Here is a 1,042,917-nt window from a genome sequence, read left to right on the forward strand (position 1 = left end):
AGACAGGGCATCCCCCCTGTGTGTGTGATTGGAAAATGGGGGGGGGAACAGTCTAAGCATTCCACCTCACCCCCTAAGGATACCCCAGCATATTACATGTATATATATTATGGTCCTAAAACCTGCAGATATTTAGACAACTGGAATCTTTACACGCATGAAAATCCATCTAAACAATGCCCACTAGAAGATACCTTCAGTCTAGATCAGATCATACATCTCAGAGGAGCTTTTAATCACCAAAAAAGCCTCTGACACAGTGTGAGCAATTTGTCTATTGAGGAAAGGAAAGGGTTAATTTGAAATTCGGCTTGGCCCAGATATAAAGAGAAAGTTGCTCTGCATTTAAGGTCAAGAATCAATGCAGACCATGCTAAGTACAAAGAAAAACTGCTTTTGGCCCCAGCTGGCTGTAGAAAAATATAGACAGAAGCAAACCAAAGGCAATACAAGTTACAGGACTGAGATTACATTTGCAAAGCTTAACTGTCCAGTGAAATCCAACAGTGTGCCGTTGCGACCCTGTCTTAAACAGATAGTTAAGGGTTAATGTCTCTTTTACCTGTAAAGGGTTAACAAACAGTGAACCTGAAACACTTGATCAGAGGACCAATCAGGAAACAAGGTACTTTCAAATCTCGGTGGAGGGAAGCCTTTGTTTGTGTTTTTTGGGTTTTGCTTTGTTCTCTCTGGGTCCTGAAAGGGACCAGATGTGCAACCAGGTTTCTTGTCAATCTCCCAGCTACAGTCTCTTATATATTCAGAATAGTCAGTATTAAGTAGAAAAGGCGGTTATAGTCTTTTGATTGTTTTCTGTATTTGCAAATGTGTATTCTGCTGGACGGCTTTTGATTGGTATTTGTGCTGGGGGAGATTTCTTTCTAGTGTTTGTAAGCTGAAAGACCCTGTAATATTCCATCTTGATTTTACAGAGATTTCTTACTTTTTTCTTTCTTTTATTAAAAGCTTTTCTTTTTAAAAGACCAGATTAATTTTTCCCTTGTTAAGGCTCAAAGGAACTGAGTCTGTGCTCACCAGGGAATTGGTGGGAGAAGGGAAGGAGGAGTGGGGGAGGAAAGGTGAATTTCCTCTGTGTTTTAGATTCACGGAGCTTGAATCTGTCTCTCTCTCCAGGATAGCCCAGGGAGGGAAAGCCGAGAACGGGGAGAAAAACCCTGATTTCTCTGTGTTGTGATTCAAGGAGTTGAATCACGGTGATCTCCTAGTGTACCCAGGGCGGGAAAGATCTGGGAGGAAGAAAGGAGGGGGAGGGGAAATGGTTTATTCCCCTTTGTTGTGAGACTCAAGGAATTTGGGTCTCGGGGTTCCCAGGGAAGGTTTTTGAGGGGACCAGAGTGCCCCAAAACGCTATATTTTTGGGTGGTGGCAGCCTATCAGATCTAAGCTGGTATTTAAGCTTAGAGGAATTCATGCTGGTACCCCATCTTTTGGACTCTAAGGTTCAGATTGGGGAATTATACCATGACAGACCCTGGAGCCGGTGTGGCTTGGTGACACTGAAGAAGCCACAGGCAGCTGACCTGGACTGGAATCTCTGAAAGAGAGGCCGCAGGAGATTCCAGGGTGTAAAAGAACAGCCCTCCCAAGGCGGAAGCATGTTGGAAATTCTGGAAAAGCTGTCTACAGGATAATCTCCCGTCCACCTCTCCCCCTTCTCTGAACGTTATACACAGATCTGGTCAGTCTGGACGTATGTGTGTGAGTTTGAAAGTGGCTTAGGGCATTAATGTTTTCCTGAGTGATGTGGGAGCGTTCCCAACACTCTCCGTTGTTGTTTTCAGTCATATGGTGTGTTTTCTTTATCTTCCCGCAGTGATCCTGCAGTGTCAGCCTGATCATCTGACACGAGGGATAGATTGGTAACAAAAATTTGTTATAGCTTGGTGGACAATTGAGAAGGGGGGAGCCCTGCAGAATTTACACCATCTATTTGTTTTGCCCTTGTTATTTTTATAGACTCATAGACTTTAAGGTCAGAAGGGACCATTATGATCATCTAATCTGACCTCCTGCGCAACGCAGCCCACAGAATCTCACCCACCCACTTCTATAACAAACCCTAACCTATGTCTGAACTACTGAAGTCCTCAAATCGTGGTTTGAAGACCTCAAGGTGCAGAGAATCCTCCAGCAAGTGACCTGTGCCCCATGCTGCAGAGGAAGGTGAAAAACCTCCAGGGCCTCTGCCAATCTGCCCTGGAGGAAAATTCCTTCCCGACCCCAAATATGGTGATCAGTTAAATCCTGAGCATGTGGGCAAGACTCACCAGCCTGCACCCAGGAAAGAATTCTCTGTAGTAACTCAGATCCCACCCCATCTAACATCCCATCACAAGCCATTGAGCATATTTACCGTAATAGTCAAAGATCAATTAATTGCCAGAATTAGGCTATCCCATCATACCATCCCCTCCATAAACTTATCAAGCTTACTCTTAAAGCCAGATATGTCTTTTTCCCCCACTGCTCCCCTTGGAAGGCTGTTCCAGAACTTCACTCCTCTGATGGTTAGAAACCTTCATTTAATTTCAAGTCTAAACTTCCTGATGGCCAGTTTATATCCATTTGTTCTTGTGTCCACATTGGTACTAAGCTTAAATAATTCCTCTCCCTCCCTAATATTTATCCCTCTGATATATTTATAAAGAGCAATCATATCTCCCCGCAGCCTTCTTTTGGTTCGGCTAAACAAGCCGAGCTCTTTGAGTCTCCTTTCATAAGACAGGGTTTCCATTCCTCGGATCATCCTAGTAGCCCGTCTCTGAACCTGTTCCAGTTTGAATTCATCCTTCTTAAACATGGGAGACCAGAACTGCACACAGTATTCCAGATGAGGTCTCACCAGTGCCTTGTGTAACGGTACTAACACCTCCTTATCTTTGCTGGAAATACCTCGCCTGATGCATCCTAAAACCGCATTAGCTTTTTTAATGGCCATATCACATTGGCGGCTCATAATCATCCTGTGATCAACCAATACGCCGAGGTCCGTCTCCTCCTCTGTTACTTCCAACTGATGCGTCCCCAGCTTATAACTAAAATTCTTGTTATTAATCCCTAAATGCATGACCTTGCACTTTTCACTATTAAATTTCATCCTATTACTATTACTCCAGTTTACAAAGTCATCCAGTTCTTCCAGTATGATATCCGGGTCCTTCTCTGTGTTAGCAATACCCCCCAGCTTTGTGTCATCCGCAAACTTTATTAGCACGTTCCCATTTTTTGTGCCAAGGTCAGTAATAAAAAAATTAAATAAGATTGGTCCCAAAACCAATCCCTGAGGAACTCCACTAGTAACCTCCCTCCAGCCTGACAGTTCACCTTTCAGTATGACCCGTTGTAGTCTCCCCTTATTCACCTTTCAATTTTCATATTCATCTCCATCTTTTCCAATTTAGCTAATAATTCCCCATGTGGAACCATATCAAATTCCTTACTGAAATCAAGGTAAATTAGATCCACTGTGTTTCCTTTGTCTAAAAAATCTGTCACCTTCCCAAAGAAGGAGATCAGGTTGGTTTGGCACGATCTACCTTTTGTAAAACCATGTTGTATTTTGTCCAAATTACCATTGCCCTCAATGTCTTTAACTACTTTCTCCTTCAAAAATTTTTCCAAGACCTTACATACTACAGATGTCAAACTAACAGGCCTATAGTTACTCGGATCACATTTTTTCCCTTTCTTAAAGATAGGAACTATGTTAGCAATTCTCCAGTCGTGCGGTACAACCCCTGAGTTTACTGATTCATTAAAAATTCTTGCTAATGGGCTTGCAATTTCATGCGCCAGTTCCTGTAAAATTCTTGGATGAAGATTATCTGGGCCCTCCGATTTTGTCCCATTAAGTTGTTCGAGTTTGGCTTCTACCTCGGATGTGGTAATATCTATCTCCATATCCTCATTCCCATATGTCATCCTACCATTATCCTTAAGCCTCATTAGCCTTATTAAAGACTGAGGCAAAGTATTTGTTTAGATATTGGGCCATGCCTAGGTTATCCTTAACCTCCACTCCATCCTCAGTGTTTAGTGGTCCCACTTCTTCTTTCTTTGTTTTCTTCTTATTTATCTGGCTATAGAACCTTTTACTGTTGGTTTTAATTCCCTTTGCAAGGTTCAACTCTACTTGGCTTTTAGCCTTTCTCACTTTATCCCTACATGTTCTGACCTCAATAAGGTAGCTTTCCTTGCTGATCACTCTCATCTTCCACTCCGTTATGTTTGTTTTGCTTGGTACTGTTGGTGTTACATGTTGAGGATTGCATAATTAAATGTGTGCCCACTCTCAGCCACAGTAAGTCTGAAAACTGGAGAGGGGTTTAGCATTCGTCTCTCCACCCCAGTTGATCGGGAAGGGTGGCACGTGGATCTACTCCCAGTCGTAGCAGAACTGGACAATAAAAAAGTTAAAGACAAGAAAAAAAATGTGTACTTAATAACTAAAATTAAGCAATTAAGAGCATAGATCATGAATCAGGCAGCAACTCAAACCTACACCCAGGGCAAGTTGCAGGCCTTGAGACAGGACTTCCAGGCAGAAAAGGAAGCACTGGCTAAGCAAGTACCGGTCCTTCAGGGACTTATCAAGATTTAACCAGTTGTGCTCAGCATACACCATAACAGCAGTGTGTTTGCCACAAGAGGAAATTGAATAGTTAAACGCCAAAGGGCCATGAGTTTTTGCCCAGGTGGCAAGCCTCACGAGGAAGGACTCGGGTAGCCTTGTGAGTAAGAATGTTTAAAGGGAAGAGACCAGGAAGGCTGGGGGCTAGTTGAGAAGCCCACCCTCCTAGCTAAACTGATAGTGGAACAAAGCTGGTGCCCATGGAAGGGACGGTTCAGCGAGAAAAGCAGGATCGGGCCCAAGCAGGCAGGCAACAGATTGAACGATTGGAAAACAGGTTAAAAAGTTTAAGGACACGGCAAAAAAAAAGTCAGTAAGTGTAAGCATGGGGATTTCAAATACCCAGGACAACACTGAAATGGTGATTTGAGTTGATAAAAGTGCTGTACAATAAGTAGTAATGTTTTCTTTCAATGTTTGAAAGCAAAAATTAGCAGTAAAAGGCAATCAAAATTCTGGGAAAGTAAATTGTGTCCCTTTTTAAGTAAAAATCTTTAAGCTGTGAATAGCTTTGGATCCAGAAGCAAGCCAGACAGCATCTGTATTAATGCAAATTATCTAACTGATAAGGTAGGAGCCACTGAAACCTGGGCTGCCTATGAAACAAATACAAGAAAATATGGGGTGATTCCTCTGTTTTGCATGAAATCAACAAGGGTATTTGTATATTTTAAGCAATAATTAACTGCCCCAAAGGGTAGACTTCTGTTTTTTGTCTTTCAAATAATAATAATAATAAAAAATTGATGCCAGCTTAATAACAACGTACCATGCATTTACTGGCACAATAGGAATTACGTGCTGTGTTCTATGTTCTGTCTTGTGATGTTTGTCTTGTGGCCAGAACTGCTGTGTTTAATATTTTCATAAAATAGTCTAGTTTAAAATCAAACAGAAGGGTTAAAAGAATGTAATATACTAAAGTCTAATACATTTGCTTAAGTAAGAAAAAGAAACTTCATTGGCCAGATTGTTAATTAAAAAATCAGAAAAAACCCAGAACTGTAATTAATACTACACTAGGGACTGGAGCACTTGTGGCACCTTAGAGACTAAGAAATTTATTTGAGCATAAGCTTTCGTGGGCTACAACCCAAAGTTACATTGCCCTTATCTAGTTTCCAAATCACCTCTACATACCCAAATTGCTCACAAAGGGCTGCCATTAGATTAGCACAGCAAAGGGCCTGGGTTATTTCCTATGGGAAAAAAAGGACTTGACCGAATCCCTGTGGGATGGGGCCAATAGTGCTGCAGCCATTTAAAATATTCTTAAAAGCCAAAAACATAATAAAAAATTAGGGCAACTAGAAAAGGCCCCTAGCCTTATCTCTAGGGCTCAGCTAAGCCAAGAACAGGCTGGAAGTGGTGAGTTACGTGTCATTCCCGCTCTTAGTTCTATGATCCAGAAGTTACTGACAGAGATGGTATTGAATATCTCTGAGGCTGGGAAGGCATTGCAGTGGGATCTAGCATGTTCAAAAATTCAGGATTTCCTGAATGACCAGCTGATGGCCATTCGGAGTGATCTTGAGCACCAGGCTTGGCCCACTGCCCTTACAGACACATCAGGAGTACCATCTGATCTGTGGTCATGGAGACATACTGGAGACTTTCTGGGTGGAAGTGTGGACATTCACAGTGCTCCTTCCAAGCTTTTGGACCGGTTGGGGGCGGGGTGTGGGCTCCCACATACCAAATCCTGCAAACTTCATAAAAAAAATGCATGTAAAACTAAATTATTCACCATGACATCTAAAAAATTAGACCACCTGGTATGCCTAGCCAATTTATAGTCCATGCCCCTAAAATAACACCCAACATTTAAATAAAAATAAAAAAAGTAAAAAACCAAAAATCTACCCTAACAAAATACCTACTTTTTCAAGCTAACAATAGCTGTGTGAATGTTAAAACCAGTAGCCCTTAGGTTCCAAATACCCTTTAACTGAACTAAAGTAATGCCTAATTAATTTCAAAATTTGCTTTCATTATTACCAAAGGTTCCAAAAATCTCTCAAGTACAAGGGCAAATTCATACGCTTCAAAATATATCTCAATTTTAAAAAAATGCTTTCCATACAGCTTATAAAGTGTCTGCTTTATGTAGTAAGTATAATGTATTGTGCTTTGTCACTAAAACTGTACAACAACCCCTTTATATTATTATTATAAAAATGTTATTTTTTGTATTGTTATTTAGTTTAAAATTATGTTGTTGTAATAAAAAATGTAATAACAGTAATACCTTTCATGTCCAGGCTAATCATACATTGTCATTACATCCAATCTAAACCTCTAAGCTTAAAACCTCTAATGTAAAATCTAAAATCCATGGCTTAGCGCATGGAGGATTAGAGATGTTAGGTGTACTAGAAATACAAAACGCGGGGGTGGGGGTGTGTGGAAGTAGAGCAAGAACTGACAGGGATTTCAATGCATGACAGTCTCTGTTAGCAAGAGTCAGGCTAGCCGTAACCCTACTAACACGAGATTTGTAGACACGAGGATTGTGAGGCGAGTGGGAAAGAACTGTGGGAGAAGTTGTTGAGACCTTGTGTCAATAATGAGGAATGTGGACTAGCGTATAAATAGAAGCGAGAAAAATAAGATATCTAGATGGCCTCTGTATAAACAAAATGCAGCTGTTGCTCATTATTGTCTATAACAAAAGGTATAAATGCTGCTGGAATTGTTTACCTGGAGAGAGATCTGCCTGGGACTGGGGCAACCCTGTATTCTAGGACACTCCCTCCCTTTATACAATTGTAAAGAGAAAATAAAGTATCTGACTCTGCTGCACCCAACCAAAAAGTGAGAACTGAGTTTTTCTCCAACAATTCTATCAAGGCTGCTACTCTGAAACCTGTCAGCTATTAGCAAGTCTTTCTCCCCCAGTCAGTCAGGTAATTTGCATCAATACAAACACTAGCTTTTAAATTCTCAGCTGCTACCAATTTCAAGGCTGGACACTCATTTTTCCCTTCTGCAGGATTGGGTTCTCTCCCCACACACCCATTTTTCTAGAAGGTTGAAAACGGAAACTTCCTGCTCACAAGGATTCCTTCGCTGGCTAGCAGCAAAGAATCCTGTGGCACCTTATAGACTAACAGACGTTTTGGAGCATGAGCTTTCGTGGGTGAATACCCACTTCTTCAGATGCATGTGGTGGAAATTTCCAGGGGCAGGTATATATATGCTAGCAAGCAAGCTAGAGATAACGAGGTCAGTTCAGTCAGGGAGGATGAGGCCCTGTTCTAGCAGTTGAGGTGTGAAAACCAAGAGAGGAGAAACTGGTTCTGTAGTTGGCAAGCCATTCACAGTCTTTGTTCAATCCTGAGCTAACAAGGCTACCACTCTGATACTTCGCTGGCTAGGTGTGTTTACCAGCTGCAGACCCTCTGTACTTTGAACATCTATACAGATACTCTCCTGCATGCTTGCTTGTTAATCTACCACCCCCAGCAATTTAGAGACTGGACTCTGTTTTAAAGCAATACCAAAGCAATTCAAAGTACCTAAGGGTGAGAGTTTGCTTGCTCTGCCCTGCATCCTTGAGCATTCAGCCATAAAAATGTTCTGCTCTGAAACACCAGTAACCAAATCTGTCCTCAGACTCTGAAGCACAGACTGCTCACTTACAGAATCAGCATGGAGACATTCCTGTCCCAACACCATTGTCTTCCCAACAAGCTGGCGACACACAGACATTTGGTCATAGGGCTGTTCAAATTCCTTAACAGCTTTTACTCCATCTGAGACCTTGTCAGAGCTCCCCACGCTGGATCTTTCAAAAGGAAAGTCAGTGGATCCATTCACAACAGAAAATTTCTGGCTGTTAGGAACTGAAACTTCCTTGATTAAATCACTTTCACACCCTTTAGCTGCAGTAAACTGCTTGCACAAGTTACCATGAGGATTCCTTTCCCCAGGAACTTCTTTAAGCAACTGTTCACCCCTCACAGAAATTCTGCCTTTACCCTCTTCATCTAGGGCTTGCTCTAAAGGACATTTTCCTGAGCAACCACAGACTCCTTCTGAGTCTTATGTACATTCAGGATCACCTTGGGCTCAGCAGGTGGATTCCTACACAATCCCCTTTCAAGCAAACTCCTAGATTTCATTAGTCAAAAAGTCAGAAGCCTTTTCCTTCCCTTTGCCTCACACAAGCTCAGGAATCTTTTCCTTCTTGCTACAAATTTCCACACTGTTAGAAAGTAACACCTGTATGCTCCCCTTGTGCCCTGGCTAGGGTATCACCCTGATCAGACAGAGACGCTACATCATTTTCCAGCCACACATTAGCAATAGGTAAAATACAAGCACCAGAATTGTCTGGTCTCTGGGATTTTGCTATGACACTAACTGGATGCAACCTAATCACGGTGCCATTCTCCCCAGCAGACACAAACTTAGGACCATTCCCTTCCTGGGCTTTAGTTGAATCCAGAACCAACTCTGAGACACCTGCACTATTCTCCACCATCACAGGCTGAAAGGCACCTTCTGTCTGCTCCACAGACACAGAAGAGCCGAAGACACATTCTCCTTCACCAGACACACAGCTTAGGATCTCAGGCCATGTCTACATCTAAAATTTTGCAGCGCTGGTTGTTACAGCTGTATTAGTACAGCTGTATAGGGCCAGCGCTGCAGAGTGGCCACACTTACAGCAACCAGCGCTGCAAGTGGTGTTAGATGTGGCCACACTGCAGCGCTGTTGGGCGGCTTCAAGGGGGGTTCCGGGAACGCGAGAGCAAACCGGGAAAGGAGACCCGCTTCGCCGCGGTTTGCTCTCGCGTTCCCGGAGCCACCCAGCAAACCGCAGGGAAGGAGACCTGCTTGCTCGGGGTTCCGGGAACGAGAGAGCAAACCGGGAAAGGAGACCAGCTTCGCCACGGTTTGCTCTCGCGTTCCCGGAGCCACCCTGCAAACCGCAGGGAAGGAGACCTGCTTGCTCGGGGGTTCGGGGAACAAGAGAGCAAACCGGGAAAGGAGACCAGCTTCGCCGCAGTTTGCTCTCGCGTTCCCGGAACCACCCAGCAAACCGCAGGGAAGGAGACCTGCTTGCTCGGGGTTCCGGGAACGAGAGAGCAAACCGGGAAAGGAGACCCGCTTCGCCGCGGTTTGCTCTCGCGTTCCCGGAGCCACCCAGCAAACCGCAGGGAAGGAGACCTGCTTGCTCGGGGTTCCGGGAACGAGAGAGCAAACCGGGAAAGGAGACCAGCTTCGCCGCGGTTTGCTCTCGCGTTCCCGGAGCCACCCTGCAAACCGCAGGGAAGGAGACCTGCTTGCTCGGGGTTCCGGGAACGAAAGAGCAAACCGGGAAAGGAGACCAGCTTCGCCGCGGTTTGCTCTCGCGTTCCCGGAGCCACCCTGCAAACCGCAGGGAAGGAGACCTGCTTGCTCGGGATTCCGGGAATGCGAGAGCAAGCCGGGGAAGGAGACCGGCTTGATTACCAGAGGCTTCCTCCTTCCACGGAGGTCAAGAAAAGCGCTGGTAAGTGTCTACATTGGATTACCAGCGCTGGATCACCAGCGCTGGATCCTCTACACCCGAGACAAAACGGGAGTACGGCCAGCGCTGCAAACAGGGAGTTGCAGCGCTGGTGATGCCCTGCAGATGTGTACACCTTCAAAGTTGCAGCGCTGTAACTCCCTCACCAGCGCTGCAACTTTCTGATGTAGACAAGCCCTCACTTCCCTTGTCCCAGCACACAGAGCTGTTCAGACAACTGCTTGGAGACCGAGGTAGCTCCCTCCATAGGCAAGTCAACACCCCTGACAGACACAGGCACATTCCCTTCTCTGTCACATTTCTCCACACAGGAAACAGGTAAGGGATAGTGTCATGGTACAATCCCCCACTCTGAACCTTAGCATCCAAAAGATGGGGTACCAGCATGAATTCCTCTAAGCTCAGTCACCAGCTTAGAACCTGTAGCACTGCCACCAACCAGGAATTCCAGTGCCTGGTACACTCTGGTCCCCCCAAAACCTTGCCCGGGGACCCCCAAGACCCAGTCCCTCTGGATCTTAACACAAGGAAAGTAAACCCTTTCCCTCACCGTTGCCTCTCCCAGGCTTCCCCTTCCTGGGTTACCCTGGAAGATCACTGTGATTCAAACTCCTTGAATCTTAAAACAGAGAGGAAAATTCACCTTCCCCCCTCCTTCTCCCTTCCCCTCCCAGACTCTCTCTGAGAGAGAAAGTAATCCTAACACAGAGAGAAAATAACCTTTCTCTCCCCCTTCCCTCCTTTCTAACCACCAATTGCCTGGTGGATCCAGACCCAGTCCCCTGGGGTCTCACCAGAATAAAAAAACAATCAGGTTCTTAAACAAGAAAAGCTCTTAATTAAAGAAGGAAAAACAGTAAAAATTATCTTTGTAAATTTAAGATGGAATATGTTACAGGGTCTTTCAGCTATAGACACTGGGAATACCCTCCCAGCCTAAGTATACAAGTACAAAGTAAAATCCTTTCAGCAAAATACACATTTGAACTCCTTCCAGCCAAAAATACATTTGCAAATAAAGAAAACAAACATAAGCCTAACTCGCCTTATCTACCTATTACTTACTATTCTGGACATATAGGAGACTGTATCAGAGAGATTGGAGAGAAACCTGGTTGCACATCTGGTCCCTCTGAGCCCCCAGAGTGAACAACCACCAAAAACTAACAGCGCACACAAAGACTTCCCTCCCTCAAGATTGAAAGTATCCTGTCCCCTGATCGGTCCTCTGGTCAGGTGACAGCCAGGCTCACAGATCTTGTTAACGCTTTACAGGAAAAAGAGATATGAAGTACTTCTGTTCTATTAACTCTTACTTATCTGTTTATGACAGATAGGGACACTCATCTTCCACTATCCCTGTCTTCCCAAACTGCTGACTAGACAAAGTCATCGGCTCACAAGGCTGCCTAGTGTGAAAGTAGAATGAATTATATTGTAAGAATAGAAGGGATTAAAGAAATGCTGTCTGTACCTTTAAGCAAAATTGTTGGAATGTTGCAATCCAGGTGTCAGGAATACAGACATTAACATAGAACAATTGCACCGTTTAAGGGCAATTGGTGAAGTATTAGCCTTAGATTGATAACAATTAGTAAGGAAGTAGGATATGCATGCTGTGCCCCAGGTGAATCTTACAGTTTTGCTTTCTTTGTCCCTTTGTCTAATTCCCGCTCTTTTATCTGTATGTAAGCAGAGTCAGGATGAGCTCTACCCTGACATCTGGTGGAAAGAATTTCAGAGAGTGTATTTGCATAGGCACGCCTACCCCATCCCAGGCTGCCGAGCTGTGGGACTGCTTTGTGACAGAAATGACTCAACCTCAGTTGGGTGGTACTTGCTAGACAAGGGACATGGGTTCCAAAACCCAGTGAATTGAGAGGGGCTGGGGACAGGTATCTGTTCTGGGTGGTGCAGTCTCCTTGTGGAGCCAGAAGCACCAGTTCCACTCCCTCCTCTCTCCACTGTGTAATGTCAGAGTTGATTTTTTTATTCCCTCAAGAATCTAAATACAGGTTACTGAGCTGAACTCACTTTGGGCTAATGATGCACTAGCACTGGGGCTCCCCCACTAAGAGCTGAGATCACTAAGAGTTGAAATCACTAGAGAGCTGAAATTACTGAGCTGAGAGCACTGAGTACTGTGCTAACTAGTGGGAGAGCCTGAAGCTATACTGTGGAACAGAGCAGCTGGCGGAGTGGAGCAGTTGTGGGGATGGCTGGAGCGGATCACAGGACAGCTGGTGGAGCAGAGCGGCTGGCAGAGCAGAGTAGCTGTGGGACGGCTGGAGCGGCCCACAGAGCGAGCGGAGCCGAGCAGTTTGCAGGCAGAACTGGAGCAGCTCATGGAGCAGAGCAGCTGGTGGAGTGGAGCAGTTCCTGAGGAGGACTGGAGGAGCAGAGTGGAGCAGCTGGTAAAGCGGAGCAGTTCGTGGAGAAGGCAGAATCAGAACCCACGGAGAGGCAGGGCAGTTGGCCCCAGACCATGTAAGGTGCCCCTTTCTACCCAGGCTGGGGGGAGAGACCTCTACAGATAAACTCTCGAACTCTGGGGTGGCATTGACCAGAGACTTTTGGGTTGTTGGACTTTGGGGTGATTGGACTTAAAACCCTAAGGGGAAAAAGGACAGTGCCAAACGTACTTGGAGGTGGGCTTTTGTTTATGGTTTGTGTTATAACCCTGTTTGTGGTGTTTCTCCAATGGGATGCCGCATTGATTCCTTCCTTTATTAAAAAGATTTTGCTACATTCAGACTCCATGCTTGTGAGAGGGGAAGTATTGCCTCCTAGAGGCGCCCAGGGGGGTGTGGTATGTAAGTGTCCCAGGTCACTGGGTGGGGGCTCAAGCTGGTTTTGCATTGTGTTACCGAAACGGAACCCCTGGATACTGAACCCGGCCCTTGTTGCTGCCAACTCAGAGGGGCAGAAGGGTTACAAGTATACATAAGACTGTTTGGGCCTTGCATGGCCACTCATATTCTGAGTGTTACTGGCGGAGCGCTGCGCTAATAAACAGAGTGGTCTGACAAATTGTGAGTCCTGATTCTAACTTTGACAATTTGGAGGTTCCACCGAGATGGCAACCGTCTTCACTGGGGCTGTGTGATTCCTGACCATTTTTGTAGGACGACCATGGCAGCCGGCACCTGGGCACTTGGCCCAAGCGGTCCTCCACTAGAACGGAAAGGCGCACGACCACAGTGAAGTCTACGCCATCAAACCTGTTGGTTCCCACTCTGTTCTGGTAGGGAACCCGGGATCTGACGTCAGGAATCTGGTCAGGTAATTATTTCTGTGTTCTCTCCGGACTGAGGACTGTCCTGTCTCTGTGTCTAGCCGTCCTCCCTGTGGAGTGTTTGAGTCTGGGTGCTGTGTCCTTCCGGGGATTGGCCGACCAAGGGGTTCCTGTCCTCGCGGTCTGAGTGAGTGGAATCTGCACAATAGCAGCTGCACCGCACTTTGGGTAAAACCCCTGGTGTGAAAGCAAGGGCGATTGAGGCAGTAGCCTGTGGGCTCCTTTTGTGTGTTGCACTGGGCATCGCTCTGACGAACCCGAATTTCCTTCTTGTGTGATTGGTGTGTGAAGTCCTCCTGTATGGGTAACCAGATGTCTAAGCCGGGGCAGTTCCCTAAAGGAACTCCGGCTCATTTTATGTATTTTAGAAAGGGTCTGGACTCCTGTAAGTTTCTTGAAAAATGATCTAGGCTAACTCAGGGAGATCCCAAAACTCAGTGGCCACTGTTAGGATCTTGGGACAAGGATCGAGTAGATGTCTTAAAAGACAAACTTGGCCAATCTAAAACTAAATTGGCAAAAGGAGAGGTCGATTGTTTCATGCAATGGTGGGAAGAGGCAAATCGTAGATGGACAGAATCGAAACTCGCCTTTCTCAAAGATTCAAATGATAAGTTAAAAGCTTTATTGGAAACCTCCTCTCCCACCACTAGACCGAGAGCTCCCCTTTACTCTGTTCTCCAAGCAGACCCCCCTTCATACTCCTGTCTTGGGGTGGGAAAAGACGAAGAAAACCCCTTGCTAGATTCCGGGGACGAGGATGAAGAAGACGCATTAATTGGCCTGGCAGCCTTGCGTCGAATCAATAGACGGCCACCCACGCCCCCAGCTCAGGAACAACAGTCACCAGATCTCTCAGCTCAGGAACAATTCCCAGAGATCTCCAGTTCGGACCCGTCTGGACCATCCGGTACTGCCGAGGCCCATTCCTCTGGACTCACTCTGCCTCGTAAAAGCTCACACTTGGGCCTTAAAAATATCCAGGCTCCCCTTCAAATCCCGCATACTGGGGGCCAGGACGGGGGTCCCACTTGGAGCTATAAACCCTGGACTCACACTGAGCTCCTTTCAATTGTAAAAGGCTTTCCAAAGCCCCGAGAAAATCCTACCAAATTTACAGAGGAATTTTTGTTAGTGTGTGATACCTGTGAACCCTCCGAGGCAGACCTCCTGCAGCTGTGCAAGCTACTTGTAACAGCCCCTAGTGAGCATGAAAAATGGCTCACAGCAGCAGATTGGCCCGCTGCTGACCGCCACTCTACTTTGCCAGACACTGGTCCTACTGCTGAATACCGAAAAAAGTGTAAGGAACGAGCTAAAAATCTATTTGAAGCCATCCCTCTGGTATGGACTCCTAAAACCAACTGGACGGCCATAAATGGCTGTAAGCAATGACGGAGAAAACCCGGGCGACTATCGCACCCGGCTAACTGACATTTTTCTGCAACATTCTGGTATACAGCAACCAGATACAAATGGACAGGGCGCCCTGGCTAGTGCATTTGTTAATGGCCTCCTGCCTGCTGTTGGCAATCTGCTAAAACGAATAAGTGTTGGATGGGAGACCGAAACCATGGACAAATTGCAAACAGTGGCAGAGCACTGCCAACGTACTTTAAAAGGAAAGGAAGAACAATCAGCTCAGCAGTTAATGGCCTTGCAAATACAGCATTATTCAGGGCACGGCAAAGAGTACCGGGGATGGGGAAAATACCAGGGATGGGGACGTGGTCGTGAGAGGGGACAGGGAACTGGATTTTCGGGTTATGGGGATGTTTGTAATTACTGTAAACAACCGGGACATTGGAAGAATGAGTGTCCAAGCCGGTCTGGTAATTCTGTGAACAACCAGTTAACCCCCCCTGCCAGCACAGCCAGTCAGCCCCCAGCCTTACTTTGCCCCACAACGACGGGACACCGGGGAACCTCAGGAAATTTTAGCCCCTTTACTACCTCTCACTCCCACGTGTGAGTGTGTGTTAACTATCAGTGATCTTTCTCTCCCTTTCCTTGTTGACACGGGAGTTTGGCTCTCTGCAGTTCGTACTGCCGACCTGCCTGAGGTTCCCCGCTCCGGAAAAACCGTGTCCACTGTGGGCATTACAGGTGTCCCAACCCCTTATCCCCTTTCAAAACCTCTACCGGTCCAGGTTGGTCCCCTTTCTGCGGATCATGCCTTCCTTCTCTCTGATTCCACTCCGGTAAACCTTTTGGGTCGGGATCTGTTATGTAAGCTTGGCTGCACCATATACTTTTCCCCGGATGGGGTCTATTTACAAATTCCCCAGTCTTCCCTGAGTGATTCTCTAGCCTCCCTGCTGTTTGAAATGTCCCTTTCTACTCCAGTCCCTTGTTGCCCACTGGTCCCGTCCCTTGAGCACCTAATTTCGCAGGTCCCATCCTCTCTGTGGCCAACCCATCCCTCTGAGGTGGGCCACTTAAATACTGATCCTGTCTGCATTACTGTTGACTCTTCCAAACCCCTGCCTCCCCTATCCCAGTACCCTTTAAACCCTGAGGAAGAGGCTGGCATTGCTCCGGTCATAACTGCCCTGCAGGAGCAAGGCATTATTGTTCCCTGTTCCAGTCTCTGTAACACTCCTATCCTCTCCGTTTGAAAAGCTGATGGCAAATCTTGGTGATTTGTTCAGGACCTTCGATCCATTAATCTTATTGTCATACCCGTTTTTCCTGTTGTCCCAAACCCAGCAACGATCCTGGCTTCTATCCCACCAGCTGCAACCCATTTTACTGTTGTTGATTTGTGTTTTGCTTTCTTTTCTGTTCCGGTTCACCCTGACTCCCAGTACCTCTTTGCCTTTTCCTACAAGGGACAGCAATATACATGGACCACGCTCCCTCAGGGGTATACAGAAAGTCCATCTTATTTCTCCCAGACATTAGCCCGAGTCCTAGCTGACCTTGTTTTCCCATCCGGGTCCACTCTAGTCCAATATGTAGATGATCTGCTCCTCTGTTCCCCCTTGTTATCTGCCTCAGAAACTGATTCTTTAGTGCTCCTTACTGCCCTAGCAAACAAAGGTCACAAGGCTTCTCGCTCTAAACTACAGCTCTGTCAAACCTCTGTCACATACCTTGGTTTTCTCCTCTCCCAGGGTTCCCGTACGCTTTCTCCCACCCGCGTCCAGGCTATTCTTAGCTTTCCCTGACCCTGCACTCCATGCCAGGTCCGAAAATTTTTGGGCATGGCTCGATTTTGCAGGCAATGGATTCCCCAATATGCCTCCCTTGAAAAACCTCTGCAGGAACTCACTCGACTCTCTGTGCCTAATCCCATGCCATGGCCACCTGAAGCAGACTCTGCCTTTGTTTCCCTCAAACAAGGTTTGGCTTCTGCCCCAGCTTTAGGGCTGCCAGACTATTCTAAGCCTTTTACCCTTTTCTGCCGTGAACAATCTGGATGTGCACTTGGAGTTCTCACTCAGGTGCATGGAGGCAAGAACCGCCCAGTAGCTTATTTCTCTGCCACTTAGGACCCTGTGGCCCAAGGCCTGCCCCCCTGCCTGCGTGCTGTGGCTGCTGCAGCATGCTTAGTCGAAATGTCTGAATCCCTTGTCCTTCACTCCCCCCTTACTCTCATGGTCCCTCACTCTGTAGAAACTCTGCTGTTACAACGCAATACAAGCCACCTCTCCTCCGCTCGCCTTACCAGGTATGAACTTCTACTGCTGTCGGCCTCATGTATCACTATAAAGCGCTGTTCTCAGTTAAATCCTGCCACTTCCCTTCCCTTGTCTAATGACGGTGATCCTCACGACTGCCTTGCCACTGTCTCTGCTATCACCGTCCCGCGCTCTGACATTTCTGATGTCCCTCTCCCTAACTCTGACCTCGTTTTGTTTACTGATGGGTCCTGTTTTCGAGACAACCAAGGTCGTCTCCTTGCAGGATACGCTGTAGTGTCACTCTCTGAAGCTGCGCCTAGAAGCTGCGCCTTTACCTTCTGTAACCTCAGCACAAGTTGCTAAATTAGTTGCCCTCACCCGTGCCTGCTTTTTGGTGGAGGGACGCTCCGCCACCATTTACACTGACTCCCGCTATGCTTTTGGGATTGTACATGACTTTGGTACCCTCTGGCAAGCTCGGGGTTTCCTTACATCTGCCGGTACCCCTATTAAGAACGGCCCCTATATCGCTGCTCTCCTGTATGCAGTTTTACTTCCCTCTGCCCTGGCTATTGTTAAGTGCCCTGGCCACTCGATGGCAGACACTGATGTTGCTAAGGGTAACGCATTTGCTGATGCCTCTGCTAAACATGCTGCTGCCATAGAACCTTCCCCAGATGCATTTCTAGGTTCCCTCTCTGTTTCTATACCACCACCGCCCCTCACTGACCTCACCCTGCTCCAGGACTCTGCCCCAGAAACCGAAAAAGACTCCTGGGTTGCCCAGGGTTGCTCTCAACATCCTGATTCCCTTTGGCATTCGCCCACTGGTGCCTTTGTAGCCCCCTTTTCATTCTACCCATCGCTGGCCGCCCTGCTACACGGTGTTTCGCATGTCGGAAAGGAGGGAATGGTCTCTGCTCTAACTAAGGCAGAATGGTGGGCTCGCCATTTCAGCTCTTTTGCAGCCTGCCACTGTGCTGCCTGCACCACTTGCCAAAGCCACAATATTGGTAAACCTGTAAAAGTGGCTCAGGGATTCCGGGGCTTGCCCCAAGCACCCTTCTTGCATTGGCAACTTGATTTTGTACAAATGCCTAAGTGTCAACGATCTGAATTTATTCTGGTTATGGTATGTTTATTTTCTGGTTGGATTGAAGCCTTTCCTTGTCGCAAGGCTGACTCGCTGTCCGTTGCTAAATGTTTGTTAAACCATATTCTGCCTGCCAAGGGAATTCCTGCCACTCTGTCCAGTGACCGGGGTACACACTTTACCGGACAAATTGTCCAACACCTGGAGCATATATTACGTGTCACACACCTGCTGCACTGTCCCTACCACCCACAAAGTGCAGGTGCTGTGGAAAGGCGAAATGGTGTATTTAAGAATAAACTTGCTAAGATTTGTGACTCCACAGGGTTAAGCTGGCCAGCAGCTTTACCACTAGCCCTTATGGAAATGCGATCCACTCCATCCCAAAGGCATAAACTGAGTCCTTTTGAAATCGTTATGGGACGCCCTATGCGAACTATGGCTACCATTACTCCAGTCCCAGACTTGAACTTGACTCTCAGTACGCTCCTTCAATATTGCAAGGGCTTAATGCAAGCTGTAAGTCACTTTCATTCACAGGTTCGAGCCGTCTGGCTGACAGAACCCACCTCTGACACCTGCCACAATCTTGAGCCAGGTGACTGGGTCTACGTACGGCATCACCATCGAAACCACACCTTGGAACCTCGGTGGAAGGGTCCTCATCAGGTACTGCTTACTACCCAGACAGCTGTTAAGCTATCTGGCATCGCAGAGTGGATACATGCTTCACAGTGTAAGAAGACACCCTCCCTGGCGAACCAATCAACACCTCAGGACTGCGCAGAGTCAGTTTTGACTCCAGAAGAAGACGTAGAGGAACAGCCTGCAATACCTTACAATCTATGCTCTCGTAAGGGTTGCCAGAAGCAGACGACTACATAAAGCAAGGCCCAAGAAGCAGTAGTGAGCCTAGCGCCTGCTGCCTGGTGGACATAAAACTGTGACTGCGGTTCCCTCAGTTGAGGTTGTCAGAACCAGAAGGGCCCTGCCTCCAACATGCACCTCTGGTGGTGCCTGTTCCTCGGCTGCTGGTATCTTAAGGTCTGGGGAGCCCACAATGACAATTCTTTTATCCAGCAGCAAGTGTGGATAGCTCAGACCCTTAATATTTCTAAATGCTGGGTCTGCAGCCACATCCCAGCCCACTCTCAAACTGGTGTTCCTGTCCTGGCAATCCCACTGAATTCCCCAGACCTCACTTGAGGACCTCGTCCATTTCACAAAACATGGAACAGCAATGACACTTGGGAAGCAGTGGGAATAAATGTATCTAAATGGATAAGTGTGGTGGGGGGGAAAGGTCATTGGTGTTGGGTGTGTAATGGGACAGGGCTGGATCTGGGAAAAAGCCGTTGCCTTCAGCATATTGTGGCCAATGGTGTATGGGATTATTCAAACAAAACTAAAGAGTGGCGAGCTGGGTATGGGGATATGAATTTTTTCTCAACGTGAGATCAAACAGAAAAATCAATCTCATGTTCCCCCTACAGTAATCTTAGTAAAAATAATACAATCTTCCAATGCCATACAAACACTACCACTCCTCGTAAGGAGGATTACCCTGTGCCCTTTGGAGGATATTACTCCTCATTTGCAGATACCTATGTAACAAATGGATGCAATCGACCCTTCCTGGCCTTAATAGGCCATCATCGGGTTTGTGGAACCAAAGCTTATACTGTATTACCAGCTAACTGGTCAGGTATCTGTTATCCCGCCTAACTCTTCCCACAATTCTGAGTACTAGAGTCCCTCCCACGAGAACGCCTCTGTAATTTCAGGTGAAAAAGAAGGGACTTACCAGATGCTCAATCGTATATACATAACATAAGCCCCTTAACTTGGGAAGAGGCCATTGGCACTTCCTTTATCCCACTTGGGGGAGTAATACACCATGCAAAAAGACTCCTAAGGTTACAAGCAGTGGTTGAAATAATGGCAAATGAAAGTTTAAATAAAGTTAAATGAAAGTTTAAAAACCCTGGCCAAAGAAACAGGGGTGATCCGACAGGTGGCCCTCCAAAACCGTCAAGCATTAGACATAGTCCTGGCGGCCAAAGGAGGGACCTGTGCTCTCATTGGAAAAGAATGTTGTGTGTTTATACCTGACAATACCAATGAGATAATAGATCGCGCTAGCCACTTAGAACAAATCGCATATCTTCCTCATGAAGAGCCAAGTTCTTTATGGAAGTGGCTAAGTAACCTGTTCAATCTCTCTGGCACAGGAGACTGGTTGTTTCAGGGATTCCTAACTATCCTATTTGGAATCTTAGCGATTTTTGGATGCTTTCAGTTAATCTCCTGTTATATCCAGAACTGTGTCACCCAGATGACTGCCCCAAAACAGAGTGCTAATATGATGATTTTGAATATCACTGATGAACAAAGAGATAAGGAACAGTTAATTTGTGGAACCCAGTAATGGTTGGTCATGGTGGACGCCTGACCAAAAGGACAGATTGTGAAAGTAGAATGAATTATATTGTGAAAATAGAAAGGATTAAAGAAATGCTGTCTGTACCTTTAAGCAAAATTGTTGGAATGTTGCAATCCAGGTGTCAGGAATACAGACATTAACATAGAACAATTGCACCGTTTAAGGGCAATTGGTGAAGTAGTAGCCTTAGATGGATAAGAGTTAGTAAGGAAGTAGGATATGCATGCTGTGCCCCAGCTGAATTTTACTGTTTTGCTTTCTTTGTCCCTTTGTCTAATTCCCGCTCTTTCATCTGGATAAATAAGACTGTTTGGGCCTTGCATTGCCACTCACATATTCTGAATGTTATTGGCTGAGCGCTGCACTAATAAACAGAGTGGTCTGACAAATTGTGAGTCCTGATTCTAACTTTGACACGAGGCTCCTCCAAACTTCCCCTATCAGGCACATTGCCACTCCCAACAGATAAACTGCTGCTCTTCTCACTTGACTGAGATACTTCCAGAAAATCACAGTTACTCTTTTCAGGTTCACTTTTACAAGCTGTACTAGCCAACACTCCATCAATAAATGGACACAAATCAGACATCAAGAATTATAACATTCAAAAACCAGTTGGAGAACACTTCAATCTCTCTGCACACTCAGTTACAGTCCTAAAAGAGGCAATTCTTCAACAAAAAAACAGACTCCAAGGAGAAACTGCTGAATTGAAATTAATTTGCAAACTGGACACCATTAAATTAGGCTTGAATAAAGACTGGGAGTGGATGAGTCATTACACAAAGTAGAACTAGTCCCCCTACTGTTACTCACACCTTCTTGTCAGCTGTTTGAAATGGGCCATCCTGATTATTGCTACAAAAGTTTTTTTTCTCCTACTGACAATAGCTCATCTTAAATGATTACACTCGTTAAAGCTGGCATAGTAACACCCATTTTTTCATGTTCTCTGTGTATATAACTATCTATCTTCCTACTGTATTTTCCACTGTATGCATCCGATGAAGTGGGCTGTAGCCCACGAAAGCTTATGCTCAAATAAATTTGTTATTCTCTAAGGTGCAACAAGTACTCCTCGTTCTTCTTCCTCAGTTAGGGCTTTAACCTGATCCTCCAATTTAATCTGCTCCTGAGCAACGTTTTCCTGACTAACAAGATCTTTCTGTGCTTCATCTCATTCCAGATTCACTTCTGAGACAATAGACAGACATTCAGAAACTTGATGCCCAGACAAACAGCTATTTCCCACCAGGTTAGAGTCCTCCTCCCCCTGGTCATAGCGTAATGGGTTAAATACCAAAAACTGCTCAGAGTAATACCACATACCAACATTGTTATAAACAGGACTTTCAAGATGATAATTTCTGCTGTTCTTCCCTTGCTTTTTTGACTTGGAGCCTAAGTCTGGCACTCCTCTCCTCAGCAGCCAGCAGTTCCAAATGCCCCCTACAAGCCCCTTCCTCTCTTTTTCCAATTCAGCCATTCTTTCTTTAGCTTTTCTCCATCTTTCAGCAGCTTCCTTCTCCAAGTCAGCATTCCTTACCTGTGCTTCTTTTCCCAGCTGGGCCAAGGCTTGCCCCTCTCTCATTAACATTTCTGCCAGATTTGATTATGTTCAAATTGTAGGCTCTCTCCCATGGCTCGCAGTTTCATAGCTTCTGCTGATGCTTTCTGGTTCATTGTCACTGATCTCTAACCAACAAAACTCTCAGTAGAAAAATTCAAATTTGGATAGCGTGGGGTTCTGATCCAAAGCTTAATTGACCTGGTTCTGTGGATCCTAGCACAACTATGCCACTGTGACGGTGCTCATTCTGGCAGGACACAACTGAGAGTATCAATTCAGGACAATTTTCAGTGTGGTAACCGTGTCAGTCTGTATCAGCAAAAACAACGAGGAATCCTTGTGGCATCTTAGGGTACGTCCAGACTACCCACCTTATCGGCGGGTAGCGATCGACTTCTCGGGGATCGATATATCGCGTCTCATCTAGACGCTATATAGCAGTTCCCAAACGCGCTCCCCATCGACTCCAGAACTCCACCAGCGTGAACGGTGGTAATGGAGTCGATGTGGGGAGCCGCGGATGTCGATCCCAAGATAAATCAATCTGAGATACTTCAACTTCAGCTACGCTATTCACATATCTTAGATCGATACCCCCTCAGTGTAGACCATCCCTTAGAGTAACAAATTCATGGGCTAAAACCCACTTCATCAGATGCATGGAGTGGAAAATGAAGCAGAGAAGTATAAATACACGGTGTATGAAAAGATGCGATTTGCCTTACCAAGTGGGGGTCAGTGCTAGCAAGCCAGTTCAATTAAGGTGGAAGTGCGCTATTGTCAACCGTTGACAAGAAGGGAGTAAAAATCACTTTTGTAGTGCTAATAAGTTCAATGTAATCAAGGTGAAAAATTGCTTAAAGCAGGGCAGTTACAGCCCAAGACTGGGGTTCCTTTGCACACCAAGGCAAACCAAACCAGCCAGACAGAGAAGACTTCGATTTGACGCACTGGCTAATCACAAGTCATATAAGCTTAGAATCATAGAATATCAGGGTTGGAAGGGACCTCAGAAGGTATCTAGTCCAACCCCCTGCTCAAAGCAGGACCAACACCAACTAAATCATCCCAGCCAGGGCTTTGTCAAGCTGGGCCTTAAAACCTCTAAGGAAGGAGATCCACCACCTCCCTAGGGAACCCATTCTAGTGCTTCACCACCCTCCTAGTGAAAGTTTTTCCTACTCCCCTCCCCTCCCCCCCAACTACTGGCCACTTGTAATCTATTAAGGGGGGTCAGCCAGCTTTCACATTACCAAAATATCGGGTCTGCCTAGCTGAGCGCCAATAACAGCCTGACAGGGATAAGGAAAAATGCTTTATTCTGCAGAAAAAAGGAGAGCCTTGTACCTTGGTACAAAAAACTCCACTCAATACAAAAATCAAGAATCTTTTATACACACTCACACACAGGCTTCGGTCGGGCTAGCATTCGACTGGTGGTGAACAAACCCTGCACTTCTGCAATCTGCTCAGCAAAAACCAGTTAAGAACCAGCTTCAACTGCCTCAAAACTGACAAGGAGAGACAGTTCAAAAGTTCAGGGTACTGTGTCCGTGAGACTTCTGCTTCTCCCTACTGGCTGCTTGTAAGCTGTTAAGGAGGGCTACCAGTGACTTTCACAGTCCCCCCTTCGGGCCTGACAATCTGGCCCAGATTGTCAGGCCCATTACGTAATTTACGATCAAGCTGAAGAGACAGGTACTGGGTTTTCTTACGGACAGGAGAGCCTTTGGTTAGAGTATGACACAGACATTTTGCACATTGCATTACTACCCAAACAATACATAGGAAAAACAGAAAGAAAATAATCCATTTAACAATTGTACGGAAGAGGCCAGTAAACCATGAGCCAAGGTCTGGGAGGAGGTCCTCAAAACTAAAGGTGTGATCAAGAGACACAGCATGGAAAACAACAGCAGCATTCTTAATAGCTTGTAAATCTTCAATTAAACCAGAGTGATTAACATAAAAACAGCATTTTTCCCCGATGCGAGCACAAGCCCCCCCTAATTCAGCATTCATGGCATCTAGTACATGTCTATTTTGCAAAGTCACTTCTGCTACTTCATCAATCTCTTGTTACAACTTTTGGAAAGCGTCTATTGATGCATTAGCTGTTTTCTTAAGCTCTGCAGAAATATTTACAACTGCTCTCTTGAGCTTAGCCACCCCCATCCCAGGAACGAGTGCATGGACAAAACAGTGGAATCCTGTTTGTCTGACAACCAAGGGATTGGGGCACTGACTATAAATCAGGTATACCAGGTGGTCTAATTTCCCAAATGTCTTGGTGAATAATCCAGTCCCACATGCATCCTGCCCATGGACCCATCAGGATTCGGTATGTGGGAGCCTACACCCCCCTAACCGGTCCAAATGCTTGGAAGGAGCACTGTGAATGTCCACACTTCCACTCAGAAAGTGTCCAAGTATGTCTCCATGACCACAGATCAGATGGTACTCCTGATGTGTCTGTAAGGGCAGTGGGCCAAGTCTGGTGCTCAAGATCACTCCGAATGGCCATCAGCTGGTCATTCAGGAAATCCTGAATTTCTAAACATACTAGATCACACTGCAATGGCTTCCCAGCCTCAGTGATATTCAATACCATCTTTCCTTGGTGTAGTACTATATTATATCTGTTATTTAACTATCCTCAATATTTTCAAAAGGCATTAACATTAATAGCCTAGGTGGGGGTGTTTTACAGGGTAATGGGGGAGATGGCAGGGGCAACAAGGTGCCTTTGGTATCTGTCATTTAAAATCCAGTTAGGGAAAGCAGTACATGCTGAAGGATTTACCCAGAACACAGGGCGCAGCCTGTAGAACAAACCCCAAAATCCAATCAATACCACATTCCCAAGCATGGGTCCCACAAATTTCTTCCTGCCAGTGTATAATTCTTTGTTTCTTCACCAGGATCAGTTCTTAATATCCTTTCTAGTCAGGAATTCCTGGACTTTGGCAATTTCAGTGGAGTGAGTTTTCCTTCTTCTTCCCCGAAACAGTCGTGGTTCAGCATCCTACAGGGGAGAGGTTACCAGCACATCACCCTGCAATGGTTTTGATTCTTCTAGAAAAATTCAAAGGCACAGTAGATCTGTCAGTGGACAAGGGAGAGGTTACTAGCACTTCACCTTGTACTTTTTCCCTGCTGTCCAGAAGGCACAGCGGAGCTAGAAGGCGAAATAGGCTAATCATCAGTAGGAGAATCCTCCCGATGTGGAGGGGTCTTTTTGCAATGAGAATCTTGGGTCCAAGCAGTCAGTCTTTGGCACTTCACAGCGGTGTTGGTAGTCACCAGGACTTAATAAGGGCCTTTGCAGCATGGAGCCAGAGCAGTCTCTCATTGGTGGACCTTTACATAGATCCAGTCTCCTGATTCCAAGGAGTGGCAGGGCTGCTAGGGTCTTTGGGTAGCACTTCTTTACCTGTGAGAAAAGAAACCTAACACATTTCATTAGTGCCTGGCAGTGTTTTGCAGATCTCATAGCTGCTTGGGCACATTCAAGCCTCCCACCCCCTTTTTTTGGCTGTCAGCCAAGTCTTAGCTGCGAGGCGTGTCCTTGAATGGGGCCAGTCTTATCTTTAGTCTAAGCATGCTAGCTATTTCTTCCAGTTAAGTCATTCTGTTCTTTTTCCTTCTTCCCTTCTCGGCTTCTTTTAACCTACAAAGGAAACTTCCAGTCTTTACTGTATGACAGGCCCAGGCCAGTGGGGTGCAGGAGTCTGGTCGAGGGCAAATATACTGGTCACTGGGTGCGTAGTTTTCTGTTCCCTGAGTGACTAGAGCAGGGGCTGCACTAGAGTAGTCAGGAACTTGCTAGAACCAATTAAGCAGACAGGCTGATTAGAACACCTGCAGCCAATCAAGGCAGGCTAATCAGGGTTTAAAAGGAGCTCTCTCCAGTCAGATGGGGAGGAGCCAGAGGAGAGGAAGTGCGTGTGAGGAGCTGGGAGCAAGAGGCACAAGGAGCTGAGACTGAGAGGCTGTGCTGCTGGAGGACTAAGGATTACAAATGTTATCAGACACCAGGAGGAACGTCCTGTGGTGAGGATAAAGAAGGTGTTTGGAGGAGGCCTTGGGGAAGTAGCCCAGGGAAATGTAGCTGTCACACAGCTGTTACAAGAGGCACTATAGGCAGCTGCAAATCCACAGGGCCCTGGGCTGGAACCCGGAGTAGAGGGTGGGCATGGGTTCCCCCCAAACCTCCCAACTCCTGATCAGACAAAGGAGGAGTTGATCCAGACTGTGGGGGAGATCACTGAGGTGAGCAAATCTGCCAATAAGTGCAGGACCCACCAAGGTAGAGGAGGAACTTTGTCACAACTGATACACATTTTTTTCCCAACAATGAACACATAAACATTGCCATTATACAGTACATTAGTCTTATTATTTAATGTATGCCATATATACCCTTCCACTAAAATAACTTTTTACAGAGCTTTGGAGCAACAAGCCAGGACAAGCACACCCACTTTGAGGAGTTCACTCAATACAACCTCTAGTCCAATAGCTTCCCACCATCCCCAGCCCTCTGGCTAGAAATCTGAGGTAGCCAGAAGGATCCCATGTACAATATGGGGAGTGGGTTAACTTTTTATGTCCTTGCTTCCAAAGACTGTTGGTATGCAAATTTTAATAACAATTTTTTTCAGTTAAAAGATTTGGCCAATGAAGTTTCTTTTTCTTACTTAAGCAAATGTGTTAGTGTTTAGTATATAACATTGTCCTGATTTATCCAAACACTTTGTATTCCAAGTTGAACAAAACAAGTATCTGCATTTAACCCTTCTGTTTGATTTTAAATTAGACTATCCTATGAAAATATTAAACACAACAATTTTGGCCACGAGACAAACACCACAAAACAGAACATAGAACACAGAACATAATTCCTATTGTGCCAGTAAATGCATGGTACGTTAAATGCTGTTCAGCTGACATCAGTTTTCTCTGATTATCTGAAAGACAAAAAACCAGAGGTCTGCCCTTCTGGGCAGTCAATCATCGCTTAAAATAGACAAATACCCTTGTTGATTTCAGGCAAAACAGAGGAATTACCCCATATTTTCTTGTATTTGTTTCATAGGCAGCCCAGGTTTCAGTGGCTTCCGCCTTATCAGTTAGATAATTTGCATTAATACAGATGCTTTCTGGCTTGCTTTTGGATCCAGAGCTATCCACAGCTTAAAGATTCTTACCTTAAAAGGGACATAATTAACTTTACCAGAATTTTGATTGCTTTTTACTTTTAACTCCTGCTTTCAAACACTGAAAGAAAACATCACTACTTATAGTGCCCATTAGAGCCTAATAGGATTTCAATTACATAGCACTTTATACATTCTTTAGCTAATTCAACTAAATTGTTCATAGCCAAATGATTGCAATCTAATAATTTCTTTGCCTGAATTTATTTACAAACATTTCAAAGACACCAAGAACTTTCCTTTTTGGCATTTTTACGAAGTTCAACTGCTGCTCCCTCCAGCAACTACAGAGTTAACTTCTCACTCTTCCTTAAATCACTTGCTTGTCTCCCAACAGCCACTTTTATCAACTCAAATCACCATTTCAAGTATTGTCCTGGGTATTTGAAATCCCCATGCTTACATTTACTTACTCCTTCCTTCCACTATACCCTCAAAAATTTCCAACCTGTTTTTCAATCTCTGTCTGTTGCCTGCCTGCCTGGGCCCGATCCTGCTTTTCTTGCTGAACCGTCCCTTCCATGGGCACCAACTTGTTCCACTACCAGTTTAGCTAGGAGGGTGGGCTTCTCAACTAGCCCCCACCCTTCCTGGTCTCTTCCCTTAAACATTCCTACTCACAAGACTACCTGAGTCCTCCCTTGTGAGGCTTGCCACCTGGACAAACACACATGGCCCACTGACGTTTAACTATTCAATTTCCTCTTGACATTCCTTTCTGAACACCGAGTAAAGGCCATTTACTTAACATATAATCCAAAGGACTATTCTTAGAGGATTTATCCAGAGACCCACCCATCTGTCTTCTGACACTCAAAAAGAGAATTACACAGAGAGCAGAGGGAATTACGGTCTAATCCAGGTTTTTCTATTTCTATACACTGACCGCTACAGGGGACGGGACAGAAGGATCTCAATTCTACCTCAGAGATTCATCACACGCAATGGCTTCCACCTTGAGGAATTACGAACGAGAGGTTCAGTTCTGCCCACACACCTAACGCCCAAATGAACAGAGCAGAAAAACAACAGTAACTGGTTAAACAGAACAGAACCAGATAGCAAGCCAGAGTCAGACAGTGTTTCCTTATCCTATTAGGGCTCAGTTTATTGGAGCACGAACCCCAGGGGCTGCGGTGAAGTGAGGAAGGGGGACTAAACACCCCAGTGGCACTGCTTCTAGTTCGCCGCAGCCGTCCAGAGTCCGATGTCCGAGCTAGGAGAGTCCCGTCTGGAGTCGCCAGAAACTGTTACCGAAATATCGGGTCTGCCTAGCTGAGAGCCTGATAGGAATAAGGAAAAATGCTTTATTCTGCAGAAAAAAGGAGAGCCTTGTACCTTGGTACAAAAAACTCCACTCAGTACAAAAATCAAGAATCTTTTATACACACTCACACAAAGGCTTTGGTCGTGCTAGCAATCAATTGGTGGTTAACAAACCCTGCACTTCTGCAATCTGCTCAGCAAAAAGCCCGCTAAGAACCAGCTTCAACTACCTCAAAACTGACAAGGGGAGACAGTTCAAACGTTCAGGGTACTGTGTCAGTGAGGTTTCTGCTTCTCCCTACTGGCTGCTTGTAAGCTGTTAAGGGGGGGCTACCAGTGACTTTCACACTAATATCCAACCTAAACCTTCCCCACTGCAACTTGAGACCATGGCTTCTTGTTCTGTCATCGCCACCACTGAGAACAGTCTAGATCCATCCTCTTTGGAACCCCCTTTCAGGTAGTTGAAAGCAGCTATCAAATCCCCCCTCATTCTTCTCTTCTGCAGACTAAACAATCCCAGTTCCCTCAGCCTCTCCTCGTAAGTCATGTTCCCCAGCCCTCTAATCATTTTTGTTGCCCTCCGCTGGACTCTTTCCAATTTTTCCACATCCTTCTTGTGCGGGGCCCAAAACTGGACACAGTTCTCCAGATGGGGCCTCACCAATGTCGAATAGAGGGGAATGATCACATCCCTCGATCTGCTGGCAATGCCCCTACTTCTACAGCCCAAAATGCTGTTAGCCTTCTTGGCAACAAGGTCACACTGTTGACTCATATTCAGCTTCTCGCCCACTGTAACCCCTAGGTCCTTTTCTGAAGAACTGCTGCCTAGCCAGTTCCCTTAGATACTCCAGTTTCCCAATAACACCACCAGTGCCACTCGTTATGGGGACTAATGGTTGTGAAAACCAACACCCCAGTAAAAGAAAAAGGTTCTCCTGATCCCAAAGGACCAAGCCCCAGACCCAGGTCAATATACAAGTCAGATCTTACCCATAAATCACGCTGTTGCCAATCCTTTAGAATTTAAAATCTAAAGGTTTATTCATAAAAAGAAATATAAATGAGAACTAAAATTGGTTAAATGGAATCAATTACATACAGTAATGGCAAAGTTCTTGGTTTACACTTGTAGCAGTGATGGCATAAACTGCAGGTTCAAATCAAGTCTCTGGAACATCTCCAGCTGGGATGGGTCATTCAGTCCTTTGTTCAGAGCCTCAGTTTGTAGCAAGCTTCCTCCAGAGGTAAGAAGCAGGATTGAGGACAAGATGAAGAGGTTCCCAGGGTCTTTTATATTCTCTGCCTGTGGAAGGACCCTTCGTTCTTACTGTGGAAAATCACAGCAGCAAGATGGAGTCTGGAGTCACATAGGCAAGTCACATGTCCATGCATGACTCAGTTTGCAGGCCCATTGCTTACATGTTAGTTTGAATGTTCCCAGGAAAGCTCAGATGTGGATTGGAGTCTCCCAAAGTTAAGTGTTTCTTGGTTGGGCGCTTACGGAGAATAGCCCCTTCTCAAGCCAACCAAATGCTTCATTGAGGCTACTTAGACTCAGAACACATTGAGATACAAGTACAGAGCCAATATGCATAACGTCAACTGCAAAAATGATACCCACCTACAGGCAGCATAATCATCACCAGCACATCATAACCTTTCCATAGACACCTCCACAGTGGTTGCAACAATGACCTATACGATCACAGTTTATGTTAATAACGACACAGCAGCTGAGGAACACCCAGCTTCAAGGCACTTCGCCTGTCCTCCCACCAACCACCAGGCCCCGCAGGATTAGCTGGGGCAGTGGCCAGAGCTGGGCACATGAAGCCAGAGCCTAGGACTTGCTTGGGCTGAGTGTGTGGGCAGGAGAGCGTCGGGCAGTTCTGTACAGCTGCTGAACTGCGTGTTCATGTGCAAATGGCCCAGCCCCCGCCTGCCCTTCTCCCCAGGCCAGGCCTGGCCTTGCTGGCCCAGCCCCCTCCTGCCCATGCAGCTATCTCACCAGGGCTCCAATCACATCCCCGTGCATTGCCCCTCCACAAGCCTGTGCCAGGCCCCAGCACTGGGGCAGGGTGGGGGGCACCAGGCCCCGGATCCCTGGCAGATGCCTCGCCCCAGTGGGAGCCCCACCAGGCCCTGCCAGTTGCCCTCTGTGCTAGGGGCTGGGCCAGCATCAGAGCTGCTAACGGCCTCCTCTGGGAGCTGCCTGCATCTGGCCTTGGTGCAGCCCAGCTGGCTGCCCCTTGTCCCCAGGGCGCTCACTGGAGACCAAGTCCCAGAGAAGCTGGAGTCTGTCCGGCTCTGGGTGCAATGGACAGGAGCCACCAGCCCCCCGAGCAGTGTATTGGCTGCACAGACTCAGGGGCTGGGGGAGGAGCTGAGGGGCTGGGCTGGGGCATATCTAGTGGAGGGGCTGAGGGGCTCTCAGGGCTAGGGGAGGGACTGAGGGGCTGAGGAGTATTTGGGGGAGGGGCTGAGGGGCTGGGGAAGGGGCTGAGGGGCTCTCGGGCCTGGGGGAGGGGCAGAGAGGTATCTGGGAGAGGGGCTGAGGGATATTTGGGGGAGGAGCTCAGGGGCTCTCAGGGCTGATGGGTATCTGGGGGAGGGGCTGAGGGATATTTAGGGGAGGAGCTGAGGGGCTCTCAGGGCTGGGGGATGGGGTGAGGGGCTTTGGGGTATCTGATGAAGGGGCTGAGGGGCTATGGGGCTGGGGGAGGGCCTGGGGGTATGTGAGAGAGGAGCTGAGGGTCTCTCAGGGCTGGGGGAGGGGATGAGGGGCTGGGAGGTATCTGGGAGAGGGGCTATGGGGCTGGGGGAGGGCCTGGGGGTGTCTGGGGGAGGAGCTGAGGGCCTGGGTTGTATCTGGGGGAGGGGCTGAGGGGCTCTCAGAGCTGGGGGAGGGGGTGAGGGGCTGGGAGGTATCTGGGAGAGGGGCTATGGGGCTGGGGGAGGGCCTGGGGGTGTCTGGGGGAGGAGCTGAGGGGCTCTCAGGGCTGGGGGAGGGGCTGAGGGGCTTTGGGGTATCTGATGAAGGGGCTGAGGGACTCTTGGGGCTGGGGGAGGGCCTGGGGGTATCTGGGAGAGGAGCTGAGGGGCTCTTGGAGCTGGGGGAGGAGCTGAGGGCCTGGGTTGTATCTGGGGGAGGGGCTGAGGGGCTCTTGGAGCTGGGGGAGAGGGTGAGGGGCTAGGAGGTATCTGGGAGAGGGGCTGAGGGGCTGGGGGAGAGCCTGGGGGTATCTGAGAGAGGAGCTGAGGGGCTCTAGGAGCTGGGGGAGGAGCTGAGGGCCTGGGTTGTATCTGGGGGAGGGGCTGAGGGTCTCTCAGGGCTGGGGGAGGGGGTGAGGGGCTGGGAGGTATCTGGGAGAGGGGCTGAGGGGCTCTCGGAGCTGGGGGAGGGGGTGAGGGGCTGGGAGGTATCTGGGAGAGGGGCTGAGGGGCTCTCGGAGCTGGGGGAGGGGGTGAGGGACTGGGAGGTATCTGGGAGAGGGGCTATGGGGCTGGGGGAGGGCCTGGGAGTGTCTGGGAGAGGAGCTGAGGGGCTCTTGGAGCTGGGGGAGGAGCTGAGGGCCTGGGTTGTATTTGGGGGAGGGGCTGAGGGGCTCTCAGAGCTGGGGGAGAGCCTGGGGGTATCTTGGAGAGGAGCTGAGGGGCTCTTGGAGCTGGGGGAGGAGCTGAGGGCCTGGGTTGTATCTGGGGGAGGGGCTGAGGGGCTCTCAGAGCTGGGGGAGGGGGTGAGGGGCTGGGAGGTATCTGGGAGAGGGGCTATGGGGCTGGGGGAGGGCCTGGGGGTATCTTGGAGAGGAGCTGAGGGGCGCTCAGGAGCTGGGGAAGGGGCTGAGGGCCTGGGGGTATCTGGGGGAGGACCTGAGGGGCTCTCAGGGGCTCGGGGTGTCACAGAGTCGCAGGCTGGGTGTGCGGGAACCGCCCTGAGTGAAGTCAGGCTTGGCACACGTCCCTGGGGGGCAGAGGGTCTGGCATTACGCTGCCCACTGTCCTGCCCACGCATCCTGGTCGTGCCCCTGCAACAAGGCAGTATACGGGCGCTGCAAGGGGAAGCAGGCACATGCAGGGGTGTAGCAGCTAAAAGACGCTAATTCGGTGCTTCCAGAGCAGGACACACAACCCAGCCACGGCTGGGACCCTCCTCTCGACACATGGGAAGCGCTGGCACAGGAGCTAATTCTGGGGAAGCCTGGGACCAGGAGGCTGCAGCTCTCTGGCTTGGAGCTGGAGGGTCAGTGGGGCTATGGGCTCAGCAGGGAGCTGGGTGCTGAGCGGCAGCTCTTGGCCCTGCGCTGAAGCTGGGATTGGGGGCAGGGTACAGCAGCGGCAAGTGGTGACACAGTCCAAGGACGCTGGTCCCTGCCGAGCCCAGCTCCGGGGCTGGGAGGCGTTGGCTGGGGCACGCACTGGGGAGAAGATCCCAGGCAGTCCGGGAGTGCTCGGGCTGGGGGTTACGAAGAGCAGAGCATCTTTAGGGAGAAATGGAGCCTCAAGTGAGAGCAAGGGGCGGGGACAGGGGAGGCACTAGGACTCCTGGGTTCTACCACTAACCCACTATGAGACTTTGGATAAATTACTTCCCCTCAATGCCTCAGCATCGCCTCTGTAAAATGGGGCCAAAGCACAAGCCCAAGAGTGGGGGCAGGAGGGTGAGCGCATCGATGGGTGGAGCATGGGGCACGCCCTGGATGGAAAGTACTGGAGGTGGGCTGTGGGTGTGAGCTCAAGGCTGGGTAGGGCTGGAAGCTTGTTAATTACTGTTTTGTTACAATGTATCAGTTCTGTAACAACTGTCTCCACTGGCAAACAGAGCAGATCCCAGCCCGGGAGCTCAATGCAAATAATATTTCCAAACTCATAGGTGACAGGAGAGGTCCTGCAAGACTGGACAAGGACTAATGTGGTGCCCATCTTTAAAAGGGGCGGGGAGGAGGAGCCGGGGAACTATAGACCAGTCAGCCTGACCTCGATACCTGGGAGCTGCTAGAGCAGTGGATAAAACATTCCCTTTGTGAATACCTGGAGGATGGAGGGGTAAATCGCTAGCAGCCAGCATGGATTTACCAGGAAAAAATCATGCCAAACCAGCTTGATTTCCTTCGTTGGCAGGGTAACTGCTTTAGTGGATGGGGGAACACAGGGGACATCATAAACCTGGACGTTAGCCAGGCTCTTCGCACAGTCCCACGTGATATTCTGATAAGTCAGCTGGAGAAATGTGGCTTGGCAGAACTACCATAAAGTGGATACAGAACCGCAAAGAAAGAGGAGCTGTTAATGGAATGATGTCAGATTGGAGGGAGGTCTCAAGTGGGGTTCCACAGGGATCTGTTCTGGGTCCGGTGTTATTTAACATCTGTATTAATGACTTGGATGTAGGACTAGAGAACATCCTGATCAAGTTTACAGATGACACAAAGCAAGGGGGGCTGACAACACTTTGGAGGATAGACCTAAAATTCAGAGAGATCTTGATAAATTGGAGAACTGGACTAGACAACAGAATGAAATTCAACAGACACTGCTGAGGAGGATCTGGGAGTTGTGGTGGATCACAACCTCAACATGAGTCAGCAATGTGAGGCTGTTACAAAAAAAGCAGATGGTATTTCAGGTTGCATTAACAGAGTCACAGCATGCAAGTCCCAGGAGGTGATAGGGCCGCTCTACTCAGCGCTGGTTAGGCCTCAGCTGGAGAACAGTGTCCAGTTTTGGTCACCAAGGTATAGAGATGATATAGAAAGTGGAAAGGATCCAGAGGCGAGTGACAAAGATGATCAGAGGGCTGGAATGCAGCCATACGAGCAAAGGCTGAAGGACCTGGGTATGTCTAGTTTGGAAAAGAGGAGATTGGGGGACATGATCGGGGTCTTCAGATACTTGAAAGGCTGCCATCAAAATGGAGAAAAGTTGTCTCTGGCCCTAGAGGGCAGGTGTAGTGAGGCGGTGTGGCTCCCCGCCGTCCCGGAGGGGGAAGAGCCCATCCAGAGGCCGGAGTGGGTGGAGCTAGGGAGCTCTGAGCCCACCCCACAGAGGGTCAGGCAGCGACCCTCAGAGCTCAATAGAAGCCCAGTCGCCAGAGAGAGTGGACGTCCCTAGCAGAGCCTGCGATTGGGAAACGCCTGTGGCCCAGGGCGGTCGCCTAGACTGTCCGGGTCGCCCCGTCCCCGCTCCCCGGAGGAGCTGCCGGACCTGCCCCGGCCCCGCTATCCGGAGGAGCTGCCGGACCTGCCCCGGCCCCGCTATCCGGAGGAACTGCCGGACCTGCCCCGGCCCCGCTATCCGGAGGAGCTGCCGGACCTGCCCCGCCCCCGCATTCCGGAGGAGCTGCCGGACCTGCCCCATCCCCGCTATCCAGAGGAGCTGCCGGACCTGCCCCGCCCCCGCTATCTGGAGGAGCTGCCGGACCTGCCCCGCCCCCGCTATCCGGAGGAGCTGCCAGACCTGCCCCATCCCAGCTCCCCGGAGGAGCTGCCGGACCTGTCCCGCCCCCGCTATCCGGAGGAACTGCCGGACCTGCCCCGGCCCCGCTATCCGGAGGAGCTGCCGGACCTGCCCCGCCCCCGCTATCCAGAGGAGCTGCCGGACCTGTCCCGCCCCCGCTATCTGGAGGAGCTGCCGGACCTGCCCCGCCCCCGCTATCCGGAGGAGCTGCCAGACCTGCCCCATCCCAGCTCCCCGGAGGAGCTGCCGGACCTGTCCCGCCCCCGCTATCTGGAGGAACTGCCGGACCTGCCCCGCCCCCGCTATCCGGAGGAGCTGCCGGACCTGCCCCGGCCCCGCTATCCGGAGGAGCTGCCGGACCTGCCCCGCCCCCGCTATCCAGAGGAGCTGCCGGACCTGTCCCGCCCCCGCTATCCGGAGGAGCTGCCGGACCTGTCCCGCCCCCGCTATCCGGAGGAGCTGCCGGACCTGCCCCGCCCCCGCTATCCGGAGGAGCTGCCGGACCTGCCCCGCCCCCGCTATCCGGAGGAGCTGCCGGACCTGCCCCGCCCCCGCTATCCAGAGGAGCTGCCGGACCTGCCCCGTCCCCGCACCCCGGAGGAGCTGCCAGACCTGCCCCGCCCCCGCTCCCCGGAGGAGCTGCCGGACCTGCCCCGCCCCCGCTATCCGGAGGCGCTGCCGGACCTGCCCCGCCCCTGCTCTCCGGAGGAGCTGCCGGACCTGCCCCGCCCCCGCTATCCGGAGGAGCTGCCGGACCTGCCCCGCCCCCGCTCCCCAGAGGAGCTGCCGGACCTGCCCCGCCCCCGCTCCCCGGAGGAGCTGCCGGACCTGCCCCGCCCCCGCTATCCGGAGGAGCTGCCGGACCTGCCCCGCCCCCGCTATCCGGAGGAGCTGCCGGACCTGCCCCGCCCCCGCTCCCCGGAGGCGCTGCCGGACCTGCCCCGCCCCCGCTATCCGGAGGAGCTGCCGGACCTGCCCCGCCCTCGCTATCCGGAGGAGCTTCCAGGACCTGCCCCGCCCCCGCTATCTGGAGGAGCTGCCGGACCTGCCCCGCCCCCGCTCCCCGGAGGAGCTGCCGGACCTGCCCCACGCCCGCTCCCCAGAGGAGCTGCCGGACCTGCCCCATCCCAACTCCCCAGAGGAGCTGCCGGATCTGCCCCGCCCCCGATCCCCAGAGGAGCTGCCAGACCTGCCCCATCCCAGCTCCCCGGAGGAGCTGCCAGACCTGCCCCATTCCCGCTCTCCAGAGGAGCTGCCAGACCTGCCCCATCCCAGCTCCCCGGAGGAGCTGCCAGACCTGCCCCATTCCCGCTCCCCAGAGGAGCTGCCAGACCTGCCCCATTCCCGCTCCCCAGAGGAGCTGCCAGACCTGCCCCATTCCCGCTCCCCAGAGGAGCTGCCGGACCTGCCCCATCCCAACTCCCCAGAGGAGCTGCTGGATCTGCCCCGCCCCCGATCCCCAGAGGAGCTGCCAGACCTGCCCCATCCCAGCTCCCCGGAGGAGCTGCCAGACCTGCCCCATCCCAGCTCCCCGGAGGAGCTGCCAGACCTGCCCCGCCCCCGCTCCCCGGAGGAGCTGCCAGACGTGCCCCATTCCTGCTCCCCGGAGGAGCTGCCGGACCTGCCCCATTCCCGCTCCCCGGAGGAGCTGCCAGACCTGCCCCATTCCCGCTCCCCGGAGGAGCTGCCAGACCTGCCCCATTCCCGCTCCCCGGAGGAGCTGCCAGACCTGCCCCATTCCCGCTCCCCGGAGGAGCTGCCGGACCTGCCCCATCCCAGCTCCCCAGAGGAGCTGCCAGACCTGCCCCATTCCCGCTCCCTGGAGGAGCTGCCGGACCTGCCCCATTCCCGCTCCCCAGAGGAGCTGCCAGACCTGCCCCATTCCCGCTCCCCAGAGGAGCTGCCGGACCTGCCCCATCCCAACTCCCCAGAGGAGCTGCTGGATCTGCCCCGCCCCCGATCCCCAGAGGAGCTGCCAGACCTGCCCCATCCCAGCTCCCCGGAGGAGCTGCCAGACCTGCCCCATCCCAGCTCCCCGGAGGAGCTGCCAGACCTGCCCCGCCCCCGCTCCCCGGAGGAGCTGCCAGACGTGCCCCATTCCTGCTCCCCGGAGGAGCTGCCAGACGTGCCCCATTCCTGCTCCCCGGAGGAGCTGCCGGACCTGCCCCATTCCCGCTCCCCGGAGGAGCTGCCAGACCTGCCCCATTCCCGCTCCCCGGAGGAGCTGCCAGACCTGCCCCATTCCCGCTCCCCGGAGGAGCTGCCAGACCTGCCCCATTCCCGCTCCCCGGAGGAGCTGCCGGACCTGCCCCATCCCAGCTCCCCAGAGGAGCTGCCAGACCTGCCCCATTCCCGCTCCCTGGAGGAGCTGCCGGACCTGCCCCATTCCCGCTCCCCAGAGGAGCTGCCAGACCTGCCCCATTCCCGCTCCCCAGAGGAGCTGCCGGACCTGCCCCATCCCAACTCCCCAGAGGAGCTGCTGGATCTGCCCCGCCCCCGATCCCCAGAGGAGCTGCCAGACCTGCCCCATCCCAGCTCCCCGGAGGAGCTGCCAGACCTGCCCCATCCCAGCTCCCCGGAGGAGCTGCCAGACCTGCCCCGCCCCCGCTCCCCGGAGGAGCTGCCAGACGTGCCCCATTCCTGCTCCCCGGAGGAGCTGCCGGACCTGCCCCATTCCCGCTCCCCGGAGGAGCTGCCAGACCTGCCCCATTCCTGCTCCCCGGAGGAGCTGCCAGACCTGCCCCATTCCCGCTCCCCGGAGGAGCTGCCAGACCTGCCCCATTCCCGCTCCCCGGAGGAGCTGCCGGACCTGCCCCATCCCAGCTCCCCAGAGGAGCTGCCAGACCTGCCCCATTCCCGCTCCCTGGAGGAGCTGCCGGACCTGCCCCATTCCCGCTCCCCGGAGGAGCTGCCGGGCCTGCTGATCGCACCCTGCCCCGACGAACCTGTGGTCTTGGATCCCCCAGAGGCCAAGCCCAGGACCGAGGTAGGGCCCGAGGGGGAGTGTGGAAGGAGCCCGGGGGCAGCTGACCCCCATCTGGCTGCAGCACTGCCAGAGCCCATGTCAGTGTGTTGTGGCCGGGATCCCCACTGACTGAGCAGCGGATCCTCAGCCACTCCTAGGGCCCCGGGCTGGGACGCAGCGGAGTGGGAGGGCCTGCGCCCCCCTGCCACCCAACTCTTGGGTGACGGACTCCCCCTCGCCCCGGCCTGAGGAGGCTGGAGCTTATCGCTATTGCTCAGCGAGGGCCTGAGCCCCTGACTCAGCGTTTGCTGCCCCGCCCTGAGCCAGGGCCGGGCTAACCGCATTTCGGCCGGCTACAGCAAGGGCTACCGAGGGGAGACCCCCTGGCCGGACTAATTCCCCGGAACCCGGGGTGTAGTGAGCCGGTGTGGCTCCCCACCGCCCCAAAGGGTCAAGCCCCAGCGCACTCTTGTACAGCAGGACAAGAGGCGATGGGGTCAAACTCCAGCAGAGCAGATTTAGATTAAATCTCAGGAAAAACTTCCTACCTGTAAGAACAGTCGGACAATGGGACAGAGCAGGGGCCTGGGGAGGTTGTGGCAGCTCCTTCACCGGAGGTTTCTGAAGGAGGCTGGAGCCGTCTGTCTGGGATGGTTTAGACACAACCAATCCTGCATCGTGGCGGGGGCAGTGGGAACCCAGGGGATCTGGCCCGTCCGTTTTTTGCTGGGGCAGACCCTGCCCCCTTCCCCATCTCACCACAGCTGCCGTGTGGCTCCCCCCAACCCAGCTCTGGCTGGGGGTGAGGGGCCTCGAAGCAGTGGTCCAGCCATGGTAAGAGCTGCACCGCGGGCACAGGGGTGGGGACATGGGCAGGGGGCTGCTCTCGGCGCCTCCCCACCCCCTCCGGTCCATGGATCCCCAGAGCTGCCCACACAGCTCTTATCACGGCCGGGCTGCGGCTCTGAGTCCCCCTCTCACCAGCCGGAGCTGGGTCAGGGTAAGAGCCATGTGGGCAGCTTGGGGGAGCCTGCGTTCCTCCACCTGCCATGGGTGAGGGGTCCCGGGGGGTGGGGACATGGGCAGGGGGCTCCCCAGCCCCACCCTGGCTTCCAGCTTGGAGGGTGGGGAGAAGAGAAGAGAAGAGCAAGGGCTGGGAAAAGGCCTGAAAGGGAGAGGCTCAAAGAGCTCATCTATCCAGTGTATGGAAAAGCAAATTCAGAGGGGCCTTTGTTACAGTGTGTAAGATGTTGCCCATGAGTCACTGCAGCCTGCCGGAGTTTGTATGTGGCAGGGTCTACAGTATGTGGGCCGCCTGCCTCCCAGACCAGCCTTGGCTCCTGCCAGACGAGTGCTGGGGGTAACACGCCTTCCATTCCCCTCAGAGCCCTGGAGGGTGTTATGCACAAGCTACTAAAGTTGGACATCTTTAAATCAGCAGGTCCAGCTAACTTTCATCCAAGAGTTTAAAAGAGCTGGCTGAGGCACTTGTGGGACCGCTGCTGTTGGAGCACCAGGGAACATCCAGAAGGCTGGGACAAAGTGAATGTTGGGCCAATATTGACAAAGGGTAAATGGGATGACCTGGGTAAGTATAGGCCTGTCAGTCTGACATCGATTCCCAGGCTAGATAATGAAGCATCTGACATGGGACTTGATTAATAAAGAACTAAAGGAGGGAATATAATTAATATCAATCAGAATACGTGTCACAGATTGCCAGGCTGGGTGCTCTGGAACTGCTAAAAGAGTCAGGCAGGAGTCTGGTGCAGCGTCTCCCCTCAGGGCGCACTCACCAGGGCAAGAATCTTCCTCAGCTTCAGCACTTTGTGGGTCTGACCTTGGAGCGTTCAGCCCCTGTTCACCCCGTGAGCTCCCTGCAGCAAGTCCCCCTGGGTGGGACACCTGGCGAAGCCTCAAACACCCCCAAAGGGCCCTGCCCCCCACACCACAGGCAGCAGTGACTCTTAGCCCCCGTGTAACACAGAAGGGTTATTAGTCGACAGGAATACAGGGTAGGACAGAGCTTGTTAGCGCAGAAATCAGGACCATTCAGCAAAGTTCATCTTTGAGGGGGAGGGGGGATCCATAGACTCATAGACTGAAAGGTCAGAAGGGACCATTATGATCATCTAGTCTGACCTCCTGCACAATGCAGGCCACAGAATCTCACCCACCCACTCCTGTAACAAAGTGACCTGTGCCCCATGCTGCAGAGGAAGGTGAAAAACCTCCAGGGCCTCTGCCAATCTGCCCTGGAGGAAAATTCCTTCTCGACCCCAAATATGGTGATCAGTTAAATCCTGAGCATGTGGGCAAGACTCACCAGCCAGCACCCAGGAAAGAATTCTCTGTAGTAACTCAGATCTCACCCCATCTAACATCCCATCACCGACCATTGGGCATACTTACCTGCTGATAATCAAATTCATCCTTCTTAAACATGGGAGACCAGAACTGCACACAATATTCCAGATGAGGTCTCACCAGTGCCTTGTATAACAGTACTAACACCTCCTCATCTTTGCTGGAAATACCTCGCGTGATGCATCCTAAAACCGCATTAGCTTTTTTAATGGCCATATCACATTGGCGGCTCATAATCATCCTGTGATCAACCGATACTCCGAGGTCCTTCTCCTCCTCTGTTATTTCCAACTGACGTGTCCCCAATTTATAACTAAAATTCTTGTTATTAATCCCTAAACTCATGACTTTGCACTTTTCACTATTAAATTTCATCCTATTATTATTACTCCAGTTTACATGGTCATCCAGATCTTTCTGTATGATATCCTATGTAGAACTGATAAATGAAATTGTTTTTAATTGTTCAGTTTATTAATGTAACTTCTGTTCACCATTCACTACACTTGCCTACACTGTAACTTCTGTTCCATATTGTAATTCAAACCCCATTTTAAAACACTCACTCCATTTTGTAAAAGCTTCCTCCAACCTTCATTTTTGCAAACCCTGCTGTAATCTTATTAGTTTAGTTTAGATGTGTGAATGAGGTATGTATGAATGATGGAATCAACCTCCAGCCCCAGCCTGTCCTGATGAGATAAAGTTCAAATACCAACGGCTGAAGACCTAGACAACAGCCCTAAACAAAGTAAGAAGCATCCACCCTAAAAAGAAAAGGACAACAGAACAACAGAAGGAAGATCAAAGCCAGGTTCAAGGCTGAAAGTCACGCCTGCAATTAATGGGCGATCAATCTAAACCCAGAGGCATCGTGACACAGCAAGACCTATAGACTTTGAATCCAAACTAAAAGCCTATAAAAAAGAAGGGTGAGATGAGAAACTCTGGGTAACATTCTGCTGCCAACATGGAAGAACATCGGTGCCTGCCCAACAGAGATCCAGCTCAGCCTTGTGCCCAGCTTTCCTGGCCAGTTAGCTGCCAGAAGCTACGAACCCAAGCTGCAAAATCAAGCCATGAACTTAAGCTATCTTCAGGACTGGTAACTATGCAGCAGCTGCAGAACACCTGATGAATGTGGGTGTGTGTGTGTGAATGTGTGTATGTGTGTGTGTATGGGTATTAGGTATAATGTGAATGTGTGTGTGTGTGTGTACAGGTATTAGGTATAATGTGTGTGTATAAGAATTAAGATATTAGTTATTAGTCATAAATTGTTATCATAATAAATGTGGCATCTTTGCTTTGTCCCCTTTAATAAGATCCTGCTGGTTTTTACTGGTCTAATATAATTGGTACAACATTTTGGTGGAGAATAGCGAAAGGGGGATTATTGGTATTTTTGCCTCACTTATTGTAAACCAATCTGTGTGCACACAACCAGCTCTACAGAGCATGGTTCTATTCTTGGTTAACCAAAACCTGCTGACCCCCGTGTGGGTAGCAAGAAAATAAAGAGTTCTTAAAATTGTTAACAAAACCTGCTGGCCTCCGCGTAGGTAGCAGAAAACTTAAAACTCATCTCACCCTTCTTTTTTATAGGCTTTTAGTTTGGATTCAAAGTCTATAGGTCTTGCTGTGTCACGCTGCCTCTGGGTTTAGATTGATCACCCATTAATTGCTCTGTGTTAGCAATACCTCCCAGCTTTGTGTCATCCGCAAACTTTATCAGCACATAAGAACATAAGAACGGCTGTACTGGGTCAAACCAAAGGTCCATCTAGCCCAGTATCTGTCTACCGACAATGGCCAATGCCAGGTGCCCCAGAGGGAGTGAAGCTAACAGACAATGATCAAGTGATCTCTCTCCTGCCATCCATCTCCATCCTCTGATGAACAGAGGCTAGGGACACCATTCCTTACCCATCCTGGCTAACAGCCATTTATGGACTTAGCCACCATGAATTTATCCAGTTCCCTTTTAAACATTGTTATAGTCCCAGCCTTCACAACCTCCTCAGGTAAGGAGTTCCACAAGTTGACTGTGCGCTGCGTGAAGAATAACTTCCTTTTATTTGTTTTAAACCTGCTGCCTATTAATTTCATTTGGTGGCCCCTAGTTCTTGTATTATAGGAATAAGGAAATAACTTTTCTTTATCCACTTTCTCCACATCACTCATGATTTTATATACTTCTATCATATCCCCCCTTAGTCTCCTCTTTTCCAAACTGAAGAGGCCTAGCCTCTTTAATCTTTCCTCTTATGGGACCCTCATTTTAGTTGCTTTTCTGAACCTTTTCTAGTGCTAGAATATCTTTTTTGAGGTGAGGAGACCACATCTGAACACAGTATTTGAGATGTGGGCATACCATGGATTTATATAAGGGCAATAATATATTCTCAGTCTTATTCTCTATCCCCTTTTTAATGATTCCTAACATCTGTTAGTGCCTATGTTAGTGCTGCAGCTTTAAGCAGCTTTTGCCCTGGCCTCCATGTTCAGGAAACGAGCCTGCACGTACTCAAGCGAGAAACATTTCCGAAAGTTTCCGTTGAGGCTAGGCAAATTTTGTGGTCAGCCATTTCCAGGAACCACCCCCCCTCCCTGAGGGTGGTAACGAGGCACCTGTAAATCTCCTAATTAGGAGAAACCTGGCCAAAAAATTGGACACGTCATTACCCTTATAAATTGCCCACCGTGTAAGCAGTGGACAGGGAGAGACGCAGAAAGCTGTTCCCGAAACCGAGCCTGATCAACTCGAGGACTCCCTCGGCCGCGTGTTTTAAGGAGCCTATCCGTTTGCCGGTGATAATGTAACTTTTGTGGTTTGTGTGTGTGAGTATGCCTAGCTACTGATTTTGCTATTTTTTTTTGTTAGCTAACTGAATCTGTGATCGTGTTGTAAGCCGGAGTCTCACGGCAAGCTTTAGTTGTCTTATTGCATTTTGCTTTTATTTAGACAAGTAATTGCATTTATGCTTAATAATAGCACCAACAGCACCCTTACTAACCCTTGGAAGGACCTGAATAACTACTGGGACCTAGAGAGGTACCAGGGTCAGCTTCTGTTTGTAATTGCAGTATTTTTATTATTTGTTCTGGTATTATATTGTAAGCCCAAGTTGTAACTAGTATTGAGTTGTTCCTTATCCTCACCTGTGACCCATTTAATAAACCCTCAATTTTAACCCCACGACTGATTGTTTGCGTTATCCCCATTGCTACCTTCGGGGCACTTGTCACCCCTCCCGAGGACATCCAGTGATCGAGCCTCCACCCTATCCCAACGCTCATTACCCGGTAGATAACGGGCACCTTGTGACCATATTGGTGGAGCGAGGGGCGAGAGTAATCAGTAATCAACATGGCGTCACGAACAGGATGCCTTCGGGAGGGTCAGTGCCCGTGGCGTAGTGGGGACCGTGAACAGTCTGAGCTTGAGCAATTTCAACACCTACAATTTCACCAAGTGGCCAGCAGACAATCTGAGAGGCCCACCCTAGATTGGGTTTGCGTTATAGAGTCAGGGTCAGGGTCAAAAAGCTATACGACCTTGTTAACCCTGACCGCCGTAGGGTGTCTCCTCCATTGCCATCCCACGTTTAAATGTCAGCCGGCCGATAGTTCCCTGCAACCCCAGTGCACGGGGGTTGCGGATACTAGTCGGACCGAGACACCGTCCGGCATTTGGAAGGAGTGTAGCCGTATCGTTAAAAAATCCGGGGCCACCGTTTCTAAACTCATACCCCCACCCCGGGTACAGCCGGGTGACCCAGCCCACGGGTTACTAACCCAATTAATGGAGGAATTGGAACAGACCAAGCGGTCAAAGAAACTTAGACCGGACGAGTATAAGTCGGAAGACGTGTCCACGGTCTTGTTCAGCGCACTAAACAAAGCGCTGGACCTCTGTGCGGTCCTTCATGGAAGCACTATGTTTGCCGCTAAACAGGCCGCGGCGAACGGCACCGAGAGAGCAGAAAGCGAGATGACTGACAAGGAGGAGGAGGACGGGAGTCAGGCTGGCAGAAACCCACCCCCCTATGAAGCCCCCCCTCCCCCTTCGATCTATCCTGCTCTCCCTTCAGCCCCACCTGCGCCTGAGAAGGAGATGCGGATGGAGGCAATGCCTGTTGCTATTACAAAAAGCAAGGTGGACTCTAATACAGGCCAAATTACTACTACCACCGAATATCGTACCCGCACTAAGGCAGAATTGAAGGAGTTTATGGTAGACACTAGGCGTGGGGAGAGCGAGCCCGCCCTCGTTTGGCTGGGCCGTCTGGCCCTGGATCACGGGGCAGAGATAGTGGACAGGGAGGAGGCTAGTCTCTTGGCCAAAACGTCCACCTGGTCGGGAGGATTTTCAGGCCATCACCTCTTAAGAAATGGGGTCTGGCCACTTACTACACCAGCCACAGCCTCTTTAGCCATGAAGGACAGTTTTAAGGGCACGTATATACCTCCCGGCAGCATAAAGACGCCCCATGAGATCATATGGGCTATTGCCGGGGCATCCATCGTAATGTGGGACCCACAGACGGTGCCCTTGAACTTGAATCCGCAGCAAACCCAATCCAACACGCCGCTCATTTATGTCGGGGACCCCACCCAAATCCCGGTCAACAGGGATGCAGTGGACTTAGCCATAGACGGCGCCCCACCGATTGACACAGGGGGAACCCTACTACTGCATGGTTGGGTTGGGCAACCTCTTATTACTTTATATGAGGCCATGTCCTGTCTTCGAATGCCACAAGCCCCTAAGAGCCCCATCTCAGCCCTTCCAGCTGAGAACCCTGTTAATAAGGGTCAACCTAAGCACCCTGAACGTACCAAGGCTGAAAGGGCGCTTTTTGGGTTCCTATTACATAAGGGGATGCCCAAGGAAGCACTGCGGAAGATGTCTAACTCCCAACAACAAGACCTGGGGAAACAGTTAGGATGGAAGGACTGGGACGATTATTTGAGAACAAAAAATGAGTAGAGGCCGGGTGCGCCCCGGCCTCCACGGAGACATGGGATGAGCGACCATATTACACCCTATTGGTAGCCGGTCCCAAACCCCTTCACACCCCTATATCTTTCCTGTTGGACACCGGAGCTCAAATCTCCGTTATTAAACCCGATGTACCGCATGTACCCACAAGTTCTACTATGTTTATTCAGGGTCTTAACAGCATTGAAGAAAAACCCGTAGTCTGCTTTACTCTGATTCACAAAGGGTATAAGCGGAAAGTTAAGGCTTTGTTGGGAGGAACAAATTTGCTGGGGGTTGGGGATATAAAACAACTACGATTACAAAAACAGGCCCTTGGAAGGCCCTGCCTGTCACCCTGTCGCCCGATGCCCCCCCCCTTATAGCCCCGAGCTTGTTAATAACAGTTCATGGAAATTTTGCCCTATTCCCACGAAGCCTGAAGGCATCCCCCTCATTAAGCAATTGCTCAACCAATTATTAAAGGAGGGACGGATAGTGCAGGCAACCGCGTCAAACTATCTATCGCCCGGCTGGGGTATCCCCAAGCCTGGCAACCCCTCTGAATTTCGATTGGTCATCAACTATAGACAAGCAAACAGTCGAGTCCGACACCTTCCATTTGCAGGCCCAGCCACCATTCCAGAAATACGGCAGCAGCTAAGCTATGCCAGTGGGAGGTGGGCCTGCACCCTGGATTTAAAGGATATGTTTTATCAAATCCCGTTAGAGGACAAACCCCAAATTCTAAACTTCGCGTTCCAGGGCGCACAGTACCAGTGGAAGGTGTGCCCTCAAGGGTTCTGTAATTCCCCCGCCTTGGCCACGTCCGCTCTTGCAAAAACCTTAAAAGGGGTAGAAGCCACTGGGGGCACCACCATTTTAGCCTATGTGGACGACATAATCATAATTGGGCCCAACGAACACATAGTCCAACACGTAACTAACACCGTGGTAGCCGAACTAAAGGCCAACGGGTGGCGAATTAATGAAACAAAAAGCCACCTCGTGCCCTCTCAAAGCTTTTCCTTTTTAGGCCAACATTATGACCCCTACAATTGTGGCCAACCCACCTCGGGAATTCTAGACCCTTGGGTAAAAGACCCGCCCGAAAATAAAAAGCAACTACAGAGACTTTTAGGCCTAATTAATTATCACCGACACTTCATCCCGGATAAACACCTCGTAGACCTTGAAACGATCCAGGAACCCCTCTCGTTCAAATGGAAGCGGGAAATATGGAGTCCTGAGGCCCAAAAGAGCCTGGAACGAATAGCCGCCTGGTTTGCCTCTAACCCACGGCTGGCGCGATATAAAAGGGACTCACCTTTTACCATCACCCTTTTCTTTACACAACATCACTATGGGTACTCAGTATCACAAGACGGGCAACCGGTCTATAACTGGGCCCGACGGCTCAAGGGCCCTCAGTATCGATATGGACCCATAGGACTTATGTTGCTAGCCGCAGGCGAGGCACGTATTTGGGCTCCGCTATCTAGTAAAGGAGCCCTGATCGGCCCAGAGGTACACCTCATTCCTTGGCTCACGCGGCTGCCCCCCACCCCCAGTTTTCACGGGACCAGCCTAACTTGGCAACAGCTGTGTTATTTGGGGGAAATCACGTGGCAGGAATAGACGCTTAAATCGCTGCCAAACGATGTCCGATTCCCAGCAGCCTCGGAGCCCTTGTGTATAGAAACAAAATATGACCCCTGGATTGTGTCCGACGGGGGCACTTCCCCGACCCCCCGGGCAGGAGTCCTCTCTGCTAAATGCGACCACTTCCAGGTTGATCTCCTTCCCCCGGGTTCATCGGCCCAGCATAGCGAAGTCCATGTGGTCCTTCTCGCTGCCCAGCACGTTACCCAGGCCCATTCCGTTTCTATTCAAGTCGTGTTGGGCATAGACTCACAATTTTGTCTCAGCATTCTCACGGGAGAGGCTAACCCCACAGCATTTACGCCCCTGTGGGACACTATTTTCAACCTGGTACGTAAGTTCTCCCGGCCCTGGTTTATAACTCATTGCCCGTCGCATCGTCCTGATTCTAACCCCCTCCACTCCAAATTGGACCAAAAAATAAGGGAAATTCAAGCGCCCCAAGTGTGCCTGGGGCAACAGCTCCAGCTCAAAATCGATCCATTCCTCCGATGGCTTCATGAGGATTGGGGGCATTTGCCTAGTGGCCGCCTATACAATCAGTTAGCCCTAGGTGCTCAGGGAAAACCCGAGGTATGGCGGCAGGACTGCGAAAGAATAGTGCAGTCCTGCCTTAAGTGTGCACAAATCAAGTCCCAAAACTGCCCGCGTTACGAGCGGTGGGCGTACGCTGCTGAGTACTTTCCTCCCAGTGCGGTGTGGCAAATAGATTTAATGAGACCCCTACCCGGAGCCCGTCGCCACCCAAAGGCCCTCGTAGTGGTGGATTTGGGCTCCCGTCAAACTCACTGCATCCCCCTGAATACCACCACGGCTGCGGCTGTGGCTGGGGCGCTGCAACAGGTGGCCGCGGCATGGGGTGTGCCCTCCGAAGTTCAAGCAGATGGGGGACCCCCTTTTACCAGCAAGCGTTTTGAAGCATTGGTGTTGGGATGGGGTGCTTCCCTCCATATTCACTTAAAATATCACCCCGAAAGTAATGGCGTTGTAGAGCGGAAAATCGGGGTTCTGAAAACCATGATACGTTCAGTCAATCCCAACGTTGACTATAAGGGTTGGAGTGCGCTATTACCACAGGTTCTTATCTCCCTCAATGCAAACTATTCTCGTTGGCCTGAAATCAGCCCCAGGCCTAGAGGCCCCTGGACTCCCGTATATCACCCTGGATGGCTGAGCCACAGGCCTCAGGTCACCGAGAACCCTACGCTGCACAAATTGTAACTGCAGGTAAATATCCCAATACCTATACGGTTGTAGATGTCCAGGGCAACCACACCTTGGTCCACCATAACTGGATAAGCAAACGTTCTGAATCAGGAGCGAACTAATGGGGGCCAATAAGGCCGCCTTCTGCTTTGTCTTGCAGCTCGCCATAGCGGCGGGAAGCTGGGACGACAACCAGGAGGGCCCAGATTTGCTGAACCTAAGACATCCGTATCCCGTGGGCGAAAATACCCATCAGCTTATGTTCGCAGCCTATAGGATCCAGAAAGTCCTGGGAGGAAACATCGACTTATCCTCACTGACCCCTGATAACTGCCTTGCATGTTCCAATAGGCTGTCTGTAATTAGGCCTTTGTTTGATTTATTGCCTTTAGTGTTTAATTTTAGTAGCATTAATGGTCCCCTTAATTGCTCTTCCCCCTTTGCTCAGTGGCTCCCCACCGTACAATGGACAGGTTGCACAAACGATCTTTTCGACCCCATTTCCCCCCTTGTTTTTTCTATTTTTAATGAAACTAGGGTACGTCGTATGGGCCCACTCCCCTTGTCACCTGGGGAAAGGCCCATGGCATCCCACTGTTGGGCCTTTTTGGGAAATAATCAAACAGAAACCATTTGGGTTGGGGCCTACCCCAATTGTTCCCATTGGCAGCTTGTAGACGGAAATGAGACGGCCAGCAGCCCTATTTTCAATCGTACGTCCCCACCCCCCGTTTTATGCGGTAGCCGTGGCCGGAAAATTGGGTCCGGCGGCATCACTTATAGCAGCAAAAAATTTCATCAGCCCCTTAAACACACATATCTATCCCACAGCCACATTAAGAAGTTAGTTTTTAAGGGAGGCTCGGCATGTCAGAACTCTGCCTTTTCCCCTTGGTCCCCCAGACCCGGTCACTTTTGGCTGTGTGGCGAGGCAGCCTATACGGCGCTCCCCCCTAACCCTAGAGGTATATGTACCATTGGCTCTATCCTGATAAAAGGGGGTGGTATTTATGTTAAGACCTGGCATCCCAACTCAGCCGGACGGGTTCGACGTTCCTGGGGTTGGTGGGAGAAGGCAAAGGATGCGCTGTCCTCTGTAGTGTCTTCAGTGGTCTCGTTTAACCCCGTTGGATATATGTTATTACGTGAGCAAGTGTTAGTCCAATCACTGGCTATTGAAACGCTGGCAAATACCACTGCAAAAGGTTTTAATTTAGTTAATCAGCAGCTAACGGAATTATCAGATTATTCTTTTCAGAACCGATTAATGATACAATTTCTGTTGCAATCACGGGATTTTTGTGAGACCCTCATATCTATGTACCCACAGTTTAAGGATAAGTATTGTGTCTCTGTTTCTTCTGTATCTGGAAATTTAATGGAAGTAATTAATAACCTCAGGGCTTTAGGAACCGCCGTGCGTGAGTCCAGGGAGACCTTCCGATTTTGGTCCTGGCTCGATTGGTTGGGTCTCGGAGCCTACAAGGCTTATTTCCAATCTCTCCTTATCTCCCTCCTGGTCGGGGGTATCCTGCTCTGTCTTGGCTGTGCCTGCTTAAAAGCCTGCATCCATCGTGTTATCGGGTCGGCCTACATTGCCTCTTCCCCCGACACACACCCTCTTGTAGAAGGGGACGGCGAGTCGGACGAGGAATCTGAGGTATAGGCATAACGTTCACATGGAGCCCAGGGCACGGGGGCATGTTAGTGCCTATGTTAGTGCTGCAGCTTTAAGCAGCTTTTGCCCTGGCCTTCATGTTCAGGAAACGAGCCTGCACGTACTCAAGCGAGAAACATTTCCGAAAGTTTCCTTTGGGGCTAGGCAAATTTTGTGGTCAGCCATTTCCAGGAACCCCCCCCCACCCCCCCGAGGGTGGTAACGAGGCACCTGTAAATCTCCTAATTAGGAGAAACCTGGCCAAAAAATTGGACACGTCATTACCCTTATAAATTGCCCACTGTGTAAGCAGTGGACAGGGAGAGACGCAGAAAGCTGTTCCCGAAACCGAGCCTGATCAACTCGAGGACTCCCTCGGCCGCGTGTTTTAAGGAGCCTATCCGTTTGCCGGTGATAATGAAACTTTTGTGGTTTGTGTGTGTGAGTATGCCTAGCTACTGATTTTGCTATTTTTTTTTGTTAGCTAACTGAATCTGTGATCGTGTTGTAAGCCGGAGTCTCACGGCAAGCTTTAGTTGTCTTATTGCATTTTGCTTTTATTTAGACGAGTAATTGCATTTATGCTTAATAATAGCACCAACAGCAACCTTACTAACCCTTGGAAGGACCTGAATAACTACTGGGACCTAGAGAGGTACCAGGGTCAGCTTCTGTTTGTAATTGCAGTATTTTTATTATTTGTTCTGGTATTATATTGTAAGCCCAAGTTGTAACTAGTATTGAGTTGTTCCTTATCCTCACCTGTGACCCATTTAATAAACCCTCAATTTTAACCCCACGACTGATTGTTTGCGTTATCCCCATTGCTACCTTCGGGGCACTTGTCACCCCTCCCGAGGACATCCAGTGATCGAGCCTCTGCCTTATCCCAACGCTCATTACCCGGTAGATAACGGGCACCTTGTGACCATATTGGTGGAGCGAGGGGCGAGAGTAATCAGTAATCAACAACATCCTGTTTGCTTTTTTGACTGCCTCTGCGCACTGCGTGGACATCTTCAGAGAACTATCCACGATGATGCCAAGATCCTTTTCCTGACTCATTGTAGCTAAATTAGCCCCCATCATATTGTATGTATAGTTGGGGTTATTTTTTCTAATGTGCATTACTTTACATTTATTCACATTAAATTTCATTTGCCTTTTTGTTGCCCAGTTACTTAGTTTTGTGAGATCTTTTTGAAGTTCTTCACAATCTGCTTTGGTCTTAACTATCTTGAGTAGTTTAGTATCATCTGCAAACTTTGCCACCTCATTGTTTACCCCTTTCTCCAGATCATTTATGAATAAATTGAATAGGATTGGTCCGAGGACTGACCCTTGGGGAACACCACTAGTTAGCCCTCTCCATTCTGAGAATTTACCATTTATTCCTACCCTTTGTTCACTGTCTTTTAACCAGTTCTCATTCCATGAAAGGACTTTCCCTTTTATCCCATGACAGCTTAATTTACGTAAGAGCCTTTGGTGAGGGACCTTGTCAAAGGCTTTCTGGAAATCTAAGTACACTATATCCACTGGATCCCCCTTGTCCACATGTTTGTTGACCCCTTCAAAGAACTGTAATAGATTAGTAAGACACGATTTCCCTTTACAGAAACCATGTTGACTATTGCTCAACAGTTTGTTTTTCTATGTGTCTGACAATTTTATTCTTAACTATTGTTTCGACTAATTTGCCTGGTACAGACGTTAGACTTACCGGTCTGTAGTTGCCGGGATCATCTCTAGAGCCCTTTTTAAATATTGGCATTACATTAGCTAACTTTCAGTCATTGGGTACCGAAGCCGATTTAAAGGACAGATTACAAACCTTAGTTAATAGTTCTGCAACTTCACATTTGAGTTCTTTCAGAACTCTTGGGTGAATGCTGTCTGGTCCCGGTGACTTGTTAATGTTGAGTTTATCAATTAATTCCAAAACCTCCTCTAGTGACACTTCAATCTGTGACAGTTCCTCAGATTTGTCACCTACAAAAGCCAGTTCAGGTTTGGGAATCTCCCTAACATCCTCAGCTGTGAAGACTGAAGCAAAGAATCCATTTAGTTTCTCCGCAATGACTTTATCGTCTTTAAGTGCTCCTTTTGTATTTTGATCGTCAAGGGGCCCCGCCGGTTGTTTAGCAGGCTTCCTGCTTCTGATGTACTTAAAAAACATTTTGTTATTACCTTTGGAGTTTTTGGCTAGCCGTTCTTCAAACTCCTCCTTGGCTTTTCTTATTACACTCTTGCACTTAAGCTGGCAGTGTTTGTGCTCCTTTCTATTTGCCTCACTAGGGTTTGACTTCCACTTTTTAAAGGAAGTCTTTTTATCTCTCACTGCTTCTTTTACATGGTTGTTAAGCCATGGTGGCTCTTTTTTAGTTCTTTTACTATGTTTCTTAATTTGGGGTATACATTGAAGTTGGGCTTCTATTATGGTGTCTTTGAAAAGGGCCCATACAACTTGCAGGGATTTCACTTTAGTCACTGTACCTTTTAACTTTTGTTTAACTAACCCCCTCATTTTTGTATAGTTCCCTCTTTTGGAATTAAATGCCAGAGTGTTGGGCTGTTGAGGTGTTCTTCCCCCCACTGGAATATTTAATGCTATTGTATTATGGTCACTATTTCCAAGCGGTCCTGCTATAGTTACCTCTTGGACCAGTTCCTGCGCTCCACTCAGGATTAACTCTAGAGTTGCCTCTCCCCTTGTGGGTTCCTGTACCAGCTGCTCCATGAAGCAGTCCTTTAACACTCCCACTTTTTGTGCCAAGGTCAGTAATAAAAAGGTTAAATAAGATTGGTCCCAAAACCGATCCCTGAGGAACTCCACTAGTAACCTCCTTCCAGCCTGACAGTTCACCCTTCAGTACGACCCGTTGTAGTCTCCCCTTTAACCAGTTCCTTATCCACCTTTCAATTTTCATATTGATCACCATCTTTTCTAATTTAACTAATAATTCCCCATGTGGAAACGTGTCAAATGCCTTACTGAAATCGAGGTAAATTAGATCCACTGCGTTTCCTTTGTCTAAAAACTCTCTTACCTTCTCAAAGAAGGAGATCAGGTTGGTTTGGCACAATCTACCTTTTGTAAAACCATGTTGTATTTTGTCCCAATTACCATTGACCTCAATGTCTTTAACTACTTTCTCCTTCAAAAATTTTTCCAAGACCTTACATACTACAGATGTCAAACTAACAGGCCTATAGTTACTCGGATCACTTTTTTCTCCTCTCTTAATAATAGGAACTATGTTAGGAATTCTCCAGTCGTACGGTACAACCCGAGTTTACTGATTCATGAAAAATTCTTGCTAATGGTCTTGCAATTTCATGTGCCAGTTCCTGTAATATTCTTGGATGAAGATTATCTGGGCCCTCTGATTTTGTCCCATTAAGTTGTTCGAGTTTGGCTTCTACCTTGGATGTGATAATATCTACCTCCATTTCCTCATTCCTATTTGTCATCCTACCATTATCCTTAAGCCCCATTAGCCTTATTAAAGACTGAGGCAAAGTATTTAGGAATCTTTTACTATTGGTTTTAATTCCCTTTGCAAGGTCCAACTCTACATGGCTTTTGGCCTTTCTCACTTCATCCCTACATGTTCTGACCTCAATAAGGTAGCTTTCCTTGCTAATTCCTCCCATCTTCCACTCCTTGTAGGCTTTCTGCTTTTTCTTAATCACCTGTCTGAGATGCTTGCTCATCCATCTTGGTCTACAACTCCTGCCTATGATTTTTTCCCCCTTTCTTGGGATGCAGGATTCTGATAGTTTCTGCAGCTTTGACTTTAAGTAACTCCAGGCCTCCTCCGCATTTAGATCCACAAGTTCTTCAGTCCAATCCACTTCCCTAACTAATTTCCTTAATTCTTTAAGGTTAGCCCTTTTGAAATCAAAAACCCTAGTCCCAGATCTATTTTTGTTTATCCTTCCATTTAGTTTGAACTGAATTAGCTCATGATCACTCGAACCAAGGTTGTCCCCTACAACCATTTCTTCTATGAGGTCCTCACTACTCACCAAAATCAAATCTAAAATGGCATCCCCTCTTGTCGGTTCTTCAACTACTTGGTGAAGAAATCCATCAGCTATCACATCTAGAATAATCTGAGCCCTATTATTGTTACTAGCACTTGTCCTCCAGCCTATATCTGGGAAGTTAATGTCTCCCATGTTCACACAATTCCCATTAGTGTTTACTTCATTAAAAACATTAAAGAGGTCTCTATCCATATCCAAATCAGATCTCGGCGGTCTGTAGCACACCCCAAGCACTATCTCAGGGGAGGCTCTAGTAGCCTTCTTTCCCAATGTGATTTTTGCCCAGACAGACTCTGTTTTATCCATTCCATCACTTCTTATTTCTTTACAGTCTGCCTCATCCTTGACATACGATGCTACTCCACCATCTTTGCCTTTATTTCTGTCTTTCCTAAACAGCACATAGCCTTTAATACCTGTACTCCAGTCATGACTACTATTGCACCATGTTTCTGTGATCCTTATAATATCTGATTTCACTTCCTGCACCAGTAGCTCTAGTTCCTCCATTTTGTTACCTAGGCTCCTTGCATTAGTGTACAGACATCTTAATTTTTGCCGTTTGGCTTCACTAACATTCTTTACCCGGTTAGGCACAGACATTCTACCACCAGTATCACCTATTAGACTGGTATCTGCACTACCCTTCCTCCTTATGTCCATTCTTCTGCCCACGGCTGTATCCTCTCTTACTTTGTTTTCTTCCCCTGTCAATGTTAAATTCCAGCGTGGAGATTACCTGGACATCTCCCAACCATCTCCCCCAAATTCCTAGTTTAAAGCTCTCTTAATCAGTTGTGCCAGCCTCCATCCTAGAAGTCTATTTCCCTCCTTACTCAGGTGAAGTCCATCCTGAGAGAGCAGTCCTCTGTCAATGAATGCTTCCCAGTGGCCTGGGCTTTCTCCCTGAGTCCTAAACCAGGAGACTAATCCCTTCCAGAGGCCACCCAGTCTACGTCATGCCCTGCTGCCTCTTCTCCATGCTTTGACTCTCTCCTGGGCAAACAGGTCACCTGGTCTGCACCTCTCTGTTTGTTCTCCAACACCTCTGGCTGGCTCCTTGTAGAGGACAGCCTCTGGCCATCAGTTGCCAGGATACCAAGTATCAGCCATTCTGTACACAGGCAGCCAGGCAGCAGTCATACCTGCCCTCCAGGAGTCTCTGCCATGATCACACACCCTTATCCCATCACCTAGATACTTGAGTAACACATATGGGAAACTGAGGCACGCACACACATTAGTCAGAGAAAACATTAAACATGTTCCCACCCTATCACATCTGTGACTCCGTGGCAAAGGGTTTATGGAAAATAGATCCTGTCACACTAACGGTGTCTTTTTTTGATGATATTACAAGTGTGGCTGATACAGATAATAGTATTGACATCACAGATTTCTGTACACATTTAACTTGGTAACACATGACACTTTGATTAAAAAACTAGCACGATATCAAATGGCCCACATTAAATGGATTAAGGACTGGCTAACTGACAGGTCTCAAACTGTAACTGTACAGGGGAATCGTCATCCAATAGGTGTGTTTCAGGGTTAGGGTTTATCTCGGTGTATCAGAGGCCCGGTGTGAGGCCTGAGGCCTGAGCTAAAGTAATCAGCAAGACTTTGCTCACATAAAGCAAAGTGAAGCTGTGAGTCAGAGGCAGACCCTGCTCACAGAAGCTGGCAAGGAAAAGGCTGATGTTGCAAAAACACATACCAAAAATATACAGGACACCAGTTATATAAATATGTGCCAGGATGATATCAAGAACACTCAGATACTTGCACATTCCACATAGATAACAAGGAACAGGCAGACCCATCATAAAGATGAGGGCAGGAGGGTAATATGATGGCTAGAGTTGTTTTGTTCAAACCAGCATGTACAAGGTGAGAGGCAGCACCTTGCTATGTAGAGGGATTGCACCTGAGTATGTCAGGAGTGATGTGTAACTTGTTTATACCTGTGTATAAGAATGCATCTCTGGGGAGTTGTCTTGGTCCAGCCTAGGGGGCAGTGGAGAATCTCACCACTGACTGAGCTGGTCCATTGTCAGGGAGCACATATGTACTAGCAGAACTGTAGACATCTGATCTGGGGAGCTGGAGACTATGTTTCGTTTGGCAATAAATCTGTCCGAGTGCCTTTGTACCTTATCAGAGTCTATGGTCATTGGATGGTTTGCTCAAGATCTGCAGAGCCGGGGCAGCACACAGAGGGAACACAACCAACCAACTATTATCAACATTGAACAGAGCAGAGCACCGCACCACACCAGTGACATTTGACGACACCTACAAGGGGAACAAAGATTTGATATTGGGCCGTTCAGTCTAGCAGAGGAAGGTCTAACAAGATCCAATGGCTTGGAAGTTGAATCATAGAATCATAGAATCTCAGGGTTGGAAGGGCCCTCAGGAGGTCATCTAGTCCAACCCCTGCTCAAAGCAGGACCAATTCCCAACTAAATCATCCCAGCCAGGGCTTTGTCAAGCCGGGCCTAAAAACCTCTAAGGATGGAGATTTCACCACCTCCCTAGATAACCCATTCCAGTGCTTCACCACCCTCCTAGTGAAAAAGTTTTTCCTAATATCCAACCTAGACCTTCCCCACAGCAATTTGAAACCATTGCTCCTTGTTCTGTCAGCTGTTACCACTGAGAATAGCTGAGCTCCATCATCTTTGAAACCCCCCCTTCGGGTAGTTGAAAGCAGCTATCAAATCCCCCCTCATTCTTCTCTTCTGCAGACTAAACAATCCAGTTCCCTCAGCCTCTCCTCATAAGTCATGTGTCCCAGCCCCCTAATCATTTTTGTTGACCTCTGCTGGACTTTCTCCAATCTGTCCACATCCCTTCTGTAGTGGGGGGCCCAAAACTGGACGCAGTACTCCAGATGTGGGCTCACCAGTGCCGAATGGAGGGGAATAATCACTTCCATCAGTCTGCTGGCAGTGCTACTACTAATATAGCCCAATATGCCGTTAGTCTTCTTGGCAACAAGGGCACACTGTCTACTCATATACAGCTTCTTGTCCACTGGAATCCCCAGGTCCTTTCCTGCAGAACTGATGCTTAGCTAATCGGCCCCCAGCCTGTAGCAGTGCATGGGATTCTTCTGTCCTAAGTGCAGGACTCGCATTTATCCTTGTTGAACCTCATCAGATTTCTTTTGGCCCAATCCTCCAATTTGTCTAGGTCACTCTGGACCCTGTCCTGACCCTCCAGCATATCCAGCTCTGCCCCAGCTTAGTGTCAGCTGCGAACTTGCTGAGGGAGCAGTCTATCCCATCATCCAGATCATTAATGAAGATGTTGAACAAAACCGACCCCAGGACCGACCCTTGGGGCACTCCGCTTGATACCAGATGTCAACTAGACATTGAGCTGTTGATCACTACCCATTGAGCCCAACCATCTAGCCATCTTTCTATCCACCTTATAGTCCATTCATCCAGTTCATATTTTTTTAACTTGCTGGCAAGAATACTGTGGGAGACCATATCAAAAGCTTTGCTAAAGTCAAGATATATCACATCCACTGCTTTCCCATATCCACAGAGCCAGTTATCTCATCATAGAAGGCAATCAGGTTCATCAGGCATGACTTGCCCTTGTTGCTTGTTGCCATGCTGACTGTTCCTGATCACCTTCCTCTCCTCCAAGTGCTTCAAAATGGATTCCTTGAGGACCTGCTCCGTGATTTTGCCAGGGACTGAGGTGAAGCTGACCGGTCTGTAGTTCCCTGTATCCTGCTTCTTCCCTTTTTTAAAGATGGGCACTACAGTAGCCTTTTTCCAGTCATCCAGGACCTCCCTCGATTGCCATGAGTTTTCAAAGATAATGGCCAATGGTTCTGCCATCACATTCACCAACTCCTTTAGCACCCTCGGATGCAGCAGATCTGGCCCCATGGACTTGTGCTCGTCCAGCTTTTCTAAATAGTCCCGAATCACTTCTTTCTCCACAGAGGGCTGGTCACCTTCTCCCCATACTGTGCTGCCCAGTGTAGCAGTCTGGGAGCTGACCTTGTTCGTGAAGACAGAGGCAAAAAAATCATAAAAAGCAGCAAAGAATCCTGTGGTGCCTTATAGACTAACAGACGTTTTGGAGCATGAGCTTTCGTGGGTGAGTACCCCCTTCTTCGGATGCATGTATTCACCCACGAAAGCTCATGCTCCGAAACATCTGTTAGTCTATAAGGTGCCACAGGATTCTTTGCTGCTTTTACAGATCCAGACTAACACGGCTACCCTCTGATACAAAAATCACTGAGTACATTAGCTTTTCCCACATCCTCTGTCACTAAGTTGCCTCCCTCATTCAGTAAGGGGTCCACACTTTCCTTGACCTATTTCTTGTTGCCAACATACATGAAGAAACCCTTCTTGTTACCCTTCAGATCCTTTCCTAGCTGCAACTCCAAGTGTGCTTTGGCCTTCCTGATTACACCCCTGCATGCTTGAGCAATATTTTTACACTCTTCCCTAGTCATCTGTCCAAGTTTCCACTTCTTGTAAGCTTCCTTTTTGTGTTTGTTTAAGCTCTTAAGCCAGGCTTGTCACCTGGCATATTTGCTATTCTTTCTGCACATCGGGATGGTTTATTCTTGTTCCTCCAATAAGACTTCTTTAAAATACAAGCTAGACAAGTTCAGACTGGAAATAAGGCGTGAATTTTGAACAGTGAGAGTAAATCCTTCCTTGTCAAATTCAGACGGGCTGGTTTTCCCCAGAGTCTGCTCTAGGGTGATCAGCCTGTGCCATGGGGAGGTCAGAGCAGATGATCCCAAAGTCAGTTCTGGCTCTGGAATCTAGAACCTACTTCAATGATATACCCTGATTCCACTCATCTCAGCCTCACAGTGTCCAGGATCCATGCCCAGCTAACTGGCCTGTACTTGTCCGTTTCATCCCATTTATCCTGGTTAAACAATGGTACTGAACGGTTTTTCCCCAGGGAGGCAGCTTTGTGTCCTTGGTGAAAAGACAGGAGCTGCCAGGGAATCTCTGCTGACGGGAGCAAGTTCACAGAATTTTCCAAAGTGCCCTGGAAAGGGTGAAGTGGAGCAACCACTGTGCCCCCAGGGCAGGGCAGGGTGTCAAGAGTCATCAGAGAACCTACACTGCACCCACCCCCCAGGCCTGGGCCGGATCCTTCCCTACAGACACTTTTCCAGGGCGCTGACAGGCTGGTGCTGAACATCCTCAGCAATGCCGCTCCCACGCCTTCCCCCAGGGATGATCCCCCAGCCAGAGCCATTGTCTTGCTGGTCACACCTTGTTCTCCCTACTGAGCCTGTCACACCATAGCTCCCCTCCCCTGAGTAACACCCCCATGCCCAAGTCAGTGCCCAGCCCAGTGACCCAGGTTTGAGTCTTTCTGTCTTTTCCCTGCAGCACCCCTCCCACCGGGCCAAGCTGGCTGGGCAGCTCCTTGGCTGGGGAGCATGGCATGAACACGGCAGTGTCTGCTGGGAGGGCGGGCATGGGGCACCTCCCACCTGACACATTTTCCACCACCTGACTATTCACGTCCCAGCAGTGTGCTCAGCTTGGGTGCCTGGCAGGGCACTGCTCACTGGGAGGCACCATGTGCCTCTCCAGAGTGACCCGAAGAACTCACGGCCCTAGCTCAGTCCCCAGCTGCCCCAGAGAGCCTCTGTAGGGAGGGAAGCCCCACCTTGGTGGTGTTGTGCTCAGACTGGTGCAGCCTGGACCATCAGCTAGCTGGCCAGGGAATCCAGGGCAGGGGGCGGGCAGCAGAGTGGCTCTGGAATCGTCTCTTGGAGCCAGGGGGTAATGGTGAATTTGTTCCCCTGTCTGTCAGTGACCGTCCATCTGCGCCTCTCCCCCAGCATCGCTTGCAGCTCACAGCATGGCTCACGTGCTCTGTATTCCAGCTGCACCGCTGCAGGGGGTGAGCTCACAGCTATTCTCCCTGCATGTGGGGCTGAGGGTAGAGATAGCAGCTCTGGCAGGGGGCCTGCAAAGTCCAGAGACCTCAACCTGCCCAAGCGAAGCTACACACCAGCCCCCAAGCACAAGGGTGGGACACGCCCCCCCAAAATTCAGGGCACCTGCCCCGTAGGGATGGCTCCCTGGATGCCAGGATCAGAGTCCTGCAGAGGGGCTGCTGGGACACCCAGGTGCCCATGCCGGGGTGCTGCACCCAGAGGAGCTGGTTCCATTTTCTGTGCCCCCTCCAGCAGTGTTTTCCCCAGGAATTGAAATTAGGGAGGTGTTCGAATTTACAGGTGTGTGTGTGTCAGGGCTGATGAGGGGTGAGACTGTGATGGTGAAGGTGGGCTGTATGGCACCATAGTAAAAACTGAAAAATGTTTCATGACCATTTTATTAGATTTAACTCATGTTTTGAAAGCATCAGTCAAATTAAAGTTGGCTACTCAAGCCTTCTGTGAAGCACGACATCTACATCCTTCTTGGGTTCTCGTTATAATTTTGCACAGCTCTGTTAGTGAAGTTCTTGAATGCAATGTGTTCATCTTTGGTGGCTTCTCATGTGTCCGGTACTTCCCTTCCTTCAGCTGATATGCTCATTAGTTCAGTCACATGAACAGCAGAAGGCGACTTCATTCAGAACACAAAACTCTATTCAATGATGAAAAAGAACGCTCAGCTGTAGCTGTTGTGACTGGGAGTAGCAAGAGATGAATTCCTGCTTCTTTCAGCCCAGGAAACAGAACACAAAGATCGGGTCGAGCCACTAGTGATGATAAAAAAGAAGTTGAAGTCCAATCTTCATTCATTCATTGTATGATATTCCACTCTGTGTTCAAATTCTCTGTTTCAGGGGTAGGCAGCCTATGGCACGGTTGCCGAAGGCGGCATGTGAGCTGATTTTCAGTGGCACTCACACTGCCCAGGTCCTGGCCACCAGTCTGGGGGGCTTTGCATTTTAATCTAATTTTAAATGAAGCTTCTTAAACATTTTAAAACCTTATTTACTTGACATACAACAACAGTTTAGTTATATATTATAGACTTATAGAAAGAGACCTTCTAAAAACATTAAAATGTGTTACTGGCATGCGGAACCTTAAATTAGAGTGAATAAATGAAGACTCAGCACAGCACTTCTGAAAGGTTGCCGACCCCTGCTCTATTCTGTCCTGGTCACATGGCAGCCCCATTGCTGGCAGTGCCCCATTCCACTCAACTGTCAGTGTTTTATAGGACAGGCATCTGTAAAAGCTACGTCGAGGTTGAGCAGAATCTAGAAGTCGCTGTTGTAGAATTTTAAGAATCAAGTCTGTGTACTTGTTCAGTTGTCTTAACAAACACTTCTTGTCCTCTTCACGTAAGGAATTAGTATAAATGCCTTCATTAGTCAACTTCTGGACTGAAGTCTTTGCTTCTTCTAGTATGTTTTCAATGGATAGCTCTCTGCTTGATCCAAATGTAGCTTCTATTGCTGGACAAAGATCTACTACTGTTGTAGCAGATGCCTGGATGGCATCGTTTAATGACCCAAGTGGTTTCAACAATAGACTTACAAGAGAGAGAATGGCAATAGTCTTCTCTGAACATAGTAGCAAAAGTCATCCACCAGCCTCGCTACTTAGATCCACCCATCTTGGTAGATACTTTCCAAAGCCACTAATAATGGCTGGAGTAATTTTAAGACAACAGCCAAAGGTCACTCATGAGAAAGCCAGCGGGTTTTCCCAGGTTGGACTAATCTGAACTTCAGTCCCAGTGAATCTTCTATATTTTCCAAGATATTCAGTCTTTTTGGACGCTTGCAGAAAAAAGAATATAATGAAGACATTAAATGTATAGCCTTTTAAATGTCTTTTGAAGAGTCTGCAGCTCGTGCTAGCACTAGTTGGAGTAGATGGCCTCTGCAGTGTGTATAGGAGAGATTAGGGTTACACTTTTCTCTGAGCAAAGCTTGTATTCAACCATGTCTTCCAGAGAAGTTTTCAGCTCCATCAAATGCACAAGCAGCCATCTGTTTGGGATCCAATTGACAAGCATTTAACTCTTCTAAGATGTAGGTTGTCACAGATGCAGCCGATGTGTCTTCTATAACGTGAACATCTAGAAAAGCACCTGCTGGCCTATCCCTGACATCAAGATAACGTGCACAATGACTTAATACTTGATGCCTATTTGCATAGGTGCATTCATCAGCCATGTATGCAAATTTTTTGACTGTGGTGAGAGAGTTCTTCACTTTTTCTGTTGAGTCTTTCACTGTTGCACCAGTCCTTGTGTTGGAGCAACTTCTTGAGGGCAGCGGGGAGCGGGGGGGGGGGGCAGACCTCAGCCCCCTCTGCTCTGGGTTGCAGCTCAGGGCCCCTTCTTCAGCAGCTACATCTGGTCCTTCAGATGCACTGCTGCTTGCCCGGGCCCCATCCTGCTTTCCTGCAGCCTGTGCTTGACGCAAGAGCTCCTCTGGTTCCCAGCCGCTGGCTTCGCCCTGGGTCCTCCCAACTCCATGTTCCTAGAATGATCTGGGGGAAGTTCTCTAGCCTGTGTGATATGGAGGTCAGACCAGACGACTAAAGTAATAGCGAAAGGGGAGGCTAGAATGAGGGAAGATCTGAGCACTCAGCACAAAATCAAGATGTTGAGAACAAAATTAATCCAGAAACCAAAGAACATGAAGAGAAGAAATTCTCGAATTGCCTGAACGCCAGTGCTAGGAGCCTGGGTAACAAACAAGAGGAACTGGAACTGCTCATTTATGAGCATAAATTCAATCTAGCTCATATTACTGAAACCTGGCGGGCTGAGTCGCACAACTGGAATGTTAACGTCAATGATTATAACCTATTTTGGAAGAATTAGATTGGGAAAAGGGGGCGGGGAGGGGCACTCTACGTCATATACTTCCTTTTGTTTGATTTAAACCTGCTGCCTGTTAATGTCATTGGTTGACTCCTAGTTCTTGTGTTATGAGGGGTAAATAACTCTTCCTTATTTACTTTCTCCACACCAGTCATGATTTATAGACCTCTAGCATATCCCCCCTTTCTGGAGTGGTAAGAGCTAATTTAGACCCCATCATTTTATATGGATAGTTGGCATTATGTTTTCCAATGTTCATTACTTTGCATTTATCAACATTGAATTTCATCTGCCATTTTGTTGCCCAGTCACCCAGTTTTGTGAGATCCCTTTGTAGCTCTTCACAGTCTGCTTTGGACTTAACTATCTTGAGTAGTTCTGTATCATCTGCAAATTTTGCCACCTCTCTGTTTACCCCTTTTTCCAGATCGTTTATGAATATGTTGAACAGCACTGGGCCCAGTACAGACCCTTGGGGGACACCACTATTGACCTCTCTCCATTCTGAAAACTGACTATTTATTCCTAATCTTTGTTTCATTCTTTTTTAACCAATTACAATCTATGAGAGGACCTTCCCTCTTATCCTTCTGTCACGGACTCACAGGTCATACCCACTCTTGGCCCCATGGGGGCAACTCCCTGCAGTGTGACAGCCCTTCTCAGAGGTCCACTCTCTCTCGGGGTCAGGCCCCTCCATCTCCTGGAGCTGCACCTCTCTGAGCCTTAGCACGTCTGTCTCTGCCATGGGCCCCCCCAGGGAGTCCACACACTCTGGACCCCCAGGAGGCCTCCACTCCCAGAGGGAATAATGCAACCCTGTTCTCTAGACTGGACACAGCATAGGAAACTCTCAGAGTCCTCAGGCCTGGCATCCCTCAGCACAGTACATCTAAATCTCTCCTGCATCCAGGTGGGCTCTGCCTGCTCCCCCTCTCCAACCCTGAGCCCCCTGCTTCCCAGCTGGACATCTGATATCCCTGGCCCCAAGTCCTGCCTCTGTCCTTTGTCTTCTATCTAGGTAAACAGGGTCACTGGGGCTTCATCTCCTCTCACCTGTCCTTTGCACCCCTCTGGCTGGAACCAGCTGGTCAGGTCACCAGGGTCCTCTCCCTGCAGCCCATTGTCCTCCCACTGGGCAGAACCGGCTGTGACTCCCAAGCTGGGCCTCCCGGTCAACAGTCACTGGGGTCTCCATTCTCCAGTCCATTGCTGGGGTCCCAAGTTCACTCGCTGGTCCTCTGTACCAACAAATTCCCTCTCCCCTCACCCCATTAAACATTAACACCCAGGGAAACTGAGTCTCACCCCCTCTGCATGCAAACCATTGAAAAAAACAGCAAAAACCCCCCAAGAAAACTCCTCACTTTGTCATACGCTCTTATTCCAGGACACCCCACTAGGGAACAGGAGAAGTGCTGCTTTATGCACCTAACTTCAATGTGTACAAATAAAAGCTGCGTGATCATGGGGGATGTCAGTTTGACTATGTGCTGGAGGGCTCATGTTAAAACATACTAAAACATCCCTGGAATTGCTACACATAATAGATGAGAATTTCCTAACTTGGAAAGTGCTGCAGCCAATCATAGAATATCAGGGCTGGAAGGGAGCTCAGGAGATCATCTAGTCCAACTCCCTGCTCAAAGCAGGACCCATCCCCAGACAGATTTTTGCCCCAGAGCCTTAAATTGCCCCTTCAGGGATTAAACTCACAACTCTGGGTTTACCAAGCCAATGCTCAAAACACTGAACTATTCCTCTCCCCAAACAACATGGAGGAATCCTGTATGAGACCTTGTTCTAACAGACAGAGAGGAGTTGATCACAGAATTAAAAAGTAATGGTAGCTTAGGTACAAGTGATCATGACTCAGTCAGATTTATCATGTGCATGCAGAACAAAGTCCTGGCCAGTAATATAGAAACTTGGTGTTTTAACAAGGCCAGTTTCACAAAGCTGAAAATAATTATGAGCCATATCTGCTGTGAGGAAGCATTTAATCAGAAAAATGTCAATGATAATTGGGAATCATTTAAGATGATATTATTAAAGGCCCAAAAAGGCACAGTCCTACAATCAAGGAAGAAGGCTGTGTTGGTTAAAATTTAGTTTAGAAAGGCAGGCAACAGTAAAAAAAACAACTATATAAATTGATAATCATGAATATAAATCAATTAGGAACTGTAGAAAATTGATAAGGGAAGCCAAGAGACACAAGGTGAGGTCTATGGCCAGCAAAATTAAGGACAGTTGGAGTATTTTTAATATATTAGGAACAAAAGTAATCCTGACAATGATTTTGGTCCATTACTAGATGGAAATGGTAGAATTATCAATAATAATGCAAAAATAAAGAAGTTCAATAAATATTTCTGTTCTGTATATGGGAGAAAACAGCTTATATAGTCTCCTCATATAGCGATGATAACACTCTTTCTATTCCATTAGTATCTCTGGAGGATGTTATAGAGAAGCTACTAAAGTTAGACATTTTTTAATCAGCAGGTCCAGATAACTTTCATCCAAGAGTTTAAAAGAGCTGGCTGAGGCACTCGTGGGACGATTACTGTTGATTTTTACTAAGTCTTGGAGCACCAAGGAACATCCAGAAGACTGGGAGAAAGTGAATATTGGGCCAATATTTACAAAGGGTAAAAAGGATGACCTGGGTAATTATAGGCAAAATAATGGAGCAGCTGACAGGGCATTTGAGTAATAAAGAACTAAAGATGGGTAATATAATGAAAGCAAATCAACATGGGTTTATGGAAAATAGGTCCTGTCACACTAACAATATCTTTTTTTTGTTGCAATTACACGTTGGTTGATAAAGATAATCGTGTTGATATAATATATTTAGACTTCTGTAAGGTGTTTGACTTGGTACCCCATGACATTTTGATTAAAAATCTAGCATGATATCAAATTACCACGGCACACATTAAATGGATTAAAAATTGGCTGCCTGACAGGCCTCAAAATATAACTGTAAATGGGGAATTGTCATAGAGAGGGTCTGTTCCAGTAGGGTCCCACTGAGACTGCTTCTTGGCCTGATGCTATTTAACATCTTTATAAATGACCTGGAAGAAAACATAAAATAATCACCAATAAAGTTTGCAGATTACGCAAAATTGAGAGACTGGTAAATAATGGAGAGAACAGAGCACTGATTCAGGACGATCTGGATTGCTTGGTAAATTGAATGCAAGCGAACAAGATGTGTTTTAATACAGATAAATGTAAATATATCCATCTGGAACAAGGAATATTGGTTGTAGGGGACTCTATCTTGGGACGCGATGACTCTGAAAAGGACTCAGGGTCGTGGTGGATAATCAGCTGAATGTGAGCTCCCAGCCAAAAGAACCAATGTGGTTCTTATATATATTAACAGGGAATCCCTGAGTGGGAGCAGAGAGGTTATTTGACCTCTGTATTTGGCACTGGTGTGACCACTGCTGGAATCCTGTGTCCAGTTTTGGTGCCCACGACTCGAGATGAACGTTGGTAATTTGGAGACGTTCGGAGAAGAGCCACAAGAATGATCACAGGATTAGAAAGCCTGCCTGACAGTGTTAGATTCAAGGAGCTCAGTCTATGTAGCTTAACAAAGAAATGGTTAAGGGATGACTTGTGTAACCCTTCTGCCAGGTGCAGTTGGCAGCAACAAGGGCCAGGTTCAATGTCGAGGGGTTTCTGTTAACAACATAAAATAGAACTGACTTGAATTCCCACCCAGTAATCTGGGAAACTAAACACCACCGCTGGTCACCTCTACCAGGCAATACTTCCCCTCTCACAAGCACTGACTCTGTGCACAACAAATAAAACTTTGATTAAAGGGACAAAGGGACCCAACACTAATTTGAGAAAATATCACATCCACAGTTCAGTTGTATGCAACTATAAGCAAACCCATAGGCACTGACTCTGTGGGTGCTCTGGGGCTGGAGCACCCACACAAAAAAATAGTGGGTGCTTAGCACCCAGCAGCAGCCCTGCGGATCAACTCCCCCCTACCTCCCAGTGCCTCCTGTCCACCGCGATCAGCTGTTCAGAGGCATTCAAGAGGCACTGGGGTGGAGTGGGAGGAGTGGGGGCAGGAAGAAGTGGGGGAGCAATGGGGTGGTGGTTTCGGGGAAGGGGTGGAGTGGGGGCAGGGTCTGAGTGGAATGGGGGTCTGGCACCCATGAAGAAATCACACAGTTGGCGCCTCTGAGAAAAGCTGCCCCACAGTTTTTTGGGCAGTGTCCATTGCCTCAGTTTCCCAGCTTGCAGTGGGAAAGTCCAACCAGCAAATGTCCCTCAACGCAACACTTCCCTCTCCCTCTGCTGCGCCCCATTCACAGCTAGCTGGCCTTGGTCAGAGAAGACCCAGAGTTCAGAAGCACCTTCATGGGGTTCAACTCCCACCCCTGGGGTGGGGAAGGCACTGATCAATGCCTCTCCTGCGGCCACCTCTGCAGCTGGTTCACAGCAGCTGCTCGCTCTCTGCCATCACTGGGCACCACGCTTTCTCTGCCACCAATTTCTGCACCCACTGTCCCGCTGCCTGTACCTCTCTGCCGCCTCTACTGCGACCTCATCATCTCCTCAGGCTCCGTCACTGAACCCCTCTCAGTGAGTGTGGCAGACAGTGGGGACCCTCACTGCCAGGCCGTTTGTGTGTTGTCTGTCACTGTACCCACACCGTGTCTAAGGTTTAGCCCCTAGACCCACTCAGGCCAGCCCTAGCAACCCCAGCTGGAAACAGGGACTCTTAATCGAGTCTCCTCAGCTCTGCTATTGAACACTGATCAGCACCTACGACACTTTGAGCAGCAACCACACCACAAAGGCGAAACACCTGCCCCCCCGTGACGTTATTGACTTGAATGGGAGCCGTATAGAACATGGTTGCAACTGAGGTCCTGTAGTGGCACCAAATCCTGTATAAAGGGGGTCAAACGAGGTGTCTATGGAAAGGTTATACTTTGCTGGTTATGACTATGCTGTCTGTATGTCTGTATCATTTTTGTGGTTGAAGTTATGAGTATTGGCTCTATCCTGTCTGTATTTCACACTTGTGCTGTGCTTCTGGGAGACACCCCAGACAAGTTGGTGTCAGCTCTGTCTGGCCTGCTTGATGGCCCATTAAGGACCATCAGCTACACAACTGACCCTTTGAGAGAAGGCAGATACGCCTTGTAATTCAGCAAGGCAGGGCTAGGCCTATGGACACAGCGGGTAGCAATCAACCTATTGAGGATCGATTTATCGCGTGCAGTGTAGACCTGGTAAATCGATCCCCGATCACTCTGCCGTCGACTGCTGAACTCCAGCAGTGCGAGAGGCTGAAGCAAAGTCAATGGGGGAGCCGCGGCCGTCGATCCTGCGCCACGAGGACGCGAAGTGAATAATTGTAATTCGATCTAAAATACGTTGTCTTCAGCTACACTATTCTCATAGCTAAAGCTGTGTATCTGAGCTCAATTCCCCCCAGTGTAGACCAGGCCTAAGGTTTTTTCTTGCCATGTGTCTGAGTGCTTGTCTTTGGGGAATAGGAAGAGAGGCCACATGACAAGAGACTATAAAAGGCTGCTGCAGCTCCTCCATCTTTTTCTTCAATCCTGCTTCTTACCTCTGGAGGGACTTTGCTGCAAACTGAAACTCTGAACAAAGGACTGAATGACCCATCCCAGCGGGGGATGTTCCAGAGACTTGATTTGAACCTGCAGTTTATTCTATCACTGCTACAAGCCTGAACTAAGAACTGTATGTAACTGATTCCATGCAACCACTTCTAGCTCCCATCTGTATCTTTTTCCTTTTATGAATAAACCTTTAGATTTTAGATGCTAAAGGATTGGCAACAGCGTGATTTGTGGGTAAGATCTGATGCGTATATTGACCTGGGTCTGGGGCTTGGTCCTTTGGGATCGAGAGAACCTTTTTCTTTTACTGGGGTGTTGGTTTTCATAACCATTCATCCCAGGACGGGTGGCACTGGTGGTGACACTGGGAGACTGGAGTGTCTAAGGGAATTGCTTGTGTGATTGTGGTTAGCCAGTGGGGTGAGACCAAAGTCCTCTCTGGCTGGCTGGTTGGTTTGCCTTGGTGTGCAGAGAAACCCCAGCCTGGGGCTGTGACTGCCCTGCTTGAGCAATTTGTCCTGAATTGATTCTCTCAGTTGGGTCCCGCCAGAACCAGCCTCGTTATGACTATGTCACTGTAACTGTGTGAACTCGGCTGCTCCTGAAGTCCTCCTGCATCTTGTCACTAGGCCTCAGGAGAGAGCCCACTCGCACCCTGCTGTGCTATCCGCACCTGTGTGGGGAACCAAGCTTTACCACGGGGCACAGGAAGGGCTGACACCACCCAGCAGCTGGACGTTGGAGCAGGATCATTTCAGGCAGGAAATCGGTGGTAGGTTTTTAACAGCAGGTAACGAAGCGGTGGAACAGCATCCCCAGAGTGGTGGGGGAGTCTCCAGCACTGACAACGTGTGACTACAGAAGTTTCCATGCTCTGCTCCAGGAGATCCTGTGGGGCAGGGCTCTGGTCCATGTGACACAGGGGGTCAGACTGATGTGGTTCCTACTGGCCTGAGATCTAGAAACCATCCCCAAGCCCTCCCCTGCATACACCCCCCACGTGCCCTGCACAAGTCACTCCCTCATGCGCCCTACGCCCTCCCTCCCCCATGTCCTCTCCATACCTCCCTCCCCAACATCCTCTCTCCTCCCCCCTCCCCCATGACCCCAGCCCTCCTGCCTTCCCCATGTCCCCTACACACCTCCTGTCACAGAATGCCCGGGCGCTGCTCTGGAACTGCTCCCCACAAAGCCAGGCAGGACTTTGGGGAGCCTCCTCTGCCTTGGAGCAGACTTGTTCAGGGCAAGAAGCTCACACGGCTTCACCTCCTGGGTCTCTCCTTGGAGCATTCAGCCTCCTCTGCCCCTCCGTGCGTTTCCCACAGCGAGCCTGTCCCAGCAGGGTCCTGAGGAAGCCACAGGGTCCTGCACCCCCACTTTGCAGTCAGACGTGACTCTCAGCCAGCCAGTAACACAGAGGTTTATTCAATGACAGGAACAGGGTCTAAACCAGAGTTTGTAGGTACAGAGAACAGGACCCCTCGGCTGGGTCCATTCTCGGGGGCAGGGAGTCCAGACTCTGGGTCTGGGCCTCCCTCTTTCCCCAGCCAGCTCCAAACTGAAACTCTCCAGCCCCTCCTCCTCTGGCCTTGGTCTCTTTCCCAGGAGAGGAGGGCACCTGACCTCTTTGCTCTCCAACACCTTCAGCTGGAACCTTTGCAGAGGAGGGGCCCAGGCCATCAGTTGCCAGGAGACAGAGTGTCAGCCATTCTCTGTGCAGACAGCATCACAGGGGCCCTCTTGGGCTCTGCAGCAAAACCCTGATCCCCCCACCTAGATACTTAAGAACTGCATAGGGGAAACTGAGGCACCAATACAGTATTCAGAGAAAACATTGAGAACATTCCCACTTTGTCACACCTCCCTTCCCCATGTCCCCTGCACACCTTCCTCCCACACATCCTCTGCCCTCCTCCCTTCCCCATGCACCCTACACAGTCCCTCCTCCACACCCTCTGCCCTATCTCCCTCCCCCCAACCCCAACCCTCCTCCACATCCTGCCCTCCTCCCTCCCCCATACTCCTGAGCACTTCCTTCCCCCACACCCTTTGCACACCTCCCTCCCCCATGTCCCCTGCACACCTCCTTGGTGCTCTGCTTTGCTGGGAAGCTGGTCAGCCAAGGGGCTGGCTGGCTGGGGTACTGCACCAAGGCATAGGAAGAGCTGGTGTCTGACCTGACGGAGCGAGGCTGCATCCCTCGCTGTGTTAGCACGGGGCCCCGAGGCCTGCACGTGGCAGGAGAGCTCTCCCAGTGCAGCCCAGGGTGGGAGCGGGTGGCCAGCTACTGCTGGTCCCTGGGCTGCGAAAGGGGCCATTGGGTTTGGCTGGTGTTACCAGGGAAGCGGTTTAAGCTGCATTGAGCACAGCCCTCCTATCCCCGACCGGGGCTGGGCTGGGCTAGCAGCCCCCATCACTTGGTGCTGCTCACACTTCCCTGGAGACCTCTGGGGCAGAGCTGGGGACTGTCCCCAGCCCTAAGCCAGACCCAGCAGGCCTGCTCCCAGCCCAGCCCTGGAGAGGCTCCCGGTGTCCCTGTCTGGCCCCAGGGAGATGGGGAAATGGCCAAGGCTTGGGGCAGGGAGGAGCAGTCCAGGTGTGCCAGGTGCACAGGAGGCCCCTGTGCTGCAGTAGGGCTGGTTGAGGCAGCTTAGGGGGCGGGGCGCGGGGGAAGCTGTGTGCCTTGCTAGCAATGGGGCCGGGCTGATGTGTCATCCCCAGGGGCGGGGAAGGGAAGGGTTTAAATCAGGCTCCTGGCCCAGGGGCTCAGCCTGGTGCAGCGGCAGGCCGGAGAGCAGCTCACCCAGCCCAGCAGGTAGGACAGAGCCGGGCGGAACGAGGGAGGAGGGCACCACGCTCACAGTGTGGCTGCAGCTCTGGGGCGTTGGTGTAGCAATCAGAGCTTTGCTGCGGCCTCTGGCAGGGCTGCACCTGGGTAGGGGGCGGGAGGGGACCCACAGGTGCCTGAGGCTGGCTCCTGCCAGGGCCAAATGTTCGGGAGGAACCAGCTGGGGCAGTGCTGGGCTCTGACCCCAAAGGGGCCTGAGGTGGAAACTCCTAGGCCATGGGTCTGGAAGGGCCCTGGTGGGTGAGCACGTCCCACCCTGCTATCGCAGGCAGCCCTGTCATTTCACCCTGCTCTGAACCGGCTTGTCAGCCCCGCACCCCGGGGGAGGCATCGGGCCTGGGGCGGGGGCGGGGGGGTCTAGCCATGGCTGTACGAACCCCTGTAAACCAAGAGACATCTGTGGAGTGGGGCTCAGAGCCGCAGGCAGGTCTGACTGGGGCAGCCGGGGCTCAGAGCCAGAGGTCAGGCTCCAGGGCGCAGTGCAGAGGCCCCAGGCTCCCCCATGCCCTTGGGAGCTTGCCCCATAGGGAATAGGCTCATTTGCTTAGCACGGCTGCCTGAACCTGCAACTCCTGTGCCCAGGCTGCTCTGCTCCCGCTGGCAGGGTCACAGGCCTGCTGCTGTTCCCTTACAGCACACCTTGCTGCCTGCTGCTCCCGCCAAACAGACCCGGAGCCAGATAATGCTCCTCCCGACTGCCCTGTGCCCTTGCTGCTCACTCCCCTGTGCCCCGTGCTCCTGCTGCTCACTGCCCTGTGCCCCGTGCTCCTGCTGCTCACTCCCCCGTGCCCTGTGCTCCTGCTGCTCGCTCCCTTGTGCCCGTGCTCCTGCTGCTCACAGCCCCGTGCCCCGTGCTCCTGCTGCTCACTGCCCTGTGCCCCGTGCTCCTGCTGCTCACTCCCCCGTGCCCTGTGCTCCTGCTGCTCGCTCCCTTGTGCCCGTGCTCCTGCTGCTCACAGCCCCGTGCCCCGTGCTCCTGCTGCTCACTGCCCTGTGCCCCGTGCTCCTGCTGCTCACTCCCTTGTGCCCCTGATGCTTGCTCCCCTGTGCCCCGTGCTCCTGCTGCTCACTCCCCCGTGCCCCGTGCTCCTGCTGCTCACTCCCTTGTGCCCCTGCTGCTCACTCCCCCGTGCCCCGTGCTCCTGCTGCTCACTCCCTTGTGCTCCTGCTGCTCACTCCCCCGTGTCCCGTGCCCCTGCTGCTCACTCCCCCATGCCCCGTGCTCCTGCTGCTCACTCCCTTGTGCCCCTGCTGCTCACTGCCCCGTGCCCCATGCTCCTGCTGCTCACTGCCCCGTGCCCCGTGCTCCTGCTGCTCACTCCCTTGTGCCCCTGCTGCTCACTCCCCCGTGCCACTGCTGCTCACTGCCCTGTGCCCCGTGCTCCTGCTGCTCGCTCCCTTGTGCCCCTGTTGCTCGCTCCCCTGTGCCCCGTGCTCCTGCTGCTCACTCCCCCGTGCCCGTGCTCCTGCTGCTCACTCCCTTGTGCCCCTGCTGCTCACTCCCCTGTGCCCCGTGCTCCTGCTGCTCACTCCCTTGTGCCCCTGCTGCTCACTCCCCTTTGCCCCGTGCCCCTGCTGCTCACTCCCCCATGCCCCGTGCCCCTGCTGCTCACTCCCTTGTGCCCCTGCTGCTCACTCCCCCGTGCCCCGTGCTCCTGCTGCTCACTCCCTTGTGCCCCTGCTGCTCACTCCCCCATGTGCCTGTAGCTCACTCCCCTCCATGCCACATGCCCTGTGCTGCTCGCTCCTCCTGCCCCGTGCTACTCACTCCCCCTGCTCCATGCCCCGTGCTGCTCACTCCCCCGGCTCTATGCCCCATGCTGCTCGCTCCCCCGGCTGCGTGCCCCATGCTGCTTGCTCCCCCTCACTCCCCCGGCTCCATGCCCCGTGCTGCTCGCTCCCCCGGCTCCGTGCCCCATGCTGCTCACTCCCCCAGCTACATGCCCCGTGCTGCTCACCCCCCCGGCTCCGTGCCCCGTGCTGCTCACCCCCCCGGCTCCGTGCCCCGTGCTGCTCGCTCCCCCGGCTCCGTGCCCCGTGCTGCTCGCTCCCCCGGCTCCGTGCCCCGTGCTGCTCACTCCCCCTGTATTGCTGCTGCTCACTCCCCCGGCTCCGTGCCCCGTGCTGCTCACTCCCCCGGCTCCGTGCCCCGTGCTGCTCACTCCCCCGGCTCTGTGCCCGTGCTGCTCGCTCCCCCGGCTCCGTGCCCCGTGCTGCTCGCTCCCCCGGCTCGGTGCCCCGTGCTGCTCGCTCCCCCTGTATTGCTGCTGCTCACTCCCCCGGCTACATGCCCCGTGCTGCTCGCTCCCCCGGCTCCATGCCCCGTGCTGCTCGCTCCCCCGGCTCCGTGCCCCGTGCTGCTCGCTCCCCCAGCTACATGCCCCGTGCTGCTCACCCCCCCGGCTCCGTGCCCCGTGCTGCTCACTCCCCCGGCTCCGTGCCCCGTGCTGCTCGCTCCCCCGGCTCCGTGCCCCGTGCTGCTCGCTCCCCCGGCTCCATGCCCCGTGCTGCTCACTCCCCCTGTATTGCTGCTGCTCACTCCCTCGGCTCCATGCCCCGTGCTGCTCACTCCCCCGGCTCCGTGCCCCGTGCTGCTCACTCCCCCGGCTCTGTGCCCCGTGCTGCTCGCTCCCCCGTCTGCGTGCCCCGTGCTGCTTGCTCCCCCTCACTCCCCCGGCTCCGTGCCCCGTGCTGCTCGCTCCCCCGGCTCCGTGCCCCGTGCTGCTCACTCCCCCGGCTACATGCCCCGTGCTGCTCGCTCCCCCGGCTCCGTGCCCCGTGCTGCTCACTCCCCCGGCTCCGTGCCCCGTGCTGCTTGCTCCCCCTCACTCCCCCGGCTCCGTGCCCCGTGCTGCTCGCTCCCCCGGCTCCGTGCCCCGTGCTGCTCACTCCCCCGGCTCCATGCCCCGTGCTGCTCGCTCCCCCGGCTCCGTGCCCCGTGCTGCTCACTCCCCCGGCTACATGCCCCGTGCTGCTCACTCCCCCGGCTCTGTGCCCCGTGCTGCTCACTCCCCCGTCTGCGTGCCCCGTGCTGCTTGCTCCCCCTCACTCCCCCGGCTCCGTGCCCCATGCTGCTCGCTCCCCCTGTATTGCTGCTGCTCACTCCCTCGGCTCCATGCCCCGTGCTGCTCACTCCCCCGGCTCCGTGCCCCGTGCTGCTCGCTCCCCCGGCTCCGTGCCCCGTGCTGCTCGCTCCCCCTGTATTGCTGCTGCTCACTCCCTCGGCTCCATGCCCCGTGCTGCTCACTCCCCCGTCTGCGTGCCCCGTGCTGCTCACTCCCCCACTCCAAACAGAATGTCAGCGTGCTGCCCCCTGGCTGTTGGCTGGCGTGTGTGCACGGGCTCTCTGGCTGCGCTGTGCAGGTGGCGGGTGCCACAGTCCTCGCCAGCACTACCCCATTGGTGAAGTGCTGAAGGCTGGAATGGCGTCTGAGTAACGGCCTCCCGGAGCTGGGCTTGGAGCTCTGATGTTATCACTGTTACCAGCGGATACGGCAGCTGGCTCATTCAGCAGCCAGACAGACCCCAGGCACGGTTCAGTGACAAAGGCACCCAGCCAGGCTTGTTCCCCCTAGGCAGTCCCAGCGCCCTGTCTCTGTGGTCACTGGCACGCTGACACACCAGCACTTAGTCGCAAGGAGTGGCTCAGTCAGCAGCGGGAATTTCTGCATCCCTGTTCATTCCTCGGTTAAACCGTCGTCTCTTGTACCAGACTGGGATGGGACTGTACTCACAGGAATAGCTTTATGGAAATATCTGCTGCCTAGATATCAGCCAGCTTCATGTACTGGGAAGTGAACCTCTGAGCATCTGCTTTCATCCAGGGCTTGACTTTGGTTCTCAGCCTCTGGTTCAACCTCAGGCCTTGCACCAGGCTCAGTGCTCCAGGCTCACTCTCCCTACTACACCTCTGTGGATGTGTCAAGCTGCGAGCTTCCCGCCAGCAGTGACCAGCCCTGGCTGCGAGCTTCCCACCAGCAGTGACCAGCCCTGGCTGCTCCCACCCCCCAGCAGGGCCCAGCCCTGGCTGCGAGCTTCCCCCCACTGGCAGGGCCCAGCCCTGGCTGTGAGCTTCCTGCCAGCAGTGACCAGCCCTGGCTGCGAGCTTCCCCCCACTGGCAGGGCCCAGCCCTGGCTGCGAGCTTCCCGCCAGCAGTGACCAGCCCTGGCTGTGAGCTTCCCGCCAGCAGTGACCAACCCTGGCTGTGAGCTTCCCCCCAGCAGTGACCAGCCCTGGCTGCTCCCACCCCCCAGCAGTTCCATAGACAGCGTGAGGCTGCGAGGCAGCAGGGCAGGAAAGGCAGGTGGGGCTGTCCCAGGCTGAGGGGCCCTTTCCCATGTGACAGCAGCCAGCACAGTCTGTTGTTTCCTACTGGGGTGTTCCGTCTGCTCCAGACTCTGCCACGCCTCCATCCGTGTGTGACCCCTGCACAGACCATGGGGGCAGCAGGTCACTGCATGAGCCTGAGACTAGCACATCAACAGGCACAGCCAGCCAGGGGTCAGGGCCCCCAAGAAACATGCCCCACCCCTCCTCCACCCAGCATCACCCCCATATCCCATCTCCCTTGCCCCTCCCCGATCCATCATCAGCCCCCTCTGCAGCCCCTCCCCCCCACAGCATCACCTCCCCTCCCACATCCAGCATCAGCCCCCCCTCCTCTGCCCCTCATCCCCTTCTCTGAGTTCCCCCCACATCACAGCTCCTCCCCTGCCCCTCCCCCATCCAACATCAGCCCTCTGCTGCTAAGCTTCCTGCCCCCCACCCTTTCTCACCAATGGTCTTAAATTGCAGCAAGGGCGGGTTAGGTTGGACATTAGGAAAAGCTTCCTGTCAGGGTAGCTAAGCGCTGGAATAAATTACCCAGGGAGGTTGTGGAATCTCCATGACGGAGATGTCTGCGGGTTGGCTACACTCGAAACTCCAAAGTGTGCTCGCAGCGCCAGGGCTGGGAGAGAGCTCTCCCAGCGCTGCGCGAACTCCACCTCCCCACGGGGATTAGCTCCCAGCGCTGCGCGTACTCCACCTCCCCGTGGGGATTAGCTCCCAGCGCTGCGCGTACTCCACCTCCCCACGGGGATTAGCTCCCAGCGCTGCGCGTACTCCACCTCCCCACGGGGATTAGCTCCCAGCGCTGCGCGTACTCCACCTCCCCACGGGGATTAGCTCCCAGCGCTGCGCGTACTCCACCTCCCCACGGGGATTAGCTCCCAGCGCTGCGCGTACTCCACCTCCCCACGGGGATTAGCTCCCAGCGCTGCGCGTACTCCACCTCCCCACGGGGATTAGCTCCCAGCGCTGCGCGTACTCCACCTCCCCGTGGGGATTAGCTCCCAGCGCTGCGCGTACTCCACCTCCCCACGGGGATTAGCTCCCAGCGCTGCGCGTACTCCACCTCCCCGTGGGGATTAGCTCCCAGCGCTGCGCGTACTCCACCTCCCCGTGGGGATTAGCTCCCAGCGCTGCGCGTACTCCACCTCCCCACGGGGATTAGCTCCCAGCGCTGCGCGTACTCCACCTCCCCACGGGGATTAGCTCCCAGCGCTGCGCGTACTCCACCTCCCCGTGGGGATTAGCTCCCAGCGCTGCGCGTACTCCACCTCCCCACGGGGATTAGCTCCCAGCGCTGCGCGTACTCCACCTCCCCGTGGGGATTAGCTCCCAGCGCTGCGCGTACTCCACCTCCCCACGGGGATTAGCTCCCAGCGCTGCGCGTACTCCACCTCCCCACGGGGATTAGCTCCCAGCGCTGCGCGTACTCCACCTCCCCACGGGGATTAGCTCCCAGCGCTGCGCGTACTCCACCTCCCCGTGGGGATTAGCTCCCAGCGCTGCGCGTACTCCACCTCCCCGCGGGGATTAGCTCCCAGCGCTGCGCGTACTCCACCTCCCCACGGGGATTAGCTCCCAGCGCTGCGCGTACTCCACCTCCCCACGGGGATTAGCTCCCAGCGCTGCGCGAACTCCACCTCCCCGTGGGGATTAGCTCCCAGCGCTGCGCGTACTCCACCTCCCCGTGGCGATTAGCTCCCAGCGCTGCGCGAACTCCACCTCCCCACGGGGATTAGCTCCCAGCGCTGCGCGTACTCCACCTCCCCGTGGGGATTAGCTCCCAGCGCTGCGCGAACTCCACCTCCCCACGGGGATTAGCTCCCAGCGCTGCGCGTACTCCACCCTCCCGTGGGGATTAGCTCCCAGCGCTGCGTGAACTCCACCTCCCCGTGGGGATTAGCTCCCAGCGCTGCGCGTACTCCACCTCCCCGTGGGGATTAGCTCCCAGCGCTGCGCGAACTCCACCTCCCCACGGGGATTAGCTCCCAGCGCTGCACGTACTCCACCTCCCCACGGGGATTAGCTCCCAGCGCTGCGCGTACTCCACCTCCCCACGGGGATTAGCTCCCAGCGCTGCGCGTACTTCACCTCCCCGTGGGGATTAGCTCCCAGCGCTGCGCGTACTCCACCTCCCCACGGGGATTAGCTCCCAGCGCTGCGCGTACTCCACCTCCCCGTGGGGATTAGCTCCCAGCGCTGCGCGTACTCCACCTCCCCGTGGGGATTAGCTCCCAGCGCTGCGCGTACTCCACCTCCCCGTGGGGATTAGCTCCCAGCGCTGCGCGTACTCCACCTCCCCACGGGGATTAGCTCCCAGCGCTGCGCGTACTCCACCCTCCCGTGGGGATTAGCTCCCAGCGCTGCGCGTACTCCACCTCCCCGTGGTGATTAGCTCCCAGCGCTGCGCGTACTCCACCTCCCCGTGGGGATTAGCTCCCAGCGCTGCGCGTACTCCACCTCCCCGTGGGGATTAGCTCCCAGCGCTGCGCGTACTCCACCTCCCCATGGGGATTAGCTCCCAGCACTGCGCGTACTCCACCTCCCCACGGGGATTAGCTCCCAGCGCTGCGCGTACTCCACCTCCCCACGGGGATTAGCTCCCAGCGCTGCTCGTACTCCACCTCCCCGTGGGGATTAGCACCCAGCGCTGCGCGTACTCCACCTCCCCACGGGGATTAGCTCCCAGCGCTGCGCGTACTCCACCTCCCCACGGGGATTAGCTCCCAGCGCTGCTCGTACTCCACCTCCCCGTGGGGATTAGCTCCCAGCGCTGCGCGTACTCCACCTCCCCGTGGGGATTAGCTCCCAGCGCTGCGCGTACTCCACCTCCCCACGGGGATTAGCTCCCAGCGCTGTGCGTACTCCAACTCCCCGTGGGGATTAGCTCCCAGCGCTGCGCGTACTCCACCTCCCCATGGGGATTAGCTCCCAGCGCTGCGCGTACTCCACCTCCCCACGGGGATTAGCTCCCAGCGCTGCGCGTACTCCACCTCCCCGTGGGGATTAGCTCCCAGCGCTGCGCGAACTCCACCTCCCCACGGCGATTAGCTCCCAGCGCTGCGCGAACTCCACCTCCCCACGGCGATTAGCTCCCAGCGCTGCGCGAACTCCACCTCCCCGTGGGGATTAGCTCCCAGCGCTGCGCGTACTCCACCTCCCCACGGGGATTAGCTCCCAGCGCTGCGCGTACTCCACCTCCCCACGGGGATTAGCTCCCAGCGCTGCGCGTACTCCACCTCCCCACGGGGATTAGCTCCCAACGCTGCGCGTACTCCACCTCCCCACGGGGATTAGCTCCCAGCGCTTCGCGTACTCCGCCTCCCCGTGGGGATTAGCTCCCAGCACTGCGCGTACTCCACCCTCCCGTGGGGATTAGCTCCCAGCGCTGCGCGTACTGCACCTCCCCGTGGGGATTAGCTCCCAGCGCTGCGCGTACTGCACCTCCCCGTGGGAATTAGCTCCCAGCGCTGCGCGTACTCCACCTCCTCGTGGGGATTAGCTCCCAGCGCTGCGCGTACTCCACCTCCCCACGGGGATCAGCTCCCAACGCTGCGCGTACTCCACCTCCCCACGGGGATTAGCTCCCAGCGCTTCGCGTACTCCGCCTCCCCGTGGGGATTAGCTCCCAGCACTGCGCGTACTCCACCCTCCCGTGGGGATTAGCTCCCAGCGCTGCGCGTACTGCACCTCCCCGTGGGGATTAGCTCCCAGCGCTGCGCGTACTGCACCTCCCCGTGGGAATTAGCTCCCAGCGCTGCGCGTACTCCACCTCCTCGTGGGGATTAGCTCCCAGCGCTGCGCGTACTCCACCTCCCCACGGGGATCAGCTCCCAGTGCTGCGCGTACTCCACCTCCCCGTGGGGATTAGCTCCCAGTGCTGCGCGTACTCCACCTCCCCGTGGGGATTAGCTCCCAGCGCTGCGCGTACTCCACCTCCCCGTGGGGATTAGCTCCCAGCGCTGCGCGTACTCCACCTCCCCGTGGGGATTAGCTCCCAGCGCTGCGCGTACTCCACCCTCCCGTGGGGATTAGCTCCCAGCGCTGCGCGTACTCCACCTCCCCACGGGGATTAGCTCCCAGCGCTGCGCGTACTCCACCTCCCCACGGTGATTAGCTCCCAGCGCTGCGCGTACTCCACCTCCCCGTGGGGATTAGCTCCCAGCGCTGCGCGTACTCCACCTCCCCACGGGGATTAGCTCCCAGCGCTGCTCGTACTCCACCTCCCCGTGGGGATTAGCTCCCAGCGCTGCGCGTACTCCACCTCCCCGTGGGGATTAGCTCCCAGCGCTGCGCGTACTCCCCCTCCCCACGGGGATTAGCTCCCAGCGCTGCGCGTACTCCACCTCCCCGTGGGGATTAGCTCCCAGCGCTGCGCGTACTCCACCTCCCCACGGGGATTAGCTCCCAGTGCTGCGCGAACTCCACCTCCCCACGGGGATTAGCTCCCAGCGCTGCGCGTACTCCACCTCCCCACGGGGATTAGCTCCCAGCGCTGCGCGTACTCCACCTCCCCACGGGGATTAGCTTGCCGCGCTCCCAGCGCTGCGGCACTGTTTACACTGGTGCTTTACAGCGCTGTATCTTGCAGCGCTCGGGGGTGTTTTTTTCACACCCCTGAGCGAGGAAGTTGCAGCGCTGTAAAGTGCCAGTGTAGCCAAGGCCTAAGAGCAGGTTAGACAAACACCTGTCAGGGATGGGCTAGATCGGGGTCAGCAACCTTTGAGACGCGCGGTGCCGAGTCTTCATTTAGTTACTGTAATTTAAGGTTTCTTGTGCCAGTAACACATTTTACATTTACGGGGCCGGCGGACAGAACCCCAGACCAGCAGTGGGCTAAGCCACTCATCCCGCTGCCAGGCTGGGGTCCCAGCTGCCGGCCCTGCTCGGCCTGCTGCCAGCCCGGGGTTCTGTCCATCCTGGCTGGCAGCAGGCTGAGGGGGACTGGCAGCGGGGACCGTGGCTGGTGGCAGCATGACACTGAAAATCAGCTGACATGCTGCAGGTTGCTGACCCCTGGTCTAGACAATACTTCATCCTGCCTTGAGTGCAGGGGCCTGGACTAGAGACCTCGTGTCCCTGCCAGTCCTACGGTTCCACGAGTCTCTATGGCTGCCCATGCAGAAGCCCCAGGTGCACGAGGTGTTACGGGGGCAGGGCTGTGGTGGGTGCTGCACTGGCTGCCAAAGCAGATCCCCCAACGGGCCCGTCTGGCCTGAGCCTGGGAACAAGCCGGGCCCACATGTCCCATCCTGGGAGGAGCTGGGGTGAGTCTGCCCTGAGCCCTGCACCTGAGGGAGTGGCAGGTGCTGGCAGCCTTTGAAGCCCAGCCAGGAAATTCCCTCATTTGCTAGGAAAAGTCAATTATTAAAAGTTTCCACAGGACCAACACCCTTGGAGAGCGCTGAGAAGCATCCGCCCCGCACCCTGCTCCTCCCTATTGCCCTCACCCCCATCGCCTGGGACTTGGCACGCAGCCTGCTCTGCAGTGTGGCAACCGAGAGCAGGCCTGAACCCATGTGCCATCCCCAGCCCTTGCTGCTGGGCCTGGGGGGAAATCCTGGCAGGCAGATCCCTCTGCTGGGAGAGGCCAGGGCGGAGTAACCGGGAGCTGCCCCTCTGCCCCACTCCTATCCACAGCGCCCCCTGCTGGGAACCCCCGCCACCCATATTGCTGCCCTGCCCCCCCAGCGCCCCCTGCTGCTACCCCCCACCCCCCACACTGCTGCCCTGCCCCCCACAGCGCCCCCTGCTGGGAACCCCCGCCACCCATACTGCTGCCCTGCCCCCCACAGCGCCCCTGCTGCTACCCCCCACCCCCCACACTGCTGCCCTGCCCCCACGGTGCCCCCTGCTGGGACCCCCCCGCCACCCGTACTGCTGCCCTGCCCCCCATGATGCCCCCTGCTGGGACCCCCCACCACTCATACTGCTGCCCTGCCCCCCACGGCGCCCCCTGCTGGAACCCACCCCCCCACACACTGCTGCCCTGTCCCTCCACAGCGCCCCCTGCTGGGAACCCCCGCCACTCATACTGCTGCCCTGCCCCCCACGGCGCCCCCTGCTGGGACCCCCCGCCACCCATATTGCTGCCCTGCCCGCCCACGGCGCCCCCTGCTGGGAGCCCCCGCCCCCACGGCACTTCCTGCTGAGTTCTGAGGTCTCACATTGCCCCTACCTGACCTCACCTCTCTGTGTGGCTAGGAACAGGGGCAGGGTTAGCTCACAGAAGTCCCCACGGTCCTAGTGCAGCAGCAGGAAGAGCCCGTAGCTGGCCCTGCCCCCTGAGCAGCAGCAGGCAAAGCCTCCCTGGCCCAGCACGGCCCTTGTGGCATCCAGCCCTGGTGACTGGGGCGGGCGCCATGCACAGGCAGGGCCATGCCCAGCCCAGAAGCTGGCAGGCCTGTTGGGCATTGAGCCTGGCCTGCGTCCGGCAGAGGAAGTGTCACATCTTTTAAGCCGCAGTCCATGGGACAGAGGGAGGCCCCTGACCAATTTCAAGTCTGCCCTCTCCCTGCCCAGCGTTTGTCCCGTCCCTGCATGGCGTCGGGCTGGCGGGGGGAGTGGGGTTCCCTGAGACGGACTGACACTATGGTGGTGCGCTGGGCTGGTGACACAGAATGCTGCAGCCAGGCCTGGTGCTCCCAGGACTCGCTTATGGTCTTGTGCATGTAGCTGGGTGTGCCAGTGCCAGCCATGTCTGCACAGGGCAATTTACACAGCACACGCTGGGCTCAATCAGACTGGCAGCAGCCGACGGCACCGCCCATCGGACACGGAGCCAGGCCACAGCCCTGTGCAAGAGCGGCCATTCCCACCCCGGGGATCCTGGAGCACAGAGACCAGGGATTCACACCACACCACAGTCGGAAACAGTCCTGGCACCCATCCCCGCTGCCAGGGCCGGCTCTACCATTTTAGCCACCCCAAGCAAAAAAAAAACCAAAAAAGGCCACCTGGACTGTGCCGCCCGAAGAATGGCCGGAATGCCACTCCATAACATGTGCCGCCCCAGGCATGTGCTTCCTCCGCTGGTGCTTGGGGCCAGCCCTGCCCACTGCTCTAGCTATTAGACCCCACTCCCTTCCCAGAGCTCGGGCTAGAACCCAGGAGTCCTGGCTCCCAGCTCCCTACAGAGCCTGTCGGCTGCAGGCTGGTCAGCCAGGCTTTCGTGCAGTCTCCCGGGCAGGCGCATGCATGGAGACACTTGTAAATATTCTCTGTGATCTGCACAGGGCAAACCCAAGCACGTTCTGGCCAGGCAACTTCCTGCCGTGAATGGGCATGCACAGGATTGTGGGGCTCATATCGCTGGGGGTTGCCAGAGCCCCCCCCGCCCCTGGGGAGCTTCCCCAGAGAGATCCAGGGCTTCCCCATTTACTGGCGGGGAGGGCAGGGAAAAGGAGCTAGAGTCAGAGTGAGAGAACAACAGGGCCCCTGGGCGGGGAGGAGGGTTGCCAACTTTCTACTAGCACAAAACTGAACACCCTTGCACCGCCCCTACCCCGCCCCTCCTCTGAGGCCCCCACCCCCACTCACTCCATCCACCCCTCCCTCTGTTGCTCGCTGTCCCCATCCTCACTCACTTGCTCATTTTCAGGGGGCTGGCTCAGTGGGCTGGGGTGCAGGAGGGGGTGAGGGCTTCAGCTGGGGGTGTGGGATCTGGGATAGGGCCAGGGATGAGGGGTTAGGGGTGCAGGAGGGGGAGCGAGGCTGGGGGGGCGGGGTGGAGCTGAGGGGTTCGGCATATGGGAGGGGTCTCCAGGCTGAGGCTGGGGGTTGGGGTGTGGGTGGAGGTACAGGCTCTGGGCTGGGGGTGAGGGTTCCAGGGTGGGGCCAGAAATGAGGGGTTCAGGGTGCAGGAGAGGGCTTTGGGCTGTGTAGGGGGCTGGGCTGCAGGGTGGGCGGAGGAGGGCTCTGGCTGGGGGTGCAGACTCTGGGGTGGGGCTGGGGATGAGGGTTTTGGGGTGCAGGGGAGTGCTCTGGGCTGAGATTGAGGGGTTCAGAGGGGGAGAGGGGGATCAGGGCTGGGGCAGGGGATTGGGATGCAGGGGGGGGCCTCAGGGATGCAGGCTGTGGGTGGCACTTACCTCAAGCAGCTCCCAGAAGCAGCAGCATGTCCCTTCTCCAGCTCTTATGTGGAGGCATGGCCAGGCGCTTCTGTACGCTGCCCCATCAGCAGGTTCCACCCCTGCAGCTCCCATTGGCCGCAGTTCCTGCCCAATGGGAGCTGTGGGGGTGGTGCTGGGGGCAGGGCAGCACGCAGAGCCCCCTGGCTGTCCCTGTGTCTAGGAGCTGGAGAGGAAATACGCCAGCTGCTTCCCGGGAGCCGCACAGCTCGGAGGCACTGCCAGCCGGACAGTCAACGGCCGGGTCAATGGGAGCTGCAGGGACAGCATTTGCAGGCAGCGCACAGAGCCCCCCCCCGGCCTCCTACACCTGGACCAGGGCGGGGCCAGCCTCTCTGTACAATTCAGGGCATCCTAAGCTCAGTTACTGCGACGAACGTATGGTCCCTGCTGGGGAGATCAGCCCCCCCCCCCAACTCTGACAAGTTCCAAAGCCAGACCCCGCCTCAGAGAATCCCGATCTAGGGTCAGGCAGGACCCAGCAGGTGGCACACAGCTGGGAGGGGGTGACGGCAGTTCTGGGTGCCTCGATGCGGGGGGGGAAGGACCTGTGCACAGCTCTGGGTGCAACCTCACTGGCTCGGAGCAGAGCGACCTCCATGCTGCTGCGAGAGCTGAGCCGGGAGAGCAACACCCCTTTGGCTTGGTGCAGGGGGGATGGGCTTGGAGAAACGGGCGCTGCTTTCAGGGCGGTGGCTCCGGCTGGGCACATCTCCCCCCCAAGGGGCATGGCAGGAGGGGCAGGGACTCAGCGGTGCCCCAGAGAGGCCAGCGGGAACTATCCTGCCCTGGAGCCCAGCTGGCTGGTGCCCTGTCGCCAGCCCTGGTAGCGCCTAAGACCCTGCAGCTTGTCCAGCTTGGGCCCTGCCCGCAGGCCTAGAGGGGCCAGTTCTCAGCAGGCGCCACGACACAATCACAGTCGTTACCAAACATGAATCTGTAATTCCTGGGGCTGGGGACAGCCCTGAGTGTTGGCATGCGAGGAGGCAGCCGTGCTGGCTCTGCGCTGCAGAGCAGGAAGCCAGCAGACAGTGATGACCCATGTCCCTTTGCCGGGGGACACGCAGGTCAGCTAACGGCAGCTGCCTAAGGCGGTGCCCGGCGTCTCTTTCAAGTCCCATGGGTGGCTACATGACACTGCTTGGGGGCATCTCCCCCCTTCCTCAACACTCTCTGTGCCGGGGGGGGGTCACCATGCTCCCTGTGTGGGGGTGGGTCGCCAGGTCCCCTGCACTGGGAGGGGGTGGGGGTCACTTGGTCCCCTGCATGGGGGGGGTCACCAGGTCCCCTGTGCCAGGGCAGATCACCAGGCTCCCTGAGCGGGGCAGATAGCCGGGCTCCCTATGTGTGTGGGGTCGCCAGGTCCCCTGTGCCAGGGGGATTGCCAGGCTCCCTGCGCGGGGGGGGTCACTAGGTCCCCTGTGCCGGGGCAGAGCGCCAGGCTCCCTGCGCGGGGGGGTTGCTGGGTTCCCTGCGCTGGGCAGATCACCGATCTCCCTGTGTTGGGGGGGGGGGGAATCGCTGGGTTCCCTGTGCTGGGTAGATCACCGATCTCCCTGCATGGGGTGGGTGGAATTGCCGGGTTCCCTGCGCTAGGCAGATCACCGATCTCCCTGAGTGGGAAGGGGGATCGTCGATCTCCCTGTGTTGGGGGGGGGAATAGCTGGGTTCCCTGTGCTGGGTAGATCACCGATCTCCCTGCATGGGGTGGGGGGAATTGCCGGGTTCCCTGCGCTAGGCAGATCACCGATCTCCCTGAGTGGGGAGGGGGATCGCCGCTCTCCCTGCGTTGCAGGGGGCGAGAATCACCGGGTTCCCTGCGCTGGGTAGATCACCGATCTCTCTGAGTTGGGGGGGATCGCTGGGTTCCCTGCGTGCAGGGCTGGATTAACCTTTTCTGGGCCTAGCACCAAACATATTTGTGGGCCCCATGGGTGCAAAGGAGCATGGTGTCGGGAGGTCAGTCCCTGGAGAGGGGGGCCAGCCAGAAGCAATGAGGCAAAGCATGGTGGGGCCAGCCCCACCCCACCCCGTGCGAGGGCACTAGTTACAAACTGGCAGTTGCCAGACGCATAGTGACCTGCCCGGTCCTATGCTGCCAGCCTGTCCCTTCTCCTCGGGGGCAGGTCTATGCCACAACACACAGCCCCCCCCCCCGCCCAACACCCCCTGACTCCCTATGCCCAGCGCCCCCCCAGCCCCCTCCACAGAAGTGCACAGCGCCCTGCACACCATTCCTGCCCAGCACTCCCCTGCCCACAACCCCACAACTGCCCAGCACCCCACACAGATCTTCCCTGCCCCCTCACAGCCCAGCACCCCCCTGGATCCTCCAGAGACCCACTCCCCCAAGCCCTGCCTCCCGGTCGCACTCACCAGCCCAGCTGGGAGGCGACTGTCTGCCGGGCTGAGCCGGCAGCGTAACCAGGGCTGGTTCCGGGGTGGGGAATCGCTCCAGCCCCTCGGGAGCGGTGGGATCAGCCAGGCCAGGGCCTGCCCCAGCAGGGCTCCCTGAGCACCCACTTGCCTGGAGAGGCCCCGCCAAGGCCCCTCTCCTCCCCCTACTGTTGTCCCCCGTCACCGGCTGAAACCTGAGACTGGCCAAGCTTCTGCACCATCCTAGGCGGCTCAGCTCCAGGGAGACCCACAGGTGGTGGGAAGCAGAGACTGCCCAGAGCTGGAGGTGCACTGGGGTCCAGCCAGGAGGCAGAGAGGAGCCGGGGGGAGTGGGTGGGACGGGGACAGAGAGGAGCCCTCGGCCAGTCAGCGGGCAGGCTAAGCGCAGCAAGTGGTGGGTGGGGGAGCTTGTGGGGTCTCGGGGCACAGTGGAAGCGGAGCAGGTCGGGCATGGGCCCGGCTCCATGGTGCCATTGTAAAACCGGCACTGCCTGAGCGGGGCAGATCACCGGGTCCCCTGCGTGGGGGGAGATCACTGGATTCCCTGCATGAGGGGGGAATCGCCGGGTCCCGTGTGTCTGTGTGTGTGGGGATCACCGGGTTCCCTGCATGGGGCGAATCGCCAGGTCCCTGGATGGGGCAGGGGTCGCCAGGCTCCCTGTGTGGGGTGAGTTGCCGGGTCCCCTGCATGGGGCAGCTTGCCGGGTCCCCTGTGTGTGTGGGGGGGATCGCTGGGTCCCCTGCATGGGGCAAATTGCTGGGTCCCTGCATGTGTGTGGGGGGGGTTGCCAGGCTCCCTGTGTAGGGTGGGTTACCGGGTCCCCTGTGTGGGGCAGATCACTGGGATCCTTGCGTGGGGGGGTGGAACAGCAGGTTCCCTGCATGGGTGAGATTTCGGGTTCTTGCACGAGTGAGATCGCTGGGTACCCTGCGCCGGGGGGGGGAGGGAGGAGGATTGCCGGACTCCCTGCATAGGGGGAGGGGAATCGCTGGGTTCCCTGCGTGTCTGCCAGGAGCGGGGTGGATCCTTATGCTGGGCGGCTGAGCCTCTCCCCGCCACTCCTCATTCCAGGCCTCTGTGCACACAGTTTTGCTCCTTGTGACGCAGACAGTGGGGGGCTGGGAGAGACCGGGATTCCACCCCCCCCCACCCCTGCCAGCTTTTGGCAAACAGCAGCCCACAAATGGGGTGGAAGCAGCAGAGGGGAGGGGAGCTGGACCCACCTCTCAGCCTGTGCTGAGCCTGCGGCTCTCTGGGCCGGGGCTGTCGTGACCTCTGAGTGCAGCACTTGGCCCTCACTGCTCCCCCAGAGACCGGGCCCAGACAGCTCCCTGCTCCTGCCCCCCCCCCGGGAGGGTAGCTCTCAGGGGTGTGGGGGGGGGGCCTGTGTCAGGGCCCGAGTGAAACAATTCCCCAAGGAGGCAGGGGCCTGAGAGTCGGGCCAAGTGGCTGGAGGCGGCGCAGGATGGCCAGGGGCGGCTGGAGACTCCTGGCTGCAGTTGGGTGAATTTCAGGTTTTCTCCTTTCTAAGGAGAGCTGGGACACACCAACCCCAGGAAGTGCTCATGTAAGCGGGGGAACGATCCTGCTATTGTGGGGAACTTTCCTGGCTCCTGCACTACCCCAGTGAAGTGAGCTAGCGAAAGGATCTGAGTCCTCTCTCCCACTTCCTCCACCCAGAGGCCTCCCTGCGCTCGAGGGCTCCCCTGCCACTCGCCTGCCTGGCAGAGTCCTCCTAACCGCAAAAAAGGCTGGGCCCAGGATTCCCGCGGGGCTCGATCCCCAACCCTGCTGCGGTCACCCAAGACAGGGGCTAGGGTGTCCCCACTCCGGGGTACCATCTCTGCACGGGGCACCTCCCTGACCCACTGATCATTTCATACGATTTAATGCAATACAGTTTATTTAATTAACAATTACTTTAAAAAGGAATAAAGAAACATGGGAAAGGTTCAATGAAACACATCACCCTGCTCTGTGGCAGGGACCATCACAAACAGTGTCTCTGGAACATCAGGGCACTTCACAGTCCGTTCCTCGTAGGTCCCAGGTCTCCTCAGGCCCTGGCTGTGCTGCAGGTTGGACACTTGCAATGGTGGTGGCCACACACCTCAGGGCTTTGGGTGGTGGGACCCTTCTTCCCAGCGTCAGCCCCCATCAGATTAAGAACCCCCTCCCAGTCTAGCCTGCAAGGACCCTTGGCTGGGGGTGTCTTTCTGCACTGGGCCCTTTGCCCAGGGTTCCCCTTGGCTGGCCCCAGTTGCTCACCACACCTGGCGGCTCTATGGCTGCAGCTCTGCTCCCAGCACAGGATCTGCTCTCCCTGGGCTGCCCCTGGCTCTGCTCCCAGCTCTGACCTGCTCCTCCGGCTCTTCTCCCAGCACAGGATCTGCTCCCCCTGGGCTGAGTCTCTGGCTCTGTGGCTGCAGCACTGGATCTGCTCTCCCTGGGTCGTGTCTCTGGCTCTGTGGCTGCAGCTCTGTTCCCGCAGCTCTGCTCCCAGCACAGGATCTGCTCCCCCTGGGCTGAGTCTCTGGCTCTGTGGCTGCAGCACTGGATCTGCTCTCCCTGGGTCGTGTCTCTGGCTCTGTGGCTGCAGCTCTGTTCCCGCAGCTCTGCTCCCAGCACAGGATCTGCTCTCCCTGGGCTGCCCCTGGCTCTGCTCCCAGCTCTGACCTGCTCCTCCGGCTCTTCTCCCAGCACAGGATCTGCTCCCCCTGGGTCGTGTCTCTGGCTCTGTGGCTGCAGCTCTGTTCCCGCAGCTCTGTTCCCAGCACAGGATCTGCTCTCCCTGGGCTGAGTCTCTGGCTCTGTGGCTGCAGCTCTGCTCCCAGCACTGGATCTGCTCTCCCTGAGCTGCTTCTGTGACTTTGCTCCCAACTCTGACCTGTTTCTCTGGCCTGGCTCTGCTCCCAGCTCAGCTTGGGCCCCTGCTCTCTCCTTAGCTCGGCCCCACCCTATCTGACCCAGGTAATTCCAGCTCACACAGAGGATGGGACCTCCACCCCTGTCTCCCTTATTAGCCTGCCCATCCTGTCAATCAGGCTGAGCTGGAGCATTGGCCTCTCCCCATTGTTCCTGGGGACTGTCAGTCTCAGGGTCCTGATTTCCCATCGACCCTCCCCCTTTTAGTGCTGGGAGCTAGCAACCAAACACCCCCACTGAATGTTAGTAAGGGGGCAACAGTCCCCTTATACCCAGATAAAACCCTGCCCGGGCTGGCAAGGGGCTGCCCTGACTCTGTCCCCATGAACGTGTGCGCTGACCTTGCCCTGCTCTTTCAGAGCCTCCTCCCCTTCCGCCCCCACCCCACAGGGCATCTGCCTTTCTCTGCCCGCATGTGCATGTGTAGTCCATCTGCCAGGTGGTGTTGGCAGTATTGTGCGCTGGGTTCAATATCTGGGGGTCCACTTAACATTACAGAACAGAACCGGCTCGAGCCCCGAGCCAGAGACCTAGCAACCAAGCCCCGTGCATCCCTCAGAGGCAACGCTGGGTCTGCGGGTAACAGAGGAACTGTTACTAAAAGGAGAGGGAACTCGGCATTCGTTTGGGCAAACACCAACAATGCCAAAGTACGGAAACCCCATAAACGCCCGCCCCCTGGTGTCACAGGCAGTGTCTTTTGCCTCAGTTTCCCACCCCGCTGGGTGACAGCCCAACAGCCAAATGTCCCTTCGACACACCACTCCCCTTTCCCACTGCGGCAGCCACACAGCATTGGTTGGCTGAAGTCCCAGGATCCAGGGGGCGGGCGGTCCCGGAGGGTACCTCTTTCCCCTGAGGGGGCTGGTGGTTGAGCGGTGCCTCCACTGTGGCTGCAGGCTCTGCCCACAGCACTGTTGCTGCACCGTCACTGCTGCGTCTAACTGCGATGCCACGGGCTGGCTGTCCATCGCCTCGTCTACCTTGTCTGTCCCCCAGCCCAGGTCTCGGGTCACCCCTCCGCCCTATGCCTCAGCCAGCTGAGCAGTGGGTCCAGCTCTGGCCATCCAAGAAAGCCCCAGGATTCTCAGGTGGTGCTGGTCAGTCGGCATGGCCCCAGCCAGGAACCAGCCCGACCGCTCTGTCTGTCCCTCGGCTTCGGCATCACTTCCCGCTTACTGCGTGCGGTTCACCCGGGTGACCCCGCCTTGGGGGCCCAGTCGGTGCAGTTCTGCTGCCCGTAGTGGCCACCCAGGAAAATAACTGCATTGCTCCTGGGCTAAAGGGAAGCTTAAACTCAAACCGGGCACTTTGGGCTGCTGGTCACCTCACCACAGTAGGGCACCCATGCAAATATTGGGGTTCCTGAGGTTTCCTCCCACAAGTCATCACTGGATGGCAGAGGAGAGCTCGTTCAGACCCCCAGCTTAGAGACTGGACCCCCATCTCGTGGGCTGCCCGTCCCCCAGCAGGACCAGCTCCCGCTGCTTGCCCCTCGTCCACTGAGCAGCAGCTGCCAGGAGGCACAGCTGGAGCTGGTGCTGCTGGGCACAGAGGAGAGGTAGCAGGGGCTGCTGCTGGGAGAAGCTGCTTCTGCTGCCCCAGCGCTGTCCCCAGGACACTGGCCAGGACGCCAGCCTCCCAGGGATGCCCCCTTTCAAAGCTCAGCTCCGTACACAGCGCCACACTAACCCTGGGCCGGCTGCTGCTCAGCTGCAAATCCCCCAGACTCGGCACTGGCTCCTGCAAACAAGGCAGCCACTGCCCCAGGGCCAACGGGGAGAGCGCAAATGCCTAGTGCAGCGACCTGAGCCTGCAGGTACAGCTGTGATGGAGTAGGGACTATCTGTGTGGGGGATGGGAGAGCTGGGGGTGTCCTTAGGTGAGGGACAGGATCTGAGCCTGTAACCTGAGCTAGGTAGGCGGGAGGGGGGTCAGCACCTTTGCCCAGGAAGCTGGACAAAGGAAGGGGCCGGCTGGAGGGAGTTAGTTCAGTTTCAGTTTTGGGCTGGGTGGCTGGAATTCAGGGAATCCCAAGCTGGGATCCAAGCACCCTGAAAGCCCAGAAGGACTCGGTGGAGGGGTCCTGACTGTGCCTGCAAGCTCTGCTGTAACCGGTGTTCCTGTTGTCCAATAAACCTTCTGTTTTACTGGCTGGCTGAGAGTCACTGTGGGTCCCAGGAAGAGGGGTGCAGGGCCGGAATCCCCACACTCCGTGATAACAGCCCAGGCTGGAATGTCACTGAGCCGCCAGCATCCCGGCCCTGCCCTGATTCTGCACACTCATGGGAACCCGTCCCGGCCCATTCTCTCGCCTAGAACCCTCCCCCAGCCACCTCAAATCACGCAGCCTCCAGCACTCCCCGCTCCAGGGGGTTTCCAGCTGGCTTCCCCCGTGCTGCTGTACTCTCCATCCCCACCCTCCCATCAGGGAGAGAGGGTTGGAGTCTCAGCCTGAGGCTGCTGCTTGTACAGGGCAAAGGGGGTCAGTGAGCCCCTTCCCACTCATGTCTGACACCTCTGGGCCGCTCCGTGTCACTTCTCTGGCCATGCTGGTGGCTACACAGGAGCAGGGCTTGCGGAGAACGGGTGCCTCCACACAGGCAATGGCCTTGTGGTCGCACGGACACTCCCAGCAGGCTCCTCGCACGGCAGGCACATGTCAGTGCACTGGGCCAACATGTGCCATGTGAGGGTGGGGGCTCAGGGGGAAGGGGTGGCACAAGAGAAGGGCCTCGGGGAGGGGGTGTGGCCTCAGGGGAAGGGGCGGGGCTTGAGGGGAAGGGGCAGGGCTTCAGGGGGAAGGGGTGGCCCCGCCATGTTTAGAGACCTTCTGCTGCTAATCCAGCCCACGGGAGGGGACGGGGGGAGTCTTGCCTCTGGCATTTCTCACCTCACTCTCACTGTTGCCTGGATGCCCCCAGCCAAGGGGCCTGCACTGGCTTCGCTCCCTGCCTCTAGTCCAGTTCCTGGCATTGTGTCTGCGGAGATGCTTCTCTTGTCCTCATGTACCATGTCTTATGGAGCCTCTTTTCTCTTCGCAGAGACGCAGGCGCTGCCCCAGGAGGTGAGCAAGGCCCCACCGGAGCAGGGCAGAGCGCAGTAGGGCAGCCGGCATGGCGCACGAGCAGGCAGTGAATGGACATGCCACCCCCACAGCTCACCCAGAAGACATCCCAGGAGGAAGTCACTTCCATCAGGTCATGCAGCCTGGCAAGCAGGGACAGACGGGTGTGGAGCCACACAGTGTCAGAGGGCCCCAGTCAGGGACTGGGACCATTGCTGGGGTGTATGTGGAGGCTTCCAAGAAGACAATGAGTTTTTATGATGCCACCAGAGAGCACTTCCTGATGTCTGAGCCAGCACTTGCTCTTCTGGAGGCTCAGGCAGCCACAGGCTTCCTCATTGACCCAGTGGGGAACAAGCGGCTCTCCGTGGCAGAGGCTGTGAGACTCGGGCTGGTAGGCCTGGAGCTGAAAGAAAAGCTGCTGTCTGCAGAGAGAGCAGCAGCTGGCTTCACGGACCCCTACACGGATGAGAAGATCTCGCTCTATCAAGCCATCCAAAAAGAGCTGCTCGGACGGGAGCAGGGTGCCCGTCTGCTGGAGGTCCAGATCGCCACAGGGGGCCTTGTGGATCCAGCCACCAGCCACCGCGTCCCCATGGAGGTTATCTACGAACAGGAACACTTTGGTGACGAGATGAGCCAGCTTCTCTCTGACCCCAGCTCTGCTGCTGCCAGAGGGTTTCTTGACCCAAACACCAGCGAGAGGGTCACCTATCAGGAGCTTAAGAAACGGTGCATCATCGATCCGACCACAGGGCTCCTCCTCTTGCCTCTGAAAATCACCTTCCCGGGGCTGAGAGGGAGAGTGAGCAGCAGTGAGCTGCTCAGCTCCAGCATCATCGACATGGAAACGTTCAGGGCCCTCCAGGAAGGCCGGGTCTCCGTCCAGGAGGTAGCAGAGATGGACCATGTTCAGCAGTACCTGGAGGGCACAGGAAGCATTGCAGGTGTCGCTGTCCTACCTACCGGTGAGAGGAAGAGTCTGTACCAGGCACTGACAGAGCACCTCCTCATGCCAGGCACAGCACTGGCCCTCCTGCAGGCCCAGGCTGCCACCGCCTGCCTGACCGAGCCCACCAAGACCCAGAGACTCTCCGTTGATGATGCTGTCAAGGCTGGTGTGGTTGGGCCGGAGCTCTATGAGAAGCTGTCATCCGCTGAGAGAGCCGCCACTGGGTACCGAGACCCCTGCACTGGGGAGCTGCTCTCTCTGTTTCAAGCCATGAGTAAGGGGCTCGTTGCCAGGGACCAGGGGACTTACCTACTGGAGGCCCAGCTGGCCACTGGTGGCCTCATCGATCCAGTCCACAATCACCGTGTCCCAGTGGAGATGGCCTGCCAGCGGGGCTACCTTGATGAAGACATGAAACGGCTCCTCTTCCATCCCACCCATGACATCAAAGGGTTCTTCGACCCCAACACGAAGGAGACCCTGACGTACGCAGAGTTATTGGAGAGGTGCGTCACTGACCCAGACACCGGTCTCCGCCTGCTGCCACTCTTCGGAGATGATGGGGAAGGGTCTGGGGGTGTGCAGTCCTTCATTGACCACAGGACCCGAATGGCTTTGGAAAACACAACCGTACCTGTGGCCTGTGGCAAATTCAAGGGGAAGTCGGTGTCGCTCTGGAAACTCCTGTTCTCAGACTACTTCACAAGTGTGCAAAGGGCCACACTTACCCAGCAGTGCCGCACCGCGACTCTCTCCATGCAGGAACTGGCTAAAACCGTCAGCACTGCTGTTCAGCAAATGGCTTCCACTGCCAATATCACCTTTGAAGGCCTAAGGCACAAGGTGACCCCTAGCCAGCTCCTGAGTGCTGAAATCATCAACAGGGATTTGTTTGAGAAGCTGAGCCAAGGGGAGACATCAGCCAGAGAAGTTGTCGGCATGGACACAGTCAGGAATTACCTGGAAGGGACAGGCAGTATCAGTGGGCTGCTGCTGCCCGATTCCCAGGAGAAAATCAGCATCTACCAAGCAAAGAGGAAAGGCCTTCTAATGCCAGGGACGTCCCTCATCCTCCTCGAGGCACAGGCTGCCACTGGATTCATCATCGACCCAGCTGCAAACAAGAAATATTCTGTGGAGGAGGCTCTACGAGCCAACATCATCGGCCCAGATATTTACAACAAGCTGCTGGCAGCAGAGAAAGCAGTCACTGGCTACAAAGACCCCTACACCGGCAACAAGATCTCCCTCTTCCAAGCCATGAAGAGAGACCTGATAGTCAAAGACCACGGCATCCGCCTGCTGGAGGCCCAGATCGCCACCGGTGGCATCATCGACCCCATTCACAGCCACCGAATCCCTGTGGAGGTGGCTTACAAGCGGGGCTACTTCGACAAGAAGATGAACCTGATCCTCTCTGACCCCAGCGATGACACCAAGGGCTTCTTCGACCCCAACACGCACGAGAACCTCACGTACTTGCAGCTGAAGGAGAAGTGCATCACAGAGCCCTCCACCGGGCTCTGCCTCCTTCCTCTGAACAGCAAGAAGCGCCAGTTCATCGACGCCACCACCAAAGAAGCCTTCAGGAGCACCTGGCTCCTCGTGAAGTACGGGAGGTTCCGAGGAGAAAGGGTCTCTGTGTGGGACCTATTGAACTCTGAGTATTTCAGTGAGGGAAAGCGGCGGGAGATATTTAATCACTACCAGCTGCGGAAGCTCACTCTGGAGCAGATCAGACTCATGTTGGAGGAAGAGATGAAAAAATGGGCCCACATCAAATTCCCAGCCATGAGAGGCAGTGTCACGGCCTACCACCTGCTAGAAACTGGCATCATAGACAAGGCCCTGTTTGAGAGGGTGCTGGAGGGAGTCGTGAGCCCGGAGGACGTCCTGCGCATGGATTCTGTCCGTAAATACCTCTATGGCTCTGGCAGCATCGGGGGGATTGTGCTCCAGCCATCAAACCAGAGAATGAGCATCTATGAAGCCATGAAGCAGAAGATTGTGATGCCAGGGGTGGCTCTCCCACTGCTCGAGGCCCAGGCTGCTACTGGTTTCATCATTGACCCAGTGAACAACCAGAAGCTGTGCGTTAATGAAGCTGTAAAGGAAGGGGTTATCGGGCCAGAACTCCATGAGAAACTGCAGCACGCGGAAGGAGCCGTAATGGGCTATAAAGACCCTTTCACTGGGGAAAAGATCTCCCTCTTCCAAGCCATGAAGAAGGGCCTCATCACCGACAAACAGGCTATTCAGCTCATGGAAGCCCAAATTGCCACAGGAGGCATCATTGACCCCCACCATGGCCACTATGTCCCTGTGGAATTTGCCCAGAAACGAGGCTTCTTGGATGAGGACATGAGCAAAACCCTCTCTAGTGCCTCTGACAATACCAGGGTCTACTGCGTCCCCAACACCAAGGAGCCTGTGACCTACGCTCAGCTCATCGCGCGCTGCCAGAAGGACAAAAACTCTGGCCTCCACTTGCTGCCTTTGCCACAGACAGCGGTGCCTGTCCGCACAGATGAGCAGATCCAGCAGCTATTCAAGGAGACCATGGTGAAGGAGAAAGGGGTCTCCCTCTGGGAGCTGATCCACTCTGGCTACTTCACTGAGGAGCAGAGAAATGACTTTGTGGAGAAGTACCGGTCTGAGGACATGTCTATCTGGCAGCTGGTCACTCTTGTCCTGAAGCTTGTTGAGGAAATAGAGATGAAAGCCCATACCCACATCACCTTCGAAGGCCTCAGGGGCAGTGTGCCTGCAGTCTGGCTGCTCGATGCTGGCATCATTACCGAGAAGACGTTCGAGGATCTGGCTCAGGGAACACGAACAGCCAGAGAAGTAGGCAAGATGGAGAGTGTGAAGAGATACTTACAGGGTACGGGGAGCATTGCTGGGATTTTCATACAGGCCTCCAAGAAGAGGATGAGCATTTACCAAGCAATGAAAAACAATCTCCTCCTGCCAGGGACAGGGGTATTGTTGCTAGAGGCTCAAGCAGCTACAGGAGCTGTTATAGACCCAGTAACAAACCAGAAACTTGGTGTGGAGGAGGCAATCAAAGCAGGCATTGTCGGTGAGGAACTCATGGAGAAGCTGCTTCTAGCAGAGAGAGCAGTGACCGGTTACACAGACCCATACACAGGGAATTCAATCTCAGTCTGTCAAGCAATCAGGAAAGGCCTCATTCCCATGAGTGATGGTGTTCGCTTAATAGAGGCCCAACTGGCTACAGGAGGGGTCATCGATCCCATCCACCATCATCATCTTCCTCTTCCTGCTGCCTACATGCATGGCTTTTATGATGAAGAAATGAATCAGGCCCTATCCCAGCCCACTGCCAACTCCAAAGTCTTCTTTGATCCAAACACAAAGGAAAACTTGACCTACCAGCAGCTGAAAGACAGGTGTGTCCCTGATGCTGGGACAGGCCTCTGGCTACTACCTCTGTCTCAAACTGCAGCATTCTATGTGGACAAACAAACCATGGAGGTGCTGAAATCTGTGACAGTCTGTGTCGCAGTAGGACGGTTCAAAGGGCAGACAGTTTCAGTCTGGGACCTTCTCAACTCTGAGTACATCACAGACTGCAAGCAGAGAGAGCTGGTGGAACTATACAAACAGGAGAATGCTGTGGCCCTGCAAGAAATCATCACCACTGTTACCACAATCATTGAAGAAACTGAGAAGCAAGGCAAGAGGTTCACGTTCAAGGGCCTGCGGAAGCAGGTGTCTGCCAGCGACCTCTTCCAGTCTCAGCTGATAGACAAGAAAACCCTGGATGAACTCAAGCAGGGACATAAAACTGTCAAAGAAGTCACAGAGATGGACTCCGTCCGGAGATACCTGGAGGGGGGTAACTTCATAGCTGGAGTGCTAGTACAGCCAGCCAATGAGAAGATGAGCATCTACCAGGCTATGATGAGAGGAATGCTGAGGCCGGGCACCGCGCTGGTGCTGCTGGAGGCACAGGCTGCCACTGGGTTTGTTATTGACCCGGTGAAGAACAAGAGGCTGTCAGTGGAGGAGGCACTCGCTGCTGGGCTCATTGGACAACAGGTCTATGAGAAGCTGTTGTCAGCAGAGAGAGCAGTGACCGGATACACTGACCCCTGCACAAAAGGCCAAATCTCCCTCTTCGAAGCCATGAACCAGGGACTAATCCTCAAGAGCCACGGCATCCGCCTGCTGGAGGCCCAGATCGCCACCGGCGGCATCATCGACCCCGTGCACAGTCACCGCCTCCCCGTGGAGGTGGCTTACAAGCGGGGCTACTTCGACGAAGAGATGAACCAGATCCTCTCTGACCCCAGCGACGACACCAAGGGCTTCTTCGACCCCAACACGCACGAGAACCTCACCTACATGCAGCTCCTGGAGAGATGTGTGCAAGACCCTGAGACTGGGCTGTACATGCTCCAAATAGTAAAGCATGGAGGGACATACTTCTATATCGATGAGTCAATGAAACAATTTTTACGCTCAAAACCCATTAAAATGCAAGTTGGGAAGTTCAAAGGCCAAACTGTGTCCCTCTGGGACCTGCTCTGCTCTCAGTACATCTCAGAACAAAAAAGAAAAGAACTAGTGAAGCAATATAAATGTGAAACCCTGACAATAGAACAGCTCATCACAGTTATCACCACCATCATTGAGGAAATGGAACTCAGAACCCAAGCCCTTAAGGTTAAAGGACTCAGAGGACATGTGTCTGTGTCAGAGTTATTCAACGCTGAGATCATTGACAAGACAACACTGGACAATCTGCAGAAAGGAACTCTCACAGTCCATAAACTGACACAAATGGACTCTGTCAAGAGGTATCTGGAAGGAACTGGCAGCATTGCTGGAGTTCTGCTGTCAGCCAAGAAAGAGAAGATGAGCATCTACCACGCTCTAGAGAGGGGTCTCCTAACACCAGAATCAGCGCTGGTGCTGCTGGAGGCACAGGCTGCCAGCGGCTTTATCACTGACCCGCTGAAGAACGAGAAGCTGTCCGTCGATGAAGCCGTCTCCGCCGGCCTGGTGGGCCGTGAGATTCACGAGAAGCTGCTCTCTGCAGAGAGAGCAGTGACCGGATACAATGACCCCTACACGGGCAACAAGATCTCCCTCTTCCAGGCCATGAAGAGAGACCTGATAGTCAAAGACCACGGCATACACCTGCTGGAGGCCCAGATCGCCACCGGCGGCATCATCGACCCCGTGCACAGTCACCGCCTCCCCGTGGAGGTGGCTTACAAGCGGGGATATTTGGACGATGACACATTTCTTCTTCTTTCTGATCCACAACATGGCAGCAAAAGATTTATGGATCCTAACACGCAAGAAAAACTCAGTTATGCCCAGCTCCTGCAGAGATGTAGCAAAGACCCAGACACAGGACTGTGCCTGCTCCAGATAACAGAAAAGAAGGAAGATTATTTCTACATTGATGAGCAAACAAAAAATACAATGTTATTAACCATAGTTCAAGTACCGGTAGGGAAATACAAAGGACATGCTCCATCTCTGTGGGAACTCCTCTACTCTGACTATATCAGTGAGGAACAAAGGAACGAATTAGTAAAACAATACAAAAAAGACTCCACAGCTATCCTACAAAAGATCACTGATAAAATATTAACCATTATATATGAAAAAGAGAAGAGCAGAAAAGATATATGGTTCCAGGGATTAAGACAACAAATCACTGCATCAGAACTATTCAATGCACAGATAATAAACAAAGACACAATGGTGAAGCTAGAGGAAGGAAAACAGACTGCAAAAGATATAGCGAAGATGGATTCCATAAAGAGATACCTCGAAGGAACTAGCTGCATCGCCGGAGTCCTTGTGCCGTCCAAGGCGGACCCGTCCAAGACAGAGAAGATGAGCATCTACCAGGCCATGGGGAAGGGGATTCTGAGGCCGGGCACCGCGCTGGTGCTGCTGGAGGCGCAGGCTGCCAGCGGCTTTATCACTGACCCGCTGAAGAACGAAAAGCTGTCCGTCGATGAAGCCGTCTCCGCCGGCCTGGTGGGCCGTGAGATTCACGAGAAGCTGCTCTCTGCAGAGAGAGCAGTGACCGGATACACTGACCCCTACACGGGCAACAAGATCTCCCTCTTCCAGGCCATGAAGAGAGACCTGATAGTCAAAGACCACGGCATCCGCCTGCTGGAGGCCCAGATCGCCACCGGCGGCATCATCGACCCCGTGCACAGTCACCGCCTCCCCGTGGAGGTGGCTTACAAGCGGGGCTACTTCGACGAAGAGATGAACCGGATCCTCTCTGACCCCAGCGACGACACCAAGGGCTTCTTCGACCCCAACACGCACGAGAACCTCACCTACATGCAGCTCCTCAGCAGATGCGTCCCAGACCCAGACACGGGGCTCCTGATGCTTCAGCTGATGCACAAAGGCTCCGTGCTCTTCCAGCTAGATGAAAAAACACGGATCTCCTTACAGTCTGCCCCTGCCACTGTCAGCGTGGGACTCTTCCAGGGGCAGAACGTGACCGTGTGGGAGCTTCTCTTCTCCAGATACGTCCCTGACCAAAAAAGGCAGGAGCTTCTGAAGAAGTACAAAGCGGGGACGCTAACCATTCAGGAAATGACAACCATCATCACCACCCTCATCACCGAGGCCGAGCAAAAGAGCAGCAGAGAGCCCGGGCATGTGAAAAGTCCGAGCACGCAACGGGCAACGTCACAGAACGCCGAGGCTGCCCGTGCGCAGAGAGATGAAAAAGGGGAGAAGGCCTTGAAGACTACGACAGTCGACGGCCCGGGGGGCGAGTTCGAAGGGCGAAAGGTCTCTGTGTGGGATCTGCTCTTCTCCAGATACGTCCCTGAAGAGAAAAGACAAGAGCTTCTAAAGAAGTACAAAGCAGGGACGCTCACCATTCAAGAAATGATAACCGTCATCACCACCATCATCACCGAGACAGAGGAAAAGAGCGGCAAACAGCCCGGAGGCGTGGAAGGCTCCTGCCGAGAGGAGAGACCATCCGGGAGAGCTGCCAGCGCCCCTTCGCCACAGGACCAACAAGCGGAAAAGGCTCTCCGGCTCGCGACCGTCGATGTATCGGTCGGCGAGTTCCAAGGGCGAAAGGTCTCCGTGTGGGAACTTCTCTTCTCCAAATACCTCCCGGAAGAGAAAAGGCAGGAGCTCCTGGAGCAGTACCGAGCAGGGACGGTGACTCTGGAGGAGCTGGTCAGAATCCTCACCACCATGGTTGAGGAGACCGAAGAGAGAAGCAGCAAAGTGAAGTTCTCAGGCCTCAGGAGGCAGGTGACTGCCTCAGAGCTGTTCAGCTCTGACATTATTGACCAGAACACGCTGACTGAACTCACCCAGGGCACCAAGACGGTGCAGGAGATCACGGAAATGGAGTCCGTAAAGAGATACCTCGAAGGAACTAGCTGCATCGCCGGAGTCCTTGTGCCGTCCAAGGCGGACCCGTCCAAGACAGAGAAGATGAGCATCTACCAGGCCATGGGGAAGGGGATTCTGAGGCCGGGCACCGCGCTGGTGCTGCTGGAGGCGCAGGCTGCCAGCGGCTTTATCACTGACCCGCTGAAGAACGAGAAGCTGTCCGTCGATGAAGCCGTCTCCGCCGGCCTGGTGGGCCGTGAGATTCACGAGAAGCTGCTCTCTGCAGAGAGAGCAGTGACCGGATACACTGACCCCTACACGGGCAACAAGATCTCCCTCTTCCAGGCCATGAAGAGAGACCTGATAGTCAAAGACCACGGCATCCGCCTGCTGGAGGCCCAGATCGCCACCGGCGGCATCATCGACCCCGTGCACAGTCACCGCCTCCCCGTGGAGGTGGCTTACAAGCGGGGCTACTTCGACGAAGAGATGAACCGGATCCTCTCTGACCCCAGCGACGACACCAAGGGCTTCTTCGACCCCAACACGCACGAGAACCTCACCTACATGCAGCTCCTCAGCAGATGCGTCCCAGACCCAGACACGGGGCTCCTGATGCTTCAGCTGATGCACAAAGGCTCCGTGCTCTTCCAGCTAGATGAAAAAACACGGATCTCCTTACAGTCTGCCCCTGCCACCGTCAGCATGGGACTCTTCCAGGGGCAGAACGTGACCGTGTGGGAGCTTCTCTTCTCCAGATACGTCCCTGACCAAAAAAGGCAGGAGCTTCTGAAGAAGTACAAAGCGGGGACGCTAACCATTCAGGAAATGACAACCATCATCACCACCCTCATCACCGAGGCCGAGCAAAAGAGCAGCAGAGAGCCCGGGCACGTGAAAAGTCCGAGCACGCAACGGGCAACGTCACAGAACGCCGAGGCTGCCCGTGCGCAGAGAGATGAAAAAGGGGAGAAGGCCTTGAAGACTACGACAGTCGACGGCCCGGGGGGCGAGTTCGAAGGGCGAAAGGTCTCTGTGTGGGATCTGCTCTTCTCCAGATACGTCCCTGAAGAGAAAAGACAAGAGCTTCTAAAGAAGTACAAAGCAGGGACGCTCACCATTCAAGAAATGATAACCGTCATCACCACCATCATCACCGAGACAGAGGAAAAGAGCGGCAAACAGCCCGGAGGCGTGGAAGGCTCCTGCCGAGAGGAGAGACCATCCGGGAGAGCTGCCAGCGCCCCTTCGCCACAGGACCAACAAGCGGAAAAGGCTCTCCGGCTCGCGACCGTCGATGTATCGGTCGGCGAGTTCCAAGGGCGAAAGGTCTCCGTGTGGGAACTTCTCTTCTCCAAATACCTCCCGGAAGAGAAAAGGCAGGAGCTCCTGGAGCAGTACCGAGCAGGGACGGTGACTCTGGAGGAGCTGGTCAGAATCCTCACCACCATGGTTGAGGAGACCGAAGAGAGAAACAGCAAAGTGAAGTTCTCAGGCCTCAGGAGGCAGGTGACTGCCTCAGAGCTGTTCAGCTCTGACATTATTGACCAGAACACGCTGACTGAACTCACCCAGGGCACCAAGACGGTGCAGGAGATCACGGAAATGGAGTCCGTAAAGAGATACCTCGAAGGAACTAGCTGCATCGCCGGAGTCCTTGTGCCGTCCAAGGCGGACCCGTCCAAGACAGAGAAGATGAGCATCTACCAGGCCATGGGGAAGGGGATTCTGAGGCCGGGCACCGCGCTGGTGCTGCTGGAGGCGCAGGCTGCCAGCGGCTTTATCACTGACCCGCTGAAGAACGAGAAGCTGTCCGTCGATGAAGCCGTCTCCGCCGGCCTGGTGGGCCGTGAGATTCACGAGAAGCTGCTCTCTGCAGAGAGAGCAGTGACCGGATACACTGACCCCTACACGGGCAACAAGATCTCCCTCTTCCAGGCTATGAAGAGAGACCTGATAGTCAAAGACCACGGCATCCGCCTGCTGGAGGCCCAGATCGCCACCGGCGGCATCATCGACCCCGTGCACAGTCACCGCCTCCCCGTGGAGGTGGCTTACAAGCGGGGCTACTTCGACGAAGAGATGAACCGGATCCTCTCTGACCCCAGCGACGACACCAAGGGCTTCTTCGACCCCAACACGCACGAGAACCTCACCTACATGCAGCTCCTCAGCAGATGCGTCCCAGACCCAGACACGGGGCTCCTGATGCTTCAGCTGATGCACAAAGGCTCCGTGCTCTTCCAGCTAGATGAAAAAACACGGATCTCCTTACAGTCTGCCCCTGCCACCGTCAGCGTGGGACTCTTCCAGGGGCAGAACGTGACCGTGTGGGAGCTTCTCTTCTCCAGATACGTCCCTGACCAAAAAAGGCAGGAGCTTCTGAAGAAGTACAAAGCGGGGACGCTAACCATTCAGGAAATGACAACCATCATCACCACCCTCATCACCGAGGCCGAGCAAAAGAGCAGCAGAGAGCCCGGGCACGTGAAAAGTCCGAGCACGCAACGGGCAACGTCACAGAACGCCGAGGCTGCCCGTGCGCAGAGAGATGAAAAAGGGGAGAAGGCCTTGAAGACTACGACAGTCGACGGCCCGGGGGGCGAGTTCGAAGGGCGAAAGGTCTCTGTGTGGGATCTGCTCTTCTCCAGATACGTCCCTGAAGAGAAAAGACAAGAGCTTCTAAAGAAGTACAAAGCAGGGACGCTCACCATTCAAGAAATGATAACCGTCATCACCACCATCATCACCGAGACAGAGGAAAAGAGCGGCAAACAGCCCGGAGGCGTGGAAGGCTCCTGCCGAGAGGAGAGACCATCCGGGAGAGCTGCCAGCGCCCCTTCGCCACAGGACCAACAAGCGGAAAAGGCTCTCCGGCTCGCGACCGTCGATGTATCGGTCGGCGAGTTCCAAGGGCGAAAGGTCTCCGTGTGGGAACTTCTCTTCTCCAAATACCTCCCGGAAGAGAAAAGGCAGGAGCTCCTGGAGCAGTACCGAGCAGGGACGGTGACTCTGGAGGAGCTGGTCAGAATCCTCACCACCATGGTTGAGGAGACCGAAGAGAGAAGCAGCAAAGTGAAGTTCTCAGGCCTCAGGAGGCAGGTGACTGCCTCAGAGCTGTTCAGCTCTGACATTATTGACCAGAACACGCTGACTGAACTCACCCAGGGCACCAAGACGGTGCAGGAGATCACGGAAATGGAGTCCGTAAAGAGATACCTCGAAGGAACTAGCTGCATCGCCGGAGTCCTTGTGCCGTCCAAGGCGGACCCGTCCAAGACAGAGAAGATGAGCATCTACCAGGCCATGGGGAAGGGGATTCTGAGGCCGGGCACCGCGCTGGTGCTGCTGGAGGCGCAGGCTGCCAGCGGCTTTATCACTGACCCGCTGAAGAACGAGAAGCTGTCCGTCGATGAAGCCGTCTCCGCCGGCCTGGTGGGCCGTGAGATTCACGAGAAGCTGCTCTCTGCAGAGAGAGCAGTGACCGGATACACTGACCCCTACACGGGCAACAAGATCTCCCTCTTCCAGGCCATGAAGAGAGACCTGATAGTCAAAGACCACGGCATCCGCCTGCTGGAGGCCCAGATCGCCACCGGCGGCATCATCGACCCCGTGCACAGTCACCGCCTCCCCGTGGAGGTGGCTTACAAGCGGGGCTACTTCGACGAAGAGATGAACCGGATCCTCTCTGACCCCAGCGACGACACCAAGGGCTTCTTCGACCCCAACACGCACGAGAACCTCACCTACATGCAGCTCCTCAGCAGATGCGTCCCAGACCCAGACACGGGGCTCCTGATGCTTCAGCTGATGCACAAAGGCTCCGTGCTCTTCCAGCTAGATGAAAAAACACGGATCTCCTTACAGTCTGCCCCTGCCACCGTCAGCGTGGGACTCTTCCAGGGGCAGAACGTGACCGTGTGGGAGCTTCTCTTCTCCAGATACGTCCCTGACCAAAAAAGGCAGGAGCTTCTGAAGAAGTACAAAGCGGGGACGCTAACCATTCAGGAAATGACAACCATCATCACCACCCTCATCACCGAGGCCGAGCAAAAGAGCAGCAGAGAGCCCGGGCACGTGAAAAGTCCGAGCACGCAACGGGCAACGTCACAGAACGCCGAGGCTGCCCGTGCGCAGAGAGATGAAAAAGGGGAGAAGGCCTTGAAGACTACGACAGTCGACGGCCCGGGGGGCGAGTTCGAAGGGCGAAAGGTCTCTGTGTGGGATCTGCTCTTCTCCAGATACGTCCCTGAAGAGAAAAGACAAGAGCTTCTAAAGAAGTACAAAGCAGGGACGCTCACCATTCAAGAAATGATAACCGTCATCACCACCATCATCACCGAGACAGAGGAAAAGAGCGGCAAACAGCCCGGAGGCGTGGAAGGCTCCTGCCGAGAGGAGAGACCATCCGGGAGAGCTGCCAGCGCCCCTTCGCCACAGGACCAACAAGCGGAAAAGGCTCTCCGGCTCGCGACCGTCGATGTATCGGTCGGCGAGTTCCAAGGGCGAAAGGTCTCCGTGTGGGAACTTCTCTTCTCCAAATACCTCCCGGAAGAGAAAAGGCAGGAGCTCCTGGAGCAGTACCGAGCAGGGACGGTGACTCTGGAGGAGCTGGTCAGAATCCTCACCACCATGGTTGAGGAGACCGAAGAGAGAAGCAGCAAAGTGAAGTTCTCAGGCCTCAGGAGGCAGGTGACTGCCTCAGAGCTGTTCAGCTCTGACATTATTGACCAGAACACGCTGACTGAACTCACCCAGGGCACCAAGACGGTGCAGGAGATCACGGAAATGGAGTCCGTAAAGAGATACCTCGAAGGAACTAGCTGCATCGCCGGAGTCCTTGTGCCGTCCAAGGCGGACCCGTCCAAGACAGAGAAGATGAGCATCTACCAGGCCATGGGGAAGGGGATTCTGAGGCCGGGCACCGCGCTGGTGCTGCTGGAGGCGCAGGCTGCCAGCGGCTTTATCACTGACCCGCTGAAGAACGAGAAGCTGTCCGTCGATGAAGCCGTCTCCGCCGGCCTGGTGGGCCGTGAGATTCACGAGAAGCTGCTCTCTGCAGAGAGAGCAGTGACCGGATACACTGACCCCTACACGGGCAACAAGATCTCCCTCTTCCAGGCCATGAAGAGAGACCTGATAGTCAAAGACCACGGCATCCGCCTGCTGGAGGCCCAGATCGCCACCGGCGGCATCATCGACCCCGTGCACAGTCACCGCCTCCCCGTGGAGGTGGCTTACAAGCGGGGCTACTTCGACGAAGAGATGAACCGGATCCTCTCTGACCCCAGCGACGACACCAAGGGCTTCTTCGACCCCAACACGCACGAGAACCTCACCTACATGCAGCTCCTCAGCAGATGCGTCCCAGACCCAGACACGGGGCTCCTGATGCTTCAGCTGATGCACAAAGGCTCCGTGCTCTTCCAGCTAGATGAAAAAACACGGATCTCCTTACAGTCTGCCCCTGCCACCGTCAGCGTGGGACTCTTCCAGGGGCAGAACGTGACCGTGTGGGAGCTTCTCTTCTCCAGATACGTCCCTGACCAAAAAAGGCAGGAGCTTCTGAAGAAGTACAAAGCGGGGACGCTAACCATTCAGGAAATGACAACCATCATCACCACCCTCATCACCGAGGCCGAGCAAAAGAGCAGCAGAGAGCCCGGGCACGTGAAAAGTCCGAGCACGCAACGGGCAACGTCACAGAACGCCGAGGCTGCCCGTGCGCAGAGAGATGAAAAAGGGGAGAAGGCCTTGAAGACTACGACAGTCGACGGCCCGGGGGGCGAGTTCGAAGGGCGAAAGGTCTCTGTGTGGGATCTGCTCTTCTCCAGATACGTCCCTGAAGAGAAAAGACAAGAGCTTCTAAAGAAGTACAAAGCAGGGACGCTCACCATTCAAGAAATGATAACCGTCATCACCACCATCATCACCGAGACAGAGGAAAAGAGCGGCAAACAGCCCGGAGGCGTGGAAGGCTCCTGCCGAGAGGAGAGACCATCCGGGAGAGCTGCCAGCGCCCCTTCGCCACAGGACCAACAAGCGGAAAAGGCTCTCCGGCTCGCGACCGTCGATGTATCGGTCGGCGAGTTCCAAGGGCGAAAGGTCTCCGTGTGGGAACTTCTCTTCTCCAAATACCTCCCGGAAGAGAAAAGGCAGGAGCTCCTGGAGCAGTACCGAGCAGGGACGGTGACTCTGGAGGAGCTGGTCAGAATCCTCACCACCATGGTTGAGGAGACCGAAGAGAGAAGCAGCAAAGTGAAGTTCTCAGGCCTCAGGAGGCAGGTGACTGCCTCAGAGCTGTTCAGCTCTGACATTATTGACCAGAACACGCTGACTGAACTCACCCAGGGCACCAAGACGGTGCAGGAGATCACGGAAATGGAGTCCGTAAAGAGATACCTCGAAGGAACTAGCTGCATCGCCGGAGTCCTTGTGCCGTCCAAGGCGGACCCGTCCAAGACAGAGAAGATGAGCATCTACCAGGCCATGGGGAAGGGGATTCTGAGGCCGGGCACCGCGCTGGTGCTGCTGGAGGCGCAGGCTGCCAGCGGCTTTATCACTGACCCGCTGAAGAACGAGAAGCTGTCCGTCGATGAAGCCGTCTCCGCCGGCCTGGTGGGCCGTGAGATTCACGAGAAGCTGCTCTCTGCAGAGAGAGCAGTGACCGGATACACTGACCCCTACACGGGCAACAAGATCTCCCTCTTCCAGGCCATGAAGAGAGACCTGATAGTCAAAGACCACGGCATCCGCCTGCTGGAGGCCCAGATCGCCACCGGCGGCATCATCGACCCCGTGCACAGTCACCGCCTCCCCGTGGAGGTGGCTTACAAGCGGGGCTACTTCGACGAAGAGATGAACCGGATCCTCTCTGACCCCAGCGACGACACCAAGGGCTTCTTCGACCCCAACACGCACGAGAACCTCACCTACATGCAGCTCCTCAGCAGATGCGTCCCAGACCCAGACACGGGGCTCCTGATGCTTCAGCTGATGCACAAAGGCTCCGTGCTCTTCCAGCTAGATGAAAAAACACGGATCTCCTTACAGTCTGCCCCTGCCACCGTCAGCGTGGGACTCTTCCAGGGGCAGAACGTGACCGTGTGGGAGCTTCTCTTCTCCAGATACGTCCCTGACCAAAAAAGGCAGGAGCTTCTGAAGAAGTACAAAGCGGGGACGCTAACCATTCAGGAAATGACAACCATCATCACCACCCTCATCACCGAGGCCGAGCAAAAGAGCAGCAGAGAGCCCGGGCACGTGAAAAGTCCGAGCACGCAACGGGCAACGTCACAGAACGCCGAGGCTGCCCGTGCGCAGAGAGATGAAAAAGGGGAGAAGGCCTTGAAGACTATGACAGTCGACGGCCCGGGGGGCGAGTTCGAAGGGCGAAAGGTCTCTGTGTGGGATCTGCTCTTCTCCAGATACGTCCCTGAAGAGAAAAGACAAGAGCTTCTAAAGAAGTACAAAGCAGGGACGCTCACCATTCAAGAAATGATAACCGTCATCACCACCATCATCACCGAGACAGAGGAAAAGAGCGGCAAACAGCCCGGAGGCGTGGAAGGCTCCTGCCGAGAGGAGAGACCATCCGGGAGAGCTGCCAGCGCCCCTTCGCCACAGGACCAACAAGCGGAAAAGGCTCTCCGGCTCGCGACCGTCGATGTATCGGTCGGCGAGTTCCAAGGGCGAAAGGTCTCCGTGTGGGAACTTCTCTTCTCCAAATACCTCCCGGAAGAGAAAAGGCAGGAGCTCCTGGAGCAGTACCGAGCAGGGACGGTGACTCTGGAGGAGCTGGTCAGAATCCTCACCACCATGGTTGAGGAGACCGAAGAGAGAAGCAGCAAAGTGAAGTTCTCAGGCCTCAGGAGGCAGGTGACTGCCTCAGAGCTGTTCAGCTCTGACATTATTGACCAGAACACGCTGACTGAACTCACCCAGGGCACCAAGACGGTGCAGGAGATCACGGAAATGGAGTCCGTAAAGAGATACCTCGAAGGAACTAGCTGCATCGCCGGAGTCCTTGTGCCGTCCAAGGCGGACCCGTCCAAGACAGAGAAGATGAGCATCTACCAGGCCATGGGGAAGGGGATTCTGAGGCCGGGCACCGCGCTGGTGCTGCTGGAGGCGCAGGCTGCCAGCGGCTTTATCACTGACCCGCTGAAGAACGAGAAGCTGTCCGTCGATGAAGCCGTCTCCGCCGGCCTGGTGGGCCGTGAGATTCACGAGAAGCTGCTCTCTGCAGAGAGAGCAGTGACCGGATACACTGACCCCTACACGGGCAACAAGATCTCCCTCTTCCAGGCTATGAAGAGAGACCTGATAGTCAAAGACCACGGCATCCGCCTGCTGGAGGCCCAGATCGCCACCGGCGGCATCATCGACCCCGTGCACAGTCACCGCCTCCCCGTGGAGGTGGCTTACAAGCGGGGCTACTTCGACGAAGAGATGAACCGGATCCTCTCTGACCCCAGCGACGACACCAAGGGCTTCTTCGACCCCAACACGCACGAGAACCTCACCTACATGCAGCTCCTCAGCAGATGCGTCCCAGACCCAGACACGGGGCTCCTGATGCTTCAGCTGATGCACAAAGGCTCCATGCTCTTCCAGCTAGATGAAAAAACACGGATCTCCTTACAGTCTGCCCCTGCCACCGTCAGCGTGGGACTCTTCCAGGGGCAGAACGTGACCGTGTGGGAGCTTCTCTTCTCCAGATACGTCCCTGACCAAAAAAGGCAGGAGCTTCTGAAGAAGTACAAAGCGGGGACGCTAACCATTCAGGAAATGACAACCATCATCACCACCCTCATCACCGAGGCCGAGCAAAAGAGCAGCAGAGAGCCCGGGCACGTGAAAAGTCCGAGCACGCAACGGGCAACGTCACAGAACGCCGAGGCTGCCCGTGCGCAGAGAGATGAAAAAGGGGAGAAGGCCTTGAAGACTACGACAGTCGACGGCCCGGGGGGCGAGTTCGAAGGGCGAAAGGTCTCTGTGTGGGATCTGCTCTTCTCCAGATACGTCCCTGAAGAGAAAAGACAAGAGCTTCTAAAGAAGTACAAAGCAGGGACGCTCACCATTCAAGAAATGATAACCGTCATCACCACCATCATCACCGAGACAGAGGAAAAGAGCGGCAAACAGCCCGGAGGCGTGGAAGGCTCCTGCCGAGAGGAGAGACCATCCGGGAGAGCTGCCAGCGCCCCTTCGCCACAGGACCAACAAGCGGAAAAGGCTCTCCGGCTCGCGACCGTCGATGTATCGGTCGGCGAGTTCCAAGGGCGAAAGGTCTCCGTGTGGGAACTTCTCTTCTCCAAATACCTCCCGGAAGAGAAAAGGCAGGAGCTCCTGGAGCAGTACCGAGCAGGGACGGTGACTCTGGAGGAGCTGGTCAGAATCCTCACCACCATGGTTGAGGAGACCGAAGAGAGAAGCAGCAAAGTGAAGTTCTCAGGCCTCAGGAGGCAGGTGACTGCCTCAGAGCTGTTCAGCTCTGACATTATTGACCAGAACACGCTGACTGAACTCACCCAGGGCACCAAGACGGTGCAGGAGATCACGGAAATGGAGTCCGTAAAGAGATACCTCGAAGGAACTAGCTGCATCGCCGGAGTCCTTGTGCCGTCCAAGGCGGACCCGTCCAAGACAGAGAAGATGAGCATCTACCAGGCCATGGGGAAGGGGATTCTGAGGCCGGGCACCGCGCTGGTGCTGCTGGAGGCGCAGGCTGCCAGCGGCTTTATCACTGACCCGCTGAAGAACGAGAAGCTGTCCGTCGATGAAGCCGTCTCCGCCGGCCTGGTGGGCCGTGAGATTCACGAGAAGCTGCTCTCTGCAGAGAGAGCAGTGACCGGATACACTGACCCCTACACGGGCAACAAGATCTCCCTCTTCCAGGCCATGAAGAGAGACCTGATAGTCAAAGACCACGGCATCCGCCTGCTGGAGGCCCAGATCGCCACCGGCGGCATCATCGACCCCGTGCACAGTCACCGCCTCCCCGTGGAGGTGGCTTACAAGCGGGGCTACTTCGACGAAGAGATGAACCGGATCCTCTCTGACCCCAGCGACGACACCAAGGGCTTCTTCGACCCCAACACGCACGAGAACCTCACCTACATGCAGCTCCTCAGCAGATGCGTCCCAGACCCAGACACGGGGCTCCTGATGCTTCAGCTGATGCACAAAGGCTCCGTGCTCTTCCAGCTAGATGAAAAAACACGGATCTCCTTACAGTCTGCCCCTGCCACCGTCAGCGTGGGACTCTTCCAGGGGCAGAACGTGACCGTGTGGGAGCTTCTCTTCTCCAGATACGTCCCTGACCAAAAAAGGCAGGAGCTTCTGAAGAAGTACAAAGCGGGGACGCTAACCATTCAGGAAATGACAACCATCATCACCACCCTCATCACCGAGGCCGAGCAAAAGAGCAGCAGAGAGCCCGGGCACGTGAAAAGTCCGAGCACGCAACGGGCAACGTCACAGAACGCCGAGGCTGCCCGTGCGCAGAGAGATGAAAAAGGGGAGAAGGCCTTGAAGACTACGACAGTCGACGGCCCGGGGGGCGAGTTCGAAGGGCGAAAGGTCTCTGTGTGGGATCTGCTCTTCTCCAGATACGTCCCTGAAGAGAAAAGACAAGAGCTTCTAAAGAAGTACAAAGCAGGGACGCTCACCATTCAAGAAATGATAACCGTCATCACCACCATCATCACCGAGACAGAGGAAAAGAGCGGCAAACAGCCCGGAGGCGTGGAAGGCTCCTGCCGAGAGGAGAGACCATCCGGGAGAGCTGCCAGCGCCCCTTCGCCACAGGACCAACAAGCGGAAAAGGCTCTCCGGCTCGCGACCGTCGATGTATCGGTCGGCGAGTTCCAAGGGCGAAAGGTCTCCGTGTGGGAACTTCTCTTCTCCAAATACCTCCCGGAAGAGAAAAGGCAGGAGCTCCTGGAGCAGTACCGAGCAGGGACGGTGACTCTGGAGGAGCTGGTCAGAATCCTCACCACCATGGTTGAGGAGACCGAAGAGAGAAGCAGCAAAGTGAAGTTCTCAGGCCTCAGGAGGCAGGTGACTGCCTCAGAGCTGTTCAGCTCTGACATTATTGACCAGAACACGCTGACTGAACTCACCCAGGGCACCAAGACGGTGCAGGAGATCACGGAAATGGAGTCCGTAAAGAGATACCTCGAAGGAACTAGCTGCATCGCCGGAGTCCTTGTGCCGTCCAAGGCGGACCCGTCCAAGACAGAGAAGATGAGCATCTACCAGGCCATGGGGAAGGGGATTCTGAGGCCGGGCACCGCGCTGGTGCTGCTGGAGGCGCAGGCTGCCAGCGGCTTTATCACTGACCCGCTGAAGAACGAGAAGCTGTCCGTCGATGAAGCCGTCTCCGCCGGCCTGGTGGGCCGTGAGATTCACGAGAAGCTGCTCTCTGCAGAGAGAGCAGTGACCGGATACACTGACCCCTACACGGGCAACAAGATCTCCCTCTTCCAGGCCATGAAGAGAGACCTGATAGTCAAAGACCACGGCATCCGCCTGCTGGAGGCCCAGATCGCCACCGGCGGCATCATCGACCCCGTGCACAGTCACCGCCTCCCCGTGGAGGTGGCTTACAAGCGGGGCTACTTCGACGAAGAGATGAACCGGATCCTCTCTGACCCCAGCGACGACACCAAGGGCTTCTTCGACCCCAACACGCACGAGAACCTCACCTACATGCAGCTCCTCAGCAGATGCATCCCAGACCCAGACACGGGGCTCCTGATGCTTCAGCTGATGCACAAAGGCTCCGTGCTCTTCCAGCTAGATGAAAAAACACGGATCTCCTTACAGTCTGCCCCTGCCACCGTCAGCGTGGGACTCTTCCAGGGGCAGAACGTGACCGTGTGGGAGCTTCTCTTCTCCAGATACGTCCCTGACCAAAAAAGGCAGGAGCTTCTGAAGAAGTACAAAGCGGGGACGCTAACCATTCAGGAAATGACAACCATCATCACCACCCTCATCACCGAGGCCGAGCAAAAGAGCAGCAGAGAGCCCGGGCACGTGAAAAGTCCGAGCACGCAACGGGCAACGTCACAGAACGCCGAGGCTGCCCGTGCGCAGAGAGATGAAAAAGGGGAGAAGGCCTTGAAGACTACGACAGTCGACGGCCCGGGGGGCGAGTTCGAAGGGCGAAAGGTCTCTGTGTGGGATCTGCTCTTCTCCAGATACGTCCCTGAAGAGAAAAGACAAGAGCTTCTAAAGAAGTACAAAGCAGGGACGCTCACCATTCAAGAAATGATAACCGTCATCACCACCATCATCACCGAGACAGAGGAAAAGAGCGGCAAACAGCCCGGAGGCGTGGAAGGCTCCTGCCGAGAGGAGAGACCATCCGGGAGAGCTGCCAGCGCCCCTTCGCCACAGGACCAACAAGCGGAAAAGGCTCTCCGGCTCGCGACCGTCGATGTATCGGTCGGCGAGTTCCAAGGGCGAAAGGTCTCCGTGTGGGAACTTCTCTTCTCCAAATACCTCCCGGAAGAGAAAAGGCAGGAGCTCCTGGAGCAGTACCGAGCAGGGACGGTGACTCTGGAGGAGCTGGTCAGAATCCTCACCACCATGGTTGAGGAGACCGAAGAGAGAAGCAGCAAAGTGAAGTTCTCAGGCCTCAGGAGGCAGGTGACTGCCTCAGAGCTGTTCAGCTCTGACATTATTGACCAGAACACGCTGACTGAACTCACCCAGGGCACCAAGACGGTGCAGGAGATCACGGAAATGGAGTCCGTAAAGAGATACCTCGAAGGAACTAGCTGCATCGCCGGAGTCCTTGTGCCGTCCAAGGCGGACCCGTCCAAGACAGAGAAGATGAGCATCTACCAGGCCATGGGGAAGGGGATTCTGAGGCCGGGCACCGCGCTGGTGCTGCTGGAGGCGCAGGCTGCCAGCGGCTTTATCACTGACCCGCTGAAGAACGAGAAGCTGTCCGTCGATGAAGCCGTCTCCGCCGGCCTGGTGGGCCGTGAGATTCACGAGAAGCTGCTCTCTGCAGAGAGAGCAGTGACCGGATACACTGACCCCTACACGGGCAACAAGATCTCCCTCTTCCAGGCCATGAAGAGAGACCTGATAGTCAAAGACCACGGCATCCGCCTGCTGGAGGCCCAGATCGCCACCGGCGGCATCATCGACCCCGTGCACAGTCACCGCCTCCCCGTGGAGGTGGCTTACAAGCGGGGCTACTTCGACGAAGAGATGAACCGGATCCTCTCTGACCCCAGCGACGACACCAAGGGCTTCTTCGACCCCAACACGCACGAGAACCTCACCTACATGCAGCTCCTCAGCAGATGCGTCCCAGACCCAGACACGGGGCTCCTGATGCTTCAGCTGATGCACAAAGGCTCCGTGCTCTTCCAGCTAGATGAAAAAACACGGATCTCCTTACAGTCTGCCCCTGCCACCGTCAGCGTGGGACTCTTCCAGGGGCAGAACGTGACCGTGTGGGAGCTTCTCTTCTCCAGATACGTCCCTGACCAAAAAAGGCAGGAGCTTCTGAAGAAGTACAAAGCGGGGACGCTAACCATTCAGGAAATGACAACCATCATCACCACCCTCATCACCGAGGCCGAGCAAAAGAGCAGCAGAGAGCCCGGGCACGTGAAAAGTCCGAGCACGCAACGGGCAACGTCACAGAACGCCGAGGCTGCCCGTGCGCAGAGAGATGAAAAAGGGGAGAAGGCCTTGAAGACTACGACAGTCGACGGCCCGGGGGGCGAGTTCGAAGGGCGAAAGGTCTCTGTGTGGGATCTGCTCTTCTCCAGATACGTCCCTGAAGAGAAAAGACAAGAGCTTCTAAAGAAGTACAAAGCAGGGACGCTCACCATTCAAGAAATGATAACCGTCATCACCACCATCATCACCGAGACAGAGGAAAAGAGCGGCAAACAGCCCGGAGGCGTGGAAGGCTCCTGCCGAGAGGAGAGACCATCCGGGAGAGCTGCCAGCGCCCCTTCGCCACAGGACCAACAAGCGGAAAAGGCTCTCCGGCTCGCGACCGTCGATGTATCGGTCGGCGAGTTCCAAGGGCGAAAGGTCTCCGTGTGGGAACTTCTCTTCTCCAAATACCTCCCGGAAGAGAAAAGGCAGGAGCTCCTGGAGCAGTACCGAGCAGGGACGGTGACTCTGGAGGAGCTGGTCAGAATCCTCACCACCATGGTTGAGGAGACCGAAGAGAGAAGCAGCAAAGTGAAGTTCTCAGGCCTCAGGAGGCAGGTGACTGCCTCAGAGCTGTTCAGCTCTGACATTATTGACCAGAACATGCTGACTGAACTCACCCAGGGCACCAAGACGGTGCAGGAGATCACGGAAATGGAGTCCGTAAAGAGATACCTCGAAGGAACTAGCTGCATCGCCGGAGTCCTTGTGCCGTCCAAGGCGGACCCGTCCAAGACAGAGAAGATGAGCATCTACCAGGCCATGGGGAAGGGGATTCTGAGGCCGGGCACCGCGCTGGTGCTGCTGGAGGCGCAGGCTGCCAGCGGCTTTATCACTGACCCGCTGAAGAACGAGAAGCTGTCCGTCGATGAAGCCGTCTCCGCCGGCCTGGTGGGCCGTGAGATTCACGAGAAGCTGCTCTCTGCAGAGAGAGCAGTGACCGGATACACTGACCCCTACACGGGCAACAAGATCTCCCTCTTCCAGGCCATGAAGAGAGACCTGATAGTCAAAGACCACGGCATCCGCCTGCTGGAGGCCCAGATCGCCACCGGCGGCATCATCGACCCCGTGCACAGTCACCGCCTCCCCGTGGAGGTGGCTTACAAGCGGGGCTACTTCGACGAAGAGATGAACCGGATCCTCTCTGACCCCAGCGACGACACCAAGGGCTTCTTCGACCCCAACACGCACGAGAACCTCACCTACATGCAGCTCCTCAGCAGATGCGTCCCAGACCCAGACACGGGGCTCCTGATGCTTCAGCTGATGCACAAAGGCTCCGTGCTCTTCCAGCTAGATGAAAAAACACGGATCTCCTTACAGTCTGCCCCTGCCACCGTCAGCGTGGGACTCTTCCAGGGGCAGAACGTGACCGTGTGGGAGCTTCTCTTCTCCAGATACGTCCCTGACCAAAAAAGGCAGGAGCTTCTGAAGAAGTACAAAGCGGGGACGCTAACCATTCAGGAAATGACAACCATCATCACCACCCTCATCACCGAGGCCGAGCAAAAGAGCAGCAGAGAGCCCGGGCACGTGAAAAGTCCGAGCACGCAACGGGCAACGTCACAGAACGCCGAGGCTGCCCGTGCGCAGAGAGATGAAAAAGGGGAGAAGGCCTTGAAGACTACGACAGTCGACGGCCCGGGGGGCGAGTTCGAAGGGCGAAAGGTCTCTGTGTGGGATCTGCTCTTCTCCAGATACGTCCCTGAAGAGAAAAGACAAGAGCTTCTAAAGAAGTACAAAGCAGGGACGCTCACCATTCAAGAAATGATAACCGTCATCACCACCATCATCACCGAGACAGAGGAAAAGAGCGGCAAACAGCCCGGAGGCGTGGAAGGCTCCTGCCGAGAGGAGAGACCATCCGGGAGAGCTGCCAGCGCCCCTTCGCCACAGGACCAACAAGCGGAAAAGGCTCTCCGGCTCGCGACCGTCGATGTATCGGTCGGCGAGTTCCAAGGGCGAAAGGTCTCCGTGTGGGAACTTCTCTTCTCCAAATACCTCCCGGAAGAGAAAAGGCAGGAGCTCCTGGAGCAGTACCGAGCAGGGACGGTGACTCTGGAGGAGCTGGTCAGAATCCTCACCACCATGGTTGAGGAGACCGAAGAGAGAAGCAGCAAAGTGAAGTTCTCAGGCCTCAGGAGGCAGGTGACTGCCTCAGAGCTGTTCAGCTCTGACATTATTGACCAGAACACGCTGACTGAACTCACCCAGGGCACCAAGACGGTGCAGGAGATCACGGAAATGGAGTCCGTAAAGAGATACCTCGAAGGAACTAGCTGCATCGCCGGAGTCCTTGTGCCGTCCAAGGCGGACCCGTCCAAGACAGAGAAGATGAGCATCTACCAGGCCATGGGGAAGGGGATTCTGAGGCCGGGCACCGCGCTGGTGCTGCTGGAGGCGCAGGCTGCCAGCGGCTTTATCACTGACCCGCTGAAGAACGAGAAGCTGTCCGTCGATGAAGCCGTCTCCGCCGGCCTGGTGGGCCGTGAGATTCACGAGAAGCTGCTCTCTGCAGAGAGAGCAGTGACCGGATACACTGACCCCTACACGGGCAACAAGATCTCCCTCTTCCAGGCCATGAAGAGAGACCTGATAGTCAAAGACCACGGCATCCGCCTGCTGGAGGCCCAGATCGCCACCGGCGGCATCATCGACCCCGTGCACAGTCACCGCCTCCCCGTGGAGGTGGCTTACAAGCGGGGCTACTTCGACGAAGAGATGAACCGGATCCTCTCTGACCCCAGCGACGACACCAAGGGCTTCTTCGACCCCAACACGCACGAGAACCTCACCTACATGCAGCTCCTCAGCAGATGTGTCCGAGATCCGGGTACAGGGCTCTGTTTGCTGAAGGTGGCGATGGACTAATTATATTTCAATTTATCACTCTGATCCCAGTTTCGTTTTGTTTTGCAAATAGCACTTTTCACCCGTTTGTCTCCTCTCATTCTCTCTCTGTGAGCACTGGAATTCTGTCCCTCTGATAGTGTGGTGAAGTTCCCAGTATGCTTTGCAGGGCAAAAGTCTTAGTGATTCTTCTCTTTATTATCACCCTCTTTTACCCAAGTCTGTCCCCTAGCTGCGTGCTGTGGAATATCATGTTATTTGTCTCCCAGGTTGTCCGGGATATTGGGTCCCTGATTTGTACAGTGCTCTGGGTCATGCGGGAATCGTACAGAATAACTTTAGGTCATCTCAGGGTAACGTTCAATCCCTGTGATGCTCCTGGACCAAACAACGCATTGTCACTGCTGTGGGAAGGAAAAGCGCTCAGCGTACGCTAGGGTAAGGGAGGAAGTGGCTGGGTCTTCTCTTTACAGTTTCTGCTCAGGATCGTTGTAGAACCGGAACTCCAAAGTTTATGCAGGTGAGAGTTGAGGTGTAGGAGCTGAGCCATGGGTGGGCTAGCCCTGGACTGGAGTAGCTGGGGGAGACTGTGGATCTGCATTCAGCAGTAGCAGCAGAGCTGGGTGGAAGCCAGAACTGGAAGACCATGGGGACTTGGGGGGAATGTGGTGCATTTTCAGAGTTGAGCGGCAGAGTGGTGCACAGCATTGGCCTGAACTAGTCTAGTCGATTAGATTTAGTTTCTCCAGGTGTAATCCTCTGTGAGCAATCCAATCCTATGTGAGTCTGTAGCTAGAATATTGTGTCCCTCCCGTTACAAGCACTAGACTCACTCACAAACACAGTAGTATGTTGTTTTCAAAGTCCTCTTCCTGCCTGACAGCTGCCCTTGAGCTGAGGTCTGTGGAATCTAGTCAGGAGCTGAGGAATCACGAGGCATTTTTTAATAAAAGTTTGTTTATTCAAACTTGGGTTTGCAACATGCACTTTTCAGTGGAGCAGCCAGAAGTAAAGGGGCCTTTCCCCTGTGACAGGGCATTTCCAGACATCTTGACCCCAGCCTCAGCTTCTCTGCTCCTTCCAACTCCTGAGCTCGCTTTGCCAATGTTCTACGCCTGCTTGGGGCCTCCATGGGGCAAGGTCTATGTGCTGCCCATGCCGCATTCACCCAGAAGAAATGTTTCCTGCACTGGGGTTTGTCACAGGGGTGCCCAGGCGCTGACTAGCTCTCCTGACTCAATAAAGGGAGTCTTTCAAAACCTGCAGAGGATGACAAGAGTAGAATGGATCTTTGTCTTAATTAACCCATCCAGAGCGGCCTCTGTAGCTGTATTATGGAAAATGGATTCAACCCCAGGACTTCTACAGCTGACACTGGATAAAGGGCAGAGCTCCAGTGCTCAGATCCAGATCAAGCCCAGAGCCAGGGGGAGAGCAGAGATCTTAGCAGAAGGGGAGGCAGCTCTCCCTATTCCAGACCCTGAGCCCCTCGGAAGCCAATGCTGTGCCTTGTCTGTGGAGGAACCCAGAGAGATCTGGGGAGGAGGGAACAGGCCCAGAGTTGCCCTGTTCCAGAGACAGCAGCAGGGTGCAGCACTAGGAGTATGGAAGGCACTTCACGGGTTAACTACCTCCCTCCACATGAGGCAGGTCATTCCCTGTCCCCATCCCCATCCCCATCCCAGGGATAAGGACTCGAGGCACAGAGCGGAGGTGACTCTCCCATAGCATCAGTGTAAAAATCAGGACTGGTACCTGGAGGTCCTGGAGCCCAGGAGGCTAAACCACACCTGTCTGTGCTGGGATTAAGGCCGGCCAGCCTTTGCAGCCCTCGCCTGTGGCAGGGCAGTGCCATCTGCAGGAAGCCGCAATTCCTGAGCTCGTGCAACCTGACAGCTTTGAAACATCCCTCCAGATTGCTGGGAACTCTGCACTTCTCCCATCCCTGGGGATGGAGATAACCCAGAAGGAAGACACCCTTACAGCCTGTGTGCAGAGACCCCTAAACTGCAAGAGGTTACCAGGCTTTCCTCCTGAGTGAGCCCACATGTAAAATTATTGCAGCTGCTCAGGGCTGGAGCACACCAAACTCCAAGGGGCCAGCAGCATGCCAGGTGCAACCGGACTCAGAGACAGCACTACAGGCACTTCAGCAGCTCGGGCTTGTAGGTCCTAGCCCTGGTGGGTGCCAATAACCACTCAAAGCCACGGCTGAGGAAAAGGTTTGTACTAGGCTGGCAGGCAGGGGAAAGGCTGCAGAAGCACAGACAGTCACAGTTCGTGGTGAGGCTGTTTGAGGCTGGTCCCACGGAGAGTCAGGGCTTCTCAGGTCTAGGGTCTGGGCTGCCCTTTCCAGGTCTGTGTATATTCAGGCCTGCTGGAGCTGGTGGTTTCCAGGCCAGGCTCAGTTCGTGTCTCAGCGAGTACCGCACCGGTTCCCTCAACTGCACCCCCACCCCCAACCTGAATTATGGAGCCCTACAGGCAGACCTGCCCCAGCTGTAATGGCCGGCGCTCCCCGCCCATCCCAGGCATGGCTCTGTGCACCGTCCCAGGAGACCCACTCTGCAGCTCCTGGCCAGCCAGGGTGTGGCTGCTGTGGCCCACAGGCCCAGGTGTTCTGGGCTCGAAGTCCTTCCTCCTGCCTGACCAGGGCAATGGAAAGCGCCCTGGGGAGGAGGCTGCTGGGAATCGTAGTGCCCTGGCCAGAAGCGCCTGGACAGGTCCTGGGCCGGGGGGGAGAGGGCTGATGGGAATCAGGCTTCTGCCGAGCAGGTTCATTGTCACTGTCTCTCTGAAATCCCCGGGCCGGGCTGGGGACACATGGGTGGCTTGCTGGTGATCCGGAAGCACACCCCATCTGGTTCCTGGGGCCTTGAAAGCACAGCCCATGGAGAGCAGCTCTTTGCCCTATTCCCATAGACCAGGCTGTGTGCCGAGGCCTCGCACCGTCCCTGGGGCTCCTGGGGCACTGCCACACCTGTGCAATTCTCCCGCGCACCATGGTGTGCCCAGAGCACCAGCCAGGGTGCGTGCCAGGGCTGGACATGGCACTGCACAGCAATTGGTACCATCACAACATGCCATGAAACTGCTTGGCCTGGGGGTCTAGGTCCAGTGCCAACTTCCCGATTTCGCCGATCTTTCACAGGGCAGAGAGCTGGGGAAACTCCAGAAAAATCAACCCACAGAGCCCCCACGCCACAGCCTGACCCTCCCACCCCCAGCCATGGGGCCCGATTCCCACAGAGTCGACAGCCCCACAGCGTGAACCCCCATCCCAAGCTACAGGCCTGATCCTACAGAGCCCCCACCCCACAGCCTGAACCCCCCACCCCCAGCCATGGGGCCTGATCCCCCAGACTGCCCCCCCCCAGCCATGGGGCATGATCCCACAAAGCCAATAGCCCCACAGCCTGAACCCCCCACCCCAAGCCATGGTGCCTGAGCCCACAGAGACACCAGCCCCACAGCCTGACACCGTGGGGCCTGGCCCCACAGAGCCGACAGCCCCTTGTGAGGTCAGAGGTGTGAGTATGTGGTGGGGTGTCCACAGGGAGCTGGCGACGTCCCTTCGCAGGGGGCAAAGACTGTGCAGCTGGATATGGGGCAGAGCTGGCTGTGCTGAGCAGTGGCCATGTGTGCGGTGAAGTCCCCCCTGTGGACACTGCTGCGGATCTGTCCCCCGGCTCGGGTCAGAAGGGGACGTGCCAGCAGGAGCCGACTGCACGGCAGTGAGAAGGGGAGTGTGTCAAGGGGCGGGGGGGGGGGTTTGCTGTGGGCCATTGGGACGTGTCACCAGGGCAGGCTTTGGGGGTGGGATTGTGGACATCCCTGGGGGCTGTGGCAGAGCGGAGAGCTGGAGGCAGTTGGATGAGGGGTCCCAGCACCCCCATGTATTGCACTTTGAGACTGGCTTCCCCTTGCACAGGCAGAGTGCACTGTGCACACCTCACTAGCAAACAGCTGTGGGTCCCCCATCTGGCTGGGGGAGGCTGTGCTAACTCACAGCGGGGCCTGGCTTGACAAGGGGAGACACTGCCTGAACAGAGGAGCCACGAGCCCGAGCCGCCACCGGCTAATGCAGCGCGTGCTCCTCACCGGGACACCGCAGGGCAGGAACATGTCCAAGCAGCAGAGCCTGGGGAGTGACTCCAAGAAGCATCAGCAACTGCAAGGCAGTCGAGACACGCAGGAGACCGACTCTGGACTGTCCCACTGCATCTGCATGGGAGGCAAGTCAGGATTCAGGCCAGATGGGCCCAGCAGATCTGCCAGTGTGGACGGGGCTGGGTCATTGGGGAGGCAATGGTTTTCATACACACTCCCCAGGCTCCAAAGAAAAAATGGGGGAAAGTTAAACCGAGATGCACTCACAGAGCGATGCCTGCACACTGCTAGTGTAACCCACTGACAACCAATGTGCTGTGCCAGGCGTTGCTCTCTCCTGGCTGGAGGGTAAGGGTCTGGCGTGGTGTGCTACAGTGCTGAAGGGGTCAGGTTCTGCTTCTGGAGTATGGCACGAAACTCTATCCTTCCCTAGTGAACCGGGACCCGTGCACCCAGCTGCCTAAGGTAACAACAGACCAGTTTGGCCTGTTACATACAACCATTAGGAAAGTCAGCACCCACTGGAGATAAGCCAGATGGATTAACTGGGCCAGGGCCCTCAAAGTCCCAGGATGAGGTTTCCACCCCTTTTGAGACATTGGTTACGTGGGGATCATTGGAAGAGCCCATGTCTGGTGGGCCAGGGCGGTAGGGACAGGCCATCCCCTCCTGTGGGTTGGTGTGTTGGGGTGGGAGAGACAAGCAGACAGGAGTGGTAGGGATGGGCCATCCCCTCTCATGGGCTGAGGTTACAAACAGGTTGGGGCAGGAGGGATATGCAACTCCCGCTCCTGGTGCCAGCAGGGTAGGAGTGGGAGAGACGGGCAGCCAGCAGCGGGAGGGACCAGGCAGGGCGAGGGCAGGAGGGATGGGCGGCCCCCTCCTGGGACAGGAGTTAAAGAGAAGCTGGGATGGGAGGATGGGTGCAGCCAAGGGGAAGAAGGATGGGTGCAGGGCTGGACATGCTGTGCTGCTGGCTACAACCCTGCCCTCCAGGCACTGGGTGGGAAGGGGGACAGCTGCCCACAGCCTCCTTCCCATGGTCCCAGCACCTTCTGCTGTGTCCTGCCTTCTAACTGGCTGCTGGGATTGCTCTCTCCTCTCCTCCCCTTGATTGAGGGAGGATTGCCAGGGAGACTTGTGGGGGGCGGGGTCATGTACCCCTCCCCTTCCCCAGCACTGGCCGGGCAACGGCTCTCATGGGGCCCCCAGGGGTGTCTCTTGGGGCACCGCCCCCTTGCATGGGGTGGGGGCAACCCCCAGAATTGCTGGGCACCTGCCTGTCTGCAGACTATAGCTCTGAGTGCCCAGCCACTGGCGTGAGCATGCCAGGGATGCCCATTGCCCTCTGTTGTCTGGTTCTTGCTGAGTGCACCCCAAAGAGCTCTGCCCTGCCAGGCCAAGCCAGGAACGAGAGCAGGGTTTTAAGGAAAGGCTGAAGATGAGGAGGCAGCTCTGTTCCAGGCCAAGTGGAGGAAGCAGCCTCAGGCAGTGTGATGGGTTCGGTCTCAGAGACCACCTTGGGACCGTCACCTGATGTCCAGGAATTACTTCTGAGCCCATTTTCCCTGCCAGCTTGGGACTCCAGAACCCTGCCTTGTTGAGCAAGGCACGCAAGCCTGCTGCAACACATGCAAAGTTTCCCAAATGCAAAGTTTTCCTTCTCCTCCTGCCTTGAAGAGACAGTTTAATCTCTTACAAGCGTAGCAGGAACAACATCTTTTAATAGAGTGCTTTGGATTGGTAAGGTCCCCTCGGTCACCCCATTCTCTGTTCCCAAAAGGTCAGCTGGGAGGACTCTCCCTTCCAAGATATCTGACCCCCAGTCTTTCTTTAAAACTTGATCCACAGGTGAGGGGCCTGGCATTTCAGATGCAGATCCTTCACCCACCTCCTGGGGAAAAGCCTTCCTACAAAAGGTGGACAGGCTCTCCTGTCCCCCCTCCCCTTCCGTCTGGACTTCCCTCTCCGGGCTCCCCTCTGGAGTAGACACTCCAGTGTCCTCCAAAAGGGAAGGTGACCCTGATCCAGCTGTGGGCTCACAGCTACCAGCCATGACAGATCCTTCATTGGCCAGCAAAATCCCCTGCTTTAACTCAGGTTGGGCTGGCACCCAGCTACAGAGTTCTTGGGGTCTGTTCCCACCGCAGCGGTCACCAGGATCCCAACTTCCATCTCTTGGATACATGTTTCTGTGCACCCCAGGGCAGGACCTTTCCCCGGCTGACCTGCAACTTTCTGGCAGTCAGCAGCTGGGAAGACCTCCCTGTTATGAGGTGGAACATCCCCCTCCACCAGGGAGATGATCACAGGACAGGAGCTGGCTTTATCCAGCCCCTCCTGTAGGGACTTGCCTTGAGCCCCGGGGCTACAAGAACTAGTTACGACCATCCCTTCTGCTATGGAGGAATTAAAGAGACACTCTTCTATTTCCCCAGCAGCACTTGTGATTTTACCCTCCCTCTGGAGCTTTCAGCACAAGATTCCTTCTTGGTGCTAACAAACCCTGGGACAGATTCTGCCACATTAAAGAAATCATTCCCCAGTAGAAACGGTGCAAAATTATGTGCCACCACTGCAACAGTCAGTTCAGCCTGCTGATCACCAGTGTCCATGTGTACGTTAGCTAAAGGTGCAAGGACTTTGTAACCTCCCACCAGTTCTAATTCTGCCATTTTTCCTGGTAACAGAGCCTTCTCCTGGATCAGGTCTCTCCTCTGCACCAGTGTCTCTTAAACCTTGGAGCACTTTGCCATTAAGCTTAACAGCATGCACATGCTCACTGCTTGGCTGTGTAGAAGCAACCTGTACAAATCCTGCATGGAAAGAGGCAATAGCCTGGGATACCCTTGCGCTCTGAGAAACAGCAGCTTCGTGTGTTGCCTGGTGCCTGTTTCCACTCGGCCAAGAACATTTATTCCTTGGGTGCTCAGTGGACTTACGACAGCATTTTGGGCTCCAATTTGTACAGGAGACTTGGGATGAGTGACAGGGGAAGGGGGAGGTGAATGTCCAGCCTCCTTTTTCCCAGGGGTAAAATGGTGATTCTGCTTTCCCCCAACCCTGTGCCCCTCTGCCAGTAGTTTCTGTTTAATTGCAGCTTGTGCTTGCTTGAAAGAGTCTGCAAGCCCAGCTAATTTACCCGCTGCAGCCACCGTTCTGTCCCCCAAGTGCTGTTTGCATCGTCACTGCGCATATTCAGGAACTGTTCCTAGCAAACCAAATCACACATTTGTTGAAAGCTTGTAATGCCTTTGCTCCTCACTCACTTTTCTACCAAATCTCTCATCTCATTTACATAGGCCACATGTCACAACGGTGACCTGGCCCGGCACAGAAGAATGCTGGGATTAGGGTGTGGTGATGTGGCCCGGCACAGGGAATGCTGGTGTCAGGGACTCTAACCCCGACGGCAAAGTTCGTTGTCTGACCGCGAGAGAGACAGGCAGCACCAGCAAGGTCCGATCAAAAGCTCTTTATTGACAAGTGCACGCATCAATAGAGAGCAGCTCGTCTCCAGAGAGAACCAGCCCCCTTTTACATCTTAGTATAAGCCTATATAGACAGTTCCGTCGCGTCATAAATTATTCACTGGAGCAACCCACCCCCTTCTTCTAACAACTAGAAACTAGACACCTTTAGTATACAGGCATGCCTAAAGTTAGAGATGTAGGGGAGTTAAAAACAAACAAAGAACAAAACCAGGGAGTGAAAACAAGGAGGCTGCGAAACTAGGACTCTTATCAGTTCTTTGAAGGAGCTGCCCGAACACAGCACATCTGGTACTATGCCAGGAATGCAGCTTCTCTCTTATCTCACTTTTTCCCAGCGCTTGTGAGACATGCTGCTGCTTCTCAGTGTTTTCCACTCAGGGATTACCCACAAACCTCTGTTAGCCTGACTTTGGTCAGGTTGGCATACCTGGTTTTGTCTGCTATATCTTTATTCAGGCCTAACAATCCCCCCTTTGTCCCTAGAGGACCATAATGGGACTCTTGGGACACATATTCATTTAACAATTGTACGGGGGAGGCTAGTAAACCATGACCCAAGGTCTGAGTGGAGGTCTTTAAAACTAAAAGTGTGATCAAGAGATATAGCATGGAAAACAACAGCAACATTCTTAATAGCTTGTAAATCCTTGTCAGTTAAGCCAGAGTGATTAACAGAAAAGCAACATTTTTCCCCGATGCGAGCACAAGCTTCTCCCTAATTTAGCATTCATAGCATTTAGCACACGTTTATTTTGCAAAGTTACTTTTGCTACTTCATCAGTCTTTCGTTGCAACTTTTGGAAAGCGTCTATTAATGCATTAGCTGTTTTTTTAAGCTTTGCAGAAATATTTACAACTGCTCTCTTGAGCTTAGCCACCCACAATCCAGGAATGAGTGCACGGACAAAAGAGTAGAATTCTGTTTGTCTGACAACTAAGGGATTGGGCACTGACTATAAATCAGTTAGGTACACCAAGTGGTCTAATTTCCCAGATGTTTCGGTGAATAATCCAGTTTCATGTGCATCCTCCCCATGGACCCGTCAGGATTCGGTATGTGGAAGCCCACACCCCCCGGTCCAAATGCTTGGAAGGAGCACTGTAAATGTTTACACTTCCACCCAGAAAGTTTTTAGTATATTTTCATGACCACAGATCAGATGGTACTTCTGATGTTTCTGTAAGGGCAGTGGGCCAAGTTTGGTACTCAAGATTACTTCGAATGGCCATTAGCTGGTCATTCAGGAAATTCTGAATCTCCAAACATACTAGATCCCACTGCAATGCCTTCCCAGCCTCAGTGATATTTAATACCATCTCTCCTTGGTGTAGTACTATATTACATTTGTTATTTAACTATTTTAGGTACTTTTAAAAGGCATTGACATTAATAGCATAGGAGGGGGTTACATTATTAGTCACTGGAATGGTTTCAATACAGATAAAATTTCCAGTGGCAGAACAAACTTTTTGGGTACTTGTTATTTAAAATTCAATACATGCTGAAGAATTTATCCAGAACACAGGGCACAGCCTGTAGAATAAACCCCAAAATCCAATCAATACCACATTCCCAAGCATGGGTCCCACAAATTTTTTCTGCCAGTGTACAATTCTTTGTTTCTTCACCAGGGTCAGTTCTTAATGTCCTTTCTAGTCAGGAATTCCTGGACTTTGGCAATTTCAGTGGAGTGAGTGTTTCTTCTTCTTTCCCAAAACAGTCGTGGTGCAGCATCATATAGGGCAGAGGTTACTAGCACATAACCCTGTAATGGCTTTGCTTTTTGTAGAAAAATTTAAAGGCACAATAGATCTGTCGGTGGACAAGGGAGAGGTTACTAGCACGTCACTTTGTACTTTTTCCCTACTGTCCAGAAGACAGTGGAGCTAGAAGGAGAAATAGGCTAATCATCAATAGGAGAATTCTCCCGAGTTGGAGGGGTCTTTTTGCAGTGAGAATCATGAGTCCAAACAGTCAGTCTTTGGCACTTCACAGCGGTGTTGGTAGTCATCAGGACTTAAGGGCCTTTCCAGCATGGAGCCAAGGCAGTCTTTCGTTGGTGGACCTTTACATCAATCTCGTCTCCTGGTTGTAAGGAGTGGCAGGGCTGCTAGGGTCTTTGGGTAGCGCTTCCTTACCTGTGAGAAAAGAAACTTAACACATTTCATTAGTGCCTGGCAGTGTTTTTCAGATCTCATAGCTGCATGGGCAAATTCAAGCTCTCCTTTTCCTGGTTGTTAACCAAGTCTTAACTGTGAGCAGTGTCCTTGAATGGAGTCAGTGTCTTATCTATAGCCTGAGCTTGCTATTTTATTTTATTTTATTTTTTCAGTCAATTTATTCTGTTTTTTGTCCTTCTTTCCTTTTTGGCTTCTTTTAACCTGCAAAGGAAACTTTCACTTTTTACTTATACACATTTTTCCCAACAATGAATACCTACACACTGTCATTATACAGTACATTAGTCTTATTATTTAATGTATGCCACATATACCCTTTCACTAAAATAACTTTATTACAGAACTTTGGAGCAACAGGCCAGGACAAGCACACCCACTTTGAGGAGTTCACTTAATACAACCTCTAGTCCAATAGCTTCCCACCATCCCCAGCTCTCTGGCTAGAAATCTGAGGTAGCCAGAAGGATCCCATGTACAATATGGGGAGTGGGTTAACTTTTCATGTCTTTGCTTTCAAAGACTGTTGGTATGCAAATTTTAACAACAATTTTTGCAATTAACAATTTGGCCAATGAAGTTTCTTTTTCTTACTTAAGGAAATGCATTAGACTTTAATATATCACATTGTCCTGATTTATTTAAACACTTTGTATTCCAAGTTGAACAAAACAAGTATGTGCATTTTAATTTAACCTTTTTTGCCTGATTCCAAACCATACCATCCCATGAAAACACTAAACACAACAATTCCAGCCACAAGACAAACACCATAAGACAGAACATAGAACACAAAACATAATTTCTATTGTGCCAGTAAATGCATGGTACGTTGAATGCTGTTCAGCTGGCATCAGTTTTCTCTGATTATCTGAAAGACAAAAAAAACAGAGGTCTACCCCTTCTGGGCAGTCAATCATTGCTTAAAATAGACAAATACCCTTGTTGATTTCAGGAAAAACAGAGGATTTATCCCATATTTTATGTGTTTCATAGGCAGCCCAGGTTTCAATGGCTCCTACCTTATCAGTTAGATAATTTGCATTAATACAGATGCTTTCTGGCTTGCTTTTTACTTTTAACTGTTGCTTTCAAACACTGAAAGAAAACATCACTACTTATAGTGCCCTTACAGCCTAATAAAATTTCAATTACATAGCACTATATACATTCTTCAGCTAATTTAACTAAATTTTAAATGATTGCAATTAACAATTTCTTTGCCTCAATTTATTTACAAACATTTCAAAGACACCAAGAACTTTCCTCTTTAGCATTTTTACAAAGTTCAACTGCTGTTTTCTCCAGCAACTGCAGAGTTAACTTCTCACTCTCCCTTAAATCACTTGCTTGTCTCCCAACAGCCACTTTTATCAACTCAAATCACCATTCCAAGTAAGTCCTGGGTATCTGAAATCCCCAGGCTTACACTTACTTACTCCTTCCTTCCACTACACCCTCAACATTTTCCAACCTGTTTTCCAATCTCTCTGTCTGTTGCCTGCCCGCCTGGGCCCAATCCTGCTTTTCTCACTGAACCGTCCCTTCCATAGGCACCAACTTATTCCACTACCAGTTTAGCTAGGAGGGTGGGCTTCTCAACTAGCCCCCACCCCTCCTGGTCTCTTGCCTTAGACATTCTTACTTACAAAACTACCCGAGTCCTCCTTCATGAGGCTTGCCACCTGGACGAAGACACATGGCCCATTGGGCAAAGGCCATTTACTTAACATATAAGTTAAAGGACTATTCTTAGAGGGTTTACCCAGAGACTCATTCATCTGTTTGACACTTAAACAGAAAAGAGAATTACACAGAGAGCAGAGGGAATTACAGTCTAAGCCAGACTTTCCCACTTCTATACACTGACCGCTACAGGGGACAGGACAGAAGGATCTCAATTCCACCTCAGAGCTCTCTCGCACACATGGCTTCCACTCCGAGGAATTATGAACGAGAGGTTCAGTTCCGCCCACACTCCTAACACCCAAATGAACAGAGCAAAAAAAAAACAACAGTAACTGGTTAGATAGAACAGAACCAGAACCAGAACCAGATAGTGTTTCCTTATCCTATTAGGACTCACTTTTACTCATGCAGTTCTCAGCATATAACACCAACAGTACCAAGCAAAGCAAACACAAAATAACAAGGGTAAAACAAATAGATGGTGTAAATTCTGCAGGGCTCCCCTCTTCTTAACTGCTCACCAAACTGTGACAAATTTCTGTTACCAATCTATCCCTCGTGTCAGGTGATCAGGCTGACACTAAAGGATCGTTGGGGGAAGATAAAGAAAACACACCATATAACTGTATTTTAAAGCTTCATTAATAAAATAATAAAACAACAACGGAGAGTGTTGGGAACGCTCCCACATCACTCAGGAAAATATTAATGCCCCAAGCCCGAAGCTCCTTTCATACTCACACACGTACGTTCAGACTGGCCACTTCAGTGTATAATGTTCAGAGAGGGGGGAGAGGTGGATAGGAGATTATCCTGTTTACAGCTTGTCCAGAATTTCCAATATGCTTCTGCTTTTGGGAGGGCTGTTCTCTTACACCCTGGAATCTCCTGCGGCGTCTCTTTCAGAGATTCCAGTCCAGGTCGGCTGCCTGTGGCTTCTTTGGTGTCACCAAGCCACACCGACTCCAGGGTCACAAAGGCACTCTGTTGGATCTTACTGGACAGTTAAGCTTTGCAAATGTAATTTTAGTTCTGTAACTTGTATTTCCTTTGCTTCGCCTCTGTCTATATTTTTTCCTTCACAGCCAGCTGGGGCCGAAAGCAGCCCCTCCCTGCACCAAGCACAGTCCGCGCCGATTCCTGACCCTGAACGCAGAGCAACCCCCTCCTTCCATCCCGGGACCAAGATGATTTTTAAATTAACCCGTTCCTTATGTCTTTTTCTTTCTTTTTCTCTTTCCCATTAAACATTCTAGTAGCAATGCTAACTACTTCAGACAAACTTTTCCCTTGCGTACCATCTGGATGCTCTCTAAATCTCTTTGCAATATTCTTTGCACATTGTGACATGAAAACCATTTTAACCATCTCCTTTCCATGATCAGTTTCAGGATTTAAATTCCCATGCTTTTTAACTTCACAAATCAGTCGAGCACAAAAGTCAGAGAGGTGCTTATCTGGATGCTGAACACAAGCAGTCACCTTGCTCCAAATTGGAGTAGCCTCCCCTGCATCTCTAATACCATTCAAAACAGCTTTTAAAAATCCATCCAACTGTGTCTTTTGAGCTGGATTATTGGGATTCCAGTTAGGGTCAGTAATTAGCCAAGGTGCATTCAAATGAGCTGCAGATTTTTCTTTTACTTTTTGTCTTTCATCTTTTGTCATGAGAGTATCTAATAACTGCTTTACATTTGCCCAAGTGGGCACATGAGTGAAAAAGATTGTGCAGAACATTCTTTCCACTGCCTCAGGATTGTCTCATAAGTGAGGCATAGTGCACTGCCAGTTAAACAAATTTGAAGTTGCAAACAGGGTATGGGTAAAACCATCTCATGTTCCCCAGCAACCAGTAGAAACAGATAAGTTCTCAACGAGGCTTGTCATATCAGGGGTGTCTCAGAAACATTCTCCCCCATGGAGTTAAGTAACCTAGTGGGGGTCCACAAGGGCAAGGACGAGGGCTGCTGTAATATTGGGGGTGTTTGAAAAGCAGTCCCTGACCAAGTTTGCAAAAGGCTGGCTGGAGGCTGCACAGAGGGGGTGAGGCTGCCTGATTCTTCTGAAGATGAGGGACCATCACTCTGAGCTCCCCCTTGATTCTCCTCTGTCCCTGAACTGTCCCTAACCTGCTTTTGAATCTTTGCACTCCATCAGGTGGGGAAAAACAGGAACAAAATTGTCCTCCTCCCGGTGCAGCTCTGGGGCATATGGTGGGGGATTTTTTTTACAAGAGCTCTCCATACAAACAGCTTCAAAAGCTATCCATCCCTCCATGGGTTCATAATTATACCATACAAACAAGTAATCCATTTGTCCCGGCCTAAGATCAACCAAAATATCCCTTAAGGAGTTCATCCTATCTGTGGAAAAGGTTTCACCCTCCGGCCAGTCTCTAGTCGGGGACAAATGAAAGGTAAATGACGGCCATTGGATCCACCACAGATTTCTCATCTTAAATTTAATTAGAACAGCTGTCTCAGAAATCTCTTTCCAATCTCTAAGTATCAGAGACAACGGGGCGTCCCCCGGGCACTTATTGCCAACTTGTCCCATTTTAGTGAAGGGACTCTAACCCCTCTTCCTGAAGGGACTCTAACCCCTCTTTCCCGGGTCGAGGTAAAGGGACTCTAACCCCCACCTCCCAGCGTCGAGCGCTCGCTTACCTCTCCAGGGACTTGAACACCTGGACTGGGACTCAAACCCAGACAACTTGGATCCTGCGCAAACCTGGACTGGGACTCTAACCCAGACCCGGACTGGGACTCTAACCCAGACCTAAGTTGTCAGGGACTCTAACCCCGACAACCTGGACCCTACTCAAAGGGTAGGTGGACGTTGCTGGATTTCTACGAGCTTCAGCTGGTTCACAGAACACGCCTTATCGCCAACGCAGAGATCAGATCACCAGGCAAGGTTCCTCTAAACTGGAGGATGCGCGCTGCGTTGCCTCAGGGTCCGATCCCCCGCCGGAGAGTCAGACGGGTCCCGGCGGAGTCGCCAAAGATGTCAGGGACTCTAACCCCGACGGCAAAGTTCGTTGTCTGACCGCGAGAGAGACAGGCAACACCAGCAAGGTCCGATCAAAAGCTCTTTATTGACAAGTGCACGCATCAATAGAGAGCAGCTCGTCTCCAGAGAGAACCAGCCCCCTCTTACATCTTAGTATAAGCCTATATAGACAGTTCCGTCGCGTCATAAATTATTCACTGGAGCAACCCACCCCCTTCTTCTAACAACTAGAAACTAGACACCTTTAGTATACAGGCATGCCTAAAGTTAGAGATGTAGGGGAGTTAAAAACAAACAAAGAACAAAACCAGGGAGTGAAAACAAGGAGGCTGCGAAACTAGGACTCTTATCAGTTCTTTGAAGGAGCTGCCCGAACACAGCACATCTGGTACTATGCCAGGAATGCAGCTTCTCTCTTATCTCACTTTTTCCCAGCGCTTGTGAGACATGCTGCTGCTTCTCAGTGTTTTCCACTCAGGGATTACCCACAAACCTCTGTTAGCCTGACTTTGGTCAGGTTGGCATACCTGGTTTTGTCTGCTATATCTTTATTCAGGCCTAACACTGGGATTGGTGCACAGGGTGGGGCATGGCGCAGGAAATGCTGGGATTGGTGCACAGGGCGGGGCCTAGCGTAGGCAATGCTGGGATTGGTGCACAGGGCGGGGCCTGGCACAGGGAATGCTGGGATTGGGGTGTGGTGACAGGGCCCAGCACAGGGAATGCTGGGATTAGGGTGTGGTGATGTGGCCCGGCACAGGGAATGCTGGGATTGGTGCACAGGGCGGGGCCTAGCGTAGGCAATGCTGGGATTGGTGCACAGGGCGGGGCCTGGCACAGGGAATGCTGGGATTGGGGTGTGGTGACAGGGCCCAGCACAGGGAATGCTGGGATTGGTGCACAGGGCGGGGCCTGGCACAGGAAATGCTGGGATTGGTGCACAGGACAGGGCCTGGCACAGGGAATGCTGGGATTGGGGTGTGGTGACGTGGGCTGGCACAGAGAATGCTGGGATTGGTGCACAGGGTGCGGCCTGGCACAGGGAATGCTGGGATTGGTGCACAGGACGGGGCCTGGCACAGGGAATGCTGGGATTGTTGCACAGGGCGGGGCCTGGCACAGGGAATGCTGGGATTGGTGCACAGGACGGGGCCTGGCACAGGAAATACTGGGATTGGGGTGTGGTGAGAGGGCCCAGCACAGGGAATGCTGGGATTGGTGCACAGGGTGGGGCATGGCGCAGGAAATGCTGGGATTGGTGCACAGGGCGGGGCCTGGCACAGGAAATGTTGGGATTGGGGTGTGGTGACAGGGCCCAGCACAGGGAATGCTAGGATTGGTGCACAGGGCGGGGCCTGGCACAGGAAATGCTGGGATTGGTGCACAGGACAGGGCCTGGCACAGGGAATGCTGGGATTGGGGTGTGGTGACGTGGCCTGGCACAGAGAATGCTGGGATTGGTGCACAGGGTGGGGCCTGGCACAGGGAATGCTGGGATTAGGGTGTGGTGATGTGGCCCGGCACAGGGAATGCTGGGATTGGTGCACAGGGTGGGGAATGGCGCAGGAAATGCTGGGATTGGGGTGTGGTGACAGGGCCCAGCACAAGGAATGCTGGGATTGGTGCACAGGGCGGGGCCTGGCACAGGGAATGCTGGGATTGGTGCACAGGGCAGGGCCTGGCACAGGAAATGCTGGGATTGGGGTGTGGTGACAGGGCCCAGCACAGGGAATGCTGGGATTGGTGCACAGGACAGGGCCTGGCACAGGGAATGCTGGGATTGGTGCACAGGGCGGGGCCTGGCACAGGGAATGCTGGGATTGGTGCACAGGACAGGGCCTGGCACAGGGAATGCTGGGATTGGTGCACAGGGCGGGGCCTGGCACAGGGAATGCTGGGATTGGTGCACAGGGCAGGGCCTGGCACAGGAAATGCTGGGATTGGGGTGTGGTGACAGGGCCCAGCACAGGGAATGCTGGGATTGGTGCACAGGACAGGGCCTGGCACAGGGAATGCTGGGATTGGTGCACAGGGCGGGGCCTGGCACAGGGAATGCTGGGATTGGTGCACAGGACAGGGCCTGGCACAGGGAATGCTGGGATTGGGGTGTGGTGACAGGGCCCAGCACAGGGAATGCTGGGATTGGTGCACAGGGCGGGGCCTGGCACAGGGAATGCTGGGATTGGTGCACAGGGCAGGGCCTGGCACAGGAAATGCTGGGATTGGGGTGTGGTGACAGGGCCCAGCACAGGGAATGCTGGGATTGGTGCACAGGACAGGGCCTGGCACAGGGAATGCTGGGATTGGGGTGTGGTGACGTGGCCTGGCACAGGGAATGCTGGGATTGGTGCACAGGACAGGGCCTGGCACAGGAAATGCTGGAGTTGGCGTGTGGTGACATGGCCTGGCACAGGGGATACGGGGATTGGGGTTATCACATGCTGGATACCCACTGTGATGATCTGCATATCGTTCCCCTGAAAGGTGTGCTCTTACCTCTGACAGCTGTTGTCTGAGCCTTGGGGCAGAAGGACCCGCCCTGCCCGTGGGCCGTGTGTGCCAGCTCTTCAGCTGCAGAAATTGCCCTTGGAGCTGGAGTTTGTCCTGGTCGCTCATGAGCCTTTTGCCCACGATTAGCTGCACGAGGCCCAGGCCCCACTGCCTGAAAATGCAGGGACACGTTTGCATCTGAATTTCAGACAGGGGCAGCTGGACTCTGTAACTAGCTGTGAGAAGCAGGCCTGGTGGGAGTGATTGCTAACACAGAGAAGGACCGGGATATCATACAGGAAGATCTGGATGACTTTGTAAACTGGAGTAATAGTAATAGGATGAAATTTAATAGTGAAAAGTGCAAGGTCATGCATTTAGGGATTAATGACAGGAATTTTAGTTATAAATTGGGGATACATCAGTTGGAAGTAACAGAGGAGGAGAAGAACCTCGGCTTTTTGGTTGATCACAGGATGACTATGAGCCGCCAATGTGATATGGCCATTAAAAAAGCTAATGCAGTTTTAGGATGCATCAGACTAGGTATTTCCAGTAAAGATAAGGAGATGTTTGTACCATTGTACAAGGCACTGGTGAGACCTCATCTGGAATACTGTGTGCAGTTCTGGTCTCCAATGTTTAAGAAGGATGAATTCAAACTGGAACAGGTTCAGAGACGGGCTACTAGGATGATCCAAGGAATGGAAAACCTGCCTTATGAAAGGAGACTCAAAGAGCTTGGCTTGTTTAGCCTAACCAAAAGAAGGTTGAGGAGTGATATCATTGCTCTTTACTCATAGACTCATAGACTTTAGGGTCAGAAGGGACCAATATGATCATCTAGTCTGACCTCCTGCACAAAGCAGGCCACAGAACCCTACCCATCCACTTCTATAACAAACCCCTAATCTATGTCTGAGTTATTGAAGTCTTCAAATTGTGGTTTGAAGACATCAAGCTACAGACAATCCACCAGCAAGTGTCCCATACCCCACGCTGCATAGGAAGGCGAAAAAACCTTCAGGGCGTTGTCACGGAGTGTGGGGGAGTCTGGCCCTGCACCCCTCTTCCTGGGACCCACAGTGACTCTTAGCCAGCCAGTAAAACAGAAGGTTTATTGGACAACAGGAACACAGGTTACAGCAGGGCTTGCAGGCACAGTCAGGACCCCTCCACCGAGTCCTTCTGGGCTTTCAGGGTGCTTGGATCCTAGCTAGGATACCCTGAATCCACCCACACAGCCCCAAGCCCAAACTCAAACTGCTTCCCTCCTGCCACTCCCTTCCTTTGTTCCCCTTCCCGGGCAAAGGTGTTGACCTTTCCCCTCCCTTACCTAGCTCAGGTTACAGGCTCTGGCATCGTCCATCCCCTAAAGTCCTCCCCTGCTCTCCCACTCCCCACCCAGACAGTCCCTACTGCATCACATCTCTCCCCCCTTCGAGACTGAACTGAGCGGGGTCACTCTGCCCAGTGACCTGGGGAAGTTCAGGGTCCCCTCTCCGGGACAACGCATCCGCTGTCAGGTTGGCACTTCCCTTCACATGGACCACGTCCATGTCATAGTCCTGCAGGAGCAGGCTCCACCTCAGGAGCTTGGCATTGGCTCCTTTCATCTGGTGCAGCCAGGTTAGGGGAGAGTGGTCGGTGTACACGGTGAAGTGTCGCCCAAAGAGATATGGCTCTAGTTTCTTAAGGGCCCACACCATGGCCAGGCATTCCTTCTCGATGGCCACGTAGCTTTGTTCCCGGGGTAGCAGCTTCTTACTCAGGTACACGATGGGGTGTCTCTCCCCCTTTTCATCCTCCTGCATTAACACTGCCCCCAGTCCCGTGTCTGAGGCATCAGTGAACACCATAAAGGGTTTGTCAAAATCTGGGTTTGCCAGAACTGGGCCACTAACCAGAGCCTCCTTCAGCACCCGGAAAGCCTCCTGGCACTGCTCAGTCCAGATCACCTTGTCTGGCTTCCCCTTTTTGCACAGTTCAGTGATGGGGCCGGCTATGGCACTAAAGTGGGGCACGAACCTTCGATAGTACCCCGCCATCCCAATAAAGGCCTGGACCTGCTTTTTGGTTTGGGGAGCAGGCCAGTCTCTGATCACCTTCACCTTAGCTGGTTCCGGCTTCAGGCAGCCGCTCCCCACCCGATGGCCCAGGTAAGATACTTCAGCCATCCCCACCTTGCACTTCTCAGCCTTTACTGTTAACCCAGCCCTTCGGAGTCGGTCTAGGACTTGTTTAACATGGGACATGTGGTCCTCCCAGGTCTGGCTGAAGACGCAGATGTCGTCAATATACGCCACGACAAAACTCTCCATCCCCCTCAGTAGCTGATCCACCAGGCGCTGGAAGGTGGCCGGCACTCCCTTGAGGCCGAAGGGCAGGGTCAGAAACTCATAGAGCCCCAGAGGGGTGATAAAGGCCGATTTCAGCCTGGCATCTGCGTCCCGCGGCACTTGCCAGTAGCCTTTGGTAAGATCCATAGTGGTGAGGTACCGAGCACCTCCCAGCTTGTCTAGGAGCTCGTCAGGCCTGGGCATAGGGTAGGCATCAGATACGGTGATGGCATTGAGCTTTCGATAGTCCACACAGAACCGGATTGACCCATCCTTCTTGGGGACTAGCACCACTGGCGAGGCCCAAGGGCTGGAAGACGGCTGGATCACCCCCAAATCCAGCATGTCCCTGACCTCTCTTTCAAGATCCCGGGCAGTTTTACCAGTGACCCGAAAAGGGGAGCATCTTATAGGGGCATGTGACCCGGTCTCCACCCTGTGGACAGTCAAATTAGTGCATCCAGGCTGGTTGGAAAACAGCTGTTGGTACAGATGCAGCACCCCTCTGATCTCAGCGTGCTGGCCCGGGGTCAGTTGCTCAGAGAGGGGAATCGCCTCCAGGGGGGAACCAGCTTTTGTCTCAGGGAACAGATCCACTAAGGGGTCATCTCCCTGCCCCTCCCAATGTCCACACATGGCCAACACCACATTCCCCCTGTCATAGTATGGTTTCATCATGTTCACATGGTACACCCGACGGTGATGTGCCCGGTTTGGCAGCTCCACCACATAGTTTACCTCATTCAGTTGCTTGATAACCTTGAAGGGCCCTTCCCAGGCGGCCTGGAGTTTGTTTCTCCTCACGGGGATAAGAACCATCACCTGATCCCCGGTGGCGAAGGCACGGGCTCGTGCTGGGCGGTCATACCAGACCTTCTGCCTCCTCTGGGCTCGGGCCAGATTCTCCCTGGCCAGGCCCATGAGCTCGGCCAGTCTTTCCCGGAAGGTCAGGACATACTCCACCACTGACTCTCCCTCGGGAGCGGCCTTCCCCTCCCATTCGTCCCTCATCAGGTCTAGAGGCCCCCTCACCCGCCTTCCATACAACAGTTCGAAAGGTGAAAACCCGGTAGATTCCTGGGGTACCTCCCTGTACGCAAACAGCAGGTGAGGTAAGTACTTGTCCCAATCTTGCGGATGCTGGTTCATAAATGTTTTTAGCATCATCTTCAGCGTCCCGTTGAACCTTTCTACCAGCCCGTTGGACTGGGGGTGATACGCTGAGGCCCAGTTGTGCTGGACCCCACATTTCTGCCATAAGGCCCGGAGCAGGGCCGACATGAAGTTGGACCCCTGGTCCGTTAAGACCTCCTTGGGGAACCCCACCCGGCTGAAAATTGTCAGCAGCGCATCTGCCACTGTGTCGGCTTCAATAGAGGACAAGGCCACCGCCTCGGGGTAGCGAGTGGCAAAATCCACCACCACCAGGATGTATTTCTTCCCTGACCGGGTCGTCTTGCTGAGGGGTCCCACTATGTCCATGGCCACCTTCTGGAAAGGTTCTTCTATGATGGGTAAAGGCCTCAAAGCCGCTTTCCCCTTGTCCCGGGCCTTCCCCACCCTCTGGCAGGGGTCACAGGATTGGCAGTACTGTCGGACATGGGTAAAGACCCCAGGCCAGTAAAAGTTCTGTAGCAGCCACTGCCTGGTGCGCCGGATTCCCTGGTGCCCTGCGAGAGGGATGTCATGGGCCAGGTACAACAGCTTGTGACAAAACTTCTGGGGAACCACCAGCTGCCTCCTGATCCCCCATGACTCTACTTCCCCTGGGGGAGCCCATTCTCGGTACAGGAACCCCTTCTCCCACAGGAACCTCTCCTTGCAACCTCTCCTCATGGTCTGTACCGAACTAAGGTCAGCCCGGTCCCTGTGCTTCCGCAAGGAGGGATCTTTCTGCAACTCGGCCTGGAACTCAGCAGCTGGGACAGGAATGGGGACCGGCTCTCTCTTGCGGGCTGGGTCTGAGGCCGCAGCCTCTCTGCACCGTGCCCCTGGGCGTTCCCCGCTCCCTGAGTTAGGGTCCTGCACCTCAGGTCGAGTACCTTCCCCGTTGTCGGGGAACAGTGCCATTTGCCGACTCTGACTACGAGTCACGACCAGGGCACTCTGGGTGTTACTAGGCCAGTCCTCAAGGTCCCCTCCCACTCACCGCAGCAGGAGCCTCACTGCTCCTCAGCCGGGCCAGGTCCAGCTCATGTTTACGCTGTTTCTCCTTCTCCTCCCGCTCATGTTTACGCTGGTTCTCCTCATGTTCACGCTGTTTCGCCTTCTCCTCCAGCTCTCGCCTCTTTAACTCGAGCTCTTCCCGTCTCAGCTCCCTTTCATATTCCAGCCGCCTCCGCTCCACGGATGCCGAGCGTTGCCGGGAGGATCCCCTGCTGGGGGGTGAGCTTCGCCGGGACGATCCCCTGCAGGCCGGGGGTGTCACGGTGCCCTCGGTATACACTGGGCTCCTCCCCGCCCTTCCCCTACGCCTAGGGAGGGGGGGGTCTCAGGAAGCCCTCGTCTGCCAGCTGACCACTCCCAGCGGGGACAGACACTGGTGCCTGCGCTGCATCTGCCCAGCTGCTTCCCTCAGAGACAGGGCTCCGTTCATTCAACCGATCTTCCTCCTCCAGCCGGGCAATCAGCTGGTCCTTGCTGAGCCTCCCTGGGTGCAGCCCCCTCTGTTTGCACAGCTCCACCAGGTCACACTTGCGCCGCTTGGCATACATCTTCCTGCTGGCCACTCACAGGCCAGGGTGCTCGCCGCTCCCCACGGTTTTCAGGGGGACCCCTAGTGCACCAGCCCTTCGTGAGGTCACCACCTCTCTGCCAGGGTCGAGCTGCAGACTCCTTCGCCCCTGGGACCGCTCGCTGCAATTCCCCAGGGGACCCTGTTACTGCAAAGTCCTTCTCACTGGGCACACACTCCCAGGGGTTAATCACCCCTTCGTTTTACTGCTCCCCAGTCACTTACTGCAGGAAGCGCCGTCCACGGGGTGCAGTATCTCCCGCCGCTGCCACCAGCTGTCACGGAGTGTGGGGGAGTCCGGCCCTGCACCCCTCTTCCTGGGACCCACAGTGACTCTCAGCCAGCCAGTAAAACAGAAGGTTTATTGGACAACAGGAACACCGGTTACAGCAGAGCTTGCAGGCACAGTCAGGACCCCTCCACCGAGTCCTTCTGGGCTTTCAGGGTGCTTGGATCCTAGCTAGGATACCCTGAATCCACCCACACAGCCCCAAGCCCAAACTCAAACTGCTTCCCTCCTGCCACTCCCTTCCTTTGTTCCCCTTCCCGGGCAAAGGTGTTGACCTTTCCCCTCTCTTACCTAGCTCAGGTTACAGGCTCTGGCATCGTCCATCCCCTAAAGTCCTCCCCTGCTCTCCCACTCCCCACACAGACAGTCCCTACTGCATCACAGGCTTCTACCAATCTGCCCCGGAGGAAAATTCCTTCTCGACCCCAAATATGACGATCAGCTAAACCCTGAGTATGTGGGCAAGACTCACCAGCCAGCACTCAGGAAAGAATTCTCTGCAGTAACTCAGATCCCATCCCATCCAACATCCCATCACAGACCACTGGGCATACTTATCTGCTGATAATCAAAGATCAATTGCCAAAATTAAGCTATCCCATCATACCATCCCTTCCATAAACTTATCAAGCTTAGTCTTAAAGCCAGATATGTCTTTTGTCCCCACTACTCCCCTTGGAAGGCTGTTCCAGAACTTCACTCCTCTAATGGTTAGAAACCTTCGTCTAATTTCAAGTCTAAACTTCCTAGTGTCCAGTTTATACCCATTTGTTCTTGTATCTACATTGGTACTAAGCTTAAATAATTCCTCTCCCTCCCTAATATTAATCCCTCTGATATATTTATAAAGAGCAATCATATCCCCCCTCAGCCTCCTTTTGGCTAGGCTAAACAAGCCGAGCTCTTTGAGTCTCCTTTCATAAGGCAGGTTTTCCATTCCTCGGATCATCCTAGTAGCCCGTCTCTGAACCTGTTCCAGTTTGAATTCATCCTTCTTAAACATGGGAGACCAGAACTGCACACAGTATTCCAGATGAGGTCTCACCAGTGCCTTGTACAATGGTACAAACACCTCCTTATCTTTGCTGGAAATACCTCGCCTGATGCATCCTAAAACTGCATTAGCTTTTTTAACGGCCATATCACATTGGCGGCTCATAGTCATCCTGTGATCAACCAATACTCCAAGATCCTTCTCCTCCTCTGTTGCTTCCAACTGATGTGTCCCCAATGTATATCTAAAATTCTTATTATTAATCCCTAAGTGCATTACCTTGCACTTTTCACTATTAAATTTCATCCTATTACTATTACTCCAGTTTACAAGGTCATCCAGATCTTCCTGTATGATATCCCTGTTCTTCTCTGTGTTAGCAATACCTCCCAGCTTTGTGTCATACGCAAACTTTATTAGCACATTCCCGCTTTTTGTGCCAAGGTCAGTAATAAAAAGGTTAAATAAGATTGGTCCCAAAACTGATCCTTGAGGAACTCCACTAGTAACCTCCTTCCAGCCTGACAGTTCACCCTTCAGTAAATATATATGTAAGCAGAGTCAGGATAAGCTCTACCCTGACATCTGGTGGAAAGAATTTCAGAGAGTGTATTTGCATAGGCACGCCTACCCCATCCCAGGCTGCCGAGCTGTGGGACTGCTTGGTGACAAATGACTCACCTTCAGTTGGATGGTACTTGCTAGACAAGCGACATGGTTTCCAAAACCCAGTGAATTGAGAGGGGCTGGGGACAGGTATCTGTTCTGGGTGGTGCAGTCTCCTTGTGGAGCCAGAAGCACCAGTTCCACCCCCTCCTCTCTCCACTGTGTAATGTCAGAGTTGATTTTTTTATTCCCTCAAGAATCTAAATACAGGTTACTGAGCTGAACTCACTTTGGGCTAATGATGCACTAGCACTGGGGCCCCCCTACTAAGAGCTGAGATCACTAAGAGTTGAAACCACTAGAGAGCTGAAATTACTGAGCTGAGAGCACTGAGTACTGTGCTAACTAGTGGGGAGCCTGAAGCTATACTGTGGAACAGAGCAGCTGGCGGAGTGGAGCAGTTGTGGGGATGGCTGGAGCGGATCACGGGACAGCTGGTGGCAGCGGAGCGGCTGGCAGAGCGGAGTAGCTGTGGGACGGCTGGAGCGGCCCACAGAGCGAGCGGAGCCGAGCAGTTTGCAGGGAGAACTGGAGCAGCTCATGGAGCAGAGCAGCTGGTGGAGCGGAGCAGTTTCTGAGGACGGCTGGAGGAGCAGAGTGGAGCGGCTGGTAAAGCGGAGCAGTTCGTGGAGAAGGCAGAAGCAGAACCCACGGAGAGGCAGGGCAGTTGGCCCCGGACCACGTAAGGTGCCCCTTTCTACCCAGGCTGGGGGGAGGGACCTCTACAGATAAACTCTCGAACTCTGGGGTGGCATTGACCAGAGACTTTTGGGTTGTTGGACTTTGGGGTGATTGGACTTAAAACCCTAAGGGGAAAAAGGACAGTGCCAAACATACTTGGAGGTGGGTTTTTGTTTATGGCTTGTGTTATAACCCTCTTTGTGGTGTTTCTCCAATGGGATGCCGCATTGATTCCTTCCTTTATTAAAAAGATTTTGCTACACTCAGACTCCGTGCTTGCGAGAGGGGAAGTATTGCCTCCTAGAGGCGCCCACGGGGGTGTGGTATGTAGGTGTCCCAGGTCACTGGGTGAGGGCTTGAGCCGGTTATGCATTGTGTTACTGAAACAGAACCCCTGGATACTGAACCCGGCCCTTGTTGCTGCCAACTCAGAGGGGCAGAAGGGTTACATATTGGGGGGCTCGTCTGGGATCCCTGGGTCAGTACCCCTCGCAAGCACCTGTTGAGTGTTCCACTGTATTGGGAAATAATTGTGTTTATATTTTGAGGAAACTACTGTCTGTATAATGGCTAATATGTCGGGTTTGTTGGGCCCCAGTCCTGCAGCCTCTAGCTCAGGGGTGGCAGACTCAGCCTATGATTGGGCAAAAGCACTGGGGCATATATTGGAAAAGATTGTGTTGGCCTATGCTACGTCGAACTCTTGTCGTAAGTTAAGGTTATTTGATGGGGAAGAGGAGTTTGAACTCTGGTCGGAGCATACTACTGAAATGCTGCGGGAGTGGGCTGTACCCGATGTAGAAAAGCGACGATGTCTAACAGAGAGCCTTAGTGGCCCAGCATTAGATGTATTTTGCACCCTGAAGCTCATTGACCCTGAGGTCAGTGTGAAGGACTGCCTAGAGGCCCTTGATAATACCTTTGGGAGCGTAGAGGGCCCTGAGGACAGTTACTGTAAATTCATTAATTCCCAACAGCAAAGGGGTGAGAAAATTTCAGCCTATATACAGAGGCTGGAGAGACTGCTTCAGAGAGCTGTTATGAGGGGAGCAGTGACTGCTGAGCAGATGGATCAGACCAGACTGGCTCAAGTTCAAAGAGGGACTCAGTATCGGAACCCGATCCTACTTCATCTCCGACTAAGAGAACGGCAGGAACATCCCCCAAGTTACTCCCAGCTGATAAAGGAGGTCAGGGAAGAAGAAGAAAGGCAGGCAGCCAGCGAGTGTTGGGAAGCCCAAACATTGGAACCAGCCAGCACGACGCCACCGCCAATGGCCAGTGTACTGATGGTGAGCACCACAGAGGAACTTGCCCAACAAATGCAGGTCCTGACAGAACGGATAGCTGAGCTGCAAAGCATCATTGACCGAGCTAAGATTTCCAGGAATAAGGAGCCTCAGACTGTGATGATAGAGAAGTCAGTATCTAGAGTCACCGTCCCACCTCGCCGAATGGGGAAAGGACAATTCTTTTGCTACCGGTGTGGTCAGGATGGGCACAGTGCTGCTAACTGCCATAAGGAAGAGAACCCCTCCTTAGTGTATGAAAAGCTGAGGATTAGTTGGGAGAGATCCAGTAGCTGCCAGAAGGTCCGGGGACAGAGACCACCTAGGCCTAGAGGATTTGAAGATTCCCCCAGAAGAGACCATCCAGCTGGGATCCCTGCAGGACTGATAGGGCCTCGAGCAGAGGTCATGGTGAGGATTGAAGGGGCGGAGTGTAAAGCCGTGCTTGACACTGGATCTCAAGTGACTATTACATTTCAGTCATTCTACCAACAGATGCTTAGGCACCTGCCCATACAGCCACTGACTGGCATTGGTCTGTATGGCCTCAGCATGGATGAATACCCCTATCAAGGGTATGTCATAGTGCACCTGGAATTCCCAGAGGAGGTTGCTGGGGTAAAGCAAGAGGTAGACACTGCTGCCTTAATATGCCCTGACCCGAAAGGGACCTCTGATGTGTCTGTGCTGATAGGGACCAACTCCAGCCTCTTCAAGGTGCTTGCGGATTACTGCAGACAACGGGCTGGGGACCAGTACCTGAGTACCCTGATGATCCATACGCTTTGTGCTGAAGCCTATAGGAAGATTGAGAGTGCCAAGAAGGAGACATCTGAGCTACTGATTGGGGCACTGAAGTACATGGGCACAACCCCCTTAGTAGCGCCTGCAAGGACGGAGCAAGAAGTACTTATCATGAGTACCAGGCTGAAAGGCAGTAAAGGGGCATTAGCAATGATAGAGCAGCCGGCTGAAGGAGAGCTCCCGGAAGGAGTGCTGGTCCCCAGTGGAGTCATAACCCTACCTGCTGAAGCCCAGGAAAAGGTGACTATACTGATTACTAATGAAACAAGTAAAGATGTTGTTGTGAGACAAGGACAAAAGATAGCAGACCTCTTTGAGCCTGAATCAATTGTAAAACTCCAGTGTGAGACTCAAGTGCCAACAATAGACCCAGCAAAGTTTGACTTTGGAGATTCACAATTGTCCGAGGAGTGGAAAGATCGCCTAAGAAGGAAACTTTGTGAAAGATCCAAGGTGTTCTCATTGCATGAGTGGGATGTGGGATGTGCAAAAGGAGTAGAGCACAACATCAGACTACATGACCCTCGACCTTTCAGAGAGAGATCTAGGAGGCTTGCTCTCTCCGAGATGGAAGATGTGCGACAACATCTTCAAGAGCTGGCTGCAAATGGCATCATTACAGAATCCCGCAGCTCATACGCCTCACCCATTGTAGTGGTCCGTAAAAAGAATGGGAAAATCCGGATGTGTATTGACTACCGTACCCTAAACCGCCGTACTGTGGTTGACCAGTACACAATGCCTCGAGTTCAAGATGCCTTAGACTGTTTGCTGGGAAGCCAGTGGTTCTCTGTGTTGGATCTTCGGAGTGGATACTACCAGATCCCTCTGGGTGAAGAAGATAAGGAGAAGACAGCCTTCATCTGCCCATTAGGATTTTATCAGTTCGAACGCATGCCCCAAGGGATTTCTGGAGCATCTGCCACATTTCAACGTCTTATGGAGAAAGTTGTGGGAGACATGAATTTACTGCAAGTGTTAGTTTATTTGGATGACCTGATTGTGTTTGGAAGAACTTTGGAGGAGCATGAAGAAAGACTTCTTAAAGTGCTTGATAAGCTGGAGGATTATGGTTTGAAGCTTTCAATTGACAAATGCCAGTTCTGCAGGACCTCGGTGAAGTATGTGGGGCACATCGTGTCCCAAGAGGGTGTGAGTACTGGTCCTGATAAAATAGAAGCACTCACTACATGGCCACGTCCAAGCAACTACAGAGAACTCAAGACCTTCCTTGGGTTTACTGGTTATTACCGCAGATTTGTGAAAAACTATGCTACAATTGTAAAACCCCTCAATGATCTTACCAGGGGATATCAGTCCAGCAAGGACAAATCTAAGACCAAGAATAAAGGGCCTTCTGTGCAGAGACACTATGGCCCCTTTGAACCCTTTGGGCCACGGTGGGATGAGAGATGTGAAAGGGCTTTTCAAGAAATCATTACTTGCCTAACTCATGCCCCAGTTCTAGTATTTGCTGACCCAAGCAAGCCATTTATCCTGCATACTGATGCCAGTTTGGAGTGTCTGGGGGCTGTACTGTACCAGGAGGTGGAAGGTAAGCGTAAACCTGTAGCCTTTGCCAGCCGAGGACTGTCTGATAGTGAAACCCGCTATCCCACCCACAAGCTGGATTTCTTGGCCTTGAAATGGGCCATCACTGAGAAATTTCGAGACTACTTGTATGGGGCTCAGTTCCAGGTCTGGACAGACAACAACCCACTGACTTATGTGTTAACAAGTGCTAAACTGGATGCTACAGGGCAAAGATGGGTGGCCGCTTTGGCTAGCTATGACTTTAGCATTCAATACCGATCAGGGAGAAGCAATGTAGATGCAGATGTATTGTCCAGGCGTCCGCAGGCACCAGAAGTTGCTATGATACCCATGGATGGAGTGAGAGCTATTTGCAGTGTGAGTCGCCGAGAGCCGGAGGCCCATGAGAACCTTCATGGATGTGTTGCTGAAACTTTGGGCCTACCCCCTGAATGCGAGCCTTCTGCTTCAGTAAACTATATTGTTTTGGACCAATCTCCCTTGCCCATGCTCAATGCGGCTGACTGGCAGGAAGCCCAGCTGCAAGATATTGACATTCGTGATACACTACTTGCCAAAAGAGAGGGGCGAGGCCCAGCTGAGGTTGTCCCACCTACCCCAGAGGGCAAACTACTATTGAGAGAATGGACCAAACTGAAACTGATTCAGGGAGTGCTACACCAGATGACCACAGACCCTCTACTAAAGCAACGGAATCAACTAGTGCTGCCAAAAGATTACAGAGCCCTGGCCATGAGGGTCCTGCATGATGACTTTGGACATTTAGGGATGGAGAGGACCCTGGAACTTATCCACAGTAGATTCTATTGACCACGGATGGCTGAAGATGTTCGCAGGAAATGTGAGACCTGCGCGCGATGTGTTCAAAGGAAAACTCTGCCCACGAGGGCTGCATATCTGAAGAACATCACCAGCAACAAACCTCTGGAGCTGGTCTGCACTGATTTCTTGTCTTTAGAAGTGGACAAGAGGAATATTGGGAACATCCTAGTAGTGACCGACCATTACATGCGATATGCGCAGGCATATCCCACACGTGCTCAGAGGGCCACCACTGTCGCTCGAGTACTGTGGGAAAAATATTTCTCAGTTTATGGATTCCTAGCCCGGATACACTCGGATCAGGGATGAGATTTTGAGAGTCACCTTCTGAAGGAGGTGCTGAGGATAGCAGGTATTAAAAAGTCGAGGACAACGCCTTACCACCCGCAAGGTGGCCCTCAGCCAGAGAGGTTCAGCTGAACCCTATTGGATATGTTAGGAACTTTGCGACCAGAGCAGAAGGCAACCTGGAGCCAACATATTGCATTTCTGGTGCACGCCTACAATGCCACAAAGAACGATGCTACGGGGGTCACCCCATATCTCTTGATGTTTGGGCGAGAACAAAGACTACCCATAGATCTGTGCTTTGGTGTATCAGAGGATGGCGATAGCTATGAAACCCATCAGCAATATGTATCCTGACTACGAGAAAAGCTACGGGTTGCTTATCACTTAGCTACGTCTGCAGCTCAGAAGAATGCAGACCGCAACAAACAGCGATATGATGCTAGGGTGCGTCTGCAAGAGCTCCAGCCAGGGGACAGAGTCCTGCTGCGAAATTTGGGTATTGCTGGCAAACACAAGATAGCTGACAGATGGAAGGCAATACCTTACTTAGTGATGGAAAAGCTAGGAGACCTGCCGATCTACAAGATCAAACCTGAAGAGGGTCCAGGGCAGACCAAAACCGTGCATAGAAACCTTTTGCTCCCTGTGGGAGAATTGGTAGGCAGCCCTTATGAGATGGGCCACAACAGGGCAACCGGGCAGAACGAAGGTGCTGTACCAAAGCCGCCTTCCAATGTGGACAGACGGCCCCCTGCAGCTAAGTTACCCCTACTCAGCACATCTGACAGTGAGTCTGAGGAGGAAGACACAACCAGGGTGTATCCTGGGATGAAAACAAGATTCCAGTCTCAATCAGCTGAATCAAAAGAGAGCACCTCCCCTTCTGCCCTAAACCCTTTGGCAGAAGTATTTAGGCCCATTCCTGACACTCCTGAACCACTGGTGGAACCCACGTGTGATGACATACACAGGTTCTTGGACAGTGGTGACACACAGATGGAAGATAACCTGAGCACCTTCAACCTAGAAATGCAGGGGCCTATGCCAGTATCCGAGGGGAACTCACAGGAAACCTCCCTATCCGTCACTCAACAGGATGTCCCCCCTATCACAGCAACAGAGATTCTCAATAGACGAGACAGGATAATAAAGCCAGTGAAACAGTTAACATACGATGCACCTGGGGTGATTAGTGAGGAGCCTATACATTTAGCACACAGGTTTGTGGAAGCTAAAGTAGGCTATCTGAGGCCCTTTGGAGGGGACCAATGAGTTGGTATAGTAGGGAATGTGATTTGTCGGGACGACAAATTCTCGGCTAGGGGGAGGATGTAAGCAGAGTCAGGATGAGCTCTACCCTGACATCTGGTGGAAAGAATTTCAGAGAGTGTATTTGCATAGGCACGCCTACCCCATCCCAGGCTGCCGAGCTGTGGGACTGCTTGGTGACAAATGACTCACCCTCAGTTGGGTGGTACTTGCTAGACAAGGGACATGGGTTCCAGAACCCAGTGAATTGAGAGGGGCTGGGGACAGGTATCTGTGCTGGGTGGTGCAGGTGCCTTGTGGAGCCAGAAGCACCAGTTCCACCCCCTCCTCTCTCCAGTGTGGAATGTCAGAGTTGATTTTTTTATTCCCTCAAGAATCTAAATACAGGTTACTGAGCTGAACTCACTTGGGCTAATGGTGCACTAGCACTGGGGCTCCCCCACTAAGAGCTGAGATCACTAAGAGTTGAAATCACTAGAGAGCTGAAATTACTGAGCTGAGAGCACTGAGTACTGTGCTAACTAGTGGGGAGCCTGAAGCTATACTGTGGAACAGAGCAGCTGGCGGAGTGGAGCAGTTGTGGGGACGGCTGGAGCGGATCACAGGACAGCTGGTGGCAGTGGAGCGGCTGGCAGAGCAGAGTAGCTGTGGGACGGCTGGAGCGGCCCACAGAGCGAGCGGAGCCGAGCAGTTTGCAGGGAGAACTGGAGCAGCTCATGGAGCGGAGCAGCTGGTGGAGCGGAGCAGTTTCTGAGGACGGCTGGAGGAGCAGAGTGGAGCGGCTGGTAAAGCGGAGCAGTTCGTGGAAAAGGCAGAAGCAGAACCCATGGAGAGGCAGGGCAGTTGGCCCCAGACCACGTAAGGTGCCCCTTTCTATCCAGGCTGGGGGGAGAGACCTCTACAGATAAACTCTCGAACTCTGGGGTGGCATTGACCAGAGACTTTTGGGTTGTTGGACTTTGGGGTGATTGGACTTAAAACCCTAAGGGGAAAAAGGACAGTGCCAAACGTACTTGGAGGTGGGCTTTTGTTTATGGTTTGTGTTATAACCCTGTTTGTGGTGTTTCTCCAACGGGATGCCGCATTGATTCCTTCCTTTATTAAAAAGATTTTGCTACACTCAGACTCCGTGCTTGCGAGAGGGGAAGTATTGCCTCCTAGAGGCGCCCAGGGGGGTGTGGTATGTGAGTGTCCCAGGTCACTGGGTGGGGGCTCGAGCCGGTTTTGCATTGTGTTACTGAAACAGAACCCCTGGATACTGAACCCGGCCCTTGTTGCTGCCAACTCAGAGGGGCAGAAGGGTTACATGTAAATATATCAGAGGGATTAATATCAGGGAGGGAGAGGAATTATTTAAGCTTAGTACCAATGTGGACACAAGAACAAATGGATATAAACTGGACACTGGGAAGTTTAGACTTGAAATTAGATGAAGGTTTCTAACCATTAGAGGAGTGAAGTTCTGGAACAGCCTTCCAAGGGGAGCAGTGGGGGCAAAAGACATATCTGGCTTTAAGAATAAGCTTGATAAGTTTATGGAGGGAATGGTATGATGGAATAGCCTAATTTTGGCAATTAATTTAGCAATTGATCTTTGATTATCAGCAGGTAAGTATGCCCAGTGGTCTGTGATGGGATGTTAGATGGGATGGGATCTGAGTTACTACAGAGAATTCTTTCCTGGGTGCTGGCTGGTGAGTCTTGCCCACATGCTCAGGATTTAACTGATCACCATATTTGGGGTCAGGAAGGAATTTTCCTCCAGGGCAAATTGGCAAAGGCCTTGGAGGTTTTTCGCCTTCCTCTGCAGCATGGGGCATGGGTCACTTGCTGGAGGATTCTCTGCACCTTGAGGTCTTCAAACTACAATTTGAGGATTTCAATAACTCAGACATAGGTTAAGGGTTTGTTATAGAAGTGGGTGGGTGAGATTGTGTGGCCTGCTTTGTGCAGGAGGTCAGACTAGAGGATCATAATGGTCCCTTCTGACCTTAAAGTCTATGAGTCTATGACAGGGGCACAGAAAGGACGGGGGGGGGGGGGTGTTACTATGATTTCTTAGTCTGCAGTCCCTCTGAGTAGCTAGTCAGGACAGGCCCTGCTGTCCTGGGAGCCCACCCACCTGTATGAGAGACAGTGGCTATTTTATCAATACCTAGTGGCTTTGTCTGCGCAGCTCCATGGCCACTGCTGCTGCTGATGCCTCGGGTCTAGGGGGCTGCAAAGAGGAACATTCTCTTCTGCCGGGAACCTGGGAAAGCAAATTTAGAGCATTTTCCAAACAGCATGGAAAGGGTGAAATGGAGCTGCTACTGCTGGGCAGAGTGCTGAAGACCCTGCAGAACAGAATAGCGACAAGTCGGTTGGGTCCCTCCCCTCCCAGGTGAGAGAGGCAGCCAGGCCCCAGTTCTCAGGAATCCCATGCAGAGGGTGGGGTGTTCTGTTTCCCTTAGAGTTCAGAGTTGTGAAATCTTTTTCCTGGAGCCAGGGAGTGACAGGAGTTTGCTCTCTGTCTGCCCACGCCTCTCCCGAGCCCCTCAACTGAGTCCTAGACCCTGCTGGAGGAGGAAAAAGGGGGTTGGGTTTCTTTTGGGGGGTGTAAAAAAGCATGTGATTGCACTTAATTAAGTGGGGTTGAAACTGGAAAGCAGCAAGTGCACACACACACAGACTTTAACAGCTTTACCTGCTAAAGCTGCCTGATGCCAGCCCCCCTTTCCAAGGCTTTGTCTACACCGGAACTTCAGCAGCAAAACGTCTGTCGTTCAGGGGTGTTAAACACACACACACACACACGCGCACACACACACACACACACATTCAGGGGTGTTAGACACACACACACACACACATACACACGACATCAGTGCTGTGAATAGCACTTTCTCGCTCCTGCTGACAAAGCTGCTACTGCTTGTGGGGGTGGAAGTTTTTTGTCAGCAGAAGAGCGTTCTGCTGCCGACAAATGGGGGCTACATTGCGTCTTTTAGCGGCACAACCATGTCACTAAAAGCTGCGAGGTCTAGACAAAGCCTAACAGTGTTAAACCCACGCTGCACGAGAGACCCGACTTCTCAAAACGTCAGCACACAGAGCACTGAGCTCTCCTGAGCGTCCGGCCAGGCACGGCCCAGCGGGGGCGGGGGGCTGCCGAGCGTCCGGCCAGGCACGGCCCAGCGGGGGCGGGGGGCTGCAGAGCGTCCGGCCAGGCACGGCCTAGCGGGGGCGGGGGGCTGCCGAGCGTCCGGCCAGGCACGGCCCAGCGGGGGCGGGGGGCTGCCGAGCGTCCGGCCAGGCACGGCCCAGCGGGGGCGGGGGGCTGCCGAGCGTCCGGCCAGGCACGGCCCAGCGGGGGCGGGGGGCTGCCGAGCGTCCGGCCAGGCACGGCCCAGCGGGGGCGGGGGGCTGCCGAGCGTCCGGCCAGGCACGGCCCAGCGGGGGCGGGGGGCTGCCGAGCGTCCGGCCAGGCACGGCCCAGCGGGGGTGGGGGGCTGCCGAGCGTCCGGCCAGGCACGGCCCAGCGGGGGTGGGGGGCTGTCGAGCGTCCGGCCAGGCACGGCCCAGCGGGGGTGGGGGGCTGCCGAGCGTCCGGCCAGGCACAGCTCAGCGGGGAGCTGCTGAACGTCTGGAGAGACATGTAACCCTTCTGCCCCTCTGAGTTGGCAGCAACAAGGGCCGGGTTCAGTATCCAGGGGTTCTGTTTCAATAACACAACGCATAACCGGCTCGAGACCCCACCCAGTGACCTGGGACACTCACATACCACACCCCCCTGGGCACCTCTAGGAGGCAATACTTCCCCTCTCGCAAGCACAGACTCTGAGTGTAGCAAAATCCTTTTAATAAAGGAGGGAAACAATGCAGCATTACGTTGGGAAAACACCACAAACAGGATTCATAACACAAACCATGAGCAAAAGACCCACCCCCAAGTAAGCTTAGTATTATCCTTTTCCCCTCATACCCAGCAACCCAAAAGATCACCCAAAGTCCTAAAAGTCCAACACCCATTAGTCTCTTGAGTCCAGCAACCCAAAAACCACCCAAAAGTCCAACAACCCAAAAGTCTGTCCCTGGTCAGTGCAGCCCTAGAGTTCAAAAGTTTATCTGCAGAGTTTTACTTCCCAGGCTGAGGGGTGGGGGAGGGGGGCGCAGTGGTGTTAAGGGGCACCTGACATGGTCCAAGGCCAACCGCCCTGCCTCTCCATGGGATTGTGCTGCAGCCTTCACCACGAGCTGCTCCACTTCACAGCCGCTCCACCAGCCGTCCCGTGAGCCGCTCCAGCCATTTCACAAACTGCTCTGCTCCTCCAGCTGTCCCGTGAGCCTCTCCAGCTGTCCCACAACCTACTCTGCTCTGCCAGCAGCTCAGCAACATAGCTTCAGGTCCCCCAACAGCACTCAGGGATTTCAGCTTGCAGTAGGGGAGCATCAGCACTGGTACACCATTGGCCCAAGTCAGCTCAGCACCCTGTAACTAGACTCCTAATGGAAGTAAAATTAGCTCTTAAACTCTACATTTGGGTTTCTGTATACCCTACCTGCCCCTGCCCCTGCCCCCCCCCCCTCTCTCTCAATTCACTAGGTTTTGGAACCCATGTCCCTTATCTAGCGAGTGCTATTTAGTTGATGGCAAGTCCCTCTGTCATAAAACAGTTTCATTGCCCTTGATTCACATAATCAGTGTATCAGAGGGTAGCCGTGTTAGTCTGGATCTGTAAAAGCAGCAAAGAATCCTGTGGCACCTTATAGACTAACAGACGTTTTGGAGCATGAGCTTTCGTGGGTGAATACCCACTTCCTCAGATGCATATAAGGTGCCACAGGATTCTTTGCTGCTATAATCAGTGTAACAACCCTTTATTCTTCCTGCCCCAGTAACAGAGAAACTGGGGATCCCACAGCAGCCATTTGGGCTGCTGTGGGTTCATGCTAGGTGGAGTGGTTGTGCCTATGCAAACAAGATCAGCCCCTGAAGTTCTTTTCCAAACTCACCACAATTCACCACCAGATGTCAGGGTAGAGCTCAGCCTGACTCTGCTTACAGACATGTCCTAATGGGAGGGGGCAGGGGGTTGCTGAACATCCTACCAGACACATCCCAACATGGGGAAGGGGGTGCTGAATGTCTGTCCATAAACATCCACCTGTCCATCTGGCTCTGAGCACCCTGGCAAATCTAGGTCCAGGAGGGAGCAGGTTTTTAAACACCACATAATGAAAATGCATTGAGTGTCACCCCAAGCATTCAAGAACCCTGAATCCGGCCCCAAAATTCATTAAATTGGCTTTAAAATGATGAGGTTTTAAATATTAATAAATGGGGGGTCTTCCAGTTTCTGAGTCAGAAGAATGTAGAGCTGGCAGGGACCTCCAGGAGCAGAGGCCAGTCTCAGCCATCCCAGGCAGCCCCATCAGATCATCCCCTTTGTAAACTCATCAGGCTCCAGCTCGAAGCCAGTTGGTTGTTTGCTGCGGCTCCGAAGGGGAGGCTGCTCCAGCACCTCACTCCTCCAATGGTTAGAAATACTATTTTCTAGCCTGCTCCTGGCTCCTGGCTCCTGGCTCCAGCCTCATCCTTTAACTTCAGTGGCTCCTCCCCATCCCTGCTGTTAACCCCCACCCCCAATGTAGTTTTAAGGAGCAATACAATCCCCAGGCCCCTGCAGTTTAGGCTAAACAGGCTGTGACTAAGTTGGGGGGAGATTCTTGTTTTTTTCAGTGCTTTGCAAGCAGAGAGTGTGGGATTCAGTCTCCCTGGGTGTTACTTGTTTAAAGAGGTGGTGTGAGAGGGCATTTGTTGTTGCAGAAGAGCAGCAGTGACCTCGCCTAGCAGTTGGGACCCCAGACAACAGCCAGGAGATGGGGGACCCTAGTGACTGCTGACCAAGAGGCCCAGCCCAGCTTGGAAGTCAGCCGGTTCCAGCCAGTGGGGGAATAAAGGACAAAAGAGAGAGAGCCCCAGAAGCCTGTTTACCTGGGACAGAAGACAACGGACAGAGCAGGGGCTCGGGGGAAGGTGATATAGGGTGGTTGGCTGGAAGGAGGAGGCTGCTGGAATGGGGAGAGATAGCAGCTGAAGCCCACCTGGATGCAGGAGAGAACGAGATGTCCTGTGATGAGGGATACCAGGCCCAGGGGTCCTGATAACCTCCTATGGTGGGTTCAGATGCTCAATAAACCCTCCTGTTTTATGTAGGCTGAGAGTCGCTCCAGTCTAGAGATCGGGTTGCATTGTTCTCTTCGGGGTGGAGGCCCCAGGGACCTAGAGTGATGGACTCCCTGAGGGTGTTGACTGGTTAGTAAGACTGACAGAGAATCACTGTAAAGGAACATCCTCCTACCCGCATCTATCATCGGGGTTTGCTGTCAGCCCCTAAGAAAACAAGTAAACCAACTGGGATGTGTGGGTGTCAGCAACCAAGGTATTTATTAGACCATCAACAGTTCTAAACAAGGTGACCCAGAGGTGACCCAAATGACACGGAACACAGGTACAGCACGGCCCCCCACAACAGGAGCTATAAGGTAAGTAAAGGCCCAGCCATGTGCTGAGTGTGACTGGGGGCAAGCTCCCTCCCCTAGGACGAGCCCAGGTAAGAGGCTGGAGGATCACGACCCTGTCTGAAGCTCTGAGGCCCCTCGTGACGCCAGGACAGCACCGGACTCAGCCAGGTGGGTGGAACCGACAAGGCTGGCGGAACCTCTGGGTCAGGTGATGCCCGCCCGGCCCCAGCACTGACTCTGCTTGTGTGCCCCATGCAGCATCGTGGGGGGCGTTTGTCCTCAGTGAACAAGTGGCAGCTGGTGACACTCTGCATGCAAGTGAGAATCACCCTCCCGCAGCCAGACGAACCCATGCGGTGCTCAGCGTACTCCTCCGTGGCAACTGAGAGAGCTGAGATGTCTGCTCTGCTCTCCAACGATTGCAGCAGCATCTCCAGACTCTGCCCCTCCGAAGGGCAGAGTCTTCCCTCGGCTGTGCTGGCCCTGATAGGCTCTGCGGTTACTGGCAGATCACAGGTCACATGGTTGCTTGGTTCCCGCCTTTTGGTAGACAGGGCAGGAAACTGCACCTGAGGAGGGGGAAGAAGAGCAGCCAAGGTGGATTCCCAATTGTTGTTTGGGCATTCCAAGATGGCGCACCTATGATGTTAAGCACCAAAGTTTTTCCCCTACAAAGGGGCCCACAGCAGAGACTGGGGGGCCGACGGCTCAGAGCAATGTGGTTCCAGGAGGCAGAAGCTTGACCCTGAGAGAGAGTGGACCCCCAAGCAGGGCTGTCGCACTGAAGGGGGTTCCTCCTGGAGACCATACAGAGCCGAGAGAGAGCACGAGTCCTATGAGTCCATGACACAAGCCACACTCGCCCAGTCTCTGCTCAGCAGGCAGGCTTTCCATTGCTCTCCTCAGCCTCACAGCCCTGCTTTGCATCTGCCCTGGGGGCTTCCTGCCAGCTCTGGCGCACGGGCGGATTCTCAGCACCCTTGCAGTGAGACGGATAGTTATCAAAGGTTTCACACTCAGCAGACATGCACGGGGCTTTGCCACCTGGCAATGAAGCTGCACCAGGCGCCCAGAGAGGCACAGAGATAAGGGACGTATGTCACCACCTCAGCTCTAGGGAAGGAGGTTTCCCAACTCAGGTACCCAAGAAGGACACACCCAAGACAGCCCTATGCCACAGACAGCTTGAGAAACCAGAGTCTCTGCACAGTTCTCTCTCATGTTGTTCCAGGCTCCTGCAGCCTGGGGCATTCTCAGCAGCACCTCCATCCTGCGTGACTCACCCATCCCACTGCATACATGCTGCAAACAGGGCCTTCCCTGCCCTGCTTGCTGAGGCCTCAAAAGGGAGCCAGCAACTGACACTAGAGATTTACCAAGCACTGTGAAGAGGCCCTGGTCTGGATTAATGTGCCCACAAAGCAGGGTCCGGCTACACCAAATTGAGATGTAAAGTGCACCTCGGCCATGCTCCCAGAGCAGCCGGGCACCAGCCGCAGCACTCCCCTGCCTCCTCGCATCCACCTTTCGTTGCCATGTTAAACCTCCTGCATCCTTCAGCTTTGACCCCCTTTAACTTTCTCTACTTGAATGTGACCTCTGAGAGCAAACTTGCCTCCAGAACTGCTGAGTACAGGACTCCAGTCCCGCAACCGCACAGCAGAGCCAAAGCACTAGCCCAGCTAACACACTGGACTAGTTGCTCCCATACAACAAGCCTCTGCAGAGAGCTGCCACGTGCTCACGTCGTTCACTCTGTCTCGTCACTCTGTGGTTGGTGTTACAGGGCAGTGTCTGCACAGCATCCAAGTGCCAACCACTGCCCTGGAGAAGCCAGGGTCAGTTACAAGTATTCAAGCTTTTGAGCTACACAACACAGAGTTCTCCTTCAGGGCCATCAGCACTAAATACAAGGGGACGGATTGTTTAGCATAGGTGGTTAACACAGGCTCTACCAGTTTATGCTAAGCAATCTGTTGCCCCTTGAATTTACTGGTGAGACACTGGGTTCCTTTCCTAGGCCCGGAGAAGAGCTATGTGTAGCTTGAAAGCTTGTCTCTCTCACCAACAGAAATGGGTCCAATAAATGATATTCCCTCACCCACCTGGTCTCTCTAATATCCTGGGACCAATAAGGCTACAACAATGCAAACAACAACCCGGAGGTTGATCAGGGATGTGGTTCTAGACTGAGATCCCCATCAAGCACTGACCTTCAGTGATGGAGGGAGTCAACAAGCAAGTGGACAGGGGGATCCAGTGGATATAGTGTACTTAGATTTCCAAAAAGCCTTTGACAAGGTCCCTCACCAGAGGGTCTTAAGCAAAGTAATCTGCCACGGGATAAGAGAGAAGGTGCTTCCATGGATTGGTAACTAGTTAAAAGATAGAAAACAAAGGGTAGGAATAAATGAGCAGTTTTCAGACTGGAGCGAGGTAAATAGTGGTGTCCCCCAGGTGTCTGTACTGGGCCCAGTCCTATTCAACGTATTCATAAATGATCTGGGAAAAGGGGTAAACAGTGAGGTGGCAAAACTTGCAGACGATACAAAATTACTCAGAATAGTTAAGTCCAAAGCTGACTGCAAAGAGCTACAAAGGGATCTCATAAAACTGGTAACAAAATGGCAGATGAAATTCAGTGTTGATAAATGCAAAGTAATGCACATGGAAAAACGTAATCCCAACTATATATATAAAATGATGAGGTCTGAATTAGCTGTTACCACTCAAGAAAGATTTTGGAGTCATTGTGGATAAATCTCTGAAAACATCCATTCAATGTGCAGCAGCAGCCAAAATAAGTGAACAGAATGTTGGGAATCATTAAGAAAGGGATAGATAATAAGTGAGAAAAGATCATATTGTCTCTATATAAATCCATGGTATGACCACAACTTGAATACTGTGTGCAGATGTGGTTGCCCCATCTCAAAAAATATATACTGGAATTGGAAAAGGTACAGAAAAGGGCAACAAAAATTATTAGGGGTGTGGAACGGCTGCCATGTGAGGAGAGATTAGTAAGACTGGGACTTTTTAGCTTGGAAAAGAGACGACTAAGGGGGGGATATGATAGAGGTCTATAAAATCATGACTGGTGTTGAGAAAGTAAATAAGGAAATTCTTATAGATAAGCTAGGAAAGTACAATTTAGATGGGGCTACTATAAGGTGGGTGCATAAATGGCTGGATAACTGTACTCAGAGAGTAGTTATTAATGGCTCCCAATCCTGCTGGAAAGGTATAACAAGTGGGGTTCCGCAGGGGTCTGTTTTGGGACCGGCTCTGTTCAATATCTTCATCAACGATTTAGATGTTGGCATAGAAAGTACGCTTATTAAGTTTGTGGTCGATACCAAACTGGGAGGGATTGCAACTGCTTTGGAGGACAGGGTCAAAATTCAAAATGATCTGGACAAATTGGAGAAATGGTCTGAGGTAAACAGGATGAAGTTCAATAAAGACAAATGCAAAGTGCTCCACTTAGGAAGGAACAATCAGTTTCACACATACAGAATGGGAAGAGACTGTCTAGGAAGGAGTATGGCAGAAAGAGATCTAGGGGTCATAGTGGACCACAAGCTTAATATGAGTGAACAGTGTGATACTGTTGCAAAAAAAGCAAACGTGATTCTGGGATGCATTAATAGGTGTGTTGTAAACAAGACATGAGAAGTCATTCTTCCGCTTTACTCTGCGCTGGTTAGGCCTCAACTGGAGTATTGTGTCCAGTTCTGGGCACTGCATTTCAAGAAAGATGTGGAGAAATTGGAGAGGGTCCAGAGAAGAGCAACAAGAATGATTAAAGGTCTTGAGAACATGACCTATGAAGGAAGGCTGAAGGAACTGGGTTTGTTTAGTTTGGAAAAGAGAAGACTGAGAGGGGACATGATAGCAGTTTTCAGGTATCTAAAAGGGTGTCATCAGGAGGAGGGAGAAAACTTGTTCACCTTAGCCTCCAATGATAGAACAAGAAGCAATGGGCTTAAACTGCAGCAAGGGAGATTTAGGTTGGACATTAGGAAAAAGTTCCTAACTGTCAGGGTAGTTAAACACTGGAACAGATTGCCTAGGGAAGTTGTGGAATCTCCATCTCTGGAGATATTTAAGAGTAGGTTAGACAGTATTTGGTCCTGCCATGAGGGCAGGAGACTGGACTTGATGACCTCTCGAGGTCCCTTCCAGTCGTAGAGTCTATGAGTCTATAAATGTTATTTACTCCGCCTCGTAACACAAGAATTAGGAGTCACCAAATGAAATGAATAGGCAGCAGATTTAAAGCAAACAAAACGGAGTATTTCTTCACACAATGCACAGTCAACCTGTGGAACTCTTTGCCAGAGGATGTTGTGAAGGCCAAGACTATAACCGGGTTCAGAGAAGAACTAGATAAGTTCATGGAGGATAGGTTACAAGTTGCAGCCTTCATGAAGGACATTTCAGTCTGCAGCCCAATCCTACTACACAAAACACAACTCCCTCTGTCCCCAACACTGGCTACAGAGAAATCCTAGACCATGGACAAATAAACCCCAAGCAGAACACAGCATCTCCGTGACACAGAGCCGCACTCGTCCTGGGAGTAAATTTGTCCAGTGATCCCTGGCCTGCACGCTCAGCAACAGCCCTAATACAGAACATGCCGCTGCTGCAGATGCTGGCTGTGCCCCCTGGCTGAGAACAGTCCCACACATCTAATCATGGCAGCAGAGACTGACCTGGGCCGAGCCCCATGCCCTTCCCAGGGGACATGCACCAGGGTGGTGGATGTTTGGAGACAGCCCAGCTCACTGCAATAACCAACACAGCAATGGCAGTTGCTGGATCTGTGCAAAGGTCCGGTGCATAAGCTGGTGCAATCAGGGCCAGCTTTAGGCCGATTACCCTGAATTGGGCCCCATGCCTAAGAGGACCCCGCACCCAGTGGTGAGCTGGAGCCAGTTCCCAAGCTCCGGCAGCTGTCCCCCTGCCCCCGGCCCCAGCTCACCTCCCCCTCCTCCCCTGAATGCTCCACCCACTTCTCCTCCCCCTCCCCTGCTTCCCGCGAATTAGATGTTTGCGCGGGAAGCCTGGAAACAAGCAGCGGCAGATAAGCTGGGGCGAGGGGGCGCGAAGAGGGCTCCAGGGAGGCGCGGCACAGCCCAGTGCGGCTCCGGCCTGGCTCCAGCTGGGCGGCTCCCTCCGGCTCCAGCTGAGCGTCCCGGCTCTGGCTCCGCGGCTCCAGCCTGGCCCTGGCCCCGACTCTGGCCAGGCGGCACAGCTCCGGCCCAGGCTCCGGCGGGGGTAAGCAGCATGGTAAGAGACTGAGGCTGTGGGGGAGATAAGGCAGAGGCAGGGAGTCCCGGGGACAGGAAGCGAGTTGAGGGCGGTTGGATCAGGAGGAGGTTCTTCAGGGGATGGGGAAGAGGTGGGTTGGGTAGGTTTGGGAGTTCCGGGGGTCTGTCAGGGTGGTGGTGGATGGGGTCGTGGCAGTCAGGGGACAGGGAGCAGGTGGGGGGGGTTGGATTGGACAGAGGTTCTGGGGGGGCAGTCAGGGGATGGGGAAGAGGGGGATTGAGTAGGCGTGGGAGTTCTGGAGGTCTGTAAGGGTGGTGGTGGATGGGATCGGGGCAGTCAGGGGACAGGGAGCAGGGCTAGTTGGGTAGGGGGTGGGGAAGTCTCGGGAGGGGGTGGTCAGGAGACAAGGAGTAGGGAGGTTGATGGATTGCGGTTTCTGAGGGGGGTAGTCAGGGGCAGGACATGGGTGGGGGTTGGATGGGGCAGGGGGATGTACTCACTAGGCGGTTCCCTACCGGGTCTTCGGCGGCGGGTCCTTCAGTGCCACGGAAGACCCGGAGCACCGCCGGGTGAGTCATCCCTGCTGGGGCCCCATCGAATCAGGCCCCACACTTCCTAAAGCCGGCCCTGGGTGCAATCCACCCTCTGGGCTTCGAGCAGCAAGAGTTCACCTGGAGAGAGGTGAGCCTTGTAAATCACCAGCAGCCCCCACAAAAACCGGGGGTGTGGCTTGATCTGCCTGGTGCAAACCACAGAGTGGACAGTGCTGGCTCAGGAGGGGGCAGAGCCAGACTAGCAGAGGAGGTGGCAATTCATTGCCTCTTCTGAGCAGCTGCTGTGGAGCCCTGGTCAGATTATAAACTGCCTTCCCTTGGTGGCACTGCTGCTATCTCCTGCCCCTGTACGTCTGGGGTGTGTGTGCTTCACATACACATGTGCACATGCGCACACACACACTCTGAATCAAGTCCTCAAGGGCTACAGCGAGACCTCAACTGCAGGAGAAGAACAGGGCTGGATACCTGGGGTCACGTCATAAGAACATGAGAAGATAAGAGCGGCCAGACTGGGTGAGATCAAAGGTCCATCCAGCCCCGTGTCCTGTCTTCCAACAGTGGCCAATGCCAGGTGCTCCAGAGGGAATGAACAGAACAGGGAATCATCACCATTCCTGCTCATTCTGGCTACTCAACATTGATGGACCTATCCGCCATGAACTTATCTAGTTCTTTTTTTAACCCTGTTACAGTCTTGGCCTTCACAACATCCTCTGGCAAAGAGTTCCACAGGTTGATTGTGCAAAGAAATACTTCCTTTTATTTGTTTTAAACTTGCTGCCTATTAATTTAATTTGGTGACCCCTAGTTCTTGTGTTATGAGAAGGAGTAAACAACGCTTTCTCTACACCAGTCATGATTTTATAGCCCTCGATCATATCCTCCTTAGTTGTCTCTTTTCCAAGGTGAAAAGTCCCAGTCTTATTAATGTCTCCTCATATGGAACCTCTTCCATACCCCTAATCATTTTTGTTGCCCTTTTTGGAACCTTTTCCAATTCCAGTATATCTTTTTTGAGATGGGGTGACCACATCTGCACACAGTATTCAAGCTGTGGGCATACCATAGCTTTATATAGAGGCAACCTGATATTTTCTGTCCGTTATCTATCCCTTTTCTAATTATTCCCAGCATTCTGTTAGTTTTTTGGCAGCCGCTGCACGTTGAGTGGATGTTTTCAGAGAACTCTCCACAATGACTCCAAGATCTCTTTCTTGAGTGGTAACAGCTAATTTAGACCCCATCATTTTATATGTAGAGTTGGGATTATGTTTTCCAATATGCATTACTTTGCATTTATCAGCATTGAATTTCATCTGCCATTTTGTTGCCCAGTCACCCAGTTTTGAGAGATCTTTTTGTAACTCTTCACAGTCTGCCTGGGACTTAACTATCTTTAGTAATTTTGTATCATCTGCAAATTTTTTCCAGATCATTTATGAATATGTTAAATAGGACTGGGCCCAGAACAGACCTTTGGGGGGCACTACTATTTACCTCTCTTCATTCTGAAAACTGACCATTTATTCCTACCCTTTGTTTTCTGTCTTTTAACCAGTTACCGATCCATGAGAGAACCTTCCCTCTTATACCGTGGCAGCTTACTGTGTGCAAGCGCTTCTGGTGAGGGACCTTGTCAAGGCTTTCTGGAAATCTAAGAACCCTCCGTCCACTGGATCCCCCTGTCCACATGCTTCTTGAACCCCTGTCACATTCTTGACTTGAACCAGGACCATACAGAACATGGTTGCAACCAAGGTCCTGTCGTGGCATCAAATCTTGTGTAAAGGGGGTCAAATAAGGTGTCTAGGAGCAGGTGATGGGTTGCTGGTTATGATTATGCTGTCTGTACGTCTGTATCATTTTGTAGTTGAAGTTATGAGTATTGGCTCTGTACTGTCTGTGTTTCAAACTTATGCTGTGCTTCTGGGAAAGATCTCAGACAAGTTGGTGTTAGCTCTGTTTAGCCTGCTTGATGGCCCATTAAGGACCATCAGCTACACAACTGACCCATTGAGAGTTTGTGTGTTAGATGGGTGGGAGGGTGTCTAGAAACCACTGTCCTATAGTTTCTTTTCTCTGGTTTCCTTTAGAAAATCTGAAGCAGGGAGCAAAAGCCATTGCCTTCTGTGAGGCTTGAACTCAGGACCTTCACATTATAAGAGTGATGTACTACCAACTGCACAGAGAAGGCAGGTACACCTTGTAACTCAGCAAAATATGCAGAGACTTGCCCATGTGACTCCAGACTCCATTTTGCTGTAATTTTCCACAGTAAGAACAAAGAGATTCTTACACCTTGAAAAGACTATAAAGGGCTGATGCCTAATCTCCAACTTGTCTTCAATCCTGCTTCCTACCTCTGGAGGGACTTGGCTACAAACAGAAGCTCTACACAAAGGACTGACCCATCCCAGTGGGGGATGTTCCAGAGACTTGATTTGAACCTGCAGTTTATTCTATCACAGCTACAAGCCTGAACTAAGAACTTTGCCATTACTGGATGTAATTGATTCCATTTAACCAATTCTAGCTCTCAGCTCTACCTTTTTCCTTTTATGAATAAACCTTTAGCTTTTAGATTCTAAAGGATTGGCAACAGCGTGATTTGTGGGTAAGATCTGATTTGTATATTGACCTGGGTCTGGGGCTTGGTCCTTTATGAGAGAACCTTTTTTTCCTTTACTGGGGTGTTGGTTTTCATAACCATTCATCCCCGTAACAAGTTTCACTGGCAGTGATACTAGGAAACTGGAGTATCTAAGGGAATTGCTTGTGTGACTTGTGGTTAGCCAGTGGGGTGAGACCGAAGTCCTCTTTGTCTGGGTGGTTGGGTTTGCCTTGGTGTGCAGAGAAACCCCAGCCTGGGGCTGTGACTGCCCTGCTCTGAGTAATTTGGCCTGAATTGACTCTCTCAGTTGAGTCCTGCCGGAACTGCATTGTTACAAAAGGGAAGAACTGTTATTCCAAAAATTTGCAAGTTCTCTACTCACCCCTCGACTTTATTTTTTGATTTACAGCAGGGGTATCTAAGATACCCACTTTTACACCTTAAAAAAATCAAATCAATAAGTAAACAGATGTTTAATTTAGCAAGACAAGGGAAATTAATGCTCCAAAATCAATATTATCCCTCTCCATGCCAGCTCTTATGCAACAGAAATCATGTGCTGTATCTCCATTTGAGTGATGCCCCCTCATAAGAAATGCTTCACTTGACACTCAAAGGTATCTTAAAATATTGTGTAGCCAATGGTTTTTTGAGATGTGTGTCCCTATGGGTGCTCCCTTGTAGGTGTGTCTCTGGCCCGGCGCTGCTGATTGGGGAACTTGGGTAGCCAACTGTCCCACCCACGCATGCGCTGCTCCTCACCTACCACAGGCTAACCAGCAAGCACAGGCAATCCCGCCTCAGTTCCTTCCCTACTGCAGAGTCAACTATTCGAACTCTGAAGTAAAGGGGAGGTGGGTGGGTCACCACAGGGACACACAGTGAGTGGGCCAATGTACCAACCTGTGTATAAAACCCGCACCCGGAACAGCCGCTTTCAGCCCCTTGTCTACAGCCCCTTTCATCCTCCAGAATAAAACAGCTCAACTGTTTCCATGTGTGAACCAGGGTGTCACAGGCCGAAGGCGACTGTTAGATCACCTGGTCAGACCCCCTGTATGGCACACACCAGAGACTCACCCCCGACACTGAACCGAGCCCAGTCACTTCTGCTTGGCCAGAGCGTTTTCCAGCCAGGCAGAAAACAGCCAGAGACAGCGCCACCCTCACCCCACCTTGGGCATTTGCGCCACTGGTTAATCACCCTCCCTGCTGGAAATTTACTTCTGATTTTAATGGGTCTGGCTTCAGCTTCCAGCCACTGGAGCTTGTTCTGCTTGGCTTGACTAGATCACAGAGCTGTTTGGTAAGCGGGGTGTGCTCCCTTGGACGCGACCTAGATACTGCAGTGACGACTCCCCTCAGTCTGCGTTCTAACAAGCTAACAGCTTGAGCTCCTTACGCTGCTCACTGTCAGCCATTTTCTCCAGCCCTCCAGTCATTTCTGTGGCTCTTCTCTGCCCCTCTCCAATTTTCAAACAGTCTTTTAAAATGTGGACACATCAACTGTAGCCAGGTCCTTAACCAGGGCCTCTCCCCTGCCCTGGGGTCTACTGCAGGAACCTAGTGACTTTCTGTGCATCTGGCTCCCCTAGCACTCTGCCTAGGCATTACCGGGGCGCCATTTCTGGGGGAGAAGGGAGGACTCTGCCTTCTCCCCCTGGAGTTTCATACAGGAGGTGTGCTCCCAAGTGGAATGTGAGGTCTGTAGAGGAGAGGTCCTGCTCCCAGCTTGTGCTCTGGGGCAGGGAGTCAGTGTTTTGTTTACAAATAGAGGCAGAGTGATTAAGATAAGAAAGGGCTTCTAATTAAATTAAGGATCTTGAAGTCCTTAGATGAGCCTGTAAAACAGGAATCCTCTGTGGGGTGTATATTTATGGAGCACATGTTAATATCTGTGAGTGGAGGCGCTGATGGCAATGGAAGTTTACTGGATTAAGGGCTAGAAGATTTGACTCTCCAACTTTCTTTCAAGAGGAAAAGCTGCCCTGAGCTTCCATGCCTGTTTATTTCCTTTCCTGCCTGCAGTGACCCTAATAAACCTCATAAGTCTCAATTTTTTTCTCAGCTTTAAAATGTGGAAGTTTCTTGGTGTTTGGTTTTAAATATTCTCCTGTGAGACTGCAACTCAGTCATTGTAGTGTTGTCTTTAGGAGCCTTCTGGGAAGTAACAGAAGGGAAAGCAGTGTTGCCAACTCATGATTTTGTCATGAGTCTCATGGTAACTATTGTTTTGCTTAAAGCCCCAACTCCTGGAGGCAAGTGATGATTTCAGCCTCCGTTCTTAAAGAAAAAGTCAGTTTCTAGCCCTTGTGGTTGTGGAGAAAGCTTCAAAATGGAACCCCAGTGCACCCGAAAGGCTCAAAAAGCAGAAGGCAAATAAAAAGAATCACAAATCTGTTATTTTTATATTGTGATGTTGCACTCTATATTTTTATAAAAATATGTTTATAAGTGGATATGATGTAACTGGAATATGCTTTTTGCAAAAGGTCTCTTGTAAGGTATCATTACAAAGCTTATAATCTACTGAATGTGGTCATCCTAATTGTATGACTGTATCATTCTTGTATCTGAAACTAGGAATATGAAATATAACTCTGAGGTCCTATTGTAATTATGTAAAGTGTGGGCCATTAATGGTGGTTTGGAGTCTTGATGGCTCCCATTATCCAGGACAATTGATTATAAATGACTCTGTTTACTTGTAAGACTTCCTGTATACTTGTGCCAGCCAGTGAGTAATGAAGTCTTACAGGAAATGTGATCATGTCTCCTGAACTGGAATCCATCTTTAATCTGGTGCTTTTCCATTTAAAAGAAGGGGTGGTAACCCAGAGAGAAAGAAAAGATTCCCACTTTGTGCCAAAGCTGGATGGTCCCAGTCACGTGGAATCCCCTGCTTTTCACCTAAGATGCCTGCTGGAACTAACAAGGTCTGTACCAGGGGAAAGGATTGGGCCCAGACTAGGAAGGAGTTTAGTCTGTGAAAGAAGCTTATTGGAACATCTCTGAGGGTGAGATTTACCTGCATGTAGTTTCATAATGTATTAGACTTAGACTCGCATGTTTTGTTTTATTTTGTTTGGTAACTTCCTTTGTTCTGTCTGTTATTACTTGAAACCACTTAAATCCTACTTTTTATACTTAATAAAATCACTTTTGTTTATTAACTAACCCAGAGTAAGTGATTAATACCCTGGGGGAGCAAACAGTTGTGCGTATCTCTCTGTCAGTGTTATAGAGGGTGGACAATTTATGAGTTTACCCTGTATAAGCTTTATACAGGGGAAAACGGATTTATTTGGGGTTTGGATCCCATTGGGAGCTGAGTGTCTGGGTGCTGAAGACAGGAGCACTTTCTGAGCTGTTTGCAGTTTACTCTGCGGCTGGCATGTGGTTCAGACCTGGGTCTGTGTTGCAGCAGGCTAGCGTGTCTGCTCAAAAAGGCAGGGTTCTGGAGGCCCAAAATGGCAGAGAAAAAGGGCTCAAAGGTATTCTCAGCACATCAGGTGAAAGTACCAAGGGGGTCTCTGTGACCGAACCCGTCACAATAAATAATCTCTTGATTTTAAAGCCAGTCTCATGATTTTTGGTGACTCATCATTTTTGAACATTTGGGGTTGTCAATACTATGAAAGTGACTTGAAAGTGCCAGTTTCACTTGTGTTTAAAGTCAATTTCTGCTGTATTATTTGTAGTGGGAGTAACACCCCTAGAGCCCCCAGGCAGGTGCAGTATAACCTCACGGGTCCTTGCCCTAGTAGGATGTTTCCTAAAGTTAAATGATCTATTCCAAGCTTGGCGAAGTGCAAAAAAGTGATGGGAAGTAATCAAGATTTTTCTACAATTGTTTTAATTGTTGTATTCAAGAGTTAGTAACGAAGTAAGAATATCCATTAAAATTTTAAACCTAAACAGCATCCCTTACGTGACTTGACAGAAGATGTCAGAACAAGTTAGTATTGGAGCTGAGTGGGTTTAATATTTATTTAATTTTCTTTCTAGAGGAATTAGATGCAGTGCTCCTGCCAGCTAACTGCTAAATTATTATCTTCAAAATAAAAATAATAATTAAAAGAAGAGTTTTCAGGTGCCCCAGTAGCCACTGGAATGATGGTTAAAGTCCCCCCACCCCAATGGTGCCCCGAGGCATTCATAGAATCATAGAATCTCAGGGTTGGAAGGGACCTCAGGAGATCATCTAGTCCAACCCCCTGCTCAAAGCAGAACCAAACCCAAACAGATTTTTGTCCCAGATCCCTAAATGGCCTCTGTCATGGAGCGTGAGGGAGACAAGGCCCTGCACCCCCAGCTTCCTGCTATTCACTGTGACTCTCAGTCAGGCAGTAACACAGAAGGTTTATTTAGATGACAGGAGCACAGTCCAAAACAGGTCTTGTCGGTACAGACAACAGGACCCCTCAGTTAGGTCCATCTGGGGCCCCCAGGGAGTCCATAGGCCTGTTGGGAAGCCCAAGCCTCATCAGGGCGCCCCTCTCCATTTCCCAGCCAGCTTCAAACTGAAACTCCCTCCAGCCTCTCATTCAACCTCCCCCCGGCTCCTCCTCCAGCCTTTGTGTCCTTTGTCCAGTGTCCTGGGCAGAGGTGTTACCTGGCCTCCAACCCCCCTCCTGGGTTCTCAGATATGCTCCCTTCCCCACTGCAGCCAGTCCCAGCAAAACTCCGCTGCAACCTTCCCAGGTCAATACTCCCCATGCGGGATTCACAGAACACAGCCAGAACATTCCCACTTCGCCACAGCCCCCTCAAGGGCTCAGCTCACAACCCTGGGTTTAGTAGGCTAATACTAAACCACTGAGCTGTCCCTCCCCCTGACAGTCTCTCTGCAGACTGGCTCCCTGCAGCCTGTCCTACCCACCATCTGTGAGAGATCTCTCTGCTCCCTCCTCTGCCCTGCCCTTTACATCCCCCGGTCTGGTTCCGAGTCACAGCCTTCTACCATTTGACCTCGGGCCTTGCCCCTTCCCCTGGGAAGGTGGGTTGAGCCTGGCCCAGGGTACCACTGGGCCCCAGTGCTGCTACAGGGCCAGTCCGCCTGTGGAGAGTGGTGATGCAGTCAGTTATTGGTGGCAGAGCCCAGAGCCCTGGAAGGCAGGCAGAGGGGGTGGGACGTGCATTTGGATGAGGGGCTTTTGTGATCTACTTAACAGCTCACAAGGAGAGTAGCTGGTAGGGAGGGACAGATGTTGTCATGGCAGGCACAAGCTTGAGTCTGGAGTCTTGTCCCGGTAGCCCTGGGCCCGTCGTGGGGCTGGACAGTGAGACAGGTGAAGGTGCTGCTTCTGAAGGTCCTGCACGCACCTGCCTGGCCCTGGCCCACGGTGGTCATGGCTGCCCCCCCGGGGGAGCATGCCCAAAGGCGGGAGGCGAGCGCAGCTGCTGCAGCTCCTGCCAGAGGAGACAGATGAATCAGGAGTCACAGAGACACATCTGCCTGACTGCCCCATCCACACAGGGCCTCTGGAGCCCACGGCATCAGCAGTGGCTAAAGCAGAGTATGGCTGACATCATTGTATTCAGCCAGGACGGGCAAGGTAATATCATCTATTGGACCAGTTCTGCTGGTGAAAGTCGAGTCCCTGAAGTCCCCCCAGCCAGCCCTTGTTGTTCTCAACTGTGATGACTATGTCAACAAGGCCCACCGACAACTTCCTAACACTGCTGACGATAAAGACCCCCACACCACACCTCACCCAGGAATTTTAGGGTATCATCAAAGTCTTCCCCAAAGAACTCCAAGAGAAACTCTGTGACCTCGTCCCCCATAAACCACCCCAGGGAACTTCTACCCACTTCCCAAAATACACAAACAAGGGAACCCAGGCAGACGCATCATATCTGGCCATGGCATTGTTACTGAAGGAACATCAGAATGCATGGAAACCATCCTCACACTACTCACCCCACAAAAGGCTGCTTCCTCCAGATCACAACCAGCTTCCTCCACAAACACCACAACATTATCCACCTCCCTTGGAACGCCGGCCTTGCCACCATGGATCACCGCCCGTTACACCCACATCCCTCACAATGGCGGCACTTCTGCCTGCCTGAAACATCTACAGGACAATGGACAACACCTCGGTATCCACTCCAAACACATCGCCAAACTCACCTATAACAATTTTACATTCAACAAACACCTTCCCCAAACCACGGGAACAGCCCTGGATGCTAGGACGGCTCCCCGATATGCCAGCCTCATAATAGGCCACCTGGAAGATGAATTTCTGGACAAATGCAGCACAGAAATGATGAAACATTGATGATATTTTCATTCTCTTGACAGATGACTTAAACTCCCTCACCGATTTCCACCACAACTTCAGCAAGCACCACCCGTCCACCAAAGTCTCTCTAGAACCATCCCACACCAGCATCGACTTCCCGGGCACCATGATCAGCTACAACAGTGGAACCCTACACAAAACCATATACCAGAACCTGCGGAACACCACACTTACCTGCACAGATCCAGTAACCACACCAAAAAAAGTCTGTCATCTGCCTCCAGGCTCTCAGACACCACAGAATATGCCCTGAGGAGAAAGTCCAGGATATACTGTTTAAAAACACTTAAAACGGCCTTCACCAAACAAGGCCCTTCTCCATGATGTGATCTACAAGAAAACAAACAAAAAGTCTCCGACCGCACACCCCAATAGTTACCCACCACCCCACACTGGAACCATACAGGGAATCATCAAAGAATTGCAACCCATACTTGAAGGAGACCACAGCCTGAAAGAAATCTTTCCCAACCCACTCTTCTGGCCTTCACACAATGCCCCAATCTCATCAAGCTCATCATCAGAAGCAACCTCCCTACAGACCCACAAACAAACTCAGTGCCCCCAGATCCTGAAGGAACAACAGATGCAAAAACCCTGCAGACATATCTCCATTGATACAATCATAGAATATCAGGGTTGGAAGGGACCTCAGGAGGTATCTAGTCCAAACCCCTGCTCAAAGCAGGACCAATTCCCAACTAAATCATCCCAACCAGGGCTTTATCAAGCCTGACCTTAAAAACATCTAAGGAAGGAGATTCCACCACCTCCCTAGGGAACCCATTCCAGTGCTTCACCACCCTCCTAGTGAAATAGTGTTTCCTAATATCCAGCCTAAACCTCCCCCACTGCAACTTGAGACCATTACTCCTTGTTCTGTCATCTGCCACCACTGAGAACAGTCTAGATCCATCTTCTTTGGAGCCCCCTTTCAGGTAGCTGAAAGCAGCTATCAAATCCCCCCTCACTCTTCTCTTCTGCAGACTAAACAATCCCAGTTTCCTCAGCCTCGCCTCATAAGTTATGTGCTCCAGCCCCCTAATCATTTTTGTTGCCCTCCACTGGACTCTTTCCAATTTTTCCACATCCTTCTTGTAGTGCAGGGCCCAAAACTGGACACAGTACTCCAGATGAGGCCTCACCAATGTAGAATAGAGGGGAAAGATCACGTCCCTACTTATACAGCCTAAAATGCCGATAGCCTTCTTGGCAACAAGGGCACTCTGTTGACTCATATCCAGCTTCTCATCCACTGTAACCCCTAGGTCCTTTTCTGCAGAACTGCTGCCTAGCCATTCAGTGCATGGTATTCTTCCATCATAAGTGCAGGACTCTGCACTTGTCCTGATTGAACCTCATCAGCTTTCTTTTGGCCCAGTTCTCTAATTTGTCTGGGTCCCTCTGTATCCTATCCCTACCCTCCAACGTATCTACCACTCCTCCCAGTTTAGTGTCATCTGCAAACTTGCTGAGAGTGCAGTCCACGCCATCCTCCAGATCATTAATGATCAACCCCTTCACATGCAACATGCTTTCAAGATCCATGGATCCTGCACATACCTCTCACATGTAGTGTACCTCATCCAGTGCCTTCAATACCCCAGCAACAACCATGCAATTGAAACCAGACAATCACGATGCTCTTGAATGAACCTATACAGAAAAATGATAAAAGACAAAAACACCCTGTCACCGGCTGGTGAGCACACTTCACAAAGTGATCGCTCCAGTCTGACCTTTCCATCCTTAACCTCAAAGGGAACCTGAGCACCTTCCAAATACGAGCCAGGGAACTTAAATTCAGACTTTGCTAAGCACCAAAATCATGGGCTTAATAAAGACACTGGCTTAATGTCTCATTACAATAATCCACTAACCCATTAACCCCCCTTTTTTGCCATCTGACTCGAAGGGTGTTAATGGGCCACTTCCCTTCAGTTACAACAAGGAGTCCGGTGGCACCTTAAAGACGAACAGATTTATTTGGGCATAAGCTTTCGTGGGTAAAAACCCCACTTCTTCAGATGCATGGAGTGAAAGTGACAGATGCAGGCATTCTATACTGACACATGAAGAGAAGGGAGTTACCTAACAAGTGGAGAACCAGTGTTGACAGGGCTAATTTGATCTGGGTGGATGTGGTCGACTCCCAGTAATAGGTGAGGAGGTGTCAATTCCAGGAGAGGCAAAGCTGCGTTTGTAATGAGCCAGCCACTCCTAGTCCCTGTTCAAGCCCAAATTAATGGTATTTAATTTGCAAATGAATTTTAGTTCTGCTGTTTCTCTTTGATGTCTGTTTCTGAAGTTTTTTTGTTCAAGAATAGTTACTTTTAATCTGTTATAGAATGTCCAGGGAGATTGAAGTGTTCACCTACTGGCTTTTGTATGTTACCATTCCTGGTGTCCAATTTGTGTCCATTTATTCTTTTACGTAGAGACTGTCCAGTTTAACCAATGTACATGCAGTGGGGCATTGCTGGCATGGGATGGCATATATCACATTAGTAGATGTGCAGGTGAATGAGCCCCTGATGGTGTGGCTAATGTGATTGGGTCCTCTGATGGTGTCGCTAGAATAGATATGGGAGCAGAGTAGGCAACGGGGTTTGTTACAGGAACTGGTTCCTGGGTTAGTGTTCTGTGGTGTGGTGTGTAGTTGCTGGTGAGTATTTGGTTCAAGTTGGAAGGCTGTCTGTAAGCAAGGACTGGCCCGTCTCCCAAGGTCTGTGAGAGTGAGGGGCTGTTTTGCAGGATAGGTTGTAGATCATTGATAATGCGCTGGAGAGGTTTTAGCTGAGGGCTGTATGTGATGGCCAGTGGTGTTATTTTCCTTGTTGGGCCTGTCCTGTAGTAGGTGACCTCTGGGTAACTGTTTCACTCTGTCAGTCTGTTTCCTCACTTCCCCAGGTGCGTACTGTAGTTTTAAGAATGCTTGATAAAGATCTTGTAGGTGTTTGTCTCTGTCTGAAGGATTGGAGCACATTTGGTTGTATCTTAGGGCTTGGCTGTAAACAATGGATCTTGTGATGTGTCCTGGATGGAGGCTGGAGGTGTGTTGGTAAGTATAGTGGTCAGTAGGTTTCTGGTATAGGGTGATGTTTATGTGGCCATCACTTATTTGCACTGTAGTGTCCGGGAAGTGGAGCTCTTGTGAGGACTGGTCCAGCCTGAGGTTCATGGTGTGGTGGAAATTGTTGAAATCCAGGTGAAATTCCTCAAGGGCCTTCTTCCCGTGGGTCCATATGATGAAGATGTCATCAGTGTAGCGCAAATAGAGGAGGGATGCTAGGGGACAAGAGCTGAGGAAGCATTGTTGTAAATCAGCCATAAAAATGTTGGCATACTGTGGGGCCAGGCGGGTACCCATAGCAGTGCCACTGACTTGAAGGTATAAGTTGTCCTCAAATCTGAAATGGTTGTGGGTGAGAACAAAGTCACAAAGCTTGAAATTTGGGCTTGAATAGGAAGTGGGAGTGGCTGGCTCATTACAAAAGCAGCTTTGCCTCTCCTGGAATTGACACCTCCTCATCAGTTATTGGGAGTGGATCACATCCACCCTGATCGAATTGGCCTTGTCAGCACTGGTTCTCCACTTATAGGGTAACTCCCTTCTCTTCCTGTGTCAGTATCGAATGCCTGCATCTGTAACTTTCACTCCATGCATCTGAAGAAGTGAGGTTTTTTACCCATGAAAGCTTATGCCCAAATAAATTTGTTAGTGTCTAAGGTGCCACAAGGACTCCTTGTTGTTTTTGTGGATACAGACTAACACGGCTACCACCTGATACTCTTCACCTTCAATTGTCTCTTACAATGTATATTAATTACATATGCAAACAATCTATTCCACCGTGTATTGAGCTGGGACACTCCGAGTACCTTCCCCAGGCTGAAGAAGAGCTCTCTGTAGCTTGAAAGGTCCTGTCTCTCACCAACAGATGCTGGGTCAGTAAAAGATATTACTGCCCCCACCCTGTCGTTCTATAATCCTGGCACCAACACCGCTACAACAACACTGCAAATCATACATGTTATTCAGCCTTTCTAAAGGTCTCTGCCAGGGTCCTGCACAAAAGGCTAGTAGAAAAGCTACGTTGTCATGGGGTGAGAGGCAAAGTATCTGGCAAGGAGACAGAAAACACAGAGTTGGGATAAATGGGGCACTTTTCTCCTGGCCAGATGCTAACAGTGGAGCCATAGGATTCCCTCCTAGATCTCGATGTATGAAGGAGCTGGGAACAGGAGGTGCACCGAGTTAGCAAAACTCCGCAGCTGGCACACAGCTGTGTAAGTTAGGGTATGTCAATGCAGATGCATCGCTGCAGTGCTTCAGTGCAGACACTGCCTGTGCCAATGGAGGAATTCTCCTCTCGGCACAGATGTGCCACCACCCCGGCTGGATGCAAGAATTCTTCTGTCGATCTAGCTCTGTCTACACCAGGGGCTAGCTTGGTAGCTACAACTCAGGTTTTTCACACCAGAGAGACATAGCTGTGCCTGGTGTAGACAGGAGCAGAGAGGGCTGATACATTCAAAGTCATGCCCACGGTGGGGGACAGATGAATTACTCATGAATTCCACTGCATGCATCCAACGAAGTGGGTTCTAGCCCACGAAAGCTTATGCTAAAATAAATGTGTTAGTCTCAAAGGTGCCACAAGGACTCCTGTTCTTTCAGCCCCTTAAAGTTCTCAATTAACTGCATCAGCTCAAGAAGGGACGTGGGCAACGCTATGGAAGCTGAATGGAGACCTCGGCTCAATGTGCAGCCAGGGTCAGAAAGGTAACGAAATGTGAGCAGGCGTAAGGAATGGGACAGAGATGCTACAGAGCACAGTGAAATGCCTGGTGCAGCCCCATCGGGACCCTAGGCAGTACTGGTCACCCAGAACGGCCATCACTTAACTAGAGGGGGTCAACACAGGACAACCAGGAAGATCCGTTGCTGGAAAAGCTCCCATTTGAAGAGGCTGTAAAGCCTGGGATTGTTCCCTTACAGAGAGAGACCGATACGAGGAGACATGATAAAAGTCTACAAAGTGATGACTGGCCTAGAGAAGGACGAATGGTCTGGCTGAAGAACATCTGTTCTCTTTGTCTCAGAACACAAGAACAAGGCACAGTCTAGCACATTAAAGGTGGGAAATTCAAAACCAGTGTCAGGAATTACTTCACATAGTGCGTGACTGGCCTATGAAACTCGCTGTCACACAGACTCAGTGAGGCCAAGATTTTAGCAAGGGATTGGACATCTTTGTGCACAGCATGAATTAAAATGGTGCTGACCCAGATTTTGGAAGGGATATTCAACCTCCTGCTTCCCAGTGCCAGGCTGCCAGCCTGTCTATACGAGAAGCAATAGGGTGTGGGATACAGATCATGGCACCACTGTTACTGCAGGGTTCTTCATACCTTGTTCTGAAGCACCTGGCACTGGACTGCATCAGAAAGAGGAGGCTGAGCTGCTCTGATCCAGCCTGGCTCTTCCTGTGTTCCTATGAGCCACGAAGGCCTGGCCTGCATAGGGATCAGAATGCAGCGTAATAAATGTCATAGTAATAGACAGGATCATCACGACCAACTAGTCTGGCTTCCCACGTGGCACAAGACAGAGGACCTCGCCCAGCAAGTCCTGCATGAAGCTTCTGTCTCCAGGCCTCAGGGTCTGGCCCTCGGACAGCTTTTGACTCAGTCGGAATCTGGACTGAACCTTAAATTGCAATAAAGTGCACTTAGTAGAACAACATATGAGGCCATTAAACCTCTGCCCCAACCCATCAATTGCAGAATATAAATAAACTGCAGGCAAAGAGAGGCTTCAGGGATGGATCACTTGAAATCACCCTCTTCTGTTCATTCCCTTTGGAGCGTCTGGTGCTGGCGACTGTCTGCCATGGGTCTGCCCCATGGGTCTGCCCCAGAGTGGCCGTTGTGATAAGCATCAGCGTGACCTTCTGCACCAGAAACATCAGTGACCTTCCAGCCCTGCAGTCCCAATTGCTAACCAATCCGACGACATGCCTGCCATGTGCCGGAATCTGGTCACGCGGTCGCCCTCACAGGGTGGAGGGTTCACCTGCTAGAAAAGCTCCTGCAGGGTGGGTCCTATAAGTCACCTGGGAAAAGACAAACATCAGGAGACACAAGGTGCGGGAGGTAGCAGCTTTTGTTGGACCACCTTCAAAAGGGCTAACTTTAAAGAATTAAGGAAATTAGTTAGGTAAATGGATTGGACTGAAGAACTTGGGGATCTAAAGGTGGAGGAGGCCTGGAATTACTTCAAATCAAAGCTGCAGAAACTATCAGAAGCCTGCATCCCAAGAAAGGGGGAAAAAAATCATAGGCAGGAGTTGTAGACCAAGCTGGATGAGCAAACATCTCAGAGAGGAGATTAAGAAAAAGCAGAAAGCCTACAAGGAGTGGAAGATGGGAGGGATTAGCAAGGAAAGCTACCTTAGTGAGGTCAGAACATGTAGGGATAAAGTGAGAAAGGCTAAAAGCCAAGCAGAATTGAACCTTGCAAAGGGAATTAAAACCAATAGGTTCTATAGCCATATAAATAAGAAGAAAACAAAGAAAGAAGAAGTGGGATCACTAAATACTGAGGATGGAATGGAGGTTAAGGATAATCTAGGCATGGCCCAATAGCTAAACAAATATTTTGCCTCAGTCTTTAATGAGGCTAATGAGGAGCTTAGGGATAATGGTAGGATGACCGATAGGAATAAGGATATGGAGGTAGATATTACCACATCCGAGGCAGAAACCAAACTCGAACAGCTTAATGGGACAAAATAGGAGGGCCCAGATCATCTTCATTCAAGAATATTAAAGGAACTGGCACATGAAATTGCAAGCCCATTAGCAAGAATTTTTAATGAATCTGTAAACTCAGGCGTTGTACTGTATGACTGGAGAATTTCTAACATAGTTCCTATTTTTAAGAAAGGGGAAAATAAGTGATCCGAGTAACTATAGGCCTGTTAGTTTGACATCTGTAGTATGCAAGGTCTTGGGAAAAAAATTTTGAAGGAGAAAGTAGTTAAGAACATTGAGGTCAATTGTCATTGGGATAAAATACAACAGGTAGATCATCCCAAATCAACCTGATCTCCTTCTTTGAGAAAGTAACAGATTTTTTAGACAAAGGAAACACAGTGGATCTAATTTACCTTGATTTCAGTAAGGCATTTGATACGGTCCCACATGGGGAATTCTTAGTTAAATTGGAAAAGATGGGGATGAATATGAAAATTGAAAGGTGGATAAGGAACTGGTTAAAGGGGAGACTACAACACGTTGTACTGAAAGGTGAACTGTCAGGCTGGAGGGAGGTTACTAGTGGAGTTCCTCAGGTATCAGTTTTGGGACCAATCTTATTTAATTTTTTTATTACTGACCTTGGCACAAAAAGTGGAAATGTGCTAATAAAGTTTGTGGATGACACAAAGCTGGGATTGGTTGCCAATACAGAAAAGGACCAGGATATCATACAGGAAGATCTGGATGACCTTGTAAACTGGAGTAATAGTAATAGGATGAAATTTAATAGTGAAAAGTGCAAGGTCATGCATTTAGGGATCAATAACAAGAATTTTAGTTATAAACTGGGGATACATTAGTTGAAAGTAACAGAGGAGGAGAAGGACCTCTGAGTTTTGGTTGATCACAGGATGACTATGAGCCACCAATGTGATATGGCTGTGAAAAAAGCTAATGTGGTTTTAGGATGCATCAGGCGAGGTATTTCCAGCAAAGATAAGGAGGTGTTAGTACCGTTAAACAAGGCACTGGTGAGACCTCATCTGGAATACTGTGTGCAGTTCTGGTCTCCCATGTTTAAGAAGGATGAATTCAAACTGGAACAGGTTCAGAGACAGGCTACTAGGATGATCCGAGGAACGGAAACCCTGTCTTATGAAAGGAGACTCAAAGAGCTCGGCTTGTTTAGCCTAACCAAAAGAAGGCTGAGGGGAGATATGATTGCTCTTTATAAATATATCAGAGGGATAAATATCAGGGAGGGAGAGTATCAGAGGGTAGCTGTGTTAGTCTGGATCTGTAAAAGCAGCAAAGAATCCTGTGGCACCTTATAGACTAACAGACGTTTTGGAGCATGAGCTTTCGTGGGTGAATACCCACTTCGTCAGATGCATCAGGGAGGGAGAGGAATTATTTAAGCTTAGTACCAATATAGACACAAGAACAAATGGATATAAACTGGACACCAGGAAGTTTAGACTTGAAATTAGACAAAGGTTTTTAACCATTAGAGGAGTGAAGTTCTGGAACAGCTTTCCAAGGGAAGTAGTGGGGGCAAAAGACATATCTGGTTTCAATACTAAGCTTGATAAGTTTATGGAGGGGATGGTATGATAGGAAAGCTTAATTTTGGCAATGAAGTGATCTTTGACTATTAGTGGTAAATATGCCCAATGGCCTGTGATAGGATGTTAGATGGGGTGGGATCTGAGTTACCACAGAGAATTCTTTTCTGGGTGCTGGCTGGTGAGTCTTGCCCACATGCTCAGGGTTTAGCTGATCGCCATATTTCGGGTTGGGAAGGAATTGTCCTCCAGGGCAGATTGGCAGAGGTCCTGGAGGTTTTTCACCTTCCTCTGCAGCGTGGGGCACGGGTCACTTCCTGGAGGATTCTCTGCACCTTAAGGTCTTCAAACCATGATTTGAGGACTTCAATAGGTCAGACATAGGTTAGGGGGTTGTTATAGAAGTGGATGGGTGAGATTCTGTGGCCTGCATTGTGCAGGATGTCAGACTAGATGATCCATAATGGTCCCTTCTGACCTTAATGTCTGAGAGTCTATAGCAGCTAAATGAAAGCCCAGTTCACTCCTGTGCAGCATCCCTCTTTGGTCGCAATGACTCCTCCAGCCTCCTGAGCGGCAGGGTGAAACATCCCACTCCAAGCCAGACGGGAGAACAACACCTACAGTGTCAACCCACCAGTCACGGGCACAGGCCAATCAAAGACAATAAGCTGGCTGGCTCCAGCTACCCGCCCAGAACCAGCACACAGGCAGAGCTGTCACCAGTAACATTTGCACAGCTGCAGCTGCCTCAGGCACAGATTCCATGTGGGAAGTGGGAGCCACAAATCCAGAACCAGGCTGAGCTGTGCCTGACATGTGGGGCGGGCAAGCGTCAGGTGGAGGCTGCTCACCCCACACGAGGGAAGGAAATGTCCGGTCCTGGGGGGTGAGGCTGGAGGAAAGGCCCTGAGACTGGCCGGGAGGAGGCCAGCGCAGACTTTAGTGAGAGCAGTGCCACTGGAGCGTGGGCAGAGAGCAGGGATCCGGCACGGGAGGCAGTGCTTGGAGAGGCCTTGTGCCATGAGGTTGGAGGAGTGGGTGAGGTCTCACAGAGACCCAGGCTGGCTTGCACTGAGAGGCAGGAGCCAGAGGGAAGGACGAGAGTCAGAGAGAGGACCAGGGAGTGGGCCACAGGCAGGACACCAGCGTCAGTGACAGCAACATCAGGCATCGGCCAGGTAAGAGACATTGAGTACCCTCCTGGGGGGTTTCTGGAAACCCCCTCACGGTTCTCCGCCGCTACCCTGCCCATGGGGGAGAACCCACGTCTTCATTAGCCCAAGAGCCACCAGACTTTGCACAGGACTCACCTGACCTCCGTCCTTTATGGGCTTAGCACTCCCATCCTGCCAGCCCAATCCTCCACATAGCCTGACCCCTCCCAGCGGACCAGGCTGGGAGCTCCCTGGGCACAGCCGGATCGGGCTGTTTGCTTTGCAAAGAGCCCAGCACACACTGGCTGCTGGCACAGCCCCACTCGTTAGCCCAGCAGCGCAGCTCGTCAGGGCATCTGGATTTAGAATTGTGTGCAGGGCTCGGGCTGGGCTGATGTGTCATCCCCGGGGTGGGGACGGGATGGGTTTAAATTAGGCTCTGTCCCAGTGGCTCAGCCTGGCAGAGACGCAGCAGCAGCAGGACCGAGAGCATCTCCGCGCACTGGCAGGTAGGAGTGGGGGCACAAGGGGCTGGGGCAGGGTATGTGGGGAGTTATGGGGGCAGGTGAAGAAGCAGGCCTTGACCTCACCCTGCTGCCTCTTCCCCTAAACCTTGCAGTGGGAGGGAGAAGACTGACAAGGCCAAGAGGATTGGGAGAACAGAGCTTCTGCCATTTCCCCTTGTGCCATGGGGGTCTCACATACACATCCCCCAGGGCAGGGATGGGGGGGTCTGCTTCATGAGATGGTACCTTTCCTCGGGAGATGCTATCATGCGCTCTGGAATCTCGGCTTTCATTAAAAAGTTACATCTCTGATATTTATGGAAGTGAAGAAACCTTCAGACTGTTCACCCCAAGTGTAAGCGATGTCATGGTGTCTGGTGTCTACCTGAGTCTGTAGGGAGCCTGAAACAGCTCAGGAAGAACATTTCTGTGGGACGTTAGCTCTGACTCCTAATGGGGACAAATTAAATGGCCACATAACAATTTCCAAACAAAAGGGAGGGTCATACTGTGACGATCGGCACAATCGCCTGGGAGTGTCAGCTCCTCATTGAGCTGGGAGTGGGTGGAGCCAAGCTAGTCCCACCAGTTCCTTTTCTAGTCGATCCTGTGGATGGAGGTTCTGAGAACTCTCCCATCAGTGCTTTGGGCAGGACCAGATACACTCACTAGTCAAATGCTGAGGTGAAAGGAAGAGAGCCTGTAGAGATGGGGAGCAGGTTTCAGAGACGGGGGCAGGGAAGGAGCTGGGGAGGCGGGGGCAGGGCTGGAGGAGGAATTAGGGAGCAGGTTTCAGAGACGGGGGCAGGGAAGGAGCTGGGGAGGCGGGGGCAGGGCTGGAGGAGGAATTAGGGAGCAGGTTTCAGAGATGAGGGCAGGGAAGGAGCTGGGGAGGCAGTGGCAGGGCTGGAGGAGGAATTAGGGAGCAGATTGCAGAGATGAGGGCAGGGAAGGAGCTGGGGAGGCAGTGGCAGGGCTGGAGGAGGAATTAGGGAGCAGATTGCAGAGATGAGGGCAGGGAAGGAGCTGGGGAGGAGGCGGCAGGGCTGGAGGAGGAATTAGGGAGCAGGTTGCAGAGATGGGCTGGGGAGGGAGCTGGGGAGGCAGTGGCAGGGCTGGAGGAGGAATTAGGGAGCAGGTTGCAGAGATGGGCTGGGGAGGGAGCTGGGGAGGCAGTGGCAGGGCTGGAGGAGGAATTAGGGAGCAGATTGCAGAGATGAGGGCAGGGAAGGAGCTGGGGAGGCAGTGGCAGGGCTGGAGGAGGAATTAGGGAGCAGATTGCAGAGATGAGGGCAGGGAAGGAGCTGGGGAGGAGACGGCAGGGCTGGAGGAGGAATTAGGAGCAGGTTGCAGAGATGGGCTGGGGAGGGAGCTGGGGAGGAGGCGGCAGGTCTGGAGGAGGAATTAGGGAGCAGGTTGCAGAGATGGGCTGGGGAGGGAGCTGGGGAGGCAGTGGCAGGGCTGGAGGAGGAATTAGGGAGCAGATTGCAGAGATGAGGGCAGGGAAGGAGCTGGGGAGGAGGCGGCAGGGCTGGAGGAGGAATTAGGAGCAGGTTGCAGAGATGAGGGCAGGGAAGGAGCTGGGGAGGCAGTGGCAGGGCTGGAGGAGGAATTAGGAGCAGGTTGCAGAGATGGGCTGGGGAGGGAGCTGGGGAGGCAGTGGCAGGGCTGGAGGAGGAATTAGGGAGCAGGTTGCAGAGATGGGGGCAGGGAAGGAGCTGGGGAGGCGGGGGCAGGGCTGGAGGAGGAATTAGGGAGCAGGTTGCAGAGATGGGGGCAGGGAAGGAGCTGGGGAGGCAGTGGCAGGGCTGGAGGAGGAATTAGGGAGCAGGTTGCAGAGATGGGGGCAGGGAAGGAGATGGGGAGGCGGGGGCAGGGCTGGAGGAGGAATTAGGGAGCAGGTTGCAGAGATGGGGGCGGGGAGGGAGCTGGGAAGGAGGCGGCAGGGCTGGAGGAGGAATTAGGAGCAGGTTGCAGAGATGGGCTGGGGAGGGAGCTGGGGAGAAGGCGGCAGGTCTGGAGGAGCAGGAGCTGTGGTTAGGCTCCTCCATAAATCTGGCCTGACTCTCAGAGGCGCTGAGGCCCTGCAGCTCCCACTGCATGCAATGGAAACAGAGCTCTCAGCCCCTAGAAAACACAGACCACTTCTCTCTCAGGGCCCATGTCAAGGTTCCTTCCCCACTCTGAACTTTAGGGTACAGATGTGGGGACCTGCATGGACACTTTCTAAGCTTAATTACTAGCTTAGATCTGGTACACTGCCACCATCCAGAATTCCAGTGTCTGGAGCATTCTCTGTCCCCCCAAAACTTTTCCCTCCCTGGGTTGCCTAGAGGGACTTCACCAATTCCCTGGTGAACACAGATCCAAATCCCTTGGATCATAAAACAAGGAGAAATTAACCATCCCCCACTCCTTTCCCCTCCACCAATCCCTGGTGAGTCCAGATCCAATCCCTTTGGCTCTTAAAACAAGAAAAATCAATCAGGTTCTTAAAAAGAAAGCTTTTAATTAAAGGAAGAAAAGTAAAAATCATCTCTGTAAAATCAGGATGGAAAATACTTTACAGGGTAATCAGATTCATATAGCCCAGAGGAACCCCTCTAGCCTTAGGCTCAAAGTTACAGCAAACAGAGGTAAAATCCTCTCAGCAAAAAAGGAACATTTACAAGTTGAGAAAACAAAAATAAGACTAACACGCCTTGCCTGGCTGTTACTTACAAGTTTGAAACATGAGTTTGTGTCCAGTTCTGGGCACCGCATTTCAAGAAAGATGTGGAGAAATTGGAGAGGGTCCAGAGAAGAGCAACAAGAATGATTAAAGGTCTTGAGAACATGACCTATGAAGGAAGGCTGAAGGAATTGGGTTTGTTTAGTTTGGAAAAGAGAAGACTGAGAGGGGACATGATAGCAGTTTTCAGGTATCTAAAAGGGTGTCATCAGGAGGAGGGAGAAAACTTGTTCACCTTAGCCTCCAATGATAGAACAAGAAGCAATGGGCTTAAACTGCAGCAAGGGAGATTTAGGTTGGACATTAGGAAAAAGTTCCTAACTGTCAGGGTAGTTAAACACTGGAATAGATTGCCTAGGGAAGTTGTGGAATCTCCATCTCTGGAGATATTTAAGAGTAGGTTAGATAAATGTCTATCAGGGATGGTCTAGACAGTATTTGGTCCTGCCATGAGGGCAGGGGACTGGACTCGATGACCTCTCGAGGTCCCTTCCAGTCCTAGAGTCTATGAGTCTATGAGAGACTGGTTCAGAAAGATTTGGAGAGCCTGGACTGATGCCTGGTCCCTCTTAGTCCCAAGAGTGAACAACCCCCAAAACAAAGAGCACAAACAAAAGACTTCCCTCCACCAAGATTTGAAAGTATCTTGTCCCCCCATTGGTCCTCTGGTCAGGTATCAGCCAGGTTTACTGAGCTTCTTAACCCTTTACAGGTAAAATAGACATTAACCCTTAACCATCTGTTTATGACAGGCCCCCTCTGGCTATGTGGCGGTGAACGCTAGGCCTGCAGGTTTCAGATACTGGTGTGCGTTTGCTAGGTGGGCACAAGCCACGGTTCCTGCACGTTCCGCTCTGAAGCTGATTTGACACTTTCCTCCATTGGAACTCCAGACTGCGGCTATCTGGGTAGGGCCTGTCTGGGTCACTGAGCAGGCCCCCAGTGCTCTCCCAACACATGCAGTGATGAAAAGGGACTTCCCCAAGGCCTCAGGCGAAGTCTGTGGCAGAGCTGGGAACAGGCCCCTTGTCTGTGATAGGACAGACTCACATCTCCTCTGCGAGACTTCAGTGCCTCGCAGCACCACCATCTCACATGCCCCTGACACACACCTGGCGACAATGCAGCCCAGCGGACTGTGTGTGCCAGGCCCCACTTCCCATCAGCCAGCTCCAAACATTCAACAATCAAGAGCCAGGTACAAAAGTCCCTCGATGCTACAGAATATGCAGGGTGACTGCATCACACCCCTGGCCACGGGGCCTTTGCCGGAACGCCCCTCGTTTGTGTGTGTGTTACCGAGAGCTCCCCACATTCACACCATACACACTACTGCAATGATCCTTGTACAAAATACGCCTTGTGAGGCATCATTTGAAACTAAGAACTCGCTGGTCAGTACTAACACGGCAGAAAGTGGGCAGCCGCACTAGCCATAGTGGTGAAATCCCCCGGCCCTTTGTAATGTTCGAACCCAGACAGCCCTGCCCTGGCACACGGAGCCGAAACCGAGAAATGGGGGCTTATCTCCGTTTACATATGCGTAGTAAGCAGGGTCCGTGGGGCAGCAGGGGAGGAGATGGCAGAAGACAAAGCAAATTTGCATTTCAGCAACTGCGGGTGAGAAGAGAGACCACGGAGCGTCCTTTACCAGCAGCCTCCAGGTCACCTTCATTAGCGCTGAAGTAAACTTTGCTTTGAGGGGACGAATCCATCTCAGAGCTTCACCGGACTATAAAAGAAAGGGACAGGAAACCCCAGCTCACTCTCTCACCTAAGACGACAAAGGAACCAGGCCTTTGACTTTGGAGGCAGAGCCTGACCTGAGAATTTAGTCAGCCTTGTTGCTGGGAACCTGTGCCACTTTACCCTGACCCACATCTGGCTGGTAAAGTTTTAGCTCAGGAATCTCAAACTCAAATCACTACGAGGGCCACACTAGGACTAGTACATTGGCCTGACACCTTAGATATGTTATAATAGCCCCACAGAATAGAAATTCTGGGGCAGATCCTCAGCTGGTGTAAATTGCCATAGCTCCACTGACTTCCACTGAACTCTGACAATTTAAACCAGCTGATAATGTGCCCAGCTGTATGCAGTGTTCATGTTTAGCCCTAAGGTCTAAAATTGCCTCTCTCGCTCACTTGAGGCCTTGTTGGATATGGCCCTTAGAATCAGAGCACAGGATTTGAAAGTAAGTGACTGGAAGAGTAACCAAAAAGCAGAATGAAAGTGACTGGGAGAATGGGAAGAGACAGAATGAGGGAAACTCACTAACATGGGGGAAGAAAAGAATTGAGCCATACATAAAGAAGAAAGCGCCTGTCCTGTTCCACAGAACAGACGGATTTAAAGTAACTAACATCATTCACAGAAAGAGTCCATTTACCTCCTTCATACCGCTGCCCCAAGAATCTCCTCCCACAATGAGTAGCTCAAAGACAACAGTGCAAATTATATTCTTTATGGCCTCCACTAAATTATTGCTGAAGAAACTCTAGATGTAGCTGTGCTGCAAGAATCCATTAATTTATATTTTACCTCTCTTCCCCTTCCCCGCCCCCTTTCCAATCCCTTCCCCAAAGTCCCCACCTCAACTCCACTCCCTCCCTATACCTATTCCAACCCCTTCCCCAAATCCCCGCCCCGCCTCTTCCCCACCTCCTCCCCTGAGCACATCGCATCCCTGCTCCTTCCCCTTCCTCCTGGAAAGTGCCAAGCGCCGCCAAACAGCTCTTTGTGCTGGGAAGTAGGTAGAGGAGCGGGGACACAGCGCGCTGGGGGGCAGGGGAGGATGAGGTGGGGTGGGGAGTGAGGGGAGCTTGGCTGCCAGTGGCTGCAGAGCACCCACTCCTTGGGCTGGAGCACCCACAGAGTCAGCTCCTATGGCGGGCCGAAGGAAATAACTTCAGGCTCATGTTTGAGACCCCTGTTTTAGCTCCTAGAAAGCACTTTCTCTTCATTGCCCATGTAACCATTTCTGACTTTAGTACCAGATACTTCAAGTCTATTATTATCTTCTCTTGTTAAGAAACTGGTTTTATTTTTTAATCTGAACCAATGCAAAGTTGGGTTTATACTGAGCTGTTTGGAAGCTGCAATCAAAGGAGCAAACTGCTGCATATTGTCCCCTTACAGGGCAATGGACCTTTAATATCTGGGCTGGCCAGGAGAGGCTGGCCAGGGAAGAGCACATGTTTTTGGGGAAAGCCGGGATGGGGAGTGTGCTGGGGTCACCCTGTAGGCAATAACCCAGGCTGGCAGGAGCCAGAGCATGGCTGGTGCTTCCCAAGGAACTGCAGGGTCAGAGCTGCTGGCCTAGGGCTGTGGCTACACACAGACACTCAGGGTGTGACTGGCTGGCTGGGAGCTGCCCAGGCTGGGAGCTACAATAGCAAAGCCTTGGGAGGCCCCCAGGGTTACGGGGTAGGTGGTGACACAGTCCTTCACCAGTCTGGGTTGTACCCTAAAATGTGACAGTGCGATCATCTCCCTCTCCTTCACTGGTTTGCTCCTCCCTCCTGCCCACAGTCCAGCTCTCTCTTTGTCTGTCTTCAGCTCGTCAGGGCGGGCCTCGGGCCTCTCATCTACTGGGAAAGTTGTGGTGTTTAGATGCTGCTTGTGGTTATTAGAACTGGGAGCCCTGGCTGTTGGGAGTCTGAAAGGATAGGAAACAGGAAGGAGAGGGAAGGAGTTGAGGAGGCAGAGTGAGACTTACAGAGGGTGCAGCAGCAGCTTGGTAAAGAGGTTTCCATTGTAAAATTAAAGTCCTGTTGAAGATTGTTAGCACCTTGCCTGCTTGATACAACATTTTGGCGATGAGAACAGATCTTCTGCCTCTGAACCCACCTGCTCCCTTTCTGCAAAGCCCAGGTGAGCCTCCAGTTGCTTTTACTGTCTGGATCCATATGTCTGAGACTCATCTGCTTGCAATCAGTGCTACAGAGATTTCTGAAGTAAGAAAGCGAGCTCTGCTCATCCACTGCCTTGGAGCAGAAAGGCAGCGTATATTTTACACGTTTCCCCTTGCAGATGATAAATATGAGACTGCACTCACTGCATTAAAGAACGTTTTTGTGCCAAAAGTGAACATAGTAGCTAATTGCTACAGATTTCGCCAGCGTGAGCAGAAACCAGGGGAGACTATAATGCAGTATATTGCTTCCCTGAGGAGTCTGATTGTAACTTGTGACTTTGGGAATATGGGCGATGAGATGATTAGAGACCAGCTCATTGAGAAAACAACCATGCATCGTGTAAGAGAACGCTTACTTCTAGAACCACAACTTACACTAGAAAATGCCATAACCATTGCTACTCATATTGAGTCAGGTACAGCTGAAGCCAAAATAATGAGCAGAGATGCAAAAAGCACTGTCAAGGCTGGAAATGGGCCATTTTCATTACCACTACAAACAGTTTTTTTCTGTCCTGCTGACAACAGCTCACCTTAACTGATCACTCTCCTTATAGTGTGTATGGTAACACCCATTGTTTCATGTTCTCTGTGTATATATACGTCTTCCTACTGGATTTTCCGCTACATGCATCCGATGAAGTGGGCTGTAGCCCATGACAGCTTATGTTCAAATAAATTTGTTAGTCTCTAAGGTGCCACAAGCTCCTGTTCCTTTAGTCAAGGCTGTGCCTCCTTTGCAGAAAAGTTCACTATCGCTGCAGACAAACAATTGCAAGAGGAAAACTAATAAAAAGCCACTGAATCAGCAAATGCAAAATACAGTAAACGCATGTTTTCTCTGTGGATCCCCACAACACCTTGCAAGCTCCACAGGATGTCCAGCAAAAGTAGCTCAGTGCAATCATTGCAAAAAGATTGGGCATTTTGCTAAAGTATGTCGCAGTAGCCAGCTCAATCAACAGGTGCACACAGTTACAATACCAGACGCTCCTGTGCCGACTGTAGATCAAACCAGTACCGCACATATTCCAGAACAGCTAAAGTGCGCTGTAAATGTTTCCACCATACCCTCAGGCAAATCCCACTCTATTCAGTTAATGTTGGACACTGACTCAGCAGTGTCTATGCTACCTGATTCCATCTATTTGCATTACTTTAAAGAGGTGCCTCTTACTGAACCCAAACTTCAGTTGCTGTGCTATTTGAAAAACCCTATTCCAGTACATGGCTGCGTGCCAGCAATAGTTACTTTTGGTGATTGCTGTGTAACTGCAGAGTTCTACATTGTCCACAAAGGCACTCCTATCCTTGGCAGAGATTTATTGGCTGCTTTAAATCTCAGGGTAGTTAATGGATGAATTGATCTTCCTCAGCAAAGCACTCTTGTGGTACACACCAGTTTCAGCTGGGACCCAACACCAGGTTGAGGAGAAACTTGGCTGTGCTTATGGGTTTCTGTATAAAGTTAAAATGCAGAATAATGTGATGCCTGTACGACAGAAATTACGGCCAGGGATGGACTCTCAAACTGAAGCACTCCTGTGTCACTTGCCAAAAGCATGATAAGACAGCAGTGATATGTACCCCTCTGTTACAGCCTGTTCCTCTTCCTGAATCTGCATGGGAAAAAGTGGCAATTGACATTGTAGGACCCTTTGATACTGCTCCAATTGACCGTCATTATGCCATCACTTTAATAGACTATTTCAGTAAATGGCCTGAGATAGCATTTACATCGCAAATTTCTTCTGCTACAGTAATTAAGTTCCTCTCTTCAGTTTTTAGCAGGGAAGGTAACCCCAAAGAACTGATTTCCAATAATGGTAGTCAATTTACTTCCCTGGCATTTGAAACTTTTCTAGCAGAGAGGAACATTTTACACAGAACATCATCCCTATATTACCCTCAAGCCAATGGGGAAATGGAACGGTTTAACAGAAGTTTGAAAGAGAGTTTGCAAACAGCTAAACTGGAAGGGCGATTGTGGATACCCTTCACTACTGCTCTTTTGCAAGCATACTGGGCTACATGACATGCCACAATGCAAAAATCACCCACAGAGTTACTGCATGGGAAACAGATGAACTTAGATCATATTTTCACCCCTCTAGCCATTAGGGCGAGAAGTGAACTGAAGATTGCTGGATTGTTAAAGGCACAACCTGATGCCCCGAACAAGGATGATCTGAGAAAAACAGTTGAACAGAACCAAGCAAAGAACATAAGAACGGCCGTATTGGGTCAGACCAAAGGTCCATCTAGCCCAGTATCTGTCTACTGACAGTGGCCAATGCCAGGTGCCCCAGAGGGAGTGAACCTAACAAGTAATGATCAAGTGATCTCTCTCCTACCATCCATCTCCATCCTCTGATGAACAGAGACTAGGGACACCATTCCTTACCCATCGTGGCTAATAGCCATTAATAGACAATCTCCATGAATTTGTCCAGTTCTCTTTTAAACGCTGTTATAGTCCTAACCTTCACAACCTCCTCAGGTAAGGAGTTCCACAAGTTGACTGTGCGCTGTGTGAAGAAGAACTACCTTTTATTTGTTTTAAACCTGCTGCCCATTAATTTCATTTGGTGATCCCTAGTTCTTGTATTATGGGAATAAGTAAATAATTTTTCCTTATCTACTTTCTCCACATCACTCATGATTTTATATACCTCTATCATATCCCTCCTTAGTCTCCTCTTTTCCAAGCTGAAGAAGCCTAGCCTCTTTAATCTCTCCTCATATGGGACCGTCTCCAAACCCCTAATCATTTTAGTTGCCCTTCTCTGGTGCCAGTATATCTTTTTTGAGATGAGTCGACCACATCTGTACGCAGTAGTCAAGATGTGGGTGTTCCATTGATTTATATAAGGGCAATAATATATTCCCCATCTTATTCTCTATCCCTTTTAATGATTCCTAACATCCTGTTTGCTTTTTTGACCGCCTCTGCACACTGCGTGGACATCTTCAGAGAACTATCCACAATTACTCCAAGATCTTTTTCCTGATTTGTTGTAGCTAAATTAGCCCCCATCATATTGTATGTATAGTTGGGGGTATTTTTTCCAATGTGCTTTACTTTACATTTATCTATATTAAATTTCATTTGCCATTTTGTTGCCCAATCACTTAGTTTTGTGAAATCTTTTTGAATTTCTTCACAGTCTGCTTTGGTCTTAACTATCTTGAGCAGTTTAGTATCATCTGCAAACTTTGTCACCTCACTGCTTACCCCTTTCTCCAGATCATTTATGAATAAGTTGAATAGGATTGGTCCGAGGACTGACCCTTGGGGAACACCACTAGTTACCCCTCTCCATTCTGAGAATTTACCATTAATTCCTACCCTTTGTTCCCTGTCTTTTAACCAGTTCTCAATCCATGAAAGGACCTTCCCTTTTATCCCATGACAGCTTAATTTACATAAGAGCCTTTGGTTAGGGACCTTGTCAAAGGCTTTCTGGAAATCTAAGTACACTATGTCCACTGGATCCCCCTTGTCCATATGTTTATTGACTCCTTCAAAGAACTCTAAAAGATTAGTAAGACACGATTTTCCTTTAGAGAAACCATGTTGACTTTTGCCCAACAGTTAATGTTTTTCTATGTGTCTGACAATTTTATTCTTTACTATTGTTTCGACTAATTTGCCCGGTACCAACATTAGACTTACAGGTCTGTAATTGCCGGGATCACCTCTAGAGCCCTTTTTAAATATTGGTGTTACATTAGCTGTATTCCAGTTGTTGGTTACAGATGCCTATTTAAAGGACAGGTTACAAACCCTAGTTAATAGTTCTGCAACTTCACCTTTGAGTTCTTTCAGAACTCTTGGGTGAATGCCATCTGGTCCCGGTGACTTGTTAATGTTGAGTTTATCAATTAATTCCAAAAGCTCCTCTAGTGACACTTCAATCTGTGACAGTTCCTCAGATTTGTCACCTACAAAAGCCAGTTCAGGTTTGGGAATCTCCCTAACATCCTCAGCCGTGAAGACTGAAGCAAAGAATTCATTTAGTTTCTCCACAAAGACTTCATCGTCTTTAAGGGCTCCTTTTATATCTCTATCATAGAGGGGCCCCATCGGTTGTTTAGCAGGCTTCCTGCATCTGATCTATTTAAAAAACATTTTGTTATTACCTTTGGAGTTTTTGGCTAGCCGTTCTTCAAACTCCTCTTTGGCTTTTCTTACTACACTCTTGCACTTAAGCTGGCAGTGTTTGTGCTCCTTTCTATTTGCCTCACTAGGATTTGACTTCTACTTTTTAAAGGAAGTCTTTTTATCTCTCACTGCTTCTTTTACATGGTTGTTAAGCCACGGTGGCACTTTTTTAGTTCTTTTACTGTGTTTCTTGATTTGGGGTATACATTGAAGTTGGGCCTCTTTTTTGGTGTCTTTAAAAAGCGCCCATGCAGGTTGCAGGGATTTCACTTTAGTCACTGTACCTTTTAATTTCTGTTTAACTAACCCCTCATTTTTGCATAGTTTACCCTTTTGCAATTAAATGCCACAGTGTTGGGCTGTTGAGGTGTTCTTCCCACCACAGGAATGTTAAATGTTATTATATTATGGTCACTATTTCCAAGCGGTCCTGTTATTACTTCTTGGACCAGCTCCTGCGCTCCAATCAGGACTAAATCTAGAGTTGCCTCTCCCCTTGTGGGTTCTGGTACCAGCTGCTCCAAGAAGCAGTTATTTAAAGTATCCAGAAATTTTGTCTCTGCATTTCGTCCTGAAGTGAAATGTTCCCAGTCAATATGGGGATAATTGAAATCCCCCACTATTATTGGGTTCTTAATTTTGATAGCCTCTCTAATGTCCCTTAGCATTTCATCATCACTATTACTGACCTGGTCAGGTGGTCGATAATAGATCCCTAATGTTATATTCTTATTAGAGCATGAAATTTCTATCCATAGAGCTTCTATGGAACATGTGGATTCACTTAAGATTTTTACTTCATTTGAATCTACATTTTCTTTCACATATAGTGCCACTCCCCCCCGGCACAACCTGTTCTGTCCTTCCGATATATTTTGTACCCCAGAATGATAGTATCCCATTGATTGTCCTCAGTCCACCAGGTTTCTGTGATGCCTATTATATCGATATCCTCCTTTATCACAAGGCACTCTAGTTCACCCATCTTATTATTTAGACTTCTAGCATTTGTGTACAAGCACTTTAAAAATTTGTCACTGTTTAATTGCCTGTATAAGGCTTTCACAGACAAATGACAGGGTGCTAAGGAACCAAAGTTTGAATGTGGTTCCTTCGTTAGAATACGAAAACCTGGAATCTTATGCAAAGGGAACCATAAATTCACAGCTCCTCTTAAAATCATAGAGAAGAAGGGACCTTACACCTATCGACTTTCTGATGGGCGGGTCTGGAATGCTTCTTATCTTGCACCTGCCTGTACACCAAGAGGAGATTATGCCAACACCCAGTCTGCATTGGATGACTTCACTGTAGAACCAACACAACAAGACACTGCACTGGAATCGGGACCTGAGAGACAGCCTGTCAGACCCAGGCGACCACCTGCCTGGACTAGAGACTATGTTATGTAGTATCGACAGTGTTTTCAGGGTAATAACAGCAAAGAATCCTGTGGCACCTTATAGACTAACAGACGTTTTGGAGCATGAGCTTTCGTGGGTGAATACCCACTTCGTCAGATGCATGTGGTGGAAATTTCCAGGGGCAGGTGTATATATGCAAGTAAGCTAAAGATAATGAGGTTAGTTCAGTCAGGGAGGATGAGGCCCTGTTCTAGAAGTTGAGGTGTGAAAACCAAGGAAGAAGAAACTGGTTTTGTAGTTGGCAAGCCATTCACAGTCTTTGTTCAATCCTGAGCTGATGGTGTCAAATTTGCAGATGAACTGAAGCTCAGCAGTTTCTCTTTGAAGTCTGGTCCTGAAGTTTTTTTGCTGCAGGATGGCCACCTTAAGGTCTGCAATAGTGTGGCCAGGGAGGTTGAAGTGCTCTCCTACAGGTTTTTGTATATTGCCATTCCTAATATCTGATTTGTGTCCGTTTATCCTTTTCCATAGAGACTGTCCAGTTTGGCCGATGTACATAGCAGAGGGGCATTGTTGGCATATGATGGCGTATATTACATTGGTGGATGTGCAGGTGAATGAACCAGTGATGGTGTGGCTGATCTGGTTAGGTCCTGTGATGGTGTCACTGGTGTAGATATGTGGTCAGAGTTGGCATCGAGGTTTGTTGCATGGATTGGTTCCTGAGCTAGAGTTAGTATGGTGCGATGTGCAGTTACTGGTGAGAATATGTTTCAGGTTGGCAGGTTGCCTGTGGGCGAGGACTGGCCTGCCACCCAAGGCCTGTGAAAGTGTGGGACCATTGTCCAGGATGGGTTGTAGATGCCTGATGATGCGTTGGAGAGGTTTTAGCTGGGGACTGTATGTGATAATATTTCTGCCAACGGTATGGTGTCTTTTTTCCTATTTGTTCCTGTGGTTAGAACAACAATGTTTATTCTAATTGGGAGAATTTCCTAAGAGAGGAGGGAATGTGGTGTTTAAATGCGGCTTGTGATTAGAAGTGGGAGCACTGGCTGTTGGGAGTCTGAAAGGACAGGAAACAGGAAGGGGGGGAGGAGTTAAAAGAGCCCCCTGCACTACCAGGAACAAACCCACAATAACTACAGCCCTGGCGACGCTCTGACACCTTTGGACATTTCTTTGCAAAGCTACAGCCCTATGGGAATGTCAGTAACCCGCTGTGCCGCTGGGAGGAGCCGACAGCACTGCACAGGGGGCCAAGTGCCCTGCCATCTCCCTCTGCTATTGCCTTGGGGTTAGAGTGGTGTCTGGGCTGCAGCGCTACCACCTGCTCCCAGTGGAAGAGAGCCCTAGCTGTGCCTACCAGGGGACGCTCTCCTCAAACACCAGGTGCTGCCATGGGTGACAAGTTTGTAGAAATTTTGGTGGTGCCCAGAACCCGCCCCCCAACTCCACCCCCACTTGCCTAAGGCTCTGGGAGGGGTTTCGGGGGGGGAAGGTCTGGGGTGCAGGCCCTGGGTTGGGGATTGGGGTGCAGGCTTTGGGCTAGGGGAGGGGGTGTAGGAAGGGGTGAGGGGTGCAGGCTTTGGGATGGAGTTTGGGTGCAGGCTCTGGGATGGGGGTGGGGGTGGTGCATGCTCTAGGAGGGAGTTTGGAGATAGGAAGGAGTGCAGGGGTGAAGGTTGTGGGGCTGAGGATGAAGGTTTCATGATGGGGAGGGCTCAGGGCTAGGGAAGAGGGTTGGTCTGTTGGGTGAGGGCTGTGGGGATGAGGATGAGCGGTTCATGCCACAGGGGGGTTCAGGGCTGGGGCAGGGGATCAGGGTGCGGCGGGATGAGGGTTGCGGCTGAGGATGAGGGGTTCATGCCACAGGAGGTTCAGGTCTGGGGCAGAGGATCAGGGTGCGGAGGGATGAGGGTTGCGGCTGAGGATGAGGGGTTCATGCTGCAGGGGGTTCAGGTCTGGGGCAGAGGATGAGGGTGCGGAGGGATGAGGGTTGGGGCTGAGGATGAGGGGTTCATGCTGCAGGGGGGCAGGGTCAGGGCTGGGGCAGAGGATGAGGGTGTGGCGGGATGAGGGTTGGGGCTGAGGATGAGGGGTTCATGCTGCAGGGGGTGCTCAGGGCTGGGGCAGAGGATCAGGGTGTGGAGGGATGAGGTTTGGGGCTGAGGATGAGGGGTTCATGCTGTGGGGGGGGGCGCTCAGGGCGGGGGCAGAGGATCAGGGTGTGGAGGAATGAGGGTTGGGGCTGAGGATGAGGGGTTCATGCTGTGGGGCGGGCGCTCAGGGCTGAGGCAGAGGATCAGGGTGTGGAGGTGTGATGCAGTAGGGACTGTCTGTGTGGGGAGTGGGAGAGCAGGGGAGGACTTTAGGGGATGGACGATACCGGAGCCTGTAACCTGAGCTAGGTAAGGGAGGGGAAAGGTCAACACCTTTACCCGGGAAGGGGGAAAAGGAAGGGAGTGGCAGGAGGGAAGCAGTTTGAGTTTGGGCTTGGGGCTGGATGGGCGGAATTCTGGGTATCCTAGCTAGGATCCAAGCACCCTGAAAGCCCAGAAGGACTCGGTGGAGGGGTCCTGACTGTGCCTGCAAGCTCTGCTGTAACCTGTGTTCCTGTTGTCCAATAAACCTTCTGTTTTACTGGCTGGCTGAGAGTCACTGTGGGTCCCCAGAAGAGGGGTGCAGGGCCGGACTCCCCCACACTCCGTGACAACTGGTGGCAGCGGTGGGATATACTGCACCCCGTGGACGGCGCTTCCTGCAGTAAGTGACTGGGGAGCAGTAAAACGAAGGGGTGATTAACCCCTGGGAGTGTGTGCCCAGTGAGAAGGACTTTGCAGTAACAGGGTCCCCCGGGGGATTGCAGCGAGCGGTCCCAGGGGCGGAGGAGTCGGCAGCTCGACCCTGGCAGAGAGGTGGTGACCTCAAGAAGGGCTGGTGCAGTAGGGGTCCCCCTGGAAACCGTGGGGAGCGGCGAGCACCCTGGCCTGTGAGTGCCCAGCAGGAAGATGTATGCCAAGCGGCGCAAGTGTGACCTGCTGGAGCTGTGCAAGCAGAGGGGGCTGCGCCCGGGGAGGCTCAGCAAGGACCAGCTGATTGCCCAGCTGGAGCAGGGAGACCGCATGAATGAACAGAGCCCTGTCTCTGAGGGAAGCAGCCGAGCAGATGCAGCGCAGGCACCAGTGTCTGTCCCCGCTGGGAGTGGTCAGCCGGCGGACGAGGGCTTCCCGAGACCCCCCCTTCCTAGGCCTAGGGGAAGGGCAAGGAGGAGACCAGTGTATACCGAGGGCACCGTGACCCCCCCCCCCCGGCCAGCAGGGGATCCTCCCGGCGAAGCTCACCCCCCAGCAGGGGATCCTCCCGGCAACAGTCGGCATCCGTGGAGTGGAGGCGGCTGGAATATGAAAGGGAGAAGCTCGAGTTAAAGAGGCAAAAGCTGGAGGAGAAGGAGAAACAGCGTAAACATGAGGAGAACCAGCGCCAGCGTGAGCGGGAGGAGAAGGAGAAACAGCGTAAACATGAGCTGGACCTGGCCCAGCTGAGGAGCAGTGAGGCCCCGGCTGCGGTGAGTGAGGGGGGACCCAAGCCTACAAAGAGCTTTGATAAGCACTTGCTGCCCCGGCGTAAGGAGGGGGAGGACATAGATACCTTCCTGACGGCCTCTGAGAATGCCTGCAAGCTGCACAGGGTTGACCCTGCAGACAGGATCGCAGTTCTCACCCCCTTACTGGACTCCACAGCCGTGGAGGTGTACAGCCGACTGAAAGGGGCGGAGGCAGGGGACTACGAACTGTTCAAACAGGCCCTGCTCCGCGAGTTTGGGCTGACTCCTGAGATGTACCGGAAAAAGTTCCGGAGCCAGCGTGAAACCTGTGAGGTCACATACCTACAACTGGTCAACCGGGCGCAGGGGTATGCCCGCAAGTGGACAGCTGGGGCCCAAACTAAAGAGGACCTGCTTGACCTATTCATACTGGAGCACCTGTACGAGCAGTGCCCGTCCGACTTGAGGCTGTGGTTGATGGACCAGAAGCCGGAGAACCCACAGCACGCAGGCCAGCTGGCCGACCAATTTGTGGACAGTCGGGCAGGGGATGGCAGGGAGCAAGCCTGCCTCAACGCAGAGAGAGAGTCATCATGGGACCTCCCAAAGGGGGCCTATGGAGAACCCCCCCAAAAGGGGAACATCCAGCAGCAGATCCCTCCGACCCACTCAAGGGGACCCACGAGACATGGACTGCTATCGCTGTGGCCAACGAGGTCACATACAGGCCCAGTGCCCCAAGCTCAGGGACAGACCAAGCAGACCCAACCCGCAGAGGGTGGACTGGGTAAAAACCCAGTCGGAGGAGGGGCTACATTCCCAGGAAAGGGGGGCTGGCAACATACCACCTGTGGATGCTCCAGGCTCCGGGTTTTTGGTTTACTGGATGGGTGCGGGGCTGCCCCTCCGGAAGGAGTGCATTGTTTCCCTGGAGGTAGACGGGAGGAAGGTCACTGGGTACTGGGACACAGGCGCAGAGGTGACGCTGGCCCGGCCCAAGGCGGTGGCCTCAGATCGGATGGTGCCCGACACCTACCTGACCCTGATGGGCGTGGGCGGGACCCCATGCAAGGTACCCGTGGCAAGGGTACACCTGAAATGGGGGGCCAAGGAGGGCCCCAAGGATGTCGGGGTACACCAATATATGCCCACTGATGTGTTAATGGGAGGGGACCTCGAGGACTGGCCTAGTAACACCCAGAGTGCCCTGGTCGTGACTCGTAGTCAGAGTCGGCAAAGGGCACTGCACCCCGACAACGGGGAAGGTACTCGACCCGAGATGCAGGACCCTAACCCAGGGAGCGGAGAACGCCCAGGGCCACGGTTCAGAGAAGGCTGCGGCCTCAGACCCAGCCAGCAAGAGAGAGCCGGTCCCCATCCCTGTCCCAGCTGCTGAGTTCCAGGCCGAGTTGCAGAAAGATCCCTCCTTGCCGAAGCACAGGGACTGGGCTGACCTTGGTGCGGTGCAGACCATGAGGAGAGGTTGCAAGGAGAGGTTCCTGTGGGAGAAGGGGTTCCTGTACCGAGAATGGGCTCCCCCAGGGGAAGTAGAGTCGTGGGGGATCAGGAGCAGCTGGTTGTTCCCCAGAAGTTTCGTCACAAGCTGCTGTACCTGGCCCATGACATCCCTCTCGCAGGGCACCAGGGAATCCGGCGCACCAGGCAGAGGCTGCTACAGAACTTTTACTGGCCTGGGGTCTTTACCCAGGTCCGACAGCACTGCCAATCCTGTGACCTGACCCTGCTCTTCGGCCTCAAGGGAGCACCAACCACCTTCCAGCGCCTGGTGGATCAGCTACTGAAGGGAATGGAGAGTTTTGCCATGGCGTATATTGATGACATCTGCGTCTTCAGCCAGACCTGGGAGGACCACATGTCCCAGGTTAAACAAATCCTGGACTGACTCCAAAAGGCTGGGTTAACAGTAAAGGCTGAGAAGTGCAAGGTGGGGATGGCTGAAGTATCTTACCTGAGCCATCGGGTGGGGAGCGGCTGCCTGAAGCCGGAACCAGCCAAGGTGGAGGTGATCATAGACTGGCCTACTCCCCAAACCAAAAAGCAGGTCCAGGCCTTTATTGGGATGGCGGGGTACTATCGAAGGTTCGTGCCCCACTTTAGTGCCATAGCCGGCCCCATCACTGAACTGTGCAAAAAGGGGAAGCCAGACAAGGTGATCTGGACTGAGCAGTGCCAGGAGGCTTTCCGGGCGCTGAAGGAGGCTCTGGTTAGCCGCCCAGTTCTGGCAAACCCAGATTTTGACAAACCCTTTATGGTGTTCACCGATGCCTCAGACACGGGACTGGGGGCGTTGTTAATGCAGGAGGATGAAAAGGGGGAGAGACACCCCATCGTGTACCTGAGTAAGAAGATGCTACCCCGGGAGCAAAACTACGCGGCCATCGAGAAGGAATGCCTGGCCATGGTGTGGGCCCTTAAGAAGCTAGAGCCATATCTCTTTGGGCGACACTTCACCGTGTACATCGACCACTCTCCCCTGACCTGGCTGCACCAGATGAAAGGAGCCAACGCCAAGCTCCTGAGGTGGAGCCTGCTCCTGCAGGACTATGACATGGACGTGGTCCATGTGAAGGGAAGTCCCAACCTGACAGCGGACGCGTTGTCCCGGAGAGGGGACCCTGAACTTCCCCAGGTCACTGGGCAGAGTGACCCCGCTCAGTTCAGTCTCGAAGGGGGGAGAGATGTGATGCAGTAGGGACTGTCTGTGTGGGGAGTGGGAGAGCAGCGGAGGACTTTAGGGGATGGACGATGCCAGGGCCTGTAACCTGAGCTAGGTAAGGGAGGGGAAAGGTCAACACCTTTGCCCGGGAAGGAGGACAAAGGAAGGGAGTGGCAGGAGGGAAGCAGTTTGAGTTTGGGCTTGGGGCTGGATGGGCGGAATTCAGGGTATCCTAGCTAGGATCCAAGCACCCTGAAAGCCCAGAAGGACTCGGTGGAAGGGTCCTGACTGTGCCTGCAAGCTCTGCTGTAACCGGTGTTCCTGTTGTCCAATAAACCTTCTGTTTTACTGACTGGCTGAGAGTCACTGTGGGTCCCAGGAAGAGGGGTGCAGGGCCAGACTCCCCCACACTCCGTGACAGGAGGAATGAGGGTTGGGGCTGAGGATGAGGGGTTCATGCTGCAGGGGGGTTCATGGCTGGGGCAGAGGATCAGGGTGCGGAGGGATGAAGGTTGGGGCTGAGAATGAGGGGTTCATGCCACAGGGGGGTTCAGGGCTGGGGCAGGGGATCAGGGTGCGGCGGGATGAGGGTTGCGGCTGAGGATGAGGGGTTCATGCCACAGGAGGTTCAGGTCTGGGGCAGAGGATCAGGGTGCGGAGGGATGAGGGTTGGGGCTGAGGATGAGGGGTTCATGCTGCAGGGGGGCAGGGTCAGGGCTGGGGCAGAAGATGAGGGTGCGGAGGGATGAGGGTTGGGGCTGAGGATGAGGGGTTCATGCTGCAGGGGGGTCAGGGCTGGGGCAGAGGATCAGAGTGCGGAGGGATGAGGGTTGGGGATGAGGATGAGGGGTTCATGCTGCGGGGGAGGGCTCAGGGCTGCCGCAGAGGATTCAGGTGTGGGGGGGATGAGGGCTGGGGATGAGGGTTTGGAGCATTGGAAGGGCTCAGGTCTAGGGCGGAAGGGCAGGGTAAGGGCAGCCTACCCTGTCATTAGTAGCTGGCAGGCACTAGGACCCTGGAGCAGCAGACAGCAGTTCTGCCGGGAGCCCTTCCACCAGGGCAGCACAAGCAGGGGGGACACGCAGGGGGAGGGGTGGCAGGCGGAGGCCAGGACCCGCTCCAGGCAGGGACGCGGCAGTGCGGGGGGGAGACCCGCAGGGGCCAGGGCCCGATCCAGGCAGGGCCGGGGGAGAGACCCAGCTCCAAATATTGCTGGAGCAGGGCCCCCAGCCCTAAATATTCCTGGTTCTCGGGCACTGCAAATGTATATAACCTGCCGCCTATGGGTGCTGCCAACACCAGCGCTGTGCTCTGACCCCACAAGCCCTACTCTTCCCCTCTGCAGGCTGGTGATTTACATACCCCACTTTGTTACGTTCAGGTTCCCAGCCCTTCCTTCTGGATTCCTGCAGCACACACTTATCTCCTGCCTCTGGGAGGCAGGGCTCTCCCTGTCAGTGGCTGCACCTCAGTGTCACACGCTTGCTAGCACAAGGCACTTAGACATATCTCTAGTAAAAGCAACCTGATGTTGATTTAACAGGCTTGAGATAAGGACTCAAACTAAAGGCAAGTAAAAAGATTTGAAAACATAATATTAGAAGTGAAAGACAAACCGAAGATGCGCTCAATGGCCTCTACACATTAACAAGTACCTTTCCTTTCCTGTCTCATTTGCTATATCTACCCCAAATGCTCTCATGGACTGATGATCTCATGGATCAGTTACTGGTTAAAAGATAGGAAATAAAGGGTAGGAATAAATGGTCAGTTTTCAGAAAGGAGAGAGATAAATAGTGGTGTTCCCCAGGGTTCTCTACTGGGCTCAGTCCTATTCAACATATTCATAAATGATCTGGAAAAGGGGTAAACAGTGAAGTGGAAAAATTGGTCGATGGTACAAAACTACTCAAGATAGTTAACTCCAAAGTAGACTGTGAAGAGCTACAAAGGGATCTCACAAAACTGGGTGATGGGGCAACAAAATGGCAGATGAAATTCAGTGTTGATAAATGCAAAATAATGCACATTGGAAAACATCATCCCAGCTATACATATAAAATGATGGAGTCTAAATTAGCTCTTACCAGTCAAGAAAGAGATCTTGAAGTCAGTGTGGATAGTTCTCTGAAAACATCCACTCGATGTGCAGCGGCAGTCAAAAAAGCAAACAGAATGCTGGGAATAATTAAGAAAGGGATAGATAATAGGACAGAAAATAACATAACACCTCTATATAAATCCATGGTACACCCACATCTTGAATACTGCGTGCATATGTAGTCACCCCATCTCATAAAAGATATATTGGAATTGGAAAAGTTTCCAAAAATGGCAGCAAAAATGATTAGGGGTATGGAATGGCTTCCACATGAGGAGAGATTAATAAGACTGGGACTTTTCAGCTTGGAAAAGAGGCAACTAAGGGGAGATATGATTGAGGTCTATAAAATCATGACTAGTGTAGAGAAAGTAGATAAGGAAGTGTTGTTTACTACGTCTCATAACACAAGAACTAGGGGTCACCAAATGAAATTAATAGGGAGCAGGTTTATAACAAACAAAAGGCAGTTTTTCTTCACACAACTTACAGTCAACCTGTGGAACTCTGCCAGAGGATGTAGTGAAGGCCAAGACCATAACAGGATTCAAAATAGAATTAGATAAATTCATGGAGGATAGATCCATCGATGGCTACACTGCTCTACAGCCAAAATGCTTCTGAAATAAATGTAGTCCAACTTTACTAATTCTGGGTCACTGAGAACGAAAATGATGCTTAAAATTGTTGATTGGCTCTAGTTTTCAAGGTATGCTATTGGGTCAGTATATACGACCCTTGACTTGGAATGGCGGAGGATAAGTGAGTTATAAAGGGAAGGGAACTCACTTTAAACCAGAAATGACTAAAATACATCTTTGACTGGATCTATGAATAAATCTATGACTGGGTTTGGACAGTACTTGCTTTTTAGGCAAAACAATGAATGATGCAATCTGAAGCTGGTATTGCGTCATACGTGATATGAATTGCATCATGTTATTCCTAGAAGTCATGGATGATGCAATCATAACGAAGCTTTCTTCACTCTGCTGAACAAATTGCCTTATATCAGCCCTAGAAATCATACAGTGTCGTGCTCTCTTATTTGTCAGTGTTTGATTTTGCAAAGGGACACATTTCTGTTTAGCCAAAGTGAGCAGAGATGCCTCGTACTTGTGTGAACAGTGCAGATAACTTCTGCTATGTTTGTGGTGAAGTGACTTTTGCATCACAAAAGCGCAGTATAACCACTATGGTTAAGAGAGCCTATCACCTTTATTTTGGCTGCAAAATTGGAGATCAGGACAAGAGGTGGGCCCCACACATATGCTGCAACATTTGTGCAACAAATCTTAGCCAGTGGTTGAACAGGAAAAGGAAATCTATGCCTTTTGCAGTGCCAGTGATTTGGAGAGAGCCAACAGATCATACCAGCAATTGTTACTTCTGCATTGTGCCTCCAGTTGGGAAAGGTGTGTCAAAGAAGAAAAAATGGACTGTGCATTATCCAAACATTCCATCAGCTGTATGCCCAGTACCCCACGGAGAAGGACTGCCGGTTCCTGATGCACCAGAATCATTCTCACTTGAGTCAGACGAGGAAGAGGAAGAGGATGAAACTTCTGGTCCTGAACCATCAATGTCACAGGACCCACATTTTCTCCCATCCTCCTCCTCTGAACCACACCTCATAACACAAAGTGAACTGAATGACCTTGTCAGGGATTTGGAACTACCCAAGAGCAAGGCAGAGCTGTTGGGCTCCAGACTACAGCAGTGGAATCTCCTGGCAGGCTATCAGGGCAAATGGAGCCCATCAATGCTTGCAGACTATTCCTGGACAGTGACAAGAGATGCTCCATTTAATGAATACAAGAGACAAGCCAAGAAGCGCCGAGTAGACACTGAATAGGACTAAACTATGTACAGAATAGCTTTTTGCCTTTTGTTTCATAATAAATTTTATTTATATAACCCTTTTGCTGATTTTTAAAGTGTGACATAAACAGGATAGGTGAAATATTATCATGTAAAGCAACCATAAACACATGAAAAGACCTAGGTTTACAATTTATGATTAAAACTCTACTATCTACACAATATACATAGACATAAAATGTAAAAACTTAAATATCTTAGAAACAGTAGCCAATTAGTTGTTTAATTGTCATATTTGAATTCAGCACATCAAAATACATAATAAATATCACATTTTATCTCTGAAGCAGACGACTTCTCAAAAATTGTAGACCAGTGCTATTAGCCAGGATGGGCAGGGATGGAGTCCCTAGCCTCTGTTTGTCAGAAGCTGGGAATGGGCAATGGGGGATGGATCACTTGATGGTTACCTGTTCTGTTCATTCCCTCTGGGGCACCTGGCACTGTTGGAAGGCAGGATACTGGGCTAGATGGACTTTTAGTCTGACCCAGTAGGGCCGTTCTTATTTATTATGTAAATCAGTTCTACACAGCTGGTCCCATCCGGCAATTGGGCTCCCCCTGCCAGAGGACAGCCCCCGCTGGCAAAGTTACTCCTTTGTAATGAATGCCTCCTAGTTTACTCCTCGGGGAATTCTGCACCACTGATCAATGCAGAATTTTGCAGAAATTAATGTTGGGAGCGCAGAATTTCCTTTTCCTCCATAGATATAGGCTGCAGAGATGTTTGCTGCCAGTAGGGGCTGCTGGACTCGGCGGAGCGCAGCTCGCAAATAGAAGACAAGGCCAGGGGGAGGGAAAGGGAATCGGAGGGTTTCCAGCAGCTGCAGTTTCCCACATGCCCTGAAGGAGGTGGCGGCATGCAGGAAACTTCATGCAAGCCTGGGAGCTAGCATCAGGCTTGGGCTCTGGGGGGGTTAGAGTCTGTGAGTGCCTGGGCTGGGGGTGGGCACAGCTTGGCTCTGGGGGTTAGGGTCTGTGAATGCCTGGGCCGTGGGGTGCAGCTGGGCTCTGGAGGGTTAGGGTCTGTGAGTGCCTGGGTGAGGGGGGGCAGCTGGGCTTTGGGGGGTTAGGGTCTGTGAGTGCCTGGGTGAGGGGGGGCAGCTGGGCTCTGGGGGTTAGGGTCTGTGAATGCCTGGGCCAGGACGGGTGGGGTGCAGCTGGGCTCTGGAGGGTTAGGGTCTATGAGTGCCTGGATGAGGGGGGGCAGCTGGGCTCTGGGGGGTCAGGGTCTGTGAGTCCCTGGGCCGGGGGGTGCAGCTGGGCTCTGGAGTGTTAGGGTCTGTGAGTGCCTGGGTGAGGGGGGTGCAGCTGGGCTCTGGGGGGTTAGGGTCTGTGAGTGCCTGGGTGGGGGGGGGCAGCTGGGCTCTGGGGTGTTAGGGTCTGTGAATATCTGGGCCAGAGGGGTGCAGCTGGGCTTGGGGGGTTAGAGTCTGTGAGTGTCTGGGTTGGGGGGGCACAGCTTGGCTCTAGGGGGTTAGGGTCTTTGAATGCCTAGGCTGGGGGGGCAGCTGGGCTCTGGGGGTTAGGGTCTGTGAGTGCCTGGGCCAGGATGGATGGGGGGCTGTCATAAACAGATAGTTAAGGGTTAATGTCTCTTTCACCTGGAAAGGAGTAACCTGAAACACCTGACCAGAGGACCAATCAGGAAACAAGACTTTTTCAAATCTGGGTGAAGGGAAGTTTGTGTGTGAATCCTTTGTTCTTGGTCTTGTGCCTGTCTCTCTCTCGGCTATGAGAGGATCTCTATTTCCTGCCTTTCTAATCTTCTGTTTCCAAGTTGTGAATACAAAGATCATAAAACAATAGGGGTTTATTGTTTTTTTTCTTTTATATTTACATGTGTGTAGTTGCTGGAGTGCTTTGAATTGTATTCTTTTTGAATAAGGCTGTTTATTCATAATTCTTTTAAGCGATTGACCCTGTATTTGTCTTTAATACAGAGAGACCATTTTTATGTATTTTTCTTTCTTTTTATATAAAGCTTTCTTTTTAAGACCTGTTGGAGTTTTCTTTAGTGGGGGCTCCAGGGAATTGAGTCTGCAACTCACCAGAGAATTGGTGGGAGGAAGAAGTCAGGGGGAAAAATCTCTGTGTGTTAGATTTACGAGCCTGACTTTGCATTCCCTCTGGGTGAAGGGGGGGGTGGAAGAGAGATTAGCTATCTCGGTGCTTGTGGTTTCCAGGACTGGAGACAGGGAGGGTGGAGTCTCTCTGTTTAGATTCACGGAGCTTGCTTCTGTGTATCTCTCCAGGAACCCAGGGAGGGAACACCTGGAAGGAGGAGGGGGAAGGGAAATGGTTTATTCCCCTTTGTTGTAAGACTCAAGGAATTTGGGTCTTGGGGTCCCCAGGGAAGGTTTTTGGGGGGACCAGAGTGCCCCAAAACATTCTAATTCTTTTGGTGGTGGCAGCTTTACCAGGTCCAAGCTGGTAACTAAGCTTGGAGGTTTTCATGCTAACACCCATATTTTGGATGCTAAGGTCCAAATCTGGGAATATGTTATGACAGGGGCAGCAGGGCTCTGAGGGGGTTAGGGTCTGTGAGTGCCTGGGCCGGGGGGGGGCAGCTGGGCTCTGGGGAGTAGGGATAAGGGGTGTGTGAGTGTCTGGATGGGGGATACAGTTGGGCTCTGGGGTGAGTGTCTGGCCCCCTGACTGGGCTCTGAGGGGGAGGGGGTGTGTCTGGGATGGGGGGGGCATGGCTGTGCTCTGGGAAGGGGGTTGGGGTGTGAGTGTCTGGGCTCTAGGGGGTGGAGGTGAGAGTGTCTGGCCCCTCCCGGTGGGTTCAGGGGTGGGGGAGGAGGTGAGATAGTGTCTGGTCTGCAGGGGCCATGGCTGGGCTCTGGGGGGAGGGGGCAGAGGAGCAGGAACTGGGTTGTCGTAGGAGTTTCTGTAACTCTCTGCTCCTGGGGAAATTTTTGTCTCTGTATTGCTGATGGGTATTTTGAAATAAATTACCAACATAGACTCTCATAGACTCTAGGACTGGAAGGGACCTCGAGAGGTCATCGAGTCCAGTCCCCAAATTAACATAATTGAAACTGGTGTGATTGTACAGTGTTATTTTGACAAATAAAATTTGCAGAATTTTAAAATATGGTGCATGGAATTTTTAATTGTTGGGTGCAGAATTCCCCCAGGAGTATCCAGTTCCCTTGCTTACAAACTATTGTCCCACGACAACCCAGACGTCCCTGGGGCAGAGGCATTTATTGGAGGTCTTTGGGTTTGTCTATCAGGGATGGTCTAGACAGTATTTGGTCCTGCCATGAGGGCAGAGGACTGGACTCGATGACCCCTTGAGTTCCCTTCCAGTCCTAGAATCTATGATTCTATAAATGCTGAAGCCTGCATGTGGCCCAGGCTGGAAACACAAACTGGCTCAGTCAAGGGACATCCATTGTTCTGATGTCGATTGGGTCAGCTCTCCCAACACATTTAAAACATGATACTCTACACGTTACAGAGCTCTAAAACTGGTTCCCCTACAAACACCTCACAATAACCATGACAATCAGCCAATTCTTAGCTTTTGACAGGAATCCCACGTGCCTCCTTTGGTGAAATATCGAGTCAATGTCGGCCAGAGGGCGGGTAATAAATCTGCCTGAGCCTGGCTGTGTCCCATTGTCTGAGGAGCGCAGAGGCAGGTGTGCCCAGGTGACACTCCTGCAGAAGGCACTGGCGGAGGAGGGGGTTTGGCAGGTGCATGTTCTTCAGAGAAAGCTGATCACAGAAGGGGCAGCAGTGTGCGGCTCCCTGTCTCTATCTGAATTTGCTGTCATGTCTGGGCAGATATTTCTCTTTTCCACTTTGTACCAATGCCTCTGTCTCATGGAGCCTTCTCTCTCCCTGCAGAGCCGCGTGCTGCCCCAGGAGATAGGAGAAGATCTGCCCACTACAAGCAACAAAGCGTGAGGGGACAACTTCCCAAACGGTGAACCCTGAGCAACTAGACAGACAGATGGAGAGCTGGCAGGCAGCGACTGCCTATGGAGAAATGGGTCTGGAAGGGATTAATGCCATCGCTGGAGTCCTTGTTCAGTCCAGCAAAGAGAAGATGAGCATCTACCAGGCCATGATGAGAGGCGTTCTCACACCGGGGACCGCGCTGGTGCTGCTGGAGGCACAGGCTGCCACAGGGTTCATCATCGACCCAGTGAAGAACAAGAAGGTTCCGGTGAGAGACGCACTCGCTGCTGGACTGACAGGTAGAGATTATCACGGGAAGCTGCTCTCTGCAGAGAGAGCAGTGACCGGATACACTGACCCCTACACGGGCAACAAGATCTCCCTCTTCCAGGCCATGAAGAGAGACCTGATAGTCAAAGACCACGGCATCCGCCTGCTGGAGGCTCAGATCGCCACCGGCGGCATCATCGACCCCGTGCACAGTCACCGCCTCCCCGTGGAGGTGGCTTACAAGCGGGGCTACTTCGACCAAGAGTTGAACCGGTTACTTTCTGACCCCCAAAATCACAGCAGAAGCTGTTTCGACCCCAACACGCACGAGAACCTCACCTACATGCAGCTCCTCAGCAGATGCGTCCCAGACCCAGACACGGGGCTCCTGATGCTTCAGCTGATGCACAAAGGCTCCGTGCTCTTCCAGCTAGATGAAAAAACACGGATCTCCTTACAGTCTGCCCCTGCCACCGTCAGCGTGGGACTCTTCCAGGGGCAGAACGTGACCGTGTGGGAGCTTCTCTTCTCCAGATACGTCCCTGACCAAAAAAGGCAGGAGCTTCTGAAGAAGTACAAAGCGGGGACGCTAACCATTCAGGAAATGACAACCATCATCACCACCCTCATCACCGAGGCCGAGCAAAAGAGCAGCAGAGAGCCCGGGCACGTGAAAAGTCCGAGCACGCAACGGGCAACGTCACAGAACGCCGAGGCTGCCCGTGCGCAGAGAGATGAAAAAGGGGAGAAGGCCTTGAAGACTACGACAGTCGACGGCCCGGGGGGCGAGTTCGAAGGGCGAAAGGTCTCTGTGTGGGATCTGCTCTTCTCCAGATACGTCCCTGAAGAGAAAAGACAAGAGCTTCTAAAGAAGTACAAAGCAGGGACGCTCACCATTCAAGAAATGATAACCGTCATCACCACCATCATCACCGAGACAGAGGAAAAGAGCGGCAAACAGCCCAGAGGCGTGGAAGGCTCCTGCCGAGAGGAGAGACCATCCGGGACAGCTGCCAGCGCCCCTTCGCCACAGGACCAACAAGCGGAAAAGGCTCTCCGGCTCGCGACCGTCGATGTATCGGTCGGCGAGTTCCAAGGGCGAAAGGTCTCCGTGTGGGAACTTCTCTTCTCCAAATACCTCCCGGAAGAGAAAAGGCAGGAGCTCCTGGAGCAGTACCGAGCAGGGACGGTGACTCTGGAGGAGCTGGTCAGAATCCTCACCACCATGGTTGAGGAGACCGAAGAGAGAAGCAGCAAAGTGAAGTTCTCAGGCCTCAGGAGGCAGGTGACTGCCTCAGAGCTGTTCAGCTCTGACATTATTGACCAGAACACGCTGACTGAACTCACCCAGGGCACCAAGACGGTGCAGGAGATCACGGAAATGGAGTCCGTAAAGAGATACCTCGAAGGAACTAGCTGCATCGCCGGAGTCCTTGTGCCGTCCAAGGCGGACCCGTCCAAGACAGAGAAGATGAGCATCTACCAGGCCATGGGGAAGGGGATTCTGAGGCCGGGCACCGCGCTGGTGCTGCTGGAGGCGCAGGCTGCCAGCGGCTTTATCACTGACCCGCTGAAGAACGAGAAGCTGTCCGTCGATGAAGCCGTCTCCGCCGGCCTGGTGGGCCGTGAGATTCACGAGAAGCTGCTCTCTGCAGAGAGAGCAGTGACCGGATACACTGACCCCTACACGGGCAACAAGATCTCCCTCTTCCAGGCCATGAAGAGAGACCTGATAGTCAAAGACCACGGCATCCGCCTGCTGGAGGCCCAGATCGCCACCGGCGGCATCATCGACCCCGTGCACAGTCACCGCCTCCCCGTGGAGGTGGCTTACAAGCGGGGCTACTTCGACGAAGAGATGAACCGGATCCTCTCTGACCCCAGCGACGACACCAAGGGCTTCTTCGACCCCAACACGCACGAGAACCTCACCTACATGCAGCTCCTCAGCAGATGCGTCCCAGACCCAGACACGGGGCTCCTGATGCTTCAGCTGATGCACAAAGGCTCCGTGCTCTTCCAGCTAGATGAAAAAACACGGATCTCCTTACAGTCTGCCCCAGCCACCGTCAGCGTGGGACTCTTCCAGGGGCAGAACGTGACCGTGTGGGAGCTTCTCTTCTCCAGATACGTCCCTGACCAAAAAAGGCAGGAGCTTCTGAAGAAGTACAAAGCGGGGACGCTAACCATTCAGGAAATGACAACCATCATCACCACCCTCATCACCGAGGCCGAGCAAAAGAGCAGCAGAGAGCCCGGGCACGTGAAAAGTCCGAGCACGCAACGGGCAACGTCACAGAACGCCGAGGCTGCCCGTGCGCAGAGAGATGAAAAAGGGGAGAAGGCCTTGAAGACTACGACAGTCGACGGCCCGGGGGGCGAGTTCCAAGGGCGAAAGGTCTCTGTGTGGGATCTGCTCTTCTCCAGCTACGTCCCTGAAGAGAAAAGACAAGAGCTTCTAAAGAAGTACAAAGCAGGGACGCTAACCATTCAAGAAATGATAACCATCCTCACCACCATCATCACCGAGATTGAAGGGAAAAGCAGAAAACTCCCCACAACAAAGGAAACCCCTTGCAAAGAGACAAGGACACCACCTGAGAAAGACAAAGATGTCCCCTCCTTTGAAGAACAACAAACGGAAAAGGTCTTAAAGTCCACCCTGGTGGAGGTGCCGGCAGGCGAGTTCCATGGCCGAAAAGTCTCTGTGTGGGATCTGCTCTTCTCCAAATACATCCCCGAAGAGAAGAGGAAGGAGCTCCTGCAGTTGCACAGAGCTGGGATATTAACCACGCAGCAAATGAAAACCATCGTCACCACCATTGTAAGCAAAACAGAGGAGAAAAGTCACCGTCTACCAGGACATGGGGAAGGTCCCAGTGTGGAGACAACAACATCAGAGGAAGCTGAGACTCCTGCCTCACTATGCAAGAAACATTTGGAAAACGCTTTGCGGTCAGAGACTGTCGACGTTCCTGTCGGGGAATTCAAATGGCAGGAGGTTTCCCTGTGGGAGCTTCTCTTCTCTAGCTACATCTCTGAAACCAAAAGACAGGAGCTTCTGAAGAAGTACAGAGCAGGGACGCTAACCATTCAAGAAATGATAACCATCCTCACCACCAGCATTACTGAGGCCGAAGGGAAAAGCAGAAAACTCCCCACAACAAAGGAAACCCCTTGCAAAGAGACAAGGACATCATCTGAGAAAGACAAAGATGTCCCCTCCTTTGAAGAGCAACAAACGGAAAAGGCCTTAAAGTCCACCCTGGTGGAGGTGCCGGTAGGCGAGTTCCATGGCCGAAAAGTCTCTGTGTGGGATCTGCTCTTCTCCAAATACATCCCCGAAGAGAAGAGGAAGGAGCTCCTGCAGTTGCACAGAGCTGGGATATTAACCACGGAGCAAATGAAAACCATTGTCACCACCATCGTAAGCAAAACAGAGGAGAAAAGTCACCGTCCACCAGGACATGGGGAAAGTCCCAGTGTGGAGACAACAACATCAGAGAAAGCTGAGACTCCCGACTCACCGTGCGACAAACATTTGGAAAACATTTTGCGGTCAGAGACTGTCGACGTTCCTGTCGGGGAATTCAAATGGCAGGAGGTTTCCCTGTGGGAGCTTCTCTTCTCTAGCTACATCTCTGAAACCAAAAGACAGGAGCTTCAGAAAAAGTACAGAGCAGGGACGCTAACAATTCAAGAAATGATAACCATCCTCACCACCAGCGTTACTGAGGCCAAAGGGAAAAGCAGAAAACTCCCCACAACTAGGAAAAACCCCAGCAAAGAGACAAGGACACCACCTGAGAAAGACAAAGATGTCCCCTCCTTTGAAGAACAACAAACGGAAAAGGTCTTAAAGTCCACCCTGGTGGAGGTGCCGGCAGGCGAGTTCCATGGCCGAAAAGTCTCTGTGTGGGATCTGCTCTTCTCCAAATACATCCCCGAAGAGAAGAGGAAGGAGCTCCTGCAGTTGCACAGAGCTGGGATATTAACCACGCAGCAAATGAAAACCATCGTCACCACCATTGTAAGCAAAACAGAGAAGAAAAGTCACCGTCTACCAGGACATGGGGAAGGTCCCAGTGTGGAGACAACAACATCAGAGGAAGCTGAGACTCCTGCCTCACTATGCAAGAAACATTTGGAAAACGCTTTGCGGTCAGAGACTGTCGACGTTCCTGTCGGGAAATTCAAATGGCAGGAGGTTTCCCTGTGGGAGCTTCTCTTCTCTAGCTACATCTCTGAAACCAAAAGACAGGAACTTCTGAAAAAGTACAGAGCAGGGACACTAACCATTCAAGAAATGATAACCATCCTCACCACCAGCGTTACTGAGGCCGAAGGGAAAAGCAGAAAACTCCCCAGAACAAAGGAAACCCCTTGCAAAGAGACAAGGACATCATCTGAGAAAGACAAAGATGTCCCCTCCTTTGAAGAGCAACAAACGGAAAAGGCCTTAAAGTCCACCCTGGTGGAGGTGCCGGTAGGCGAGTTCCATGGCCGAAAAGTCTCTGTGTGGGATCTGCTCTTCTCCAAATACATCCCCGAAGAGAAGAGGAAGGAGCTCCTGCAGTTGCACAGAGCTGGGATATTAACCACGGAGCAAATGAAAACCATCGTCACCAACATCGTAAGCAAAACAGAGGAGAAAAGTCACCGTCCACCAGGACATGGGGAAAGTCCCAGTGTGGAGACAACAACATCAGAGAAAGCTGAGACTCCCGACTCACCGTGCGACAAACATTTGGAAAACACTTTGCGGTCAGAGACTGTCGACGTTCCTGTCGGGGAATTCAAATGGCAGGAGGTTTCCCTGTGGGAGCTTCTCTTCTCTAGCTACATCTCTGAAACCAAAAGACAGGAGCTTCTGAAAAAGTACAGAGCAGGGACACTAACCATTCAAGAAATGATAACCATCCTCACCACCAGCGTTACTGAGGCCGAAGGGAAAAGCAGAAAACTCCCCACAACAAAGGAAACCCCTTGCAAAGAGACAAGGACATCATCTGAGAAAGACAAAGATGTCCCCTCCTTTGAAGAGCAACAAACGGAAAAGGCCTTAAAGTCCACCCTGGTGGAGGTGCCGGTAGGCAAGTTCCATGGCCGAAAAGTCTCTGTGTGGGATCTGCTCTTCTCCAAATACATCCCCGAAGAGAAGAGGAAGGAGCTCCTGCAGTTGCACAGAGCTGGGATATTAACCACGGAGCAAATGAAAACCATTGTCACCACCATCGTAAGCAAAACAGAGGAGAAAAGTCACCGTCCACCAGGACATGGGGAAAGTCCCAGTGTGGAGACAACAACATCAGAGAAAGCTGAGACTCCCGACTCACCGTGCGACAAACATTTGGAAAACACTTTGCGGTCAGAGACTGTCGACGTTCCTGTCGGGGAATTCAAATGGCAGGAGGTTTCCCTGTGGGAGCTTCTCTTCTCTAGCTACATCTCTGAAACCAAAAGACAGGAGCTTCTGAAAAAGTACAGAGCAGGGACGCTAACCATTCAAGAAATGATAACCATCCTCACCACCAGCGTTACTGAGGCCGAAGGGAAAAGCAGAAAACTCCCCAGAACAAAGGAAACCCCTTGCAAAGAGACAAGGACATCATCTGAGAAAGACAAAGATGTCCCCTCCTTTGAAGAGCAACAAACGGAAAAGGCCTTAAAGTCCACCCTGGTGGAGGTGCCGGTAGGCGAGTTCCATGGCCGAAAAGTCTCTGTGTGGGATCTGCTCTTCTCCAAATACATCCCCGAAGAGAAGATGAAGGAGCTCCTGCAGTTGCACAGAGCTGGGATATTAACCACGGAGCAAATGAAAACCATCGTCACCACCATCATAAGCAAAACAGAGGAGAAAAGTCACCGTCCACCAGGACATGGGGAAAGTCCCAGTGTGGAGACAACAACATCAGAGAAAGCTGAGACTCCCGACTCACCGTGCGACAAACATTTGGAAAACATTTTGCGGTCAGAGACTGTCGACGTTCCTGTCGGGGAATTCAAATGGCAGGAGGTTTCCCTGTGGGAGCTTCTCTTCTCTATCTACATCTCTGAAACCAAAAGACAGGAGCTTCTGAAAAAGTACAGAGCAGGGACGCTAACCATTCAAGAAATGATAACCATCCTCATCACCAGCATTACTGAGGCCGAAGGGAAAAGCAGAAAACTCCCCACAACTAGGAAAAACCCCAGCAAAGAGACAAGGACACCACCTGAGAAAGACAAAGATGTCCCCTCCTTTGAAGAACAACAAACGGAAAAGGTCTTAAAGTCCACCCTGGTGGAGGTGCCGGCAGGCGAGTTCCATGGCCGAAAAGTCTCTGTGTGGGATCTGCTCTTCTCCAAATACATCCCCGAAGAGAAGAGGAAGGAGCTCCTGCAGTTGCACAGAGCTGGGATATTAACCACGCAGCAAATGAAAACCATCGTCACCACCATTGTAAGCAAAACAGAGGAGAAAAGTCACCGTCTACCAGGACATGGGGAAGGTCCCAGTGTGGAGACAACAACATCAGAGGAAGCTGAGACTCCTGCCTCACTATGCAAGAAACATTTGGAAAACGCTTTGCGGTCAGAGACTGTCGACGTTCCTGTCGGGGAATTCAAATGGCAGGAGGTTTCCCTGTGGGAGCTTCTCTTCTCTAGCTACATCTCTGAAACCAAAAGACAGGAGCTTCTGAAGAAGTACAGAGCAGGGACGCTAACCATTCAAGAAATGATAACCATCCTCACCACCAGCGTTACTGAGGCCGAAGGGAAAAGCAGAAAACTCCCCACAACAAAGAAAACCCCTTGCAAAGAGACAAGGACATCCTCTGAGAAAGACAAAGATGTCCCCTCCTTTGAAGAGCAACAAACGGAAAAGGCCTTAAAGTCCACCCTGGTGGAGGTGCCGGCAGGCGAGTTCCATGGCCGAAAAGTCTCTGTGTGGGATCTGCTCTTCTCCAAATACATCCCCGAAGAGAAGAGGAAGGAGCTCCTGCAGTTGCACAGAGCTGGGATATTAACCACGGAGCAAATGAAAACCATCGTCACCACCATCGTAAGCAAAACAGAGGAGAAAAGTCACCGTCCACCAGGACATGGGGAAAGTCCCAGTGTGGAGACAACAACATCAGAGAAAGCTGAGACTCCCGACTCACCGTGCGACAAACATTTGGAAAACATTTTGCGGTCAGAGACTGTCGACGTTCCTGTCGGGGAATTCAAATGGCAGGAGGTTACCCTGTGGGAGCTTCTCTTCTCTAGCTACATCTCTGAAACCAAAAGACAGGAGCTTCTGAAAAAGTACAGAGCAGGGACACTAACCATTCAAGAAATGATAACCATCCTCATCACCAGCGTTACCGAGGTGGAAAAAGGGATCTGCAATCTATGTATAAACACAGAAGTTCCCAGTAAAGTGGAGGTAACATCAAACAAGGCTGAGGATGCCCATTCACAAGAGAAACACTTGAGAAAGTCCTTAAAGCATGTGACCATCTATGTAAATACTGGTGAGTTCCAAGGGCAAAATGTTTCCTTGTTAGATCTTCTCTTCTCTAAATACATTCCTCAAGAGAAGAGGCAGGATCTCCTGGCGTTGTATAGAGCAAGGGTTTTAACCATTGAACAGATGATATCCATCATCACTAGCATCATAACAACAACAGAAGATACAAGTAGGCAATTCATGACAAGCGTTAAAAGTCCAACCAGAGAGGAGATAACTTTGCAGGAAGCTATAGTTGCCCATTCTCCACAAGATACACAAATGGACAGCATCTTAAAAGCTGCAACCATAGATGGACCTGTCAGTGAATTCCAAGGTCGAAAGGTCTCAGTGTGGGACCTGCTCTTCTCTAATTACATCCCTGAAGAGAAGAGACAGGAGCTCCTGGAGCTGCACAGAGCTGGGATATTAACCACAGACCAGGTGATAACCGTGGTCACCACCTTCATTAGGAAAAAAGAAGCTACAAGCAGGAAATTTGTGATTAATGTGAAAACTCCCAGCAAAGACACGATGACCTTAGAGAAAGCTGAGGATGTTGACTTGCATGAAGAGAAAAAACTGGAAAAGGCCTTAAAGTCTACCATGGTTGATGTGCCGGCTGGTAAGTTCCATGAGCAAAAGGTCTCAGTGTGGGACCTGCTCTTCTCTAACTACATCCCTGAAGAGAAGAGACAGGAACTCCTGGAGCTGTACAGAGCACGGATATTAACCATGGACCAGGTGATAACTGTTGTCACCAGCATTGTAACCAAAATAGGAACAACAAGGAGAAAACTAGCAACAAATGTGCACAGTCCAAGTGCAGAGAGGGCCCCATCGCAAGAAGCTGATGCTGCCTATTCAGAGAGAAATGAAAATCAGGAAATGGCCTTAAAGTCCATGATAGTTGGGCCAGTGGGCGAGTTCCAAGGGCCAAAGGTCTCTGTGTGGGATCTGCTCTTCTCCAAATACGTCCCTAAGGAAACAAGACAAGAGCTGCTAGAGAAACACAGAGCAGGGACCCTCACCACTGAGAAAATGATAACCAGCCTCACCAGCATCGTCTCACATGCTCTGGAGGAGGATCTCTCTCCAGATAACCAACAAATATTGAATCTCCTACAATCTGAGGCATCCTATGTGACAGTTGGCCAGTTCCAGGATCAAAGAGTTTCTGTCTGGGAACTTCTCTCCTCTAAATGTGTCTCCCAGTACAATCGAGAGGTGCACTTGGATACATACAATGCAGGGAGGTTAGCTGTTAATGAGATTACAATCACCACCACGGTCATTACAGGATCAGAGGGTAAGAAAGGGGCTGCCAGGAACTGTGAACAGCCCTAGCCAGGAAGTGGCATAAGCCCGGGGCTGCACCCTCCCAGAAGGACACAGGATGGACACCTGCAAAGAGCTTAGCGGACTCTTCCCATCTTCTACCGTTAGCAGCAGGGAATAGGAGAGCAGGAAGTCTTAACCCAGCAGAGGTGTGTAGAGAATGGGAGTCAGTGTCCCATCCTGGTCCCCACACATGGTTACCATACTGAGCATTATAGTTTGTGGTTTAACAGGGGCAGCACAGCGGTTCCACTCGTCTTGTTTACTAAACATATCTGGCCCTTTACAGACACCTCCAAATGCCACTGTCTGTGCCCTAGAGAGCCGACAAGCCGCGGCACCAACCTGCAGCACAACGCTAAGCAGTGATCCCCCGTTCGGTGGCTCTGGTGGCTGGAAGCTGGGGACTAGAGTCATTGGAAATGAAAAGCGGAAACGGGGCACGTGGATTACACAAAGCACCAGTAGTTGGATCAGCACCAAGAGCTGATCTGAAAACAGCGCCCCAGGGCAGGAGAGGGACCATCGCCTGCAAAGGCACCCAATGACCCTGTATCTCCAAAAGGAGGGACTAGCAGGGGGGAGGGAGGACAGTCCGTGGACATACAGTGATGTGCTGGGCATTTACGTGTGCCTGGCTGGCCAGACAGAATTGGCACCTCCCAGTCAGAGGGGTGGGCTGCGGTCTCCCCCTTCTGCACCAGAGGCTGCTGCACCAGAAGCTGCTGCACGCTCAACTACAGTGCACAGGGGGAGGTCAGTTTTCATGGGGGAGGAGCTCAGTGGGGCTGGCGCTTGCTGGGGAGGGGAGAGGGCATGTAGGGTTGAGTAGCCGCTGGTTTTATTCCCGCAGGTTGTATTTTACTATGCAATAATGGCCCTGGAGCGCAGGACGGGGTCTGTTCTGCACATACCTACAGGAGCTCATCAATAAATGGCCCCATAGGAGTGTGTACAGCGAGCCGACCTGCTGGGCCATTCCGTATCCGGTCGGTGCCATTCCTGGGGAAAGGTTCCCCTGGGCCAAATCAGCACCAGGGAAGTTAGAGACCCCTCTAGGCTGCGAGTGCTGGTGCCAGACCCAGCATTCACACCTGGGAGCTCCCCTGCGCCATGCCTCTCCCGCCCACCCCGAATCCTGCTCACCTTGGCTCTCAAAATCTGGCCCTAGGAGAGGACTTGAGCTGGGATCCCAAAAATGGAGACACCCAAACTTACACGTCACTGTGGAAACTTTGGCAGGGAGCCAACAATAGCTGGGTGCCCAGGGACCCTGGCACTGCAGGTGAGGGGTGAGCAGCCTGGCATACCTGAAAGGAGCCTTGTGGGGGCAGGGGGAGTAGAGACACGTAGGGGGCAGAGGAGCCTGGGGCAGGTTGGGGGGTCAGGGCCAGCACAAGGCGTCTACCCCTGCTCCCCACCACCATGGTCCTTGGCCTCAGAGCCTACTTACACCTTCCAAATAGGGGGTTGGACTCAGCAGGTGGCCCAGTGAGATGGGAGGCACCTCCGCGGCAGCCCCTCGATGGCCCTGGCTGCACAATGGGGCTGGGGCACGGGCTGGGGATGACGGGCTACAGGAATGACCATCACACCAAATGCACGACGCTGGTAGCCCTGCATGGTGGGGACTCCAAGCTGCCTCCTGCTGCAGGCAGCCGGCCATGTGTCTGGTGCCGCTGTCCCTGCTCTGTCCTGGTGTGCTCGCTTGGGAGATCGCTGATCCTTCAGGAGAGGGCCAGCCTCTCAGTGCCCCCACGAGACCACTCAGCCCCCTGCACTGTCCCCAATTCAGTAGTGTCCAGCCCGGAGGTCAATGAGCACGAGTCAGGCCTCCAGCAGTCCTGAGATTTGCTGGGTTCCTTTCACGTGGGTTCTGGCCTCAGCACTGCTGAGGCGCCTTGGTCACCCATCCCTGCTCCCCTCACAGCCGCGAGGGCAAGCTGCTGAGACCCCCAGTGATCATGGGCTGGCAGCTCTGCCATCTCCCTGAGAGGGATCCGGGGCCAGAGGGAGGCCCTGGCTGACCCCAGCCATAGCGGGAACCAGTCTCTGATTTGGGGCAGGCGCATGCCCACTCCACGGCCCCAGGCTGCTTAGAACCAGGGCACCCAGAAGGGTCATTAACCCCCTGCCATGATGCAGGGTTTCTTCCTATGCCGCTGCGCCCCTCCTTGTGTTCAGTGGTCACCCTGCAGCTCAGCTGGGCACCTCATCCCAGGCGGCCTGGGGAATACGACCCCCTCCCCACAGCTGTAAATTGATTTGGGGGCCTGTGGCCACAGCATTCCCCATCCCAAACCCCAGGCCTGGGCTGCCGTGGCGAGGACCTAAGGAACCATTTGCCCTGGGGGAATGGAAGCAGTGTCACACTCCCAGCCCCCGCACGCAGTGTTGAACACCAAGGAGAGGCTTTGACATACACGCAGTGCCTGGTGCCCTCTTGTGTGTCATGGTCCCTCACTGCAGGGGGCTCCACAAGCCCGAAAGGCAGTGGTTCCAAAGTGGGGTTCGCAAACTGTTACAGAGGGTTCTCGGGGAAAAAACTCCTTAATGGCAGACAGAGCTGTCCCTAGGGACCCGGGCAGCATGGGGCCAGCAGCCCAGAGCCCCTGGACTTCCAAGAGCTAAGCAGATCTAAGCAACATCTCTATCACACTGAGGAGATTTAAACTTCAAGACTCCTTATAAGAAATGGAAAGGGAGGTGGATATTTTTTTTCTGTTTTTAAAATGAAATAAGCAGCTAGTCTTGTTTTAAAATGATGATGAAGAACAAGTTTAAACTTTGCTGTAACGAGCAGTCCAGGCAAACAACACACCAGACCTGGATGCGTGTGTAGGAAGAACTCTCTGAGTTGGCTTGTAAACACCTTCCTGCTGTTTCACATCTGATACGCCTTGATGAAACATAGAAACCTTGTCTAATAACAGGCTTGTTCAAAGTGATACAAGCTACAAAAGTGAGATCTTGGAAGAGTGTTGCCGTTTTCATAATGTAATAAAAACACTGTAATGATAAATCATAATTAATAATAAATAGTGTGTAATAAGCATGTCCTAAAAACAAATTTTATATTTCCAAGATCACTGCTTTTATAATTTATACTCAGATAAAGCAGAAAATCCCTAGAGGGACTTCATGAGACTTGACATTTTAGTGAAAGGGGTTCACAGGTTGTTAAAGTTTGGGAACCACTGCCCAAAGGCCAGCTGTGTGTGTGTGTGCACATGTGTAGAAGTGGTGCGTAGTGTGTCTGCATGGGGGTGCTTGAGGGACATGTATGGTTTGGGGTTGCACACGGTGTGGGTGTGAGGTTGTGCATTGTGTGAAGGGGGTGTATGTTTATGCTTTGGGCTTGTGCACACTACATGTGGGGTATGTGTGTATATGGAGTGGGGTTGTGCACTGATGGTTGTGTGTGTCTGGATATTGGGTGAGCTTGTGTGTGGTATGGGGTTGTGTGTGCGCTGAGTGTATATGGCATGGGGCTGTGCATTGTGTGGTGTGTTATGATGTGTAGTCATGGCATTGTGTGTGTATGCTTGAGTTTATATGGTGTGGTACTGCATTGTGTGTGGTGTGTAATCGTGCATTGTATGTGTGGTGTGTGTATAGTGTGTGGTGTGTGAAAGGTGTGGAGTTGTGCATTGTGTGCGCGCGTATAGAGTATGTGGCTGTGCTTTGTGTGCAGGGTGTGGCGTTGTGTGTGGTATGTGCACGAACTGGGACTGTCTGTGTTGTGTAGGCACTGCTGCCCTCTGCAGGAATCACAGGTAGGGAAGATGGGGACGGAGCCAACCTGGAAAAGCAGCAGGGGCGGGAAAGGAAGGCCGGGGGGGGTCGGGAGGTGTAGAGAGGAGCCAGCATGTTCCACACTGGGACCAGGGGTGACAATCTGAGGCAGAACCAGTAACACTAATACAGACTAGTCACTGCAACGGGACCCCGGTGATACAAGGGGGTGTGCTGGGCCAGAGGGGACGACTGGTTCCCACCTGGGCCCCACTGGCCCCGCTCAGCCCTGTCAGATGACAACAGGCCGCAGTCACTTCACCCTCTGGCCTGGGCCAGCTCAGCACACCAGGCCTTGGCATGACAGCCCCAGCCCTGGACATGTCTGTGGGGGCTGCTCCCAGCACGGGCCACCAAGACACCACACCCTAGAGAGAGCCAGGGCCAAGTGGCCAGTCTCAGCCCAGCTCTTCAAGCCATGGCCCAGGAGACGATCCCACTCCAGCCACGTTGGCTCTGCACGTCTCAGGGCCAAGCGTGCAAGCACCGGAGACGGGGCCTGCTCGGGGACGGGGGCGGGGACGGAGGCGGAGCAGACAGGCTAAGTCTCCCTGTGAAACTCACTATGTCCCTGCCCGAGGGAGATGCCCCCTGCCTGGCACCTGCCAACTGGGAGTGGCAGTCCCGCCCCGGGAAGGTGGGGAGAGCACAGCCTCTAGCAATGTTCCTTCCTGACTATAATAAAAATGGAAGCCTGGAAGGGACCTCGAGAGGTCGTCTAGTCCAGTCCCCTGCACTCATGGCAGGAATAAGTATTATCCAGACCATGTGTGACAGGTGTTGGTCTAACCTGCGCTTAAATATCTCCAAGGATGAAGATTCCACAACCTCCCTAGGCAATTTATTCCAGTGTTTAACCACCCTGACAGGGCATTTTTCCTGATGTCCATCCTAAACCACCCTTGCTGCAATTTAAGCCCATTGCTTCTTGTCCTATCCCCACAGGTTAAGGAGAACAATATTTCTCCCTCCCTCCTTGTAACAAGCTTTTATGGACTTGAAAACGGTTGTCATGTCCCTCTTCAGTCTTCTCTTCACCAGACTAAACAAACTCAGTTTTTTTTCCAATCTTCCCTCACAGATCGTGTTTTCTAGCCCTTTAATCTTTTCGTTGTTCTTCTCTGGACTTCTTCCAGTTTGCACACATCTTTCCTGAAATGTGGTGCCCAGAACTGGAGACAATACTCCAGCTGAGACCCTATCAGTGCAGAGCAGGGCAGCAAAATTACTTATTGTGTCTTGCTTACAACACTCGTGCTAATACATCCCAGAATGATGTCCACTTTTTTTTTTTGCAACAGTGTTACATTGTTGACGCATATAAGTTTAAACAAGGAGGAGTCCTTGTGGCATGGTGCCATGCAGTGCTGTATATTTATACCTGTCTATTTTTTTTCACTCCATGCATCTGATGAAGTGGGTTTTAGCCCATGAAAGCTTATGCACAGACAAATTTGTTAATCTCTAAGGGCCACAAGAACTCCTCATTGTTTTTGCTGATACAGACTAACACGGCACCACTCTGAAGCATATAAGTTTGTGATCCGCTATGACCCAAAATTATCTGGCAAAGAGTTCCACAAGTTGACTGTGCATTGTGTGAAGAAATACTTCCTTTGATTTGAGTAGTTTTGTACCATCTTGAGTAGTTTTATAGCACCTTCAAATTTTGCCACCTCACTGTTTATCCCTTTTTCCAGATCATCTATGAACATGTTGACTAGGACGGAGCCAAGTACAGATCCCTGGGGGACACCACTAGTTACCCCTCTCCATTCTGAAAACTGACAATTTACACCTACCATTTGTTTCCTGTCTTTTAACCAGTTATTGATCCATGAAAGCACCTTCCCTCTTATCCCTTATTGAATTTCATCCTATTTCAGACTATTTTTCCAGTTTGTTAACCCCTCCCAGCTTGGGATGAAGCCAATTTTCCAAATGTGTTTTCTGTGCCATTCTCCAAATAGTTTATGAAGCTGCTGAACAGAACTGAAGAAAGGGCAGATCCATGTGGGACCCCACACGATATGTCCTTCCAGCTTGAGTATGAGCCAAAGATGAATACTCTCAGTAAGATTTCCCAATCAGCTGTGCACTGATCTTGCAGTAGGTTCGCCTAGGCAATATTTCCCCAGTTTGCTTATGAGATTGTTGTCAGAAGTCATTGGTGTGGTGCTCTGCTCTGTTCAATGTTGTAGCTGTCGGCTGTGTGTGTGTTCCCTCTGTGAGCTGCCCCAGCACTGCAGGTCGCTGGCACAGCAGATCCCGAGAGAACCCACAAAGACCACAGAGTCTGATAAGGTACGAAGGCACCCAACCAGGTTTATTGCCAAACGAAATGCAGTCTCTAGCTCTCTGGCTCAGATGTCTACAGTTCTGCTAGTACATCTGTGCTCCCTGACAATGGACTGGCTCAGTCAGTGACAGGACACCTCAGTGCCCCCTAGGACAGACAAAGACCACTCCTCAGGGATGTGTTCTTAACACAGGTAAAAACAAATTACACATCACTCCTGACATATTGAGGTACAATCCCTCTGCGTGTTAAGGTGCTGCCTCTCACCTTGTTATTTGTGGGGAATGCGCACGTATTGGAGTGTTCTTGGTACCAACCTGGCACATGTTTAGAAATGTGAGCAAAAAGGGTGATGTCATGGTGGGAGTCTTCTATAGACCATCAGACCAGGGGGATGCAGTGGACGAGGCTTTCTTCCGGCAACTAGCAGAAGTTACTAGATCACAGGCCCTGGTTCTCATGTGAGACTTTAATCACCCTGATATCTGCTGGGAGAGCAATATAGTGGTGCACAGACAATCCAGGAAGTTTTTGGAAAGTGTAGGGGACAATTTCCTGGTGCAAGTGCTGGAGGAACTAACTAGGGGCAGAGCTCTTCTTGAGCTGCTGCTCACAAACAGGGAAGAATTAGTAGGGGAAGCAAAAGTGGATGGAAACCTGGGAGGCAGTGACCAGATCAATGTGTAGAAAGAATAGTAAATATGGCAGGCGACCAGCTTGGCTTAACAGTGAAATCCTTGCTGATCTTAAATGCAAAAAAGAAGCTTACAAGAAGTGGAAAACTGGACAAATGACCAGGCAGAAGTATAAAAATACTGATCTGGCATGCAGGAGTGCAGTGATTTCCATACAACACCCTCCCCTTAATTTCCCTAACCCCTCCCACCCCCCAGTTTTGTGAACTAGTTACATGCCAATTTAGTGACTGTTTGGAAATTTGAATTGAAATTGAAACATTAATACACACTTTAAAAGCATATACAGTGTATGATAAAATACATGTATCTGAAAAAGTATAATAGATTTGAGAAGTGTGAACATAGACTAGCTTCCTCGTTCTGCTGTTGTTTTTTTATGACAATGTCAGGGCATTCATTTCAGTGATGTTGGCCAACCTAATAATTTCAAATGATGATTTGTAAGCAAAGTCTAAATGAGCTCTCCCTGACAGCTAGTGATGAGCTGGGGGGGAAAGGCTTCAGGATCAGATTGTATTTACAGTCACACCTAATCTACCTAGGTATCCAGCAAACAGAGCTGTGTTGTCCAAGTGATAGATTTTGGCTGGGGTTGGGTTACAAATCACTTGAATGCGGGAAGGGGGCGGGAATGAAATGTTGTTGTTCTTACTGTATGAGTAAAGGGCAGTTGAACTGTACTTAGCCTGGGCTGACTGAGGGCATCAAGAGAGAGGGTGGGAAACCTGTCCCTATCCACTGTTTAAAGACAGAGCTGATTAGGCTCCATAGAGAGTCTCTTGTTCTGTTAAGTGACCACTGCAGCTGAAGTCACTGACAATCAGGTCGAAGTGCTTAGTCCTGTTGTGTGGACAGTGTTCCTGTGGGACAGTGTTTCTGTGGGACAGCGTTTTTGTGGAAGAGACAGCCCAGACTGCACTAGCAGCGAGCGAGGTTCCCGCACTGAGAGCTCAGCTGAAATCCGAGAGCTGGTGGGACCTCAAGAGACCAACTCGCAGAGGTCACAGGGGCAGGTGGCAGCCGGCAGCCAAAGGTGACTGCTCAGGGCCATTGGCAACAGAGCGGTGGAGTGAACGGTGGCACAACGAACAGACGTGGCCAGAGTGAACAGTGAGCAGCCGGAGGAACGAGCAAGGTGCCTTCTGGCTCCCCCACCTGGGAGGTGAACTCAAGTGAAAGCACCGCTGAACTCTTGAGTCTCCACTGACCAAGGATAATACCGGTGAGTGGGGTGCGGTGGAGGGAAAAGTGAGGGGCACGTTAAATAAACATTTGATTGTCGGACTATATTTTAGTGACTTTGCTCCAGAATGCTAGATTTGTGACTGGGAATGGAAACTTATATAAATATGTTTTCTCGTAGGCCAAGATTTTTAAAATGCATTATTTGCCAAGGTTGTTATCTCACATTGTTGCTATCTTGGGAGGTCATTATGTTGGGGAGTTTCTGTACTAAACATTTTTATTATTATAATTATTTTTTGCATAAGAATGGTCATACTGGTTCAGACCAATGGTCCATATAGCCCAATATCCTGTCTTCTGACAGTGGTCAAGGCCAGGTACTTCAGAGGGAATGAACAGAACAGGGAATCATCAGGTGATCCATCCCCTGTTGGCCATTCTCAGCTTCTGGCAAACAGGCTAGAGACACTCAGAGCAGGGTGTTGCATCCCTTCCCATCCTGGCTAATAGCCATTGATGGACCTATTCTCCAGGAATTTATCTAGTTCTTTTTTTAATCCTGTTATAGTTTTGGTCTTCACAGCATCCCTTGGCAAAGAGTTCCAAGGGTTGACTTTATGTTGTGTGAAGATATACTGTCTTTTGTTTTTTCAAAAACCTGCTGCCTATTAATTTCATTGGGTGACTGCTAGTTCTTCTGTTATGTGAAGGATTAAATAAAATTTCCTTATTCACTTTCTTCGCACCAGTCAAGATTTTATAGACCTCTATCATATCCCCCCTTAGTCGTCTCTTTTCTAAGCTGAAAATTCCCAGTCATTTTAGTCTCTCCTCCTGTTTCATACCCCTGATCATTTTAGTTGCCCATCTCTGTACCTTTTCCAATTCCAATATAACTTTTTTGGGATGGGTGACCAGACCTGCACACAGTATTCAAGGTGTGCACGTACCATGGATTTATACAGCAGCAATATGATATTTTCTGTCTTATTATCTATCCCTTTCTTAATGATTCCCAACATTCTGTTCCCTTTTTTGGCTGCTGCTGCACATTGAGTGGATGTTTTCAGAGAACTCTCCACACTGACTCCAAGATCTCTTTCTTGAGTGGTAACAGCTAATTCAGATGCCATCATTTTGTACGTATAGTTGAGATTGTTCTCCAATGTGCATTATTTTGCATTCATCAACATTGAATTTCATCTGCCATTTTGTTGCCCAGTCACCCAGTTTTGTGAGATCCCTTTGTAGCTCTTCGCAGTCTGCCTGGGACTTAACTATCTTGAATAGTTTTGTAACATCTGCAAATTTTGCCATCTCACTTTTTACCCATTTTTCCCAGACCACTTATGAATATGTTGAACAATAATGGTCCCAGTACCGACCCCTCAGGGATACCACTATTTATTTATTTTTATTGGAGATATACTTATCTCCTAGAACTGGAAGGGACCTTGAAAGGTCATCAAGTCCAGCCCCCTGCCTTCACTAGCAGGACCAAGTACTGATTTTTTGTCCCAGATCCCTAAGTGGCTTCCTCCAGGATTGAACTCACGATCCTGGGTTTAGCAGGGCAGTGCTCAGACCACTGAGCTCTCTCTCCCCCTAATCTCTCTATTCTGAAAACTGATAATTTATTCCTACCCTTTGTTTCCTATCTTTTAACCAGTTACTGATCCATGAGAGGACTTCCCTCTTATCCCATGATGGTGTGGAAGTACAGAAAGAACTGACAGGGATTTGTAGGGGATCTTAATGCATGACAGTCTCTGTTAGCAAGAGTTAGGCTAGCTGTAACCCTAATAACGCGAGATTTGTAGAAGCGAGGATTGAGTGAGGCGAGCAGAAAAGAACTGTGTGAGAAATTGTTTCGACCTTGTGTAGATAATGTGTAGATAGACTGGCGTCTCTCAGAAGCAAGAAAAACAAGATATCAGGATGGCCTATGTATAAACAAAATGCAGCTGTTGCTTATTATTGTCTGTACAAAAGTATAAATGCTTGTTGTAATTGTTTACCTATTGAGAGACCTGTCTAGGAAGGGGAGACCCTATGTCCTAGTGCACTCTCTCCCTTTGGTAGCTGCTAAACAGAATAAAGTATCTGACTCTGCTGCGCCCAAACAAAAAGCGAGAACTGAGTTTTTCTCCGACAATGGCTTACTTTTCAAAAGTCAATTTAAATTAAATACATTTTTTTTGAAAAAATTATATTTTTTTAGAAATCTAGACCTGGTATGTGTTTTGGTGTAACTTGCATTATCCTTATGTTAAATTTGCATTATCCTAACAAAACATTTACTTTATCCATATCTCTTTTATATGTTGCAGGTCAAAGTGAAAATGAAAAGACAAAAACAACAATTTTTCCACTCAAAGGCCTCAAAAACTAACCAAGGTGAAGAACATACCGAGAACCAAGAATATATCAACATGTCATCTGAAGGTTCAAGTGGTATATCTACATCCGACCAGCCCGAAGCACAAAACAGTGTCTCCAAAACCTAAAGGCAGTGCCCGATGTTTGTCAGTCAAAGTGTATTTATTGACGTTTGTCAAAGTTAGAATCGGGATTCACAATTTGTCAGACCACTCTGTTTTATTAGCGCAGCGCTCCGCCAATAGCACCCAGATAATGTGAGTGGCCATGCAAGACCCAAACAGTCTTATTTATCCAGATAAAAGAGTGGGAATTAGACAAAGGGACAAAGAAAGCAAAACTGTAAAATTCACCTGGGGCATAGCATGCATATCCTACTTCCTTACTAACTCTTGTCCATCTAAGGCTAATACTTCACCAATTGCCCTTAAACGGTGCAATTGTTCTATGTTAATGTCTGTATTCCTGACACCTGGATTGCAACATTCCAACAATTTTGCTTAAAGGTACAGACAACATTTCTTTAATCCTTTCTATTTTCACAATATAATTCATTCTACTTTCACGATCCCTTCTTTTGGTCAAGCGCACGCCATGACCAACCATTACTGGGTTCCACAAATTAACTGTTCCTTATCTCTTTGTTCATCAGTGATATTCAAAATCATCATATTAGCACTCTGTTTTGGGGCAGTCACCTGGGTGACACAATTCTGGATACAACAGGAGATTAACTGAAAACATACAAAAATCGCTAAGATTCCAAACAGGACAACTAGGGCTCTCTGAAACAACCAGTTTCCTATGCCAGAGAAATTGAACAGGTTACTTAGTCACTTCCGTAAAGAACTCGGATCTTCATGGGGAAGATATGCGATTTGTTCTAAGTGACTATAGCGATCTATTACCTCATTGGTGTTGCCGGCAGATAACTGCCTGAGGCCAAGCAACAGCGGGGGGGTCCGTCGCCTGCTGTGCCGCTCCAGTAAACACACCAGGGTGGAGAAGCGAACCAAGTTTATCTGAGCTCAAATAAGGTGCAAGGGAGAAACAATCTCAAATCCTGCCCCCCTAAAACAAGCAGTTTCTTACTTTTATATCCCAGTTGTTTACTACAAAACTTTTTCGTGCTGACTAGCTAATCTCTCACTCCCCCCTCCTTTCCCATCCAGCTGCAGTATCTTTTCTCATTCAATCTTTTGTCTTCCCCCTTCCTCCCACCTCTCCGCTGCTGAGACATGTATACAGTATCTTAAAATGGCCTTGAGCGGGCTTTAGCCTAGCTTCAATGTATTACAGCAGAGAACTAGCTGTTACAACCGAAAACTAACCGCTAACACTACATTTTACAGCTCTTAACATATTAGGTTACACTAGGTTACACAAAGTGTTTAACATGGAGGAACATTGGTTCATTGAGGCCTACAACAGGAGGGCTTCATTGACACTTGTGGTCTACCCCCTTTCCGAGTTACCTAGGATTATGCCAGAGTGACACCAACATTGGTATCATCAGGTATAAACAGATAACATTGTTTTCCAGTGAGAGCACAGGTCCCTCCTTTGGCCGCCAGCACTATGTCCAATGCCTGACGGTTCTGGAGGGCCACCTGTCAGATTGCCTCTGTTTCTTTGGACAAGGCTCTTAAACTTTGTCTGGTTTTATTTGCCATTATTTTAACTACTGCTTGTAACCTCAGGAGACTTTTTGCCTGGTGTATTAGTCCCCCAAGTGGGATAAAGGAACTGCCAATAGCCTCTTCCCAGGTGTCATTACTGTTCCATATTGTGTTAAATGGACAAGGTCCTCCAGTGAGGTCTGGGGAATTGAATGGGTAGCCAGGACAGGAACACCAGTTTGAGAGTGGGCTGGGATGTGGCTGCAGACCCAGAATTTAGAAATAATAAGGGTTTGAGCTATCCACACTTGCTGCTGGATAAAAGAATTGTCATTGTGGGCTCCCCAGACCTTAAGATACCAGCAGCCGAGGAACAGGCACCACCAGAGGTGCATGTTGGAGGCAGGGCCCTTCTGGTTCTGACAACCTCAACTGAGGGAACTGCAGTCACAGTTTTATGTCCACCAGGCAGCAGGCGCTAGGCTCACTACTGCTTCTTCTTGGGCCTTGCTTTATGTAGTCGTCTGCTTCCGGCAACCCTTACGAGAGCGTAGATTGTAAGGTATTGCAGGCTGTTCCTCTACGTCTTCTTCTGGAGTCAAAACTGACTCTGCACAGTCCTGGGGTGGTTCACTGGGGGTGGTGCATTCTTACACTGTGAAGCATGTATCCACTCTAAGATGCCAGACAGTTTAACAGCCGTCGGGGTAGTAAGCACTGCTTGGTGATTCTTTGATGTTCTTTAAGTCTCTTTACTACTTCTTCCTTGACTCTGGCTATAACAATGGCCTTCACATCTTATCTTTTCCTGATGCATACATTCCTCATTCACACAAACAGATTGAGAATACAAACAGTAGTATTTTATATCGAGCAAAAAAGCATTGTAAATTAAACCTTGCAAGTTTTACAATTAATAACCAAGACAATTTACACTAAGACCCAGGCCTTCAATGTTTCTCTAATTTACTTAACATAGACACAATAGAGAATCCTGTCTCTTACTACTTAAATCTTAAAACAAAGAGTTAGAGAGGGCCCAATTTGTAACCGATATGGGAAAACAGAATCTTATAGTCCCAGGGGGTAATTTCTTTCTGCTATTTAAAAAAAAGTGGCTAGCAGGATGAAATCAAATTGTACATTAATTCTCATAGTACATTATAAAATCCAGCTTCTACATATCTCCCTTTTGACACTAAGATTATTAATCGCCCGTGTCACTTCTTATTTAGTCCACGTAATAGAAAATACTGGGAAGCAGGGCCGGTGAAACCATTTAGGCGAACTAGGCGGTTGCCTAGGGCGCCAAGATTTGAGGGCGCCAAAAAGCAGCACCTCCCAAAATTTTTTTAAATGGTTGCAGCCGCTGCTGCTGGAGAGGTAGTCTGAGCTGTCCGCGGCAGCAGCTACCTACAGCCGGCAGCCCGGCACACCTCCGGGCTCAGCACGCAGCTGCAGCAGCCCAGCAGCCCGGGGCGCCCCCGGGGTCAGCGTGCCACCGCGCGGCAGCCCAGGGCGCCCCCGGGGTCAGGGAGCCGCTGCAGCAGCCCGGCAGCCCAGGGCGCCCCCGGGGTCAGCGTGCTGCCACGGCAGCGCAGAGGTTCGGGCTGATGGCGGCTGTGCTGACCCAGGGGAATACCTGAGCTGCAGGCAGAGGCTCAGAATCCCTCTCCCTCCCAGGGCAGGGGCTCCAGCCTGTGCCATTTTGCTCATTGCCTGCGGGGGTGCCGGCGGCTGGGCAGAGCTGTGCAGCTCTGCTTAGGGCACGTGGCAGGGGCCCTGCGACAGCGGTGCAACACCAGGGCTTCGCTTCTGGAGGAAAGCCGCGGCTGCCCCCTGGCTCAGCCTCCACGTCAGCCCCAGCGAGGGGCACGGAGAAGAAAAGAGCCTCAGCAGTGGTCTGGTGGAGCGGAGGAAGAAAGAGGACCCTAGCGCTCATGCATTGGGCAAGGTAAGCAAGTGCCTCCCCACAGGTCGGCCTCAGGTGCCTGTGCTCTTGCCCCCTTGGTCCTTGGCTGGTCCCTGCTCCTGCTCCCCTTGTGCCTGGGCGGCTGGAGAGAACAGCAACCTGTAGAGCTGAGCTGCCCCAGTGCCCCCAGGCACTCCCTGACCCCATCCTCCCCCAGCCCTGATCCCCAGCTCCATGCCGAGTCCTTCTGCACTGGAAACCCCCTCGACCCCATCCCCCCAACAGCCCTGACCCCCAGCTCTGAGCCCAGCCCCTGTGAGCTGGACATCCCCCTGACCCTATCTCCCCACATCCCTGAGCCCAGCCCCTGTGAGCTGGGCACCCCTGAACCCAGAGCCCAGTTCCCCACCCAGTCGTGGGCAACAACAGCACCACCCCCAGGCAACGACAGCCCATTGCTACCAACTATCACAATCACCCAGCAACTGCCCATTATGTAATTGCAAATGGATACAGACCATTACAGCTTTTAATGTTTTTAAATAATGTATTTAGTGTATTTTCAAATTATTACAAATTAATTTTTGAATGTATTTCACTAGTTATTCTTTACATTTCCTAATACATGTTACTATAGTATTGCAAATGTTTTATGGAAGAGGCCCCCGATTTTGCTTTGCCCAAGGCCCCCTGAGTCCTCTGGGCGGTCCTGTCTGAGTTTTAAGCCCTGCTGCTGTGTTTTGCCTGCAACAGGCAGGCCTAAGCCTGTGAGTGACCCCCATAGCAGCTGCCTGAAGAAGTGCTTGGGGGAATCATACAGAAGGAGCGTGATATTTGTTTGAGTTCTCTCCTCATGGAGGCTGTGCTCCACTTGGTGCAGGACAGCAGTCTCAGCAGGACTCTAGGCCCAGCACCTTGCCTCAGTTTGTAGATTTGTACTGCACCCATCACCGGGCTCAGTCTGGCACCGCTACCCCTCACCAGTGCCCAAGAAGCAGTCAAAAAAGTTGGATGGACTGGTTAGGTTAGTTGTCATGCTGTTGCTTGGCCAGTGTAGAGACCACTGAATGCATAGTATTCCTCTATGATATTCTGTCCTGAGCAAAATTGGCATGTTATGAGGTAGTGCCTGTGAGGGACAGGTGTCTGTTTATGTATCCAGCCATCATGTCTTAGGTCTTCTTGGGGGAGAGCTTTTCCATCCTGCTTTCATTGGTGACATCTGTGATGCTCTGGTAGACATCTATGAAGACAATACTCTGACAGGATCATCTGGCAATACATCACGAGTTGATGCAAAGGCTCTTACAAAAGCCATTTCTAGTTTAAAGTTTCTTGTTTCTCTTGTTTTGTGGTATGACTCATAGACTCATAGACTCATAGGTCAGAAGGGACCAATCTGATCATCTAGTCTGACCTCCTGCACAAGGCAGCCACAGAACCCCACCCATCCAATTTTATAACAACCCCTATCCCAGGACCGAGTTATTGAAATCCTCAAAATTGGTTTGAAGACCTCAAGCTGCAGAGAAACCACTGACATATTGGTTGAGATCAACATAACTAGCAAACAACTTCAGGCAAAAGAATTTGATATATGTGATGCCATTAATCAACTTGGAGAAACCAAGAAGTTTCTTGTGCGCTGCAGAAGTGACGCAGCCTTTGAGAAAACGTTGGTAGATGAGGTGAACTTGCAGAGGAGTTGGATGTACCGGCACTTTTTGAACCAGATCCAATCCGTATTAGAAAGAAGAGGAAGCAGTTCACATATGAAGCAGATGACGAACCTATTTATGATCCGAAAGAAAAATTCAAAGTGAACTTTTACTTTGCAGTCATTGACACAGCAATACATTCGGTTGAAGAAAGATTCACATTGATGCAGCAAATTAGTTCAGTATTTGGCTTCATATATGATGTTTACAGTTTGCAAAATAAAACACCAAAGCAAATTATGGAACATTGCTTGAATCTGGAGAAAGCTTTGCAACATGGTGAATCCAAGGATATTGATGCCTTTGACTTGCGCAGTGAATTGCAAGCTAGTGCAAGACGAGTCCAAAGGAGTTCATCACCGCACGATGTATTGAACTTCATATGGGAAAATAAGCTGACAGATAGTGTCCCTAACACAGTTATTGCTCTTCGCATCCTCTTGACTCTCCCAGTTTCTGTGGCCAGTGGTGAGCAAAGCTTCTCGAAGCTCAAGTTGATAAAAACATATATGCGAACATCAATGTTGCAACAAAGACTTGTTGGGCTATCTACCTTGTCAATAGAACATGACATTGCTCACAGCATTGACTTGGAGGAACTTGTTTCTAAATTTGCTAAACTTAAAGCGCGGAAACATAAATTCTAAATTATAACATGTTACTCTGTGACCGTGTATTGTGTATAACGTATGTGATTTGGGGGGCGAGGGGGGGGGCGCAAGATGGAAGTTTCGCCTAGGGCGCAAAATATCCTTGCACCGGCCCTGCTGGGAAGTGATTTGAGCCTGTGGCTTTAGCTTTGCATACATTTGTTTTATCCACCAGCACATTTTAAACATTTTAATTAAACACATGCAGTTTAAAACCAAAAACAATTAGAGGTAGTAACATTAGTATGCCAGTAGTTGTGGGAGAGCATCCAGAAAATATGTTATACCAATGGTAAGCTGTTATGTTTTTCTGCAGTGGCAATTCTTAACATGTCCCCATTTGTGTGTATAATATGAATGGTCCAGTTTTCCACATTTTTTTTTTTTTTTAGGAACTATGTTACCTTTTTACCTTTTAACAGATGATTGGTAACTGTTTGCCATTCAGTGCCAAGATTGATAGAGAACTCAGGTAAATCAGTGCTTACAGTAAGCTGAGACTTGTCGTTGTTGTTGTGGCAAATAGTAAATGTGATTATTGGTAAACACAGAACTTACAGTACATTGACATTTGTCTTCTGGTGGGTTGCTAACACTTCTTAAACACTTTTCCCCAAGAATTAACACATACACATAGCCCATTATACAGTACTTTGGGGTGGCATTGATTATTGGTTAAAGATTCCGTTCTTTTACAAAGACCCTTGTTTGTTTTATAGGCAGGCCAGGTTTTAATGGCTTCTATATTTTAAGGGTTATGCAAAAATTATTCCACTGTTTAGTTATTAAATTCATGAGGTGGTGTACCTCAAGTTTTTCCTCTTATATAGCAGACCAAGTTTGTAATGTTTTTCCTGCTGTGTTAAGCTTTAAAGTTTATTCACAGGTAATAGCTGAGAAGCATCATTACCATATTACTTTAAAGGATTTTTCCAAAAATCATACACTCTAACTTGTTACAGGGGTACTTACTAACATTAAATTTATTTCAATGTTTAATATTAACAATAACATTAGCATCAAATCTATTAAAGGGATCTTGTTATACCTTTTATGTAGGCAATTTGTTTGCTGACCAGATATGTTCTTTATTTGCAGCTTCTTTTGTGCTGGCAGTTCTCACCTTTCTTTATCAGTTAGGTAATTTGCATCAACACAGGCTTGACTTTTGGATTCAAAGCCATCAGCAGAGCTCAGAGACTCTGTCTAACACACAGGGGTCTGAAAAAGAAAAAACAGCCTATTATGGCTGTTTTTAGAGCCCTAATAGGATTTTAATTCAGCAGCACGTTTCATTTGCATTTCTTTTACCTCTTTCTACAATATACACTGCACATGTCCTAGGGAAAATGCACATTCTCTCTATACTATAACTTTTTCAAAAACATTAGCCATATCAATTTTTACATAAGGTGTAACTGTTTCTTTTGTTCTTAAAGGGTTTTCATGTACTCTTATCAAAGTGACAGTCTGATTACACAGAGCCATTTTAAGGCTCAGTGTTTTTAACATTGCTTCTTTTTGTTTTGTGCACCTCATCTCTGCTGTTGCTTCAGAGGGTCATAATTCTTTCATTATAGCTCTTACCTGCTATTGTTACAAAAAAAAACAACCAAACAAACAAAAAGACTCCAGAATCTCTACTTATTCTCCTGATTTTCACTGCCCTACTGCAGTGAATACTGCCTATCTTCATCAACGATTTAGATGTTGGCATAGAAAGTACGCTTATTAAGTTTGCGGACGATACCAAACTGGGAGGGATTGCAACTGCTTTGGAGGACAGGGTCAAAATTCAAAATGATCTGGACAAGTTGGAGAAATGGTCTGAGGTAAACCGGATGAAGTTCAATAAAGATAAATGCAAAGTGCTCCACTTAGGAAGGAACAATCAGTTTCACACATACAGAATGGGAAGAGACTGTCTAGGAAGGAGTATGGCAGAAAGAGATCTAGGGGTCATAGTGGACCATAAGCTTAATATGAGTCAACAGTGTGATACTGTTGCAAAAAAAGCAAACATGATTCTGGGATGCATTAACAGGTGTGTTGTAAACAAGACACGAGAAGTCATTCTTCCGCTTTACTCTGCGCTGGTTAGGCCTCAACTGGAGTATTGTGTCCAGTTCTGGGCACCGCATTTCAAGAAAGATGTGGAGAAATTGGAGAGGGTCCAGAGAAGAGCAACAAGAATGATTAAAGGTCTTGAGAACATGACCTACGAAGGAAGGCTGAAGGAATTGGGTTTGTTTAGTTTGGAAAAGAGAAGACTGAGAGGGGACATGATAGCAGTTTTCAGGTATCTAAAAGGGTGTCATCAGGAGGAGGGAGAAAACTTGTTCACCTTAGCCTCCAATGATAGAACAAGAAGCAATGGGCTTAAACTGCAGCAAGGGAGATTTAGGTTGGACATTAGGAAAAAGTTCCTAACTGTCAGGGTAGTTAAACACTGGAACAGATTGCCTAGGGAAGTTGTGGAATCTCCATCGCTGGAGATATTTAAGAGTAGGTTAGATAAATGTCTATCAGGGATGGTCTAGACAGTATTTGGTCCTGCCATGAGGGCAGGGGACTGGACTCGATGACCTCTCGAGGTCCCTTCCAGTCCTAGAGTCTATGAGTCTATGAGCCATGACTTGGTCTTTATTTAAAAACATTTTAATTTTTGTAAAGAATCAAGTTACCCCTTAAGGTTTAAATGCTAAATCCCAAAGCCAAACAGCACTAATTACCTGTGTCTTGCAAAAAGATCTGTCAGTTTTGCAACTCTGAATTAAAGAGTCAAATGAATTTTTAGTGGCATTAAAAACAAAAACAAAACCAATTTATCTCACATCTAGAAAACAGGAGTTTTAGAAACCAATTGGTTTAGATTCTTAGAACTTTACATATTTTTACAGACAAACAGATACATACGCTTTTTCTTTTCCCTAACATTCCTTTTCACTGCTTTGTTTTTACATAGCTGTATATATATTTGGATTATTTACAAGCATTCTTCTGGAAAAGGGCCTATTTTCCCTTCAGAATGGCTGCAAAGAAACCAAGAATTCTGGTCCTTTTTAACATTTTCACAAAGTTTAACTGCTTAATTCTCTCCAGCCTCTGTAGAGTTAACTTTTCACTCTCTTTCCTTAAATCACTTGTTTATGTCCCAAAATGACACCTTTATCACCTCAGATTTCACCATTTTAAGTATTGTTCCAGGGGTTCATGCCTGCACTTACTGCTTTTCTTACTCCTGACACTATTCCCTTAGGGCTTTCAGCCTGTTTTTCAGTTTCTTTATCTGTTACTTGCCTGCTTGTCTGGGACCAATCCTGCTTTTTTCCAATGAACCGTTTGTGAGTGCTATTGTGGTCACTTCACAATTTTGAAAGAAATATTCAAGGAAAGGGACCAGGAAGGGTGGGGGGTAGTTGAGGAGACTTCTCCCCCCTTACTGAATTGGTAGTGGAACACTAACGAATTAGTTTCTGAGGCAGGCAAAAAAGGGGAACAGAACAAGGGGCTTGTTGTCCTTTTAACAATGAAATGGGAGTATGAAGGGGGTTGGATCGATCCGGGGTTTGGAGAACAGGGTAAAGGGAAGCGCTCGGTCTGGTGATGGGAGAGGAGGATTTTAATAAAGCTTTTAACTTATTATTTGAATAATTGAGAGAAGCGAGTTTTGATTTTGTCCACCTACGATTTCCCTCTGTCAGGGTAGAGCTCATCCTACCCTGACAGCGGGAATTAGACAAAGGGACAAAGAAAGCAAAACTGTAAGATTCACCTGGGGCACATCATGCATATCCTACTTCCTTACTAACTGTTATCCATCTAAGACTACTACTTCACCAATTGCCATTAAATGGTGCAATTGTTCTATGTTAATGTCTGTATTCCTGACACCTGGATTGCAGCATTCCAGCAATTTTGCTTAAAGGTACAGACAGCATTTCTTTAATCCTTTCTATTTTCACAATATAATTCATTCTACTTTCACACGTTACAAAAGATGGCTACTGGTGCACCTCTCGCAAAAAAGCTTACGAAGAAGGAAAGCTTCCCAATGCTATAATTGGTAAAAGTGGAGGAGCTTGGTTTGTTAAACCAAACCAATCAGCAAAGCCAATGCTGACAAACTATGTGAAAAGGCTGCAAAAGACCAGGCCTCTGGAGTGCACCAACACGCAGACAGCCTTATAAGTCCACTTTCAAAGCCAATTTTAGAAGTACTTAATGAGGCTGTTAAGAATGCTGGAGACACAACACAGTTCATGCAAACAAACATGGCTGTGGCATCCTACTTTCTATTTAAGCAAGAGACACCACACACTACAGACTGGAAGCCAATGTTAAATGCATTGTCACTTGCTCATCCTGAAGCTGAACACTGGTTCCGAACAAGACCAGCAAATGCTCACTATCTTTCTGCAAGAAACTCATCTGAGTGGCTTGAAGCATGCGGTGCAACAGTGAAAGATTCAACAGTTGAAAAAGTGAAGAACTCTCCTACCATGTTCAAAAGAATTGCATACAGGGCTGATGAATGCACCTATGCAAATGGGCATCAAGTATTAAGTCATTGTGTACGTTATCTTGGTGGGGGTAGACCAGTAGGTGCATTTCTAGATGTTCAAATTATAGAAGACGCATCGGCTGCATCTGTGACAACCCACATCTTAGAAGAGTTAAATGCTTGTCAATTGGACCCCAAACAGATGGCTGCTTGTGCATTTGATGGAGCTGCAAACTTCTCTGGAATACATGGTGGAATTTGCTCAGAGAAAATTGTAACCCTAATCTCTCCTATACACACTGCAGAGGCCATCTACTCCAACTAGTGCTAGCACGAGCTGCAGACTCTTCAAAAGACATTTAAAAAGCTATAAATTTAATGTCTTCTGTTAGGTGGCTTATTCCTTCACCCTCTTACTTCCCTGGTCCTTCTCGCATGAACAGAGAGAAACAATACCCAGAGTCCAAAGGTGCAAACAATTCAATGTTCGTTGGGGTGAACTTCCAGCAAGCATGATTCCAGTTTCCTTCCTTAGTGTTCCCCTTCCCAGCTCTGACACCACAGAGCCTTGCCTGTGTCCCTGTCCCTGTCCCCATCCCCTGTTCCCATTCCCCCTTTAGCAAAACATGATCCCAATTCCCCCATCCCCAGTCCCTGTTCCATTCCCCCCCTTTCCTGACTGACTGCAGACTATATAATAAAACTTGAATTCTGCTTAGCTATATCTTAACCAATCATTTTACTGAAATTTAACTAACCAACCCTAATATATTGTAACATGGTTATTTAATTATACCCCACCACCTTAATTCGTTTATAACCAACAAAATTAATTATACAGTGGACAGAAACAATCACAGAACCAGACAGAGACCATGCAAATAAACATACAAAACAATGCAGAAGTGAGGATTTCACATCTACATCTATACCGACATTTTTCAGTTTTTACTATGGTGCCTTACAGCTCACTTCACCCTCACGGTCTCACCTCTCATTGGCCCTGACACACGCACCCCTGTAAATTCGAACACCCTACTAATTTCAATTCCTGGGGAAACCACTGCAGGAGTGAAATCAGGAGGCCAAATCACCCTTGGAGTTGCAGCTAGCAAGGGATGTTAAGAGTAACAAGAAGGGTTTCTTCAGGTACGTTAGCAACAGGAATATGGTCAAGGAAAGTGTGGGCCCCTTACTGAATGAGAGAGGAAACCTAGTGACAGAGGATGTGGAAAAAGCTAATGTACTCAATGCTTTTTTTGCCTCTGTTTTCACAAACAATGTCAGCTCCCAGACTACTGCACTGGGCAGCACAGCATAGGGAGGAGGTGACACACCCTCTGTGGAGAAAGAAGTGATTCGGGACTATTTAGAAAAGCTGGACGAGCACAAGTCCATGGGGCCGGATGCGCTGCATCTGAGGGTGCTAAAGGAGTTGGCGGATGTGATTGCAGAGCCATTGGTCATTATTTTTGAAAAATCATGGCAACTGGGGGAGATCCCGGATGACTGGAAAAAGGCTAATGTAGTACCCATCTTTTAAAAAGGGAAAAAGGAGGATTGAGGGAAATACAGGCCAGTTAGCCTCACCTCAGTTCCTGGGAAAATCATGGAGCAGGTCGTCAAGGAATCAATTCTGAAGCACTCAGAGGAGAGGAAAGTGATCAGGAACAGTCAGCATGGATTCACCAAGGGCAAGTCATGCCTGACTAACCTAATTGCCTTCTATGAGAAGATAACTGGGTCTGTGGATGAGGGGAAAGCAGTGGACGTGTTATTTCTTGACTTTAGCAAAGCTTTTGATATGGTCTCCCACAGTGTCTTGCCAGCAAGTTAAAGAAGTCTGGGCTGGATGAATGGACTATAAGGTGGATAGAAAGCTGGCTAGATCATCGGGCGCAACAAGTAGCAATCAATGGCTCCATGTCTTCCTGGCAGCCAGTATCAAGCGGAGTGCCCCAAGGGCTGGTCCTGGGGCCGGTTTTGTCCAATATCTTCATTAATGATCTGGAGGATGATGTGGATTGCACCCTCAGCAAGTTTGCAGATGACACTAAACTGGAAGGAGTGGTAGATACGCTGGAGGGTAGGGATAGGATACAGAGGGACCTAGACAAATTAGAGGACTGGGCCAAAAGAAACCTGATGAGGTTCAACAAGGACAAGTTTAGAGTCCTGCACTTAGGACGGAAGAATCCCATGCACTGCTCCAGACTAGGCACCAAATGGCTAGGCAGCAGTTCTGCAGAAAAGGACCTAGAGGTTACAGTGGACGAGAAGCTGGATATGAGTCAACAGTGTGCCCTTGTTGCCAAGAAGACTAACGGCATATTGGGCTGCATTAGTAGGGGTGTTGTCAGCAGATCGAGGGACATGATCATTCTCCTCTATTCGACATTGGTGAGGCCTCATCTGGAGTACTGTATCCGGTTTTGGGCCCCACACTACAAGAAGGATGTGGAAAAATTGGAAAGAGTCCAACGGAGGGAAAAAATGATTAGGGGGCTGGAGAGCACATGATTTATGAGGAGAGGCTGAGGGAACTGGGATTATTTAGTCTGCAGAAGAGAAGAATGTGGGGGGATTTGACAGCAGCCTTCAACTACCTGAAAGGGGGTTCCAAAGAGGATGGATCTAGACTGTTCTCAGTGGTGGCAGATAACAGAACAAGGAGCAATGGTCTCAAGTTGCAGTGGGGGAGATTTAGGCTGGATATTAGGAAAAACTTTTTCACTAGGAGGATGGTGAAGCACTGGAATGGGTTCCCTAGGGAGGTGGTGCAATCTCCTTCCTTAGAGGTTTTTAAGGTCAGGCTTGACAAAGCCCTGGCTGGGATGATTTAGTTGGGGTTGGTCCTACTTTGAGCAAGGGGTTAGACTAGATGACCTGCTGAGATCCCTTCCAACCCTGATATTCTATGATTCTGTGAGAGTTGGGGGATGGGGGGGGGGGGGTGGAGAGCAACCTAGGAAGGAAGCAAGACCTGAGCCAAGAGAGATTAACTCTATCAAGGTATTTGAAAGTATAGGCAGCAGCAGCAAGTTTAGCAAACTGAGAAAGCATATAAAGGAAAAAACTTAACCAGTATGTACAAATATTTGAGAAAGAAGGTTCTATTTTTAGACATGAGCATGGAGTGTGGTTCTGTGAGTAAAAGCAGTTCAGAAACTACACCCTGAGTTTTTATCCTGGCTCTGAGATGAGAGTGGGGGGTAGTTACCTGCTCTTGTAAAACCTGAATTTGTTCCCCCAGTGTATGTTGCTTTTGTGTGCATGCCAAATGGATGGTGGGAGTGCCCTTTTTTGCTTTAGTTAACTATTTTGGGGCAACTCCATGTGTTAATGCATCAATTTTAGGTGTTAACCAGCTTAATTTTGGTTTTTTACTTTGAAATTCTTTTGTATACACTCCCCTGCGATTGAGTTGCAGCTCCTGTCTCCTAATGTGCTCTGTAAACTGTTCCATTTTTTCCTTCATCTGATTTACCAATTCAGTTAAAGTCTTGTGTGCTACTTTTTCCTTCTGTGCACTTACTTGTCCAGTTCTGACAGGCACCAGTCTAGGTCTCAGTTTAAGTTTAACTGGAACCTGGCTTTTACTATGTCAGGGACTCTAACCCCGACGGCAAAGTTCATTGTCTGACCGCGAGAGAGACAGGCAACACCAGCAAGGTCCGATCAAAAGCTCTTTATTGACAAGTGCACGCATCAATAGAGAGCAGCTCGTCTCCAGAGAGAACCAGCCCCTTCTTACATCTTAGTATAAGCCTATATAGACAGTTCCATCGCGTCATAAATTATTCACTGGAGCAACCCACCCCCTTCTTCTAACAACTAGAAACTAGACACCTTTAGTATACAGGCATGCCTAAAGTTAGAAATGTAGGGGAGTTAAAAACAAACAAAGAACAAAACCAGGGAGTGAAACCAAGGAGGCTGGGAAACTAGGGCTCTTATCAGTTCTTCGAAGGAGCTGCCCGAACACAGCACATCTGGTACTATGCCAGGAATGCAGCTTCTCTTTTATCTCACTTTTTCCCAGCGCTTGTGAGACATGCTGCTGCTTCTCAGTGTTTTCCACTCAGGGATTACCCACAAACCTCTGTTAGCCTGACTTTGGTCAGGTTAGCATACCTGGTTTTGTCTGCTATATCTTTATTCAGGCCTAACAACTATAAGGTGATGGTTGCAATGCAGTGGACCCCGTTTCAGCTGTTAATTTTTCTAGGGCCACCTTTTTCCACTTCTGTCCCCATTCTTCAGGCACAGGGGAGCTTCCTGAAGCCTGCTGTTGACCACAACTATTGATAACAGGGGATGACACATCGCTCTGGCTGTTTTCAGTGTTTTATTCTGTTCCTCTGCTGGTTGTCTCTGGGCTGCTTGTTACCCTGCAAGGATGGCAGGAGCATTGCAGGGCTGTGTAGCTTCTTTTGATTCTTTTAACTCTTTATTTGTTACTGTTACTTGCCCTGCCAATTTTGTGGCGTGCTGTTTTAACCATTTAACAGCTATTGTTTGCAATAGTCTACATTTCAAGGCTACTGTCTCTGCCCTAGCCTTACAAATTACATTATATGTTTCTTTCCCATTAGATTTTTTAAACGCTGTGGGGATTTGCAGGGAGGGCTTACGGATGTTCCCTAGTTCGTGGTTTTCTGTCATGTTATATCACAATTCCTACGGCTCAGTCAGTGGAGGGACTTACCACTGCCCCCTAAGCAGGGCCATCCTTACGCATACGCGTAGGGCCCCACTCTGCCTGGGGGCACCACTCTGCAGGCAGCCCAGACAGTGGAGAAGCAGGGCTGCTGGGTCCTAGAGAGAGCCGAATGCAGCACAGTCTGAGGGACGGGATTGGCTGCTGGGGTCTCTGGGGAGGGGAGGGAGTGGGGTTGGGAAAGGAGCTCACCTGTGAGTGTGACTCTTTCCCCCGGCTGAGGTCAGGTGAGGCAGGCTCTGTGGCTCTGGAACCAGTATCCTTTGTTGTCCCCCATAACATCCATTCTTCTCCCCCCTGCCCCAGGGAGCACCCCCTCCTTTCTCCCTCCTCCCCAGGAGCACCCCTCTGTCTCTCCTCCCTCCCCTCCATCAGGGCTGGGTTGGGTGAGGTGCTGGGGGGTAGGTGGGGGGAGGGCTGGCTGGCTGGCTGGCTGCTGAGGAATGAAAGTGAAAGTAACTCACTTCCTCGGCAGGCAGCCAGGATTGGAATGTCACACAGGGCTGGGTTGGGGTTAGCCAGATGTGTGAAAAATCAGGATAGGGGATTGGGGGACAGTGATCAGATATCCCTATTTTATAGGGACAGTCCCAATTTTGGGGTCTTTTTCTTATATAGGCTCCTTTCCCCCCCCCCGCCCCGCCGCCATCCCTGTCCTGATTTTTCACACTTTCTGTGTGGTCACTCTAGGTGGGGGTAATTGGTGCCTATATAAGACAAAGCCCCAAATATCGGGACTGGCCCTATAAAATCAGGACATCTGGATCTGGCCACCCTAGCTGGGGAGCGCCTCTCGCCCAGGCTGGCAGCTGCCAGCGATCCATCTCATCGGGGGGGAGCTGCACAGGGCAGGATGAGCTGCTGTGGCTCCATGGGTGCTCTGTCCCTGAGATCAGATGCTGTGCTAACTGCACCATGGTCTGTTGGGCTGGCAGCGGTGCCCATTGGCGTGTGATTGGACCTGAGGGTTTGCTGCTGCTGTTGCCACTCTGCACCCCAAGAGGTGGATTTTGGGATCCTGCAGTTTTCCACCTATCTCCTCCTCTACTGCAGCTGTTGGACCAGCAGGCTGGGGGGTGAGCCAAGCATGAAAGCAGTACTGTGTTGCCATTTAGATTGTCATTTAACAACTTTGTTTGCCAAAAATTCTTGCTAACAATCCTGAATCCAATTTCAATTTTTTTTTAAAAAAAAAATCAATATCTTAGCCAAAAACAGAAAATTAAGTTGTTGACAATTATTAGTGACAGGTTTGGTTTGAGGCAGGGAGTGGGCCAGTTTTCATCAGAGAAACAAAAAATGTTGACTGACTTTCCTATAGCCTGTTACTCCTGATAAGAGCCCTCCAACAACTGTAATATGCTCATCTCCTTACTAGTGTATAAAGCAGGGGTCGGCAACCTACGGCACACGTGTCAAAGGTGGCAGATGAGCTGATTTTTGATGGTATGCAGCAGCAGGCTGAGCGGCTCAGCCCATCACTGCTCTGGGGTTCCGGCTGCTGCCTTATTGCCAGCTGGGATACCAGCCATCAGCCCCATTCAGCACCTGCTGCTGGCCTGGGGACCCCCAAGGAACCCCAGGCTGGCAGTGGGCTGAGCAGGCCAGCTGAACCACTCAACCTGCTGTCAGCCTGGGGTTCCATTCACTCAGCCGGCAGCGGGCTGAGCGGGCTGGTGGCGGGCTGAGCAGGGCCGGTGGAGGGTTGAGTGGCTCAGTCTGCTGCCAGTCTGGGGTGCCAGCAGCACTCAGCCTACTGCTACTCCGGGGTTCCGGCTGCCGGCCCCTTGCCAGTCAGGAGCTCAGCCGCCAGCCCCACTCTGCCTCCTGCCAGCCTGGGTGAGCAGAATCCCAGGCCGGTAGCGGGCTGAGGGGGGGTTGGCGGCCGGGATCCTGGCTGCCAGGAGTTGGTGGTCAGAACCTGTGGTATCTCATGCGGAGCGAAGAAAATTCACACAGTCAACACAGCTGCAAACAAGTCAGGAATCTCCTTTATTCTCTTCCACTACCTCCTTATATAGTTAAGTCTGATTACATAAGAACCAATCATGTGGGCTAACATCATACATGCTAGCAATCTAATTGGACAAGAAGAAAAATCACGCGCTTACCATGCCTCTAATCACGCGATTGGCCAACCGCAACAACGCAATCCCCGACCACACAAAGAAGGATCTACAGCCTCCTCCCCTCTCCTCTCCTGAACCAATCGCTCCGTGTGGAACACAGAGAACAAGCGGCTCGGACCAGCCCCCCCAGCCACAGCCACAGGACTCCAGCTGAGGAGGCAACGGACACTCACGTGTGACAGCTGCCGCCCACCTCTGCCCGCGGAGCGCCTTGCGCAGGGACCCACACATACCCAAGATCAGCGCGGGAGCGGCGCCGAGCCCGGCTGCCTGGGCTCCCCGCGCTGTCCGGCCGGGGCCCCAGCAGCGCCCGGCGTCCGAGCGCATGAGAGGGAGCGAGGAGCGGGGGCCGCGGCCCGAGCCGCTCGCCTCCTCTCCCGGACGGCGGCAGCAGAGAGACCGGCCCGGGGGGAAGCAAGGAGGCAGCGAGGAGGCGGCGGCTCCACGCAAAGAGCCCGGACACAACCCCGGTCCAGCGCCGCACTCGATCAGAGTAGGGAGGATAAGTCCCTACACCTCCCCCTTTCTTTTCAAACAAGGCCGTGGCAATGCGCATAAGACTTTGTCATAATATATAAACAAAACAAGGAGCAAAACAAGAAAAGCAATACAATCATTAATAGATACAATTTAGCATGTAATAGTGAAGTATACCAAGTTGGTTAACCAAAACTATTAAGCCAATCCCAGGGAGGATTCTATCCCTGGGTGAGGTTATACACATTATTCTATAATCAATAGTTGCTCGATTTTACAAAACTGCACAACGTATACTATCTACATCTTACAACTTAACTAATAATTACAAGTTTCTAATTAAAGTCAGGAAAGAGGAAGCGTAGATCCGGGATGGTATCGTCGTTTGCCGCTTCTATATCGGGATCGTGTTGTTGCTTATCACGTCGCTGGGTGAGCCACGGTCGAACCCACTTCGCGGGGATCCATCTGGGACCTGTAGTAGTAGAAACACAGGCATAGCCCCTTCCCCATGTTAATAAATCCACAGGACCTTGCCACTTTTGATCTGTATAATTAAACCATCGGACCTGTGGGCGGGGCAATTGGCAATCTTGGCCCATAGCACCAGCAATATGTCGCGTAACTGGTGGGACATTATGGGTTCCTACCTGTAACCAATTAAGCACATATAGAGCCTTTGAAAGGCGAGCATGGGGCGTACGGGACAATGGATCAGCATCGGGGGCAACTCTCCCTTTTTGTTTTAACAAAAGAAGCTTTAATGAGGCATGAGAGCGTTCCACAATAGCTTGGCCGGTGGAATTGCCAGGGACACCGGTAACATGAGAAATTCCCCATAAGGAAAGAAAACGAGCTGTACGACGAGAAATATATCCAGCGCCATTGTCCATTTTTATGGAAGCAGGAATGCCCATAACAGCAAAGCAGACCTGCCAATGTTTAATAACATCCCGAGAACCAGTACTGGCTAACGCTGTAGCCCACAAAAGTCCTGAAAAGGTGTCTACCGTGACGTGAATATATTTAAGGGAGCCAAACTCAGGAAAAAGGGTAATATCTGTTTGCCAAATTTGTAAGGAGGACAAACCACGAGGGTTAACACCAGAGGCAAGTGAAGGGGGTACAACATGCTGTTGACAACTAGGACATGAGGCCACAAGGGCACGAGTGGTAGCCAAAGGGAGCTTAAACTGTCGGGCTAAGGCACGGGCAGATTGGTGGAAAAAATCGTGCGAAAGGCGAGCCTGAGCAAAGGAGTCAGGGACATGAACTGAACCAACCAATTGGTCAACGATGGCGTTGCCCTGGGCAAGACCATCAACAATACCAGAATGACTGCGAATATGAGTAATAAAATAGGGGCAGGAACGGGCATCAAGTAAATGCCAAAGTCGCAAAAGGGCTTGCCACAGCACAGAATTAGACACTTGTCTCAGAAGAGAACGTTCCAAGCGACATGTCACACCCACAGCATAAAGAGAATCACTAACAATATTAAGAGGGGTGGTGGGCCACTTGACAAAGGCACGAATAATGGCTTGAAATTCCAAAACTTGGAGAGATCCCTCAGCTACGACCAGCTCGTGATGCCAAGCACCGGCCGTATGCCACAGAAGGCCGGCGCGGGCCATCTTGCCACTGGCATCAGTAAATACAGTAAGTCCTTGCACAGGGGAAGATTGTCGCATGACCACCTTTTCTAAGGGAATTGTTACTGACAAAAGGCGATGAGAGGGATAATGATTGGTAAGACGACCAGTATAACTTAACAAAGCAACAGCAAAAGAAACATTATTAGCAAGAATGTGGGAAAGTAACAAAGCATTAAAAGGCACATAAATAACATCAGGGTCAGCGCCTGTAATTGCAACAGTACAGGAACGGGCTGTCACAATAAGTGAGGCAATGGCTTCCAATCGAGTGGTAACTGTTTTGGAAAATTGAGAAGATGGAAAAATCCATTCGAGTCCGACGAGAGGATCAGGTAAATCCGGGAGCCATTGAAAAAGTAGCGCCTCCAGGGAGGTATCTCTAGAAAGAATTGTTAGGGATACAGATGAACCCGGGAGAACACGGCCGGAATACCGAAGCGTGACCTTACTGGCAATAGTGCGAAGGGCAACTTCATGTTGTGGTTGCAAGGAGCGAGGTTCAGCTGGATCACGGCCTCCTTTGAGAAGTTGAAGAAGAGGAGCAAGGTCCTCATTAGAAATGCCACAAAGCCCACGGACCCACTGTAGGTCTCCGACCAGGCGTTTGACGTCATGTAAATTGCGAACAGTAAGATTAATAGTTAATTTCTGAGGTCGCACAATAGAGTTAGTAATGCGCATGCCCAGATAAACATAAAGCGCCTGTCGTTGAATTTTATCCGGGGCTATTGTGAGGCCAGCAGATTGTAACAGAAGCAATTTCCAAGATGGCCGTTTCAGTATTAAGAGTTGCTCCAGCAAAAAGAATGTCATCCATGTAATGGTAGATAAGCCATTCGGGATGTGCATGACGGAGCGGCCGCAACGCCCAGGCCACATAAAGAAGGATCTACAGCCTCCTCCCCTCTCCTCTCCTGAACCAATCGCTCCATGTGGAACACAGAGAACAAGCGGCTCGGACCAGCCCCCCCAGCCACAGCCACAGGACTCCAGCTGAGGAGGCAACGGACACTCACGTGTGACAGCTGCCGCCCACCTCTGCCCGCGGAGCGCCTTGCGCAGGGACCCACACATACCCAAGATCAGCGCGGGAGCGGCGCCGAGCCCAGCCGCCTGGGCTCCCCGCGCTGCCCGGCCGGGGCCCCAGCAGCGCCCGGCGTCCGAGCGCATGAGAGGGAGCGAGGAGCGGGGGCCGCGGCCCGAGCCGCTCGCCTCCTCTCCCGGACGGCGGCAGCAGAGAGACCGGCCCGGGGGGAAGCAAGGAGGCAGCGAGGAGGCGGCGGCTCCACGCAAAGAGCCCGGACACAACCCCGGTCCAGCGCCGCACTCGATCAGAGTAGGGAGGATAAGTCCCTACAAGAACCCCAGACCAGCAGCGGGCTGAGAAGGGCCTGGGATCCTTGTCTAGGATTCCAGCCACCAGCCCCGCTTAGCCCGCTGCCGGTTTGGGGTTTCATTTACTCAGCTGACAGTGGCCTGAGCAGGACCGGTGGCCAAGACCTCAGATAATAACAATAGTTTATTTATATAATATAGACATAGAGAGAAATCTTCTACAAACATTAAAATGTATTACTGGCACGAGAAACCTTAAATTACAGTGAACTTGGCACACCACTTCTGAAAGGTTGCCGACCCCTGGTATAGAGTGACCATATGTTGTACTAAGATTCTCCTGCTTTTTTTTTTCCCTGTGAGTCGGTATAACTTGCCAGCCCAGAAGTTGGGCAGCCAATGTTTTACGTTTTCACAATGTTTTCTCCAACTTTCATAAAATAAATACATAGATAATATGAGTTAAAAAGGCCAGGGACACTTCTTTGTGAAGAATCTGTACAGCAGATCATGCTAGAGCTGTGAAAATGTCAGTTTTTGATGGAACTTTAGAGGCAGTGATTTATCACGTATTTTATCATGTGAATGTGCTGCTATTGCTAATGTCTTTCCAAACAAAAATAAGGCACAACAGGACTTCTGTAACATTTCTGTGCTACCTTAATCTAGATGAGATGATTCTGTGCTGACTTCATTTTGGTCACTTTGTGCTTTACCTAGGAGTAAAACTAGGGTTATATTTTCCCACTGTTTGGAAACCCAGCTTATTAAACTGGATAATGCCATTGATCTATTTACAGTATAAAGTTGAACTGGACCTTGCAAAGGGAATCAAAACCAATAGTAAAAGGTTCTACAGCCACATAAATAAGAAGAAAACAAAGAAAGAAGAAGTGGGGCCGCTATACACTGAGGATGGAATGGAGGTTAAGGATAACCTAGGCATGGCCCAACATCTAAACAAGTACTTTGCTTCAGTTTTTAATAAGACTAGTGAGGAATCTAGCGATGATGGAGGGATGATAAACAGGAATGTGGATATGGAAGTGGATATTACCGCAACTGAGGTAGAGGCCGTATTTTAACAGCTCAATGGGACGAAGTCAGAGGGCCCGGACAATCTCCATCCGAGGATATTAAAGGAACTGGCACGTGAAATTGCGAGTCTGTTAGCGAGTATTTTTAAGCAATCGATAAACTCGGGGGTTGTGCCGTATGACTGGAGGACTGCTAATGTAGTTCCTATTTTTAAGAAAGGGAATAAAAGTGATCCGGGTAATTATAGGCCTGTTAGCTTGACGTCTGTAGTATGTAAGGTCTTGGAAAAAATTTTAAGGGAGAAAATAGTTAAGGACATAGAGGTCAATGGTAATTGGGATGAATTGCAACACGGATTTACTAAAGGTAGATCGTGTCAAACCAATCTGATCTCCTTCTTTGAGAAGGTGACGGATTACTTAGATAAAGGAAATGCGGTAGATATAATTTACCTAGATTTCAGTAAGGCGTTCAACACGGTTCCGCATGGGGAACTGTTCGTTAAATTGGAAAAGATGGGGATGAATATGAAAGTTGTAAGGTGGATAAGGAACTGGTTAAAGGGGAGACTCCAGCGGGTCGTATTGAAAGGTGAACTGTCAGGCTGGAAGGAGGTCACTAGTGGAGTCCCTCAAGGATCGGTTTTGGGACCGATCTTATTTAACCTTTTTATTACTGACCTTGGCACAAAGAGCGGGAATGTGCTAATAAAGTTTGCGGATGACACAAAGCTGGGGGGTATTGCTAACACGGAGAAGGACAGGGATACTATTCAGGAAGATCTGAACCACCTTGTAAACTGGAGTAATAGAAATAGGATGAAATACAATAGTGAAAAGTGCAAGGTCATGCACTTAGGAATTAATAATAAGAATTTTGGATATACGTTGGGGGCGCATCAGTTGGAAGCGATGGAGGAGGAGAAGGACCTTGGGGTACTGGTTGATAGCAAGATGACTATGAGTCGCCAATGTGATACGGCTGTTAAAAAAGCAAATGCGATTTTGGGATGCATCAGGCGGGGTATTTCCTGCAAGGATAAGGAGGTGTTAGTACCGTTATATAAGGCGTTGGTGAGACCCCATCTGGAATACTGTGTGCAGTTCTGGTGTCCCATGTTCAAGAAGGATGAATTCAAACTGGAACAGGTTCAGAGATGGGCTACAAGGATGATCCGAGGAATGGAAAAACTGCCTTATGAAAGGAGACTCAAAGAGCTTGGCTTGTTTAGCCTGGCCAAAAGAAGGCTGCGGGGGGATATGCTTGCTCTATATAAATATATCAGGGGGGTTAACGTTAGGGAGGGAGAGGAATTATTTAAGTTTAGTACTAATGTAGGCACGAGGACGAATGGGTATAAATTGGATATTAGGAAGTTTAGACTTGAAATTAGACGAAGGTTTCTAACCATTAGGGGAGTGAAGTTCTGGAACAGCCTTCCGAGGGAAGTAGTAGGGGCAAAAGACTTTTCTGGCTCTAAGACAAGGCTTGATAAGTATATAGAGGGGATGTTATGATAGGATCGTTAATTTGGGCAATTGATCTTGGATTACCACCAGATAGGTCTGCTCAATGGTCTGCGGGGAGATGTTGGAAGGGATGGGAACTGAGTTACTGCAGAGAATTCCTTCTTGGGTGCTGGCTGGTGAGTCTTGCCCACATGCTCGGGGTTTAGCTGATCGCCATATTTGGGGTCGGGAAGGAATTTTCCTCCAGGGCAGATTGGCAGGGGCCCTGGAGGTTTTTCGCCTTCCCCTGCAGCGTGGGGCACGGGTCGCTTGCTGGTGGATTCTCTGCAGCTTGAGGTCTTCAAACCAATTTTGAGGATTTCAATAACTCAGTCCTGGGTTGGGGTTGTTATAAAATTGGATGGGTGGGGTTCTGTGGCCTGCCTTGTGCAGGAGGTCAGACTAGATGATCATATTGGTCCCTTCTGACCTATGAGTCTATGAGTCTATGATTGGTGACCTGGTGACCTGGAGACCCAGCTCAGGAGACACAGCCAGTTCTGGCCAGTGAGAGGACAATGGGCTGCAATGAGAGAACCCCGGTGACCTGACCAGCCGGTTCCAGCCAGAGGGACCAGAGGAGGGCTGAGAAGAGAGAAGACCCAGGCCTTCCTGGTCACTACCCTGTTTACCTGGAGAGAAGACAATGGACAGAGAGGTCTTGGGGCCGGGGATATTGGAGACCCAGCTGGGAAGAAGGGGGGCTTTGGGCTGGAGAGGGGGAGCTGGCAGAGCCCACCTGGATGCAGGGGGACTGGGATGTGCTGTGCTGAGGGAGGCCAGGCCTGAGGCCCTGAGAGTTTCCTGTGCTGGGTTCAATTCTCAATAAACCCTCCTGTTTTGTGCTGGCTGAGAGTCGCTCTGGGCTAGAGAACAGGGTTGTATCAACCCCTTTGGGGGTGGAGGCCCTGGGGGTCCAGAGCACATGGACTCCCTGAGGGGGCCCACGGCGAGAGAGACATGCTGAGGCTCAGAGAGGTGCGGCTCCAGGAGGTGGAGGGGCCTGACCCCGAAAGGGTGTGGACCCCCGAGAAGGGCTGTCACACTGAAAGGGACACCCCCCACGGACTGCATGGGGCCATGAGTGGGCACGATCTGTGAGTCTGTAACATGGGCCAAGTCCAGAGGGGCCAGAGAAGCAGACCAGGGAGCTGGAGACAGAGTGGGACTGGAGCTGGAGGCAGAATGGTGGGCTGGGGCTGGGGCTGGAGCAACCTGGAGCTGAGTGTCATGAGCAGCTGTGGGGAGCGAGGGGGCCCTGGGCAGTCGACCCAATGCAGGGAAATGCCACCAGCCAAGAGGCCCTGCAGGCCAGACTTGAGAGGGGACGGGATCGTAACCCCGACAGGGTGGGGTCGATGCTGGGAAGAAGGTTCTTGCCCCCTAGAGCCTGAGAGCATGTGGCCACCGCCAGAGCAAGAGTCCAACCCACTGCGTCCCTGCAGCACAGCCAGGGCCTGGGCAGGGGCCTGGGATGTGGGAGGAACAGACTGAACTGCCCTGACATTCTAGAGACACTGGCTGTGACATCCCCGTGCCACAGAGCAGGGTGATGGGTTTTCCTGTCACCTTTCCCATTTTTTCCTTATTTTTTAAAAATTGATTGATTGCTGTTTAATAAATTGTATTAAGCTTCCAGTGCAGAGAGAGCACCCCGGAGTGGGGACAGCCTAGGCTCTGCCCTGAGTGACCATGACAAGGTTGGGGATCGAGCCCCTCTGGAATCCTGGGCCCAGCCTTGTTGGGGTTACGAGGACTCTGCCAGAGAGGAGAGTGCAAGGGGTCCTTGAGGGCAGGGAGGCCTCTGGGTAAAGGAAGTGGGAGTGAGGACTCAGATCCTTTTGCTAGTCCACTTTATCGGGGTCATATATACACCAGGAAAGTTCCCCAAAACAGTGGAAGCATTCCCCCGCTTACACTAGGATGTATTTCATCAGGCCCTACCCACTTGAAGACAGCTAACTTGCGCAAGCAATTCTTAACTTGTTTTTCCCCTATTTTAGCCTCAGAACCTACTTCTTTTATGCTGATGTTCACCATGTTAGTAGCCTGATCATTGCTAACTTTTTTGGTGAAAACTGAAACAAAAAAGGAATCTAATGCTTTGGTCATTGCTGCATTTTCTTCTATTGTCTTTCCTTCCTTCTTGAGTAATGGGCCTGCTCTGTCCTTGGTCTTTCTCTCTGTTCTAAAGTATTTGTAAAAACTTTTCTTGTTACCCTATATCTTCTCATTTTGTGCCTTTCTAATTTTGTCCCTACATGTGTGTCTGTTTTTAGATGCGTCCTTCCATAATGTGACCTAGTTTCCCTTTTTGTATGAATTGTTTGAGGTTTTCAGGCTTCCGATCTTTCCTATGCACTGGGATAGTTTGCTCTTGTGCCCTTAAAAACAGCAATTTTTTAAAGGAGACAACTCTCCTGAACTCTTTTTTCCCTTCGACTTGCTTCCTACGGGATCCTACCTACCAATTCCCTGAGTTTGCTAAAGTCTGCCTTCTTGCAGTCCATAAAAAGTTGTCTCCATTGCATTCCAAGAACTTGGTGGATAATCTGTGCCCTGCTGTGTTATTTTCCCAACAGCTGTCTGGGTAGCTGAAGTCCTCATCACCACCAAGTCCTGTGCTTTGGATAATTTGGTTAGTGATTTTAAAAAAGCCTCATCTGCCTCTTTTCCCTGGTTAGGTGGTCTAGAGCAGACACCTACTATGACACCGCCCCCTTCATCCTTACCCAGAGAGTGTCAGCGAGTCTGCCACCCACTTCTCTCAACCTCAGTGCAGTGCGTACATCTTTGAGATACAAGGCAACACCTCCTCCCCTTTTCCCCTGCCTGTGCTTCCTGAACAAGCTGTACCCAGCCATGGGAATCATCCCACCAAGTCTCTGTGACACCAGGGATGCTGTAATTGTGATTATTCATTGGCATTTCCGGTTCCGTCTGTTCCCTGTTCTTCTTGCATTAGCAACATCTAAGAGGTGCATTAGCTTTCCACTCTTTATTCCCTCTTCTCTCTCCTTTGGCCCTGCTGTGTTTGCCCATGTTCCCCCCACCAGATTCCAACCCTTCGGTGCATGGAGAGCGCAGGCTCTGCACTGAGGGGAGAGGTAGAGACATGAGCTTCCTTCCTCTTGGTCTCCTCTCCTGCCCGTGGGGTTACTGGGACTTGTTCCTGCATCCCAGGAACTCCTGCCCTTCGCAGAGCAGCCTAGGGCCTGAACCCAAGAGCTCAGCTCCCTGCCATCTCTGTGGCAGGCCCTGAGCCCGCTGTGGGACCCGGGGGGATGGAAGAGGAAACACCGGAGTGGCTAGCCTGGCTGAGTCCCCGTGTGTCCATTGGGCCTGTGAGCGCTTTGGGAGTGGGCCTGTCTCTCACTGAGTCCATGCATGACCCAGCATGTAATACACCCAGTTTGCAAAGGCTCAGCACTGTGGTGGCAGGGGAGACGGGCTGGCCAGCCAAGCACATGCAGATGCTGGGCTGACACCTCGCAGCCAGGCAGCCCAAGTGGTGTTTCCTCCACTAGATGGCGGCACACTCCACTGAAGCGCCACGCGATGAGGCTGCTGCCGCTAGATTCACACCCAGAGCCGCTCCATAGGGTGGAGCCTTCCAGGCCGGTCAGACCCTTTGGGCTGGAGCCGAGGGCTTGCAGCACCTGGCAGATCCTAGGGTTATGGGCACCACTCAGAGCCTGGGCAGAGCAGAGCGGGTCACAAACATTCAGGGCTGGAAATGCCTTTCTGGCTGAGGCTTTAGCCAGACCCACGCTATTGGGCTTACTCAGAACAGGAGTCACTGGCTTCAGTTCTCCAGCCTCTGCAATGCAGGAAGTCACAATCTAACGGTCACTTCCTGCCTTAACCTCTGAGCACGTGATGTGTGCAAGGGCCTCGAGGTGAGCCACTACGGTCACTGCGAGTGGCTGCTATGCTGCGTGCCCTGCTGGTGCCCGATGTGCATGCACCATGGCTCCACATTCGGGTCCCTGAAAGTCAAAGTAGCTAGAAGACAGTGGGGCCAGAGCAATAAGCAGTGGGGGGAGGGGAAAAGGCGATTTTCCCCCTTCTCCTCCAAAAACAAAACACACACACCAGGCTTCGTATAAGAGATCATTAGAATGGCCACAGTAGGTCAGACCAAAGGTCCATCCAGCCCCGTGTCCTGTCTTCCGACAGTGGCCAATGCCAGGTGCCCCAGAGGGAGTGAACAGAACAGGGAATCTTGCAGTGATCCATCCCCTGTCGGCCATTCCTAGCTAATAGCCCTTGGTGGATCCATGCTCCATGAACCAACCAGATCACTCTGGTTTTCATCGGAATTGCAGAATGTCTGGCTGAAGGTTTTCTAGACATAGAGGGGAAAATATGATTGAGTCCAGTCCCAGGGCAGGACGGGCCCCTGCAGCCTGTTTTCCAAAACTCTTTCATAACAACACCCAACAGCAGCCAATACACCCTTCCTCAGCCACAGTAACATCGCATCTTCTCCAACTGCTTCCTCCAAGCTACCACAGCCCCCTGCCACCCCTTGGCCAGCCAGTTCATGTCTGCTCTCCACAGACGCCATTCCCCCCCCAATAAAAACAACCCCCCCAACCCTCCAGAAATAGACCCCACTTCAATCACGCACAGCGACCGTCTGCCCTTCCCACAGCACCCTCACCCTCCACAAACAGTCACCAATTCAATCCCGCACAGCACCCGACTGCTTTTCCCACCACACTCCACACACCAAAAAGAGCCACCCCTTCAAACATACACGGCGCTCACCTGCCCTTCCCAAAACACCCCCACCCTCTACAAACAGCCACTCCTTCAATCCCACCCAGCGCCCACCTGCCCTTCCCAACACACCCCACCCTCCACAAACAGCCATCCCTTCAATCCTCCACAGAGCCCACCTGCCCTTCACACCACACTCCAACCCTCCACAAACAGCCACCCCTTCAATCCACCACAGCGACTGCCTGTCCTTCCCACAAAACCCCCACCCTCCACAAACAACCAGCCCTTCCTTCCTGCACAGCGCCCGCCTGTCCTTCCCACAACAGCCCCACCCTCCACAAACAGCCACCCCTTCAATCCTCCACAGAGCCAACCTGCCCGTCACACCACACCCCCACCCTCCAGAAACAGCCACACCTTCAGTCCCGCACAGCGCCCGCCTGCCCTTCCCACCACAGGCCCACCCTCCATGAACAGACACCCCTTCAATCCCCCAGAGTGCCCGCCTATCCTTCCCACAAGAATCCCACCCTACACAAACAGCCACCCCTTCAATCCTGCACAGCGCCAGCTTGCCCCTCTCACAACACCCCCACCCTCCACAAACAGCCACTCCTTCAATCACCTACATCGCCCTCCTGCCATTCCCACAACACCCCACCCTCCAAGAACAGCCACCCCTTCAATCTCCCACAGTGCCCGACGGCCTCTCCCACCACACCCCCATCCTCCACAAACAATCACCCCTTCAATCCCGCACAGCACCCGCCTGCCCTTCCCACCAGACTCCCACACTGCACAGCCACCACTTCAGTCCCGGACAGCGCCCACCTGCCCTTGCTGCAACAGCCCCACCCTCCACAAAAAACCACCCCTTCAATCCTGCACAGCGCCCGCCTGCCCTTCCCACCACACACCACACTCCACAAACAGCCACCTCTTCAATCCCCCACAGCACTCGCCTGACCTTCCCATAGCATCTCCACCCTCCAAAAACAGACACCCCTTCAATCTCAAGTGGCGTCCACCTGCCCTTCCCACAGCACCTCCACCCTCCACAAACAACCACCCGTTCAATCCCCTACAGCGCCCGCCTGCCCTTCCCACGGCACCCCTACCCTCGACAAAAAGCCACCCCTTCAATCTCCCACAGAGCCCATCTGCCCTTCACACTACACGCCAACCCTCCATAAACAGCTGCCCTTTCAATCCCCCATAGTGCCCGCCTGATTTTCCGACCACACACCCACCCTCCACAAACAGCCACCCCTTCAATCCCACACAGCGCCCGCCTGCCCTTCCCACCACACCCTACCCTCCATGAACAGACACCCCTTCAATCCCCCAGAGTGCCCGCCTGTCCTTCCCACAAGAACCCCACCCTACACAAACAGCCAACCCTTCAATCCTGCACAGCGCCAGCTTGCCCCTCTCACAACACCCCCACCCTCCACAAACAGCCACTCCTTCAATCACCTACATTGCCCTCCTGCCATTCCCACAACACCCCACCCTCCAGGAACAGCCACCCCTTCAATCTCCCACAGTGCCCGACGGCCCCTCCCACCACACCCCCACCCTCCACAAACAATCACCCCTTCAATCACACACAGCACCCATCTGCCCTTACCACCACACCCCCACACTCCACAAAAAGCCACCCCATCAATCCCTCACAGAGCCCACATGCCCTTCACACCACACCCCAACCCTCCACAAACAGCCACCCCTTCAATCCCACACAGCACCCGCCTGCACTTCCCACCACACCCCCACACTGCACAGCCACTCCTTCAATCCCGGACAGCGCCCGCCTGCCCTTCCTACAGCACCCCCACCCGCCACAAACAACCACCCATTCAATCCCCCACACTGCCCGCCTGCACTTCCCACCACACCCCGACCCTCCACAAACAACGACACCTTCAATCCCGCACAGTGCCCGACTGTCCCTCCCACCACACCCCCACCCTTCACAAACAGCCACCCCTTCAGTCACCCACAGTGCCCGCCTACCCTTCCCACAGCACCCCACCCTCCACAAACAGCCACCCCTTCAATCCTGCACAGCGCCAGCTTGCCCCTCTCACAACACCCCCACCCTCCACAAACAGCCACTCCTTCAATCACCCACAGCGCCCTCCTGCCATTCCCACAACACCCCACCCTCCAAGAACAGCCACCCCTTCAATCTCCCACAGTGCCCGACGGCCCCTCCCACCACACCCCCACCCTCCACAAACAGCCACCCCTTCAATCCCGCACAGCGCTCGCCTGACCTTCCCACAGCATCTCCACCCTCCACAAACAGCCACCCCTTCAATCCCCCACAGAGCCCACCTGCCCCTCTCACAGCATCCCCACCCTCCACAAACAACCACCCCTTCAATCTCCTACAGCGCCCACCTGCCTTTTCCACAGCACCCCCACCCTCCACAAAAAGCCACCCCTTCAATCCCCCACAGAGCCCATCTGCCCTTCACACTACACACCAACCCTCCACAAACAGCTGCCCCTAAATCCCACACAGCGCCCAAATGCCCCTCCCAGCACACCCCCACACTGCACAGCCACCCCTTTAAAGCCGCACAGCGCCCACCTGACCCTCCCACCACACACCCACCCTCCAAAAACAGCCACCCCTTCAATATCCCACAGGGCCTACCTGCCCTTCCCGCAACTGCCCCACCCTCGACAAACAACCACCCCTTCAATCCCGCACAACGCCCGCCTGCCCTTCCCACCACAACCCACCCTCCACAAACAGCCACCTCTTCAATCCCCCACAGCGCCCCCTGTCCTTCCCACCACACCCCCAGCCTCCACAAACAGCCACCCCTTCAATCCCACACAGTGCCCGCCTGTCCTTCCCACAACAGCCCCACCCTCCACAAACAGCCACCCCTTCAATCCCACACAGCGCCCGCCTGTCCTTCCCAACACACCCCACCCTCCACAATCACCCCTTCAATCTCACACAGTGCCCACCTGCCCCTCCCACCACACCCCCACACTCCACAAACAGCCAACTCTTCTATCCTGCACAGCGCACACCTGTCCTTCCCACAAGAACCCCACCCTCCACAAACAGCCACCCATTCAATTCTGCATGGCGTCCACCTGTCCTTCCCACCACACCCCCACCGTCCAGAAACAGCCACCCCATCAATCCCCCACAGCGCCCGCCTGTCCTTCCCACCATATCACACCCTGCACAAACAGCTACCCCTTCAATCTCATACAGCGTCAGGCTGTCCTTCCCACCACACCCCCACACTCCACAAACAGCCACCCCTTCTATTCCACACAGCGACCACCTGCCCTTCCCGCAACAGCCCCACCCTCCACAAATAACCACACCTTCAATCCCAAAAGCGCCCACCTGTCCTTCCCACAACACCCACACCCTCCACAAATAGCTACCCCTTCAATCGCACACAGCGCCTGCCTGCCCTTCCGACAGCACCCCCACCCTCCAGGAAGAGTCACCCCTTCAATCCTTCACAGCACCCGCCTGTCCTTCCCACAACAGCCCACACTCCACAAACAGCCACCCCTTCAATCCCACACAGTGCTCACCTGCCCTTCCCACCACACCCTACCCTCCAGGAACAGCCACCTATTCAATCTCACACAGCACCTGCCTGCCCTTCCCGCAACAGCCCGACCCTCCACAAACAGCCAAACCTTCAATCCCGCAAAGTACCCAACTGCCCTTCCCACCACACCCCACCCACCACAAAGAGTACCCCCTTCAAACCCATACGGCGTCCACCTGCCCATCCCAAAACAACCCCACCCTCCACAAACAGCCATCCCTTCAATCCCCCACAGCACCCGCTTTCCCTTCCCACAATACCCCATCCTCCACAAACAGCCACCCCTTCAATCCATCACAACGCCCGCCTGTCCTTCCCTCAACAGCCCAACTCTCGACAAACACCCACCCCTCCAATCCCACAAGGCGCCCACCTGCCCTTCCCACCACACTCCCACCGTCCACGAACAGCCATCCCTTCAATCCCCCACAGCGCTCGCCTGCCCTTCCCATCACAGCCCAACCTCTACAAATAGCCATCCCTTCAATCCCCCACAGTGCCCGCCTGTCCTACCCACCACACCCTCACACTCCACAAACAGACACCCCTTCAATCCCCCACAGTGCCTGCCTGCCCTACCCACCACACCCTCACCCTCCACAAACAGCCACCCCTTCAGTCCCCCACAGCGCCCGCCTGCCCTTCCCACCACACCCTCACACTCCACAAACAGCCACCCCTTCAATCCCCCACAGTGCCCGCCTGCCCTTCCCACCACACCCTCACACTCCACAAACAGCCACCCCTTCAATCCCCCACAGCGCCCTCCTGCCCTTCCCACCACATCCGCACTCTCCACAAACAGCCACCCCTTCAATCCCCCACAATGCCCGCCTGCCCTTCCCACCACACCTGCACCCTCCACAAACAGCTACCACCTCAATCCCGCACAGCGCCCCCCTGCCCTTCCCACAACACCCCTCTCTGCAAACAGCCACCTCTTCAATCCCCCACAGCACCCGCCTGCCCTTCCCACCACCTTCCCACCCCCCACAAACAGCCACCACCTCAATCCCGCACAGCGCCCCCCTGCCCTTCCCACAACACCCCTCTCCGCAAACAGCCACCTCTTCAATCCCCCACAGCACCCGCCTGCCCTTCCCACCACCTTCCCACCCCCCACAAACAGCCACCACCTCAATCCCGCACAGCGCCCCCCTGCCCTTCCCACAACACCCCTCTCCGCAAACAGCCACCTCTTCAATCCCCCACAGCACCCGCCTGCCCTTCCCACCACCTTCCCACCCCCCACAAACAGCCACCCCTGCAATCCCACACAGCGTCCGCCTGTCCTTTCCACAACACCCGCACCCTCCACAAACAGCCACCCCTTCAATCCCGCCCAGCGCCCACCCGCCCTTCCCACCACATCCACACTCTCCCCAGAGCCAAACCTCAGCTCTGCGGCTCCCCTTCGCTACAGTGATCGAGGCGACGGGCGTGAGGCCATGTTGCAGTACACCCAGAGCTGTCTGTAGCTGTCACACAAGGCAGCGTGCCGGGGTGAAGTCTGGGGGCCAGCTGTGTGTTTGCTTGTGACATGGCTAGAGGCTGCTCCTCGCAAAGCACCTGAAGCACAGACTGTCCCCTTCTCCACTCTGCCGACACCAGTCCCAGGGGCCCATTGTCAGAGGTCTGGGCTCTACGTTGTCCAAAGCAGCAAAAGTCCAGCTCAGCAGGAGGGATAAAAATTAATTATTTAAAAAAAAATAAAATAAATTGGATTTTTTGATAAAATGTTTTTTAAGTGTAACCCCTTTGGGGTTTAGAGAGCACGGCCACTTTCCATCTTTTTCCTAGGGGGAGGGGGAGAGTGAGAAAAAAGGAAGGAAACTCCAGGGGGTGGCTCTGGAATGGGGGAGGCAGCCCGCAGGCCCACACAAAGGAAGCAGCAGAGAACCTGCCTGGAGCCTGAGAAGGACAGGGTGGCCGAGCGGGGACACCGCAGGAGAAGAGCCAGGAGGAGCACTGTGCTGAGGGGGAATCGCACTAGAATGGACCCAGTATCAGGCTGCCCAGAGCTGTGTGGGACTGTGAGTACTGGGGCTTGTAACTCTGCATTGGGAACAAGGAGGGAGGCTGTAGCTAGGTAAGTGGGCAGGTGGTCTCTCTGGGTGGCTTTGCAGAGAGCGGCAGGAGAGGGCACCGGAGGGGTTTGTTGGGGCAAAGTTCACTGGCGCCGAAGACGACCAGGAGCACCCAAGACTCACCACTGGACTGGAACTTTGCTCAGGACTCCTGAACTCTGTGTGCAGACATGGTGCTCAGTGTCTGCCCTTCCAGACTGTGCTACCACTGGGCCTGTGGGGCCTTGGCTTGGATGCAGCCCTGTTTTACTGCTCCCCCTATATTCCCCCTTGTTGTATTTCTCCTCTCATCCCTCTGTAAATAATTATCTCCCTTTCTTATCGCCATTGTACTTTTCCTGGGGGCGGGGTTCACTCTGGGGTGCCCCGGAGGTGAAGGGATTTCTCCTGCTGCGTTCCTGCGCGCACCTTCTCTTGGCCAGAGCTGCCTGCAGAGCAGACTCCATCTTGGCCACTAGGGCGCTAAAGTTACATAAGGAAAAACCTATCTAAAGATAAAGATACTTTATAGCTCAAAGATGGCTCATCATGGAATAGGGATTATAAATTATGTCATGTTTAAGAAAAGTTTTGTAAATGCGTTCCAATAGTTCAGGGATTAGGGACTGTAGCGAGGCAGTGTGGCCCATCAATCACCCCCCAGGGCGGAACCGCTGGGAGGAAGTCCCGCCCCTCAAAGGGTCAGGCGGTGACCCGGAAGGATAAAAGCCGGGCCCCAGCCCTCAGTCAGGGCCCAGCCGCCTGCAGGAGCAGACGTGCCCGCTGACCCTCCGCACTGGGAAGCTGCTGAGGCCGCTACGAGGAGGAGCTGCCGGGGCCGCCCCGTCCCTACTACGGCCCCGAGGAGCCGCCAGACCAGACCAGACTTGGCCTGGCCCGCTGGCATTCCCGGACCTACCGCCCTGCCCTGACTGGGAGGAGCCCATGGCGCTGGACGCCCCAGCGGACCAGCTAGGACCCTGGAAGTAGCCCGGGGGCAGCTGACTACAGTCAGGCTGCAGAAGGCCCTGCGCCTGTGTCAGTGTGTTGCGGTCAGGACCCCCACTGACCACCTGTAGTGGTGACAGCCGCTACCAGGGCCCCGGGCTGGAATGCAGAGGAGTGGGAGGGCCTGCGTTCCCCCTGCCCCCCGTAACCGGGTGGCAGACTCCCCCTCTTCCCACCTATTGCCACTGCTCTGCCCTGATCCAGAGGGCCAGAGCTAACTAGACTTGTGTTTGGTGCCCCGCCCAAACCAAGGGCTGGGTCCCTTTGGTTTTGCCACTGCTCTGCCCTGCTCCAAGGGGCCAGAGCAGATTGTACTGTGTTTGGTGCCCTGCCCAAACCAAGGGCTGGGTCCCTTTGGTTTTGCCACTGCTCTGCCCTGATCCAAAGGGCCAGAACCGAGAAACTACAGCTGTGTTTATTGGTGCCCCACCCAACTCGAGGGCGGGCCCCCTATTATTTAACTGTGTAGCTGTTCGGTCCCACACACAGGGCCCGAACCGCCGGAACGGACTGCAATCCCGAGGGCAGAAGCCCTCGGACAACGAGACGAGGCTGGTGTGGCTCCCCTCCTCCCCAGGGAGGGTTGAGCCCTGGCACCCCCTCGTCCACAGGGACACAATCTTGTGGGGTTCCAGGGGCTTCTGTATAGATTATTTAGGTTAATCTTTCTATCTACCCATTGAGACTCAGTGGTCAGTCTAGAAGAGACCATCAGAGATGCTTAGTTTTGCAGTTCTCAGACTGTGGATTTGTGTCTCCAGAGGAAACATGCTTGTTAACAGCAAGAATGTTTTTAAATATATAGAGGTGAGAAACAACAGACCTCAACCCTATGGTCCCTCTGCAAGTTTGTGTAAAGAGTCAATCCCTCACCCCTCTCTAAAAGTGCAAAGTTTCAAAAAGTTCAATGACTAGAAGATTGTTCGGGGTGGAATAGATCTGGACAGGGAGAAGAAGTGTGGAGATAAATGTGAGAAGGGAGGGTGTGATGTTGTTGATATAAACTGGGACCATATAGAACATTGTTTGCAATCAAGGTCCTGTAGTGGCACCAAATCTTATGTAAAGGGGGTCATATAAGATATCTAAGATCAGGTTATGGGTTGCTGGTTATGATTATGCTGTCTGTATCATTTTGTAGTTGAAGTTATGAGTATTGGCTCTATACTGTCTGTATTTCAAATTTGTGCTGTAGTTCTGGGAAAAATCCCAGACAAGTTGGTGTTAGCACTGCCTAGCCTGCTTGATGGCCCACTAAGGACCATCAGCTACACTACTGACCCACTGAGAGGAGGCAGATACGCCTTGTAACTCAGCAGGGTGTGCAGGAACTTGCCCATGTGACTGCAGACTTCATTTTGCTGTTCTTTTCCACAGTAAGAACAAAGAAATGTTCTTACACCTGGAAGAGCCTATATAAGGCTGATGCCTCATCCTCATCTTCTTGTCTTCAATTCTGCTTCTTACCTCTGGAGGAACTTTGCTACAAGCTGAAGCTCTACACAAGGGACTGATGACCCATCCCAGTGGGGGATATTCTCCAGAGACTTGATTTGAATCTACAGTTTACTCCACCACTGCTACAAGCCTGAACTAAGAACTTTGCCATTACTGCATGTAATTGATTCCATTTAACCAATTCTAGCTCTCACCTCTACCTTTTCCCATTTATAAATAAATCTTTAGATTTTAAATTCTAAAAGATTGGCAACAGCGTAATTTGTGGGTAAGATCTGATGTGTATATTGACCTGGGTCTGGGGCTTGGTCCTTTGGGATCGAAAGAGCCTCTCTCTTTTATTGGGGTGTGGTTTTCATAACCATTCTTCCCCAGGACATGTGGGACTGGTAGTAATACTGGAAGACTGGAGTTTCTAAGGAAATTGCTTGTGTGACTTGTGGTTAGCCAGTGGGGTAAAACCAAAGTCATTTTTGTCTGGCTGGTTTGGTTTGCCTTAGAGGGGTGAGAACCCCCGCCTAGGGCTGTAACTGCCCTGTTTAAGCAATTGGTTCTGAATTGGCACTCTCAGTTGGGTCCTGCCAGAACCGTATTGTCACAGAGGGACAGGCAGTAAAAACAAAATTGAAACCTTTTGAGCAGCATATTCCAGAAGTCTTGAGGTCTTTCCAAGTGTAGTTATCGTTGATTTGAGATCTACCAGACCATTCTCTCACTAGAAGGGAAAACCTATCCTGGCAGCAGGCGTAAAAGAGACCCAATTTGGGAATAAAAGCCATTCAAGAAATATGTTTGCTGCTGATGTTTTAGAGACAGTCACACCAGTGAACTGATGGAAGTCACTTAAGCACTTGGATTCACAGACTGTTGAAGTGATGATCTCCCTTTTAACAGGAGTAGCTTCTGCTGGTGTAGAAAAAATATTTTCTGCCTTTGCACTAATTCATTCCAAATTGAGAAATCGTTTGGGACCTGAAAAAGCAGGAAAGCTTGTTTTTCTTTTCCAGATTATGAACAAACAGGAAAATGAAGGTGAAGACAACTGAATCAGCTGCAGAAGCCAATATTTTAAGTTTCTCATGTTGACCTGGCTGACGGTTTAATTTATTTATTTTTTTAATATTTCATTTAACTATTTTAGTTAAAAACAATTTTAACAAAAACAAACCTGATTTTAAATACTTTAATGTTTAACTAAATTAAATTCATATGCTTGTTTTGTAACAATATTATGTTTTCTGTTGAAGGAAAAAAATCTAGAATATGTTGTTGTTGTTGTTGTTTAAATAAAACAATTTAAATGTCTGGTGCTATTCTCCTCCTCCTACAGCATGGCAAGGAAATCCTCCAAATATTAATGATTAACCTGTTGAATTGGAGATAGTTCACCGCCCAGTGACTTCATAAATATCTGCTTCAATTACCTTTGGTAAATGAAATAACCAAAAAATCATTTTCTAATATAGCTGTAAAACTAATCTGAAAAGTTTTTGAAGTAAGTCACTTTAAAATGTATAGTGTATCTTCTAAAAATGAAACCTACCTTTATCTCTGAGTTGTGAAGAACATGTATTAAGGTTATAACAACCAACAAGAATGCACTTTTATGCAGAAATCCAGGATTAAATTGAGTCTTCCTGACTAGTGATTTAAGTCATGATTTAAATCAAACCCACCCTGCAGCTCAGCCTGTTACATAAAATTGTTTGTAAAATCAGGCAACGTGGCACTAATAGTCTGGTCCAGACTGAATGGCTTAGGGCTGTTGGCATGACAACGTGATGGCAGGGCATGTTCATAGCTGAAATCTGCACAGTGTGTTCTAACTGGATGTGTGCATGTGACAGTTCATGGTGCCGGCTCTCCCACAGATACTGGATATGCGGATTTTTGGCCCCCATGGCAGCAGCTCTCACCCCTACATCTACCAGCAATAAATCCTGTTCTCCAGTCCCTCATCAGTTCTGTTCCCACCTAACCTGCCTCAGTTCTGCCCCCCAGCAGCTCAGCCTACAGCCCCCATCATTTCAGCCTCCCCACCCCATCAACCCCCATTGCCCTCAGTTCACCCTCCCTTCTGCTCAGAACCCACAATCAATACAGCCTCCCCACTTCAGCCCCCTGCAGTCCCCAGGCCATAGTAGCTCTCTTAGCCTCACCTCTGCTCTTAGGGTTCCTCACCCTCTCCAGGCTTGTGCGGGCTGCAGTGGGGTCCCCTCTCCCACCCTGTCGGGGAAGCAGCCGCCCAGGGCTGACAGCCAGAGCCTCTCGTGAGGCTGACAGAGGGAGTTCCATCCATCCCCAGGGCTGACAGCGATTTCTAAGTAAAATTAAGCCTCACCCACAATCTGGTGATAGAACTTGCAAATGTTCAACCATGGCTGGAAAAAACCCCTGACATTTGAGAGTTCTATTGGGAGATCCTGAGTGAGGTGTAATTTTACTTAGAAATCACATCTCTGGCAATCAAATCACGAGAGTTGGCATGTCTGCACCTGACCAGACTGGGCTAGAGAGAGGAACTGTCTCACCCTGTTCCCCATGTGCATTATGATATGTTTTGTACAAAGTATGCCTTGTGAGCTATCATTTGAAAACTCATAATCTGCTGAATATTATTGTCTTGTTAAAATATGTAACAACGTGGCATGTAAAATTATGAGATTTTGCTACACGATTGTTACTGAAGTCTGTGGTAGTTCTGGGCAATGCCCACAAACCCATTTCTCAGACACCTTAGCATGCCAGCAAAGTGATAAAGTGCCTGTAACGTTATTGGTATAAACTGGGACCATATAGAACATGGTTTGCAACCAAGGTCCTGTAATGGCACCAAATCTTATGTAAAGGGTGTCATATAAGGTGTCTAAGACCAGGTTATGGGTTGCTGGTTATGATTCTGCTGTCTATGTCTGTATCATTTTGTAGTTGAAGTTATAAGTATTGGCTGTGTACTGTCTGTATTTCAAATTGGTGCTGTAGTTCTGGGTGACACCCCAGACAACTTGGTGTTAGCTCTGCTTAGCCTGCTTGATGGCCCATTAAGGACCATCAGCTACACAATTGACCCATTGAGAGGAGGCAGATACGCCTTGTAATTCAGCAAAGTATGCAGGGACTTGCCCATGTGACTGCAGACTCCATTTTGCTGTAATTTTCCACAGTAAGAACAAAGAAGTGTTCTTACACCTGGAAGAGCCTATATAAGGCTGATGCCTCATCTCCATCTTGTCTTCAGTCCTGCTTCTTACCTCTGAAGGAACTTTGCTACAAGCTGAAGCTCTACACAAGGGACTGATGACCCATCCCAGTGGGGGATGTTCTCCAGAGACTTGATTTGAACCTGCAATTTACTCCATCACTGCTACAAGCCTGAATTAAGAATTTTGCCATTACTGTATGGAATTGATTCCATTTAACCAATTCTAGCTCTCATCTCTACCTTTTACCTTTAGATTTTAGATTCTAAAGGATTGGCAACAGCATAATTTGTGGGTAAGATCTGATGTGTATATTGACCTGGGTCTGAGGTTTAGTCCTTTGGGATCAAGAGAACCTTTTTTCTTTTATTGGGGTGTGGTTTTCATAACCATTCATCCCCAGGATGGGTGGCACTGGTGGTGATACTGGAAGACTGGAGTGTTCATGGAAATTGCGTGTGTGACTTGTAGTTAACCAATGGGGTGAAACCAAAGTCATTTTTGTCTGGCTGGTTTGGTTTGCCTTTGAGGTGGAAAAACCCCAGCCTTGGGCTGTGACGTCCCTGTCTGAGCAATTAATCCTGAATTGGCACTCTCAGTTGGGTCCCACCAGAACCACATCGTCACACCCCTCCCCCTGCAGCTAGAAACCCCCCCCCCCCACCTCGCCCCTCATCTAGAGCCCTGACCCTTCCCATAGCTGGAGCCCCGAGCCCCCCTGTGGCCAAAGCAATGAGTCCCCCCCCATCCCTGGAGCCCCAAGTCCCTCTGCCTCCCTCCCAGTGCCAGAGCAACGAGATCTCCCAGAACTGAGAGTTCCCCACCCAGAGAAGCCAGAGGCTGGCCAAAGCCCTGGATACCAAGCCCTCCCCTCCCCCGCCAGCTGCTGGGAGGAGCCCCAGGCCAGTCCCGCTGTGCCTCCCCAGACCCCCAAGGCACCCAGGAAAAGCCTCAGCATGAGATCGACTCTTCTGGAAGAGGAACCTGAGCTTTTGCTGTGCCCCAGGCAGGCTGCAGGTGGCTGAGGAGGTGGATTCTGCTCCTCAGCTTCCTGGATTCATCGGTAACTTGCTGGAGTCCAGACAGTCAGGAAGCTGAGCAGCGCATACCTCTCCTCAACCACCACGGAACCTGCATGGGGCATAATAAATCAAAGACTTCCCCCGCCAAACCTGCCAGCAGGCATCCTGGGGCAAGTGCCAGGGGCTGCCCATGGGCCACTGCAGACTGGCTATACATGCGTTGCAGAAATCTCAAGAGCGATCCAGCCCTGCCTCCACTCCAATCAAGCTGTTGCCAATCCCCTGATGGTATAATCCAGCCCAGTCTGCTGGGTGGGGGTGAAGTCCAGGCCCATCTTTAACTGATTACACTGACCGAGGTAGGAAACCCAGCCCCTCCCAGACAGGTCCCTGTGTGCCCATGAACCACGTGCTGACAGGGAGCAAGCAGACCTGAGATGTCCCCTATTCATCAACAGGCAGAAAAGAACATTCAGTGCCACCTCAGTCAAAGCTCCCTGCACCGCAAACACTGTGTATCAAAAATCAAATCCAATGAAAGCACAAGCCACACCCAGAGCAGCGCTGCCTGGCTCAGTCCCTGCTACCTCCCAGACAGGGCAGCAAACAGCCCTAGATGCTCCAGCGTTTAAGCACCACTCCACAAGTCCCTGGGGAGAAGAGATCATAATGAGCAACCAGCTGGCTGGCTGGCTCCAGACCTGCCCCACTCACAGAGCCCTCAGCACAGCAACCTGGGCAAAGGCAGGGCACACAGTCCCCAAACACAGAATCAGTGACCATCAATTAGCGGTGGAAAGTGCAAGACACAAAGTCAAGCACAGACCCAGAAAGGATCCACGATGTGGCCAACAGGAAGGAGCAAAGACGGTGACAGAGAGTCGTTTGTTACTGCAGAGTGCTAAGGACGAGGGACTCAGAATGAGACTTTCCATTGGAAAGGGATGAGGGAAGCTTTGCCCAGCTTGAGGGTGGGGAGAGATGACCTCACAGGATGAGCAGCCTGTCACAGGGGGCAGGAATGCACCCAGCGATCAAACCCTGCACATGGGGTGCAGCCCTGTCCATTTGACAGGGATCTGAGGGCTGTGTCTCTCTGCTATGCTTCAGCAGTGGTTGGTGATCCAGGAGGAAGGGTGGGCCCCATGATTTGGATGTGAGTCTAGGACTTAGGTGATGCAGATTCACTGCCCTGCTGCAGCACTCTCTGTGCGACCTGGGCAGGACACTGCTGCAAAAAAGGCGTGTTTTGAACTGAATGCAGCTGTCTCCTGGGTAAACACCAGGTGCGGGGTACAGAGTCACTATAGACTAACGACATCAAGACAAAAGTTATCTGTGTCTTGTCTCCAGGAGGATTTTACCTGGAGACAGCTATCCCCATGGAAAAACCTACCTTTTTGCAGTGAAGGCAAAGCCTTAGTCTCTCTGCTCCTCCATCCCTGCCTACGAAATAGGGGTAATAGCCCATCCTCTCAGGCATGTGTGAGGATAAATACATTAAAGATTGTCAGGTGTGTGGATACTACATTAAGGGGGACTTATATGTGGCAAAGGAAGGTAGAGAGATAGTGGTGGGGGGTGTCTGGGAGTGGATGGATGGCTAGATAACCCTTCTGCCCATCTGAGTTGGCAGCAACAAGGGCCGGGTTCAGTATCCAGGGGTTCCGTTTCAATAACGCAATGCAAAACCGGCTCGAGCCCCCACCCAGTGACCTGGGACAATTACATACCACCACCCCCCGGGTGCCTCCAAGAGGCAAGCACGGAGTCTGAGTGTAACAAAATCCCTTTTAACAAAAGAGGGAAACAATGTAGCATTATGTTGGGGGAAACACCACAAACAGGATTCATAACACAAACCATGAGCAAAAGACCCACCCCCAAGTAAGTTTGGCAGTGTCCTTTTCTCCTCAGGGTCTGAAGTCCAACCACCCAAAAGAACACCCAAAGTCTCAAAAGTCCAACGCCCCAAAAGTCTCTGTCCCTGATCAGTGCAGCCCGAGTTCAAAAGTTTATCTGCAGAGTTTTACCTCCCAGTGGTGGGGGGTGTGTGTGGGAGCAAAGCAGTGATAAGGGGCACCTTACATGGTCTGAGGCCCCTCTCCATGGGGTTCTGTTGCAGCCTTCACCACGAGCCACTCCACCAGCTGCTCTGCTCCACCAGCGGTCCAGTCATCAGGATAGCCACTCCAGTCATCCTGCAAACTGCCCTACTCCACCAACCACTCAGCAACATAGCTTCAGCCCTGCCACAGCACTCAGTAAGTTCAGCTCTTAGTGATTTCAGCTCGTACTAGGGGAGCCCCAGTGCCCAAGGTGAATTCAGCTCAGCAGCCTGTAATTAGACTCCTAATGGAATTACAATTAGCTCTGATATTCTACCACAGAGAAAAGGCAGTGCAATTACCATGTCAGGTCCTCAAAAGGGGTCCATATCAGCAGGCACAAATGCCAGTGCCCCTGCCCCTCTTTCTATTCAGTAGGTTTTGGAACCCATGTCCCTTGTCTAGCGAGTGCTGCTTAGTTGATGGCGAGTCTCTGTCATAAAATAGTTTCATTGTCCTTGAGTCACATAATCAGGGTAACACTTTATTCTTCCTGCCCCAATAACAGAGAAACTGGGGATACCACAGCAGCCAAAGTGACCATTTGGGCTGCTGTGGGTTCATGCTAGGTGGAGTGGTTGTGCCTATGCAAACAAGATCAACCCCTGAAGTTCTTTTCCACAACTCACCACAATTCACCACCAGATCTCAGGGTAGAGCTCAGCCTGACTCTGCTTACAGATAGATAGAAAGGGTGTATGGGGATAGATAGAGGGGTGTATGTAGATAGATAGATAGATAAAGAGGGTATAGGGGATGGATAGATAGAGGGGATGTCTGGCCTGTGATTAGATAGATAGATAGATAGTGTGACAAAGTTCCTCCTCTACCTTGGTGGGTCCTGCGCTTATTGGCAGATTTGCTCATCTCAGTGATCTTCCGCTCTGGTGGAACCCACAGTCTGGGTCAACTCCTCCTGTGTCTGATCAGGAGTTGGGAGGTTTTGGGGGAATCAGGCCTGCCCTCTACTCCTGGTTCCATCCCAGGGCCCTGTGGATTGCAGCTGTCTATAGTGCCTCCTGTAACATCTGCATGACAGCTACAACTCCCTGGGCTACTTCCCCATGGCATCCTCCAAACACCTTTATCCTCAGCTCCTCCCTGCCTGAGTGGAGTGAGCTCCTTTTTAAACCCAGGTGCCCTGATTAGCCTGCCTTGATTGGCTGCCCGTGTTCTAATCAAAGTAGCTATCTCCACTGCCTTCTAGAAAGATCTTAATTGGCCCTAGGTGCTTTGATTAACCTGGAGCAACTGCCATTTGGTTACCATGGTCCTATTGGCATCCAGCGGGGGTGGGCGGGCGAAGCCCGCCCACTTCTAAAGGGCCTCCCCCAGCCTAAGGGGAGGACCCACAGGTCTGGGACACCAAATAATTACGGGGGACAACTAATGAAAAAAACAGGATCGGGAGTGAGGTCATAGGGCTAAACGAAGGGAACCCGATGGGGACACCGAGCAGAGAACCCCGGACAACGCCCACTGCTCCTCGAAGGCGTCAAGGGAGCCAGTGGACGCCGCCCAGAGGAACTCAGCCCGGATGCGTGAGCAGACAGAGGAACGGAAATAGGCCCTACAGTCGCAGGAAATCCCGTCGGCCAACCTCCTCTCCCTGGTGTTGTAGATGGCCAGTTTGGCCAGGGCCAAGAGGAGGTTGAGAAGGAGATCCCGCGACTTCGTGGGGCCACGGATGGGGAGCGTGTAGATAAAAAGGTGAGGGGAAAAGTGCAACCAAAAACGCAGGAAAATATTCAGGAGGAGCCGGAACAGGGGCTGCAACCTGGCGCACTCCAAATAAACGTGCGCCAAGGTCTCCTTCTCCCCACAGAAAGGGCAGGTGCTAGGGACAGATGTGAACCGCGCCAAGTACACGCCCGTGCTCACGGCTCCGTGAAGGAGCCTCCAACTGATATCCCCGGCAGGCCTCGGGACCAGGGCAGAGTACAAGCTGGCCCACCGGGGCTCCTCACCCTCGAGAGGCGGCAGGAGGTCCCGCCATTTGGTATCGGGGCGGGATGCGAGGGTGAGGTAGTGAAGGGTATGGAGCACGAGCGAGTACAGATGTTTCCGTGGCGCGGTCTGGAACAAAACCGGCTGCAGATCATGCAGCCGGCTGGCAGTGAAAGGGTGAGGGGGCCGATTGGGTCCACGGGGCAGGGGCCCGATAAAAATGTCCACGGGGCCTGGGGTGGAGTGTGGGCGGGGCGTGCCCTCTCGCAGGACCCGGTCGAGGTAAGCCCGAGCAGCGGGCAGTAAAGCGGCCTTCACCGCCTGAAGTACGCGCTGGGGAGTACGAGGTCTGGAGAGCCCCATGCGCTGAGCGAGCGTCAGGGGATCCAGCCAGTCTCCCCGGTCGTAGTCCAGGAGGTCTCCGACCCTGGTGACTCCCGCCGAGACTAACCTCTGGCACACCGTGGGGGACTCCGCCACCTGCACACGAAGCTGGGGATTGTGTAGCAGGGGCTCCGCGAGGAGGTCAACCCCCACGGTGGCCGCCACGGACCTGGTCGTTGAAAAGAGCTTCCAGGTCCGGAGGAGGTCTTGGTAGAAGACCGGCAGCCCGGAGAGGTCTCGCGGAAGACCTCTCGGATGGAGGTAAAAGAGCTGCCGGTCATATCGGAGCCCTCGAAAGCGGCGGAGGAAGGCGTGCGCCAATACGCTCCACGCCAGACTACCCGCACCAAACAGGAGCCTCTGCAGGGCCTGGAGGCGGAAGACATGGACCTGAGCGCGTAAGCACTTCAGGCCCTGCCCCCCCTCCTCCAGGGGCAGGTGGAGGACCCCTGCAGAGACCCAGTGCGTCCCTGGCCAAAAGAACTCCAGAATCACAGTCCGGAGGTTGGCCAGGAAACCCGGGGCCGGGACCAGGGTGTTGAGTCGGTACCAGAGCATGGACAGGACCAGTTGATTAAGCACCAGTGCCCTCCCCCGAAGGGAGAGGCACCGGAGTAGTCCTGTCCATTTCCGGAGCCGCTCCGTCACCCTGCCCTGCAAATCCTGCCAGTTCTCCAGCGGAGACGGATGCGTGGCAGAAAGGTAAACGCCGAGATAGAGCAGCGGACCCGCGCTCCACCTGATGGCCTGAAGCGCAGGTGGGAGGGAGCTCGCCTGCCACCCGTCCCCGACCACCAGGCCAGAGCTCTTGACCCAGTTGACCCGGGCGGAGGAGGCCGCCGAGTACACAGCCTGGCAAGCCTCCACCCGCGCCAAGTCGCCCGGGTCCTGGACCACGAGTTGGTTACCATGGTACTAGGGATTTGTTTAGCCTGGGGCTAACATACCTGTTCCTCAGTACTTTACTGTAGCCATCTGGCCTTGCCCCATCACAATAGATAGATAGATAGATGGTGTGTGTGGGGATAGGTAGATAGAGAGGGAGGTTGTATGGGGATAGATAGGATGTCTGGCCTGGGATAGATAGATTAGATAGATAGATATACAGTGTCTCCTTGGTTTAATGTGGGGGTAGTTATTGTTGAGGTAGAGGTGTTACATAGGGCTGACCTGTGCATGTGTTTTAGGGGATCCTCCTGTATGAATTGGGACTGAGAAGTATGTTCCCCTTCTAGCCACTGAGTGAGTGGCACAATCTGGGCAGTGAACTTGAAGACTGTCTGGGACTGTCAGTGTGGGACTGGCTTAGCCAGGGCAGTGGACTTAAGGACTGCCTGGGACGATGTGGAGGACTTTGATAGTATCCCGGAAGGGAAGGGTTATCATGACTTGGCCAGAGGGCTAAGCCATGAAGACAAGGTGCTGCAGCTCCTGAGGATTGAGAGAGGGGTGGCAAAGCAAGACAACGGGCCAACAAACAACAAGAAAAGGATGTCAGGCTGAAAGAGTTAATCGCTTATAAGCGGCCAGGAGGAGGCACCCCTAGCCATGAGCAGAGGCCCCTGAAATACCTTGTAAATACAGCTCTGTGCTAATATGCACAATGCAAAAGGGGAATCTAATCTGGTTCATGACATTTTTTGAATGACTGGAAAAAATTGTTAAATTTGGTTTGTAAAACAAGGCAAATGGGTAATAATGCAAAGACTAAAGGGAGCAGGTCAATGAAATGCTGGTACTGTGGGAAAAATTGGCCACAAAAAGAGGGGTTGTTACCATAACAGCAACAGGCTGCGATTGCTTTCCAGCAAGGGAAAGATGGGGAGAGGCTGAGACCTACTTTAAGAGCCAGGGTCTCAGGGGAATTGTGGCTGTTAAGGCTCTTGTGGATCTGAAGCAGGGGTAGACTGTTTGCTGACTGTTTCTTACAAACTGTAACTAGGACAAAGAACAACCGCAGTTACTAGATCCACTGATTCCCATTTCGCAAATGCTGGTAAAGAAGAAAACTACAGGGGGTTGTCTAGCTGAACAGCCCACCTCCCGCTAGCCTGATGCATGCTTACTATCTGTGTGCTCCCTCCTGCCCCCCACTGAAAGTTCCTTGTGTGCTTTGATCTACTGCGCGTCGAAATGGGAGCAGACCAAAGGGTCTAGGGACCTTCTAATGCAGGGACACTGGCACTCCGTGAGTGGCAGGCTAGTCCAAGGCTGACTTACACCCAGCCTGCCATGCAGCAAGTGCTCATCTAGACAAGGTCTAAGCGAAGGGTGAAGGTGAACTTCCAGAGTTCCAGCTGGAGCTGCCCCAGCACAGTGCTGAATATTTAAGTGCTGAGACTTTCTGGTTAGGAATCGGGAGTGGCACTTGATCCAGTAAAGACACTGGCTGTCCTGCACTCGTCCAGCACAAGACTGATACTGGGGGAGTGTGACCCATTAGGAAGCCAGCTCGCCATTTAACAGCTGCAAAGAGAAAAGAGGCTTCATAGGCCATTGAGGAAAAGTATCAGGAAGGCTTAACAGAGCCTTCGACCAGTCCTTGGGCCTCACCCAGAGTTCTACTTAAGGAAAAAGCCCCAGATTCTGCGTGGACTATGCAAAACTAAATGGAGTAACTTTAAAGGATTCTTATCCATTGCCATGAATAAATAATACCCTGGATGCTGTAGCAGGTCCAATGTGGACTGGATCTTAAAGTGGATATTGGCAGGTGGAAAGGGGTCCAAAGGACAGGGAAAAATCTGTTTCATAGCAGGACAAGGCTTGTGGCAATATAAAACAATGGCTTTCAGCTTGTGTAATGATGCACTGGCCACATCTGAGGGTCTCTCTCAGGCTGTTATGTCTAGATGATATCCTGGTGCAAGCTATAACCTTTGAACAGGAGCTGATACATTTACAAATGGGCTGTGATAAGCTTAAAGCTGCAAGGCTGAAACTGAACACCAAGAGATGTGAGTTGTGGTGATCTACACAGGGCACACAACCAGAGAAGGTGGGTGAATTTCCACTAACATGAAGAAAATGGAGGGTGTGCAGAATAGGCCAAGTCCCCAGACACTGTGATGTGCAATGTCTTGTAGGGCCCTGTTCCCACTATGGAAGATTTATTTGAGGTTTGGCAATATTGCAATGACATTGCATAGGTTGGGTAAGAAAGGGAAGCCCTTCCATTGGTCAGCAGAGTGTGATTTAGCACTTTTAGAGTTGAAAAGGGCCCTTGTGACCAGGGCCGCCCATGGGGGGAGGTGTCACAGAGTCCCCGGGCAATGCTCTGAAACTGCCCTCACAAAGCCAGTCAAGACTTTGAGGAGCCTCCTCTCCCTTGGAGCAGACTTGTTCAGGGCAAGCAGCTCACATGGCTTCACCTCATGGGTCTCTCCTTGGAGCATTCAGCATCCTCTGCCCCTCCATGCCTCTGCGGGGTACTGGGGAAGTCACAGGGCCCTGCACCCCCACTTTGCAGTCAGACATGACTCTTAGCCAGCCTGTAAAACAGAGGTTTATTCGATGACAGGAACACGGTCTAAAACAGAGCTTGTAGGTACAGAGAACTGGACCCCTCAGCTGGGTCCATTCTGAGGGGCAGTGAGGCAGACCCCCACGTCTGCCCTCACTTCCTGTCCCCAGACAGCTCCAGACTGAACCCCCCTCCACCCCCTCCTTTCTGGCCTTTGTCTCTTTCCCGGGCCAGGAGGTCACCTGACCTCTTCTCCCACACTTTTAGCATCCCCTTGCCAGGGGGAAGGGCCCAGCCATTAGCTGCCAGGAGACAGAGTGCCAGCCAGAAACTGAGTCACTCACACAGTATTCAGAGGAAACATTAAGAACAGCCCCACTTCGTCACAGGGGGCAAGTGGGGCAATTTGCCCCAAGTCCTGGGCCCCAGAGGGGCCCCATGAGCCCTGGCCTGGCGGTGGTCCGGGTCTTAAGCAGCATTTCGGTGGCAGGGGGCCCTTCAGTGCTGCCGATGACGCAGAGCAACTGAAGGGCCCCCTGCCGCCGAAATGCCACCAAAGACCCGGACCGCCACCAGGTAAGTACAAGCGCCGCAGCTCCCCTGCTTTGCCCCAGGCCTCCTGAATCCTCTGGGAGGCCCTGCTTGTGACTGCTCTAGTCTTAGCCTCTCTGTGCTTCAATATGGGACACAGATGCTAGTGCTGCTTATGGACTGGGGGCAGTATTGGCACAAAAGCAGCAATGACTTGAGAGTCTGGTCGCTTATTACTACGTTTTCTGGAGAGAAACTATTGCAGCACCTTAAAGGAGCTCTTGGCAGGGATTTTGCCTGTCCTGGATCTTTTCACCACTATCTGTAGGGAGAAAGCGTCTGGTCAGGACAGACCAGGGATCCTTGCAATGCCTCTTTAGATTCAGGAGTGCTGTGAGGCAATGTGCCAGGCAGTTGGGAAAACTGCAGCCTTACAATTTCACAGTCACACCCGAGCCTTGGCACAAGCATGGTAATACCGATACCTCAGTCAGATGGCCTTGTCAGGAGGCTAATTGCAAACATTGCCCTAAGAAGGAAAGCAAGGAATTTGTTGCTTAAGGGGATGGGCGTGTTCATACTTTGCATAAGCGCAAATGTTCCTGGTTCATCCACTGTTTGTAGTAGAAGATATGGAGTTGCACAAATGGACTCCAGAGCAGTTAAAAGCTTCCCAAGGAGACACTCTCACTATTAGAATAGAGTGTGGGTGAAAAATCAATTGGCAAATGAAGCCACCCAGAAGTGTAGTAGCCCTCAGAAAACCACAGTAAAAACTTTCTGGTCATACTGTGAAAGCTGGGGGTTAAAGATGAAATATTATAAGAGAGTTTGGAAAAACCACCAGGTGAAAAAGGAGATTCTGAGGGTCTCATGATTTTTAAAACTGCTGGACATTTTGGGGTTGCAAAACTTTAAGAACATAAGAGCGGCCACACTGGGTCAGACCCAGGGTCTATCTAGCCCAGTATCCTGTCTTCCAACAGTGGGAAATGCCAGGTTCCCCCGGAGGGAATGAACAGAACAGGGAATCAAGTGAACCATCCCCTGTAGCCCATGTCCAGCTTCTGGCAAACAGAGGCTAGGGACCCCATCCCTGCCCATCCTGGCTAATAGCCATTGATGGACCTATCCTCTATGAACTTACCTAGTTCTTTTTTGAACCCTGTTATAGTCTTGGCCTTCACAACATCCTCTGGCAGAGTTCCACAGCTTGACTGTGTGTTCTGTGAAGAAATACTTCCTTTTCTTTGTTTTAAACCTGCTGCCTATTCATTTCATTTGGTGACCCCTAGTACTTGTGTTATGAGAAGGAGTAAACAACACTTCTTTATTCACTATAGACCTCTACCACATCCCCACTTGTCCTCTCTTTTCCAGGCTGAAGAGTCCCAGTCTTATTAATCTCTCCTCATACGGAAGCCGTTCCATACCTCTTATCATTTTTGTTGCCCATTTCTGAACCTTTTCCAATTCCAATATATATTTTTTGAGATGAGGCGACCACATCTGCACACAGTATTCAAGATGTGGGCGTACCATGGATTTATATAGAGACAACATGATATTTTCTGTCTTATTATCTATCCCTTTCCTAACGGTTCCCAACATTCTGTTCGCTTTTTTGGCTGCCACTGCACATTGAGTGGATGTTTCCAGAGAACTACCCACAATGACTCCAAGATCTTTCTTGAGTGGTAACAGCTAATTCAGACCCCATCATTTTATATGTATAGTTGGCCAACCAAAGAGAATTTATATTGGGTAAAATGCAGAAGATATGTAGACAATTGGTGCAGGAAATGTGATGTTTGTGTGGGGAAGAAGGGTTTCCCCCAAGACAGGAAGAGGCCCAGCACAGCAATATCTTATAGGGACACCAATGGAGTGCATTGCTGTTCATGTGCTTGAGGTTTGCCAGAGACAGAGGCTGGCAGTCAGTATTTGTTGGTAGCCATAGACTATTCTACAAAATGGCCTGAAGTTTACCCAGTAAGAAACCAAGAGGCTGTGATGGTAGCAGGGATTCTAGCGAATTCATTCTGCCTCCATCTTTGGTGTCATGGATGAGTTTCACACAGATTAAGGGAGAACTTTGGATCCAAAGTGTTTCAGCAGGTTTGTGAGTTTCTAGGGATCCACAAAACGCTCCCCACCTCAGCACACTTATTATCTGATGAGATGGTGGACCAGTTCAATCAGATTCTGGGGGTTCAACTGCCTGCGTTGGCAGCATGCCTCTTGTATGGAGGAGTGCCTGCAGAGGTACAAAGGAATTTGGATGATATGGAAAACCTAAAATCCAAAATGGAAAAAGCTCCTACATTTGCTGGAGAAAATGTGAAGATAGCATCTGATAAAATGAAAATACTATGATGTAAGGTCATATGCGGACACTCTTAAAAAGAGGGGACTGTTATATTCATGGCATTCAGAGAAGTTAGAGAAAAACATAAGGCCTGGTCTACACTACAGAGTTAGGTCCATGCAAGGCAGCTTATGTTGACCTAACTATGGAAGTGTCTACGCTAAAATTTCACTTCCAGTGACGTAACTGCCCCCTAAATAATAACTCCACATCCGCCAGAGGTGTAGAGTCAATGTCGATGTAGTTAGGACAACACCGGGTCAGTGTGGATGCTGCGTTGCTTACATTGACTGTTACTGGCTTTCAGAAGTTGTCCCACGATGCTCCACACTGATGGTCTGTTCAGTACAAGTGCTTCTGGTGAGCGTGCGCAACGCTAACACAAGCAGCAAAGTGTCAACATGCAGCAGCGATGTAATTACTACAGCAGCTGTATGCTGACGTAAATTAGGTTGATTTAATTTTGTAGAGTAGATAAGCCCTGAAAGACTCTTTCTGGATGGTTACAATGTAACACTACTTTATTTCTTAAAATCCAGAACCTTACCACACAAGAACCCAAAACACACAGAGAGAGACAATGAGGGTCATACAATTTGTACAAAAAGAACAGGAGTCCTTGTGGTACCTTAGAGACTAACAAATTTATTTGCGCATAAGCTTTGGGCTGTAGCCAGGGCCAGTGCTACCATTAAGGCCAACTAGGCGGTTGCCAAGGGCGCCAAGATTTGGGGGCGCCAAAAAGCGGTGCCAATTATTTTTTACAGCGTTCCTCCCCGAGCACGCGGTCGCTGCTCCACTTCTCCCGTCTCCCTGGCTTGCAGCGCCAATCAGCTGTTTGATACCGCAAGCCTGGGAGGAGAATTAGAGCAGGGGCGGCGTGCTCAGGGAGGAGGCGGAGCAGACGTGAGCTGGGGTGGGGAGGTGCTGCACGGCTACACGGGGGGGAGCTGCCGCGGGAGGGGCACCTCAGGGCAGAGGAGGTGCGGGGAGCTGCTGCAGGGCTGTAGGGGGGCACAAGGTGGAAGTTTCGCCTAGGGCCAGAAACTTCCTTGCACCAGCCCTGGCTGTAGCCCACAAAAGCTTATGCTGAAATAAATGTGTTAGTCTCTAAGGTGCCACAAGTGCTCCTGTTCTTTTTGCAGATACAGACTAACAGGACTGCCCCTCTGAAGCCTGTCACAATTTGTGCAGTTAGTCAGTTGCAGGCAATGGCAGAGGAACATGAATGAGTTTGGTGGCAAGTGGGCCGTGGCGGGGCTTTTGATACTGGACTGACCTCCCAGTTTTCAGGAGGAAGAGTCTAAGGCTTTGGTTTGTATCTGTGAATAATCCAACTGTGACTGTAACTTTGGGGGGTTTTTCTTAAGTTTGTATTTCAATAAAGGTGAAGAGAGAGAAGAAGCTGCTCCCTAAAGGCAGGGGTGCACAGCTCACTCCACCTTGTTCCAGGCCAGCTCTCTCCAGGCCGCCTGTTTCTGGGCCCAGACTTCATGTTTCCCAACAGAGGCGCCTAGGCTGCAAGCCAGACCAGGAAACCCCTGAAAGGTAAAGTGATGGCTCTGCACTTTAACACAGTTCTCAACAGAGCACCTTCTCCCTTGCAAACCCCTTCATTACAAACAGTAAAATCCTAGTTCTGTGATTTCATTGCAGCCGGTGGTGCCTGCCAGGGAGGCTTGTCCCGCTCCTAATGGGCACTCTTTGGTTCCCCCCAGCCCCAGATCAGGCTCTCCCCGCTCTTGGCCAGGAGTCTCCGCTACCACGTGCGCTGCCTCGCCTGGCTCCTCTCAGGCTGTCACTGCCCAGGCCGGGAGCGGGATGCCGCTTCTCCGCAGCAGGAAAGCCCGCACCCTTAAAGGGGCAGCGACGCGTGTTTTCACACACACAGACCCGTGCTGGGCAGGCCCGGGAGCCACACACATGACTCAGGGCTGGAGAAAATGCCTCGCAGCCAGAGCTCGTGTTCAGCTCCCGGGAAGCCGATTGGCTCAGTGCGCCCGGAGCGGGGAACTGGCGCTGGAAGCCGGAGCCAGCCCCGCTCCAGTGGGAATCAGGCCCCGGCGGTGACCCTTGAACCCGCTGCCACGGGCCGGTCCGAGGGCGTTATCGGAGCTGCCCGTCACGCCGCGGGCGGGCGGGGGCTCCGAGTCCAGCCCTGCAGCGCTGCGGGGACCCGCCAGGTCCGGCCGGGCCCCACGCGCGCTCTGCGCCGCGCCGCGCCGCGCGGACTCGAGCCGGGGAAGCGGGGCTGGGAGCCCGCAGCGCTCCGGGATGTCGGGGGCCGAGGCCGCGCTGCCGGCGGAGAAGGAGGAGGAGAGCGAGGAGGAGAGCGAGGTGCTGGAGGAAAGCCCCTGCGGGCGCTGGCAGAAGCGCCGGGAGCAGGTGGGGCCCGGGGCGCGGCGCTGAGCGAGCGGGGGGCCGGGGTGCGCGGGGCGAGTCCCGCACCGAGCCAGGCTTCCTGCGCCACAGGCTCCGCTGCCACCCGGGTCTGCCTCCTGCGCTCCCCGCCCGAGCCTGCTCCCCCGGGGCCGCCGGGAGCTCGGGGCGCTGCGGTCCCGCGGCCCCGCTGCGCACAGTGTGGGGGCCGGCCCGGGCTGCAGCCCCACGGGGGTGCGCTGCTCCTTCCCCCTTAGCAGGGCCTCCCCCCGACCACTCAGCCGGGACGCTGCGCTCTGCCCGGGGAGACTTGACATCGGGTCCTTCTTGCTCTCCCTGTCACATTAATTCATCGAGGCCAACGGGGGGCGGGGAATAAGCAATCTGGTGAGGAGGGGGTGATTGTAAAAACAGGAAACGCTTGGAGAGAGAAGATCATAAGAGCTGCTGTCCTGGGTCAGACCATGCTTCCATCTGGCCCGGTATCCTGTCTTTGACAGTGGCTGGCACCCAGAACTTCAGGGGGAGTGAACAGAACACAGCAATTATGGAGTGACCCACCCCTGTTTTCCACTCCCAGCCTCTGCAGTCAGAGATTTAGGGACACCCAGAGCAGGGGGCTGCGTCCCTGACCCCATCCTGGCTAATCTCTGATGGACCCATCCTCCATTCATTTACCCAGTTCTGTTTTGTACCCGTTATGCTTTTGGCCTTCACAGCATCCCATGGCAATGAGATCCACTGGTTAGTTGTGCATTCTGTGAAAAAATATTTAATTTTATCTTAAACCTGCTGCCTATTAATTTCATTGAGTGACACTTGGCTTTTGTATTTGTGAAAAGGTAAATAACTAGAGTCCACAACTGATCCATGATCTGCAAAAGTGGTCTGTGGATTTGCAGGCTTCTATAAATAACACTTCTCCCACATCATTCACCAATTTGTAGACATCTGCCATATCCCCCCTTAGTTGTCTCTCTTCTGAGATGAACAGCCCTAATCTTTGTAGTCTCTCCTCATAGGGAAGCTGTTCCATAACCTTGAGCAGGGCTCTCAAACTCAAATAACCACGAGGGCCACATGAGGACTAGCGCATTGGCCCGAGGGCCACATTACTGACACCTCCCCACCACTGCCCTCAGCCTTGCCTCCACTCCACCCCTTCCACAAAGCCCTGCCCCTGCCCCGCCTCTTCCCACCCCTTCCCTGCCCCCATTCCAACCTCTTCCCCGAAATCCCCACCCCAACTTCACCCCCTCCCTGCCCCCAGGGGGAGCAGGAGGGGTGTGGGGTGTGGCAGGGGCTCAGGGCAGGGAGTTGGAGTGTGGGTGCAGGAGGGATGAGGGGTGTAGCTGGGGATCAGGACAGGGGATCGGGGTGCAGGAGGGATGAGGGGTGCAGCTGGGGGTCAGGGCCGGGGATCGGGGTGCAGGTGGGGTGTGGGAGGGGACTCAGGGAAGTGAGTTAGGGTACAGGAGGGGGGCTGGGTGCAGCAGGGGGTCAGGTGCAGGATGCAGCAGGCGGCTCAGGGAAGGGGGATGGGGTGCAGGAGGGGTGCAGGGTGCACCAGGGGGCTCAGGGCAGGAGGTCAGGGTGCAGAGTATGGCAGTGGGTCGGAGTGTGGCAGGGGGCTCAGGGCAGTGGGTTGGGGTGCAGGAGGGGTGTGGCAGGGGGTCAGGGTGCAGGGTGCAGCAAGGGACTCAGGGGAGGGGGTTCGACTGCAGGAGGAGTTCGGGGTGTGGGCTCTGGCCCGGCATGCACCGGGGACAGGGCAGGCTCCCTGCCTGCCTGACCTGCCTCTATGGCTCTCCGGGAAGTGGCTGGAACATGGGGGAGCAGGGGCACAGGGGAGTGTGTGTGACTGTTGCTTCAGGCACCACCCCCAGCATCTCCCATTGGCCGGGAATGGGCAACCGTGGCCAGTGGGAGCTGCTGGGGGCGGTGCCTGAAGCAACAGCCACACATACCCCTGCATCTCTCTTCCCCCAGGTTCCGTCTGCTTCACAGAGTGGTGTGGGGGCAGGGCAGGCAGGCAGGCAGGGAGCCTGCCCTGCCTCTGGTGCGTGTTGGGCCGGAGCCGCTCTAGGTAAATGCTGGGGCGGGAAGGTGGGTGTGAGGAGCTCGCGGGCTGCAGAAAATAACCTTGCAGGCTGATGCGGCCTGAGACGCCTGACCTTGATCATCTTTGTTGCCCTTCACTGAACCTTTCCCAGCTCCACTATATCCTTTATGAGATGGAGCAACCAGAACTGGACACAGTATTCAAGGTGTGGACTCACCATGGATTTATGCAGTGGCATTATATTTTTCTCATTTTTATCCCTTTTTAATAGTTCTTAATATACGGTTAGCCTTTCTGACTGCTGCTGCCCACTCAGCAGAAGTTTTCAGAGAACTCTAAAGTGTGACTCCAAGATCTTTCTTGAGTGGTAACAGCTAATTTAGACCCCATCATTTTGTATGTATGTATAGTTGGGATTATGTTTTCCAATGCACATTACTTTGAATTTATCAACATTGAATTTCATCTGCCATTTTGCTACCCAGTTTTGTGAGATCTGTTTGTAACTCCTCACAGTCTGCTTTGGACTTAATTATCTTGAATAATTTAGTATCATCTGCAAAGTTTGCCACTTCACTTCACTCGCTTTTCCAGATTATTAATGGATATGTTGAAAAGCACTGGTCCCAGTACAGATTCCTAGGGGACCCAGCTCTTCCCCTCTCTCCTTTGTGAAAACTGATCATTCATTCCTGCCCATTGTTTCCTATCTTTCAAACAATTCCTGATCCATGAAAGGATCTTCCCTCTTATCCCATGACATCTGACTTTGCTTAAGAGCCTTTGGTGAAGGACCTTGTCAAAGACTTTCTGAAAATCCAAGTAGACTGTATCAGCTGAATCACCCTTATTCACATGCTTGTTGACTCCTTCAAAGAACTCTAGGAGATTGGTGAGGCATGATTTCCCTTTACAAAAGCCATGCTTACTTTCCCCCTACAAATCATGTTTATCTATGTGTCTGATAATTCTGTTATTTTATTATAGTTTCTACCAATTTGCCCAGAAATGACATGAGGCTTACTAGCCTGTAATTGCCAGGATCACGTATGGAGCCCTTTTTAAAAATTGGTGTCACAGTAGCTACCTTCCAGTCATCTGGTACAGAGGCATTTTTCAGTGATAGGTAACATACCACAGTTAGTACTTCTGCAATTTCATATTTGAGTTCCTTCGCAACCCTTGGGTGAATCCCATCAGGTCCTGGTCGCTTATTACTGTTTAGTTTATCAAGTTGTTCCAAAACTTCATCTAGTGAGACAGCAATTTGAGACACTACTTCAGATTTGTCACTGAAAAAGAATGGCTCAGATGTGGGTATCAATGCAAAGAATTCGTTTAGCTTCTCTGCAATGGCCTTATCTTCCTTGAGTGCTCCTTTAACACTTTTGTCATCCAGTGGCCCCACTGCCTGCTTTGGAGGCTTCAAGCTTCTGGTGTACTTAAATAACAATAGTAAAGAACTTGTATCTTTAGCAAATTGCTTTTCAAGTTCTTTTTTGGCCTGCCTTATACCTTTACATTTTACTTAAGAACATAAGAACGGCCGTACCGGGTCAGACCAAAGGTCCATCTAGCCCAGTGTCTGTCTACCGACAGTGGCCAATGCCAGGTGCCCCAGAGGGAGTGAACCTAACAGGCAGTGATCAAGTGATCTCTCTGCTGCCATCCATCTCCAACCTCTGACAAACAGAGGCTAGGGACACCATTCCTTACCCATCCTGGCTAATAGCCATTTATGGACTTAGCCACCATGAATTTATCCAGTTCCCTTTTAAACATTGTTATAGTCCCAGCCTTCACAACCTCCTCAGGTAAGGAGTTCCACAAGTTGACTGTGCGCTGTGTGAAGAAGAACTTCCTTTTATTTGTTTTAAACCTGCTACCTATTAATTTCATTTGGTGACCCCTAGTTCTTGTATTATGGGAATAAGAAAATAACTTTTCCTTATCCACTTTCTCCACATCACTCGTGATTTTATATACCTCTATCATATCCCCCCTTAGTCTCCTCTTTTCCAAGCTGAAGAGGCCTAGCCTCTTTAATCTTTCCTCGTATGGGACCCTCTCCAAACCACTAATCATTTTAGTTGCCCTTTTCTGAACCTTTTCTAGTGCTAGAATATCTTTTTTAAGGTGAGGAGACCACATCTGTACACAGTATTCGAGATGTGGGCGTACCATGGATTTATATATGGGCAATAATATATTCTCAGTCTTATTCTCTATCCCCTTTTTAATGATTCCTAACTCCTGTTTGCTTTTTTGACCGCCTCTGCGCACTGCGTGGACATGTTCAGAGAACTATCCACGATGACGCCAAGATCCTTTTCCTGACTCATTGTAGCTAAATTAGCCTCCATCATATTGTATGTATAGTTAAGGTTATTTTTTCCAATGTGCATTATTTTACATTTATCCACATTAAATTTCATTTGCTATTTTGTTGCCCAATCACTTAGTTTTGTGAGATCTTTTTGAAGTTCTTCACAATCTGCTTTGGTCTTAACTATCTTGAGTAGTTTAGTATCATCTGCAAACTTTGCCACCTCACTGTTTACCCCTTTCTCCAGATCATTTATGAATAAATTGAATAGGATTGGTTCTAGGACTGACCCTTGGGGAACACCACTAGTTACCCCTCTCCATTCTGAGAATTTACCATTAATTCCTACCCTTTGTTCCCTGTCTTTTAACCAGTTCTCAGTTCATGAGAAGCAAGAGGAAGACTAAGGACAGGGTAGGCCCACTGCTCAATGAGGAGGGGGAAACAGTAACGGGAGACTTGGAAATGGCAGAGATGCTTAATAACTTCTTTGTTTCGGTCTTCACTGAGAAGTCTGAAGGAATGTCTAGTATAGTGAATGCTTACGGGAAGAGGGTAGGTTTAGAAGATAAAATAAAAAAAGAGCAAGTAAAAAATCACTTAGAAAAATTAGATGCCTGCAAGTCACCAGGGCCTGATGAAATACATCCTAGAATACTCAAGGAGTTAATAGAAGAGGTATCTGAGCCTCTAGCTATTATCTTTGGGAAATCATGGGAGACGGGGGAGATTCCAGAAGACTGGAAGGGGGCAAATATAGTGCCCATCTATAAAAAAGGAAATAAAAACAACCCAGGAAACTACAGACCAGTTAGTTTAACTTCTGTGCCAGGGAATATAATGGAGCAGGTAATGAAAGAAATCATCTGCAAACACTTGGAAGGTGGTAAGGTGATAGGGAATAGCCAGCATGGATCTGTAAAGAACAAATCGTGTCAAACTAATCTGATAGCGTTCTTTGATAGGATAACGAGCCTTGTGGATAAGGGAGAAGTGGTGGATGTGATATACCTAGACTTTAGTAAGGCATTTGATACAGTCTTGCATGATATTCTTATAGATAAACTAGGAAAGTACAATTTAGATGGGGCTACTATAAGGTGGGTGCATAACTGGCTGGATAACCGTACTCAGAGAGTAGTTGTTAATGGCTCCCAATCCTGCTGGAAAGGTATAACAAGTGGGGTTCCGCAGGGGTCTGTTTTGGGACTGGTTCTGTTCAATATCTTCATCAACGATTTAGATGTTGGCATAGAAAGTACGCTTGTTAAGTTTGCGGACGATACCAAACTGGGACGGATTGCAACTGCTTTGGAGAACAGGGTCAAAATTCAAAATGATCTGGACAAATTGGAGAAATGGTCTGAGGTAAACAGGATGAAGTTCAATAAAGATAAATGCAAAGTGCTCCACCTAGGAAGGAACAATCAGTTTCACACATACAGAATGGGAAGAGACTGTCTAGGAAGGAGTATGGCAGAAAGAGATCTAGGGGTCATAGTAGACCACAAGCTTAATATGAGTCAACAATGTGATACTGTTGCAAAAAAAGCAAACGTGATTCTGGGATGCTTTAACAGGTGTGTTGTAAACAAGACACGAGAAGTCATTCTTCCGCTTTACTCTGCGCTGGTTAGGCCTCAACTGGAGTATTGTGTCCAGTTCTGAGCACCGCATTTCAAGAAAGATGTGGAGAAATTGGAGAGAGTCCAGAGAAGAGCAACAAGAATGATTAAAGGTCTTGAGAACATGACCTATGAAGGAAGGCTGAAGGAATTGGGTTTGTTTAGTTTGGAAAAGAGAAGACTGAGAGGGGACATGATAGCAGTTTTCAGGTATCTAAAAGGGTGTCATCAGGAGGAGGGAGAAAACTTGTTCACCTTAGCCTCCAATGATAGAACAAGAAGCAATGGGCTTAAACTGCAGCAAGGGCGATTTAGGTTGGACATTAGGAAAAAGTTCCTAACTGTCACGGTAGTTAAACACTGGAATGGATTGCCTAGGGAAGTTGTGGAATCTCCATCTCTGGAGATATTTAAGAGTAGGTTAGATAAATGTCTATTAAGGATGGTCTAGACAGTATTTGGTCCTGCCATGAGGGCAGGGGACTGGACTCGATGACCTCTCGAGGTCCCTTCCAGTCCTAGAGTCTATGAGTCTATGAAAGGACCTTCCCTTTTATCCCATGACAGCTTAATTTACGTAAGAGCCTTTGGTGAGGGACCTTGTCAAAGGCTTTCTGGAAATCTAAGTACACTATGTCCACTGGATCCCCCTTGTCCGCATGTTTGTTGACCCCTTCAAAGAACTTTAATAGATTAGTAAGACACGATTTCCCTTTACAGAAACCATGTTGACTGTTGCTCAACAGTTTATGTTTTTCTATGTGTCCGACAATTTTATTCTTAACTATTGTTTCGACTAATTTGCCCGGTACCGACTTTAGACTTACTGGTCTGTAATTGCCAGGATCACCTCTAGAGCCCTTTTTAAATATTGGCATTACATTAGCTAACTTCCAGTCATTGGGTACCGAAGCCGATTTAAAGGACAGGTTACAAACCTTAGTTAATAGTTCCGCGACTTCACATTTGAGTTCTTTCAGAACTCTTGGGTGAATGCCATCTGGTCCCGGTGACTTGTTAATGTTGAGTTTATCAATTAATTCCAAACGCTCCTCTAGTGACACTTCAATCTGTGACAGTTCCTCAGATTTGTCACCTACAAAAGCCGGCTCAGGTTTGGGAATCTCCCTAACATCCTTAACCGTGAATACTGAAGCAAAGAATCCGTTTAGTTTCTCCGCAATGACTTTATCGTCTTTAAGCGCTCCTTTTGTATTTCGATCGTCAAGGGGCCCCACTGGTTGTTTAGCAGGCTTCCTGCTTCTGATGTACTTAAAAAACATTTTGTTATTACCTTTGGAGTTTTTGGCTAGCCGTTCTTCAAACTCCTCCTTGGCTTTTCTTATTACACTCTTGCACTTAAGCTGGCAGTGTTTGTGCTCCTTTCTATTTTCCTTACTAGGATTTGACTTCCACTTTTTAAAGGAAGTCTTTTTATCTCTCGCTGCTTCTTTTACATGGTTGTTAAGCCACGGTGGCTCTTTTTTAGTTCTTTTACTGTGTTTCTTAATTTGGGGTATACATTGAAGTTGGGCCTCTATTATGGTGTCTTTACAAAGGGCCCATGCAACTTGCAGGGATTTCACTTTAGTCACTGTAGCTTTTAACTTTTGTTTAACTAACCCCCTCATTTTTGTATAGTTCCCTCTTTTGAAATTAAATGCCACAGTGTTGGGCTGTTGAGGTATTCTTCTCCCCACAGGGATGTTGAATGCTATTGTATTATGGTCACTATTTCCAAGTGGTCCTGCTATAGTTACCTCTTGGACCAGCTCCTGTGCTCCACTCAGGATTAAATCTAGAGTTGCCTCTCCCTTTGTGGGTTCCCGTACCAGCTGCTCCAAGAAGCAGTCATTTAAGGTATCGAGAAATTTTATCTCTGCATTTCGTCCTGAAGTGAAATGTTCCCAGTCAATACGGGGATAATTGAAATCCCCCACTATTATTGGGTTCTTAATTTTGATAGCCTCTCTAATTTCCCTTAGCATTTCATCATCACTATTACTGTCCTGGTCAGGTGGTCGGTAATAGATCCCTAATGTTATATTTTTATTAGAGCATGAAATTTCTATCCATAGCGATTCTATGGAACATGTGGATTCGCTTAAGATTTTTACTTCGTTTGAATTTACATTTTCTTTCACATATAATGCCGCTCCTCCCCCTGCATGACCTGTTCTGTCCTTCCGATATATTTTGTACCCCGGAATGATTGTGTCCCATTGATTGCTCTCAGTCCACCAGGTTTCTGTGATGCCTATTATATCAATATCCTCCTTTATCACAAGGCACTCTAGTTCACCCATCTTATTATTTAGACTTCTAGCATTTGTGTACAAGCACTTTCAAAACTTGTCCCTGTTTATTTGTCTGCCCTTTTCTGATATGCCAGATTCTTTTTTATGTGACTGTTTATCTTCTGATCCGGCCCTTACATTATCCTCTTCCGTCCTCTGCTCCTGACTATAACCTGGAGATTCCCTATCATCAGACTCTCCCCTAAGAGAAGTCTGTGTCCGATCCACATGCTCCTCCCCCATCTCCTAGTTTAAAAACTGCTTTACAACCTTTTGAATGTTTAGTGCCAGCAGTCTGGTTCCACTTAGGTTTAGGTGCACCCCATCTCTCCTGTATAGGCTCCCCCCATCCCAAAAGTTTCCCCAGTTCCTAACGAACATAAACGCCTCCTCTCTACACCACCATCTCATCACGCATTGAGACTCTGAAGCTTTGCCTGCCTACCTGACCCTGCGTGTGGAACTGGGAGCATTTCTGAGAATGCCACCATAGAGGTCCTGGATTTCAGTCTCTTCCCTAGCAGATTAAATTTGGCTTCCAGGACGTCTCACCTACCCTTCCCTATGTCATTGGTACGTACGTGTACCATGACCACCGGCTCCTCCCCAGCACTACACATAAGTCTGTCTAGATGCCTCGAGAGATCCGCAGGCTTCGCACCAGGCAGGCAAGTCACCATACGGTTCTCCCGGTCATCACAAACCCAGCTATCTACATTTCTAATGATCAAATCTCCCATTACTAACACCTGCCTTTTCCTAGCAGCTGGCGTTCCCTCCCCCAGAGAGGTAACCTCAATGCGAGAGGCAACCCCAGCACCATCTGGAAGGAGGGTCTCCACTATGGGAAGGTTTCCCTCTGCTGCCGTTGACAGCTCTGCTTCTCTGGGCCTTTCTTCCTCCTCAACAGCGCAGAGGCTGTCTGAGCGGAGATGTCCCAGAAAGCCTCATCATAACTCTCTGCCTCCCTTAGCTCCTCCAGTTCCATGACCCTGGCCTCCAAAGCCCATACACGGTCTCTGAGGGCCAGGAGCTCCTTGCACTAAATGCACACATACACCACCCGCTCACAGGGCAGGTAATCATACATGCTACACTCAGCACAATAAACTGGATAGCCTCCACTCTGCTGCTGGGCTTCTGCCTGCATTGTCTCCTAGTTAATGGAAGGGTGGTTTAAAGAAAGGGGTTTTGGAATATGGTTTGGGTTATAGGTTTTAAGGGGACTACAGGGGAACAGGTAGGACCAACAAGGGACCCCCCCCTTGCCAAACTCCCTGTTAGCAGCCCCCGGTCGCTTGTGTGCGGCTTTATAAAGCCCTGGCCTGAGTGAATGCCCCGCCCACTGATTAAGGCTCAGTCAATTACCAGAGGCTTCGAGCTTTCAAACCTTCCTTTGAAGCTCAGGGCCTCCAACTGCCAGCCACAGCACATGGTCCTTCAAACAAACAAACAAACAAGCAAACAAACTGACAAACAAACAAACTGACAAACAAACTGACAAACACAAGCTCAGCACACAGCAAGTAACCCCCAAACACACACTACAGACAGTCACTTACCCCACAGATGCTGTATTTGCTCCTCCTTCACCTGGAGAACTTCCTTGCAAAACTCTGCTCCTTTCTATTTTCCTCATTAGGATTTGGCTTCCAATTTTTATTTGCCTCTAACAGCCTCCATTACTCAATTGTTTAGCTGTAGTGGCGTTTTTTGGTTCTCTGTGTTTTGGTTTGGGATATACATTTAGGGCTTGTCTACATCACAAAGTTGCAGCGCTGGTGAGGGGGTTACAGCGCTGCAACTTAGGAGGTGTACACATCTGCAGGGCATCACCAGCGCTGCAACTCCCTGTTGCAGCGCTGGCCGTACTCCCGTATTGTCTCGGGTGTAGAGGATCCAGCGCTGGTGATCCAGCGCTGGTAATCAAGTGTAGACACTTACCAGCGCTTTTCTTGACCTCCGTGGAATAAGCAGGTATCCCAGCATACCTGAGGAAGCCTCTGGTAATCAAGCAGGTCTCCTTCCCCGTTTTGCTCTCGCGTTCCCCGAACCCCCGTGCAAGCAGGTCTCCTTCCCTGCGGTTTGCTCTCGCGTTCCCCGAATCCCCGAGCAAGCAGGTCTCCTTCCCTGCGGTTTGCTCTCGCGTTCCCCGAATCCCCGAGCAAGCAGGTCTCCTTCCCTGCGGTTTGCAGGGGGGTTCGAGGAATGCGAGAGCAAACTGCGGCGAAGCTGGTCTCCTTCCTCGGTTTGCTCTCGCGTTCCCCGAACCCCCCTTGAAGCCGCCCAACAGCGCTGCAGTGTGGCCACATCTAACACCACTTGCAGCGCTGGTTGCTGTAAGTGTGGCCACTCTGCAGCGCTGGCCATATACAGCTGTACTAATACAGCTGTAACAACCAGCGCTGCAAAATTGTAGATGTAGACATACCCTTAGTCTGAGCCTTTAGGAGGTGTTTTTACGTCGTCTCCAGGCAGTCTGCAGGCATTGTACTCTCGACTGCTTTTTTTAATTACTGTCTTACTAGCATCCTCGTTCTTGAGTTAGTTCCTCTTTTTAAAGTTAAATGTTACTGTGGTGAGTTTTTGGGGGATTCTCCCCCCTCCCCAAAGATGAGACCAGAACAGCATACAGTATTCATGATGTGGACGTACCATTGATTGATATAGTGGCATTATGATATTTTCTGTCTTATCCATCCCTTTCCTAATGGTGCCTAACAATTTCTTACCTTTTTTTTTACTGGCACGGCACACTGAGTAGGTGTTTTCAGAGAACTACCCACAAAGGAGCTTCTGCTTTCATGGTCCCTTATGTAATACGGGTTTCAGTGTAATGAAGGAGGTATGTTTGTGGGGAGGCCATGATACTGGAGCCAGGGACAAGGGAAGCTTTCCCTAATGGGGGGGGAGGGGGCATGTATAAAGCCTGTTGTTTGTCACAGGAGCTGAATGAAATGGAGCATAAGGTGTTAATAGAGGGTCCTGAACACTCTCGGCATCAAAACCAAAGGAGTGCGTGTGAGCAGGCTTGCACAGCGACTGACTCTGACGTTGTGCATGCAAACGGAACGCAAAATGGCAGCTGTACCCTTGAAAGTGGTGCCCCCTCCCTTACGCAGTCCCGTATGTCAGTGCTCACCCCAAAGCGAGTTCGCTGTTCAGCGGGTTCCGTGAGTTGCCCTAATGGCACCTGGTGTTTCCTTGACCCTGGCCACTCTCTGATCTCCCTGCCTGGCTTCCAGAGTCCCCTCCCCCAGTGCCTGCGGCTGGCCCCGTGATCTCTCCTGTCATTGTGCCCTGACTTCAGAGTCCAGCCCAGCTGGCTCCAGCTCCGATAAGGGGACTGCAGGGAGTGTTTGCCTTGTGCTCTGCGGCAGTCACACCACAGGACCTTGGCTGGGGTTATCAGTCCCCAAGAGGGGTGTTCATCCTGAGGCTGGGCAGACATGGGTACTTTATCTCAGATCTTGCTGCTTTTACTAGTGTGGGTGCTGCTCTCCGAGGTGAGCGGGGGGAGCAATAGTACATGCTGGCCAGCATGGCCTTTTCATCAATGCGTCGTCAAAGCTGGCTTTGGGCAGGTCTGTGTACCAGGGCAGGCAGGCCCAGCTGCCGGTTAATGCAGCAGACGCTGCCTGCCAGGATGTGAAACATGGGGTTTGGTAGCAAAGGGAGGATAGAATGAATCCAGATCCATTCCCAGCTTCCCAGGGCATGGTCCTAGGGGTGCTGTTCCCTGGGCACTGGGCCTACCTCACCCTGGGCACCATATGAGCCTGCTCTCCCCAGCTGGGCACTGTTCCAAGGACTGACACTCCCTACTGAGCCTGACCCTCCCCTAAGCACCGTCCTGGAGCCCTGCCCTGGTTCCTCCCCAGTTTCTCTGCTGGCTTTGCCTCCCTGCTGTACACTATTCAGACTGCCCGTGATTGCACACAGGGCTGGCTGGCAGCTCCTGCGGGACCCACGGGTGCCAACATAAACCACACGTGGTGGGATTAAAACTATGATTTTCCCTCAGACAAAAACACCTCGCATTCCAGCAAAGCAGGAAAGTGCCCACCCGCCTGGGTCTGGCCAGCCCCAGGCCCAAGGCTCCCTGCACCGCCCCTCTGAGAGGGGAGGCTAAAGGTCCCACCTGGTCCAGCTATTCAGCCCTGGGCTCAGGGCAGAAGCAGGTGCCGACTTTTTAAACGGCTGGAGCGTGCTCAACCCCCGGCTCTGCCCCAGGCCCTGCCCCCACTCCACCCCTTCCCCAAGGCCCCACCCCGCCTCTTCCTGCCCACTCCCCTGAGCGTGCTATGTCCTTTCTTCTCCCCTCTGCCCCCTCCCCCACCAGCCTCCTGCATGCTGTGAAACAGCTGATCGCAGCAGGCAGGAGGCATGGGTGCTGATCTGCAGAGCCCACTGGCAGGTGGGAGGTGCTGGGGGGGAGCTGATAGGGGGGCTGCCAGTGGGTGCTCTGGACCCACCATTTTTTCCCCCATGGGTGCTCCAGCCCCGGAGCACCCACGGAGTCGGTGCGTATGGGCAGAAGTGTTTCCTGCAGTGTATCCTTCAGGCTCTGGCAGTGTTCCCCGCAGTCCTCCTACCCCTGTGTGTCAGCCTCATTAATCCCCCAGGTCCCCTCTGGTTTGCCAGATAACCTCTTGAGCCAATCTTTCTTGCTGTCCTTCCCAGAGCCACTTCAGGAGGTGCTCATCTCTGGTGCCTGGTGCCCAGGCCTGCATCTTGTGTTCTGGGTGCTGTTGCCAGCATGAGTTTCAGCACAGGCTCCCCAGCTGTAGCATGAGGGGAAGCTCTCAGCCACCCTGACTCCTGTCAGCAGAGTTGGCTTCCCTCAGCTGAGAAGAGTCCTGCGGGGCAGCAGCAGCAGGAAGAGGGGAGATGGGACCCTGTGGAAGAAGACATCTGTGACACGGGGGTGGTTGGGATGTTTGGAGCCTGGCTGACACCCAGGGAAGGTTAGAGCATGAGGGAGGGGTTCAAAGGGGCTTCCTGCCACCCAAGAAATGGTCGGGTCTAGGCAGCCAAAGTCCAGGGACATCCCAAGGTAGGATCATCCTTCCCCACCAGGGGATTTGGCCCTTGGCAGGCTCCTCACTTGGGCCTGGCTCCGTGTGGGAGCTGGGATTCTGACCCTGCTTAGCTGGGCCCACATCTCCCGACACCCATCCCAGAGCTGTCTCAGCAATGCCAGATCCCTTGCAGTGCCCCCTGGAACCACCCCAATCGCCTCAGTGGGGGCTCCCTGGCTAGTCTTTGTCCCAAAGCCAGGGCTGCTGTGCTGTGCTACGCTGCTGTCTGCACAGGGAATGTTTCCCCTCACACCGCCTCCACTTCATGGTTCCCTGGCAGAAGGAGACCGGGAGGAGAGCAGGCAAATCCATGCCCCCTGTGTTTCAGCAGTAGGGGAGAGAGTGAGGCATAGTCCCCTTCTCCCAGCAGCCACCAGGCAATAGAGAGGTGTCCTGCGGCAGCTGAGGGCACAGGGAGAAAGGAAATAAAGGAAGGTCCCAGCCCTCCCACTACACACCAAGGGGAAGGGTGGAGGCAAACAGTGGGATTCTCACTGGGAGCTGCCCCAGCCCTACTGGAAGATGGCTCCTCTTTCCCATCAGCCTCTGGATGCTACTTTCCCATCTGGAAATTGTGGGGTCTGGGGGCTCCCCAGAACTGGATAGTGAGGGGCTCTGCCCTTCCTGCTCCGGATTGAAAGCCTGGAGCTGAGCTTTAGGGTGGGTGTGTTCAGTGATGAGCTGCCAAACTCTTAACAACCGGTTCCCTCCTCACCCCACAAGGGGGTCGTGGCCTGCCCCCGCCCCCTGGGACTCCTGCCCCATCCAACCCCCCATGTTCCTTGACGCCCCCCTGGGACCCCTGCCTTCTATCCAAACACCCCCCCGCCCGCTCTCTGCCCCCTTACCACGCTGCCTGGAGGTGGCTGGCGGTGCTACAGCCGCTCCGCTTGGCTAAAGTCGGGCCGTGCCGCCGCTGCGCAGTGCCTGGAGCACTGGGTCAGGCCGAGCTTGCAGCCCCCCCCCTCCTGCAAATCAGCTGTTCAAGCAGGAAGCCTAGGAGGGCGGAGAAGCAAGTGGCAACTTCGCACTCAGGCCCAGGGAGGTGGAGGCAGAGGAGAGGTGAGCTGGGGTGGGGAGCAGTTCCCCTGCGCGTGTCCCCCCTCCCCCAGGTTACCTTCTGCTGCCCCGGTAGCCCTCCTTGTGCCCCCCCCCAGCTCACCTCCACTCCGTCTCCGCCTCCCTGGGCCTGAGCGTGAAGCCACCGCTTGCTTCTCCACCATCCCAGGCTTCCCGCGTGAATAGCTGATTTGCAGGAAGCAGAGAGGAGGGGGAGAAGCGGGGCAGAGCATTCAGGGGAGGAGGTGGAGTGGAGGTTAGCTGGTGCTGGGGGGCAGGGAGCTGGAGCACCCATGGGGTTGGTGCCTAAGGCGCCACTTTTCGATAATGTGCTCTGGGGGAGCAGTCGCTCCCCCCCAGCTATGCTCCTGGGTCACTTCAACTTACCGGTTGTTAAATTTAGAAGCCCGTGCAGGACAACCGGTTCTAAAAGGGCTTCTAAATTTAACAACCGGCTCCAGCTCACCACTGGGTGTGTTTCCTTGGAGCTGGACAGACACACACCCCTCCCTGCCCTAGGAGGGAAGGCCTCTGGGGGTATGTCTGCACCGCAGTTAGACACCCATGGCTGGCGTGTACCCACTGACTCCGGCCAAGGGGCTGTTTCATTGCAGTGTAGATATTCGGACTTGGGCTGGAGGCCAGGCTGTGAGAGCTGTTGTCAGAGGTGGTGTCAGATGCTACCGGTGTGGTGCTCTGCTCTCTCCTTGTTGGTATCACTCGGCTGCGTGCGTGTGTTCCCTCTGTGTGCTGCCCCAGCTCTGTGCAGATCGCTGACACAGCAGACCCGAAGAGAACCCCCAATGACCACAGAGTCTAGTAAGGTACGAAGGCACGTCGGCCAGATTTATTGCCGTTTTGGATACAGTAGTAGTTCCCTGTAGGTTTCTTAGCCTAATTCATGACATACTACAAATATGTACCCACGGTCAATGGACTCGGCTCAGTCAGTGGTGGGACTTTCCACTGCCCCCTAGGCCGGACAAAGACACCGCCCCAGGGATGCATTTTTATACACAGGTACAAACAAGTTACACATCACTCCTGACGTATTGAGGTGCAACCCCTCTACGTAGTAAGGTGCCGCCTCTCACCTTGTACAGATTTGTTCGTTCAAAACAACTCTATCCATCATATTACCCTTTTGCCCCTGTCATTGGGATGGGTCAGTCTGTTCCTTGTTATCTGTGTGGAATGTGCAAGTATGTGAATGTTCTGATCTCTAGTGTTCAGTACCTTTTAGGTACGTATCTTCTTGCAGCATCAGCCCTTTCCTTGCCAGCTTCTGTGAGCAGGGCCTGCCTCTGGCTCACAGCTTCACTTTGCTTTCTGTTAGCAAAGAATTGACCATTACTTTAGTTCAGGCTTAGGCCTCATACCAGGCCTCTGATACCAAGGTTTACATCGCAGGGCCTCCTCTTACTACAAGAGCCTGTAAGGTGGGAGGCCTAAGCCCTCTACATTGCAATTAAACAGCCCCTGAGCCTGAGCCCTGGGAGCCCGAGTTGTGTATTGCCTGTGCATGAATGTCATCAACAGGCTGTTTATCCCTCTTCTCCCTGATCATTAGTGGAGATGTGAAATCACAACAGAGCTAACTCCGAGCCCTGCTGCTCCCCCATTACACCTCCCCTCAGCTCAATACCATGCTGGTTTTTATTGCCCTTTATTATTTATCTGAATTATTGCTGAGAATGTTTTCATGAACTGCAGGATCAAATACTTCGCTGAAATCAAAATATTTTCCTTCTTATGTGTTCTCTTTGCCTCCTAACTGTGTAATATGATCACACAGAACAGGTTAGCCTGGCTAATATTGCTTATTGTTTCTGCTTTCTCAAAGGACATTACAGATTTGCTGTATTGTTTTGCTAGGGTGTGGAGATAGCCTTGCTGTGTGGTAATTACCAAGCTCAATCTTCTTAAATGGTCCTTAGCTAGCTTGTAGAACTCTATGCCTCAAGGTATAATTGTGACCAAGAGTTTGGCAGGATTCAGAAAAGGATTATTCCATAATTGCCCACTTCAGAGTTTCTTTCATCTTCCTTTGAAGCAGCTGGAACTGTTGGTTGCTGGGGTGGGCACAGATAGAGAATTACCCCAGCATATGACCTAGTGTGGCAGTTCCTCAGGAACCAAGTCATGCAACAAACCTCGATGCCAACTCTGCCCACATATCTACACCAGCGACACCATCACAGGACCTAACCAGATCAGCCACACCATCACTGGTTCATTCATCTGCACATCCACCAATGTAATATACGCCATCATGTGCCAGCAATGCCCCTCTGCTATGTACATCGGCCAAACTGGATAGTCGCTATGGAAAGGGATAAACGGACACAAATCAGATATTAGGAATGGCAATATACAAAAACCTGTAGGAGAACACTTCAACCTCCCTGGCCACACTATAGCAGACCTTAAGGTGGCCTCCTGCAGCAAAAAACCTTCAGGACCAGACTTCAAAGAGAAACTGCTGAGCTTCAGTTCATCTGCAGATTTGACACCATCAGCTCAGGATTAAACAAAGACTGTGAATGGCTTGCCAATTACAGAACCAGTTTCTCCTCCCTTGGTTTTCACACCTCAACTGCTAGAACAGGGCCTCATCCTCCCTGATTGAACTAACCTTATTATCTCTAGCTTGCCTGCATATATATACCTGCCCCTGGAAATTTCCACTACATGCATCTGACAAAGTGGGTATTCACCCACGAAAGCTCATGCTCCAAAATGTCTGTTAGTCTATAAGGTGCCACAGGACTCTTTGCTGCTTTTACAGTTCCTGTATGATTTACTTTTTGGAAAATGGGTGCCTCATTTACAGGTTTGTAATGTGTAGTGTTGATGGGACTTTAACATGCTGCATGCCTAGCCTGATGCCTCAGAAATGTCTCCTGGCTCCGTGTAAACAGGCCCTTAATTACATTGTTCCATACCCTAAACAGTCTGAGGTCAAGGTCTAATATATCGTAGCAACAGCCAGCAGGCTGCTCAGGGAGGCACCTGGAGGGATTAATTCCATCCCCTCCTGGTTTATGGATTAGCTTTCCCCCTTGGGCTCCAGCGTGGTATGTCCGTGAAACTCCCTTTTCCTCTCTGCCACTCTGGAGGGCATGCTGGGTCCTCCAGAGTCCCTCTCCTGGAGGCTGTTTCTAGGATTTGGCAGTGGCTACCCTATCCCTGGACCCTGCAGCCTAACAGAAAGGCAGCGAGATCCTGGGGTTATTGCAGAGCCATTGATAGAAGCTGAGCCCACTGCAGAGCAAATGCTGGCAGCACTGCCAGAGCAGGAGGCAGGAGACAGCCGTGGAGGAGCACCAAGTCCATGGGCTAAGGCAGGACCTGGGAGTTATCTCAGGGACCAGGCTGCTTCTAGGCTCATGTGACTGTTCAGAGAATTGCCTCTTATCTTGCCCAAGGCTGGAGTGGAGTTGCTGTGTTGGTTTATCAGAGCTACCATGCTCTCAGGCTTGCCTGGAGGCTTTCCAGCACTGCCTCTCTCTCAGCTCAGCACCTCCTCTGGGGACACAGTGTGTCTTTGGCCCCCTTCCCCAGCTCTGCTCCTCCCTGCACTGCCTGGGGGGACACGGGTTCCGGGTCAAACGCTTCCAAACTCCTGACCTGCCTTCTCACTCCTTGTTCACGCTTCCCCACTTTCCCTCAAGCTGTTCAAGGTCTCTCCAGGGCCTGTTAATACCCTGTACTCCTGTCATCTCCCCCAACATCTTCCAGAGGCTATCCCTGCAGGAGCCAGATTACTGATGGACTCTTTCCCCCACAGTCATGTGCCTTCAGGTCTTGCCATTTCACAGGTTGTAATGCTTCTGGGCTGATGTTATGCCGGGCTCCTTTCCTGGTGTACTGTACCTAAGGTACGTTGACTGCAGCTACGTTATTCACATAGCTGGAGTTGCGCAGTGTAGGTCGACTTACCGCGGGACTGTAGACGTAGCCTGAGTCCCAGGGTTCCAAAAAGAAAAATACAGAAAACCCGGTACCTCCGGTTCATCAGAGAGCTCGGTGGCCTGGTGTTCTCAAGCCGCTTCCCCAGCAGGCAGCTCCTGGTCCCAGGGAGCTCCACACTTGCTGTTTGCTCCTGAATGCCTCTCAGCCTGAGCTGAGATCCCTCTTCCGAGGATTTGCCTTTCTCCAGCATTGACAAGCTTTGCAGTTGCAGTGGGTCAGGGCTGGCTGAACCCACAGAAGCTCTTAAACCCCTTCTTGACTAGGGGAAGGAGCTGCTCAGCTCTAGAGGCTCACAAGTGAATGCGAGTTCCCAGCCAGGGTCTTTCCAGAACTGTCAACACAGGGACTCTGCCCCCACCTCCCGCTCTGGAATGTGAAGCCTGTTAATCTGGCTGCATCTCTAATTCCAGATAAACATATATTAGCAGAACAATTAAGTTGCAAAGTGAGGCACTGAAATGTTGGGAAATGAGATAAAAAGGGTGACCATTGTAACCTTTTTAAATTATAGACTGATTCCTCCCCCTCCGCCGCATGATCACAGATGGAGTTTTTCTGGAGGCAGGGCACAGGACGGGCAGTGCTCCTGGATTAAGACAGCTGTTCAATATTTTGTTTTTATCTTTACTCTGTGTGGCTCCCCTGGCTGCTTCCGCTTTACTCAGCACTGGTGAGACCTCAGCTGCAGTACTGTGTCCATTCTGGGCACCACACTTTGGGACAAGTTGGAAAAGTCCAAAGGAGAGCAACAAAAATGACCAAAGGTCTAGAAAACATGACCTATGATGGTATTAATGAGGCTGCTATATAAGAGTAGCTCTAGTCCCCATCCCTGTGGGCACCCCTTGACACCTCCCACAGAGCCAATACATTGCTGTGTACCCAGGCCTCTTGTCTACGGCCTTGTATCCAGTTCTCTGTCCCATGGCATTGCTTTTCTCCAGGCCATTTAGAATTAATTTTCCTGTTAAGATCATGTGAGTTGCTTTAGTGAGCCCCAGGTCCAGCTCCCTCAGCCAAGCTCTGTCACCATATCCCCAGAACTAAAGCTGAAGCCTGTGGGAGCTGGAAACGCTCCATGCTGCTGACAATAACAAATCCCTGGCTCTGCCAATGTTCCCTTGGATCTTGAGGTGAGCCCGAGAGTGACAGGCCCCGTTGCTTAGGGAGGATGGCTGGCTGGGCCGTGGACAGAGTGAGCCCCAGATCCTGTCGCCAAGGGAGCGCAGCTGACTAGGATGAGGGCAGGCCCCTGATTGGAATGCAGGCAGAGCAAGCCCCACAGTGACAGTCAGACCCCGTCGCTGAGGGAGGGAGACTGGCTGGGACGCGGGCAGAGCCAGCCCCACAGTGACAGACCCCATGGCTGAGGGAAGGTGACTGGTAGGAACACGGGCAGAGCCAGCCCCACAGTGACAGGCAGACCCCATCGCCGAGGGAAGATGACTGGCTGGGACGCGGGCAGAGCCAGCCCCACAGTGACACCCCGTCGCTGAGGGAAGGTGACTGGTTGGAACGCGGGCAGAGCCAGCCCCACAGTGACAGTCAGACCCCATCGCTGAGGGAGGGAGACTGACTGGGACACAGGCAGAGCCAGCCCCACAGTGACAGTCAGACCCCATCGCTGAGGGAGGGAGACTGACTGGGACGCAGGCAGAGCCAGCCCCACAGTGACAGTCAGACCCCATCGCTGAGGGAGGGAGACTGACTGGGACGCAGGCAGAGCCAGCCCCACAGTGACAGTCAGACCCCATCGCCGAGGGAAGATGACTGGCTGGGACGCGGGCAGAGCCAGCCCCACAGTGACACCCCGTCGCTGAGGGAAGGTGACTGGTTGGAACGCGGGCAGAGCCAGCCCCACAGTGACAGTCAGACCCCATCGCTGAGGAAGGGCGACTGACTGGGACGCAGGCAGAGCCAGCCCCACAGTGACAGTCAGACCCCATCGCTGAGGGAGGGAGACTGACTGGGACGCAGGCAGAGCCAGCCCCACAGTGACAGTCAGACCCCATCGCTGAGGGAGGGAGACTGACTGGGACGCAGGCAGAGCCAGCCCCACAGTGACAGTCAGACCCCATCGCCGAGGGAAGATGACTGGCTGGGACGCGGGCAGAGCCAGCCCCACAGTGACACCCCGTCGCTGAGGGAAGGTGACTGGCTGGGACGCGGGCAGAACAAGCCCATAGTGACAGGCCCCGTCGCCGAGGGAAGGCGACTGACTGGGACACAGGCAGAGCCAGCCCCACAGTGACAGACCCCATGGCTGAGGGAAGGTGACTGGTAGGAACACGGGCAGAGCCAGCCCCACAGTGACAGTCAGACCCCATCGCTGAGGAAGGGTGACTGACTGGGACGCAGGCAGAGCCAGCCCCACAGTGACAGTCAGACCCCATCGCCGAGGGAAGATGACTGGCTGGGACGCGGGCAGAGCCAGCCCCACAGTGACACCCCGTCGCCGAGGGAAGATGACTGGCTGGGACGCGGGCAGAGCCAGTCCCACAGTGACAGGCAGACCCCATCGCCGAGGGAAGATGACTGGCTGGGACGAGGGCAGAGCCAGCCCTGGTATAGGGTTGCCAACTTTCTAATTGCACAAAACCAAACACCCCTGCCCTGCCCCCCTCCACGAGGCTCTGCCCCTGCCCTGCCCCTTCTCTGAGGCCCCACCCCGCTCACTCCATCCCCCCTCCCTCCATCGCTCACTCTCCCCCACCCTCACTCACTTTCACTGTGCTGGCGCAGGGTGTTGGGGTCTGGGAAGGGGGTGAGGGCTCCGGCTGGAGGTGTAGGCACTGAGGTGGGGCCAGGGATGAGGGGTTTGGGGTGTGGGAGAGGGATAGGGTACAGGGGGTATGGGCTCTGGGGCAGAGGGATAGGGTACAGGGGGTATGGGCTCTGGGCTGGGGATGCGGGCTCCAGGTGGGGCCAAAAATGAAGGGCTCAAGGTGCAGGAGGGGGCCCTGGTTGGGGCAGGGGTTGCAGTATGTGTGGGGGGGGGGGAGGTTGAGGACTCCAGCTGGGGATGGAGGCTTTGGGCTGGGGATGAGGATTTGGGGTGCAGGAGGGGCCGGGGTTGAGGTGTGGGAGGGGGTTTGGGGTACAGGGTTCTGGCAACACTTACCGCAGCTCCCAGGAAGCAGCCATGAGGTCCTTGCAGCCCCTAGGCACGTGGGCAGCCAGGAAGGCTCCACATGCTTTTGTGCCCGCAGGCACTACCACCACAGCTCCCGCTGGTCGTGGTTCCTGGCCAGTGGGAGCTACGGAGCCGGCACTGAGGGTGGGGGCAGCGCGCGGAGCCTTCCAGCTGTCCATGCGCCTAGGGGCTGCAAGGAGCTGGCAGCTGCTTCCAGGAGCTATATGGAGTTAGGGCAGGCAGGGAGCCTCCTTTAGCCCAGGCCCCTGCTGCGCTGCCGACTGGACTTTTAACGGCCCAGTTGGAGCTGCCAGGGTCTATTTTTTGACAGACTGTTGCGGTTGAAGAAGGCCGCCCAGAGGATTCAGGGGGCCTGGGGCAAAGCAATTTTGGGGGGGACTTCCATAAAAAAAAGTTGCAATACTATAGAATACTATATTCTTGTGGGGGCCTATTGCCCCACTTGCCCCCCCATCTGGGTGGCCCTGCGGTTGAAAACCGAATGCCTGGCAACCTTAGTGACAGGCCGCATTGCTGAGGGATGGTGGCTTGCTGGGACGAGGGCAGAGCCAGCCCTGGTATGACAGGCCCTGTTGCTGAGGGAGGGTGGCTGACTGGGACGAGGGCAGAGCCAGCCCTGCTATGACAGGCCCCATCACTGAGCAGAGGTGTAGCGAGCACCCTCCATACCCTCTGACTGGAGGGGGCCCCGCAAGGAAGGGGGCCCCTAAAAGTGGCAAAAAAAATGTAAGGTATAACTAGGTAAGTGACATTTATTGACACTATTGCACAGTCCATGTTGGTTTTACTGACAAAACCGTGAAGTCATTATGATACATCATAATGCTATTGGCTACATCAGTTGCCTGTCAGTCAGTTTCGAATTTTAGTTGGACTCATTCAAAGAATGTGTATTTGCGTTCATAATGGCAGTCAGCGGATAAATGTTATTAATTTAGTTGTTTAGTTTTTTATCGTTTCCAACGCAGAAGCGTGCTTTGTGATGTCTAAGAGAATGTATAAAAGCGGAGCTAGTAAACAAAAGGCAGCAAAAGATGCCGAGAAGGAACTTGAGAAAATTTCAAAGTTGTCAACGTATTTTGTGCTGCAATCCAACGTACAGGTACAGGCACATGAAACGGACAGTGCTAGCAGCGATGACTCGTATCCAGAAGTATCCAGAAGTGCTTCAAGTGAGGTCGAAGGTGAAGCCAATTGTTCTACCAAACAAACTGTGACAGATATTCCAGCTGCTGCCGGGAAAGAAGTATCTGAATCTGAACCACTGACTGATGATCCAGGAGATTGGCCTTCTATAATATCGGACAGGCAAGTGTGTGACATTGTTGCACGTGGCCCACTGCAGCAGAATGAAAGTTACGAATTTCCATTTAACGAGGAAAGACGGAGGTTCACAAGTACTCATTTCTATCGAACCATGGCAAATGGCGAGAAAATAAGACGTTCATGGTTAATGTACTCAGTTCAGATGCCATTTTTTGTTTTTGTTGTAAATTATTTGGCACTGGCGACATACCGCTACGTCGTGGAACATCTGCTTGGAAAGCACTGTCAAAAAGACTTCAGCAGCATGAAACAGGCAAAGGTCATCAAGACTGTATGGTGAAATGGTTTGACCTTTGGTCAGGCATAGTAAACCGTACATCTATTGACCAACTCGAATTGCAGGCTTTTCTGAAAAAAAGAGATTTCTGGAGAAATGTTGTCAAACGCATGGTTGATGTCATTATTTTCTTGTCCGAAAGAAACTTGGCATTTCGAGGAAATAATGAAAAGCTCGGCGATCCTTCGAATGGCAACTTTTTGGGACTGTTTGAATTGCTTGCAAAGTATGATACTGTCCTCAGCGAACTTTTACAGAGGATTAAGAAGGCAGAGACACATGTTCAGTACCTCAGTCCACAGATCCAAAACGAGCTGATTCAACTTGTTGCCAGTAACATTCAAGAGGCCAACATAGTGCAGCTTAAAAAAGCAAAATATTATTCAGTTATTTTGGACTGTACTCCCGACGTGTCACATGAAGAACAGATGTCTGTGATGTTACGCTTTGTTGAATGCAACGGTGAAGATGGTGTCAATATTCGTGAAGCATTTGTTGGTTTTCTTAATGTTCATGATACAACTGGCGAGGGCTTATTGGAAGCGTTTCTTGAAAAGGCAAACAACTTAGGAATAGACATTGCTGACATGAGAGGCCAAGCTTATGATAACGGCGCAAAGATGAGAGGAAAGAATAAAGGAGTTCAAGCCCACATGCTAGAAATAAATGACTGTGCCTTGTATGTACCATGTGGAGCTCACACTTGGAATCTTGTGATCTCAGATGCGGCAAAGTCATCGAAATATGCCGTTGACTTTTTCGGTCTGATTAACAGAATATACGTTATCTTTTCTTCTTCACCTTCACGTTGGGATATACTTCAAGAACATATGCCAATATCTGTTAAAGGGTTATTGGACACTCATTGGGAGTCGAGAATTGATGCTGTGAAGCCATTGCGTTATCACCTTGAAGAATTGTGCAATGCTTTGTCATCTTTGCGAGAATATGCGCTCGAAAAGGAAGATGGTAATACAGCAAAAGAAGCCGGTGCACTTTTAGACCATGTTACTACGTGGCCTTTTGTTCTGACTGTGTATACGTGGTACGATATACTATTTCACGTCAATAAAACCAGCAAATTAATTCAATCACCAGATGTGTCAATTGACATACTGCAGGCAGAAGTCGGTGCTACAATGAAGTTTTTGGAAGACTATCGAAATACAGGATATAACTCTGTGGTCACAAATGCACGTGAAATAGCAGAGCATATGGGTATTGAGCAGGTGTTTCCAGAAACCAGGGTGCGACGTAAGAAGAGAATGTTTGATTACAAATGTGCTGATGATTCGAGTCGTCTTTCTGCCGAAGAAAAATTCAAATCGCAGTTCTTTCTTGTTCTCACTGATCAGGCCTTATCTTCTGTTTCGTCGCGATTTGACCAACTCGTGGAGTGGTATAAGTTGTTTGGATTTCTGTACGACGCTAACAGCCTGAAGCAGTGTCACAGAGAAAATGAACTGGAGAATCACAGCAAAAATTTTGAAAGAAAAATGGGAGACATTGATGCCAACGAACTCATAATGGAATTGAATCGTTTTATTTATGTCATTGAGAAAGAGAGAGGACTTGTCACTGCAAACAATTTTTTAACATACATATACAAGAACAGCCTTCAGGAGATATATCCGAATCTTTGCATTTGCATCAGAATTCTTCTGACCACACCAGTTACTGTCGCTGGTGCTGAAAGGAGCTTCAGCAGAATGAAACTGATCAAGAATATCCTGCGCTCAACCATGACAGATGACAGGCTTTCTGCGCTTGCAGTTATCTCAGTCGAAAACAAGATTGCCAGATCTCTGGACTATGACGCATTGATTAACCAATTTGCGGAGAACAAGGCTCGAAAGAAGCGCTTTGCGTAAATACGGAATACATGTACACTGTAGGCCTATGTATACATAATATGAACCCTGTATATTGTATACAATAAATACCGCATTCCAGTTTCTGCACTGTAAGGGGCCCCGGACATATGTTCGGAGGGGGCCATGTTCTTTGTTGCTACGGCCCTGTCACTGAGGGAGGCCAGAAGGCTGGTGTAACCCTTCTGTCAGGTGGAGCTGGCAGCGACCAGAACCAGGTTTAATAGCTCGGGGTTCCTTTTCAACAATACAACTTCCCCACTTGCAAGCACAAAGTCTGAGTGTAGAAAAGAAACATTAATGAAAGGAGAGAAGTCACCTGACATTAATTAGGGAAAATGCCACAAGCAGAACTCATAAACAAACTGTGAGCAGGACACCCACCGCAGAGTGCATGAGGCAGAGTCTTCTTCTGCCTCACGTTCTCGAGTTCTACAACCAAAAGTTCCTTTACCATGCCGCCCTCTGCTCCCTCACCACATCCCACTCACAGTGGCTGTCCTTGGTCAGTGAGGACCCTGGGTTCAGAGGTGCATCTGTGTGAGTTCCCCTCCCACCCAGAAGAAGGCATCTGGCTTGTTTCACCATCTGAGCACTTGCTCTGTTCCTCACTGCCTGGGTGCCGCTCCAGCTGCTGTTCCTCACTGCCTGGCAACCCGCCAGTTGCCGTTCCTTGCCACCTGTGGGTGCCCCACCAGGCACTGTTCCTCACTGCCTGGCTGCCCTGCCAGCCACTGCTCCTTGCACCTGGCCACCCTTCCGGCTGCTGCTCACCACTTTTGCCGGCTGCTCTTGCCAGCCCCCCATCAGTCACCTTCTGCTGCCACCTCTTTAGATCAGTCTCTTTGTGATTTTCAGTCCTCAGCAGGCTGGGTAGAAATACTGCCCCACCCACAAGGGATTTCAGGTCTTATTAAATACTTAACATAACAAAAGGCTCCTAATGAAGCCTATTTAGCTCTGTCTTTGAACAGTGCAGAGGAATTAGACTGGGGACTCTTAGGGGTATGTCTACACTATGGGATTATTCTGATTTTACATAAACCGGTTTTGTAAAACAGATTGTATAAAGTTGAGTGCACACAGCCACACTAAGCACATTAATTCGGTGGTGTGTGTCCATGTACTGAAGCGAGCGTTGATTTCCGGAGCGTTGTACTGTGGGTAGCTATCCTGTAGCTATCCCATAGTTCCCGCAGTCTCCCCTCTCCATTGGAATTCTGGGTTGAGATCCCAATACATGATGGGGCAAAAACAGTGTCGTGGGTGATTCTGGGTAAATGTCGTCACTCAGTCCTTCCTCTGTGAAAGCAACGGCAGACAATCATTTCGCGCCGTTTTTCCCTGGATTGCTCTGACAGACGCCATAGCACGGCAACCATGGAGCCTGTTTGGCCTTTTGTCATTTTCACCGTATGTGTACTGGATGCTGCTGACAGATGCGGTACTGCAGTGCTACACAGCAGCATGCATTTGCCTTTGCAAGGTAGCGGAGACGTTTATCATCCCTATTGCACCGGCTGCCATTGTAAACTGGCGATGAGATGATGGTTATCAGTAATTTTGCACCATTTGCATTTGGAAATTGGCGATGACTGTTATCAATCCTTTTGTACAGTCTGCTGTTGTCATGGGTGCTCCTGGCTGGCCTCGCTGAGGTCAGCCGGGGGCGCATGGACAAAAATGGGAAGGACTCCCCGTGTCATTTCCTTCTTTATGTTTTGTCTAAAAATAGAGTCAGTCCTGTCTGGAATATGGGGCAAGTCTACTAGAGAGCCAGAGAGCACAGCCACTCTGGGTCAGAGCCCCAGAGATCCCACAGAAATGATGAGCTGTATGCCATTCTAGAGGGTGCCCCTGCAACAACCCCACCCGTTGCTTCCCTCCTCCCCCAACCCTTCTGAGCTACCATATCAATATCCCCCCATTTGTGTGATGAAGTAATAAAGAATGCAGGAATAAGAAACACTGAGTTTTTAGTGAGATAAAATGAGGGGGAGGCAGCCTCCAGCTGCTATGATAGTCCAGGCAGGACATTAAAGGGTGGGGGGGAGATGAGCGCAGCCTCCAGCTGCTATGATAGTCCAGGAAGTACAGAATCTTCTTCAGACATGAAGAGGGAGGGGGGCTGATGGAGCTTAGCCTCCAGCTGCTATGATGAGGACAGTTACCAAGCCGCCTGTACCGTCTACCGGGATGACCGGGAGACATTCCCATTTTTACCCAGGCACCCCCGGCTGACCTCACCGAGGCCAGCCAGGAGCACTCCTGGGCTGATGATGACCATGGATACCAGTCATTTTGCACCATCTGCCACCGGGAAGGGGATGCTGGTGTTCAGCGCTGCAGCACCCCATCTAACAGCAGCATGCAGTAGACATAGGAAGACATTGAAAAAAGGCGCGAAACCATTTTTTTCCCTTTTCTTTTTTTTTGGGGGAAGGGCGTAAATAGACGACATACACCCTGAAACACCCGAGAAAATGTTTTTGACCCTTCAGGCATTGGGAGCTCAGCCAAGAATGCAAATGCGTTTTGGAGACTGCGGGGACTGTGGGATAGCTGGAGTCCTCAGTCCCCCTCCCTGCCTCCATGAGCCTCCATTTGTTTCTTTGCTTTCCGTTATGCTTGTCACGCAGCACTGTGCTGAGTCCCTGCTGTGGCCTCAGTCTATCATAGCCTGGAGATTTTTTCAAATGCTTTGTCATTTCATCTTCTGGAACGGAGCTCTGATAGAACAGATTTGTCTCCCCATACTGCGATCAGATCCAATATCTCCCGTATGGTCCATGCTGGAGCTCGTTTTGGATTTGGGACTGCATCGCCGCCTGTGCTGTTCAGAGCTCCACGCTGGGCAAACAGGAAATGAAATTCAAAAGTTCGCGGGGCTTTTCCTGTCTACCTGGCCAGTGCATCTGAGTTCAGATTGCTTTCCAGAGCGGTCACAATGGTGTACTGTGGGATACCGCCCGGAGGCCAATACTGTCGAATTGCTGCCACACTAACTCTAATCCGACATGGCAATACCGACTTCAGTGCTACTCCCCTCGTCGGGGAGGAGTACAGAAATCGGTTTAAAGAACCCTTTATATTGATATAAAGGGCTTTGTTGTGTGGACGGATGCAGGGTTAATTCAGTTTAACACTGCTAAATTAGGTTTAAATGTGTAGTGTAGACGAGGCCTTAGGGAGAGGCCACACCTCCTAGGACACCTGCCCTGCCCCTTTTACTTTCCCAGGGGTCTGGCATTTGAGCCCCTGGTTTAACGAGGTCATTTCAGGTGCAGGTGACCCCTCATTTGGGACAGGTTAAGCACAGTTTTGCTCCCCTTTATTCAGACAGCAAAGGCAACCACATTGATATCAGCATTTCACTACCCCTGCATCAGCACTAAAGTGATTTTTAACCCAACACCACCCAAAGTTGATCACTTTGAGCAACACTGCTCTCTCTGCTGGATATCAAACCAGGGTAGGTGTGTTCATGTAAATACAAGCAGCAAAGAATCCTGTGGCACCTTATAGACTAACAGACGTTTTGAAGCATGAGCTTTCGTGGGTGAATACCCACTTCCTCAGATGCATGTAATGGAAAAATCCAGGGGCAGGTATATATATGTGTGCTAGCAAGCAAGCTAGAGATAACGAGGTCAGTTCAATCAGGGAGGATGAGGCCCTGTTCTAGCAGTTGAGGTGTGAAAACCAAGAGAGGAGAAACTGGTTCTGTAATTGGCAAGCCATTCACAGTCTTTGTTCAATCCTGAGCTGATGGTGTCAAATTTGCAGATGAACTGAAGCTCAGCAGTTTCTCTTTGAAGTCTGGTCCTGAAGTTTTTTTGCTGCAGGATGGCCACCTTAAGGTCTGCTATAGTGTGGCCAGGGAGGTTGAAGTGCTCTCCTACAGGTTTTTGTATATTGCCATTCCTAATGTCTGATTTGTGTCCATTTATCCTTTTCCGTAGAGACTGTCCAGTTTGGCCGATGTACATAGCAGAGGGGCATTGCTGGCATATGATGGCGTATATTACATTGGTGGATGTGTAGGTGAATGAACCAGTGATGGTGTGGCTGATCTGGTTAGGTCCTGTGATGGTGTCGCTGGTGTAGATATGTGGGCAGAGTTGGCATCGAGGTTTGTTGCATGGATTGGTTCCTGAGCTAGAGTTATTATGGTGTGGTGTGCAGTTACTGGTGAGAATATGTTTCAGGTTGGCAGGCTGTCTGTGGGCAAGGATTGGCCTGCCACCCAAGGCCTGTGAAAGTGTGGGATCATTGTCCAGGATGGATTGTAGATCCTTGATGATGCGTTGGAGGGGTTTTAGCTGGGGGCTGTATGTGATGGCCAGTGGAGTCCTGTTGGTTTCTCTCTTGGGTTTGTCTTGCAGTAGGAGGCTTCTGGGTACACGTTTGGCTCTGTTGATCTGTTTCCTTATTTCCTCATGCGGGTATTGTAGTTTTGAGAATGCTTGGTGGAGATTTTGTAGGTGTTGGTCTCTGTCTGAGGGGTTAGAGCAGATGCGGTTGTACCTCAGTGCTTGGCTGTAGACAATGGATCGTGTGATGTGCCCGGGATGGAAGCTGGAGGCATGAAGGTAGGCATAGCGGTCTGTGGGTTTTCGATATAGGGTGGTGTTAATGTGACCATCACTTATTTGCACCGTGGTGTCAAGAAAGTGGACCTCCCGTGTAGATTGGTCCAGGCTGAGGTTGATGGTGGGGTGGAAGCTGTTGAAATCATGGTGGAATTTTTCCAGAGTCTCCTTCCCATGGGTCCAGATGATGAAGATGTCATCAATGTAGCGTAGATAGAGAAGGGGTGTGAGTGGACGAGAGCTGAGGAAGCGTTGTTCCAGGTCGGCCATGAAGATATTGGCATATTGTGGGGCCATGCGGGTGCCCATAGCAGTGCCACTGATCTGGAGATATATATTGTCATCAAATTTGAAATAGTTGTGTGTAAGTATAAAGGCACAGAGCTCAGCAGCCAGTTGTGCGGTGGCATCATCAGGGATGGTGTTCCTGACAGCTTGTATTCCATCTGTGTGTGGGATGTTTGTGTAGAGAGCCTCTACATCCATGGTGGCTAGGATGGTGTTTTCTGGGAGGTCACCAATGCATTGTAGTTTCCTCAGGAAATCAGTGGTGTCGCGGAGATAGCTGGGAGTGCTGGTGGCATAGGGTCTGAGTAGAGAGTCCATATATCCAGACAGTCCTTCAGTGAGAGTGCCAATGCCCGAGATGATGGGGCGTCCAGGATTTCCGGGTTTGTGGATCTTGGGTAGTAGATAGAATAACCCTGGTCGGGGCTCTAGGGGTATGTTGATTTCTTCTGGTGTTAGTGTAGGGAGTGTCCTGAGTAGATGCTGTAGTTTCTTAGTGTATTCCTCAGTGGGATCTGAGGGAAGTGGCCTGTAGAATTTGGTATTGGAGAGTTGTCTGGCTGCCTCCTTTTGATAGTCAGACCTGTTCATGATGACAACGGCACCTCCTTTATCAGCCTCTTTGATGATAATGTCAGGGTGGTTTCTGAGGCTGTGGATGGCATTGCATTCTGCACGGCTTAGGTTGTGAGGCAAGCGGTGTTGTTGTTCCACGATTTCTGCCTGTGCACGCCGGCGGAAGCATTCAATGTATAGGTCCAGGCTGTCATTTCGACCCTCAGGAGGAGTCCATGTGGAGTTCTTTTTCTTGTGCTGTTGGTGGGAGGGCACCCGTGTATCAGTGCACTGTTCAGTGTTGTCCTGGAAGTATTCTTTGAGTCGGAGACGGCGAAAGTAGGCTTCCAGATCGCCACAGAACTGTATCATGTTGGTGGGGGTGGCAGGGCAGAAAGAGAGTCCCCGAGATGTAAATACAGTTTGCTCCTGAAGTCTCTCCCCTTCCCAGCTAGCTGTCAGGGAGAACTCCTTCAGACCCTGCCTACACTGGGATGAGAGCAGAGCCAGCCCTAGTGTGACAGGCCCCGTCGCTGAGGGAGAGCTGCCTGCTAGGATGCAGGCAGAGCCAGACCCACATTTACTTTCTGAGCCCAAGTTGCGAACAGCCTCTGTTAGGATCCCCAAAGCTGCTCAAGCTGCACTGGCCAGGAAGGGGTGTGGAGGGGTCGGGAATACTGGGACATTCCTTGCCCCGCAGATGGAAGCTGCATGGTATGAGTCTGGGTGGCTCCTGTTGAACAGCTCCTCACCACCTCCCTTTGTTTCTTCCAGGCATCGTCCCCATTGTCTGGGAGTCACTTGCTCTGTGTTTATTCCTCCCAGGTTCAAATGTATGAATGAACATGGCCCCTCGAGTGAGTCAGAGGAGGTGCTGGCATTGTGGCGCACCCCTAGACAGAGCATCCTGCCCATTCCCCCTATTGCTCCCACCTGAAGCCCTGTGACTCCCCAGGGAGCTCACCCTCTGTGATCACCCAGAGTGCCCAGCGGGGAGCAGGGGCTGAGCTTCCAAGTGAGCTCTAGCTGCTGTTGGAGAAAGTGAGATTAGATAAAGTCAGCTCAGGCCCAGAGGGCACTGCCTGTCCATGCACGCTCTGTCCTTCCCCTGCCAGCTTTTGGAGCCGCTGTGCTGTGCTCTCCCGTGCCCCTTGCCTGCTGCCTGTGGGCTGAGGAGGAAGCTGACCCTGGGATCAGGCTGACTGGCAGCATTCCTGGGTTTCTGTACTGGTCTTTGTGTAGAGCGCGTGAAGCCTGTGAGACCCCAGGGGATAACAGTGGCCCTTTGTCTGCCTGTAGCAGGAGCTGGGCCATGGGCTGCCTGCCCAGCTCCATCGTCCCTTCCTAATGAGTTCCTGGGACTGCTGTGTCATTCCTTCTTCTGCGCCTGCATCTCCCTCTGCAGGGGACAGGTGGGCCAAAGGTTGCACCTGGGCTGTGGCTGTAGCGCCCGGGCTGTGGCTGTAGCACCTGGGCTCTGGCAGCCCCCCGAGGCTGTGGCTGTAGCCTCTGGGCTGTAGCTGTAGCCCCTGGGCTCTGGCAGCCCCCTGGGCTGTGGCTGTAGCTCCTGGGCTGTGGCTGTAGCCCCTGGGCTCTGGCAGCCCCCCGGGCTGTGGCTGTAGCCCCCAGGCTGTGGCTGTAGCCCCTGGGCTCTGGCAGTAGCCACCCCCCTGGGCTGTGGCCAGAGAGGCCCTAGCAGCAGGGACACTGTGTTCAGCCACTGGAGGTAGAAGAACAAATCCATTTGACATCTGGGAGCCAGAGCAGCTGCACCACCACTGCTGCCATGTGCGGGAAAAGGAGCCGGAAGCTGGCTGGGGATGCACAAGCTTCTTGTACTGCCGGGCTTGGCCGGCTGCATCCTTCCCCTGGCCTGAACGTGACCTGCGAGCTTCCCCATCCCCTCTCAGCCGCTCTCCCTGCCAGCTGGCCAGACGCTGTGGGCCTGCAGGCCTGGCTGGACTCAACCCGAGCCAGCGCCTGTTGCTATCCGTGTGTGTGCCTTGCAGGTGAACCAGGGGAACATGCCTGGAATTCAGAGCACCTTCCTGGCCATGGACACGGAGGAGGGCGTAGAGGTGGTGTGGAATGAGCTGCACTTCACAGACAAGAAGGCCTTCAAGGCCCACGAGGTGAGTGGCTCCTTCCTGCTCCCATGCCCTGTGGGGACACAGCTGGCTGGAAAAGCTCCCTTCTCCACTACCCAGTTCCCTGAAACCCCAGACCTGCAGCTCCCTGCTGGCCTACAGCTCAGGTTCCTGCTGCCTGTACCTTCTCCTTGAAATGTTGCTCATCTCCTCCCCTTAAAGACTGCCCCGCTGCCCGTAACATCAGAGATCACTCCCCCATGTCTCCTGCATGCTCAGAGACAGTCTCCTGTCGCTCTTCCCCTTATCCCTTGCAGATGGCCCCACAGTACTCCATGCACCCTCTGATAGGTCCTGATGTTCCCTGCACCCCCAGACTGCTCCCCTGTAGCTCACTCCCTATCATGGTTTCTTACCCACCCCCGACATGCCAGCTGATGCCCCCCCTTGCTCACCTTGCCCTCTGCCCACAGGAGAAGATCAAGACCATGTTTGAGCAGCTGGTGGTTGTGGATCACCCCAATATTGTGAAGTTACATAAATATTGGCTGGATGTGAAGGACTCCAAGGCCCGGGTAAGGGGGTGCCAGGACACCAGCAAAGGGGAGGTGCCCCAGAGCGGGGATGCCGGTGTCCACCAGAAGGGGATCCTGACTCAGGTGTCTCTCCTCCTCCCCCTTCCCAGAGGTGCACAGAAATCCAGTTCTGGTTCTTGCTCTCTTCCCTGGGCAGTGCTGCACCAAGGGGTGCAGCTTTTAAGCCCTGTGTCAGATAGAGGGCCCTGGGTGCCTAATATTGGCGCAGACCCAGGAGACCCCAGCTGGGCTGCAGGGAGGGCTGTTCTGACTCCCTGGGGCAATGGCTGAGCTGACACCTCCCTCTCCCTCCCCAGGTGATCTTCATCACAGAATACGTGTCCTCGGGGAGCCTGAAACAGTTCCTGAAGAAAACCAAGAAAAACCACAAGGCCATGAACGCTCGGGTAGGATTCCTCACCCTGTCTGGGAGGGTCTGTAACGGGTGGGTAGCTTAGCGGCTCAGCCATGGCAGGTTGCTTAGCGCACCAGGCCCCTGAAGCGAAGACCCTCTCTGTGGAACAGGCATCAGGTATAGATGGGCATATAGGTGTAAGTTGTGAGTAGCACAAACCCTCTGCTTGGTGCTGGGGTGGCAGCTTGATCAGAATTGGAGACTAAGAGCAGAACTTCCTTTGGGGCGTCTGGGGATAGGAACATCCAGGGGTCCCTAAGCACAGCCTGTGGCTCTCATCAGTGTGAAGTCTTTGGACCCAAGGCTGGGTGCATTACTGTCCAACCTGAGCAAGGTCTAACCATAAAAGCCAGGACTCTGACAACCCACAGCTAACTCTGGCACCTCCTAGAGCAGACTCAGCAACCCCAGGGTCATGTTGTAGGGAGGGGACTCTCGATCAGGAGCCTTCCCATGGAGAAACAACAAGGAGTCCTTGTGGCACCTTAGAGACTAACAAATTTATTTGGGCATAAGCTTTCGTGGGCTAGAGCCCACTTCATCAGATGCATGAAGTGGAAAATACAGGAGCAGGTATAAATACATGAAAGGATGGGAGTTGCCTTACCAAGTGTGAGGTCAGTCTAACGAGACAATTCACTTAAAAGCAGGATACCAAGGGAAGAAAGATAACTTAAACATTCAAAAACCAGTAGGAGAACGCTTCAGTCTCCCTGGACACTCAATAACAGACTTAAAAGTGGCAATTCTTCAACAAAAAAACTTCAAAAACAGACTCCAACGTGAAACTGCAGAACTGGAATTAATCTGCAAACTGGACACCATCAGATTAGGTCTGAATAAAGACTGGGAGTGGTTGGGTCATTACAAAATCTAAACCTGTTTTCCCCAGTACTAATTTCCCCTACTGCTACTCACATTTTCTTGTCAACTGTCTGAAATGGGCCACTCTTGTTACCACTTCAAAAGTTATTTTTCCTCTCTTGGCATCCTGCTGTTAAGTGAATTGTCTCGTTAGACTGACTTCACACTCGGTGAGGGAACTCCCATCCTTTCATGTATTTATACCTGCTCCTGTGTTTTCCACTCCATGTGTCTGATGAAGAGGGTTTTAGCCCACGAAAGCTTATGCCCAAATACATTCGTTAGTTTCTAAGGTGCCACAAGGACTCCTTGTTGTTTTTGCTGATACAGACTAACCCGGCTCCACTCTGAAACCTGTTCCCATGGGGACAGCTTTATACTTCAGGAGAGGGAGGAGGTCTCCCCCAATCCTTCAAATCTGAACAATGGGCTTGTGGTTATGGCACTGGCTTGAAACACAGGCACCCTGGGTTCTCTTTCCCTCTGTGACAATGGCTTGTTTTATGAGCATGGACAAGTCTCTTGCCTCTGTGCCTCAGTTCCTGACCTGTGACATGGAGGTAATACCTCCCTAGCGGTTAGGATAAATCCACTGGGGTCTGTGATGCTCCAGTGATGGGGCTAAAGAAGAACCAAGTCACGTGGGTTTTAAGCCACTTGTTTTCTCTGAGTTTTCCCAGGCCCCCAGTTCCTCTGAGTAAGAATCATGGACTGCCAGATTCTTGGCCTAGCTCGTATTTATTCAGATAGCAGCTGCAGGGGAGACTAATATGGCCCATCTGTGTGCTCTGGCCTTCTGCTTGATACAGGCCTTCTCCAAAGGGACCAGGTCTGGGACCCTGCTGCTGGCGAGTGATCCCTCCCTGGGGGAGAAGGGGCCCGGAGGCCTGGCACAGGGGCCTGGCACAGGGGATGTTCACACAAAGCCCTGCGGAGCAGATTGTAGGGAATGATCCTGCTCTGCTCTCTGGGGACTAGACAGGCTGTGATGGGGCTTCCCTATCTGACAGGATGCTCTGATTTCTCCTCTAGGCCTGGAAGCGCTGGTGCACACAGATCCTCTCCGCTCTCAGGTGAGCCTCCTCTCTCCCTCTGTGTTGTCTGGCTTGCCACTTGGTGCCCAGCAGGCTGGTAACGCTTCAGGCGGGGCTCTGATCTTCCCACAGCTTCCTGCATTCCTGCGATCCACCCATCATCCACGGCAACCTGACAAGTGACACCGTCTTCATCCAGCACAATGGCCTCATAAAGATCGGCTCAGGTACTGGGAAGAGGGCCCCTTCCCAACCTCTGCTGCCAGAGTGAATGGTCAGTGTGGAGAGGCTTCTCCCAGCTAAGAGAGGTGAACTCAGGGGGTTGAGTGGGTGGCTCTGGTGCACGTCTGCCCCGTGGCTACTTCACCGCTCTGGCCTCTTGCCAGACTTCCTAGTCCAGGGCAGGGCCCCAGGGCTTACTCTCCCTGGACCTGACCAGCTCCTGTTCTCCCTAGCGAGTGCCTGTAGGCCCCTTCTCTGCAGCCTCCTTCTTTCTCTGCCCCCCACCCTCCCTTCCCAGCCAGCAAAACAGACTTAGCTGGGTGGTCCCTAGCTGCTACCAACTCCAGTTACTAAATACCTAGATGTTTGTTTTCTCTCATTCTGCCCCTTTCTAAAGCTACCCCCACATTTCCTGATATTTGTACTTAATAACCTCATGTAACTTCTTTCCATAAGCCACTGACATTTTTCAAAAAGCTTTTCCTTTTCTTTCTCAAAGCCCTGGTGTACCATAACAGGTGATCAGCTGTTTCCTCTCCCTTCCTGCACTCCCATAGTCCATCTTTGTGTTTCATGTATTCAAAAAAGATTTTTGTTTAAACCAGAATGGCCAGTTAGTGTCCTAAACAAAATTACTTCATTTGTCCTGCTCAGACCCTGAGGCGTGTTGTTATCCTCAACTCTAGGGCACAAAAGCCTTTTTTCCCCATTGATCCAAATTTTTGGCCATTTCTCTTTTATATTTTCCTGTCCTAAATTTTCAAATTCCTGTTTTTTCAATGGTATTTCTGTGGCAACCCTTCCATTTTTTACCACGTTTGTAGCTCTTTTGTCTGCCATTTCATCCCATTACCTCGACATGCACGGGGATCCCACCTAGTGCTACATGGTGCATGTCATTTCATTGATTGAATCACTTCTACGTACGGAGGCACCCTTCTTATTCCCTAAGGCTTGATACTTCTTCAGAAAAAATGACTGTTGCTGCTGGATGTACAAATTAACGCTAGCCTTATTGCTACTAGTCCCTCTGTCATGGCAGCTATAAAATCAGATATTCTTTTATATATACTAATTCCTAATTCTGGTTCACAATATGCTGTCTCTCCTCTTCCTGCTTTTTTTGAGGTGGAGGGGATGATCTATCTGCGTACATTGGGCAAGAACATAAGAATAGCCATAGTGAGTCAGACAAATGGTCCATATAGCCCAGTGTCTTCTCTTTTGACAGTGGCCAGTGCCAGATGCTTCAGAGGGAGTGAACAGAACAATTTATCAAGTGATCTGTTCCCTGTGGTACAGTCCCAACTTCTGGCAGTCAGAGGTTTAGGAACCCCATAGCATGGGGTTGTATCCCTGCCCATCTTGGCTAATACCCATCCTCCATGAACTTATCTAATTCTCTTTTGAACCCAGTTATACTTTTGGCCTTCACAACATCCCCTAGCAATGAGTTCCACAGCTTGACTGTGTGGTGCGTGAAGAAATACTTTTTTGTTTGTTTTAAACCAGCTGCCTATTCATTTCACTGGGTGACCCCAAGTTCTTGTGTTATGTGAAGGGTAAATAACACTTCTTTGTTCACTTTCTTCATATACTGTGTATGATTTTATAGACCTCAATTGTATCCTATTGGATGGTAGGGCAACCTGGGCCCACCCACAGCTCCAGGTTCCAGCCCTGGGACTCTCTGACTAGCAATCCAGGCCTGTTCAGTCTCAGTCCTTGTTGCTGTTTCCCTGAGCTCCTTCCTACCACACCTCTCTATCTCCTGGTCTATCTCGGGGTTTGCCATTGCAGCTTCCCTTGCTCCCTGTGGCCTCTTGCCAGATTCTCTAGTCCAGTGTTTCTCATCTTTTTGTGCTGGCGACCCCCTATGGAATTTAAAAAAATCATGACCCCCCACTAGAAAAAATTGCAACCCACCACCTTAAGCATTAGGCTTCGTGCTTCAGCCTTGTGGGGCATGGGGCTGAAACATGTAAATTAGCTTTGCGGGGGCCCCTGTGGCATGGGGCCCCAGGCAATTGCCCTGCTTCCTAGCCCCTAATGCCAGCCCTGCTTGTGACACCCACCCCCCAACCTGTCCCGAGACTCTCAGGCTCCCCGGTGGAGAAACACTGCTCTAGTCCAAGGCATGAGGCCAAGGCTAACTCTCCCCTGGACTTCCCCCTTGTCCCTGACCAACTCCCTTTCTGCAGCTGCCTCTTGCTCCCACATCAGCTTAATAATCCTGTCCCAGCTCCTCCTCAGCTGGGCTTCATCTCCAGCTAGGCTTTACCAGGCCCTGGTGCCCCTCCAGGGAGGCACAGCATGTGAGGTAAATTGGTCTTTTCTGGCTTGTGTGAGGTGAAGACTCCATCACAGGTGACCCACAGGGAGCTAGGTCCAGGGGGATCTCTGGCCCGGGTGGGAGGAGGGGGGTGGTGACCAGCAGGGAGCTGGGTGAGCGGATGGGTGCATGAGGTGTTTTGTAGGCAGGTGTGTTAGATGGATCTGGCCCTGGTGGTGGTGGGAGAGTGACCCATAGGCAGTTGGGTGGCTGGCTGGCTCTGGCCCGGGTGGTTGAGGAGGGTGTCCCTCAGTCAGCTGGGTGGCTGGCTGGCTCTGGCCTGGGTGGGTGAGGGGAGTGACCTGCAGGCAGGGTGGGTGGCTGGCTCTGGCCTGAGTGGGCGAGGGGAGTGATCTGCAGGCAGGGTGGGTGGCTGGCTCTGGCCTGGGCGGGTGAGGGGGGTGACCTGCAGGCATCTGGGTGCATCACTGAATGCTGTGGTTTGGAGTTAACATCTCCCTTCCACCTGTCTCCCTCCCGCCATCTCTCTGCTTTTCCTGGTCTGGTCCTGCTCCCGCCCTGCAGTCTGGCACAGGGTATTTGCAAATGGTGAGTGTCTCCCCTGTCATCTCTCCTAGCCTGTCCATCCCTTCAGCTTTAGATCCTGAGTGTCCCTCTCTTGACCCCACGGTAGGGCATGTTGGATTATTCTCAAGGGCCAGAAGAGTTAGAGGTGTTTATGAACTTTTTCACTGTCCAGCATGAAAATAGTGATATTCAGATTCGGGGGAAGAGTTCTACGGAGACTTTGGTTTTACTCGGCTCCTTGCCAAACACCCCAAAGTGTTCATTCTAAAGCTGAACATTTATTTGATCAAATACAAGAAAGAACAAGAAATTTAAACAAGCATTTCATATTGAAGCTGAAATTGAGTGATGATGCAAAACAATCAAAAAGTCTCTCTCCTTTTGGAAGTAAAATATCAGAGCGTCTTATTTCCAGAATAATCTTTCCTTGATGAATGGAGAGGCTAACTTTACTCTGTCCAGATGTAGGAAGGGTATGCACTTCCCCTGTTTCTAACAGACAGACTGATACAAGTTGGAGGAGAGGTAGGAAAGGGAGGTTGTGGAAGCTTCTTTGCTGGAAGTTTTTTGTGTCTTAAACCCAACAAATGCTGCACTGTGGCAGGGGGTTAGACTGGATGACCCTTGCGGTTCCTTCTAACCCTATATGATTCTATTATAGCAAAGACAGGGTGGGGGGGATTTGGCTTTTGTTGATGTCTGTGGAACACGGGCCTGCTGGTCAGCCATGGGTGGACCACAGAGCCTGGTGCTTGGACTCTGCTTCCCACTCCAGTAAGAAAGGTTATTTGGTTGGGTCTTTTCTTCCTAGCCAGGGAAGGCTGGTGGGCAGGTCATCGCATGGTGCCAACGCACTGCTGTGGCTTTCAGGGGCTGGTGAGCTGCTGAGAGAGGGAGATGGGATGTGGGGGGGAGGGGAGCAGAAAGTCACCTGATAGGAAGGGAACCGAGCAGGAGCTCTCGTGCCTTTGGGTGCTGGCAACTGGGTGTCCCCCAAGGGGCTGAGCGTGGGCATCATGGAGCCCTGATGACTTTCAGACCTCACAGTGAAAAACAAAGTTCCTAGAACCAGAGCAAGGCCTGGTGGCCTCCCTTGCGGAAGGACGCCTTTCAGGCTGCTCTGTCCATCTGGGCTGGGCTCAGGGAAGGTGAGCTGAGACTAGGGTTACCCTACGTCCAGGGGTTCCCAGACACCACCTCTTTTTGGATCCTCCGTCCTCTAGCTGGGTGGATTTTTCAGGTAAAAGACAATGTCTGTGGTTTTTGCAAGCAGACATTGCAGCTCAGAAAAAGACGTTCCAGAGGCGGCTCTAGCTTTTTTGCCGCCCCAAGCATGGCAGACAGGCTGCCTTCGGTGGCTTGCCTGTGGGAGGTCCACGGTCCCATGGATTCGGCAGCTTCCCTGCGGGATGTCTGCTGGTCCCGCAGCTTCGATGTACCCACCACTGAATTGCTGCCAAATCCGCGGGACTGGCGAACCTCCCGCAGGCAAGCCACCGAAGGCAGCCTGACTGCCGCCCTCGCAGGGACTGGCAGGGCACACCCATGGCTTGCTGACCCAGGCACGTGCTTGGAGCGCTGGTGCCTGGAGCTGCCGCTGGCCATCTCAATACCCTGATTGGTCCCTCCCCTGCAGCCGCAGCTGCCAGATCCCACCCAGGCCCAGCCCAGCCCTGGGGAGGGGGAAAGGCCCGAAGGGAGGCAGTGACTGATGAGCTGGTGCTGTGTCCCGGGCCTGTGCCAGCCGCCCTGCCACCGTGACAGGGAATGATACTGCCCCCAACCTTGAGAGTGAGGCCCCAGGTACCCCTTCAGCATCCCCCAGGTACCCCCTCCCACACCCCTCCAAATACTCCCTCCCAGTACACACACCCCTCCATCCCCCCCAATACCCCCTCCAGCATTCCCCAGGTACCCCCTCCAACCATCCCAAATAGCCTCTTCTAGTACACACACACCCTTCCAGCACCCCCCCAAATAACCCCTCTGACACTTCCCAAATACTCCCTCCCAGTACACACACACCTCTCCAGCACCCCCCAAATATCCCCTCCGGCACCCTGGCAAATGCCCCCTCCTAGTACACACAGCCCTCGGTTCCCTCCCCCCCATGGCTTTTTGGGAACCTGAACTATAGAAACCCTAGGTGAGACAGGATGAACTGGGATACAAGATGGGATGAGAGATGAGGAGTTTTTTTTTTCAAAATCTCTTTTTAGGAACCCACCCCCCCAAAAGGGCAAAAGGGGGCAGCATAGCCCATCCCCTCATTATTTTGTCCCCCAATTAGGCCTAATATCCACCACACCAATTTTGGTTAATCAATTTCTGGCTCCACATCCTCTGTTGTTAGCAAGCATGATTTCAACAGCCGTTGAATCATATCAGAGGGTCCTTTTTGCTTGGACTAATCCAGTTTCTCTTGCACTTGTTCATATCATTCATTTGTTGAAAACAACTTGACTTGTTTTCCATGGTTAACTTCCAAGTAGATAAAAAGTGAGGGGTGTGACATTCCCCTCTGGTGTTATCTGGGCCGGTGATCGGCTGGGTCACTCCGATCCTTGACTCTGGGAGGCAGCCTTACCCTGCTCTGCTGTGAGAACCCCCCTCCTGGGCTGGTCACACACAGCCTCTGGCATGTCAGCTGCTCCCAGCTACTTGCAAGCGAACGACACTAGCCAATATCTCCGGTCCCAGAAACAATCCTAGGAACCTCCGTCTTGCAGTGTTCAGTTAATGCCCGTTGGACGCTGCAAGCTTATATGAGTTCGTCAATTTAATAGAGAAATTGATATGTACCAGGCTTGTTATCCCAAGGAGAGTTTCTGCCACACTTCAAACCAAATGCACTGCTTCAGGTAGAATAAACAAACAGATTTATTAACTGTAAAGCTAGATTTTAAGTGATTATAAATCAAAGCACAACAAGTCAGATTTGGTCAAATGAAATAAAAGCAAAGCACATTCTAAGTTGATCACAACACTTTCAATGTCCTTACAAACTTAGATGCTTCTCACCTCAGGCTGGCTGGTTGCTCTTCACCCAGGCTCTCCCCTTTGATCAGCGCTTTGAAGTTTCTAGTGTAGACATAGGCTGAGTCTCTCCAACCAAGGTTGAGCAATTCCCCTGTTGTGGCCTTATGCAGGTGAGTCATTACATTGTAGCTCCCTTGCTGGACGACAGCTTCCATCCCACCATCAACCTCAGCCTGGCCCAATCTACACGGGAGAGCCACTTCCTAGACACCACGGTACAAATAAGTGACGGTCACATTGACACCACCCTATACCGAAAACCCACCGACCACTCGGCCTATCGTCATGCCTCCAGCTTCCATCCCGGATACACCACACGATCCATCATCTACAGCCAAGCACTGAGGTACAACCGCATTTGCTCCAACCCCTCAGATAGAGAACAACACCTATAAGATCTTCACCAAGCATTCTCAAAATTGCGATACCCCCATGAGGAAATAAGGAAACAAATTAACAGAGCCAGATGTGTACCCAGAAGCCTCCTGCTGCAAGACAAGCCCAAGAAAGAAACCAACAGAACTCTACTGGCCATCACCTACACTCCTCAACTAAAACCTCTCCAACACATCATCACTGATCTACAACCCATCCTGGACAACGATCCCTCACTTTCACAGGCCTTGGGTGGCAGGCCAGTCCTCTGCCACAAATAGCCTGCCAACCTTAAGCATATTCTCACCAGCAACCACACACCACACCATAGTAACTCTAACCCAGGAACCAATCCCTGCAACAAACCTCAATGCCAATTCTGCCCACATATCTAAACCAGTAACACCATCACAGGACCTAACCAGATCAGCCACATCACTGGGTTCATTCACTTGCACATCCACCAACGTAATATACGCCATCATGTGCCAGCAGTGCCCCTCTGCTATGTGTATCGGCCAAACTGGACAGTCCCTATGTAACAGGATAAATGGACACAAGTCAGATATTAGGAATGGCAATATACAAAAACCTGTAGGAGAACACTTCAATCTCCCTGGACACAAAATAGCAGATTTAAAGGTAGCCATCCTACAGCAAAAAAACTTCAGGAAAGAGAAACTGCTGAACTTCAGAGTAGTAGCCGTGTTAGTCTGTATCCGCAAAAAGAATAGGAGTACTTGTGGCACCTTAGAGACTAACAACTTTATTGTAGCATAAGCTTCCATGGGTTACAGCTCACTTTGTTGGATGCATGTAGTGGGAAATACAGAAGAAAGATATATATATATACAGAGGGAATATGAAACAATGGGGGAGGGATAGCTCAGTGATTTGAACATTGACCTGCTAAACCCAGAGTTGTGAGTTCAATCCTTGGGGGGCCACTTAGGGATCTGGGGCAAAATCAGTACTTGGTCCTGCTAGTAAAGGCAGGGGGCTAGACTTAATGACCTTTCAGGGTCCCTTCCAGTTCTAGGAGATAGAATATCTCCATTTATTTATTTATTTATTATTTAATTTATTAGCATGCACATTATAAGGAGAGTGATCAGTTAAGGTGAGCTGTTGTTAGCAGGAGAGAAAATAGTGGTAATGAAAATGGCCCATTTCCAGCACTTGACAAGGAGATATAAGGAACTGTATTTGAGACCATCAGCTCAGGATTGAACAAAGACTGTGAATGGCTAGCCAACTACAAAAGCAGTTTCTCCTCCCTTGGTGTTCACACCTTAACTGCTAGAAGAGGGCCTCATCCTCCCTGATTGAACTAACCTCGTTATCTCTAGCCTGATTCTTGCCTGCATATTTATACCTTCCTCTGGAAATTTCCACTACATTCATCTGACGAAGTGGGTATTCACCCACAAAAGTTTATGCTTCAATACATCTGTTAGTCTATAAGGTGCCACAGGACTCTTTGTCGCTTTTTGCTGGACAATGGGTGTTGATGGTTGGTTGACACCCCGCCCAAGTGTTGGCTACATTCCTTGCTGTTGCCTCTGGGGAGCTAATATCTGGCTGATTCCCCCAACTTACAGCATGTTTTAGTGACAACTATACTACACAATTATCATAACTTAATATGCGTTAATGATATACATATATGGATGGAGAACTGACTTTCAGCAGATCATAACCTTTCCCTTGATACCTTACAAGGCATGCTTTATATGTAAAATCAGAACTATATGAAAATGAGGAATGTGGGGGTGACAGCACGCTCCCCCAAGGATAGAATGTCACAGTGGGTTATTGTGACATTTTATGAACTGGCATGTACCTTTTGCATTTGATCTTACAATTGGGATTAAGTGTTTAGTTCCATGAAGCACAACAGACACTAGGGGCCTGTGCTGATACTGTGTGGAAGGAGATCTCTGAAGGCCTTTGAGGAAGATCATCTTCCCTCTGAGAGTTGGTTTTCCTGTCAGGGACCTTTCTGCCCCTGCAGATACAGGAGAGGAATCTCTCTAAGGGAGCAGGAGCTGTGGGGGCTCTGACTACCTGGGAGCTGGGCAGGCTGCAGTTCGGAGCAAATGCAGAGATCCCTGCAGTCTCCTGTTCTCTCCCTGGATCTAGGTCTTTGAACACAGCCTGGGGGACAAGCTGTGGGCTAGGGGGTTTCTGACTCTGAATGCTCTGTCCCTCTCATGCAGCCATCCCTGATGATCTCCGAAGCCCCATCAGGATTGAGAGAGACGAGCAGCGCAATTTGCATTTCTTCCCCCCGGAATATGGCCGTAAGTTCGGCTCCCTCCTGCGGTGGGAGGGCAGAGGGGTGGCATAGAGTAGGTATTGGGGAGGGGCATGGGACAGGTGTGTAGGGTGGAAAAGGGGGCCATGGGGCAGATGCATGGGGGAGGTGTAAATGGGGAAGATGCGGGGGGCATGGTGATGCATAGGGCAGAGCAGGGTATGTATGTGGCATAGGGCAGGTGTGTATTGGGGTGTTCCCAGTATTGGTCATGGCTTGGAACACCAGTCTGGTTTGGTTTTGCAGATGTAGCTGACGGGACAGCTGTGGACATTTTCTCCTTTGGAATGTGCGCCCTGGAGGTAGGAGCCAGGAGACCCCACTACGGATTCCAGGAACTCCCCGAAGGGTTGTCTCCCTTGGGGCTTGGGGCAGGGTGAATTCATTCCCCTGACCCTGCAGGAGCAAGGGGATCTCAGCTCAGCCAAGGAGCTCCCTGCCGAATGGAGTCTGGGTGCCCTCCACTTGCCCCTGTGAGGGCAGCTCTAGACCCTCTCTTCTCCGATGAAGGCTCTGCGGACCTGCCATCCCCCATTGCTGTGATGGAGGCTCCACTCCTGGGGTGACCATTTCTTCCTGCCCCAGCTACCCTCTCTGGGGAGCGGTGGGAGAACTGGCTCCACCCACTTATGACTCCCATTCCCAGAATGAGAAGCCTCCCTTAGCCATCTCTATCCAGACTGAACCCGCCTCTTGCTGAGGCCCTGCCTGACCTGAGGGCACAGTTGATACTGGTCTTATCCCTTAGGGCCTGTTACACACATGGGTGTGAGGTTTCCCTTGGCCAGTGGGAGAAGCTGCTCACAAGGGGGACTTGCACTGCTGCCCTCCCCAGGGGATGTGTCCAGGGAGTGGCTATCCACTACTGCCTGTATTGGTGAGCTTGGGGCCCCAGGGAGCAGGGCTGCCAGTCCCTCCCTCTGCAGCCCCATCCCCTGACACCAGCCCCTCTGGGCAGGACCCACAGGCCAGTTTCAGGAAAGGATTGAGTACTTCATCTTCCCCACAATGGGGTGGAGAGAGGCCCTGGAGTCCTGAGTGGAAATAGTATCAGAGGGGTAGTATCCACAAAAACAACGAGGAGTCCAGTGCACCTTAAAGACGAACAGATTTATTTGGGCATAAGCTTTTGTGGCTAAAAAACCCACTTCTTCAGATGCATGGAGTGAAAATGACAGATGCAGGCATTCTATACTGACACATGAAGAGAAGGGAGTTACCCTATAAGTGGAGAACCAGTGCTGACAAGGCCTATTAAATCAGGGTGGATGTGGTCCACTCCCAATAACGGATGAGGAGGTGTCAATACCAAGAGAGGGAAAATTGCTTTTGTAGTGAGCCAGCCTCTCCCACTACCCATTCAAGCCCAAATTAATGGTGTTAAGTTTGCAAATGAATTTTAGCTCTGCAGTTTCTCTTTGAAGTCTGTTTTTGAAGATTTTTGTTGAAGAATGGCTACTTTTAAATCTGTTATTGAATGTCCAGGGAGAATGAAGTGTTCTCCTACTGACTTTTGTATGTTACCATTCCTGGTGTCCAATTTGTGTCCATTTATTCTTTTACGTAGAGACTGTCCAGTTTAACCAATGTACATGCAGTGGGGCATTGCTGGCATGGGATGGCATATATCACATTAGTAGATGTGCAGGTGAATGAGCCCCTGATGGTGTGGCTAATGTGATTGGGTCCTCTGATGGTGTCGCTAGAATAGATATGGGAGCAGAGTAGGCAACGGGGTTTGTTACAGGAACTGGTTCCTGGGTTAGTGTTCTGTGGTGTGGTGTGTAGTTGCTGGTGAGTATTTGGTTCAGGTTGGAAGGCTTTCTGTAAGCAAGGACTGGCCTGTCTCCCAAGGTCTGTGAGAGTGAGGGATTGTTTTCCAGGATAGGTTGTAGATTGTTGATGATGTGCTGGAGAGGTTTTAGCTGAGGGCTGTATGTGATGGCCAGTGGTGTTATTTTCGTTGTTGGGCCTGTCCTGTAGTAGGTGACTTCTGGGTAACCATCTCGCTCTGTCAGTCTGTTTCCTCACTTCCCCAGGTGCGTATTGTAGTTTTAAGAATGCTTGATAAAGATCTTGTGTTTGTCTCTGTCTGAGGGATTGGAGCAAATTTGGTTGTATCTTAGGGCTTGGCTGTAGACAATGGACCATACGACGTGTCCTGGATGAAGGCTAGAGGCATATAGGTAAGTATAGTGGTCAGTAGGTTTCTGGTATAGGGTGATGTTTATGTGACTATCACTTATTTGCACTGTAGTGTCCAGGAAGTGGATCTCTTGTGTGGACTGGTCCAGCCTGAGGTTGATGGTGGGGTGGAAATTGTTGAAATCCAGGTGGAATTCCTCAAGGGCCTTCTTCCCGTGGATCCATATGATGAAGATGTCATCAATGTAGTGCAAATAGAGGAGGGGCACTGGGGGATGAGAGCTGAGGAAGCCATGGGTGGCAGGTTTGTAGAAATTATGGTGGTGCCCGGAACCTGCCACCCCAAACTCCGCCCCCTACCTGCCTAAGGCTCTGGGAGGGGGGTTGGGTGGGGGGAGGAGGTCTGGGGTGCAGGTCCTGGGCTGGGGATTAGGGTGCAGGAGGGGTGCAGGGTGAAGGCTCTTGGATGGAATTTGGGTGCTGGGTGCAGGCTCCGGGCTGGGGAAGGGGGTGAGTGTGCAGGAGGGGGTGAGAGGTGAAGGTTCTGGGATGGAGTTTGGGGATGGGAGGGGGTGCAAAGGGAGGGGTGCAAAGGGAGAAGGTGCAGGCTTTGGGAGGGAGTTTGGGGGCAGGAGGGTGTGTGTGGGAAGGGGGGAGTTTGGGAATAGGGAGGGGAGCAGGGGTGAGGACTATGGGGATGAGGATAAGGGGGCTCAGGGCTTGGGCAGAAGATTAGGGTGTGGGGGGATGAGGGTTGGGGCTGAGGATGAAGGGTTCCTGATGCAGAAGGGGGCTCAGGGCTGGGGCAGAGGATTAGGGTGTGGGGGGATGAGGGCTGGGGATGAGGGGTTTGGGGCGTTGGAGAGGCTCAGGGCTAGGGTGGAAGGGCAGGGTAAGGGTAGCCTGCCCTGCCATTAGAAGATGGGGGGCACTAGGACCCTGGGGCAGCAGGAGCAGGGCTTCTCATAGGAATGTCCTACACGGGCAGCACAAGCACGCACGGGAGAAGCGTGCACCGATCTCTTCCAGGCAGGGAAGCAGCGGGGCAAGAGGGAGACCCATGGGGGCTGGGGCCTGCTCCAGGCAGGGCTGGGGGAGAGACCCAGCTCCAAATATTGGTGGAGCAGAGCCCCCAGCCCTGAATATTGCTGGAGCTCGGGCACCACAAAAGAATATAACCCGCTGCCTATGGAGGAAGCATTGTTCTAAGTCAGCCATAAAGATGTTGGCATACTGTCGGGCCAGGCGAGGACCCATAGCACTGCCACTGACTTGAAGGTATAAGTTGTCCCCAAATCTGAAATAGTTGTGAGTGAGGACAAAGTCACAAAGCTTAGACACCAAGTGTGTTGTGGTCTCATCAGGGATACTGTTTCTGACAGCTTGTAATCCATTCTCGTGTGGAATATTGGTGTAAAGAGCTTCTGCATCCAGAGTGGCCAGGATGGTGTTTTCAGGAAGATCACCAATGGATTGTAGTTTCCTCAGGAAGTCGATGGTGTCTCAAAGATAGCTAGGAGTGCTGGTAGCAGAGGGTCTGAGGCGACAGTCCAAACAGACAATCCTGCCGTTAGGGTGCCAATGCCTAGAAGATGGGGCGTCCAGGGTTTCCAGGTTTATGGATCTTGGGTAGCAGATAAAATACTCCTGGTCAGGGCTCTAGCAGTGCATCTGTGTAGATTTGTTCCTGTGCTATAGCAGGGAGTTTCTTGAGCAGATGGTGCAGTTCTTCGAGATGTGTTGCTCATATCGATTCTAATTAGGTCTGTGCATGCCGCGTGCACATTCGCTGGAAGATTTTTACCCTAGCAACACTTAGTGGGTTGGCTGGGCACCACCTGGAGTGTGAGGATAAGATTGTGGAGTCCTCGGAGATTATAGAAATGGGGCCCCACGGGGATTTTTAACAAGAGATATTTATTAGTAGTTTGAAGTTTTAAAATTCTCAGTGCAGTGGCACCACTAGGGCGTCGGATATATACCCCTGCTGGCCCAACGGCTCTTCAGTTCCTTCTTACTGCCCGTCTTGGTCGTTGGAACAGTGGAGTGCAGTTTTACTGACCTCCACCTCCCTAGCTACTCGTAGTTCTCTCGTTATTTTTTTGTGTATATAGTTCAAAGTTATATAGTTATAGTTAATTTTTATCGTTCACAGTTAGTGTTATAGTTAAGAGGGGTTCAGGGATTTGCTCCTTCCCCGCACCCAGTGCCGGGGCCCATGCCCGGTTCATCGGGTTTCAAACTGTGATCGGCCTGTCACAAGCCAATGCCGACAGGAGATCCACACAACTCCTGTCTTAAGTGCCTCAGGGAATCTCACCTGACAGATAAGTGTCGCATTTGCAAGGCTTTTAAGCCGAGAACAAAAAAGGAGCGGGACTTTTGGCTAAAACAGCTCCTCATGGAGGCGGCTCTTACCCCTCTGCCTTCGGCACCGAGCGCTGGTCAATCAGCAGGCAGAACCGCCTCCTCAGCACCGGACCGTGCCGGTACTGCCAAGGCCTCTCGGCACCAGCCGTCGCCAGCACTGAAGTCGACTCGGCACCGCTCCCTCTCCCCGAGGTCGAGAAAGCCTAAGACTCCTGCTGCTTCCGTGCCACCTGCACCGCAGCCAGAGAGCTCGTCTGGTCGGATCGCCCAGCACTGACACCTGCCGCGGCACCGACGACGTCGGCACCATCGATTCTGGTCCCACAAGGGCCGTCGAGGCCGGTGCCTGTCAGCTCCCCGGCGCGAGCCATGGTTGAGCTTACTATTCCATCCACGCTGGAGACATTCTCAATGGCGAGTGATCTGATTGCCATGACAGAGTCAACGCTGCCTCAACCCCCGGCACCACCAGTGCGGGTAATACAGTCTATTGGCAAGCCTGCCTTGATAAGACCATCCTCTGTCGGCACAGCAGAGCGGCACCATTCACGATCACGGTCCCGCAGACGTTGCAGGTCCCGTCGGCGCTCCCGAAGCCGCTCGCAGTCCCGGCACCGTTCTCCTCCTCGGTACCGGTCGCACTCACAGCACCGTTCAGTATCCTGCTCACCGGCCGGCTACTCTCAGCACTGTTCCAGCACTGCTCCAGGCACCGTGACTCCCGTAGCCACTCCCGACGTCGAACCTAGAGATCTCAGTCGACCTCCTGGCACCGCTGCGGTTGCAGGTCCCGATCTCGTTCCCGGTACCGATATGCCTCCCGGTACTGGTCCCCAGTGCTGAGTAGAGCAAGGTCCGCTAGAGACAGAGACTCTGCCCAGGGCTTTTCAGCCCCTCCATGGCCATCCAGACACGCATCAGTGTTGTCCCACGTGGACAGCTCTTATGCACAGGACCGCGATTCCGATGTGCCCACCAGAGTCTTCCAAGAGACCCAGGCCCAGGCCCAAGGCCCCATCAGTGGTCTTTCTGGACACCTTGGGCGTACCACCAGGCCCAAGGCGTACCAGGAGTTCCATCCCGCTCTGTCCCATCAGAGCACCAAGTGCCAGAGGCGACAGTTAGCCGTCCTCCTCCGACTGCTATGGAGGAAGCCCCAGTTCACCCACTGGACTCCCAGGCTCCACTGGAGCAGGAGGTCGCCCAAGAGCAAGAGGCCACACAGGACCTGCTTGTCCCCGGCATCTCCTCTTCCTCTTCTCCAGATGAGGCAGTGGCAGGAACATCCTCCTCGGGCCCTCCTCCAATCGACCTGAGAGCCCATCAGGACCTCCTGAGGAGGGTAGCACTCAATATGAACCTCCAGGTGGAGGAGGTCCCAGAGGTAGAGGACCCGGTAGTGGACATTCTGTCGGCGGATGCCACCACCAGAGTGGCCCTACCATTTATTTGGACCATCCAGGCCAATGCCGATACTATATGGCAGTCTCCAGCCTCTATCCCTCCTGCGGCCAGGGGAGTCGAGCATAAATACATGGTGCCCTCTAAAGGGTATGAGTACTTGTATGTCCATCCTCCTCCCTGCTCACTAGTCCTTCAGTCCATGAATGAGAGGGAGTGCCATGGCCAACAGGCGCCAGCCCCGAAGTCGAAAGAGGCTAGGTGAATGGACATACTCAGCCGCAAAGTGTTACTCGGCAGGTGCCCTACAGCTCTGGGTGGCAAATCAACAAGCCCTGCTTAGCCGCTATAATTATAACACCTGGGCAGTGGTGGGTAAGTTTACGGAGCTACTCCCTCAAGACTCCCGCCAAGAGTTCGCTGCCCTCTTGGAGGAAGGGAAGAAAGTGACCAGAACTTCCCTCCAGGCCTCGTTGGATGCAGCCGACTCAGCAGCCAGGACTCTGGTCTCAGGTGTTGCCATGAGGTGCATCTCATGGCTTCAGGTTTCAAGCCTCCCACCGGAGCTGCAGTATACCATTCAAGCCTTGCCATTTGATGGTAAAGGTCTCTTCTCAGAAAAGACTGACCCCAGGCTGCAAAACCTGAAGGACAACAGGGTCATAATGCGCTCTTTTGGCATGCATACGCCAGTGACCCAACGTAGGCCTTTCCATCCCCAGCCTCACCGCCCATACTCTACGCCTAGACAAAGACAGGACTTTGGCAGGCCGCGCGGCTGAGGTGGTCATAGATGACAATCAGGACCCCAAGGGGGCCAAAATCAAGGTCCCTCGAAACCACTAGCCGGACCAAAGACGAACTTTTGAAGATGCGCCCGAGAGCGGCATACCAGTTACAGGCCAGGATCCTTCTCCTCCCTTCTCCAACCGTCTCTCCTACTTCCTCCTGGCATGGTCCCAGTTAACTTCAGATCGCTGAGTCCTACGCACGGTGGAGTATGGGTACCACCTCCAATTTATTTCAACCCCACCCTCCCACCCTCCAACCCCATCCCTCTTCAGGGACCCCTCTCACGAGCAATTCCTCTTGCAGGAGATGCGAACACTCCTTGCCATGGGAGCTATAGAGGAGGTACCAAAGGACGAAAGGGGCAAGGGGTTTTACTCCCGTTATTTCCTAATCCCCAAGTCAAAGGGAGGTCGCAGACCTATCCTAGACCTGCGAGGATTCAACCAGTTTATGACAAAGTTGAAGTTCCGCATGGTATTCCTGGGGACCATTATCCCGTCCTTGGATCCTGGAGACTGGTATGCTGCCCTCGATATGAAGGACGCGTACTTTCACATCGCCATTTTTCCTCCACACAGGAGGTACCTCCGCTTCGTAGACAACCGTCAGCACATCCAGTTTATGGTCCTGCTGTTTGGCGTTTCTGCAGCCCCAAGGGTATTTACAAAGTGTATGGCTGTAATCGCCGCCTATCTCCGCCGACATTGGATACACGTTTTTCCGTATCTCGACGATTGGCTCATCCGAGGGGCCTCCGAGACACAAGTCACCCAGCATGTGGGCATCATCAAGGACCTATTCACACGTCTAGGCCTGATGATCAATATAGAAAAATCCACTCTGGTTCCCAAGCAGAGGTTAGACTTTGTAGGAGCTATCCTGGACTCCAGTCTAGCCAGGGCCTGCTTACCACAGCCGCGGTTTCAGGCGATGGCAACAATAATCCGAGGTCTACCGTATTTCCCGACGACCTCGGCTCGCACTTGTCTCGGTCTCCTGGGTCACATGGCTGCCTGCACGTTTGTAACCAAATACGCCAGACTCTGCCTCCGTCCTCTCCAAACTTGGCTCAACTCGGTATACCGCCCAGGCAGGGACCCAATAGACACGATAGTCACCATTCCCCCAAGCACCCTAGGCTCCCTAAACTGGTGACTAACTCCCTCCCTGGTGTGTACAGGGCTGCCGTTCCATCCACCCCAGCCCTTAATGTCTCTGACGACGGATGCGTCATCTCTCGGCTGGGGTGCTCACTTTGGACACCTTCGTACTCAAGGCCTCTGGTCATCTCAGGAGCTGGCATTACACATAAATGTCCGAGAACTGAGAGCAGTCTGCCTTGCGTGCCAGGCATTCCAGCAACATTTACAAGGCCGTTGTGTCTCAGTGTTTACAGACAACACAATGGCCATGTACTACATAAACAAGCAGGGAGGGACATGATCCTCCCCCCTTTGTCAGGAGGCCATCCAACTCTTGGACTTTTGCATAGCCCACTCGATAGACCTGGTAGCATCCTTTCTCCCAGGGGTTCAGAACACTCTGGTGGATTGACTCAGCAGGCCCTTCCTCTCTCACGAGTGATCGATCCGCCCGGACGTTATTCATTCTGTTTTCCAGAAGTGGGGATTTCCCCACATAGACCTGTTCGCTTCCCGCGCGAACAGGAAATGCCAGATGTTCTGTTCCTTCCAAGGTCTGTCCCCGGGATCAATCTCGGACGCTTTCCTGATGCCGTGGAAGAGCCAGCTGCTTTATGCCTTCCCACCGTTCCCGCTGGTTCACAAGGTCTTGCTAAAACTCCACAGGGACAGAGCGCACCTAATCATGATCGCTCCAGCATGGCCCAGGCAGCACTGGTACACCACGTTGCTTGACCTGTCGATAGCCAACCCAATTACCCTGCCACTCCACCCAGACCTCATAACTCAGGACCACGGCAGGCTTCACCACCCGGACCTGCAGGCCCTTCACCTCACGGCGTGGCTGCTGCATGGCTAAACCAGTCAGAGTTATGTTGCTGTGCATCAGTACAACAAGTTCTCCTGGGTAGCAGGAAACCTTCCACCTGGTCAACGTATCTGGCCAAGTGGAAGCGTTTCTCCTGTTGGTGCGAAACGCATAATCTTACTCCCACTGAGGTCTTGATTCTCTCTATTTTGGACTGCCTCTGGTCTCTCAAACAGCAGGGCCTAGCAGTATCATCACTGAGGGTACACTTGGCAGCTATCTCTACCTTCCACCCAGGGGAAGATGGCCGTTCCGTGTTCTCACACCCTATTGTTTCGAGGTTCCTCAAGGGCTTGGAGCGCTTATACCCCTAAGTACGCCGCCCAGCCCGGACCTGGGACCTCAACCTGGTTTTAACCAGGCTTATGTCTCCCCCATTCGAGCCGTTAGCAACCTGCTCACTTCTACCTGTCTTGGAAGACAGCTTTCCTCGGAGCCATTACATTGGCCAGACAAGTCTCTGAGCTTAGGGCTCTTACGGTGGATCTGCCGTACACTGTGTTCCACAGGGACAAGCTGCAGTTGCGGCCACACCCGGCATTCCTCCCTAAGGTGGTTTCGGCCTTTCATATTAACCAGGACATCTTTCTCCTGGTCTTCTTCCCGAAGCCACACTCAACGCGATAGGAGTAACAACTGCACTCCCTGGACGTCCGTAGAGCGCTTGCATTTTATATTGAGTGGACAAAACCCTTTCATAAAAGGCCCCAACTCTTTGTCGCGGTAGCAGACCGAATGAAAGGCCTACCTGTTCCCTCTCAGAGGATCTCATCTTGGGCGACGGCGTGCATCTGCACTTGTTATGATTTGGCTCATATTTCCCCAAGCCACATTACCGCGCAGGCTTCATCTGCTGCTTTCCTGGCTTGTGTACCTATCCAGGAGATATGTCGCGCAGCTACCTGGTCTTCGGTCCACACCTTTGCTTCACATTATGCTCTGGTTCAACAGTCCAGAGACGATGCAGCCTTCGGCTCAGCAGTTTTATATTCTGCCACATCTCACTCCGACCCCACCGCCTAGGTAAGGCTTGGGGATCACCTAATTGGAATCGATATGAGCAAGCACTCGAAGAAGAAAAGACGGTTACTCACCTTTGTAACTGTTGTTCTTCGAGATGTGTTGCTCATATCCATTCCAAACCCGCCCTCCTTCCCCACTGTCGGAGTAGCCGGCAAGAAAGAACTGAGGGGCGGTTGGGTTGGCAGAGGTATATATCCGACACCATAGCAGCGCCACTCCAGGGGGCGCCCAGCCAACCCACCAAGCGTTGCTAGGGTAAAAATCTTCCGACAAACGTGCACGCGGCGCGCGCACATGTAACTGGAATGGATATGAGCAACACATCTCGTCTTTTTCTTTTGATATTCTTCAGTGGGATCGGAGAATAGTGGCCTGTAGGATGTGGTGTTGGAGAGTTGCCTGGCAGCCTCCTGTTCATAATCTGATCTGTTCATTATGACTACAGCTTGTGTGGCACTAGGGGGAACCCAGATGTCTGGCCTGAGAGACCGTCACTGGCCTGGCCTGACACCTGTTCCCATCCCTCCAGAGGGGCACCAGAGCACCGTCCCCCTGCCCAGGGAACGTCTGAGTTGGAGCTCCCTAGAGAGAGCAGAGGGGCTGCGGCTTGGCCAGCCTGGCTGGGGCTCTGTGCTGGGGCTAGGGCTAAGCTCTGATCTCCCCTGCAGATGGCGGTGCTGGAGATCCAGTCCAATGGGGACAGCCGAGTCTCAGAGGAGGCGATTGCTCGGGCGAGGCACTCCTTGGATGATCCCAACATGCGGGTGAGCGAGGCGGGCCGAGCCCCGCCAGGAAACACCAAGGACATTGCAAAGAGGCCTGGCCACAATGCCCCACCTGCTGATAGACTCAGAGCTCCCCCCAGTCACCTGTTATGGGGGTTGGGGCTCCCCCCACCTCAACTTCCTTCTCAGGCTCTGCAGGGCTTCAGAATCCCGCCAAGCCCTTGCAGTCCTAATCTCCCTCTTGGGAACTACGGGGCTCCCAATCCCCACTCCAGTCTCCTTCTCAGGATCCATGGGGCTCCAGGTCCCCCACTGGCCCAATCTCCCTCCAGCCCAACCCTCTGAATGGAGGGAGATTATATCTAGAGTCCTCAACTTAAGTCTGCTAGGTAAAAGATTAAAGTCCAGGACCTGAAATGCTTCCAGTTCTATGCACAGGGCATTAGACAGGCAGAACTACAGGGTCTCAATGCACAGTTGAGAGATTGGTGCAGGGAGGAGGGTTTTAGGTTTATTAGGAACTGGGGAACGTTTTGGGAAAGGAGGAGCGTATACAGAAGGATGGGCTCCATGTAAACCAAAATGGAACCAGATTGTTGGCACGTAACATTAAAAAGGTTGTAGAGGATGTTTTAAATTAAGGACAGGAGGAAAGCTGACAGGTGCAGAGGAGATGAGTTTATCAAAGGGGAAACTCTGTATTCTAGTAAAGAGTATAGGAAAGAAGTTGGTAAAGTCCAGGTAGGAGCTTGTGAGGAACAGTCAAACCTACAAGTGTCCCATTTAAATGTAACACATGAATATTGACAAAATATATAAATGCTAGAAGTCTAAATACTAAGACGGGTGAACTAAAGTGACTGGCATTAAATGAGAAGATTGCAGAAACTTGGTGGAATGAAGATAATCAATGGGAAATAGAATCGTAGGACTGGAAGGGACCTCGAGAGGTCATCTAGTCCAGTCTCCCACACTCATGGCAGGATTAAGTATTATCTAGACCATCCCTGCAAGGTGTTTGTCTAACCTGCTTTTAAAAACCTCCCATGATGGAGATTCCATAACCTCCCTGGGCAATTTATTCCAGTGCTTCACTACCCTGATAGGAAGCTTTTCCTAATGTCCAACCTAAACCACCCTTGCTGCAATTTAAGCCCATTGCTTCTTGTCTTATCCTTAGAGGTTAAGGTGAACAATTTTTTCTCCCTCCTCCATATACCAATCTTTTATGTACTTGAAAACTGTTATCATGTCCCCTTTCTATCTTCTCTTCTCCAGACTAAACAAACCCAATTTTTTCAATCTTCCCTCATAGGTCATGTTTTCTAGCCCTGTGATCATTTTTGTTGCTCTTCTCTGTATTTTTTCCAATTTGGCCACACCTTTCCTGAAATGTGGTGACCAGAACTGGACACAATACTCCCGTTGAGCGCGGTAATACCATGATACAATATATACAGGAATGACAGAGTAGGTTGTGCTGGTGGGGGCATTGCACTGTATGTGAAAGAAAGCATGGAGTCAAATTAGTAAAAATCTTTAATGAATCAAACTGTACCATAGAATCTCTCTGGATAGAAATTCCATGTTTGAATAATAAGAGTATAGCAGAAGGAATATACTACTGACCACGTGGCCAGGATGGTGAGGGTGATTGTGAAATGCTCAGGGAGATCAGAAAGGCTACCAAGGGAGAAAATGCAATAACAATAATAATAATAAAATACCCTCAAATTGATTGGGTACATGTCACCTCAGCATGGGATGCAAAAATAAAATTTCTAGACAGCATAAATGACTACTTCTTGAAGCAGCTTGTCCTGGAACCCACAAGGGGAGAGACAATTCTTGATTTAATCCTAAATAGACCAAAGATCTGGTCCAAGAGGTGAATATAGCTGAACTGCTTGGTTATAGCAACCATAACATAATTCAATTTAACATCCTTAGGGGGTGGGGGAATTGCCAAAGAAACCCACTACAGTAGCATTAACTTCAAAATTGAGAACTACGCAGTAATGAAGAGGCTCGTTAGATGGAAATTAAAAGGAAGAGTCACAAGGGTGAAATGCCTGCAAACTGCATGTAGATTATTTAAAACACATAATAGAAGCTCAAACTAAATGTGAACCCTAAGTAAAAACAGGAAAAGGACCAAAAAATGCCACCATGACTGAACAGCAGTGTAAAATAGGCAGTTAGAAGCAAAAATGCATCCTTTAAAAATGGTAAGTCAAATCCTAGTGAGGAAAATGGAAAGGAGCAGAAACTGTCAAGTTGGGTATACAAGTATAATAAAGCAGGCCAAGAAAGACTTTGAAGAGCAACTAGCTAAGGACACAAAAACTAACAGCAATTTTTTAAAAATACATCAGAAACAGGAAGCCTGCCTAACAGTCAGTGGAGCCACTGGACAATTGAGGAGCTAAAGGTGCACTCAAAAAAGATAAGGCCATTGTGGAGAAGCTAGGTGAATTCTCTGCATTGGTCTTCACTGCAGAGGATATGGGGGAGATCCCCACACCTGAGCCATTCTTTTTAGGTGGCCAGTCTGAGGAACTGTCCCAGACTGCGGTCTCAGTAGAAGAGGTGTAGGAACAAATTAATTTATTATTGTTTAATTTATCATCAGGACCAGATGGTATTCACCCAACAGTTCTGAAAGAAGTCTAATATGAAAATGCAGAACTTACTAACTGTGGTGTAAAAGCAGTAAAGAATCCTGTGGCACCTTATAGACTAACAGACGTTTTGGAGCATGAGCTTTCGTGGGTGAATACCCACTTCGTCAGATGCATGTAGTGGAAATTTCCAGGGGCAGGTATATATATGCAAGCAAGCTAGAGATAACAAGGTTAGTTCAATCAGGGAGGATGAGGCCCTGTTCTAGCAGTTGAGGTGTGAAAACCAAGGGAGGAGAAACTGCTTTTGTGGTTGGCAAGCCATTCACAGTCTTTGTTTAATCCTGAGCAGATGGTGTCAAATTTGCCGATGAACTGAAGCTCAGCAGTTTGTCTTTGAAGTCTGGTCCTGAACTTTTTTTTGCTGCAGGATGGCCATCTTAAGGTCTGCTATAGTGTGGCCAGGGAGGTTGAAGTGTTCTCCTACAGGTTTTTGTATATTGCCATTCCTAATATCTGATTTGTGTCTTTTCCGTAGAGACTGTCCAGTTTGGTCGGTGTACATAGCAGAGAGGCATTGCTGGCATATATTACATTGGTGGACGTGCAGGTAAATGAACCGGTGATGGTGTGGCTGATCTGGTTACGTCCTGTGATGGTGTCGCTGGTGTAGATATGTGGGCAGAGTTGGCATCGAGGTTTGTTGCATGGATTGGTTCCTGAGCTAGAGTTATTATGGTGCGGTGTGCAGTTACTGGTGAGAATATGTTTCAGGTTGGCAGGTTGTCTGTGGGCGAGGACTGGCCTGCCACGCAAGGCCTGTGAAAGTGTGGGATCATTGTCCAGGATGGGTTGTAGATCCCTGATGATGCGTTGGAGGGGTTTTAGCTGGGGACTGTATGTGATGGCCAGTGGAGTCCTGTTGGTTTCTTTCTTGGGTTTGTCTTGCAGTAGGAGGCTTCTGGGTACACGTCTGGCTCTGCTGATCTGTTTCCTTATTTCCTCATGCGAGTATTGTACTTTTGAGAATGCTTGGTGGAGATTTTGTAGGTGTTGGTCTCTGTTTGAGGGGTTAGAGCAGATGCGGTTGTACCTCAGTGCTTGGCTGTAGACAATGGATCATGTGATGTGCCCGGGATGGAAGCTGGAGACATGAAGGTAGGCATAACGGTCGGTAGGTTTTCATCATCTACTCAGGACACTCCCTACACTAACACCGGAACAAATCAACATACCCTTAGAGCTCCGACCAGGGTTATTCTATCTGCTACCCAAGATCCACAAACCCAGATATCCTGGATGCCCCATTATCTCGGGCATTGGCACTCTTACTGAAGGACTGTCTGAATATGTGGACTCTCTACTCAGACCCTATGCCACCAGCACTCCCAGCTATCTCCGTGACACCACTGATTTCCTGAGGAAACTACAATGCATTGGTGACCTTCCAGAAAACACCATCCTATCCACCATGGATGTAGAAGCTCTCTACACATACATCCCACACACAGATGGAATACAAGCTGTCAGGAACAGTATCCCTGATGATGCCACAGCACAACTGGCTGCTGAGCTCTGTGCCTTTATCCTCACACACAAATTTGATGACAATACATATCTCCAGATCAGTGGCACCGCTGTGGGCACCCCCATGACCCCACAATATGCCAATATTTTTATGGCCAACCTGGAACAACGCTTCCTCAGCTCTCGTCCACTCACGCCTCTTCTCTACCTACGCTACATTGATGACATCTTCATCCTCTGGACCCATGGGAAGGAGACTCTGGAAAAATTCCACCACGATTTCAACAGCTTCCACCCCACCATCAGCCTCAGCCTGGACCAATCTACATGGGAGGTCCACTTCCTAGACACCACAGTGCCAATAAGTGATGGTCACATTAACACCATCCTATACTGAAAACCTACCGACCGCTATGCCTACCTTCATGCCTTCAGCTTCCATTCCGGGCACATCACACGATCCATTGTCTACAGCCAAGCATACAGTCCCCAGCTAAAATCCCTCCAACGCATCATCAGGGATCTACAACCCATCCTGGACAATGATCCCACACTTTCACAGGCCTTGCGTGGCAGGCCAGTCCTCGCCCACAGACAACCTGCCAACCTGAAACACATTCTCACCAGTAACTGCACACCGCACCATAATAACTCTAGCTCAGGAACCAATCCATGCAACAAACCTCGATGCCAACTCTGCCCACATATCTACACCAGCGACACCATCACAGGACCTAACCAGATCAGCCACACCATCACTGGTTCATTCACCTGCACATCCACCAATGTAATATATGCCATCATATGCCAGCAATGCCCCTCTGCTATGTACATCGGCCAAACTGGACAGTCTCTACAGAAAAGGATAAATGGACACAAATCAGATATTAGGAATGGCAATATACAAAAACCTGTAGGAGAACACTTCAACCTCCCTGGCCACGCTATAGCAGACCTTAAGATGGCCATCCTGCAGCAAAAAAAGTTCAGGACCAGACTTCAAAAACAAACTGCTGAGCTTCAGTTCATCTGCAAATTTGACACCATCAGCTCAGGATTAAACAAAGACTGTGAATGGCTTGCCAATTACAAAACCAGTTTCTCCTCCCTTGATTTTCACATCTCAACTGCTAGATGGGGCCTCATCCTCCCTGATTGAATAACCTTGTTATCTCTAGCTTGCTTCTTGCTTGCATATATATGCCTGCCCCTGGAAACTTCCACTACATGCATCTGACGAAGTGGGTATTTACCCACGAAAGTTCATGCTCCAAAATGTCTGTTAGTCTATAAGGTGCCACAGGATTCTTTGCTGCTTTTACAGATCCAGACTAACACGGCTACCTCTCTGATACTTAACTGTGTTGTGTAACCTATCACTTAAATCCTCCTATCTGAAAGATGGCATGGACTGAACCCTCAGCAAGTTTGCAGATGACACTAAACTGGGAGGAGTGGTAGATACGCTAGAGGGTAGGGATAGGAAACAGAGGGACCTAGACAAATTAGAGGACTGGGACAAAAGAAATCTGATGAGGTTTAACAAGGACAAGTGGAGAGTCCTGCACTTAGAATGGAAGAATCCCATGCACTGCTACAGACTAGGGACCAAGTGGCTAGGAAGCAGTTCTGTAGAAAAGGACCTAAGAGTTACAGTGGACGAGAAGCTGGATGTGAGTCAACAGTGTGCCATTGTTGCCAAGAAGGCTAACGGCATTTTGGGCTGTATAAGTAGGGGCATTGCCGACAGATGGAGGGACGTGATCATTCCCCTCTGTACGACATTGGTGAGACCTCATCTGGAGTACTGTGTCCAGTTTTGGGCCCCACACTACAAGAAGGATGTGGAAAAATTGGAAAGAGTCCAGCGGAGGTCAACAAAAATGATTAGGGGGCTGGAGCACATGTCTTATAAGGAGAGGCTGAGGGAACTGGGATTGTTTAGTCTGCAGAAGAGAAGAATGAGCAAGGAGTCATGGGACAAGAGGGAAGGTCCTCTCATGGATCAGTAACAGGTTGAAAGATAGGAAACAGGGTAGGAATGAATGGTTAGTTTTCAAAATGGAGAGAGGTAAATAGCAGGGTGCCCCAAGGATCTATACTGGAACCGGTGCTGTTCAACATATTCATAAATGATTTGGAAAAGGGGTGAACAATAAGGTGGGAAAATTTGCGGATCATACAAAACTACTCAAGATAGTTAAGTCCAAAGCTAACTGGGAAGAGCTACAAAGGAATCTCACAAAAGGAATACTCAGGGACTGGGCAACAAAATAGCATATGAAATTCAGTGTTGATAGGTGCAAAGTAATGCACACTGGAAAACATATCCCAACTATACATATAAAGTGATGAGGTCTAAATTAGCTGTTACACCTCAAGAAAGATCTTGGAGTCACTGTGGGTGGTTCTCTGGAAACATCCACGCAGTATGCAGCGGCAGTCAAAAAAGCGATCAGAATGTTGGGAATCATTAAGAAAAGGATAGATAAAATAAGACAGAAAATATCATCATGCCACTATATAAATCCATGGTACACCCACACCTTGAATACTGCGTGCAGTTCGGTTGCCCCATCTCAAGAAAGATGTATTAGAATGGGAAAAAATGCAGAGAAGGGCAATGAAAATGATAGGGGTATGAAACAACTTCTACAGAAGGACAGAGTAAAAAGATTGGGACTTCCATTTTAAAAAGGAGAGAATTAACAGGGGATATGATAGAGTTCTATAAATCATGAATGCTGTAGAGAAAATGAATAAGGAATTGTTATTTACCCCTTCACATAACACAAGAACCAGGGGTCATCCAATGAAATTAACAGGCAGCATGTTTAAAACAAAGAAAGTAGTTCTTCACACAATGCACAGTCAAGCTGTGGAACTCTTTGCCAGAGAATGTTGTGAAGGCCAAGACAATAACAGAGTTCAAAAAAGAATGAGATAAGTTTATGGAGAGTAGGTCCATCAATGGCTATAATAGCCAGGATGGGCAGGGATGCAACAACCCTATGCTCTGGGTGTCTCTAAACCTCCAACTGCTGGAAGCATCTAGCACCGGTCATTCTCAGAGACAGGATACTGGGCTAGGTGGACTATTGGGGAGGGTGTCTAACAGCCCATCAGAATAAGCCCCTGAGAGCCTTTCCTGAGCGCAGAGCAAAGGCGCTCAGGTGCTGATTCTGATGGGCTGTTAGACACCCCCCCTCCCCAATTCTTTTTCCAGTCTCCTTGCTGAATTTCCCCTGCATCCTCCACACTCACATTGCTCAGCAGCGTTAGGAGCCAGTGCTCCTGGCAGCCCAGCCTCATGCTGCAATGGGACCCCCAGGAACACTGTCCCCTTAAAGTGATACCACGAATTCCACGACCATTGCACCGAAGTCTGTGCACTCTGCAGTGCCCTCTGGTGATGCTGCCCATTGGCATGAGGCTACTGGAGCCCTCAGAGTATGGGCACTCATTGCCTCTCCTGGGCATGAGCAGGAGACGGGCAGCTGTGGTGGGGCTGCAATAGTGGTAGGTCTCTGCAGTGCCGCAGGCTCACCCCCCATCCCTTTTGCCTCTCAGGACTTCATTCTGGGGTGCCTGCTCCTCAACCCGGACAAGCGGCCGACAGCCCATAACCTGCTCTTCCACCAGGTGCTCTTTGAGGTCCACTCCCTCAAACTGCTGGCAGCGCACTGCTTCATCAACAACCAGTGTGAGTGGGGACAAGGAACAGGGACTCTCAGCCACAGCACCCTGGCACTAGACAGGGCCTTGAGCAGGGCTGTACCAGAGGCAGCCACCCAAATCCCTGCCCCGGCGTAGCCGAGGGCATGGGAAAGGCTCTCTAGGCCCCTCCTCGGGGAAAGGGGAGGCTCAGGCCCCTAGCTGTGGGGAGAGTTTGTGCAGAGCTCCCACCTGACAGGTTCTTCTCTTGGCTTTGCTGTAGACCTGATGCCGGAGAACGTGGTGGAGGAGAATACGAAGGGGCTGGACCTGAACATGGTGATGGCGGAGATCCGGCTAGAGGGGCGGCCCGCAGTGCAGTGGAGGTGAGACCCCTGGGAAGGGGGATCTTGGGGCAGCCCCAGCAGGGAGTGTGGATGGGCAGGAAACCCTGCAACCTCCACGCCCTGGAAAGATGGCTTGGTGCTCCTAATATCACTGCCCCACCTCTCCCCTAGCCCCCCTCTCTGCCCCTCCTTGCCCCACTGTCCTCAGTAACTTCTCCCCTCCTGTTTCTCTTCCAGATACTCAGAAGTCTCCTTCCTGGAGCTTGACAAGTTCCTGGAGGATGTCAGGTGAGCTGGGGTTGGGTGTTGTCCCACGGATCCCTCAGCCAGGCCTGTTCAGAAGCTCCATGCATGGACAACGTGCTGCCACTGAGGCTCCGGCAGACAGGGCCTCAGCCCGTCCACTCCAGAGACCTGAGCTCAGGCTCTCTACTGCAAGCACCAGTGGAGTGGCTGGTTTCGTTCAGTGCTGACCACTGGATGCCAGACAGTGCCTCGTCCCTGGGCTGCGTGAAGCTGCCAGTGTCATGAACACTGCAGGGAAGCTTTCGCAGAAATGTTTCCTTTCTGCTGAGTGGTTTCTGGGTCAGTTCCTGATTTGTCCCCCTCCCCATGGGGGCCGTTCTGTCCACAGCCCCTGAACCATGCGGGCCCCCAAGGCAGCCATGTCTGGAGTGGGGGGAAGGGCTTGTGCCCTGCTGCCTCCCCCACATCAACAGGGCCCAGCTTCTCCTCCTCCTGGAGCACAGCTCCCCTGGGCCATGACCCTTCCTTCGCCCCTTGCTAGCTGGGCCTGGGCATGGGGGGAGGGATAGCTCAGGGGTTTGAGCATTGGCCTACTAAACCCAGGGTTGTGAGTTCAATCCCTGAGGGGGCCATTAAGGGAACTGGGGTAAAAATCTGGGGATTGGTCCTGCTTGGAGCAGGGGGTTGGACTAGATGACCTCCTGAGGTCCCTTCCAACCCTAATAGTCTATGATTCTATGGCTGGTTCCACCTGATCTGTGTCTCTGTGGCAGGAATGGGATCTATCCCCTGATGAACTTTGCTGCCACCAGGCCCCAGCTGCTCCCGCGTGCGCTCTCCCAGCCTCAGGAGGACCCCCAGAAAGCCAAGACGCCCACCCCGGAGCCTTTCGATGTGGAGACGAGGAAGGTAAGGGAGAAAGTGGGACCATTTCAAATGCCACCCTGGGGACAGCACCCCCTGCTTGAACTAGGCAGACAGTGCCCTTCTCTGCCGCAGTCTTGCCCTGTGGACTCCTCTCCCACAGGTCTGGCACTGTCCCCCAGCCCCACTGTGAGTTCTTCCGCAGGCACAAGAGAGATATTTCCAGTGCCCACAGTGAGTGCTGTGGGCTCCCCACCTGAGATCGAGTTAATGCGCTTTGTTCTCAGCGTTGACCTGTCAGAGCAGCCAGGCAGGGCTGGGGCGGGTCTCTGGTGCATTTCCCAGTAGGTCCATGGACAGCACTAAAGCCCAGTGCATGATGGCAGGCAGGGATTGATTATTCTTTGATCCTGACATTACAGTGAGACCCCAGCTGAGATCAGGCCCCAGTTCTGTTGGGTGCTGCACAGAGAGAGAGAGAGAAATCCCTGCCCCACGCTGCTTGCGCTCTGGTGGAAGGTACAGTCTTGCCAAATGGGCAGAGCAAAGAATTGAAGGGAGCAGGGGAGTGGGGCAAGCATGAGCGGACGCACGGTTACAGACACTCTCTTTATTATTCCTATCTATTCTTTGTATTATGGTAGCTCTAGATGTGGTGTTGTAGAAATATATAACAGAGGCAATCCCTGCCCCAGAACACTTACAGTCCAGGTGTAGGACTGGAGACAGTAGGTGGATATAACAGGCAGAGGGGGCACAAGGAAACAGTGAGACTATACGGGTCAGGATGAAAAGCAGAGGTCACAGCACACCAGCTGCCTAAGCAGTGCTGCGGTTTGTGTGGATCTGGCAGCAGGGGGTGTTAAGGAGGGATTTGAAAGAGGACAATGAAGTGGCTTTGCAGAGTGTTTCGGGGAGCTGCTCCCTTGCACGGGGGGGGGGGTGCAATGAGAGATGACTTGCATGGAAATTTCTAAAATGGGCAATCAAGACTGGCATCATTTCCTGAATGAATGAAGGAGTGGCTATGTCTATGGTACATGAAAAAAATGGGGCAAGCGGAGATAGGTCATGAAAGGCTCTACAGCAAGGGTGGGCAAACTTTTTGTCCTGAGGGCCACATCTGGGTATGGAAATTGTATGGCAGGCCATGAATACTCACAAAACTGGAGGTTGGAGTGTGGGAGGGGGTGAGGACTCTGGCTGGGGAAGCGGGCTCTGGAGTGGAGCCAGAAATAAGTAGTTCAGGGTATGGGAGGGGGCTCCAGGCTGGGGCAGTGGGTTGGGATGTAGGGGTGGAGGTTAGGGCTCTGGATGGGGGTGTAGGCTCTGGAATGGCGTTGGGGGTGCAGGAGGGTGCTCTAGGCTGGGACCAAGGGGTTCAGCGGGCAGGAGGGGGATCTGGGCTGGGGCCGGGAGTTGGGGCGTGGGAAGGGTCAGGGGTACAGGCTCCAGGCAGCGCTTACCTCAAGCAGCTCCCAGAAGCAGCAGCATGGCCCCCTCTCTGGCTCCTATGCGGAGGTGCAGCCAGGCGGTTCTGCACACTGCTCCATCCGCAGGTGCCCAGCCAATGGGAGCTGCGAAGGCAGTGCTTGGGGCGGGGCTGGGGGCAGTGTGTGGAACCCCCTACACGTAGGAGCCAGAGAGCGGACATGATACAGCTTCCAGGAACCACATGGAGCCATGGCATGCACAGAGTGGGGCAAGCCCTGGACCCTGCTCCCCGGCTGGAGCGCTGGGGCAGGACAAGCCCCGGACCCTACTCCCTGGCAGGAATTTGAGGGCCAGATTAGAATATCTGAAGGGCCGGATGCAGCCTCTGGGCTGTAATTTGCCCACCGCTGCTCTAGAGTGAAGGCACCTAGTGTATGTCTTTGAAGTGGAAGAGGCACTAGCAGAGGGACACAAAGGGGGGAATCAAAATGAGAAGCCAAGAAAAAGACTTCTGTGCTTATTGTTTGTAAAGCCATATTGCCGACGAGCCCCTGTGAACAGCGCTGGAAACTGCACAAACACTGACCAGAAAGACAGCCTTGCCTCAAACAGCTGACCATCTAAGTAGCTGTGTTTTTAAGGGCTATAGGTGAACCTAAATGGCATTTGTCAAGGCCAGAGATGAGGAGGTTGCTGTAGCAGGCACGTGAGATGATGAGGGCCTGGATGAGAGGTTTAGCTGTGTGGACAGAGATTAAAGGGCACCGCCTCCTTTCATATGCAGAGTTCAACCACCAGGTGATAGCCGATAGCCTCTGTATCGAGGGAGGCTAGACATTGTAAACCAGACTCCAGACATCAAGCGGGGCACCCTTCTACCACAGGTTATTGTCTGCGATGCTGCCTCATGGTCACAGCATGGGGAGGAAACCAGGCCAGGCCAATGCATGATCTACCTCCTGGTGTAGACTGCGCTAGGTCAACAGGAGAATTCTGCCGTCAGCCTAGCTACCTACAGTGACGGGAGACATCCTCCCTTGGCATAGCTGGTGTCTACACTGAAGTGCTATTGCTGTGTTGCATGTGTAGACAAGTCCCTAGGGAGTTAGACTCTTTCCAACTGGTGCTTCCATTGTGTGAGAACATAGTTTTCAGCTCCCTGGCAGCATGGACCATCCATGCATGCTAAAGGGCTAGTAGCGCTCTTGTCCCGGAGTGCATGAACTGCCACAGCAAAGTGGGTCAAAGAGAAGAGCCATCATGTCACACCCCAGTCAGCAGGAGTGGGATTCCGCCTCGAGTACAAGCTGGTGCTGAATGTTGTTTCCTATCTGAGAATGGGGCATTAGGCAGCTGGAAAGCCTGGATCATAATGGTGTTTTGCAGAAAGAAGTGGCAGGATTAGAACCCGGCCTGGATGTGAGGATCTAGAGGGAGGGCTGAGTGGAAGGTGGCACCCATATTACAGACCTGAGTGGGAGGGAGGATGGAGGTGTTGTCTACAGTGATTGAGAAAGGAGGAAGGAGAGACTGGGGAAGGGAAAGATTAAGAGCTTGGAACAATTTGCAGGTGGTGAGTCAATCAGAGTTTTAGGGCCTAAATAATTGCTGCTTTCACTAGGCGCTGGTTTCCTCTGGGCCCCAGGGGTGCTCAACCCCCTGCTCTGCCCCAGGTCCCACCCCACCCAACCCCTTCCCCCAAGCCTCCACCCCGCCTCACCTCTTCCTGGTGCTGGCCCTGCCCCCTCCACCCCTTCCCAAACCCCCAGCCCTGCTCTGTCCCAGGCCCCACCCAGCCTCTTCCCCCCAAGCCCTCTCTCCATTCCGCCTCTTCCCACCCCCATGCCACCCCTTCCCCCAAGTCCCCATCCCCACCCCTTCCCATCCCACTCTTCCCCCACCCCGCCTCTTCCTGCCCAGTTCCACCCCCTCCCCCAAGCACACCCTATTCCCGCTCCTTCCTCTCCCTCCCTGCACCTCCTGCGGGCAAGAAGCACTGGGAGGGAGGGGGAGGAGTGGAGGCACTGGGGATGTGGGAACTTGGCTGCCGGTGGGTGCTAAGCACCCACTATTTTTTTTCCGTGGGTGCTCCAGGGCTCAGCACCCACAGAGTCAGCGCCTCTAGCTGCTTTATAACAATCCGGAGGGGACAAATGTGCCAGTGTTTCTGTGTTGTTAGATACTGTATCATTGTTCCCCTCTCCCCTCAACCTCTGGGGACCAGTGGGGCTGTGGGTTCCTTGGCCAGGCCCACGGCCATGACTGTGTGTGTTTGTGCAAGGCACAGCTCAGTGGGGTCCTGACCCCGACTGGGGGCCGCTTGTGCTGCCTTACTAACAATTAGAACGTGAGACATTAATGATCTCAGATGTGCCTCCTGCCACCAGCACCAGCATTTCAAAACTGGATTTTCAGAACTGGAGTGAAGTGCTTGGCTAAGCCGGTGCTGGCAGAGAATGGGGGCAAGGGCGCTCATCAGGCAGGAGGAGGCGGCATCATTGAGACAGCTGCTGGGGCTAATGGATGAAGGAGGAAAGAAACTGCCTGGCTGGAGCCAGGAGGGTTAGAGGCTGTGGGTGGTGGGGAGGGAGGTCTTGTCAGGTGATGTGACTCTGTGTTTTTTAAATGTTTGCAGGATCCTGCTCGGCTCAGTGGGGTCAGCAAAGCAAACAAGTATCAGGGTGCAGAAGGAATGTGCTAGGGATGTGCTGGTGCCATTCTGTACATAGATGGGACCCTGCGCCCCATGCTGGTTGCCCTAGCTCAGACAGGGCCCAACAGGAATTGAGGAGGCTCGGAGACAGGGGATGGGGATGACTGAGGCTGAGGAGACCCCTGGCTAGGAGAGCCAGGAGCCTGGGGCTCTGTGGTTTGGAGAGGGGCCATGATGGATGGGTACAGAATAAATGCTGAGGTTCACCAGGTGTCAGCCAGGCCAGGAGCATAGCAGGATCAGAAAGGTGCAGGCAAAGTATATGGCCATGAACACCCAGAGCTGTAATATTAAAACGTAACCAAGAGTTTGGGAAGGGCTGTAACCCCTCCTGCTTCAGGGGGGAGCCAACCCCTAACAAACGGGGATAGGAGATTTTCCTTGATGGGAAGGTTACTCCATAAGTGTCCCCTACACAGTGTTCTGGCACCTTCCTCTTAATCAGCTCGTGCTGCCCCTGGCAGGGACAAGTACTGGTTCAGATGGACCCTGGGCTGGCCCAGTCTGGCAATTCCAATGCGATAGAAATGGGGGAGGGAATGGGAGAAGGTTTTAGGTGGCATATAGGCAGCTGGGGTTGTGGGATGTAAGTTGGAGGGGGGAAGTCAAGCTGCTTGGCCAGGGATATGGCAGAGCTGAGGAGGGGAGAGCGCATATGTCCCGTGCAGCTCCCACGCTGATGTTTGTCTTGGTCTCTCCTAGGTGGTGCAGATGCAGTGTAGCATGGAGATGAATGAAGAGAAGACCCAGTGGCATGTAAGTGATGAGCCCAGCAGAGCTCACAGCACTGGGCCAGTACCAGAGCATGACCTTCTTGGTCTGTCCTTCCCCTTTTCCCTCGAACAAAGATTGGTAGGACATTTGTTACAGTGGCAGGCAGGGGCCCACTGTGCAGGGTGCTGCAGAAACAGAGTCCCAGCTAGCCAGTTCCAGCAGGGTGCCCCAAAGAGCTCCCTGGTTTTAGGAAGACAGCTGGGCCGATGATCCAGGATAAACGGCATGGAAGAAAGCAGAGACATATGAGGGTGGCGCTGGCACTGTTGGTGAGGCAATGCAATAAGAGCAGTGAAGGCTGATGGAGTGCTGATTACCAGTCTCCTAACGAGCAAAACGAGGTGATCCCAGCAGTAACCATCAGTAAAGCAGACTTCTGTCCCCAGTAACGTACAACACTTGAAGATAGCGGAGCCAGGAACAGCACTGGAGGATTAAATCAGGCCAGGCAAACCTGACTGCCGCATTGGCTAGAATTAGTCAGTGGGGCAGGGACTGTCCTGCTGTGTGTGGGCAGCACTGCTAGGACAGGATCAGCAGTAACAAGAACACAGCAGACTCCATCTAGAAGTTAGTAGAGCAGCTTCTCAATCTGCGTCAGGATCAAACTCCAGGGTCTCACATGTTAGCCTGTGCTTCCTCCAAGACCTGCTGTTACACCCTGTGCTCTGCCCGCTGCCTCTCACTCTTGACCCTGAGAATTCATTACACCACACCCTGTGCTTAGAGATGACCCTTCTTCTGTGCATCCAGTGCCAGCTCAGCACCTTCATTGCCTTTCCCAAGATTCACTGCTGTCACATAGGTTGTGTCTAGATGAGCAGGTTGCACTGGTTTAACTCACAGCAATTTTTAAACCAATGTAGTTAAACTGGTGCAAGCCCTTGAGTGGCCGCTCTTGGGAGTTCAAGAGAAACTGAAGTATGTTGCTCTTAAATCAAAATAAGTGCCCACATCAGGGTTAGCATCGGTTTAGCTAAATCAGCTTAAAATCATACCTTCAGTTAAACCAGTGCTGCTTTCTTGTGTAGACAAGCCTGAACCCAAACCCCAGATCTGAACCCTGCCAGCTGGGCCCGCTCTGAGTTTAGTGGGTGGCTCCTTTCTTATAATGGGGCAAACCCAAACATGAGGTGCAAACTCATGAACTATGGGAGGGGATCAAAATCCACAGACCTGTGTCTCTTTTCTGTTGCTTCTCTCCTGTCTGTGGCCTCCCACACTTGGTCCTTGCAGTCTCCTGGTGTTTCTCCAAAGATGACTGTAAGCTCCTTAGGGGTAGGGCCCTTACCGCCATAAGAATGGCCATACTGGATCAGAGCAAAGGTCCATCTAGCCTAGTATCCTGTCTCCCAACAGTGGTCAATGCCAGGTGCCTCAGAGGGAATGAATAGAACAGGGAATCATCAAGTGATCCATCCCGTTGTCCATTCCCAGCTTCTGGCAAACAGAGGCTAGGGACTCCATGTGTTTTGTGGGGCTGGGTGCCCCCATGCTGTCGTATAAATCAGTACTTGTCATAGGTCTAACGCTGGCTGCAGCGTCTCTCCATTCTGCTTGGCCAAGTTGTGTAGTCACACAGGGGCTAATACTAGCTAATAGGCCATGACCAAAGGGGGTTGGTAAATGGCCAGGGACGACACTGGGGGATGCTGGGACTAGAGCTGTGTCTTCTCTGATCTGGAAGAGGAGAGCATAAGTTGCAGATGCTACTTAATGAGGCAGAGTTGTGACCAGCAAAGTCAGAGAAATGCAGGGACCTGGGGAGAGCTGAGCCTTGGGCATGGAATAACAGCCTGAGACTCAGACAGTGCTCCTGAGGTGCGGGGAGATGCCTGGAACGATGGACACGGAGAGAGACTTGGGGGTTAGGGGCAGCAAATCAGATCTGAGTCTGCCATGCAGTACAGCAGTACAAAGTCCAGTAGGAGTGTGGATATGGCTCCCTCTTCTCCAGGGTCCCATGGAGACCCCAGCTGGGATCCTGCATTCAGCTCCAGGTCCCTCAATCCCAGATGTTTCTCCTAGAACAAGGAGCGGGGTGATTCCTCTGCTGTGGTGCAAGTGTTCCTGGGATCCCTTGTTCATCTCTTGGGGGTTCTGTGATTCCAGAGGGACAGGATCATGGTTTGAGGGGTCTCCTTTAGAAAGAGGGAGCTGTATCCAGGATCTGGTGATTTTTATCTGTGGCTCTTTTATCATTGCAAGGACAATAATGACACTAGGGCTTGTTCTATTCAGCTAAAATTCTCCTGAGGGATCCTTGGAGGGATCCTGAGCCCTTTATCCTCTGTGAGGAACTCCCAGAGCACTCACTGCAGCCTGGAGTGAGGTCGGAGAGGGAAAGACTTGGGGTTGTTGCACTGGGCGGGGTGTCTCCGACCCGACCCTTCTCCCAGTGTAATGTAACATTTTAGCTGTGATAGAGGAAACGGCACATTCATTCCAGGCAGGGCATTCAAAGGGCATGTCTGACCGGCTGCCCGCGATCTCCTGCACCAGCACTACCCGCTACCCTCTGGTGCTGGCTGAAGGAGCTGCACGTTCCTCTCCTAAGGAGAAGCTGATGCTCTTTTCTAATATGCTCTCTTCCTGCTGCAGCTCACGCTCTTGCTAACCCTGGAGGACAAGCTGCACCGACAGTTGAGCTACGACCTGCTGCCAAGTAGGTTTATTTATAATTACCATTTCCTATTATTGACCTAGCAGTTGTGCCTGAGGCCCCTGAGCAGGGTTGGGCCCCCATGGCAGAAGGCCATGCTCAGACTTACAGGAGGACATGATCCTTACTCCAAAGAGCTCACAGGCTGTTTACAACCTGGTTTCCTTTCCTCTCTGTACTGGAGGAGGCAGCCTGAACCCTGCCAGCCAGGTGCAGGGTCCTGCCCACCTGTGTCCCCAGAGCAGTGGGTGTCTGGAGCTCACAGCCTTTGGGAGCATAGTGGAATGGCCATTAGGAACATTCATAGAATCATAGAAGATCAGGGTTGGAAGGGACCTCAGGAGGTATCTAGTCCCACCCCCTGCTCAAAGCAGGACCAACCCCAACTAAATCATCCCAGCCAGGGCTTTGTCAAGCCTGACCTTAAAAACCTCTAAGGAAGGAGATTCCACCACCTCCCTAGGGAACTCATTCACATTATCCTGATTAGAATTTCACCTCTGCACCCCATTACTGTGACACCTGTCAAGAGAAGAGGAAGTAGGTAGTTTCTCCCCTGAGACAGCAGCCTTTTTCTGCAGCTTTAGTAAAGGGGAAAAGTCCATGGCTGAGTGATGAGCTGCCCTTGTATGGTGTGAAAGTTCCTGGCCATTCATGCTGGCTCTGCTGCAGAGCCTAGAGGTGGTTCTCTTCAGAGTATGCTCAGTCCCAGCCCGACTCCTGAGGAAGACTGGAGCCCTCTGTAGGAAAGTGTGTCTATCTTTATCTAGCGCCCTGGAGTTAGAGTTCTTTATCTGGCCTCACAGACAGCCGAAAAGCCCAGGGCCAGGGATCTCCCTGCACAGGGCTTGGTATCATAAAAGGCCCTTTTTGGTTTCTGAGCCAAAATGAGCCAAGAATGTCAAAAGGGCATTCTGCTGAGATGGCGATACTTTGCCTGGTCTGGGAGTGGAACCTAGCAAAGCTCATTCAACCCGGCACTTGGCGTGAGGCCCACTCGGTGCTCACCTACACACTCTGTCTGCCCCGTAGTTGCATGGGCTGGTGCTCGGCCAGCCCTAGGCTCACTCCATCTGTGTCCCCAAAGCCAAATGTGTCAGCAAAAGCTTCCAGCTGGGCTGTGTGCCAAGACAGGTGCTCTCTGGAGCTGCATGAATTTCCTGTGCTCACAGTTAACCCTGTTTCTGCAGCTGACAGTTCCAAGGGCTTGGCCTCAGAGCTGGTGCACTACGGATTCATCCATGAGGTGAGCCTCCTCCCTTCTCCTTTAGAATCTGTGCGACTCCCTCAGGCAGGGATCTGCTGCCAATATATTAACACAGGACTCTCTAATTCTCCACCACACCCTATGCCTCAGGGGCATGAGGGCTCCCGAGGGGGAGGACCTGGGCCTGGGGAGTCCACTCACTTATTTTCCCATTTAAGCAAGCTTGTTCTTATGACTGTGATCAGGGTCAGTTTATGGTTGCATGATGAACTCACTACTTTTTACCACCCTGCCACTCTTTGCCTATCTGCTTTGCTCAGGCCTCGCTGCAGGCTGCTCCAGTGACAGGAGTAGCCACATTATCATGGCATGAGGCACACAGTGAGTGGGACCAAATTTAAAAATGATTCTGGAGTATGAAACTAGAAGAGCTGCCTAGATCAAAGAGCCCAGATGAGTCTCTCTGCCACCTCCTGCCTCCCCCAGAGAAGCACCCAAGCCTGCTGCTGCCCCAGACAGCAGTCACTGACCTACACTGCAGCTTTCTACCTGGCCAGAAGATGAGATCAATTCCCTCACCATCAAACTTGTGCACAGCACATTTTTCTTCAGTGGCCCCAGAGCTAGGGAGGGGCCAGCTAGTTCAGCAGTCCAGAGCCAGGGGAATGCAGATGCTTCGCGTAGCAGAGCAGCCTGGAGGAAGCCTGGCTAGGAGGAAGCAGACACACTTATTTTTGCCAAAAAATGGTGTCGCATTCTGGCCATGAGTTGGGAATTTGGAAACCGTAAGTGAAGTCTGGGAGAATTCCTCAATCTGAATCCTGACCCTACCCAAGCAGTTAGTCAGCTCCTTTGACAAACAGCTTTATCTGCTGGGCACTTGCAATACGGTGCATTTATACTTCGTTCCTGGACGAGCATTTCTGGAAAATACGTGGCTCCTGGTACAATCTGTTGATTTGAAAGTCAAACAATTTTCTGTTAAGAAGCAGAGAGAAAAGTCTTTTACAAGCCGGTGATTTTGTGGGTGTCGTGGTGTGTGTGATCCTCTGCGGCAGGGAAATTAACCAATCCTTCCTTCACTTGGGTAGGAGAATGTTACCACGAGGCTCCTGGCAATCCAATGACCCCTCTACAGCATCAGTTGCTCTGCTTACCTTTGCCTCTCTGGATCTCCACAGCCCTGTACATCTGCAGTCATGCTCACCAGGTCTTCTCTTCTCTTCTTGCTAACATAGAGACATGAGGTGATAGTGAGGATTAGATGCAGGGTGTGCTCTCAGCTACACCAAGCCTAATTAACCTGCTGATTCCTTTTTCCTAGGATGACTGTGAAATGCTGGCCAACTTCTTAGAAAATGCTTTTCACAAGCACCGGTCTCCTCCCTTGTGAGTCACCCCGATAAGTTCTGGGCAGACAGGTGCCCCCAAAGGAGGATGGGAACTGTGCCAGGCCAGAAGGAACTGTAGGGCTCTTGATCAGGCTTTCCGCTGCAGAGGTGACCTTGCTATTTGTTCCTGGCTGTATCTCTACTGTCCATCCAACCTGTGATTCAGAATGAAAATGGCAAGAAGAGAAAGGACCAGCAAACATGAGACATTACCAAGAACCCGCCAAGAATGTGCTCTCTAGTCTCCACTTCTGAAGGAGGCCAGGGTGAGCGGTGAGGTGGTTTTAGGAGTGGAGGATCATGCAGGAAGCTTTTGGTTGGCAGGATTTTTGAAGATGCAAGAGCCCACATTTGGTAAATTTACCTCTGGGAGCAAGAAACACCTTCCCTGTGGGCACTGGGGGCCATCACTTTGCTTCCTCAGCTGGAAGTGGTCACAGCAGGAGGTGAAAGAGTGGGGGGAAGTGTAGGTTTGGGAGGATCTTGAGCAGTTTCCTGTCTGCCATATTCCACCCCTTTTCCAGATCTGATTCCTCCTGCTCTGCTGGATTCCCCCAGGGCAAAGGAGCCATTGCGATGCCTTATAAGAACTGGACTCCCTCTGCTAGGCTGAGGAGAGGACATTGTGAGCTTGACTGAAAGGGCATGGGAAGAAATTGCAGGATTCCAGAACCATCAGGTGGTTCATAAAATATGGACCAACAGAACCACTACTGGTGCTGAGCACAGCCTCTGTCATTTCAGTTAGTGAATTTTTGGAAGGCTAAGAGACAAAGTCCTAGGGAAAAGCCTTGATGTCTCTTCCCTGTTTCTCCTGTGAAATGTGGAATTTCCATCATTAGACGGAAGAATGGGGGCAAATATAGCTGCTGATTTGTCAGGTTCAAGATTGGTGTATTATGCAAATAGGAATTGTGTATCAACTGCTGTGCCATGCTGCTCTGCCTGCACCTTGCTGCTCTGGGTGTACTGTTCACAGTATGCCATATGAGCCATACTGCACTGACGGTATCATGCTATGCTGACTTTCTTACACTGTGCCTGATTCCCTGTCTAGTACTGGCTGTGTATGCTTTGCCACGCAGCACAGACTTTATCATGGTATGCTAGGTTTGCCATGCTAAGCTGCTTTGCCAAGATGTCTTGGCTGTTTAATTACGTGGGTTTTCCAAGTTGTGCTAACTTTGCAGATACAGACATTTCAATGAATCAGCTGAAAAGAACAAACCGCATCACAAAACATAACTGAGTGACCCACTTGGAGTCTTTGTGGATTGTTTACTCTCCCCATTACACAAAGAAGGGGTAAAGTAGCTTCCTCCATGTCCAACTGGCTTATCCAGAGTCAGGTATACTGAAATGCTGAACAAATTAGGTGGAGAAACATTCTCCTAATGCTCGGTTCAGTGGGGCTTCTCACTCTTTCTGCTTATGCCAGGACAAGTCTGGGCTTGAGTCTATGGAAATGCTGAAAGCTTTCTTTGTGCTGTGCTTGCTTCATGACCGATGGAGCAATTAGCTCTAGTTCAGCTCCTAGTTTTCCCCTTGCTGATTTCTTTGTATAACTAACAAGTTACAGCTTGATTTCTCTAGAGAATTTTCCTGCCAGTGACTTTGCTGTGTTCTGCAGTGGTGTATTCATTCGCTAACCTCTACACAATTCCTAGAGTACATGATGCATTAGGCAAGGATGATCTGAGGGTAGGGGCTTGGCTACACTCGAAACATCAAAGCGCTGCCGAACTGTGAGTGTGGTCGCAGCGCCAGCGCTGGGAGAGAGCTCTTCCAGCGCTGCACGTACTCCACCTCCCCATGGGGATTAGCTTGCCGCGCTCCCAGCGCTGCGGCACTGTTTACACTGGTGCTTTACAGCGCTGTATCTTGCTGTGCTCAGAGGGGTGTTTTTTTCACACCCGAGTGAGAAAGTTGCAGCGCTGTAAAGCGCCAGTGTAGCCAAGGCCTGAGGAATGAAGTCCCATACCCTGAAAGAGCTCGAGCTCGTAAAACAAAACAAAACACTGGAGTCTGTCTGCTCAGCACCAAGGATTGTTGTGTTTTTTTCCTCAACACTCCCCCCCCCCCCAAAGTATTTTTTTCTGGCAGAACTCATTACAAAAATCGAATGCAAAAACAAGCCAAAGGGCTTATAATCGATGTCCTAGGTACTCATATGGCCCCCATCTACCTAGTATCTGAGTGCCTCACACTCTTTAAATACAATGCTATGTGATTCACCTTTGTGAGCCTGTATCTCATTCTGTAAGTGTGAAAAGGCACACGTCCAAAAGGGAAAGCTTCCAATTCTGTATTAAGTGACTAATTAAGTCTGCCAATCTTTTGCATCTGCTTTCCAATTTATTTCATGGACACATGAACACTATACCAGGATTCACAAGACTATAACAGGGTTCAAAAAAGAACTAGATAAGTTCACAGAGGATAGGTCCATCAATGGCTGTTAGCCAGGATGGGCAGGGATGGTGTCCCTGGCCTCTGTTTGCCAGAAGCTGGGAATGAGCAACAGGGGATGGATCACTTGATGATTCCCTGTTCTGTTCATTCCCTTTGGCGCACCTGGCATTGCCACTGTCAGAAGACAGGATACTGGGCTAGATGGACCTTTGGTCTGACCCACTCTGGCTGTTCTTACGTTCATATACAAGATGCTGAGCTGGTTGGTCTCTTCAAAATTAAAAGACAAATCTGAATTTTGATCTTACTTCTACCATTTTGCCACAATTGTGACCCAACCTCTTCTGCAAAAATAGATTTTAGGTAGATTTGTAGATTATAAAGTCATCTGGGCTTACTGCGATCATACAGTCCAGTGGTTCCCAAACTGTGAGCTGTGGCACACAGTCTCAGGTGGTCTGCCATCATGGGCAGAGTTTTGGGGGGCAGGGAGGAGGAGTTGCAACACCAGGCACTTTGTGCATCCAGGTCAGTTTCTTTATGTAGGCCAAGTAAGGGGAGGTCAGGAGAACAGCTCCTGATGCCTCACAGCAGGGCCCATGTGAGGAAACTGACCTGGAGGCACAGAGAATTTGTAAAAGCAGCAAAGAGTCCTGTGGCACCTTATAGACTAACAGATGTTTTGGAGCATGAGCTTTCGTGGGTGAATACCCACTTCATCAGATGCATGAGAACCTGGCATCACCACTCACCTGCGCTCGCCCCTGAGACCCACAGGAGGCGGGGGGGGAACAGAGGAATGTTCTGGGAGGGCAAGTGGCAATGCCCCGTGCTCTGTTCATCCTGATCAGTTTATTCAGTCTCCAAGCTCAGGGAGCTGTAGTCCTTGGTGGCTGCAAACCACTGGGTGCTGATGGCATCGCCTGGCCCGGCTCAGCATGCACACAGCAACAAGGAGCGGAGCCACTCTCGATGGGGTAGCTAGGGACTATGCACAGGTGGGGTGGGGGTAGCTCAGTACATAGATGGGTCTCACAGCAACAGCATTTCCTTGGACACAACCCCTCCTGACACCCTCGGCTACACCCTTTTCTGGCACACAGCCCCAGGCTATCCCCCTGCCCGCACACAGCTCCTAGCTACCCCCCACGCCTGCACCACAAGGTATGCCCCGGCTGCACCCTGAGTTATTGCCTCCCTGCACCCTGAGCTACTCCCTCACTCACACCCAGCTCCTAGCAACCCCGAGCTACCCCCTGAGCTACCTCTCCCTGCCCCCTGCCCCCACACAGCCCCTAGCTACCCCCTCCCTGCCCCCTGCCCCCACACAGCCCCTAGCTACCCCCTCCCTGCCCCCTGCCCCCACACAGCCCCTAGCTACCCCCTCCCTGCACCCTGAGCTACCTCCTCACTTGCACCCAGCCCCTAGGAACCCCCTTCCCTGCACCCTGACCTACTCCCCACTTACACCCAGCTCCTAGCAATCCCGAGCTACCCCCTGAGCTACCTCTCCCTGCACCCTGAGCACACAGCCCCTAGCTACCCCTCCCTGCACCCTGAGCTACCTCCTCACTTGCACTCAGCCCCTAGGAACTCCCTTCCCTGCACCCTGACCTACTCCCTGCTTACACCCAGCTCCTAGCAACCCCGAGCTACCCCCCACCCCCACACAGCCCCTCGCTGCACCCTGAGCTGCCCCCCCAGCCCCTCGCTGTCCCCCCACCCGCACACAGCCCCTCGCTGGCCCCTCCCTGCACCCTGAGCTACCCCCAGCCCCTAGTTACCCCCTCCCTGCCCCCCCGCACAGCCCCTCCCTGCCCCCTGAGCTGCCCCCCCGCACACAGCCCCTCCCTGCCCCTAGCTACCCCCTCCCTGCACCCTGAGCTACCCCCAGCCCCTAGTTACCCCCTCCCTGCCCCCCCGCACACAGCCCCTCCCTGCCCCCTGAGCTGCCCCCCCCGCACACAGCCCCTCCCTGCCCCTAGCTACCCCCTCCGTGCACACTGAGCTGCTCCCACACAGCCCGTCGCTGCCCCTGAGCTGCCTCGCTGCTCTGCGGGCGGAGCCCCACGCCGCCGAACACCGCCACGTTAACCGCAGCAGGCCCCTCCACCCCACAGTCACGGGACCCGGCACTGACCCTTCTCAGCTGCCGTCCGAGCTGGGGGGAGGCGAGGCTCCTCACTAGCTGTGCCCCCGCCCCCCTCGGAAATAGCGGGCGGAGCCAGAGAGCCAGGCCCCGCCACTCCGCCCCTTCGGGCAGCGAGGCAGCTCTCGCGAGAGTTCCCGTCTAAAGCGGCCTATGGTAAGATCCCGCGAGAGTTCCCCTCCGCTCCGCGCAGGCCCTGACCTTTCGCGAGATTCCCGCCGAGGAGGAGGCGGCGACGGGGCCCAGGGCCGGCTGGACAAGATGGCGACGACGACGACTATCACCCTGGTGAGTGGGCCCTTCTCCGCGCGGGGAGCGGCCCCGCGGACTCCCGGCGGCGCGGCGCCAGCGTGGGGAGCGGGCCGGGCACTGCGGGGCCGTGTGAGCCCTGTCCCCCGCCGAGCCCGCGGGGCGTCTCCCGCGGGGCGCGCGGCGCGGCCCGGCCCGGCCCGGCCCGGCCCGAGGGTGAAAGCGCCGCGTTCCGCCCGCCTGTGGGGCTCGGCAGCCGGTGCGAGCTGGTTCCTGGGCCGCTGGGGTTTCGCCGCCGCCGCGAGCTGGCCGCGTTCCAAGTCTCCGCGCCGGGGGCGGGGGGAGGAAAAGCGCCCGCGAGGCTCGCGGGTAGCACCGCTGACGTCACTGGGCCGTGGTAACGTGTTTGGCGATGGATGAAAGGCTGGCGGGATTCGGTCCGTTCGCTGAGAACTGCCCTGCGCCAAGGGCCAAGGAGGGCATTCCTGTGCCCCACTGTGGGCTCGGTTATTGCCTGGGTGCATCTTGGAGAATGGTGCCGAAATGATGGCTTGTCGCTGGCGCTAAGGAGTTACACAAAGCCCTTTGTTCTCCATTTTGTAGCCACGCTTGGAAGAGGGTTCGTTTCGTGTTTTTCTAGGAGAAGGTTCTTGCCTGGCCGAAAGAGGAGTTTCTGTTTGGAGACTCCATGGTCCTTTTCTCTAGCAGCCTCAGAAGATGACAAGAATACTGCCTAGCGATAATACACAGCAGAGAAGTGTACTAGAGACGTGCAGTATGTCAGAGGCTCTGTGTGGAGTTTGGGGCTTCTGCGGTGTGCTCTGCATTGTGAAATGTCAGGAGGAAAGCTTGCACAATTTGTGAAATGTAAACATAGCAGGGAAGAAGTGTATACTGTTGGGATAACTAATAGGGAGGAAATTGTGTTTCCTTCTTCTGGCTCTACTCCTAAAAAGAAAAAAATGGGGTCTAAAGATAATTCCTATTCTGTGTGGTTGCTATTTCATTGGCGTTTTCCCTTAATTGAACTTTTTTCTGAATGTGTTTTCATTAATTTTACACTGCGGTGTACGTCTTAATTTTCTTCAAAATACATGAGGTCCTATTGGCATCGGTATTCACCCTTTTCACTATTGTTTTCATAGTTGTTGCATTGTCTGTGTCAGTATTCTACAAAGATACTTTCCCTTATATGTGGTGGCCTCTTAATTTTCTCTTTGCTGTTTAATTCATTTTCTGCAGATACTTCGTATTGGGAGCTTAGCAGTGGTGTCCTATTGAAATCAGAATGGAACATGGCAACGTGCCTGGAACACTGGAGGCATGTGTGGCCAGATTTCCCTGGCATGTTGAGTAGCAGAGAAGCAATTAATGACGTGGTAGTTCCAAGGCATTAATAGTTTTACAGTACTCTGCTGTTCTTTCATTTTCTGCAGGTGTTATGTGGGGAGAAGAGACAAATTATTTGATTGTGTTTCCTCCTTGTCCTGTCACCAAAAGGTGCAGCAGAGTTAGTGGCTAAGTCCTTAGTAACTCATTGTGCTATTTGCAAACAGCACTGGCATGATCCTGTATATATTAGAACACACCCCAAAATAAGAGACCTGGGGGGGGTGACTTTTTTCCAGAACAGAAGTCTAGATAAGAGGCATGAGAGAAGCAAAGATGGAAATGTACTGCTCAGTTTTAGGGTGGCTGTTTTGAGCTTTTTGTGACTAGTGATTGGATATTTAGAATGGCATCCAAAAGAAGTTCTGAAATAAAATGTTCCCGATACAGATTTTAGAATTCTGCACCACACTGTCACTGTTTAGTGTATGAGCTCTTCCAACAAGACCAAAATCAAATAGAAGCCTTACATATCTGCTCTTTCTTTTGCTTTCTTTTCTTGGAAGTGGACCATGATAGTGGGACAAGAGCATTCTGCCCAAGCATTGGCTTGCTGTTGGGGAAAGACATCAAGGAATGCACCATAGACTTTTGGTTGACTGAAGAAGAGCTTTGGGACCATAGCAGTGCAGAATCACTTAATTTTGAGTTTGTGGTACCTTGGAGACTAACAAATTTATTTGAGCATAAGCTTTTGTGGGCTAGAATGTATATATATCATCTTACCATATGTTCCATACAGAGGACATGGAAAAGGTGGAAGTAGCCATATCAACTGTAAGAGGCTAACTAATTAAGGTGAGCTATTATCAGCAGGAGAAAAAAGACTTTTGTAGTGATAATCAAGATGGCCAATTGTAGACAAAAAGAACAGGAGAACTTGTGGCACCTTAGAGACTGAGGGCTTGGCTACACTGGAGAGTTGCAGCACTGATGGTGGGTTTACAGCGCTGCAACTTAGTAACTGTCCACACCTGCAAGGCACATCCAGTGCTGCAACTCCCTGGCTGCAGCGCTGGCTGTACACCTGGTCTGCTTGGGGTGTAACGATTGCAGCGCTGGTGATGCAGCGCTGCTCATCAAGTGTGGCCACCAAAAGCACTGTTATTGGCCTCCAGGGTATTAGGAGGTATCCCAGAATGCCTGCTCACAACAAACAGGAGGAATGGCTGAACTCTGAGCTCCCCCGAGCTGCTTATCTAAAAAACAAACACAGCTCCTGTTTGCTTGATGGAGCGGAGGCAGGCAGGGGAATTGCTTTGGAAGGTTCACAGCTGTTTGCTTGAAGAGAGAATTCACATGGCAGAGGGGGAGGGGGAGTCCGTGTTGAGCAGCTGCTTATGTGGTTTGAAGGCTATTTAGGAGTGCATAATTTGCATTTAGTGAGTAAGAGAGGGGTGGGGGAAGGGCTCAAAACTTTTAAATTGATTGCAGGTTGGTGATGTATATGTTCCAGTCCTTAGAACTTGCAAGGCAGGGAGCTGACAGCTCCAAAAATCCACTCTCTCTCTCTCTCTCTCTCTCTCCCCCACGTCCCCCCTCACCCTCCTCTTTTGAAAAGCACGTTGCAGCCACTTGAACGCTGGGATAGCTGCCCACAATGCACCACTCTGAGCAGCGCTGCAAATGTGGCCACACTGCAGCACTGGTAGCTGTCAGTGTGGCCACACTGCAGCGCTTTCCCTACATAGCTGTACGAAGACAGCTATAACTCCCAGCGCTGTGCAACTGTAAGTATAGCCGTCCCCCTAACAAAATTTATTTCAGCATAAGCTTTTGTGGGCTACAGCTCACTTCTCTGTATGTTTAAATATCTCCTGTCTGTGTTCCATTCTATGCCTCCGAAGAAGTGAGCTGTAGCCCACAAAAGCTTACGCTGAAATAAATTTATTAGTCTCTAAGGTGCCACAAGTACTTCTGTTCTTTTTGTGGATACAGACTAACACGGCTGCTACTCTGAAACCTGTATATAAAGGGACATTCATTGTGTGAGCTTACAGTGCTTAATTTACATCCCAACAGAGACCTATACGTTCCATACCCTCTGTCTGGAGGAAAACCTCAGCTGGTGAAAATTTAGAAAATATAGAAGAGTTTCTATAGTGTGAGTGTTGCAGCTGTGCACATTGGGGTTCCCAACCATATAACAATTTGAATAATATTGGGTCTGAGCTTGGGACAAGAACCTGTCAACCCTCAAAGTGATAACCGGGAATTCTTAAGTAATCAATCCATAATCTATAGCTGGTAACTAATATCTTGCTATAGATGGGTAAAACCATCTTTTCAGTGTACATAAACCTTACATAGAATCTGTCCATTTTACAATTATATTGATGACCAGTGTGATACTGGCTTTCGTTTGAAACCTGGCATGGCATTCTTTGGTAAAACATAATATGCACAGCAGACTCATAAGATTTCTGTAACCACAGCGCCCCCTTGCTAGGTGGCATTAAAAGGTTTTTGAGTCACAGTCAGCCAGCCTTAATCCATTTAATGTGTGCCTTATTTGTTATTTTATAGTGCTAACTTTGTAATGTGACTGACATGCAGTATGAAGTCAAATACCTTATAAAAGACTAAGCCCTGGTCTACACTACCAATTTATGTTGGTATAACTATGTTGTTCAGGAGTGTGGAAAAGCCACACCCCTGAGGAACACAGTGATACCGACCTAACCTCTGGTGTAGACAGTACTATGTCAGTGTGAGGGCTGCTTCTGTCAATATACCTACCGCCTCCCAGGGAGGTGGAGTACCTACACCAATGGGAGAAGTTGTCCTATTGGCATAGGTAGTGTCTTCACTGTTAAGTGTATGCAAGTACATCTATTCAGTTACCTTATCAACCAAACTTGTGTCTCATCAAAAAGTAGAATAAAGTTTGTTTGGCAAGACTTATTTTCGGTAAAACCATATTGATTAGCATTAATTTTTTTCCCATTCTTTAATTCTTTGATTGAATCTCACATTAGCATTTCCATTATTTTGCTGTGGTTGATGTCAGGTTAGCAACCCAGCCTGGGTCATCCTGCTTGCCGTTTTTGAGTATTGGTGCAACATTAGCACTCTTCTGTTCTTCTGGAATTTCCCTGGTGTGCCAGGATTTGTTTGAAAATAAATAGCTGGCCAGAGATCTCCTCATCCAACTCTCTTAGAATTCTTGGTGCAAGTTATTTCGGTCTTCTGATTAAAAAATGTTTGTCCCTAGTAGATGGTTTTGCACACACTTACACCTTCATCACGCTCATCCGTGCTGCTGGGACTAGTAAGACTGGAGGAGTGCTGAACAGGTCCTGGCTTGTGGCATGGCTGAACCTCGTGCTGTATCTCTTCCCTCCTCCTCCCTGTTCATGGAAGGGATCTCTGTCTTGGGCTCCTGCGACATCCATTGTGGTTAAAAAAAGCTGGTGGGGTCCCTGTCAAGTACGGCATGCAGCCCCTTGCAAAAAAAGCGGTTTGCAGCTCAGCATCAGATTGGTTGCTTCTATGGCCTTGTGCTATGCCTGGCACAGCTCCTTTGTTTTCACACGGCACTGTTCATAGAGTCATAGAAGATTAAGATTGGAACAGACTTCAGGAGGTCATCTAGTTCAATCCCCTGCTCAAAGCAGGGTCAACCCCAACTAAATCATCTCAGCAGAGCTTTCTCTGTCAAGCTGGGCTTTAAAAGCCTCTAAGGATGGAAATTCCACCCCCTCCCTAGGGAACCCATTCCAGTGCTTCACCACCCTCCTAGTGAAATAGTGTTTCCTGATATCCAACCTAGACCTCCCCCAGTGCAACTTGAGACCATTGTTCCTTGTTCTGTCATCTGCCACCACTGAGAACAGCCGAGCTCCATCCTCTTTGGAACCCCGCTTCAAGTAGTTGAAGGCTGCTATCAAATCCCCCCTCACTCTTCTGCACACTAAATAAGCCCAGTTCCCTCAGTCTTTTCTCATAAGTCATGTATCCCAGCCCCCTAATAATTTTTGTTGACCTCCACTGGACTCTCTCCAATTTGTCCACATCTTTTCTGTAGTTGGTGGGGGGCTGGGGGGACTGGATGCAGTGCTCCAGATGTGGTCTCACCAGTGCCGAATAGAGGGGAATAATCACTTCCCTTGGTCTGCTGGCAGTGCTACTACTAATGCAGCCTAATATGCTGTTAGCCTTCTTGGCAACAAAGGTGTTGGGGGGTGCAGGGCTCCAGGTAACTGGCAATATGGCATGGGGTTAAAAGTTTACATTCTCAGGCCTACGATTGCCTTTCGAGCTAAACAATATGATCCTTTAAAGTTAGCATGAGTACATGTAATCATGTATCATTTTCTTGTGTTCTTTTGTTTATGGTACAAGATGTAATCAAAGGGGGGGGGTCAGTAGTATGGGTTAAGGATGTAGTTAATTAAAAGATCCGGTAGTTAATGAATTGTAAATAATGAATTGTGGCACCTGTGAACATCTTTGTAAACAAGTGGGGTATATAAGGTGGGGAAGAGGATAGTGATTTGTGCATGATCTGAGATTGTATATCTCTTTGCACCTTATTTGACTCAAATAAAGATACTTGCTTCTCCACTCTGGTGTGGTCATTGGGGATACGCACACCGGGCAAACGAACCCCAACTGTTGCCCCCCCCTGCAACAAGGGCACACTGCTGACTCATATCCAGCTTCTCATCCACTGTAATCCCCAGGTCCTTTTCTGCAGAACTGCCGCTTAGCCAGTCAGTCCCCAGCCTGTAGCAGTGCATGGGATTTTTGTGTCCTAAGTGCAGGACTCTGCACTTGTCTTCGTTGAACCTCATCAGATTTCTTTTGGCCCAATCCTCCAATTTGTCTAGGTCACTCTGAACCCTATCCTACCCTTCAACGTATCTACCTCTCCTCCCAGCTTAGTGTCATCCACGAACTTGCTGAGGGTGCAATCCATCCCATCATCCAGATCTTTAATGAAGATTCATAGACTCTAGGACTGGAAGGGACCTCTAAAGGTCATCGAATGCAATCCCCTGTCCTCATGGCAGGACCAAATACTGTCTAGACCATCCCTGATAGACATTTATCTAACCTACTCTTAAATATCTCCAGAGATGGAGATTCCATGACCTCCCTAGGCAATTTATTCCAGTGTTTAACCACCCTGACAGTTAGGAACTTTTTCCGAATGTCCAACCTAAATCTCCCTTGCTGCAGTTTAAGCCCATTGCTTCTTGTTCTATCATTGGAGGCTAAGGTGAACAAGTTTTCTCCCTCCTCCTGATGACACCCTTTTAGATACCTGAAAACTGCTATCATGTCCCCTCTCAGTCTTCTCTTTTCCAAACTAAACAAACCCAATTCCTTCAGCCTTCCTTCGTAGGTCATGTTCTCAAGACCTTTAATCATTCTTGTTGCTCTTCTCTGGACCCTCTCCAATTTCTCCACATCTTTCTTGAAATGCGGTGCCCAGAACTGGACACAATACTCCAGTTGAGGCCTAATCAGCGCCAAGTAGAGCGGAAGAATGACTTCTCGTGTCTTGCTCACAACACACCTGTTAATGCATCCCAGAATCACGTTTGCTTTTTTTTGCAACAGCATCACACTGTTGACTCATATTTAGCTTGTGGTCCACTATAACCCCTAGATCCCTTTCTGCCTTACTCCTTCCTAGACAGTCTCTTCCCATTCTGTATATGTGAAACTGATTGTTCCTTCCTAAGTGGAGCACTTTGCATTTGTCTTTATTGAACTTCATCCTGTTTACCTCAGACCATTTCTCCAATTTGTCCAGATCATTTTGAATTTTGACCCTTTCCTCCAAAGCAATTGCAATCCCTCCCAGTTTGGTATCGTCTGCAAACTTAATAAGCGTACTTTCTATGCCAACATCTAAGATATTGAACAGAGCCAGTCCCAAAACAGACCCCTGCGGAACCCCACTTGTTATATCTTTCCAGCAGGATTGGGAGCCATTAATAACTACTCTCTGAGTATGGTTATCCAGCCAATTATGCACCCACCTTATAGTAGCCCCATCTACATTGTATTTGCCTAGTTTATCGATAAGAATATCATGCGAGACCGTATCAAATGCCTTACTAAAGTCTAGGTATACCACATCCACCGCTTCTCCCTTATCCACAAGACTCATTATCCTATCAAAGAAAGCTATCAAATTGGTATGACAAAATTTGTTCTTTACAAATCCATGCTGGCTATTCCCTATCACCTTACCACCTTCCAAGTGTTTGCAGATGATTTCTTTAATTACCTGCTCCATTATCTTCCCTGGCACAGAAGTTAAACTAACTGGTCTGTAGTTTCCTGGGTTGTTTTTATTTCCCTTTTTATAGATGGGCACTATATTTGCCCTTTTCCAGTCTTCTGGAATCTCTCCCATTTCCCATGATTTTCCAAAGATAATAGCTAGAGGGTCAGATAGCTCCTCTGTTAGCTCCTTGAGTATTCCAGGATGCATTTCATCAGGCCCTGGTGACTTGCAGGCATCTAACTTTTCTAAGTGATTTTTAACTTGCTCTTTTTTTATTTTATCTTCTAAACCTACCCCCTTCCCATAAGAATTCACTATGTTAGGCATTCCTTCAGACTTCTCAGTGAAGACCGAAACAAAGACGTCATTAAGCATTTCTGCCATTTCCAAGTTTTCTGTTACTGTTTCTCCCTCCTCACTGAGCAATGGGCCTACCCTGTCCTTGGTCTTCCTCTTGCTTCTAATGTATTGATAAAAAGTCTTCTTGTTTCCCTTTATTCCTGTAGCTAGTTTGAGCTCATTTTGTGCCTTTGCCTTTCTAATCTTGCCCCTGCATTCCTGTGTTGTTTGTCTATATTCATCCTTTGTAATCTGACCTAGTTTCCATTTTTTATATGACTTTTTTATTTTGTAGGTCATGCAAGATCTCGTGGTTAAGCCAAGGTGGTCTTTTGCCACATTTTCTATCTTTCCTACCCAACGAAATAGCTTGCTGTTGGGCTCTTAATAGTGTCCCTTTGAAAAACTGCCAACTCTCCTCAGTTGTTTTTCCCCTCAGTCTTGATTCCCATGGGACCTTACTTATCAGCCTCTGAGCTTCTTACCAAAATCCGCCTTCCTGAAATCCATGGTCTCTATTTTGCTGTGCTCCCTTCTACACTTCCTTAGAATTACAAACTCTGATTTCGTGATCACTTTCATCCAAGCTACTTTCTACTTTCAAGTTCTCAATGAGTTCCTCCCTATTTGTTAAAATCAAGTCTAGAACAGCTTCCCCCCAGTAGCTTTTTCAACCTTCTGCAATAAAAAATTGTCTGCAATGCAGTCCAAGACCTTATTGGATAGTCTGTGTCCCGCTGTGTTATTTTCCCAACGTATATCTGGATAGTTGAAGTTCCCCATCACCACCAAATCTTGGGCTTTGGATGATTTTGTTAGTTGTTTAAAAAAAGCCTCATGCACCTCTTCCACCTGGTTAGGTGGCCTGTAGTAGACTCCTAGCACGACATCACCCTTGTTTTTTACCCTTTTAGCCTAACCCAGAGACTCTCAACACCTCTGTCTCCTATGTCCATCTCCACCTCAGTCCAAGTGTGTACATTTTAAATATATAAGGCAACACCTCCTCCCTTTTTCCCCTGTCTATCCTTCCTGAGCAAGCTGCACTCATCCACACCAACATTCCAATCATGTGTATTATCCCACCAAGTTTCAGTGATGCCAACGATGTCATAGTTGTATTTATTTATTAGCACTTCCAGTTCTTCCTGCTTATTACCCATACTTCTTGCATTTGTATATAGGCATCTAAGATACTGGTTTGATCTTGCCTCCCAGCTTTGCCCTGACCCTCCTTTCTCTCTGCCATTATAGCCCACGCTCCCTCTTGTTTCCGACCCATCTCCCAGGTCTCCATGTTCCCCACTTACCTGTGGGCTTTGCTCACCTGTCCCCATCGAACCTAGTTTAAAGCCCTCCTCACTAGGTTAGCCAGTCCGTGTGCAAACAGAGTCTTTCCCCTCCTCAAAAGGTGAACGCCATCTCTGCCTAGCAGTCCTTCCTTGAATAGCATCCTGTGGTCGAGGAAACCAAAGCCCTCCTGGCGACACCATCTTCGCAGCCAGGCATTCACCTCCATGATGCGTCTATCTCTGCCTGGGCCCCTACCTTTGACAGGAAGAATTGAAGAGAATACCACCTGCGCTCCAAACTCCTTCACCCATACTCCCAGAGCCCTGTAGTCACTCTTGATCTGCTCAGTGTCACGCCTCGCAGTATCATTTGTGCCCACATGGATGAGTAGCATGGGGTAGTAGTCAGAGGGCTGGATAATCCTCAACAATGCCTCTGTAACATCCCGGATATGGGCCCCCGGCAGACAGCATACTTCCCGAGATGAAATGTCAGGGCGACATATGGGCGCCTCCGTCCCCCTCAGGAGAGAGTCTCCGACCCCCACTACCCTACGTTTCCTATTCGCAGTGGTGGCAGCAGACCTTCCAGCCTTAGGGGTACGAGGCTTCTCCTCCTCTACTGTAGGGGGTGATTCCTTCTCTCCTGTATCAAGAAGAGCATAATAGTTACCTACCATGGCAGGAGGGTTTGGAGCAGGGGTGGAGCACTGCCTGCTGCCAGAAGTAACTAGCTGCCCGTGTCCACCCTGAGCCATCTCCTCCTCCTCCAATGGTGTGTCAGCAGTCCTGTGTACTGGGATAGCTACCTCAGCTGTCTGCACTTGGACACTGTCCAGGAATTGCTCGTGAATTCAGATGCTCCTCAACCTAGCCACCTCCTCCTGTAGCTCTCCCACCTGCTGCCTGAGAGATTCCACCAGTAGGCACCTTTCACATTGGATGCCCCCCAGCTTGGATATCAGGAAGTGGAAATTGCAAGTTTCTGTCTTTGCAAAACCACACCAGGATCTGGGTAGAAGCATCCATGCTTAGGTGCTCTGTCTGGCTACAGGCGCAGGTGGAGGAGACAGAAGCAGTGCTGGCACAGGTGTTGCGGGTCTTCCTAACTGTCATAAGCCTCCCTCTGTCAAACTCCCCTGTCTGCAGCTCCCTGTCCACTCTGCTCCCCTGGTCACTCTGCCTCTGACTTTTAAAGCCTGCTTGCCTAGGTCAGTCCCTCCCCCTCATGAGTCACACTGGGGAAGGCCAATCAAAGGCAATCAAGCGAACGATCAAGGGAACAAGGTCAGGCACTCAGTTCCAACTGCCACAGCAGCTGTAACTGAAACTGAAGTCACCTGAAATCAGAATCACAATTAAAATTCAAACAGTCAAGCACACTCACTCACACCAACAGCTAGTACTGTTGAACAAAACCAGCCCCTGGGGCACGCTGCTTGATATCAGCTGCCAACTAAACATTGAGCCGTTGATCACTATCTCTTGAGCCCGACCATCTATCCAGCTTTCTATCCACCTTTATAGTCCATTCATCCATCCATAGTTTTTTAACCTGCTGGCAAGAATACTGTGGGAGGCCAAATCAAAAGCTTCGCTGAAGTCAAGGTATATCACGTCCATCATTTTCCCCATATCTACTGACCCAGTTATCATATGATAGAAGGCAATCAGGTTGGTCAGGCATGACTTGCCCTTGGCAAATCCACATTGGCTGTTCCTGATCACCTTCCTCTCCTCCAAGTGCTTCAAAAAGGATTCCTTGAGGACTTGCTCCATGACTTTCCAAGGGACTGAGGTGAGGCTGACCAGTCTGTAGTTCCCTGGATTCTCATTCTTTCCTTTTTTAAAGATGGGTGATACGTTTGCCTTTTTCCAGCCGTCTGGGACCTCCCCCGTTCGCCATGAGTTTACAAAGATAATTGCTGGTCCCAGTTTCACCCTTTTCCTTGCGTTCCCCATGCAGTCTTTTTGTAGGTGTCCATGTTTCTACAGCTGGTCTGAAGCTGTGCTTGCACAGCATCTTCTCCCCACAGATCCAGGAGATCCAGTACTGCCTGTTTACTCCAGGCAGGAGTGCATCATGTGCACAGAGTCAGCATGGTTGGTTGGGCAGTTGAACACCATCAGGGCAAACTACTAGGTGTGCTTGCTGAGGAGGGCAATTAGAAAAAGGCATTTCAAAAATAAGCAGGAGGTTTTAAGGGGGAGTGGCAGCTTCCGATCTCTCCCTTGGGCAAAGGAGTTCACAATTGTGACCATAGTGGTCACTATTGCAGGAACTGGGGCATTGTGGGACAACTGCTGGAGGACTGTTCGGGTCAACAGAGGTCACAAAGTGAACTATACTTGCACTGCATCAACCTCAGGAGGCTGACCATGTCTCCATGCCTTGTAGGCAGATGGTCTTATTCTGTCACAGTAATGGAGTGCTTAAATCAGCTAGAGAAATTTTGAGCATAAACATGCACAGATAGGTCAATGCAAGATCATGGAATCATACAAGGTTAGGGTTGGAAGAGACCTCAGGAGGTCATCTAGTCCAATACCCTGCTCAAAGCAAGACCACAGATGAAGTATTTGAGTCAAAAAGTCAAAGATGCCTTACATTGACCTAACTTTATAGTGTAGACCAGGCCATGAATAGAATAGGCCACCCTCAACAATTAAACTGGTGTTCAACATCACCTGGACATCTTAACCTGATATGGCGATCAGTCACAAAATGGAGTTCACAGTTTGACACAGACCTACCACAATCTGTCACACTTGTCAACACAGGGCCTGAGTGGCTGGAGTATAGAGTAGAGCTGGGAAGTTGCTGGCTCCTACTGGCTGGAGTGCCTGGGTGGCCATTACTGCCAGTATCACTACGCAGTGTACTTTTGGGAAAGATTGTTAAGAACAGCTTTTCTACTCAGTAGTGCCGGTGAAATGCAGGGAAGCACAAGAGCGTGATTAAAATGCTAGGATTAACACCTTGACTCTTGAGGAAAAGTATATTTCTAATTACCTTACCTGCTCAGAAGCTGTCTTCCATCTTCCTCCAACATTACAGTACCCCCAGCAATGAAATTCCATCTACAGAGTTGGTGCCTATCACCGTTGTATCCAAATATTTCCAAAAGATAACTCTGTGATTGTCGTCTTTGTTGGGGAGGATAGCAGCAGCTATGTAACATAGGTAATTTCTGTGAGGATCTGCTGTCAGTTAACAGGAGTTTTGTGTTCAGTAGACTCATTAAGAGTATAATTCACTTGTGAGAATTTTTGTGTAGAATTTCTATTTCCAGGGGCTTTTAAATTCTGGATCAAAATTCTGTGCTGAAACTGGGAAAACAGATTCTATGCTGTGGGAGGTTAGTAGGTTTAAATTCATTGTATTTTTTTTTTAAACATATAAATAAATGGGAGTTTTCTGTAAGTGAAAAGTGACTAACAATCTATGTGAGAGATTTTTGCAGCTTGTTGCAACCTGCTTGAATTCACTTGGTGAAATGGATGATCTTCCCTTCCTTGCAATAATTTCCTGAAGGATACTGAGCTGTGTGGGCAAGGTGGAACAGACCCTGTCAGGCTATGAGGGATGTAGTGGTGGTGCTGCTGCTGCTGTTTCTCTGCTAGAATTATTTCTAATTGCCTATGAACCATATAAAGTGTTTTGTAAAATCTGCACTTGTCAATGTCAGGCCTCTTGATACATGTAAAGAGAGCAAGTGTCCTGATGTAACACAGCTTTGTGACAGTACAGATTCCAAGGCCAGAAGGGACCATTCTGATCATCTGCTCTGACCTCCTGTAAAACAGAGGCCATAGAACGTCCCTGAAAATGTTCCTAGAGCACATCTTCTAGGCCTTGTCTACACTTGCAAGTTAGAGCGCAATAAATCAGCTTCGGGTGTCCTACCTCCTGAGGTGTCTGCACTGGCAAGGCACTTGGAGCACCTGGACTCCATGGCTGGAGAACTTCGGTAATCCACCTCCGGGAGAAGCATAGAGCTTGCTGTGCCCTGGCTGGACCACCAGGGTGTCAGTGTGGCCGACATGTTGCATTACTGCACTGTGATTGGCCTCCGTGAACGTCCCATAATCCCTTGATGTGAAGTGGCCACTCTCGTCATTGTTTTGAACTCGGCTGCAGGGATTTGGATATCTTCTTTCAAAGAGCACTCTGTTTCTGACAGCCAGCATGCTTATCTGCTCCGGGACACACAACAAACCATTACTGTGGAATGCTCCTGCTGCAGAGGTGTATGTGTGAGAGAGAGAGCGGAGGTGGTGGTGGTGGGGAGGGGCCTGATGTGGTTTCCCCCTGCTGCTGTTTGAACTTATAAGACAGCATGCTGATGCACTGTTTGTCCCCCAAAACACACTGTCTCTCCCCACACATACACACAACACACTCCCTGTCGCACTCCATCCCCCCATTTGAAAAACAGCTGACAATCTAGTAAGATGCCCTGGAATAATGGGATTGGGAAACCTGCATCATGTGATGCTGTGCCTGCCTCATTAGGCATTGCAAACCCTTTCCAAAGCCACTTGCACACTGGAATAGTTACCACATTGCACTGCTCTCTGTGGTGTTAAAAGGTGTGCTAATGTGAGTATAAAATGGGTTGGCAACCTTTCAGAAGTGGTATGCCGAGTCTTCATTTATTTGCTCTAATTTAAGGTTTCATGTGCCAGTAATACATTTTTAGAAGATCTCTTTCTATAAGTCTATAATATATAACTAAACTGTTGTTGTATGTAAAGTAAATAAGGTTTTAAAAATGTTTAAGAAGCTTCATTTAAAATTAGATTAAAATGCAGAGCCTCCCGAACCGGTGGCCAGGACCTGGGCAGTGTGAGTGCCACTGAAAATCAGCTTATGTGCCGCAGGTTGCCTACTCCTGGTATAAAAGCAGCCAAGAGTCCTGTGGCACCTTATAGACTAACAGACGTTTTGGAGCATGAGCTTTCGTGGGTGAATACCCACTTCGTCGGATGCATGTAGTGGAAATTTGCAGGGGCAGGTATATATATGCAAGCAAGAAGGGGGCTAGAGATGATGTTAGTTCAGTCAGGGAGGATGAGGCCCTGTTCTAGCAGTTGAGGTGTGAAAACCAAGGGGGGAGAAACTGCTTCTGTAGTTGGCTAGCCATTCACAGTCTTTGTTTAATCCTGAGCTGATGGTGTCAAATTTGCAGATGAACTGAAGCTCAGCAATTTCTCTTTGGAGTCTGGTCCTGAAGTTTTTTTGCTGCAGGATGGCTACCTTTAAAAAAAAAACAAAACCAAAAACTTAAGGACCAGACTTCAGAGACCATGAAAGCTTATGCTCCAATATGTCTGTCAGTCTATAAGATGCCACAGGACTCTTTGCTGCTTTTGCAGATCCAGACTAACACGGCTACCCCTCTGATACTTAATGTGGCTATAGCCACTGCACTTGCAGCTGGCAGTGTGAACACATGGCAGCGCTTCCCCTGCTGCAGTCTCTGAGGTCTGGTTTTAACTCCTGGCGCTCTACATCTGCAGGTATAGATAAACATCCAGTCTTGATTTAAAAATTGGCTGTGAAGGCTAATCCACCATGACCCTTGGTAAATAGTTAATTACTCTCTGTTAGAAATTTATGCCTTTTTTCCAGTCTTATGCCTTATTTCCGGTGACAGAAACTGCAGCCAGGGAGTTATTCAGAGTGAGCTATACAGGTCCTTAAAAAAAAAAAAAAAAAAAAAGATGAAAATGATGGCATCTCCCACAAGGCATTCTGTTAACTCTATACTGGGCTGTGCTACTCCAGCATGTGTTAGATAACACATATCTCCTGTCTGTGTGTTCCATTCTATGCATCCGAAGAAGTGAGCTGTAGCTCCCGAAAGCTCATGCTGAAGTAAATCTGTTAGTCTCTAAGGTGCCGCAAGTACTCCTGTTCTTTTTGCGGATACAGACTAACATGGTTGCTACTCTGAAACCTGTTAAATAACAGGTTCCCAAGCCTAGAGGCAGGAGAGGGAGTGTGACATTCCACCCTCAGCCCTTCCTTCTTCTGTAGCCAGTTAAAATGTGTGTAAGGGAGAGAGCTTGTTTGTTTACAGCTTCATTCTCTTGTTTCCCCAAGCTTTGTTTAATCTTTGTGTTTTTGTTTGTCACTCACATTTCCTAAAATAAACTAGATTCTATATTTTTCTTTTTTCTCTTGTATGTGTTTATACTTTAGAGAAGTTCCCATCCATATAATTTTCCAACAAGTGTGCCTGAACTCTTGGAGTTCAAACCACCGTAAAAGGCCGACCTCCTTACAGAAGCAGTGTTCATAGCAACAGGTATCCAGTTTCTATTTATTACTTTTATAAAGATAGTTATCCGCCTGCCACTCCTGTTTTCTTCTTCTTCTTCCTTTCATTTCTCTCCTCCTCTCCCAGCCTTTTCCGGGTGTGTTAACTAGGCTAGATTCCATGATAGCCATAATAGAAATAGGGACTAGCTGCATTTCAGGAGTAATTGTTAGGTTGTAATTGGATTATTTTATCACTGAGGACTTGGTAAGAGATAATACTCCTTTTGTGCTTTGCCAGGAGATAGGGAAGTACTAGACCCAGTTCACCCTCCCCAAATCTGCAGGAGAAGAGGAGGGGAAGAGAAGAAAATACTAGGCTTTCCTGAATAAATTCACTTGACCAAAAGGCATTAGCTCTCTCACACAGGCAACAACTGGAGGGCCCTTGATACTCCCATACAAAGCAACTTTTCTTGGAAATACTCTGTACACAGGCACTTACATTAGTTGGAGCAGTGTTGTATGTTTGACATTTTTAGATATCTCTTTAGAGGAAGGTGGATCTAGCATATGGCTGGGAGTTGAGTTTGTGTCTGCTCTGAAGCTGAATTGCTGCATGACCTCTGGCAGGTCACTTTACTCTGAGCTTTGGTTCTTGACCACCTTGCCACCTCCACCTCCTCCCCCTCCACAACTGGATAATTTGGGTTTACTTTGGAGATTGTGAGTTTTAACACATGAAAATTTTAAGATGTTTTGAAGCTATACAAAGCTAGGTAAGTGCTCACTATTATTTTTATGAATAATAGCTTTGCAGTTCACCTTTAAATTAATGTGAAAACTGAGTAAATCCCTTGTTGATATTCTGAGTACCACGTTGTAACTAAGTTGTGGGTAGCATTCTACACAAAATAAGTTTTAACTGAACATTTTAAAAGCTGTTTTTTCTCTCCATTTTGTTTTGAATCCTTCTGGCACTTTGACATTCACTTGAGGACATTTCAGAAAGCATAATTCTATGACATGACCATGAGACTGAGATTTCTGTTTTCTGATATTACATGGATGCTATCAATGAATTATATTTGTTATGTGCAAACAGGATATATATAGTCCCAACCAATAATTATACATACTTGATTTTAAAAGGGTTTTGAAGTTGAAGAGGAAAACAATCATGAGCAAAACTGAATGAGAGGACTTTTTTTAAAAGATCAATTATAATTGGGAGTTTTTAAAGACAATTTTACTAGATGCCCAAATACTACAATTCCGCAGTCATAAAAGAGGACTTCATTTTAATGATCTGGTTAAGAGGGAAAGTGAAAGCAGCAATAAAGGAAAGGGAAATATCCCCTCTAATCACGAATGGAAAAATGGGTAACATGATATGAATAGCAGCGATCAGTTGCAGGCAATTGATAAGAGAAGCTAAAGATATAATTGAAAGTCTAGGGCTACTAGGCTTAAGGACAACAAGAAGGCATTTTTTAAATATACCCCAAACAAAAGAAATCCTAGGAATGCTGTAAGTCTGCTACGAGATGAGGATAGTAAAATTGCTGATGTTAAAGAAATGGCAGAAGTAGTCAATGAATATTTCCACTCTTCTGTGCGCGATCGACTGCATGGATTCCACTCTTGGTGTGCATGAGCCCTATGTGCATAAGATCAAATTCTTTTGGTCACGAGTGTCTATTTTGGGCCTTTGCCTGAGGTGCCCTTGGAGCCTTCCTCCTTTCTCTCTGACACCTGAGAGTATGAAGAGCAGTGTATGTCTAGTGTAGACGTGATAACCTGTCGACTCCTGTACTCCACCGGCGTGAGAGGCGCAGGTAGAGTTGATGGGGGAGCGGCAGCAGTCGACTCACCGTAATGAAGACACCCCAGTGAGTAGATTTAAGTACATCGACTTTACCTACGTTATTCACATAGCTGAAGTTGCATAACTTAGATTGATTTCCCCTCCTCCTTCCCCCTCCCCCAGTGTAGATCAGGCCTCAGTTCCTTCTTACTGCCTGTGCCAGTGAGACAAAAACCTTGCAGTGCCTGCTTCCTCCGCTAATGGTATAGTTTTCCTTAGTTTGTATGTGTTATTTTGGTAGTGTGGTTAGGATGTTTTTTCTCCTTTTTATGACCATTGGGAAAAATATATTTAGTTTTATGTATATATTTTCTTCATTAAATAATTTGTTAGCCTAGGACACCCCCTTCCCACCTCTCCCTCTCCCCCCAGCTATCAAGGGACTCTTTGGTGGACTTAGTACCAGAGTCCCTCATCTTTCCTTGACACTGAGGGTGATCATATCCAAGCCACTAGCTTTTTGGAGTCACTGGTGTGTCAAGTTAAAGGAGTATCCCCCATACTGACCTCTCCTTTACTGAAGCAATGCATACCTCACAGAGCGGGCTCCTTTTCCTCTTCTGCTGAGATACCAGGTGCTACTTTGGGACTCTAAGAAAGAGTCCTCAAGGCAGCGGTCCCCAACCTTTTCCGGGTGGCTGGCGCTGGACGACGAGCCACCGAGAAGTGGCAACATCAAGAGGCTTCACCGCTGAAATGTCGCCGAAAATGAGCGGCATTTCGGCACTTGATAACGCCATTTTTTGGCAGCATTTAGGCGAATGCTTGTCCACCAGCCAGTATGCGGGTGCCATGGCAGGATCAGCCCCCTACCAGTACAGGGTCCTGCCCTTCGGTCTTTCTACAGCACCAGGGGGATTAATCAAATGCTTGGCTGGTATAGCAGCTCCTCTAAGGAGGCAAAAAATCCAGGTGTATCCTTACTTCAATGACTGGCTGATTCTTGGAAGATCACCCCAACAGGTGACAAGTTCTATTCAAGTAATTCTAAAACCCACTTATACTTCTGGCATTTACTTCATTCCCTGCCGAGAGGTTCCACAGGTTGAGTCTGCATTGTGTGAAGATGTACTTCCTTACGTTAGTTTTAAACCAGCTGCCTATTAATTTCATTGGGTGACCTCGGCTCTTGTGTTATTTGAAGGGGTAAATAACATTTTCTTACTCACTTTCTCCGCGCTATTCGTGATTTTATCGACCTCTATCATATCCCCCCTTAGTCGTCTCATTTCTAAGATGACGTGTCCCAGACTTTTTAATCTCTTCTCATGTGGAAGCTGTTTCACGCCCCCTCTCCCCCAATCATTTTGTTGTCCTTCTCTATCCTTCTCCCAATTCCAATATATCTTTTTCTGAGAAGGGATGACGAGAACTGCACACAGTATTCAGGGTGTTGGTGTATCATGGATTTATATAGTGGCATGATGATATTTTCTCTTATCTATCCCTTTCCTAATGGTGCCTAACACTCTTTTCATTTTTTTGACTGTCACTGCACATTTAGCAGATTTTTTTTCAGGGGACTAACCATGATGACTCCAAGATCTTTCCTGAGTGGTAATAGCTAATTTAAACCCCATCATTTTGTATGTATAGTACAGATTATGTTTTACAATGTGCATTACTTTACAGTTATCAACATTTAATGTCATCTGCCATTTTGTTGCCCAATCACCCAGCTTTGTGAGATCTTTTTGTAACTGTCTTATTCCTGAGGGAATTCTGCGCCAAAAAAAATAAAAATTATGCACACAATATTTTAAAATTCTGCAAATTTTATTTGTCAATAAATAAATGTGGCTCCAGCATGGCAGTGGGGAGCACAGGCCACTGGCTGCATTGGGGTGGGAGATCACCTTGAAGCCCCCACCTTCCCTGGTACAGGGACTCGGCAGTGAGACTGCACCTGATTCTGACACAGTGCAAGGGCTGAGCCTGACCCAGAAACACCCCAGGGCCATGCCCCTCTGCTCCAGGTGTGGGTGGCCAGGCTCAGCCCAGCAGGATCCAAGTGTGGAGGGGCTTAGTGTGGGGTGATACAAGTGTGGGATGAGAGGTTTCTGTGTGGGGCAGTCTAGGTGTTCTATTTCACCCCCCCTTCCCTCATTTCCCCCAGCCCCCTTAGCCCCATCATGGGGACTCAGTCTTGAACAGAAAATAGGAAGGCTCCCAGCACACAGAAGGGGAGCACAACTGGCACTAGGAACCCATTGTTTGTCATTTATTGACCTAACTAAAGCTTTTGATTCCATCCATCGTGAAGCATTATGGAAAGTGCTGTCTAGGTTCAGTTGTCCATTGTCGATGTCACAGTGTAAGTGTGTGGGACTCACCCCTGCGGCGCCTCCTGCTGGTGTCTTGGGAATTAGCTCGTCTCCAGCCTTGGAGCGCCCTCTTAAGGCCAGTGTCCCACTCCTGCTTGGCCTCTGCGTTCCTCCCTGGACTCCGGGGCCCTGTTACCTGGGGTGTTCTCCCCTGGCAGTAACCCCTCACTCTCGGGATCTCCCCTCCCCGGGGAACCCCCAACCCCCTATCTCCACCTCACCTCAGTTGTAGGCTACTGCCAGTTACCAACTAGCCCTCGCTTCCCGGGGCAGACTGCAGTATAAGCCACTCATCATAGGCAAGGTTGGGTCTGGACCTGCTGCCTCTGCCTAACCTTGAGCTGTCCCTGGCAACCCCACTACTTGTTTGGCCTTCTACTAGGCCGCAACTGGGGGGGTTTCCAGGCTCCCTTGGCCTTCCCCCAGCCCTGCTCCACTCTAGGTATCTCCTCTGGCTCCCTGCAGCCAGGCCCGTCTCCCCCTCCCTCTAGAGGAGACTGTGGCCTGGTCCACACTATGCTTTTAGGTCGAATTTAGCAGTGCTAAATCGAATTAACCCTGCATCCATCCACACAACAAAGCCATTTACTTCAACATAAAGGGCTCTTAAAATCTGTTTCTATACTCATCCCCGACAAGGGGAGTAGTGCTGAAATTGACATTGCCGGTTCGAATTAGGGTTAGCGTGGATGCAATTTAATGGTATTGGCCTCCTGGAGCTATCCCACAGTGCACCATTGTGACTGCTCTGGACAGCAGTGTGAACTCGGATGCACTAGACAGGAAAAGCCCCGGGAACTTTTGAATTTCATTTCCTGTTTGCCCAGTGTGGAGAGCTGATCAGCCATCCCACATTGATGTTGGTGAAACGTCCCTTGTGATCCAGTGTTTGCAGCACCACTGAAAAGAACCCCTTGCAGTTTATGTACTGGCTGCCCTGGTGCTCTGGTACCAAGATACAGATATGGGTTCCATCTATCGCCCCACCACAGTTAGGGAACCCCATTGCACAAAGCCATCCAATATGACCTGTACATGTCCCAGAGTCACTACCTTTGGTAGCAGCAGCTCAGTGATTACTTTGGCCACTTTCATCACAGCAGCCCCCACAGTAGATTTTCCCACTCCAAATTGATTCCTGACTGACTGATAGTTGCAAGCTATTGCCACTCGCTTCTCAGCTGTGAGGGCTGCTCTCATTTGGTGTCTTTGCACTTCAGGGCAGGGGAAAGCAAGTCACAAAGTTCCATGTAAGTGCCCTTACGCATACGAAAGTTTCGCAGACACTGGGAATCGTCCCACACCCGCAATACTATGCGGTCCCACCAGTCTGTGCTTGTTTCCTGGGCCCAGAATCGGTGTTCCATGGCATGAAGCTGCCCCATTAACACCATGATCTCCAAAACGCTGGGGCCCGTAGGTTGAGAGAATTCTGTGTCCATGTCCTCATCACTCTCGTCACCGCACTGCCGCCGCCTCCTCGCCTGGTTTTGCAGGTTCTGATTCAGAATAAACTGCATGATCATGTGTGAGGTGTTTACAATGTTCATGGCTGCTGCATTGATCTGGGCGGGCTCCATGCTTGCCGTGGTATGGTGTCTGCACAGGTAACCAGGAAAAAAGGCACAAAACAGTTGTCTGCCGTTGCTTTCAAAGAGGGAGGGAGGGGAAGGGGGCCTGAAGACATGTACCCAGAAACACTCGTGGCAATGTTTTTTGCCCCATCTGGCATTGGAATCTCAACCCAGAATGGACAGGGGAGACTGCTGGAACTATGGGATAGCTACCTACAGTGCAACGCTCCGAAAGTCAATGCTAGCCTTGGTACTATGGATGTACACCGCCGAATTAATGTGCTTAGTGTGGCCACGTGCACTCGACTGTATACAATCTGTTTCCAAAAATCGATTTCTGTAAAACCAGAGTAATCCTGTAGTGTAGACGTACCCTGTGTGTCTGCTCCTGGCTTCCCTGGCTTTTATATAGGGCCAGCTGAGGCCTGATTTAACAAGACTGTCTTTATATCCCTCAGGGCAGGAGCGGGTGACCACCCTGCTACACACAGTTAGTAATTCTGCAATTTTTGTGTTTGAATTCCTTCAGAACTCCTGGGTGAATCCCATCTGGTCATGGTGACTTATTACTGTTTGATTTTATCAATTGCTCCAAAACCTCCTGTCTTGATACCTCTAGCTGGAACAGTTCCTCGGATTTGTCACCTAAAAAGAATTACTAAGATGTGGGAAACTCCTTCACATCCTCTGCAATGAAGACTGATATAGAGAATTCATTTAGCTTCTTTGCAACCGTCTTGTCTTCCTTCAGTGCTCCTTTAGCACCTGGATCGTCCAGTGGCTCCATTGATTGTTTGGCAGGCTTCTTGTATCTGATGTTCTTAAAAAAATTGCTGTTAGTTTTTGTGGGTTTTGTTAGTGGCTCTTCAGATTGCTTTTTGGCCTGCCTAAGTATACTTTTACAGGCGACTTGCCAGATTTTGCATTCCATTCTATCTTTCTCAGTAGGATTTGACTTCCTATTTTTAAAAGCTGTCTCTTTGTCTCTAACCACCTCTTTTATTTTGTTGTTTAGCCATGGTGGGATTTTTTTGCTGCTCTTACTGATTTTTTTCATTTGGAGTATACATCTAGTTTGAGCCTCCATTATGGTGTTTTTAAGATGTTTCCGTGCAGCTTGTAGGCATTTCACTCTTGTTGCTTTTTCTTTTAGTTTAACTAGCCTCCTCATTTTTGTGTAGTTCCCCCTTTTGAAATTAAATGCTGCTGTGGTGGGTTTCTTTGGTATTTTCCCCCTACAATCATTTTAAATTTAAATACATTATGGTCACTTTTATCCAGCGGATCAGCTATATTCATCTCTGGGACCAGATCCTGTGTGCCAGTTAAGACTAAACTGAGAATTCTCTCTCCCCTTGTGAGTTCCAGGACTAGCTGCTCCAAGAAGTAGTCGTTAATGGTGTCTAGACATTTGATCTCTGCATCTCGTCCTTAGGCGACATGTTCTAAGTGACTGTGGGTCGTTGAAGTCCCCCATTATTATTGGGTTATTTTCCACCCGCTGAGACCATGCAGATCTGTGCTTCCCTGTCACAAGACCGGAGTTTTTATTTTATTGAAGCAACACTGCCCCCTACACGTCTTTTTAACTAAGATCTGGTCTGCACTAGGAAATTAGGTTGGCATAACTAAGGGTATGCCTGCACTGCCCACGTTACAGCATGGCCACGGCAGCACTGTGGCATGGGCAGTGTAGTCACACTTTATCGCTGGGGGAGAGCTCTCCTGGCAATAAAAGAATAGCCACCCCGAACGACTAAAGTTTTAGTGCTGAAAGTGGCTGTGTCTACACTACCAAAGTGTCTCATGGCTGTGAAAAATCCACACCTCTGAATGACACAGTTAAACCACTCTAACCTCCATTGTAGACTGCACTAGATCAATAGAGACTCCCATCAAACTAGCTACCGCTTCTCTTGGAGGTGGATTAGCTACACCAGGGGTCGACAACCTTTCAGAAGTGGTGTGTCGAGCCTTCATTTATTCACTCTAATTTAAGGTTTTGCTTGCCAGTAATACATTTTAACCTTTTTAGAAGGTTTCTTTCTGTAAGTCTGTAACAGGGATAGGCAGCCTATGGCATGGGCACCGAAGGTGGCTTGCGAGCTGGTTTTCAGTGGCACTCCCACTGCCCAGGTCCTGGCCACCAGTCTGGCGGGCTCTGCATTTTAATTTAATTTTAAACGAAGCTTCTTAAACATTTTAAAAGCCTTATTTACTTTACATTCAACAATAGTTTAGTTATATATTATAGACTTATAGAAAGAGACCTTCTAAAAACTTTAAAATGTATTACTGGCACATGAAACCTTAAATTAGAGTGAATAAATGAAGATTCGGCACAGCACTTCTGAAAGGTTGCCAACCCCGGTCTATAATATATAACTAAACTATTGTTGTATGTAAAGTAAATAAGGTTTCAAAATATTTAAGAAGCTTCATTTAAAATTAAATTAAAATGCAGAGCCCCCCGTACCGGTTGCCAGGACATGGGCAGTGTGAGTGCCACTGAAAATCATCTCACGTGCCGCCTTCGGCACCTATGCCATAGGTTGCCTACCCCTGAGCTACACTGACAGGAGAAGCCCTCCCATTGACATATTGGCACTGTCTTCGCTTAAGTGCTACAGCAGTGCATCTGCACTGCTACAGCATTGTAAGTGTAGACAAGCCCTAAGTTAGCTACTACAACATGCTATTTGGAAATATAGGCCACTCCTGTTAAATTAGGTTGGAGGGCACTTAACTTTCTCCATTCTTTTGTGGTTTTCCTTCATGATATTGAAATTGACTCTGGACTCCAAAGTTCTACAGTTACTCTGTGTTCTTCAGGGGTGACCCTCTGCTGTTTTCCCTCTTGGCAAGTTTCTGGATTGACAGTTCTGTGCATGGCATCCTGATTGGTACTGCTTTTTTTTTTTTTCCTCTCCCATATGAAACCATGATGGTTCTGCCTCTACCAGAGTGCCTGCAGCTTGCACATCTTTCTTGAGGCTACCTATCCTCACGCTTGGGCTTGTGGGATTGTTTTATTGCTGTGCAGACATCTGGGCTTGAGCTAAAGCCTGGGCCTTAGGACCCTTCTGGGTGCGAAGATCCCAGAGCCCAAGCCCAGAATCTACATGGAAGTAAAACAGCCCTGCAGCCCAAGTCCCATGAGCCTGAGTCGGCTGGCATGGGTCAGCTATGGGTTTTTCTTTGCTGTGTAGACATACCCACAGTTGGTTTCTCTTTTGCTGTGGCACTGCAATATGGGAGCTGTGATGGTAGTACCTCTGGGCAGGGGCAGGGTGCGGAGAGCCCCTGCCCCCGCCTAAGAGCCACTGCCAGAGGCATGTGCTGGTTACTTTTGAGAGCTGTCTGAGATCGCCAAACCCCTGCCCCAGCCCAGAGCCCACACCCAAACACCCTCCCTGAATCTGCACCCCATCCCGTCCACCCAAATTCCCTACCAGAGCCTGAACCCTATCCTGTACCTCAACCCTGCCCCAGCCTGGTGAAAATGAGTGAGGGTAGGGGGATAGCAAGTGACAGAGGGAGGTGGGATGGAGTGGGCAGGACCTCGGAGAAGGGGCAGGGAAGGGTACGGGACCTTGGAAAAGGGGACAGGGCAAGGCTGAGCAGTGGGGATGGTGGGGGTCCCCAAAACATTTTAAAACAAAAAGGGGGTACTTCAGTTGCTAAAGTTTGAGAACGGCTGATGTAGACAATCCCTGATCTGCTAACTCTTCATGCTTTTCACTGTTTATGTGTTAAGTATCAGAGGGCTAGCCGTGTTAGTCTGGATCTGTAAAAGTAGCAGAGAGTCTTGTGGCACCTTATAGACTAACAGACCTATTGGAGCATGAGCTTTCCTGGGTGAATACCCACTTAGACAGATGCATCCGTCAAAGTGGGTATTTACCCACGAAAGCTCATGCCCCAATACGTCTGTTAGTCTATAAGGTGCCACAGGACTCTTTGCTACTATTTATGTGGTTTGTTATGTTTGATTAAAGCAACATGGCTTTTTACTGCCATCTCTCCCAGAAATGTCCAGAGAATCACCTACGTCTCTTAAATGCTCGTCCTTAAGCTGATATGAGTCCCCCTGTCTCCATAATGAAGGTTCTTTAACTCTCTGCCAGCCATAGTGTTTGCAAACTATTCTTCTCCGCTTATATTCCCCAAAGTTTTTTTAAATGAGGCACTGAAGATACTCAGATATGCCCCGTGGTCACTCAGTTCTGTCCTCTATTGTCTGTCTTCTCTGTTACCAGAGAGAACTTTCTTACAAAATCCCTCTTCTGTTTGCATTTTCTGGCAGCATTTTCTGCAATGACTGTTCTACCAGCTTCTATGTAGGTTTGCCTCTTGGAGAGGTTAGATCTTTGCGCTTCAGCCTCTCCTCCCTGGATTGCCAAATTGGCATCCCCAGACCAGGGATAGCTTAAAACACAAGCATGTTATTAAATTTAGAATTAACAAAATAAAAAGCCCAAACACTTCCATAGTTCTTGCATAAGGCCCACTGTGGCTGAGTCTGTCTGGAGCATACCATGTTCTGCTGCAACATGTTCTGCTCCCCAGAGCCGTAATCCCTTTTGACCTCTTCAGCACAGCTCTAGTCCTTAAAGGGACAAGCTGCAGATAAATGTAACCCTGGCATTCCCTCATGAGTTACCCAAGTTCACGGCAATACTAATAAAAGCTGATTGGACTGATGGTATCATGCCCAATTAAGTTTCATTGCTGTCATCATCCCTCAGAAAATTACAGCTAGTACAGAATGAAGCGGTGGTCCTCCTCCACAGCATGGGCTACCACAAGTATATTTTGATCAGAAAGGTTGCTGAGTGTCAGGAAAGGCACCCATGATAAAGAGCCCCATTCCAAAGCTGGTGAAAGAGCCACTTTTGACTAGTGTGGTGACAAGATGCTGCTGTTCATCAAAACAGTAACATAGGATTATGAAAATTGCAGAAAACGTTTAAACTTTCCACCATAATTCATCCAGTCTACACAAAGAATGGATTCACCTGTCTATTTAACTCCTCAAAGAATTGTTGTTCCCTGGAAAAAGAAAGCTGAATGAAGGAAATGTCAGATACTAGAATATTTTTAGTCAAACGGCCCTTTTAAAATAGTGATAGCAAACCTCAAATTATTGACCAAGGGAAGTGAAGCCTTACAATCAAATCTCTGCTTTTCTCTGTCTATACATACATAATACAATAACTTCTGAAAACTGCAGCTGACCAACTGCAAAATTTTGGGGAATGTTTTAGGTATCTCGGTGGGCACAGTTCTATTTATTTTGATGAAAAATGGAAATGCTGGATTTCCACAAACATCAGGCCCAGAAGCTTTGGCACCCTTTGCTGCTGCCTACACATTGCACGGGCAGCATCTTACTCAATGATTGTGCACTTCGTTGCTTATGTAGACTGAGCTGTATATCCAGCCAGGCTCCTCATTTCCCTGGGGCAAGCCTCCCCCAGCCAGTTGCTATTTGCACTTGAAAAGTTGGATAATAAACAGCTCTGCCTAAATGAGGAACCAAATGAGTGACCCTCTAGTATTTTCCCCCACAGACTGCTATAGAAAAATCAAGCAGTGCGCAAACTACAAGACATTTAAAAATGAGACAAACCCAAAAAGCAGAATTTTTGTCAACCGTTTTCACCCCTGTCAAAATGAAAATTCAGTTACTACACAGTCACCATAATATTGCTGTGCTACATTAGGGCCACAGGTAGAATTTGTTGTGCAAAATTGGGTTAATTTGATCTCTGGGTTCCCAATATATTGCATGTGTGCCAACATCACAAGCTATGAGCTTATAATTTTCAAAATGCTCTAAAATCCATGTATTTAGCAGGATTATATTAAATATTGATATTCCACAGCAAGAGGCGGGGCTGGGGAAGCTTCAGGAAAGGGGAAAGCCAATGGAGATGAATCGATCTGTTTGCAGCGAGTCCGAGTCAGTTCACAGAGGGAAATTGGTTACTGATGAAAATGTTCTAAATTCGGCCTAAGCAAGTGTGCCAAAGTCAAGTCCACCAGAGTCAGGATGAGTGGCAGCCCCTAGTCTAGGTTGAGAAGTTGTGACCATTGTTTAGTCAAATGCGTCTTCATATGGTTCAGATGTTAAACCTTCTGTCACAGTTCAGGGAAACTGCACCTATATTTCCCCTCAGTGGTTCAGCAACGGCATCCGCTCTCAGGCTTCAGGTCCCCAGCTGTTACCTTTTTGAGTGGAGATCCATGTTTCTCTCCCTTTGAGCGGGTGTTTCCAGGCTGTCCTATTCCCTGCCTTCACTATGTTGTTCCCAGTCTGCCTGCTTTCTCTTCAGGGACGATAACAGATGTAATTGCTACAGTTATAACATACTACACAGCACTTCCTGTGTGAGCCTACTCTATTCTTACGGTAAAAAAGCATTACAGAAAAAAACATGTTCAAAACAATAAAGGAACCTACCTACTTGCATGGTGGTAAGTTTACCAGAGTCCACCCCACCCTAACATGGATTCTGGCAGGAACAGTTCTTCAGACCTTCCACCCAGGGGGTGATTCCTTGTGGTTACAAGTTCTTCATAGCTTCAGCTCCGAACAAGTGCATAGTCGTATGGGGCCTCAGTAGGCCAAGCCTTTCCAACTCTTTGGTAAGGGATTGGGGTGCTCTGTGGGCTAGAAATCCTGTTGGTTTACTGGATCAGGAAGAAGACCGTGAGCCAGTTTAAAACCAGGTTATTTATCCAGAAACCCTTTCTTTGTCTGTCGTTCCCTGAAAATCCAGTTTGAACTAGTATATGTGTACCTGGGCGGGGGGGAAGAGGAAAACTATATTCAAATGTTGATAATGGAGGAAGTACATTAGCATCCTCACTATTAGAAAAGTTACAATGCCACATACTAACTGCAATTTTAATACAATGTACCCTACAGTTATTAACTTTAATTCAATATTTACGTAATTCAGTAAAGCTTATTTTAGTTCCCTAATCTTTGTTCAGGATACTGTGAGCCTGTCACAACTCCAGCATGGAGGAGTTCTGTAATGGGAAAGCTGTAGCAGCGAAATAAAGTTTAGACATTGGATTCAAGTTGTACCAATGGGTACAGCAAAGGCTGCAGACAACCTTCTAGTGATCCATTAACATTTCTGTTTCAGGGTCTTGCTTTCAGTTTCCTTGGTTACAGCAAAGTGCGCTTGGGAGGAGGCGGTCCTGAGGGACAACACAGGGCTGTGTGAAATGCCTCTGATTCCTCAGTGCTGGTGGCATGCAATAGAGTGTGATTGCGTCCTGTACAGAGACTCAGTTACTTGCTGCAGAGTAACAACTGACTGTTTTCTGTTTGCTGCTGTTTCGATCCTCTTTGTCTTTCGGTGCATCTTTGATGTCTCGGTTCAGTGCGTCTTTCCTGAGGTGCAGGCCTTTGCTGGCGGTTATGGAATGCTCTCAGAGACTATCATGTTTGCTGCAGTTAATTAGGAGGACTTTTCAAAAATGTTTACGGCAATTCTTTTTTATAACCTTGGTTTCTTATTCAACTTCGAAGGGCCAAGACACACATTCCCTTCTGAGAAGGATTCTTAGTTGTTTAAGCAGAGTTCTCAGGAAGATGCTGCTTTCTCTCTCTTTGAGTTTCATTGATACATCCTGCTATTTTAAAAGTGACTTTTCTGGTTACAAATGATTTATGCCTTAAGGTAGGAAATACTCTAGTGAAAGGTTGCCTGGGATGTGTTGCTTTCTGACATACTGAATTGGTGCTGCTGGCTTATCATGAAGAGAGTTCATCTGTCAATTTCTTACTCTGGAGGATGTAGAGTAATTCTTTCTTGACTGTGAAAGAATTAAAAAGGTGCCTTTGTAGAGCTTTTGGTGTAGAATAAGTCCTGTGGAGAATGTTTCCTTCTGAACATTCAGATATATGATATAGAGTTTTCTGTCTGCAAGCATAAATTCCCGTCTTTGACAATGTTGCCCCAGTCTCATAAGAGGCCATATTGAATCAGACCAATGGTCCATCTAGTCCAGTATCCTGTCTCTGACAGTGGCCAGTACCAAATGCCTCAGAGGTAATGAACCGAACAGTGCAGTTTCATCCTCTGTTGCCCAGTCTCGTTTCTGGCAGTTGGAGGTGTAGGGCAGGGGTGGGCAAACTATGGCCCACAAGCCGTTTTCAGCTGGCCTGCGAGCCACATCTTGAGGCTTGGCCCCGCTCTGGCTGGGGCACTGGGCTGGAAGCTGCATCCCACAGTTCAGCCCTGTTCTGGATGGGCTGCTGGGTCGAGGGCCACATCACACGGCTCCCAGAAGCCACAGCATGGCCCCGCTCCAGCTCCTATGCGCTCCAATGGGAGCTGCAGAAGTGATTCCTGTGGATGGGGCAGCGTGCAGTTTTTCCTTTATACAGCTTGGGCAACATGGTTTTACAAAAGGTAGATCATGCCAAACCAACCTGATCTCCTTCTTTGAGAAGGTAACAGATTTTTTAGACAAAGGAAACGCGGTGGATCTAATTTACTTCGATTTCAGTAAGGCATTTGATACGGTTCCACGTGGGGAATTATTAGCTAAATTGGAAAAGATGGGGATCAATATGAAAAATGAAAGGTGGATAAGGAACTGATTAAAGGGGAGACTACAATGCATCGTACTGAAAGGTGAACTGTCAGGCTGGAGGGAGGTTACTAGTGGAGTTCCTCAGGGATCAGTTTTGGGACCAATCTTATTTAATCTTTTTATTACTGACCTTGGCACAAAAAGTAGGAGAGTGCTAATAAAGTTTCTGGATGACACAAAGCTGGGAAGTATTGCCAATACAGAAAAGGACTCGGATATCATACTGGAAGATCTGGATGACCGTGTAAACTGGAGTAATAGTAATAGGATGAAATTTAATAGTGAAAAGTGCAAGATCATGCATTTAGGGATCAATAACAAAAATTTTAGTTATAAGCTGGGGATATATTACTTGAAAGTAACAGAGGAGGAGAAGGACCTCTGAGTTTTGGTTGATCACAGGATGACTATGAGCCACCAATGTGATATGGCTGTGAAAAAAGCTAATGTGGTCTTGGGATGCATCAGGCGAGGTATTTCCAGTAGAGATAAAGAGATGTTAGTACCGTTATACAAGGCACTGATGAGACCTCGTCTGGAATACTGTGTGCAGTTCTGGTCTCCCATGTTTAAGAAGGATGAATTCAAACTGGAACAGGTACAGAGACGGGCTACTAGGATGATCCGAGGAATGGAAAACGTGTGTTATATAAGGAGACTCAAAGAGCTTGGCTTGTTTAGCCTAACCAAAAGAAGGCTGAGGGGAGATATGATTGTTCTTTATAAATATATCAGAGGGATAAATATCAGAGAGGAAGAGGAATTATTTAAACTCAGTATCAGTGTGAACACAAGAACAAATGGATATAAACTGGCCACCAGGAAGTTTAGACTTGAAATTAGCCGAAGGTTTCTAACCATCAGAGGAGTGAAGTTCTGGAACAGCCTTCCAAGGGGAGCAGTGGGGGCAAAAGACATATCTGGCTTCAAGACTAAGCTTGATAAGTTTATGGAGGGGATGGTATGATGTGATAACCTAATTTTGGCAATTAATTGGTCTTTGACTATTAGTGGTAAATATGCCCAATAGTCTGTGATAAGATGTTAGATGGGGTGGGATCTGAGTTACTACAGAGAATTCTTTCCTGGGTGTCTGGCTGTTGAGTCTTGCCCATATGCTCAGGGTTTAGCTGATCACCATATATGGGATCGGGAAAGAATTTTCCTCCAGGGCAGATTGGCAGAGGCCCTGATGGCGGGGGTTCGCCTTCCTTTGCAGCATGGGGCACGAGTCACTTGCTGGAGAATTCTCTGCACCTTGAGGTCTTTAAATCATGATTTGAGGACTTCAATAACTCAGACATAGGTTAGGGGTTTATTACAGGAGTGGGTGGGTGAGATTCTGTGGTCTGCGTTGTGCAAGAGGTCAGACTAGATGATCATAATGGTCCCTTCTGACCTTAAAGTCTGAGAGTCACATTTCCCTCTTTGAGAGGTTACATACAGTCCCAGCCCACAATAATACATAAACCATTCTTTTAATACAATGGACTACAAAGATATTTAATCTTAATTCAGTAAGGTCTCCCAAGGATATTTCAGGAAATTGCCTCCATCTGTCATAAAGACAAACCCTGAGTCACTGCCATTGTATCCATTCCCTTGGGTATATTTGATCACAGTTCGTACCATACTGCCAGCAGCCTCCAAACCTGAAGTGTTTCTCAAATTCTTCTGTCAGGGTCAGAGTGGAAGAGGTAGTTACTGTCTGTTCTTTTCACCCCCACCCCAGTTTGCCTTCTGCAAGCTTGATTCTTGAAGCACTCCCAGCTAATACTTGTGTGGTCTCCCTGAACCCCATTCTGTGTATAGTGGCACAGTGTGTTAACCAGGGAGTAATCAGGACAGTAGCCTGGGCCTTGCTGCTGGTGGGAGATGCTATGTATGTGTGGGGTTGTAGTCTTCCATTCTGCGAAGCAATTCAGCTAATCATCCCGTACAGTATTTATATTGGCCCTTTTCAGTTTGTTGGTTGCTGTCCAGATTGGAGGTTCTGTCTACAAAAAGAGCTTTCATATTACGCTACTCTTCAGGATGATCCCATTTTGAGTGGCAGCAAATATAAATAAATACCAGTACTGAGCAATGTCTGGTAATAAGAACCTGTGGTAGAGAGGTCAACAGAAGCCTAGGTAAAGCACATGGGGGCCCCTGAATCTCCTCTCCCAAACCAACAAGATCACTAGCAGGTTCCTCTGGGCAGCCTTGTCTCCCTACCACAACAGGAATAATTAATCCATTAGTGACACAGGACAGGGAATTCTGTGGAAATCAAAGGGTCTGAAACATCAAGAGGCAATGAAAAATCCAAGTCTGTTGAGGGTGGGATGGAATTTAATGTGTGTAATATATACCAGAGGCGATCACACACCTTGTTGCAATGGTATATAGAACAGCATGTGCTGTTTAGGAAGCTGCGAAAGATGTAAAAATTCCCTGGTTCCTTTTGTTATGTGGCACACAATGGAATTAATAGGCAGCTGGTTTAAAAGAAACATAAGGAAGTACTGCTTCACACAACACACACTCAACTGTGCAACTTGTTGCTGGGGATGTTGTGAAAGTGGAAAGTTATAACTGAGTTCAAAAAAGAATTAGGTAAGTTCATGGAGGATGGGTCCATCAGTGGCTATTAACCAAAGTGGTCAGGGATGTAGCCCCCTGACCTGGCATTCCTACGTCTCTGACTGCCAGAAGCTGGGCCTGTACAACAGGGGATGGATCACTTGCTAAGTTCTGTTCATTCCCTCTGAAACATCTTGCACCGGCCACTGTTGGATGACAGGATACTGGGCTAGATGGTCCATTGGTCTGAGCCAGTGTGGCCATTTTTATGGTCTCAGTATGACTTTGGGGATGGGGCGCAGGGGTGCTAGCCTTGGAGATGACAGTATGAGTTAAGAAAAGGAATCGTTCCCCCTCTCAAAAATAAGTTGAGGATTAGAGGCATGAGATGTAAAAGAAAAATTTTAGGCTGCATATCTGGAATGCTTAGCAGAGTGCCTGGGTGTTGGGACAGACTCCCAAAGAAAGGTGGCTTGGCTCTTTGAGAAAAAGGTCACATGTTAGTAGGTCTGAGCACTGCAGGGGCCTTTTCTGACTTTGTGATTTCTGAACCTGAATGCTCTGGACTGCTGGAGCGGAGCTGGTTGTGTGTGTCTGTGAAAGGAAACTGGCCATTTTAACAGCGGCAGACTTCATGGTGGTTTTTCTGTTCCAGGGCACTGAGTCCATAAAGTTGGAAAATGGACAAAGCACAGCAGCTAAGCTGGGGCTTCCTCCTCTCACCCCAGAGCAGCAGGAAGCTCTTCAGAAGGTGAGTGGCCCTCGTGTGGCCTTTCTTTAGCTCTTCTTGATCGTTAGTGTCAGACTTGCTGCCACAGAGGGGAGCACACCAGGTGGGGAACCCACCTGCCAGGAACACGTAGGGGATACTGACTACGCTGTCCCTGTACCTGAGCTCTTAGAATCATGCCAAAGAAATGTTTTTTCTTAGTTATGAGTTCCTGGTAGCTACATGGGAACATTACGGGATATACTTGTTTAAAAAAAAACAAAAAACCGAAAAACCTTGTCGAGATCAAAATAGATAACAGCTTGATCTTAAACTTGTTAAGAGGTTTCTCTGATCCCAATGATGATGAGATGCTGCTGCCTCAAAGTCCCTGTCAGGTGCAGCCTGGACTCAACAATTAATAGATTCCAGAAACACTCCAGCTGAATCCTCTGCAGGATTCATGCTAGAACACACTGCAAAATCTCTCTACCTTTTTGTGCTCTCTGGCAACTAATTACTTGCCCCTTTGTTATAAGGGGACCTTTAATATACTGCAAAGATTATTTCATCCCTTTGGAGCCAAGCTATTTTAATTGTAGAACAAGTCCATCCCAACTCTGATTTCTGGTTCTTTTGATTCTATGTGTGCAGCTGGTGAGGGCATTACTGCTGACTTCTGGCTTCCGCTCCTAGTGGGAATGGGTGATGTGTGAAGTGCTGAGAGAAGAGGAGAGCAGAGCAGAGTTGGGAATGGAGGGGAAGGTGGGAGCTGTGGGCTAGGTGTCTCCCAGATTCTGGTGAGGCAGGTATGCCATTGTTCTCGGTAGGCTTGGTGTGAATGTTCCCATAATGCTGAAGCTGCTTGTGTGTCTGTGTTTGGCTCGCAGTGTGAAACGGCCTCGTTTCCTCTGGCTGCTCCATAGCTGACAGATGTAAATCCCATTGTCCGTTTCCAGGTTTCCGAAGCACCCGCCTCAAATCCACGGTTTAGAGCCTGCCGTTCCCCGGCACCTCCCAAACACGTACAGCAATGGAAAGCAGGTGCCTTTGAGCGGGGTTGGCTGAATCTGTCCGTCCTGTCACCTGGCATGGCACATCCATGGGTATTAGTGACCCCTTGATTAGGAGCCTCCATTTCAGCATCATTGGATGTGCAAGGCTCAGTGTTTTCCAGAGTGGTAGAAGGCTGGGTAAAGGAAAAACAGTTCAGCCTTGTAGCCACAGGTCAGGGGACTGACGGAGGGAGCTGGAGTGTAGAGAAGGACCCACAGCTCCTGCTTACCAAGATAGTATAGGCCTACTCTGACAAGGAAGGAAAGGGATATGCTCAGTGCAGAGTCTGGGCATGGGGAATAGGAGCTGCCTCGCTCTTTGTAGAACCTTTTGTCCAGATGTTCTCTGAGTGGAAAGGACTTGAAGGAGACTATCTGTCCTGCCCTCAACTCAGCAGGTAAGGTGCACTGGTGGGAGCTGAGGGGCAGAGGGAGGAAGAGGGGAAATGCTGAGTGTGTAGTGCATGATGCTTTCCTAACATTGCGCCTGCTGCAGACTCTGAGTCCACCCAGTCCTTGCTGAAGCATTGTGCTGTGTTTCAGGGTGAACAATTACAAGATGCTGACCACGATCAAAATAAGCTGTCGGCCCTTGACTAATGTAAAGTGCCTTAGTGCTTGGGGCCGGAGCACTGGAAAGCACCAGTGGCAGCCAGTTGTGGGGTTCTGGGGAATGTTGTATGAAGTTAAATGTCCTTCCCTGGCTCCTTGTGGAGTCCTGTGCCCTGTGATTATGGAGTCTGTATTTCCTTCCAGGCAAAGAAGTATGCGATGGAGCAGAGTATCAAGAGTGTGCTGGTGAAGCAAACCATCGCCCACCAGCAACAGCAACTGACTAACCTGCAGGTGAGAGATCCCTCTGGGCTCACCCCCTTGCCTTTACTGTCCCCACAAGGTGGAGCCTTTTATGCACTTAGAACCAGAGCACAGCCCTGAGGTCTGCCTGGAGCCAGGTACTTGCACTTCTGTTTCCACAGTGAAATCGAAGTATGTTATCTTCAGCCCTGTCAAGGAAATCCCTCTCCAGCCCTCATACATATGCTCACCCTCCCTGCCCCCCAAGAAAGCAAACTGCCCTGGGAAGAGAAGCTAATGCTTCCTCTTCTGTTGGCTGGCTAGACAATTTTTTCAGTTGCCAGAAAGTCAAAACATCTGCTGTGAGTTCCACTGTCAACCTGAAGCTAAGGTGGTGTTTGGGGTTACTGGGAGCAGTATCCTTTCACCATCCTTTCTCCCATGAAGAGATGGTGCCTGTCTCTCTGGCTTTGCTGGCAGCGTCACCGCTACCATGGACTCTGGATTTTTCTCAGAACTCCAGCTGGTTATTCCTGCTAATGCAGGATTGTCCACGTCCTAGGAGACCCCTCTGCTGCTGTTTAAATTCCACTTCCTTGTGAGATTCCTTATATACAGCTCACTGCCTCCTGCTTGAGGTGAAGGAGCCCAGCATAATGATTTGGGGGGTTGTGTATGTTTAAAAAATGTTGAAGTAGGGATGTTCCAGCCGCATTAGGCAGCTCTGGCTTTTCAGGGCTGTGTATGTTTCTGGGTGGCTGCTCTAGATGAGAGGCTCCTTGTAATTGCTGGGGGTGAATCAACGACAGTGGTTACAGAGGTTACTATTGCCTTGAGTCCCCCCGGGAGAAGACCCTGCTTCCTGAGGCAGTGGCAGCAGCACACCCCTACCCAGAGTTGGTGGGACTGGTATCTGCAGGGTCCCAGCGCTGGACAGTCCTTGGGACCGGGCAGTGAGGGGCAAGGAAGGAGAGGCCTCTCCCACAGGTTCCCTGTGCCGTCGCTCTCTGCTTGAGTTTTTACAAACAGCCGTAGTATGCTCAGCTCCAACAGACTGAACTCTGTCTTTACTGTCTTTCAGATGGCAGCAGTGACAATGGGCTTTGGAGATCCTCTCTCACCTTTACAATCGGTCAATAGACATATTCACTTCTTCTTGGGCACTTTGTCTTAGTCAGGGCCTAGAGTGGGGAAGTATTTAGTGGTAATACAATGCTCTTAACTAAACCCAGCGCAACCCTCCCACATACCCCCCTGCTATGGACAAGCACAACAAACTGAGACAAAGTGTAAACTCCCCAAAGGAAGACCTTGGGCTGGGTACAGTCTGCTGTGACACTGGCACCCCGGGCCCTGGAGTCAGTTGCAAAGAGACCTTTAGATTTCAAGCAGTTCTGAACCCCTGTGAAATTGTGGGAGCACCTTTCTAGGGATGCTACAGCTCTGAGGTCCTGACCTAAAAGTAACTGCCAAGGTAACTCGCAAATGGGCAATTGATAAGAAGCCAGCACACAGAACAGAGACCTGGTAGCTATGTTGCTGGGGAGCACTGGGGCATTACAGGCTTTCAGAGCATATCCTAGACCAAATGTCAGACTTCTGTTGCTATGTGCATACTTGTAGGTTAGGGGAATTTGGCACGTATTTCAAGTAAAGCAATGATGGCTGGAGAAAAAGAAAAACAGAGTTATTCAAAGAAAAGCAGTGCATTGCCATAGTGCTGGAAGTTTCTAATCTACCCTCACAGAGAGTCTGGTTTACCTGGGATTATCTGTCCCCACCCCTTCTAGACACATGGGGCACTGTCATACATGGGCTATAAACCACTTATCAATGTTTCCTCGTCTAGCTGAAATGTAATTTCTTTGGTTGGTGTAAAATGCAACCTGGAAGCCAGTGCAGAAAGGGGAAGAAGCATTAAAACTAGACATGCCTGGCTTCCCTTCTGTAACACTGCACGGTAGGTAGCTTGTCAGCTGGGGAGCCAAAATAACATTTGTCGGGGGAGGTAAGCTTGGAGTGGGACAGGAAGCGCCATCTCTGCCTGAAGGCAGCATGGCCAGTTCCTGAGCCATGTTGCCCAAGAACCCTCTTTATCAATTAATTTAGATACTATTGATCTCCCATATCACTAATTCTGCCTAACACTATTTTGCAGCCACATCATGCACAGTTGGGTAACAGAGATGAAAACATGTAATAATGGTAGAGGATGCCTTTGTTGACAGGGCCCTCGAGTAATCATGAGCTTAGTATTGTCAATCACTTAAAAAAAAATAAAAGTGCCTCCCTCTGCCAGGAGCCAGCACCTGCTGCTGGAGGGACCGAAGGGCTAGAAGTCAAGTCTTTGCCCTGGATCAGCCATCACGGTGTATTGTGAACTCGATGTCATTAAGATCCCTGTTTTCCCGCGAAATGCTTTATCTCAGGCCTGTCGGGAGTGTGGAGCTCAAGTATACTTTAAGAACAGGACCGTCTCCACTGGCAGGACCCACAAGGCCCATATGTGAGGGAAGTGCAGCCTGAGACTCCTGTTATAGCGACTTATTGACCATAGTCAAAACTCCCTATCCAGCAGACCTCTACCGCTGGAGTGTTACCGAGCAAGGTTTCACCTTGTCACTTCACCAAGACAAGCAATTTCCTTGCATAACTGCATCAAAAGTGCAGATGAGAACGTTGGTGCTTTGTATGTCGCTTCCCTCATTTTGAGCTCCATCCTGAAAACGTGCATGTTACCTTGTCCTTAATAATAATCCTCCTTAGCTCCTAACTAACAGCACTGTCTATACATACAAACACTGACTGCCCACCTGGCGGTTGGGGAGGAATCCTTAGCCTCTGTTTACAGATGGGGAAGCGGAAAGGTCGAGTGCCCAACCCACAGCTACAGAGGGGAGTCAATGACAGGACCAGGATTCACATGCACATTCTTGGCACCTGTTCCTGCTCCAAGTTCACAAGAATATGCTGCCTTTTCCCTTAACTCACTGCACTGCATTCCTACTACTACTCCACATGTGCCTGTTACCATCGTAGTCCAGCTCAACCCTAGCTTGGTGGCCCAGACAGCTAACGTAAAGGAGTGTAAATGGGTTCCTCAGAACTTCACTCCTGCTGCTGCTGGAGTCTCCTGCTTGTGCAGAAGGTTTAGAATGTGGATTTCCCACTGTGAGGGTTGCTGCCATTGGGAAAGGGCTAGTACTATCAGTCTGCTCTCCGTGGCAGGTGTCATTGGAGGAGAAGAGAATGCCCCCTTTGTGTACACACCTTTAAAGGTGTGGAAAATCCCTACGCCTGGGGCACAGGCCTCAGGCTGGCTAGAGTAGTAAGAAGAGGACTAAAGTAATAGCAAAAGGGGAGGCTAGAATGAGGGAAGATCTGAGCACTCAGCACAAAATCAAGATGTTGAGAACAAAATTAATCAAGGCACCAAAGAACATGAAGAGAAGAAATTATCTAATTGCCTATACACCAATGCTAGGAGCCTGCGTAACAAACAAGAGGAACTGGAATTGCTCATTTATGAGCATAAACTTGGTCTAGTTGGTATTACCGAAACCTGGTGGGTTGGTTCACCCAACTGGAATGTTAAAATCAATGGGAAGGGGGAGGGCATTCTCTGTCAAAATGGCATTAGCTGTTTGTGAGTCGCTGATAACTCGGAAGAAGACAGATAAAGCACAAGCGGGGTAGTAGTTGGTGTCTGCTATAGACCACCAAAGCCCACTAGGGAATAGGATGACCGCTTTCTTATGCACTTAATTAGAGTGTGTACAAATAAAAGCTGTGTGATCACGAGGAACTTCAGTTTGAGTGACATATGATGGAGGTCTTGTGCTGCCAGTACAGAAACATCCTTGGAATTTCTAAGCATTATAGATGACAGTTCCCTAACTCAGAATTTATTGCAGCCTACGCGGGGATGCTCAATGAGACCTTGTTCTAACAGAGAGAGGAACTGATCACAGAACTAAAAATGAATGGTAGCTTAAGTCCAGGTGATCATGGCTTGATCACATTTATAATGTTCAAGCAGAATAAAATCCAGACCATAATATAGATATTGATGCATTTAATAGGGCCAATTTCACAAAGCTGAAAACATTTGAGCCAGAGCAGTTTGGAGGAAGAATTTAATCAGAAAAATGTGAATGATTTTTAGGAATCATTTAAGCACATCTTACTAGATCCCCAAAATGCCACTGTCCCACAATCAAGGAAGAAGGCCAATTTTAGAGGGGAAGTGAAGATGGCTGTAAAAAATAAAAAGTAAATATATAAAAACAGAAGTTCCCAACTGTGGGCTGTGACCCCATCAGCAGATGTCGTTGTGGTGATCCCTTGTGTACAGAGGATGCCAGTTTGCGCAGCACAGCATGATCTCGCACGCATCATATGTACAAGGTCACGCCACATGGAGGATTCCATTTTGTAGAGCAGTTTGCATCCTCCATGCTGTCTCTGGTCTCTGCAGAAAGTACTAATTAAAAAGGGGTTGTGCCTGCATACAGTTTGGGAGCCCCTGATGCAACCAGTGGAAGAAAGGGGAAGCTGATAGTAGTGAATGTTGGCTTCTCAAGGGTGGGGGGATTGGGAGACTGCACTAGAGATATTATTGCCTAGCTGCCCTACGGTGTGAGCGTGCTCACTTTTCACCTGGCTCACAGGCTTTTGGAGCTATCATAAAACCTCATTTGAAAGCATAAAACACAGCCCCAATGTAGAGGCAAAACAAAACTTTTGTTTCCTTAGTTTGATGAGTCCAGGTTCAAGTTAGTATAATATAACTGCAAGCACAGTAGTGTGATGTGAGAACCTGGTTCGATGATAGTGCTTCCACCCCTGAAGTGCTAGGAATCAATCCAGAATGAGGCTGTATTTTCCGCTGCAGACAATTACCTTCCTAGTCATAGTGACCAGGTCAAATGCCTTTGACATCTATTTTGTGTGGTTGTCTCATCAGAGAGTCAATTGCTCTGTCCATTACTGTGTTGCAGGAGAGACCTCTCTGGCCACCCCTTGGTTAACATTGAGTTGTGGCATCCCTAGAGAGGACAGAACAACTCTGAGCTCATTGTGCTCACCCTTATGCCAGAGCTCTCCACCTGAGTTAGGCCTTTGTGTAATGGCCTTATAGCAAGGTCCTCCTTGGGCGGGGTGGGGGTCAGTGTTCACAGAGCTCCCTACTTGGATGTGGAGTACTGTAGAATTGGGCTGGGGAGGAAGCACTAAGAGTAGTCCTGCTTTTGCCCTCTTTGTAGGGCCCTCACCACTTTGCATTCGTTCCAGCTGTTCCATGCAGAATAAGAATGTAGCCCTGTACAAGTCTCCAGTGTGTTATAATAAATACACTAGTGCTGATTATAGGGAGCTGCCTCTGCAGAGCTTTCCTTTCTGCCTTGGTCCCAGTGCATGCTGATAAGATCACAGCTTTGGCCCGTGTGTCCTGTCAGGCAGCACCTTCCTACGTGAAGTTCTTAGAACTGCCATGTGGCTTGGCGGAAGCTGTTTTTAGGGGTACCATCTGGGGAACGACCAGGTTCCTCTTGCAAACAGACTTTCAGACAGTTTCAGGAAAAGACCCCAGAGGCTTTCTCTGCACTGAGACAGACAATGGCTGAGTCTGCGGGGTTGTACTACTGTAGATGCCAATGCCAGTGGAAGATGCTAACTCTGAGCACCACAGACTTCCCCAAGAGAAGGGTTTTGTTTAATCGCTGGATTTTGTTTGTTTTTATTGAACTGTACAGTGCAGCTGGTGCCCAGTTCTCTTAATGCCAAGGGAGGGAGAGGGGAGGAGGTGGAGCCCGGTGCCAAACCCCTTGCTGCCCAGGGAATGGGGAGGAGGTGGTTCCCAGTGCTAGATCCCTTGATGCCCAGGGCAGGGGAAAATGAGAGCGTGTGGTGCCAAATACTGGATCTTTTGCTGCGCCATGCAGGACAGGAGGGATTGCTGTTAGTGCCTGATGTTGGATCCCTTGCTGCCTGGATTTCCCCTGCCTGGAGGGGAAGCTGTTTTAGAATGAAGGTATTTCCCCCTGCTTCAGGCATTGCCAGAGATGTGATCTTGTCAGGGTGGGTTGGCGTTAGGGCTGCTGAGGTGGCAGAGCATATCAGAGACTTGACTGTGCCCCTGGGAGTGAGCCTTACTGCCCACGCGCTCCCCACCAGTCCATGCACTGAGCAGAAAAATACTACTTTACCACCAAGAGTGTGCCAGGCTGTGCTGCAGCCAGTGAGGAGCTGCTTGCTGTTGGGTCACAGCTCCTGGGGAGGGTGGTACAGGAGAGAGAGCTGTCCTGGTATCTGTGACTACCCCCTAAGCTAACCAACCAGTTCTTCTTTCCGAAACAGATGGCAGCTCAGAGGCAGCGGGCACTGGCCATCATGTGTCGTGTGTACGTGGGCTCCATATACTATGAACTGGGAGAGGACACCATCCGCCAGGCCTTTGCCCCATTTGGACCTATCAAAAGCATTGACATGTCCTGGGACTCTGTTACAATGAAACACAAGGTTGGTTAACAGCCCCTAGGTGTGGTTTCTTTTTCTCTAAGGTCACTGCATGCATCCACGGAAGGAGGAGCCTTCACCTTCCTAGTCTGCAGTATACTGCAAGCTGTCTTAGTAGGTGGTTCTGCAGCTGATGGTCCCTATTGTATTCCACTGAGGGTTCTGGGCATGTGCCCAGAGCTGGAGCTTTTAGATTTGAATGTAATAGCCTCCTGCGCTGCCTACGTTTTTAGTATCACCAGAAGCCATAGCAGTGACCTACCAGCAGCATGTGGGACCGTTGTAGGGATGTGGGGCATGGAGCTTGGGGAATGCTGAGCAGTTAGCCTGCCTTGTGTGCATGCCCTGGCCTTTCTCTTTTGCTATAAGGCCTATTTTATGTATAAGCAGCTCAGGAAGCAAGTGGCTGCAAGTCTGTTCAGGCAGTTTCATGCTTCAGCTTGTTGCTCTCTGTATTAGCATGCTATTGGGAAAGGCTTTGAGGATGGGATTCTCTGGCTGAACAGTTGGGTTTGGCACAGTGTGATACAGGCAGGCTACATTAGTTGGCAGAGTGGGGAATGCGAGCACTACGGCGTGCAACAAGAAGAGAGTGGTGCAATTTAGTAGGGTTTCCCCTCTATCCTAGGGCTTTGCTTTTGTGGAATATGAGGTGCCTGAAGCTGCTCAGTTGGCCTTGGAGCAGATGAACTCAGTCATGCTGGGTGGGAGAAACATAAAGGTGAGTGACAGCAGGTTGTGTCACGTGGGAGGTGAGTCTGGCTCATGCTGCTGTTTGTGTTACAGGATGGGGTTTTTCAGATGGTTAGAGGAGCCTGAAGAAGAAAATCTGTGTTCCTAGGAGATCTGTTCCTCATAAACTTTAAGGTCAGAAGGGACCATTATGATCATCTAGTCTGACCCCCTGCACAACGCAGGCCACAGAATCTCAGCCACCCACTCCTGTAACGAACCCCTAACTAACCCTCAGTGGGCCTCTTCAATGCACCATCTGAGGCCACTCACTGAGAACTGACTAGTTCTTGGCACCTGCCTCTGACTCTCTGGGAAGAGCCCATAAAGTGTTAATATACACTAAGAGGAGGGAGGGATGTTGGACTCTGTTCTGTTCCTCCCCGTGCACAGAATGGGAGCCCTTTGTGGCCTAGATATGGAGTCTTGTGTGCAGCAGCCAGGTCCTGAGGAGAGGGCAGGTGAGTGACTGCTGACTCTGGTTGTGCCTGTTGGGTTCTGCAGAAAGGGGGCTTGTTTGTATGTGTATTATGAGGGAAATGAGGCTCTGGGGTAACCTGCAGGGGTAGGGGGGTTAGTACAAATTGAAAGGAACAAGGGAGTTGAGCTTTGTATTCCGAGGCACAAGTAAGAGATTCCCTGACAGATGTGGGAGACTTTTGGGGGCATCCCTTTTGCGGTGTCTCTGAAAACCCAGTGTCCTTACATCTTCACCAGAATCATTTCCTCTTAGGTCCCTTTTCAGGCAGTTGTGCCTGATAGATTGTGGGTTTTTGGGAGCTCCAGAGAATGGTATGGAGGCATTGTGCCCTGCCTGTAGCAGTGACTGCTAGTCAATTGTAGCATTGGAAGCTAGTCACTAGTCAGGGAGGGAAGATACAAGGCTGAAATATGCTTGCTCAGTAACAAGTGCCACAGAAAACATCCTGTATCTGGGTTGTCTCCGTAATCCTCATATCCCGTGGTGGCCTGTGGAGTCACTGGAGACTACAACCCAGACATGATAATTAACTTTGGCGCTGTGGTGCTAATTGTTGTGACCTGGAAAGTGTTATGTGGGGTTCCACTGCTCTTCGTTAGCATTTACAGTCCTTGTGTCTTGGGTGAGTCCCTCTTGGAGCACTCAGAGTGTTTGTTTGTGTTTGCTTCGCTCTCTGCAGGTCGGCAGGCCTAGTAATATTGGACAGGCACAACCAATCATAGACCAGCTCGCAGAGGAGGCCCGGGCTTTCAACCGCATCTACGTGGCGTCTGTTCATCAGGACCTTTCCGATGATGACATTAAGAGTGTGTTTGAGGCCTTTGGGAAGATTAAGTCCTGCACGCTAGCCAGGGATCCCACAACAGGGAAACACAAAGGCTATGGCTTCATTGGTAAATTGGCTGCTCTGATACGTGTCATGGAGTGGGGTGGGAATGTCATTGGATTTGAATCCATGTCTGCTCCCTCCAGTGGCAATATGGGTTAGAGTGGGATTGAGAGCGGCACATGGCCTGACGTCAGAGGGCTGCCTGGCTCTCAGTTGGAAACTGGATTCTGTGTTCTTGTTCAGCTAGAACCTAGGGTGTGACGAACCATCTCCCTTTACGCTGAATGTTTGAGAAGATCTTGTATAATCAGAGGGGTTGGGTTTGTTATCTGGGAGGTGTGGGAGTGGTTGGTAGGGACACTGATGGCTGCCGCTCTAGACCATTGTGTTCTTAGAAGTCCAAGCTAAGTTGTTCAGGGAAAGGGGTCTATGTTTAGGAGGCAGGCGATGGGGCATTTTCCCCGGGAGCCGGAAATGTCCATCTTTAAGGAGCACTCTGTCAGGGTTCCAATTATCATTGCAGAGTATGAGAAGGCACAGTCATCACAAGATGCTGTCTCATCTATGAACCTCTTTGACCTGGGTGGCCAATATCTCCGGGTTGGCAAAGCTGTCACTCCCCCAATGCCTCTCCTAACACCTGCAACGCCTGGAGGATTACCCCCTGCAGCAGCTGTAGCTGCAGCAGCTGCCACAGCAAAGATAACAGCTCAGGTAAGAAACAGAGCAGCAGGACTTGAAACGAGGTGGGTGAGTGCGTTCGTTATTTAGAGTCCGGCAGTCCTGTTGAACACAGGGATACAGATTGGCCCAGTGCTGTACTTACAGGAGCTCCCGACTAGGTGGCCTTGGTTGTACCCTACAGAATAGTTCTCCTGGCCTCATGTGGAGACTGGCCTAGGAGTAGCTGTCTGTGCTACACCCTCCAGTCTTGGGTATGACCTGTCAAGGTGTAGAAACGGGCCTGATTTACACCGCAGACAGGCTTATCTGTTTTGATTTAGTTTGATGGTTTGTGCGCAAATAAGGCCTTTCCCCGCTTCGAAAGGTGAACGCCATCTGTTCCTAGCAGTCCTTCCTCAAATGGCTTCCTCGATCACGGGATGCTATTTGAGGAAGGACTGCTAGGAACAGAAGGCGTTCACCTTTCGAAGCGGGGAAAGGCCTTATTTGCGCACAGACTGGCTAACCTAGTAAGGAGGGCTTTAAACTAGGTTCGACGGGGACAGGTGAGCAAAGCCCACAGGTAAGTGGGGAACAAGACCTGGGAGATGGGTTGGAAACAGGAGGGAGCATGGGCTATAATGGCAGAGAGGAAGGAGGGTCAGGGCGAAGCTGGGAGGCAAGATCAAACCAGTATCTTAGATGCCTTTATACAAATGCAAGAAGTATGGGTAATAAGCAGGAAGAACTGGAAGTGCTAATAAATAAATACAACTATGACATTATTGGCATTACTGAAACTTGGTGGGATAATACACACGACTGGAATGTTGGTGTGGATGGGTATAGTTTGCTCAGGAAGGATAGACAGGGGAAAAAGGGAGGAGGTGTTGCCTTATATATTAAAAATGTACACACTTGGACTGAGGTGGAGATGGACATAGGAGACGGAAGGGTGGAGAGTCTCTGGGTTAGGCTAAAAGGGGTAAAAAACACAGGTGATGTCGTGCTGGGAGTCTGCTACAGGCCACCTAATCAGGCGGAAGAGGTGGATGAGGCTTTTTTCAAACAACTAACAATATCATCCAAAGCCCAAGATTTGGTGGTGATGGGGGACTTCAACTATCCAGATATATGTTGGGAAAATAACACCGCGGGGCACAGACTTTCCAATAAGTTCCTGGACTGCATTGCAGACAACTTTTTATTTCAGAAAGTTGGAAAAGCTACTAGGGGGGAAGCTGTTCTAGACTTGATTTTAACCAATAGGGAGGAACTTGTTGAGAATTTGAAAGTAGAAGGAAGCTTGGGTGAAAGTGATCATGAAATCATAGAATTTGCAATTCTAAGGAAAGGTAGAAGGGAGTACAGCAGAATAGAGACAATGGATTTCAGGAAGGCGGATTTTGGTAAGCTCAGAGAGCTGATAGGCAAGGTCCCATGGGAATTAAGACTGAGGGGAAAAACAACTGAGGAAAGTTGGCAGTTTTTCAGAGGGACGCTATTAAGGGCCCAAAAGCAAGTTATTCCGATGGTTAGGAAAGATAGAAAATGTGGCAAAAGACCACCTTGGCTTACCCTTGAGATCTTGCGTGACCTACAAAATAAAAAGGCGTCATATAAAAAAATGGAAACTAGGTCAGATCACGAAGGATGAATATAGGCAAATAACACAGGAATGCAGAGGCAAGATTAGAAAAGCAAAGGCACAAAATGAGCTCAAACTAGCTATGGAAATAAAGGGAAACAAGAAGACTTTTTATCAATACATTAGAAGCAAGAGGAAGACTAAGGACAGGGTAGGCCCACTGCTCAATGAGGAGGGGGTAACAGTAACGGGAGACTTGGAAATGGCGGAGATGCTTAATGACTTCTTTGTTTCGGTCTTCACTGAGAAGTCTGAAGGAATGTCTAGTATAGTGAATGCTTACGGGAAGAGGGTAGGTTTAGAAGAGAAAATAAGGAAAGAGCAAGTAAAAAATCACTTAGAAAAGTTAGATGCCTGCAAGTCACCAGGGCCTGATGAAATGCATCCTAGAATACTCAAGGAGTTAATAGAGGAGGTATCTGAGCCTCTAGCTATTATCTTTGGGAAATCATGGGAGACGGGGGAGATTCCAGAAGACTGGAAGGGGGCAAATATAGTGCCCATCTATAAAAAGGGAAATAAAAACAACCCAGGAAATTACAGACCAGTTAGTTTAACTTCTGTGCCAGGGAAGATAATGGAGCAGGTAATGAAAGAAATCATCTGCAAACACTTGGAAGGTGGTAAGGTGATAGGGAATAGCCAGCATGGATTTGTAAAGAACAAATCATGTCAAACTAATCTGATAGCATTCTTTGATAGGATAACGAGCCTTGTGGATAAGGGAGAAGCGGTGGATGTGATATACCTAGACTTTAGTAAGGCATTTGATACAGTTTCGCATGATATTCTTATAGATAAGCTAGGAAAGTACAATTTAGATGGGGCTACTATAAGGTGGGTGCATAACTGGCTGGATAACCGTACTCAGAGAGTAGTTGTTAATGGCTCCCAATCCTGCTGGAAAGGTATAACAAGTGGGGTCCCGCAGGGGTCTGTTTTGGGACCGGTTCTGTTCAATATCTTCATCAACGATTTAGATGTTGGCATAGAAAGTACGCTTATTAAGTTTGCGGACGATACCAAACTGGGAGGGATTGCAACTGCTCTGGAGGACAGGGTCAAAATTCAAAATGATCTAGACAAATTGGAGAAATGGTCTGAGGTAAACAGGATGAAGTTCAATAAAGATAAATGCAAAGTGCTCCACTTAGGAAGGAACAATCAGTTTCACACATACAGAATGGGAAGAGACTGTCTAGGAAGGAGTATGGCAGAAAGAGATCTAGGGGTCATAGTGGACCACAAGCTTAATATGAGTGAACAGTGTGATACTGTTGCAAAAAAAGCAAACATGATTCTGGGATGCATTAACAGGTGTGTTGTAAACAAGACACGAGAAGTCATTCTTCCACTTTACTCTGCGCTGGTTAGGCCTCAACTGGAGTATTGTGTCCAGTTCTGGGCACCGCATTTCAAGAAAGATGCGGAGAAATTGGAGAGGGTCCAGAGAAGAGCAACAAGAATGATTAAAGGTCTTGAGAACATGACCTATGAAGGAAGGCTGAAGGAATTGGGTTTGTTTAGTTTGGAAAAGAGAAGACTGAGAGGGGACATGATAGCAGTTTTCAGGTATCTAAAAGGGTGTCATCAGGAGGAGGGAGAAAACTTGTTCACCTTAGCCTCCAATGATAGAACAAGAAGCAATGGGCTTAAACTGCAGCAAGGGAGATTTAGGTTGGACATTAGGAAAAAGTTCCTAACTGTCAGGGTAGTTAAACATTGGAATAGATTGCCTAGGGAAGTTGTGGAATCTCCATCTCTGGAGATATTTAAGAGTAGGTTAGATAAATGTCTATCAGGGATGGTCTAGACAGTATTTGGTCCTGCCATGAGGGCAGGGGACTGGACTCGATGACCTCTCGAGGTCCCTTCCAGTCCTAGAGTCTATGAGTCTATGAGTATGAGTCTATGAAACAGTATTGCCTAATTAGGGCCACCTTAGAAGAGCAGAGATGGTTAGGAAGTTGGGAAGCTTTTTGCTCTGGAATTGACTCCATCCCGCTACAACCATCCTGGAGACTTTGGGTTGGGGTTCCCTTGGCATATCTGTCATTCAGGGCCCTACACATGAGCTGATTGATGTGGGGTGATAACTGTGAAGTGTGGGGAAGTGCCTGCTCTTCAGGGGGTTGGTACGTGGCAGCTGTCTACAGGAAAGGTGAGTTCAGGGCAATCCTCGGCATGTGTTTGTGCGATTAAGCAGAGTTGCATAGGTTTCTCCGCTCAGGCCAGTGGCTGAGCTGGGCCTAGTAGTTTTACAGGTCATTTGCCCCCCTGCCCTGGCAATTTGGTAAGTCTCTACAAAGGTAAAAAAAAAAAATCTGAGCAGAGCACACCCTGAGTGTGACTCTCTGAAGCAGAATTAACACTCTGGCTTTTCTCTTGTAGGAAGCAGTGGCAGGAGCTGCAGTCCTTGGCACTTTAGCAACACCTGGGCTGGTGTCTCCAGCGCTGACACTGGCTCAGCCGCTAGGGGCGTTGCCGCAGGCCGTAATGGCAGCACAGGCACCAGGAGTCATTACGGGTGCGTCTGCTCTTCATTCTGTCACTTCCACAACTATTCCAAGATAGCACCAGTCCCCACAGTTGGGTCACTTCATGGAAAGTGTAGCCAGGGCCAGCTACCCCTTTTGGTTATCAGACCCATGTGATTCCTGAAAAGAGCTGAGAGAACTCAGTTGAAGAGAAGAGCTGTGGGAAGCAGGTGGGCTCAGTGGCTGACCCTGCAGCAGTGGGGAGAGATGCAAGGGAACAGGTTTCAGGTTCCTTGCAGCTGCTTTGATCAGAGGCTTAACTTTGTTACGTGTTGAGTTTTGTACGTGGGAAAATGAAACTGTCCCTGAAGGAGGGGCATGAGCAGACTTTCAGGTTTGGTCTCAGTCCTTCCTGCACTGGGAAGACAGGCCACTGGCCCCACTAAAGGGTTTGAAACTGAATCGTACTGAAACTGAATTGTTTGCAGAGAATTCTGATTTCTCCTTGCATTGCCTCGCAGGCCTCTCCACGAGTGTGTGGTGAGTGCGGTAAGGGCACTAAGTCTCCCTGCAGGGATGCACGGTGCCCTGAGCAAAAGCACCACGGTGGTCACTTACCACATGCAAAACAGATGCAGCCCCATTGCGCTGTCTCCCGTTCGAATGGGCAGATTCCCCACATGTGCGCATCATACCTGGTGGTAGAGTCGCTGTTTGCGCAGGTTGTCAGGCTCTCTCAGTGGTTCGTGTTGCAGTTACTATAACCTTTCTCCTAATTCCATAAGGCTGGGTGTCAGTGGCTGGCTTTCTTCCTGGTGTGGCAGAGTGCCAGTCCTAGAGGGAGGCTCCTTTTACCTCCTCCTTCAATCTGTGTATTCACCTGCAGGTGTGACCCCCGCTCGACCGCCCATTCCCGTCACTATTCCACAGGTGGGAGTAGTGAATCCTATCCTAGCAAGTCCCCCAACATTGGCTCTGTTGGAGGTTAAGAAGGAGAAGGAGGAGGAGGAAATCTTCCAGGAGTCAGAGAGGCCTGAAATGCTGAGTGAACAGGAGCATATGAGCATATCCGGCAGCAGTGCCCGTCACATGGTGATGCAGAAACTGCTTCGCAAACAGGAGGTGAGCATGACTCTGAGTTAATTCTAGATTCCCAGAGATACAGTGTAGCCTACAGGCCATAAGTCTGGTTTGGGTCTGTCTTTTAGTTCTGTACAGCTCAGCAGCACAGTGTATGGTACGAGTTCACAAAAGGTGTGTCTTACTGAGTACAAATGCCTGTATCATAACCAGTCATCATCTGCTGTAGGCTACGGTCATGGCTTTTCCCTCTCTGCCTTATAAAGGAGGATCTGTGTAGTGAGGTGCCTTGCTCTGAGAGTGTTCTCTCTTTGCTGTGCTGTGTTGTCCAGCCATTTGACCAAGAACGGCCGTACCGGGTCAGACCAAAGGTCCATCCAGCCCAGTATCCTGTCTGCCGACAGTGGCCAATGCCAGGTGCCCCAGAGGGAGTGAAGCTAACAGACAATGATCAAGTGATCTCTCTCCTGCCATCCATCTCCATCCTCTGACAAAGAGGCTAGGGACACCATTCTTTACCCTTCCTGGCTAATAGCCATTAATGGACTTCACCACCGTGAATTTATCCAGTTCCCTTTTAAATGCTGTTATAGCCCTAGCCTTCACAACCTCCTCAGGTAAGGAGTTCCACAAGTTGACTGTGCGCTGCGTGAAGAAGAACTTCCTTTTATTTGTTTTAAACCTGCTACCTATTAATTTCATTTGGTGACCCCTAGTTCTTGTATTATGGGAATAAGTAAATAACTTTTCCTTATCCACTTTCTCCACACCACTCATGATTTTATAGACCTCTATCATATCCCCCCTTAGTCTCCTCTTTTCCAAGCTGAAGAGTCCTAACCTCTTTAATCTTTCCTCATATGGGACCCATTCCAAACCCCTAATCATTTTAGTTGCCCTTCTCTGAACCTTTTCTAGTGCCAGTATCTTTTTTGAGATGAGGAGATCACATCTGTACACAGTATTCGAGATGTGGGCGTACCATGGATGTATATAAGGGCAATAATATATTCTCAGTCTTATTCTCTATCCCCTTTTTAATGATTCCTGACATCCTATTTCATCTTTTGACCGCCTCTGCACACTGCGCGGATGTCTTCAGAGAACTATCCACGATGACTCCAAAATCTTTTTCCTGACTCGTTGTAGCTAAATTAGCCCCCATCATATTGTATGTATAGTTGGGGTTATTTTACATTTATCCACATTAAATTTCATTTGCCATTTTGTTGCCCAATCACTTAGTTTTGTGAGATCTTTTTGAAGTTCATCAAAGTCTGCTTTTGGTCTTAACTATCTTGAGCAGTTTAGTATCATCTGCAAACTTTGCCACCTCGCTGTTTACCCCTTTCTCCAGATCATTTATGAATAAATTGAATAGGATTGGTCCAAGGACTGACCCTTGGGGAACACCACTAGTTACCCCTCTCCATTCTGAGAATTTACCATTAATTTCTACCCTTTGTTCCCTGTCTTTTAACCAGTTCTCAGTGCATGAAAGGACCTTCCCTTTTATCCCATGACAGCTTCATTTACGTAAGAGCCTTTGGTGAGGGACCTTGTCAAAGGCTTTCTGGAAATCTAAGTACACTATGTCCACTGGATCCCCCTTGTCCACATATTTGTTGATCCCTTCAAAGAACTCTTAATAGATTAGTAAGACACGATTCCCTTTACAGAAACCACGTTGACTATTTCTGAACAGTTTGTTTTTCTATGTGTCTGACTATTTTATTTTTAACTATTGTTTCGACTAATTTGCCTGGTACTGACTGATGGTGTATTAAGACATTATAGTCACTGATGACCTGGCCCCCGGATTTCGCCTTCCTCTCCGTCATTCACATCGCCATGGTTTGTCCTGCAGAACACAGGCCAGAGACTCCCACCCAGTGATTCTCAGATATCTTAGTGATGGCACAGAACTTGAGTTCTGATTTCAGATTGAACACTGACTCCTTCTGGGATTGGACAAGGCCCTTCCCCTCTTTTTTCTGCCAGATAGGGGTAATATTGACCTGCACCTCTTGAGGGGCTGTGAGAATTAGCTCATGTGTCCTGTACTTTGAAAATATAAAGGTCCAACGGTGGTATTGTTGAGACACTGGCTGTCCCCTAGTTAAGGTTGAAGCTAACTGTCCATAAAAACCTGATCTACACAACCCACACCTTAATTTCCCCAAGAACTGTAGCATCGCATCTCAAGGGGGAAGTTTAGATACATCAGAAAATGCATTTTAAAGCTACACCAAAGGTTTTCCTAACTCCTTTTTTTCAAAACGGCTTGACCTGCAAATTCTGAGTTTGTTGTGTTGGCCTGAGTGGGGAGAGACTTTGAGAAGGTGTGAATTACAAAGAGATAAGAGCTGGTTTCATGTGCATACAGAGCAATTTTTAAATTTATTTAATCTCACATGCTGCTGGTCTGAGACAGAGACATGGGAGGATGGAGAGGGACAGGCGTCCGGGGGGGCACAGGCAATAATAGTATGGCGATGGGCTTCCTGTTGCAGAAGGGTGCGTTAGGGCAGAAGAATGGAATGAGGTGAAGGCTTGGGAGAATTCTGGAGCATGATCCACGCTGGCGGGTTGGGGTGTGGGTATCCCCTGTAATGTACTTGTTCTGAGAATGATGAGAAACCTTCAGTCTCTAGGCCTGTGAGGCCAACTACTTACATCAGCCACTAAGTTCCAAGATAAAGCTAACATGAAGAATAATTGCCACCAAGACGTGTCATGCAAGTGAAGGTAAGAAGAGGGAAATCAGTTTGATGAATCCATCTCTGTAAGATTTAAACACAGTCTTAAAAATAGCATCTCTCCAGCCACATCTTCAGGACACAAAACAAGTAGCAAATTCCTGGTACACTGCTGGCCTAAGCAGTTGAGCTGGAGATGCCTGTTGAAGAGTCATAATTTCTGGGCTATACTGAACATGGGTTGAGTGTGCTTCAGCATCGTGCCTGTGGGCAGTGTCATTACAGATTGGTTCCAGAAAGCCCTGGGATGTTAATTTTTGCTGCTCAGGCCTGGCACTGAAATGGCTGCTGTGATGTGCAGGTGTCATGGCTTTTCAAGGTTAACCCCAGCAGTCCCATGAACCTGCTCAGTCACCTCTCTCTTTTCTTCCTCTTCCTGCAGTCAACTGTGATGGTGCTGCGCAACATGGTGGATCCAAAGGACATTGATGACGATCTGGAGGGAGAAGTGACTGAAGAGTGCGGCAAGTTTGGGGCAGTGAACAGGGTCATCATCTACCAAGAGAAGCAGGGCGAGGAGGAGGACGCTGAGATCATTGTCAAGATCTTTGTAGAGTTCTCTATGGCCTCGGAGACTCACAAAGCCATTCAGGCCCTGAACGGGCGCTGGTTTGCTGGCAGGAAGGTGGTGGCAGAGGTGTATGATCAGGAGAGATTTGATAACAGTGACCTGTCAGCATAAACTCTACCTGAGAGAGACTTCTCCCCTGCCCCCTGTGTCCCTTCTGTTTTTTTAGCCATGTGTAAGGAATGCTGCTGGGTGAGCGCAGCTCTCTACTGTGATGTACATGTAGTTTGGATAAAAGTGCGAAGAAAAGCCAGCGTGCATGAGTGTGTGTTAAGAGGGCCAGCACCAGCTTGGTTGGGTCTGGAGTGGGCCCAGTCTCCTCAGCCAACAGCTTGTCAGGCCTTAGAGAGTCAGGGCCAGAGGTCAGAAATGCCTGAGTCCGAATCCCATTTCACCGTCGGGGGCCAGGAGCTGCAGTTTTCTTTAGAGGTGGGCAACTGCTTGTTTGAATGGAGCAGGCACCATCTTTTTAATAAGCGTTTGCACAGTACGTTGATCCCTGGTTGGAGCCCTCAGGCACTATTGCAGTGCTACCAGGAATGGGCAGTGGCTTGGGTAAGGCCAGGAGCACCTTCCAGAGCAAGCTGAGCAGCTGCAGGCTGAGCTCAAGCTCCAAGCCCTTGATGTGGGGTAAGTGCCACCACATCAACTGCTTGCAGTCTGCAGATGCTCAGGTCATCGCCTCCACCTCCGCGAGTAACGCTCAGGCACAATGAGATCCAGGGCTGCAGCTGTCCATCTGAACAATGGCGGTGGCGCCTTTCCCACCTGGGAACTTGCTTGCATTTTACGCAGGCCTCGTGAGTTCAGGTTAATGGAAATATCAAGCTTGTGAAGCCAGGCCAGAGCTCAGAAACAAGTCAGTTGGGATTCAAATGTACAGTCCTGTTACTTGTGATGCGGTGTGGTTCAGGGCAGGCTGATCTGTAGGCTGCTGTAATACTGTGGTGATGGAGATCATACAGCTGCATCGTGACGCATGCTGCTCCCAAAGGTAAGAGAGGTATGAGAAGCAGGACATGTTGAAGCTTCACAGCTGGTTTGAGAGGAGTGACTACGGCCTGTGTTCTCACAGGTGCAGTGTTGGTACAACTGCCTTGTGCACGCAGCTTCCAATGTACGTGTGGCAAATTGGACCGTAGAAATCTGTCCCTGTGGTGCTCTCTCTTTCCGTTTCTTTCTGTCCATATGCACTGTATTGAGGCGCCCATTCTTTAAGTGAAAGGACAACCACTGACCATGTCCTGTACAGAGGGCAGAATTTGAAAGCCAGTGCATACGTGTCCTCTAGAGTTGGCCTCTGTATAACTAATGTGAGAGGCAGGGAGTTTATTGCTCTCCCTCTAAGGATTTAGGGGTCATAGAGTCTAAGGTCAGATGGTAATATAATCTGGCTGCCCTGTGTATAATGCAGGCCACAGCTCCTGAGCTAAGCTAGAAAGATACTTGAGGAAGATAGTATCAGAGGGGTAGTCGTGTTAGTCTGGATCTGTAAAAGCAGCAAAGAGTCCTGTGGCACCTTATAGACTAACAGACGTTTCGGAGCATGAGCTTTCGTGGATGAATACCCACTTCGTCAGATGCAGTACATGCATCCAGCGAAGTGGGTATTCACCCACGAAAGCTCATGCTCCAAAACGTCTGTTAGTCTATAAGGTGCCACAGGACTCTTCGCTACTTTTTGAGGAAGATAGAGATTTTCACATCCTAAGTGAGTTGTTCCAGTGCTTAATTACCCTGATTGCTAAAATTTGGCATCTTATTTCCAGTTTGAGTTTGTTTAGCTTCAACATCCGACCATTAGATTTGTTCTTCCTCCAACTGCTGGATTCAGGAACCCAAAAGAGTATTTCAGATGGTTCTCTTGGGACTATCAAAGGAAAGCAGGTATGAATTAGGAATGGCTGCCTAATTAATACCAATCAACACAGTTTATGGAAAACAGGTCAGATCAACTAGATAATATTTCTTTGTAAGATTACAAGTTTGGTTCACATAATAGACATCAGTACAGCATTTGACTTAATTCTGATTAAAAATTAACACTATACTCAATCAGGGAAGCACATGATGGATAGTAATATATTAAATGGATCAAAAAGTTGCTAACTGGATCTCAAAAAGTAGTTGTAAATGAGTGTTTCTAGTGATGTCCTTGAGGGATCTGTCTGGCCCAGTGCTGTTTGATATATCTGTCAGTGGTCTGGAAGAAAACATAAACATCGTTGCTGGTAATGTTAGCAGATGGCACAAAAATTAGTGGTAAATCAGCAGGCCTAAGGGTCCTGAAAGAGTTAGATCTTTCACCTGCTAACATTAATGTTAAATAAATCTTGGAACATTGGAGAAATTCCAAGGACTGGGAGAATGTTACTGTTGTGGTGTTTGTGGGGCGGGAGGATCATTTTTAAAAAATCCTGTCCCACTCCCACGTGGTTCCTTGAATTTTTATCCCGCTCCTGCTGTTCTGGCAGCGGGTCCTCCAGGACCCCAGTCCTGCTGCAGGGCTCTAATCTGAAGGTAGCGCTGCCACCACCAGCACCACAGAAGTAAGGTGGCAGTGAGGGTTCTCCCTGCCTCTGCCTGTGGATGGCGGGGTGGCGGGGGTTCCCATCCCCTTTGCATGACGATGGGGGAGTGGGTGGGAGTGGGATTAAAAAATAATCCTCCCACGCCACAAACATGAGCGCCCCGGCCAGCAGCCTCCGCTCTCCAGCCAGCTGGCTCTCACTTTCTGCACTGCTGCTGGTGGCGGCACTGCTTTCAGAGTTGGGTGGTGAGAGAGTGGTGACTGGAGGACCCTGCCCCTCCATATATAGGCGTCAAACTATGCCTATGGAAACTTCTCCGTCATTCGCATACCCCCGCTAAGAGTTCGTGTGCCCCTAGTGATACGCAAAACCAGTTTGAAAACCACTGCATTAAATGGATTAAAACTGGCTGACGGGTCTCTAAAAGTAGTTGTCAGTGGGGAATCATGGAGCAGATGTGTTTTTAGTGATTGGTTCTAGCCCAACGCTATTCAGAATTTTTACCAATCATCCAGAAGTAAATATTCGCAGATGACAAAGCTTGGAGGAGTGGTAAATAATGAAGGGGGCAATTCACTGATACAGAGTGATCTGGATTGTTTGGTAAACTGGTGCAAGCAAACAATATGCATTTTAATATGGCTAACTGTAAATGTGCACATCTAGGAACAAAGAATGTCAGCCCTAATTACAGGCTGGGGGACTCTAACCTGGGAAGCAGGAACTCTGAAAAGGACCCAGTGGTGATGGTGGATAATCAGCTGAACATGAGCTCCCAATGGGATACTGTGGCCAAACGGGCTAATGCGATCCTTCACTCCATAAAGGGAATCAGAGTGAGACAAGGTGGGTGATTTGATTAGGGTTAGTAGATTACTAATGGTTGTAATGAGCCATAAAACCAGCGTCTGACCCATGATTTTTAGTGTCTAGGAGAACTATGAATTCAAGTTCCCAGGTTCCTATTTTGAAGGTGGTGTGCAGGTTTCCTCTGAGGATGGGGACTGATTGGTCAGATATCACATTTGCACTGGATGAGGTACATCACATGTTGTGATAGGCTGTTTAGGACCCGTGGATTCTGGAAGGTGTGTTATGGGGAGTATTGATCATCATAGCAGTGGAGATATATCTGCAGTTTTTACATCTATTCTGGCAGGGTCTGGTGCCACTTAGAATTGGTGTGTCCTGTCTATGGGAAGCTTGCTTCTGATGGTGAACTTGGCGAGGTTGCAGACATATCTCCACTGCCACAGTGATCAAAAACCCAACACACTGTTCAAGATCCATGGATCCTACACATCCTTACCACAATGTGGTGTGCCTCATCTAGTGCATCAGATGCCCCAAAACCAACTATGAGGCTAAAATCAGATAATCACAAAAGTCTTGATGAACTCGCACAGAAAAGTAAGACACAAACACCCCGTCACCCGTGGGTGAACACCTTTCACAGAGGGATCACTTTATATCCTGACTTACCAGTCCTCATCCTCAAAGGTAACCCATGCAACACCTTCAAAAGATGACCCTGGGAACTTAAATTCATAACTCTGCTAGACAATAAAAATCATGTGCTCAACAGAGACACTGGTTTTATGGCCCATTGCAACGATTTGTAATCTAACCCTCCTTCTGTACAATGACTTCAGAGCTGTTAATTGCGCACTTCATTTCAATTGGTTTGCTTAACAATCTGTCCCACCTTCCATGTAGCTGTGACACTCTGGTAACTTGCTCCAGACACCAAGAGGAGCTCTGTGTAGCTTGAAAGCTTGTTGCTTCCACCAAATGAAGTTGTGAGACCATATCCAACAACACTGCAATAAACAGGAAGCAGGAGCAGAGAGGTTATTTAACCTCTGTACTCGCACTGGTGCGAGAACTCTCCAGTTCTGGTGTCCACAGTTCAGGAAAGATGTTGATAAATTAGAGAGGGTTCATAGAAGAGCCAAAAGAATGATTTAAAGGATTAGTAAAGAAACACGCCTTGTAGTGGTAGGCTCTGGCAGCTCAATCTATCTAGCTTAAGAAGGAAACAGTTAAGGATTGAGTTGATCACAATCTGTAAGTACCTACATGAAGAACAAATATTTGATAATTGGCTCTTCTGTCTAGCAGACAAAGCTATAATGAGATCCAATGGCTGGAAGTTGAAACTAAACAAATTCAGATTAGAAATAAGGTCCAACACTAAGTGTAATTAACCACTGGAACAACTCACAAAGTATTGTAGTGGATTCTCCATCACTGATGATTTTTAAATCAAGTTTGGATGTTTTTCCAGGAGTGATGTTCTGGCGTTATTTCAGGGGAGTCTTGTGTTGTACAGGAGGTGAGACAATCACAGTGGTCCCTTCTGACTCATGATCTATGTGACAGAGATTTGTGGAGTGAGAAATAATGATGCAGACAGAGGAGTGGCACAGAACAATCTCGATCATGGGGTAAGCTGAGCCTGTTCAAACAAAATGTGGTTTAATACAACCAAATGCAAAATTACACATCTAGGACCAAAGAATGCAGGCCATGCCTACGGAGTGGGGCCTGTATCATGAAAGGCAACAGCTGAAAAGCATTATGGGGTAATAGTGGACAAGCAGCTGAACATGAGCTCCCAGTGCGATGCTATGGATCCTTGGATGGATACACCAAGTAGGGAGCTGATAGTAAGAAGAAGGAAGAATCACAAAAATAATTTGAGGACTGAAGAAAATGCTGTATAGTGAGAACCTTAAAGAGATCAACCCGTTTAACGTATTACAGAGAAGATTGACAGATGGTTTGACAATAGTGGGTATTAAATGGCTTTTTAACCTAGCGGAGACAGCATAACAAGAACTGATGGCTGGAAGGTAGAGCTGGACAAATTCCAATTAAAATAAGGCACACATTTTTAACAATGAGGGTGATTGTTCCTATGGTTAAACTACCAGGGAAAGTGATGGATTCTCCACATCTTGTCTTCAGATCAGACCCAATTCCTTTCCGGAAGAGACGCTTATTCAGAAGTTATTGGGCTCAATAGAGGGGTAATTATATGAAATTCTCTGGCCTGTATTATACAGGATGTCAGACTTGATTAAATGATCCCCTCTGGCCTTCAAAATCCATGAATAAAGCTATGACTCAATAAATAATGGGGACAGGTTTGACTAAGTGATCTGGATCATACAGCAAGCTGGGCTCACTTGAATATCATTTGCTTTAGTACAGCTAAATGGAAGATCATCCATCTAGTAACTAAGAATGTAGGTCATGCCTATAAGATGGGGGACTGGAAAGTAGAGACTCTGGTTTAGAGTTGGGGTTAGTGGTAGGAACTGAACGTGTACTTAGTGTAATGCTTTGACTAAGAGGGCTGATGCAATTCTTGGAAGGTGTTATTACCTCTGTATCCATTGTTTGTGAGACTGTTACTGGAATACTGGGTCTCCACACTTCTAAAAGGATATTGAAAAATGGGAAAGGATTCAGAAAAGAGCCACAGGCATGCTTTGCGGTCTTGAAAACCTGCCTTTATAGTGCGAGAGAGTAAAGAAGCTCTATCCGTTTGTTTATCACCTTTACTTTGTGTATTTTTGACAGTCTAAAAGTCCCTACAGAGCACTAGATTTCTGATAGTGCTATGGCTCTGATCTAGCAAGGGCAGAATGAAATGCAGTGCCTGGAAGTTGAAGCTAGACAAATTCAGGCTGGAAATAAGGCTCAGATTTTTAACAGTGAAAGTCATTAACCACTGAAACAATTGGCCTAGGGATGTGGTGGATTCTCAGCTGAAGACTTTAAATCAAGATTGGATCTTTTAAAAAGACCAATCAGAAGTTACAGGCATGATGTAGAAACCACTTGATTAAAATCTCTGGACTCTGATGATTATAGAGCTGAAAGACCTTTAAAAAAAAAACTGGAAGGGACCTTGAAAGGTCATTGAGTTGAGTCCAGCCCCCTGCCTTCACTAGGAGGACCAAGTGTTGATTTTTGCCCCAGATCCTTAAGTGGCCCCCCCAGGGATTGAACTCACAACCCTGGGTTTAGCAGGCCAATGCTCAAACCACTGAGCTATTCCTCCCCCTCATCCCTTGATAGGTCATTACGTCCAGCTGCTTGTGCTGAGGCAGGATCAACTAAAACTAGATCATTCCTGACTGGTGTTTGTCCAACCTATTCTTAAAAACCCTCCAGTGATGGGGTTTCCACAGCCTCCTTTGGAAGTCTAGTCCAGAGCTTAACCACCCTTGGAAAGTTTTTTCCTAATATCTAACGGAGATCTCCCTTGCTGCAAATTAAGCCCATTGCTTCTTGCCCTACCTTCGGTGGGCATGGAGTACAATTGATCACAGCCCTGTTTGTACCAGCACCTGACATAGTTGGAGACTGTTTTCAAGCCCCCCTTCCCTACCCCCTCGCTACCCAGTCTTTTCTCAAGCCCAGTTTTTTGAACCTTTCCTTATAGGTCAGGTTTCTAAATCTTTTATCATTTTTGTTGCTCTCCTCTGACTGATCTCTCTGCAATTTATTCACATCTTTCTTAAAATGCAGTGCCCAGAACTGAACACAGTGCTCCTGCTGAGGCCTCGCCAGGGCTGAGTAGAGCAGGACAGTTGCCTCCCACGTCTTACATACGATGCTGCTGTCAATACACCCCCGTATATTAGCCTTTTTTGCAACTGCATCACTTTATTGACTCAGATTAAATTTCTGATCCACTGTAACCCCCAGATCCTTTTCATCAGTACTATCATCTAGCCAATTACTCTCCATTTGTAGTCATGCATTTGGTTTTTCCTCCCTAAGTGTAGTACTTCACGCTTGTCTTTTTTGAATGTCAACTTGTTGATTTCAGAACTGTTCTCTAATTTTTCTAGGTTGTTTTGAATTCTAATCCTGTCCTCCTGCTTGCATCCCCTCCCAGCTTGGTGTCATCTGCAGATTTTATAAGCGTATCCTCCATGTCATTATCCAGTCATTAATGAACATTTTAATGATACTGGACCCAGGACTGACAACTGCAGAATCCCACTTAGGTACACCCTCCCACATTGACGGAACCATTGATAACAACTATTGGACTCACCTGTCTCTCCTCATTCATTGTGCAGGGAGCCTGGGTGCCTAACTCAGGCTTTATGGTGGTCTTGTTATTTTCTAGGAGCCTAGATGTTAGGCACTGTGGTGCACAGTGTTGCAGTGCCTAAGCGCCTTTGTGGATTTGGGCCGTATTTCTCTGCCTCAGTTCCCCAATAAGCACACCCTGGATTAGGCCATTTTCTTAGAGGAGAATGTGTAGAAGAACCTTGTCCTGCTTGTGCCACTGTAAGATCCTTATTTTAAGTGGAACTGTTTGGAGTTTCTGCCTGTACATGTCACATCAAATTTCTGGGTGCGAACTGGACGATGGCGCTAAGACTCCTTGTGCAGCAGACTGCCAACCAGCGGACAAGTTTGCCGCTCATACTATTCCCACGAGCTGCAGTCCTGAAGAATTCCACTGTAAAAGTGAATACCTGCGCCTTGCAAATGTCTCGTTTGCTCACTCCACCAACCGTGGTATGGGGGAAAGTGGGGTTTGCTAGTGAGGCCTTATGCTGTGCCTATAATATTTTGTCTTCTGAGAGCACCCACAAGGTTCGAGGCTTTGTCCAGGCACATGAACAAATAAAGCTCACAGTTTGTAGGGCATGTAATACATCTCTCATGTCATAAGAGAGAAAACTTTGAATTATGAAGAAATGTAAGAATGAAGTAGGTGAGTGAGTGGTTGAAATGATAATTAAAAATAGAGTTTAAATCACCTTGATGACCATGATTTGATAGAGAATAACCAGCCCGGCTGCTGCAAAGGAAAACTGCGCCCCTCTACTGGAATTATCTGTGTGTGTTGACAAAATAGTGGCTAAAGAAGAATTGTCTGACAATTTATTAGGACTTCCAAAAAAGCCATTGGCAAAGTCCTCCTGGGAGACTATAAAGCAGGGGTTCTTGAACTGGGGGTCAGGACCCCTCAGGGGGTCGCCAGGTTATTACATGGGGGCTGTCATCCTCCATGCCAAACCCCGCTTTGCCTCCAGCATTTATAATGCTGTTAAATATATAAAGAAGTGTTTTTAATTTATAAAGGGGTGGGGTCACAGAGGCTTGCTGTGTGAAAGGGGTCATCAGTACAAAAGTTTGAGAACAACTGCTGTAAAGGGAACAGAGCACAGTCAACCTGCGGAACTCTTTGCCAAAGGAAGCTGTGAAGGTAAGATTATACCAGGGTTCAAAAAGAACTAGATCAGATCATGGAGGATAGGTCCATCGGTGGCTATATTAGCTAGGATGGGCAGGGATGCAAAACCATGCTCTGAAGTGTCCCAGCCTCTGCCAGAAGCTGGGAATGGGTGATGGGATGGATCACTTGATGATTCCCTGTTCTGTTCATTCTCTCAGGGGCACCTGGAACTGGCCACTGTCAGACAGGATACTGGGCTAGATGGACCTTTGGTCTGACCTGGTGTGGCCGTTCTTGTGTTCTAACAGGGATGAGTAATAACACTAGGAATTGGTAAAGGAATGGGCGATATTGAAAACAGGGAGGGAGTTGAAGAAGGAACCAGTTAGCAAGGAGAAAAGAGTGTCAGAAATCAACACCTAAGAAAATGGTCTGTCCAAAAGTTCCAGAGGCCCTATTGCTGCTCATGCTGCATTGCCCCCCGGTGCTGTTGGGGAGAGGAGGAGTCTTTTGGCTGGACTTTGTCTCCCCTAGACCTGGGGATGGGAGGGGGCCTCCCTGTGGGTCCAGGATGGTTGTGGGGGGGAACCCCAGCTACTGCTAATCGTGCTTGCACCAAGAAGGGGATAGGTGCACAATAGTGAAATAGTATGTCATCGTATAAGCCAGTGGGATGCTTCCATTGCTCAGTTCTTGTCCCCCATCTCAGATGGGATCTAGCAGATATAGTGAGGAGGCCTAGAGAAAGGCAGTGACACTACTTAGAGGCCTGAAGAGCATGAAAAGATTAGGACTGTTTTAGGTTAGAAATGAGAGAGGGCATACACAGGAAACAAAACAATGAATGGGATAAAGAAGGGAGATGGGGCACTTGCATTAACCCTGGCCCGTAATTCAAGAAAAGGGGGGAGACATTCAGTGACATTGAAAGGCAGCAAATTTAAAACTAGTAAGAGGAAATGCTTTTTCTTATGTCAGTCTGTGGAACTCTCTGCCACTGGATACAAAGGCCAAGAGCTTATCTGATTTCAGATAAGGATCAGATGTTAATATGGATAATAAGAAGTGACGAATACGGTGATAGATGCTATAACATTCTCTAGCTCACAGAACCTCCCAACAGATGTGTGTAGGCTGAAACGAGCACTTGCACTATAACTGCACTCCATGTAAAAGTATCTACATACCTACAAGGCATGTAGTGCTTTCACACACTGCTCTTATAATAGCTATGTTGTCACAGGCTGGTGTGGATGGATGCGCAGGCGCAGAGGTGCTGACTCTTGTCATTTTAGAATACATTTTAGGTAAAGCTGATGGTGATACCTAGAGTTAAGGTTGCCCAGCATACTTCCTATTATAAGATCTTGTTTTCTGTTGCTTCTAACTTTGCCAAACGTTAACCATTTGGGCTGAATTTCTCCATATCAGGTGTCTACCTCAGCTGAATTTTACTGGAGAATTACAGCAAAAATGGCTTTTCTCAGGAGGAAAAATTGGCTGTTTTGCCCATGTTACAACAAATTCTTGCAGCTGATTTGTTGAGAAGTTCTCGCATGTCCATGTTTTGAAGCAGGAACTTGAAATTTGAGAGAGGGTTTGCCTTGGGGATAGAGATGTACCTTTTACTTCCTTGTGGGAAAAACAGCCCACGTTTGGTCAAGGTACAAGCCTATGAAAAAAATCTGAGTCTGCGTATGCCCAATAGCCTTGTTAGAGCTTTGCAGCTAAATTCTCTGAAGATTTTGCTCCAACAGAGATACTGGGGCTGATAAGGACTTCTCTGCAATTGCTGCTCCAGGCTCCAGCAGCACTGGCATGAGAACTGACAGCAGAGACTTGTATTCTGTGCCCTCAGTGCACCCGGTGCTGTGCCCAGGCAGCATGGAGGAGGAGGAACACTGAAATGCAGAGTGGACAAGAGCTGGATGGGGAAAGACTGGGATAAGGAACATGGATGAGAGGGGAAGACAGTTTGGAAGCTGGGGAGATATTAGGACTGGCTGGGCAAGGGGACTGGGATGCAGATGGTAATTTCAGAAGGGAGCCTGAGATAGGCTCGAAGGAGACTGAACATGGGATGAAGGGGTAAAATTGGGAAGAAGATCCGGGGGAAGGAGAAGACAGAACGAGAAGTTTAGGGTGGAGACAAGGTTGGCACAGGATCAAGCTGGAGGTGGCAAAGGTAGAAGGGGTGTTGTATTAATTCAGATGGAATAAATGGGCCAGAGGTGTTGAGCGAGTCCCTGTCCAATATTAAACTGTTACAATGAGATTTGGGGTTTAGTAGACAGACACCACAGCTTGCTTAGTACTGCTGCAAACACACTAATAAAGGGTTAACATGAATTTTCATAAAGACACAGAAAAGAAGGAAAAGCAATTAAAGGCCTTGAAATGTAAAAGTATTAAATAAGGCCTCCATTTAAACAACATTTCTTATTGCCTTTCCCTTGAGCTGGAGAGAGATTTTTAGAAGGAAACCCCCCCTTGTTTTACAGGCTGACAAAGACGTGAGTTGAGATGAGCAGGCATTGTTGTAGCTGCTGCTGTTAAAGTCTGATCCCATTTCGTGTCAGGTGGTGGTTGGGGTTAGCTGGAGCCAGTAGAGGTGGCAATGTTATCTGAATCTTGCTTTCTGGCCCAGTCTGGTCAGATCATCTCCTAGGATTAGGACAAAGAAGATCTGGAGTGCAAGGAGCTGTAGACACTCACAGCAATGATGGTGAAGTTGTTTCAGTTGCTTCCATCTGTTTTTCCTCTTCCCCCTCTCCCCACGAATCTCTTTAAGACCCAAAAAGGGAGTGATGGGTGGATAGCCCACCCCTTTATTATTTTGTCCACCAATTAGGCCTAATAGCCAATACAGCCATTTTTGGTCATTAATTTCTGGTTCCACATCTTCTGTTTTTACCAAGCATGATTTTAACGTAGTCCTTGAGTTGTATCAACTTGACCTTTTTGTTTGCATTAATTTAGTGTGTCTGCCTGGTTTTCTTGCACCTGGTTATAACATTCAGAATTGAAAGCAACTTGACCTATTTTCCAATAACATTTGTTCTTACAGGTTATTGTATTTGATAAATGTTACAGACTTTTTATAGTTGAGCTCACAATTAGGATACATTTGTCAACCCAATTATTACAACAGGGGTCAGGCTTGGGACCAAAGGGGCAGAAGGGCCCGTGACTGTTGGAATCACTTTCCCATCAAAACCGGGAATGGAGTCCAAGATTCCTGAGTCTCAAAATTCTTCTGCTCTCAGCAAATGGCTGTGAAATGCACGGGCAAGACTGATAACATACAAAAATTCTATATTCAACATTATCCTAACCGATAAAAAGGACCTAATCACAGAATTAAAAATTAATGGTAGCTTAAGTACAAATGATCATGACTTGATCACATTTCTAGTTTGCAAGCAGAACGAAGTCCAAGAGCAATAATATATTGGGGCTTTAATAGGGCCAATTTCACAAGCTGAAAATAATTAAGCTAAATCAGCTGTGAGGAAAAATTTAATCAGAAAAATGTCAATGATAATTGGCAGTCATTTAAGACCACATTACTAGCTGCCCAAAAAGCCACAATTGAGGAAGAAGGCTGTGCCGGTTTAAAAAAAAAAAACCGGTTCAGAGAGAAAGTGAAAGCAGCTGTAAAAAGGTGTGTGTGTGTGTGTGTGTGTGTGTGTGTGAACGTAAATGGAAGAAAGGGTAAGTAGTTACTGTAAATCAGAAGTTGGAATTGTAGAACGTTGATAAGGAGAGCCAAGGGTATAAGGAGAAATCTATGGCCAGCAGAGTTAAGGACAATAAGGAGTTTTTAAAAATAAACTAGGCACAAAGTGAATCCTGATAATGATATTGTCCATTACTAGATGGAAATAGTAGAATTATCAATAATAATACAGAAAAGGCTGAAGTGTTCAATAAATATTTCTGTTCTTTATGGCGGGAGGGGAGGAGAAACAGATGATGCAGGCTCATCATATGGTGATAACATACTTTCCATTCTAGTCTCGCTGGATGGTGTTAAACAGCAGTTACTAAAATCAGACATTTTTAAATCAGACCCAGATAACTTGCATCCTAGAGTTTAAAAAGAGCTGACTGAGGAGCATGCTGGACTATTAATGTTGATTTTCAACAAGCGTTGGAGAAGTTCTGGAAGACTGGAAGAAACCTGAAGTTGTGCTAATTTTTAAAAAGGTTAAATGTGATGATGCAGGTAATTACAGGCCTGTCAGCCTAACATCAATCCCAGGCAAGATAATGGAGGGCTGATATGGACTTGATTAATAAGAACTAAAAGAAGATAATGTAATTAATATAAATCAACATGCATTTATGGAAAATCAATCCTATCAAACTACCTTGATCTCTCTTTTTAAAATGAGATCACACAAGTTTGGTTGATGTAACATACTTCTGTAAGGTGTATGACTAGTTATGACACAGTGTTTTGATTAAAAAAAATAGAATGATGTAAAATTAACTTGGCACACATTACATGGATTAAAAATGGGCTGAATAATAGATCTGAAAATGTAACTATAAATGGAGAATTGTCAGAGCAGGTCTGTTTCCAGTGAGGTCCTGGGGGGATTGGTTCTTAGCCCTATGCTATTTAACATCTTTATCAATGATCTAGAAAAAAACAAAATGATCACTGATAAAACTTGCAGGTGACACAAAAATTGAGAGAGTGAAAATAATAAAAAGGACAGGTTACTAATTCTGAGCAATTTAGTTTGCTTGGTAAACTGGAAGCAAACAAAAGAATGTGGTGTTTTAATACAACTAAATGTAAACGTATACCTCTAGGAACAAAGAGTGTAGGCCCTACTTACTGATGGGAGACTCTAGCCTGGGAAGCAGTGACTAAAAAAGATTTGGGGGTTCTGGTGGATAATTAGCTGAACACGAGCTCCTAATGTGACTCTGTGGCAAAGGAGCTAATGCAGGGGGATAGCTCAGTGGTTTTGAGCATTGGCCTGTTAAACCGAGGGTTGTGAGTTCAATCCTTAAGGGGGCCATTTAGGGAATGGGAGTAAAAATCTATCTGGGGATTGGTCCTGCTTTGAGCAGCGGGTGGGACTAGATGATCTCCTGAGGTCCCTTCCAACCCTGATAGTCTGATTGTATGATCCTGGGGTGAATAAATAGGAGCAGAGAGGTTATTTTACCTCTTTATTTGGCACTGGTGTGAGCGCTGCAGGAATCCTGTGTCCAGTTATGGTGCCCACAATTCAAAAAAGGTGTTGGTACATTGGGCAGGGTTCAGAGAAGAGCCACAAGAATGGTTAAAGGATTAGAAAACCTGCCTCATAGGGAGAGTCTCAAAGAGCTCCATCTATTTTGCTTAACAAAAAAGGTTAAGGGGTGATTTGATGACAGTCTGTAAGTACCGACAGGGGGAACAAATATTGAACAGTGGGTTGTTCACTCTAGCAGAGGAAGGTATGACATGATTCAGTGGCTGGAAATTGAAGCTAGAGAAATTCAGACTGAAAATATGGTGTATATTTTTAATGGTGAGTGTAATTAATCATTGGAACAATTGACCAAGGATCGTGGTGGATTCTCCATCACTGACAATTTTTAAATCGGATGTTTTTCTGAAGGATCTGCTCTAGGAATTAGTTTGGGAACGTTCTATGATCCATGTTATATGGGAAGACAGGCCAGATAATCCACAGTAGAGCCTTCTGGGCTTTGGATCTATAAGATGACAACCTACTGTTGTTATTGGTTGCACTGTTACCTCCAGTGCCAGAGGCCTGTACTGAATCAGAGAACCATAGACTTTAAGGTCAGAAGGGACCATTCTGATCCTCTAGTCTGACCTCCTGCACAACGCAGGCCACAGAATCTCACCCACCCACTCCTGTATCAAACCTATGTCTGAGTCCTCAAATCATGGTTTAAAGACCTCAAGGTGCAGAGAACCTTCCAGCAAGTGACCCGTGCCCCATGCTGCAGGGGAAGGCGAAACCCCTCCAGGGCTTCTGCCAATCTGCCCTGGAGGAAAATTCCTTCCTGCCCCCAAATATGGTGTGTTAGGGGGCTTACTTTTTTACCCTTTTACTTTTTTGGTTTTTTTTTTTTTAAAGATTACGGGCAGCTTTCCATGCTGCTGCCCTTACTTTAAACCTCTTACAAGTGGACTGAAGTGCCTCCTTTCCCTGGAAGGCATCCAGTCCCCATGGACAGGGACCTTCTTCCACTACCCATATACCAAAGGAGGGTGGGCTCCTCAGCCACCTCTCATTCCTATGTGTCCCCTAACACTTCCTCCATTTCCTTTTTAATCTTATCCCAGGCTGACCCCTGCACCTGATATGGGCTCTGTTTTTTTCTTATCCAAAAATCCAGAACCCGCAACTACCATCACGAGAGTTCACTATATCCCCTCCAAGCAGCTGCGCGGACTGTTGGGGATGGAGACTTACAGGCTGCCACTCACCTATCCGATGAGATGCATCCGAGTCACGGCACCAAGATGTTAGGGGGCTTATTCCTTCACCCTCTTACTTCCCTGGTTCTTTTTGCATGAACAGAGAGCAAAAATACCCAAAATCCAAAGGCGCAAACAATTCGATGTTTATTGGGGTGAACTTTTAGCAAGCACAATTTTAGTTTTCTTCCTTAGTGTCCCCCTTTTCAACTCTGACACCACAGAGCCTTGCCTCTGTTTCTGTTTCCATCCCCTGTTCCCATTTCCCCCTTTTGGAAAACATGATTCCAATTTCCCCATCCTCAGTCCCAGTTCCCATTCCCCCCCCTTCACTTCCTGATTGACTTCAAACTATATAGCAAAACCTGAGTTTTGCTTAACTCCACCAGAGAGGTCCTTTGGGGCCATCTGCCTGTCCCAAGTCAGGATAAAGGAGGAGGGTTGGGCATGGGGCTAGCAACTCCACCCCGTAAAAATCAACTCGCTACAGAAACGCCAACAGAGACTTTTACCCTGGAAAAAGAAGGGTCTTCAATTCGAAGATGCATGACGCTGGGTGGTAAAAGCCATGAGGAAGCCACTAAGCCGATTACCCTTCTTGCAACCAGGAGGATTACCATAGGGACATGGAACGTGAGGACCATGTACGAGTCAGGAAAGACGGCGCAGGTTGCAGCAGAGATGAGGAGTAACAACCTGACCCTATTAGCCATTAGCGAGATAAGATGGACGCAAGCGGGACAGAGACGACTGTTGACAGGAGAGCTGTTGCTGTATTCAGGACATGAAGAGAGTGATGCACCCCACACACAGGGAGTAGGCTTCAGGTTGTCCAAGCAGGCACAGAGAGCACTGATTGGTTGGGAGGCACATGGTTCCAGGATCATCACAGCATCCTTCAGAACTAAAATGAAAAGGATTAAGATGAATGTTGTTCAGTGCTATGCTCCAACTAATGACAGCGAAGAGGAGGACAAAGATTATTTTTACAACAGACTCCAGAAAATATTAGAGATTCTCCCAGACAAAGACATCATCCTTATGGGAGACTTTAATACCAAAATTGGACCTGACAACACAGGATACAAACAAGTCATGGGGACCCACACTCTGGGAGAGATGAGTGAGAATGGAGAGAGATTTGTGGATTTGTGTGCACTTAACAACCTGGTCATAGAAGGTAGCATCTTTCCTCACAAGCGGATCCACAAGAGTACCTGGGTATCACCAGCAGGCACGACAGAAAATCAGATCGATCATGTCTGCATTAGCAAGAAGTTTAGAAGATCCTTGCAGGACATTAGAGTTAGAAGAAGAGCAGACGCGGCGTCCGACCATCACTTAGTAGTGGCCAGATTGAAGCTGAAGCTGAAAAAGAACTGGATAGACACGTCAGACAGAAGAGTGAAGTACAACGTCAGCCTTCTGAAGGACCATAAGACCAAGGAAGATTTTGGACCGAGGCTGAAGAATAAGTTTTCAGTATTACAGGATCGGTCTGAGGAAGAGGAAGACAGTGTACTAAACAGATGGCAGAAAGTGAGACACACACTTAGGTCAGTATGCTAGGAAGTGCTTGGAATTAAGAAACACCAGCAGAAAGAGTGGATCACAGCAGAGACCTTGACCAAGATAGAAGACAGAAAGAAGAAGAAGGCAGCAGTCAACAACAGCAGGACTAGAGCAGCAAAGACCAAAGCTCAAAAAGAGTATGCTGAAGCCCACAGAGCAGTGAAGAGGAATATCAGGAAGGACAAGAGAGAGTATGTGGATGAACTGGCAGCAGAAGCGGAGCAGGCAGCATACAGTGGCAATATGAAACAGCTGTATGATATTACCAAGCGACTGGAAAGTTCAGCAAGCCAGAACGTCCCGTTAAAGACAAGCAGGGAAAGTCTATAACAGGAATAGAACAACAGATGAACAGATGGGTGGAGCACTTTGAGGAACTCCTGAACAGACCAGCACCACCAAATCCACCAGATATCAACTCAGCTAACGAGGACCTCGCAATTAATTGCGATAAATTAACCAGAGACGAGATCAGAAAAGCCATCACCATGATGAAGAATAGGAAGGTGGCTAGACCTGATGACATCCCAGCAGAGGCTGTGAAAGCAGACCTGGATGCTTCAGTGGAAATGCTGTACCCCCTCTTTGAGAAGATATGGGAAGAAGTGATTCCAGTAGACTGGAAAGAGGGATATCTCATCAAAATCCCCAAGAAAGGAGACCTTAGCAACTGTGCCAATTATAGAGGAATCACACTCCTGTCAGTGCCAGGGAAGGTCTTCAACTGAGTCCTCTTAGAGAGAATGAAGGATGCCATCAATCCACAGCTACGAGATGAACAGGCAGGTTTCCAGCTGAATAGATCATGCACGGACCAGATAGCAACGCTTCGCATCATAGTCGAGCAGTCTATAGAGTGGAACTCCTCGTTGTACATCAATTTTATTGACTATGAGAAAGCGTTTGATAGCGTGGATCGAGAGACCCTTTGGAAGCTCCTTCAGCACTATGGCATCCCAGCAAAGGTGGTCATCCTGATTAAGAACTCATATATGATGGTATACACTGTAGAGTGATTCATGAAGGGCAGCTTACTAATGGCTTCCAGGTGCAAACTGGAGTCAGGCAAGGATGCTTGTTGTCACCACTTCTCTTTCTCCTCGTCATCGATTGGATTATGAAGACATCCACCTACGAGCGTAGGAACGGAATCCAGCAGACGTTGTGGACCCAGCTTGATGACCTGGACTTTGCTGACGACCCTGCACTCCTTTCACACAGTAAACAGCAGATGCAAGAGAAGACCAGCGTAGTGGCAGCCACATCATCACAGGTTGGCCTCAACATTCACAAGGACAAGACCAAGATCCTTAGGATTAACTCCATCAGCAATGACCCAGTCACACTGAATGGAAGCCCCCTGGAAGAAGTGCAGTCCTTCACCTACCTAGGTAGCATCATCGACCAGCAGGGTGGCACAGACGCAGACATCAAAGTAAGGATTGATAAGGCAAGAGCAGCCTTCTTACAGCTCAGAACATCTGGAGCTCCAGAGAGCTGTCTTTGGCAATAAAAATTCGACTGTTCAACTCCAATGTGAAATCAGTCCTACTGTATGGAGCTGAAACCTGGAGGACAACCAAAACAACCATCAGGAACATCCAGACCTTCATTAATAGCTGCCTCAGAAGGATTCTCCAGATCCACTGGCCAGACACCATCAGTAACATCCACCTCTTGGAGAGGACCTGTCAACTCCCAGCAGAGGAAGAAATCAGGAGAAGGTGGGGTTGGATGGGACATACACTACACAAGCAGCCAACTAACATCACCAGACAGGCACTGCGGTGGAACCCCCAAGGCAAGCGGAAAAGAGGCCGTCCAAGAAACACCTGGTGACGTGACCTTCAGGCTGATAGCAAAAAAATGGGCTATACCTGGAACCAGCTAGAGCGAATGGCCCAGGATAGAGGACTCTGGAGATCTGTTATTGGCAGCCCATACCCCGATTGGGGTGACGGGCATGAGTGAGTGTGAGTGAGTGAGTTTTGCTTAGCTATACCATAACCAATTATTTTATTGAAATTTAACTAACCAATCCTAACATATTGTAACATGGTTATTTAACCAATTATACCCCATCACCTTAATTGGTTTACACCCAACAAAAATAATTATACAGTAGACAGAAACAATTACAGAACCAGACAGAGACCATGCAAATAAACATACAAAACAATACAGAAGTGAGGATTTTAAACTACATCTATACAGACATAAGGGTTCTCCAGCTGTGTCTATTGATAAGTGAGTTCTTGCCAGACAGGATGCTATCAAACTAAGTTTTCTTTTACATCTTCTAGGCTTTTTCCTTTTTTTTTTTTTTTTTGGAAGTGATAGGAATATCAGGACAGGATTGTATTTCTAATAGCCCAGTAGCACCTTATTTTAATGTGACTAGTTTGGAATGTGAGGATGTGACCATACACTTTCCAGTTTATGGCTGCCTAACTGCATCTTAGCTGAAGGTCTTAGCCTGTCCACAGTAAGAGAAGGCCATTACACAGACAGTGATCTTTGATTCTTTTATACCTCTATAACTAGCTAAGTGATAAGAATACACCTAAATTCTTGAAGTATAGGCCTTTTCAAACAGGCTTGACTATCTATATCCTAACATGGTGATCAGCTAAACCCTGAGCATGTGGGCAAGACTCACCAGCCAGACACCCAGGAAAGAATTCTCTATAGTAACTCAGATCCCATCCCATCACAAGCCATTGGGCATATTTACTTCTAATAGTCAAAGACCAATTAATTGCCAAAATTAGGTTATCCGATCATATCATCCCCTCCATAAACTTATCAAGCTTAGTCTTAAAGCCAGATATGTCTTTTGCCCCCACTGCTCCCCTTGGAAGGCTGTTCCAGAACTTCACTCCTCTGATGGTTAGAAACCTTCATCTAATTTCAAGTCTAAACTTCCTGGTGGCCAGTTTATATCCATTTGTTCTTGTGTCCACATTGGTACTGAGCTTAAATAATTCCTCTTCCTCCCTGATATTTATCCCTCTGATATATTTACATGTAACCCTTCTGCCCCTCTGAGTTGGCAGCAACAAGGGCCGGGTTCAGTATCCAGGGGTTCCGTTTCAATAACACAACGCATAACTTACCACTAACTAACTTACTACTAAGGCTAAACTATCTACTCCGAGGAACAACTGTAAGAATTATACACAATGGACAAAACCACTCTGCGCAAAGGAACAGGGGTTCCAACTCAGGCCCAGCGGCATTTAAAGGGAACTGGAGAGGTGTCAACACACAGAGCGTATTATACCCTCAGCTGCGAGCATGAGGGGCCACAATGAAACAGTGAGACAACAGCTCACTGTTAAAGGGGAGGGATAACCCAGTGGTTTGAGCATTGGCCTGCTAAATCCAGGGTTGTGAGTTCAGTCCTTGAGGGGGCCATTTAGGGAACTGAGGTAAAAATCGGGATTGGTCCTGCTTTGAGCAGGGGGGTGGACTAGATGACCTCCTGAGGTCCCTTCCAACCCTATGATTCTATGAATCACTACTAGGGAAAACCTTCTGGTTCCAGTGCATAGGCACACCCATGTTTGGAATATTTTTAGGGACCATCACTCGAAGACAGAGGCAATATGGAGGGGGGACATGTGGGCAGGGAGCAGAAGGGGTGGGACCCGAGCCTCTTCTCACGCTGGCTGCTGGGACTCTGTTCCATGAAGCCACCACAGCTCCACAGTTTCCTGTGAGAGAGCCTGGCTGTGGCAGTGGCAGTGGCAGATTGACCCCCCACCCAGGCTCCGCTTCTGGGGAGGGGGCCGAATGAGCCAGTATGGGCTGCCCCCCTCCGGTATGTTTGGCCCTTGTCCCTAGAAGCTGAGTCTGGGTGGAGATCGGCCTGCTGTCACTACTTTGCAGAGCAGCGTCCCAGCCACTGCCTCTCCCCAGCCTGGCTCTCTTGCAGGTCGCTGCTCTGCTGCACAGAACAGGCACACGGTTTTGTGAGATCTCTTTGTAGCTCTTCGCAGTCAGCTTTGGACTTAACCAGCTTGAGTAATTTTGTATCATCTTCAAACTTTGCCACCTCACTGTTTATCCCTTTACCAGATCATTTGAGTGTGTTGACCAGTACTGGTCCCAGTACAGATCGTTGGGGACCTGCTGTTTACATCTTTACACTGTGAGAACTGACTGTTTATTCCTACTCATTGTTTCCTATCTTTTCACCGGTATTGATCCATGAGAGAACCTTCCCTCTTATCCCATGACTGCTCTCTTTGCTTATGAGGCTTTGGTGAGGGACCTTGTCAAGGCTTTCTGAAAGTCCAAGTACACTCTATCAACCGGATCATTCTTGTCCACAAGTTTACTGACACCCCCCTTCAAAGAATTCTAATTGATAAGGCTTGATTTCTCTTTACAAAAGTGATGTTGACTCTTCCCCAACATATCATATTTATCTACATGTCTGATCATTCTGTTGTTTACCATAGTTTCAACCAATTTGCCTGGTATTGAAGTTAGGTGTTAGTGGCCTGGAATTGCCAGGATCACCCATGGATCCTTTTTAAAAAGAATTGGTGTTACAGTAGCTATTTGCAGTTACCTGGTACAGAGGTTGATTACAAATGCCCTGAACCCTAGTGCCCCCCGTGAGGGTGAAACTGGGAGTGGGGCCCCAGCACTCCCCCCCTCCCCAAGGTCTGAAGCGCCGAGCCCTGGTTCTCTCAAGGGGCAGAAGCCCTGACCCCCGCCCCCTGCCACCCCGAGCTGAAGTCCATAACCTCTTGTTCAGCATTATGGAACATGTCAGAGTTACGGACAACATCCATTCCTGAGGTGTCCGTAACTCTGAGGTTCTACTGTAATTTCGAAACCGCAGAGGAAGCTGACAGTGCAGGAGACTGATGGGGTATGGCAGGAGGTGTGGAGAGCAGCAAGGAGATGTGGGGGAAAGGAGGGTCTGTGGAGGGAAGAATGGGGATGAGATGATAGGGCCTGGGTGTGGGAGAGGAAGACAGGGGAGGATTTGTGTGTAGAGGAGCAGCAGACATTGGGTGAGGGTCTCTGGAGGACAGGAGGAAGATCAGGCAGGTCTGTGGGGGTGGGAAGGAGAAAGTTGGGGGCAAGAAGGGTCTATGGAGGAAGGCCTGTGGCGGGGGTGGTAGGGAGACAATGGGGGTGGAGAGGGTCTGTGTTAGGGCGAGCACAAGAGAGGTGAGGGTCTGTGGGGGCAGGAGGGAGATAGGGAGGGGAGGTGTGTGTGGGAGGGAGAGAGTGGGACATCTTTGTGGGGGAGAGGGAGCGAGATGGGGTAGAGAGTATGCGTAGGGGAGAGGGAGGGAGATGGTGGGGGAGTCTGTGTGGGAGGGATACAGTGGGGGGCAGGAGGGAGAGGGCAGGGAGGGTCGGGGGAGAGATACGGTGACGGGAGGGGGAGGTATGGAAGAAGGGGGGTGGGAGGAGGGATACCGTGATGGGAGGGTCTGTGGAGGGGGAGGGGGCTGGTGTGTGGGGGAGGGATGGGGTGACGGGAGAGGGGGGGATGGAAGAAGGGCGGTGGGGGAGGGGGCTGGTGTGTGGGGGAGGGATGGAGTGATGGGAGGGGGGGGGATGGAAGAAGGGCGGTGGGGGAGGGGGCTGGTGTGTGGGGGAGGGATGGGGTGACGGGAGGGTCTGTGGAGCGGGACCGGGAGCGAGAGAGGCCGGGGGAGGGGAGGGTGCGGGGGGGAGACACCGGGGACTCTTTGCAGGCGCGAGGGAGGGGACCCGCGCGGCTCCAGGCGGGTTGGGGCCGGGGGGGGGCGCTGCTCCCGCATTCACGTGTGACATTGGCTCTTCGCTGGGGGACAGCCGCGGTGCATGCCGGGAGCCGCAGTTCCGGGCGGGGCAGGGAGCCCGCGGTGCATGCCGGGAGCCATAGTTCCGGGCGGGTCGGAGCAGGGGGCCCGCGGTGCATGCCGGGAGCCGCAGTTCCGGGCGGGGCAGGGAGCCCGCGGTGCATGCCGGGAGCCGCAGTTCCGGGCGGGGCAGGGAGCCCGCGGTGCATGCCGGGAGCCGTAGTTCCGGGCGGGTCGGAGCAGGGGGCCCGCGGTGCATGCCGGGAGCCGCAGTTCCGGGCGGGGCAGGGAGCCCGCGGTGCATGCCGGGAGCCGTAGTTCCGGGCGGGGCGGAGCAGGGGGCCCGCGGGGCATGCCGGGAGCCGCAGTTCCGGGCGGAGCAGGGAGCCCGCGGTGCATGCCGGGAGCCGTAGTTCCGGGCGGGGCGGAGCAGGGGGCCCGCGGTGCATGCCGGGAGCCGCAGTTCCGGGCGGGGCAGGGAGCCCGCGGGGCATGCCGGGAGCCGCAGTTCCGGGAGGGGCAGGGAGCCCGCGGGGCATGCCGGGAGCCGTAGTTCCGGGCGGGGCGGAGCAGGGGGCCCGCGGTGCATGCCGGGAGCCGCAGTTCCGGGCGGGGCAGGGAGCCCGCGGTGCATGCCGGGAGCCGCAGTTCCGGGCGGGGCAGGGAGCCCGCGGTGCATGCCGGGAGCCGTAGTTCCGGGCGGGTCGGAGCAGGGGGCCCGCGGTGCATGCCGGGAGCCGCAGTTCCGGGCGGGGCAGGGAGCCCGCGGTGCATGCCGGGAGCCGTAGTTCCGGGCGGGGCGGGGCAGGGAGCCCGCGGTGCATGCCGGGAGCCGCAGTTCCGGGCGGGGCAGGGGGCCCGCGGTGCATGCCGGGAGCCGCAGTTCCGGGCGGGGCAGGGAGCCCGCGGGGCATGCCGGGAGCCGTAGTTCCGGGCGGGGCGGAGCAAGGGGCCCGCGGGGCATGCTGGGAGCCGTAGTTCCGGGCGGGGAAGGGAGCCCGCGGTGCATGCCGGGAGCCGCAGTTCCGGGCGGGGCAGGGGGCCCGCGGGGCATGCCGGGAGCCGCAGTTCCGGGAGGGGCAGGGAGCCCGCGGGGCATGCCGGGAGCCGTAGTTCCGGGCGGGGCGGAGCAGGGGGCCCGCGGTGCATGCCGGGAGCCGCAGTTCCGGGCGGGGCAGGGAGCCCGCGGTGCATGCCGGGAGCCGTAGTTCCGGGCGGGGCGGGGCTGAGCAGGGGGCCCGCGGTGCATGCCGGGAGCCGCAGTTCCGGGCGGAGCAGGGAGCCCGCGGTGCATGCCGGGAGCCGCAGTTCCGGGCGGGGCAGGGAGCCCGCGGTGCATGCCGGGAGCCGCAGTTCCGGGCGGGGCAGGGAGCCCGCGGGGCATGCCGGGAGCCGTAGTTCCAGGTGATCGGGCTCGGATTCCCAGGGTCCATCACAGGGGCGGAGCGGCAGCGGCCTGAGGAGCCGGCAGGGCCCGAGCGCTGCAGCGACCCGGGCTGGAGTCGGAACCGTCGCGGCCTGAGTCTGAGGGAACCAGGCCTGAGGTGGCGGCCATGCGGAGCTCGCGTCTCCCCGGCCCTTGAGACCCGGAGCCGCCGCACCCGCTTCCTGCCGAGCCGGAGCCGGAGCCTTGGGACCCTTCGCCGGCCCGGCCCGCTCCTCCCCTCAGCGCCCCAGCTCGGCCCGGCCCTTCCCGGCCCCGAGCCGCCCCTCCCGCCTGCCCCTCAGCGCGCCGCCCCTCCCCCCCCCGCCTGTCGCCGCCCCGGCCCTTGAGACCCGGAGCCGCCGCACCCGCTTCCTGCCGAGCCGGAGCCTTGGGACCCTTCGCCGGCCCGGCCCGCTCCCACCCGCCCCTCAGCGCCCCAGCTCGGCCCGACCCTTCCCTGCCCCGAGCCGTCCCTCCCGCCCCGCCTGTCGCCGCCCCGGCCCTTCCCCCCGGAGCCGTCCCTCAGCGCCACGGCGAGGCCCGGCCCTTCCCCACCCCGCTCCCCCTGCCCGGCCCGAGCGCCCGGCCCCGGCCGCCCGGGAGGATGCTGCGCTGCATGCCGCCGCTGTGGCGCTGTAACCGGCACGTGGAGGCGCTGGACCGGCGGCACTGCTCGCTGCAGGCGGTGCCCGAGGAGATCTACCGCTACAGCCGCTCCCTGGAGGAGCTGCTGCTGGACGCCAACCAGCTGCGGGAGCTGCCCAAGGTCAGCGCCGAGGGGCTGGGCTTCTCCTGGGGGAGTGGGGCGGGAGTCCCAGTCGGCCCGGGCCCGGCACCGCGCAGAGCTGAGGCGCTCTGGGCAGGGGTCCCAGGGTCAGTCCTCCCTGCTGGAGGAGGGGGCTTGTTACACCGGCCACAGGGCTGGAGATTCTCGGGGCAGCTGCCCAGGAGAGGAGCGTGGGGTGATGAAGAGGGGGAAGGATCCTGGAGGAGCACTTGAGTGGGGTATGTGCATTCCCTGGGGAAAGGCCTCAGACGTTTGGGGGAGAGGCGCAGGTGATAGGGAGGAGTAAGGACAGGTGGGGGTGGTACCCTGGTAAGAGTGAAATGTCTGTGTGCAGTTGTGGGAATGGATATCAGAAGAGTGCTTTGGTAGTGAGAAGAGCAGGTACTAGGCTAAGGTAGTAGAATAGCAAGGTGGTACCGGTAATGGGGAGAAGGGATATAGTGGTAGCAGTGGGGTTGTGTACAGGTAACAGGAAGGCTGTCTAAGGAGGCTCTGGAAAGCATGGATAGAATATAAATAGAAGGAATTGGAGCATGGGGGCAGGGAATGAGGAGCTGGAGGGATTGTAGTTAATTCATCTTTATTTCTGTGTAGAAACTTTCCTGAAAAAACCCAACCCATTCAAATTTTGGGGTCAGTGGGAAAGGCTCTTGGTCTGGTTCAAACTTCTGCCTTCTCTTGGGGCTGAGACTGCTTTGAACAGGCTTGACCCCCCACCCATTCAGCTTCCTCAGTTTCGTCGGTGTGGCGGTGGAGGAAGCTTGGTAAAAGTCTGAATAAATGTACCTCACGTCCTCCCAGCACCTTTTCCATTTCACCTGCTCTTGTTACCTACCCCTTGGAGAATCCTGACATGTGTAAAGCCAGATTTCCTCTATGGTGGCTTGACTGGGCTCTAGCAGCTTGCATGGATAGATTTGATTTGTGTGTTAGGAGCATTTGTCCCTCCTGGTGGTGCTGTCCCATCCTGGGGACTCATTACCAGAGTTCTTTCTGGGTGTGTCTATACTACTTGCTGGATCGGTGGGCAGCAATTGATCCAGCGGGGGTAGATTTATCGTGTCTAGTCTAGACATGATAAATCGACCCCGAGCACTCTCCTGCGTGAGAGGTGGAGTCGATGGGGGAGCGGCAGCAGTCGACTCACCGTAGTGAAGACACCATAGTGAGTAGATCTAAGTACGTCTACTTCACCTATGTTAGTCACATAGCTGAAGTTACATAACTTAGATCAATTTCCTCCCCTCCTCTTCCCCCCCCCCCCAGGCCTAAAATGGCACTTCTGCCCGTCTACACTTACAGCCACCAGCGACATAGCTGCACTTGTTCTGGTGCTGCTGTAGTGCCAGGAGCTCCATTTGCATAGCGAATCTACCTCAGCGAGAGGTGGTAGCGATGTCGCTGTGAGAAGCCCTTCCATTGACACAGTGCAGTCTACGCAGGGGGTTAGGTTCGTATAACTACATTGCTCAGGGGTGTGGATTTTCTACCTGAGCGATGTAGTTATATTGACATAAGATCAAGCCTTAGTGTGAAATGTAAGTTCTGTGTGACCTGGTAGCTTTAGTCCCCTGAATCTTTTTAGGTTTTTATAATTGCCCTTTGCCCATCGCTATAGTGCCTGAGTTCCAGGAAAGGAAGCCCTCAGTTTCCCACTGACACCTGTACTTTTCAGCCTTCGTAGAATGACTTCTGCAGGGCTGTCCGTATACACAGCAGCATACAGCAAGGGGACAATAGTAGGGCCCTGTGTTGAGGAGTTTAGTTTGCAAGCACAGCAGGTCAGATTCTTGCATTTGAGTTGTGAGGGGCTCTTGGATCATTTAATCCAGTCTCTGTGACCAGTTCATGGTGGATGAAATGTAATATTGAATGGCATGAGTATAGTCTAGCAAGAATGTTTTATTACAGAGCAGGGAGGGAGCTTGGCCAGCAGAGATTCAGAGGCTCTTCCATGCATCGGGAGAGTCATGAAATTAGGCATTGAGTCTAGAGTGGGTGGGCGAAAGAGTTGATGGGGAGAGGTCAGAAGAAACTTGGGTGGAGCAGAGAGAGTGGGACTGTGTAGGAGGGTGGAATTGGGCAAGGACTGAAAGTAATAGAGAAGTTACTTGGCAGCTGCATCTTGGAGGGGTGGTGATGGGAGATGTGAGGCTGGAGGCTGCACTAGCAGGTGGGAGAGGATGGAAGCCTAGGCAGACAGGCTAGTTACATGGAGAGAAGGAAGGAGCTGGGACAAGGAACCAAGCTTGACGCCAGATGTGCAAGGATGGCTGCTGTGCTGAGTGACTGATGGGAAGGAGAGCTGGCAGTGGGAGACACAGGGCTGACATGGGGAGGGTCTGGCTTGGGAAATCATCCAAATTAAACATGGCAGCTGAGGTCTCACCATGGAAAGTGTGGCTGGAGAGGAGGAGGCTAACATTGCCAGTATTCCCTGCTGAAGATTGCAGAAGACAAAGGAATGTAGCTGTGGGGAATCTCACCGTGGGGGTCCAGATCCTCTGAGCACTTCCTTCCTGCCCAAACTCCTGGAGTGACTCTGACCCAAGGCAGAAAGTGTCTCCCTTGTGGGTTCCAGATTGGAGCTGATCCAAAGAACTCTCATTGCTGGCTCCTAGCGGGGAGGAGGGACGTTAGGATGATCCTTGTGGGTGTGCTGGCAGCTCTGTGGGCTTTGCATAGATTTCTTCCTGCTCTGGCTCCCTGCTATTTGCATCAGTAGTGGGGCCCTTTCCTGGAGGTGGGAGTTGTCTAGGCTGTAGAGTTCCCTTCTGCTTCACTGCAGTTGGCCTGGGGCAGGAGCTGCCTCCTTTGTCCACCGGCTGGGCTCCTGCAGCTCTGAGCCCAGCCGTTTGAAACCCAAGGTCAGGCAGGGCCTCTGCTGGGATAATTAAGACCAGCTTTTATTTTGCTGGCAACTGGGGCCTGGGTGGAGGCTTCTGGGTTTTTATTTACCTTTGTGGAGGAGTAAAGCTGCTCCTTCTAATTTCTCAACACTAACTCAGCCCCTCCCTGGCATGGAGGGAGACAGCCAACAAAGATTCATCAATGGCTTCAGCTCTTGCCCTCCAGCCTCTTGTACTGCTGTGTTGCACTCTGATGCCCTTTGGAAAGGAGGGCTGGCAATGAGCAGGTCTCCTTGGTCTGTGTGTGGAATTCTCTGCATCTCAGGCCTTGTCTAAACACACACGTGGCAGTAATTTAACAAATTCAGTTGAGAAACTGCTTTTGCTTGTTTGGGGCTTGAATCTGTTAGGAATCAGTTTACTTAAATTAGCGCAACCTTAGCGTTTTGACATGCCTGTGTTTCTCTAAGGCCTGGTCTACACTTTGTGTGCGTGTCAATCTAAGTTACGCAGCTTCAGCTACATGAATAATGTTGCTAAAGTCGACGTACTTAGACCCACTCACCACGGTGTCTTCACTGCAGAGAGTTGACTGCTGTCACTCCCCAGATGACCCAGCCTGCACCTCTTGTGGCGGTGGGATACAGGAGTCGACGGGAGAGCGTTCGGGGATCGATTTATCGTGTCTAGACTAGATGCGATAAATCGACCCCCACTGGATTGATACCCTAAGTTAGGTATGTATGCTGAGGCCCCTGCTGCTGTAGTGGCCCAGGCTGAGGCTGAGCAGCTGGTTTCCTCGCTCCGCTCACATCCCTTCCCTTCCGCCACAGCTTCCCCTTTTGTGAAATCCTGGACAGTATTGACTCTGGCGAAGATTTCAGGGATAATAGTGGACAAGCAACTCAACATGCGCTCCCCCTGCGATGCTGTGGTAGAAGAAGTTAATATGATCCTTGGATATATGAACGGGAGTAGGAGTGGGGTGGTAATTTTAAATCTTTATACAGTATTGTTAAGACCAGTGTTGTAATACTGTATCCAGTTCTGGTGTCCACATTTTAAAAAGGAAGTTGAAAAATTGGAGAAAAGACACAAAGGAGTCGAGGGCTGGCAAAAATACCTTACAGTGAAAGATTGAAAGAGCTCAATCTATTATAGTTTATCAAAAGAAAAATGAACTGGCTTGATTATAGTGTATAAGAACCTTGAGAGGAGGAAAATATCAGGTGCTGTTCTCTTCAGTGGAGGGAGCATAATAAGAACCAATGACTACAACTTAAAGCAAGAAAATTAAAATTCAACGTCTGTGCCTAACAGTGCGGTTAATTAACCATTGGAACAAACTACCGAGGGAAACTCAGCCTATTCAGCTTGATAAAGAGCAGGTTGGGGGGTGACTTGATTACAGTCTACCTACATGGAAAACCAATATTTAATAATGGCCTCTTCAGTCTAGCAGAGAAAGGTCTAACACAGGGGTAGGCAGCCTATGGCACGGGTGCCGAAGGCGGCACGCGAGCTGATTTTTAGTGGCATTCACGCTGCCCAGGTCCTGGCCACCGGTCCGGGGGGGCTCTGCATTTTAATTTAATTTAATTTTAAATGAAGCTTCTTCAACATTTTTAAAACCTTATTTACTTTACATACAACAATAGTTTAGTTATATATTATAGACTTATAGAAAGAGACCTTCTAAAAACGTTAAAATGTATGACTGGCACGCAAAACCTTATTTTAGAGTGAATAAATGAAGACTCGGCACACCGCTTCGGAAAGGTTGCTGACCTCTGGTCTAACATGATCCAATGGCTGGAAGTTGAAGCTAGACAAATACAGAGTGGAAATAAGGTGTACATTTGTATCAGTGAGGGTAACTAACCCATGGAACAATTTACCAAGGGCCATGGTGTATTTTCCATTACTGACCATTTTTAAATCAGGGTTTGATGTTTTTTCTAAAAGACATGCTCTGAGAATTATTTAGGGGAAGTTTTATGGCCTGTGTTACAGAGAGATCAGACTAAATGATCACAATGGTGTCTTCTGGCCTCAGAATCTATGAAAGAGGTGAATTCTCCATCTCTTGATATCTTCATATCAAGACTAGATTATTATTATGATCCTTTTTGGTCTTAAAATGTATGAAAATGAATCTATGAAATGTGGATTGATACTCCCATCTGTGGGGGTTCTGAGGCCAGAGTCAAGATCAGTGTGCTGGGCAGTGTATAGACACATGGGATACACTGAGTAGTACTCATTCTAGGACAAAGCACACATGAGTGTAACAGTAGAGGCGAGCTGGGAGCAGCTATACAGGCTCCTGTGTACTCGGTTACATTGAACTGAATGGCAGAAATCTTTCTGCCCAGGGTGGCCTTCATGCTGTGCTTCCCTGTTATATGGGCCCTGTACAAAGCAAGGAAGACTGTGAAGAACTTCAGAAAGATCTCACAAAACTAAGTGATTGGGCAGCAAAATGGCAAATGAAATTTAATGCGGATAAATATAAAGTAATGCACATTGGAAAAAAGCCCCCATCATATTGTATGTATAGTTGGGGTTATAATTTATCTACAACGAGTCAGGAAAAAGATCTTGGAGTCATCGTGGACAGTTCTCTGAAGATGTCCACACAGTCTGCAGAGGCGGTCAAAAAAGCAAACTGGATGTTAGCAATCATTAAAAAAAGGATTGAGAATAAGACTGAGAATATATTATTGCCCTTATATAAATCCATGGTATGCCCACTTCTCGAATACTGTGTACAGATGTGGTCTCCTCATCTCAAAAAAGGTATAGTGGAACTAGAAAAGGTTCAGAGAAGGGCAACTAAAATGATTAGGGGTTTGGATTAGGGTCCCATATGAGGAAAGATTAAAGAGGCTAGGCCTCTTCAGCTTGGAAAAGAGGAGACTAGGGGGGGATATGATAGAGGTCTATAAAATCATGAGTGGTGTGGGGAAAGTGGATAAAGAAAAGTTATTTACTTATTCCCATAATACAAGAACTAGGGGTCACCAAATGAAATTAATAGGCATTAAGTTTAAAACAAATAAAAAGTTGTTCTTCATGCAGTGCACAGTCAACTTGTGGAACTCCTTACCTGAGGAGGTTGTGAAGGCTGAGACTATAACAATGTTTAAAAGAGAACTGGATAAATTCATGGTGGTTAAGTCCATAAATAGCTATTAGCCAGGATGGGTAAGGAAAGGTGTCCTTAGCCTCTGTTTGTCAGAGGTTGGAGATGGATGGCAGGAGATAGATCACTTGATCATTGCTTGTTAGGTTTGCTCCCTCTGGGGCACCTGGCATTGGCTGCTGTTAGTAGACAGATACTGGGCTAGATGGACCTTTGGTCTGACCCGGTATGGCCGTTCTTATGTGGAGGCAGAGAGAAGGGAAAGAGTAGGTCCTGTTCAGTACTTTCTCAGGGACCAGTTGGGGTTTACATTGCACCTGCTGAATCTCTCCTCTCAGTAATTTCACTAGCTAGCTTCCTGCACCGCTGAGATAAGGCAGCCCAGGGCCAGCTGCCTGCTGCATCTTTATATATTCCAGGGTCCCCTTGTCAGCTCCTAGTGATGGTTATTCTCACAGAATCTTCCTCCTTTACCTGCTAGCCAGACTGTGACTTACTGAGTATCTCAGAGGCTCTAGAAATGGTTGGGTCCCTTCCCCACTGATTGCTTTACCCACTTCTCTGTGCTATGTTCATATAACTCCTCCTTACTCCACTTGACTGCAGTAATTCATTCTGCTTTTTGCAGATGTGTCTGGCTGTGTCTCCTTGAACCATGACGTTGATAAATATAGGGAGCAGTGTAGTGAGAGGTGATGATAGCTGGACAGTCCTGTGCAGGGAGGAAGATGAACTAGGTGACCTATGGGGCTTGTCCAATTGTAGTTCCTGTGACACTTTATTACCTCTCCCTCTTCCATTTGGCTTCAGGGCATTTTAGCCATGTCTCTGAGCCAGTCCCTTGCAATCCACCTTCCCATTCCCTGCATTCTTCAATTTTCAGGGGAATTGTTTGTGCCTAATGGTGTCTGAGGAGCCCCCACTGCTTCCTCCCACTGAGGGGGATTTTAACTCTTCTTCCCAGGGCCCCTCACGAGATTTCTTCATTCCTCCAAATTTGCTTTGCTGCATTCTAAGGCCTTGTGTTACTGCACTCTTTGAATGCCGCACTCCTTGCTGTGCTAAGTTCAGGCTGTGTGGGGTCATTGACTCCCAATTACCCTGTCATTCTTACATTCTCAGCCCATTTCTTCCTTTCAGAGGTAAATCTGGTTTGGTATTTTAGCATGGTGCCACACAAAGGTCCCCCGAGGAATGGGGCCTCGTGGTGCTGGGTGCTGCACAAACGCACAGGAAGACGTGACCTCTGCTCTGAAGAAGTTGTAATCCAATTGGAAATGATGCACCGAGTGTGTGAGAGCAGCTATTGCATAACTGGATGGTTCTCAAACACTGACAGTTGTTTTGGTATAGTTCAAGCAAATAAAATTGTGTAGTCATGATTGCTGCTCAGCTGGCCTGTTGTTAATGGCTGATTCCTTGTAGGAGTTCTGGCAGAAGTAGATCTAGAGAGGATTTGGAAGGAGGGAATAGTACCTGATGGATCAGTGCGGGAAGGGCCTTCCCTACATAAGGATGGCGTGGAAGAAAGCATGAAGATAGTTGTGAGAGCAGTTGACACATGGACCTTCATGGCTGGCATCATTGAGGGGAAGGGTGTGTGTGATAGAGCAGATAAGCAACAAGGAATGGAGATCTGGGTATTGTTTGGACTTCTTTGTAAATTTTTGCTTTGTCAGCTGTGGCCCACCCTCTGCTATGACTTCAAGCTAAGCAGGTTCGGGCCTGGGCAGTACTTGGATGGGAGATCTCTAATGAAATGTTGGTGCCTCAGCTGGCACTCTTCCCCCTGAGTCAGTGACAGACTGTGCCCCAAGGTGGTGCTATGGGGTGCTGCGCTCCATGGAGTGGTAGTAGGGGCTGTCTTTACTGTGTCAGTGCTGACTGTAATGCCCCAGCATGGCACGAGGGGATACTGTGCTGCTGATGCTACTGTGTCTCACATGAGATTTAAATTGAGGCCCTGAGCAGTTGTGGTTAGTAAAGATCCCACAGTACTTTGGGAGTGGAGTGTTAGCCCTGGGGTTCTGGCCAAAGTCTAGATTGGGGCATTTCTTTTCACAGCCTAAATTCCCTTAAAGTTTAATCTGGACCTGGAAATCCACTTTGTTTCTGCTCTAAACTCTTGTATAATGTTGCAGTTAGCTGTGAAACATCTGCTGCATTCCACCCCAGAGGGGGGCTACATTCCCAGTTCCCTGCTGAGGTGCCTGTGAAGAGTCAGCTGGTGAGCCTTGGGCTCTGAGACTGCTTGCACTGTCTCTTAGCTGGAATGTTTTCCTGGCATTTAAGTATTTTCGTGTATTTGAAACACATTCCTTAAGGCCTGATATGCAGGGTTAAATAGCAGGAAATCCGGCTAATCTGCAATACAGGGATCTGTGTCACTGCTTCTAAAGAGCCGTCAGCCCACGGATGTATGGGTATTCCTCTGCTCTCAGCCCATGAGCACATACCCCTCCCATTGGTTTTGGGGTTTTGTACTCTGGTGTGTGTGCGTGCCTGGAGCATAGTCTGCTTTTGTCTTGTTCCGTGTGCTGCAGTGCTGGTGAGTGTGTCCTACCTTTGCTGTCTTTACTGCAGCCCTAGTTTCTGGTGAACGCTGCTGTGCATGTGGTTTTGTTGCTGCAGAGCATCAGCTGTTTCTGCTCAGAGCTCTGTCACCGAACTACTGCCTTTGTTGTTGGTTCAGTTGTCCTCTCGCTGGCCTAGCATCTCTCCCACCCTGGATCTGCATCCCCGTGTGCTGGGATCTTTGTCATATCTTGTTATCTAAGCAAGACTGGCTGGGTCTGCTCAATATTATGGTGGAGGGACCTCCAAGGGACAACAGCTACTACAGGAACTGGGGTTGGGAGTTGACTAGGGGGTGCTCTGCTGTCTAACTCATAAGAATGGCCATACTGGATCAGAACAAAGGTCCGTCTAGCCCAGTATCCTGTCTTCTGAGGGTATGGCTACATTTGGAATTTCAAAGCGCTGCCGCGGCAGTGCTTTGAAGTGTGAGTGTAGTCAGAGCGGCAGCGCTGGGAGAGAGTTCTCCCAGCGCTGCATGTAAACCACATCCCTTACGGGTGTAGCGTGCAGCGCTGGGAGCCGTGCTCCCAGCGCTGCTGCCCTGATTACACTGACGCTTTACAGCACCGTATCTTGCAGCGCTCAGGGGGGTGTTTTTTCACACCCCAGTTGCAGGGCTGTAAAGTGTGAGTGTAGCCAAGGCCTAACAGTGGCCAATGCTAGGTGCCCCGGAGGGAATGAACTCCAAGCTGACCTCATGTGCCAGTCCTCTGCTAGGGATGTTGTGATGCTGGAGATGTCTTTCAAATAGGACTTAAAACTGACACGCTTATCTTTCATAGTTATTCATGGTCCTTCGGTGTTTCTCGCAGGAGTAGGTTTTGACAAAATCTCAGTTTGGGTAATTCCATCCTACTTCTGAATTCCCTCTGCCCTTTCACTCTTCTAAATTGTTTTGTAGTGTTACTATATAGCTCTTAAGCAGCTGCTGTATCCCTACAACAGAGGAGGTGGCATTTTGGCACAGGGTGAGGGATCCCTGTATGAACAGCTGCTGTTCAGAGGGAGTTGAATTTCACAGATTATAAAGCCAGAACGGACCAGTGTGGTACTCTAATCTGACCTCCTGCATAACACAGACCATAGAACTTCATCAAAATCATTCTTGGTTGAACTAGAGCATATTTTGTAGGAAAGCATTCAATGCTGATGATGGAGAATCCAATACAACCTTTGGTAAGTTGTCCCAATGGCTGTTTACGCCTTATTTCCACTCTGAATTTGTCTACCTTTCACTTCTAGCCATTGCTTCACTGAAGGGTCCAATATCAAATATTTGTTCTCCATGTAGGTACTTATAGACTGTGATCAAAGTACTCTTAAACCGTCTCTTTGTTATGCTATAACAGATTGAATTTCGTGAGTCTCTCACTATAAAGCCTATTTTCTAATCCTTTAATCATTCTTCTGGCTCTTCTCTGACCCTTCTCTACTTACTCAAGAACATCCTTCTTGAAATGTGAACATTAGACTGGACACAGGATTCCAGCAGCAGTCTCATGGTGCCAAATACAGAGGTAATACAACCTCTCTACTCCTATTTGAGATTCCTGTGTTATGCACCCCAGAATTGCATTAGCATTTTTAGTGCCAGGTGACCCTGTGTGTCCCACCTGCCTTCTCGAGGGTTGAATTTAATAGCTGGAGAACCTTTGTAGTACTCTGACAGGCAGCCCTTGGGCAAAGCACCCCCATCTCTCTTCCACTGTAGCAGGAGGGGCTAGGCTAAGACAAACCACAAGCAGTGGGTGAAAGTGAAGGAGGACTGGCATGGGAGTGCACTTTGTTTGGGAATCCTCTCTCAGTGCCAGGAGGGGGGTGTTGGAGTTTGAAGTAGTGTGGTGCTTATGTTCTACTCTCCCTGATCATTAGTATGTGTCGGCAGAAGGATGTGTCACTGCCAGAAGCTGGACTGTTACTTTGCATCTGATGAAGTGGGTTTTAGCCCACGAAAGCTTATGCCCAAATAAATTTGTTAGTCTCTAAGGTGCCACAAGGACTCGTTATTTTTGTTGATACAGACTAACACGACTACCACTCTGAAATTTGTTGAGGTAGATCATGTAGCCTGCAGGGACTGGCTGGCTGAGTCCCCAAACATGCTAGGATCCTCCTTGACTCCGTGGCCTGGGTATGCAAGGAGCTGGCTCTGAGCACGGTTGATTGAGGGGTAGGGGGGGATCTTTTAGGAATGATCTGATCTTGTCTGTGCTCTACAGTCTCAGCTCCCAGCCCTGCTGGGTGTCACCTATGCAGCCTGCCTTCCCCAAGCAAGAGAATTCCACCTACGCAGCCCAGAAAGAGACAGTTCCTACTGGCTGCTTCCTCTGGTCAATCTGGCATCATGCTTGGCCCCATAGTTCCACAGGTTAGAAAGGCAGAAGTGCAGGTTTTGCAGTACTGTTGACTTAGCCACGGGGCACACCCAGCAGATTTTATGCCGTGTGTTTGAGGCAAACTTGCAACATGCAAAGGTTCACATCTAAACGGGAATAAAGGAGTGGAAAATAATCCCAGTGAGCACCTGGAGGAGGAACCACGTTTGTGACATCCTACTGCCAAGCTCCTGGCTGTTGTCTGAGCCTCCCCACTTCAGTTCAGCGACAGACATACAGTTCTGCTATGTTACTCCTGTGAGCTCTGTGCAGCCAGCCTGGTCTGGCCCAGTATTGGGGCGGGGTGCTGGATGCTTTCTCTCTCTGAGCACTGTGTTGCCAGCCCAGCCCAGTAATTGGCTGGGGAGCTGGGCTCTATTCTGGTTCATGAATAGCAGTGTAGCAGAGCTGATGTTTATGTTCTAGCTACAGGATGTAATCCTGCCCTTAGTTATGTGTGTGTTGTCATGCTGAAGTCTGTGGAGCTGCATCAGCAGAGCTTGGCCTGAAGATTCTCCTAAGGCTGCTGAGCTGTAAACAGGACAGAATCTGCCTTGTTGTTCTGATCGCAGGCAGGGGAGATGTTTGCAGAACTGCTATCTGGAAAAACAGTGCTTGTTGATTTGATTTCTGAGAAAGGAATTGAGCCAGAAAGCCCAGGTGTTGTTTACTGCTGAGCAGAACCCAATATACCTGTGCAGCCCTCACTCTGGGCCTTATTCGCATTGCAGCCTTTGGGTCCCATTGCAGTGATGAAGTATTATTTAATATGAAAGGGGGAGAGAACCAAGAGCTTCCCTGTGGCTGGTGGAGCCTGGGAATCCCCTCACTCTGGAGGGCAGAGCTCAGTATAGCTCTTTGAACCCACTGGGCCCGGCACAGCTCTCCTGTAGTTGTAAAGAACTTGTTTACAATGCAGGTTGTACACAGGTCTCTAGCTGTCATACTGGTTATCTCCTACCCATTCCACCTCCATGTCTCAAAGAGGTAGCACCATCCTCACCATGGCTTCTGCAGCTGTTTTGGCTCAGGGAGTCTTTGAAATGCTGTAAGGCAGCGGAGTGTCCCCCTTGCTGCTGTGCTTCAGTTGGGTGTCCCCTCTCATGGGGGCTCAAGAACAAAGCCTGCCATGGGTTTGACTCCAAACCCACTTAACTCAGGATGCAAAGGTCACCCCAAGATGATGGCACTTGACACATGGCTCCCCCCTCAGTCCCCACTGTCTGCTAGGAGGGGTCCAGGCTGTGAGACCATTTTCCTGGGAACTGTCTGTGTTGCAGAACAGTGCGTCTCATTCTCCCATTCAGAATTGGAAAGGGGACTGGGGAGCCCTTCCTCCTCCTGGCCTAGGATGGCTCTCCTCACTGTGCAGGCAGGAGAGGGTGGGGAGCACTGTCAATTAGATGAAAGTGGAAGGATAGAAGCAGTGGGCTGCTGAACCCTTGAGTGTTAGGGAACAAAGGCTCCTCTGTGCTGGGGGGCTCTCTCCTTGGAAGAGGCTGCTGTACCCGATGAGAGGGCTGGACTGGTTATTGAAGTGTGAAATGGGCAAATTCAGTCGCACATATGAGGGTCAGACACTGTATGGTAACCTCCCAAATCACAGATCTGTAACCTTGGATAGGGACCCACTCTGTTCCTATGTTTCCGGAAGCGATCAGACAGGAGAGGTGGAAGGGCAGCTAGTGCTATAGCCTCCAACAGAACCGGCCTCCTTCAGCCCCTCCTGCAGTATTTTGGAGAACCGATTCAGAAAAGGAAGAGTTGTGAAGCTGACCTGGGCATCTGGGAAGAGACTCATATTCTCCCCACCCCCCTCCAGAGAGAGAGAGTTCTAGGGACCTGTAACCAACAGTCAAGGTCCTCCCCACCCTCCCTCTCCTTTGCCTTTCCTTGGCTATACATGAATAAATTACATTCAGATCCAAGGGATGGGGGAGGACACAGCAAGGGCTGGCGTAGTGTCCTGTTACTGTGTGATCTGAGGAAGGGAACTCGGCTCTGGCCATGCCATCCTGGCACTATGGCTCCAGTTTCCTGTTGCCCCATTGGCTGTCAGGCTGATCTCCATCAGTTTGTAACCATTTAGCTCTGTATCCTCGCTTCCCCCCACCCCATCACACCAATGAGTCCAGCTAGCACTGTATCCTTCCCCCTCCTCCTGCTGTCCCACATCAGACCAATAGACCCACCTCTACGGTGCCTCTTGCTGGGAACCAGCAAGTGCTGGCACAGTCACACACTGGTGGACTCATTTAGGGACTGTCCCTTTGTGGGGAAGGGCTGCCCGCTGTGCTGTGTGTGGCTGACTGTTCTGGTGCTTAATCCTGTCTGGAGAATGGCTGGCTTTTCAGGGCCTGCCCTGGGATTTTGTTGTTGCTGGGAAGCTGCCTCATTCATTGGCAGTTCAAAGGGCTAGTCTTATCCTTTTATCCACTGTCCCTTTCTCCTTGTTCATTTTCCACCGGAGCCGGTTGAATGAGTGACCAGTGGAGGGGGCTGAAGTGGGTTGGGGGCTCTCTGTGGGAAGTGGAGGATACTGGGGGACATTTTCAAAATTCCAAGCATCCCTTTTGAGGCTGTGGTTTCCCAGTCTGGCCCCCATCAGATCCTGAGGGTATTGTCCCAACTCTAGAGACCAGTTTCTTGTAATCCTGTGGGCTTTACTGACAGTAACACAGGCAGCCAGAGGGGCAGGGTTGGGGAATTATAGAAAGCAAATAAGTCAGGAAGCCCGAGTAACAAAGGGCTGATGTGGGCACCTCCCCACATACTGACTGTGAGGTGAGAGGGGAGCTCTGAAGTGGCCCTGTGGATGAAAGGGTGCCTGTGGGTAGAAGTTGAAATGGCCCTGGTGGTCTTTGTGACTCTGTTGTCCCTCTGATGCAGGTTGGCTTTGGCCTTTGTCAACCCTGGAGGTGCCTGAGGGCTTGTCTACGTCAGAAAGTTGCAGCGCTGGTGAGGGAGTTACAGCGCTGCAACTTAGGAGGTGTACACATCTGCAGGGCACCACCAGCGCTGCAACTCCCTGTTTGCAGCGCTGGCCGTACTCCCGTTTTGTCTCGGGTGTAGAAGATCCAGCGCTGGTAATCAAGTATAGACACTTACCAGCGCTTTTCTTGACCTCCGTGGAATAAGCAGGTATCCCAGCATACCTGAGGAAGCCTCTGGTAATCAAGCTGGTCTCCTTCCCCGGCTTGCTCTCGCGTTCCCCGAACCCCGAGCAAGCAGGTCTCCTTCCCTGCGGTTTGCAGGGTGGTTCGGGGAACGCGAGAGCAAACCGCGGCGAAGCTGGTCTCCTTTCCCGGTTTGCTCTCGCGTTCCCCGAACCCCCGAGCAAGCAGGTCTCCTTCCCTGCGGTTTGCAGGGTGGTTCGGGGAACGCGAGAGCAAACCGCGGCGAAGCTGGTCTCCTTTCCCGGTTTGCTCTCGCGTTCCCCGAACCCCCGAGCAAGCAGGTCTCCTTCCCTGCGGTTTGCAGGGTGGTTCGGGGAACGCGAGAGCAAACTGCGGCGAAGCTGGTCTCCTTTCCCGGTTTGCTCTCTCGTTCCCCGAACCCCCGAGCAAGCAGGTCTCCTTCCCTGAGGTTTGCTGGGTGGTTCCGGGAACGCGAGAGCAAACCGCGGCGAAGCTGGTCTCCTTTGTCAACGTTCCCTGAACCCCCCTTGAAGCCGCCCAACAGCGCTGCAGTGTGGCCACATCTAACACCACTTGCAGCGCTGGTTGCTGTAAGTGTGGCCACTCTGCAGCGCTGGCCCTATACAGCTGTACTAATACAGCTGTAACAACCAACGCTGCAAAATTTTAGATGTAGACATGGCCTGAGCATCTAGCTGTGGAGACACTGCTAGGGGCTCCCAGGTGCCTTTGCAGTTTGAGTTTGGCTCACTGGGCACCTGTGATAGCCTTACTCCCTGAGGAGGATATGTACAAACTCGTCAAGCCCCTTATGTGTGGCTGGAAGTTGTTGCCTGAGTCCTAGGTTGGCTGAAAGTGTCTGTGTGAGAGATAGCCAGAGGATAGCTGGCTCCCTGTCCCTCCCTAATAGGCTGTTACATACCCAGAGCCCTCCGTCCCTCCCTCCCCCCTCTATTGGGTATGGGGTGTCTGTTACTCTAACATGGTATGTGACAACAATAGGCATTCAAGGGTCTGGTCATGGCTCCAACTCACAGGGAGCTGGGGATCTCTCTTGCTCCCAAGGCCCTTCAGTGAGACCCACCTGTGATAAAGGTCTGACACAGGAGAGAGCTGGGGGGAGATGGCCTCAGCCGCACGACTTGGGGTTAGCAAAGGCTAATGTCATATGGCAGGAGTCGGTATCCATTCCTTCCAGGGGCTGCTTTTACAGCTTCCTGATGCAAATAATCAAATACCGTTAGCCAAAGCTTGACCTGGAGACTCGCCCAACCCATGATTAAAATGCAAACGGAGCAAAGCTTTACTGAGGCCTGCCATACACCTAAACCATATGCTGGCATAGCTGTGTCAATCAGAGGTGTGAAAAACCCACAACCCCTAGCCACGGAGCTATGCTGACCAAACCCCTGGTGTACATGCCACAGTGCCAATGGACGAGCGCTTTGGTGGGCGTAGTTAATCTCATTCAGGGAGGTGGTGTTCCTGTACTGGCAGAGACTTTGTTAGCATTTGCTGGATCTGCTACGCTGCCGTAGGCTGTGCAGTGTAGACATCGCCTTCGACTGTGAGCTCTCTGGGGCAGAAACTATCTTGGTTTGTTCAGTAGTAAGCACTACTGGGGCCCCTACATGCTATTGCACTAAATAGTAGGGGTAGGATGGAGGTCAGGGTACTGGATATCTGTCAGTAATTACCATCTCTGAGGCTCAAATCCATTTTTTCTGTTCCTTTTCAGTGGTTTGTTCTGCTGCTGAGGTGGATCTGCTACCTGGAGCCTGTTTGCTGTCCCTGATGTTTCACTGTCAATGACTGGCTGGGGGTGTGTTCCTTCTGGGAGCAGCATTCTGGAGGTCCTCAGAAAGCAGAGCTCTAGTGTCCTCTTTGGCTTTGTGAAGGTGTCTGCTGTTCCTCTCATTGTACTGACCCTCAGGTGTCATGAGGTGTGACACTGGTGCTGCTGGTACAGCTGTTTCCTTGGCAGGTTGTCTGCCGCATTCTAGTTTGAAGCTAACATTCTTCCTACTTAAGTGCAGTGGAGGGTAATTGCTTGGCATTCTTGTCCTAGCATTTCTTCTGTTCTAGTTTTCTGGTGTTTAGTGCCACCTCTTTTTTGTTTTTTAAATGCTATCAGGGTCAATTGTCTCTGGCTCTGGAAGCTTGTTAGATGTTGGCACCAAGATTTTTGTTCTTTTGACAGTGAGGTGTATTGTGATACTATAACAATACTAAAGATGGCTTCCTTGACGCTCATGACCAAACTGTGGTTTATAGTGTGTGGTGAGGAGCAGTGTGATTTGCAACAGCTCTTGAGTGACTTAAATCTAAAAGATCTGCCCCAACCTTGGACCAGTGGCAGTCAGAAATCTCTCATATAGATTCAATGGCTCTTTTGCATTGTTTCCTGTGTTTGATTGCGCGCACACACACACACACACACACACACACTTTGACAGCAGAGTTTATATCTAGTTAGAATAAGGCATCTCATGCTCTGTTTCCCTTCTCTGTACTCAGATGGCCATGGCGAACTGGGTTTAGCATGTGACATTATTAGTGTAGTACCTAGGAGCCTGTAGATGAGTAGACTCACCCCGTGTGGCGCCTCCTGCTGGTGACTTCTGGGAATTAGCTCAATTCAGCTCCGGAGCACCCTCTGCAGACTGGTGATCCGCCTGTCCTCTGGCCCACATGTCCCTCCCTGGACCTGGTTCCCTTTTACCTGAGGTGCTGCCCCCTGGCAGTAACCCCTTTCTCTCAGAGTCTCTCCTCCCCAGGGATCCCCCACCCTCTATCCCCACCTTGCCTCAGTATATGGTTACTTCCAGTCATTGTCTAGCCCCACGCCCTGGGGCAGACTGCAGTATCAGCCTACTCATCACTGCAAGGTTGGGTTTGGACCTTCTGCTTTGGCCTATCCCTGGGCTGCCCTCTGCAACCTCCCAGTACCTGTTAGCCCAATGCTAGGCCACAGCCTGGGGCTTTCCAGGCTGGAGCTCACCGGCTCCTCTGCCTTTCCCCAGCTCTGCTTCACTCAGGTACCCTGTGTCCAGTTCCCTGCAGCCAGGCCCATCTCCCTCTGTAGCTAGAGAGAGACTTCTGTCTGCATCTGGCTTGTCTGGCTTTATAGGGCCAGCTGACTCTGTTTGGGGTGTGGCCCCAGCTGCTGCCACTTTCCCCAATCAGCCCAGCCTAAAAGCTACTTTCTCCAGCCACAGCGCCCCCTCCCAGGACTGTTTTTTAACCCTTCAGGGCAGGAGCAGGGGACCACCCTGCTACAGAGCCCCAGTCATGGACCAGAACCCATTGTGCTAGGTGCTGTACAAACAAAGGAAAACACAGCCCCTGACCCAAAAAGCTTACAGTCTATATAAGACAAGAGACAATGGTCGGAGAAGTTCAAGGAGACAGTGAGTCGGTATAAGTCACCATAATAGGCTGTAGTCTCAAGGCTGTATTATATAGACCTCATAGCAAAGGACAGTTTCAAGGAGGGTTTTGAGGCAGAGCATCAGAACAGCCAGACTGGGTCAGACCAAGGGTCCATCTAGCTCAGTATCCTGTCTTCTGACAGTGGCCAGTGCCAGGTGCTTCAGAGGGAGTGAACCTAACAGGTAATGATCAAGTGATCCATCCCATCGCCCATTCTCAGCTTCTGGCAAACAGAGGTTAGGGACACCATCCCTGCCAATCCTGGCTAATGGCCATTGATGGACCTATCCTCCATGAATTTATCTAGTTCTTTTTTGAAGGAGGATACTGTTAGTTTTGTGGATTTTAGAGGGAACGTCTCCCGAGTGTGAGTGGCAGCATGGGAGAAAGCACAAAGGTGCTTGTTAACAAGGGCAATGGACATTGGAATCAACCTTTCAATAGTGCATGAGAGATGATAGGCAGGGGGATAAGATGTTAAGGGCCTTGAAAGTAAAGACAAGTAGCTTTCTCCAAGGCCACCTTGTTTTATGACATTTCTATTTGCCTTCACCTTTCTTGGGGCTGTTTTAATTCCTTTGTCACTGGACACACATACATAACTAATTTCAGTGAGCCTGATCTCACATTTGTTTTGACTCCTTTGGCACGCTGCAGAAAACGCTACGAGAGACTGTGTGATGATTGTGTAGTTGTCATCACCACACATTTGCAGCTTCTCAGCAAATACTTCAATCCTATGCAGATCCTCAAAGGACTAGGATGTGAAGCTTTGGTGATCTCAGGTGCAGAGACAATCCTGAAGAGATGTCACATGGACATATCTACCTTATACAGACATGCAGCGTGGTTCTGCCATAGGGTTGGCTTATTTTGTGCCTGCTGTATGAAACAAGTCCAGTATTTGACTTGAACAGGGGCTATGATTGTGTTACTTCAGCTCTGCTGATGATTTTGAAATTCACTTATTCACCTAAACAGCAAGGAGTCAGGTGGCAACTTAAAGACTAACAGATTTATTTGGGCATAAACTTTCGTGGATAAAAAACCCACTATTTGTGTACACTCATTTTGTTGTCTTAATCGGCCTTAACTGAGAGAGGGATAAACCCTGAGCACTTGCTGTTTACTTGCACATCCTGTTGACTTCAAGGGGAGGTGCAGCTGCTCTGCAGTTCTGAGTAAAAGCGCTTAACTTGTTTGTCCTTCTGTCTTGTGGATTTATAGTCTACATTTCTCAGCAGCCATATACTCCACTTCTGAAAAAGGGAAAACAGTTATTTTAGACTGACCCACAGTACAGTAGTTTAACATCTCAGACTGTTTCAGGAATAGAGCTGTATTAATAGTGCATCTGCCAATGTTCAGAGCTTTGCTGAGCTGCAGCAGAGTGATTGCCATGCTGCAGCCTAGCAAAGCTTCTGAACATTAACAGAAGTATCAGAGTTGACCATATGCAGACTCATGCAGAAATCATGGCATCAGATACACTTGGATCACAGTTAGATGTTTTTCTTTGCAATCGTAAGACCTAGAATTTTATTTTTTGTAAATGGAAGCTGAGATGCTGCAGAAGTTAATGGCGCTCACCAGAGAAAACTTTGGACTTGTTGCAGGAAATAGAAAATCCAATTTCCTGCCATTGTAACTAGTTTTTATTTTTATATGGCTTATTGTCAAAAAAAATTTAAATAAAGTTCAGCTCTGACTCTGAGAAATGGATGTGCTATCATTAAATACTGCTCTTTCCTGAATGAGAAATCGTGTGCGGAACTGATACTTGTCCACAGCAGTGGACGTTTTTTGTGATACTTTAATTGGATAAGGACAAGTGATAGCAAACTGCATTATACTATGAACTGAGATAAAACATTTTATGTACAAAGTATGTACAGTTATTTTGTAATGTATTTACAGTCAGATCTACTACTGAAGCAATACTGACAGGGCTTTAATCTTTGAAAACTATTCCGGTAAGGTCTAGTCTACAGGTGAAGTTTTACTGGCATATTGTTAGATTCTCCTGTCACTTGGATTGAGGAGTGTTCAGCTAGTATTGACTGAAATTGTGGGTTTATTGGTTTTTATGGCTTCTCCCGTGGGAAGTGAGTCTGATCCGGAATTTGCAAATGCAAGTGCGTGTATTGGAAGTGTAGTTGTTGGATGGGAGGGTTTGAGATATTGGCCTTATGATGTGTTCTCTTCTCTTGCAGAGACCTCAAAAGTGGACACAGCCTCATGTTGCAGACCGTCTAGTACAATGTGTTCCCAGGTTTTAATGTCTATCTTGCATGCTTTGAGGTTAGCCTTTGCGGTGTCTTTATATCAGAGGATGGGTCGAACCTTAGAGCAAGTTCCTGTGCTCAGCAGGTGGTAGAGTACCGCTTTTGGTATACGGAAAACCTCCATGCAGACCATGTGTCCGACCCTGATGAGCATGTTCTCAATGCCAAGGATTTGGCACCTCTCAAGGACTTCAGTGTTAAGGATCCTGTCCCGCCACTTGATGTTGCAGATGGATTCTGGGCAGCGAAAGTGGAAGCTCTCTAGTTGTTTGGTGAGGTATTGGTAGAGCGTCCATTTCTTGGAGCTGTAGAGGAGTGGGGCAGACTCCATGCTCCTTCCAGAGCCTGTGGGCAAGCCTGGCAAATGCCAAGCTGGCCTTTGCCAGGTGCTGAGTGATCTCATCCAACATGCCATTGTTGGAAAGTATATTGCCCAGGTAGCAGAATTGCCTTGACTGAGCTGAGGGGTGTGTTGTTAGTTGTGATGATGAGATCACAGGGCTCATGATGCTGGTGGTCTAGTTCTGACTGGTACATGACCTCTGTCTTTTTCAGGCTGATTGTGAAACCGAAACATTTTGAGGCATAAGCAGAGCTGTCCGCAATAAGTGGAATGTCCTTGTGTCTGTACAGTGAGGGGATAGTTGTCAGCAAACAGGAGCTCTCTTGGCAGCTGTTCAGTTACCTTGTTGCAGGCCCTCAGTTGCTGCACACTGAATAGACACCCCCCCAAATCCAATCTAAACCAGATGTGTACACCTCTGTCTAAGTCCTGGAATGCAAACAATAGCATGGCTGAAAAGACAGGAGCTGTTACACATCCTTGTTTGGTGCCATTGGTGACAGGGAAAGCCTCTGAGTCACCACATTCCATCATTGTGGCCATCATGAAGTGAGCAGATTACAGCAATAGTCTTCTCTGGGCAGCTGAGTTTATGAAGGCCTTTCCATAGGCCCTGGCAATTCACCATGTAGAGAAAGCACTGGTTAGGTCAACAAACACCATGCATGAGTCCTTGTCCTCTTCATGAGCTTTCTCTTGTATTTGTTGGGATGCAAAAATCGTGACCCTAGTGCCACAATTAGCATGAAAGCCAGACTGTGACTTTGGATACACTGAGTCTGCTAGGGGAGAGAAGTCTCTTGAGGACTGCCAGTGCAAGGATCTTCCCCACTATAGACAGCAGTGAGACTGAATGATGGTTTTCACGGCTAGGTATGCTTCCCTTCCTTTTGTATAGACAGACTATGAAAGCTTTCTTATAGTCCTGGGCCATGGTGTCCTGTTCCCAGATGGTCTTCAGTGCTGGTGAGTTTCCTGACCAGGTGAACACCTCCACATTTGTATGCTTCAGGTGGAATGCTGTCAGAGCCTGGAGACTTTGCTGTGCAAAGCTGCTTGATGGTCTTGGTAACCTCCTTTAAAGAGAGTTACACAGACAGCTCCTCCAGGACAGGACACTGTGGGAGTGAATTGATGGCTTTGTTGGATGTAATGGATTGACAGTTCAGGAGACTATCAAAGTCCTCAGCCTAGTGCAAGAGAATATCACCTTTGTTTGTGAGCAGCTGGTTACCATCTGCTGTGAGGACAGGGGCTGAACCACTGGATTTTGGGCCGTACACAGCACAGAGACCTTCATAGAAGGCCTTCATGTCATGCTTATCAGCCACTTGCTGCAGTTCTGAAGCCTTCTGCTCCCACCAGTGGTTCTTTATTAGCCTCAATAAAGCTTTAATGTATGTGTGGCCTGATAATACCTGGTCTCCTTCCTTGTTGATTTCTTGATCAACGTGCAGGACTTGTGGGTAGTATGCCTGGTCTCCAGTAGCTACTCGCTCTCAGGGTCATTCTCATCGAACCATCCTGGTGTTACAGCCTGACACAGCCAAGAACCTTGGATGCTATATTATGTGACATCTCTGAGCTTTTGTGAGATTGCCACGTGTATAGAGTTCTCTGGGTCCTCAGCTAGTGCAGTCTCCTGTGTCTGCTCCAACTTTTGTTGTTTGCTGGGGTCTTTCATGGCAGCCACATTGATCTTCGTTGGCAGTTTGAGGCATCCTTTGGGGGCACTCTGGTGAGAAGTGTAGCAACATAATGCTTCTCACAAGCCGATGGTCTGACCAGCATTTGGCATCTCTCAAACAACGCGTGTGTGACGCTGACAGACTGCTCAGTTTGGCATCATAGGCCATTTCTCATGTGTGTGAATTTCAAAGAAATGTTAAGTGTATTAGTATGCATGGACCAATTTACTCATAAAAAGAATGAAGAGTACCTTTGTCACCTTCAGCTCCCAACTAAAACCTTTCCAGGGCATCATCAAGGATTTTCAACCTATCCTGAAGGACAATCCCTCACTCTCACAGATCTTGGGAGACAGGCCAGTCCTCACTTACAGACAGCCTCCCAACCTGAAGAAAATACTCACCAGCAACCACACAACAAAAACACTAACTCAGGAATGTATCCTTGAAACAAAGCCCATTGCCAACTCTGTCCATATATCTGTTCAAGGGACATCATCATAGGACCTAATCACATCAGCCACAGCATCACAGGCTCGTTCATCTGCACATCTACCAATGTGATATATGCCATCATGTGCCAGCAATGCCTCTCTGCCATGTATATTGGCCAAACTGCACAGTCTGTATGCAAAAGAATAAATGGACACAAATGGACGTCAAGAATTATAACATTCAAAATCCAGTCGGAGAACACTTCAACCTCCCTGCACACTCAGTTACAGACCTAAAAGTCGCAATTCTGCCTTAATTAATTAGTCTCATTAGAGTTGGTATGGTAACACCCATTTTTCATGTCCTATGTGTATATATCTTCCTCCTGTATTTTCCACTGCATGCATCTGATGAAGTGGGTTTTAGCCCACGAGAGCTTTTGCCCAAATAAATTTGTTAGTCTCTAAGGTGCCACAAGTACTCCTGGTTCTTTTTGCTGATATAGACTAACACGGCTACCACACTGAAACCAATGTACTTGTCAAGTATCAGAGGTGTAGCCGTGTTAGTCTGGATCTGTAAATTTCCACTACATGCATCTGATGAAGTGGGTATTCACCCACGAAAGCTCAAGCTCCAAAACGTCTGTTAGTCTATAAGGTGCCACAGGGCTCTTTGCAGCAATGTGCTTGTGTTAGTTAGTTCATAGGGAATGTCATAGGGAATGCCTCCTCTTGTCTCTAAACCTGTTGATTGCTTATTGCATTACATCGTGTATGTCTCTGTAATTAAATAACCCGAGATCAGGGGTTCTCAAATTGTGGGTTGGGACCCCCTAAAGGCTTCAGCTTTGGCCCCCTTCCCTGCCTGGGGCAGTGGAGCTTGGGCAGGGAGGCTCGGGTGGGCTCACTCTTTGGTCACCCCTCCTGGGGTCATGTAATTTTTGTTGTCAGAAGATGACATGGTGCAATGAAGTTTGAGTACTGCTGCCCTAGATCAAAATGCATATATACAGGTGTTAGAACCTCATGAATACTAATAAATGATACTTGTATTGTTTTCACTTATCTGTCCCCATAAGAATGTAATGGCAGGCAATTGCATTAGATACGTCACTAGCTAAATTACTTGTGAATGCAAAAGAAGTAGAAGGCTAAAGTCAAAGCAAGGGTCGTTGAGTTTACAGATCAAACCGCATTCCCTACTCACTGTCACCAGAGGAAAAGCCCAGGTTTTGGTGAAGACACGTTGTCAGCTTGCCTTCTGTGAACAGGATTTATAAATACTGGCTTAAGAGAGTGATTCTGCATCTCTGGACTGATAGACTCTAATGGTAAAATACTGAATAATTGGACAGATACCCACAATTACTGTGGGGAACCCTGAGAGGCGTATGGAAGACTAGGTGATCACTGTGTCTGTGCTGTCACTTTTAATCTACAAACTTGGATTCGCCTGTTAATGTATTTTACCTACTTTAACCTCTCAATAACTCATTTCTTTTTCTTAGGCCATGGCTACACTAGAGAGTTGCAGCGCTGGTGAGGGGGTTACAGCGCTGCAACTTAGGATGTGGCCACACTTGCAAAGCACGGCCAGTGCTGCAACTCCCTGATTGCAGCGCTGGCTGTACACTCAGTCGCGCCTCGGGTGTAGCGATTCCAGCGCTGGTGATCCAGCGCTGGTCAGCAAGTGTGGACCCCACCAGCGCTTTTATTGACCTCCGGGGTATAAGGAGGTATCCCAGAATTCCTGTCCACAACAAACCGGAAGAAAGGGAGAGCTCGGAGTTCAGCCAAACTGCTTATTTAAAAAAACAAACACAGCTCCTGTTTGCTGAGCGAGCGGAGGCAGGCAGGGGAATTACTTTGGAATGTTCACAGCTGTTTGCTTGAAGAGAGAAACAGCACGCTCACACGGCAGAGGGGGAGGGGGAAGTCCATGTTGAGCAGATGCTTATCTGGTCTGATGGCTATTTAGGAGTACATAATTTGCATTTAGTGAATGAGAGAGGGGTGGGGGAAGGGGTCAGAACTTTTAAAATGATTGAAGGTAGGCACCGTGTGTCTTCCAGTCCTTAGAACTTGCAAGGCAGGGAGCTGAGAACAGTGTCAACTCCAAAAATCCATTCTGTCTGTCTCCTCCACACTCCCTGTCACATTCCACCCCACCCCCCTCTTTTGAAAAGCACGTTGCAGCCACTTGAATGCTGGGATAGCTGCCCACAATGCACCACTCCCAACAGCGCTGCAAATGTGGCCACACTGTAGCGCTGGTAGCTGTCAGTGTGGCCACACTGCAGCGCTGGCCCTACACAGCTGTACGAACACAGCTGTAACTACCAGCGCTGCAGAACTGTAAGTGTAGCCATGGCCTTAGCTAATAAACCTTTAGTCAGTTTACTAGAGAAATTGATCTCACCAAAGACAACGGTGGAGCCAGAGTACCAATTTGACCTGGGGAAAGCAACTGGCCATTTGGTGTGCGAGTAAACTAATATGATGCAATATTTGGTAGTGTGAACAATATCAAAGTTTTGTTTGAGTGGTAAAGTGGGCCGGAGAGCCTAAAGCAACTGTCTGTGACTCCATGGTAATGCTGGTATAGTGAACCAGGAGTGCACATTTGTTACTGGCTTGGTGAGAAATGTAATTATAGAAAATACACCAGTTTGGGGTGTCTTCCCTGTTTTCTGACAGCCTGACCTGAAATTGGCACTCACTGTTGAAAGCCATACCAAACAGCGTGACAGGGTGATGTGTACATCTTTCATGTCTTTAGACCGTATAGTTACATAGTCCAGCATGTACTACTGTTTTGACCTGGGATGCATCCATGTTGTCTTATATTTGTTGGCAGACTGTTGGGAATAGTGAGATTGAACTTGGCACACACAAAGAGAAGTAGTTGGCCATTTTGAGTTTGACCCTCCAATGTCGTGATGACCTAGCACCCTGCTCCACGTGTCAGAGTCAGCTTCTGCATGTGCATTTAAAATCTTCAAGTACAATGTCCTAGTGTGGCACCCCTCTGATGACCCTGCTGAAATCTTCATAAAACAGTTCCTTGACCTAATCTATATGAGTCATTGTTGGCACCTAGCATAAAGGGAACATTTTATGCAGAGCGCTATAAGTCGGTCATTGACTCCATTGGGAAGTGAGTCATGCTTACAGGGAATGTCAGACTGTGTGGTGAACCCTACCCCCAACTGTCTCAGTTCATCCATGGCCTTTCCAGGCTTGTAGAAGGTGTAGCCTGCGCACATCTCCTCAAGCTGAGACTCATCAGTCAGTCTGGTTTCACTGACAGCAGTGTCTGTTACATCTCTTCAGGGTTTTGGCAATAAGGGCTGTTCATTATTGGTAAGGGGTGTAGTTTTTTTTGCCAGCATAATTATGCTGAAATAACCCTAATGTAGATGCAATTGTACCTGTATAAGGTGCTGTATAACCGTGTTCACATTAGGTAGATAAATCCTACGCCTCTGTTTGCAGTTACTCTGCTGTTACACTCCATTCGCACTAGATTAATATGTCTATATCTATCTATATTTATCTCTCTCTATATATGTATATATCTATATCTATATATCTGTATCTTAATGGTGTCATACAAATGTCTTTCGTGGACTGTGGAATGCATCCTAGGCCTATATCTTTGCTTGTAGAAAAATTCTGTGTGAAAAATAGTATGTTCTCCTGTATTGAGGCTATAATTCACGCACACAAGAGATAAACATCCCTTTGGCATTTTTTGAGTCTTGCCACGTTAGTTGTTTTTTGCATGAAATTCTGTAACATCATAGAAATTAAGGGCTGGAGGTATAATATATAATATATGGAGATATACCTATCTCATAGAACTGAAAGGTCGAGTCCAGCCCCCTGCCTTCACTAGCAGGACCAAGTACTGATTTTGCCCCAGATCCCTAAGTGGCTTCCTCCAGGATTGAACTCACAACGCTGGGTTTAGCAGGCCAATGCTCAAACCACTGAGCTATCCCTCCCTGTAAGTCCAGTCCCTTGGATTGAGGCAGGACCAAGTAAACCTAAACTGTCCATGACTGATGTTTGTCCAACCTGTTCTTAAAAACCTCCAGTGATGAGGATTCCACTACCTCCTTTGCAAGCCTATTCCAAAACTTAACTCTTTATCTTCTCATAGTTAACTTTGCCTAATTTCTAACCTGAATCTCGCTTCCTAGAGTCTGTGGGGGAGGATAACCGATATAGCCTCTGACATTCTTACTCTGACCTGAGGCCTTGGCTGGAGCTGACAATCTCCTGTCCATTTAACACCTGTTTCCTTACTATTAAACTCCATTATGCTAGTTAAGCTGAATTAAATAGCACTTATCGTTCACTACCATGAGGCTGTTGGTTTGCTGCTCTCCCCATGCCCTGTGGCTTATGAAAGTATAGGAGACAGTAGGAGTCTAAATTTATATAGGCACCTTTCATCTTACAGCACTTTACATCTTCTGTACAGCCTTAGCAAATGAGCGGCAATGCTTTATAGTCTCTCTAATACCCATACGTAGAAACTATACTACTTAAGGTCTGGTTTGAGAAACCTGCACAATAAACTGCATAGGTCTTGGCCTATTGACTGTGAAGAGCTGACTTGAACTAGTAGAGGGAGTATTTCAAACCCTGCTGCTGAGAGACCTTAGCCAACCCCTCCAGCAGGCTGGACAGCTCAATTCATGGCATAGGTACTGTCTCCCTACTTTTCATATAATCTTTCTCCCCCTTATCTGGCCTCTGTAGAAGGCAGAAGACCTTGTTCTCTACTATGCAGTGCTGCGCTAGGCCTGTATCTTACTGTGATGGGGCAGGGCTCACCACCTCGGTGCCTCCTGCTGGGAATTAGCTCTGGGTGCCGGTGCGCCATCCTCTAGTGGTGTCTCACCGCCATCACTTCTGCTCCACCTCTAAGACCCGTGTCATAGAATCATAGACTATCAGGGTTGCAAGGGACCTCAGGAGGTCATCTAGTCCAACGCCCTGCTCAAAGCAGGACCAATCCCCAGACAGATTTTTGCCCCAAATCCCTAAGTGGCCCCCTCAAGGATTGAGCTCACAGCCCTGGGTTTAGCAGGCTAATGCTCAAACCACTGAGCTATCCCTCCCCCCTACTGTGGTATTCTCTTCTGGGCACAGCCGGGCTGTGTCTCACTCCACTTCTCCCCAGCTTTCGGGGGAACCAGCTCTCTCTAGTTCATCCACTTGCCGCTGTTGCCTGTTGTAGCCTTTGGTCTAACCCCTCATCTCAAGGGGTAAACTGCAGTCCAAATACTGGCCATCCCCTCTGTGGCAAGTAGGGGGACGGGGTGGGGCCAGGACCCTCCTGCAACAAAGGGCTCTGACCCAGGGACCCTATAGCCAGTGGCCATGTGCTGCCACTCCTTCAATCCCGCCACCTGTTTCCCTGGCCCACTTCCCAATAGCCCTAGCACTTTCCCAGCCCTTTGCATCAGGGTCCTCAGGCTGGGGCTCCCTATTGCTCCCTTGCCCAGCACTGTTCTATCTAAGGTGGTACTCTAAGGCAGCCAGTCCTTCTCCCTTGCACTCTAGGAAGGGACTGACTGCTCTGTTGAACAGCCCTTCTTTTATATGGCCTACCCTGGCCCTGATTGGCTCTCTACAAGCTTGCCTCCCATTGGTTGGGTTTTGCACAGCCTCCCTGAGCGCTGCTTTAACCCTCCGTCTACCTGTGTGGGGCAGTTGCCCCACCACACACCCTCCAACTTAGAGCCCCCCCCAGTGTGTGGCCTTATCTCCCCAGTTTCTCCCTCAGCTGGGTCTGCATGATGTCTCTCTCCTGCCTTAGGCTCTCTACTATGAGGAGCAACCTGCTTCACTCTTCCAGGGTCTGGGCCCCGCCGTAGCCTCCCTGAGGGCTGCTTTAACCCTCCATCTACTTGTGTGGAGCAGCCACCCAACCACATGTATTGAACAGTTGTGTTACCCCTGGCAGCCCTCAGTGTGGCTCATTCATGTCAATGACCCATTATGCAGGTGGGGGAGGTCACCTAGGAAAGAAGAGTCAGACTGAAGTCGAACTCAGGCCCATGGGTAGCTGTCTAGATAGGTCACTCAGCCTCTGGGTCTGTTTTCTGCTCTCCTTGTGCTTGCTGCACTTGGCTAGCCACCTGTGGCTTATTGGCAGACATCATAATTACATAGATTAGAAGTCGTTTCTGTGTGTGTGGTTCTGTAGTGTAATTGCGGTAGAGCTGGGAACAGACTTATGTCTCAAACTTCCTGTGTGACCCTGAGCAAGACACTTACCCTCTCTGAGGTTATCTAACAATCATAGGCAGATAGCTGTAGAGTGGGAATCGTTTATACACCTCTACCTCGATATAACGCTGTCCTTGGGAGCCAAAAAATCTTACCATGTTATATTGAACCTGGTTTGATCCCCTGGCATGCACAACCCCGTCCCCCTGGAGCGCTGCTTTACTGCGTTCTATCCGAATTCGTGTTATAATGGGTGGCGTTATAAAGGGGTAGAGGTGTATTTGTATTGCAGTAGAGTCCAGAGACCCCAATTCAGGAATTAGGTCCACTTTGTGCTACGCACCATACACACGAGTCCCTGCCTCTTCATGGAGGCTGTTTTGAGAATCCACTAAGGGCCAAATTATGTCCTCCTTTCTCTTGGTGAGTAGTCCACTCTGCAAGTAGTCTCATTCATTTAAATGGGAACAGGTGAGGAGCCTTTGGAAAGTGGTCCCTGACATCTCTGCAGTGATTCAGGGAACACAGCAATTGCTGCAGCCCTGTAGCCCATCTAGTTCAGAATTCAGATAGCTCAGTGGTTTGAGCATTGGGCTGCTAAACTCAGGGTTGTGAGTTCAATTCTTGAGGGGGCTGCTTAGGGATTTGGGGCAAAATCAGTACTTGGTCCTGCTAGTGAAGGCAGGGGGCTGGACTTGATGACCTTTAGGGTCCCTTCCAGTTCTATGTCATAGGTAGATATCTATATAAAGTACCAGCTGCAAGAAACTCCCTACTGGACAATGATGGAATCAGCTGCCTATAGAGAGAGCCTCTTGCCTCGCCCTATCTAACTCATTAGCTGTGTTCCCAGTCTCCTTTTTTGAATGTTGCTAATCTCTTAGTCTCAGAGGTTCCTCGTTATAATGAGCTGTCCACGCTATGAGTATCTTTCATGATAGATTTCAGAGCAGTAGCTGTGTTAGTCCGATGAAGTGAGTTTTAGCCAACGAAAGCTTATGCTCAAATTTGTTAGTCTCTAAGGTGCCACAAGGACTCCTTGTTCTTTTTTCGTGGTAGAAGATTATAGAGTTTTCTATAGATGCACATGTGCACAGTCTTCATTGACTGATCATTTTGAGCATAGGGTATGTCTACACTGCCCACATTATGGCGCGGCTGCCCGCAGCGCTGTGACGTGCAGTGTAGACGTGCTTTATTGCCAGGGGAGAGCTCTCCCGGTGATTTAAAAAAACAAACACTCTGAATGAGTGGTGATAGCTTTCCCGGTGAGAAAGCGCTGTCTATACTGGTGCTTTTCAGCACTAAAACTTTTGTTGCTCAGGGGTGGTTTTTTTTCACACTCCTGAATGACAAAAGTTTTAACACCAAAAGTGGCAGTGTATACACAGCTATAGTGACAAAAACCTGCATCTTACCTCCTGCCCCTGTTCAGCTTTCAATGGGTCATACTCCTGACCAGTCTCAAGGGGGTCCTGAATGGCTGGCTGCCTCTACAAGGCTTACTTCCTGCCCCAGGTCCAGCAAACTTCCTCCCTCCTATCCTCCATGGCACTGTTCACAGGAATTGTTTGTGTAGGAGCAGTGAATGTGGTCTCTGACTTGGACTCCCAAATGGTTGGGCTGAGCCATGGCCTGAAGTGAGGGGGTTAGAATGGAAACTTCATACAGCCTTAGCCCTGCTGCTTACATTGTACATGTTATGGCCCAGCACTAGTGCTTTTGGTGCTGTAGCTTGTTTCTTTGGTACCCATGCAGAGCCAAGCAGGGTCCTAAGGGAACAGGGAATAGTTTTCCAAAGCTCTAAAGAGCAAGGTACAGTTACCAGCTCAGTGCCCAGGCTAGCTCCCTCCCTCCTGAGTGAGTGGCCTTGTCTTGCAGTAGCTGAAACCTGTCCATTGCCTTCACAGGGCTAAGACAGTGATCTTGCTCAGTTGAAACTTGATGTGAGCAGGTGCCCTTTGGTATGCGGGGGCCCTGATCTCTGGGACCCAGACACCTCCCAGAGAATGGAGAACATATATAAAATAGGGCATTGGTCCCAGAAACAGGGTGCCACCCTGAGAGGGGAAGGTGTATGAAATGTAGCAAGAGACTGATCAGGCGCCTGGGTCCTGGCTAACAATGGGAGGTCTTGAGAAATTAGATAAATATTTCTGGGATAAGCTGTAAACTGGGATGGCAAGCCAGGAATTGTTCCTCTTTTATAATGAGCGGCTCAGACCCCTACAATGTATGTAGATTACAGCTGACATGGATTCTACAGGTCTTGGTCTGTTCTACCATAGTCCCTGAGAGCACTTTCTCTGCGTCACATGAGAACGGGAAACCTAGGGCAGGGATCTTCCCACATTCCTGTGAGGAGAATGATGTAGAAAAACATTGAGCTTCTCAGCAATATCCTTATTCTCCTTAACTGCTTCCTCCTACCTGTGGTGCCCAGTATCCCCTTGAATCTGCTTGTGGGCTTCCTGTTCCAGACAGACTGATAGCCTCTTGCTAATCTCTCTCCTTGCATCCATGTTACCTGCCATTCTGTATGCTCCTTTCTGTTGACATACATGGGCTGGCTTTCCATGTCTATGTGGTATCTGCTGGCGACTTCATTAATGGAGACATCTTACGCACTAGTATTCCTGTGATTTGCTGCGTGCCTGCGAAACAAGCGAAGGCGCTCCCTGCCCTGAGGAGCTTCCAGCCTGCATAGAGGGGAGGGGGATGATAAGGTGCTGTAGGATAATGGGATTGGGGCCTGGACACACTTAATAACTCCATTAACTTCCCTACACCTCTTCTGGATCACCAATGAGTCTGTTAAGCAGCTGTTCCCTAGGGCTTCTTGCTCGCTCCCTACTTGGATTGTGCCAGATAATTCTAGCTCCACCGCCTTGGCTGCTCAGTTTCACATTGCTTGTCTCCTTTGTGGCAGCTGCAGCTTTGAGAGATGGTATTGCAGGAAGAGGCATGGCAGAAGGAAGCTGCCCACGGCTGGCACTTGTGTAGGGCTGGGATAAGTAGGTAGGATGAGATCCCGTGTGGAGCTGTTGCTGCTTTCTCCTTCCAGCCTTTCTTCCGGCTCCTGAACCTACGCAAGCTCGGCCTGAGTGACAATGAGATTCAGAGACTTCCCCCCGAGGTGGCCAACTTCATGCAGCTGGTGGAGCTAGACATCTCTCGCAATGGTAAGGCCGACCAGGCAGGGAACGTGGGGGTTCTTGTCAGGAGCCCAGTACCAGGCTCTTCCAGCACCTCACCCAGTGTCACCAGGACATCAGTGCCTGTGCCCGAAGGAGGATGTGCCCTTCAAGAGCCTCCTAGAGGGAATTCTGCTGGGAGCTGCTCTTGTGCCATGGAGTCTCCATTCTCTCACTGTGTGACTGCTTCTCACTGGGGCCTCCCTTGTCCCCACAAATTCAGATGGGGAAATAAGGTGTATGTTTTTAATAGTGATAGTAATTAACCACTGGAACAATTGATCAAGGGTGGTGGTGGATTTTCCATCACTGCTAATTTTTAAATTAAGACTGAATGTTTTTGTAACGATTTGCTCTAGGAAGTATTATGGGGAAGTTCTGTGGTCTGTGCTATACAGGAGGTCAGATTAGATGATTATAGTGGTCCCTTCTGGCCTTGAAATGTATGAATCCATGTGATGGGCTTTTGCCCTACACTCTTATCTCCATGTGACTGGATCTTACTGTGGTCTTATTTTTTCCTCTTTGCTTCAGACATTCCAGAAATCCCTGAAAGCATCAAATTCTGCAAATCCCTGGAGATTGCTGACTTCAGTGGGAACCCCCTATCCAGGTAGGGAGGGGCAGGCAGTCTCCCTTCCTCACCCCATGCACTGAGTTGAGCCAGGAGAGGAGAATTACCCTATTCTCTCCAGCTTGTCTTGCACCTTCTAGAAGTAAAATGAAAGAGGCAAAGCCTGTGGACCCCCTCTCCCCCCAATTCACTTGCTTTCCTGGCACCTTTGCTCACATTGCATGGGGGGACCCTTCGAAGGCCTGCAGTCCTCTCCCCTTTGTTGAGACTGCAACCAGGGGAAATGTTTGCCCTTTGCTTAGTGGTGCTGCTGGTGTTTGTGATGTGGTGACTTGTCTCTGCGAACTGGTTTGAGAACCCTGCCTCAACAGGACAGGCAGGAATGACTGCAGAACTTGGGAGAAGGGTCCATGTTCCTTTGTCAGCCCCTAGGTGCTCAGCTCTTGGTGTCCCTCTGGTAACTCAGTCCTGCTGGCCCCTAGAACCTTTCTGTGACTCTGCTCTGAATTTCCTCCCTTTTGTCAGCATCTCTCTGCTAATACAGTTCCCGGAGCTGAGCACACGTTCTCAGGGCGTCTACACAGAACCTTCCGGAGAGGAACTCTTTCCCCTTCCTGTCCATCCTGATGCCTTTGTAGCCCTTACTCCTGTGTCCTTTTGGGACTCCCCTCCCATAGGCGCTAACTTTCCCCGGTGGGCGCCGGTGAGTGCTCATGCCCAGCCCTGCTCTGACTCCACCCTTTCCCCGCCCCTGCCCTGCCCCCATTCCAAATCCCTGCCCCAGCCCCACCTCTTCCCCAAGCACGCTGTGTTCCCCTTCCTTCCTCCCCCCTCCCTCCTTGTGGCACAAGCGCTGGGAGCTAGGGGGAAAAAGTGGGCAGGCAGCACGCTCAGGGGAGGAGGCGGAGGTGGGCGGGGAGCTGCCAGTGGGTACTGAGTACCCACCAATTTTTCCCTGTGGGTGCTCCAGTCCCAGAGCACCCACGGAGTCAGTGCCTATGTCCTCTCCCTCCCACTACAGAGTCCAAGGTGTCCACTTTCCACTTGGTGACATTATGCCCCAACCTCTATTACAGTCCTTGGAGACAGAGCCTCCCATTTCTCCTGCCCTACCAAATTTGTACTTTGTGGGCACCAAAACCTCTGCAGACTGTGTGCCCCTTTAAATCAGAGTTAGCTCTCTGCTGCCTCTCTGTGATGCTGGTATGTGAGCATAGGATTTGCCAGACAGGATCAGAGTTGCCTCCAATGTGTGTGACTCTCCCATAATGCATCTGGGCAGTAGGTATTGTCATTTATTTGAATGGGTAGGGCCACACTGAGTTCCTCTCCCTATGTAAAGGTTTGAAGGGATAGAGATGAGGCAGAGGGGACTTGGGATTGTTTGTGCACAACTGTAATGGTGCAGGCTTTGTCACTTCCTGTCAGGGATGGTCTATATAATGCTTAGTCCTGATGAGTGCAGGGGACTGGACTAGGTGACCTACTAAGGTCCCTTCCAGGCCTACGAGTCTATTTCCTCCATAGGCTTCCTGAGGGCTTCACCCAGCTGCGGAGCCTGGGCCATCTGGCCCTGAATGATGTATCCCTGCAGAGCCTCCCCAGTGATATCGGGAAGTGAGTGCACTTATGCTTCTTACTAGTTGTGTGGGGAGTGCAGGGGAGGGGTGGGCAGGAGGAGAGCACCCCCACCATTGTGGAAGGTGCTTGTACCATGGGCGCAAGAGCTATTTATCTGAACTCCTTGTGGACTTAGGAACATTAATGAAGTTATCCCCCACACAGTCCAGCAGCTGAGTTAGGATCATTGTTTCCGTGTCCCAGATGGCAGCTGCCGCACGAGAGGGGAAAGGACTTGCCCACAGGGAGTCTCTGCTGGAGGCAGGGATTGAACCCAGGCCTCCTGAGTCCCGCAAGACCATCTTCCTCTCTAGTTGCGTGTACATTCCTTGCTCCCCTGCAAGTAGCTGCAGTCAGTTCAGTGAGACTCTCAGCATGATGAGCTCTGAGTGCTTAGGTAGAACCCTCAGGGCCCTCTCAGAAGGGGCATGACTTTCCCTCCCCCAGGGTAGGGCATCACCTTATGTGTGTGGTTTGGTCTCTGGGATGCCGGCTGCTCCATAGGCTGATGCCATCTCTCTCCTGCCCCTGGACTGGGAACAGCAACCTCCATGGTGTTTTGATAGTAAGTCTCCATCGGCCCCGATAATTTTAGGATGTCTTTATTTCAACCCCAGCCCACCTCTGCTACTGGTGTACACCATGTAGCCATGTAAACAAAGGGCTGCCCTGAGGGAGGGTCTGAGCATCGTAGTTTGTCCCTGAAGGCCCCCTCCCCCACTCCTAGTGACCAGTGACTCTCTGGCTTCCTCACATCTTTTTCTCTTGCAGTTTGGCAAATCTGGTGACTCTGGAGCTGCGTGAGAACCTGCTCAAGTCCCTCCCCACGTGAGTGTCCTGTTGGGTGACTGTGGGACCTTCCTGGCTGCTAGCTTAGGGGAGCCCCAGGGGCTGACCATCTGCAGTGCAGAGCTGAGTACCCTGGCTACAGGGCCTGCAGGGCTTTGAATGAACAAGCTCTCCCTTTCGCTGGATTATTGGGGGTGGTCTGAGGAGAAAAGGTTTGTTCAAGGCATGAAGGTAGGGAAGGACATTTGGAATCTGTTTATCTGAGCTCATGATCACACTGGAGGAGGCAGTGGAATTGTGGGGCTGCTGATTTGAGGTCCCTGTTGGAACTGCTGAGAACTTCCCTCATTTGTGGGTTAGAGTTAGCAGAAGGTAGCTTTGGAGGGCAAGGGATGATGATGTTTATGGGGGTGTAGGTGAGGATTTGCAGTGCATGGTAAAGTAGAGCAAGGGAACTGGGGAATGTGGTGAATTTGTTCCCTTTTTCTTACAGAGGGTAACCGTGTTAGTCTGTGTCAGCAAAAACAAGGAGTATTTGTGTCACCTTAGAGACTAACACATTATGCCCAAATACATTTGTTAGTCTCTAAGGTGCCACAAGTTTTCCTTGTTGTTTTCCCTTTTTCTGGCACCTTTGCTTTTTTACATGCCTGTCCTGGTCCAGCAGCTCTCACGGGAGTGGAGATGGGGGTGTTGGTGTTGGGCTTCAGTAGAATACTGGCTTCTCAGGCAGGTTGGGGGGTAAGACGCCAGCCTTAAAGGAGAGAAGTTGAGTCACCAAGAGTTGCTGTAAGGATTTGGAGGAGGGGGTGAGTTGTGACTTCCCTGCAAACAGTAAATTGCTTCATCAAAGGAGGAGACAGCTGGAGCACAGGTGCTGGCTGATAGAGCTGAATATAGACCTCCTGGAGCCCCGCTGCTGAATCTTGTCCCTAATCCATAGTAGCTCAACATCAGCTCAGTATCTGCCTGCCAGTCAATCCAAATGCTCACCCGCATGTATCCCTTCATTCCTTTTCACGTGTGTGTGTGTGTGTGTGTGTGTGTGTGTATATCTGTGTGAATCCCACTGTGGGATGAGTATGTGCCGCATCCCTGTGAGATGAGTCTTTTGAGTAGCAATGCCTCTAGGGCTGCGTATGTGTCCTATGCCTCTTGTTCTCCTCTATGAAAGGATGAGGGGCAGCAGCCACGACTGTCCCTCGGTTCCTCCTTACTGCCTGGGGGAGAGAGTCTCTGAATCACTGTTTTCCTGATCTTCAAACTAGTCTTTTTCACGACTGGCTTGGTGAAGGAAATCCTTGCTTTCTTTAATTGGGATGTTCTATTAAAGAAGAAAGGGACCTACCTGTAATGTGGGGCAAGGTGCTTTGTGCCAACATGACAGACTCTAATCCATCAGGGTTCAAAACCTGCCCATCCTATGTCAGACTCGTCCCCCATCTCATTGATGGACACAGCTTTTGCCTCTTCTGTCTGGGGCAGAGCTGTATCCTGGGCAGATGCTTGTTGCTCTGGTACCTTTCCTGCAGGACCTGCAAAGCCAGGGTTGCACTTCCTGTGCAACAGTGCAGGTCACTTCAGACCCAGAGGAAATGACGACCACCAGAGTGGAGCAGAGCATTGGTCAGCACTTCTCAGGCAGGCACCACCCCCTGGAATTGGGCAGCAAAAGAGAGACAATGAAGAAGATACTGTCAACACTGGCACTTCCACCTTCAACACTGACACCTTTGGTGCCAACAGCTTCAATGATAGAGTTGGCACCTGTGTCCAAGTCACAGAAGGGTGCTGCCAGGAGAGAATTCGCCACGGAGCATAAATGCAGCTTCATATGATATGTGGAGTCATTCCACAAGGAGCGTGAAACATCAGTCCTCCAAGGACAGAGCTTCTAAATTCTCTGCTGAGGTGGGAACAGCAGAAGATTGCAATATCGGGGCCCACAACTGAACCAATGATGGGCCTGAGATGGGTCCTGGCAAAGGCCCCGATGTCCCCTCCTTATTCAGTGTCTGGCACTGGACCTGATGCAGAGGTCACCCCACTGTGCAGCAGCACCGTACAAAGAGGGTTACTTCTCTTAACCCTGTCACGAAGTCACCGGGCGATGCGCTGGAACTGCTCCCCTCCAAGCCAGTCAGGACTTTGGGGAGCCTCCTCTCCCTTGGCGCAGACTTGTTCAGGGCAAGAAGCTCACACGTCTTCACCTCCTGGGTCTCTCCTTGGAGCATTCAGCATCTTCTGCCCCTCCATGCGCTTCCCACAGCGAGCCCGCCTCAGTGGGGTCCTGGGAAAGCCACAGGGTCCTGCACCCCCACTTTGCAGTCAGACGTGACTCTTAGCCAGCCAGTAACACAGAGGTTTATTCGATGACAGGAACAGAGTCTAAAACAGAGCTTGTAGGTACAGCGAACTGGACCCCTCGTCGGGTCCATTCTGGGGGGCAGTGAACCAGACCCCCCAGGTCTGCACTTCACTCCTCGACCCCAGCCAGCTCCAGACTAACAACCCCTCCCAGCCCCTCCTCTCTGCTCAGCCCCTTTCCTGGGCCAGGAGGTCACCTGATCTTTTTGTCTCCAACACCTTCAGCTGGCACCTTTGCAGGGGAGGGGCCCAGGCCATCAGTTGCTAGGAGACAGAGTGTCAGGCATTTAGGTGCACTGGCCCTTTGCTCTGCCAGATACTTAAGAACTGCCATGGGGACACTGAGGCACCAACACAGTACTCAGAGAAAACATTAAGAACATTCCCAGTTCATCACATCTCTCCCCCCTTTGAGACCGAACTGAGCGAGGTCACTTCAGCCAGTGACCTGGGTAAGTTCGAACCCACCAACGTTTCCATGGATGCCCCAGCATCTCTCCCATTCCTCGGTGTGAGTTACACCAGGACAGTCCAGTCTCACGCCCTCCCTTAGGTCGGGTGTGCTTGATGGCACTTGCAGGCCGCATGTGAGAAGGTTTATGTGGCCCGAACCCTTTTGCCACCCCAATACCCCTGGGTTTCAAACTGGGGCAGGGTCTTCTCCCAGCACCCTGGTCTGCGATTTGGGCTCTCTTGGTTAAGAGCCCCCATCTTGGCCTTGGCCAGCTCTGGGCTTGGGCAGCTGCTTCCCACTTTGTGGCCCAGACACAACACCTCTGCCGTCCCCACCTTACACTTTTCAGCTTTTACTGTCAGTCCCACCTCCTTGAGGCAGCCCAGCCCCCTCTTCACCTGGGACACCTGTTCCTCCCAGGTCTGGCTAAAGATGCACATGTTATCAGTGTCTGCCAGGGCCAAGTTCTCCATCCCCCTCAGCTTGTCTAGAATCTCCCCAGGCCTAGGCATGGGGTCGGCATCGGACACTGTGATGGCTTTAAGCTTCTGATAGCCCCCACAAAACCAGATCATCCTGTCTCCCTTGGGGATCAGCCCCACGGGTGAGGCCCATGGGCTGTAAAATGGCTGGATCCCATCTAAAGCCAGCATGTCCCTGACCTCTCTCTCTCCAGGTTCTGGGTTGCTTTCCCAGTGACTCTGAATGGGGAACACCTGATGGGGAGATTGGCTCCCACCTCAGGGAAGAGATCCCCCCGGGGGTCTTCCCCCTTCTCCATCCAATCCTTCCTCTTCAGGTCCAGGGGTCCCCTTACTCTCCTCCCATCCAGCAGCTTGAAAGGGAAGAACCCTGTGGATTCCTGGGGCACCACCAGCTGCCTCCCGATTCACCCCAGTTCTACTTCCCCTTGGGGAGCCCATTCCCGGTACAGGAATCCCTTCTCCTGCAGGACTCTGTCCCTGCAGCCTTCCCCAAGGGGGTCTGCAGCGCTGTGGCCAGCAAGTTCCCTCAGCTTCTCCAAGGAGGGATCCCTCTGCAGCTCGGTCTGGGATTCAGCTGCTGGGGCAGGGAGTGGGACCTGCTCCCTCTCGCTGGCTGGGCCTGAGGTCACAGCCCCCCTGAGCCTTGTCCCTGGTAGCTCCCTCCCTGCTGTGTAATCACTTACCAGCAGCACGTCTGGACCAGGCAAACCTTTTTGGCAACTGACCTGCCCTGCCTGGGTGTCCCCCCACTCAGCTGGGGTCTCAGCTCCCCCCGTGCTCAGTACTGCCCTTGCTGTCCCATTGGGGGCAGACAGCGAGCTCTCTGCTCTGGTCACAGCATCAGAGCCAGCGTGAGCCCCCTCTCCAGTGTGCAGGGGGGCGGGGAGCATCTCTCCCTCCCACTCAGCCCCAGGGGGCTGGTTACAGGTAGGCAGGTATCCTGAGCCCAGCAGCCCTTCCCCCCGCCAGCCAGGTCATTGGCATTTTCCCTGACCATTTCCATCCTAGCCAATTTGTTCCCTGGATTTGAATTCAAACCCTCGGCCGTTACAGGAGGAGGGCCTAGATCCTGTCCCATGGGGAGACAGTCACCCCCCAACAGGGCCTCCAAGCCGATATCGTGGAGAACCCCAACTACCAGCCAGCCTGACCCCTCCTGGGTCTGCACAGGGACCTGGGCCATAGGCAGGGTGAGGGGCTTCACCCCAGGGAACTTCACCCAGGTCCCACAGTCCCTCAGCATCTGGGGCTGCACCAGCACAGTTCTCTCTGTCCCAGGGTCTCGTCCCCGCAGGCGTGTTTCCCCACTGACCCCGGGCAGCCCCCTATGTCTCTCTGCTCCACCATCAGCAGTCCACGCTGCTTGCTGCTTCTCCTGCAGCTTTTCCTCGGGCTCTTGCTTTCTCTCATGGTCCTCTCGCTCTCTCGGGCTCTGCTCCCATCCCATCCGTCTCCAATCTCCTGATGGGGAACCCAGTCGTGAAGACCCTCGTCTGATTGGGGACCAGACTCCTGGGGATGTCTGGCTGATGCTCCAGCTGCTCTCAGATCCTTTTGTAGCCCCATCTGGGCCAGGAATCTGCTCCTCAGAGCTTTCCTTCTCCTCCAACTGCACGATTAACTGTGCCTTGGTGAATTTCCTCATGCGTAACCCTCTCTTTGTGCACAGGATCACAATGTCCTTCTTAAGGAGATGGTGATAGGCCATCACTTCAACGTTCCCAAGTGGCTCTGGACTCACAGGCCTGTGTGCTCTTGGCTCCCCCATGGTTTCCAGGAAGAACCCCTGGTGTGCCAGCCCTTCTCGTGATCACCACCTCTTTGTCAGGGTCGAGCTGCAGACTCCTCCGCCCCTGGCAGTGCTTCTGCAATCCCCAGGGGAACCCTGCTACTGCAAAAATCCTTCTCTCTCCGAGCGGCAAGCTCCTCCACCCCTGAGATTGCTCGCTGCAGTCCTCAGGGGGACCCCGTTACTCCAACAGTCCTTCTCGCTGGTCACACACTCCCAGAGGTTAACCGCCCCCTGAAACCATCCCTCTCTGAACCTTCAGCACGCCTGGTCCTCATTATCCTCCCTTTGTTTTACTGCTCCCCAGTCACTTACTGCAAGCAGCGCCATTCACGGGGTGCAGTACATCCCACCACTGCCACCAGTTGTCATGGAGTCACCGGGCGATGCTCTGGAACTGCTCCCCTCCAAGCTAGTCAGGACTTTGGGGAGCCTCCTCTCCCTTGGCGCAGACTTGTTCAGGGCAAGAAGCTCTCACGTCTTCACCTCCTGGGTCTCTCCTTGGAGCATTCAGCATCCTCTGCCCCTCCGTGCGCTTCCCACAGCGAGCCCGCCTCAGTGGGGTCCTGGGGAAGCCACAGGGTCCTGCACCCCAACTTTGCAGTCAGACGTGACTCTCAGCCAGCCAGTAACACAGAGGTTTATTCGATGACAGGAACAGAGTCTAAAACAGAGCTTGTAGGTACAGCGAACCGGACCCCTCGGCCGGGTCCATTCCGGGGGGCAGTGAACCAGACCCCCCAGGTCTGCACTTCACTCCTCGTCCCCAGCCAGCTCCAGACTAACAACCCCTCCACATCCCCTCCTCTCTGCTCAGCCCCTTTCCTGGGCCAGGAGGTCGCTTGATCTCTTTGTCTTCAACATCTTCAGCTGGCACCTTTGCAGAGGAGGGGCCCAGTCTATCAGTTGCTAGGAGACAGAGTGTCAGGCATTTAGGTGCACTGGCCCTTTGCTCTGCCAGATACTTAAGAACTGCCATGGGGACACTGAGGCACCAACACAGTACTCAGAGAAAACATTAAGAACATTCCCAGTTCGTCACAAACCCATTTCAGTTTACTCTTCTCCCCACTCTTAAACAGGGGTGCCTTTTCTTTGACTTTAGAGAGTAAACCCAAGGACACTTCTGGAGGCCCCGTGCCAGGAGCTCCGTTGCAAGTGAGACAGGAGTGTCAGTGAGCCAGGCAACCTGAACAAGGCCAGTATCCCTATGGCAAGTCACCTTGGCCTCATTGGGGACTGTTGTCACGTGTATCCTGGAGAAGACCCCTTCTCACACTTCCAGGAAGATGAGATCTCACTGTCAGGGTGTGATGTTGGCCAAACCTCCAACACCAGAGCCTGCTATCAGCAGCCATGAGCTGGAGATAACAGAAGTTTAACACCAGTGACTCCCATCTCTGCCTTAGGAGTTGTCTTCATCGAGTGATGAGGCAGTGACACCAGCTACTATCCTGGTGGCTGACCACTTCAAAGCCTTCTGGAATCTCCTGACTCACGTAGCAGATACTCTGAATATGAGTCTTACGTGAGAAGTCCCACAAGCTGTTTGATATTCTCAGCTTGACTACTTTGACAAGGATTTCCCTTCCCATCTGTAAGGGCATACTGGAGCTAGCTAAGGGACTTTGCAAACGCTGGCCTCTCTCCCCATCTCCTTTAAATGGGTGAAGAAAAAATACCAGGTGCCCCCAAAGGGCTTTGATCACTTTTACATCCACCCAGACCTGAGATCCTTAGTAGTGTCTGCAGTCCAGGGGAAATCCAAGTCTTTGGAAGGTACTCAAAAGCACAAAGACCCAAAGAAGTTAGACTTGTTTGGGAGCAAAGCATACTCCTCACTTCAGCTCCAGACGGTGAACTACCAGGCCTTGTTCACGAAAAATACAACTGCCTAACATTGGAGAGGGTTGCTTTCGTCCTGTCGAAGATCTCCCTGTGCTCCTGCAGGGGAGTTAAAAGGCCAAAGGGTCGCTCAAATGCCACTGGCGGCAGCCATGACACATCTGATACAGCCATGCTGTCAGTGGCTAGGGCTGTCACGCTGTTGTGGCTGTTAGTGTCCAAGATACCCAAAGAGATGGAAGTCACCTTCGAGGGCTTGCCCTTTTGAGGAGAATGGAGCTCTGTGGTTCCTGAAAGACTCAGGGCTACATTAAGGTCTTTAGGGATTTGCACTTTGGGTCCCTACCAGAAACCCTGTAAGAATCAGCTCCAGGGGAGTCAAAGGACATCATACTCCTAGGGCTGGCAACCTGCATACCCACCTTGGAAAACATTTTGAAATCCTAGGAGATGGCTGTCCTCTGGATTCGCCACCTGCCCCGCACCATCAGAGGCAGCAGGTTTGATAGGAGTGCTGAGAGCCACGCTCGAGGTGATCCGCAGCCTGTCGCTGCCTTCCGAAGCCGTCTTGCCCCGATGGTTTCCATACCTTACGCACTGCTTACCCATTCCCCATCCCTCTTTTGGGATGAGCACCCATTATTAAAAGAAGTGGCCTTGTTTTGTCTAGGAGCCTAAGTACCACAGGGGAAGAGGCTTCCACTTCTGATATTTCCTTATCCAAAAGAAAAAGAGGGTCTTTGTCCTGTTCTAGGTCTGAGAAGACTGGACAGGTACGCTCGCCATCTCAGATTCAGGATGATAGCGATTGCCTACATCGTTCCATCTCTGCAGGCTCAGAGCTGGTTCGTGTCTCTCTGCTTGTAGGATGTTGTCATAAACAGGTAAGTAAGAGTTAATAGAACAGAAGTACTTCATGTCTCTTGTCTGTAAAGGGTTAACAAGATCAGAGAGCCTGGCTGTCACCTGACCAGAGGACCAATCAGGGGACAGGATACTTTCAAATCTTGAGGGAGGGAAGTTTTTGTGTGTGCGGTTAGATTTTGGTGGTTGTTCACTCTGGGGGCTCAGAGGGACCAGACGTGCAACCAGGTTTCTCTCCAATCTCTCTGATACAGTCTCCTATATGTCCAGAATAGTAAGTACTAGGTAGATAAGGCGAGTTAGGCTTATGTTTGTTTTCTTTATTTGCAAATGTGTATTTGGCTGGAAGGAGTTCAAATATGTATTTTGCTGAAAGGATTTTACTTTGTACTTGTATACTTAGGCTGGGAGGGTGTTCCCAGTGCCTATAGCTAAAAAACTCTGTACCTATTCCACCTTAAATTTACAAAGATAATTTTTACTGTTTTTTCTTTCTTTAATTAAAAGCTTTTCTTGTTTAAGAACCTGATTGTTTTTTTTTTCTGGTGAGACCCCAGGGGACTGGGTCTGGATTCACCAGGCAATTGGTGGGGAGAAAGGAGGGAAGGGGGAGAGAGAGGTTAATTTTCTCTCTGTGTTAGGATTACTTTCTCTCTCAGGGAGAGTCTGGGAGGGGGAGAGAGAAGGAAGGGGGAAGGTGGATTTTCCTCTCTGTTTCAGGATTCAAGGAGTTTGAATCACAGTGATCTTCCAGGGTAACCCAGGGAGGGGAAGTCTGGGAGAGGCAACGGTGAGGGAAAGGGTTTACTTTCCTTGTGTTAAGATCCAGAGGGACTGGGTCTTGGGGGTCCCCAGGCAAGGTTTTGGGGGGACCGGAGTGTACCAGGCACTGGAATTCCTGGTTGGTGGCAGTGCTACAAGTACTAAGCTGGTATTTAAGCTTAGAGGAATTCATGCTGGTACCCCATCCTTTGGACGCTAAGGTTCAGAGTGGGGAATTATACCATGACAGATGTGTATGTCCACATAGTCATCCACCTGGCCCACAGGAGGTACCCGAGGCTCTCAGTGGTGCCAAATCACGACCACTGCAGGGTTCTGCCTTTTGGATTCTCCACAGCACCATGAGTCTTCAGAAAGTACCTAGCAGCATTAGGGGAACACCTGAGGATACAAGACATCATGTCTACCCTTTTCTGGATGACTGGCTAATCAGAGGTAGGTCCTAGCAAGAGCCCGCAACAGGCCTACCTTACATTCTCTCCAAGTTTGCCCAGCTGGGGCATCCAGTGAACTATGAAAAATAGTCTTTTACCCATTGTGGATGATAGAGCTCATAGGAGCTGGGATCAACTGCAGATGAAGGAGGGTATAGCTGCCTGAAAAGAACAAACCTCGCTATGATTATATGGACTTATCTTTGGCTGTTAGGCCAGCCTGCACATATGTGATGCTGCTTGTCAGACTTCACTCAAGGCCCCTCCAGCTCTGTATCAGGTCTATCTGCTCCCTGGATAGACAGGAAGATCTCTGTGCCATCTCATGTCCTCAGAGTCACCATGGTGGATAATATGAGAAGAGGGGTGCCAATCTTATTCCTGTTCCCAGCAAAGATTTTAATCATGGATGCCTCAGGGATAGGCCAAGGAGCCCAGCTGGACCACATGCAGATACGAGTGATCTCGTCCCTGGAAGACATGGGACTCGCAAGGCACTGGAGCGTAGAGGTGTCAGGCTGGTCAACATGGCATTCCTACCTGTCTTCCAAAACTCCACCGTACAGATTCTAACAGACAGCACCTCTGTGAGTCATTACATAAACAAGCAAGAAGGCACCAACTCATTGCCCCCATGCCTGGAGGCCATCAAATACTGGGCATGCTGCCACTAACATAAGATGAACCCCCGTGGCTCTTTACCTCCTGGGAGTCAGCAATGTCCTGATGGACTTCTTGAGCAGACAATCTGTGATCAGTCATGAGTGGAGAGCTCCATTAGAGAGTCGATACTGCATTGCTGGGGGGTTCCTGTGAGAGACCTGTTGTCCACCAAGGACAACACAAAGTATCAGAACTTTTTTTACCCATAGAAGGCAGGATCAATACCAGACACCTTCCTTCTGCAGTGGATCCCAGGGCTTCTTTTTTATGCCTTTCTTCTGGTTCCCCTGATCCTTGGGATGACTTCCAGAATCAAAAGGGAAAAGGCCATGATTGTTCTCATAGCTCCATGCTGGCCCAGGCATTTTTGCTGCAAGTGTCCAGTTAACTGCCAGTCTAGCTTCCAGGCTACTCGTACCTGATCTCGCAGTACCATGGTGAGATAATCCATCCTGACCTGTATCTGACGGCCTGGATGTTAGACGGTTAAGTAATAGAGATTGGGTCTTCTTTAGACACGTCCAGGAGATCCTAATACAGAGGAGGAAGACATCCACCAGAAGGACGTCATCCTCAAAATGAGATTCTTGGGCTATGTGCTCAACAGGGATGTGAGTTTTGATACTGCTGATGCTAGACAGCTTGCTGCATCTGGAACCCTCCATTAAGGTCCACCTCTCAGAAATCGTGGTTTGTCATCTGTACAGTTGTGCTCCATTTTCTCTTTTCTGATGGTATCAAAGTTCCTCAGGCCCTGTTATGTACTTACCCATGGAACAAGACCTGTTCCTACCTGGGACCTGGCCCTTGCTCTTTTGAGATGCTCATGAGGAGATCCCATGACTGTCTATGTTCCAGCTGGGAACGAGCCTCCCAGCCCAGGTAGACAGACTTGCGCTAGAGGGGCTTGAGCTAGTGTGCTAAAATTAGCTGCTCTGGTGGAGACTCTGGCTAGGCACCCATACTCAGCGTAGATGAGTGGGCCTGAGGTCGGATGGCTAGCCAGAATCTCCGCCAGAGCTACAACAGCCACAGCGCTATTTTTAGCCTGCTAGCATGAGCCTGTCTACCCGAGCTGGGAGGCTCGCTGCCGTGCAGACACCCTTTGAGCCCCTTTCAGAATTCTCCTTAGTTCATCTCATTCTGAAGATGGTCTTCCTGGTCACAGTCACTTCAGCCAGGAGAGTGTGCACGCGTCAAATGCTTGTGGCTGACCCTCCCTACATAACGTGTCATAGGGACAAAGTGCTGCTGAGACCTCACCCTGGGTGGTCTCACAATTCCAGCTTATGCACTTAGCCTGCCTGTTTTCTTCCTGAGACACCACTCTTAATCAGCAGCCAAATTGCATGTGCCGGGCATTTTCAGAGCCTCATGTTACTACAGAGCCGGAATGGTTTGGTTTTCTGTCTCCCCATATATTCCTAGTTTAGCAAACCATTCCAAGGGCCAGGCCATCTCATCACACAGGAGAGCTAAGCGCATAACCCAGTGGACCTGCTACCAACTGGCAGGTACACCTCTTCCACTGCATGTTAATGCTAACTCCACCAGAGCTCTGCCTGCTTCAGAAATGTGCCAGGTTCTGAGATTGCAAGGCTGTAATGTGTAATCCACTGATTTTTGTCAAGCGCTATTCATTGGAATTAGCTGCCAGAGCAGATGCCAAATTCGAGAGAGCAGAACTGGAGTCCCCGTTTGTTTGCAGCTGATGCTTCTCATTCTGCTGTTTAAAGGGGTGCGTCTTCCCAGTCACTTACAGTGGGATTGCACTGGCATGCTTGAAGAGAGAATGGTGATCCTGCAGTAAGTGTGGTTCTCTGAGATATTATAATTGGTGTGGAACCCCCGATTGACCCTTCATCCCTGCTTTCGGAGTCCTCTGCTACCATAGGCTTCAAATTGGGAGGAGTCTTAAGGAGGGTCATGGCTGCTTTATGCCCTCTCCTGAGAACTCGAGGAGGCACAGAGCCCATATGTGGGCAGCCCTGATGGAGGCTGCTGTTCCAAAGATTCCGGTCTCAGAGGCATGAGGTGCCCGCGCATCCATAGTGAGATCTACGCTGACTGCAGCATCTCGAAGAACCACGGTCAGTTACTGCAGGAGAACCATTCTTCTCCTGTGGTTTTGATATTTTTGCAGCCTGCCCTTTCGACCAGTCATCTCTTGGCTTTACCATGTACATGCAACCAGACTCTTAAGTTGGCTTGAGGGGCAGAGCAGCTGCCTGCACAGGAGTCTCTTTCCTGAGATGGTGAAAACTGAGCTAGTGAAACCCATCTGAAGAGAATAAAAGGGCAGAAGAGCTGCTGAGGGCTGGGTGGAAGGAAGCTGTGCAGGTGTAAAGGAAGGAAGATCTCTGATCTGACGGGGTGTGATAGTGACCCATATTTTGAGAATCAGAGGATGGGATGGGGATGTAGAGCCAGAAGTCAATGCAGATGAACCTGTTAGCCATCTCACTTGGAGTAGTTGCTGTATTGCCTAGTGCTGTGGGGCTGTTGGAGTGGAGACATACACACCAGTGGTTCCTGGCATGTCTAGGACGAGTCCCCAGGGATGCGGGCACTGCTCAGCTCTTTCTTTCACCCAGCCCTAGGAATTTGCCCTCACGGTGCTGCCAGGACCTGGCTCGCAGGCAGGCTTCTCACAAGACCATATCCAGTGAACACCTTGTCCGCTGTCATCCCTTTGCCTCTTTTTCTGCAGCACGGTGCCCAGGGTGCTCTCGCATCCTCTGTAGGGACAGTAGGGCTCCCAGTCTTGAGGGTAGGGAACTAGAAATGCTTGCTCCCTCCTCTCTCCTGTAAAACAGCTCCTTCAGCCGCTGGAGTGTGTGTCATTTTCCTTTTGAGCTTTTTCCAGTTCTCTCCATTGTCCTGTTCTCAGGGCCCCACCATGGCATAACAGACCAGCAGCAGGCCTGGCCTGTGGAACTGACCTGATCACATGTCCCTGTTCAAAGGAGGAAATGCCAGCATCACTAGCCCAGAGCTGACAGGATCTTGTTGGCTTTGGCCACTCTGATAGGAGTTGGGGCAGAGCCCCCAAGTCACCTGAACCCCTTGGCTTGGAGGCACCATGGAAAGAGCTATCTAGACTGACTCTTTGGTCTCCTGGTGCAGGGGGGCATTCACAGTGACGTTGACTGGGGAGCTGGGGTCCCTGGTGCTAATCTCTCTCTCTCTCTCTCTCTCTCTCTCTTCCCTCCCCCATGGTCTGCAGTTCGCTCTCATTCCTCGTCAAGTTAGAGCAGTTGGATCTTGGTGGCAATGACCTGGAAGTGCTGGTAGGTGAAGTGGATAGGAGGGAGGAGGTGGGAGGGGAGGAGGTGGTTGGGACAGTGCCCTGGTCCAACTTTGGGGATGGATGGATGGGATCTGAAATCACAAGGAGCAGCTGGTGACTCCAGTATGCCTGTTGCAGACCAGTAGCTGTTCCCAGCATTCTGTTCTCTTGCTGTGTTGGTGCTGAGTGTTGTTTTCCTCCATCCTGTTGCACATCTTGCTTCCCCTCACATCTCATTCCTGTTTCTCTGGGGGACCTCTCCCCTGCTCTCTAGCTGCCGGACGATTTATGCCTCTTCAGTTCTGTCACTTGCCTTTGCTACCTATGACCTTTGCGTCCCCATCCCAACCACCCCTTGTCATCTGCTTCAGCCCTGCTGGGCTGGCTTGCTGCCCTTCCCCTTTCTGGTTTGGCTTTGCCATTAGAGAGAGACCTCAGCAGCTTCCCTTGGTATTCCCCAGTGGGTATATATATCCAATCTTAGCATGGTGGCCCTGAGGGCTGCAGACGCTGAAACCTCCATCTAGGCCCTTCTACCCCGTGAATGCTTTAGACCAACACAGAGTGCCTGGGTGAAACCTGGGCTCAGCTGCTCTTGTGTGTTTGTAGCAGCCTTTGACTGAGCAGGAATCCAGGTGTGTTCTGTAGTTTCCACAGCTGCAGAGACAGGTGCCAGAGTGCTGCTCCAGAACTGGTTTTCCAAGAATTTAACCTCTTGGTGGTGGTGAAAACCTCCTAAAGTGGGAGCATGTGAGGTGGTGCATCTCTTTCTGCCAGAACCTGCAGATGACCTGCAAGAATAGTTCTGAGACATGAACCACTTCTCAGTGAAACGTTAACTCCAAACCCTAACTACTCACTTCTCAAAATGTCAGTGCTGTTCATTTGTTTCACTGCAGATCATTTTAGCAGCGACATCCAGCTAATGTGTGTGTCCCTGTGGCTGGCTGGCGGGTGGTGGATAATGGTGGTGTAGTAGGGTGGTTGGTTAATATCGAATTATCTCTGCCCATTCCCACAAGGAGGAAGGAGAGGGGACATTTATTCCTTCTGAGGCGAAAGCCTCTGAAGCCCTCCCTCACCCCTCTGTGGGACCAAGCAATCTCAATTGTCCCCTTCTAACCTGCTCCTGGGGAACTTTTTCAGCCAGCATGGCCAATCTAGAAACCCGCAGCGTGTGTCGGCTGAGATCCTCCCCAATACCTGGTCTTTCGTGTCATGGTACCCTGGCTTGCTTACTTCCCCAGCGGTCTGTGGTGAATGGCCTTGAGAAGGCGGAAGACCTGCAGCATCTGTCGTTGCTGGATTGCGGTGATTTAGGAACAGCAGGTGCTCTCCTGTGGGAAGGGCTAACATTCTGTTTTCTTGTTCCGTCACAGCCAGACACTCTGGGAGCACTACCGAACCTGCGGGAGCTCTGGCTAGACCGAAACCAGCTCTCAGCCCTGCCCCCGGTGAGTACCCGTTCCATGGGTGTTGCCTCACTGCTGTGCTCCCTGCTCCATCACTCCCTTGAGCCAGGTGGTGTCTCCTTTCCCCTCCCAGGAGCTGGGGAATCTTCGGCGCTTGGTCTGTCTGGATGTGTCTGAGAACAAGCTGGAGCAGCTTCCCAATGAGATCAGCGGACTGGTGGCACTGACAGACCTACTGCTGTCGCAGAACCTGTTGGAATGCATACCTGCTGGGGTTGGTAAGTGCGCTGCAGCGAGGGCCATTGTGTTTGCGTGGGTGCAGTATTACCCCTTTGGGAAGGGAGGTAGCCCTGGAGGGAGAGTATGGGGAGGAGCAGGGACCATGTCACCCTGTGGATGGTAGCAGTGAGATAAGCCCTGCTGGGAGGGTAAGGAATGGATGGTTTGGCTGAGTAGTGTGGGCAGGGCCCATATCACTTGCTGGTGCAGCTCATGTCTGTCTCTCCCTGTGCTCAGGTCAGCTGAAGCAGCTCTCCATCCTAAAAGTGGATCAAAATCGGCTGGCTGACTTGACTGAGTCGATTGGGGATTGTGAGAATCTCTCGGAGCTCATCCTGACAGAGAATGTGCTGACAGTATGTGTTTTGACAGTCATGCTTGCCCCTGTTGTGTTGCTTAGCTCAGCTCCTTACTCCTCCATGCCAGTCTATCATCTCCTTGGGCCCTGCCCACAGGCTGCAGATCTGGGGGTTTCAGCCAGTACCACAGAGGGCTCAGGGCCCTTGACCTCAACCATGGGCCATAGTCTTCAGTGAGCTGTACCTTCTGTGCTCCCCTCTGGTGATGTGAAACCACAATCTGTCCTTAGGAGACCCCGGATGAAGCTGATGTCATCTCATGAGTTGGCTGAAGAATCCTCTGGGCTCACCAAAGTGGATCAGCCTGAGTCCTTCTAGCTCAGTGTCCTGGCTCAGTCAGGGCCAGCACCAGATGACTGTGTGCGGGTAGTGCCTGGAGGCCCCAATCGGGGACCAGGACCCCATTGTGCTGGGTGCTGCACAGGCACATGGTAGAAAATGGTCCCTGACCCATAGAGCTCAAAATCTTAACACAGATGGGTAAATAACACATGTGAGGGGAAGGACAAGGTGCTTCCCAAAGGCAGTGGACTCCCATCCTGAGCAGCTAGGGAATAACTTGCCCAAGGTGGAGCTGGTACCTACTCGATGGGAGCTCCCCCCACAGCCAGTGCTCCTGCCCTTCTCTCCTGCTAGGACAGGCTGGGGCTGGAGTAGATGGGAGCTCCCCGCACAGCCAGTGCTCCTGCTCCTCTCCGTACAGTGCTCCCTGCTGGAAGAGGCTGGGGCTGGAGTAGATGGGAGCTCCCCCCCCACAGCCAGTGCTCCTTCTCTGCTCCCCACAATGCCTCGTGATGGGAGAGGCAGCAATTGTGGCTGTGATTCAGAGGGAGGTGCTGATTTTCACCAGCAGTTATGAGTTGCTAAAGGATGTAAGTGTTGCTGTTCCTCCCCCTGCCATGAGGTGACAGAGAGCTAAACCTCTTGGCTAGCTTCTTGGCTTGGCTAGCCAGGATGGGCAGGCATGCAAAACCATGGTTTGAAGTGTCCCTAGCTTCTGTTTGCCAGAAGCTGGGACTGGACGAAAGGGGATGGATCACTTGATGATTACCTGTTCATTCCCTCTGAAGCTCCTGCCATTGGCCAATGTGTGAAGACAGGGTACTGGGCTAGATGGACCATTGGTTTGACCTAGTGAAGCCGTTCTTATGTTCTTCCCCTTTATTTTGCTTTGGGGTTGCGAGTCCCACTGTAGTGAAGCCTCTGGCATCATGGCTTTTGCGCTGTCTCTCCATCTCCCACTCAGGCCTTGCCAAAATCCCTGGGGAAGCTGACAAAGCTGACCAATTTGAATGTGGACCGGAACCGGCTGACAGCACTTCCCTCTGAGATTGGTGGCTGTGCCAGTCTGAATGTGCTGTCCCTGCGTGACAACCGCCTGGTGCTTCTGCCTCCCGAACTTGCCAACACCACGGAGCTGCATGTGCTGGATGTGGCAGGGAATAGGTGAGTGGAACACAGGGCTGGACAGGGGTAGCCCTGACTTCAGGCATGCCCATCATAGAAGCCACATGGGAAGGAGGAGAACAGAGTGCAGGTGGGCCCTGATGTGCTCTGGAGGGACACGGACTATGGTATCATCATGTGGGAGATGACAAAAGAGTTCAGAGGGGGACTTGGCTGGGTGCTGTTCCTGTTCCCCACCTTCAGAAAGACCAGGGCTTTAAAAAGCCCGCTTCTAAGTGACCAGAGGATCTAGTGAACAGGAGTGGCTAACTGGGGAGTTTTGTGAAGGAGTTTGCGGGGGCTAGATACACTTAACATTCTTTAAACTTAAAGCCAACATCCCCCCCACCCCAGATAAAAACAAAACAATGACGGAATGAGCTTCAGGAGTAAAAAGAGAATGCAGGCAGAAGTCTAGCAACAGAGTGGGAGCTTCCCAGTTTATTGCACCCAGTGCAGCATGTATGATTACCTACCCTATGTGCAGGTGACATATGTGTGCATTCAGTTCAAGGAGCTCCTGGCCCTCAGAGACCATGTACAGGTTTGGAGACCAGAGGGGCTGAGCTGGAGGAGTTAAGGGAGACAGAGAGGTACACAGATGAGACTTTCCGGGATGCAGCAGAACGTCCCAGCCCCTGTCTGACAGCCTCTGTGCTGTTGAGGAGGATGAAAGTCTCAGTGAAGGAGAACATCCAAGTGGAGCAGAGGGAAATGATCCCATAGTTGAGACCCTCCTTTCAGATGATGTTGTGGTATCTTCTTGCACTGAGGAGTCACCATGGTGGATAATATGAGAAGAGGGGTGCCATTCTTATCCCTGTTCCCAGCAAAGAACTCCAGCTATTAGGAAGAGACAGGTGTTAGTAATGGGCAATTCGATCATTAGAAACCTAGATAGCTGGGTTTGCGATGATCGGGAAAACTGCATGGTGACTTGCCTGCCTGGTGCGAAGGTTATGGGTGTGTCGGGACATCTACGCAGACTTATGTGCAGTGCTGGGGAAGATCCGGTGGTTGTGGTACATGTAGGTACCAATGACAAAGGGAAGGATTGGAGGGGTCCTGGAGGCCAAATTTAGGCTGCTAGGTAAGAGATTGAAGTCCAGGACCTCCATGGTAGCATTCTCTGACATTCTTCCAGTTCCACGCGCAGGGCCAGTTAGACAGGCAGAACTGCAGAGTCTCAATGTGTGGATGAGACGATGGTGTAGGAAGGAAGGGTTTAGATTTATTAGGAACTGGGGAAACTTTTGGGAAAGGGGGAGCCTATACAGAAAGGTTGGACTCCACCTAAACCAAAATAGAACCAGATTGCTGTCACTTAACATTAAAAAAGTCATTGAGCAGTTTTTAAACTAAGGGCCTGGGGAGAGCCAAGAGGTGTGGAGCAGCACGTGGTTTGGACAGAGACATCCCTTTGGGGAGGATCTATTAATGGAGATTCTCTGTGTCCTAGTAAGGAGGAGAGGATGGAAGATGATGATAAACAGGTAGGATCTGATGAGAAGCAGTCAAATGAAAGAGGGTCCCATTCAGTTACATTGTGTATTGTCAGGCATCTAAAAAGTGAAAAGTTTTTAAAGTGCTTATATACCAATTCTAGGAGTCTAAATAATAAGAGAGGTGCCTTGTATTAAATGAGGAAGGCATCACAGAAACTTGGTGGGATGAGGATAATCAATGAGACACAGTAATGGAGATATACCTATCCATAGACCTGGAAGGGACCCTGAAAGGTCATCGAGTCCAGCCCCATGTCTTCACTAGCAGGACCAAGTACTGATTTTGCCCCAGATCCCTAGGTGGCCCTCTCAAGGATTGAACTCAGAACCTTGGGTTTACCAGGCCAGTGCTCAAACCACTGAGCTATCCCTTCCCACCCCAAATATACCAGGGTACACAATATATCAGAAGGACAGAACAAGTCGTGCTCTTGGGGGAGTGGTACGATGTGTGAAAGAAAGCATAGACTCGAAGTAAAAATCTTAAATGAACCAAACTGTACCATAGAATCTCTACAATTAGTAATTCCATGCTCTAATAATCAGAATATAGCAGTAGGGATATATTACTAACCACCTGTCCAGAATGGCGATAGTGACTGTGAAATGCTCAGGGAGATTAGAGAGGCTATAAAAATAAAAAAACTCAATAATAATGGGGGGTTTCAACTCTCCCCATATTGACTGGGTACATGTCACCTCAGGATGGGATGCAGAGGTAAGATTTCTTGACACCTTAAATGACCGCTTCTTGGAGCAACTAGTCCTGGAACCCACAAGCAGAGAGGCAATTCTTGATTTAGTCCCAAGTGGAATACAGGGTCTGGTCCAAGAGGTGAATATAAGCTAGACTGCTTGGTAATAGTGACCATAATATAATTAAATTTAACATCCCTGTGGCGTGGAAAACACCACAGCAGCCCAACACTGTAGCATTAAATTTCAGAAAGGGGGACTAGACAGAAATGAGGAAATTAGTGCAACAGAAATTAAAAAGTACAGTACCAAAAGTAAAATCCCTGCAACTGCGTGGAAACTTTTTAAAGACACCATAATAGAGGCTCAATTTAATTGTATACCCCAAATTAAAAAAACATAGTAAGAGAACCAAAAAAGAGCCCCCATGGCTAAACAACAAAGTAAAAGAAGCAGTGAGAGGCAAAAAGGCATCCTTTAAAAAGTGGACTTTAAATCTTAATGTGGAAAATAAAAGGAGCATAAACTCTGGCAAATGAAGTGTAAAAATACAATTAGGAAGGCCAAAAAAAGAATTTGAGGAACAGTTAGCCAAAGACTCCAAAAGTAACAGCAACATTTTTTAAGTACATCAGAAGCAGGAAGCCTGCTAAACAACCAGTAGAGCCACTGGACAATCGAGGCGCTAAAGGAGCACTCAAAGACAATAAGACCATTGTGGAGAAACTAAATTAATTCTTTGCATCAATCTTCATGGCTGAGGATGTGAGTGAGGGAGATTCCCAAACCTGAGCCATTCTTTTTAGGTGACAAATCTAAGGAACTGTCCCAGATTGAGGTGTCATTAAAGGAGATTGTGGAACAAATTGATAAACTAAACGGTTACAAGTCACCAGGACCAGATGGTATTCACCCAAGAGTTCTGAAGGAACTCAAATGTGAAATTACAAAACTACTAACAGTAGTCTGTAACCCATCATTTAAATCAACTTCTCTACCAAATGACTGGAGCATAGCTACTGTGACGCCAATTTTTAAAAAGGGCTCCAAAAGTGATCCTGGCAATTACAGGCCAGTAAGCCTGACTTCAGTATGGGGGAAACTGGTTGAAACTATAGAGTGACTATAGGGTCACCAAATGAAATTAATAGGCAGCAGGTTTAAAACAAAAGGAAGTATTTCTTCACACAGTGCACAGTCACCTGTGGAACTCTTTGCCAGAGGATATTGTGAAAGCCAAGACTATAACAGGGTTCAAAAAAGAACTAGATAAATTCATGGAGGATAGGTCCATCAATGGCTATTAGCCATGAAGGACAGAAATGGTGTCCCTAGCCCCTGTTTGCCAGAAGCTGGGAATGAGCGACAGAGAATGGATCACTTGATGATTCCCTGTTCTATTCATTCCTTCTGGGGCACCTGGCATTGGCCATTGTCAGCAGACAGGATACTGGGCTAGATGGACCCTTGGTCTGACCCACTGTGGCTGTTCTTGTATTCCAAAACCCTACTCCCTGACTGACTTAGGAGCCACCTGGCTCCAGCTTTTGAAGAGGTGGGAAGAGAACGCTGATTTCTTGTCCCCTCCTGTCCAGCTCTAGCTTCCACTGTTTTTCAGCCCTCGTATCTACAGAAGTTTGCAACTACTTTCTTTTCCCAAGTCTCTCACTTAAGCTGTCGGCACTCGTGGTGTGCCATGTGCCCCTGTTAAAGGACAGCACAGGGCCTCAGCACCACTTAGTCTCACTAGGCCCAGGAATGTGTCTGCTTGGCTGGCCTCTCTTACAGATACCAGTCTCTGTGGGTGTGGGGGCCCCTTTCTCTCCAGACTGGCACAGTATCTGGAGTTGCTGCCTGTGCAGGCAAGTTCTCAGCCAGATCTCACTTCCCTGTGCAGTAGTCCACTGGCTTGTGGGCATTGCTGTTTGGAGACTATGGGCAGAGGGACTTCTCTACTTCTACTTTATATTCTGCTTTTTATGCACCCAAAGATAGCAGTAGCCCTTTTAGCCACAGCATTGCACTGAGAGCTCATTTTGGGGAAATGATGTGTGGTGACCTCCTGAATCCTTTTCTGAGTCACTGCTTTCCAAGACAGTCGCCCATCCCATAGGTATAACCTGCATTCTTGACTCTCAGCAGCATTACCTGGGATTTGGCTCAGTTAAAATGTGATTGGTAAGACTATGACCATTTAACCAAGTGATTCAGTATTTTTCAATTCACCTCATACAAGTACTGTGATGCAATCTTTTTATTCTCACAAATGTAGAATTTTTTTGTGACATAACTGCATTAAAAAATAAAACAATGTAAAACTTTAGACTCTACAAATCCACTCAGTCCTACTTCTTGTTCAGCCAGTCGCTAAGACAAACAAATTTGTTTATGGGAGATAATGCTGCCTGCTTCTTATTTACCATGTCATCAAAAAGTGAGAACAGACATTTTACATGGCACTTCTGTAGCCTGCTTTGCAAGGTATTTATGTGCCAGATATGCATAACATTCGTATGTCCCTTCATGCTTTGGCCACCATTCCGGAGGACATGCTTCCATGCCGATGATGCTCATTAAAAAAAAAAAAGTGTTAATTAAATTTGTGACTGAACTCCTTGGGGAAGAATTGTATGTCTCCTGCTCTGTTTAACCCGCATTCTGCCATATATTTCTTGTTATAGCAGTCTCAGATGATGACCCAGCATGTTGTTCGTTTTAAGAACACTTTCGCTGCAGATTTGACAAAACACAAAGAAGGTACCAACGTGAGATTTCTAAAGATAGCTACAGCACTTGATCCAAGATTTAAGGTTCTGAAGAGCCTTCCAAAGTCTGAGAGGAGTGAAGTGTGAAGCATGCTTTCAGAAGTCTTAGAAAAGCAACACTCCAGTGTGTGAACTACAGAACTCGAACCACGAAAAAAGAAAGTCAGCTTTCTGTTGGTGGCATCTGACTCAGATGATGAAAATGAACATGTCAGTCTGCACTGCTTTGGATCGTTGTCGAGCAGAACCTATTATCAGCATGGACGCATGTCCTGTAGAAGGGTGGTTGAAACATGAAGGGACATGTGAATCAGTGCCATGAAAGTGCCTGTTCTCTCTTTCAGGTGACACTGTAAACAAGAAGCGGGCAGCATTATCTCCTGCAAATGTAAACACACTTGTTTGTGCGATTGGCTAAAAAAGGAGAAGGACTGAGTTGACCTGTAGGCTCTAAAGTTTAACATTGTTTTATTTTTGAGTGCAGTTATTTTTTGTACATAATTGTACATTTGTAAGTTAAACTTTCATTATAGAGAGATTGCAACACAGTACTTGTATTAGGTGAACTGCAAAATACTATATTGTTTTTTACAGTGCAAATGTTTGTAATTAAAAATAAATATAAAGTGAGCACTGTACACTTTGTATTCTGTGTTGGTAATTGAAACCAGTATATTTGAAAATGTAGAAAACATCCACAAATATTTAAATAAATGGTATTTTGTTATTATTTAACAGCACAATTAATCACAATTAATTTTTTAATCACTTGACAGCCCTAAATTTTTTTTTTGTTTTATCACCACTTCCACATCTCTCTTTAACCAGGATGGCTTCTTGCCGTCTGTAAAATTGTGGTTTTTAGGGCATGGAATAGCATGTCCTTGTACAATTCACAGTTTTCGTTAACAAAACTTTCTACTTAAATTCCCAGTCAGCCAATAGTTGTTTTAAGCGTTGGAAAATTGGCCCTTTTAAAGTTCCAAATATACATATTCCTGGTTGGTACCATATTCTGTTAGTGTAAGGTAAATGTAACCAGGTCATGATCCCTGTCTGATGCTCTGAGTCTACTGTGACACCCATAATGAGAACAAGTGACAGTGACCGTAGAGTCTCTTGAGGCTCGGGGTCAGAGTGGAATTTGTGCTGTCTGCTCTCAGGCTTTACAGCAAAATCCTGCACCTTCAAAGGGATTTGATGGGTACCAGAGCTTCAAGATGCCACTTTTTCCTCCTCTGTTAGAGCAGCCCATTGTCATGTTGCACTGTGACTAAGGCTGAGAGTTTGTCATGGAGGTCGTGGAAGTCACGGATTCTGTGACTTTGTGGGATCTCCGTGACTTCTACAGCAGCCAGTGCGGTTGGCCTGGGGGCCGCCTGAGTAGCTCAGGCAGCCCCTGGGCCAGCCACACTGGCTGCTGCTGGGGCAGTCTTGGGCCACCGCATCTCCTCCTCCCCCAGCAGCAACAGGAGTTTGGGTGTGGGAGGGGGCTCAGGTCGAGAGATTGGGTTGAGGGCTCTGGGCGGCGCTTACCTCGGGGGGGGCGGGGGGGGGGCTCCTCAGAAGTAATGACATGTCGCTCCCTCAGCTCCTAAGCAGAGTTGTGGCCAGGTGGCTCTACGCGCTGCCTCCGCCCGCAGGTGCTGCTCCCGCATCTCGCATTGGCTGCAGTTCCCCGCCAATGGGAGTTGCGGAATTGGCACTTGGGGTAGAGGCAGCGTGCAGAGCTGCCTGGCCATGGCTGTGCTTAGGAGCTGAGGGAGAGACATGTCGCTGCTTCTGGGGGGTTGCGTGGAGCCAGGTAGGGAGCTTGACAACCCTGCCAACACCCCCCAGCCCTGAATACCCATGGGCGCTTGGGCTGCTCCCCCGAGAGCATTCGTGGTCCCTCCCTAGGCTGCCCCCTTCCCCAAGATTTAGTCAGGGATGTACAAGTCATGGACGGGTCACAGGCTGTGAATTTTTGTTTGCTGCCCATGACCTGTCTATGACTTTTACTAAAAAATACCCATGATTAAAACATAATCTTAAGTATGACCTCCTGCCACTGCCTGGCTGGAGTCCTGCAGTGGGAAGAGCATAAGCCTTGGATTGGTTAGACCCTCCACTTGCCAGGAGTTTTCAGGAACTTGACTGGCCTGGGGCAGAGTTGTCTTTTCCCTAGTGCTGCTCAATGGGTTTTTTTTTGTTTTTTTTTTTCAAATTTCCAGACAAACTCACTAGGAGTGAGCCCTGGGGTGGGTGGTTAAAATACAAGTGTCCCTCTTTTACCCATAGTCATAGAGCTGACAGTGTGGTGATGAGAGGACATTTATGCTGCAGAACAGTCTGGCAAGAGCTGTGCAGAGTCTCCATCATGAGAGAGATTCTACATTGGAGAGAGAGGCCCTGTCTCAGGGTTTGCACCATCCTGCCCCAAGGCAAGTGGAGGAATTCAAGGGCCCAGTGGAGGTTCCTTCTAGGCCAGCGGAGTCTCATCAGCCATGTTTCTCATGCAGGCTGCAGAACTTGCCCTTTGCCCTGACAAATCTCAACCTGAAGGCCCTGTGGCTTGCAGAGAACCAGTCCCAGCCCATGTTGAAATTCCAGACAGAAGATGATGAGAAGACGGGCGAAAAGGTTCTCACCTGTTACCTGCTGCCCCAGCAGCCATCTCCCAGTCTAGGTAAGAGGCCCCGTGTGAGTGCTTCTCCATGGTGCCTTGCCATCTCTCTTCTCTCTGAGATGTGAGGCCAAGATCCCATTGTTGCCCTCTCCCCTGGGGTCTCTCTCTTGGTTCCTGTTCCCAGATGTCTCCTCTTCACCACCCTTGGACTATTCTCTATTCATATGGTTATTGTGATTGATGTAACAGGCCTGGGCTCCCAGCTGTTGATGTGGTGGATCTCCCGAAGTTGGAGAACGTTAAAGCTGTGAAACTGCCTACCCAGTAGGTGGCATCAGATCCCTTTAGCTAACCATTTCCTTTTGCTGCTGAACCGGAGACTGCTCTGTCTGCTCAGTGCTGTCCAAGCACCGCGGCTTCTGTTTCTTCCCCTCTTCCTACCCAGTGCTGGAGCTGGATCCTTCATGGCCCCCGGTGTCATGCAACCCTGTCAGGGACCACTGAAGGAGCGACAGGAGTGTGCAACACAGTCTCTCCCCCTAAGGCCCCTGCCGCTTAGTGGCTACGGGGGGGCTCTCTGATAGAGATGGCCTCGTCGGTGGGAAGTGCGTCTCACCCAGGCCCCAACACCTTGTCGCTCAGGAGCCAGCTCTCTCTCTCTCATCTTTTTCTGCAGAGAATCTCCTGCAGAACAGCGTGGATGAAAGTTGGACAGACACTAACTTGAACCGGGTCAGTGTGATCCAGTTTTTGGACGAGCCCAAAGCTGATGATGACGAGGAGGCTGGAGCTGAGAAGAGAGTAAGAGAAACAGGCATGGTGGGTTGTCCAGGGCCTTGCCAGCTTCCTAAGGAAATGTGCTCTGGAAACTTCTGCAGGGCAAGGAACAATGTGTCTGCCCAAAGCTGCCTCTCCCTCCCCAAGGGGTATGGTATGAGCTGCATCTCCCCCAGCCCTTGCCTCCCAGAGGGGACACGTATGGTATGAGCTGCATCTCCCCCAGCCCTTGCCTCCCAGAGGGGACACGCCATCCCAGGCTGAAGGAAAATAGCCTCTGTGCCAAGTCATCCACCCCAGAGACATGTACAGCGTGAGGGCTGGCGGGCATAAGAGCAGCAGCTGCCAATAAGGGCCTAACGAGGTTGGCATTGTGGACAGCTGTCCTATTAAGAATAGAACCATGGCCACTAACTCACTTTACAAAAGGTTCACCAAATAGTCACCCCATGGTGGTGGCTTTGTCACTGCAATGCCAGTGCACTGCCCCCAGTCCTCAGCCTCTTGATCCGGACATACAGTCCCCTGACTTGGGACCCAGTGGAAACTAATGCACTGGAGGGGAAAACCCTGTATCCCATGACTACGTATCAGTCACTCAGATTTTACAGCCCTAGATGAAGTCACAGAGCCAGAGAAACATGGCCAGTTATTTTACTCCAATCTCTAGAGTGGTAGGGCATGGTGAAGGCTACTGCAACCTGTCTGTGATGCTAGAGCATCCAGCAGGACTTCTGACTTTAGGAGATGATTCCAGTCCAGTGACTCTCCTAGCCTCTTGTGATAAAAGGAGGTTAGAACAAGTCCAGGTGCTGGGCCTGCTCTGGGAGTCCCTAGGGCCTTCAGCCCCATGAGTGTTTGTGGTTTTCTACCACCATGTTCTGTTGTTTGAAATGCTGTTCTCTTGCCTGTTGCTTTGGGACAGATCCACTCAGCAAGTGCCATTGGCACTGCTGAGAAGCAGGAGACTGTAGCATGCACTAAAGGAATACCAGAGAGATTGAGGGCAATCTACCTGCATTCTCCCCTCAGGGCTCCTGCTCACCGTAGCACAGAATCGGAGGTTGGGGGGAGAATTCAGCCCAGTGGCAGTGAGGTGGGGCCCAGTTGGCACTGCATCCCCCTGGGTTGGGGCCAGCTCCACATTTGGCATTCTCTGTTGGCAAAGTGTGAGGATGAGCTGATGCTCAGTCTAAGGTCTGGAGTCTCTGGGCTGTGTGCACTGTCTCATCTGCTCTGTGCTCTCTTTCCCTGGCAGGGCCTGCAGCGCAGAGCAACTCCTCACCCTAGTGAGCTGAAGGTCATGAAGAAAGTGATGGAAGTTCGGCGCAATGAGATCTATTCTGCGAAGCCTGATGTGGTCCTGGATTCTCCAAACTCAGAGGTGAGTGCGCCCCGCACAGAGCGCGGGACCAGGCCAGAAAGTTGCAGAGCTCTCTGGCATGCACCTTTAATTGCACCAGCTGAGCACTAAGCCACCCTTGCAGCGATTAGAGCCAGTACCATAGGAGCTCTGGAATTGGGGCTTTATTGGATTGACAGTGCAAGGGCTGGGGCAGCATTTTTCTGAGGTGGGGCAGCAATGTCTGTAGGCTTGGCCAGAGAAGTGAATTCTTAGGAGGCACTGGAATGAAGAGCATGTGGTGGAATCCTGGCACACTGATGTAGTGTGGAAGTCCCATGCAGAGGGGGGCAGCAAGAGAGGGACAAGGAAAACTGGCACCATTGGCATAGTACGGGGAAGGCAAAAGGCGGTCAGTTTGCATGTGGGCTGGGCTGAGGCAGAGCAGGACCTTGACAGCCTGTGTGCAAAGTGATGCATTCTTAGGGCAGGACTTGGCATCAGGCAATTCGGGCTTGCCCCAGCTCTGACCATGACTTGATCACTGTGTGACGTTTGTGTGAATCTCTGCCCTTCTGAGTCATTCTGCCCGGGTGCCTTTGTCCTGGGATAATGCGGCCCCCTCAGCAGGGAAGAAGCCATAGTAATGCGCTTGTAATGGCTTTCCCTTCGCTCCATACAGAGGGTTCCCAGTCATTCCCTGGGCATCGCCAAGTGAGTGACAATGCACTGTTCTGCAGCTGCTGGCAGCTGAGTTCCCTACCGAAGTCTTGTCTTCCAGGTGTAACGCTGGTGACAGCACTCTGTGCTGATAGGTACCAGGCTGGCTGTGCCACAGAGGCTGGGATGAAGTGAGCTGGGGAGTGGCACAGATGAGGCCAGGCAGCTCACTGAAGCAGTTAGGATCCTGCTGGGCCAGGGTCTGCAGCATTCAGTGCTGGGTCCCATTCCCCCTTTTCTGTGTCCCCCTTTGGCTTCTGCCTCAGTTCTCGCTGCCTGTCCCACTCCCACAGGTGAAGAGGCTGAGTGCCATGTCCAATCGCAGTGAGGACTCGCATGTCTCTAACAGCACTGTCTCTGCCAACTTCAGGGAGGAGGAGGGAGGAGGGGGAGACAGGCTGAATGGGCAAGTGCCCGAAACACAGGAGCTGGAGAATGAGGCAAAGCCTGGAGCTGAAGAAGAGCAGGAGGCAGAGGTGGTGGCTGGTCAAGAGGAGGAGCTGGAAATGGAGTACAATGAGGTAGGTGCTGCACTGGGTGGTTTTGTGGAGGACCCTGATGGGGCTTGGCTGGAGATCTCCCAGAGTAGCAGGGAGATGGCTTGAGGCATGGATGGGAATGGGAGGTGAGATAGAACCTGAATGTTTGCAGAGGGGGTGAGGCAGGTGGGAGTTGGGCACAGGCAGAGGCCAAGGTGTGGGTGGAAAGTCGGGGGCACAGGGGTGCTGGCAGGGCCCTGGAGCTGAGTGTGGTGGAAGCTGCTCTGGATATTGCTCCTGGACCTACCCTGAATAGCATCAGAGGAGCAGCCCTCAGTCTGTCCCTCCTGCCTGTGTCCGGGGCCCAGCCCTGACTAGGCTGGCCTTGCAGACCAGCAGCTGTCAGTGCTTTGCCCCCAAATCCAGCTGTTGTCTGAGGCTCACAGCCATTCATGGGTTTTTGTCATTGTAGCCCACAGTGCATTTTGCTGAGGACACTCTGATCCGGAGTGAGGATGAGGATGAAGACCGGCTGTTCCCAGTGGAGAAGCAGAGGCTGATCCGCAAGGACACACCGCACTATAAGAAACACTTTAAGATCACCAAGCTGCCCAAGCCAGAGGCAGTGGTGGCGCTCCTGCAGGGGCTGAACAGTGACAGGGTCCCTGAGGAGGAAGAGGAGCTGGGGGACTGCAATAACAGTGCAGAGCCCGAGGAGCAGGAGGAGGCCTGGGAAAAGGATGATATGAAGAATGGAGGATTGTCCACACAGCCGTCAGTCAAGGTAGGGCCTTGCGGGGAGTGCTGCACAGGCTGGGAACTCCCTGCTGCTCTCTGGGTTGCCTTTCTGCCTGTCCAGCTGCTGGGAGGCAGAGGGTGGGTATCCAAAACCCCTAGATGGTTGTTCTTTGAGCTGCCAGGCCCACATGGTGCTGAAGAGAAAACAGGAGAAGAGAGACTTCAGGAGACACTGTGCTGTGGGTGGAAGAGCTGGGCTTGTATTGAGGTCAGTTCTGCTGGTTTGTAGCCTTGCCAGCTTCCCAGACTCTCCTCACTGTGTTCCGTCCAGACTGTATGTCTCACCCATTGCTGTAGAATGTGTTCCATGCTGTGAGAGTCATCCTCATCCCCCCAGCCTGAGACAGGTTTTCTCCTGCCAGCTCTGTGGGTGCTGCTTCTCTTCTGTGCTGGGGTGAGCTCTTTTTCTGGGTAGATCTGTCATACTTGCTCTGGGTGTCTGCTCCCAGCCTGTTGCACAGAAGCACCCCTGTGGAAGGAACGGGTAGTGGCTGCAGAGTAGCACACTGCTCTCCCTTGTCCTGAGGAGCTGTGCCTTCTCATGAGCCTTCAGGATGGGGATGCATTCCAATGGCTGGGTGCACTGGGAGAATTGTACTCTGCACTCACTCCACACCGCAGGCCTGGTGCTGCCCTGAGGGCGCTGCCCTACCACGTGCCCTGGAAACCTGGGGCCAGGGAGCACCATCCTGCTCATGTTTGCCCCACCAGCAGTTGGAGAGGTGGGAGGGTATCCGCCCAGCTCTGAGTGGGGCTAACACACTTGGGCAGGCACTTATGGGAATGGTGTTCATGGGTTTTCATGGAGATGTGCTGATATGGGGCTGAGGCGGTAACGGGAATGATCTGTGGGGTCAGCTGGAAGTGGGTTTGGAGTTGGTGTCTACATTGCGGGGCATATCAAGCTGGGAGAGAATTAGGGTTATGATGTGGTGTAGTCTCCATTGTGGAATTGCTTCCCCCCCCCCCCAGCTCCTGGATCTGTGCCTTGGAGCTGGCATAAGGTGCTGGGTTGAAGCTTATGGACATTTTCAGGCTAGGGGGCCCTCTGTCCCCCGTGGCTCCCTGGCCAAAGTGAGGGAGGTTTTCATGCACTCAGCATCTTTTGTTGATGTTAGGGCCTCCCTTTTTGTCTGCACTGATACCTGCTCCCCTGGGACTGCCGGGGTCCCCAGCACACAGGCCCTTTGCCATGTGAGGCTCTCCGAGCTGAAAACGAGAGCTGTGTGTCAGGAGTGCGCAAGGCTGGCTCTGGCCCTCCCTGCCTCAGACTTCAGCTGTTACTTGGAAAATGGCCTGGACTGAGAAGACTTCTTCCAGCCTGGCACCGTGTGCTTGGGGCCCACTCCTGTAGGCAAAGTCTAATGAAGATCATGCAGGCGCTGGTGCCACAGCTTCTGCATCTCCCCATGGTCAGGTCTGTGCTGCTGATGGTTGCATGGCCTCTACTAGGAGCTGCCCTTCTCAAGGGGTTAGGTCAGACACCTTTTCCAGCAAGGCAGATTTGCAGGCCTCACCTTTTCTCTGAGTTTCTTTCCTGGAGTGGGGATGTGAGTGCTGTGTCCCTGGGAACCGCAGGTGAGATGTATGTGTTGGACAGGCAGAGAGGAGGCAGGGCAGTGTGGAGGTGGGAGTGAATCATGACCTAGAGTTTCTGACATGAAAACTGGTGCCCTAGGGAAATCTGGAGGGGTCTCGTACTAGAGGTCTCCTGTGTACTCGTGATGCACTTGGGAGCAGGAAACGTGTGGCCTCTGGCAGGATGGCCTGTTGCACTGGAGCCTTTTCTCCAGGAGGGTGGCATGGTGAGATTGTGGGGGTAAGCCTCTGTCCCCTGTGTGCAGCAGCTGGGTGGTGCTGCAGGTCCCTTCTCTGCTCTCTCTCGCCTGTATCATTCAATCCTTCATTCTTCCTTGACGGGGCACAACAGGGCTAACAACGACGAGTAACGTTCAGCTCGTGAGGCTGGAGTTCAGATCCTGAGTGCCAAGCCAAACAATGTGGTCACAGGGCATGGAGTTCTATGAGTCTGGCCTAGCAGGATTGGCATTCTCAGTGCTCTGACCACAGGGGAGGTGGCCCTGTCTGGTGCTCTTTGTGGTAGGTGAATGTGGTGAGTGGTGTGGGAGAGGAGATCTATCCCTGTGCTGTGTGGCAGGGCCTGTCTCTGAGCGGTGTACAGTCGGGTGGTGGCGGTAATGGTGGTGGGTTTGGTTTTTGCTCCACTAATCCGCATGCCTCTTTGCTGGTTCCTGTCCTAACAGGGGGTGTCGTTTGATCAAGCCAATAATCTACTGATTGAGCCTGCTCGCATTGAGGAGGAAGAGGTCTGTACCACTCCTGCTGTTCTCTCTCTGCCAGAAATCATCCCACCTGCTTGATTTGCTTCCTAGTCGGAGTCATTGTTGCAGGGGGAATTCTGCTCTGTCTGGGACAAGTGGCTTCTGGACCTGACAAATAACAAATGCACAATGATTGTTTCTTCCCCATCTTTCCCCTCCTTCCCTGCCTTTCCATAACTGAGGTGAGAATGGCTGCTGCAGATCTGGGGAGAGGTGGGAGAAATTTAGGAAACCTGTAGGGGTTGAGAGTTCAATCCCTGCTTGCATTGCACTAAGGAAGAGGGGAGCCAGTCAGATGCATGGGGAGCAGGAGAGCAAAGAAACACCCCTTTTGTGAAGGGGGCTTTAAGGCAGCAGAGAAATCTGTTGGAGGTGGTGTCTGAGCACAAGGGCTTAGAATGACTGCTTGTAACCTAGGGTGAGGCTGTAACTCAGGAGCCTGTGCTCTGTAGTAGGACTGGGGCTTGAAGCAAGCGTCTCCCAGCCCAACTGACCGTGTGGTCCAGTGACTCATTCTTCCGGGCAGTTTAAGGGAAGCTCCTGAAAGCACTACAGAAATGTCCTCTTTTCTCCTGCCCCCCTTCAGGACTTCATGATGTTTCAAGAGAGATTCTGAAAGCAGCTGTAAGAGTTACTTTTGCAGCAGGTGACAGCAGAGGGATATTTTCTGTGCCTTTCAAGCTCACTGGAATTTTCCAGAGCCCCATCTGTGTCACAGATCAAGCTTCTGCCTCTCGCTCCCAGGGCTCACTCTATGAACTTTCTAACAGTTACCACGTTCTGAGTGGACTTGTCCTGTTCCTTGAGCCCAGGGGAGTGTCGCTTTTCCACTGTCACTCTGCAGTGGAGCCAGCTCCACAGCTGGGAAGGAAGAGGTTTCTCCCTGATTTTCGAGGTAACATACGCAGCCCCTGCTGTTGGAATGTCTCTTGCTGTCAGCCCTATTGCACCATTCCCACTCAGGGGGCACTTTGGTCTGCTGGCAGCTGGCAGAGTACAGAAATGAGATGGATGCCACCTGAACTACCGACAGCCAGACCCTGTTGTCAGTACTGAATGCTCGCACCTAGAATGCTTCAGCTGTAATGATAATATCTACATATTGTATAGCATGTGCCCTGCCAAGCCCCCGGGAGCTGGGTGCTGTATCCGAGTCCTGGCACTGCTGCTGGTGCAAGTGTCCCCTTGAACTTCTCTATCTGCTCCCTCCTTTGTGCTTGTAGCCAGGCCCCTCTGTCTAGTACAGGAGCAGGAGTTTCTTGGAGTGGAGTGAAGGGAAATCTGCTCTTTCTATGGAAATGTTGGAGAGATGTTGGCCTTGGGCAGGATGCAGGCTCGATGTCCTCTGATTCTGAGCACTTCTCCTCCCTCAGTGTATCCCAAGGATGTCTCCATGGCTCTGCAGTATTGAAGGACTTTCACATCGAACCAGGAAGTTCTGACAACACATCCCTCCCTCCCTGTCACTCAGGGTACGTTTACATTGTGATAAAAGACCTGCAGCACAGCTGTGGCTGGCTTGGGTCAGCTGACTCAGACTCATGGGGCTTGGGCTGCAGGGCTATAAAATGCAGCGTAGATGCTCGGGCTTGGGCTGGAGCCTGGACTCTGGGGCCCCACAATGGACGGGAGGGTCCTAGAACTTGACTGCAGCCTGAACTTGAATGTGTACATTGCAGTTTTATAGCCCCACAGCCTGAGCCCTGAGTCCGAGTCAGCTGGCCCAGGCCAACTGCAAGTATTTTATTGCAGTGTAGACATACCCCTACCGTTGAGTGTTTGTCTCCTCTCTTATTGGGTTCAGTGCCCTTCCTTCCTGCTGATTGATACTGAGCTCCAGGTGCGGAGAGTCTGCTGCTGCTGAAGATGTAGGAGCCCAGGAAATCCCAGCTCTATGCTCTCTCCCTCTGCCTGAGGGGGTGTAGCACACCCACCCTGGAGCCGGTGAGGTGCTCAGACCCCATGAACTTGGCAGTACTGTCAACTAGAAAATTCAACCTGCTTACTAGCGAATGGAGCCCAGGGTGCAGAGGCAGTTCGTATGGTGAAATCACAGGCGGAAGCTTTGAGAGCGGCATGAGGCACTGAATGCCAGGACATCACCACTATGTATTGTCTGTGTCTCAGGGTGAGGCTGTGGAGCAGGGTGTGAACACATCGTTCAGGAGGTGTTCTTGGGCCAGGTTTTCTCCTGGCACCAATAATGGGCATGTGTTTTGACCTGAAGGATGCTGTGTGCAGGGATGTTCCCCTGGCTCAGGGACTCTGCCTGTGGGGCTGAAGTGAGCTCCTCTGCAAGGAAGAAGCCCCATATATAGGGATGACTTCTAATGGGAGGGGCAAGGATTTCTGTGTGTTACCCCAGGGGCTACCTTTTTCTCTGGCTGGCACAGAATCCAGGAAGCCCCCACAGCCAGCTATTGGTCTGTGCTCGGTTGTTCAGCACATAAACCACTTTGTTCCAGATGGATTCTTCTGTCCCATTTGGTTTGTTGTCTCCCCAAATCCTCCCTGTCTTGGGCCCAGGGCAGGACTGGTCCTTACGTTGTATTCTGCATGGGTGTGTCCGGTCCAGTTTAAGTGGCTCGTGTAAAGGAGCTCTTGCTCTGCCACTTGAAGGTGAGAGTCCATTAGCAATGTGTTCTGCCTGGATGAGATGCTTCCCCTGGTGGTGGTGGTGGGGGGGCCCTTTCCCTCCATCAAGGGAAACGAATCCCTTTTGTGATCCACCTCACCGCCAGCCCAGGAGGCTTTCCATGCTATTGAGCCTGACTATCCCTTTGCTCTGCTCTTCTCGTTCCTCCTGTTTTATGCCTGCTTGTCCCAGGCTTAGGGCTTCCTTTCCTATCTGTGCAGCTGTGTACAGAGCAGTCACTTGCTGATGCCTCCAGGAGCCTCCTGAGGACCTGGCACATGTTGGTGTCAGAAGGCAGCATAAGCTCAGTCCAGGCTCAGGGCTGTTTTCTCCAGGGGAGCTCTTCCCCCTCCCTCCCACCCTTTTCGGCTCTTCCTCTGCCCTCATTTTCCATCTGAGGTTTGTGCTTACACTGAACATGCATAACTGATGAAAATGCCTGGGTCCCAGCTGGGGCTGGGTTGACTCCCCGGAGCTTATGAAAGTCACTGGGGGGTACTGTGCAGGGTAGGTAGTGGCTGGGGGAAGGAGTGGGTTGGGGTCCTGAGCGGCTCCCTTCCCCCTTCTGGGAAGAGCTGTCTCGAGATGTTTCCCCTGCTTCTGGGGTCCCACGTTCTCTTGGCCTAATGTGCAATAGGGAGCAGTAATAGGAAGCAGCACCAGGCTGGGGAAGGGGCAGTGTAACTTTCAGAGGATGGGAATCCTTAAATTCAGAACAGGTGGTTGATGGCCGTAGTTGGTCTGGATGGGACTTGCCTTCAGCCAAAAGTTGTGTCCCTAAGGAAACTACTATGTGAACAGAGACACTGACTGCGCCTGGTCTCATGGGGGGCCCTTGGGGTCCAAAAGGAAACAGTGGTTTTGTATCTGCAGGACCAGGCCAGGACTCACCAATGGCAGCAGTCCTCCAGTTCATGAGTCACAGTTCTAGCACCTGCACCTGGAAAGGCCAGAGAAAGCAAAACCAAATTTGGACATGAGCCCCATGTGCCTGGCCTAATGCCTTTTAGGGCACCAGCCTTGGCTCTTCTGAAACTGTCAATGGGAGTGAATCCCAGAGAGGAAGGTCTTCGGGCACCTCTCTTGGCATGTTCAGCCCCAGGAGTAGGAGCCTCTCAATGGGTGGATGAGAGCAGGTCCCAGATCAGCCAGGGCCTTAAGGATCCTGTCTAGCATCTGAGCAGGTAGCCACCCTGGGAAGTGATCTCAGGGGATGAACAGCTGTGTTCTTCCCCAGGTGGGTGTGAGGACAACCTCAGTCACAGCCTATTACAGCAGGTAACAGGCCTGGCTGAGCACTGAGGCCTTCACCAGAGAGTTGTGGCAGCCTCAAGGAAATGCAGGAACAAGGCTGTTGGGAATGCAAAGCCGCAGAACATCCTGGAGAGAGCAGCAAAGAATCCTGTGGCACCTTATAGACTAACAGACGTTTTGGAGACTAACGTCTGTTAGTCTTTAAGGTGCCACAGGATTCTTTGCTGCTTTTACAGATCCAGACTAACACGGCTACCCCTCTGATACTTGTCATCCTGGAGAGAGGCAACTGTCCCCCCTGAACAGAAGATGCCAGAATGGCTTCTCCCTCTTCCTGCAGAGCATGTGCAGGCCAGTCCCAGCCTGTTCTCCCCTGACCCATACTGAGCTAATGCTGCAGTTGTGTGAGGTTTGTTCTCAGTCTTGTGCTCTAGAAATGCCAAACCCATGTCTGCACAAGCTCTCCAACAAAACGTAATTCCAGCCTAGGAAGGAAAGTTATGAGCAGAGATAGAAGACAGTGCTGCAGCCTCACCTGCCCCTCCACTTCACCCAGTACTTGCAGGTCAGGAATGACCTGCTGGAGGTTCCTTTTAATCCAGGCCAAAGACCATGTGGCCTCAGGAGTCCGAGGCTATGGATATCTACCCCTGCCTCCATGGAGACAACTGTTGGGTCTAGGCAGGCATGTGAGACCAAAGAGAAACAGAAGAACTGCTAGGGGGCCCATCTAGCCCAGACTTCTGTGTCTTATGGAGCTGGAACCCAGTTTCATAGAACTCTGCTGCTACAGGAAGGGGCTGGTGTGTGGTTAAAGCACAAGACTGTGTCAGATCTGGATTCTTCTTCTGGCTTTGACCCAGTTCCGAGACCTTAGGCAAGTCTCATAGACTTATAGACTCCAGGACTGGAAGGGACCTCGAGAGGTCATCGAGTCCAGTCCCCTGCCCTCATGGCAGGACCAAATATTGTCTAGACCATCCCTAATAGACATTTATCTAACCTACTCTTAAATATCTCCAGAGATGGAGATTCCACAACTTCCCTAGGCAATCTATTCCAGTGTTTAACTACCCTGACAGTTAGGAACTTTTTCCTAATGTCCAACCTAAATCTCCCTTGCTGCAGTTTAAGCCCATTGCTTCTTGTTCTATCATTGGAGGCTAAGGTGAACAAGTTTTCTCCTTCCTCCTGATGACACCCTTTTAGATACCTGAAAACTGCTATTATGTCCCCTCTCAGTCTTCTCTTTTCCAAACTAAACAAACCCAATTCCTTCAGCCTTCCTTCACAGGTCATGTTCTCAAGACCTTTAATCATTCTTGTTGCTCTTCTCTGGACTCTCTCCAATTTCTCCACATCTTTCTTGAAATGCGGTGCCCAGAACTGGACACAATACTCCAGCTGAGGCCTGACCAGCGCAGAGTAAAGCGGAAGAATGACTTCTCGTGTCTTGTTTACAACACACCTGTTAATGCATCCCAGAATCACGTTTGCTTTTTTTGCAACAGTATCACACTGTTGACTCATATTTAGCTTGTGGTCCACTATGACCCCTAGATCTCTTTCTGCCATACTCCTTCCTAGACAGTCTCTTCCCATTCTGTATGTGTGAAACTGATTGTTCCTTCCTAAGTGGAGCACTTTGCATTTATCTTTATTGAACTTCATCCTGTTTACTTCAGACCATTTCTCCAATTTGTCCAGATCATTTTGAATTTTGACCCTGTCCTCCAAAGCAGTTGCAATCCCTCCCAGTTTGGTATCGTCCGCAAACTTAATAAGCGTACTTTCTATGCCAACATCTAAATCGTTGATGAAGATATTGAACAGAACCAGTCCCAAAACAGACCCCTGCAGAACCCCACTTGTTACACCTTTCCAGCAGGATTGGGAGCCATTAATAACTACTCTCTGAGTACGGTTATCCAGCCAGTTATGCACCCACCTTATAGCAGCCTCATCTAAATTGTACTTTCCTAGTTTATCTATAAGAATATCATGCGAGACCGTATCAAATGCCTTACTAAAGTCTAGGTATATCACATCCACCGCTTCTCCCTTATCCACAAGGCTCGTTATCCTATCAAAGAACGCTATCAGATTAGTTTGACACGATTTGTTCTTTACAAATCCATGCTGGCTATTCCCTATCACCTTACCACCTTCCAAGTGTTTGCAGATGATTTCTTTAATTACCTGCTCCATTATCTTCCCTGGCACAGAAGTTAAACTAACTGGTCTGTAGTTTCCTGGGTTGTTTTTATTTCCCTTTTTATAGATGGGCACTATATTTGCCCCCTTCCAGTTTTCTGGAATCTCCCCCATCTCCCATGATTTCCCAAAGATAATAGCTAGAGGCTCAGATACCTCCTCTATTAACTCCTTGAGTATTCTAGGATGCATTTCATCAGGCCCTGGTGACTTGCAGGCATCTAACTTTTCTAAGTGATTTTTTTTTACTTGCTCTTTTCTTATTTTATCTTCTAAACCTACCCTCTTCCCGTAAGCATTCACTATATTAGACATTCCTTCAGACTTCTCAGTGAAGACCGAAACAAAGAAGTCATTAAGCATCTCTGCCATTTCCAAGTCTCCCGTTACTGTTTCCCCCTCCTTACTGAGCAGTGGGCCTACCCTGTCCTTGGTCTTCCTCTTGCTTCTAATGTATTGATAAAAAGTCGTCTTGTTTCCCTTTATTCCCTTAGCTACTTTGAGCTCATTTTGTGCCTTTACTTTTCTAATCTTGCCTCTGCATTCCTGTGTTGTTTGCCTATATTCATCCTTTGTAATCTGACCTAGTTTCCATTTTTTATGAGACGCCTTTTTATTTTGTAGGTCACGCAAGATTTCAAGGTTAAGCCAAGGTGGTCTTTTGCCACATTTTCTATCTTTCCTAACCATCGGAATAACTTGCTTTTGGGCCCTTAATAGCATCCCTTTGAAAAACTGCCAACTCTCCTCAGTTGTTTTTCCCCTCAGTCTTGATTCCCATGGGACCTTACCTATCAGCTGTCTGAGCTTACCAAAATCCGCCTTCCTGAAATCCATTGTCTCTATTCTGCTGTATTCCCTTCTACCTTTCCTTAGAATTGCAAATTCTATGATTTCATGATCACTTTCACCCAAGCTTCCTTCTACTTTCAAATTCTCAACAAGTTCCTCCCTATTTGTTAAAATCAAGTCTAGAACAGCTTCCCCCCAGTAGCTTTTTCAACTTTCTGAAATAAAAAGTTGTCTGCAATGCAGTCCAGGAACTTATTGGATAGTCTGTGCCCTGCGGTGTTATTTTCCCAACATATATCTGGATAGTTGAAGTCCCCCATCACCACCAAATCTTGGGCTTTGGATGATTTTGTTAGTTGTTTGAAAAAAGCCTCATCCACCTCTTCCACCTGATTAGGTGGCCTGTAGTAGACTCCCAGCACGACATCACCCGTGTTTTTTACCCTTTTTAGCCTAACCCAGAGACTCTCAACACTTCCGTCTCCTATGTCCATCTCCACCTCAGTCCAAGTGTGTACATTTTTAATATATAAGGCAACACCTCCTCCCTTTTTCCCCTGTCTATCCTTCCTGAGCAAACTATACCCATCCACACCAACATTCCAGTCGTGTGTATTATCCCACCAAGTTTCAGTAATGCCAACAATGTCATAGTTGTATTTATTTATTAGCACTTCCAGTCCCATCCTCTCTCTGTGCTTCCGTTTCCGCAGCTGTTTCTTGGAGCTGATGCTGCCCTGCTCCGTGACAGGCTGTTTGTGAGGAACTGAAGGGCAAGATATTGCTGTTCTAAGTGGTGAGGCTGCTCTGTTTCAGTGATGTTATCTCAGAAATAGAAAATGTCCATGGAGCGTGTCTGGACTGAGAATGTCAGCCGGGTGTTCCACCAGAGCCTGTTTAACTGACTCAGGCTTCTTAATCTGGAGACCAGAATCAGAGCAGAGAGGGGTATAAGAGAATGTTTGCAGTCAAGGCCAGATGCATGAGGGGCTCCTGGTCACCCATCTGGAAGTGCCCTATAGCCCTCTCCTCACTAAGGACAGAGCTGAGAACCAGTAGTGTTCGCTGTGTGGGTGGCAGGGGCCTGGCAAATGTCCTTATTTCTATAAGGGGCTTTCCCAATAGCACAAGGTGAGCTGCAGAGGACGTGCTGGGAATCTCCTGCTTTAGCTAAAGGCTGCTAGACAATTTCCGTTCAAACTCTCTGTTTTCGCAGGCTCAGAGCTCCCTGACACACGCACCTGAGGACTGAGATTCTCCAATTTCAGCCTCTGAGTGGCAGTGAATTGGAGCAAAATCTCATCTGGTGTTTTGGAATCAGAAGAAAAAAGTCAGTTATCATTCTCCCCTTTAAAAATAACCTTGTTCGTCTTCCTGCAAGGATAGCTCAGATGTATCACCTTGGGTGCAAATAATCGTCTTGTGCCCAAGTGCAAGCCCCATGCTGGGCATCACAGTTATGAATTCCCTTCCTTGGACCAGACCTCCCATGCCCCTTTTGTCTGGATCCGTAGGGTGGAGTTGTACCTCTGGAGTCTGTCCAGTAGGACCTACAGGCCTGTGGAGGATGCTGCCAGTTTTTGGGAACTTGGGGATACAAATCTTCAGTCTACCTTAAGGGGGGGTTGATTCATAGATTTTTTTTTTCTTTTTTTTAAGGCGTGAAAGGACCATTAGATTTCCTAATGGTCTCATCTCTTGTATAATACAGGACAGAGAATTTCACTGTTACTTCTGTATTGAGCCTAATAATTTGTCTTTTGACTAAAGCAGCTTCCAGAGAAGCATCCAGTCTGGATTTGAAGACTTCAAGAGATGGAGAATCCACCACTTTCCTTGGGAGTCTGTTCCAGTGGTTAATCTCTTAGGCTTTTTTTTTTTTAAAAAAAGCCTAAACTTCCAATTCGAATTTGTCTGCCTTCAGTGTCTAGCTATTTCAGCCAGAGTTTTGTGTCGTCTTGTGCTCGCCATTTAGTACCAGATATTTTCTCCCCATATAAGCAACAAAGAGTCCTGTGGCACCTTACAGGCTAACAGACGTTTTGGGGCACATAAACTTTTGTGGGTGAATACCCACTTTGTCAGATGCATGTAGTGGAAATTTCCAGAGGCCAATCTCCCCCTATAGGTAGTTGTAGACTAACCAAGTCACTTTTCACTCTTATTTTTGGTAAGATAAACAGATTGAGCTCTTTACATCTCTCACTCCAAAGCATTTTCTTCAGTAAAATCACCCTACTCCGTGTCGTTTCTTTGTATACCCACGGATCATATTAGCCTGTTTTGCCACAGCATCTCACTGGCAGATCGTATTCAGTGCTTGTCTACTACGACTCATAATCCTTTTCAGTCACTGCCTTCCATGATGCAGTCCCCTAGTCCATAGGTCTGGCATGCATTCAGAGTTCCTAGGTGTATAACTTGGCATTTAGAATACTGTGTGCAGTTCTGGAGCCTGTTCTCAAGAAAGGTTAATTCAGACTGGAACGGGTGTCAGAAGGGCTGCTAGGATGCTCAGGGCCATGGAAAGCCTGTCTCACAAGAGTAGTCTGGGAGCTTGGCTTGTTTAGTTTAGCAAAGTGAAGGCTGAGAGGGGATTTGACTGCTCTCTATAAATACATCAGGGGGGTAATCACCAGGGAAGGAAAAGAGCTACCTAAGCTAGAGCAAAAAGTTGCTGCAAGAACAAATAGGGATAAACTGGTCATGAATAAATTGAGGCTGGAAATTAGAAGAAGGTTCAAAGGAGCGAGATTCTGGAACAGCATCCCAACAGGAGTAGTGGGGCAAACACCCTAACTAGTTTGAAGATCAAGCTTATTAACTCTCTGTGTGGGATTATAGGAAGGTGAAAGATAATTTGGGTGAAAAGGACCATGAAATGATCAATTTCACGATTCAAGGGAAAGGACGGGGTGAGAGCAGCCAAATAAAGACAGTGGACTAAAAAAAAACAAAAACAAACCACACACAACCAAAACACTTTAACAAGCTGAGAGAACTGGGAGGTAAGGGATAAAGGAGTTCAGAAGATCTGGCAGTTTCTCAAAGAGACAATATTAAATGCACAACTGCCCACTATTCTGATCCAAGGGAAAGATGAGTAAGAGGTCATTATAACTCCCTCAGGGGCTTTTTGATGATCTGAAAATCAAAAAGGAGTCCTACAAGAGTGGAAACATGGATGAATTGCTGAGGAGGAACACAAAAGAATAGCATAAGCAGGTAGGGACAAAATCAGAAATGCTAAGGCACAAAATGAATTACACCTAGCCAGGGACATAAAAGGCGATAAGCAGTTCTTTAAATACATTAGGAACAGGAGAAAGAAAAAGTGGGGGAGGAAGGAGAGCTAATAACTAGGGATGTCAAGCAATTAAAAAAAATAATTGCACTGTTAAACACTAATAGAATATCATTTATTTAAATATTTTTGGATGTTTTCTACATTTTCAAATGTATTGATTTCAGTCATAACAGAATACAAAGTATAGAGTGCCCACTTTATATTTTTTATTACAAATATTTGCACTGTAAAAAAGTATTTTTCAATTCACCTAATACAAGTATTGTAGTGCAATCTCTTTATCATAAAAGTTGAACTTACAAGAAACCATGTTCAAAAATAAAACAATGTAAAACTTTAGAGACTACAAGTCCACTCAGTCCTATTTCTTGTTCAGCCAATTGCTGAGACAAACAAGTTTGTTCATATTTGTGAGACATAATGCTGCCCGCTTCTTGTTCACGATGTTACCTGAAAGTGAGAACAGGTGTTTTGTGGCACTGTTGTAGCTGGCGTTGCAAAATATTTACGTGCCAGATGCGCTAAAGATTCATATGTCCTTTCATGCTTCAACCACCATTCCTGGGGACATGTGTCCAAGCTGGTGACTGGTTCTGCCTGATAACAATCCAAAGCAGCGGACTGACGCATGTTCATTTTCATCATCTGAGTCAGATGCCACTAGCAGAAGGTTCGTTTTCTTTTTTGGTGATTCGGGTTCTATAGTTTCTGCATCGGAGTGTTGCTCTTTTCAGACTTCTGAAAGCATGCTCCATACCTTCTCCATCTCAGATTTTGGAAGGCATTTCAGATTCTTAAATCTTGGCTCGAGTGCTGTAGCTATCTTTAGAAGTCTCACATTGATACCTTCTTTGCATTTTGTCAAATCTACAGTGAAAGTCTTCTTAAAATGAACAACGTGCTGAGTCGTCATCTGAGACTGCTATAATATGAAATATATGGCAGAATGTGAGTAAAACAGCAGGAGACATAATTCTCACCCAAGGAGTTCAGTCAGAAATTTAATTAGCGCATTATTTTTTTTAACTAGCGTCATCAGCATAGAAGCATGTCCTCTGGAATGGTGGCTGAAGCATGAAACAGGATGTTAGGAATCATTAAAAAGGGGATAGAGAATAAGACTGAGAATATATTATTGCCCATATATAAATCCATGGTACGCCCACATCTCGAATACTGTGTACAGATGTAGTCTCTTCACCTTAAAAAAGATATACTGGCACTAGAAAAGGTTCAGAAAAGGGCAACTAAAATGATTAGGGGTTTGGAGAGGGTCCCATATGAGGAAAGATTAAAGAGGCTAGGCCTCTTCAGCTTGGACAAGAGGAGACTAAGGGGGGATATGATAGAGGTATATAAAATCATGAGTGATGTGGAGAAAGTGGATAAGGAAAAGTTATTTACTTATTCCCATAATACAGGAACTAGGAGTCATCAAATTAAATTAATAGGCAGCAGGTTTAAAACAAATAAAAGGAAGTTGTTCTTCACACAGCGCACAGTCAACCTGTGGAACTCCTTACCTGAGGAGGTTGTGAAGACTAGGACTATAACAGCATTTAAAAGAGAACTGGATAAATTCATGGTAGTTAAGTCCATAAATAGCTATTAGCCAGGATGGGTAAGGAATGGTGTCCCTAGCCTCTGTTTGTCAGAGGATGGAAATGGATGGCAGGAGAGAGATCACTTGATCATTGCCTGTTAGGTTCACTCCCTCTGGGGCACCTGGCACTGGCCACTGTTGGTAGACAGATACTGGGCTAGATGGATCTTTGGTCTGACCCAGTACGGCCGTTCTTATGTTCTTATGAAGGAGCATACAAATGTTTAGTATGTTTGGTATGTAAATACCTTGCAAGGCCGGCTCCAGAAGTGCCATGCAGATACCTGTTCTCACTTTCTGGTGCCATTGTAAATAAGTGGGCAGCATTATCTCCCATAAATGTAAACAAACTTGGTTGTCTTAGCTATTGGCTGAACAAGAAGTAGGACTGAGTGGACTTGCAGGCTCTAAAGTCTAAAGTTTTACGTAACTGCACTCAAATAAAATGATGTAACAAAAAACTCTACAATTGTAAGTTGCACTTTCACGACAAAGAGATTGCACCACAGTACTTGTATGAGATTAATTGAAAAAAATACTATTTCTTGTATAATTTTTACAGTGTAAATATTTGTAAAGGTGTATATTATTCCTTTGCTTCCCTCCCCGAACCCATACCTGCACAGGACCAGGTCTAGTGTGGTGGGGGCTCTGGTGGCTTCCAGTTTATGCAGTGAATGGGGTAAGCATCTGCAGGAAACAAAGCTTTCTCAGGGTTTGGTCCCAGACTGGAAAAAACTTCCAAGGAACTAAGGATTATTACAAATCTCCCCACCTTCTGCTCAGTGTCCTAGCTACACTTGGCCAGTTAGCTTTCTCTAACATAAACACACAGCAGCCTTTTTTAAAACCCCCAACTCTGTCAAAACACTTCACTGTCTGCACTCCACTATCTGCACAAGTGGTAGGTGCTCAGATACTATGGTGTTGAAGGTAGTATAAGACTATGCAACACAGCTGCATCACTATTGCCATAGCACTTCAGTGTAGACGCTACCTATGCCGATGGGAAGGAGTCTCCTGTTGGAATACATAATTCACCTTCCCATGAGGCAGTTGCTAGGCCCGTGGAAGAATTAGTGTTGTTGATATAGCTACATCTCTCAGGAGTGTGGATTTTTCACAGACAGAGAGATGTAGCTATGCCAACGTAATTTCCTAATGTAGACTAGGCCTAAGAATCTGCTTAAAATAGTGTCAGAATCTTGGGACTAAGAAGCTGGCCTGTGTCCAAGAACCAGGCACTGATACAAAAATCTCCTGCCTCAGCCGTAGAGCACAGGACTTGCCACAGTGGATCAGACTCAGGATTCAACTGGTCCACTCTCCCATCTCTCAGCAGTCAGTACCAGAACTGTAGCCCTGAAATAGGAGGTTTTATCTCCCTTCCGAAACCTTTTTCTTTACATCAACGGATATTGTTACCATATACATCTCATTGCTCTTTGAGTCTTATAAGTTCTTAGTCTCAGAGACATCCTGTAGCAGTGAGTTCCTCAGTTAAATTACATGTGGTGAGAGAATATTTTCTTTTATAACTGAATTAGCCACCTTCCAATTTCATTGTATGTTCCTTTGTTGTTGTGAGACAGGGAAATAGAAGCGCATCTACCTTCTCTAGGCCATTATTTTACATACTTTTATCATGTCCACTGTGATTTGTCTCCTTTCTAAAATAATTAGTCCCATTCCTCTCAATCTCCTTTCTTATAAAATGTTTTCCATACTGCTAATCGTGAGCTTGGGCAAGTCACTTCCCCAACTAGAACCAGTGGAACAATTTATCAAGTGCCGTAGTAAATTCTCCATCACTTGAATTCTTTAAATCAAGATTGAATGTTGTTCTAAAAGACACACTAGTTCAACTACAAGTTACTGGGCTGGATGCGGGAGTGCCTAGGTAAAGTTCTCTGATGTGCGTGCTACAGGAGGTCAGCCTATAGGAACATATTTCTCCTTTCTGGTCCTAAATTCTATGAATTCGTAAAGCAGGGAGTATGGCCCAGATCCTCAAAGGTATTTGGGGCCCAACTCCCATTGATTTCAAGGGAAGTGTGGCGCCTTAACTTCCTTTGAGAATCTGGACCTCTACTGCCTCCCTGCAAGGGGACTTGTAAGGATAAGTTGACTGTTGTCTGGGTGACTCATGGGAATCAAGGAAAAGCCAATAAATAAATTAGTAGAAACTCCTGGAAATAGGAAGAGTTGTCCCACTTTCCCTGCTAAGGAAGGGCAAAGACACTGCAGTCTGAGTCCAATCCCTAATTTGTCACCACTTTGAGAGGTCGGATGTTCCTCATTCAGACTGGAGAAGCTCATTCACGAATGTCTGTCCTATCAGCCATCACAGCTGCCCAGCCCACCTCCCTGCAGTTTTTCCTCTAGATTCCTGTCAAGAACAGACTTAACCAGCATGTGGGTCTATCCAAGTGTCACCACTAGGAGCTCTGAGGATCCTGCTTCAGAAAGCATTAGCTTCTCTTGTCCATATTTCTTGAACTTGCCATGTGACTGAGAGGTCTAGACTGGTCTCCCATACAGAGTTGGACACTTGCTATTGTCTGGTGAGCCTGCCCCCCGACCTTTTGTCCTCTTACCATCTGAGCAGCCTTCCTTGTGGGGCAGCCTCTGCTTGCAGGCATCATGAGCTTGGCGTCCTCTCTAATTAGCACTGTTCCTTCCTTCCCTTGCTGCTCAAAGTGACCCTGAGAATAGCTCTGATATTTCTATCCAGGTGGAACTCAGACTTTTTCTTCCTCTTGCTTTGCCCCTATTCCTCTGCAGTGAATTCCAAAGGGCTCTAGCAAACAGCTGGGGCAGGGGGCTCCCCACTTGTTCCTTGGGGAGATTGTAAACAAGACCTCGGAATATCAAAAACCGGCAGATCGTGATGATTGGGATTTCTCAAGCCTACGGGTTAGCATATAACAATAGGTCCACAATGCTGTCATGGGCAGGAGCAACAGAGCCCAGGGACTTAGGCATCTGGAGGCTTTTAGTAACACACGGATTGCACTGCGTTTGGAACAGAAAAACTAAATACATTTAGGTGTGGTACAAAACTATTCTTTAAAGTGTACACAGCAGCTATAATTTTATTATCTTTTAACTATAGCCCCTCCCCAATAGAAAGAAAAAGTTGTCTTTGCCTCTGGAGCAGCTTTGAGGAGATCTACAGGGATGCCCCTGGGCACGTAGCATTATTGAACCCAGATCCTGTCCTCATTAGATGCTGCTCTCCATTACTGGCTTGTGCAGGCTACTGGGCTGCTCTCCATCCTCTTAGTGCCAGTTTGAGGGAGCAGGATCGGTTGGCACTTCCATTCCCTGCTCACCAGCCCTTTATTGTGAATGTTTGTTCCCTACAAACCAAGAGTGATAGCACAAAGCAACCTCTAAAAGGAATAAAGAATATAGGGTACTGCTGCACAGCAGGTGGGAGGTGTGATTCAAAGTGTGGATAGGCGTACATATGGGGGTATTACTTGAGCTACTGTAGTGGCTCTCAGCTCTTCCAGACTACTGCACCCCTTTGAGGAGTCTGATTTGTCTCATGTACCCTCAGGTTTCACCTCACTTAAAAACTACTTGCTTACAAAAATGTCACAGCACACTATTACTGAAAAAATGCTTACTTCCTTATTTTTACCATATTATAAAATAATTCAGTTGGAATATAAATATTGTACTTACATTGCAGTGTATAGTATATAGAGTAGTATAAACAAGTCACTGACTGAATGAAATTTTAGTTTGTACTGACTTTGCTAGTGCTTTTTATGCAGCCTGTTGTAAAACTAGACAAATATCTAAATGAGTTGCTGTACCCCCGGAAGACCACTGAGTATCCCTGGTGGAGAACCACTGAGCTATTGCCTAAAATAGTGTGGCCATGGCAGCATGGGCGTTGGCTCAGGCCAGCTACTCAAGTATATACTCGGCTGTTCAAGTGGGATTGTTCTCTGAAAACGTCTGTTCAGTGTGCAGCAGCAGTCAAAAAAGCTAAGATAATGTTAGGAACCATTCGGAAAGGGATGGATAAGACAGAAAATACATTGCCACTGTATCAATCGGTGGTACGCCCACACCTTGAATGCTGCGTGCTGTTCTGGTTGCCCTGTCTCAAAAAAGTTAGAATTGGGAAAAGTACAGAGAAGAGCAACAAAAATGATTAGGGGTATGGAACAGCATCCATAGGAAGGGAGATTAAAAAGAGAGGCCTAAGGGTGGAAATGATAGAAGTCTATAAAATCTGAAACCTGCAGAGAAAGTGAATAGAGACTTGTCATTTATCCCTTCACGTAACACAAGAACTAGGGGTCACCCAATGAAATGAATAGGCAGCAGGTTTAAAACAAACAAAAGGAAGTATTTCTTCACACATCACACAGTCAACCTGTGAAACTCATTGTCATGGGATACTGTGAAGGCCCAAAGTATAACTGGGTTCCAAAAAGAATTAGCCAAATTCATGGAAGATAGGTCCATCAATGGCTGTTAGCCAGGATGGTCAGGGACACAACCCCAGCTCTGGATGTCCCTCAACCTCTGAATGCCAGAAGCGGGGATGGGGGGAGGTACACACGGGAATGGATCACTTGATAATTGCCCAGCTCTGTTCATTCCCTCTGAAACATCTGGCACTGGCCACTATCAGAGACAGAATACTGGCCTAGATGGACCATTGGTCTGATCCAGTCTGGCTAGAGTGGGAAATTCTCAAGCACGTCCCATCTCTGGGGCCAGAGCAGGATCGTTCACTCCTGTTTAGCTTTTCGATTGTTTGCTTTAGTCTAGTTCTAAACAGCCCAAGCGATAAGCTCCCACCTCTCCACTGATCACATACTTCTGATATTTCCAGCCTGTCATCATGTCCCCTTTAGTTGTTGCTTAGCGAAGCCAGACAGATTTAGCTCTTCTAATCTCTCCTGGTGAGTCAATCTTTCTGGCCCCTGAGCTGCTTCCTGGCTCTTCTCTGAGCACCCTCCGCTCCTTCAGTATCTCACCTGGTATCCAGAGTTGAATAGGGTATCCAGGTGAGGCCTTCCCAGAGCAGACAGAGAAAGACTCTCCTCTCCCTGTCCCAGGGCAGGAGGTGTGGGACTGAGGGACCTGAAGCTGAGCACAGGATCCCTGTGGGGATGGGTAGTGTCTCTCCAGAGCTGGAGAGAGAACGAGGCTGGTCCCTCCCTGCTCCCACAATCCCCTTGGCTTTTCTAGCTGCTTTACCCCACTGCAAATTCTGCCCCATCTTGCTGCTGTCTCATCTTTGTCTGGTGGCTGCCTCTGTGGTCCAAGGATCTTCTTTCCATTGGGAATTGTGGGTTTGCTTTCTCCCTCGGGTGTATTTGCTGCCTGTATCCAGGTTGAATCTCACTTGGTTATTTCCTGCCACGATCTCTCGCCCCTCTTGGCCCTGTGTCGCTTTCACTTGCTGTAGAATTAGTTGCAGGGGAGGGAGGGTTTTCCCCCCTACTTAGAGTATTAATGGCGATAGCTTAAGACTTACAGAGTTTAAGGCCAGAGGGCCCTTTAGAACATCTCCTGTAACTGTCTGTATATCACAGGCCACTGAATTTCACCCAATTACCCATTTATTGAGCCCTGTGACTTGTGTCTGACTGAAGCATCTGTTCCAGAAGGTCATCCAGGCTTGGGACACAGCAAGAGACAGACAATCCACTATGTCCTTTCATAGTTTATTCTAGTAATTATTCATACTTAATTTTTAAACATTTGTGCCTAATGTCTAAGCTGAATTTGTCTGACTTCAGCTGCTGGTCATGGGTTGATTTTCTACCTTTCTCTGCTAGATTGAAGTGCCCTTTAGTATCTGGTATTTTCTCCCCGTGACGGTACATATAGATGGTAATCAACCCTTGCTCTCAGTCACTTTTGTAAAAAAGTCTCCATGTCAGGCATTTTCTCCAGCCCTTGAATCATTCTTGTGGCTCTATTCTGCATCCTCTTCAATTTTTTAAAAACATTTTTGAAAACCTGGATACCAGAATTGTACCAAGTATTCTTGTACTGGTCTCACTAGAGCCACACAGAGGGTAAAATCATCTCCCTACTCTACTCGCTGTTTATACAGGATCACATTAGCCTTTTTACTCCAGCATCCCACTGGGGGCTTATGCTCTGTTGCTTGTCTACTATAACTCCTAATAAAGGTAATAATTGGAGGTATACCAATCTCCTAGAACTGGAAGGGACCTTGAAAGGTTATTGAGTCCAGCCCCCTGCCTTCACTAGCAGGACCAGTTTTTGCCCCAGATCCCTAAGTGGCCCCCTCAAGGATTGAACTCACAACCTTGGGTTTAGCAGGCCAATGCTCAAATCACTGAGCTATCCCCCCCCCGTGTGTGTGGCCTGCATTCCTGGTTTGTATTTAGCCATATTAAAAAACATTTTGTTTGAGTGGGCCCAGGTTACCAAGGCAGCCAGATCAGTTTGTATCGCTGCTCTGTCCTCATAGATTAGCAGAATTTAAGGCCAGAAAGGACTATTGGATCGTGTAGTCTAATCTGTATATCACAAGGTCTTAAAGTTCACTCGGTTATCACTATATGGAGCCCAATAACTTATGTTTGGCTAAAGCATTATTTGCCACTCCTCTAGTCTTTGACTCATCCACCTATTATAGCAGTAGTGAGTTAATATTGATTTGCACATTGTTGATAAACATGGTGAATAGTGTCAGACCAAGTATTGATCCCTGGGGAACGCCACTAGAAACACCCCCATTTGATAATTCCCCACTTATCTGTCAGCTGGTTTTTAATCCATTTGACCTCTGCTCTTGAGATTAGTATAACAAGACACTGTGGCTGGAGGCTGCACAGAGTTCATTCCTGTTAGAACCAGAACTGGGAGCAGAAATACAGGAAAGCGAGAAAATTACAGAGGAAACAGAGCAGAGACAGAGACCATTTGCCTAGTGGCTTAACTGGGCTGTAAGCCTTCCATGACTGATCTGGCAGCTTTCCAGAGGCCACGTCTGTCAAAGCACCATGGAACTTAAACAGATGGCAGCCATGAAGCAACTTCAGTCCGTAAACTCCAGTTCTGCTCACTTCATGCATTGAGCTGCCGCTGAAGCTGCGTGAAGTGGACTTTTCTAAGAATTTCAAGGACCTTACGCCTTGCACCTTGGCTACCCCAGTCTTAGGCAGGCAAGATTCAGTGGTTCCCTTGCCATGACATATCTCTGAGAAGCACCTAGCAGGGACCATGCCAGAAACAGGCTACCAGAGAAGATGGCCCAATCTGCTCTGGCCTCCCACCTCAGTGCAGTCTCTGGGGATGGCCCCAGCTGTGTGTGCTTTTAGAGCTTGATGCCTCTGCAGCAGCCTTTCTCTGCTCTAGACTTTGTTTCCAGAGAAGTGACATCTGGAAGGCAGTGAATTTCTTCCCATTTCCTTCCTCCCGCACCAGCACCCTTCTCTCCCCAGGGGCTCTCTGTGCATTTTCATCACCACTGCCCAGTGGGCTCTCCTCACCTGGCTCCTTGGGCCTATGACACTCAGCAAGCCCCAGGAGCACCTCCTTCTTTCCCTGTCACTGAGGGAGTGCGAACCAAACACCTCCTCACACATCACTTTCTGCTGGCCCTGGATTTAGGCATAGCCAGCTGAGGCCCAGACACAGTACAAACTGCTCTCAGGGCTAGGGAGAGTGCTAAGCAGGTGGGACGGGGGGAGTGGGAGAGCTGAGAAGGAAGGAGGCTGTTGAATGCCCCAGTCAGAATCCTGAGTCTGCCTGTCCCTGAGGAGAGAAGAGGAAGCAGCTGCCTCATCCTGTTTGCAGCCAGTAGGGCAAGGGGGGTAATTTGATCAGAGCTATGCATTGGTGTTGCTCTGTGTGTGGGAGCCAAGTGCAGGCCATGTTAGAGTCAGGAGGGGCCCTTAATTTCACAGCACCTGCATAGAATTGGACCCCAAAGGAAAGGAGACCAAGATTGGGAGGTGGTACAGACACCATCTCTGGCTCCTGTCACTCGCCATTTGGCTCAATTCTACCCCTTGCCAACCCCCCAGGTTCTGTTCAGTCACCCTTGACTTCCCCAAGTCCCCCACAACTTCTGCTCAGTCCCTCCATACCACCCCGAGTCTCCTGCCACATCCACTGCTTTTCAGTTTGCTGTGGTGTTGGCCTCAGTGTCTGATATGTTTGGGGCTTGGGATAAAGGTTAGGGACAGATCCATGGAGAAGGGGCTGATTGATGTCATGGCTTTGGGCACTAACAACCAGATGTGGCCGCCACCCCATCCTCCATCAGCCCTTCTGCTTTGCGCAAATACACGAGCAGCCATGCACACACACAAATGAAACTCGCAGTTGTATTCATGTGTGCTGGTGTGCATGCCAGCTTGCATGCGCTCTTGTACACGCCACCCTCCTTACTCCGCAAGCTGTTTTTTTGGCATCCGCTCTGCACTGAGCTGTGATCTGTTTCCATTTTGCTTGCAGCTGACCCTGACTATCCTGCGGCAGACAGGGGGGCTGGGCATCAGCATTGCAGGGGGCAAAGGCTCCACTCCCTACAAGGGTGATGACGAGGTAAGGAGCTGGGCTGCCCAAGCGGGGAAGTGCCTGCCTGCTCTAGGGCAGGATCTGTCTATCTAGAAGTGAGGTGGGCCCCATCATGGCAGTGCCTGACCCCTGTGTGTGCTGGGCCTGCTCTGTGGATGTGTTGGGGGCACATAGGGCAAGGCAGGGCTCGCCTTAGCCCCTCTTGAAAGCAGGAGTCTGGTAGGGCTGAGCTAGGGGGAAGGTGTCATCTCTGGAGCGTGGGTTCTGGGCTGAACCACCAGTACTTCCCTGTGGTCACAATGTAGTAACCAGAGACAGCACCACTCCTCCTAGGCCTGGGCATTCCCCTCCCAATAATATACACCACCAGGAGGGGGAATTCCTCCTTCTCTGCTTCCCCAGTAACATCAGCTTCTGGGATGAAGGGCCTGTTCTCCTCTTGCTAACATGACACTTTGATTCCAGGGCATCTTTATTTCTCGTGTGTCAGAGGAGGGCCCTGCAGCCCGAGCAGGAGTCCGTGTCGGGGACAAGCTCCTGGAGGTAAGAGCCCAGCTTCTGTGAAACGGCAAGGTATAGTGCTGGGGGGTGCTGATTGTGGGCTGCAGGCGTGGCTCCGATATCTAATTATGAAGATGATTATTTTTTTGTATTGCTGTCATGCCTAGGGCTCCTAATCAGGGATTGGGGCCCCATTGTGCTAGGAGCTGTACAAACACAGAACAAAACTTCCCTGCCCCAGTGAGGTTGCAGTTGAACTAGTATCATTAGCCTTCAGTCATACCTTAACGACTGAGACTGCTGCGGCACTGATCTCTCCAGCACTGAGACAACCCCATGCCCCAAGTGGGCAGAGAGCCCCTGTTCCCTGTCTGCCTTGCTGCCCCACTGGCTGATCAGTTGGCCTTTGAGCACGGAGTCACTTTCTGCTTCCTTGCCCTCTTCCCTGGATATGGGAAGAGGAGTCTGGCACAAGACTAGCTCATCCCCAGAGACCCTGCAACCACTGCCTAGCATGCTGACAAAAAGTGACTCGTTTTCTTGTACTCCACCTTTGGTCTGTATCCCCCTGTTGTTTCTAGTTTTAGGCTGAGGGTATGACTACACTGAAATCATGATTCAGGAAGCGATTACAGCTTATGGAGACATATCCAAGCTACGTTTAATGTAGCTTGCTTGGGTACTGGAGCAGTGAAGATGCGGCAGTCTACATGGCAGTGTGGGCTGTACAAGCCCATCCAGACCTGTGGGTAATTACTTGTGGGGCTAGCCCATGCTTAAGTGCACATGCCACAGCTTTGCTGCTCCAATGTCCACACTAGCTAGATGAACCCTAACTCAGGTGTGTTTACAGGAGCTGCAGTCACCAGACATACTCTTACACTGGAAGCTCTCTGGGGCAGGGACTGTCTTTTTGTTCTGTGTTTGTACCTAGCACAGTGGGGTCCTGGTCCATCACGGGGACTCCGAGGGCCTCTGATAGTAAATAATAATAAGACCCACTACCCCTCCCTCCTCAAAAAATCTTTAAAAACTGCTGAGTCCTGCAGGATTCAATTCCCATGAGTAGCCAGCTTCTGAAGCGTGGACGGGCCAGTGCAGGGAGCAAATGGTACATTATGGAATTGAGAGGAATGGCAATCAGCATTCAGGCCAGAGAAATAACACAAAGGGTCTGTAACAAGAGCTCAGCTCCCTATTCATGCCACTCTTTATGGTCCCCCCTTGTTTCCTGTCCTCCTGAGTGCAGCCTGCAACTTGGTAGCATTTATGGGAATGGGCATCATTCTGCTTACACAGTCCAGTCTTGCTCACTACCCACCATGGGCACTGAATGAAGCAGGGATTATGTAGAAAAAAATACTGTGAGATCATGGAATTAAAGACTGGATCATGCTGCTGTCACAGGGGCAAGCTTAATTCTGGCATTTCCTAATTTATCAGTGCCTGGTTTTTCAACCTTAATAGCATTATTTAAATTAATCGTTCCATAGATTTGAAGGCTGGACTGGTCTGACCTCCAGTATGACACAGGCCATTAAATTTCACCCAGTTGTTCCTGTATTGAGTCAATTACTTTTGTATGGCTGAAGCATCTTTGAGAATGGCATTGTGTCTGGGTCTGGAGACATCCAGAGATGGAGAGCCACTGTGGCAGGGAAATTCCATCATAATTAACTCTTTGATAGACGGAACGCCACATGGGGCATGTCTACTCTGCACAGTCAGCCTGGGTGTTGGCACGCAGGTTCGAGCTCTTGGGTTAACCTGGCCCACGTATGAGTACTCCCACAGCAAAGCCCTACCCACATTACTGTGTCTTCACTGTTTCTGCACTCTCCCGTGTGTGTTGGGGGACACACCCATGGGTTTTTGTGCTGAGATGCTCTAGGATTCTTTCCCAGTCAGTTGTGGAAGAGCTTGTCTGTTCCTTGGGAGAACCTGTGGGAAGGGCATTGGAGGCCTATCACCGCTCAAGTGAACTTGTCTGCAGCCTCACTGCAAAGTGCGTGAGTTCCAGTTGGGCTTTAACCCAGACGCTCAGCCGTTCGAGCAAGAAGTGGTTCAAAGAAGCATGTTTGAGAGTTTAGTGTGTGGATGGTAAGGGGGTTTGGACACAGACCTGTCGGATCACAGACTAGGAATACAGTGCAGACATACCCATAGGCTTAGGACTCCTAAGTTCTGTTTCTGGTGCTGGAAGGGGAGTGTAGTCTATTTGTTAGGGCAGAAGATTGAAGGTTATTGACTCCTCGATGCTATTTGTTACTGTTGCTTTATATTGACATAGTGCTCATTCATCTGTGTATCTCAAAGTGGAGGTGAGTATGTATGCGTAGCCCCATTTTAGAGGTGGCATAGCCAAATCCATAGGATTGGCATATTCTTTCTGAAAGGCGGGTGGGACTTTTGATCTGCCCTATCAGAAACCTGGGTTCTGCTCCCAGCTCAGCCCCTTAGTTAGTTGCACAGTGAAAGGTGGGGAACGATACTTGCCTGTGCACGAGGGTAGGCCTAGCTCAGTAATAAAGGCTGTGGTGGGAAGAGACATACTAAGGTCAGTCAGTGGAAGATGTGAGACTTGCTCTCGCCTGGCTGCCAGCCCAGGGCCCCTTTCCCTAGGCCAAAGAGCATTTTGATGTGAAATTCAGCAGCAGCACCAGGAAGATCCTCCAGCTCCCTCCCTTGTCCCCAAACCAGCTAGTGTCCTCTGCACCAGCCTAGCCACTCTTCCCCTACAGCTCTTCCTGAATCCCCCAGCACAATAGGAGCCACAGGTGTCTCCTTCTGGGGCTCAGCTTTGGTGTTGGCAGCCATGCATCATCGGAAGGAGAGGGGATGGTGCAGGGTGTGTGTGTGGGGAGGCTCCCTCAGGGAAGCTCCCTAGGGAGTTGTAGTGTGTGAGGGCTCTCCCTGTGGGGTTGAGGTGTATGTGTGGGGGTTCCCTCTGGGGTCAGTGTTTGTGTGGGGTTCCCTGTGGGGTTGGTATGTGTGAGAGATTCCGTTTGTGGTCGGTGTGTGTGTGGGGGGACTCCCTGTGAGGTTGATGTGTGTAGGGGGGCTCCCTGTGGGGTCGGTCTGTGTGTGTGGAGGGGGGCATTCCCTACGGGATTGGTGTGTGTGGCAGTTCCCTGTAGGGTTAATGTGTGTGTGGGAGGGGAGGCGGGGCTCCATGTGGGGTGGTGTGTGTGGCAGTTTCCTGTGGGGTCGGTGTGTGTGCGCGGGGCTCCCTGTGGGGTGGTGTGTGTGTGTGGGAGGCTCCCTGTGGGGTGGTGTGTGTAGGGTGTCTCCCTGTGGGGTGGTGTGTGTGTGTGTGGGGCTCCATGTGGGGTGGTGTGTGTAGGGTGGCTCCCTGTGGGGTGATGTGTGTGTGTGTGGGAGGCTCCCTGTGGGGTGGTGTGTGTAGGGTGTCTCCCTGTGGGGTGGTGTGTGTGTGTGGGGCTCCATGTGGGGTGGTGTGTTTGTGTGGGAGGCTCCATGTGGGGTGGTATGTGTAGGGTGTCTCCCTGTGGGGTGGTGTGTATGTGTGGGAGGCTCCATGTGGGGTGGTGTGTGTAGGGTGTCTCCCTGTGGGGTGGTGTGTGTGTGTGGGAGGCTCCCTGTGGCGTGGTGTGTGGGAGGCAGGGGTCTCCCTGCAGCGCTGGGGGAGGGGGGTGTCACTGTGGGGTCGATGTGCGTGGGGGCTCCTTGTGGGGTTGGTGTGGGGGGGCTCCTTGTGAGTTTGGGGGAGTGTTGGGGGGGTTGGGGACACCCCGTGCCAGCCTCCCACCTTGACCCCTGTCCCTGCCCAGGTGAATGGAGTAGCCCTGCACTGTGCGGAGCACCACGTGGCAGTGGAGGCGCTGCGTGGCTCAGGCAGCGCCGTCTCCATGACGGTGCTTCGGGAGCGGATGGTGGAGCCCGAGAACGCCATCACGGTTACACCACTGCGGCCCGAGGACGATTACAGCCCACGAGAGCCACGGGGTGGCCTGTGCTTTCCAGAGCGGCCTGAGGGAGCGCCACCCACAGACAGATTCTCCACCTGCCTCATGCGCAATGAGAAGGGACTGGGCTTCAGCATTGCTGGGGGCAAGGGCTCCACGCCATACAGGGCGGGTGACACGGTGAGCCAGCAGAGGGGCCTTCGGGAGAGCACCGCCTGATGTCTCTGCAGGCTGGGTCTCCCTGAGCCCCTGGGGGAGGGGCGCTCTGCCCCATCTGTATGCAGGGCAGGTGGGGGCAGGGGAAGGGGTCTCCTTGAGCCCCTTGGGGAGGGGAGCTCAGCCCCCATGTCACAGGGCAGGTAGGTGTGGGGGGAAGGGGTCTCCCTGAGCTCCCGGGGGAGGAGTGCTCTGCCCCGTCTGTGTGCAGGGCAGGTGGGTGCAGCGGTATGGGGATCTCCCTGAGCCCCCAGGGGAGAGGAGCTCGGCCCCCATATCTCAGGGCAGGTGGGCATGGGGGGAGGGCAGCTCAGCCCCAGATCTCTGCAGGCCGGGGGACAGGTGGCTTTTCCCTGCACTCCTATGGGGGTGTCATTAGCTCTGTGCCAGGCAGAGGAGCTCAGGCGGGCAGGGGTGGGGGTGGGGATGGGGCTGGCAGTGGTTGCCAGTGACATTCAGTCCTGGCTCCCCCTCCTCTCGGCTTGTGTATTCTGAACTTCCGCTGAGTCAGGCTTTCCTGGAGCCAGAGACTCCATGCAGGGTTTGGGGGCTGAGGAGTCCGAGGGTGAGATGTGGAATGGCCAGGGTCAGAAGGGGGATGGGGAGTGAGGGGGTGGTGTGATGGAGGGACAGGGGGCTTTGGTCCTGGTGGGAAGGGGGCTGAGGGTCTGGGACTTGGCCAGCTGCTGGGAAGGGATCTGGCTGTGGAGGTGCTCCAGTGATGAGGTTGGGGCTGCTCTGACCCCCATGGCTCTGTTTCAGGGGATCTTTATCTCGCGGATTGCAGAGGGTGGTGCGGCCCATCGGGACGGGACGCTGCACGTTGGAGACCGGGTCATCTCGGTGAGTGCGTGGGGCCTTGGGGCAGACATGGGCGGGAGGCGTAGTGCTGGTGAGTCTCGCCAGCAGCCTGTTGTTTACTGTTTCTCTTCATAGGAGTTAGGAAAGCAGATCCCACTGTCCCTCCTCAGCCCCTCCTCCATGGGTCTGTCTCCTTGTCACTTGACCTCTGGGCTCCTTTCCCAGCTCCTAGGGCCCAAGAGAGAGCAGCAGCTCCCACTCATGCTGTCCCAGCCTGTCACCAGCTTTGACCGGCTCTTGGCAAGGCTGGTGCCCACCCTTTCACAGTGAACGCTCGAACCACAGTACCTTGGTGAGTCCCTCCAGCAGCGCTGGCTGCACTGGGGAGTTGCGGCCCCCTGATGCTTCACTGGGTAGGTGGGGTCTGCTCCCCCTTTGGGCTCTGCGAAGCAGCACTACATAGGGTGGACACGTCTTCCCCTTAGGGCCCTGTGGGTGTTGCCCAGGGGATCAGTGACTCTTGCCCGCAGTGGTGGCAGTTGTTCCAAGGGGACAAGAAAGCCAGGGGGTCAGTGTAGGCGTTAGATGGAGAGGGGAGGGTTGTCAAGCCAAGCGCTGGGCCCAGGGGGTCTTGGTGCAACCCTTTCTCCTGGTCTTTGATTTGAAGCTTTGGTCCCCAGTTCCTGCTGCTGCTTGTGCCAGTGATCAGATCTCACCTCTGCCTCTAACCTCGTACCTCTCTGCTAATCTGTGTCACTTGTGCTCCTTCCTGCCCCCTTTCCCCAAGCTCGCATGCTGCCTCTGAGCGAATGGAAGCTCCTGCATCCTGGTGCTGGTGGTGGGTTTCTAGTCCAGCTGCTGTGGTAAGAGCAAGAGTTACCACAGAGCTGGTGCGGGTAAGCACTGATACAGCCTTGTCAGTGCTGGCTTCTGTCTGCTCTATCCCTGGGCCTGGGGTCTGCGCTGTTTTCCCTTTCTCATGAAAACCCTTTGGAGCACTGAGCTGGGCCTGGCACCATTTTTCTTCATATGGGGCTTGGGTGGCCCAGCATCTCTCTTTCTGTCCCTCCTTCCCTCTGTCCCTCCTTCCCTGCTCCTCTTCTTCTAGGCCTTCCAAAATTGAGCCGTGGCCTGGACAGCAGCTGATCCCAGGGAGCTGCCTAGATTAGCTAGAGCCCTGTGGGGTGTCTCCGCATGCTGTACTATGGGGATTGTGTAGCTGTAGCCAGTTGCACCCCCTGCAGTGTTGTCAGAAAGACTCTCGAGCTGTTTGTTAGACTGCAGTCTGTCTTCTCAGGGTGGGAAGATGAGGCCATTTCAGCATTCCTCAGTGTCAGCAGTGTGGGTAGGCTGCCCCCTCAGCCCGTTCTCTGTACGGATCAGGGCTTGTACGAAGGGTATTTGGTTTCAGTGCACACATAGGCCTTGCTGTCATCAATCATTTTGGTCAGTGGTTCTCAGCCAGGGGTACATGTACCCCTGTGGGTATGCAGAGATCTTCACGAGGGTACATCAGCTCATCTAGAGATTTGCCTAGTTTTACAACAGGTTACATTAGAAGCACTAGCGACGTCAGTACCAAACTCAAATTTCATACAGACAATGACTTGGTTATACTGCTCCATAGACTACACTTTTGTATGTTTATGTCTGATTCTGTAAGCAAGTAGATTTTAAGTGAGGTGAAACATAAGGTATGCAAGGCAAATTAGACTCCTGAAAGGGGTACAGTAGTCTGGAAAGGTTGAGAGCCACTGTTCTTGGTGACATGATGCATGTGGTGTCATTGCTTGTATAGAAAAAGTAGCCTCCTCTGCCTCCACTGGCACATTCCTGCTCACGCGAGCCTATTGCCCATGCTTGAGTATGCACAGTAACAAGAGACTGCAGTGCTGAGCTTCAGAGTCTAGCACTTGGGACCATGGGGATCAGTGCAGTATCAGTCCATAGAGAGAGATCCTTTCCTCCTCCAGCCTAACTGCTGCTTTCCTGGTCTGGGCGTTGAACAGAGCTCTCTGCATTTTAGCAACGGCTTTTGCAGGCCATGGCCTCTCCAGCAGCTGTTTGTCTCCTGACAAGAGCTGCCACTATGCCTTTTACCCTCCTGCGGTGCAGGATGGCTTTGTTGCTGCTAGGATGGCATCTCCCCACGGGAGCATCCAGTGGCCCTGTGGGCTGGGATTCCACCCCCACCTGCTAAGTGTCTGTAGACCTACGGCGTTCCTACTTCCTGACCGTTCTGTGGAGCTCTGTGAATTGGAGCCTGTGCAGAATGCCTAGAAACCAGTGCCCCGTGGATCACTTAGATTGGCCCTGTGACTCTTTGAAGTGGGTGTTTCTAATTCTTCCTTGAAGGTTTGATGACTTTCTGTCAGCCTCCAAAATATGAGAATCCAGGTCAAAACGCAGGACCTTGGCCAGCGAGAGGCCCCATGTTAATCTGTTTCTTACAAAGACTTCAACTGGGCAGCACCTGCCTGTCCTTACTGGGCAGGTTTTCAGTAGGTGATAGTCCTGGCATGTACAAGTGTGAGTTTGTGACCATCTCCAGGGTCTGAATGAGGCAGTTGAGCAGACCTTGGCATGCTGCGGAGAGGAGACAGGCAGGCTGCCTCTGAGTGCTGCAAGCAGGCAGATGCCAGTACATGGGTCTGTGAGGAAGAGCAAGCATCCAGTGCCCATGGTGCCAGCTGGGGGTATCAGTTCTTAGGCCTTAGCTCCCACCAGTCCTAAGGGGCCTATATTTTCCTGAGAAAAGAAATACAGCGCAGCTTCCTACTCTCATCCTTGTCCTCAAAACCTCCTCTGCACCCTTCTTCTGCGGGAGGCCTGCCCTCTGCTGGGGAGGCTGGGGATGGGGGGCTTTGAGCATGTGGATTGAGGGACCCAACCAAGGTCTTTTTCCAAACTTAACACCCCAAAAACATGCCTGTGGTTGGCTACTAATGCTCCAGTCCCCACCCCTGTTCTGACCAGTCTTTCTCCTTCATTGTGAATAATATCCCTGATCAATGGCTGTGTGTGTTAGAAGGTAACTAGAACTCTCTTGAAGCTGGGGGGGACAGGCCAGAGGAGATGGAATGAAGGGCAGAAGGCAGGGACCCCAGAAGAGTGGGAAGAGAGGGCAGGGACCCCAGGTCGTGGTGAGTGGTACAGGATTGGGGACACAGAGTAGGGAGTGGGGGTGGGGTGGAACTGAGGAGGTACAGGATTGAGGATGGAGGGCAGGGAGCCCAGGAGGGGAAGGTACTAGACTGGGGACACAGGGCTGGGCCAAGGGCAGAGAGGGCTCCCTGGATTTTGGGGTGGAGGGAGAGGGCAGTCAGTTGGCAGCAACAGAATTGGGGATGGAGCAGATGGTAGTGAACTAGATGGAAGTGAGAGGGCAGTGGCAGCTCTTTGCTTACACAGAGATGGAGATTGGGCTCCAGTCACTGGGAGATACAGCCTCTCTGTGACACAGGACCATGTAGGGAGCTGCTTGCACAGAGGGCAGCTGGTAGTTTTCCCTTTCTCTGGGCATTGGGCAGCCCCACCTGCTCTTACTGGCCCTGCTCTGTCTGGCCATGACAGGGCTAGGCTGAGGTTACAGAGGAAAACTTGCTCTGTGTGTGAGCACAGCACCCTGAGCTGCAGCCTGGGTCCAGCCTGGGTCCAAGATGAAGAACAGTGCTCAGCAGGCCAAGGGCAGTTCGCAAAGCCAGAACTCAGTCCAGGGAGGCTGTGTAGTGCTGCAGGTATGTCTGGTGCAGCTGGTGGGTCTTGGCTCCTAGTGGCCCCCGGGACCTAGTGGCTGGGTTTATTCTCCACCTCCTACTCTCTCTCTCCCCGTCCCCAGAGCCTCTTGCTTTGTATATGTTTGGGATGGGCTCTCTCCCCATCCCTGGTACTCAATGTGATCAGAAGAGTCTTCACCGAGAGGGCTCTCATGGACTGCTTACTGTGGGGGCAGAGGGAGAGTCCCTCCCATCCATGTCTGTGGTATGGTCAGAAGGAGAACCCTGCACTTCCAGTGTTCCTCTTGATTGGGCTGGAAAGTGGCTCCGGGGAGGAGGTGATGGGGTAGGTAATGGAGATGGGAGCCAGGGATGTCAGGAGGTGCCTCACCTCAGGCTTCTTTGGTACAAGCTCGTGTGGCTTAGGTGGGGTGTGAAGTTTGCTCTCTGGAGTGAGTAGTGCCAGGTCTGGTGAGGGTGAGGATGAGGCTGGTTGTGGGCAGTGTCACCGGGATCCACATATCCCGCTGAGGCCTGCTGGGAGGATGCTTCAGGCCCAGTCTGTGGATGGCTGGCTCTGTCTGGGAGCTCCTTTCTGGTGCAGAGCTGGGGCTTAGCTGTAACATTTCCAGCCAGCCCTTTGGATCCCAGACCCTGCTTGTCCTGGGCATTACAAGTCTCTGGCTCATTTCAGAGCAGAGTTGTAGCCGTTTTGGTTTCCCAGGGTCCATTGGTAGGCCTTGCGCAGACAGATCGAAGGAAATATGGTGTTATTACACCTAGGAGGGCAATACCCAGTGGTGATGAAGGGCCACCATGAATCATCCTGAGGGTGGGAAATGAGGCACCCCATGAGAACCAATTCATCTCCCACTCTGCTCGCTGCGAGGGGCAGAGGCTCCATATACCCACGGTGGCCTGGCATGTTTGGGCTCTGCCTTGGGGGCATGGCAGGACCAGCAGGTGCTTCAGAACTACTATGTCCACAAGAATAATAACTGAAGAGTTTATTGCTTGAGCAATGATTTTCCTTCTGAATGTGGCAATCTCCTGCCAGGAAGTGTCTCTCCAGCCTCTTCCCGCGCTGGAATCTTCCTGGCCCTCATTCCTGTAGTGTGGCCCCTTGAACCTGGCATTTGTGATCTTGCAGGAGAGCTGGGGTGGGGGAGTCTGTGCAGAGCCAGTGCAGGGTGAGGCGCAGTTTCCTGGGTACTTACTAAACAGGAGCAGAGTTGTGGGGATGGCTAGCTTGTGTGATGGGACTCCAGGAAGCTGGGTCTTGGGGCTTAGCCGATGTGCTCTCCTGATACATTGCTGAGGCACTGGCTGCTGCTCTGGGCTCTGCCATGTAAGGTGGTGGGAGGGGGCATTGATGGGCAGCTAGATGGCTGGCTAGAAGAGGGGTTATGGCCAAGTGGGATATCGGCAGCTACTCAGGGCTCTGCCATCTAAGGAGGCGTAGTGTTGGTGAGGCACATGGTGGTTTGGCTCAGGACAGTGGGGGACAGGGTGCTGGGATTCCGTGTGATGCTCCGCAAAGTGCCTGGCAGGGCAGGGTGTACTGGGGTGATGTGCTGACACTGGGTTTGCGGGTTGTTCTAGATCAATGGGGTAGACATGACAGAAGCCAGGCATGATCAGGCAGTAGCGCTGCTTACCGCATCCTCCCCCACCATCGCGCTGCTGGTAGAGAGAGAGGGTGCACAGCAGCTCAGCGAGGGAGACTCACCAGTGGTGCAACGAGTGCGCTCGTACTCCCCACCACCACCTCCTAGCCATGGGGAGAGCCCACCTGCGGAGACGCCTCTGCTGCAAAGGAACCACCTGCCCAAAGGCCTAGAGGACCAGTACCCCATTGAGGTAAGGGATTTGGGGCTTTGATTGGCCTGGTGCTCTGTTAATTGGACAGGATTGGGCTTCCGAGCTGTCCCTCAAAGGACTGGCCACCATGTTGTCGGGCTGTTGGGAAGTGGGTGGGTCTCCCATGTGTTGCGGGAGCCTCCTTGACGCTCATTCCCAGGCAAGGTCTCTGTGTCTGGGGGAAGTTTTCTAGGCACAGTCACTGCTTGGTACTCCTTGCCCTCTCCGTGGCTTTATGCTCTTTGTTCCCTGCAGGAGATCTGTCTGGTCAAAGCTGGGGGGCCCCTGGGGCTCAGCATTGTTGGAGGCAGTGACCATTCAAGCCACCCATTTGGGATTCATGAACCAGGTGTCTTTATCTCAAAGGTAGGGACCCATGTGGGCAGCCCAGTCTGGACATGTCTGAGGGAATGTGTCCATTGGGGATGGAGTCTCTAGAACAAGGAGACTGGAGGATGGAAATGCCTCAAGGACCTTGGGGGTGGGGGAGAAGGCAGGGGATGGAACCGTCTTGTTTTGAGGCATGAGGGTTTGAGAGGAGTCTGGGGTGGGTGTCACAGGGTGTTTGGCAGCTCAGGGGGGGCAGTGGGAGGAGTCTGTGGGGAGAGTGTCACAGGGTGTTTGGCAGCTCAGGGGGGCAGTGGGAGGAGTCTGGGGTGGGTGTCACAGGTGTTTGGCAGCCTTGGGGGGCAGTGGGAGGAGTCTGTGGGGAGGATGTCACAGGGTGTTTGGCAGCTATGGGGGCAGTGGGAGGAGTCTGGGGTGGGTGTCACAGGGTGTTTGGCAGCTCAGGGGGGCAGTGGGAGGAGTCTGGGGGGAGGGTGTCACGGTGTTTGGCAGCTCAGGGGAGCAGTGGGAGGAGTCTGGGGGGTGGGTGTCACGGGGTGTTTGGCAGCTCAGGGGGGCAGTGGGAGGAGTCTGGGGTGGGTGTCACGGGGTGTTTGGCAGCTCAGGGGGGCAGTGGGAGGAGTCTGGGGTGGGTGTCACAGGGTGTTTGGCAGCTATGCGGGCAGTGGGAGGAGTCTGGGGGGAGGGTGTCACAGGGTGTTTGGCAGCTCAGGGGGGCAGTGGGAGGAGTCTGGGGTGGGTGTCACAGGGTGTTTGGCAGCTGAAGGGGGGCAGTGGGAGGAGTCTGTGTGGAGGGTGTCACAGGGTGTTTGGCAGCTCAGGGGGGGCAGTGGGAGGAGTCTGGGGTGGGTGTCACAGGGTGTTTGGCAGCTCAGGGGGGCAGTGGGAGGAGTCTGTGGGGTGGGTATCACAGGGTGTTTGGCAACTAAGGGGAGCAGGGGGAGGAGTCCATTGAGGTTTCCTAGGGAAGCTCTGCCATTCATCTCCCTGCTGGGGAGGGTCTGCTTAGGGTGTGTACTTAGGGTGTGCAGCTCTGCTAGGAGGTGGATATCTGCTCCCATCAGAGTCTCTTTCCAGCCTTAACACCAGAGGCTCTCTGCAGGTCATTCCCCATGGGCTGGCATCCCGCAGTGGCCTGCGAGTAGGGGACAGGATCCTGGAGGTCAATACTATTGACCTGCGCCATGCTACCCACCAGGAGGCTGTGAATGCCCTGCTGTCCAGTACACAGGAGCTGAGCATGTTGGTGCGACGAGATCCTCCGCCACCTGGCATGCAGGTAGGTTCTGAGAGGGGAGAGGAGCCCAAGTGGGAGCAGCAGCCCTGGTCTGGGCACAGCCTGACAACTCTACTGACAAAAGTGCATGTAGGAAAATTCACAGACACTGCTCTTGGAACTCCCCGTTAGGAAATTCAGTAAGTGGAGGTGGGTAAACTGGAGCCAGAGAAGAGCTCCCTTGTATTCATAGAATATTAGGGTTGGAAGGGACCTCAAGAGATCATCTAGTCCAACCCCCTGCTCAAAGTGGGACCAATCCCCAAATGGCCCCTCAAGGGTTGAGCTCACAACCCTGGGTTTAGCAGGCCAATGCTCAAACCACTGAGCTATCCCTTCCCCCTCCGCCCAGGTCTTTATTAGTATTAAATGACCCTGCTCCTGGGGGGAGACAGTTTGGGTGGGGCTGTGCCCTTGCTCCCCAGGGGGCTGTGTCCTCGAGCAGGCAGTCCCTGCTCCATCTGAGCCTAGATGGAAGGCTAGATGAGAGGTGCAGCTCTACAGCTGGATGAAGTTTCCCCTCTCTCCTGGTGGCAGGAGCAATCTCAGATGAGGAGGCGAGTACCCAGCCTGGGACTGGCAAGAGTTCATCGTTACACACAACAGTCACTATGGCTGGAGGCTGGATGGGGTTCTGCCCCCTTAGACCCAGAACTGGGAGAGGAGAACCACAACAAACCCATCAGGCCAAAGAAAGTGGAAACCACGGAGCTGGCCCTTTTCTGGCTATTCGGTGCATGGTTTGCTACCAGCACCAACAGTGCCCCCGCACCTCCAATCAGAGTCTGTCAGCCACATTTTCAGCCAAACTAAATCAAACTGGAGACAGGCACTTTTTTTTGCCCACAGGAAATCTGCATTGAGAAGGCTCCTGGAGAAAAGCTGGGCATCAGCATTCGGGGAGGAGCGAAAGGCCACGCTGGGAACCCCTTTGACCCCACCGATGAGGGCATCTTCATCTCCAAGGTAACAGACTCAGGGTGCCCTGCACAGAGCAGGGGCTGCTAGGCAGGAAGCAGAAAGGAGTTCCTGTGGGAAATCAGACCTCTTCCCAGTTTCCATGTGGTCTCTCTATTTGATTCCACTTCTCCCCATGTAAACATGCATGCACGTTCCTTCCTGCTAGACCCCACACAGTGTGCTTAAGTTCCCTGCAAACCCCCACCTCCCATGGAATGTCTGTGTGCTCATTCGCTTTATTACCAGTCGCTCTCCCTGCTCTGAGGGATGGCATGTGAGTGCTCTCCCCCGGCCCCCGAGGAATTGTGCAAGCATTTTCCTGCTCCTCCCATGAGGAATGGCATGTGAGTTGTCTTCTTTTCACACACTTCCCCCACCATACCAAGGAGTTATGGGTGACTGCTCCCCACCCCCTGCGCGCTGAGGAGTTGTGGGCGAGCACTCTCCCCGGCATCATGGGCAGGCACTCCCCCTGTGCCTGCCGTTGTGCTGTCATGCATGAGCCCCTCCCCTCACCATGCTGAGGAGTCACGTGTGTATGTGCTGTCAGAGAAATCACATGTGATCCCTCTCCCTGCCCACTCCCTGCCCCAGGAATGGCATACAATCACTCCCCTTTCCCACCCCCCCCAAGGAATTGTGTAAGTGCTCTCCTTTCCCAAGCCCGACATATCTCTTGTGCTCATTCTCCTTCCCTTCCCTCCTGCATAAACACGTGGGCACCTCCTTTCCCTACTGCCTGCATGTAGTGTCCTCTCTTCCACTCCCTTCCCTCCCATGACTCCCTGCACATTCTTCTTGTCCCCCTCCCCATTCTCAGCCCTCTTGTCCCTTCCAGGTGAGCTCCTCTGGGGCTGCTGCCAGGGATGGCCGGCTGAAGGTGGGGCTGCGGATCCTGGAGGTGAATCACCAGAGTCTGCTGGGAATGACGCACACAGAGGCAGTGCAGATCCTACGCAGTGTGGGTGACAAGCTCCTTGTGCTTGTGTGTGATGGCTTTGACCCCAAGGCCGCAGCTGCCATTGAGGTGAGAGCCTGGGGGAGGGGGCAGGGTAAGGCCAGTGCCAGGAGGAGCCCTGTGGCAGACAGGTTCCTCCATAAAAACACTGTCTTCATGTATGTATGGAGTGACCCTCACAACTGCCACAAAGTGACACCCCACCCCAGGCCGACACCTACAGTGCAGGGAGTCCTTTTGTTGGCACCCCCAGAGGGCAGAGATAAGGTGTCTGGGGTGTTGTGTGGGGAATGTTGCCTGAAGTGAGCAACAAAAGTGATTAGGGGGCTGGAACACCTGACTTATGAGGAGAGGCTGAGGGAACTTGGATTGTTTAGTCTGCAGAAGAGAAGAATGAGGTGGGATTTGATAGCAGCCTTCAACTACCTGAAAGGGGGGTCCCAAAGAGGATGGAGCTCGGCTGTTCTCAGTGGTGGCAGATGACAGAACAAGGAGCAATGGTCTCAAGTTGCAGTGGGGGAGGTTTAGGCTGGATGTTAGGAAACACTATTTCACTAGGAGGGTGGTGAAGCACTGGAATGGGTTCCCTAAGGAGGGGGAATCTCCTTCCTTAGAGGTTTTTAAGGTCAGGCTTGACAAAAGCCTGGCTGGGATGATTTAATTGGGGATTGGTCCTGCTTTGAGCAGGGGGCTGGACTAGATGACCTCCTAAGGTCCCTTCCACCCCGATATTCTATAATTCTGTGATTCTTGTGTTTCTACACTTTAATGTCTAATTTTTGAAATACCACCTTCCAGAAAGGCACAGAGAGCAGAAAGCCCTGCTATGCAGCAGCAACCCTTAACCCATCGTAACTCATTTCTCATGAGTGGTGCAGCACTGGCAGGGCTAGAGAGGGATTTGAAGCAGGACAGAGTAGGGACCTTACACACCAGTTTGGGAAAGGTGTTCTGTGTCTACAGGGCAGCATGAATGAAGGTCCAGGTCTGTGAGAGAAGCTGACAACAGTCAGTGGGGGCTGCATTGCTGGTGAAGTTGAGGAGTCAGGGACAATATGATTCAAGACAAGAGTAGATAAGTATGGAAGGACAGTGGTGAAGGTGATATATGGGAGCCAGGGGAGGATTCATTAAGGGGGTGAGATGGTCAGAGCAACAGCCAAAGAAAAGGATCTTAGCAGCCAAGTTTTGTAAGGACCAGAGAGGGGTGGTGGATGTGAAGGAGGCTGCAGTGATGAAGATGGGAGTATTAGTTTCATGGACAGGAAGAGAAGGTTGGATCTCAGAGATGTTTTGGTGGACAAAAGGGAAAGATTTGATCTTGGCCCGACCATGGGGAGCTAGAGAGATGGCAGAACCAAAGCTACCCCCACTTTGGAGGCCTGAGTATCAGGAAGGCTCGTGGCACTGTGCAGTGACAGTGAAGGTGTGGAGAAGAAAGAACTGGGAGGGAAGATCAGGAGCTCCTGTTGGGCCATGTTGAGATATCCAGGAGGAGATATGAGACGGGCTGAAAGCAGGTGGAGGGAGACTAGTGGAGAGGCAGATTTATGAATCATCACTTCTCACCTAATCTTAGAGTCAGAACAGTTGTAACAACCTGCACTGGTCTCCGCAGGTGGGATCGTTCCTCCCAAGTGACTGAGTGACATGGGCAATGGGCCAAGAGTGAAAAAGGGGCATGAATTGATTGGGATGGAGGAGAGGGGAGAGCTGCACTGACAATACCATGGCAATGGCATACGTGAGCAGACAGGGACACAAAGACACCAGCACTGCGCCAGGAGGCTAGATCATTGCCCTGCTTACAATCAATTTGGGTCTGGTATATCGGGGAAGGTGAACTTGGTGTCGAAGTGGCTCAGCAAAGCTAGGGTTAGCACCAGGGAAGCGGTGCCTCACAGCCTCCTCTGGATCTTTGGAGTCTCAAATCCTCCATGTGTTTGTCAAACAGTAAGAGACAAAGGCTTTTGGCCAGGCAGCACCATTCGGAATCAGCAATAAGAACCGTCCCAGACATGTTCCCAGAGCTGCTGTTGGTCTCCCTCCGAGACCATGCCTGGCAGGACAATGGAGAAGATGGAGAACAAAGCATGCTAACAATGGCTGCTCTGACTGGCCACAGGGTCTGTGAGTGTTTGACCCAATCCTGATGCAGACTGTACTCCAAGGAATGGTGCCTAAGTCAGAGATCTTCTGACATACGTGCCAGTAGCCACCTAAACCTCAGCCCGTTGGAACTGAGGTTCCTAGAATCCTGTCACTGACATGCTTCTGCTTTCCAGGAAGAAATCAATCAGTTCCACATGTCCTGCATGCACATTCAGCAGTTACTACAAAACAGCTTATCCCTGGGCCTTGGAAAGAGCACATTTCTCTCTATCTAGGCACTGTGATCAGCTCCATTGCCATAGTATATCTGCATCTGACACATCTATCCTGATACCATTAGAGATGGAGAGCTGAGACATGAACTAGGAGGAGCGACTTGCCCAAGCTCATGCAGAGGTTGGCAGACCTGGAGATTGAACCCAGGGTTTCTGCTTCCCAACACCATGTCTTATCCATTAGGCCATCCTTCCTTGTGGCTACTGTGTGTGATTATCTGCAAAAGGCCTCAACCGTAAGAACGTAAGCGCATAAGAACGTCCATACCAGGTCAGACCAAAGGTCCATCTAGCCCAGTATCTGTCTACCGACAGTGGCCAATGCCAGGTGCCCCAGAGGGAGTGAAGCTAACAGGCAATGATCAAGTGATTTCTCTCCTGCCATCCATCTCCATCCTCTGATGAACAGAGGCTAGGGACACCATTTTTTACCCTTCCTGGCTAATAGCTGTTTATGGACTTAACCACCATGAATTTATCCAGTTCTCTTTTAAACATTGTTGTAGTCTCATCCTTCACAACCTCCTCAGGAAAGGAGTTCCACAAGTTGACTGTGCGCTGTGTGAAGAAGGTATCAGAGGGGTAGCCGTGTTAGTCTGGATCTGTAAAAGCAGCAAAGAATCCTGTGGCACCTTATAGACTAACACATTTTGGAGCATGAGCTTTCGTGGGTGAATACCCACTTCTTCAGATGCATGTGGTGGAAATATCCAGGGGCAGGTATATATATTTGCAGATGAACTGAAGTTCAGCAATTTCTCTTTGAAGTCTGGTCCTGAAGTTTTTTTGCTGCAGGATGGCCACCTTAAGGTCTGCAATAGTGTGGCCAGGGAGGTTGAAGTGCTCTCCTACAGGTTTTTGTATATTGCCATTCCTAATGTCTGATTTGTGTCCATTTATCCTTTTCCGTAGAGATTGTCCAGTTTGGCCGATGTACATAGCAGAGGGGCATTACTGGCATATGATGGCGTATATTACATTGGTGGATGTGCAGGTGAATGAACCAGTGATGGTGTGGCTGATCTGGTTAGGTCCTGTGATGGTGTCGCTGGTGTAGATAGGTGGGCAGAGTTGGCATCGAGGTTTGTTGCATGGATTGGTTCCTGAGCTAGAGTTATTATGGTGCGGTGTGCAGTTACTGGTGAGAATATGTTTCAGGTTGGCAGGTTGTCTGTGGTCAAGGACTGGCCTGCCACCCAAGGCCTGTGAAAGTGTAGGATCATTGTCCAGGATGGGTTGTAGATCCTTGATGATGCATTGGAGGGGTTTTAGCTGGGGGCTGTATGTGATGGCCAGTGGAGTCCTGTTGGTTTCTTTCTTGGGTAGGACTCCACTTCAGGACCAGACTTCAAAGAGAAACTGCTGAGCTTCAGTTCATCTGCAAATTTGACACCATGAGCTCAGGATTGAACAAAGACTGTGAATGGCTTGCCAACTACAGAACCAGTTTCTCCTCTCTTGGTTTTCACACCTCAACTGCTAGAACAGGGCCTCATCCTCCCTGATTGAACTGACCTCGTTATCTCTAGCTTGCTTGCTAGCACACATATATATATACCTGCCCCTGGATATTTCCATTACATGCATCTGAGGAAGTGGGTATTCACCCACGAAAGCTCATGCTCCAAAACGTCTGTTAGTCTATAAGGTGCCACAGGATTCTTTGCTGTGTGAAGAAGAACTTCCTTTTATTTGTTTTAAACCTGCTACCTATTAATTTCATTTGGTGACCCCTAGTTCTTGTATTGTGGGAATAAGTAAATAACTTTTCTTCTTCGAGTGATTGCTCACATCCATTCCAGTTAGGTGTGCGCACCGCGCGTGCACGTTCGTCGGAAACTTTTTACCCTAGCAACTCCAGTGGGCCGGCAGGTCGCCCCCTGGAGTGGCGCCGCCATGGCGCCCAATATATATCCCTGCCGGCCCGCCCGCTCCTCAGTTCCTTCTTACCGCCGTGTCGGTCGTTGGAACTGTGGAGCGCGGCATAGCTGTCCTCCACGTCCCTAGCTCTCCTAATAATCCATCGTTTATCTATCGTTCATCTCTAGTTCCATTATAGTTGTTAATTAGTTTGTTAAGTAGATAGTTAAGTTAAATAGTTGTTAAATAGTTCTTCGCCGGGGGCTTAGCCCTTCCCGGCACCCGGCGCCAGGCTCATGCCTGTTTCGCCGGGCTTCAAGCAGTGTGCGGCCTGCAAGAAGCCCATGCCTACCAGCGATCCCCACGAAGCGTGCCTGAAGTGCCTCGGGGAATCGCACAGATCCGACAAGTGCCGCATCTGTAAGGCTTTTAAGCCGAGGACAAAGAAGGAGAGGGATCAAAGGCTCCGAACTCTCCTAATGGAGGCGGCACTTGACCCGACGGCTTCGCAGGCCGTGGTATCGGCACCTGCACCGGATCGCTCCGGCACCGAGAAGACTCCTCGGCACCGACCCTCTCCGGCACTGGAGTCAGAGCCAAGGCCGTCGAAGTCTGATACTCCGGCCAGGCAGACCCGGCTAGAGCGCCCGGCCTCGACATCGGCCGTGGCGCCGCCGGCACCGTCAGCACCGTTGACTCCGGGCCCGGCGGGTCCGTTGAGTCCGGTACCGCCGAGCTCCCCCATGAGATCTGGGGTTGAGATAGTGGTCCCGTCCACACCGGAGACCTTCGCCTCGGCTCGGGACCTTATTGCCCTGACTGAGCCAACTCGGCTGCCACCCCCGGTACCTCCGGTGCGGGTCGTGTCCAGAGGCAAGCCCATGATATCGGCACCGCCCAGAGACAGTCGTTCACGATCCAGGTCCCGACGTCTTGGGCGCTCCAGATCCCGACGCCGCTCGCAGTCCCGGCACCGCTCCCCTCAGCGGTACCGGTCGCACTCGCGGCACCGGTCGGCATCGAGACGGTCGCGGTCAGGCTCCAGTCGTCGACACCGGCACCGCGATTCCAGGAGCAGGTCCCGACGCTACTCGCCGCACCGGTCGACCTCCCGGCACCGAGCTGGTGGCAGGTCCCGGTCTCGGTCGACCTCCCGGCACCGAGCTGGTGGCAGGTCCCGGTCGACCTCCCGGCACCGAGCTGGTGGCAGGTCCCGGCACCGAAGCGGCGCCCGGTACCGATCAGGATCCCGGCACCGTGACAGATCCCGGTCCCGATCCCGATCCCGGCACCGATATGACTCCCGGCACCGGTCCCCGGCACCGAGACGATCCTCCGTGCCGGCCCGCGCAGACCCTTACCATCCAGGGTCGGCCCCACCATGGCCCTCGAGACAGCCGTCCGTATCCTCCCAGACGGACAGCGGGTATGCGCTGGGCACCGACCGGCAGGCGGCGCTGTTCGGTGATCCGCCGCTGCAGGACCAAGGCCCACAACAGTGGGGATTCTGGACACCCTGGGCGTACCATCAGGCCCGGGGCCCCCAGCAGCTCCCTGCTAGACCGGCGACTGCGGAGTGTAGGGCCCCTGAAGCCTCGTTGTCTCGCCCCCCTCCCTCCCCGGAAGGGGAGGAAGGGTCCAAGCAGCAGGACTCCGCTGCGGCTCCGGAGGCAGAGGCGAGGGCTGAGGAAGACCCTCAGTTAGACACTCTCGTGCCTGGGGTCTCATCATCCTCCTCCCCGGATGAGGCGGTGGCGGGTACCTCCTCCAACAGTCCCCCCCCGCTGGATCTCAGGGCGCACCAAGACCTCCTCAGGCGATTGGCTCAAAATCTGAGTCTGCAGGCAGAGGAGGTCTCGGAGATAGAGGATCCAATTGTAACCATCCTCTCTTCTGATGCTCCCACCAGGGTCGCCCTGCCCTTCATACGGACCATCCAGGCCAACGCCAATACCATCTGGCAGTCCCCGGCCTCCATCCCTCCGACAGCGAAAGGAGTCGAGAGGAAGTACATGGCCCCTTCTAGGGGATACGAATATCTCCATGTACACCCGACTCCGGGTTCACTGGTGGTGCAATCAGTGAACGATAGGGAGCGTCACGGCCAGGAGGCTCCAGCCCCCAAATCCAGAGAAGCCAGGCGGATGGACCTCCTTGGCCGTAAGGTGTATTCGGCTGGGGCGCTGCAGCTCAGGGTCTCCAACCAGCAGGCCCTGCTGAGCAGATATGCCTTTAATTCCTGGGTGGCAGTGGACAAATTTAAGGAGCTGCTGCCACAGGATGCTCGCCAAGAGTTTACGGCCATCTTGGACGAAGGCAAGAAGGTCGCACGCACGGCCTTACAAGCCTCCTTGGACGCTGCGGACTCGGCTGCCCGTACCCTCGCGTCAGGAGTTACGATGCGTCGCATCTCCTGGCTGCAGGTTTCCGGCCTTCCGCCGGAGCTCCAGCATACTATACAGGACCTTCCTTTCAAAGGCCAGGGCCTGTTTTCTGATAAGACAGACCCCAGACTCAAGAGTCTAAAAGACAACCGGGTCATTATGCGGTCCCTCGGGATGCACACCCCCGTGACGCAGCGTAGACCCTTTAGGTCGCAACAACAGCAGCAACGTAGGCCGTTTTCCCAGTTCCGCCAGCGGCAGGACCTTTACAGGCGCCGCGGCAGGAACGGAAGGCGCAGGCAGTCGGGGAACCAAGGGGGGCAGAACCAAGGCTCCTCAAAACCCCCGCCTGGTCCTAAGCCTTCATTTTGAAGGTGCGCTCGAGGGCGCAGTAACAGTTTCCCCTATGGATCCTTCCCCCCCGTTTTCCAACCGCCTTTCGTTTTTCCTCCCGGCGTGGTCCCAAATAACATCGGACCGCTGGGTCTTAAGCGTGGTGCAGACGGGATACCGCCTGCAGTTTGTTTCGTTTCCTCCTTCCCGCCCTCCTTCCTCGTCCCTCTTCAGGGACCCCTCTCACGAGCAATTCCTTCGGCAGGAGGTGCAGACGCTCCTCAGCAAAGGAGCTATAGAGGCGGTTCCGAAAAACGAGAAAGGCAAGGGGTTTTATTCCCGCTACTTTCTGATCCCCAAGGCCAAGGGGGGCCTCAGGCCTATCCTCGACCTGTGAGAACTCAACAAATACCTCGTGAAGTTGAAGTTCCGCATGGTATCCCTGGGGACCATTATTCCATCCCTGGATCCAGGAGACTGGTACGCCGCCCTCGACATGCAGGACGCGTATTTCCACATTGCCATTTGGCCGCGCCACAGACGCTTTCTCCGCTTCGTTGTGGGGGCTCTTCATTATCAATTTGCAGTCCTCCCATTCGGCCTGTCCACGGCCCCGAGGGTGTTTACAAAATGCATGGCAGTTGTCGTGGCGCATCTTCGGCGCAACCGTGTCCACGTGTTCCCTTATCTGGACGACTGGTTGATTCGGGGCACGTCGGAACAGCAAGTCAACAGCCATGTCCGCGTGATCACCGGCATGTTTGCAAGTCTGGGCCTCTTGATAAACACAGACAAGTCCACCCTGAGGCCCACGCAGAAGGTGGAATTTATCGGGGCCGTCCTGGACGCCACTGTGGGCAGGGCCTCGCTGCCTCTGCAACGGTTCCGGACCATGGCAGCGATCGTTCAACGTTTGCGGTCAGCCCCATTGACGTCAGTGAGGACATGTCTAACCCTGTTAGGCCACATGGCGGCGTGCACCTTTGTGACCGACTACGCTCGGCTCCACATGAGGCCTCTCCAGCTGTGGCTTATCAGTCATTACAGGCCGGCAAGGCAACCGTTAGACATGTTAGTCACGATCCCCCAGAAGGTCTTAGATTCTCTCGGCTGGTGGTTGGACCAGTCCGTATTATGTGTGGGTCTTCCCTTCCACCCCTCTCAGCCCTCGGTATCCCTGACAACGGATGCCTCAGATCTAGGCTGGGGGCCCACCTAGGGGCCCTGCGGACACAGGGCCTGTGGTCCCAGGAGGAGGTGGGGCTACACATCAACATGCGGGAGTTGAGAGCGGTCCGCCTTGCTTGTCAAGCGTTCTGTCATCAGCTTCAGGGTCGTTGTGTCGCCGTGTTCACGGACAACACGACGACCATGTACTATATCAACAAGCAGGGCGGCACCAGGTCCTCCTCCCTGTGCCACGAGGCGATACGACTCTGGGACTTTTGCGTAGCCCACTCCATTCACCTCAGGGCTTCCTTCCTCCCTGGAGTACGGAACACGCTGGCGGATCGATTGAGCAGATCCTTCCTGTCACACGAGTGGTCCCTTCGCCCGGACGTCGCTCTCTCCATTTTCCGGAGGTGGGGTTATCCCCGGGTGGACCTCTTCGCATCCAAGGGGAACAGGAAGTGCCAAGCGTTCTGCTCCTTTCAGGGCAGGGAGCCGGGGTCGATAGCGGATGCCTTCCTCATCCAGTGGTCGACCCACCTGTACTATGCGTTTCCCCCGTTCCCTCTGGTCCACAAGGTCCTCCTGAAGGTACGCAGAGACAGGGCTCTCGTGATCATGGTGGCCCCGGCATGGCCCAGGCAGCACTGGTACACCATGCTGCTGGACTTGGCCATAGCCGACCCAGTTCCCCTGCCCCTTCATCCGGACCTGATTACCCAGGACCACGGGACCCTCTGTCACCCAGACCTGCAGTCGCTGCACCTAGCGGCGTGGCTCCTGCGTGGCTGACTGGTTCCGAGCTGCGCTGCTCCACGCCTGTGAGAGAGGTGCTCTTGAGCAGCAGGAAACCGTCCACAAGAGCCACATATTCAGCGAAATGGAAGCGCTTCTCCTGTTGGTGCGTAGAGAGAAATCTCCGCCCTATGGAAGTTTCGATAACCGAAATCTTAGACTATGTTTGGTCCCTCAAAGGGCAAGGTCTGGCCTTATCGTCGTTGCGAGTCCACCTAGCAGCTATCTCCACCTTTCACCCGGGTGCGGACGGTCGCTCCGTTTTTTTTCTCACCCGACGGTGTCGAGATTCCTTAAAGGGCTGGAACGTTTATTCCCTAACGTCCGTCCCCCTGCTCCAACCTGGGATCTTAACCTGGTGTTGTCCCGGCTCATGGGGCCCCCCTTTGAGCCGTTAGCTACTTGCTCCCTGCTCTACCTCTCTTGGAAAACTGCCTTTCTAGTGGCTATCACCTCAGCTAGACGGGTGTCGGAGCTCCGAGCTCTTGTGGTAGACCCCCCATATACGGTCTTCCACAAGGACAAGGTGCAGCTGAGACCACACCCTGCTTTTCTGCCCAAAGTGGTCTCAGCCTTCCACGTCAACCAAGAGATTTTCCTTCCGGTTTTTTTCCCAAAACCTCACTCCTCAGGCAGGGAGCAGCAGCTCCACTCGCTGGATGTCCGTAGGGCTCTCGCGTTTTACATAGAGAGGACTAAGCCCTTCCGAAAATCCCCCCAGCTTTTCGTGGCGGTAGCAGATCGTATGAAAGGGCTTCCTATCTCCTCCCAGAGGGTATCCTCTTGGGTTACGTCCTGTATCAGGACCTGTTATGACTTGGCCCATGTCCCTACGGGCCGTGTGACTGCGCATTCTACCAGGGCGCAAGCGTCGTCGCTGGCTTTCCTCGCCCGCGTGCCCATCCAGGAAATCTGTCGGGCAGCGACCTGGTCATCGGTCCACACCTTTGCTTCCCACTACGCCCTGGTCCAGCAGTCGAAGGAAGATGCGGCCTTCGGAACTGCAGTGCTCCGTGCCGCGACTTCTCACTCCGACCCCACCGCCTAGGTATGGCTTGGGAGTCACCTAACTGGAATGGATGTGAGCAATCACTCGAAGAAGAAAAGACGGTTACTCACCTTTGTAACTGTTGTTCTTCGAGATGTGTTGCTCACATCCATTCCACACCCGCCCTCCTTCCCCACTGTCGGAGTAGCCGGCAAGAAGGAACTGAGGAGCGGGCGGGCCGGCAGGGATATATATTGGGCGCCATGGCGGCGCCACTCCAGGGGGCGACCTGCCGGCCCACTGGAGTTGCTAGGGTAAAAAGTTTCCGACGAACGTGCACGCGCGGCGCGCACACCTAACTGGAATGGATGTGAGCAACACATCTCGAAGAACAACAGTTACAAAGGTGAGTAACCGTCTTTTCCTTCTCCACTTTCTCCACATCACTCATGATTTTATATACCTCTATCATATCCCCCCTTAGTGTCCTCTTTTCCAAGCTGAAGAGGCCTAGCCTCTTTAATCTTTCCTCATATGGGACCCTCTCCAAACCCCTAATCATTTTAGTTGCCCTTTTCTGAACCTTTTCTAGTGCTAGAATTTCTATTTTGAGGTGAGGAGACCACATCTGTACACAGTATTCGAGAAGTGGGCATACCATGGATTTATATAAGGGCAATAATATATTCTGGTCTTATTCTCTATCCCCTTTTTAATAATTCCTAACACCTTGTTTGCTTTTTTGACCGCTTCTGCACACTGTGTGGACGTCTTCAGAGAACTATCCACAATGACACCAAGCTCTTTTTCCTGACTCGTTGTAGCTAAATTATCCCCCATCATATTGTATGTATAGTTGGGGTTATTTTTTCCAATGTGCATTACTTTACATTTATCTACATTAAATTTCATTTGCCATTTTGTTGCCCAATCACGTAATTTTTGTGAGATCTTTTTGAAGTTCTTCACAATCTGCTTTGGTCTTAACTATCTTGAGTAGATTAGTATCATCTGCAAACTTTGCCACCTCACTGTTTACCCCTTTCTCCAGATCATTTATGAATAAATTGAATAGGATTGGTCGTAGGACTGACCCTTGGGGAACACCACTAGTTACCCCTCTCCATTCGGAGAATTTACCATTAATTCCTACCCTTTGTTCCCTGTCTTTTAGCCAGTTCTCAGTGCATGAAAGGACCTTCCCTTTTATTCCATGACAGCTTAATTTACGTAAGAGCCTTTGGTGAGGGGCCTTGTCAAAAGCTTTCTGGAAATCTAAGAACACTATGTCCACTGGATCCCCCTTGTCCACATATCTGTTGACCCCTTCAAAGAACTGTAATAGATTAGTAAGACACGATTTCCCTTTACAGAAACCATGTTGACTATTGCTCAACAGTTTATGTTTTTCTATGTGTCTGACAATTTTATTCTTAACTATTGTTTCAACTGATTTGCCCGGTACCGATGTTAGACTTACTGGTCTGTAATTGCCGGGATCACCTCTAGAGCCCTTTTTAAATATTGGCGTTACATTAGCTAACTTCCAGTCATTGGGTACCGAAGCCAATTTAAAGGACAGGTTACAAACCTTAGTTAATAGTTCCACAACTTCATATTTGAGTTCTTTCAGAACTCTTGGGTGAATGCCATCTGGTCCCAGTGACTTGTTAATGTTGAGTTTGTCAGTTAATTCCAAAACCACCTCTAGTGACACTTCAATCTGTGACAGTTCCTCAAATTTGTCACCTACAAAAGCCAGTTCAGGTTTGGGAATCTCCCTAACATCCTCAGCCGTGAAGACTGAAGCAAAGAATCCATTTAGTTTCTCTGCAATGACTTTATTGTCTTTAAGCGCTCCTTTTGTATTTTGATCATCAAGGGGCCCCACTGGTTGTTTAACAGGCTTCTGCTTCTGATGTACTTAAAAAACATTTTGTTATTACCTTTGGAGTTTTTGGCTAGCCGTTCTTCAAATTCCTCTTTGGCTTTTTTTATTACACTCTTGCACTTAAGCTGGCAGTGTTTGTGCTCCTTTCTATTTGCCTTACTAGGATTTGACTTCCACTTTTTAAAGGAAGTCTTTTTCTCTCTCACTGCTTCTTTTACATGGTTGTTAAGCCACGGTGGCACTTTTTTAGTTCTTTTACTGTGTTTCTTAATTTGGGGTATACATTGAAGTTGGGCCTCTATTATGATGTCTTTAAAAAGGGCCCATGCAACTTGCATGGATTTCACTTTAGTCACTGTTCCTTTTAACTTTTGTTTAACTAACCCCTCATTTTTGTATAGTTCCCCTTTTTGAAATTAAATGCCACAGTGTTGGGCTGTTGAGGTGTTCTTCCCACCATAGGGATGTTGAATGTTATTGTATTATGGTCACTATTTCCAAGTGGTCCTGCTATAGTTACCTCTTGGACCAGCTCCTGCGCTCCACTCAGGATTAAATCTAGAGTTTCCTCTCCCCTTGTGGGAAGTAATTGCTATCCGCTGACACATGATGAGATTCTGAGGATAGCATCATTAATAAAGCCGCCTTTCAGCCATGTGATCACTACCTGGAGCCTGAACTGTGTTCCCCAGGCACAGACAAGAGCTATGTTCCAGCTGCTAAAGTGAGCACTGCTGTATTTTTTCATGGTTAGGGTCTGAGGCTGGAAAAAGGAATTTTACGCACAGAGCCTCAGAACTGCACTGTCCATTGGGATGAGGTGGTCCTCAGAACCAACCCTTTCTTAAGGTAACCCTCTCTGATAGAGCACAAGAGTGGCTTCTTCTTCGAGTAATGCAGCTGTGCATTCCACTTAGGTGTGGGCACACCCAGTGCGCCACAGCCAGAGAGTTTTGCTCTCTAGGACACCTCATGGCCATGTCCCCTCCCCTGACTATATGAGGTGGTGCCATCCCTACGCCCCTCAGTTTTTTCTTACCACACTTTCCTTCTCTCTGCAGAGCCTACAGAGTCATATTGTCTTTGCCCATCAGCCCTGGAAAAGGATCTGGCTCTGGCTCAAGTTGATGGCCTTGTCTTTGTTTCCAAATGATTTCCATGCTGCCGGGCTTTTCCTCCCCTTCAGTACCATGGGGTTTCAAAGTGTACTAAGTTCTTTTGTAATGCTTTGCTGCTTCCCTCGGTATCCAAGAGGAGTTCTTGCAGGACACCCACAAATTAGTGGATATCCTGCAGCTGTCTGCCCCTGGGAGAGTGACCCTCCCTATTAATGATGCGCTCCTGGGACCAGGTAAAGCCCTCCGAAGCATACTGGCTTCAGTACCACCTGTGACTAAGTGCATGGAAAAGCGCTACTGCCTTCCTGTGCAGGGATTTGAGGGTTTTTACTCCCATTCAGCCCCAAATTCTCTGGTTGTAACCATGGTGAACAGAGCCCAGCAGGGCTGGGTTAAGTCCATCCCCAAGGATAGGGACTCTAAATGATCGGACATCCTGGGCAGGAAGATTTATACCTCATCTGCCTTACAGATGCTAATTGCTAATTAGAAAGACTTGCTGTCCAAGTATGATTTTATGAACTGGACATCTGTGTCGAAATTCACAGACCAGCTGCCTGAGGCCTTGCGAGAGTAATTTCAGGCATTTGTCACCAAAGGATGCTTGGTGATTAAGGCATCCTTGCAGTCCATCCTAGATGTTGTGGATACCTTGGCCAGGGTGATGGCCTACATGGTCACCATGAGGAGGGCTTCCTGGCTGCAGAATTCAGATATTGCCCCCACTGTCCAGCAAGCCAGTGAGGATTTGCCCTTCAGACCAGTGCTGTTCTCAGACAAAGCAGCAAAGAATCCTGTGGCACCTTATAGACTAACAGACGTTTTGGAGCATGAGCTTTCGTGGGTGAATACCCACTTCATCAGATGCATGGAAATTTCCACTACATGCGTCTGACCAAGTGGGTATTCACCCACGAAAGCTCATGCTCCAAAACGTCGGTTAGTCTATAAGGTGCCACAGGATTCTTTGCTGCTTTTACAGATCGAGACTAACACGGCTACCCCTCTGATACTTGTTCTCAGACAACACAGTTGAGATGCTGCACTCCTTCAAGGACTCCAGGGCTATCCTGCAGTCCTTGGAGTGTATACGCTAGCGGTGCAGCTGCGCCACTGTGATATTCAAGAGCTACACCAGCAGCAGGATTGTCCGCAGCACCTGTTTGGCCAGCTCTCCCCTCTTCCAAGACAAGGGGTACCCCAGAAGGGGGAAGAGATCCCACAGGATGAAGCAGTTGGGCTTGGGGTTTGGCCAGTCCTCATGCCCTCCAATCGCCCATTTTGACTCCTTGGTCCAGAGCACTGTTCCAATCGTTGCTCCTCTCTCCCTATTCCCCTTTTTTGGGGAGAGGCTGACTGCTTTCACAATGCTTGAGGCTCGATCACCACCAACTGATTCCTAAGCACCACCAGATCAGGCTATGACATCCTGTTTCTCTCCACAGCTCCTCCCCACCCTCCTTCCCTGTCTCTTTTCAGGGACTCCTCTCATGAGATACTGCCCCTTGAGCAAGTCTGCTCTCTGCTGGCTTTGGGAACGGCAGAGAAGCTTCCGCCAGAACACCAGGGTCATGGCTTCTACTTTCAGTACTTTCTGGTGCCCAAGCCATAGGAAGGGTAAGACCCATGCTCAGCCTTCGTGGCCTCAGCAAATATATCGGGTCATGAGATTCCGAGTGGTCACTCTATCGACTGTCCTTGCTGCATTGTCTCAGAATGACTGGTTTTCTGCTCTGGCCATTCAGGATGCCTACTTTCACTACAGACAGTTCCTTCAGTTTGTCGCGGCGGAGCGCCATTTTCAGTACAAAGTGCTCCCATTCTGCCTTTCTTCTGCCCCCTGGGTTTTTACCAAATACATGGTTGTTGTCATGGCATATCTCAGGAAGAAAGGAATTCACACAGTCCTGCATATGGATGACTGGTTACTGAAGGGCAGATCCAGAGTGGAACTTCTTGCTCATGTTGGCATCACACTGCACTTGCTTGACTGTCTTGGTCTCATGCTAAACACTGGAAAGTCAGTGTTGGCTCCCACTCAGAAAATTGAGTTCACTGGGGCCTGTAGTAGTGTCACAGTCGTCCCTACCCCCTCTGGTTTGGAGGGAGGCCACAGTGCCTCACTGCATTGCCTGGATCACAGCCTAGTGTCAGGGGAATTAGCAGAATAGGCATTAGTGTCTTGTCTTTCATAACAGGGTAGAACCCCAAACAGTCAGTAGGCCCTCAGGCAGTCTATCGGGGCTGAGCTAATGAGCAGTCTTTAGGCTCAGGCCTGTAATCAGGCAACACAATAAAGCAGTGTAGGGGCTCCAACCCTTTGGCAGGGGAGAGCTAACAATCAGGCTGTTGTCCTGGATCTGGCAGGCGACAGACAAATGCAGGCTTCATGGCATATGGTGGGGAGGCTGCCACCCCAGGGGTGGGGTGTCAGGCGTTGGGGGATGCAGGCCCACCAGACTCCACTACATCCCAGCCCAGGGCCCTAACAATGGCGAGATGTCCCGCCTCTGGATCAGCAGGGAACATCCCGCAACATGCTGACTGGCTGTTAAACCACGATACCACCCAACTGAAGCCTGGTTTCCCTGGGCTGCTTCCCACCTTAGTCATCTCTTTTCCAAGTTGAAAAGTCCCAGTTTTATTAATCTCTCCTCATATGACAACCGTTTCATACCCCTAATCATTTTTGTTGCCTAATCATTTTTGTTACCTTTTCTGAACCTTTTCCAATTCCAAGAAACCTTTTTTGAGATGGGGCGACCACATCTGCACACAGTATTCAAGATGGGGCATACCATGGATTTATATAGAGGCAATATAATATTTTCTGTCTTATTATGTGTTCCTTTCTTAATAATTCCCAATATTCTGTTTGCTTTTTTGACTGCCACTGCACATTGAGTGGATGTTTTCAGAGCACTATCCACGGTGACTCCAAGATCTCTTTCTTGAGTGGTAACGGTTAATTTAGACCCATTGTTTTGTACGTAGACTTGGGATTATGTTTTCCAATATGCATTACTTTGCATTTATTAGCACTGAATTTCATCTGCCATTTTGTTGCCCAGTCACCAAGTTTTGAGAGATCCTTTTGTAGCTCTTCACAATCTGCCTGGGACTTAACTGTCTCAAGTAGTTTTGTATCACCTGCAAATTTTGCCACCTCGCTGTTTACCCCCTTTTCCAGATCATTTTTTAATATGTTGAATAGGACTGGGCCCAGTACAGACCTCTGGGGAACACCACTGTATATCTCTCTCCATTCTGAATACTGACCATTTATTCCTACCATTTGTCTCCTATCTTTTAACCAGTTACCAATCCATGAGAGGGCCTTCCCTCTTATCCCATGAAAGCTTACTTTTCTTTAGAGCCTTTGGTGAGGGACCTTGTCAAAGTCTTTCTGAAAATTTAAGTACACTATATCCACTGGATCCATCTTGTCCACATGCTTGTTAACCCCCTTAAAGAATTCTAGTAGACTGGTGAGGCATGATTTCCCTTTACAAAAAACCATGGTGACTCTTCCCCAACAAATTATGTTCATCTATGTGTCTGACAGTTTTGTTCTTTACTATAGTTTCAACCAGTTTGCCCAGTACTGAAGTCAGGTTTACTGGCCTGTAATTGCCGGGATCACCTCTGGAGCCCTTTTTGAAAATTGACATTACATTAGCTATCCTCCAGTCATTTGGTACAGAAGCTGATTTAAATGATAGGTTACAGACTACAGTTAGTACTTCTGCAATTTCACATTTGAGTTCCTTCAGAACTTTTGGGTGAATCCCATCTGGTCCTGGTGACTTATCTGTCTTTCATCCCCCTGTTCAGGGAAGATCAGTCTTTTCCAATGCCATAATAACAAGATTCTTAAAAGGGCTCCTTTGTCTACATCTTCTGATCTGAGAGTCAGTTCCTGTGTGGACTTTAACATGGACGGAGCAGCTTTGATGGGGCCTCTGTTCAAGCCCATATTTTGTCCCTTTCCACATTTGTGTCAAAAATCGCATTCCTGGTACAGATAACATCCACAAGAAGAGTCTGCGAGTTGCAGGCTCTAATGTGAACCCATCTGGAATTCCCCAGCCGTGAATACACAGTTCTCCAGAGACCAAGTGACTTTATGACCACACCCAAAATTGTTGTTTAAAATGGTTTCTCAGTTTCATTTGAACCAGGCGGTATATTTACCAGTGTTCTCCCCTGAACCACATGCATCTCTGGAGGAGCGGTGGCTCCATCCATTAGATGTCAGGCCACATCTAGCCTTCTGTCTGAACAGGACTAAACCGTTTTGTGCTTCACTTTGCCTGTTTGTGTCATATGGCAAATCACATGAAAGGTCAGGCAGTCTCTTCACAATCTCTCAACAGAAGACATCCTGCGTCAAGACGGCCTATGAAATAGCTTTGGCTGCACCTCCTCAGTGGGTCTGAGCTCATTCTACAAGATTACAAGCAATGTCCATAGCTTTCCTCAGTGACATTTCCATATTGGATACTTGCAGGGCTGCTTCGTGGTCATCCATACCTACATTCATGAACCATTATGCAATCACTGCATCATCCAGGGCAGATGCAAGCTTTGATAGGATGGTCCTGTGATTCTTGCTGACATAGACTCCGAGCTCCACCTCCTGGGGGTGTACTGCTTGTGCATCACCTAAGTGTAATACACAGCTGCATCTACTGAAAGAAGAAGAAACAGTTACTTCATGTAACTGTGGTTCTTCGATGTGTTGTAGATGTGAATTACTGAATGGCTCTTGCTCCCCCAAGCCCGACCCTGTCTGGTACTCACCACCCCAACACAGACTGCTGGGCGTGCAGGGCCTAGACAGACATCGCCACAGCAGACGCACTCAGAGGTCTTAGGCATCCAGTGCCAGATGGGCTGCAAATCACACTGCTAGAGAGTTTAGGAGAACTCCCCTTCCCCTGCCCAACGTCAGCAGGTGGAACATTCCAACACTGCCAGCTGAGGGTATGGCCCAACTGCTGGTACAGCTGTGTTGCTGCTCCCCTGTCACTCAGTTTCTTTGTCACTGCTGACAGCTGAGGAGCTGTCTCTGGGTCCCCCCATCTCCCCGCCACGAGGGGCCAGGGACGGTCGGAGCTCCTCCCCCTGCCCTGTGATGCTCCAGGGACGGTCAGAGCCCCTCTCCCCTGCCACGAGGGGTCAGGACTAATCAGAGCCTCCTCCCCCTGTTTAACGAAGGGCCAGGGCCAGTCGGAGCTCCCTCCTCTCACCCCACGAGAGGCCAGGGTCAGTCAGAGCCTCCTACCACTGCCATGAGGGGCCAAGAGTAATACCAAAGAGTCTCACCTGCTTCAGGTGATACACTCATTCCCAACAGATCTGAAACTTAATACTTTACATCACAAGTAGTCAATTATGTTTTGTCAAGGTCCAAATGTCTTGGTCAAGGTATAGTCAAGGTCCAGACTCCAGAGAAAATTAAAAAAAACCAATATTGATAACAATAAGTAAATAAAAAGATTTCGGGGTCCATTCAAAAGCGGCTAGCAGTCCAGATTTGGCCCATGGTCTGCCTATTGACTACCTCAGCTCTACATGTTACATAGCTCTAAAATTGTTTCCCATACAAAGATCTCACAATAACCATGACAATCAGCTACTTCTTAGCTTTTGGCAGAGGCCACACATGACCCTCCTCTGTGAAATCTTGAGAAGATGGTAGGCTATGGGTAACATACCTGTTTGGGCCTGGCTGTATCAGGCCTCCCATCTGAGAGCCTCCTTCCTTGTGAGGGGCCAGGGTTGCTCAGAATCCCTCTGCTCCCCCAGCCCCTCAAATTGTGTGAGGGTACCTGGGCAAGTCAGAACACTTTCTCAAAATGTACCTGTTTAACACCTGGGGTTGTGATGTTTGTCTCCATATTCTAAGTGCCCTTGTGCACATGAGTGAGATGGTCTCTGTGGTCTGGGTACCCTAGGGAATGGGGAGGGTCTGAAGAGGTACATGACTGTAGTCTGTGGGGCGAGAGCTTCTCTGTGCTCTGAGTACCCCGGGGGACAGGTGGGGTCTCTGTGGTCTAAGGCACTGGGTTTCTTGACATGTGATGTTATCTTCTTTTCTGCAGATGTCCCCAGGAATCATTGCCAACCCCTTTGCAGCTGGCATTGGCCGCAAGAACAGCCTGGAGAGCATCTCCTCCATTGACCGTGACTTGACCCCAGAGGAGCTGGAGATCCTGCAAAAGGTGGGTGCTATAACTACGTTCAGGAGAATGGGATGGGGCAGAATGGTCTCTGAAGCTCTGCAGTGTTTTGCTTTGGCCTATGGAGCCTGCGCCATGGTGTATGGGTCCCCTGGTAGAAGATTTCACTCTTCCCCATAGCTCCTGTGGACCTGCTGTTTCCATAGGATTGGAAAAGTGGTAATGCTTCTCCCAAAAGTGCTCAGGGATGTGACTCTCATATCTTCTCTTATGGGGGTGATGGTGGTGCCCCTAGGGCAGGGGTCATTTGAGGATCTGGCACTCTGATCTTCCCCTTTGTTCCCAGGAGATGGAGATGGTGAGGGAGGCGACTCAGTGGGAGAGAGAAGAAATGGAGAAAGTGGTGAGAGCATTTTCACACTGACATTCTGACCTTGACAATGCGTTGGCCAAGGTGATGAGTTCTGAGGGAAATGCTGCAGAATTGCCGTAACCAGAGCACTACTTCCCACAGGAAGCTCTGGGTCCTCTCCTCACCTTGGGTGTATCAACTCTCTCAGATCACCAATATCCCCATCTCTCCAGCCCCTCTTTTTTGTCTTCCCATACCTCTTTTCCCTTGCTTCCTTGGGACTATTCCAGCATCTGTAACATCGTTTCATGCTGCACTTCACTGTACTTGTGCCTCAGTCACAAAATAGGCCCCTGCTGTAGGAGCAGAAGCCTTTGTTCTTTGGATTAGATGGGAGCCCCAAGATGATCAGTTCTCTCCAAACAGCGCCATTAACTGCGCACTGCTGATAAAGTCAAAGATGGGAACACACAACTCATATCTGCCCATATTTTAAGGAGACACAACTGCAGGTTCTTGTTCAAAATGCTGCATCTCAATTCAAACAGTCCTTTACCTTTTTAAGTGCAAAGTAATGCATACTGAAAACAATAATCCCAACTATACATACAAAATGATGGCGTCTAAATGAGCTGCTATTGCTCAAGAAAGAGATCTTGGAGTCATTGTGGATAGATCTCTGAAAACATCTGCTCAGTGTGCAGCGAGCAGTCAGGAACAATTAGGAAAGGGATAGATAATAAGACTGAAAATGCCATAATTCCACTATATAAATCCATGGTATGCTTACACCTCAAATACTGTATACAGCTCTGGTCACCCCACATAAAAAAGATACATTAGAATTGGAAAAAGGTACAGAGAAGGGCAACAAAAATGATTAGTAAGGCTGTATTTATGTCATGGAGGTCACGGAATCCGTGACTTGCAGAGAACTCCGTAACATTTTCTGTTTTGGCCGCTGGGGCTGCAGGACTGGAGATGGCAGCCAGAGGGACCCCAGCAAGGTTCAAGGTTCCAGCGATGGGCAAGGGCCTCCTCAGGGTCCTCCTGCAGGGTTCCAGCAAAAGGCGACAGCCTCCTCAGGGTTCCCGTGTGCGCTGGGGGAGGGGAACCCCACAGCTCCCAGCCACCATGGTGGCAGGAGAAACCCTGGAGCCACAGCAGCAGCAAAAGTCACAGACAGCTCATGGCGTCCATGAATTTTTGTTTGTTGCCTGTGACCTGTCTGTGACTTTTATTAAAAATAACCATGACAAAATCTTAGCCTTAATGATTAGAGCTAGTATCTGGGCGCTTCCCAAACCCACAGCATATTTTAGTGAAAACCATACAACACAGTTCTTATAATTTTATATGCATTAATGATACGCATATTAGGTGGAACAGTGGGTTTCAGCAGATCATAGTCTTTCCCACGATACTTCACATGGCATGCTTTATATGAAATATCAGAATTATACACAAATTATGAATATGGGGGTTACAGGGCGCTCCCCTGAGGTATAGTGTGTCATAATCACAATGGTCCCTTCTGGTTTTATAGTCTATGACTATGATTGACTGCACAGAAGCAAAGTTTTAAAGAAGACTTGAATAAAAAGGAAGATGGAGGTTCCCTTGTATTAGGGGCTCCCTAGCATTTCCTTACTGCTTCTTGACAGGCCTACAGCTTAGTCAGACCATGTCAATTTCTGCCGCCAGCTCTTGACCTGTCCCTATCCTGACACCTGCAGGGCAGCCACATGCATAGTTTTCCAGGGTCATAGAGTCCACACCCTTGACTCATCAACCATAGAGGGTTTGTTGTTGCGCTGTGCATGATGCTTGTACCCCTTGTGAGTTTAAGTGTCATTTACCTTCAGGTGATGGCACTTCCTCCCTGGGAGAGCTACACCTTTCTTCTGAAGTATTCCCTTTATTACTCTTTGGAGACAAAGCAGTAAAAGTGCCACAAATTTAGGAATGTAAATTGAGAGCATAGGCATGTAGAATCTGCAGTCACCAAATGCACACTTAATTTAAACTAGAAATCACACCTTTGCAGCCGCAGTAATCTTCCACACGTTCCAGCCCCCAGGGGCTCTGCTCATCAGCAGGGTGCAGGGCCAGGAGGCAGCCCTGTTCTCCCAGCAGCTCACACAGGTGTGCTTTGGTAATTTTAATGCTCTGTTGTGCTGAGCTGGAGGAGTGGGGCATGTTAAACTCCAGTCCTTCTTTAAGAACCTGTGCAATCACATCTGTAGGACTCGGTGTCTGACTCATTGAGCTGCAGAACTGCCTCGAAAGGCCATGTCTGTTGGGGAGTGGGGTGCGAGGGCTACATGAGTGTTCTTGCGTGAGGTGATGTCCTTGTCTTACTCTGTAGAAGAGAATGCACTACCTCAGCTCCTTCACCACTGCCACAGAGAGAAAACAGAACTCGTCTTTACCTAGGGAGTTTGTGGAATCTCCATCCTTAGAGGTTTTTAAGGCCCGTCTTAACAGAGCCCTGGCTGGGATGATTTAGTTGGTGTTGGTCGTGCTATGAGAGGGGGTTGGACTAGATGATCTCCTGAGGTCTCTTCCAAGCCTAATATTCTATGATACTATGAGCTTTTCCTACTCGTCATTCTGCTTTCCTCACCACAGCAAGGGATGCAGTCTCATAGATGATGTAGGTCACCTCCTAAACTGTCTGTTGGCAAATATCCTCAACAGTATAGGAGCAGGATCCCATGCCGTTTCTCCTCACAGCCCTCAGCATCAGTCTCTCAACAGCGATTTTGAGGGTCCGTTTGAGAGTTACATACTGATGTGCACCACATCGCTAATCCATCCCCCCAATCCCCTCCCTTCTAACCTTGTCGCTCGTCTACTCATGCCTTGATGACTGTCTCGCCTCAGCAATCCAATACGTGAGCAACTTCTTCCAGTCAGTAGGACTGTTAATCAACTGGGAGAAATCCTTGCTTCAGTCTGCACAGCGTATCACCTTACCTGGCGCATCCTAGACTGCACTCAAGCAGAGCCTTTCCTCCAGAGGAGAGATTTTGCAAAATATGAGACTCCTTAACAACTCTCAATGAGCAACTTGTATAGACCACAACACTTTTCCTGCAACTACTAGGCCTGAGACTTCATTGATCTACATCGCACCCTTTGCTTGTCCGAATGTGAGACCCTTGCTGCTCTGGATGACAAGAAGCCACACAGAATAGGCACAGCCCATCCCTCTTTGAGTGTACCAACAACTTCAGTGGTGAGAGAACGGGGACAAGGTCCTCAGGCAAATGCCCTTTACTCGCTCTTCCCTACCCTCCCATGCTCCACCAATGCCTCTGAGGTTTTCATTGCAAGACTTCAAAGTATTTGGCCTGTGGAAGCCCTGGATGTCCAGAATCCATATCAATGTATTGGAGATCAGGACAGTATGATGGTCTCTCAGGGCCATCACCTGTCCTGCAACATCATGTAGTATAGGTGCTTACCAACAGCATCACAGCCACATACTACATCAGCAAGCAGGGAGGAGCACATTCCTGTCAGTCATCAGTCGAGGCAAGAACATTATGGCTGTGGTGCATCCAAAATCTTCCCTGTTGTTCTGCACTTCATGGGAGGAAAACATGGAGGCAGACTTGCTCAGCAGGAGGTCTCAGAATCAGCACCAGTGGTCATAAACCAGTGACGGATAAAGCGATATTTCAGAGATGAGGTAACCCTTAATAGACCTCTTCACAGCTGAACATAACACCAGATGCCATGTGTTCTGCACAGAAGCGCACAGAGAAAAGTCTTATCTTGGATGTGGTTCTCCTGGACTGGAGCCAACTTCTATATGCCTTCTCTCCCATTCTCCTCAGACTCAGAGTCATAAGGAAGATCTGATTGGACAAAGCCAACATTATATTAACAGGCCCAATGTTGCCTTGTCAGGACTGGTACCCAGATCTTCTGCGCTGTGTCTGCTGCCTCTCTTTCCAGATGCCTCTTGCAACAGCAAGGGAGGATTTTGCATCCTGACCCAGAGACACTCCATCTCACAATATGAGATAACCTGCTGGCTAATGTGGACTACTTTGGCTCTCAGAGGGCCCCAAGCCTCTCTATTGCAATCCCATGATACTTAGGAATATAAATCAGAAGTAGAAATTGTAGAAAATGTATAAGAGAACAAAAGGAAAAATCTGTGGCCAGCAGAATTAAGAACAATAAGGAGTTTCTAAAGTATATTAGAAACAAAAAAGAATCCTGACAATGGTATTCATCCATTGGTAGAAGGAAATTATAGAATTGTCAACAATGCAAAAAAGGCAGAAGTGTTCAATAAATATTTTTATTTGTATTTGGAAAAAAAAAGAGGATATTATATTATGTAATGATGATGAAATTCTCCATTCCAGTAGTAACTTAGGAGAGTGTTATACAGCAGCTTCTAAAGTTAAAATTTTTAAATTCATCCAAGAGTTTTCAAAGAACTGGCTGAGGAGGTTGCTGGACCATTAATGTTGATTTTCAAAAATTATTGGAACACTGGGGAAGTTCCAGAAGTCTGGAAGAAAACCAATGCTGTACCGATATTTAGAAAGCATTAACAGGATGGTATGGGTAACTATTGGGCGATCAGTCTGACATCGATCCCAGGCAAAATAATGGAACAGCTGATATGGGACTCGATTAATAAAGAATTAAAGGAGGGTAATGTAATTAATGCCAATCAGCATGGGTTTGTGGAAAACAGATCTTGTCAAACTAATTTGTTAGCTTTCTTTTATGAGATTCCAGGTTTGGTTCATAAAAGTAATACGGGGGAGTCGCAGCTTACGCAGGGGTTAGGTTCTGAAGTCAGCGTGTAAGGCGAAAAGTGCGTATAGTCAAACGCTCATTGAGTGGAATGGTGGGCAGAATCGCCCACACTACAGATAGAATATTTAAATTGTTATTTTTCTCTTTTTTTGTTTTGTTTTGCCGAGCACATATAGTTAAAATCGCGTAAGTTAAATGCGCCTATGATGCGACTCCACTGTAGTACTGATGTAATATATTTAGATTTATGTAAAGCATTTTACTTGTTAATTCAGGATATTATTGATTAAAAACCTAGAACAATACAGAACTAACATAGCATATATTAAATGGATTAAAAACTGGCTCGCTGATGGACATAAAAATGTAATTGTAAATGGGGAATCATCATTGAATGGGTGTATATCTAGTGGGGTCCTGCAGGAATTGGTTCTTGGCCACTCACTATTTAAAATTGTTATCAGTGACCTGGAAGAAACCATTATATCATCACTGATAAAGTTTGCAGACAAGACAAAGCTTGGCGGAGTGGTAAAATAATGAAGAGGACAGGTCATGAATCACTTGGTGAGCTGGGCACAAGCGTCAATTCATGGAAGCTTATCTCCAGGTCCTAGATGTACGAGAGAGCTTTGTTTTTGCCTGGAAAAGACTAAATCTTTTAGACAATCTAACAGGATATTCATAGCACATGGGGAGCAATGCCAGAATTCCATTACCAAACAGACACTTTCATACTGAATAAGGAGATGTATGAAATATTGTCTCATCTTAGTTAGGAAACCAGTACTTCCTGGTTTAAAGACCTGCTCCATGATAACCACTGCAGCATTCTTGGTCTGCCTTAGTCGGGTTACCTGGTGGACGGGGGCAAAGCAGCAGTATATGCATTCATCAGGCACCACTCTTTGAACTTACCATCATACTCCAACTCTCTGTTTGGGAGATGGGGGTTTGAGTGCTTATATACCTTTGAATGCTTGCTAATTGCCTGCAAGTGGGAAAGCACAGAGGCTCTAGAAGAGGAAAGAGAGGTTACTTACCAGTAGCTGTTGTTCTTATAGAGTTGCCTTTGTGCATTTACAAAACCTGTCCACCTTCCCCTCTACCTTGAGTTCTGTAGAACTTCAGTGGTCTGCTGTTGGGGAGAAGGGCCAGAGGTGGTTGGGGGTGCACTCCCTTGTATAGACCAGGGCAATGAGGTCACCCTCATGGGAGATCTCTTGTGCTTCTCCCAATGGACATGGATTTTCATGGCAGTTCCACAGCTCAAAGCCCGGGGCGGCAAGTCCCACCAGTATGAGTGGACAGAGGTGACTCTCAGAGAACAACAGTTACTGGTAAGTAACCTCTCTTTTTCATATTCAGGCCCAGAGTTGGGGGAGGGATCCTTTTGAGCTGAGTCGTTGCCACCCAGGTGAGACTCAGTCATGGTCTCTGTATGCTGAGTGACAGAATTGAGCAGCTCAGTTCAAGTCTGTCTTTATTCTGCCATAGTTCCTGCCTTTCCTTGCCCCGGAGGGATGGTGGCACTAAGGGGCTAGTGCCTTATCATGTCTCCCTTCCCCTGATGATTGCCCAGCTTGTGCCATGTGGGGTCTTTTCTCCCTCCCTCCAGATAACTTCCAGGCTTGTGCTATATGAGATCTCTGCTCCCCTTCCCTGATAACTGTCCAGCTTGTGCTGTGTGAGGTCTCTGCTTCCCTTTCCTCCCCTGGTAACTGCCCAGCTTGTGCTGTGTGGGGTTGCTACCTCTCCCTCCTCCCCTTGATGGAGGGACTGTCCCATGTGGTGCTGACCCCTTTCCCTCTCTCTTTGCTTGTGCTGCTTGGATGCTGTTCTGACTCTGTCCTGTTCTTATGGAAGGAGAGGATGCGTAGGGAGCGGGAGGCAGCCACGCAGATCCTTGAGGAGGAGGCAGAGGTGAGGAGCTTGGTGGGAGGAGGATTGTATGGGTGCAGAAGAGAGCCACAAAGATTATTCAAGGGGTGTAGAAAATGCCTTACTGTGAAAGAGGGAAGGTGGGGGAGGAAATGTCTTTTATTGGACAAACTTCTGTTGATGAGAGAGAATCAAGCTTTTGAGCGTCCACAGAGAAGCTTGTCTCTGTCCCCAACAGAAATTGGTCCAATGAAAGTTATTCCCTCAGCCACCTTGTCTGTCTAATATCCTGGGACAAACAAGGCTAGAACATCACTGCGAGAGACTTAAATAGCTCTATCTGGTTAGCTTCTCTAAAAGAAGATGGAGAGGTCACTTGATTACAATAAATAAGAACCTTCATGGGAAGAAAATACTGTATATTAAAAAGCTCTAAAATCTAGTGTAGAAAGGCATAACAATTACCAATGGCCGCTTGCTGAAATCAGACTAAGTCAAATTAGAAATAAGGCAAAATTTTCAGCTATGAGCGAGACTAACTATTGGAACAAACTGCTAAAGGGCGTAATGGATTCTCCATCTCCTGATGTCTTCCAATGAAGACTAGATGCCTTTCTGGAAGATGATGTAGTCAAAAACAAATTGGCTCAATACAGGCGTAATTAGATGAAATTTTGTGGCCTGTGTCATTCTGGAGATGAGAGTAGATGATCTAATCGTTCCTTCTTACCTTAAAATGTATCCGTCTGTGAGAAGCCCTGCACCAGGGACTGGGGCATTCAGGGATGAATGGGAAATCCTCAAGTCAGGCATGCACAGGAGAGGCAGGAGAAATTATGGGGATTTGGAACACTGGCAGGGGCATTTCCTGGGAGACAGTGGGTTGGCATGTGCTGTGTGTTGCTTTTTTTCCAAGCTGAGGCCTAAAGTGTTTCCTAGGTGACAGTGGTTGAGTCACTGACTGGACTTTTTCCCAGACAATGAGAGTTTTCCCTGGAGATGAGGTCTTGCTTGTTGATCGGCCCTTTGACTCAGAGGAGCTGCCCCTCTTTCTTTGGCCTGATCCCTCCGTCTTCCCTTATCCCACTCTTGGTCTGACCTCTCCCTGTTTTTCATTCCTCTCTAGAACATCAGCAGTGAGCCTTTGCGACTGGACTATCGGACCCTGGCAGCTTTGCCCAGCAACAACTTACCAAGAGTCACCCGGGCTGTAAGTGATGGGGTCCTCGCTGAGACTGTGGATGGGCTCGTGCTGGAGGCTGGCCTGGGATGGAGACAGCCAATAAAAGAGTTCCCCGGGGAAAGAAAAGGAGAGTGTGTCCTGATGAGGATGTGGCCTGTGACCCTGAGAAGCAGATAGTACCACAGGCAGAGCTCAGTGTAGGCTTCTGGGTGGGGTGGGGAGCCGCTAGTGGCAAACAAGGTGCGCAGCACTACCCACCAATGTGGGACAGTGAGGAGAATCCCAGATCCAACTGGAATGGCAGGAGGCTACACAAAAGGACATGGCAACCACGTATAGGACTTTCCATGTGTCAATCCCAGGATGGAGGGGCAGGGGTTCTTAGTTCCAGGGAAGGCTAACTGGATTTCACAGCTTGGTTAATGCTCCCTTGAAAGTAGGGAGGCCACAACCCCTTCCTGTCTCTTCCGTCACCCACACTCCACATCTCTTCCTCTCATCCCAATTCCATCGCCAGCAAGCCCTACTTCACCTTTCCTCTCCTCCTATTGCCCTGGGCCCTGTCTTGACTCTCCTCCTCTCCTGTTCCCACCTCACCTGGGCCCTACTTCCCACCCTAATCATCTCTTCCTGTTCCCTTTCTCATAGTGCCTGTTTTCCACCTCCCTGCTCATTCCTCCATTGCTTCACCTCCTGTCCTGTCCCATTCCATTTCCCAGTATCATCCTGAGACTCCACCTCCCCTTTCCTTCCATGCTCACCATTACTTGGCTCCACATTCCCTCCCCTGCCATTCCCCTGGCCCTGCCTCCTTGCCTACTGGTTGTTACTCACACAGAAAAGTCCCACCAGGAAAGAATGTAGTGTATTTTTAGTGTCTTTTAATGTGACTTAGCAGCTGGAATCAAGGGGAGAGCCGGCCCCCTGTAAGCAGCTGTCTCTCTTCAGCCTGCCATGAGGTGCCCCATGAAGGACTGCTTGGGAACTGCTGCCCTACTGGGTCCCTGCCTCAGACTGGGAGTTTCTGGGGGCTGTGGAATGCAGGGCTGCACAGGCTGCTACTTTGGAATGTGAGGGGACAGCAGCAGCAGCATCTATAAATGTCTCATTTCAGACAGAGTGGCAGCTGATATCCATGTTCATCTCCCTCCAGCTGTCCTGTGCCCGACCCTGTACATACCCCTGATACAGAAAGCGTGGAGTTGGGGGCTGCAGGGGTGGCAAGGGTGCTGGGTTTTCCCTATGGAGGCACAGTTAGTCCACTTGGCCTATGGCAGGAAGCTCAGGATCAGGGAAGCTGGCAAGGAAATGAATTGGTAATTTATCAGGTCTTTTGCAGCCTGACAATCAAGTTTAATGAAGGTGACTATTTCTATTTCCTTGTTCCCACAGCAGCATTAGCTTCCAATTCTTGCTGTGTGTCTGATTCTTCCAGCTGGTTGCCTTTCTGTCTAATCAAGCCGTGTCTGTCATCTGGTCTGTCCTGTTTTAGATGCAGCATGAGCCCTGGTTCAGCCTATATGGCCTCCTTTACTCCTGGCTGTGTTAGTTTCATTCACATTAATTCCAGCTGGGGCTAAGAGAGCCTTTTAGCCAACTTGAGAAGGGTGGATTTTACTGCAGGAGCGTGACTGAGAGAAAGCCAGTGCCATCTGGAGTGTCTATGCATGTCTACCTAAACACATTTCTTAGTGATGCGGTCCTTCTGGAGGGGCAATGAAGAAGAAAGGTCCAGCTCCCCTTGGAAACTCATTGTTTCTCACGCTCCTAAGCAGAGGTGGAAATGATGGAAGGCCTGGAGCTGCGACAGGGCTCTGCTCTGTGTCCTGAATGAGATTTCTCTTGGGAACACCCCAGAGAAGGGGCAAGAATTTAAGGCCAGGGGGTGTCAGTCTAGTTTTGCTGTGTATAGGCCTCTCTATGTGGGTCGATGTCAGGGGTTTACTGCGAGTAACATGTTTTGTGTTTGTATGCTATATGTGTTAAAGCCAGCCGTGAAGGAGTCAACTCCAAATGGTGCACAGAGTTGTTCCTGGTCCACTGTTTGCTAGGCCTGTTTGTGGTCCCTCTGTCTGAGCTGCATCTGTGTAGTACCCAGTGCAGTGGAGTTCCTGGGCGGTGAGCTTGGCTTTTTCATAGATTTGTAGATTCTGAGATTTTTAAGGCTAGAAGGGACCAGTATGATCATGTACTGAGACTTCTTGCTTAACACTGAGTGACCCTCTCACCCAGAACCAGATTAAAGGTGAAGGGGGTCCTGGCTGTTATTGTTCTGGGAGCATATTCCCTTTTTGCATATTCACGATCTTTTCTGCCTTACCACTACCCATGGCCAGAGCTAAACACTCCTTTGTTACATTCCCTTGGTTATTTCAGTTCCAGTTTTCAAACGTGATGGACCCGTTATAGAGCTGAGTGAAAGTTAAAACAAGCAAAACCCTTTGGATTTTGGCACGTAACTGGTAGTAATACATATCATGATGCTATGGCTTTAATTATCTAATCACCTATACAAATTAGATATATTTTGGGGGGGGTGTCATGGGAGTCCCAGGTTGGGTGAAGCCAGGCAGGACTCTGGTGCAGTGTGACTTCCCGCAGGGTACCCTTGCACCATGGCAAGAAGCTTCTTTGGCTTCTGCACTTCCTGGGTCTGACCTCGGAGGGTTCAGCCCCCTGTTCACCTTGTGAGCGCCCCACAGTGAGTCCCCCTGGATGGGACACCTGGGGAAGCCTTATACACCCCCAAAGGGCCCTGCCCCCCAACTCTGCAGGCAGCAGTGACTCTCAGCCTGCATGTAACACAGAAGTGTTATTAGTCAACAGGAACACAGCGTAGAACAGAGCTTCTTAGCACAGAAATTGGGAACAGCAAAGTTCATCTTGGGGGGATCCAGGGCCTGGTGCCCTGGGCTTCCCCCTCCGAGTACCAAAACAGGAAACTGACCAGTTTCTTCCAGCCCGTCCTCTGACCCCCCCTGTGGCTCTTCCTCTGTCCTTTGTCCCTTTCCCTGCAAAAGGTCACCTGATCTCTTTGCTCCCAGCACCTTCCAGGGCTGGGGTGGTAGGAAGGGAATCAGTTGCTAGGTTGCTCTCTGTGCCTATGGTACTCACACCTGTCCTCTGGGGTCTCTGCAATGATCGTACACTCTTATTCCACCACCCAGATACTTAAGCAATACATAGGGGAAAGTGAGGGACACACTGTGTTCAGAGAAAACATTAAGACCATTCCCACTTCGTCGCAGGGGCCCCTCAAAATCTGAGGCCCCAGGCTGCAGCCTCTAAAGCTCCAGTGTTAATCCAGGTTGGCCTCACCCAGTGACACGTGCGTCAAGCCCAGAACTCCGGGTTGAGGCAGAGCAGATCTTTTAGAAAGATCTTGATTTACAGACTCCAAGGAACGGAGACTCGACCATAGTCCTAGGTAAATTATTCCAATCGTTAAATATCCTCATTGTTAAAAATCTGCATTTTATTTCTAGTGTAAATTTATCTGGCTTCTGCTTCCAGCCACTGGATCTTGTTCTGCCTGTTAGATTCCAGAGCCTGACTGTGCTGGCAGAAGAGGATTAGAGTTCCTGTTCTGGGGCAGAGTGATGGACCAGGACAGACTGACTGCATTAGCCCTGTATCTGCTCTGGGGGGCATGTTTTCTCGATCTCCCTATGGTAGAACAAGAGCCCAACTCTTGAGGGACAAGACTGGGTCAATGGCACAATTTTAACAGATCCTCAGTTGCCCAAAATAGGAGCTGTGCTTGGCCAGTAAAAATAATCCAGTGAGAGGGAGAAGGAGCGGAAGCTGGAAGTCCATACCCAGAATGCAAGGCAGCAGCCCTGGAGATCGGTCTGAGAGCTGGAGAGGCTCAGGAGCTAGCAATGTGGATGAGCCAAAGGAGGAGGGTTTCTGAGGCATCCTACCAGTCAGTGCACTTCTCACTTTTCAGACTCAGAAGAGTTGCATTCGCCTTCCCTTCCCCACAATGCCCGAGAAGGACAGTGCTCTCCTTCCCCCTATGTGGGCAAGACAGGTTGGTGTGGACTAGTGGGATCTATGCTCTCCCACGCCCCAGGGTCTCAGCCCAGGTAGAGTTCCATGGTGTTAAAGAAAAAAGCAGGGAGGAGCATGGCGTGGTAGGCAGTGGCTACACTAGGAAGGGTTTGCCTATAGCTAGACTGGCAGACCTAACAGAGATACAGCTGAGACAGGCAACAGCCTTCTTTTGCCAGTGTAGCTTATACCAGCTTCCCAAACGAAATAAGCTATCCCAACAAAAAGGCTGTTTTGCCGTTATAACTTCATCTGCACAGAGTTTTTTCTGGCATCACTCTGACAGTTAGGGATCTGATTTTCTCTCTCTATAAGTGTCACCCAGCCTCAGTGTCTGTGGAAACCTGATACGAGCTGTCACTCTCCCCCTTGCTGCCTTAGCATGGGATGAGGTAGGCTGGGAGTGGGAGAAGGAAAGCGCCAGGAATTTCTGCGTGTCGTCAGCCTCCCAGCTGCCAATATAATCACCCACCTACCCCACCCTGAAGGGCTATTTTTGTAAGTGTCACCCTGACTCGGGCTGCAGAACGTGATCGGAGCAGAAAGGGTCTCACAGTTCTTTAGCCTGCTTCTGGATGGAGGAAGTTGGAGTTCTGGGCTCTGACTCTCTCCACTTCCCTGGAAGGGGGCTCTGGCGGCGCACCGGGAGACTGCCACTGAGAGTTTGGCCTCTGCAGTGTTAGAGGAGGGAAGGTCAGTGCTTCTTCCAATAAAACCACTGTGGAGAGGGTGAATGGAAGCTAGGGGAAAGCTGGGGCCTTGATGGAGCAAGACTTCCCTCAACCTTTTAATGCCCCATTACAGCCGTGACTGTGGTGGCCCAGAGATGTTTGTGCTGCCTTTCCTTGGGGAAGAATTTCTGTGGTGATGGTGATGGTGAGAAGCTTTTGTGTGCACTGAGGTGGGTGGTTAGCCTGTGTGACGGTGGTGAGCTGCTTTCATGTGCATTGTAGTGAGGTGAGTGGCATTAGGCAGTGTGGATGGTGAGCTGCTTTCGTGTGCATGATAGTGAGTGCAGGGACAGTGAGCTGTGGTGTTAGCCCCTACAGGGGCAGTGAGCTGCTTTCTTGTGCACTGTAGTGAGGTGGAAGGCTTGAGCCTGTGCGAGTGGATGGTGCCCTGGCTATTTCCTTACATGTTCTTCCCGGGAGCCTTTCCTGTTTAACGCCCTGGAGTGAGGAGTGTGAGCTGGAGGTGTATGTGGGTGTATGCAGGCTCAGTGTGTGTCTCTGGCTGGAAGCGTGGGCTTAGTAATTTCAGGAAGTAGCCAGGTGGCATGTGACATGGATGTGCTTGTTGTGTGTACTCCCTTATATGCAGACAGAGCAGGAAGCTCTCCTCTTGAGCCCATCGCATGGGATCCCGTAGGTAAGGCCTTGCCAGGAGGCATGGGAGTTTTGCACACCTCCATTGCACATGACGCTGTTGAGCTTTGTGATTCCCCTAGTGCAGAGCCAGGGAACTGTGGTGATTGGCATTGTGTGTGGGAGCTCTCCTGTCCCCAGTGTCTAGGAGTGATAGGGGCAGTGATTGACACCGTTTGTTGCCTCCTCTCCCTTACGATGGCTGTTCTTTCTTCCTGTTTCTGACCCTTTTGTTTCCCTCTCAGCTCGTTCAGTGTGATCGAGCCAGCTCTGGAATGGAGAGTGACTGCGCTGTGCTGCCTCTGCCAGTGGCTCTGGACAGCCAGAATTCAGACCCTGACCCAATCGCAGGCCTGAGCAGCACTGTAACTAGCCCACCCCAGGACCCAGCATCACCTGGCAAGCACAAAGAAAGGGCAGCCCTGGTCCTGCTATACATGCAGGAGCCTATGGGCTGCCCCCTGACCCAGGACCAGCAGCCAAAGCCTCAGGAGCCAGATCAAGAGAGTATGGTCGACTCTCAACCAATTCTCTTCAATGAGAACCCCTTTGTGGTGGCTAATCGAAGGGGGAAGGCAGCAGGCAAGCCCTGTCTGGGGGGCCCTCCCCTCGGCTATGGCCAGGGGGGAGTTCTGAAGACCAACCTTTACTCCAAGGCAAGCAGCCCTGCAGCATCTTGTGTGTAGCATGTGGTCACACAACTAAAGCCCTCCGGTGTCCTACTAAATCAGTGAGCATGCTGGATGTTGGCAGCACAAGGCCTGTGCAGGGGCTAACCCCACCTAACATACAGCAATGTCGTGTGCCATGTGTGTTGTGTCGCAGCGGACTCCTGAGGGCCTCCCACATTGCTGTGTGTGGGCGCTTGCCATTCCCATAACAGGGAGCGAAAGTGCTGGGGTCACTAGTGTGCCCCACCACCAGACACCTAGTACACAATGAATGAGCCCAGTCTGTGCTGGGCGGGGGAGGGTCAGTGACACGGGGGTGGGGTGGCAGTGCCCCTGTGCCTCTGTCTGTGCTGGGAGGGTCAGTACATGGGGGTGGGGTGGCAATGCCCCTGTCTGTGCTGGGAGGGTCAGTGACATGGGGGGTGGGGTGGCAGTGCTCCTGTCTGTGCTGGGAGGGTCAGTGACACGGGGGGTGGGGTGGCAGTGCTCCTGTCTGTGCTGGGAGGGTCAGTGACACGGGGGGTGGGGTGGCAGTGCCACTATCTGTCCTGGGAGGGTCAGTGACACGGGGGTGGGGTGGCAGTGCTCCTGTCTGTGCTGGGAGGGTCAGTGACATGGGGGGTGGGGTGGCAGTGCCACTATCTGTCCTGGGAGGGTCAGTGACACGGGGGTGGGGTGGCAGTGCCCCTGTGCCTCTGTCTGTGCTGGGAGGGTCAGTGACATGGGGTGGGGTGGCAGTGCTCCTGTCTGTGCTGGGAGGGTCAGTGACACGGGGTGGGGTGGCAGTGCTCCTGTCTGTGCTGGGAGGGTCAGTGACATGGGGGGTGGGGTGGCAGTGCTTCTGTCTGTGCTGGGAGGGTCAGTGACACGGGGGGTGAGGTGGCATTGCTCCTGTCTGTGCTGGGAGGGTCAGTGACACGGGGGGTGGGGTGACAGTGCCACTATCTGTCCTGGGAGGGTCAGTGACACAGAGGTGGGGTGGCAGTGCCCCTGTCTGTCCTGGGAGGGTCAGTGACATGGGAGGTGGGGTGGCAATGCCCCTGTGCCCCTGTCTGTGCTGGGAGAGTCAGTGACACGGGGTGGAGTGGGGGTGGCAGTGCCTCATGCCCCTGTCTGTGCTGGGGGGGGTGTGTCAGTGACATGGGGGGTGTGGATGGCAGCCGCCCCCTGTGCCCCACTCTGTGATGTGGGGTTATTGACACGGAGTGGGGGTGTCAGTGCCTCCTGTGCCCCTGTCTGTGCAGGGTGTGGGTTGTCAGTGACATGGGATGGGGGTGGCAGTGCCTCTGTGCCCCAATCTGCACTGGGGGAGGGTGGTCAGTAAGAGAGGGGTTTGCATGACAGTGCCCCCGGAACGCCATCTCTCTGGAAGTGTTACTGACAGCATGGTTGGAGGGTGGCCATGCCCTTGTGCTCCTGTCTTTCTGTGGTTTGGTCACAGCAGGGAGTAGCAAAGAATGGAGCCTTTTGTCCTGTGTCGGAATCACATTCACGTGCTTGGCATTGTCCAAATCTGAGTCCTTTCTGTACATCTGTACATTGAAGACAGCCCGTCTCGCTAGCACAGTGTGCAGCACAGCTCGTATCTCCAGGCACGCAGAGCCAGCTCTCCACAGCTCTGCTGCTGACCTTGACAGAATCCCAAATTTCACAACTAGGTCTGGAACATGAACTCTCAGGTTTACTCTGCTCTGTGTAGGACAAATCCTTTGTTTGAGAACCTAGGCTACAGTGATGAAAAGACTATTGCAGCTGCACCGCCATGTCCTTTGTGGTTTGCCCCAAACGGCAGAATAGGAAGAGAAACAGAGAAGAAGGCGGGTCGACTGATTTGGGGGCTAGCATGAGACTTGAGCGACCTGGGTTTAATTCCTGGCTTTGCCACAGAGTTTGGGCAAGTCAGTTGACCAGGTTTGCAAAGGTATCTAGTTATCTGGAGCCAGAGATAGGTCCCTAGTGGAATTTACAGGAACTCTGTGACCTAAGCACTTGGACACTGCTGTAAATCCCACTGGGCTATCTGCATCTTTAGGCACCTAATAGCTTTGTAAATCCAGCCCTTGATGCCTCAGTTCCCATCAGTGAAATGGGAATAATAGCACCTTCCAACCCCACAGAGATGTTTGGGAGGATAAATACCTGAAAGACTGGAGGATGCTCAGATTAAAAAATTGTATTAAAGCTAATGTTAAAAAATTATATAATACACAGGTTAAGAAAAGAGTGTCTGTACATCTGGGTATAGTGCTTAGATTATCCACGAATACAAAGTTTGTTGAAAAGTTAACTGTGATGGGGGCCGTATAAATGCTTAAGATCTTGTCTACACTTAAAACAATGCAGCGGTTTCGCTGTAGCACTTGCGTGTAGATGCTACCTATGCCGACAGGAGGGCGTCTCCCATCAGTGTAGGTACTCCACCTCCCCAAGGAGCACCACTGCAGAATTCTCCCGCTGACCAAGTGCTGTCTGCTCTGGGGGTTACATGTCAGTTTCACTGCATCACACAGGAGGGTGGATTTTTCACGCCCCTGAATGCCGTACGTATATCGACCGCATTTCCTAGTACAAACCAAGCCTAAGACAGAGAGAGGAAGGTTCAAGGTTCTTCCCCTCCCCATCTCTTTGGATCTATTGCATTCTTGTTGCCGGGCAGTGGGTGGGGTTGGGAATGTATCGTCTCCCTCTTCTCCAAGCAGCAGAGATTCAGAAGAGGTCCTTGGGCAGGAGGAATTGTCTGGGCTGTGGCCTTTATTGTTTGCTGGAGAGGAGCTGAGGCCTCTAACCCAGTTATGGGATGAATAGAGGCTATTTTAGGGCTTTGATTCAGGGAAGTGCCAGGGAAGGCAACCTTGCCACAGCAGCTGGGTATGGAGCTGGGGGTAGTGCTGCTCTCTTATTCCCCGTGCTGGCTGTGCTTTCCTGTTGTGTTGCAGCTGTTCCTGGGTCGAGTGCTAGTTCTGCTCGCCCACTGTGTGGAGCTGCTCCTGGCACCAGTCCAGATGCCAGCTCTGCTTCCCTGCTGCATGGCCCTTGAGCCCGGTGCCAGGTTAGATGCACAGGAGCTGAAGCTGTGCAATAACTTCATGGTTTTGTCTGTGTTTTCAGGCTCCAGCAGGCGAGTCTGGGCCTGGGAGCTCCAGGCGGGATGCCTCTTACTCACCGAGCAGCCAGCAGGTGAGTCCCGCACACTGAGGGCTGACAGTTTGGGGAAGGGCAGCAGGTACCTCAAAGGCAAGAAGGTTTCAGTATGGGAGGATGGAACAGGAGGCCAACTCTGCGTTTTGATTACAAAACTAGAATGATATAAAATTACCATTGTCATAAACAGATAGCTAAGGGTTAATGTCTCTTTCACCTAAAGCACCTGACCAGAGGACCAATCAGGAAACCAGATTTTTTCAACTTTGGGTGGAGGGAATTTTGTGTCTGAGGTCTTTGTTTTCTGTCTGCCTGCTTTCTCTGAGCTTTGGAGAAGTAGTCTCTGCTTTCTAATCTTCTGTTTCTAAGTGTAAGGACAAAGAGATCAGATAGTAAGTTATATGGTTTCTTTTCTTTGGTATTTGCATGAATATAAGTGCTGGAGTGCTTTGATTTGTATTTTTTTTGAATAAGGCTGTTTATTCAATATTCTTTTAAGCAATTGACCCTGTATTTTGTCACCTTAATACAGAGAGACCATTTGTATGTATTTTTTCTTCCTTTTTATATAAAGCTTTCTTTTTGAGACCTGTTGGAGTTTTCTTTTCTGGGAAATTTCAGGGAAATTGAGTCTGTACTCACCAAGGAATTGGTGGGAGGAAGAAATCAGGGAATGGAGATGGGGAGTCACTCTGTTTGGATTCACAGAGCTTGTGTCTGTGTATCTCTCCAGGAGCACCTGGAGGGGGGAAGGGAAAAAGGATTATTTCCCTTTGTTGTGAGACTCAAGGGATTTGGGTCTTGGGGTCCCCAGAGAAGGTTTTTCAGGGGGACCAGAGTGCCCCAAAACACTCTAATTTTTTGGGTGGTGGCAGCAAGTACCAGCTAAGCTTGGAGGTTTTCATGCTAACCCCCATATTTTGGACGCTAAGGTCCAAATCTGGGACTAAAGTTATGACATGGTGTGCAGCGGTTACGGGATAGACAAAATCCAGAAGCCAGTAGGAATATTATATTTTTCTTTTCTCTGCTAAGGACTTTTTAGCAGAGAGAAACAGTTTGGTTTTAAAAGGGAACCAGGCACTGTCATAGTATAATTCCCAATTCTGAACCTTAGCGTCCAAAATATGGATACTAGCATGAATTCCCCTAAGCTTAATTACCAGCTTAGATCCTGTAGTGCTGCCACCAATCAGGACTTAGAGTAGAGTGCCTGATAAACTCTGGTCTCCCCCAAAACCTTCCCTGGGGACCCCCAAGACCCAAATTCCTTGAGTTTCACAACAAAGGGGAATAAACCATTTTCCTTCCCCCTCCTCCTTTCCACCCTGGGTACACTAGGAGATCACCGTGATTCAAACTCCTTGAATCACCACACAGAGAGGAATGATACCTTCCCCCCCTTCTTTTCCCTTCACCCAGAGGCAATACAGATTCAAACTCCATGAATCTGAAACAAAGAGGAAATTCACCTTTCCCTTCTCCCCACCAATTCCCTGGTGAGTACAGACTCAGTTCCCTTGAACCTCCTTTCTACCTTTGTACTTACAAAACTGGAATAGAAGATTAGAGAGCCTGTAGGTACGTGTGGTCACTCTCAGAGCCCAGAGAGAACAAAACAAAACCCAAAAAACACAAACAGAGGCTTCCTTCCACCGAGATTTGAAAGTATCTTGTCTCCTGATTGGTCCCCTGGTCAGGTGTTTGGTTCCCTGTTTGTTAACCCTTTATGGGTAAAAGAGACATTAACCCTTAACTATCTGTTTATGACAGGCACATATTACATGGATTAAAAACTGGCTAACTAATAAGTCTCAAAATGTTGCTGGTGAATTGTCATTGAGCAGGGATTGTTTCTTGGCCATAGGCTATTTAACATTTTTATTATCAAGGACTTGGAAGAAACATGAAATCATCACTGATAAAGTTTGCAGATGACACAAAAATTGGGGGAGTGGTAAATAATGGAGAGGAGAGATCTTTGACTCACAACCATATGGATTTATTGGTAAACTGGACACAAGCAAACAATATGCATTTTAATGTGACTAAATGTAAATGTTTACATCTAGGATCAAAGAATGTAGACCACATTTATGGGACAAATCAATCCTGAAACCAGTACAGAGAATAGAATTCACTAGAGCAGTCCTGGTGGGAAGGCCCATTGAGTGGAGCTTAGTTCTGAAACTAAAAGCTCATCCTGTCACCACAGTGCATAGGTGCCTTTGGCTTTTGGGAGACATGGCAACGTTTACCTTTATAGTACAGCATGCCAGACTATACCTCAGGAAGTGACAAGGATGGCTAGTTTGTTGCATGCCCCGAGTCATCATCTAAACAGGATGGTTCTTCTTTGAGTGATTGCTCATGTGTATTCCACAGTAGGTGTGTGTGCTTGCCACGTGCACCGGTGCCAGAAGTTTTTCCCTCAGCAGTACCCGTAGGGGGAGCGCTGCTGCAGCCCCTGGAGAGGCACCGCTATAGCACGCTATAAGGGAAGCCACGCGCTCCCCACACCCTCAGTTCCTTCTTGCCACCAGTGACCGTGCATCGGAACTACTCTCTCCAGATTTTCTGCAGCTCATCTCAAATCTCGGTTGTTCAGTAGTACCTGTTCCAGTTACTTAGTAAAAGTTCTAGTTTAGTTAGTTATTCTTCAGGCCGGGGCATGCTCCGGGCCCCAGGGTTTAAATCATGCGAGTCTTGCAAGCGTTCAATGCCCAGGGGTGACCCACACACCGACTGTCTCCGCTGCCTGGGTGAATTGCACATCAGTGACCGCTGTAAAATCTGCAGGTCCTTCAAACCCAGGATGAAAAAAAAAGAGAGACACATTAGACTTTGGGCCCTTCTCATGGAGTCAGCACTGGCTCCTACCCTGGTGCGCCAAGCGGAATTGGCACTGGGTACTTTGTCTTCGACGTGTGGCAATCCCCCGGCACCTACCGGTGGCTGGCGCTGCTCTCCGTCAAAAAAGCAGAGGAAGGCTTCATCATCTCAGAAGCCTAGAGAGAAGACACAGGGAGAGGCTAGACCTAGGTCGGGCAGCCCTAGTTCCTTCCCCCACCCCTCGGGCTCTAGAGCTCCGACTCAGGTTGAGTGGAGCAGCCTGGTTGCGTTGACTCAGACCTCTCAGCTGAAGTCCGCATGCCTTTGACACCGGAGGCCCCGCAGGCGGCCAAAGATATTATGACCCTGCAGGTTCCTGGGGCACCGTCAGCACCTGGACCCTGCTCTAGAGGCAAGCCGCTGCTGGGGTCTCATCAGCCAACGCTGACCTGATGCAAATCCCAGTCAGGAGACCGCTCTCGGGACTGCTCATCGCCCAGCATCCTGTCGGGACACAGCGCCCAGCCTCCACTCTCGTCACCCTCCAGTTTATCTGGCAGGGTGCCATTGGAGCACAGTTCTGGGCACCGCTCCACGGCGAGTACAGACTATCAGCGTGACAGGCTCCAATTCCGTAGATGCTCCTCTTGGCGCAGCTACCGGAGCCGCTTCCAGCACAGACGCTGTCTCCAATCATGCTCCAGCTGTCGCATGTCGAGGCACCATGCCCACCACTCCCGGCGGGGATCGTCAGCTCGGCGTCGTTGCGGATCCAGGAGTTGAAGCATCTCGAGGAGTAGCAGCTCGAGTGGCACCGTTCCTCTACGTTGGTGCTCTAGTCCCGTGGCAGACGCCATGCTTGGTACCACCGCCCGTACCGCTCGCACGGCACCGACAGGTCGTTGGTAACCCAGACCTCGACCTACATGCAGTACCCTTTGCTCCAGCCAGGCCAACCCGACCAGCTGGTGCTGCCAGTGGCAATGGCAGGGACCCCTGTGGCAGAGCCAGTGGTGCCAGTGGACCCCCTAGCTCCCCATGCATGCCGAGCAAGGCCCTCGATCGATAGCAGGAGCATTGGAGACTCCGTCAGCCGCACTGTCCAGACCTCTGAGGGATAGATCAGCGGGTCACGGTTCCTCGGCACCACACGAGGAGTCTGATCAAGGGGTGGACCCTGTGGCAGCAGCCGACATGCAGAACCTGATACTGGTCCCCCTCCCCCGCACCGGATGACAAGATCACAGCTCCAGCCCCCTCCATACCGCAGGAGGACTTCAGGGCCCATCAGGAGCTGCTAAAGCAAGTAGCATCTAGTCTCCATCTCCAAGCTGAGGAGATGGAGCAACCTTTGGACTCGGTGTTTAATGTGCTCTTATCCTCAGCACCGGGCAGAATGGCCCTCCCGCTCCATGAAGGGCTGGCCAACATCTCTAATGCCCTTTGGCAAACACCGGCCTCCCTGGCCCCAATATAAAAAAAGGTGGAGCACAAATACTTGATGTCCACAAAGGGGCATGAATACCTCTATACTCACCCAGCCCCCAACTCCCTAGTGGTGGAATCTGTAAACCACAGGGAAAGACAACAGCAACCAGGACTTGCACCCAAGAATAAAGACTCCAAAAGACTGGACTCATTTGGCAGAAAGCTTTATTCGTCCACCAGCTTCCAGCTCCGGATAGCCAACCACCAGGCCCTCCTCAGTAGATATGAGTTTAACTTGTGCCAAAATTCAAGCCCTCCCTTCCAGAGGCCAAAAGGAAGGAATTCAAGTAGCTGGTGGAGGAGGGCGCTGCTGCCGCAAAGGCTGCTTTGCAGGCGGCGTTGGATGCAACTGACACGGCTGCTCGATCCATGGTCTCTGCGGTGTCCATGCGTAAGGCATCATGGCTACTGCTATCCGGGCTCTACATGGAGGCGCAGTCCACGATGCAGGATCTTTCCTTTGATGGCAAGGACCTGTTCACGGAACAAATAGACGTGAGGCTCCATGGCATGAAGGACTCACGTACCACCCTTCAAACCTTTGGGCTCTATGTCCTGCCCAAGGAAAAGCCTAAGGCACAAGCCTTCGTCCCTGCGCCCCAGCCAGATACGAGCCCACCTACAAGAGGTCCAAAACTCAGAAGAGGTGACCTCAGAGGCAGTCTCGCTCTGCCCCGCAGCCTGGGCCCTCTAGGGGCAAGCAGCAGGGCAAGAGACGGTTTTGACTGGCTGCGAAATGGTACCCCGGTGACCCCCGAAGGGACCCTTCCACCAATAAAGTTAGTTTTCAGCAACCACTTGTCTGTGTTCCTTGTGGAATGGTCCTGAATAACATTGGACCATTGGGTCTTCAGCACCATTTCCCAGGGTTACATGCTACAATTTGTCTCATTCCCTTGGACGGCAGGGGGGACCCCTCGCATTTACCCTGCTACAGCAGAAAGTGGGTCGGCTCCTCAGCCTGAGAGCCGTGGAGAAGGTTCCATGGGAATTCCGGGGGAAAGCTCCCATTACTTCCTGATCCCCAAGGCGAAAGGGGGGCTCAGACCCATCCTGGATCTGCGAGGCCTCAATTGGTTCATGGCAAAATGCCAGTTCCGCATGGTCTCTCTGGCATGTATCATTCCCTTCCTGGACCCTGGTGACTGGTATGCGGCCCTGGACCTTCAGGATGCATACTTCCATATCCACATATTCGAGGGGCACAGACACTTCCTACACTTCCTAGTGGGACAGGACTACTACCAATTTATGGTCCTTCCCTTTGGCCTGTCCACCGTGCCCAGGGTATTCACAAAGTGTATGGTGGTAGTGGCGGCCTACCTCAGACACCAAGGGGTACAGATATTCCCCTATCTAGATGACTGGCTGCTTGAGGGCAGCTCGCGGTCCCAGGTACGCAACCACGTGAACCTGCTCTTGGCCACATATGCCAAACTAGGCCTCCTAGTAAACAAGGCCAAGTCGAGACTGGTCCCAATGTAGCGCATAGAATTCATAAGCCCTCTCCTGGATGCCTCCAAGGCCACAGCCTCCCTTCCCATGAACAGGTTCCGGATCCTGAAGGGGCTTATAACCTTGGTCATGGAGTTCCCCGTTACCACGGCCAGGGCATGCCTGCAGCTCCTGGGCCACATGGCAACATGCACGTATGTGGCCCGCCACGCCAGGCTTCTTATGAGGCTCCTCCAGCTCTGGTTGGCCTCAGAGTTCTCCCAGGCCAGGGACAAACTGGACAAAGTCCTCTCGGTACCAGCATGGGTGATCGCCACGCTACAGTGCTGGTCCTGCCTGGTCAATATGCTCCAGGGAATTCCCTTCTGGGACCCGACCCTGTCGCTGGATCTAGTGTCCGATGCATCAGACTTGGGCTGGGGGCTCACATAGGGACCTCACGGACCCAAAGTTTGTGGTCCACCGGAGAGCTGTCCCTTCACATAAATGTCAGGGAACTCAGGGTAATACATTTAGCCTGCGTGACGTTCAGCTCGCAGCTACGTGACAAGGTGGTCAGAGTACTCACGGACAACACCACTGCGATGTTTTATATCAACAGGCAAGTCGGGGCAAGGTCCTCGGCCCTCTGCCAGGAAGCCTCAGCCTCTTGAGAGTTTTGTATAGCCTACGACATCTCCCTGAAGGCTTTTCACCTGCCAGGTGCCAACAACACGCAGGCCGATTGCTTGAGAAGGGTTTTCTCCTCCCAACACAAGTGGTCACTTCACCCGGAGGTCACTCATCAACTCTTCTGGGCACTCCCCAAGTGACCCAACAGAACCGCCATTGCCATAGGTTCTGCTCCGGGGGTAGGGGAGGAACCTGATCTCGGATGCCTTCCTCCTGTCATGGTCGGGTCAACTCCCTTACGCTTTCCCCCCGTTTCCTCTCATTGCCAAGGTCCTGGAGAAGGTAAAAACGGACAAGGCACCCGTCCTTTTGATCACCCCAGCGTGGTCCTGACAGCATTGGTACAGGACCCTCGTAGGCTTACTCGTGGCCCCTCCCTGGTCGTTGCCACTCCGCTCAGACCTACTCTTCCAGGGCCAAGGCCGCTGCCTCCGCTCCAATCTGGCCAGGCTCCATCTGACAATGTGGCTGATCAGTGCGTAGATGTGGAGGAGAGAATGTATTCGGAGGGGGTCAGGCATGTCCTCGAAAATAGGAAGCCATCCACGCACCAAGCCTACCTGGCAAAGTGGTCCCAATTCTCCAGGTGGGTGTGCGAGCGGGGTGTTTCCCCAACATCTGCCCCACTCCAACTTATCCTTGAATACCTGCTTCACCTTAGAACTCAAGACCTAGCCTCTTCCTCTGTCAGGGTGCACCTGGCTGCTATTTCGGTGTTCCATCCGTTGGTCCAGGGCTGCTCAGTTTTCTCCCATGCCATGAACAGGCGTTTCCTCAAGGTGCCAGATTGGTCCTTCCCTTATGATAGGACCCGTATCCCTCAGTGGGATCTAAATTTGGTGCTATCCTGCCTTACGGGGCTCCCATTTGAACCCCTGGCCACAGGCTTGTGGTCTTACCTTTCCTGGATGGTAGCCTTCCTCGTGGCCATCACGTCAGCCCGGCAGGTCTTGGAGCTCAGGGCCCTGACCTGCGACTCCCCCGTACACTGTCTTTCACAAGGACAAGGTTCAGCTCCGCCCACATCCTGCATTCCTCCCTAAGGTGGTCTCTGTCTTTCACATGAGACAGGACATCTTCTTACTTGTCCTCTGCCCTAAGCTGCATACCTCTAACGAGGAACCCTACCTCCATGTGCTTGACGTGCGCAGGGCTGTGGCCTTTTATTTGGGCCGGACTAAGCTGTTCCGCAGGTCTTCGCAACTCTTTGTTGCTTCGGCCGAGTGCATGAGGGGCCAACCGATCTCCACCCAGAAGCTTTCCCAGTGGATTACATCGTGCATCCAGACATGCTACAACCTAGCAGGGGTTCCCACACCACCTATTGTAAGGGCTCACTCGACAAGGGCTCAGGCCTCAACAGCTGCTGTTGTGGCCCATGTCCCTATCCAGGACATCTCTAGAGCCGCTACCCGGTCCTCAGTACACACGTTCCCATCGCACTATGCGATCATCTCCCACACCAGGGATGATGCCGTTTTCGGTAGGGCTGTACTCCAGCCAGAGAATCTGTGAACTCCTACCCACCTCCATCAGACATAGCTTGTAATCACCTACTGTGGAATACACATGAGCAAGCACTCGAAAGGACAATTACCTGTTCCTTAACTGGCATTCTTCGAGATGTGTTGCTCAGGTGTATTCCACATCCTTCCCTCCTTCCCCACTGTCGGAGTTGGTCCAGCAAGAAGGAACTGAGGGTGGGGGGAGCATGCGGCTCCCCTTAGAGCACGCTATAGCAGCGCCACTCCAGAGGTCGCAGCAGCGCTCCCCCTAGGGGTACTGCTGAGGGAAAAACTTCCAGCACTGGTGTACATGGCGAGCATGCACACCTGCGACATGAGCAACATCTCGAAGAACGCCAGTTACGGAACAGGTAACTGTCCTTTTGAATACCAATGTTAGTTTTGCCACCTCTGGACTTATGGACAGACCCTCTGAATGTTTGTTTGGGGGTTCCTTTTGTTCCCCCACAACCAACACTACAGTAGTCACGGATGCATTTTCCCTGTGATGCGAGGTGTGCATGGGGTCCCTGCAGACTCAAAGTCTGTGGTCTTCTCAAGATCTGAAAACTCATAAATGTCAGGGAATTGCAAGCTGTCCATCTAGCCTGTTCAGCCTTCCTTCCCACATAGTGAGGGAAAAATCTGCTGGTGGTAACAGACTACACAGCAACTATGTTTTAAGTAAACTGGCAAGGAGGATCACATTCAACTTAGCAATGCCAAGAGGTGATTCGCTTGTGAGGGTTTTGCATAGCCAATTGAGCCCAGGTTTGTTGATGGATGCATTCCTGCTATCCTGGAAAAACTCCTTTCTGTATGCCATCCCTCTGATTCCGTTACTGCCCAGAGTCTTGTCCAAGACCATGCTCACCTCATACTTACAGCACCAGCCTGGCCTTGGCAACACTGGTATTTGACCCTACTAATCTTGTCAGTCAGACCTCCACTATCTTTCCCATTGGCTCTAGATGTGATTTCCCAGGGCCATGGGTTCCTGCTTCACCCCAGTCTGCAAGTCCTTCGCTTCATAGTGTGGATACTTCATAGTTAACACTGTTGGAAAGGGCATGCTCTAAAGATGTACAGAAAGCATGCTGAATAGTAGAAAACCTTCAGCTAGTAGAAAACTTTCAGCTACTTACCTGGAAAAATGGAAGTGTTTTTCCATCTGGTCCTCACAGAATCTCCAGAGCAGGATTCCATCAATCGTATATTGGCTCAAACCCATCAAAGCCTGGCAGTTAGTTCTATCACAGCACATTTGGCAGCTATTTCTGCATTTCACCTCTTGTGGATAATGGATCTCTTTTTCCCAACCCCCTTCACCACCGAATTTCTAAAGGGATCAGATAGATTATACTCACAGATGCAAGAACCTATTTCCCAGTGGCATCTGGCCTGGTGTTGGCAAAATTAATGGGGCCACCTTTTGAACCTCTTGAAACTTGCTTCCTTATTCACCTCTCTATGAAAGTATCATTTTTAATTATGATAACTTGGGTGAGGAGGGTGGGTGATTTGAAAGCATTAGTGTCAGAGCCTTCATATGTGATTTTTCAGAAGGATAAAATCTTTCTTCACCCTCACCTGAAGTTTTGAAAAGGATGATATTCAGTTTTTACATTAACCAGGAAATTTATTTTCCAACTTACTTCCTGAAGTCTCACACTCAGAAAGATGAGGAGAAACTTCATTATTTAATTTTGAGAAGAGCTTTAGCCTTCTACTTGGACCACACTAAATTTTTTCGGTCCTCAACACAGTTGTTTATTGCAGTTGCAGACAGAATGAAAGGCCAGATGGTTTCCACTCAGAGGATTTCCTCATGCATTTCTTCATGCATTTGTTTATGGTACCACTTGGCAAATGTGACTCCACCAGCTAGAGTGCTGGCCCATTGACTGGAGCAAATGCCTATTCGGGAAATTTGCAAAGCAGCAACTTCATTATCAGTCCACACCTTTGCTACTTGTTATGCCATTTCCCATCAATCCAGGAATGATGCTAGTTTCAGATGAGTTATTCTCCATTCACATGCCGACCTCCAGGATAATCTGCTTGTGAGACGTGCAATCACCCAAAGAAGAAACAACGGTTCTTCTTCAAGTGCTGGTCCCTATGTGTATTCCACATGTGGGGATATGCATGCACACCATGCGCCCAAGTCCAGGGATTTTAACAAGCAGTGTCCATTGGCCTACACATGCACAATTGATCTTATGCTCCCAAGTGAGGGTATGAAAGGGAGTATGGGTCGATGCCCCCTCACTTCTTTCTTACCACCTCATGGCCTGAGTCAGAATCCAGTGTCTTCTCCTGCTTCAGCCTTTCAGAAGACCTGTAAATAAAATAGTAAATAGTTATTCTTTTAGCTTGGTACAGTTAATTTTTGTATACTTAGTGTAGTTTGTTTCCCCAGCCCGGGAACTGCCTCTCTGTGACCAGGGGTATGCCTAGAGTCCCAGGCTTCAAAAACTGCATTTCTTGCCGTTGATCCTTTGTCAGTGATGAACACCAATGCTGCCTCTACTGTCTTGGTGAGACACACATTTCGGTGAAGTGCAGCATTTGTCACTCGTTGCCACTGAGAATGCACGAAGCCTGTGAGCTTTGCCATAGAAAACTCTTAATGGAGAAGGCCATGAGGCCCCTCTCTGATCTGGGCCAGGGAGACCCACCCTGAACGTCAGCCTCACCAAAGGAGCAGCATGTCTCCAAGCAACTGCTTAGGCGAGGAGCCCTTTGTTTCTAAGCCCAAAGATATTGCAGGTGTAATGGTGTGGGATTCACTCCTGCAGTGCCTCCTGCTGGTCGTCTTGAAAATTAGCTCTCCAGCCTCCGGAGTGCCCTCTGCAGGCTGGTGTCCTGCTGCCGCTTGGCCCTGTGTCCCTCCCAGACAACCTTTTATCTGGGTGCTGCCCCCAGGCAGTACCCCTACAGTTTCTGTGGGTCTCCCCACTCAGGGGAACCCCCACCCACTATCCCCACCTCTCCTCAGTATTTGGCTACTGCCAGTCACCATCTAGCCCCCACTCACTGGGGCAGACTGCCGTGTCTCAGCCATTCATCATAGGCAAGGGGGGGTTGTACCTGCTGCCTCAGCCTACCCATGGGCTGCTCTCTGCAACCCCAGTACCCAGTTGGCCTTAGATTAGGCTGCAGCCTGGGGTTTTCCAGGCCGGAGCTCCCCGGCTCCCTCCGCCTTCCCCTAGTCCTGCTACCCCCAAGTACCTTCTCAACTCCCTAGCAGCCAGGCCATTCTCCCTCTACAAACAGAGAGAGTATCAGTGCTCCTGGCTCAAAGCCTTTTTATAGAAGCCTGCTGTGGTCTGTTTGGGGCATGGCTCCCAGCTGTGCCTACTTCCCCAAACAGCCTGGGAGCTGCTTGTCCTAGCCACAGCCCTCTGCTTGGCTGTTCTAAGCCCCTCAGGGCAGGAGCGGGTGACCACCCCACTACAGCAGGGCTTCTCTCCATGAGAGCAGGGAACACTCTTGTGGGCATAAGGACAAATCCTCAATGAGGGAAATTATTAGTTAAATTGAAGAAGATGGGGATTAATATGAGAATTGAAAAGTGAATAAGGAACTGGTTAAAGGGGTGAGTACATTGGGTCATGCTGAAAGGTGAACTGGCAGGCTGGAGGGACATTACAAGTGGCATTTCTCAGGGATCGGTCTTGAGACCAATCTTATTTAACATTTTTGGTACTAACCTTGGCACAAAAAGTGGGAATGTGCTAATAAAATTTGTGTGTGACACAAAGTTGGGAGGTATTGCCAATAGGGAGGAGGACAGGAATATCATAGAAGATCTGGATGACCTTGTAAACTGGATTGATAGAAATGGGATGAAATTTAATACAAAGTGTACGATCATGCATTTAGGGACTAACAACAACTGGGGACTTATCAGTTGGAAGTGACAGAGGAGAAGAAAGACCTGAGTGTATTGACTGATCACAGTATGACTATGAGCTGTCAATGTGATGTGGCAATGAAAAAGTCTAACACAGTCCTAGGATTCATCAGGTGAGATATTTCCAATAGAGACAGGGAAGTGTTAGTACCATTATACAAGGCACTGGTGAGACCTCATCTGGAATACTGTGTGAATTCTAGTCTCTCATGTTTAAGAAAAATGAATTCAAACTGGAACAGGTGCAAAGAAGGGTTACTAGGATGATCCGAGGAATGGAAAACCTGCCTTATGAGAGGAGACTCAAAGAGCTTGACTTGTTTAGCCTAACCAAAAGAAGGCTGAGGGGAGATATGATTGCTCTCTATAAATACATCAGAAGAATAAAGACCAGGGAGGGAGAGGAGTTATTTAAGTTAAGCACCAACATGGGCACAAGAATAAATGGATATAAACTGGCCATCAACAAGTTTAGGCTTGAAATTAGATGAAGGTTTCTAAGAGTGAAGTTCTGGAGCAGCTTTCCAAGGGGAGCAGTGGGGCACAAAACCTAACTGGCTTCAAGACCAAGCTTGGTAAGTTTATGGAGGGGATGGTATGATGAGACTGCCTACAATGGCATGTGGTCCATCAGCAACTGCTGGTAGCAAAAATCCCCAATGGCTAGGGATGGGACACTAGATGATTGCAGAGAATTATTTCCCAGGTATCTGCCTGGTGTGTCTTGCTCACATGCTCAGGGTTTAACTGATCACCATATTGGGGTTGAGAAGGAATTTTCCCATAAGTTAGATTGGCTGAGACCCTTGGGGGTTTTTGCCTTCCTTTGCAGCATGGGACGTAGGTCACTTGCAGGTATCAACTAGTAAATGGTGAATTCTCTGTAACTTGAAGTCTTTAAACCATGATTTGAGGACTTCAGTAACTCATCCAGAGGTTAGGGCATATTTCAGGAGTGGGTGAGGTACTGTGGCCTGCAGAGTGCAGGAGATCAGACTAGATGATCACGATGGTCCCTTCTGACTTTAAAGTCTGTGAGGTCTGTTCATAAGAGACAGTTCTTCCCCAAGCCCATCAAGGTCGAGCAAGCCCTTACACACAGATCCTAAGGAACTGGCTTAGCAAAAAAAAAAAAAAATTAGGCTGGAGGGTAAAGACCTTAGGAAGAAGGATGTGCTGGTTCCATTGGTGACTTTGGTACTGAAGCATAAGGACCATAATCCACCAGTTCCACCCACAAGTGCCGCTCCAGATTCTACAGTACTGAAGCATCTGCCCAAAGAGCACACCACAACCAGGGATGCACCAGTACTGTTGGTACCATCAGAACTCCCTGCACACTGGGGTACACAGAGACCTACACAACACCAGAGGATATCTTCCTGCCCTACCTGCAGTCTCTCCTCTTCTCTGGCCTAGCCCTCCTGAGGGACATTACTACATGGAAGATGATACTGCTTCGATGTCCCAGGAGCCATCTCACTTACAATCATAAGCCAGGATTGCCTGAGTACCAATGGCTCCACCATTCCAACAGGAGCAATTTTCAGATTTGGACAAATCTGAGGAGCCAGTCCCTCCTTTATCCCTATGGAGAGAGCCAAGCCTCGACAGGTGATCCAGGACTCTTAGTCTCTACCCTTATGGACACAACCTCCCTATCCAGCACCATTAAGGCGCCACTCCAGGGGGCTCCACAGCCGACCCACCAGGTGTTGCTAGGGAAAAAAATTCTCCAATGATCGTGCATGCAGCGCATGCACACCTAATTGGAATGGATATGAGCAACACATCTTAAAGAACAACAGTTGCAAAGGTGAGTAACGGTCTTTTACCAGTCCCTGCTAGCTAAATAGGACTTTAATAACTACTCTAGGCTGGAGCGTTTCAGGACGAACTTTCCTCTGAGGATGGAGCCCAGCTCCTCTCCCTTCTAGAGAAAGGCAAGTTGGTAGCAAAAATGGCTCTTCAGGCTGCAGCTGATGCAGCAGATACAGCATCCAGAAGCTTGGCCTCTGGTATTATTATGGGGAGGATGTGTGGTTGTAAACCTCTCTCTTCAAGAGGGATGTGGTTCGTGGCTATCATCACAAAGTACACATATTTTCATATAGACATTCACCCCTCCCACAAGAGGTTACTATAGTTTACAGTGGGCTGGGAGCATTTCCAATTTTGAGTCCTCCCCTTTGGACTAGTAATGGCACCCAGAGTGATTATGAAAGCTTTCTCCAAGGTAGTGGCCCAGATGAGCCATCAGGGCTACATAGTGTTTCCATATCTTGAAGAATGGCTCCTGGTAGGTCACTCTGTCAGGAGGGCTGGTTGGCTATTTAATTCCATGTTCAAGGTCTTGCAGCCTTGTGGGTTCATACAAACTGAGAAAAGTCTGTTTTATCCCCCACGAGGACAATAAACTTTATTAACAGGGCTCTGTTTCTGCAAGAGCTTTCTTCCTTTCAGAAAGGTTTCAAACTATGCACAACCTAATTCTTTGATTTCCCGCAGATCGAGGACTACAGTGTAAATGTGCCTATTGCTTCTAGGTCATATGGCACACCCTTTGCCATGCTTCATCTACATTGCCTGCAGGCCTGGCTCAATTTGGTCCACTTGCCCAACAAATCACATCAACTTTAAGGTGACCATTCCTACCAGGATCACCTCCTTCTTCTTCGAGTGCTTGCTCATATCCATTCCAATTAGGTGTGCATGCGCCGCGTGCATGTTCGTCGGAAGATTTTTACCCTAGCAACACCCGGCGGGTCAGCAGGGCGCCCCCTGGTGTGGCGGCACTGTGGCACCGGATATATATCCCTGCCAACCCATCCGCTCCTCAGTTCCTTCTTACCACCCGTGTCGGTCGTTGGAACAGTGGAGCGTGGCTTAGCTGATCTCCACTTCCCTAGCTGTTCACCGTTCTAGTACTTATTGTATATATAGTTGTATAGTTATAGTTGTAGTTTATACTTTATTAACCTTTATTAACGTAGTTAGTGTATATACTTAGAGGGTTGGGGATTAGCCCCTTCCCCTCTCCCGGTGCCCAGGCCCATGCCTGGTTCACCGGGCTTCAAACCGTGCTCAGCCTGCCACCGGCCGATGCCAACGGGAGACCCCCATGACTCCTGCCTAAAGTGCCTGGGAGAATCCCATCTCACAGATAAGTGCCGGATTTGTAAATCGTTTAAACCACGGACAAAAAAGGAGCGAGACTTTCGCCTTAAGCAGTTCCTAATGGAGGCGGGCCTCACTCCTCCAGCCTCGGCACCAAGTGCCGCACAGTCCGCACCAGGGAGAAGTGCCTCCTCGGCACCGGAGACCACCGGCACAGCCAAGACGCCCCGGCACTAGCCGTCACCAGAACAGAAGACAGCCCGTCACCACTCCCTCTCCCCGTGTGCCAAGAAGGCCAAGGCTCCTGTGGCTCCAATACCTGTGCCGCAGTCAGAGCATCAGCCAAGACCGAGTCGCCCGGCACCAACAACTGCCGCGGCACCGGCGATCCCGCCACCGTTGATTCCAACCATGCAAGAGCCCTCGAGTCCGGTGCATGACAGCTCCCCGGCACATGCTGTGGTAGAGCTTCTCTTTCCCACCACGCCAGAGACCTTTTCAACGGCGAGGGAACTCATTGCTCTAACGGAGCCCACCCTCCCTCAACCCCTGGCACCGCCGGTGCGGATTGTTGCGTTAGCGGGGAAGCCGGCCCTAGTCAGGCCACCTTCCATCGACGCCACAGGCAGGCACCACTCGAGGTCGAGGTCTTGCCAGCGTTCCCGATCTCGCCGCCGGTCCTGGTCCAGGCACCGCTCGCAGTCCCGGTACTGGTCCCCTTCTCGGTACCGGTCATACTTGCGGCACCGCTCAAGATCCCGCTCCCCGGACCAGTACTCCAGACGGTGGTCCAGCTCCCGGCACCGTTCTCGCCGCAGCTGCTCTCGCCACCGAGCTTCACGATCCTGGTCGACCTCCCGGCACTGCGCTGGTCGCAGGTCCCGGTCAACCTCTCGGCACTGGTATGACTCCCGGTACCACTCTCTGGCACGTCACGACATACGGTACCCTGCGCATGGGGCCCCTCCTCATGTGCACTCTGCTTTGCCATGGCCATCACGGCACCCATCTGAGTCTTCGCACGCTGACAGCGCCATGTATGGGGACTCAGACCCACAGATCCGTCTTCTTCAGGAGGCTCAGGGCACGGAACAAGCGCCTCAGTGGTCCTTCTGAACGCCTTGGGCATATCATCAGGCCCAAGGCGAGCGTACAGTACCATCTCGTTCGGCCCCGTCGGAACACCGAGCACCAGAGGCCACTGTTAGCCGCCCTCCTCCAGCGGGTACAGACGACTCAGCTCTGGCACCGGACCCTCAGGTGTTCCCGGACCCTGAAGTTCCTCAAGAACAGGAGTCATTGCATGATCCAGTCGTGCCGGGCCTGTCTTCCTCCTCATCACCAGACGAGGCAGTGGCTGGTACCACCTCATCGGGCCCGCCCCCGATTGACCTCCGAGCCCACCAGGACCTTCTAAGATGAGTCGCCTTAAATATCAACCTCCAAGTGGAGGACGTCCCGGAGGTGGAAGACCCGATCATAGACATATTGTCGGCAGATGCACCAACTCGCATGGCTTTGCCATTCATATGGTCTATCCAAGCCAAAGCAGACACCATTTGGCAATCTCCGGCATCTATCCCTCCTACAGCCAGAGGCGTGGAGAGGAAGTACATGGTACCCTCTAAAGGGTACGAGTATTTATATACCCATCCTCCGCCATGCTCTCTGGTCGTTCAATCTGTGAATGAGAGAGAGCGCCATGGCCAACAAGCTCCTGCCTCAAAATCGCGGGAGGCTAGAAGGATGGATCTATTAGGCCATAAAGTCTACTCCGCCGGAGGCCTCCAACTGCGAGTGGCCAACCAACAGGCCCTACTCAGCAGATACAATTATAACACCTGGCAGTCGGTGGGTAAATTCGTTGAACTAGTCCCATAGGACTCCCACCCAGAATTCTAAGCCCTTCTGGAGAAGGGGAAGAAAGTGGCACGGACTTCCCTGCAGGCCTCGCTCGACGCTGCTGATTCGGCAGCCAGAACCATGGCCTCGGGCATTACAATGAGGAGAATATCGTGGTTGCAGGTCTCGGGTCTGTCCCCCGAACTGCAACACACTATTCAGGACCTTCCGTTTGAGGGACAGGGCCTTTTCTCTCAGAAAACGGACCCTAGACTCCAGAGTCTCAAAGACAATCGAGTCATAATGCGTTCCCTGGGGATGCATAGTCCGCAAACCCAAAGATGGTCCTTCCGTACCCAGCCTCAGCGCCCTTATCCCCCGCCCAGGCCACAACAAGACCTTAACAGGAGGCATGGTCTCGGGAACCGCAGGAGACAAGCAGGTTCCCAAGGGGGCCAGAATAACGCTCCCACCAAACCATCAGCGGGACCAAAATAGAACTTTTGAAGGTGCACCCGAGAGCAGAGCACCAGTCCTTTCCCAGGATCCTCTTCAGTTCTCCAACCGCCTTTCCTCTTTCCTCCCTGCATAGGCCTAATTAACCTCAGACCGTTGGGTCCTACGCACGGTGGAATTTGGATACCGCCTTCAATTTGTTTCGCCTCCTCCCTCCCACCCGCCCTCCCCATCCCTCTTCAGGGACCCCTCTCACGAGCAATTCCTCTGGCAGGAGGTTTGCACGCTCCTCTCAATCGGAGCTATAGAGGAGGTGCCGGAGGAGTTCAGGGGCAAGGGATTTTACTCCCGATATTTCCTAATTCCCAAGGCAAAAGGAGGTCTCCATCCCATCCTAGACCTGCGCGGTCTCAGCGTCTTTCTGAAGAAGTTGAAGTTCCGCATGGTGTCATTGGGGACCATCATCCCATCCTTGGATCCCAGAGACTGGTACGCTGCTCTCAACATGAAGGATGCATACTTTCACATCTCAATTTACCCTCCGCACAGACGGTACCTATGGTTTATGGTGCACCACCAGCATTTTCAGTTTGCGGTCCTTCCGTTTGGCCTCTCCACCAGCCGCGCGCGTATTTACAAAGTGCATGGCGGTAGTGGCCACCTTTCTCCGTCGTCGGCGCATAAACGTCTTTCCTTACCTAGAGGACTGGCTGGTTCGCGGGACATCTGAGGCCCAAGTCACCAGGGATATGGCCGCCATCACGAGCCTATTCGAGCGGTTGGGCCTCATGATCAATCTAGAGAAGTCCACTCTGGTGCCCACTCAAAGAATAGAATTCATTGGGGCCATTCTAGACTCCAAGCTTGCAACAGCCTCCCTTCCGTTACCCCGGTTTCGGATGCTAGTCTCGGCCATAGAAAGCCTTCAAACTTTCCCAACGACCTCGGCCCGTACCTGCCTCAGCCTTCTCGGTCACATGGCTGCGTGCACTTTTGTAACCAAGCACGCCAAACTACGCCTGCGTCCCCTCCAAGCCTGGCTTGCCTCAGTTTACCGTCCAGGCAGGGACTCCATACACATGGTCGTCACCGTTCCTCAAACCATCTTAGGCTCCCTCAGCTGGTGGCTAACGCCTTCCCTGGTGAGCGCAGGGATGCCATTCCAACCGAGACAACCCTCAGTGTCCCTAACAATGGACGCCTCGTCTCTTGGCTGGGGGGCACACCTAGGCCATCGCCGCACGCAAGGCCTCTGGTCAGCTCAAGAGCTGTCCTTACACATAAACGTCCAGGAGCTGAGAGCAGTCCGCCTCGCCTGCCAGACGTTCCAGCAACATCTACAGGGCCGTTGTGTTCTAGTGCTTACGGACAACACAACAGCAATGCACTACATCAACAAGCAGGGCGGGACTCGATCCTCCCCCCTTTGTCAGGAGGCAATCCAACTGTGGGAATTTTGTATAGCCCACTCTATAGACCTTGTAGCATCTTTCTTCCCAGGAGTCCGGAATACTCTGGCAGACCATCTCAGCAAATCCTTTCTCACCCACGAGTGGTCGCTTCACCCGGACATTGTTCACTCCATCTTCCAGAAGTGGGGCTTTCCCCACATAGACCTGTTCGCTTCCCGCAACAACAGGAAGTGTCAGAGGTTCTGCTCCTTCCAGGGTCTCGCCCCGAGCTCAATATCGGACGCCTTCCTAATCTCTTGGGCGAACCACCTGCTTTATGCCTTTCCACCCTTCCCGATGGTGCACAGGGTTCTCGTAAAGCTTCGCAGGGACAGGGCTCGACTGATTTTGATAGCCTCTGCGGGGCCCCGGCAACACTGGTACACCACGTTACTGGACTACTCGATAGCCGACCCGATCCCCCTACCCCTCCGTCAGGACCTGATAACGCAGGACCACGGCAGGCTTCTCCACCCAGACCTGCAATCCCTCCACTTGACAGCGTGGCTCCTGCAAGGTTAACCCGATCGGAATTGCGCTGCTCTGCCCCAGTACAAGAGGTACTCCTGGGTAGCAGGAAACCCTCTACCCAGTCTATTTACTTAGCCAAGTGGAAACGATTCTCTTGCTGGTGTCTCACGTGGGATGTTGCACCTATGGAGGTTTCCATCCCCACTATTTTGGATTACCTCTGGCATCTCAAACAACAGGGCCTCGCAATCTCATCCTTGCGAGTACACTTAGCAGCTATCTCTACTTTCCACCCTGGTGAAGGCGTTTACTCCGTCTTCTCCCACCCTATGGTTTCGAGGTTCCTCAAAGGCCTTGAGCATCTATTTCCTCTTGTGCAATGCCCCGCCCCTTCCTGGGACCTCAATTTAGTTCTAACAAAATTTACATCCCCCCCGTTTGAGCCATTGGCAACCTGCTCGCTCTTATATTTGTCATGGAAGACTGCCTTCCTGGTAGCCATTACATCGGCTAGGAGAGTCTCTGAGCTTTGGGCTCTGATGGTGGACCCACCATACACGGTGTTCCACAAGGACAAGGTCCAGCTACGCCCACATCCAGCATTCCTCCCTAAAGTAGTCTCAGCCTTTCATCTCAACCAGGACATATTCCTCCCGGTCTTCTTCCCCAAACCGCATGCATCACGTACGGAGCAGAAGTTACATTCGCTTGATGTCCGTAGGGCGCTCGCCTTCTGTATTGACCGTACAAGGCCCTTCCACAAAACGCCCCAACTTTTTGTTGCAGTGGCAGACCGGATAAAAGGCCAGGCCGTTTCTACCCAGAGGATTTCGTCCTGGATAACAGCGTGCATTCGGGCGTGCTACGATCTAGCTCACGCCTCTCCGGGTCGTATTACCGCACATTTGACCAGGGCTCAGGCCTCATCGGCCGCCCTCTTAGCTCGAGTACCTATTCAGAAGATATGCCGAGCAGCTACATGGTCTTTACCTCCCATTATGCCCTGGTCCAACAATCAGAGACGATGCAGCCTTCGGCTTAACAGTCTTGCATTCTGCAGTTTCTCACTCCGACTCCACTGCCTAGATAAGGCTTGGGATTCACCTAATTGGAATGGATATGAGCAAGCGCTCGAAGAAGAAAAGACGGTTACTCACCTTCGTAACTGTTGTTCTTCGAGATGTGTTGCTCATATCCATTCCAAAACCCGCTCTCCTTCACCACGGTCGGAGTAGCTGGCAAGAAGGAACTGAGGGGTGGATGGGTCGGCAGGGGTATATATCCGGTGCCATAGCGGCGCCACACCAGGGGGCGCCCTGCCAACCCGCCGGGTGTTGCTAGGGTAAAAATCTTTCGACGAACGTGCACGCGGCGAGCACACACCTAATTGGAATGGATATGAGCAATACATCTCGAAGAACAACAGTTACAAAGGTGAGTAACCGTCTTTTCTTCATTTGGTGATCAAACCAAGGCAAGTTATGACTGGGAGTTCCCTTTTCCACTGCCACTGTCACCATTGTAACAAATGCATCCGTTCTGAGGTGAGGCACCCACCTGAACAGTCACACTGTTCAGGGCATATGGACCCCACAGGAGGCCAGACTATATATCAACATCCTGAAGCTGTGGGTACTCATCCTTGCATGCAAGGCCTTCCTCCCACTCATTCTCTCCCTCCACCTCCAAATGATGTCAGATAGTATCACCACCGTGGTCTACATAAACAAACAGGGCAAGATCTCCCTCACATGTCTGGAGGCAGTCAGGCTTTGGAACTGGTGCATCAGGCATAGCATCGCAATCCAGACAGCATATCTCCCGGGAGTTCACAACTCCTTAGCAGACAACCTCAGCAGGTGCTTCTCAGTGGACCACGAGTAGGAAATACATGACTCTATACTTACAGACGTTTTCATGCAGTGGGGCGCAACGTCTATGGAACCTCTTTGCATCACAGTCAAACAAAAAACTTCCCCTGTATTGTTCCAGAGGAGCCATACCCTGCAACTCCCAAGGCTATACTTTCCTATTACTGTGGATGAGTGGTTTCAGATATGCCTTTCCTCCCATCCTGCTGCATACACATATGCTGAGAAAAATATGTCATGATAAGGCCAATGTCGTTCTCCTAGCACCCTAATGGCCCAGATAGTTTTGGTTTCCAGAGCTTTTGTCAATGTTAGCCCACCCTCCAATCAAAATCCACCCCTTCTCAGAAGTCTTGATGCAGGGCCAAACACCTCAACCCAGGTTCTCTCCGGCTCATGGCCTGGTGTTTGGATGGGCCTTGGAAGTAGAGTGCTCTTGTTCATCCCCTGTCAAGGCTATACTTACCCACAGTAGAAAAGAATTGACCAGAACCTGTTATTTGGCTAAATGGAAACACTTCTCCGCCTGAGTGCAGCACAATCAGTCTCAGCCAGTATCTTCAAGCATCCTGTATCATTTTAGATTACCTCCTGTCGCAAAATAACACTGATATCTTGATCACCTCATTACAAGTGCACCTAGCAGCCATTCATGCCTGCCTTCCTCTCTCCAGCAGACTGGTACTCTGTCTTTAGCCACCCAACTATGACGTGGTTCATGAAGGGCCTCATCAAGGCCTTCCCGCCAGTCATTAAACCAGTACCACTATGGCATCTTAGCTGTGTGCTGTCAAAACTTTCTAGATCTCTCAGCGATATTCCATGTCCCACCTATCCAGGAAGGTGGTGTTTCTAGTGGCCATCACTTCAGCCAAGAGGATCAGTGAACTGGGACCCCTCATAATGGACCCCCTACCCTTGCAATATGTCACAAGGATAAAATACCTCTTCACCTTCACTGTAAATTTCTACCAAAGATCATCTCCAATTTCCATCTCAACCAGTTTATTCACTTACCTGTTCTTTTTCGAAATCCCCACACTTCTTCTGAAGAGAAAAGACTTCAGTCCCTCGACATCAGGCATGCACCGTCTTTTTACCTGCCAAGAACCAAGCCTATCCCATCCTCTCATTATTTTGCCCACCGATTAGGCCTAGTTTCCAACACTCCAATTTTGGTTCATTGGTTTCTGGTTCCGCACTTTTCTAGTTTAGCAGGCATGATCTTAACACGGTCCTTGAATTATATCAGGTAGGGTGACCAGATAGCAAGTGTGAAAAATCGGGATGGGGTGGAGGGCAACAGGCGCCTATGTAAGCCCCAAATATCGGGACTGTCCCTATAAAATCAGGACATCTGGTCCTCAGTAGACCTTTTGGTCTGTACTAATTTAGTCTGTCTGTCTCCCTGTTGCAACTTTTCTCATTGTGACAATGCTGCCCATGGTAGCCAGCTGAGGTCACTCAATTAGGGTGAACTGCAAACAAAACAGGGCAGACAAACCCCAAATGCTGGTGGATATTCCAATACTTAGTTTACCAAGCCAGCACAGAACAGCTTCCATAGTACCTCAGTGATTACTCAGAAGTCCAAACAACACAGTTCCCTTAAATATCTGAGGGGTAGCCGTGTTAGTCTGGATCTGTAAAAGCAGCAAAGAATCCTGTGGCACCTTACAGACTAACAGATGTTTTGGAGCATGAGCTTTCGTGGGTGAATACCCACTTCCTCAGATGCATACGTCTGTTAGTCTATAAGGTGCCACAGGATTCTTTGCTGCTTTTACAGTTCCCTTAAAGTATCCAACCTCAGGCCTCCATCCAGACACACATGTCAAACGTATGATGATAATTACTGAAAATCTTATCTCATCATGTAAAAGAAAAGGTTCTTCCAATCCCAAAGGATCAGCCACATACCCAGGTCCAATTATAACTTAGGTGTTGACCAAAATACATGCTTATAGACAATTCTTATTAACTAAACTAAAATTTATTAAAAAAAGAAAAGAGAGATAGAGTTCGTTAAAAGATCAATATACATACAGATTTGAATTCAATCCTTGAGGTTCAGACACAGCAGAAATGAGCTTATAGTTGCCAAAAGTCCTTTTAGAAATAGTCCATAGGTTATAGTCCAATGTCCATATTCAGGGTGACTCCAGTCATTGACTGGGGATCTCAATCCTTATGGCTTAAGGTTTCCCCCTCTGAAACCGAAAGCAGATCTGAGATGAAGAAGGATCATGTCGCAGGGTTCTTATGCATTTCCATGCATTTGGTCTGAGAAAACAGTAGGCTTAACTCTCCTTCTCCCAAACATCCTGGCAATTAGCACAGGGTAATTTACCCATTAAACAGTTCAGATACAGGTTACCACAACCTTCAAAGAGACATATAGACAATAATACTATTTCCCTCAAGAGTCTTCCTAAATGTTAATATTCCCTTTTTGATCTTTGAATCAAAGCTATAGCAATAGGCAAGACTTGTTTGCTTATATCACAAGACCTGAGCAAACATCTACCCTTTTACCTCTAACAATGCAGACTTGCATTTCAAAGCTCTGTTCATTTACATGTCTTCCTAACCAGTCTCTGAAGTTCGGCCATTGGTCAGGTCAGTCTGTGAGTTAATTAACTCTTTCTGACCCTGTCACCTTTCAGTTAGATATTATATTACACTCATAACGTCACACTCATCAACACTAATTATAGATTATGATGCTTTCAAACTTTCATGTACTTTTACAGTTGAGCTTACAATTAGAATAAATTTGTAGGCCCAATTATCACAACAAAGTTGAGCGGGAAGAAGAATTTACCTCATCCAGTGCACTAGAGGTCCCAATAACAACTATGTGACTATAACGAGACAATCACTACTCTCTTAAATGAATCCACACAGGAAAATGATAAAAGACAAAAACACCATATCACCCCTGAGCGAACTTTTTTCACAAAGCTATCATTCCATATCTGACCTCTTAGTCCTCATCCTCAAAGGAAACCTGTGCAACACCTTCAAAAGACAAGTCTGGGACATTAAATTCATTTCTTTGTTAGACACTAAAAATCATGGACTCAGTAAAGACACTAGATTTATGGCTTGTTACAACAACCTATGATCCACTAAGCCTCCTCTGTACTACAGCTGTAGAGGTGTTAACTGCACACTTCATTTTGTGATCTCTTACAACATGGTCACTTCTTATCTTGCAGATCTGAATAATTATAGAGGTATAAGCTTATTACCAGTATAGGGAGAAATCATGATGAAAGCAATTGTCAACAGATTAAAACCAGTTTTAGAAGTAGTAGGTGAGGAACAGTGTGGCTTCAGACCAGGCCAAAGTTGCATTGATGAGATATTCACACGCCATCAGTTGATGTAAAAAAAGTGAGAACGGAGATTGAAAAGATTTGCTATTTTCATTGACTTCACAAAGGCATTTGATTTGGTTTGGAGGGAAGCATTATAGAAAGCAGTTAAAATCATATGGAGTTCCAGATAGGATAAGTGCAATTATAAAAATTATGTATGAAAACTCCTGTAGTGCTGTACAGATTGGTGCAATATTAAACAACTGGTTCATGTCAAAGTTTGGTGTACAGTAAGCAGATATGGAATCACAGTCACTTTTCATCATATTCTTAAACTGGACATTCAGAATGGTATACAAGTCGAAGGGCATGATGATGGGTGATCTAGAATTGAGCTTTTTACCTTATGCAGATACCATATAACTAGCAGACATCCTTGAATGAATGATGGTACTCTTCTCTGCCTTGGAAGATTGGGGTGGTTGACTTGGACTTCATATAAATGGAAAAATGGGGAAGCTGATAGCGATGAGTACAAATAAGCTGTTAGGAAATACAGACAATTGACATTCTGATGTTTAAAACAATTAGCACAACAAAATCAATGTGGCCTATATTAAATGGATTAAAATCTGGTTAATGGATAGTTCACAAAAAGTAATTATACCAAAGGAATTGTTATCAAAGCAGATGTTTTAATGGGCTCTCACTGTGGTCTATTCTTGACCCAGTGCTATTCACTGTCACTATCAATGATATGGAAGAAAAAATAAAATCATTGCTAATAAAATTTGCAGATGATCCAAAAATTGGTGGTGTGGTAAATAATGATGGGGACAGGTCGCTTATATAGACCAATCTGGATCACTTGGTAAGGTGGGCTCATTTGAACAACGTGTTTTATTATAGCTAAATGCAAGATCATATATCTAAGAACAAAGAATGTAGGACTTACAAGATGTGGACTATATCCTGAAATGCAGTGACACTGTAAAGTACTTAGTGCAATGCTGTAGTTAAAATGGTGAATGTGATCCTCAGATATGCAAGCTGGGAATTAACAAATGGGAGTAGGAAGGTGGTATTATCTTTTTATTCGGCATTAGTGAAACCATTACCGGATACGGTGTCCATTTCTGGTGTCCACACTTCAAAAAGGATGTAGAAAAACTGGAACGAGTTCTGAAAAGAGCTACAAGAACAATTCAGGGTCTGGAAAAAACTGCCTTGTAGTGAGAGATTAAAGAAAAATCTATTTAGTTTATCCAAGAGAAAGTGAAGAAGTGAATTAATCATGCTTTACAAATACCTACATGAGGAAGGGATTTCTGATAGTGGTATGGCTCTTCAGTCTGGCTAGAAAAGATGGCTCTTCAAACTGGCTAAAAAAATCTGTATCCATTAGCTGGAAGCTGATGCTAGACAAATTCAGATTAGAAATAAATTGCAAATTTTTAACAGTGAAGATAATTAACCATTGGATCAACTTACTTAGTTGATGCAGGAGTCACTGTGCGGGATTCTTTTGTCTGTCATAGACAGGAGACCAAACTAGATAATCATAATCATCCCTTCTGGCCTTCAACTATGTGCATCTCATAATGTAAAAGACACACTCTAGTTCAATCAGAACTTACTGGACTCGAAGGAATCCCTGGCTGAAGTTCTCTGGCCTGTGCTATGCAGAAGGTCAGACTAGGTGATCATAATGGTCCCTTCTGATAACTCCTGTGATCCTTTGGCAGGGGAGAAGCCAGCAAAGCCTCCCCTCACTGCACGTGGTGGGGTGGAGGCAGTGGGGAAGGGGTTGTTCCCTGCTGAGAAGCAGGTGCTGAGTCCTTTCTCTGTGGCAGGTGAGGAGCAGTTGGGCTGGGGGCTCCTCTCTCTGCCATGGGTTAGAAAAGGCTGAGCATGCTGACAGTGAGGCTTGAGGAAAGAGTTTCAGCTCTGGGGAAAGGGGTGCTTGTCTCTGCCTTCCCTGCAGGAACCCTGGTGTCTTCAGTGTTTCTCTGGTTTTCTCCCCTCTCGGTTCTCCCTGACGCTGCCCCTCTCCAGCCACCTGCAGCCCTTCGGCCTGCTCACCTGTCAGGCAGGGAGACTCGCTTTGTAAGTGCCTCTTGGTGTGCAGTGTGTGCTGCTGCTCTTAGCACGTTCCTTGGCTCCACTGTCTCATGGACTTGGTATTTGCTGAGACCTGTGCTGTGGGGAGCAGTTATCGGGCCAGGGCCCCAAGAGGATAGAAGCTGCTCCCCCTCTGCTCCTTTCTGCTAGCTGCTGCTGGGCTGGTGTCTGTGAGTGCTTCATGGCAGAAAAGCTGTGGTGTCAATTGCTTTGCTCAAACTCAGTAACAAGCTATGAGAGCACGGAGTGTTAAGCCAGGGCTAGGACAGGCTATGCTGTGGTGGCGTTGGTGCCATGGGCTGAACAGAGTGAGAACTCCAGGCCTCTCCCTGCACATGACAGGAGGAGCAGGGGAGGGTAGATTGAGAGTTCTGGTATTACTCTCAAATTGGGCAGGATGACCCAGGGGACTCCAGCTAGGACTCTCAATTTACATTCTCTTGTTTTCAGGCTTCCATAAACTTCATCCCACCGCAAGATGACAGCAAATCAGTAAGTGCTTCTGCCCTCAGACCTCTCATTCTTCTTCCTTTGCACACTCATCACTGCCAGGCCTCACACTCTCCCTCCTTCACATGCTGCTCACTGCAAGACTGCAAACTCTCTTTTCCTAATACACTGCTCACTGCCAGGCTTCCCCTCACCTTTCCTCGCACTCTGCTCATTGCCAGGCCTCCCCTCACCTTTCCTCGCACTCTGCTCACTGCCAGGCCTCCCCTCGCCTTTCCTCGCACTCTGCTCACTGCCAGGCTTCCCCTCACCTTTCCTCGCACTCTTCTTTCTGCCAAGCCTCCCCTTGCCTTTCCTCGCACTCTGCTCACTGCCAGGCCTCCCCTCGCCTTTCCTCGCACTCTGCTCACTGCCAGACCTCCCCTCGGCGTTCCTCGCACTGCTCATTGCCAGGCCTCCCCTCGCCTTTCCTCGCACTCTTCTTACTGCCAGGCCTCCCCTCGCCTTTCCTCGCACTCTGCTCACTGCCAGGCCTCCCCTCGCCTTTCCTCGCACTCTTCTTACTGCCAAGCCTCCCCTCGCCTTTCCTCGCACTCTGCTCACTGCCAGGCTTCCCCTCACCTTTCCTCGCACTCTTCTTACTGCCAAGCCTCCCCTCACCTTTCCTCGCACTCTGCTCACTGCCAAGCCTCCCCTCACCTTTCCTCGCACTCTGCTCATTGCCAGGCCTCCCCTCACCTTTCCTCGCACTCTGCTCATTGCCAGGCCTCCCCTCACCTTTCCTCGCACTCTGCTCATTGCCAGGCCTCCCCTCACCTTTCCTCGCACTCTGCTCACTGCCAGGCCTCCCCTCGCCTTTCCTCGCACTCTGCTCACTGCCAGGCCTCCCCTCACCTTTCCTCGCACTCTGCTCACTGCCAGGCTTCCCCTCACCTTTCCTCACACTCTGCTCATTGCCAGGCCTCCCCTCGCCTTTCCTCGCACTCTTCTTACTGCCAAGCCTCCCCTCGCCTTTCCTCGCACTCTGCTCATTGCCAGGCCTCCCCTCGCCTTTCCTCGCACTCTGCTCACTGCCAGACCTCCCCTCGCCTTTCCTCGCACTCTGCTCATTGCCAGGCCTCCCCTCGCCTTTCCTCGCACTCTTCTTACTGCCAAGCCTCCCCTCGCCTTTCCTCGCACTCTTCTTACTGCCAAGCCTCCCCTCACCTTTCCTCGCACTCTTCTTACTGCCAAGCCTCCCCTCACCTTTCCTCGCACTCTTCTTACTGCCAAGCCTCCCCTTGCCTTTCCTCACACTCTGCTCACTGCCAGGCCTCCCCTCGCCTTTCCTCGCACTCTGCTCATTGCCAGGCCTCCCCTCGCCTTTCCTCGCACTCTTCTTACTGCCAAGCCTCCCCTCGCCTTTCCTCGCACTCTGCTCACTGCCAGACCTCCCCTCGCCTTTCCTCGCACTCTGCTCACTGCCAAGCCTCCCCTCGCCTTTCCTCGCACTCTGCTCACTGCCAGACCTCCCCTCGCCTTTCCTCGCACTGCTCACTGCCAGGCCTCCCCTCACCTTTCCTCGCATTCTGCTCGCTGCTAGGACTCACCCTCTCCTTTCCTCACACTGTGATCCCTGCCAAGTTTGAACTCTGCTCACCCCCACGCCTCACCCTCTCCCTTCCTCACACTCTGCTCACTCCCAGGCCTCTCATTTTTCTTTCCTCACACTGCTCACCACCAATCCTTGCACTCTCTTTCCTTGGCACTCTGCTCACTGCCAGGCCTCACGCTCTCCTTTCCTCACATACTGCTCACTGCCAGGTCTTGCCCTCTGCTTTCCTTACATTCTGTTTACTGCCAGGCCACACACTCTCCTTTCCTTGCACGCTGCTCACTGCCAGGCCTCACATTTGCACAAATGCACAAAGGCTTATTTTTTTTCCCTTTTCTCAAAATTCAGTGTGGATATTCCACAGCCTTGCTCCCTCTGGTACTTGCTCTGGTGGCTCTCATTCCTGTGGTGGGTGCTCTCTTCCACTCGCTTACTTGCTTCTCTGCTACCCCTCTCTCCAGTGTCTCACATTTGTTCATCTCCCCAAAACACCCCAAAGGAACCGGCTGTAGTCTTAGTCTCAACACTCCACTCCCCTCTTACATCCCAGCTTCTGCCCCAGTCTGCCACTGGAGCCCTCGGTGCTTGCTCATCCTTTTCTCTCTCACCCCTGACAACACCAGGCACTAGCTGCTGTTTGTCACCTGCATCTCCTATTTACGAATCTCACATTCTCCCCAGGCTTTTACGTACTTACACTTCCCTCCTGCACCTCTGGAAGCTGTCTGCTTGCACTGTAGACTTGTGCTTGTTTCCTGGGCTTGTGTGGAGCCACAAGGCCCTGCCATGACCTTATTGTGTGTCTAGTTCTGCACATCTTGATCCTGGGGTGTTGGCTGGTGCTTGATAGCTGCTGTTGCTCTCCCTCCCACATATCAATGGGGGCTATTGATAAGGTGCCTTTATCCCTTTCACAGCCTGCTGCCTCTGACTGGGTTGGCAGTGTGGCGGACAAGTTGCACCCAAGAGTTTCAAACAGGATCTGCCCCCCTCTTTTGCATGTCCTAACTTTTCTTGTCTCTCTTTTCTGTCTCTTGTCCTTTACTCTGCCTTTTCCCTGTTGTGTGGTGTGGGCACAAGCAGACCAAGCCGGGCGTCATTCAGCCTCTTTCCCGGGTGCGACAAAATGCTGCCCCACCTAGTTCGGAGGGCAGGGATAGCTCCAACCCCTTCCAGCAACCTGAGTCATGCTCCAGTGTCCAGAACTCTGTAAGTGGCCTGCAGTTCCTTCTCACTGAGCTGAGTCAGCCTGTTCCTGGTGGTTGTTGTGCCATCCTTCCTGGCAGGCAAGCTACACACACCCTCCTAGTGATTCCCATTGGTTTTAAAGGGAATTTGCCCATTATGCACCCAAATGCCAACCAACCCTCTCTGGTCCCTGCAGGAGCTCTCTGCACTATCTGAAAGGCACTGGAGTGCTGGGTGCTCCGCAGTCTTGTGTACATTGGAATTTGCCCTTGTTACAGCCATCTTTGGCTAACCACCAGTGGTGCTAACCTGATGAGAACCCAGAAAAGATAGACAGAATCCTGATTTGCACCAGTTCTGCTTACTCTGGTTTCAAACAGGGTGAGCAACACAGTGGACCATGGTGGCTTTGTTTGTCTGTGCCAGAATTTGCATCAGTGCAGCTGCACCGGTGGCTGAAATCCCCAGTGCAGATAGAGTCTTAGACTTTCATTTACTTATAAGGTACTACATTCTCTTGATGTATAAAGCTCTTCAGATCTTTTGTCCTGTCATTATCCCACACACCAGGGCAACAGCCTACAGCTTCTTGCTGTTGCCTAGCTGTATGGCTCTGCCCCCCTCGCTGGGGAGCACTGCGCCATTGCTGATTTGCAGAATGATTGCTTGCACATTGGCAATTGCTATAAGATGGCATCAGGAGCAGAGGAATCTCTGCTGGTCTCTGGCCTGGACATTAGGGGCCCAGACACGGGGTTTCTGTGCCCTGGCAAGAATTACCACACAAGAACACTGGTCCACTTGCAGCATGGAAATAGGCCAATGGTCCTGTTACTCGTTTTTACAGTGCCTGTGTGGCACTATTGAAAACCTAGAGAGAGACCCAGCCTGCCTCAAAGAGTCACATTATGAATTGGTCAGACATCCCTGTCTGGGCCCCAATGAGACCCAGGCTGAAGAGCTAGATCAGGGGTCGGCAGGCTTTCAGAAGTGGTGTGCCGAGTCTTCATTTATTCACTCTAATTTAAGGTTTTGTGTGCCGGTAATACATTTTAACGTTTTTAGAAGGTCTCTTTCTATAAGTCTATAATATATAACTAAACTACTGTTGTATGTAAAGTAAATAAGGTTTTAAAAATGTTTAAGAAGCTTCATTTAAAATTAAATTAAAATGCAGAGTCCCCCAGACCGGTGGCCAGGACCCAGGCAGTGTGAGTGCCACTGAAAATCAGCTCGCGTGCCGCCTTCAGCACGTGTGCCATAGGTTGCATACCCCGAGCTAGAGTTCAAGTGATTCAGATACTGTATTTTAAAATCTCTTTCCAAGATTGGTAGACTATTGTTTAGTCTGAGCAGAAGGGAAGGCAACCAAACAAAAATAGACATGGCCAGTTAGAGCAGGGGTTCTCAAACGGGGGGGTCAGGACCTCTCAAGGGGTCATGAGATTATTATATGAGGGGTTGCTAGCTGTCAGCCTCCACTCCAACCTCACATTGCCTCCAGCATTTATAATGGTGTTAAATATATTTTAAAAGTGTTTTTAATTTAATGGGGGGGGGGTCACACTCAGTGGCTTGCTGTGTGAAAGGAGTCCCCAGTACAGAGGTTTGAGAATCACTGAGTTAGAGCAAAGAGAAGGGCAGCAAGCAAGCAAGGCTGAGTTAAGGCAGCCAAAGGGGCTGAGGGAGCGAGAAAAGAGGGAAGGAATCAAGTGTGGAATGGAAGGGGAGAGACCATGTAACCACTAGTGAGGAAAGCTGTTGCCCCCACAGTCATGAGGCCCTGACAGCTCCCCATAGAGGAAGGAAAGGGCTAGGAGCAGAGGAGTTCGTTTATAGGCAGCCAGTGTAAAGAATATGAGCAGATGTATTCCCTTTTCAGGGGAGAGAGGAGAACCCAGATCAGAGAGAGTCAAGGGTGAGTGTGGTGGGGTGACAACTCACTGACGCCGCGACGACTCACCAGCGCCTTGCTTCCTTCTGGTCATCTCGGGAATCAGATCTTTCCAGCCCGGAGCGCCCTCTGCAGGCCAGAGTCCCTCCCGGACCCCGATGCCCTTTGCCCAATGGTTCTGCTCACCACAGTACCCCCTCGCTCTTGGTCTCCCCTTCCAGGGGACCCCCCAACCCTCTAACCCACCTTGCCTCAGTGGCTACTGCTAGTCATCATCTAGCCCCCGCTCACTGGGGCAAACTGCAGTCTGTAAACCACTCATCATCGGCAAGGGGGTTAGGACCAACTGCCTTTGCCTATCTCTGAACTGCCCCTCTGTAGCCCCAGTACCTATTTGGCTCTTTTAGCAAGGCCTGCAGCCTGGGTTTTTTCCTGGGTGAAGCTCCCCAGCTCCCTCTGCCCTTCCCCAGCACTGCTCCACCTCAGGTACCCTTCTCAGCTCCCAGGCAGCCAGATCTCTCTCTCTCACGAAACTAGAGAGAGTGAGAGAGTGTATTTCAGCCTCTGGCCCTCAGCCCTCTTATAGGGCCAGCTGTGGCCTGATTGGGGTGTGGCCCCAGCTGTGGCTACTTCCCCCAATCAGACTATCTTTTCCCCCACCACAGCCTTCTCCAGGGCTGCTTTAACCCCTTCAGGGCTGGAGAGGGGTGACCACCCCACTACAGTGAGGCTGGAGGCAAGAGTTCAAGGCAGTGGTCGTAGGTGGCACATTCACTGAAGGCAGTTAAGATGTGATCAATGCTAGTAAGAGGACCACAGAAATCCACAGGAGCCCTCCATGTAGGGGTGTGTGGGCACCTGCTCTGACGCTGGTTTAAGTAGGAGTGCAATAGCCCCTGCACTGAAATTCAGGAGGAAACAGCCGGGCCTTCTTACAGGGATAATTGGACTGGCACCAGAGACAAGGCTGAGAGGTAACCTAAACTCTGATATAGTCTTGGCCTTCACAAATACTGTGAGTTAATCTAAAAACTGGCATACCCAATCCAGGCTCAGGAACTGGAGTCCAGTGTATGGCTACCCAGAGAGCCCATTGTTTGCAGGCAGACATAAGCTGGAGTGGCTGAGCTGAAATCCCCGAGGAGTCTGGAGCAGCACTGCCACCTGTGAAACCCTCACCGAACCCAGGAGGCTCTGCCACCAGCAGAAGCATTGGCACTGGCCTATCCAGGACCTGAGAGCCAGCAGTGTAACATGCTCATGTCTAAGGAAGCCATTTTGCATGGCAGCTACTTCCCCCTTTGCCCGAGGCTGGGGGCTCTGTCTCTGATGCTCCACCCTCTGGTCTCAACACACATAAGGGGCTGGTTCTTTTCCTGTTCTTATTTATAGCAGCTATGATTAGCCTGACCTCTTCTGTCTCTGTCTCTGCAGCTGCGTCCCCCCTCACCCTCCTCTCCTGAGGATGTCCCAGTCAGTGTCAAGCAGGCATACAAGACCTTTGCAGCGGTGCCTCTGTCACAGGCAAATAAGGTAGGGGTGGGGCAGAGATGATGACCTGGCTGCACAGACACCAGGGTGGCAGGGACAATGGGGATACTGGGAGCATCACAGGTGGGTCAGGACTGAGAATGGGGGTAGGAGGTGCTATTCTGTTTCATGGGTGAGGCAAAGACAAAGAGAGCCCCTCTCTCAAACATTTCCCTTTCCTCTCTCTCCTCAGGAGACGCATGGTCAAACAAGCACCGAGAAACCTAAAGCTTCTCCTGAGGTGAGTTTCAGTGGCTGGAAATAGAGTTGGAGTTGGGAGTCTTGATCACAGACGTTGGGGGATAAGTGCAGAATCCCAGTGTGGGTAGATAGGAGGCAAAGTTCCCATCTGCAGCAGTGTGAAGAGAGGGTTCAGACATGGGGTAGGGACCTGATGAAAGCAGGCATGTGGCCTGTGTGTGAAGGGGACTGGATATGGGGAAGGGACCTGGGGAAGGCAGGCGTGGAACATATACCCAGGGAGATTAGATATGGGGCAGAGATCCAGGGAAGGTGGGCACAGGGCACATGCCTGAAGAGACTGGATGTGGGGTAGGGACACAGGAAACGTAGGCATGGGCATTTGCCTGGGGGGATTGGATATGGGGTAGGGTCTTTTAGTGGCTGACATGCTGCTGTGGCTGTTGCAGGTGCTGTCATCAGGGGGACTGCACAGCCCAGAGCAGCGATCCTTCCGTGAGAGGCAAAAGTACTTTGAGATCGAGGTGAAACAGCAGCAGGTGGAGAAGCCCCCCAAGCGTGTCTCCCTGGTGGGGGAGGATGACCTGAAGAAAATGAAGGAGGAGGAAGGTGCGATGGAGTCAGTGTTGGGGTGTTAAGTTTCTCTTTTGTGACTCTTGGGGGGATCTGTCCCCTGCCTGTTGGCTTTTGAGAGTGGGGAATCCCACCTGTTGAACATGGGACTGGAAGGGACCTCCTGAGTCACTGAATCCAGTCCACTACTATTATAGGCAACCCTGTCCTATCATCCCGTTCATAAACTCATCAAGCTCCACCTTACAACTAGTTGGGCTGTTAGGCCCCCTGCTCCTACTGGAAGGCTGTTCCAGAACCCTGCTGCTTGGATGGTTGGAATTGGAAATTTCTTCTAATTTCCAGCCATTGGCTCCTGGGTTCCTGTTTATTATTATTGGGGGGAGGGTGTCTCAAGCAATATTACAGTAAAATAGTAAACAATTGTGGTCAGGCCTGAAAAATCATGAGACTGGCTTTAAAATGATACATGTTTCTTTGCCTTCTGGCTTTTGAGCCCCTATGAGTCACATTTTCAAGCTTTTCTCCACAGCCAGGAGTGCTACAAACTTTCTTTTTTTTTTTTAAATAGAAGCTGAGGTTCCCCTTTGCTTGGCCTTTGTATATTCCCGCTCCTGGGATGAGCTGGCCTGTACAGCTCTGACAATTAACATTAGCTAGCAGTGCCCATCAAAGTACTCATGTGCTGCCTCCTGCCTCTCCCTTCACTGTTTTGAAGGTTCTACGGTCGAGGCTATAAAAAGGGGTTGCAGCACTCCTTCCAGCCGCCGGCATCAGCAGACTACCAACCTTTCTGGACCTGGGATCCAGATCCTATTTTTGATACAAGTGCTATCTAAAAACATTTTGGTTTAGGGTTTTACATTGTTAAGATTGTACACGGTAGTTACAGTTTTGGATAGGTAGTTTTTAGCAACGATAAGTAAGCTTTGAGTCCATACTGAAGTGTCTTCTATGGCAGATGTGAAAACTAAGAAGCCAAGATTTAAACGCTGTTCTTACTGCTCAGCAGTATTCTCATAACAAAAGAACTAGGAGTCACCAAATGAAATTAATAGACAGCAGGTTTAAAACAAACCAAAGGCAGTATTTCTTCACACAGTGCACAGTCAACCTGTGGAACTCCTTGCCAGAGGATGTTGTGAAGGCCATGACTATACTGAATTTCAACAAAGAACTAGATAAATTCATGAAGGATAGGTCCATCGATGGCTATTAGTCAGGATGGGCAGGGATGGGGTCCCTAGCTTCTGTTTTCCAGAAGCTGAAATGGGCGACGGGTTCATTCCCTCTGAGGCACCTGGCATTGGAAGACAGGATATTGGGCTAGATGGACCTGTAGCCTGACCCAGTATGGCCATATGATATTTTTTGTCTTATTATCTATCCCTTTCCTAATGATTCACAACATTCTGTTAACTTTGACTGCCGCTGCACATTGAGTGGATGTTTTCAGAGAATTATCCACAGTGACTCCAAGATTTCTTTCTTGAGTAGTAATGGCTAATTTAGACCCCATCATGCTGCCTCACTGTTTACCCCTTTTTCCAGATCATATATGAATATGTTGACTAGGACTGATCCCAGTACAGACCCCTGGGGAACACCACTATTTACATTTCTCCATTCTGAAAACTGACCATTTATTTCTATCCTTTGTTTCCTATCTTTTAACCAGTTACTGACCCATGACAGGACCTTCTCTCTTATTCCATGACAGCTTACTTTGTCTAAGAGCCTTTGGTGAGGGAACCCCTGCATGCATGCTTAAACCCATCTTAGGTGAAAGGTGTAACTGATCACCATACCTGGGGTTGGGAAGAAACCCTGAGGGTTTTTCGCCTTCCTGCAGCACAGATCACGTGTCACTTGCAGGTTTAAACTAGTGTAAATGGTGGATTCTCTGTAACTTGAAATCTTTAAACCATGATTTGAGGCCTTCAGTAACTCAACCAGAGGTTAGGAGTCTATTTCAGGAGTGAGTGAGTGAGGTTCTGTGGCCTACGGTGGGCAGGAGGTCAGACTAGATGATTACGATGGTCTCTTCTGACCTTAAAGCCTATGAGTCTATAAATCAATGAGAATATAGGCCTCCTCTGAACAGTCTGTGCCCATTGGAAGATAATGGAGCAAGTAATTAAAGAAATCATCTGCAAACACTTGGAAGGTGGTAAGGTGATAGGGAATAGCCAGCATGGATTTGTAAAGAACAAATCATGTCAAACTAATCTGATAGCTTTCTTTGATAGGATAACGAGCCTTGTGGATAAGGGAGAAGCGGTGGATGTGATATACCTAGACTTTAGTAAGGCATTTGATATGGTCTCGCATGATATTCTTATAGATAAACTAGGAAAGTACAATTTAGATGGGGCTACTGTAAGGTGGGTGCATAACTGGCTGGATAACCGTACTCAGAGAGTAGTTATTAATGGCTCCCAATCCTGCTGGAAAGGTATAACAAGTGGGGTTCCGCAGGGGTCTGTTTTGGTACCAGCTCTGTTCAATATCTTCATAAACGATTTAGATGTTGGCATAGAAAGTACGCTTATTAAGTTTGCAAACGATACAAAACTGGGAGGGATTGCAACTGCTTTGGAGGACAGGGTCAAAATTCAAAATGATCTGGACAAATTGGAGAAATGGTCTGAGGTAAACCGGATGAAGTTCAATAAAGATAAATGCAAAGTGCTCCACTTAGGAAGGATCAATCAGTTTCACACATTCAGAATGGGAAGAGATTGTCTAGGAAGGAGTATGGCAGAAAGAGATCTAGGGATCATAGTGGACCACAAGCTAAATATGAGTCAACAGTGTGATACTGTTGCAAAAAAAGCAAACGTGATTCTGGGATGCATTAACAGGTGTGTTGTAAACAAGACACGAGAAGTCATTCTTCCGCTTTACTCTGCGCTGGTTAGGCCTCAACTGGAGTATTGTGTCCAGTTCTGGGCACCGCATTTCAAGAAAGATGTGGAGAAATTGGGAGGGTCCAGAGAAGAGCAACAAGAATGATTAAAGGTCTTGAGAACATGACCTATGAAGGAAGGCTGAAGGAATTGGGTTTGTTTAGTTTGGAAAAGAGAAGACTGAGAGGGGACATGATAGCAGTTTTCAGGTATCTAAAAGGGTGTCATCAAGAGGAGGGAGAAAACTTGTTCACCTTAGCCTCCAATGATAGAACAAGAAGCAATGGGCTTAAACTGCAGCAAGGGAGATTTAGGTTGGACATTAGGAAAAAGTTCCTAACTGTCAGGGTAGTTAAACACTGGAATAGATTGCCTAGGGAAGTTGTGGAATCTCCATCTCTGGAGATATTTAAGAGTAGATTAGATAAATGTCTATTAGGGATGGTCTAGACAGTATTTGGTCCTGCCATGAGGGCAGGGGACTGGACTCGATGACCTCTCGAGGTCCCTTCCAGTCCTAGAGTCTATGAGTCTGTGGGAGGAGGGTGGAGTTCTGCTCGTCCCTTGCCATGACTCTGGCCTCCATTGAGTGGAGAGGATCATCAACTCATCTGGCCTCCATCCCCCCAGCAGGGTCCTACCCATAGACTCCTCATGGCACTGTCCCTGATGTATGTGGAGGGGGTCTGCTTGTCAACTGAGCTGGGGGGATGATGTTTGCCCATTAGCTCCTGGGGCTCTGTGCCCATGGAGGGACAGGTCTGAATCTGGCTGTTGACTCCTAGAGATCTGATCCCTGACATAAACATCATATCCTGTGGGATCCGTCTCCACAGGGGGTCTTCCCAAAGGCTCCTAGGTGGTTCCCATCTATGGAGGAGTTACAGAGGGTGAAGCGGTTGGACACTGTCTGAGGTTATAGCCAGGAAGAAAGCTAGGGAAAAGGTTTTGCTGATTACAAAGAAGTGATTAAGAGGACAGGCTGAAAAGCATCAAGGCTGGGAAAGGAGTAGATTCTAAGAGAGCTGAAGAGAAGTGTGTCTTCAGGGAGGGAATAGACTCAAAGACTGTTACAGAAACTGTAGGACTCTCTTGCAGAGAGTGAGCAAGGCCCTTAGAGGGAAAGGACCTACCATGAACCTCGGTGGCCATGGGAATCACTGCAGGCAGCCAGCTCTGCAGTTCTCTCCCCACTCATATGGGTCTTCCTCATTTTGGCAGTTCGTAAACTGCAGCAGAAACGGGCTCTGTTGTTGGAGGAGGAGGAGGAAGAGGAAGAGGAGGATATGGGGAAGCTGATGCCCGATATGAGCATGCAGTCCAGTGTCATCATCGAAGGAGTGGAATACAAGATCAAGAGACTAAATGGAAGGAGCATTCAGTCCCTGGCAACTCGGTAAGACTGACTGGCAGCTCAGATCCAGCTCTGTGTCCTAGGAGTATGCCAGCATCACCTTTCCCCAGATGGGAAGGTCTGGGCAGGCTCCACCACCTTTGCGGGGGAACTGAGCATCACAGTTTGTCTCTAGGTCCTTGTTCTCAAATGAGTGGCTGCCCTGGAGTCATTGATTGTAGTTGTGGCTAGGTTGGGGGACACACCTCTTTGCTAAGCCTGTGCCAAGCCCTGCCCCTTAGGTTCTTGCTTTATGCCTGGGTCTGCTGGAGTCTGTCTCCTCAGGCTGCGGTTCTGCATTAGTGCTGCTGCTTTCATTCCTTTCCCTGCAGATTTGCTTTACAGGTGGAGAATTGGGCTTCAGACAGAATAAAGCTCAGGTTGCTGCCTTTGAACTTTCTCAGAATCTTATCTATCTGACTCTTTCCCCATAAACTGCGGCAGGACCATGCCTTGGGCCAAAGGGCCAAGCATCTTCGTCTTGTAGACTTTGGCTTAGAGTCTTCTCATGCTGCCTGACCACACTGGGGACAGTCCATGTCCTCATGTTGGCTCCAGTTTCCTCCCCATCTCCCCATTAGCATTTGTATTCATTCAGTCTCAGTCCAGAAACACCTCGCATTACACTTGCATGGTGAGGGTTCCCCCCTGCACTGCCATACTAAACTGGGTTCCTGGCAAACAGTAAATGGCAGCAGCCAAACATGCAGTCTTTGCAGAGGCAGTTTATCCCTCCTCTCTCCACAGCCAGATGCATCACTCTGTGAAGGTAGGGTGGAGGTGGCCTCCCTTTGGTGCTCTCCCTTTGCTGGGCTACAGGGTTGTGGGCCAGTCCATCCTACAGCGAGCTCTGGAGAGTGTATCTGTGGCACCACATCACTGGCTCAGTTGCTCGTCAGGCTGATTGTTCAGTTGGTCTCCAGTGAGTTTAATAGAAGGAAGGTACTTAGAGTGGGAACAGCTACACTGCCTCTCCCCATCAACTCCCTGTCTCTAGTCTGGGTGGGAACAGGCAGCTGTTGACAATATTGTGATAGGAAATAAGATCTTTTGCTGCTTATTCAGGGCCAAATTCTGTGCTGACTTATACCTAGGGCACACTGGGCCAATGGCATTGCAAAGGATGTGGATCACTGAGAATGCAGCCTTTAGCGCAGGTCTGCCCTCACTTAGTTCTAGAGGGCTGCCTGAGGGCAGATTTTGTGCCTTCAGAGATATCTGACATCAACAAGAAGCAGTCAGTCACAGGGAGCGGGGCTGGATTTACACTTGATACAGCAGGTTGAGGTGACACAGTCAGACCTCTGGGTGAGGAAGATGAGTTTGGATGGCCTGTCTGGGGTGAGATAGATGCATACATCAGAGAGGATGTAGCTGTGATAATGGAGATGGGACATAATTGGGGCCTGGACCTGCTAAGAGCCCGTGTTGTCAGAACGGAGAGAAAGGTAGGCTCTGCGAGATTCTGAGGAGAAATCCCCAGCCTGGAGGTAGAAGGAAGGGAGAGGGCTCCCAGATTACAGGGCAGGTGCTGGCAGTCTCAATGATAACAAAGACCAGGCAGAGTGAAGAGGATGTGTACCTGTCAGCCTGCTCCCAGTCTCTTGAGGTTCTGCCATAGGACCTGGGAGGCTGTTCCCATGATCTGCGAGTTCCAGTTTCACCAATTGACCTGGTTACCAGGTGACTCATTCCGAATGATCCCTGCTCACATGCGCTTGAAGGCTTCTCCTCTGGGCAGATGGGACTGGAGGGATAAGCTCTGTGTGCATGATAGCAAGGGTGTCAGGTAAATGCATCAAGGGCCATGTCACTGAGCTGAGTTGCAGTGTCTAATTCCTGCGGCTCAGGTCCATGGGAAGGGGGATCTGTGCTCTGAACCCTCCAGGGTACGCATGCCTGCAGCATGCTTGGCTGACATGTCTGTGTTGCTGCCAGGATCTCTGAGGCAGATGAGCACAGCAGCTCCCAGAGAAACTCACTAGAAGAAGGATTCAAGCCCGAGCAGAGGCCTAATTCTATGTCTGGGTAAGAGGGGACTCTGGAGGGGAAGAAGCAACACTGCACTGCAACAGCCCCTGTCCTTCCCTGCCTGCTGCCCACAGACTGCCACATAGTGGGCCATTCAGCAGGGAATGGGGTAACGGGCAGGCTTCGGGGAGGGGGGGGAGATGGAGCAGGGACCTGTCTTTGGGGAGGGATGGGTGTAGGGGGCAGAGGTCAGGTACAGGGCATGGGGGGCACTGGTTGGGTACTTAGTGAGAGCCAGGAGCCTGGCGGGGTTGGGCAGGGGATGCGGTGGGGCCCTTCTTTTGAGGAGATCCGTTGGGGGGCTCGGAGCTTTGGGCAGGGTACAAGGTGGACCTCTCCTTTGAGGAGAGAGAGCAGGAAGTCTGGGTACTTGAGGATGGGCTGGGCCAAGCCCTTTGTTATTCCTGGCCTCTCTTCCCAGACTGATCCCAGTTTACCCAGGAGGGGGTGAGGCAGGGGCACCTGTGCGAACGGCCAAAGCTGAGCGACGGCACCAGGAGCGATTGCGGATGCAGAGCCCTGAGTTCCTAAGTACCCAGGAGAAGGAGCTGTCTCCAGCTGAGCGCCGGGCCCTGGAGGCAGAGAAACGAGCCATGTGGAGGGCAGCACGGTGAGTCAAGGGGAGCCTTCTATCCCTCTCTCTTTACTAGCAGTCGTAGCATTGAATCTGTAGCATCAGAGAGAGGGAATGTTTAGGGGCCAGTAGCAAGGGAGACTGTAGTGGCCAGAACACAGTGCACAGACCTATCTGTCTATCCAATCCTGTCTACCTCTGACAGGAACTTGAGGGGTTTGTCTCTTCTTTACACTTTAGCAACACTTGTGTAGGTCTTCATGACAATAAAGTCTCATTGTATTGACTTCAGCTCAGGCACTGATGTTCATGTGACCGTGCACAATTCCCTTCCCTCTCTTTGCTCCTGTTTTTTCCACCTGTTTCATAGTATCAGACAAAGAGACATGCAGTGAAACTTAAAAGGTGGCAAATGCAAAACTGATAAAAGGAAATTCCTTTCTACATACATAATTTGCAGTTAGACTGTGGAACTCATTACCACAAGGTGTCATTGAGGCCAAGAACTTAGCAAAGTTCAAATACGGATTGAACACTCATGCGGGTAACAGACATATCCAAAGTTATAACAATGAATGCAAGCAAACATTTTGGAAATGAGATAAAACCTCCTGCTTCAGGATTTAAGAGTCTCTATTAGGAGTTAGAATGCAATCTTCATGGGGTAAATTATCCCACAATTGTTACAGCAATGTTTCGTGCCCATTCCTCTGAAGCTCCTTGTACTGACCACTGCTGGAGACAGGATACTGGACTAGATGGACTTTGGATCTGATCCAGTCTGGCAAATCTTATGTTGCTGTGTATGTTGGCGATAATGCTATTGTTCTTCCTCCCATGGAGACTATGAGGGTGAATGAGTTAATGTTTGTAAAGTCTTCGAGAGCCTTGGATGGAAGATGCTGGAGCCAGTGCATTGGTTTGAGGCTGGAAAGCTGAGAGACTCGTGTTATTGGAAAGGTCACATAGTATTATTGTACCTTTTATAGTTATTTAAAACCAGATTGAACCAATGTTCACTGAACTGGGGCTCATCCCCCTTTCCCTGGGGAGAGGATGCCTCAGCAACAGGGTTCCCATTCCTTCCTCTGTGAGGGGATGATTCTCCAGCCAGATCCCTCTTCCAGCCAGGATGTTCTTCCATAGCACTTCCTTAATTTTTCCGCATCTTGTGGCATTCTGAATAATCACTCTCTATAAATCTGACCCTCTAGCTGCTGGAGCACTGTTGCTTCTCTCTGAAGTTTCTTCACTGTTTAATGTGAGGCACCCAGATATAGGCATGGCATTTCAGTCAGTGTGTTACTAAGGACTATCTCTGCTTTTCATGTCATGCCTCTGTAGAGCAGTCCCAAGTAGCATTGGTCTCATTCTGCTGCCGTGTCACATTGTACACTCTGCTGTAAATGTCTCTTCGCTCTCCTAGCTCCCTTCTGGCCATTTCTGCTCCCCACGCATGGTGTCAGGGGTTTTCACTTGTATGGCACATGACACAGAGCACTGCTGTCATTAAGATGGGTTCTGTTTCTCCACTTGAATCAGGGATTTTCCCTCATTGTTTTTCATGGAGAGAACAGTGTATCTTCCCCAAATTTACAGCACATAATCTGAAAAGGAATGGAATTTTCTGAGAATTTTTCAGGTAACAGTTGAAGTGTAAATTAATTAAAAATTAGTCCGTTAAGAAACATTTCTCTCATTTTGGGGGGCACCTTCTAGCTAACAAACTGAAAAGATAGTCTTAAATGTACATTTGAAGAAACTGGGTGGTTATTAAGTAAAGTTACTAACAATCTTCATGTCTAAGTTTTGCCCTTAAAGTTCATAATTTGGCCTTATTCAAAATAACCATCATTTTCCATAACTCATAGGATAATGAAGTCAAAGAGTGCCCTTAGGAAAGATGGCTGCCTCTTCACTGAAGTTATGGTGTCTGGCAGTGAACCTGCCACTACTAAGGTTGCCTCCATATCCCATTGTTTCCAAAGGGACTGACATTAGGAGGCCTGCAGGAATGAGAGCTATCCCTGCACTCTGGTTAGAAAACTGGGAAGAACTAGTCTATGCCATGAACTCAGCTCAGGAAACAAAAGATGGTCCATTGGTTTGGGGCTTGAACTCCAGAGACCCAGGTTGAATTCCATGCTCCACCACCGATTTCCAGTTGGACCTTGGGCAGATCACTTGATATATGTGTGCCTCCATTCCCCTTGTGTAAAATGGGGACACAGCATGTCATGAGGAGAAACATGTTAAACCCATTGTGAGGTGTTCAACTCCTATGGCAATGAGAGCTATATACGTTTCATAGTCAAAGGGAACAGCACCTGAGGTTCCCCACTATGGAATCTCTATAGCTTTAACAGGGTCGGAGGCGCAGTGACTGGCCCAGTGGAAGAGGAATGGCACATGACAGGCTTCCCCTTTCTCAGAGATTTCTGCATCATTGTGCTGGTGTGAGGGGTGGCAGAGAAAGATCTTCTCTCCCACACAGTTCCCCTGCCCTCCCCCTAGCTTGGTGTCTCCTCACCCCTCACTTCAAACATCTGCTTTCTATGCATATCTCCACATACCAGAAAGGGAAAGTTGTATGTGGGGGTGTCACCCTTTCCCCTCTTCTGTGCTGCCTCCAATAGTTACCATATAGGGGTCACTGGATGATCAAGATGTTAAAGGAGCACTCAAGGATGATAAGGCCATTGCAGAGAAACTAAATGAATTCTTTGCACTGGTCTTCACAGCTGAGGATCTGAGGAAGATTCCCAAACCTGAGCCATTCTTTTTAGGTGACAAATCTGAGGAACTGTCCCAGATTGAGGTGTCATTAGAGGAAGTTTTGGAACAAATTGATAAACTAAACAGTAATAAGTCACCAAAACCAGATGGTATTCATCCAAGAGTTCTGAAGGAACTCAAATTTGAAATTGCACGACTATTAACTGTAGTCTGTAACCTATCATTTAAATCAGCTTCTGTACCAGATGAGCGGAGGATACCTAATGTGATGCCAATTTTTAAAAAGGGCTCCAGACGCGATCCTGGCAATTACAGGCTAGTAAACCTAATGTCAATTATGGGCAAATTGGTAGAAACTATAGTAAAGAACAAAATTGTCAGACACATAGATGAACATAATTCGTTGGGGAAGAGTCACCATAGTTTTTTGTAAAGGGAAATGATGCCTCACCAATCTACTAGAATTCTTTGAGCGGGTCAACAAGCATGTGGACAAGGGTGATCCAGTGGATATAGTGTACTTAGATTTTCATAAAGCCTTTGACAAGGTCCCTCACCAAAGGCTCTTAAGCAAAGAGGGAAGATCCTCTCAGGGATCAGTGACTGGTTAAAAGATCAGAAATAAAGGTTAGAAATAAATGGTCAGTTTTCAGAATGGAGAGAGGTAAACAGTGGTGTCCCCCAGGGGTCTGTACTGAGACCAGTACTGTTCAACATACTCATAAACGATCTGGAAAAAGGCATAAATAATGGCATGGCAAACTTTGCAGATGATACAAAACTACTCAAGTTAGTTAACTCCAAAGCAGAATGCAAAGAGCTACAGAGGGATCTCACAAAACTGGGAGACTGAGCAACAAAATGGCAGATGAAATTCAATGTTAATAAATGCAATATAATGTACATTGGAAAACATAATCTCAACTATACATATTAAACATTTGGGTCTAAATTAGCTGTTACCAATCAAGAAAGAGATCTTGAAATCATTGTGGATAGTTCTCTGAAAACATCTGCTCAGTGTGCAGCGGCAGTCAAAAAAGCTAACAGGATATTGGGAATCGTCAAGAAAGAGATAGATAATAAGACCGAGAATATCATATTGCTTCTATATAAATCCATGGTACGCCCACATCTGGAATACTGTGTACAGATGTGATCACCCCAACTCAAAAAAAGATATATTGGAATTGGAAAAGGTTCAGAAAAGGGGAACAAAAATGAGTAGGGGTATGGAACAGCTTCCATATGAGGAAAGATTAAAGACTGGGACTTTGCAGCCTGGAAAAAAGACAACTAAGTGGAGATATGATAGAGGTCTATGAAATCATGACTGATATGGAGAAAGTAAATAAGGAAGTGTTATTTACCCCTTCTCATAACACAAGAACTAGGGGTCACCAAATGAAATTAAAGGCAGCAGGTTTAAAACAAAGAAAAGGCCGTATTTCTTTACACAGCACACAGTCAATCTGTGGAACTCCTTGACAGAGGATGTTGTGAAGGCCATGACTATACTGAATTTCAACAAAGAACTAGATAAATTCATGGAGGATAGGTCCATCGATGGCTATTAGCCAGAATATGCAGGGATGGGGTCCTTAGCCTCTGTTTGCCAGAAGTTGGGAATCGGTAACGGGGATGGATCATTTGATGATTCCCTGTTCTGTTCATTCCCTCTGGGGCACCTGGCATTGGCCACTGTTGGAAGACAGGATACTGGGCTAGATGGACCTTTGGTCTGACCCAGTATGGCCATTCTTATGTTCTTATTAAATATATATACAAAAGCTCTGTTTTAAAGGGATTAAGGTTGAATAACTGAAATCCCCCAACTCAAGCCTTTAAAAGCAAGGATATGCCACTTTATGGGACATTTCTCCTGTACTCAACGCTCACGTAGCATATTTCAAGATGCTGCCTTATCACAATGAACTTCCTTCTATTCCCCAGTAGAGTAGGAAACACACTATAGGTGAGCAGTAGACAGCACTGATTTGGTCAGCTTAATGTACCATCTCTACATACATGCACATTATACATTATTGAAAGCTTCTGATGGCTACTTAATGGTGAGGTATAATGTGGAACTGGTGCCATTACCATAGAAAACGAGAATAAACAATGACACCCTCAACACGTTAAAATGACCACTTTGAAATATTTGCATTCATTTCTGTTAGTTTAATGACTCTGTATTATTTCAAGAAATACAATTGGATTTCTTTGTGACCTCAAATATTGCAGCAACAATCTAAAAGGTAAAATAAAATCTGGTAGTACATTTGTACAGGTATAATTGAAATGTAAAAGCTGGTGACACTTCTAGTCAACACCATTATCATCATCTTGTTCATTATGATCTCTGTCAATTATCACAGTCTTCACTGCCTCAGCATGGACACAGTTCTGTGCAGGGAAGAGTGTTCTTTCTGCAGACAGAGTTGCTTGTGCAGCAGCCGCTACTGGCACAGGCACACATAAGATCTTGTAGAAGCTCAGATGCCATTGGGCCTTTGAAGAATACGGGAAGTAGTTCACCATCTACATTTTTTCATCCATGTTGCAATAAGATCCAACATCTGGCTTACCTGTGTGTTAAGACATCCAAATCTTTGTTTGCCAAGATGCTCTTTTGATACACTCTTCAAAACTGTTCTCACATGGTGGGAGTTTGGCCAGTGACTTGTCCTTTTTGCTGGCTAGATTGAGGCACAAACAATTGAGGTCTTTGTGGGTCTCCTTTGTTGCTCTGGTCATATAGCACTACTACCAACTTCCTTGCTGCAGAAATTGTGGCTTGTTTGTCAGTCTCTCCTAATTTGGCAGGATCTCTGAATGGTAAGCTCTCTTTGTTTTGACAACATTAAACGCAGATTTTTTTCCTGGTATCAAATAGGGATGACACAGAGTCACATCCATGTACAACAGGAAGTATGTTGCAGAAGTCAGGAGTGAGTGCGTCACAAATTGTCTGCACAGGTATAGAGTGACACTTGTCAGCTGTGCCGGTAATGGTGCCTGTTTCAATCCACGTGCGATCAATGTGTTCCATTTTTGGAAAGTAGTGAGCAGCAAGGACCAAATCATCTGTATCAAGTGACATAATTACAATAGTTTCTTTGATACCAAGAGACCCAAAAGCTATACTGGCACATACAACATGCAGAGGCACCCTTGTGTCAGCTTCTTCCTGAGTACTGTAGAAGTCTTGGGCTTGTTGACCTTAGTAAAGCCTTTGATACTGTCTCACAAGACCCTCTCCTAAACAAACTAGGGAAATGCAACCTAGACGGAGATACTACAAGGTGGGTTTAAAACTGGTTGGAAAACTGTTCCCAGAGAGAAATTATCAGTGGTTCACAGTCATGCTGGAACGGCATAACAAGTGGGATCTCACAGGGATCAGTTCTGGGTCCGGTTCTGTTCAATATCTTCATCAGTGCTTTAGATAATGGCATAGAGAATACATGTACAAGTTTGTGGAAGATACCAAGCTGAGAGGGGTTTGGAAGTGCTTTGGAGGATAGGATTAAAATTCAAAATGGTCTGGACAGACTGGGAAAATGGTCTGAAGTAAATAGGATGAAATTCAATAAAGGGTGATGTCGTGCTAGGAGTCTACTACAGGCCACCTAACCAGGTGGATGAGGCTTTTTTTAAACAACTAACAAAATCATCCAAAGCCCAAGATTTGGTGGTGATGGGGGACTTCAACTATCCAGATATATGTTGGGAAAATAACACCGTGGGGCACAGACTATCCAATAAGTTCCTGGACTGCATTGCAGATGACTTTTTATTTCAGAAGGTTGAAAAAGCTACTAGGGGGGAAGCTGTTCTAGACTTGATTTTAACAAATAGGGAGGAACTCGTTGAGAATTTGAAAGTAGAAGGAAGCTTGGGTGAAAGTGATCATGAAATCATAGAGTTTGCAATTCTAAGGAAGGGTAGAAGGGAGTACAGCAAAATAGAAACCATGGATTTCAGGAAGGCGGATTTTGGTAAGCTCAGAGAGCTGATAGGTAAGGTCCCATGGGAATCAAGATTGAAGGGAAAAACAACTGATGAGAGTTGGCAGTTTTTCAAAGGGACACTATTAAGGGCCCAAAAGCAAGCTATTTCGCTGGGTAGGAAAGATAGAAAATGTGGCAAAAGACCACCTTGGCTTAACCACGAGATCTTGCATGACCTACAAAATAAAAAGGAGTCATATAAAAAATGGAAACTAGGTCAGATTACAGAGGATGAATATAGGCAAACAACACAGGAATGCAGAGGCAAGATTAGAAAGGCAAAGGCACAAAATGAGCTCAAACTAGCTATGGGAATAAAGGGAAACAAGAAGACTTTTTATCAATACATTAGAAGCAAGAGGAAGACCAAGGACAGGGTAGGCCCATTGCTCAGTGAGGAGGGAGAAACAGTAACAGGAAACTTGGAAATGGCAGAGATGCTTAATGACTTCTTTGTTTCAGTCTTCACTGAGAAGTCTGAAGGAATGTCTAGTATAGTGAATGCTTATGGGAAGGGGGTAGGTTTAGTAGATAAAATAAAAAAAGAGCAAGTTAAAAATCACTTAGAAAAGTTAGATACCTGCAAGTCATCAGGGCCTGATGAAATGCATCCTAGAATACTTAAGGAGTTAATAGAGGAGGTATCTGAGCCGCTAGCTATTATCTTTGGAAAGTCATGGGAGACGAGACAGATGCCAGAAGACTGGAAAAGGACAAATATAGTGCCTATCTATAAAAAGGGAAATAAAAACAACCCAGGAAATTACAGACCAGTTAGTTCTTCTTCGAGTGATTGCTCATATCCATTCCAGTTAGGTGTGCGCGCCGCATGTGCACGTCTGCCGGAAACTTTTTACCCTAGCAACTCCAGTGGGCCAGCAGGTCGCCCCCTAGAGTGGCGCCTCCATGGCGCTTGATATATACCCCTGCCGGCCTGCCCGCTCCTCAGTTCCTTCTTACCGCCGTGTCGGTTGCTGGAACTGTGGAGTGCGGCTTGCTGTCCTCCACATCCCTAGCTCTCCTTCGTTACTGTCAATAGTTGTAGTTGTAAATAGTTTAAAAAACAGTTGAGAGTTGTTATTTAGTAATTAGTAGTCATTGTACATAGTTTATAGAACTTATTCGCGGGTTGGGCCATTGTCCTTCCCGGCGCCCGGCACCGGGCCCATGCCTGGTTCGCCGGGCTTCAAGCAGTGTTCGGCCTGCAAGAAGCCGATGCCAACTAGCAATCCCCATGACGCGTGCCTGAAGTGCCTCGGGGAATCGCATATCGCCGATAAGTGTCGCATCTGCAAGGCCTTTAAGCCTCGAACAAAGAAAGAGAGAGATCAAAGACTGCGGACTCTCCTGATGGAAGCGGCACTGAATCCAGTACCGTCAGCGCAGCTGGCCACCTCTACACCGGCACCGGACTGCGCCGGCACCGGAAAGACACCCCGGCACCGCTCATCCCCGGCACCGGGATCCGATCAAAGACCCTCGACGTTGCGACATCATCTCGACAGGCTCAAGTGGAACGCCCGGCACCTACCTCTGCCGCAGCACCGCCTGCAGGGTTGCCGTCGACTCCGGGCCCGGAAGGTCCGTCAAGTCCGGCCCCTCCTAGCTCCCCCTTAAGATCTAGGGTCGAGCTATTAGTCCCGTCCACGCCGGAGACCTTCGTTTCGGCACGGGACTTGATAGCTCTGACTGAGCCATCCCAGCCTCAACCCCTGGTACCTCCGGTGCGGGTCATCTCCAGAGGCAAGCCAACGTTGAGAGCGCCGTCTCTGGAATCCAGGCATCGATCGCCTTCGAGGCCCCGACGACGTGGACGCTTGCGCTCTCGGCGCCGCTTGCAGTCCCGGCACCGCTCTCCTAGGTGGTACCGGTCGCACTCGCGGCGCAGGTCAACATCGGTACAGTCCCGGTCTGGCTCTTCTCGATACCGGCACCGGGACTCTAGGAGCCGTTCACGTCGGCAATCAACTCCCCGGTCGGCCTCCCGGCACTGAGCTGGTGACAGGTCCCGGTCAACCTCCCAGCACCGCGTTGGTTGCAGGTCCCGGTCCCTAGCGCCATCCCGGCACTGCATCAGACGTAGATCGCGGTCCTGATCCCGGCACCGAGCTGGAGGCAGGTCCCAGTCCGGATCCCAGCACCGAGTACCAGACCGATCCTGGTCCCGGCACCGGTATGGCTCCCGGTACCGATCCTCGGCACTGAGAGGATCGTCGGCGTCGGGACTGAGAGATGCCTATCAGCCGAGTTCGGCACCTCCATGGCCTTCGAGGCAGCCATCGGTCTCCACTCAGGCGGACAGCGTTTATACGCTGGGCCCGGACAGACACGCGGCCCTCTTTCAGGACCCTCTGCCTCAAGACCAAGGGCCACAGCAGTGGGGGTTTTGGACTCCCTGGGCGTACCATCAAGCCCAGGGTCCGCAACATACTTCTCCCTGGCCTGCGGCGGACCGAAGACCACCAGAGTCAGCGCTGTCTCGCCCCCCTCCCTCTCCAGAAGGCGAGGACAGGTCAAGCCACCAGGACCCAGAGCTCCCTCCGGAGCCAGAGGGCCGGGCCCAGACGGAACCCCTATGGACGCTCTGCTGCCAGGGGTCTCCTCATCATCTTCCCCTGACGAGGCAGTGGCAGGCACCTCGTCCTCCAGCCCTCCCCCTCTCGACCTCAGGGCACATCAGGACCTCCTCAGGCGCGTGGCACAAAACTTGAATTTACAAGCGGAGGAGGTCACTGAGATCGAGGATCCGGTGGTCAGCATCCTCTCCGCAGATGCTCCCACCAGGGTTGCCCTGCCTTTCATTAGGATCATTCAGGCCAACGCCACCGCTATCTGGCAGTCACCGGCCTCCATCCCTCCTACCACACGAGGCGTGGAGAGAAAGTACATGGCCCCCTCCAAGGGCTATGAATTCCTACACGTCCACCCGACACCGTGCTCCCTCGTGGTACAGTCGGTGAACGAGAGGGAGCGCCATGGACAAGAGGCCCCGGTGCCCAAATCTAAGGAGGCGAGGCGGATGGACCTCCTAGGCCGTAAAGTCTATTCGGCGGGGGCGTTACAGCTCAGGGTCTCCAACCAACAGGCCCTCCTTAGCCGCTACTCTTTTAACTCCTGGGTAGTGGCGGACAAGTTTAAGGAGCTGTTGCCGCAGGAGGCACGTCAAGAATTTGCGGCTATTCTTGATGAGGGCAAGAAAGTCGCAAGGACCTCGCTGCAGGCCTCATTGGACGCTGCAGACTCGGCTGCTCGGACCCTTGCCTCAGGGCTTACGATGCGCCGCATATCCTGGCTTCAGGTCTCTGGCCTTCCACCGGAGCTCCACTATACCATCCAGGACCTCCCCTTCGAAGGCCAGGGCCTGTTTTCAGACAAGACAGACCCCAGGCTAAAGAGCCTTAAAGACAATCGGGTCATCATGCGCTCTTTGGGGATGCACGCGCCCGTGACGCAGCGCAGACCCTTCCGGCCGCAGAACCAGCAGCAACAACGCCGACTGTATCCCCAGTTCCGCCCACGGCAGGACCTTAATAGGCGCCGGGGCAGGAACAGTAGGCGCAGACAGTCGGGTGACCAAGGGGGGCAGAACCAGGGCTCCTCCAAGGCCCCACCCGGACCCAAGCCTTCATTTTGAAGGGGCGCCTGAGGGCGCAGTACCAGTTTCCCCTTCGAATCATTCCCCCCAGTTTTCCAACCGTCTTTCGTTTTTCCTCCAGGCGTGGACCCGAATAACATCAGACCGTTGGGTCTTACGCACTGTACAGGCCAGTTACCGCCTGCAGTTTTCATCGTCCCCCCCCTCCCACCCCTCACCCTCGTCCCTCTTCAGGGACCCCTCTGACGAGCAATTCCTCCGTCAGGAGGTACAGACGCTCCTCGACAAGGGAGCCATAGAAGAGGTTCCAGAGAGCGAGAAGGGCAAGGGGTTTTATTCCCGATACGGTCTGATCCCCAAGGCCAAGGGAGGACTCAGGCCTATCCTCGACCTGCGAGAACTCAACAAGCATATGGTGAAGTTGAAGTTCCACATGGTATCCCTGGGGACCATCATCCCATCACTGGATCCTGGAGACTGGTACGCCGCCCTCAACATGCAGGACGCTTACTTTCATATCGCCATATTTCCACAGCACAGGCGTTTCCTTCGCTTTGTGGTCCACCGCCAGCATTATAAATTTGCGGTCCTCCCATTTGGCCTTTCTACGGCCCCGAGGGTATTCACGAAATGCATGGCAGTCGTCGTCGCACATCTTCGGTGCAGCCGCATTCACGTGTTCCCCTACCTCGACGACTGGTTGGTCCGAGGCACATCAGAGCTGCAGGTCTGCGACCACGTCCGCAGGATCAGCAACCTCTTTGCTGCCCTAGGCCTCATTGTCAACGTGGACAAGTCCACTCTGCTCCCCACGCAGAGGATAGAGTTCATCGGGGCCGTTCTGGATTCCACCTTGGCCAGGGCCTTGCTACCATTGCTTAGGTTCCAGTCGCTATCGCCCATCATTCTGCGCTTGCAGGCGGCCCCCCTGACCTCCATAAGAACATGTCTGACCCTCCTGGGCCATATGGCGGCCTGTATGTTCGTGACAGCGTATGCTCGACTCCGCATGAGGCTCCTCCAATCTTGGCTCATCGCGCAGTACCGGCCAGCCAGACATTCGTTAGACACAGTTGTCACCATCCCCCAGGGGGTACTGGACTCCCTCCGGTGGTGGCTAGACCAGTCCGTCGTGTGTGCAGGGCTCCCGTTCCATCCGCCCCAACCCTCGGCATCCCTGACGACGGACGCCTCAGATCTGGGCTGGGGGGCGCACAGCGGAACCCTGAGGAATCAGGGCCTGTGGTCCCCCCAGGAACTGGACCTCCACATCAACATACGGGAGTTGAGAGCGGTCCGTCTTGCTTGTCAAGCGTTCGTCTATCACCTTCAAGGTCGCTGTGTCGCGGTGTTCACCGACAACACGACGACCATGTACTATATCAACAAGCAGGGCGGCACCAGATCCTCTCCCCTATGTCAGGAGGCGACGTGGCTCTGGGAATTTTGTATAGCCCATGCCATTCACCTCACGGCCTCCTACCTCCCTGGAGTACGAAACACATTGGCGGATCGCCTGAGCAGATCCTTCCGCTCACATGAGTGGTCCCTTCGCCCGGACGTCGCCCTCTCACTCTTCCAGAGGTGGGGTCGTCCCCGGATGGACCTCTTCACGTCCAGGGGGAACAGGAAATGCCAAAGCAGCAAAGAATCCTGTGGCACCTTATAGACTAACAGACGTTTTGGAGCATGAGCTTTCGTGGGTGAATACCCACTTCCTCAGATGCATGCCAGGCATTCTGCTCCTTTCAGGGTCGGGAACCCGGGTCATTAGCGGACGCCTTGCTTATCCCATGGGCGACCCATCTGTTTATGCGTTCCCTCCGTTTCCGCTGGTCCACAAGGTCCTCCTCAAGGTGCGCAGGGACAGAGCTCGCGTGATTCTGATAGCCCCAGCGTGGCCCAGGCAACATTGGTACCCCATGTTGCTGGACCTCTCAATAACCAACCCAGTTCCCCTGCCTCTTCACCTGGATCTGATCACCCAGGACCACGGCAGACTCTGTCCCCCGGACCTTCGGTCTCTGCATCTCACGGCATGGCTCCTGCGTGGCTGACCAGCTCCGAGTTACGCTGTTCTACCCCAGTTCGGGAGGTTCTCCTGGGCAGTAGGAAGCCTTCCACTACAGCTACGTATTCAGCCAAGTGGAAGCGTTTTTCCTGTTGGTGCTCGGAGAAGGGTTTTCTCCCTATGGAAGTTTCCATCACCAATATTCTGGACTACATCCGGTCCCTCAAGGACCAGGGTCTGGCGATATCGTCCCTTCGGGTTCACCTACCGGCCATCTCCACCTTTCATCCGGGAGGAGATGGCCGTTCAGGAATCTCGTCACCATAGGGTGGGAGAAGACAGAAGGGGCTGGAACATCTCTACCCACAGGTCCGTCCCCCTGCCCCTTCATGGGATCTCAACCTCGTTCTGTCTCGGCTCATGGGCCCTCCATTTGAGCCGTTAGCGACTTGCTCCCTGCTCTACCTCTCCTGGAAGACCGCCTTTCTAGTGGCCATAACCTCAGCTAGACGGGTGTCGGAACTCCGGGCCCTCACGGTAGACCCCCCGTATACGGTCTTCCATAAGGACAAAGTGCAGCTGAGACCGCACCCTGCTTTTCTCCCCAAGGTGGTCTCAGCCTTTCACATTAACCAGGAGATCTTCCTTCCCGTCTTTTTCCCAAAGCCCCGTTCGTCCCGCAGGGAGCAACAACTCCACTCGCTGGATGTCCGTCGGGCACTAGCGTTTTATGTGGAGAGGACCAAACCTTCCGCAAGTCCCCCCAGCTCTTCGTGGAGATAGCGGATCGTGTCAAGGGCCTTCCTGTTTCCTCACAGAGGATATCCTCGTGGGTAACGTCCTGTATCAGGACCTGTTATGACTTGGCTCACATCCCTACGGGCCGTGTGACTGCGCACTCTACCAGGGCGCAGGCGTCATCGCTGGCTTTCCTTGCCCGAGTGCCGATCCAAGAGATCTGTATGGCTGCGACCTGGTCATCGGTCCACACTTTCGCTTCCCATTACTCCCTGGTCCAGCACTCCAGAGATGACACGGCCTTCGGCTCAGCAGTGCTCCATGCCGCGACTTCTCACTCCAACCCCACCGCCTAGGTAAGGCTTGGGATTCACCTAACTGGAATGGATATGAGCAATCACTCGAAGAAGAAAAGATGGTTACTCACCTTTGTAACTGTTGTTCTTCGAGATGTGTTGCTCATATCCATTCCACACCCGCCCTCCTTCCCCACTGTCGGAGTAGCCGGCAAGAAGGAACTGAGGAGCGGGCGGGCCAGCTGGGGTATATATCAAGCGCCATGGCGGCGCCACTCTAGGGGGCGACCTGCCGGCCCACTGGAGTTGCTAGGGTAAAAAGATTCCAGCAGACGTGCACATGCGGCGCGCACACCTAACTGGAATGGATATGAGCAACACATCTCAAAGAACAACAGCTACAAAGGTGAGTAACCGTCTTTTTAACTTCTGTGCCAGGGAAGATAATGGAGCAAGTAATTAAAGAAATCATCTGCAAACACTTGGAAGGTGGTAAGGTGATAGGGAATAGCCAGCATGGATTTGTAAAGAACAAATCATTTCAAACTAATCTGATAGCTTTCTTTGATAGGATAACGAATCTTGTGGATAAGGGAGAAGCGGTGGATGTGGTATACCTAGACTTTAGTAAGGCATTTGATACGGTCTTGCATGATATTCTTATTGATAAACTAGGCAAATACAACTTAGATGGGGCTACTATAAGATGGGTGCATAACTGGCTGGATAACCGTACTCAGAGAGTAGTTTTTAATGGCTCCCAATCCTGCTGGAAAGGTAAAACAAGTGGGGTTCCGCAGGGGTCTGTTTTGGGACCGGCTCTGTTCAATATCTTCATCAACGACTTAGATGTTGGCATAGAAAGTACGCTTATTAAGTTTGCAGATGATACCAAACTGGGAGGGATTGCAACTGCTTTGGAGGACAGGGTCAAAATTCAAAATGATCTGGACAAATTGGAGAAATGGTCTGAGGTAAACTGGATGAAGTTCCAAAAAGACAAATGCAAAGTGCTCCACTTAGGAAGGAACAATCAGTTTCACACATACAGAATGGGAAGAGACTGTCAAGGAGTATGGCAGAAAGAGATCTAGGGGTCATAGTGGACCACAAGCTAAATATGAGTCAACAGTGTGATACTGTTGCAAAAAAAGCAAATGTGATTCCGGGATGCATTAACAGATGTGTTGTAAACAAGACACGAGAAGTCATTCTTCTGCTCTACTCTGCGCTGGTCAGGCCTCAACTGGAGTATTGTGTCCAGTTCTGGGCACCGCATTTCAAGAAAGATGTGGAGAAATTGGAGAGGGTCCAGAGAAGAGCAACAAGAATGATTAAAGGTCTTGAGAACATGACCTATGAAGGAAGGCTGAAGGAATTGGGTTTGTTTAGTTTGGAAAAGAGAAGACTGAGAGGGGACATGATAGCAGTTTTCAGGTATCTAAAAGGGTGTCATCAGGAGGAGGGAGAAAACTTGTTCACCTTAGCCTCTAATGATAGAACAAGAAGCAATGGGCTTAAACTGCAGCAAGAGAGATTTAGGTTGGACATTAGGAAAAAGTTCCTAACTGTCAAGGTAGTTAAACACTGGAATAAATTGCCTGGGAGGTTGTGGAATCTCCATCTCTGGAGATATTTAAGAGTAGGTGAGATAAATGTCTATCAGGGATGGTCTAGACAGTATTTGGTCCTGCCATGAGGGCAGTTAACTGGACTCGATGACCTCTCGAGGTCCCTTCCAGTCCTAGAGTCTATGAATCTATGAAAGACAAATGGCAAAATGCTCCATTTAAGAAGGAACAATCAGTTGCACACATACAAAATGGGAAATGACTGCTTGAGAAGGAGTACTGCGGAAAGGGATCTGGGGGTCATAGTGGACCACAAACGAAATAGGAGTCAACAGTGTAACACTTGCAAAAAAGGTGAACATCATTCTGAGATGTATAAGCAGGAGTGTCGTAAGCAAAACACGAGAAGTGAATCTTCTGCTCTACTTTGTGCTGATTAGGCCTCAACTGGAGTATTATGTCCAGTTCTGGGCGCCACCTTCCAGGGAAGATGTGGACAAATTGGAGAAAGTCCAGAGAAGAGCAACAAAAATGACTAAAAGGTCTAGAAAACATGAGCTATGAGGGAAGATTGAAAAAATTGAGTTTGTTTAGTCAGGAAAAGAGAAGACTGAGAGGGGACACAATAACCATTTTCAAGCACATAAAAGGTTGTTACAAGGAGGACTGGGCTCTATGGGAAAAAGTTTCTGAACTGATTTCTGTGTGATTGCCCCTCCCTTGTCAGACTCAAATTTGGTTGTCTTAGTCATGGCAGCAAATGTTTTGATGCCAGATTTCTTGACTGGGCTGAAGAAGCTACGTGCTCCATCACATTCAAGTGCACCTCTCTCAAATCTCTCCATTCATTCTTCACCAACATCTAGTATTTTGTGTAGAAACTCTTGTACATCTGATGTTACAGTAGATATGTTGATAAGCACCTCTGGATGGGATTTAGGGTCAAGTGGGTTTGTTATAGTGTTGATGACATGGTTGGTAAGGGCTATAACGTGGTCTTCATCCCTCTTCAGTGCAGAGGCAAGGACTTGTTTGTGGACTTTGTCTTCACTACTGCTTGTTAGACCACTTCTTTCTGTCAGAGCTTTGCATTTCAGAGATGTCTGGTGAGGTACCATCGGACAAGGAGCTGACTTCTTTCTTCTCATTCCTACAATCCCACTGCTGCCCTTTGAGTCTGCTGACAGTTTTCTCAGTTCCCGTGTGGTACATGCTAGGGTGCAATCCAGATCAGTGAAGGGTTGCGTCACCACCTGCCCTCAAAATGCCGTGCTGATGTGGTTCTCTTGTCTGAACATTCCGAGCCAGCAGACAAGTCTGCACTGAGTGTGTGTGTTAAGACCAGGGGCAGCTCCAAGCCCCAGCACGCCAAGCACGTGCTTGGGGCGGGATGCTGCGGAGGGCGCTCTCCCAGTCGCCGGGAGGGCGGCAGGCAGGTTGCCTCCTTCGGCATGCCTGTGGAGGGTCCTCTGGTTCCGTGGCTCTGATGGACCTCTCGCAGGCGTGCCTGCAGAGGGTCCGCTGGTCCCGCGGCTTCGGTGGAGCCATGGGACCAGCGGACCCTCCGCAGGCACGCCTGCAGGAGGTCCACCGGAGCCGCAGGACCAGCGACCGGCAGAGCGCCCCCTGCAGCATGCCGCTGTGCTTGGGGCGGCGAAATGTCTAGAGCTGCCCCTGGTTAAGACGCCCTGACGCAACAGTTCTGATTCCAGCAGCTTGCTTGTTACACCACTGACACATTTTGGCTCCACCAGCCTTGGTTATACCTGGCACAACAACACCAGCACCTCCCAGTCTTGAATTTTCCCCAAACTCTGTGCTCTGCAAAGTCCAGCCCTCTACTGGATCATTCGGAGAGACATTAAGATTCATTTGTTCCTTTAAAGATACAATACCTAGCAGCTTGTCACATTGAAGTTAACATTTACTTTATATTAAACACAGCACTGGGTTGGGTTAGATTAGGGCTGTCGATTAATCGCAGTTAACTCATGCGGTTAACTCAAAAGAAATTAATTGCAATTTTAAAAATTAATCCCTATTAATAGCACTGTTAAACAAGAGAATACCAGTTGAAATTCATTAAATATTTTTGGGTGTTCTTATACATTTTCAGATATATTGATTTCAATTACAACACAATACAAAGTATACAGTGCTAACGTTATATTAATATTTTACAAATATTTGCACTGTAAAAATGATGACCAAAAGAAATGTATTTTTCAATTAATCTCATACAAGTACTGTAGTGTGATCTCTTTATCGTGAAAGTGCAGCTTACAAATATAGATTTTCTTTGTTACATAACTGCATTCAAAAACAAAACAATGTAAAACTTTAGAGCCTATAAATCCACTCAGTCCTAATTCTTGTTTAGCCAATTGCGAAGTCAAATAAGTTTGTTTACATTTACAGAAGTGTAAGCCGATCGTGTCGGGGCTCGTCCCTCTCAGGCGCGGCGGGGAGCCAGGGCGCCTTCTAGCACGTTGCAGTCCGGGTAGGCTTAGCCCCTCCGCAGGTGTTGAGGGGGGTACAGGGTCTGCAAACAAGGTAGAGCCCCGGCCCTCTAGCCGGGGTCGGGGCTCTCAAAGTAAATAAGCCCCAGCCCTTGGACAGGGCGGGGCAGTAGCAGTTCAGGCTCGGGCCTCTAGTGGGGCTGAGCAAACACAGTATCAGCCCAGGCCCTTGGCAGGGCGGGGCACCAAACACAAGTCTAGTTAGCTCTGGCCCTCTGGATCAGGGCAGAGCAGTGGCAAAGTCAAAGGGGACCCAGCCCTTGCTTCGGGCGGGGCACCAAACACAAGTCTAGTTAGCTCTGGCCATCTGGATCAGGGCAGAGCAGTGGCAATAGGCGGGAAGAGGGGGAGTCTGCCACCCGGTTACGGGGGGCAGGGGGAACACAGGCCCTCCCACTTCACTGCGTTCCAGCCCGGGGCCCTAGCAGCGGTCAAGACCCGCTGTGGTCAGTGGGGATCCTGGCCGCAACACACTGACATGGGTTCGGGCTCTTCAGGAGCCAAACCAGGGTCGGCTACCCCCAGGCCACTTCCAACCTCCCCCTCTCTGGGTTCCTGGTCCTTGCCAGCGTTGTCTGGGGGGTCCCAGACCATGGGCTCCTCCGGGTACCGGTCGTGGGGAAGCTCAGGCCACTCCTCGGGGTATCGGGTACATGGCAGGTCAGGCCAACGTTCCTCCGGGTACCGGATCTGGGGCAAGTCCAGCCAGCGCTCTTCTGGGTAGTGGGCGCGGGGCAGGTCCGGCTGGCGCTTCTCTGGGTAGTGGGCGCGGGGCAGGTCCGGCTGGCGCTTCTCTGGGTAGTGGGCGCGGGGCAGGTCCGGCCGGCGCTCCTCCGGGTAATGGGCATGGGGCAGGTCAGGCCAGTGCTCCTCTGGGTAGTGGGCGCGGGGCAGGTCCGGCCGGCGCTCCTCCGGGTAGTGGGCACGGGGCAGGTCAGGGCAGCGCTCCTCTGGGTAGTGGGCGCGAGGCAGGTCAGGGCAGCGCTTCTCTGGGTAGTGGGCGCGAGGCAGGTCCGACCGGCGCTCCTCCGGGTAGTGGGCACGGGGCAGGTCAGGGCAGCGCTCCTCTGGGTAGTGGGCGCGAGGCAGGTCAGGGCAGCGCTCCTCTGGGTAGTGGGCACGAGGCAGGTCCGACCGGCGCTCCTCCGGGTAGTGGGCGCGAGGCAGGTCAGGGCAGCGCTCCTCTGGGTAGTGGGCGCGAGGCAGGTCCGGCCGGCGCTCCTCCGGGTAGTGGGCACGGGGCAGGTCAGGGCAGCGCTCCTCTGGGTAGTGGGCGCGGGGCAGGTCAGGGCAGCGCTCCTCTGGGTAGTGGGCGCGAGGCAGGTCCGGCCCGGCGGGAGCCCAGGCACCAGCGTCTGTCCTCTCCGGCAGCCTGCGCCCAACTGAGCGCTGGGGCCGGGCTTTTATACTTCCTGTCCCGCCCCTTGACTTCCGGGGGGAGGTGGGGAGAGGGACAGGCAGTGCTGGCTCCGCCCACTGAGGCACCTGCTCTGGCTCGTCCCTCTCAGGCGCGGCAGGGAGCCAGGGCGCCTCCTTACAAGAAGATAATGCTGCCTGCTTATTATTTACAGTGTTACCTGAAAGTGAGAACAGGTGTTCACATGGCACTTTTGTAGCTGGCATTGCAAGATATTTATGTGTCAGATATGGTAAACATTTGTATGCCCCTTCATGCTTCAGTCACCGTTCCAGAGGACATGCTTCCATGCTGATGACGCTTGTTAAAAAAATAATGCCTCAATTAAACTTGTGACTGAAATCCTTGGGGGAGAACTGAATATCTCTTGCTCTGTTTTACCCACATTCTGCCATATATTTTGTGTTACAGCAGTCTCAGATGATGACCCAGCATGTTGTTCATTTCGAACACTTTCACTGCAGATTTGACAAAACGCAAAGAAGGTATCATTGTGATATTTCTAAAGATAGCTACAACACTCAACCCAAGATTTAAGAATCTGAAGTGCCTTCCAAAATCTGAGAGGGATGTGGTATAGAGCATGATTTCAGAAATCTTAAAAGACCAACACTCCAGTGCAGAAAATACAGAACCCAAACCACCAAAAGAGAAAATCAACCTGCTGGTGGCATCTGACTCAGATGATGAAAATGAACATGTGTTGGTTAGCACTGCTTTCGATAGTTATAGAGCAGAACCCATCATCAGCATGGATGCATGTCCTCTGGAATAGTGGTTGAAGCATGAAGGGACATCTGAATCTTTAGCGCAGGGGTAGGCAACCTATGGTTCGTGTGCTGAAGGTGGCATGTGAGCTGATTTTCAGTGGCACTCACACTGCCCAGGTCCTGGCCACCGGTCCAGGGGACTCTGCATTTTAATCTAATTTTAAATAAAGCTTCTTAAACATTTTAAAAACCTTATTTATTTTACACACAATAATAGTTTAGTTATATATTATAGACTTATAGAAAGAGACCTTCTAAAAACATTACAATGTATTACTGGCACATGAAACTTTACATTAGAGTGAATAAATAAAAACTCAGCACGCCACTTCTGAAAGGTTGCTGACCCCTGCTTTAGTGCATCTGGCATGAAAATATCTTGCAACGCGAGCTACAAAAGTGCCACGTGAATGCCAGTTCTCACTTTTAGGTAACATTGTAAACAAGAAGCAGACAGCATTATCTCCTGTAAATGTAAACAAACTTATTTTTCTTAGTGATTAGCTGAAAAAGAAGTAGGACTGAGTGGACTTATGAGATCCAAGTTTAACATTGTTTTATTTTTGAATGCAGTCGTTTTTTGTACAAAGTTGTACATTTGTAAGTTCAACCTTCATGATAAAGAGATTGCACTACAGTATTTGTATTAGGTGAATTGAAAAATACTATTTTTTTAATAATGCAAATATTTGCGATCAAAAATAAATATAAAAGTGTTGTACATTTTGTATTCTGTATTATAATTGAAATCGATACATTTGAAAATGTAGAAAACATCCACAAATATTTCAATAAATGATATTCTATTATTGTTTAACAGCACGATTAATTGCGATTAATTTTTTTAATTGCTTGGCAGCCCTAGTTTAGATTAAAAGTAAAACAAATTTATTAACAAAAGGAGAGAGGATTTTTTGTAAGTTCAGTATAAAGGATAGAGTCAGAAATGGTAACAAGCAAATAAAAATGAAAAATGCTTTTTAGAGACTAAAATTTAACAAGACTACAGTCTTGGTTCAGGGTAGGCTTCTCATCACACTGCCTTCCAGCAAGATGGCTGATCAAGCCCACTTGTCAGGATCTCCCACAAAGTACAAAGTCCTTGGTTTCTTTGTGTTCTTAGGCGAATTTGGGATTCTTTGCCCCTTTCTTTTATAGTCCAGTGAATTCTTGAAATGGATTTTTCTGAAGATTATTCCTCAAAATAAAGTTCAGTCAAGCAGTGAGGAAGGCGACATGCAGTCTGGTGGTGAAGGAAGCTCCATGCTGGTTTCTTCCCCTGCTACTGTTTGGTAAAATGCAAATTAATCTGTTTCCTGTAATCTCCCCCCTGAGTATGATGCTGAGTGGTGTCTCCTCTCCTAGTTGGCTTGATGCTCCTGTTTACTTTCTAAGTAAATGGGATTCCCACTGTCTCTTAATGTACCTTGGAAATAACTTCCAGATGGCAGAATCACATTCCTTTGGCTAAGGTGAGGTATCTTTAGCCCTGCCTGGCAGACACACTTTGATAACATAATTTCCGAAACGTCTGTAATTTTGAATTTGTCCCCTGTACATACAACATGCAATAATATTAATTATCAGTATGATATTAGCTTTCTGTTGAAATCTTTCAAGACATTTTTTAGATACAGGTTATTACAGTAGTGAGTTGGGGTACACTGAGCTGAAACATAGTACCAAATATCAGTGACCCTCTTGCATTGGGCTGGTGTTGGGAGGGAGGAATAGCTCAGTGGTTTGAGCATTGGCCTGCTAAACCCAGGGTTGTGAGTTCAATCCTTGAGGGGGCCCCTTAGGGATCTGGGGCAAAAATTGGTCTTGCTAGTGAAGGCAGGGGACTGGACTCAATGACCATTTGAGGTCCCTTCCAGTTCTAGAAGATTAGTATATCTCCATTAATTATTATTATGTTGGGGTCACTCCAGTCCATTCCAAGCCCCATTCAAAGAACACAGAGTCTGACACACAGCAAATTTCCCAGACTCAAAGGCACTATGTACTTCTTTCAGGGAGATTTAACATATCAAGAATGTAAATTTGTATCCACCTAGCATAGCTGGGCCTGTTTGCAATAAAGATGGATGGAAGGATGGCATGCTGTGTCTGTAGGTGAAGTTTCCAATCATCCCCTTGCTCTGCATGGACATTTAGAAGTAGTGTCTGCATAACCTGGAGAAAATGATCCCAGAACGTCAATGTATGAGACTGGGCACACCCTCATGCCTGATGTTCCTCCAGCAGCAGGAGCACATACTGAGTTATAGCATCATCAAGCTCTTTAATGACATTATAAGGACTCAGTGTCTTCAGACTCTGACATCTCTTGAGTGTCAGACGTTTGCCAGACAGATGCTGGAATTATATGAGTACCACCTCCCTGCTGACACCATTTAACACAAATAACATTTCAGAACAATCAGGGTCTCAATACTAGAGTCAGGCTACACAGAGCACAGTAGAATTGCTTACCAACAAGCACTTGATCTGCAGTACAACCTGCTTACACATCAGAATCAACAAGAAGGTCGAGCAATCCTGTGTCTCTCCCAAATTTCCCAAGACATGCAATAAAACAGCACCGAGTGTGCAAAACATCCAGGCAAATCACATTGGTAGTATCATTTCATATAGCTGCTGATCCATGGTCTGAACAGCCTGCTGCTGTCCTAGAGCTTCTGACGTTTCCTTACATTCAGCATTGTAATACAGACTGTGGGTGTGTCAGCTGCTTTGGAATCCACAACTGCTATATATGAAACTGTTCTGTATGTGCTCTGCTTTGTTGCAAGCTTGTGGTTGAAACCAGTCCAAAATGGAATCATCTAAGTGTGAAAAGAATCAGCATCATTTGGTACTGGTAGTAGTCTTAAGAGACTCCAGGAGAGATCTCTGACAGTGTTCATTTGTAGGTGACAAGAGTTTATTTCCTGAAGTACTTTTCCATGGCAAGTGGGTTCTGGACATGTTGGAGATCTTTTCAAATGCGCCACACTGCCCGAGAGACTCTGATTCCTGGGAAAGTAACTGACCTTTCTTTCCCATGTTTCAGTGATATTTCTGTGATACTGGGCTAATTGCAGAATGTTCTTGAAATACAATTGTAGCTATTGAATGGAAGATATCAGTTTGAGCATTGGCCTGCTAAACCCAGAGTTGTGAGTTCAATCCTTGAGGGGGCCACTTAGGGATTGGGGTGGGGGCAAAATCAGTACTTGGTCCTGCTAGTGAAGGCAGGGGGCTGGACTCGATGACCTTTCAGAGTCCCTTCCAGCTCTATGAAATAGGTATATCTCCATATCCTTTCCATCAGTGGTCTCTACATTGATGTCTATATTATTATTTCCTTCACTGATGAGATTACCACTAGCGTGAAATGGGATAATTCCATTTGGAGTGAATATCCTCCCTGGAGACTTTCTACTTCGGGTTTTGCAGCACGAGTGATGAATCGTTTCAGCTCATCATAAATGATGCAGAATCCATGAAGGTTTACTATGTTAATTACAGTTTGAGACCCAGACTCATGGTGTAGCCTTGCAAGATGACAAAAACCAGAAAAAAATCTTTGAATACATTGGTAGCTTTGAGCAGTAAACACCACATTAAAGTGTTGAAATTAACTCTACAATAAAAACTGTAGTTGTAGTCACGTTGCCATGTTTTGCACAGTGCCAGCACTGTGCAAAAAAGGACACTTTCTTATTTTGGATGCCATTGTTTCACCTCGCCTAAAGCTTACAGCACCACTTGACAAGTCCACATCATACCTCGTCTAAACATATATAAAATAAGCTTTAAAATGATATCTGGTGTGTATACGGTGGATACATGAATCTTCAAAAATATAGCCCTTCTTGAAGACTTGCCACAGGCATACTATACCCAGTAATGTAAAAATTAAATGATGGCCCCCCAGCACATCCACAAACACATCACACACCTGACCTGAGCCCCTAGATCAGCACTGAATATTTGCTTTGGTTGTAGTAAAGGTGTGGCATTGCATTGTGAGGGGGGTGAATGTGTAGTATGTTTCCTTCTCTGCTGGGGACAGAAAGAAGTTTACTGCAGAGTCAGCCCCTGCACTCAAGGAGCTCTTAACCAAATCCCTTTAAAGCAATTAATGAAAGGAGATGCCCCTCATGCAGAGTGGGTGAATAAATGCTGCTGAGGGACCTCTCACTCCCAGTACCCTATTTCTTGAATCTAAACTGTCACTCTTACTGTGGCATTAACATTGAATGCTTTATTTGGAAAATAACCACTGGGCATTGCATTGTTCCCATCATATTGGGAAGTAGCCAGATGTGCTGGTGGGTATAATGCAGTGCCATCCCCAACACCAAATGCTCAGCACAAAACTTCCTCATTCTGTGGCCTAATGGATAAGGCATCTGACTTCAGATCAAACGATTGAGTGTTTGGGTGTCTACATTGCATTGTAAACCCAGGTCTGTGGGACCTGGGCATGTGGACTTATTGTTTCCAAGCCAGTGCTTGAGCGTCCACACTGCATTGTAAACCTGGGCTTCCCGTTGCTGGCACCCAAGTCTGTTAGCTGGGCTAATATGTCCATACTGCATTACGCATACCTTCTGCCTTGGGTCTGCGGCTTGAGCTTCATTCACACTGTCAGATGACAGGGCTCGCTGTGACCCATCCCCCAGTAGAGTGTTAGGACCTAGGTCCTGAGTGCTCACTAACCCAAGTCTGTTAGCTGGGCTAATGTGTCCATACTGCATTACGCATACCTTCTGCCTTGGGTCTGCGGCTTGAGCTACATTCACATTGTCAGATGATAGGGCTCGGACCCATCCCCCAGTAGAGTGTTAGGACCTAGGTCCTGAGTGCTCACTAACCCAAGTCTGTTAGCTGGGCTAATGTGTCCATATTGCATTACGCATACCTTCTGCCTTGGGTCTGCGGCTTGAGCTACATTCACACTGTCAGATGACAGGGCTCGCTGTGACCCATCCCCCAGTAGAGTGTTAGGACCTAGGTCCTGAGTGCTCACTAACCCAAGTCTGTTAGCTGGGCTAATGTGTCCATACTGCATTACGCATACCTTCTGCCTTGGGTCTGTGGCTTGAGCTACATTCACACTGTCAGATGACAGGGCTCGCTGTGACCCATCCCCCAGTAGAGTGTTAGGACCTAGGTCCTGAGTGCTCACTAACCCAAGTCAGATTGATTTGTGTGTGGATAGAAGGGGGTCTTGGGTCAAACCTGAGTCAGACACCAGGCGGTATAGACATTCCGGTTTTGGAGGTCAGACTAGATCTAATGGTCCATTCTGGCCTTAAAAATCTACTAATAATTCTGACACGCCACCATTATCATGACAATTTCCAAGGGACTCCTGACTCAGAAAACTCCCACATTCTTTCTTCATTCTTTCCCCGGAACTTTTATATAGCATTCCAGTTCCACAGCATTCTTGGGGATTTGGCTGCCAATTAAAGGCCCTTCTTGCCCTGTGTTTAAAGACCCTTGAGGTGGAGTACGTCCTTGTCTGCTTGCTACCTCTCCATGGCTGTGTTTGCATTGACAGAGAGCCTGTAATTCACCATATTTTAGTTCCCCCCACTCCCAAATGAGATGACATGGCACCATCACAGACACCTGAGCTCAGTCTGCTCTGCAGCTTCCTGTGTTACTACCACACGAGGCGGTGCACTTCTGGAGAACCACATCTCCTTGGTTTGCCAGAGTTGGCTCAGTCTTAGGTGCAGTGTAACAGTGTTCAGGGGCCAGGGCTCAGGTCTCCCTCCGAGGGGACCCCATATACAACTCCATGAGCTACTTGGTAGATGGAGGTTTAGGTTGCCCTTCAGTCTCACTGTATTTCTTATATTGCACAATGCAGATTGTATCACTTTCTGTCTAATCTTCTGTCTTCTGCTTCTTTCCAGTTCTCTGGTGTGTGTTCCCACCACTACCCACTTTGCTTAGCCTTCCCCCATGCCCTCTGCCATCAGTGCCCTGTTAGGATGCACACCCATACCCACATGCTGGTCTCTGGCGCCTTGTGGGACATGAGCACCCCTGGACTCCTCTGCTTGTGTACCCTGTGAGGCTCGACCCCCCCCCCCCCATCACTGCCATGTGTCCCCTGTCAGGACACCCACACACACCTACATTGGCACGCATGTCTAGGATGGGTGTGTTTGAAAGGTCACGGGCACCCGCCAGTGGGGGAGAAGTGTGTCCACAAGGGAACGATACACATCGTTTGAACTCCCTCCACTGCTCTGAAGCACACACATGCCCTCTTGTGAACACACTTTTCCCCGATGTGTGCCTGTGCCATTTTGGATACACATGCATCCAGCATATGGCAAACACAGCCCTCCCTTGGGCGCCTGTCCATTGTCCTGGGCCCCCTTCCCTTTCTGACAGGTGCACACAGACACCCTCTTCCCCCTCAGCATGCATCCATCCTGTTTGTCTCACCCCCTCCCGCTTGTGTAAGCACCTCGTCAGTCCCTCCACGTCTGGCGTGCCTGCCATGTCTAGTCCTTCCCACCCAATACATACCTGCCGAGAGCAGAAGTCAGAGTCTAACCACTGGGGTTGGGAAGGGCCGTCCCCATGGGCAGGTTATTCCTGACTTGCACACCAGGGTGTTCTTGCCCCACTCTCTGAAGCAGCTGGTGCTGGCCAGGCTCAGAGATGGGAGCCTGGTCTGATCCCAGCCAATACCTGCATCAGCCCTTCACTCCTCCTCTCTCCAGGGTACATTCCAATCTCTTTTTTCTCTCTCTTTCTCTCTCTCTCTGTGGTCGCCTGCTATGATGTTCATCACTACTATCTTCTCCTCCTCCTCCTCCTTCTCCTCCTCCTCAGATCCTCCACTCTTGAAGACAGTATTAAACAGTACGAGCAGGATCTGGCCAGGAAGCTCTACCAGTCCCGACAGCGGGCACCTGCACCAGGGGCCAGGCCAGCTCAGGTGTCTAGCCCAGGGCAGAGTCACGTCTCAAGAACCCCTGGGTCAGGAAGTCAATCCAGGTGTGCACAGCCCCTGCCCCTCCAGTTGCATGTTACACAATCCCTATCTGTATTCCTGCCTCCTACTGCAGCCATATTTGCTGCTGCTCTAGGAGTGGGGAGAAACACCCTCCTCCTGCTGCAGTGTGCTAGGGCCCATTATCCCCTGGTTCTGCAGGCTGATGGCAGTTATCTAACCAATGAGAGGGAGAAGGTCTCCAGCTTGGGGAGCCTCCACTGCTAAGTGCAGAGCCCATCCTGCCATTGTCAGTTCTGAATTTCACAAATGCCAGAAGAGGGGCAGGATGCAGCAGCACTGATGGAGTGTGAGGGAGATCAGTGTGCCTGAAATAACCCTCATGCCCTTGCGGTTTATACCTGCAATTCCCCTCCCTTCTTCTGGCCTGGATGATTCCCTGTTACATCCCCAGGCACCTCTGGAGAGCCCTGCAGCTTCTCACTTGGGTGTGCGGCGCGCAGCTAGGTCTGTCCTATATTCACACATGTATGTGTGTGTGTGTGTGTCAGGAGGAGGTTAATGGCTAATCATAGCAAATTCAGCTGTTTTCTGAATTCTCTCCCACACTGACTTTCTTTGTCTGCCACAACATATCCTCACCCTCTCCACAGAGAGAACGTGGGAGCCAGTGCTCTGTCCCTGCCCTCTGACATTCAGCCCCAGACCCATGAGCTGGCTGCCAGGCACAGAAGAAGGCATTACTCATAATTCTCTTCAGTGATGCTGATGTTCACTTTCTGCCCCTTCCTCTGAGGCAGGATGAAGTCTCTGGAGCAGGATGCCCTCAAAGCCCAGATGGTGATTGCCAAGTCCAAGGAGGGGAAGAAGCGCAACACACTGGACCAGCTGACTGAATCGCCTTCACCTGCCCCCACCCCCTCCCCAACGCTTCCAGAAGGTACTGTGCACCACGGCTTCCTGGGAGTGGGGATAGAGGCCAACATCTGTGTGCCAGCCAGGACTCTTCCAGATGTCTTCTAGGCTGAGGGAGCACTTCTAGGGCTGGGCTGGAATCTTTCAGCTAGGATAGTCCTGGCTTGTATGATACTGACAGAGTCAGATCCCTTTGCCATGTTATTCTCCAGGGAACCCAAGCCCGAGAAACAGGAGAGAGAAATGACCGTGTGGCTGGGAGGCTTGGCATAGCCCTTTATAGCGCCTAGGCGTGCTGCCAAAGAGGGAAGGGTACATAATGCATTCCTCATTAACGAGTGCTTCTGCCTCTTCTTTTGCAGATTGCAGCCCCAGGAATGTCACTTCACCAGGGAGGCTGGTAGGAGTTGCTGCCACCCCTCTCTGTCTTATCTCTAAACCTGGGATACCTACCCACTGACCCTCCCACGAGCCAGGGAGGGGAGAATGACCCGTATGTCTGGGATGGGGGATCCTCATTCATAGACTCATCCCAGACCTGGGGCCGCGACACAGGCCATGAGAGTGAGCCACCTGGCCCCATGTGCTCAGCCATGCCTGTTGCTGAGAGGCCCAGTTTCACAGCTGAGATTTGGTCTCATTTCCCTAGGTTCTCATTTTACTTGTCTGTGAACCCTCCCGTTCCCACACATTCCATTTCCATCCCCTCTGCTTCTTCAGCTCAACCTCTGCGTTTTACCCTCAGCAAGCCTTTCATGCCTGAGACACCTTCTACAAGCCTCACAATACCTGCTCCCAGCTGTTGTGGTTGTTTTTTTCAGTACTTTAAGTGGCCCCAGCTGAGATCAGTGCTGGGCACTTTACACACACACTGAGAGACAGAGTTCACTGAGTACGAAGACAAGACAAAGGTTAGAGGGAAAAGCGAGGCACAGAGAAGGGAAGAGGCTTGCCCCCGGTCACAGAGTAGAACTAGGAATATATGGTTTAAAATCAATGAACTCCATGGGAGTTTGCCATTGATTTCAATGGAACCTGGATTTTCCCCAGTTCAGTGTGTGATCCAGTAGACCACACTGTCTATGCCCAGGGTTTTAGGACACTCCTGTCCTTTACTGGCCCTGAGCCTCAGCGCATGAAGGATTATATCCCAGAGATGACTTGCTGCAATAGACGATTGTTCATGCAGGTCCTGGTGCCACCTTTCAGAGATGAGAGGTGTCACCATCGCCTTTCCCCAAACTGTTCCTTCTGCCCTGGTCTCCTGATAAGCCTTTCCACAGTGTACTGCAACCCTCTGCTTGCTGCTGATCCCTCGCTCACTCTCTCTTTCTCTCTCTCTCTTCTCTTGCTGTCCCTTCCAGTCCATGTCTGAAAAGAAGTTTGACTACCGGGAATTTGCCGCTATTCCTTCTTCCAAACCTGTTTACGAAATTCAGGTATAAGCTGCATGCAGAATTCCTGTCTTCACTCAATTGCCAACTAAGCAATCAGGGTCTGGTTCTGGTTGGCTTGCCCTCACCTGAAGCTCTGTTATGTGACTTAGAGGTCTAATAGGGGGTCTCTCAGGGTGGGGATGTGTACTGTGGGTGAAATGTCTTTGGAATATGGCAGAATCATGGTGTACGTCACGGAAAGAGAGTGGGAGAGCCTGGATCCCATCCCACCTCGTGGGACATCTAGAGACCAGGTCATTAATTCATTGTTCTTAGCAATCATGCCAAAGAGTCTCTGCAGCTCCTTCTGTGGGTGGAGCTGAGACAAACGGGGCTGCTGATGCAGTCTCCCTGACTCTTCTGGGATTAAGTGGAAGCCTGACTAGCTGACATGCTCGTGGCCTTTGGGCATCTTCAAGAAACTGAGCTGTATTCCACAGAACATGTTTCCCTCTCTCGTGACCTTGAAGATCTCCCTTCTAAGTAAGAATCATTCATAAAGGACCATTGTGATGGGTGATGCCAAAGCTTCCCAGGAGTTTCTTCTCCAGCTGACTAGGAATGAAAAGTTCCTCTTGCCTAGTACAGGAGAAGCCTCACAATCTACTGGATGTTTGTGCACAACTAGCAGTTGTTGCAGCTGCAGCTTCCATGTAAAACCAGAGAGTTTATGCCAACCAGAACTCCAATTTACCTTTCCACCCTCTGTTCCCCAGACTCTTTAGCTGAGCAGCTACTGCTAATGAGAGATCTGGTACCACTCTGGACCTGACAAGGAACCACAGAAACAGAATTATTGAGACAGGAAACTAGTCCTCAGAGCCCTTTCCATGCAGGATGCAGTGGTGTGGCATGAGTAGTGACCTCCCTCTGACCTGTAAGAGCAATTCATGAGTTACTCATTTTAGCAATTTGCTGATCCATCAGTTCAAGCTCTTTATTACAAGCAGTCAAATGGGATTGTGGAAAAATCAATCCAAATAACAAACAGCTGGATTTTTTTTAAATCTTGTGGATTTAAAGCATCCATTGTTAGCACTGTTAAAATATCACCACACACCTCCTAATGCTTTTAGGGTTACCAAACAGGGGATTTGTGGGCAAAAACGTTGGTGCCAACATCTGACAAACTGTTTGAGTGAGAGGCTGTTGACCCTGACATAATTAACAAATAGCTAAGCACCAGGGAACTAAACAGAAGAAATGTTACGACAAGAATGCCAAACAGTTATTCCATTGCAAGTTGGAGGAATATTGACTTCAAACCAGAATGTGGCTGACAACCTGCCAAGGAATAGCTGTACCAGCAGCACCAATGTTACAAACCCTGAGGGTCAGTCCTATGCAAGGAACTTGAGACATCTCCACAAAGCCAAAGAGGACACTAGAGCTCTGCTTTCTGAGGACCTCCAGAATGCTGCTCCCAGAAGGAACACACCCCCAGCCAGTCACTGACAGTGAAATATCAGGGACAGCAAACAGACTCCAGGTGACAGATCCACCTCAGCAGCTGAATAGACCACTGCAGAGAAACTGAGCAGTGGTCATGTGGTCAGAGGCATCGGGCCTCAGAGATAACAGTTATGGACAGCTGTCTGTAGCAGAGAATAATCCTCTCATCCGTGCTGTGTTAGGTCATCTCCCCAGCCACCAGCCTCAGTGTTTCTGTCTAGATATGTCATTAACAAGCTGTTTGTCTGGGGTGGCTGTTTTGGCTGATATTAGGGTTAATTCACATTGATTTTCAAAAAGGAAGATGTAACAGTAGCCCCCAGGGGTATTACCTTTGTTACCCTGGCCCAGGATGGGGTGGGAGCCAGCAAATGAAGAGTAGTTTCCCAGCACTCATTTATTACAGCGGTAATTTGCTATCAGGAGGCAAAGATCTCAGGCCCAGGAGTCTCACCGTTTATCCTCCAGAGCTAGACTGGCATTAGCAGAGCTCAAGGTAGCAGTTATGGGTTTGGTCTATACTGTTATTCAGGGTTATCCCTTAGTTACAATTTTGGCCAGCCTCAGATGGTTACTGCTCTGTAGTCTCTAAATGTCTTCATTGTGACCACAGGCACAAATCATTTTCAGACACCTGGGCCAGATGAAGAGAGAGGGACAGAAATGTAAGTGCTGATGTTGGGAAATCACTGCTGAAACAGACTAATCATTCATAAAATCAAAGGACTGGAAGGGCTCTCTCTAGCTCATCTAGTCCAGTCCCCTGCACTCATGGCAGGACTAAGTATTATCTACACCACCCCTGACAGGTGTTTGTCTAACCTGCTCTTAAAAATCTCCAATGATAGAGATTCCACAACCTCCCTAGGCAATTTATTCCAGTGCTTAACCACCCTGACAGAAAGTTTTTCCTAATGTCCAACCTGAACCGCCCTTGCTGCAATTTAAGCCCATTGCTTCTTGTCCTAGCCTCAGAGATTAAGAAAAACAATTTTTCTGCCTCATCCTTGTAACCACCTTTTACATCCTTGAAAACTGTAATCATGTCCCCTCTCAGTCTTCTCTTTTCCAGACTAAACAAACCTAATTTTTTCAATCTTCCCTCAGAGGTCATGTTTTCTAGACCTTTAATCAGTTTTGTTGCTCTTCTCTGGACTTCCTCCAGTTCGTACACATCTTCCCTGAAATGTGTTGCCCAGGACTGTATACAATATTCTGGCTGAGGTCTAATCAGTGCAGAGTAGAGCAGAAGAATTACTTCTTGTGTCTTGCTTACAACATTCCTGCTTACACATCCCAGAATGATTTTCACTTTTTTTGCAACAGTGTTACACTGTTCAGTTATATTTAGCTTGTGATCCACTATGACCCCCAGATCCCTTTCCGCAGTACTCTCTCCTAAGCAGTCATTTCCCATTTTGTATGAGTACAACTGATTGTTCTTCTTCGACTACTTGCTCATGTCGATTCCATTATAGGTGTGCATGCGCTCACATGCATGGTTGTCAGAGCCTTTGGCTTAGCAGTACCCGTGGGGCTGGCTATGGCCTCTGGAGTGCCGTGCTCATGGTGCAGTATATCAGGCACTGCCGGCCCTGCGCCCTCTCAGTTCCTTCTTACTGCCCATGGTGGTCAGTCGGAGCACTTCCGTCCCTTGCTTCACAAGTAGTCAGCATTTTTCTTTGTCTGTTCAGCCTTGTGCTTCTCTGCAAATAGTTGTCAGTGTTAACTGTTTAGTTAGATAGTGTCCCAGCAGGGACTTTGCCCCTGACGGGGCATGCCCCGATCTCCAGGTTTCAAGCCCTGCTTGTCCTGTAACAGACCTATGCCTGTAGTGACCCACACGAGAATTATTTGCAGTCCCTCGGGGAAACCCATATAAGGGAGCGCTGTTGTATCTGCCAGAACTTTCATCCACAGACCCACAAGGAGCACGACAGCCACCTCAGGGCCCTCTTGATGTAGGCTGCTGTGCATCCAGCTTCAGAGCCAGCATGGCCCAAACTGGAACCCAGTGCTTCAACTTCGGTGCGTAGCACACTTCCAGCACTGGGGTCCTTCTGGCACCGATCACCGTCACCGGTGCCGAAGAGGAAGCCTAAGAAGATGGCACCAGCCAAGCCCGACCAGGGGACTGTGGGTAAAGGACCCTGTTTGGGCCTTATGCCCACTCCAGACCCATTGAAGGGTTCAGCCACGGGGGGTTCCTCCCTCAGAAAGGACCCGCCACCAACTCTGGGTAGTGGTGAAGGACCTAAGCAAATGGCACAACTGGCCCCCTATGAGGGCTCGGCACCAGAAGAGTCCACAGCGCCTCCGCCGTGTGTAGCAAAGGACCAGGCTAAGGCTCCCTTGAGGGCAAGTCCACCAGAAAGGCCTCACACAAATCAGATGAGTGACGCCGGTCTCCGGAGCCAAGACAGAGCCAGAGGTCACCACGTTCTTGCTCTCCACATCAGCCCAGGTCTCCGGCTAGTCATTACAAGTTGCCAGCACTGCGCTCTTGATCTCCGTCGTCGCGCAGAGGTTCACCCAGGCATTGTCGATCACCCCAGTACCAGTTCTTGTCTCACCATTGGTTACCATCACTGAGACCTTGAGGGCACTCCCCGACACCACTCCCCCTACCCCTGGCACTGGTCAGACTGGTGCAAGCACCGGTCTCCAGCAGCAACCATGAGCCATAAGACACAAGGCTCCACAGCCCTTCCCTGGTTGCCGCAGGGAGACAATTTCGCAGGCTCGGAGGCACAATTCAGTCTCTTGCCCAGACAGCATTGTCTAGGAAGGAGTATGGCAGAAAGAGATCTAGGGGTCATAGTGGACCACAAGCTTAATATGAGTCAACAGTGTGATACTGTTGCAAAAAAAGCAAACATGATTCTGGGATGCATTAACAGGTGTGTTGTAAACAAGACACGAGAAGTCATTCTTCCGCTTTACTCTGCGCTGGTTAGGCCTCAACTGGAGTATTGTGTCCAGTTCTGGGCACCGCATTTCAAGAAAGATGTGGAGAAATTGGAGAGGGTCCAGAGAAGAGCAACAAGAATGATTAAAGGTCTTGAGAACATGACCTATGAAGGAAGGCTGAAGGAATTGGGTTTGTTTAGTTTGGAAAAGAGAAGACTGAGAGGGGACATGATAGCAGTTTTCAGGTATCTAAAAGGGTGTCATCAGGAGAAGGGAGAAAACTTGTTCACCTTAGCCTCCAATAATAGAACAAGAAGCAATGGGCTTAAACTGCAGCAAGGGAGATTTAGGCTGGACATTAGGAAAAAGTTCCTAACTGTCAGGGTAGTCAAACACTGGAATAGATTGCCTAGGGAAGTTGTGGAATCTCCATCGCTGGAGATATTTAAGAGTAGGTTAGATAAATGTCTATCGGGGATGGTCTAGACAGTATTTGGTCCTGCCATGAGGGCAGGGGACTGGACTCGATGACCTCTCGAGGTCCCTTCCAGTCCTAGAGTCTATGAGTCTATGAGTCTATGAGCATGAGTGGGCTCCAGAAGGTGCATCAGTGGCATTGGTGCCGACCTGGCACCAAAGCCAGTGGCCATCCAATGGCTGTATTGGAACACATGGGGCGTTCCTGTCATGCCGGTGCCCCATTCCCATCAGCCCTCAGTTGCCGCATCAGACAGACCACAGGCAGTGCCCCCAGCATCTGCGGCTCTGGGCTCGGTGCAGGACGTCCCGAAAACCGCCTCGGGTGAGGAGCCAGTACATACCCAAGGCCACCCTCCCCCAAGGCCACATCACCTAGCCCCCCACAGCCATCCAGTCATCTTCTTCCTCCCCAGACAAAACGGTAGTGGAACCTCCAGAGCTAGCCCACCTGAAGATTTCTGCCAGCATTAGGCTCTGCTCCACAAGGTGGTGGCTAAATTGTTCCTCCAAGTGAAGGAGCAGACAGACATGCTTTTTAATGTGCTCTCTGCATCAGCCCCAACCTGGGTTGCGCTCCTGGTTCACGATAGGGTCCTGAATATCGCCAAGGCCATCTGGCATACCGCGTCTTCCATCCCGCCCACGTCAAAAAGGGCGGAAACAAGTACTTTGCCTCCACAAACGGGTTCGAGCACTTATATACTCACCCGCCATCGGGTTCATTGGTTGTGTCGGTGGCCAGTGAATGGGACAAACGTGGCCTCACCAGTTCTACCCCTAAGAATAAAGAGGCAAAAAAACAACGTATTCAGCCGAAAGATTTATTCTATGGCTACCCTCCAGTTTCGGGTGGCAAATCACCAGGCCCTCTTGAACCACTATAATTTTAACATGTGGGGCTCTCTCCTCAAGTTCAAGGATTCCATGTCCCATGAAGCGGCCCAGGAATTTGCCACCCTGGCGAAGGAAGGGACCATGGCAGCCCAGTCTTCTTTCCAGATAGCCCGGGACACCACCGATTCAGCTGCCCTAGAGTTCTCTTCACGAGTGGTCAGGCGGAGCAGTTCCTGGCTCCAGACTGCCAGCCTGTCCCAGGAGATGCAGGCCTCAATCCAGGACCTTCCGTTTGATGGTGTTGGCCTGTTTTCTGATCAAACGGATGCATGTCTGCATGGCCTAAAGGACACAAAGGCGACCTTCCGTTCCCTGGGATGCACACGCCTCAGTCGTCTAGGCAGCCGTTCTGGCCTCCCCCACCTCCTAGTCAATGGCAGCCTCTGCAGGGGCCTAAGAGGAACAGGGACATTTCAAGGAAGGTCGGTCTTCGCCCATCCTATGACAGTGCGGTTTCTGAAAGGTCTGGAGTGCCTTTACCCACATGTCCAAGACCCGGTCCCTCCTTGGGACCTGAAACTTGTGTTTTCTAGGCTCATGGGCCCCCCCTTTGAGCCCCTGGCTTCCTGCTCCCTTCTCCTGTTATCCTGGAAGGTCTCCTTTTTGGTTGCTGTAACTTCAGCCTGTAGGGTGTCTGAGATCAGGGCACTCACATCAGAGCCTCTGTATACGATCTTCTATAAGGACAAGGTCCAGCTGCATCTGCACCTGACCTTTCTGCCCAAGGTCATCTCCCAGTCCCACACGAATCAGGACTTATATCTTCCAGTTCTTTGCCCGAAGCCTCATGCAATGGATGAGGAGCGCAGGCTGCATACCTTGGATGTTAGGCAGACTCTGGGCTTCCACATAGAGAGGACGAAGCAATTCTGTAAGTCTACGCAGCTGTTTGTTGCTGTCGTGGACCGAATGAAGGGTCGTCCAGTGTCTACCCAGAGGATCTCGTCCTGAATCACAGCTTGTATCCGCTATTGCTATGAACTGAAAAAGGTGCCCCCACCACCGACTGTGACGGCTCACTCCACTATGGTGCAGGCCTCATCGGCGGCCTTCCTCGCTCAGGTGCCAATCCAGGAAATTTGCCGTGCTGCAACGTGGTCATTCGTCCACGTTTGCCTCACACTATGCGCTGATCCTGCAAGCTCAGGCTGATGCTGGTTTCAGCAGAGCAGTACTACAGTGTGCAAGACTGAGGGAACCGGGATTGTTTAGTCTGCAGAAGAGAAGAATGAGGGGGGATTTGACAGCTGCTTTCAACTACCTGAAAGGGGTTTCCAAAGAGGATGGATCTAGACTGTTCTCAGTGGTACCTGATGACATAACAAGGAGTAATGGTCTCAAGTTGCAGTGGGGGAGGTTTGGATTGGATATTAGGAAAATCTTTTTCACTAGGAGGGTGGTGAAGCACTGGAATGGGTTACCTAGGGAGATAGAGGTTTTTAAGGTCAGGCTTGACAAAGGCCTGGCTGGGATGATTTAGTTGGGAATTGGTCCAGCTTTGAGCAGTGAGTTGGACTAGATGACCTCCTGAGGTCCCTTCCAACCCTGATATTCTGTGATTCTATGATAAGACTGTGAACTCCCAGCTCACCTCCTGCGATTCTGCTTATGAGTCATCTACAGTGGAATCGACATGAGCAAGCACTCAAAGAAGAAAAAATGGTTATTCACCTTAGACTCATAGATGTTAAGGTCAGAAGGGACCATTATGATCATCTAGTCCTACCTCCTGCACAACGCAGGCCACAGAATCTCACCTACCCACTCCTGTAATAAACTGCTAACCTATATCTGAGCTATTGATATCCTTGAATCATGATTTAAAGACTTCAAGGTGTAGAGAATCCTCCAGCAAGTGACCCGTGCCCCACACTGCAGAGGAAGGCAAAAAAACCCTAGGGCCTATGCCAATGTGCCCTGGAGGAAAATTCCTTCCTGGCCCCAAATATGGCGATCAGCTAAACTGTGAGCATGTGGGCAAGACTCATCAGCCAGCACCCAGGAAAGAATTCTCTGTAGTAACTCAGATCCCACCCCATCTAACAGCCCGTCACAGGCCATTGGGCATATTGACCACTAATAGTCAAAGATCAATTAATTGCCAAAATTAGGCTATCCCATCTTACCTTTTTGTAACTGTTGTTCTTTGAGATGTGTTACAAGGGCCATCCCTAGGAAGGGCGTGGGACCCAGGGCAGAAGTGACGAATCCATCACTTCTGGGACTGACCCATCATTTCTGGGACCGACTGCGCCTGGTGGCAGCCAATTGCACTGGCGGCCTGCGGGGCTTGAAGCGATCACCCAGATTTGCCGTACCCAGTGGAGGGCTCTGTGTGTTGCTCATATCCATTCCATTGCCTGCCCTGCTGCCCCTCTGTTGGAGTTGTCGGCAAGAAGGAACCAAGAGGGTGCAGGGCCAGCCGTTCCTGATATACCACGTCATGAGCGGGGCACTCCAGAGGGCACCACAGCCGGCTCTACGGCTACCACTAAGGCAAAAGTATCCGATGGCCGTGCACATGGGTGCACGCACACATACAATGGAATGGACATAAGCAACACATCTTGAAGAACAACAGTTACAAAAAGGTGAGTAACCGTTTTTTTCCTTCCTAAGCAGGGTACTTTGCATTACCTCCTTTTCTCCAGTTTGTCCAGATCATTTTGAATTTTAATCCTTATCAAACATTATTTTTTCCAAGCTCATGCTGAGGTAGCAATGCAAGCCAGGGGAGCATTCTTCCCTCAGGCTACCATGGAGCTGCCTCCACTGGGAGAGGACACACCCACCGATTGGCCAGGCCGTCACCGGCCAGGAGATCTTCTGGAACTCTCACACAATAGTGGCCATGAGTAATGCTTCCTACCACTTTTAAGTGGCTAGGAAGAGACCACATCCCTTCTTGGCATTAATCACACAGGCCTGCCAGTCCGCTTGGATTACAGCATTGCTATTTACCTGCACTAGAAAGCATCAGTCCTGAGGAAACTATGCTGGGGTAACAGCTGCTGCCTCAGCAACACAGGGCACTTCAGGCCCATGCTCCACTCTCTGTTGGCGCCCATAGAGCCCTGCAGCTAACCCAAGATCTCTGTCCTTGTTTCCAAAGCATGAGCAGGTCTGGGTTTGGTACAGCTGAGGCTCATTTCACTCTCCAGGACCTCCCCCACCCTCAGTGAGTCTGCTGTTCAGGCACAATGGGTGAAACTTGAGTGGCAGGAGATGGTGCTTCTTGGGGCTCACCCAAGACCATAGAACTCCCTCCTGCAGAGCCTGGGAACAACCACAAAGCCTTCAGTGTTTTCTAGTCCAAATGCAAAGTGCTCTTGCCCCTCCCCTCCGAAACAACTGCCCAGAACATGTCAGTGACTAATCACAGTAACACCCCTGCTCACACGCTCTCCTCAGGGTGAGAGATGACGAGGTGCAGGGAGGGGCAGTCCATATGTTGGTGTAACTCGGGCAGGCCATGGATCCCTAGCAATGGACGCAGTATATAGAGCTGAATAGCAAAGACTCCAGTGGAGCCATTGTCGTGGAGGAGAGAGCTCCTTTACTCGCTGAAGGACTCTGAGCCTATTGCTCCAGAAAGCCATTTTCCCAGAGAGCTCAGAGATTCTGTATCAAGGACAAAGTGCTAGGTCCCTGTGCCTGCCCCTTTAGCAATAGGCCTGGTCCCTGGAGCACCTCGAGACTTATAGCCCTGAGCAAAATTAGTTTCTTTTTAACTATTCTGAGTCTCACCCTGGCATGAATCCCAAGACAGGGGGCTGCCAAGAAGATCTCTTGCAGAGAATTCCATTTGCTGAAATGTGCCTCCGTTTACCTTGGCCTCTGAAACTAGTAGGAGCACTGGAGTTTCCCCAGGCTGGCTGCTGCCATATGCTGGGCTGTTTGTGCTTCCTGCCTCATCTAAGGGAAAGCGTTTACTGAACCAAAACAGAATGGATTCTGCTGCCGAGAAAGTCAGTCTGACAAGATGCTGCAGGCTGTGGGTGAGAGTCCAGGGCCTTCAGAGAGGCTGTGGATTCTCATTGCTCTTGCTGTCCTCCCCATCTTCTGTCCTCCTTACCTCTCCTGTCCTACCTATTTCTCTCACTTTCTCTTAATCCAACTAGGGCAGCAAGGGGATACTCTGCTGGGCACACTACCTTCCTCCCCTGAATCCAGCCTATGGGCAGTGCTCAAGCTGCCCAACTCTGGCACTGAGCATTAATGTGGGGTCATTTGCTCTTTCACTCAGAATCCTTTGATTCAGCCCCTCTGCCACCAGAGCCTTGGCGATAGGCTATGTCTAGCCGGTAACCATGTCCCTGGTGCTGGGGCAGGCAACTGGGGAGAATGATTGGTGGCTGATGCTCACTGCCCTCTGCTCTTTTCTCTTCCAGTCACCTGAAGCAGTTGGCAATCTCAGATACGTGGATGACACAAATAACACAGGTAAGTTACTGACCTAGCAATAGGGAGCCATATAGCTCCCAGCTCCCCACATCGACCCTCCTAGCCACGGTACTGGGGAGTCCACAGAGTACTGAGGAATCCAGTTTGTTCTGCTGCCTGAAGCAATCGCCTGTTTCTGTCCCATTCTAGACTGAACCCTCCAATCCAGCAGCACTGAATTGTGGGTAGGATTTTTCTGCATTGTGGCTGGATGATGACTGATTTGTTGGGAGTAGTGTGTAGTGAGCATGCCTCCATTTGTTCCTGGCCTCTGTCCTGGGGCAAAATGTGGGAGGGTCTGGCCTCCTGCAGCTGACGTTGGTGTGTGGTGTGCATGCCCCAGTGGGACTATCCTAGGTGGGAGTGGAGAGCCTGGCTGCCTGCAGCAGGGAATGGGAGGTGTGTGATAGGTTGCAGGGCTTGAGAGCATTTGAACACTTGAGAACCAGGGTTCGTCTTCGAGTCTATGTGTGTGTGTGCATGTATGACGTGCACACGGGCTCAGAGTCTCTGGCCAGCATTGTCCAGCATGCACCCTGCATGGTTTTTTTCATTTCATTTTCAGCAAAAAAAATTCTATCTTCCTCACTTTTGCCTTTTTGGTGCCTCTCGCCAGTGGTGGACTCAGAATATTCCAGCTTTAAGCCCTGTCCACCATGTGATGCACTTATTCCCAATGATGGAGTACAGTTGGTATCTCTTCAGCCATGTCCTGGACCAGTGCTCGGTGGATTGGCCCTTCTCCCCCAAGACTCATTTTTCCTGGGATAGCCAACTACAACACTTCCTCCTGATTATTAGGAATGGCAATATACAAAAACCTGTAGGAGAACACTTCAAGCTTCCTGGCCATAAAATAGCAGATCTTAAGGTGGCCATACTACAGCAAAAAAACTTCAGGACCAGACTTCAAAGAGAAACTGCTGAGCTTCAGTTCATCTGCAAATTTGACACCATCAGCTCAGGATTAAACGAAGACTGTGAATGGCTTGCCAACTGCAAAACCAGTTTCTCCTCCCTTGGTTTTCACATCTCAACTGCTGGAACAGGGCCTCATCCTCCCTGATTGAACTAACCTCGTTATCTCTAGCTTGCTTCTTGCTTGCATATATATACCTGCCCCTGGAAATTTCCACTACATGCATCCGACGAAGTGGGTATTCACCCACGAAAGCTCATGCTCCAAAACATCTGTTAGTCTATAAGGTGCCACAGGACTCTTTGCTGCTTTTACAGATCCAGACTAACACGACTACCCCTCTGATACTTGACTTCCTCCTGATGTGATCCATTAGAGGAACACTGGATCCTGATATGATCCATTAGAGGAACAAAGGAAGTCTCTCTGACTCAAGTCACTCTCTTCTCACAGATCCTCTTCAGTGTCCTATAATTAGGGATTCGACTGCTACGGCCAGGTCACTTACATCAGTATAACATGTCACTCAGAGGTGTGAATAAGATGCCCCCTGAGTGATGTAAGTTACACCGACCTAAGCACCAGTGTGGACAGCACTACCACTCCCAGAGATGGATTTATTATGCCAATGGGACACGCTACAGTGACATAACTGCATTGATGCAGCTGTAGCATGTCTAGTGTAGCTAGCCCTAATTCCCATCACTAAGTGCCCACAGCCCTCTCTATTGACATTCGGCCATTCCTTAAGACAAGTTTGGCACTGGCAGGGAGCCTGGCACTGAAGCCTGGTACTACTTCCACCTCGAGGAAGGGCAGGAAGAGCTCCATTCCCGGGGAGACTCTTTGCACTGACCCTCCTACCCAGAACTGGATAGGACAAAGAGACCACAGAAGAGCCATAAGCACTGTCTATCCAAAATTGTCAGGCCTTAGGCTTAATCATGCTGAAAAGTCTAAAATGACTGAGTCCTTCAACGGCTCAGATCTGAGGAAAATGAAATCCACCCCAGCACCGAAGCCTGATACCAATTAACACTCCTTGTTGCCAAGCTGTCAGTCCCAGAATTGGCACCCAGAGTGGAGTCCTTGACAGTTCTAGCAGGTGTAATGCACATGTTGAGCCTTCCATACCAACTGCAGCCCAATGTGTCAGGTGCCACAATACCTGCTACTGCTATCAACCACCTCTCACCCTTGCTCAGAGAGCTCAACACCACCTGTAGAGCATGAGCAGTTCTTATCTCCTGCCCATTCCCTTTTCCCTGAATTAAACAGGGAACCATCACCAGTTCCTTGCCTGTTGGCTAGACCTGCATCATCCTCCCATTCTCCACTCCCTGATCACAGAGAAACCCTCCTAAATATCTCCCTCTCGTTATACCTTCTTCTCCATGAGCTCCATCTCCTCCATAGTCTTAACCTTCAGTTTCCACCTGGGCCTTATTGGGTGTTTTGAGATCCCCCTACTAAGCCCTCTAGAACTTGTTCAACTTCCAAGAACCAGAACAGGAGGAGGATGAAGATAGAGAGCAAGACAGGGAAGAGGATATTACTCTGAGAGCCTCAAGAGCTTCCTAACCCTTTCCCTCCCATGTCTTCGAAAGACCTTATCATCACTGGACAAAGCAGTGACACCCCCCCAATTCCTGCCTCAGATGAGTTCCAGGCTAGGTCTGCTGTGAAGTATATCAGACTGATTAGATTCGTAGACTCATAGACTTTAAGGTCAGAGGGGACCATCATGATCATCTAGTCTGACCTCCTGCACATCGCAGGCCACAGAATCTCACTCACTGACTCTTGAAATAGACTCCTAACCTCTGGCTGAGTTACTGAAGCCTCAAATCTGTGATTTAAAGACTTCAAGTTACAGAGAATCCACCATTTACACTAGTTCAAACCTGCAAGTGACCCATGCAGAGGAAGGCGTCTCAGTCAAAGTGCCCTGAGGGGAAATTCCTGACCCCAAATACAGTGGTCAGTTAAACCCTGAGCATGTGGGAAAGACCCACAGCGTGACACCTGGGAAAGAATTCACTGTAGTGACTCACAGCCCTCCCCAGCTAGTGGCCTGTCTCTGACCGTTGGGGATATTTGCTGCTAGCAGTCGCAGGTCGTGTAGTGTAGATATCAGTCTAATAGGTGATACTGGTGGTAGAATGTCTGTGCCTAACTGGGTGAAGAATGTCAGTGAAGCCAAACGGCAAAAATTAAGATGTCTGTACACTAATGCGAGGAGCCTAGGTAACAAAGTGCAGAAACTAGAGCTACTGGTGCAGGAAGTAAAACCGGATATTATAGGGATAACAGAAGCATGATTGAATAGTAGTCATGACTGGAGTACAGGTATTGAAGGGAAGACAGAAATAAAGGCAAAGGTGGTGGAGTAGCATTGTATATCAAGGATGAGGCAGACTGTAAAGAAATAAGAAGTGATGGAATGGATAAGACAGAGTCTGTCTGGGCAAAAATCACATTGGGAAAGAAAGCTAATAGAGCCTCCCCTGAGATAGTGCTTGGGGTGTGCTACAGACCGCTGGGATCTGATTTGGATATGGATAGAGGCCTCTTTAATGTTTTTAAGGAAGTAAACACTAATGGGAATTGTGTGATCATGGGAGACTTTAACTTCCCAGATACAGACTGGAGGACAAGTGCTAGTAACAATAATAGGGCTCAGATTTTTCTGGATGCGATAGCTGATGGATTTCTTCACCAAGTAGTTGAAGAACCAACAAGAGGAGATGCCATTTTAGATTTGGTTTTGGTGAGTAGTGAGGACCTCATAGAAGAAGTGGTTATAGGGGACAACCTTGGTTCAAGTGATCATAAGCTAATTCAGTTAAAACTAGATGGAAGGATAAACAAAAATAGATCTGGGACTAGGGTTTTTTATTTCAAAAGGGCTAACCTTAAAGAATTACGGAAATTAGTTAGGGAAGTGGATTGGACTGAAGAACTTGTGGATCTAAAGGCAGAGGAGGCCTGGAATTACTTCAGGTCAAAGTTGCAGAAACTATCAGAAGCCTGCATCCCAAGAAAGGGGAAAAAAATCATAGGCAGGAGTTGTAGACCAAGCTAGATGAGCAAGCATCTCAGAGAGGTGATTAAGAAAAAGCAGAAAGCCTATAAGGAGTGGAAGATGGGAGGGATTAGCAAGGAAAGCTACCTTATTGAGGTCAGAACATGTAGGGATGAAGTGAGAAAGGCCAAAAGCCATGTAGAGTTGGACCTTGCAAAGGGAATTAAAACCAATAGTAAAAGGTTCTATAGCCATATAAATAAGAAGAAAACAAAGAAAGAAGAAGTGGGACCGCTAAACACTGAGGATGGGAATGGAGGTTAAGGATAATCTAGGCATGGCCCAATATCTAAACAAATACTTTGCCTCAGTCTTTAATGAGGATCTTAGGAATAATGGCAGGATGACAAATGGGAATGAGGATATGGAGGTAGATATTACTACATCCGAGGTAGAAGCCAAATTCGAACAGCTTAATGGGACAAAAGTGGAGGACCCAGATAATCTTCATCCAAGAATATTACAGGAACTGGCACATGAAATTGCAAGCCCATTAGCAAGAATTTTTAATGAATCAGTAAACTCAGGTGTTGTACCGCACGACTGGAGAATTGCTAACATAGTTCCTATTTTTAAGAAAAGGGAAAAGAGTGATCCGAGTAACTGTAGGCCTGTTAGTTTGACATCTGAAGTATGTAAGGTCTTGGAAAAAATTTTGAAGGAGAAGGTAGTTAAGGACATTGAGGTCAATGGTAACTGGGACAAAATAACAACATGGTTTTCCAAAAGGTAGATAGTGCCAAACCAATCTGACCTCCTTCTTTGAGAAGGTAACAGATTTTTTAGACAAAGGAAACGCAGTGGATCTAATTTACCTTGATTTCAGTAAGGCATTTGGTATGGTTCCACATGGGGAATTATTAGTTAAATTGGAAAAGATGGGGATGAATATGAAAATTGAAAGGTGGATAAGGGGAGACTACAACGGGTCATACTGAAAGGTGAACTGTCAGGCTGGAAGGAGATTACTAGTGGAGGGAGTACAGCAGAATAGAGACAATGGATTTCAGGAAGGCGGATTTTGGTAAGCTCAGAGAGCTGATAGGTAAGGTCCCATGGGAATTAAGACTGAGGGGAAAAACAACTGAGGAAAGTTGGCAGTTTTTCAAAGGGACACTATTAAGGGCCCAAAAGCAAGTTATTCCGATGGTTAGGAAAGATAGAAAATGTGGCAAAAGACCACCTTGGCTTACCCTTGAGATCTTGCGTGACCTACAAAATAAAAAGGCGTCATATAAAAAATGGAAACTAGGTCAGATCACGAAGGATGAATATAGGCAAATAACACAGGAATGCAGAGGCAAGATTAGAAAAGCAAAGGCACAGAATGAACTCAAACTAGCTATGGGAATAAAGGGAAACCAGAAGGCTTTTTATCAATACATTAGAAGCAAGAGGAAGACTAAGGACAGGGTAGGCCCACTGCTCAGTGAGGAGGGGGAAACAGTAACGGGAGACTTGAAAATGGCAGAGATGCTTAATGACTTCTTTGTTTCAGTCTTCACTGAGAAGTCTGAAGGAATGTCTAGTATAGTGAATGCTTACCGGAAGAGGGTAGGTTTAGAAGAGAAAATAAAAAAAGAGCAAGTAAAAATCACTTAGAAAAATTAGATGCCTGCAAGTCACCAGGGCCTGATGAAATGCATCCTAGAATACTCAAGGAGTTAATAGAAGAGGTATCTGAGCCTCTAGCTATTATCTTTGGGAAATCATGGGAGACGGGGGAGATTCCAGAAGACTGGAAGGGGGCAAATATAGTGCCCATCTATAAAAAGGGAAATAAAAACAACCCAGGAAACTACAGACCAGTTAGTTTAACTTCTGTGCCAGGGAAGATAATGGAGCAGGTAATCAAAGAAATCATCTGCAAACACTTGGAAGGTGGTAAGGTGATAGGGAATAGCCAGCATGGATTTATAAAGAACAAATCGTGTCAAACTAATCTGATAGCGTTCTTTGATAGGATAACGAGCCTTGTGGATAAGGGAGAAGCGGTGGATGTGATATACCTAGACTTTAGTAAGGCATTTGATACAGTCTCGCATGATATTCTTATAGATAAACTAGGAAAGTACAATTTAGATGGGGCTACTATAAGGTGGGTGCATAACTGGCTGGATAACCGTACTCAGAGAGTAGTTGTTAATGGCTCCCAATCCTGCTGGAAAGGTATAACAAGTGGGGTTCTGCAGGGGTCTGTTTTGGGACCGGTTCTGTTCAATATCTTCATCAATGATTTAGTTGTTGGCATAGAAAGTACGCTTGTTAAGTTTGCGGACGATACCAAACTGGGAGGGATTGCAACTGCTTTGGAGGACAGGGTCAAAATTCAAAATGATCTGGACAAATTGGAGAAATGGTCTGAGGTAAACAGGATGAAGTTCAATAAAGATAAATGCAAAGTGCTCCACCTAGGAAGGAACAATCAGTTTCACACATACAGAATGGGAAGAGACTGACTAGGAAGGAGTATGGCAGAAAGAGATCTAGGGGTCATAGTAGACCACAAGCTTAATATGAGTCAACAGTGTGATACTGTTGCAAAAAAAGCAAACGTGATTCTGGGATGCATTAACAGGTGTGTTGTAAACAAGACACGAGAAGTCATTCTTCCGCTTTACTCTGCGCTGGTTAGGCCTCAACTGGAGTATTGTGTCCAGTTCTGGGCACCGCATTTCAAGAAAGATGTGGAGAAATTGGAGAGGGTCCAGAGAAGAGCAACAAGAATGATTAAAGGTCTTGAGAACATGACCTATGAAGGAAGGCTGAAGGAATTGGGTTTGTTTAGTTTGGAAAAGAGAAGACTGAGAGGGGACATGATAGCAGTTTTCAGGTATCTAAAAGGGTGTCATCAGGAGGAGGGAGAAAACTTGTTCACCTTAGCCTCCAATGATAGAACAAGAAGCAATGGGCTTAAACTGCAGCAAGGGAAATTTAGGTTGGACATTAGGAAAAAGTTCCTAACTGTCAGGGTAGTTAAACACTAGAATAGATTGCCTAGGGAAGTTGTGGAATCTCCATCTCTGGAGATATTTAAGAGTAGGTTAGATAAATGTCTTTTAGGGATGGTCTAGACAGTATTTGGTCCTGCCATGAGGGCAGGGGACTGGATGACCTCTCGAGGTCCCTTCCAGTCCTAGAGTCTATGAGTTTCTCAGGTATCAGTTTTGGGACCAATCTTATTTAATCTTTTTATTACTGACCTTGGCACAAAAAGTGGGAATGTGCTGATAAAGTCTGTGGATGATACAAAGCTGGGAGGTATTGCTAACACAGAGAAGGACCAGGATATCATACAGGAAGATCTGGATGACCTTGTAAACTGGAGTAATAGTAATAGGATGAAATTTAATAGTGAAAAGTGCAGGGTCATGCATTTAGGGATTAATAACAAAAATGTTAGTTATAAATTGGGGACACGTCAGTTGGAAGTAACAGAGGAGGAGAAGGACCTCCGAGTATTGGTTGGTCACAGGATGACTATGAGCCACCAATGTGATATGGCTGTTAAAAAAGCTAATGCAGTTTTAGGATGCATCAGGCGAGGTATTTCCAGCAAAAATGAGGAGGTGTTAATACCGTTATATAAGGCACTGGTGAGACCTCATCTGGAATCCTGTGTGCAGTTCTGCTCTCCCATGTTTAAGAAGGATGAATTCAAACTGGAACAGGTACAGAGAAGGGCTACTAGGATGATCTGAGGAATGGAAAACCTGTCATATGAAAGGAGACTCAAAGAGCTTGGCTTGTTTAGCCTAACCAAAAGAAGGTTGAGGGGGGGATATGACTGCTCTTTATAAATATATCAGAGGGATTAAATATCAGGGAGGGAGAGGAATTATTTAAGCTTAGTACCAATGTGGACACAAGAACAAATGGATATAAACTGGACACTAGGAAGTTCAGACTTGAAATCAGTCGAAAGTTTCTAACCATTAGAGGAGTGAAGTTCTGGAACAGCCTTCCAAGGGGAGTAGTCAGGGCAAAAGACATATCTGGTTATAAGACTAAGGTTGATAAGTTTATGGAGGGGATGGTATGATGGGATAGCCTAATTCTGGCAATTAATTTGGCAATTGATCTTTGATTATCAGCAGGTAAGTATGCCTAGTGGTCTGTGATGGGATGTTAGATGGGATGGGATCTGAGTTACTACAAAGAATTCTTTCCTGGGTGCTGGCTGGTCAGTCTTGCCCACATGCTCAGGGTTTAACTGATCACCATATTTGGGGTTGGGAAGGAATTGTCCTCCAGGGCAGACTGGCAGAGGCCCTGGAGGTTTTTCGCCTTCCTCGGCAGCATGGGGCATGGGTCACTTGCTGGACGATTCGCTGCACCTTGAGATCTTTATACCACAATTTGAGGACTTCAGTAACTCAGACATAGTTTAAGTGTTTGTTACAGGAGTGGGTGGGTGAGATTCTGTGGCCTGCGTTGTGCAGGAGGTCAGACTAGATGATCATAACGGTCCCTTCTGACCTTAAAGTCTATGAGTCTATGCTATGATAGTCTCATCATACAACTGTCTCCATAAATGTATCAAGCTCAGTCTTGAAGCCAGTTAGGTTTTTGTCCCCATTGTTCCCCTTGGGAGGCTGTTCCAGAACATCACACCTCTAATGGCTAGAAACCTTCATCTAATTTCTAACCTAAAATTGTTTATGGCCAGTTTATATCTATTTGTTCTTATGTCCACGTTGGCACTCGTTGGCACTTAACTTACATAACTCCTCTCCCTCTTTGATATTTATCTCTCTGATGTATTTATGGAGAGCAACCATATCTCCCCTAAGCCTTCTTTTGGTTAGGCTAAACAGGTCAAGCTCTTTGAGTCTCCTCTCATAAGGCAGGTTTTCCATTCCTCAGATCATCCTAGTAGCCCTTCTCTGCACCTGTTCCAGTTTGAATTTATCTTTCTTAAACATGGGAGACCAGAACTGCACCCAGTATTCCAGATGAGGTCTCACCAGTGCCTTGTATAATGGTACTAACACTTCCCCATCTCTACTGGAAATACTTCGGCTGATGCATCCTAGGACTGCATTAGCCTTTTTCACAGCTGCATCATATTGCTAGTTCATAGTCATCCTGTGATCAGCCAATACACTCAGATTTTTCTTCTCCTCTGTCACTTCCAACTGATACAGCCCCACTTTATAGCAAAAATTCTTGTTGTTAGTCCCTAAATGCATGACCTTGCACTTTGCACTATTAAATTTCATCCCATTTCTATTACTCCAGATCATCTTATACGATCTTGAGCTACCCATTATATAGGAGAAAGCTCACAAACTTTTCAGTATTCGCCATCTGACTTTCCCATGCAATTGGCAATGCTAATCCATAAAGGGCCATTAATCATTCATTCATAGATTCACAGAGCCTGTGAAAGACCTTTGGAAGAGTCTAGCCTCCTCATTTCTCTCAAATATTGTAGCTTTGAAGAGGTATCAGATCCCTCAGAAAGGGTTTAAGAATTTCTACTCCCATCCGTGGTCTTCTATTTCTAGTTCCTTGCACTCTGGTATGTATCACAAATTCTGGTATCCTTTCCGGGTCCCTTCTCGACATATGTCCAAATCATCGTCATCTTTCTTGAATCTTCTGTAACAGCCTTATTTCTTGCCCTAGCCATTTTCTTATCACTCTATTTTTTATTTTCTGCAGTCTTGACACTCTCAGTTATTCCCCTCAGCCTGTTAATCTCTGCAGTCAATATCTTACATTCATTGGCTTTCCTGCCACTCCAACATTCCCACCCCTACAGTAGTATTGACATGACAGTAGTCTTATATATGCTATTTTCATTTTTATCTAAATGTCTTTAAGTCTTCCTGGTCTTGCAGTTTGCTGAATGCAGTATAGCTAATCCAGTTCTTCTTTTTATGTCATCTTCACAATTCCTGTTCTTCTATACTAGTCCTCCAAGATACACTCATTTTTCTACTTGTTCCAGTTGTCTCCAATTTTGATCATTACCTCTTCCTCTTGTCTTCCAGTTACCATCATTTTTGTCTTCTCTGTGCTGATCTTCAGTTTGAATTTTCTGCTTTCCTGGTTTACCTTGTCAGTTATCCTCCGTAAATCCACCTTCATCAGTGCTAGGAGGCTGAAAACTAAGATCTATGATGTTGACAAATAGGAAGTGCCAGATCTCAGAAAAAGAATATTGTGCAGAAAACCATCACTTTGTGACACATTTCAGAGTTTCCCAAGGTGTCTGGAGTGACCAAAAGCTTACAGAGTGAGAGAGACTCATCTGTGCACACCCAGGGAAATCCTCTCTAAACTTTTTCACAAACTCAGCCATCAATTCCCCTTCTGCTTCAGGGCCACCCTCCCAGGAATTTTTGATAAGATCCAGAGGGCCCTTGACTTTTCTCCCATAAGGGAGGTCAAGTGGGATGAACCCCATGACTGTTGGGGCACTTCCTGGTGAGACCATAACAAATAGGGCAACATTACATCCAAGTCAATTGCCCTCCTGTTCTCATACATTTTTAACATAGACTTTAAGGTCCCCATGACTCAACAGTTTTGGGGTGATATGAGGGAGATCTCAATTGTTTTGCCCCACACATCCTCCATAACTCTCAAAATAGGTGGGACATGAAATTTGAACCACGATCTGATAAGATCTCTTTTGGAAAGCTCACCCTGCTAAATATGGTAAACAGTGCGTCTGCAACTGTTCCATTTTCCATGTTTGACAGAGTGACCACTTCCAGATATCTGGCAGCAAAATCCACCACTAATATAAATCTTTTCCCCTTTTGGCATGGCCCAGATAATGGCCTTATGAGATTCAGGGTGACCTTATAAAACCCTTCTTTAATCACTGATAAAGGATGTGGTGGAGCTGTATAGAGACCTGTGGCCTTTTCCCGCTTTTGACATAAGTCACAAGTTTTGTTGTACTCCCTTACTTGATTCTGGATATTTGGCCAATACAGGTTTTTTCTTAGCCTCTCATAACTTTTTGTCCCTAGGTACTTAGCAAACTGGAAATGGTAGGCTAGCAGCAGTAGCTCCACATGATGCTTTTTGAGTACTGTTAGCTCTCTGTAGGGTGGCATCTATTTTTCCCCACTGGAGCTTCCCTGTATATTCTGCCCTCCTCCCTAAACCTTCCCCTGCTCTCTTTATCTTGGACACTATTAGAATGTTTTCCCAATGAGTTGTCTGCACTTGATTCAGCAGCAAACTCCCCTTAGCTTTTGCTTGCACTGAGGGCTGATTCCTTGTCCCTCTCCCCTGTGGACATACCATCACCCTCTGCTGCTAACAGTGCAGAGGTCTCCCCTCCCCCTTCAGCTGCCTCCCCCTCTGCAGGATTTACATTTGGAAACCTGGGAACATCCTCTCTCTTGCTCTGGGTCACAATATTAACAGCCCTATGCAGTGAAATAATATAATTCCCCACCAATACATCCACAGGTATATGATGGAGAACACCCACCTTCAACCTTCCTACTCTAGTTCACTGTGAACCAAAGGCATGCTGAATTCAGGTTTCCCCCAGGCAAGGAGTGTTAGCTTCTCCCTGGGAGCATATTAGATTCCTTAATCATATCTTTCCTGACAAGTGTGATCTGGGCTCCTGTGTCTTTACATACTTGGCACATCCTGCCATTTACCTTGGCGTCTTTAATAAACTCGTTGTCCATCTCCAGGAGGTCAGAACGGACAAAATTAACTGGGAGCTCCTCAGATATGCCTGGAGGTTTCAGAGCAAGGGTAGTCTTATTAACCTGGGCAGTTTGGAGTTGGTGTCTGGATTCAACATACATATTTGCTCTGTTACCTTTCCAGGTGCTCAAGCTAAGCCAGCTGGTCTGTAATTCCCTGAGTTGTCATTATTCCCCTTTTTATAGATAGGTTCTATATTTGCCCTTTTCCGCTTCTCTGGGATCTTTCCCATCCTCTATAAGTTCTCAGAGAGAATCCTAACCCTAGTCACTAATGGCTCAGAGATCTCTTCAGCCAGTTCCTTGAGTATTCTAGACTGTATTTTGTCAGGTTCTGCCAACTTGAAGACATCTGACCTGATCCTACCCCATTTACACTGATGTTCACTATGTTAATCCTCCAATCACTGCTAATCTTTTTGGTTACAGCTGAAACAAAGAAGGCATCTAACACTTTGACTGTTGCTGCGTTTTCTATCATCATCTTTTGCTCCTCAGTGAGTAATGGGCCTACTCTGTCCTTGGTCTTCCTCTTGCTTCTAGTATATTTGTAAAACGTTTTCCTGTTACCTTTTATCTTCCTAGCTAGTTTAAGCTCATTTTGTGCCCTGGCCTTTCTGATTTTGTCCTTACATGCTTGTGTTGGTTTTTTAATATTCATCCTTTGTAATTTGACCTACTTTCCACTTGTTGTATGACCTTTTTATAAGTTTCAGGTCACTGAAGATCTCTTGATCTTTTACCATACTTCCTATCTTTCCTTTGCATTGGGATAGTTTTCTCTTGTGCCCTTAATAATGTCTCTTTAAAAAAATATGAACTTTCCTGAACTCTATTTTCCCTTAGATTTGTTTCCCACAGGATCTTACCTACCAATTCTCTGAGTTTGCTAAAGTCTGCCTTCGTGCAGTCCATTGTCCATAGAATCATAGAAGATTGGAGTTGGACAAGACCTCAGGAGGTATCTAGTCCAACTCTCTGCTCAAAGCAGGACCAACCCCAACTAAACCATCCCAGCCAGGGCTTTGTCAAGTTGGGCCTTAAAAACCTCTAAGGAAGAAGATTCCACCACCTCCCTAGGTAACCCATTCCAGTGCTTCACCACCTTCCTAGTGAAATAGTGTTTCCTACTATCCAGCCTAAACCTTCCCCACTGGAACTTGAGACCATTGCTCCTTGTTCTATTATCTGCCACCACTGAGAACAGCCGAGCTCCATCCTCCTTTCAGGTAGCTGAAGGCTGCTATCAAATCGCCCCTCATTCTTCTCTTCTGCAGACTAAATAAGCCCAGTTCCTTCAGCCTCTCCTCGTAAGTCCCAGCCCCTTAATCATTTTCGTTGCCCTCCACTGGACTCTCCCCAATTTGTTCACATCCCTTCTGTAGTGGGGGGCCCAAAACTGGAGCAGTACTCCAGATTTGTCCTCACCAGTGCCAAATAATCACTTCCCTTGAGCTACTGGCAGTGCTCCTACTTATGCAACCCAATATGCCATTAGCTTTCTTGGCAACAAGGGCACACTGTTGACTGATATCCAACTTCTTGTCCATTGTAATCACCAGGTCCTTTTCTGCAGAACTGCTGCATAGCCAGTCGGTCCCCAGCCTGTAGCAGTGCATGGGATTCTTCTGTCCTAAGTGCAGGACTCTGCACTTGCCCTTGTTGAAGCTCATCAGATTTCTTTTGGCCCAATCCTCCAATTTGTCTAGATCACTCTGGACCCTATTCCTACCCTCCAGCATATCTACCTCTCTCCCCAGCTTAGTGTCATCTGCAAACTTGCTGAGGATGCAATCCATCCCATCATCCAAATCATTAATGAAGATGTTAAACAAAACCAGCTCCAGGACCAACCCCCCTGGGGCACTCCACTTGATATTGGCTGCCAACTAGACATGGAACCATTGATCACTACCCGCTGAGCCCAACGATCTAGCCAGCTTTCTATCCGCCTTATAGTCCATTCATCTAATCCATACTCTCTTAACTTGCTGGCAAGAATACTGTGGGAGATCATATCAAAAGCTTTGCTAAAGTCAAGGAATAACACATCCACTGCTTTCCCCATATTCACAGAGCCAGTTATGTCATAGAAGGCAGTCAGGTTGGTCAAGCACGACTTGCCCTTGGTGAATTCATGTTGACTGTTCCTGATCACTGTCCTCTCCAAATGCTTCAAAAAGGATTCCTTGAGAATGTGCTTCATGATTTTTCCAGGGACTGAGGTGAAGCTGACCGGTCTGTAGTTCCCCGGATTCTCTGTCTTCTCCTTATTAAAGATGGGCTCTGTATTTGCCTTTTTCCAATCATCTGGGACCTCTCCCGATCACCACGAGTTTTCAAAGATAATGGCCAATGTCTCTGCAATCACATCAGCCAACTCCCTCAGCACCCTCGGATGCAGTGCATCCGGCCCCATGGACTTGTGCTCGTCCAGCTTTTCTAAATAGCCCTTAACCTGTTCTTTCATCACTGAGAACTGTTCACCTCCTCCCCATACTGTGCTGCCCAGTGCAGCAGTCTGGGAGCTGACCTTGTCTGGGAAGACCAAGGCAAAGTAGCAGCCTCTTCCAACTCTAATCTTCAATAATTCTTCCTAGCAGTCCTTCTTTCTGGAACAATATCCCATCATCGAAGAATCCAAAGCCCTTTCTCTGACACCACCTGCGTAACCACACATTTACTTCCACAATTCAGTGTTACCTACTTGGGCCTTTTCCTTCAACAGAGAGGATAGACGAGAACACGAATTGTGCCTCCAACTCCTTTATCCTTCCCAGAACCATGTAATCTACAGTGAGCTGCTCAAGGTCATTCTTGGCAGTATCATTGGTGCCCATGTGAGAAGGGGTAGCAGTTCGAGGGCTTGATCAGTCTCAGCAGATAGTCTGTCACATCCTGAATTCTAGCTCCCTCCTACCATTCCTTAGAATCATGAACTCTGTCATATCATGATCATTTTCACCCAAACAGCCTTCCACCTTCAAATTCTCAACTAGTTCTTCCCTATTTGCCAGAATCAAATCCAGAACAGCCTCTCCCCTAATCGCTTTCTCCACCTTCAGTAATAAAAAGTTGTCTCCATTGCATTCCAAGAACTTGGTGGATAATCAGTGCCCTGCTGTGTTATTTTCCCAACAGCTGTCTGGGTAGCTGAAGTCCCCCATCACCACCAGGCTCTATGATTTTGTTAGTTATTCCAGACTAAGAGATCTCAGTCTGGAGAATCTTCCCCACAGAAGGAGTGGAAATCCCATCCTGGAGCATTTAAAACTATGTGGGACAGAGCCTTGATTATAGAGAACATGCAACTACATCCTACAGTGCTAAGGACATTATAGCTAAAACAGTACTGCTCTGGTGTGGAAGAAGCACCAGGCATGACCCAAGAGGGCCTGCGCCGAGGTAACGTGGTGACAAATACCTCAGGGCTAGCTGGCTCTCTCCTATGGGTGTGAGTGTGACTGCACAGTTACTGATTGTAAGTCCAGTCCAGTGATGATGACACCTGCTGCTCTCCCAAACCCTTCTGCCCTTGGTCATGGCAGAACGGGTCATAGCAGCAGGTGGAAATGAAATGACTTTTCTTTGGCATCCAATTAATTTGTTCTGGTTTGACTGGAGGCGGGAATGAATCTAGGAGACCACAGATAGCTGTGAGGTTCCAGGGGAAAAAGTAATGCGTATTCAGGACAAAATAAAAAAATTGAAATTTTTCATGGAACAGAAATTCAGAAAAATTCCATTTCAGGAGAACCAAAATGGGATTTTTTTTTTTTCAGTTTACCAGCTGCTTGCCTGGAAGGGTCTTAGAGAGACAAGGCTGGGGAGGTAATGTTTTTTATTGGACCAACTTGTGTTGGTGAGAGAAACAAGTTGTCAAGCTTACACAGAGCTCTTCTGCAGGTACTCAGAGTGTCTCACAGCTAGATTCAAGGTGGAACAGATTGTTTAGCATAAGTAGTTATTTCAAGGGACCATTCAAGGTGAAGTGGCCTGCTAACACCCCTCCAGTCATAGGGAGGAAAGGAAGGAAGGGAGCGAGGGAAGGGGGTTGTTAGTGGTTTATAGCTTGTCATACTAAGCCATCAATCCAGTGTCTCTGTCAAAGTGGTCACTCTGTATCTCAGAGGCATGCTGCTCTGTGGGAAATACTGTCTGTCTCCTGCCTGATTTCTGTCTGTCTGTCTCTGCTCAGTTCCCCAGGAGCAGGGTGGTCCAGCAGAGGAAGAGGAGCTGTTAGTAACTCACGATTCCTCAACACCCACCACATCAGCACTTGAAGAAATGGCTCTGTACAGCAGCAAGCGCAAACTCCGACACAGCCGTCGCAGCCTGGAGGCTGCTGTCCCCACATAGGGGGCCTGATGCATGGGGGCAACAGGACAGCCCAGCACAGGGCTCAACACCTTCCTGCACTCCACAAACAGCACTGGACTGGGTCCCACAGCTGCCTCCTTGGCATTGGCTGGGAACTGCGCACCCAGGAGTTGGTGTGGTTAACTAACTTCCTTTAGGCTGTGAACATCCTTTTTCTCTCACTACCCACAGTGCACTGGGGCATGTGCTAAACAAAACAGGACAGTGCTGGACTTGTAGATGTTTGACGGGGCAGGGGGGCAGGGCAGTGGGCAGCAGCAGTGTTAGTCTGTAAATAGTATGTGAGTGCGTGTGTGTGCGCGTGTGTGTGACGCTGCACCTGTTATTCCCTCCACTTGGGTTTTTCAGTGGCTACTACAGCGGCTTTGTTCTGATATGACTTAGCAGGAAGGGCCAGCCCTTTACTCCCTTCTAAATCCCACTGATTTGTCAAAAGCCAGCTCCCCCCAACCATGGAGAGTCATGTCCATGCAGAGACAGGGATCTGTGACATCTCTAGAATGTATTGTCCCCATTCCACTCTACCACCAGGCCAACAATCATCTGGCTTGGTGTGACACTGTTCCTCTGGCAATAGGTCTGCCCCCCAGATGCACATGTAATTCATGTAGCAGAGGCTGTGGTCCATTCCAGGCAAACACACTACATGGGGAGGGGGACATGTGGGGAGCAGGTGCTGACTGTCCTGTGTGAGAGTCGCATCCATGAGCAGGATGAATTAGGACAGATGGGCGTATGAGGCTATAGCAGTGTGTGCATGTGACAGCAGTAGGGACAGACTAGTTGGGGATTAGAATGTGGTGACACAGCAGTAGGCTGTACAAATAAGGAGACAGTGGGGTAAGGTTATAGTGTGGGGTGCAGGGAGCACGGTGGGACATGGATTGGCTGGGGTCAGGTGAAGGGTACTGGGTGCAGAATGATGATGGTACACAGAGAGTGATGGTGGTGATGGCTCTCACTGTGTTGCCCATGTCCACTGAAGTAAAATGTGAGTGTTGAGGGAGGTTGGAGCACAGACAAAGTGAGCACCATGCAGGGAGATAACGAATAACAAGATATGCCTCCCGCTAACTACAAATCCTACCGTCTCTCTCTGACAAGATGGTGCCGTCCTCACTTTACCTGCAGATTAGGGCAGACGAGATTCTTTACACATGCACCAAGGATGTTATTGCTGGCTTCCTGCCTGGAACAAGGGCTCTATCAGCCTCAGTACCAAGTGAACCCAAGGATCTGGCACCAGTGACTAGGCGCCTGTGTCTACCAGTGAAATTATTGTTTCTTTTGTTCTTGCCCTCCGCGAGTTAAGCAGCCCTTACCCACACACGCCCAAATCAAAGCAAGGCATCTGAGCTTGGTCTTGGCAATGGTCTGAGTGATCTTTCCACTCCCTCTAACAAATCGGTGCTCTCTTACTTGCTGATGCCGCCAGCAGTAAGCCCAGAGTTGGCCCTTAATCCTCCCAGTGCCAGGATGTGACTAGGGAGTGGTGGGCACGTCTGCTTGTACATTTACTAAATGACTGGATGCGGTTTCTTTTAGTTGAGAATCTCCTCTCTTCACACCAAATCACATGGCTCATTTTAACTGAATTGATATGTTTAATTTTACAGGGCTTGGACAGGGGGAAATCCAATAATCTATCAAACTGCAGCCATGGCTGCTGCCATCATCAGCAATTTGAGCTTTTCCTTTTTAAAACCTCATTTTAGCATTTGCTTTTTAACAAGAGCAATTTCTGGAAAGAATCATGAATTGGTTTTGGTGACTAACTTGTGATTTTCCTTTCCCTTTGCGGTACCTGAGTGCCAGGCTCTGATCTCTCTCCTCTCCTGAGAGATGCAGAGGAAAAATTAGCTCATCAAGACTGTAACTAGTGAAATTTGTACAACCAAAGAAATCTATTTTGTGGATCAAGGAGAATAAAGTTTACTTTACATTTTAGAGCCTGTGTCTGTCTGTGGATGAAGCTCTTTCCTCAGGCCAGTGGGCAGCACAAGAAGGGCCTCTCTCTATTCACTGCTTCTACTTTCAAATCTAGAGAAAGCCAAGTCTTCAGCATCGCTGCCTCAATGTCCATCACATCTGCCCTGCTATGGTCTCTCCCATCTTGAGACTTCTTTCAGAGATTTCATGGCTAGTCAGCAAACGGCCCCAAACTAATTCCCAGAGTATATTTTTTAGAAAAACATCCAGTCTTGATTTAAAAATTGCCCAAGATGGAGCGGTCACCAAAACAATTGGGTAAATTGTTCCAGTCATTAATTATGCTCATTGTTAGAAAATTACGCCTTATTGCCAGTCTGAATTTGTCTAGCTTCAACGTCCATCCATTAGATCATGTTATACTGTTCTCTGCCAGACTGAAGAGCCCATTATTGAATACTTGTTCCCCATGTACATATTTTGACCAAATGACATTATCTTTTAACTGTTCTTTGTTAAACTACAGAGATTGAGCTCCTTGTGTCTCTTATACTCCTTGAACTCCTTTCTGTCCCCCATCACACATCAAGCTGTGCATGTCACCTGCCAATGTAATCAACTTTCACTCTCTCACAGGCACTCTAGAGGGCAGGCGCTCATAGATGCGGAACCCAGGCTTTTGTGAAGCAACCTGCACAGCAGGGCATCTAGTGGCTACCACAAAAGAATCCTAGCAGTGGTAGGACCCAGATGGCCCATAACTCAGCCTTCCCCTACCCTGGGGTGATGCAGTGTAAGAACAAACCCACCAACTGCCCCCTCAGTAAGTATGTTCACATTTGCTTCAGGTGGATGCCTGTCATCTTGACGTCAGCATGGCCACTTTTCAGCAGGGGACATGCTGCCTCTAGAGTCACTGCAGGACAGTTACCTGCTGGATGCTAGAAGAACTAGGTTCAAGGAAGAAAACTTGGGCAAGCAGCGATGACTAAGTGTATATGAAAAACAAACAAACCACCATTTCAATGGTTAATCTTCCACTATCCATGCCATGGTGCCACAAATCCACCCTGACGCTCGCCACTTGACCTATGGGCATTTGGCCTGCATCACATTGGGGACAGTCGGCCTGCCTTTACCCTTCACCCCTGGGCTTATTGGTGTTGCTAACAGGACCTAGCGCACACAAGTCTTTAACAAACAGTGCATTGACCTGTGCCTGGCTGCACCCAGTGTCACTGTCAGGGACTTGGTGTCTGCATCTTGGTTGCCCTTAGCCATGCTCAGGTCCTTTATCAAAAGTCTGACTGTTAAGAACTGCAGTTTGGCTATGGCAGCTGCCATGTAGCCAAGGCTTCAGATGTGTCCAGCACTTGCTGTAGGCAGCAGATTTAATTGGCATTGTTAAAAGGCCCAAAGCTGTCAAGGCCTCGTTTATATGAGGGCAGCTAAATCACGGCTAGCACCTGAGGGCCGGTAGCGTGCATGCTCTGTGGCAGGAAGGCTTTGCTCACTGAAGGCAGGAATTGGGATATGAGCTTGAGCACAGTTGAGCCAAACCAGCAGCCAACCTGGCACAGATCTGATACTGACTGGCCTTTTACAGGCCTAAAATAGAGGTGACTGCACCAAGTCCTATTACTGATATAAAAAGGCTCCTCAGTTTCATAGCCTTGTCTGAGCATGGGCTGAGGGTGTTTCATGGACGGATGCAGCCAGCCTGTCCCCGTTAACTATGCTGGCAGGAGAACAACAGTCTCAGTGGGGCTAATGGAAATAGCACCAAGTTGCAGCCTCCTTCAGTTGCACTAAAGCGGTAGTAGAAAAGAAAGAAAAAACAACAGGCTACACCAAGTCCAGCGGGGCGGGGAGGGGCAGGATCATAAACAGAAAGGAGATGATTGCAGGGGTCAGGCAGAGGCACTTTTCTTTCATATTTCCTGCCTGCAGCTGAGGTATCACAGTGCAAAGGGCAGGGACTGGAAGAAACAGCCTCATTGTCCTACTCGCTGCCTGAAAGAAAATGACCATCTCACCAAAGGTGAGTCACTGTCTGGGGAGACAAGCTGAGCCTGCAAAGGAGGCCTTCAGTCACAAATGTATGGCCTTGCCCATAGTGCTGCTGAACAGAATTGCATCCTGCAGTCTTAGCTATTGGCAGGGTGAGTTCAGCTCAGCTATTTGGCACCTTCCCATCTGCCCTATTATGATCCCTGCACTTTGTGGCCTTCCCTTCAGAAACGCAGAAGGCTGACCCCCAGCGCTGCCCATGATTGGTTACAAAACACAAGCCTTGTAATACAATTTCACTTTAATGAGATACCAGCTGCTACCCCCACTTGCTGCCTGTTGCCCCATACCTACAGGCTGCACTTGACCAGAATGACCCGAATTGGAAGGAGAATTTGGAGCAATTCCTCAGGGGGCTGGTGACGTTTGATGATAACAAATAATTTAAAGTTTCCAAGTCTAGTTGCTTGAAATTCAGTCGGTGAATACTCTGGTCCATCTGTTGCCCTGACTAAGGATAGGTACCTGTAAGAGGAAGGAGACACGCAGTTGAACAGCAGAGTTTATAGATGTGCTGTTACTGGGCTCATGGGGCCATACTGACTTTTGCTTCTAAAAAGCCACAGGTGGTATTGCATGGACACTGGCTCGAGGCAACACAATTCCCCTGGGCAGGGCCAGCAACCTCAGAAATACTCAAACAAAGGCACCAAAGTTGCATCTGTGCAAAGCGACTGTCTCTGCCTTGATGATTTACGCTAACAATGGTGGAAGGAGAGGGCCATGAGATGGCGGCTGAAACCATGAAGAGCTATGAGTTACATAGGGGCGAAGTGTAGAAGGTGCCGTAAAGACACCTGAAAGATCTCAATGGTGTGCAAAAGGGGAAGTCCCGAAAGACTACTGAGCGTGGTACTGTATCAGAAGAGGGCGGTGGTGACTCAGTACTTCTGGGGATCTGGCTCTCACTCCTTTCCCTCACCTTGCTGGGCTTTGGTGAGTCTGTCCTTCTCTCACAGAATCACTCCCAGTCCTGTCTCATACCCACTCATGGTTCCTCTGATGCCCTTCAGGCCTTTCTGTGGCCCCCACCCTGAATAACCTTATTGCCTTTCATGGTTTCAGGAACCATCTCACCCTCCTGCTCCCTGGTCCCAGACTTAGGCCCTGCTGTAACTCAAGTAACAGTGAACTGCAAATCTGGGTCTCCCACATCCCAGCTAATCACTTAGCTATTGTTTATAAACATGCCCACCCACTCCTCCCCTTCCCTAGCTGGCTTTTGTGGGGGACTTAGGCATGCTCTGAGCTGCCTGCCAGCTCAGGGCTCTTCGGCATGATAAGTCAGTGGCTGCAGCGTTTGAAACTGCTGCCAGTTTAGGTGTGACTTCACGTGCTGAGCATCTGTGTGATGTCAGGACTTAGGTGCGTAGGGGACTTCACTGGCAGACCCTTCGGTGTCTACAGGGTTATGTGTCAACTGAGCTGTGGTTCTGTGATAGCAGTGGTGCCTACATTATGGACTAAAGACACAGCTGTCAAAGTCCTTTTATAAATCTAGCCCTTTGGGACTGCACCTCTCTCCAGCACATATAAGAAAGTTCTAATGTGTTCACAGGGCTTAGCCACACCTTCTAGCTACAGGGCCCATTCACTGCCTTCAGCAATGCAGAGAACATGGACATGCTGCAGTCACACCTTTGCCACTGGAACCCCAGCTTTTATCATGGCAACAACAACAAACATCGTGGCCTCCTGCTCCGTCGCCCCTCAGTGCACTGAGATTTCTGTGGCCCAGTCACAGAATGCTTTGACTCTGTTTGTTCCTGCTCCCTTTCATGGAGGTGTAAACCAACTGGAACAAAACAAAGGCCAAGAGATGATAGATCTACAAGGCCTCTTGGGACCATTCTCATAGGGGCCAGTGCTGCTTTGGAAGAAAGAAAAACATTTGTTACAGAGGAAGGTCTCTGCACGCCCTGACTTTGCTCCAAAGCTATTCAACATCTTAGGAGCATAAGTGGATGCAAGCAACAAGCCGTGCTCAAGAATGCATGGAACAAACAGAGGAGCGAAAGAGAGCCATGCAAAGGACTCAAGGGTGCAGACCAAGTAACCACCAGGGAAGCAGGTTTTCTCTCTCCTCAGCCATCAAGGTTCTCTGGTAACCATCCCCAGTCAGCGGGATAAGGCTTCAAGGAGGGGGCGTTCCACATAAAGGTACATAAAAAGCAGGAATTTTTTTTCAAAAATCAATTTTAAAATAAAATAAAAGAATTAATTATTGTAAGTTCTTTTAAAAACTAAACCTCTTCAAATTTAAATTTGAGACTATCTCTGTTAATGCCTGAACTTGTTATACCCATTACATAAATAAAAATAAATATGCTGAAACAACAAACTTTTTCACATACAGCTTCAGGGAAGATGAACTTTCTACATGTTGCCGGGGTGGAATCAAGAATCCTGCAGTGTGCACCCTTGGACTGATCTAGCACGCACTCACACCTCTCTGCCTCTCCTCCCATCCTGGAGAGTTCCAGAGGCATAAAAGACAGCGTAGTCCAAACCAGTAGTTCTCAACCAGCGTCAGCAGCCTCCCGGGGATCTGTGAGTTGGTTTCTGGGGGCCACAGGACCCCATGTCTCCAGCCTGGCACCCTAAGCCCCAGCACCTCTATGGGGCTGAAACCAGGAGCAGAGCCACAGAGCGGCCCAAGTCCCAGTATGCCCCCCCCCCAGGGTTAAAACCCCTAGCCCCAGTGCCCCTCCACGGGGCTGAAGCCCAGCACCCTGAGCCACAGTGCTTCCTGCGGGGCTGAAGCTGGGAGTGGTCCCCAGGCACCTAAAGCCTGGAGCCCCAGTGTCCCTGTGGGGCTGAAGTCCCAAGCTCCACCCCGCCCAAAGCCCCAGCGCCCCATGTGGCTAAAGCCCTGAGGGCCCCCCCACACACACACACACAATGCTGCAAAGGAAAGAAACTCTGAGCTGAACCCTGCCCCCACTCGGAGCCCCCAACTGAAGCCCCGAGCCCCTCCTTGCCTGGTGGCTGAAGTCCAGAACCCTGCCACAGCTGACACCCCAAGCCCTGCAGAGCTAACCCCCCCCCCCCAATACATCTGGTGGCTGAAGCCAGAGTCTCAAGCCGTGCACGCATGCGCACACACGCACGCACACACCCCACCCTGGAGTTTTTATAGTACTGTATGTTGTGGCCAGGGCGGGGGGGGGGGGGGAGTGTGTCTCAGAAAGAGAACGGTTGAGAAATCTTGGTCCAAACCACTCTTCAGTTCCTTTGACCACTGAAGTTGAGTGCGCTCTGCGCACACCCAGTGTTTTCCATGCTTCCCATCTTTGGGAGCAAATGTTGTTAGCGTGAGACTGTTGGGGTTCTATAAGGTGCGTAAGAGGAGAGGTCTGGCTGGACCTGGGCAGGAAAAGGGCTGCCCCTCTGTCCTACCGATCAGGGCGGCTTCTCAGTCCAGTTGACTAAGGTCCAGTAGCCAACTTATGGGGGGGAATTCCGAGTCAAGGGACCCCCTCCAGATTTCTGCTTGGCCTGCCGGGAGTGGGGAGAGGGGCTCTGGCCTCCTGCCTGCTGCGCCTGCCTCCAGGCACGCTTGGCCCTCTTCCTGGCAGCCAGGCCTGTTTGGGGAGTGGAGCGGGTGGGACCAGCCATTGTTGTGTGGCCACTGTGGACCAATGCTCTGTGCAGTGAGGCGGCTGCCTGAGAGAGCCCATTTGGGGAGGTGGCGGTGGTGCCGGGCCACTCCCCGCCCAGGCTGGTTGCTGGCACGGGGCGAGCGAGACGGAAGCCATTTCCCCCTGGCACATTTCCAGTTCACTCGATCCCGGTCTCTGGCAGCTAGACCTGGGGGAGGAGGGGCGCCACCTCCCCAAATGGGCTTTCTCAGGCAGCCATCATGCCACACAGAGCAGCGAGCTGGAGCACTCAACTTCAGTCAGCTCCCCACCTCCCAGGGACAGGGGCTGAACATGCTGGGGAGGGGAGGTGCACTGGGAGAAAGACAACAAAAGAAACAAAAAACCCAGGTAACTCTGGTGGGGTGGGGAAAGTATGGCAGCCCTGGGCTGGGCACAAGGCGCGGAGTTGCTGCGGATGCAGGTGGGGTGGTCACGTATCCTGCCCTTTAGATTGTGCCCCTGTGCACCCCCACCCCCCATCATATTGGGAGGCACAAGTCATCAATGGTTGGCACTGGGCAAGCTCAGCATCAACTTAAAGGATTGTCCCACAGATACTGGAGGGCTGACTCAGTTCCCAGACATTGGGAGAGGCTCTTCAGCCCTAGTTGATTAAATCTGGCCACCTGTAAAGCCAGCATCCACTCACCATCAAGATCCTTGGGTCTGGCTAGGTTGATCTAACACCTGTGGCTATGTGCCAAGCACAAATGTGGATTCAGAGCCTCAAAGATCTGACTGACCCATATTCATAGAAGAGAATTTTATTAAACTATTGCTGGGTTCTGTGCTACCAACCTCCAATTTTAATTAACGTCCAGTTCTAAGCCAGGACCATGACCTTTTTTAGGTTCTATTCTGGATTAGTGCCACTGTGAAATACACAGCAATCCAGAGCATCAGTGCTAATGATCCTTTGATGGCAGGGTCTTCCTAACTTGTCTCAGTGTCTATGATCTCGTACTGGCTTTTGTAACCCCTGTATGGAAAAGCATCTTGGGCCTTCCATTTCATTTGGTTCCGAGGAGGGCTTGGTAAAGCAGAAGAGAGGGTTACTCACCTTGTGCAGTAACTGAGGTTCTTCGAGATGTGTAAAAGCAGCAAAGAATCCTGTGGCACCTTATAGACTAACAGAAGTTTTGGAGCATGAGCTTTCGTGGGTGACGAAGTGGGTATTCACCCATGAAAAGCTCATGCTCCAAAACGTCTGTTAGTCTATAAGGTGCCACAGGATTCTTTACTGCTTTTACAGATCCAGACTAACACAGCTACCCCTCTGATTCGAGATGTGTGTCGCAGTGGGTGCGCCACGTCACTTCAGGTGATGGCGCGTCCCAGCACCGTTGATCAGAGATTTTCAGTACCAGTGCCTGGTCGGGCCATGCTGTCTCGCGGCGCCATTGGAGTCGCTTCAGCTCGTGCATGGTCCGACCCGTTCGGTTTCTTCTCTACCGTAGAGTCCTCGTGTCCAACTCCAAAGTAGAGGGGAAGAGCAGGGACACACATGTCGAACCTCAGTTATGGCACAAGGTGAGTAACCCTCTCTTCTTCGAGTGATGGCCCTCTGGGTGCTCCACTTCAGATGACTGACAAGCAGTCCCTACTATGGTGGGGGGCTTTGGAGTTATGTGCATAGTTGCAGCAGAAAGGACAGTAAGGCCTAATATGGCATCTGCCCTGGAGTCCTGTGTAATGGCATAGTGCTTGACAAAAGTATGTTCTGATGCCCATGTGGCAGTTTTGCAAATATTCAGAAGGGGTACATTATGCAGGAATGCCACAGATGTTGACATGGCTCAAATAGAGTGGGACCTGACCCCAGCAGGGCTTGATAGCATGATTGGATACAGTCCAATATCCACTTGGAAAGTCGTTGCATGGATATCGCATCACCCTTGGAGTGTTCAGTTTTTGAAAAGAACAGTCTTGGTGATTTATGCAAGGGCGGCTCCAGGCCCCAGCACGCCAAGTGCATGCTTGGGGTGGCAAGCTGCGGGGGGGCGCGCTGCCATTGCTGCGAGGACGGCAGGCAGGCTGCCTTCGGCGGCTTGCCTATGGAGGGTCCGCTGGTTCCGTGGCTTCGGCGGACCGAAGGCAGCCTGCCTGCCATGCTTGGGCGGCAAAATGCCTAGAGCCACCCCTGGATTTACAAAAAGGTTTAGTCCTGTCTAAGTAGAAGGCTATGTCCCTCCCAACAGCAAGAGCATGTAATGAAGCCTCCTATGGGGTTTAGGGTAGAATGTAGGGAGATGGCAAAGCTGGTTGGTGTGGAGGGTGGACGTCACTTTCGGAAGGAATTTAGGGTGAGGTCACAGTGTGACTTTATCCTTAAAAAAATCTCATGTAGGGTGTACTGGCCATCAGTGCACTAATCTCACTCACCCTTCTAGATGATGTGATGGCAATGAGGAATGCTACCTTCATTGACGTGTAGTAAGGAGCAGATAGCTAGGGGTTTGAAGGAGGGGGTTCTCATCAATCCCTTGAGGACTAAGTTCAGATCCCACGTGGGGATGGGAGGGTGCACTTCAGAGAAAAGGCTCTGGAGTCCCACAAGGACATGTTTTGTAGTTGGATGTGTAAATGTTGAGAATCCATCGATTTTTGTCATGGAAGGTGTTAATTGCCACGAGATGTACTTTTATAAAGCTTAATGATAGCTGTCAAATATAAAGGGAAGGGTACCAACCTTTATGTATGCAGTACCATAAATTCCTCCTGGCCTGAGGTACAGAATCACTTACCTGTAAGGGGTTTATCATAAACGTACAGCTAAGGGTAGCATAAAATCCCTCTTTACCCTATAAAGGGTTAATTCCTCTTTTACCTGTAAAGGGTTAAGAAGCTCAGCTAACCTGGGTGGCACCTGACTAAAGAAGCAATAAGGGGAGAAGATACTTTCAGATCTGTGGGGGAAGGTTTTTTTTTGGTCTGTATTTCCTGGCGTCAACAAGAAACCAGGGGCAGGGAAATACATCTCCCTAAGCCATATCTGAACTAAGCATCTACTATTGCAGAAATAGTAAGTAACAGGTAATCTAACACATTTCTTTCTTTTGTTCTAGCTTGTGAATTTTCCCTGTGCTAAGTGGGAGGTTTATCCTTGTTTTTGTAACTTTAAAGTTTTGCCTAGAGGGGAAATCCTCTGTTTTTGAGTTTTTTGTTATTCTGTAAAGTACTTACCATCTTGATTTTACAGAGGTGATTCTTTTATCTTTTCTTTAATTAAAATTCTTCTTTTAAGAACCTGATTGATTTTTCATTGTTCTTAAGATCCAAGGGTTTGAATCTGTGTTCACCTGTACAAATTGGTGAGGATATTATTCTCAAGCCTCCCCAGGAAAGGGGGTGTAGGGGCTTGGGGGGATGTTTGGGAAAGGTAGGGCTCCATGTGGCCCTCCCTGAATGTTTGTTTTAAATCACTTGGTGGTGGCAGCGATACTAAGGCAAGGAAGGAATTTGTGCCTTGGGGAAGTTTTTAACCTAAGCTGGTAAAAATAAGCTTAGGGGATCTTTCATGCGAGTTCCCACATCTGTACCCCAGCGTTCAAGGAACGCTGACAGGGTTAATCAGTTCAATTAAACTAGTTAGCTCCTGACCAGAAGGACCAATGGGGAAAGATGATACTTCCAACTCTGGGATGGTGGGGAGGGAAGTTCTCTTTGTGCTCTCTTTGTTGGTTCCTTCTTGGGACAAAGAGAGAGACCAAACAGGTAACCCAGCTCCTAAAAAGATCCTGAACTAATACATCTAACAATTACAAAAATTGTAAGTAATAGCAAGGAAATGCGTTAGATTATCTTTTGTTTTAGCTTGTGAATTTTCCCTATGCTAAGAAGGAGGTTTATTCCTGTTTTTGTAACTTTGAAGATGAGCCTAGCAGGGACTCCTCTGTGTTTTAAATCTTTTTATTAACCCTGTAAAGTTATCTTCCATTCTGATTTTGCAGGTGTGATGCTTTTATTTTTTTTCTTTATAATAAGTGACGGGGGGAGGGATAGCTCAGTGGTTTGAGCATTGGCCCTTCTTTTTTTTTTTAAATAAAATTCTTCTTGTAAGAATCTGATTGGTTTTCAGTGTCCTAAAAACCAGGGATTTGGTCTGTGCTCACTTTGTTAACCTATTGGTTGGTATAATATTCTCAAGGCCCCCCCCCGCCACCCCGGCAAGCGAGTGAAGGGACTTGGGGGGATATTGTGGGGGGAGAAGGGGCTCTAAGTGGCCCCTCCCTGAATGTTTGTTTAAATCACTTCATGGTGGCAGCAGTATCGTCCAAGGACAAGGAAAAGAATTTGTACCTTGGGGAAGTTTTTAACCTAAGCTGGTAAAAATAAGCTTAGGGGGTCTTTCATGTGGGTCCCCACATCTGTACCCCAGAGTTCAGAGTGGGGAGGGAACCCCAACATGGTGGCAGCATGGTAGGATCATTTTGAACCAGAAGCACAGACCTCAGGATATTAAAAGGACACTTTTTTTCCTTTTGGGCTTGAAAACCAGGGAGGTTTTTTTTTAAAAAGACACTTTTTTTTTTTAAGCTGAGAGCAGCTGGAGGTTTTTTTCTCTGCCTGAGGGCAGAGTAGTTAAGTTCCTGGAAGGGAATTCACAAGCTGTTTTTTTCTGGTTTTGTTTTTTGTTTTCATTCTAACTCTCAGGTTAGGCTAGGCTAAGCACAGGAAGGCTAGGATGACAGAAAGTGAGGTCCAAAAGAAACTAGAATTAGTCAGATTGGAAGTTGATGAAAGAGAGAACATGAAAGACAAATGGCCTTAAAGTGCTTGGAGTTGGACATGGAGGAGAGGAAGGAGGCAAACTGCTTGGAGACAGAGGCAGCCAGGGAGGAGGCTGCCCATAAAAGAGCCCTGGAGCTAAAAGAGAAATACTGGCCCAGATTTTGGCCCAGAAGCATGAACTGGCTGTTATGGAGTTGAAAAGACAGAACCCTTCAGCGGCTGGCTCCACTTTCCCAAAAATCCACAAATGGGAGCAACTACATCCATAGTATGATGAATTCAGTGATATTGCTGAATATTTCATCACCGTTGAGAGACTGTGCACCCTCCATGCAATTTCTGAAGATCACAAGATGACAATATTGGTAGCAAAATTGAATGGAAGAGCTCTGGACATATTTAACAAGATGCCTATTGAGGATGCTTCTAACTATGGTAAATTTAAGGATTTGGTTTTGAAACAATTTCAAATTACTCTTTAAACTTACAGAGTAAAATTTAGAGCCCTTAAGAAAGGGGCTACACTAAGTAATGTGGCTTATGGAAACCAGATGAAGGCTCTGTTAGATAAAATGGTCAAAGAAAAGGGTGTAACTAGCTTTGAAGGAATGTGTGATTTGGTTGCACAAGAGCAGTTCCTGACTGTGACCAATGATGATATAAAACAGGATTTATGGGATAAGAAAATTGACTCAGCAGAAAGTCTTGCTTCTTATGCTGATCAATACAAGCAGTCCCAGACCATCAGAGAGGCGGGGCAAATCGGAACAAAGCAGGTGGAGGTAGCAGAGAGAAACAACCCTGGTTGCAGTTTGGGTAGCAAGCAGAAGAGACACCACAAGACCACACCATACCACCGGGGGCAGCCCAAGGCCTCACCTGCACCCCAAGGAAAACTCCAGACACGTTATCGTCCCACCACACCATTCTCCAGCAACCCACCTCTCCCCAGTGTCCAGTCAGCAGGCCAATGTTTTAAATGTAACGAGCTGGGGCATGTAAAGGCCAACTGCCCCAAGAACCCCAACAGATTACAGTGCATTGCACTGGGGTCACACCAAAGGTCCTCAGGCCCAGATGACTCCCAGATACCCTCAGAGCGAAGGGAAACTGAGTGTGGGCGGGAAGAAGGTTATCGCATGGAGGGACAGTGGCGCACAGGTGTCAGCTATCCACCAGTCCTTAGTGGACCCCAAATTCATCACCAGAGGCCCAAGTGATGATTCAACCCTTCAAGTCAAATTCTTTTGCCTTGCCTACAGCCAAGTTGCCTGTCCAGTACAAGGGCTAGTCAGGAATGTGGACTTTTGCAGTCTATGATGATTATCCCATTCCCATGCTGCTGGGGAAAGACTTGGCCAACCATGTGACGTTAGCCAAGAGGGTGAGAATGGTCACCTGCAGCCAGGGTAAACAAGCCTTCGCACCTATCCCTGTTCCTGAGCTTTCTACAAGGGCCCCGTCTGTGTTACCAGAGCCTCAGACTGAGGTGGTGGAAGTGGACCCCATGCCAACATATGCAACAGCAGTAGTGGATCCAGTCGCAGAGACCCAGCTAGAATCAGTCCTGGAATCGGAACTGGCGGAGCAACCAACACCAAAACCATTGCCAGCACTTGAAACCTCATAGAATATCAAGGTTGGAAGGGACCTCAGGAGGTCATCTAATCCAACCCCCTGCTCAAAGCAGGACCAATCCCCAGGCAGTTTTCACTTCCCTAAATGGCCCCCTCAAGGATTAAACTCACAACCTTGGGTTTAGCAGGCCAATGCTCAAACCACTGAGCTATCCCTCCCCTGTATCTTCAATGCCAATGCCAGAGGGCACCACCAAGCCTGCCTTGGCAGCAGCAGATAAACTTATACAAGAGCCTGAGCCTGAAATACAACATAGTACACCAGCAGAGAGTGGTTCACAGTCAACAGAAACAGCCCCATCACCTACATCACTTCCAGAGGGACCAAAGCCAAGTCGACAATCCAGTGAGGAACTGATGTCTCCAGCATCAAGGGAACAGTTCCAGGCCTCCTCCTGAGGGTCGAAATGACAGTCTGGACCTATACATTGAATGCTTCCGCTGGCGTGCACAGGCAGAAATCGTGGAACAACAACATCGCTTGCCTCACAACCTAAGTCGTGCAGAACGCAATGCCATCCACAGCCTCAGAAACCACCCTGACATTATCATCAAAGACGCTGATAAAGGAGGTGCCGTTGTCATCATGAACAGGTCTGACTACCAAAAGGAGGCCGCCAGACAACTCTCCAATACCAAATTCTACAGGCCACTTCCCTCAGATCCCACTGAGGAATACACTAAGAAACTACAGCATCTACTCAGGACACTCCCTACACTAACACCAGAAGAAATCAACATACCCCTAGAGCCCCAACCAGGGTTATTCTATCTACTACCCAAGATCCACAAACCCGGAAATCCTGGACGCCCCATCATCTCGGGCATTGGCACTCTCACTGAAGGACTGTCTGGATATATGGACTCTCTACTCAGACCCTATGCCACCAGCACTCCCAGCTATCTCCGTGACACCACTGATTTCCTGAGGAAACTACAATGCATTGGTCACCTCCCAGAAAACACCATCCTAGCCACCATGGATGTAGAGGCTCTCTACACAAACATCCCACACACAGATGGAATACAAGCTGTCAGGAACACTATCCCTGATGATGCCACAGCACAACTGGCTGCTGAGCTCTGTGCCTTTATACTTACACACAACTATTTCAAATTTGATGACAATATATATCTCCAGATGAGTGGCACTGCTATGGGCACCTGCATGGCCCCACAATATGCCAATATCTTCATGGCCGACCTGGAACAACGCTTCCTCAGCTCTCGTCCACTCACACCCCTTCTCTACCTACGCTACATTGATGACATCTTCATCATCTGGACCCATGGGAAGGAGACTCTGGAAAAATTCCACCATGATTTCAACAGCTTCCATCCCACCATCAACCTCAGCCTGGACCAATCTACACGGGAGGTCCACTTTCTTGACACCACGGTGCAAATAAGTGATGGTCACATTAACACCACCCTATATCGAAAACCTACCGACCGCTATGCCTACCTTCATGCCTCCAGCTTCCATCCCAGACACATCACACGATCCATTGTCTACAGCCAAGCACTGAGGTACAACCACATCTGCTCTAACCCCTCAGACAGAGACCAACACCTACAAAATCTCCACCAAGCATTCTCAAAACTACAATACCCGCACGAGGAAATAAGGAAACAGATCAACAGAGCCAGACGTGTACCCAGAAGCCTCCTACTGCAAGACAAACCCAAGAAAGAAACCAACAGGACTCCACTGGCCATCACATACAGCCCCCAGCTAAAACCCCTCCAACGCATCATCAAGGATCTACAACCCATCCTGGACAATGATCCCACACTTTCACAGGCCTTGGGTGGCAGGCCAGTCCTTGCCCACAAACAACCTGCCAACCTGAAACATATTCTCACCAGTAACTGCACACCGCACCATAATAACTCTAGCTCAGGAACCAATCCATGCAACAAACCTCGATGCCAACTCTGCCCACATATCTACACCAGCGACACCATCACAGGACCTAACCAGATCAGCCACACCATCACTGGTTCATTCACCTGCACATCCACCAATGTAATATACGCCATCATATGCCAGCAATGCCCCTCTGCTATGTACATCGGCCAAACTGGACAGTCTCTACGGAAAAGGACAAATGGACATAAATCAGACATTAGGAATGGCAATATACAAAAACCTGTCGGAGAGCACTTCAACCTCTCTGGCCACACTATAGCAGACCTTAAGGTGGCCATCCTGCAGCAAAAAAACTTCAGGACCAGACTTCAAAGAGAAACTGCTGAGTTTCAGTTCATCTGCAAATTTGACACCATCAGCTCAGGATTGAACAAAGACTGTGAATGGCTTGCCAACTACAGAACCAGTTTCTCCTCTCTTGGTTTTCATACCTCAACTGCTAGAACAGGGCCTCATCCTCCCTGATTGAACTGACCTCGTTATCTCTAGCTTGCTTGCTAGCATATATATACCTGCCCCTGGATATTTCCACCACATGCATCTGAAGAAGTGGGTATTCACCCACGAAAGCTCATGCTCCAAAACGTCTGTTAGTCTATAAGGTGCCACAGGATTCTTTGCTGCTTTTACAGATCCAGACTAACACGGCTACCCCTCTGATACAGTTCCAGGCCAAGAAGGAAGCAGATGAAAGCCTCCAGGGAGCTTGGACAGCAGCATGGAGCAACCCACCGCCTCTCAGGTCTTCTAATTGATCTTGGTTTGTTGTAGAAAGAGGACTTTTATACAAGGAAACTCTTTCTGGTGGGCATCAGGAAGACTGGCATCCTCAAATACAGTTGGTAGTTCCAACTAAGTACCAGGTAAAGCTGTTGAGCTTAGCCCACGATCGTCCTAGGGGCCATGCTGGGGTGTGTTAGGATATAGATATTCAGGCCTGTCTGTAAAGGCCTATACTTTAAGAATTTAGGTGTATTCTTATCACTTAGCTAGTTACAGAGATATAAAAGAAAGAATAAAAATCACTGTCTGTGTAATGGCGTTCTCTTACTGTGACAGGCTAAGGCCTTCAGTTAAGATGTAGTTAGGCAGCCATAAGCTGGGAAGTGTATGGTCACATCCTCACATTCCAAACTAGTCACATTAAAATAAGGTGCTATTGGGCTATTAGAAATACATTCCTGTCCTGATATTCCTATCACTTCCAAAAAAAAAAAAAAAGGGAAAAGCCTAGAAGATGTAAAAGGAAACTTAGTTTGATAGCATCCTGTCTGGCAAGAACTCACTTATCAATAGACACAGCTGGAGAACCCTTATGTCTGTATAGATGTAGTTGTGAAATCCTCACTTCTGTATTGTTTTGTATGTTTATTTGCATGGTCTCTGTTTGGTTCTGTAATTGTTTCTGTCTGCTGTATAATTAATTTTGTTGGGTGTAAACCAATTAAGGTGGTGGGGTATAATTAAATAACCATGTTACAATATGTTAGGATTGGTTAGTTAAATTTCAGTAAAATGATTGGTTAAGGAATAGCTAAGCAAAACTCAGGTTTTGCTATATAGTCTGAAGTCAAGCAGGAAGTGGGGGGTGGGAGTGGGAACAGGCACTGTGGATGGGGGAATTGGGATCATGTTTTGCTAAAGGGGGGATGGGGACAGGGACAGGGACACAGGCAAGGCTCTGTGGTGTCAGAGCTGAGAAGGGGGACACTAAGGAAGGAAACTGGAATCATGCTTGCTGGAAGTTCACCCCAAGGAACGTCGAATTGTTTGTGCCTTTGGACTCTGGGTATTGTTGCTCTCTGTTCATGCGAGAAGGACCAGGGAAGTGAGAGGGTGAAGGAACAAGCCCCCTAACAGGGTGAACAGGACCAAAGACTATTTGAAGAAGTCCTTCCACCGGGAGGGAATGGGCAAGGATGTTTCTACTTATGTCCCGTCTTGTAAGGTGTACCAAAGAGTGGGAAAACCCCAAGACCAGGGCAAAGCTCCTCTACAGCCACTCCCCATAATTGAGGTTCCATTTCAGCGAATAGCTGTGGATATTCTAGGTCCATGTGGCCCCTCCCTGAATATCTGTTTAAATCACTTCGTGGTGGCAGCAATACTGTCCAAGGACAAGGAAAGAAATTTTGCCTTGGGGAAGTTTTTAACCTAAGCTGATGCAATATAAGCTTAGGGGTCTTTCATGTGGGTCCCCACAACTGTACCCCAGAGTTCAGAGTGGGGAAGGAACCCTGCCAATAACTCTGAGTTCTTTAGCTTTACAAGGTAGTCTAGCACCATTGGAACAGATATAGTCAGGGAGTAAGTTGTTTATGTAGGCACCTTGTGGAAAAACGTTTCCACTTCTGTAGGTAAGTATTGCACATGGAATCACGTCTGCTGTTCAATAACATGTGTTTGACCTGCTCCCAAGAGCAGATTTACCATGAAACAAATTGTGCAGTGGCATGGGGCCCCCAACAGAGGGGTCCCCAAAATGGAGGACAAATATCTGACAGCCTGCCCCTGAGTCCCAGCCAGTGGCACAGCAGAGCTTGCCAGGGCTGGTGGCCCCACACTGCTCCCAGAAGCGTCTGGCTGTTGGCATGTCTCTGCATGTCCCTGGCGGGAAGGGAAGGTTGCTCCATGCACTGCCCCCACCCCAGGCAGCACATGGAGACCCGCTGCCCCCCTCCCTGTAAAGGGTGCGCAGAGACGTGTCAGCAGGAGGGCTAAGGCAGCTCCATGCCCGCTCTGCCTCCCTTCCTCCATGCCACTTTGCTCCAGGAAGCGGCCGGCATGTCCCTGTGGCACCCAGAGAGTATGTGTCTCCATGCACTGCCCCCACCCTGAGTGCTGATTCTGCAGCTCCCATTGGCCATGATCTGCAGCCAATGGGAGCTGTGGGGGCGGTGCCTGCAGGCGGCGGTGCCCGGAGAGCCCCTGCCCTCCCCGCCTAGGAGCCGCTGCGGAGGGGGTGTGTGCTGGTTGCTTTGGGAGCTGCACTGCCAAGGTAAGCGCTGCCCTCCCCGTCCCGCTCCCACACCCCAGCCCCCTGGCCCAGCCCAGAGCCTGCACCCCACACCCAAACTCCCTCCCAGAGCCCTCAACCCCTCCTCCCACACCCCCAAGCCCCAGCCAGAGCATGCACCCAGCACCCAAACTTCCTTCCAGAGCCCACCGCCCGCACTTCCTCCTGCAACCCAACCACTTGCCCCAATCAAGGTACCTCATTTCATTGTCATTTACTTCCCCTTATTTATAATATAGGGGGAGGATGAAGGAAAAAAATAATGAAAAACAGGGGGGAGATAAGAGAGAATGCTCTTTTTCTTGGCTGAGTCCCAGGGTGTGTGTGTGAAAATGAAGCTGTGCATAGTGCCCCACTAACTCTAAATCCACCACTGCCTGCTCCGAACAGGTTAACTCGTGTAATTGGAACCATGGAGGAGCCATGCTTTCAGATGGAGCTTCACCAGTTATGGATGGAGGATCTGACTGTCAGCCTGTGAGAGGAGGCCTGTCCTCATTGGAAGAGTTCGTGGAGGATGACTTGACATATGCAGCAGCTAAGGGTCCCAGATCTGTCTGGGCCATGCTAGGGTAATCAAGATGTTCTTGGCTTTGTCATCCCTGGTCTTGCATAGCGTGCATTTGTGGTTCTGTGCTGTGGCAAATAAGTTGATAGATGGGAACCCCCCATTGCTAGAATATCTGTTGTAAGACCATAGGGTTCAGTTCCTATTTGTGCGCCTGTGAAAACTATTTGCTTAGTGTGTTGGTAACGGTGGTTAGTCTCATGGCTTCAATGCCTAGGCACTGGGATCAGCCACTCCCTTCCTCCTCCCTCCCCTCCCCCGCACCTTGTCCATTGATGTAGAACATGCATGCAACATTGTCTGTCATCACTTGAATTGATGGGTTTCTTATCAGTGGTAAGAAGTGAAGACAGGTGTAACTTACTGCTCTGAGTTCTAGCAAATGTATGTGAAGGCATGCTTCCAATGTCGTCCACCTGCCTTGTGTCATGTGGTAGTCAAGGTGTGCCCCTCAGCCCAGTAGGGAAGCATCTGTTGTGATCATGATTGAAGGAGGTCTGTGGGGAAAGGGAACACCTACGCAGATGTTCTCCAGTCTTTTCCACCATTGTAGGGTGTAGCAGGGTGGATCCCTGCTCCTGCCTTGAAGGGGTTAAAAGCAGCCCTGGGAAGGGACTGTGGCTGGAGAAAGCAGCCTTTACGCTGGGCTGATTGGGGAAGTGGCTGCAGCTGGGGCCACACCCCAAACTGAGCAACCGGTCCTCATAAGAAGGCCCGGGGAGTGAGAAGCAGACAGTCTCTCTCTGGCTGTAGAGGAAGAAGGGCCTGGCTGCAGGGAGCTAGACAAGGTACCTTGAGTGGAGCAGGGCTGGGGAAAGGCAGAGGAGCTGGGGAGCTCCTGCCTGGAAAGCCCCAGGCTGCCACCTAGCATTAGGCCAAGAGGTACTGGAGGTTCTTCTTCGAGTGATTGCTCATATCCATTCCAGTTAGGTGTACGCGCCGCGCGTGCACATTCGTCGGAAAACTTTTACCCTAGCAACTCAGTGGGCCGGCAGGTCGCCCCCTAGAGTGGCGCCACCATGGCGCTCCATATATACTCCTGCCGGCCCACCCGCTCCTCAGTTCCTTCTTACCGCCCGTGTCGGTCGTTGGAACAGTGGAGCGCGGCTTAGCTGACCTCCACTTCCCTAGCTACTCGTTTTCTCGTATATAATTATGCAGTTATAACACTTTTATATATATATTTGTATGGTTATACGTGTTTCTTTGCTAACATGGTTAGTTTAGTTAGCAGGGTTCAGGAAGTAGCCCTTCCATGAGCCCAGTGCCGGAGCCATGCATGGCTCACCCGGTTTTAAAAGGGGCCCGGCTTGCCAGAAGCCGCGGCCGAAGAGAGATCTACATGATTCCTGTTTGAAGTGCCTCAGGGAATCACACTTAACAGATAAGTGCCCCATTTGCAAGGCTTTTAAGCCGAGAACAAAAAGGTGCGGGACTTTCACTTATCCCTCCACCTTGGGCGCCGAGCGATGTTCAAGCGGCGGGCAGAAGCGCCTCCTCGGCACCGGACCCCGCCGGTACCACCAAGGCCTTTCGGCACCGACCGTCGCCGGCACCGATGTCGACTCGGCACCGCTCCCTTCTTCCGAGGTCGAGAGAGTCTACGATTCCTGCTGGTGCCTGGCAGCTCCCCGGCACGCGCCGTGGTTGAGCCCCTTGCTCCCGCTACTTCCGTGCCACCTGCATCGCAGCCAGAGAGCTCGCCTAAGTTGCGTTATCCGGCACCGTCACCTGCAGAGGCACCGATGACTTCGGCTCCGTCGATTCCAGTCCCCCAGGACCATGGAATCCGGTGCCTGGCAGCTCCCCGGCTCGCGCCGTGGTAGAGCTTACTGCTCCTGCTGCTTCTGTGCCAGCTGCACCACAGCTAGACAGCTCGTCTAAGATGGCTCGCCCGGCACCGCCGACGTCGGCACCGTCGATCCCGGTCCCACGAGGGCCGTAGAATCCGGTGCCTGACGGCTCCCCGGCACGCGCCGTGGTTGAGCGTATTGCTCCTGCTGCTTCCGTGCCAGCGGCACCGCAGCCAGAGAGCTCGTCTAAGTCGGATCGCCCGGCGCCGACACCTGCTACGGCACCGATGACGTCGTCACCGTCGATCCCGGTCCCACAAGGGCCGTAGAATCCGGTGCCTGACGGCTCCCCGGCACGCGCCGTGGTTGAGCGTATTGCTCCTGCTGCTTCCGTGCCAGCGGCACCGCAGCCAGAGGGCTCGTCTACGTCGGATCGCCCGGCACCGACACCTGCTGCGGCACCGATGGCGTCGGCACCGTCGATCCCGGTCCCACAAGGGCCGTAGAATCCGGTGCCTGACGGCTCCCCGGCACGCGCCGTGGTTGAGCGTATTGCTCCTGCTGCTTCCGTGCCAGTGGCACCGCAGTCAGAGGGCTCGTCTACGTCGGATCGCCCGGCACCGACACCTGCTGCGGCACCGATGGCGTCGGCACCGTCGATCCCGGTCCCACAAGGGCCGTGGAATCCGGTGCCTGACGGCTCCCCAGCACGCGCCGTGGTTGAGCGTATTGCTCCTGCTGCTTCCGTGCCAACGGCACCGCAGCCAGAGAGCTCGTCTACGTCGGATCGCCCGGCACCGACACCTGCTGCGGCACCGATGACGTCGGCACCGTCGATCCCGGTCCCGCAAGGGCCGTAGTATCCGGTGCCTGCCGGCTCCCCGGCACGCGCCGTGGTCGAGCTAATGCTCCGGCTGCTTCCGTGCCAACGGCACCGCGGCCAGAGGGCTAGTCTAAGTCGGATCGCCCGGCACCGACACCTGCTGCGGCACCGATGACGTCGGCACCGTCGATCCCGGTCCCGCAAGGGCCGTAGAATCCGGTGCCTGATGGCTCCCCGGCACGCGCCGTGGTTGAGCTCCTGCTCCGGCTGCTTCCATGCCAACCGAAGCCTCTGAGGCACCGACAACATCGGCACCGTCGATTCCAGTCCCACAAGGGCTATCGAATCCGGTGCCCGACGGCTCCCCGGCACGCGCCGTGGTTGAGCGTATTACTCCCGCTGCTTCAGTGCTGACGGCACCGCAGCCAGACAGCTTATCTAAATCGGTTCGCCCGGCACCGGCTCCTACCGAAGCTCTGATAACCTCGGTACCGTGGATCCCGGCCCCACGAGGGCCGTCGCATCCAGTGCCTGACAGCTCCCCAGTACGCACTGTGGTTGAGCCTGCTGTTCCCTGCACGCCGGAGATGTTACCAACGGCGAGGGCTCTCAGTGCCATGACAGAGTCAGTGCTGCCTGACCCGGGCACCGACGGTACGGGTAATACAGTCTCTTCAAGGGACTGTCCCATGTCAGTACAGCAGAGCGGCACCGTTCATGATCACGGTCCCGCAGACACTCCAAGTCCTGTCGGCACGCCGGACACCACTGGCAGTCCCGGTGCTGTTTTCCTCAGCACTGGTCACACTCGCTGCACCGGTCGGTGTCCCGTTCGCCGACCCGCTATCGGCACCGTTCCGACATCTGGCACCGGGGCAGGTACCTTGACTCCTGTAGCTCTTCTCCGAGCCTCGAGATCTCGGTCGACCTCCCAACACCGTTCTGGTTGAGGGTCTGGATCTTGTTACAGGTACCGATACGCCTCCCGATGCCGGTCCCCGGTGCCGAGTTGGGCAAGGTCCGAGTGAGTCAGAGACTCGGCCCGTGCCTTCTTTTAGTACCTCCATGGCCGTCCGGACACGCATCCGTGTCAGCCCATATGCGCAGATTTTATGCTCAGGACCACGATCCTGATATGATGGCCAGCGGGCGCCAGCCCCGAAGCAGAAAGAGCCTTGGCGAATGCAAGGTGTACTCTGCAGGGGCCCTGCACCTCTGGGTAGCAAAGCAACAAGCCTTGCTTAGCTGCGATAATTATAGCACCTGGGTGGAGGAGTTTCTCCCTCGAACCTCCCACCTGGAGTTCGCTGCCGTCTTGGAGGACGGGGGAAAGAATTTACCCTTTGTTGGTAAAGGCATCTTCGCGGCAGAGACAGCCCCAGACTGCGAAGCCTGCTGGACAATAGGGTCCTAATGCGTCTCAGCATGTATACGCCAGCGACCAAACGCAGGCCTTTATGGCCCCAGCCGCCATACTCTGTGCCTAGCCAGAGGCAGAACTCTGGAAAACGGCAAGGCCAAGGTGGTTGCAGACAAACGTCAGGCCCCCTAAAAAGCCAAAGTCAAGGTCCCTCGCAATTACCACTGGGACCAAAGACGGACCTTCCAAGGTTCGCCGGAAGGCGGTGTACCAGTCGCAGGACGGGATCCCGATCCCGTTTTCTCCTGGCATGGCCCCAGTTACTTTCAGATCGCTGGGTCCTGCGCACGATGGAGCATAGGTACCACCTTTGATTTGCTCCAGCCCTGTCCCCCTTCAGCGGACGAAAGGGGCAAGGGGTTTTACTCCCGTTATGCCCTAGTCCCCCACTCGAACACAGGTCTCAGACCTCCCTGGTCCTACATGGACTCAACCGGTTTAGGATAAGGTTGAAGTTCTACATGGTATCCCTGGGAACCATTATTCCATCCTTGCCTCCTGGGGGCTACTATGCCGCCCTGGATATGAAGGACGCGTACTTTCGCAGTGCCATCTTCCCTCCACACGGGAGATGCCTCCGCTTTATAGCCAGCGGTGAATACTCCCGGTTTACGGCCATAGTCGCCGCCTTCCGTCGCTGATGTCGGATATGCGTTTTTCCGTATCTGGACGATTCGCTTATCCGAGGAGACTCTGAGACACAAACCGCTCAGCCGTGGGCATCGTCACGGTCTTATTCACAGATCAAGGCCTGATGATTACTATAGAGCAATCCACTCTGGTTCCCACGCAGAGGTTGGGCTTCCTAGGGGCTATCCTGGTCTCCTACCTAGCCGGAGCCTGCTTATCACAACTGCGGTTTTAGGCGAGGGCAACAATCATCTGAGGTCTGAAGGCTTTCCCAACGACCTCAGCTCGCTCTTGTCTCAGTCTCCTGGGTCCATGGTTGCCCGCAAGTTTGTAACCAAACACGCCAGGCTCCGCCTCCGTCCTCTCCAAGTCCGGCCCACCTCGGCGTACCGCTTGGTCAGGGAGCCAATGGTCATGGTAGTCATCGTTCCCTCGAACGTCTTCGGCTCCCTAGAGTGGTGGCTAACTCCCTCCTTGGTGTGGACAGGGATGCGGTTTCATCCGCCCCAGCCCTCACTGCCCCTGACGGCGGACGCATCATCTCTCTGCTCGAGTGCTCATGGTCGCCTCCGAGCTTAAGGCCTTCGGTCTTCTAGGAAGCTGGCATTCCTCATTAATGCCCCAAAAATGAGAGTAGTCCGCCTGGCATGCCAGGGGTTCCAGCGGCAGCTGCGAGGCCGTTGTATCTCGGTGTTTACAGCCAACACAATGGCCAGGTGCTTCATAAGTATTCAGGGGGGACATAGTCCTTCCCCCTTTTTTGTCAGGAGGCCATCCATTTCCGGGTCTTTTGCATGGCCCACTTGATGGAGCTGGCGACGTCCTTTCTCCCAGGCGTTCGGAACGTCTTAACTCTTTGACTCAGCAGGTTTTTCCTGTCTTACGAGTGATCACTCTGCCCCATGTGAGGCGTCCCGCTTTCCGGAAGTGGAGATGGTTCCTCACACAGACCTGTTCGCTCACCGCGAGAGCAGGAAATGCCAGGTGTTCTGCTCCTTCCAAGGTCTCTCCTCGGAATCGATCTTGGACGCATTCCTGATGCCGTGGAACGGCCAACTGCATTATGCCCTCCCACTGTTCCCACTGGTTCGTTACGTCCTGCTCAAACTCCGCAGGGGCAGAGCGTGCATCATCATGATCACTCCAGAGTGGTCCAGGCAGCACTGACATACCACGTTGCTCGGCCTGTCAGCCCAGACCTCATCACTCAGGGCAATGACAGGCTTCGTCACTCGGACCTGCAGCCTCTTCGCCTCACGGTGGCTCCTGCGTACCTGAGTCGGGGTGACAGGCAGCCTTCCACCTGGTCAACGTACCGAGCCAGGTGGAAGCGTTTCCTTTACAGCTGCAGTACGCTCGATCTTGCTCCTGCTGAGGTCTCGATCCCCTCTATTTGGCCTGCCTCTGGCCTTCAGCGGCAGGATCTGGCGGTATCATCGCTGAGGATACTCTCAGCAGCCATCCCTACCTTCCAGCAGGCTAAGATGGACGTTCAGTGTCCCACGCTCTATGGGTTCGAGGTCCCTCAAGGGCTTGGAGCGCTTGCACCCTCGGGTGCGCCGCCCAGCCCCGCCCTGGGACCTCAACCTAGTCTTGGCCAGACGGGTCTCTGAGATCAGAGCTCTTACGAAGGTTCCACAAAGACAAGGTGCAGTTATGACCGCACCCGGCTTTCCTCCCTAAGGTGTTTTGGCCTTTCATGTTACCCACAGCTCAACGCAATGGGCATAACCGTTGCACTCCTTGGACATCTGTGGAGTGCTCGCATTATATTGTGCTGACAGAATCATTTCCTAAGGTGCCCCAGCTCTGCCCCGGTAGCGGGCCAAAGGGAGGGCTTGCTTGTTTTCCTCTCAGAGGATCTCATCTTGGGTGATGACGGACATCCCCACTTGTTATGATTTGGCTCATGTTTCCCCAAGCCACATCACCGTGCATTCTACCAGGGCTCAGGCTTCATCTGCCGCCTTGCTGGCTCGTGTTTCTACCCACGAGACCTGTCGCGAAGCTCCATTGGTCCTCGGTCCTTACCTTTGCTTCGCAGTATGCCCTGGTTCAGCAGTCAAGAGAGGCTGTAGCCTCTGGCTCGGCAGTTTTATTCTGCCACATTTCACTCCGACCCCACCGCCTTTGTAAGGCTTGGGATTCACCTAACTGGAATGGATATGAGCAATCACTCGAAGAAGAAAAGACGGTTACTCACCTTTGTAACTGTTGTTCTTCGAGATGTGTTGCTCATATCCATTCCGCACCCGCCCTCCTTCCCCACTGTCGGAGTAGCCGGCAAGAAGGAACTGAGGAGCGGGTGGGCCGGCAGGAGTATATATGGAGCGCCATGGTGGCGCCACTCTAGGGGGCGACCTGCCGGCCCACTGAGTTGCTAGGGTAAAAGTTTTCCGACGAATGTGCACGCGCGGCGCGTACACCTAACTGGAATGGATATGAGCAACACATCTCGAAGAACAACAGTTACAAAGGTGAGTAACCGTCTTTTGCAGGGAGCAACCCAGGGGTAGGCAAAGGCAGCAGGTCCAAACCCCTTTGCCAATGAGTGGCTGATACTGCAGTCTGCCCCAGTGAACAGGGGCTAGGTGGAGACTGGGCAGTAGCCTATACTGAGGCAAAGTGGAGATAGAGGGTGGGGGGTCCCCTGGGAAGGGGAAACCCTCAGAGAAAAGGGTGATTGCTTGGGGGCAGCACTCCATGTAAAAGGGCACCGGGTCCAGGGAGGGACACGGGGGCCAGCAGAGGACAGGTGGATTGCCGGCCTGCAGAGGGCGCTCTGGGCTGGGACCGAGCTAATTCCTGAAGTCACCAGCAGGAGGCGCCGCGGGGCTGAGTCCGCTCGTCTACATAGGGATACTAAAACTTTGGTCACTGATGTTACCATAATGTTGAGGCTGTGTTTGGTGGGTTTGTATATTGAACGCTACCAGCCCTGAAGACATTGCATGTGTAATCTGGCGTGCCTTGATTCGTGGACAGATGGAGATGGTGTCTGAGATGTTTGATGGCTAGGAATCTGGCATGAGGTAGGGAGGCTCTGTCTTGAATTGAGTCCAGGTGTGCCCCAATTAATTCCAGTTGTTGTGTGGGTGTCAATGTGGATTTCTGAAAGTTTATTTGCAACCCCAGTCTTTGGAAGATGTTGATGGTCAGTCATGTGATTGTTTATGTCTCTGTGTATGAGTGTCCTTTGATAAGGCAATCATCTAGGTATGGAAAAAATATGATTCCTTGTTTGTGCAGGTGGGCTGAGACTACTGCAAGGATTTTGGAGAACACCCTCAGTGCAGTGGACAGTCCAAATAGGAGGATGCTGTATTGGAAGTGGTCGTGTTCCACTGTGAATCGGAGGAATTGGCTTTGAGTTGGATGTATTGAGATGTGGAAATATGTATCTTGTAGGTTGAGGGCTCAAAACTGGTCCCTCTGTTCCAGTGCTGGGATTATTGTGCCTAAGGTGACCATCTTGAATTTTTGGGAGCATACAGATTTGTTGAGGTTTTTGTAGGTCTAATATTGGTCACTATCCACCACTTTTCTTCTGGGTCAGGAAATAGTGGGAATAAAAATCTTTCCCTCTGTATTGTGTTGGTACTGGTTCCACGGCACCTAGCTGTAGTAGATAATCTACTTCCTGTCTGAGAAGGTGCTCGTGTGAAGGGTCCCTGCAGAGGTTGGGGGTAGGGGGCCAAGAAATAAAAGGGATGAACTTTTACTGAACTATTTCTAAGACCCAATGGTCTTGTGTAATATGCTCCCAAGCTTGGTAAAAACGCTGTAGAAAGTGACCAAATAGGCAGGTTGGTGCTGGTGTTAATGGGAGGTCGTTCAGACCCTCGACCAAGCATTCAAAACTGTGGTTTGTTTCCTGATGGCTGGAACGCTGCTTGTTCTGGTTGTGTCTGGCATTGTCAAGATGGTCTATTTTTGTGTCTGGCCACCTTGTAAGGTCTGAATTGAGGATTCCTGTTTCTTCCAATTACTGTCCAAAGAAGTAACTTTTCTTTCTTCTTCAAATGCTTGTCCCTATGTGTATTACACTTCAGGTGATGCCTCAGCAGTGATCTAACTATGGTGGTGGTTTCTTGGGGTTCTAAGAACAGATTGAATAACTGCCCTACCAAAAGAAGTATTTGACCTAGATGCCTCCACCAATGTATACCATCTTCTTAAAGTCTATATAGAATCCCACATAATGGCCTTACAGAGTTCAACTATGAGAACATTCTTCCGAGAGGCTATTGAGGATGCTTGGGCCCTTGTCAAATGAGCTCTAACACTGGTTTGTGGATCAAGTTTGGAGAACTCATAATGCAAGATAGATAAAACTACTCAAAATCCATTTTGACAGTCTTTGGATAGAATCAGAGAACTTTTCATTCTCTCAGCGAATGAAACTTAAGTCTCAAGGAGGATCTACATGGTTTTGTTCTCTGGAGGTAAAGGACTAAAGCTCTCCAAACATCTAAAGTTTATAACCTGGCCTCATCCCTATTAGTCTGAGGATTCAGACAATCTGGATAAAAGGATAATCTGATTTAGATGGAATTCAAACACAATCTTGGATATGAGTTTAGGGTGTGGCCTGAGGGAGACGTTGTCTTGGAGAAAAACTATATAAGGATGGTCAATCATAAGAGCTCTTAACCCTCCCACTTTTATTGCTGATATTGTTGCTACAAGAAAGAGAATATTAACTGATAGAGGAAGGAAAGGACATGAAGCCAGTGGTTTGAAGGCTGATGCTGTAAGATCTGTTAATAGTATAGGAAGGTCCAATGCTGGTGTATGTTCTACAACAAGTGGAAATACCCTTAGAAATATAGATGTAGTAGGGTGGGAAAATACTGAAGAATGACTCTATGGGTGGAAGGCACTAATGACCACCAAGAGTACTCTGAGAAAACAGAGTGAGAGACCAGAGTTCTTCAGTGACAGTATGTAGCCCAAAATGTCAGGTAGTTGATACTGTAATGGTAGAAGTTCATGATGGTCACACCAAGAAACAAATCTTTTCCACTTTAAAACTGTACATTTTCCTTATGGATCCTTTCTACTGATTATCAGGATAAAATGCTCTTTGCAGATACAAACTAAGATAAGTTAGATGTATTCAGGTTGGCATGGCCTGATGAAATTCACCCTAGAGTACTTAAGGAACTAGCTGAAGCAATCTCTGAATCATTAGCAATTATCTTTGATAACTCATACAGGATGGGTGAGGTCCCAGAGGACTGAAGAAGGCAAACATAGTGCCTATCTTTAAAAAGAGAGAGAGGACTGAGGGAATTATAAATCAGTCAGCCTAACTTCAAGGCAATAGATCAGTAATAGCCATCAAAGATTCATCAAGAATAATGCATAGAATCATAGATTTGTAGGACTGAAAGGGACCTCGAGAGGTCATCTAGTCCAGTCCCCTACACTCATGGCAGGACTAAGTATTATCTAGACCATCCCTGACAGGTGTTTGTCTAACCTGCTCTTAATCTCCAAAGATGGAGATTCCATAACCTCCCTAGGGAATTTATTTCAGTGCTTAACCACTCTGACAGTTAGGAAGTTTTTTTTAATGTCCAACCTTAACTGTCCTTGCTGCAATTTAAGCCCATTGCTTCTTGTCCTACCCTCAGAGGTTGAGGAGAACAATTTTTCTCCCTCCTTGTAACAACCTTTTATGTACTTAAACTGTTATGTCCCCTCTGAGTCTTCTCTTCTCCAGACTTAACAGACCCAGTTTTTTCAATCTTTCCTCATAGGTCATGTTTTCTAGACCTTTAATCATTTTTGTTGCTCTTCTCTGGCCTTTCTCAAATTTGTCCACATCTTTCCTAAAACGTAGTGCCCAGAACTGGACACAATACTCCAATTGAGGCCTAATCAGCACGGAGCAGAAGAATTACTTCTCATGTCTTGCTTACAACACCTGCTAAAATATGCCAAGCCAACCTAATTTTCTTCTTTGATAGGGTTTCTGGCCTAGTGGATAGGGCAGGAAGCAGTAGATCTGATATGTCTTGATTTTAATGAGGCTTTTGACACTGTCTCACATGACTAGATGACCCCTTGAAATTCCTTTAAGCCCCACATTCCTCTGACTCTATGATTCTACATTCTTTCTAGTTCTGACATCCTTCAATCAAAAAACCAAACAGTCAGGTGGAGGGAGGACAGATTGGGATGATGAGTCTCTCCCTCATTCTGAGACGGAACGTCTGGCATCAGAGGTCAAGTGAACAAATGAAGACGTTCTGTCTCAGTCACATAAGGGCCACTAGGATAACTAGTGCTTTGTCCTGTTTGATTTTTTGTAATATTCTGGGAAGGAATGGGATCAGTGCATAGGCATACACCATTTTGTGACAAAGGGATCAGGAGTGCATCTGCCAGAGAACCTGGACTCTGACCCTCTCTGGAACAAAATATCCAACACTTATGGAAGACAAAGTGACCCACTGACTTCTGAATCTCTCACTCACGTTCTGATGAGAAGTGTCTGCTAAAATTGTCTGCTAATACATTGTGAATACCTGACAAGTATATCTGCTGACAGGTTGATGCAGTGCTGTATGCACCTATTCCATAATCGTAATGCTTCTGAACACAAGAGACAACCTAATTCCCCATTGTTTATGAAAAATACTGTAGTCATATTCTCCATCATTACCCAAATGAAGTTATTTTGAATCATCAGTAAGAAGTGCATTCTGCTCTGAGCTCCAGAAAATTGATGTATAAGAGTGCCTCCTTTGGAATCCACACATGCCCTTAACTAAATGATGGTCTAGATGGGCTCCTTAACCCACAAGAGATGCATCTGTCACTGTAGTTCTTTTCAGAAGGAGGGGAATAAAACGAACTTGTATACAAAGTGCATCTGGGTTTTTCCACCAGTTCATAGACTCATAGAGGAAAGAACCTTTTGTGGAAGTGTTAAAGTTATATATAGACTGTGTTTGCTAGAGGTGTATGCTGTCCTGAACAAAGCTAGTATGCAACATCACAAAAGTGCATGAAGCCATGTGGCTCAGCAGACTGCGAGAGAACCTTAATGTTGTTCATGAAATCATTTGAAGTTGAGTGATAAAGATGGACATAGTTTGAAATCTGCCATCAGCTAAGCACACTCTGGCTGTCCAGGAATCCAGTCTCACAGCAATAAACTCTATATATTGTGTTGGGAGATAACACAGGCTTTTCTTTTCTTACCTTTAAACCAAGAGACATGAAAAGTTGGAGAAATGTTTGAAACAAGCTTTTAACTTTCTGATCAAACTTCCCTTTGAGCTGATTGTCTAGCTAAGTAAAGACTGCTATCCCTCATTGACACAGGAACATCACCACCACCACTTTAATAAAAACCCTCAGTGCGGTCGACAGTCAAAAGGTAACACTCAGTATAGTGGTTTAGACTGACAACTACTCTCAAATCTCTTGTGTGCAGGATTAATTTCAATGTGAAAATATGCATCCTAGTGGTTGACAGCTACAATCAGTCTCCTGGATCTATCGACAGCATTATGGAGGCTCAGGTGACTATCCTGAATCTCAGATGATGAAAGGAATTGTTTAAGATCTAAGAAAACCCTCCAACTTCCTTTCTTCTTGGGTCTGAGGATTATCTGAAGTAAAAGGATTTCTCTCTGTTATATCAGAAAAATTATCCTTCTTAGTTGAAGGAGAGAATCCCTCTCCTGGGTGAGAAGGCTCTCGTGAGGGGTCTGTCAAAAGGGACAGCAAGAGTGGCAGAAGGTAGCAGTTATGTGGAATTGGATTGCATAACCATATGATGATTTCCAACACACATTTGCCTGTTATTGCAGCCCATGTTCTGCGTTAGGGAAAAAGGTTATTCCCAAAAGGAATCTGGGAGGAAGAGATAGCTATATCCAGGTTAATGTCTGGTTTTCATCTCCCAGCAATCCCATCAAAAGGGATGCTTGCTGCTGGACACCATTTGCAAAGAGAAGTTGGTAGCAGCAGACAGTATTCTCTTCTGCAGTCTCTGATACATCCTTAGAGGTGGTGTTGGTCTCTGGGGGTAAAAAGGGGCTTGTTCTCTGATCTGGTTAAAATTGAGATTTAGTGTATTTTCTCTTTGTTGCAGCAGTGTAAATGCTTAAAGACCGGAAAGTGCGGTGGGATTCTGATAATGTGAAGAAACTCATTCTATCTTTTCACCCAAAAGATATGGTCTGTGAAATGGAAGGTTCTCCACTGTGGCTTGAACTTTCCCTGGAATATCTGAAGTTTGAAGCCACCATGACCGATGCATCACTACAGAAGTCGCTGTAAAGCACAAAGTGATATCTGCTGCATCTAAGGCAGCCTGCAATGAAGATCTTGATCTCAAGTGACACTGTTTTTAAAGACTGAAATTGCTTCATGTTCCTGCAGCAATTTGTCAATAAATTCAGTGATATTGTTATAGTTAAGAAAATCATAAACTAGCTTTTTTTTATCAGAGAGGTCAAGATGCTTTGAGTCTTTTTCAAATGAGGTAATTTTGGGAGGGGTGCGGCTTGGTTCTCTCATTAGCGATAAAAATGACTAGTGAGATTGGCTCTGGATGGGCATACAGATATTCAGCTCCCTTAGTGAGAATATAGTATATTTCAGTCTTTGTTGCTGTGGGAGGAGGAGTAGCAGGAGTTTGCCATACAGTTTTTTACAGGCTTCAAAAAGGCATCATTAATTAGGAGAATGATTGGGTCTGGAGGTGTGTAGTATGTCTAGCAACTTATGAAAGCTTGTTACCCTGTCAAAGAAGGCTATCAGGTTGGTTGGACATGATTTGTTCTTGACAAATCCATGCTGACTGTTACTTATCACCTTATTATCGTCTAGATGTTTGCAAATTGATTACTTAATTATTTGCTCCATTATATTTCTGGGTACAGAAGTTAAGCTGACTGATCTGTAATTCCCTGGGTTGCCCCTATTTCCCTTTTTATAGATTGGCACTATATTTATTTGCCCTTTTCCAGTCATCTAGAATCTCTCCCGACTTTCATGACTTTTAAAAAGCTAATGGCTCAGGTATCTCCTCAGTCAGCTCCTTGAGTATTCTAGGATGGTAATAAATCTCAACAGGAATCCTGAGGATCTGCTTCTGAGTCTCTCTCCCCCCCTCTGATAGGGCACCTGAGAAGGATGTTCCCTCTCTGGTCCCCAAGGAGCCCAATATGAACACTGTAGAGCATTGTATGGATAAGGAGAAGGGCCCCAGGAGAAAGAGTAGCAGGATATAGAATCATAGAACCATAAGGTTAAAAGGGACTGCAAGGGTCATTAAGTCCAGTGGTTCTCAACGGTACTCAGCGGTCTTCTAGGGGGTACATCAACTCACCTAGATATCTGCCTAGTTTTACAACAGGCTACATAAAAAGCAGCAGCAAAGTCATTACAAACTAAAACTTTATACAATTACTTGTTGTTTTTGCTCTATATCAGGGGTCGGCAACCTTTCAGGAATAGTGTGCCGAGTCTTCATTTATTCACTCTAATTTAAGGTTTCGTGTGCCAGTAATACATTTTAATGTTTTTAGGTCTCTTTCTATAAGTCTGTAATATATAACAAAACTATTGTTGAATGTAAAGTAAATAAAGTTATTAAAATGTTTAAGAAGCTTCATTTAAAATTAAATTAAAATGCAGAGCCCCTCGGACCGGTGGCCAGGACCTGGGCAGTGTGAGTGCCACTGAAAATCAGCTCGCTTGCCGCCTTTGGCACCCATGCCATAGGTTGCCTACCCCTGTTCTATATACCATAAACTGAACTGTAAGTACAATATTTATATTACAATTGATTTATTTTATAATTATATGGTAAAAATGAGAGAGTAAGCAATTTTTCAGTAATAGTGTCACACTTTTGTATGTTTGATTTTGTAAGCAAGTAGTTTTTAAGAGAGGTGAAAGTTGGGGTACGTAAGGCATATCAGACTCATGAAAGGGGTACAGTAGCCTGGAAAGGTTGAGAATCTCTGTTCTAGTTTAAACTGCCCTCCCGCACCGCCACGATGCAGGATTTGTTCTGTCTGAGACACATGACTAACCAGCCTCTTTTTGAAAATCTCCAGTGAAAGAGCTTCCACAACTTCCCTAGGCAGTTTGTTCCATTGTTCTACTGTTCCTACAGGCAGGAAGTTTTTCTTGAGGTTTAATCTTAAATTGCTGTGCTGTAGTTTGAACCCATTACCTCTTATCCTGCCCTCTGCACCAAGAGAACAATTTTTTTCCGTCATTTTTATAACAGCCTTTCAAGTACAGTATTTGAAGACCACTATCATATCCCTCCTCAGTCTTCTCTTTTCTAAACTAAACATACTGTGACAAAGTTCCTCCTCTACCTTGGTGGGTCCTACGCTTATTGGCAGATTTGCTCACCTCAGTGATCTCCCCCACAGTCTGGATCAACTCCTCCTGTGTCTGATCAGGAGCTGGGAGGTTTTGGGGGAACCCGGGCCCGCCTTCTACTCCGGGTTCCAGCCCAGGGCCCTATGGATTTGCAGCTGTCCATAGTGCCTCTTGTAACAGCTGTGTGACAGCTACACCTCCCTGAGCTACTTCCCCAAGGCCTTCTCCAAACACCTTCTTTATCCTCACCACAGGACCTTCCTCCTGGTGTCTGATAACACTTGTAATCCTTAGTCCTCCAGCAGCACACCCTCTCAGTCTCAGCTCCTTGTGTCTCTTGCTCCCAGCTCCTCACACACACTTCCTTTCTCCTCTGCCTCCTCCTCATCTGACTGGAGAGAGCTCCTTTTAAATCCCAGGTGCCCTGATTAGCCTGCCTTGATTGGCTGCAGGTGTTCTAATCAGCCTGTCTGCTTAATTGGTTCTAGCAAGTTCTTCTTCGAGTGATTGCTCATATCCATTCCAGTTAGGTGTACGCGCCGCGCGTGCACATTCGTCGGAAAACTTTTACCCTAGCCACTCAGTGGGCCGGCAGGTCGCCCCCTAGAGTGGCGCCACCATGGCGCTCCATATATACTCCTGCCGGCCCACCCGCTCCTCAGTTCCTTCTTACCGCCCGTGTCGGTCGTTGGAACAGTGGAGCGCGGCTTAGCTGACCTCCACTTCCCTAGCTACTCGTTTTCTCGTATATAATTATATATATATATTTGTATGGTTATACGTTTTTCCTTTGCTAACATGGTTAGTTTAGTTAGCGGGGTTCAGGAAGTAGCCCTTCCATGAGCCCAGTGCCGGAGCCATGCATGGCTCACCAGATTTTCAAAAGGGGCCCGGCTTACCAGAAGCCGCGGCCGAAGAGAGATCTACATGACTCCTGTTTGAAGAATCACACTTGACAGATAAGTGCCCCATTTGCAAGGCTTTTAAGCCGAGAACAAAAAGGTGCGGGACTTTCACTTGCCCCTCCACCTTGGGCGCGGAGCGATGTTCAAGCGGCGGGCAGAAGCGCCTCCTCGGCACCGGACCCCGCCGGTACCACCAAGGCCTTCCGGCACCGACCGTCGCCGGCACCGATGTCGACTCGGCACCGTTCCCTTCATCCGAGGTCGAGAGAGTCTACGATTCCTGCTGGTGCCTGGCGGCTCCCCGGCACGCGCCGTGGTTGAGCCCCCTGCTCCCGCTACTTCCGTGCCACCTGCATCGCAGCCAGAGAGCTCGCCTCAGTTGCGTTATCCGGCCTGCAGAGGCACCGATGACTTCGGCTCCGTCGATTCCAGTCCCCCAGGACCAGGGAATCCGGTGCCTGGCAGCTCCCCGGCTCGCGCCGTGGTAGAGCTTACTGCTCCTGCTGCTTCTGTGTCAGCTGCACCACAGCTAGACAGCTCGTCTAAGATGGCTCGCCCGGCGCCGACGACGTCGGCACCGTCGATCCCGGTCCCACGAGGGCCGTAGAATCCGGTGCCTGACGGCTCCCCGGCACGTGCCGTGGTTGAGCGTATTGCTCCTGCTGCTTCCGTGCCAGCGGCACCGCAGCCAGAGAGCTCGTCTAGTCGGATCGCCATGCGCTGACACCTACTACGGCACCGATGACATCGTCACCGTCGATCCCGGTCCCATAAGGGCCGTAGAATCCGGTGCCTGACGGCTCCCCGGCACGCGCCGTGGTTGAGCGTATTGCTCCTGCTGCTTCCGTGCCAGCGGCACCGCAGCCAGAGAGCTCGTCTAGTCGGATCGCCCGGCGCCGACGCCTGCTACGGCACCGATGACGTCGTCACCGTCGATCCCGGTCCCACAAGGGCCGTGGAATCCGGTGCCTGACGGCTCCCCGGCACGCGCCGTGGTTGAGCGTTTGCTCCGGCTGCTTCCGTGCCAACGGCACCGCAGCCTGAGGGCTCGTCTACGTCGGATCGCCCGGCACCGACACCTGCTGCGGCACCGATGGCGTCGGCACCGTCGATCCCGGTCCCACACGGGCCGTAGAATCCGGTGCCTGACGGCTCCCCGGCACGCGCCGTGGTTGAGCGTATTGCTCCGGCTGCTTCCGTGCCAACGGCACCGCAGCCTGAGGGCTCGTCTACGTCGGATCGCCCGGCACCGACACCTGCTGCGGCACCGATGACGTCGGCACCGTCGATCCCGGTCCCGCAAGGGCCATAGTATCCGGTGCCTGACAGCTCCCCGGCGCGCGCCGTGGTCGAGCTACTTCTCCAGCTGCTTCTGTGCCCACGGCACCGCGGCCAGAGGGCTAGTATAAGTCGGATCGCCCGGCACCGACACCTGCTTCGGCACCGTCGATCCCGGTCCCGCAAGGGCCGTAGAATCCGGTGTCCGACGGCTCCCCGGCACGCGCCGTGGTTGAGCGTATTACTCCCGCTGCTTCAGTGCTGACGGCACCCCAGCCAGACGGCTTATCTAACTCGGTTCTCCCGGCACCGGCACCTACCGAAGCTCTGATGACCTCGGTACCATGGATCCCGGCCCCACGAGGGCCGTCGAATCCGGTGCCTGACAGCTCCCCAGTACGCACTGTGGTTGAGCCTGCTGTTCCCTGCGCGCCGGAGATGTTACCAACGGCGAGGGCTCTCAGTGCCATGACGGAGTCAGTGCTGCCTGACCCGGGCACCGCCGGTACGGGTAATACAGTCTCTTCAAGGGACTGTCCCCTGTCAGTACAGCAGAGCGGCACCATCTATGATCACGGTCCCGCAGACGCGCCAAGTCCTGTCGGCACACCGGACACCACTGGCAGTCCCGGTACTGTTTTCCTCGGTACGGGTCACACTCACTGCACCGGTCGGTGTCCCGTTCGCCGACCCGCTATCGGCACCGTTCCGACATCTGGCACCGGGGCAGGTACCTTGACTCCTGTAGCTCTTCTCCGAGCCTCGAGATCTCGGTCGACCTCCCGACACCGTTCTGGTTGCGGGTCTGGATCTCGTTCCAGGTACCGATACGCCTCCCGATGCCGGTCCCCGGTGCCGAGTTGGGCAAGGTCCGAGTGAGTCAGGGACTCGGCCCGTGCCCTCTTTTAGTACCTCCATGGCCGTCCGGACACGCATCCGTGTCACCCCATATGCGCGGATTTTATGCTCAGGACCACGATCCTGATATCATGGCCAGCGGGCGCCAGCCCCGAAGCGGAAAGAGCCTTGGCGAATGCAAGGTGTACTCTGCAAGGGCCCTACACCTCTGGGGTGCGAAGCAACAAGCCTTGCTTAGCTGCGATACTTATGGCACCTGGGTGGAGGAGTTTCTCCCTCGAACCTCCCACCTAGAGTTCGCTGCCGTCTTGGAGGACGGGGGAAAGGATTTACCCGTTGTTGGTAAAGGCATCTTCGCGGCAGAGACAGCCCCAGACTGCGAAGCCTGCTGGACAATAGGGTCCTAATGCGTCTCAGCATGTATACGCCTGCGACCAAACGCAGGCCTTTATGGCCCCAGCCGCCATACTCTGTGCCTAGCCAGAGGCAGAACTCTGGAAAACGGCAAGGCCAAGGTGGTCGCAGACAAACGTCAGGCCCCCTAAAAAGCCAAAGTCGAGGTCCCTCGCAATTACCACTGGGACCAAAGACGGACCTTCCAAGGTTCACCGGAGGGCGGTGTACCAGTCGCAGGACGGGATCCTGATCCCGCTTTCTCCTGGCATGGCCCCAGTTACTTTTAGGTCGCTGGGTCCTGCGCACGATGGAGCATGGGTACCACCTTAAAATTGCTCCAGCCCTGTCCCCCTTCAGCGGACAAAAGGGGCTAGCGGTTTTACTCCCGTTATGCCCTAGTCCCCCACTCGACCACAGGTCAGACCTTCCTGGTCCTGCATGGACTCAACCGGTTTGGGATAAGGTTGAAGTTCTGCATGGTATCCCTGGGAACCATTATTCCATCCTTGCCTCCGGGGGGCTACTATGCCGCCCTGGATAGGAAGGACGCGTACTTTTGCAATGCCATCTTCCCTCCGCATGGGAGATGCCTCCGCTTTATAGACAGCGGTGAATACTCCCGGTTTACGGCCATAGTCGCCGCCTACCGTAGCTATGTCGGATATGCTTTTTTCCGTATTGGGACGATTCGCTTATCCGAGGAGACTCTGACACACAACCCACTCAGCCGTGGGCATCGTCACGGTCTTATTCACAGATCAAGGCCTGATGATTACTATAGAGCAATCCACTCTGGTTCCCACGCAGAGGTTGGGCTTCCTAGGGGCTATCTTGGTCTCCTACCTAGCCGGAGCCTGCTTATCGCAACTGCGGTTTTAGGCGATGGCATCAATCATCTGAGGTCTGAAGGCTTTCCCAACGACCTCAGCTCGTTCTTGTCTCAGTCTCCTGGGTCCATGGTTGCCCGCAAGTTTGTAACCAAACACGCCAAGCTCCGCCTCCGTCCTCTCCAAGTCTGGCCCACCTCGGCGTACCGCTTGGACAGGGAGCCAATGGTCATGGTAGTCACCGTTCCCTCGAACGCCTTAGGCTCCCTAGAGTGGTGGCTAACCCCCTCCTTGGTGTGGACAGGATGCGGTTTCATCCGCCCCAGCCCTCACCGCCCCTGACGGCGGACGCATCATCTCTCTGCTCGAGTGCTCATGGTCACCTCCGAGCTTAAGGCCTTCGGTCTTCTAGAGAGCTGGCATTCCTCATTAATGCCCCAAAAATCAGAGTAGTCCGCCTGGCGTGCCAGGGGTTCCAGCGGCAGCTGCGAGGCCGTTGTATCTCGGTGTTTACAGCCAACACAATGGCCAGGTGCTTCATAAGCATTCAGGGGGGACATAGTCCTCCCCCCTTTTTTGTCAGGAGGCCATCCATTTCCGGGTCTTTTGCATGGCCCGCTCGATGGAGCTGGCGACGTCCTTTCTCCCAGGCGTTCGGAACGTCTTATCTCTTTGACTCAGCAGGTCTTTCCTGTCTTACGAGTCATCACTCTGCCCCATGTGAGGCGTCCCGCTTTCCGGAAGTGGAAATGGTTCCTCACACAGACCTGTTCGCTCACCGCGAGTGCAGGAAATGCCAGGTGTCCTGCTCCTTCCAAGGTCTCTCCTCGGAATCGATCTTGGACGCATTCCTGATACCGTGGAACGGCCAACTGCATTATGCCTTCCCGCTGTTCCCACTGGTTCGTTACGTCCTGCTCAAATTCCGCAGGGGCGGAGCGTGCGTCATCATGATCACTCCAGAGTGGTCCAGGCAGCACTGACATACCACGTTGCTCGGCCTGTCAGCCCAGACCTCATCACTCAGGGCAATGACAGGCTTCGTCACTCGGACCTGCAGCCTCTTCGCCTCACGGTGGCTCCTGCGTACCTGAGTTGGGGTGACAGGCAGCCTTCCACCTGGTCAACGTACCGAGCCAGGTGGAAGCGTTTCCTTTACAGCTGCAGTACGCTCGATCTTGCTCCTGCTGAGGTCTCGATCCCCTCTTTCTGGCCTGCCTCTGGCCTTTAGCGGCAGGATCTGGCGGTATCATCGCTGAGGATACGCTCAGCAGCCGTCCCTACCTTCCAGCAGGCTAAGATGGACGTTCAGTGTCCCACGCTCTATGGGTTCGAGGTCCCTCAAGGGCTTGGAGCGCTTGCACCCTCGGGTGCGCCGCCCAGCCCCGCCCTGGGGCCTCAACCTAGTCTTGGCCAGACGGGTCTCTGAGATCAGAGCTCTTACGAAGGTTCCACAAAGACAAGGTGCGGTTGTGACCGCACCCGGCTTTCCTCCCTAAGGTGTTTTGGCCTTTCATGTTACCCACAGCTCAACGCAATGGGCATAACCTTTGCACTCCTTGGACATCTGTGGAGTGCTCGCATTATCTTGTGCTGACAGAATCATTTCCTAAGGTGCCCCAGCTCTGCCCCGGTAGCGGGCCAAAGGGAGGGCTTGCTTGTTTTCCTCTCAGAGGATCTCATCTTGGGTGATGGCGGACATCCCCACTTGTTCTGATTTGGCTCATATTTCACCAAGCCACATCACCGTGCATTCTACCAGGGCTCAGGCTTCATCTGCCGCCTTGCTGGCTCGTGTTTCTACCCACGAGACCTGTCGCGAAGCTCCATTGGTCCTCGGTCCTTACCTTTGCTTCGCAGTATGCCCTGGTTCAGCAGTCAAGGGAGGCTGTAGCCTCTGGCTCGGCAGTTTTATTCTGCCATATTTCACTCCGACCCCACCGCCTTTGTAAGGCTTGGGATTCACCTAACTGGAATGGATATGAGCAATCACTCGAAGAAGAAAAGACGGTTACTCACCTTTGTAACTGTTGTTCTTCGAGATGTGTTGCTCATATCCATTCCGCACCCGCCCTCCTTCCCCACTGTCGGAGTAGCCGGCAAGAAGGAACTGAGGAGCGGGTGGGCCGGCAGGAGTATATATGGAGCGCCATGGTGGCGCCACTCTAGGGGGCGACCTGCCGGCCCACTGAGTGGCTAGGGTAAAAGTTTTCCGACGAATGTGCACGCGCGGCGCGTACACCTAACTGGAATGGATATGAGCAACACATCTCGAAGAACAACAGTTACAAAGGTGAGTAACCGTCTTTTCCTGACTACTCTAGTGCAGCCCCTGCTCTGGTCACTCAGGGAACAGAAAACTACTCACCCAGTGACCAGTATATTTGCCCTCGACCAGACTCCTGCACCCCACTGTCCTGGGTCTGTCACAAAACCCAGTTCCTTTAGACTTTGCTCATATGCCTTGAATTCCATCCCTTTGATCATCTTTGTCACTCACCTCTGGATCCTTTCCAGTTTCTCTACATCTTTTCTATACAGTTGTGACCAAAACTGGAGACAGTACTTCAGCTGAGGTCTAACCAGAGCCAAGTAGAACATTACAATCACCTCCCGTGACTTGTATGCTATGCCTTTGTTAATGCAACCCAAAATTACATTTGTATTTATTTTTTGCAGCAGCATTGCATTGCTGACTCATGTTGACTCAAGTTTGTTTAGATTTACGGGACATAATGCTGCCCACTTATTACAATGTCAACTGAAAGTGAGAACAGATGTTCACATGGCACTTTTGTAGCCAGCATTACAAAGTACTTATGTGCCAGATATGTTAAACATTCATATGCCCCTTCATGCTTTGGCCACCATTCCAGAGGATATGCTTCCATGCTGATGATGCTCATTAAAAAAAAAAATGCATTAATTAAATTTGTGACTGAACTCCTTGGGGGAGAATTGTATGTCTCCTGCTCTGTGTTTTACCTGCATTCTGCCATATATTTCTTGTTATAGAAGTCTTGGATGATGACCCAGCATTTTAAGAACACTTTCACTGCAGATTTGACAAAACGCAAAGAAGGTACCAGTGCAAGATTTCTAAAGATAGCTACAGCACTTGAACCAAGATTTAAGAATCTGAAGTGCCTTCCAAAATCTGAGAGGTGTGGAGCATGCTTTCAGAAGTCTTAAAAGAGCAACACTCTGAGGTGGAACCTACAGAACCGGAACCACGAAAAAAAAGACAATCTTCTGCTAGTGACATCGTACTCAGATGATGAAAATAAACATGCATCAGGCTGCACTGCTTTGGATCGTTATCGAGCAGAATCCATCATCAGCATGGATGCATGTCCTCTGGAATGGTGGTTGAAGCATGAAGGGACATGTGAATCTTTAGTGCATCTGACACATAAATATCTTGCAACGCCAGCTACAACAATGCCATGTGAACACCTGTTGTCACTTTCAGGTGACATTGTAAACAAGAAGTGCGCAGCATTATCTCCTGCAAATGTAAACAAACTTGTTTGAGCGATTGGCTGAACAAGAAGTAGGACTGAGTGGACTTGTAGGCTCTAAAGTTTTACATCATTTTATTTTTGAATGCAGTTATTTTTGGTACATAACTCTACATTTCTAAGTTCATTTTTAATGATTGCACTACAGAACTTGTATTAAGTGAATTGAAAAATACTATTTTTACAGTGCAAATATTTATAATAAATAAAGTGATCACTGTACACTTTGTATTCTGTGTTGTAATTGAAATCAATATATTTGAAAATGTAGAAAACATCCAAAAATATTTATAAAAATGGTATTCTATTATTGTTTAACAGCATGATTCATTGTGATTTTTTTTAAATCACTTAACAGCCCTAAAATTAATTTGAGTTTAAGGTCCATGTTCTTTCTGGCTCTTGGCTTCAAACCCTGGCAATGGGAACACTTCTGAGGAACATGTCCCTCTCCTATGCAGCACATACACTTTGTGTGGCCGTCCATTATAGAGAAGGCAGCTCCACACAACACACACCACTTAAACCCAGGTGAACCAGGCATAAGGATGAGGATGTACCTTCCCTGAGGGGAAGGAGGGGAAACAGGAGAAAGAACTAATACATTCTTTTTTTTTTTTTGTTCGTTCGTTTTAGGAGGAAGAAACAGAAAAGGGAAAGTAAGGAACTAACAACTATGAGAAGAAAAACAGGTAAGATACTATCTAAATAACATGGGCTCTGCTAAGTGTTCTGTTCCAGACTGGAGGTGATCGAGAGGGAACTGAGGGTGATCGGACCACACAGCACTATATATACGACACATGCATAGTGCAAGAGAGGGGAGGTGTGCATGTGTGGTCTGACGGGCACTGCTATTGAAGATCTCTGATTCCAGATGTAAAAGCACTATCGCACCTACAGTGGAGCACCCAAGAGGACATACTCAAAGAAGAATTCTCAAATAGTATTACAAGCAGCTCCAAGAGTTCTTCCATTAATTCCTTCAGCATCTTGGGGTGAATACCATCAGGGCCTGCTGACTACAATACATTCAAACTAGTCAGAAGACTTCTGACATGTTCTTTGCTTATCCTGATCTGCATCCCTTCCCCTTTATTGTCTATGATAACATCGTTGGTTGTCTGGGCACATTATTTTCATGTGTGAAGACTGAAGCAAAGGAGGCATTGAGCAGCTCTGCTTTCCTATCATCATCCATTACCAGCTGACCATCTCTGATCATTCTTTTTTGTCTGACATATTATAGAACCCCTTCTACATATCGGGACCATGATATTCTCTGTGCCCAGAACATTGACAATACATCCTATAAGGTATTAGGGGAATGTCATAAATATGGAGAGAAGGGTAGCATAAAATCCCTCCTTGGCAACTGTACTGAATCATCTTACCTGTAAGGAGTTAAGTAGGTCAAAATAACCTAGTTAGCACCTGACCAGAAGGACCAATGAGGAAAGAAGAGACTTTCAGATCTGGAGGAAGAAGATTTTGTTTGCTCTCTCTTGGTTGTTCCCTCTCCGGATGGAGAGAGAAGCCAAGCAGGTACAACATCTCCAGAAAATATACCTGGAATAATCCATCTAAAATCACAGAAATTGTAAGTAGGCAAGGAAATGCGTTGGGTTATCTTTCATTTTAGCTTGTGAGTTTTCCAATGCTACAGAGGTAGTTTTATTCCTGTTTTTGTAACTGTGAAACTGAGTCAGAGGGGAATCCTCTGTCTTTTAAATATTTTTATTTCTCCTGTAAAGTTACCTTCCATCCTGATTTTGCAGGTGTGATTCTTTTACTTTTTACTTTTTAAATAAGGTTCTTCTTTTAAGAACCTGATTGATTTTCAGTGTCCTGAAGACAAAGGGTCTGGTCTGTACTCACATTGCTAAGGCAATTGGTTGGTATATTATTCTCAAGCCTCCCCAGGAAAGGGGGTGAAGGGGCTTGGGGGGATAGGGATTCCAAGTGACCCTTCCCTGAAATTTCATGTAAATCACTTGGTAGTGGCAGCAATACCATCCGAGGACAAGAAAAGGAATTTGTGCCTTGGGGAAGATTTTAACCTCAGCTGGTAGAATATATACTTAGGGGGTCTTTCATGCAGATCCCCACATCTGTACCCCAGAGTTCAGAGGCAGGGGTGGGGAACCCTGACAGGGAAGCTGATAGTTTTGGCTCTCAAGAGACATGGCAGCGATTTGAGCTTATGATTACGAGAGAGCCCATTTACTGGATGTCTCTGGTACAGTGACAGAACAGTTAACAATGTTGAAATTTAAAAAATCATTATTAGGTTTCAGAGTCAAAGGCAGCCTTGATTGAATAGTGCAGTTCACACACCTGATTGGGCATCAAGAGGGATTTGCAGAAAACTTTACTTAGGGTGCAGGAATTTCTCAAACCCTACCCTGGATTGTTATGGGCCAGGGTTGAGGTGACAGTCTCATCCTCAGGCTTGAAAAGGATAAATATTCCAGCAATCTTTTGGCCTTTCCCTAGAATTATAAGGGGAGAAGGCCAAAGGGCTGGAGGTGCCAGTCCCTCATGCCTAGGTATCTACAGCTAGATATTTATTTGGCACTGGCCCTCATAACATTAGTATCTGAGAATGGTGGTAAATAAGGCTCTGGGGTAGAGGTGCTCAGCCTTCTCCCTGGCTTCCCAAGCTGGGAGGGGACAGGGCTGATATGGGGTGTAGGAATATGCCATTCCCTTGGCCCCAGTCTGGGAGAGAAATGGGTTTAGTTGGAAGAGATTCCATTTCTCCATTGAAGATCATGGAGTTTACCATACCCACAAATTCTTACCTTTCATTCTGCAATATCTGCTTGCTCAGAATTGCCTCTGCCAGTCCAGACTCTATTCCCTCCAACTGCCTCTTCACAGCATCAAACATGTTCACTTCCATCATGTCAAACACCACTGGCTTTCCATACCTAAGGACAGAGGTCTGAATGGTTGATCATATGTACTACAGGACAGTCCAAGATCCTTGATACAAAGATAGACAAAACAATCTCTCTCTCTCTCTCTCAATAATGATGGGTCTCAAGCATTACATGTATGGGCAGCCTTCCCTTTAGCACAATGTGGGAAGGGGACTGAGGAGAAAAGGCCCCTCATGCAGCCAGCAGTCTCTTTCATGAATAAAGACCAGAAGTGCTAACTGTGATGGAAGTGCAGAATTGGCAGAGGGTATCAAAAAGCAACTCACTCCCTCACAGCCACATGCACTATCAGCTAATGGTTTTATTCATCCAGCTCACTATGCAATCATCAGGAACACCAATCTATGCTGTGTCCAAGCCTACCATCCTGCCCTCCCATTCCTGGTACTCTTCCACCTACCGGAGGGCCCCCAGCAAGGCCAGTCGAATGGTCTCCATGTTCATATCATTTGGGTTCAGTGTATTCAAGTAATTTGTGTCTCGATACCGCAGGAAAGTTGCAGCCTGTCCAGATGGATCAATGATCAATGGCCATCTGTATGTAAAGATGAGACAAACACTCATCATTAGCAGGGACAGGGAACTAAGCATTTGAATGAGAGCTGAAAGACCTAACACCAAAAACCAATACAACCAGCAAATATTCCCCCCACCTGCTGGAGAACTAGCAACAACCAGACACTTCCCCCAGCCCCTCATGTAGGATCCTGGTGTTACCCTGGAATTTGACATTCCTGTGTGTAGAACTTGACAGTACTGCAGTAAGCAATTTTGTATGTTCAGTCACTGCCAGCTGAAAACCAAACATCACATCGCTGGGAATAATCTGAGGCCTTTGTGAGAAACGGTCAGACAGCTGCATACTTGCAGTTTGTTAATCAGAATGGGAGGGTGGGACAGAAAGTTATGGATGAGAGGGAGTGAAGAGCGACCTTGGTTTTAGGTGCCCCTGGCGTATTGTTGTTATGGCTAAGGAAATGTTTTGAGATAATGAGTAGTTTGCTGAAATTAGGAGAATTGGTGACCCAGTAGAGATTATGATGCTGACCCAGTAGGTTATGTGCTTTGTTAGAGATAGCTATAAAAGACTAGGTAAAAATAAATACCCCTGAGCAGTCCAAGGGAGCTTTTCTTTGGGTAAGAAGCTGACATCTAAACTCCTCGTCAGCGGGACAGAAAGAGGGCCCCTGGAAGCCCGGCCGGTGATCACCTGAAACTATCTCAGACTGTGGGTAACTATGTCTGGGATGTCTTAAACCGTGTGTGTGTGTGCGTGTGTGTGCGCTTAATATCTAATAAATAGTAGTTTTAGATAAGAGCACACTTGCTTGTATCAATCATTTATCAGATGGAAGCACTGTGTTCCCATTGATTTATTCCTGACACTGCCTGGAGAGAAACAGTTAAGTTACCTTTGCTTTGGGTTCTGAGAAACCCCAGGTAACACTGGTGGCACCAAGGAGATGATCCCTCCTTAAAAACCTTCTTCTTATGCAATTCCTAGAAGTGAGTCTAAAATAAAGCCACTCTATATGTCTCATCCCTCCTTTGGGTTTCCCTCCTCTTCTCCATTTTTCTCTCTTTCTTTAGGTTGTAAGGTGATCAGGGAATACAATAATTTTGTGTCTTGTACCAGAGCTGAGCAGATTTCATGCATTTAACAAATAAATAATAGGATTGTTAATACCAACAATAAAAGGGCCTTCTGCACTATGGGGTATAATGGTACTAGGCCAACAGCCCACTACATCTAGGTCAGCCCCTTTGCGAAGGCTTCTTCCTTGGTGTTGAGGGAGGCAGCATTATTGTGAAGCCATTTCTGCTGGATACAAACATGGCAGCAAGGGTGATATCTGTATGACCATTGTCTTTTCTAACTCACCGTCCATCTGAATGGATTTTGCTTCCCACATCCTTCAACAGCACATCATCAAGCTCTGGTATGGAGCACTTCAGCCCTTGGAATTCATCCCCCACCCCTAGTAAAGGATAGTGAAAACACTGAATAGCATTATCTAGTCTGCACAAAATACAGCAAGAACATTAATGTTGACTGGTTAAGCGCTTCCAAGAAAAGTGGCGCAAGCCCGCTCAGTAGAAACTATTACTGATTTTTGTATTACCATTCTGCCACTTCCCTTGGAAGATGAGTCCATAGCCTAATAACACTCACAGTCAGGAACATTTCCCAGATATTAACCTAACTTCTCCCTTTCTTAATTTCATTCTATTGCCCAAAGTATATCTACTTGGACTACTCTAAACATTTCTTCTTCCTCCTTGGTGTTTATGCCCTTTGGAGATTTGAATCTTCATAGACACATAGATTATAAAGCCAGAAAAGAACATTGGAATCATCTACTCTGACTTTCTGCATAATATAGACCATGGAACATCACCCAGTAACTGTTGCATAAAGGCCAGTAACTTCTATTCTGCATGCAGATACTTACAGACTGTGATCAAATCTGCTATTTGGGTTCTCATGGTGGGATTTAAGGGCCTACACTGGATATTTGAGCTCAAATACAAGATTTAAGCACCAAATGTAGGTGACAAGGTTTGAAAATATGCTTAGGACTATAAAAGACACAACAACAAAGTTGTATTGTATCCTCCACCCCAGACAAAGTCTCTCGTGGGCCAGAGGCTGCTCACAAGCAAGGTATCTCCAGCAACACACCTGAGGTCAAATAGGGCAGAGCAGCACTGACCTCCTCTCAGTTCCCTCTTATAGACTTTAAGGTCAGAAGGGACCATTATGATCATCTAGTCTGACCTCCTGCACAATGCAGGCCACAGAATCTCACCAACCCACTCCTGTAACAAACCTCTAACCTGTGTCTGAGTTATTGAAGTCCTCAAATTGTGGTTTGAAGACCTCAAGCTGCAGAGAATCCTCCAGCAAGTGACCCGTGCCCCATGCTGCAGAGGAATGCGAAAAACCTCCAGGGCCTCTGCCAATCTGCCCTGGAGGAAAATTCCTTCCCGATCCCAAATATGGCGATCAGTTAAACCCTGAGCATGTGGGCAAGACTCACCAGCCAGACACCCAGGAAAGAATTCTCTGTAGTAACTCAGATCCCATCCCATCACAGACCACTGGGCTTACTTACCTGCTGATAGTCAAAGATCAATTGCCAAATTAATTGCCAAAATTAGGCTATCCCATCATACCATCCCCTCCATAAACTTATCAACCTTAGTCTTATAACCAGATATGTCTTTTGCCCCAACTACTCCCCTTGGAAGGCTGTTCCAGAACTTCACTCCTCTAATGGTTCGAAACCTTCATCTAATTTCAAGTCTAAACTTCCTAGTATCCAGTTTATATCCACTTGTTCTTGTGTCCACATTGGTACTAAACTTAAATAATTCCTCTCCCTCCCTAATATTTATCCCTCTGATATATTTATAAAGAGCAATCATATCCCCCCCTCAGCCTTCTTTTGGTTAGGCTAAACAAGCCAAGCTCTTTGAGTCTCCTTTCATAAGACAGATTTTCCATTCCTCGAATCATCCTAGTAGCCCGTCTCTGAACCTGTTCCAGTTTGAACTCATCCTTCTTAAACATGGGAGACCAGAACTGCACACAGTATTCCAGATGAGGTCTCACCAGTGCCTTGTATAATGGTACTAACACCTTATCTTTGCTGGAAATACCTCGCCTGAAGCATCCCAAGACCACATTAGCTTTTTTCACAGCCATATCACATTGGCTGCTCATAGTCATCCTGTGATCAACCAATACTCCGAGGTCCTTCTCCTCCTCTGTTACTTGCAGCTGATGAATGCCCAATTTATAACTAAAATTCTTGTTATTAATCCCTAAATGCATGACCTTGCATTTTTCACTATTAAATTTCATCTTATTACTATTACTCCAGTTTACAAGGTCATCCAGATCTTCCTGTATGATATCCCGGTCCTTCTCTGTGTTTGCAATACCTCTCCCAGCTTTGTGACATCTGCAAACTTTATTAGCACATTCCCATTTTTTGTGCCAAGGTCAGTAATAAAAAGATTAAATAAGATTGGTCCCAAAACTGATCCCTGAGGAACTCCACTAGTAACCTCCCTCCAGCCTGACAGTTCACCCTTCAGTATGACCCGTTGTAGTCTCCCCTTTAATCAGTTCCTTATCCACCTTTCAGTTTTCATATTCATCTCCATCTTTTCCAATTTAACTAATAATTCCCCATGTGGAACTGTATCAAATGCCTTACTGAAATCGAAGTAAATTAGATCCACTGCGTTTCCTTTGTCTAAAAAATCTGTTACCTTCTCAAAGAAGGAGATCAGGTTCATTTGGCATGATCGACCTTTTGTAAAACCATGTTCTATTTTGTCCCAATTACCATTGACCTCAATGTCCTTAAATACTTTCTCCTACAAATTTTTTTCTAAACCTTACATACTACAGATGTCAAACTAACATGCCTATAGTTACTCAGATCACTTTTTTCCCCTTTCTTAAAAATAGGAACTATGTTAGCAATTCTCCAGTCGTGCGGTACAACCCCTGAGTTCACTGATTCATGAAAAATTCTTGCTAATGGGCTTGCAATTTCATGTGCCAGTTCCTTTAATATGCTTGGATGAAGATTATTTGGGCCCTCTGATTTTGTCCCATTAAGCTGTTCGAGTTTGGCTTCTACCTCGGATGTAGTAATATCCACCTCCATATCCTCATTCCCATTTGTCATCCTACCATTATCCCTAAGCTCCTCATTAGCCTCATAAAAGACTGAGGCAAAGTATTTGTTTAGATATTGGGCCATGCCTAGATTATCCTTAACCTCCATTCCATCCTCAGTGTTTAGCGGTCCCACTTCTTCTTTCTTTGTTTTCTTCTTATTTATATGGCTATAGAACCTTTTACTATTGGTTTTAATTCCCTTTGCAAGGTCCAACTCTACATGGCTTTTGGCCTTTCTCACTTCATCCCTACATGTTCTGACCTCAATAAGGTAGCTTTCCTTGCTAATCCTTCCCATCTTCCACTCCTTGTAGGCTTTCTGCTTTTTCTTAATCACTTCTCTGAGATGCTTGCTCATCAAGCTTGCTCTAAAACTCTTCCCTATGATTTTTTCCCCCTTTCTTGGGATGCAGGCTTCTGATAGTTTCTGCAACTTTGACTTGAAGTAATTCCAAGCCTCTTCCGCCTTTAGATCCACAAGTTCTTCAGTCCAATCCACTTCCCTAACTAATTTCCGTAATTCTTTAAGGTTAGCTCTTTTGAAATAAAAAACCCTAGTCCCAGATCTATTTTTGTTTATCCTTCCATCTAGTTTTAACTGAATTAGCTCATGATCACTCGAACCAAGGTTGTCCCCTGCAACCATTTCTTCTATGAGGTCCTCACTACTCACCAAAATCAAATCTAAAATGGCATCCCCTCTTGTTGGTTCTTCAGCTACTTGGTGAAGAAATCCATCAGCTATCACATCCAGAATAATCTGAGCCCTATTATTATTACTAGCACTTGTCCTCCAGTCTATATCTGGGAAGTTAAAGTCTCCCATGATCACACAATTCCCATTAGTGTTTACTTCCTTAAAAACATTAAAGAGGTCTCTATCCATATCCAAATCAGATCCCAGCGGTCTGTAGCACACCCCAAGCACTATCTCAAGGGAGGCTCTAGTAGCCTTCTTTCCCAATGTGATTTTTGCCCAGACAGACTCTGTCTTATCCATTCCATCACTTCCTATTTCTTTACAGTTAACCTCATCCTTGATATACAATGCTACTCCACCACGTTTGCCTTTATTTCTGTTTTTTCTAAACAGCACATAGCCTTCAATACCTGTACTCCAGTCATGACTACTATTCCACCATGTTTCTGTGATCCATATAATATCCGGTTTTACTTCCTGCACCAGTAGCTCTAGTTCCTCCATTTTGTTGTCTGTGCTCCTTGCATTAGTGTACACACATCTTAATTTTTGCTGTTTGGCTTCACTGACATTCTTTACCCGGTTTGGCACAGACATTCTACCACCAGTATCACCTATTAGACTGGTATCTACACTACCCTTCCTCTTTATGTCCATTCTTCTGCCTAAGGCTGTATCCTCTCTTATTTTGTTTTCTTCCCTCTCAATGTTAAATTCTGGCGTGGAGATTACCTGGACATCTCCCAACCATCTCCCCCAAATTCCTAGTTTAAAGCTCTCTTAATCAGTTGTGCTAGCCTGCATCCTAGAAGTCTATTTCCCTCCTTACTCAGGCGAAGTCCATACCGAGAGAACAGTCCTCTGTCCATGAATGCTTCCCAGTGGCCGTACATCCCAAAGACCTCCTTATAGCACCGCTGCCTGAGCCATCTGTTGATCGCTGTAATCTTGTCACACCTTTGTTACCCTTCTCTAGGAACAGGCAGAATCCCACTGAAGATCACCTGAGCCTCGATTTCCTTAAGCATCATCCCTAGTCTGGCATAGTCTCCCTTGATACTTTCTAGCGAGAATCTAGCCGTATCATTTGTTCCCACATGAAGGACAATCAGCGAATTCTTTCCTGCTCCCATTAGGATCCTTTTCAGCCTCAGGTCCACATCCTGTATCTTAGCACCCGGCAGACAGCACACCCTTCTGTTCTCCGGATCAGCTCTAGTTACAAGCCTGTCTATTCTTCTCAGTAAGGAGTCCCCAGTCACGTAGACCTGCCTTTTCCTGGTGACAGTGTGATTCTCCGGTCTATCCCCTGCTCCCACTGGCTGTAAGTTCTCTCAATTCTTATTCACCCTTGCAATCCTCCGCAACCAACCCGTATCCTCCTGGGGCCCATATTTGGTGTTGTCTCCATTGACTCTTCCCCTCTTCCTGTAGGACTAGCTGCTCTTCTCTTCTTCCTTGCCCTCTCACCTTCATTGACCACCTGCTGTGCCCCTTCTACATTTTCCAACTCTGAAAACTTGTTCCTGAGCTCTGTTTCTCCTTCACTGGTCCATCTCTTCCTCTGCCTGGTTCTCTTAGTCACATGCTTCCACCGTCCACTTTCCTCACCGAGCAGTCTCCCCTCAGAATTGTCAGGCGGCATTTCATGAAGACAAAACTCTTTTCAGGTACCCCCTCCAGGATCATGTACATGCCGCAGCTTCCACATCCAGTAATCCTCATTGTGTCTTTCACTGCTGCCTCTGTATCGGTGATAGCCTTCCCACCTGAAACCTGTTAATCCAGGAAACACAAACCAAAACAACCCCCCAACAGGCACCAGAACAACGCCCACTCCCTTCACTAGCCTGTCAGTTCCTTTGCCTCGGTCTCTAAGTCTCCCCTCCAAATTCCCCATTTACAGCTCTGTTTACTGGCTCCTGTGCCGCTGCAGCTGTCTATGCCACTGCCTGCCTGGATGGCTACCTTTATAGGACCCCTAAGCAGAGAAGCCCCGCCCCCTAATCAAGGCTCAGCTTCTCTCCCAGCATACTGCCCCACCACCCATAGGAGTAAGATAGAACTTAACACTATCTGTCCACTGTCTCTAAGTTTACCATCATTTTTTCTAACAGTGTTAGTCTTAGTAATTAATATAGTTAATTTATGAAGTGTCTTGTACCCAGCTGGCAGGATCTTGGGGTTCTTTTTGTTCTGATTAGAGGCTCATTGTAGAGGAACTTTCCTACCTGGTCAAAAGATTTCAATCTCATATTCACAGAGCATGTGCACACCATGAATAGGATCCATATGAACAAAGACTCAAAGAACTATAGATACACCTGGGTCCTGATCAAGATCCTCTCTCTTCCCCCAATCTAACTATCAAGCAGTTCATGACCAAGGCCTAAACCTACCTTTCTGAGTCTGTTCTCGCAACCTGAGCCTGGCCAGGGACAGTTTCTCCTCTGCTTTCTCAGCAGCCAGACGTAGAGTCTCCACCAACGTCTCTGCATCACCAATTGCCTAAAGTAAGGAAATACATTAGGACAAGTTTCAGTGTGGTAGCCGTGTTAGTCTGTATCAGCAGAAAGAATGAGGACGCCTTGTGGCACCCTAAAGACTAACAAATTTATTTGGGCATAAGTTTTCGTGGGCTAAAACCCATTTCATCGGATGCATGATAATAGCCCACCTTAATTGATGAATCTCATTATAGCTGGTATGGCAATACCCATTTTTTCATGTTCTCTGTGAATATATATATTTTCCTACTGTACTTTCCACTGTATGCATCCAATGAAGTGGGTTTTAGCCCATGAAAGCTTATGCCCAAATAAATGTGTTAGTTTCTAAGGTGTCCCAAGTATTCCTCATTCTTTTTGCATTAGGAACAGTTTTTCATAGATTTTAAGGCCAAATGGGACTATTGGCTCATTTAATCTGAACTCTTGTATAAAACAGGCCATAGAATTTCATTCCAGTATCGATCTCACCAATACTGTATACAGAAATAAAATCACCACCCTACTTTTACTCACTACTTCCCTATACACCTAAGGATTGCATTAGACTCTTTTGCCACAGCATCACACTGGGAGCCCATGTTCAGTTGCTTGTCCACTATGACCCTTAAATCTTTTTCAGAGTCACTAATATCCGGGATACAATCCCCCATTCTGTAATAGGGGCTGCTTTGTTTCTAGAGATATGACCTTCCATTTGTCTTTGTTATAACATTTTGTTTGAATGGGCCCAGTTTACCAAGCAATCCACTTCACTCCATATGACTACGTCATTATTTACCACTCTACTAATCTTTGTATCATCCACAAATCTAATCAGTATTATTGGTAGTCCATCCCTGGTGATGATAACGATATTGTCATAGTTCTCATATATGGCTATGCATATGACTCTGAATCCTGATGCATAGAGTCAACCGCACTGAGGGCATGGGAAGTCTGTATTTATGATGTTTGATTATGCAGCTCTGTGGTGCCTTTCACATGCAGTCTGGAGATAATTTCATGATTCTTCAGATTATCCTTGAAGTGCTTATACAGACAACGCTTCTTTCTTTTGCCCTGACTCAGTTCCCCAAACAAGATCTGTTTTTGGAGACAGCAGTTTTCCATTCTGATGAGAAGCCCGGTCCACCTATGTTATGTTCTCAATAAAATTTCCTCAATGCTGGTTGTGTTTTGCTCTCTCAAGGACTTTAATATTCCTGCCAGCAAATGCTCATTATTGAACAGAGGGAGCGCATGTGAAATTGCTCAAGCTGTTTAATGTGATGTCTATGAAGAGTCCATGTCTCAGATTCATACAGGAGAGAAGTTAGAACCACTGCACTGTAGATCTTCAATTTGGTGGAGAGATGGATGTTGTGTTGGTTAAGAACTTTTGTTTGAAGTTGACCAAGGGCCTGGCTGGCTTTATTAATTCTGGAGGAGATTTTCTTATCAAGCGAACCGTCACTTGAGATGGTACTGCCCAAATACTTGAACTGATCCACATTTTTCAACTGTGTGCCATGGATGAAGATGGCTGGCACTGGGGTATTGGAATGAAGTGCTGGCTGGAACAAGACTGCTGTCTTCCCGAGACTGATAGTGAGGCTAAAGAGCTGGGATGCTTCAGAAAATCTATCAACGATGACCTGATGTCTATGAGCCATCAAGGCGCAGTCATCTGCAAAAAGCACCTCATCAAGAAGCCTCTCCAGCATCTTGGTCTTAGCATTGAGTCTTTGAAGATCAAAGAGGGAGCCACTGAGTCAGTAGCAGATGTATATCCCCTTATTCAAGTCCCTTGTTGCATGGCTGAGAACACAAGCAAAGAACAAGTTGAACAGCACTGGAGCAAGTACAGATCCATGTTCTGCTCTAGACATTTTTCCTGGACCTGCCTTACAACAAAGATCATGTTCATAGTACTACGACCTGGTCTGAAACCACACTGCGCTTCTGGCAGATTCTCCTCAAATATGTTTGCAATGAGTCTGTTCTGTAGAATGCAAGTTAAATCCGTGCTGGGGCCAAAGAAAAGGGTATGCCAGGATTGGTTCAATGAGAACAACAAGTACATCTCCAAACTCCTAAGTGACAAGCAGAAAGCATTTGTTGAATGGCAGAATGAACTCACTTCCATCTCAAAGAAAGATAGGTTTAAGTACCTACAGAGCAAGGCCTAGTCTGAACTAAAGAGAATGCAGGATGAGTGGTGAGAGAGGAAAGCTGCAGAAGTCCAGCATTACATAGAGACAAACAACGCAAAGATGTTCTTTGACTCTCTCAAAGCAGTCTACGGACCATCTAAATCTGGTACAGCCCCCTTAAAGTCGACAGATGGCACAACCTTCATGAAAGACAAGGAGGGAATCATACAGAGATGGGCTGAATACTACAGTAGTCTATTCAATAGACCATCCACAATCGATCGGTGTGTCCTTGACCATTTACTTAAGAAACCTATCAAAGAGGATCTCAATCTCCCTCCATCAGTTGAGGAAGTTATAAAAGCCATCAAACAACTGAACTCTAGCAAAGCATCTGGAAAGGATGGTATTCCAGCAGAACTGTATAAAGGAGCAGGCCCAAAGGCTATCGAGATGTTTCATGACATCCTGAGTAGCATGTGGGAGGAGGAAGAAATGCCACAAGACTTCAAAGATGATATTATTGTATCGCTGTTCAGAAACAAAGGCAGCAAAGCCGACTGTGGAAACTACAGAGTCACTACTCTCCTCTGTACAGCAGGCAAAATATTAACTCGCATTCTACTGAAATCAGTAGTGATTTTACAATTATTTCCAGATCATTGTCAAAAATACTGAATAGCATCAGGCCTAGTGCTAATCCCTGCGGAACCTGCTAAAAACACTCCCATTCAATGATGATTCCTCATTGACAACTACTTCTTGAGATTTGTCAGTTAGCCAGTTCTTAATTCATGTGTGCTTTATTGATATTGTATAGGGCCTAAGTATATTACATCTATGTACTTAATGTTTATCAACCAACATGGCTTGGGGGTTACCCTGGGAGGGGAGTGTCATGGTATAATTCCCCACTCTGAACCTTAGCGTCCAAAGGATGGGGTACCAGCATTAATTCCTCTAAGCTCAATTACCAGCTTAGTACTTGTAGCACTGCGACCAACCAGGAATTCCAGTGCCTGGTACACTCTGGTCCCCCCCAAAACCTTGCCTGGGGACCCCCAAGACCCAGACCCTCTGGATCTTAACACAAGGAAAGTAAACCCTTTCCCTCACCATTGCCTCTCCCAGGCCTCCCCTCCCTGGGTTATCCTAGAAGATCACTGTGATTCAAACTCTTTGAATCTTGAAACAGAGAGGAAAATCCACCTTCCCCCCTCCTTCTCTCTCCCCCTCCCAGACTCTCTCTGAGAGAGAAAGTAATCCTAACACAGAGAGAAAATAACCTTTCTCTCCCCCTTCCCTCCTTTCTAACCACCAATTCCCTGGTGGCTTCAGACCCAGTCCCCTGGGGTCTCACCAGAATAAAAAAACAATCAGGTTCTTAAACAAGAAAAGCTTTTAATTAAAGAGGGAAAAACAGTAAAAATTATCTTTGTAAATTTAAGATGGAATATGTTACAGGGTCTTTCAGCTATAGACACTGGGAATACCCTCCCAGCCTAAGTATACAAGTACAAATTAAAATCCTTTCAGCAAAATACATATTTGAACTCCTTCCAGCCAAATACACATTTGCAAATAAAGAAAACAAACATAAGCCTAACTTGCCTTATTTACCTAGTACTTACTATTCTGAACTTATAAGAGCCTGTATCAGAGAAATTGGAGAGAAACCTGGTTGCACGTCTGATCCCTCTGAGCCCCCAGAGTGAACAACAACCAAACACTAACCGCACACACAAAAACTTCCCTCCCTCAAGATCTGAAAGTATCCTGTCCCCTGATTGGTCTTCTGGTCAGGTGACAGCCAGGCTCACTGATCTTGTTAACCCTTTACAGGCAAAAGAGACATGAAGTACTCCTGTTCTATTAACCCTTAACTATTTGTTTATGACAGGGAGACCTAGAGCAGGGGTACTGCAGAGGGCAGAACACTGAGGTAAAGGGCACTGGGGTCTGGGAGGGATGTGGAACCTGAGGCAGGCAAGATACCAGCCAGCAGAGGGTGCTCCTGAGCTGGAGTTGAGCTAATTCCCAAGAGGACCAGCAGGAGGCAGGGGTGGCTCCAGGCCCCAGCACGCCAAACGCGTGCTTGGGGCGGCATGCCGCGGGGGGCGCTCTGCCGGTCGCCAGGAGGGCAGCAGGCGGTTGCGGTGGACTTCCCTCAGGCGTGCCTGCGGAGGGTTCGCTGGTCCCGCGGGACTGGCGACTGGCAGAGTGCCCCCCACGGTGTGCCACCGTGCTTGGGGCGGCGAAATGGCTAGAGCCGCCCCTGCAGGAGGTGCCGCACTGGTGAATGCAGACCTTGCTACAATACCCCAAATTAAAAAACATAGTAAGAGAACCAAAAGAGTGCCACTGTGGCTAAACAACAAAGTAGGGTCAGTCCTGGGGTCTGGTTTTGTTCAATATCTTCATTAATGATCTGGAGGATGGCATGGACTACACTCTCAGCAAGTTTGCAGATGACACTAAACTGGGAGGAGTGGTAGATATGCTGGAGGGTAGGGATAGGATACAGAGGGACCTAGACAAATTAGAGGATTGGGCCAAAAGAAATCTGATGCGGTTCAACAAGGACAAGTGCAGAGTCCTGCACTTAGGACAGAAGAATCCCATGCACTGCTACAGACTAGGGACCAAATGGCTAGGCAGCAGTTCTGCAAAAAAGGACCTAGGGATTACAGTGGACGAGAAGCTGGATATGAGTCAACAGTGTGCCCTTGTTGCCAAGAAGGCTAATGGCATTTTGGGCTGTATAAGTAGGGGCTTTGCCAGCAGATCGAGGGATGTGATCATTCCCCTCTATTCAACATTGGCGAGGCCTCATCTTGTAGTGTGTCCCATTTTGGGTCCCACACTACAAGAAGGATGTGGAAAAATTGGAAAGAGTCCAGCGGAGGGAAACAAAAATGATTAGGAGTCTGGAGTACATGACCTATGAGGAGAGGCTGAGGGAATTGGGATTGTTTAGTCTGCCGAAGATAAGAATGAGGGGGGATTTGATAGCTGCTTTCAACTACCCGAAGGGGGTTCCAAAGAGGATGGATCTAGATTGTTCTCAGTGGTAACAGATGACAGAACAAGGAGCAAAGGTCTCAAGTTGCAGTGGGGGAGGTTTAGATTGGATATTAGGAAAAACTTTTTCACTAGGAGGGTGATGAAGCACTGGAATGGGTTACCCAGGGAGGTGGTGGAATCTCCTTCCTTAAAGGTGTTTAAGGTCAGGCTTGACAAAGCCCTGACTGTGATGATTTAGTTGGGGATTGGTCCTGCTTTGAGCAGGGGATTGGACTAGATGAGCTCCTGAGGTCCCTTCCAACCCTGATATTCTATGATTCTAAATGATATTAGGTTTTTCTGACAAGACCTAATTTGTTTCCCTTTTAGAATATTGACACAATACAGGCACTCCTTCAGTCTTATAGAATTTCTCCAGTATTACAACTAGTGGAGGGGGTGCCTGCACTGCACTGTTCCTCCAATTAAGAATCAGAGTAATAGAGTTTAAGCCCAGAAGGGACCACCAAATTATCTACAGTAGAACCTCAGAGTTACAAACACCTCGGGAATGGAGGTTGTGCAATACTCTGAAATGTCTGTAACTATGAACAAAATGTTTTGGTTGTTCTTTCAGAAGTTTATAACTACACATTGACTTAATACAGCTTTAAAACTTTATTATGCCAAAAAATGCTGCTTTTAACCATCTTAATTTAAAATGCATGAAGGACAGAAATTTTCCTTACCTTGTCAAAACTTTTTTTTAAAAACTTTCCCTTTATTTTTTTAGTAGTTTATGTTTAACATAATACTGTACTGTATTTACCTTTTTTTTTTTTTTAAATCTCTGCTGCTGCCTGATTGCCTGCTTTCGGTTCCAAATAAGGAGTGTGGTTGACCAATAAGTTCATAACTCGGGTGTTTGTAATTGAAGTTCTACCGTAGTCTGATCTGTATGTCACAGGTCACCAACACCACAAGAATGAATTGAAAGAGATTCCCTATCTGAGCAACTATTAAGTGGGTGGACTCAGAAGGTCCTCCTTAACTATTAAACTATTACATGTGCGATAGTGAAAAATTCTTTGATGTCTCCAAAGCATTTGGGTGCCATCTCTTCCTCTGACTCACACACAAAGGTCAAAAGTCTTTTCTAATCCTACAATAACTTTATTTATGATAGGGTTGCTTCAACTACCCAGAGCTGCTTGGGGTAGTTAATTTGCTATAATAGCTGCAGAAAAGAAGACTGAATTATTTGCTGCAATACTGGAGATGTGCTGTGAAGAAAAGACGGTTACTCACCTTTGTAACTGTTGTTCTTCGAGATGTGTTGCTCACATCCATTCCAGTTAGGTGTGCGCGCCGCGCGTGCACGTTCGTCGGAAACTTTTTACCCTAGCAACTCCAGTGGGCCGGCAGGTCGCCCCCTGGAGTGGCGCCGCCATGGCGCCCAATATATATCCCTGCCGGCCCGCCCGCTCCTCAGTTCCTTCTTGCCGGCTACTCCGACAGTGGGGAAGGAGGGCGGGTGTGGAATGGATGTGAGCAACACATCTCGAAGAACAACAGTTACAAAGGTGAGTAACCGTCTTTTCTTCTTCGAGTGATTGCTCACATCCATTCCAGTTAGGTGACTCCCAAGCCATACCTAGGCGGTGGGGTCGGAGTGAGAAGTCGCGGCATGGAGCACTGCAGTTTCGAAGGCCGCATCCTCTCTCGACTGCTGTACCAGGGCGTAGTGGGAAGCAAAGGTGTGGACCGATGACCAGGTCGCTGCCCGACAGATTTCCTGGATGGGCACACGGGCAAGGAAAGCCAGCGACGAAGCCTGCGCCCTGGTAGAATGCGCAGTCACACGGCCCGTAGGGACATGGGCCAAGTCATAACAGGTCCTGATACAGGACGTAACCCACGAGGATAACCTCTGGGAGGAGATAGGAAGCCCTTTCATACGGTCCGCTACCGCCACGAAAAGCTGAGGGGATTTGCGGAAGGGTTTGGTCCTCTCTATGTAGAACGCGAGAGCTCTACGGACATCCAGCGAGTGGAGCTGCTGCTCCCTGCCTGAGGAGTGAGGTTTTGGGAAAAAAACCGGGAGGAAAATCTCTTGGTTGACGTGGAAGGCTGAGACCACCTTGGGTAGAAAGGCAGGGTGTGGTCTAAGCTGCACCTTGTCTTTGTGGAAGACCGTATATGGGGGGTCTACCACAAGGGCTCGGAGTTCCGACACCCGTCTAGCTGAGGTGATAGCTACTAGAAAGGCAGCCTTCCAAGAGAGGTAAAGCAGGGAGCAAGTAGCTAACGGCTCAAAGGGGGGCCCCATGAGCCGGGACAACACCAGGTTAAGATCCCAGGTTGGAGCAGGGGGACGGACGTTAGGGAATAACCGTTCCAGCCCTTTAAGGAATCTCGACACCGTCGGGTGAGAAAAAACGGAGCGACCGTCCGCACCCGGGTGAAAGGTGGAGATAGCTGCTAGATGGACTCGCAACGACGATAAGGCCAGACCTTGCTCTTTGAGGGACCAAACATAGTCTAAGATTTCGGTTACCGAAACTTCCATAGGGCGGAGATTTCTCTCTACGCACCAACAGGAGAAGCGTTTCCATTTCGCCGAATATGTGGCTCTTGTGGACGGTTTCCTGCTGCTCAAGAGCACCTCTCTCACAGGCGTGGAGCAGCGCAGCTCGGAACCAGTTAGCCACGCAGGAGCCACGCCGCTAGGTGCAGCGACTGCAGGTCTGGGTGACAGAGAGACCCGTGGTCCTGGGTAATCAGGTCCGGATGAAGGGGCAGGGGAACTGGGTCGGCTACGGCCAAGTCCAGCAGCATGGTGTACCAGTGCTGTCTGGGCCATGCCGGGGCCACCATGATCACACGAGCCCTGTCTCTGCGCACCTTCAGGAGGACCTTGTGAACCAGAGGGAACGGAGGAAACGCATAGTACAGGTGGGTCGACCACTGGATGAGGAAGGCATCCGCTATCGACCCCGGCTCCCTGCCCTGAAAGGAGAAGAACGCTTGGCACTTCCTGTTCCCCTTGGACGCAAAGAGGTCCACCCGGGGATAACCCCACCTCCGGAAAATGGAGAGAGCGACGTCCGGGCGAAGGGACCACTCGTGTGACAGGAAGGATCTGCTCAATCGATCCGCCAGCGTGTTCCGTACTCCGGGAAGGAAGGAAGCCCTGAGGTGAATGGAGTGGGCTACGCAAAAGTCCCAGAGTCGTATCGCCTCGAGGCACAGGGAGGAGGACCTGGTGCCGCCCTGCTTGTTGATATAATACATGGTCGTCGTGTTGTCCGTGAACACGGCTACACAACGACCCTGAAGCTGATGACAAAACGTTTGGCAAGCAAGGCGGACCGCTCTCAACTCCCTCATGTTGATGTGTAGCCCCACCTCCTCCTGGGACCACAGGCCCTGCGTCCGCAGGGTCCCTAGGTGGGCCCCCCAGCCTAGATCTGAGGCATCCGTTGTCAGGGATACCGAGGGCTGAGACGGGTGAAAGGGAAGACCCGCACACAATACGGACTGGTCCAACCACCAGCCGAGGGAATCTAAGACCTTCTGGGGGATTGTAATTAACATGTCTAACGGTTGCCTTGGCCTGTAATGACTGATAAGCCACAGCTGGAGAGGCCTCATGCGGAGCCGAGCGTAGTCGGTCACAAAGGTGCACGCCGCCATGTGGCCTAACAGGGTTAGACATGTCCTCACTGACGTCAACGGGGCTGACCGCAAGCGTTGAACGATCGCCGCCATGGTCTGGAACCGCTGCAGAGGCAGCGAGGCCCTGCCCACAGTGGCGTCCAGGACGGCCCCGATAAATTCCACCTTCTGAGTGGGCCTCAGGGTGGACTTGTCTGTGTTTATCAAGAGGCCCAGACTCGCAAACATGCCGGTGATCACGCGGACATGGCTGTTCACCTGCTGTTCCGACGTGCCCCGAATCAACCAATCGTCCAGATAAGGGAACACGTGGACACGGTTGCGCCGAAGATGCGCCACGACAACTGCCATGCATTTTGTAAACACCCTCGGGGCCGTGGACAGGCCGAACGGGAGGACTGCAAATTGATAATGACGAGCCCCCACAACGAAGCGGAGGAAGCGTCTGTGGCGCGGCCAAATGGCAATGTGGAAATACGCGTCCTGCATGTCGAGGGCGGCGTACCAGTCTCCCGGATCCAGGGATGGAATAATGGTCCCCAGGGATACCATGCGGAACTTCAACTTCACGAGGTATTTGTTGAGCTCTCGCAGGTCGAGGATAGGCCTGAGGCCCCCCTTGGCCTTGGGGATCAGAAAGTAGCGGGAATAAAACCCCTTGCCTTTCTCGTTTTTCGGAACCGCCTCTATAGCTCCTTTGCTGAGGAGCGTCTGCACCTCCTGCCGAAGGAATTGCTCGTGAGAGGGGTCCCTGAAGAGGGACGAGGAAGGAGGGCGGGAAGGAGGAAACGAAACAAACTGCAGGCGGTATCCCGTCTGCACCACGCTTAAGACCCAGCGGTCCGATGTTATTTGGGACCACACCGGGAGGAAAAACGAAAGGCGGTTGGAAAACGGGGGGGAAGGATCCATAGGGGAAACTGTTACTGCGCCCTCGAGCGCACCTTCAAAATGAAGGCTTAGGACCAGGCGGGGGTTTTGAGGAGCCTTGGTTCTGCCCCCCTTGGTTCCCCGACTGCCTGCGCCTCCCGTTCCTGCCGCGGCGCCTGTAAAGGTCCTGCCGCTGGCGGAACTGGGAAAACGGCCTGCGTTGTTGTTGTTGTTGTTGTTGTGGCCGGAAGGGTCTACGCTGCGTCACGGGAGTGTGCATCCCGAGGGACCGCATAACGACTCGGTTATCTTTCAGACTCTTGAGTCTGGGGTCTGTTTTGTCAGAAAACAGGCCCTGGCCTTCGAAAGGAAGGTCCTGTATAGTATGCTGGAGTTCCGGCGGAAGGCCGGAAACCTGCAGCCAGGAGATGCGACGCATCGTAACTCCTGACGCAAGGGTACGGGCAGCCGAGTCCGCAGCGTCCAAGGAGGCTTGCAAGGCCGTGCGTGCGACCTTCTTGCCTTCGTCCAAGATGGCCGTAAACTCTTGGCGAGCATCCTGTGGCAGCAGCTCCTTAAATTTGTCCACTGCCACCCAGGAATCAAAGGCATATCTGCTCAGCAGGGCCTGCTGGTTGGAGACCCTGAGCTGCAGCGCCCCAGCCGAATACACCTTACGGCCAAGGAGGTCCATCCGCCTGGCCTCTCTGGACTTGGGGGCCGGAGCCTCCTGGCCGTGACGCTCCCTATCGTTCACCGATTGCACTACCAGTGAACCGGGAGTCGGGTGAACATGTAGATATTCATAGCCCCTAGAAGGGGCCATGTACTTTCTCTCGACTCCTTTCGCTGTCGGAGGGATGGAGGCCGGGGACTGCCAGATAGTATTGGCATTGGCCTGGATGGTCCGTATGAAGGGCAGGGCGACCCTGGTGGGAGCATCAGAAGAGAGGATGGTGACAATTGGGTCCTCTATCTCCGAGACCTCCTCTGCCTGCAGACTCAGGTTTTGAGCCAATCGCCTGAGGAGGTCCTGGTGCGCCCTGAGATCCAGCGGGGGGGGACTGTTGGAGGAGGTACCCGCCACCGCCTCATCCGGGGAGGAGGATGATGAGACCCCAGGCACGATAGTGTCCAACTGAGGGTCTTCCTCAGCCCTCGCCTCTGCCTCCGGAGCCACAGCGGAGTCCTGCTGTTTGGACCCTTCGTCCCCTTCCGGGGAGGGAGGGGGGCGAGACAAGGAGGCTTCAGGGGCCCTACGCTCCGCAGTCGCCGGCCTAGCAGGGAGCTGCTGGGGGCCCTGGGCCTGATGGTACGCCCAGGGTGTCCAGAATCCCCACTGTTGTGGGCCTTGGTCCTGCAGCGGCGGATCACCAAACAGCGCCGCCTGCCGGTCGGTGCCCAGCGCATAGCCGCTGTCCGTCTGGGAGGATACGGACGGCTGTCTCGAGGGCCACGGTGGGGCCGACCCTGGATGGTACGGGTCTGCGCGGGCCGGCACGGAGGATCGTCTCGGTGCCGGGGACCGGTGCCGGGAGTCATATCGGTGCCGGGATCGGGACCGGGACCGGGATCTGTCACGGTGCCGTGATCCTGATCGGTGCCGGGCGCCGCTTCGGTGCCGGGCGCCGCTTCGGTACCGGGACCTGCTACCAGCTCGGTGCCGGGAGGTCGACCGGGACCTGCCACCAGCTCGGTGCCGGGAGGTCGAGCGAGACCGGGACCGGGACCTGCTACCAGCTCGGTGCCGGGAGGTCGACCGGTGCGGCGAGTAGCGTCGGGACCTGCTCCTGGAGTCGCGGTGCCGGTGTCGACTGGAGCCTGACCGCGACCGTCTCGATGCCGACCGGTGCCGCGAGTGCGACCGGTACCGCTGAGGGGAGCGGTGCCGGGACTGCGAGCGGCGTCGGGATCTGGAGCGCCCAAGACGTCGGGACCTGGATCGGGAACGACTGTCTCTGGGCGGTGCCGACATCATGGGCTTGCCTCTGGACACGACCCGCACCGGAGGTACCGGGGGTGGCAGCCGAGTAGGCTCAGTCAGGGCAATAAGGTCCCGAGCCGAGGCGAAGGTCTCCGGTGTGGATGGGACCACTATCTCAACCCCAGATCTCATGGGGGAGCTCGGCGGCACCGGACTCAATGGACCCGCCGGGCCCGGAGTCAACGGTGCTGACGGTGCCGGCGGCGCCGCGGCCGATGTCGAGGCCGGGCGCTCTAGCCGGGTCTGCCTGGCCGGAGTATTAGACTTCGACGGCCTTGGCTCTGGCTCCAGTGCCGGAGAGGGTCGGTGCCGAGGAGTCTTCTCGGTGCCGGAGCGATCCGGTGCCGGTGCCGATACCACGGCCTGCGAAGCCGTCGGGTCAAGTGCCGCCTCCATTAGGAGAGTTCGGAGCCTTTGATCCCTCTCCTTCTTTGTCCTCGGCTTAAAGGCCTTACAGATGCGGCACTTGTCAGATCTGTGCGATTCCCCGAGGCACTTCAGGCACGCTTCGTGGGGATCGCTGGTAGGCATGGGCTTCTTGCAGGCCGCACACTGCTTGAAGCCCGGCGAACCAGGCATGAGCCCGGTGCCGGGTGCCGGGAAGGGCTAAGCCCCCGGCGAAGAAGTACTTTACAACTAATTAACTTAACTATCAACTTAACAAACTAATTAACAACTATAATGGAACTAGAGATAACGATAGATAACGATAGATAACTAGGAGAGCTAGGGACGTGGAGGACAGCTATGCCGCGCTCCACAGTTCCAACGACCGACACGGCGGTAAGAAGGAACTGAGGAGCGGGCGGGCCGGCAGGGATATATATTGGGCGCCATGGCGGCGCCACTCCAGGGGGCGACCTGCCGGCCCACTGGAGTTGCTAGGGTAAAAAGTTTCCGACGAACGTGCACGCGCGGCGCGCACACCTAACTGGAATGGATGTGAGCAATCACTCGAAGAAGAACAGGGTCATTTGTCTTATTCTGTAGGTGTTTCATTAGAGTATGAACTAAGGAACTGCAATTTTTATCCTCACAAAGGTCATAGATTTTTGTTTAAACATTGGTTAGATTGTCTCTATACCATTTCTCTGGGAAAATGCCAGTCTGGATAGCCCAGAAAATTACTGAGATAGAGGTTTAATGACTATCTCCTGTAAGTCACATTCTTATGGGTGGTCCCATCTGCATTTCCATTCTAACAATAGTCTCAAGAGGTTGGTGCTTTCCATTTCTTTCAGACCACTTGTGATGAAGTGGGGGTTTTCTTGGGTTTTCTGTGTTTTCCAGGGGGTTGCATGCGGAGGCAAGGGACTCAGTGTCCTTGGGTGTTGCTGATTTGGCGGGGCGGGGGTTGTTGTTGCAGGGGACCAGAGAGGGAGCTTGGGGCCCCGGCCAAGGGCCTGGAGGACGGAGACTCCAGTGATCAGTGACCTGGTGACCTGGAGATGCAGCTCAGGAGTCGCAGCCGGTTCTGGGCAGTGGAAGGAAAATGGGCTGCGGAGAGAGGACCTCGGGTGACCTGACCAGCCTGTTCCAGCCAGAGGGTGCCAGAGGAGGGCTGAGAGGAGAGGAGACCCAGGCCTTCCTGTTTACGACCCTGTTTACCTGGAGAGAAGACAATGGACAGAGGCGGGGCTTGGGGCCGGGGATATTGGAGGCCCATCTGGGAAGCAGGGGGGCTCTGGGCTGGAGACGGGGAGCAGGCAGAGCCCCCCTGGATGCAGGAAGACTGGGATGTGCTGGACTGAGAGAGGTCAGGCCTGAGGCCCAGAGAGTTTCCTGTGCTGTGTTCAACTCTCAATAAACGCTCCTGTTTTATGCTGGCTGAGAGTCGCTCTGGTCTAGATAACAGGTTTGCATCAACCCCTTCGGGGGTGAGGACGCCCGGGGAGTCCAGAGCACGTGGACTCCCTGAGGGGGCCCACGGCAGAGACGGGTGTGCTAAGGCTCAGAGAGGTGCAGCTCCAGGAGGTGGAGGGGCCTGACCCTGAGAGAGAGTGGACCCCCAAGAAGGGCTGTCTCACTGAAAGGGGCACCCTCCACGGACTGCACGGGGCCATGAGTGGGCACGATCTCTGAGTCCATGACACCACTACCTTGTCTGTATGTTCCCAAGCCTCATTTACATTCAGGAAGGCAGGAATCACACTTTGCACATTCTGAGAACTTTGCCATTAAGCTCTATGGGACCAAAACTTATCTGCAAGTGCCCCATTATGAGGTTGAGACCAGAGAGTCAGTCCATCATGCTCCAAAGATTGTCCAAGCATATCTGACTACATATTACAATTATGATAATGTGGCAGGGGTTCAACCCCATGTAATTGTCAGAATTCTCAGCGATGACAAATCTTCACACTATATTGTGTGACTGCTACTATATGTGTTTTAGCAAAAATGTTTCCCTGATTGTGAGACTAGGTGCATGAGGTAATATCTTGTATTGGCCCAACTTCTGTTAGTGAGAGAGACTAGATTTTGAGCTTCCTCACCAACAGAAGTTGGTCTTGTGAAAGAGATTACCTCACCCACCTTGTCTCTCTAGTATTCTGGAACCAACATGGCTACAACAATCCCTGATTGTGACTTAGTTTTGGGAAAGTGAGAGGCATCCAGAATTAATACTCACTTGTCAGCTATGCTGTCCTTGTTCACCTGGAACTCTTCAGCCCATCTTCCTGTGGGGTTGTCATGCTCAATAAACTCACACAAGTAGGAATATGCAGCTCCCACTTCAAGAAATTAAGGTTACTTATGTGTAACAAGAGTTCTTCAAGATAATCTTGTGCATATTCACACTCTTCATTCCCCTTCTTCATTTCTTTAGAGTCTTAGGTTAGGAATTCCCAAATTAATTGATGGAACTGAAGTGCAGTTGGGGCAACTCTCTCTTTTATATGCTTGGAAATCTTCAGGATTGGTGGAGACGGAGAGGGGTGAGCAGACCCAGTGCATAAGGACATTCAGAAGATTCTGGTGCCTTCTGGAAAGACACCTTGATTGTACAAATGGGAATATCCAGACGCTCCTCTCAAAAAGCTCCATAACCTTCATTTGCTCACCTGTAACTGGAGTTCGAGGTGAAATCTGCACATTCCCACTCATTGGATATTGTCATAAATATAAAGGGAAGGGTAACAACCTTCCTATATACAGTACTATAAAATCTCTCCTGGACAGAGGCAAAAAATCCTTTTACCTGTAAAGGATTAAAAAGATCAGGTAACCTAACTGGCACCTGACCAAAAGGACCAATAAGGGGACAAGATACTATCAAATCAGGGGGTGGGAGGCTTTGTTTTGTCTGTTCCGTGTGGCTTTTGCTGGAGACAGATCAAGAAAGCAAGCAATCCAACTCTATTAGGATTAGTAAATACTAACAAGGGAATGCATTAGCTTACATTTATTTTGGCTTGTGATTTTCTCTGTGCTGAGAGGAAGGTATATTACTGGTTTTCTTTTTGTAACTTTAAAGTTTTGCCCAGAGGGAAATCCTCCGTGTTTTGAATCTGACTGCCCTGTGAGATTATCTTCCACTCTAATTTCACAGAGGTGCTTCTTTGAACTTTTTTCTTTCTAATAAAGTCCTGTGGTTTTTTAAAATCTGATTGGGGTTTTTTTAATGGTCTAAAAAAACCCTAAGGTTGGTTTGTGCTCATCTTGTTTATTCTCAAGCCCAGGAAAGGGGGTGTAGGGCTTGGGGGAATATTAGGGGAAAGTAGGAATTCCAAGTATCAGAGGGTAGCCGTGTTAGTCTGGATCTGTAAAAGCAGCAAAGAATCCTGTGGCACCTTATAGACTAACAGACGTTTTGGAGCATGAGCTTTCGTGGGTGAATACCCACTTCCTCAGATGCATGTAATGGAAATATCCAGGGGCAGGTATATATATATGTGTGCTAGCAAGCAAGCTAGAGATAACGAGGTCAATTCAATCAGGGAGGATGAGGCCCTGTTCTAGCAGTTGAGGTGTGAAAATCAAGAGAGGAGAAACTGGTTCTGTAATTGGCAAGCCATTCACAGTCTTTGTTCAATCCTGAGCTGATGGTGTCAAATTTGTAGATGAACTGAAGCTCAGCAGTTTCTCTTTGAAGTCTGGTCCTGAAGTTTTTTTGCTGCAGGATGGCCACCTTAAGGTCTGCTATAGTGTGGCCAGGGAGGTTGAAGTGCTCTCCTACAGGTTTTTGTATATTGCCATTCCTAATGTCTGATTTGTGTCCATTTATCCTTTTCCGTAGAGACTGTCCAGTTTGGCCAATGTACATAGCAGAGGGGCATTGCTGGCATATGATGGCATATATTACATTGGTGGATGTGCAGGTGAATGAACCAGTGATGGTGTGGCTGATCTGGTTAGGTCCTGTGATGGTGTCGCTGGTGTAGATATGTGGGCAGAGTTGGCATCGAGGTTTGTTGCATGGATTGGTTCCTGAGTTAGAGTTATTATGGTGTGGTGTGTAGTTACTGGTGAAAATATGTTTCAGGTTGGCAGGTTGTCTGTGGGCAAGGATTGGCCTGCCACCCAAGGCCTGTGAAAGTGTGGGATCATTGTCCAGGATGGGTTGTAGATCCTTGATGATGCGTTGGAGGGGTTTTAGCTGGGGGCTGTATGTGATGGCCAGTGGAGTCCTGTTGGTTTCTCTCTTGGGTTTGTCTTGCAGTAGGAGGCTTCTGGGTACACGTCTGGCTCTGTTGATCTGTTTCCTTATTTCCTCATGCAGGTATTGTAGTTTTGAGAATGCTTGGTGGAGATTTTGTAGGTGTTGGTCTCTGTCTGAGGGGTTAGAGCAGATGCGGTTGTACCTCAGTGCTTGGCTGTAGACAATGGATCTTGTGATGTGCCCGGGATGGAAGCTGGAGGCATGAAGGTAGGCATAGCGGTCGGTGGGTTTTCGATATAGGGTGGTGTTAATGTGACCATCACTTATTTGCACCGTGGTGTCAAGAAAGTGGACCTCCCGTGTAGATTGGTCCAGGCTGAGGTTGATGGTGGGGTGGAAGCTGTTGAAATCATGGTGGAATTTTTCCAGAGTCTCCTTCCCATGGGTCCAGATGATGAAGATGTCATCAATGTAGCGTAGATAGAGAAGGAGTGTGAGTGGACGAGAGCTGAGGAAGCGTTGTTCCAGGTCGGCCATGAAGATATTGGCATATTGTGGGGCCATGCGGGTGCCCATAGCAGTGCCACTGATCTGGAGATATATATTGTCATCAAATTTGAAATAGTTGTGTGTAAGTATAAAGGCACAGAGCTCAGCAGCCAGTTGTGCTGTGGCATCATCAGGGATAGTGTTCCTGACAGCTTGTATTCCATCTGTGTGTGGGATGTTTGTGTAGAGAGCCTCTACATCCATGGTGGCTAGGATGGTGTTTTCTGGGAGGTGACCAATGCATTGTAGTTTCCTCAGGAAATCAGTGGTGTCACGGAGATAGCTGGGAGTGCTGGTGGCATAGGGTCTGAGTAGAGAGTCCATATATCCAGACAGTCCTTCAGTGAGAGTGCCAATGCCCGAGATGATGGGGCATCCAGGATTTCCGGGTTTGTGGATCTTGGGTAGTAGATAGAATAACCCTGGTCGGGGCTCTAGGGGTATGTTGATTTCTTCTGGTGTTAGTGTAGGGAGTGTCCTGAGTAGATGCTGTAGTTTCTTAGTGTATTCCTCAGTGGGATCTGAGGGAAGTGGCCTGTAGAATTTGGTATTGGAGAGTTGTCTGGCTGCCTCCTTTTGATAGTCAGACCTGTTCATGATGACAACGGCACCTCCTTTATCAGCCTCTTTGATGGTAATGTCAGGGTGGTTTCTGAGGCTGTGGATGGCATTGCGTTCTGCACGACTTAGGTTGTGAGGCAAGCGATGTTGTTGTTCCACGATTTCTGCCTGTGCATGTCAGCGGAAGCATTCAATGTATAGATCCAGGCTGTCATTTCGACCCTCAGGAGGAGTCCATGTGGAGTTCTTTTTCTTGTGCTCTTGGTGGGAGGGCACCCGTGTATCAGTGCACTGTTCAGTGTTGTCCTGGAAGTATTCTTTGAGTCGGAGACGGCGAAAGTAGGCTTCCAGATCACCACAGAACTGTATCATGTTGGTGGGGGTGGCAGGGCAGAAAGAGAGTCCCCGATATAGGACAGACTTTTCTTCTGGGCTGAGTGTGTAGTTGGATAGATTGACGATATTGCTGGGTGGGTTAGGGGTACCACTGTTGTGGCCCCATGTGGCAGGTAGAAGTTTAGACAGCTTACAGTCCTTTTTCCTTTGAAGAGAGGTGAAGTGAGTAATGTAGATCTCCTGTCTTATTCTAGTGAAGTCCGTTTGTATAGAAGTTTGGTTATTAATGAGAGTCTCCAGGTTGGAGAGCTCTTTTTTGATGTTTTCCTGTTTGCTGTATAGGATGCTGATCAGGTGGTTCCTCAGTTTTTTTGATAGAGTATGACATAATCTCTCACTGTGGTCTGTGTAGTATGTAGATAGCAGTGGATTTTTTACCTTTAGTCCATTTGGTATGATGTCCATCCGTTTGCATTTGGAAAGGAAGATGATATCTGTCTGTATTTGTGCAAGTTTCTTCATGAGGTTGATGGATTTCCATTCCATACGGCTAAATGCAGTGCCTTGCATGGTGTCAAGTATCAGAGGGTAGCCGTGTTAGTCTGGATCTGTAAAAGCAGCAAAGAATCCTGTGGCACCTTATAGACTAACAGACATTTTGGAGCATGAGCTTTCGTGGGTGAATACCCACTTCCTCAGATGCATGTAATGGAAATATCCAGGGGCAGGTATATATATGTGTGCTAGCAAGCAAGCTAGAGATAACGAGGTCAATTCAATCAGGGAGGATGAGGCCCTGTTCTAGCAGTTGAGGTGTGAAAACCAAGAGAGGAGAAACTGGTTCTGTAATTGGCAAGCCATTCACAGTCTTTGTTCAATCCTGAGCTGATGGTGTCAAATTTGTAGATGAACTGAAGCTCAGCGGTTTCTCTTTGAAGTCTGGTCCTGAAGTTTTTTTGCTGCAGGATAGCCACCTTAAGGTCTGCTATAGTGTGGCCAGGGAGGTTGAAGTGCTCTCCTACAGGTTTTTGTATATTGCCATTCCTAATGTCTGATTTGGGATTCCAAGTGGTCCTTTCCCTGAGTTTTGTCTAATCACTTGGTGGTGGCAGTGTTCCCTAATCCAAGGTACAAGGGAGAATTTGTGCCTTGGGGAGTTATTAACCTAAGATGGTAGAAATAAGCTTACGGGGTTTTTCATCTGGGTCCCCACGTCTGTACCCTAGAGTTCAGAGTGGGGAGAGAACCCTGACAGATGTGCTGAAAGTACAGTCTGGATCAGTAACAGCCTTCAGAAAGCAATGCCTATTGCAGTACCCTCATGTCCCAACTCCCCTCCTTCACAGCTCCAAATGTTTGGAGCACAAAAGATACAAAAGACAGGGTGACACAACAACTGTCTCAGTTCTTTCTAACATCCCCCCTCAAAGCACTGGGGGGCTGCAGCAGGGTCCCCATTCCCCTTCCAGGAAGGCTCCTGGAGCTCTTCCCCCTGCCTCTGGCTGCAGGAGGAGGTGCAGAGGAGCCAACTTGTTGTTCACAGGAGGGAAGAGGAAAAGGGAGGGTGATTGAGCTTTGATTGGTTGCTCTGCCCTTGGTTGCTCTGCTCTAACCCTAACCCTAACCCTAAGTTGTTGTGGACAACTTCCTGGTGCAGGTGCTAGAGGAACCAATTAGGGGCCATGCTCTTCTTGACCTGTTACTCACAAACAGGAAAGAATTGATAGGGGCAGAAGAAGTGGGTGGCAACCTGGGCAGAAGTGATCATGAGATGGTTGAGTTCAGGATCCTGACAAAAGGAAGAAAGGAGAGCAGCAGGAAGAAAGGAGAGCATTAACCCTGCACATCAGAAAAGCAGACTTTGACTCCATCAGGGAGCCGCGCACAAGCGACCAGAGAGCTTGCGAACAGGGGTTGCTAACAGGGAGTTTTGCAAGGGAGTTCTCCAGGTGAAGGAGGAGCAAATACAGCATCTGTAGGGTAAGTGACTGTCTGTAATATATGTGTGTTTGTGTTTGGGGGTTACTTGCAGTGTGCTGAGCTTGTGTTTCTCAGTCTGTTTGTTTGAAGGACCATGTGCTGTGGCTGGCAGTTGGAGGCCCTGAGCTTCAAAGGAAGGTTTAAAGGCTCGAAGCCTCTGGTAATTGGCTGAGCCTTAATCAGTGGGCGGGGCATTAACTCAGGCCAGGGCTTTATAAAGCCACGCACAAGTGACCAGGGGCTGCTAACAGGGAGTTTTGCAAGGAAGTTTGGGAAGGGGGGGGGTCCCTTGTCGGTCCTACCTGTTCCCCTGTAGTCCCCTTAAAACCTATAATCCAAACCATATTCCAAACCCCCTTTCTTAAACCACCCATTAACTAGGAGACAATGCAGGCAGAAGCCCAGCAGCAGAGTGGGGGCTATCCAGTTTATTGTGCTGAGTGTAGCATGTATGATTACCTGCCTTGTGGGCGGGTGGCGTATGTGTGCAGTTGGTGCAAGGAGCTCCTGTCCCTCAGAGACCACGTACGGACTTTGGAGGCCAGGGTGGCGGAACTGGAGGAGCTAAGAAAGGCAGAGAGGTATGTTGATGAGGCTTTCCGGGACACTGTAGAATTGTTCCACCTCTGCTCAGACAGCCTCTGCGCTGTTGAGGAGGAAGAAAGGCCCAGGGAATCAGAGCAGTCAATGGGAGCAGACGGAAACCTTCCCATAGTTGGGACCCTCCTTCCAGATGGTGCTGGGGTTGCCTCTCACACTGAGGTTACCTCTCCGGGGGAGAGAACTCCAGTTGCTAGGAAAAGGCAGGTGTTAGTAATGGATGATTCGATCATTAGAAACGTAGATAGCTGGTTTGTGATGACCGGGAGAACCGTATGGTGACTTGCCTGCCTGGTGCGAAGGTTGCGGATCTCTAGAGGCCTCTAGACAGACTTATGTGTAGTGCTGGGGAGGAGCCGGTGGTCGTGGTACATGTAGGTACCAATGACATAGGGAAGGGTAGGAGAGATGTCCTGGAAGCCAAATTTAGGCTGCTAGGGAAGAGACTCAAATCCAGCACCTCTGTGGTGGCATTCTCAGAAATGCTCCCAGTTCCATGCTCAGGGCCAGGTAGGCAGGCAGAGCTTCAGAGTCTCAATGCGTGGATGAGATGATGGTGTAGAGAGGAGGGGTTTATGTTCATTAGGAACTGGGGAAACTTTTGGGATAGGGGGAGCCTATACAGGAGAGATGGGCTCCACCTAAACCAAAGTGGAACCAGACTGCTGGCACTAAACATTATAAAGGTTGTAGAGCAATTTTTAAACTCGGAGATGGGGGAAAGCTGACTGCTGCAGAGGAGCATGTGGATCGGACACAGACTTCTCTTAGGGGAGAGTCTGATGATAGGGAATCTCCAGGTTATAGTCAGGAACAGAGGACGGAAGAGGATAATGTAAGGGCTGGATCAGATGATAAACAGTCACATAAAAAAGAATCTGGCACATCAGATAAGGGCAGACAAATAAACAGGGACAGGTTTTGAAAGTGCTTGTACACAAATGATAGAAGTCTAAATAATAAGATGGGTGAACTAGAGTGCCTTGTGATAAAGGAGGATATTGATATAATAGGCATCACAGAAACCTGGTGGACTGAGGACAATCAATGGGACTCAATCATTCCGGAGTACAAAATATATCGGAAGGACAGAACAGGTTGTGCAGGGGCAGGAGTGGCACTATATGTGAAAGAAAATGTAGATTCAAATGAAGTAAAAATCTTAAGCGAATCCACACGTTCCATAGAATCGCTATGGATAGAAATTTCATGCTCTAATAAAAATATAACATTAGGGAATCTATTATCGACCACCTGACCAGGACAGTAATAATGATGATGAAATGCTAAGGGAAATTAGAGAGGCTATCAAAATTAAGAACCCAATAATAGTGGGGGATTTCAATTATCCCCGTATTGACTGGGAACATTTCACTTCAGGATGAAATGCAGAGATAAAATTTCTCGATACTTTAAATGACTGCTTCATGGAGCAGCTGGTACGGGAACCCACAAGGGGAGAGGCGACTCTAGATTTAATCCTGAGTGGAGCGCAGGAGCTGGTCCAAGAGGTAACTATAGCAGGACCACTTGGAAATAGTGACCATAATACAATAGCATTCAACATCCCTGTGGGGGGAAGAACACCTCAACAGCCGAACACTGTGGCATTTAATTTCAAAAGAGGGAACTATACAAAAATGAGGGAGTTAGTTAAACAAAAGTTAAAAAGTATAGTGACTAAAGTGAAATCCCTGCAAGTTGCATGGGCCCTTTTTAAAGACACCATAATAGAGGCCCAACTTCAATGTATATCCCAAATTAAGAAACACAGTAAAAGGACTAAAAAAGAGCCATTGTGGCTTAACAACCATGTAAAAGAAGCAGTGAGAGATAAAAAGACTTCCTTTAAAAAGTGGAAGTCAAATCCTAGTAAGGCAAATAGAAAGGAGCACAAACACTGCCAGCTTAAGTGCAAGAGTGTAATAAGAAAAGCCAAAGAGGAGTTTGAAGAACGGCTAGCCAAGAACTCCGAAGGTAATAACAAAATGTTTTTTAAGTACATCAGAAGCAGGAAGCCTGCTAAACAACCAGTGGGGCCCCTTGACGATCAAAATACAAAAGGTGCGCTTAAAGACAATAAAGTCATTGCGGAGAAACTAAATGGATTCTTTGCTTCAGTCTTCACGGCTGAGGATGTTAGGGAGATTCCCAAACCTGAACTGGCTTTTGTAGGTGACAAATCTGAGGAACTGTCACAGACTGAAGTGTCACTAGAGGAGGTTTTGGAATTAATTGATAAACTCAACATTAACAAGTCACCGGGACCAGATGGCATTCACCCAAGAGTTCTGAAAGAACTCAAATGTGAAGTTGCGGAACTATTAACTAAGATTTGTAACCTGTCCTTTAAATCAGCTTTGGTACCCAATGACTGGAAGTTAGCTAATGTAATGCCAATATTTAAAAAGGGCTCTAGAGGTGATCCCAGCAATTACAGACAGGTAAGTCTAGCGTCTGTACCGGGCAAATTAGTCGAAACAATAGTTAAGAATAAAATTGTCAGACACATAGAAAAACATTAACTGTTGAGCAATAGTCAACATGGTTTCTGTAAAGGGAAATCGTGTCTTACTAATCTATTACAGTTCTTTGAAGGGGTCAAACATGTGGACAAGGGGGATCCAGTGGACATAGTGTACCTAGATTTCCAGAAAGCCTTTGACAAGGTCCCTCACCAAAGGCTCTTATGTAAATTAAGCTGTCATGGGATAAAAAGGAAGGTCCTTTCATGCACTGAGAACTGGTTAAAAGACAGGGAACAAAGGGTAGGAATTAATGGTAAATTCTCAGAATGGAGAGGGGTAACTAGTGGTGTTCCCCAGGGGTCAGTCCTAGGACCATTCCTATTCAATTTATTCATAAATGATCTGAAGAAAGGGGTAAATAGTGAGGTGGCAAAGTTTGCAGATGATACTAAACTACTCAAGATAGTTAAGACCAACGCAGATTGTGAAGAACTTCAAAAAGATCTCACAAAAATTACATGATTGGGCAACAAAATGGCAAATGAAATTTAATGTGGATAAATGTAAAGTAATGCACATTGGAAAAAATAACCCCAACTATACATATAATATGATGGGGGCTAATTTAGCTACAACAAGTCAGGAAAAAGAGCTTGGAGTCATCGTGGATAGTTCTCTGAAGATGTCCACGCAGTAGGCAGAGGCAGTAAAAAAGCAAACAGGATGTTAGGAATCATTAAAAAGGGGATAGAGAATAAGACAGAGAATATCTTATTGCCCTTATATAAATCCATGGTATACCCACATCTCGAATACTGTGTACAGATGTGGTCTCCTCACCTCAAAAAAGATATTCTAGCACTAGAAAAGGTTCAGAAAAGGGCAACTAAAATGATTAAGGGTTTTGAGAGGGTCCCATATGAGGAAAGATTAAAGAGGCTAGGCCTCTTCAGCTTGGACAAGAGGAGACTAAGGGGGGATATGATAGAGGTATATAAAATCATGAGTGATGTGGAGAAAGTGGATAAGGAAAAGTTATTTACTTATTCCCATAATACAAGAACTAGGGGTCACCAAATGAAATTAATAGGTAGCAGGTTTAAAACAAATAAAAGGAAGTTCTTCTTCACGCAGCGCACAGTCAGCTTGTGGAACTCCTTACCTGAGGAGGTTGTGAAGGCTGAGACTATAACAATGTTTAAAAGGGAACTGGATAAATTCATGGTGGTTAAGTCCATAAATGGCTATTAGCCAGGAAGGGTAAAGAATGGTGTCCCTAGCCTCTGTTCGTCAGAGGATGGAGATGGATGGCAGGAGAGAGATCACTTGATCATTGCCTGTTGGCTTCACTTCCTCTGGGGCACCTGGCATTCGCCACTGTCGGTAGACAGACACTGGGCTAGATGGACCTTTGGTCCTGACCCGGTACGGCCTTTCTTATGTTCTTATGATGGGCAGGATCCCCTGGGAGACTAATATGAGGGAGAAATGAGTCAAAGGGAGCTGGCTGTATTTCAAAGAAGCCTTATTAAGAGCGCAGGAACAAACCATCCCAATGTGTAGAAAGAATAGCAAATATGGCAGGCGATCAGCTTGGCTTAACAGTGAAATCTTCGGTGAGCTTAATCACAAAAAGGAAGCTTACAAGAAGTGGAAATTTGGACAGATGAGCAGAGAGGAGTATAAAAATATTGCTCAAGCATGCAGGGGTGTAATCAGGAAGGCCAAAGCACAATTGGAGTTGCAGCTAGGATGAGATGTGAAGGGTAACAAGAAGGATTTCTACAGGTATGTTAGCAACAAGAAGGTCAGGGAAAGTGTGGGCCCCTTACTGAACGGGGGAGGCAACTTAGTGCCAGAGGATGTGGAAAAAGCTGAAGTACTCAATGCTTTTTTTCCCTCAGTCTTCACAGTCAAGATCAGCTCTCAGACTGCTGCACTGGGCAGCACAGTATGGGGTGGAGGTGAGCAGCCCTCAGTGGACATACATAGAAAAGCTGGACATACACAAGTCCATGGGGCCACATGCATTGCATCTGAGGGTGCTCAGGGAGTTGGCTCTGCAATCATATCGGCCATTGGCCATTATCTTTGAAAAGTCAAGGTGATTGGGGAGGTCCCAGACAATTGGCGAAAGGCAAATATATTGCCTATCTTTTATAAAGTGAAGAAGAAGAATCCGGGGAACTACAGACAAGTCAGCTTCACCTCAGTCCCTGGAAAAACCATGGAGCAGGCCCTCAAGGAATTCATTTTGAAGCACTTGGAGGAGAAGAAGGTAATCAGGAACAGTCAACATGGATTCACCAAGGACAAGTCATGCCTGACCAACCTGATTGCTGTCTATAATGAGATAACTGGCTCTGTGGATATGGGAAAAGTGGTGGATGTGATATACCTTGACTTTAGCAAAGCTTTTGATATGGTCTCCCACAGTATTCTTGCCAGCAAGTTAAAAAAGTATAGATTGGATAAATGGACTAATAAGGTGGGATCCACGGCTTGATGTCTAGTTGGCAGCTGGTATCAAATGGAATGCCATGGGGGTCTGTCCTGAGGCCAGTTTTGTTCAACATCTTCATTAATAATTTGGATGATGGGATGGATTGTACCCTCAGCAAGTTTGCAGATGACACTAAGCTGGGGGGAGAGGTAGATACGCTGGAGGGTAGGGATAGGATATAGAGGGACCTAGACAAATTGGAGGATTGGGCCAAAATAAATCTGATGAGCTTCAGCAAGGACAAGTGCAGAGTCCCGCACTTAGGACAGAAGAATTCCATACACTGCTACAAGCTGGGGACTGACTGGCTAGGCAGCAGTTCTGCAGAAAAGGACCTGGGGATTACAGTGGACAAGAAGCTGGATATGAGTCAACAGTGTGCCCTTGTTGCTAAGAAGGCTAACGGCATATTGGGCTGCATTAGTAGACGCATTGCCAGCAGATCAAGGGAAGTGATTATTCTTCTTCGAGTGATTGCTCATATCCATTCCAGTTAGGTGTACGCGCCGCGCGTGCACATTCGTCGGAAAACTTTTACCCTAGCAACTCAGTGGGCCGGCAGGTCGCCCCCTAGAGTGGCGCCACCATGGCGCTCCATATATACTCCTGCCGGCCCACCCGCTCCTCAGTTCCTTCTTACCGCCCGTGTCGGTCGTTGGAACAGTGGAGCGCGGCTTAGCTGACCTCCACTTCCCTAGCTACTCGTTTTCTCGTATATAATTATGCAGTTATAACCCTTTTTATATATATATTTGTATGGTTATACGTGTTTTCTTTGCTAACATGGTTAGTTTAGTTAGCGGGGTTCAGGAAGTAGCCCCTTCCATGAGCCCAGTGCCGGAGCCATGCATGGCTCACCGGGTTTTAAAAGGGGCCCGGCCTGCCAGAAGCCGTGGCCGAAGAGAGATCTACATGACTCCTGTTTGAAGTGCCTCAGGGAATCACACTTGACAGATAAGTGCCCCATTTGCAAGGCTTTTAAGCCGAGAACAAAAAGGTGCGGGACTTTCACTTACCCCTCCACCTTGGGCGCCGAGCGATGTTCAAGCGGCGGGCAGAAGCGCCTCCTCGGCACCGGACCCCGCCGGTACTACCAAGGCCTTTCGGCACCGACCGTCGCCGGCACCGATGTCGACTCGGCACCGCTCCCTTCTTCCGAGGTCGAGAGAGCCTACGATTCCTGCTGGTGCCTGGCGGCTCCCCGGCACGCGCCGTGGTTGAGCCCCTGCTCCCGCTGCTTCCGTGCCACCTGCATCGCAGCCAGAGAGCTCGCCTAAGTTGCATTACCCGGCACCGACACCTGCAGAGGCACCGATGACTTCGGCACCGTCGATTCCAGTCCCCCAGGACCACTGAATCCGGTGCCTGGCAGCTCCCCGGCTCACGCCGTGGTAGAGCTTACTGCTCCTGCTGCTTCTGTGCCGACTGCACCGCAGCTAGAGAGCTCGTCTAAGATGGTTCGCCCGGCACCAACGACGTCGGCACCGTCGATCCCGGTCCCACGAGGGCCGTAGAATCCGGTGCCTGACGGCTCCCCGGCGCGCGCCGTGGTTGAGCTACTGCTCCTGCTGCTTCCGTGCCAGCGGCACCGCAGCCAGAGAGCTCGTCTAAGTCGGATCGCCCGGCGCCGACACCTGCTACGGCACCGATGACGTCGACACCGTTGATCCCGGTCCCACAAGGGCCGTAGAATCCGGTGCCTGACGGCTCCCCGGCACGCGCCGTGGTTGAGCTACTGCTCCTGCTGCTTCCGCGCCAACGGCACCGCAGCCAGAGAGCTCGTCTACGTCGGATCGCCCGGCACCGACACCTGCTGCGGCACCGATGACGTCGGCACCGTCGATCCCCGGTCCCGCAAGGGCCGTAGAATCCGGTGCCTGACGGCTCCCCGGCACGCGCCGTGGTTGAGCTACTGCTCCGGCCGCTTCCGTGCCAACGGCACCGCAGCCAGAGGGCTAGTCTAAGTCAGATTGCCCGGCACCGACACCTGCTGCGGCACCGATGACGTCGGCACCGTCGATCCCGGTCCCGCAAGGGCCACAGAATCCGGTGCCTGACGGCTCCCCGGCACGCGCCGTGGTTGAGCTACTGCTCTGGCTGCTTCCATGCCAACGGCACCGCAGCCAGAGGGCTAGTCTAAGTCGGATTGCCCGGCACCGACGCCTCTGAGGCACCGACAACATCGGCACCGTCGATTCCAGTCCCACAAGGGCTATCGAATCCGGTGCCCGACGGCTCCCCGGCACGCGCCGTGGTTGAGCGTATTACTCCCGCTGCTTCCGTGCTGACGGCACCGCAGCCAGTCAGCTTATCTAACTCGGATCGCCCGGCACCGACACCTACCGAAGCTCTGATGACCTCGGTACCGTGGATCCCGGTCCCACGAGGGCCGTCGAATCCGGTGCCTGACAGCTCCCCAGTATGCACTGTGGTTGAGCCTGCTGTTCCCTTCACGCCGGAGATGTTACCAACGGCGAGGGCTCTCAGTGCCATGACAGAGTCAGTGCTGCCTGACCCCGGCACCGCCGGTACGGGTAATACAGTCTCTTCAGGGGACTGTCCCCTGTCAGCACAGCAGAGCGGCACCGTTCATGATCACGGTCCCGCAGACACTCCAAGTCCTGTCGGCACGCCGGACACCACTGGCAGTCCCGGTGCTGTTTTCCTCGGTACTGGTCACACTCGCTGCACCGGTCGGTATCCCGTTCGCCGACTCGCTATCGGCACCGTTCCGACTCCTGGCACCGGGGCAGGTACCTTGACTCCTGTAGCCCTTCTCCGAGCCTCGAGATCTCAGTCGACCTCCCGACACCGTTCTGGTTGCGGGTCTGGATCTCGTTCCAGGTACCGATACGCCTCCCGATGCCGGTCCCCGGTGCCGAGTTGGGCAAGGTCCGAGTGAGTCAGAGACTCTGCCTGTGCCTTCTTTTAGTACCTCCATGGCCGTCCGGACACGCATCCGTGTCATCCCATATGCGCAGATTTTATGCTCAGGACCACGATCCTGATATGATGGCCAGCGGGCGCCAGCCCGAAGCAGAAAGAGGCTTGGCGAATGAACAGGCTTGGCCGCCAGGTGTACTCTGCAGGGGCCCTGCAGCTCGGGGTAGCAAAGCAACAAGCCTTGCTTAGCTGCGATAATTATAGCACCTGAGTGAAGGAGTTTCTCCCTCAAACTTCCACCTGGAGTTCGCTGCCGTCTTGGAGGACGGGGGAAAGAAGGTTCCCAGAGCGTCCCTCCAGGCCTCGTTGGACGCAGCAGACTCTGCGGCCAGCACTCTGGCCTTGAGTGTCGCCGTGAGGTGCATTTCATGGCTTCAGGTTTTAAACCTCCGGCCGGAGCTGCGGTATGCCATTCAGGATTTACCCTTTGTTGGTAAAGGCATCTTCGCGGCAGAGACAGCCCCAGACTGCGTAGTCTGATGGGCAATAGGGTCCTAATGCGTCTCAGCATGTATACGCCAGCGACCAAACGCAGGCCTTTCTGGCCCCAGACGCCATACTCTGTGCCTAGCCAGAGGCAGAACTCTGGCAAACGGCAGGGCCAAGGTGGTCGCAGACGAACGTCAGGACCCCTAAAGAGCCAAAGTCAAGGTCCCTCGCAATTACCACTGGGACCAAAGACGGACCTTCCAAGGTTCACCTGAGGGCGGTGTACCAGTTGCAGGACGGGATCCCGATCCCGCTTTCTCCTGGCATGGCCCCAGTTACTTTCAGATCGCTGGGTCCTGCGCACGATGGAGCATAGGTACCACCTTTAATTTGCTCCAGCCCTGTCCCCCTTCAGCGGACGAAAGGGGTAAGGGGTTTTACCCCCGTTATGCCCTAGTCCCCCACTCGAACACAGGTCTCAGACCTTCTTGGTCCTGCACGGACTCAACCGGGTTAGGATAAGGTTGGAGTTCTGCATGGTATCCCTGGGAACCATTATTCCATCCTTGCCTCCTGGGGGCTACTGTGCCGCCCTGGATATGAAGGACGCGTACTTTCGCAATGCCATCTTCCCTCCGCACGGGAGATGCCTCCGCTCTATAGCCGACAGTCAATACTCCCGGTTTACGGCCATAGTCGCCGCCTACCGTCGCTGATGTCGGATATGCGTTTTTCCGTATCTGGACGATTCGCTTATCCGAGGAGACTATGAGACGCAAACCACTCAGCGCGTGGGCATCGCCACGGTCTTATTCACAGGTCAAGGCCTGCTGTTTATTATAGAGCAATCCACTCTGGTCCCCACGCAGAGGTTGGGCTCCCTAGGGGCTATCCTGGTCTCCTACCTAGCCGGAGCCTGCGTATCGCAACTGCGATTTTAGGCGATGGCAACAATCATCTGAGGTCTGAAGGCTTTCCCAACGACCTCAGCTCGTTCTTGTCTCAGTCTCCTGGGTCCATGGTTGCCCACCAGTTTGTAACCAAACACGCCAAGCTCCGCCTCCGTCCTCTCCAAGTCCGGCTCACTGCCCCTGACGGCGGACGCCTCATCTCTCTGCTCGAGTGCTCATGGTCACCTCTGAGCTTAAGGCCTTTGGTCTTCTAGGGAGCTGGCATTCCTCATCAATGCCCCAAAAATGAGAGTAGCCCGCCTGGCATGCCAGGGGTTCCAGCGGCAGCTGCGAGGCCGTTGTATCTCAGTGTTTACAGCCAACACAACGACCAGGTGCTTCATAAGTATTCAGGGGGGACATAGTCCTTCCCCCCTTTTTTGTCAGGAGGCCATCCATTTCCGGGTCTTTTGCATGGCCCACTCAATGGAGCTGGCGACGTCCTTTCTCCCAGGCGTTTGGAACGTCTTAACTCTTTGCCTCAGCAGGTCTTTCCTGCCTTACGAGTGATCACTCTGCCCCATGTGAGGCGTCCCGCTTTCCGGAAGTGGAGATGTTTCCTCACACAGACCTGTTCGCTCACCGCGAGGGCAGGAAATGCCAGGTGTTCTCCTCCTTCCAAGATCTCTCCTCGGAATCGATCTTGGACGCATTCCTGATGCCGTGGAAAGGCCAACTGCATTATGCCTTCCCACTGTTCCCACTGGTTCATTAGGTCCTGCTAAAACTCCGCAGGGGCAGAGCGCGCATCATCATGATCACTCCAGAGTGGTCCAGGCAGCACTGACATACCACGTTGCTCGGCCTGTCAGCCCAGACCTCATCACTCAGGGCAACGACAGGCTTCGTCACTCGGACCTGCAGCCTCTTCACCTCACGGTGGCTGCTGCGTTCCTGAGTCGGGGTGACAGGCAGCCTTCCACCTGGTCGACGTACCGGGCCAGGTGGAAGCGTTTCTTTTACAGCTGCAATTCGCTCGATCTTGCTCCTGCTGAGGTCTCGATCCCCTCTATTTGGCCTGTCTCTGGCCTTCAGCGGCAGGACCTGGCGGTATCAGCGCTGAGGATACACTCAGCAGCCATCTCTACCTTCCAGCAGGCTGAGATGGACGTTCAGTGTTCTCACGCTCTTGGGTTCGAGGTCCCTCAAGGGCTTGGAGCGCTTGCACCCTCGGGTGCGCCGCCCAGCCCCGACCTGGGACCTCAACCTAGTCTTGGCCAGACGGGTCTCTGAGATCAGAGCTCTTACGGGGGTTCCGCCGTACACTAGGTTTCACAAAGACAAGGTGCAGTTATGACCGCACCCGGCTTTCCTCCCTAAGGTGGTTTTAGCTTTTCATGTTACCCACAGTTCAACACAATGGGCACAACCGTTGCACTCCTTGAACATCTGTGGAGTGCTCGCATTATATTGTGCTGACAGAACCATTTCCTAAGGTGCCCCAGCTCTATCCCGGTAGCGGGCCAAAGGGAGGGCTTGCTTGTTCTCCTCTCAGAGGATCTCATCTGGGGTGATGGCGGACATCCCCACTTGTTATGATTTGGCTCATATTTCCCCAAGCCACATCAACGTGCATTCTACCAGGGCTCAGGCTTCATCTGCCGCCTTGCTGGCTCGTGTTTCTACCCACGAGATCTGTCGCGAAGCTCCATTGGTCCTCGGTCCATACCTTTGCTTCGCAGTATGCCCTGGTTCAGCAGTCAAGAGAGGCTGTAGCCTCTGGCTCAGCAGTTTTATTCTGCCACATTTCACTCCGACCCCACCGCCTTTGTAAGGCTTGGGATTCACCTAACTGGAATGGATATGAGCAATCACTAGAAGAAGAAAAGACGGTTACTCACCTTTGTAACTGTTGTTCTTCGAGATGTGTTGCTCATATCCATTCCACACCCGCCCTCCTTCCCCACTGTCGGAGTAGCCGGCAAGAAGGAACTGAGGAGCGGGTGGGCCGGCAGGAGTATATATGGAGCGCCATGGTGGCGCCACTCTAGGGGGCGACCTGCCGGCCCACTGAGTTGCTAGGGTAAAAGTTTTCCGACGAATGTGCACGCGCGGCGCGTACACCTAACTGGAATGGATATGAGCAACACATCTCGAAGAACAACAGTTACAAAGGTGAGTAACCGTCTTTTCCCCTCTATTCGGCACTGGTGAGGCCACATCTGGAGTACTGCATCCAGTTTTGCGGGCCCCACTACAGAACGGATGTGGACAAATTGGAGAGTCCAGCAGAGGCAACGAAAATGATTAGGGGGCTGGGACACATGACATATGAGGAGAGGCTGAGGGAACCGGGCTTAATTAGTCTGCAGAAGAGAAGAAGAGTGAGGACAGATTTGATAGCAGCCTTCAACTAACTGAAGGGGGTTTACATAGAGGATGGAGCTAGGCTGTTATCAGTGGTAGCAGATGACAGAACAAGGAGCAATGGTCTCAAGTTGCAGTGGAGGAGGTCTAGGTTGGATACTAGGAAAAACTATTTCACTAGGAGAGTGGTGAAGCACTGGAATGGGTTAACTAGGGAGGTGATGGAATCTCTATCCTTAGAGGTTTTTAAGGCCTGGCTTGACAAAACCCTGGCTGGGATAATTTAGTTGCAGTTGGTCCTGCTTTGAGCAGAGGGTTGGACTAGATGACCTCCTGAGGTCTCTTCCAACCCTAATCTTCTATGATTTTAAGGGTTCTTCTGTCTAGCAAACAAAGATCTGATGATTTCAAGATTAAATTAGACAAATTCAGACTAGAAACAAGGCTCAAAATTTTAACAATGGAGTAATTAACCATTGGAATAATTTATCAAGCATTGTGGTGAATTCTCCAGTGTCGGATGTGTGATCTCGGATGTGTAGAACCTTCAAAAGATTATAACAGGTACTATGGGTGTGATACTGGCAGATCTGGTGCCAGTTCAGGCCAAGATATCCATGCCTCAGTTGAACACTGACAAACATAGAGCTAAAAATCAGTCTGGCTCACTTGTGTGTTAATATTGTTAAAACAGATATTACAATTATAAGAATGTGTTCAGAGTTTATTGAATGCTTGTGAGCTGCTGTATGCATTAATCTCACTTAAAACATCTGTGTCCCATATTGTAAGGTAATATTTACATTGCATTGTAAGCCTTTGTAAATTACCAGACAGGAGCGAGACATTAATTAGTGTGAAATGCTGGTCTCCAACAAAAGGTGTTATGGCCTGCCCAATAAGGAAGGCCCACTGACACCCCACAGACCAGCCTGGAAGATTAAAGAGGACAAAAGAAAGACTTTGTTGTTTACTCTTCCCACCTCTGAGAAGATGAATCTTGCAAGTGAATTGCTCCCATCAGCTGAGTTGGCAGCTCAAAGCAGAAGTGAAGCAGTGAATAAAACCCCGGAAAAAGCAGGAACTGTATCTTTATATTGCTTGGACTCGGGGGGAACAAGGATTACTAGAATAAACAAAAGATCCCCAGTGCTTATCCTGGGTTAGCCCTAAAGGTCATACAGACCTTGCTTATTATAGAAGCTACTATTACTTTTTGAAAGTTAAGATGGTAAGTCATTATCTGCTTCAACCTTGTAAAAAGCTCTTGTCTCCTTTTCCTATTTAGTAAATCTTTAGGTAGTTTAGTACAGGATTGGCTGCAAGCATTGTCTTTGGTGTGAGCTCTAACATGCAGTTCAGGACTGGGCATAACCGGAACATTGCTGTTATTCGTGGTGTAAGGGCCTTCTATCACAATGGCAAGCTTCCCTGGGTGGCGAGACAGGGAGCACCTCAGGAGACTGTCTGTGACTTCATATTAAGAATTTTATAGTGCCTAGGGAGTATACACTTGATAACTGGTTGGTGAAATCTAAGCATAGAACTCTCAACCAGTTTGGGGTTTGTGCCTGTTTTTTTAACAGTCTGCCTTGAGGTTGGTAGTCAGGCTCTTGAGCCACTGCAGGACAGCTTGACAAGGACTACAGTAAATATCCCAAAGCTTTTGTATCTATAAATGTTATGTATCATTTTCAGATAGGATTGTAATCTAGCTCCATGGGAAAGGATTATAGAGCTAACTCCAGTAACTAGAGAGAGAGAGAGAGAGAGAGAGAGTGAGAGAGAGAGTGTGTGTGTCCTGCAAATCCCAGGACAGGCAAACAACTCCAGATAATTACCACTCATGTGGGGGGGGGGGGGGCATTTCACATACTGATTCAGACCATGTTCAAGGATCCAGATGACAAAGACAGGGCTTTTGGTACAAAGGCTCAGCCTAAACTGATTGAATGACCCTCATTTGATCCTCAAATTAACAGAAGACTAAGTGAGAGGGAAAAACCCTGCTGTTGGGTTTGAAGAACTGGAAACCTACTGTCCGTTACAGCTATTCCCCTATTCCATTTTGTTTCCCCAGACTCCATTTTGTTTTCTGTTCTCCTGTGGCCGCCCTTCCCTGGCTGTTAAGTTGTTTACCAGGGCCACTGCCCTTCTCAAAGGGAGGGCCCCTTAAGTTGTTTAACAAGAGCCATTGCCCTTCTCAAAGGGATGGCCACTTGTGCTGCATGCTAAGTGGGACCACTGCCCTTTTCAAAGGGTTAGTCCTGTTATCACCTCGTTGAACCTGGGCTTGGTGTAGGGTAGGCAATGTCCAGAGCTGCAAGGCCTATTGTGGTTTTAAGATCCTGGGCATGAGTCATAGTCTCATGTGCTCTTGAGTCACCTATTGCACAGGACTATGTCCAGGCATGTCTCTGGGCTTACCTTCAGTTTTTCCCCTGTGCCCCCTCCCCTGTGACAGAGGGAGCCTATCAGGATTACTGGTGGGAAACTGCCCAAGTTTGCCTTTAAAACCAAACATTTTTGAAACACACCTCAGAAAGGTTCCTGCATTGCTGCCTGGTCTGATCAGCCAGGGGTTCTGGGGGGTCTTTCTCCGCTCTCGTTTTATTTTGGAGCGTACCCCCGTTTTTGAAACCCCCCCCACGAAGAACGAATTGCTACCTGAGAGATCTCCTGATTATTGAGACTGTAGCGAACCCTCCTTGCCTCTTCTGATGTTGCTGCTGCTTCTGCCTTTGCTGCTGCCTTGGGGACTGGTAAGAATCCCTCTGTAAAACTTTCTATACTTTTATTTTATTATTTTAGCTGCTGGCTCTGTTTCCCCAGCACACAGACTCAAGCTAAACCTTGGTCTGTGTCTTAAAACCTCTCTTAAACTACAGGGCTCTTTGCCACTGCTAAGCTCTGCTCCTGTGGGCTTTGCCTTGGGGCTGTCTGCTTTCAGCTGTATCCACCACTGTAGCCACCATCCCTTGGCTTCCTTGGGAGCTGAGTCCTGGATACATACCACTCTGCCCTCTGTAACCTCCCCATAGCATAAGGTGCACCATAGGTCTTGTTTTTTTTTTTAATTTAATAAGTCATAGTTTGTTAAGATTGTAGAGCTTGTAAGTTTCTGTGATATTTGTTGTGTTGCCTAATTGTTGGTTAAAATAAGTTTAGAAAATCATTGCCTGGTTGTATTCTGTAGCTGCTTGTCATTTTATATAAGTTTGATTAAGTTAGGGGATAGATGAGGTTTTTACTATTTGAATTTGTCTTCCCACTGCCCCACCCCCCCCCCCCCCCCCGAGCTCCCCAGTCACTCATTGCAGTCTCTCTGCTGTTTAAACTTGCAGCCTGTCTGCTCTCTGTGTCTCCCTGAGTTTAAATCTCCCTCTGTAGCGCCTCTATTTTTGGTTTCTGCTCCACCACGTGCTCCTCTTCCCCCATCCCCTAACCTCATTCCTCTACCACTGCCTTTCTCTCTCTCTCTCTCTCTTTTAATCCCTTCCCCCACGTGTTCACCCCGCTCCTACTGCTGCCAAACCTCAATTGTATTACTGAAGTCTAGCATAAAACCCCATTGGTTACCCTTTTTCTCTCTCACACACCTCACATTTTATATTTACACCACTGTGACACATTTTTACCTAGAGTTGTTGGTTATTTAACACATTTTACCCATAACTGTTAGTTGGTTATATGCTGCTGTGACACACCCTTTACCTAGAAATTGTTAGCTACCTGTTACATTTATACTTCAGTTTTAGTTGGTTACCAACTGTATTGTACCCCACTGTATTGTACCCCACTATTGAAACCCCCTATACTATACTAAAAGAACTCCCTCCCCAATTACCTACCTTAACAAACCCCATACCCCTCACTATTAAATTTTCCCTGTTTTTTGCATTTTCTTAATAAAGTTTATTTTGCACCCCACCTGTGTGGTAATTGCTCCCCAAGATCCCATATACCTGCAGGCAGGGACACCTACCAGGGTCTCCATGTGGATGATGAGTGTCACCTGGTAAGTTTAGCATGCATGTAGACAATTTTTTAAATTATATGTACTCTGTAATGCTTTTGTCCTAAATATACTCTATATATTCTGCTTTGTGAAACAACCATCATAGCCACTGGGAGAGAGCAGAACTGCAGACCTGCTGGGATAAGCACAGCAAATTGGAAGGAGGACTGCAAGCCTAAATACCTAGTCTGGAGGGAGAGGGACATGGGTCCCTGCCCATAGAGAGGTGGTGGCTGGAGGCCTGAGACTTAAAGCGGTGCCTTTGAGCAGACCAAGCCAGAGGTGCCGCTAACCCTGGAACTGTGATATCTCCATCACTGGACGTTCTAACAAAGTTTGGATATTTTCTAAAAGATATGCTCTAGCATAAATAGGAATTCATTCAGGGAACTCCTATGGCCTGTGTTAAGCAGGTCAGACTAGATGATCATAACGGTCCCTTCTGGCCTAATATTTTATGAGCCCCACCTTCCAATGAGACCTCCTACCCCAAATATTCTGAAAGGATTTGGCAGAGAGCCCCTAGCTGCCTCTCAGGTCCAATGGAGCAAAGGCAGCTTGGAACCTCTGTGGAGTCCGTTCCCCTCAGGCTGAAAGGGGCAGAAGGGCCTGGGAGCCTCACCTGCAGGGTCAGCTCTGCATTGACCATCTGCTTTCTCTGACACTTATCATGCTCCATGATTCTCCTGTTCAGTTCATAGTAGGCCTGCTGCAGCTGCATGGGAGGAAGGAGGAAGAAACAGATGGGAAAGATGAAGGTGGCCCCCAACACAACTTTGTCTTAGGTGGAGAGGAAAGCAGAACCCTTTGACACACCAGTAAGGCTTAAATTCCATGTCCCTAGGCTCTATATGGGGCTGCAACTTTCCTGTCACACAGAGGGGATAAATTCTACCCTACTGTTCTCAGGATGGACAGTAAACCCCTGGTCTGGATCAGATGTTGGGACCAGTTGGCTGACTATAAAAAGGTCAAAGGGGCCTGACCAGCAGCTAGGGCAGGCTGGCTGGCAGTCTCTATGCCACTGCAACTGAGCAGCATGAATATCTGTCCCAGGCATGCACTGTGAGGAGTACAGAACATATCCCATCAACTTTCTCTTGGAGAGAGAGCAGATGGAATTGCGTTTTCTCTATGCAAGTACAAACCAGTCTTGCACAAATGACACCAATTAGCAAGTGCTGCCCCTCTCTGTAAGACTAGAAGGGCTGATAACTGTAAGTCCAGAGATCAGCAACTAAACACATACCAATTCCAACTCAATCCCTCCAGGGATCAGCTGAGCAGGAAAGTTGGGAACTGAAGAATGAGAAGAAGTATGGCCACTACAGGGAAGGGCTGGAAATGGGGAAACAATGATACCCTGGGGGCTGTTTCATAGTTTCTAAAAAGAGCAGGCCTGACCTCCTTGTTACATCTCTCCTGTGCTTTAGCCAGCTGCTCCACCTCCTCGCTCATTCTATGGGAAAGAATAACACAGTTCAGTCTCTGAGTCCCTCTCAGTGGGGAGGGGCATGGCAGCACTGCAGTTTCTGGACACCCCCACCTTCCCTGACTCTAAAAGATGTCCTGATCAGACAAGGTGAGGAAAAGGAACCAAATGACATCACCCCCTGCAATGGGACAAACTCTTGGGCAACACCTGGGACATAAACTTGAGGTTCCTTCTTTTATCCCTGTTTATCTTACTATTCTGCTTCTTTCTTAGCTTATTTTGCATTTTGTCTCATAAACAGGGCTGGCTGCAGGCACCAACCCAGCAAGCAGGTGCTTGGGGTGGCCAACGGAGAGGGGCGGCACGTCCGGCTCTTCGGCGGGTCCCTCAGTACCTCTCGGAGCAAAGGACCAGCTGCCGAATTGCCACTGAAGATTGAAGTGGCGGTGGTAGAGCTGATCGCGGTCATGACTTTTTTTTTTTCTTTTTGCTGCTTGGAGTGGCAAAAGCTCTAGAGCTGGCTCTGCTCATAAAGCCAAGTTCTCAAACTGTAACCCATTCAAAAGGTAAAAATCCCTTTCAGTGTGACAGTGTTTGTGACTGCTATATCTAACTATCTTCCCTTTCCTGGCTAGGGCTGGGATGCAGGTCTCACCGGTGAGTCTCAGCTTCTTCCTGCTTCTTTTCCAACAAGACTCTTCTTTGCTGTTCTGCCTCCATCTTCTGTAGCATCAACTCGGTCAGGCTGATGTCCCAGGAGTGCAGAATGGTAACCAAGCTGTCCAAAGAAGCAATCTTATTGGAAACAAACACAAACACCATTGTGACTGTAAATACATAAATTAATGGTTGCGAACTACCCTCCAAACTCCAATCTCAGCAGCACCAACAATGGGTACTAGGGCTGGGAAGATAACCCTTCATCTAAGAGAAGTGGGACCAAAGAAAGGGCAATCTGCACCTCTGACATCATAGGACTGCTAACCCTGTGTAGTTTTCTTAACTTCAGGGGCTGTCCCGTTGACATTGTTTTACTCTTTGCGTGAATGAACCTGATAGGACGATTTATCTCACCCCTGTAATTAAACAGTCTGCATCACTGCCATGCATGAGTGCCTATCAACAATCCTTTTCTCACATAAAGAATGGTTACTTACCCTACATTAACTGTAGCTTGAGATGTGTTCTCCGCATGGGATTCTGATTTTGGTGCTCATGTGCCCCATGCATGTAAGATCGGATTCTTTTGAATAGCAGTGTCTGTCGGGGCCATGCCTATACCCTTGGCACTGTTGCAACCCCTCACAGCTACGGTGGCCTCAACCACCTCTTAGCTCCCTTGCCAGTAAGGATCCCTAGGGTCAGGACTTCTGTTAGCAAAGACAGAAAGCAGATCATGGAATCTGTGTGGACAATAGACTTAAAGAACTACAAGTTCTGTAGGGTAAATAACTACTTTCTTTTTCAAGTGATTATATGTACAGATTCCGCTCTTCATCACTAGCAAGCAGTATCCTTCCTAAGAGATAGGTAAGGAGAGCATCACCTGGAGGACTGCTCTACCAAAGCTTTGAATCTGACCTAAAGGCTTGAACCAAGGCATAGGGGGGACCACACAAAAACAAGGAAGTTAGTTAAACAGAAATTAAGAGGTACAGTGCCAAAAGTGAAATCCCTGCAAGCTGCATGGAAGCTTTTTAAATACACCATAATAGAGGTCAACTTAAAGGTATACCCAAATTAAAAGAACCAAAAAAGTGCAGCCAGGGCTAAACAACAAAGTGAAAAAAAAATAGTGAGAGACAAAAAAGCATCCTTTAAAAACTGGAAGTTAAATCCTAGTGAAGAAAATAGAAAGGAGCCTAAACTCTGGCAAATGAAGTGTAAAAATATATTTAGGAAGGCCAAAAAAAAAAAAAAAAAAAAAAAAAAAGAATTTGAAGAACCGCTACCCAAAGACTCAAAAATTAATAGCTCAAGGGGGTTCCATAGAGCATGGAGCTAGGCTGTTTTCAGTGGTGGCAGATGACAGAACAAGGAGTAATGGTCTCAAGTTGCAGTGTGGGGAGGGGGTCTAGGTTGGATATTAGGAAAAAATATTTAACTGGGAGGGTGGTGAAGTGCTGGAATGGGTTACCAAGGGTGGTGGTGGAATCTCCATCCTCTATCTGATGAAGTGGGTATTCACCCACGAAAGCTCATGCTCCAAAACGTCTGTTAATCTATAAGGTGCCAGAGGACTCTTTGCTGCTTTTACAGATCCAGACTAACACGGCTACCCCTCTGATACTTGTCTCCATCCTTAGAGGTTTTTAAGGCCCGGCTTGACAAATCCCTGGCTGGGATGATTTAGTTGGGGTTGGTCCTGCTTTGAGCAGGGGTTGGACTAGATACCTCCCGAGGTCTCTTCCAACCCTAATCTTCTATGATTCTATAATCCTCAGAAGATATTGAGAGGGGGCACAGTATTCTGGGGAGTCCTATTCAGTCAGGTGTATAGCCAGTGCTGTTGGAATATGAGAAGGACCTGGTCTCTCCGTTGCCTCCCTAAGCATCTAACATTGGGAACTCCAGTACTGGTCTTACTGCCCGCGCAGAGAAGCATATGGGTATGGTGACCCCATCAATGACATTAAAGCACTCTGTTTCACTGATGCCTTCAGCACCATGGTGTTCTATGCTGACTAGTTCTGGGTTAGTTTCCTCAGTGATGGAGTGGTCTGCTCTGGGCTTTTTTTTATACTGGTGTGCATGTTACTATCATAGGGAAAGTAGCATGAGCAGTACCTGGTGCAGCACAATGCTTGCTCTGGGCAGCAGTGGTCAGTGCCAGATTTGCCTTCACACTGTGCAAGGCTTTGGATAGGAACTCCATCTCCCAGTGCTGGATGTCTTTGGGCCTCTGTGTTATGCTGAAGTAGAAGCAGAAGAGGAATAGGGCTTGTAAACATCTGTGATGTTTGGGATAGTATTACAGCTCACAGGAGCACGTGGGGCTGGATACATTGCATCCAAGGATGCTAAAGGAGTTGGCGGATGTGACTGCAGAGCCACTGGCCATTATCTTTGAAAACTCATGGCGTTCAGGGAAGGTCCTGGATGATTGGAAAAAGGCTAATGTACTGCCCATCTTTAAAAAAGGGAAGGAGGAGGATCCGGGGAACTACAGGCCAGTCAGCCTCACCTCAGTCCCTGGAAAAATCATGGAGCAGGCCCTCAAGGAATCAATTTTGAAGCACTCAGAGGAGAGGAAAGTGATCAGGAACAGTCAGCATGGATTCAGAAAGGGCAAGTCATGCCTGACTAACCTAATTGCCTTGTATGAGGAGATAACTGACTCTGTGGATGAGGGGAAAGCAGTGGATGTGTTATTCCTTGACTTTAGCAAAGCTTTTGATACAGTCTCCCACAGTGTTCTTGCCAGCAAGTTAAAGAAGTCTGGGCTGGATGAATGGACTATAAGGTGGATAGAAAGCTGGCTAGATCGTCAGGCTCAACGGGTAGTGATCAACGGCTCCATGTCTAGTTGGCAGCTGGTATCAAGTGGAGTTCCCCAAGGGTCAATCCTGGGGCCGATTTTGTTCAATATCTTCATTAATGATCTGGAGGATGGCGTGGACCGCACCCTCAGCAAGTTTGCAGATGACACTAAACTGGAAGGAGTGGTAGATACGCTGGAGGGCAGAGATAGGATACAGAGGGACCTAGACAAATTAGAGGAATGGGCCAAAAGAAATCTGATGAGGTTCAACATGGACAAGTGCAGAGTCCTGCAGTTAGGATGGAAGAATCCCATTCACTGCTACAGACTAGGGACCGAATGGCTAGGCAGCAGTTCTGCAGAAAAGGACCAAAGGGGAAGGCGTGAAAGTAACTTACAGGACTTACTAGTACTGCCGGAGTCCTGAGGGGGCATATCCTCATCCAGAAAAGGCGTGGCCTCAACCGGAAAAGGCGGGGCCTCTCAAGATTTAAAGGCCCTAGGACACCAGCTGTGGATAGGAGCCCCAGGGCCTTTAAATCAACCCGGGGCTCCCAGCTGCAAAGGTGGCTTGGAGTCCCCGGGGCTTAGGAGCAAATTGAAGGGCCTGGGACTCCAGCTGCCACAGAGCTCCGTGTCGTTTAAATCCCCGTCACAGCTCCAGCTGGGATTTAAAAGGCTTGGGGCTCCCATGGCTGCGGGGAGCTCCAAGCCCTTTAAATCCCGGCCCTAGCCTGGCCGCTGGAGCTGCAGGCGGGATTTAAAGGGCCTAGAGCTCCCGCGGCTGTGGGGAGCTCCGAGCCCTTTAAATCCCAGCCCCAGCCCAGCCGCTGAAGCTGTGGGAAGGATTAAAAGGGCTCTGGGCTCTCCGCAGCAGCGGGGAGCTCCGAGCCCTTTAAATCCCAGCCCCAGCCCTGCTGCCAGAGCTGCATGTGGGATTTAAAGGGCTCAGAGCTCCCTGCTGCTCCGGGGAGCCCAGAGCCCTTTTAATCCCGGATGCAGAAGCTGATGCGGAAGCCAGCACGGCATACTGGTTCTTGCCGGTACGCCGTACTGGACCATACCGGCTTACTTTCACCTCTGCACAGGGGTTACAGTGGATGAGAAGCTGGATATGAGTCGACAGTGTGCTCTTGTTGCCAAGAAGGCCAACGGCATTTTGGGCAGTATTAGTAAGAATACTGTCAGCAGATTGAGGGAAGTGATTATTCCCCTCTATTTGGCACTGGTGAGGCCACACCTGGAGTATTGCGTCCAGTTTTGGGCCCCCCACTACAGAAAGGATGTGGACAGATTGGAGAGAGTCCAGCGGAGGGCAATGAAATGATCAGGGGGCTGGGACACATAATTTATGAGGAGAGGTTGAGGGAACTGGGATTGTTTAGTCTGCAGAAGAGAAGAATGAGGAGGGATTTGATAGCTGCTTTCAACTACCTGAAAGGGGGTTCCAAAGAGGATGGATCTAGATGGTTCTCAGTGGTAGCAGATGACAGAACAAGAAGCAATGGTCTCAAGTTGCAGTGCGGGAGGTTTAGGTTGGATATTAGGAAACGCTATTTCACTAGAAGGATGATGAAGCACTGGAATGGGTTACCTAGGGAGATGGTGGGATCTCCTTCCTTAGATGTTTTTAAGGTCAGGCTTGTCAAAGCCCTGGGTGGGATGATTTAGTTGGGGATTGGTCCTGTTTTGAGCAGGAGGTTGGACTAGATGACCTCCTGAGGTCCCTGCCAACCCCGATATTCTATGATTCTTTGATGGACTGAAACAAATGGGGAGATTTCTTGGCCAGCGTTCCTGGATCAGGCAACACTTGCATCAAAGCTTCCAGAAGACGTAACTTCAGTCTGCCCTCTCTGGATTAAAGTGTGTACTTTGAAAATCTGTCATTAAGTAGTGCTCAGGCATATGGTCTTTGCCTAAGCATAGGAGGTGCTGAGCATCAATCATGAGCTTTGCTGAGTCCCAGGTAGAAGAGATCTTGAATCCTGGAGCCTTGCCTTTAGGCATTTTGATCTTCTGTATGGAGAGAGAGAGAGAGAGAGAGAGAGAGAGAGAGAGAGAGAGAGAGAGTGTGTGTGTGTGTGTGTGTGTGTGTGTGTGTAACCATGTACAGAGGCTGGCATGGGGGTGGGGGGCATAAATCCTATCAACACACAGTTTCCACAGGGAATAGAGGACAGGTATGCTAACTAATGAACTGTAAATAGCAAATCAGAAAACAACAGCTAAATTATCTCTTGCAGATTGGAGGTCATTGAGATCACAGGGCTCCATCTTGAAGCCATAAGTGGTCAGAAGGAACTGAAAAGCTGTTCAGGCTGCCCTGCTCCTTACACTCTTGGATACGGTGGTTGCAGGGGCTCCCAAGATGCAGGGGAATTCCCGTGGGACACAGCTATTCAAAAGAATACAATCGCATGTGCACAGGGCACATGTGCACCAAGAATGGAATCTGTGTGCACAATCACTCAAAGAAATGAAACAGCAGTTAAACTGAAACTAAATGGACACAAGTCAACTCAAAGTCACATGCCTGGCTGAAAATGCTTTACCTGCTCTTTTTACAAGTAACACCTGAGATCAGTTGAGCTAAGTTTAGCGAAAAAAGGATATATTTTCACCTCTGTTTTCAGGTTTACTTCCTACAGTTTATAGCACTCTGGGTAGAGTCAGTGCCACCTCGCCCCCTGCATAGTCAGTCAATATCCACTCTTGTTTGTGAGGCTCACTCAGGTAGCAGAGATGTCGTAACTATAAAGGGAAGGGAACAGCCCTCCTGTGTACAATACTATAAAATCCCTCCTGGCCAGAGACACCAAAATCCTTTTACCTGTAAAGGGTTAAGAAGCTCAGGAAACCTGGCTGACACCTGACCCAAAGGACCAATAAGGGGACAAGATACTTTCAAATCTTGGTGGGGGGAAGTCTTTGTTTGTGTTCTTTGTTTTGGGGGTTGTTCGCTCTTGGAACTAAGAGGGACCAGACATCAATCCAGGCTCTCCAAATCTTTCTGAACCAGTCTCTCATGTTTCAAACTTGTAAGTAACAGCCAGGCAATGCGTGTTAGTCTTATTTTTGTTTTCTCAACTTGTAAATGTTCCTTTTTGCTGAGAGGATTTTGCCCCTGTTTGCTGTAACTTTGAACCTAAGGCTAGAGGGGTTCCTCTGGGCTATATAAATCTGATTACCCTGTAAAGTATTTCTATCCTGATTTTAGAGAGATTATTTTTACCTTTCTTTCTTTAATTAAAAGCTTTCTTTTTAAGAATCTGATTGATTTTTCCTTGTTTTAAGATCCAGGGGGATTGGATCTGGACTCACCAGGAATTGGTGGGGGAAAGGAGGGGGGATGGTTAAATTCTCCTTGTGTTAAGATCCAAGGGGTTGGATCGGTGTTCACCAGGAACTTGGTGAAAAAACCTCTCAAGGCTACCCAGGGAGGGGAAGATTTTGGGGGGGAAAGAGGTGTTCCCAGACACGAAGGAATCTGGATGGTGGCAGCAAACCCAGATCTAAGCTGGTAGTTAAGCTTAGAAGTGTTTATGCAAGTCCCCACATCTGTACCCTAAAGTTCAGAGCGGGGGAGGAACCTTGACAGGAGACAATATAAGAGACCAAAAAACAAAAAGAAACAATGTTATTGTAAGGCAAAGGGAAATAGAACAAATTGCCCCTACTTGTTCAGGCGTGTTGCCATCATCAGCATAAAGTCTGGGGTCTGCTCCATATTGAAGAAGCGTCTCCACTGCAGCCATGTGACCACCAAAAGCAGCACGATAAAGAGGGGTCCTGCCAAAACCTCCCTACACAAATAAAAACAATAAACTTGAGGAAAATAGTGTCTGACACAATCTGCTGTCATCAATGCTCTGTACATCTCCACCCAACCTGCGTAAAGGACAACCTATAAAGCTTCCTCTCCCTCTGCAGAAGTGGGTACCAGCAGAGCCTGATTAAAGCAATTGGGGCCCTGGACACCCTCACATGAGGTCTCTTCTGTGCCACAACCCTACCATCACACAACCTCCACACCATCATCCCATCCCTGCTTAGGGTTGTAATGGCCAGGGCCACGCTCATCTGGGTGACCTTTCAACCTTATAGGGTGACAAGATGTTAAGGGGGGGAATATCGGGACCATTGCAGGGAAGAGCTTTTTTTTTTTCTCCACACTCACCCATCCAGGAGTTTGGCAGCAATTCGGCAGAGAGCCCTTCAGTCGCGGTTAGTCTTCGACAGTATTTCAGCAGCGGGCAATAAACCTTGCCGCCGAAGACGGAAGCACTTGCCGCTGAAATACCACTGAAGACCATCCACGATTGAAGGACTCTCTGCTGAATTGCTGCTGAAGACCAAGAAAAAAAATATCGGGACAAATGGCGTCCCGACCGTACTCTGGTCAGGACATGGGACAAACTCCTCAAAATAAGATGGTTACTCACCTTTGTAACTATTGTTCTTCGAGATGCGTTGTTCATATCCATTCCAGTTAGATGTGCGCGCTGTGCGTGCACACTCATCGGAAGATTTTTACCCTAGCAACTCCGGTGGGTCGGCAGGTCGCCGCCTGGAGTGGCGCCGGCATGGCACTGGATATATACCCCTGCCAACCCGTCCGCTCCTCAGTTCCTTCTTGCCGGCTACTCCGACAGTGGGGAAGGAGGGCGGGTGTGGAATGGATATGAGCAACTTCTCGAAGAACAACAGTTACAAAGGTGAGTAACTGTCTTTTCTTCTTCGAGTGATTGCTCATATCCATTCCAGTTAGGTGATTCCCAAGCCTTACCTAGGCGGTGGGGTCGGAGTGAGATGTCGCAGAGTGCAATACGGCGGAGCCAAAGGCTGCGTCATCCCTAGACTGCTGAACCAGGGCATAGTGGGAGGCGAAAGTGTGGACCGAGGACCAGGTCGCTGCACGGCAGATTTCATGAATGGGCACGTGCGCGAGGAAAGCAGCTGATGAAGCTTGAGCCCTGGTGGAGTGCGCAGTCACGTGGCCCGATGGGACGTGAGCCAAGTCGTAACAGGCGCGGATGCACGATGTTACCCAGGAGGAAATGCTCTGCGAGGAGACAGGAAGCTCTTTGATCCGCTCAGCCACCGCGACAAAGAGTTGGGGGGTTTTGCGGAATGGCTTAGTTCATTTTATATAAAAAACAAGCGCTCTACGAACGTCTAGGGAGTGTAGCTGCTGCTCCCTGCGAGATGAATGCGGTTTTGGGAAGAAAACAGGGAGGAAGATCTCCTGGTTAATATGGAAGGCCGATACCCCCTTGGGAAGAAAGGCCGGATGTGGTCGCAACTGCACCTTGTCTCTGTGGAACACCGTATAAGGGGGGTCCACTGTGAGGGCCCGAAGTTCCAAAACCTGTCTCACGGACGTGATGGCCACCAGGAAAGCAGTTTTCCAGGAGAGGTAGAGAAGAGAGCAAGTTGCTAACGGTTCAAACGGGGGGGACATGAGTCTGGCAAGAACCAGGTTAAGGTCCCATGTTGGGGCAGGGCGGCATACCTGAGGGTAGAGGCGCTCTAGGCCCTTAAGGAACCTAGATATCATCGGATGGGAAAACACTGAGCGGCTATCCTCTCCTGGGTGGAATGTAGAGATGGCCGCCAAGTGGACCCTCAGAGATGATACCGCCAAGCCCTGTTGCTTGAGTGACCAGAGGTAATCCAAGATGTTAGATATGGATAGCTCGGCGGGAAGGAAGTTCCGCTCCGCGCACCAGCACGCGAAGCGCTTCCACTTGGCCAAATATGTAGCTCTAGTGGAAGGCTTCCTGCTACCCAGGAGTACCTGCTGCACCAGGGTGGAGCAACGCAGCTCAGAGCGAGTCAACCATGCAGGAGCCACGCCGTGAGGTGGAGCGACTGCAGGTCCGGGTGACGGAGCGTGCCGTGGTCCTGGGTAATCAGGTCCAGGTGAAGAGGCAGGGGAACAGGGTCGGCTATGGACAGGTCTAGCAGCATGATGTACTAGTGCTGTCGAGGCCACGCTGGAGCTATCATGATCAAGCAGGCCTTGTCCCTGCGTGCTTTCAGTACGACCCTGTGGACGAGTGGGAACGGTGGAAAGGCGTAGAGCAGGTGCGTCATCCACAGCACAAGAAGGCGTCCGCCATTGAACCCGGTGAGAGGCCTTGAAAGGAGCAGAACATCTGGCATTTCCTGTTCCCGCGGGATGCAAAGAGGTCTATCCGGGGAAACCCCCACTTTCGGAAGAGTGAAAGAGCAACGTCCGGCGAAGCGACCATACGTGGGACAGGAAGGATCTGCTGAGGCGATCCGCCAGCGTGTTCCGAACTCCTGGGAGAAAGGACACGATGAGGTATATGGAATGGGCTATGCAGAAGTCCCATAGTTGTAAGGTTTCCTGGCACAGGGGTGAAGATCTCGTGCCTCCCTGTTTGTTTATATAGTGCATGGCTGTTGTGTTGTTGGTGAATACCGATACACAACGGCCCTGCAAGTGTTGTCGGAATGTCTGACAAGCAAGGCGGACCGTTCTTAGCTCCCGGACGTTGATGTGGAGGTCCAGTTCGCGAGGTGACCAACGGCCTTGGGTGCATAGGTGCCCGAGGTGAGCTCCCCAACCGAGGGATGATGCGTCCGTTGTCAGGGACGCCGAGGGCTGGGGCGGGTGGAACGGGAGCCCTGCACACACCATGGAGGGATCCAGCCACCACTGGAAGGAGTCTAGCATGGTCGAGGGAATGGTGACGACCATGTCCATAGGATCCCTGGCTGGACGGTATTGCGAGTTGAGCCAGGATTGGAGGGGCCGTAGGCGCAGTCTTGCGTAGTTCGTTACGAACGTGCAGGCCGCCATGTGACCCAAGAGAGCGAGGCAAGTGTGCACCGAAGTTAGCGGCACCGCTTGCAGCCTCCGGATGATGGCCATGAGAGCCTGGAACTGTGGCAGTGGTAGGCAGGCTTTGGCAAGAGTCGAGTCCAAGGTGGCACCAATAAACTCTATCCTCTGAGTGGGGATTAGAGTCAATTTTTCCACATTGATCATTAGACTTAGATGTAGGAAAAGGTCCTTGACAATGCGGACGTGACTGAGGACTCGCATCTCGGAGGTCCCGCGGATAAGCCAGTCGTCTAGATACGGAAAGACGTGTATCCGACTGCGGCGAAGGTGGGCGGCGACTACAACCATACACTTGATGAACACCCTCGAGGCTGTAGAGAGGCCGAACGGGAGGACCGTGAACTGAAAATGCTGCCGGTTGACCACGAACCGGAGGAACCTCCTGTGAGGTGGAAAGATGGCTATGTGGAAGTAGGCATCTTGCATGTCGAGGACGGCATACCAGTCTCCAGGATCCAGGAATGGGATAATGGTCCCCAGGGATACCATACGGAACTTCAACTTTACCATGTATCTGTTGAGTTCCTGCAGATCGAGGATTGGTCTGAGACCTCCCTTTGCCTTGAGGATCAGGAAGTAGCAGGAATAAAACCCCTTGCCCCATTCGTGCTCTGGTACCTCCTCTGTGGCTCCTTTGGCGAGGAGCGTTTGCACCTCCTGTAGGAGGAGTTGCTCGTGAGAGGGGTCCCTGAAGAGGGACGAGGGAGGAGGGTGGAAGGGGGGGGGTTGAAATAAATTGTAGATGGTATCCAAGTTCCAACGTGAGTAGGACCCAACGATCTGATGTTAGCTGGGACCACGCAGGGAGGAAGAAGGAAAGCCGGTTGGAAAAGGGTGGAGATGGATTCATTAAAGAAACTGGTACAACACCCTCGGGCGCACCTTCAAAAGGAAGGTTTTGGCCCGGGGGAAGCTTGGAGGAGCTTTGGTTTTGGCCCCCTTGGTTGCCTGATTGTCTCCGGCGGCCGTTTCTGCCTCGCCATCTGGCGAAGTCTTGTTTCTGCCAGAGTTGAGGGTAAGGGCGGTGCTGTTGGGGTCAGAAGGGCCTGCGCTGTGTTACAGGCGTATGCATCCCTAACGAACGTGTAATGACCCTGTTGTCTTTTAGGCTCTGCAGCCTAGGGTCAGTTTTGTCCGAGAACAGCCCTTGACCCTCGAATGGAAGGTCCTGAATCGTGTGCTGGAGCTCCGGGGGGAGGCCGGAGACCTGCAGCCACGAGATACGGCGCATGGTTATGCCAGAGGCCAGAGTCCTGGCGGCTGAGTCCGTGGCATCCAGGGAAGCTTGGAGGGAAGTTCTCGTGACCTTTTTCCCCTCGTCGAGGATTGCGGAGAACTCCTGCCATGCGTCCTGCGGAAGCAGCTCCTTAAATTTGTCCGCCACCGCCCAGGTCTTGTAGCTATAGAGGCTAAGGAGGACTTGCTGGTTGGACACCCAGAGCTGGAGAGCTCCCGCAGAGTAAACTTTACGCCCAAGCAAGTCCATACGCCTTGCATCCTTCGATTTAGGGACTGGGGCCTGCTGGCCATGGCGCTCCCTCTCGTTAACCGACTGGACGACGAGGGAGCAAGGAGGAGGATGTACATACAGACATTCATAGCCCTTTGAGGGCACCATGTACTTGCGCTCTACTCCTCGAGCAGCGGGCGGAACAGAGGCCGGAGACTGCCATATTGTAGTGGCATTGGCCTGTATGGTTTTGATAAATGGGAGAGCCACTCTAGTGGGGGCATCGGATGACAGTATGTCCACCACTGGATCTTAGACCTCCAGGACCTCCTCGGCTTGCAAGTTCATGTTCTGTGCAACCCCACCTGAGGAGGTCCTGGTGAGCCCTGAGGTCAACTGGAGGAGGGCTGGCCGACGAGGTTCCAGCCACCGCCTCGTCCGGGGAGGATGAAGATGAGAGACCTGGAACACGCGGGTCTGAAGAGGCTCCGCCTGAAGTATCATGTCCATCTCCCTAGGGAGTTCGGAGTCCTCTGGCTGGGTCACCCCTTCCTCCATAGCAGGAGGAGGAGGGCAGGTAATCGTGGCCTCCAGTGCCCTGTGTTCTGAAGCCGTCGAACGCAGTGGACCTGGGGGAGGGCCTTGGGCTTGATGGTATGCCCAGGGCGTCCAGAATCCCCACTGCTGCGGACCATGATCCTGAGGCTGGGGCTTGCTGAACAAGGCAGCAGGCACGTCGGTGTCCGGGGCGTATACACTGTCAGCCTGAGAGGACAGGGACGGCTGTCGAGATGGCCAAGGAGGAGCCGAGCGAAGCTGGTATGAGTCCCTCGCTCCCGTCATTGGAGACCTCCTCGGTGCCGGGGATCGGTACCGGGAATCGTATCGGTGCCGAGACCGAGACTGGGACCTGCAACCAGCGCGGTGCCGGGAGGTCGACCTGGATCTCAATCGTCTGTGACGGGACCGGCTGCGAGAGTCTCGGTGCCGGGAGTGGTGCCTGGAGCCGGAGCGGTACCGGGAGTACCAACTGGGACAAGAGGTGGATCTGCGCTGCGAGTACGACCGGTGCCGCCTGGGTGAGTGGTGCCGGGACTGCGAGCGGCGTCGGGATCGGGACCTACCGCAAGACCTGGAGCGGTGCCGAGACCTGGATCGGGATCGGTGCCGGCTTGTCGACTCCAGCGAAGGAGGACTCATAGCGGCAGGCTTGCCTCTGGAATGGAGAACCCAAACCGGCGGTGCCGGGGGTTGAGGCAGGGCCGATTCAGTCATGGCAATAAGGTCCCTGGCTGAGGAGAATGTCTCCGGTGTGCAGGGGACCGTCAGCTCGACCACGGGTCTCACTGGGGAGCTCTCCTGGACCGGACTCGACGGCCCTCTCAGGACTGGAGTAAACGGTACCACAGTCGTCGGTGCCACGGCAGGGGTAGGCGCCGGGCGATCCGGGTGAGTCTGCACTGAAGGTGTGGAAGAAGTTGAAGGCCTTCGGTCAGATCCCTGCACCGGAGAAGGCCGGTGCCGAGGTGTCTTGGCGGGGCCAGCGCGGTCTGGTGCCGGAGAAGTGCTGTCAGTGCTCGGTGCCAAGGATGGAGGGTTAAGGGCTGCCTCCATAAGGAGAGAGTCTTTAACCGAAAGTCTCTCTCCTTTTTAGTCCGCAGCTTAAAGGCCTTGCAAATGCGGCACTTGTCGGAGATATGCAATTCCCGAGGCACTTTAAGCAAGAGTTGTGGGGATCGCTTGTGGGCATCGGCTTTTTACAGGCCGAGCACAGTTTAAACCCTGGTGAACTGGACATGGGCCCGGGCACCGGGTGCAGGGAAGGGCTAGAGCCCAAATCCCGCTAAATTATGTACAACAACTAAAAAACAACAATAAACTATAAAACTAATATACTATGAACTAAGTGAACTATTCACAACAAGAGATCAGACGAACGGAGAGAAGCTAGGGAAGTGGAGGACAGCTAAGCCGTGCTCCACTGTTCCAATGACCGACACGGGCGGTAAGAAGGAACTGAGGAGCGGATGGGTCGGCAGGGGTATATATCCAGCGCCATGCCGGCGCCACTCCAGGGGGCGACCTGCCGACCCACCAGAGTTACTAGGGTAAAAATCTTCCGACGAGCGTGCATGCGCGGCGCGCACACCTAACTGGAATGGATATGAGCAATCACTCGAAGAAGAACAGGACAATCCCGATAGTCGGGACGTCTAGTCACCCTACAGACTTGGGGGGGAGAAGGGGAAGGAAGCCAGAGAATGTAGGAATTCTTTAAAAATAAATAAACCAGTATTTATTTTATCTACATCCATTTACTTTCAGTCCTATTTCCTTGTAAGTTTCCCTTTGTGTACCCAAAGCCTTTTTATTCTCTAGAAAGTCCAAAGTCTTCATAGGGAGGCAGAGCCCAGCCTGTGCCCAAACTCAGCACCTTCTTTTCCAAGGTGTTACTGCACCTCAGACAATGATCTGGTGCTGTCTTTAAAACTCCCCTCTCTGGAATTGTTCCCCCAAACTCAGAATGAGGTAGGGCTGATTTATGTAAGTCTCAGATCCCTTCCACTCCCAGCAGCTTCTGAGACGATTTGTGATTGATTAGAGCCAGCTGAACCACACCCTAGTTCTAATTTTCTGGGATAGTCCACTACCTACAGATTCTTGGGGTTGTTTGGGTTTTTTTCACCCTTCATTCTCTCATAGTCACACATATAAGAGCAACCTGCTGGGCTAGCGGGTGGTCTACTGTTGCTCTCCTTTGTGCAGGCTGTGGTCTCCCTCCTTTCTAGAGCATCACGCTATCATCATACAAGCTGAGTTCTGTCCAGAGGGAAGGAGGTCTCAGCCCCATCTCATCTGGGCAGGAAATGCTATGTATGCATCTTTCCCACTCAAACTATGATGGAAGTGGCTTCAGCATGTCCACTGAGTCCACTTTTCATGTGGTGTCAGCAAAGGCCCTCATGCAGAGATAGCAACTAATGGCCCCTCTTTTTTTTTCTTCTCGTGTGTTGAACAAATGGCTGCCCAACCTCATACCACAGCCTCTCCCCCTCACATATTCCCTTCTTCCTCTATCCTCTCCCTCATTACATCTGCTCCTTTCATTCATTCTCCTTCCTGCCTCTTCATTCATTCCAGATCCTACATTCATTCCAATGAGACTATTAGCATGACAAGCTACAGAAGTGTTTCCAAAGTGCAGGACTGGCGTTAGTGTTTTTAGCGCCCTAGGTGCATGGCCATTTCGCCGCCCCGCGCGTGGGTCCGCGGCTCCGGTGGAGCTGCTGCAGCCATGCCTGCGGGAGGTCCACCTGTGCCACAGGAGCAGCGGACTGTCCGCAGGAATGCCTGCGGCAGCTCCACTGGAGCCGCGGGACCAGGGGACCCTCCGCAGGCACGACTGTGGCAGGTCCACCGGAGCTGCCTGCCACCCCCCACCGGCAAAATACCACCCCCCAATAATCCTGGCGCCCTAGGCGATTGCCTAGGCCGCCTAAATGGAAGCGCCGGCCCTGCCAAAGTGGAAGGCAGAGACAGACTGCTCAGGTCTCTGTCAGGAGTGGATGCAACCCACCTACAATAGGATCTCACACTGCATCTGAGGTTTCAACTTTTGCCCATTTATCATTCCTATCCATTCCTGAGCTGCCAGCAGGTTGCTTCACAGCATGATGCTCTGTCACTCTTTTTCCTCACAGTCAAGAACAGTTTTCCTCATCACTTTTTGATGACACATCTTTATGATACCTGATAACCTGAAAAAACATCCGTCTTGCTCTTTCTCTTACTTGCAATATTGGCCTAGAAAATGTTTGTCTCAATCTCTTCTCTCACATTGGCTGCACAGTCGCTCTTTTCTGAGTTTAAACACTTTCTCTCCACTATTCTCCACTTTCCTTATCCCTCTCTTCCCCATCTCCTTCATCATGTTTGTTAAATTTGAGTGCTCAGTCATTCATTCTGCACACAGAAAAAGAAAGAGGCCACAAGGAGATGTGCAGTGCCTCTGGTCTCTTTCCTTTCTTGGCCACTCACGATCATCAGAGCCAGAAGTTGAGTCCCCCCCACAGCTGAGTCCCATTGAATACGAATTAGGGATTGGATTTAACATACTAATAACCTTGTAATGGATGTCTAGCCATGATGACCTCCTCTCCCCATTATAAGCTAAATAGTTTAAAAATTCACACAATTTACATTCTTGCTCTTAAAAGAAAACATAAAAATGATGATCAATGAGGGGTATATATTGATGTGTAACAGATTTGCTGAACTGAAAAACTGAAACCAAATAGTAATTTTTTTTTCTATGAGCAAATGGTGAACTTCAAAATAGCTGAGTCCCATTTCCCTGGTACAGTGAAGCACCCCTCAGAGGGGCTCCTCGTAGTGGAAGGCCAGTCCTCCTAGGGCCCCCTGGGCAAGCTAAGAAGTTTTTCCTTTTCCCTTGCCTCCATCCCCCCACCATTAGAGCCAGAAGAGCAACAAGGTCCTCTTCAGCACAGCAGGGGCCTGGTTGCCTCTGGTGGCAGGTGTGGGGCCAGCCATGTCTTCTTTCTGCTGGAGGCTTTCTGGAGTCTCAGACAAATAGTACTGCATTGGTTTCACTTGAGTCATATTTTCAAACTTTACTTTTTTTTTTAATGGAAGTGGAGGTTCTGGCTTCAAGTGATTTCAGAATCTGGGGCCTTAGGTATAAGTTTATAATGCCTATGTAAAGTAAGTTATGGAAAACGATCCACAGTCATAGCCTGAGTAGCAGGCTCCTACCCCACTAATATCAGAAGGGCTGACTTCACCAAATTTCTATTTTCTGAAGGGAAAAGGGATTTGGGGGTGAAGGTAGGAGGACTGACTACCAGGAGGGAGATGTTGGAACATAACTAAAAGAAAGGCAATTGATCAGTGTGTGAAGATGGGAGGGGCACAAGAGAAATTAATAGGTAATGCTATAATTTAGTCATGGGTATTTTTAGTAAAAATCATGGACAGGTTATAGAATCACAGAATATCACGATTGGAAGAGACCTCAGGAGGTCATCTAGTCCAACCCCCTGTTCAAAGCAGAACCAACCCCAACTAAATCATCCCAGCCAGGGTTTTGTCAAGCTGGGCCTTGGAAACCTTTAAGGATGGAGATTCCACCACCTCCCTAGGTAACCCATTCCAGTGCTTCACCACCCTCCTAGTGAAATAGTGTTTCCTAATATAAAACCTAGACCTCTCCCACTGCAACTTGAGACCATTGCTCCTTGTTCTGTCATCTGCCACCACTGAGAACTGCCTAGGTCCATCCTCTTTGGAACCTCCCTTCAGGTAGCTGAAGGCTGCTATCAAATCCGCCCTCACTCTTCTCTTCTGCAGACTAAATAAGCCCAGTTCCCTCAGCCTCTCCTCATAAGTCATGTGTCCCAGCCCCTTGATCATTTCATTGCCCTCCGCTGGACTCTCTCCAATTTGTCCACATTCTTTCTGTAGTAGGGGGCCCAAAACTGGACGCAATACTCCAGGTGTGGCCTCACCAGTGCCGAATAGAGGGGAATAATCACTTCCCTCAATCTGCTGACAATATTCTTATTAGTACTGCCCAAAATGCCGTTGGCCTTCTTGGCAACAAGGGCACACTGCTGACTCATATCCAGCATCTCATCCACTGTAATACCCAAGTCCTTTTTTGAAGAACTGTTGCTTAGCCAGTCAGTCCCCAGCCTGTAGCAGTGCATTAACTGAGAAACTCCAAAATATGGAACAACATTTCTGGAAATGCAGGCTCAAACCTGTGACGGAGTAGGGAGTATTAATCTGGTAATGTTGCATGGGAGTTTTACTAGTTTACTGTCTTCTGCTAACATAGGGCATGCCTCTGTTTCCCTGGGGTACTGCACCAATACTAGATGGTGATGGGAAATAATGAGGTGACTTAACTAAGGGATGATACTTGAAGGCCAGCATATAAACGATGGTGACTGCCCTTCCTAACCTGAGCCCAGGATGGGGTTGGGACCAAGTGACACCTTCTGCCCAGGAAACTGGACAAAGGCCGGAGGAGGGGTCGGGGGTGTGGCTGGGGGAGGCAGCAGGAAGAGGTTTCAGTTTGGAGCTGGCTGGGGAGACGGGAGGGAGGCCCAGAACCCAGGTCTGGGCTCCCCACCCCCCAAGAGGGATCTGACTGAGGGGTCCTGTTTTCTGTACCTACATGCTCTGTTTAGACTGTGTTCCTGTCGTCTAATAGAAGCCTATGAAGCCTCTGTTCATTGACTGAGCCTTAGTCAGGGGGCGGGGCTATCAGGAAGGCCAGGGCTTTAAAAGCCGTGAGTGACCAGGAAGCTTTGTGAACAGAGGCCACTAACAGGGAGTTTTGAGAGGGAGTTTGGAAGGGGAGTGGGAAGGGGGCGAGGTACACTTGCCGTTCTTTAAAACCTTTAAACTAAACTATAAGTAAAACTTCTTGATTTAAACAAAAACCCTACCATTAACCTTGGTAGCTGTAGGAGAGAATGCAGGCAGAAGCCCAGCAGCAGAGTGGGGGCTATCCTGTTTATTGTGCTGAGTGTAGCATGTATGATTACCTGCCCTGTGAGCGGGTGGTGTATGTGTGCATTTAGTGCAAGGAGCTCCTGGCCCTCAGAGACCGTGTATGGGCTTTGGAGGCCAGGGTCATGGAACTGGAGGAGCTAAGGGAGGCAGAGAGTTATGATGAGGCTTTCTGGGACATCTCCGCTCAGACAGCCTCTGTGCTGTTGAGGAGGAAGAAAGGCCCAGAGAAGCAGAGCTGTCAACGGCAGCAGAGGGAAACCTTCCCATAGTTGGGACCCTCCTTCCAGATGGTGCTGGGGTTGCCTCTCGCATTGAGGTTACCTCTCCGGGGGAGAGAACTCCAGTCACTAGGAAAAGGCAGGTGTTAGTAGTGGGAGATTTGATCATTAGAAACATAGATAGCTGGGTTTGTGATGACCAGGAGAACTGTATGGTGATTTGCTTGCCTGGTGCAAAGGTTGCAGATCTCTCGAGGCATCTAGATAGACTTTCGTGTAGTGCTGGGGAGGAGTTGGTGGTTATGGTACATGTGAATACCAAGGACATAGGGAAAGGTAGGAGAGACGTCCTGGAGGCCAAATTTAGGCTGCTAGGAAAGAGACTGAAATCCAGGACCTCTACATTCTCGGAAATGTTTTCAGTTCCACGCACAAGGCCAGGTAGGCAGGCAGGGTCTCAATGTGTGGATGAGATGATGGTGTAGAGAGGAGGGGTTTAAATTTATTAAGAACTGGGGAAACTTTTGGGATGGGGGAGCCTATACAGGAAGGATGGGCTCCACCTAAACTATATGAACAGCTATACTGGGTCAGACCAAAGGTCCATCTAGCCCAGTATCCTGTCTACTGACAGTGGCCAATGCCAGGTGCCCCAGAAAGAGTGAACTTAACAGGTAATGATCACGTGATCTCTCTCCTGCCATCCATCTCCACCCTCTACAGCACTGATGAAGCTGGACGCAGCACTGAGGCACTCCCCACAGCCTGTGGTGCCACCACCTGTCCTAGTAGTGCAGAGTGCTCAGAGGTGGGCACCAACACCCGCACCTGTAGCAGCAACAGCAGCACCGACCACTTAGGTGCCAAAACTACTGGTACTCCGTACCATTTCCTACAACGCCGCAATTCGGCACCAATTTCTCTCTGGTATGCACAGTACCATGCCAGCCTGCTTCACCATTGGCTCCTCCACCTAGTGAGGAGGAAGATAATGAGGAAGGGGATGCCTTTTATCCGGACCACTCTTCTCCCATCCAAACTCCTACACCCTTAGGCCCACCCATGCAGACTAAATCCATCCACAAGATGGGCACCCAGTCCTGGTATGATCACTTATGGCTACCACCACCTATGCCTTTTCCCCACACAGTGGCCTTTTTGGGACCCTGGGCAGCATACAGGGGACAATACCTCAGACAACCGAGTTCCTACAGGGAAAAGATTAGGAGTTCCCCACCAGCCTCAGTGTAGCACCATCAGTGCCCCCTGAGAAGAGCTTTAAGGAACAGGAGGAAGCCTTGGAACAGGAGATGATGCCTCCAACCAACATTTCCTCTTCCTCCCCAAACAAAGCCATAATGCCTCCACCATCCACAGCTACTGCTGATTTCAAACACTTTGAGGAGCTGTTCAAGAGAATCTCAGATTCCCTAGCGATCCCTCTATAAGACATCCCACAGTCAAAACATAAATTACTGGATGTTCTACACATCTCATCTTCATCAAAAATAGCGCTTCCTATAAATGATGTGCTGATGGAACCAGCCAAAGACATATGGTGGACTCAGGCAACTATACCACCCACCTGTAAGAAGGCAGATAAAAAGGGGATGGACTTTTTATTTTCTCACTCAGCACCAAACTCTCTAGTTGTTGACGCAGTCTATCAGTGCAGTAAACAACATAATTTCAGATCTGTGCCATACAACAAAGAATGGAAGCGACTAGACCTTTTAGGCCACAAGGCCTACTCATCAGCCACTCTGCAATTCTGGATTGCCAATTATGTCACGTTGATGGCTAAATACAACCAAATCAATTTATTCTAAATTAATTGACTTTATTGATTGTATCCCAGAAGACACAAAAGGGAGCAATTCAAAACCATCATATCCTTTGATGTGACAAACATGGCAGCACGCTCCTCTAGTCACGTGCCGAGCATCATGGCTCCACCTATCTGGCTTCCCCAGGGAGGTGTAATGCATGGTGGAGGACCTCCCCTTTGATGGACAAAAGCTGTTTGCCACAAAGACGGAGGAGACCCTCCACATCCTGAAGGATTCTCAGGCAACTCTTTGTACTGTGAGTATATATACACCTGCAATGTGGAAAAAACCAGGGGGTAGATACTGTCCTTCTCAGTGCACATTTCTTCCCCATACACATAAAAACTGAGGCAATGTGATTCACAACGACAGAAGCAGAGACCTCCAAGACATCAACCAGCTCCACCCATCAGCGTCCCAACAACCCTTGTCGAAACAACAATTTTGAGAGTTTGGTCAAAGGCCTGAACAACCTACTCCATTCATCAGTGCTCACTCCATCTCTGACCATCCCCCGTTTTGGATACTGTTTCACCCCTTTCTATTCAGCACGGAAACCCACCACCATGGACAAATGAGTTCTAGAAATAATCCATACAGGCTATACAATACTGTTTATTTCCACGACCCCTGCCCACCGTCCTTCCCCGTCCCCCTTCAGGGATGCTTCTCATGAACAGCTTCTATGGCAAGAAGTAAAACACCTCTTGCATCTGGGTGCTGTAGATATGCTGGAGGGTAGGAATAGGGTCCAGAGTGACCTAGGCAAATTGGAGGATTGGGCCAAAAGAAATCTGACGAGGTTCAACAAGGACAAGTGCAGAGTCCTGCACTTAGGAGGGAAGAATTCCATGCACTGCTACAGCCTGGGGACCAACTGGCTAAGCAGCAGTTCTGAAAAAAAGGACCTGGGTATTATAGTGGATGAGAAGCTGGATGTGAGTCAGCAGCATGCCTCATTGCCAAGAAGGTCAACGGCATATTGGGCTGTATTAGTAGGAGCACTGCCAGCAGATCGAGGGAAGTGATTATTCCCCTTTACTCAGCACTGGTGAGGCACTGGTGAGGCGTCCAGTTTTGGTCCCTCCCACTACAGAAGAGATGTGGACAAGTTGGAGAGAGTCCAGCGGAGGGCAATGAAAATTATTAGGGGCCTGGGACACATGACTTACGAGTAAAGGCTGAGGGAACTGGGCTTATTTAGTCTATAGAAGAGAAGAGGGAGTGGGGATTTGACCTCAGCCTTCAATTACCTGAAAAGGGGCTCCAAAGAGGATGGACCTAGGCAGTTCTCAGTGGTGGCAGATGACAGAACAAGGAGCAATGGTCTCATGTTGCAGTGGGGGAGGTCTAGGTTGGATATTAGGAAACACTATTTCACTAGGAGGGTGGTGAAGCACTGGAATGGGTTACCTAGGGCGGTGGTGGAATCTTCATCCTTAGAAGTTTTCAAGGTCTGGCTTGACAAAGCCCTGGATGGGATGATTTAGTTGCGGTTGGTCCTGCTTTGAGCAGGGGGTTGGATTAGATGACCTCCTGAGGTCTCTTCCAACCCTAATACAGTAATCTATGAAACATCCTTTACCTGTAGACTCAGGGCTTAATCTTTTGTGGGTTTATGGGGTCTCTCACCAGCAAAAGAGCCCCACACAGTAATACCCCACTCAAGCTCCACCTATTAACAATTACCAAAACAGAATGCACACACCATACACACAATGCTCACCACTCCTAACAAGACAGATGAACCCTTCCTGATGGCCAGCCAGGAACAGATCCATCAGGTGGACTCCAGCCTCTGCACGGCGCCACTGGCAGAGTGCTGAGGTCTGGCAGCTCCGACCTCGGGGCTGTTTCCTGGAGTTGGTTCCCTTAGAGCACCCCCTTTCCAACCCTAATTTTCTATGATTCTATGATGAGGAAATTTCAGATAGGATTAATTGTTCTCCCTCATCTGCCTGATCTTTATCGCTCTCCTCCTCCTGTCTCTAGCATCTGAGGCTACAGGAATTGACCAGTTTGGGAGAAAGGGATCTAGTTCTGGGGCGGGGGGTGGGAGGCAGGTATGGGATCGCATGCCCTGTGGTGTCCAGTAAGGCCAAGGTCAATAGGCATATGGACACTGCACTGGTAGACTGTAGCGAGGTGGTGTGGCTCCCCTCCCCCTCAGGGAGGGTCGAGCCCCGTCGGACACCTAAGGGGGCGGGGCTACAGGGCAGTGAGCCCGCCCCTCAAAGGGTCAGGCGGTGACCCGGAAGTATAAAAGCCGGCCATCAGAGCTCAGTTGGAACCCAGCCACCGTCAGGAGCAGACCTGCTAGAGGGAGCTCGTGACTGGGAAGCCGCTGGGGCCCAGGGCAGTTGCCCTAACTGGCTGGAGCTTCCCCACACCCGTTACTGGGAGGAACCCCTGGAGCTTCCCTGCGCCCGCTACGCAGAGGAGCTGCCGGGGCCACCCTGTCCCTGCTGTTACCCCAAGGAACCCCCGGAGCAAGCCTGGCCAGACTTCCTGGAGGAGCTGCCAGAGCTACCGCCCAGCCCCGGCCAGGAGGAGCCCATGTTACTGGACTTCCTGGGAGCTGGAACCATGGACCAGGTAGGCCTGGAGAGGGAAATTGGAAGTAGCCCAGGGGCAGCCAATCCCAGTCAGGCTGCAGACATACCTGAACCGATGTCAGTGTGTTGCGGTCAGGAACCCCACTGACCGTTAGCACTGACAGCTGCTATTAGGGCCCCGGGCTGGAACGCAGTGGAGTGGGAGGGCCTGCGTTCCCCCTGCCACCCTCTCAAGGGTGGCAGACTCCCCCTTCCCCTGGCCTAAGGAGGCCACTCAGATTAGTCTGTGTTTGGTGCCCTGCCCGAACTGAGGGCTGGGCCCCTTTAGACTTGTATTATTGCTCAGCCCTGCAGCAGAGGGCCTGGGCTCCTAACTGACTTGTATGGTTGCTTAACCCTGCAGCAGAGGGCCTGAGCTCCCCTGAACTTTGTGTTTGCTCAGCTCTGAGACAAAGGGCCCGAGCTCCTAACTGACTTGTATTATTTCTCAGCCCTGCAGCAGAGGGCCTGAGCCCTCACTAATTTGGTGTGTCAGTGCTCAGCCTTGCAGCAGAAGGCCGGAGCCCCAAGCGACTGTGCAGTGTCACTCAGCCCTGAAGAATAGGGCAGGACCCGACTACGTGTAGCAGGCCGGTGTGGCTCCCCTCCACCCTCAGGGAGGATTGAGCCCTGGCCGCACAACATTACATAGACACACCAGGGGGCCTATGAGATTCATGCCATTTCCTGTCACGAGACCAGTCCCTAGAGTCCCTCCCAAATTCCCACTGTAATCCCCATAGAAGGGAGGGAGGGTGAGCAAGTGGGAGATGAGCCCCTACTACGTATTGACTGTGAGAATGAAAAGGAGTACACCTGCTCTGAAGGTGAGGCTAAACTTTGAAGTGTACGATGTCCCCTCCACTCTGGTATTGATGGAGTTGATACCGCTGACACTTATCTGCAGTACAGAGGTCTTGGTGACTGGTGGCCTAGCCAGGCTCACCTTCAACCTGTCTAGCAATGATGATTCCAATACCTGGTCTACAGCTAAATCCCATGGTACCACAGGGACTGTACCTATGAACTGGGTGCCAATGAACAAGTTACTGAAGCTATTAGTATATTGCTGGAGGAAGGGCAGTCCACATGTTTAGTGGGTATCACTGGTACATGTTTAACTGTTAGCACAGAGGCAGCAGGGGGACTTTTGTCAGGCTATTGGCTGTTCTTTGACTGTTGAGACTGAGATGACTACGATGCTTACAGACTAACAAATAATTAATTAATAATAGTAAGAGCTTGTCTACATGGCAAGTTAACATATGGGAAGCCAGGATGTGAATCTACGGTTGTCATAAACAGATAGCTAGTGTCATAAACAGATAGCTAAGGGTTAATGTCTCTTTCACCTGAAGCACCTGACCAGAGGACCAATCAGGAAACCGGATTTTTTGAACTCTGGGTGGAGGGAAGTTTGTGTCTAAGTCTTTGTCTGTCTGCCTGCTTTCTCTGAGCTTTGGAGAAGTAGTTCTGCTTTCTAATCTTCTGTTTCTAAGTGTAAGGACAAAGAGATCAGATAGTAAGTTATATGGTTTCTTTTCTTTGGTATTTGCATGAATATAAGTGCTGGAGTGCTTTGATTTGTATTCTTTTTGAATAAGGCTGTTTATTCAATATTCTTTTAAGCAATTGACCCTGTATTTCGTCACCTTAATACAGAGAGACCATTTGTATGTATTTTTCTTTCTTTTTATATAAAGCTTTCTTTTAAGACCTGTTGGAGTTTTTCTTTACTTCAGGGAAATTGAGTCTATACTCACCAGGGAATTGGTGGGAGAAAGAAATCAGGGGGAGATCTATGTGTGTGTTGAATTTGCTAGCCTGATTTTGCATTTCCTCTGGGTGAAGAGGAAAGTGTTTTTTTGTTTCCAGGACTGGGAACGAAGAGGGGGAGTCACTCTGTTTGGATTCACAGAGCTTGTGTCTGTGTATCTCTCCAGGAGCACCTGGAGGGGGGAAGGGAAAAAGGATTATTTCCCTTTGTTGTGAGACTCAAGGGATTTGGGTCTTGGGGTCCCCAGGGAAGGCTTTTCAGGGGGACCAGAGTGCCCCAAAACACTCTAATTTTTTGGGTGGTGGCAGCAAGTACCAGGTCCAAAGGTCCAAGCTGGTAGCTAAGCTTGGAGGTTTTCATGCTAACCCCCATATTTTGGACGCTAAGGTCCAAATCTGGGACTAAGGTTATGATATGAGTAGCAGCGGTTGGGATATAGACAGAATCCAGAAGCCAGTAGGAATATTATATTTTTCTCTTCTCTGCTAAGGGCTTTTTAGCAGAGAGAAACAGTTTGGTTTTAAAAGGGAACCAGAGAGAATTTTTTTTCTGCTCTCTCTGGCAGTTTGTGGCTTGCATGTTAAGCAAGAAGCCATTAAGGAGCTGTTACAGGTCTTTTGTCGTGCAATAGCACTCCCATTAGGAGTCATTACCAGCACTATATACATGCAAATAAAGTGGTTTTTCAGGTTTACTTAACATTGAAGATTAGCTAAAGGCACTGTTGCTAGGCAGACTTCAGGAGGCAACAGAGAACCTGCAGTTCAGAAGATAAACACCGGAGGGCACCCCAACACAAGAAAACAGGAATCATGACTTCTAAGGCAAAAATTGAGGCTGAAGAGCAATTCAAAGAAGCTGAACACAGGCGACAAATGGAGATGAAAGAAAGAGAAGAACAAATCAAAGAGGCAGCACACAAAAGAAAACTAGAAGAAGAAGAGGTGGCCTACCGAAGGAAACAAGCAGAAGAAGAGGCGGCCCACCGCCGAGACATGGAAAAACACCAAAAAGAAATGGAAAAACAACAAAAAGAAATGGAAAAACAACAAAAAGAGAATGAAGAGAAGGAAGAACAGAGAAAACATGAACTGGAGTTGGCAAAAGCTGGGCTGCATGTGCCAGCCAACCCTAACAACCCGGTGCCAATTATTGCTCCACAGCACAGGAAATTTCCCACCTACAAGGCAGGTGATGACACCGAGGCCTTCTTGGAAAATTTTGAAAGAGCCTGTCTTGGGTACAGCATCCCCGAAGACCAGTACATGGTAGAATTAAGGTCACAGCTCAGTGGACCTTTAGCAGAAGTGGCAGCTGAAATGCCTAAGCAGCAAATGAATGACTATAAACTTTTTCAAACCAAGGCCAGATACAGAATGGGGATAACCCCAGATCATGCCCGTCGGCGCTTCAGAACCCAAAAGTGGAAACCAGAGATGTCATTTCCCAAACACGCCTACTACATTGCAAAAAACTATGAGGCCTGGATAACAGGAAACAACGTTCAAACCTTGGAAGAACTGCACCTCCTCATACAAATGGAGCAGTTCTTGGATGGTGTTCCTGAAGACATCACACGGTACATACAAGATGGAAAACCCAAAGATCTTGCTGAGGCGGGGGAGATTGGAGCCAAATGGATGGAACTGGCAAAAAGCAAGAAAGCTACTGTCAAGGGGAACGATTACCCCAGGGGGCACACAGACCATAAACCCTACAACCGAGGACAGCCAAAGACCCCACATACCACCCAAGTAAAGCCACAGACACTCTACCCTTCCACCTCAGTCTCCAGTAACTCACCTCGGCCCAGTGACCCATCAGATGGAAGATGCTTTAAGTGTAATGAACTGGGACATATCAAGGCCAACTGTCCCAAGAACACCATGCGAGTGCAATTCATTACACCACCATCACCCCAAAGATCCCCAGGCCCGGATGCCTCTCAAATACCCTTGGAGCGAAGGGAAAATTTGAGAGTGGGCGGAAAGAAGGTTACTGCGTGGAGAGACACGGGGGCACAAGTGTCAGCTATCCACCAATCCTTCGTTGACCCCAAATTCATCAACCCAAAGGCCAAAGTTACAATTTACCCCTTCATGTCACAAGCTGTAGACTTGCCTACAGCTCAACTGCCTGTCCAGTACAAAGGCTGGTCAGGAATGTGGACTTTTGCAGTCTATGACAATTATCCTATCCCCATGCTATTGGGGGAAGACTTGGCCAACCAGGTGAGGCGGGCCAAGAGAGTGGGAATGGTTACACACAGCCAAATCAGGCAAGCTTCCAGACCCATTCCTGTTCCTGAGCCGTCCACAGAGGCCCCGTCTGTGTTACCAGAGACCCAGACAGAGGTAGTGGACCCGGAGTCCATGCCCGGAACTGGAACAGCAACCAGCACCAACAAGTGCAACCACATCTTCAAACTCAACGCCAGAGGGGGCCAGCGAGCCAGAACTGGCAGAAGCAAAAGACAGCCATACCCAAAAGGCTCAGCCAGAGCCTGAAATACCCTCAGGTGCACCAGCGGAGAGCGGTTCACCAGCAACGGAAACAAACCCATCACCTACATCGCTTCCAGAGGGACCAAGCCCAAGTCCATAGTCTGAGGAAGAACTGGTGACCCCAGCCTCAAGGGAACAGTTCCAGACTGAGCAGGAAGCAGATGACAGCCTTCAGAAAGCTTGGGCGGCGGCACGGAGCACCCCACCGCCTCTCAGCTCTTCTAATTGATCCTGGTTTGTTATAGACCAAGGACTTTTATACAAGGAAATTCTTTCTGGTGGACACCGGGAAGAATGGCAGCCGCAAAAACAGTTGGTGGTTCCAACTAAGTACCGGGGGAAGCTCTTAAGCTTAGCCCATGATCATCCCAATGGCCATGCTGGGGTGAACAGAACCAAGGACCGGTTGGGGAAGTCCTTCCACTGGGAGGGGATGGGCAAGGACGTTGCCAAGTATGTCCGGTCTTGTGAGGTATGCCAAAGAGTGGGAAAGCCTCAAGACTAGGTCAAGGCCCCTCTCCAGCCAGGGGGCAGCTGTGTTAGTCTGTATCCACAAAAACAACAAGGAGCCAGTGGCACCTTAAAGACAAACAGATTTATTTGGGCACAAGCTTTCGTGGGTAACAAATCAATTGGTGGTCAGTATAATAATGCCTGCATCTGTAATTTTGCACTCCATGCATCTGAAGAAGTGGGTTTGTTACCCATGAAAGCTTATTCCCAAATAAATCTGTTCGTCTTTAAGGTGCCACTGGACTCCTTGTTGTTTTTGTCTCACTACCATTAGTGGTAGGAAAGCACTGAGGGACAGTAGGGCACCTCCACACTTGATGGCCTTGAGTTGTGGAGAGGCAAGGACATCCAGAGCACAGGCATGGCCCCAACGGACTCTGCTGGCCCAAAGAGTCCAGTCTCCTATGCATGGTACACATGTGCACAAAGGCTACAATCCATGTGGACAAACACATGAAGAAACCACTTGATTACTGTGCTGGGGATTCTGCTAGTGGAGGATTTAACACAGCCCCTCCTAACTATTTACCACCTTGGAGATCTCTCCCACATGGATATCAATTCTGGACCCCCAATGGACTGTTTTAGGGGTTAATTACCTACTAAGGATTGAATCTTGCCCTCTTATCCCCACTACAGCAAGTAAGGCAGTATGAGTTGAGTACTGAAGTACAATTAGACACATAGCACATTAGCTGACCCCACAGTCTAGCCAAGCTATCTTTCATAACATTGTTTATACAAGTTGCTGTGAGTCTTGTTCTATTGAATCTCAGGCAGTTCCCATTTCAGTTGTGGCCTATTTCCTTCCACCACCACAATTTTGTACCTTGCAGTTGGGATTGGCTCCATTTTCTATCAGCAGCTTGATAGCACTGGAGTGGCCACCTCCTGCTGCCTCCGAAAGGGGGGTGTTCCCATTAGCGTCAGTGCACTCCACCATGTTGATGTGATTACAGAGATGCGTGGCCTTCCTTTTTTCATCGGTACCCACACCATTCTTTGTATCCAAATCTGACACCTGGATAGAAACACACAAATGGAGAATATAAACATGGAGAATGCAAAAAGAATGCCTTCTGCTCTGGGTACCCCGGGAATTGTGTATTAGCTGAAAGACTAACGAAGAGAGATTTTTGGATACAGTTTATTTACATTGTGAAGTTTCAGGTATGTTCCAGATACACACAAACCATACTCCCTGCATCAAACAGCTCACAATCAAAGCAGGCAGAAAGAGATTAGAGGCAGGAAGAGACAAACACAGCATGATGCAACCCAGATGCATGGCAAACACCTTACTAGCTCCCTACTTCATTTATGTTTTGTCCTTTGTTACCTAACGAACAAGTCTCTGAGGGGAGGAACCAGGAGGCTTGGGGCCTCTTGCAGAAAGCATGTTTCAGAAGGAATCATTTCTACAGCCTTCAGCAACGGACTATGATCGAAATCAATACATTTGGAAATGAACAGAGCTCACGGAAAAGGACATGAGGTCCTCCCTTTCTTATGTGTATTCCAGTTCCTATGGAACCTCTTCCCTGCCAAGTACTAACTTCCTTTAGCACAGCCTTCATCTCTTCCACATCCCCATCAAATGCCGCCTCCAGCATCCGTTTCTTCCTTTGTTGTATTTCTCGTTGCTGCTTCTTTTTTTCTTCCTCTTTCTGTCTCTCTCGTTCAGCTTCTTCCTGCTCCTTCTTCACCATCGCAGTGAAGGCCTGCAATAAAACAGTCATTGCAGCTCTAAACTCAAAGGGACTCTCAGCCATGTGCAGCAGAAAACAGAGGCTCCAAGCACCCCCATGAAAAGGGAAGTGGGCTGAAGTAGGGTTGCCAACCCTCCCATATTGGCCGGGAGTCTCCTGGAATTGGCCTCAATCTCCTGGTGACTATTAAAGGCAATCTGGGAGATTTTAATAGGCCAAACTCCAGTTGGCGGCGCAGCGAGTCTAAGGCAGACTCCCTACCTGCTCTGGCTCCGCGCAGCTCCTGGAAGCAGTTGACATGTTCAGCTCCTATGTGCAAGAGCAGCCAGGGGGTCTCTGAGCGCTGCCCCCAATAGGAGCTGTGGGGGCGGTGCCTGCAGGCAGGGGGCGGTGTGCAGAGCCACCTGGCCACCCCTGAGCCTAGGAGCCAGATATGCCGTCAGCTTCCGAGAGCTGCCCAAGGTAAGCACTGCCTGGCTGGAGCCCATAACCCTTACCCCCTCCTGCACTCCTACCTCAGCCCTGATCCCCCTCCTACAACCAAACTCCCTCTCAGAACCTGCACCCTGCACCTCCTCCCGCACCCAGCCCTGAACTCCCTCCTGCACCCAAACTCTGTCTCAGAGCCCAAACCGCACACCCCCTCCTGTACCCCAACCCTCTGCCCCAGGCTCAGCCTGGAGCCCCCTCCCACACTCTGAACCCCTTGGCCCCACTCCCCAGCCCAGAGCCACACACACACCTGCACCCAACTGCCTGCCCCAGTCCGGTGAAAGTGAGTGAGGGTGGGGAACAGCGACTGATGGAGGGACAAGGGATGAAGTCAGCGGGGAATGGCGCCTTGGAGAAGGGACTTGGCAGGGATGTTGGGTTTGTGTGATTAGACAATTGGCAACCCTAGGCTGAAGATGGTTTCTTCATTGTTATTATAATTAAGTTATAATAATAACTTATTAAATTTATTATTATTATAACAACAGAAATGCAGACATAGCAGAGGTGCTTAATGACTTCTTTGTTTCGGTTTTCACCAAGATGGTTGGTGGTGACTGGACGTTTAACATAGTGAATGCCAGTGAAAATTAGGTAGGATCAGAAGAGGCTATAATAGGGAAAGAACAAGTTAAATATTACTTGGATAAATAAGATGTCTTCAAGTCACCAGGGCCTGATGAAAATGCATCCTAGAATACTCAAGGAACTGAGTGAGGATATATCTGAGCCATTAGCAATTATCTTTGAAAAGTCATGGTAGATGGGAGATGTCATAAACAGATGATTAAGGGTTAATGTCTCTTTTACCTGTAAAGGGTTAAGAAGCTCAGTAAACCTGGCTGACACCTGACCAGAGGACCAATAGGGGGACAAGATACTTTCAGATCTTGGTGGAGGGACGTCGTTGTTCCTGCTGTTCGTTTTGTTCATTGTTCGCTCTTGGGGCTAAGAGGGACCAGACTGTACACCCAGGTGTTCCCAATCTTTCTGAATCAGTCTTTCATGTTTCAAAATTGTAAGTATAGCCAGGCAAGACAGATTAGTCTTATGTTTGTTTTCTTAACTTGTAAATGTTTTCCTTTTTCTGGAAGGATTTTTACCTCTGTTTGCTGTAACTTTGAATCTAAGGCTGGAGGGGGAGGTCCCTCTAGTCTATATGAATCTGAATACCTGTAAAGCATTTTCCATCCTGATTTTACAGAAATAAATTTTTACCTTTTCTTTCTTTAATTAAAAGCTTTCTTTTTAAGAACCTGATTGATTTTTCCTTGTTTTGGAATCCAAGGGATTCAGTCTAAACTCACCAGGGATTGGTGGGGGGAAAAGGAAGGGAATGGTTAATTCCTCTTTGTTTTAAGATCCAAGGAGTTTGGATCTGTATAGCTTCCCAAGGCAACCCAGGGAGGGGAAAGTCTGGCGGGGGGGAAAGGAGGTGGGATGGTTTATTTCTCCTTGTTTTAAGACCCAAGGGGTTTGGGTCTTGGGTGCCCCAGGGAAGGTTTTGGGGGAACAGGAAGTGTGCCAAACACTATATTTTTGGCTGGTGGCAGCGTACCAGATCTAAGCTAGGAATTAAGCTTAGAAGTGATCATGCAGGTCCCCACTTTTTGGATGCTAAATTTCAAAGTGGGGAAAAAACCCTTGACAAGAGAGATTCCAGAAGACTGGAAAGGGCAAATATAGTGCCAATCTATAGAAAGGGAAATAAGGACAATCCAGGGAATTACAGATGAGTCGGCTTAACTTCTGTACCTGGAAAGATAAAGGAGCAAATAATTAAGCGATCAATTTGCAAACATCTAGAAGATAATAAGGTAATAAGTAACAAGTCAGCATGGATTTGTCAAGAAGAAATTGTGTCAAACCAATCTGATATCTTTCTTTGACAGGGTAACAAGCCTTGATGATGGGGGAAAGCGGTAGTTGTGGTACATCTTGACCTCAGTAAGGCTTTTGATATTGTCTCACATGACATTCTCATAAACAAACTAGGTAAATGCAAACCTAGATGGAGCTACTATAAGATTGGAAAACCATTTCCAGAGAGTAGTTAACAGTGGCTCATAATCATGCTGGAAGGGCCTAACAAGTGGGGTCCCGCAGGGATCAGTTCTGGGTCCAGTTCTGTTCGATATCTTCATCAATGATTTGATAATGGCATAGAGAGTACACTTATACAGTTTGCGGACAATACCAAGCTGGGAGGGGTTGCAAGTGCTTTGGAGGACAGGATTACAATTCAAAAAGATCTGGACAAACTGGAAACATGGTCTGAAGTAAATAGGATGAAATTCAATAAGGACAAATGCAAAGTGCTCCATTTAGGAAGGAACAATCAGTTGCACACATAAAAAATGGGAAATGACTGCCTAGGAAAGAGTATTGCGGAAAGGGATCTGGGGGTCATAGTGGACCACATGTTAACTATGAGTCAATAGTGTAACACTGCTGCAAAAAAAAATGAACGTCATTCTGGGATGTATTAGCAGGTGTGTTATAAGCAAGACACGAGAAGTAATTCTGTTCTACTCTGTGCTGATTAGGCCTCAATTGGAGTATTATGCAAAGTTCTGGGTGCCATATTTCAGGAAGGATGTGGAGAAATTGGAGAGAGTCCAGAGAAGAGTGACAAAAATGATTAAAGGTCTAGAAAACATGACCTATGAGGGAAGATTGAAAAAATTAGGTTTCTTTAGTGTGGAAAAGAGAAGACTGAGAGGGGACATGATAACAGTTTTCAAGTATGTAAAAGGCTGTTACAAGGAGGAGGGAGGAAATTTGTTCTTCTTTACCTCTGAGGATAGGACAAGAAGCAATGGGCTTAAATTGCAGCAAGGAAGATTTAGGTTGGACGTTAGGAAAAACTTCCTAACTGTCAGGGTGGTTAAGCACTGGAATAAATTGCCTAGGGAGGTTGTGGAGTCTCCATTATTGGAGATTTTTAAGAGCAGGTTAGACAAACACCTGTCAGGAATGGTCTAGATAATACTTAGTTCTGCCACGAGTGCTGGGGACTGGATTAGATGACCTCTCGAGATCCCTTCCAGTTCTATGATTCTATGATTATTTATAATGCAGCAGCAGTGCAATGTTGTACACAATCATAACATAAGAAAGAGACCATGCCTTCCTCTAAGAGCTTATCATCTAAGTGTACAGTAAGAGACATAGGAATGATACAATAGACAGGGATGCACAAAGTAACACTGAGACAATTACAGTTTTCACAGGACAGCATGATACAAGGAGAAAAATTCTGATGTTAGAGAGAGCTTTAATTAAGCAGATAAAGACTTAAAATCCAATGTCTAGAAGTTGAAACTAGACAAATTTAAATGGAAAATAAGGCACACATTTTTAATAGGATAATTAAGCACTGGAACAGATTACGAAGGGATGTGATGGATTCTCTGTCACTTGAAATCTTTAAATCTAGATTGGGCATCTTTCTAAAAGAGATGCTCCAGTTCAACCACAAGTCACATAAGAATGGCCTTGCTGGGTCAGACCAATGGTCCATCTAGCCCAGCATCCTGTCTTCTGACAGCAGCTGGTGCCAGATGCTTCAGAGGGAATGAACAGAACAGGCAATCACTGACTGATCCATTCCCTGTGTCCACTCCCAGCTTCTGGCAACCACAGTCTACGGACATCCAGAGCATGGGGTTGCATCCCTGACCATCTTGACTAATGGCCATTGATGGACCTATCCTTCATGAATACATCTAGTTCTTTTTTGAATCTTGAAGTTTTGGCTTCACAATGTCCCCTGGCAATGAGTCCCAAAGGTTAACTGTGTGAAGACGTATACAAGTTACTGGGCTCAGGGTATGAATCATGAAGTGCAGTTCTATCTCTTGTGTTGTGCAGATCAGTCTAGAATCAGATGGTTATTATGGTCCCTTTTTTCCATCTAATTTATGAGATGCTGAGATACTACTTCAGGGGTGCGCACATTTTTTAGCCCGAGGGCCACATCTGGGTATAAAAATTGGATGGTGGGCCATGAATGCTCATGAAATTGGGGGTTGGGGTGTGGGAGGGGGTGAGGGCCCTGGCTGGGGGTGAAGGCTCTGAGGTGGGGCCAGAAATGAGTTCAGGGTGAGGGAGGGGGCTCCGGCCTGGGGCAGGGGGCTGGGGTGTGTGTGTAAGGACTCTGGCTGGGGGTGTGGGCTCTGGGGTGGAGCTGAGGATGAGGGGTTTGGGATGAAAGAAGGTGCTCCAGACTGGGACCAAGAGGTTCAGAGGGTGGGAGGGGGATAAGGGCTGGGGCAGGTGGGCAGGGGGAAGTGGAAGGTGCCGGCTGGGAGTGCAGGCTCTGGAATGGGGCTGATGTGTTTGGGGTGCAGGAGGGTGCTCTGAGCTGGGACTGAGGGGTGGGTGGCAGGAGGGGGATCAGGGCTGCGGCAGGTTGGGGCAATGGGGGGGCCCTCAGGGGTACAGGCTCCAGGTGATACTTACCTCAAGTAGCTCTCGGAAGCAGCGGCATGTCCCCCCTCTGGTTCCTATGCAGAGGCACAGAGCCGGCCATGCGACTCTGCACGCTGCCCCATCCACAGGTGCCACTCCTGCAGCTCCCATTGGCCACAGTTCCCAGCTGCAGGGGTGGTGCTTGCGGAGGGGGCAGCATGCAGAGACCCCTCTGGCTGTCCCAGCTGGAGCTCAAGGGCTGGATTAAAAGGCCTGATGGGCCGGATGTGGCTCACGGGCCTTAATTTGCCCCTTGCCCCACCCCCGTGATATTTCTTTCATGTACCTCGAGCTCCAGGAGAGAAGCCTTAAGCCTCACCTTTTTAAGTGCGATTATTATTTTTGCAGCAGTTTGAAGCCTTCAGGGGTTGGACTTTGCCAGTTGAGAGAGCTCAAGCTTTTCTAGGAAAGCTGTTATCTTTGCTCTAGGGTCTCAACTTTCATTTTAAAAATGAAATATCTAGCCTTATGGTTGTGAAGACAATCTTCAAAATATTCCCCAACTTTAACCAATTCCATGAAGTCTGTCTGAGTCTGCAGGGAGACTGAAAAATAAAAAACAGTTGCCTACCTCTTGGTAACTGTTTTTCTTTGAGATATGTTGCTCATGTCAATTCCAAGTAGGTGTGCGAGTGCCGCATGCAATCACCGGAAGGTTTTTCCCCAGTGGTGTCCGTAGGGTCAGCTCTGGAGCCCCCTGGAGTCACGCCTTCATGGTGCGGTTTATAGGGCCCTGCCAACACCCACCCCCCCAAAATCTCTTCAGTTCCTTCTCGCCAGCTAACTCCAATAGAGGGATAGGTGGGTGGGTATTAGAATGGACATAGCAACACATCTCGAAGAACAACAGTTTTGAAAAGGTATATAACTTTTTTTTTCTTCGAGTGCTTGCTCATATAGATTCCAAGTAGGTGACTCCCAAGCAGTCCCTAGACAGAGGGGTTGGAGGTCACGCAGCTTGCATCACTGATTCACTGATTGAAGTACTGCCCTTGCAAATGTGGCATTGTTTCTGATGAAGGATTAAAATCCATGTGCATTTTATATAACAATCTGGTCTATGGATTGTGCCAGCTCTTTTCCAGACCCAAAGTCCAGAGTATGGTCAAGAGACCAGAGGCCTAGCAAACAGTGATCAGCTAAGAGAAAGCTGGGGTAAACAGATAATCTTGTTTTGCTAAAATAAGACTAGTCAGCAAATTGCCAGGTTTTGGAGCTAAGAACTAAATAATTGTGTCTTATTCAGAGTTGCGCATTGAACAAAGAATCCCTGTTCCTATTGCGATAGTTTCTTCTGTAGGGAGATGTTCTTCCCACAGATCCAACCTTGAGTTTATGAAAAGTTGGCACATGTCAGTATAAGATATGGCATCCTCCCACCTCCCCTTCCAAGGGACCAATCCCTTGCCTTAAGACATAAAGGAGACAATTTTTATTGCCATATACTTTCACTGTTTCTTTGCTTTAACCCTTAGGAATGTACCTGGTGGACAATCAAAGGAGTTGCTCCATTCCTATGGACCCCAAATCAGAATTCAACATATATATTTTATACTAATAACATTTTATCAAAGTATTAATTAAATGTTAACTTGCTAACTTGAGACCATGGGTGGAGACATTATGTAAGCTGTTAACCACTGGCTACTGTGCTATCTTGTCTTGCTGCAAAACTTATCCCAGGATGCCTACCCCGTCACTTTCCTCCATCCATGGAAAATCTACATATTCTATTGTAATCAACTGATTGGCAGTGTGTCTGAGCCTAATAAGCAAGGTGACACTCCGCCAGCGCTGTGTGTAACAAGCTCCTATGCTTGACCTCTACAGAGTGTAGATTTTTGTCCTTCATCTGACTTGCTGTACAATAGCATAATGCAAACTAAAGCTGTACATAGACGACCATGTTGCAGCTCTAAGATTGGGACCTGTGCCAGAAATGCGGCTGAAAACATCTGAGCCCTAATGGAGTGTGCTGTCAGTGCGGGTGCATGTATCTTTGCCAAATCATAGCACGCACGAATACGAGATGTGATCCACAACGAGATTCTCTGGGATGACACCGGGCAGCCCTTCATTCTGTCAGCTATTGCTAAAAAACATTGAGTTGACTTCCAAAACAGTTTTGTCCTTTCAATATAAAAGGCAAATGCCTACCTAATGTCCTTTCAATATAAAAGGCAAATGCCTACCTAATGTCCAGGGAATGGAGTTTTCGCTCTTGGCTGTTGCCATGTGGCTTTAGGTAGAAAACTGAAGAAAGTGTCGTAGTTTGTGTGGAATTGTGAGACTACCTTCAGAAGGAAGGCTGGGTGAGGCTGTACTCAAACCTTATCTTTACAGAACATCATGTTCAGATGTGAAGGCGTGAGTTCAGAGACCCTCCTGACTGAAGTGATAACTGCCAGGAAAGCCACCTTCCAGGATAGGTAGAGCGGTGAACAAGTCGCTAGAGGCTCAAACGGGGTCTCATTAATCTTGATTGTACAAGATTGAGATCCCATGCAGGGATTGGTTGTCGCATTTGGGGGTATAACCTGTCCAGCCCCTTGAGAAAAACAGCCAACAATTGGGTTAGCAAAGACTGATTGGTCAGCCACCCCGGGGTGGCACACCAAAATCACAGCCAAGGGAACCTTTATGGAGGACCCTGACAGCTTGCTGTTTAGGTGCAACAAATAGTTCAAAATGGAGGGTATTGATGACTGCAAGGTGAAGTCCTCTTCTGCATTGACCAGATGGAAAATCTTTTCCACTTAGCCAGGTATGTGGCCCTAGTGGATGGTTTCCTGCTGCCGAGGACCTCTCTAACGGGTCGTGAGCATGCCAACTTCAAGGGGCTTAGCCATGGAGGTTCCATGCTGTGAGGTGGACAGACTTGAGGTTGGGATGTTGAACATGGCTGTGGTCCTGTGTGATCAAGTGTGGAACTAGGGGCAGGCTGATTGGTGTCTCCACCGACAGGTTTAGGAGTGTAGTATACCAATGCTGACATGGCCAGGCTGGAGCTATCAATATCAAAGGCGACCTTTCCTTCCTGACCTTCAGCAGAGCCTTGTGAATGATGAATGATGGGTGAAAAATGTGTAAAACAGGTTGTCCTTCCAGGGAAGGAGGAATGTGCTTGCGATCAAGCCCCGGCTGTGATTCAGGAGGGAACAGAACTGCAGGCACGTCCTGTTGTGTCTTGTTGCAAACAAGTCTATGTGGCGTCAAGTATCAGAGGGGTAGCCATGTTAGTCTGGATCTGTAAAAAGCAACAAAGAATCCTGTGGCACCTTATAGACTAACAGAAGTATTGGAGCATAAGCTTTCGTGTGTGAATACCCACTTCATCAGACGCAGTGGGTATTCACCCATGAAAGCTTATCCTCCAATACTTCTGTTAGTCTATAAGGTGCCACAGGACTCTGTCACTTTTTACAAGTCTATGTGGGGAACTTCTCACCTTTGGAAGATGCTGTTCACAATGTCCGGGCAAATAGACCACTCGTGGTTGCAGAAGGACCGGCTGAGATGGTACACCAACTCGTTTTCAGATCCTGGAAGGTAAGAAGCCTTGAGGGCTTCCTGACACAGGGGAGAGGAACATGTTCCACCCTGTCTATTTATATAAAACATTGCTGTTGTATTGTCCCTCATGACCAATAAAGATTTTCCCTCCAGTAAGGCTTGAAAGGTCGAGCAGGCCAGGAATACTACTCTTAGCTCTCTGACACTGATGTGGAGCGAGACCTCCTCTTGGGACCAGAGGCCTTGAGTCCTCAGCTTCCCCACCCCACCCCTGACCCGTCTGTAACCAGAGCAGGGTGAGGTCTTGAATGGTCTGCACAAGGGCTTCCTTCTCATGTATTGAGCCACCACAGGAGGGCCTCAACTACCAAAGAGGGAAGCGCAACTACTTTTTCCAAGTGGTCTCGTCTTGGGCGATATGCTAATGCCAGCCAAGACCGAGGCGGCCTGAGCCACAGTCTTGCTTGCTGAACCATATACATACATGCCATCACGTGCCACAGAAGTTTCAGGCAGTTCTATGACATGATAGTAGGGTAGTAGTGCCTGAGGTCCTCTATGATGGAAAAAATAGCCTGGAAACGAGATTCCGGGAGCAATGCTCTGGCTTGCTTTCAATCCAGCACAGCCCATATGAACTCTATCCTCCGAGTGGGAGTAAGAGTCAACTTTTGTGTATTTACCAATAGGCCTAGCCCAGGGATGGGCAAACGTTTTGGCCTGAGGACTACATCTAGATATGAAAATTGTACAGTGGGCCAAGAATGCTCACAAAATTGTGGTTTGGGGTCCAAGAGAGGGTGATGGCTCCAGCTGGGAGTGTGAACTCTGGGGTGGGGCCAGAAATGAGGAGTTCAGGGTGTGTGGGGGCTCCAGGCTGGGGCACGGGGCTGGGGTGTGGGGTGAGGGCTCCGGCTGGGGGTGCAGGCTCTGGGGTGGGGCTGGAGATGAGGGATTTGGGGTGTAGGAAGATGCTCCAGGCTGGGACTGAGAGGTTTGGAGGGCAGGAGGGGGATCAGGGCGTGGAGGAGGCTCTGGGTAGCGCTTACCTCAAGCAGCTCCTGGACACAGCGGCACGTCCCCTCTCCATCTCCTATGCGGAAGTGCAGCCAGGCAGCTCTGCACGCTGCCCTGTCCACAGGTGCTGCCCCTGCAGCTCCCATTGGCTGCGGTTCCCAGCCAATGGGAGTTGGGGGGTGTCTCTTGGGGCAGAAGCAGCGTGCAGAGCCCCCAAGCTGCCCCATACATAGGAGCTGGAGGGGGGACATGCTGCTGCTTCTAGGAGCTGCACGGAGCCACAGCATGCACAGAGAGGGGAAAGCCCCCAACCCCACTCCCCAACTGGAGTGCCAGAGTGGGGCAAGTCAACGACCCCAGTCCCTGGCAGGAGTTCAAGGGCCGGATTAAAAGGTCTGATGGGCTGGACACAGCCTGTGAGCCGTAGTTTGCCCACCTCTGGCCTAGCCTGTCAAAAGTTGACCTTATCAGGTCCACGTGTTCTTCTATCTGCACCCTGGTGCGTGCCTTGATCAGCTGGTCATCGAGGTATGGAAACACCTGTATACTGTTTCCTCAGGAAAATGGCAACGACTGCCATGCACTTGGTGAACACGTGAGGAGCCACTGAGAGGCAGAAGGGGAGGACCATAAACTGATAGTAGGTATGGTTCACTATGAACCTGAGGAAACTTCCATGATTTGGGATTATTGATACGTGAAAATACGCATCCTTCAAGTTGAGGATGGTATACCAATCCCCTGGATCCAAGGAAGGAATGACCATGCAGAACCTCAGCTTCTTCATGAAGCTGTCTAAGATGGGTCTAAGACCACCTTTGGCTTTTGCAATTAGAAAACAGTAGGAGTAGAGCCCTTTTCCCCTTAACTCCCAGGGGACCCCCCCCTACTGCTCCCATTCTCAGGAGCATCTGCATCTCCTGCATTAAGAGTTGCTCTTAAGTGTCTGTGAAGAGGGATAGGGAAGGAGTGTGGGAAAGGGTGTGGGAAGGAGGGAGAGAACTGAATCAAAGGGAATATCCCAATCCAATCATGCATAGCACCCACTGATCTAAAGTAATCAGGGCCCACGCACAATAGAAGTGGGATAAATGATCCAAAACCCACAGGTGAGGTAGATCCAGGATCTACGAGACACTGTTCTTGCTTTTCTGGCTTGCAAAGATGACGCGGTGCTGGTTCCTCAGGCTCGTTGTTGACCTCGTTGCTGGGTCTGGTGCCAGTCTTGGTACTGCAGGAATGCTCATGGGTCAAAGGAGGGAGCAGAGGAGCTCTTTCTTCAGAGGCAACTGATAGTGACCCCCTGGAATACGAACTCTTGGCCTGATGAAATGCCCATGGGGTTCAAAAGGGCCATTGCACAGGCGCTTGCCACTGCGCTGGTCAGGGCATAGGGGGAAGAGACTGCCCGGCATCAGGCCTTAGGTGCTGATGCCGCGAGTGGTGCTGACTTATCTTTGAGGCATAAGACTCCACCTCCAATGGTGAAGATTTGCTCCGTGGCGACCAGGCGAGTCGATGCTGGATGGTGTTGGAGAGCGGTGCTGAAGAGAAGTTGACTGGTGCCACGACATGGCTGGCTTATCTCTAGATGGCACCGAGTGCCTTTGTGGTGCCAGAGGTCTGGCATCAGTGCCCTCTCACACCTGGCGAGAAACAGCAGTGCCATAAGAGCTATAAGGTCCCTAGCTGCTTCGAAAGTCTCCGGCATGGAGCGAAGCTCTAGTGTCTCTCCATGGTACTTCCTCGGAGGGGAGTCCAGAGGCACTGGGCTCGACAGACCCCTCAGCAAGGCCGGAGTCCATGGTGCTGCACTAGATAGCCTGGAGCTGGAGTGGCCTGGTGCAGGTCGCACTCCTCTCAAACCCTCATGCTCAGCTGTTTTCAGTGTGGGTGAGCACCTCCTATCCATCTTTCTATGCTTCTTTTGCAGCACTGGTGATTGGGAGCACCCACTCATCTCCCCACATGAGGAGCTCTTCGGTGCCAGAGAGAATCCTGATGGTGCAGAAGACCCTTAGTCCCAGAGTCTTTCCTCAGTGCTGGGAGCTCCCTCATTGAAGCCAGTGCACTCCACACTGATGCAGACATGCTAGGTGCCAGTTCAGACGGACTCGGCTCTGAATGTGGGCAGAGAGCTGGCTCCATCAAGAGGAGTTTCAGTCTCTAGTCCCTCTCCTTTTTCATTCTGGGACAAAATCACCTGCAAATCTTGCAGTGATCTTTTTGATGGGATTCTCTCATACACTTCAAACATGACATGTGGGGATCACCCCTAGGCATAGGCTTTTGGCAAGCCCTACTCGGTTTAAACCTTGAGACCAAGGCATGCTCCGATCTCAGGGAAAAAGGGGTGGGATTGACCCTGATAAGTCATTAACTTACTATACCAAAACACTAACACTATTAACTATTTACAAGAAGAAAGAAAAGAGTCCGCTAGGGAATCACTTGCCGAAGCAAAAGAGAACCACTGTTTCAACAACCATCATGGGCACTATGAAGGAACTGAAGAGGCTGGGGGTTGGCAGGACCCTGTATGGCACTATGAAGGCATGACTCCAGGGGGCTCCAGAGCCGACCCTACAGATACCACTAGGAGAAAAACCTTCTGGTGACTGTACATGCGGCGTGCATGCACCTACTTAGAATCAACATGAACAAGCACTCGAAGAAGAACAATAGTTCTGAGAGATGTGAGCTAGTCCGTTCATCTCCACATGGCATTAACAATGAAGCATAATGATGATAATTTAAGTATGAACATTAATTCATTTAATGCTGATTAAAGCATGCTGGAAAGAAGAGGCACAATCATTATTGAAGATCTGCACAATATACTCTTGTGATGCCAAAATGAACTGCCACTCATGTGGACAGAGCATAGAATGTAGGCAATGCATGGGAGGTTTTCAACATTTTTTATTTTCCAGTTTCACCATTGATGGTCCCTCCAACCATATTTAACCCATTTTCTATTGTAAAAATTACAGAGCCTAGCAACAGTTTAAAATTTAGTCTTTACAGTAAAAATTAATAGGCTACAAATTCTTGTGGAAAGGGTAGCAAACCTCAGACTGAGATAGGGGGTGAGGGGAAGAGGATGATCCTAGATAGTACAGGGAACCTTTAAAACAGAGAGACAAGGTTATGAAAAAAAGAGAAAAATAAATATATTTGAAACAGCAGAATCCGTTCTCTAGTATCTTCTCTCTCATAGTCCTAGGAGCTTTTTTCCATAGTAGAAGATTATGGTGCATAGCTTATCTCAAAACTGATTAAAATTTTTTTTTTTTTGGAAAATAAAAATGAATGTCAGGATAACAGCAATGAGCCACTATAGGACAGGCATTAGTCAGTCAGAAGTGCACTTGATGGCCGAGAGTGCTAGACTCTGTGTGTCAAAACACAATTAAGGCCTGCACACGTCCATCCTATTGCTATATTGGTGCAGTTACCAAATCTTCTAAATGCCCTCTCTGTATTTCCAATTAAACTTACTTCTTACCTCTCTCTGGAGTCGCTCCATCAACTCTGTATATTCTCTCTGCTCCCTAAGGCGCTTCTCCCTTGCTCTGCATGCCAGGATGCGACGGAAAGCACACTGCAACGTTAGCACAGCCTTTTCTTTGTAGTTCAGTTCTGTGTGGTGCATACAGAATGAATGAAGATAGACTGCAACCCAATGTGGATATGAGACGGTAGAATGGCAGGCAGAATTCAGTGTTCATAAATGCAAGGTAATGCACAGTGGAAGGAATAATTTAAACTTCTCGTACATAGTCTAAAGGTAACCAGCCACTCAGAAAGATGATTTGGGAATCACTGTGAACAACTGGTCAATGTGCAGCAGTGGTCAAAGACTAGAAACAGATAGGATATCCACGATTGTTACTCAGAACACTGATTTGTGCATTCAAATGACAAAATAGATATTTTTCAGCTCTAACTTCTAGGAACTCCATAAAGGTAATTGGTATATCTCCAGTTATTACCTATCTCCCAGAACTGGAAGGGACCTTGAAAGGTCATTGAGTCCAGCTCCCTACCTTCACTAGCAGGACCAATTTTGCCCCAGATCCCTAAGTGGCCCCCTCAAGGATTGAACTCCCAACCTTGGGTTTAGCAGGCCAATGCTCAAATCACTGAGCTATTCCTCCCCCTTCTCCTATAGCCATCTGCCCTAACCCTGTCACTGTACCCACTTCATGATAGTTGTGTCAAGCCTGCTAATAGTTGTGATAGTTCCAATCAGACCAGAGAGATTGTTCAAATGAAAAAGACAGCTACCTTTTCCGTAACTGGTGTTCTTCGAGACTCATAGACTTTAGGGTCAGAAGGGACCAATATGATCATCTAGTCTGACCTCCTGCACAAAGCAGGCCACAGAACCCTACCCATCTACTTCTATAACAAGCCCCTAACCTATGTCCGAGTTACTGAAGTCTTCAAATTGTGGTTTGAAGACCTCAAGCTGCAGAGAATCCACCAGCAAGTGACCCATGCCCCACGCTGCAGAGGAAGGCAAAAAATCTCCAGGGCTTCTGCCAATCTGCCTCAGAGGAAAATTCCTTCCTGACCCCAAATATGGTGATCAGCTAAACCCTGAGCATGTGGGCAAGACTCACCAGCCAGCACTCAGGAAAGAATTCTCTGCAGTAACTCAGATCCCATCCCATCCAACATCCCATCACAGACCACTGGGCATACTTATCCGCTGATAATCAAAGATCAATTGCCAAAATTAAGCTATCCCATCATACCATCCCTTCCACAAAGTTATCAAGCTTAGTCTTAAAGCCAGATATGTCTTTTGCCCCCACTACTCCCCTTGGAAGGCTGTTCCAGAACTTCACTCCTCTAACGGTTAGAAACCTTCGTCTAATTTCAAGTCTAAACTTCCTAGTGTCCAGTTTATACCCATTTGTTCTTGTGTCTACATTGGTACTAGGCTTAAATAATTCCTCTCCCTCCCTAATATTAATCTCTCTGATATATTTATAAAGAGCAAGCATATCCCCCCTCAGCCTTCTTTTGGCTAAGCTAAACAAGCCAAGCTCTTTGAGTCTCCTTTCATAAGACAGGTTTTCCACTCCTCGGATCATCCTAGTAGTCCATCTCTGAACCTGTTCCAGTTTGAATTCATCCTTCTTAAACATGGGAGACCAGAACTGCACACAGTATTCCAGATGAGGTCTCACTAGTGTCTTATATAACGGTACTAACACCTCCTTATCTTTGCTGGAAATACCTCGCCTGATGCATCCTAAAACCGCATTAGCTTTTTTAACGGCCATATCACATTGGCAGCTCATAGTCATCCTGTGATCAACCAATACTCCAAGGTCCTTCTCCTCCTCTGTTGCTTCCAACTGATGTGTCTCCAATGTATATCTAAAATTCTTATTAATCCCTAAGTGCATGACCTTTCACTTTTCAGTATTAAATTTCATCCTATTACTATTACTCCAGTTTACAAGGTCATCCAGATCTTCCTGTATGATATCCCGGTCCTTCTCTGTGCTAGCAATACCCCCCAGCTTTTTGTCATCCGCAAACTTTATTAGCACATTCCCGCTTTTTGTGCCAAGGTCGGTAATAAAAAGGTTAAATAAGATTGGTCCCAAAACTGATCCTTGAGGAACTCCTTCCAGCCTGACAGTTCACCCTTCAGTATGACCTGTTGGAGTCTCCCTTTTAACCAGTTCCTTATCCACCTTCCAATTTTCATATTGATCAACATCAGAGAGATGTTGCTTATGTCTATTCCACAATAGGTGTGCATGCTTGCCACATGCACTGGTGTAGGAAGTTTTTCCCCTAGCAGTACCTGTAGAGGAGCACCCCTAGTGACTCCTGGAGTGGCGCCTCCACAGCGTGATATAAGGGGTGCTGCGTGCTCCCCCCACTCTCAGTTCCTTTTTGCCAGACAACTCCGACAGAGGGGAAAGCAGGCGGGATGTGGAATACACCTGAGCAACACATCTCGAAGAACACCAGTTACGGAAAAGGTAACTGTCTTTTCTTCTTTGAGTGATTGCTCATGTGTATTCCCCAATAGGTGATTCCAAGCTATATCTGTTGGAGGTGGGTAGGCGTTCACAAACTCTCGGGACAGAGCACAGCCCTGCCGAACCTGGCGTTTTCCCTGGTCTGGGAGACGATTGCATAATGTGAGGTGAATGTGTGAACTGAAGACCATGTGGTAGCCCTGCAAATGTCCTGAATGGAGACATAGGCTAAAAAGGCAGCCGACGAGGCTTGTGCCCTAGTTAAGTGTGCCCTCACAATTGACAGCGGACGAATTCCCACCACGTCATAACAGGTACTGATGGACGAGGCAATCCAGTTGGAGAGCCACTGAGTGGAGATCGGCCAACCCCTCATGCATTTGGCCGAGGCAATGAACAGCTGCGAAGACTTCCTGAACAGCTCAGACTAAGGGGGGATATGATAGAGGTATATAAAATCATGAGTGATGTGGAGAAAGTGGATAAGGAAAAGTTATTTACTTATTCCCATAATACAAGAACTAGGGGTCACCAAATTAAATTAATAGGTAGCAGGTTTAAAACAAATAAAAGGAAGTTCTTCTTCACGCAGTGCACAGTCAACTTGTGGAACTTCTTACCTGAGGAGGTTGTGAAGGCTGGGACTATAACAATGTTTAAAAGGGAACTGGATAAATTCATGGTGGTTAAGTCCATAAATGGCTATTAGCCAGGAAGGGTAAAGAATGGTGTCCCTAGCCTCTGTTCATCAGAGGATGGAGATGGATGGCAGGAGAGAGATCACTTGATCATTGCCTGTTAGCTTCATTCCCTCTGGGGCACCTGGCATTGGCCACCATTGGTAACAGATACTGGGCTAGATGGACCTTTGGTCTGACCCGGTACGGCCGTTCTTATGTTCTTATGCTCCTCACTGGCACGTGGGGCCTGGGGCAGAGGACTGGCAGGAAAATGTCCTGACCCATGTGGAGGAAGGAAGAATGTGGGCGGAGCTGGACCGTATCCTTATGGAACACCGTGTACGGGAGCTTGGAGGTCAGGGCCCTGAGTTCTGAGACCCGCCTAGACAACGTGATCGCTACCAGGAAGGCTACCTTCCACAAGAGGTGCGCCCAGGAGCACGCAGCTAGCGGCTCAAACAGGGGACCCATCAGCCAGGCCAGCACCAAGTTCAAGTCCCACTGCAGGACTGGGGGCCTAATGTATGGGAAGAGATGATCCAATCCCTTAAGGAATCAGCCAGTCATGGCATGGAAGAATACCGTGTGCTCCTGCACCGGCGGATGGATGGCCGATATGGCTGCCAAGTGCACCTTGATGGACGAGGTCGCCAGGTCCTGGCCTTTAATGTTAAGGAGGTAATCCAAAATGAGCTGGATCAGGGTAGCCATGGGGCAAACGCCCTGCTCAGCCGCCCATTGGGAAAACTGAGACCACCTTGCCAATTAGGCTCAGCGCATGGAGTGTCACCTGCTTTCCAAGAGGATGCGCTGAACCCCTTCCGAGCACGTCCTTTCCTCCTGGCCTAACCATGGAGCAGCCATGCCGTGAGGTGGAGTGCCGCTAGACTAGGGTGGAGGATGCGGCCCTGGTACTGGAAGAGCAGGTCCAAGTGGGTCAGTAACAGCCATGGCGGGGCGACTTCCAGGCTCGTGAGGGTCCCGTACCAATGCTGCCTGGGCCATGCCGGGGCAATCAGCGGGCGGCTGCACAATGACAGTGCTCCTGGTACTGGCATAGACATAATGTCCCAGGCCGCTTGCAGGGTCTCTGGCATGGAGGGCATCTGGACATCTGGGGAAACCTGCTCTGAACGGGCCGGGCTACTCCACTCAACCTGAGTCAGAAGCCTAGAGCCCAGTGGGGACCGAGGATTGCCCAACATGAGTCTAGCCTCTCCCCAAGTCTTGCTCCAGTGCCGTGGCAGAGAAGACCTCTACTTAGCCTTCTTGGTATGCCTCGTGGACGAGAGCGGTGCCGACTGGTAGATGGCACTGGGGGGGGTCACTGCACACCAACACCATGGTACTCGGTGCCAACTCAGAGTGGCGCACTGGAGTCGGGGTCAAAGCCGACTCTATCAGGATGTCCCAGAGCCTAATGTCTTTCTCTCCTTTAGTCCGAGGCTTGAACGACTTGCAAACCTTGCAGCGATTGTTGAGATGGGTTTCACCCAAACAGCGTAAACAGTCTGCATGCAAACCACTCACTGGCACTGGTTGCCTACAAGTATCGCACGACTTAAAACTCGGGGCACGGGACATGCCCTGGCCCGGGCACACTAACTAAACTAATCAAACTACTAACCAGAGGTATCATACACTGAAAGAACAAGAGTTCTGGGGAAGAGCTAAAGCAAAGCTGGAGTAGGGCAGTTCCAAAGCACCTTCACTGGCAGGAAGAAGGACCTGAGGGTGTGGGGAGAGCGCAGTGTCTCTTATACCGCGCCATGGAGGCGCCACTCCAGGGGTCACTAGGAGTGCTCCCCTACAGGCAGGACCGGCACTAGGGGTTTTAGTGCCCTAGGCGCATGGCAATTTCGCAGCCCTGCACGCTGGTCCCGCGGCTCCGGTGGAGCTGCCGCAGTCGTGGCTGCGGGAGGTCTACTGGAGCCGCGCGAGCAGCCGACCGTCCGCAGGCACGACTGCGGCAGCTCCATCGGAGCTGCCTGCCGCCCCCTCCAGCAAAACGCTGCCCCCCAATAATCCTGGCGCCCTAGGCGATTGCCTAGGCTGCCTAAATAGAAGCACCAGCCCTGCCTACAGGTACTGCTAAGGAAAAAACTTTCAACACCGGTGCACGTGGCAAGCACACACACCTATTGTCAAATACACATGAGCAATCACTCGAAGAAGAATCCTATTTCCTTTCACTCTGTTAGACAACCTGGGATAACTGTTTTGCTATTTAATATCCTGGAGGTAGAAGGAAATACAGTAACTAATCAAGGACCCAGGCTGACATTAAAAAAAAAAAGTACCAATTTCCACTAGTTTGTGATTAAATTTCTGCGTCAAGCCCATGTTAAAGTGCCTTATTATTAATTAGTGTGTATCTTGGATGACCAACATGTTGCTAGCATTCAATATGAATAAGCAATACTGTTGTAATGGGTAAAAGTGCTCCATACACAGTGGTGCAAGCAGAATTCATTTCTTACCAGTATGCTGCACCAGCTAAAGGGGAGTTGGGCACATGTGACCTCCACTCATGACCCCCCCCGCTCCACCCACACCCCAGAGCCCTGCGCTCTCCCCCTTCCTTCCCCATGATCCATCCCGTTACCAGAAGGTGGGGGTGGTTTCTGTCCTCCTCTCACTGCGCCAGAGATTTCTGAACCACAGGGCTCTCCGGAACTGCAGTGGCAAAAGGAGCAGACTGTGGGGCCACTAGGCAAGCCCACGCAAGCAGCTCCTCTGGCATGGCTGTACCATCCCCAGCCCTTCCATGCAGCTGTGTCTCCCGAGTCCTGGCTGGGGTCTGTACAGCAGCCCCACTGGAGGACAGGGCTAGGCTGGGCTGGGCTGGAGGCAGTACAGCCACGCTGGAGAAGCTACTGGCATGGGGTTGCCTAGTGGCCACATGTTCTGCTTCTTTCGCTGCTGTGGTTCCCTGCTCCTTTGGCTGACATGGTTCCCAGGAGAGCCCTGCAGTTCAGAGCTCTCCTGGGAACCCCAGCAGCGAAAGGAGTAGAACGTGGGGCTGCAAGGCAGTCCCACGCCGGCAACTTCTCCAGCATGGCTGTACCGCCCCTAGTCCTGTCCTCCTGTGGGGTTGCTGTACAGACCCCAGAAAGGACTCAGGAGACACAGCTGTGTGGAAGGACTAGGGGCGGGAATGAGAGAAGTACCGTCATGCTGGAGGAGCTGCTGGCGTGGGGGTCGCCCAGAGGCCCCAGGTTCTGTTCCTCCTGTGTCTTTCTGGTACGGTGTACTGGTTATTAATATCTGACTGGTATGGCATACCGTACCACTCTCCATACTATTTACCAAACCAGTTTGAGTGACAATAATAAAAGGGAAATAATGCCTAATCGTATATTGTGTGATGGGGCAAGGCCAGATGGCTACAGTAAAGTAGTAAGGAACAGGTATGTTAGCCCCAGGCTAAACAAATCCCTAGTACCATGGTAACCAAATGGCAGTTGCTCCAGGTTAATCCAGACACCTGGGGCCAATTAAGATCTTTCAAGAAGGCAGTGGAGATAGCCACATTGATTGGGCCACCTGAAGCCAATCAAGGGCTGGCTGGAACTACTTAAAAGCCTCCCAGTTAGTCAGTGAGATTTCGGTGTAGGAGCTGGGAGCAAGAGGTGCAAGGAGCTGAGAGTGAACTGCTGGAGGATGAGGAGGACAAGTGTTATCAGACACCAGGAGGAAGGTCCTGTGGTGAGGATAAAGAAGGTGTTTGGAGGAGGCCATGGGGAAGTAGCCCAGGGAGTTGTAGCTATCATGCAGCTGTTACAGAAGGCACTATAGACAGCTGCGATCCACAGGGCCCTGGGCTGGAACCCGGAGTAGAGGGTGGGCCTGGGTTCCCCCCTAAACCTCCCAACTCCTGATCAGACACAGGAGGAGTTGACCCAGACTGTGGGTTCCACCAGAGGGGAAGATCACTGAGGTGAGCAAATCCGCCAATAAGCACAGGACCCATCAAGGTAGAGGAGGAACTTTGTCACAACTGGTGTCAGAGGTAGGATTTTTGGTGTGCACAGTGTGGCGGAAGGAGGGTGATTTAAAAAAAGAGAGAGTTTTTTTTTTTCCTTACCATAATGGATGACATAATGCAGGCACTGATACAAGCCACGGCGGCCCAGCAGGAGGCTACCCATGTCCAGGCAGCCACCCAACAGGAGGCAGTGTGGCTGCAGCAAGAGACTAATCGCCTGCTGATGGACCAGGCTTCTCAAGACCGAGCTATGTTGCGGGAATTGGTAAACCAGGTAAAGACCCTTACAGAGCTGAACCGTGGCCATGATGGGATGCGGCTCATACAGGCCAGCCATTGGCTGCAGAAAATGACGCGGGAGGATGATGTAGAGGCATACCTTCTGGCCTTTGAGAGGACAGCCCTACAGGAGGCCTGGCCTCGAGATCAGTGGTCTGGCATCCTTGCCCCATTCCTGTGTGGGGAGGCCCAGAAGGCCTACCATGATCTGCCTGAAGAGGCTGCAGCAGACTACCCCCAGAAAGCAGAGATCCTGGCCAGATCTGGGGTAATGACCGCAGTGTGGGCCCAGCGGTATCACGAGTGGAGGTACCAGGAAGACAAAACCCCGCGGTCCCAACTGTAAGACCTCATCCATCTCGCACAAAAGTGATTGCAAACAGAGTCCCGGAGTACGAAAGAGATACTAGAGGTTCTGGTCATTGACCGACACATGAGGGCACTGCCACCAGATCTCTGCAAATGGGTAGGCCAGAACAATCCGTCCACCTATGATGAGATGATCACGCTGGTAGAAAGACACATGATAGCCAGGGAATTGCTCTGACTACCCAAGGAAAGCCGCTTTCGTAGCAAACACTCAACCCCAGCCCTGGAAGGTGAGGCAGCCAAACCCCTGGGGAGTCCTAGGTGGAGGAAGAGGGGGGCTGAAAACCAGCGGAGACCCAGAAGGAAGGGATTGGCCTGAGTGGGGGGAACCCTGGGACTAAACCCCCTAACCCACATGATAGGGGAATGATTAGAAACAATTATAGATGTTATGCATGCGGGGAGTGGGGACACATAGCACAGTGTCCCAGCACCAAGGAGCCTATGCAATGCAACTTGGGGGATTGGGAAGTCCCATGCTCCCTTATCCACCTTGCAGGCATCGCATTAGCCCCGCATAACTACACCAGGCCCGTGAAGATAAATAGAGTAGAGACTACAGCACTTGTGGACTCAGGGAGTGCTATCACCCTTATATCGGGTAAGCTGGTAAAAAGTAGCTAGCTACTACAAGCCAAACGCATAGCAGTGACATGCGTGCATGGGGCTGTGAGCCATTACCCCACCATCCCAGTGGAGATAGAGGTTCAAGGGAATCCCATTGAGGTGACAGTGGGCGTAGTTCCTAAACTCCCATATCCTGTAGTAATTGGGAGGGACTATCCAGGGTTTGATAATTTACTCCTGCCGGAGAGGCTGGAGGGAGGTGGGGACCCTGTTGGCAGCAACTCATCGTTGGGGGAATGTCAACCTCCAATGTTTTCTGAGTTTTCTCAGGATCTATTCTCAGCCCCCTAAGAGGCCCGGAAGACAAAAAAAGAAAGGAAAGCCGCGAAGGCCTTGGGAACCAGGATCCAGGGCCAGAAGATCGTGCTAGTACACAGATGGACACGAGCAGCCATCAAAGAAACTATCAACATGGAAGGTGAGCCGGAGGCTGGCCGCAGCAATGATGGTGATGAGCTGTTGCAAGAAGCAGAAGCTGGCCCCTGGGAGCTCAGGCAGGTTAGTCGTGGGAGAGAGACTTTCGGGCGGGACCAGGCAGAGGACCCTAGATATGGTAACGTCAGGAAAGAGGTGGCCGAGATAGATGGGACACCAGTGGAGGGGAAGGTCCGGGGTCCAGGACCCTATTTTATAGTGAAGAAAGATCTCCTGTACTGTGTGGTGCAAATGCAGGAGCAGGAGATACATCAACTTCTGGTACCACAAAAACATCAAAGCGCCATATTGAGCCTCGCCCATAGTCACCTGTTTGGAGGACACCTAAGGGTAGAGAAAACCCAGGTCAGGATCCTGCGGAGGTTCTTCTGGCCAGGAGTACATGAAGATGCCAGGCAATACTGCACCTCTTGTCCAGAGTGTCAGTTACATAGCCCTCGCTCACACTTGCGGGCCCCTTTGATACCTCTTTGAATAATAGAAGTACCATTTGAACGCATAGCCATGGATCTGATTGGGCCCCTAGAGAAGACAGCTCGGGGCCACCAACATGTGCTGGTTGTACTAGACTATGCAACCCAATACCCAGAAGCCATTCCCCTACACAACACAGCTTCCAAGACAAGAGCTAAGGAGCTAGTTCAGATCTTTTCCCGGGTTGAGCTACCCAAAGAAATACCGACTGATCAAAGGACACCTTTTGTGTCCAAGTTGATGAAAGATCTCTGTTCGTTGCTCCATGTACAAGCCCTATGGACCTCTGTATACCACCCACAAACAGACAGCCTGGTGGAAAGTTTCAATAGGAACCTCAAGGCCATGATCAGGAAAGTGGTGAGCCGGGATGGGAAAGATTGGGATACCCTATTGCTTTACTTCATGTTTGCCATCCGGGAAGTCCCACAAGCCGCCACAGGTTTCTCTCCGTTCGAACTACTATATGGGCGCCACCCCTGGGGCATATTGGATACAGCCAGAGAAGCCTGGGAAGAGGAGCCAAATCCCAGAAGGAACATAGTTGAGCATGTACTACAGATGAGGGATCGGATAGCCCAAGTTACACCTATTGTACGGAAACACTTGGAGAAAGCACAGGAGACCCAACGAACCCATTATAACCACCAAGCAAAGCTTCGACAGTTCCAACCAGGGGATCGAGTAATGGTCCTGGTGCCCACAGCAGAAAGCAAGCTGTTGGCCCAGTGGCACGGACCCTACAAAGTGACTGAAGCCATGGGAGAGGTAAACTATAAAAGGTGCGGCAGCCAGGCTGCAGGAAACCGGAGCAAATTTACCACATCAATCTTCTAAAACCTTGGCATGATCGAAAGGCATGCTTAGTCACCCAGGAGACCCTTCCCCAGGAGGATAACTTACACGAGCAAGTGAGGATATCACCTGACTTGATGCCAATCCAGAAGTTTGAGGCAGCCGACATGATTAATCACAACCGAGATGTGTTTTCTACAAAACCGGGGCGGACGACTGAGACCTATCACCATATCCGCACTATCCCCAGAGCCAAGGTAACACTGAGACCCTACCGAATCCCAGCAGCCAAAAGAGAAGAAATCAAGGGTGAATTAAAGAAAATGTTAGAATTAGGCGTTATTGAAGAATCCTACAGTCAGTGGTGCAGTCCAATAGTTCTAGTGCCTAAACCTGACGGTACCATGAGATTCTGTAATGACTTTCGCCAACTGAATGAAGTATCCCAATTTGATGCATACCCCATACCATGCATCGACGAACTGGTTGACCGACTGGGTAGTGCCCGATTCTTGACTACACTGAATCTGACAAAAAGGTATTGGCTGATTCACCTGACCAAAGAAGCTAAAGAAAAGACAGCATTCTCCACCCCGGATGGGCTATTCCAGTACACAGTCCTCCCTTTTGGGCTATATGGGGCCCCAGCCACATTCCAGCGCCTCATGGATAAGCTGCTGCTCCCCCTTACTAGTTATGCAGCTGTATGCCTAAATGATGTCGTCATCCATACGGCAGACTGGGAAACCCACTTGGAGAAAGTTGAGGCAGTACTATGCACCTTAAGGCGGGCTGGCCTCACCACTAATCCCGCTAAATGCACAATAGGACTAGCAGAGGCTAAGTACCTGGGATATATTGTAGGAAGGGGTATAGTGAAGCCCCAAACTAATAAGCTAAAGGCAATTCAAAACTGGCCCCGGCCAACCCGAAAGAAGCAGGTCCGTGTGTTCCTAGATGTGGTAGGCTACTAGTGACATTTTATTCCCCACTTCGCCAGTAGGGCAAGTCCTCTAATGGACCTGGTGAAGGCCCGAGGTCCAGACATGGTGAAGTGGACCGAAACAGCAGAGAGAGCATTCATAGACCTTCGGACGGCTCTCTCTAATGACCCCATACTCATAGCCCCGGACTTTACCAAGGAATTTATTTTACAAACAGATGCTTCTGAGGTGGGGTTGGTGGTGGTTCTGTTGCAAATGATTGGAGAAGAAGAACACCCGATCCTCTACCTAAGCAGAAAGCTGCTCCCAAGAGAACAGAAGTATGCAGTAGTCGAGAGAGAATGCCTTGCTGGCAAATGGGCCATGGAGACACTGCGTTATTACCTCTTAGGCCGGCGATTTACTCTTGAGATGGACTATGCACTCCTCCAGTGGATGCAGAGAAATAAGAAAAAGAATGCAAGGGTCACCAGGCGGTTCTTATCCCTCCAACCATTCCAGTTCTGCATACGGCACAGGGCTGGATGCCACCACGGCAACGCTGATGGTCTATCAAGAGCACACTGCCTGGCGTCCCAAGTTGCCCAATCCTATGGCGTTGAGCAAGGGGTGGGGGGGATATGTGATGGGGCAAGGCCAGATGGCTACAGTAAAGTAGTAAGGAACAGGTATGTTAGCCCCAGGCTAAACAAATCCCTAGTACCATGGTAACCAAATGGCAGTTGCTCCTGGTTAATCCAGACACCTGGGGCCAATTAAGATCTTTCTAGAAGACAGTGGAGATAGCCACATTGATTGGGCCACCTGAAGCCAATCAAGGGCTGGCTGGAACTACTTAAAAGCCTCCGAGTTAGTCAATGAGATTTGGGTGTGAGGAGCTGGGAGCAAGAGGCACAAGGAGCTGAGAGTGAGCTGCTGGAGCATTGAGGAGGACAAGCGTTATCAGACATCAGGAGGAAGGTCCTGTGGTGAGGATAAAGAAGGTGTTTGGAGGAGAACATGGGGAAGTAGCCCAGGAAGTTGTAGCTGTCATGCAGCTGTTACAGAAGGCACTATAGACAGCTGCGATCCACAGGGCCCTGGGCTGGAACCCAGAGTAGAGGGTGGGCCTGGGTCCCCCCCCAAACCTCCCAATTCCTGATCAGACACAGAAGGAGTTGACCCAGACTGTGGGTTCCACCAGAGGGGAAGATCACTGAGGTGAGCAAATCCATCAATAAGCGCAGGACCCACCAAGGTAGAGAAGGAACTTTGTCACAATTGATAGTAATCACGTAGCAAGACCTGAAAAATTTACCATGGATAAAAGAGCATGTTTCAAACAGGCCTCCAGTGGCAGCATGGTGAGCTATAGACAACAAGTGGGCCATCGCTTAGTAACTGCTAGTAGGGGCAGAGTTGTAGAATTACAAAGCTTGCCCCAGATGCCCCTGCTCCAGTTATGACAGATTTAGTCGAGCCTGAGAGTTTATTTTAGGCCTTGTCTATACTAAGTTTTGTTGACAAGTTATGCCGCTTTAATTAAAGCCCTTTAATTAAACCACTGTTGCATGTTCACACTACCCGCCTTGTGTCATCAGAGCGCATCCACACTTGCAGCTCTTCATCAACAGAGAGAGCAGTGTACTGTGGGTATCTATCCCACTGTGCAACTGGTCGCAGGGTGCTTTGGGAAGGGTTTCCAATGCCTCATGGGGCAGATAGTGTCACATGATGCAGGTTTCTCAATCCCATCCTTCCATGGGCATCCTACTAGATTGCCAGCCACTTTTCAATTGAAGTTTATGTGGGGGGGGGGGGGGAGAGTATGTGTGACAGGGAGTGGGGTGTGGGGAGAGACAGAAACAGAACTCGTGTTGGGGAAGTGTGTGAGAGATTATGTGTGGGGCGGGGGGGAGTGTATATGAGAGAGAGAGAATGTGTGTGTTGGGGGAGAGTGTCGACATGCTGTCTCTTTAAATTCAGACAGCAGCCTGAGCAACCAGGCCTGAGGCAGGGGGAGGGGGATGCCGACCTCCCTCTCCACACACACACATCCATCAGACCAGGCTCATGCTGAGGAATGTCAAAGACTTTCAAACTTTTGAAAGGGGAGGGGTGAATGCCTGTGCAGCTAGATGCAGCGCAACCGAGTTCAAAAGAGTGAGCAGAGCAGTCATGGCGGGCATTCTGGGATACTGAGGGAGGCCAGTTATGGTGACATAATGAATGGCAGCGTCTACACTGACACTTCGTTGCTTTAACTTTGCCTCAAAAAGCTCTATGCCTCTTGTTAAGGTGGTTTTATTTTGTCAGCAAACAGCAGAGTTTTACCTTTGTATTATGTACATCTCCACTGTTTTGTCAGCAAAACTGTGTACTGTAGATAAGGCCTTAGTCAGAGGTTTGCTCTAGCCCAGCTGAGAAAGGTTGCTTTAGACAGAGGCCCACATCAGCTTTTGTTTAGCCTGGAAAGAGTTGTTCAATTTCTGGAGAAGCAAGGTTTCTTTAGAAGGGAGCTATATTGTTGTGAAGTTGCTAACACTCAAAACAACAAGCAAAACTGAGTGGGAGAAAATATTTAAACAGAATGGCAATGGGAATTGTTTAAAATGCTTTAATAGATGTCCAAACACACGATTCTGCAATCATGGAAGAAGAAAGCAGATGAAAGAAGCACACAAAGTGGAAGCAAGAATTGAGAAGGCAAGTAGAGCTTTTTCAAAACTGACAAATACCTGGAAAAATAAGGAGATTCATACAAGAACCAAGAAAAAGTTATATAATGTCACTGTGATACCCACTTTGTTATATGAAGCTGAAACTTGGAAAATGCTAGAAGCCAACATCAGGAAACTTAATACTTTCCATCAGAGATGCTTGCAAACAATACTTGGTGTCCATTGGTGGGACAATGTAACCAAAACTGATGTCTTACAAAGGACTGGTCAGCAGTCTGTAAAGACAATGATTCAAGAAAGAAGGCTGAAGTAATTTAGACATGTTGTACAGAGGTAAAAAAATTCCTAGATAAGCCTTTGATTGGATATCACCTACTGGAATACAGAAAACCGGAGAACAATAGAGGACATTTAAGAAAACCATTGAGAAAGATGATGCTGTCATGGAAACAGACTATAATGGAGCAAGAAATATGGCATTAGATAGATGGAGGTGTAAACACTCAGTTGCCTCAAGTGTCACCATGTATGAGAGCACCTAATTTAAAAGAAGCAACAATAAATAAATATACATAACAAAAGGAAAAAATTGAGATAGCTATGAGTAGGATCAACAATTAGTAAATGCCAACAATTGAAAAGGGAAGCTAAAGATATGTGAGGAAAAAAAATCTATGGCCAGTAGAGCTAAAGAATTATTTAAATAACATCAGGAAAAAACAAAAATCCTAGCAAAGGAGTAGTACTCCTGGGGGAATTCTGCACCAAAAAATTAAAAGGGTAACAAACCAATCATTGTGCGAAGGGAAAGGAATAAAAGTTTCATATGATTACCTTCTTTTCTATTTTTTTTTTTTATGTTTTAGTTGAAATTTTGCAGGTCCAGAATGCGTCTGAGGCCTCCTTTGGACTTGGGAATAAGGAAATAGTGGGGAAAAAAAAAACCTCCTGGGATGCTGGGGAGGCATGTCTTCTATGGCCCCTAACTGCATCAGACACTGAACTTCCTGAATTAGAACAGTCTCATCAGAATGGTCCCTGAAAAGGACAGGAAAGAGAGGCAGGAAGGGGAAATCAGAGTGGTTTGCTGCCTTTGACCAAAAAGTCAGACTACTTGGAGGTGGAGGGATGTCCTAGTGGTAGAAGATAAAGTAATAGTGAGGAGGTGGGCTCTTGTAGAATCATAGAATATCAGGGTGGGAAGGGACCTCAGGAGGGATCTAGTCCAACCCGCTGCTCAAAGCAGGACCAACCCCAACTAAATCATCCCAGCCAGGGCTTTGTCAAGCCAGGCCTTAAAAACCTCTAAGGACGGAGATTCCACCCCCTCCCTAGGTAATCCATTCCAGTGCTTCACCATCCTCCTAGTGAAATAGTGTTTCCTAATATCCAGCCTAGACCTTCCCCACTGCAACTTGAGACCATTGCTCCTTGTTCTGTCATCTGCTACCACTGAGAACAGTCTAGATCCATCCTCTTTGGAATCCCCTTTCAGGCAGTTGAAAGCAGCTATGAAATCCCCCCTCATTCTTCTCTTCTGCAGCCTAAACAATCCCAGTTCCCTCAGCCTCTCCTCATAAGTCATGTGCTCCAGCCCCCTAATCATTTTTGTTGCCCTCTGCTGGACTCTTTCCAATTTTCCACATACTTCTTGTAGTGCGGGGCCCAAAACTGGACACAGTACTCTAGATGAAGCCTCGCAAATGTCATATAGAGGGGAATGATCACATCCCTCGATCTGCTGGCAATGCCTCTACTTATACAGCCCAAAATGCCATTAACCTTCTTGGCAACAAGGGCACACTGTCGACTCATATCCAGCTTCTCATCCACTGTAACCCCTAGGACCTTTTCTGCAGAACAGCTGCCTAGCCACTCAGTCCCTAGTCTGTAGCAGTGCATAGGATTCTTTCATCCTAAGTGTAGGACTCTGCACTTGTCCTTGTTGAAGCTCATCAGATTTCTTTTGGCCCAATCCTCTAATTTGTCTAGGTCCCTCTGTATCCTATCCCTACCCTCCAGCGTCTCTACCACTCCTCCCAGTTTAGTGTCTGCCACCACATCAAGGCTGATTCCCCACTCTGGCACTTTGAGTGCAGAAGGTGGAGGCCCGCAGAATTCTAAAAATTAATACTGGCCACTCCAGACTTGTATTAAACTCCCAAGGTTACAGCTTCTCTCTGACCTTGGATGGGTAGATGCTGCCACCAACCAAGTGCAAAAACCCCTTTGAGAACACAGGAAGTCACACTTGGGAATTCCTTCTGTGGGGTACCCTCAAGCCCTTTCACCGCCCCCTCTGGGGAAGAGCTGAGAAAGAAAACAAAGGAAATCAGCTGTTGCCACCAGTTAAACAACATATGCACAAACTTCTTAGGACACAAAATCCAATCCTGTTCTTAAAAAAGGTAAATTTTATTAAAAACAAAAAGAAATAAAATACATTTGAAAACTTGGGCTATTGCTAGATTTAAACCCACTTACAAAATTTCAGCAGCAAGAATAACCTTCTTGAGTTCCAGCTTAAAGGTTACAAGCAAAACGAAAGTATTTGGGGTTAGCACAGAGGAGTCCACAAGCCATAAGGAAATAAAAAGAACTAAACCTAACCACGTCTTCTAGACATTTCCTGATCTACTTACATACCTGGGGTTGCAACTGAGTAATTGCTAGATATGATTCAGGTGATTTTTCATACGTGGCCCCAAGCTTGTTACAGCATAGTTCCAGCCCTGTCTTTGTTGCTCTCGGGGTGAAGCAGACAGACAAAGGGGAAGTTTTTTTCTCTCAGTTTTGAAAACTTATAGCCTTCCCATTGGCTCAAGTGATCCACCCAGTGTCGCCTATTCCTAGCTTCTGGCAAACAGAAGCTAGGGACACAATCCCGGCCCATCCTGGCTAATAGCCATTGATGGACCTGTCCTCCATATATTTATCTAGTTCTTTTTTTAACCCTCTATCACAGAGTGTGGGGGAGTCCGGTCCGGCACCCCTCTTCCTGGGACCCACAATGACTCTCAGCCAGCCAGTAAAACAGAAGGTTTATTGGACAACAGGAATGCAGGTTACAGCAGAGCTTGCAGGCACAGTCAGGACCCCTCAATCGAGTCCTTCTGGAGTTTCAGGGTGCTTGGGTCCAGCATAGGATCCCCTGAATTCCCCTCACCCAGCCCCAAGCCGAAACTGAACTGCCCCCCCTCAAGCCGGCCGATTCCTTTGTCCAGCTTCCCAGGCCAAGGTGCTAACCTCCTCCCCCTTACCTGGCTCAGGTTATAGGCTTAAAGATCCTGTCCCTCACCTAAAGACATCCCCGGCTCTCCCATCCCCCATACAGACAGCCCCTACTCCATCACACCCTGCTATAATCTTGGCCTTTACAACATCCTCTGGCAAAGAGTTCCACAAGTTGACTGTGTGTTGTGCGAAGAAATACTTCCTTTTGTTTCTTTTAAACCTGATGCCTATTAATTTCATTTGATGACCCCTAATTCTTGTGTTATGAGAAGCAGTAAATAACACTTCCTTATTTACTTTCTCTGCACCAGTCATGATTGTATAGGCCTCTATCTTATCCCCCTTTAGTCATCTCTTTTTCAACCTGAAAAGTCCCAGTCTTATTAATCTCTTTTTATATGTAAGCTGTTCCAAACTCCTTACATTGACTTAATTATTTCTGAGGCCCTTCTCTGTATCATTTCCAGTTGCAATATATATTCTTTGATATGAGGTGTCCAAGTCTGAACACAATATTCAAGATGTAGGTGTACCATGGATTTCTATGGAGACAATATATTATTTTCTGTCTTTTTATTTATTCCTTTCTTAGTGATTCCCAACATTGTTAGCTTTTTTTGACTGCTGCTGCATATTAAGTGGATGTTTTCAGAGGACTATCCATAATGACTCCAAGATCTTTCTTGAGTAACAGCTAATTTAGACCCCATCATTATATTTTAGAGAGAGAGAGAGAGAGAGAGAGAGAGAGAGAGAGAGAGAGAGAGAGCTGGGATTTATAGTTGTTGCCCAGTTAGCCAGTTTTGTGAGATCCCTTTGTAGCTCTTTGCAGTCTGCTTTGGACTTAACTATCTTGAGTAGTTTTGTAACATCTGCAAAGTTTGCCACCTCATTGTTTACCCTTTTTTCCAGATGATTTATGACCATGTTGAACCTTATTGGTCCCAGTATAGACCCCTGGGGGGACACCACTATTTACCTCTCTCCATTCTGAGAACTGACCATTTATTCCTACCCTTTGTTTCATTCTCTTTTAACCAGTTACCAATCCATGAGAGGACCTTCCCTGACAGCTTACTTTGCTTAAGAGCAGGGGGTTCTCAAACTTCATTGCACCATGACCCCCTTCTGACAACAAAAAATTACTAAAGAACCCAGGAGGGGGGAATGAAGCCTGAGCCCGCCCAAGCCCCACCACTCCAGGAGGTGAGGGAGCAAAGCCAAAGCCCCACCTCCACCGGCCAGGGGGCCAAAGCTTCATCCATAGGCAGGGGGCATGTAACCTGAGCCCTGTCACCTAGGGCTGAAGCCCTCAGGCTTGGGCTTTGGCACCAGGCCCCAGCAAGTCTAAGCCAACTCTGGTGACCTCATCAAAACAAGGTTGTGACCCGCTTTGAGGTCCCAACCCACAGTTTGAGAACTGCTGCTTAAGAGTCTTTGGTGAGAGATCTTGTCAAAGGCTTTCAAAAAATTAAAGTACACTATATCCACAGGATCCCCCTTGTCCACATGTTTGTTGACTCCCGCAAAGAATTCTAGTAGATTTGTGAAGCATGATTTCCCTTTACAAAAACCATGTTGACTCTTCTCCAACAAATTATGTTCATCTGTGTGTCTGACAATTCTGTTCTTTACTAGAGTTTCAACCAATTTGCCCAGTATTGAAGTCAGACTTACAGGCCTGTGTCATAAATATAAAGGGAAGGGTAACCGTCTTTCTGTATACAGTACTATAAAATCCCTCCTGGCCAGAGGCACAAAATCCTTTTACCTATAAAGGGTTAAGAAACTCAGGTAACCTTGCTGGCACCTGACCAAAAGGACCAATAAGGGGACAAGATACTTTCAAATCTGGGGAGCGGGGAAAAGGCTTTGTTTTGTCTATTCTTTGTCGGTCTGTTCTGTGTGCTTCCGGAGACAGATCAAGAAAGCAAGAATCCAACTCTATTAGAATTAGTAAGTAATAATAAGGGAATGTGTTAGCTTACTTTTATTTTGGCTTGTGATTTTCCTTGTCTAGAGGGAGGTTTATCCCTGGATTTGTAACTTTAAGGTTTTGCCTAGAGAGGAGATTCTCTATGTTCTTAAGTCTTTTGTTATTCTGTAAAGTACTTACCATCCCGATTTTACAGAGGTGATTCTTTTACCTTTACTTTTATTAAAATTCTTCTTTTAAGAACCCAATTGTTTTTTCATCATTTTAAGATCCAAGGGTTTGGGTCTGTGTTCACCTGTACCAATCTGTGAAGATATTATTCTCAAGCCTCCCTGGGAAAGGAGGTGTAGGAGCTTGGGGGATTATTCTCAAACCTACCCAGGAAAAAGGGGTGTAGGGGCTTGGGGGGATATTTGGGGAAGCTAAAGCAGCAAAGAATCCTGTGGCACCTTATAGACTAAACAGGCGTTTTGGAGCATGAGCTTTCGTGGGTGAATACCCACTTCGTCAGATGCATGTAGTAGAAATTTCCAGGGGCAGGTATATATATGCAGGCAAGCTAAAGATAATGAGGTAGTTCAATCAGGGAGGATGAGGCCCTGTTCTAGCAGTTGAGGTGTGAAAACCAAGGGAGGAGAAACTGGTTTTGTAATTGGCAAGCCATTCACAGTCTTTGTTTAATCCTGAGCAGATGGTGTCAAATTTGCAGATGAACTGAAAATCAGCAGTTTCTCTTTGAAGTCTGGTCCTGAAGTTGTTTTTGCTGCAGGTCATACCAAATGGACTAAAGGTAAAAAATCCACTGCTATCTACATACTACACAGACCACAGTGAGAGATTATGCCATACTCTATCAAAGAAACTGAGGAACCACCTGATCAGCATCCTATATAGCAAACAGGAAAACATCAAAAAAGAGCTTTCCAACCTGGAGACTCTTATCAATAACCAAACTTCCATACAAACGGACTTCACTAAAATAAGACAGGAGCTCTACATTACTCACTTCACCTCTCTACAAAGGGAAAAGGACTGAAAGCTGTCTAAATTCCTACCTGCCTCATGGGGCCAGAACTGTGGTACCCCAACCCACCCAGCAATATCGTCAATCTATCCAACTACACACTCAGCCCAGAAGAAAAGTCTGTCCTATCTCGGGGACTCTCTTTCTGCCCTGCCACCCCCACCAACATGATACAGTTCTGTGGCGATCTGGAAGCCTACTTTCGCCGTCTCCGACTCAAAGAATACTTCCAGGACAACACTGAACAGTGCACTGATACACGGGTGCCCTCCCACCAAGAGCACAAGAAAAAGAACTCCACATGGACTCCTCCTGAGGGTCGAAATGACAGTCTGGACCTCTACACTGAATGCTTCCGCTGACATGCACAGGCAGAAATTGTGGAAAAACAACATCGCTTGCCTCATAACCTAAGTCGTGCAGAACGCAGTGCCATCCACAGCCTCAGAAACCACCCAGACATTAGCATCAAAGAGGCTGATAAAGGAGGTGCTGTTGTCATCATGAACAGGTCTGACTACCAAAAGGAGGCTGCCAGACAACTCTCCAACACCAAATTCTACAGGCCACTTCCCTCAGATCCCACTGAGGAATACACTAAGAAACTGCAACATCTACTCAGGACACTCCCTACACTAACACCAGAACAAATCAACATACCCTTAGAGCCCCGACCAGGGTTATTCTATCTACTACCCAAGATCCACAAACCCAGAAATCCTGCTCGGGCATTGACACTCTCACTGAAGGACTGTCTGGATATGTGGACTCTCTACTCAGACCCTATGCCACCAGCACTCCCAGCTATCTCCGTGACACCACTGATTTCCTGAGGAAACTACAATGCATTGGTGACCTTCCAGAAAACACCATCCTAGCCACCATGGATGTAGAGGCTCTCTACACGAACATCTCACACACAGATGGAATACAAGCTGTCAGGAACAGTATCCCTGATGATGCCACAGCACAACTGGCTGCTGAGCTCTGTGCCTTTATCCTCACACACAACTATTTCAAATTTGATGACAAGATATATCTCCAGATCAGTGGCACCACTATGGGCACCCGCATGGCCCCACAATATGCCAATATTTTTATGGCCGACCTGGAACAACGCTTCCTCAGCTCTCGTCCACTCATGCCCCTTCTCTACCTACGCTACATTGATGACATCTTCATCTGGACCCATGGGAAGGAGACTCTGGAAAAATTCCACCACGATTTCAACAGCTTCCACCCCACCATCAACCTCAGCCTGGACCAATCTACATGGGAGGTCCACTTCCTAGACACCACGGTGCAAATAAGTGATGGTCACATTACCACCATCCTATACCGAAAACCTACCGACCGCTATGCCTACCTTCATGCCTCCAGCTTCCATCCCGGGCACATCACACGATCCATTGTCTACAGCCAAGCACTGAGGTACAACCGCATCTGCTCTAACCCCTCAGACAGAGACCAACACCTACAAAATCTCCACCAAGCATTCTCAAAACTACAATACCCACATGAGGAAATAAGGAAACAGATCAACAGAGCCAGACGTGTACCCAGAAGCCTCCTACTGCAAGACAAACCCAAGAAAGAAACCAACAGGACTCCACTGGCCATCACATACAGTCCCCAGCTAAAACCTCTCCAACGCATCATCAGGGATCTACAACTCATCGTGGACAATGATCCCACACTTTCACAGGCCTTGGGTGGCAGGCCAGTCCTCGCCCACAGGCAACCTGCCAACCTGAAACATATTCTCACCAGTAACTGCACACCGCACCATAATAACTCTAGCTCAGGAACCAATCCATGCAACAAACCTCGATGCCAACTCTGCCCACATATCTACACCAGCGACACCATCACAGGACCTAACCAGATCAGCCACACCATCACCGGTTCATTCACCTGCACGTCCACCAATGTAATATACGCCATCATATGCCAGCAATGCCCCTCAGCTATGTACATCGGCCAAACTGGACAGTCGCTACGGAAAAGGATAAACGGACACAAATCAGATATTAGGAATGGCAATATACAAAAACCTGTAGGAGAACACTTCAACCTCCCTGGCCAAACTATAGCAGACCTTAAGGTGGCCATCCTGCAGCAAAAAAACTTCAGGACCAGACTTCAAAGAGAAACTGCTGATTTTCAGTTCATCTGCAAATTTGACACCATCTGCTCAGGATTAAACAAAGACTGTGAATGGCTTGCCAATTACAAAACCAGTTTCTCCTCCCTTGGTTTTCACACCTCAACTGCTAGAACAGGGCCTCATCCTCCCTGATTGAACTACCTCATTATCTCTAGCTTGCCTGCCCCTGGAAATTTCCATTACATGCATCTGACGAAGTGGGTATTCGCCCACGAAAGCTCATGCTCCAAAACGTGTTAGTCTATAAGGTGCCACAGGATACTTTCCTGCTTTTATAGATCCAGACTAACACGGCTACCCCTCTGATACTTGCGGAAGCTAGGGCTCCAAGTGGCCCTCCATAAATATTTGTTTAAATCACTTGGTGGTAGAAGTGTTACTTAATCCAAGGAATAGGAGAGTTTTTAACCGAAGATGGTAGAAATAAGCTTAGGGGGTCTTCATGCGAGTCACCACGTCTGTATTCTAAAGTTCAGAGTGGGAAGGGAAACCTGACAGCCTGTAATTGCCTCTGGAACCCATTATAAAAATTTGCAGAACATTAGCTATCCTACAATCATCTTGTACAGAAGCTGATTTAAATGATAGTTTACAAACCACAGTTAGTAGTTCTACAATTTCACGTATGAGTTTCTTCAGAACTCTTGGGTCAATAAAAATAACGAGGAGTCTGGTGGCACCTTAAAGACTAACCAATTTATTTGGGCGTAACCTTTTGTGGGTAAAAATCCCACTTCAGATGAATGAAGTGAAAATTACAGATACAGGCATAAATATATATTGGCACATGAAGAGAAGGGAGATACCTTACAAATGGAGAACCAGTGTTGAAGGCCAATTCATTATGGGTGGATGTGGTTCTCTCCCAATAATTTATGAGATGTCAGTACTGAGAGAGGGAAAATTGCTTTTGTAGCAAGCCAGCCACTCCCAGTCCCTATTTAAGCTCAAACTGATGGTGTTAAATTTGCAAATGAATTGCAGCTCTGCAGTTTCTCTTTGAAGTCTGTTTTTGAAGATTTTTATTGAAGAATGGCTACTTTTAAATCTATTAAGTGTCCAGGGAGATAGAAGTGTTCTCCTACTGGCTTTTGTATGTTACCATTCCTGACGTCTGATTTGTGTCCATTTATCCTTTTAAATAAATAGAGACTGTCAGGTTTGGCCAATGTACATGGCAGAGGGTTACTGCTGGTACATGATGGCATATATCAATCTTGGGTCAATACCATCTGGTCTTGGTGACTTATTACTGTAAAATTTATCAATTTGTTCCAAAACTTCATCTAATGACACCTCAATATGGGACAATTCCTCAGATTTGTTTTGTCTGACATTGCTCTGAGCAATCCCCAACATAGCTGTGGACTTGAACTTTGACCTCTGGAGTCCAAACTCTTCCTTGGTGGAAGTCCCTGAGCAGTGGAACTGAGTCCTCTTGGCCATTCTATTCCTCAGTTTGCGTTCTCAGCTCATGGAGAGCAAGAATCTCTCAGAACTGCTTATTCATTGATGCAGCAGTGGTGGTGGTCACAATCTCCATTCCTAGGAATTTGTGCCAGGCCAGCATTAATGAGTGTAGGCTGGCACAAGCTCGCATTCCTCTCTCACATAACAATTTTGCAGCTCTCAGCCCAAGCAGGCAGAGGCAGGCAAACATGCCTCAAGCAACTTCTCAGAGGAAAAAAAAAATAGCATCTACTAAACTTTAACATCTTTAAATCTGCAGGACCAAATTAACATGCACCCAAGTCCCATTGAAAGTCCCATTGAAAACATGCACCCAAGATTTTTAGTAGATGCTGAGGCCCTTTCTCTGCTAAACACTAACAAATGCAAGTCCAGGTTACAACCAAACTTTCTTTCTGGATTCTTGCCTTTATGGTCCCAATTTGGGCAACTCACAAACATTAAGGAATTCATCCTCACACACCCTAGCCCTATGAGGTAGGGAAGTAGCAATAGTTTAACTTTACAGAGGGAGAAATGGAAGCACAAAAAGATTAATGGGACCTGCACAAGATCACACAGAAAATCATAGCCACAAAACCTTTCCACCAAGCTATAATCAAAGACCACATATTCCCTTACAGTATCTTCTGCTGGGACAGGAGTGGCTAGGAGTTTCCACCTCCCTCCTGTGTTCCTACCCCATTTCCTACAGCACCTTTTGCTAGGAGAGACTGATTTGAGCCATTTTGAGTTCTCACACACCCAGCAGCTACAACATCATGACAAAGGCAAATTCTGCAGTTCTCTTAGAATTTGCCTAAGTTAGAGATGGTGCCATCTAGTCCATCCTTTCACAGTCCAATGCAGTATTTCTCATTCATGTTTTTCTAATACTTTGTCTACTTCAATTTCAAACATGTCCAAATATAATGATCAGTTGAAAGGTGGTGAGACATCTAGTGAGTACTGAAGGGAATGCTGTTAGCTCTGCTCTGATTAATGTCTTCATGAATCCAGAGGCGGCTCCAGGCCCCAGCATGCCGAGTGTGTGCTTGGGGCGGCAAGCTGCGGGAGGCGCTCTGCCAGTCGCCGCAAGGGTGGCAGGCAGGCTGCCTTTGGCGGCTTGCCTGCGGAGGGTCCACTGGTCCCGCGGCCTCGGAGGACCTCCCGCAGGTCCGCCGAAGCCGCGGGACCAGTGGACCCTCCGCAGGCAAGCCGCCAAAGGCAGCCTGCCTGCTGTGCTTGGGGCGGCAAAATGCCTAGAGCCACCCCTGCATGAATCATAGACTCACAGAATCAAGGTTAACAAGACTGCAAGGATCATCTAGTCTAAGCCCCACCAAGATGCAGGATTTGTTGTATCTAAACCATCCAAGACAGCTGGCTATCCAACCTCCTTTTGAAAAGCTCCAGGCAGTCCATTCCATTATCCCTCTGTTCTTACAGTTAGGAAGTTTTTCCTCAGATTTAATCTAAATCTGCTGTGCTGTAGTTTGAACCCATTGCCTCTTGTCCTGCCCTCTGTGGCCAGAGAGAACAACTTTTCTCCATCTTTTATTGAAGACTGCTATTGTGTTCCCCCTTAATCTCTTCTTTTCTGAACTAAACATAACCAATTTCTTCAACCTTTGCTCATATGGCTGCATTCCATCCCTTTGATCATCTTAGTCGCTCACCTCTAGATCCTTTCCATTTTCTTGACATCCTTTCTATACATTGGTGACCAAAATTGCCACAGTACTTCAGCTAAGACCTAACCAGAGCTACATAGAGCAGTACTATCATCTCTCTTGACTTGCATGCTATGCCTCTGAGTAGCAGGGTGCTGCTGCAGAGACAGCTAATTAGTCCCTGCTCAGCCAGCCCCAATTAGGTGAAATAGATTGGGGCTGGGGAGAAGCCTGGTGCCTGGCCTCTGAATGGGCTGCACCTGTGGGCCTGCAGGCTCAAGGGCCATAAAGGCTGGCTGGCAGCCAGAGGAAGGGGTGGGGAAGAGAACAACCAGAGGCATGGCAGTCTCCAGGCTGGGGTAGACTCCCTGTAAAGGAGACCAAGACCTGTAAATAGAATCACTGGTGGTGGGAACTGTATGTAAATAAAAAGCCACGGGTGCTGCATCCAGGAGGCTTAGAGTGCTTTGTGAAGACAGCAGGGTTCTGCAGCAAGGGGGGCAGAGGAAGAGACCTGGTTATATGTGGGGGCTTGTCCAGGATCCAGTGCCATAGATGCAGTATGGCGGCCTGGGCATGGAGAACACCCTGCAGTGGCTAGCAGAACAACAAACTGAAATGCCGAAGACGCTACAGTCTTTGCAGGAGTCCCACCAGGTGGAGCGGCAGGCTCTCCTCGTCCGGCAGGCAGAGCAACAGAAGGCCCTCCAGGATTTCATAAAGGAGCAATCGATGGCGCAGCAACAGCTCTTGCAGAAAGTGGTCAGTCCTGCTGTGGGGGATGGTACCCAGACCCCAGGCCTCTGCCTTTGTAAAATGGCCCCCGCTGATGACCCCGATGCCTTTTTAGGCACTTTTGAACGGGTGGCCCTAGGCGCTGGTTGGGACCGGACTACATGGGCCCTGCGGCTGGGCCCTTATCTCACCGGGGAGGCACAGGCCGCTTACATGGCCCTGACAGAGATCCAAGCCAGGCATTACGATGCAGTGAAGGAGGCAATTTTAGACCGCCTCAGACTGTCGGCTGAGAAATACTGCCAGAAGTTTTGGGCAGCCCAGTGGGCAGGCATGTGCGACACCGGGCCTTTGCGCAGAAATTAACGGACTGGGCAACCCGATGGTTGAGGCCCGATGCCCATACAGTGGGCCAGATAATGGACCAGGTGGTCCTTGATCAGTTTTTACAGGGCCTCCCAGACAGTGTGCGGGTATGGGTGAGGTGACACCAGCCGGCCACGCTGGAAGCAGTGGTACAAAGGACCGAGGAATATGCAGAGGCTGACCTCCCAGCGTGGGAACCTCGAGCCCGGCGGGATCCAGAGGGGGGCAGGAAGCCCCATGAACACAGCGGGGTGAAGCCGCTGGACAAGCGATGGGAGGAGCACAAGGGGACCCCTAGCCGCCCAGGGCAGCCCATGTGTTGGTGGTGCAGGAAGCTGGGACACAGAAGTCGGGACTACCCAGTGATGGAGTGTGGGGCGGTAGACTTTTGTGGCTGGACCTGGAGTGGGGTGCGGAAAAGGAGGCATGGGTTGGACACAGTCCCGGTGAGGGTGGGGAAAAAGCCCTAGCAGGGTCTAGTGGACACGGCCTCCGCCCGCTCCTTTGTACAGCGGCGCTTGGTGAGGCCGCGTTGGCTTATCCCCAGGAGACGGATGTGTGTGGAATGCATCCACGGGGATAGGGAGTATTGTCCCGTGGCCCAGGTACCGCTCGAGGTAAATGGGCGGTTTGCCTGGAAGCGGCTGTGGGTACTAGAAGGGTTAGCTTACCCCATGCTCTTAGGGTAGGACTAGCGCTCTCCCCTAAAGGGAAGGGCTGCCGGAGGGGAGCAACCATTAAAGCGGAAGAAGGGAAAGAGGACCCTGGAACGTGGGAGCCGGACCCTGGGGGAGGTGGACCCGGAGCAAGGGGCAGACCTACAACCTCCAGGGGAACAGTTGAAAGAGCTAGACAACAAAGCCAGGATAGCAAACCAGAGGGAATGGCTGGGAAGCCCAGGAAGCTTCCGGGGGAGGATGCCTGGGGGAGACTAAAGACACCCCACATGGGGAGGCCCCACAGCATAGAGGTGAAGGGCCTGGCCCGGAAGCAGGGGGCCAACTCGGGGCATGGAGTCAACAACTCCAGGGAAAGGGGAGGAGGAGCCTCTGGAGCGGCCGGCCCAGCCGTGTGAATGGTGTGAGGACAAGGTAGGTGGCCCCAGCACATAGTAATCTCCCGGGCCGAGGGAAGAGAGGCCGAGGGCAACCAGACCTGGCACCAGCTTAAGGGAGGAGGTATGTAGCAGGGTGCTGCTGCAGAGGCAGCTAATTAGCCCCTGCTCAGCCAGCCCCAATCAGGTGAAATGGATTGGGGCTGGGGAGAAGCCTGGTGCCTGGTCTCTGAACGGGCTGCACCTGTGGGCCTGCAGGCTCAAAGGCCATAAAGGCTGGCTGGCAGCCAGAGGAAGGAGGGGAAGAGAACAGCCAGAGGCACAGCAGTCTCCAGGCTGGGCTAGACTCCCTGTAGAGGAGGAGGAAGACCTGTAAATAGAATCACTGGTGGTGGGAACTGTATGTAAATAAAAAACCATGGGTGCTGCATCCAGGAGGGTCAGAGTGCTTTGTGAAGACAGCAGGGTTCTGCAGCAAGGGGGGCAGAGGAAGAGACCCAGTTACACTCTGTTAATGCAACCTAAAATTGCATTTGCTTTTTTTTTTTTTGCAATAGCATCGCATTGTGACTCATTTGGAGGTTGTGATCCACCAGAACTCCAAGATCCTTCTCAGTGCTGCCGCTGCCAAGTCAGTTATCCCCCAATCTGAATTTGTGCATTTGGTTTTTCTTTCCTAAGAGGTAGCACCTTACATTTGTCTTTGTTGTTTAAAGCCCAGTTCTCCGATTATCAAGACTCCTCTGAATTTTAGCTCTTTCCTCCAAAAGTGTTGGCAACCCCTCTCCCAGCCTTGTGTCATCTACAAACTAGATGTCTCTAGTATGCTCTCTATTCTTACATCCAGGTCATTAATAAAGATGTTAACACTGGACCCAAAACGGATCCCTGTGGAACCCCACCTGAGACCTCCCTTCAATCTGACATCATTCCATTAATACCCTCTATTTGCAGTTGCTTAACCAATTATGTACTGTGACAAAGTTCCTCCTCTACCTTGGTGGGTCCTGCGCTTATTCGTGGATTTGCTCACCTCAGACATTTACCATGTGGGTTGGGAAAACAGCCCAGAGACTTTCCCCTCTGGTGGAATCCACAGTCCAAGTCACCTCCTCCTGTGTCTAATCAGGAGTTGGGAGGCTTGGGGGGAACCCAGGCCCGCCCTCTACTCCAGGTTCTAGCCCAGGGCCCTGTGGACTGTAGCTGTCTAGAGTGCCTCCTGGAACAGCTGTGCACCAGCTACAACTCCCTGGGCTACTTCCCCATGGCTTCCTCCCAACACCTTCTTTATCCTCACCACAGGACCTTTCTCCTGATGTCCAATAACGCTTGTACTCCTCAGTCCTCCAGCAATACGCCTTCTCACTCTCAGCTCCTAGTGCCTCTTGATCCCAGCTCCTCGCATGCACACCACAAAGTGATCTGAGATCCTTTTTAAACTGAGGTGCCCTGATTAGCCAGCCTGTCCTAATTGATTCTAGCAGTTTCTTCTTAATTAGCTCCAGGTGCCCTAATGCATCTGCCTGCCTTAATTAGTTCCGGCAAGTTCCTGCTTGTTCTGGAACTGCCCCTGTTACCTTACCCAGGGAAAAGGGATCTACTTAATCTGGAACTAATATATCTGCCTTCTAAGGGTATGGCTACACTTGCAGCTGTACAGCGCTGGAAGTTAAACCTGTCTTCATATAGCTGAGCAGGGAAAGTGCTGCAGTCTGTCCCCACTGACAGCTGCCAGCCCACTGTCATGGCCACATTTGCAGCGACATTGGGAGCAGTGCATTATGGGCAGCTATCCCAGTGTTCAAGTGGCTGCAATGTGCGTTTCAAAAGGGGGGGTGAGGTGGAGTGTGACAGGGAGTGTGGGGGAGAGAGAGTGTGGATTTTTGGAGCCAACACTATGTCAGTACCCTGACTTGCAAGTTCTGACCCCCTCCCCTCTCTCATTCACTGAAAGCAAACGGCCTTTTTTCCTCACAGACCAGATAAGCAGTCACTCCGAAATGGACCCCCACCCACCGGCTGCTTCTCTCCTCAAGCAAACATTAGCTGTGGGTGTTCCAAAGGGAGCCCCCCTGCCTCTGCTCATTCACAGCAAACAGTAGCTGTGTTTGTTTTTTCAATAAGCAGCTTCCGGAGCCTGGAGTTCACAACAAAACAAAGAGCGAAACCTTCACTTAAAAGGATTATGGGAAGCTTCTGGAGGTCAGTCACAGTGTACTAAGGTTATTCCCTGTTTACACTGGTGCCCCAGCGCTGCAGCAGTAGCGCTATACTCTTTATTCCTCTCAGGGAGGTGGAGTACAAGCAGCGCTGTAGCCACGGAGATACAGCGCTGTATGTGCCTTGCCAGTGTGCATGGGGAGTGAGTTACAGCACTGTTAGTGGCTTTACTGGCTGTAACTCAAGTGTAGCTAAGGCCTAACGCTAATAAATAATTAATGGAGATATATCTATCTCCTAGAACTGGAAGGGACCCTAAAGGATCATGGAGTCCAGCCTCCTGCCTTCACTAGCAGGACCAAGTACTGATTTTGCCCCAGATCCCTAAATGGTCCCCTCAGGGATTGAACTCACAACCCTGGGTTTAGCATGCCAATGCTCAAACCACTGAGCTATCCCTCCCCCTTCTCCTATAGCTATCTGGCCTGACCCTGTCACAGTACCTACTTCATGATAGCTGTTTCAAGCCTGCATTTCTCCAGTTTACCAATCAGAATGTCATGTGGGACTGTGTCAAAAACCTTGCTGAAGTTCAGGTATATTATTCATTGCTCTAGTAGCTTCCCAGGTATCAAAGTCAGGATCACTGGTCTATAATTTCAAGCTCCTCCTTTTTAAAGATGGGCACTACATTGTCCTGGAAGACTGGAGAGGGGCTCTCTCCTATTATCCATGAGTTTGTACACATTATTGCCAGTGGCTCTGAAATTTCTTCAGCTAATTCCTTCAGTACCCTCAGGTGAATAGCATCTGGCCCTGCTGATTTGAATTCATTCAAACTGGTCAGATCTGATATATTATTTACTTATCCCGATATGCATCCTTCCCCCTTTATTGTCTATGGTAATTTTGCTAGTGTTCTGGTCACATGTTGGTTTTTGTGAGAAAACTGAAGCAAAGTAGCCATTGAGCAGCTCTGCCTTCCTATCATTTTCCATTACCAGTTCATCTTCTCAATTGAGCAGCAGACCTGCACAATCCCTGATCTTTCTTTTTTGTCTGACATATCTGAAGAACCTCTTTTTGTTGTCTCTAACGTTCCTTGCCAGCTGTAACTCGTTCTTTCCTTGGCTTTCCCAATTTTGTCCCTACAATCTCGCGCTATTCCTATGTTTACCTCCTTGGTGGCATGCCAGTCCTTCCATTTCCTGGATGTATCCCTTTTGTTTTTTATTAAAAAAAATTAATCACAGTTTTAACTGCACTATTAAACAATAGAATACCAATTGAAATGTATTAAATATTTTGGATGTTTTTCTACATTTTCATAGATATTGTATTCTGTTTTGTAACTGAAATCAGTGTATATTTTTTTATTACAAATATTTGCACTGTAAAAATGATAAACAAAAGAATTAGTATTTTTCAATTCACCTCATACAAGAACTGTAGTGCAATCTGTCGTGAAAAGTTTATAAATGTAGATTTTTTTGTTACATAACTGCACTCAAAAACAAAACAAAGTAAAACTTTAGAGCCTACAAGTTCTCTCAGTCCTACTTCTTGTTCAGCCAATCGCTAAGACAAACAAGTTTGTTTACATTTATAGGAGATAATGCTGACCTATTCTTATTTACAATGTCACCAGAAAGTGAGAACAGGCATTTGCATGGCACTTTTGTAGCTGGAACTGCAAGGTATTTATGTGCCAAATATGCTAAACAATTGTATGCTCTTTCATACAAGCACTGCTCCTTTCTTCTCCACCTGCATCTGTAGCCAGACAGAGCGCCTGAGCATGGATGCTTCTACCCAGATCCTGATGTGGTTTTGCGAGAGACTGTGACTTGCAATTCCCACTTACTGATACCCAGGTTGGGGGGACCATCCGATGTGAAAGGTGCCTGCTGGTGGAATCTCTCAGGCAGCAGGTGGGGGAGCTACAGGAGGAGGTGGCTAGGTTGAGGAGCATCAGAATCCACGAGCAATTCCTGGACAGTGTCCATGTGCAGACAGCTGAGGTAGCTGTCCCAGTACATAGGACTGCTGACACATCACTGGTGGAGGAGGAGATGGCTCAGGATGGACACTGGCAGCTAGTTACTTCTGGCAGCAGGCAGTGCTCCACCCCTGTCCCGAACCCTCCTACTGTGGTAATAGGTAACCATTATGCTCTTCTTGATACAGGAGAGAAGGAATCGCCTCCTACAGTAGAGGAGGAGAACCCTCGTACCCTTAAGGCTGGAAGGTCTGCTGCCACCACTGCAAATAGGAAACAGGGCTCTGGGAGTACGGGTGAAGGAGTTTGGAGCGGAGGTGGTATTCTCTTTGATTCTTCCTGTCAAAGGTAGGGGCCCACGCAGAGACAGGTGCATCGTGGAGGTGAATGCCTGGCTGCAAAGATGGTGTCGCCAGGAGGGCTTTGGCTTCCTCAACCACGGGATGCTATTCCAGGAAGGACTGCTAGGCAGAGATGGCGTTCACCATTTGAGGAGGGGAAAAACCCTCTTTGGACACAGACTGGCTAACCTAGTGAGAAGCAGCAAAGAATCCTGTGGCACCTTATAGACTAACAGACGTTTTGGAGCATGAGCTTTCGTGGGTGAATACCCACTTCCTCAGATGCATGTAATGGAAATATCCAGGGGCAGGTATATATATGTGTGCTAGCAAGCAAGCTAGAGATAACGAGGTCAGTTCAATCAGGGAGGATGAGGCCCTGTTCTAGCAGTTGAGGTGTGAAAACCAAGAGAGGAGAAACTGGTTCTGTAACTGGCAAGCCATTCACAGTCTTTGTTCAATCCTGAGCTCATGGTGTCAAATTTGCAGATGAACTGAAGCTCAGCAGTTTCTCTTTGAAGTCTGGTCCTGAAGTTTTTTTGCTGCAGTGAGAAGGGCTTTAAACTAGGTTCAACAGGGACAGGTGAACAAAGCCCACAGGTAAGTGGGGAACATGGAGACCTGGGAGATGGGTTGGAAATAGGAGGGAGCGTGGGCCATAATGGCAGAGAGAAAGGAGGGTCAGGGCAAAACTGGGAGGCAAGATCAAATCAGTATCTTAAATGCCTATATACAAATGTGAGAAGTATGGTTAATAAGCAGGAAGAATTGGAAGTGATAATAAATAAATACAGCTATGACATTGTTAAGTATCAGAGGGGTACCCATATTAGTCTGGATCTGTAAAAGCAGCAAAGAGTCCTGTGGCACCCTATAGACTATGACATTGTTGGAATCACTGAAACTTGGTGGGATAATGCACATGATTGGAATGGTGGTGTGGATGGATACAGCTTGCACAGGAAGGATAGACAGGGGAAAAAGGGAGGAGGTGTTGCCTTGTATATTAAAAATGTACACACTTGGACTGAGGTGGAGATGTACATAGGAGACAGAAGTGTTGAGAGTCTCTGGGTTAGGATAAAAGGGGTAAAAAACAAGGGTGATATGCTAGGAGTCTACTACAGGCCACCTAACCAGGTGGAAGAGGCTTTTTTTAAACAGCTAACAAAATCATCCAAAGCCCAAGATTTAGTGGTGATGGGAGACTTCAACTATCCAGATATATGTTGGGAACATAACACAGCGGGGCACAGACCATCCAATAAGGTCTTGGACTGCATTACAGACAACTTTTTATTTCAGAAGGTTGAAAAAGCTACTGCGGGGAAGCTGTTCTAGACTTGATTTTAACAAATAGGAAGGAACTCATTGAGAATTTGAAAGTAGAAGGTAGCTTGGGTGATCATGAAATCATAGAGTTCACAATTCTAAGGTAGGGTAGAAGGGAGTACAGCAAAATAGAGACAGTGGATTTCAGGAAGGCAGATTTTGGTAAGCTCAAGAGCTGATAGATAAGGTCCCATGGGAATCAAAACTATGGGGAAAAACAACTGAGGAGAGTTGGCAGTTTTTCAAAGGGACACTATTAAGGGCCCAAAAGCAAGCTATTTCGCTGGGTAGGAAAGATAGAAAATGTGGCAAAAGATCACCTTGGCTTAACCACAAGATCTTGCATGATCTAAAAAATAAAAAGGAGGCATATAAAAAATGGAAACTAGGTCAGATTACAAAGGATGAAAATAGGCAAACAACACAGGAATGCAGGGGCAAGATTAGAAAGGCAGAGGCACAAAATGAGCTCAAACTAGCTACAGGAATAAAGGGAAAGACGACGACTTTTTATCAATATATTAGAAGCAAGAGGAAGACCAAGGACAGGGTAGGCCCACTGCTCAGTGAGGAGGGAGAAACAGTAACAGGAAACTTGGAAATGGCAGAGATGCTTAATGACTTCTTTGTTTTGGTCTTCATCGAGAAGTCTGAAGGAATGCCTAACATAGTGAATGCTAATGGGAAGGGGTAGGTTTAGAAGATAAAATAAAAAAAGAACAAGTTAAAAATCACTTAGAAAAGTTAGATGCCTGCAAGTCATCAGGGCCTGATGAAATGCATCCTAGAATACTCAAGGAGCTAATAGAGGAGGTATCTGTGTCTCTAGCTATTATCTTTGGAAAATCATGGGAGATGGGAGAGATTCCAGAAGACTGGACAAGGGCAAATATAGTGCCCATCTATAAAAAGGGAAATAAAAACAACCCAGGAAACTACAGACCAGTTAGTTTAACTTCTGTGCCAGGGAAGATAATGGAGCAAGTAATTAAGGAAATCATCTGCAAACACTTAGAAGGTGGTAAGGTGATAGGGAATAGCCAGTAAAGAACAAATCATGTCAAACAAATCTGATAGCTTTCTTTGATAGGATAACGAGTCTTGTGGATAAGGGAGAAGTGGTGGATGTGGTATACCTACACTTTAGTAAGGCATTTGATACGGTCTCGCATGATATTCTTATCAATAAACTAGGCAAATACAATTTAGATGGGGCTACTATAAGGTGGGTGCATAACTGGCTGGATAACCGTACTCAGAGTAGTTATTAATGGCTCCCAATCCTGCTGGAAAGGTATAACAAGTGGGGTTCCGCAGGGGTCTCTTTTGGGATCGGCTCTGTTCAATATTTTCATCAACGACTTAGATATTGGCATAGAAGGTACGCTTATTAAGTTTGCAGACGATACCAAACTGGGAGGGATTGCAACTGCTTTGGAGGACAGGGTCATAATTCAAAATGATCTGGACAAATTGGAGAAATGGTCTGAGGTAAACAGGATGAAGTTTAACAAAGACAAATGCAAAGTGCTCCATTTAGGAAGGAACAATCAGTTTCACACATACAGAATGGGAAGAGACTGTCTAGGAAGGAGTACAGCAGAAAAGGGATCTAGGGTTATAATGGACTACAAGCTAAATAAGTCAACAGTGTGATGCTGTTGCAAAAAAGAAAACATGATTCTGGGATTCATTAACAGGTGTGTTGTGAGCATGACACGAGAAGTCATTCTTCTGCTCTACTCTGCGCTGGTTAGGCCTCAACTGGAGTATTGTGTCCAGTTCTGGGTACCACAAGTCAAGAAAGATGTGGAGAAATTGGAGAGGGTCCAGAGAAGAGCAACAAGAATGATTAAGGGTCTTGAGAACATGACCTATGAAGGAAGGCTGAAACAACTGGGTTTCTTTAGTTTGTAAAAGAGAAGACTGAGAGGAGACATGATAGCAGCTTTCAGGTATCTAAAAGGGTGTCATACAACTTGTTCATCTTAGCCTCTAAGGATAGAACAAGAAACAATGGGCTTAAACTGCAACAAGGGAAATTTAGGTTGGACATTAGGAAAAAGTTCCTAACTGTCAGGGTGGTTAAACACTGGAATAAATTGCCTGGAGAGGTTGTGGAATCTCCATCTCTGGAGATATTTAAGAGTAGGTTAGATAAATGTCTATTAGGGATGGTCTAGACAGTATTTGGTCCTGCCATTAGGGCAGGGGGCAGGACTCTGTGACCTCTCAAGGTCCCTTCTATTCCTAGAATCTATGAATCTATGCTTCAGCCACCATTCTAAAGGACATGTTTCCATGCTCACAACACTCGTTAAAAAAATAACGTGTTAATTAAATTTGTAACTGAACTCCTTGGGGGAGAACTGTATGTCCCCTGCTCTGTTTTACCCGCATTCTGCCATATATTTCATGTTATAGCAGCCTTGGACAATGACCCAGCACATGTTGTTGTTCATTTCACTGCAGATTTGACAAATTGCAAAATGCAATGTGAGACTTCTAAAGATAGCTATAGTACTCAATCCAAGATTTAAAGTTCTGAAGTGCCTTTCAAAATCTGAGAGGCACGAGGTGTGGAGCATGCTTTCAGAAGTCTTAAAAGAGCAACACTCTGATGCAGAAACTACAGAACCCGAACTACCAAAAGAGAAAATCAACCTTCTGCTGATGGCATCTGACTCAGATATGAAAATGAACATACATCGGTCTGCATTACTTTGGCTAGTTATTGGGCAGAACCAGTTACCAGCATGGACATATGTCCCCAGGAATGGTGGCTGAAGCATGAAAGGACATATGAATCTTTAGCACATCTTGCACATATCTTGCGAAGCCGGCTAAAACAGTGCCATGAGAATGTCTGTTCTCACTTTCAAGTGACATTGTAAACAAGAAGCAGGCAGCATTATCTCCTTCAAGTATAAACAAACTTGTTTGTCTGAGCAATTGACTGAACAAGAAGTAGGACTGAGTGCACTTGCAGGTTCTAAAGTTTTACATTGTTTTATTTTTTAATGCAGTGTTTTTCCCACATAATTCTACATTTGTAAGTTCAACTTTCACGATAAAGAGATTGCAACACAGTACTTGTATTAGGTGAATTAAATATTATTTCTTTTGGTTTTTTTACAGTTCAAATACTTGTAATAAAAAATATAAAGTGAGCACTGTACACTTTCTATTCTCTGTTGTAATAGAAATCAATATTTGAAAATGTAGAAAACAGCCAAAAGTATTTAAATAAATGGTATTCTATTGTTTAACAGCACCATTAATTGCAATTAATTTTTTTAATTGCTTGACAGCCCTAGTTTAGATTAAAAGTAAAACAAGTTTATTAACAAAAGGAGAGAGGATTACTTTTTTTAATCATTTGACACCCTTAGTTTTTATATAGCTAAAAATCTCATTGTGCAGCCACACTGACCTTCTGCGGCTCTTCTTATCTATCTTCTGCATCAGAATAGTTTGATGTTGAGCCTCCAGAATTACATCTTTTAAGGAACTGCCAGCCCCCTTCAACTCCTTTTCTTCTTAACTGGTCTTTCCATGGGATGTTGCCTATTATTTCTCTGACTCAGCTGAAATCTGCTTTTCTGAAGTTTAGCGTCCTAGTTTTGTTGTTCTCATGTTCTCCTTTCCATAGAACCTTGAATTTTATCAGATCATGGTCACTTCCTCCAAAGTTCCTGAGTACCTTCATGTTCTCAACTAATTCATTCCTGTTGGTCTAAACCAGATCCAAAATAGATGACCCTCTAGTTGTTTCCTCAACTTTCTGGTCCCCTACATACGCTAAGAATTTGTAGGACATATGTTTTTCTGTAATAGTCTTCCAACAGATATCACAGAAGTTAAAATCTCCCATTAATACTAGCTCATGTGTGTTTACTAATCTTGTTACCTGTTTGTAGAATGACTCATCCACTTCCTCTTCCTGATTTGGTTGTCTAAAATAAACCTCCACCATAACATCACTACTGTCAACCTATTATCAACTGAAGATAATTCCAGATTATACCTCTTTCTAACCAATCAAGATTTAATTGATCACTGAATTAGAAATTAGTGATTGTCAAGGTGTAAGTGATCACAAGTGTATTGAGTGTCCCCACAGGGTTTTACATTGGGTTAAAAATCACACCTTTAGTTAAACCAGTGCACCTTTATATATAAACAAGGCCTGTTACCCATTATGATCGAGCACTCCCAGAACAACTCTATGTAGCACCTACCTATATGCGGGCTGTGTATTAGGGCTGGCTCATTCTGCTTATTGCTGGATTTCCTTGGGAGCTTGGAGCTGCTCTCTTCCTTAGTTGTGCCTTTCCTCTGAGCTTTCTGGCCTAATACTGGGAAAGGGGAACAAAAAACAAAACAAAAACCTTTAGTCATTTTATTTACCAGAGGCTACCTGATACCTAAAGATAAGCTCCTAAATCTGTAAAACTTCCAAAAGTGTTGGATGCCCATAAATCCCACTAAATTCAATAGTCAGGCCAGAACACAGAACATCATTGGTGATGCTAATGAATGATCTCTTGAAGTTGATGGAAGGCAGACATTCATTCTCATACTCCTGGGCCTCTCTTCAGCCAACAACACTGTCTGTCATGAGCTACTGCTATTCCACCTGAGGGAGATGGTAGGAATCCACGGAAATATGCTAAAATGGTTTGAATACTCCCTGGCAGGATGCACCCAAAGGACAGTGATGGGAAACTGCACCTCCACTCTCAGACCTGTGTTCCCTCTAAGGTGTGCACCTGGGCAGCCGCATAAGCGGGCAGCAAGGGCTGTGCACCTAATTAGTGGAAGTGCACAAGCGTGGCTCCACTAATTAGGTGCCTGGACCCTGGAGAGGACACACATGTAAGCCAGTGGTGTGGGGGGAATAGGGGTAATGGCCTCCTCTCTCCCAGCCCCAGCTTGGCTGCGGTGGCCAGGGAGATGCCTCTGGGAGCCAACTGAAAACAAAGTAGTTAAGCTCACAGTGGCAGGCAGTTACATTCTAAGCAAGCTGGTGACTCTGTTGCTCGAATGTTTAGCCCCAAGTACAGAGACAGTAATCAAGTCTGAAGGTGACAAATACATGGCTTATTGGGGCTAGATCTTCAAGGAAGAAGGAGTAGAGGATTTTAGCAGCTGATGGTGGAAGAAGGTGGTGTTGTATTTATGTGGTTCTGATTTTTTGTTTTTTTGCCACAGACCACTTTAAGGTTAGGGAGGTCCTCTCAGCCACTGATACTACTTGGTCATTTAAAGGATGGTGGGTGTCTTCCAGGGCTAATAGAAATACTTGATTTTCACCGGTGTTCACCAGTTTCCAGGGGCACAGCACAGCTTTCAAATGTTTCCAAGGAATTCTAGCACTTCATTGTGCAGGAGTTAGGGCCAAATTCTTGTCCAGCCCTCTCCCCAAACAAATTCTAAAACTTAATGTAAACCACTTGTCTGGATTGCAGACAAGTGATTTCCATTAAGTTTTAGAATTTGTTTGGGGAGAGGTATTGCAAACCATTAAGGCCATATCTTTGCTATCTGGAATAGTTCTGGCTCTTTAGATTACTCCCATTGACTAATAAGTAGCAAGCACTAGGTTTGGTGCTAAGTGTTTTGTAGGATGAAGACTTTATTTGCAAGCTCCGAAACCATGTGTTAATGTGATCTGTTTACTTAAGGGACTTACAAAAACTTAATGAGCCTACTCAGTTTTTGAGTTGGTCACACTCACAATATGAAACCAGGAGAACTTTAACTTTGCCTGTTTCTACAAGGTTCTGTTGCACTAACACAGCATGAGTCCTAAACACTCATTTAAAATACCCATCATCAACCACTTGATGTTTTACTTCCCGTCATATTTTCAGTGTTGTCACTTATTTGTTTATGGTTTTGTTTGCTGTCTGTGTTGCTTTATTAGTTATTTTTACTGTTCTATGTGTGTGAAGTATTAATCAGCTTAAGAGTTGACATCCCACAGAAATTGTATAAGCCTGAGTGAATGCCTTTTACTCTCCTTTCCAATATCAGAAAATATTGTATTAATATTTGCAAGGAGAGCATCACTATTTCCAGTTGACTCATAGATTTGTTTAGCATCTTAAAGCTGAGCTACGTGTGCAGATAATATGCATGCAAGAGGGATAGTTTTGTAAACCGCAAATGTCTGTAGTATGCTAGCGTTTTGACAGATGCTTCATTTTTCGAGAGCAGCTTTCCCTGAAGATGTAGTGGTCTATGATAGGATTAGATTATTGAATTGAGCCTCTGGTGCATATTTTTTATGCTTTCACGTAATGGCCATGACTTTGTTTTATCTATATAGCTCTGTCATAAACAGATAGTTAAGGGTTAATGTCTCTTATCTGTAAAGGGTTAAGAAGCTCAGTAAACCTGTCTGACACCTGACCAGAGGACCAATAGAGGGACAAGATACTTTCAAATCTTGGTGGAGGGAAGTCTTTGTTTGTCTTTTTTTTTTTTTTTTTTTTTTGTTCGTTCGCTCTCGGGATAAGAGGGACGGGACATCAATCCAGGCTCTCCAAATCTTTCTGAATTAGTCTCTCATGTTTCAAACTTGTAAGTAATTATGTTTGTTTTCTCAACTTGTAAATGTTTCTTTTTGCTGGAAGGATTTTACCTCTGTTTGCTGTAACTTTGAACCTAAGGCTAGGGGGGGCCCCTCTGGTCTATAGGAATCTGATTACCCTGTAAAGCATTTTCCATCCTGATTTTAGAGATAATTTTTACCTTTTCTTTCTTTAATTAAAAGCTTTCTTTTTAAGAACCTGATTGATTTTTTCCTTGTGTTAAGATCCAAGGGGATTGGATCTGGACTCACCAGGGATTGGTGGGGGAAATGAGGGGGGTGGTAAATATCTCCTTGTTTTAAGATCCAAGGGGTTTGGATCTGTGTTCACCAGGGAATTGATGAAGTCCCTCAACACAACCCAGGGAAGGGACGAAGTTTTGGGGGAACAGAGAGTGCCCCAGACACTGGAATTCTGGGTGGTGGCAGTGTATACCAGATCTAAGCTAGTAATTAGGCTTAGAAGTGTCCATGCAGGTCCCCACATTTGTACCCATAAGTTCAGAGTGGGGAAAGAAATGTTGACAAGCTGTTTTCAGTATGCCACAGTTTGGTGTGTTTACTAGCTTGAGTTGTTAGAAAGGATTATAAAATACATGTACTCCAAGGGCAGTGTTAATTTTCTTTTTATTTGATTTCATATTAAACAAACATCTTAAGCAGTGTACCTTGTTAATTAACCCTTGTTTTAATATTCTCTCTTCTTCCATACCTCTGAACTTTTAAAAAATATATAATATATCTAGGTTTTGTTTTTTTTTAATACTAGTGACGCACATCTGCACATTTCCTTGATATTGGTGCTGCACATAAAATTCATTCCGCACATGGATGGAAAAAATTAGAGGGAACATTGTCTCAGACCCGTCATTTGTGAAGTCCCAAAATTATCAATTGTCTCCTAGGTCCTATTCAACATCTGCATACTGCTACTGGGAAAACTGGTGAGATGGCATTGACTCAAGTGTCCACAATATGTAGATAAGACTCCTCTACCAAGCTTCAACACATACAACATCATCGCTGGCATTAAGCTAGCCCACTGCTTGGACAAGAGCATCTGGTAGAAGCCGAACCCAGGCAAGACAGAGATTATGCTGACTGGCAGAAAAAAGCTCTTTGAAGAGCCTGCAATCAGTGTGCAGTATCCATTGGTTGAAGATACACAAACTATAGCTGGACACTTCAGACCACAGTTTAGGAGTGCTCCTGAATTCCTTTCTGACACTAAGCTCTGATATACAGCAGTGTATATATTGCATGGTATTCCTTAAAATATAGCATAATGAATGACAGTGGGAAGCACAGTCATCTGGACATGTGCTTTGTCACAGAGGGCCCCCAAAACATATAACTCTCTGGTCTCTTGGGGTTCCACAGTTGGGGTGTGGTGTTACCATGTGTAATCATAATGGTACCTCCATAGTGGGCAATCCCTAAGCTTGCAGTTATGTACGAACCAGACTGGGCATAAAGTCTCCCCTGGAAAGCTGGAAATATGACAATTTAACCACTTTGCAGAATGTAATCGTACAGCTAATATAGATGCCATGCTGGAAGGATCCTGATTTAAGCTGGCCGCAGCCTGGAGCTGGAAATAATTCCTTATGGATAAGCATGTGGAAGCCACTGTGGTAGCAGGTGCAAACAGAGCTCGTCAATCTGTCCTTTCAGTCCATTACATGGATGGGTGATACACCCCAAAGAATGGTGGGTGGACCAGGTACACCCAACTGCAGCACATACATAGAAGGGTTGAAGCAACCATTTAATTAGTGGGTGAGGGAATACACATGGAATTGTCACTGCAAAAGGGATCTATGGGCAGTAGGAACCACAGGGTTGGGTGTATAGAATCTGGGGAAAAAGGCATGTATAGGAATGCAAAACGCTGAACTAGGGGGCTAGCACCTGGGTAATAGTTGCAGTGGTCCCTTGGAATAAGATAGCAACTAAGGTGGTCCCCCGAGCCCTATGGAAATAATAAGAAAGGAAGGACCACTGGCGGATAGACAGGGAGAATAAAATGGTGTAAAATGGACAATTATTCAGTTGTGTTTGTCCAAAAAAATAAAATATTGTAAATATGCCCCTCTCCAATGGCCATAAAGAAGCAGACCCAATGGCCTGTGCCAGGCGTGGACAATTAAATGTAATATATATGGGGTATGGAGTGTGCTGCTGGGAGTGTGCACAATTCTGGAATATAACACTTGAGAGTACAAGTGCACTAGCATCTGGCACAATTACACACATCTACATGCTGCCATCGGGACTTTGGTGCATAAATGGATCTACGAAACTCATTGCTGTGGACAACTGAACCAGTGCATTGCCCAATTCTATATCAAGTGGCTGAGCTGGTTTGGACAAGACCCCGTATCTCTCTATAAATATTCAATAGACTCATGATATGGACAAGAACACATGAACACTGCAGGGGCAGTTCACTGCAACTGCCAACAACTGGACACATTTAAAATATACACTCCAAAATGGTGTTACAGGATTTTAACCATATTAAAGGAGGAGAAGCAGTGTTTCTGGTGGTGGACCGGATGCTGGACTCAGGTCTTGGAAGCCCAGGCCCTTTGAGGAAAGAATACTTCCACCCAACTAGCTACGGAACTGCCTGCTGATTGTACTTAAGACTGATATAACCTGTGCCATTTGGACAGGCATAATGGACACTCATTCTCTTCCTGGTCATATTACTCATGTTGTAGGGATGTTATTCATATTAATTGCATTCATGAGGTGCTTAAAATTATGTGCTATCCTAGGATCTCCCTGAAAACCATACTTGTAAACTCAGCAGCTTACCCTTTTTATGACCTGCCTTCTCTCTCTCCCCGTAGCATGACTGGTGGACCAAGGTATCAGGCTAACTGGAGCCAGGGCCTCCAGCCCGAGTGCCCTGCCATCCAGTGTGCGGGAAGGAGGGGCGCCTGGGCCCTTCTTTGAAGAGAGTGGGGGAGTGCTGGGATATGTAAGGGTTAAGTAGAAACCTGGGAAACTGACAATGTACTAGCATGGTATCAGGGAGTAGGCACAGGCATGCACTATTTCTTTTCTTGATAAAAAGTGTCTTCCTGCCATAAAGTTCCCTTCTGCTTGTTAAGAGTTGATAAGCTCACAGCTGCATAAGGAATATGGGGATCTAAAAGAATACTTTTTTGGGTAAAGCAGTGTCATCTCCCGCTCCCTTCCTTTCCCAGCTACACAAACGAGCTCGGAGTCATGGCCCCTTCCTCCCTCCCCTGCAAACTGCTGATCACAATAATTGCAGCTACAAATTTCCTTAAAGAAATGTATTTTCAAAGTAAAAGTTATCTGTAGAATATGTTAATGCTGTAAACAGTAATCAGGGGCAGGAATAATTATATTCAGTATATAGCTACTCATATTCATTATATGGGCATTTCTGTTACTCAGTGAGGGTTTGGGGAGTGTTGTAGTAAATGTAGATATCTACATATTAACTTAGTTACAGCACACTCCTTTTTATTTAATTCAGTGCTTACTCAACAACTGAGTAGAGGGGAACAAATACCGCAATAAAGAAGCCCATTTACACAATCTGCCTCTGGGTCCCCCTGCTCTCTCTAACATTTAGAAGGTAACATGTTCTATCACTATGTTTGACCAGAGGATAGTGTCCCATCCTGGAAGATGATGATCTGGGCTCAGCTGTACAAATTTCAGTTATTTTGCAGCTGGCCTACAGCAATGTGATCCACCTGAAAATGAAGATGTAAGCCCTCAGGAAACTTCAACTAGTACAGAATGAAGATGCCTATCACAGCAACACAGGCTATCGTGAGCACATCAAACCTGTCTTTCGCTCAATATGCTATCTTCCCATAGAACAATAAATGAAGTTTAAGGTCTCAGAACTTACCTTCAATGGTTTGACCCAAGGATACCTAGAAGAATGCCTAAAGCTCCAGGTTGAGGACAGCAGTTATAAGAACAGACGTACTAGAATAGACCAAAGGTCCATCTAGCCCAGTACCCTGTCTTCCAATAGTGGCCAATGTCAGGTGCTTCAGAGGGAATGAACAGAACAGGGAATCATCAAGTGATCCATCCCCTGCCACCTGCCCATTCCCAGCTTCTGACAAACAGAGGCTAGGGACACCAGTCAACAGATCCACTCCTTCGGCACAATGGAACTGTCTACAGCACAGATAAACTCACCTGTGCAAGAGGCTGGAGCTGGTCCAAGACTGCTAAACAAACTTCCATAGGAAATAAAAACTACCACAAGCCTCACCACCAGGTTGAAGAAGTGCAAAAGTTCACTTCTTCAACCTGCCTTCTATAATATAAAACACTTAGCACAGTGCATATATAATTACACTCACAAAAAGATACCCCATATACTATGCTAAAAGAACATTAAAGTTGTGAAGTCAAATGCTCTAAAGGTAGGACATAAATGAATTAAGGTTGCCTGTGCAATCTCATTGCTGAGCTTAATTGAGCCCCCTTGTGCATATTACAGAAGCTCCCAGTACGTCCCTCGGCCCGCACCACTTCCAGTGGCTCCCGTTGGCCCGGAGCAGCAAACAGCGCCCACTGGGAGCTGCGATCGGCTGGACCTGCAGACGGGGCAGGTAAACAAACCGGCCTGGCCAGCCAGGGGCTTTTCCTACACAAACGGCGTCCCCTGTTTGAGAAACCCTGCTCTATGGACATTCTTATGTTCAAGCCATTTTGAGAAAAAAATGACAAAGAAAAATGAAGTATGGTAGTGCTCATTATACCAGGTCACGTTATTTAGTGTTAAATGATGAAGGGGACAGGTCACTAATAGAGAGGGATCTGTATTGCTTGGTGAACTGGGCACAGGAAAACAATATATGTTTCAAAACAATCAAATGTAAAGTTATAAAAAGAATGTAGACCATTCTTACGGAATGGGGGACTCTATCCAGGGAATCAGTAACTCTAAAAAGGATTTGGGGGTGAGGATGGACAATCAGCTGTACATGAACTTCCAGTGTACAGCTGTGGCCAAAAGGACTACTGCAATGCTTGAATTCCCAGGGAAAACTTGAGTAGAGAGTCTATATTACCATTGTATTTGGGACTGGTGCAATCACAACTGGAATGTTGTGTCTAGTTCTGATATCCATAATTGTTTCAAGAAGTTGATAAACTGGAGAGGGTTCAAAGAAGAGCCAGGAGATTGATAAGAAGTTTGGAAAACACATTTTATAGTCATAGGTATCAGGAGCTCAATTTATTTAGCTTAATAAAAGAGAAGGTTAAGGAGTGACATGATCACAGTCTGTAAGTATCTACATGGAGAACAAAAATTTGATAATGAGCTCATCAGTCTAGTAGACTAAGGTATAGCAAGATTCAAAGACGAAGTGGAAGGTAGACAAATTCAGACTAGAAATAAAGCACACTTTTTTTTAAAAACAGTGAAGGTAATTAACTATTGGAACATCTTACCAAGGGTTCTGGTAGATTCTCTATCAATCACAATTTTAAAATCAAATTGACTATTTTTCTATAAAGATATACTCTTGTTCAATAAGGAAGTATTTCAATGAAGTCCTATGGCCTGTGTTATGCAGGTCAGACTAGATGATCACAGTGGTTCTTTTTGGCCTTAAAAATCTATGAGAGTTTTAAATTACAATTTTTCTTCCTTATTATCCAGACTCCTAGCATTTGTATAAAAGCAACTGAATTTCGCCCCCCCTTCACATTCTTTCCCACCTCACCTCAATATATTCACAATACCTTGAGCTTGAGTGATATATTTAAGCATTTGTAGTGCAACTGCCTTCTTAGCATCTTCTCACGGAATTCCTAGTTTAACACACTGCTACCTGCTCCAACTGGTCTTCAACAGAGATTAGCCCACCTACTTCTGTGTTGCTGCTGGTCCTATTTGTTCAGACCCTTCTCCCACTGGAATGTGACCCAACATTCCACACAACTGAAGCCTTCAGTTTCATATCACCCAGATAGATAATGGTGCACCTCCACTAATTTCTGCCTTCTGCTGTCCCTCATTTATGGGAATGGAAGGATCTCTGAGAGATGAAGAAGAAAAATTCCAAGTCACATCACGTCCAAGAGAAATGAGTCTTTGGTCCAGAGGTCACAGCACTAGCTTAGGAGATGTGTATTCAAATCCCTGCTAGACCAACGATATCCTGTGTGACCTCAGGCACATCACTTAACCGCTCAGTTCCCCACCTGTGAAATGGGGATAAAAGCATTTCTTTACCTCCCAGGAGTGTTATAAGGATAAATGCATTAATGACTGTGAGGTGCTCAGATACTACAGTAACGGGGGCCATAAAAGTACCAAAGGCTCACATCTCTGAAGTTTTCAATATTTTTTTTATTTCCATGTGATGCTGTCCACCATGTATTCCAATGTGTATCATCACCAGGAGACTTGTCAGTAGACATCACCAGGAGACTTCAGATCCCCATCCAATTTTACAGTTATATTTCATGTCTTTGTTCCAGGGAAGCTACACATCATCCTGGTGAATTCTCTGTTCATTCTCTCCTTAATATGGAATCACTGATGATAGCTGTCATTTTAGAACAGTTAAAAATCTCTTGGACATCCTTGCCAGTAAGAAGCAAGCAGCTACCCCCTGTAACTTTGTTCTATTTCTTCTTTAGTTGCCTCATTGAGTATTGCAATTCAATACTGCGAAAAGAGTTGAATACCTCCTGTTTCTCTTTCCTCTGTTGTCTGCAAATTGCCAGTCATCACCTTTAGTTTCTACACTTTTATGTTCCTTCTTCACCAAGCCTTATCCAGTAGTATTGGTGGAAACAATTCCCAAATCTTGTTGTCCAACAAGTCTTTGCCATCTCAGTCGGTATGCAGCATTGATACTGGTGATTCCAGATCATATATCTTCTCCGCCAGCATGGCTACCAAGTTACAATTCCTATATAAGAAATCTTTGCTGTCTTCCGGCATGCAGGAAAACAAAGCACATCCACCACAGGTCATGACGACTGTTCCATTGTTGGCCACATCTGCTGCATGGGATAGCACTGTACCTAAATGGAAAGAAATCACACTCCCTACCTGGAACTCCCAAACTGATGATGATGCAGCAGGCTGAAAGACAACAACAACAGACACAGAACCAGGATTCCCTCACCACAACTCTACCTGGTTTTCTAGATGCCGTTCCTGATTTCTTCACCAGTGAAGCTGGTTTGGAACCTTTCTGAGCTGCAGCTTTTTCTGCTGCTTTCCTGTCACTCATTTTCCTGAAACAGAATAGAGGCCAGCAGGTTTCTTATTAACTTTAAAGCACTAATCAGCTCAGTTTTGCACTAGCCAAGAGACAGCGACTCCTTTGGTCCTGCAAACGCCAATGCATGTGAGTAGCCCCAATAAATTCAATAGGATTACTTGAGTGTGTCTGCAGTATCATGTCCGCTTCTGGCATGGATGTGAGGGGAAGAAGTTAATTCTGGTGCTAAGAAACCTCAGCATTTTTGTCAGATATTTTGGTCCCTGTCCCCTAACGCTTGTCAAAAATATTTTCAAACTGGTTTAGAACCTAAGGGAATTTTCATCTGAAAAAAATTCCAGAAGTGTAGTGAAGAATAAGAGTACATACCAGTAATGTAGAGGTTTAAAAAGAGTACAAGAATGCTATACTTCTAAAAATACCCAGAAAATTCAGAATTAAGGCTAAATTTAAACATTTGACAACACAGAAGTGTAATTAAGGCTCCCAAAGTATCTTAACTTTACCCATCCCTTTATTACAGTAGTGCCCACAGCTCCCAGGCAAGATCCCGGAACGACGTCCTTAGAAAAACTGCAGAGAAATCAGGTACAACCTCATCCATCCAAAACAACTGCTGACATCAGTGACCGCCAACCCGAGCTAAAGCCGTGGTACCAACGGGCCTTCCGCTCAGGCCTAGGGAGGCAAATACCGACGTGCCCATGGTCCTTCCCCGGCACTGACTTCCTACCGACCTCCCGCTTCCCCGCGTCTGACCTACCCTGCCAGCGCCGCGGGCCCCGACCTGCTGTCCCGGGGTCGCCCGCATGAGCGCTCGGCCTCCGCCTGTAACGGCAGCAGCCCCAACCGTCACCTGGCAACGGCGACGCCGGAAGCGCGTCCGTTCCCGTCCGGAATTGAAAGGGCGGGTCTGAACCCCACACGTCACGCCCCAGTTGTTGAAGTGACCGCCACAGATCAGAACCCCACCCACTTCCTTTAGCGTCAGGACCCCTGGCCAGGCTTCCCCGGCTCCACCAATGGGCGCTCCGGTACCAGCCTCTCTCTCCCCCCCTCCCGCCAGGATTCCCCGGCTCCACCAATCCGCGCTCCGGTACCAGCCTCTCTCTTTCCTCTCCCGCCTCCAGGCTTCCCCGGCTCCACCAATGGGCGCTCCGGTACCAGCCCCTCTCTCCCCCCCCGCCAGGATTCCCTGGCTCCACCAATCCGCGCTCCGGTACCAGCCCCTCTCTTTCCTTCCCCGCCTCCAGGCTTCCCCGGCTCCACCAATGGGCGCTCCGGTACCCCTCCCCTTCCGCCCTTGCAGGTAACCATCCCTCTTCCCCCCCATCCCTCCCCCCCGCACAGATTACCCACTCCTGCAACACCCATGCAGGTGGCAACCCCCATCCTCCCTCAATGCCCATGCAGGTGCCAACTACCCCATCCCCCCAATGACCATACAGGTGCCAACCACCCTATTTCCCCCCTCCCAGTGCCCATGCAGGTGTCAACCCGCCCCATGACCATTCAGGTGCCAACTACCCCATTTCCCCCCCAATGCACATGGAGGTGCCAACCACTCCATTTCCCCCCTCCCCCAATGCCCATGCAGGTGCCAGCCAGCCCCCCCTCAATGCCCATGCAGGTGCCAACCATCTCATCTCCCCTCAATGCCCATGCAGGTGCCAACCACCTCATTTCTCCCCCTTCCCCAATGCCCATGCAGGTGCCAACCACCCCATCCCCCATCAATGCCCATGCAGGTGCCAACCACCCCATCCTCCAATGCCCATGCAGGTGCCAACCACCCTATTTCCCCCCCAATGCCCATGCAGGTGTCAAGCCGCACCATGACCATGTAGGTGCCAACTACCCCATCCCCCCCATGCCCATGCAGATACCAACCACCCCATTTCCCCCCCTCCCCCAATGCCCATGCAGGTGTCAACCTCCCCCATGCCTGTGCAGGTGCCAACCCCCCCATTCCCACCCTCCCCCAATGCCCATGCAGGTGTCAAACCCACCATCCCACTCCTGCAACACCCATGCAGGTGCCAGTCACCCCATTCCTCCCCCACCAATGCCCATGCAGAGGTCTATTCCCCTCCCCTCTCATCTGCAATGCCCAGGCAAGTATCAACTTCCCCCATTCCTTTCATTGCCCGTGCAAGTATAGCCATCCCTATCATCCCCCATCTAGGTACCACTCCTCCAGACCAATTATCCCCAACATCCCCCATCCAGATACCAACTCCCCAGCCCCATCGTCCATCCAGGTATAACCATCTCCTGCATCACCACACCCCAGCCCCCTGCCCCAGCCCGGATCCCCCTCCCACACTCCGAACCCCTCGGCCCCATCCCCAGGCCTATCCAGACCTGAAGACTCTGTGGAGCTTGAAATCTTCTGTCTTTCACCAAACAGAAGCTGATCCAATAAAAGATATTACTTCACGCACCTTGTCTCTTTAGATATAATATACTTACAGTTCTGTAAGGCATTTTACTTATTACCCCATGACATTCTGATTTAAAAAGTAGCACTATAATATCAATAAAGCACATGTTAAGTGAATTAAGAACTAGCTGACTGGTCGAGGCATCATTAGTGAATGGGGGTGTTTCTAGTGGGGCTCTGCTGGGATTGGTTCTAGGTGTGAGACGATTCAACATTTTTATTAATGATTTGGCAGAAAGTATAAAATCACTGCTGGTAAAATTTGCAGGTGACAAAGACTGGCAGTGATAATGATGGGGACAGGGCAGTCATATTCAAACAAAATGTGTTGGGTTGGGGCACAGGCTTACCTTGGGTGGCTCCCAGTTAGCGGCACAGCAGGGGTGCTAAGTAGGCATCCTGCCTGTCTTGCCACCGCATACCGCACTGCGCCGGGGAAGTGACCAGCAGCAGGTCCAGCTCCTAAGCAGAGGCACGCAGTCAGCTCTGTGTGGCTCTCACCTGCAGGCACCGCAGGAACTGGCCAATGGGAGTGTGGAGCCAGTGCTCGGGGTGGCCCCGTGCCCCCCTCCCCTGCCTAGGAGCTGGACCTTCTGCTTGCCACTTCTGGGGCACACTGCAGTGTCAGAACAGGTAGGGACTAGCCTGCCTTAGTTGGGCAGCACTGCCAACTGGACTTTTAATGGCCTGGTCAACGGTGCTGACCACAGCCACCATGACCCAGTACTGGGTCACAACCCACAGTTTGAAAACCACTGCCTTAGGTCACACCATTCTCCTTGGCATTTCCTACCGGCTAGCTTAGACAGTTCCCTGCTCAGCATGCTGGCTTTTGGGAATTCCATTCTTAGGCCACCACCTTTCATGCTGACCAATATTGTCTCCTTGTGTCCTTGTATTCCCCCATCCGTTTCCCCTTGTCTTATACTTAACATTGCAAACTCTCTGGGGCATGGACTGTCTTTTTGTTCTCTGTTTGTACAGCACCTAGCACAATGGAGTCCTGGTTCATGACTGGGGCTCCTAGGCACTACAATAATAGGCTTTCCCCGAGCATTGTATAAAGCATTTGACTCAGGGTTGTAAATTTCAATGGATGGCAGGGAGCCAAGTCCCCTTGTGAATCCTACACTAAGCACCTAGACTCTTTCCCCCACTTACAATAGCTGGAGTCTTGTCCTGTCTGTCTCTATGCAATTTTTCTTCCAGTTCAATGAGATTTTATTCATATGGCCAGCTCTATGAGTGCTGCTGTAAGAAAAGAGGCAAAGAACCCTCAGGTCTCTGTCAAGGTGCATGCGTGTGTGGGGCGAGGGGTACAATCCCACAGAGGCTACACACTATGTGTGGACTGTGATCCCTTGTGTCCATTTGTCAAACACAGAGCACTGCAAGCCTCCCCCCCCCCAGAGACACTTCCCTGTGTTTGTCAGGAATTGGGTTACCAAGGTGAGTCAGCTCACAGCTTCACTCATTGGAGCTGACTCTTGAGCCGCTCCCTCTGCTGCAGTCCTGGGCACCACCCTTTGCACAACCAGTCACAGCTGTTGCCAAGCTTTAATAAAGTAGAACATGAAAGACAAAATAACAGGCAGCTGCCCCACCCTCAATTGAGGGAAATCTCACTTTGTTAACCCTTTGTGGTCCGGACTGGAAAATTTTGCCCAGCCACTTCCTTTCACCTAGGCAGGAGCCACCTCCTTCACCTAGTTAAACCCTCTACCCTGGCGCATGCTGCATTTTTCTTTTCAGCTTTTTTGTCATTCCCTGGCTCTGACTGGGGAGGTTGGGGGTATGCACACAGTTCGGGTGTGGGGTAACCCCTGTGGGAATGATTATTAGTAGCACTACTGTCATGCTGAAGGCTCCAATCACTTGAATTGTGCTGTGCACTGTGCAGGTAGGTAGTGAGACATAGGCTCAGCCCCCAAACAGCTCACACTCTGAGTGCCAGTTTGTGAGCCAATAATCTCTAGGTAGTTGCAGTTTCTCAATGTGGCGAATTTCCAGGTCTCTCCATTACAAAGGTGTATGCCAGCCCATAATGAGGGCCGGATCAGGCCCTGGCAGCTATGCTGGGTGCAGATAAGGGCAGCATTTGAGCTCTCTAAGTGGAATCTGGGTGGGTATTTATGGCCCTTAGTGTGTGAAGTTGATGTCACAGTTATTGTATCCTATACTACTCACTGATCACTTGGGCCTAGGAGGTGTCAAAGTGACTATAGGCCCCTCAGGACTCGAATGTTTTTGTTGCAACTTTGCTAACATGAGCCTATGCTAGTGAAGACCAAAAAACTAGAAATCATCTTTAGAATTAACCCAAATGGGCGGTGAGCTGCTGCTAAATACAAGCTATCCTGTCACACTGTGGGGGATACTGGAACGGGTCAGACCTCGTTCCAGTATCCTAGACTGATGCAGGCAGGTATCGCTCATTTGATCATCTGCTGGGGGAAAGGGCTGGGAACACTCCCGAATAGAGCTGTGCAAGGCTCAGTCAGGGCATGTCTAAATCACTTTCTTTTCAGTCTGTGAAGTGTTGAATTTCAGAATCTCTGGAAGCCGCTGGGAGTTGTTTTTTCCCTTCCTGCAGGAGGAGACCTGAGCTCCAAGCTGGTGCGATAGGCTGCAGGGAAGGCAGGAAGGGAGAGGCAAACAGCCTTTGGCTCAGGAATGTACTGCCCTTATCTCGCTCTTTGCAATCCTGGGGAATAACTCTCCAGAGTTTGTGCCTTGCTCGCTCGCTCGCTTACTCACCCTCTGCCCTGGGTGGAGCTTCACTCTGGCCTGTCTGAGGTGCCAGTGAATCAGGCTTCAGGCACGTCAGGGGGAGAGGCAGAGCCCAGAGCGAGATCCATCACCTGCGCTGGCTCACCTGGGAAGGTAGGAAAAGTTTAGGCTTCCTAATTACTTACTCTGAGGGTCTCAGGGGACTCACTGGGGCTCTGGCCCTGGTGAGGGCAAGCCAAAGGCTGCAGGTGAGGAGGAGCTTGGGAACCAGGGACTCTCCCAGTTCGCAGCCGGGGTGCGTTGCCTCTGGCGGTTGCTGTAGTGTCTAAGAGCCATTCTTCCACAGTTTATGAAGCGTTAATCTGTGGGGAAGGGAGGGCGCCCAGCAGTGGAGATAATCTTAGCAGGGGAAGATCCTAGCAGACTGTCTGGGAGGGAAAGGGGATCGCAGCATAGACTAAAAAATGCTTGGTGGGGGAAAGAGGGTCCCTGTAAAGACTGGGGCGGGGGGTTGCGGAGGGAAGCTGTTCTCATCTGTTCCAATCCCTGGGCAGGATTCTTCCTTACAGCTTTTTGTCTGGTCTCTGTCCAGTCTTCTTCTGAATGCCCCAAGGAAAGCAACTTTTCTGATTCCACCTGGGAGGGGATCCACAACCTGATAGAAGCTGCATGCACGTGACTCACTCCTCAGAGGGGCGCCTGCAGCATATCTGTGTAATTTGACGGAACTGGAGGTTCTGATCAGCGCATTAAGATGAAAAAGACTAACTGGGTTACAGGACTGGAAAGGGGAGGAGGCAAGGTGGGCAGGGACAAAGAAACAGTTGTTGCCACCCTCTGCTTCTTTGCCTGCCCTGGCCTCCCTCCATATGCCCGCACACACACATCATACACATGCACAGAGACACGTACATGCAATCTTACTTGATTTCCTCTGCAGATGGAAAACCATTGTCTTTCCTGTGACAGAACTCGACTTTGTGTGTAGAGAGAGGGGAAGGACCAGTGCTTAATTTGTAATGAAAGAGGGGCTGAGGCTCAAGCAATTTTTTTACGTTCATAGCTGATGCAGTAAGACCAGAGGCGCCAGGGCTCTGAACTGCCAAGTCTAGAGATGCTGGGGCTCAGTCCTGGCACAAATTAACAGGGCCGCCCAGAGGATTCAGAGGGCCTGGGGCAAAGCAGGGGAGCTGCGGCGCTTGTACTCACCCGGCAGCGGGCGGGGTCTTCAGCGGCATTTTGGCGGCCGGAGGCCCTTCAGTCGCTTCACCTCTTTGGCAGCACTGAAGGGCCCCCCACCATCGAAATGCCAACTAAGACCTGGACCACCACTGGGCCAGGGCTCGCGGGGTCCCTGCAGGGGCTGGGGCAAATTGCCCCACTTGCCCCCCCCCCGCCCCTCTGGGCAGCCCTGCAAATTAAGCACTAGGAAGGCCTTATTTCCCAGGCAATCAGAAATGGTTCTGGTGAATGAAATGAAATTCAGCACTGGGCTGGCTTCAGATCGGGGCTCTCTGTATTGCTGGGGCAATCATGGAAATGGGAACTTGAAGGAAGAATAGTGTCTTTGGTGACTTGATTTGGTTGGAGACACCCTGTTTATAAAGGTTGCACTCAGTTTCAGATGGAATATAGACAGTAGGACAATGGAACAGATGCCTCAGGAGGTTGTGGAAGCTTCTTCACTGGAGGTTTTCAAAAGGAGTCTGGTTAGCCAGACATGTCTTGGATGGTTTAGACACAACAAATCCTGCATCTTAGCAGGGGGTTAGAATAGATGACCCCTTGTGCTTCCTTCTAACCTTATGGTTCTATGATTCTATGTATGCATAGTATGTGATAAGAGGTAAAGAGCCTACTGGGCTGAAAAGCTGTAGCACACTTTAACCAGGGCTGTGAGGGGAGGGTTATAACGCACTTTTACCCATCCAGCCATGGGCCCAAGATAGTATATTTTCTTCTGGCTGGGGCTCAGGAGGGACTATCATGCCCCATCAGAGGTGGAATATTGTGATGGTATTATGAGAAAGCAACATTATCCTTGTTTTGTGGCTGTAGGAGGATAACATGTCAAAGGAGGCAGGTGATAGTATCATGCTCCATGGTCTGGTATGACTGGCTCAGGGGACACCTGCATTTGTCCCTAATTTCATGTGCTCAAAACATTCTAAACCAAAATATCCTGCAGCTGTCCCTGGGACATTTCCAGCCCAAATGAGATATTTTGAACTTTTAGTAAAGTTACATTTGGCAAGTTTTGCACAGACCCACTAAGGATGGGGAATTTTACTAGTAAACTCCTATGACCCATCACAGCTTGTAATGAAAACAGAGCCCCAGGACAATCCACAGAGGGGACACTGTAATCAGTTTTGCTGATTTGCCAGAATATCTCCTCCCCAAATTACACCTTCTCTTGTTGCTTTCCCACCCTCTCTGTTACCCACCCTCCTGTGGCTCCCTGCTATGTACAAATCTAGTGTGAGAGTCTGACTTTGGCACTTCAAGCCTTTTGCTTGGGCTGCCCTCTCTGTGTATAACTTTCTGTACAGACCCTTCCCACATTCAGTCTCTCTTCAGTTTCGAGTCTGTTTTAATGTGCAGAAAATAACCAGTTCTAACATCAAGCTTTGTCCAAGTGACTTTGTGCAGGCTGGATTTATCTATCCCTCATCCTGGTATCACAGTGGATTTTTTTTTTTACTTTGTGAGATAGGCAGGGATGATTCATTGTCCCAATAACCACTTCAAAGGGAAGCTTAGAACATGTGACTTCTTTGCTACTTTTCTCCTTGGCTTACTCTGGTCTCAGAATCACCTAGATCAGGGATCGGAAACCTTTGGCACGCAGCCCGCCAGGCCGGGCCTGTTTGTTTACCTGCCGTGTCCATAGGTTCAGCTGATCGTGGCTCCCGCTGGCTGCGGTTCACCGCTTCAGGCCAATGGAGGCTGCGGGAAGTGGCGAGGGCCGAGGAATGTGCTGGTTGTCGCTTCCCGCCGCCTCCATTGGCCTGGAGTGGGGAACCGCGGCCAGTGGGGCCGCGATCAGCTGAACCTGCAGACGTGGCAGGTACACAAGATGGCCCAGCCCGCCAGGGTACTTACCCTGGTGGGCTGCGTGCCAAAGGTTGCTGATCCCTGCCTTAGATGTTCCAACTATCTGGCTCGCCTTCCACTCCCAAGAAGGGAATATGCCATGAGTCCTTCCTGAACAGAATGGGAAGGTAGCATTGAAAGAGGGTCCAGTGGGGTCACTCGGGTGTTGAGAAGGATCCCCCATCACTGTCTTCCTGGGGTCTGTCTTTTGTCCAACTGTACCCAATACATTACTAACGTGCATGTTGGAGCTTGTTAGCCTAGTTTATGGGCTGAAGTGTGTATATGCACATTCTAGGTATGATACAGGCAACTGAATAAAATTGAGAGATTAGATGAATTAATACAGGAAACTGAGTTCCTCACCCACTAACCATGATCTCAATGAGAGTGAAATTCCTTCTAGACTGATGCAGGCAGGTATCGCTCATTTTTTCCACTGCATCATGCAGCATAGACGGTGACTGACTCATGTGAAACCATTTTGTGCTAGGAATGGGACTGTATTCCAGTCAAATACACTAACCTAGAGTGGCCAATACAGGCTGGTCAGAGACCCAGAGAGGAGGTCTGGAGCAAGAGCCAATAACATAACACTGTCACAAGAAGGCACATGCCTGAATAGAATCATTGGACCCAGGGACCTCAAGAGGTCATCTAGTCCAGTCCCCTGCAAGAGCCTCCACTGTAGCCCAGGCAAAGTTGTTAACCCTCAGCTCAGACTCCATTTTTGCAGGCAGACAGAAACAGAGAGAGGTCAGCAGAAAGCACAAGAACAAACATTAACGGGAAAGAATAATTGCTGTCAGGGCATGGTGGAGACAACTGGTGGGGCTGTGAAGGTCCAGCTGTGGCTCCAGACCAGTGTTCCGAGCAACAAGCCTGTCCCAAACTGTTCCTTCCTATGAAGGTGTCCATCCCCAAGTCCTGGAAAATAGGTCCTATTTCTTCTCACTTGTGTAGGGGCAGGCACTTTGGGTCTCTGATGTGCTCCAGCATCCTTTACAAGGACTGTTGCAAAGCCTCCTTGGAAGCAGCAATATGAAGAATTCTGGGAAATGTTTGGGAACTAAAGGTGGTGGCTGAGACAACTTTCCCCTTCAAGAAGAAGTGATAAAAAGTGAGGCCTGGGTTGGAAGGAGCCTTTGTTGGTGGGAGATAAGTCTTTAGTAAAAGAAGTCATTGCATCTAGAACCAGGCCCTGGGAGGGCTGAGTCTAGATCCCAACTTTACAGGACTAGAAAGCACTAGCAGCCCCTGAGCTGGAGAAGTCCTACCAGTCCATCATGCCCATCTTTGGGGCTGGGACGCAGGCAGAGCATGAGTATCCACTACAGAACATTTTCTAGTGTTCTTTGGTCTCATTTTAAATTTCCACAGCAATGAGCTGCCCCCTTAGTCAAACCAGGCAGGTTTAATTATTTAAATCTGTCCCCATAACTCAGATCTTCTGGCTCCTGCTTGTTTCTGTGGCTCTTCTGAACTCCCTTCAATTTGTCAGTCTCTGCCTGTCATTGTGCCCAGAACTAAACATGATATTTCAGGTGCCAACACACCAGTGCCCTAGCAAGAGACTGTTCACATGGAACCTCTGGATATGCAGCTTTAAACTCATGTTAGTCTGTTTGCTGCCACAGCCCATTGCAAACTTAGGTCTAAGTACTATGTTAACTGCATGTGTCCAGGCTGTACCTCTCTCTTCTTCCCTGCCAGATTTCTAACTCCTCTAGGTCCTTTTGAATTACATCTCTGTCCTCACTGGGATTTGGAAGTTCCTCCATACTGAGTAGGATCTGGGCATTTCGTTGGTACCTCAAAGATCCAACAAGTCAAGGAGTTTTTTGTGATGTCGGTTCCTCTCCACATGCTACTTGTCTCTTATGTGCTGAAAGGTTGGGGTTCTGAGAAAGGCAAGGTGCCTGAGCCCAAAAAGTTGTGTGTATATGTGTGTGCATGCAGGGCTGATGCTAGGAACAGGCAGAGATCGTATGGAACCACCCTCTTTCCAGAGGGATTATCCCATGCACTGCTGCCTCACAGCCATTCTTTCTGCTGGTGCATGTAGCACCAGGAAGACCTCAATGTTTGCAAGTGTCTGAGGCAGACAAGCAGGTCTAGTCAGGGAGGGGCTCAGCTGAGAGAGAGGCAGGCTGGGAACTAGCTATGCAAGTGAAACACGTAACAACAAGCACTTGAGACACATCACTAGGCAGGAAAATAGCAGAGTGAGCCTGGAGCACTGAGACTTCAGTGGGAGCTGACATCAGGCAGTAGAATGTAAGTGAGAAAGGAATGACTCTGACCCACTTCTCCTTTTACTTAGAGCAGATTTACACTGGCATATAACACTGCAGTGATTTCAGGGGCCTCACTCCTGGGTCAGATGAGGGTTAGAGAAAAACTGAGTCCTGTGCTGTTGCTCCTGATTCACAGATTTAAGGCCTGATGGACTCATTATTATTTATCTAATCTGACCTCTGTAAACACAGGCCAGAGAGTTTCACTTAGGATTCCTATATTGAGCCTATTACTCCTGGTTGAACTAGAACATTTATTTTGGAAAGGCATCCAGTAAGACTTCAAGTGACATAGAACCTATCATGTCCCTAGAAGTTGTTCCAGTGGTCCATTACCCTCCCTATTTAAAAAAGGCACCTTATTTCTCATCTGAATGTATCTAGTTTCGGCTTTCTGTCATAGAGAGTTCTGCCTTTGGTTGATCAGATTAGAAAAGAAGCTCAGTTTAAGCAGGACCGGCTCTAGGCACCAGCAAAGCAAGCACATGCTTGGGCGGCACATTTCCAGGGGAAGCATTCCTTCCAACATCTTCAAAAATTCCAACACCAAGCCCCAGCTCTCCTCAGGCAACAAAGTGCCCACCAACTGCCTGGATGTGGCCGGCAGCGGCCCTCCGGGCTACTGCTACAAAGTCTGCCTAACCCCGGAGTCCGCCATGAGCGACTTCATGTTCCTAAAGCCCTACAGCCCGAGTCCCCTGAGGAACAACGAGAAAGCCGCCAAGAACTTACCAGGGCCAGGAAGGAAGCCCCGAGCGGCCAGTAACACCGTCAGTGCCACCAACCAGATAACCCTGCGCTGCCGTACAGCAGGTGGGGCTCAGGGAGACGCAGTGGGAGAGAGTGCCATGAAATACCCCTTCAAGTGTTAGTCAGGCTTTCGCCCTCCTTCTCTCCTGCGCCCGCCCCTTTGGAAACAAATCTCAGCTGGGAGAAATCCTTTCATTCAGGCACAACTTTTTAAAGATAATTACCCGACCCTTTGATCAAGTGGCAGTGTCGGAATTAGCACCCGTCAGACAGCAGGCAATTCTCCAGCACGCTCCTTACCCATTTCAGTTAATGATTTGGGGAACGTCAGGCTCACTTTAAATGAGTGAAAGTAGCAGAAAGCGCTCAGAAGCAGCAGCCCAGCTCCTACTAAGACTGAAATATGGAGCGTGCCCAGGAAAGCCAAGGGCTGTCTCCGATCGTGGCTGCACAACCCCGTAGCCTTCCTTCAAGAGATCCAGACGTGACATCGGGGCAGCAAAGCATGCAGTGATTTAAGCCTCTTGAAATGTCCCTCTCTAGTCTGTATTTCTCCTCTGCACATATTACAGGCGGCACGAGTTACTCAGGAGCTCTAGTGGCCCATGGGGATTTTCAGCTCCTTTGTCTCAATAAGAAATTCAGGCAGATACACCCAGCTCAAGCAGATTCAGATGCAGTCCTTGCCCAATGCTGCATCAGTACCGCACCCAGTAAAGCCAAACCAAACCACCACCAACAACAAATTGCAAAGTGCAAACGTGTAAAAGCCAAAAAAAAAGGGGGTGGGAGGCAGCCAAAAATTTTTTTTTGCTTGGAGCGGCAAAAAACCTAAAGCCGGTCCTGAATCTAAGGCAGGCTTTCCAGACTAATCAATCTTGTGGTTCACACTGGGCTGGATGAGTAAGAAAAGAGTTGGGCTTAATGAAGTCACTCCCAGTTACATGAGGATGTGTAGGAGTAGAACTGGACCCCAGCCCAGAGGGAAACTTCACATAAGGCTCTTAGACTGAAAGGCCTCCCAAGGTACTAAGGGAGGCCTATGAACTATACTCCTTCAAAGGAGTCGGTTCAAAGGTCTTCAGTGCTTCCCTCAGCTACCAGATGGTAACAGTGGGCTCACGCTTGATCTTCTTCTCTTCCCCTTCCCCTGCTAGTCTCTCTGGGTATATAAAGAAGTGGAAAGGACACTGCTTCCTGCACAGAGGTCCCGAGAAGTAGCAACCAGTGCAGCCTCTTTGGACAGGGCCAAGCTGAAGGGTGGGGAAGATAGGCATCTACAGCTAATTGGAGAAGGACGCAAAACCTGTGGATCTGATTCTGTTGCTATACTGGGTCAGACCAATGCCAGCTGCCCCAGAGGGAATGAACAGAAGAGATAATCATCAAGTGATCCTGTCGTCCATTCCCAGCTTCTGGCGCACATGGTGTTGCATCCCTGCCAATCCTGGCTAATAGCCATTGATGCACCTATCCTCCATGAACTTATCTAGTTCTTTTTTGAACTCTGTTATAGTCTTGGCCTTCACGATATCGTCTGGCAAAGAGTTCCACAGATTGACTATGTGTTGTCTGAAAAAGTGCTTCCTTTTGTTTGTTTAAAACCTGCTCCCTGTTAATTTAATTTGGTGACACCTAGTTCTTGTGTTATGTGAAGGAGTAAATAACATTTCCTTATTCACTTTCTTTACACCAGTCAAGATTTTATAGACCTCTGTCATATGCCTCCTTAGTCATCTCTTTTCCAAGTTGAAAAGTCACAGTCTTATTAATCTCTCTTCATATGGACACTGTTCCAGACCCCTAATCATTTTTGTGGCTGTTCTCTGCACTCTTTCCAATTGCAATATATCTTTTTTGAGATGGGGAGTCCAAATCTGCACATGGTATTCAAGATGTAGGCGTACCATGGATTTATATAGTGGCATTCTGTTATTTTCTGTCTTGTTATATATCCCTTTCCTAATGGTTCCGAACATTCTGTTAGCTTTTTTGACTGCCTCAGCACATTAAGCAGATACTGTCAGAGACTTATCCAGAATGACTCCAAGATCTCTTTCTTGAACGATAACAGCTAATTTAGACCCCATCATTTTGTATGTATAGTTAGGATTGTGCTTTTCAATGTGCATTACTTTGCATTTATCCACAATGAATTTCATCTGCCATTTTTTCGCACAGTCACCTAGTTTAGTGAGATCCCTTTGTAATTCTTCACAGTCAGCTTTTGACTTATCTTGAGTAATTTTATATCCTATGCAAAATTGACACCTCACCGTTTTCCAGATCATTTATGAATATGTTGAACAGTACTGGTCTCAGTACAGACCCCTGGGGCACACCACTATTTACCTCTCTCCATTCTGAAAACTGACCATTTATTCCTTATTTTTATGCCCTGTGCCTTGTGGCCATTTGTAGCAATGCAAATGTGACTGTACACCAGAGCATCACTCCAGTATGTGTGAATTGGATCTAGCAAGTACAACTCCAGCACTTGTATCAAGATTGAGGAACTCTAGAAAGACCTAGCCAAGCTACCTGACTTGGGAAGTAATGGCAGATGAAATTCACGTGGAAGAGGGATTTTGGACCCCTCATACACATTGCTTCACAAGTGCCTCATCTTGACCCTTAACGCCCTTCATAATTTAGCCTCATCCTACTTAATATTTCTATTGTCTTGCCATTGACCCTGCCACCCCAACTCTGCTATGCCAGCAGTGCTAGTCACGCAGCTGCTAGTCCACTTGTCCCACCTGCACCTTTGTTTTCTCCCATGCTGCCTTTACACATGGAGAAAACTCCTTGTCATCCTTCAAATTCCTTCTTAGAATTTACTTCTACTGCTATGTCTGAACAATACTTGTCCTACAGGAGCTGGGGCTACTCCTACTGTGCTAAACTTGCTCATAGGAACGGCCATACTGGGTCAGACCAAAGGTCCGTCCAGCCCAGTATCCTGTCTGTCGACAGTGGCCAATGCCAGGTGTCCCAGAGGGAGTGAACCTAACAGGTAATGCTCAAATGATCTCTCCCCTGCCATCCATCTCCACCCTCTGACAAACAGAGGCTAGGGACACTATTCCTTACCCATCCTGGCTAATAGCCATTAATTGACGTAACCTCCATAAATTTATCTAGTTCTCTTTTAAACCCTGTTATAATCCTAGTCTTCACAACCTCCTCAGGCAAGTAGTTCCACAGATTGACTATGCGCTGTGTGAAGAACTTCCTTTTATTTGTTTTAAACCTGCTGCCCATTAATTTCATTTGGTGGCCCCTACTTATATTATGGGAACAAGTAAATAACTTTTCCTTATTCACTTTCTCCACACTACTCATGATTTTATAGACCTCTATCATATCCCCCCTTAGTCTCCTCTTTTCCAAGCTGAAAAGTCCTAGCCTCTTTAATCTTTGCTCATATGGGACCCATTCCAAACCCCTAATCATTTTTGTTGCTCTTTTCTGAACTTTTTTTAATGCCAGTATATCTTTTTTGAGATGATACTGTATGCAGTATTCAAGATGTGGGCGTACCATCGATTTATATAAGGGCAATAATATATTCTCCGTCTTATTCTCTGTCCCTTTTTGAATGATCCCTAACATCCTTTTTGCTTTTTTGACTGCCACTGCACACTGCATGGACGTCTTCAGAGAACTATCCACGATGACTCCAAGATCTTTTTCCTGATTTGTTGTAGCTAAATTAGCCCCCATCATATTGTATGTATAGTTGGGGTTATTTTTTCCAATGTGCATCACTTAACATTTATCCACATTAAATTTCATTTGCCATTTTGTTGCCCAATCACTTAGTTTAGAGAGATCTTTTTGAAGTTCTTCACAGTCTGCTTTGGTCTTAACTATCTTGAGCAGTTTAGTATCATCTGCAAACTTTGCCACCTCACTTTTTACCCTTTTCTTCAGATCATTTATGAACAAGTTGAATAGGATTGGTCCTAGGACTGACCCTTGGAAAACACCACTAGTTACCCCTCTCCATTCTGAAAATTTACCATTTATTCCTACCCTTTGTTCCCTGTCTTTTAACCAGTTCTCAGTCCATGAAAGTACCTTCCCTCTTAGCCCATGAGAGCTTAATTTACATAAGAGCCTTTGGTGAGGGACCTTGTCAAAGGCTTTCTGGAAATCTAAGTACACTATGTTCACTGGATCCCCCTTCTCCACGTGTTTGTTGACCCCTTCAAACTCTAACCATGTTGACTTTTGTCCAACAAGTTATGTTCTTCTGTGTGCCTGACAATTATATTGTTTACTATTGCTCCAACTAATTTGCCTGGTACTGACATTAGACTTACTGGTCTGTAATTGCCGGGATCACTTCTAGAGCCCTTTTTAAATATTGGCATTACATTAGCTATCTTCCAATCACTGGGTACAGAAGCCGATTTAAAGAACAGGTTACAAACCATATTTAATAGTTCTGCAATTTCACATCTGAGTTCTTTCAGAACTCTTGGGTGAATGCCATCTGGTCCCGGTGACTTGTTACTGTTAAGTTTATCAATTAATTCCAAAACCTCCTCTAGTGACACTTCAGTCTGTGACAGTTCCTCAGATTTGTCACCTCCAAAGGATGGCTCAGGTTTGGGAATCTCCCTAACATCCTCAGCTATGAAGACTGAAGCAAAGAATTCATCTTCCTGTTAACATGGCCATAGCCTATTTCTCTCTTTCATCTATCCATTGTATCTTGTGGGACCTAGATTATGAGATCTCTTAGGCAGGAACTGACATTAATTGCTTGTACAGCACCTCGCACAATGAGATTCTGGATCCTTGATTAGATTTCCTAGGTGTTACTGTAATACAAATCATAAACCAATAGCAACATTGCTGGCTTCCCATAGTTAAATTAGAAGTCAGGAAAATGACCTTCTCCGTGGGCATCAGGGCTCAAAGCAGTAAACAAAATGTTAGGAATAGTATGCTGCAAGTGTTATGCCTTTTACATAAATCAACAGGATATTCTTATCTGGGATACAGTGTTCAGTTCTGGTCACCCTATTTCAGAAAGGGTACAGCAAAAAAAAGGGTTCAGAGGCAGTTGAGGAGAATGATTAGAAGCTTGGAAAGACAAATGTCCACAAAGCAATTGAAAAGATGAGGACTTTAGAGAACCAAGAAGGCAAGAAGTTAACTGGTAAGGCTAAATACCAGGTTCAACAGATTATTCAAGACAAAGAGAGCCCTTCAGAATAGGGAAGGTTAACTCTAATGAAGCCAATAGGCAATATGTAAGAAGGAAATTAGGAGGACTGAGATGGATTTTAAAGAGCATGTAACTAATTTTTTTTTAAACTTTTCCTCATAGGTCAGGTTTTCTAAACCTTTTACCATTTTTTGTTGTTCTCCTCTGGACTCTCTCCAATTTATCCACATCTTTCCTAAAGTGTGGTACCCAGAACTGGACACAGTACTCCAGCTGAGGCCTCACCACTGCCAAGTAGAATGGGATAATTACCTCTCATGTTGTACATACAACACTCCTGTTAAATACACCCCAGAATGATATTAGCCTTTTTTGCAACTGCATCACCTTGTTGACTCCTTCAGTTTGTGATCCCCTGTAAGTCCCAAATCCTTTTCAGCAGCACTGTCACCTAGCCAGTTTTCCCCCCTTTGTTGCCATCCATTTGATTTTTCATTTCAGAGGGCAGTACTTTGCACTTGCCTTTAGAAAACTGGTGTGAAATCAACAAGATGAAATTCAATAATTTGCCAAGTTCATTTTGAATTTTAATCCTGTACTTCAAAGTACTTACAACCCCTCCCAGCTTGATGTCATCTGCAAATTACTGTACTGGGGCCAATACTGTTCCACATATTCATAAAAGATTTGGAAAAAAGGGGAAACAGTGAGGTGTCAAAGCTTGCAGATGATATGAAATTATTCAAGATTGGATTTAATTAAAATGACTGAAGAATTAAAAAGGATCTCACTAAACTGGGTGACTTGGCAACAAAATGGCAGATGAAATTCAGTGTTTATAAATGTAAAGTATTGCACAGTGGACAACAATGCCACCTATACATACAAAATGATGGGGTCTAAATTAGCTGTTACCACTCAAGAAAGATCTTGGAGTCATTGTGGATAGTTCCCTGAAAAAAATCCACTAAATGTGCAGATGCAGTCAAAAAAGCAAAAAGAATTTTCGGAACCATTGGGAAAGGGATAAATAATAAGACCTGGACTATCATCATGCTATTATATAAATCTATGATACGCCCACATCTTGAATACTATGTGCAGTTCTGGTTGCCCCATCTCAAAAAAGATCTATTGCAGTTAGAAAAGGTACAGAGAAGGGCCACAAAAATGATTAGGGGGATGGAACAGCTTCCATATGAGGAGAGATTAAAAAGACTGAGACTGTTCAGCTTAGAAAAGAAACAACTAATGGGGGATATCATAGAGATTTATAAAATCATGAATGGTAGGGACAAAGTGAAAGGAAGTATTATTTACCCCTTCACATAACACAAGAACTAGGGGTCACCAATGAAATTAATAGGCAACAGGTTTAAAAAAACATAAGGAATTACTTCTTCACACAACACATAGTCAACCTGAGGAACTCATTGCCAGTGGATATTGTGAAGAACAAAAGTGTAATTGGGTTCAGACAAAAATTAGATAAATTAATGGAGATTAGTCCATCAATGGTTGTTAGCCAAGATGGTCAGGGATGCAACTCCATGCTCTAGGTGTCCCTAAATTTCTGAGCGCTAGAAGCTAGGACTGGATGACAGGGGATGGAAGCATATGGCACCAGCCACTGTTGGAAGACAGGATACTGGGCTAGGTGGACCATTGTTCTGACCCAGTACAGCCATTCTTATCTTATGTAAATTTTATGAGCAGCTTCTCCACTTCATGGTGCAAGGCTTTAATGAAAATATTGACTAGTACTAGACTCAGCATTGAGCCTTGTGGGACTCCACCACCCTTCCAGTTTGACAGTGAACCATTGATAATTACTCTTGGAGTATGGTCCTTCCACCATTTGTGCACCTCACCTTACAATAATATAATCTATGTGACAAATCCCTAATTTTCTGTTGAGAATGTCATGTGGCACTATGTCAAAATCTTTACTAAAATCAAAATATATCACATCATCAGTTTCTCCCATCCACTAGGCTAGTAATTGTCTAAGAAGAAAATTAGTTTGGTTTGGTAAGATTTGTTCTTGACAAATCTATGCTGGCTAGTCTTTATAACTTTATCCTCTGGGTGCTTACAAATTGATTGTTTAATAATTTATTCCAGTATCTTTCCAGGTATTGAAGTTAAGATGACTGGTCTATAATTCCCCAGATCCTATTTGTTTCCCTTTTTAAAGATAGGTACTATGTTTGCTCTTCTCTAGAACTCAGGGACCTCACTCGTCCTGTCTGAGTTCTCAAAGATAATTGCTAACAGTTTGGAGATTGTGCCAGCTATTTTTTAACATTTCCTCATAGGTCAGGCTTTCTAAACCGTTTATCAGTTTTAATGCTTTCCTCTGGACTCTCTCTCTCCAATTTATCCACATATTTCCTAAAGTGTGGTACCCAAAATTGGACACGGTACTCCAGCTGAGACCTCATCAGTGCTGAGTAGAGCAGGACAGTTACCTGCTGTGTCTTACATATGACATTAGTGAAGACTGAAGCAAAACAGGCATTAAACACTTCAGCCCTCTTGATGTCATCAGCTCTCCTTCCATTTTATGTCCCTTGTTAGGCTAAGGCACAAAATGATTTACACCTTTCTGATTTTGTCCCTATATGCTTGTGCTAATCTTTTGTACGCTTCCTTAGCAATTTGTCCGTATTACCACTTTTTATAGGTTTCCTTTTTGATTTTCAAGTAAAGAGCTCCCGACAGCACCATATTGGTCTCCTACTGTCTTTCCTGTGCACTAGGATAGTTTGCAGTTGTGCCTTTAATATTGGCTCCTTGAGAAACATAGGCCATAGAATTTCACCCAATTACTCCTGCATTGAGACCAATAACTTGTTTGTCTAAAGCATGTCTTCAGGAGAGGCAAGATCTTGATTTTTAAGGCATTATGAGATGGAGAATCCACCACTTCCCTCTGGGGCACCTGGCATTGGCCACTGTTGGAAGACAGGATAGTGGGCTAGATGGACCTTTGGTCTGACCCAGTATGGCTGTTTTTATGCTCACTTTCCTTGGCAGCTTGTTCCATGGTTAATCAACTTCACTGTTTAAAAATGTGCACCTTATTTAAAATTTAAATTTTGTCTGGCTTCAGCTTCCAGCAATTTCTTCTTGCTCTGATTTTCTCTGCTAGATTTAACAGTCTTCTATTGCCTGTTATTTCTGTGATTCTTTTCTATACCCACTTGAATTTTTCAACATCTTTTTAAAAATGTTGACATTAGAAGTGGGTGTAGTATTCATCATCCACATGTGATAAAGTAAATACAAATCACTTTCTACAAATGGAAATAAAGAGGAAGGAGACAACAATCGATATAATTTTGACATTATAAAGTGTAGAAAATGGATAAGGAATACTAAAGACATCAGAGAAAAATATCTATGGCTGGCAGAGCAAAGGATTCATAGATTCATAGACTCTAGGACTGGAAGGGACCTTGAGAGGTCACCGAGTCCAGTCCCCTGCCCTCATGGCAGGACCAAATACTGTCTAGATCATCCCTGATAGACATTTATCTAACCTACTCTTAAATATCTCCAGAGATGGAGATTCCACAATCTCCCTAGGCAATTTATTCCAATGTTTAACTACCCTGACAGTTAGGAACTTTTTCCTAATGTCCAACCTAAATCTCCCTTGCTGCAGTTTAAGCCCATTGCTTCTTGTTCTATCATTAGAGGCTAAGGTGAACACGTTTTCTCCCTCCTCCTGATGACACCCTTTTAGATACCTGAAAACTGCTATCATGTCCCCTCTCAGTCTTCTCTTTTCCAAACTAAACAAACCCAATTCCTTCAGCCTTCCTTCATAGGTCATGTTCTCAAGACCTTTAATCATTCTTGTCGCTCTTTTCTGGACCCTCTCCAAATTCTCCACATCTTTCTTGAAATGCGGTGCCCAGAACTGGACACAATACTCCAGTTGAGGCCTAATCAGCGCAGAGTAGAGCGGAAGAATGACTTCTCGTGTCTTGTTTACAACACACCTGTTAATGCATCCCAGAATCACATTTGCTTGTTTTGCAACAGTATCACACTGTTGACTCATATTTAGCTTGTGGTCCACTATAACCCCTAGATCTCTTTCTGCCTTACTCCTTCCTAGACAGTCTTTTCCCATTTTGTATGTGTGAAACTGATTGTTCCTTCCTAGGTGGAGCACTTTGCATTTGTCTTTATTGAACTTCATTCGGTTTACCTCAGACCATTTCTCCAATTTGTCCAGATCATTTTGAATTTTGACCCTGTCCTCCAAAGCAGTTGCAATCCCTCCCAGTTTGGTATCATCTGCAAACTTAATAAGCGTACTTTCTATGCCAACATCTAAGTCGTTGATGAAGATATTGAACAGAGCCGGTCCCAAAACAGACCCCTGCGGAACCCCACTTGTTATACCTTTCCAGCAGGATTGGGAGCCATTAATAACTACTCTCTGAGTACGGTTATCCAGCCATGCGAGACCGTATCAAATGCCTTACTAAAGTCTAGGTATACCACATCCACCGCTTCTCCCTTATCCACAAGACTCGTTATCCTATCAAAGAAAGCTATCAGGTTGGTTTGACACGATTTGTTCTTTACAAATCCATGCTGACTATTCCCTATCACCTTACCACCTTCCAAGTGTTTGCAGATGATTTCCTTAATTACTTGCTCCATTATCTTCCCTGGCACAGAAGTTAAACTAACTGGTCTGTAGTTTCCTGGGTTGTTTTTATTTCTCTTTTTATAGATGGCCACTATATTTGCCCTTTTCCAGTCTTCTGGAATCTCTCCCATCTCCCATGACTTTCCAAAGATAATAGCTAGAAGCTCAGATACCTCCTCTTAACTCCTTGAGTATTCTAGGATGCATTTCATCAGGCCCTGGTGACTTGCAGGCATCTAACTTTTCTAAGTGATTTTTAACTTGCTCTTTTTAAATTTTATCTTCTAAACCTACCCCCTTCCCATAAGCATTCATTATGTTAGACATTCCTTCAGACTTCTCAGTGAAGACTGAAACAAAGAAGTCATTAAACATCTCTGCCATTTCCAAGTTTCCTGTTACTGTTTCTCCCTCCTCACTGAGCAGTGGGCCTACCCTGTCCTTGATCTTCCTCTTGCTTCTAATGTATTGATAAAAAGTCTTCTTGTTTCCCTTTATTCCCATAACTAGTTTGAGCTCATTTTGTGCCTTTGCCTTTCTAATCTTGCCCCTGCATTCCTGTGTTGTTTGCCTATATTCATCCTTTGTAATCTGACCTAGTTTCCATTTTTTATATGCCTCCTTTTTATTTTTTAGATCATGCAAGATCTCGTGGTTAAGCCAAGGTGGTCTTTTGCCACATTTTCTATCTTTCCTTCCCAGTGAAATAGCTTGCTTTTGGGCCCTTAATAGTGTCCCTTTGAAAAACTGCCAACTCTCCTCAGTTATTTTTCCCCTTAGTCTTGATTCCCATGGGACCTTACCTATCAGCTCTCTGAGCTTACCAAAATCCACCTTCCTGAAATCCATGGGCTCTATTTTGCTGTACTCCCTTCTACCCTTCCTTAGTATTGCAAACTCTATGATTTCATGATCACTTTCACCCAAGCTTCCTTCTACTTTCAAATTCTCAACGAGTTCCTCCCTATTTGTTAAAATCAAGTCTAGAACAGCTTCCCCCCTAGCAACTTTTTCAACCTTCTGAAATAAAAAGTTGTCTGCAATGCAGTCCAGGAACTTATTGGATAGTCTGTGCCCCACGGTGTTATTTTCCCAACATATATCCGGATAGTTGAAGTCCCCCATCACCACCAAATCTTGGGCTTTGGATGATTTTGTTAGTTTGTTTAAAAAAAGCCTCATGCACCTCTTCCACCTGGTTAGGTGGCCTGTAGTAGACTCCTAGCATGACATCACCCTTGTTTTTTACCCCTTTTATCCTAATCCAGAGACTCTCAACACTTCCGTCTCCTATGTCCATCTCCACCTCAGTTCAAGTGTGTACATTTTTAATATATAAGGCAACACCTCCTCCCTTTTCCCCCTGTCTATCCTTCCTGAGCAAACTATACCCATCCATACCAACATTCCAATCGTGTATTATCCCACCAAGTTTTAGTGATGCCAACAATGTCATAGTTGTATTTATTTATTAGCACTTCCAGTTCTTCCTGCTTATTACTCATACTTTTCACATTTGTATATAGGCATCTAAGATACTGGTTTGATCTTGCCTTCCAGTTTTGCCCTGACCCTCCTTTCTCTCTGCCATTATAGCCCACGCTCTCTCTTGTTTCCGACCCATCTCCCAGGTCTCCATGTTCCCCACTTACCTGTGGGCTTTGCTCACCTGTCCCCGTCGAACCTAGTTTAAAGCTCTCCTCACTAGGTTAGCCAGTCTGTGTGCAAATAGGGTCTTCCCCTCTTCGAAAGGTGAATGCCATCTCTGCCTAGCAGTCCTTCCTGGAATAGCATCCCGTGGTCGAGGAAGCCAAAGCCTTCCTGGTGACACCATCTTCGCAGCCAGGCATTCACCTCCATGATGCATCTGTCTCTGCCCGGGCCCCTACCTTTGACAGGAAGAATTGAAGAGAATACCACCTGTGCGCCAAACTCCTTCACCCGTACTCCCAGAGCCCTGTAGTCACTCTTGATCTGCTCAGCGTCACACCTCGCAGTATTATTTGTGCCCACATGGATGAGTAGCATGGGGTAGTAGTCAGAAGGCCGGATAATCCTCGACAATGCCTCTGTAACATTTTGGATACGGGCCCCTGGCAGGCAGCATACCGCCCGAGATGAAATGTCAGGGCTACAGATGGGCGCCTCCATCCCCCTCAGCAGAGAGTCTCCGACCACTACTACCCTACGTTTCCTATTTTCAGTGGTGGCAGCAGACCTCCCAGCCTTAGGGGTACGAGGCTTCTCCTCCTTTACTGTAGGAGGTGATTCCTTCTCTCCTGTATCAAGAAGAGCATAAAGGTTACCTATTACCACAGGGGGAGGGTCCGCAGCAGGGGTGGATAATAAAGAACAAAAGAAATCCTAGAAATGATATAGATCCATTACTAAATTGATATGATAAAATTGTTAGTAAGGATGTAGGAGAGGCAAAAGTGATCAATAAATAGTTGTGACCTGAATTTGGAAAGAAGCAGGAGGATGTATTCTTATCACATGTGGGTAATGAAGTACTTTCCAGTCCATTAATGAGGATGTTAAATAGCATCTACTATAGATAAACATTTTTTTAAATTGCAGGCCTGGATAACCTGCACCCAAGAGTACTAATATTATTCCAATATTCAAAAGAGGGTAAGTGGGATGATCCACGTAATTAGAGGACAGTTAACCTGACTTCAGTATGAAGCAAAATAATGAAACAGCTGATGCAGAAGTCAAATCAATAAAAAATTAAAGGATAGGAATATAAGTATTGCCAATCAACATGGTTTTATGGAAAATAAGTCTAGTCAAATAAACCTGAATTCATTTGTTGATGAGATTACAAGTTAGATTGATAAAGGTAACTGCATAGAGGCTGATTTAAAACTAGATTACAAAGCAATGCTCTGGAAATTAAAGAAAAGAACACTGCTGATAAAATTTGTGGCTGACACACAGATTGGTGGTGTGGCAAAAAATTATTAGGACAGGGTTTTGTACCAGGGTACAAATATATATGAATTACAGCAGGTCATGCTGGTATGGGTATGGCACTATATTTGAAAGAAAGCATAGAATCAAATAAAGTAAAAATCTTAAATTAATCAAACTGTACCTAGAATTTCTCTGGATAGATATTGTTAGTAAAATAAGAGTATAGGAATATACTACCTGTCCAGAATGGTGATGGTTACTATGAAATACTCAGGATAGTTTGAGAGGCTTCGAAGACCAAAACCACAATAACAATTGGGGATTTCAATTATCCTTATATTGACTAGGTATATGTCACATCAAGAAGGGATGCAGAGATAAAATTTCTAGGCACGTTAAATGATGGATTCTTGGAGCAACTAGTCCTAGAACGCGCAAGGGGAGAGGCAATTCTTGATTTAGTCCTAAATTAAGCATAGGATCTGGTCCAGAAGGTAAATATAGCTGAACCTCTGAGTAAGAACAATGATAATATAATTAAATTTAACATCATTGTAGGGTAACAGATGCCAAAGAAATCCACCACAATAGCAGCTGACTTCAAAAAGTGGAACTATACAAAAATGAGGAAGCTAGTTAAATTTAAATTAAAAGGAAGAGTCACGAGGGTAAAATGCTTACCAATTGCAGGGACACTATTTAAAAACACCATAATAGAGTTTCAAACTAAATGCATATCCCCAAATAAAAACAAACAAACAGTAAGAGAACCAAAAAGAAATAAATAAAAAGCCACCATAGTTAAACAGCAGAGTAAAATAGGCAGCTGGAAGCAAAAAGGAATCCTTTAAAAACTGGAAGTCATATCCTAATGAGGAAGATAGAAAGGAGTATAAACTCTGGGAAGCCAAGTATAATAAGGCAAGGCAAAAAAAATTCCAACAAACAACTAGCTAAAGCCACAAAAAGTAAAAGCAAAAAATATTTTAAGTACATCAGAAGCAGGAAGCCTGCCAAAGAGTCAGTGAGGCCACTGGATGATCAAGGTGCTAAAGGAGCACTCAAGGAAGACAAGGCCATTGCGGAGAAACATACATTCTCTGCATCAGTCTTCACTGAAGAATATGTAGGTAGGCTCAGAGAGCTGATAGGTAAGGCCCCATGGGAATTAAGACTGAGGGGAAAAACAACTGAGGAAAGTTGGCAGTTTTTCAAAGGGACACTATTAAGGGCCCAAAAGCAAGTTATTCCGATGGTTAGGAAAGATAGAAAATGTGGCAAAAGACCACCTTGGCTTACCCTTGAGATCTTGCGTGACCTACAAAATAAAAAGGTGTCATATAAAAAATAGAAACTAGGTCAGATTACAAAGGATGAATATAGGCAAATAACACAGGAATGCAGAGGCAAGATTAGAAAAGCAAAGGCACAAAATGAACTCAAACTAGCTATGGGAATAAAGGGAAACAAGAAGACTTTTTATCAATACATTAGAAGCAAGAGGAAGACCAAGGACAGGGTAGGCCCACTGCTCAATGAGGAGGGGGAAACAGTAACGGGAGACTTGGAAATGGCAGAGATGCTTAATGACTTCTTTGTTTCAGTCTTCACTGAGAAGTCTGAAGGAATGTCTAGTATAGTGAATGCTTACGGGAAGAGGGTAGGTTTAGAAGAGAAAATAAAAAAAGAGCAAGTAAAAAATCACTTAGAAAAGTTAGATGCCTGCAAGTCACCAGGGCCTGATGAAATGCATCCTAGAATACTCAAGGAGTTAATAGAAGAGGTATCTGAGCCTCTAGCTATTATCTTTGGGAAATCATGGGAGACAGGGGAGATTCCAGAAGACTGGAAGGGGGCAAATATAGTGCCCATCTATAAAAAGGGAAATAAAAACAACCCAGGAAACTATAGACCAGTTAGTTTAACTTCTGTGCCAGGGAAGATAATGGAGCAGGTAATGAAAGAAATCATCTGCAAACACTTGGAAGGTGGTAAGGTGATAGGGAATAGCCAGCATGGATTTGTAAAGAACAAATCGTGTCAAACTAATCTGATAGCATTCTTTGATAGGATAACGAGCCTTGTGGATAAGGGAGAAGCGGTGGATGTGATATACCTAGACTTTAGTAAGGCATTTGATACAGTCTCGCATGATATTCTTATAGATAAACTAGGAAAGTACAATTTAGATGGGGCTACTATAAGGTGGGTGCATAACTGGCTGGATAACCGTACTCAGAGAGTAGTTGTTAATGGCTCCCAATCCTGCTGGAAAGGTATAACAAGTGGGGTTCCGCAGGGGTCTGTTTTGGGACCGGTTCTGTTCAATATCTTCATCAATGATTTAGATGTTGGCATAGAAAGTACGTTATTAAGTTTGCGGACGATACCAAACTGGGAGGGATTGCAACTGCTTTGGAGGACAGGGTCAAAATTCAAAATGATCTGGACAAATTGGAGAAATGGTCTGAGGTAAACAGGATGATGTTCAATAAAGATAAATGCAAAGTGCTCCACCTAGGAAGGAACAATCAGTTTCACACATACAGAATGGGAAGAGACTGTCTAGGAAGGAGTATGGCAGAAAGAGATCTAGGGGTCATAGTAGACCACAAGCTTAATATGAGTCAACAGTGTGATACTGTTGCAAAAAAAGCAAACGTGATTCTGGGATGCATTAACAGGTGTGTTGTAAACAAGACACGAGAAGTCATTCTTCCGCTTTACTCTGCGCTGGTTAGGCCTCAACTGGAGTATTGTGTCCAGTTCTGGGCACTGCATTTCAAGAAAGATGTGGAGAAATTGGAGAGGATCCAGAGAAGAGCAACAAGAATGATTAAAGGTCTTGAGAACATGACCTATGAAGGAAGGCTGAAGGAATTGGGTTTGTTTAGTTTGGAAAAGAGAAGACTGAGAGGGGACATGATAGCAGTTTTCAGGTATCTAAAAGGGTGTCATCAGGAGGAGGGAGAAAACTTGTTCACCTTAGCCTCCAATGATAGAACAAGAAGCAATGGGCTTAAACTGCAGCAAGGGAGATTTAGGTTGGACATTAGGAAAAAGTTCCTAACTGTCAGGGTAGTTAAACACTGGAATAGATTGCCTAGGGAAGTTGTGGAATCTCCATCTCTGGAGATATTTAAGAGTAGGTTAGATAAATGTCTATTAGGGATGGTCTAGACAGTATTTGGTCCTGCCATGAGGGCAGGGGACTGGATTCGATGACCTCTCAAGGTCCCTTCCAGTCCTAGAGTCTATGAGTCTATGAGATCCCTACATCTGAGCCATTCTTCTTAGGGGAAAAATCTGAGGAACTATATTAGATTGAGGTGTCTGTAGAGGAGGTTTTGGAAGGAAGTCAAATATGAAATTGCAGAACTACTAACTATCGTATGTAATCTATGGCTTAAATCAGCCTCTATACCAGATGTCTGGTGGATAGCTAATGTAATGCCAATTTTGAAAAAAGGCTCCAGATGCGATCCTGGCAATTACAGGCCACTAAGCCTAATTTCAGTTATCAGATGAACAGCATTTATAAGATACACAAAAAGAACAGGAGTACTTGTGGCACCTTAGAGACTAACACATTTATTTGAGCATAAGCTTTCGTGGGCTACAGCCCACTTCATCAGATGCATTAGATACATAGATGAACATAATATGTTGAGGAAGAGTCAACACAGCTTTTATAAAGGGAAATAGTGCCTCTCTAATCTATTAGAACCCTCTGAGGGTGTCAACAAGCATGAGGGCAAGGGTGATCCAGTGAACATAGTATACTTGGACTTTCAGAAAGCCTTTGACAAGATCCCTCACCAAAGGCTCTTAAGCAAACACAGCAGTCATGGGATAAGAAGGCAAGTCCTCTCATGGATCAGTGGCTGGCCGCTGGCACATCTCTGTGGCCCCTGAGGGGGGATAGAGAGAGGAGAAGGAGGAGGGGGGTGGGGCTGAAGCAGCTCCACATGCTGCCCTTGCCCCGAGCACCAGCTCCACACTCCCATTGGCTGGGAACCAGCTAACAGGAGCTGTGGGGGCAGCGCTTGCAGGCAGCACACGGAGACCTGCTGCCTCCTTCCCACCACAGGGGCCGCAGAAATGTGCCAGCAGCCAGCCGCTTCTGGGAGCGGCATGGGGCCAGGGCAGGTGAGCAGCCTGCCTGAGCCCCACCATGGTGCTGACCAGGAGCCGCCTATGGTAAGCACCTCCCAGCTGGAGCCTGCACCTTGCACCCCCTCCTGCACTCCAACTCCCAGAGCCCACACCTGTCACCCCCTCCTGCACCCCAATCCCCTGCATCAGCCCAGAGTCCCCTCCTGCACCCAAACTCTCTCCCAGAGCCTGCACCCCTCATCCTCTCCTGCATCCCCAACACTCTGCCCCAGCCTGGAACCTCATTCAAAACTCATGAAATGTCCAGTGGATTCTATGAAATTAAGTGCAGTGTGACCATATGACCCCTGCACTCAAACTCCCTCCCCGAGCTTGCAACCCTCACTCCTGCACCCCAAGCCCCTGTCCCAGACTCATTCCGGAGCCCTGTCCCACACTCCGAACCCCTCGGCCCCAGGCCAGAGCCTGCACTGCACCCCAAATCCTTGCCCCAGCCCGGTGAATGTGAGTGAAGGTGGGAGAGAGCGAGCAACGGAGGGAGGGGGGAATGCAGTGAGCGGGGTGGGGCCTCAGGGAAGTGGCGGGGTAGATCCTGGGTTGATCATAAATTCATGAAGTCATCTTGTGTGTAAAAAGGTTGGAGACCACTGATCTAATGGTTCCTTCTGGACTTAAACTCTGTGCATCCAGTGGGCATCAGTCCAGGAATATCCCACATACAAGTATCTACAGCATGAGCTCAGTCTGCATTTCAGGAACAGAAAAGTGATGGTAAAACTATACAGGTTTTTTAAAACAAATAACTGAAATGATAAATAATAAGGTTGCACCTCTGTTGTCTGATGGTCTTAAAACACTTTACAAACATTAGTTCATGTATCCTCCCAAACCCCATTTTGAAGCAGGAAAGAAATTATCCCTATTGAACACAGGAAAATTGAGGCACAAAGAGGTTCTGACTAACATTTTCAAACCTGGATACTTAATGCTAGGCAGCTAAATGAGGGGGCTGGTTTATAGAGGTGTTGAACACCCATAACTCTTAGTGAAGTCAATGGGACCTCCAGTTGCTTAGCAACTTTGAAAATCAGGCCCCTCATTTAGCTGCTTAAGTATCCAAGCTTGAGAATTTGCAAAACAAAATTAAAAAATAAGACCCACGGCAGCAAGTTTCAGAGCCTGGATCAACTGAGTCGCGCTCATGTTAACTGGCTAAAAATAGCAGTGTAGACATTAGGGCTCAGGCTGGAGCCCAGGCTCCAGCTCAAGTTTGAATAGCTATGCTTCTATTTTTAACCCCAGAGTGCAAGACCCGCAAACCTGAGTCAGTTGATCTCGGCTCTGAAACTTGCTTCCAAGGGGTGTTTTTTGCAGTGCTGGTCTATCCTGATGTATGTCTACACTGCAATAAAAAACAGCAGCACAGCCTTGGCAGGCCCAACTCTGCTGATTCAGGCCCATGGGGCTTGGGCTCCAGGGTGATAAAACTGCAGTGTAGACATTTGGGCTGGGCTAGACCCCAGGCTCTGGGACCTTCCTCACTTACTGGATCTCAGATCCTGGGCTCCAGCCTGTGCCCAAATGTCTGCACTGCAATTTTATAGCTCTGTAGCACAAGCCCTGCAAGCCTGAGTCAGCTGCTTCCTTTCAGAACAGCAGCAGGTCTTTCATTGCAGTGTTGGTGTACCCAAGGTCACACAAGAAAGTTGTAGGAGTACCAGGAACAGAATTCAGATCTTGTGACTCAGTCCTGTGCATCTATCACTACGTTATCCTTCACCTTTAAGGCCATGTCTACGCTACAATCTTAAGTCAACCTACGTTAGGTCTACTTGTTGTGGTGCCTGATGTCCACACTACCCTTCTTCTGTCGGTGGTGTGTGTCCTCACCAGGTGCACTTCCTCCAAGGCTCTCGGCTCCATGCAGCTCCCTGCCAGGAACCCAGCTGTCCCCCAGTCTTCTCGCCTCCCCACTCCCAGCCAGGTGCAAGGGAAAGCTGCCTGGTGTTTCTCGCCTCCAGCGAGGAGATCTGTGCCCAGAGTCCAGTCAGCTGTCATGCTCCTGGCAGGGAACAGGGAGCTGGGACCCCAGAGGTGGCAGCCCAGTTTGGACATGACATCCCAGCATGGAGTACAGACTGGGCAGCACCCTGGCTAGGAAGCCAGGAGTTGGCTTTCTTGTTAATTTCATAACTCCAGCAGAGTCATGATATTGACAAGACAGCCAAAAGCCGATGTAACCATCTATAGGGACACTGCGTCATCCTAACTACAGCCACATCAGCCCTCCGCCTCTCATGGAGGTGGACTTATGTCGGTGTAGTAGGGCACTTATATTGGCGGGAGCAATGCTGTAGCGTAGACACTGACATAGTTAGGTTGACAAAAGCTGTCTCATGTTGACCTATCTGTAGTATAAACCTAGCTTAAGATGATGAGGGGCTTATTTATCAAAAACAATGAGGAGTCCTTGTGGCACCTTGGAGACTAACAAATTTATTTAGGCATAAACTTTCATGGATTATAACCCACAGACTAACATGGCTACCCCTCTGAAACCTGTCATAATTTATCAAAGCAACTGCAGCTTTTGGTTGCCCACATTTGAATGTATTGATAAAAATGGGTATGACATATCTTTATAATAAACAGGAATTTGTGGGATATCTCCCTAAAATAGATCTGGGCACCAATTTTTTAAAAGCAAACCAAAAGTCTTTGAATTTGTTGTGTATGATTGGTATGCAAAAGTATTTAGTCACAATTTTCCACTAGAGATACACCTGTTTAGAATTCTGGTGACTGCAACCAGTAAATGTATCTTACCACTATGGCTGCAAAAACAAATACCAGCTACAGAAATGTGTTAGTCAGAATATGAAAAATGGAACAATTGCCTGCCTATGTTAGATTAGCAATGAGGAATGGTGGGTCAAATGGGAAAAAGTGATAAAAGAAATGTTGATAACTTTTATAAGAACAATCTTTAACTCATAGCCTACCCTACCTCAACTTTGTGGCAGTCCCTTGACACAATATACCCAGACTGCTGAAAGGCATTTAACTTAGGCCCAGATGATAGTTTGACTAAAAAATTAGCACTATACAAATATCAATGCAGCACATATTAAATGGATTAAAAACTGGTTAACTAATAGTTCTCAAAGTATATTTAAAAGGAGAATCATCATTCAGGGAGGTGGTTTCTACTACAGTCCTACAGGGAACTGTTCTCACACAACTGGTGTTAAATATTTTTATCAATGACCTAGAGAAAATATAAAAGCATTGCTGATAACGTTTGCAGATGATGCACAGATTTGTGGAGTGGTGCATGTTGTTTGGGACAGGTCAGTTACAGCGCAAGCCAGTTCTTTTTGGACTTTTTCTTCTCCCAAGCCCACATGCTGCACATTTGGGGTTGGGGAGGATGCTGAGGTATCACATGGGTCCTAGCAGGGCCGTCCTTAGGATTTATGGGGCCCTACGCAGTATTATTAAACTGGTGCCCCTATGCCGGATGGCAGCCCAAGCTCACAGCCTGGTGGGAGAGGGGGAGGAGGGACTTGACAGCAAAGGATAATGAGATGCCCAGCCTACCTCATGGTGGCAGAGAGTCACAGTTCCCCGCAGAGACTTCCATGCCCTCTCCCTCATGCCGAATGGACATGAAGAAAGTACCTAATTAAAAGCACTAAAATTTGGGAATAAAAAATGTCAATCACAGGTTTTTTTATATGCCCTGAAGTTTGTCAGAGATTTATTTGCAAAAACTTCATAGTAAGGGTGAGTCAGCTGTCCTGCTGAATACAACATTACATATAATGTAATACGTGATGCAGCTCTTCTCTGTTTTACATTTTCTTCATCAGTATTTCTAAGTTGAATTTATATTTTAAATGTACTCAAATCTTAAACCAGCATTCCAGATTACTACATATTTAACTCACTGAAACAAAGACATTCTTTTAAATTAATCAGAGAGGTTTAGTGTGTTCATAACAATGTTCATTGCTTTTAGAAAAAGGGAAGAGTAATTTACTTTGTGTGATCTCCATAACAAGAGACATGGTTATGAAATTTCACCAACTTTAAAAAAAATATGTTTCCAAAGATTTTAGGTATAACAAGGATTTTGTCTTACTAAGGTACTGATTTTGCTGGAGGGTTCTTTTAAAACTAGTTTGTTGGATAGTCAGAAGTAAAGAAAGGGAACTCTTTGTCCAGCTATCTGGAAGGGAAGGACTGTTGTCCCTTTAAGGGCTCTCTTCAGTGGGGAGTGGGGGGAGAGGTGGTGAAGGGATGGACAGAAAGGACAGGAAGACTTGGAAGCAATTTTTTTTTAACTATGGTAATTAAAATGTGTATTTTAGATAAGGGAGATCTTTTGAAGGATTTATTTAAAAAACTATGTCTGAAGATCCACACATTTAAGGCTAAAGATGATTGTGCATCTAAAACTCTATGCAAGCATTTTTTAGAAATGTGATTTTATAATCTTCACCAGCTCACTAATGAAATATTTTTAAAGCAAATTTTAAACTAAGGTCCTGTAGACCGACATGTTCTGTGTAAATATTACATTAATGCACAACTGTTTATGTCAGTAAAGTCAGAAACTGACAGTATAAAAATTTATTTGGGCATAAGCTTTCGTGGACATCTGATGAAATGGGTTCTAGTCCACAAAAGCTTATGCCCAAATAATTTGTTAGTCTTTGAGGTGACACAAGGACTCGTCCTTGTTTTTGCTGATACAGACTAACAGGACTACCACTCTGAAACCTGTCAGTATATAACTTGGGGTTGGCAAATGCCTGTTAAATGGCTTTATTACCCCTTGAATGTCTCTTTAACAGTTTCAGTTTTGTGCAGATAGATCTGGCAGGCTGGAGGTTTTTTCACTTTTAACTACTCGATTCCCTCCCAAGGAAGACTCACCAGGCTAGAGTAGCCATCTGTGGGACCCTGCAGGAAGGGTCAGAACAGGGATAGGAAAACAAGAGGGTGGACACTAAGACCCAGTGGTGCCCCAAATTTTCAGGTGCCCTACGCAGCTGCCTATGTTGCCTATGCCTAAGGACGGCCCTGGGTCCTAGTATCTCTAGAATTGTGCAGGGATCATCCCGGTCCCTCTGAGTCCACGGGTTGCTAGTGGGGAGGAGTGGCCGTGGCTGGATCCCATCTTTCCTCTTTCCCTCGTGCTATAATACCTGCTGAGATGACTTCTCTGCTCCTGCTGATTTGAGAGTTTCTTTTTCCTCCCCTCCCTGCCACCCTGAGTTAGCTCCTTCCTGGAACTTCTATTTTCCTCCCAAGCTGCATTGATCCAAGTGGGAGTGGGTGGGTGGCGGGAATTGGGGATCACTCCTGCATCGCTTGGGGTCTGAGAGGTACTGGTCTGCACCAGGTGCCAAGTTCACTGTGGTGTAACTTTCTGGATTCAGTTAATTCAATTTACCTAGGACAAATTGGGCTGTAGGTGCTTGCTCCTTAAATCCAGTTGGTGTCTCAGATATGAAATGCAGGCCAGGAACTTGTTTCTCTTCCCCAGGATTTCAGGTCTCCAAGTCAGGTAAATTAGGTCTCTGGCTCTTAGGAAGCAATGAGCAGACTCCACTTCTGTCTCTAAAAATAGTTTTAAATCTTTCCTGGTGGCACATGACTTCATAGGAGATGCCTTTCTCTAAACACGATGATTTCTTGCCATTGCTGGTCAGCCTCTCACAGCTCTTGGTGCACCAGTCTGAGCAGCCCAATACTTCATCCCATCTTAGATGCACTTAGTGTAGGCACAAGGGGTGGGCAAAGATGGCCTAAAGCCATGTCTGAGTATTCTAGGCCTTACTGTGGCAGCGTGGGGTCAGGAGGGTTTGGTGTAGAGCTGGCCCCTGAGCACCCTCCTACTAAGGACATTCCAGTAGGGTAAGAGGGATTTGTTACTTAAATGTCATAAAGGGCCTTAGAGCACTAACAAGTCAGACCCCGGGCTTCTGTAAAGCAGGTGTTCATTTGCTCTCTTAGTTCAAAGGGCCTAAACTTACAGCTTCTTAAACTTAGGCCTAATTGTTGAGGCTTCTCTCTGTGAAGCCACGATTGGCAATGTGGCTTTTGACTCGCTGGGGCTGGTTCTGCTCTGACACCAGAGAGAAGCAGAATATCAGTGGCTACACTAGCATACAAGTAATGTGAGTGGGATCAGAATCTGGCTGTCTCTGTCAGACTTGGGGCTGTCTGTCAGTAACTAATGCTTCTCTGTCCACCTTGCCTCAAATTCCTTCCCAACATCTTGAATGAGTTGGACAATTTCTTAAATGGTCTCATTGGAAGAGAGGGGTTACTACAGTGAAACCCTGCTATAACGCGATGTTTGGGGTCCAAAAAATTCCATTGCGATAAATGTGGGGTTGCAGTATAGCAGGGTTTCAAGCCGGTCACTTTAAGTCAGTGGTCCCAACGTGGTGCGTTGATATGCGCTGCCTAGTGCCCCTAGTGCCCAGCAGGGGAGAGAAGCTGTGGCCTCACGCCTGCTGGAGACAGAGAACTCCGAGGTTGCGGGTGCCGGTGCTCTCTCTCCCCAGCAGGTGCAGGGCCACGGCTTCTCTCCAGCTTGGAGAGAAGCTGTGGCCCCTCGCCTGCCAGGGACAGAGAACTCCAGGGCTGCGGGCGCCAGTGCTCTCTGTCCCCAGCAGACACGGGGCCGCAGCTTCTCTCCCCTGCTGGGCACTAGGCAGGGGTACATCAATGTCCCGGTGGGTGCCATGGCGTTGGGGACCACTGGTATTAGGCCTTAAAGGGGAGCCAACTTATGATTGCGTTATATGCGATTTCGCGTTATGGCGGGGCGCATTATTGCGAGGTTTGACTGTAATATGCTAAACTCTAGCTAACCTCTCTCTCCTAGCCTTGCTCTGCTGATAAGGGAAGCAGCGTCTGTCTTGTTCAACTCCTTTAATAAGATTAAAGCTTGAGTGCAGACAGCGCTCAGAGACCGCTTAAGGCTTCTCAGTACCTCTGCAAAAACAAAACCCGACAGCATTTCCCAGCCTTGCTCGTTTGCCTGATGAAACTTTGAGGTAAAGGTTCCATTTTATGTATCTGAGTATGTGCTTAGAATGGCAACAGCAACTTTACATAAATTTCATAAACTTTGAGAAGGCTTTTGATAGCATTCACAGGACCTGCCTACGGCGCATTCTGCAGGCATATGGAATTCCCTTCTGTATAATCAACATCATCAAAAGCTTCTATTTCAAGGGTACATGCAGTGTTGATCTCAGTCAAAACAGAAGGCAAAACAGAAGTACGTCAGGGGTCTGTCATATCTGCAATCCTCTTCAACATTGCCATAGACTGGGTAATGGGGCATACAACAGAAGACATGCCAAGAGGCATTAAATGGACACTCTTCTCATCCCTTGAAGACCTGGACTTCCCAGATGATGATGTGCTTCTGTCACATACCCAAACACCATATAAAAGAAAAATCAACTTGATTCAATGCATTCAGACAGCAAATTGGACTGAAAAATCAACTGCAGTAAGACAGATATCATGACCTTTAACATTGCCTCACCATCACCAGTACAGATAGAGGATCATGATCTCGGCAATAGAAGCATTCACATACTTGGGCAGCACCATCAGCCAGGACATCCGGAACAAAATCAGTAAAGCCAGGAACAACTTCAGGATCTTAAATACAGTCTGGAAATCATCAAAATACAACACCAAAACCAAACTCAAGATTTATCAGAGCTACTTTGTACTGTGGCGGTTCCCCCACTTTGGCAGAGGAAGGGTTAAAACAGGCTGGAGGAAGCCTGTGCAGAACCCAGCCAATAAGAGAGAGGCAGCCAATCAGGGCCAGATTGGGCCCTATATGAAGGCTGCAAAGCAAAGGAGACAGCAGTCTCTTCCTGACAAGCAAGGGAGGAGGACTGGCTCCTGGGGATAGCACCTTAGACAGAGCAGCGCTGGACAGGCTCCGGAACAGAGGGAAAGCTCCAACATGATACCTGCCAGGGTGAGGCCCCTGGAAGAAAGGGCCAAGAAAGTGCAAAGGCCAAAGGAAGTGGCCCAAGGAGCACGAGCAGTAGAGGGGAGAGAAAGAGGGCAGGACATAGCTGCCGTCAGAGGGTCCCTGGGCCAGGACCCAGAGTAGTAGATGGGCCTGGTTTCCCCCCTCCTGCACTTGGCCGTGGAGGGGTGTGGCCCAATACAGACTGTGGCTGGCCTCTGAGGCAAGGGGCTAGACTTTAGGGTTGCAGTTGGCCACGAGGGTAGGTGCCGACTGAGGACTGTGGAAACCCCTGACAGGGGGGAGAACCGAGTGGGGCACAGCCAGAGAGCTGTGTCCAGAGGAGGAGGCCGCAAGCTAGGGAGCAGGTCCCAGACAGCACAGCAGAGCAGGTAACGGTCAGGACACCACCTGCAGAGGGTGCTCCACAGCTAGGACAGAGCTATTTCCTAGCGCGACTGGCAGGAGGCGCTGCTGTGGTGAGTCTGCAACCTGTACTTGCAACACCACTTCATAGTGCAGAATGCTGGGGAATGAGGAAGTTTCATTCCATACAACATGCCTCAGAAAAATCCTCCGTATCTTTGGCCCAGAACAATTTCAAACCAAGATCTATTGACACAGTGCAGCTAAGAAGCCCTGATCACCATCATTGCCAAGAGGTATTGGAGATGGATTGGTCATGTGCTTCGGATGGAAACTGATTCCATCACCAGAGTGGCAATAAGATGGACACCTGAAGGCAAGCAAAAATGAGGCTGCCTGAAAACAACATGGCAAAGAGCTGTGGAAGCCGAGCTGGAAAACCTGGGGCACAGCTGGGCAACTATTGAAAGACTTGTCAGAAACAGACAGTAATCAATTAAGGTGGGCTATTATCAGCAGGAGAAAAAAAACTTTAGTAGTGATAATCAGGATGGCCCGTTTCCAACAGTTGACAAGAAGCTGAGTAACAGTAGGGGAGTAACAGTCAGTGGCACTGCTACGGGTACCTACATGGCCCCACAGTATGCCAACATTTTTATGGCTGACTTAGAACAACGCTTCCTGAGCTCTCATCCCCTACTCAACTTGCGCTACACTGATGACATCTTCATCATCTGGTCCCATGGAAAAGAAAACCCTCGAGGAATTCCACCATGATTTCAACAATTTCCATCCCACCATCAACCTCAGCCTGGACCAGTCCACACAAGAGATCCACTTCCTGGACACTACAGTGCTAATAAGTGATGGTCACATAAACACCACTGGAAACCTACTGACCGCTATACATGCCTACATGCCTCCAGCTTCCATCCAGACCACATCACACAATCCATTGTCTACAGCCAAGCTCTAAGATACAACTGCATTTGCTCCAACCCCTCAGACAGAGACAAATCCCCACAAGATCTCTGTCGAGCATTCTTACAACTACAGTAGCCATCTGCTGAAGTGAAGAAACAGATTGACAGAGCCAGAAGAGTACCCAGAAGTCACCTACTACAGGACAGGCCCAACAAAGAAAGTAACAGAAAGCCATTAGCCATCACCTTCAGCCCCCAACTAAAACCTTTCCAGTGCACCATCAAGGATCTACAACCTATCCTGAAAGACAATCCCTTACTCTCACAGATCTTGGGAGACAGGCCAGTCCTCGCTTACAGACAGCCCCCAACCTGAAGCAAATACTCACCAGCAACCACACAACAAAAACACTAACCCAGGAACCTATCCTTGCAACAAAGCCCGTTGCCAACTCTGTCCACATATTTATTCAGGGGACACCATCATAGGACCTAATCACATCAGCCATACTATCAGAGGCTTGTTCACCTGCACATCTACCAATGTGATAGATGCCATCATGTGCCAGCAATGCCCCTCTGCCATGTATATTGGCCAAACCAGTCTCTACGCAAAAGAATAAATGGACACAAATCTGATGTCAAGAATTATAACATTCAAAAACCAGTCGGAGAACACTTCAGCCTCCCTGGTCACTCAATTACAGACCTCAAAGTCGCAATTCTCCAACAACAAAACTTCAAAAATAGACTCGAATGAGAAACTGCAGAATTGGAATTAATTTGCAAACTGGACACCATTAAATTAGGGTTGAATAAAGACTGGGAGTGGATAGGTCATTCACAAAGTAAAAACAATTTCCCCATGCTATTTTCTTTCCCCTACTGTTACTCAGAGCTTCTTGTCAACTGTTGGAGATGGACCATCCTGATTATCACTACAAAAGTTGATTACTTTTGTTATAGTTGGTATGACAACACCCATTTTTCTTGTGCTATGTATATATATCTTCACACTGTATTTTCCACTGCATGCATCCGATGAAGTGGGTTTTAGCCCTCAAAAGCTTATGCTCAAATAAATTTGGTAGTCTCTAAGGTGCTACAAGTATGCCTTGTTCTTTTTGCTGATACAGACTAACATGGCTACCACTCTGAAACCTCTTTGTTATGTAAGTTTCTTGCTGGCTTGGTAAACAGTAATAGCTACAACTCTCTCAAGTACCTGGGGATGGACAGTTTCAAGGAAAGATGCTATACAGAATAGAGGTACATTTCATTATATGCCATAGTTTCCAGTTATTAACTTTGTCAAGCAACTGATGTCATTATGGAAACTGGCATTGCATGGATAAGATAGATGATAAGCTTGGAGACTAAAATTTTTCATAGACTCATAGACTCATAGACTCTAGGACTGGAAGGGACCTCGAGAGGTCATCGAGTCCAGTCCCCTGCCCTCATGGCAGGACCAAATACTGTCTAGACCATCCCTAATAGACATTTATCTAACCTACATCTTATAGATAAGTCCATTGAAGATAATGCAGTGAGATGAATGATCTTGCAAATAGGTCATCTCAATATATCAAAGATAGAAAAATTATCTATCAGTGTTTTTATCTACTTGGAAGAAGGTGATGCCTTGAAAATCTATAAATAAATTTACTTGTGGGTAGCATCAATCACAATACTGGTGATTGCACATTTGCTGTAGGGTCCAGAATATGCAAAGCAAGTGTTGTATTTCAAAAATTTCATACAGTATGGAAGTCCAATGTGATTAGAAAAATGCAAAAACTTTGTAGCTGCAAAGTCCTAAATGTCCTCTTATATGGAGCAGAGTCCTGGAAAAATGAATGAGTCCATCCATAGAATATTCAATATAAAATGTATAGATAGAATAATTAACCAAGAGGTCCAACTAGCTATAACAATACAAGTAGTACAGAAGAAGAAGAGATGGACATATTTGAGACATCTTTTATGAATGTCTAGTATCAGAGGGGTAGCCATGTTAGTCTGGATCTGTAAAAAGCGGCAAAGAATCCTGTGGCACCTTATAGACTAACAGATGTATTGGAGCATAAGCTTTCGTGGGTGAATACCCACTTTGAAGTGGGTATTCACCCACAAAAACTTATGCTCCAATACTTTTGTTAGTCTATAAGGTGCCACAGGACTCTTTGCCGCTTTATGAATGTCTGTTAATAGACTACCTAAAAAAGCATTTCTTCAGTGATCCTAGGGCAACTGATGAGACACTGACCTACAGCCACGCTCTGTAGCATAATAATGGCTGGAGTGGCATTACTACATCTGAATACAGAAGACCTGGAAAAATTAGCCCAGGATAGGGACAACTGGTGTTCTTTGACATCTACCTTATGTACCTGAAGATGTGAAAAGGATGACAATGATAGAGTTTCATGGCATTTAAGGTCATTAGCTCATCTAGTCTGACCTCCTATGTATCACAGGCCATTAGATTTCATCCTCAAGAGGCTAAACAATTGTGTGCCACAGGCAGACAACAAGAGAGACCAGGGTGGCATCAATGCCAGAGGCCTCTGCAATGAGAGGGAGTTGATTGTGAGATATGCCCAGGTGATCCCTGTAAATGATCTATGCCCCCTGCTGCAGAGAAAGCAGAAAAAAAATGCTAAAGGTCCATGCCAATCTGATATGGGGGGGGGGAATTCTCCCCAAACCCAAATTTGGCAATCAAATTGACCCTGAGCATGTAAGCAAGACACACTGGCCAGGCACCTAAAAAGAGGTTTCTCTGTACCACCTTAGAGCACTGGTCCACCTCGTCCAGCATCCCAGATCCAGCTGTGGCCAATCTAATGCTTCAGAGGATGGTGAAAAAATCCAAAATACACCTGGCCAGTTGTACATCTGGGGAGGGATTTCCCTCCTGACTCCTGCAGGTGACCAGATAAAGCACTGAAGCTGGAGATTTTATTACTCATTGTCTTAATGCAGCGTTGCAAGACTTATGAGCAGGTTGAGGCAATGCAGAGTTTCCAATTCTTCCCACAGCCCTTGAAGGAACCAACACGACCATCAAGCCTGACCTTCCCCCTACTTTGCCAGCCATAGAATTTCTCCCAGAGGTGGATTAAAGCTTATCTTTTAGAAAGATATCAAATGTTGTTTAAAAAGTCCAAGTGGTGATGAGTTGACCACCTTCTCAACAAGTAGTTCCAATGTTTAATTACACTGCTAGGAAACTGTGTCATTTCAAGATTGAATTTTTCTAACCTCAGCTTCCACCCATTAACTCTTGTTATGGCTTTAGGGTAACCAGATGTCCCGATTTTATAGGGACAGTCCTGATTTTGGGTCTTTTTCTTATATAGGCTCCTATTACCCCCCACCCCCGTCCTGATTTTTCCACACTTGCTGTTTGGTTACCCTATATGGCTTTGTCAGCAAGTCTAAAAAGCACCCCACTGTCAGATGTCTCTTCTATGTCTAGTTACCTGTGCACAGGTTTCGTAGATACATGATAACCCTCGCCTTCCAGAAACACACCCCCAGCAGTACAGAGCCTCCTTTGGTCTGACAAATCTAGCATCCTTTTGTTTTAACATGTATCAGAGGGGTAGCCGTGTCAGTCTGGATCTGTAAAAAGCAACAAAGAGTCCTGTGGCACCTTATAGACTAACAGATGTATTGGAGCATAAGCTTTCATGTGGTATGCGTCTGACGAAGTGAGTATTCACCCATGAAAACTTATGCTCCAATACATCTGTTAGTCTATAAGGTGCCACAGGACTCTTTGGTTTAACAGAATCTCTGAGCATGTTGATCTAATTTTTCTGGAGCTTTGCCTCCAAAGACCTAGAAACATTTGTCCCTTCAGCTCTGACATACCCAAGCATGAGTTTTTGATTGGAGTCCAGGGCTAGGACAGTTTCATTGCAGGAGCACAACAGTATGCTGAAGGTGTTTATAGCCCCTGCAATTCCATCTGATGTCCCGGATTCCATGGCAGCAAAACATCAGGTTCCCATCTTGGACAAGTGTGATGCATAGACTCTTGCTCCGTGCTTCTAAGAGCTGAGCACTGTCAAGCTCTTGTAATGCACAGCCAGTTGGAACCAGACACAATAAATGAGATCTCTTGCAAACACCTTAAGCACTGAGTGATCACTGAACATCACATGGTACCAGGACTAAAAAGAAAACAAGAAAATACCCTGAGGGGAAAATGGACCAGTTAGAAGTTCCAGCAGAGCTGAAACTCTGAAAATGTGAAAAAAGTTCACTCTGTCTGCAAGCAACGGGTTCCAACAAAGAGGAAGAAAGCTGTAAGGTAGCCTTATTATTAACAGTGGCTGGTTCTGAAGCACTTAATGTATTTAATAGTCTTCTGTTAATGCTGGCAGAAGAGTCTTAGTATGAAACTGTAGTACAGAATTTTAAGTACTGCACTCCATGTAACACACATTTGAAATATATGTTTTTAATCACAGGGTCCAAAGGAAGGTAAAACTATAGAAGAATTTGGTTCTTCATCTTCAGAGAGCTCCCCAAAATTGCAAGATTGAGTCCCTGATTGAGAGCAGATTATGATTGATGCTGGAACAAAAAAACCCCAAACAACCCACACACACATATGCAAAGTACATCTACAGTGTGATAAGAGACCCACACCATAGCCACACAGGTTGACTCAGGCTCCCAGGGCTTGGGCTGCAGGACAATAAAACTGCAGCATAGACATTCGAGGCTGGTCTGGCACTCAGGCTCCCATGAGGGGAGGGGGTCCCAGAGTCCAGTTTTATAGCTCTGCAGCCTGAGCCCTGTGAGCCCAAATCAGCTGATCTGGGCTCTGAGACTCAGTGCTGCTGTTTGTTTTTTTTAGTACCGTGTAGATGTAACCTCAGGGACTAGTAGAAGATCCACAATTAACCCTTGACAGGCATTTGGAATTTGCCAGCCTACAGAAGTTGCCCAGTACAGAATGACGCTCATGGAGGGTAGACAGTGCTCTGACACTGCAGCTATGATTGAGAATCCAAAATACCATGTTGGGAGCAGAGGGGGGAAGAGAGAGAGGAGGAAAAAAAGCACACAGAACTCAAAGTCTAAATCCAGCAAAAACAGCACATGGTGCTGCATACCCTGTGGCAATAAGTACAAGTTAAGACTGTGCCTGGAATGTAGGAACAAAGGCAAAAAGTGAATGGTTTACATCACTTTGCAAGAGTTTGCAAGCACTAGCAGAGAGTGCACAGCATGAGCAAAGAGGACAACAGCACCATTAGCTCAGAGGATTCTTCATAGGAGCAATGGAGACCACTGCAGCAGATGACTGGGCTGTCAACCTGGAAGCAAATGGGATATTACTTTTAAGTTGTACACTGATACACAAGCCAGTGTCTTGCCAGAAACACTGTTAGTCACTGGAAGATAAAGCTACAGTAGCCGGTAACCTCAGGCCTTTCAGCAGTGTGCTGATTCCCACTACGTGTGTACGTGAACTAAATGTACAGGTAAATAACAAACTATCTTTTCCAATTTTGTATGTAGTATAGTTGTAGCCGTGTCAGTCCCAGGATATTAGAGATAAGGTTGGTGAGGTAATATTTTTTTATTGGACTTGTTTCTCCCACCAACAGATGTAGGTCCAATAAAAGATATTACCTCACCCTCCTTGTCTCTCTTCTCCAATTTGTAACAGTACCAGGGAAAAGTATACCTATTATTGAATTAAAAGTATGTCAAGCCATTGGTCTCATCAAGAAGATGCACTCAGGGAGGATCAGGGAACCAAAACAATTGAGGAAGAGTTTGAAAATGTTTCTCAGGGAATAGGGAAGATCTCAAAGTACAAAAAAAAAAAAATTAAAAAAAGGGAGGGGCGCCCAACCACCTCACAATTAACACCCCTAACATGTTAAAAAGGGAACATTTTCCACTATCTACAAGGGGAGAAATTTTGGAGAAGATGGTTGATGCTAAATATTATTTTTTTGTTAAACTCTTGAGGTATGCATCAGCAGGGTTCTGGCAAAGCCCACCGGAAAACAAAGCACATTTGTGCACATTCAGTACCCCCTTTGGGAGACACTCTTTCTGCAGACTGCCATTTGGGTTATGTTCAACACCTAGCATGTTTCACCAGAAAATACAACAATTTTTTTATCCTATGGAGGATACTAAGGTTTACATAGATGACATTTTCATCGGGGAGTGGCATGGAGTAAGGGATCCAAAACAATAGAAGAGCATGACCAGAGGCTCCACACATCTTTGTCTAGAGCTGATAGGCTGAACAAAAATGTAAATTCTGTGCAACAGAAATAACAAACCTGGAAGAGAAGTTAACACAGAAAGGTTGAGGCCATCAACAACATGCCTACCCCAGTAGACAAGGGAGAAATTCAGAGACTCCTTGGAATCCTGAACTATGTAGGGAAATTTATACCTACTTTAGCTGCCCAAACCAGCAACCTGACCTGTATTATGCAAAGCTGTCCAATAACATGGGATGCAAATCTTAATATAGAGAAACTGAAGGAATTAAAGATGGGTTAGGCAAACTTTTTGGCCTGAGTGTCACATCTGGATATGGAAATTGTATGGTGGGCCATGAATGCTTACAAAATTGGGGGTTGGGGTGCGGAAGGAGGTGAGAGCTCCAGCTGGGGGTGCGGGCTCTGGGGTGGGGCCAGAAATAAGGTGTTCAGGATGCAAGAGGGGGCTCCGGGCTGCGGCAAAGGTTGGGGTGCGGGGTGGGTGGATGAGGGCCCTGGCTGGGGGTGCAGGCTCTGGGATGGGCTGGGGATGAAGGGTTTGGGGTGTACGAGGGTGCTCTGGGCTGGGATCAAGGAGTTTGGAGAGTAGGAGGGGGATCAGGGCTGGGGCAGGGGGGTTGGGCAGCGTTTACCTCAAGCAGCTCATGGAAGCAGCAGCGTGTCCCCCCTCCGGCTCCTATGTGGAGGCGTGGCCAGGCAGCTCTGCACATTGCCCCGTCCGCAGGCACTGCCCCTGAAGCTCCCATTGTCCTTGGGGGAGGGGAGGCACTTGGGGCAGGGGAAGCGTGTGGAGCCCTGCAGCTGCCCCTACCCATAGGACCTGGAAAGGGGACATGCTGCTGCTTCTGGGAGCTGCATGGAGCCATGGCATGAATGGAGCGGGGCAAGCCCCCGCCCCTACTCCCTGGTGGGAGCTCAAGGGCTAGATTAAAAGGTCTGATGGGCTGGACGTACCCCATGAGCTGTAGTTTGAGCACCCCTGAGTTAGAGGACCCAGTTCTGATGTACCGTGACAGTAAGCACAAAACTAAGCTGTCCCCAGATGTTGCCAAGGAAGATATTGACACATGACAGTATGGTCAAAATTAGAGACCAGTGGCTTATGCACCATGGGGATTAACAAAAACTGGATGTTAATATGCTCAAATACAGAAGAAAGCTTTGGCCTTAGTCCATGGGTATAAAAAGTTTAACATATTTATGTGAGGTCTGTGTTATGTGAAACAAACCATAGTCCACTTATTGCCAGTGCTAAAAGGGGTCAGGCAACCCCCACCCCTGCCCCAGAATACACAGATTATTTTTTCAGCTACCAATGTATGATTTGTAAATTGAATACAAACCTGGGAGAAATTTGATGGTTGCACATTCTCTAGAGCATTTGACAAAAGTGCAATGGAACAAACTCCAGATTTTGTACATGTCATTCTGATTTAAAAAAAAACCAACAGACCCCTGTCATGAGTGGGCAGGGTTGAACCTGGGGCCTCTGGAGCTTACTGCACGAGCCTCTACCGCATGAGCTGAAAGCCAACTGGCTCTTAGCTAGGGCTGTAGCAGACTCATTTTCTCTCTCTCTCTCTAAGTGGTCTTGGTGCCACTCGATGAGACAGAACACCACACCCAGAAGGTGTGTGTTACACCTGGAAATCAGGCTCTTTCTGCCATCCCCTTCCAACAGCTCAGGAATCTTTTCCAGGCTTCCTTGACTGTTCCTGCTGTTGCTGGAGGTGGCATGCTGTGCCCCTAGCCATCAGGCCCGGCAGACAGGCCCAGCTTGTCAGCATGGAAAACAGCGGCTTAACTGAAAGTCACTGCAGCACCAGCCAGTCCCAGTGCTGACTCCCTTGCTGACACATCGGCTGTCTGACTTCCTTGCTGACACACTTGCTTTCTGTCAGCCTCAGGGACGCATTCCTGCTTGCAGCTCCCTCCGGGATCTCCAGCATCACACCCTGCATTCAGCCTCCACCAACCCCACAGGACAGAGCAGTCATCCTGTATTAATAACAGCTGAGGCCAGCAGTACAGAAGACAGAGTATCCAGTGTACATGCAGCAAGAGGATACTCTCCTATTGCATGGACATACAGTGAAGGACAGCGCCATTCTACAGATTATTTGTACTCTAGAGGTCCCAGTTAAGGCCCCAGTATGCTGTGTGCGGCACAGAGTAAAGACCATCCCCTGTCCTAGAGACAAGACTGACAGAAATAGACTAGAAGTAATACCAGGCAACACTTATACAACATGTCACAAGTAGAGAGTTAGTTCTGTCTCCCCTTGCAAACCAGTGCACCATCGCTGACAACAAGCCCCAGCCAACTGACACACTATTTGCTGCTCTGAGTCAGGCTGGAAGAAACGCTCCATACACACACAAACCTGACAGTAAAACACTCCAGACACCCATTAGATAATATGCATACCTGAGCCATTTGTGACAAAGTGAAGATGATGCTCCCATGATGGATGGCTCTGTGGATGAGGGGAAAGCAGTGGACGTGTTATTCCTTGACTTTAGAAAAGCTTTTGATATGGTCTCCCACGGTATTCTTGCCAGCAAGTTAAAGAAGTATGGGCTGGATGAATGGACTATAAGGTGGATAGAAAGCTGGTTAGATCATTGGGCTCAACGGGTAGTGAGCAATGGCGCCATGTCCAGTTGGCAGCCGGTATCAAGCAGAGTGCCCTAAGGGTTGGTCCTGGGGCCAGTTTTGTTCAATATCTTCATTAATGATCTGGAGGATGGTGTGGATTGCACCCTCAGCAAGTTTGCGGTTGACACTAAACTGGGAGGAGTGGTAGATATGCTGGAGGGTAGGGATGGGATACAGGGGGAAGTGATGTTGCCTCTGTAGATGGCATTAGTGAGAACATTTCTGGAATACTGTGTTCAGTTCTCGTGTCAACACTTCAAAAGAGATGTTGAAAAATAGAGAGGGTTCAGAAAAGAGGCACAAGAACAATATGAGGTCTGGAAAACCACTCCTAGAATCATAGAATACCAGGTTTGGAAGGGACCTCAGGAGGTCATCTAGTCCAACCCTCTGCTCAAAGCAGGACCAATCCCCAGACAGATTTTTACCCCAGTTCCTTAAAATAGCCCCCTCAAGGATTGAGCTCACAACTCTGGGTTTAGCAGGCCAATGCTCAAACCACTGAGCTATCCCTCTATTAGTTTAGCCAAGAGAAGGCTACGAGTTGACTTGATCATGGTCCAACACGTGCCTTCAGGATGAAGAAATTTCTTTTAGTAGAGAGCTCTTTAAAGCAGAAAAAGGCAGAAAGAAATCCACTGGTTGGCAACTAAAGCCAAATAAATTCAGATTAGAAATAAGGGGCAGATTTTAACAGTGTTACCAAATTTGCCCATTACTTTGAGGTATGCTCATTTATTAGGGTTACTCTTCGGGCGATGGGTGGGGGGGTGTTCTGTAATTCTATCAATGTACTGCTTGTGTCACTTGTGTTCTCATACAGAGCTCTGTTTCTCCCTGCTGCAAGTTCCTTCCCAATGGAGCTATCCTGCAGGATCTAGGTTCCCCAGAGCTGGGTTCTTCCAGCCCCAGAATCTCTCTCTCTCACACACACCCACCCACCCCCGGGGTTAATCAGCACTCCCAATCTGACCCCTTATATGTCCCTGGACTGAGTAGGCTGGGTCAAGCAGCATTCCCAAGCTGTCACCCTCATCTGCCATGGGCACCGCACCAGAATAGAGCATGCCTGAGAAGGCTGGGTCGAGCAGCACTTTCAATCTGCCACCCTCATATGCTCCTGGACTCAGTAGACTGGGTGGAGCAGCACATCCAAGCTGCCACTCTCATATGTCCCAGGTTCAGCACATCGCTATCCCCACTTTCATATTCCAATTGTTCTGGCAATAACCCACTTGATGAACAAACCCCACAGGATTTTTGTGCACTGCAGGGATCTTTAGCTTAGGTATGAGGAGCGTTGCTGCAGAGTGAATGAGGAAGCCAAAAAACACCCATGGGGGGGCTGGGGGGAGAAGTAACCAGCTTAACCATGGAAATTATTTATTGCCAGGTAATAACCATAGGGGAGCCAAACAAACAAAACAGTTATAATATTAAATCTAACTTAAATTTGGTTGTAAAAGTCAGGTTTAGAAAACTATGACTGATCACCCAAGTCAGGTCAGAAGGCTGTAGTGAGAGAGAGCAAGAGAGGTAGGTTCTCACCACTCCATGAAGCTTGAATCGATCGGGGGTCCCAGGTGGTGGTGATAGCTGAGGGTCTGGAGTGCTGGAGACAGGCAGAGCCCCCAGCATGATCAGTCAGGAGAAGATGAAGTGCCAATGGAACTGATGCAGATTTTGGATCCAGGCATCAGAACACTTATTGAGCGTGGGTAGGGGTTTTTGTAGAGAAACAACAGTGGTTCAAGGGAGAACACTAGATTTGTTTATGTATAAACTAATGGCTCAAGGGAGTATACCAAAGTTGTTTTGTTCAGGCTTGACAATAGGAACTGCTCATTCCTGGCTAGGGGCGGTGCTCCGTGGAGGGAGCTCACAATGAAATTAGGGAGCTTCACTATTTTAGATCATAGAATCATAGAATATCAGGGTTGGAAGGGACCTTAGGAGGTCATCTAGTCCAACCCCCTGCTCAAAGCAGGACCAATTCCCAACTAAATCATCCCAGCCAGGGCTTTGTCAAGCCTGACCTTAAAAACCTCTAAGGAAGGAGATTCCACCACCTCCCTAGGTAACCCATTCCAGTGCTTCATCACCCTCCTAGTGAAATAGTGTTTCCTAATATCCAACCTAAACCTCCCTCATTGCAGCTTGAGACAATTACTCCTTGCTCTGTCATCTGCTACCATTGAGAACAGTCTAGCTCCATCCTTTTTGGAACCCCCTTTCAGGTAGTTGAAAGCAGCTATCAAATCTCCCCTCATTCTTCTCTTCTGCAGACTAAACAATCCCAGTTCCCTTAGCCTCTGCTCGTAGGTCATGTGCTCCAGCCCCCTAATCATTTTTGTTTCCCTCCGCTGGACTCTTTCCAATTTTTCCACATCCTTCTTATAGTGTGGGGCCCAAAACTGGACACAGTACTCCAGATGAGGCCTCACCAATGTCGAATAGAGGAGAATGATCATGTCCCTCGATCTGCTGACAATACCCCTACTAAAGCAGCCCAATATGCCGTTAGTCTTCTTGGCAACAAGGGCACACTGTTGACTCATATCAGCTTCTCGGCCACTGTAACCCCTAGGTCCTTTTCTGCAGAACTGCTGCCTAGCCATTTGGTGCCTAGTCTTGAGCAGTGCATGGGATTCTTCTGTCCTAAGTGCAGGACTCTAAACTTGTCCTTATTGAACCTCATCAGGTTTCTTTTGGCCCCGTCCTCCAATTTGTCTAGGTCCCTCTGTATCCTATCCCTACCCTCCAGCGTATCTACGCCTCCCAGTTTAGTGTCAGTAAGGAGCCCAATAAAGGATTTATTACTAGAACTGGCCTGATAACTGCTGAGCTGGAGGTGGGCAGGCAGGATCCCCCATCATGCAGTGCTTCCCTGCTTTTCCATGCAGTTTTTGCCTTGGAATCTCTGTTCTCCATTCTGTATGCTAATGGAGATGCCTCCTTGTCCCATCTTCGATGCAAATGAGCCTAGAGGAGTTTCCTTAATCCTGTCACCTTTGTCCCAGGGGTTTAGGTGTGTCTCTCACTGCCTTTTCATTGCTTTTTGTAAGTTTTTTCTTGTGACTGGTTTTGGTTGAAGCAGAGGCTGGGGGGTGGGGGAGAGGTCTCTCATGGGTCAGACAGGCTGGGTATTGTGCCTGGGTTTCCCCACGAACACAGAGCTGATAGGTAACAACAGTGAGGGTAATTAAGCATCAGAACAATTTACCAAAGGCTGTGGGGAATTCTCCATCACCTGGAGTCTGTAAATCAAGACTGGATCTTTCTAGAAGAGCTGCTCTACTTCAGCCAGGAGTTATTTGGCTTGAAGCAGGAATCCCTGGGTGAAGTTCTCTGGCCTTTATTAAGCTGACATTCAGCCTAGATGATCAGAAAAGTTTTTTCTGCCCTCCCCCCAACAAAGTCTGTCTAGGACATATAACATTCTGAGGCACACTCATCCAGCTATTGACATGTGCACACCTGACAGTAAGAGGACATCCCTAGCATACACAAAACACAAGAGAGACACCTTGCACCTAGCACTGGATTAGGCAATCATGAGGCCTAGAAACACCACGACAGAGTTCCCTGTGGCCTCATCCCTGCAGCACTGTAGCCCCACTCTCACAGTAATAAGGGTCCCCTCACCTTTCCCAGATTGGCAAGGGCTATACGCTGGGTCCCCAATCTCCCCTCCCTCCAGGAGCAGCAGATCTGAAACACCCCACCCCACCCTTTATAAGCAGCATGGGATCCCTCTCCCTTAGGAGAAAGGGAGGGCAGCCAAAACTCCCACAGTACTTACCTCAGCTACAGGGGTGTCTCTGATTGGGTGGGTGGCCCAGGCCCTCTTTACTCTTCTCTTATTACAGAGAGCTCTCTGCTGGCCATTGACAGGGCCCCTGGAACAGTGGGGCTGGGAGTTACTGCTCCAGTGAGAATCATGGGATAGTTCCACCCTCTCAAGAGTCAGGCTCCAGATGCTCTGCAGCACACATAGGCATGTCACTAGTTTAGTTGCCTTTCAGTTATATTTCAAAGCTTTTTGTCCCAACCCAAAGCACAAGCAAGACCACACACACACGACAGCACTCTCTCAGGCTCATAGATATAGATATACAAGGCAGACAGCAAGACAATATTCCATACACCCACATACTAAGAGACAGCGATAATGCACACACACACCAAACTAGGCTATACTATGATTAGGATAGCTGTCCCATACCATAAAGATAAACAAGGAACTTAAATTTAGGATCTTCTAACCATCAGCAGAAATTGTGACCCAGACAGACAAAAGTGTGTGTGCGAATTACACAGACTCCAACATCAAGTAAACTCCTAATGTAACTCACAACATCAACAAACCACCACCTCCATACAGCTAGGCTAGAGCAGAGAAGGCAAAACACGCCTGAAAAAAGAAGGAAACCTGATTTCAACTTCAGGAGCACAGGAGGGAAAAAAAACACAACAGGGAAAATTCCTAAAGAGAACTTAAGCTAATGGGCAACTAACCAGTGAGGAAGGTAGGAAAAAAAGCTTCCAACAACCATAATCCAAGACCCTGCCCTGAGGTCTGGCTTTATTCTTAAATAAAAGTTTCAGAAGAAGAGTAAATAAAGTGTGAAGGCTGGGTACTAACCTGAGCTTTCCCAGCTCCCATCAGATGGGAGAGAAGAGACCATATCTTTCTCTTTAGTAACCCTTCCTAGCTACTAGAACGTACCCAAGTCCTTCTTGCCAGGTACTCCTACCCCCAGAGGCAGGATGTCTTGTTTCTAGCTTCCTGTAGGCTCCTAATCATGTGCCCTGGTGGCTATAGTTCCCAGTTTTAAAGGATCCAGGGGCTTGAACAGGTGCACCGGTATGTATGTGTGTACTCTTTCATCCAGTACAATTTCACAAAACAATTAATTTAAAAGAGAGACTGACAGTGTGTTTCACTGACATCCAGCTAATACCCAGACAAATTATACTTGCTTTAACAAAAAGTCTAGATTGTTAAAAAAAAAAATCTAATTTTAGAAAGCCTGAAAATGAACAGCTAAGGAATCCTGCTTTATAATCCCGTATCACTCACCATCACACCTTCCCAATTTACACCATCCTCCCAACCATACTTTTGAACAAATATATGCTAATATGTCAAAGTAACACATTAGTAGGTGACCATACAATCCCATTTCCTTGTCAAGAGATCAATTTCCAAGCCACTATAACACTGATATATGCTACCTCACATACTGCAAAAAAAGCTGTATATACGGTAATTACTACCCAGTGCACCTGACATCTGTTCACTGTCTCTCATTGTTTTACCACGCATGATCCCTACACATACCCATTTGGGAGGAGGAAGGTGTCAATGGGGATGAGGGTGATGGTTAATATTGGCTATTAGCTCCCTGCTCTTTGTTCCTTTCCTACAGCTCCCCTGCCCCTCATGGCTCGCCGGTCCCAGAGCTCCTCACAGGGGGACAACCCCCTGGACCCTAACTACCTGCCACCCCATTACAAGGAGTATTACCGGCTGGCTCTGGATGTGCTAGCTGAGGAGGGGCAAGAGAGTTATCACCGTTTTCTGGATGAAGAAGGAGCCCCTGACTTTCTCTGCAACACAGAGGTAGAGCACATCACTCAGCATCTCCAGAAGCCCCAGTATGCCAACCAGGAGAGCAGCTGCATGGATGCCATTCATGGCAGTGACATAGACGGATCCTCTGGGACTTATTGGCCTATGAATTCTGACCTTGCTGTCCCTGAGCTTGATCTGGGCTGGCCAATGGTCTTTGGATTCAAGGGTACTGAGGTAACAACTCTGGTGCAGCCACCACCCCCAGACAATCCTAGCATCAAGGAAGAAGCCCGTAGGATGATCCGAGCTGCACAACAGGTAAGATCGAACAAAGGCCAGGAACCAACAGAGCTGAAGGAGATGGGGCAGGATGCAGCAGCTCTACTCTGATTCCCTTTTTGATACCCTGTGCAAAATTACACTCAGGACCCCTTAGGCCATTCTGACAATTGAAATGGGTTTTACCGGACTGGAAACAGCTGCCTGAGACTCCCCTCACACAGGGGCCTCCCTAGTTTGTGTAGAGCTGGTGTAAAGGCTCTGCATTGGCATTCCTCCCAGTCCTTGGCATGGGGAGGGAAAGGGAGCGTGCTGGATGCGTGGCCAGCATTCACTATACTACAGTTATTCTCTGCTGCCAAGAGGCCATAGGAAACTGCATAAGTTAGAGCAGCCCTGAGGCTATGCTACACCAGAGGTTACACAGGACTCTGCATGGTCTCAGAACACGAGGAGCCAAAAGATGGCTTAAAGACATCTCCCCCATTGACAACTTTAAAGTATATAGGCAATATCTACAGCAAGGGTAGGCAACCTATGGCACGCGTGCCGAAGGCAGCATGCGAGCTGATTTTCAGTGGCACTCACACTGCCCGGATTCTGGCCACTGGTCTGGGAGGGGCTCTGCATTTTAATTTATTTTTAAATGAAGCTTCTTAAACATTTAAAAAACCTTATTTACTTTACATACAACAATAGTTTAGTTATATATTATAGACTTACAGAAAGAGACCTTCTAAAAACGTTTAAATGTATTACTGGCACATGAAACCTTAAATCAGAATGAATAAATGAAGACTCGGCACACCACTTCTGAAAGGTTGCCGATCCCTGATCTACAGAATGGGGGAATTGTATCTTAGAAAGCTGTAAATCCTGAAAATGATTTAGGAGGTCACAATAGAGGCTACTGAACATGAGCTCTCACTGACACACTGTAGATGTATAAAATGGAGAGGGTAAATGGGTGTAGGGAAGTGATTTTTATATTGATGAGTTCGATACTGGAATACTGTATCCAGGTTTAGTGTTGACATTTTAAAAAGGGTGTTGAAAAAGTGGAGAAGATATAAAGAAGAACCACAAAAATGATTCCAAGGCTGGAAAAAAAATGCATTACAGTGAGAGAAAGTACTCAATCTGTTCAGCTTATCAAAAAGATGTTTAAGAGGTGACTTGATTATGATATAGAAGTATCTTAATGGGGAGAAAAAAACAGCTATTAAAGGTCACTTTAATTTAGCAAATTGGCTGCAAGCCGAAGACAAATTAAAATGACTAAACTACTCAAGATAGTTAAGACCAAAGCAGATTGTGAAGAACTTCAAAAAGATCTCACAAAACTAAGTGATTGGGCAAGAAAATGGCAAATGAAATTTAATGTGGATAAATGTAAAGTAATGCACATTGGAAAAAATAACCCCAACTATACATACAATATGATGGGGGCTAATTTAGCTACAACGAGCCAGGAAAAAGATCTTGGAGTCATCGTGGATAGTTCTCTGAAGTTGTCCACGCAGTGTGCAGAGGCGGTCAAAAAAGCAAACAGGATGTTAGGAATCATTAAAAAGGGGATAGAGAATAAGACTGAGAATATATTATTGCCCTTATATAAATCCATGGTACGCCCACATCTTGAATACTATGTACAGGTGTGGTCTCCTCACCTCAAAAAAGATATACTGGCACTAAAAAAGGTTCAGAAAAGGGCAACTAAAATGATTAGGGGTTTGGAGAGGGTCCCATATGAGGAAAGATTAAAGAGACTAGGCCTCTTCAGCTTGGAAAAGAGGAGACTAAGGGGGGACATGATAGAGGTATATAAAAACATACGTGATGTGGAGAAAGTGGATAAGGAAAAGTTATTTACTTATCCCCATAATACAAGAACTAGGGGTCACCAAATTAAATTAATAGGTAGCAGGTTTAAAACAAATAAAAGGAAGTTCTTCTTCATGCAGCGCACAGTCAACTTGTGGAACGCCTTACCTGAGGAGGTTGTGAAGACTAGGACTATAACAGTGTTTAAAAGAAAACTGGATAAATTCATGGTGGTTAAGTCCATAAATGGCTGTTAGTCAGGATGGGTAAAGAATGGTGTCCCTAGCCTCTGTTTGTCAGAGGATGGAGATGGATGGCAGGAGAGAGATCACTTGATCATTGCCTGTTAGGTGTGCTCCCTCTGGGGCACCTGGCATTGGCCACTGTCGGTAGACAGATACTGGGCTAGATGGACCTTTGGTCTGACCCAGTATGGCCGTTATATTCTTATGTTCTTATGAAATAAGGCACACATTTTTAATAGTGATGGTGGTTAGCCATTGGAACAAGTTACCAAGGGAAGTGTTGGGTTCTTCATCTCTTGATGGTTTCAAATCAAGACAGGATGCTTTGCTGGAAGATATGCTTATTCAAACCCAAATTATCATGGGCAATAGGGGGTAATGGTGAAATTCTCAGGCCTGTGTTATGCAGGAAATCAGACTAGGGATATGTCTACACTACAAGTACTACACGCTATGCCACTGTAGCATAGACACTTACTATAGCGATGTAAGGAGTTTTCCCATCGCAGTAGTAAACTGCCCCCCCCCCCCAGGAGGGAGTAGCTAGGGCAATGGATGACTTCTTCCATCGACCTAGCTGCATCTACAGTGGGGTTAGGTCAACCTAACTGTCATGCAGGGCATGAATTTTTCATAGCCCTGAGTGATGTAGCTAGGTCGACCTAAATTTTAGGTGTAAATCAGGCCTAGATGACCTAAGATTCCTTCCGGCCTTAAAGTATAAGAATTCTTACTCCAGGGACATGAAGTGAGTTCAGAAGGGGCAGGTGCCAGAGTAGGGCACAGAACAGATCCAGCGGGGCAGGTGCTGTCAGGGTAGGGGGAAGAAATGCAGCAAGTACAACAGAGGCAGATGCTGGGGTGGGAGGGACTGTGCTGTAAGCAGCTGCAAGTGAATGCTCATATACACAGATGACGCAGGTAGGCCTAAAATTGGACTGTCCTTATCTCACTCTCTCTCCCACAGGTGGTAGCTATAGTGATGGATGTTTTCACAGATGTGGATCTGCTGAGTGAGGTGCTGGATGCTGCTGCCCGCAGGGTCCCTGTGTATATCCTCCTGGATGAAATGAACTCCCAGCTCTTCCTAGACACAGCTGCTAAATGCAAAGTCAACCTCAACTATGTGGAGGTGACCTGGGCAGGTTCATCGCTGGGACCCTATGGTCTGGTCCTGAGGAGCTTGAGGGGTGGGGGAGAGCTACAAGGTTGATGGGTGTAAGGGGCCAGAGGAGAATGAAGTTATCTCAGTAATGAGGGGGAAATAAAGGTGGGAGGCAGCCTGTGTAGTGTCATGATGAGACTCTGTAGCTCAGGGGTGGGCAAAGTATGGCCCGCGGGCCGGATCTGGCCCATCAGGGCTTTGGATCTAGCCCGCGGTACTGTCACATCCGTGGTGCTGCGAGCCCTGTTTTGCTGCTGCAAGTGGATGGCACCACGTCCCTGTGGCCCCTGGGGGAGTGGGGGCAGAGGGCTCCGCACGCTGTCCTTGCCTCCAGGTACCGCCCCCTCGCAGCTCCCATTGGCTGGGAAGTGGGAACCCTCAGGTCAAAAAGTTTGCCCACCCCTGCTGTAGCTGGACAGAAGGGCAAATAGAGAAGCTAGTGCTGATGTTATGGGAGAGATGGGTATGAAGAAGTGAGCTAATGGCGGGAGGCAGGGAGGGCAAGAGCAGCTGCTGCCTTTGGAAGTCACTGCCTCATCTCTCTGCTGGTTTGCAGTTCCTGAGGGTTCGGACAGTTGCTGGCCCCACCTATTACTGCCGCACGGGGATGTCCTTCAAAGGGCATGTGAAAGAGAAGTTCCTGTTGGTGGACTGCATGGTGGTTCTGAGTGGCAACTACAGGTGAGGGGGTGTAGGGAGGGACTATAGATTGACATAGCCCTGTCTCCATTCGGAAGAGATGCTGGTGAGAGGGGGCACTCTAACGATGAGAGTTACAACTAAACATCAGTGGCAATGTTGTATCCCTTAAGCTCAATATTGGCACACAATGCACTATTATTCCAAGGGATAATATGTAATTCTGTAGCTAAGAAAACTACAGAATCTAAAACCAAGCTTGTTTCATATCCAGGACATAAAATATCTGTACAAAGGTTAGTAACTTTTACAACTAAAATCACTGCAGACACCAGCATTGCTAGGGAAATTAAGTTCAAATACCACCTGGCTGAAGCCACAACATATCAGCCTGGACTGAGTCATGTCAGTGACTGTGTCCTGAGAAAACATAGTCAGGTTTTTAAAATATTGTTTTATTTCAGCACAGCATCAAACCAAAGTGTTGTCATAGAATAATTAAAGTTGCTAAAAAGATGGGTAGGTTATTAAAATCAGCATCTAGTTACAAGTATGGGAATGACTATTGCATAATGCTCATAGATTCATAGACTCATAGACTCTAGGACTGGAAGGGACCTCGAGAGGTCATCGAGTCCAGTCCCCTGCCCTCATGGCAGGACCAAATACTGTCTAGACCATCCCTAATAGACATTTATCTAACCTACTCTTAAATATCTCCAGAGATGGAGATTCCACAACTTCCCTAGGCAATCTATTCCAGTGTTTAACTACCCTGACAGTTAGGAACTTTTTCCTAATGTTCAACCTAAATCTCCCTTGCTGCAGTTTAAGCCCATTGCTTCTTGTTCTATCATTGGAGGCTAAGGTGAACAAGTTTTCTCCCTCCTCCTGATGACACCCTTTTAGATACCTGAAAACTGCTATCATGTCTCCTCTCAGTCTTCTCTTTTCCAAACTAAACAAACCCAATTCCTTCAGCCTTCCTTCATAGGTCATGTTCTCAAGACCTTTAATCATTCTTGTTGCTCTTCTCTGGACCCTCTCCAATTTCTCCACATCTTTCTTGAAATGCGGTGCCCAGAACTGGACACAATACTCCAGTTGAGGCCTAACCAGCGCAGAGTAAAGCGGAAGAATGACTTCTCGTGTCTTGTTTACAACACACCTGTTAATGCATCCCAGAATCACGTTTGCTTTGTTTGCAACAGTATCACACTGTTGACTCATATTAAGCTCCTTCCTAGACAGTCTCTTCCCATTCTGTATGTGTGAAACTGATTGTTCCTTCCTAAGTGGAGCACTTTGCATTTATCTTTATTGCACTTCATCCTGTTTACCTCAGACCATTTCTCCAATTTTCCAGATCATTTTGAATTTTGACCCTGTCCTCCAAAGCAGTTGCAATCCCTCCCAGTTTGGTATCGTCTGCAAACTTAATAAGCGTACTTTCTATGCCAACATCTAAATCGTTGATGAAGATATTGAACAGAGCCGGTCCCAAAACAGAACCCTGCGGAACCCCACTTGTTTTACCTTTCCAGCAGGATTGGGAGACATTAATAACTACTCTCTGAGTACGGTTATCCAGCCAGTTATGCACCCACCTTATAGTAGCCCCATCTAAATTGTACTTTCCTAGTTTATCTATTAGAATATAATGCGAGACCATATCAAATGCCTTACTAAAGTCTAGGTATATCACATCCACAGCTTCTCCCTTATCCACAAGGCTCGTTATCCTATCAAAGAATGTTATCAGATTAGTTTGACACGATTTGTTCTTTACAAATCCATGCTGGCTATTCCCTATCACCTTACTATCTTCCAAGTGTTTGCAGATGATTTCTTTAATTACCTGCTCCATTATCTTCCCTGGCACAGAAGTTAAACTAACTGGTCTGTAGTTTCCTGGGTTGTTTTTATTTCCCTTTTTATAGATAGGCACTATATTTGCCCCCTTCCAGTCTTCTGGAATCTCCCTCGTCTCATGATTTCCCAAAGATAATAGCTAGAGGCTCAGATACCTTCTCTATTAACTCCTTGAGTATTCTAGGATGCATTTCATCAGGCCCTGGTGACTTGCAGGCATCTAACTTTTCTAAGTGATTTTTTACTTGCTCTTTTTTTATTTTCTCTTCTAAACCTACCCTCTTCCCGTAAGCATTCACTATACTAGACATTCCTTCAGACTTCTCAGTGAAGATCGAAACAAAGAAGTCATTAAGCATCTCTGCCATTTCCAAGTCTCCCATTACTGTTTCCCCCTCCTCACTGAGTAGTGGGCCTACCCTGTCCTTGGTCTTCCTCTTGCTTCTAATGTATTGATAAAAAGTCTTCTTGTTTCCCTTTATTCCCATAGCTAGTTTGAGCTCATTTTGTGCCTTTGCCTTTCTAATCTTGCCTCTGCTAATATATGGAAGTTACTACATCAATGCCTGTGTTATCCTTCTGAGCTTAGATATGTCAATCTGATGAAAACAGCATACTAAGTGCTTTTGGTACTCAAGTGAGTGGCCCCACATTAAAAACCCAGTTAAGGAAAATCATTACCTCTTCGAGGCAGGGAGCATTGTTATAAACAGATAGCTAAGGGTTTATGTCTTTTACACCTGGAAAGAAGTAACCTGAAACACCTGACCAGAGGACCAATTAGGAAACCAGACTTTTTTAAATCTGGGTGGAGGGAAGCTTGTGTCTGAATTCTTTGTCTTGTATCTGTCCCTCTCGGCTATGGAAAGGATTTTTCTATTTCCTGCTTTCTAATCTCCTGTTTCCCAGTTGTAAGTACAAAAAAGATAAGACAGTGATTTATATGTTTTTTTATTTTGTATTTACATGTGTGTAGTTGCTGGAGTGCTTTGAATTGTATTCTTTTTGAATAAGGCTGTTTATTCAATATTTCTTTTAAGCAATTGACCCTGTATTTGTCACCTTAATACAGAGAGACCATTTTTATGTATTTTTTTCTTTCTTTTTACATAAAGCTTTCTTTTTAAGACCTGTTGGAGTTTTTCTTTAGTGGGGAACTCCAGGGAATTGAGTCTGTGCTCACCAGGGAATTGGTGGGAGGAAGAAGTCAGGGGGAAATCTGTGTGTGTTAGATTTACTAGCCTGACTTTGCATACCCTCTGGGTGAAGAGGGAAGTACTTCTGTTTCCAGGATTGGAAACAGAGAGGGTGGAATCCCTCTGTTTAGATTCACGGAGCTTGCTTCTATGTATCTCTCCAGGAACACCTGGAGGGGGGAAGGGAAAAGGTTTATTTCCCTTTGTTGTGAGACTCAAGGGATTTGGGTCTTGGGGTCCCCAGGGAAGGTTTTTGGGGGGACCAGAGTGCCCCAAAACACTCTAATTTTTTGGGTGGTGGCAGCTTTACCAGGTCCAAGCTGGTAACTAAGCTTGGAGGTTTTCATGCTAACCCCCATATTTTGGACGCTAAGGTCCAAATCTGGGACTAGGTTATAACAAGCATGCTGTATGGATCTTGGCGGAGAGAGTGAGATAGTACTTGTGAGGAATGGGGTGCTCTTGCAAGGGAGTCCTTGTCGCAGTGGTGTATACGTGGGTACTTTATTTACAAATAAAAAGTATGTATTAAAATAACTTTAAAATATTTAATTTAAAAAAATTCAGCACAGAACAGTCATATTAGCATGTTTTACCATAACCCTCATCCTCCTTTTTCCCGTCTCCTCTTCTCTGTAGTTACCATTTGATATGTTAGATCTCTCAGTTTAGAACCAAGTATCAGAGGGGTAGCCGTGTTAGTCTGGATCTGTAAAAAGCAACAAAGAGTCCTGTGGCAACTTATAGACTAACAGATGTATTGGAGCATAAGCTTTCGTGGGTACATGCATCTGACGAAGTAGGTATTCACCCACGAAAGCATATGCTCCAATACATCTGTTAGTCTATAAGGTGCCACAGGACTCTTTGTTGCTTTTTTCAATTTAGAACGTGAGCCTATTAGAGCTGGAACTGATTGATGTCCAATAATCAATAAGTGTTAATCGGGGGAACTCTTGAGGGCAGAAGAAAGCTGCCAGAGTAGTACTTGGTGCTAGTAGAAGGCTAGACTCAGTGCATGGTGGATGTGAAGTGGTGCCACTGATTTAACACATCAGATACTAACCACATTTCATCTTTTCTGTATCTTGGTACAGTTTTATGTGGTCCTTTGAGAAGATTCATCGAAGCATTGCTCACATCTTCCAAGGGGAGCTGGTGTCCAGTTTTGATGAAGAATTCCGAATTCTCTTTGCACAGTCAGACCCTCTCATTCCTCCAGCCAATGTCTTGGTGAAGGCAGAGAACCCATTTACCATGGCCCCCTTTGGCAACAATATGCCCTTCTTTCCAAAGAAACCACACCTGCTGTTCCAGAGGGATGACAATGTCTTTCCACCCTTCGTGGACAGAGTTGATCCAGACAGATACTTCTTGTCAGCCTTCAGACGGGATGAACTGATGCGCCATACTATGGAGGGGTCAGCAATGCGCATGTATTCTAAGAAGGCAGAAATGGAGAATTGTCAGATAGATCCTGTCAGAGGTTTATTCCGCTCCAAGCAGTTAGAGCTGGATTCCTTTAAGAGACACAGCTTTGCTGAAGGAACCTTTGAAAACTTTTCTTCTTCAAAGCAGTGTTCTAGGCAGATGTTCATGAATAATCTGGATGATTTTAAAATGCAGTCCAGTCACTTTCAAAAGGACCAGTTCTACCAATATCAATTTGAACATCCCCATGCTTCCAGCAGGCCTCAGGGGTTCTTTGAGCGAATCCGAGGTGGTAGGCCAGGATTCAATGAACTGGAGGACTATGCACAGGGCCCCAGATATCCGGAACTTGAATCCCACTTCCCACAGGAGGGTTTCCCCTTAAGGCTAGATTATGAGCCTTCAAATTCTTCTAGGGAAGTGAGGCATGGTTCTGACCAGGTGAACCCTGCAGGGAATGGCCCACTAGGGCTGATGTCACTAAGGAGGCAAAACATAGGGCAGAAATTCATGTGCCAGACATCCCCCACACAGAAGCAGAGCCTGGAACAACGACTGTTTTTACAAGACCAGGACCCAGATCAGGACAAGAAGACCCAGGAAAACAGAACAGGTTTGCGTAACTGGAGGATTTCTTCATACCTGAGTGCATACCAGTCTGAACCAGGAGACGAAGGCATCCCAATGCCCATGGAATCAGAGTCATATAATGATGTTTTGAGCCTTGGAGAGCCCCTCACAAAGTACCCCAGTGACCTGATCCCATCTTTCAAGTCTCCTATGTCATTTAATAATAAATCATTGGGAATTGAAAGCACCAAAGAATTGACAGGTACTGAGAGAGCAGGCGAGGAGACCTCCCTCATGAAACAGGATTCCTTTAGGTCCAGGATAAATCCTTTGATCCAGAGGAGCTCAAGGCTCAGGTCTTCTTTGATTTTTAATGCTGCCAGTTTAGATCAGCAGAATATGACAATGGATAAGGTTCAGATGATCCAAAAGGAGCAAATGTCCAGTGAGATTATAAAAGACAATGAAACTATAAAGGCAGCCGCCTCTTCTAAAGTGGCAGAACTTTTAGAAAAGTACAAAACTGTGGGCAAAGACATAGAGAGTGCTACAGTTGGTCACACCAAAGCTGTTTCCAGTTTTCTACAGGAAGAATCTCAGAATGCAGAGAAAAAATGTACCAAATCCGTGCAATACAAGATCCTGGAGAGTAGGGTGCTAGACTCAAAAGAATCCTTCAGTAGTTATAAGATGCACATGGAGTCTGAGAAACAGTTTGGTATGTCTTCCTCAGCCACCCAGCTCCTTGACACACTGAGTAAAGATCCTATAACAAATATTAGCAGCAAAATGGAAAAACTATCTTCTCGGTTTTATTCCACAGACAGCAATCCTGCTCTTCCAATGAAGGAGAACCTGGTATTGGTAGGAGACACTCAGAAGCTTGCTCTGCCAGAGAAGAGGGAGAAACTGACATTCAAAAGAGACTCACTGGAACTAGCTGACACAGAATTCAAGAAATTGCAGGCTAGGGTAAGCACCACATCGATTCCTGAAAGTTTATCCAAGAACCAAGGGTCTGACAGCTCTCTCCATAAATCCGAAGAAGAGGGTGCCAAACAGGAACAGAGTCCACTGGAATTTTTTAGGAAAGGGTCGCTAAGGTTGAAACAGTTGCTGAATCCAAAGGGTGATAAGAAATCAGAAGAAGAAACCAATCCTGAGAGTGGAAAGTTTGACAAGCAGACCATGAGCCTTAAACGATCTTCCAAAGGGGATTATCAGGAAGTGATGGAGGAAGAGAAATCCCAAAGGATCACAACAGCATCTGCTCTCAAAAGCAACCAGCCATCTCAGACCAGGTTTGCTTCTTCCACGGCAAACATCCTATACAGCAGTAACCTCCGTGATGACACAAAGGTGATTCTGGAGCAAATTTCTGCCAACAGTCAGAAGAACAGAGCTGAGCTGGCCAAGCAACTACCATCCACAAGTAATCCTGATCTTACCAAGTCTACCAACAGCTTGGAATATAAAGATGAGAAGGAGAAAACCTGCAACATTAGCAGGTCAGAAAGTTTTGGGAGCCATAAGAAGAATCTTCAGAGGCAACCATCAGAGGATAGAGATACCCTTCTGAAAAAGATGGAGAATATGCGAAAGGAGAAGAGGGTGTATAGTAGGTTTGAGGTCTTCTGCAAGAAGGATGAACAACCAATTCAGAATGATGAGGAATATGACACAGATGCCAAAGACAAGAAAATGGGGAAATTCATGCCCAAACTCCTGGGGACCTTCAAAACCAAAAAATGACCTTAGAAATGCTGCCTAAATCCCAACTCCAGTGGTAGAATTATTATCTGTCAATGGAGAAAGGGGAGGTTATGCTTCAGTGATGACACTAGTAACATACTGAATACTCCTTCATGTTGTTGAGTGGGCAGTTGTGCAAAACTGGCCTCCTACAGCATTATTTCCTCTTACAGTTAAATGGTGATAGGCAATTTTACTGCAATAGGATCCAAATGATAAAAATAAATTAAATCAACAGATTGTTTAAAACAAAAATAAAGTGGAGTCTATTTATCATCTGCACAGGGAAGCTCCTCAGCAGACAGAACAAGCTTGCTATTATTCGGAGAGGGGTGAAACTATAATGCAAAGCTCTGCCCTAAGCCAGGGAAGTCCATAATTCTCATTTACAAGAACAATGCTGATTTTTGGATATTTCTCAGGTTGTGGTCCATTTTTTCCTCATATGTGGTACCAGGAGGATTGTTGACAGTTCCCAGGAGCAAGACCTTGGAGTAAATTCTTTGCCCTTACCTGTAGTTATGACCCTGTCCATTGGCACATGTCCAGCTTTTATACTTAGCATTGTATAACCTTATGGGTGTTTTTAAATATAGTTGGAAATATTATTGCTTTAGAGGGAGAGGCATGAGCAGGCAGCTGGAAGGCAGCAGCAGAGGGAATTTGCATGCCATGCTGGGATAAAGAGATGTCTCTAGTTTAAATTAGCCAACCTAGTAGTGCACTGAATCAAGCCTGTACAATGCAGCCTTCATCAAGCAGAATCTTGAGGGTACACCGCCAAGAAGAGGTGTTTTTTCTCAGGGAGGGATTTGTAGCAGAGGATAAGCCATTTCAAGTGTTAGCAGGTTCCCTCACTGTCATGACAGGAGAGGGAGGAGGGGTTTAGACAAAAGGAGGAAATAACTGAGCTTTACTGTAACTTATCCTTTCTTAAAGCTCAGCAATGTTTTTTTCTTACATAGATTTCTTTCAGGTTTTTGGTACCAGGCCTGGCCCAGACCAGCCTATATGGTTCATGCTGTGGTATTGGATTATCTGGCAGGACAGTGAGTGGAGGGTGGGTGTCAAAAAGAAAGAAGAGGGTTGTACATAAGGTTTGCTGCCTTGGGTCTGCTGTTCTTCTGCCTGGGACTCTCCCTCTTAGGCAACACAGCAGCAGTGGCAATGGGTCTCAATGCTGGAAATTACATATGACCTTGTATTTTTATCTGTGTGCCCAGAGGTACAAATAAACACATTTGGTAAATTAAAAAATAAATGCATAAAAAGTCATAGCAAGCTCAAGTTCTCAGCTGGCAAGGCAGCATAGGAGACTAGCTTAGAGGTTGTGGGATGGGAGAAATAACTCTTTTGAAAATAGGCAACAAGACTTTTGAGAATCAGTTCTGGCCACCTTCCCTTGCTCCACATGACTGCCAGAAACTCAGTTCCCCGTTACAACTGTGGCTCCCTCCCAGCCTCAGAGGTTGGGTGTTTACCTGCAGTCTAGGCCATTATGTGACAACTGTAACTGTGTAACCTCTTATTGGAAGTGGCTGCCTTACTCCTTTGGACTGTGTTTCTAACAAGGGGGGTCAAAAGATATAAGGGCTGAGGCCTAACTCATGCATGTCAGCTGTGCCTTAGTTCCTGCAACAACAAGCAAGGTGGAAAGTCAAGCAAAAAACAAAAAAAGGATCGCAGCAGAGAACTGCGTTTTAGAACTCTATTAGAGCCACATCTACAATAGTTATCAAATGATCCTAAAGGACTGGGCAGACCATCTCTTCCTCTCCTATGTCCTACACTGAAGAGTCTTTTCCATCTCTATCTGAAGAATCTCTCCCAACTTCCCAGCCCAACTCATGTTTCACCTGGTGCATATGTTGTGGGTAGGAAGTAAGTGCCCTTACTTTGAACTATCCTTCTGAGTTTTCCTGCCAACTCCAGTGAGATTGAGAAACAGCTGATGCTCCTTCCATGATCACTAGGACTGCAGGTTTGTCACAGCAGGAAAAAAAAAAAGTCACATATTTTGCTTTTCCCATTTGTCCATGACTTTTTTTCTGTGTCCACAACTCATACTGAAGCGGCAGCTCATGCAGTTCCTGTCCCATGTGTCTGGGTTTGTCTCCCTGCTCTGCATGCTCTGGGTTACAGACCTGCTCAGAATTGACCTGCCAGACCCTCCATCATGACTGGGTGGGAGAAGGGTGAAGGAGAAAACTTCAATGAATGACATTGTGCCCAGGTGGACTAGGCCACAGAACCGCTCAGGTTTGGCCTGCCTTACACGCTATCATGACAGAGCAGTCAGGCCAAACCTAAGCAGTGCTGTGAACCAGTGTGCCTGGTTGCAATGCCAGGAGCAGGGCAATGGGCCAGAACCATGGGCCACAGGAGCTGCTGTTGTAGGGTGAGCGTGGGGTGCCAGGTCCAGTCCTGTGGGACAAAGGAGCCATATGTGGGGTGATTGTGGGGTGGGTTCTCTCCGCAGTGGCTACCACCAGCTTCCCCTCTGCTCTCAGCCAGGATTAGGGTTGCAGTTCTCGGGTGGAGGGTACTGCTGCATGTGGTTGGTGCCCCCTTAGTGAGGCAAGGAGGAGGGCATTTTTTTAAATAATTTTTTTTTAAATAATGCTGCATCCCTAATGAACAACTACCAGAGCAGGAGCTGCAAGCTCAGCAACCCTGCTACAGGTATGTGGATGACAGATAGGGGAAGGGCCAGCAGTCGACAGCAGTTTTATTTGTGTCTTAAAGAATTTAAGTTTTCAAGATGCCTAGCTGTCATGCTAACAGCACTATATAAATTAATTAAATTTTCAGTGACAAATGGTGGTTATTTTATTGGTTGCTGGAAGCCGTGTCAAATGAAGCCCTGTGTGGCTGGATTTCCCTATTTTAAGAATGGGCTGTTCAGGAAACTTCACAAGTGATGATTGAAATCTCCAGTGATCAAGAGTATATATTATTTCTAATCTGAACAGTTCAATTAGACATAAATATATTAGCAAAAGAAATAAGCAGAGAAGTGGGGAGGAGCTGGCCAAAACCACAATAAGGGCAGTTTTAAATTTACTCCATGTTGCAAATAATACTAGGAGGAAGATGGCACAAGAGTTCATACAGTAGAACAGACGTCTTGCTCCTGTACAGAGCTCCATCTCTTTTCTTATTCAGTTTCTTGCTACTGTTATATATATATTAAGAGGATGCTATCTAAGCAGTTCTGTATATTGTGGTGCATAAAATAAACAAATTAATTTACTAAAACACTGTGTTGGAGTCAGATTTCACACACAGAATTGGTTAATGAAGTACATGATGGTGAGCTGACAGCTGTAGGTGAGCTGAGGTAGGCAAAGATGTCAAAGCCAGGCAGGCAGTGAGCCAGAGGGTCACAGATTACCTGACCTGTAAATATTTTCCATTTGTACTTTCTTTCCCCAAATAAAAAGAGATTGTTAAAAAGAAAAGAGCCTCAGTGAAGTGTGGCTAATACTAAGAGAAAAAAATAAAAACAGCATGACACATTCTACACCAGGGATCTCAATCTCAAATCTCCACGAGGGCCACATGAGGACTAGTACATTGGCCCGAGGGCCGCATCACTGAAATGATACAAAAGTATAGTCAAAAATGAAAAAAATGAAGACTAATATAGTATGCTATTAAAAGTCAATGTATTAACTTTTTAAAAACTGTAATGCAAAAAGTCAGTGCTAATTTTGACAGTCATTTCATTTTTGGCCACTTAGCTGGCAGCATTTTGGATCAACCAGAGCATCAATATTAGGTTTGATATCCTGAGACAAAACCAGTCTCAGTGTGGCTTGCAAATGTTCATCAGTGAGCCTTGACCTTAACACAGATTTGTTAATCTTCATGGAAGAGAAAAACTGTTCACATATATATGTACTTCCAAACATTGCCATTACCCTTGAGGAAGCAGAGAATAACATGGGAAATCTTTCTTGTGAAACAAACTGGTAGAATTCTGGAATTCCAACATTTGTATACTTCTGCTTCAAATGGTATCACACTGAAGCTCCACTAACTCCATCTGCATTTCCTCTGCAACACTGTTAATGTCCACAGCAAATGATGTGGAAAAAAGTTGAAAATGTGGTTCTGATACCTGGGGTTCTTTCAACCCAAAGCTCTTGGTAACTTTTATTCTGTGCACGGTGGTGTCAGGAAATCAGGGGAGACACAGCTGTCCGACTGGTAGATGGCTGACACAAATAGGACAACACAAGAGTGCTTTCACTTAAAGCTAAACTTTACTTAGTCTCAAGCACTTACACAGGTCTGCAACAGGTTAGTAAAACACCCCCAACCCTGGATAATTACCGAAGCTGAGTGTGGCTCTCGAGTGGCACAGCGGCAGCCCGTCTGCCAGTCCCACTACCTCAAACTTTTTCCCTTTATTTATACATAGTAATATAATGACATGTTCCTTAAAGAAAACTTGTTAAGCAAACAGTTTCAATGGTCCAGCAAGAGGTTTCCTTCTGATTATTGATTAACCAGGTGTGGTATTTTCCCTGAGTTTGCAGCCTTGAGACTCTGTTAGACACATTTCTGAGCACATCCTGCTCTTCTAAAATACATGTATCAGCAATTTCAACACAATTCTTATCAGGAAGGACACGGGGTCAAGCTGCCCTTTCTGTGGCACCCAAAACCCCTTCCTGCCTTGGTCAAGTTTGAGGCTGCTGCATGGCTATTTTACAGCCTGCTGACTTGGCTGCTTTTAGCAATAAGCCATAGTGGTGTCAGGTGCTTAACTGGTTTGCCAAAATCTCCCCGTACAGTTCAAGCGCCTTAAAATCTGTAAACCGCACATCAAACTGTTTGTATAAGTTAGAAATGATATCTGCATATTCTTTCAAGGATTTGGGTTTAACTTTTCCTAAGGAATTCAGAGTCGAGAAATGGACCAAATTGCCAGCAGTCAGCTGTTTCCCCCACAAAGTAAGTTTAACTTTGAATGACTTAACACTGTCATACATCTGTGTTATCACCTGTTCTCTACCCTGAAGCTTCAAGTTCGGTGCATTCAAGTGATCAGTTACATCTGTTAGAAAAGCAAGGCTCCAGATAAAAGTGGAATCAGCAAGCTGTGGAATCTCCTTGTTTTTCATTTTCATGAAGAAATCAATCTCCTCTCTAAGTGCAAAAAAAAAAGCTTCAAAACATTTCCATGACTCAGCCATCTAACTTCAGTGTGATACAGAAGTTCCCCATATTCACTGTCTATACTTGCTAGAAAAGAAGTGAACTGTCTGTGATTCAGCCCTTGTGCATGTATAAAATTAACGGTTTCAACAACTACATCCATAATGTCCTTCATTTGTAGACTTTTACAACACAGGGCTTCTTGGTGCAAAATATAACGTATACTGGTGCTAATTCCTGGTATATTGAGGCTGTTCAGTTTGGTCTTCAATAATCCAACCACACCAACGTTTTCAGAGCACATTGATGGCGCATCATCCGAAGCCAAAGATATGAGTTTGTTCCATTCCAGTCCTTGAAATATGTCATATCATGTTGTGGTACCCTTCAGTGGCATTAAGTCTAGCAACTCTTCAGTTATATTCAAATTACAATCCACGCCTCTAATGACACTGCACACTGTGCAGTATCTGATGCATCTATACTCTCATCAAGAGCAACTGAATATGCTTCTAAGTCTTCTGCCATTTGAATCAATTGTTTTTGCACATTATCTGCTAAATCCATTATCCTACAGGCAACTGTATTGGCAGACAAGTTTATGCCTTCAGAAACTTTCTTCCTATCAGGACATAAAATTTCACTGGCCTTCACAAGACATTATTTTACGAATAGACCTTCTGGAAAAGGTCGCGATGACTTAGCTGTCATTTTGCTTATCACAAAACTTGTTCTTACTGAATCTTTGCTAGACTTGTTAATCTCCGAAAAGAAATTTCTTTGCTTGGCAAATGCTGCTTTAAATTTCCGAATTTTTTCTCTTGGATTTTTCTGGTGAATGAATCATATTTTTCATGGTATATCATGTCATAGTGCCAACGTATGTTATACTCCTTGGGAACAGCGTTGGTTCGCTGACAAATAAGGCATTGAATTTTATCTTTTACCTCTGTGAAAAAATATAAATTCTCCCATTTGTCTTGGAAAACTCTTTTCTTCCATGAATATTCTTTTTTTCGACGCACTTTGGAAATGTCAGAATAGATCCAAACTAAGCTATACTACCTAGAGGATGAGTGGTCATAAACTGAATCATCTGAATTACTAATGATTATTGTTATTGTTTGTTTTCACTAGCACCCACAATATGCTAGGCAACCTCCAAAACAGAAGAAGGCCCAGTCCATCTCCAAAGACCTTACAAGATGAAAGGTAAACAGCCAGATGAAGAGCAGGGGAACAGGGCATAATATATAACCAAAGTAATCCAGGTGGCAATTGGCCTTATTAGGCAATATGTTATAATAGCCCCACAGAATAGAAATGCTGGGGCAGATCCTTAGCTGGTGTAAATTGACATAGCTCCACTGACTTCCACTGAACTTTGACAATTTAAACCAGCCGATGATGTGCCCAGCTGTATGCAGTGTTCATGTTTAGCCCTAAGGTCTAAAATTGCCTCTCTCGCTCACTTGAGGCCTTGTTGGATATGGCCCTTAGAATCAGAGCACAGGATTTGAAAGTAAGTGACTGGAAGAGTAACCAAAAAGCAGAATGAAAGTGACTGGGAGAATGGGAAGAGACAGAATGAGGGAAACTCACTAACATGGGGGAAGAAAAGAATTGAGCCATACATAAAGAAGAAAGCGCCTGTCCTGTTCCACAGAACAGACGGATTTAAAGTAACTAACATCATTCACAGAAAGAGTCCATTTACCTCCTTCATACCGCTGCCCCAAGAATCTCCTCCCACAATGAGTAGCTCAAAGACATCAGTGCAAATTATATTCTTTATGGCCTCCACTAAATTATTGCTGAAGAAACTCTAGATGTAGCTGTGCTGCAAGAATCCATTAATTTATATTTTACCTCTCTTCCCCTTCCCCGCCCCCTTTCCAATCCCTTCCCCAAAGTCCCCACCTCAACTCCACCCCCGCCCTATACCTATTCCAACCCCTTCCCCAAATCCCAGTCCCCACCCCACCTTGTCTCTGCCTCCTCCCCTGAGCGCGCCATGTTCCTGCTCTTCCCCTCCACCCCCAGAGCGTGCAAACAGCTGTTTGGTGGCGGCTGGGCGAGAAGCCTGGGAGGTAGGCAGAGGAGCGGGTGAGTGGCGTGCTTGGGGGCAGGGCTGGCCCTAGGAGAAACTTCCACCTTGCACCCTCCCCCGTCCCCGAGCCCCAGCCCTGAGGCGCCCCCACCGTGGCAGCTCCCCACCCCCCACCCTCCACCCTGAGGCATCCCCCCCACCCCAGCTCACCCCTGCTCCGTGCACAAGCATAATAAGCACACTGAGCACGCCGTCGCTGCTTCACTTCCCCCGCCTCCCAGGCTTGCGGCGCCTAAGCTGATTGGCGCCACAAGCCTGGGAGGCGGGAGAAGTGAAGCACCCTCGGTGTGCTCGGGGAGGAGGTGGGGCAGGGGTGAGCTGAGGTGGGGAGTTCTGTGTGCCGCCCCACCCCCCCCTTACTTGCTTCAGGCGGCCCTCCCCGCGCTCCCCTGCCCCAGCTCCCTCTGCCTAAATGCCAGCGGTGACCAGGGTGGCCAAAGATCAGAGCGCCGTGGTCACTGCCAAAGAAAATGCCGCCCCCCCAAACCCTAGCGCCCTGGATGACCGCATAGATCACCTAAATAGTTGTACCAGCTCTGCTTGGGGGGGGCGGAGGAGGTGGTGGGGCAGGTGGGGTTGGGGAGCTTGGCTGCCGGTGGGTGCAGAGCACCCACTAATTTTTCCCCATGGGTGCTCCAGCCCTGGAGCACCCACGGAGTCGGTGCCTATGGCAGGCTGCAGGTTTGAGACCCCTGTTCTACACCAAGTTCTACACTTCTAATAACTTTATACACCTCTCCCCCGATATAATGCTGTCCTTGGGAGTCAAAAAATCTTACCATGTTACAGGTGAAACAGCGTTATATTGAACTTCCTTTGATCCACTGGAGTGCAGTAATCCTGGGGGGGGCCATCAGGGGGCAAGAAGCAGAGGGTGGTCGGAGAGGGGGTGGGGGTCGGGCCATGCCTGGCTGTTTGGGGAGGCACAGCCTCCCCTAACCAGTCCTCTATACAATTTTGGCAACCTGATATGGCCCTCAGGCCAAAAAGCTTGCCCGCCCCTGTCCTAACCCCTTGTCAATGATGAGTGGCCATTACAGACTGCAGTTTGCCCCAGTGAGAGGGGGCTAGATGATGATTGGCAGTAGCCACTGAGGCAAGGTGAGTATAGGAGCTTGGGGGTTACCCTGGGAGGGGAGACCCAGAGCGGGGGTACTGTAGAGGGCAAAACACTGAGGTAAAGGGCACTGGGGTCTGGGAGGGATGTGGGGCCTGAGGCAGGCAAGACAGCAGCCAGCAGAGGGTGCTCCTGAGCTGGAGTTGACCTAATTCCCAAGATGACCAGCAAGAGGTGCCACACTAGTGACTGTAGACCTTGCTACAATACCCCAAATTAAAAAAACATAGTAAGAGAACCAAAAGAGTGCCACTGTGGCTAAACAACAAAGTAAGGTCAGTCCCGGGTCTGGTTTTGTTCAATATCTTCATTAACGATCCAGAGGATGGCTTGGACTGAACCCTCAGCAAGTTTGCAGATGACACTAAACTGGGAGAAGTGGTAGATACGCTGGAGGGTAGGGATAGGATACAGAGGGACCTAGACAAATTAGAGGAGTGGGCCAAAAAAAGTCCATGTTGAACTTCATCAGATAAGTGCAGAGTCCTGCACTTAGGATGGAAGAATCCCATGCACTGCTACAGACTAGGGACCGAATGGCTAGGCAGCAGTTCTGCAGAAAAGGACCTAGGAGTTACAGTGGATGAGAAGCTGTATATGAGTCGCCAGTGTGCCCTTGTTGCCAAGAAGGCTAATGGCATTTTGGGCTGTGTAAGTAGGGGCTTTGCCAGCAGATCGAGGGACGTGATCGTTCCCTTCTATTCAACATTGGCAAGGCCTCATCTGGAGTAGTGTGTCCCATTTTGGGCCCCACACTACAAGAAGGAGATGGAAAAATTGGAAAGAGTCCAGCGGAGGGAAACAAAAATGATTAGGGGGCTGGAGCACATAACCTACGAGCAGAGGCTGAGGGAATTGGGATTGTTTAGTCTGCCGAAGATAAGAATGAGGGGGAATTTGATAGCTGCTTTCAACTACCTGAAAGGGGGTTCCAAAGAGGATGGATCTAGACTGTTCTCAGTGGTAACAGATGACAGAACAAGGAGTAATGGTCTCAAGTTGCAGTGGGGGAGGTTTAGGTTGGATATTAGGAAAAACTTTTTCACTAGGAGGGTGGTGAAGCACTGGAATGGGTTACCTAGGGAGGTGGTGGAATCTCCTTCCTTAAAACTTTTTAAGGTCAGGCTTGACAAAGCCCTGGCTGGGATGATTTAGTTGGGAATTGGTCCTGCTTTGAGCAGGGGGTTGGACTAGATGACCTCCTGAGGTCCCTTCCAACTCTGATATTCTATGATTCTATAAATGAAGCAGTGAGAAGCAAAAAGGCATCCTTTAGAAAATGGACGCTAAATCCTAGTGAGGAAAACAGAAAGGAGCCTAAATGCTGGCAAATGAAGTGTAAAAATACAATTAGGAAGGCCAGAATAGAATTTGAAGAACAGCTAGCCAAAGACGCAAAAAGTAATATTAAAATCTGTTATAAGTGCATCAGAAGTGGGAAGTCTGCTAAACAACCAGTGGGGGCACTGGACGATTGAGGTGCTAAAGGAGCACTCAAGGATGATAAGGCCATTGCAGAGAAATTAAATGAATTCTTTGCATCAGTCTTCAAGGCTGAGGATGTGAGGGAGATTGGCTCAGATTTGGTATTCTTTTTAGGTGACAAATCGGAAGAATTGTCCCAGATTGAGGTGTCATTAGAGGAGCTTTTGGAACAAATTGATCAACTAAACCATAATAAATTACCAGGACCAGATAGTATTCACCCAAGTCTTCTAAAGGAACTCAAATGTGAAATTGCAGAACTACTAACTATAGTCTGTAACCTGTCATTTAAATCCGTTTCTGTACCCTAGATGAATGGAGGATAGCTAATGTGATGCCAATTTTTAATAAAGGCTCCAGAGGTGATCCTGGCAATTGTAGGCTGGTAAGCCTGACTTCAGTACCGGGCAAACTGGTTGAAACTATAGTAAAAACCAAAACTGTCAGACCCATAATTTGTTGGGGAAAAGTCAACATGCTTTTTGTTAAGGGAAATCATGCCTCACCAATCTACTAGAATTCTTTGAGGGGAGTCAACAAGCATGTGGACATGGAGGATCCAGTGGATATGGTGTATTTAGATTTTCAGAAAGCCTTTGAGAAGGTCCCTCACCAAAGGCTCTTAAGCAAAGTAAGCTGTCATGGGATAAGAGGGAAGGTTCTCTCATGAATTGGTAACTGGTTAAAAGACAGGAAAAACAAGGGGTAGGAATAAATGGTCAGTTTTCAGAATGAAGAGTGGTGAATAGTGGTATCTCCCAGGGGTCTGTACTGGAACCAGTCCCATTCAACGTATTCATAAATGATCTGGAAAAAGTAGTAAACAGTGAGGTGGCAAAATCTGCAGATGATACAAAACTACTCAAGATAGTTAAGTCCCAGGCAGACTGTGAAGTGCTACAGAAGTCTCTCTCAAAACTGAGTGACTGGGCAACAAAACAGCAGATGAAATTCAATGTTGATAAATGCAAAGTAATGCACATTGGAAAACATAATCCCAATTGTACATATAAAATGATGGATTCCAAATCAGCTGTTACTGCTCAAGAAAGAGATCCTGGAGTCATTGTGGATAGTTCTCTGAAAACATCCACTCAATGTGCAGCAGCAGTCAAAGTGAACAGAATGTTGGGAATCATTAAGAAAGGGATAGATAATAAGACAGAAAATATCATATTGCCTCTATATAAATCTATGGTGCACCCACATCTTGAATACCGTGTGCAGATGTGGTCGCCACATCTCAAAAAATGTATAGTGGAATCGGAAGAGGTTCAGAAAAGGGCAACAAAAATGATTAGAGGTATGGAACAGCTGCCATATGAGGAAACATTAGTAAGACTGGGCCTTTTCAGCCTGGAAAAGAGATGACTAAGAGGGAAATATGATAGAGGTCTATAAAATCAGGACTGGTGTGGAGAAGGTAAATAAGGAAGTGTTATTTACTGCTTCTCATAACACAAGAACTAGGGGTCACCAAACGAAATTAATAGGCAGCAGGTTTAAAACAAACAAAAGGAAGTATTTTTTTCATACAACACACAGTCAAACTGTGGAACTCCTTGTGGAACATCCATCCAGAGGATGTTGTGAAGGCCAAGACTATAACAGGGTTCAAAAAAGAACTAGATAAGTTAATGGAGGATAGGTCCACCAATGGCTATTAGCCAGAATGGACAGGGATGGTGTCCCTAGCCTCTGTTTGCCAGAAGCTGGGAATAGGTGACAGGGGATGGATAGCTTGATGATTACCTGTTCTGTTCATTCCCTCTGGGGCACCTGGCAATTGGCCACTATCGGAAAACAGGATACTGGGCTAGATGGACCTTTGGTCTGACCCAGTATGGCTGTTCTTATGTTCTTGCTAAATATGACACTGCCACAGGTTAGGTAGTATCACCCTTCAGTGAAAAGCCCCACCCCAGAAATAAGGATTGACTTAAAATCCGTCATTTCAGAGGAACAATTGGTAGCCAGAAAGTTACTCCAACCAGCCCATGTCTCCTCTGACACAGCAGCCCGTTCCAGGGCCACGGCTGCTACCATGAGAAGGGCATTCTGGTTACAGTTCTCAGGGACACCCAAAGAAGTCCAAATGACTACAGAAGTGCTCTCTCTCTTTCAAAGGGCCTTTGAACTGCACCTATATTAGAGTTCTTTGAAGGGGTCAACAAATATGTGGAGAAGGGGGACCCAGTGGACATAGTGTACTTAGATTTCCAGAAAGACTTTGACAAGGTCCCTCAACAAAGGCTCTTATGTAAATTAAGCTCTCATGGGCTAAGAGGGAAGGTCCTTTCATGGATTGAGAACTGGTTAAAAGACAGGGAACAAAGGGTAGGAATTAATGGTAAATTCTCAGAATGGAGAGGGGTAACTAGTGGTGTTCCCCAAAGGTCAGTCCTAGGACCAATCCTATTCAACTTATCCATAAATGATCTGGAGAAAGGGGTAAAAAGTGAGGAGTTGCCTCTGGCCAAACTGCTCCTGGGAACCTGCTGTCTGCTGTGCAGAATGGGAGGGGTGGCACTGTCAGGGTGTCCCCCTGCCTGTGTACCCAGTCTCTGCTGAACTGGGGTGGGGGAACAGGAATTTGCTGCTGCTGCTTCTAGGGCCTGGTCTACACTACGCGTTTATATTGAATTTCGCAGCGTTAAACCGATTTAACCCTGCACACATCCACACAACGAAGCCCTTTATATCACTCGACTTTATATAATCTGTTTTAAAAAAACAGTTTCTGTAAAATCGGAATAATCCCGTAGTGCAGACATACCCTAGGTCAGGAGTGGGAGCTGCTGGCTGCTGCTGCTGTCTGAACAAGTCTTCAGACTAGTGGAGTGCTGTACTTAAAGTGACAGCGTGCTGTCTCTCATACTCTCCCAACATACACACACTGTCTCTCTCATACTCCTCTAACACACACCCTTTGTCTCACACACATACACACAGTCTCACACTCCCCCAACATAGTCTCTCTCACACTCCCTGAACACACTGTCTGTCTCTCGAATACACACAAACACTTTGTCTCTCACTCCCCAATACACACACTCCCTCCCAATACACACTTGTATTATTATTGTTATTATTATTACTTGGTACTTCCTGTCGAAATGCATATATATTCTCTGTAATTGTATTCTTTCAAAGTTTAAGGATTACAGTGCTATTATTTTAGTTTGATTCATCTGTGCATATCATAATTTTATTTCTTTCTTATGCTTAAATTTAATTCTTTGAGTAATGAATTCTAAAATGCCTAGCCTGTCCTGGCTGGAGTAATTATCATTATTACTTTCAATACCACATTGTGCTTTTTCATTCATTATTTAAAAAGGTACACTCAAATAGTATCCTTCTAGAATGTAAATTAAGCTTGTACTCATTTTATCAGTGCCAGTTTAAAAAATAATAGCTAATCACATAACTTTAGACACTGTTCAGATGAAGGTCGCTTATTTTCAAATGGTATTTTTAGTTTAATCTGTAAAATAACTTAAAATTTATACAAAAATAAATGCAGATCCAAGTATAATGCTATTAGCAATGAAGGAGTCAAATGTTAGTGAATCACATACATGATTGTGATCGGTAAGCATAAATGCCTGTTCTTAATAAAAGAGAAAAAAGCCTAAATCATGTCTATTAAAATTAAGTAAATACATTTTTAGTGGAGTGAAAAACAATTGACTAAAATAGAGTAGATAATGGCAGTAACATAGAGTGCATCTGTTAAATAAAATTTGCTTACTTTTTCTACTTTACTAAAGATAGTGTACAAAGTATCAAACTTGTGTTTCTGATATCTCTGTTAAAGTTCCAAAACTGATACCTCAAGGCTTGGGATTGGGAATATCTTGCTGTATTATTTCCTGATTGTTCTAAATTTACATATAAATTTAAAATATGGCTTTAACTGGAGTTTGTATGTATTTTTTTCTTTCTTTATACAGGAATTGGATACTGCACTCCTGTGAGCTAATTCTTAAGTTATCTGCAACCCCCCACCCCCCAAAAAAAATCCCTAGAGTTTTCAGGTGCCTAAGTAGTCTCTGGAACATGGTTAAAGTTTCCCCCCAGCCCCTAAAATCTGAAATAGTGCCCCTCGTGAGCCAGGAGTAGCCAGAGGGCTGCAGGAGACCGTGGGCTTTGGCAAGATGCAGCCCCTGTGAGATGGCACAAAGCCAGCCTTTAGCCGCAGGCAGAGCATTAGGCACCACAAGCCACAGCGCAGAAATAAGGGTGGCAGCACACTACATAGGAAATTGTTAAACAGAAACAAAATACTGAGTCCTAACACTAAGTCCCCCATACCTCTGTGCTGATCATTTCTCTACTCTGGCTCAATCACCAAGGAGTCAGGACCATGGCTTTCTTCTGTTTGGTTAATAAAAGCTAAACAGCAAATAGAAGATGGGTTACTTCAACTGGAGAAAGTCAAATCAATGTGAACTCAGAAGTCTCTTGTACACAAGATGGTGAGTTTCCCAATTCCTCCTTGCTGCCTCATCTTGGCCAGGGCCCAGGAGGTCCTGACACTGTTTCCCTGATGGTCTGTGAAAGTCAGCATTTCCTTTTCCTCTTGAGGCCTTCCCCAGCCATCCTTTATCTTCTCTTTATAACCCTAACCTAAGAAGTCCTTAGTTAACTCATTCCTTTCCTACCTTAGTGTGGGAGAGGGATAGCTCAGTGGTTTGAGCATTGACCTACTAAAGTTAGGGTTGTGAATTCAATCCTTTAGGAGGCCACTTAGGGATCTGGGGCAACAATCAGTACTTGGTCCTACTAGTGAAGGCAGGGGGCAGAACTCAATGACCTTTTGGAGTTCCTTCCAGTTCTAGGAGATAGGTATATCTCCATATATATATATATATATATACACACACACATATACACCAGCTCCTTAAACTATGTATCACTGTAATTCCCCCAGAAACAATAAAAGTCACTTCTGAGAAAAGCCAGCTAAATAAACCATTTTTTGAATTTATAGACAAAGCTGGAGATATGATGGGCTAACAAAAGAGTTTAGAAAATTTTCAGAGTTGGTGACAGAAAAATATTTAAAACACAATAATTTGAATATTGTTTTTCTGATTTAAAACCACTACCCCGCAATGAGATGTGGTTTGTGAAACTTCAGGGACAGTGGCTTCTTTTGGGGAAAGTTGAGAGGGGAAAGCATTTGAAAGACCGCAGTTAAAGTGAGAAGTTAGCTTTAGCCTTAACTATGCTAGGACTACTGTTGCTCTATAATGACTTTATGATGATTCAGCAAGGCATCTCATGGACTGCTGCATTCTGGGAGAGACAAGTGAATGTATAATCAGTGTCAGGCCATTAGACAAGGAAGCACTTCCCTAGTGATTCTCTCTCATTCACTTTTACACAGCGGACAACATGCTGTGAAAGGAAGGTACATCGCTCAGTGAAATATAAGCAGTTTATTATTACAATACATACAAGAGAATATCCACACATGATAGTTATAGTATTACATACACTGGAGAAAAATACATAAAGAAAGGGAACTACTTTACTGGAGTGAGAGAACGTTAACTGTTTTTGTGCCCCAAAAGGACATGGGAATTACTGGGAACATATAGTGAAGGGAGTTCAAGATATCCATGGTAAATTTAGTCTTCCTGGGCTTCAGAGAATGGTCTATTCTTTGTTACCTGCTCCTCTCCAAAGTTTGGATTCAGTGAAAACAAACAGATTGAGGCCAATAGAGATGGACAAATAAGCCTGGATATATCTAACAACACAAGCCAGTAGCAGAATAAAGCAGCTTTCTGTAGCTATCAGTGACACTGAATATGAGGAATAGTATGTAAAGATAAACTGTGCCTACAGCATTGTATGGAAACAAATAATGCTGTGTCCCCTGCCTACCTTGTGGCTTTGCACAGGCTTGAGAAGTTAAATGGATCAGAATGCCAGACCATTCTTGGATCTTGCTCAGAGAAAGTGGCACTGCGTCCCATATGATGAGTGCAGGCAGCACTTCTCTAGCATTTGGGGTCCTGCCAAATACCTGGGAGTGAGGTTGTACCCCAACTGTTTGTTCCCTACAGGGCCTGTAGATGGGTGGATTGGGCTGTACTCCACTTGGTCAGTGCTGGTGCGTATTCAATGCTGGTGCCTGTTGGCAGAAATTTGATATTGGAAGATTCTGGAGTGCAGATTTACAGATGGTCCCATAGGACTGGGAGTAACTGCCCATCGATGCCTTGGGATCTCCAGCAGCTCCCATATTTGCTGTGACCTGAAACATCTTTTTACTGGACTTCAGAAAAGGGTGCGCATCCCTGCTGGGAAACTGTGGGTTCCTTGGATTCTGTGTAAGAAAGAAGAGCAAAGACAGCTCAGGCATCCTCAATTCCTCATACAGAAGCAAGGGGTGTGGGAAATGAAATGGTCTGGGGAGTGGGACAGATTCTGGCTATGCAGAGAAGGAGTAGGGCAAATCCCAGAGTGTGGAGGAGAAGGGGCATAGGGCAGAACTGTCCAGAAGGTGAAGGAGAGAAGGTTGTAAAGGAGAAGGAGTGCTGGCTGAGCCACAACATGGAGAAGACAGTGGGGATCAAACAAGATATGAAGAGACATAGACTATGATCCCACCACAAAAGTGAGAGAAGGACTGAGCCTGAGTTTGAAGGGAAAGGTGTACAGCTGTAGGTACATTGTGCAGCTCCAATGAGCCACTTGAAATAGTGAAAGGCAAATGCCCATACTCACTAGTCTGGTACTAGCTGCTGTCACCCCAACCATCATGGGAGAGTCCTTCCTGGTCAGGTGATTATGGATAGCAGCTTCCTGTGCCTGACTGGATAGTGAAAACCATCTCTGGTTGGATATGGACTGACCTTGAGAGTCAGGACCTTTTGGCACTTGCTGATCCTGGAGAAGAAAGATATCAGTGACAGGGTTGAGCAGCACTGTCTAGCGGCCACTGGGGCTGGATGAAGAGGATCAGCATTCTGAAAACGAAGCTCTTTTCTTGCTATCATCACAAAACAAGTGGAATTTCTTGCCAGGCAGGGTTTATTAAAGGACTACAGCTGTGGTTTTCACACCTGGGGTGATCACCTCCATTCACATTTCTTTCTCAGGGTGGCTAACCATTTCTGTACCAGTGCAAGGGAATACGCAGGGCTTAACCCTTCAGAAATTATGTTGCTTCTGTTCAAAGTCTCTTTTACCTTTGAAAATGAGCACATGCACAGGTTTTGGACATATATATGCACCGAACACGCATTGTGTTAACTAGCACTTGGTATCTAATTCACGAGCAGAAGAGAAGGTTATTCACTTTGTAGTAACAGGTTCTTCGAGATGTGTCCCCCTGTGGGTGCTCCACTCTAGGTGACGATGCATCCTGGTGCTGTTGGTCGGATATCTGTGGTAGCAGTGCCTAGCTGGGATGCACGTGGCCAGCTGTTGTCTCGGGCCATCGTTAGGGTCTGTCTGTGCACGCGTGTCCTGCAACCCCTCAGTTCCTTCTCTACTGTAGAGTTGTCTGATTTGTACGCCAAAGTAGAGAGGAGAAGGGTGGGTAGTGGAGCACCCACAGGGGCACACTTCTCAATGAATGTCAGTTACTGCAAGGTGAGTAACCTTCTCTTCTTCGAGTGCCGTCCCTGTGGGTGCTGCACTCCAGGTGAATGTGAAGCAGTACCCACTATGGTTGGTGGGACTTTGGAGTTGCATCATTAATAACAGTAGACAGTACTGTGTGGCCTACTATGGTGTCTGCTGTAGTGTCCTGTATGATAGCGTAATGTTTGGCAAACGTGTGGTCTGATGCCCATGTAGCTGCCTTGCATATGTCTGTAATAGGTACATTTTGCAGGAATGCAACAGATGTTGACATCGCTCTAGTACAGTGTGTTTTGATGCCCTCGGGGGGTTGAGCATTCTGGCTCTGGTAGCACGACTTAATGCATTCGGATATCCACTTGGAAACTCATTGCTTGGAAATAGCAGTACCCTTCAATCGTTCGGTAGTGGACATGAATAGTCTAGGAGATTTATGGAATGCCTTAGTTCTGTCCAAATAAAAGGCAATTGCACATCTGACATCAATAGTGTGACCAGATGTCCTGATTTTATAGGGACAGTCCTAATATTTGGGGCTTTTTCTTACATGGGTGCCTACTACCCTACAACCTCTGTCCTGATTTTTCACACTTGCTAGCTGGTCACCCTAGACATCAAGAGTAAAATCATAGAATATCAAGGCTGGAAGGGACCTCAGGAGGTTATCTAGTCCAACCCCCTGCTCAATCCTCAGACAGATTTTTTACCCCAGTTCCCTAAATGATCCCCTGAAGAATTGAACTCAAACCCTGGGTTTAACAGGCCAACGCTCAAACCACTGAGCTATCCCTCCCCATGTAATGCTATTTCCTGTGGGTTCTTATGAGGTTGGGGGTCGAATGCAGGTAGGTGTATTGGCTGATTGAGATGGAAGGTGGACACCACCTTGGGAAGAAATTTGGGATGGAGTCACATTGTAACCTTGTCTTTAAAGAAAATTGTGTAGGGAGGGTAGGCCATTAGCGTGCTTATTTCCCCAATCCTTCTTGCCAATGTTATGGAGACTAAGAGAGCTACTTCCAAGGACATGTGTAGTATGGAGGAGGTAGCCAGTGGTTCAAAGAGGTTTCATGAGACCTTGGAGAACTAGGTTCAGATTCCAGGTAGCTATGGGTAGGTGAATCTCAGGGTAAAGGGTTTGAAGACCTGTGAGGAAACATTTTATGGTGAAGTGGATGAAAACTGAAAACCCGTCCAGCGTGTCATGGAAGGTATTAACTGTCGCAGGGTGTACTCTGATAGAGATGAGCAATAGTCCATCTTTTTTTAGTTGTAAGAGGTAGTCCAAGACATCAGGGAGAGGCGTGCTGTTGGGGTAACAAGTGTCTGTTGGAGCACCATATGGAGAACCATTTCCACTTCTGCAGGTAACTCTTACTAGTGGAGTCTCATCTACTGTGCAGGAGGATGTGTTGGACCTGCTCCAAACAAGCTACTTCTTGGGTTTGGAACTAGGAAGGAACCATGCAGTCAGATGGAGCTTCAGCAGTTGTGGGTGGAGAATCTGACTGTTGCCCTGGGAGAGCAGATCCGGTCGGTTGGAAAGAGTTCTTGGAGGGCGGATGGACATGCGCAGCAGGTAAGGATACCATGTCTGTCTGGGCCAACCTGAGGCAATAAGTATAACCCTGGCCTTGTCCTCTTTGATCTTGCGCAAGACTCTGTGTATCAGTGGGACCAGTGGGAAAGCGTACATGAGTGTCTTGTTCCACAGCGCACAGTCAACTTGTGGAACTCCATGCCTGAGGAGGTTGTGAAGGATAGGACTATAACAACGTTTAAAAGAGAACTGGATAAATTCATGGAGGTTAAGTCCATTAATGGCTATTAGCCAGGACAGGTAAGGAATGGTGTCCCTAGACTCTGTTTGTCAGAGGGTGGGGATGGATGGAAAGAGAGAGATCACTTGATCATTACCTGTTAGGTTCACTCCCTCTGGGGCACCTGGCATTGGCCACTGTCAGTAGACAGCATACTGGGCTAGATGGACCATTGGTCTGACTCAGTACGACCATTCTTATGGTCTTACGACACGTCTTCGAGGGATGTGGGCCCGAGTCCCACCCTGGAGCAGAGTAGATGGAATTTGTAGTTTTGTGTTGTGGCAAACAGATCTAAAGATGGAGTGCCCAGTGGGAGAAGAGCTGTCGCGGTATCGTGGGGTGTAATTCCCATTTGTGTTCTTCTGATAAGTGTCTGCTGAATGTGTCAGCGGTAGCGTTCTGACACCCAAACAGGTAGGACGCGGTGATCTCTATGCGATGTTGTATGCACCAATTTTATAGTTGGATGGCTTCTGTTTCGTGCCCCTCCACATCTGTTGATGCAGAACGTGCATGCTATATTGTCTGTCAAGACTCAAATAGATTTGTTCCTTATGATAGGGAGAAAGTGGAGGCAAGCATATCTGACTGCTCTGAGCTCTAGAAGACGTATGTGTAGACGCGTCTCTGACAGGGACCCTCTGCCCTGTGTTGTGTGATCTCCCAGATGCACACCCCAGCCTATCAGGGAAGCATCTGTTGTGAGCATAAGCACAAGGGAATTTTGATGGAAGGGGACACCTGTGCATATGTTTCCTGTTTTTGTCCACTATTGCAGGGAGACTAATAGCTTTGCTGGAGGAGTTAGCATCATGTGGAGGATGTGCCTGCTGGGTTTGTATATGGAACTGAGCTAACCCTGAAGGCACCTCATATGTAGTCTGGCATATTCGACCATGAAGGTGGTGGCTGCCATATGACCAAGAAGCTGCAGGCATGGTCTTGCCTCCACTCTGGGGCAAATGGATAACGTGTGTATGAGGTGTATGATGGTGAGGAATCTGATGTGTGGAAGTGAGGCTCTGGTCAAAATTGAGTCCAGATGTGCCCTGATGAACTCAATTTGCTATGTGGGTATCGGTGGATTTTTGGAAGTTTATTTGCAGGCCTGGACTGTGGAAAAGGGAGATGGTAAAATGATTGGCCTCTAATGTCGTTTTGTATGATCGGCCTTCGATAAGGCAGTTGTCTAGGTAGGGGAAAGGACAGTTACCTGTTCCATAACTGGCATTCTTCGAGATGTGTTGCTCAGGTGTATTCCACAGTAAGCGTGTGTGCTCGCCACGTGCACTGGTGCTGGAAGTTTTTCGCTTAGCAGTACCCATGGGGGGGAGCACACTGTGACCCCTGGAGTGGCGCCTTTATATTGCACTATAAGGGGAGCCGCGCATTCCCCCTACCCTCTGTTGTTTCTTGCCAGACAACTCCATCAGAGGGGAAGGAGGGCAGGATGTGGAATGCACCTGAGCAATACATCTGGAAGAACGCCAGTTACGGAACAGGCTAACTGTTCTTCCTTCGAGTGATTGCTCATGTGTATTCCACAGTAGGTGACTCCAAGCTATATCTGATGGAGGTGGGTAGGAGTTTAAGGGTTTCCGGGACAGAGTGCCACCCCGCCAAACCCGGCGTCATCCCTTGCTTGGGAGACGATCGCATAGTGTGAGGAAAAGGTGTCGACAGAGGACCACGTGGCAGCCCTACATATGTCCTAGATAGGGATGTGGGCTACATAGGCGGCCAACGAGGCCTGCGCTCTTGTAGAATGTGCCTTTACGATAGGCAGCAGGGGAACCCCTGCCAAGTCATAACACATGCATATGCATGAGGTGATCCAGCGGGAAAGGCGCTGGGTGGAAACTAGTTGCCCCCTCATGTGCTCTGCCGACGCAACGAACAGTTGTGAGGATTCCCTGGATGGTCTGGTTTGGTCTAGGTAAAAGGCCAGCGCTCTACGTACATCCAGTGTATGTAGACAGCGTTCCTCATTGGAGGAATGGGGCTTAGGACAGAGTACTGGTAGGAAAATATCCTGATCCATATGGAAAGCGGAGACCACCTTCAGGAGAAAAGCGGGGTGTAGGCGAAGCTGGACCTTATCCTTGTGGAAGACCGTATATGGGGGTTCCGAGGTCAAGGCCCTAAGCTCCGAGACACAGCGGGCTGAGGTGATAGCCACCAAAAAATGCCACTTTCCAAGACAGGTGGAACCAGGAACACATGGCCAAGGGTTCAAAGAGAGGGCCCGTTAGGCAGGATAGAACTAGATTCAGTTCCCACTGTGGGACCGGGGCCCTGCCATATGGGAATGAATGATCTAGGCCCTTTAAAAAGTGGGAGGTCATCTGGTGGCAGAAAACCGAGTGACCCTGCACCGGAGGGTGGAAGGCTGAAATGGCCACTAAATGTACCTTGACGGAGGCAGGAACTAGTCCTTGGGTCATAAGAGACAGGAGGTAATCGAGAATGAGCTGGACGGATGCAGATGAAGGGGAAGTGCCCTGCTCCCCCGCCCAGCTAGAGAACCTAGACCATTTGGCTAGTTATGTCCGTCGCGTGGACGGCTTTCTGCTCTCCAGCAGAATTAGTCTGACATCCTCTAAACACCTTCCCTCCTCATTTAACCATGCAGCAACCACGCTGTCAGGTGAAGCATGGCCAGATTGGGGTGGAGAAGGCATCCCTTCTTCTGGGAGAGGAGATCCGGGCGGAGCGGCAGCCTCCACTGGAGGGCTTCTAGAAGTTGCATGAGGGTCCCATACCAATGTTGGCAGGCCTAATCCGGGGCTATGAGGATAACCCTCGACCCGTCTGCCTTTACTTTCTGCAGGACCTTGCTTATCAGTGGGAACGGTGGAAAGGCATAGAATAGTTGGCCTGACCACCAGAGAAGGAATGCGTCTGAGATTACCCCCCTTTCTGCCCCTGCCTGGGGCAGCATCGGTTCTCGGCGGTAGCAAAGAGGTCGACCTGGGGAGCTCCTCACTCTCAGAAGAGCTGTCGGGAAACCTCCCAGTGGAGTGACCACTCGTATTGGCAGGAAAACACCCTGCTGAGGCAATCGGCTCGCACATTGCACGTGCCGGGTAGGTGGAAGGCCCGTAGGTCCAGGGCTTCCTGGCACAGGGCCGAGGTACATGTGCCCCCCTGCCTTTTGATGTAATACATTGTGGCCGTGTTGTCCATCTAGCAGAGCCCCTATAAAGTGTATGTGCTGGATCGGTACTAACGTGGACCTGGCCTCGTTCACCATTAGGCCCAGACCTGCGCATGTGGACAGCGGGAATTGTATCTGGGCCTGTACCTCAAGGAGCCAATCATCCAGGTAAGGGAAAATTTGCAGCCCGTTCCTCCAGAGGTGGGATGCCACCACTGCTTTCATTTGGTAAAAACCCTGGGGGCCGTGGAAAGGCCAAAAGGGAGGACCGCGAACTGGTAATGGTCCCGCCCTACCAGGAAGTGGAGGAAGCACCTGTGACCCTTGAAAATATGGACGTGGAAATACGCATTCTAGAGGTCTAGGGACGCGAACCAATCCCCTGGTCTAGGAAAGGAATGACAGAGGTCAAGGATACCATGCAGAACTAGGAACATAAATCTGTAGAGATTCCGCAGGTCCAGGATGGGTCGGAGCCCGCCTTTTGCCTCTGGGATCAGGAAATACCGGGCGTAAAACCCCTTGCCCTGGAATTCTACTGGTACTCTCTCCACCGCGCCCAGGTCGAGGAGGCGCGCCACCTCCTGGCTTAGAAGGGATGCATGTTCCAGTTCCCTGAGGTCCTCCCAGGGCGGGGAGTGGTGGATGGGGGGCGAGGCGAACTGCAACATGTACCCCTGGAAATAGTGCTGAGGACCCACCGGTCTGAAGTTCTATGGGACCACTCCACTCGGAATGCAGGTAAACGGTTGCAGAACACAAAATTTATTAACTGGGGGGCTTCCACAGCAACAGACCCGGTGGCTCCCCGCAAAGAGTAAAAATCGCCTCTTCCCCTGCTTCTTGCCCTTCGAGGGGCCTGGTCACGGGGCTGAGCAGGACTGACGCTGGAACCTGCGTCTCTGCTCCCTCATCTCTTAGGCGGGGACTCATATCTGCCCCTACTGGGAGGTGCTGAGGTCTGCGGCCTAGGTTTGTCCTTTGCTGGCGGGACAGAGTTTGCAGGGTGGTGCGAGAGAGTCTTTCATCCCATGCAAGTGGAAGTCGGGTTGGTTCGCAAACAGCGCTCTCCCATTGAAAGGAAGGTCCTGCATCAAGGACTGGGACTCTGCAGACAGACTGGACAGGAAAAGCCAGGATGCCCTACGCATAGATATGGCCAAGGCCATCAGATGATCTGCTGTGTCGGCTATATCCAAGGAGGCCTGGAGGGTTGCTTTCGCCGCTGCTGCCCCTTCCTCAACCAGAGCCTTGAATTCCTTCTTGTCCCGCTCCAGGAGAAGCAGCTAGCACTTCAGTAGGGAACCCCATAAGTTAAAATCATAGCGGCTCAACAGGGCTTGGTGGTTGGCCACCCTGAGCTAGAAGCTTGTGAAAGAATAAAACTTCCTGCTAAAAGAATCCAGTCTCCTGGCGTCTTTGTCTTTGGAGGTGGGCGCGGGCTGACCATGGCGTTCCCGGTGGTTGACTGACTCCATCACCAAGGAGTTGGGTGCTGAGTGGGAGTACAGATACTCGCGTCCCTTAGCCAGGACAAAGTACTTTCTCTCCACTTTTTTGGAGATAGGTGCCAGGGAAGCTGGGGTTTGCCATAGACCAGTTGATATGTTAGCTACCCCTTGGTGGAGAGTTAGGGCCACACGGCCTGGTGCCAAGGAGGACAGCACATTGAAAAGGGTGTCCGATGGCTCCTCCATCTCCTCAGCCTGGAGTTGGAGATTTGAGGCCACCCACTAGAGGAGCTCTTGAGGAGCCTTAAAGTCCTCCTGTAGGCTACTCCGCTCAGCGCGAGTTAGAGGTCTGGGTCCCAAGGGGGATCATGGGCTGCCCAACTTGGGTCCAGCCTCACCCCTGTCTTTTTGTCGGTGCTGGTGAGTCTTTCCCTGCTTCTTAGTGGGTGAGCAGTGTTGGCTGGTGGAGGGAGCCTCACTCCGCACTGAGGACACGGTGGCCAGTGCCGTGTCCAGATGGCGCGCTGGTGCCGGGGCCAACGCAGATTCCATTTGCAAGGCCTGGAGCTGGATATCCCTCTTTCATTTAGTTCGAGGCTTGAATGATTTACAGATTTTACAGCGGTCTGTAATGTGAGTCTCGCCCAAGCAGCGGAGACACTGAGTGTGCGGGTCGATTCTTGGCACAGAACTGCGACAAGAGTCGCATGACTTGAAACCTGGGGTACGAGGCATGCCCCGCACCAGGCAACTAACTAAAGAAGTTATCCAACTACTGGAGAAGACAAGTACTACTAAGGCTAATAGGAGAGCTACAACAAAGCTGGAGTGCAAAGTTCCAACTACTTTCACTGGCGGCAAGAAGGAATTGAGGGTGGGGGGAGTGCGCAGCTCCCCTTACAGTGTGATACAGAGGCGCAGCTCCCCTTACAGTGTGATACAGAGGCGCCATTCCAGGGGTCGCAGCAGTGCTCCCCCCCATGGGTACTGCTAAAGGAAAAACTTCCGGTACCGGTGCACGTGGCGAGCACACACACCTACTGTGGAATATACATGAGCAATCACTCAAAGAAGAAAAGTGTAATTTTGTGTTTGCGTAGGTGGGCCACCACTACTGCGACAGTCTCTCTCTCTCTCTCTCACACCAGAGAACACTCTCGGTGCTGTGGAGAGTCTGAATGGTAGCACTCTGTATTGGAAGTGCTTGTGCCCTACTGTGAATCGCAGAAAGTGTCTGTGTGTTGGGTGAATAGATATATGAAAATAGGTATCCTGTAGGGTGAACGCTGAGAACCAGTCCCCTTGTTCCAGCACGGGTATTATTGTGCCCAATGTGACCATCATGAATTTTTGTAAGTGTACAGATTTGTTCAGTCTTCATAGGTTTAGTATAGGTCGCCATCCTCCGCCTTTCTTCTGGGTCAGGAAATAGTGAGAGTAAAACCCTTTTCCCCGATGTTGTGCCGGTACAGGTTCCATTGCACCTAGCTGTAGAAGATAAAAGTCACCTCTGCTTGAAGTAGTTGCTCATGAGAGGGGTCCCTGAAGAGGGACGGGGAAGTGTGGGTGGGCATGAAATGAAAGGAATGGAGCAGCCCGATTGTACTATTTCCAGGATCCAGTGGTCCATGTTACCAGTTGCCAGACATGGCGAAAAAACTGGAGGCAGTGGCCAAATGGACAAGTAAGCGGTGATGCCAAGGGATGGTTGCGCAGACCCCTGACCAAGGCTTAAAAATTGTTGTTTGTTTTCCGATGTGTGGGATGTAGTTAGTTGCGCTTGGTTTTGTCTGTGCCTGGGAGGTCTGTTGTGGTTCTTCCCATTATCATACGATCTCGACTGGGGCGGTGATATTGTTGTGCGTGGGGCATCTGATAAGGTTGATACCGTTGCCTCCTGGGGAGGGAAGGGTATATCCCAGTGTGTGCAGAATGGCCCTGGGGTCTTTCATGGTGTGAAGGACTTCATCATTTTTTTTGGAAAAAAGTTTATCCTTATCAAAGGGAAGGTCCTCCACTTTGGTTTGCAGGTCTTCAGTGATGCTAGATGAAGACAGCCAGGAACACCTGCGCATCACTACTGCAGTTGCGGTGGTACAGGCTGCTGTGTCGGCCATGTCCAGGGATGCTGACCTTCGACGACTGATCTTCTGTCCTCTGGGATATGGGAAGTAAAGTCAAATAACTTGTTGTAATTGTCATAGTGGTAGCTTGCGAGGAGGGCGCAGTAATATGCAATTCTGAATTGCAGAGTGGAGGAGGTGTAAACCTTGCGGCCCAGGAGGTCAAGTAATTTGAGGTCCTTATCTTGTGGTGTGGCCAGTATTGTGGTTGCTTTGTTCTGTGGGTCGCTGCGTCAACCACAAGAGAGTTGGGCTCTGGGTGAGAAAATAAGTCTACGTTCTTAGCCGGTACATAGTATTTACATTCAGCCCTTTTACATGTTAGTGGGATGGAGGCAGAGGTCTGACATATAGTGTCAGCGGGTTCCAGTAGGGCCTCGTTTATAGGTAGTGCTATCTTTGATGGCACAGAGGGTTGGAGGATTTTCAGGAGTCTGCGTTGTGTCTCCTGCACTTGTTCTAACGGAATGTCCTGGAACTGCTTAAAATCATCCATGTTCTGTCATGGGGTGGCATGAGAGCTTCATCTGCAGCTGACAGAGAATTATGATCGGATGATTCAGAGAAAGGTTCGTAGCCCACTTCTTCGAGAGGGGGCTCAGGAGCTCTGGATGTAACTGGATGATAGAGGCACAGAGTGGGTATGCGGTCTGGTGGAGGGTCCGTGAGAATGATTGGCATCATAGGCAAACCATGAGTACCACTGTGGCCACTGCATAGGGTATGAAATGTGGGGCCTCACCCATGGGGAATGAAAAAGGGAAACTGAGGCTGGTTCTTGTGGGGTACCATGCCTTGAAATAGGTGTGGCTCGGGTGGTGGCGGAGAGTCAGGTGGAGAAAACTCTGCCTGCTGTGGTATGTCATTCTCACTGTCAGTGAGTGTGGCCAGGTCGGGTGGCAAGAGCGGAGAGTCAGACTCTGGGGCCAGGGAGATGTCAGCATGGTTAAAGTCACTATTAGTCACTGCTTCAAAACCTGATGTAAAACACTGGATCTTAGTGATGAAAAATCCTTTGTGGGGCATCCAGTTCATACTTATGCTAGCAAAAACTCTATAGCCAGCCTTCTCTTCAATGTCCCTGATAAAGGAAACATCAATCTCCTGTGTGGGCCCAGTGGGATTATTACCCACTGTGATAAACTCAGGGCAGACAGCTGCAAGCAAGGGGTAGAAAACAGTCCCAGAAGGTCAAAAGGCCCTCCTCCCTATCAACTGAGAAGGGGTTACCAGAGAATCAATTAGGATCAGCTGAGAGGGAGTTACCTGCAGTCAGTTAGGATCAGCTGATTCCAACTAAGGGCTGCCTGAAACCTTTTTAAACCCTCCCATTCGGAGAAGAGGGGAAGAGAGAGAGAAGGAGTTATGCTGCCAGTAGGTTAGGAGCAGTGAGACAGTGAGCCTCACCAGGAGGGGAGACTGCATCCCCTCCCATAAGGGAGAAAAACAAGCCCAAAAGACTAGCGGAGAGAAGGAACGGACTTCCCCCGTGCAACCAAGGGGGACTGTTTTACCCAAGCTAGTCTCACCAAAGCTAAAGGCAGCGGAGGCTGGTGAGACTGAGGAGGTGCCTTGCCACACCACACTGTGCAGACTGTCATCTGAGGCCTGGTCTACACTGGGGAGGAAATCGATCTAAGATATGCAACTTCAGCTACGAGAATAGTGTAGCTGAAGTTGACGTATCTTAGATTGACTTAGACTTACTTCGTGTTCTCACGGTGTGGGATCGACGGCCGTGGCTCCCCCATCGACTTTGCTTCCACCTCTCACCGAGTTGGAGTTCAGCAGTCAACGGCAGAGCGATCGGGGATCGATTTGGTTTTGTCTGTGCCTAGGAGGTCTGTTGCGGTTCCCCGATAGATCGATCGCTATCTGCCAATCTGGCAGGTAGTGTAGACGTACACTGAGAAACAGTTCCCACGGACTCCCCATATGTCCAATGGAATTGCTGTACTTACCTCAGTTACAAGAAGCCCACTGATTGCTTTCAGCCCTTCTAACTGAGCAAATCACAGTCCAACCTAACTTCCCCTTGGAAATTGCACCAGAGTGAAAGGCAAGTAAAAACTCATTTTCCCCCACAGCAACTTGGATCCCTGCGAACAGTAAGACTGGTCTTGTGTGATGCTACTCACATTATAGGGATTCTGTATGCTCGTTGCAGGTGGTTGAGCACTCATATTCACCCATGTGATCTGTCTCCCCTGTTTCCTATTGATAGAGGATGGTCTCTGATGCTGAGGGAGTGGTGCTGAATGGTTCCTGGCCATTACAACAGAACCCAGGCTATCTGCAGGAAGAAAGAACATGTGTGACGCATGGCTAGAAAGGGTTAAACATCCTGCAAAATAAATAACCCTCAAAAGACATGTGGGGAGATAATGTTTGTGTTTTTACATATGTATGAATAGGGTCATGTAATCAACAGTCCCTGTCTCTGCTGTGTTCTGATAATTCAGAGGTCAAAAGAATATCCTATCATTTAAATGAATTGTAAACATGGGATATCTCTGTAGTCATCTCTCTTTGAAATGTATAGCAAATAATCTGTGAATGGTGGTGGAACAAGCAAATTGCCTTATGTTAATTCTATAGCTAAGTATCCAGTGATGGACCTCCTTCAAAGTCATGCTAATTAGCTTCTGAACTCCAACTTGTCAAAAGACATGAAATGGTATAAAAGATCATTGGGTCCTGATTCTGTCATCTCATATCTGCTTAGGCTTCATCGGGGAAGTATGACTTTTTAAATAAATTTTAGTTTAGTTAATAAAAATTGGCTGTAGCGTGTATTTGGGTAAGAACTGGAATATTCAATAACCTGGGAGGTAATGTGTCCGATCCTTTGGGATGGATAGAACCTTTTCTTTTATATGATGAAATAAGATTTACAGAAATTTTCATCATATTTGACATCGGTACCTGGATGGAGGCCTGAGGCTGGAACACTTTAAGGGAACTGTGTTGTTTGGATTTCTGAGTAACCAGTAAGGTAATAAAAGAAGCTATTTTATGCTGGCTTGGTAAATCTAAGTATTGGAATATTCACCAGTTTTTTGGGGTTTGTCTGCCCAATTTTTTGCAGTGCACCCTAAATAAGTGACCATAGCTAGCTCCCCACTAGGACACCAGTCACAACGTGATACAGAGAAAGGAGGGAGAATTAGAGTGAGAAAAATGAAGGATGAAACACAGATGGTAAAGTTAGAGCCAGGTTAGAAAGGATGAAATGGACAACAAAAAAGAACCTCATAGAGAAACAGAAGAGAAGATAGTAAGTGGGGGAGGAAGGGGAAATAGGTGCATCTCATACCTTCTCTCCTACAGAAAGGAAAGATCAAAGGTGGAAGAAACAAAGGGATGGGAAGAGAAAGGAACAAAAACCCTTGAGAATGTGTTTAGTGATTGGTTGAGCGAAGATTGAGAACTCATCCACTTTGTGGTGGAATGCTGTGATTGACATGAGATGTACTCTGATCAAGCTAATGGAGAGATCCAATTTCTTAAGTTTCAGTATATAGTCCAGTACTATTGGTAAAGAAGAGGAAGTCATCATAATTTGCTTATTCTGGCACCATGTATGGAACTTCTTCCATTTGTGCAAGTAGGTATGTCGAGTAGTAGATCTTTTGCTGTTTAAAAGAACGTTCCTTACCTACTCAGAACAGATCATTTCACTGTCTCGTAACCATGGAGTAGCCATGCCTTCAGGTGGAGTCTTGCCAGGTTTGAGTGATGGACCTAGCCTGCATCCTGAGACAGGAGATGTGGTAGAAGGAGAAGAGTGCGTGGTGGGCACACAGCCATCTTCGTGTGGCAAGGAAACCACATGAGAGCTATCAAGATGACTCTGGAGTTGTTGGTCCTGATCTTGTGTATGACTCTGGATAGAAGAGTGGTTGGGGGAAAGGCATTAGAGGTGCATCCCATTGGAGGAGGAAAGCAGCTCTTAAGCAGAAATGTGGGCACTTGGCATTTTGGGTTGTCGCAAATAGGCCTATAATGTCTGAATATGCTCTGTAATACTTTGGTGTTAATTTCCCATGCTTGGTCCTAGGAGAATTTTCTGCTCAGTGCATCTGCAGTGGTGTTTTGGCATCCTGGTAGGTAGGAGGTTGAGATGTTGATGTCATGGCTGATGCACCAAGTCAATAGTAGCCTGGCTTTTGTGCAGAGGGAGTGTGACTGTGCCCCCCCTTATCAGTTTATATAAAACACACAAGTGATGTTGTCTGTCAGAACCTTTATGGCCTTGTCCCTGATTGTGGGTAGGAAGTGTGAACATGCACTGTAGACTGCCTGCAGCTCTAGCAGGTTTATGTGTAGTGTTGATTCTGATGGGGACCAGTGGCCTTGGATCACGTAGTTGTGCACGTGTGCCCCACAACCAAGCAGAGAAGCGTCTGTTGTAATTATCATTGATGGAAGGGTCTGTATGAAGGGGACTCCTGTGCAAATGTCGCTTGGTTGAATTCCCTAATGAAGAGAGTATTTTACTTTGGCTGGCATTGTAAGACATTTGTTTATGCTATGTCTATGTGGAATATACACTGTCCTGAGCCAGCCTTGCAGGCATCGCATGTGCAGTCTGATGTATTTGATGACAAATGTCATTGCTGACATATGGCCTAACAGTTGGAAGCAGGTCCTGGCTAATGTCTGTGGGCTGGCTTGCTTTGTGTGATTAGATTCAGTAGAGTGATAAAACTGTGTTGGGGCAGTGAGGCTGTAGCCTCCAGAGATTTGAGATAGGCCCCTATGAACACCAGGGGTGTGATGATTTTTGTTCATTTATTTGCAGACTTAGATATGTAAAGAGAGCTGCTAGCTTTTGGATAGCTTCCAGTGCCTCTTCTCCAGTTGATGCTTTGAGTAAGCAATTGTCCAGATAGTGGAATATTAAGATCCCTTGTCTGTGGAGGTGAACCACTGCCACAACTTTTGAGAATAACCGTGGGGCAATGGATAATCAAAAAGGGAGTACTTTGTACTGGAAATGAGCTATTCCCAGAACAAACCTCCTGTGTGAGGGATGTATCGTGATGTGGAAATATGCATCTTAGAGGTTGAGAGCTAAGAACCACTCTCCTCTTTCTAGTGCTGGAATTATCATTGCTAACACGACTATCCTGAATCGTTGGGTCCTCACAAATTTTTTGAGTCTTCTCAAGTCAAGAATGAGCCTCCATCCTCCACTTTTTTTCTTGGTTAAAAAATAGTGGGAGTAGAAATCCTTCTCTCTGTGTTCTGTTGATATTGGTTCTACTGCACCTCAGTGTATAAGATGTTTGTGAGAAAGGTCCCTTAAAAGGGACAGGGGAGGAAGGGTGGGTAGGGGGGGATGGAGATAAATTGGATGGACTAGCCAGTCTCGATCTCTAATACCCAATTGTCTAACATGATGGTCTGCCACGCTGGGAGGAATGGGAGCAGATGGTCTCTGGATGGATGGCTGTGAATACTTTCAGCACTTGTAAGTGTGGGAGTCATCTTGGGCCCTTGAGGGAGGTTGTTGAAACACTGAAGGCTTGGAAAGGAGTGGTCTCTGTCTTGCAGGCCTCTGCCTTTGTGGGTCATATTGCCTCTGAGAGTGTGTATAAGGCATAGATCTAAATCTCTGCATTGAATAATACTTACTCTGTTTTTTCTTGTGTGTTAGGTGTGCATATGCCCAAGGATCTCAGATTTGCTCTAGAGTCCTTCAAAGTGTGAAGGGACTGACCTGTTTTGACTGCAAACAGTTTAGGACTTTTGAATGGGAGATCCTCAATAGCTGATTGTACCTCTCTGGGAAAAACAGAGAAGTGGAACCAGGAAGCTTGTTGCATCATTATGGCCATGGTGATTAAACATGCCACCATGTTTCCACAGTCCAGCGAAGCTTGTAAAGCTGTGCGAGCTAAGAGCTGACCCTCAGATATAAAAGCTTTACATTGTTCTTTATTGAACACATGCCTGAGGACAAAAAAAGTCAGACAGCTTTGAGTAATTTGAGTGGTTGTATTCGGCCATTACTGCTTCATAGTTTGCGATCCTAAACTGTAGAATCGCTGAAGAATAGGCTTTGCGCCCAAAAAGATCCAACCTCTTCCAGTCTCTGTCATATGAGGTGAAGCTGGAATGGTGTTGTCTGCCCCGCTTGTTCTCGGCCTCTACCACTACAGAGTTTGATGTGGGGTGTGATAATAGGAATTCCATCCTATTGGAAAGGATATAATATTTTTTATCCGCTCCTTTTGCAGGTGTGCGGAATTGTTGGTGGGGTTTGCCAGATGGTCTTGACTGGGTTCATGACAGCCTCATTTACTGGGAGGACAATCTTGGAGGAGGTTGAAGTCTGAAGGATGTCCAGCAACTTATGTTAGGACTTCACCACTTCTTCCATCAGTATCTCCTGGGAATCTGCAATTCTCAAACATTTTCTGGAATTATTTCAAGTCATACTCTATGAGGGTGGTGGGGGCATGATAGCTTCATCTGAGGAAGAGGATGAAAAATTGGCAGTTGGTGCAACTTCCTGATCCCAAGTGCCCTCTAAGTCCTTGACTGTGTCTTCTGGAGATTCAGTGGATCCAGGTACAGAGGGTGAAGCAGAATACCTTGAACTTGCCCTAGGTGGACTGGGAACCTTAGGGTAGTGTTGACACTATGCTGTCCATGGGTCCCAGTAAGGCCACTGTAGTGAAAATGGCATGGGTGTATATTCCAGCCTTGAGTCTTGTGTGGTGCTCTGGTGGACCTGGTCTGGACAGGTGAGAAGTGATGGGAGGAGTGGATTTCCCCTTCATCATCATCATCATCCTCATCACTGGATAAAGAAGGAGCTGATCTGGCTGGTGTGGTAAGTTGATTCAGTACCGAGTGTGCTGGGGGGAGGTCAGTACCAAGGAGTAGCAATTCCAGCGCCGAGGAAATCAGAAGATCCTTGTGGTGGAGAAATTGCTGTGGTACCAAGGAAAGTGTTGTCAGCAGTACTGATGCCTTTACTGCAGTTGTTGGTGCAGAGGGTCACGTGCTATGTGCTGTAGAGGCAGAAGCTGGTGCCACAGAGCGTAGCACTACCAAGCAGCTCAATGCCGCATGTTTGAGTGGCACTGGTGATACTGAGGCAGGGACTGTAAGTTTCCATTTAGTGCCTCTTTCCAAGACAGCCCACTTAGGGTCTTTGGCTCACATGGTACATACAGTACCAGATGGCCCTGTTACCTCAGAGTTGGATGGTCTTGGTGCGGTTGGTACTGATGGGGTCTGACAAGTCGGGGAATGCCACTTTTTGGTGGATTCCCAAGGAGGGGAGGTCAGAGACCACTTCTTCATTGCCTTTTTGGCACAGGATTCCTTCCCCTGAGAGGATGGAGGGAAACCTCTGTCAGATGCTGCCATGGGAGACAATTGTCTAGGAGGGGTCTGTGATCCTATATAAGACATGGGGCACAAGGTTTCTCCATCATGAGAAGTTTTATCTGTATGTCTCTCACCTTCCTGGCATGGGCTTTCAAACTGTGGCAGTGGCAGCACTTCTGGGGAATATGTGTCTCGCCGAGGCAGTGGACACCCTGTAAGTGCCTGTCAGACACCAGGATTGAGGAGCAGCAAGCGAGGCAACATTTAAAACCTAGAGAGCTAGTCATGCCCCTCAAAGTAGAATTTCTCCTATGAGGGAGGGTATCCTAATAACTGAAAATTAAATTCCTAAGAAAAAAAATTAAGAAAAAAATAAACAGGGAAGACGAAGTAAACTAAACTATTGGTTAACTAACTAGTATTCTAAAGATAAAACTAGAGAAATATAAAGAACAGAGGCATTGCTAAGTGCTTCATCTCAATGAGAGGGCGGTAGAAAAGGAACCGAGGGGGGTTGGTTGAACAGTGCTATTAACTGCCAGAAGAAGCGCAAAATGGGGGCAGCGCATGTGCAACCCAACCAGGTACTGCTACTAAAAATGCCCAACTACAAGCGCTGGGGGGAAGACTCACCTAAAGTGGAGCACCCACAGGGACACTCCGTGAAGAGGGGTGGGATTCTCTTTGTTTTAAAGTTTTTAATAAGATATGGCCTCCGTGCTGGTCTGAAGATAGTTTGTTCTTCTGTAACAGGCTTTGGCAGGTTGGGTCTGAGGCCATGTCTATACTACTGGCTAAACTGGCACTGCTGCGATCAATGCAGCGGTGTCGATTTAGCGGATCTGGTGAAGCACTCTCCCATCAATGTCTGTCTGTACTCCACCTCCCTGACAGGCAGAAGCTATGTCGATGGGAGAGTGTCTCCCATCAACATAGTGGGGTGTAGACATTACTGTAAGTCAACCTAAGTTGCATCGATTTCAGTTACGTAACTTATGTAACTGAACTAGTATAACTTAGAATTACAGCATTAGTGTAGACCAGCCCTAACAGACAAATCAACCTTACGAGAATCACTGGCTATCATTACTGTGCTTTGGTTTGGTGGTGATAGCTTAGATCTATTATATATGTATGTAAAATATATAATAGCTTGAAATGTAGCTTGAAATGCCTTCAATTAACTCTGCTGTATTCCCTTTTATTTTGTATTTGTCACCCTCTTTTAATTCTTCTGTAAGGAGATAATTTGTACTGAAAAATTCTGTATATCCTTAATAAAAAATCAGCAACTAACCTTATACTAAACTATAATAAAAGAGTGCCCATTCAATGTTCCAGGTGCCCTTGCCAGTCTTTAAAAAATATATTAACAGATCTATTAGTTATCCCAGATCAAATCAAATAACCCAGCGACAACATAAGTAACAAAAATTAATTGGTCTGTTCACAATCCTCACCAGAGTCCTCTATCACGACTACCAGGTCTACTCAACACCCAGCTCCTCATGAGCAATGGTAGGAAGGCAAGCTTTGCGTCATACTCTGAAAGCTAACAAATATGGGCTGTTACAGCCCAAAGGAAGGAGTTCCAAAGACCCAGGAACCCTAAAAAGAATGCCCTCCCAGCTGTTCCTTCTCTTATACTGATGAGGCTTTCACTGCAATTGTGACGGTTTGTCTCAGGGAAAGAGGAAGTATCTTATGTAGGTCCCAGCCTATTCTACTACTATGTGATTTGAGAATGGAAATAGTAGAAAGAAAGGACTTTGGGGAGGAAAGAAATTGTTTAACAGCCAACAGAATTATCATCTGAGTCTTTACTGATAAGCCTGTGATTCTTGAATGAGTATTTGGTGTTCCAAATATTTGAGTATGGAATTCAACACCCAGCACTTCTCCACAAGTGTCAGTACAAATCATTCCCAGAAGGGAAAATTAACACACACACATGACTGGAAATTCATTTGTCTTGATATTCTCTATGCACTGTTGCAACTTCCCTTGCCCCTTTACACTCACCATTTCACTTGTTTCTATCTCCATCCTTAATCCACTACCTACTTTGCTCTTTCTGTCCTTAACTATTAAGTGCAATACTTTCTAATTCAAGAGGTTGGTACATACTCTGAACAGTGGTGTGCGTTATGGGGTTGTAAAGCATGTTGATTTTAGGTCTCTGGCAGACAGTTCCTGCTAAACCCTCTCTCTGGCTGGAAACTTCACCAAGTATTGTAGGCCATGCAGACACATGTGAGCTTTTCATAAGAGTGGGTCTTGGCTCTTTTTGATCCCTGATGGTAGATAAAGGCAGAGAGCCGGTGTTTGGAAGAGATGGTTTGAACTGAGATGGACCTGGTTGAAGATTCTCTCTCTGGATTTGTTTCTGTTGATGGTTATTTGCCTTCCTTTCTAGAATCATCTGCAGGAACAAGATGCTGGTTAGATTTAAAACCTATAAACACGATTAAGAACATAAAGATGGTCACCCTAGTAGCTTGTCTTCCAAAATGGCCGGTGCCATATACTTCAGAGGGACTGCACAGAACAGGGCAATTTATTGAGTGATCCATTCCATCATTCAGTTCCCCCTTCTGGAAGTCAGAGGTTTAGGGACACCCAGAACATGAGGTTCCATCCCTGATCATCTTGGTTAATAGCAATCCATGACCTATCCTCCATGAACTAATCTAGTTCTTTTTTGAACCCTGTTTTAGTCTTGGCCTTCACAACATCATCTGGCAAGGAGTTCCACAGGTTTACTGTGTGTTGTGTGAAGAAATACTTCCTTTTGTCTGTTTAAAACCTGCTGCCCATTAATTTTATTTGGTGACTGCTAGTTCTTTTGTTATGAAAATGGTCTCTAACCTTTTTATGCACAAGATCACTTTTTGAATTTAAGATCAACCCAAGGCCCCACCCTGCTCACTCCATTCCCTCCTCTCTGTCGCTAGCTCTTCCCACCCTCACTCATTTTCACCAGGCTGGGACAGGGGGTTGGGGTGCAGAAGGGGGTGCAGGCTCTGGGCTGGGGCCAGGGACAAGGGGTTTAGAGTGTGGGAGGGGGCTCCAGGCTGAGCCTAGAACAGGGGGGTGGGGTGCAGGAGTGAGGGGTGTAAGCTCTGGGAGGGAGCTTCGGTGCAGGGGTTATATGGTCACACTGCACCTAATCTCATAGAATCCACTGGACATTTTATGAATTTTACCTTTTATTAGTGTCATTTTTGGTTTACAGATCCAAAATCCTTTAGGGATTGTCACAAATCTGTGTAATATTCTCAACTGCGGGGTGTGCATTGGTTGAGCCTGGGGCAGAGCATTAGGGTACAGGTGAGGGGTGTAGGCTCTGGGAGGGAGTTTGGTGTGGGAGGGGGCTCCGGCTGTTTGAGATATTTGCTGCAAGCAGTCACGGATCAGCTACATGCCATTGTAGGCAGGCTTATCATACCATCCCCTCTATAATCCTGTCAAGCTGTCTTGAAGCCAGTTAGGTTTTTGCCCCTATAGCTCTCCTTGGAAGGCTGTTCCAGAACCTCACTCCTCTGATGGCTAGAAACTTTCATCTAATTTCAAGCCTAAACTTGTTGATGGCCAGTTTATATCCATTTATTCTTGTGCCCATGTTGGTGCTTAACTTAAATAACTCCTCTCCCTCCCTGGTCTTTATTCTTCTGATGTATTTATAGAGAGCAATCATATCTCCCCTCAGCCTTCTTTTGGTTAGGTTAAACAAGCCAGGCTCTTTGAGTTTCCTCTCATAAGGCAGGTTTTTCCATTCCTCTTATCATCCTAGTGTAGTAGGAAGAGGGCCTGAAACACCTATTAGCCCTTCTCTGCACCTGTTCCAGTTTGAATTTATCTTTCTTAAACATGGGAGACCAGAATTGCACAATGTATTCCAGATAAGGTCTCACCAGTGCCTTATATAACAGTACTAACACTTCCCTGTCTCTACTCAAAACACCTTGTCTGATGCATTCTAGGTCTGCATTAGCCTTTTCATAGACACATGACATTGGCAGCTAGAGTGACCAGCCAGCAAATGTGAAAAATCAGAATGGGAGTAATAGGAACCTATATAAGAAAAAGACCCCAAAATCGGGACTGTCCTTATAAAATCAGGACATCTGGTCACCCTACCGGCAGCTCAGTCATCTTGTGATCAACCAATAGATCCAGGTATTTCTTCTCCTCTGTCACTTCCAACTGATAAGTTCCCTGCTTATAGCAAAAATTCTTGTTGTTAGTCCCTACATGCATGATCTTTTTGGCTGTGTCTGCATATTGAGCAGATGTTTTCAGAGAAGTATCCATAATGATTCCAAGATCTCTTTCCTGAGTGGTAACAGGTAATTTAGAACCTCTCGTTTCGTATATATAGCTGGGATTATGTTTTCCAATGTGCATTACTTTGCATTTATCAACACTGAATTTCATCTGTCACTGTGTTGCTCAGTCACACAGTCCCTTTGTAATTCTTCACAATCAGCTTTGGACTTAACTATCTTGAATAATTTTATATCATCTGCAAACTTGGCCCCTCAGTGTTTACCCTTTTTCCAGATCATTTACAAAATATGTTGAACAGCATCCATCCCAGTACAGATCCTTTAGGACCTTACTACTTACCTCTCCACAATTAAAACTGACCATTTATTCCTACGCTTTAAAAACATAAGAACGGCTGTACTGGGTCAGACCAATGGTCCATCTAGCCCAGTATCCTGTCTACCGACAGTGGCCAATGCCAGGTGCCCCAGAGGGAGCACACCTAACAGGCAATGATCAAGTGATCTCTCTCCTGCCATCCATCACCACCCTCTGACAAACAGAGGCTAGGGACACCATTCCTTACCCATCCTGGCTAACAGCCATTAATGGACTTCACCTCCATGAATTTATCCAGTTCTCTTTTAAACACTGTTATAGTCCTAGCCTTCACAACCTCCTCAGGTAAGGAGTTCCACAAGTTGACTGTGCGCTGCGTGAAGAACTTCCTTTTATTTGTTTTAAACCTGCTGCCCATTAATTTCATTTGGTGGCCCCTACTTCTTATATTATGGGAACAAGTAAATAAACTTTTCCTTATTCACTTTCTCCACATCACTCATTTTATATACCTCTATCATATACCGCCTTAGTCTCCTCTTTTCCAAGCTGAAAAGTCCTAGATTCTTTAATCTCTCCTCATATGGGACCCATTCCAAACTCCTAATCATTTTAGTTGCCGTTTTCTGAACTTTTTCTAATGCTAGTAATATCTTTTTTGAGAGGAGGAGACCACATTTGTACACAGTATTCAAGATGTGGGCATACCATGGATCTATATAAGGGCAATAAGATATTTGCCATCTTATTCTCTATCCCTTTTTGAATGACTTCCAACATCCTGTTTGCTTTTTTGATTGGTGCTGCACACTGCATGGACGTCTTCAGAGAATCATCCACGATGACTCTAAGATCTTTTTCCTAATTAGTTGTAGCTAAATTAGCCCCCATTATATTGTACTCTTCATACCTGTACTTTATCAACTTCTATCCTCTCTTTTAATAAATCCTACAAGCTATGTGTCTCCAAATCCTGTGCTGCTCCACACCTGTCAGCTTTCCCCCACCCCTTAGTTTAAAAATTCCTCTACAACCTTTTTAATGGTGCCTTGTGATGAAATGGGGCTGTTCTTAATGTTTCCTCTGAATACTGTGTAGAAGCCTCAGTTCTGACCAACACTCTGTCTTCTGTGGCACTAATGGCCCAGGCCCTTCCCCCCTGCAAGGGGATGCTAAAGGTGTGGGAGAACAAAGAGATCAGGTGATCTCCTGGCCTGGGAAAGAGACAAAGGCCAGAAAGGAAGCACTGAAGGGGGTTTCAGTTGGGAGCTGGCTGGGGACATGGGTGGCTGCTTCGCTGGGCCCCAGAATGGACCCCTCTGAGGGGTCCGGTTCGCTGTACCTACAAGCTCTGTTTTAGATCATGTTCCTGTCATCTAACAAACCTCTGTTTTACTGGCTGGCTAAGGGTCAAGTCTGACTGCAAAGTAGGGAGTGCAGGACCCTCTGGCTTCCCCAGAACCTCACTTGGGCAGACTCGCTGTGGGAAGCGCACAGAGGGGCATATGTTGAATGCTCCAAGGAGAGACCCAGGAGGTGAAGTCGTATGAGCTTCTTGCCCTGAAGACAGTCTGCTCCAAGGGAGAGGAGGCTCCCCAAAGTCCTGACTGGTTTTGTGGGGAGCAGTTCCAAAGCATCACCCGGGGACTTCATGACACGCCTCCTTTCCCAAAAGGTTCCACAGTTCCAAATAAACCTAAATCTCTCCTCTGAATACCACCCTGCAGTTCTGCCTGTTTATCTTGCCCTGTGCATGGAAGTGAAAGCATTTTAGAGAATACTACCATGTAGGTTGTGGATTTTAATTTCTTACCTAGCAGCCTAAATTTGGCTTCTAGGACCCCTCTCCTACCTTTCCCTATGTTATTGGTACCTACATGCACCAAGACCACTGGCTCCTTTCCTGCCCTCTACATAAGTCTGTCCAGACATCATGATAGTTCCACAACCTTCTCAGCCAGCTGGCAATTCACCTTGCTGTTCTTCCAGTCATCACTAACCCAGCTATCTATATTTCTAATAATCAAATCCCACATTACTATTATCTGGCTCCTCCTAATAACAATGGTTCCCTCCCATGGAGTTGTATCCTCAGTCAGAGAGGATACCATGACATCATGTGGAAGGACTGTCCCAACTACGGAATTGTTGGGTCCCAGAAAGTCCCACCTATGTACCTCTCTGTCTTTCCTTAGTTCCTCCATCCACCCACTCAAGAGTCCACACTCAGTCAGAGAGGGCCACGAGCTGCTTGCCCTAAATGCACACACATGGAACCTGCCCACATGGCAAGTAATCAGGCATGCTACATTCAGTGCAATAAACTGGATAGTCCTCACTGTACTGCTGGACTTCTGCCTGAGTTATTTTTACTTGTTTGTTTATGGGGGAGGGGGAAGGAGGAAGGGTAGTTATTGGGCTATGTTTATGAGGGATAGCTGGCTTTCACGCTCCCTTTCTAAACGTCCTTGCAAAACTCTGGTTTCTGCTCTTGTTCGCTAGCTCCTCTGGTTGCATGCAAGCTTGCTTTTTAAACCCCTGTTTTCCCTGAGTTAGCCCAATCTTGGAAGAGATCCTAAAAGGGATTAGGGAAACCAAAGGATGGCAGGCTAAACCCTTGTTAGAAAGCTCTCTGCCTTGTATAGCAGGCTGCTAGGCTCAGCACACAGCTCCCCAATCAGACTACACTATAAACATCAAACAGGCACACAGCAAGCAAACATGCACACAAACTAACAAATTCAGCCCAAGGACCACATGTCGTCACTTAGGGTGAGTAAAGCAGCAATCCTACAGAGCAGAGGAACTAGGAAGATATATAAAAGCACAAGGAAAAAAATACTTGTAGCTGATACAAATTTTAACGGACAAGAAATTATTCAAATAAAAAAGTACTTTAGGATGAGGAACTGTTAGAACTTAATAACAGGAACACAGAACACAGTACTAGAAGGGACTGACTGGGTAACTGAGTTGAGTCCCCTGCTATTACAGGCAACCATGTCATAATCCCATTCATAAGTGTATTAGGGCTGCTCAGCAATTTAACAAATTAATCAATTAATGTGATTAAAAATTGTGATTAGTTGCATTGTTAAACAATAAAAGAATACAATTTATTTAAATATTTTGGATGCATTCTACATTTTCAAATATATTGATTTCAATTACAGCACAAAATAAAGTATACAGTGCTCACTTTATATTATGCACTGTAAAAAATCCCAATAGTATTTTTCAATTCACCTAATGCAAGTATTGTAAGTATTGTAAGAGATTGCAAGTATTGCAATCTCTTTATCATGAAAAGTATGTACAAAAAAAAAACTATTCAAAAATAAAACAATGTCAAATTTTGAAGCCTGCAAGTCCACTCAGTTCTACTTCTTGCTCAGCCAATCACTCAGACAAACAAGTTTGTTTATATTTGCAGGAGATAATGTTGCCCGCTTCTGGTTTACAATGTGACTTGAAAGTGAGAACAGGCATTCTCATGCCACTATTGTAGCCAGCGTTGCAAGATATTTAAGTACCAGATGCGCTAAAGATTCATATGTCCCTTCATGCTTCAACTACCGTTCCAGGGGACGTGTCCATGCTGATGACAGGTTCTGCTCAACGACTATCCAAAGCAGTACAGACAGACATGTTCATTTTCATAATCTGAGTCAGATGCCACCAGCAGCAGGTTGATTTTCTTTTTTGGTGGTTCGGGTTCTGTAGTTTCTGCATTGGCGTATTGCTCTTTTAAGATTTCTGAAAGCATGCGCCACACCTCGTCGCTCTCAGATTTTGTAAGGCACTTCAAATTCTTAAATCTTGGGTTGAGTGCTGTAGCTATCTTTAGAAATTTCACATTGGTACCTTCTTTGCGTTTTGTCAAATCTGCAGTGAAAGTGTTCTTAAAATGAACATGTGCGGAGTCATCATCTGAGACTGCTATAACATCAACTATATGGCAGAATGCGAGTAAAACAGAACAGGGAACATATAATTGTCCCCCAATTAGTTCAGTCATAAATTTAATTAACACATTATTTTTTTAATGAGCGTCATCAGCATGGAAGCATGTCCTCTGGAATGGTGGCTGAAGCATGAAGGGGCATATGAATCCTTAGCTTATCTGGTACGTAAATTCCTTGCAATACCAGCTACAAAAGTGCCATGCAAATGCCTGTTCTCATTTTCTGGTGATACTGTAAATAAATAGCGGGCAGCATTATCTCCCATAAACGTAAACAAACTTGTTTGTCTTAGCGACTGGCTGAACAAGAAGATTGAGTGGACTTGTAGGTGCTGAAGTTTTTACATTGTTTTGTTTTTGAGTGCAGTTATGTACCAAAAAAAAATCTACATTTGTAAACTGCACTTTCACGACAAAGATTGCACTACAGTACTTGTATGAGGTGAATTGAAAAAATACTTTATAATTTTTACAGTGCAAATATTTTAATCAAAAATATACACTGATTTCAATTACAACACAGAATACAATATATATGAAAATGCAGAAAAACATCCAAAATATTTAATACATTTCAATTGGTATTCTATTGTTTAACAGTGTAATTAAAACTTCAATTAATCATGATTAATTTTTTTAATCACGATTAATTAACTCAAAATAATCAAGTGAGTTAACTGTGATTAATAGATAGCCCTAACATTTATCAAACTCCAACTCATTAGGTTATTTGCCCCCAGTACTCCTATTGGAAGCCTGTTCCAGAACCTCACTCCACTGACGGTTAGAAACCTTCTTCTAGTTTCCAGCTTAAAAATGTTTTAATGACCAGCCAGTTTACACTCCTTTGGTTTTGGGCCAACATTGTTGTTGAGCTTAAACAGCTCTTCTTCCTTGGTGTTTATTAAGAGGTTGGATACAACCAGGGTCATGCACAAGGGGGAGCAAGCAGGGGCACGTTCCCCCGCAAAACCTCTGTGTCACTGCAGCCCAGAGAGGGAGGAAGCAGCAGGGTGGCTGGCTGCTGGAGTCGGATGTGTTGCTTCTACCTCCACCTTGACTCACCTCAGTGGGCTATCTGTAAAGCAGGCAACACTGCGACTCTAGTAGTAGGGAAGTAGAAGCAGCAGCTTGGAGGTGGAGGGAGGAGGAGCTCTGCCGGCAGCCAGCTGCCCTGCTGCTTTCTTCCTCCACAGGCTGCAGGGACACAGAGTGTGCCACTGCCAGGGGGAGCTGCAGCCTCCTCACTACTGGAAGTCCCCACCAAAGGCATCCCAAGAAACTGAGGGGGGAGGAGGCGCGCATCATGTGAACTTTCCTTTCTTTTGCTTGCGTTTAATGTCTCCCTCCAAAAACTTTAAAGTTTAAACTCCTGCACATGCCCCTGGAACAAACCAAAGAAATAAGGAAGAGGGGGTTCTGGGCAAACAGGAGAAACTAGGCAGTTTCCCTCAGCATGCAAAGGAGAAGGCTGTATAAATCTGAAATTAGAGATGGAAAGAACTATTAGTAAAACCTCTGAAATTCTTTTTATTTTTTATAATTTTGCATTTTATTTTTCAGGAATTTCTTATTTTGTTTTATCCATTCCCTACCCCATCAGGTCAGGTCCTTCCCCTGGGGAAGTAGTGGGTTTGCAGAGCGAGCCTGCCTGGCATTGATGATGGTGAAGGAGTGGAAGCTGGGCCAAACCTGAGGGGACCTGCGAACCCGTGCAGCTGGGCATGATTGAGTGAGTTTGTTTTACTCTGTGTTATTTCACATTTGCAAATTCATAGGGCTCAACTGTTAGTTATCTTCTCCATTCTCTGAAAGGCTACCACAAAGTTGTTTCTTAGTCATTCTCCAGGGATTTGTCCAGTCTAATTTTAAATAGCCAAAGTGATGCATCTTCCACTTCCTCTACACTCTTTCGAGCAGCACTCCAGACACTTCTTTCCTAGTCCATGCAATTGTCATCTGCAACCTCAACTCCTTGCTAACCACCTCCCTTCTCTGATTTTGATATCTGGCTCTCCCTTTCTTTTCATCAAAAGTCTTCCCTACTCTCCTACACGGTGACTAATTTCGATGCTGATGTTCCATCCAATCCCTTAGAGGCCTAACTCCTCTCACTTTATTTCCAACAAGAGACCAGTTCTCCCACTCACAAAATTGGCCCCTCATTTGACCATATCTTCACCAATCATTGCTCCTTCAATACCAGAGTTTCCTCTCTGCCAGCTGTCATTTTATTCAATGTCACCCATTTGTCCCCTGGCCCCCTGCCTGGGCCATCTGTGACCTCTAATTGATCACCACCCATGATTTCTCAGTCACACCACCCTCGTCTCAATCTTCACCCCACTTTACCAAATCATCCCATATGGAGAGATCTTGGCAGACCAGCAAAATGCCTGGACCACCACTGATAATTGGAATATTGATTATCATGCTCATTGCCAAAAGCAGCTAAATCAGTAGGTCTGAGCAGGCCTCTGCAATGGCTTTACTATAACTAAGCAAGCAGCTGGGGCAGGCGGGGAGGATTGAGGGGGAAGCTGATCCTGTGTCCTTCCTGATAAGATCTCTGTTGAAACTGCTGAGGTATGTGTTTTAGAAAAAACAGGATGCTTACCTAGATCTGCCCTTTGGGATGTGATTGTCAGGGTCCTCAAAACATGCGGACTCTGAAAACAAATCTGTCTAATAGATGCTTGAAGGAAAACTCCTTGCTTAACCTTTGAAATTGTTTGCTTAACAAGTTTTTTTGACATGTTATTGTTACACTAACCTGAATAAATAAGGGAAGGAAGTATGAAGTAGTTAGACTCTTCATGGAAACTTCATGGACACAGCTTAGGATCCCCAGTGGCAGCTGAAAGATGGGCCAATTGGACGGCTGTGGTTGTACCACTCAAAGACTGCTCCAGAATTCGGTAATTACTGATTTTGGGGGTGTTTTACTAACCTGTTGCAGACATAGGTAAGTACTGTTTGTGCCAGACACCTATTGGTCAGATGGCCGTGTTTCGATTGATTTATTTCCTGCCACTGCCTCACCAAGAGTAAGTTACCAAGATCTTTGGGTTTTTAGAACCACAGTAACAGAACTGGAAGCCCCAGCAAGGATTGGTGGAGAGGAAGACGACGAATGGTACGAACAGTTTATCTATTGCAATAGAAGGTAAAAGACAGTGTGTTGGGGTGCCTCCCTACAAATGCCTGTGTCATAGTTTGAGAGTTAATTTACAGATAATATGTCCAAAGGAAAGGAAACACCTGGAAAGGGAGAAGGGTTAAAAATTATGTTGGGAAACAGCTTGACTGATTTTGTAACTTTGCTACTGATACTTTGCAACTGCTTGAAAAGCAATTTTGAGAAAAGTGGTAAATTAACAGAAGGATATTACTGTGTAAGGATCTTTCTTTAGGCAAAAGTCCCGCAGACATGTAAAGCCCTGAGTCCACTGGGAAGGGATGTAAAATTGGGTCCCTTATTTCCTGAGTGCCCAAAGGGTGGGGAGGGGGAGGAGAGCCCTAAATTGTGCTGGTAACAATTTACTCCTTTCAATGTCTAACTCTCTCCTTAACTGCAAACCCTCCTTCCATACCACCTCTTGTTCATGCAGAATCTTTCCAATGGGTAGCGGGGGAGATGAAGAGGGAAATTAACAAACTTTATCATGATACCCTTCTCCCATATAACCATTTTTTAGGTCACTTGCCTGTTCACTTCTAACTCCTCCAGCCATTCCTGTGAACCCATCCCCTCACCTCCATCGCCCTTACACTCTTTGCCTACTCTCCTACACTACTTCTCACCATATGCCTAATCCTTTGTCTTATAATTTAAGATTTATCCTCTCCATTCTTTAAGAATAAAAAAAAAATAATATAAAAAAATCCTCATCCCCTCCTTGCCTCTCTAGCTACTACCTTCATCTCCCTCTCACTTCTAAACTCAATGAATGTCCAACCTACGCCCGCTACCTCACACATTCTTCTCTTGCCCATCCCAGATCCCCTCCAATCCAGCTACTGACCTCTCTGCTCCACTGAAACTCCTCTCATTAACATCTCTAATGACCTCTTCCCAGCCAAGATTCAAGGCACGTACTCATCCTCCTAGACCTCTCTGCTGTATTCAATGCTGACAGTCATGCTCTCTCTTTTTTATACTGTTCCCTTATTGACCTTCCTACCCTGGTTCTCCTACTTCTGACCACTACTTCAATGTCTCTTTTGTTTGCTTCTTCTCCCACTACCCATGAGAGTTTCTCAGGACCCTCCCTCCTCTTTAACACTATAGACTCTGCCTTTGGATAATTTAATTCACTCACACCATTTCAAACATCCTCTCTGCACTGATTACTCATAAATCTCTCTCTCCACTCCTGACTAGTTTTCTTCCGTCCTATCCTGGACCTCAGCCTGTTTTGAATGTCTCTTCATGACTGTCTCACTATGAACTTAAACTTAACATGGCCAAAGTCAGATTCCTTATTTTCCCTTCAAAGCCAACTTAATTTTCCCCATTCTCCATCACCATTGACAAAACCACTATCTTCCTTATCACTCAAGGTTGTAACGCAGGTTTTTCTTAGATGCTTCCCTTACCCTGATCATCCAAATGGTGTCTAAAGTCAATATTTTTCTTTTATCTGTGCAACTAAAGGTCTCATTCAGGCTCTCAATTTCTTGATACATAAATGATCTGGAAAAAGGGGTAAACAGTGAGATGACTAACTTTGTCAAGGATACAAAACGACTCAGGATAGTTATTTAATCTTGAATAATGTGTGCAGAGCTGGTCGCCACATCTCAAAAAAAAGATATATTGGAATTGCAAAAGGTACGGAAAGGGCAACGAAAATGATTAGGGGTATGGAACAGTTTCCATATGAGGACAGATTAACAAGACTGGAACTTTTCTGCTTGGAAAAGAGATGACTAAGGAGGGATATGATAGAGATCGATAAAATCATGACTGGTGTGAAGAAAGTAAACAAGGAAGTGTTATTTAGCCCAGTGGTTCTCAACCTTTCCAGACTACTGTACCCCTTTCCAGAGTCTGATGTCTTGTGTACCCCCAGTTTCACCTCACTTAAAAAACTACTTGCTTACAAAATCAGACAAAAATACAAAAAAAGTGTCACAGCACACTATTACTGAAAAATTGCTTACTTTCTCATTTTTACCATGTAATTATAAAATAAATCAATTGGAATATAAATATTGTATTTACACTTAAGTGTATAGTATATAGAGCAGTATAAACAAGTCATTATCTGTATGAAATTTTAGTTTGTACTGACTTCACTAGAGCTTTTAATGTAACCTGTTGTAAAACTAGGCAAATATCTAGATGAGTTGATGTACCTCCTGGAAGACCTCTGCATACCCACAGGGGTACATGTACCCTTGATTGAGAACCACTGATTTAGCCCTTCTCATAACACAAGAACTAGGGGTCACAAATTAAACTAATAGGCAGCAGGTTTAAAACAAATAAAAGGAAGTATTTCTTCACACAATGCACAGTCAACCTGTGGAACTCTTTGCCAGAGGATGTTGTGAAGGCCAAGACTATAACAGGGTTCAGAAAAGAACTAGGTTAAGTTCATGGAGGATAGGACCATCAATGGCTATTAGCTAGGATGGGCAGGGATGCAAAACCATGCTCTGAAGTGTCCCTAGCCTCCATTTGCCAGAAGCTGGGAATGGGTGATGGGATGGATCACTTGATGATTGCTTTGTTCTTTCATTCCCTCTGAAGCACCTGGTATTGGCCATTGTCAAAAAACAAGATACTGAGCTAAATGGACCACTGGTCTGACCCAATATGGCCGTTCTTATGTTCTTGTCTTGATTATGGTGTCATACTTCTCTCTGCTCTTCCCAGCGTCCACATCACCCCATTCTAGGACATACAATATAATACTGCTAAGACCATCTTTTCTGGACACTATTCTAATCTTATCAGCCACTCTCTGAGTCCCACCACTGATCCTCCTTTCCCTTTATCTCATTGCTTTGTGTCATATTTCTTTGTATGCAGCCAAGAATTTCATTGGCATTTTTACTATCCTATTGAACTACAAATTCAAGTCTAATTTACTTTCCACCATCAAACCTCAGTCTCTCTCAGACATTCCTTCTCCACATCTCTCTCTCTCCAACTGAGAATGTGGGTTTCAAGTTATTCTCCCCCCTCCCGAAGATGTAGCAGCATGGGACAGTGTGATGAGCAAGGTCGGGTATAAGTGCAGGACTAGGGATGGGTGGAAGGTGAATGGGAGGAGGAGATAGGCAGGACTGAATGTCTGTGGAACAGGTGGCAGGTAATCTGGAGAAGTAGTGTTATAGGAAGCAGAATAAGAGGAGCTACCTCATACAGTTTATTTCGATATTCTGCCACAGACAGCTGGATATCGTCATCTAAAGGAAGAATCACATCGTAGTCCAGAGAGGGCTCCTTGGCAGGGCAGTGGAACCTACCAAGAAGATGACAAATGTATCATGAAATCTGAGAGTGAACAATGCATGTGCAAGCACACACACACACAAACACACAAAAGGAGAGGCACTAGATATTAATAGATTTTAAGGCTAGAATGGAGCATTAGACCTAATCTGACCTCCTGTTTAACATAGCCTATAGGATTTCACTCAGTTACCCCTGTATTGTGCCCAATAAATTGTTTGACCAAAGAATATCTCCTGGATAGGCATGTAATCTTGATCTGAAGACTTCAAGAGAGATAGACAACTCCCAACTCCCACCACTTCCCTTGGGAGTTTATTCCAATAGTTAATGGCCCTCACTGTTGAAAATCTGTGCGTAATTTTTAATTTGAAATTGCCTGGCTTCAGCTTTCAGCCACTGGTTCTTGTTATGCCTTTCTTCGCCATATTAAAGAACTCTTAGAACCCAGTATTTTCTCCTCTAAGAAGTACTTATACACCATAATCAAGTCAGTTCTTAATCTTTTTGATAAATTAAACGGATTGAGCTCTCTAAGGGTAAGGTGTCTACACTACGAAATTAGGTCGAATTTATAGAAGTTGATTTTTAGGAAGTGATTTTAATACAGTCGATTGCATGTGTCCCCACTAAGCACATTAAGTCCTACTGCACCAGGGGGAGGGATAGCTCAGTGGTTTGAGCATTGGCCTGCTAAACCCAAGGTTGTGAGTTCAATCCTTCAGGGGGCCATTTAGGGAAGTGGGGTAAAAAAAAGCCTGGGGATTGGCCCTGCTTTGAGCAGGGGGTTGGACTAGATGGCCTCTTGAGGTCCCTTCCAACCCTGATATTCTATAAGTCCACAGAGTGCATCCACAGTACCATTGCTAGCATCAACTTTCAGAGCATTGCACTGTGAGTAGCTATCCCGCAGTCTCCGCTACACATTGGAATTCTGCGTTGAGCTCCCAATAGCTGATGGGGCAAAAACACTGTCACAGGTGGTTTTGGGTACATGTCATCAGTCGCCCCTCCCTCTGTGAAAGCAACAGCAGACAATTGTTTCACGCCTTTTTTCCTTGCAGGCACCATACTGCTTTCAGCAGACAGTGCAGTAGGACTGCTAACCATCATCATCCAACCACTGCTTCCACTGCAACTCTGCTCTCCTGATGCCATGAATCCATCTTGTCCTCTCGTCGTTCGGTATAAATATCTATTCTCAGGCACCCGTTGTCATCCACCACTTCCGCTGCACCTCTACATTCCTGCAGATGCCACACCACAGCAAGCATGGAGCCCGCTCAGCTCACCGCTGCTGTTGTGAGCACTGTAAACATCCCATGCATTATCCTGCAGTATGTGTAGGACCAGAACCTGCAAAAGCAGGCGAGGAGGCGACAACAGTGCAGTCACGATAGTGATGAGGACATGGACTCAGAACTTCTCTCAAAGCATGGGTCCTGGCAATTTGGACATCATGGTAGTAATGGGGCAGGTTCATGCCATGGAACGCCGCTTCTGGGCCCAGGAAACAAACACAGACTGGTAGGACCGCATAGTGTTGCAGGTCTGGGATGATTCCCAGTGGCTGCGAAACTTTCGCATGCGTAAGGGCACTTACATGGAACTTTGTGACTTGCTTTCCCCTGCCCTGAAGCACAAGAATACCAAGATGAGAGCCGCCCTCACAGTTGAGAAGCGAGTGGTGAGAGCCCTCTGGAAGCTTGCAACACCAGACAGCTACTGGTCAGTCGGGAATCAATTTGGAGTGGGTAAATCTACTGTGGGGGCTGCTGTGATCCAAGTAGCCAATGCAATCACTGAGCTGCTGCTATCAAGGGTAGTGACTCTGGGAAATGTGCAGGTCATAGTGGATGGCTCTGCTGCAATGGGATTCCCTAACTGTGGTGGGGCGATAGATGGAACGCATATCCCTATCTTGGGACCAGACCACCTTGGCAGCCAGTACATAAACCCAAGGGGTACTTTTCAAAGGTACTGCAAGCACTGGTGGATCACAAGGGACATTCCACTGACATCAACATGGGATGGCCAGGAAAGGTACATGACGCTTACATCTTCAAGAACTCTGGTCAGTTTGAACAGCTGCAGGAAGGGACTTACTTCCCAGACTAGAAAATAACTGTTGGGGATGTTGAAATGCCTATAGTTATCCTTGGGGACCCAGCCTACCCTTTAATGCCATGGCTCATGAAGCCATACACAGGCACCCTGGACAGTAATAAGGAGCTGCTCAACTATAGGCTGAGGAAGTGCAGAATGGTGGTAGAATGCCCATTTGGACGTTTAAAAGCACGCTGGCGCAGTTAACTGACTCGGTTAGACCTCAGCAAAACCAATATTCCAATTGTTATTGCCGCTTGCTGTGTGCTCCACAATATCTGTGAGAGTAAGGAGGAGACGTTTATTGTGGGGTGGGAGGTGGAGACAAATGGCCTGGCCACTGATTATGTGCAGCCAGACACCAAGGCGATTAGAAGAGCACAGCAGAGCGCGCTGTGCATCAGAGAAGCTTTGAAAAACAGTTTCATGACTGGCCAGGCTACAGTGTGACAGTTCTGTTTGTTTTTCCTTGATGAAAACCTGCCCTCTTGGTTCACTCTACTTCCCTGTAAGCCAACCGCCCTCCCCCCTTTGATCACTGCTTGCAGAAGCAATAAAGTCATTATTGTTTCAAAATCAAGCATTCTTTATTATTTGATCACACAAATAGGGGGATAACTGCCAAGGTAGCCCAGAAGGGGCAGAGGAGGAGGGAAGCACAGGGTGAGTTGGTGGATAAGGAAAGGACAAGGCCAAACTGCACTTCAAAACTTATTGAATGCCAGCCTTCTGTCGCTTGGGCAGTCCTCTGGGGTGGAGTGGTTGGGTGCCTGGAGCCACCCCCACGTTCTTGGGCGTCTGGATGAGGAGGCTATGGAATTTGGGGAGGGCGGGCACTCACACAGGGGTAGCAGCGGTGGTCTGTGCTCCTGATGCCTTTCCTGCTTCTCCACCAGACGCTGGAGCATATCAGTTTGATCCCCCAGTAGCCTCAGCATTGCATTCTGCCTCCTCTCATCACGCTGCCGCCACCTCTCATCTCGCTTGTCCCTCCTGTCCTCGCGTTCATTTTCTGCTTTCCTGGACTCTGACATTGTTTGCCTCCATGCATACTGCTGAGCTCTTTCAGTGCAGCAGGACTGCATGAGCTCAGAGAACACTTCATCATGAGTGTGTTTTTTTCGCCTTCTTATCTGAGCTAGCCTCTGGGATGGAGATGATAGGGGGAGCGTTGAAACATTTGCAGCTGTGGGAGGAAAAAAAAGGCAGAGTAGTATTTAAAAAGACACATTTTAGAGAACAATTGGTAACCTCTTTCACGGTGAATCAAGCTGTTAACATTGCATAGCACATGTGCTTTCGGTACAAGGTCACATTTTGCCTCTTATATTGAGGGCCTGCCAGTTTAGTGAGAGAGATCACACATGCAGGGCCAGGCAACAGAATTCGGCTTGCAGGCAGCCATGGTAAGCCACAGTCTTTCAACTTCAACCTTCATAACTTGTGGTAATGGTTTCAAACAGCAGCACCCTCCTTTCCCATACGAAGCACCCGTTGGGTTGGCCATTTAAAAGGAGGGGCTGTACTGGCTGCAAATGCATCCCAAGTCTTCCGGGAAAATCAATCATTAATGCATGGTTTAATAGCAAGCGTGTTTATATTTACAAAAGTACACTCACCAGAGGTGCCTTCTCCGGCTTCATGGTCCATGAGCCCGCCTTGGGAGGGTTGGGAGGATATTGGCTCCAGGGTGATAAACTGTTCCTGGCAGTCAGGGAGAATGGTTTCTCCGCTTGCATGCTGTGCACTATCCTCATCTTCCTTGTCCCCAAAACTCATCCCTGTGCATGAGACTCCCCACTTGCAGGTGGCCACGGACAGTGGTGGCATAGAGGTAGGAGGCCCCCCCCTAGAATTGCATGCAACTCATCACAGAAGCAGCCTGTCTGGGGTTCTGACCCGGAGCAGCCGTTTGCGTCTTTCATTTTTTGGTAGGCTTGCCTGAGCTCCTTAATTTTCACTCAGCACTACTGCAGGTCCCTGTTGTAGCCTCTGTCCATCATGTTCTTGGAGATTTTTTCAAATATTTTGGCATTTTGTCTTTTGGAACAGAGTTCTGATAGCATAGATTTGTCTCATCAAACAGCGATCATATCCAGTACCTTGAGTTCAGTCCATGCTGGAGCTCTTTTGCGATTCTGGGACTGCATGGTCACCTGTGCTGATGAACTTGCCACACTGGCCAAACAGGAAATGAAATTCAAAAGTTCCCTGGGCTTTTGCTGTATACCTGGCTAGTGCATCTGAGTTGAAAGTGCCGTCCAGAGCAGTCACAATGGAGCACTCTGGGATAGCTCCCGGAGGCCAATACTGTCGAATTACGTACACACAACACCAAATTCAACCTGGCAATGTTGATTTCAGCACTAAGCCCCTCATTGGGGAGGAATACATAAATTTATTTTAAGAGCCCTTAAAGTCGACAAAAATGTCTTCATCGTGTGGACGGGCGCAGGATTAAATCGATCTAACGCTGCTAAATTTGACCTAAACTCGTAGTGCAGGCCAGGGCTAAGTCTCTCACTGAAAGATTTTTCCACTCCTCAAATAATTTTTTATCGCCTCTCTGCACCCTCTCCAGTATTTTGACATCCCTTTTAAAAAAGATGACTCCAGAACTGGACAGTTTTCCAATATCAATCTCACAAACACTGTATACAAAGGTAAAAATCACCTCCTTACGCCTGCTCCCGTTTATGCATCCAAGGATCACATTAGCCCTTTTTGCCACAGCATTTCACTGGAAGCTTATGTTGAGTTGCTTGTTCACTATGACCCCTAAATACTTTTCAGAAGCATTGCTGTCCAGGATACAGCCCTGCATTCTCTAAGTATGGCCTGCATTCTTTGTTTCTAGATATATAATCTTGCATTTGGCTTTATTAAAACATTTTATTTAAATGGGTCCAGATTTCAAAGCTCTACCTGCCCTGTCCCGATCATTATTTATCGCACTGTCAACCTCTATCATTGCTGATAAAATTTGCAGCTTTTACATGTACTCCTTGATCTTTGATAAAAATATTGAACATCATTGATCCTAGTTCAAATCTCTTCTCCCCTATAGGTGGAGGGGGATACTTGAACCCAGGGTCTCCCACATCCTAGGTGAGCACCCTAACCACTGGGCTAGAATTTATGAGGTAAGTCTTCTTCCTCCCCAAATAGTTTGTGTGAACTCACCTGAGAGCCCTGAACTGGTAGGCGACCTCTGATTATACCTGCCCAATCAGGCCCTGCACAGAACTTAAACGGCCAAATGTCTATCTTCCCCTGGTCTGTGAATTGCTCTGTGGCTCAGCTAAGAAATAGGCATCTAGCTGCCTGGAGGGAGGCAGCAGTGCACATAAACAGAGGCAGAAACACATGCATCAAGGGAAGTTTTACTCAAAAAAAATGTAGGTGCTAAGTGAATTTAGGCCCCTGCAGGGTTTGGTGAGGGGCAAGGGTACATTACAGTGCTGCCAAAACCAGGACTTAGGGACTTAACTCCATTTGTGCATTCAGGCCTAAGTTTCTTTCATCTGCACAATTATCTTTATCAACTAAACTTGTAATCTCATAAAAAAATTAGATCAAGTTTGACAAGATCTATTTTCCATAAAGCCAGCTTGACTGGTGTTAATTATACTCCCATTATACATGAGAGGGTGACACATCAGAAACCATTGAGAGCTACAACAGAGAGAGAGAGAGAGAGAGAGAGAGAGAGAGATCTGAAATATCACATACTAAGGCACTCTCATCTTCTCACATGAAGAGTAGAAGAAAGCAGATTGAAAATTACCATTACCTTCACCATTTCACATGGCAGAAGGGAAACTTGTGCTGGTAGCAGCTACACAAGAGGCTTGGAGAGGGGGTTGGGAAATTTCACACTGGTATTGCCCTCACCTTTTCACATAGGGATGTTGCAGGGCCTCTTCTGCGGTCAGCCGTTTATCAGGGTTAAATACTAAGAGTCTCTTTAGAAGGTCCAAGGCATGAGCGGGGGTAGAGGAGGGTAAAATTTCCTCAATTGTCACTCGTTGTCTGAAAGGCAAGAATCAAAGTTGTAACCCTCAGTGCCCAATTTCACTGCAAAACCCTGTATCTCAACCGTGGGAATCTCATGGAGGTAACTCCTAACCCCAAATTTCACTCCCAAGGAGTGGTTTGTGACTAATGGTACCGTTTTGTCAGGGATGTTTTTGGTAAAAGTCAGGGACAGATAACAAACAAAAAATCATGGAAGCTGCGACCTGTCCTTGACTTTTAATAAAAACATCCCTGACGAAATGCAGAGGGAGGAGGGTACAGCACCCTGCCCCTCCCACTCCCTGCCACAGTGGCTGGGAGCTGCAGGGATCCGATCGCCCAGCTGCTGGGAGAAGTTCCCCCCCCTCCACTGCCCTTTGGGGCTGGGAGCTGCAGGAGGGGGATCCCCCACCGTCCATGGAGGCAGGGAAGCTGCAGGGGGCCCCTGCCAGCAACAGAGTCTGGGGATTTGTAGGAGGCCACTGCCAGCAGTGGCGGCTGGGGAGTTGTGGGGGGGGAAGGGCCCTCCATTGGTGGCTGCTGAACAGCTCCAGGGTCCCTCTGCCGCCACCGGCTGTGAGCTGCAGGGGGTCCCGCCACCCATGGAGGCCAGGCAGCTGCAGGATCCTCAATGTCACAGCGCTCACTGAAAGTCAGATTCTGTGACTTCTGTGACCTAATCTTAACATTTGTCATGACCCAGCCACACCCTGTCATTCTCATATAACTAGATTATTGTGAGGTCTCCAACCTAGCTAGTTAATGACATGGAAACATTTTTCTTTCTTACGAACAGTTACAAAACTAAGCAACGAAAAAAAGCAAAATATCTTGTTAGGAATTTAAGATAGATGTAAAATCGCTAAAAACACATACATAAAAACTGATTTAAGTTTTTTTAAAAGTCAGTTCAAATTAAAAAAATCATCACTATTTTTAACTGTGTTGCAATGTCATGGTAATGACCTTTTGGGTGAATGGATTGGGGGCAGCAGAATAGGGGAGGCGAAAGGGCCATGTTAGCCCTCCTGCTTTTGAAAGTTGATAGATCTGGCCAGTCCACTTTTCGCTACAGGCCAGGCCCAGCCCACCCCCCGCCCCTTTTCTTCCCCCACATGGGCCCACCCCCGGCCAGGCCAGAAGCTGGGGCCCAGCCCGGGAAGCCGTGGGAAGACACAGACCTCCACCAGCCCAGGGTAGCGGGGCCCAAGAGCAGCCCCCGATCCATGTCCCTACACTGTGGGCCCCCTGATCAGGGCAGATAGAGGGTCTGCAGCTCCCCGGGCAGCTCTTACCATGGCCTGGCTACTGCTCTTTGGCCCGAGGCCCTGCCCCCAAGCCAGCCTGGAAGCCAGAACTAAGTTGGGGTAAGAGCCACGCAGGCACCTGTGGGGAGCCACAGACCCTCCACTTGCCCTGGGTGGGGAGCACAGGGGTAGGGACATAGGCAGGTGGCTGCTCTCAGGTGCCCAGGCTCCCTGACCCAGCTCTGGCTGGGCTGGGGGGCAGCGTCTTCTGCTAAAGAGGAGGGGCAAGGGTGGAGCCATGGAGGGTGTGGGGTCTTGTGCCCTCCCCTTCTAGCAAGAATCCGTCACCTCTAGACTGGATACTCAACAGTATCATCTCTCCATTTGTCACTCGTCCTATTTATTTGTATTTATCTGTTTCTGTTGTGTGGAAGGGATGGTTAGTGGTTATGGTGTTCTTTGAATATAATGATTCATGTTATACATGATAAAGGAATGTAATACTGCGATGTTGGCTGTTGGCTGTTGATACACACATATAGTGGTCAGAGTTAAAGTTGTACATGAAAAGAACAGCTACTTACCTTACAATAACTGCAGTTTGAGATGATTTATCTGTGTGGATCCCTCCTAAGGTACATATGCACCTCATGAATGAGATCAGAATTTTTGACCCGCAGTGTCTATCGCGGCATGCCTGAACCCTACATATCTTTGTGCCTCTCCAACTGCCTTTCCCTAATTTAGAAACCCTATTAGGATAAGACTCAGAAATAGAGATGGGGGCGGGGTGTGTGGATCGTGGGATCAAATGAACAAAAATTTATTTAAGAACCACGATTACTGTAAGGTAAGTAACTTTTCCTTCCTCTTTGAGTCCTTGTATGCGTGGATCCCACTCAAGGTGACTAGTTAGCAATATTAAATTAGTAGTAGGAGGAACTAAAGCCAAAATTGTTTATGAAAGCAAGCAAAATATGGACACACACTGGATTTCTTAACTTAAAGAAGTTGAACAAGATGTCCTCAAGTTCCTGGAAGTGTCATGGGTTGCCACTGTGACAGACAACAGGACAGTGAATTAGGAGAAGGAAGATTCACCATGATGGCTGCTACCAGTCTCCCAGTGTCCTGGGATCCACTAAGACACCACTGAGACTTTATTGTCCTGACCTTGAAAGGTGTCCTAACCAGATCAAGCCAGAGACATCACCCCATCCACCAGCTTCAACTAAATCTTGACCACCACCTAGAATCTACACTCTGGGTTCCACTTCCCCTCCCTGGAGTGTCATTTTCTTTCCCCACCCTTTTTCTCCTCTTTCCTATCTTCTTTTTGTCTGATAAGAGTCTGATTTAGCCTCCAAGAAAGCTCTACCTTTTGCAATATTAGCTGCCTCCCTGGTCACAGCAAAAGTAATAGCCTAATGCTGGTAAAAGTTTCCCAACTGTTAAGAGTGGCTGATAAGACAATGTGCTGGGCCTGTAATTTTTCAGCAACTGGACTGCAAGGGAAAGAAAGCATTAGGGACAGAAGCTACATTTTCTATCTTTGCTGATCTTTTTTCTCCGTATTTCAGCAAGTTGTCTGGCTTTGTCTTAAAGAAAAGATGATTGGACTTCAACAACAACTATCAAAGACCATCTTAACTCTCTCTTTCCCCAAAGAGAGAGACTTAATATCATCTTTGATATGATCTGAGACTTTCAAGCAGGGATCTTCTGCTATAAAAGACTATACTGCGATGTTATTGACGAACTCTGGCTGCATAGATCATTGTTGCAACCAGGGTCCTATGGTTGCACCAGGTCTTGTACAGGTTGTAGTTTGCTGGTTATGATTACGTTGTATGTGTGTATCATTTTTGCCTTTGAAGTTTTGAATATTGGTTATGTACTTGTATCTCAATGCATTTGATTCTAAGCAGCCTCAGTGAAGCATTTGGTCAGCTTCTTGAGAATAGGCAATTACTGAGAATAGTCCTATCAAGAAACACTTAACTGACAATGGACTTTGGGAGATGTCAATCAACATCTGAGCTTTCCTGGGAACATTCAAACTTAACATATAAACAATGGCATCAGCCTGCAAAAAGCTGAATTATTCATGGACATGTAACTTGCCCAGGTGGCTACAGACTTTGCACAGAAGAAAAAAGGGGTTTCTGCCCACAAGCGAGACAATATAAAAGGCCCTGGAAGCCTCTCCATTTTGTCTTCAGCTGGTCAAGAAATGGCCTTTCTACCCCCAAGAGATGCCTGGAAGAAACTGGAACAAAGGACAGTAACTACAGGAGTGTGAATGATTGCTGGCCCCTGGTTGCTGAGCTTTTTCCCACATTATATCAATGTCTGTTTGTTTCTGCTAGTAACACAATGGAAAAGGCTTACCTGGAGCTTATGCGGTTAATAACAGAGGCTCTGTAGTCTGAATGGATAGCTAAAATATCTGCAACAGAAAACAGATTTAGTGAACATCCTGGGCAGGATTCCCAGAGCCACGCAGTTTGTGACTTGAAATCTTGAATTCGAACGTAAGGAGTTAATTTTGGTAGAGAAGATTCAATAATATTTTACCAATCTCTAATGCTTCCCGAGAGAATCTCAATTGCTTTACGTACATTAATAAATGTAGCCTCACAGCACCTTATGAGGTATTATAAGTAAGAGTCCCATTTAACAGATTGCAAATTGAAGAAAAAGATTCATAGCAGGTGCTCTAGAGATAGTAAGTGAAAGAGCAGGGTTTATAATCCTGGAATTTCTGCATGGAAGAGAATATTTCTGATAGTAGAGAACTGTTTGTCTGCTAGATTAAAAACACAATAAGATTGCAAACTGAAGCCAGATTAATTCAGACTAGAAATAAGATTCTGATTTTTAACAGTGGGCTTGTCTATATGACCAGTTATTACATGGCAAGCTGGGGTGTAAGTCTATAGTGCCCAGCAGGCTAGTGTCCTAACTTGTTGTATGGACCTAACTGCTGTGCACTAAAAGTTCCATAGTCCACTTTTATTTTACTTTGAAATGGGAGTAGATCAAAGTGCACCCTGGAACTTAATGTGTTGCAGCAGCATCCACACAGCCTGTTAATGCATGGCACACTATTGTGCTGTAAATTTACTAACTGTTCATACAGACAAGCCCCAGTGAGTGTAATTAACCACTGGAAAAATTTGCCAAAATATGTAGTCAAGTCTTCATCACTTGGAAATCTTTAAAATCAAGACTGACTCTCTCTAGAAAACCATGCTCTAGCTCAACCACAATGTATGGGCTTGATGCAAGAATTTTTGGGTGAAATTCTATAGCCTGTCAAGTATCAGAGGGGTAGCCATGTTAGTCTGGAGCTGTAAAAATGGCAAAAAGAGTTCTGTGGCACCTTATAGACTAACAAACGTATCGGAGCATGAGCCCACTTCGTCGGATGCATCCAACGAAGCGGGTATTCACCCATGAAAGCTCATGCTCCAATACGTTTGTTAGTCTATAAGGTGCCACAGAACTCTTTGCTACTTCTATAGCCTGTATTATGCAAAACAGTTAGCCTAGATCAGTGGTTCTCATCTACAGCCCACTTGCGGCGCAATCAGCATGAAGCTGTGGCCCATGTGACATCCATGTGACAAGGTGGTGGTCAAGGAAAGTGTGGGCCCCTTACTGAATGGGGGAGGCAACCTAGTGACAGAGGATGTGGAAAAAGCTAATGTACTCAATGCTTTTTTTGCCTCTGTTTTCATGAACAAGATCAGCTCCCAGACTACTGCACTGGGCAGCCAGTATGGGGAGGAGGTGACCAGCCCTCTGTGGAGAAAGAAGTGGTTCAGGACTATTTAGAAAAGCTAGATGAGCCATGGGGACAGATGTACTGCATCCAAGGGTGCTAAAGCAGTTGGCTGATGTGACTGCATTATTGCAAATTATGCATTATTTTCATTATCTTTGAAAACTCATGGCAATCAGGGGACCTTGAAAGGTCATCAAGTCCAGACTGCTGCCTTTACTAGCAGAACCAAGTATTATCCCTGAAAGAGTTTTGCCCCAGATCCCTAAATGGCCCCCTCAAGGATTGAACTCACAACCCTGGGTTTAGCAGGCCAATGCTCAAACCACAGAGCTATCTCTCCTCCTTATGAGGAGAGGCTGAGGGAACTGGGATTGTTTAGTCTGCAGAAGAGAAGAGTGAGGGGGGATTTGATAGCTGCTTTCAACTACCTGAAAGCGGGTTCCAAAGAGGATGGATCTAGACTGTTCTCAGTGGTAACTGATGACAGAACAAGGAGTAATGGTCTCAAGTTGCAGTGGGGAAGGTCTAGGCTGGATATTAGGAAACACTATTTCACTAGGAGGGTGAAGCAGCACTGGAATGGGTTCCCTAGGGAGATGGTGGAATCTCCTTCCTTAGTTGTTTTTAAGGTAGGCCCTGGATGGGATGATTTAGTTGGGTTTGGTCCTGCTATGAGCAGGGGGTTGGACTAGATGACCTCCTGAGGTCCCTTCCAACCCTGATATTCTATGATCCTCAGGGCCATACGTACGTACATGTGTGTCTATAGAAAGAGAGAATATACATGCGGCCCACAGAACACAGAGAGCTGCATATACAGCCCGCAATGGTAATAGACTGAGAACCACTGGCCTACATGATCATAATAATCCATTTTGGCCTCAAAAAAAAAAAAAAGGACCTATGAATTTCAGGCTCCCAGTTCCGTGTTCAGGTGACCAGGCCAGGAAGCCTGACTGACTTATTACATTAACAACCTTAATATATGTAACTCTGCCATCAACTACCTCCACGCATGCTAGAAGCAGCATGTTATCTCTTATTTGATCACTGTGGCAAAATGGCCAGTTGGTATGGTGGGTCCCGTGCTTTTCTAAGCAGTGGGGAGGAGGGGGCGCCTAGGATGCTACCCCTTGTCCCTGCTCTTGGGGCTCCACTACTGGCCTGGGAAGATGGTAGAGAAGGGAAGTGGGGAAGGGTCTGGGTTTGCTCCTCACTCTGAGCCCCAGACTCTCTCAACCCCTGCAGGTTTCTTACCTTCTTTCCCCTTGGGTAGGGTTACCCTTGGTCCTTGATGCTGGGGAAGGGAGTCTCTCTGCCCTGCTGGGGCAGGGTCTCCCTTCCTCCAGTTCTCTGGTCTTTCAATTCTCAGCAACACACCTCCAAACTCCCGTCCTCTCTCCTTCCTCACACCACCCTGTCTGCCTGGAAGCAGGGTTTTGTTTTTTTTTAATTAGGTTCCTGACAGGGCCTTAATTTATTACAGGTGCTCCAACTAACCTTTAGTAACCTTCCCTAGTTTACAGGGAACTATGCTTTAACTAGCCTAAGGCTTACATAAATCTCCCCTCTCCCACTGCTCCCTGGCCCTGCTGTATCACATCACCTAAGGTTTTATTTTCCACACTGTCCCCAACATTCCACCGCTCAGTCTTCTAAGTTCCTGGGAGAGAGCAAGAATGCCAATTGTGAGCCATTCTCTTATGCAACTGGGCTGCTAATACTTCCCTTCATGGAAAAGTCTCACCTTCCTGGGATGGGGCAGAAATGACACTCAAGATCTGCTCTATCTGATTCACTGTGGATGTTCCAGGAAAAAGAGGTTTTCCAAGCAGCATCTCCCCCAGAATACAGCCAATACTCCACATGTCCACACCCTTTGTGTAGCTGCAAGAAAGAAGAGACTTATCAGGACACGCCAATATGCTTTTGTAACACTGACAATATGCTTCTGTAACCCCGAGACCCCCTTCTATTTCTGTTTTCCTTGCAGGATGGTCAAATGTGTGTAACTGCCCCACAGAAGATGTTGTGCTGATGGGTTGTTGCTGTAAGAAAAATCAAAGAAAATATGGAGGTAGCAATCAACTGAGAGATTTCTCGTGAAGGCCTATTTGAAATAAGCAGTCAGAGGACGTTCATTACACAATTAAAGGTGAAGATAATAATTAGATAAAAATCTGGGGTACTCATATGACTAAAGGAAAAAAAAAAACCGAAGACAAACTGATTTCTGGGAACTGACATGGTGTGGTCAATGACAAAACCTCTTGGGATCTTAAATATCCAGAAATCAGTTAAAATTACTTAAGCAGAGTGAATGGGGAGAATGATATAAAAGAGACTTTGTCAACATTCATACTCCTTAACCCAATATCTATGTTTAATTATTTAAACTACTAACTTGCATAATGAAGACAACAGAAGAGCAAGGCTGACATTTAACTTCTATTCTTAATAAAAAATAAACCAAATATTAAAAGAACCACTTGAAAAGTGGCTAAACAAATCTTTCTAGACAAATACAAAAGCCTTTTTAGGTTGTTGCTATAATTAAAAAAAATAGTGGATAAATGGAATGCAGTAGATGTGATAGTATCAAATACTGTATTAAAATCTAAAACTATGTCTCATGAAATTTAACTGCAATAATTAATTCAAATTGGCAGGGATATCATGCCTCCACACAGATTAAAAGATGGCTTGCAAGACCTAAGCAGAAGTGTTATTATGTATGACAGCATATCAAGTTTTGGGGACTTACTTGGGGTGGTGGTAAGTCTAGAGCAATTTTAAATTACATACATAGATCACTGACACCAAATGATCTAGATCACTTTATAAGCAGAGCGCAAGCAACCCATTTGCATTTTAATATGGCCACATGTAAATGTATACATCTAGGAACAAGAATGTACAAGATTAGGAACTCTATCATGGGAAGCAGACTTTGAAAGGGGCTTGGGTGTCACAGTGGATAATCAACTGAACATAAGCCCCCAATGTAAACAGGGGACTCTTGAGTAGGAATAGAAGGGTTATTTCTCCTATGTATTTGGCACTGGTACAACCACTGCTGGAATACTGGGTCCAGTTCTGGTGTCCAGAATTAAAGAAGGATGATGATAATTTGGAGAGGTTCAGAGGAGAGCCACAATATTGATTAAAGGGTTGGAAAACATGCCTTACAGCAATAGACTCAAGAAGTTCAATCTATTTAGTTTAACTAAGAGACGTCTAAGGTGTGAGTTGATCACAGTCTGTAAATACCTACATGGGGAACAAATATTTGATAATGGACTACTGAATCTAGCAAACAAAGGCCTGGTCTACATTACACGTTTATACCGAATTTAGCAGCATTAAACCGAATTAACCCTGCATCCGTCCACACAACGAAGCCCTTTATTTCAATATAAAGGGCTCTTAATATCGATATTTGTACTCACTGATGAGGGGAGTAGTGCTCAAATCGGTATTGCCATTTCGGATTAGGGTTAGTGTGGCCGCAATTCGACAGTATTGGCCTCCGGGAGCTATCCCAGAGTGCACCATTGTGACCGCTCTGGACAGCAATCTGGAGTCGGATGCACTGGCCAGGTAGACAGGAAAAGCCCTGCGAACTTTTCAGTTTCATTTCCTGTTTGCCCAGTGTGGAGCGCTGATCAGCATGGACTGTATGGGAGATACTGGATCTGATCGCTTTATGGGGAGACAAATCTGTTCTATCAGAGCTCCGTTCAAGAAGTCAAAATGCCAAAGCATTTGAAAAAAATCTCCAGACAGAGGCCACAGCAGGGACTCAACACAGTGCTGTGTGACAAGTGTAATGGAAAGCCAAAGAATCAAATGGATGCTCATAGAGGGAAGGAGTGGGGACTGAGGACTCCAGCTATCACACAGTCCCCGCAGTCTCCGAAAAGTATTAGCATTCTTGGCTGAGCTCCCAGTGCCTGAAGAGTCAAAAGCATTGTCCCGGGTGGTTCAAGGTATATGTTGTCAATTTATCCCCCTTCCTCCACCCCATGAAAGAAAAGGGAAACAAATCATTTCTCACCTTTTTTCAATGTCACCGTATGTCTACTGCATGCTGCTGGTAGAGGCGGTGCTGAACAGCAGCATCCCCTCCCCTTCCTTTCCTGATGGCAGACAGTACAAAAGCCTTGGAAACCGTCATCATCCCATGAGTGCTCCTGGTCGGCCTCCGTGAGGTCAGCCGGTGGCACCTGGGCAAAAATGGGAATGACTCCTGGTCATTCCGGGCAGACGATGCAAAAGGATTGAAAACCATCCTCATCATAGCAACAGGGGCTGCGCTCCTCATCCCTCCACCTTTCATGTCTAATGAAGATTCTGTACTGCCTGGACTATAATGCCTCCCCTTCATTTTATCTCACTAAAAAGTCAGTGTTTCTTATTCCTGCATTCTTTATTACTTCATCACATAAATGGGGGGACACTGCCACGGTAGCCCAGGAGGGGTGTGAGAGGAGGGAAGCAACGGGTGGGGTTGTTGCAGGGGCACCCCCTAGAATGGCATGCAGCTCATCATTTCTACGGGATATCTGGTTCTCTAGTAGACTTGCCCCATATTCTAGGCAGGACTGACTATTTTTAGACAAAACATCAAGAAGGGAATTACCTGGGGAGTCATTCCCATTTTTGTCCATGCACCCCTGGCCGGCCTCAGCGAGGCCAGCCAGAAGCACCCATGACAGCAGCAGACGGTACAAACGGATTGATAACCGTTATCGCCAATTTCCAATTACAGACAGTGATATAGGGTTGGTAACGGTCTCTACTACCTTGCAAAGGCAAATGAATGCTGCTGTGTAGCACTGCAGTACCGCATCTGTCAGCGGATCCAGTACACATACGGTGATAATGACAAAAGGCTAAACAGGCTCCATGGTTGCCGTGCTATGGCATCTGTCAGGGCAATCCAGGGAAAAAGGGCGCGAAATGATTGTCTGCCGTTGCTTTCACGAAGGAAGGCTTGAGTGACGACATTTACCCAGAATCACCTGCGAGTCTGTTTTGCATTTGGATCTCAACACAGAATTCCAATGGGTGGGGGAGACTGCGGGAACTATGGGATAGCTACCCACACTGCAACGCTCCGGAAATCAATGCTATCCTCAGTACATGGACACACACCGCCAAATTAATGTGCTTAGTGTGGCCGCGTGCACTTGACTTTATACAATCTGTTTTAAAAAAACGGTTTCTGTAAAATCAGAATAATCCCGTAGTGTTGACATACCCAAAGGTGTAACAAGAGCCAACGGTAGGAAGTTGAAGCTAAAAACAATATAGACTGGAAATAAGGTGTCAATTTTTAACAGTGAAGGTAATCAACAATTGGAAAATTTACCAAAGGTTGTGGTGAATTCTTCATCACTAATGGTTTTTACATCATGGTTGGATTTTTTTTAAGAAATGCTCTAGCTCAAACAGGAGTTATTTTAAGAAGTTCTTTTGTCGGTGTTACACAGAAAGTCAGACTAGACGATCCACGTCATCTCTTCTGGCATTGGACTCTAAGAGTATGAATTAATCCCATGGAAGAGGGTGTTTACACAACAGGTTATTAAAATTTACAGAGCATACTAAACTAGGAGGAGCAATAAACACCAGTGGAAAAAATGTGTGCAGAAAATAGCAAAGTGAGATTTAATATGTACAAAATGCAGCTAATATACATTGTGAGAAAATCTAACATACTGAACCTTAGCGGAAAAGAGAAACCCTGGAAGCAAAAATAGCTAATTGAGAGACTGAAAACTGAAATCTTATCTATGTAGGTTTTTGTACTGAGTCCATCACCATGCGGTGTGATACTTAAATTGAGCAGCGTATTAGACATGCATTTGCAAAGAAAGGCTGCTATAATGTTCGACTGTGTGCAAAAGCATCACATCATGCAACAGGAACTCCAATTACTCTGCCTTCCTTCAGCAGCAAAGCAAGTGGAAGAGTAACTATAACAGCCCTAGTTAAATTGTTATGGCCCATGAATGGGAGTAAAGATTAGCAGCTCCTCTAGGCTCCCCCTCTTTGGGCTAGGTTTGTTTCCTCCTCACTTAAAATTGGTGAGCATAGGCTCAAAAGGTCTCCTGTCATACAGCCAGTGTGTAGTGGTGAAAATAAGCTTTCACTCAGCTCCAGCAATTCTATTCCTACGCCTAGTGAAGGGAACAGATGACATCCTGGGTGGGATTAAAAAAAAAAAAAAAAAAAAAAGGTTATCAGCTCCAGTGGCTTCTCCTTGACCAAGAAAATTGACAGAGCAAAGCCCATCCAGAGCCCCTCCATAGGGACTAGGGAAGCAGTTTTTCAAATGGAGTAACCAGGAGATAAGGAGAAAAGCTTGCCATTGAGGAACACTTAAGGCCAGACTTGAAAAGCAGGGCTGAGGTATTTTCCCAAATTTTGTAAAAGTAGGAAGAGAAAAAAATAATTTGGTATATGTGAGGAAAGTCAAGCGAATGGTGGGGGCTGAGTAGCAGGTGAATGCAGGGCTGTCTGTTGTGCAAGAGACCAGTGTAGAGAGAGGATTTCAGTGTGTATGGTTGTACAGTATGTGTGAAGAGAACTGGAGACAGAGGATTGCATGCGTTGGTGTTTGCGGTAAGTGTGGACTATAAGATTTTTACCTCAACTGTTAAGTTTTCTTGACAGTGTTTCAAGGGTGTATAATAAAACCAAAATTGGGTTCTCAAACCATCTCAAAGTAGCCCATCTCAGAGACATTGGGCAGATTGAAAGACTGGGAAACAATTACCTATGAGAGGAAAGCAAGATCTCAGGGGCTCGGTACCAGCGTGTTGCCACATACTCTGTCAGTGCAGGGCTGCCTTGGTCCTCATGGATCTGACACAGGGAGCGAGCCAGTCCAAAATCACAGAGCTTAACAAAGCAGTCTGCATCCAGCAGGATATTTGAGGGCTGTAGTTGAACACAAACATATTTATAAAAATGTGTCTCTCTTCTCTGTATAGGGCAGAGAGGAAGGAAATAAAAAACCCATATCAGGCTGCACTTCCCCCTGCCAGGGACCAAGTGCTTTTAGGAGCAAAAACGTATATATAACCTACATGACACACAAGGTATACATGACCTACTAGAAGTCATGTGATAATGACCGTAGAATCTTCTGTCTTCACTCCCTTCACCCTCCCCCTCCCTCACATATCATTTCACTCCAGTCTTGAATGGAGGACAAATCTTTCCATTTAGGTAAGGACTAGTGAGTGCAAATGTACCTTCTGGTCCCGGTGAATGACATTCCCTGAGTGGATAAATTTGGTGGCCTTCAGGAGTTGGTAGAGGATGTAACACTTGTGGATGTCTTTCAGCAAATTCCCCTTCTTGATCACAGCATGTAAATCTGTCTCTGTAACACAGAACATTAGAGAATTACCGTTTGGGAGTGAAAGGAACCCAAAGCTAGGACATCAAGTCTATTCTCCAAACTCTAAGCTCTCTAGCTCATTTTTTAAACAGAAGCTCAGCAAGACAGCAGTTGAAAGAGGTGTATCTGCTATAGCCCTATTTCCTGAACTACTGCAGCCCTATTTCCTGAACTTCATTTAGCGCAAGGAAAGCAAAGACTAGACAGTAACTGAAAAATTACAAATGGAACTTATTGTTGTTCCATTCACATCCTACATTACATCCACCCATTCAACATTTCCTCCTTTGATCTATAGTCACTCATTCATTTCTCTTCTTAAATTGTTTTACTGTCCCACTATCTCATTACCCCAAAAATTGCACATAGACACCCATTCACTTCTTTTCTATATTACTTCATCCCTCCCAATCTGTCTTCCATTGCCCCACTTCCAAATCAATTCCTATGCAATTGCTTCCCCACTAACTTCATCACATGCACTGGTTCACTCTTCCATCTATCTACACCAACATTCACATTTATCTCATTACATGAGTCTTTCCATTTTGCTACTTTCAAGGCAGTGAATGAAATTCACTCCTTAGAGAAAAAGAATGTAAATAGCTGAAGCAGTGATGGGTCTCACCCATAGATTCGAAAACCAGGTAAATATCCCTGTCATTCTGAGCTCGGATGACATTAAGCAGCTTGATGATATTTGGATGTTCTCCAAATTCCTGCAGGGAAATAAGACCCACTTGTCAGTCAAGTGACTTCACTTACAAATCCAGTGGTGGGAGATAATAAATTATACATAAGATTACACTCCAAAATAAAGACCAGGAGGTTATTCCCTTCATTGTGCCTCTACTAAAATACAGACTTTTCTTAGAGAATAAATAATAAGCCTAGTTTGCTCTGTAGTATAAGCTGTCACTGAAGCTACAAACCCTCCTCCCTGGTTCTCAGGTTACTCCTCCCCACACTTTAGTACCAAAAAGCATTATACACAAAATAACTGCAAAACCTGAATATCCACATTAATCCACACACTTAGTACTTAAAGCAAAGAACTATTCTGATTATAGAAGTGTGATAATAATGGTGAAACATATATACATGTTAAGCATTACCATCATCAGTATTAGCACACAAAAACTATATTTAGTGACAGTTGAAGTTGAAGCAGGACACACTCCATCCACCGAAAATTTATTTCCACGCACTTAAGGTTAAATGGAATGACTTGTGCAATCCTTTCCCTCTTCTTACTGTCTACAACACTGTTGATAATACAGTACAATGCTCCACAAGACTTTCAGTTCCACAAGATACTCAAAAGCAATTCACACTCCAACTTCATTAAACTCACACTCTAATGGAAAGCCTTATCGACTGTATAAACACATCAGTATGGCTCATTGTCATACTTTCCATGAATTTGTGAAGTTAATTTGCCATAACACTACTGGTGTCACCGTTAAGGGTTTGCATTAGTCTCGTTTGTCTTGATTATTCAATATATGGCCCTATTCCTTATTTACTGCTCACAACCCAAATTCTGCAATGAAGACTGAATTACTAATTTCCTTTTCTACAGTGATTATAGTAGGAGTGCCTCAGAAACATCAGTGAATTTATCTGCACAACATCCCTATGAAGTGAGCCATACTATTATTCCTGTTTTAATGATGTTGAACTGAGGTATACCGAGGTTAAGGCCAACATTTTCAGACGTAACCACTAGTTTTGAGTTCCTCAATGACTGGATGCCTTACTGAAGACAACTGGGGCCCGATTTTTTTCAGAGGTGCTGAGCAACTGCAGTACCCATTTCCTTTAACTGCATTTGAAAAAAAAAGTATGCTGCACTTGTAAAATTAGGCCATAGGCATTTCAAACTGACCACCCAGAATAGCAGTGGTAGTGAAAGTTTTGGTTTAAATGACTTGCCCACCATCACATAGGAAGTCTGAGGCAGAACCAGGGCAGAATTCAGTTTTCATGGGGCACAGTCAACTAACTGCCTTAACTACAAGACCATCCTTTCTCTTTCAACAGTCCTCTGACGCAGGGGTCCCCAGCGCGCTGCCTCTGGGCGCCATGGCACCAACCGGGGCATCCATGTGCGCCCACCTACTGGCCACCAGAAGAACAGCTGCCAAAATGCCACTGAGAAGCGGCAATGACAAGCAGCGCTACCACCAAAATGCCGCCGAATTTCGGCGGCGACGCCTCTTGATGACGCTGCTTCACGGCAGCATTTTGGCAGCTGCTTGTCCGGCGGTGATGGTCCTCGGCTAGTCGTCCGGGCACCTGCCCCACGGAAAAGGTTGGGGGCCACTGCTCTGACTCATTCATTATACATCTTCCAAATTCTGTAACATTAGCACCATCATTGTGTCTGTTTCTCATCCAGAGAGTCAGCTCTGTATGCTCACTTCAAAATGATGTCAGAAGCTCAATGATGCAGTGGAGCAAGCACAGTTCAGATGAAATGTTCAGAAAATTAAGCATAAAACATTCAACAAGTTCTACTGTACATGTGTGAACAGCAATTTCTCCACACTTATTACATGGCAAGATCTAAATATTTTTTCAGGAATAGCAAAAAGCACACCTCTGAACCAACAACTATCCCCTGGCCAAATTTCAATTTCCTATTCTAATATTGTGAAATGCCTGAGCTTTCCAAAAACTGGACAGAGAAAGTGGCTTATGCTAGAAAATAGCTGCATCATTTGTATTAAATGTTTTTTTAAAAAATCCAACCTGAGGCAGAGCCCTAGCATGGAAAACTGCAACCCAAATAGTTTAAATTTAGCAAAGATATAAGCAACTGCAAATAAGGGGTTATCAAAGGAATAATTAAGCATCCGTAATATAGGGGTCACTACTTACATCTATAATTAGTTTTACAGATTCATAGATTTTTAAGGCCAGAAGGAATCATTACACTATCTAGTCTGACCGTCTGTATAACATAGGCCATAGAATCTCATCAAGTTCCTCCTATATTGAGTCCCAACCCTTGTATTTAACTAAAGTATATCTTTCAGAAAGGTATCTAGAATTGATTTGGACTTCACGAGATGGAGAATATACCACTTCCCTTGGGAGTTACTTCCAGTGGTTAATCATTCTCACTATTAAATGTGTGTGCCTTATTTCTAATTTGGATTTGTCTAGCTTAACAAGAGCCAATGGCTGGAAGTTATGTCTCTTTCTGCTAGATTAAGGAACCTCTAAATTCCTAGTATTTTCTCCCAGTGAAGGTAATCTAGTTGCCTTTTTATAAACTAAACAGACTGAGCTTCCTAACTCTCAAGCTGTAAGTAATTTTTTGGCTCTTCTCTGCTCTCTCTCAAATTTTTACATATCCTTTTTCAAATGAGGACACCAGAACTGGATACAGTATTGCAGTATCAGTTGCAGCAATGCCATATACAAAGATAAAATCATCTGCCAAATAATATCAGTTCTGTTTGACAGTGTCTCTAGAGAAGATATACTTCATAAATGATGAAGGCAGTAGCTAAGTGGCAGGCTGGCTGAGTTCCTGTGGAATTGATTTTAATACAATTTAATTGTATGATTTATTATGATAGTGTGCCACAATGATGAAAGGATTAGAAAAATATGCCCTATATTGGGGTGAGCTAAATTGACTGAGCTCTTTGAGTCTAACAAAGAGAAGGATAAGGAGTGACTTGATTACAGTCTGTAAGCCCCTCCAGGGGGAACAAAATATTTAATAGTGGGCTCTTAAATCTGGCAGAAAAAGATATAACATGATACAGTGCCTGGAAGTTGAAAGTAGACAAATAGACTGGAAACAAGGCATAAATTTTTGATAGGGTAATTAACCATTGGAACAATTTACCATTTTTAAATCAAGTTGAAATGTTTTACTAAAAGACATATGTTCTAGGAATTATTTTGGGGAGGTTCTGTGACCTGTATAATACAGGTGAGAATAGATGATCACAATGTTCCCTTCGGACCTTCAAATTTATGTATAGAACTGCTCCTTACAATACATTTTACAGGATTCTGTCAAGTGTTGGTTATTTCAAGTGATCAAGCTTTCTCCCTCACAGTTGAGATAAGGGACATCTTTCACCTTCTTCCCTACCAAACCAGGGCCTCTAGTCTTGAGCACCACATGCCCTCCTTCCCCAGACAAGGACTTCCAAACCTGACAGCATGACCTTCCTACCAGAGCATTTAATGAAATGCACAAGAGCTAAAACCAAGGATTGGCCATGTGCAGGATATATCATTTCAAAAAGGGAAGAAAGTAGGCGAGTGGAGTTTCTGATCTGTAATCAGTCTCACAATGACAGGAGCATAGTTAAGAAGATAAAAGAGTGATGAAGCCACAGACAAAAAAGTCAGACAAACACTGGGAGGAACATCACTAGATTTTTCTTTTTTTACTAGTCATGGAAAGACTGCTTGCTACTGCTGAGACAGACAACACAGAAAAGAATGATTGAAACATGACAAGAGGTGGTGGCAGTAGTAGCCACTGCACTATAACCAAAGGATGAGAAGGAAAGAAGCGGATGCAGGCTGGAAGAGATACAAAGGAGAGCTAAAGGATACATCAGAGGGGAGAAGACGTGTTACTTACCTGCAGGAACATAATTTCCCGGAATGTTCTCTAGAAATAAACAAAAATATTTACTGTCATAGTATTAAGATCATAGATGAAAGAGAAAGTGACTGCCCAGTGTGATGGTTAAACTCCATTTATTAAGGAGTGGAGTGTCATGTGTGGGGGTCAGACTAGGAAAAATCTAATTGCTTGTGTTGTCAGTAGATACTGGTGTGGTGCTCTGCTCTTGTTCGATGATGATAACAGTTGGCTTCGTGTGTGTTCCCTCTGTGCGCTGCCCCAGCTCTGCGCAGATAGCTGACAGAGCAAACCGTGAGAGAACTCCCAAAGACCACAGACTCTACTAAGATACAAAGGAACCCGAGCCAGGTTTATTGTCAAACGAAGCACAGTAATAGTATCCTATAGACTCTACCGGACATACTACAAACATGTGCCCCCTGGCAATGGACACAGCTCAGTCAGTGCTAAGATACTCTACTGTCCCCTAGGCTGGACAAAGATGTGTACGCCAGGACCTACTTTTATACAGTTACAGGACAGATTACTCATCTCTGCTGACGTAGGGAAGTACAGCCCTTTGGCTCATTAGGGTGCTGTCTCCTCCTTTGATCATGTTGTTTCACACAGATCTATCCATCACGCTGTCCTTTTGATCCTGTCTTTAAGATGCACCTGCCTGTTCCTTGTTATGTCTGTGGAGTGTCCTGATGTCATCCTGGCACAAGTTCTTATTAGCACGTATGTGTGGATGCACCTGCTTCTAACAACCCTCTTGTCGCCAACTTCTGTGAGAAGAGCCTGCCTCTGGCTCACAGCCCAGCTTTTGCTTATCAATGCCTGGAAGTACTTTGGTTCAGGCCTCAGACTGGGCCTCTGACACAAGAGTTTATGTTTCAGGGCCTCATCTTACTATAGCTTGGTAACGTGAAAATATTTACATGGCTATGGAGGAAGTTTTTTCTTAACATCAGCCAGTCAGTGGTTAGTTACATCATGACACATGAGGTCTGGCTACCTCTTATACATTTTTATCCTAACTAGTGTAAGCTGTAGAAGGGGAAATTCTTATTACCCATATAAATGTCAAATCACTTAATATGCTCTTGTCCTTAATATCTTGTGGTAACAAGTTCCAGAGATCTACCCATCTAGGTCAATGTGTGACTCTTTCAAGTACCCCTGTATTCACCAATGTATTCTGAAAGACATGCATGGTAAAACAGTTCTTTACCTGAGCATCTGTTCTGTTCCTAAAAGCATCAAAGATCTTCTTGACAGCAACTATTTCTCCTGTCCTGCGATCAATTGCTTTCCACACAATTCCATAGGCCTAGGTAAAAAGGATAGATGGATCCACCAGTTATACTAACTTCCTTTCAGTCCCTAGATTCAGTTAGGACCAGGTTCGGGGGGGTGGGGGGGAGAAGAGAATGTTCTTAGTAGAAGGTATTACCAGGAAAAACAAAAACAAACAAACCAACCAACACATCACTCAACATTTAAAGGGTAAAGAGACCAGGATCAATAAAAAGCACTGTTAGGACTAAGGGCTGTAAAGAATAAATCTTGCTAGATTTATTTATTTATTTTTTTAAAAGGCAATACTTTTGTCACAAAAGAACTGTCACACTGGATCAAACTAGTGGGGTACTTCCAGTACAGTATCATGTCTTTGACAGTAGCCAGCATCAGATGCTTAAGAAGAAGGTGCAAGAAACTCCACAATAGACAGTTAAGGAAAACCTTGTCCATAAGAGAAGTTTCTTCCTAACCCCTGTCAGAGATCAGCTAAGACAGTAAAGCATTATATTTTATACCTCTCATAAAAAACATTATCCTAGCCAATGTAATTCTGGACAGTCTCATTACCCATATAGTTATTTTTATTACATTAGCACCCAGTGACCCCAACTGAGAATGGGATGCAATTGTACTATATGCTATATATGACCCAAATCCACAAAGATATTTAGGCTCCCAAGAAATCTAAATATCTGTGGATCTGGGCCTATGTGTTTACATACTATTAGACAGTCTCTGTCTCAAAGAGCTTACAATATATACATACATACAAAGACAAACAGTAGGAGAATTGAAGTATTATCCCCATTTTACGTATTATGAACTAAGGCACAGAAATATTAAATGATTTGCTCTAGCAAGGTAACAGGAAGTTGTGACAGAGCTGGGAATTGCACTCGTATCTCCTAAACCTCATTTCAGTACCTTAGCCACAATACAATCCTTCCCCTAAATATTCAGTCATTTTTAAAATACTGTTAAGCACTTGATCTCAACTATATTATATGACTATTATATATTAATGTTTTTGAGGGACTCTTAGGACCATAAGTACCTAGAGAGATTAGAGCGAATAAAGTTATGCACTGTGAATTTGTCCTATTAATATGTTTGATAGTATTACATTTTTAGCTGATGATGAGCCTGCAGAAGATGTTCTAGATGAGGGGTCGGCAACCTTTCAGAAGTGGTGTGCTGAGTCTTCATTTATTCACTCTAATTTAAAGGTTTCGTGTGCCGGTAATACATTTCAATGTTTTGAGAAGATCTCGTTCTATAAGTCTATAATATATAACTAAACTATTGTTGTATGTAAAGTAAATAAGGTTTTTAAAATGTTTAAGAAACTTCATTTAAAATTAAATTAAAAAGCTGAGCCCCCGGATCAGTGGCCAGGACCTGGGTATTGTGAGTGACACTGAAAATCAGCTTGTGTGCCGCCTTCGGCACGCGTGCCATAGGTTGCCTACCCCTGTTCTAGATCTTGAACTTAGTAAAGCATGTAATACAGTTTCTCACAAAATCTTAACAGAAAAAGGAATTTAAATTATCTTAAATATGACATTGTCATGTGGATTGATAACTAGCTAAGAGTTTAAACAAAAGGTAGTGATACGGGCAAAATACTGAACTGCAGTAGACATAAGGGATGGAAAGCTCAAAGGGACTCAAGTAATGCAACGCTGAGTGTCAAGGTGCCTAACTTTTAGGTGCATAGAAAATCCAAAACCACCACTGAGATCCACAAAGCCGAGTTAGGTGCCTAGGCGCTCTGTACAGTCATAGACTCATAGGAGTGGAAGGGACCTCAAGAGATCATCTAGTCCAGTCCCCTGCACTCATGACAGGAGTGAGTATTATCTAGACCAGGGATGGGCAAACTATGGCCCACGGGCAGGATCCTGCACACAAGCCATTTTAAGCCAGCCCGTAAGCAGTGCCACATGGCCCAGACCCGCTCCGGCCGGGGCACAGGGTCAGGGGCCATACCATGTGGCTCCTGGAAGCATGGCCCTACTCCAGTTGCTATGGGCACCAATGGGAGCTGCAGGGGTGGTGCGTGTGGATGGGGCAGCATGCAGAGCTTCCTGGCCATGCCTCCACATAGGAGCCGGAGAAGGAACATGCAATTGCGTCCGGGAGCTGCTTGAGGTAAGCGCTGCTCAAAGCCTGCACCCCCTGAGCCTCTCTCCACACCCCAACCCCCTTCCCCAGCCCTTATCCCCCCCCCCCACTCTCCAAATCTCTTGATCCCAGCCCGGAGCACCCTCCTGCACCCCAAATCTCTCACCCCCAGCCCCACCCCAGAGCCCACAATGCCCAGGTCCTGGCCACACCCCCACCCCAATTCTGTGAGCATTCATGGCCTGCCATACAATTTCTGTTCCCCCATGTGGCCCTTGGGCCAAAAAGTTTACCCACCCTGACCTAGATCGTCCTTGACAGCTGTTTGTGTAATCTGCTCTTAAAAATCTGATGGAGATTCCACAACCTCCCTAGGCAATTTATTCTAGTGCTTAACCACTCTGACAGTTAGGAAGTTTTTCCTAATGTCCAACCTAAATCTCCCTTGTTGCAATTTAAGCCCATTGCTTCTTGTCCTATCCTCAGAGGTTAAGAACAATTTTTCTTCCACCTCCTTGCAACTCATAGACTCAGACTCTAGGACTGGAAGGGACCTCGAGAGGTCATCGAGTCCAGTCCCCTGCCCTCATGGCAGGACCAAATACTGTCTAGACCATCCCTGATAGACATTTATCTAACCTACTCTTAAATATCTCCAGCGATGGAGATTCCACAACTTCCCTAGGCAATCTATTCCAGTGTTTAACTACCCTGACAGTTAGGAACTTTTTCCTAATGTCCAACCTAAATCTCCCTTGCTGCAGTTTAAGCCCATTGCTTCTTGTTCTATCATTGGAGGCTAAGGTGAACAAGTTTTCTCCCTCCTCCTGATGACACCCTTTTAGATACCTGAAAACTGCTATCAGGTCCCCTCTCAGTCTTCTCTTTTCCAAACTAAACAAACCCAATTCCTTCAGCCTTCCTTCATAGGTCATGTTCTCAAGACCTTTAATCATTCTTGTTGCTCTTCTCTGGACCCTCTCCAATTTCTCCACATCTTTCTTGAAATGCGGTGCCCAGAACTGGACACAATACTCCAGTTGAGGCCTAACCAGCGCAGAGTAAAGCGGAAGAATGACTTCTCGTGTCTTGTTTACAACACACCTGTTAATGCATCCCAGAATCATGTTTGCTTTTTTTGCAACAGTATCACACTGTTCACTCATATTAAGCTTGTGGTCCACTATGACCCCTAGATCTCTTTCTGCCATACTCCTTCCTAGACAGTCTCTTCCCATTCTGTATGTGTGAAACTGATTGTTCCTTCCTAAGTGGAGCACTTGGCATTTTTCTTTATTGAACTTCATCCTGTTTACCTCAGACCATTTCTCCAATTTGTCCAGATCATTTTGAATTTTGACCCTGTCCTCCAGAGCAGTTGCAATCCCTCCCAGTTTGGTATCGTCCGCAAACTTAATAAGCGTACTTTCTATGCCAACATCTAAATCGTTGATGAAGATATTGAACAGAACCGGTCCCAAAACAGACCCCTGCGGAACCCCACTTGTTATACCTTTCCAGCAGGATTGGGAGCCATTAACAACTACTCTCTGAGTACGGTTATCCAGCCAGTTATGCACCCACCTTATAGTAGCCCCATCTAAATTGTACTTTCCTAGCTTATCTATAAGAATATCATGCGAAACTGTATCAAATGCCTTACTAAAGTCTAGGTATATCACATCCACCGCTTCTCCCTTATCCACAAGGCTCGTTATCCTATCAAAGAACGCTATCAGATTAGTTTGACACGATTTGTTCTTTACAAATCCATGCTGGCTATTCCCTATCACCTTACCACCTTCCAAGTGTTTGCAGATGATTTCTTTGATTACCTGCTCCATTATCTTCCCTGGCACAGAAGTTAAACTAACCTGGTCTGTAGTTTCCTGGGTTGTTTTTATTTCCCTTTTTATAGATGGGCACTATATTTGCCCCCTTCCAGTGTTCTGGAATCTCCCCCGTCTCCCATGATTTCCCAAAGATAATAGCTAGAGGCTCAGATACCTCCTCTATTAACTCCTTGAGTATTCTAGGATGCATTTCATCAGGCCCTGGTGACTTGCAGGCATCTAACTTTTCTAAGTGCTTTTTTACTTGCTCTTTCCTTATTTTCTCTTCTAAACCTACCCTCTTCCCGTAAGCATTCACTATACTAGACATTCCTTCAGACTTCTCAGTGAAGACTGAAACAAAGAAGTCATTAAGCATCTCTGCCATTTCCGAGTCTCCCGTTACTGTTACCCCCTCCTCATTGAGCAGTGGGCCTACCCTGTCCTTAGTCTTCCTCTTGCTTCTAATGTATTGATAAAAAGTCTTCTTGTTTCCCTTTGTTCCCATAGCTAGTTTGAGTTCAACCTTTTATGTACTTGAAAACTGTTATGTCCCCGCTCAGTCTTCTCTTTTCCAAACTAAACAAACCCATTTTTATCAATCTTCTCTCATAGGTCATGTTTTCTAGACCTTTAATCATTTTTTGTTGCTCTTCTCTGGACTTTTTCCAATTTGTCCACATCTTTCCTGAAATGTGGCACCCAGAACTGGACATGATAATCCAGTTGAGGCCTAATCAGCACAGAGTAGAGCAGAAGAATTACTTCTTGTGTCTTGCTAACAACATTCCTGCTAATACATCCCAGAATGATGTTCACTTTTTTTGCAACAGAGGTCCACTATGACACCCAGATCCCTTTCCGCAGTATTCTTCCTAGGCAGTCAGTTGCACGCATACAAAATGGGAGTGATTGTTCCTTCCTAAATGAAGTACTTTGCATTTGTCCTTATTGAATTTCATCCTATTTACTTCAGACCATTTCTGCAGTTTGTCCAGATCATTTTGAATTATAATGCTCTCCTTCAAAGCACTTGCAATCCCTCCCAGCTTGGTATCGTCCGCAAACTTTATAAAGTGTACTCTCTCTGTCATTATCTAAATCATTTATGAAGATATTGGACAGAATTGGACCCAGAACTGATCCCTGCAGGACCCCACACATTATGCCCTTCCAGCATGACTGTGAACCACTAATAACTACTCTCTTGGAACAGTTTTCCAACTAGTTATGCACCCATCTTATAGTAGTTCCAATGTCTCAGATAGCTCCTTGAGTATTCTAGGATACATTTCATCAGGCCCTGGTGACGAAGACATCTAACTCGTCTAAGTAATTTTAACTTGTTCTTTCCCTATTTTAGCCTCTGATCCTACCACTTTTTCACCAGCATTCACTATGTGAGACATCCAATCACCACTAAGCTTATTGGTGAAAACCAAAATAAAGAAGTCATTAAGCACCTCTTCGATTTCCACATTTTCTGTTATTGTTTCTGTATATAATGAATGGGGAGAGATAGGCACCTCAGGGTATGTCTACACTGCAGTAAAACACCTATGGCTGGCCTTGTTAGCTGACTTGGATTCTCGGGGCTATAAAATTGCAGTGCAGTCACCCGGGCTTGGGCTTGGAGCCTGGGCTCTGTGACCCTCCACTCTCATGAGGTCTCAGAGCCTAGGCTCCAGACCAAGCCCAAACATCTACACTTCAGATTTATAGCCCCACTGCCTGAGCACCAGAAGCCCAAGTCAGCTGACATGGGCCAGCGGTGAGGTTTTTATTGCAGTGTAGACATACTCTTAGATTGCAATCCTCAAAAGCCAGGGCACTAGGCAGGGAACTGTCTAAGTTAGCTAATGGGAAATGCCAACAAGAGGTGGGTATGCTAAGGCCCACCCCTCTTCTGGAGACCAGAGACTTAAAAGCCTTGGCTGTAGGGAGGTGCCTAGCTCTGCTTAGCAATCCATGAACAAGAACCTTCCACCTGGCTTAAGTGCCTAAGGAATTCCTTGTGAAAGTGAACTAGGTGCTTGCCTTGTGCCACACAAAATGGCCAGAGGAGGTGGCAGTAATACTTATGTTATAACTTGTAGCCCACTAGTTAGAGCACTTACCTGGGATGTGGAAGACTCAAGTTCAATTCTCCTTGGCTGTCTGGGGTGGGGAGAAGAGATGTGAGAAAACCCCTGTTCAAATCCTAAGAGCATTCACAAACCACTGAGCTATGAGATATTCTCATGTGGAGCTCCCTAAGTCTCTCCTGTTGAAGCGGTCTGATTGTGGATCAAGAATGGTTTAAGCAGGAGGACCGGACCTGGGCTTTCCCACCTCCCCAAAATCCTAATCAGTGCATTACAGAGTCATTCCCGTGCACTCTCATTCTCTCTAACCCAATGACTATTTTGGTATCTATTCACAGTAGAATAGCTTCAACAGGACAGATTGAGGGAGCTCCAGATCAGAATATCTCATAGCACAGTGGTTAGAGCACTCATCTGAGCAGGGCCGGTGCTTCCATTTAGGCGACCTAGGTGGTCGCCTAGGGCACCAGGATTTGGGAGGGCGGCAGGTTGCTACGGTGGACCTCCCGCAGGCGTGCCTGCGGAGGGTCCGCTGGTCCCACAGCTCCGGTGGAGCACCCGCAGGCACGCCTGCGGGAGGTCCACCGGAGCCGCGGGACCAGCAGACCCTCCGCAGGCATGCCTGCGAGAGGTCCACCGGAGCCGCAGGACCAGCAGACCCTCCGCAGGCATGCCTGCGGGAGGTCCACCGGAGCCGCGGGACCAGTGAGCAGCAGAGCGCCCCCTGTGGCGTGCCGCCGTGCTTGGGGCGGCGAAATGGCTAGAGCCGGCCCTGCGCCTAGGGCGCCAAAAACCCTGGCGCCGCTCCTGCATCCGAGAGGTGGAAGACCCCTGGCCAAATCTTAATCCCATCTCTGGCAGATGAGGTAATTGTATCTGGATCTTCTATATCCCAAGTGAGCGACCTAAACACTGGGCTACAAGTTATAAGGTTAGCAGCAGCTGCTCCTCTTTGATTCTGAATGGGACCCAATCCAACAGGCACCTCTAAGCATGCCTACCAATTTAAGCCCTGCATGAAGTTAGGCAGCTGAATGCCTATCTGCCCCTGGTTTGAGAAATGTGCTGGGGTTTAAGTGGGAGATAGACAGCCAGATGCCTAGAGTGAGACAGCAGTGAGCATACCCAGAGGCAGAAATGTAGGCATGTAGGGAATTTTTACCCTGAAAAACTTAGGCATCGAGTTTAGGTGCCTATAGGGTTTTGCATGCATTTTAAGAAGAATTTCACTTTTCTCTTATATAGGTTCTTGGCCTTGCCAGACCACATTCCCCCAATAAGTCTAGTTGCCCTTCCAAGAATGTAAACTGCATTGTAGAAGGAAGAGGGGATTAAAACTACCTCTTTTCCTTAAACCCTCTATTCCTCCACTTTATCAGCAACTTGGGTCACTTAAAACTTTATTTTAATTAAGAAAATTAATTGGGAGGTCTGAACTGGTTGGGTTTACCCTTTAAAAGGCATTAAACTGTAAAACACCCCAGCAAGTCCTGCATCCCTCAGGCTAGACCAGCAGGAAAAATCCTGCTTTTTCCTGTTGTTTGCTTGCCTAATATTAGTGAGAATTTAGAAAGCACAGCACAAATATAAATTAATGAATCTGCTGTCAGCCCTGCTCAGCTGAAGGACTGACATGGTCATTGTTTCCGACTGGGCTGCTCTAACATTAAACATCACTTACAAAGTTGAAGGTGGAGCCGTTCCAAGCTTCCCCCTTCACTTGCTTGTTTCCCTTTCTCCCCGCCTCAGGCCATGTCTACATCTAAAATTTTGCAGCGCTGGTTGTTACAGCTGTATTAGTACAGCTGTATAGGGCCAGCGCTGCAGAGTGGCCACACTTACAGCAACCAGCACTGCAAGTGGTGTTAGATGTGGCCACACTGCAGCGCTGTTGGGCGGCTTCAAGGGGGGTTCCGGGAACGCGAGAGCAAACCGGGAAAGGAGACCAGCTTCGCCGCGGTTTGCTCTCGCGTTCCCCGAACCACCCTGCAAACCGCAGGGAAGGAGACCTGCTTGCTCGGGGTTCCGGGAACGAGAGAGCAAACCGGGAAAGGAGACCAGCTTCGCCGCGGTTTGCTCTCGCGTTCCCGGAACCACCCAGCAAACCGCAGGGAAGGAGACCTGCTTGCTCGGGGTTCCGAGAACGAGAGAGCAAACCGGGAAAGGAGACCAGCTTCGCCGCGGTTTGCTCTCGCGTTCCCGGAGCCACCCTGCAAACCGCAGGGAAGGAGACCTGCTTGCTCGGGGTTCCGGGAACGAGAGAGCAAACCGGGAAAGGAGACCAGCTTCGCCGCGGTTTGCTCTCGCGTTCCCGGAGCCACCCTGCAAACCGCAGGGAAGGAGACCTGCTTGCTCGGGGTTCCGGGAACGAGAGAGCAAACCGGGAAAGGAGACCAGCTTCGCCGCGGTTTGCTCTCGCGTTCCCGGAGCCACCCTGCAAACCGCAGGGAAGGAGACCTGCTTGCTCAGGATTCCGGGAACGCGAGAGCAAGCCGGGGAAGGAGACCAGCTTGATTACCAGAGGCTTCCTCCTTCCACGGAGGTCAAGAAAAGCGCTGATAAGTGTCTACATTGGATCACCAGCGCTGGATCCTCTACACCCGAGACAAAACGGGAGTACGGCCAGCGCTGCAAACAGGGAGTTGCAGCGCTGGTGATGCCCTGCAGATGTGTACACCTTCAAAGTTGCAGCGCTGTAACTCCCTCACCAGCGCTGCAACTTTCTGATATAGACAAGCCCTCAGATTAACTTGTCACCACCCTGGCATCTTCCAGAGCAGTGGGGCTTCGGCCGCGGAGCGCAGAGCAACACCGCAGCCCGTCTCCCGGGCAGCAGGAGCCCAGCTACCACTGAGGAAGGGGCGTTTCTGCCCCCACAGCCCCTGGTTACCGGGGCGGGGCAGGCTGCGACCGCCGCACACCAGGAAGCAGCCTGGGTTCAATCCCACCCTCCGACTTCCTGAGCCTCGGGGCAGGGGGCAGCCGCTCGCGCTCAGGAGGTCCTACCCCGGGGGGCAACGGCCGCGCTCACCCCCTTGCCCAGGCGCTTCTTGATCTCGTATTTCTGTGAGACAAGCTCCTCCACCTCCGCCACGCTCATGCTGCCTCAGTCCTAGCCGGGGGGGCCTTCTCAAGCCCCAGGGTCGCTCACAGCCGAGGGCCCGGAGCGGAGACGCGGCTAATGCTGACGCCTGAGGCGCCCTCAGTCTCCCGGCGGACCGCGCCAGCCAAGCTCCCCTCTTGGGGATGACACTACTGGACGTGGGGAATCAGCGCGAGACCCCGCAGCCGAGGTGCACGCCGGGACCCAAACCGCAAGTGGGCCTGTTGATTACTGTTGCCATAGAAATAGCGGGAGGGGTGCCGTGCACGCATGCGCAGAGCGTCTCACTCGCCCTCTGTGTGGGAAGTTCTGCGAGCCTTTGAGTCACCGGACCAAAGCCAGGGGGCGCCCTCTCTCTGCTTCGCGCGCCGCGGTCTCCTGACCGTGCCTTGGGTCGGGGCAGTGTCTACACAAGTGGTGTTTGCCAAGTTAGGTATTGCAAAAAGTTAAACTCACAAATATCACTGTGAGTGCTCCCCCGCATTGTCTTTAGGCGTCTGCCTAAAGGGGGACGCCTGTGACTCCATAATGCAGCTCACAACTATCAACTTCTCTAATCAATGTGACGTGCCAGCAATGCCCCTCTGCCATGTATATTGGCCAAACTGGACAGTCTCTATGCAAAAGAATAAATGGACACAAATCTGACATCAGGAATTATAACGTTCAAAAACCAGTAGGAGACCACTTCAATCTCCTTGGTCACTCAATAACAGACATAAAAGTGGCAATTCTTCAACAAAAAACTTCAAAAAGAGACTCCAACGGTGAAACTGCAGAACTGGAAGTAATTTACAAAATGGACACCATCAAATTAGGCCTGAATAAAAACTGGTAGTGTTCGGATCATTACAAAACCTATACCTAATTTCCCCCATACTAGTTTCCCCCTACTGTTACTCATACATGCTTGTCAACTGTTTGAAATGGGCCACTCGCATTACCACTGTAACCCTTCTGCCCCTCTGAGTTGGCAGCAACAAGGGCCAGGTTCAGTATCCAGGGGTTCTGTTTCAATGCAAAACTAGCTCGAGACCCAACCCAGTGACCTGGGACAATTACATACCGCCACCACCCCCCCAGGTGCCTCTAGGAGGCAATACTTCCCCTCTCGCAAGCACGGAGTCTGAGTGTAGAAAAATCCTTTTAATAAAGGAGGGAAACAATGCAGCATTACATTGGGGAAACACCACAAACGGGATTCATAACACAAACCATGAGCAAAAGACCCACCTCCAAGTAAGTTTGGCAATGTCCTTTTCCCCTCAGGGTCTTAAGTCCAAATCACCCCAAAGTCCAACAACCCAAAAGTCTCTGTCCCTGGCCAGTGCCGCCCCAGAGTTCAAAAGTTCATCTGCAGAGTTTTACCCCCCCTAGCCTGGGTGGAATGGGGGGGGGCACACAGGGTGTTAAGGGGCACCTTACGTGGGCCGAGGCCGACTGCCCTGCCTCTCCGTGGAGGTCTGCTGCAGCCTTTACCACTGAACATGCTCTGCTCTGCTCCTCCAGCCATCCCCAGAAACTGCTCCGGTCTGCTCCACTCGCTGTTCCATAGGCCACTCCAATCATCCTACAAGCTGCTCTGCTCCACTCCAGCAGTCATCCCATGAACCACTCCAGCTGTCCCCACAAACTGCTCAGCTCTACTCCACTTGCCACTCCAACCATCCTACAAACTTTTCTGCCAGCCACTTAGCAATGTATCTTCAGGGTCCCCCATTAGTTATCACAGCACTCAATGATTTCAGCTTAGTAATTTTAGCTCTTTTAGTAGTTTCAGCTTGTAGAAGGGGAGTCCTAATGAAGTGCACAGGCACAGGCACAGGCACAGGCACAGGCACAGGCACAGGCACAGGCACAGGCACAGGCACAGGCACAGGCACAGGCACAGGCACAGGCACAGGCACAGGCACAGGCACAGGCACAGGCACAGGCACAGGCACAGGCACAGGCACAGGCACAGGCACAGGCACAGGCACAGGCACAGGCACAGGCACAGGCACAGGCACAGGCACAGGCAACCTCTATCCATTCACTGAGTTTTGGAACCCATGCCCCTTCTCTAGTGAGTCCTACTTAGTTGATGGTGAGAACCTCTCCATAAAACAGTCTCATAGATTCATAGATTCTAGGGTCAGAAGGGACCAATGTGATCATCTAGTCCGATCCCCTGCACAAAGCAGGCCACAGAACCCTACCCATCCACTTCTATAACAAACCCCTTACCTATGCCTGTGTTATTGAAGTCTTCAAATTGTGGTCTGAAGACCTCAAGCTGCAGAGAATCCACCAGCAAGTGACCCATGCCCCACACTGCAGGGGAAGGCGAAAAACCTCCAGGGCCTCTGCCAATCTGCCCTGGAGGAAAATTCCTTCCCGACGCCAAATATGGCGATCAGCTAAACCCTGAGCATGTGAGCAAGACTCACCAGCCAGCACTCAGGAAAGAATTCTCTGCAGTAACTCAGATCCCATCCCATCCCATCACCAACCACTGGGCATACTTATCTGGCGATAATCAAAGATCAATTGCCAAAATTAGGCTCTCCCATCAAACCATCCCTTCCATAAACTTATCAAGCTTAATCTTAAAGCCAGATATGTCTTTTGCCCCCACTACTCCCCTTGGAAGGCTGTTCCAGAACTTCACTCCTCTAATGGTTAGAAACCTTCGTCTAATTTCAAGTCTAAACTTCCTAGTGTCCAGTTTATACCCATTTGTTCTTGTGTCTACATTGGTACTAAGCTTAAATAATTCCTCTCCCTCCCTAATATTAATCCCTCTGATATATTTATAAAGAGCAAGCATATCCCCCCATAGCCTTCTTTTGGCTAGACTAAACAAGCCAAGCTCTTTGAGTCTCCTTTCATATGACAGGTTTTCCATTCCTCGGATCATCCTAGTAGCCCGTCTCTGAACCTGTTCCAGTTTGAATTCTTCCTTCTTAAACATGGGCGACCAGAACTGCACACAGTATTCCCGGTGGGGTCTCACCAGCGCCTTATATAACGGTACTAACACCTCCTTATCTTTGCTGGAAATACCTCGCCTAATGCATCCTAAAACCGCATTAGCTTTTTTAACGGCCATATCACATTGGTGGCTCATAATCATCCTGTGATCTACCAATACCCCAAGGTCCTTCTCCTCCTCTGTTGCTTCCAACTGGTGCTTCCCCAATCTATATCTAAAGTTCTTATTAGTAATCCCTAAGTGCATGACCTTGCACTTTTCACTATTAAATTTCATCCTATTACTATTACTCCAGTTTACAAGGTCATCCAGATCTTCCTGTATGATATCCCGGTCCTTCTCCGTGTTAGCAATACCCCCCAGCTTCGTGTTATCCGCGAACTTTATTAGCACATTCCCGCTTTTTGTGCCAAGGTCGGTAATAAAAAGGTTAAATAAGATTGGTCCCAGAACCGATCCTTGAGGAACTCCACTAGTAACCTCCTTCCAGCCTGACAGTTCACCCTTCAGTATGACCCGTTGTAGTCTCCCCTTTAACCAGTTCCTTATCCACCTTTCAATTCTCATATTGATCCCCATCTTTTCCAATTTGACTAATAATTCCACATGTCAAATGCCTTACTGAAATCTAGGTAAATTAGGTCTACCACATTTCCTTCGTCTAAATAGTCTGTGACCTTCTCAAAGAAGGAGATCAGGTTGGTTTGGCACGATCTACCTTTAGTAAAACCATGTTGTACTTTGTTCCAATTACCACTGACCTCAATGTCCTTAACTACTTTCTCCTTCAAATTTTTTTCCAAGACCTTACATACTACAGATGTCAAACTAACAGGCCTATAGTTACTCGGATCACTCTTTCTCCCTTTCTTAAAGATAGGATCTACGTTAGCAATTCTCCAGTCTTACGGTACAACCCCTGAGTTTACTGATTCATTAAAAATTTTCGCTAACGGGCTTGCAATTTCATGCGCCAGTTCCTTTAATATTCTCGGATGAAGATTGTCCGGGCCCTCCAATTTTGTCCCATTAAGCTGTTCAAGTATGGCTTCTACCTCAGATGTGGTATTATCCACCTCCATATCCTCATTCCCGTTTGTCATCCTTCCATTACCCCTAAGCTCCCCATTAGCCTTATTAAAGACTGAGGCAAAGTACTTATTTAGATATTGGGCCATGGCCTAGGTTATCCTTAACCTCCTTTCCATCCACAGTGTGTAGCGGTCCCACTTCTTCTTTCTTTGTTTTCTTCTTATTTATATGGCTATAATATGTCTCATAGTCCTTCATTCACATAATCAGGGTAACAACACTTTATTCCTTCTACCCCAATAACCGAGAAATTGAGGATCCCACAGCTGTCAAAGTGACCATTTTGGGCTGCCGTTGGCTCATGCTGGGCAGAGTGGGTGTGCCTATGCAAACAAGATCAGCCCCCTAAGTTCTTTTCCACACTCACCATAATTCACCGCCAGATTTCAGGGTAGAGCTCATCCTGACTCTGCTTACACCACTACAAAAGTTATTTTTCCTCCCTTGGTATCCTACTGTTAATTGAATTGTCTCATTAGACTGACCTCACACTTAGTAAGGTAACTCCCATCTTTTCATGTATTTATACCTGCTCCTGTATTTTCCACTCCATGCATCTGATGAAGTGGGTTCTAGCTCATGAAAGTTTATGGCTAAAATAAATTTGTTAGTCTCTAAAGTGCCACAAGGCCTCCTTATTTTTTTTAATCAAACCTAAACACCTTTGCCCTGCCCCCTTCCCTAGGCCACGCCCCTGCCATGCCCCTTCTCCAAGACCTCGCTCCCTGTTCACTCCATCCCCCCTCCCTCAGTCACTCACTCTCCCCCACCCTCACTCACTTTCATTGGGATGGGTTGGAGGGTTGGGGTGCAGAAGGGGGTGAGGGCTCTGGAAGGGACATTGGGTGCAGAAGGGGGCTGTGAGCTGGGGTGAAGGGGTTGGGGATGTGGGAGGGGGTGTATCAGGGTTACCAGGTGTCTGGTTTTCAACTGGAACACACGGTTGAAAAAAGATCCTGGTGGCTCCGGTCAGCACCGCCAACCGGACTGTTAAAAGTCAGGTCAGTGGTGCTGCAGAGCCAAGTCAGGCTAGTCCCTACTAGTCTTGAGGCACTGCGCTGTGCATCAGAAGCAGCCAGCACATCCTGCTCCTAGGTGATGGGAGAGGCAGGAGGCTCCATGGTGCACACTGCCCCCACCTCGAGCATCAGCTCCGTACTCCCATTGGCCGAGCTGGGGGGGCGGTGCCTGCAGGAGAGAGCAGTATGGACCATGGAGCCTCCTGCCTCCATCCCCTCGCCAGTAACTTCTGGGAGCCACACAGAGCCAAGGCAGGTAGGGAGCCTGCCTTAGCCCTGCTTCGCCCCCCACTGGACTTTTGGCCTATTAAAACCTCCTGGATGGCTTTCAGTAGCCACTAGGAGATCAAAGCCAATTTCAGGAGACTCCTGGCCAATCTGAGACGGTTGGCAACTCTAATATTGGAGGGCCAGAAAGGAGTATTATTAGGGTCAGCTAGTCTGATCTGGTGCATAACACAGGCTATAGAATATTACCTAGTATTAAGCCCCAAACCCATGGTTGAGCTAGAGCAATTGTTTAGAAAGACTTCACCAGGGTTGCCAGACATCCGGTTTTTGACCAGAACACCCAGTCAAAAAGGGACCCTGGCGGCTCCAGCCACCACCGCTGATCAGGTTGTTAAAAGTCCTGTTAGCTGCCCATGGGAAGCAGCTGGCATTTCCCTGTGGCTTCTAGGTGCACAGGTGGCCACAGTGGCTCCATGCACTGCCCTGCCCAATGTTACCCTTTTACCTTTTCTCTCTACCCTAGGGAAGTCCATTTCTGTTATCAGCCCTCTTACACTGGGCTGCAAGGACCCCACCCTCTGTCACATCCTGTCCTTCCGCCAGCAGGTCCAACCAGTTGCAGCCGGTGGTGTGTGGCAGGGTGGCACTCGAGGGGTCCTGTCCGGTGCCTACCAGGGGATCCACTATCTGGTGCACTACTCCTCGGGGGAGGTCTGGTGTTACCTTTGCCAGGCAATGGGACACGTCCGGAGGGACTGCCCCCTGGCCCAGCATGGAGAGGTTCCCGGGACTCCCGAGATCTGGGAGGGCATTGGTTCTGCCATTGGTGACCCTGGTGGCCCAGCTCCCATAGTCGCCCGTCTTTCTTTTGCCATCGCTCCGGATCAGGCCCCAGGGGTAGCCCCCCCAGCACTCAATGTACAGCAGCAGTCAAAAAAGGTAACAGAATGTTAGGAACCATTAGGAAGGGCATAGATAATAAGATGGAAAATATCATAATGCCACTATATAAATCCATAGTATGCCCATACCTTGAATGTTGCATGCAGTTTTAGTCACACTATTTCAAAGAAGATATATTAGAATTGGCAAAGATACTGAGAAGGGCAACAAAAATGATTAAGGGTGTAGAACAGTTTCCATATGAGAAAAGATTAAAAAGACAGGGCTTTTCAGCTTGGAAAAGAGACAACTAAGAGGGGACATGGGAGAGGTCTATAAAATCATGAATGGTTTGGAGAAACTGAATAATGAAGTATTATTTGCTCCCCTCGTTCCTATAACACCGGAGTCACCAAATGAATTTAATAGGCAGCAGGTTTAAAACACACAAAAAGAAGTACTTCATACAATGCACAATCAACCCATAGAACTCATTGCCAGAAGATGCTGTGAAGGCCAAAAGTATAACTGAGTTCAAAAAATAATTAGATAAGTTCATGGAAGATAGGTCCATCAATGGCTATTAGCCAAGATAGTCAGGGATACTACCCCATGCTCTGGTTGTCTCTAGCCTCTGAATGCTAGAAGCTGGGCGTGGACGATAGTGGATGGATTACTCAATGATTGCAGGGTCTGTTCACTCCCTCTGAAGCCCCTGATAATGGCCACTGTCAGAAGACAGGACACTTGGCTAGATGGAACATTGGTCTGACCAATGTTTATGTTTAGGTAACTTTTTTAGGATTCTTGTGTACAAATTATCCCGATGTCTATATTTGAAAATGTTTATCCCCAGTAGACATTATTTAACATCCTCCTTAATTACTAATGGACTGGAAAGTACTTCATCATCCTCACATAGTATAATTACATCATTCTGCTTCTTTCCTAATACAGAACAGAAGTATATATTGAACACTTCTGCCTTTCCTGACATATTATTAACAATTTTACAGTCTTCATCTAATAATGGCCCTACCCCATTGCTAGGATTTCTTTTGTTCCCAATATACTTAAAAAACTCCTCCTATTGTTCTTAGCCCTGCCAGCCATGGATGTTCATGTGATGTCTTTAGCTTCCCTTATCAATTTTCTGCACTTAATAACTTTTAATTTATATCAATTGCTATCTACTTCTCCATTTTTCCATTTGATGTATTTTTTTTATTTTTCTACTTGCTGCAGTCATTTCCCCTCTTAACCAATATGGACTTTTAACTAAAATTGTCCTCTTTCTTCCTTCTAGAATTTTTGTCTTTTGGCCATCTAGTAAATAATTCATAAACAACTCCTAATTTTTACTCATGTTTGTCTGTCTAAGTTTTGCTTCCCAATCAATTTTGTTCATAACTTTCCTCTACTTTGGAAAATTAGCTCTTTCTTACAGCCCCCTTTTCCATGGTATATGGTCTAATGTTCCACAAAACCAAAACCTTCAGCTTCATACCAGCTGAATTAGCTATAGTTCACCTACATTATTTTCTGCCTTCCCTTGTGTGTGTGACTGGAAGAATTTCTGAGAAGAAAACTGTCCAGACTATGCATCCCAAGCAAGGAGAAAAAACTTTAGGGAAGAACACCAGATGTATTTGGATCAATAATCACCTCAAAAAGAATATTAGGAGTAAGGAAGGCATCTATAAGGAATGGAAAAAAAGGTGTGATCGCAAAAAAAAGCTACATCTTGGAGGTCAGAAAGTGCAGAGATAAAGTGAGAATTGCCAAAAAATAAGATGGATTAGACCATGCAAATCTAATTAAAATGAATAGTAAAGGGTTCTTTAGCTATATAAATAAAAAGAGAAGAAAAGAAGTGGGAACACAAACACTATGCAGGGAGGGTGGGGTAAAGATTGAGTATGATCTAGATATGGCCTGTCATGGAGTCCCTGGGCGATGCTCTGGAACTGCTTCCCACAAAGCCAGACAGGACTTTAGGGACCCTCCTCTCCCTTGGAGCAGACTGTCTTCAGGGCAAGAAGCTTACATGGCTTCACCTCTTGGGTCTCTCCTTGGAGCATTCAGCATCCTCTGCCCCTCCATGCACTTCCCACAGTGAGCCCACCCAGGCGGGGTCCTGGGGAAGCCAGAGGGTCCTGCATCCCCACTTTGCAGTAAGACGTGACTCTCAGCCAGCCAGTAAAACAGAGGTTTTTTAGATGACAGGAACACGGTCTAAAACAGAACTTGTAGGTACAGAGAATTGGACCCCTCGGCTGGGTCCATTCTGTGGCCCAGTGAGGCAGACCTCCACATCTGCACACACCCCTAGTCCCCAGTCAACCCCCAACTGAAAACCCCTTCAGCCCCTCCTTTCTGGCCTTTGTCTCTTTCCTGGGCCAGGAGGTCACCTGATCTCTTCTTCATCAACACCTTCAGTTGGCACCTTTGCAGAGGAGGGGCCCAGGCCATCAGTTGCTAGGAGACAGAGTGTCAGACATTTATGTACACTGGTCCTTTGCTCTGCAGCAACCATACACCCTTATCCCACCACCTAGATACTTAAGAACTTCATAGAGGACACTGAGGCACCAACATAGTATTCAGAGAAAACATTAAGAACATTCCCAGTTCATCACATGGCTCAAAACCTAAGGGTATGTCTACACTACCTGTCGATCTGGTGGGTAGTGATCAATCTATTGGGGATTGATTTTATCGCGTCTAGTGTAGACGTGATAAAATAGGTCCCCAATCGCTCTGCCTTCGACTCCAGATCTCCACTGCGGCAAGAGGTGGAAGAGGAATCGATGGGGGAGTGGCAGCGGTCAACTCACTGCTGTCCTCACGGCCAGGTAAATCAACCTAAAATACATCAACTTCAGCTACGCTATTCACCTAGCTGAAGGTGCGTATCTTAGGTCGACTCCCCCCACCCAGTGTAGACCTAGCCTAGATGTATACTTGCCTCAGTTTTCAATAAGGATGATAAATTTGGAGTAGAACCTGAGGGCAAAGGCAGGATGGCTAATGAGACTGTGTGTGTAGAAATGGAAATTACACAAGCACTGGTAAGACCTCATCTGGAATACTGTGTACAGATCTGTTCACCCATGTTCAAGAAAGATGAATTCAATGGGAACAGGTGTAGAGAAGGGCTATTAGGATCATAGGTGCCGACTTTACAATGTGCCAGGGGGTGCTCAACTCCCAGCTCTGCCCCAGGTCCCCCCACACTCCACCTCTCCCCCAAGGCCCCGCCTGCCTCTTCCCACCCCCACCCCACGTCTTCCTGCCCCATTCCACTCCCTCCCCAAGTACACCGTGTTCTCGCTCCTCCCTGCTCCCCCACAAAGCCTCCTGCACTGTGAAATAGCTGATTGCAGTGGGCAGGAGGTGCAAGGAGAGAGGGGCAGGTTCTGATGGGGGGGCTACTCAGCACCCACCATTTTTCCCCGTGGGTGCTCCAGCCCCAGAGCACCCACGGAGTCGATGCCTATGACTAGGATGATCGGGGGAAGGTTATTTTATGGGAGGGGGCTGTAACTGGGTTCAATCCCCTATCTTGTGAAGGGTTAAATCCTTAGACATGAGAGTAAGCCCTCCTCTGCTACCAAATTTTGGCACCAGGGGGCGCTACTACACCTGAAATGGATCTTTACTGACTCCCAGTGGAGCAGTTATTGTCATACCAGTGAAAAAGGCCCACAGCAAATATCTTCAATGCACAGCAGTTTATTGAGAAGGAATTATGCAAGCGGCAAAGGGTTATATCAGGGGTCGGCAACCTAGAGCACGCGTGCCAAAGGTGGCACGCAAGCCGATTTTGCCTGGCATGCGGCTGCCGGTTCCAACTAGCTGCAGTTTCTGCCACATAAGGAAACCATCTGTGCTCCTGCTCAGGAATTGCTGCCGCCTGGTCCATGAGGTTGCAGATCGGGAGGGATGGAGTTTGTGGTCAAAAACACTCACGATCTGCTTCCTCCACTGGTCCATGGGGTTGCAAATTGGGAGGGATGGAGTCTGTGGTCGAAAACACTCAGGATCTGCTTCCTCCTGGCTAATGTGCCAAATTGACCTATTGGGTGATCGAGGCACGCTCTTTCACTTTTTTTTGTGTGAATACGTGTAAAGGGAAGTAAGATTTGGGGGTACAGGGCACAACCCTGACCCCAAGGTGATAACCAGAGTGGCCCCTCTCATTGTTTCCACTGGCTTCCTGCTTGCTTAGTTCCAATGACATGGCTGCCTATGCACCTGTCACTGGTCCAGGGATGGTTGCAAATCAGGAGGGATGGAATTTGTGGTCGAAAACACTCCGGATCTGCTTCTTCCTGGCTAATGTGCCAAATTGATCTATTGGATGATTGAGGCACGCTCTTTCGCTTTTTTGTGTGTGAATATGTGTAAAGGGAAGTAAGGTTTGGGGGTACAGGGCACACCCCTGACCCCAAGGTGATAACCAGAGTGGCAGCTTTCATTGTTTCCACTGGCTTCCTCCTTGCTTAGTTCCAATGACATGGCTGCCTATGCACCTGTCACTGGTCCGGGGATGGTTGCAAATCGGGAGGGATGGAGTCTGTGGTTGAAAACACTCACGATCTGCTTCCTCCTGGCTAATGTGCCAAATTGACGTATTGGATGATTGAGGCACGTTCTTTCACTTTTTTGTGTATGAATACGTGAAAAGGGAGGTAAGGTTTGGGGGATGGAGCACGCCTATGATGACACCACTTTCATTTTTTAAAATTACTTTTACAATTTTATAGTTTGGATTATATATATGGACAGAAATACAGAGAATAATTTATTTAACATCAAAAACATTTATTATAATCTGATTTATACATAGAAATATATTTCTTTGGGTTGCATTATGTTTTGAACAAGAGGCAGTTGAACAATGGGTTTTCTTTATTGCCTTTTTTTTTTTGGTAATGAAGTGAACTATGCACATGTCTTGCAGTTGTACTCTTTCTTCTCATATGTCAGGTTTTCTTGATTGGTCCCTTCTGTAATGCATGGTATATGTGCCCACCTCTTGCAAGAATCACACTGGACCTTTGATAAGTAACAATTAAGAAATGAAATCACAGAAGTTATGTTATACATACTTCGCATTCACTCATCCTATTCCTTCCACATGTGAACATAACCTAATATATAACTATCGGCATGAAGAAAATGTTTAATGTTGTGGAATTTTTACAAGGATCATGATCCTTACGCAGTTTATGGCATATATTTCTCATGTAATTCTATGTTTCTTACCATCGTGCAATCCTCACTTTCTTTATCACAGTCGATAAGGTTGCAGTATATGCAGTAGTCCTCCACGCTTTCTTAAAAATAAATATAGCATTACGAAATGATGAATATGTTACGACCAACACTGAAAATGCTAATCTTGATTTATTAATTGTCAATATTGTAATCCAGTCAATGGTTTGAACACATATCTTTTCCTTTTTTTGGAATAATTTTTTCAAATTTTAACTTTACTGTACCTGTATCTAAAAATTCAAATTTCATTTAACTGGTCGATCAATAGCAATCATTCACCCCATTCAAATTTTTGTGTACTTAAAGATATTATTGATTCATAGTCACCATTACAGAACCAAACCTGTGAGATATCCCACTTTAGGGGTATTAAGAGAACTGTCTGTTATGTGACAAAATTCCACTCTTCATGTTATCCTCACATGTGCCTAATGAGTCCACAATACATGGTAGAAAGTAATTACCTGACTCCTTCATTAGAAGAATTGCTATATGTCTTCTAAAAGCAGTATTAGCCTTCTGTTTTGTTTCCACCGTACTGATGTCTTTGTGCTGCAAATATGTTTCTGCAAACTAACAACACTGATATTTAGAATAAACCTCATACTTACCATAGGTGAAAGTGGGCTGATCCAGTGTACTGGTAAGAATTGGCCACTGGTTCCAGACCATACATGGCTGACGTTACACTTCCGATGTGGCAGTGCTTTATGCTTTAACAGCACTGCCCCCTTTATCCCATCGCCCCCGCATCTGCGGCCCTGCCATAGGGTCCGGCAATGCTGTTAAATGCTCCTGGCAGGGCTGCCTACTGTGGGGGTCCAAAAGGGGCTCTGGGTTACAGTGATTTACAAGGGCCTAGTGCTCCTGGCCACTGCAACAGCAGCTGTCAGGAAGGGCTGGATGGTAGAATCTGGTCCCCCAGCACCGCACCTGCCACTGCAGAACCCATCCCTTCTTGTGGCCACAAGCCCACCCCCATACACCTTGGCAAGGACACCAGTGCAGTGCCCACTGGTAATCTCTGGCATTTACTTTCAACATGGATAATTAAACATACATAACCAATAATAATGCCAATTTGATATTCAATACCTTTAAGATGAGTGGTCCACAAATGTGGCCATCACTTTGTCTGGGAGGCTGCACAATTTTACTGTTCCAATCAGATGAGGATTTACTAGTTAATCATTTGATGAAGTTTCTGAAATTTTTAGAGAGCACATTAGCAGACTGCATAAATGAGCTTTGCTTTCCTTTTTTTCCCACCCTGGTTTCTGGACATAGATAAAAATCCATTCTCGCTTTTTACTTAGTTATTGAAATGACTTATTGCTCACATATAGACACACTTGTTTTCATATTATTGTCTCACACTTACACAGTGTGTCACCTGAGTTGCTGTGCCCCATGTTGATAATAACACATTCTCAATCATGCAGCATGCTACTGTTTCGTGTGTGTCCACATTCTGTGAAGTCGTTCCCCAGAGTCACATCACACAAGTTCACTCAAAGTCCATTATTAAGCACATTCAGTACAAGTACATGCTGTTTCAATGTTTATTTGTAGCTAATAGGAAGACATTATTCTCATTATTGTAACATTCCCTTTAAAAAATTTCAATGGAACAGTTAGTGTCCACTGTGAAAGTAAGTATCTAATAAATCACCTCCAATTCCTCAGGCATGTTCTTTCATATCTGATCTCATCACACAAGGGGTCAATTATTAACAATTCCTTTTTTTTCATCAAGGCTATCTGTAAGTTTAAATATATTCATAAAATGTATTGGTAATGTGATTATTTCAAAAAATTTATACTAATTTATCAACAATCAGTATGCAATTAACATATTATCGTTTGTAATGTAACAGTAACACACAACATATAAGCATATTGTGAAATCAATCAACTCTTTACAGAATGTATTCTTCCATGTTACATGAACAATGTAAATTGACAGTATCAATTTATTTTTAACACTCATATTCCACTTTCCTTTGCATGCACTGAACTCACAGAAAACCCGCAGCATGGCAAATTATATCATCACTACCGTAGTTGTGTTACAAATCTCTTATTTATTGCCACATTTATTGCCCATAATCCAGAAGCACAATACAAAACATCTTACCACAAGAACCCAATGACCTGGTGTGTGGTAAGGAAGCAATAATATATCATTTTGAAGTAATTCACTCTGTATTTATTTAAAAGAAATTAGAAATGTAATTATAGTTTCCAGTGAGGCAAACCATGAAATATACATTATACTGTATTTCCCAAATTCATTACATGTATTACTATTAGACTACTCCCCCACATCAAACATATCATTGTATTTGCTGTTTCACACTGTGTTTAACTCAGTGATTGAAACTGTTCTTTTTTCATTTTATGTATGAAAGTGTGTTAACATTTACCTTCACTTTCACTTGTGTAGCTCTGCCTGAGAGAATGACAGTGGAAACTACTGATGAGATGGCTTGTACCTGTTGACAGTCAACAAAGCTATTAATGCATTAATAATTGTGGCACGTCAAGAACATAATGAATTTAATATAGACAGACATGAAACGGATCCTTAGTGTTACAAATCAGATACATTTATGTAAGAGAGTACGATAAAAACAAAATGATTTGTAATCAATGTGCTCTGTCTTACTTCCTTTAAAAAGTGAATAAGCTGTTAGCACACTTGTGTTCAATTAATGGACCCACTGAACTGTACAGCAGAACTAATCTGGCCCTCTATTGTATGTCCGATATGCACCTCCAAATACATTTTAGTAAATGTTTGGCAGCAGTATATACACAGAAATGTTGAAATTTCAGGTGTCTGTTGATATTGCAAGAGCATTTGGACTTAAATATGTTGTGCCACATATTCCCGTGATTGTTTACTTAGTGCATCAGTGTATTGTGTCATGTATCACAGTAACTAGCCTACCTTTCCATCTGCTTTCTCAACTACACAGCTCAAAAATGCATCAATAACCTACAACACATGATGGAAGAAAAGCACAATTACAATGGTATTTGAGTAATCAATCACATCAACAAATACATGTTTAGTGGTACTTAAATGTACCTCATCGCTTATCCAGCTTCTTGGTTTCAGGCAATGAAATGAAGAGCCATACAATTTTATGTTTCTCACTTTGGCCTCCTGTCATAAACAGATAGCTAAGGGTTAATGTCTCTTACACCTGGAAAGAAGTTCCTGAAACACCTGACCAGAGGACCAATCAGGAAACCAGACTTTTTCAGATCTGGGTGGAGGGAAGTTTGTGTGTGAGTCCTTTGTTCTTGGGTCTTCGGTCTGTCTTTCTCTCTCGGCTATGAGAGGATTTCTGTTTCCTGCTTTCTAATCTTCTGTTTCCAAGTTGTAAGTACAAATATAGTAAGGCAGTAAGGTTTCTATTGTTTTCTTTTGTATTTACCTGGGTATAGTTGCTGGAGTGTTTTGAATTGTATTCTTTTTGAATAAGGCTGTTTATTCATATTTCTTTTAAGCAATTGACCCTGTATTTGTCACCTTGATACAGAGACCATTTTTATGTATTTTTCTTTCTTTTTACATAAAGCTTTCTTTTTAAGACCTGTTGGAGTTTTTCTTTAGTGGGGAACTCCAGAGAATTGAGTCTGTGCTCACCAGGGAATTGGTGGGAGGAAGAAGTCAGGGGGAAATCTGTGTGTGTTAGATTTACTAGCCTGACTTTGCATTCCCTCTGGGTGAGGAGGGAAGAGAGATTAGCTCTCGATACTTCTGTTTTCCAAGGCTGGAAACGGGGGAGGGTGGAATCCCTCTGTTTAGATTCACGGGGCTTGCTTCTGTGTGTCTCTCCAGGAACACCTGGAGGGGGGAAGGGAAAAGGTTTATTTCCCTTTGTTGTGAGACTCAAGGGATTTGGGTCTTGGGGTCCCCAGGGAAGGTTTGGGGGGACCAGAGTGCCCCAAAACACTCTAATTTTTTGGGTGGTGGCAGCTTTACCAGGTCCAAGCTTGTAACTAAGCTTGGAGGTTTTCATGCTAACCCCCATATTTTGGATGCTAAGGTCCAAATCTGAGACTAGGTTATGATATGGTGTGCAGTGGTGAGATAGATAGAATCCAGAAGCCAGTAGGAATATTATATTTTTCTTTTCTCTGCTAGGGGCTTTTAAGCAGAGAGAAACAGTTTGGTTTTAAAAGGAACCAGAGAGAATTTTTTTTCTCTGCTCTCTCTTGCAGTTTCTGGCTTGCATATTAAGCAAGCAACCATTAAGTAGCTATTACGGATCTTTTGTCACACAATAGCACTCCCATTAGGAGTCAAATACCAGCACTATACACATGCAAATAAAGTGGTTTTTCTGGTTTACTTTACATTGAAAAGATTAGTTAGAGGAAGAAAGGGAAAAAGGCACTGTTGCTAGGCAGACGCCAGGGGGCAACAGAGCCTTCAGTTCAGACAACAAACACCAGAGGGCACCCCAACACAAGAAAACAGGAACCATGACTTCCAAGGAAAAAAGGGAGGCAGAAGAACAAATCAAAGAAGCTGAACACAGGCGACAACTGGAAAAAAGACAAAAAGAGGTGGAGCTGAAAGAAAAGGAAGAAAGCATCAAACTGGCAGCCTACAAAAGAGAACAAGCAGCCAAAGAGGCAGCCCACAAAAGAAAACTAGAAGAAGAAGAGGTGGCCCACCGAAGGAAACAAGAAGAAGAAGAGGCGGCCCACTGCCGAGACATGGAAAAACAACAAAAAGAAATGGAAAAACAACAAAAAGAAAGTGAACAGAGGGGTAAACATGAACTGGAATTAGAAAAGGCTAAGCAACAGGCTCCAGCCAATCCTAACAACCCTTCGCCAATTATGGTTCCACATCACAGGAAATTTCCCACCTACAAGGCAGGTGATGACACTGAGGCCTTCTTGGAAAATTTTGAAAGAGCCTGTCTTGGGTACAGCATCCCTGAAAACCAGTACATGGTAGAATTGAGGCCACAGCTCAGTGGACCTTTAGCAGAGGTGGCAGCTGAAATGCCTTTTCAAACCAAGGCCAGATACAGAATGGGGATAACCCCGGATCATGCCCGTCGGCATTTCAGAACCCAAAAGTGGAAACCAGATGTGTCATTTCCCAAACACGCCTACTACGTTGTGAAAAATTATGAGGCCTGGATATCAGGACACAATGTTAAATCCTTGGAAGAACTGCGCCTCCTCATACAAATGGAGCAATTCTTGGATGGTGTTCCTGAGGACATAACACGGTACATACAAGATGGAAAACCCAAAAATCTCACCGAGGCGGGGGAGATTGGAGCCAGATGGATGGAAGTGGCAGAAAGCAAGAAAGCTACTGTCAAGGGGAACGAATACCCCAGGGGGTACACCGACCATAAACCCTACAACCGAGGACAGCCAAAGACCCCACATACAACCCAAGTAAAGCCCCAGACACCCTATTCTTCCACCTCACCAGTCTCCAGTAACTCACCTCGACCCAGTGACCCATCAGATGGAAGATGCTTTAAGTGTAATAAACTGGGACATATCAAGGCCAACTGTCCAAAGAATGCCATCCGAGTGCAGTTCATTACACCACCATCACCCAAAAGATCCCCAGGCCCAGATGCCTCTCAAATACCCTTGGAGCAGAGGGAAAATTTGAGAGTGGGCGGAAAGAAGGTTACTGCATGGAGACACACGGGGGCACAAGTGTCAGCTATCCACCAATCCTTCGTAGACCCCAAATTCATCAACCCAAAGGCCCAAGTGACAATTTACCCCTTCATGTCACAAGCTGTAGACTTGCCTACAGCTGAACTGCCTGTCCAGTACAAAGGCTGGTCAGGAAAGTGGACTTTTGCAGTCTATGACAATTATCCTATCCCCATGCTACTGGGGGAAGACTTGGCCAACCAAGTGAGGAGGGCCAAGAGAGTGGGAATGGTTACACGTAGCCAAACCAGGCAAGCTTCCAGACCCATTCCTGTTCCTGAGCCGTCCACAGGGGCCCCATCTGTGTTACCAGAGACCCAGACAGAGGTAGTGGACCCGGAGTCCATGCCAACCACTGAAATAGCCACAGCACCTCCAGTCCCAGGCCTGGAACTGGAACAGCAACCAGCACCAGCAAGTGCAACCACATCTTCAAACTCAACGCCAGAGGGGGCCAGCGAGCCAAAACTGACAGAAGCAACAGACAGCCATACCCAAAAGGCTCAGCCAGAGCCTGAAATACCCTCAGGTGCACCAGCGGAGAGCGGTTCACCAGCAACGGAAACAACCCCATCACCTACATCGCTTCCAGAGGGACCAAGCCCAAGTCCACAGTCTGAGGAAGAACTGGTGACCCCAGCCTCAAGGGAACAGTTCCAGACTGAGCAGGAAGCAGATGACAGCCTTCAGAAAGCTTGGGCGGCGGCACGAAGCACCCCACAGCCTCTCAGCTCTTGTAATCGATGCCGGTTTGTTATAGACCAAGGCTTTTATACAAGGAGATTCTTTCTGGTGGACACCGGGAAGAATGGCAGCCGCAAAAACAGTTGGTGGTTCCAACTAAGTACCGGGGGAAGCTCTTAAGCTTAGCCCATGATCATCCTAGTGGCCATGCTGGGGTGAACAGAACCAAGGACTGGTTGGGGAAGTCCTTCCACTGGGAGGGGATGGGCAAGGATGTTGCCAAGTATGTCCGGTCTTGTGAGGTATGCCAAAGAATGGGAAAACCCCAAGACCAGGTCAAGGCCCCTCTCCAGCCACTCCCCATAATTGAGGTCCCATTTCAGCGAGTAGCTGTAGATATTCTGGGTCCTTTCCCAAAAAAGATGCCCAGAGGAAAGCAGTACCTACTGACTTTCGTGGACTTTGCTACCCGATGGCTGGAAGCAGTAGCTCTAGGCAACACCAAGGCTAACACTGTGTGCCTGGCCCTAACAGACATTTTTGCCAGGGTAGGTTGGCCCTCCGACATCCTTACAGATTCAGGATCTAATTTCCTGGCAGGGACCATGCAAAAACTGTGGGAAGCTCATGGGGTGAACCACTTGGTTGCCACCCCGTACCACCATCAAACCAATGGCCTGATGGAAAGGTTTAATGGAACTTTGGGGGCCATAATACGTAAATTCGTCAACGAATACTCCAATAATTGGGACCTAGTGTTGCAGCAGTTGCTGTTTGCCTACAGGGCTGTACCACATCCCAGTTTAGGGTTTTCACCGTTTGAACATGTGTATGGTCACGAGGTTAAGGGGCCATTACAGTTGGTGAAGCAGCAATGGGAGGGGTTTATGCCTTCTCCAGGAACTAACATTCTGGACTTTGTAAGCAACCTACAAAGCACCCTCTGACACTCTTTAGCCCTTGCTAGAAAAAACCTAAAGGATGCACAGGAAGAGCAAAAGACCTGGTATGACAAACATACCAGAGAATGTTCCTTCAAGGTAGGAGACCAGGTTATGGTCTTGAAGGCGCAACAGGCCCATAAGATGGAAGCATCATGGGAAGGGCCATTCACAGTCCAAGAGCGCCTGGGAACTGTGAACTACCTCATAGCATTTCCCAATTCCTCACTAAAGCCCAGAGTGTACCATGTTAATTCTCTCAAGCCTTTCTATTCCAGAGATTTACAGGTTTGTCAGTTTACAGTCCAGGGAGATGATGCTGAGTGGCCTGACGGTGTCTACTACGAAGGGAAAAAAGACGGTGGCGTGAAAGAGGTGAACCTCTCAACCACTCTGGAACATCTGCAGCGGCGACAAATCAAGGAGCTGTGCACTAGCTTCGCCCCATTGTTCTCAGCCACCCCAGGACGGACTGAACGGGCATACCACTCCGTTAACACAGGTAATGCTCACCCAATTAGAACCCCACCCTACCGGGTGTCTCCTCATGCCCAAGCTGCTATAGAACGGGAGATCCAGAACATGCTACAGATGGGTATAATCCACTCATCTACCAGTGCATGGGCATCTCCAGTGGTTCTGGTACCCAAACCAGATGGGGAAATACGCTTTTGTGTGGACTACCGTAAGCTAAATGCAGTAACTCGTCCAGACAACTATCCAATGTCACGCACCGATGAGCTATTGGAGAAGTTGGGATGTGCCCAGTTCATCTCTACAATAGACTTAACCAAGGGGTACTGGCCAGTACCGCTAGATGAACCTGCCAAGGAGAGGTCAGCATTCGTCACCCATGCGGGGGTGTATGAATTTAATGTCCTTCCTTTCGGCCTTTGAAATGCACCCGCCACCTTCCAGAGGCTGGTAGATGGCCTACTAGCAGGACTGGAAGAATATGCAGTTGCCTTCCTCGATAATGTGGCCATTTTTTCAGACTCCTGGCCCGAACACCTACTACACCTGGAAAAGGTCTTTGAGCGCATTAGGCAGGCCTGACTAACTGTTAAGGCCAAAAAGTGTCAAATAGGCCAAAACAGAGTGACTTACCTGGGGCACCAGGTGGGTCAAGAAACCATAAACCCCCTACAGGCCAAGGTGGATCCTATCCAAAAGTGGCCTGTCCCAAGGTCAAAGAAACAGGTCCAATCCTTCTTAGGCTTGGCCGGGTACTACAGGCGATTTGTACCACACTACAGCCAAATCGCTGCCCCACTGACCGACCTAACCAAAAAGACCCCGCCAAATGCAGTTAAGTGGACTAATGAGTGTCAAAAGGCCTTTACCCAGCTTAAGGCGACGCTCATGTCTGACCCTGTACTCAGGGCCCCAGATTTTGACAAGCCATTCCTCGTAACCACGGATGCATCTGAGCGTGGTATAGGAGCAGTTCTCATGCAGGAAGCAACAGATCACAACTTCCATCCTGTCGTGTTTCTCAGCAAGAAACTGTCTGAGAGGAAAAGTCACTGGTCAGTCAGTGAAAAGGAATGCTATGCCATTGTGTACGCCCTGGAAAAGCTACGCCCATATGTTTGGGGACGGCGGTTCCAGCTACAAACTGACCATGCTGCACTAAAGTGGCTTCATACTGCCAAGGGGAACAACAAGAAACTTCTTCGTTGGAGTTTAGCTATCCAAGATTTTAATTTTGAAATTCAGCACATCTCAGGAGCTTCTAACAAAGTAGCTGATGCACTCTCTCATGAGAGTTTCCCAGAATCCAGTAGTTTAAAAGTGTTCTTAAAATGTAGAAGTCTGTTAGTTATATACTTAGTGGTATATGTAAAGGTGCATGTGTTGTATTAATCTGTTTATTTTAAAGTTCTAGAAGGAAATCGCCGCCAGTGAGTTTCCCCACTGTCTGCAATTTGGGGGGTGTGTCTTAAACAGATAGCTAAGGGTTAATGTCTCTTACACCTGGAAAAAAATATCTGAAACACCTGACCAGAGGACCAATCAGGAAACCAGACTTTTTCAGATCTGGGTGGAGGGAAGTTTGTGTGTGAGTCCTTTGTTCTTGGGTCTTCGGTCTGTCTCTCTCTCTCGGCTATGAGAGGATTTCTGTTTCCTGCTTTCTAATCTTCTGTTTCCAAGTTGTAAGTACAAATATAGTAAGGCAGTAAGGTTTCTATTGTTTTCTTTTGTATTTACCTGGGTATAGTTGCTGGAGTGTTTTGAATTGTATTCTTTTTGAATAAGGCTGTTTATGCATATTTCTTTTAAGCAATTGACCCTGTATTTGTCACCTTGATACAGTGACCATTTTTATGTATTTTTCTTTCTTTTTACATAAAGCTTTCTTTTTAAGACCTGTTGGAGTTTTTCTTTAGTGGGGAACTCCAGAGAATTGAGTCTGTGCTCACCAGGGAATTGGTGGGAGGAAGAAGTCAGGGGGAAATCTGTGTGTGTTAGATTTACTAGCCTGACTTTGTATTCCCTCTGGGTGAGGAGGGAAGAGAGATTAGCTCTCGGTACTTCTGTTTTCCAAGGCTGGAAACGGGGGAGGGTGGAATCCCTCTGTTTAGATTCACGGGGCTTGCTTCTGTGTGTCTCTCCAGGAACACCTGGAGGGGGGAAGGGAAAAGGTTTATTTCCCTTTGTTGTGAGACTCAAGGGATTTGGGTCTTGGGGTCCCCAGGGAAGGTTTGGGGGGACCAGAGTGCCCCAAAACACTCTAATTTTTTGGGTGGTGGCAGCTTTACCAGGTCCAAGCTGGTAACTAAGCTTGGAGGTTTTCATGCTAACCCCCATATTTTGGACGCTAAGGTCCAAATCTGGGACTAGGTTTATGATACCTCCAGTCTCTCTGTGTGTTTGCTGGTCATTACCAATTTTACTAGGAAAAAAATATTAACACGTATTACATGCATGGTAATACAGTTTCCTTTTTCTCTGCTTTAATACTGTCAATGCCGCCACTTTGTACATGAAAACCTTTAATATAGTTCAAGTTATAAAGTATGTTAATCTGTTTAAGAAAGGTGTAGTAACCAATTACCTTTCAGAAGCCATTGCTTGTCTTCCACTTCCTCTGTAAGCATGTCATCAAACTGTCACCAGCATCACTTGTATCATTGTTTGACACATCTTGCCCTATATATTCCTCTTTTTCTATTGCTGTGACCTCTATGGTTTCCACTTTGCTGTCATGAGACACAGTGCCATCCACTTCTCTAATCTCTTCCGTGGGTGTTTCTGGTTCAGTGTCACCAACTCCAACCAATTTCAGTTCCAGTTTTTCCCTCTGATGTGCTTTCAGCAGCTAATGTTGTTGGCTCTTTTACTGGTTTTAAGTGTGCAATACTGTACATGGTTCCTAACTGTTTCCCTGAGATGGTTTGTAATTTCACTCTCTTACCTTCAACACTCATAATTTTGTATGGTCCCCGATATTTAGATTCCAATACTCCTCCTTTTCTTGTTCTCTGTCTAGCATTCAGTAACAGAACAGAGTCCCCAATTTCAAATGTTATTTCCCCATATTTAGAAGTCTTTCTTTTAGCATAATGTCTTTGTTGTTTTTCTTGTGCTTTAGCAATGTTACTTAGGGCCAGCGCAATGTCAGCGTCATGTCTCGATTTCATATTCAGGCTGTACTCTTTGCAGAAATCTTCCACGAACATATTCAGATCTGGGATCTTTGTAAATAAATGGAGAAGTGGTTGTATTTGTAAAATGAAGGCACACAGAATGCCATGTGTACATGAAAGGTGATGGGAATAACATACACTATACACTTACCGTGTAATTCTCTACGACATCTTCTGGAAACACTGGATCATCACAAAACATTAGTCGGAAAGATGAAATTTTTGTTATTGCATGTATTTTAGTTCACAAAGAAAACAAAATGGGTTCAAGTAATTTATTCCAATTACTCCCATTGTCATCAACCATCTTCCGTAGTGCTCTGTAACAAAGGCACATTGATTTGATTGTTTAAGAAAAGAAAGTCACATGTACGGTCTTGTTTGAAACAGATCATACACAATCAAAAAGGTATAATACGTAATGAAAAAGATTTCCATGTAACACATTGCTTTTGAAGATTTTTTTGTGAGTTGCATCTTCTAGTATAGCACATTCTACTTGCCATTAGTACTGTACGATTCCCACCCATTCACTTACCTTTTTATGGATTTATTAGCGTTTTCAGCCAAGCCATTGGTTTGTGGATGGTACAGATTGGTGAAGCTACATTCTATTCCCAATTTATCACAAACATACAAGTTAAGCTGAAAGAAAAAAAGTTACACCATAAACGTACATATAGACTTGTGTAGAGGAATGTTCCTTTGCGTATCTGCCACTACTTTTATGTGTAATTAGCAACAGGAATAGCATGTCTTCTCATATTTGTTTTGGAAACAAGTAGTTGTTCGTTTTTTTGTTAGATATGAGGAAAAATAATTTTATAGCAACACTGATGGTGACCAACAGCAGTTTATATATATAAAAAGAAAAGATGGTGGTTGTTTGAGATCTATGGGTGACCTGACAGTGAGTTTGAGTACATAGTACAAATAACCAGAAAAAAAGAAATAATTACCTTATTATTGAATTCTGCACCACGATCTGTCAGTATCCGCTGTGGGCATCCACGTCGAAGAATCATGCTGAACATGATCTCTACCATCTCAAATGACAATTTTTTTCTAAGTGGAAAGGCTTCCACCCATCTTGAAAGATAATCTATGGCTGTAAGTATATACTGGTATCCATCCTTTGTTACTGGTAATGGTCCTATTAAATCCATTCCCACCAATTCCCAGATCCGAGTGACCTACATACAAGGGTACCAGTTATAGTCATACTTCACATGTTTATTATTAAATGTTCTCAATGAACCCATATGTCAGAAGCAGAGTACACAATGTAATATGGTTACAACAGCCATAGAATCCAAATGAAAGCCCACTTTTAAATGCAGAAGTGTAACCCTTCTGCCCCTCTGAGTTGGCAGCAACAAGGGCCGGGTTCAGTATCCAGAGGTTCCGTTTCAGTAACACAATGCATAACCGGTTCGAGCCCCCACCCAGTGACCTGGGACACTCACATACCACACCCCCCTGGGTGCCTCTAGGAGGCAATACTTCCCCTCTCGCAAGCACGGAGTCTGAGTGTAGCAAAATCTTTTTAATAAAGGAAGGAATCAATGCGGCATCCCATTGGAGAAACACCACAAACAGGGTTATAACTCATAGACTCATAGACTCATAGCCTCTAGGACTGGAAGGGACCTCGAGAGGTCATCGAGTCCAGTCCCCTGCCCTCATGGCAGGACCAAATACCGTCTAGACCACCCTGATAGACATTTATCTAACCTACTCTTAAATATCTCCAGAGATGGAGATTCCACAACTTCCCTAGGCAATCTATTCCAGTGTTTAACTACCCTGACAGTTAGGAACTTTTTCCTAATGTCCAACCTAAATCTCCCTTGCTGCAGTTTAAGCCCATTGCTTCTTGTTCTATCATTGGAGGCTAAGATGAAGAAGTTTTCTCCCTCCTCCTGATGACACCCTTTTAGATACCTGAAAACTGCTATCATGTCCCCTCTCAGTCTTCTCTTTTCCAAACTAAACAAACCCAATTCCTTTAGCCTTCCTTCATAGGTCATGTTCTCAAGACCTTTAATCATTCTTGTTGCTCTTCTCTGGACCCTCTCCAATTTCTCCACATCTTTCTTGAAATGCGGTGCCCAGAACTGGACACAATACTCCAGTTGAGGCCTAACCAGCGCAGAGTAAAGCGGAAGAATGACTTCTCGTGTCTTGTTTACAACACACCTGTTAATGCATCCCAGAATCACGTTTGCTTTTTTTGCAACAGTATCACACTGTTGACTCATATTAAGCTTGTGGTCCACTATGACCCCTAGATCTCTTTCTGCCATACTGCTTCCTAGACAGTCTCTTCCCATTCTGTATGTGTGAAACTGATTGTTCCTTCCTAAGTGGAGCACTTTGCATTTATCTTTATTGAACTTCATCCTGTTTACCTCAGACCATTTCTCCAATTTGTCCAGATCATTTTGAATTTTGACCCTGTCCTCCAGAGCAGTTGCAATCCCTCCCAGTTTGGTATCGTCCGCAAACTTAATAAGCGTACTTTCTATGCCAACATCTAAATCGTTGATGAAGATATTGAACAGAACCGGTCCCAAAACAGACCCCTGCGGAACCCCACTTGTTATACCTTTCCAGCAGGATTGGGAGCCATTAACAACTACTCTCTGAGTAGTTGTTATCCACCCAGTTATGCACCCACCTTATAGTAGCCCTATCTAAATTGTACTTTCCTAGCTTATCTATAAGAATATCATGCGAAACTGTATCAAATGCCTTACTAAAGTCTAGGTATATCACATCCACCGCTTCTCCCTTATCCACAAGGCTCGTTATCCTATCAAAGAACGCTATCAGATTAGTTTGACACGATTTGTTCTTTACAAATCCATGCTGGCTATTCCCTATCACCTTACCACCTTCCAAGTGTTTGCAGATGATTTCTTTGATTACCTGCTCCATTATCTTCCCTGGCAAGAAGTTAAACTAACTGGTCTGTAGTTTCCTGGGTTGTTTTTATTTCCCTTTTTATAGATGGGCACTATATTTGCCCCCTTCCAGTCTTCTGGAATCTCCCCCGTCTCCCATGATTTCCCAAAGATAATAGCTAGAGGCTCAGATACCTCTTCCATTAACTCCTTGAGTATTCTAGGATGCATTTCATCAGGCCCTGGTGACTTGCAGGCATCTAACTTTTCTAAGTGCTTTTTTACTTGCTCTTTCCTTATTTTCTCTTCTAAACCTACTCTCTTCCCGTAAGCATTTACTATACTAGACATTCCTTCAGACTTCTCAGTGAAGACCGAAACAAAGAAGTCATTAAGCATCTCTGCCATTTCCAAGTCTCCCGTTACTGTTACCCCCTCCTCATTGAGCAGTGGGCCTACCCTGTCCTTAGTCTTCCTCTTGCTTCTAATGTATTGATAAAAAGTCTTCTTGTTTCCCTTTATTCCCATAGCTAGTTTGAGTTCATTTTGTGCCTTTGCTTTTCTAATCTTGCCTCTGCATTCCTGTGTTATTTGCCTATATTCATCCTTCGTGATCTGACCTAGTTTCCATTTTTTATATGATGCCTTTTTATTTTGTAGGTCACGCAAGATCTCAAGGGTAAGCCAAGATGGTCTTTTGCCACATTTTCTATCTTTCCTAACCATCGGAATAACTTGCTTTTGGGCCCTTAATAGCGTCCCTTTGAAAAACTGCCAACTTTCCTCAGTTGTTTTTCCCCCTCAGTCTTAATTCCCATGGGACCTTGCCTATCAGCTCTCTGAGCTTACCAAAATCCGCCTTCCTGAAATCCGTTGTCTCTACTCTGCTGTACTCCCTTCTACCTTTCCTTAGAATTGCAAATTCTATGATTTCATGATCACTTTCACCCAAGCTTCCTTCTACTTTCAAATTCTCAACAAGTTCCTCCCTATTGGTTAAAATCAAGTCTAGAATAGCTTCCCCCCTAGTAACTTTTTCAACTTTCTGAAATAAAAAGTTGTCTGCAATGCAGTCCAGGAACTTATTGGATAGTCTGTGCCCTGCGGTGTTATTTTCCCAACATATATCTGGATAGTTGAAGTCCCCCATCACCACCAAATCTTGGGCTTTGGATGATTTTGTTAGTTGTTTGAAAAAAGCCTCATCCACCTCTTCCGCCTGATTAGGTGGCCTGTAGTAGACTCCCAGCACGACATCACCTGTGTTTTTTACCCCTTTAAGCCTAACCCAGAGACTCTCCACCCTTCCGTCTCCTATGTCCATCTCCACCTCAGTCCAAGTGTGTACATTTTTAATATATAAGGCAACACCTCCTCCCTTTTTCCCCTGTCTATCCTTCCTGAGCAAACTATACCCATCCACTCCAACATTCCAGTCGTGTGTATTATCCCACCAAGTTTCAGTAATGCCAATAATGTCATAGTTGTCAATAATGTCAATAATAATAATAATAAAAATAAAAAACTGGAACATAATAATATAAAAACTGGAACATAAAAAAATAAAAAACTGGAACATAATAATAATAATGTCAATAATGTCATAACACAAACCATAAACAAAAACCCACCTCCAAGTACGTTTGGCATTGTCCTTTTTCCCCTTAGGGTTTTAAGTCCAATCACCCCAAAGTCCAACAACCCAAAAGTCTCTGGTCAATGCCACCCCAGAGTTCAAGAGTTATCTGTAGAGGTCCCTCCCCCCAGCCTGGGTAGAAAGGGGCACCTTACGTGGTCCGGGGCCAACTGCCCTGCCTCTCCATGGGTTCTGCTTCCGCCTTCTCCACGAACTGCTCCGCTTTACCAGCTGCTCCACTCTGCTCCTCCAGCCGTCCTCAGGAACTGCTCCGCTCCACCAGCTGCTCTGCTTCATGAGCCGCTCTGCAAAACTGCTCAGCTCCGCTCGCTCTGTGGGCCGCTCCACTCGTCCCACAGCTACTCCGCTCTGCCAGCCGCTCTGCTGCCACCAGCCATCCCCGCAACTGCTCCACTCTGCCAGCTGCTCTGTTCCACAGTATATCTTCAGGCTCCCCCACTAGTTAGCACAGTACTCAGTGCTCTCAGCTCAGTCATTTCAGCTCTTTCATGAGTTCAACTCTTAGTGATCTCAGAGGGGGAGCCCCAGTGCTAGTGCACCATTAGCCCAAAGTGCATTCAGCTCAGTAACCTGTATTTAGATTCTTCAGAGAATAAAAAAAATCAACTCTGACATTCCACAGTGGAGAGAGGACAGGGTGTAACTGGTGCTTCTGGCTCCACAAGGCACCTGCACCACCAGGCACAGATACCTGTCCCCAGCCTCTCTCAGTTCACTGGGTTTTGGAACCCATGTCCCTTGTCTAGCAAGTACCACCCAACTGAGGGTGAGTCATTTGTCACCAAGCAGTCCCACAGCTCAGCAGTCTGGGATAGGGTAGGCGTGCCTATGCAAATACACTCTCTGACATTCTTTCCACCAGATGTCAGGGTAGAGCTTATCCTGACTCTGCTTACAGAAGAAAAAGAAAGAAAGAATAAACAAACAAAAAGAAGTACAGGAATGAGTGATTGAGAACAATACCAGAGTAAAGCAGAAGAAATATCCCCAGCCAGTGCGAAGGCGTATTAGAGGTAATTGCTGCACTATGCTGTGCCACTTACATGCATTGGACTTGTTTCAAAATCAAACTCTCATTGTATTGCAGAAATAACCATGGATAATGATAAACAATAACGTGTCTGATTCAAAAATTCACCTTTATGCTTTTCAAGGTGGTATCCAGATTTGATTGCTTTCCCTCTTTCTGGCAAGTCAGACACTGTGCAACCTGTTTTTGATGGAACAATATGATGACATGAACATTTCGTTATGGAAATAGTATCAGAAGGGAACAGAGTTCACATTTGCATACCAAATATACTTTTATATTTCTTTCATTCATTTTGAACTTCTATTTCAATTGTAAATACCATTCATCAGGATTTTGTTTCATTACTTTACATACCCAATTGGCAATGTCTTTTGTCATCCCTGGCCAATAGTATTTTGATGTCAGCGCATTCCTGGTTTTGAATATTCCTAGATGGCCACCCTCTGGACTGTCATGATACCTTTTAAAGAGTTGCAGGGCTTCTTTCATGGTATGCACAACGACAACCTTTCTTTTGCTGAATGGAACAATCTCCCCTCTGTTGATTATAGAAGATAGAGCACAGAGGATGATTAAAGTTTATCTGGGCCCTGGGACAGAGCAATTGTTGGGCCCCTACCCACCCTGTCCACTGGTTACACCACCTATGGCCTTATCCCTTTCGTCCTCTTCCCCAGGATCTCAGCCATGTTCCACCTGGGCTCCCCACCATTTTGCCGGCCCCACAACTCCTTGGCTCATTTTCCACCCACCCTGCTGTCCCACACAGCACCAGGACTGGAGAAGCTCTGTCCCTGTGTCACGGCTGTACCAGGGAGTGAGAGCTCCTCCAGTCCCAGGGCCGTGGTGGAGTTTTGGATCCTGCGGTTCTTTAGGGGACTAGGAGCAGGGTGCAGTGGAGTCTCCTGCCCCACCAGGCACGTCTCCTGGAGATGAGGTCAGGCATAGGGGCTTCCCCTGCTGCCTTGTGGCTTCTGCCAGGGCTGGGGTGTGGGAAAAGTGTTTAACTTAAGCTATAACTGGTTATTTGCAAAACCATTAATTAATTAAAAGGCATATGCCTATCAAAGACATCTATATGCAGTCTGGTTCATAATGCCTTGAGTACAAGGGGGAAATTTCAGTGTATAGCAGGGCTGCTCGGGGGGGGCAAGTGGGGCAATTTGCCCTGGGCCCCACACGGGCCCCCACGAGAGTTTTTCAGGGCTCCTGAAGCGGGGTCCTTCACTTGCTCCTTGTGCCCTGGAAAACTCTTGAGGGGCCCGGGCCCCCGGAGCTTCTTCCACTCTTGGTCTTCGCCAGTGGGGGGGTCCTTCCTCCAGGGCAGAGGGACGCCCCACAGCTGAATTACTGCTGAAGCGGGACCCCCCTGCCACCAGAGACCACAGGCCCCAGAATCCTCTGGGCGGCCCTGGTGTATAGTTAGAAGTTTTTGCTCATTGAACATATAGTGATTGTTGGTGGTGCTTGCAGCAGACCGGATAACATAATCAAGAAATGAAACAAAGTCATCAGTTTGGGTTTTTTTAATAAAATTTAGACTCATTTCTCACACAACTGCACAGCACATTCCTTTTGTTGCTCCACTGGCATAGACAGATTTTCTGGAAAATTTTAATAAAAATAGAGATCCAAATTCCAGTCCCATTGAAGGTAAGGTTAACACTCCAAATAATCCCAGTGTTGGGACATCATGACCATCATTTACAGGCTGAAGTTTCCTGTGTTATGTATCAGTACTATCTTAAAACAAGTATTCCTTACCTTCCAATGAAAAGTTGACAGCATATCTATGCAGGTTCAGTCTGCCTGCTTTATTCATTCCTTCAGGATATGTGCTACTCCTTATGTATGCCAAAACATTTGCAATTTTTTCTTCAAAAGATTTCCCTGAGAATTGTTTACAAGAGAAAACAGTTACTTAAGTGCAAACATGGCATATCAATGCATATAAGACTCAAAGTTGAGTTAGAAGGTAAGCGATGTACATTGCAAACCCATAAGCAGGGTAAACCTAAATCAACAATACATCATTCATAGGCCAGTGACATGACAGACATAAATAAATTGCAGGCATGTGCATAATTCTGAAATATTTGTGGCTTGCAAATTTTGGCTGTATTCGCTCAATGAAGAGTGAATGTTATCAGAGATAAGGAGAGCACTACAAGATTGTAACAATGTATAGACATAGTGACTCAGGACAGTAAATGTAACAGCAAAAAAAGTCAATAAAAAAAACAAGCAGAGTTGCTTGAAGATAATGGGTTTTGAAAAAATATGTAATATATGGGAATATACTTATGTCACAGAACTAGGTCACTGAGTCCAGTCCCCTGCCTTGACTATCAGGACCAAGTACTGTCCCTGACAGTTTTTTTTGGCCTTATTCTTTTTTTTTTTTTTGCCATGGTCCATAAATGGTCTCCTTAAGGATTAGGCTCACAACCCTGGCTTTAGTAGGCCAATGCTCAAACCACTGAGCTAGCCCTCCCCTCCACGGGAACACATGGAAAAATTCTACTTACTTGCCATTATGTCTATTGAGGTAATTTTTTGCTTGGTGCAACTTTTTGGGAGAAAATAGTTGTCTGGAAATCTGAAGAATCTGAAATAGAGAAACCCCTGTAACACACACATATCAGTATCACCTCATTCTCAGCAATGTCTTTAATCAATCATTTTAATGTAATTAAACTAATCAATCCTAACATAATGTTACTTGATTATCTAAGAAATTAGATCCCATCATCTAAATTGTTTTACACACAGCAAAATTACTTATATATCAGCCTAAGAAAATCAAAAAAACAGACACCACACAGATAAATAATATAGAAATTGGGAGCAATAAAGAAATCACCATGATTACAGGCATGCAAACCATTTAAGAAATGATTATACAGTTATTGTAAAGATTCTTTATTATTCAGGCAGTTAGCCAGGAATACCTTTAGTATTTCTGTACTTTTACCAGATTTGCCCATTACTTGGGGTATGCTCATTTATTGGGGTTACTTGTCTGGGTTTTCCCCCTGATAATTCTACTCTTCTGGAAGGGGGTGGTTGTGTAACTCTATCAATGTACTGGTTGTGTGCCTAATGGAATGAGTCAAACAGCACTTTCAAGCTGACACCTTTATTTGTCCCAGATGTAGCATGTCCCTATCCCCATCTTAACATCACAAGGAGAGCCTAAACAAAGTAAGTTACATTTTTACAGTTTAATACCTGAGTTAGAAAAGGAAACAGAGAGAGAAAATGGGGAAACTCACCCACTCCAGGAAGCTTGAACTCCTGAGTCTTCACTGATGATCTTAGCTCACAGTCTTGAATCTGTCAGGAGTAGATGTGGTTACCTAAGGAAGTGGTGGAATCTCCATCCTTAGAGGGTTTTTAAGATCAGGCTTGACAAAGCCGTGGCTGGGATGATGTAGTTGGGGATTGGTCCTGCTGTGAGCAGGGGGTTGGACTAGATACCTCCTGAGGTCCCTTCCAACCCTGATATTCTATGATTCTATTCTCTGATTCTAACTCAGGCAGAATTTGGGTCTATGCATGCATAAGAATTCTTACTTAAGAGTGAGCAAATGGTTTTGTAGAGAAAATATGCAATAGGTTGAATTGGTTGAAGGGAGAACAGTAGATTTGTTTATGGGTAAACCGATGACTGCAGGAATTTCTTTAGGCTAGATAATAGGAGCTGATCACTTCTTACTATGGGTGATGTTCCTTCAGGGGGCTGACAATGAAATTTGTCTGCTTCAGTATTTTGGATAGCAATCAGATATCAATCAGAGTTTCACCACTAGAATTTGTCTAAATGCTAAGGTGGGTGTGAATGAGGGTAGGGAAGTTGCCTCAAGCTTGTCACCAGGGTTGTAGGTATGCAGGTATGTCTCACACCTCCATTGACTGCTCCATGCAAGTTTTTTCTCTGATCACTTTTGGTTTAGGGGAACAGACAGGATACTGTGCCTTAGTTACCAAAGAAGACAGGTATTATCTGTGACTGCTGAGTTCTTAACAGGATATTGATCATAAAATATTTAACCATATGTTGTGACTACTTACATTAAAGAAATCCATTCTATCTTAGTTTAGGAGAGAGAACAGTGATTGACCAATAATAATCTGGTGTTGCAGATCCCTGTAGTACAATTATTTTTTCTTCTCCACTGTCAGTGCAGCTTTTATTTTGGTGAGTTTTGCACAAAGATGCAGAAATGTGGACCATCCAAAAGTTCTGCAGCCACTGGTCATCAGCCCAGGCCTTCATTGTTGCAGAAGATTTTTGCCCTTGGGAAGGTTCTAAGATGACACCATATAATAAACTTACTGAATATTTGTGAATCAGTTTCTACACACAAGCAATGACGTGTGAAAATAGGACTGTAAGAGCTGAGTTCACAGGCAAGATAAATGCAGCAAAAGGCAATTCTAAAATTTGTGAACTGTTGTGAGACTTCACATAGACAAATAGTTATGAGAGAGTCTTTTAAATACTGAAAATGTGTGATGCAGAGTTTGATGGAATGTAGGGAAATTATTTCACTGCATCATGTCTCCTGTAGAAAGAAAGTAGCACTGGGGCAGCAGATTTTAATATTTTTTGGTGGGATCCAGAAAAGGTCCAAGGGAGTTTTGCTATGGGATGGGGCTTGAGGTCAGTACTGAGTTTACAATGGTGCCATCGGTGCCATGGCAACAGGCCCATGCTGCATCTTGCTGCAGACACAGTGCTCAGAATTAAGCGATGTTCTCAGGGCTATTGTACTCTATAGCAGTTTTCAATTGCCTGATAAATGTTTCAGCCATGCCACCTTTTCACTCAGCTATATTCTGATTAGTGGTGACTGGGAATGGGGGGCAGGGGCAGGGAGTGTAGCAGATGCCAATTTGAGGTGAATATTCTCTTGTCCAGACTATACTGGGTTTATGGTGCTTTGTGCTGTGGACAGGAGCAAAGTGGCTGGTGAATAACCAAGAATCTGGTTAATAATTGTTCTCTAAATTCAGCTTTCTTCTTTCTCTCTCTGTGAATTATCACTAATTCAAAATAGTAGTGTGCAAATTGACTGGATAATGGTAATAGCATAATCTCTTCTTATAACATTGTAAACCCTACTACCAAATTTTTATATTAAACACTTACTATACATAATACAATAAATCCAACAGAAACCAAACATAAGAAAAGGTTTTTCTTTCTGCATCTTATTTAAACTTTACCAGTTATCTCTTGCTTCAGAATGCCTCATGCATCACCCATACTGTTTGCAATAGGATTCAACATGTGGCTTGGAAGCTGACTCTTTACTGATTCCTGAAGAGCTGGGAGCTCAATATTCATCCCAGATAGATACTATATGCAGAAGCACAACTCTGTATATATCGGGGGAAGGGGAATTATTGATCCTTGTGCACATGTAATGGTGTTTGGTGTTTGTAAGACAAGGTATCATAATAAACTGTGTAAAAGAGAGGTTGGGAGGCTCCAGGAAGGTGTGTAAAGTGCTGGGATGTCAGGATCCCGGAGGCGCTCTCAGCCCCACACTAGGGCAGTGTTCAGGGCTGGCTTTAGGAAGCGCAGGGCCCAATCTGAACATTTTTGGCCGGGCCCCGGCAGGGATGACTAAAAAAAAAAAGTGTAAAAAAAAAGCCATTCATTTCTTAGCAACCGGTTCCCTATAACAAGTTCTGATTTAAGGGATGTGTCACAGTATGTATTTTTTTGTACCAATAAGGTTACCATACGTCTGTATTTTCCTGGATGGCGATTTAAGACCCAAAAAGCCTGACATATCTGGGAAAATACAGATTTATGTTAACCCTACCTAAAGTTCTTTTTTAAACAGATGGGTGTGAACTAGAAATGAGCTCTGTTTCACATGTGTGGGTCCCCGCCGCTCTCTGGGGGTGTGCTAGGGTGACCAGATGTCCAGATTTTATAGGGACAGTCCCAATTTTTGGATCTTTTTCTTATATAGGATCCTATTACCCTCCACCCCATCCCGATTTCTCACACTTGCTGTCTGGTTACCCTAGGGTGTACACAGGTGTGGGTCCCAGCTGCTCCCTGCCCCCCTAATTGAAGCAGGTGTGCAGGGTTACTGCCCTGGGAACTGCAGGGCAGCAGTGGACATGGGGCTGGCTGGAGGCAGGGCAGGGTCTGACTGGAGGAAGGGTCTGGCTGCAGGCAGGGCAAGGGGTGTGGGGATGGCTGGCTGGCTTCAGGCAGGGCCACAGGGGGCTGTGGCATGGGTCGGCAGGGCTGGAGACAGAGGAGTGCAGGACTGGCTGGCTTCAGGCAAGGGTGTGTGGCAGGGGTTGGCTGGAGACAGGGCAGGGGGTGGTTGGCTGGAGATAGGGCAGGGGGTGCAAGGCTGGCTCCAGCCCCTGCTGGGAGCCACAAGCCCTTTAAATTGCACTCGCTCTTGCCGGTACACCGAACCGGGGCAGGGCCTGATTCAGGGGAATTGGTTGAATTGGCCTAAAGCCAGCCATGCCAGTATATCCAGGACATTACTCGCACACTTTTCCCCCACTGATACCTAGCAGTTGCACTGTCATCTCCCATAGCTACTTACGTTGCAGCATTTTTGTTAAAACTAAATTGGGAAGAAAGACAACTGATTCAGAACCTGTTTAATGGTTACGTTATTGCTAAAGGGTGTGGTGGGGTGTAAACTTGGAGAGAGGAAGCTTTCTGTGATGTCGCAAACTGTACTACAATCATACAGTATCTCAAATGCCAAGCTGCATTTCAGTGATCTGAGGTCTGAAGAACAATGTGGAACTAGCTATTTTATGGAATGTCTACATTTCATCCTGTAGTAACAAAACTGGTGGCTTGGCAAGGCTGGTGGCCACGGGGCCAATGGGTGTGGGGGGGCTGGGTGGGATCTCGGGAGTCATGTCTCAGGGATCTGCCCTGCTCCCCAGCAGTGCTCCAGCTCTGAGCTGTCTCCACTGCCTGGGACCTGTGGGGCCCCACCTGCCTCCCCGGGGGAAGAGCCACCTGGGACTGGTGCAGAGGCTGGGCCAGTCTCGGCCAGTCACAGGGGACAGTAGGCGGTGGGGAGAGGCTGAACTGGGTCCTGAGGGAGCTTGGCCTGGGTAGGCTGTACTCCAGCCCGGCTGATTGCACCACTCCCAAGGGGCCGGAGTTTTCCTGCCCCAGGACCAGCTCTGGCTGCGCTGCCAGCTCAGCCTGGCAGACACAGTCATCTCCCATCAGGGCTGGCTATTGTGGCTGGGGGTTAGGATGTGGCCAATGATGAGCTGCCAAAATCTTAACAACCAGTTCCCTATAAAAAGTTCCGATTTAAGGGTGGGGAGCTGCGGCTGGGGGAGACATACCAGTGTGGCCAGGGGCCCCTCCAGGGCCCGGGCCAGTTGCCCCACTTGCCCCCTCTCCTCTCCTCTGGCCAGCCCTGGAGCTTGCAGCAGGACACACACACCCCCGCCACCTCACCAGGCCTCTCAAAAAGCTGCAGCAGGACGACACTCTCAAGCTCAGCTGAGCTGCCTAGCTGATGTCGGTGGCTGAACACGCTGCAGCGGGGGGAAACGGGGCAAGGGCCAGGGGAGCCTCAGCCTCCCCAGCTGGGAATCCTGGGGGCAACAGGATGGTCCAGCCAAGGCCGGCGTTTCTATTTAGGTGGCCTAGGCAATTGTCTAGGGTGCCAGGATTATTGGGGGGCGGCATTTTGCCGGGGGTGGGGTGGCAGGCGGCTCCGGTGGACCTGCAGCAGACATTCCTGCGGATGGTCCGCTGCTCCCGAGGCTCCGGTGGACCTCCCACAGGCACGCCTGCGGAAGCTCCAGCGGAGCCACGGATCAGCGCGCAGGGTGGTGAAATGTCCGTGCACCTAGGGCGCTAAAAACACTAGCACCGGTCCTGGGTCCAGCCTGCGGACTGGAGTTCTTTGCCCACTTCCTGGCCCTTTAACAACCGGTTCTCCACGGAGGTCTAATTTTAGCAACCGGTTCTTGGAGCTGTGGGAACCGGCTTCAGCTCACCACTGGGTGTGGGAGGGTAGGTCTCTAGTGGGTCTGGGGGGATGCTGGGCAGTGGGGGCGTGGGGAGATCTGTGTGTGTTGGGGCACTGGGAAGTGTGGGGTGTCTGTGCGGGGCACTGTGCAGTTGTGGTGGTTGGGCAGTGAGGGGATCTGTGGGGGGGCTCTGGGTGGGGAAGTGCAGGGCACTGTGCAGTTGTGGAAGGGCTGTGGGGGGTCTTCAGCTAGGGGGTGACTGCGCAGTGAGAGGATCTATTGGGGTGTTCTGAGTGGGTAGGGAAGTGGTCTGGGAGGGCATGGGCATGGGGGTTTGTGGGGGTCTCTGGGTGGTGTGGCACTGGGCATAGGAAGCCAGAGGGGTGCTGGGCAGGGGGGTAGCATGGTGTAGCATGGGCCCACACCAAAGGGGAAGAAGCAGGGTGGCAGCACAGGGCTGGGCTGGACAGTGCCCGTCTGGCAGCTCCCGGGTTGTAAGCAGTGCCCTTGTACTGGGCTGGGTGTTTGAGTGGGGGGTGCAGGCTCTGACCTGGGGTATAGCAGGGGGTGCAGACATGTGGGCTCTGGGAGGGAGTTAGCAACTAAGCACATTGTATAAGAGAAAGAAGCTGCAGTGATTTCATATAGACATAGAAACTGACAGAAGACACTTTTAAAAAGTCAAAATGTGAGAGGCAGAGTTTGAGGGAGGGAGGGGGCGTCTGTACAATATTTCACTGCATTCAGCGTCCTGGCTGGAGCAATAACAGTCCTGCAACACTTGTGTGAGTCAGAGAGGAGCTGCGGTGTCAAGCTTTGACAATATAGGAATTGGGAGGTCTGCGCCTTTAAGACCCAGCCCCAGGAACCCGCCCCCTGCTCCGGGGCTGACATGCAGCGTCCTGAGAGCAGAACGAAAACAGCGTCTGCCCCCCCCCCACAACCCCGACACCCCCAGATTTGCGAGCACAGCGGATGGCTCATCCCCAGGGGTCGCTGTTCCCCCCTTTTCCCTCCCTAAACGGGGGGTTTGTCCCCACACAGGGTCTGGCAGCGTCTCCCTCCCCCGGCTTAACCCCGGCTACCACCCCCCACCCCCGATTTTCCCCCTTCAGCTCCTCTCCTGCCGCTACCTAAAGCAGTTTGATCCCCCCGGCCAATAAATTTTTGCCCCCTGCTCAGATCCTGGCAGCCCCCACGCTGCTCTTTGCCCCCCTTGGTACTTTTAAACCCCCCCAAAGAGGAGGCAGCAAAGAAGTGAGGGCAGAGAGAGGGCAGCGGCGACAGCAAAGGTTACTGGGCATGCTCAATTCATGTGCGCATGCTCAGTGCAGCCAAAGTGGGGGATCTGGAGCAGGATCTGTTTCTGTCGTTACACCGGCCGGGGTCCTGGCCGCTGGCCCCACTCAGCGTCCTTCCGGCTTGGGGTTCCGTTCACTCACTGCGCTCGGGTTCTGTGGCTCCCAGGAGTGTGAGCCGCCGAGGGGCGGGGCTCTGAGCCTGCTGCGGAAGGGGCAGGGGTGGCAGCTCACACTCCCGGGAGCTGCAGAGCTCGAGTGCGGCGAGGGGGGAGCCGGGGGGTGCAAAGAGACTGCCACCCACATGCATCTGCTGCAGGAGCCCCCCCCCGGGGGGCACCGGGCGGCAGCATGAGCAGGTGCACCTCCCAGCTCCCCTCTCACCCAGGGTCAGCTCTAGGCATTTTGCCGCCCCAAGCACGGCAGGCTGCCTTCGGTGGCTTGCCTGCAGAGGGTCCGCTGGTCCCGCAGCTTCGGCGGATCCTCCGCAGGCACGCCGCCGAAGGCAGCCTGCCTGCCGCCCTCACGGCGACCGGCAGAGCGCCCCCAGTGGCTTGCTGCCCCAAGCATGCGCTTGGCGTGCTGATGCCTGGAACAGAACTCAGGTTCTGCTGCCTCTCCCACAGCTCCCCTCCTCCTGCTACCTCAGCACTCCACTGGCATGGGCATGTTAAGAGGAGTCCCAGGGGGCAGTCAGGGAGCAGCGGGAGGATTGGATGGGTCGGGAGTTCTGGGGGTCCTGTCAGAGGGCTGGGAGTGGTTGGATGGGGTGTGGGAGTCCCGGGGTCTGTCTGGGGGTTGTGGATAAGGATTGGTGCAGTCAGGGGACAGGTAAGGGGTAGGATCCTAGGGGGTAGTTAGGGTGGGGGGATCTCAGGAAGGGGCAGTCAGGGGACAAGGAGCAGGGAGGCTTAGGTAGGGATGGTGTTCTGGGGGCAGTTAGGGGCAGGGATGCCAGGAGGGGGCAGTCAGGGGACAAGGAGCAAGGAGGATTGGGGGTTCTGATGGGGGCAGCAGGGGTGGGAAGTGGGAGGGAGTGGATGGGGGTGGGGTTAGGGCAGGGCTCTCCCTTCTTTTTGATTGTTGAAATATGGTAACCCTAGGCGATGGGGGAGCCAGGGGGCGCATGGGGGCTGGCACCCGCATACATCTACTGCAGCCTGTGGGGGGCAGTGGGCTGCAGCCTGGGCAGGAGGGACAGGAGGGACATGGCCCGCTCCCTGCTAGCAGTGCTGCTGCCTTTGCAGGGCTGCTGTCCCCCTGCACCGCACCAGCTCCTCCATGACTGGGGCTCGCTGCTGCCACAAGTGGGATGCTCTGGCTTTCCAGTGCCTGTGGAAGGCAGCTCCTCCCTGCTACAGTGGCCCAAGCCCAGCAAAGCCAGTGAGTGGACTCGGGGCGGGGGTCACCGGGGTGGGGTGAGGAGGGATGGAGGAGGGGGGGCTGTGCACCCTCCAGGGGAGTTTGGGGGCAGGGAGGGGGGAACCTGGTCTGAGGAGCAGCCCCTGGGCACGGCTGGCCCCTGGGATCTATAAAGGCTCGTTGGGATTTGCCCCTCAATGAACCGATTTAGTTGGTGTTGGTGCTGCTTTGAGCAGGGGATTGGACTAGATACCTCCTGAGGTCTCTTCCAACCCTGATATTCTATGATTACCAAGTTGACCTCTGCTTCATGCTGGAACTTTATACCATGTGATATTTACTTTTGCTTTGGCTCATATTGGTCAGCCAATAGGTTCAATATTGATCATGTACACAGACTTTTCCAGGTTTTTATCCAATTTGCATCTGCTTAAAGGGAACCTGCTCCCAGGATCCTCTGCAGCCATTCAGCCATATTTAAGTCATGTCAAGTTATGCTTGCAGCATTCATTGGGTATGGTCACACCAATTTGGCACCATCCCAACAAGAAGCTGCACGTGATTCTCAGCGGCGACCCCACCACAACTTCCAAGAGCAGTGTGGATATTTCCAAGGAGTCAGAGTCCAGGGCCACTGCAGGCAACCCTGAGCAGGAGGTCTTGGATGAGGCAGAGCCAAAGGAGAAAGGCGAGCGGGGCATCCATTGTGCCGGAGAGCCAGGAGCTGTTTGTAACCCCTAAACTAGGAACAGGTAACAGAGAATGGATCACTTGATGATTACCTGTTCTGTTCATTGCCTCTGGGGCACATGGCATTGGTCACTGCTGGAAGACAGGATACTGGGCTAGATGGACCTTTGGTCTGGCCCAGTATGGCTGCTCTTATGAGCAGTCCAGCCCATCACAATACAGCAGCATGGCCTAGCACAGTGGTCCCCAACTTTTTTGTGACCAGTAGCACATTCATGTTTTCAGAAGAGTGTGGCGGGCGCCAACAATTTTTCAAGGCTTATTTTGTATTTGTACATTAAATAATACAAAAAAAAATTTAATATTACATAATATATGAATCCAGAGAGAAGCCAGAGAGAAGCCGCGAGGACAGAGAACACTGGCTCCCACAGCCTCGGAGTACTCTGTCCCCAGCAGGCGCGGGGACCCGAATTCTCTCCTCTGCTAGGCACTAGGTGGATCCCGTGCCTGCTGGGGACCGAGAACACCAGCGCCCTCAGCCTGCAGCCTGCAGCTCTCTGTCCCTGGCAGACATGGGGACGCAGCTTCTCTCCCCTGCGGGGCACTAGGTAGGCCCCACACCTGCTGGGAACAGAGAACACTGCATCTGCAGCCTGAGTTCTCTGTCCCTGGCAGGCTCAGGGTCGCGGCTTCTCTCCCCTGCTGGGGACTAGGCGGGCACACATAAATGCCCCAGAGGGCATCATGGTGCCCACGGGCACCATGTTGGGGACCACTGCTCCAAAGTGTTGACCTTGATATATTTGGAGCAATGGAACAACTGGACAAAGTAAAGTCATACCTACAGTCTTACTGGTCAGATGAGGGATTTCAAAACATTCTGAAGAGTGCACAGAAGTTGTAAGAGGAATTTCACACTGAAGCTATTTTCCCGCCCATTCAAGAATGCAAGAGTCACCAAAGAAGACATTTTGATTACAAGGCACAGGATAATCCCATAAGAGACCCCAAACAACAATTCAAAGTTGAATTCTTTAACCAGGTGCTAGATTGTGCAATACAGTCAGTTGAACATTTCATGCAGCTCAAAGAACACAGCAGTATATTTGGGATGTTATATGATATTCCAGAACTCCTCACTATACCTGAAGAAAATCTACATCAGCAATGCAGGGCGCTAGAGATAGTGACACATGATGACGTGCAATATTGATGCGAGTGATTTACGTGATGAACTGAAAGCCCTTTCAATATACATTTCAGCAACATCAACTCCAAAGGCTGTTCTGGAATATATGTGGTCAAATAAGATGACCACCCTCTTTCCAAATGCTTTTGTTGCTCTGTGCATACTTCTAACACTTCCTGTAACAGTTGCCAGTGGAGGTTGGTATTTGTAGCTTATGGCCAAAGGCTGAATAGCCTGATTTTGCTTACATTGTGTGATGTGAAAGGGATTTGTCTGCTCTAAGTGCACCTACATGCTGCTCATTTGTTTGTTTATTTGTGTTCCCTCTTTTGAACACTGGTTTTGGGATTACATAATTTAAGGTTTCTGTCTGGATTTCTACCTCAGTGACTTGGGTCTGGAAAACTGGCGTACATAGGGTTAGCAAACTTTCAACAGTCCAAGTCTCCAGTGTGTACAAACACAGCATGAAGTTCCTACATGTCCCAGCAGTAGCCACAAAATATCCTTTCAGATATGTCTTCTCTATTCTATTTAAGGATTCCTCATCTGGCCAGAGAGTCCATCTTCACAACCTCTTTATACTCCTAAAGCAATGCAGAGGAATTAGAGTGGGGCTGAGGACCTGGCCCATAATATTAACAGATCATGAGATCAATTATACCCTCAGAAACAAGTATCTGCACTCAAGAACTTCTTGCCTTTTTTATTTATTTTTTTATTGTTCTTCTCTCCATTCCCTCCCCTGTCTTTTTTAATCCAAGAATATTATCTGCTGGTGCGAAAGCATCAAGTTATGGATCATCATAGTCAGTCTCTAGAGAGGGAAATTTTATTTACTTATTTTGTGGAGAAAAAGAATTGCACTTTCAAATGTCACTTAACTATGAAAGTTAAATTTAACCTTCACTTTATGATTTGGCACTAGTGTGGGAAGTAGGGATGTGTCTGATCTTGGCTGATATGATGCTTTTGAGGGAGCTGCCAAAGCCGTTGACTTCCTTGTTTGAGCCCTGTGCCCCATGCTTCTTTAACCAATGACGCATGCGTGTGAGGTCTTGGCTATAATCATGCTCCCGAAGGAGTTGCTGCTGCTGCTCCCTCAGTTGAAGCTTGAAGGTTTTGAGGATGTGTGAGCGTCGGATGAGGCTGAGCAGTTCATGGCGCAGTTGCCAATTCTCTGCTTTCACCTGCTTGGTGTGCTGGATCAGACTGCGTACAGCTTCCTCTTCAGCTCTCTTGGCCAGAGACTGAACCTTCTGATGAGAGTCCAGCTCATATTCAGCTTTTGCTTGCAGAAATCTGCTCTTGACCTTGTGCATTTGCTCTGAGTGCTGGATTTTTGTGACCAGCAGTTCCTTCTCCAGCTCCTTGATTCTGCTCAGCTGTTCCAACTGCAGGTCCTTGAAGGGCTGCAAGTCTTCAACCTCCTTGTTCATAAGAGAATACTTAGTCTCCATCTCCATCAATTGGTTCCTCACCTCCTTCGCTTTAGCTGTGTACTGTGAGATCAACTCTTCCTTCTGCTTTCGGACCTGTGCCAGATCAAAGTGGTTCTGGTCGTTTAGTGTAATGATAGCATTTTGGCATTTCTGAGTGTGTTTGCTTATATAGGTCATGTAGGCTTTGCTGTCCTCCAGAATCTTCTGGGCCTCCTTATCTAGGAACTCATTCTCCCACAGGAAGTGATCTACTCGCTTCAAGTATGTGTTCATATGCTCAGTCAGGATCTTGTATTCCTTCTGCAGATACTGCTCCCTTTCTTTGACAAATGGTTCTGTGTTGCTCTTTGTCTTGGATATATCACCTTCTTTTCTGTTTGTTCCTTGCTTAATTTTTCCAAAATCATTAGCTTTTTGTTCTGGCTTCTTTTTTTTGGATGCCATGTTCAATGTTGGGATGCCAGGGGTACTAGCAAAATGCAATAGCATGGGAGGTTATATATTGTAGGTGAACTACAAACACATATTTTGAGGTTGGCTAATCCTTCTAGTCATAAACCTCCTATTTTTATTTGAGTGAAATGTTGGCGTGGAATTTTTCATATTTGGTCTCTTATTCAGGATGAATTTGGGGTGGAGGGGCAGGGAGTGTTTGGTCAGGACTAGAACAGCGGTACTGAGAAATATCAGGAGGGAAGTGACTTGAGGAGAGTCTGACTGGAATAACAGAGGGGCACAGACTGAGCAGCGTGATAGGGAATCCAGGGCTGGAACAGCAGGGGGCCTGTAGGCAAGGACTGAGGGACTTTGGCAGAACTGTGTGAGTGTGTGAGGATAGATGAAAGACTGTAAGGCTCAGATTCCCTGTGTGTGGAAAGGAAGGGAGTCACTGAGAACTAGAATGCTTCCAGGCATGTGAAGAAAGTAAGGCCCCAGGATCCAGAGCTCCAAGGGAGCCCCCAAAGGTCTGACGCATATGTCTTAAAATCTCTGACCTCAATTGTCCTACCTTCTCTCCCACTCCTGAGCTCTTAATAAACCTTCAGGTAGTTTCTCTGTCACTGAACTCCCAGGAATTAGTAGGATAGTAACTTCTGATAGCCAGCCCCTAGAACACACTGGTGTGATTTCACTGTCTTGAAAGTTGTGTGTATCCAAGGTGACAGAATATCATGACATCACAGGGCAAGTTCTGTGTGTTCAAGATGATGAATGGGCAGGGCTCAGTGTATAGTGCAATTGTGTAGGTGCATAAATTACCACATAATTGTGTTTGTGATGGAATATGCTGAACAATAATGCTCTAGATAGCTGAGAATCTTTTAACTCTTCCACCCATCCTCACATCCCCAGTCTAATTCTCATGATTGCAAATTAAACCCTCAAAACTTGACTTGTGTGCAATGACATCTATCTATATAAGCCATTCATCTCAATGGGGCATTAGCAATGTTGAGATTTAAAATATTATCATTAGGCTCTAATGTTAAGTGCTTATATAAGTGACTGAAAGGCATCGAGATATAAGGGTCCAACATGGGTATTAATTGCAGTGTGGTGGATAATGGTAAAATGTTATATTTTTATGTATCTGTTTATAAAGATGACATTATTTCATCGTAATGCAGGAGGATGGTAAGAGTTAAACAAAGGCCTTTGTTACAATACAGGGGAAATACTGGGGGGGTCCTGTTAGCCTTTAGCAGGAATATCCATCTAATGAGCTTCTCTTTTTTGGATGGACATCATAGTAATAATTAAGAAGTGCAGTGGGACAGGTAGTTGCCTTTGAGTTTTGGTTCAGTGGGAAATGAGGTGTTCAAATCCCTGTCCTTGAAATGTAAACTCATCTCTGATCCTTGCCCAAAAAGTGGGAGGAAAACCTCTGTTGATTAAAAGCTTAAGTTGCCAAAAACAAAACAAACTTCTATTTTATTCCTGGGTGCTAAAAACCATAGTGGTCTCCTTCCCAGCAGAGAAAGACCTCCCATTTCCCCCAACCATTTATACAGTGTAGCCATGTGTTTTCAGTAGTAAAATCTGAAGCACAGTACACATTTGTAGGGTAGTGAAAAATGAACTGAATTGCCTGTGAAAACAAATAAGGGGTACTACCCTGATTGTATTGTACAGGCCTGAGATGGGGCAAAGTAAGGGCGACAGAGCTTGTGACTGATCATAGAATATCTTGGTTGGAAGGGACCTCAGGAGGTCATCTAGTCCAACCCTCTGCTCAAAGCAGGACCAATTCCCAACTAAATCACTGATGCATACGTCAGGTTTAGGACCTTATATCTAGGCTATCTACCGGGAAACTGCTTTATGATCTAAGCATTAAAATGTCTTTGTCTGAAATTTGTTAGCTGCCCCACCTATCCTTCCTCTTAATTGAAAAAAATATATGATGGCAGACTGCTAGGTCTGGTATAGATAAGATAAAACCAGTTTCTAAGTGATCTACAGTCTTCATAGTTACTTGAATTACTTTGAAACTTGCAACATAGAAGTGCACAGTATGGTTAGTTATCTAAATTTGGGGTCATGTGATCAAGAAGTTCCCTAGCTACAGCCCCCTGAAAAAACAGCTTTCCTTAAAGTTGATATTCTACCAACATATTTTTACCCAGAACTGGGCATCAAACCACAGCTCTGGAGCAGAGCTAGCACAAGGGTCTCCCTTGTTAGCCGGGGGGGAGGAGGGAAGTTCCTCTAGGGGTTTATGAGCTTCTCTCCATGCCCTGTGTCATGGCAGCTGGGATCTGGAGGGTGGGGGCCTTGTCTTGCTAGGGGAGTCAGAGCCGCTTTCCCTGCCCCACACTTTGTGAGCCAGCATTTGAGGAAGTCCTACCTCTGGAAGGGGGCAGAGTTTGAGCCTCCTCTCTACCCTCCTATATGTTCTAGGATCTGGGAGTCCCTGCCCCCTGAGGGTGTCTGAGCCCCTCTCCCTGCCCCCACCCATGTAAGCCAGATCTGGGGAAACCCTGCTGTCACGTTACTGATTTGAACTGGGACCATATAGAACATGGTTGCAACAAAAGTCCTGTAGTGGCACCAAATCTTGTATAAAGGGGAGTCTAATGAGGTGTCTAAGACAAGGTTATGGTTTGCTGGTTGTAATGATGCTGTCTATATGTGTGTATCAGTTTTGTAGTTGAAGTTATGAATATTGGCTCTATACTGTCTGTATTTCAAACTTATGCTATGTTTCTGGGAAAGATCCCAGACAACTTGGTGTTAGCTCTGCCTAGCCTCCTTGATGGCCCACTAAGGACCATCAGCTGTACAACTGACCCATTGAGAGAAGGCAGATACACCTTGTAACTCAGCAAAGTGTACAGGAACTTGCTCATGTGACTCCAGACTCCATTTTGCTGTAATTTTCCACAGTAAGGACAAAGATGTTCTTACACCTGGAAAAGACTATAAAAGGCTGATGCTTCATCTCCATCTTGTCTTCAATCCTGCTTCTTACCTCTGGAGGGACTTTGCTACAAACTGAAGCTCTACACAAAGGACTGACCCATCCCATCTGGGGATGTATTCCAGAGACTTGATTTGAACCTGCAGTTTATTCTATTACTGCTACAAGCCTGAACTAAGACTTTGCCATTACTGTACGTAATTGATTCCATTCAACCAATTCTAGCTCTCATCTGTCTCTTTTTCCTTTTATGAATAAACCTTTAGATTTTAGATTCTAAAGGATTGGCAACAGCGTGATTTGTGGGTAAGATCTGATTTGTGTATTGACCTGGATCTGGGGCTTGGTCCTTTGGGATCAGGAGAACCTTTTTTCTTTTACTGGAGTATTGGTTTTCACAACCAATTGTCCCCATAATGAGTGGGACTGGTGGTGATACTGGGAAACTGGAGTGTCTAAGGGAATTGCTTGTGTGACTTGTGGTTAGCCAGTAGGGTGAGACCAAAGTCCTCTTAGTCTGGCTGGTTTGGTTTGTCTTAGAGGTGGAAAAACCCCAGCCCTGGGCTGTAACTGCCCTGCTTTAAGCAATTTGTCCTGAATTTGCACTCTCAGTTGGGTCCCACCAGAACCAGCATCGTTACACCTGTTTCTCTGGGGAAACCCTGCTTCTCTAAGCTGAGAACAGGTATGCTGAGATCATGCACCAAGAACACATTGCTGGGACTGTGGGGAGTCAGGCATTCAAAATGGACATGTTTGATGTGTATCACAGGGTCTTCAGCACTGGGGAGGAAGGAGGGGAACATGCACTGATATGAATGGAGCCATTCATGTATCTCACAGCTATTGTTTCAGGATATATTCATCTGCATGTGGTGTTCTCATTCAGCTGAGAATGTTTAATTGAGATGAATGATCTATTTTACACCTCTCTGAACCTCCTATGCTGCAGTTGGATGCGTAGAGCCTCTTCCCTCCATCCTCTCTCTATCCTTCCTAAAAAGTCTCCCTTATCCTGTGCTGGGCACCTGGATATAGACTCAGGCCATGTCTACACTACAAAATTAAGTCGACCTAAGTTACAATGAGATACAGCTTCCACAATAATTAAGTCAATTTTGCTGTCCATGCTACGCTCTTTGCGTTGGTGGTGCACATCCTCACTAGCAGCACTTGCATTGATGCAGAGAGCAGTGCACTGCTAGGAGTGCTAGTGACAATGTAGGATTCAGGCTTGTATATTAGCCTGAGATACAATTTTGGGTCTCATTTGCCCATTTAATTTTTGATACACATATATCCTAACTTATATTATTCATGTGCCTGTGACAATGTGGTTCTGGCGGGACCCAACTGAGAGTGCCAATTCAGGACCAAATGCTTCAAACAGGGCAGTGACAGCCCAAGGCTGGGGTTTTTCCACCTCTAAGGCAAACCAAACCAGCTAGACAAAGAGGAGTTTGGTTTCACCCCACTGACTAACCACAAGTCACACATGCAATTTCCTTAGGCGCTTCAGTCTCCCAGTATCACCACCAGTCCCACTCATCCTGGGCATGAATGGTTATGAAAACCAACACCTCAATAAAAAAAAAAGGTTCTCTCAATTCCAAAGAATCAAGCCCCAGACCCAGGTCAATAAACACATCAGATCTTGCCCACAAATAACGCAGTTGCCAATCTTTTAGAATCTAAAATCTAAAGGTTTATTCAGAAAGGGAAAAAGGTAGAGATGAGAGCTAGAATTGGTTAAATGGAATCAGTTACATACAGCAATGACAAAGTTCTTAGTTCAGGCTTGTAGCAGTGATGGAGTAAACTGCAGGTTCAAATCAAGTCTCTGGAGTACATCCACAGCTGGGATGGGTCAACAGTCCTTTTGTTCAGAGCTTCCTGTTTGTAGCAAAGTCCCTCCAGAAGTAAGAAGCAGGACTGAAGACAAAATGGAGATGAGGCATTAGCCTTATATAGGCTTTTCCAGGTGTAAGAACCTCTCTGTTCTTACTGTGGAAAATTACAGCAAAATGGAGTCTGGAGTCACATGGGCAAGTTCCTGCACAACCTGCTGAGTTACAAGGCATATCTGCCTCCTCTCAGTGGGTCGATTGTATAGCTGATGGTCCTTAATGGGCCATCAGACAGGCTAGGCAGAGCTAACACTAACTTATCTGGGATGTTTCCAGAAACACAGCACAAATTTGAAATACAGACAGAGCCAATATTTATAACTTCAACTACAAAATGATACATACATATAGACAGCATACTCATAACCAGCAACCCATAACCTGGTCTTAGACACCTTATATGACCCCCTTTACATAAGATTTGGTGTCACTACAGGATCTTGGTTGCAAATCATGTTTTATATGGTCTCAGTTTATATCAATAACATCACAATGCCCAGGGGGAGGGATAGCACAGTGGTTTGAGCACTGGTCTGCTAAACCTAGGGTTGTGAGTTCAATCCTTGAGGGGGCCATTTAGAGAACTTGGGTAAAAATCCATTTGGGGATTTGTCCTGCTTTGAGCAGATGGTTGGACTAGATGACCTCCTGAGGTCCCTTCTAACCCTGATATTCTATATGTAAGAACAAAGACACTGTGCATTTTGCTTCTACCTAGCCAGATGGGTTTGTTAGTATAATGGGAACAGATAAGACCAGCTAAAGCAGGAGTGGGCAAACTTTTTGGCCTGAGGGCCACATCAGGGTTACAAAACTGTATGGAGGGCCAGGTAGAGAAGTCTGTGCCTCCCCAAACAGCCTGGCCCTGCCCCCTATCCACCCCATCCCACATCCCACCCCCTGATTGCCCCTTTCAGAATCCCTGACCCATCCAACACCCCCAGTTCCTTGTCCCCTGACAACCCCGACCCCTATCCACATCCCCACCTCCTGACAGGCCCCCTGGGACTCCCATGCCTATCCAACCCCCACCCCCATTCCCAATCCCCTGACTGCTCCCCCAGAACCTCCTTCCCATCCAATCACCCCTGCCTCCTGTCCCCTGACTGCCCTGTGGAAACCCTGCTCCCTGCCAACTTACCATGCTGGAGCCAGCCACGCCACCATGCTGCCCAGCAGGAGTGGTAGGCCAGAGTGCTGGTGGCACAGTGGACTGAGGCTGGTGGGGGTGGGGGCAGGAGCGGGGGTGGGGGGAGGCAGGACAGCAGGGGAGGGCACAGGAGCTAGCCTCCCCTTCCAGGAGCTAAGGAGCCGGTAAGGATGGTTGGGTGGGCTGGATGTGGCCCACGGTCTGTAGTTGGGATGGGTTTAGGGTTAGCGGGAGGGGGAGGATGAGTGGTAGGGGTTTGGGATAGGGTGAAGGTGAGGGTAAGGGTGGGCTACGTTTAGGGTTTAGGGGTGAGGGTTAGGAGTTAGGCTTAGGGTTTAGGGTTGGGGTTACTGATAGGGGTTGGGGTGAGGGTTAGGGTTAGGGTTGGGGGCTAGGGTTAGGGCAAGGGTTAGGGGTTGGGGTTAGGGTTAGGGGGTTGGAGTTAGGGGTTGGGTTAGGGTTACGGTTAGGGTTAGATTTTCAGGGTTAGGGTTTTAAGGTTAGGGGTAGGGATAGCGGGTTAGGGTTAGGGTTAGGGTTAGGGTTAGGGTTAGGGTTAGGGTTAGGGTTAGGGTTAGGGTTAGGGTTAGGGTTAGGGTTAGGGTTAGGGTTAGGGTTAGGGTTAGGGTTAGGGTTAGGGTTAGGGTTAGGGTTAGGGTTAGGGTTAGGGTTAGGGTTAGGGTTAGGGTTAGGGTTAGGGTTAGGGTTAGGGTTAGGGTTAGGGTTAGGGTTAGGGTTAGGGTTAGGGTTAGGGTTAGGGTTAGGGTTAGGGTTAGGGTTAGGGTTAGGGTTAGGGTTAGGGTTAGGGTTAGGGTTAGGGTTAGGGTTAGGGTTAGGGTTAGGGTTAGGGTTAGGGTTAGGGTTAGGGTTAGGGTTAGGGTTAGGGTTAGGGTTAGGGTTAGGGTTAGGGTTAGGGTTAGGGTTAGGGTTAGGGTTAGGGTTAGGGTTAGGGTTAGGGTTAGGGTTAGGGTTAGGGTTAGGGTTAGGGTTAGGGTTAGGGTTAGGGTTAGGGTTAGGGTTAGGGTTAGGGTTAGGGTTAGGGTTAGGGTTAGGGTTAGGGTTAGGGTTAGGGTTAGGGTTAGGGTTAGGGTTAGGGTTAGGGTTAGGGTTAGGGTTAGGGTTAGGGTTAGGGTTAGGGTTAGGGTTAGGGTTAGGGTTAGGGTTAGGGTTAGGGTTAGGGTTAGGGTTAGGGTTAGGGTTAGGGTTAGGGTTAGGGTTAGGGTTAGGGTTAGGGTTAGGGTTAGGGTTAGGGTTAGGGTTAGGGTTAGGGTTAGGGTTAGGGTTAGGGTTAGGGTTAGGGTTAGGGTTAGGGTTAGGGTTAGGGTTAGGGTTAGGGTTAGGGTTAGGGTTAGGGTTAGGGTTAGGGTTAGGGTTAGGGTTAGGGTTAGGGTTAGGGTTAGGGTTAGGGTTAGGGTTAGGGTTAGGGTTAGGGTTAGGGTTAGGGTTAGGGTTAGGGTTAGGGTTAGGGTTAGGGTTAGGGTTAGGGTTAGGGTTAGGGTTAGGGTTAGGGTTAGGGTTAGGGTTAGGGTTAGGGTTAGGGTTAGGGTTAGGGTTAGGGTTAGGGTTAGGGTTAGGGTTAGGGTTAGGGTTAGGGTTAGGGTTAGGGGTTGGG

The 1,042,917-nt window shown here is 49.1% G+C and overlaps 8 protein-coding genes and 4 long non-coding RNA genes across 48 annotated transcripts; 6 read left to right on the forward strand and 6 right to left on the reverse strand.

Moving 5' to 3' along the window:
- The first annotated feature begins 92,238 nt into the window (after window positions 1–92,238).
- Window positions 92,239–117,081, forward strand: EPPK1 (epiplakin 1). The gene is made up of 3 exons (XM_030549497.1): window positions 92,239–92,583; window positions 92,665–98,628; window positions 98,866–117,081. The coding sequence occupies exons 1-3, from the start codon at window positions 92,239–92,241 to the stop codon at window positions 117,079–117,081; spliced, it is 24,525 nt and encodes an 8,174-aa protein (XP_030405357.1).
- Window positions 117,082–184,548: 67,467 nt separating this feature from the next.
- Window positions 184,549–198,423, forward strand: LOC115647246. Its single transcript, XR_003999243.1, has 3 exons — window positions 184,549–184,560; window positions 193,013–193,032; window positions 198,354–198,423. It is a non-coding gene; the product is annotated as an uncharacterized LOC115647246 (long non-coding RNA).
- Window positions 198,424–278,122: 79,699 nt separating this feature from the next.
- On the forward strand, window positions 278,123–353,769 carry NRBP2 (nuclear receptor binding protein 2). 4 transcript variants are annotated; one of them, XM_030554124.1, is made up of 18 exons: window positions 278,123–278,297; window positions 310,789–310,911; window positions 311,340–311,441; window positions 311,759–311,848; window positions 313,753–313,793; window positions 313,887–313,981; window positions 316,834–316,857; window positions 322,470–322,553; window positions 322,814–322,869; window positions 332,977–333,072; window positions 340,752–340,884; window positions 341,119–341,221; window positions 341,420–341,470; window positions 342,202–342,337; window positions 347,142–347,195; window positions 349,815–349,878; window positions 351,066–351,121; window positions 352,174–352,312. In XM_030554124.1, the coding sequence occupies exons 1-18, from the start codon at window positions 278,187–278,189 to the stop codon at window positions 352,207–352,209; spliced, it is 1,455 nt and encodes a 484-aa protein (XP_030409984.1). In that variant the 5' UTR covers window positions 278,123–278,186; the 3' UTR covers window positions 352,210–352,312. The 4 variants fall into 4 exon arrangements, with proteins under 4 accessions (XP_030409984.1, XP_030409983.1, XP_030409986.1 ...); XM_030554122.1 differs by lacking the exon at window positions 352,174–352,312 and adding an exon at window positions 352,407–353,769 and having other exon boundaries at window positions 278,125–278,297; XM_030554123.1 differs by lacking the exons at window positions 316,834–316,857; window positions 352,174–352,312 and adding an exon at window positions 352,407–353,769.
- A 3,327-nt stretch (window positions 353,770–357,096) lies between these two features.
- Window positions 357,097–410,326, forward strand: PUF60 (poly(U) binding splicing factor 60). Of its 6 annotated transcripts, XM_030554130.1 has the most exons (13): window positions 357,258–357,322; window positions 372,756–372,861; window positions 390,417–390,512; window positions 391,430–391,514; window positions 392,282–392,371; window positions 393,402–393,452; window positions 398,678–398,839; window positions 399,465–399,557; window positions 400,729–400,942; window positions 401,402–401,592; window positions 405,581–405,716; window positions 406,553–406,788; window positions 409,888–410,326. In XM_030554130.1, the coding sequence occupies exons 3-13, from the start codon at window positions 390,442–390,444 to the stop codon at window positions 410,185–410,187; spliced, it is 1,629 nt and encodes a 542-aa protein (XP_030409990.1). In that variant the 5' UTR covers window positions 357,258–357,322; window positions 372,756–372,861; window positions 390,417–390,441; the 3' UTR covers window positions 410,188–410,326. The 6 variants fall into 6 exon arrangements, with proteins under 6 accessions (XP_030409988.1, XP_030409987.1, XP_030409991.1 ...); XM_030554131.1 differs by lacking the exons at window positions 372,756–372,861; window positions 391,430–391,514 and adding an exon at window positions 357,887–358,042 and having other exon boundaries at window positions 357,246–357,322; XM_030554129.1 differs by lacking the exon at window positions 372,756–372,861 and having other exon boundaries at window positions 357,250–357,322.
- A 24,341-nt stretch (window positions 410,327–434,667) lies between these two features.
- Window positions 434,668–669,562, forward strand: SCRIB (scribble planar cell polarity protein). Of its 26 annotated transcripts, none has more exons than XM_030554146.1 (48): window positions 434,668–434,852; window positions 466,452–466,569; window positions 467,116–467,194; window positions 468,683–468,772; window positions 469,547–469,603; window positions 482,475–482,538; window positions 483,917–483,991; window positions 484,083–484,227; window positions 484,466–484,584; window positions 485,834–486,033; window positions 493,501–493,667; window positions 494,284–494,408; window positions 495,643–495,768; window positions 496,740–496,967; window positions 497,398–497,709; window positions 499,988–500,050; window positions 520,343–520,432; window positions 520,871–520,948; window positions 524,698–525,012; window positions 525,811–525,891; window positions 531,168–531,425; window positions 531,681–531,791; window positions 532,876–533,052; window positions 533,899–534,015; window positions 534,848–535,036; window positions 554,001–554,120; window positions 554,425–554,481; window positions 561,085–561,141; window positions 562,226–562,309; window positions 567,945–568,355; window positions 571,479–571,547; window positions 597,969–598,019; window positions 598,485–598,526; window positions 601,159–601,287; window positions 603,149–603,184; window positions 604,595–604,693; window positions 604,884–604,931; window positions 605,341–605,500; window positions 609,595–609,769; window positions 611,705–611,794; window positions 612,219–612,407; window positions 638,893–639,057; window positions 639,814–639,953; window positions 640,291–640,328; window positions 641,293–641,367; window positions 651,492–651,543; window positions 651,694–651,724; window positions 667,434–667,524. In XM_030554146.1, exons 1-47 carry the CDS (start codon window positions 434,691–434,693, stop codon window positions 651,696–651,698), a joined length of 5,838 nt encoding a protein of 1,945 aa, XP_030410006.1. In that variant the 5' UTR covers window positions 434,668–434,690; the 3' UTR covers window positions 651,699–651,724; window positions 667,434–667,524. The 26 variants fall into 26 exon arrangements, with proteins under 26 accessions (XP_030410006.1, XP_030410007.1, XP_030409993.1 ...); XM_030554147.1 differs by having other exon boundaries at window positions 651,694–651,728; window positions 667,434–667,521; XM_030554133.1 differs by lacking the exon at window positions 651,694–651,724 and having other exon boundaries at window positions 667,434–669,562.
- LOC115647253 lies at window positions 451,647–471,760 on the reverse strand. Its single transcript, XR_003999245.1, has 3 exons — window positions 471,653–471,760; window positions 455,000–455,005; window positions 451,647–451,657 (listed from the first exon to the last, which is right to left on the reverse strand). It is a non-coding gene; the product is annotated as an uncharacterized LOC115647253 (long non-coding RNA).
- An 82-nt stretch (window positions 669,563–669,644) lies between the features above and the next one.
- On the reverse strand, window positions 669,645–848,581 carry IQANK1 (IQ motif and ankyrin repeat containing 1). Its single transcript, XM_030554161.1, has 15 exons — window positions 848,499–848,581; window positions 847,648–847,748; window positions 838,123–838,239; window positions 800,658–800,791; window positions 787,502–787,666; window positions 786,775–786,966; window positions 765,324–765,449; window positions 758,818–758,957; window positions 758,132–758,186; window positions 757,350–757,442; window positions 720,703–720,811; window positions 714,787–714,883; window positions 713,305–713,439; window positions 712,764–712,892; window positions 669,645–672,079 (listed from the first exon to the last, which is right to left on the reverse strand). Exons 2-15 carry the CDS (start codon window positions 847,742–847,744, stop codon window positions 671,905–671,907), a joined length of 1,764 nt encoding a protein of 587 aa, XP_030410021.1. The 5' UTR covers window positions 847,745–847,748; window positions 848,499–848,581; the 3' UTR covers window positions 669,645–671,904.
- Window positions 848,582–852,990: 4,409 nt separating this feature from the next.
- Window positions 852,991–913,952, forward strand: FAM83H (family with sequence similarity 83 member H). The gene is made up of 5 exons (XM_030554162.1): window positions 852,991–853,061; window positions 899,613–900,076; window positions 903,074–903,238; window positions 903,828–903,952; window positions 908,076–913,952. Exons 2-5 carry the CDS (start codon window positions 899,627–899,629, stop codon window positions 910,729–910,731), a joined length of 3,396 nt encoding a protein of 1,131 aa, XP_030410022.1. The 5' UTR covers window positions 852,991–853,061; window positions 899,613–899,626; the 3' UTR covers window positions 910,732–913,952.
- Window positions 913,953–926,009: 12,057 nt separating this feature from the next.
- On the reverse strand, window positions 926,010–992,988 carry MAPK15 (mitogen-activated protein kinase 15). Of its 3 annotated transcripts, none has more exons than XM_030554164.1 (14): window positions 991,357–991,414; window positions 983,565–983,663; window positions 982,346–982,375; window positions 978,356–978,446; window positions 977,579–977,709; window positions 977,098–977,261; window positions 972,061–972,200; window positions 968,915–968,972; window positions 965,154–965,291; window positions 959,058–959,163; window positions 946,243–946,537; window positions 938,907–939,061; window positions 927,354–927,515; window positions 926,010–926,952 (listed from the first exon to the last, which is right to left on the reverse strand). In XM_030554164.1, the coding sequence occupies exons 3-14, from the start codon at window positions 982,355–982,357 to the stop codon at window positions 926,728–926,730; spliced, it is 1,677 nt and encodes a 558-aa protein (XP_030410024.1). In that variant the 5' UTR covers window positions 982,358–982,375; window positions 983,565–983,663; window positions 991,357–991,414; the 3' UTR covers window positions 926,010–926,727. The 3 variants fall into 3 exon arrangements, with proteins under 3 accessions (XP_030410024.1, XP_030410023.1, XP_030410025.1); XM_030554163.1 differs by lacking the exon at window positions 991,357–991,414 and adding an exon at window positions 992,707–992,988 and having other exon boundaries at window positions 926,011–926,952; XM_030554165.1 differs by lacking the exons at window positions 926,010–926,952; window positions 927,354–927,515; window positions 946,243–946,537; window positions 991,357–991,414 and adding an exon at window positions 992,707–992,988 and having other exon boundaries at window positions 938,946–939,061.
- Window positions 992,989–1,006,398: 13,410 nt separating this feature from the next.
- LOC115645257 lies at window positions 1,006,399–1,014,690 on the reverse strand. 2 transcript variants are annotated; one of them, XR_003998695.1, is made up of 6 exons: window positions 1,014,658–1,014,690; window positions 1,014,455–1,014,495; window positions 1,007,354–1,007,428; window positions 1,007,213–1,007,260; window positions 1,006,686–1,006,754; window positions 1,006,399–1,006,462 (listed from the first exon to the last, which is right to left on the reverse strand). It is a non-coding gene; the product is annotated as an uncharacterized LOC115645257 (long non-coding RNA). The 2 variants fall into 2 exon arrangements; XR_003998694.1 differs by lacking the exons at window positions 1,007,354–1,007,428; window positions 1,014,455–1,014,495; window positions 1,014,658–1,014,690 and having other exon boundaries at window positions 1,007,213–1,007,347.
- A 1,649-nt stretch (window positions 1,014,691–1,016,339) lies between these two features.
- On the reverse strand, window positions 1,016,340–1,021,279 carry LOC115645258. Its single transcript, XR_003998696.1, has 3 exons — window positions 1,021,200–1,021,279; window positions 1,020,951–1,021,022; window positions 1,016,340–1,016,442 (listed from the first exon to the last, which is right to left on the reverse strand). It is a non-coding gene; the product is annotated as an uncharacterized LOC115645258 (long non-coding RNA).
- Window positions 1,021,280–1,034,296: 13,017 nt separating this feature from the next.
- Window positions 1,034,297–1,035,271, reverse strand: CCDC166 (coiled-coil domain containing 166). Its single transcript, XM_030549630.1, has one exon. It carries the CDS (start codon window positions 1,035,269–1,035,271, stop codon window positions 1,034,297–1,034,299), a length of 975 nt encoding a protein of 324 aa, XP_030405490.1.
- Window positions 1,035,272–1,042,917: the final 7,646 nt, after the last annotated feature.

The sequence above is a fragment of the Gopherus evgoodei genome, chromosome 2 (genome assembly GCF_007399415.2).
Source record: "Gopherus evgoodei ecotype Sinaloan lineage chromosome 2, rGopEvg1_v1.p, whole genome shotgun sequence".
Lineage (NCBI taxonomy): Eukaryota > Metazoa > Chordata > Testudines > Testudinidae > Gopherus > Gopherus evgoodei.

Excerpts from the sequence above, each read along its gene's own strand:
- NRBP2 (XM_030554122.1), top strand. The coding sequence starts at position 278,187 with ATGTCGGGGGCCGAGGCCGCGCTGCCGGCGGAGAAGGAGGAGGAGAGC. Across the intron at positions 347,196-349,814 it reads AAGAGAAGACCCAGTGGCAT|CTCACGCTCTTGCTAACCCT; the intron begins GTAAGTGATGAG and ends TTCCTGCTGCAG. Across the intron at positions 349,879-351,065 it reads GAGCTACGACCTGCTGCCAA|CTGACAGTTCCAAGGGCTTG; the intron begins GTAGGTTTATTT and ends CTGTTTCTGCAG.
- FAM83H (XM_030554162.1), top strand. The coding sequence starts at position 899,627 with ATGGCTCGCCGGTCCCAGAGCTCCTCACAGGGGGACAACCCCCTGGAC. Across the intron at positions 903,239-903,827 it reads TCAACCTCAACTATGTGGAG|TTCCTGAGGGTTCGGACAGT; the intron begins GTGACCTGGGCA and ends GCTGGTTTGCAG. Across the intron at positions 903,953-908,075 it reads GTTCTGAGTGGCAACTACAG|TTTTATGTGGTCCTTTGAGA; the intron begins GTGAGGGGGTGT and ends ATCTTGGTACAG.
- MAPK15 (XM_030554163.1), bottom strand. The coding sequence starts at position 992,775 with ATGAGCGTGGCGGAGGTGGAGGAGCTTGTCTCACAGAAATACGAGATC. Across the intron at positions 978,447-982,345 it reads GGGAAATTATGTTCCTGCAG|GAATTTGGAGAACATCCAAA; the intron begins GTAAGTAACACG and ends ATTTCCCTGCAG. Across the intron at positions 959,164-965,153 it reads CAACATCCCTATGTGAAAAG|GTTCCACTGCCCTGCCAAGG; the intron begins GTGAGGGCAATA and ends TCTTCTTGGTAG.
- SCRIB (XM_030554133.1), top strand. The coding sequence starts at position 434,691 with ATGCTGCGCTGCATGCCGCCGCTGTGGCGCTGTAACCGGCACGTGGAG. Across the intron at positions 531,426-531,680 it reads AGGACCAGTACCCCATTGAG|GAGATCTGTCTGGTCAAAGC; the intron begins GTAAGGGATTTG and ends TGTTCCCTGCAG. Across the intron at positions 604,694-604,883 it reads CTCTGTCACAGGCAAATAAG|GAGACGCATGGTCAAACAAG; the intron begins GTAGGGGTGGGG and ends CTCTCTCCTCAG.
- EPPK1 (XM_030549497.1), top strand. The coding sequence starts at position 92,239 with ATGGCGCACGAGCAGGCAGTGAATGGACATGCCACCCCCACAGCTCAC. Across the intron at positions 92,584-92,664 it reads AGGCTGTGAGACTCGGGCTG|ATCTCGCTCTATCAAGCCAT; the intron begins GTAGGCCTGGAG and ends ACGGATGAGAAG. Across the intron at positions 98,629-98,865 it reads TAACCATAGTTCAAGTACCG|ATAATAAACAAAGACACAAT; the intron begins GTAGGGAAATAC and ends TTCAATGCACAG.
- CCDC166 (XM_030549630.1), bottom strand. The coding sequence starts at position 1,035,271 with ATGGCATCCAAAAAAAAGAAGCCAGAACAAAAAGCTAATGATTTTGGA.
- IQANK1 (XM_030554161.1), bottom strand. The coding sequence starts at position 847,744 with ATGAGTGACAGGAAAGCAGCAGAAAAAGCTGCAGCTCAGAAAGGTTCC. Across the intron at positions 765,450-786,774 it reads GAGCCAATCCCAACTGCAAG|GGAGGTTTTGGCAGGACCCC; the intron begins GTACAAAATTGT and ends TTATTTGTGTAG. Across the intron at positions 757,443-758,131 it reads AGGAGAGATGTAACAAGGAG|CTGCAGCAGGCCTACTATGA; the intron begins GTCAGGCCTGCT and ends CCTCCCATGCAG.
- PUF60 (XM_030554127.1), top strand. The coding sequence starts at position 357,188 with ATGGTAAGATCCCGCGAGAGTTCCCCTCCGCTCCGCGCAGGCCCTGAC. Across the intron at positions 392,372-393,401 it reads AGCAACTGACTAACCTGCAG|ATGGCAGCAGTGACAATGGG; the intron begins GTGAGAGATCCC and ends ACTGTCTTTCAG. Across the intron at positions 393,453-398,677 it reads CTCTCTCACCTTTACAATCG|ATGGCAGCTCAGAGGCAGCG; the intron begins GTCAATAGACAT and ends TTTCCGAAACAG.